The 1,095,556-nt window shown below is 38.2% G+C and overlaps 7 protein-coding genes, 2 long non-coding RNA genes, 1 other non-coding gene and 2 pseudogenes across 31 annotated transcripts in view; 4 read left to right on the top strand and 8 right to left on the bottom strand.

Annotated features, from left to right (window-relative positions):
• Positions 1–10,446: 10,446 nt before the first annotated feature.
• Positions 10,447–48,671, bottom strand: TRMT1L (tRNA methyltransferase 1L). Its single transcript, XM_003925283.3, has 15 exons — positions 48,161–48,671; positions 43,425–43,535; positions 41,980–42,093; positions 38,752–38,816; positions 37,014–37,143; positions 34,437–34,560; positions 33,898–33,977; positions 30,399–30,648; positions 29,794–30,006; positions 28,019–28,209; positions 19,064–19,142; positions 15,990–16,156; positions 14,563–14,625; positions 10,923–11,049; positions 10,447–10,830 (listed from the first exon to the last, which is right to left on the bottom strand). The coding sequence occupies exons 1-15, from the start codon at positions 48,393–48,395 to the stop codon at positions 10,578–10,580; spliced, it is 2,202 nt and encodes a 733-aa protein (XP_003925332.1). The 5' UTR covers positions 48,396–48,671; the 3' UTR covers positions 10,447–10,577.
• Positions 48,672–48,832: 161 nt separating this feature from the next.
• On the top strand, positions 48,833–140,836 carry SWT1 (SWT1 RNA endoribonuclease homolog). Of its 10 annotated transcripts, none has more exons than XM_074389741.1 (19): positions 48,833–48,854; positions 52,465–52,557; positions 56,725–56,805; positions 58,542–58,606; positions 65,787–66,528; positions 71,860–71,919; positions 73,084–73,198; positions 75,051–75,152; positions 75,544–75,732; positions 82,066–82,159; positions 87,706–87,851; positions 89,891–90,054; positions 91,228–91,366; positions 95,556–95,704; positions 101,019–101,206; positions 104,692–104,823; positions 119,077–119,143; positions 127,799–127,863; positions 135,146–137,220. In XM_074389741.1, the coding sequence occupies exons 2-19, from the start codon at positions 52,474–52,476 to the stop codon at positions 135,315–135,317; spliced, it is 2,754 nt and encodes a 917-aa protein (XP_074245842.1). In that variant the 5' UTR covers positions 48,833–48,854; positions 52,465–52,473; the 3' UTR covers positions 135,318–137,220. The 10 variants fall into 10 exon arrangements, 9 of the variants coding, with proteins under 9 accessions (XP_074245842.1, XP_074245839.1, XP_074245841.1 ...); XM_074389738.1 differs by lacking the exon at positions 48,833–48,854 and adding an exon at positions 48,873–48,978; XM_074389740.1 differs by lacking the exon at positions 48,833–48,854 and adding an exon at positions 48,886–48,983.
• On the bottom strand, positions 61,934–62,315 carry LOC101029223 (large ribosomal subunit protein eL22 pseudogene; annotated as a pseudogene).
• A 5,623-nt stretch (positions 140,837–146,459) lies between the features above and the next one.
• IVNS1ABP (influenza virus NS1A binding protein) lies at positions 146,460–167,465 on the bottom strand. The gene is made up of 15 exons (XM_003925285.4): positions 167,082–167,465; positions 161,168–161,394; positions 159,407–159,535; positions 159,029–159,198; positions 158,820–158,895; positions 157,515–157,688; positions 157,082–157,207; positions 155,603–155,710; positions 151,492–151,621; positions 151,028–151,252; positions 150,500–150,621; positions 150,280–150,406; positions 150,067–150,198; positions 149,779–149,952; positions 146,460–148,329 (listed from the first exon to the last, which is right to left on the bottom strand). The coding sequence occupies exons 3-15, from the start codon at positions 159,515–159,517 to the stop codon at positions 148,076–148,078; spliced, it is 1,929 nt and encodes a 642-aa protein (XP_003925334.1). The 5' UTR covers positions 159,518–159,535; positions 161,168–161,394; positions 167,082–167,465; the 3' UTR covers positions 146,460–148,075.
• Positions 167,466–275,927: 108,462 nt separating this feature from the next.
• Positions 275,928–275,989, top strand: LOC120360240 (U7 small nuclear RNA). Its single transcript, XR_005576813.1, has one exon. It is a non-coding gene; the product is annotated as a U7 small nuclear RNA (small nuclear RNA).
• Positions 275,990–294,992: 19,003 nt separating this feature from the next.
• HMCN1 (hemicentin 1) lies at positions 294,993–972,484 on the top strand. 9 transcript variants are annotated; one of them, XM_074389731.1, is made up of 113 exons: positions 294,993–295,386; positions 382,120–382,296; positions 383,225–383,346; positions 502,852–502,977; positions 503,407–503,491; positions 505,355–505,420; positions 506,850–506,918; positions 647,168–647,238; positions 672,673–672,831; positions 674,049–674,171; positions 709,957–710,128; positions 712,301–712,407; positions 723,701–723,821; positions 725,014–725,277; positions 726,444–726,588; positions 729,903–730,024; positions 735,069–735,344; positions 750,764–750,905; positions 752,001–752,128; positions 754,278–754,391; positions 758,832–758,990; positions 765,420–765,614; positions 768,592–768,687; positions 769,873–770,000; positions 771,831–771,975; positions 775,465–775,577; positions 777,256–777,415; positions 778,015–778,183; positions 780,887–781,014; positions 783,180–783,452; positions 786,064–786,159; positions 788,702–788,896; positions 789,935–790,065; positions 790,231–790,378; positions 792,304–792,430; positions 795,272–795,426; positions 803,258–803,536; positions 804,256–804,537; positions 805,258–805,366; positions 806,423–806,592; positions 807,808–807,962; positions 811,237–811,360; positions 826,463–826,564; positions 827,348–827,524; positions 828,230–828,381; positions 829,548–829,671; positions 834,286–834,461; positions 837,820–837,916; positions 842,397–842,519; positions 843,258–843,419; positions 845,070–845,351; positions 846,900–847,067; positions 851,923–852,036; positions 852,585–852,671; positions 854,853–855,044; positions 857,414–857,587; positions 858,898–859,011; positions 859,843–859,988; positions 863,936–864,086; positions 865,629–865,823; positions 867,331–867,444; positions 870,864–871,051; positions 872,497–872,593; positions 875,852–876,013; positions 876,718–876,831; positions 876,950–877,152; positions 877,441–877,522; positions 877,629–877,760; positions 878,119–878,268; positions 880,514–880,673; positions 882,794–882,918; positions 883,137–883,320; positions 883,927–884,024; positions 884,891–885,169; positions 893,308–893,504; positions 896,711–896,792; positions 898,110–898,246; positions 900,989–901,130; positions 902,149–902,293; positions 903,103–903,230; positions 903,544–903,700; positions 905,312–905,433; positions 905,778–905,942; positions 907,509–907,616; positions 908,185–908,322; positions 908,451–908,585; positions 911,400–911,669; positions 913,975–914,165; positions 916,412–916,625; positions 918,229–918,363; positions 918,771–918,961; positions 920,588–920,669; positions 924,669–924,938; positions 925,496–925,666; positions 925,800–925,970; positions 931,915–932,085; positions 932,266–932,436; positions 933,131–933,301; positions 933,471–933,641; positions 939,051–939,200; positions 939,487–939,624; positions 940,701–940,822; positions 941,416–941,653; positions 946,272–946,334; positions 947,316–947,435; positions 948,222–948,356; positions 952,666–952,779; positions 953,461–953,586; positions 956,746–956,874; positions 960,222–960,572; positions 963,965–964,084; positions 969,414–969,540; positions 971,054–972,484. In XM_074389731.1, exons 9-113 carry the CDS (start codon positions 672,694–672,696, stop codon positions 971,418–971,420), a joined length of 16,548 nt encoding a protein of 5,515 aa, XP_074245832.1. In that variant the 5' UTR covers positions 294,993–295,386; positions 382,120–382,296; positions 383,225–383,346; positions 502,852–502,977; positions 503,407–503,491; positions 505,355–505,420; positions 506,850–506,918; positions 647,168–647,238; positions 672,673–672,693; the 3' UTR covers positions 971,421–972,484. The 9 variants fall into 9 exon arrangements, with proteins under 9 accessions (XP_074245832.1, XP_074245834.1, XP_074245833.1 ...); XM_074389733.1 differs by lacking the exons at positions 294,993–295,386; positions 382,120–382,296; positions 383,225–383,346 and adding an exon at positions 416,916–418,013; XM_074389732.1 differs by lacking the exons at positions 294,993–295,386; positions 382,120–382,296; positions 383,225–383,346 and adding an exon at positions 491,104–491,730.
• On the bottom strand, positions 554,320–555,081 carry LOC104650950 (F-box/WD repeat-containing protein 12 pseudogene; annotated as a pseudogene).
• On the bottom strand, positions 865,815–872,116 carry LOC141582162 (uncharacterized). Its single transcript, XR_012515000.1, has 3 exons — positions 871,928–872,116; positions 871,692–871,826; positions 865,815–865,988 (listed from the first exon to the last, which is right to left on the bottom strand). It is a non-coding gene; the product is annotated as an uncharacterized LOC141582162 (long non-coding RNA).
• A 55,462-nt stretch (positions 972,485–1,027,946) lies between the features above and the next one.
• Positions 1,027,947–1,057,455, bottom strand: LOC141582277 (uncharacterized). Of its 2 annotated transcripts, XR_012515105.1 has the most exons (4): positions 1,057,341–1,057,455; positions 1,052,931–1,053,023; positions 1,038,879–1,043,413; positions 1,027,947–1,037,798 (listed from the first exon to the last, which is right to left on the bottom strand). It is a non-coding gene; the product is annotated as an uncharacterized LOC141582277 (long non-coding RNA). The 2 variants fall into 2 exon arrangements; XR_012515104.1 differs by lacking the exon at positions 1,057,341–1,057,455 and having other exon boundaries at positions 1,052,931–1,057,334.
• Positions 1,057,456–1,059,524: 2,069 nt separating this feature from the next.
• On the bottom strand, positions 1,059,525–1,070,551 carry LOC141582276 (UPF0764 protein C16orf89-like). Its single transcript, XM_074390102.1, has 4 exons — positions 1,070,351–1,070,551; positions 1,068,492–1,068,614; positions 1,060,663–1,060,785; positions 1,059,525–1,059,605 (listed from the first exon to the last, which is right to left on the bottom strand). The coding sequence occupies exons 1-4, from the start codon at positions 1,070,380–1,070,382 to the stop codon at positions 1,059,536–1,059,538; spliced, it is 348 nt and encodes a 115-aa protein (XP_074246203.1). The 5' UTR covers positions 1,070,383–1,070,551; the 3' UTR covers positions 1,059,525–1,059,535.
• On the top strand, positions 1,062,815–1,080,397 carry PRG4 (proteoglycan 4). 3 transcript variants are annotated; one of them, XM_039459812.2, is made up of 13 exons: positions 1,062,815–1,062,871; positions 1,063,417–1,063,521; positions 1,066,539–1,066,661; positions 1,068,070–1,068,189; positions 1,070,544–1,070,693; positions 1,071,240–1,071,368; positions 1,072,756–1,075,332; positions 1,076,295–1,076,372; positions 1,077,514–1,077,650; positions 1,077,966–1,078,122; positions 1,078,695–1,078,892; positions 1,079,280–1,079,411; positions 1,080,175–1,080,397. In XM_039459812.2, exons 2-13 carry the CDS (start codon positions 1,063,446–1,063,448, stop codon positions 1,080,270–1,080,272), a joined length of 3,975 nt encoding a protein of 1,324 aa, XP_039315746.2. In that variant the 5' UTR covers positions 1,062,815–1,062,871; positions 1,063,417–1,063,445; the 3' UTR covers positions 1,080,273–1,080,397. The 3 variants fall into 3 exon arrangements, with proteins under 3 accessions (XP_039315746.2, XP_039315747.2, XP_039315749.2); XM_039459813.2 differs by lacking the exon at positions 1,071,240–1,071,368; XM_039459815.2 differs by lacking the exons at positions 1,070,544–1,070,693; positions 1,071,240–1,071,368.
• The window catches only part of TPR (translocated promoter region, nuclear basket protein), a 60,617-nt gene continuing 45,380 nt past the window's right edge, over positions 1,080,320–1,095,556 (bottom strand). For both annotated transcript variants that reach the window (XM_003925280.4, XM_039459811.2), the window contains exons 40-51: positions 1,094,971–1,095,171; positions 1,093,936–1,094,067; positions 1,093,603–1,093,693; positions 1,091,568–1,091,752; positions 1,090,120–1,090,188; positions 1,089,916–1,090,010; positions 1,088,185–1,088,291; positions 1,086,530–1,086,625; positions 1,086,237–1,086,393; positions 1,083,994–1,084,112; positions 1,081,253–1,081,348; positions 1,080,320–1,080,520 (exon numbers count right to left, since the gene is read on the bottom strand). In XM_003925280.4, the coding sequence (XP_003925329.4) occupies positions 1,080,465–1,080,520; positions 1,081,253–1,081,348; positions 1,083,994–1,084,112; positions 1,086,237–1,086,393; positions 1,086,530–1,086,625; positions 1,088,185–1,088,291; positions 1,089,916–1,090,010; positions 1,090,120–1,090,188; positions 1,091,568–1,091,752; positions 1,093,603–1,093,693; positions 1,093,936–1,094,067; positions 1,094,971–1,095,171 (1,404 nt within the window). In that variant the 3' untranslated portion in view covers positions 1,080,320–1,080,464. The remainder of the gene's footprint in view (positions 1,080,521–1,081,252; positions 1,081,349–1,083,993; positions 1,084,113–1,086,236; positions 1,086,394–1,086,529; positions 1,086,626–1,088,184; positions 1,088,292–1,089,915; positions 1,090,011–1,090,119; positions 1,090,189–1,091,567; positions 1,091,753–1,093,602; positions 1,093,694–1,093,935; positions 1,094,068–1,094,970; positions 1,095,172–1,095,556) is intronic.

The following is a 1,095,556-nucleotide window of genomic DNA, read 5'->3' as shown; positions in this document are numbered from 1 at the left end:
GTTGCCCTATCAGTTTATAAATTTGATGCCCTTCTATTACACTTTGTGGAAGGTTAATGGGGCTTGAGCCCTGCTTTGATACGTATTGAAAGATAATTCTCTAGAAAAATGTCAGCCAGTGGGGTAAGGTCATTCTGCTGTTTTAAATTTTTATATTGAGGGACAATGTTGGGTGTTTGGGAGCCAGAGGGCTTTGTTGACAGATCAGAAATAAGATTGACTTGTGTGTTATTGTTCATGTCTCTCCAAACTCTAGGTATGTTTCCAAGTTTGTACATCACAGTATTAAAAAAGACATGTTTGCATTGAGAAATTAACCCTAAAGCGTTTTTAATAGGAGAGTGTAGACCTCCAGTACCATTGTAACTAAACTCTGTCTGGTCATTGTAAATATTTACCTGTCAGTTTTGACAGATTGGGGCCAGCTTGACGTTTTAAATCTTCAGCCCGGTATGAAAGCTTAAAGGTATATATTCAATTTTTTACCATTTTATTGAAAATATTTAAAATCTGTTTTTACAGGGTTTTTCTTTTTGTAATCTGTGCCATCAAATTTGAAAACCACCAAAAATCAAGGGAACTTTTATATATTCAATTCCTTTTCTGGTGTAATGTTGAAGTTGTAAAGATTATTAATGCATGCCCACTGAATATAACCCTGGTTTTGTGATAAAGTTGCTTAGATTTTGTTGACGATGTTAGATTAGTAGTTGCATTAAATAACTAAATTCCTATGGTGATTATTAATTGAAATTTTGTCTTTAAGCAGAGAGTTATTTGTGAATATAAGCTTTGTGCTTAGAGAATGTATGTGTTTTTATCTGTTAGTATGAGAGGATATAAACTGCATCATTAGTGAAATTACTGGTTGTGTAATCCTTTGAGAAAAATAATTCTAGGTATTTGATAGAGTATTGAGTGTATTTAGTGTGTGTGTATATGTGTGTGCATGGATGTGTGTTGGGGGAGGTGGAGAGGAGATGCTGCTGGCCATCACTACCAACCAAGGTTTCATAAAGTATTATCTAAGTAATTTCTGTAATCACTGTCTCAACTGAGGGACAAAAGGTTCACCAAAAGTGGTGTGAAGGCTTTGGGTACTCATGTAAATTTTTTTATGGTAACATATACATAACCAGATTTACCATTTTAACCCTTTTAAAGTGCGATCCAGTGGGGTTAGGTACATTCACTGTGTTGTGTAATGATCACCACTATCTACTTCTAAAACTTAATTCATCACCCGAAACACGCTCTATGCAATTAAAATAACATATTTCTCTTTTTCTCAACCCCTAGTAACCTCTAGTCTACTTTCTCTCTTTGAATTTGACATTTTAGGTGCCTCATGTTAAGTGGAATCACATTAATTTCAAGGTTCACATGATAGCATGTATCAGAATTTCATTCCTGTTTGTGACTGAATAACATTGTATGTATATACCACATTTTGTTTGTTCATTCATCTGTTGATGGAAACTTTTTGGTATTGTGAATAATACTGCAGTGAACATTATTGCAGAAGTATATAATTGAGTTCTGCCTTCTGTTATTTTGGGTATATATGAAGGAGTAGAATTACTGAATAATATGATAATTCTATGTTTAATTTTTTGAGGAACTCCAAACTGTTTTCCTTAGCAGCTTCATTATTTTATATTCCTACCAGCAGTGAACAAGGGTTCTGGTTTTTCCACATCCTCTGTAACACTTAACTATTTTCTTTTCTTCTTCTTCTTTTTTTTTTTTTTTTTTTTTTTTTGAGACGGCGTTTCGCTCTTGTTACCCAGGCTGGAGTGCAGTGGCGCGATCTCGGCTCACCGCAACCTCCGCCTCCTGGGTTCAGGCAGTTCTCCTGCCTCAGCCTCCTTAGAAGCTGGGATTACAGGCACGCGCCACCATGCCCAGCTAATTTTTTATATATATATATAAATATATATATATTTATAAATAAATATTTTTATTATATTTATATTATATTTATATATATTTATATATTTATATTTATATATATTATATATTTATATAATATATTTATATATTTATATTATATTAATTTATATATAAATATATATTTATATATATATTATAAATACATATATATTTATATATATATATTTAGTAGAGACAGGGTTTCACGATGTTGACCAGGATGGTCTCGATCTCTTGACCTCGTGATCCACCCGCCTTGGCCTCCCAAAGTGCTGGGATTACAGGCTTGAGCCACCGCGCCCGGCCTCTTTTCTTCTTCTTAAGATATAATGGCTATCTTACTGGATGTCTCCTTTCATTGTGGTTTTAATTTGCATTCCCTAATGGCTTGGGATGCTGAGCATCTTTTAATGCATGTACTGGCCATTTGTGTATCTTCTGTGAAGAAATGTATTCAAGTCCTTCACCCATTTTTGATTGGGTTGTTCCGTTATTGCTGAGTTGTTGGCATTCTTTATGTATTCTAGATAGTAATTCATTATCAGATACATGATTTGCGAATATTTTCTCCCATTCTGTGGGTTTTCTTTTCATTCCCTTGATAGTGTCCTTTGATGTACAATTTTTTTATTATTATTTTGATGAAGTCTAGTGTATCTGTCTTTTTTCTTTTGGCTGTGCTTTTGGAGTCATATTCAAGAAGATTGCCAAACCCAATGTCATGAAGATTTTCTTGTTTTCTCTTAAGAGTTGTATAGTTTTAGCTCTTGATCTTTGTTCCATTTGGAGTTTTATATATGGTGAAGTTAGTGTCCAGATTTGTTCATTTGTATTTGGATATTCAGTTTTCTTAGTTAGCCCTTTCTCCACTGAATCATCTTGGTGCTCTTGTTCTAAATCATATGTGAGGGTTTATTTCAGAGTGTTGTAATCCATTGGTCTGTATGTTTGTCCTTATGCCAGTACCACACTATTTTGATTACTTTAGCTTCATAATAAGTTTTACATTATATCATTTCTAACCCTTTCAATCATGTTTATTGCAGCCACTCCCATGTTTGTTGCAGCCAATCTCATGTTTGTTGCAGCCACTCTCATGTTTGTTGCAGCCACTCCCATGTTTATTGCAGCCACTCCCATGTTTGTTGCAGCATTATTCACAATAACCAAGATATGGAATCGACCTAAGTGTCCACTGGATGACTCGATTAAGAAAATGTGGTGTATACATACAATGGAACACAATTCAGCCTTTTAAAAGGGGAATTCTGTCATTTATGGCAACATGGATGAAGCTGAAGAACATTATGCTAAGTGAAATAGGCCAGATATAAATGAATACTGCATGTTCCCACTTACATGTGAAATATGAAACAGTCAAACTCATAGAATAGTGGTTGCCTGGGGCTAAGAGTTGGGCATAGAGAGGGATAGGGAGATCTTGTCAAAGGGTATAATTAGAAGTTTTGCCCAAAAAAATAAAAAATAAAAATAAAAATAAAAATAAAAAAAGGTGATGCAATACCATAGACCAGGCGTCCCCAAACTATGGCCCGCGGGCCGCTGAGGCCATTTATCTGCCCCCCCCCCCCCCGCCCGCACTTCAGGAAGGGGCACCTCTTTCATTGGTGGTCAGTGAGAGGAGCACAGTATGTGGCTGCCCTCCAATGGTCTGAGGGACAGTAAACTGGCCCCTCAGTGTAAAAAGTTTGGGGGCACCTGCCATAGACTAAATGATTGTGTTCCCCCAAAATTCATTTTAGAAATTTAAGTTCCAATGTGACCGTATTTGGAATTGGGGGCTTCTGGAAGGTGGTTACACATTATATATACATGTATCAAAATATCCATGGACCCTCAAAATATGTACAATTATATCAATTTAAAAATGCAAAATAACCCTACCATAAGTACTAGAGTGTAATGTGAAATGTATCTTATAGAAATTAATAAAGGCCAGGGGTGGTGGCTCTGTATCTTATAGAAATTAATAAAGGCCAGGCGTGGTGGCTCACGCCTATAATCCTAGCCTTTTGGAAGGCTGAGACAGGTAGATTGCTTGAGCCTAGGAGTTCAAGACCAGCCTGGGCAACATAGGGAGATCTCACCTCTACAAAAAAATTTAAAAATTAGCCAAGTGTGGTGACTCATGCCTGTGGTTCCAGCTACTCAAGAGGCTGAGGTGGGAGGATCACCCAAGTCCTGGAAATCGAGGCTGCAGTGAGCCGTGATTGCACCACTGCACACCAGCCTGGGAGAGAGAGCAAGACTTTGTATCAAAATAATAATAAAAAAAGATGGAGATAGAGTGAAAAATAATAAAAAATGTACCTGGAAGTCTGACATCTGAAAGTTTCAGGAAGAGAAAGATGGAATGAAGGAAAGAAAATTATTAACGTAAGAAAATGACTCCGAAGTGAATGAAGGAAAGAAAATTATTAACGTAAGAAAATGACTCCGAAGTGAAGGACTTCAATTTCCAAAGAACCTAGAGAATGCCTAGCACAATAATTTTTTTTTTAAAAAAGCACATCAAGCATAATATGGATAGAAAGATGCTAAAAGCTCCAAACAGGAGAAACTCTCTCTCCCTCCCTCCCTCTCTCCTCTCTCTCTCTCTCTCTCTCTCTCTCTCTCTCTCTCTCTCAAAAAGATATAGAATGGATATCTCAAAAATTGTTTAAGAAAATTAAATCATCTCTATCTTCTGTAGTTAGAATTTAATAAAGCCTAAAATGGAATACAGGAGTACTATTGGAGTATTTTAAAAGAATTAGATTCTTACCTCTTTCACGCCTAAGAATTAATTTGACTTTTTAAATGAAGTATATGCATTGCTTTGGCAAAACTAGATGAAAATAAAAACTTGCACTCTTGTCTCATTCTTGTACCTAAATATGGTGTAACCTTGGCCAAATACCTTAGTTCTTTGTTTTCTCTGATGGAGGGGTTGATGTTGTCTATGGTTCTTTTTATCTGTAAAACACAAATGCTTTATTTTTGAAAGTACAGCAGGTCCTTGAAAACAATGTTCTGTTACATTGTTGATGACCAAAAAATAATCACTTCCCTGGTGGCGCTGCTCTCTGTATGGAGTCTGCCTATTCTCCCATCTGTATGGGTTTTCTCCTGGTGTTAAAGCTTCATCCCATATCCCAAAGATGCCCAAATTGGGTTCACTGATGTGTGTATATGGTGCCACTGTGAGTGTGAGTGCACCTGGCCATCGGATGGCATGCTGTCTAAGGCTGGTTCCTGCCTTGTGCTGTGAGCTGCTAGGACAGGCTCTGGCCATCTGCTACCCTGACCTGGAATAAGCAGGTTGGAAAATGAATAAATGAATACAAAGTATTGTAAAATAGAAATTTGTAAAGTAAATGATAATCACAAAGGGGTTTATGTTAAAGCAAAGCAAAACAAAACAGCAGTGCAGTCAGCAATGCTCAGTGATCCCACCATATTGGTCCTTGTGTTTGAACTGTGCAGTGGTAGAAGGTGGTCCTTACAGGTTTTGCTTTGCACACATTTATTCCTCAATTTAAACCCGCCAGCATTACAATTGCTGTCACTCACTGATTTACCAAAACTTGGGTAAATATATTGCTTTTATTGATTTTTCTTAGATGTATGCATAGCTCACATGTATTTCAATGTTTAATATTAGAAGTGTTTTGGGTCTCTGCTTAGAAGTTTGGTGATGTTTTTGTGACCAGAAATGTGTTGTAGGAACTTAACTCTTGTTTATATCAATTATCCTATGGTTAAATTGGTGTCATTATAAGTCATTTTGCTTAAAGTCACAGTTTCCAAGAACCTATCAGCAACAGTGAGGACTTAAGTTACATAACAAAATCTTTACAGATTTGGACTGACTTCAGATGTAGATTCTCATCAAATGTATTGAGATTTTCAAGTTGTAACTGATTATTGAGAGAGATCTGTAGTTCAATGAGTTTTTACCTGTTGTCTCCAAAATGGTGAGTTTGTAGTGTCTATTATTCTAAAACTAAGCTATGGGACAATCTCAGCCATAGACAAGGAGAATGAAGCCAAAAAACAGTGTTTTCTACATAGGCATAGATGATAAAGTATAGTGGTTAAGAGGTTTTAGAAATGGAAATACACAATAGGGCAGTGGTTAATTACTCTTTTGTAATTAATTCTGTTCCTGAGTTTCTACGGAACTGTCTTTGGCCAAGTAAGTATTACTTTAATTTGTTATTTTACATGTCTTTATATATTCTTCAATAAAGGAAGATTACCAAGTGGCTAACACATGAGCTCTGAAGTTGGCTTGGGATCGAATCCTGGCTCTTCTACTGGCCAGTTTTAGAGTGGCACTGGATAAAGAAGTTAAGCTTGTTTAGCTTGAGTTTCTTTTTCTATGAAGTAGGGATGATCATAACTACTGCTATGGATTATATAATCTATGTAAAGACAGCACTGTGTAGTACTAAGTCTCATATAAATACAAGCTGTTGCAATGAATACTCCACTTCCTAGGGAATGTTTTCCTTAGGATTCTGCAAGCTAGCAGAATCCCTATCTTATTGGTCTTTCGAGAGTAGAGACACTGATCAGGAAAGAGTGGTATTCTGAGAACAAGAGTTTTGGAGGCTGGGGGGGGGTGGCTCACACCTGTAATCCCAGCACTTTGGGAAGCCAAGGCAGGCAGATCACCTGAGGTTGGGAGTTCGAGACCAGTCTGACCAACATGAAGAAACTCCATCTGTAGTAAAAATACAAAATTAGCTAGAGGTGGTGGTGCCTGCCTGTAATCCCAGCTACTCAGGAGGCCAAGGCAGGACAATTGCTTGAACCTGGAAGGCAGAAGTTGTGGTGAGCTGAGATCACACCAGTCCACTCCAGCCTGGGCAACAAGAGCGGAAAAACAAGTTTTGGAAAGACTTCGATGAGTATCCTAAATCCCAGACTCCTCATTTGAAGCTGAAGCTGAAAGAATCCCTGAGATAACGCCTGTTACCTTGGCTGACCAACCCCTCAATAACCTCACTTAAAGGTTAGTTACCTTGCACAAAGAAGCCCGTATGCCCTATCCCTGCAACCCTTCATTGTTTCCAGGACAGTTTGAGTCAGATCCCAGCAGGTCCCAGGGACACAAATACGAAGTGCGATCTGAAAGAGTGGTTTTTTGTTTTGTTTTGTTTTGTTTTGGATGTTAATATTGATAGTTGGAGAATATCTGTGGAAATGGATTCTGAGTATGTAGGACCTTGAAAGAACATCATTCATTTATTCATTCCAGACAGAGCTTCACTTGTTGCCCAAGCTTGCATGCAATGGTGCTAGCTCGGCTCACCACAACTTCCACCTCCCAAGTTCAAGCAATTCTCCTGCCTCAGCCACCCGAGTAGCTGGGATTATAGGTGCTACAGGTGCGTGCCACCACACCCGGCTAATTTTTTTGTATTTTTAGTATAAACGGGATTTTACCACGTTAGCCAGGCTGGTCTCAAACTCCTGACCTCAGGTGATCCACCCACCTCAGCCTCCCAAAGTGCTGAGATTACAGGTGTGAGCGACCATGCTCGGCAGAACATAATTTTAAATTGGGTCAAATGATCATTATGGGTAAACCTAAAGCAGAGATTTTGGCCCAGTCTATCAGACTGAACAGCTCGAAGTAGTCTTTTTTACTTGGTGGAAAGACATTTTGACTCAGCAATGGCTCATCTAAATTAGAACTGATATGCCAGAAACTTTTTGGTATGATGTAAAGAAAAGAAATCAAAGAACAGGGGCCATATCGGGGAGGATTTAATATGAGTGATCCTCTAACTGTATCCCTCATAATAGTCAACTCTCTCTCAAGGCATTGAGAGAAAAACACTAGTGAGCAGAGCACCAGCACTCTTGAAACACCGTATAGTCTGTCTGTAGGCCAGAGATGCCAGTGGGAGACACTTCAGTTGAAACAGACTCCTGGATTCAATAGGCATTTTCAGGACTGTATTGTGGCAGAGACAAAGTAGTGCATTTAATTGCTAGCCAAGACAGGTAGGCATGGTTACTGTAATAGCAGGAACCACAGGATAATCGGTATAGTCTAACATCAGATCTGGCTTTGGCTGAAGGATCATGTGATCTAAAGAACGAAAATGGAGAGTCCTATTTGGTTTATGCTACTAAAAACTAAGTCTGACTTGAGCCACTATAGTAGGAACCCTTATCTAGTTCTCAGGTCTGATTTAATTGAATTTCTGGAGGCCCTGGAGAAAGGACTCTGACATAGTATCACGAGTATGTATTATCTCTCTTAGCATTCACCAAAATAACCTGCAGCCATTACCAGAGCAGTTACACAATGCAGAAAGAAATTCCTAGACCTTTTGGGCTCACCAAACGTGCTGAGTTAGTTCTAACTTCGGGCCACCAGAACGTTTATTCAGAGTCAAGTCTTGTGGAAGTCAGCATAAGTGGAGTTTCGACTCCGGTCCATCACAGTGACCCCCAAACCCATCCCTTGGTTTCTTCTCCCGTTTCCTGAGTATATGGCTAGAGTATTAACGTCAGCAACTAGCAGAGTCAACATACTGGTTTCCTTAACCGGTTCTTTTGTTTACCAAGTTTTAATGAAGGGATACAATTGATGTTACTTTACAATGTGCGGTGTCCCAAATTACTACTATTGTTACGAGAACAAGATTGTTTAGGTTGCTAAATAGAATTTTTAAAGTATTTCCTCTTTTGGTTGATGTCCCTTATCACAGAGTTCTACTTTATACCAAATTTTTCTTTGAAAAATCTGCCTTTATATGTGAAATTAATATACATGTATATTTTAGGTAACAGTAATTTACAGGTTTCTTTATTAAATTAGGATCTTTGCATTCAGTTCAACTCATCATTGATCAATGTATGTCATGCTGATAAGCATTTAGCAAAATTTGAGACTGATAATAACATGTATTAAATCAGATAATCTGAGTGCAGTAATAGTTGGCCTCCTGGATTTATAGTAATCTTTGTTTTTAATAATATAAACAAAAAACTCATTTCTTCTCAATTTTAACTGGCAAGAATTAAAGTAGAATTTTTTTTAATGGTCATTATAGAAACTAGCTTATACTTCACTTATTCCTTGACTTTACAGAAATTTATGATTACATCAATTGAAGAAAGGAAAATAAATTGTCTTGGGAATATGCTGTAATAGCACAAAAAAAATTTCCTTCACTTCTGCAAAATTAATATTCTATATTCATCTAATGCCCATCCACCAGATTTTTTTGTGTATGTCACAGAAGTACTTTTTTCTTAGGTAGCATATTTAAACCTTTCAGTTATAATTATTACCACGCCTCTCCACCCCAACCCCAGCTTAATGTTTGTAAAAAGTTACTTCCCTTAAGAAATATTTAGGGATAAATATGGATTAAATCCTTGAGACAAAAACCTACACTTTATATCAAATATTTTCATCTAAAATCTTATATTCAAATGAAATGAGAATTCATTAAGGAAACAATATTTTTTTTCAACTAATTTTTATAGTTACATCAGCCTGGGCTAATTATACAAAAAATTTATACAAATACACACAAAACCAAAAATACCAAACCAAACAGCAACAACAAAAAAACCAAAAAAAACCCAAACCAAAAAACCCTCGCTCCATAAGGTGACAAATTTTACTTCTGAGAGGTAGTACAGCCAACCAAAATGAATGCTGTACGTGCATAAACCGAGGCACTTAAGATCACCCAACCTGTTTAATTTATAACCAAATCTCTCCTCTTCAGGATTTCAGGACTCATGAAAAATTAAATCCTTGAAAAATTAAATTCTTTGAAAAATTAAATCCTTGCCTGGGATAGAAATACTTTATTTTTGTAACTTTAAGGTCTAAATGACTTAACTTCAGAGTAAGATTTTGTCAAAATAATAAATTGAGACCTTTGTTCTAATATATTTTTATATAATATTATATTAGAACATATATTAGAACAATGGTCTCAATTTATTATTTTGACAAAATCTTACTCTGAAGTTAAGTCATTTAGACCTTAAAGTTACAAAAATAAAGTATTTCTATCCCAGGCAAGGATTTAATTTTTCAAAAGCTAGCAATAAATGAAAAGATCAATGTGGGGAGAAATATGACTTCTTAAAAATGGGAACATATTTTAGTTTTCTAATTGTGAAATACATTAGTGACCTGTAAGAACATTGTTCTTCCTATTCTATTCAGGGTCATTTTAATATGTAAGTGGCTTTGGCTTCATTTTGTACACTATAAACAGGAAAACATAAACATCATGAATCAGTTTAAGCAGAGATGTGATTAAGAATTGTAAAAGATGGCTTTCATAACATACATAAAATTCCAAACACTTTGCATGTGAAAATTCTCTGTATCATTAAGCAAGTAGGGTGATCTCAGTGAGACTTGGCTTCATAGAAAATGTTTTCATTAAAATTTCTAGTTTGCCTTATAACAGAAAAAACTTGGAAAGCAAAGATCCCAAACCAACTAAGTTAGAAACTGCTCAGTTTCTGAATGAAAATGACATCGTTTTTATTTTTACTCCACTGAATTCAAAGAATACAAAAAGAATTACAGTTGGTATAGAGAACTGTTAGGCCATCTATACGGACACCTGAGAACAAACGCTTCTCCATGTTTACCACCTTCTGCAGCCACTTGCTTCTGCTTTGTCGTTCATCGACATTTCAACTCCGTCAGTTACTGTATCTTCGCATGCTGACTGGACATGGCCCTCTGACTGTCCTCCAGTATAGGTGGGGGTGCTGTACTTTAAAAGGATAGATTTAAACTGCGTCAGAGGTGCATCTGTGCGTACACCCATAGGGTCAAAATGAGTTCGGCTTACTCGAAAGCCTGCTTGAGATAGATAGCACAAAAACTTTTTTAACCTGTAATAAGGAAAGAGAAAAATAATTAGGTTCTTGTATTTTTATTTAAATCACAATGTTATTAAAATATATACTCCGACTGGGTGTCTTACTTTGGCATATTCATTCCTTTAATGCTGTGTCTGTGAATGTTGTAATAAAAGGGTGGATGCTCGGCACTGACATCAGTCTTTTGCTTCTTGCCTAAATTGTTGATCATTTCATTACTTTTTCTCTTTCCTGCAACACATACACACACACACACACAAAGTTAGCATGCTCTTTAAAATTACAAACTGAATACTTTTATAACTATATATTTGTCTCGTCTAAATCCTGACACATTATTTCAAACTGTTTATCCAATCTTAATTCTTATAATTTATTCTAGCGATTTTCACTGTCCTTCACTTATGTAATTTTCTTATTTAACTGTTTGCTGAATCAGAACTTCTTTTCTACCTTCTTTAGCTTCAAGCCACACTCTATTTTCGTCTCCTGTAGGAAGCCATTTATGAATTCAGGGCCAGTCACTTCACAGATTTCATTACTAATACTACACTACTCAGACTTTGATTAAGTTCTGCTAATTTTTTTCTTTTCTTGTAGTTCTTGTATGTGTTAAGTCTTTACTCCCCAAGTTATATTCTAAGTTCCTAAGGACAATGTCTTTAATTTTTATACCTGTATCTCTACTGAGTGCTCAGTCTTGGATGCATAATGCGTCTACAGTGGTCACTAAACAACAAAGTCTCAAGAGGGGACACAGAAACTGACAAAAGGATGTTATTATCTCATTGCCTATTTCTCATTACAGGACTTAGTTTCTTCATTTTGAGTGAAAGGAGGCCAGCAAAAGTAAGATTCTAGAACAGGCGCCCCCAAACTATGGCCCACGGGCCGCATGCAGCCCCCTGAGGCCATTTTTCTGGCCCCCTGCCGCACTTCAGGAAGGGGCACCTCTTTCATTGGTGATCAGTGAGAGGAGCACAGTATGTGGCGGCCCTCCAACGGTCTGAGGGACAGTGAACTGGCCTGTGTAAAATGTTTGGGGACGCCTGTTCCAGAACTATATCCTTCCAAAAATCATGAAAGGAAAACTGAGATATCCAATACTATAAAGAGATTTTGCCTAATGTTCAACCCTTGATTACATATGAACATTATGGTCAAATCTTACTTCTTCAGAGAAAGTAATTAACATCTGCTTAAGCAAAATATTCAGAGGGTGCCAGGGGTGGTGGTGCACACCTGTACTCCCCGCTACTTGAGAGGCTGAGGTCGTAGGATCGCTTGAGCCCAGGAGTTTGAGGCCAGTCTGGGCAACATAGTGGGACTCTGCCTCCTACCAAAAAAAAAGTACTCAAAAGGCAAAGTTGATGGATACAAATGATAAATTACATTCAAAATACATACAAAGTATTGCTAAATTGTTGCCTTTTTACATAAAAACATAAAGCAAAAAGTACAACTTGGGATCCATCCATCAAATCATAATTAAAATCTGAATCTAAAATTTGAAATTGCATGAAATCTAATGAGGCACCTAGTCAAAGGATAGACACCCAGATTTAGTACAAGTTCTAGGAGCATCTGAGGCAAAAAACCTGATGTAATACCTTAATAGTGACTATCATCAGCAGTATATGGGTTTTCTTTTCTTTTTTTGGGGGGGGGCTGGTAATTTATTCTTTTGTGAAAAGTAATTAATTTCAACTTTCCTTATCTATTAAAGGGTATATGTGTAGGTTTGTTACGTGGGTATATTGTGTAATGCTGGGGCTTGGAGTCCCAATAACCCCACATCCAGTCAGTGGGCACAGTACCCAACAGGTGGTTCTTCAGCCCATTCCCCGTCCCATCCCTCTCCCATCCTGTAGTCCCCCGTGTCTATTGTTCCCATCTTTATGTCCATGTTAGCTCCCACTTACAAGGGAGAACATAGGCCTTTGATTTTGTTTTTGCATTACTTTGCTTAGGATAATGGCCTTGAGCTATATCCATGTTGCTGCAAAGAGCATGATTTTGTTCTTTTTATGAATGAATAGTATTCAGTGGTATATATGTACCACATTTTCTTTATTCAGCCCGTTGATGATGGACACCTAGGTTGATTGTTTTTTGCTATTGTGAATAGCACTGCAGTGAACATACAATGTATCTTTGGTAGAATAAATTATTTTCCTGTAGGTTTGCCTCATACTATCATTTTAAGATTTTATTTGTTGACAAATGGTCTTAGAATAACCATATAATTTAAGAGTTATAGAAGAGCCCACAAAATTAGTCTAATTTCCTTAATTTATATATGAGAAAGGCTCAGAGATTAAAAACAAATTTTTTTTTGAGATGGAGTTTGGCTGTTACCCAGACTTACACAATCCTCACACTATCCTCCCACTTCAGTCTCTTGAGTAGGTGAGATTACAGGTGTGTGCCACTGTGCTCTTGGCTTTTGAAAATATTTTGAAAGCTTATTTATGTTTTACTTTATTCTAAAAAGGATTTAAGACAATTTTGCTGAAGGGGAGGGACGTGGCTGAGGTTATATAACTAACAACATCTGCAGTAGGATAATCTGCAGTCTCAATCTGTCACCCAGGCTGGAATGCAGTGGCACAATCTTGGCTGACTGCAGCCTCTGCCTCCCGGGTTCAAGCAGTTCTCCCACCTCAGTCTTTCAAATAGCTGGGATTACAGGCTTGCACTGACACACCTGGCTAATTTTTGTGTTTTTAGTAGAGACAGGTTTCACCATGTTGGCCAGGCTGGTCTTGAACTTCTGACCTCAAGTGATCCACCCATCTCAGCCTCCCAAAGTGCTGGGATTACAGGTGTGAGCCATATGCCCAGCAAATCTAACATTCTTTACAGTGTATCATAATGCTTCTTTGTCTTCCCTCCAACAGAGAAATTAGGTAATATATCAATTTAAGTTATCAAATTGGTTGAAAATGCCAGAAGAACATGGCTGTTGGAAAGAGTATGCAATAGTTATTAAACCATATACTATTAAAAAGAATTTAAGTTTCCTTGTCTGTAATATAACATGCTTATATTACAGATGCTTTGTTCACATCTGTAATGTATGCTTATCCCTTTGAAAGAACTGTTAAGATCTTGAACCATGTGACTAAAATAAGATCAAATTATATATGATAAAGCTATACCATATATATAATTTAATAGTTAAGGTAAAATTTTATTCTAATTCTTGTAAAAATTGCTCATTATGATTTATAGCAATTCCATTTGATTAACCAGAAGACCTAATTCTTCAGCTATAAAAATTTATTATATGGCCTTTCATATAATTTAGGATCTGTACATACTTTAAATATAGCTGTGTTAGATATTGTAAATTCATATCAAAAGGATGTTAAGATTTAAAATATCAGTGCCTTAATGTCTAAGGTTTTGTTTTGCTTTTTAAAAAACTTTAGATTCCAGATGTGTTTTTGAATACCGGTCAAAAGAAGACTAGAGTGTTAAGTTTCAAAGAGGAGTGGCTTTAAGTTATAAGCCGTAATTTTTATTATTTGATCAACAGTTTAGTTTTGACCTTCAAAGATAAGGAAACTTAAATATATATAATATAAACACTTGTTAACAAATTTTCAATGTGTGAATGTTGGTAAACAAGTTTTGTTGTCATAAGCAAGCTACCATGACAATCTCTTCTCTTCCGACACTTTTGCGATATGCCTTTTTGACCTGATATGTACATATATACACACATATATGCATACCTACCTTGTGCAACGTAATTATCTGTTGTGGTATCATCTGTAGTTTTAATAAACACGCCATTTTCTTCTAAAATAAAAAAGCAAATGGGAAAAGAAAATATTTTACAGAATGACATAAAGCAACAGCTCAAAGTTTAAATAAAAGTTTATGAAACGCCATCCACACTATTTTCATGAATATACAAGAGATTCTGTGGCCAAACTGGACTGCAAAAATTATATTTTGTAACCCTCTATTACAGCAGCTTCTTCTAATTATTTATGAGAACACTAGGATATTCTATAGGTTCACCTTTATATCAATAGTCAGATACAACTACAAGATTGCCTGTTTGTACTAAAAGGAAAAAACTCATAGCTTTACTGAATAAGAAGTACAAATTTAGTTTCTGTGTATGATACTAACAGTTTTTGGCCACACGACTCCTAGAATTACCTAAAGTTTCTTTTTCTAGAAAGCAGATCTAGGGTAATAAAAATCACAAAGGACCTTTAGTTGTTTTTTTTTTTTTTTTTTTTTTTTTTTAACTCTAGTAAAATTTAAAAAGGGAGGTTATCTTTAAAAAAAATTGTTAGGGCATAGTGGTTCTCACCTGTAGTCCCAGCCGCATTGGGAGGTCAAGGTGAGAGGATCACTTGAACCCAGGAGTTTGAGATCAGCCTGAGCAGCATGGTGAGACCCCATGTCTACAAAATATTAGCCAGGTATGGTGGTGCATGCCTGTGGTCTCAGCTACACAGGAGGCTGAGGCAAGAGGATTGCTTGAGCACAGGAGGTTGAGAATGCAGTGAGCCATGTTCGTGTCACTGCATTACAGCTTGGGTGAAAAAGTGAGACCCAGTATCAGGGGAAAACACACACACACACACACACACACACACACACACACACACACACACACACTATTCATCATTCATCTATTCATCTCAGGCTCCTGATTATAATCCTGACGAGAACTATGTAATTAAAACTGTTAACAACATTATGATTAGACTCATTAGAGAGGACTTACTAAAGGTAAACTATAATTATATTGCTTTTCTTATAACATCAAATACAGTTGAAAAAGACAGAATTTTTTTTTGTTTTTTGAGACGGGAGTTTCGCTCTTGTTACCCAGGCTGGAGTGCAATGGCGCGATCTCGGCTCTCCGCAACCTCTGCCTCCTGGGCTCAGGCAATTCTCCTGCCTCAGCGTCCTGAGTATCTGAGACTACAGGTGTGCACCAACATGCCCAGCTAATTTTTGTATTTTTAGTAGAGACGGGGTTTCACCATGTTGGCCAGGATGTTCTCGATCTCTTGACCTCGTGATCCACCCGCCTCGGCCTCCCAAAGTGCTGGGATTACAGGCGTGAGCCACCGCGCCCGGCCGATACAGTATTTTTGGTAAGAAATTTTAAGCTAGTAAGCTAGTGTTCTATTAGCTACCTTGCTTGTTGAGATGGGAAGGTCCATGAACTGAAAACTGACTTTGAGGTGTACACTCTGATTCGAAGATTAATGTCTTTATTAGGGTCTGAATGTCATCCAAACCGTGGTGCAGAGATTCAAATAGCATTCTCTTGAGGAATCCAGTATTGAAAAGCGAACTTGACCTGAAAAGAAAAGAAGATACAGAGAACTGAGTTTGAGAAATGTTTTTATTTTAAAAATAAGTTCTTATAATTTATAAGTAAAATATATAATTAATCATATGATAGAGTTAAATTTTAAAAATTTATTATTTAATTTAAAACTATTTTATTATTATTATTTTGAGACAGAGTCTCACCGTGTACCTAGGCTATTTTATTATTTTTTAATAGAGATGGGGTCTCATCTCAAACTACTGTGCTTAAGGGATCCTCCTACCTTGGCTTCTCAAAGTGCTGGGATTACAGGTGTGAGAAACCACACCTGGCCTAAAACTATTTATTTTCTATTTGCCACTCATTTTATCATATCAGTTTTCTAAACTAGTAGTATTAGTCAAGGAAACTTAATTCACATTAAATAAACAAGAATTTATTGAGTCTGGGAAGGGGAGAAGGGAGAGGGTGATGAAGAAGGGAAAAAGAATATAAATGTTATTTATTACCGCTAAAGTTATATACTTAAAAATGGTAAAGAAGGAAAATATTATATGTGTATGTTACCTTAATAAAAAAAATTTATTGAGCTATCATAAGGTATACAGTACTGTGGTATATAGAGGGTATGTGGAGGATATACCGAAATATAATATACAGTGTAGACCTTATAAAAGCCTATCAATCTAGACAGGAAAATAGAGCAATGAAGAGGTTTTCACAATGCGCATTCTAGTCACTAATAGAAAATCTTAATTCTGGTGTGTTTACGGTGGTAGGCTGGGACAGGATGGGGGCACATATATGAGAATTACATGTGGTGATGGTATGGTTAACAAATGGCCTGGGGTGAATCTGATATGCTTCCCATTTAATTCGAGAATCATAGGTATAATGGACAAAATATGAAGTTCTGAGTAAGATAAACTGGATTCCAATCCTGGCTCCACCACTTACCAGCTATGTGATCTTTTTATTAAGAGACAGGGTTTCACTATGTTGCTCAGGCTAAACTTGAATTCCTGGGCTCAAGGGATCCTGCTGCCTCAGCCTCCTGAGTAGCTGGGACTATAGATGCATGCAACTATGCCGGGCTAGCTATAGTAATCTTGAGTAATTATTACTTTTGAATCTTACATTCCTTGTCACGTAATGTAAAATAAAACTCTATATATCCTCAATGTATGGTAGCTCCTGTTGTTAGGTATATATGAAAGAATATATGATTTTAAAGTATAAAATATGTGATCAATACTGAAAGGAATTTAGAGATTGTATTGAGTTGAAGCACTAAGGAGAGACTTCAAAAAGAAAGTACAATTTGAATTGGAGGTGGCAGAGAGGGGAAGGTATTCTGGATAAGTGTAAAGACATGAACAATAGCTCTGATATGGAAATCATAAAGTTTTATTAAGAATTCCGGCAGGAGTGGTGGCTCATGCCTGTAATCCGAGCACTTTGGGAGGCCAAGGCAGGCATAGTCAGGAGCTCAAGACCAGCCGGGCCAACATGGTGAAACCCCCTCTCTACTAAAAATACAAAAATTAGCTGGGTGCAGTGGCACATGCCTGCAGTTCCAGCTACTCAGGAGGCTGAGGCAGGAGAATTGCTTGAACTCAAAAGGCGGAGGTTGCAGTGAGCCGAGATTGTGTCGCTGCACTCCAGTCTGGGCAACAAAGTGGAACTCTGTCTCAAGAATAAAAGATAATAAAAGAATTCAGTACTTGGAGTCAGAAAACCTAAGTTCTAGCCTTGACTATGGTACTAATTTTTTCAGTTAGTTTTAGCAAGCACTTAAAAACACTTAAGCACTTATTTGTAAAATAAGGCAGTTAGGCAAGAAAATCTTCCTTCTGGATCCAATAACCTGCTATTTTTAATTTTCCCAGTTCTGAATCGGTGAGTAGGATCAATGTGTAGCAGATGCTACAGGGAAGTGAGAACTATTTTCAGTAAAACTAGAAGGTAAGGCTGGCTAGGTCTTCATAAGAGAAAATAATAAGCATCAGTACAAAAACATTTACCGGCAATTTCTAGGTTTAGTAGGTACTTAAGCCTTCACCATAATTATAAAGTAATGAGAAGAAATTTGCAATAATTCTTGTTACAATGTTGTTAGGAATCTTGAATTTCTATAAGAATCTCAGTGGGGCCATGGTAGCTCACGCCTGTAATCCCAGCATTTTGGGAGGCCAAGGTAGGCAGATCACCTGAGGTTGGAAGTTCAAGGCCAGCCTGACCAACATGGAGAAAGCCCATCTCTACTAAAAAAATACAAAATTAGCTGAGTATGGTGGTACATGCCTGTACTCCCAGGTACTTGGGAGGCTGAGGTAGAAGAACTGCTTGAACCCATGGAGGCTGCAGTGGAATCTCTACTAACAAACTTAAGGTAAGGATTCTGATTAAAAGCAATTCAACTTTAAGGTACGATAACTTGTTACCAATGATATGAAAGCATATACACATTAAGTATTTCCAACTGTGCCCCATCTAAATAACTTTACCTAAAACAAAGGCAGACACTTTTACATGTCCATCTCACTTAAAACCAATTCCTCTAGGACCTTTTATATAACTTTTCTGTAAAAAGTTATTGTGATCATTTTAAAATCATATGCTAGATCTGCAATGATAAATTTAAAAAAGCTTCTTTCTTACTATTCAGAAATAAATTATCTAGTTTCCAATCATCCAGGCTTCTCTTTCACCACTGCCTCTTAGTTTTGTCACAAACTACAAGAGAATAATGGTAGAGAAAAATCTGAAAATAGAAAACACCTCAGGTTGATAGGAGGAGAAGAGTCATAATGAGTTGCCTAGACTTAAATATTAAATTTAAATTTACTTGTCTTTTACCACACATAATAAAAATCTGCAATTAATAAATCAATCAATAAATCAAATTTTATGTTGTTATGGCTAGTCACATACCACAGAGGTCCAAGTTCTATTGCTGTCTTTCCAGGCATGCTTCCATGACAGTTACAAGGCAGCTGTCTATAAGGGTTTTCTGGAAAAAGACAATAAAAGGAGAAATCAAAGGAGAAATGACTAATACAAATAGTAGTAATGGTTATATTAATAGTAATTTGCAGCTACTATACACTGAGGATCTATGTGCCAGATATTATGCTAAGTATTTTATGAATGTGTGTATGTGTGTATGTGTACACATGTATATGTATATATATATGTGTACATATATGTGTGTATATATATACACATATATATACACCCAGGTATTATGCTAAGTATTTTATATATGTGTGTACATATATGTATGTACACACACACATATTTTTAATTTAAATCCTTACAACTGTGTGTGTATATGTGTATATATATGTGTGTGTCTGTGTGTATACACACACACAGACATATATATATTTAATTTAAATCCTTACAACTCTGTAGCAGGTACTGTTAAAATCTCAATTACACATATCAGAGGATTAAAGCTTAAGAGAGGTTGTGGAAATTCATGTCAAATGGCTTATTAGAGATGTACCTGGTATTAACTTAATATACCACATAAAATAATATAAAGAAGGAAAAAGTCTTATAAAGTTCACAAGAGATCATATTTCAAAATTAACTGATTAAGGAATCATTAATGTGGAAGAATATATATGTATTTTATATAAAAAGGTTGATGAGTTTTAACAAATGTATACATCCATGTAACCAACATACCAATCAAAATGTAGGTATTTTTCATAAGTTAACTTTCCTGCAGTTGGAAAGAAAATGAGTTACTGGGCCGGGCGCGGTGGCTCATGCCTGTAATCCCAGCACTTTGGGAGGCGGAGGTGGGTGGATCACAAGGTCAAGAGATCGAGACCATCTTGGTCAACATGGTGAAACCCCGTCTCTACTAAAAATACAAAAAATTAGCGGGGCGTGGTGGCGCGTGCCTGTAATCCCAGCTACTCAGGAGGCTGAGGAAGGAGAATTGCCTGAACCCAGGAGGCGGAGGTAGCGGTGAGCCGAGATCGCACCATTGCACTCCAGCCTGGGTAACAAGAGCGAAACTCCGTCTCAAAAAAAAGAAAAAAAAGAAAATGAGTTACTCTATTCCCTATGTTTGACTCATATTCAGCCTTCAAAATGTGCTAGAAGAATCTAATTTGGTCTTAAAAGCAATGAATGAGAGGCCTGATACAATCAAAAGGAAACTGGGGAGATAGTAAAACTATTCTTAGTTTCCAAAATGGGGCAGTATTTGACTATGGAACTTTTAAATCCACACAAGGCCCAAATAGTGATTTTATATCAGAAATTCTCCAACTAATTCCCTCCACTTCAGGATATTCCTGCGTTGATCATTCACTTTCTCAGAATGGCCTGATCTAATCAATCAGTCCCAGATATATTCAGAATCAAAGATTATGGTGGCAGGAACATAAGTCAATAGCCTCTTGCTAGCTGATAGTATCACTCTGCTGTTCAGTACCATTATTGGTATAGTGCATGGTTATGAGATCTTATTTTACATTTACTTAAAAGTATCCTTCACTGCTTCTAGATCTACTTTTCAGTATTATTTAAGCTTTGATGAAAGGGTGTGGTTAGCACTGACATAAGTTTTGATGAGAACTATGTTCCTCAAATATGAGTATACTCAAGAAGTTTTCTCTTGAACCGTTACATCACTAAACTACGAGTACTTATAAGCAGTCATCATGCAACTCAGGATAGCGATTTATAGTATAGTTCTGTCAGCTACAGCCACTTACCACAGGCAGACAGCACAAATGAATTATTAGTTTGTATCTTTTTTTTTTTTTTTTTTTTTTTGAGACGGAGTTTCGCTCTTGTTACCCAGGCTGGAGTGCAATGGCGCGATCTCGGCTCACCGCAACCTCCGCCTCCTGGGTTCAGGCAATTCTCCTGCCTCAGCCTCCTGAGTAGCTGGGATTACAGGTACGCGCCACCATGCCCAGCTAATTTTTTGTATTTTTAGTAGAGACGGGGTTTCACCATGTTGACCAGGATGGTCTCGATCTCTTGACCTCGTGATCCACCCGCCTCGGCCTCCCAAAGTGCTGGGATTACAGGCTTGAGCCACCGCGCCCGGCCATTAGTTTGTATCTTAATGTACTTTGCTAAATAATCTTATCATACAAACCTGCCTTTTCCCAAGCCTGTTTGCTAGGATTTCTCAGATCTAGATTAGCATCAGCAAATTTCCTCTCTGAGGGGCAGGGCTATCATTTCAAGTTACCAGCAGCAAATAATGAAGAGGTAAACAAGAAAGAAAACTAGTATTTCTGTGTTACCAGTATATAAGTAAGAAAAGCAATTCCAGATGAAGAATTAAAAAATATTCTGAGACTTCTATTTAAATGCAACAGATTAAACATACACTTTATCTCTGCTGTATCTTAATGCTTAAATCAAATGATGGCAAGGAACAAAAATTAAACCACAAGAATAAATAAAATGGGAGAAGAGGTAACAAAAGATGAGAGATGCCAGTAAAATTTCAGAAGCAGGAATCACATATATAATGGAATAACAGATTATTTAGATAACTAGAGAAATCTAAAGCCTAAGCCTGAAATGGATAGATGGGCAACCAAGAAAACAAAGTTCATTACTGTTGTGGGACTCTGCAAAGGCCTGAAAATTGAGGAAATGATTGTCTCTGAAGGTGACTATAGAGAGGTATTGCAAAAAAGAGGTCTTGTTACAATTTTTAAAGGTTCAATTAAAATTCCAGATTGTCTCTAATAAAAATCAGGCTTCTGTGTCTTCCCCATTCCAAAAGACCAAGTTAATCTTTGGTGAGGCTAAACTATCGAGGACATGGAACCAGGAGTTTTGAGTACAGTTGACAGTGAGATGTCTGAAAACAGAGGGATTAAGTAAAAATCTGCTCTCCAGTCTCTGTCCCCAGTGAGGCTCTCCCAGAGCTGCTAAAAGATTAGCCAGTTCCTCTCTGGAAAAATTTACCAGTCCAAGAGAAAAAATCTATATATACTTGCTGGTATTTGGGGTTGTCCTATGAAAAAAAGCAGACTGGTATCTTCTTATTACAGTAAAATCCACTGGTTTATAGCTCTGCCCCAAGTGTTTCAAAACAGTTTTTCACCGTGGACAACCAAAGACCACCAGACATGTGAGATCTACCATAATAGAGAACAAAATTACAAAACAGAATGTTAAGAAACAGGAGAACTGAACAACAAAACAACAGCAACAACCTGTAATCCCAGCTACTCAGGAGGCCGAGGCACAAGTATTGCTTGAACCTAGGAGGTGAAGGTTGCAGTGAGCCACTTCACTACAGCCTGAGCAACAGAGTGAGACTCTGCCTCAACAACGACATAAAATAAATAAATAAGACTCAGAGATTATCCAGTAAAATGAATTTAAAAAGATGAATTCATATACATGTTATCTCAAAATTATTTTAGAATATTGGGTTTAGAAGAGATATTTTAAGAGCATTCAGAGAGAAAATAATATGACAGACAGCAGACCTCTCATTGGAAGCTAGAAAACAATGGAATAATACCTTGAACATTTTGAGGAAAAATGATTTCCATCCTAGAATTCTGTACTCGGCCATGCAATACTTCTCAGCAATCTATAGGTAAAAGTGTTCATTTGAAATGAAGAAGTAAACAAGGAAAGTGGGAAAATGCACAGGATCTGCGATATGAGATTTATCACAAAAAGAAAGTCAAAGAAAAATTCCAGGATGATGGTTAAACAGAAGCCTTTGGACAACAGATTTCAGCAGATACAGAAAACAAACAATCCAAACTAGAGCACAAGGACTGTCTCTAGGAGAGTGAAATCGAAAGCCAAAGATTACCTAATGTGCTTATCTATGCTGAAAAAAGCATTGGAAATGTAGCAAAGAGTTTAGAGATGGATTATAAAAAGTTATTTTTCAAAGAAGGTAACAAGTACAGTAAGTATTAATTCCAGAGTTACCAAAGAGTTGTCTAAGAAAGGAAACATTATTATATAAATAAATAATCTTTTATTTTTACTTTTGTAGAGACAGGGTCTTGCTATGTTGCCCAGGCTGCTCTTGAACTCCTGATCTCAGGCAATCCTACCTTGGCCTCCTGAAGGGATTACAGGTATGAGTCACCATGCCCAGATTCATATGGTTTATCTGTGCTGCAGTAGCCTTCTAAAATGATCAGCAATAATCCCTGCCTCCTGGTATTCAAACCTTTGTCTAATACCCTTCCCCTGAGTAGGCACTGGATCTAGAGACAAGTTTCTAACAACTAGAATATGGCAAAAGTAATGGCGTATTACTTTGAGATTATGTTACAAGAGACCTTTTCTATCTTGCTTGCACTCAAACTCACTCTCTGGTTCTTCTGACTTGCCTTATTTTTTTTTTTTAAAGGAGATGGCATCTCTCTCTATCACCCAGGCTGGAGTTCAGCTGTGTAACGACAGCTCACTGCAGCCTTGAACTACTGGGTTCAAGTGATCCTCCTGCCTCAGCCTCCCATGTAGCTGGGACTGCTGGCACAAACCACTGACCAACAGCTTGATCTGTGGCCTTGTGAGAGACCCTGTGCTAGTGAACCCAGCTAAGCCATGCTTAGATTCTTGACTCACAGAAACTATGGGATAATAAATGTTTAAAGCCAATAATTTTGGAGTGATTGGTTACACAGCAATAGACAGCTAATACAATTTGTGAACAATATATTTATAAACATATAAACACTAAATATTGATGTAGTCCAAAGTAGTGAGGAGAACATGCATGTGACTGGATTGGTTTAAAAAGCCAAATACTCTTTCTGCATGGAAGGAAGTTAGATGCATTATAAGCAGGTTATTTAGAAATATGAATGTAAGCATTAGAAGAAACAACTGTGAGATTTTAACTGTTTACTTCAGGGAGTCAGGCAGAGATTATTATTTTATTAGTAAGATGTATGGAACTATTTGATTTTTTTTTTTTTTTTTTTGCTTTCTTTTTTTGAGACAGAGTCTTACTCTTTTACCCAGAAAAGTACAACGGGACGATCTCAGCTCACTGCAACCTCCTGCCTCCTAAGTTGACGCAATTCCCCTGCCTCAGCTTCCTGAGTAGCTGGGATTACAGGCGCCTGCCACCATGCCCAGCTAATTTTTGTCTTTTTAATAGAGATGGGGTTTCACCATCTTGGCCAGTCTCCAACTCCTGACCTCAGGTGGTCTGTCTGCCTCAGCCTCCCAAAGTGCTGGGATTACAGGCATGAACCACTAGGCCCAGCTGTTGGACTTTTTAAACAGGTATTACAAATTGATAAAAATTCTGAATGAGATGACTTTTTTGTAGGATATACTTGTTTATTCTAAGTTCTGTATGATTGCAAATAAAATGCGAAAACAAATCACTGCTTTACAGTTATTACTTATCAAGTCAAAAGTTATTTAAAATGTTTGATTAATGGCTGGGCCAGGCGTGGAGGCTCAAGCTCGTAATGTAATCTCAGCACTTTGGGAGGCTGAGGTGAGCGGATCACTTGAGAGCAGGACTTTGAAACCAGCCCCAACATGGTGAAACCCCATCTCTACTAAAAATACAAAAATTAGCAAGGCATGGTGGCAGGTGCCTGTAATCCCAGCTACTTGGGAGACTGAGGCAGGAGAACTAACTGCTTGAGCCTGGGAGGCAGAGGTTGCAGTGAGCCAAGATCGTGCCACTACACTGCCGCCTGGGCGACATAGTGAAACTCAGTCTCAAAAATAAATTAATTAAAAAAAATAAAACAAATGTCTGATTTAAAAAACACAAGCTGCATTAAATGTAAATGGTCTAAATATCTCATCAAGAGTCAGACATGATCAGACTGGGTAAAAAAAAAAAAGAAAAAAGATCCAAGAAGACACCTGTAAGTTGAAAGTGAACTATGTGAAGAAATAAATTATGCAAGCAGTAGCTATAAGAGCAATGTTTATATTAACATCAGTTAATACAGACTTTTAGACAAGTATATCCATAGGGATAACGAGGAACATTTCACAATGATAAAAGGGCCAATATATGGAGAAGATGTAACAATTATAATCTATATCCACATTTTTAGAGGTAAAATGATAGTTAAAGAAGACAGGTACAGGCTGAGGAGATCTAACATAGGCTTAATAGTATAAAGGTAAGACAAATGTCAGAATTAAGTGAATATTTAAGAAAACTTTCTTGCAATGAAAGAAAATTTTAAACTATATGTTTAATGGGCACACCATGATCTAGCTAGAAGGATATATTCTAGTAACTTACAGGACTTCAAAAATAAATAAAAATTCCCTTGCAGAGCCAGCAAAATGATCATGTCACATATATAAGAAGGAGAAATCACAAGAACTTCTATAAAGCACTCAAAGAAATTATTTAAACTCTAAGTATACAGGCTATGGCCATGCTTTGGGCAAAGAAAAGCTTTGAACATGAAGGAAACAAAGTAGTATTTTTCTCATGAGCTCTTTGAGTAAACTGAGAAAGTTAAACTCAACCAAATAAGAGATGACCAGAGAAAATATGGCAAAAAGACTGAGGACATACACAGAGTATTTTAAATGTAGAGATTAATCTGGCAAAACAGAATGTTAAGTGTTACATATTCTAATAACATTGAGATGGTACAACAAACAAAAGTTAGGCAGGGAAAAATGGAAAATGGGAAGCTAATTATCTCATTTGAGATATCAAGGAGCCAAAGATATTACTTAAAACTTAATAAATCCAAATTACAGAAGTATATACGTATTTACTACTAAAAGTAAACATTAAGAAAAACAATTACATAAAATATATAAACCAGACTCTTACCTAGAAAAGAAAAATGGCAGAAAGGATAAATAAAAATATATGAGGGAATATGACCATAGGAACCAAGGAAATTAAAAGAAATTATTAGACAACACTTAGCTCAATCCTACGTAAATAAAACACAAATGCTAGGTGAACACTATTAAACCTTTAAGGAACACATAATTCCAATACTAAACGATCAGTTTTTCGATTTCTAAGAATTGAAAAAAGGGAAGCATTCTAAATTATTTTTGAAGGGAGTGTAAACTCAGAGATCAAAGCCCAACTAAAATTATGCTGCAATGGAAAACTATATAGCTTCTCATTTATAAATACTGAAACAAAAAAATCCTTTAAAAATTAGCGAATAAAATTCAGCAATGTATTAAAAGAATACTACCTGACAGTAGTTTATTCTAAAAAATCCATTTTGGTTCTATACTGGACACTTTTATTACAGTTAAGCCTAAGGAGAAAAACCATATAATCATCTCCACAGATGTTGAAAATGCATTATGACAAAATTCAACATCTTGATAAATACAATAAAAGTGGAAATGAAGTATTCTTCCTTAATGTGATAAATGATACATATTGCAGATGAAAAGCCAGTATTATGCTTTAATCAGAAAGCACTAGAGGCTCATGACTATAATCCCAGCACTTTGGGAGGATGAGGCAGGCAGATCACTAGAGGTCAGGAGTTTCAGACCAGCCAGGCAAACATGGTGAAACCCCATCTCTACTAAAAATACAAAAAGTAGCTGGGCCTGGTGGTGTGTGCCTGTAGACCCAGGTACTTGGGAGGCTGAGGCAGAAGTGCTGGAGCCCGGGAGGCAGAGGTTGCAGTGAGCCAAGATCGTACCACTGTACTCCAGCCTGGGTGACAAAGTAAGACTCTATCTGAAAAAATTAAAAACTAGAAAGCACTAGAGGAAACTAAAAATAAGGAACATGACAGAATGTTCTCCATTACCAACACCAGTTAACAATATACTAAAGTACTTGAACCAATGAAAAGCATAATATATTTGTAGGAAGCTTCAAAAAGCACAGTATCTATTCTCCCCAGTTTAATGTGATCAAAATAATAGGCCACTGGGTTATAATTTACTTTTGTATGAAGGGGTTAACAAAAGATCAATACAGGAACACTGAAAACAAAGAGCTTTGAGTAGGGATTGCCATTAACAAGTATTAAATGGCAATGAAAAGCCTCTGTAGTCAAAACAGTGTGATAGATGTGTATGAATAAATATCCATCCACCGGAACAGAATAGAAAATCCAGAAACAAACTCAAATACATGTGGAACTCCGTAAGATAAAGACGGTATTCTCAAATCAGTGGAGGAAAGGTGTACTATTCAATACAACATAATCTGCTCTGAATAATCTAGAAATAAGAAAGCTCTGTTACTACAGATAAAATCCAGACTACCTAAACATTCAATTAGCAACAAAAAACTTCTGCAAGACAGATTTTGTAAAAAAAAAAAAAGCAAACGTGACAAAATGAGAAAAAAAAAATCTACAACTTACACAACAAGTGCTAAACTCAAAAATTCATATTATAAAATACCAAGAAAACAATGAGCAACTGTTTCCATGTCCCAGAACTGAAACAAACAGAAACAGCTTCATGAAGGTATAAACACAGCTTTTTTCTTTGTTTCCCATCCCCAGGCCTGGCATATAGTAAAGGCTCAATAAATGTTTACTGAATACATTTTACAACTGAAGGCTTTTATACACAGCCAGAAACATCAAAATTATTTTTATAAAATTAATGATTTGTAACAGCCTGGTCAAAAAGGTAATCTGACTTAGGTTCCTAAAATTAGTTGAGAGTGGAAACTAAGTTATTTCTAGATGTTTTGAGAGAGGGCAGAGCTAGAAAGCATATATCGTACAGCATGACTAAATAACTTTAATAAACTCACACGAATGTCTTGTCTGTTGACAAAAGGAAATCCAGTATAGGAAGTAACAAAGTTAGCACTGTAATCTTTAAAATGAAAGGACAACAATATGTATAATTAGGGATGTGATAAAGGCTTATTCAGTGGAGGATTACAGATAAACATAACACATAACTTGAATTTACCTTCTACCATATTACCATCCTTCTGAAAAATTCTCTCTTCACACCACTGACAATGGATCAGGTATTGAATCTTCTTGGCTGTTTCATCTGCTGAAGTAGGTCCCCTCAAAACTCTCACAACTACCAACACAAAATGTTCCAGAGCCACTGCAAACAGTACTTCTATGCCTTTGTTGCATCGGGCTGCGGCTCTATAATAAATTTTTAAAGTTATTTTGTGGGCTTATCATTTTCCTTTGTTTGGCATTATACTAATACTAACCTGGACATTAGACTATGGGTAAGTTATGGGACATCAAGAAAAATTCGATTCTCAGTACCAGTGCTTTTAAATGATCATTACTGTAACTCTTACAGAAATTGAAACACAGGAAATAAAAGATGCTTGGCAGGGTCTTCAGTTTCTAGACATTTTCTCTGATGATATCCTCTCAATAGGGCAGTATTTTCTGGTTTTCAGTCATTTTCACTTTGTTTCTTATCACCACCACATTTTTCCTTTTTATCTATTTTATTTCCTATAAAAGCTTCTTCCAAACATTATATATTTATTGAGTAATGACTATATGCAGGATAGTATGCTACTGAAAATTCAGTGAAAAAAGAATAGTCAAAGTCCTTTCCACCATTAATTTTACAGACTTTCTAGATTAAGCTGTATTATATATCATTTATGTACTCTGCAATCATATACTAAATTTAGTTTATATATGTATATATCACTCTGAATTTGCTGATATTATAGACATTTTTAAGTAAGTGCAGTAGGTCCTTAGCATGCATAAAGTGAACATCAGTTTTCAGGTAATTAGAAACAACCCTGAAGGTCTGAAGATCTATGAAGTCTAATAATCTATATTTATGCTGAGGTAGAAATTTCCACTTAAATGCTGTGAAACTAGTATTAGAACTGGTGAGTGAGCTGGCTGATCATCATTATCTATATTCACAATGTCCATTTATATTATATTATTCTAGGATAATCTGCATATAGTTAAGTAATCCAAAAAGTCACCCTTTTAAAAATAACTGCTTTTAAATTCTGTTTGGAAATCCTGGTTGGAAATGGAGAGAACTTCCCATTTTATAAGATCATTTTGCAGAGTCAAGTTTGTCAGGCATCATTTTATTCAAACTATATAAATAAAGAAGATAAAATGGAATGAATATAAAAGAAATGACTGTTTCTTTTTGAGGCAGAGTCTTGCTCTGTTGCCCAGGCTGACTGCAGTGGAGCAATCTTTGCTCACTGCAGTATTTGCCTCCTGGGTTCAAGTGATTCTAGTGCTTCAGCCTGTAATCATAGCTGTGACTACAGGTGTGTGCCACTATGCCCGGCTAATTTTTGTATTTTAGTAGAGACAAGATATCACCATGTTGGCCAGGAGGCTTGTTTCATCCTGGGCAACATGGCAACAAAACAGAACAAAATAATTTTTTGCTTTTCCTTTCATATTGCTATCCTTTATCTACCCTACACTGTTCAAATAAACCAGAAATTAACTTTCACTTTTATGTTCCTCTTTCTTACTACTTTATTTCAGCAACATTTTAATTGGAGAGTCAACTGGATATTTCAGGCATAAGTGTTTTTTTTTTTTTTTTTTTTTTTTTACAACAGATACCATGTAAGATTAAAAACTAATATTATAGATAAGGAATACAGAATTTATGTTTTGTGCATATTTTTAATAATAACATAGGTACTTCGTGTAATATTATCTCTCTTGATCAAATACTAAAAATCACTAAGTATATCGTTGGCAATTTGGTACCTTGCCACTGCAGCTACAACAATTCTGGCTGCCAGTTCCTTGTAATATTCAGTTCGGACAATGTTACATCCGTAGTGACGCCGGGCAACATGCTGTGCCTTGGCATATAAAGAACTGATATCTGTAGAAGTCACTGACACTATGCCAAGGTTTCTTATATTTCTGAATGCAGAATCTAGATAATTCACAGATGTTCCAAAAGGGTCTAGATGTCTAAAATCAGAAAGAATACAGACATATTTTAAAGTCATATTAGTAACAAAAATTATACCATTGTAACTATTTCTAATAAAATTCCATGGATGTAAAAGTACACTGCAAATCTATTTTAAGTACATAATTCTGTTTTTAAATTAAGTAATAAAATGATAATATGATATATGAGACATGTAAAAATAAATTTGGGTTAGAGGAAAAGTGACATGACCAGGTATTTTATTTCAAATACTAGAAAATTTTCATGCTGCATACCTTAGGCCAATGTCAAAAAATGGCATTAATTTAAATAAATAAATAACAACAAACTGTCTTAATTTTTAACTACCCCTCATCCCCAAAATTCCAGGTAAGTTTAGAAAGTGACATGGCAAATCTTTTCTACTTACATGAAATCAAAAGATCTCAAATGCATCAGCACATTGGCATCCATTTTGGTCACCTTAATATTACCAAGATTTTTCTCTCCTTCTTCAAGAAAATCATCACTCTTTTCCTTTTCCTTACTGTCCACCACCACTTTCAATTTGTTTAAATGGCAGTTTTCCTGAATCAATGTCACAGAGTTTTCATTCAAGTCATTGATTGTTACTTTGACTGCATTTCCAAGATGTTTTGCCCACTGTAATCCCATGATCCCTTTGGAAAAATGGGGAGGAAAATGAGTTTTATAATCATAATATGTTTAAAGAAAAACAGCATTTTATAAATAAATAATTTCAAAATTTAATGTTTTCATTTTTAGTTATAACCTTTAGAAGCTTTGTAGTAAGAAAGAATAAGATTCTTACTACAAAGCTTCTCAAGAAAGGTTATAACTAAAAATGAAAACATTAAATTTATGTTTAGTTATAACTAAAAATGAAAACATTAAAATTATAACCTTGAGAAGCTTTGTAGTAAGAAAGAATAAGATTCTTTCTTACTACAAAGCTTCTCAAGAAAGGTTATAACTAAAAATCTGTCTAACAAATTTTCATTAATACTTCTTACAAACCTTTTTTATGATCCTTGTTCAAATAAAATCTCTATGTATGTTTGTTGTTTTCTTTTTTGCTTTTTTTCTTACCACAGACTACTTTATACGATCAGGTTACTCTGCTTGAAGGGAGGATGGGAAGTTGGAATTCCTTCTGCTGAAGTTTACCCTCATGGACCAAAATATGAAAAGCTTTTCTAGACCAGTACTTTTCAAACACTGCGCAACAGCATCATTGTGAATTAAAAAAAAAAAAATGTGCCGCTGGGTGTGGTGGCTCACACGTATAATATCTGCACTTTGGGAGGCCAAGGTGGGTGGATTACTTAAGCCCAGGAATTTGAGATCAGCCTGGGCAACGTGGCAAAATTCTGTCTCTACAGAAAAATACAAAAATTAGCTGGGCATGGTGTGCATGCTTGTGGTCCCAGCTACTTTTGGGAGGCTGAGGTGAGAGGATCACCTGAGCCTAGGAGGTCTAGACTGCAGAGAGCCAAGATGGTGCCAAGACACTATCTCAAAACTGAGACCCTATCTCAAAAAGAACACAAAAGCAAATTTGTAAGCAAATGATTAAGAATTCAGACAAAAGGGCCCTTCTCACAGGTTTTCCATATCTACTAGTCATAAGGGACATTCATTACAAAATGGGAGATGGTAACACAAGCCCAACCAATATGGATTAGAAAACCCTTTATGGATTGGAAATACTGACCATCTTCTCCATACACGTCTCATAAATGGAAAAATATCATGTGTTATGGACTTCACATATATGTATTTTTCGTATTTTCACAACAAGCTTGTGAGGTCTAAGTTCTCATATCCTCATTTTAGGAATGGCAAAACATGCAAAATGGCTGCTCCAGATCTGATCTAAGTTTACAAAGGCACATTAAAAGAAAAGGCTGGAAAGACATTCCTTAGACATTAGCTTTAATGACTTTAGGCTTAAAAGTGAGTAAAACGGCTGGGTGCGGTGGCTCATGCCTGTAATCCTAGTACTTTGGGAGGCCCAGATGGGTGGATCACCTGAGGTCAGGACTTTGAGACCAGCTTGGCCAACACGGCAAAACACTGTTTCTACTAAAAATACAAAAATTAGCCAGGTGTGGTGGTAGGCACCTGTAATCCCAGCTACTCAGGAGGCTGAGGCAGGAGAATCACTTGAACCTGGAGAAGGGGAGGTTGCAGTGAGCTGAGATTGTGCCACTGCACTCCAGCTGGGTGACAGAGTGAAACTCTGTTTCAAAAAAAAAAAAAAGTAAAGAAAAAAGGTGTATCGTGAAAAAAATACTGGGAAATAAATTTGCACAAGCAGGTTAGGATCAGATATAGGAGATAATTAAATGCAGTCTGAGAAGTTTGGACTCTAGGCAATAAAGATGAATGACTTTTTAGATTCATAAGTAACATTATTAATGTGGTGCTTCAGAGGAAAGGCTATTTAGCAATAACAGGCAAGACAAATTGGAGGAGAAAAATGACTGGAAGCAAGGGTACCATTTAGAGGCTACTGCAATAGGCTTGCTATCAAATCATTAAATTGGTGGATATGGAATGGAAAATGTGAGTTATATTGGAAAAGAAAAATTAGAACAGACCTGGTGGCTGAGTAGACATGGAAACAGTAACAGGAAAACAAGGAGTAAAAAAAATGATTCAAATTTCAAATCCACGTGGCGTGGGATATAGTCAGAAGCATCACCTCATCACTTTTACCATATTTATACTGAGGCAGTATTAATGATGATGACCATGGTAGTAGTAGTAGTCCCCTCTTTTAATAGATGAGCAAATTGAGGCACAATTTCCTATGCTCATACAACTAGCAAGTGATAAAGCTGGGATTTGAACTGAGGCAGTCTGGTTCCACAGTCCATTCTTTTAACCACGACTTTTCCCTGGGGAGAGGAGTTTAGGAAGGAGAGCTAACTCATGCTTTCACTCTTTTGGCACAAACTCCCCAAGACTGTACTCCTATAATATTTATGAAGAAAGACTTGGATTGGATACAGTGGCTTTTTAGAAATGTTCTACTGTTTCTATTATCTTTTCTCTACCATTAAGTCTTTTGGGAAAAATATTCTCCATGTTTAAAATTTCACTTTATTCCACTGTCTAAAGGCTAGTCAATGATCATCACAACACAAAAAAGAGACACAACCATACATCAGGTTGTGATGTATGCAGCAAACAAGTATTATTGCCAAAAAAATTGTATTTGAATCCAATCAAATGATCAATTTACAAAAATACAGGCAATAGGAGAACATGTTATATAAGTCATAACAATACAATCAGCAAAAATCTAGACTGCAGGAAACTCTATAGGTCAAAAGACCTGTTAGCTCAAGAAACAATTACCACATACAGAGAAAATGATAGAAGGAACCACAGATTTAAAAGAGACTTAGACATATCAAACAATTGAAATACAGCTTTTGTCTGCATTCTGATTTGATTTTTAAAACATATGAGATAATTGGGAATATCTAAACAATTGATATTAAAAATTATTCCTAATTTTTTAAAGTATGATGATAGTAGAGTGGTTTTATTTGAAAAAATATTTACCTGTTAGAGATCCAACTAAAATACTTACAGATGAAATGATATATCTGATATTTGTTTCAAATTAATAGGTATCAAAAGATTAGGATATGAGGTATGAAGACAAGGATAAAATGAGAATGAACTACTAATTTTTGAAGTAAGCAACGATGGATATACAGGGACTCACTTATTATACTCTTGAATATATACTTAAAATTTTTCACAGTAAAAAATTAAAAATTTTGCCTTGGATCTTTAATTTTTTTACATCACTTCCCATATATATTTTCTAAGAAAAGATACTGTAAAGTCAAATAAATAAAATGGGGTTCCAAAAAAGTGTCCTCACTTACCAGTGGCTCCAAAGGCATCTAGACATTCCAAAGGTTTTCGTTCTTCAGTCAAAGCAGCCAATGTACAGAATATTAGCTGCCTACAAGGAAATCATAATCTGAAATAATTTTACTTTACCATGGCTTCATGATCACAGATTTAAGAATAGTGAATTGAGGTTCCTAGTTACTGTACACAGTATTTGAAAAGGAGACCTAAAAACATATTCCCAATTTAATACTGTAAGAACTAAAAGTATGTGAAATTAAACTATGAATCCAGTTGGATTTATTAACAAATATTTATTTATAAACAAAACTTGCTCACAAAAGCACCAGCTTGTTCAGTAATTATATAAAGTTAGGCCTATTTTACTCTCTGATAAAGACATTGGCTTGGTAGAAAAAAAGAAACAATCCTTCTGAGAAAAATGTTTAAATAGATGATTTTTATTCTGCATCTAGTTCTAAATTTTAATATATTAGAACACAAAGGTTACGAGACGGTACATTTACACTAATTTGAAACATCCCATAACCCTATTTTCAATTTATCTTACCGATTTAGTTTCATTTTGGGATTAAAATAGGAATCTGTTTTCTGAGGTATAGAATAGTTGGGACAAACTTGTACATCCGTGTCTGCCTCTTTCAAAATTTCATTAGGTGATTTAACAGTGGAAGCTAAGATGGAAAAAAGAAAAGATTTCCAGGGAAACACAAAATAATTATAAACATCTAAAACAATATATATTTTGAAAAATAACTTTATATTATGTTGTATTAACACAAATGATTGGGCAGATGTAAAAAAACCAAAACCAAAGAACTGATTTGTTTAGCACTCTCTGCAAAAGAGTAACACTCAGTTAAATATCTGATCAATGAAAGAAAGTTAATTTACTATCTTGACCAGGTGTCCCCAAACTACGGCCCAAGGGCCGCATGCAGTCCCCTGAGGCCATTTATCCAGCCCCCCACCACACTTCAGGAAGGGGCACCTCTTTCATTGGTGGTCAGTGAGAGGAACACAGTATGTGGCGGCCCTCCAACGGTCTGAGGGACAGTGAACTGGCCCCCTGTGTAAAAAGTTTGGGGACGCCTGATCTTGACTGTCTAGCACATCAATAAGTCTGCATTGTAATATGTAAGAACAGTCACCCTAGGACAGTACAAAATCCTAAAATATTTTTGTGGTTTGTCAAACACGACATTGTTTGCTGAGTATATTTTACTATAGTATAATTGTTGGAAAATGAGTATCTCCATATGGCTGCATTCCATTAGCTAGCATGGCTTACTAAGAATCACTGTATTTCCTGAACATGGTAGACTTCAGAATAGTTTCTCATAATTATGATTTTAAGTCACAAATTACATTGAAATGGCTACAAAACAATAAAAAAATGATTTTACATTTAACATGCTAGAATCATTTAGCTATAAACTTATGAAATACTGATGTGTATATATGTGTATATATATATATATATTTATTTTTAATTGCATTTTAGGTTTGGGGGTACATGTGAAGAACATGCAAGATTGTTGCATAGGTACACACGTGGCAGTGTGATTTGCTGCCTTCCTCCCCATCACCTATATCTGGCATTTCTCCCCATGCTCTCTCTCCCTAACTCCCCACCCCCTACTGTCTCTCCCCTATATCCCCCCAACAGACCCCAGTGTGTAGTGCTCCCCTCCCTGTGTCCATGTGTTCTCATTGTTTGACACATGCCTATGAGTGAGAACATGCGGTGTTTGATTTTCTGCTCTTGTGTCAGTTTGCTGAGAATGATGGTTTCCAGGTTCATCCATGTCCCTACAAAGGACACGAACTCATCGTTTTTGATGGCTGCATAATATTCCATGGTGTATATGTGCCACATTTTCCCTGTCCAGTCTATCATCGATGGGCATTTGGGTTGGTTCCAGGTCTTTGCTATTGTAAACAGTGCTGCAATGAACATTTGTGTGCATGTATCCTTATAATAGAACGGTTTATAATCCTTTGGATATATACCCAGTAATGGGATTGCTGGGTCAAATGGGATTTCTATTTTTAGGTCCTTGAGGAATCGCCACACTGTCTTCCACAATGGTTGAATTAATTTACACTCATACCAACAGTGTAAAAGTGTTCCTATTTCTCCACATCCTCTCCAGCATCTGTTGTCTCCAGATTTTTTAATGATCGCCATTCTAACTGGCGGGAGATGGTATCTCAATGTAGTTTTGATTTGCGTTTCTCTGATGACCAGTGATGATGACCATTTTTTCATATGTTTGTTGGCCTCATGTATGTCTTCTTTTGTAAAGTATCTGTTCATATCCTTCGCCCACTTTTGAATGGGCATATATTTTAAATATTTAAGAAATGAGATACGGCATGCGTGGGAAAATCGAGAATCCTTTTATGTTTAGATTTCTTGGTAACATTACATTTCAGAATGTTAACTAAATGGCAACCATATCTTTCTTTCTAAAATGCCAAATAATAGTAACTTTCCCTAGCATTGTGCTACATATCCTTTTCTAGCCACTGAAGAGGCATGTCGCATATCTCACAATATCAGCCTTTCTCAATCTAGGTTCTGTGAGAAAATTAAGCTTTATAGAAAAATAGTTTAGTGACTTTTTTTTTTCAGTTCTTAAAGGAATTATTCTTATTCGAATAATGTAACGAACATTATTCGTTACATATAATACATTAGGGCTTAATTCTTGAGAAGGGATCTCTAAGTAGTAACCCGCTATTAATGATTTCACATCACTAAGAGTAACAGTCTTTATTTCACTATATCTTTCTTCCGGTGTTTTCTAACAATATATACATGACAGTTATGGTTGTAAAAGCTGTCACTGGGAATACAATTCTATAATCTTTCCTTAAAATACCTATATTCACTTGAGTGTCACTTACTTTTTTCTACACCATTTATTAAATATATATGTTGAGAATGTTAAAATGTTTTTGGAGACCTTACAGGAAGAAACCAAAACCTGACGTAATGGACTAGTCAACTAAATTATTTGGTTAAATCAGCATTATTTTGTCTGCCTGATGTCTGAAAAGAATAACTGGACCATTATTTAAGGATTTACATATTAACATGTTAATGAGATGGCTCACTTACCTGCAATATAACTGGATTTAGTCTCTCCTTTATTCATATGGCGCCTAACATGTCCTAGCATATCAGTCCTTCTGGTGATTGTTGCTGAACAAATGATACAATGATAATGGGCTCCCATTTTACTGGATATCTATCAAAAAGATTATTTAGTTTAAATAAGTTACTAAGACAATAAAGCAGAAGTATAAGTTTGCAAATTTAAGGATATTAGTGTGTACTGGATTTAATGGCATAGAAGATAATTTTAATTTTGCCTTGTGACTTTGAAAGGATCTTAACTTCCTTACTTGTATTTATATATGCTTTTAAATCTTACTTTACAATAGGCCAGAAGTTTAATTTCCTAGCGTTTCTCATTCATTCCAATCAGAAAATAATTGTATTTTCTATAAGTTGCATGTATAAATGGTATAATGTTAGTAGTGGTATTCTGGTAAATGTTTAGTAACTGGCTCTCCAGGAAAATAAAGCCCTGATTTGTAGTATCTGCAGATTTCTGTGGTATAAATAGTCTGCCATAGCCAATTTCAAGCTACAACTGTCATAGATTTTAAGCTACCAATGTAACATCACTGAATGTGGATTTAGGAAGAGATGTGCAGTATTATACCATTACAGAGCATTGCCACCCAGCAAACATAATAGATGTAAATAACTGTAAGTACACAGATAATATTAAAATACAGCAGAGCAGTGATATGAGGTGAACATTTGTTAACTTTGTTTTCTTAATATAACTCATTCATTTTTAGGTTTATATAATTTTTAACGGTGGCCATACCAAACAACCAGCTTGAAAGATTTCTGAAAATGTGAGCCAGCTCCAACACCCTGCTCAATATTAGAGACATAATTAGAAGTAGAGTTTTCCAAATAAAGAAATTCTCACTTCATAATTTCTCATTTAGCTGAGAACAAAAAGACTGCTCCAATGGATCTTTCCTAGTTTTGATGCCTTTTACACTTAGTGCTGCTACCTCCTTTTCACTTGGGACCTTATAGCAAATAGAAAATAGTCAAGCACGTAACCCTAAAGTTCCTTTTGGTACTGTGATTATCATATTCAAAATATCTTGGACTGGGCTGATGAACAAGGCACTGTTTTGACTACTACTTACAGAACACTTTTTTTTCCTTAACACTATCCTGCTTTTAGTGACTCAAAAGAAAATTTAATAATGAGAACCCATTAACTGATACACATTCATGGTAGTGTCACTAAAAAATTTTATAGTTTGTATTCCACTTAGGTCAAATCAACCCTAAAAATAAACACATGTATTTTTAAAAAGTTACTAAGATTTCAGAAAGTTTCTTGATTCTAAAAGACTGAACTTAAAAGGAAGGTCATGGGGAAGATGAATGAAATTTAAACATACTAAGATATTTACTAAACCACAGAAATGGAAGGTCCTATTCCATGACCAAAATCTTAAGAGAAAAAAACTACTCTCTAAATTTTCCATTCCAAAATCAGTAAATGAGTTAATTTTCATTTTGAACACAAAGGAGCAATTTATCTGACTGAAACTAAAAACTATAAAGTGACAACTTCAATATAGCAATTTTTTTCATCCATTTCATAGTTTTCCTACTATGACAGTCTAAAAGGACTGATACAGAATTTTAAAGTAAACTACATTGCTGAACATACACATTTTACTTACACAGTAAGTAAAAATTATACTTTCTTTAAAACTGACTAAATTTAAAAAGAAACAATCTAATATCTGTTTACCTGTTCTCCAATAATGTTGGGTTTCACTGGTCGACAAGGTAAGTGACAGATGCACATCCTGTAACCTAGAATGAAGAAAGGCTGGTTATCGTATCACTGTTCATTAAATATTCAATCATCAAAAATTATAAGCAAGTTTTATAAGAATTGGAATTACTCATATATTTGTAATGTCATAATTACTCAAATGAGATTGCTTTGGTTTACACAGCTGTTATACATGAGATATATGTGTATGCATACATATATATGTATATGTGTCTATATACACAAATATAGAAGGATCTAAGTTTGAACTCTGGTTCAGCCATGACCATCTGTTTTATCTTGCATTAGTCATTTAGTGTCTTTGGGACTCAGCTTTATCATGTATTCTCTGTCACCTTAACTTATTACTTAGGCTTCGTCTCTGCTTCATGCTATTAATGTTATTTGCCATTATACAGACCCTTCTTCACGTATGATATGGTACTATCTTGGTTCTGTTCCCACCCTTCTTCTTCTTTACAGATCCTCTTCCTTCTCTCATGCCCTAAAATGTAGATATTCCATATGCTTGGATGGCTAAGTGACTTTTATTCTCATTTTCTTGGCAATTTAAGCACTTTTCATGATTCCAATTATCTCCCTAGTGGAAAGGAATCCAAAATTACAGCTCTAGCTACTAATTCATTCCTAGGAGCCAGATCTCTATTTCCAATTGCCGATTAAGGATATGTAACTGATTATCTAGTCAGCCTCTCAAAACCTACTTGTTAAGACTAAACCGATAATTTATCTTACATCAGGTCTCTTTACTTTTTTGAATGATAATGCCTTACAGTTGCTCTTAACTCAAAGCCTGTAAGTCATCTCTAACTCCACTTCTCTTATAGCTTAGATCCGATCACTTCTTACTTGTATATGCTGAAGTGCTCCAAGATTTAGTAATGTATGGCTTCTTTTTTCCATCAATACGTACCCTTTTAGTTACTTATCTCATCCTATGGCTTTAAATACCATCTGTCTTCTGACAACTCCCAAATGAGTATCTTTAGCCCCACATTCTCCCTGAACTCCATATTCATATAACCTATGGGATACCTGACGTCTCAACTGAAATGCATCTCACTCTTTAAATGCCCAAATTTCTGGTTCTGGCCTTCTTGCTCACACCTGGTCCTAATGCACTTTTCTCCAGCTCAGTAAAGGCCAACTCTATTTGTCTACTTGCTCAAGTCCCATACCTAAGCATTCCTGGCCCTTTCTCTCATCAATTCCTTCAGCAGATCTTGTTGCTTCTACCTTCAACGTATTGGTCAATTACTTGAAACCTGCTCACTGAGACAAAAGCTGTCTTATCTTCATCACTTACCAGATCAATAGCACGTGAAAAAACCCAACAGCCTAATGTATGTGAGAGAACCACATCCATGAGTAAGTCAAGAAATATCACAAGAAAATATTTAAGAAAAGAGAGTAACCTTCCCTCCTCCCTGGAGGAGGGAAACCAAACCTAAAGGCTAAACAATGACCTAAGAAAAAAATACGAAAGATATCCTTTTAATTGAAATGAGACCTTTTTTTCATAAGAAGTCAGTATGGTTTATCAGACATTATTATATATAATTAAACTTAAAAGACAGGACAGCCCCTAAATTAGTATCTAATTCCCCTTTCCCTAAATAACTAGTGATAATCTTTAGTTGCAGTGTAATTCTGATTTCTTTTACGGGTGTCTCTTACTAACTGCTTTATCAAGGTTGGCTGAAACTCCAACCATATTTTACAATTTCTGTGTTCACATAATCATATACAAATATAAATGTACATATGTTTAAGACTGATATTTAGGTTTCTTTTGACGGTGGGACTTTTTGTTTTATCCAAATGGAATATAAAATCTTCCCTATATGTTGCTGTTTTCATCAGTTGTTGACCACGGAAATACTTCTAAGTTAGCTGGTAAATATCTAATACTCATTTCAATGGCTACATAATATTTCATGGTATGTATGTACCACAATTTATTCAACCATCTCTTTTAATTCCAAGTTTTTGTTACTAAGTAAATATTGCAATGAATATCCTAGTACATTTATCCTTGCCTACTGGTTTGTTTGTTTTTTTTAAGAGACAGAGTCTTACTCTGTTGCGCAGGCTAGGGTACAGTGGCACAGTTACGGCACTGCAGCCTCAAGCTTCTGGAGTCAAGCAATCCTACCACCTGAGCCTCTCCAGTAGTTGGGACTGCAGGAACAGGCCACCTCATGTGGCTAATTTTTTCACTTTTTATAGAGACAGGGTCTTACTATGTTGCACAAGCTGGTCTTGAACTCATGGCTTCAAGTGATCTTCCTGCCTCAGCCTCTCAAAGTGCTGAGATTAAAGGTATGAGCCTGTAATCTCAGCACTTTGAGAGGCCGAGTTTGGAAGATTATAGATATGAGCCATTGTGTCCAACCCCAATTCTTTTACTTCTAAGGCACTCCTAGGAGTGGAACTCCCCGGTGGATGGACATGTGTATTTTTAATTTTAAAAGATGTTGTCAGATCTTTTCCCAAAAATGCTATAATAATTCACATAATTCACTATCTCAGAACTTAGGGAAGCCCTTTAACTCGAAAAGTTCTTGTTTTCTGTCCTTCAATTTTATTCTTTTCATGGTGAGTCCTCTTGTTGAACTTATTCCCTCAAACTGTGTCATTTTTATCAGAATTGTAATTGGTATATTTGTTTCTGTTTCCATTTCTCTGAAGCAGAATAAGGCTATGATTTCTGAATTATCTTGTATCCCACCACCATTCTGAATTCTCTTAACTTTAGTTTATTTGAGCTATCAGCAGAAAAAGGGATATTATCTTCTATTTTCCAATATTCATACAAATTATTTTATTTCCTTGTTTTACTACATTTACTACACCTTCAAAAATGTGTGTAAAAAAGAAGGAAAACTAAAACTTATTAAAACATTGTTCAATAAGCAACATGGACTCCCAGGGCCAGAGTACCCAGTATAGAACAGATGCATAATAAATGTTTGCTGAACTAACCTGTGTCATATAGATCTCTACTGTTTATAAAGCTATATGGTGTTTTAGTGCATACATTAGAAATGAGGGCATTAAATCCTTCACATTTTAAACTGAAAATATTTGATTTTTTCATGATAAAATGCCAAAACTGGTAAAAAAAAAAAATGTTGAATTGCATGTACATCACTTCTCTGCAAGCACAAAAATACTAACCTTCAAATTCAACTGAGACTTTCCAGTGTAAATTCTGGAGGTGACGACGAAGCTTATGGCTATTACAAGCTCTGAATTTTTCCTTAGGGCACAATGGACAAGCCTGCCTGTTGCCTTGAAAAGAAAAAAGAATCAATAAAGCACAGAATATACTAGTTATTAATGTCTAGATTCAGCTACAAAGAGGTTAATGGGGACTCCCCCTTCTACTTCTTAAAGTCTTTCTTAACTTTAGGGAGAAGTCATTATTCTTAACCCAGGAGGTAGTTAACAATAATTGTTGTAGCACATGATCAGCAATTGTTTTTTCACCCTAAAATTTTCCTCTCTATGGATAGCTGATGCATTTGTTCTTACTAGGAACAAAGAGGTTGAAGAAGGGATAAACTGTATGATATCCTTCCAGCCAAAATTTCTGCCACTGAGAGCATCACTCTGTACTTTGGAAAGCTGAAAAGGACAGCAGTTACACTCCCAAAATGACAGGAGCTGGACAAAGAGCAAAAGTATCTGCTGTGATATTCCACTACTAAATTGGCAGCAACAGAAACAGTTAACATGTGGAGTTAGGAAAATGGAAGAAGGAAGCGGAAGGAATAGATGAGATCCAATATAACTGCTGTTCTGAGACTGGGGGCATAGTTAGAACCACCCTATCCGTGACTGAATTTTCAAGTTCTTCCTTCTTTATTAACATATTCTTAAAAGATTATGTATCATCAAAATGTCTTATTTAATTACAAATATAACGTATCTCAAAAAAACTTTGATAGTATAGATGGAAGAATTAAATCTCAAATTTAGGTTTAAAGCAATAAAATAGACAGCAAGGATCAATAACTCATTCAGTATTTTTTTTCTTTTTTTCTTTTCTTATACCTACACACCTGTCAGCTCTTATTAATTTTTAACCCAACAAATATCTTTCACATATAGTACAATACAGCATACGTACAATTTTTATTTCTACACTGCCTACTTCAAAAAACCATGCAGTCAGTGATCCTGAGGATGTAAACAAGCAATAAGGAGAGCAGAGCAGAAAGAGAGGAGTGTGGGACATTGAAAACGTGGAACACTTGTACCAGCCCTAAATTCCCTATCTTGGAACTTCATTTACACGACAGAATATTAACCTCTTCAGACAATGTTTGTTGGGACCTCTGTTACTTGTAGTCAAATGGAATTCCTAACTTGCTGAATACACAGCCCTTAGACATTGGTGAAATTATAATTTTCTTGAGGAGCTGTAAAATAACTTATTTCCATCGCAACTTTGCACATAAACAGTTGCCAATTTCCTGAATAAAAAACTTTATTTTACTACTGTTCTAGTTCAATAAGAATAAACAAGTCTACTCTTACCAAACTATTTTCGTGAATGCAAAGATCATAAATTATTAGAAATTAAGAAAAATCAAAACAAAACCCCAAACATGAAATACCTGCATCAAGATTATCTGAGTTCAATGAACTGGCAGAGTCGAAATCTCCTTCAGTTACAAAAACTAACTTCTCTAGATCTGCAAGCTGCCTTTGAATTGAGATGTGTCTCTCTGAAAAAAAAATTTGACATTACGCTTTAACAGTTAAGTTCCATTTTTACTGATCACATCGTATAGTTCATTTCCTGTAATATAGTGTTATGCACCTAGATGGGGAATACTACTACAACTCAGTTTATAAAGTAACAAGTGCGCTCTAGAATAAAAAGTTGGGGGGAAACCCCATTGTATAAATTCATAGTTTTAAAATTGTATCTAATTAGTCAAAATAATTCTATGAAAAACATTTCTATCCCATACAAAATACCGAAGGAAACATAGCCATGTTTTCTATCTTCAAAGACCTTTCAAACAGGTGGGAGAAGGTAATATGTTAACTTCTAACAATCATATGAGATAGGATGAAATGAACACTAGACATAAGGTAACATATCGTAGGCATACAGAAGGAGGAGTAATTAATTCTAATAAGTAACTCTGAGAATGTCTTTATTGAAGTGCCATTTGACTGAGACTTAAGGTATGAATAGAATTTCAGTAAGTAGAGATTTGCTAACTGGCTTCATAAACTGCAGTAACCTCATAAACAAATGTATATTGTATAAAACATACAACCATGCCACCCCGCCCTTGGTGGAATGTAGTATTTAGGGGATAGAGTGAGTAGAAATAAATGCAGCTAAAGATGTAGCACAGACCATGGAAAGCATAAATTCTATGCAAGTTAGTCTGGACTTTATTCTTTGGGTAATGGTCTCTTCAGGTTTTTGAGGAAGTGAATTACATGATTTGAATGAGTTTCAGGTTATCTCTGGCAGTAATACCAAAGATCAGTAACAGAAAATTAGTAATGGGAAGGGACAGAATAGAAGGTACAAAAAGAAGCAACAGAAACAGGATATGAGAAGCAAAGGTGAAGGATAAAATCAAAGATGATTCTAAGATTTTGAGTTTATGTGGTTGGGAATAATGGTACCATGAGGCGAACACAACAGAAGAAACTCTTTGGCAGAAAAGAAGAGGAAAAGAGAAAGGAAAATTTAGTTTCTGACACAGTGTGTTTGATGTAGTGCTGGTACAATATTCCAGTAATAAAGTACAATAGGAAGCTGGCAATTTGGTTTTAGAGCTTAGGAGGGATTCCGGAGATACAAATCATAAGTAACATATGTAAGACAAAAGCGCGAGGATAAATAAGAAAGCCTAAGAAAAGTGTGAAAAATAGGAGAAAAAGCCAAGGCCCAGTCTTACTTAGCTATGACTGATTTCAAACAACTAACGAGACTATGTAAAACTAATTTAAAAATATGATTTATATTTTAATTCTAATGCAGTTCAGATTTCTCAGTTATTACATGTGTCCCACTAAAGCATTTTCAGGTTTCTCAAGCATTATACACTCTTCAGATTAAATGCTTGTAAATTTGGAAATATACGAGTAAGTCTAAAATATGTTTAACATGTTCGGATTGGAACGGGTAGGGGATACATCCTTAATGCTGCAGAACCTGCTGATTATTATAGACAGCTATAATCTGGTAATGAGGTATGAGAGATGTAGATATTCCTGAGAAAAATTAAGTAGAAGGAATCAGGAAGGTAGATTCAGAAAATAAATGGTAAGGGGAATCAAAGTAATGCAGAAGCCAAGGGGGAAGAGTCTATAAAAGCAAAACATTCAACACTGAATATCATAAACAGTTGTAGAGATCAAGAAAGCAAGTCTGGTGACCTTTAAGAAAGCAGGTTCAGTGAGGTGTTTGGGAGTAGAAACAAAATTGGAAGGGAAAAGGAAATACAGAAAATTAAATTTTGTTGGAGAAGTTTGATGGTATAAAACAGGAAATGAATGAGACTGTAACTTGCTTTTTTCTTTTTAAGTATGGAGAGAAGTGAATATATGTGCATTCCAAGGGAAAGGAACAATTACATAGTGGTGACTGAATACAGAAGATTAGGAGAAAATGACAAGTAAAGAGCCCAAGGGGACAGGATATGGTGGGATAAACAGGGCGAATATTATTAGGGTATACAGTTTAAATCTTGAGACTTTAAAATTCAGTTCTTGGTATTACTACCTTCTTGCCTACTCCTCTCTGAGCTTCACTATCAGTTCATTTGTTTACCCATTTATATAATTTGTGTCCCTGTTCGCTCCCCCACAAACAAGCAACAGGAAGATAAGGCCTATGCTTGTTCATCTTTCTGATAGCTAAGGGCCTAATGCAGTAACTTGCAGATAGGAGGCACTAATATTTGTTAAACAAGAATTAAAACAAAAATCATTAGACTTTTTGGATGCAGTAGTAGCACACTGTCAATAATTTTGAAATCTAATTCAGCACTATCAGACATTCTTGCTCAAATTTATTAAAAGGTAATTTTTCACATTTTTATTTAGAGATAGGCTCTTGCTCTGTCGCCCAGTCTCCATGGAATATAGTGGCTCAATCATAGCTCACTGCAGCCTCAAACTCCTGGGCTCAAGCAATCCTTCTGCCTCAGCCTCCTTAGGAGCTGGGAGTATAGGCTCGTGCCTGGTTATCCACCTTATTTTTAAAGGAGCAACAAACGATATTGGTTAATTTCTTATATCTGATACTGTTCAAATGAGTTATGAGACATAATTTCTATAAACAGTTAAAAATTTTTCATGTTTCATAAAAATCTTTTGCTAGGTCAGACAGTAATATTCTGAAAATGAATCCATGTGTATAAACTAACCTATCTAATTTGTAACCATAAAGGCTTTTGGCTTCCAGAGTTCAAAGATCTGTGTATGTGAAACAAGATAAATAGCAATCAATAAAGATGTGCCTATTGAAATTATTCTAACTATTAAATAGCACAAAATAAGAGAAAGGAGCTTGGTTAAGTTAGAAAACTAAAAGTCCTGTGGTCCACTACTGAAGAAATTCTTGAGGATCTGTCTAAAAATTCATGATATACCTATAAAGATCTCTGAAGTCACTTCCTGGTTTAAGATAGTATGTATCAGACAATCTGTATGCAAGATACTCAATCTGCTTTTTGTAACACACTATTAATCCAGAAGTCAATAGGCAAACCTCTTGTTAAGTCAGATGTCTCCAAGATAGGAAGGTTTTTTTCAACTTTTTCTGTTACTTTTTCCTCAATTTTCAATTCTATTTTAGATAGGCTATCTTCATCTTACCTAGTTATGACTGACTTCAAAGGACTAACTAGAGCAACTAAAAATAATTTTTAAAATGTGATCAATATATATTTTAGCTCTAATGCATTTCAGACTTCTCAGTCATTACTTATTTGTGCTATTAATGCATTTTCAGGTTTCCCATACAGTACATATTCCTCAAATTACATATTTGCAAATTTTGGAATTTATAAATAAGTCTTTAAAAACTACATTTAACATATTTTTGCTGGTGGGGAGGTGGAGAAAGCATACATTTCCTAAAGCTGCTGAACCACTTCTGACTAATATAAACAAATACAACCTGGAAGTGAGGTACGAGGCTACTTAGGAGAGTGCAATCTCCTCAGTTCCCTATACCTCCCCCCATCCCTACCTACCCACTGTAGTTGAAGAAATAACGCCTTATTTTGCACCTACAAGCTCTGATCTTATGGGAACGGGCTTATCTGAAGCATCCTAACTTTTGTCTTTCCTGTGATTAGCCCTACTCTGAAATCTGTAACCATTTGTATATTGTTTCCAAACTGCAAAATAATCCTATCTATAACTATCCAATGTTTTATAAATATTAAACTCAAAGCTGGCCTAGAAGTAGGAAAAAAATAATGAATCAAAGATTATTTTAAGTTACAATTCAGAAAGCATATAAAGGTCACTTTATGACCACAAACTAACTTGTTAAAAGAGCTTACGTTAAGTCTTTCTTAGACTTTACATTTTAAAATGTTAGAAGATCGTTAAGAAAGTGTTACTCATCAATCTTTTAAATTCCTATAAGGTTCAAAAAACCACCACTTAGAAAACATGCAGGCACATTCAGAAGCACAATAACATGGGCCATTAATTCTCAACAGTCTATTTCTGATGGAATGGAGTACAAAACTCAATTGGCATTTATGCATGGGGAAAAACATCCATAAATTTAGTCGTTTCTTTCCTAAACTACTACTCGGCCTCAAATACTCTTTGGAAGCAAGCTGCTAGGGGGAGAAAAAACTGAAATGAGAAAAACTCATCTCCTTGTGTATATCGAAGCAGCAAAGCTAGTTGACAGTAATGGTTTACAAATGTTGGCAGCTTAGGCTCTACTATCGTAAACAGGTTGCCTCGGTTACTATGTCACATTTGAAATTAACTTAGTTAACCGTGGCAGACTGGGCTGAGGGAAACTCCCAAATTATATGTAACTTCCTATTTTTGTACCTTACAAAGATTCTCTTTTACGAAAAAGCCCTTAACCTCATTATTTCCTTCTATCTGCAGCATTCCTGCCCTCCGCATATCCTTCACCGTGACATCCTCGAGACTTACGGAGACACCGTATCCCATTCTGTACCCCCGCTTCGGCCGCTACGCGGGCCCCTCTTCCCTCCCCCCGTTTCCCTAAACCTGCCTTCCCCCATAAAAACCATCCCGGTGAAGAAGGGCCTCCCCTACTTCCCAGCAAGGCGCACTTTCTCTCTTCTGCGGCAGAAAGATTTGGGCCTCCTGCACTTACTGCTTTTAGCCTCCTCGGGGGCAGAGGCTAGGGACGGGGACACGGCCGGAGCCTGGGCCAGGGCAGGGGCTGGGGCTGGAGCCGAGGCCAGAGTCGGAGCCGAGTCCAGAGCCGAATCCGGGGCCGGAGCTGGGGTCCCAGCCGAGTCCGGGGCCGGGGTCGGGACCTGGACGTGGGCCACCTCCACCTCCTCCTTCTCCAGGGGCAGCACCTCCTCCTCCGCCATGTTCTCCATAGTTACCGCCTCCGTGCCAGGCCCGCCCGGGGACCCGGAGCGGGGGGCGTACGGCGGGGTCAGAGAACTGTCGTGAATGCCCAGAGGGCTGGATCCAAGGAGTGGGGAAGCGAGTGGGGAGGGCGGGATGCGTGCAACAGACAAAAGATGAAGAACCAGTGACCAATTCCTGTCAGTAGAAAATAGAAAGCCAGAGGCAGCGACTCCAGAAGCCCGTCCGCTCCCCTTGCCCCGAGGCGTTACGACGCCACCACAAACTGCGCAGAAGCGTACTGGGGACGGCGTCCAATTGGATAAGAGGGTTCGGTTTCCACGGTGCGTCTCCGTCTCACGGGCCCACCACCGAAGCGAATCAAGACTACAGCACCCAGGGTGCACTGCGCCGCCTGGGGCGGGGCCGGCGTTTCAAGCCTTGGGAGGAAGTAAAGGCAAATTTAAGCCACGGCTGCGGAGCGTTAGGTTGGTGGTCTGGATCCGGGCGCAGAACTACGTTTCCCAGCGGGCATAGGGTTGGTGGGGCGGGGTGGAGCGGGGGTCGTCTCCCTTGGCCTGGGCCTTCGGAGTTGCTACCGCCGCGGCGCTGGTAAGGTGGGAACTGGGGGGTGCGTTAACGTTTTCCTGGTCAGGTTCCCTCTCGTCCCCCGCCCCCCGTATCCAGAGACTGGGGACTCCGGAGTCACTCGGACCTGGGCGGGGCGACTCTGTGGGCGGATCCGGGGACGAGCCAGCTCCGTGGAGGGTGTGGTTCTGGCCCGGCCTGCCTGCGGGGCAGCCCCCTGCCCGGGTTCGTGAAGAGCCCGCGGGCCGCGGCGGTTGACCAGCAGCCGACGAGCTTGCGCGTTTATCCCGCCGACTTGGAATTAGGGTCTGTTCTTCACTTGGCACCCTCGCCTGCCCCGTGACCCGAACGCTCTCTTCCTTTGTTTTGATTTTTGCCCTAGTCTTCGTGTTGCCAGTATCAGCAGTTCTGCCGTGTGGCCAGTGGATAGAAATTCGTTGTTTTGCTCTCTTTTGCATTGTTTTTAGGTTTTTAGTAACCAGAGCTCAGAGTGGGTAGAGCTTCGGGGCATTTGATTTTGACGCGTTTCGGATCCCCGAAGCGTATGCTAGTGAGTCTCCTGTGCCCCGCACTTCCCTCCCCTTCACTCGTTGGGGCTTCTTGGCGTTCGAGCCTCTCTAGTTCTTTTCTCCACTCCACCCCCCCCCCCCCCACCGCCACCCCCGGGAAATCCGCTGCGACAGGCAGGAGAAAAGCTTGAGCTTTCTGGATGCCCTGCTTGGGCTTGGTCGGAACGTCTAGGCAGCAGGGAAGGAGAGGGAGGCCCAATTTAGTCTCGAGAACAACGCTTCCAGTTGGCTTTTCTTAGTTAATGAGGTTGATAAATGCCTATCTTCTTAGTCTATTTGTTTTCTACTTGTTTCAGAACCCCAGAGAAGACATAGCATGATTATTGGGCACTTTGAAGCTCCAACTGGAAGCTGACTCCTCCCCCTATAGTTAAGAAGTATATCTGGAGGGCGGTGTGTGTATGTGTATGTATGCGTGTGTGTTTAACCTCTCCCAGTTTTTTTTTTTTTTTTTTTTGAGACGGAGTTTCACACTTGTGACCCAGGCTGGAGTGTAATGGCGCGACCTTGGCTCACCGCAACCTCCGCCTCCTGGGTTCGGGCAATTCTCCTGCCTCAGCCTCCTGAGTAGCTGGGACTACAGGCACGTGCCACCATGCCCAGCTAATCTTTGTGTATTTTTAGTAGAGACGGGGTTTCACCATGTTGACCAGGATGGTCTCGATCTCTTGACCTCGTGATCCATCCGCCTCGGCCAACTTCTCCCAGTTTGATGGACACAGATTATCCCCATGAAGCTTCTGTGAGTTATGGTCCTAAATCCCTTTTAGTGACTGTCCTTCACGGCTTCTATCTAGTATTCTTGGATGTATAGTTGACTCATGGCTCAACAGTCAATTAAAAATGGGATAACACTGATTATAACTTATAGAAATGCTAACCACATCTGTGCCTCATCCAATAATTGTCGTTTTCTCTTTTTTTTCTGTCGTTCATGATGATTTTTTATTTCTAAGTGACTAAATGGTTAAGTGAAAACTAGATTCAGTATGTTAGTGTTATTTAATACCAGCTGGAAACCAGAAGCTAAAAAGGGTTAGATTTTAGTATGTGGATTATGTAGGAATTTTTTAAAGAGTTTTAAAGCATGGTCTTTGCTTGTAAGACATCCTAAAGAAGGAATCTTCAATGTTTCAAGAATTATGTTAAAGAAATAATGTTATTCACCTATTGCTGTTGCATAAATTTTACCAAAACGTAGTAGCTTAAAACAACAATAAACATTTATTACTCCGCAGTTTCTGTGGGTCAGGAACTCAGAAATGACTTTCTGGGTTGGTCTGGCTTTGGGTCTCATGAGGTTGCAGTGAAGATTTGTGCCAGGACTGCTGTCATGTCACTTGATTTAGGGGTGCAGTATCATCAGCTTCAAAAGTACCCCACTCACATGCCTGGCTGTTTAGTTAGTCCTGGTTTGTTGGCAAGAGGGCAAGGGTAGTTCTTCCCTTGTGAGCCTTTCAATGGGCTGTTTGTCCTCATGACGTGGTGGCCGGCATTCCCTAGAGTGAGCAGTCCAAGACAGAACAAAGCAGAAGTCATGATGTCTTATATGATTTAGCCACATACCACCATGTAGCAATATTTTATTGGTTACACAGGTCAGCCCTATTGATTGTGGTAGAGAATTACCTAAGTGTGTGATTACCGTGCAGCAGGAATCATCAGGAGCCATCTTGAAACTGGCCAGCACAGGAAGTCTCCCCTCCTTTAGTTTATGTTTTGATTTGCATAAAATCAATAGGAATTTCACACTGCTATAAGTATAAAAACATTTGTTGGAATAAACATAAACATAAATGTTTTTCTGGGATAGTCCACAATACTGTCATCCATTAATAGTATTGACTTGGTCCATAGCAGGGCTGGAAAAGTGAGACAGGGATGGGAAGTGGACAGAGGAACTACAATGAACCAATTTGAAGTGGTTCAGAATGAAAGAGTTAGTATTCCAAGGAAGAAGAATTGGCTTATTTATTCACTCAGTAGGCATTCATGAGCACCTTCTAAGTTTTTAATACAGCATACTCAGGGAGCTCAGAGTCTAGTAGAAAGACAACCTTGCCAGCAAGTATGTATGTAAAACTTACTATTTACCAATCTATGCAAGGGGTGTGTGTGTGTGTGTGTGTGTGTGTGTGTGTGTTTGTGTGTGTTTGAGACAGAGTTCCACACTTGTCACCCAGGCTGGAGTGCAGTGGTGCGATCTTGGCTCACTACAACCTCTGCCTCCCGGGTTCAAGTGATTCTCCTGCCTCAGCCTCCTTAGTAGCTGGGATTACAGGCATACACCACCACACCTGGCTAATTTTGTATTTTTTGTAGAGATAAGGTTTCATCATGTTGGCCAGCCTGGTCTCAGACTTCAGACCTCAGGTGATCTGCCTGCTTCGGCCTCCCAATATGCTGGGATTACAGGTGTGAGCCACCGCGCCCGGTCCCAAGATGTATTTTACATCCATTGTTTGAGTACCTCAAAAACCCTCTGGGATAGGTTATCTGTTTTATGTATAATGACACCAAGCCTCAAAAAAAAAAAAAAAAAGTCAAAATTTCCTTCACTGAATGACTGAAGGTGTTTCGGGAAAATGAAACTTATGACTGGCTAATTGGCTTTGAAGTGTAGGTGGTGCAGACTATAGCAGTCCTGGAGGCAATTGAAAATGGTGATCTGATGCTTAAGTGAGAAGTCAGGGATCAAGGCATGGTCTGAGACTCATTCCTGGAAAGGTGATAGATAAAGATGAAGGAGAGGAATAGGTAATTTTGAAAAATGTTAAGTGAAGGAAAGTGAAACAGTGAGAGAATCTTGTCATCTTGGGAATGGTTAAAAAATAGTAATCATTTTGTAAAACTCCAATTTTTATATAACTGAAAGAAGATGAATTTCTATTTTATTTTTTATTGCAAAAAACACATGGTGCATTTTTAATATGTATTTTAGCATTTCAGGATGTCCAGCAAAGAATCCCGTCGGAAAAAAGAGACATCTCAGAGGAAAGACACCACCGCCTCATCACACAATTTTGGTGAAAAAGTAATAATTTTGATTTACTGACCAAGAGATACCTTTCTTTCTTTCCTTCTTTCTTTCTTTCTTTTTTTTTCCCTTTTTTCTTTCCTTCTTTCTTTCTTTCTTTCTTTTTCTTTCTTTCTTTCTGATAGAGTCTTGCTCTGTCACCAGGCTGGAGTGCAGTGGTGCAATTTTGGCTTACTGCAACCTCTGCTTTCGGAGTTCAAGCAATTCTAATGTCTCAGCCTCCCAAGTAGCTGAGATTACAGGCATGTACCACCACACCCAGCTAATTTTTGTGTTTTTAGTAGAGACGAGGGTTCACCCTGTTGGCCAGGATGGGTTAGATCTCCTGCCCTTGTGATCCATCCACCTCGGCCTCCCAAAGTGCTGGAATTATAGGTGTGAGCCACTGCGCCTGGCCAGTACCTTTCTTTTTTAACAATAATGAAAAGAATACACCTTACTGTTATAATGATTTATGTAAATATTTTGTTTTCTGCCCAGCTGATCCAGGAAAAGTCATTTGCTTTTCTTGTGTTTTATTTTCATTATTTATTCCTCACAACTCTATGAGGTGGGTACTATTATTCCAATTACACAGATGAAGAAACTGAGGCTTAGAGAGTAGTTAGGTAGAGGTAAGTTGTTTGCCTAGGCATTCCTGGCCTCAATTCTAAGTCCCCTAAATAGCAATAACTCACCACTGAACCATTTTCCATGTTTTCTCCTTTTTCCGTTTCTTCATCGTTGGCTAGGATTGCATTCTCATCAATCAGAATGGCCAGCATTATGTGGGTGAGGCTAATAGTGGGGAAGACATACTTACCATACCTTTATTCTCTCAGAAACTACCTTAAGAAGCGTTTTGGGGCTGAGTGTGGTGGCTCAGACCTGTAATCTCAGCCCTTTGGGAGGCTGAGACAGGAGGATCTCTTGATACCAGAACTTTACAACCAGCCTACCAGCATGGTGAAACCTTGTCTCTACCAAAAAACAAAAAACCAAAAACCCAGGCATGATGGTGTGCACCTGTGCTATTCAGGAAGCTGAAGTGGGAGGAGGATTGAGGTGGGAGGATCCTTGAGCCAAGGAGATCGAGGCTGAAGTGAGCTGTTTCATCACTGCACTCCAGCCTTGGTGACAGAGTGAGGTCCTGTCTCAAAAAAGAAAAAAAGAAGTACTGTTTTGGTAGATGACATTTAGGACATCTCGTTAATTGAGCTGGGTATTATCTCCAGGAAGCCAGACTGTAAAACAAACAAAAAACCGTGTAATCAGTTTTAGTATATGCTTTCTGAGCAGACTGATAGTTGATCATCAGAATTAGACAGTGTTTATGCTGTGTTACTGTTCAAGATGACAGACTAATCTGGCCAAGGTGAACATTCACAAAATAAAGTGATTTCTATGGTAGCAGGTTAGTTCATAAGACTTTCATGACCTGGATGAAGTTCTAGATAGTGTACTTTTTGGTCTTTGTTCCTTGCCTATTTATTAACTTTCTGATTACTAATTTGGCCTTACAGGTATAGTGATAGTTGGAAAGGTAACCCTGAAGCATGGCCATCCAGTACTCTTTATACAGTTCTTCTCCTCATTTGCCATTATTAATTGGTATGCTGTTTGCAATTAACCCCTCATTCCCTCTTAAACCTACTCTATCAGACTTTTTCTTGCCATCACTCCTATAGCAGTGGTTTCTATCTTGCTAAATCCATTGGTCATTTCTAAGATCTCATCTGACTTGGCATATCAGCAGTATTTGATACAGCTGATTACACCTTCTCAAAACACTTTCACGAAGGTTTTTGTTTTTTGTTGAGTAGGTCTCAACAGTGAGCTTAAGATATTCAGTAAATCAAGCTGTAAACACATGTGCTGTCATCTAGGCTCTGTTGTTTCATTTCTAGAGCACAGGCAGAGCAGATTTAACATCATTCTTAAGGTACCTAGGATTTTAGGTACCTTAGAGCACAGGCAGAGCAGATTTAGCATCATTCTTAAGGTACCGCACATGAATGGTAAATTTTACGTATTGGCTTCAGCTGAAAGTCACTAACTGCATTAGCCCCTAACTAGAGTCAGCTTGTCCTTTGAAACCAGGCATTGACTTCTCTCTAGCTGTGAAAGTCCTAGATGGCATCATCTTTCCTTATAAGACTGTTTGTTTATGTGGAAAAGCTGTCGTGTAGTGTAGCAGCCATTTTCATCAATAATCTCAACTGGATTTCCATAGCTTCTACATTAGCACCTGCTGTTTCACCCTAAACTTTTATGTTACAGAGATGGCTTCCTTACTTAAACCTCATACAGCAACCTCTACTAGCTTCCAACTTTTCTTATGAGGCTTCCTCACATCTGTCAGCTTTCATGGAATTGAAGAGAGTTAGGCCTAGCTCTGGATTAGGCTTTGTCTAAGGGAACACTGGCCGGTTTGATTTTCTATCCAGACCACTCAAAACTTGCCCAATATCAGTAATGGGGCTGTTTTGCTATCTTACCATTTATGTGTTCACTGGACTAGTGCTTTTAATCTCCTTCATTAATTTTTCTTTTGCATTCATAACTTGTGTAATTGTTTGGCACAAGACTAGCTTTCAATCTATGTTGGCTTTTGACATGCCTTCCTCAGTAAGTGTAATCCTTTCTAGCTTTTGATTTAAAGTGAGAGACTTATAATTCTTCCTTTCACTTGAACACTTAGAGGCCATTGTTGGGTTATTAATAAGCTTAATTTCAAGATTCTTGTGTCTCAGGGAATAGGGAGGCCTGAGGAGACTGGGGAACGGGTGACTGGTGAAACAGAACACACACAACATTTATCAATGAAGTTTGCTGTCTCATAAGGGCAGTTTGTAGTGCCCCAAAGCAACTACAATAACAACATTAAAGGTCATTGAGCACAAGTCCCATAGCAATATAAAAACAATGACAACATTTGAAATATTGTGAGAATTACCAAAGTGTGACACAGAGACATGAAGTGAGTACATACTGTTGGAAAAATGGTGCTGATAGACTTTCCATCAACCGTTCATTTGTGAATACTGCAATTGTCTATGAAGTACAATAAAGCAAGACACAATAAAATGAGGTATACTGGTGTTCAGAGTCTGACTACCTCCTCCACTGCTAGGCCCATGAGCCAAGCACCTTGTTTTCCTAAATTGTTACAGTAGTTTCCAAATTGACTTCCCTGCTTCTGCATTTGCTTCCTTATAGTCTGTTCTCAACACGCCAGCCAGTGTGGTCCTATTACAATATAAGTCCAGTCATGTTACTCCTCAGCTAAACACTTTCCAGTGGTTTTCCACTTCATCCAGTTTAAAAGCCAAAGTCCTTACCGTGATTGACAATGCCGTCTACTCTCCCTATCCCATCCCCCTGACACTTTCCTGACATCGTCCCCTTTACTCCGTGGCTCCTTTGGTGTTCCAACAAGGCAGGGCATGTTTCTGCCTCTGTGGCTTTGCCCTTACTGGCATTTCCTTTGAGTTGAAAAACTCTTTCCCTCAATATTCTAATGGTTTGTGTCTTCACTTCATTTAGGTCCCCATTCAGATGTCAACTCTTAAGTGGGGTCTGACAACTCTGTTTAAAATGACAAATCTCCCCACTCCTGACTTTCAGCCCTTCCTGTTTCCTTTCTCTGCTTTTTTTCCCCCATAGCATCATCTGACATACTAAATATATTACTTTTTTATTTGTCAATTCCTGTACTAAATTTTGTCCTTCGTGAAGGCAGGAACTGTTATTTTTTTTTATTCATCTCTCTCCACTGTCTAGAATGTCTTTAGTACATGGTAGGTACTTCAAACAAACTTGTCCTAGGTCTGTTGAATTCAGAATCCACTGAAAAATAAGTGGATGTGTGGTTTTGCTTTATAGAAGACTGAATCTCACCATGGCAATGCCACCTCACAACAACCTTATCTGAGCTGTCAGCTGGCTTCCTGCTCTGACACCTGTGTCTTTTCTCATCTCTGTTTTGTGAGCATTTAGAACTTCTGATTTCTAGTTGAATCTCCTTCCTTTTACCAAAGTTTGTGTATCTGTAAACATTCTTCTCCACCGAAGTTCATTATTGAATGGAAATGTTGATTTGTAATGCTAGTGATGTAATAGTTCTGTTTATACTGTGCTTTGTTTTGTGCTTTTTAAAATTCATTTTCTTTGTGGCATTTTTAGGACAAGAAAGAGAGAGAAACCTCAGGAAGTTCTACTCGTTCATCTTCTATAAGATCAGCTTCATCAGAAAAGAGAAAACTGGTGAGTGTTTAGATCCTGTAACTCACTAGAAGTTATTTATACTGAAGTTTTAATTGACAGAGCATTTGTGATACAAATTCTTTCAGTGACTTTTTGATAGCCAGTAGAAAGTCAATGTTTGTTGTTTTCTTTCTTCTACACACCAAACCATTTATTAAGTTTTTTATTTCTTGTACTCTTAGGCCCTACCATGTAGAATTAGACAACACGGCTCCAAATTTAGACAGTTTTTAAATCTTCTCACATATATGGTTATATTTGTCTTATTTTATTTTATTTTTTTGAGACAGTGTCTTGCTCTGTTGCCCAGGCTAGAGTGCAGTGGTGCACTCTCCACCTCCAGTGTTCAAGTGATTCTGCCTCAACTCACTGCACCCTCCACCTCCACCTCCTGTGTTCAAGTGATTCTCCTGCCCCAGGCCCCTGAGTAGCTGGGATTACAGGTGCACACCACCAGGCCAGGCTAATTTTTGTATTTTTAGTAGAGACGGGGTTTTACCTTGTTGGCCAGGATGGTCTTAAACTCCTGACCTCAAGTGATCCACCCGCCTCAGCCTCCCAAAAGTTAAATTTGTCTCCTTTTGAGGTAGCCAAGGCAGATGCATTGTTTGCATTTTCAGATTCAGAAATTGAAATCTAGAAGGTTAAGTGACTTTTCTAAGGCCGCAAAACTGTGTACAGCAACAGAGCCAAGTCCAGAGTTATTTCCACTATCATACAAATAATTAGAAACAGTGACAGCAGATGAAACACATTAAGCTAATCCATAGGCAAGTGGTAAAAGTACTTACCACATTCGAGTTGAAGTTATGTACATATCCAGGATAGCTATGTGGGTATATAAGATAAGGTAGTGAAAGTTCCGGGGTGCAGAATTGTGTTTTTAAGAATTTACTTGCTTGTTTTCATATAATTAAGCTGCTGTTTCTATTTATTTTTGCAATATTAACCTCCATAAAACACTAGTTTCATCCCATTTCTCCTCTACTGGAGATCTCTACTCGCTACCCATTCAGGGCTGTCTTAAATTTGTTCATACCTTAACTATCCAGTTTTCTTTCTTTGTTTTTTTCTTCCCCTTCTTCCTTGAAAGAGGCCCTCTGCCTTTAGCTAGGCTGGTTTATTTTCTTTCTGCTGAATTTATACCAGTTATCCTCAGCTTCTTAGAATGCCTTCTTCTTTTACCCATCTTTCAAGCTTTATTATTTATGATTATTTTGTCCACCTGTTTTTCTAGGTACCTTTCCTCTTTAGGTGTTGGATATTTTGAACTGTTTTACCACTTTTTGACTCTTCTGTTTTGACACTTAGTTATATCCTTATATTAGGTTATTTGTACATGTTCTACTTCTCTTGTCTTTATTCTTATATGTAAAACGATAAGCTCTAAGCTCTTTAGGACATGAATTATATTTTATGTCTCTCTTACCTTTCTTGTGCTTGGCCCTGTTTCCTCAGAGTATGTAGAGAGATAGGATGGTAGCATAGAGAGACTCAGACAGAACTGGTTTCAGATGACTGCTCTGCTGCAGACTTGCTCTGTGACTTTGAGAGGGATACCTAGCTCTGTTTGAGCTTTGTGAAACAGGGATGATGATACTATCTGTCTGACGGGATTATTGGAAGTGTTAAGTAAATTATTGTGTCAGCCTATTCACTATCATAAACTGTAGAAAAAAATATGTACCAGTGTACAATTTATGTTTCCTAAATGATAGACCTTTTTTTAAAAAAAGTTTCAGAAATCAGATCATGCAGATACTCTGTACTGTAATACAAAAAGAAGACAAGAACTGAAAAGGTAAATTTCTCCTTTTTCTTTTTACTATTTTGGTTTAGAATTATGAGACTAAATATTTAGATTTGGAAAATTTTTATTTACTTTGAAGAGTAACTGTTTTGCATGCAAATATCTCTAGCTATATCACAGATTATGATTTTAGAATTATCTTAATATTACTATAAATTTAAGAAAAATTTAAGTGAAATAAGTTTATGAAAACTGTCATGTAAATTACACTCAAATGTACATTTTTATCTCAAGTGATTTGATTTTGGCACATGATTATAAGATATATAACTTCATTACATATCCTAGTGAGATGAGTTAGGAGGCTAATTTAGAAATTTTGGATAAATCATTTTCAGATACTACCCATGAAGTGCATATGTATCTTACAGAATTAAGATGGCTCTAAAATCATGTTGATTAACCAGAATGTGGTTATAGCTAGAGAACTTGGGGAATGATGGTCAAAATATTGGAAATTATTGTTCTTTAATTTTTGCACTTTTTGGATACAAATTTCAGTGAATTTTGTGGTGCAGGAATTACTTGTTGCTAATGGTGGTAAATAAGTATAGAAAGTTACAATGTGTGATAAAACCTGGTGATATCAAGGTTTCTACAAAAATAGGAAGTTAAGGGAAAACAAGTAAGATGGCATTATATGTTAAAAGTTTGCCGGGCGTGGTGGCTCAAGCCTGTAATCCCAGCACTTTGGGAGGCCGAGGCGGGTGGATCACGAGGTCGAGAGATCGAGACCATCCTGGTCAACATGGTGAAACCCCGTCTCTACTAAAAGTGCAAAAAATTAGCTGGGCATGGTGGCACGTGCCTGTAATCCCAGCTACTCAGGAGGCTGAGGCAGGAGAATTGCCTGAGCCCAGGAGGCGGAGGTTGCGGTGAGCCGAGATCGCGCCATTGCACTCCAGCCTGGGTAACAAGGGCGAAACTCCGTCTCAAAAAAAAAAAAAAAAAAGTTCTGCTTCCGAAACAATCTCAGTTAGTGTTTGCTGAAAATGAAAAACAAAAAAATTCAACTCGCCTGTGACTTTTCTTCAGTTTTTCTTCTGAATCATCTCCTGTTTTTTGGTGATACTTGCTTCTGTGTTACTCTCGAAGTATATTCTTTCACAAATATTATGTTGACTCTCCCTTGCTACATGTTTTGGACTATTTTAATGCCTTTTAGACTGATCTCCTTATTATTATTATTTTTAAATTTTTAATTCTAAAACACTGCTTGACCTTAAACAAGTTACCTTTTGTTTAAGGGCACATTTTTTAGTCCTTGATCTTACATCCATATGTAAGAGAGTAAAGTATAAAATGTTCTGTAAAAATCTCCCTATTCAACTCTAGAGAAGTTTCTGAAATGGGTGTGCAAATAGTGAAAGCTGTAATACAGATGAAAAATTAGAGATAATTTTATCATCTGGAAAGGCAGTTAACATTGCACCATTACCGTAATTCTAGCTCCGTGGTTTAAATACTTAGAAATGTATTAGCAATAAAAATATAAGCAAGAAGCTGAGCACAGTGGGTCATACTTGTATTCCCAGCACTTTGGGAGGCCAAGGTGGGAGGAAGGCTTGAGGCCAGGAGTTCAAGACCAGCTTGGGAAATGTAGTAAGACCTCATCTCTACACACACAAATTTTTTTTTTCTATTTTTTTTTAAATTTAAATTTAATTACAAGTTTTAAAATCTGGGACTAGTTTTCTTTATTTTTTCTTTCTCTCTTTCTTTCTTTCTTTTCTTTTTTTTTTTTTTAAACAACTTAAATGCTAACTTCAGCCCAGGATTGATTTTTTTCACAACCAAACTAAAAATTACTACATGGGAACATCAATGCAACACACAAGTAAGATTTGTAAACTCAAGGCAAAAACTTAACAGTTAATGATCATGGTAAGGGACATTGCCAAAGAGCTCCTGATGCCTCAGTGAAGTTTGAAAGAAACTGCCTTTGCTGAAGGCAGAGAAGAAATATGCAAGCAATCCTGCTTCAAAGAAATTTGCATAGAAATAATGCTACAGCTGTTATCACAAGTGAAATTGCAAAGCCTCAGCAGTTCAAGTCTATCCACAAAGCACCAAATGTTAAATTGGAGCCAAGGTAGGATTTGAACATTGAATTTTCAGCTATGTAACTCTCAGAGCATCACAATTTCAGGTGTGGAAACCAACTAGTAGGAAAGCTCTTTTAAAAACATAAATTTTATGCACTGTAAATTCTAAAACAAGGCAGACACTTCTGCATTATTGTTTGAATTTCTGAAGGGCACCACAAGGCATCAGGGTCTCTTTTAAAGTCACTCGCTGAAACAGTTCTGTCTTCCTAATTTTGGTAGCCCCCTTTGGTGGTTCTCTAGCCTCTGCACGTACTGAAGCACACCACTGTTTGTAGAATGACTGCTTATGTTAAATCCAGTTGTGGCCTGAGTAGCACGAAGCAGCTGTTTCCTGGGCATCTCCTGTCTCTTTGGCATGGGAGGTTTCTCAGTCACTTCTCTTCGTACCCCACCCCCTGCCCCCTTCCATTCAGGAGAGCCTCCAGAGCTCTTGGCATGAAGGGCCCCTAACTCTGGGCCCCACACAGGAGGCCACATATGGAAGCTCTATTCCTCTAGCTCCCTCTGCTGGAAACCAAAGTGACAGTTTGTTGCAAAGACATGTAGAAACAGATGATACATAGATGCATTCTTGTACATATTTACTTAATTTAGAACCTGGGACTTTTTACGGTCGCTCTCCAAACCTTTTATGGTGGGTGATGGACTACGCAGCAGCTCTGAAGGAGCACAGTTTCTTTCTATCGGAAGAAAAGGATTTGTATACATAATTATGTACATCAAGACAAATTTGTAATGAAAAATGAAAGTAAGATGAAGGGCCCAGAAACCTGCATTTTATTGACACTGCCATTTTCCCACAGAGAATCTTAGAAAACCATCACCTGTTTTCTTTTAAGTAATTGGAAGAGCCCACTTGTATTCCTGAATCATTTTTTTTAGAAAAGTGCCAGTGACGATTGACAGTCACACTTTTAAAGGTTAAAACAGTGGCTACCTGCAGCCTACATCTCCATACCCTCTTCTACCTGCCCAGTGGCCATCAGTTCCCTTAAAGTCACTGTCTCCTTCTATTCTCCTATTACTATGAGAACTGAAATTTTCAAGCAGAAAAAAAAGTCTAGTTACAAGTAAGTGGCAGCTCAAATGAAGCCCTTTGGCTGTGATTTTTCCTGTTCAATCCATACTGCAGAGATACCAGGATGAACCACCATTTTGGTTCCCAAGTTTTGTTCAAGAACTCATATAAAATATTTCACATAAATGACTTTTAATCCTCATCTTCGTCCTCTTGTTTGTCCTAGTTAATTTGGAAGTAACGTAATTTATAACCCCTTTTGCTGTTAGCAGTTACACACACACAATCATGTAGATTTTTCTTCTGCAAATATTTCTTATTTCAAATACCTTTTGGAAAGAGGCATCTCAGAAGTCAAGGTGATCTTGCCCTTGCTCCTTTTGATCACTACCCCTCTACCTACATTCTTAGCTTTTCTGTTCACTTTGATCCTCTTTTGCAAAAACTGCTCAAAGTTGACAGCATCCATGCTTCCATATTCTATGGGGTGGGTGCAGTCAACGGTGAACTTCAGAACCTGCTGCTTTTTTTGTCCCCCCCCCCACCTTACCACAAGGTTTTTCATGGGCACCATGGTGGCAGGGGAGGCAGAAAGGGGTTTTTTTTGTTTTTTATTTTTTTGTTTTTTTGGGTTTTTTTTGAGACGGAGTCTCACTCTGTGCCCAGGCTGGAGTGCAGTGGCCCAATTTCAGCTCACTGCCGCCTCCAACACCTGGGCTCAAGCAGTCTTTCCATCTCAGCCTCCTGAGTAGCTGGGACTACAGTAATTAGTCCCAGCTACTGGGACCACCATGCCCAGCTAATTTTTGTATTTTTTTATAGAGACGGGGTTTTGCCATGTTGCCCAGGCTAGTCTCAAACTCCTGAGCTCAAGTGACCTGCCCACCTCTGCCTCCCAAGACACTGGAATTATGTTAGCTACCACACCCAGCCTACAAAAAGTTTTTTAAAAATTAGCCGAGTGTCGTGGTGGCACATGCCTGTATTCCTACCTACTCGGAGGCTGACCCTGGAGGATCGTCTGAACCCACGAGTTCCAGGCTGCAGTTTGATGTGATCTTGCCACTGTACTTTAGCCTGGGTGATAGATTGAGACTCTGTCAAAGAAAAAAAGACATACATACATTCATGCATGCATATATGATGAAAACTCAGGTGAGACTCCTATAAAAACTTTATTTACAGTTTGTTCTTACATAATTAATTATTTGAGAAATCACTTGTTTAGTGTTTCTCTTTTGCTGGGATATAACCTAATTCAGAGTAAACACCCTATCTGCTCTGTCCTCTACTGGCTCTCTCAGGTGCCTACCAAGTGATGGCACTGAAAAGGCACAGATTTACTGATAGAAATTATTAGATTGTGTTTGATTGACATTTTTCCCCTTTTTTTCTGACTACAAAGTAGTATCTACTTTTATTAAGCAGGAAAATATAATTATCACCTCTTGCAATTGGTGTTTGTAACATTTTAGCACATTTCTCTCTGGCCTTTTTACCATGCTTGTTTGAAGTGTTGAAATCATATTATGTGTACAGATTTGTATCATGCTTATTTTTTGCTTTTCAATGTGTTTTATGTCACTGAAGACTTTTCATAAACATCCTTTTAAAAAACTGTGCTCTTTCATCATATGAATATATCACTTTTTAAAGTCATTTCCAAAATTTTAGCAGTTACTTTGTACCTGATTGTTTTTCTATTATAAGTAATCCTGAACTGAATATCTTTTAATATTTTTTTTAATATCTTATTTTTTCACCTTGGCTATACCAATTCTAAAATAGGAATTTCAGACATAAAAATGACTATTTTTGGAGTTTCTAATTTATATTAAGATTTCTTTGTAGAACTGTTAGGTGGTTTAACATTTCCACTAGTGACATGCGAGAGTCCATTTTACCACCCCTCGCCGGTATTTAATGTTATTGTAAAGTCTTTGCTAATTCAATAGAAGAAAATGGTATGCTATTATTATCCTTAGTGTTGTCCAGGCATCCCCAAACTACGGCCCCTGGCCGCATGCGGCCCCCTGAGGCCATTTATCCAGCTCCCCCGCCGCACTTCAGGAAGGGGCACCTCTTTCACTGGTGGTCAGTGAGAGGAGCACAGTATGTGGCGGCCCTCCAACTGTCTGAGGGACAGTGAACTGGCCCCCTGTGTAAAAAGTTTGGGGACACCTGGTGTTGTCTATGGTTACTAGAGAAGTCAAACTTTTTTCAAATGTTTTTTAGCTATTTTCTTTTATTAAATTTCTGTTTATGCCCTATTATAGAATCTTAGTCCTTTTTGACGAGCTTTTTATCTACTAAGGCTAGTAAGCTTATTAACATTTTATTTAGCTTGAAATTAGTATATCTAGCAATATTTCCCAGTTCTTTTAATTTTTATTAATTTTTAATATGCTAAAGTTTTAAAGTAAATAGTCACATATTATCAGTGTTTTACTTTGTTTTTTCTCCCACTGTTTTTAAGTTTAGGAAGTTCTCTATTAAAAAATGAGGCTAGGTATAGTGGTTCATGCCTGTAGCCTCAGCACACTGGGGAGGGTAACGTGGGCAGATCCCTTGAGCCCAGGAGTTCGACCAGCCTAGGCAACATGGTAAAACCCTATCTCTACAAAAAAAAAAAAAAAAAATTGGTCTGGTGCAGTGGCTCATGCCTGTAATCCCAGAACTTTGGAAGACTGAGGCGGGCAGATCACAAGGTCAAGAGATTGAGACCATTTTGGCCAACATGGTGAAACTCTGTTTCTACTAAAAATACAAAAATTGGCTGGGCGTGGTTGCACGTACCTGTAGTGCCAGCTACTTGGGAGGCAGAGGCAGGCAAATTGCTTTTACCCAGGAGGCAGAGGTTGCAGCGAGCTGAGATCAAGTCATTGCACTCCAGCCTGGCAACAGACGGAGACTCCATCTCAAAAAAAAAAAAAAAAAAAAAAATTAGCTGGATGTGGTAGAGTGCACCTATAGTTTTAGCTACTGGGGATGCTGAGGCAGGAGGATCTGTTGAGCCTGGTATGTTGAGTCTGGAGTAAGCAAAGATTGTGCCACTGCATTACAGCCTGGGTGACAAAATGAGACGCTGTCTCAAAAAAAGCAAAAGAGAAATCAGATAGGCCTGGTACAGTGGCTCACACCTGTAATCCTAGCACCTTGGGAGGCTGAGGCAAGTGGATCTCTTGAGCTCAGGAGTTTGAGACCAGCCTGGGCAACATGGCAAAACCTTGTCTCTACAAAAAAATTACAAAAATTAGCTAGGCATAGTGGCATGCACTTATAGTCCTAGTTATGTGGTAGTCTGGGAGGTAGGAGGATTGCTTGAGCCTGGAAGGTTGAAGCTGCAGTAAGCCATGTTTGTACCACTGCACTCTAGCCTAGTCAAGAGAGTGAGACTCCATCTCAAAAAAAAAAAAGAAATCAGACATAGTTTTTTTTTTTTCTTTTTTTTTTTTTCTTGAGACGGAATCTCTCTCTGTTGCCAGGCTGGAGTGCAGTGGCACGAACTTTGCTCACGGCAACCTCTGCCTCCCAGGTTCAAGCGATTCTCCTGCCTCAACCTCCCAAGTAGCTGGGACTACAGGCGTGAGCCACCATGCCCAGCTAATTTTTTGTATTTTTAGTTTCACCATGTTGGCCAGGATGGTCTCGATCTCTTGACCTCATGATCTGCCCGCCTTGGCCTCCCAAAGTGCTGAGATTATAGGCATGAGCTACCATGCCTGGCTATGTTTTCTTTTTCTTTGCTAGTTTTTAAAGGTTTAATATAAAGTACAAAATTATTATGATAATAATAATTATTTTACACTTAAGTGTTTATTTGGAATATATTGTTTGGTACTATTTAAAGTTGTAACTTTTTTTTTCCAAATAGCAAACTAACACCACTTAGTGAGTAATTCTTTCCACTTCATTCTTAATGTAGCTATTTCTTACTTTTTATGAAGCCTAGTATCAGCCTATTTCTGTTATTTCTAACTAAAATGATAAAGTGCAACATTACGTATAATTATAATGTAACCTGGGTTTCTGTGCTGTTTTACAGATTGAATATAGAAATTGACACTCTCAGAAAGAGACCAAAAATCAGTTCTTCATCCCAAGGACCTATTAAACTCCAAGAAGCATCATATTCAAATGATAATCAAATTATTTCACAGGGTCCTTCTTCAAATGGAACTAAAAAAGACATATGTAAATGTGTAGATATTAAACCTAAAGATATCAAATTGACAAATGCTAGGAGCAAGCTTGACCATGAAATTAAAAGCCTTAGTAGTCCTAAGATTGCCAGTGATGTGAAACCTAAAGCCGAAGGCCAAGCAAGTGAAAATAAGTGGTCTCATTTACTTATTCAGAGAGAGAAGATGAAAGAACTCAAGAAAGAAAGAAACAATAAATTTAGAGACAATTCTGAAAAATGTGTCTTGGAGAAATGGAAGAGAAACCAATTTTCTCAGGATTATAATTCCAACAAGATGATTAAGGAACCCTTGGAATCTAGAAGACAGAAGATCAGCTTCAAAATCCCTATAAAATCCCGTGACACCCTCCAGAAACTTGTAGAAGAAAATGTCTTCAGTTTAGATTCTAACAAGTCAAAGACTAAGCAGGAAGAAAAACAATACCTGGAAAGCTCCCAGGTTTCATTAAATGTGAATAGGCAGAAAACTGAACAATTACTTTCAGATTCCACATATAAGGAGACTGTCCATGAATGGAAACGAAAACATCATTATGACCATCAAGAAAGTAATGATTCATGTTCTAGTGAAAACCTAACCCAGGTAAGGTGGTAAAACATGAGGAATATAAGGTTCTAACTTAGAGTTTATTAATATAGTTAAGCTTTTTCTATAATTTTTTTTCATTTTTTATTTTTGAGATAGGGTCTTACTCTGTTGCTCAAGCTGGAGTATAGTGGCACGATCCTGGCTCACTGCAACCTTGACCTCCTAGTTTCAAGCAATCCTTCTGCCTCAGCCTACCCAGTAGCTGGGGCTGTAGGCACACATCACCACACTGGGCTAAATTTGGTATTTTTTGTAGAGATGAGGTTTCAGCATATTGCTTAAGCTGGTCTTGGACTTCTGGGCTCAAGTAGTCCACCCACCTCAGCCTCCCAAAGTGCAGGGATTACAGGTGTGAGCCACTGCACCTGGCCTTTTTAATTGTTTGTATTACTGATGATAGTCATAGATAGCTGATTCAGATTTATTCATAAAGATACATGTTGGTTTCTTTATTTTACTCTCTTTAATTCCAATTTTTTTAGGAAGATATTTTGGGAGATATGAAAGATTCATAATAGAAGGGAATGTGCAAAAATGTGGTGAGAAGCAATTACAGATAGTCCTTTGGAAAAAGTACTGTATGCTGGAGAACGCTCAGGGGACAATATTCTGAATAGTCTTTAAACAGATTTTTTTTTTTTTTCAGTGTCACTGTGTGCCAGGCACTGCATTAGAATATCTTGTAAGAGATAACACAGTCTGTTTTCAGGGACTTACTCAAGTGAGGAGAGACACAAGCAATTTCCTTAAATATGAAAGTAAAGTACTTATCACTTAATAAGAGAATATACAGCAGGGATTAATACAGCTTTTGTACATCATGGAAGAATTATTTTAGAAAGGTATACTGGAGGGGCCTGGGTTACGGTGGCTCATGCTGATTAATCCCAGTATTTTGGGAGGCCCAGGCAAGCATATTGCCTGAGGCCAGGAATTCAAGACCATCCTGGGTAACATACTGAGATGGATCTCTACAAAAAAATAAAAAATTAGCTGGGTGTGATGGTGTGAGTCTCTGGTCCCAGCTATTCAGGTGGCTGAGATGGGAGGATCACTTGAGCCCACGAATTCAAGGTTATGGTGAGCTGATCATGCCACTGCACTCCAACCTAGGTGATAGAAGGAACCCTTGTCTCAAAACAACAAACAAACAAACAAAAAAACGGTTTACTGGAGGCCGGAGGGAGTAACATGTAAACAAACCTAAAGAATGAGTAGAAGTTAGCTGGAGGTGAAATGAGGTGGAATGGGAGAAGCAGGGATATTTTAGGCAGAGGGAGCTACATGAGCAGGGATCTGGGCTTGAAAGCTTGGCATGTCTATTTCACTTTAATATTATGTAATGTAATTGGCATTTGTGGACTACTTTGAGAACCTAATCTCTATAACTTTGTTTCTATGGCAGATAAAGTTACTTACCTTCTTGAGAACTTTTTAGAACTGTGGAACCTCAGAACTTTAGAACTTCATAAATTCTGAAACTTAGAGACCACTGATAAACAGGGATGGTTAAGCCTACCTGCTTTTAGGTATTAAGACTGTGAATTGCAATGATAAAATATTTCTTAGGAAAAATGGAGGAATTATAACTAAGAAGGCCAGAAGAGCATGGGAGTGAGTATTTTTAGCTTAAGTGAACTTGAAGGGGCCCAAAGAGGGCAAGAATTGAGTTTGAATTGACTTTGTTTTCACTGCTTTCTTGAAGGAAAGAACCTCCAGTTTTTCTTCTTGTGTTATAACCGTTTCTCTAGAGTAGAATGAAAGAAAGGAACTTGAAGTTGCCAGTATGTTCCGTGATCATCATTGTGTCATTGCCTGGTTTTCCTATTGTGCTGTACGTCTAAGGAATGGTATGAGAAATCTTTGCAGTGCATCTTACAGTTTCTTTTGGTCTTTGTGTAGAATTACTACACAAACCAAAAGTGATACATCGCAAGAATATTAAGTTGCAAAAGAAGCACTTTTTGCCTGATCACTTTCCACTTACTGGAATTCAGACTCTACAAGTAAATATTGTCCTTATGTTGTATATATTATCTTCAGCATATTATTGACAGCAGATAATCATCTTAATACCGTGTTTGTTTTTATGTTTTACCCACTAATTCCTAGGTCTTTATTATCCTAAAATAATGAGTGTACTCTATAAGGAAAATAATTGTATTTTCTGGATTCAGTAATCCTGTTATGCTTTCTAAAGAAAAAATAACTTCTTTTGTTTCTTAGGTTTTATAGTTCTTTGATACAGACCCCTCTCAAATTGAAAACCTCTCCCTCACTGAAAATTAGTGTCCTAGATATTTATGGTTTATAGAGCACTTTTTATTTTATTTTTTGAGACGGAGTCTTGCTCTGTCACCCAGGCTGGAATGCAGTGGGGCAATCTTGGCTCACTACAAACTTTGCCTGCCAGGTTCAGGTGATTCTCCTGCCTCAGCCTCCTGAGTAGCTGGGATGAGAGGCATGTACTACCATGCTTGACTAGTATTTTTGTATTTTTAGTAGAGATGAGGTTTCATCATGTTGATCAGGCTGGTCTCAAATTCCTGACCTTGTGATCTGCCTGCCTCGGCCTCCCAAAGTGCTGGGATTACTGGCGTGAGCCAACACGCCTGGCCTATAGACCACTTTTAAAAACAGCATCCCATTTAATTCTTAAAAGGCTATAAGGTAGGAATTTATTCCTTTATCAAACATCTGTTAAAGGTACCTATTATGTATCAGACAATTTCCTAGGTGCTAGGGATTTAGAGATGAGTAAGATGATTGTTAGCCTCAAGAAGTTTCCAAGGAGTCATATTAGTAAGTAAAAATATATGATTATACTATATTGAAGTAAATATCGGAGTCCTAATAATTGGGTGTGATATTAGTATAAATCTCTGGGTGAGTTAAAGAAGGGCTTACTAAAGTGGCGATACTAAAGCCTGATCTCGAAGGACATGTGGAGTGAAGAATAGAAGTATTGTCCAGCTATGGTAGGGGGCCAGTGTGTGTAACGGCACAGAGTTGTGAAATTGCATGGGCAGAAAGGTACATGAGCACACAGGTTGTCAGTATCACTAGAGTCGAGATGGGTAGAGAATCTATAGGAAATGGTGTTGGAGAGAAACCCGGGGTCTCTAGACAGTGGACGATTTTGTATCTCATGGGAAAGACTGGTTTTTGTCTTGTATCTTGTAAATGGAAGAGAGCCACTGAACGACAATCAGGGAAATATAGTTGTGTTTTCCATTTGGAATCATTTCGGTAGATAAAACCGTTATTATCTGTGTTATGATACTCCCTTTTGTCATCCTCAGGAAAAGCTTTATCCCAACTTATGTGTTTAATGAAGTATGATAGGAGAGGCAAACAGTTAAGTGCATTAACTTTGCTGGATTGTTGGGTGTTAGAAACTTCATCAAAGTCATTGGAGGTGGCCCACGGACAGGGAGCAAAGTAATATTACAGTAACCAAAGGAAGAGAATAAAGAGATGTAGAATGTCAAAAGCCACAAGAAGTTCTGATAATAACCTCTGGCTTGTTTGGCACTTCTTAAAGAGAACTTTAAAAATCAGTAAGTTTTTTTTTTGTCTTTTTTTTTTTTTTCATTTTTGTGGAGAACGGGGTCTCGCTATATTGCCCAGGCAGGTCTCGAACTCCTGGGCTCAAGCTATCCTCCCGCCTCTGCCTCCCTAAGAGCTGGGATTACAGGCGTTAGCCACAGCGCCTGGCGATCAGTAAGATTTAAAGTTATATGGAGAAGGGACTCTGAATCTCAGGGTCATGGAATAGTGAAGCGGTAATGAGCCTATGTGTGTGAAGTATATGTTATTATATCATGTGAAGTTTGATGTTGGGTGGAAGCCGAATTCCCAGTAAAGCTTTTAGCTGAAAAGTTAGGGTGGAAGCTGAATTCTCAGTAAAGTATTTCTACATATGATGTACTTGTCGAAAGAGTGTTTAGGCAGGTGCAGTGGCTCACACCTTAATCCCAGCACTTTGAGAGGCTGAGGTGGGCAGATCACTTGGGGTCAGGAGTTTGAGACCAGCTTGACCAACATGGGGAAACCCTGTCTCTACTAAAAATACAAAAGTTAGCCAGGTGTGATGGCACATGCCTGTAGTCCCAGCTACTCGGGAGGCTGAGGCAGAAGAATGGCTTGAACCCAGGAGGTAGAGGTTGTAGTGATCTCAGATCATGCCGCTACACTCCAGCCTGGGCAACATAGCGACACTCTGTTTCAAAAAAAGAAAAAAGAGTTTTTGTAGTTTATACCAGAACTAGCTTTCTGTAAAATACATGTTAGTTTGGAGAATTCTTAGAAGATTATTTAGTTCAGTCGTTCTTTTGCTGAGCTTCCTGTCACCTGGTATGTAGGGTCAGGTAGGTCTCATCCACTCAGCAGAGGTGCCAGTGGAAAATTGGAATTTAGAGAGAGATTTTCAAACTTTATTTGAAGACAGAAAATGAAGCACAGACCCCTGGTACTCTAACTACATGTAATATAATCATGCATTTTTCAGCTTTTCCTTCTTAGCCTCAATTCCTTCTGCTGTTTTATTGTGTCACTTGTAGAATTGGCTTAGTTACTCATGGATGAAAATTTTTCACCACTGAAGGCCAACTTGTTTACCTTTGCATTCATTTCTCTTTTTTTAGGGTGACATGTAGTTTTATTCTTAGAATATAGCATTTTTATGAATCTGTATACGAAGAATTCTACCATGTTTCGTGACTTGATAGAATGAGGCTTCTCTATTCTAGGGTTAGTTTCTCATCTGGAGGTAATTTTGCCCCTCAGGAGACATTTGGCAATGCCAGGAGACATTTTTGATAGTCAAGATTGGTGTGGGGCTGGTGCTGGCTCATGCCTATAATCCTAACACTTTGGGAGGTTGAGATGGGTGAATCACTTGAGCTTAGGAGTTTTGAGACCAGCCTGGCCAACGTGTCCAAACCCCATCTTTACATAATATGCAATAATTAGCCACATATGTTGGCACGCCTGTGGTTCCAGCTACTTGGGTGGCTGAGGCAGGAGGATCGCTTGAGTTTGGGAGGTTGAGGCTGTAGTGAACAATGATCATGCCATTGCACTTCAGCTCGCATGGCAGAGTGATACCCTATCTTTTTTAAAAAAGAAAAGATTGGGAGTAGGGATGGGGGGTAGTGCTACTGACATCTGGAGGATAGGTCAGTGACGCTTCTAAACATCCTACAATGCACAGGACAACCCTAAAGTGAATTATCTGACCCCAAAGGTTAATAGTAACCAGGTTGAAAAACCCTATTCTAGGTTACACTTTATTCTTAGCTAATGAAATTACTTTCATTTCAGAGTTTTGAAGCACCATGTTCTTCAGTGTCAACTGAAAGTATCCAGGATACAGATCAAGAGGTTATTGATATTCTTATTTACTTTGATACTTTTAATGAAATTAAGTCAAACAGTTTCTACTTTTAATAAAAAATAAGACTGTAGAAACCTTGATAAAATGAAAATAACAATGATGTCTCTAAATCAGTATGTAAGGTTTTATGAAGTCATCCAAAACTATTCAGAAAATACTTTAGGACTTTTTACTTCTGTTTCTAGGAAGGTTATCTGTTGTGAACAAAGAGCATGAAACCAGTGGCCCACAAATAATCTGAATTTTAATTTAATGTTATGACACTTTCCCTGTTTATGCCTAGGGTTGCCAGAATGTAGTAGGACATTAACATGTTCTTACTTCATTTTAAAAATCATCAATAAGATGAAAACATTATTGAATGAAAAGAAGAGTACATGAGTGTTTTATCTTTTTACCTGTTGCTTCATTTCCCAGCTAGAGTCCCCTGACTGACATTCATAGAATTGTATGTTCACTTGTCCCAAGTTAAGATTAGATTCATGGAACACTGTGTAATTTTCTATTTAAAGAGAACTTTCAGACTATATTAATTGCTTTTTATTTGTGACAATTGTATTTTTGTGTTTTGAGGTGCCCCTTGATAGAAGAAGGATTTCTCACCTTTGACTTAAAGCTAGACTGCATTTTCATTTGTGTCAGAATACATCAGAGAAGTATTTCTGTGTGCTTTTGAGATCTAGATTTCAGTTTATGATGGTTCATAAACAATCTTAGAAATCTCAAGAAGAATGCTCATTGTGAAGATAAAAAAAAATTTGACTCCTAAAATGAAGTGAGAATGAACTTATTTTAATGTCTAGGTATTTGGCTCTGTGCAAGGAGCTTCACCTAGCTTATTTTCTCTATTCCTCACAAAAATCCTAAAGGAAATAGATATTAAATATTCCTATTTTGTGGATTAACAAAATGAGACCCAAAGTTGTTAAATAATTTGCTTGCATAAAGTTACAGAGGTAAGAAGAAAACTATTTTGAAAACCATGTGTGTGTTTATAAATCTTTATTCTTTTACTATACTACCTTAAGTTTTATAAAATTTTTTCTTTCCATAAACCATCTCAAGTGAATTAATTAATAATTAATTGCTTTCTTCTCTTGTTAATCTGCATAGTGACTCAAAATATTTCATTGGGGTCTTTTACAATTTAGATGCAGATAGTAGAAGAGCTTCATGCTGCACGTGTGGGAAAAAGTGTGGATTTACCTGGAGAGTTAATGAGTATGGAAATTGACTTGGTGGAAGATGATGTACATTCTTCCTCTGGTATACCCTATGTATTTTACTTTCCTATGTTTATGCTCTCCTGTGCTTTCCTAAGAATTCATGTGCCAATATTCAGTTTTTATAATATTTGAATGAAAAATGTTAAAACGTGCTTACTTGAAATGAATGATAAAGTAATAGTATTTTTTTTAGCTGCAGGAATTAGATCCAATATTTGTCTTATTTGTTTTACATATTTCACATTATTAGTTGGACATATTTTCTTTCTTTTTCTGTCAAGAGGCATTAATTAGAATTATGAGTTGTCTTTTGTTCTTGGTGTTTTAACTTTAACAATTTCAGCTTAGTAAAGCACTGACCAGAAATAATGGAGAATAGGTGGTGCAGTGGTTCATGCCTGTAATCCCAGCAGTTTGGGAGGCTGAGGTGAGAGGATGGCTTGAACCCCGGAGTTCAAGACCAGCCTGGGCAACATAGTGAGACCTTGTATCTACAAAAAATAAAGTTAGCTAGGTGTGGTGGCATGTGCCTGTAATCCCAGCTACTCAAGAGGCTGAGGTGGGAGGGTTGCTTGAGTCTGGGAGGTTGCTGCAGTGAGCCAAGGTTGTGCTACTACATTCCAGCCTGGGTAATAGAACAAGACCCTTTGTTTAAAAAAAAAAAAAAAAAAAGAAGAAGAAGAAAGAATGCAGATTGCTTGAAAGTATTATATTTATGAATTTCTTGTTCATATTGTAAAATTTTGATCACTTTTTTGCCACTGGGAGAAGGTAGTGATAGAGATTACCCAAAATCTCAGTGTACTATTTCAAATTCTGTTTTTAAAAATGATAATGCTGACTGGGCATGGTGGCTCACGCCTGTAATCCCAGCATTTTGGGAGGCCAAGGTGGGTGAATCACCTGAGGTCCGGCGTTCGAGACCAGCCTGGCCAACATGGTGAAACTCCATCTCTACTAAAAATATGAAAAATTAACAGGTCGCATGCCTGTCATCCCACCTACTTGGGAGGCTGAGGTGTAGGTTGCAGTGAGCCAAGATTGAGCCACTGCACTCCAGCCTGGCAATAAGAATGAAACTCCATCTAAAAAAAAAAAATAGTAATGCTACCTTACATTCACATTGCAGTTTAAATCTTTCAGGTGTTTTCCTTTGCATTAACTTACCTGATTGTTGATCAGATAAGTTGTGCAATATGATCCTATGCAATAACAATGCTAGTATTATTATGTATTTTCTTTTACTTGTGTTTATCTTTTAATTATGTTCACTCAGAATATGTTAAAATTAGCTTATAATTACTAAGTGCACAACTACCAGTGATCCACGACAGATGTTAGAAACATAGTTACTTCCCAGGCAAGTCAGTTTTTCGTTTCAAATCCACCTATAAGGAATTTATAATATTCTACTGGTGGGTAATTAAACATTGATTACTATTCTTTCTCTTAAAAACTGAAGTAAAAACAGTTTTGTTTTTATTGTCTAAAGGACTTCTCTTAAGAATACTATCAAAAACATTCTCCTTGGCTGGTTCTTCACAGTCTTGACCCTAGGTTTCCTGTGTATTTCTGCTTTGCCAGGCCTTACCTTCTCTGCCTACTTGGACTTAGATGATTCTTCACCCCACTCCCAGTCCAAACAGGGGTTGCCATTCCTGTTCAGGGGACCCTTAATTGATTGGGGAGAAATTTACTTGGCAACAAAGATATGGGCCAGATAGATAACCAGCTTGAGAGTCTAGCCAACGGTGTAAATCTCTGATACAGTTAACAAGACAAAGAGGTGTTTTAAATTTAATTGAATTGTCAGTGCTTCTATGATATCAAAATTTTAGTCATTATGTAAGTTTATTATCAAGTGTCATGAAACTTGTGCTCTTTTTCTCTAGCAAATGATACTTCAGACAGAAAGCTCCTAATTGTTATTGATACAAATATTCTGATGAATCATCTCAAATTTGTAAGAATTTTGAAGACAACAGAAATACCAGGTATTTACGGAATATTTTAAAGATTCTGATTTTCTTCGTTGAGTTGATATTTTATATTAACAGTGGTGTAACTCTTTTTCTCATGAACATGTCTCCATTTGGATATGCTATATATTAAGCACATTCGGTGTTCTAAGTTTAAAAAAAGCCTTTACAGGTTAAATTAGCAATCTATAATCTTTTTTTTGATCTCCATGAGTACTTATTTTTTAACATTCTTTTGATAGGATGCTCTTTTTAATTTCAATTTTTTGATATATTGTCTCTCAATTTATTGTGAATTTCTTAAAGGTAGGGACTGTGTGCTTTCAAACTTTCACCTCTCCTACAGCAATTCCATTTAGTAGCCCAATAAATTTTTGTTAAATTCTAAGAAATCTGTATTTTTTAGGTTTTGACAAACTTGTGTTAATAATTCCCTGGGTTGTTATGCAAGAGCTAGATCGTATGAAGGAAGGAAAACTACTAAAACATGCTCAGCACAAAGCTATACCTGCAGTTCATTTCATCCATGACAGTCTCAAAAATCAAGATAGAAAGCTATGGGGTCAATCAATACAACTTGCATCCCAGAAACATTGTAAGTATTGTTCTCTCAGGGTGCCTCCTGGTTAATACTTGTTTGGGTGCAGACTCATTATTGGAGGGAAGTGGTGCAAAACTTTTAAAACATTTAAACCCATTGGAATGGGAAATTGAAGGGGCATTGTGATGATTCGTGGCTTAGTTTAGGAGTCTTTAATTTTTGTTTTTCTGCTTCTCATAGACTTTCTTAGGTTATGGCTATATTCCACAGATAGTGACTATATAGTTGTGCATGCATACTTGTCTATATCATAGAACCTGGGGCTCCTTTTTAAAAAATACCATTGCTGAGTGATAAAGTCTGTAAGTGATCTGGGTTTCTGGTCTGTTAATATCACCGCATGCAGTTAATGTACTGTGGAAACAGATACTGTTTTCCTGTGGTTTGTCAGAATTGATAATAAGGTTGTGTTTTTACAACAAATGTCTATAGATTTTCCCCTCATTTAATTTTTTTCCATATTAGTTTCTTTTAAGTCATTTAAAAAATGGCTTTAGTCTTAGAAGCTAAGTATGTTCTTCACGTTTTATGTAATTTTCTGGAAAAATATCTATATGTAAAGGAATACTGTTATTTCTGTGAAGTTTATACATCTGTTTAGAAGATTTATTTCATTCTCTAAAAATTTGTTTCTTCCCAGCTCAGAATTATTTAAATATGTAAATTTACATTACTTTAAATACCATGGACTTGTACTATCTACTGCACCTATATTCGCCATAAGATTTGAAAGAATTCATCTTAAGACGAATCCAGGCCAGGCGCAGTGTCTCATGCCTATAATCTCAGCACTTTGGGAGGCCTAGGCGGGCGGATCACCTGAGGTTGGGATTTCAAGACCTGCCTGACCAACGTGGAGAAACCCTTTCTCTAGTAAAAAATACAAAATTAGCCGGCCGCGGTGGCTCAAGCCTGTAATCCCAGCACTTTGGGAGGCCGAGGCGGGTCTATCACGAGGTCAAGAGATCGAGACTATCCTGGTCAACATGGTGAAACCCCATCTCTACTAAAAATACAAAAACTAACTGGGCATGGTGGCGCGTGCCTGTAATCCTAGCTACTCAGGAGGCTGAGGCAGGAGAATTGCCTGAACCCAGGAGGCGGAGGTTGCGGTGAGCCGAGATTGTGCCATTGCACTCCAGCCTGGATAGCAAGAGCAAAAACTCCGTCTCAAAAAAAAAAAAAAATACAAAATTAGCCAGGCATGGTGGCAGATGCCTGAAATCTCAGCTACTCAGGAGGCTGAGACAGGAGAATCGCTTGAACCCAGGAGGTGGAGGTTGTGGTGAGCCAAGATTATGCCATTGCACTCCAGCCTGGGCAACAAGCAAAACTCTGTCTCAAAAAAAAAAAAAGAAGAATCTTTTTTTGGTGTTAACTATGATAAGGCTTTAAAAGCCATGATTAGATTCATCTTCAGCTGAATTATTTTAGTCTTAAATTTTTGTTTAGTCTTAAAATTTTGAAGAAAAAAGGGTCTCTACCATTCATTCCTTCATTATCTAAACAAATATTTATTAGCTCTTAGCATGTTCCAGATATTATGCTTATGAATTTTGAGTGCAGATGGTCTGTGTCGAGTAGCTTTAGTTGACCGAAATTTTAGCCTTGTCCTTAACTATTTTCAAAATTATATTTATTTGCTATAGTATTTATTATAGTGAGAGGAACATAGGATTTGAAATATGATCAACTTGGGTTTATAGCATAACCTGGGGAAAGTTAAAGTGAAGAAATTGAATAAATGAAATGAGAGGAAATAACTTCCATGTCATAAAATGGTTGTGAAGCTTGATTGAGTTAATGTATTAAACTACTTAATAGCTTATGATTCAGAATAGACAATGATTCTTTTCTGTCCTCATTATATGGAAACTTATACAGATTGATAAGACTCATCTATCACTTTTTAAATGTCTGATTTCTTTTTATTGCTTCTGAGTTTAGAAAGCTACTCTCTCCCAGCCTACTAGGAAGATTCACAGTGCTACACTGCTTTGATTTTGAACTGGTAACTTTGTAGAAGAGCAGTATTCAACAATGTGCTTGAATAATTAGGATAGGAATTACCTTTCTAGCAATGTATCCTTAAAAAAGTGAGAGATGCAGGTAATGATTTATATAAATAATGTTCATTATAGCATTATTTATATAACAAAAAAATTAGAATCAACCTGTGTAACAGTTGGAGCAGTTACATATATTGCTCTAGCCACACAAGAGGATGCTATATTTGGAAAAACATTATTCACATATAATTTTAAATAAAAACACACATAAGATTAAAAAATATATGAAGTATAATTCTAAATTTATTTAATTATGTGCATATGCTTATTAGTGATGAATAGAGGTGATATTTACCTGTTGGATTTCTCAGTTATTTTAATTTTCTTTATATTTTCTGTGTTCTCTAGACTTTTAAAGAATTTTTTTTTTGAGATAGAGTCTCGCTCTGTCACCCAGGCTGGAGTGCAGTGGTGCAATCTCAGCTCACTGCAACCTCTGCCTTTTGGGTTCAAGTGCTTTTTGTGCCTCAGCCTCCTGAGTAGCTGGGGTTACAGGTGTGTGCCACCACTCTTGGCTGATTTTTGTATTTTTGGTAGAGATGGGGTCTCGAACCAGGCTGGTCTTGAACTCCTGACCTCAGGTGATCCACCCATCTTGGCCTCCCTTGGCCCACAGATGTGAACTGCCGCACCTGGTCAATAAAAATTGTATATGTTTTTAATAATAAGGTAAAAATAATTGAAGACAAAAGATGGTTATCTGCTACTCCCTCAATCAGACATTTGTTCTGTATTTTTATAGTTATTTTACTATATTTTTATTGATTCATTTGTTTGCCAAGTATTTGTAACAGCCAGTGTTCCAAGGGTTGGGCCTGTAACAGTGAATGAGAAAGATAAACCCTGCTGTTGAGGAGATTAAAGTTATTAAATATTAAAAATCTTAGTAACTATAATTTATATAGAATTTATTTTTATTTATTCTGTATGAGTAGAGATCATTGATATTGTACCTTTTAAGCTAAATCTTTTATTTATATATATATATATATATATATATATATATATATATATTTTTTTTTTTTTTTTTTTTTTTAACTTCTTCGAGATGGAGTTTCACTCTTGTTGCCCAGGCTGGAGTGCAGTGGCATGATCTTGGCTCATTGCAACCCCTGCCTCCCAGGTTCAAGTGATTCTCCTGCCTCAGCCTCCCAAGTAGCTGGGATTACAGGCATGTGCCATCATGCCTGGCTAATTTCTTTTTTTTAATATATATTTTAGTAGAGATGGGGTTTCACCATGTTAGTCAGTCTGGTCTTGGGCTCCTGACCTAAAGTGATCTGGCCGCCTCGGCCTCCCAAAGTGCTAGGATTTCAGAGTGAGCCACCATGCCTGGCCAGGCTGAATCATAAGTAATAATCACATGGTACTTTCAAGCATTCACTATTGCCATACACTGGGCCAAGTACTTTATGTACATTCTCATTTACTCCTCACAATTAAAAACTGCCCAAGGATACATACCTAGTAAGTGGGAAAACAAGGATTCAAACCCAGACTGGTCTTTTTCCAGAGTCTTTATTTTGTTCACTTTTGAACAGTACCTGTACAGATGCTAAGAGTATTTTTTGAATAATTACATATTTCATGAATAGTCTTACAGTTTAAGTATACTTTTCGGCTCCATGTATCTTTGAAAAAGTGATACTACTGATAATCCTGAACTCTGATACCTTTAGAGCAGTACACTGTTACCTTTAATCCTCCTTTTATCTGCTGAATTGTTTTAAGTTAACTAATGATTTTGAATTACACATTTTGCACTATTCATGGCATTGACTCTCTGAATTTCAGTAAAATTGGCTGCTGTGATATATGTATGTCTGGTTTACTGGTCGTTTGATCAAGAAACTTAATTCCATCTTCCACATGCTCATGTCCTGACACAGTTGAACTGCGTCTGGATTTCACCATTGTGAACTCCTAAAGAGTTTGTCTTTGCATATCCAGCTGCTTAGCATGGGAATCTGGCACAAATTCAGCCCTATATAAATAATCATTGCATGAATGAATGAGTTTTCTAATTTGAAGAATTAGAGGACTAAGTAACATAGGCCAGAAGTAGAGAGAAAAATGTTGATAAACTGGGAAGAAGATTGAGATTGATTGGCTAGTATGTCTTAAATTTTAGTGTGTCAGAGACTGGCCAAGAGCTTAAATTTGTTTCTGGGTCCAGGCTTCAGAGATTCTTACCCAGAAATATATTTGGGGTGTGGTCCTGCATTCTTTATTATTAAGTACCCTAGGGAGTTCTCAGGTAGGTAGTATGGGAAATATTATCTTTTGTCCTAATTCTACACATTGCATTATTATTATTATTTTAGTCTTAATTTTTTTTTTTTTTTTTGAGATGGAGTCTTGCTCTGTTGCCCAGGCTGGAGTGCAGTGGCGTGATCTCAGCTCACTGCAACCTTTGCCTCTTGGGTTCAAGGAATTCTTCTGCCTCAGCCTCCAGAGTAGGTAGGACTACAGGCATGTGCCACCATGCCTGGCTAATTTTTTATTTTTAGTTTAGATGGGGTTTTACCATATTGGCTAGGCTGGTCTTGAACTCCTGGCCTCGTGATCTGCCTGCCTCAGCCTCCCAAAATGCTGGGATTACAGGCATGAGCCACCGAACCTGGCCTGTTTTATTCTTAATTTTTTTTGGAGATGAGGTTGTACCCTGAACCCAGAAGTGCAGTGGCATGATCATAGTTCACTATAGACTTGAACTCCTGAGCTCAAGTGATCCTGCTTCCTGAGCCTCCTGAGCAGCTGGGACTACAGGACTGCAGAAGTGTGCCACTGAACCTGGCTATTTTATTGCTGTTGTTGTTTTGTAGACTCAGAGTCTTTATATGTTGCCCAGGCTGATCTTGGAATCCTTACTTCAAGCGATCCTCCTGCCTCAGCATCCCAAAATGTTGGGATTATAGGCACAACCCCAACTGGCCTGCATTATTTTTACAAAAACTGAATTTTTGCTACAGGTTTTGAGGCTTAGAGAATGCCAGAGGACAACCTGTTAGCAACTGATTAATATTTGTTAGGAATTACTTTTTACATTACCCGCCTAGGGCTCATATTTCTTTCTCCTGTATATCTCTAATTGTATTGCTTTAGAGATTAAGGAAGAGCAGACACAGGAACTAGTTCAGTTGCTGGTAGAACACTTGCTTATTAGTTCACAGACTTCTTAAGCTGAGAAAATATTAAGTTACTTATAATCTGTAAGTGACTGAATTGATACTAGAGTTCATAGTTTATGGTTTCTAATCGACATTTAGCATTCTGATCACATTTCTTTCCTTTGAGTTTACTAATAGCCATATCCTAGTTTTTATTAGTGAACTAACCGCATTAAATCTACAATTCTATGCTATGTGAATTTTAGGTTCAGAGTTTTAAAAAAATTATTTTACTTTCTTGTCTTCATCTTTTTATTTAAAGCTTTATCTTTCATATATATAAGAGAAGACATATATCACAGTAGCATACACACACACACACACACACACACACATATATATATATATATATATATATATATATATATAGAGAGAGAGAGAGAGAGAGAGAGAGAGAGATGGAATCTCACCTGGAGTGCAGTGGTGTGATCTCAGCTCACTGCAACCTCTGCCTCGTGGGTTTCAGTGATTCTCCTGCCTTAGACTCCAAGTAGCTAGGATTACAGGTTCCTGCCACAAAGCCTGGCTAATTTTTGTATTTTTGGTAGAGATGGGGCTTTCACCATGTTGGCCAGGCTGGTCTCAGACTCCTGACCTCAAGTGATCCACCTGCCTCGGTCTCCCAAATTGCTGGGGTTACAGGCGTGAGCCACTGTGCCCGGCTGAGATACATATATTTTTAATAGATTTTTTTGAGAGTAGTTATAGCTTCGTGGGAAAATTGCACAAAAGACATCAATATTTCCCACATACTTCCAGCCCCCACACAAGCATAGCTTCCCGATTATTAGTATCCTTCACTGGTATGCTTTGTTATCCTTCCCTGGTACCTTTGTTATAGTTGATGAACCTCAATTGACACATCATTACCACCCAGAGTTCATAGTTTATGTTAGGTTCACTCTTGGCGTTTGTACACTCTGTGGATTTGGACAAATGTATAATGACTTGTGTCTGCCATCATAGTATCATACCTTAACTAACTTAAATCTCTATGTATTTTTGATTTGTAAATACAGCCTAGATTATTTCTGTGGCACCCACATTTCTAGTGTGCTTATTAACGGTTGTCTTTACTAAATTTGCAGATGGATTGAGTGATGAGAACAATGATGATCGAGTACTAAAGTGCTGTCTTCAGCACCAGGAATTATTCCCTTGTTCCTTTGTTATTCTGTGCACGTGAGTTTCATAGTCATTTTATTTTTTATATTTTTTAAACCAAATAATTAAAAAAAATCACACTGTATCCAGCATACCGAAGATCAAAAATGTATATAATTTTCCAAATCTGCCAATAAGCATACCCACTTGTATGTGATATTCTTATAATGTGTGAGGTCTAGATGAATATCTCAAGTAGATGAAGTTTAATTTCAATTTAACTTTTATGCTATTCAGAAAACTTGAAAAAGCAGGGGAAAAGACAACTTTATATCCCTCCAAAATAGTTTAAACATCAGAATCTGACAGGATGTATCAGTCATGAGACAAGAAATTTGTTTACTTTTTTATTGGTAAGGTGGAGGTAGGGTAGTTGAGTTGGAGTTGTGTGCTGGGTGCCTGTTATAGAGTTAGACTGCCTGGCTTGGAGTCCTAGATCCAAGCTTTGAGACCCTGGATAAGTTGCTTAACTTAACTTCCTCCTGTGAAATAAGCAGGGAGAATAATAATACCTGCCTCATCAGATTATTGTGAGTATTTAATCCGTTAATATATATAAAGGGCTTAGAATAGTGCCTAATATATAGTAAGGGCTCAGTGAGAGTATTCTCCCTTCTTCTCCCTTCCCCCTGCATCTTCCCTTTCTACTTCCCTTTCCATAACTTAGTTCAAAGATAAAACTAAGATAATGCTAAACAAAATTTTATTTGTCATGTATGAGAAAAGGTTCTGAAGGGACAGAAGAGCAATTTTAATTTGCAGTTTTTTTTAAAAAATCAGCCTACATCATGCTTTGAAATTTGCAGTTTTAATCTGCATTTTATTCACTGCAAAATGGAGTTTTTATACCTTCATGATCATGCTCAAATTCTTTATGTGAAATGGAGTGATTATAGAAATCAGTAGCCCTAAGATGTTTCTTGCAAATGTTCTTGTCAGTGTTGTTATTTTGGCTGTCTTCAAGGATAATGTTATTCTTTTTGCCATTAAAGTAAATACTGGAGATTTTTATCTATGTTTTAAATTATATTTTGATCTAGGACATATTACTTTGGAGTTTGTTGAAGGCTGAAATAGAAATAGCAATATTTAAACCATTATGAATTTCAGATAAATTTGAGACGTAATTCCTTGTTGTGTAATTATTTTTTTAGTTCAGCTTAAAATGAGAATTAAATTGACAAAACTTTATCACTTCTCATTATTTATATATTCATTGTTTTTTGGAGTATTAACAGACATACTATTTATAGTGACTGAAAATTTTTACCCAAATCTTACTTTTAATTGTGGCATAGTCACATTCCAAGTGGTGATGCTGTTTTTTTCTCTCTCTTTTTTTGGTTTGTTTGCTTTTTCTTTAAATAGTGATAATCCGGCTGGGCAAGGTGGCTCACGCCTGTAATCCCAGCACTTAGGGAGCCCAAGGCAGGCAGATCATGAGGTCAGGAGTTCGAGACCAGCCTGGCCAACATGGTGAAACCCCATCTCTACTAAAAATACAAAAATTAGCCTGGCATGGTGGCACATTCCTGTAGCTCCAGCTACTTGAACCCAGGAGGTGGAGGTTGTCATGAGCCAAGATTTTGCCACTGTATTCCAGCCTGGGCAACAGAGTGAGACTCTGTCTCAAAAAAAAAATAGTGATAATCATGTGTATTGTATAAGACATACCTACTATTGTTAGGACATTTTTTTTTTGTTACTTAAAATGGATGATGATTATGTCAATTGATAGTGATAGTATAATTGGAAAAACTTCTGTAGCACTTACATATTATGCATCATTCTAAGTGCTTACATTTACAATTCTGAGTCTGGGCCAGGAACACAATTATTATGTCTCCAATCCATATTGCTCTTCCAAACTCCAGGCTACTTTATTCAACTGTTTATTTGATGTCTCTTGGATGTCTATAGACATCTGAAACCTGTCATCTCTGTAAATGAACTCTTGAGTTTTTCTTCTCAATTCTTCTCTGCCTGAATAAAAAGGGTCACCCCCCACCCATTTGCTAAAGCCAGAAACCAGGGAGTAAACTTTGATACTGCCTTTTCTTCATAATCTATATATAGTGAATTAGCCAGTCCTATGTGGTCTTCTTTAGTTGTACTTTTTACAAACAGGGTCTTGCTATGCGCCCAGGCTGGTCTCAAACTCCTGGGTTCAAGCAATCTTCCTTCCTTAGCCTCCCGAGTAGCTGAGGAAATGCACAAATCACAACTATACAATGCCGACATATGGATGCAATGGTGTAGCTCACATCCTGTCAAAATATAGAACACATCAGTAACTCCTCTTTTTTTTTTTTTTTTTGAGACAGAGTCTCACTCTGTCACCCAGGCTGGAGTGCAGTGGCACCATCTTGGCTCACTGCAGTCTCCACCTCCCAGGTTCAAGTGATTCTCCTGTCTCAGCCTCCCAAGTAGCTAGGAATACAGGTGAGTGCCACCACACCTGGCTAATTTTTGTATTTTTAGTGGAAGTGGGATTTCACCATGTTGGTTAGGCTGGTCTCAAACTCCTGACCTCAGGTGATCCAGCCATCTCGACCTCCCAAAGTGCTGGGATTACAGACATGAGCCACTGTGTCTGGCCCAGAACATACTCTCTTGCCTTTTTGTGCTCTTTTTTTTTTTCCTGTTTCTTTTTTTTTTTTTTTTTTTTTTTTTGAGACGGAGTTTCGCTCTTGTTACCCAGGCTGGAGTGCAATGGCGCGATCTCGGCTCACCGCAACCTCCGCCTCCTGAGTTCAAGCGATTCTCCTGCCTCAGCCTCCCTAGTAGCTGGGACTACAGGCGTGCGCCACCATGCCCAGCTAATTTTTGTATTTTTAGTAGAGACGGGGTTTCACCATGTTGACCAGGATGGTCTCGATCTCTTGACCTCGTGATCCACCCGCCTCGGCCTCCCAAAGTGCTGGGATTACAGACGTGAGCCACCGCGCCCGACCTATTTTTTTTCCTGTTTCTTAATGTAGAAACTTAGATCACTTATTTGGTACTGATATAAATGTCCTCTAAGCACTTCTGCAGTTGTATCCTACAAATTTTAATATGTTATGTTTTCATTTTCATTCTATTCAATATACTTTATAATTTCCCTTGTGACTTTTTCTCTGACCCATAGAATATTTAGACAGTTGTTGCTTAATTCTATATATTTGCAAATTTTTAGATACTTTGTTTAACTGAATTGTAGTTTAATTTCTTTATGAATTGAGAACATAATTTACATGATTTCTGTAAATTTGTTAAAGTTTGTTTTGTGGCCAAGAATATAGTCTGTTTTAGTGAGTGTTTTCTGTGCCCTTGAACAGAATGTGTATTCTGTTCTTATGGGTGGAGTATTCCATAAATTTCAATTAGGTCAAGTTGGTTGATAGTGTTCTTCAGGTCTTCTGTAACCTTACTGATTGTCTACTTTTTCTATCATCACTGAGAAAGGAGTATTGAAGTCTTCAACTATAATTGTGGATTTGTCTCTATCTCCTTTCAGATCTATTTGTTTTGCTTCACATATCATGAAAGCCACTAAAGCTATGGCTTTCTGTTGTGGTAAAGCCATTGATGAATTGGAGAATTCCCTCAGGCAGAAAGATAGAAACTTGCAGTGAGATGCATATACATCTAAGATTGTTTATGCTTGTCTTCTTGGAGAGTTTATTCTTTTATAATTATATAATGTCCTTTTTGGTTCTGACAATATTCCTGGTCCTAAAGTCTGCTTTGTCTAGTATTAATGCAACTATTCCAACTTTCTTTCGATTAGTATTTATATGGTATATCTTTTGGTGTCCTTTTACTTTTAGCGCTTCTATGTCTGTATAGTGAGTTTCTTGTAGACATCATATAGTTGGTTCTTTTTTGACCAATATGACAATTTCTGTCTTTTAACTGGTAAGTTTAGACCATACACATTTAATTTGTTGGATTAAAATCTATCATTTTGCAAGTTACTTTCTATTTGTTTTGTTCCATCTGTTCTTGTCTTCCCTTTTCTCTTTTCGATTAATTGTGCATTTTTAATCATACCCTTTTGTCTCCATTGTTTACTTATTTATACTTTTTGAAAAAACTTCTTATGGTTGTCTTAGTGATTACAATATACGTCTTTACTTATCAAAGTCTACCTGCAAATACTATACTGCTGCACAGGTCGTATAAGGATATTGCTGTTGTATATATTGTCCCATAAGCTCTTGGATACTTAAAAAAAATCTTTTATTCTCTTTTTGTTTCAGTTTGGGTGATTTCTTTTGACTTCCCTTCAAGTTTGTTGATTCTTTGCCTTTGTCAAGTCTATTGACAAGGCTGTTCAAGGCATTCTTTATTTTTGTTACTGTGTTTTTTTTTATTGCTAGCACTTCCATTTCATTCTTATGGTTTTCATCTCTGCGAAACTGCTTGATTTTCCCTTCTCCTACCTTTTCCATTTGTGCCTTTAACATATTAATAAAAATTACTTAAAATTTGCTGTCAGATAGCTTCAATATCTGTGTTGTATCCAAGTCTAGTTCTGCTGATTACTTTGACTGTTGGCACTATGTTGTTTTTTTCTGGGCATAATTTATATGCAGATTTTGAGGCTTACTCGCTCTGTGATTTCTTGTCTTCAGTTTCTCCCTTAACTTTCTAGCTGCCCTGGTTAACCCTGAACATAGTTCTTTGACATTTCAAGCCTAATGCTTGTCAACCTTGATGAATTGAGAAATGCCCTCAAGTAAAAAGGGACTTGTAGTTCTCACTATGCATTTCTGTGTCTTCAGGGTAGACTCCCACTCCAGCTTCTGCCTACATTTTGTTGCTCTCTAGTACCTTCAAATAGTTAATTTTTTGTGTAGGGGGTCTAAGTTTTATAATTCTCATTTGTAGGAGAGTTAATGTGGCCAAGCTACTCTGCCATTAACAGAAGTTAGATGCCTACTGGCCTCTGGAACAGTTTAATAAACACAGATCTGACCATGTCATTTCCCCATTGAAGCCCTTAAATGTCCTTCTGTTTTTTAATGCCCTTGTCTTTCTCTGTAATCTCATAAACTGGTCTCATACACTGTGTTAGAATCTGGCTTCTTTCAGCAAACAGCAAGTTTATGCTATTTGTCTTATGCTTAATCTGAGTAAATTTGTACTTGGCTGCCCACTGTAAATTATTTCTCATACATAGCTCTCTGTTTATTTCTCTGTTAATTACATTCCTGTGTTCAATTCTAGCTCCCACTTACTAAGTATAACTTTGGACAATTTATTTAACCTCTTTACACCCTAATTTTCCATCTGTGAAATGGGGATAAAGTTAATACTGTTTCTACCTCAGAAGTTTGTTGTGAGGATCAGACAGATAAATATATATATAAAGCCCTTTAGAATGGTGTCTAGTATCCAAAGCTCATATGATGTGACTCTGTAAATTCCTTTATCTTCTGTACTTTTTTTAAAAAGTTGTTATCCTTTCTCAATGTATAAGCTGAGAATCACCTGCCTCTGACTAGATCTCATGTGTTTTGAGTTGCCGTATGGTTTATCTTACAAAAAATATTTTTTCCTCCTAATCCCAACCTTAGGGATGATAGAAACTTAAGAAACAAAGGCCTCGTAAGTGGTGTGAAGTCACTCAGTAAAGAAGAATTGAGTGCAGAGTTATTACACTTATCTCTGAACACCGATGTGTGTCATCAGCCTGGTATTTCTAAGCAACAGTTGAAAGCAGGTAGTATTTTTACTGTAATAATGAGAAATATGTCTTATTTTATACACTAAGATTATTTATAACTTTAGAATCAATAGTTAATTTTTGTCTTGTACATTTAAAATAACATTTGGGAGAATACATGGACACAGGGAGGGGAGCACTACACACTGGGGTCTGTTTTGGGGAAATAGGGGAGGGACAGCGGGGGGTGGGGAGTTAGGGAGAGAGAGCATGGGGAGAAATGCCAGATATAGGCGATGGGGAAGAAGGCAGCAAATCACACTGCCACGTGTGTACCATACAACAATCTTGCATGTTCTTCACATGTACCCCAAAACCTAAAATGCAATTAAAAAAAATCCCCCAAAAAATAAAATAAAATAACATTTGTAATACTTGCTGGCATGTAAATCATTGAAATAAATGAAAATTATAATGGTAATCCAAAAGAAAACATAATTAGCATTATTACTTTCTACATAATACTTTTGCAAATTAATTTGATGTTTTTGTCTGCACACTCATACATTTTTACATATTTATAATCACTGTGTGCATGCTAATTTGTACCTTGCACAGTATACCTTGGTTTTTCACTTTCATTTTCTTCAAGTGAAACAGAATATCCCTTTTAAATTAATAGCAGTTATAGGAGATAACATAGAAATAATTTTTTAGTTCCTTTTTTTAAATTGGCTTTCTATCTATAGCCTTCTATTAATATGGTAAAAAGTCAGCAAGTAATAGAGAAACTTATTGGAATATAGTAATAGTTTTCTTTTTTTTAAATTTTAAATGAATAATTAAGAAGTAACAGGCCAGGCACAGTGGCTTACACTTGTAATCCCAGCACTTTGGGAGGCCAAGGCATGTGGATTACCTGAGGTTAGGAGTTTGAGACCATCCTGGCCGACATGGGGAAACCCTATCTCTACTAAAAATACAAAAAAATTAACTGGGCGTGGTGGCAGGTGCCGGTAATCCCAGCTACTCTGGAGGCTGAGGCAGGAGAATTGCTTGAAACCTGGTGGCGGAGGTTGCAGTGAGCCGAGATTGTGCCATTGCACTCCAGCCTGGGCAACAAGAGCAAAACTCTGTCTCAAAAAAAAAGCAACAAAAGAAAAAACTAGGTAAGGGCAATACTATTATTTCATTTCTTTTTTCACCAGAATAATCTGTTCTATAGCTTAATATTTGAAGGAATATTATATTAAATCTGACATTATTTATAAGTACATCCCACCTTTTCCCTCTTTGGGGAAAATGATTATTAAAGTCTCTAATATATGTACATTTTGTATATAATTGTGTAAATATTCATATATACATATATGCTGCTTATTTGCCCCTTTTGGAAATAACATAAGATTTTGTCATAATATTCAAAATGGCCTTTGAAGGAATAGCAGCATATCCTAGTTTACCATTTTTCAAGGGTAGTGTGCCTTTAGGTTGTTCACTTTGCAGAGATCAGCCTCTTAATATTTTGAATTTTGCCATAATAAAATTACAATTATTTTAAAGTATCTAAAAAGTAATGTTAATGAAATGATATCACTTAAAATAATACAAGCTCTTTTTTAAAAGAGGAGGGCATGAGGGTAGTTAAGCTGGAAATTTATTGATGTGGGCTGAGTTTAGAAAAATACTCTATTTTAGAAAAAACCCATTTTGATCCATAGTTCTTAGTTTTTTGTTGTGAATAAATCCAAGGCATTCTTGTAACTCTTTTTGAAACATAATAAAATTACATTATGCGGTTAAAATATCACATATATTTCTTACATTTTTATTTGAGTAAAAACATTGTTTAATTGCCTGTTAAAAAGATAAAGCATTTGTTAAAGTAATATATTTATGTTGCGTCTAAAGCAACTATAGTAGAGATATATGTTTCTAAATATTCTTTTGAAAATAAAGTATTGGTTTGTTGTATATATAATTTAAATTTAATTATATACATAAAATGTTTATTGTTTCTGACCTTATACCAATTATATATGTATAATATTTACTGTTAGTATTCTAAATAAAGTCTGTAACTATTTGTTTTAAAGAAACAACATCCTTGAAAGAGAGTTTTAAGGAAGAATCTACAAATTCTGGACAGTCCATTCTACTTGAGAGCATTGTATCTGATCTTGAAAAATCTCTTGGAACAGGTTTATCTACAATACTAGAAACAGAAATGAAAATTGCTTTTGGAAATCTTTGGATGGAGGTGATTAGTTCAACTCTATTAGATGCAAATCTCATTTTTATTGCTGAAGATTTGTTATCTTAAGAAATATTTGTATAAAATGCATAAGCTTCATTGAATAATCTGTATCATGTTACATTTTTCTTCAAATTTTTGAAATAGTTTTTTAAAGCTAAATGATGGACATTTCTTAAAGGTTAGGAATATATGTTATTCTTTTTTTTGAGTTGACCGATACTTATTTTGCATCTGTTGTGTGTTAGATGCACTGTCCCATGGTGCTTATATTGAACTCAGAAAAACTTACCTATTTAATTGGAGTCAAAATGTCTAATATGAGGAATCTCCCTGCCAATATATTCAGAAAAAGAAGTATATATTTTGGCTTGTGCCATGTAAATATAAGAATCAGAATATACATTGATTGTATTAACAAGATATTTTGAGTTTTTTTGGATTCACACCTTTTCAACAATCAGTAAAACACCAAATTTAACAACAATGATTTCAAAAGTTCAGTTTAATGTTCGTTTGCTGTTCATTTTTATAGCTAGGAGAAATATGATTTCCCATCAATCATAGCTTATAAATATTCCAGCTATTCAGTGAGATTCTAATATTTGCTAGGACAGTGTATTTGCTATTTGATTATATTATCGAAGTTCAACCAAAATGATGATGAATTATGAGAAGATACTAGGAGTTTTGATATCTCATAGTAGTAGGGATAAGGAAAATAATTGCATATATTTGAATGATTCAGAAAAGGAAGTATTGACATCTTATAGAACTAAATGATCAATCTTTTTAGTAGACATTTTTTTCTGTATGGATTTTCCCCCATTTATATGAAATAATTTGATTAATTTTCTCATAGAGATGACTGTGTTGACAAGTAGATTGAAGGACCTTTGCTAATGAAAACTATACTTCCTCTGATTAGAACTGTCTTTTCTTTTTTGCACATATAGTTTCTGAAACTAAAAAGATTAATACTAATATGAGTTTTACAAAAGCAATTTGCAATGTAATTAGCATTTTAATGTTATGATTGACTTTACATGTTTTAATTTTAAAAGAATTCAGCTAACTATATTTTGCCTAGAAATATATGTAAGAATTCCTAAGTAGGTTCATTTTGGTGATAGTAATAATAAAACTAGAGGTGTTAATTATTTTCTGCATACTCTTTAGATCCTGTACCTGAAACCGCCATGGACTCTACTACATTTACTACAGTGCTTTAAAAAACATTGGTTGGCTGTATTTGGATTATTTATGGAAAAGAACTTGCTTTTAACTATTGAGAACCTATACAAAAATCTCTGTAAAGGTATGAATCTTTTTATTTTTCTCTTTATCAGTGTTGTATTAAGTCAGACTAGCAGATATATTCCATGGGATATGAAGATAAATTAATGAAGAATGTGTTAATTAGTTCTTAATCATTTATACTTCTAATTTCTAAAAGTAGTTGTGGAAACTGGATGAATAGATGCAGCTCATAGAGCTTGTGACTGTAAATAGTATTATTGTTGATATTTCAAGACATTGTCAATATATAATTTCTGAGGATGTTTAACTTAGAAAACTTTTAAACTCGTGTTTTACAGTCTAGATATACCAACAGAATTAGATGTTTTTCATTTCTCATGGTATTTAATGCAAACTTAGAGCACATTTCATGTACTAATTTTCTAAGTAGTGTGTCAGAGTTTCTATTTAAACTATATGGATAAGGAATAGGAGACCTTTGGCTTTGGTGCATAGTGAATTTTAGAACTGGAAGAGACTACAGTGAACAATTTAGTTGGTTTTTAAACTATATTGAACAGGATTTGGGAGTTCTTGAAGTGCCTCTGCTGCCACAGATGGGCGATGGAAAGATTGATGGGGAGTCTAGTTGATGGTGCCTTTGACCCTCAACCCCAGCTTTAGCCAGAGCAGCTTTTAAAAATTTGTTTATATATGGAGTTCTATATAGGACGTGAAAAAACGTTTATCTGCTGTGAAGAAAAAAATGTGAGAAAACTGATTCAATGTTATTAAAACCTATATTTTATGATCAAGGAAACCAGTCTTGAAACAGTAAGCGACTTGTCTGAAATCAAGTAACCAGATTTGTCTTGCTATGCCTTTAAAGGGCAAAGGCTAGGCATGGTGGCTGATGCCTGTAATCACAAGGTGGGTAAATTGCTTGAGCCCAGGAGTTCAAGACCAGCCTGGGCAAGATGGCAAAACCCCCTTTCTACAAAAAATAAAAAAGTTAGCCAGGTGTGATGGTGCATGCCTGTAGTCCCAGTTACTTAGGAGCCTGAGGTGGGAGGATCACCTAAGCCTGAGAGATGGAGGTTGCAGTAAGCCAAGATGGCACTACTGCACTCCAGCCTGGGCAACAGAATGAGACCCTGTCTTAAAAAACATATATATAATATAAAAAAGCGAAGTGTGATTATTATTAGGGGTTCATTTGGTCCTTTACTTTTTTCAAACTCCTAACATGAAGTGATGTGTTTATTTCATATATTAGTTATATCCAGCCTACTTCTGAAACATAACTGTGATGCCTTATAACAACCTGAGTACAAGAGGGCCATTAAATTATTAAAGGCACCAAGGCCAGATAATGAAGAATAGATGATTTATCATGAATCATATGCAAATAATAATTGCAGCACTTGAGCCCAGATTTTAACATTAAGCTTCATAGCAGCTAAGACAGAAAGGAAAAAAAAAATGCATATTCTATGTTGTGTGTACTTTATTCTCTGTCTTTTCCTTGAAGTGTAAACTCTTTGAAAATGAGTTGTTCTCAGAGGAGTAAAGAGGAAAATAGTGATTACCAGAGGATGGGGAAGGTGCAGTGGTGGGGATAGTAAGAGACTGAGCAATGGGTAAAAAGCTACACAATTGATACATGTGTCAAAACATCACACTGTACTCCATAATATGTGCAATTATGGGTCATAAATAAGATAAGTCAATAAATATTTCCCCTAGGGGATTTAAAGCACCTAGTCATTCCTTTTTTTTTTTTTTTTTTTTTTTTTGAGACGGAGTTTTCGCTCTTGTTACCCAGGCTGGAGTGCAATGGCGCGATCTCGGCTCACCACAACCTCCGCCTCCTGGGCTCAGGCAATTCTCCTGCCTCAGCCTCCTAAGTAGCTGGGATTACAGGCACGCGCCACCACGCCCAGCTAGTTTTTTGTATTTTTAGTAGAGACGGGGTTTCACTATGTTGACCAGGATGGTCTCGATCTCTCGACCTCGTGAGTCATTCCCTTTTGTCTCATCCATGGTAGATGTTAGAAGAATATCTATTTTTAAGAGTCACCAATTTTTTAAGGAACGACGCTTTCCCGTCCTTGTCTTTAGTTGTAAAAGTTCTTTGTTAGGGATACGATTATAGGAAGGACATGGAACAACATTTTGGGCATCTCCCCAAAGCAGTTTTATAAAGCATCTAGAACCTTTTTTCATATCTTTTACCAGGGGCATAATATAGTTGATCTTTTAAAAAGAAAGTCCATAAATTATGTGTGATCTCAAAGTTAGTGTAAAAAATGAGGTATCTAGTTGCTGTCTTCCATCTGTTTTTCCTGGCAGGGGGTTCTGCTCTTAGACACGGTTGAGAGGTGGTAGGTGGCAGCTCTAACTGACAATAAGGAGAGAAGTGAAGATGTAATGATTGTATCCTCTGCTAAAAATCAGTTTTGCAATCATTGTGTACATAGTTTATTGATCTTTGATCTAGAAGAATCTGATGCCTAACATTTAGTGACTTAGGAAGAATATGTCATGGGATTATAAAAGTACCTCTTGCTCTAAGATAAATTTGGATCAGAAAAATCACGGTTTATGGTCTTGCTTACTATATTTTAGTAGTATCTTTAGCTACTGTTGAATTATGTATTTTTAGTAGTATCTTCAGCTTCTGTTGAATTATGTATTTGTTTGACTTAAGAATAACAAGCATGTATCCTTAGATTAGTTCATAGAAAATTGTGTGGAAAATGACTAGTAACTTTTTATGACTTGTTACCCATATTAGCTTTAAATAATTACTGGCCTTAGGGTAAACATTAGACTATTTCATCCACGTAGATTTCTTTTTTTGTTGTGTCTGTATACTTGATTTGTTATTGTTATTACCCTTTTCCTCATATTCTTAGTAAGGAACTTTTGTAAGACAGAAATAAAATGATTAATTCATATATGTAAGCCTCTTTAAACATACCTTACATTGGAAAAGCACCCTTCAAAGAAGTTTTGCCCAGTTATATCTTCCTCAGGGGATTTACTAAGTTCATCAAATCTGCAGTCTGTCCTGTGTGTAGCATCTCTTATTTCCCACAAGAATGTAAACTAGCCATTGGCTTTGAAAAGAAATAAAAGTTTTACTGTAAGGAATTATATTGGCTTGCTTTATTATTTTTTAAAAATATTTTTGGATAAAAGGGGAAGCCAGAGGCTTGGCTATAAACATTACATTGGAGTTTCTGAATTTTGTGGAATTAATTATTAACATACGCTTTTTATTTCACTTGACCCTTCAGGATTTCATAAGCAAGTTCTTATTTAAGTGATACAGAGGAACTCCTTTAAACTCCTAGTGCCAATGAACAGCCATGCTGATGTTTGAGAATACAATAGAGTCTCTGAAACTGAACATTAAAACAAAAAGTAAACAACATTGTAGCATTGTTATTTTGAAAACTGTTAGGTAGCATTCTGCTTTAATAATGGAAATAATATTTTCTGTTCGGAGTTTTATGACACTTAATTTTATTGTTTATAACTTTTGAAATTGTTGAAAATATTGTCACCAGCTTTCCCAACTAGTTTGAGAATTTAATGTAAGCAGTTTTAGTTCCTTGAGAGAAAATTGTTCTACCTTTAAATTATTGTTTGTAGGTTATCTCACTTTTAATTTACAGGAAAAAAATTCTGCAGGCTTATTTTGCTTCTCACTGTTGCCCAAACTGGTTCTCTCCTGAAGTTGTGTTCTACATATAGAGGTAACACATAGTTTTCAGTAAACATAGTATTAAGTTTCATGTAACGGTGTCGAAGATAAATCACTGTGTAGATAGCAGAGGTGATGATGAGAGGTACCATATATAACTGACATGCTTACCAATATGGTCTGACTCTTCTGATCCCTCCATAGTACTCTCTGTATGTGAAATCACCTCAGCATTGAAACCTGTGGTTTGACTTGTTTCTCTGGTGATTTTCTCTTTTTTCTGAGAATTTTAATGTTCTTTAGCTTTACTTTGAAGGTGACCGTGCTGAGAGAACTTCTGAAATATGAATTCCAAATACCAGAATCAACTCAAAGGACTTTATAACTAAATCTTTTTAATTATTACTTTTTATGCTAGAGAGATAACTTAGGAGTGGCATATAGGTGTAAATGTATATTCTTGTGAAATTGTGCAATTAATATTAGTGTTCCAAAGACATTTTTATCATATATGCTCATTCTTCTATATTTTTCTTTCTTAATTTTCTTTTACCAGCTAATAATGCAGTGGATTTTACAACAGTGAAATTCTTGCTTCAGGATTCTAGAAGTTTGTTACATGCTTTCAGTACAAGGTCAAATTATGATGGTGTTCTTCCACAGGCCTTTGCTCAAGTAAACAAACTGCTTCAGACATTTGCAGAGGTAAGACGCCTTTGGAATGCCAGTTAGAGTAGCTAATTATATATGTTTTGAAAATGTGTTTAACAGACAACAGTAGGTAAAGGATAATTTAATTCTAACTTATTCTAACGTACTAAAGGCATTAAGTAAATGAATAGAGTAAGCAATTCTTAGAAGTTACAAAATACACATCCTTTTATGGAAGCAGTGTCACAGCAGCTGTTGGTATTTTATATTATTTTCTTTTATGGATGGAAGAAAGCTATGCATTGCTGTTTGACTGTTCGTTTACAGTGCCCTAGGCCAGTAGGTCTCACATACATCAGAAATACTTAGGAAATTGTTTTAAACATACAGATGCCAAGACTTGCTCAAACCCTACTGAATCTATTTTTTGATAGTGGTACTTGGGAGTGTTGTTCTTGTTTTACTTTTTATTTTGAAATAATTTCAAACTAGGCCGGGCACAGTGGCTCAAGCCTGTAATTCCAGCACTTTGGGAGGCCGAGGCGGGTGGATCACGAGGTCAAGAGATCGAGACCATCCTGGTCAACATGGTGAAACCTAAAAGCTGGGCGTGGTGGCACGTGCATGTAATCCCAGCTACTCAGGAGGCTGAGGCAGCGAAATTGCCTGAACCCAGGAGGCGGAGGTTGCGGTGAGCCGAGATCGCACCATGGCACTCTAGCCTGGGTAGCAAGAGCAAAACTCCGTCTCAAAAAAAAAAAATTTTCAAACTTATAAAAAAGTCACAAGAGCAGTACAAAGAATTCCCATATGTATTCTTAACCCTGATTCTCCAAATGTTAATGTCGTCAGGCATTAGATATTCATAAGGAGCATGCAACCCAGATCCCTTACATGCTCCTATGAGAATCTAATGCCACTGCTGATCTGACAAAAGGCGGGACTCAGACAATAACGTGAGTGATGGGGAGCAACTGTAAATACAGAGTTTCGCTCTGTGACCCAGGCGGGAGTGCTGCAACATCTACACCCTGGGTTCAAGTGATTCTGCCTCAGCTTCCCGCGTAGCAGGGACTGCAGATGTGCACCACCACGCCTGGCTAATTTTTGTATTTTTAATAGAGATGGGGTTTTGCCAGGTTGGCCAGATAGCTCTTGAACTCCTGACCTCAGGTGATCCACCTGCCTCAGTCTCCCATCATCCCAGATGGGACAGTCTAGTTGCAGGAAAACAAGGTCAGGACTCTCACTGATTCTGCATTATGGTGCATTGTATAATTATTTCTTTTGTTTTCTTTCTTCTTTGAGACTGAGTTTCTCTCTTGTTGCCCAGGCTAGAGTGCAATGGCACAATCCTAGCTCACCGTAACCTCTGCCTCCCAGGTTCAAGCGATTCTCCTGCCTCAGCCTCCCAAATAGCTGGGATTATGGTGCGTGCCACCCCACCTGGCTAATTTTTGTATTTTTAGTAGAGGTAGGGTTTCACCTTGTGGGCCACACTGGTCTTGAACTCCTGCCCTCATGTGATCCACCCACCTCGACCTCCCAAAGTGCTGGGATTACAGTCATGAGCCACCATGCCTGGGCAAATATTTCATTATATATTACAATGTAATAATAATAGAAATAAAGTGCACAATAAGTGTAATATGCTTGAATCATCCTGAAAGCATCCCCCAACTCACTGGTCCATGGAAAAATTGTCTTCCACGAAACCAGTCCCAGTTGCCAAGAAGGTTGGGGACTGATGCTCTAAAATATACTTTTAACAGGAGCGGTTTTATAGACTGCATTAGATTTAATATATGTCTTATATATTTGGTCATGTCTCAGTAACTTGAGCAACAAACAGATTACCTCCAAAGACAGGGCATCTCCTAGTAACTGTAAAAACTACCTAATCTTTATAAAGTGTAGAAAATCAGGAAAAGAGGAATATTTATTATTTGATTGCTTCTGAGAAACTGAAATGGAGGTAAACTAACTTGATCATTGTCCAGATTCTTTTTTTGGAGACTGGGTCTTTCTTGGTAGCTCAGGCTGGAGTGCAGTAGTATGATCATAGCTCTCTGTGACCTTGACCTCTTTGTGTCAAATGATCCTCCAGCCTCAGCCTTCTGAATAGCTGGAACCACAGGCATGTACCACTGTGTCGAGCTAATTTTTAAATATTTTGTAGAGACCAAGTCTCACTTTGTTGCCCAGGTTGGTCTTGTATTCCTGGCCTCAAGCAATCCTCTTGCCTCAGCCTAGCAAAGTGGTAGTATTATAGGCATGAACCATCATGCCCTGCCTTCTGCAGATTTTCATATAAGGTGGGGGGGGGGGGGTGGGAATAGGAAAAGGGTATGTACATTTTTATTTTATGGGCCTTCTAACCACTAAAAAAAATAAGACTTGCTTTTTATTAAGATGATAGAGTAATTAAAATCAATCTTGTTAATAAGCTTTAGACTTATGTGCCTCAGGATCCTGAGTTGTGGTGTTTTTAACTTCTAGTTAATTAAACAATCTGGACCTTAATTCTCTCTTTTGTAAAATGAGCATAATAATAATGCTGGCCTTAGAATTGTCATGTGAATTAACAAGTTAATGTCTGTGGAGACCTTAATGCCTAGCATGTAGTAAGTGCTGTATAATGTTTGAGGAAGAAATCCACTTGTGTAGTATATATACTACTACTTAAGAGCTGAAGAAAAGAGGCATTAGGTAAGTGCTGGGCTGTATTTTAAATATATTTGGTGATAAAAAATTATCTCAGGATAAAATGTCTTTTCATTTATGTCTGTTTAAGTTCAGAATTTAATGTAGACAGGCAAAAATAAGAAGAATTATCTTTTAAATTTGTCTTCTTGCCCCAGAAGATAAAGAAGGGTAACATTTACTTTTACTAATGGAGAGAGATCATAACCTCAGTCTAGTCAGATTGCTGAAGGTCAAATCCTGCTCATGCCTCCTATCATCTGTGTGAACTCGGCTGAGTTAACTAACCTTTCTATGCCTCACTTGCCTTGATTATAAAATACGGATCATCATAATATCTGTTTCACAGGGTAGTTGTTAGGATTAAATAAGCTAATTAATATAAAATTCTGAGAAAGTACCTAACAAAAGCTCAATACATATTAACTGTTACTACTGATAATATTGGAAATTTTATTTTTAAAAAATTTAATAAGCATGAAATTAGCAATTCATGAAGCTAAGCTTTGAAATCATCGTTTGATCGCAGGAAATGTAAGCCTAAAGAAACAGAGTAATTTTATTTAAGTTTACAAAGCATATTTATAATACAGCCAAGACCAAAAAAACTAAGTTTTTAAACTTATAGTTAAATATTTTGTCCATTCTATCAGATACTTTTCCTTTAAATGTTAATATTTTTTTCCTCCATGTGATACTTTTTAAAAAAATCACTGGAATCAATAGTATATCTCTTTTACTGCGCTCTGAAATATGCTTACATTTTTTCTATTCTTAAATACTGTACTTTCTATTTACTGCACTGTCCTTCCATCAACTACCAAACTTCTTAAAAGACCAATTTATGGCCAGGCATGGTGGCTTATACTTGTAATCCTAGCACTTTAGAAGGCCAAGGCAGGTGGATTGGTTGAACCCAGGAGTTTGAGACCAACCTGGGCAACATGGCAGAACTCTCTCTGTACAAAAAATATCAAAAATTAGCTGGGCCTGATGGCTTGCATCTCTGGTCCCAGCTACTGGGGAGTGCTGAGTTGGAAGGATCACTTTAGCCCTAGTGGCAGAGGTTGCAGTGAGCAACCTGGGTGACAGAGTGAGACCCTGTTTACAAAAAAAAAAAGTAATTTCTAACCATTGTTTTCATTTTGCACTTCTTTTGTTGTTTTATTTTGTCTGTTTTTTTCAACCAACTGAACAAGGGTAGAATACAAAGTGTGAGAGCACTCACTTACCCTTTAATCCTTTACAAGTAGAATTTTATCTTTATACTCCACTGAAAGAAACCATAAGTTACCATTGCTTTCTGATTATCACTCTTTCTCATTCTTCTACTTCTTAGCCCTTCTTCAGCACTTGGTGGTGTCTTTGCTTTCTTTCCTGAAACCTGACTCCCTTGACTTCTATTGTTATTGCATACTGATTCTTCCCCTCTTATTTTTGCTAGTTCCTACTTTTCCCCCATCAGTTTACCTGTTTCATCTCCTAAGGCTTATGTCCATGAGAATGATTCTCAGCTGTATTTTTAAGCTGCAGATCGATGTATCCAGTTATTTGCTAGCTGTCTTTACCTGGATAACTGTTTATACCTCAAACTCAACATATACCTAAAAAACAAACTTATATTCTGTTCATCCAAAGAGGATTCTTATTTGCAAGCAGCCTCTTTTTTTTTAAATTATACTTTAAGTTCTGTGGTACATGGGCAGAACGTGCAGGTTTGTTACATAGGTATACAAGTCTCTCTTCTTAGCTTTACAACAAGAAACCATAAAATTTGGAAACATAGACAAATACGCACTACAGTTTATTGCTACTACACTATAATATGTAATATGTTCAGAGTATTGTCTCTCATCAGCAATGCATAAGTTAATGTGCTGTTTAAAATTGCAGTGATTGTGGCACATCAAATAGCATTTCCATCAATTCCTGTATATGTATGTGAGATGTGTTGCTTCAAAGTATTTGTCTGTTTGACTTTTACTAAGTAAAACTGTATACATTCCTCTGGGGAAGTAATCAAGAAGGTTCAACCTATTTAGAAACACACACACACGCGCGCGCGCGCGCTCTTTCTCTCTCTTGCTCTCTCTCTCTCTGTCTCTCTTCTAGATTTATGACCACCCTAAGTTCCTATCATTTGTATCATTCTTCTAACACATCTAGGTTAAAGAATGTCTTAGGGTCTCCCTCACTCCCTGGATCTAGTCTTTGACCAAGTTTTTATATGTCTTACATGCATTTTATTTTTCTTTTCATTCTGCTGCCTTTTTATAGCTAATCCATGTTCTCAGGACTCTCCTCTTGGATTATTTGAGTAACCTTCTAACTAGTCTTCTTGCCTTTGCTTTCTTCTGTTTTCATTTATCTTAGAGTACACTTCTGAGTATATTACTGCCTAAGCAGTATTATTAAATAGACATTAGCGTGTTAGCTAAACAAGTCATTATAAGTAGATTGGAAATACTGTTTGATTTCAATGGAAAAGGAAAATATCTTTTCTAACTCTGATTCTTTTCTGGGAATATTATGTACATAATAAAGGAAAAAGAATTGCCACCACTTCTCAGAAAGCTAGAACATTTGTAAGTACAGTGTGTCAGTCCCTTTTTCTCATCTACGAATGAAGAACTAGCTGCATTTTATGTAATTCTTATTTCCCCAGGTCAAGACAAAACTTAAGCCAAATTCTTCAGAAAACACAGTGACTAAAAAGCAGGAAGGCACTTCACTGATGAAGTCTCATAATCAAGAAATCATGGTTTTCTCAGGTTCTCATCTTCCCCAACCCAACAGGCATCAAGAAATCTGGTCTATCCTAGAGAATGTTTGGATTACAATATATCAGAACAGGTACTAAATTTGGGGGGATTATTTAAAAAATTGACATTATAATTGTAGTTATGGGGTACAATTTGATGTACAGTTTGACATTTCAGTAGATACATGTTTTGCATAATGATCAGGCTAGTGAACATGATGAATATCTCATGATAAATGCATGAAGTACTCATCACCGCATGCATTTATCATGATCTGCTTTGTGATAAGAACATTCAGGCCAGATGTGGTGGCTCATGCCTACAATCCCAGCACTTTGGGAGGTGGAGGTCAGTGAATCATTTGAGGTCAGAAGTTTGAAACCAGCCTGGCTGACATGGTGAAACCCCATCTCTACTAAAAAATAAAATACAAAAATTAGCTGGGCATGGTGGTGGTGTGTGCCTGTGTTCCCAGCTACTTGGGAGGCTGAGACAGGAGAATTGCCTGAATCTGGGAGGTGGAGGTTGTAGTGAGCTGAGTTTACTACTGCACTCCAGCCTATACGACAAAGCAAGATTCCATTGCGCGCACACACACACACACACACACACACAAACACACACACAAAAAGAACATTCAAAAGCCTGTCTTCTTGCTTTTGTAATGTATAATACTTTACCTGGAGCCATAGTCAGCCTGCTATGCAATAGAACACCAGAAGTTTATTCCTCCTATCTCACCATAACTTTGTACCTGTTGACCAACCTCTTCTCATTCTCCTCTCTCCATTCTCTAGTGACCACTGTTCTCTCTGCCTTTATGAGTTCAGTGTTTTTTTGTGTTGGTTTTTGATTCCACATATGAGTGCCCTCATCCTTTTACCTGAACTATGTAAATCTACATAAAAATTATAATGGATGTTTTTGGAATGATAGTATCTGGTGTATAGTGTTTTGACTTACTGATGGCTTTCCTGGAAGATGTTGTTTCCTGTTTTTCCTCTCAGTGTCCTCCTGCCTCCCCAGCCACTCTCTCATACCTCCACACACACAATTTGTTTATATACTGTGAAAAAGTTGAAGCAAGAACCTTGTATGTTAGTAATGCTTATCTCTGGTTGGTAGACTATGAGTATTACATATTCTCTTTTTAGATTTTCTTTTTAGGTTTTAAACATAGAAAAATTTTTTAACGTAAATGTTTTTAAATAAATTTGGTTTTATCTAAAAAATAACAAATGCACACATACAAATACCTAGAATAGGCAAAGCTGTAGAGACAGAAAGCAGACTGATGCTTGCAGGGGTTTGGCGGGACAAGAGGAGAATTCTGGGGAGAAACCACTCAATGGACTCACAGTTTCCTTTTGGGGTAATGAAATGTTCTGTAACTAGATAGCGCTGATAGTTACACAGCATTGTGCATGTACTAAATGCCACTGAATTACTTGCTTCAGAATGTTCAAAGTGGTGAATTTTATGTTAGGTATGTTTTACCACAATTATAAAAGGAATACTTTGGAAAGTGTAAAGGAGAGGAGGAAATTCTTTGAGTGCTACTTCCTAAAGTCTACCCTAGTTAACGTAAATTTATTAAGCACACTCAGCCTTGTTTTTTAGGCGTATTGTTAATTTCCTACAGCTGCTGTAACAAAGTACCACAAACTAGCTGGCTCAAAACAACAGAAATGTATTCACTTACAGACCTGGAGGCCAGGCATTTGAAATCCAGGTGTCTGCACATTTGGTTCTTCTGGAGTTTCTGAGGGGGAGGATCTGTTTCCTGTCTTTCTCCTTTCCTATAGTAGTTGCCAGCAGTCCTTGCCTTGTAGATGTTATCACTCATCTCTGTCTTTTTCTTCACATAGAACAGGGCCCTGTCTAATCTAGCATGACTTCCTTTTAACTTAACTAATTACATTACAATGACCCTGTTTGAAATAAGGTAACATTCTGAGGTTCTGGGTGAATATATGAATTATGGGGGCATACTATTCAAACCAAGCACAACATGTTTTGAATTTTTATATAGTTGTTGTTATGTTATAAATTTTTTCTACTTTTATTTTTCTATTTCATGGTGGTATAAGGATTATTTTAATAGCTTGGTGTTTTTTTGTTGTGTGCATGTATTTATTTGCTTTGTTTTGAGACAGGGTCTCACTTTGTTGCTCAGGCTGGAATGCAGTGGCACAATGACAGCTCACTGAAGCCTTGACCTCCTGGGCTCAAGTGATTTTCCCACCTTAGCCTCCCAACTAGCTAGGACTACAGGCAGTGCCAACACGCCTGACTAATTTTTAAATTTGTTGTAGAGACAGGCTCTAACCATGTTGCCCAGGCTACTCTCAAACTCCTGGCCTCAAGTGATCCTCCCTCCTTGGCCTTTAAAGTGTTGAGATTACATGGGTGAGCCATCATGCCCAACCTAGTTTGGTATGTTATTAAGTGGTCAACTTACTTGTTATTTAACACTGTTTATATTGTTACACATTTAGGGTGTTACTAATTGTTGCCTGATTGTGAATAACTATTATTAACTTACGATAGATTTCTTTCTCTTTCTTTTTTCTTTTCTTTTTTTGAGATGGAGTCTCGGCCGGGCGTGGTGGCTCAAGCCTGTAATCCCAGCACTTTGGGAGGCCGAGGCGGGTGGATCACGAGGTCGAGAGATCGAGACCATCCTGGTCAACATGGTGAAACCCCGTCTCTAATAAAAATACAAAAAATTAGCTGGGCATGGTGGCACGTGCCTGTAATCCCAGCTACTCGGGAGGCTGAGGCAGGAGAATTGCTGGAACCCAGGAGGCGGAGGTTGCGGTGAGCCGAGATCGCGCCATTGCACTCTAGCCTGGGTAACAAGAGCAAAACTCAATCTCAAAAAAAAAAAAAAAAAAAAGAGATGGAGTCTCGCTCTGTTGCCCAGGCTGGAGGACAGTGGCATGATCTCAGCTCACTGCAACCTCTGCCTGCAGGGTTCAAGAAACTCTCCTTCCTCAGTCTCCTGAGTAGGTGGGACTATAGGTACGCACTACCATGCCTGGCTAATCTTTTGTATTTTTAGTAGAGATGGTGTTTCACCATATTGACCAGGATGGTCTTGAACTCCTCACCTTGTGATCCACCCACCTTGGCCTCCCAAAGTGCTAGGATTACAAGCGTAAGCCACGACGCTTGGCCTTTATGAGAGATTTCGACAAGTGGAATTACAAGGATAAACTTCCAGTTTCAACAGAAATAATCTGATCTCTTATTTTTTTCTTCATCCTTTGTACTGACTTGAATTGCAGATCGGTAGTATTACTTTTCCTCTTTCTCTTACGGTCTCTTAGAATGAAACAATATTCACACAGTGTTTATAGTATTAATTTAGATTAGACCTGTATGGTGTCTGACCTAGATCCTTTACATGAATATTAGCCCATATTTCACTTTTATTTCTAATTTAAATAGATCAGCATTCTGAGATATTAATAATAAATACTACTTTATTTTATACATTTGCAACAGAAATACTTGAATCATGTTAAATATGTATGTACACCTATGAGTATCTTTTGTTTTTCTCTATTTTAGCACGGATGTATTTCAAAGATTGGGCTCAAATTCAGCTCTGACTACTTTAAATATAGCATCATTTGAGGAAGCATTTATATATCTTCAAAAGTTAATGGCAGCTGTGAAGGATATTCTTGAAGGAATTCAAAGGTAAACACTATTAATTTAAAAGTGTTATTTACTTACTACTTTTCTCTTTCTCCTGGGCTTATCAACTTTTTCAGAGTTGCTTAGAGTCGCCTACAGATTTCATAAACTAATGGCTTTTAGATTCAACTCTTTCTTTCTCTCCTACAATAATCCCTGTTTCTAATTGAGACCACAAGAGTGTTTCCACCTTTTCCCTTTCTTAAAAAAAAAATACCAGATTGTAAACTTCATGAACTTTTTCATTACTGTGTAACTAACTATAACTCCTTAGAATAGTGCCTGTCATGTAATGGGCACTCCATAATTCTTATGGAATAAATATATGGTAAGATAATTATCACTGCTCTTTAAAACAAATATATTAATATTTTTAACATGATTTTTTTCTTCCAGTATAGTTTTACAGAACTGTAAACTGAAATAAGTTTGAAAAGCAATGTAGTTGCCAGGTGCAGTGGCTCATGCCTGTAATCCCAGCACTTTGGGAGGCTGAGGTGGACAGATCACCTGAGGTCAGGAGTTTAAGTACAGTCTGGCCAACATGGTGAAACCCTGTCTTTACTAAAAATACAAAAAAATTAGCAGGTGCCTGTAATCCCAGCTACTCAGAAGGCTGAGGCAGGAGAATCGCTTGACCCCGGGAGGTAGAGGTTTCCATGAACCAAGACTGCACCATGTACTCCAGCCTGGGCAACAAGAGTGAAACTCCATCTCAAAAAAAAAAAAAAAAAAAAACATAGTCTTATGGTTTGAAATTTAATTTGTGATGCATATGGAAAATACAGTGCCAGAAAGCTATAGAATAGACCATGGCAATTTATAGCATGAAATAGCTTTCTTTTGTGGCACTGAAGGAGGATACCTCTAACCTTTGCAATTTTATTGGCATGTACCAAAATTGTTTGACCTGAATTAGATACGCAAGTTGATAACACACAAGTTGGACGCCCACTCAGAAACCAATTACAAAGACGGTAATTATAAAGACCACAGATGGATAAATCTACAATGAAGGGAAGAAAACAACCAAAAAGGCTAAGAATACCCAAGATCAGAATGCCTCTCCCTCAGCAGGGGATCACAGTTCCTAGCCAGCAACGAAACAAGGCCTGATGGAGAACGAGTGTGTTCCAATTACAGAAGCAGGCTTCAAAATGTGAATTAATAAGAAACTTCTGTGAATTAAAAGAACTTGTTCGAACCCAATCCAAAGAAACTAAGAACTTTGAAAAAAGGTTTGACGAAATGTTAACAAGAATACACAATTTAGAGAGGAAAATAAGTGAATTGATGGAGCTGAAAAACAGAATACAAGAACTACGTGAAGTATGCACGAGTTTTAACAGCCGAATTGATCAGGCAGAAGAAAGGATATCAGAGGTCGAAGACCAACTCAATGAAATAAAACAAGAAGACAAGATTAGAGAAAAAAGGATAATAAGGAACGAGCAAGGTCTCCAAGAAATATGGGACTATGTGAAAAGACCTAATCTACGCTTGATAGGTGTACCTGAATGTGATGAAGAGAATGAATCCAAGCTGGAAAATACGCTTCAGGATAGTCTTCAGGAAAATTTTCCCAACCTAGTAAGGGAGGATAATATTCAACTCCAGGTAATACAGAGAACACCACAGAGATATTCCTCAAGAAGAGCAACTCAAGGCACATAATCGTCAGATTCACCAGGGTTGAAATGAAGGAGAAAATACTAAGGGCAGCCAGAGAGAAAGGTCAGGTTACACACAAAGGGAAGCCTATCAGACTTACAGCAGATCTCTCAGCAGAAACCCTACAAGCAAGAAGAGAGTGGGGACCAATATTCAACATCCTTAAAGAAAAGAACTTTCAACCAAGAATTTCACATCCAGCCAAACTAAGCTTCATAAGTGATGGAAAAATAAAGTTTTTTGTGAACAAGCAAGCACTCAGAGATTTCATCACCACCAGGCCTGCTTTACAAGAGCTTCTGAAAGAACCACTACACATAGAAAGGAACAAACAGTATCAGCCTTTCTAAAAAATACCAAAAAGTAAAGAGCATCAATATAATGAAGAATTTACATCAACTAATGGGCAAAACAGCCAGCTAATATTAAATGGCAGTATTAAACTCACATATATCATTATTAATTCTAAATTTAAATTGACTAAATCCCCCAATCCAAACATAGACAGGCAATTTGGATAAAAAACTAAAACCCATCAGTATGCTGCATCCAGACCCATCTCACATTCCAGGATACACAAAGACTCAAAACAAGGGATGGAGAAAGATTTACCAACCAAACAGAGAGCTAAAATAAATAAATAAAAAGCAGAAGTTACAATTTTTGCCTCTGATAAAATAGTCGTTAAAGCAACAAAGATCAAAAGAAGCAAAGAAGGACATTATATAACGATAAAAGGATCAACGCAACAACAAGAAGAGCTAAAGATCCTAAATATATACGCACCCAATACAGGAATACCCAGACATACAAGACTAATAAAGAGACTTAGACTCCCACACAATAATAGTGGGAGACTTCAACATTAATATTAGATGGATCAATGAGACAGATAATTAAGAACGATATCCAGGACTTGAACTCAGATCTGGAACAAGTAAGCGTAATTAACATTTATAGAACTCCACTTTAAATACACAAAATATACACTCTTATCAGTACCACATCATATCAACTTAGAAGCTTAAGTGAAATGTCGGTTGGCTCCTTGTTTGTTATTCTCTTCCCTCATTTTCTTTCGTGTCTCCATTATTAAGGACAATTATAGGCATACCCATATTTAGACTGCATTCTAGCCCGGGTAGTAAAGCAATATCCCCATTCTCTCTCCCTCTTCCTCTTTCTCTTTCTTCCTCTTCTTCATTCTTTTTCTTATTCTTTTTTTCTTTCTCAAAAAAAAAAAAGTTGATAAAAAAAATACTGTTCTTTTTAAATTAAAACAAAAAACTGAATTGATTTTGCTATGGTCAAGTTTAAGAAACTTGAATTTTCAAGTTTTTTTTTTTTTTCATTTCTTTTTAATGATTTTTGGAAACTTCTTTGAATCTCATTGTTAATATATAATCACAGTTGGCCTAAATAATTCTTAGAATAAAAAGTTATCGGCCGGGCGCGGTGGCTCAAGCCTGTAATCCCAGCACTTTGGGAGGCCGAGGCGGGTGGATCACGAGGTCGAGAAATCGAGACCAACCTGGTCAACATGGTGAAACCCCGTCTCTACTAAAAATACAAAAAATTAGCTGGGCATGGTGGTGCGTGCCTATAATCCCCGCTACTCAGGAGGCTGAGGCAGGAGAATTGCCTGAACCCAGGAGGCAGAGGTTGCGGTGAGCCGAGATCGCACCATTGCACTCCAGCCTGGGTAACAAGAGCGAAACTCCGTCTCAAAAAAAAAAAAAAAAAAAAAAAAGTTATCTAAACCTTCTACCACTCTTAAGTTATTAGTGAATTTAAAGTATGGTAGATCCTAAGACAAGTTAAATGTTACCTCTAAATACAAATAGTTCCTTTATAATTTAAAGCCTTATTAAAATAAGAGTGGCTATATAAGGATGAACTATTCAGTTCTGTTTAGCTATGTAAAAACTGATGTTCACTGTAGATTGCATAAAAGCCATGCTTGACAGTGTCTTTTCTACAGAAAGTAAGGATATAAATCTGTATTTAATCACTCAGCAGATGTTCATTGAGCACCAGCTATACTTGGTATCATACGAGGCACTGAGGACCAAAGAGAAATAAGATATGACCTCTGACTCCAAACAGCTTGTAGGAATAATTCAATCACATTAAAACAGATCTTGCAATCAAAAGGTATTAGTACTTTAACAGGGGTATATATGCAGTGGCAGGAGGAAGGGTTGTCAAAAGATGAGGCTGTATTGAGGTTGGAGGAGAGTGTCACAGGCCATGCAACGCAGTTTCCATTTTATCTGATAGGCCAATATTTAAGACATTTGGAGCTGTTAATGAGGTCCCTTGACTGAAGTGTTTCTGGTTCAAAAAAGTCTTTGGAAATGTTGCATACTGTACCACCTTCTGGGGAAATAACTTATATTATTAACGTATTAATGGCTTTATAAACCCCTGCTGTAGAGAAATCTTTTTAATTTTAGGAAATTTAAAACATATTCATGCCTGGATCCTCCACCCCAGAGATTCTGGTGTAATTAGTATGGGGTGTGCCTGGCAATCAAGATTTAAAAAATTTCCCCAAGTAATTCATATGCGTTGGGCAGGTTGAGAACCTCTAGCCAGTATGCTTATCCAGTGCTTCTCAAAGTGTAGTCACAAGACCAACACAATCACCACATCTAACTTGGTAAAAGTGCAGATTTTCAGGCCCTCTTAGATTTATTCAGTCAGAAACTCTGGGCATGAGACCTATCAGTCTGTGTCATCTAGGTGATTCTGTTTATGCTAAGGGCTGAGCATCAGTGGTCAAAGTGATTCTTAGCCCTAGTGGCAGATTGTAATCATCTGGGAGTTTAAAAAAATAACAGTGATCAGGCCCTACATTAATCCTATTAAATCTGAATCTGAGAATGGTAAGACATGTCTACAGACTTTCCAAGTGATGTTGGGGGAAACAGGGCTAAGAAGCCATAGCATGTATTACTTACATAAGCAGTATCTAAAAGAACTAATTACTTGAATTTTAAGGCTAATACAATTTTGTTACTCTTTCCTTTTAAGGACACCTAGCACTAGGGATAAGAAAACATTGGTAGCTCTGTTACCTTTTAGCATGTGACCTGGGGTAATTTTTTTTTAGGCAAAGTCTTACTCTGTCGCCCAGGCTGGAGTGTAGTGGAGTGATCACGGCTCACTGCAGCCTCGAATTCCTGAACTCAGGCAATCTTCCCACCTCAGTATCCTGAGTAGCTGGCACTACAGCTGTGTGCCACCATGGTCAGCTAATTTTTATATTTTTTTTGTAGAGATGGGGTTTGCCATGTTGCCCAGGCTGGTGGTCTTGGACTCCTGGGCTCAAGTGATCCTCCCGTCTTAGCCTCCCAACATTCTGGGATTACAAGCATGAACCACCTTGCCTGGGTTGGGGTAAAATTTTAAAGCTAACTTGAGCATTACATTCATATTTCCCTAAAGAGATACCTTGATGATCTTGGTTAGAAGTTGATGGTCACTAAGGTCCTATCAGCAGTACATTTGCAAATCATCTCTTAGGGCAGGTATTAATGAGAGTCATGCGTTAGTACTTCAGAAATGCCTTGGAACTTACAAAGCATACTTGTTATTTTTAAGCTTAGGATGGGAAAGGAAAAGAATGGTTATTTTAGAGGATTAATGCAGATGATATCTTAGGTAGTACCAAAGAGATGCTAAAGATATGGGAAACCATTCTTAAGCCCAAGGGGCAACGGTGATGCCAGTTATTTGAGGTGAAAACCAGGAAGGAGTCTAGAAGACCCTGGAAAGGATTGGGGAACAAAGGATAAGTGTAGGTACAGGATGAGAGAACCCAAGACATTTGTGTTTAAATAGTGCTAGAGTAATCATGCTTTTTTTCTTTTCTTTCCTTTTTTTTTTTTTTTTTTGGAGACAGAGTCTTGCTCTGTCACCAGGCTGGAATGTAGTAGTGTGATCTTGGCTCACTGTAACCTCTGTCTCCCAGGTTCCAGCAATTCGTCTGCCTCAGCCTCCCAAGTAGCTGGGACTGCAGGTGTGTGGCACCATGCCCAGCTAATTTTTGTGTTTTTAACTAAGACAGGGTTTTACCATGTTGGCCAGGATGGTCTCCATCTCTTGATCTTGTGATCTGCCTGCCTTGGCCTCCCAAGTGCTGGGATTACAAGCATGAGCCACCACACCCGGCCTCATGCTTTTATTTTGTTGATCATTGGCTGTGCAGTGTAAGTGAATTAGTTTAGTTTAATACTACAGAACTGTAAAAGAGGAGTAGAAGGAAAAATTCATGGGACTAGCATCACAAATGCCAAGGAAGGAGTAAGTTCCAAAAGAAAATGAATCTTTAACAGCATCATGCTACTACTGAGACGCCAAATAAGATACGGTTTGAAAGTGTCCATTAGATTGAACAACACAGAAGTCACTGGTGAATTTGGCCTTAGCAGTTTCATGAGAATGTTGGGGCAAATGTTAGACAGTAGGCTAAGGAGTGACTTGGAGGTGAAGAAGTAGAAATAGCAAAAGAACATAATTGTAGCTAGAGGAGATCACAAGATCAAGGGAAAGAGTTGTATTTATGAGTGTGTGTATTAGACCTCCTTAGAAAAACAAAAGGCCAAGTCAGTAGTATTTAATGTTTCTTAGATTGTACATGAAAAGAAGAAATCTTTCACAATAATACAAATACCAGGGCAAAAATTATTCTGTAATAATGACATGTGAAATTATTCTTGACTCTTTCCCCATAATAATTCTAAAAAGCTTTTGATTCCTCAAAAACTGCTTTGTTTTTTTGATCAAGGTTTGCCTTCCTTAAAAAAATAGTCTAATATTTAAACATTTTAATTGTGGTAAAATGCATATAACTTAGTTTGTCTTCTTAACCATTTTTTTTTTCTTTTTTATTGTACTTTAGGTTCTGGGGTACATGTGCAGATCATGCAGGATTGTTGCATAGTTACATACATGACAAGGTGGTTTGCTGTCTCCATCCCACTGTCACCTACATCTGGCATTTCTCCCCATGTTCTCTCTCCCCTACCTCCCCACTCCCCACTATCCCTCTCCTAGCCCCCCACAACAGACCCCAGGATGTGTTGCTCCCCTCCCTGTGTCCATGTGTTCTCATTGTTCAACACCCACCTATGAGTGAGAACATGCAGTGTTTGATTTTCTGTTCTTGTGTCAGTTTGCTGAGAATGATGGTTTCCAGATTCATCCATGTCTCTAAAAAGGACATGAACTCATTGTTTTTTATGGCTGCATAGTATTCCATGGTGTATATGTGCCACATTTTCCTTGTCCAGTCTGTCATCAATGGGCATTTGAGTTGGTTCCAGGTCTTTGCTATTGTAAACAGTGCCGCTGTGAACATACGTATGCATGTGTCTTTGTAATAGAATGATTTGTAATCCTTTGGGTATATACCCAGTAATGGGATTGCTCGGTCAAATGAAATACCAATTTCTGTATCCTTGAGGAATCACCACAATGATTGAACTAATTTACACTCCCACCAACAGTGTAAAAGTGTTCCTATTTCTCCACATCCTCTTCCAGCATCTGTTGTCTCCAGATTTTTTAATGATTGCCATAGATGATACCTCAATGTGGTTTTGATTTGCATTTCTCTAGTGACCAGTGATGATGAGCATTTTTTCATATGTTTGTTGGCCTCATATATGCCTTCTTTTGAAAAGTGTCTGTTCATATCTTTCGCCACTTTTGAATGGGGTTGTTTGTTTTTCTCTTGTAAATCCATTTTAATTCTTTGTAGATTCTGGATATTAGCCCTTTGTCAGATGGGTAGATAACAAAATTTATTTCCCATTCTGTTGGTTGCTGATTCACTGTACTGATTGTTTCTTTTGCTGTGCGGAAGCTCTGGAGTTTAATTATATCCCATTTGTCTATTTTGGCTTTTGTTGCCAATGCTTTTGGTGTCTTAGTCATGAAGTCCTTGCCTACGCCTATGCTCTGAATGGTTTTGCCTGAGTTTTCTTCTAGGGTTTTTATGGTGTTAGGTCTTATGTTTAAGTCCTTAATCCATCTGGAGTTAATTTTAGTGTAAGGTGTCAGGAAGGAATCCAGTTTCTGCTTTCTGCACATGGCTAGCCAGTTTTCCCAACACCATTTATTAAACAGGGAATCCTTTCCCCATTGCCTGTTTTTGTCAGGTTTATCAAAGATCCGATGGTTGTAGATGTGTGGCATTGCCTCTGAGGCAGCAAAAAGCTGCAGTATTTATTAGTATATTTTTATTGTATATATCTTTATGTCTAACACACAAGTAAGCCGTGTAATCTGTTTTTTTAACTATCAAAATATTTTCCTATTCTAGAATTGCTTTTTAAAGTTAAATCTGAAATATAATCATTAAAATTACCCATACACTCTTCCTATTCCCACCACCAACTTAAAAAAATAAAAGATTTCTAGTATTCTGAATTGATCAAATTTTAATTCTGAACTTTGTCAAAACTTCTGTCAAAAGTTTTTATGTTTAGGCTGGGCATGGTGGCTCATACCTGCAATCCCAGCACTTTGGGAGGCCGAGGCAGGCAGATCACAAGGTCAGGAGATCAAGACCATCCTGGCCAACATGGTGAAACCCCATCTCTACTAAAAAATACAAAAATTAGCTGGGCATGTTGGTGCATGCCTGTAGTCCCAGCTACTTGGGAGGCTGAGGAAGGAGAATTGCTTGAACCCAGGAGGCAGAGTTTGCAGTGAGCTGAGATTGTGCCACTGCACTGCAGCCTGGTGCCTAGCAACAGAGCGAGACTCTGTCTTAAAAAAAGTTTTTATGTTTAATACTTACATGAAATTAGTATAGTCAACATATATGTAATTAGTATAATCAGCTTGCAAATTTTTATCTCAGAGGGGGAAACAGGAAAATAAAATTTTAACAATTTTGCTTAAGTTGTTTAATTGTTCTTTTACCATTTTAGCTATGTATGAGATTTTTTTCAAAATCTAGGACTGATGGCTGTCTCTCATTTGCATAACTGATTTTCCAAATTAACTATGGAAAACGTATAATTTTAATTTTACTTTTAACAAATAACACCCCCCCAAAGGGGCTCTAAGATCAAAGGCATTTTTCCTTAGTATTTCCTCATTGTGGATTTGATAAATTTTCACCAAGTTTATCAGTATCCTAACTTAAAATTACTCATCAGCCAAATCCAATTTGATATTATTCAGGCATGTCACTAAAATGAGAAGAACAAAGCTTTGAGCCAGAGTGGTCTGAAGTTGAATTCTGGTTCTATTCATGCACCAGCTTTGTTACCTAGATTGGTAAATTAGCCTTTTTGTGTTTGTTTTCTAATATGGAGTTTATAATAGTTGCTTTATTATAGAGATTAAAGGAGATAGCATTTATTCAGTCCTTTGCACTCAGTGGATGCTCAGTGAATGATTCTGTTATCCTCAATAACAGTTTAAGTGGTTCATAATATTTAAACCTTAACTCATTTCTTAGCTATAGAGAATACAAAAGTGAGTTTTTAATATAATGTTGTAAACATTTCTACATCATGCACTTCCTTTTAAAACTTTAATATTTTTCACACTCTATAAAACTATTTTTTTTTTTTTGAGACAGAATCTTGCTCTATCACCAGGCTGGAGTTCAGTGGTGCAGTCTCGGCTCACTGCAGCCTCCGCCTCTTGGGTTCAAGCGCTTCTTCCGCCTCAGCCTTCCGAGTAGCTGGGACCACAGGCATGTGCCACCATGCCTGGCTAATTTTTTTGTATTTTTAGTAGAGACTGGGTTTCACCATGTTGGCCAGGATGGTCTCCATCTCTTGACCTTGTGATCCACCTGCCTCGGTCTCCCAAAGTACTGGGATTACAGGCGTGAGCCATCGCTCCAGGCTAAAACTATTTTAAATATTACATTAATGTAAAACATTGTTTTGCCAGAAGGGACCACAGTTTATTCAGTTCTGTGGGTTGTAAGTCATGATTTATAAATATCCAAGAACATATTTTACTTTGTTCAATTTCTAGAATTAAATATTGAACTGGAATATTTTAGATTTCTTTCCTTGTTTCTGAATCTACAACTTTATTTTTCCTAAATAGGAGATAAGTTTTTTTTGAATTTTTAAAATTCTAATTGAAAGTTTAGTCCATTTTAATGAATTATTTTTTAATTTAAGTCAGATGATTTTTTTGTCTCTAAAAGCTTGAGTGGCAGTTTATCACAACCAGTGACAGATTTCTTTGCTCCTTCTCCACTCCCACTGCTTCTCTTGACTGGCATTTGGGGGAAATTTTTTTTTAAACCTTGGGTGGCATTTTTTTCTTAAAGATATATACTGATTTTTATCTAATATTGAGTTATATAGAAATGAAATTTGTTTAATTCAGATTAATATTAATGCTAATTGTTCATGGATAAATAGAGTACTCAGAGTACCTGTGTGACTGAGTTAGGTCCTTTAGTGAGTGTTGGTTCTGTTAACCGACTTGCTTTGTAGCTCTGATAAACATAAAACAATTACAAAGATTTAGTGTTTGAACATACATGAAATAATTTGCGAGAAGCATTTGATAAAAGACAGCTTTTTTTGCTTACATATAAAAGTAATACTTTATTTTAAATGAACTTTATTTCATTTGATTTTGTAAAATAATTTAAAGTCAAGATGGTGGTGGTTGTCCTTCTATTGGGAAAAGTATGAACTCCAGACTCAAACCCAAAGAGATTTAAATACCTTCCACCATTTACTGTGTAATCTTGGGCAAGTATCTTAAAATGTTGGACCTTGGTTTCTACATCTGAGAAGTGGTCATTATATAACAGCTAATATTTATTGAACATGTACTGTGTGCCCTATGTAGTGCTAAACATTTTAGATGCATTGCTTAATTTGTAAGGTAACTTTATAAGGTTAACACTACTTTACCTTATTTCACAGGTAAGGAGCCGAGATACAGAAAAGTAGGCAACTTGATCAAGGTTGCAAAACCAAATTCAGGGTGTAAAAATTTAGGGAATTAAATTCAGGGAGATGGCGTATGTAAAGCAGGGTCAGACTTGAGTGTTCAGTAAGTCATTATGTGTTACTATCGATGCTGTCATAAAGGAAACCAGAGTACATCCAGCTGTGAGCTGCAGATTATGTCCTGCTTCAACATCTGTTTCTCAAAACTCATTCCAAAATTCAAGAGTGAAATTTTAAGATTATAAACCAGTTGAGGATAATGGACCATGTCTTGTAATTTTTTAAATATTTCATAGCTTCATATGCATTTGAGCAAATATGCATTTAATATGTACTTACTGTGATTGTTATGAATTTCTTTTTAAAAGACAAATGTGAATATATTTATAAATTTTAAAAATGACCATTATCTAAAATACATTTTCCCCAAGGGCTAATTCTTTATTCCACCATTCTTTTAAAGGGTCACCATTGAAGGGCAGTTTTAGGACTTTCATTCAAAAAGCCTTTTGTCTTCATACTGGTATATGAAAAAAAGAATGAGAAAAATTTAGGGGAGGCTGACCTCTCAAGAATTTTTGTGTGGGGAATTACTAAGGCATTTTTCTCCATTTTATTTTTTATGTATTTTCAACAAGGCTTCGTTCTAGTGAGTAAAAGTTTGCAGTTTTTTGTGCCAGGCCACATTCCATTCTCTCATATTCAGAGCTCATAGGAAGTAATGAAGTCTAATTTCAACCCCAAGTTGACTGCTTTTTAGTAAAGGTTATCTGGTCCATTCTGGGATCAGTTTACCTCTAACCATTCTTTCAAAATAACAAATTTTATCACATATCACATAGTATATATCCTGGTTTTAAAAAGTAACATGTATAGTTTTTCTTCTGATTATAAAAGTAGTATGTCTCTGAATGAAAATGAGATCCCAGTAAACCTTTCTTCCTTAGAATACAATTCTGTGACGTTTTGTGAAATATTTAAATTTAGAACAAATTACTTCTTTCTTAGAACCTTAAAAATCCTGTGCTTCTTAATTTGTTTGCAAGCAGCAGTTGAAAAGTTGGAAGAGATGGCCAAATGGACAAGAATGAGATATTTTTCTTCCTTCATTATCTCCCTGTGTCTGGTCAAGATTTGTTTCTTTCTTGTGCTCTTTAGAACCGAGAGGCTTTGGGCTTCTCTGAATCTTTGTCTTTTTGTTCACAGTTGTATCCTGGGGCCCAGAACAGTGTTTGCCTCGTTGTAGGTCTCAAATAGTTTTTGAGTGAGAGAGTAAAGGGTCCCTTGTTCTGGTCTGGGCATCTTTAGTACGTATTTTATCTTTTTATTTACTCATCAAATACATTGTAAGGGTTGGACATTATTCACTGGAGTTTTTCTCATCCTCTGGGGTCTAATACAGTATGTTAAACTTACTAGCTTCTTAATATAGAATATCTTGTTTTATCTAATTGTCTCACCCTCTTTTATGGACAGTTCAGATTATTCCTAAAGCCATAAAAAGTAATTGGTATAAATTATTCCACATGGCTGATAGTTTGTTTTCACTTGGGTTACCAAGTTAGGACGCACTAGTTTGGATGTTTCCCATTGCCTTTCTAAAGGATTGGTTTAACTTGTCTAGATAACTTTGTCTTCATGTTTTAAGCACATTTTGTATGGACCCTTCTCCATATGTATTATCCCTCAGGGCTTTTCTGGGGGGTTAAAAGATTTTTGTTTTTTATTTTAAAATTATTTGTTGGGAGAAAAACTTTTCCCATGAAATAGTATTCTTATGAAGATCGTTGTATATTCTTAAAGATGTTTTGTATGTGCCCTCTCCAAGGGGCCTTTAAAAATTTTACTATGTCCTGAAAAACTGTTTATAAAAGCACTCCTACAAGTATAATAAAGGCCAGATAGTCTAAAGATATAATTAAGATTATTGTGATCAGTTAATTATCAAGTTTGACAGATTCAGGTATTGGCAATGACATGAAGACCCAGAGACAGCGTTGTAATTAAAAGCCACTAGGAATTTAAAAATTAATTGAGGTGACCTGATGTCTTATTAATTATATCAATATTTACTTATTTTATGGCTTGAAACTACAGATTGGAAACTACAGTTTCCAATTTACAATGGTTTGATTTAGGATTTTTCAACTCTATGATGGTGCAAAGCATTTAGTACAATCCTTGATTTAGTATGGGGTTACCCTCCAATAAACTCATCATAAATTGAAAATATTGTAAGTCAAAAATGCACTTCTGCTTAGGATGTTTTCAGTTTACAATGGGTTTATCCTGGCATAGCCCCATTATAAGTCAAGGAGCATCTGTATTAGATGATGATGATGGTTGTCACTGTTATAATTGACGTATACTGTATAGTGCTTGCTGTATTCCCTACGCTGTTGTAATGACTTTTCTTATAGTAACTCATTGAATTCTTGCAGTAGAAGAATTCAATGTCCCCTATGAAGTAGGGACAGTTATCCTTATTTAATAGATAAGAAGATAAATCACATAGAAGTTAGGTAACTCACACAACTAGACAAAACTCACACAGCTAGGACAGACAGTACTCAGAGCTACTGCACTGTACCAAAACAACACACTGGTTTACTTTCCCAAAAGAAGAACAAGTATTCATGCTGCAAGGATGAAAAAATATTTAGTGTAAGGAAATGAGAATTAGTACTTTACTACTAGAAAGAAAAACAAGTTCTTCCCTTCTTTATTTTTATGGCCAGGTGCTGTGGCTCACACCTATAATCCCAGAACTTTGGGAGCCTGATCCCTTGAACCCAGGAGTTTGAGACCAGCCTGGGCAACATAGGGAGACCTCATCTCTATCAAAATAATGTTTTAAAATACTAAACAGACTTAGTGGTGCATGCCCGTAGTCCCAGCTACTTGGGAGTCTTGAGGTAGAACGACCGCTTGGGCCCAAGAGGTTGGAGCTGCAATGAGCCCTGATTGCAGCAGTGCACTCCAGCCTGGGCAACAGAGTGACACCTTGTCTCAAAAATAAATAAATAAATAAATTTAAAAAGTTGTTTGATTTCTGTTTCTGTCATTTGTTATTTTTTGTTGTTGTTGTAAATCAGTGTTATTTTCAACAATTTACGTAATCTATTTTTCATACAACTGTAGACTGATAGTTCAAGCAATGTTATTTGAAGTTTGTCAGAATCTTTTATTAGGATATATTTTAAGTGTCTAAGAGTTTCATCAGTTGTCTGTTTGGACTGGTTGAACATTTCTGTGATAAATAAATACTCAAGCTTTGTCTGCAGCTTAAAAGATAATGAAGTATAAATACACATCACATTTCTATCTGCTTTTTGAGAAATCTGTATTATTGTAACTTAAAATGTGAACTATAACTTCACATGTAAGAATGCTTATAGTTGATTAATTGATGTTATAAGTATCAAATAAGCAAAAACATTTTAATAAGTTGACCGTTGAATTAAGTTCATGGTTTTATAATTTTTAATTGATTTTTGAAAATATTATAAACCTTTAAACTTATTAAATAATAAGTTATCTCTCATGGTATGGGTATGTTTTGGGAGAAAATTTACGGTGTTGGTTTTTTCTGAAATCATTTATTCTCCCCCTTTGTTTTTATTTTATTTGTTAGGATTTTGGCCCCAAACAGTAATTATCAAGATGTTGAGACCCTCTATAACTTCCTAATCAAGTATGAGGTATGGGAAATATTTTAAAGTATTTATCACATTTCTACTTTAAACAAGTTTTAATGTAAATAAACAAAGTAGAAGTTCTGAAACATAATGGAATGCTATTTAATTGATACTTGCTTTAAATTCTTGAATGCCATAAAAGTTTGTGACATTGACATATTTTTTTCTCCCTTTTAAAAAACTGTATATTTAAGGTGTACAGCATGATGTTTTGATATGCTATATACAGTGAAATGGTTTCTGTAGGTAAATTAACATATCCATCATCTTAGAGTTACCCCTTTTTGTGTGTGTGACAAGAGACCTAAAATGTACTCTTTTAGCAAAAATTGTGAATATAATACAATCTTCTTTGCTATAGTCCTCATGTTGTATCATCTTTAGGCTTGTTCATCCTGCATATCTGCAACTTCCTATCCTGTGACCTATATCTATCCATTTCCTCCTCTCCTCTCTGCCAGTGACATACTCAATTTCTTCTTTCATTCCCTAAGTATAAATATAACAGAGTCCTAAGATGACACACTTTCTCCAATGCGAAATTGTTTCTCATCAGGGGTGCTACTGGCAATTTGGACAGGTCAGTTCTTCATTGTGTGGAACACTGCAGGATGTTGAACATCCCTATACCTCAGATACTAAATGCCTATAGCTATCCCAGTTGTTGTGACAGCCAGAAGTATTTCATCTCCCCACCCAACTCACATACCCAGAATACCTCAGAAAGGAAGAACTCCTGGTTGAGAACCACTTACTACTGGAAAGGAAAGCTATAATTTAGTTTCCTCTATAGTGGCAGCACAAACCCTGAGGTTAGAACTGTAACGAGGCTTCAATGTATTTTGTAAATTAACCTGCATGTATTTCTTATCATTCCCGAACCGAAGAGGGTATTCTGTTGATTGTCAGTTTCTAGTTGCTTAGTGTTCTGTGTACATGTTTCCTGTAATATTCCTACTTTTCAGTTTTGTGTGTATATGTGTTTAATTTTTAAAACATTCTAAATGAAGGAATGTGGCATATATTCAGGTCTCACATTTCTTATGAAGTCAGATTCCTTTAAATATATTTCTTCACTTTTATTCCTGGTTAGCTCTTTATTTAACTTTCTGTGTGCTACATTTTCTGTTAAAAACCAGTGATTAAGAACACAGAATCTGAGGTCAAATTACCTGTGCTGAAATGCTGGTTCTTCTACTTATTAATTGTATGATCTAGGAAGAGTTATTTAATTTTGCTTCTCTCAATTTCTTCATTTGTAAAATGAGAGTAATAATAGTAGATAAATTATTTGTATTCTGCAAAGATTAAATAATGTAATGTATGTAAAGTGCTCCAAACAGTACCAAGCACAGAGTGAGTGTTTGTTAAGTGTTAACTAGTCTTGGCCAGGCTCAGTGGCTCCTGCCTGTAATCCTAGCACTTTGGGAGGCCGAGGCCAGTGGATCACTTGAACCCAGGAGTTCAAAACCAATCTGGGCAACACAGTGAGACCCCATCTCTCCAAAAAAAAAAAAAAAAAAAAAAAAAAGTGGTCCCAGCTCCTTGGGAGGCTGAAGTGAGATTATTTGAGCCCGGGAGGTCAAGGCCACAGTGAGCCATGTTCACACCATTGCACTCCAGCCTGGTTGATAGCGCACGACCGTGTCTCAAAAAAAAGGAGGAGGGGGATAGTTAACTAGTTTTATTTAAGCAATGAATGGTGTTTACATGTGCTTTTTAAGAGTCTGCCTTAATTTGCTTGGGTACTGTGGCTAACATCTATAATCCCAACACGTTGAAAAGCCAAGGCATGTAGATCACTTTAAATGTCAGGAGTTTGACACCAGTCTGGCCAACATGGTGAAACCCTATCTCTACTAAAAGTATAAAAATTAGCAGGGAGTGGTGGCACTGGTCTGCAGAAGGCTGAGGCAGAAGGATAAGGCAGAAGAATTGCTTGAACCTGGAAGGCAGAGGTTGTAGTAAGCCGAGATTGCACCACTGCACTACAGCCTGGGCGACAAAGTGAGACTGTCTTAAAAAAATAAAAATAAGCTGGGCGTGGTGGCTCATGCCTGTAATCCCAGCACTTTGGAAGGCTGAGGCAGGTGGATCATGAGGTCAGGAGTTTGAGACCAGCCTGGCCAACATAGTGAAACCCTATCTCTACTAAAAATACAGTGAGGCAGACATGGTGGCAGATGCCTATAATCCCAGCTACTGAGGAGCCTGAGGCAGGAGAATCGCTTGAACCTGGGAGGTAGAGGTTGCAGTAAACCAAGGTGGCACCACTGCACTCCAGCGCAGGCAACAGTGCGAGACTCCATTTCAATAAATAAATAAAAATAAGAGTCAGCCTTAAATCTTTATCACCATGTTATATGATTATTAAGAGGACTTTCCCTTTTGAGATGATTCATGTAATTATTTCATCTTACTCTCTGAATTTCAAATCAAAACATTAAGTCTAAAAAATATGTTTGTAGAATTGGGCATGGTGGCTGTAATCCCAGCAACTCAGGAGGCTGAGGTAGGAGGATCACTTGAGGCCAGGTGTTCAAGGCTGTAGTGAGCCATGATCATGCCACTGCACTCCAGACTGGGTGACAGAGCAAGACTCTAGCTCTAATATATATATATATATATAAATGATAGGACAGTTTTAAAATCATGTACCCTGGAAAAATCTGGGGCATAGTTTTTTTTCAATTTAGTACCTTCTATTGCTAGGAGTGTTAGAAGAAAGTACTAACGTATTATTTATAAGAATATGTGGATCTGTTGCTTGATGATATCTTGTGATATAAAGAAACAAGAAAACATTTTAAAAATTAAAAAGAATATGTGGATCTAAGAATCAGATATGTATGTGTGTATATATGTGTATATACATATGTGTGTATATATATGTGTATATGTGTATATATACATATATACATATGTGTGTATATATGTGTATGTGTATATATACATATACATATGTGTATAGATGTATATATGTGCATATATACATATATATGTGTATATATATATACATATATACATACACTGAGACTCTGTGTCTGAGATATATATGTGTATATATATATATACATATATATGTATGTTTTAGACATATATATGTATATATATATATATATACACACATATATATCTCAGACACAGAGTCTCAGTGTGTTACCAGACTAGGTTGCAGTGGCTGTTCGCAGGCAGAGTCAGGTCAAACTACATCCTTGAACTCCTCGGCTCAAGCAATCTTCCTGCCTCAGCCTCCCAAGTAGCTGGGACTATAGGTGGATACCATCATGCCTGGCTGATTCACAGATTTTTAAAAATCATTCCTCTTGAATTACTTTTCTTATACCAGTTACTACACTGGAGATATTTGTCTGTACCAGTTACTACACTGAAGATAATATAAAAAACGGTGGTAGGATTGTCTAAATCTTTTAAGGAATTTGGCTATTTTTATACTTCTCCTTTGTCTTTTATACTTGAATTTTTTAGAATTAAAAATAATTAAGCCATTTCTAATATCTGGTTTTCATTTCAAGTAGTACAGTTAAAAAGTAATGATACCCATTTCACAGTTCATTTTATAGTCACAACTCTAATGTTTGTCGACAGTGGCATCTTTTAGCCATTTTTTTCCCCTGGAAATTAAAATTACTCGTTTAAGCATGGAGATGATATTTAATAATGTAATTTAAAATGTCTTGCCGGGCGCGGTGGCTCAAGCCTATAATCCCAGCACTTTGGCAGGCTGAGGCGGGTGGATCACAAGGTCAAGAGATCGAGACCATCCTGGTCAATATGGTGAAACCCCGTCTCTACTAAAAATACAAAAAAATTAGCTGGGCATGGTGGCACGTGCCTGTAATCCCAGCTACTCAGGAGGCTGAGGCAGGAGAATTGCTTGAACCCAGGAGGCGGAGGTTGCGGTCAGCCGAGATTGCGCCATAGCACTCCAGCCTGGGTAACAAAAGTGAAACTCCGTCTCAAATAAAATAAAATAAAATAAAATAAAATAAAATAAAATAAAATAAAATAAAATAAAATAAAATAAAATAAAATAAAATAAAATAAAATAAAATAAAATAAAATAAAATAAAATAAAATAAAATAAAATAAAATAAAATAAAATAAAATAAAATAAAATAAAATAAAATAAAATAAAATAAAATAAAATAAAATAAAATAAAATAAAATAAAATAAAATAAAATAAAATAAAATAAAATAAAATAAAATAAAATAAAATAAAATAAAATAAAATAAAATAAAATAAAATAAAATAAAATAAAATAAAATAAAATAAAATAAAATAAAATAAAATAAAATAAAATAAAATAAAATAAAATAAAATAAAATAAAATAAAATAAAATAAAATAAAATAAAATAAAATAAAATAAAATAAAATAAAATAAAATAAAATAAAATAAAATAAAATAAAATAAAATAAAATAAAATAAAATAAAATAAAATAAAATAAAATAAAATAAAATAAAATAAAATAAAATAAAATAAAATAAAATAAAATAAAATAAAATAAAATAAAATAAAATAAAATAAAATAAAATAAAATAAAATAAAATAAAATAAAATAAAATAAAATAAAATAAAATAAAATAAAATAAAATAAAATAAAATAAAATAAAATAAAATAAAATAAAATAAAATAAAATAAAATAAAATAAAATAAAATAAAATAAAATAAAATAAAATAAAATAAAATAAAATAAAATAAAATAAAATAAAATAAAATAAAATAAAATAAAATAAAATAAAATAAAATAAAATAAAATAAAATAAAATAAAATAAAATAAAATAAAATAAAATAAAATAAAATAAAATAAAATAAAATAAAATAAAATAAAATAAAATAAAATAAAATAAAATAAAATAAAATAAAATAAAATAAAATAAAATAAAATAAAATAAAATAAAATAAAATAAAATAAAATAAAATAAAATAAAATAAAATAAAATAAAATAAAATAAAATAAAATAAAATAAAATAAAATAAAATAAAATAAAATAAAATAAAATAAAATAAAATAAAATAAAATAAAATAAAATAAAATAAAATAAAATAAAATAAAATAAAATAAAATAAAATAAAATAAAATAAAATAAAATAAAATAAAATAAAATAAAATAAAATAAAATAAAATAAAATAAAATAAAATAAAATAAAATAAAATAAAATAAAATAAAATAAAATAAAATAAAATAAAATAAAATAAAATAAAATAAAATAAAATAAAATAAAATAAAATAAAATAAAATAAAATAAAATAAAATAAAATAAAATAAAATAAAATAAAATAAAATAAAATAAAATAAAATAAAATAAAATAAAATAAAATAAAATAAAATAAAATAAAATAAAATAAAATAAAATAAAATAAAATAAAATAAAATAAAATAAAATAAAATAAAATAAAATAAAATAAAATAAAATAAAATAAAATAAAATAAAATAAAATAAAATAAAATAAAATAAAATAAAATAAAATAAAATAAAATAAAATAAAATAAAATAAAATAAAATAAAATAAAATAAAATAAAATAAAATAAAATAAAATAAAATAAAATAAAATAAAATAAAATAAAATAAAATAAAATAAAATAAAATAAAATAAAATAAAATAAAATAAAATAAAATAAAATAAAATAAAATAAAATAAAATAAAATAAAATAAAATAAAATAAAATAAAATAAAATAAAATAAAATAAAATAAAATAAAATAAAATAAAATAAAATAAAATAAAATAAAATAAAATAAAATAAAATAAAATAAAATAAAATAAAATAAAATAAAATAAAATAAAATAAAATAAAATAAAATAAAATAAAATAAAATAAAATAAAATAAAATAAAATAAAATAAAATAAAATAAAATAAAATAAAATAAAATAAAATAAAATATAAAATGTCTTGATATGGGTAAGTGAAAATGACTTCCTAGTCAAAATTAATGAATATGGTGAAACAAGATACTTTAGAACATCCTGAATCTGTGCTTCAGTTTTTCTTTATTGGTAAAATGACTACCTACTTTGTAAATTATCTACTATAACCTGGAATTATGTCACCTTTATACTCCCAGCTGTGTTCTTGGATAAATGTCTAAATGGTTGCTTTTACAACTAAAGATAAATCTAGATACTTAAAAAAAATTATAATAAAAGCTTAATATAAATTATTTTATATTCATATTATGACAGATTGAAAGTCAGTTCTTCAGCTGATTTTTCTCAACAATTGATAGAAAATGGATCCTTCCTTTCATCCTCTGATCAAATAGCTGCAGTGTGTTGACATTTGGTGCCTTTGTTTTGATACATTGTAGGTACTGGAATGTGAGGCTACAGTAAACATATCAAAGGCCCTTAGGAGAAGGTAGAACATGTAAAGAAGGAAGAAGTGGACTGGTTGATAGTTTAAATGTATATTTTAGAACACTTTTAGAAGATTCTTTTAATAAAAATTTTGGTAAATTATGTACCAATTTCATATAATCATTAAATATAATAACCAATATTATATAATTAAATAATACTAAATACATAAATATAAACTAATTTTAAGCAAAATATCCATATTATATTTATTTAAGTATTTGAAAACTATATATATGTGTGTGTATATAAATATATAGTTTTTTTTGTCAGGCTGGAGTGCAGTGTCATGATCTTGGCTCACTGCAACCTCCATCTCCTGGGTTCAAGTGATTCTCCAGCCTCAGACTCCTGAGTAGCTGGGACTAAAGGTGCACTCCACCACACCCGGCTAGTTTTTTTTTTTTTTTTTTTTTTTTTTTTTTTTTTTTTTAGTAGAGACGGGATTTCACCATGTTGGCCAGGATGGTCTCCATCTCTTGACCTTATGATCTGCCTACCTGGGCCTCCCAAAATGCTGGATTAGAGACAACGAGCCACCGCGCCCGGCCAATTTTTCTTTTTTAAAATAGAGACAGGGTATCAGTATGTTGCTCAGAAAGGTCTTAAACTCCTGGGCTCAAATGATCCTCCCACCTTGACCTTCCAAAGCGCTGGGATTACAGTCATGAGCCATTGCACCTGGCCAAAAACTGTATTTTTAAACTTTCAGTGAATGAACTATTTTCTACACAAATATGGTAAACTTCCAATGAAAACATTGAAGAAGGTTATGGAATTTTTGCCAGTAAGCAATACAATGAACTCTACAGAAGATTTTTATGATATAAATCTTTAAATTAGTGGTAGTTAAATCAGGGTGGTATCATTTTTCCCCACCAAAAAATGCATGCCAGCTAGTAACATAGAAATATTTTTTAAAGCAAATTGAATATAATTAGTCTTATTGTTTCCTTTTACTAATTCTAAATTTCTGAAAATTTAGGCAATGTGCTATTTGCTATCTGATTAAAGTAATTTTTCTCTGCAAGTTTTCAGGTTTTTCCTTGCATATAAATAGGTATATTGCCTAAATCAATAGTAAGCTTCAAGAAATTGCCAGGCGCGGTGGCTCAAGCCTGTAATCCCAGCACTTTGGGAGGCCGAGGCGGGTGGATCACAATGTCGAGAGATCGAGACCAACCTGGTCAACATGGTGAAACCCCGTCTCTACTAAAAATACAAAAAAAAAATTAGCTGGGCATGGTGGCACGTGCCTATAATCCCAGCTACTCAGGAGGCTGAGGCAGGAGAATTGCCTGAACCCAGGAGGCGGAGGTTGCGGTGAGCCGAGATCGCGCCATTGCACTTCAGCCTGGGTAACAAGAGCGAAACTCTGTCTCAAAAAAACAAAAAAACAAAAAACAAAAAAACAAAAACAAACAAACAAAAAAGAAATAAAAGAGTCCTTCACTGTGTCTTCCATATGTTTGCCACAGTTAGTTTTTATATGATGAAATATATATATTTTTTGAGACAGAGTCTTGCTCTGTTGCCCAGGCTAGGGTGCAGTGGCGTGATCTCGGCTCACTGCAGCCTCTGCCTTCTGGGTTCAAGCAGTTCTCTGCCTTAGCCTCCTGAGTAGCTGGGATTACAGGTACCCACCACCATACCCAGCTAATTTTTTTGTATTTTTAATAGAGATGGAGTTTCACCATCTTGGCCAGGCTGGTCTTGAACTCCTAACCTTGTTATCTACCCACCTTGGCCTTCCAAAGTGCTGGGATTAGAGGCGTGAGCCACTGCACTCAGCCGTATGATGAAAGATATTTATATTTATAGTATTATAAATTGTATCTCTGAATTATAATAGATAATTTATTAACTTAAACATACTGGTTTAAACATATAGACCTCGGTAATCTGAAACATACATTTCTTTAGAAAATATCTGTAAATGGAACTTTCCTAAACCGGAGATAACTGTCTGCAGTTTATAACCTTATTAGGTTTTTTTTATGTTCATTTGATCTCTTCTGTATCTAGGCCTATCTCACCTCTACTGGTTCTACTAACAGATTAAGTTATAACAGTGGGATTCACATTTTTGCACGCAGTTCCATGTTAGCATTATGGTCATTGCACTCTTATTGGTATTGTATAATCCTTTTAATGTAATAACTAGAAATGTGAAAATTCCCTCTCAGAATATGGGCTACTCTAATTTTATTGTCATCACTCATTTTGTTTAATATATATTTTTAATAACTATATCTGGGTTCTTTTCAGGTAAATAAAAATGTCAAATTTACTGCCCAGGAACTTTATGATTGTGTTTCTCAGAATGAGTATAGGTAAGTCATATCTGCATTAGACATAAACCATTGTAACAAGCTTTTCCATATACAGCAGCTCTTGGTGGTGGTGGTGGTGATGTGGTTTTTTTTCATTGTCTTTTTACTACACTGTTTTTTTTAACCTTACTAATATCAAATATTTCCTACATACAAAAGGGTCATGTGTGTGTGTTTATTGGCTATAAAGTTTAAAGTGGTTCTCAAATTTTTTGGCTTCAAGACTCTGTTACATTTTTTTAAATTATTGAAGATCCCAAAGAGAGTTTATTTATGTGGGTCATTATCTAGCTGTATTTGCTCTATTAAAACTTACAACTGAGAATTTTAAAACGTTTATTCATTCATTTTAAAAACTACATAGTAAGATAAATAACATTATGAATATATTAAAAGTGCACTGTTGTACATTTTTGCAAATCTTTTAATGACTGGCTTAATAGAAGGCAGCAGGATTCTTATAAATGCTTTTCCATTCAATCAGTTGTGATAAGCATGGCCAAGTTGCTGGAAAACTATTGGTCACTTGTGCCAGAACAAGAGTACAAAAGACAAAGCAATCTTAGCCTTACTATGAAAGTAGCTTTGACTTCTTTGACCTCACACACCCTCTGAAACAGTCTTAGATTCCCTGTGGTCCCCAGACCATGTCTTGAAGAACAACTGATGTAACAAATATCCATCTACCTACCATTCAGCTAACAAACTTGGATTTTAGCCATTTCTAGCTGTAACCTCCCTTCTATTCTCTCTCTAGGGATTGATTGTTCCTATATAGTTCTCATCTTTTCCTTTATGATTTTACCCAGTATTATTTATAACAAAAATATGTTGATTTAGTTTGCTTGTTTTTGAACTTAAATGCATCACACTATATACTTTTTTCCCAAAATAATTTGTTTTATAACTTTCATACATAACAAAAGGGCAAATATTATAAATCTAATTCTTTTTTTTTAATCTTCTTTTTTTAAAAAAAAAAATGAGACAGGGTCTCACTATGTTGCCCATGGTGGTCTTGAACTCCTGGGCTCAATCAATTCTCCTGCCCCGGCCTCCCAAAGTACAGGGATTACAGGCATGAGCCACCACACCCAGACGTAAATCCAGTTCTTATATACACAGGAAACAGTTGTGAAGCCTTTGCTGTGTACCCTCTGAGCTAAATGTGTACCCTCCAAACTCATACATTGAAACCTAATCCCCAATGTGGTAGTATCAGAAGATGGGGCCTTTGGGAATTGAATTAGTGCCTTTGTAAAAGTGACTTCAGAGCACTAGCTAATTCCTTCCCTTCTACCATGTTAGAATACATAGAAGGCACTATCTATGAAGAAGAGGACCCTCACCAGGCACCAAATCTGCTGGTGCTTTGATCTTGAACTTCCCAGCCTCCAGATCTGTAAGAAATTTATAAGCTGCCCAGTCTTAAGATTATTTTGTTAGGGCAGCCTGAAGAGTCTAACATATCCCACTAATTCTAGGCCAGGCAAATTCATGAGGAGCTAAAACTGTTTAACTTCTCTTCACTGTTGCCTTCCTTTACCCTCTACCACTACATACTCCATTTCAGCTTAACATCAGGATTCATCCATGTTGATACAGGGGCAATAGTTGGTTTTCAGTGTGTTCTTTTATAACATGACATGTGCGTTTTGAAAATGTCACCACTGCATCGTACAGTCATGCAATAAAAACCGCAAGGGATTAGGAGCACAACACTCAACCTCATTTGGAACACATTTTTAAAAAGATAGGAGGTTGATAAAAGTGGTTTCACAATTTTAGACATGTTACATGGCTTAAAAATATGTTGTAATAAATCTGGTATTTTATTTTTTTATCTTAAAAAAAGACCTGAAGTTTACTTACAGAGTAATCATTGGAAGAATTGCGGCTTGAGGGTTATCTGAAATTGGATGTAAAGTTTTAACACGAAGTGTGGGTATGTCACTTATGAAACATGGAGAACTTAGTAACACATGGAGAACTTAGGTGACTACGTTTTTGAGGTGTGTGCATGTGTGTGTTCTGTGTATTACTAAGTGGCTTAGTTCACCTAGTGCCTCCAACTGCCAAACTTGTATATCAGCAAGTGCAAAGTTTGGATTGTGCTACAGTTATTTCTTAATATATCAGTGGTGTTGAAACAAACTCACATATTCAAATGAACACTATAGCAAGGCTGACCGTATTTTCACTGTTAGGTAATATGCCATTGTATCACTAAACCACGGTTCCTTTGCTATTTATAACTTACATATGTACCTGTGTGACTGGCTGCAAAATATTATGAGCAGGCCTAGCAACAAAGTTAACTAGCAAAATGCTTCTACTGTTAAAGCTCCAGACTGATATATTTGTTTGAGGATATCAGATAGTAGGATTGATAATCATACACAAATGTTGCAGCACAACTATGAAAGTTCGCCAACTCATTAGATAAGTTTTTCAAAAAAATCTGAAGCCAGTTGGCATAAATAAATCTGTTGTAGTTGGGGGAGAAAATAATTTCTTATCCTAATCTTCAGATTATCAGTGAACTGGTTGTACTCATATATAGAGATTTTTTACAAATAATCCATTTAAAGGATTGTTTGAGATTTGTGTCAAAAATACAACACTTTACAACCTTAGCCATGTTTTTGAGTGTAAAAATCTTATTGTAGGTAATGTGGAGGCCGTAATCTCTGGAAGCATGATCCTAGTTGATGTCTAGAATTATTTTGATTTTAGCTTACTTTTGGAGTAGTTGGGAGGATTTTTATTGGGGGGAAGTTTAAGAGTCAGGTCAAATGTTCATAATTAAAGTAGTTGTACCGATCTTTTTTTCTTCGTTTTCTTTCCATTTACTATGTCAGGGATTTAAACTGTGAAAGTTAATCAGTAAACTCTCTTTTATACCCAGAAGGATGATTTTAAAGATAAACCAAATATATTTAATATCTTGAATGCATTGAAAAATGGTGATTGCTGCTCAGCAAGCTTTCAGTTAATAGCATTTAGATCTGTTGAGTTTCTTGTGAACTTATTTGCCAATATTTAATCTTCCATATGCATCTCTGGTGTGCTCCACAACTTAAAAATTTCAAATAAGCTGCCAAAAGAGAATTTTGTTTGTTTTTTTGTTTCACTGGTTCATACTAGATACGGGGCCAATTGTGGCAGATGGAAGGTGGCATCATTTTCCTATGACTCAGAGGTGAAAACAGAAGAATGATTTAACTTGCATATAGATGGCTCCCTTTGGGAATGTGAAGGACAGTTACTTAATGCTTAAGACAATTAATTAAATTGTCTGAATTTGATAATCTTTGTATCAATTTTTTTTTAAAGCATTAGTTGTAAATGAGGAAACTGTTGGTGTGCCACACCATACTTACTGCAACAGAGAGATGTGAAATAATGAGAAATTTATCTGTGCCCTGATATGGTTAGGTTTTGTGTCCCCACCCAAATCTCATCTTGAATTATAATCCCCTTAATCCGTATGTGTCAAGGGAGAGACCAGGTGAAGGTAATTGAATCATGATAGCAGTTTCCCCTATGCTGTTCTCGTGATAGTCAGTGGGTTCTCATGAGATATGATGGTTTTGTAAGATGCTCTTCTCACTTCACTCAGCACTTCTTATTCTTGCTGCCTCGCGAAGAAGGTGCTTTGCTTTCTCTTTGCCTTCTGCCATGATTGTAAGTTTCTTGAGGCCTCCCCAGCCATGCTGAACTGTGAGTCAGTTAAACGTCTTTCCTTTAAAATTACGTAGTCTTGGGCAGTTCCTTATAGCAGTATGAAAATGGACTAATGACAGTCGCTGACTCCAGTTCCTGAGACAGAGGTCCTAAACCCCTTATATATAAGATTGCTGGGAGAATCTTTTGTTCTAATCTTTGGTCTTTAACCTGAGTTGCTGACATAGAGCTCTCTTGGAATTTCCTAGCTGATAAGAGCATCTTTTGCTCTAATGAGGCAACTCTTGGTGGGCTCCTAGATGGGGACTGGTCACCAGACGGACCAAACCGTGATTAGATGCTTAATGGATAGAGGGACTGATCTTGTATCTATACTGCAGCTTCAGCTGCTATGACATGAGGATATAATAGTCAGCTCAGGCTTCAGATTGTGTGAGAAAAATTAAGAGAAGTCAACATAACATTTTTGGTACTCTTGAGTCTTTATTGTAAACCCAGAAGTTGAATTTCCCCCCACCTTAAAAGATTCTTGGGGTCTATTTCTGATAATTTACAAAATTGCTGAATGGAGTGCATGAATTCCACCATTCTCTGCCTTTTAACATTGAGTTCTGACCCGTCTGAACTCTGTTGAGAAAACCACACACATTTTGGATCTACTTGTGTAGTTCTGGCATTCCTAGGGCTTGGGATCCAACTCTATATATTGTTTACCTTCAAAGACAATTAAATGGTTTTGTTAAAAAAAAAAAAAAATCCCTGAACTACCAGGGTCAGAAAGTTTCCAGGTTACTGGAGCCATGGAGTTGTTTTGGGGGTGGCTCACACAGAAGGCACGGAAGCTCCAGCCCCTTCCAACATATACTTGGTAGTATCAATTATTTTCTAAAAATGAGTAAAGCATAAATATTTCCCTGGGTTCTGTGAGCTGTCCTAGCAAACTAAACCCGAGGAGAAAGTTGTTGTGGGAACTCTCCTGATTTATAAGCCAGTTGGTCAGAAGTATAGCTGTTACTTCTAGGTGTTGTCTGAAGTGGGGGACAGTCTTGTTTGAGCCCTCAACCTGTGTGAGTTGTCTCTAACTCCAGATAGTGTCAGAATTCAATTGAATTATAGTACACCCACGTGGTGTTCACTGGACAATTGCTTGCTGTGTAGATAAAACCCCACATACATCTGGGGTCAGAATTGTTGAGTGTATGAGAGTATAGTAAGAAAAACCACAACCTTCAGGTCAGCCAACTGGCTATGAATTGGAGATTACCATAACTCCCTCTTCAGGTTCAATTAATTTGCTAGAGTGGCTCACAGCACTCAGGGAAAGATTTTACTTACATTTACCATTTATTATGAAGGATAAATTAAAGGATACAAAGGAACAGGCAAATGAAGAAGAGATGCATGAAGTGAGGTTCAGGAAGGTCCCCAGCATAGGAGCCTCTGTCCTCATGGAGTTGGGTGTGCCATGCTCCTCACATATGAATGTAATTAAGTACCTCAAGAGCATAAATAACACTGTTGATGGGTTCTAATAAAGCAAGGAATTCAGGTTTTAGATTAAAGTTACTTTGATGAAAAGCGAATTCAGTAAGACACAGAACCTTGGTGCTTATATCTATAATTCAACTGGTGTTTTGTCTTCTCCAGTTTTTAGACTCTTAGAAGTAGCTTTTGCTCTTGACAGTGGAGTGTGTGAGCACTGCTTACCCTGAGCAGATGAGGAGTTTGCTCCAAATCCAAGATGGTAAATTAAGGAGATTATCAAATATTACCAAACAAATCTCTTGTGTGTTATCTTCTATCTTTATGAGAAATTAGTTAGGTGCAGCATTTAATTCACTTTTTTTTGGTCTTGTAAGTTCTTGATAAAGTGTTTTGACAAGTTTGTTAGACAAGTTTCTAAGGTTTTTGTTGTTGTGGTTGTTTTCCTATATGAAATATAAACTAGTTTGTGACATTGGCCTCAAAGTACCTGAGTGTGTGACATGGATACCAAACCAAACTGTTTTTCTTACTCTGAAACTCATCACAACACATTTCTGACACCGAGCAGTCAGATGCACCCCGTCTCCAATGTACAACATGAAGCCTTGTATCTCTCTTTTTTCACTTAGAATAATGTTTTTGAAGTTCATCCACATTGTAGCATATATCAATACTTATTTCTTTTTGTGGCTGAATAAATTCCATCATTCACACACAAACATACACTTTACATTTTGTGTACATCATTCATCCGTTGATGAACATTTGGGTTCTTTCCATTTTTTGACTGTACTTGTAAATAGTGTTGCTCTTTGTGTATAAATATTCGAATTCTTTTTTTTTGAGGGGGAGGGGACAGAGTTTTACTCATGTTGCCCAGACTGGAGTACAATGGTGTGATCTCAGCTTACTGCAACCTCTGCAATTCAACCCTGGATTCAAGCAATTCTCCTGCCTCGGCCTCCTGAGTAACTGGGATTACAGGCATGTGCCACCACACCCAGCTAATTTTGTATTTTTAGTAGAGATGGGGTTTCTCCATGTTGGTCAGGCTGGTCTCAAACTCCTGACCTCAGGTGATCTGCCTGCCTTGGCCTCCTAAAGTGCTGGGATTATAGGCATGACCCACCACGCCCAGCGAAATATTTGAATTCTTACAGTTATTTTCCATTTTGGGGAACATATACCTAAGAGTAGAATTCTTGGGTGAGATTCTAACTCTCAGAAGCTACCCTATTTTACATTTCTATTAACAATATACAATTTCATTTTCTCTCCATCTTGGACAACACTTGTTATTTTCTTTTTTTTTTTTTTTGGTTTTGGTTATTGCCACACTGATGAGTGTGAAATTGTATCTCATTGTGATTTCAATTTGTATTTCTCTAATATTAATTAGGGAATATGTTGAACTTTTCGTGTGCTGTTTGGCCATTTGTGTGTCTTCTTTGGAGAAATGTTTATTCAAGTCCTTTGCTCATTTTTAGTGGATTGCTTTTCTTTCTGTAATAACAGAAATTCTTTATGAGGAATTTGGCTCCAGGCCAAAATCCTTCCTATGTATGATGTTTTAGCCCACTATAGACAATTAGAAGGCTTTATCTGACAAACTCAATGGGGGAAGCTGCTTTCCTCATAACTAAGGAAATGTTGACCTGAAAGGAAAAGTTGAGGCACAAAATGTAGAGTTTACTTGAGCTAGAGTGAGGACAGCTGCCCCTGACATGTTAAAGTTGCCTTGGGAAGTGCACCCTCAGCCCTTGTTACAAGCAAATTTTTAAAGGCAAATAGAACAAGGAGTGGGCTGATACAAAGTTGTTTGACAGGAATTCTCAATAGATGACAGAAATAACATTGTTCAGTGATTGGCTATACATTGTTGAATTAGAGGGTGTGAGTTAGGGTGTCCAGCATATGGCAGCTATAGCTTCTTGTCAGCCTAGAGCCCACATAGCAAGTGGCTTCAAGTGATAATTATTTAGCTCAAGGGGGAGTGATGTGACTGCTGTTTCATTCCAGTGCCTCTCTGGACTGGATAGTTTAAACGGGCTTGCATTCCTCGGATAAGTTTTTTTTTTGATAAGTTTCTTTTTTTTTTCCCCCATGCCAGTGTTTGCTGTTTTCTGGAAGTAATTGCTGGCAGTGACTCAGACTCCCTGCAGCTATGCTCACACACAGCTCCGTTCCTAGCTCAGGTGACTCCATTTGGAGGACTTCTTATGGGAAAATGGGGGAGTTGGCTGAGATACTTCCCAGGTACCTCCACTGAGGCTTCCTTTTAGAGGCTTTGACTAAGGTATTTCTCTCTTCTCTCAGTATTTTTCCACTTCTAGCCCTTTCTCCTCTTCCTCCCCTTGGGCCTCTGGGTTCATGAAGATGCAGAGGGGCAGCAGCCTTCTTCAGGGCTTCTCAGCAGTGAGACAGTATGTGCCCCATCCCCACAACCCTCTGTGCATATTTATCTGACCCTTTCCTGGGGAAAAAACTTTATACTGGAGAACTGGCACCTCTAATTTTGCCCCTTGCTTATATTGTGGCAAGAAGTGAATAAAGACTTGATTGTTACTTTTAGTTTGGCTTGTCCTTATTAACTACATCAACACCTGGCAGGCAGCTCAACATGTTATCTATTCTGCATATTAGACCCTTATCAGATATTTAATTTGCACATATTTTCTCCCAATCTGTAAGCGATCTTCACTTTTTGGTATTATCCTTTGGTGCACAAAAGTTTTTAATTTTGATTTTTTATGTATTATTATTTTTTGGATTGCGCATGCTTTTAAGATTACCTAAGAATCTATTGCCAAACCTAAGGTTATAAAGGTTTATCCCAGTGTTTTCTTCTAACATTTTTATAGTTTTAGGTCTTATAGTTAGGCCTTTGATCCACTTTGACTTAATTTTTGTATATGATTTAAGGTAGGGGGTCCAGTTTCATTCATGCATTCATCCATCCATATATATGCATGTGGATATCAAGTTGTCCTAGTACCATTATTGTTGAAGAGACCCATCTTTCTCCTTTGAATGGTCTTAGCATCCTTGATGAAAATCGGTTGACCATATATGGGAGGGTTTTTCTCTGAACTTTCGGTTCTGATGCATTGGATATCTGTCTATCTGCTCATATCAAACTATTTTGATAACAGTTGCTGTGCAGTGAGTTTTTGAAATTGACAAGTGTAAGTCCTCTAACATTTTCCTTTTTCAAGATTTTGCTCTTTGGGATGCCTTGCAATTCTATCTGAATTTTAGGATCTTCTTTTCTGTTTCTATAAAAAAAGGTTGTTGGGATTTTGATAGAAATTGCATTGACACTGTAGATCACTTTGGGGTGTATTACCATCTTACTAAATATTACAGTCTATTAACATAGGCTGCCTTTTCTCTTATTTAGATATTCTTTAGTTCCTTTGAACAGCATTTTTTGTTTTTAGTGTGCAAGTTTTATACTTCTTTGATTAAATTGATTTCCTGAGTATTTTGTTATTTTTGACACTTACATAAGTGAAATTGTTTTCCTTTTCTGATTGTTCATTGCCAATGTATAGAAATACAGTTGCTCTCTTACTTTGCAACTTTGCTGAATTAGTTTATTAGATCTAACAGTTATTTTGTGACTTCTTTAGGATCTACACATAGAAATTACTCTGTTTCTTTGTTTCCAGTTTGGATCTCTTTTATTTATTTTTCCTGTCTAATTGCCCTGGCTAGAACTTCTAGTACAATGTTGAATAGTAGTGACAGAAGCCTTTCTTGTCTTATTCTTGATCTGAGGAGGAAAACATTCATTCTTTTACCATTGATGTTAGCTATTCTGCTTTTGTATTTGTATTGTATGTATTACGTTCTATTCCAGTTTTCTTTTATTTGAGATACACATTGCAACTGTATAGAAAAATTCAGAGTTGTAAAGCAAGTATCCATTAAAGACCTCACTCTTGGATTTTGGAGAAATTCAATCAAACACTGGAATTAGATCTTGTAAATTCACTAGTACTATGCCATTTTGACCAAATTGGTCATGGGGGATGAATCACAAAACCATGTGGAATTATTTTTAAATTGATTTAATAAAATTTCCAGTTATTTTAACCTGAGATTTGGTCAAAGCAAATTTGATACCATTAATAGGAGAATCTAGAGAAATAGTGGCTGTGGTTTTGCAGAATCTCACGTATTGCAGAACTAGAAGCAACCTTCCAGTTTTGAACTCTGTTCTCAAAAGCATCAGGAATAGGAATCGTTTCACTTGGAAAAAAAGAAATAGGGACATAAAATATTTGTACTATCAGAGGAAAAAGGGAAAGATACTTTCTTGTTTTGTTTTAATTTAGGCAGACTCAGATCAAATGGATGGTTTTTATAGCCCCAATATAAAGGAAGAACTATCTAGCAATGAACTGCCTCTCCCAGTAGTGAATGTCCTATCACCAGGAGGGAAAAGCTGAGGTGAGATGACTCACTGGAGATGCTGCAGAATGACAAGCAGTGGTGTCAGGGTGCCCCCACAGCTAATATCCTGTCATTCTACAGATTCACCATGAGGAAAAGAAACTTCAGAATGCCTATTGTCATGATCAAATAAAAAGTACAGGCCAAGCAGAGACTATGAAAAACAGCCAATAATTTTCTCAGCCAGTGATGACAGAACTTGCTACAGGAAGTAAAATCTGTAGGTAATAATCCATTGTCAGAATATTGACTCACATGAATTAAGAAACCAAATGCCACTAGGAGGAAAAGAGAAGATAGAGCTCACTTTTTAATTACAAGGGGTGAGGGGAAGAAAAAGATAAGATAAAGAAATAGATTCAAAAGTCTAGTTACTGAAGATTTTTTTTTTCACATGTGGAATAAATAAGGACAGGAATGGGAGCTACCATTTTAGTTTGTTTTAAGTTTATAGAAAACATTTATCTACTGTTTTGAATCTCTTAAGGGTGTTTCAAAATTATTTTTTGAGTAGTTGTGAAGAATTGGATGTACCATAGCATGAATCTTAAGCTTTAAATATAGAGAATGAGATTAGGGTTACACAAAACCAAAAGTCAGATTTAAAATTTTGTTTCAGAGAGCGGGTCATACTGTGTTGCCTAGGCTGCTCTCAAACTCCTGGCCTTAAATGATCCTCCTGCCTCTGCCTTCTGAGTTGCTGATTACAGATGTGAGCCACCCAAAAGTCAGGTTTTAATCAGTCTCAGAGAAACCACACAATGTCAGGAAGTGAGATTATTCCAAATATGGTACATTTGCTTTATTATTTACTTTGGTGTTGTCACTACTACTCCTTGTCCTGCGTCCTGAGTTCTCATCTTCCCCTGAATTATTCTTCCTTTGTACCCGCCATCAAGGGATCTGTCATGTAGGAGGGGCAGTGGGAGAGGTAGCTTGTAGTTCTTTCCAATACCATGAATATGGCAGAGCTATCTCAGAAACCAACGAGGTAATGACAGTCTAACTGTTATAATAAAAATGACTGCCGATTTGGAATGCCTGACATGCCAGATGCTATACTAGATGTTGGGTGCTCTTTGTGAACTTAAGTAGATTAAAATTTATGAGATTGAATTCTTTGACACTAGGTAATAAATTGATTTGAATTCTAGATGCTAGACAATGGATTGGTGTCCTACAGTTTGGGATCCCACAATTGTAGACCCATGTCAGCTTTTGAGAGCCTGGCTACTTTTGCCTTAAGTAAAATTGTGAAGTAGGTACGGCACATATTAGGCATTACTTTCTGCCTCCCCACTCTTGGTTTAGAGATACTGACATTCATTTGGTAACTGCTAGGTAACTTGTCTCAGCAGTCTTTTCTAAGAATTGAAACTCTGTCAACTTCCTTACCCCTTTCAATTAACTGTTCCTTTCAGGAGGTACATCCTCTTAATATCCTCCAGTCCACCTGTTCTTTAACTCTCAAGCCAAATAAGAGAAAAATAAAAATTCTTAATACAATGGACTAACACTGGGATTTGAAATATATTCTTTGATATTTGAGGTGAAATACCGTCAGTTATGATTTATTAGCACAAACAAAACAACATAGGAAGATAAAAGCACTTAGTTGCACAAATTCTTACATAGCCAACATGAAAACGACCTTGACGTGATTCCTAGAATTCAGGAATAAGGGCTTCCGTGGTGGACCTGCTGCCAACAGGTAAAGCTGGATACTTAAGCATAGCCTTTCATATAATGGGCTGGGTTGAACAATCTAGTTCGACCTAACTCTCTGAAAGACCTCTCATAACAGGAAATGGGCTTAGGTTAAGATGTTTTAATCCAAGGAATCAGCTGCACAGTTGGAATAGAATTATTTATAAATCCAAAGGAAATGAAGTCAGTGTGTCAAAGACATATCTGCACTCCCATGTTCATTGCAGCACTGTTCAGTCAAGATATGGAATCAACCTAAATGTCCATCAGTCAGCAGATGGATAAAGAGAATGTGAGTTGTATACACAGTGGAATACTATTCACTCTTAAAAGAAGGAAATCTTGTCATCTGGAACAACATGGATGAACCTAAAAGACATCGTTTTAAGTTAAATAAACCAGGCACAGAAAGACAAATACCCACATGTTCTCGCTGATGTGTGGAATCTAAAAGATTATGAGTAGAGAATAAAATAGTGGTTACTAGGGGCTAGGAGGATAGGGGACTTTGGGGAAATGGTGGTGAAAGGACACAAAATTTTAGTTAGATAGGAGATATAAGTTCAGAGATCTGTTGTACAACATGGCAACTTTAGTTAGTGACAATGTATTGTATTTTGAAAGTCACTAAGAAAGTAGAGTTTGGCTAGGTGCACTGGCTCCTGCCTGTAATCCTAACATTTTTGAACGCCAATGTGGGAGAATTGCTTGAGCACAGGAATTAGACCAGGCAGGGCAACATAGTGAGATCCTGTCTCTACCCAAAAAAAAAAAAAAGGTGTAGTGGTATATGCCAGTGGTCCCAGCTGCTTGGGAGGCTAAGGATAGAGGATCACTTGAGCATAGGAGGCTGAGGCTATGTTAAGCTGTGATTGCACCACTGTACTCTAGCTTGGGCAACAGCGTCTTTAAAAAATAATAATTAAAGCTGGACATGGTGTCTTATACCTGTAATCCTAGCACTTTGGGAGGCCATGGTGGGAGGATCACTTGAACTCAGGAGTTCGAGACCAGCCTGGGTAAGATGTTCAGATTCCATCTCTTAAAAACAATTTTTTTTTTTTTTAGTAATTTTTAAAATGTAGATTTTACATGTCCTCACCACAAAAATAAGTGTGTGGAATAATGCATATGTTATTTAGCTTGATTGAGCCATTCCACAGTATATATCATAGTTCAGAATATCATGTTATACATAAGTAATTATATTTTTTGTTAATTAAAAGTGTAAAATAAAATGAAAAAGAATTTTCATTTCTCTGACTAGCTGTCTTGCGGTGATTTAACATTTCTTTTTCTCCTAGGGAAAAGTTAACCATTGGATGCCGCCAGCTGGTTGAGATGGACTATACCATGCAGCAGTGCAATGCGTCCATTTATATGGAAGCCAAAAACCGGGGATGGTGTGAAGACATGCTTAACTATAGGATATAAGTACTGATTCATAACTTTAAAGGACTTGCATTTGCCCTTAAGGATAACAGAGTACCTTTCAATCTGGTCCCCCTTTTAGCCCAAACTCGAGAATTTTAAGATGTTTTGTGGGTACCAAAAGGTGATTGCCTATTGCTGACAATCTCATTGAAGCTCTAAAAGGCCTAATGGGTCCATTATGAAATAAATGCCATGGACTCTGTTTTTCTGGAGTTCACAATGCCTCCCTACCTCTACTCTTGATAGTGAGCCAGTATCTCTAAGGAAAGGAGAGCCATATTTTCAGTCATCCTAGGGCAGGAACCACTGTGGATCTGAGGAAGACCCAGGGTACAGTGTTAGCATTTCTCTCAACCTTAGGTATGGGCATGTGACCAGAGATACTGCCAAACCCTAAGAAATCATTAAGACATGGTGATCATGCTCACCATGTTCCACAAATGAAATCTTACTGTGGGCTGTTTCTATGATCAAACTGTCATCCATGTTGAGCTGGTGAAAATAATACCCTCCTTCACCTCACTCAAGGCAATTAAAGTAGAAATTTGACTTAGGCTCCTGCTTCCTTACACAGCCTCTTTCCTTCTGTGGGCTAGTCCCTTTTCAGTGCATTTCTAGTGGGGAAGAGCAGGGAGACCCCTCTGCTGAGTTTCTCCTTAAATGTGAAGCATAATGGATTTATAAAACAGAATTCAGTGGCAGTAACTGATGTTTGCCCCTAGCTAAAACCAACTGTTATAGTTGACTTTTTAGTTATACGGTAAGTTGGAAATCCTTGTTTACTGGAATATATTATGCTTTTGTTAACACATTAGATTAAATCCAATTTGGTATTCTAAATGTTTATTTTTTAAGACAATAAATAACTTATTTTTGTTAAGATTTGGCTTTTAATTTTACTTCCAAATTGTTTCTGATATGTATATAAGGTATGATTATAAAAGTGACTATCTCCAACAAAAGAGTGTTCAGGATATTCACTAGCTGGTGTAGGACCTGTTAAGCTCTGGGTTTGCCCGATTAGGAAACCACAGCACCAGCTGCACAGATGGGGCTCAAAGTACCCTCAGAGATGGGAGCCTCCGGGCGAATGGAGAAGCTTTCAGAGGGCATCTCGGCCTCTTTCCTTTTCTTTCGTGAGAAGCCAAATATACATTCATCTGTCGCCTGCCCACCCCAACGAAAAGAACTTTTTTCAGATCTTTATCCCTCAAATTCTAGTTGTTGTTGTTGGGTTTTTGTTTTTCCTTGCTCTGGTTTGTCACCTCCTCCTCTTTTTTTTGTTAATCACTTTAATGTACGTTAATCCTTTTCATAAAATTTCTGTTCAGTCCTATCACATATTTATCCTTATGTGTATTTCAGTCTTTATTTAAAAACTTTTTCAATGTTACTGAGAGGCAAAGATGTACTTTTTTTAACTTTCTAGTCTTTTTTATTTAAAAACATTGTTTTAGCCTTTTTTTCTTCCATTTGAAATGGTAGGGCTTGCTTTGGTTTGTTTTGTTTTTTTCCCCCTCTCCCTTTTTTGTTGCTTTTTTTGTGCGTGATCTTAAACTTTATTACTTTTCTATTTGTGTCCTAATCATGTAATGCAGGGGTTGGGGTTCCTTTACATTAGCATTTTGCAACTTTTTTCATTTTTGAGATGGAGCCTCGGTCTGTCACCCAGGCTGGAGTGCAGTGGCGCAATCTCAGCTCACTGCCACCTCCACCTCCTGGGTTCAAGCGCTTCTCCTGCCTCAGCCTCCTGAGCAGCTGGGACCACAGGCACATGCCACCAGACCTGGCTAATTTTTTATTTTTAGTAGAGACAGGGTTTCACCACATTAGCCAGGATGGTCTCAGTCTCCTGACCTTGTGATCCACCCATCATCTTGGTCTCCCAAAGTGCTGGGATTGCTGGAATTACAGGCGTGAACCTTTTTTTTTTTTGAGGTGGAGTCTCACACTGTCGCCCAGGCTGGAATGTAGTGGCTTGATCTCAGCTCACTGCAACCTCCACCTCTTGGGTTCAAGTGATTTCTCCTACTTCAGCTTCCCGAGTAGGTGGGATTACAGGTGTGTGCCACTATGACTGGCTAATTGTTTTTTGTATTTTTAGTAGACATGGGCTCTCACCATGTTGGCCAAGCTGCTCTTGAACCCCTGACCTCAAATGATCCATCTGCCTTGGCCTCCCAAAGTGCTGGGATTACAGGTGGGAGCCACCACACCTGGCCTTTGCAACTTTTACAAGAAATAGTTCATTTCTTTCCTGGGAAGACCAGGGAACATCCCTTGGTTTGGAGAGTCTCCAGCTGTCTTCATATTCTGGTACAAGGAAAAGCTGGCTAAAGAATTGAGGTCTGAGTTTGGTGCGGTGGCTCATGCCTGTAATCCCAGCACTTTGGGAGGCAGAGGTGGGCAGATCACCTGAGCTCAGGAGTTCAAGACCAGCCTGGCCAACATAATGAAACCCCATCTCTACTAAAAATACAAAAAATTAGCTGGGTATGGTGGGGGAGCACCTGTAATCCTAACTATTAGGGAGGTCGAGGCAGGAGAATCACTATAACCTGGGAGGTGGAGGTTGCAGCAAACCAAGATCGTGCCATTGCACTCCAGCCTGGGTAACAAGAGTGAAACTATATCTCAAAAAAAAAAAAAAAAAAGAGGTCTGTTGTGTTCCCACAGGGTCCTCTTGTTAGAACTTGCAATGGTCAATTGTGACTGCACAGATTAGAACTTCACAGATGGTTTAATCCTACTTTCACTTTGATCTTTGACCGTCACATGAAAGTTCAGGTGACACAAGACAGATCTGAAGCTATTTCCCTGATACTTTAAACATCATTTTAAGGGAGAACAAAAGTCCTTTCATTGTCAATCCAGGTTTATTTAGATGGCATCTTGGTCAGCTTTCAGAGCCTAGGTTGCCTTGTTCATATTTTTGACTTTTTGCTTCCTTAGCTAATATGATGGGTTGGGATGAATTTACCTCTTTCTTCAAAGGGTGGTAAGTGCATCCAGTCTCTCAAGATGTGATGCTACTCATGGTCTGTTTCTGACTTTGAGATTGGACAGGCCAGTTGCACTCCTATTTATTGGTTATCTTCCTAATAAAACCTACTTCAGTGAATAGAACTGAGCTCCATGAAGGCAGGAACTACACCGTGTCCAGTGTCTCATATTGTGGTCAGTTAGTATTTTCCACAAATAAAAAAAAAAGCAGGCTCACCTACTTTAGAAAAAATACTTTACCTTTGTCTACTAAAGTTTGACTTGAAAGCTTTTAAGTTTGTCGGGTCAGGTGAAAAGCCACTCAGTAAAGTCAAACAGGTAACACCTCTCTTAGATCTTGGAATAGGCCCCACAGAAATGGATTCTTCTGCAGCCAGAGTACCTCAAGGTGTTGACTTTCCTCAGGGTTTTAGTATTATATATGCTTGTATTTTAAAATATCCATCTCTATATTCATGGAATTCTTTAATATCTTTGGCTGTTGTTAAAAGCAAGAATTGGCCACCTTGGGGGTTTGTAGACTAGTTTTGGCCCGTGACAGGAATCCTTTTTAATTCTGATCTAGCTTCGTTTATGAACTAGGTGTGGTTTGTCTCAAAGTGATTCTTGATGTTGAAAACATTGAGGACAGATTCTTGAGCAGAATTAGCAGTTATAAACCTGGAATGTGAGGTGGTTGACAGTCGAATCTGAGCTACTGGCTTGGTTCAGTCTTCTTAAAGCACAAACCATTTTCAACATCCTGTTTCTATGACTTCTAATTTTACTGTCTTTGCAACTCCATTGTAGACTAATGGTGGTGGGCTAGACTACAGTAGCTCATACAGACCCCTGCAAGGTCAGTGGAAATGGTTTCCTGATGCAATTTCTAATGAGGTAAATATGGACATGTTCTAGCCCTTCTTCTAAGCTTGGTATTTTAAAGGTTTGTTACCACTTTAGTTAAGCCAGAAGAACAAAACTTTTCCTTCGTAAGAGTAGAGTTCTGTCAAACATGTAATCATGAGCACAGTCACACTATTAAAGTCACACCACCTCTAAAAATTCCCTCATGTCTCTTTGTAGTTAACTCCCATCCCCATCTCAGGAGGCCAGTGATGTGTTTGCCATCCCTGTAGTTTTACCTATTCCTGAATGCTACATAAAAGGAAACTGTGTTTTAAGAGACAGGGTCTTTCTATGTTGCACAAGGTCGAGTGCAGTGGCTGTTCAGACATGATGATAGCACACTACAGCCTTGAATTCCTGGGCTCAGCCAGTCCTCCTACCTCAGCCTCCTGAGTAGCTGGGACTACAAGTGCATGCCACCATGCCCACTTAAATGGAGGCTTTTGAGTCTGGCTTTTCTTTTAGCATGATGCTTGAGATTTATCCCTATTGTTTATCAGTAGTTCATTCTTTTATTCCCAATAAGTATTGCATTGCCATGGATGTACAAATTTATTCATTCACCAGGTGGAAGGCTACATTGAATTCCGTTTTTGGTGATTATAAATAAAGCTGCTATATTCACATACAGATATGTGTGAATATTTTCCTTCACTTGGGTAAATACCTATGAATGGGATTACTTTATCACAGCTTATTAGAAAATACATAGATTGTTTATTAAACCGCCTGTGCACCTTTGCGGTTCCTCCAGCAATGTATGAGAGTTCAAGCTGCTCTGCAATCTAAGCAGAATTTGGCATATTCAGTTTCAATAGGTATATGTCCTTTTGCTTTTAATTTACATTTTCCCAGTGATTTATGACAGTATCTTTCTTTTTATGTTCTTACTGGCATCCACTTCTTTTGCAAAGTGTCTTCAAATATTTTACCCACTTAATTGTTTTTACAGATATAACTCATCTAATTACCTTGCTGGACTTTTAGTTCATGTCAGAAGTTTCATTATTCCAAGTTAGATGTTTCTGTGTGCCTTTTTTCTGGCTAAAATTATGTTACTCCCTTTGGTCATCCTGAGCAAATACGTGGCCTCTATTCAGATATATGTCTCTGTTAAAGGCATTACACACAGATCCAACATAATGATTGAGTTTTGCTTTGTTCAATCCCCAATAAGGTGTGGAACTATTAATAGTAAAGTTCAGTATTTTATTGGCCAAGATTATTGGTGCTTGTAGGTTGAAGAACCCATGACATTCACATGTTCCTGTTTATAAATTCTACGTGTTGTTCAAAGTGTCATTAATACTCTTGAAAACCTTCCAGTTTTATTATGAAGGATATTCGCAATTCATACCAATTCTTTTTTAACCTAGAGACACTTATTTTAACTTAATGAAACTGCAGCTCAGCCTTACCAAAGATTTAAGGATTCATGTATCAGTGTTTTTCTTTCTCACTTATACCTAATTAACCTTGTATCTTATGTCTCATTTGCTGACTCTTCAGATCTTTTTTTTGGAACAAAAAGGCTGCATACAAATTACGACAGCAACTGAGTTTTCCATGGATCATATTCACCCTTCTGAAGGCAACTTGCAGTTACAGAAATGTCCTATTGGGGCTCCTCCTTTGCCTACTTCAATTTTAAGAATTCTGAGGTCAGGAGAGGTAATAAGTTACACAAGTATGTACCTTGTAGATATCAAATGGCCATTGAGCACTTCCCCCTCCCCCTACCCCCCGCCAGCTTTATGAAAACTTCTCATGTTCATGAAGACTGGCTCTAACCGCTTCTTAAAAAAACATACTTTTTGGCCAGCAAACTACCTCTTTGGCACCCAAGGTAATGCAGGAAAACTTTGACCCAAAGTATTCCCGTGTATTATTTGCAGTAAGCTTGTCATTTATGAAATGAGAGGTGATCCCAAGGATTTTAGCGCTGAATCCTCAACTAAAATTTTATTTCCTTGTGCTGAATAGAACACATACAGATCCATATTAAAAACAGTCATCATATTAGGCAAATTCAAATCTGTCAATGTAGTTTTAGTCCAGAACCAAACCAGTGATAGTAATTACAGAGTTACCAAGCAAGCTAATTTCTTTTCCTGGTGGTTCTTTGTGTAACAGATAAGAGAAGTAAAGTAGCAGAGTACCAGTGAACATTTGGAGAAGATACTTAATTATATCCTTCCTAACCCAAGTTAGCCACTGAATAGTCATCTCATCCCAGATGGCCCATTAGGTTCCGGTGTGCTTCATCCTCTGTGAGAAAAAAACCTTACATCATTCCTTATTTCAGATGTATGACACCAAGTGAGTTATTTTCCACAAATTTCTTAATCTCATTACTGGAAAAAAAATTTCTCAAAACTTTTAGTAATGAATGTGTGCACAAGTGGCAACTGGTTATTAATCCCATGGTGAAGGATTTCCTACAAAGTACCCTTACTGTGTTTGTTTACATCAGCAGCAAGCATTAGGACACGCTATTTTGGCACCATAAGTTAGGTGTGTAGCACTACACATCAGACACCAAATCATCCCAACCAATATTTATCCATATGAACAGATAAACTGAACAAAAACATAGTTCTGATAAAGCCTGCATTCACAACCTAATGTAGTTTAAAGGAATTTTTTTCACAATTGAGGGATGCTATTTAGGATTGTTTTGTTAATAATAAAAACAGGAATTATATAGAAGATAAAAGACCATTTTTTTACTGCTATATAAAACATACCCTCAACAAGTCAAAATAGTTAAAACCAGTGTTTCAAAAACCAAAAATCACAGCCATGTTACTGTTCAGCAACTCCATTCAAATAAACCTTAGTACTGCATTCCTGAAGGAAGAAAACTGCAGCCAAGGCCAAAGCTCTGAAGTTTGCACTCTGAGAGTTTAAAAGACAGACCCTACTCTGCAAACTTTAAGACTGCCACTCTGCTTCAGTAACTCCAACCTGCCAAATTTTACTTCAATAGGTAAAGCACTCTGCTGAGAATATAAAAAGTTATAAAAGGCAATCGTAAAAGATTAAATATTGGTAGGCATGTCAGCTTCCTTTTAATAAAAACAAAAATAGTCAATGTCATCTATTTAAATAAGTATCTTTTGTTATAGAGTGTTCCAGTTATTGAAAAAGGGCCCTTAAAAAACCCAACTGTCTACATCTTTAAGCCCTACCCCTTACCCTGTAATACACATTTGAGGGAAGAGTCATTTAATGTGCAAATTAGCAAAACAAATATGGAGGAGAGGGGACTTCTTGAAATGATGTGCCCAATCAATTCTTGGTTTATTCTTTTCCAAAAAGTAAAATAACCAAAGTCTTAAAAATACACAAAACAGACCCTTCATCTTTGCATTCCTTTCCAAATAAACACAAAAAGTATGTACAGCATGTTTAATAATATGCAATATGCAAAAGCTTTGTGTTGCTGTTAGCAACATCTATACCCACCCACCCTCCTTATTCACAAATGTACCTCTACTAAACACAATTACATCACTAAGCCTGTTAGTTTGAGAGGGTCTTAAATTTGTTAAAACTGGAAAATCTTTGTATAGGGGCTCCATTCATTTGACTCAAGGTTATAGACTTCCACTGTATTCAGAAATTCATTGCCATCGAATCCTCCCACTGCATAAATGGTGTTCCCTACAGTTGCAATCCCAGCATTGCTCCTAGGTGAAGTCATATTTGCCATCATCTTCCATTCATTTCTAGTTGGATCATACATTTCCACACAACTGATGGCATGAGAACCATCAAAGCCACCACATACAAACAGTTTTCCTAAAAGAGAAATGAGATGGGGGTAAATCCAGAGACTAAACTGTAACACGGTAAAACTCCCCTAAATCCATCTTTTGCTTAAAAATTGGTGTTTTTAAAAAAATAGAAATGCCTATTCATTCTGTCAAAAAGAACTTATTAAATGCCTATTAATATGGCAAATACCCTCTAAGAGCTGGAAATCAAATCAATAAAAAACCGTTCCCAAATGGAACTTAGGCAACTTAAAAGGCGGAGGGAGAGGAAACAGTAACAGCATCTCAATTAAATACAATTTTCACAACAGCTCTGTGGTTGTTACTATTATTTCAGAGAAGAAGAAAAGAAGCAGAAGAAGCTGGACAATTACCTACAGATGCAGCTACTAAGTAACAAACCAGAATAGTTCTGTGCACTGAACTTTATATCAGCCCAATGTACAGAATTAAGACTCAAAAGAGATTATAAGAGAGCAGAAAAATATTTTAGAGCTTTCCAACTGTATAAAATGATTTGGGGGTCAGGTGTGGTGGCTCATGCCTAAAATCCCAATACTACGGGAGCCCGAGGTGGGAGGATTGCTTGAGCCCTGGGGTTTGTGACCAGCCTGGGCAACACAGTGAGACCATGTCTCATTAAAAAAATAAAATGATTGTGGTACAGAAATTTCTTCTGGAAACACAGAGTTATGACTACTTTCAAATAGATAAAATGTTAGCAATAAATATTCTGTAGCTTAGAAAAAAATTATTACTGATTTGCAAATTATTTTTTCATTTGACTATCACTTAACCAACTTGCATTCCATGTATCTGTAAAGCACACTGACAAGGCTCCAGGCCAGCAGGCTAACTGCTAGTGTGTCTACACTTAAGCTGTCACCAATTGAGTCATAAGCCTACTAAGATTCAGCCTGGTGCCAAAAACAATGCTAACTTTTAAATTATAATTATATAATTAGACATGAAATAAAAGTCAATAAAATGGATGTGGAAAGAAAGCTGTGTCTACATTTAAAAAGTTAAATGCTTTTGGAAACTTGTTAAAATAGTCTAAAGGTTGTTATTTCCAATTAGGTATGGGGTAGAAAATTGGAAAAGATTAGGGATTTCCATTTACTTTGTTTTGCAGATCAGATTATTGAAATTCTGGCTCTAAAGAAGGGGAAACTCAAAATCCAAGATGATGCATTATGGATATGGTTTATGGAAGAAAATGACTTAGAAATTCCCTCAGTGCACCCATCAAAAGACTGGTGATTTAAGTTATTTATGTCAAGTATTAGAAGTCTTTGATTAGAAAATATATTTCTAAAGGACATACCACCTTAATCTTCATTGCATCAAAACAGATGACTGATTCTGAATTCTTAACTGTACAACGATAGTTATCATTGACATTTCCTGTCAAAATTTTAGAACAAAGTCTTGCCACTATCTGTTCTTCACCTCTCCAAATACCAACACTCACCATTAAGAACAGCCACTCCAGCTCCTCGCCTAGCGACATTCATGGGCGCAATTAAAGTCCAGGTGTTATTTTCAGGATTGTAACGTTCTACTGTGTTCAGACAATTCCAAGATTCTGCACCTCCGATTATGTACAAATAACCACCAAGCTCACAGACTGCAGATTGGTGTCTCCCTACAAAGAAAAGATTATTGCTACATCTCCCAGACTTTAAGTGTGTAGTATACATACTGTTGATTTGAAGATCTTTTAAAAAATACACTTAAAGGAAAAAAAAAATCAACTTACGAATATTAAGGGGAGCACAGCTTGTCCACAACTTTGTTACAGGATCAAATACATCACAATTTTTCAGTCCTTTTTGACCATATGGATCAGAGCCACCAACGATGTATAAGTTTCCATTCAGAGCACACACTCCTATGTAAGTACAAAATAAAGTTACATACTGATAATTATCACATTAAAATACTGGATATCTCAGGAGAAAATTATTATTACCTGCATTACAACGGTTAGTTCTCAATTCTGGAACACGAATCCAGTCATCCACGTTAGAATCATACATCTCTCCACAACTCAGGTCATCTGAGTGGCCGTTTGATCCACCTACCACATAGAGTTGGCCCTATGCCAAAAGGGAGAGATGAGGATTTCTGACATCCTGAAGTTATGGGAAAAAGCTAAAATATGGGTTGCTCCTGCAAAAGAATGGGCTTACCATGAGTACAGCCATTTGAAATCGGGCTCGTGGTGTTCTCATGGGAGCAAGAAAGGACCAATGATCTGTATGTGGATCATAGCATTCGACTGTTCGAAGACATTCCTCTCTGTTATAGCCACCTGGTAAAAAATAAAACCATGAAGATTTATGTGTAAAATATTAAACTGGACCAGTGTTTCTAGGACTGTAAGTTTAAGAAATCTGCACAATGAGAAAAAGTATTAACAGTTTTTAAAGGTTGCCTTAGTTGATCTTTTAAGTGCTTGTAATAGCTAAAATATAACATCATCAGTGTAAGTAAATCGCTTAGTCTTGGCTTGAAAATTAGAAAATCAGCCATATCATAATTTTTTTAAAAATTGAAAGTTAGGCATATTCAATACTATTGTTATTTCTCTTAGTGGACTGCTGTAAAAGATGGCATATTAAACCCTCCCTTTGAAAGTCTGTATGTCATAAAAATGCCCATCTACATGCTTAGCCAGTTGAATGCTTCTGTTACATCACTCATACTTCTGTTCTTACCTGCAGCTATGAGTTTGCCATTCATCTCTGCTGTTCCCAGCCCAGATCGTGCGTAGTGCATAGGAGACATGGGTTTTTCTATTAGCTCATCTTGTTGCATCTCAAAGCTTAAACTCTTACTTAGTTTTGGAGTACTTGTTGGTGAGCTCTGTGGGCTGTTTCTCCCGTGAAGAAAAATGACACAGAATATACCATCCAGCACAGCCAGGCACAAGTAAGTGTTATCTGTAAGCACAAGAGTTCCATGTTTAAGATGTAATTACTACTTTTGCTTGGTGTATATGATCCTGAATTGGACTCCATATTCTCCATATCCCAGACTGGAACAACCTGCTCTCGTTTTCCAAATTTAATTGCTTCTGAGTTTTTTCCTCGAGTAGTCAATTTAAAAGGTATTAAACTGGCAACACTCCTTCTTAAAAATAGATAAGCTGAAAACAGTCTGGCAAGTGTAATATACTTACTTGAAGTCTTTTCCGAAGCAACGATTTTCCACTCATGCTTAGGGCTTTGTACTGTAGCATTTGGAGAAGGGAGACATCCAGCTGAACTGCTACTTATCTGCTTATGGCCATTCTCACGTGGTGCCTTTTTCTGCAAAATCAAAAGGTAGCTACAGAAACCTAGCCAAAGACCACATCTGATGTACCTTTGCTCCTGAGCTATTCCACAACACTGAGTAGCCTTCACCTATATATGAATAGCACACTAACTTTAATTCAAGCCAACACTCTGCAGATGACACAAATTAATGGCATACTTCCACCTCCACTTAATGATGAGACAACTACACCTACACAATTAGCCTAGGTAAGAAAAAGCTCAATTTAAACCATTTGAGAAACATGTTGCAAATCAAGACCTCAATAGAAGAAAGAAAAAAACCCTGTAATTGATATAAGCTCACAGATTTTTATATTAAGTATAGAATCTTCTAAAATAATGCTTTAAATTTAAAATAGAATGAATTAACAGAGAATACATTGAACCCACAGTCTTCATGAAATTGTCAAACCTAACTAAATTATGTGTACAGGTATCCTTCATACAATGTCAGGAAAACGTAAGCAGACAAATTCATCCAGTTTCTCTGAAAGTACTTTACAGGAAAAAAGTGGCAATTACAAGAAACACTTAAAGAATATTTCTTTAGGGTTACCTTATAGGTATTATAGAGTGGTTTTCTAGACAAAATTACATCAAAACACAATAGTAATCAGAAATGAAACATTACTAAAAACAGCCAGATATTCACAAAAGTAGAATATACAGGAACACTAAAAGGGGAGAAATGAACAAAGCTGCCAATTTCAAAATGATTATAAGAGAACTACATACGTGTTCTCATGTATAAGTTTTCCTTGATGGCTTCCTTCCAATGACTTTAGCCCTTGCCACTTCCAAAGGATATGATTAAACGGAATTGGAAAACGAAAGACTACTCTGAGAGGAACTGCCAAATGAACAGGTAGCACCCTTCAGTACCTGGCCCAGTGTGCTAATCCCACTTATGCTGGTCAAGATGGTCAGACCACATGGATAGGTAAGATTTCTAATGGAAATTTCTGTTGCTAGTGGAAGCACAAAGCCATATAACAAGTAATAGAGAAAAAGGTTTTGGTAGCTACTTGGAGCTATTAAGAAAACTATCAAGTAAGGCCTGAGCCATTCAACTAGTGTGGTTACAACATACATAGGCCATTTTGAGAAAAGGCAGGAATGTATCATTATCAGTGGTTATCATTAAATTCCACTCAGTTGTTTATTATGTATCTAGGTATTACTAAGTACTTTATTTACATCATCTCTTTTAGTCCAGTGAGGGTTATATTATCTACCCATTTTATAGATAAAAAGATGGAAACTCAGGAAGGTATGCATTGCCCAAGGCAATACAGCTAAAATAAAGATTAGGAGTTATAAAGATAAAACCCACCCTTTTTATACTATGACAAACTGTCATAGTATAAAACAGATTTACATTATGACAGACTTTTCCAGTTTTTCACCATTACTAAAGTTGTGAATCCATCTGTTCATATCACTTTTATGCTATGAATATTAAGAATAAAAAATAAGGTTAGAGTTATCTAACCTTATTATTCTGAACTACAAGGTACATAAAACCCCATCCCAATCTATGGGAAGAAGGGGTCCACATATCACAAATGGATGATGTTTACACTGAGGCTGTATTGGGGTTAAGAAAACTGTTCTAATATATAAACTATAAGAGGAAATCACTGTGAAAGATAAAGCCCCTATAGCAATGAAGATAACAGGCCTAATATAGAAATGCTGTTTAAATCCTTTATATGTAAAGGATACATCCCTAAACCTTATTTTACATGACCTCCCAGAGGATCTGACAGTGTGCGGTTTAGTCCTCCTTCAAACTTTCTTTTCCTACCTTAGGTAGCGTTTACAACACGATTAGATTCTTATTGTCCTCTAACTTTTCTAGTGCTTCTTCTCAACTTTCTTTTTCTATTCCTGAAGTCTAACATGTGTCTCTCTCATCCTTTTCACTTCATTATCTCTATTCATGGTACTACATTCTAATAAGTCACACATGTCAGAATCCCACTCATTCTCAAATTCTTCCTTTTCCCTAATCTCCCTAAACAATCACTAAGGCCTGCTAAGACAACCTTTCTAAATACAGATGTCTATTTAGAGACGTAAAAATAGAAAATCCATCCTTTCTCCTTCATACTCCTAGATTAAGCCCTCATTTTTTTTAAACCTTAACTACTATTGGCAATAGTCTATAAACTGGGCTCACAGACTTTTATTGATCTTCTGTGCCTGGTTATAAAAATAGGAAGGGTCCCAGGCAACAATTTTAGAAAATAAAAATCCAAAAATCAGTTGGGATATCCCAGTCCAGAGATGGCTACCTAACAGACTGTTCCCCAGTTTTTCACTATTACTAAAGTTGCGAATGCACAACTTCCTTATCACTGTAGTCTTACCTAAGGCTTCCCACTGCCTATAGGACAAAGTATAAGCCCCAGTCAAGGAGCATTTACCTACTTTCCCAGTTTTATGACCTACAATTCCAAGATTATCATTCTTGCACAGATACTCTTTGCTATCTAACATCTCTCCCTGTATCTGCTATGCAGACTCCTCTAAAACCTAAGACTGCTCAAAAGTTACCTCTTGTGTGAAATATCCCTGGCTTCTGTCCTGTCTCATTGTGTCCTCCCCTTTAGGCCTTTTATAGCTACCTCTCATAAGGCTGTATCTTTTTGCCCACACTTAGAAGGTCCTACAAGCAGAAACTGTTTTGTGTTGCCATACTCAGCATTATGGTCTACCACTTACTTGGCACTCAACTTCTGCATGTTGAAAAGGTACTTTTAAAATGTTAACTCAAAATGTTGAGAGTTAAGGGGAAAAATATCCTCAACATTCAAAATCTACAGACATAAGTTCTCAACTAATTCACATTCCAAAACTCTTAGAAAAGATATTCAGCTACTACTGCCACAGGACACCAGAGAGAGCTAACATCTGATAATGTAACCATGGAGGCTACTACTGAATCTACCACTTACCCTCTGATTTTTAAAGGAAAGCATTCCTTAGTCTGGGTTGAGTTGAATACTTAATAGCTTGTCCCTCACAAACATAATGTTGAACTAAAGTTCAAATAAAAAGAATACCTACTATATGACTATTTATATAAATTTTTCAAGCATAGCCAAACTAATGTAATGTGTCTGAAAGTAAGATAATGGTTTCCTTTGGGAGCACTATAGGGAGAAGGTTGGGAAAAGGCAGAAGAAAGGCTGCCAGGATGCTAGAAACTTTCTCTTCTTGACTTGGGTAGTGTTTACACTGGTAGGTTCACTACGTGGCAGTTATGACTTGTGTACTTTTCTGTATTTGTCCATAAACTGAAAACGTTTATACCTGAGAAGTTTTCTATTGTTGGTAATGTGTCTGAATAGTTATGTGTTTACCCATAGGGGAAAAATGAAATTGGATTTTATAAAAGGCAAAGTAATTCAATCAGCACAGTGGAACTCTACTATATTTTAATTCATTTTGCTTAAGAAACATCTAGATCAGGTTGTAACATATGGTCAACCACTTTTAAATTTAATACATTGTATAGTTAATCTTAACTATACCATTTGTAATTTCCAGTAAGACAGCTCAGTAGTTAACATCCAAAAAATTTCTTTCATAGCCATCAACAATTTAAGTCCCCCTGCCCCTTTAAAAAAAAAACAAAAAACTGAGTTTATCAGTCATGCCTGCCACAAACAACTACTTTTCATAATCTTCCCAAATAATTTCTAAATTGCTTCATCTTATTGGCCTTTACTATTTGTAATTCCTGCTTTATGAGAAAAAAAGTTTCAATAGGGTTTCCTAATTTGTTAATATCTTTTCATGTGGGAAAATACTAACTCTAAGATATGCTTGTTTTCTCCCGAAAATGTTTTTGTCCAGTTATACCAATGAAATTGGTCCACTTTCCTTTATTAAAGGAAAATTTATGCTATAAAATTCTCGAGTCAAATTTTAACCTGAGGTTACCTCAGACTGTGCAATGTGTACCTGCACAAACTGAATGTGGTCATCATCACTGCCAAACACCTCAGCCTGTCCATCTAGTAGGTTCCCATCAAGCAGCTTGTGATCAGCTGAGTAGTACAAGGTTTGAACCTGCAAAACAGCAACAGAACACCCATGTGGCTACGGTCACCATGGCTACTCCACTAGTATGCAGATCACACAAACGCCTCAAGGCAACCTCCAGTGAGCTTCTTGAGCTTCTTGACATATTACTCTGGCAGGATCCGGAGGTAAAGAAAAATACATGTCATGGTAGTAAAAATTTTAAAAAAACAAAAACAAAAAACCAAAATCAAATACAAAATCTTCCAGTACTGGCTGAAGAGTCGTTGGCTTGATTGGCTTGAAAGAAATCTTCGTTTTTTTCATAGCTTCTATTATATAACAGTAAGAAAATAAGCACTAGTACAATATATACTCTTAAAGAATATACATATTTACAATAAAACACTGAATATAGTTTACACCTTTGCAGATAAGTGGTCTGGTTTGCATAAACATATTTCCTTCCTGTAAGCAATGTCAAGAAAAACAAAGAAACAAATGCAAAAATTCAAGCAGGCTGTAGAATTATCTTCCTTGACAGATGCAAATATATAGCTAATGCATCTGACTTTCAAGTGGGAATCACAGAATTTAAAGATAATCTGTTAGCCCTTTTAGAACATAACGATGACATATTTCTACAGGCCTAACAGATTTGGTAAGCCCTCATCAAGGAACTCTGAAAGGTTTAAGTGGAGAGAGAAACTCAAGGTTACTCGACTGCTCCACCTGAGTGATTTCAATTCCCACTATTTCTCCATCAATTTTGTTTATCTTACGTATTTTTTTTTAAAGTAACCCAAGTTAAGTGAGTGACTATATGTATGAACAACACCAATGAAAAACACACAGCTTTAAAGACAAGAATCCTGTAAAGGAGTAAACACCATTAAATCATCATCGTTCTCTGCCCACAGCGGATTTTTCTTAGGAGAACTGGGGCAGGACTGCTGCTTCTTTACGTGTCAATACACTTGAGGTTTCTTCTTGTTTCTTCAGTCTTGGGTATCCTAGTTTTGTTAATTAACCTATGGGGAGATAAATCAATGGGGAGGAACAACCATTAGAAGCTTTTACCTACTTGTCAAATTTAAAGCAAAAACCTGTGAAGAAAAATTAAGAATCTACAGAAAATTTCAGTACCACTTCCCATTTCTAAAGCAAATTACATGCTACTTTAAAGAAAGTTAACAGCACATAATAAGCAAAGAAATAAAAAAAGAAAAGCAGAAGACCAAACTGAACAGTTCATTCAGCTCACCTGGACACCCCCCCTGTTTCTCAGCTTAGGGGTACCTATAGCAAAATTTAAATTCTTTAGGGTCATGGTTATAAAATAAAAGTGAAAGGGAATCCTTCATGTTATAGCAAAGTAATTTTTAAAAACGGTTGAATCCCATTTACTTTAAAACTAACCTCTTCCATCAGCTCTTCCAGACTGTCTCCATTCTCCCAGATGCTACGCTGCACCCAGTTGATTACCTTTGTATACAATTTGCCATTGCTGGGCAAGCAAACATTATCTTCAAGCATTACCTCCAACTAGAATTGGGAAAGACAATGACACATGAATCAGTGTTAGGCTTCTAGTTCTCCCCTTAATTCTCAATTTCATAATAAAGTTGTCGTAGATGCACAATTCATTCCATACATTTACTCTAATGTGTAAGGAACCAGTAATCAAAAACAAAGAAAGTAAACAAACTGGTAGACAGAAACTCATCACGCTGCTAAATAACAATATAATTTCGGTGTATTATTTCATAATCATTATTCACTTGATGAAACACAGACAAAGATTCCATGCCTGCAATTAGATAGTATACATCTGTTTATAGACTTTACTCACCTTTAACCTTGGAAGCTTAAGAAACTCCTCTTCTCCTGAAATTTGTAACAAATGCTCCTGAATATAAGCATCAACCTTATTCAACAGACGGGAGTCTCCCATACAACTTGCAAAATTTCGGTAAGAGATGCAGCTGGTAACATCCATTCTAGATAGTAAATAATCACCACAAACCTTGGAAAAGAAATATATGAGTGCCAACACTTACGTATCTTTTATTCAACAAATATATAATGTTCAATGTGTAAGCACTACGTGAAGATACAAAGATAAATGAAAAACTACTGTCTTAGTAAAACAGATGTAATAGTGGTACTAACATGTATACAAATGACAAACATGAAATTATGCCATACAGATATGTAAGTTTTAGTTTAAGGAGAGATGCAACAAATTGAAATGCTATGTAGGTTCACGTAAGTATTTTCAAGTAGAATAATTTGATAAGGCTTCATGAGAGGCAATATCTGCACTGAGCTCTACAGGAGAGATGATGTTGAATGCAGACAGAAGTAGAGAAGATGCTGCAAACAATTTAATTTGGTTGGAGAAAAGGTAACTAGGAAATAGTTTTGGAAAAACAGCAACTATATTAGGGAGAATCTAGAATACTAAATTCAGGGATAGGTGCTATAAATTAAGGAAGGATTTCTGAGCAAAGGAGTGGCATTAGAAGAAGGGCTAGCAAATCAAACTTTTTCTTAAAGGGCCAGATAATAAAAGCACTTTAAGCTTGTAGGCCATACTGTTTGTCACAACTGCTCAATTCTGTCACTGTAGCTGGAAAGCAGCCATAGACCATATGTAAATGAACACACATGACTGTGCTCCAATAAAACTTTATGAAAATAGGCAGCTGGCCTGCAGTCCTTAAGTTTACTGACCTGCATGCATTCGAGTATTAAATGCCTTTTTTCCAATGAATTATTAAGTAGTTTTTAAAAGTACTGACATTAAATTCTAGAAGGAATACTTTTAGAGAGCAAAAGAAGCTCAGAAAACAGAATTCAGGACCTAAGTTATGTGATTAACTCTTAAGAAAAACATTTATTTTAATTCATGCTATCAGAGGCTGAACCAGAGAAGACTGCTGGGAGAGTTAAGACTTTAGCCCAAAGTATCTGAGAAGTGTGACCTTGCTACATTATTACAGCCAAAGAGTTAAAATAACGTATTGACTCCTCTGAGGGAAAAAAGGGACATTACCAAGTCCTTGAGACTAACAAGATGTTTTATGACAAATTCAGCATTCCGATCTCACAAAATTAGACTCTATAAGTGATTTTATTTACTTCTGATACTCACCTGCTTTACCCGATCCATCTTCAGCTTTTTTGCTGCAGAATAAACATCCTTTACCAATTCCTTATCTGCTTTCAACCTATTTAAAAAAAAAAAGTTACTTAAGATACCAAAGCCATAAAACACAGATACTCAATTTAAATGTATGTAGCATGACTTGGAATTTCCTGAAGATATTCCTTAATTATATGGTTTACTTTAAAAGTACTTACTGAGCAGTGTAGGCATAATTCAGTAAGACTTCAACAGCTTCTGGATTGAGATCATCAAATTTAACATGAGAAATTCCGTGAGGATCGCTATCACTATTAAAGATTTCAAATAAATAGGGACTGCAGCAAGCTAGCACTGCTCTGTGTGCTAACATTTCATGGCCACAGACCTGAAATTTTGAAGAATTATAATTAGAAGTATTATGGATTATGTACTTCTCTAGCTAATTACTACATCGGATTCTTTTATCTTACATTTCTTAGTTTTCTTTTAAAAAATTTCATTAAATGCCTATGAAAAAGAAAATAAGCAAATCTAACAACTTATAGCTTTTAGTACTAACAAATTCTGTAAATTTTGAATTAAGTTGTAAATACCTGCAGTCGAACATCACAGAACTGGCCACTCTTCCTCAGGGCATTTAATTTGGCAACAGAAGACTCAATAAAATTTTCATCCTCAAACATCAAATATCCATTGGGAATCATTTTTCCTTACAAATTTGTCTAAATGACAGAAAGAAAGCCGAGTTATTTTACTTGCAAATGATGGTTTTAAAAATACATTGCTAAAGAGTAATACAGTCTCTTTATTCTCAAATTCCATCCTATAAACAACATATAAAAATTTCATCACACAAAAACTTAACTGAAACAATGTGATTAACTCTTAAGATTAATTTTAATTAACGCTATCAGAGGCTGACAAAACCACCCTACCAGAGAAGATTGCTGAAATAGTAAGACTTTAGCCCAAATTTTCTGTCTTTAGCCCAACACCCATGCTAAATGTCCAAGTCTGTGTTCCCCAATACTTTGGTCATAAGACTTTTAAAGGATTCAGACAGTAACAGGTATCTCAACAATCTGTCCAGGTTCTCATGTCTATTAAGCAAATTCATTCAAGGGAAGGACATGAAACTCCATCCTGCCCAAACCCATATAACAAGTAACCTAAAAGCCTGAAAGGGTGAAACAGAAAATTTGAGTACATATAGGTTTCCTTGGATTTGGGCTCCTGTCATTCCTTATAGTCTTCAAAATTATATATAATCAAGATTTATATGTAGAAGATTGCCTAATTTCTTCCTTCCTTGCCTAAAACACAAACTTTAAAAGTCTGATTAGTCTTGTCATGGTATCCTCAAAATGATTTTTATGAATGTTTTGAAATATATACAGTGATTAAAAAAGATGAACTTATATTCTGTTCCCTTTCGTTCATATATTCTAAATCACTTATCAGATTAGATAAATGGAAACTTAATTTTTTTTTTTTAATTTAACCATTATTTATCAACAATTGACTAATGACTACACAAAATGCATAATTAAAAAAACAGCAATAGGCCGGACATGGTCTCACACCTGTAATCCCAGCACTTTGGGAGGCTGAGACAAGTGGATCATTTGAGGTCAGGAGTTCGAGACCAGCCTGGCCAATATAGTGAAACCCTCTCTCTACTAAAAATGCAAATTTTTAGCCAGGTGAGGTGGCAGGCACCTATAATCCCAGCTCCTCACAGGGGTTGAGGCAGGAGAATCACTTGAACCAGAAGGCAAAGGTTTCAGTGAGCCAAGATGGTGCCACTGCACTCCAGCCTGGGCAACAGAGTGACTCCATCTCAAAAACTAAACTAAACTAAAATACAGTAATAGGGAGTCCAAGGCAAGAAGATTGTCTTGAGCCCAGGAGTTTGAGACCAGTCTGGGAAACACAGTGAAATCCTGTCTCTACAAAAAATATAAAAATTAGCGAGTCGTGGTGGTGGTGCACACCTGTAGTCCCAGTTACTAGGTAGGCTGAGGCAGGAGAGTCACTTGAGCCCAGGAGTTCCAGGCTGCAATATAAGCTAGGATCCCACCAGCCTGGGCAACAGAGTGAGAGCCCATCTCTTAAAAAAAAAAAAAAAAAAAAAAGGCAAGTAAGAAGTAACTGATTTACTTAAAGTAAAAGAAAAATATGAAAATGGTTTTTATACTAAAATGATTACTAACTTCTCTGCCTTTTTAAATCATATGTAAATGATTACTGACTTCTCTGCCTTTAAAAAAGTATGAAAGGTTTATTGTATTCAACATATTCTTCAGAAAAACAATGTGTCTTAATACTGAAGTAGGCAGAGAAAATTCACTTACCTACTCTGTTGGTAGCAAATGTATTTCTGGGAACTCTTAAATAATCCAAGGACAAAGGAGTGTTAAAAGGCGCACTTCGTCAGGGTATGAAGACAGGTGGTTGAAGTAAGGCAGACGTGTCTTAAGCTTTAATGGTGATTCCAAAACTATCAGGCTTGAAAATGATGTAATCAAGTCCTTAAAAGCTATAGACAGGAATTTCTTCTGTGATAATGGTGCATCATAATCTATAACAATGATAAATTTAAGTTAGATAGTCAGAATGATCAAAGACTGTTACTGATCCAGGTAGAACAGACCATGTAAAAAGTCCTGATCTTCAAGAAATTTGACATAAATGGCAAAAATATTCCCATTACATAAAAAAAGAACACAAATTCAATTACACATAAACATTTTTCATTTAACCTGCAACAACCCAAGTGATATTAAAAAAAAAAAATGAAAAAAAAAAGTCCTTTCCCCAGGGGCAGGTGCTAATGGCGTATGTTTATGAGAGGTATAAAAGTACAGGAATTACAGAACAAATGTCAATACTGGTTAACTCTGATATTCTCTACAACTAATTTCCAACTAACATGCAAACATGTGATCTGTTTTGAGCTAGCAAGCAACCTTAGGCATTATTCTATTATACTATGCCACAAACTGTTCCTAAAAACGAACTCTGCACTTCCCAGACTGTTAACTTTGTTCAAGTTCTTCTCTCTACCTGGAAAGCCCTTAACCCAACCTCTGCCAGAGCCACACAGAGCCTCTGCCAAATGCTCCCAGTTGGGAAAGCAGTTTCTTCTGATCCTCCACATACAGAACCCTTTCTGAGAGGTATTTATGATCTTCCAGCTGATCTATATCATGCTGTATTTATATGTACTCGTTTATCCTCCTTCACTCACAGGCAAAGCTTCTGTCTTGTTCATCTTTTGTATCCATCCCATCTCGTCTCTACCAGGACTAGCCTAAAAACTTAAACATAAAGATGAGTAATTTGTTGGAATAAACTAAACAGAAGGAAAAATACTGATGCCTGTACTTCGTATGATCATTTTTCTCATATACAGTAATACACTACCAATGGAATAATTCTGGTTCAAACCTAATCTTCAAGGTAATCAGTCCTCCTACCTATTCCACCGCCCTCATTTTCACATCATCAATTACTCATGTCAAATTCGGATGGTACTTATTTTTTCATCACCTGAACTGCTAGTACACCACTGTTACGTCTGAAAACGAGAACAAAGTAATAACTTACCTGAAGTATGTGCAAATATATTTATTTTTATGGATATCTTAAGATCATCTGCCTTATACATCAATAAAACAATTCTAAATCTAACAATTACATCAAAGTGAATAACCACTTACCACAAGACTCCACTGCAGTCTGGACCAGTTCTAATTCAACAAACGTACTATGTTTAGTTCAACATGTGTCCTAACACTTTTCTCTATTAACAGGTTTTATTTCGAGGAAACTCAAGAATGCCAATGCAGGTTGGAATTGTTGTGAGTGCTTACCCCTTAGGTCATACTGATTTTCTCTGCTCTACTTTTTATCTAGGTTAATTTGGCTTTTCTCTAAGAAACTAGTTCTAACAAATGTTTTCCAAATATACATAATTCTTTGTATACAGAGAGAACACACTATCCTAAAGAAAACTTACAACATTTTCATCCAAGACCTATAGCTCAAACTAAGAAAATCTTTATATATATGATACATACTGGCACAGTCAACTCACAGGCATAGCTGACAACTCATAACTTCAGTTTCATAAACTGCTCTTAAAATAAGAGTAAGAGGAAGGAGCCCCCATGCAAATTGTTATATTAAAATGCATCCTCTGAAAAGCTAAAAACATAATGTGGAGGTTTTGTACTATTTTAAACTTTGACCAGTTTTATTCATTTTTTACTTATAAACTTGCCTTGATCTAATCAAAAATAACAATGGTATCCATTTATTATATTTGATAAATTGAATGTTCTACTTAAAATTTATTTTGGAAAAAAACGGTTAAAATCACTGCAGTCCTTGGAGAAAATACTGGAGAATTTTTGGAGCAATTTGCATCAGACAAATTTGTACAATATTGTTAGGGGTTTTGCAATAAAATGAATCCTATTACATTTAGTACTTGATTTTTAATTTTTTAACTCTATTCCATGACAGATTATTAGTCCTTGATTTTTAGTACTGCAAGGTCATAATATGAACCTCATCTCTTTAATATCTACTGATCAGAGTACAAAGCTACTTGATTTTAAAAAGCCAACCCAAATCCGGATGACATATTTAAGTTAATGTAAAGTTATTTTATTCAATTATTGTCCTCATAACTATATTCCTACTTCCCACCCACCTCAAGTTTGGAGGGGATCAGATCAAATCCTGACTATAAAACCATGTTTTTTAAAAAAAGTTCACATTTACTTTCATTAAAGTGAGCTAGGGCAAATGAACAGTTTTAAACTACTCCCCAAATTGACGGGAGATCTTATTTGGTCTATAAAACTTAAGTACAGTAACTAGTGGAATATAAAAAATGGGGAAATTTTTTTCTATGAATATCCAAACCAAAAGTCCAAACATCCCAGAGTCATACAAGAGTATAAAACATAGAACTGTTTGGTATTTAAAATACACTTTCAACTAAATCTACACCTAGGTCACTATTCGTACACTTTTAAAATGAAAACTGGGATCAAATACAACATATTCAGATAAATTCAGCATACTTTAGTTCCTTACTATAGCCAGTGCAAGGGATACCAATGACTCATAAATGAGTAATTAAACTTCTTTTTAAACACCCAGAAGTTCACAGCTTAAGTGAAATACAATTCGACAGGTCTTATCAAAGAGTTATTTAAAAAGTAGTTACAATATGGCCTCTCCTAAAATTTTTCTCTAGCCTTTGGTAAGTGCAACATAAAACAAAAGGCAATCTTTTGAGGACGGTCAACTCCGACCAAATAGCCATCAACTGCATTTTTAAAAGAAAGACTTACTAAACATATGGTAGACACAAACTGAAATGGAAAGCTCGTATCATAACACAATAGAGTTAACTCAATTCCCTAGCCTTGAACACTTCACAGTCCGGTCAGAAAGATAAAACAAGCTGTGAAAATAGCTTGAACAAAAGGGAAAAAAGGTATGTCAGCAAATATATTCCAGAAACTGCAGCTATTTCGGTTTCAGCAGATTGTAGATTTGCAGGATCATATGATAATAGTGGGCAAGGAAGTAAGAGAGCCTAATTCTAAGGTTTAAACAATGGTAAGCATGGACAGCAGATGAAGGATTTAAACAAGGAAGCATAGGGCATCCTAGCAGAAAAGTAGGGGGTGGTCTAGGGGAATGAGTAAAGCATGGAAACAGGGCAGTTAGTAAAGATTCTGTATACCCATGCTCCTTCAAAGCAGTGAGGACTTAAGATATTTTATCTTAGGTATGTGCCATCCTTATTAAAATCAATTGTCAAAATTAAGAAAATAATTCCAAAAAACATAACAGGAAGTCGTTTATAGTTTGCTACATGGAGAAGGGAAGGAAGAATTTGGTTCGAGATGTTCTAATGCTGAGGTACCTGCACGTTAATAAGAAAAGTGTAATAGTGATCTAAGCATAGGTTCAGAAACATTTACAAGGTTTACAACTTGTAGTTTACAAGTATGTATTTTCTGTTGTTTTAACGAAAATCCAGAAATCACTCTTACTCATAATACTTCAATTTGCACACACTCGCACATGACATGGTGGGAAGACACCCAACTTTTAAGAATTGCTACTTGCAGGATTTGACTACACAATCATACTGCTAAAAAGTGGATGAAATGACTTACTTAGATACTTCCCTAACAGGAAACATTTAAATTTAAAAATGTATTTGCAAACTCACATTTAATGACCATCTAACAAATCCTTCAAGCAAGAAAAACAAAATCCTACCTTCCAAAATCAAATAGCCAAGAAGACACTAATTTAAAACTAAGACTAAAACCTGAAATGTTTTCTCCTGGGGGAAAAAGTTAGAGAATCAACTACAAATTAAGAAAATGGCTATAGAAATTTGTATCTATTAGTTAAGTAGAGATTTCATATATTAGGAAAATGCAGAGGAAAACAATTCCAGGGCCCCCGTTGGTCAGTGGCTCAAGTTGAGTTTACCTCTGGCTACCAAATTATAGACTTGATAAGCAGCTTGCCAGCTGGCATTAAATGATACTAGTCTCAATCCAATTCTAAAGTCCACGTTTACCTCACATCCAGACTTAAATACTAACTACTCCTTCAGAATCTTTAAGACACAAGTTTCAGCAGGCTTTTGCTTAAAAGTAATCATCAATATTTTGTTATCCCTAAATCAACTACTGGTGCTAGAATTATTAAAAGAAAGCATGGCCTGTGGCTGTCTAGTCCATGCTGCACTTATTCATCTGTTAAGAGTGGTACTAGGCTTCCAGAGTTGTCATTTATTAGTAAACAGATCACAACTCACAAATCAACGAATAGCTTGACGCCAAGGTGTTCTAACACTCCATCACCGCAACAGACTCAAGAAACAAAAATGCGCCCTTTTGGCCATCTGATTTCTCCTTGAAATATCAGCTGTCTTGGGCCGGGCGCGGTGGCTCAAGCCTGTAATCCCAGCACTTTGGGAGGCCGAGGCGGGTGGATCACGAGGTCAAGAGATCGAGACCAACCTGGTCAACATGGTGAAACCCCGTCTCTACTAAAAATACAAAAACTTAGCTGGGCATGGTGGCGCGTGCCTGTAATCCCAGCTACTCAGGAGGCTGAGGCAGGAGAATTGCCTGAACCCAGGAGGCGGAGGTTGCGGTGAGCCGAGATCGCGCCATTGCACTCCAGCCTGGGTAACAAGAGCGAAACTCCGTCTCAAAAAAAAAAAAAAAAAAAAAAAAAAGAAATATCAGCTGTCTCAAACTAATAGATACGTCCACTGCGTATTGGGGGAGGGGGCGGTAAAGGCGGTTCTCAAGTAGTGGTTCAAGTCTCCCTAGGTCCAACCCTTCGCCTGATGCCTTTCTATCATCAAGAGCTTATAATCGGAAACCCTTTACAAAAAGCGTGGAGGGACGGGAAAAGAGCAAATCTTGCCACTGACTTATTTCATTAAAAAGAAAAGGCGTCTCAGGCCTTCTTTCTCGCGCGGCCGGGTCGGCGCCCACTCCGAAGGCTGCGAGGCGAGGCCCCCAGCGCCCGCACACCCCCGCCCGGGATTGGCCAGCCCCGCAGTCACTCAGCACCGACGCGTCAGGGCAGCCGCTCCCTCCCTCCTCCCGCCCCCTTCTCCCCGCGCTTGGCAAGAAGAGCGGGCAACGTGGAGCGGGAACAAAGGACCCCGCGGCCCACGGCGATCGGGGACTCCGTGCCACCCTAGTCCAGGCCCGGGGCAGGCCGCCCGCCCACACGCACCGGGTCCCGGGAGCTCTTACAGAAGAGAATCCCACACCCCAGGCAAACCCCACGGCTAGGCGTCCGTCCTGACAGCAAGAACTCTCCTTCCGGCGGGTCATCCCTGCCCCGCGGCGCCCTAACCCAGGCCCCCTAAAGCCCTTCGAGCCAAAAAATCTCGTTCCTCCCAGCCTGCCTCCCCCGCGCCAGTGTAGAAAAGGCGCTCGAGCCTCCGCGTGCTCCGAGGCGCCCGCCCTCGGCCGCCAACGCGACTCGGCAACCATGGCAGCGCGGGAGCGCGGCCCCAGTGCGGCGCGGGCTTCACGTCCCAGAGGGCGACGGCGGCGGCCGTTCAGGGGTTCCTCCCCTGACGAGGACCCCGCTTCCGCGCCTCCCACCCTCTTCCCATCCGCCGGCGCCATCCCCTCACCTCGGATCCCGGCCGCGCCCTCTCCCTCAACTGCCGTTCCTAGAACCAGAGCGTATTACCTGGCTCATCTCTGAAGAGATGGAAACGTTCATCTCTAGAGCTTCGACGGGAAGCAGGAGGAAGCCGGCGGGAATCGGCCCACAGAAAGCGCCAGGAGGCGGCGGAAGAGGGGAGCGGTCAAGTAGAAGGACGAGGGGCCAGTCCGTGGAGACTGAGGAGCGGGAAGGCGCCACCCAGAACTCGCAGGAACTCGCTCGCTCGCAGACACAGCCGCGCCGCGGCAGCTGGCGGAGAAGCTGCGCCCAGCAGCTCCGAGCAACCGACCTCCACGCGCCACCGGGAGACACTGCCTCCGCCGCCGCCGACCGCTCGCGCCGCACCCCCTCGCACGTCACCACGTGCGCCGCCGCCGCCAACGCCTCCCGGCCTGCTTCCGGCTCCAACCCGTCTGCGAATCACAGGCGCGCCCCGTAACGATCCTGCTCTCGGCCCCGCCCCCGTCCGCGGCCCCGCCCACATCCCGCTCTGCCCTCCTCCCTCGTTGGCGCGGGTTCCTGCCTTCTCGGTGCAACTAGGTCAGCGCAAGGTGATCCTGGGGAGATAGGCGGCGCTCGGGGGGCGTCCTCGTTCGTGTTCGCGCCTTTGTCCCTCCCTCCGTCCTTAGCCCCGCACCCTCACTCCGCCCGGTGCGTTGCCTGTCCCGGAACTGCTTCCCTCCAGCCGCCCTCACCTATTCTGACTCCCCCGTGAGGCCCAATAGCCTGAGAGATCAGATGTGGCAGATTAGATTGCTCGGCGTCAGACCTACTTCTGAGCCACCGCTCCGGGCCGAAGCTGCTCGCCTGGGCTTCAGGATCTAGTCGGGCATCCTCAGCCCTTATGTTGGAAATGGAGGGGGCGGCAGCTTGTGCAGGGAGGAGGCGTGGAGAGTGAGGCAGGAGAGAGGCACTCTGAGAAGCCCAACAGCTAACCCTTTTGCCTGACTCGGGCGAGGAGATTGAGTCACTTGGGGGAAAAAAACAATTGGAGAAGTCAGAGGAGGCATAATGCTGTCCGCGGTGCCACGGGCAGCAGTTTGCCTCCGCTGGTCCCCCTCGGGCTGGTTTTGTCTGCGTGCAGCTCCTCTGTTGTTGGAGACGCTGAGTCAGTTCTTGACTGATCTTGCCCTCTTCCGGAAAAAGAGAACAGGGCTGAGAAGTGGTAGTTCCTATCCTAAGCTTCTGGGGCTTTTCAGATCAGGTGCCGAACTTGGTTATCCACCCCACCACCGTCCCCAGGAGGGAGATCCGTGAAAGCGAAACGTGATTTAAGCTGGGATATAGCGGCGGCTTCGTGAACTGAAGGGCACAGGGGAAAGTGCTTTGTTTGTTTGTTTGTTTTTTTGATTGAAGGTGAGGGATTTAGTAAGGTAAAATTATATCCAAATCAGAGTTTGGTTAAGGTTTCCACGTTAATGTCCTGTTAGGCTTAACCTGATTTGTAGAAGGCAATTGAGCTGTCTAGGCCTAACCTTGTGTTTGATCACTCACCTTAATTTGTAGACCAGACGTCCCCAAACTTTTTACACAGGGGGCCAGTTCACTGTCCCTCAGACCGTTGGAGGGCCGCCACATACTGTGCTCCTCTCACTGACCACCAATGAAAGAGGTGCCCCTTCCTGAAGTGCGGCGGGGGGCCGGATAAATGGCTTCAGGGGGCCGCATGAGGCCCGCGGGCCGTAGTTTCGGGACGCATGTAGGCATTCTAGGAGCTCTTGATCAGTGCTTCCTACCGTTTCTATCATTAACTATTTATGCTTATCGAAGCAGAAAAAAACAAATTTGGTGAGCCTTCATCTGCAATAGAAGGTGTACAACTTTGTATTCTAAAATCTTGAGGCAATGAGACTTATTCCCCCTTTTTTTCTCACAGATTTCTTGCGTGTCTCCCCGTGACAATTCAATTGTAAGAGGAAACAGGAACCAAGGTGTCTATTAGAGTGATTTTTATGTATTTCTTAAGGAGAAAAAGACTGACCTTTTTCTCCTTAAGAAAAAGGGCTCACACTGAGCCCTTGTTTTGTCTCACTGATAAGAACCGACAGCAATGTTTACTTTTATTACAAAGGAAACTATCAGGGTACATACCTTTTAAGCTCTTTTAATACAGTGGGTTTCATCCTTCCAGTGGGAGGACAAGAGTTGCCCACTCTGGGCAGGCACATCACTGTGTGGCCTGTTGGACACATGGTCTCACTTGGTGTACTCTAAATAGTGCCTTTGTGACTTCAGTCAACACTTTTCTTAAAGCTACAGTGTGCCCACACTCACTGTATTTTTGCTTTATATGGAATTTCAGATTTACTTATTACCTTCTCTATGAATAACGGCATAATTTTTGTATTCTGTTTGCCTTGCGGGGAACCTGATGGTTAATTTCAGCCTCTTAAAGTAACAAAATACGTTGTAAGATTTTGCTCTTAATATAGTGGTCTTCCTTATTCTTGGTTTCACTTTCCAACATTCTGTCAACCATGGTCCAAAAATACTATGTCACTACTCTTGCATTTGGGGGGTATCATTACCTAAAATGAGAGTTATAGGAACACAAGCACTGTCACACTACAACAGTCTGACAACCCAGACGGCAGCTGGCTAATGGCAGTCTGGCCAGGGAAAGAGCAGACTGTGCTCCTCAGAATGGTGCACAATGTAAAACTTATAAATTGTTTATTTCTGGAATTTGCTATTGTTACAATACTTATGTCATTCACCTCACTTCATCTCATCATGTAGGTATTTTATCTCACTTCACAAGAAGGAGAAGGGTGAGTACAGTACACTTAAGATGTTTTGAGAGCGAGACCATACATAACTTTTATTACAGTATATTCTTAAAATTGTTCTATTTTATTTTATTTATTTATTTATTTTGATACAGTTGCACTCTTGTAGCCCAGAGAGGAGTGCAATGGCACAATCTCGGCTCACTACAACCTCCGTCTTCTGGGTTCAAGTGATTCTTCTGCCTCAGCCTTCCAAGTAGCTGGATTACAGGCGCCTGTCACCACACCTGGCTAGTTTTTGTATTTTCAGTAGAGATGGAGTTTCGCCATGTTGGCCAGGCTGGTCTTGATCTCCAGATCCCGGGTGATCCGCCCACCTTGGCCTCCCAAAGTGGTGTGATTCCAGGCATGAGCCACAGCACCCAGCCTGTTCTGTTTTATTAGGAGTTGTTGTTGTTAATCTCTTACTGTGCCTAATTTATAAGTGAAACTTTATCATAGGTATGTATGGTATAGGAAAAAACAGTGTACTTAGGGTTCGATACTATCTGGGTCTTAGCACATATCCACCAGGGATAAGGGGGTGGGGTGACTACTGTACTTAGGCAAGATTTATTTGGACAGTGCTTAACAAAAATAAAAAGTATGAATTTCTTGACAACCTATTTTGTGTCAGGTCCTGAGAAAGATAAATCAGGAATTGGTGTCAATCTGCCATCTTTTCATTGTTCACCCTGATCCTGTTTCAGATGTTGTCTCCATTCTTAACTCTGACTTGTGTTTTGTTTGTTCTTGATGTATTAGCTTGCTAGGGCTGCTGTAACAGACTGAGTGGCTTACACAACAGAAATTTGCCAGGCGTGATGGCTTGCATGCGCCTATAATCCCAGCCACTGGTGGTGGGGAAAGGATCACTTGAGCCTGGGAGTTCAAGACTGCAGTGAGCTATGATCGTGCAGCTGCACTCAGATAGGCAACAGAATAAGACCTTGTCTCTAAAAAAACAAAAACAAGAACAAAAATCCTCCGGAAATTTATTGTCTCACAGTTCTGAAGGCTAGAAGTGTCGTCGGGGCTGTAGTCGCTCTGAAGGCTCTAGGCCACTCTCCTAACTTCTGGTAGTTCCTGGCTTGTCAACATAACTCCCGTCTTCACATGATGTTCTCTCTGGCTGAGGGTGTTGTTGAAATTTTCCCTTTTTATATGGACACCAGTGTTAATTGGATTGGGGCCCACCCTACTCCAGTATGACATCATTTAAATGAAATCTCAAACTACTCTGTTTCCAAACAAGGTCACAGTACCAAATGAGGTACTGGGGGTTACGACTTTAACATACAAACGTTGGAGGAACACAGTTCAACTCATATAACTTTAGTTCATTGTTTCTTAAGTGTGGTCCACTGACCATACTTGTTGGAATCACCTGTGTATTCTTACCAGCAATGCAGGTCCTTAGGCTTTGCGCTAGACTGTTTCCCCTGGGGAGCTTTTGGCAATCCCTGGAAACATGACTGGGGAGACGTGCCGTAGGTATCTGGTGGACCTGGAATGCTGCTGAACATCCTACAAGGAACAGTGTCCCACAACAACAAAACATGATTTCACCGGCTGGGCAGGGTGGCTCACGCCTGTAATCCCAGCACTTTGGGAGGCCGAGGCAGGCGGATAATGAGGTCAAGAGATCGAGACCGTCCTGGCCAACATGGTGAAACCCTGTCTCTACTAAAAAAATACAAAAATTAGCTGGGTGTGGTGGTGCGCACCTGTAGTCCCAGCCACTCGGGAGGCTGAGGCAGGAGAATTACTTGAACCCAGGAGGTGGAGATTGCAGTGAGCCAAGATTGGGCCACTGCACTCCAGCCTGGCACCTGGCGACAGAGCAAGACTCTGCCTCAAAAAAGAAAAAAAAGATTTCACCTAAAATATCACTCGTGCTAAGATTGAGAAACCGTGTCCTAAAATTGGTAAGTATAGTCTCTGGGAAAGTGGCCTGGAAACCCACATTTTGACAAACATCCTAGCATCTTCTACCCCTGCTAAAGCCAGAAAACCACCACAATTACAAAAGCCTTTTCTAGGCATGTGAGTATGCTCCATTTCTCCTAAGATATTAGTCAGTTCTCTTATTTATTAACCATACTAATGATGATAAGCTGATTTCATTCAGTATTACTACTTAGCAATTCAGTTTACCAGTCATAGTCTTAATATTAAATTGGAGTCTTATTTACGTTTAAAACTTCTATGCCACCTCACATTATTTTTGATCAACTGTCTGCATTTTCTGGGTGGCATTTGCCTAATGAAAAACTGTTGCCAATTTGTCACTTGGCAAAGAAAACAATGTTTTGCCTCCTCCAGTCTGCTAGTTTCTCCTATGCTCTAAGTGACTGACTTCTGTTTCATACATTTCTTTTGTCCCTTGTAGTCAGTGCTGCTGTTCTCAATTTTCTTTCTCTTCTTTCCTTATGGCACTTGAAAATATTTTTAGGGTATATTAATGGTGTCTTAAGAGCTGAAACAAGAAAATGGTAGGGTCATAAAAGGCACAAGAAGCCTAGGGAAAAATCTTAAAACTTCCATACTTACTTCCACTAAAGTGGGTCATTGGAAATTGTGTTGCAATGCATAACAAATTGAGAACTTGATGCTGCCGTAGAAAAAAAAATGGTTTTTTAAATTAGTTTCCCTTTCAGAGAAAATCTTCCATTTTCCAGGTAAGGCTTCCATAGATACCTCATCAAAATAAGGCAAACTGTGATTACTTTAAAAAAAAAAAAAATCCAAGGATTTGGGCAAGGTGGCACCTGCCTGTAACTCCAGCTACTTAGGAGGCTGAGGTGGGAGGATCTCTTGAGCCCAGGAATTCAAGACCAGTCTAGGCAACATAGTGAGACACCCCCTTCCAAAATATAAAAAAAATTCAAGGTTTATAATTCTCCAAATACATGCCTCCGAATACTTTAGTCTTGAATTATTTCTGCCAGCTATTATGTTATCTAAGCAAACTATTTTACTAATGACTTTTTGCTAGTTTTCTAAAGTTATTATTGTTAAAGTTTTTGAGAACAATTTTATCCTCCTCATCCAACAACCAGGATTCCCTAATAGTTTCTTTTTCTTTCAACAGTTTCTTAGGAATTAAAACTTCTTATGTCATTCAAATATGTATCCCATCACATAGTATAACCTTCAAGCCTGCTCTGTCTTTGGATTTGTCATATTCAGCCATGAGCTCTGATGGATAGTGTGGGCTTAAATCAAAAAAACTGATTTTTTAATTAACTTGATTGCTGAGAATAAGCAAGCCATGGAATAAGCAGCCTTTATACTAAGCTGTTTTTAATGTAATCACTAAATCAAACGTATAAACAAAAATGTGGTAACATATAGCACAGTCTATACAGCTCAGTTCAGAGAGAGATCTTTTGTAGTGATCACATTCAAAACTGGATACCTGGTGAATGAAAGTTACCCAGTATAATTCAATTGGACTATTCAGGAAGTAGTGCTTCAGGAAATAACAACAAAAAGAAGAATAATTCAGTTGGACTAGCTAGCCAACTGTTGCCTGTGTAAACTGATCACTCAACATGAAGTCAAGAGACTCCTTCAATGAAAAAACAAGAAAGGACAGAGCAGTTGGTTGTAACATCAGTTCTCCTTTCTTGTATACTATTTCTTATTGTCTGAAGAAGAGCAGAGTGAAGTACAAGGAGAAAATGACGTTTTACAAGAGTCGAGTGAACTGGGCTTTCTTTCCTTTTTTGAGACGGGGTCTCATTTCAGTCACCCAGGCTGACGTGGCAAAATCACAGTTCACTGCAGCCTCAGCTTCCCTGTAGCTGGAACTACAGGTGCATACCACCGTGCCTGCTAATTTTTGCATTTTGTGTAGAGACACGGTTCTGCCATTGTTTCCCAGGATGTTCTTGAACTCCTGAGCTCAAGCAGTCTACCCACCTCAGCCTCTCAAAGTGCTGCGATTGTAGGTTTGAGCCAGGGCGCCCAGCCTGAATCAGGCTTTCTAACTAAAAAACATGGAAAGTCACAAAGCTGTTAGCTAGAGGTTCCTGCCCCTTGAGAGTAATTCCTCCCTGCTGTACCACTACAAAGTCGGTGCCATTGGGGAAATAATTACTGAATGAAATGTTTTCTTTCCCAGCCATACCTATCATCTTACTAAAGAGAAAAACGTGAAAGGAAAACTGTTGTGGCAACATATTCTACCAACAGGCCTTATTGGGTCCCGATGCCTGAGTCACCCTTGTCCCACAATAGCACTTTGTTCTCAATACCTTGCTCCTGTCCTTTTAGACCCAGTCGGTACCTTTTCAGTTCAAAGGAGTGGGCTAGAATCATGGAAAGAATGCTAGACTTGGGGCAAAGTTCAAATCTTGGCTCTGTAACTCAGCTACCTAAGGCAGATATCTTGCCTTCTTGGTGATTGTTTTCTAATCTTTAAAATGGGAGCAATAAAACTTACCTCACAGAATTAAAGTTGGTGCAGACATTTACTTCTAATGGCAAAAACTGTAATTAATTTTGCACCAGCCGATATATACTTGGCGTGTAGTGTTTTGAGTAAATATTCGTTTACTTATTTATTGTAAGACTTCCTCCAATTATGCCAGCATATATGGCTTTTCTTCCAAATCTGTGAACCCTGACACATCATTAATAACACTTATTTGATACTTAATCCACTGCAGGGTACTTTTATACTTACAAATTTAAGAATGAAGTGATTAGAATCTTTGAGTACATGGCAGCAAGCTAGACTCCTAAGTGGGCTGTGCCTCTGACCTCAGTGTTGGATGAATTAATGTCATAATCACCTGTGCCTCTTGTAGCTCTCTCTGTTAATAGGAAACTGCTGTGGGAATGGGATGGCAACCCTGTTTTGCCTTGTGCTTATCTCTATGGGGATAAAGACCATGGTTCATTTCGCTTCTCACCATCGTTCCTATCATAGTGTTTTTGCACGTAATTTTTGTCTTCTAAAAAATAGATGAATTGAAACTTTCAGAAGTGATTTTCTTTATGTCAGTTGAGTAGGAAATTTTCTCTTCTGCAAATTGTACATCCATAAATTCATTCCAGATAGAGTAAAAATAATAAAAGCTTTTAAGGGGATCCTGTCAAATTTTAAAATGATTTCTTCAAGAACTTATAGTGTCTTCGGTGATTTAAGAGCTACTAAATCATAAAACTTTTATTATTTTTACTCTATCTGGAATGAATTTATGGATGTACAATTTGCATGTTAAATATAAATGAAAGAGAAAAGTCTTTCAATTTACAGACATTTTTTAAATGTACCAGATTGTCTCCTGGGAAATTAGCTTCATTAATTGGCCACATTGTCACTACTGTATATAGACATTTCTAGATAATCTCTTAGTGGTCTCACTAAGTTTAAAGCATGATGCCCCCACACCCAAAGAAACAACAGTGAGGACATGCCTTAGGGTCTACATCAGAAAAGCCAGTTATATAAGTTAAGAAAATCCTAAAAGATATCAAAGAACCATGATCATTTCTTTGCCATCTGATACCACTTTATACTTAAAGTGGTATAAAGAATGAAATTGAAGTTATTGAAAGGTTAGGCCAATCAGAATGAATTGAACGCTTTTCAGAATATTTGTTTTACAGACAAAAGGGTACAGTGCTTCCTCTGTTACTTCCAAATGAGCTGATAGAAAAAGTGCCTGGAATTCAAGTTATCTTAGACCATGAGGTGACACATCAAGGATGACCAGAGAAGTGCCATAGAACCAATCTAGCTCCCGGTGACCTTTGAGCTGCCACACACACTCAGGACTCCCAAACTCCAGCCTTCCTCCTCATTTGTTTAAGCCACAAGTGGAAATGGAAATGGCCAATGTAGTGATACCTGTCACTTTCTAAAAGTATCTTTTTTGTATCCTCTTCTTTCCGTTCAGTTGATTTCATTTTCTAATACAGTAGCGGTTTGTATTTCCTCAAGTCTACACTGTACACTTGAAACTGGTACGGTGCCAACAGTTTCCATGCTGAAGACTGTTCCTCATTCTACCAGGTTTGCAGTAAGCTGTTTTTAGGTGATGCTGATTAAAGGTCAAGCCCACTTGTAAAGTCTACAGCCTCAAATTTTGACCTTTGCAATTTAGAAGGTTAAGCCCTACTCACCTCGCTCTTATCTGACCATTTAATCCAGGACTACATTATTTTTACTCTCCCAAATGGCATATTAGTCTACTTGATGGGTTATAGCAAATATTTACTGAGTGTCTGTTTTGTGTAAAGCATTGTGCTGAATACAGTGAAGTTTACAGATGGGTTGCGAAGTTTTTGATTCTTTTAGAAAGCAACCAGTTTATTGAATAGGGTAGAATCTGTGGGGTACAAATGGGGAGTGGGTTTATTTTTTTCTGACCTTCAAACATTCACTGATCACTCTTTCATTCTTGCCCTGTCGATAACCCTGCACATCCCAAAACTTTTTAGTCCTTTTGGGTATTTGAGGTTCATTTTCAGATAGTAAAAGAAAAATGAATACAGTGAGGTCTAAATGAAGCCTTTTTTCTCACATGTAATTCAGAGTTTTCCCTGGCTTCCCCAACCTCCCAAGGCTCAGGCACCCGCAGTGGGCTTGGGGAATGTGATCTTTCTCTGACTGTTACTTTACTCTTTACCACATGGCAGTAAATGGCAACCCCATTTTAATCTGCCTTCTTAATTCCTGCCACTTTTCCTCGTTGCTCATTTCTTTCCAGTTCCAGTGTCTTTCTTTCCATCCCAGAATATATTAAGCATGTTCCAAGAACCTTTGGATTTACTGTTCTTTCGGCTTAAAGCCCTTCCTTCCAGCTAGCTGCAGGGCTTGCTCCCGCACTTCAGGCCTCTGCTCAAACATCACCTTATCCGCAAGGCCTTCCCTTACTCTCTCAAGAGACACATGTCCACAACCATCATTTCCTTACTCTGCTTTATTTTTCTCACCTCACTGTCTGCTAAATTATACTTCTGCTGTGAAGTTAGGTGCCTGTCTCACCTTCTGCAGGTGGCTTCTAGCTTTATGAGGGAGGTTGGGAGATAACACACTGTCTTAGTCCGTCTTCATACGGCCATAAAGAACTGCCTGAGACTGGGGAATTTATGAAGGAAAGAGGTTTCATTGACTCCCGGTTCAGCATGGCTCGGGAGGCCTCAAGAAACTTTCAGTCTTGGCAGAAGGCGAAGAAAAAGCAAAGCACCTTCTTCACAAGGCGGCATAAGGAGAAGTGCCAAGTAAAGGGGGAGGAGCCCCTTATAAAACCATCAGATCAGCCAGGCGCTGTTGCTCATGCCTGTAATCCCAACACTTTGGGAGGCCAAGGTGGGCAGATCACTAGGTCAGGAGTTCAAGACCAGCCTGGCCTATATGGTGAAACCCCATCTCTATTAAAAATACAAAAATTAGCCGGGTGTGGTAGAGGGCACCTGTAGTCCCAGCTACTCGGGAGGCTGAGGCAGGAGAATTGCTTGAACCCTGGAGGCAGAGGTTGCAGTAAGCCGAGATTGCACCACTGGACTCTAGCCTGGGCCACCCAGAGTGAGACTCCATCTCAAACAACAAACAAACAAACAAGCAAACAAACACCATCAGATCTCCCGAGAGCTCACTCAGTAGCATAACAGTCTTCCCTTGACACATGGGGATTACAATTCAAGATGAGATTTGGGTGGGGACACAGAGCCTAACCATATCACCCTTCTCTCTCTGCGAGGAGGGGTGAAAAAAGGCCAGCACATTCTTTACTCTTTTGAATTCCTGTTCTCATTGACTTTGGCGTATAGAATCTGGAGGTAAGAGTTTTATAAATACTAGACTGATCTGGCTTTTTATACTAAGTGACAAGGATGTGTCAGGCACCTCCCTTTAGAATATGAGAATAATTGTCTCATTTTCAGCTTTGAGACTTAGGCTAAAATATAAAGAAAACAAAACTTCGTTCAGCATGCTGTAAATAAGAACTTTCCCAGAAATAAAGCTAGCATGATTTAATTGTCACAAAGAGAACACTTGAATTTAAGATAACCATTATGATATGACAGATGGCTCCATGAATTCAGGATGTCCAATTTTTAAGAAATAGGATCTGAAGTATTTACACAGATCAAAAGCAATATAAAATTTGTGATACAGTTACCATGATGGAAATCTATTGTTTCTGGCTGTCTAGCATTCACTCCTCCTTCTTGGACTATAACCCTTTAGCCACAGTGAATGTTCATTAATAGATATGTGACCAAAACTGGTCCAGTTAGAATGAGTCCTTGACATTGACTGGACAGGAATCTGGTAGATATATGTCTGGTGTTGCTGGGGCCATCACATGGAGAGAAGCTGCCTTCGAGTAAAGCAATGAAGAGGAAAGGGCTTGTAAGATGAAAAAGGCCAAGACTAAGGTCCGGTGGCACTGGCCCTGGATCCAGTCATGACTGAAGTCAGCGCTTAGACTTGTTCTCACGTAAGTCTATTAACTTCCCTTTTTTTTTTTTTTAAGCCAGGTGACTTGGCTTGCCATCACCTGTAACCCAGTAGTCCTGGCCGTTGCCATGCCGCTTCTCAGCTTGAACTGCTGCCTGCGGTGCGTTGTCATTGGAGTGGCTGTGTGTTCTTGGCATATTTTCTCAAGGTAAGTGCTAACTGAAAGAATTTATTAATGTCCCGTTCTGGGATTCTCCTGGCTACTGGGCACAATAAAAGAAATACAGTTAGTTGTTTTGGAAATTCAGCAATGTTATGTTTGGATGCATGGTTATGTTTGTGATTCTGCATTTTACTGTTCTGTATATGTGGCTGAAGAAATTTTCTTATTCATTTTCCGTAATAATCCAATATAGCAAGTTTGGCCAGGTGCGGTGGCTCACATCTATAATCCCAGCACTCTGGGAGACTGAGGTGGGTGGATCATTTGAGGTCAGGAGTTTGAGACCAGCCTGACTAATAGGGTGAAAACTTATCTCTACTAAAAATGCAGAAGAATTAGCTGGGCATGGTGGCACATGCCTGTAGTCCCAGCTACTCGGGAGTCTGAGGCAGGAGAATCACTTGAACCTGGGAGGTAGAGGCTGCAATGAGCCGAGATTGTAGCACTGCTCTACAGCCTGGGCAACAGAATAAGACTCTGTCTAAAAAAAAAAGAAAGAAAAAAAGGCAGGTTTACTTTATGTATGTATGCATGTATGTATTTAGAGACAGGGCCTGACACTGTCACCAGGCTGGAGTGCAGTGGCACAATCTTGGCTCACTACAGCCTCCATCACCAGGGCTCAAACCACCTTCCACCTAAGCCTCCCAAGTAGCTGGGATCACAGGTGCACACCACCATGCCTGGCTAATCTTTGTATTTTTTTTAAGTAGGTTTCACCATGGTTTCCAACTCATGAGCTCAAGTGATCCACCTGCCTCAGCCTCCCAAACTGCTGGGATTACAGGCATAAGCCACCATGCCTAGCCTACGTTATTTTTAGTCATCATTTTTACTAGTTAGTCTTTATAAAATATGTGACTATCCTTATTAATCTTTTGTTCTGATATATCTTATATACGTAACTCTGAAGGTATTAAAAGTGTTTTCTTTTACAGAACCCAAAGTCCTTCCATATTAAAAAGAATGTGTTCCTCCTAGTGCCTAAAACATAGTTCTCTAGTAAAACGAGTTCTAAAGTCATAGCCCAGTCAGAGTCATTTATGTCTTTGAGAATTCTTGGCAATGCTGCTATTGGGAACATTTTCTGGAAGAAACCGGAAATTATCACTAATACTGTGACTTTATACATCCGCCAAAGTTCTGACATTTTTTTTTTTTGACACTTGTGCCTGTAGTCACTTTATTTCATTAAAAATATACTTGTTTTAAAGATCCTATAAATAACCACCCACTGATGTGGGATATAGGTCACCTCTCGGTGTGGTATTTTTTTTTTTTTAATTTAAAGCAGTATTTCTTTTTCTTTTTCTTTCTTTTCTTTTTTTTTTTTTTGAGACAGAGTCTTACTCTGTCACCAGACGCCAGGCTGGAGTGCGATGTAGGAGCCTTATTGATCACGTAGTAGTTATAAGAATGTCCGATGTGATGACATATACAATCTAAACCAGACAGGCTGATTAAGAATTTACATAGCCTGGTGTGGTAGCTCACGCCTATAATCCCAACACTTTGAGAGGCTGAGGCGGGTGGATTACCTGAGGTTGGGAGTTTGAGACCAGCCTGACTCATATGGAGAAATCTGTCTCTACTAAAAATACAAAATTAGCCGGATGTGGTGGTAGGCACTTGTAATCCCAGCTACTTGGTAGGCTGAGGCAGGAGAAGCACATGAACCCAGGAGGTGGAGGTTGCAGTGAGTGGAGCTCATGCCATTACACTCCAGCCTGGGCCACGGTACAAGACACCCCTTCAAAAAAAAAAAAAAAAAGGAGTTTGAGACCAGCCTGACCAACCTGGAGAAATCCTGTCTCTACTAAAAATACAACATTAGCAGGGCGTGGTGGCACATGTCTGTAATCCCAGCTACTTGGAGGCTGAGGCAGGAGAATTGCTTGAACCTGGGAGGCAGAGGTTGCCGTGAGCCAAGATTGCACCATTACACTCCAGCCTGGGCAAGAATTGTGAAGCTCCATCTCAAAAAAAAAAAAAAAAAAAGAAAGAATTTACATAATGTAAAAGTATAGTCCATGTCAAAAGTGAGACGTGGACAGATACCTACAGTGGGGAGGGTAGGTGATGGGACTCCCTTTAATGATCAGCTGAGTGCTCACGTGCAGTTATGATGCTTTTCCCCATTCCATTGCAGAAAATAACTTTCACTAGCAGATACAAGTATCCCATATACATTTGGCACACAGAGTACATTGTGACCTGCTAAATGTACAATCTAAAGTGGTCTAACTGTGATTTTTCTGTGATACTCCCGAGAAAGTAGTAAACAGCAAACCCCATGCAGGCAGCTGGAAACACTGTGAGCTTTTCCTAGTTTGAGCTTGGAAGATGTTTAACTCTTGACTTACATATTTGTAAAGAGCCTGTTTCCTTTTGCTATGTTTTCCTCAGAATGGACCTGCACTTGGAGTGGGGGAATTTTTTAAAAAGATATTTATTTCCATAGGTTTTGGGGGAACAGGTGATATTTGGTTACTTGAGGAAGTTCTTTAGTGGTGATTTGTGAGATTTTGGTGCACCCATCACCCGAGCAGTATATACTAAACCTAATTTGTAGTCTTTTATCAGAGTGGGATAATTTTGATAGTTGTTTGACCTAACAGTAGTAACTAAACTGCTTTTCAAAAATATATTTTGGCTTGGTGCGGTGGCTCACGCCTGTAATCCCAGCACTTTGGAAGGCCGAGGAGGGCAGATCACAAGGTTAAGAGATTGAGGCCATCTTAGCCAGCATAATGAAACCCCATCTCTATTAAAAATATAAAAAAATTAGCTGGGCATGGTGGTGCACACCTGTAGTCCCAGCTACTCGGGAGGCAGAGGTGGGAAAATTGCTTGAACCAGGGAGGGGGAGGTTGCAGTGAGCCGAGATTGCACCACTGCGCTCCAGCCTGGGCAACAGAGGGAGACTCTGTCTCAAATAATAATAATAATAATAATAATATTTTAGTCACACAATTAACATAAAACATGGGTCATCTATAACTCTGTGCTAAGAGGTAGAAAGGAATGCATCTGATTTTTAATGTTTTTAGTTTTCATTTTCTGTAATTTCTAATACTGTTCTAAAGAATCAAATGGATACAACTGCTTCATTTACCAAAGGAGGCAGTAGTTTGAGCTCTTAGATTAGAGAAAACACAAAACAAGAAACGCCCCTCTTTTTCTCTAGGGCCTTTAAAGAAACTAGTCCAAGTTTATCTATAGAGCAGTGGTGTTTTTCTGTGTAACTGTCTGAAGAACAAACCAAATAAGAACATCTTAACATGACAAGAGCATTGCCTTTTGGAATATTTCTATTAGGAATTAGGAATCTTTACCAGCAGTTCACAGTCAGTCTCGTTTTCTTATATGCCCCATGTTCTCTGTTTTGTGCCCAATCTTATGGCAAAGGTATTTTGGAGGGGGTTGCTGGACAATTTATGCTTAGAGGTCTTCTTAACAGATTTCTCTAGTTAAGTAGGAACCCTTCTGATAAAACGTGGCAGGTTCTATGAACCTAAAGAGAGACTCAGTGTCTCTCTGAATGCCTTTAAGTCACTGCTCAAATTGCAAGTGCCTATTTGGGGGGAAAGCATTAAAATTACTTGAAAAATTATTTCACTGGCAACTTAGAATGCAAAGTATTTTATTTTTGAACTTCTAAGATTTGAAAACAAGATAGCCTAGGATAAATAATACAGTTGTCTAAAACTGAATGTGCTCATTTAGAGCTCAGTTTTTCTGCCTGAAATACAGACACAACTTTCTAAAACTCCTAGGTGGGATCTTTTGATGGTCTGTGATTAGATGAACGGATCTATCTCAGTTGGTACCATCCCTTTTTTATCCTTTATTTTTTTTTTACCCTCTGGGAAGGATTTAAACATTCTAGAATAGATGCATTATGTGTGTGTGTGTTTCTGGTCTTATACTGACAGTTTCATTCCAAATGTCTCCCTAGAGGTATATACTGTCACAGACAGGAATCTGTCTTCATCCTTCTCACTTTCACACACGTCAGAAATCAGCATCAAAATACCAAGCTGTGGGCGGGGCGCGGTGGCTCAAGCCTGTAATCCCAGCACTTTGGGAGGCCGAGGCGGGTGGATCATGAGGTCAAGAGATCGAGACCATCCTGGTCAATATGGTGAAACCCCGTCTCTACTAAAAATACAAGAAAAAAAAAACTAGCTGGGCGTGGTGGCGCGTGCCTGCAATCCCAGCTACTCAGGAGGCTGAGGCAGGAGAATTGCCTGAACCCAGGAGGCGGAGGTTGCGGTGAGCCAAGATCGCGCCATTGCCCTCCAGCCTGGGTAACAAGAGCGAAACTCCATCTCAAAAAAAAAAAAAAAAAAAAAAAAAAAATACCAAGCTGTGTCTGCTCACCACTAGAAAGAGGGCTTGATTACCATCGACCTGTAAAGGCCTTCTAATTATCTTAATGGGTTTACTCACGTTGACCTGATCAGGTACAAAATTACGTGGTTTTCCAGGACAGGAAGTTGCTTCTCTCCCCTGTGTCATTCTTTTGTCACTGGGATTTTAGTAGGATGCTGCTGTGAGTTAAGTGAGGCATCCACTCTTTGTTTGCAGGAGTGGCACTGCTGGAAGGTCTTCTCCAATCTTGTGCTGTGCAAGGCTGGGCAAGGGCTGTGGCCAGCAGAGGGTCCTGGCCACTCCAGGTAGTGACAGCGACTGCTGCAGATCTGACTTGGGCAACAGAAGCTTTCTTTGTCCAAAGTTCTAACTTGAATTTCCTGCATTCATTCACTCATTCATTCATTCATTCATTCAGAGATGGAGTCTCACTCCGTTGCCAAGCTAGTGCGCTACGGTGTGCTCTCGGCTCACTGTAACCTCCGACTCCCTGGTTCAGGTCATTCCCCTGCCTCAGCTTCCCGAGTAGCTGGGACCACAGGCATGCGCCACCACGCCCAGCTAATTTTTGTACTTTTAGTAGAGATAGGATTTCACAATATTGGCCAGGGTGGTCTCAATCTCCTGACCTTGTGATCTGCCTGCCTTGGACTCAAAGTGCTGGGATTATAGGTGTGAGCCACTGCGCCCTGCCTTCTGCTTTTATTTTTAAAAGAAAATGTTTGTTGGAAGAAATACCAACATTTGATACGAGTTTTGAAATCAAATTTATTGTAGATTCAGCCAGAGGGAAAAGCCTTGAGGCGCCACGTGCCATAAAATACTGTTCAGGGCCACGTTTTGGGTTCCTTCTCATAGGAATGTGGAAAAGCCAGAGAAGTACCTAGGAAAGGATTACCAGGTAGAAAATAGGATAAATAAGGAAAGGCCTGGTGGTTCCTTTACTAAAACAGGAAAAATTGACCGCAAAGTCTCAAGTCAGCTTGTTTAATTAAGCAAATGCTGATTACATGCTTATCATACACCAGATACTGTGGTAAGGTTTGTCCTATGGGATCAGAGTTAGGTATTGAAATAGATGGCTATAATCACTGTGATATGCTGAGGGAAGATAGATTCCAAATGCTATTGGAACCTGGCAGAAGGACAGGTGAGCCAGAGATCAGGGAAGATTCCAGAGAAGGCAGGGTTTGACCTGAGGCTTAAAGATGGGTATGAGCTTACCTGGTGGATAGGAGAAGACATTTAGAAAGCATGTGCAAAATAAAAACAGTATGTGTGAGGACTCCTAAATAGAGTATGACGGAGGGAGGGTAGAAAGAAAGCAGGTTGGATACCAAAGAAAGGAAGGTGAAGCTGGCACAGTAGTGCATGCCTGTAATCCCAGCTACGCAGGAGGCTGAGACAGGAAAATCACTTAAGGCCAGGAGTTCCAGATCAGTCTGGGTGACATAGCAAGACCCTGTCTCTAAAAAAAACAATAAAGGTGAACAGGGAAAAGGGTACCTTCCTTGCCACAGTTATTCCTTAGAATTTGAATTGCCTTATTATTATTATTATTATTATTATTATTTTAATTTTTAGTATCTGGAAACAACCCATTCTATGAAATAGAAAGCACATTCCCAGCATTTGGATTGTCTTAAAGGCAATGAGAAACTAATTAATCTAGGGAGGAATATTATTATATTTGCTTTTTTTTTTTTTTTAAAGTCTTTGTGGATGGTTTTCTTAAAGAGAAGTCTGTTGAGTTCTCTATATCCACAAGGGAGAAAGTAAGAGGGAAAAGACGCAGGGAATGAATTGTTGCAAGAAAGAATTGGATTAGACAAAGGAAAACTTGAACCTGTGGGCATTAGACAGAGGTTATGAAGGGAATTGGTAGCCTTTTCAGACTGAAGATGTTTTGTAAAAGGTGGTCGTCGCCTTTCACATTTTAAGTTTTTTGTTTCTGGTTGAGGTTGGACGTGTTCAGACTTCCTATGGTGTATTCTTTGGAAGAGTCATTCTGTCTGTTAACAGAGGAAACAGAAAACAAAGTTTCAGTGCTCCCCGGAAGTTTGGCTTAGGCACAACTGAATAGGCCTGTTTCTTGCAGTATTTTTTAAAACAACGTTTAATATGATAATAGAAACTATGAATATTTGAGTGAAACATTGGATTCAGGGTCTCTAAACTTAATTGATTACAGGATCCCTTTTATATAAGGAACTTATGTTCTTCTAAGGAGCACTCTTGGTAAAATACTGAACCAGATACATTTGATTTGGTTACAAATGCTAATCTTCTTCCTTAAGTTCTGAAATCCTAAAAAAATAAGATTTGAACTTACTTATTCATTATGGAATTATGCTCATCCATTCAATATCTGCCTTATCTGGGGCATATATAAGCTCTTAGGTCTGTTTATATTTAATAATAACTATGCAGTGATTATTTTTCAGAGTCCTGAAGGATGGATAAGTCAGATAAAATATGGACAGATATAATCTCCACCTTAAACTCAAATCAAACTAAAATCCTAAGGGCCAGCTTGGTAGAAAATACAGCAAGTCTACTTACTTCAAAGAATGAAAGGAAGAGAGGGAGTAGATAAACCGTCTCTTATCTCCACACCTGGTATTTTTTGGTACATGTTAAAACTCAGGAGGTTAGCATTCTAATGTGTAGTCAAAGAGAGATGGAACTCTGGAGTCATCTAAAGAATGTTGTCTTGGGAACGTAACATTTAAGTGCCAGGAATAAGATTTGGGATCCTCAGCAAACTCTAAGTCCAATGCAGTGGCACATGCCTGTAATCCCAACTACTTGGGATGCTGAGGCAGGAGGATTGCTTGAGCCCAGGAGTTCAAGGGCAAACTAGTGAAACCTCATCTTCAAAAACAACAACAACAACAACAACAACACCTAAAATACATACAAAAAACCTTCAAGAACTAGATTTTTTAGTGATTAATCCTAGGGTTGCAAATAGATTTTTTCTTTTTTTTTCCTCTGTGCATATGCTTACGCAAGCAAATACATTTTAATTGAGATAGTTAGATGTCAATTCTAGTTAGTTGTCAATGTTGCTTGGAGTATTCGAGCGATAAGAGTTGAGACTGAATCTCAACTAAATCCGTGAAACAAATACGGCAATCGGCGAGCAGTATCTGCCTTATCTGGGGGAAACGTGTGAAGCTCCCCATTCTTGTAGTTGCCACCCCCTTTCTAAGTTATACTCGAAGTATGTTAGGTCGTAAAGGGTGCTGTGAGCTGGTTTGAATCAGAAACAATTTGAGAAATAGAATGATTGACAGTATCTTGTCAAATCACGCAGAGTGTATATAACGCTATAGGTCTAGAAGAAACTGGTGTACAGAGGAGCCAAGTAACACTGATTTAGATTAGAAATGTGAACTTTGCAGAAATGTGGTACAACCCAGCACCCCATAGAAAACAGTCCTTGACAAAGAAGTCTACAACTGTCTTTTAGCACATGAAGTGTACATCTTCAAATTTTGTATAGTGTCTATATAAGAATTTCTGCTGGAGACTGTACAGTTGGTCTTTCCTGTGAATAAATCAAATTCATGTTAATATCTGTACTTTGTCAAGCAGAACTGAAAATTCATTTTTGATGAAGTTCTCAATGTAAAGAATTTTCTTTCCTTTTGCAAATGGGGCCTCTGTTACCTACCGGGATCCCTCAAAGTCCCTGTAATAGGTAAAACTATCAAGTGGAGGTATATTAGACTGGGAACGACGGAAGAAACTAGTACCCGTTGTGTCATTGTTGACCACACAGCATCCAGACCAGTCCCTGCCACCATCTCCTAGTAGGGCTTGTGCTATTGATGGGTGAGCTGCCGCCCACGTGTAGTGGCACACCTGGTGAGTCAGGAAGAGTTACAACTTCACATCCAGCTTGCTGTCCACATCCAATTCTGTTTCTTAGCCAAATGACATAAAAAACAACTTGAGAAAAATACAAAGTCATGTCCTTCTGGAAGTTTATTTGCAGTAGTGTCTGGTTTGTGGCTAAAATTCTGGACTTGAAATTAGGGGAGCTGAGTAGAAATAGAAATGGAAAGGTCTGTGTTCCTTTCTCAGTTTGACCAGGCACTGCCTCAGAACTTTTGACAATTCAACTTTGCTGGGCCTCAGTTTCCTCATGTTTGATTGGGAAGAGAGGGGGGCTGGAGGTGGAGACAATAAAGGAAGGGATGGTCTATTTTAATGACTTTTGGACATTGTATCTAAAGTGTTACCTGCATTTCCCCAGGCCATGGCCAGTGAGCTCTCAAGAACAGCAATGAGATACTGAGCCTACAGACTGGATGAAATAGAGGGAGCTAGAACCACATGCATCCCTGCTCCCCAAACTTCTCCCAACTAATGCAGAAGGTTCCTAAGGTTTGTCAGACAGCGATTTGAATTTCTGTGGTCTCTCTGGCTACCTTGTGGTATTTCTGGTGCCCTGTGGCCTTTGAAATAGGCACAATGATGAGGCTAGTACTTCACCCCTCACTTATCTGTCTTAAAGCTGTGCTGCTTTGAGCTGTTTCCCACAATATCTGGGTGCTGTGGCTCCATGCAAGTTCCTGAGGACTGGGCTGGAAACAACCCACCTCCATTCAAAACCACCTTTTCCTTAAGAAGACCCGTGCTTGTCATTAAATCATGTGCATAAGCTGGCGTAGACCTTTTAATTAAGTTCTTTAGACCAATTAAGTTATTTAGTCTTCAAAGTTTTTGCTCTCAAAATCTTTAAAAGACTTGTAAAACTTTTAAAGTATCTCTGCACATTTTCAAGTCAACATGAACATATTGTATAAAGGATCTATTTTCTGTTGTCAACAGACAAAATTACAACAAACTTAGTTTAAATAGCTCAATTGGCTGTATTGTAACTCTAGAATTGGGCAACACTTCATTCCATAAAATATAATAAGTATTCTGATGAGTTGAGCAGAAGGAGTTGGCTTTGTAGGCGGAGGACAGCTGAAGAAAGCAAAAGTAAAGAGAGCAAAGAGTGTATTAGTCATTCCACAGCTACTTTTCTGTAAGGCAGGACAGGGAAGCAGAGTAATAGAAAAAAATGTGGCTCCCATCTGTAGTCTCAGGTACTCAGGAGTTTGAAGCCAAGAGTTCTAAGCTACAGCAAGCTATGATCTTGCCACTGCACACCAGCCTGGGTAACAAAGCACAGACCCCGCTAAAAAAAAAAAAAAGGGAGAGAGAAAGAATAACTGATTAGTTAATATTAGGCCACTGTGTGTGTGTGTTTCATATTTACTAAGTAATGGAACAAAAGATCCAACAGTTCTTACATAGCCTTTATTTAAAAAAAGGAAAAAAAAAAAAGATAAATTGTCTTGAAACTACTCCTGTATTTTGAAAAACATTTTTGTTTAAAAGTAGCTGGCCAAGAATCCAGAAAAACTTTGAGAGAATCTCCTTCCCTCTTGCTTTTCTGTTCTCTTAACCTGATGTCAGTCATTTTATTTGTTTTTCTTGGGCAGTCAGAAATCAGTTTTTAACGTTGACATGAAGACACTCATTTTTTTGTCTTAGAAAATGTTAATCATATTGTTTGGTTTGGGGTACTATCTTAGGCTAACTTGACAATTTCTAGGTTTTTTGTTAAGTAAAAATAATTAGTTTTACTGCCTCTATATCCACTTGCGTAAAAAAGGATAGTATCTAATTATAACTTCCCACTTTTTGAAAACGTTTAACTGTAATTGTAAGGATTTAAGCAGAAATTTTTCGTGCTGATTGAAGGTTTAAACTGGCTTGTTCGGGAAATCAGCTGCTATCTCTTTCCTCTGATTTCTCAGAAGGGCAAGTCAATACTTAGTTTGAGTTTGGTAGAGGGGAACTTTAGTATGAGTGATGCCTTTCTGACTTTTTTTCTGGTCTGTTGAAGAAACAGTCCAAAACAATGGCCTCCCGTGATTTTTATTTAACAGTGTTATCTTCATGCTTTAAATACCTTTTCTTTAAAATCACAGAGTTTCAGATTTGTCTCGGGCCAGGAGTTGTTCATAGAGCAAATTATCTGATCAAATCAGACTGGCTGTTTCTGTCAGGAAAAAGTTGACTTTATTTCTTTATTTTTACTGAAAATAAATGTGATTACAGGCATATCTGTGCAACCTCACTTCTGAATGTAAGAGACACAAGGTTGGGGAGGAGAGAGAAGGAATGAGAGAAAAGGCATGGAGCTTTCCTGCGGCTCTCTTCCCCTTGCCCTCCCTCTCCCCAAATCTCCATCTCCTGGTCCCTCGGCTTGGTGGCCCAGAGGTGTTACCCCTGGAGTGAGCACACAGGAAGCCTAGGTCAGAGTGGGGCTTTGCCTTCATTTTCTTTTATAAAGTGGTTGCAGGGCCTTTGGTTTGGGGAGAGGATGTGGGAAAGGGAACCACAGGCCGCTGCCGGCTTCTCTTCTGAAGAGCAGTGTTAGCAGAGGGCCTGTGAGAGCTGAGGATTTGAACACTGATTCTGTTCAAGCTGCCCATGCCTGTGAACCCTGGGAAGGTCACAGGGACCCCAATTTGAAGACCATTTCTCTAGACCCCATCACTTACTCCAGTTGCGTCTGGGACATGCCAAGGCAGATCTGATTGCAACTCTTAGATTAGGCCTTCATGTTTGTTGAATATTTACGATTACCAGGCAGCTTACCTTTATGTTTGTCTTCCTGAAGACCTCATTACAGATAACTGTGTCATCCACACTGAGGTAGCAGAAGACTCAGGAACCAGACTGGGGTACTCCTAGTGCCTAAAGCAACTTTTGTTCCTGCCGCAAAAACTTTCTTAGTTGCGTAAGACATGGTCAGCTGAGCTTGTGGATTAAAAGGAGGATCTGAGAGGAAACCTCAGCCTTTGTAGACCGTTTCCTGCTGTGGTTTCCAACTTAAGAGAGAAACAGTGCCTTTTTACAGCCATATCTGTCATAGTGCCTTTTTAGAGCTGTGTCTGTGCTACTGAGTCTCCCCTTAACCAAACCTTAGTCAGTCTTCTGTGAGTCTGACTTCCCCATCCTTGAGCATGTCCCCCAAGTGTCCAATTTTAGCAAGAATCCTGCTAAATCAGTTTAGCCACAATCTCCCACCTTAATATCTGATCATCCTCAAAATCTGATCAATGTTCTCATTCTCCACTATCCACTGTGCAACATCTGATCACCCTGACCTGCCTTCAGCAAGAATCCCATGATGTTTGCTTAACCAGAAAACCCCCTTATCCTTGATGTTTTCTCTTGGCAGTTTTCCATTCACCTACTCCTAGGCTGTGCTCCTCGTCTGTAAATTCCCACTTTTTCTTGTTGTACTTGGAGTTGAACCTGATCTTGTTCCCCTGATAACAAACACGTCCTTGTAATAGTGCTCCCACCACCTCCGCTGAATAGAGTCTTCCTTACCATCTTTAATAGGTGTCATGAATTTTTTTCTTTAGTGCTCCAGTAGGGCTTTAGACAACCTTGGAAGCAATTAGATTTACTTAGATCTGCGTATTATTTTGATGTGGTAATTTATGAAACACAGACCTGGTATCTTTGTGTGGGCGTAAAGCAGTACGTAAGGCAGGGTAATGTATCAAGAGGCTTCTTTGGCTCACGGTTCTGCAGACAATACAAGAAGCATGGCGGCAGCATCTGCCTGTGATTAGGGCCTCAGGAAACTTCCACTCATGGCACAAGGTGAAGGGGAGCTGCCATGCAGGGATAACATCATGAGGAAGAAGCAGGAGAGAGGGAGAAGGTGCCAGGCACTTTGCTAACAATGAGCTCTTGGGAGAACTCTTGTAGGGACTAATAGAAGAAGAACTCCCGTTGTGAGGAGGACACCAAGCCATTCATGAGGGACCATTTCCACGACCCAAACACCTCCCGTTAGGCCCCACTCTGACGGGGGGATCAGATTTCAGTATGAGGGTTCAAGGGTCAAATAGCCAAAGAATAGCACTTGATAATTCATAAAACGATTTTCTAAATTTAAGTTTTTAAAATTTACTGAGTAATGGAACAGAAGTCCAACAGTTCTTACATAGCCTTTATTTTTAAAATTGTCTTAAAATTACTCCCAAGTATTTCGAAAATCATCTCTCTTTAAAAAGAGCTGGCCGAGAATCCAGAAAAAAATTTCATTTTAGAGAATCTCCCCCCGTCTTGCTTTTCTCTTCTCTCACTTGATGTCAGTCATTGTATTTGTTTTTCCTGGGCAGTCAGAAATCAGTTTTCACTTGGAAATTAAGACATTCATTCTTTTGTCTTAAAAAAAAAGTGTGAATTATATTGTTTGGTTTGGGGTAGTATCTTAAGTTAACTTGATAATTTCTTGGTTTTTCTTTGTTGTTGTTAATTAAGAAGTATTAATTTTACTGCCTCTCTGTCCACTTGAGCAAAAAAGGATAGTACCTAATGACATTTTAGCTTCCCACTTTTTAAAACTTGCAACTGTTATTTTACTTTTTTCTTTTTCTGAGATGAAGTCTCACTGTATTGTCCAGGCTGGAGTGCAGTGGCATGATGTCAGCTCAAGTAATTCTCCTGCCTCAGCCTCCCAAGTGGCTGGGATTATAGGCGCCCACCACCACACCTGGCAAAGTTTTGTATTTTTAGTAGAGATGGGGTTTCACCATCTTGACCAGGCTGGTCTTGAACTCCTGACCTTGTGATCCACCCACCTTAGCCTCCCAAAGGGCTGGAATTACAGGCATGAGCCACACTTGGCTTTTATTTTACTTTTGAAGGTGGAGTCTGGTTGTTTGGGCTGAATTCACAGTGTGATCACAGTGCTCTACAGTTTCAAATTCCTAGACTCAATTGATCCTCCTGCCTCACCCTCCTGAGAGGCTGGGACTACAGACACATACTACCAGGCCTGTCTTTATTTTTTAACCACTTTTTAAAAATTGAAATATAACTCACAGGATTAAACCTTTTAAAATGTGTGATTTGGTGGTTTTAGTATACTGGCTTTCTTTTAAGCTAGCATTGTCAAAGACAAAATCTCAACAAATTTAAATGACTGAATTGGTTTTTATTTTCAATTCTTGAATCAGGTGGTATCTAATTGAAAAATAGATGCTAAGCTGTGCAAGTCAGAAAAATCTGTTTTTATGAAGGTAGTTTGAGTGGGAACAAGGAAACAGGATAATAAAAATCAGACTCATAGATGAACACCAGATTACTTCAGGTTACTTTCTTTGTAAGAGTTAAAAACAGGGGATTTCCTTATTATGCTGCGAAAACTGGCCTGTTGGGGAGTTTGGCTATTCTCTCTCTGTCTCTCCTGATATGTCTGAAGATCAGATAAGCAACTTAGTTTTGATTTGGTGGCATGGAACTTTAGCATGAGTGACTTCATTTTGGTTTGGTCTGTTGGGGCCTAGTGCGGGAGCTTAGCTCAAAACAATGGTCTTCCCTAAATTTTGTTTAATAGCACCTAGGGCTAGTGTTTAAAAGTGTGGATTTCTGCAGTACAGTTCTTCCAGTTTATGTAGCGTAGGGGCAGAAAGAGAGCTTTCTCTTCACCCACTGAAAGTTTGCTGAAAACGAACTGACAAAAGGCAGAATAGGAGAAAAAGGCATACAGAATTCATTTAACATGCATAAACATGGAAGCCAAACACACAGTATGAGACTCAAAGAGGGGCCGGATCGTTGAGGCTTAAATACTCTCTTCATAGGGGACTGATGTATGAACCCAGGAGGCTGACATTATTTTGTAAATGATTCTCTTTGGAAGCTGGATGGGACAACTTGTGGGAAAGTGAGGGCAGAACAGGACAGGAACAAAGTTTGCTTTGTGCAGATAAAGTCCCCCAGGTAATTGCTAGGAACTGCCTCAGAAGAACAGATTAAAAGTCTGTCTGGGCATGGTGACAGCTCCCACTGTCTTCTTTTCTCTTTGGTGGTTGACATTGATCCTTCCTGGTTATTTGATGAGATTCCTATTTGAGGAGGTCTTAAGACAATTTTTGGAGAGCTGTTGGAAAGAAGTTTTCTTCGATAAGAAAATTCTTCTGGGAATATCTCCTGGTGCTTTGGGAGAGATCAGAGAGATTGAGAGGTGGGAATGTCTGGCAGACCTCGGTTCTGAGGCCTTTTCATTTTCAAAGCACTCAGCATGTCAAAGCTCTGTATTTTGTGGAATCATTTTCCGTGCCCCAACAGAATGGCCTTTTCTATTCCTGAAGCACAGGGCCCATCACAGTGCCTATGGTCCTACTGTAGGCAGAAATTTCCGCCAGGAAAATGTTTAATCCACACACATTCTCAATATGTAGACCCATGATTTTAGTTATTTGGTTTTTAAAAAAGCCACAGAAAAACAAAATAAAAATAAATGCCACATATCAAAACTTGGCTCTCAGTAGATATTTAATGAATGAAAGAATTGAAATGGCCACTTTTGGTTGCTCTTGACAGCTTTAAGATGAAAAGCTTGAATACTTCCAGCATCCCCTTCAACATGCTGACTGGCTACCCTGGACTTTTCACGTTGCCTCACTTTGTGAAGAGGAAACAGGGCCCAGACTAGCATTACTGCCTTCACTGAAACTACGTTTGAATCAGAGTGTTGAAGATGTCATGTGATTGAATGACAGCTGTCACTTATGTTTCTTTAATCATGTCTCTGTTCTACATCTATTTACAAGCTTTTAAAAACTCTTTTGCCATTGTAGACATTTCTGCTTATGAAACTTGGGCCTGCAAAAACCAAGATACTGTCATTGTGGGACCTGCCACACTTTGAGAATGTGTACATGGATATGCAATTGTTTGCTCTTTTTTTCCCAGAAGTCCTCTGGAGCCAGAGCCCAGGGATAGTGAGGTCTTCAGTGTTTGCTGATAGATCAAGGCCATGGAACTCCCTTTCTGTGTGTATTATATGAAACTTCAGGGCAGTAGAAGCACAGCTGCCCTGAAAGAAGAAAATATTATGTATTTTGAGCTAGTTTTGATATGCGGCATTTATTTTTATTTTGTTTTTCTGTGGCTTTTTTTTGTTTAAACCAAATGACTGGCCGGGCGCGGTGGCTCAAGCCTGTAATCCCAGCACTTTGGGAGGCCGAGGCGGGTGGATCACGAGGTCGAGAGATCGAGACCATCCTGGTCAACATGGTGAAACCCCGTCTCTACTAAAGGTGCAAAAAATTAGCTGGGCATGGTGGCGTGTGCCTGTAATCCCAGCTACTTAGGAGGCTGAGGCAGGAGAATTGCCTGAGCCCAGGAGGCGGAGGTTGCGGTGAGCCGAGATCGCGCCATTGCACTCCAGCCTGGGTAACAAGAGCGAAACTCCGTCTCAAAAAAAAAAAAAAAAAAAAAAAAAAAAAAAAAAAAAAAACCAAATGACTAAAATCATAGGTCTACATACTGAGAATGTGTGTGGTTTAAACCTTTTCCTGAAGGAAAGTTATATCTTCAATAGGACCATTCAGTGTTTGTTTTTATGTCAAGTTCAACACTGTAAACAAGTTCTGTTGAACTGAAAAACACAAATGGAACTTTCTTTCCGCAATTTAGTCCCTTTAGGACAGCCCAACCAGTTCTCAGTTCCCTCTGTAGGGTGACATGTCTGTGAGAATCTGCAATGGCAGGCAGCAGGGCCTGTCATGCATCTGAGCCCCATAGCTGGAGCCAGCCACACACTCCAAGACACCAGGTAAACACCCTAACCCTGACAGAGCAGCAGCCTGTAGGATGGGATTGTGCTTATGACTAATTTATAGGTTAATCACTTAAATTTACATTTTAGACTCTGCATTTATACTAAGCAAGCAGGCCAGGCACAGAGGCTCACACCTGTAATCTCAGTGCTTTGGGAGGCTGAGGCAGGAGGATCACTTGAAGCCAGGAGTTCGTGATCAGCCCAGGTAGTATAGTAAGGCCCTGTTACTACCAGAAACAAACAAACAAAAAATGGCCAGGTGTGGCAGTTTGTACCTATAGTAAATCAGGAAGCTGAGGCAGGAGAATGATTTGAGCCCAGGAGCTCACAGATGCAATGAGCTGTGATCGCCCCACTGCACCCCAACCTGGGTGACAGAGCGAGAACCAGTCTCTTAAAAAAAAGCAAAGACTTCCTAGGAAACACTAGTTTTAGCAGTTTTTTTTCCCTCTTGTCTGGATTGTTGTTACTGTGTCCTAACTGATATGTCTGCCTCTGTTCTCAGGGGACTTGAACTCTGATTAAGATTGCCAGATAAAATACAGGATGCCCTATTAAATATGAATTCAGGTATACCACCATTTTTAAAAAATTTTTTTTGAGACAGAGTCTTGCTCTGTCACCCAGGCTAGAGCACAGTGACATGATCTCGGCTGACTGCAACCTCTACCTCCTGGGTTCAAGCAATTTTCCTGTCTCAACCTCCCAGGTAGCTGGGATTACAGGTGTGCACCACCACACCCAGCTAATTTTTGTATTTTTAGCAGAGATGGAGTTTTACCATGTTGGCCAGGCTGGTCTTGAACTTCTGACCTTGTGATCTGCCCACCTCAGCCTCCCAAAGTGCTGGGATTACAGGTGTGAGTTACCACGCCCGGCCACCAATTTTTTTAAGTATAAATTTGTCCCAAAATATTAAATGGGATGACTACAACATTATATGAAATAAATTGTCATGAAATCCTTTAAAAAATTGTTTCATAGTTAATGCTGACTACTTCCAAATCTCAATATCCAGCCTCATCATGTGTTTTAAACTGAAAATCTCCATTGTGAAGTCTTGCAGGCAACATGTTGAAAATGTAACTCATTTCCCTACCTATCTTCTCAAATTCAGTGATGCTGCCTCCATCCATCCAGTTCTTGGAACTGCCCCTGACCGTTCCCTTTGCCCCGCATCCATTAGCTTGGTTCTTTTGCTTCTCTCTCTGTTTAGTCTCAGTGGCCAGCAATACCTTTACTGAAGTTACAGCACGGTCTCTATCACTCTCGTCTTCTGTAGGTCCTTCCTTCTAATCCAAGTGACTCCAAATTTCACACATATATGTATATACAGAATCAGGTTCCCTGCAAACTATACTTACTCTCACAAGTTGCAGGATATTCTGAACTTATCTATTGCTTCATGTTTTTAAAAAAGCTAGTTGGTAACCTCTTGCATCGATGAGGGATAACCAGCAATTTAAAAACACTGCCTATTCCATTTTATAAAAGGCAACCAGAATAGTCTCTACAAAGCTTGGGCAGACCATGTCACTCTCTTTCTTAAAACCCTTCAATAATATCATACTCATTACCTTAGCAGGTGAAGTATGAGATGCTTATTGTGACTTTAAAAGCCTCCCAGTTGCTCTGTTCTCCCGTCCATTAGGTAGTCCCCTTAGCCAGAGAGCACTCCTCTCTTCCCTAGAACTAATCTCGCACAGTGAACAACTTCTTCAGGTTTCAATGTCATTTCTTCAGGGCGGCCTTCATGGACCTCTTAGAGGGAAATTGCTTTACTGGATGCTCTTCCACACTCAGCTGCTCAAAATCCTCCCAACGCTCTCTATTTCATTCAGACAAAAGTCCAGCCTTTACAGTGGCCTACATGGTCCTACATGAGCTACTCCCACTCTCTGACCTTGTCTTCTACTAATTTTTCTCTTTGTTTACTCTCCTGCAGCCATCCTGGCCTCCTTGTTATTCCTCAAAGGTGGCAGCACCCTCCCCTACCTTAGGACCTTGGCACCTGCCAATTAGCTGCCTGGAGCACCACCACCCCTGCCCACCTCCTAATATCACATGGCTGTCTCTCATTTCTGTCACTTTCCTCAAATGTCTTCTTGTCAGTGAGGCCTTCTCTGATCTCCCTATTTAAAATTGCACCCCCCAGTCTGGCACTCCCTATTTTTTGCTCTTCTTTGTATTTATTTATTTTACTTATTTTTTATTTTGCTTATTATCTATCTCTGTCTATTAGGATGTTGAATTTGTGATGATAGGGACTTTTCTCTGTCTTACTAATTACTAGCACCTATAATAGTGCTTGGTTTGTAGGAGGCATTCAATAAATGTATTTGTTGTGTAAATGAATGAGTAACTAGACGAATCTTGTTAGCTTTCTTAAGAGAGAAAATGCCTGTTCTGTTCACCAATGTATACATCTTGGTGCATGGCACGTAAGAGGGTCTCAAAAATAATTTTTTGGTTTAAATTCATTTAAATTGCAAGTGGTAACAATGAAGAGAGAAGAGTGTGTATGACTTTAAAAATACTTCTGTTTATATTCATAGTGTTTGTAACCCTGATGTTACCACTGTGTACACAGTCTTTCTTAAAAGAGAAACCTGTTAGCATGAGGCATTCACTTGTTTACTGGAATTAAATGTTAGGTAAAGTGTTTGCAAACACCAGACAACTGAAGGTGTGGGGTTATTACGTGAGAGTATCATGGAAAAAAGAATTCACTGGTTTCCAAGTAGTGGCACTTCCATAGGCCCCCTTGCTATAACCATAATCAAATGGAACATAGGTCTACAGTTCCTTGTTGAAAACCTTTGGGACAAGTTGTGTTCAGAATTCATTTCTTTTCTTCGAGTTTTAGAAGGCAGCGCATGAACTCTCGTTCATTACACACTCAGCAGACGTTAGGGTAGTGCCCTGTACTCAAACATGCAAACACGTCTGCAGCATAAGTGTGAATAGCCACACTGGGTGGGTAAAGGCAACAAATCGCCCACATCAGTCGCATTCAGGTTTTTCCACAACAAGGAGTTTTAGTGCCAAAAGCATGGAAAACTCCCAACTCCCAGTTTTCAGAGCTTCTGAGTTGCTTTTCTGGCCAGGAGTGTCAGTGCTGAATGGCAATTCTCCGTGCTGCACAACCCAGAGGGTGGCTGGCTTTGGGAAAGTTCCTGTTTCTATTCTCGGTTCCAGTCCCAGTGATAGGACAGATGACACATGATTCTGATTAGATGGCAACTCTGTGCCACAAAACCAATTATTTCATCTATAATAATTCAAACAAATGGATGCGAGAAGAGAGAATGTCCTTTTCTAGTCATTATCTCAGACCCATAGCTAGAACTTGTTCATTTCATTAATTACACAGGAACCAAGGATTCAATTTGCTTTGCTTGCAGACTTTGAAACTGTTAAGGCAGGGCTGTGAAAGTTTAGTGTTTAGGCTCTAAAGCATGGGTTAACAAACTTTGTCAAGGACCAGATAGAACATGTTTTAGACTTTGTGGGCTGTATATTTTCAGAATATGTGTGTCTTCTCAATCTCTCTTCCACTGTACCACCTCCACTCCCTGCCCAGAGGAGATTGTCTGATGCTGGAATTGTCAACATGCTAAGACAGAAATGTCAAAGGAAAATCCTGTTGGCATTTGGATTTATAAAGTGTTTTGTAGGAGTTACCCTTGATCACATAAGCAGTCTTCTCATTCCAACAGCCTATAACCAGATCATTTCTTGGTAGTGAGAAAATAGCTTCTCAATGAAAAAGGTTTCTTTGGGAGAGGGCCCTCTGGAAGGAGACGGTCGCTGATGAAGATAACCAGTGAGGGGCTGGGTGATGTTATAACGCCCTCGGTGGTTTCTAGGTTGTTATTATTTAGATTTCCTTTGTTGGATCCATAGCAGGTAACTAAGCACAATTCTGATTTTTTTCACTTATTAAAAATTAACTGCCAGCCTAGGATATTTGTCTTAAAACGTACTTTTTAAAATAGAAAATATTTCGGTTAAAACAACTAAATGAAAGTTTACTTAGAGCAAAAGCTAACATTGTGCCATTCACTATGCTGAGTGCTTTATATCCATTTTTCTATTGACTCCTCACCACAGCTCTGTGAAACAGGGGCTTTTAGGAAACCAAGACCTGGATTAAACAACTGGTCTGAGGTCACCTAGCTTGTGTCAAAGCTGAGCTTTCAACTTAGGTATTGCAGAGTCAGCCTCAGATTCTTGAATATTATAGAATATAGCCTTATAAGTATGCATATGTTTTTACATGCAAAGAGGAAGGGCTTATTGGTCATGTCAGGTTTTATGTAGATGATCCTACCATGAGAAGCATTTTAAAATGGTTTTGTCTTTCGTGTAATTGATGTCATTATTTTTGTCTTAGAAGGATGGCACGAATCCTTTCTTTTTAGGGATATTGGCTCTTTGCTTTTCAGCAAGCTCTTCCAACAGATTGTTGTTGATATTTTAAACTGTTTCAAAAAATTTAGCTTGAATTTTGTCACAAAAGAAAGATGCTGTTTCCAAGAGGAACTTAAAACTCCCATGACATTTCTTCATTCTCCCATAACATTCATTAAGACTGTTTTAATAAGATTTGAATCATCCCTAATATACATACAAAATGATGAAGAAATGAAAAACAATAATTTAGCATCTGCATTGTAATTTATGATTAAAGGCTTTAGATTTCTTGTTCCTTAGATTTTCTGTATCTAAAGTAGAGAAGTGACACTAGTACTAATTATTTTAAGTTCACTGAAGTCTTCAGGAGTCTATATTTTATATTGAGTGCGTGGTTTACGGATGACTTCTCTCATTATATTGGTGAAGGCTGTTTATTACCGAAACATCCCTTTGGAGACCTGCTCCTAAGAGAGGAAATGAGAGATTGAATTGTAAAGATTGTGCAGTGATAAATAATGCTGTTGGAGAAAGTGATGAAAGAAAAAGAAAGAGCATCTGTGCCCCTTTTGCCTTTTGTACCAGATACAGGGAAGGAATTCCAGATATCAAAACCAACACAAAGTACTTTTTTCTTTCTTTCATTCTCTTTTTTTTTGAGACAGGATTTTGCTGTGTCACCCAGGCTGGAGTACAGTGACATAATCATCGCTCACTGCAGCCTTGACCTTCTAGGTTCAAACAATCCTCCCGCCTCAGCCTCCTGAGCAGCTGGGAGTACAGGCATCTGCCACCACGCCCAGCTACTTAAAAAAAATTTTTTTTAGGCATGGGGTCTCACTATATTGCCCAGGCTGGTCTTGAATTCCTGGGCTGAAGTGATTCTCCCACCTTGACCTCTCAAAGAGTTGGGATTACTGGTATGAGTGAGCCACTGTGTCTAGCACAAAGCACTTTCTTATAGAATACTGGGAATGATCTTTTGTAGAATAATATTCTTTTCAATAAAGGTGATTTTTTTCAATGGTTAACTTTTTTTAACGTTACACTTCTAACCAACATTTTTTATAATACATTTGCAGCTCTGAAAAAACTCATTGTCAGATTTCACGTCTTAGTTTATGGTTGTGAAAATATGGCACTTATATCCTTTATGTGATGTGCTAAGCAATTTTACTTGTGAAGCTTGGAGCTAAAATGTAACTTTGGTAACTCTTACTTCTGCTTCAAAAAAGTCAAAACCACTTAATGTTTTATATTTGGTGTCATCTTAATTTGCAGAGCCCATTCTACATATATTTCCTTTTAGATTAGTTCCCATTTGTTTCTAATCAAAGACCTAGCTAAACTATGAATAATAAATCAAGATGAAAGGCCTGGTTAAGTGTTTGATGGGACTGCTCTAGGAAGGAGGATGGTAGGAGCTGTATATCTACCTTGCCTGACCAATGCCAGGCGGATTTCTACCTGGTGGTAGCCTTTTTCCAATCTCTCTTTCTCTTGCCCCACTCTTTCACTTTCTCTCTCCTTTTCACTATTCTCTTCCTATCTCTCTCCTTCAAGCCTAAATAAGTTGTTGTTGTTTTTTTTTTTTTTTTTTTGAGACAATATGTTGCTCTGTCACCCAGGTTGGAGTGCAGTGGCGTGATCTCGGCTCACTGCCTAGATACAAGGTATTCTCCTGCCTCAGCCTCCCAAGTAGTTGGGATTACAGGTACATGCTACTGTGCCCAGCCAATTTCTGTATTAGTACTAGAGATGGGGTTTGGCCATGTTGACCAGGCTGGTCTCAAACTCCCAACCTCAAGTGATCTGCCTGCTTCAGCCTCTCGAAGTGCTAGGATTATAGGTGTGAGCTACTGTGCCAGGCAAAACATAAATAAGTTTTTAAAAAGCATAGAAGAAAAAATGTTCATTCAAACTATGTAAAAGCATAGTCAATGAAAATGAATGTCTCCTTCCCAGGCACCCCTTGTAACCAAGTGCTCTTTTGCAGAGGCAGTGATTTCAAGTTCTGCCAATTTCTTGTGATTTATCATCTCAGGGCAGTATCTACTGACTGTGAAGAATGGGAAGTATTCTCATAGAACCCTGCGCCTAAATTACTGTCTTTTATCTTCTCATATTTGTTACGTCTAGCTTATTCAGTTTGTCTACTGATTGTCTCATGACTTTGCATAACACAGATGGCCCCTATTTGCTAACTGATTTTCAGATATAACTATTGACTCCTTGCTATAAAAACCAAGTAAATTAGCACATGTATCCATTGTTTCACTCTCTTATTCTAATTTTTCTTAGTTATGTTTTTATTTTTGTGTTGCCATGAATTCTAACAGTCACATTTATAACATGCTTCATTGACTTCTAACATCTCTCTCAGTTCCTAATTGCCCTCAGGATAAAGTCCAAATTTTCTACATAGTGAATAATATCCCAGCCACCCAGCCCCATCCTATCTCCCTGGCCTAATCTGCAGTGCAAACAGTTCTCACTGACCTCATATATATGTCTTCCTGGGACTCTGCACACATCATTAACTCTCTTCCTAGCAAATTTGTTCTCATGCTTTGAGACCTAGATCTCATTTTCCTAGGGGATCAATCCATTCCCCCAGGTTCCCACTACCATCTTTCTACCACCATTAGGAGGCTTTAGGTTAAGCTGCAGTTTCATGTTTATGTATCTGCTGCTGCTTCTCCAGTGTGAGTATAGGAGTGTGCATTTCATTTCTGTGTCTCTAGTGTCCAGGGAAGTGTCCTCACACAGAATGAATGACTGAATGAACAAAAAAATTTTCTAACAAAGAGATTAACTAGCGTTAATTTGGTGTTTTACATCTTTCCTAAATTGATTTTAATCAGTAAAGTTTTCAGTGGTCTTTTCCCAGTCTGATTTATGTTTTCCTTTACTTGAATACATTGTCTATCTCCGCGGGGGGATAATTTAAGAAGAAAATAATTTCTGCTTGTATTGCTGTTAAACACTCATCTCATCTACACTGATCCCAAAAGTGAGAAAGAAGGAGGGAAACATACCAGAGCATGTTTTTAAATTAATTTATATCACTTTAGAAATTTAAATAACAATTTAAAGGGAGGGTATTTGATGTTTAAAGGATTTTTAGAGAGAGGGTAAAGTTACTTTATTTATTTACAAATGTTAAAGGGAGGGTAAAGTTACTTTAAAGGATATTTGCTATGAGGTACTCTAAATGAAAATAATGTTTATTTGTTTAGTGAGAAACGTGGACTTTTTTTTAGCAATTCACAGGGGAAATTGAGGGAGAGTTCTATGTCACTGAAAACATTTGACCTTCAAATACCCACTGGACATCTCTTCTCTCCTGTCAGTTACCCTGTCTCCTTTCCTTTTGATCTTCCAAACTTAAAAAGTATCTACATTTTATCCAACATTCTTGTGGGTGTGTAGTTAGAACACGGGTGTGCAAATCCTTATCAGCCTAGTCTCTAAGCAGACAAAGTAAAACACTTTCTGAACAAATGATTGGCTCTTATTAATATGGCATCTCACTTTGCTGGGCACGGTGACTCACGTCTGTAATCCCAGCAATTTGGGAGGCTGAGGCAGACAGATCACCTTGACATCAGGAGTTTGAGACCAGCCTGACCAACACAGAGAAACCCCATCCCTACTAAAAATACAAAGTTATCTGGGCGTGGTGTTGCGTGCCTGTAATCCCAGCTACTTGGGAGGCTGAGGCAGGAGAATCGCTTGAACTTGGGAGGCGGAGGTTGTGGTGAGCTGAGATTGTGCCGTTGCACTCCAGCCTGGGTGACAAGAGCAAAACTACATCTAAAAAAAAAAAAAAAAAAGTATCTCACTGTAGCTGCTAAAATTAATAATGTTTGTCTTTTATTTTTTGTATACTAAGTACATTCTGAAAAGAAAACACTAAATATATCTTTAAGAAGGAAATCAATTTCCAGAAGTGGTATTTATTTAAAGAGATTCCTTAGAAACTTCTGTAGCTGCGTGATCTATTTTGAGTAAGCATAGCATGTGACCACAGGTCCATCGATTTAGCACAATTTTTAGTTCTCTGTTGACTGATCAATCCACATGTTCTTCATCGCTCCTCTCATTTCTGTTATGTGCTTAATTCCTGCAGGTGTGAAACTCATTAGAGCCAGTGCTGAAAAACTGCTAATGAATTGAGCACCCAGAGATAATTATAATTCTGTGTGTCCTGAGGCAGTATAATTTTTTAAAAAGGTATTTAGGCAATATGGGAACCACCTTGTAAAAGGCAGAACAGTGAAATGGCGACGACCTGGAACCCCACTGCTTGAGTTCAAACACTGGCCCTGCCACTTCCTAGATGTATGACTCTGAGCATGCTATCTTACTTCTCTGAGCCTGCTATCTTACTTCTCTGAGCCTTTGTCTTCATCCGCCAAATGGGGACTATTAACGCAAGTTAATACATATCTTGAGCTTAGAAGAGTACTTAGTACTTTGTAAACACCCAGTAATTACTAGCAATTATTATTTTCTTTGTAAAGAATACATAGATATGAAAGTGGATGCCCTTTTGCCTGTGGTAGTCACTGTTAACCACTCAGACTCTATCTTTCCAGAGCATTAAATATGTATGTAGTTTTAACAGAGAGAGCAGTCATGCTGCAGGAATGTTAATGCTACTTGAAGAATGACTTGGTTCAACAAAACCTAAGCGTACATTACAAACAGTTTTTCAAAAGAGATTTGGTTCAAAATCCTGATTTCTATATGATTCCATAGTTTTTCAGTAGCAAGGAATATACTGGAAGAAAATACAAAATGATATAGTTACCCAAGGATTCATACATCAAATGTATCCAGAATTCACAAACTATCATCATGAATTCAATATTCCTGACAAGAATTCTGGGCAAATAGCCAAACTATGGGGGCACGGTCCCTCTTTAACTTCATATATATGTATATTGTATTATTATAAATTGACCTTCTATGTATTCTATTTCTGATTGTTGAGGGAAAAACTGTTGCTTAGCAACTAGTTGTTTCCGTGTGGCTGATGTGTAAAATGGAAAACTGTGCAAATCAGAGGCAAATAGTTCTGTGCATTAGGAGTGCTGAGTTACTGGTTTTAACTATTAAATTGTTTCCCAACTTGGTTTAGGGTTTCTAGTGTGGAACAGATAAAATCTGAAGCTATACCATTGATACTTACTAATTATTTTAAAGAATACAGATTAATTCAGAAGATGTAAGTTAGTATATAAAAAGAGAATAATTCAGCAACTTTAAAAAGTTGCCTAAGTGTTAAAGTACATGTTAAAAGTTTCAGACAGGCCAGATGTGGTAGTTCATGCCTGTAATCCCAGCACTTTGGGAGGCTAAAGTGGGTGGATCACTTGAGGTCAGGAGTTCAAGACCATCCTGGCCAACATGGTGAAACTCTGTCTCTACTAAAAATATAAAATTAGCTGGGCGTGGTGGGACATACCTGTAGTCCCAGATACTTGGAGGCTGAGGCAGGAGAATCCCTTGAACCCGGGAGGCAGAGGTTGCAGTGAGCCAAGATCATGTTACTACGCTCCAGTATGGGTGACAGAGCAAGACTCTATCTCAAAAAAAATATATTTTTTTTTATCTTAAAGAGAAAAAAAGTAAAATACACATACCACATTCTTGAATTGTATCCAGCAAAACATAGATATATACCCTATAGAACTTAACATAATTTTATATGTATTTTCTTCATTTATTTAGGTTTTTAACAAAGATGACTTGCTAGAGAATGCAAAGTTGTATAATGATGAGAGTCTCTTGGCTGTTGCTAACAAAAACTGACTCACTAACTGAAGCTAAAGAATATTTATTGGCATGAAAGATTTGGTGCCGGTGGTGGCGTGCTTAGAATTGCTGGGATGTTGGAGAGCCAGGTTCGGAAATAGGCTGAAATCTTGGGCACTCAGAAAGACTTCTTGAGGTCAGAGCCACAGCTGTTTCCTTGTATCTCTCTCAAGTTTCAAAAGGCCAGGGGAGGGCATGCCTGGCTGATTCCTCATTGCCTGCTCCCTGGCTGAGGTGAGTCAGCTGCCAGGAAGGATATGGTCCCTTCCATTACCACGGGGGCGTGCATCTGCATTTACAGGACTGAAGACTGCATAGGGGTTTCCTTTCTCCAAAAGGAATTCTGGGTGTGATTAGAAAGAAAGAAATGGATGCTAGAGATGTATTGCTGGAGAGATAAATATACAATGTGGAGATATTATATACAGTTGACTTTTCAGCAATGTGAGGGTTAGAGATGCTGATGCCCTTGTGGTTAAAAATTACCATATAAGTTTTGACTCCCCAAAAACTTAACTACTGCTGGCCTATGGTTGACCAGAAGCCTTACCAATAACATAAACAGTTGCTTAACACATTTTGTGTGTTATATTATATGCTGTCGTCTTACAATAAAGTAAGCTAGAGAAAAGGTCATTAAGAACATCATAAGGAAGGTAAATACGTTATGGTACCATTCTGTGTTTATTAAGTTTTTATGTCACCTGTTTGCAAGATGAATTGGCATCTGTTTGAAATGGCAGGCACCGCAGCTGCAGATCTCAAGTTATGGCACATATCAAGCAATTCAGCTTCATGTCATGTCATGACTTCCTCTGATTCTTGGGAGCACTTCCAGCGTCATTGGTGGCATCTGTATGTGGGTCCCTTGGTGTTATTCAAGTTTGAGGTATTACACTAAGCACAGTGGAATATATGCAAGAACTGTGACAGATACATTTTACTGCAATTCTACTGGAAAGACATGGCTCACATGGAGATAATCAGCATCTTACAGTGTTTTAAGCAGATACTCACAACACTTGAACTTATCGCAGTACCAACAGGAAGTGGCCATAAAATTAGTACGGCAGTTTGGAATTTGCTGCAGTTAATTTTGTGTAGTTGTGAGTGAACACTGCATCTCTATGTTTGTCTACATTTCAACTGCAAATGAGGCCATGAATGGTCTGTGTGCATAAATCTTAACTTTTTATACCTTTTAACTTTTTATAATAGATTTGTATGTATTTTGTGAAGGTAAATGATCACATAGACTAGTATCTACATTTATTTTATACATGTATAATGTACCCAAGTTCTTCTTAATTTTTTGATATTTGTAGGCTGCACATTTTGTCTGCAAGTTTTTTCAAATTGTCACCAATCTCCAAAAAATGTTGCAATATGTTTATTGAAAACTATCTGTTGGCTGGACACAGTGGCTCACGCCTGTAATCACAGCACTTTGGGAGGCTGAGGTGGGCAGATCATTTGAGTCCAGGAGTTTCAAACCAACCTGAGCAACGTGGTACAACCCTGTCTCCACAAAAACAAAATAAAACACGAATAAGTGAGGTATGGTGGCACATGCCTGTATTCCCAGGTACTCAGGAGGCTGAGGTGGGAGGATCACTTCAGCCTGGGAGGCTGAGGCTGCAGTGAGCCATGATCATGCCACTGCTCTCCAGCCTGGGCGACAGAGTGAGACGCTGTGTATAAGTGGACCCATGCAGTTCAAACCTGTGTTGCTCAGCAGTCAACTGTATGGAAAAATCTCCATTTTGGTAAATCTTTACTGTCTAGAAATCAATTCATCTGTGACCTAATTGCTTTTTTCTCCTCTAACAGGGATATAGAAATCATTAGTATTTCTAGAAATCATATAGTATTTACTATAAAAATGATCATTTAGTTAGTGGTATCTAGATCTTTTTAGCTTGAGAGGTAATATGTAAGTATGGTTAGAATTTACAAAACAGTAATGTTTGCATGTTTCCATATGCAACTTGAGTTAATTTTTATGATTTAAAGCTTTATCTTTACAATATCCCTGAATATTAAAGACATTGAGGACATCTATAGAATCACCAAAAATTAAATCAAAGAGACCAAAGCCATGGAGTGTAACTTTTCACTCACTATAGGAGCAAGCTAAAAGTCAGTGAACCAAATTATTCCTTTTATATGCTGTAAGTGGATTTTTGTTTCAAAGGAAAAAACCCATTAAATAGTGAAAGAATTTGTACCTATTTCTCTAGCAAAATATTTTGGCTTTCGCATACTTGACTGTCAACAATATTCCTTGTCATTTAACCTAAAAAAAAAAAAAATCTTTGTTACAATTTGAATCTGCCACATGGAATATTTTGGTAGTGGCCACTGAAAATAAATGACCAAACTCCTGAAATCTCTCTGTGTTAGGATACCAGGTCACCTCCTGAAACAAAGGCCAAAAAACTATGTCAGACAAGTTGTAAGCTTCTTTCTTTCTCACAGAATAGTCAAGTTTAAACAGACTAGAGCTGACATGGCCATTTCATAGCACAAGGGAGCAAGGCTCTTTCCATCTGGTTGCTCTGCCATTCTCTGTATGAACATTCCACCTGGGGGAAATGTTCTAATGCGACTGCTCCCGCATCTGCTGCCATCTGCATTACAACCAGTGGGAAGAGAAGGGCCGAGGGGAGGGCTCACGTCCTGGCAGCTTGTGTATCATTGGCCTGTGCCAAGTCACATGGCCACCCTAGTTGTAACCAAAATGGGAAGTATAGCTCTTAGCAGTTGTAGACTGGTAGAGTGGAAGTTTCCATACCGTTTCATTACAGACTTATTACTATCTTATTGTGCTAAACCACAAAATGTCTACTTATTAAAAAATAGCAATAGCAACCCAAATGTCAATCCAAAGAAACAAGCTCTGAATCAAGCTAACCTTAGAAAATAGTGAGAAAATTCTTATAGTGTGTATTCTGTACATATAAATTAAACTATTGTCTTTCAGACTATCAGAGTAATATATAATGTACTAAAGAAGTAATCAGGGCCGGGCGCAGTGGCTCACACCCGTAATCCCAGCACTCTGGGAGGCTGAGGTGGGAGGATTACTTGAGCCCAGGAATTCAAGACCAGCTTGGGCAACGTATGGAGACCCTGTCTCTACAAGAAAATAAAACAATTAGCCAGGCATGGTCCCAGCTACTCAGGAGGCTGAGATAAAAGGGTAGCTTGAGCCCAGGAGGTCAAGGCTGCAGTGAGCTGTGATTGCACCACTGCAGTCCAGCCTTGGTGACAGAACAAGGCCCCATTAAAAAAATAATAATAATAATTGACCTGCTGGCATCTCAGAGTTATCCTCAGAAAGTGGATGATTAAAAGCGTCTTTAGGTATAGTTGTGCCACTTTCAGACTATATTTCCCTGGCATGTTGCTCAAATCCAAGTGTTTCAAAGGTCCTCGGAAAAACATACAGTCTTATATCAAAAGCTTTACAAATGTACATTCCCTTTGACCCCCAAATACTACAAAAACACTACTTTTAGGAGTTTGTCCCAAGGAAAACATTGATGATGATGGAAAAGATTCATAAAGATATTTATTGCAAAGTGGTTTATTGCAGCGAAAGATTAAAAATAATCTACATATCCTATAAAAGGAAAGTCTGTACCTAAGTTATATTAACACAACAGAATGTCACACTGCCATTAAAAATGATCGGTAGGCCAGGTGTGATGGCTCACGTCTGTAATCCCACCACTTTGAGAGGCTGAGGTGAGTGGATCACTGGAGCTCAGGAGTTGGGGACAAGCCTGGGCAATATGGCAAAACCTCATCTCTACAAAAACCACAAAACTTAGCCTGGCATGGTGGCGTGCACCTGCAGTCGCAGCTACTTGTTGGGCAGAGGCAGGACGATCACTTGAGCCTGGGAGGTTGAGGCTACAGTCAGATATGAGGGCACCACTGCACTCCAGACTGGGTGACAAAGTGATACCCTGTCTCAAAAAAAGAAGATAGGTACAGAATATTGGCTATTGACATGGAAAGATGCTCAAAGTGTATCATTAAGTGAAATACACATATTCAAAAACAATGTGATAGTATTATTCAAAGTTTATAAATTAAAGCAATGAATATTCTTTTATTTTTGTTTATAATTGACACATAATAACTGGGATATAATGTGATGTTTCAATACATGTATATATTGTATAATGATCAAATCAGTATAGTTAGTATGTAGCGTGTTCATCACCTCAAACCTTTATCACTTCTTTGCAGTGAAAACTTTAAAGATCCTCTTTTCCAGCTATCTTGAAACATATGATACAGTGTTATTAGCTGTGGCCATCCTACTATGTAATAGAACAATAGAACTTATTCTTCCTAACTGTGACTTTGTACCCTTTGGCTGACCTCTCCTGATCTTCCCTGTCCTTCTCCCACCAAGAGAGATCAGACCATCAGGTAGACCAGCAGACTGCAAACAGATCTTTGGAAAGAAGGCATTGAGAATGGATAGAGGGAGGATGCAGCCCCTGGGGCTGAAAGGAGAGAAGGTTGGGAATCCTGCATAGGGTTACCAAGCAATCCTGACCACAAGTGGCTTCTAGGGAAGGGGTAAGGGAAATAGGCATGGAGCAGCCCTCTCTCACCATCGACCTCCAGAATCCTAACTGTGGGAGACCCCATGACCCCCATGGATGAATATTTGAGTTGGTAGGAAGAACTGCCCAGAGAGTTGGAAGAGAGAGAGCTCTAGCCTGCATAGAGCCCAGAGGGTTTGGTGTGAGAACAGCTGCACTGGAACATAGCCTTGTATTCTCTCTCTTCACAGGTTCAATTGTTTTGATTTTTAGGTCCTATAAGTAAGTGAGAATGTGTGATGTTTATCTTTCCGTGCCTGGCTTATTTCATTAGCGTAATGACCTCCAGTTCCATCCGTGTTGTTGCAAATGATAGGATCTTATTCTTTATATGGCTGAATCGTACTCCATTGTGTGTAAGAACCACATTTTCTTAATCCATTCATCTGTGGATGAAAACTTAGGTGGCTTCCAAATCTAGCCATTTTAAGAAAGAACCAAACTGGCCAGGCGTGGTGGCTCATGCCTGTAACCCCAGCACTTTGGGAGGCTGAGGTGGGCAGATCACCTGAGGTCAGGAGTTCGAGACCAGCCTGGTCAACATGGTGAATCCCCATCTCTACTAAAACTACAAAAATTAGCTGGGTGTGGTGACATGCACCTGTAATCCCACCTACTCTGGAGGCTGAGGCAGGAGAGCCACTTGAACTTGAGAGATGGAGGTTTCAGTGAGCCAAGATTATGCCATTGCACTCCAGCCTGAGTGACAAGAACGAAACTCCATCTAAAAAGAAAAAGAAAAAACCAATCTGAACAGGAAATGAAAAATTTACTACAGGAATTTTATAATGCAGTTGGAAGCATTAATAACAGAACAGACTAAGCCAAATCTAGCAGCACATCCAAAAGTTAATCCTCTATGATCAAGTAGGTTTTATCCATGGGATGCAAGATTGGTTCAATTCCCCACTGTCCCTCCCTTGGCACCCCCAACAGACCCCAGTGTATGATGTGCCCCTCCTTGTGTCCACATGTTCTCATTGTTCATCACCCACCTATGAGTGAGAACATGCAGTGTTTGATTTTCTGGCCTTGTGTCAGTTTGCTGAGAATTGTGGTTTCCAGATTCATCTGTGTCCCTACAAAGGACACGAACTCATTGTTTTTTATGACTGCAAAGTATTCCATGGTGTATCTGTGCCACATTATCCTTGTCCAATCTATCGTCAGTGGGCATTTGGGTTGGTTCCAGGTCTTTGCTATTGTAAACAGTGCCACTATGAACATACGTGTGCATGTGTCTTTATAATAGAATGATTTATAATCCTTTGGGTATATACTCAGTAATGGGATTGCTGCGTCAAATAGAATTTCTATTTCTAGGTCCTTGAGGAAGCCCCACACTGTCTTCCACAATGGTTGACCTAGTTTACACTCCCACCCACAGTGTAAAAGTGTTCCTATTTCTCCATATCCACTCCAGAATCTGTTGTCTCCAGATTTTTTTATGATTGCCATTCTAACTGGCGTGAGGTGGTATCTCAGTGTGGTTTTGATTTGCATTTCTCTAATAATCTGTGATGATGAGCATTTTTTCATGTTTGTTGGCCTCATATATGTCTTCTTTTGAAAAGTGTCTGTTAATTATCTTTCACCCACTTTTGGATGAGTTTGTTTGTTTTTTTCTTGTAAATCTGTTTTAGTTCTTTGTAGATTCTGGATATTAGCCATTTGTCAGATGGGTAGATTGCAAAAATTTTTTCCCATTCTGTTGGTTGCCAGTTCACTCTAATGACTGTCTATTTTGCTGTACAGAAGCTCTGGAGTTTAATTAGATCCCATTTGTCTATTTTGGCTTTTGTTGCTAATGCTTTTGGTGTTTTAGTCATGAAGTCCTTGCCTATGCCTATGTCCTGAATGGTTTTGCCTAGGTTTTCTTCTAGGGTTTTTATGGTGTTAGGTGTTATGTTTAAGTCTTTAATCCATCAGAGTTAATTTTAGTGTACGGTGTCAGGAAGGGGTCCAGTTTCTGCTTTCCGCACACTGCTAGCCAGTTTTCCCAACATTTATTAAACAGGAAATCCTTTCCCCATTGCTTGTTTTTGTCATGTTTGTCAAAGAGCAGATGGTTGTAGATGTGTGGTGTTGCCTCCAGGGCCTCTGTTCTATTCCATTGGTTCATATCTCTGTTTTGGTACCAGTACCATGCTGTTTTGATTACTGTAGCTTTGTAGTATAGTTTGAAATCAGGTAGCTTGATACCTCCAGCTTTATTCATTTTGCTTAGGATTGTCTTGGCTATGTGGGCTCTCCTTAGGTTCCATATGACGTTTAAGGTGTTTTTTCCCAGTTCTGTGAATAAGGTCATTGGTAGCTTGATGTGAATAGCAATGAATCTATAAATTACTTTGGGCAGCATGGCCATTTTCACGATATTGATTCCTCCTAACCATGAGCATGGAATGTTTCTCCATCTGTTTATGCTCTCTCTTATTTCATTGAGCAGTGGTTTGTAATTCTCCTTGAAGAGGCCCTTTACATCCTTTGTTAGTTGTATCCCTATGTACTTTAGTCTCTTTATAGCAATTGTGAATGGGAGTTCACTCATGATTTGGCTCTCTGTCTGCTATTGGTGCATAGAAATGCTTGTGATTTCTGCACATTGATTTTGTATCCTGAGACTTTGCTGAAGTTGCTTATCAGTTTAAGGAGATTTTGGGCTGAGATGATAGGGTCTTCTAAATATACAATCATGTCATCTGCAAATAGAGACAATTGGACTTCCTCTTTTTCTAACTGAATATCCTTTATTTTCTTTTTTTCTTGCCTAATTGCTCTGGCTAGAACTTCCAATACTGTATTGAATAGGAGTGATGACAGAGGGCATCCTTATCTAGTGCCGGATTTCAAAGGGAATGTTTCCAGTTTTTGCCCATTCAGTATGATATTGGCTGTAGGTTTGTCATAAATAGCTTTTTAATATTTTGAGATATGTTCCATCAATACCTAGTTTATTGAGAGTTTTTAGCATAAAGGCTATTGAATTTTGTCAAAGGACTTCTCTGCATCTATTGAGATAATCTTGTGGTTTTTGTCTTTGATTCTGTTTATGTGATGGATTACATTTCTAGACTTGCATATGTTGAACCAGCCTTGCATCCCTGGGATGAAGCCTACTTGATCATGATGGCTAAGCTTTTTGATGTGCTGTTGCAGTCGGTTTGCCAGTATTTTACTGAAGATTTTTGCATCTATGTTCATCATGGATATTGGCCTGAAGGTTTCTTTTTTTGTTGACTCTCTGCCAAGTTTTGGTATCAGGATGATGTTGGTCTGATAAAATGATTTAGGAAGGATTCCCTCTTTTTGTATTGTTTGGAATAGTTTCAGAAGGAATGGTACCACCTCCTCTTTGTATGTCTGGTAGAATTCAGCTGTGAACCCATCTGGACCTGGACTTTTTTTGGTGTAGGCTATTAATTGCTGCCTCAACTTCAACCCTTGTTATTGGTCTGTTCAAGGTTTCAACTTCTTTCTGGTTTAGCCTTGGGAGGTTGCAAGTGTCCAGGAATTTATTCATTTCTTCCAGGTTTCCTGGTTTATGTGCATAGAGTTGTTTGTAGTAATCTCTGATTGTAGTTTGTATTTCTGTGGGATCAGTGGTGACATCCCATTTATTGTTTTTTATTGCATCTATTTGATTCTTCTCCCTTTTCTTTTTTATTAATCTGGCTAGCGGTCTATTTTGTTGATCTTTTCTAAAAATCAGCTCCTGGACTTATTGATTTTTGAAGGATTTTTTGTGTTTCCATCTCCTTCAGTTCTGCTCTGATCTTAGTTATTTCTTGTCTTCTGCTAGCTTTTGAGTTTTTTTTTTTTATCTTTCTCCTCTAGCTCTTTCAATGTTGATGATAGTGTGTCAATTTTAGATCTTTCCTTGCTTCTCATGTGGGCATTTATTGCTATAAATTTTCCTCTAGACACTGCTTTAAATGTGTCCCAGAGATGCTGGTATGTTGTATCTTCATTCCCATTGACTTCCAAGAACCTCTTTATTTCTGCCTTTATTTCATTGTTTATCTAGTCAGTATTCAAGAGCCAGTTGTTCAGTTTCCATGCAGTTGTGTGGTTCTGAGTCTGTTTCTGAATTCTGAGTTCTAATTTGATTGCACTGTGGTCTGAGAGACTGTTTGTTATGATTTCCATTCTTTTGCATTTGCGGAGGAGTGATTTACTTCTAATTATGGGGTCAATTTTGGAGTAGGTGCCATGCAGTGCTGACAAGAATGTATATTCTGTAGATTTGGGGTGGAGATTTCTATAGATATCTATTAGGTCTGCTTGGTCCAAATCTGAGTTCAAGTCCTGGATATCCCTGTTAATTTTCTGTCTTGTTGATCTGTCTAATATTGGCAGTGGAGTGTTAAAGTATTCCACTATTATTGTGTGGGAGTCTAAGTCTCTTTGTAGGTTGTTAAGAACTTGCTCTGTATAACTGGTGCTCCTATTTTGGGTGTGTATATATTTAGGATTGTTAGCTCTTCTTGATACATTGATCCTTTTACCATTATGTAATGCCCTTCTTTGTCTCTTTTGATCTTTGTTGGTTTAAAGTCCATTTTATCAGAGACTAGGATTGCAGCTCCTACTTTTTTTTGCTCTCTATTTGCTTGATAAATCTTCCTCCATCCCTTTATTTTTAGCCTATGTGTGTCCTTGCATGTGAAATGGGTTTCCTGAATACAGCACACAGATGTGTTTTGACTTTTTATCCAATATGCCAGTCTGTGTCGTTTGAATGGGCATTTAGTCCATTTACATTTAAGGTTACTATTGTTATGTGTGAATTTGATCCTGCCATTTTGATGCTAGCTGGATGTTTTGCACATTAGTTGACACATTTTCTTCATTGTGTCGATGGTTTTTACCATTTGGTATGTGTTTGAAGTGGCTGGTACTGGTTGTTCCTTTCCTTGCTTAGTGCTTCTTTCAGGAGCTCTTGTAAGGCAGGCCTGGTGGTGATGAAATCTCTCCACAATTGCTTTTCCATAAAGGATTTTATTTCTCCTTTACTTATGAAGCTTAGTTTGGCTGGATATGAAATTCTAGGTTGAAAATTCTTTTCTTTAACTATGTTGAATATTGGCCTCCACTCTCTTCTGGCTTGTAGGGTTTCTGCTGAGAGATCTGCTGTGAGTCTGATGGGCTTCCCTTTGTGGGTAACCTGACCTTTCTCTCTTGCTGCCCTTAACATTTTTTTCTTCATTCAACCCTGGTGAATCTGATGATTATGTGCCTTAGGGTTGCTCTTCTTGGGGAATATCTTTGTGGTGTTCTCTGTATTTCCTGGACTTGATTGTTGGCCTGCCTTGCTAAGTTGGGGAAGTTCTCCTGGATAATATCCTGAAGAGTGCTTTCCAGCTTGGATTCATTCTCTCGGTCACATTCAGGTACGCCTATCAATTGTAGATTAGGTCTTTTCACATAATCTCATATTTCTTGGAGGCTTTTTTCATTTCTTTTCACTCTTTTTTCTCTATTCTTGCCTTCTCATTTTATTTCATTAAGTTGATCTTCAATCTCTGATATCCTTTCTTCTGTTTGGTCAAGTAGGTTATTGAAACTTGTGTATGCTTCTTGAAGTTCTCATGCTTTGTTTTTCAGCTCCATCAAGTCATTTATATTCTTCTCTAAGCTGTTTATTCTCATTAGCATCTCATCTAACCGTTTTACTGGGTTCTTAGTTTGTTTGCATTGGGTTAAAACATGTTCTTTTAGCTCTGAGAAGATTGTTATTACCCACCTTCTGAAGCCTGTTTCTGTCCATTCATCAGATTCATTCTCCATCCATCTTTGATCCCTAGTTGGTGAGGAGTTGTGATCCCTTGGAGGAGGAGAGGCATTCTGGTTTTTGGTGTTTTAGTCCTTTTTGCAGTGGTTTCTTCCCATCTTAGTGGCTTTATCTACCTGTGGTCTTTGTAGTTGGTGACTTTCAGATGGGGTCTCTAAGTGGACGTCCTTTTTGTTGATGTTGAAGCTATTTCTTTCTGCTTCTTAGTTTTCCTTCAGTCAGGCTCCTCTGCTGCAGGACCTCTGGAGGGCCACTCCAGACCCCGCTCGCCTGGGGATCACCTGCAGGGGCTGCAGAACAGCAGGTGTCGCCACCGGTTTCTTCCTCTGCTATCCTCGTCCCAGAAGGGTATCCGCCAGATGTCGGCCTGAGCTGTCCTTTATGAGGTGTCTCTTTGGGTATACGGGATCGGGATCGGGGAGTTGCTTGAGGAGACAGTCTGTCCCTTATAGGAGCTGAAGTGCTGTCTGTGCTGGGAGCTCCATGGTTCCGTGCAGAGCTGCTCGGCAGGTACTTTTAAGTCTGCTGCAGCTGAACTCATAACTGCCTCTTTCCCAGGTGCTCTGTTCTAGGAAGGTCGGCTTTATTTATATGTTCCTGTCATGCTGCTGCTTTTTTTCATAGATGCCCTGCTCCTCACAGAGTACTGTAGTCACAGTCTGCTAGCAGAGGTGTTGCTGAGCTGCCGCAGGCTCTGCCCCTATGCTGTGTGAACTGCTTCGGTATTGGTGGACTGCCTCGGTAGTGGGGGACACTGTTTCCTCCACTGAGCTGGACCATCCTGGGTCCAGCTATGCTTGTTGTGAAACTCTCAATCCAGAGCATTTCAGATTGCTTGTTTTGTGGGGGTGGTACCCACAGAGCCAGATCACCTGGCTCCCTGTCTCTGCCCCCTCCCTTTCAGTTGAATGGGTGGCTCTGTCTCCCAGGCATTCCAGGAACCAGTCGAAACAGCCACCCAGACTTGTGTGAGTTTCTGTGTGCTAACCCGGCATCAGCTGAAATTGTCGCACTGAAAACTCATGGTGCTTTTCCACCCAGGAATCTCCTGGTCTGTGGGCAGTTAAAACTTGTTTGGAAATGCAGTGAGCACTCACCCTCTTCACTCTTCTTGCTGGGAACTGCACTCCAGAGCTGTTCCTATTCAGCCATCTTGGATCCTCTCCCCCTACCCCGCCATGTTCTCACTTTTAAGTGAGAACTAAACATTGAGTACACATGGACACAAAGATGGGAACAATAGGGGCCTATTTGAGGGGGAAGATGGAAGGAGGGTGAGAGTTGAAAAACTACCCATCAGGTACTATGCTCATTACTTAGGTAACAGCATCAGCAGTACCCCAAACTCCAGCAACATGCAGTTCAGGCATATAACAAACTTGCACATGTACTCCCAGATCCTAAAATTAAAGCTGGGGGGAAAAAGCCGGTAACAACTGCATTTGACTCTGTTAGGTAACCCAAGAATCCACATCCAAGTTAATAAATGAATGTCTTGGCCTTAGAAGTATTCTTCACAAATAGACTTGTGAGTTGGCGACCAAATTCCTTTTCTTAAATTTAAGTAGATTCTAAAGAAGAGAAGAAAGTTGTAAATGTTATACATTTATTCCTAAAATCTGTTCTGAATGTAGTCTGAAGTCCTTAGCCTGGCATTCAAGGGCCTCCATAACATAACTTTAATTCATTCCCACATTCGGTTTGCAGCTAGGTTCTGGGCAGCTCCCCAAACGCCCTCTGCATACCTCTCCCAAGTAGAAGACTTACTCATACTGTTTCAGCAAGATGGAGTGTCCTTTCATCACTGTCCAAAGTGCCAGCTCTGCTCATAAAAATCCCAGTGTCCCCAGAGCCCAAATGATCTGTCTGATATACGTAGGATATATAGGTAGGTATATATAGGTAGGATAGTATAGGTATATGTAAGTATAAATATAGGATATAGGTAGGATATATAGGTAGGTATATATAGGTAGGATAGTGTAGGTATATATAAGTATAAATATAGGATATAGTAGGATAGTGTAGGTATATATAAGTATAAATATAGGATATAGGTAGGATATATAGGTAGGATATATAGGTAGGATAGTGTAGGTATATATAAGTATGAATATAGGATATAGGTAGGATATATAGGTAGGATAGTGTAGGTATATATAAGTATGAATATAGGATATAGGTAAGATATATAGGTAGGATTATAGGTAGGATAGTGTAGGTATATATAAATATAAATATAGGATATAGGTAGGATAGTGTAGACTTGTAGAAGATCCAAGATTTGGACTTATCCTAGGCACGTGTGAACAAGTATAACCTGAAGGGCCTTCATTAAAAGTCACATTACCAGGATCTTTCCAAAGTCAAGCTAGCCATTGGAAAAATAAAGTCTTTTGGAAAATTGCTATTTGTCTGATTAAACTTCTTCGGTATGTGTCTTTCTGATCATCTAAATGTATTTACCTACCTACCATTCTTGGCTTTTTATTACCATTTTTTTAAGAGGAATAATTTCTTTTGTTATCATCACATCACATAATTAAAACCTATTGACTGATCTGGGCTTTACCTGTTTAAGGTATCGAAAGTAAAATTAATGATATTTGACTTCCTTACCAAGATTCCTGGGGATATTTCTCCTGAAAAAAGAAAAAAAAACATGTTGGACTTCTCTGTTATTTTTCTGCTGTCATAGCTTCATAACAATTAATTATATGTAAGTTTCCATTATACCTAATATCATCACAGGCAGTACATTCTCTGTATACACAGAGGGTTAGAAGCTCTCTTATTATGGTGTTTAGCCTCACTCTCATCCAGACAACCTAAAAGGATATCAAGGATAATGAGTTCCTCTACCCTTCACATGGATTGTTAGATAGGACTCTTGACTGAATGTGGCAGAATCTCCTTGAACCAGACTGGGCAAAATGGCAACCATATTAGTCCATAAAATGAAACTGCTGGAGATCTGATGACATAAGGACTCACATCTCCCATCTTCTCATTCTTCTCTTTATGTGTTAATCTCATTCTCTGAAGACTGTTTTCCCTGCAAGGCCAACCTATTCCCAGCTGCTTCCAAGAGAGGAAAGGGCTCATTTTCTCTAGAAGCCAAGGTAAAAAAAATCTAGGAAAGGGGCTCACATCTGTAAAAGAGATAGGAATATGGGTTATATGTGGGTTACTGTGATTGCCAGCCATCATCAGAACCACGTTGCTTGAATGGGGTGGGAGGAGTTCCCCCAAAGTCATGTGCTACTGGGTCACCAAAAAGACAATCATGTCATCTGTGTGCCTTTTAACTGCAAAGAGGTTGGAGCAGATATGAAGTACTAAACAGCAGACAAAATTCTCTTGCCAATTTTACAAACGTTTATCACTGCCACTCAAGAAATGATCATAAACGAGGAATAATCTTTATCCTAAAGAATTTTATAATCCATGGAGGGATTAGAAAGTGCACAGGTAATTATGATTCAAAAAAGAACATACTAATTATCACAAGAAACTTACAAAGGGCTCTAGAGAGTTCAGTGCCAAGGGAGAGATCATATTAATTTGAATGGAAAAGGCTAGGCAGATCATTTGGGCTTTTGGGACATTGGGATTTTGATGGGCAGAGCTGGCACTTTGGACAGTGATGAAAGGACACTCCATTCTAGCTGACACTGCATAAGAAAGTCTTCTACTTGGGAGAGGTGTGGAGAAGCCATCTGGGGACCTGTGAAGAATCTAGCTGCAAACCGAAGGTAGGGATTAAAGTTATATTATGGAGGCCCTTGAACGCCAGACTAGGAATGTAAACTAATTATCCTGTGCTTTCTCTCACCAAAACCAATGGCTGCATTAAATGAGTCTATAGAAGATTTTTCGTCTCTGGACATGTCTAATTGCAGAGTTCTAATGGAGGAACGTGTGGCAGTCTAAGAAAGGGGAAGATAGGTGCCTGCTGCTTTCTGTGCAACCTCTGATATTAGAATATGTACAAAAAATGGGCACAAAAAGTTGGTGACCTATAGCTTAAAGTGGGAAAAATAAGCAAGAATATGATTCTTACAGCTTTGATAAGGGAAGCTAGTGGTTCTCTAAGGGTGGCCTCAGGACCAGCAGCATCTATCACCCGGAAATTTGTTAATAATTCAAAATCTTGAGCCCCACCCCAGACTTACTGAGTCAGAAGCTCTGGGAGTGGATCCCAGCAACCTGTGTTTTAACAAGCCCTTCATACAGTGTTAAGGAACGCGAAAGTTTGAGAACCACTGTGTGACAGGCCGAAAATGGCACCTCAAAAGATAGTGCATCCGAATCCTTGGAACTTATAAAATATTCTCTTACTTGGCAATAGGGCCTTTGCAGATCCGATTAAAGATCTTAAGACAAGAAATTATCCTAGATTTTCTGAACGAATCCTAAATATCAGCACAAGGACCCTTTTAAGAGAGAGACAGTGATAGATTACACACACAGAAGAGGAGTATCTCCAGGGGATGCGGGCAGCCTCCGGAAGCTGGAAAAGGATATGAATGGGTTCTCCCCTAGAGCACGTGGGAGGAAGACAGGCAGCTTTGCTGGCCTCTTGATTTCAGCGCAGTGAAACTGACTTCAAATTGCTGAATCATAGTTCTGAATTAGAACAGTGAGAAAGTGAATTTCCATTGTTTTCACCTATCAAGCTTGTGGCAATTCGTTATAGAAGCCACAGGAAACTAATACACACTGAAATAAGGAATGAGCAGACAACACTAAATTACTTTAAAATGTATTAGATTCTTATTAGAAAATACGGTGGTTATTATTTTTTAACTATCTAAAATTAGTGATCCTTTTGAAAATTTGCCACTTCTTAAACATATTTTCCTAACACGGCTTGCCATCAAATGTTAAAGTGTAAGAATTTTTATAATGTTGGCATTGAAGATGGCCTTTAGATATCTTAATTTTCATATCATTGCAAGTCCCACAGGAAAGAAAACAAATTCTCTTGACAGGAGAAAAAAACAGGACATATTTTGCTTATAGGTGAGATTTGCATAGGTTAGAAAGCTGTCATAAAGTTTTTTTATGGTTAAGGAAATGTTTTGGGGAAATAATATTGGCATTTATTTATGGGAAAATGTTTCATAATAAATGGGAGAAGATAGTCTATGTATAATCTATGCTGCTTGATAAAATACTCAAGTTTTTAAAAGGATATCTGGAACATCCAGAGCTTGTAATAATTTGTCTTCTGCACAATGCTTCTCAGATCATTGTTATAAATGTGTGAATATAAAAATAATATACATAAAAGTATATATCCATTTAATTCTTACAACTGCATACTATATGAGATGAGTAGGGCAAGTGCTTTCTTATATTGCAGATTTTAAAATGATGCTCAAAGAAGCTAAATAGCTGGCCCAAAGTCACAAAAAAAGGTAGATACTAGATTTCATATTGGAAACTACCTAAATCTCTTGACAATGGTATTTCCAGTGTTTCGAGTTTCCTTAGCTGACCTCAACTGGGCAAATTAATATTTGGGGTTAATTACACTCCTGTTTAGAGACACAATGATCTATTTCAACCAATTCTGTAGGCATTGCTGAGCATCTATTGTGTGTCTAAAATTGTGCCAGTTCATCTAGGAGAACACAGAGAAAGTGCCAGGCATATCGCTAGTAGGGAGGAAATGCCTACATAAATGAAACAAATAAGGAGAATAAAACCAAATACCACAATCTGGGAGACTTCATGCAGAAGAACCTTGAAGAATGGATGTGAATTCAGGAGGTGAAAGGTAGAAAAGCATTGCAGGAGGCAAAAGGGTGTGTAGGGGAATGGCGGGAGTGAAACAGCATGAGCAGAAGTGGAGAGACTGAAATAACAGGTAGGACCCAGAGAAAGTGAAGCCACAGCCCGAGGTGCCAGGAGCACCATGTATGTGTTGGTGAGTAACAGGAGCTAGCTGCTCGGGGCCTACCTGGCCTCAGACAGCCACACAGCAACCAGGAATCTTTAACATTTCCAGTGAATACACACCCTAGGAAAGTAAGGGAAAAGTAGTACTCATATGTACAAATTAAAATGCTTTTTAAAAAATTATTAAAGTTCTGCGATACATGTGCAGAACGTGCAAGTTTGTTACATAGGTGTACTTGTGCCATGGTGGTTTGCTGCACCCATCCACCCATCATCTACATTAGATATTTGTCTTAATGCTCTCCCTCCCCTTCCCCCTCACCCCTGGACAGGCCCTGGTGTGTGATGTTCCCCTTCCTGTGTCCATGTGTTCTCATTGTTCAACTCCCACTCAAGAGTGAGAACATGTGGTGTTTGGTTTTCTGTTCCAGTGTTAGTTTGCTGAGAATGATTGTTTCCAGCTTCATCCACGTCCCTACAAAAGATATGAAGTCTTCCATTTTTATGGCTATATAGTATTCCATTGTATATATGTGCCACATTTTCTTTTTCCAGCCTATCATTTATGGGCATTTGGGTTGGTTCCAAGTCTTTGCTATTGTGAACAGTGCTGCAGTAAACACACATGTGTATGTGTCTTTATAGCGGAATGCTTTGTAATCCTTTGGGTATATATTCAGTAATGGGATTGCTGGGTCAAATGGTATTTCTGGTTCTAGATCCTTGAGGAATCCCCACACTGTCTTCCACAGTGGTTGAACTAATTTACACTCCCACCAACAGTGTAAAGGCATTCCTATTTCTCTACATCCTCTCCAGGATCTGTTGTTTTCTGACTTTTTAATGATCGCCATTCTAACTGGGGTGAGATGGTATCTCATTGTGGCTTTAATTTGCAGTTCTCTAATGACCAGTGATGATGAGCTTTTTTTCATATGTTTGTTGGCTACATAAACGTCTTCTTTTGAGACATGTCTTTTCATATCTTTCATCCACTTTTTAATGGGGCTGTTTTTTTTCTTTAAATTTGTTTAAGTTCTTTGTAGATTCTGGATATTAGCCCTTGGTCAGATGGACACATTGCAAGAATCTCCTCCCATTCTGTAGGTTGCCTGTTCACTCTAATGATAGTTTATTTGGCTGTGCAGAAGCTCTTTAGTTTACTTAGATCCCATTTGTCAGTTTTGCCTTTTGTTGCCATTGCTTTTGGTGTTTTGGTCATGAAGTCCTTGCCCATGCCTATGTCCTGAATGGTTTTGCTTAGGTTTTCTTTTAGGGTTTTTATGGTGTTAGGTCTTATATTTAAGTCTTTAATTCATCTTGAGTTAATTTTTATATAAAGTGTATGGAATCCATCTTGAGTTAATTTTTGTATAAAGGGTCCATTTTCAGTTTTCTGTATATGGCTAGCCGGTTTTACCAATACCATTTATTAAATAGGGAATCCTTTCCCCATTGGTTGCTTTTGTCAGGTTTGTCAAAGATGAGATAGTTGTAGATGTGTGACTTTATTTCTGAGTCCTCTGTTCTGTTCCATTTTCCTATATTTCTGTTTTGGTACCAGTACCATGCTGCTTTAGTTACTCCAGCCTTGTAGTATAGTTTGAAGTCAGGTAGCATGATGCCTTCGGCTTTGTTCTTTTTGCTTAGGATTGTCTTGGCTAGATGGGCTTTTTCCATGTGAAATTTAAAGTAGTTTTTTCTAATTCTGTGAAGAAAGTCAGTAGTAGCTTGATGGGGATAGCACTGAATCTATAAATTATTTTGGGCAGTGTGGCCATTTTCACGATATTGATTCTTCCTATCCATGAGCATGGAATGTTTTTCCATTTTTTGGTGTCCTCTCTTTTTTCCTTGAGCAGTGGTTTGTAGTTCTTCTTGAAGAGGTCCTTCACATCCCTTGTAAGTTGTATTCCTAGGTATTTTATTCTCTTTGTAGCAATTGTGAATGGGAGTTCACTCATGATTTGGCTCTCTGTCTGTTATTGGTGTATAGGAATGCTTGTGGTTTTTGCACCTTGATTTTGTTTCCTGAGACTTTGCTGAAGTTGCTTATCAGCTTAAGGAGATTTTTGGGCTGAGATAATGGTGTTTTCTAAATATACAATCATGTCATCTGCAAACAGAGACAATTTAACTTCCTCTCTTCCTGTTTGAATACACCTTATTTCTTTCTTTTGCCTGATTACCCTGGGCAGAACTTCCAATACTATATTGAAGAGGAGTGGTAAAAGAGGGCATCCTTGTCTAATGCTGGTTTTCAGAGGGAATGCTTCCAGCTTTTGCCTATTTAATATGATATTGGCTGTGGGTTTGTCATAAATAGCTCTTATTATTTTGAGATATGTTCCATCAATATCTGGTTTATTGAGAGTTTTTAGCATGAGGAGTGTTGAATTTTATTGAAGGCCTTCTCTGCATCTGTTGAGATAATCTTGTGGTTTTTGTCATTGGTTCTGCTTTATGTGATGGATTATGTTTACTGCTTTGTATATGTTGAGCCAGCCTTGCATTCAGGCAGTATGATTGTGGTGGATAAGGTTTTTGATGTGCTGCTGGATTTGGTTTGCCAGTATATTATTGAGATCTTTCTCATCAATGTTCATCAGGGATATTGACCTGAAATTTTCTTTTTTTGTTGTATCTTTGCCAGTTTGTGGTATCAGGATCATACTGGCCTCATAAAATGAATTAGGGAGGAGCCCTCTTTTTCTATTGTTTGGAATACTTTCAGAAGGAATTACCAGCTCCTCTTTGTACCTCTGGTAGAATTTGGCTGTGAATCGTCTGGTCCTGGGCTTTTTTTGGTTGGTAGGCTATTAATTGCTGCCTCAATTTTAGACCTCGTTATTTGTCTATTCAGGGATTCAATTTCTTTCTGGTTTAGTCTTGGGAGGGTGTGTGTGTCCAGGAATTTATCCATTTCTTCTAGATTTTCTAGTTTATTTGCATAGAGTTGTTTATAATATTCTCTGATGAGGTTTTTCCTCATCTTCATGGATTTATCTGGTTTGCTCTTTGATGCTGGTGACCTTTGGTCGGGGTTTCTGTGTGGATGCCCTTTTTGTTGTTGTTGATGCTATTCCTTTCTGCTAGTTTTCCTTCTAACAGTCAGGCCCCAGTGCTGCAGGTCTGCTGGTATTTGCTGGAGGTTCACTCCAGACCCTATTTGCCTGTGTATCACCAGCAGATGCTGCAGAAAAGCAAAGATTGCTGTCTCTTCCTTCCTCTGGAAGCTACATTCCAGAGGGGCACCCGCCAGAGGCCAGCCAGAGCTCTCCTGTATGAGGCGTCTGTCAAGTCCTGTTGGGAGGTGTCTTTCAATCAGGAGGCATGGGAGTCAGGGACCCACTTGAGGAGGCAGTCTGTCCCTTAACAGAGCTCAAGTGCTGTGCTGGGAGATACACTGCTCTCTTCAGAGCTGACAGGCAGGAACATTTAAGTCTGCTGAAGCTATGCCCACAGCTGCCCCTTCCCCCAGGTGCTCTGTCCCAGGGAGATGTTTTTAGCTTTAAGTCCCTGACTGGGGCTTCTGCCTTTCTTTCAGAGATGCCCTGCCCAGAGAGGAGGAATCTAGAGAGACAGTCTGGCTATAGTGGCTTTGCCAAGCTGCAGTGGGCTCTGCCCAGCTCAAACTTATTGGCAACTTTGTTTATACTATGAGGTGAAAACCACCTACTCGAGCCTCAGTAATGGCAGATGCCTGTCCCCCCCCCGCCAAGATCCAGTGTCCCAGGTCAACTTCAGACTGCTGTGCTGGCAGCAAGAATTTCAAGCAAGTTGATCTTGGCTCGCTGGGCTCTGTGGGGTAGGATCTGCTGAGCCTAGACCACTTGGCTCCCTGGCTTCAGCCCCCTTTTTAAGGGAGTGAATGGTTCTGTCTAGCTGACGTTCCAGGTGCCATTGGGGTATGAAAAAAACACTTCTGCAGCTAGTTTGGTGTCTGCCCAAACAGCCACGCAGTTTTGTGCTGGAAACCCAGGGCCCTGGTGGCATAGGTGCCGGGGGGAATTTCCTGGTCTGCGGATTGCAAAGTCAGTTGAAAAAGTGTAGTATCTGGACGGAGTGCACCCTTTCTTATGGTTCAGTCCTTCATGGCTTCCCTTATCTAGGGAAGGAAGTTCCCCAGCCCCTTCTGCCTCTCAGGTGAGGCGATGCCCCACCCTGCTTTGGCTCACCCTCTGTGGGCTGCACCCACTATCTAACCAGTCCCAGTGAGATGAGCCAGGAACCTCAATTGGAAATGCAGAAATCACCCACCTTCTGCATTGATTCTCGCTGGGAGCCGGAGACCATAGCTGTTCCTATTTGGCCATCTTGCCACCCACCCAAAATGCATTTTAAAAACCTCACCTTTTCCCAGCTCTCCCATTCTCGTCCTGTGGGCACATCCTCTGGAAGCTTGTACCTCTGCTCCTGTGTTTTCTGATGGTCAATAGGGGCAGGCGTATGTGTGTGTAAATCTATTTGAACGCTGGGCCATACATTTCCTCTTTGCAAAAGAGGTATGTTTCTTTAGGAAGATGTTTTAAGAGTTCAAGGGGAGGACACAGTCGGCAAGGAGATGAGAAATCCAAATTACATTTACATAAAGTGACATGAATTAGGGAGAGAGCCTTAACTGGAGACAGAGGAGAGGGCGGAAAGCAGGAAGCAAAGAAGTGGGCAGAGCCAGAGGAGAAAGGACAACTGATCCGAAACTTCTGGGGTCGGAGTGGTAGAAGGGCTTTAGAGAACAATGACATATAATTTTACTTTTAAATTATTTTTGGTGTTTCCATGTCAACCTTCTCCATTGCTCTGAATCTTCCATAAAAGTTAGTTACAACCAGAGCCTGGAATTGGTGGTGTTCTGGGGAAATACCTAAAGTGAGGTGTGGATATGTAGTACTCGGGGCCAGGTCCAGCATGGACAACAGAGCAGCAGCATTTATGCAATGGCAAGGTGATCTACCGACCAGACGGAGTTCTCCCTGATGACAAAGATAAGTTCAGTCACATCGTCTTCTTTCCCCCCGCTTGCTGGAGAAAATGGGAAGCTTGCTGAGTTTTCCATTTCATATAGGATAGGGTTTCAGCCAATTTCATTTGATCCACATGGGCCATGGTGACCCTTGCATAGACCCGGGTTGCCCCAGCTCATGGCCGTCACTTGCAGCCACGCTTTGGTCTCTGGTTCACTGTGCTAGTCTGCCATCATGGAAAAGCCTTTCTGTTTGCTGAAAGTCACCAGGCGAGTGAGCCAGCTCCTGGAGGATGAGGTAAAGCTGAATTGGACAAATGTAGTCTCCAGAGAGTGACTCAGGTTTGGCTTCTCTTGGCTGCAGAGCCTGTTTTCTGTTTACCAGAGGATTAATCATGGTTTCCAAATTGGTCTGCCAGGACGCCGGCTGGGCTGGTTAAAGCAGAGGTGCCAGGTTTGGGATTTTGCCATGTCCTGCTTGGTGATTTCCAGTGGGAAAATGAAGGGATGTGCTTCCTCCTTTATAGCTGCCTGAAAATTGATGGAGCGTCCTCTAACTTATCTGATTCTGGTCACTCAAGAGAGTGAATGTGGACTCTCTTGTTCATCTCTTCCTGTGCTGAGCTACTCCAGACCTTGATCTGCTCTGCCTCTGAGTTTGCTTGCTGGGCACAGACGGTGAATACATGGTCAGTGGCTAAACGCACCAGGTTTATAGCAACTGAGGTGAGATGCCTCACTTCTTTAGCAACTGAAGTGAGTTGTCTCAATTCTTTCTCTTTTTTTTGTCCACGTAAAGTGAGGTGTGGCCGTGAAGGACTCAGGGCCATGTCCACCATGGGTAACAGTAATAGTAGCGCTTATACAATGGCAAGATGACCCACAGACTAGATGAAATTAAAGCCCTTGGTGAAAAAGATAAATCCGAGTACATTGTCCTTCTTCCCCCCAACTGCTGGTTTGAGTAACATGATGTGGTGACTATTTGAATTAATATAATAACTGTTTAATAAACAACTAACATGTGCTAAGCTACAGTATCCCATGTTTGATTTAGCATTTAGGGAAGTCAGGCAGGGTTTGGAGATACTGTGAACATATCTTTCTTTTTTTCTTTGAGACAGGGTCTCGCTCTGTCATCCAGGCTGGAGTGGCATGATCATGGCTCACTGCAACTTCCAGACTCCCAGGCTCAAGCAATCCTCCCACTCCAGTCCCCTGAAGCAGCTGGGACCACAGGTGAGTACCATCATGCCTGGCTAATTTTTGTATTCTTTGTAAAGATGGGGTTTTACCATGTTGTCCAGGCTGGTCTCAAACTCCTGAACCCAAGGGATATTCCTGCCTTGACCTAAAGTGCTGGGATTATAGGCATGAGCCAACATGCCTGGATATATGTTTCATTCTTATAAAAGGGGCTTGAACCTTTCTTTTTGCTGGATTCACAACAATCCTATCAGGATATGCCTTTTCAATGTATTCATATACAAGCAATGAATCAATACAATGTCTTCTTGAGCCTGGTCTAATATCATGGGAGAAGTCTTTTTAAAAGCTGAAGCAATAATTGATTTTGCTCTCATTTGTTGGATTGTTTAACATAAGAGGTGGCGCGATTATTTTGCACTGTAACTACTTCCACACGTGCCCAAACAGGTCGCATTTTCCCAAGGATAATAAAGAGGCTCTTGAAAATATAATAAATAATTTTTAAACAGATAACGTATTTTTTAATTAGCTGGAATTTACTGTAAATCCAGCTAATTAATTTGTGATCATTATACTTTAGAATTTAATATACAGGGTATTTAGCTTTATAGTAATGAAAACAATCTCTCGTTGGAGAAAACTGCATTAATCTCACAAAAACACTTATATTGTGAAGTAGATTTGTGGAAAAAAACATGTGACAGGTCTGTCACTTTTTTTTTTTTAGCTTTATCAATCTTTCAGAGTAGTACAAACAATTAGAATGAAGAAACAGATAATTATGTTATAACGTATTGCTATTTGAGTCCTGATTGATTTTCACACCTTCAACTGTTTGGTCTATACAAATTTGCATACACAGCACATAGGGACTAACATTACTGTGGTCTGGGTTGTGATTAGAAGAGAAATAGATAGACAGACAACAATGAAACACTGTTAACTTGGTCCCCAAATCCCACTGATGCCCGAAATCCCACTCTGAATGCATATGCCTCCATAGTGTGAGGCATACTCCTCCTCAGTAGCATTTTGGGCACGTCCTTCAAAGCGTGAGGATGCTACCTTAAGGAACACCAACAATCAAGAAGCACAGCCTACTTCCTGGGCTTGTTTTCAACTCTTCTGCTACTTTTTTCTCTGTGTCACTAACCTGACACATACAATTATTGGGAAAGAATGAAGCCAGCCAAAGTCCCTGCAGTATTTCCCACTGACAAGATACAGAGACAAGCAACAATGGCAAATATTAGGTAAATGATTCTCAGACTCTCTACTGGATCTTGGAGAGACCAAGAGCACAGAGCAAGTGACTGCAAAATTGACACAGAACTTACATTTCTGTATCTGGGTGGGACTGAGAGTTAAAGAGTTCAAGTTCCAACCACTTTGTGGTCTTCCTGAACCATGACTCTTTGTGATGACCAAGTAAAGTGACGGTAGAATAAAGGCAAAGTTGGAAGGTTCTAGGATGCATTCCTTAGGAGCTATAAGCTGGGATGTGACAATCAGGAGGTATGGAAAAGCTCCTAGAGTTTCCTGCAATAGTGGCAGTGTCCACAGAGACAAAGCAAAACAGGGTTATCCAGCTGACCAATCCTTCTGAAAATCATTTTGAAGCTTAGAGTTGGAAAAGACCAAGAGGTCATCGGGTCTACCTTACAGGCTGCTGTCTCACATCTCATAAGTGATTATCCACTTTCTGCTTGAATGCCTTCCATGATATGTGATGCATTTAAATGCCCCATTTTGTGAGCAGCCTTTCTAGATATAGATACTGATTCCCCAAAGATATCTAGAATCTTTTAGGAATGTCCCCTTTAGTTTAGGAACCAACAAACCTTCTGTTACTAGCTATAAATACAAGGGATTCCTCTGTTTTTATACAAAAGCACCATGTTAGATACTATAAGGAGAGAATAGGATTCAATAATATATACTAGACTCTTGTCTTTAAGGGCATTTCAGCTTAGTAGAGAAATTAGACACAAGACACACACATCTCAGAGGAATAATCAGGGAAGTTTCAGGAAAGAGGTAGTATGTGAACTTGACCTTGAAGTATGGGTACAATTTGGAAAGACTTTTCCAAGAGTGGCCTAAAAAATAAACAAAGTTGTGCCAGGCATGGTGGCTCACGCCTGTAATACCAGCACTTTGGGAGGCTGAGGTGGGTGGATCACCTGAGGTGAGGAGTTTGAGACTAGCCCGGCCAACATGGTGAAACCTCATCTCTACTAAAAATACAAAAAATTAGCCGGGTGTGGCGGTGGGCGCCTGTAATCACAGCTACTCGGGAGGCTGAGGCAGGAGAATCACTCGAAACCAGGAGGTGGAGGTTGCATTGAGCCGAGATTGTGCCATTGCACTCCAGCCTGGGCAACAGAGCTAGAAAAAAGAAAAGAAAGAAAATAAGGAAAGTTGTATTGCATGGGAAAATAATTCAATAAGATTCAGGTTACTTGCGTAGGAACTGCCTTTCCCAGGAGATAATAGCGGGGCATTTACCATTCAAAGACCTGCTTTGGAGATGTAGATTACTGTACCCTTTGATTTTCGGAAGATGCAGTCAGTATTTCTCTTTTTCAACAAATACAGCTTTCTTACTAAACCATATTTCCTGTTCCCAGAGTAATTTTATGCTGATAGAAGAAATGAAGTAAACAGAGTTCAGGAAAGCAACTGTAAGGACTTATTTTGAAAAACAAAACAAAACAAAAAGAAAAGAGACATTTAAAAAGGCATTTTTTTTTTTCAGAAATAGTTTAAAAAGAAGTATACAGATGCCACCTAACAGTGAGAACCTTGGCATACTTGAAAGCAGAGGTCTGAAGTCCGAGGTGTTTGGTTCACGTTGTACCCTGTGGCTACTTACCGCGTGAAGGCTCCCTGTCTTTTTCATCTCCCCCTGTGCTGAGCTCGTCCAGGCCTGGGGCTGCTCTGCCTGTCTGGGTTTGCTTGCTGAGCACAGACGGCGAATGCATGGTCAGTGGCTCAGCTGTGGACAGAATGTCGTCTCCTCATCACTGACTCACAGGATGGCAGGGCCAGCTCACTTCCCCTTCTGATGTTTTGTCCCTTTGTGTATGGCGGGACCGTAGCGGTCCTCACTGTCTCTCTTCATTCCGTGGAAATAAATGTGTGTATTTGTGAGTGTGCTTTGAGACAAGGATGAAAAGGAGATTAGTTCTTATCCTCTTCAGGCAAAGCACAGAATCACTCTGCCTCCTAATACTGTTAGCAATATTCACGGGAGATTCTCTCCGGGACACACAGTAGCTTTCTCAATGTTGGCTTGTTTATTGCAGGGTAAGAACAAAATCTTGGGCTAACCAAGCTACATCTCCATGTTGACTCACTTCCTTACTTTCCTCATAGCTGCTAAAGCGACAGGACCAGTTGCCAGAAAGCTTATTTTACCTCCACAAAACAAGATCGGTGTTTCATCCTTGAGTTTAGTATATAGGAAGGATCTTTCTTATTCTTCTGTAGATACAGAGGTGTGTTGCCTTATGCTGCAGGCTGTCTATAAGACAAGTTTTGGGAATATCAAATATTTGTAAGCAAATCAAATTTCTCTCCCAGTTGAAATGATTATTTCAGAAGAATTTCTTCTTTGTTTTGAAATGGACTTCTGAGTTAGACCTCTCAGCATGACGAAGAAGAAAGAGCATTAGAATAAGAAAGGAGACTAAGCTTCTTGTTTTGATTATGCCTATAATCAGCTGCGGACCCCAGGCTGATGGCACTCCAAAGTCCCGCTGTTCTGTGACCTGGCTCTGTGGGGCATCAGCCTCCTCATCTCTACTATTTTGGATTTAAATTAGTTGATTTTTATGGTCCTGCCATGGAATTCTTTAAACAACTCCCTTAATCCATGATACTGTGCTTTAAATATTTTGATTTTAGCTTTTCTCTAAGGAATTTTTAGTAACAATTATTATTTTTTTTTTCTTAAATAAAAATAGAGCTGGGGTTTTGCCATGTTGCCCAGGCTGCTCTTGAACTCTTGGGCGCAAGCGATCTGCCCACCTTGGCCTCCTTAAGTGCTCGGAGGACAGGCACGAGCCACCGCGCCCAGCGAGACCATATGTGTCTAGCATTTTGATAACCTTCTGTGTGATCTGGACCCTACGTAACTCCGCAGTCTTCATCCTACTGCTCTCCGTGCTTACTTCTTTGGCGATTTTATACTCCTTGCAACTTTAGATGTCATTTGTTTGTTGATTCCAGTAGATTTGTATGTCTAACCCAGATTTCTGTAAACCTTAGACTCATTCTACAGTCCGTGACATCTCCATTTGGATTTCTTATAGGCATCTCAGACTCCGTATGCCTAACCTGGAATGGCTGATCTTTATTGCCTCCTAAACCAGCTTCTCTCACGGCTCTCCGTCTCCCAGCGTCTCAGACCTTCTCTTGCTTACACCAGACATTTGGTTGTTGTCTGTGCCACCTCCTTCTCTTGCAGTCTACTTGATGCCCCCTAATTGGTGTGTCCCTGCTTTCTGCCCTTGTTCTCTTGTGAATCACTTTCCAAACAGCAGCCAGAGTGATCCTTTGAAAAACGGATTCAGAAGTCATGTCACCGCTCTGCCCAAAGTTCCCTAATGACTTCCTGACCACTCAGAGCATGAGCTGAAGCTCGACACATCTGGGCCCCGTAAGCTCTTCATCTCTGCACCTCCTCCTTTTGCTCACTCTGCCCCGCTGCATCGGTCTTCTGGTCTCCTGGAACTTGCCCAACGTGCCCCTCTCTCAGAGCCTTTGCATTTGTCATTTCCTGTCCAATGATGCTCTTCCTGCCGATGTCTACCGCGGCTCCCAGCTGCTCCTTTGCAGGTTTTTGTTCAGATGTCATCTTCCTGGTGAGCTCTCCTCTGAACAGCTCCTCACCCGCTCCGCTGGCCTTTCTGATTTTCTTCCCTGTAGCTCTTACCACCACCTCATGCAGGGCTTCTCAGGCTTGGCATGATTGGCATTTTGGGACAGTTCTTCATTGTATGGTATTACCTGTGCCTCGCAGGATGTTTAGCAGCACCCCGACCCTCAAGCCACTCAATACCTGCCACTTTCCTCCCTAGATTGCGACAGCCAGAAATGTCTCCAGACACTGCCAAACGTCTCCTGGGAGACATAACCACCACTGGTTGAGAGTCATTGATCTAATGCAAATAGGTATTTTACCTGGGTATTTGTTTATTGTTCCTCCCTTCCCCACCAAGAGAAATCATCTCCACAAGAACAGGAGTTTTTGTGTCTATTTTCCACTGATGTAATGCCGGCACCCTGAATAGGATATGATGCTTAGAAGGTGCTCAGACAGACATTTCACGGCTGAAGAAATGAAATGCGCTCCAATTTTGTTCCTCTGTGCTCATTACGCTCTCACCACGTTGACCTTTCTTCTTCGTGTCACACATCTGGAGCTCATTCTCACCTTTCAGCCTTTTTCTTTCAGATCTCACTCCTGGAATGCTCTATTTGCAGGTCTCTGTTTACCTGTTACTCAGATCTCTGCTCAAATGACACCTGCTCAGAGAGGCTCCCCTGATCACCCTATCCTATGTGACCCTCCCTGCCAGCCAGAGTCACTCTCTATATTGTTACTCTGTTTTAGTTTCTGCATTACATTTGTCTTGGAAATTATCTTGCTTACATGGCAGATGTCCACCTCAGCCCCTTAAATGAATATTCCCTGCCCACTCCACATTATCTACTTTGCTTGTTACGGCATCCTTGAAGTCTAAAACAGTTCAAGACCCATAGCTTATGGGGCAATTGAATAAATATGTCTGTCTTTTAATCAATTCAGGGTGGAAGACAGTTTGAATAGAAAGGGTTTAAGGGGTGTGTTTGTCAAGGTCCAGTAGCAAAAAAAAAAAAAAAAAAAAAAAAAAAGAGCCCACTCTAGCTAGTTTAAACAGAAAGGGATTAATTACAGAATGCGGTTCACCATCGAGAAGGCTGCAGCAATAGGCTTCACAGTGAGCTTTCAGGAACCACTTTGGAAACCACATACTGACTGGGCCACCAAGGTAGAGACTGCTCTTCTTGGGCAAACTACAGCTGAGCTGGAACATTGAGGGGTCAGCTGCTGGCTCTGGGACCAAATGACCACTTCTGGGAAGATCACACCTGCATAAAAAGGAGGTCAGCACTACTAGAAACTGACAAGATCAAGAAACTGGAGTATGATTCTGTGTGGTTTTCCCCATGTACGCGTTAATAAAATTCTTATCTCTTTTCTCCAATTAAAAAAAAAAATTCCTAGCAAGTCGACTCAGAAGAAATAAATACTCTCAAGAAACTGCCTCAGAAAAACCAGACACTGCCACTCTAGTGCTGGCGAGCAGGAAGCTTTGGCTAGCCAAAGCTTGTCCTTCAGCTCATTTGTCTTGCCTTTAGCTCCCGTGCCAGTGCGCGTGATAGGTGGAACAAAGCCCTGGATACTAGGAAGTCTGGGAGATGTGGCTTTTAGTTTTCCAGTCTCTGCAGCATGGGAGGGCACATCGGAAAGAGGTTAGAATGGCTGTGAGGGCTGCTAATTCATCATACATAGGATGGACAGATAAGTGATTATTAAAAAGTGAATGAATCTTCAAGTTTATATCTACCAGGTGAGGTCTCAGTAAAAAACCTAAATAGGGCTGAGTGCTATTATGGGGCTCACCCCTGTAATCCCAGCACTTTGGGAGGTGGAGGTGGGCAGATCACCTGAGGTCAGGAGTTCAAGACTGCCTGATCAATGTGGTGAAACCTCGTCTCTACTAAAAAAAAAAAAAAATAGCCAAGCATGGTAGTGAATGACTGTAATCCCAGCTACTCAGAAGGCTGAGGCAGAGGAGTTGCTTGAATCTGGAAGGCAGAGGTTGCAGGGAACCGAGATCGTGCCACTGTATTCAGCTTGGCTGACAGGCGAGACTTGGTCTAAACAAACAAACAAACAAACGAGATTCTTCTACTTGATACTGATGGGCAGTATAAATAACAATTTCAGGAACGATTACTTTTCCCCAAAGATGCAATAAGTTTGTGACCATGAATAGCATCACCATTTCTTAAGTATCAGTCTCTGACAAACTGAACTCAACAAAGCCATGATCTGAGCTCTCCTGGAGAGTGAAACTGTTGATATCTCCTATCTCTACCAGAAAACTATGAGATCAATCAGCCTGGATACTGTTTTTTATAGCTCATCGTGTATGTTTATTTCCAACATAAAGCAGTGGTGAAACTTAAGTCTTAAGAAGGGCTTTAATTGCACAGAAGCTCAGATTGGGAATTTTTGTATTGGCAAAGAAAGAAATCCATTACTTGATTTTACTTTTATTATTTGATATTCCTAAATGTTTATTTGTATGACTCTATTATTTATTTTCATAAAATATGCTGTCTACATTTTACTGGGTTACGTAATATAGAGTGTGCATACATATATTAGAGGAGTGACAATCCACAAATTCTTGTTGTTATTTTTTATTTTTTAAGAGATGGGGTCTTGCTATTTTGCCCAGGCTGGTCTTGACATCCTGAGCTCAAACAATCCCCACTCCTCAGCCTCCCAAGTAAAATTCTTTTTTATTCTTAACCTTGCATCTGTGAGCGTTTTATTTAAAAAGCCCATTGCAATTATAGATATTATTGGTTTATCTGTTTTACATATTTAAAGCATAACTTTAAATAGAATCAATATGAAATAATAATTGGGAATCCCCTGCTTATGTAAAAATATAGAAATATGGGAAAACCTAAACAAAATTTTAGAATGTGCTTTTTAAGAATGTGATTTTATCAAAGTTAGGAAACTTAAAACTCTAAAACTTTTGCATTCTCCATTTTAAGCACTTCATACTTAGAGATAGTTTAAGGATTTCTTTCTTTCTTTCTTTCTTTCTTTCTTTCTTTTTTTTTTGAGACAGAATCTCACTCTGTCACTCAGGCTGGAGCGCAGCGGCACAATCTCAGCTCACTAAACAATCTCTGTCCCCTGGGCTCAAGCGATCCTCCAATCTCAGCCTCCTCAGTAGCGGGGACAACAGGTGCATGCCACCACACCTGGCTTTTTTTTTTTTTTGTATTTTCAGTAGAGATGGGGTTTCGCCATGTTGCCTGGCTTGGTCTCTAACTCCTGAGCTCAAGCAATCCACTTTCCTTGGCCTCCCAGAGTGCTGGGATTACAGGCATGAGCCACTATGTCTGACTCCCTTGTGAATGACTCTTTATTCGGTACCTCCTTTATGTGAGGCCTTGAACATTTTCTCATGGAATCTTCATAGCTTCCCTATGAGGCATAGATAGTATTATTTCTGTTTGGCCAATGTGGATGCTGAGGCTCAGAGGAAATGCTTATTCAAAGACACCTGGCAAGGGAAGGCAGAGCTGGGATTGAAAACTAGGATTTGGGCCCGGCGTGGTGGCTCAAGCCTGTAATCCCAGCACTTTGGGAGGCCGAAGCGGGTGGATCACGAGGTCAAGAGATCAAGACCATCTTGGTCAACATGGTGAAACCCCGTCTCTACTAAAAATACAAAAAATTAGCTGGGCATGGTGGCGCGTGCCTATAATCCCAGCTACTCAGGAGGCTGAGGCAGGAGAATTGCCTGAACCCAGGAGGCGGAGGTTGTGGTGAGCCGAGATCGCGCCATTGCACTCCAGCCTGGGTAACAAGAGCGAAACTCCGTCTCAAAAAAAAAAACAAAACTAGGATTTGAACTCATATCTTCCCAACTTCAAAGCCTATACCTTCTTCATAGTAGCCCTAATGAAAAAAAAACCCACTACCTTCTGCACCATTTATTTATTCATTTGAGCGTTCATTCATTCATTTAGTCAGCCAGTCAATGCTACTTGAATGCTTACTATGGACCAGGCATGTGCCAATGTTAAAATAATGAGCCATAAAAAGGGCACCATCTCTGCTTCCACAGAGCTGAGAACTTTGTTCCCTCAAGATTAGTTGCTTTTTCCGTATTTACAGATGAGGATTAACTCCCTGCAAACACAGATAAGAATTTAGATTGAGAGGCTGGGTGTGGTGGCTCATGCCTGTAATCCGAGCACTTTGGGAGGCTGAGGCGGGCAGATCACCTAAGATTGGGAGTTGGAGAGCAGCCTGACTACCATGGAGAAACCCTGTCTCTACTAAGAAAAATACAAAATCAGCCAGGCGGAGTGGCACATGCCTATAATCCCAGCTACTCTGGAGGCTAAGGCAGGAGAATCACTTGAACCCGGGAGTTGGAGGTTGCCGTGAGCTGAGGTTGCACCATTGCACTCCAGCCTGGGCAACAAGAGCAAAAACTTCGTCTCAAAGAAAAAAAAAAGAATTTAGATTGAGGAAAAAAAAAATGTTTTTAATACAGGAGATGAACATTTTGTTAATATTTCCACAGGAAGAACATTAAAATTGATTACTAGACGTAGGTTATGTGTTGGACTAGAATCCTTAATGACTTCAAGATGAATGAAGCATAGAAAGAAATTAATTAGAGGCCGAAACTCAAGAAATCCCTGGTGGGGAAGATAAAGTTTATCTGATTTTTATGTGGAGTAGAGGCAAATAATAGAAATTGAGTTCCCCTTAGGAAGGACCAAGCATTTAAGACCTTGCTTAATAATATTTCTGGAGTGCTAGCAGCCTGTGCATTGCCAGATTCCTGAATAAAGGTACCAACCTCACAAGCCATCAGCTACAAAGGACAGAACCCATTGTGTCGGGACCTCAATGCCCAGAGGGGCTAGTAGGCTGCATACCCAGGTACAGAGGGCCAGGACTGTTAACAGGTCTGTTAATATTCTCAGTTTCTACATACACACAATGTGTTTTCTCCTATTGGTAGATCTTTCTTTTCCCCTCTTGTGATAGCAACATAGATATAGGGAACTTCACTTTCTACTTTACCGTAAGAAAAACAATAGCCAGTGGGCAATAATGAATGACTGATGCTCTACCTCTGGGGAGCAGTATAAAGTGGCAGGCCCTGGGGACCCTGAAAATAACATGACTTACCTAATGCAGCAGCTGCGACTCAGTTCCTGCCTATAGTTGCAGTGAAAGAGGGTCCCGTTGTGTCAGATCTTTCCATTTTAAAAGAGAAGCCGGAAATCTGGATTTTTCTGTCATCATCTGATATTTAAATATTGGCAACCAATTTAAAATTAAAACATCAACAACAAAACTCTTGGGCCAACATTTTAAATAGGTGACCAACCATTCAGGTTTTCCTGGGACTGAGGGGTTACCTGGGACATGGGTCTTTCATTGCTAAAACAGGGACCACCCAGGCCACACCGGAATGATTTGTCCTCCTAGAATGTGGCGGATAAACAAAACATCCGTATGTTGAAAAAACAAAGCAATGCACAGGCTGCTAGCACTCCAGAAATATTATTAAATATAATAAAGTCTGCAGGTGGTCAGTCTGTGACCTCTGAAGAACAGGACAGCAAACCAGAATAGGATTCACACAGACATATTTTCAAAGGAACAGAAAGGTGTCAGATTATGAGAGGTAAAGACTACATATACATGGACCAAAGCACTACTGATATGTTCATTTCTACTCTCCCCAGAGTCCATATCTGATAGCCACAGCCAGATTACAAACAAGTGGAATGAACTCATTACAATGCTATAAGGTTGGTTTGTTTTTGAGAACCTTTCCTTGGAGAGTAGGGGGTAAACAGAAGCAGAAGCTAAAAAGAACAGGCTAAGTTTTCTTAAAGGTTGCAAACAATCCAAGAAAATGTTGGAAAGTTATGTGGAATTGTCTTGAACCAGACTATTTTTAATGTACGTAGCTTAAGGGTTAATTTTTCACCAACTTTGCTTTAGAAACACAAAAAACAAAACCCAGATTTTGTGTCTATAGAATATTACTATGAGAAGGGACCTTAACCACCCTGTCCAAATCTTCCCGTATAAAGTTGGTGAAATTGATGCTCAGTGTCCTGTGGGTAGTGGCAGAAGAGTTCAACCTGGTCTGTTCAGAATGGTGTAGCAGGGCACCGATAGGGTGGTCAGGAAAGGTGACGCAGCTTCTTAAGCTGCATTTCCAGCATAAAAAAAAGTTTCATGGGACAAAGAAAAACAATCACTAAAATAAAAAAACTAACAGAAGTGATTTCATAGTCTGCTTTTTATTTATGAATTAAATGATGATAAGCCACTGAATGCTCACATTGCTGAAACCTGATGCAAATTATGTCCTTCCACTGAAGGACAGTGGAATCAAAAAAGAAAAATTCAGTATCAGAAAGCCTACTAGATAGTAGCTGAGCCATTTGATTTGGTTGGTGCGCATTTGAAAAATACCTGTTACTTGCAAAACATAGGCAAAGATGTTAAAAACAACCTTTCCTTCTATAGTTGTCCGTTGCCACATGTTTAGCTTTGTTCTTCCATTTCAAAGCATCACTTCTTCATAGCAGAGTTCTCCTTGAAGTTAGAGAATACACTCTGCAGTGAGGCTATGCCCCAGGCACATAAGGAGCAAGTCAATGCAAGGCTGATTCTTATCTTACTACACTAGCCTGCTGCACCAGCCAGATGACTTCCTGGTCACATTAGCAGTCACAGAGAGGTATCATTAAGGCCCAGAGACTCACCAGTCTCTTGTTTGAATACTGAGAATCCTCTTTCATTTATCTTGCTTTCTTTGGGGCCAATCATTTACCTGTTTGTGTAAATGCCTGGGCATCTCAACAGAGCAGGATAGAGGCAATGGCCCAGTAGTGTGAATAGCATGATGTCATAGTCACAGACCACATAGGCCAACCTAGGTTCCTTGCAAACTCTGAGAGGCTCCTAGCGATTGGAGCTCAATGGTAGCTGTTCTTCATTATGGGTAGAAAGCATGTAGGTGTAAGGCACTTAAATACAAGCTTGGTAAATAGCTCAGGATCAGAATGATCTGATATGAGGTGCCAGCACCTAACCATGAGTTTGTGGTTAAAAGAGCACACCCACACTGCCCCAGCTCTTGTGATTCCCCTCCTGATTAGATCCAGGAAGGCTGCAGGATGGGAGGGGTCTGTTAATTCTTTTTTTGAGACATGATCTCACTATTACGTTGCCCAGGCTGGAGTGCAGTGGCTATTCACAGGCAGGATCATTCCACAGTACAGCCCAGAACTCCTGGGCTCCAGCAGTCCTTCTGCCTCAGCCTCCTGAGTAGCTGGGACTGCAGGGTGCATACCACTGAGCCTAGCTGTAAGGGTGTGTTAATTCTTCAACCCATTTTGGAGGTTACTGACATTGGAATGTGCATCAACAAAACATGATTATAAAATACTGTTTTGGTGTTCAGGCTAGACTCCCTGCTAGGACAAATCTCTGAGGGGCTGTTTGGGGCCTTTTATCTCAGAAGTGAGTCCTAGGCATTTTGTTATTGTGTATGTGGATATGTGTGTTTAAGCTTAAAGCTGCAAACATTTATGATCTCATAATTTCTGAGGGTCAGGAATCTGGGGGCAGCTTAGCTGGGTGGTTTTGGCCCAGGGTCTTTCATGAGGTTGCAGCCAGAGTGTCAGTGAGTGCTCCACTGTCTGTAAGTTTGACCGGGGCACTGTCTACTCCAAGACAGTGCATCACTGACTCGAGCTGGCTGATTCATGTGGCTATCGGCTGGAGGCCTCAGCTCCATCCATCTTGCCGTCAACTCTCCTCATGACAAGGCAACTAGCTTCCCTCAAAGTGAACAAGCCAAGAGAGAAGGGAGGACTGCAATTAACATGGCTTTCTAAATTGGATTTTTGAGATTTACGGCGTCTTGGTGTCACTAAGTTGCTTCATGGCTTCATGCCCCTGACAGCCAATTTAGTTGGCGGTGATGTGGACTTCCCAAGGGTTACTCACTTGCCTTGCAAAGGAAGCAAATAAGTCTGCATTGGAAGATGTGAAAGGTGTGTGATGACGTGGGCGCTGCAACCAGGAGAAGCCTTCTAAATAAATGGCTGTCATTCATTGCCTAATAAAGTTATTATTGTCTAACTTTTGGAATAGAAGCATTTGACCAAATATTTAGTTCAAACATCCCATTTTACAGATACCAGTTGAAGACATGAGAGATGAATTTCTACATAAATATCTTGGAGTATTTGTATTTAAAAGAATTATCCTCTTTAACATCTCTTTGTAGGTTGTTACAGCACAGTATAGATAAGCAATCTCTGGACTTTCCAAGGTCATTGTGAATAAAGACAAGATAGTGGCTGAGGAAACTGGATATCTGATTCTCAGCCATGCATTTCCTTCATCCTGACTTCTACAAGGAGCATTTGATCATATAGGCACTTTTTTTTTTTTTTTTTTTTTTAATAAAGATGAGGTTTCACAGTGATTGCCAGGCTGGTCTTGCACTCCTGACCTCAGGTGATCCACCCACCTCGGCCTCCCAAAGTGCTAGGATTACAGGCTTGAGCCACTGCGCCCAGCCATATAGGCACATTTTAGGAGATCATAACTTACCTTCATAATAGGTCCACAGCTTAAAAAAGATGACCAAAGTGTTGACTGGCATTTGTTTCTGAGTGAATTTGCATAAAGATGACCAAAGGGTTGACTGGCATTTGTTCCTGAATGAATTTGCATGCTATTTTCCTTAGCTATCCTAAGTACAAACCTAATCTTTAAAACATGGGCTCTCTTCGCGTTGCCTGAGTTTGAAGCTCATCTTTGTTCCAATTTCTCTTTGTATCTTGTTCTGCTTCCCTAGCATTGTAGACTCTTGGTGGCAAAGCGCATTAGAACCGGAAAGAACAGTAGAGCTCTAACTCACTTCTGTGACCAACTCGTATTAATTGATCATTTTCACCAACCTCAGAAGGGAGAATAGACTCAAAGTCATGATTTGCAGCTGTGCTTATGGTTTATTTCTCCCAGCAAATAACATTTTTTAAATTTCTCTGATTCCTGCTTTATTTAATTTTTTTGTTTAGATATATAAAAGTGTGGCAAAATCATATTAATCTGAAACACTGTGTGCGGTTCTTTCCCTAGAACGAGACTTGATACGTGAGTGGAAACTGGCATTTCCAGGTTCTCATCAACGAGATGTGGCAAATTGTGCCATGATCCGCTATTGCAGCTGGTTGTACTCGCCCCGTATTGTATATTTTTAGTATTGGGTATAAAATTACCTACAATTTTAGTGAATAGTCACTTCAGAAATCATATTTAGGGCACATAATATTTCTCCTTTTTTACCACAGCATGATTTAGATTAAATCTTTCTTACTGAATTAATTACACTAGAGTACCCTAACCAAATTCAGGATTTTTTATATTATGAAATAATTTTTTTTTTTTTTTTTTTTTTCTGAGACAGTGTCTGGCTCTGTTGCCCAGGCTGGAGTGCAGTGGTGCAGTCTCGGCTCACTGCAAACTCTGCCTCCCAGGTTCAAGCGATTCTCCTGTCTCAGCCTCCTGAGTAGCTGGGACTACAGGCACGTGCCGCCATGCCCAACTAATTTTTTGTATGTTTTTAGTTGAGACGGGGTATCACCTTGTTAGCCAGGATGGTCTCAACCTCCTGACCTCATGATCCGCCCACCTTGGCCTCCCAAAGTGCTGGGATTACAGGCGTGAGCCACGGCACATGGCCCGTAAAAGGATTTTTTTTTAATCTAAAATATTGATTAATAAATTAGATTCTGAAGACTCAGAACTCATTTTTGAACTTTAACTGAGGAAAGCCATTAGAAATGCTAATCTGATATCCTGGGAGTTATAAATACTGTATAGTAATAACATATTTCATGTTATTGAAACAGAAGACACTATTTAGCAAAAACAAAAGTCAATCATTTAGCAAATAGAAGGCAAAGCAGGTGTATGAGTGTAGCATCAGAATAATGTAAAAGAAGCTCCCAGAACCACCTGTGTTTACAGAGAAAAATGATATAATAGAGATAGGGATGTACCAGAAGAATGCAACCTAGATGTTTAATTGTGAACAAAGAAATAAGCCCAGAACCAATGCATTATTATATATTAAGAAGAGGCAGGAAGTCTGAAGAATTTTAGATTTTTAGAAATATGTAGTTTGTACCTACTTTCTTACCTCCTTAGTCACTATACTTGTTTCACCTACCAATCAGCTGAGACTGCTTTCCGAGAGGTCACCAATGAATTACAATTTGCCAGACTTTCTTCTGCAAGGAAAAAACTGGACTTGATTGAGTACTTCCTCCTGAAAAGTCACTTCTTCTAAGTTCATATAATTTGCACTGTGCTTTGTAGTCTGTAGCTTCCATGGTGTTGCCATTGAATAGTTTTCTACTATTCTTATTCTTCCTTCCCCCATACCATAATTATTGATATTCAATATTCCATACTTGGTCCTTTTCTCTATTAATGCTGCAAAAGTTAGGAACATACAATATGCATCAAATCTCACATGCCCACAGCAGACATTGCTAATTGATTTTGACAATTTTCTCTGAATCCTGATTCCATCCTAGAATTCTAAAAAATACTTCAGACAGCCACCAAGTGATCAGAGTCTGCACATGAAAAGAAGCATTTTCTCTACTTCTGTTTTACATAACTGTCTTGGAAGATCTTATCTTACTTTATTTGTTTATTTATTTATTTTTTAAGAGATGGAGTTTCTCCATGTTGGCCAGGCTGGTCTCGAACTCCTGACTTCAGGTGATCCACCCACCTCAGCCTTCCAAAATGCTGGGTTTACAGGTGTGAGCCACCACGCCCAGGCCTCATCTGTACTCTTGACTTTAAATTCCAAAAAGCCGACGGTTTATTTATTAGTGTCTCTAGCTCCTCTCATAGAGCTTGGAGAACATGGTTTGCATTGGATAAATATTTGCAGAATGAAAGCTAAAATGTTGGATTAGCTAACAATACCTAAGTATGTTTTGACATACCTTGACAACTGAGTGCAAAAAAATTGAAATATAATGATCACAGAGAATATAGAAAATAGTGACGTTACACTCAACTATGTACATTTTGAAAAATGCTACTGAACAAAAATTGCTTTCTTGACAATACTTCAAAATTATCATCAAATAAATGAACTTCTGTTCTGTTCAATAATAAGAAACACCCAAGGGAGCTGGGGAGCTTAGAGCAGGGATTTGAGGAGTTGGTATCAGACTAGTCCAGTGGGTTATTTTGCCTCAAAGTAGTAAATTCCAATCCAATGACCAGCGAAAATAAAATGTGCTTTCTATTTACTCCTAGCCACAGTTAAAGTAGTAACATATAATTTGCACTGTACTTTGTAACCTTTTGAAAGAACTATAAATCTTTCATAATTGGGATTACCTCCTAATACTTTTTTCTGAAAATTAATAAAGTAAATAAGTCTCTAATATGTTTACTACAATGATGCTTCCAATGAAACATGTTTATACAAATAGAATAAAGTGTTATAAAATTTGAGCCTGTTTTTTTCTCCTTTATTGTCTCATTTTTAGATTATTATGCAATAGGGAAATATTTTCCACTTTGGTAATATTGCCTCAACTTTATTTATGTGCCACCTTTACCCTTTTTTTTGTGTATTCTTAGAAGTGCACAATACTATCCAGCATATAGCACCAAAGAAATGTTAGCTGTTTGTTGGCTCTTATTTCCCCCCAGAATAATAAAATAAATGCTACCTATTATAATTATATATTATCAAAGATACTTGGCTTGAGCTGAGGGTGAGAAGTCTACATATTTCAAGGCATGTAATAATGTGGTAGTTCCCAAGGGCGTGGTTTGAAGTTGCAGAGGTCCAAAATGTGACCAATCAACTCATACGGCATTTAAAAATAGTGAACATTCAGTTTCAGAGTGTAACAAGAGAGTATTAATAGCAGTACAGAAATGAGGTAGAAGAGCCCAGGACAGGAAGGCCCAGGTCATTTATAATGTATTCATTTTGTTAGGCAAACTTTTTTTGTAGAGATGGGGTCTAGCTGTGTTTTGCAGGCTGGTCTTGAATGCCTGACCTCAAGTGATCCTCCTACCTTAGCCTCCCAAAGGGCTGGGATTTAGGCATGAGCCAGCACACCCAGCCAGGCAAACTTTTTCTGTAAAAGATCACTTGGTAAATATTTTGGGATTTGTAGGCTATAAAGTTTCCATTGCAACTACTCAGCTCTGCTGTTGTAATACAAAAGTAGCCATAGACAATACATACATAAATGGATGTGACTGTGTTTTAATAAAACTTTATTTGTAAAAATAAGCAGTAGCTTAGATTTTTTTCCCCAGGGCCATAGATTGCAGATCTCTACTCCAGTGGTGTAATTTTAGTGGTCAATTAGTTTTTATAACTCTGCAAACTGTCTTTTCATCTTATTTTATTGTTTTATTTTCCAGTTTTATTGATTGAGATGGTGTTTCATTGAGTTTATGTTCTTTTAATGTTTTGTGGTAAAAAGAGACACAGGAAAATTTCCTTAGGTTGTGATTTCTTCCAGATAGGGTTCTTAATTTGCTTTTTTGTATGTCATATTCCTTTCTTGTGTGGTTGTGTGAGTAGTGTTTGCCACTGATATATCATTAATTTTTATCATACTCATTTATTTTTGGTCTTTTTTAGACAGAGAGTCTCAAGGCTGCAGTATAGTGGCATGATCATAGCTCACTGCAGCCTTGAACTCCTGGGCTTAAGCAATCCCTCCACCTCAGCCTCCTGAGTATATGATGCTCTTTTTTTTTTTTTCTTCTTGAGATGGGGTCTTACTCTGTCACCCAGGCTGGAGTGCAGTGGTGCCACTAACACTCACTGCAGCCTCCACCTCCTGGGCTCAAGCAATTCTCCCAGCTCAGCCCCCTGAGCAGAAGGGACTACAGGTGTGTGCCACATGCCCGAACAATTTTTGTATTTTTTGTAGAGATGGGGTCTCACTTTGTTGCCTAGGCTGGTCTTGAACTCTTGGGCTCAAACAACCTGCTTGCCTCAGCCTCCCAAAGTGCTGAGGAAACAGAAGTGAGCTACCGTGCCCGGCTCATTTACATTTTCTCTGATGTAGGTGCGTTCTTTTGGCTGCCTTTGGACTTACGTGAGATTTGTTTCTCTTCCATTTGGGGTATGGTTTTTAGGCTGCATATCGAGATTGGAACTGCATGCAGTCTTTGTTAGAAGACCTGAGCTCATTTTTCATCTGAGATATTGCTAAATATTCTATACCAAAGATCAATGAAACTAGTTTGGGGTGTATTTTGTTCTTGAACTGATTCTCTCAGGCCTTAGATCATTTTTTTGTTTGTTCATGGAGCTCTGGAAAATGGTGAGGCCTGGAGTATTTAACGCCTGACGTTGTCTGTTCACTCCACTGTTTCACCTTTCCCCCATAATTTATCTGGGGGGAGGGGAGATGTATTAGTGAGAATCTTCTGGATTTGTTTCACTCAGAATATTAATACAATATTGCTTCTGGTAATTGGGAACAGCATTAGTATACCTTCTCAATCTCTTTCATTTCTTTCTTTCTTTGTTTAGGCATAAGGTTTGGTCCTTTCATTGTTTGGTAATGGTGGCTTTTTTTCTTGCTTTTCACATTACTTATTTGCTTATTTTGTTTATCTGACAGCAGTATAGTGTGGTGGTTAAAAATACAAGTTCTAAATTGAGACTGCTGGGAATCAAACTTTAGGTCTGCTACTTAGTTGCTATAATTTGTGTTTCAGTTTCCACATCTGTAAAATGAGGATATAATATTGTTTTGCATAAAGATATTATTAAATGAGTTAAAATGAATAAAGTCCTTAGAGAATGCCTGGCACATACTAAGTACTCTTTATATTTTACTATTTTTATTATAGAGTTTTGGTTTGTCTTCTCAAATATTGGGAGGAGTGATTTTGCTATTTGGTTCACCCTGCTATCCTGACCTTCTGCTATTCTATTTTTGAAACTCTACAGATATTCTTTATTAGAAATTAAACCTAAAAAGCTGATTAACAGAGTGTATCATAATCACTTATGAGTGGTAGAAGCAGCAGAAAGGAAAAAAGGCCATAAATATATACAATTGATACGTCAATTGGAGAGAGCCTCGTACCTCTGTTTATAAATTAATGGATTTTCAGCTATGTGTAGACTTGACTTACTCTGCTGTCTCAGCGCGTATGTAATGTGACTTGCCTCAGAACATGTACTTTCCACTGTGTTTTGTGTGTTTGTCTCACACCAGGCTCTTCCAAGTCCTTGTGTGTCTCACACCAGCCTCTCCCAAGTCCCGTAAGACCTTGTCTTTTGGCCACAAACGCCTTTTCTTATCTATTACCACCTGGAATGATGTTGGCTTTAAATCTTTCCATTTCTTTCCATAGAAAAGAAGTGTTTGCAGTACTGGCTGTAGATGGCAGAGAGATTGCTTATGGCCTGTTTATGTTTTTACCTAAAGTTTTAGGTAAAAATTTGGTCTTTCATTTAATCTGTTTGTGGGGTTCAGGGTAAAAAGATACTATCAAAATCAGGGACATTGGCTCCTTAGAAATATCTTGCCTTATAAAGATTAATGGAACTTTTTCAATAGGTTTCACTGGGGACTTGGAATTTATGGACAGTCTTCATTTGCATAAGTTATTTACAGTTCCAACACCTACATCCTCTCACAGGATTTTTTTTTTTTTAATCGTGGAATTACATTGCAACAAAAATGAAATGATTTTATTTCAATTAAATCAGCATTGTTGTATTTGATGTACAATTGATTTATTGGTAAGGTGAAGATCAAGTAGAAAACTTATTTTATCACAGTCTTTGATGAAAATGTTTTTCAGAAGCATACCACTCTCCTACCTTAATATTGAACATGAGAAAATTACCTTGAATCAACACTGATGCCGGGACTTAATCTGAAAACTAAAGGATACCTTTGATACCAGTTTGTTTTGCCCCCAAAATATCTTTTTTCCGTGGAAGAAAATTTGTTTCTTGAATATAATTAATTGAAAGTTTGATATTTTTCTCTTAGCTTATGTTTGTATTCTACCACGTAATGGGGTGTGACCAAAATCTTTGGGCAGTCTGAGTCACTGTGGCTCATGAGGTCAGTTACATAAGTCGAAGTTTAATATTTCCAAGTTTCTGTGTAGCCAGTCTACATGAGAATCAAATGGTGAACCAGATGTTTCAGCCCTGTCTACTTCTACCACATTTATATGAACAGGACAAATATAGAAAGAATGGCAGCATGCTTCTTTAAACAAATCAGGCAGTATTTCCAGTATTCAGAAATAATCCTGAAAATAATAGAACAGACTCCCAGGTTGCTACTACCCAGATGTAACACAAGATTTGAGGACTTCTAAATTCTTAAAAATTTAAGTGTAGGCCAGGCATGGTGGCTTACACCTGTAACCCTAGCAATTTGGGAAGCCAAAGTGGGAGGATCACTTGAGCCCACAAATTTGAGACCAGCCAGGGCAACTGACAAAACTCCATCACTATAAAAAAAAAATATATACAAAAATTAGCCAGGCATGGTGGTGTGTGCCCGTAGTCCCTGCTACTCTGGAGGCTGAGGTAAGAGGATCACTTGAGCCTGGGAGGCGGAGGTTGCAGTGAGCCAAGATGGAGCCACCGCACTCCAGTTGGGGTGATAGAGTGAGACTCTGTCTAAAATAAAAATATTAAATGTAAAAGGTGAAAAGTGAAGGTGCTCACTCCCCATGTTATTCTTCCCTTTTTTCTTTCCTTAGGGATCATTGTTCCGAAGATAGCACAGGCATCATGTATACACTGCTGTGTTAGAAAATATCACTCCCAAAACTTAGTGACTTAAAACAACAATCACTTATTATTGCTCATAGTCCATAGGTCAGCTGGGTGGTTCTATCGACATGAGCTAGCCCAGGCTGATCTGAGCTGGGCTTGCCTCTGTGTCTATTACGGTCAATTGGCAGGTCAGCTGGGTGGTGGCTTGTCTTGGTATGGCCTTAATCATATGTCTGGTGGTTACCTGATTGCAGACTGGGCAGCGGGATTGTCTGGGCCATGCATTGCTCATCATTCAGCAGACTAGACCAGGCTTATTCACAGGGTAGCAGCAGGGTTCTAGGAGGGAAAGTAGCTTGGAAGAATGCAAGGCCTCTGGCAAAACATTGCGTCTCCTGTGTTCTGTTGGTGAAAGCAAATCACAAAGACACCAGATTCGAGGAATGGGAGAATGCACTTTCCTTTTGATGTAAGGAGTAGTAAAGTCACATTGTAAGCTGGAGTAGCTTTCTAGGAGGGGTGGAAAACTGTGACCATTTTGTATTTTCTCCACGTATGTGTTTTATACTTTTTAGTAGATGTGTTTATATTTACAAATAATATTTTGTATTATTATTATATTAGCATAGTTGAATATCCTATTCAATATATGCTTTTGCACATTGTTTTAAAATTCACAATTACATTTTTGAAATGTACTGTTTTGATGAAATTCACCTCCTATAATATCTATATACTTTCTTGCTGATGAACATTTAAATTATTTCCCATTATTTTTTGTGATTACCAGCAAAGCTGCAATGAATATGCTTGTATATTATTTCATGTGCATGTATGACATTTTCTCTGGATACACTTCTTAAAATGGACCTATTGTTCTGGGATACATAGATTTTCAACTTTATTGGATATTAATTGCCAAATTGTTCTCCAAAGTAGTTTAGACGAGTTCACATACCCCTCCAGGGTGTATAACAGCTTAATTTCCTCTATATCTTTATGAAGTATACTATGGATTATCAGGTTTTTATAGAGCCAGTTGGAGAGTATCATCATTTTAATTGCATATTAATGTAATGAGATTCAACATATTTTCATTTGTATACTGGTCTGATAAATTTCCTCTACTGTGAATTAATTGCTGTTCATGTATTTCAACATTTATCTTGAACATTAAAAGTATTTTCATTGAATTATTTATCTTTTCTTTTTAAGTTGCTAGTGGTTTAAAATATATAAATACTAGAAACGAGGCATTATTGTGTACCATCTTTTAGATTGTGGTATATCTTTTAATTTGGTTTATTGTACTTTCTTTTATATACATACTTTTAAATTTTAATGTAGCAAAATATGTCACTATTTTTCTTTATACTTTGTGCATTTTTTGTCTTGTTTATGGAAACTTTTCATATCTGGATGTCCCAAATATATTCCTATATTTTCTGCTAAAGTTTGAAAGTTTTCCTTTTTATGTTTAATTCTTTAATCTCTCTAGAACTTATCTTGTGTACGAAGTAAAATAAGGGTCTAATTTTATCTTTTTATCTTTTTCCAAATAGAAAGCCAATTGTCCTGGCACAAGTTTTCAAATAGTTTTTCTTTCTCAATGATTTGCGATGACAACATGTCATATCCAGAGTTTCTGTGTAGACATGCATTTGTTTCTGGGCTCTCTGTTCCATTAGTCTGTTTTTCCATCACTGCACCATTGCTCTACCCTTTAATAGCTGCAGCTTTACAATACGCTTTCTATCCGGTAGGTATAATATTCTTCTTTATTCTCCTTCAAAATTTTCTTGGCTCTTCCTGGCCCTTTGCTGTTTCACTTTAAATTTAGAAGTAGTTTGTCAAGTTAAAGCATAGAAAATTCCATGCAAAAAGAAAAAAAATAGAACAAGATAAGGGGAGATTGGGAGGGAAGGGGGGTAGGTTATGGTATTAAATGGGGTCGTGAGGATAGGTTTCATTGAAAAGTAAGATTTGAGCAAACACTAGTAGGAGATAAAGAACTCAGCCAGTTTTCTGGCCACACGTCTTCCAGGCAGAGGGAACAATCAGTGTCAAGATGCTGAGGCCGATGCGATTGAGGAAGAGCAAGTAGGCCAGAGAGACTAAAGCAGAATGAACAAGGGAAGGGGCCACGGAGCTGAGGTCGGAGTCCCCGTGGGGACCAGTCGGCCATGGAAGGGATGTTGGCTTTTATTCTGTGTGATATGGGAAGTCATTGAAGGGTTTTGAACAGAGTTGGGCTGTGGTCTGACTCAAGTTTTAAAAGAATCACTCTGGCTCCCATGCTGAGAATTGAGTGTAAGGAGTAGGAAGAGGGGCAGAAGACTGGTAACGTGGCTATTGCGATAATCCAGGGCAGGGAAGTGGTGGCTGGACTGGGGTGGCAGCAGCGTGGGTGTGAAAAGTGGCTGGATTTTGCATCTATTCCACAGGTCGAGTCGGTAGCATTTCTGATGGATTGTTTTAGGAGTGGGAGGAGAGTGGAGTCAAGCTTGACTCCAAGGGTTTTGGCATGAGCAGCTGGAATAGAGTGCTGCTATTGGCTGGTTTAGGGAAGACTGTGGGAGGAACAGTTTAGGTAAAGATCAAAACCTGGCTTCTAGCATGCTTAAGTTTGAAATACCTATCAGACATCTAAGAGATGAGTCTGAAGTTTAGGGGAGATGGGGAGGGTGGGCTATAGATTTGGGGTCATTAGAATATATACCTGGCATTTAAAATGTGGAGACCGGATGAGATAATCTAGGGAATGAGTATAAAGAGATGTGGTCCAAAGACTAAGTTCCTTGGTAATGATACATACGCGGGGAAGGAAGTGCTGGGAAGAGAAAGGCATAGTCTCTTTAAATGGTAGGAAATAGGAAGGACGTGGCTCCTGGCTAGGGCTCTACCTCCGGGCCTGTGTCCACAGAACCGAGGTAGGTGAGAACGGGCATTTTGTTTTTCTGCCCAAATGTTGCATTTCCCAAGACCACCCCGGCCTGCCACACCCCCATCCTGTGCTTATAAAAACCCTAAGATACTAGCAGGCACACACACAGGTGGACGCCGAGAGCGCGCTGGCAGGCCGTCTCCACCAGCCGAATGATGGGGAGCTGGGCGCGGGCGGTCGGAGGAGAGCCCCGCTGCTGAGCAGCCCCAGGGCTTTCTGGAAATGTTATAAAACAAGTGAAGTTTGTGGTATATAAATTATCCCTCAGCAGTTTACAGAAAATCCCCACACACATGTGAAGGAAAAAGGAGTTAAAGAGACGGGAATAAGGAGGGAAGAACTTTGGGAAGGAGTGGCCATTGTGAAAGGAATACAGCAGGAAATTGCGGGGTCCGGGCAAACAGCTCAGTATAATTCTCATGTTTTGTTTGTCCTTAATTGTGTTATTTCTCTACAATGTTTTTCATAGCTAGAAGTTGGACTGAAGAAATTAAAAAGTGTGTTATTTGCATTTTCCTGAAAATGTTCTTAATCCCGGTTAGCATCCTTGTTCTGACAGCTCTTCTTTTCCCTTTTTTATTTTTAGCGAGCAAATAACTTTGAAGTTTTCTGAGACAGAATTATCTCAGTCTAAACAAAACTGGTTAAAACTGGAGAAAAGAAGGAGTAATGAGAAGGGAAAAGGTGACTTTGAATGAAGACTCTTTGCCAAGATGAGCTCTGCGGGTACAAAAACAATCGCGGGTGGAGTCCTGTGCATCTCTGCACACTGCTACACACCCAGCCGTGGTGCGTGCCCTTGTAAGTAAAGAAGCAAAATATTGCAGCAGTTTACAGTGACATTCAACAAATACAGCAAATCCTGTGGCAATGGATTTTCCTGCTTTTATATAGAAGCCTGAGACATGGAGGCCATGCTTTGTGACGTTAGGAATTGGCAGAGTAAGAGGTCCTGGAAGATGCCTATCTTTTAATATAAGGGCTCTAATATATACTGCCCCTTGGAAGCCTTCACTCTAAAGGGTGTGGTGTGTTGCAAAATGCATGAAGTCACTACTTAGAGGTGTACTTAATAAGAGAGGATGAAAGTGAAGCAAATGCAGTTCTCAGGATCAGAAGTGTAATTGCCTATGTATATATTCTCCATATGCATTTTATTACCCAGCAAGCATATATTTTAATTGTCCTTTTTTTTTTTCTTCATGCTGAGAAATTGTGTAAAAGTTTGAGATTCAAATAAGGAGATTCGAAACTGATCCCACAATACTGAAGCATAAAATTTAATAGTGAGGAAGCAACATAGCCTAGGTGGCAAAGTTAGAATAGATTCCTTCTAGTCTTCTACATCTTTGACAAGATAATGTGAATTAGTGTTTCTTGAGGATGAAAATAAATGGCTTAAAGATTTAGACCAGAAACTGGGTTAAATACCTACATTTTGATAGACTGGCGTTGGGAGCATAATTCACTTTCACTGCTACATTAGCATGAAAGGTAATGCTTGTTTTAGTATATCTCATCCAAGAAGCTCAAAACTATCTAATATATGTGGATTATTTTGTTAGAAAAAGCATTTATTGGCTAATTCACAAATCTCCAGAATTTTTTTGTTTTTGAGACAGAGTCTCGCTCTGTCACCAGGCTTGAGTACAGTGGCACCCTCTGGGCTCACTGCAACCTCAGACTCCCTGGTTCAAGTGATTCTCCTGCCCCAGCCTCCAGAGTAGCTGGGATTACAGGCACATGCCACCATGTCCAGCTAAGTTTTGTATTTTCAGTAGAGATGGAGTTTCACCGTGTTGGCCTCGGCCTCCCAGTGTGCTGGGATTACAGGCGTGAGCCACTGCGCCAGGCCACAGGAATGTTTTAAAAGCAATTTGAACGTATTGCCATTTGATTTTATCTGGTGATCAGGCATCACGAGTTACTTTACAGCTTTAAGGAGGACCTTTTATCAGCAAGGAGTCTGAGAGCTGGTCCGCTGGCCTCTCAGGCCCAGGTCTGTTTGAGCTCTGGATGGGTTGGAAGGACTATAGGGGTTTAAAATGTCCCATGATGTTTCTAATGGAATGATGGTAGTTGAATAGAATGGGTTCCTTTGGAAGCACGGTGATTCAATTTCTGTTCCTGTAGCTGTGGGAGGGATAACTGCAGAGTGGCAGCATGGGAACTAGCCCAGTTATAGGGCTGCTTTGTCTCCGTAAGTGAATTTCTCCTCACGCCAAGCCTGAAGGTCAAACTCTCCTGCTGCGTAGGCTGCATGGGACCACAGGTGTGTTGCCTGAGACAGTCAGTAGGGTCAGGCCTCATGGAGTGGCCAGGTGGATGGGAGTAGCCATTTATTCATCCATCTATTTAAAATGTCTTAATGATTGCCATCTATGTGCCAAGAACAGTCCTAAGAGCTAAAATACAGTGATTAAAAAAAAAAAAAAAAACTAGATGGGGATCCTGTCACTATTAGTAAACTCAGGTAGAATTTGGACTTGTGCTAAGGACTGGAAAGATATAAGATTCTGTGTTAGAGCAAAAGAGGTGGGGTAGAGTAGGGCGTGAGCCTATGGAATAGGCTGGCCAGGGGCATAAGGGGGATGAGACAGGGAGCAGAGAAGTGGCCTGTGGCCCAGCAGTTCGATTGGCCTTGCTTAATTTTCCAGGAGGCATGAGGCCAGCCCTGAAGGAGCAGGAGTCCAGGAAGGAGGGTCACCTTTGAGAGTGGAAGCTCACCTGGGCCAACAGCAAAAGGGGCATGAGGCAGAAGAAAACCAAGGTCCACACAACCCAGCTAAATACGTAGCTGGACGGGGGAGGAGGGAGTACCATCATCCATGCAGCCCAGTTTACAAATCCTCTAGTGGCAAAGGGGGATTTGTGCAAATTTCCCCTAGTGTCAAAATCCTCCAGGAGGGGCAAGATTTTTAAACATTGCAAAAGTAATTACATGCTTACTTGAAAAACAAATAAAAACTCTTTAAAATAATATATAGAAGTGTATGAAGCAAGAAAAGAGTTTTTCTGAAGACTCATTAATATTTTTTTCAAGATATTAATTCTGTTTCAAGGATCAACAAGTCTTAATCCATTTAATACTTACCAAAATGCCATATATACTAGTATTCATCCATTTTGCATTGCTGTAAAGGAATACTTGAGACTGGGAAGTTTATAAAGAAGTAAAGTTTACTTGGCTCACAGTTCTGCAGGCTGTACAGGAAGTATGGTGCCAGCATCTGCTTAGCCTCTGGTGAGGCATCAGGAAGCTTACAATCACAGTGGAAGGCAAATGGGGAGCCGGCCTGTCAAATGTTGAGAGCAGAAGTAAGAGTGGGGGAGGAGGCACCAGCCTCTTTTAAACAACCAGATCTCGTGGGGACTCATAGAGTGAGAGCTCACTTGTTACTGTGAGGACAGCACCAGGCCATCCGTGAGAGATCCATCCCCATAACCCAAACACCTCACAAAAGGCCCACCTCCAACATTGTAGGTCACCTTTTAACATTCGGAGGGGAGAAAACATCCAAATTGTGTCAATACTACTACCCTCCCACCTCCAAATGGGCATATGAAGTAGAGAGGGATAAAGTCACTTGCCCAAGCGTACACAGAGAGTAAGAGTGGTAGTTGATATTTGAGTTCAGGCACTTTGTAACAATTACACCGTGTTGCCCATCCCCTTGTCCATTTTTGTAGGAAATAAATTAAACATACAGGTTTCTGGGCCTTACTTCTGAATCTGTGTCTTTAAGAGAGATGGGCCCCAGAAATCTGTGTTTTGAACTTGTTCCCCAGTAGTTTTTTTCTGTATATTCTACAGACTGGCACTGGGAAAGAGAGGATAGTAAGAACAGTTTAAAAACTTTTTCAGTTAGTGTGGTAAAGTCTTATCATTGAATGCCTGGCCATGAAGTGAATTCAGAGGTTATCTGGAAGGACCTATGTCTGTGTTGTATGTGACTATTCCTGTGAAAAATGCTCAGAATCAGACAACAGATAAAGATCCTGAAGACAGACATAGAGATAAAATGCCGACTTACTCACCTAGGGCCAGAGAGATTGGTGGTCAGTACTAAAATGGCACCTGTATGTTTATGGCATATCCGTAATTAGTTGAGATGTCTACAGCTAATCGTAGAATAAAATTGGAGTGTTAGTTTGCCTAGGGTGTAATTAAAAAAAAAAACAACCCTGGAAATTTTTGTTTCTCTTAAAGTCACAATCGAAGAACACTACTCAGGAGTGGAAGAAATTATTGACCCATTTGGGGTCTGTATTAAGGCCTGGCTAGAAATCGCTGCATAATGGCACCTGGAAGCACAGTGATGGAACTGCACAGGGCTGATGACAGCATGCTGTAGAGAGATGCGACTGTTACTTCAGTCTGTTCCCTCACAGCGGGCCCATGATCTGGTACTCAGTTATGACCATTAAAAAAAAAATCCAATTTATTGATTCAAACCCCTAAGGCAACAACGTAAAGTCCACATAAAAATGTGTCCCAGAGTCTCGCTGCCTGCACAGCACCGAGTAAACACTGACACATTCTTATTTGTGGGCCATCAGTTTCTCTGACTCCTCAGCAACCACCACCCCTCAGTTAGCCGATTTACATTGACCATTAAAACAACCAGACACTGGCTTTGTGGATATGTAAGGCAGTTTTTAAAAGTCAGAAGAAATGGATATACCCTGAAATCATTTATTTAAGGAAAAGGAGTGAAAAGTTAGTTACAGACAAAGATGCCAAAGAGACATCCTCCACATTCATGACTGTTTTACTTTCTGTTCCTCATTTAATTCTGCACCTTTTTTATTTCTGAAATAAGCTTCCAAGATTTCCTTCACATTGTCTTTTACCGTAATCCTCTCCCACCTCTGTTTTAACTTTTGATTTTTGGTTGACTGTTATTTTAAAAGGCTTGCAAAACTCTGTTTAACAATCAGTGCCAAATGTTGTGTTTCTCGATGACTGTTACGATTTTATCCTCAGTGTATGCTAGAAAGTGGGGTATTTTCTTTATTATTATTTTGGATATTATTATTATTTGGATATTGTACCATGCTTTCATCTGTGTTTTATATTTGCTTTCCTTTTATTTTTTATCATTTTTCTCAAATGCCTTTGATGTTTTAGGCCATTCATATTCTCATCCACTCTTCTCACTTTGGTTACTTTTGGAATTACTGCATGAGATTTCACAATCCACTCATTTTTCTCTCCTCTGCCGGCAGGTGTGGTAGCAGAGCAGAATTTTTCATGACAGGCTTGGTGGAATTGAGTGATGCTTCAGAGGCTGCTCTCCTGATGGCCAGCAGCCATCTTGTGTGGTTCTTATATTCTTAGAATGCAGGCTGAGGCTTAGTCTTCCCCATAATTTATTGATGGATGCATAAGTGATAGAGATTAAATAGCTTGCCCAGGAATAAAACAGTAAGTCAGTGGTAAATGTAAGAACTGAAGGCAGAATGCTTGGCTTCTTAGTTATTCATAAATAACTTAGATGTTGGTCCACTGGCAATATTCTATAATGAATCTCAGATAAACATAACAAACACTCATCTAAGCACAAATGACAACTTGGTGATGATTCTAATACAGGGTCTTGGGAATATTCCCTTTCTCTTCCCTCTTGCCCCCTGAAGCATACTCTTTCTCAATAGGCTCAGATGCTCAGCCCAGCTGCTCTCCAGTCCAAACTCCCTTCTGAGCTGAGACCCTATGACTTTCTTTCTCCTCCCTGGTAGTAAAGCAAGTCTTGGGCATCAGAGCTTCCCAAAGATTACTGAGCACTTACTGTATTCCTATACATTTTTTGAAGGTCTCTGTTATTACCTCTAACTTACACGTTTAATATCAAATGCTTGAGGCCAGAATCAAGCCCTGGAACAATATCTCTTTGTTCTCCCTGTTTAAGTTTTCAAAATCCCACAAAATATGCCTTTCAGTTCATGTGTGTCCTAGTCAGAATCCTTGGCTGTTTTGCTGGTGTGATCAGTTTAGTTATATCTGGACACTGGGTAATTCTGTGTGGGGTGAGGTAGGGATGTTGCCTAAGAGCTGGGCAAGGTCTTCTCTTCAGCCATCTCACATGTGGTCTGAGAGGTCCAGTGGGAAGACCTAGGTACTATAAAACAAAATCATCTATAACAAACGCACAAAAATCTGTGCAGTCTGATGTCATGTTGCACAATAGCTATAAACAGAACGCACAAATGACTCTAATTCGTATCAGCCTTCTGCAGTTAAACCAATGTTTGACTGTTTTCTCATTTTGTTAGTTTCAGTATTTTTCTTCTTCTTTTTTTTTTTTACAATTTAACTCAATCTTCATAAAATGTTTCCCCAGCATTATTTTGATCACATACCTAAGTTTAAGTTGTGAACACTGATAGTGTCCATTATATAAACACACTTAGAGTTAAGGACGTAACCATTTTCTAATATTCGCCTCTTTTCTATACACTGCTTTTCAGATATACACCCATTAACAAATGGAATGTCTGTTCCATGTTTTGGTTTGTGAGTATTTCTGGAAAATCACAGTATATGTGAAGACCAATTTCTACACCAGCACTGCATGCATCCAAATATTAATAATGCACAGAGGCACAGAATTAGAGCAGTGAAGAGAGCAGATTCAAACACTCACGTCTCATTCCCCTTTTTATGGCTTGTTTTAGATATTTGCTTAGTACTTCTTAAAACAAAAATAAGAATCTAGGTTTCAAGTATTTCTGGTCACTGTTGAGTGAACGCTCTCCCCTGCTGCCCAGAAGGTCATTTCTTGTCTCCCACACAAGACGCACTTGGTGAAAAGCACTCTACATTAAGGAGGCCCTGGGTATTGCCACGGAGTTCCCAGTTGATTCTTTTCAAGGTCAAACTGTAAATAAACATCACCTACATCCAAGTGTATTCAAGGTTTTTCATGCTACCAGATTCTTCTAGTGCAGTGACTCAGAGGCTGAGCTTTGGAATTTCACTCTCATGGGTTGTTTGCATTCCCTCTCTGCCACTTTCTAGTTCTCTGACCTTGACTAGGTAACAAACCTTGGCTCTCCGACTTACTGGCTATATATCTAAACTTCAGCTTCCCCGTCTATAAAGTGGGAATAATAATAGTACTCAGTAGGGTTACTGCGATTAAATGAGCTAAAACGGAAAAGGACTAAGTATAATGCTTAGTATAGTAAGTGCTTAATAAATGTTAGCAGTCACTGGTAAGGATAAAATACTAATTTCATACTTTATTATCTAGTGAGAGAAGGCAAGCAATGGCTGAATGAATTATCTGAATTGCGTGATATTTAGATTTTTTTTTTTTTCCTGCAGAGGTAGCTTTTTGTTCTATACATTCTCTAATGGAGTAGGTAGTATCTGTTCTGAACAGGTCTCTCTGAATTAGGAGATTGGAAATGTTAGCAAATGACTTTCAGGTAGATTCTATTCTTTTTCGTGAGGGGCCTAGGGTTGAGCCAAACATTTTCACGTGGTTAAAAGAGGGTTTAAACTAAAATTTAAAATTTGGCTGAGCATTTCTGTTTCTCCCAGAGGTTGTGAGAGATACATTTTATGAGAAGTTTTATCCTCTATTCTAAATAGCTTTTTGGGGGATGCTTCCCAGAGGTGTTTCTTTGTTTCAGAACAAGCCGTGTATGTGTTGTCTTGATACCTTGTGTATATCACCTCCCAGGCCACGTCCAAACCAGGAACCAGTGGAATATTTTGATGAACAGCCAAGCCCAGATGATTTCTGAGAGGCATGGGGAGATAGGCACTGAGCTTTCATGATGCTGCAGGAGGAACTTAAAACAAAAGACTTGGATGCCTTGTGCAATCAGAAGGCTGTGCCCTAAGCAGAAAAAGAAAATTTCTGTTCTCAATTGCACCAATTTTCAATCTTCTTTTACTTTTACCTTCCCACACTATCAGTTCTGCCAGTCTGATGTTGACAAATAGTTGCTATGGGAATATTTGTATTTGGTAAAAAAGGTGCTTGAGGCTAATTGGCAGGGGGAATTATTTCATGAGCAATTCTTTTAGATATTTATTCACAATTAAAATGACCATCTTCAAGTTTTTTTTTTTTTAAAGAAAGCATGAACAAATGACAAATTCAAAGTGCCATATGAAAAGTAAGAAACAGATCTGAGGTGAAGAATCTGTAGGGTCAGCTTGGCCAGATGGGCACATTCATCACCTGCCTGTGGCTATGTCTACAGACAGAGAAGAATAGTAAGGTTGCTTGAGCAGAAATGAGAGCACAGAGGGAAATTTAAAATCTGGCTGAGCATTGCTGTTTCTGGTTAATCTGGTTAACCCTGAGGTTAACCCAGGGTCACACAGAGCCCACAGTCATTAGTGGAGTTGGGCATAGAACCCAGCTCCATGGGCTTATCACAGGAACTTACTGGAAGGAGACGAGACGTGCATACATCGAGAACCAGAGAGCACAGTCAGTGGGTGTCACTGTGCTGCATGTTGGATACGGAAATGCAAAGCAAGGCGTGGATGAGCATGGGAGTGGCAGGGCTCGTCCCAGCCAGGCAAGGAAGAGGCCAGGCTTGTTCCGGCCTGTCATGCTGGCACTTGTCCTTGTGTCTTTCGTGACCCACCCTTCAGGCCCACATGTCCCTGTACTCTTCCCCCCACCCACCGCCATCCAAACCTGCTCTCAGAGAAAAGTCCCAAATTCAGGAAGCCTTTAGTTGTTGCACGACCAAGGTGTGGCCTGGCTGGTTTCCACACAGCAGAGGTACTCTGTTCTGGGAATTTAGATGGGGAAACATTCCTAAAAATTTCTTCTTTGCAAACATTTTCAAAATTAAGTCTTAATATTTTAAAAATAAGCAATTAACACACCAACAAGAAGTCCCCAAATCCTCAAATGTTGACTCCATGAAATTTCCTCAGACCACTCCCCTGAGCTGTCAGTCTCTCTCTCTTTGTGTTGCCGGAGCGTTTTGTGTAGACAGCTTTGCATATACATGTATCACATAATGACAGGGATATGTTCTGAGAGATGCATCAGTAGGTAATTTCGTTGTCGTGAGAACATCATAGAGTGTCCTTACACTGTATAATAAAGACACTCTCTGGTGGCATTTTTGTGTCTAAACATAGAAAAGGTTACAATTTTATGGGACCACTGTTGCATATGTAGTCCGTTGTTGACCAAAACATTGTTGTGTGTGCCATGACCATACCTTTATTCAAGTCCTCATCATATTTCATGCAATTCATTATTGATAGCTCTGTCTGTTTCAAGGCAGGGACTTCCCTCTATTCACGTTTGTTATATTTTTACTTAGGTAGATGCTCAATAAAGTGAAAAGGAAAAAAAGAATCTAAAACCATTCATGCTAAAGTGCAAAGGGCTGATGTCTCTTTGAGATATTGCTGCTTCCCTAGATGACCTAAATCTATAGCAGTAGGAAGGAATTTGAGTGATTTCCGTGATAGCATGTCTTTATACAAAGAATTTCTAGTAAGGGAAATGTGTATGTTATAGTAATAAGTAGAAACAGCTGGTTGAGTTTAATGTAATATATAATAATGCATAGAAAGAAGATCTAGAAGGAAATGAACCAAATTGTTGAAATCATGACTTCTAATTGGGAGCATTATGGATGATTTTTATTTTCACCTCCTTAATTTTCTGTATTGTCCAAAGTTTCTAGAATGAACATGTATTCATATATAACAGATAAGAAAATTTGGTTTTCCCCCAAACAGAAAAGGAGTTGCATTTGAGTTCTTCCAAAGTCCTTTGCATAATGGTGTGTGCTCTCTGACTTTTTCTGAAACACAAAGCACTAGGTATGGAAGACACATTAGCTTGAATTGACCCTGAGAAACTTTTGGATAATTATGATTGTTTGCTTTAAAAAAATAAATAAATAAATAAAAAGGACTCTGGAGGGAGGAGGAAGAAAAGGAAAAAAAATAAAAATTTAAATTTAAACAAGGATCAGAAAGGATTAACATGAATTTAATGAATCTTTTCTTTCGGAAAAGGCCTCCAAATTAATTGGAAGTTATAGATGTCATTGTAAACCAGCTTTCTCAAGGTCCCTTTACCAAGCAATGCTATAAGTGGTTACAATGTGACAACCGTAAATATACATTTGTAGGATGAATAGAACAAAAAATTGTTTTGGTGTTTTGTGAATAGTACTGTGGCTTGGGATAAAAATGGCAATGGCAGCATCATGGTTTTTAAAAAAGCAAATTAGATGGAAGAGAAGATTATGGTCTGGAAAACTATCACATGTCTAAAAACATGTCTCATGAAATGGAGGACACTTGTCACTAGAGACACAGATGGCAGCTTGAAATCAGACACCTTCATGGGGTGGAAAAGTGGAAAAAAATTCTAAATTGAGTTATTTTATACAATATGACTTTAAATATGTACATGTAATTAAATTAATAAATTAAACATTGAAATTAGATACATAACTATTTCATCTACCTTCCTAAAGGCTTATAATCAAGTTGGTCCACATTATTAAAAAAAAAAAAAATTCTCTTTGGAAAAGTAACCTTATACTAGTGTTGCTTTTTATTCCTGTATGCTTTTATAATAAGAGCAAAATTAAAAGCACAAGCTTGCTATGCCTTCTAGGGAATCTTAAAATTTAATAGGCATTATGCTCTTATGTAAGCAATTAAACTGTAATGATGAAATCCCAGGCATCAGCCAGTGGATGGGAAAGGTATTTAGGGAGACATTGGGATCTCCATGCCCTTAGAATCACATTAGACAGGGCTATCTACTTAGCCCTGAGTCAGGCTGGCTTTGTGGGGAAAAATTCCATCCAGGAACATTTTTTTGGAGACGTGACTTTAGAGCTCAGTTTGCGAGTAGGAGGTGGACATACTAGGAAGGAAGGAATAAAAGGCATGTTAGTGACTTACTGCTGCTTTACAAACCACCCCAAAGCTTAACGGCTTGAAACCACAGCCATTTACTCATCTCCATTCTTTGGCTTGGCACTTTGGGCAGGGCACAGCTAGGATGGCTCATTTCTACTCTGCATCTGTTTGCAGTTGTTGATGGGTTGGCCCGTCATAGATGGCTTCACTGTCAGCCTGGGACCTGGGAAGAGGGTCCTGTAATGACTGGCTGGGTAGGCCTCTTTCTCCACATGGTGCCTCTCATCCTCAACAAAGGACTTGGTCACAGTCAGCATTGTTCAAAGAAGGTGAAGGTGAAAGCCAGAGGGCCTCTGAAAGTCACACCTTGGTAGTCACATGACCTTGCTTCTGCCATATACTATATGGCTCCAAACAAGACAGAATCAGCTCAGATCCCACGGAGTGGGGAAATAGATTCTGCCTTTTGGTGGGAAGAGCTTTAAAGAATTTGTGGCCATAGGGCATTTCCAATGGGGAGAACAGCTTCTGGAAGGAAATAGAGATAGGAATACATAAAAGTTGTGTAGGAATTTTAAGGATTCCAACCTGATTTGAATAGAGGAGGCTTGTTGATGAGCAGCTTGAAATGAAACTGGGTATGCAGCTCAAGGCACCCAAACACTGTAAGCTTGGGACCAGGACTTTGAAGTAAGGGTTAGCAAACCTCAGTGCAGGATCCCAGATCATGGCGCTTTTTAGAGTTCCTTTAAATTCATATTCTGTGTTGTACTGTATTGTATTGTATTGTATTGTATTGTATTGTATTGTATTGTATTGTATTGTACTGTATTTTATTGTACTGTATTGTATTGTACTGTATTTTATTGTACTGTATGGTATTGTATTGTATTGTATTGTATTGTATTGAATTGTATTGTATTGTATTTATTGAGACGGAGTCTCACTCTGTTGCTCAGGCTGGAGTGCAGTAGCATGATCTTGGCTCACTGCAACTTTTGCCTCCCAGATTCAAGTGATTCTCCTGCCTCAGCCTTCCACGTAGCTAAGATTACAGGCATGCGCTACCACACCTGGCTAATTTTTTTTTTTTATTTTTAGTAGATATGGGGGTCTCACCATATTGGCTAGCCTGGTCTCAAACTCCTGACCTCAGGTGATTCACCCACCTCGGCCTCCTAAAGTATTGGGATTATAGGCATGAGCCACTGCACCCAGCCTGTTTTTATTTGTAAAACAATTTTTGCTTTGAGACCTTGGAAGACCCTGCTTCATTAAAGTACACCCTGTCCAGGAATGAGTTTTACCAATGCCTTAGTGAATTTTCAGACACAGAAAGAGCACAGAGGAAGGAAAGGTCGGTGGTTAGGCACCTAACTCTGGAGCCAGAAAGACTCATTCTTCACCACTAGGAAGCCATGCAACATTTGGCAAGTCACATAACCTCTTTGAGCTTTGGTTTTCTCCAATGTAACATGGGACTAAAATTATACCTACTTCACAGGGTGGCTGTGAGGATAGGTACAGTTAGGGATCTGTAAGCACTCAATGTAAGTAAGTGCTCAGTCAGTGTCAGCTGTCATTATCACCTTTGGATTTTCCTTTTTCATCTGTAAAATGGGTTACTACTGCTGGAATTCCTGGGTCTTATTCTTAAAATAGCTAATGAAATTACACATCAAGGAATTTGCAAAGATTAAGGGCAATGTCCCTTTTATGTTCTTATTGTTCCCTTAGTGTTCTTATGATCTGTATTCAAAAATTCTGTTCTAAAACTAATTGCTACTCTCCGCTGAAAGAAGACTGACCTCACAGCAAGCGTATCTTTTGCAGAGTTGATGTGCTAAAAAAATAGATTTATTATGTAAGATGAATTAGGATGCTAGAATGTGCTTACTTTTAAGCACGTTTCCCTATTTAACAAATATCTTGAAATCTCCCACTGTGTTATATGCCCTTTGCTAGATATTGGAGATATAATGATAAGTGAAATCAACATTGTTGTTCTCAAGAGCTGCTTTTAGTACTCTGCATTAAATAAAGTCTCAGTAAAAATATACATGATTCCCCCCCACCCCCGCACCCAGGAAATATTCACAAATAGATCACTTAACTTTTGCTCTCAATCCTGGGGCCATTGTTCATATTAACTTAATAGAAGTAATTTTATATACTTTGGGGGAAAAAAATCACAATTATTTTGATAGAAAACTCTAGAGCCAACCCTAAGTCTGGCGCACCTGTCTGGCAAGTAGTGAAAACCGTGTTGCAGTAACGTAATGCTTCCCTAAGTCCCTTGCCCAGGGAAAGAGAGCCTTTTCCAAGGCTGTTTACACCGCTCATCGTTTTGATGGCACAAAAACATCAAGTAAGGAAGACTTTTAACCATAGGTATATTCTCAAAAAAAAAAAAAAAAATTAGTATACACGAATCCACATGGAATCAATGCCTCCCACATCATGTTAACTGGAACTGACATCTTTTGTTGTGGTCATGGTTTTCACATCTCTACAGAATAAATAAGGCTATTTACTCAATCAATAGAAAGCTTCTATGGGGGCCCGCCCCATTTAGGTATGAGAAGACTGCAAAGCTAAATGAAAATGAACATAAGCCATTTGGTAGAATATAGAACTAGATTCAGCAGAAAAATATGCTATGTTCCGGCTTCAGTTCTGTTGCAGGCAAGTGGCTGATACCTGACTGAGGCTTCATCTTGGCCCCAGAGTGGAGGTCATGGGCAGACCAAAGCGCTCTCCATCTTCATTATTCCATTCAGAGCATCTGGACAGTGCCAAGAAAGATCTTGGCCTCTTGGCTGTCTCCAACTCTGCTAACTTCCTGAGGACCTACTCAGAAGCATATATTCTTCACGCTTCCTTTCCCTTGCACCCAGTTTTTCTCTGTAATTCTCCCTTTAACCATTTCCCCAAAAATCAGGGAAGCAGTCATGTTGTCTTGTGTTATATGTGTTAATTACAATCTCTAAAGAAGGAAGCAAAATGTATTGACAAATAACTCATTTTTGGACAGAGACAGAGGAGTGATTTTGTTTTTGGTTTTTCAGGTATGGTGAACAGGGTAGCATTTAATCTACTGTCAATTAACTATGAGCCTACTGTCAGTTAACTATGAAAGTGCTCATTCCAGCTCCTTAAAACGAAATCCCTCCAGAAAGCAGAAATACATTTTTAATGGAGCCACCGGAGCCACCTGTGCCTCAAGGCCTCTGAGAACTTTAACAAGGATCAGTCCATGAAAATAGTTACCATAAGCATGTATAATAAATTAAACATGAATTTTAAATTATTCATTATCTTCCTGAGGGATTGAGCTGCTGTAGGGATAATGAAAATGCAGTATTAATAAGCAATCAGTTGTGATTTTAAAAAGGAGGTGAAAAAGAAGGGTACATCAACATTTCACCTTGGTTGAAGAATGAGCTAGAAGGACAGCTTTAAATTAGTGCTAATTAATGTAAACTTGCAATGCAAGGTATCACTTTATTTTATTTTATGATTTTTTTTAATTTTTATTTTTCGAGACAGTGTCTTGCTCTGTTGCCCAGTGCTCTGTCGCATGGGTATGATCACAGTTCACTGCAACCTCAACCTCCTGTGCTCAAGGAATTCTCCTGCCTCAGCCTCCCAGAGAGCTGCGAACACAAGCACGCACTGCCGTGTCCAGCTAATTTTTCATTTTTGGTGGAGATCTGGTTTAGCTATATTGACCAGGCTGGGCTTGAACTTTCAACTGTCCTGCCTCAGCCTCTCAAAGTGTTGGGATTACAGGCATGAGCTATCATGCCCGGCCTACTTTATTTTATATTTTACTGAAATGTTATTGGTCTATATTGTTACAAATTTAATCATCGAACAGCACTAGGAGAGAAAAATAATAGTAATAATGAGAGATACTATTTATGAGTTACTTTGGTGGCATTTTTCATAAATTATTCTCACTTCGAATAGGAGGCAACTAAGTGCAAAGAGATGAACTTGCCCTTGGTCATAGGGCTAGGATTTGAACACTAGGCTTTGTGAGGCTAAAACTTATGTTTTTCTCTTTACATTGTTCTAGTCAAACCGTCTTGCCTCTTGAGGTTAGAATGATGAAGAGAAGTAGCTCAGAACTCTGTAGTCAGAGTTCCTGGTTCAAATACCAGCTCTTCTTACCAGCTGTGTGACCTTGGATAACCGATCTAACTTCTCTGTGCTTCAATTTCTTCCTGTATAAAATAGAGATAATGTGAGAATCAAATGGAATACAGTATACAAAGCAATTAAACCAATACTTGCTATCCAGCAGGTGTTCAATAAATGGTACGATTTTTTTTTTACTGCTGCTGTTATCACTGAAAGTAAACAAAAATAAAGAAGAGTGGCTTGGCTGCTTTAGATGAGAAACAGCCCTAAAGTAATGCCAGATGCTCTTGCTGGGTCTGGGAGCAGCAGATCACTCACCCTGCTGAGAGGTCATGCCTGGGTGATCCCTGCCTGTCGCATTCACAGTCTGCTGTTTACAGTCCGGAGTGCGTCCAGTGGAATGGCCCTCCCCACCTGCAGCATCTGGTGCAATGTAGGAGACCTTCAGCTTCCTCTGGGCTGTTTTTCTTTCCTGTTCCTGTCCACCTTCCTTGATCAAACTCCAGAAGATGTAGCCCCAATAGGTTTCTCTGTTTGTATTTTACATAATAGGACTGTGGTTTTCTGTTGTGGCAGCCCTAGTGGATGAATGCTACAGGTGGAATGGTCCTCAGGTGGTCTGAAGCAGGAGGCAGGCACTCATGGTGCTCTCTGATGAAGCCTGAGTCAATGGAGGAGGCTGCAGCTGCCGGGTCACTGGGTGTCTGGTTTGTGAGAGTCAGCCGAGGGACAAGAGCTCTGGGAACTTTGAAGGCACCCTCCCAAGAAAGAGTTTTGTGTCTAAATATTTTCCTTCACAGGTCTGAAATTCTATCAGTAGAAATTCATATGGGGGTCTTGACACCTTCTTCAGTTTTCAGCCACTCTCGTGATGAAATTAGAATGTACCGGGTCATCAGGTAGTTGATAGGCTGAAAATGTGGGATATGGATTCTGGAAAAGGATGCAGGGAAGGACAGATAGATCAGATCTTTAGGTCTTCTCCCTTCCAGCGTTGCCCGCGCCAGCCTCGATGAGCTGCTCATGTGGCTTTCAGACAGAAGGGTGGAGTTTGGATCCTTTCTCGGAGGTATTAATACTTCCTTCTCTGAATGTGAGGCTCTGGGCTGGGGGCATCAGGCTACAGTGATTGCTTCATTGTTTGGTGTGTGAGTCTTTGAGATCCTCCTTTTGATTTCTCAGGCTCTGCAACATTCTGTTCAGAAATTTTTGCTTTTAATGTAAGGGATGTGGTGCAAACGGGGAGGGTGCTGTTGGGGTGGTGAGTGGAAGGGATGTGATGCAAATGGGGAAGGAAGTGTGGAGAACAAGCAAAGCAAAGCACCCCGCTCTAGTTCAAACAACAGGCTGCTGCCCCCCCCACACAAAAGTACGTATTAACCGCCCCCCCCACCCTTTTTTCTTTTTCTTTATCCCTTTGTTGGGCCTCTAGAAGGAACATATCCCTCTTTTCTTCTTACTACTGACTCTAGTGCGTTTATAACTTTGGTATTTTTATTTGTCGTTGTTTTGGCTTAAATGTGAATGTAAAGGAGAGTTCATTTACAGCAGTAAATAAACTGCTGAGTGTCCTGTAGTAACGCTTTTGTATTTGAAGTCAGATTAAATTTGCCTTCCAGTGAGACTTCTGTCCCTGCCCTCTCTCCTCTGACTTCCTTCCCCTGGAATCCTTCCCCTAACATGTCAGGCCGTCTGCACACTCTCAGGGTGCTAGCAGCATCAGGGATTTACTCTTGACTTCTCATGAGATTGTTGGAGAGTGAAAAAAAAGCCTTTAAGATCCTAAAACAAATTATATCTAAAGATATAAATTCAGACCAATGGGACACATATGGTGAGGAAGGGGACCCTCCCAGTGTTTCCAGTAGGTTAGTCTATAAGCAGTGAGAGTTCTGTACAGGAATGCAGCAGAGGATGCTGAGAGAGAGAAGACTTAGGATGATTGTTTATGAATGAGTGGCAATACAGACAACTTCCTAGAAAAGAAGAAGTATGCATCACACTCTATTCTGGGTCTAATAGAATGTTATAAAGTATAGGAAAGAAATGATCTAGGTAATAATTTTATACCATTTCAGTTAACACCCTTCAATTTCTTGAATGGTAGTCATTTGTTCTCTTTCTAGGTGGAGTGATGTTCTCTTTCTAGGTTCTTCCATCTGCCAACGTATGGTTCCAACGTATGGGGAGTGGCCACACAACAGGGTGTGGAAAATGTATATTTTTCTCAGTTTGTGGCTCATGGTTGAGAGAGAAATAGCCACTGATAATGTGGGGGAAAACAAATACCTTGCCTAAATTACATGGCATTCTTTATGATGTTGCAATGCTTTTAAAATAACTTCAAAACTTTCCTAAAAGAAAATGAATATATATCTGTGAAGGCTAATTAAGAATGTGGAATAAACACAAAAATGGCACTTTTGAAGAAAATCTTTTTGGAATCTGGACCATACTCCTTTTAGTCTCTGGCCCAAATGACAAAGATGAACTTTGTTAGTACTTCTATTGGGTCTATCTATTGGCAGTCAACTTGTTGGAGAGGCTGCCTGAGTTGGACATAAATAAGAGAATTGCAAATAATTCCCTTACGCAGGGGTGTAAAGCCAAGTCTATCTCTAGGGGAATTCTAGCTAAAAAGAGTCCATTCCATATTTTTATTTCCTATGTAGCTCATCTTGTATACCATCATCAAATAAATCAATGCAGACTAGATTGTCTTTTCTCTAGAGAAACAATGTTAGAATGGAACTTTGAAGCAAGTTAAGTCATTGTTATAGCCAGTAGGATGTTATAAAAGCAAACACGTAACATCTAAATAAGTAAATGGATTTTCTAAATCTTAATAAAAAATATTTAAATATGGCATATGTAGATCGTGGAAAGGATATAGATCTACAGATTTACATCAGCTGTAACTGATCAAAAGTGTGTTTGCTAACTAGAATTAAGCATTTTATTAAGAACTGAATTTGTTGTCCAGAAATGTCGAAAGTCCCACTGGATGTCTTGAATCTCTTCAAAAATAACTCCAAGCAATTTTCTGTAGCAAATGACTTTCCCCCTGTTTAATATACTCCCTGTAGGAAGCAAAAGCATTTAAATCGTTCACTGACCTTAGCCCTACCCTACGGTGATACTCAAAATATGCCTGTTGTTAGGAAGATTGGCAGGAGTGTTTTGTCTACCAAAAGGGTTGATTTTAATGATGTTACAAAACAAATAAATGTTCACAGTAAATAAAACATGCAAATAAACAGAAGGAAGAAAAGTAATATTTCATAATTTTACATCCTCAGAGATAATCACTGTTTTTTCGACATGTGTGTTTCCATTTAACTATATAGCAACAAATAGCTTATCTCATGGAGTATTCATAGCATCATTTAAAATGGATGCCTGTTATTTCTATATGGCATACTTTATTTAACCAGCCTCCATTTCTGGACATTTCAGTTGCTTCTATTGTTTTTGCCATTAGGCCTGTAGCACCCACATCTGTGGCTTTGTGGGGAGTTTGCTTCATTTGGGTATAGAGTTACAGATGGCTCTGCTGACAGCACTTGGATCCGGGGTGCTGAGGCACCCTGGAGTTCAGAGGAGAAGGGAAATCCCCCCAGGATGTTGAGAAGTACATCTTGGGGTTCATTTAGCCTGAAATGAGAGAAGACTTGAAGGTTGATGGCAAGGAGGTTTGGGAAGTCAAGTGAGTGATGCTCTTTGAGTGGGTCCCAGGGCATGTTCCTCATGAGTGCAGGCCAAAGAGCATCTGCTGAAGAGGAGACTCAAAGGAAGGGTAGACAGGACATGCTGAGCTGTCCTGTGGATGCCACTCAGCCTCCTCTCTGGCCACCCAGTGCTTGCTCAGTGTTTTGTGAACAAGGTGGGAGTCAGGGCTAGAGGCTGTGCATGTATTTGACAACAAAGTGTCCCCTGACAATGGCTGACCTGGTCGTTGGCCCCACTGAATGCCGAACTTGCTGAGCAATGTCCAGTCTGGAACATTTCATGTGGTACTTATGCCAGATGAGGGGCAGATGGATTAGCCACCTGTTTGGACCCCTTCTGACCAAGAAGTTCCAACAGTGGAAGGCTGAACTGCTAGGATCCATACCACTTGTTGGAAACAGTGGTAGGATTCAGTGAATGCGGGGGCCCGGCTCTCAGGGGAGTTACCTGTTACTCTGGAGAGCCATTCACAAAGCTCTAGAGCGCTGTGAAGAATCCATGGTGGATTCCAATGTTGTTTCTAGGTCTTTTGTACTCAGTGAACTGGTGAAAATTCTTGACTGGTAGGACTAAGGGAAGAGTGTCCACTGTCACCTCCTGTGACTCTCTAGTCTGTTCACCTGGGTAGGGACAACCATGTCTTGTTCTAGAGCCTGGGTGACTAATTGTAGAGATGCTCAGCATATACCTAGGTTCTTCCTCAAAGAACAGACTTGGAGGCAGAGAACCAGTTGCTTCCTATGGAAGGCTTTGCTTTTTTTTTTCCAATAAGCCCTGCATGATGCTGGTCACTTGCACAATATTGAACTGTTCATCCAGGGGGTAGTTACAGATTCTGTGGCTTACTTTTTAAAAAATTTTCGTATATATATACACACACACACCAAATATATATATATTATATAATATATAATATATATACCAAATATATATATTATATACATTATATTATATATATATATTTGGTGTATATAATATATATATACCAAAATTAAAAAATATATATATATAACATAAAATTTATTAATTTAACCGTTTTTAAGTGTAGAGCTCTGTGGCATGATTCTGTGGGCCTTTTGCCTCTAAACTTGAGTCCATGCCTGCTCTCTACTGAAACTCCAATCTCTTTGGTGGAAGGACCATATTTCCTCTGTGTTAAGATGCCATTAATTGTACGTATAACAAAGCACTATATTCATAGGAATATTTTATTGAGAAAGACATTCCTGGCAAGTTTCTTTGGATGTCAGTCATAAGCCGCACTCCTGTTTCAGAAGTGAAAGATATGCACCACAGAAGAGAGGAAATATGTGGCTTCTTTCTGTCCCAGAGCTGTGGCAGGAGTTTCAAAAAATGTTTCCGAGGGGAGTTACTTTTTGTATGGTGTACGTGCTGATCAAGCTGGAATCCTGCACTTTGCTGGGCAGTCATGGGAGCACTGCAGTATTATCCCGGCAAGCCCATTAGGCATCTTCTGGCTGAGGGAAGTCAAGTACTCTGCGGTCTCATCTTCATCGCCATGGTGGCTTCACATGCCTTATTCCCTTTCCACATGGCGTTGATGGAAACTGCAGCTTGTGTGGATAAGGGGTAGCAGAATCGAGGCATAGTTGTGAGGCTGAATGAAATGAATATCGATATTTTGAAACGAGAAAGATAGGTCCTTCCCATTAGGCGAAATCCACCTTAAAGAGAAGAGTATGGACCACCTGGGGACTGGGAATGGGGTGGGGGAGAGTGAAGAGCAGAGGGCCAGCTCTGTCGCCTGGCTTGGTTGTGGTGGAAAAGACTGCATTTGGCAGAACACATAATCAATTACAGACTTTTCATTTTTGTTTGAACTTGGGCTTATAGAAATGATTTCCTTTTTGTTTCTCACTGGTTTTCAGCCCTGAGCCTCTGCCTGGCTGTCAGCAGGAGGGAGTCCCCACACAAATGGCCGTTGTGGGTAGGAGACGGTGATAGATCTGTGTTAATTGTATCCATACTGTCCTACCCAGGCTCTCTTGTAATTATGGGCAAGAAAGTCCAAGACAGATGGTTAGCCTTCCATATGCTGTGTGACAGTGGAAATGAGCAGAGCTCATGAACTGACAGGAGGCCTGAGAGGGGGCCATGGTCTCATTGGCACTCAGTTCTATCTGATTGGGTTGATGCTGCAAAGGTAATTTAATGTGTCAGAGCAAACCTGTGGCAAGACCACTACCTATGAGAGAAGAATTGAACTTTTTTTTTTCTTTTTTTTGAGACGGAGTTTCACTCGTTACCCCCAGGCTGGAGTGCAATGGCGCAATCTCGGCTCACCGCAACCTCTGCCTCCTGGGTTCAGGCAATTCTCCTGCCTCAGCGTCCTGAGTAGCTGGGATTACAGGCACGCACTACCATGCCCAGCTAATGTTTTGTATTTTTAGTAGAAACGGGGTTTCACCATGTTGACCAGGATGGTCTCGATCTCCTGACCTCGTGATCCACCCACCTCGGCCTCCCAAAGTACTGGGATTACAGGCTTGAGCCACTGCGCCTGGCAAGAATTGAACTTTTAAAAGCCTGAAATATGAAAGAGATTTTTCTAAGTGCCCAGAAGTCAGGGAAAACTTCGGGTCTTTTAAACTAGGTAGCGCTCACTGACTTCACTCTCAGCTTAAGGTACGTCGGCAAATTTAAACAGGACTCTCCATGTTTTCTGGAACCTAACATTCACCAGGAAGTAATTAGCATTTACAGATAAATAATGCTTCAAGAGACCTATGAGATAAAATACATGTTTGGGTTTGTGGAAAATAACCAAATACCACTACAGTCTCAGAAAAAGAAATTTATCGAAGACTAAGCACAGAAAGAAAAACAACTAACATTTATTGAGCATCTACTATCTGCTGGGACTTTTATATACATATCTCACTTTAACCTCAGTGCAACCTGGGAGGTAGGCTTGATCTATATTTTGTAGAGTAAGATAATCAGGCTCATAATATTTAAGTAACTGTCAAGGTCTGAGCCTGGCAAATTGTAGACAATGTCTGACACTTCCCATCACACCAGTTACCTATTGCCTTTAGCCACACTGAGATAAAACAGAAACAACTGAATTCTCTAGGCTCCATCTAGCCTTGTTGCTCTAACCTCCTTCTCTCTTAAACTCCCACACCAGCCCTTACCTATGGAATCATGTGTTGACTGACCACATACTGCTTTGTGATGGGTTTCTATTTATTTTTTTTTTAAGACAGAGTCTCACGCTGTCAGCCAGGCTGGAGTGCAATGGCATGATCTCGGTTCACCACAACCTCCGCCTCCCAGGTTCAAGCGATTATCCTGCCTCAGCCTCCTGAGTAGCTGGGATTACAGGCGCGTGCCACCGTGCCCAACTAATTTTTGTATTTTTAGTAGAGGTGGGGTTTCAACATTTTGGCGAGGCTGGTCTTGAACTCTTGACCTTGTGATCCACCCGCCTTGGCCTCCCAAAGTGCTGGGATTACAGGCATCAGCTACCTTGCATTTTTTATCCCATATTTGAAACTTTGTTATTTAATGTTTTGCTTGTTTGTTGCTTTTCTCTTTAGCAGATGATAAGCCCGCAGAAGGCAGTGACTTTGATGGTTGTACTTCCCACACCATTTTGTGAATAACTGATGCTCAGTGACTACCTATTGATTTGATTTTAATTAATGTGAGGGAGATCGTTTCTAAGATATAGTTGATCTGATATAACAGTCATAGTCAAGATCATTTTGAGGCACTTAGGGTACTTTTCCTGGGACTTCGGACAGTGGTTACACCCACAGTGTTAGTGATTCAGAGAGACTGGTGAGGAAATGGATGGATTTTTAACTTTTGAGATTAGCTGTACCATTAAGGATTGCAGTGATACGTTTCATTACTTTAACGCTTTATTGTTAAAAATCCCTGTAGATTTCCCTCAGCTTCTTGTCATGTTTTCTCTTTTCTTTTAATCAGATCACAGCCCACCTCTCCCAGGGAAACTTACTGACTAGGCAGACAACGTTACTGCTTATACCTCTGAGCCTCACCTTTCCAAATATTTTAGAAGGCTAAGACTTAAAATTTTTTTATGTGGAAATATCCATCAAGGTCAAAAGGGGGCAGGAAAACAAAAGCTAATTTCATTCAGAAGATTCTGTTTTCTCCTGGCCTTGGCGCTGGTTTCTCGCTTGAGTCACTTCCCCTGAGAGGGTAGCCCTGGACAGCAGACATGCGAGCCGGTGAGAATTGTCTTAATGAACAACAGAAGATATACACAAACTTTCTTTCAATTTGTGGTAGTCCTTATTTTGCATTGGAAAATATGTGTGATTCACACCACGCTAATTCCCATTCTTATGCCAAACGCAGTCCTGGAGGAGGCTATTGCTGGCACAAGGTCTGGAGTTTGTACTGCGTTAAAGCCAGTAGCTTGTTTTTCCATCTGGGCTAGGCACAGAGTTTGCAAACTGTTTTTCTGACTTACTCATTCCATGGTAAATTCCAGTCTTGGGCTACTGTAGGACATAGACAAAGCTTTACCTCAAGGTTGCAAATGGAATATGGCCCTTGTTTAAAACTGTTTTGCCACTGGAAGCACAACGAGTTCTTCTGAGGTTTGTGTTGGCCACCTCAGGCTCGTGGGTTCAGTTCAAAGTTTTGGTTTAGTTCTGCAAGGATTGCGACTTGGCTATCTGAGGGACTGGGCCTCACGCCGTTCCTTCCTCCCAGCTGGGACGATTTGCTGGAGAACTTGGCTAAAGCTTTCCAGATATTACTTTGGAATAGTCATGAGGATGGCTCAAGTGTTCTTGGAGGATATTCACATTTGGAACTAACTTATGTGGTCTGACGTGGCTCCAGCTGTTTTCTTTTCCTGTTAGAGGAGGTGTTTAAGTACTCTGCCTCGTTTGTGGCACTAAAATGATTTAATCAAACATCTCCCTACCTTTGGAGCCTGTATGTCAGTTTCCTGTGGCTGCTGCAACAAATCCCACACTTAAAACAACATAAATTTATTTTCTTACAGTTCTGGAGGTCAGAGGCCCAATGAATCATAAAAGGCTAAAATCAAGGGAAGGTGTCAGCAAGGCTGGATCTTTCTGGAAGCTACATGGGAGAATCTATTCCTCACCTTTGCCACTTCTGGAGGCCACCAGCAGTCCTTGGCTGCTGGCCGCATCATACCAGTCTCTGCCTTCATGCTCACACTGCTTTCTCCTCTACTGTATCCAATTCTCTCTGTCTCTCTCTCTGGGCAGCTGGGTGGGTAGCATGTACCACCATACCCAATTAATTTTTTGTAATTTTTGTAGAAATGGGGTCTCACCATGTTGGCTAGGCTGATCTCGAACTCCTGGGCTCAAGCAATCTGTCCGTCTAGCCTAGATTCAAAAGTTGAAGATTTCATCTCTTGATGGGGGTGGAGTAGTTAAAAAATCTCGTTGCAATGGAGGTGAATGGAGGGAGGCCATCGAAGCCAATAATGCATTTAATTGACCACAAATACCTACTTCCAAGAGTGTTAGTGAAAAATAAATATGTGTAAATGATCTGATATACAGTAGGCAATCAATAAAGCTAGTTCTTTTTTCTTCCATTTCTCTCCCTTACCTCTTCCCTATTAATGAAGTCTGGAAATTTATTAATTCGTTTTTTTCTTAACTACTACATTATTATTTTAGACCTGAAATAAATCCAAACTTTTTTTTATATATAAAGCTGTCTCTCTCATTTTGTATTTATATAACATGTTATATTTTCTGGTCCTAAATTTAAGATTTAAAATCGATGGTACATATACCGTGAAGATGTCCACAATAGCGTGGTGGTCTCCAGAGCACCCACTCTGGAAACAGGCTGTCTGGGCTTTAGTCCTGGCTCTGCCCTTCACCAGCCCTCTGACCTTTGTCAAGTTACCTAACCTGCTCTCTGCAGAGAGGAAGTTGTAATAGGGTTTTGTCATCTCCTATTGCCTACAACTATTGTGAGAATTAAGTAAGTTAGTATTTCTGAAGCCTCTAATATTTCTGAAACAATGTCTCGCATGTAGGAAAGTCTATATAAGCAGTTGTTCAACACGTAAGTGTTTGAATCTCCTGAGTGTTTCAATTGTTCAGCAAATTTATAACCCACTTAGGTTTATTTTTATTATCTTCTCCAATGAATATTATGAGAAGCTCCACGTGCTTTGCTGAAATCTATGTACATGGTGGCTATGGCATGTTTTTGATCGACTTTACAGTCGCATCGATAAAGGGGTGAAGTTAGTTTGAAATCACTTTATCGAAAGTAGAAATTTGTTATTAATATTATTATAATGATGTTACAGCTCTTTCAGAATTTATATACTAGATTTCCTGGCTTTCACTGGAAAACCCCACATGCAAAAAATATATATTATTATCTAATTATTATTAACTAATGTCCAATTTTTCACAAAACATGTTTAAAAATTTTCTGTAGACATTTGTCAGGTAGTAGTCTATATTCTACAAGTTCTCATCTTTTATCTTTTCCCTTCTGTTATTTTATTTTGTTTCATTTTTTTAGAGACAGAGTCTTACTCTGTCACTCATGTTACCCAGGCTAGAGTGCAGTGGTATGAACATGGCTCGCTGTGGCCTCTAACTACCTGACTCAACCAGTCCTCTTGCTTCAGCCTCCTAAGGAGTAGCTGGGACTGCAGGCACACATCAGCCACACCTGGCTAATTTTTAAATTTTTTTTGTAGAGATGAGGTCTCACGGTGTTGCCTAGGTTGGCCTTGATCTCCTGAACTCAGGTGATCCTCCCACCTCAGCCTTCCAAAATGCTGGGATTACAGGCGTGAGCAACCTCACCCAACCTGTTATTCTTTTTCTTCATGATGTTTTAACTGATTGGGGTATTTGGACAATTTATTTTGTCTTTAAAAATAGCTGAAAACTACCATACTTATGTGTAATTGAATACATAATTACAACACATTGTAAGAAACAGATAATTATAAAAAGAACAGCAAATTTTAAAAAGACACCCAAATTTCTACTGTCCAGAGTAAACAAACCACTATTGATATTGATGTTTTTTTCTTCCCTCTCTTCCCTCCCTCCCTTCTTCCCTCCCTCCCTTTCCCTCCCTCCCTCCCTCCCTCCCTCCCTCCCTTCCTTCCTTCCTTCCTTCTCTTTATGGAAGAATGCTGTTCATACCATTTTATAGCTTGTTTTCACTTAACCAATTATTAACATATTTCTACAATGTCTGTTCAACAATATTCTACAGTATTCTACAACATCATTTTGATGGCTGTGTACAGCTCTGTTGTGTGGATAGAACATAATTTAATTAGCAATCCTCTAATTTGGAGCACTTGTTTTCAGTTTTTTATTATTGTTACAAATGTTGCATTTTGAACACTTTCATAGGTAAAATTTTGTGCACAACCATGATTATTTCACTAGAATATATTATTTGTTGAGTGTAAAGCATAGAACATTTTTAACCTTTTAATGAATTTGCCAAACTTCAGCCCCCTGCCCCAGAAATATTATTGTGGTGTATACTCTTACTCTTGTCTATTCTATATTAATAATAATTTAAAAAATCTTCCCTCCCTTTATTCTGGAGCATATGCATTAGTGAACTCAATGAATGTTAGAAATTTATATCTAATTTGAAAAATCTAGCTGGGCCCACAGGCATTACTTTGTTGTAGAAAGGCTTTAATATTTTTATTATCTTAGTTCAAAACCCTTTATGAGCCATAAGTTCTATCCATGAAATGGGTCATTAGATGGAGATTGGCTTATCACTGAGCTCTAAAGCTCTAGAAATCTTTTTGTCTCTAAACACGCAACATATAGGCCAGTAATCTACTGAATACCTAAGAGAACCAGTGAGCAGTTGTGATATGATAGAATCTACCTCTGATTCTTGATGTAAAATTCAAGGGAAGGGAACTAATTCTTACTAGAAGCCAGACACCGTACCCAAAGGGAGAATGTCTGCTTGGCGTCTGAAGCCTAGCACCAGGTAGAACTGTAGCCAGATGGTGGCCCAGCCAGTGAGAGTGGGCCCAGACCTACGCAGTATGTGGAGAAGACCCCTACCCCCACTGCACAGCTTTGTGCCCATGGCCTGGGTGGAGTGGTGGGTGCAGCAGTTCCTGGCTAGAATCATCAGATGGTCATAGCAGCTGCCTGAGAAGAAACACTAGTATGGTGAACCCTTCACCAAAAGAGAACCATGGTGCCCCATCCACCTCCTGCACCCTGGCTGAGCACTGGCCACACCTGAAGTGGCAGCATTTGGACTTTTGTGCATGCTGTTCCCTGGTCCCAGCTGTTCCAATCTGCCAGAGGTCAAAGGCCAAACCTGTCTGACCTCTATTCTGCTCACTGTGCCCAGGGACCAACCCACAGGACTGGCAGGAAGGAGCTCCAGGCTAAAAAAGAAAAAAAAAAGAGAGAAACCAGGCACTGTACAAACATTTACATCATTCAATCCAAAGTGCAGGTTTACTGAGGTTATGTATTAGCCCTCTGATTTTCAGAAGGAAAAATTGAAGCTAAGAGATTATTCAGTTTGTCTGAAATCACCTAAGGCCTAAGAAGTTGAGATTACAATATAGGTCTACCCGACTCCAAACATTTATGCCACCCATGCTCATTCCTGCCCTTATCATAGTTCACTATCCAATTGAACTATTAGCTCAAGAATATTCCTTGAACACAAAGATCAAATAGCAAATGGATATGGTATTCAATAATACATGTCTACCTCTCCTGAGCTCTTAAGGCACTCAAAGTTGGAACACAGCTGTTTTGTGACCCCTTCCTATGTCCATAATTTAATAATGGTAAGAGTCAGGAATCTGACTACTCTAGTACTTCTCTCTTATATAGTCTCCAAATTTATAATAACATGAATTGGTACCTACTAGCCATGACTTTATAGTCCTAGAAACATTGACCTGGACAGATCATCTAACAGTATCACTTCTAATTTTTAACACGCATACCACTCTAATGGGAGAAAAACAGATATTGCTAGAATGCATTGCAAGACATACTTTTTAGCTGGGACAGTAATGAGGCAATGTCTGGGTTTCATTAAAGGGCATAAATAAATCATTCATAACCCAAACAAAAATAGTATAGGTTTTGTCATAAACGTTATTACTATCCAATGCACTAATTGCAGTATGTGGAACATGCTTTGAGGAACATGAAATGAGACCTTTCTTCCTACCCTGTGTTAGCTCAGTTGTCACTTGACTCCTTGTGAGCTTAGAATCTAATCTATTTTAATATGGCAAGAGAAAAAGATACATTACTCAGATTTGAAAAGTGTTGCAAGAGAAGTTCATCCTGAGTTCGATCAGGAAGAGATCACTGTTTTGCTTGTTTTGTTTATAGATATGTAGTTTTATCTCCAAAGAAGTTTAAATTTCATGTTCAGGATTAAAGACAGTAAAGTGCCAGCCAAATCGGTACTTTTGGAAAAGCTGTGTAAGATTTCAGATCCAAACCTTATCCACATTCTCCCTTCTTCATTGTTTTACTTAATCTGTTTTCCCTTCCTATGGAAACGAGCTTTTGTTTTGAAATATGACATAGTAATGGATTATTGCAAAAAAAAGACCAAGAATATGATTTTTGGTGTGTTGTTTATATGCACAAATGTAAAGTACTTATTATTGTTAAATCAAGCTTTTTGTTTTACCTGTTTGGAAAAATCAATTTCTCTGTGCCACAATGCATTCCCTGCTAGTATTTTATGGGGCCACATAGGAAAGAATGGTCAATTATTTTTTGGAAGGTGGTTGTAGAGCGTAAGAATTTCATGCAAACAATGTATATACAGGGTGGCGTAAAATGGAACTTAATGTATAAGTAGGGGTCTGACAGTGTAAGGAAATCTTGGATGCAGAATCAGGAGGTCTGTGTACACATGAGCGGTTGGGGGACTGCGCTCTGAAAGCAGTTCACTCACTCTGTGACAGGAAGCGGACTTGGGAGAGGAGGAAGGAGGGATTTCCAGCTTCAGAGCAGGGATGGTGAAAGTTAAACACAAAGGATGGCGCTGGATAAGTCTGTGTGATGCCCTGTCCTGGGAAAAGACCGCTGCATAGGGAGCAGCGAGTATGTGAATGAGCCTCAGGATGTGACCTTGGGAACCCTGTCTAGTTTTGGTGGAGAGTACACTTGATTGAGTGCAGCCTAATTTCTGTCTGGGATCATCCTTGCTTGTCCCTTTAAGGACTATGAGGCCTAGCCAGGGATCTGTACTCTGCTGGTGGAAGTGACCGGAACCAGAGACTCAGGTGAAGTCACCAGGGAAACAAATGTAAGTAGAGAAAAAGAAGAGAATACAAGACTGTTCCAAAGTTCAGAGGTAGGTAGAAAAAGAGGAGCTGAAGAGTGAAAGACTGGTGAGGCTAAGAGGAAAATTAGGACAGTGGGGTGACACTCTCCTGGGGAGAGAAAAGTGTTTCAGAAAGTTAAGGAGTTGTCAGTAATGTTAAATGTTGCCAAGACATTTAGCAAGATGAAGACACAGGCTGTGTCCACTGAATTGGCAGCATGGAGGTCACTGGTGACCTCAGCAAGAACATGGAGTGGTTGAGATGAGAATGGAGGTAAGAAAGTGGAGACCGGAAATAGAATTATTCTTTTGAGGTGTTTTCCAGAAAGAGAAGGAAAGAAATGGGGTAATAACTAGAGAATATCTGGGGTCAAGGGAGGGTGAATTTTATAAATAGAGAAACTAGATCTGATGTAACAGATTCAGAAGCATGCGAGAAATAGGGAGATATGAAAGAGACAGAGTCTAATTGCAAAGCAGTGAAGAACATGGATTCAGAGATCCCAAGTGGAATAGGTGAGCTGTTTTGGAAGAAATACACATCTACCTTAGTAATGGCAGGAAAGAAGGTGGAAAGCAGAGGCATAGAAGAAAAGAGATATGTAGATTTGGTGATGAGAAGATAAGGTAACCCCTTTTAAATTGCTTCTAATTTCTCAGGAAAATGGGAGGTAAGATCAGGGGCCAGTATGAGTCAGGGATGTTTGAGGAAGAGAAAGAATAAAATAGCTGTTCATGAGAGTTGGAAAACAAGCGCCCTGGGGAAGTGTCAGGTATCCATTTGTGACTTTGAGTCATGAACTGATGGTGGAATGATTTAGTGTGATTAAATGGTTTTCTTTAGCAAAATTCAGTTATAAGAATTTAACCACTATGTTGACCGGGATGGTCTCGATCTCTTGACCTCGTGATCCACCTGCCTCAGCCTCCCAAAGTGCTGGGATTACAGGCTTGAGCCTGTAATCCCTACTCAGGAGGCTGAGGCAGGAGAATTGCCTGAACCCAGGAGGCGGAGGTTGCAGTGAGCCGAGATCGCGCTATTGCACTCCAGCCTGGGTAACAAGAGCGAAACTCTGTCTCAAAAAGAAAAAAAAAGAAAAAAAAAAAAAGAATTTAATCAGAGTTAAATTTAATCAGGTTTGAAGGTTTTCTGGGGAACTCAGAAGGAGGGAGGGGGTGGAAAGTAATTAAAGGAGTTTGCATGTGAGCGGGAATCTGGGCGCAGAGGGCAGAGGGGACGTGAAGGTAATGGACTGGAAAAAAATGTCACCAGTGAGTGGAGGAGTGATCAGGAGGTTGATAGATAGCATCTATAAGGAGGGAGATGTGAGTGAGTTGTGGTCTAATGGTATGCACTGGATATTTTAAAGAAGGAGAGGCGAAAGAAAGCTTTGAAAATGGTGCTGGGAGCTAGGAAGACATCAACCAGGCTCTAGGTTCATGAGTTATAAAGAAAAAAGTAACCTTTGCTTGTGGTTATAGGAAGGGAAATGTTTCAATCAGGAAAAGAAGGCAAAGACCAGCTGGGAGTCCCCAGCGGCCGAGTGAAGGAGAGGGTAGAGAAGATGGGGAGAATGGCTGGAGGACTACAGGATCCAGACTGGAGGGGATGAGTAGATGAATGATAGGGTCTTAGGCTTCTGAGAGGGTCTGAGTTAAAAGGAATAAAGCATGAGAGATTCAGTTTGATGGCCTCTTCATGGAAAGCCCAGCCGTTCAGGTCTCATTCTATAACGAGGAGGAGTGGAGAAGCTGCAGATGGAAGGTTTCAGGCCTCAGCTACGGGTCCACCAGCTAGAGGTTCTTTTTGTAACTGATTAGCTGTACGCCATTGGGCAGATTCTTGCCTGGCTTTTACTTTCCTCAGGTATAAAGGGAGTGCGTTTCAGTGCTTATGTGCTATTTTCATTCTCTGAAATGGTTCTTCCTTGTCAGCATGTTGAAATCCTAGACATTCTAAGAATTATCTCACAAGCTGTCATTAGGCTGTTCTCCATGTAATCACCCAATCAACCAGTTGTGACATTTCACTTCTCAGAATGACTGTCACACTGTCTGAACCACACTCATGACAGTTATCGACATCTTCTAACAGAGTTATTTGTGTTTATCTCTCATATATGTTGAAAACACAATGAGAATAGGAGAGGTGACACATTCCTTTTGCCCATAGCAGGTGCTTGGTAAGTGTCTTTCAAATGAACCAGCAAAGCATACTTATGGAAGATAACGTAGTCATGAAGTATTAGAAAAAAAGTGAAAATGACCTTGTATTTCAAATTTGCACAGGACATCTAGGTAAGTGGAAAATGTGATGTCATCAGGTCTAAGAGTTGCCTCTGTGGCTCCTGCCACAAACTTGTGTCTGCTACAGATAGAATAAATCTGTTAGCAGGGAATTATAGCTGTATGCAGATAGCTTCATGGAGTTGAAGTAATTCTGCCATGTTAAGTGAAAAATAGCAGAGGAAGAAAGGAAGAGGCAAAAATTGATATGTTTGAAAGAATTTTGAAAATATAAGGAGAGCAAGTGGAAGGAAATAATATAATTATTTGGCTTTTAAAAAGCACTTAAATGTTAATGTAGAATTTGTTCTAATACTCAAGGGATGGGAAATTTCTCCAAGTTAATGATTGTCTAAAGCACATATTTCTATTGGGACATGTTTTAATTATTGAGATGTGGAAATCATATGATGTGGGTTGGAATGTGAGTTGTTTTGTCTCTTAAGTGGAGGATTTTTAGTGGCTGTATTTTTTTTTAATGAAACATTGAGTCACATGATCTGACAAACAAGAATGTACTGATTTGGTTCAGTGGGACAGAATTCTGGACACAACAGGAAAATTCCAGTTCATGTTATATAATCCCACCATCACTATTACCACTACCACCGCTGTCACCAACAAAAACAGGAGCAAAAACCTTCTGAGCACTCTGTGTCAGTGTCTGTTCTGCACATTTTATGTCTTGCATCAGTCAGGGTTCAGCCAGAGACACAAGACCAGCAGGACATATATTTTAAGACATTTAGTGAGAGGAATTTGCTTATGTGGTTGTGAAGGCTCTGTAGGTGAGGCTGTTAGGAAGGGCAGGCTGGAAGCCTGGGACATGAGCTGAGGCTACTATCCATAGACAGAAGAATTTCTTCTTCCTCTGGGAAGCTACAATTTAGCTTTTATGGCCTTTCACTGATTGAATCAAACCCACCCAGATTATTGAGGATAATCTCCCTTACTTACAGTCAGGTTTATATACTTTAAGCACATCTACAAAATATTTCCACAGCAGCCCTGTAATTGATGTTTGATTGAATATCTGGAGACTGTAGCCTTGCCAACTTGACACATAAAACATGCGTATCTCATTTAACCCTCTGAGCAATCCCTGTGAAGCAGATCATAAGAATGGTGGGTGTCGGAGCAGGGTTCGAACCTAGGGGGTCTGACGCAGAACCCAGGGATTGTGCACCGTGCCGGAGTGCTTCGTCGGCAAGAGGCCAAAGCCACACACAAGTTCTCTCTGAAGCATCTCCTGGAACAGGCCCCTTGTGTTTCCTAGAGAGCAGTCAGTCCCTTATAACCAGAACAGGTGGCTGTTCTCAGGCTGTCATGTGGAGGATATTATCTAGCACCTCAGTTATAGAAAAAGAACTTAAAATCATTAGCGCCCGTCCCCGCCAAATTGCTTAGTCTCCGAGTTTCATTCAAAGGATATAAAGAACACATGCAGTTTGTCATCCTGCTCACCCCTCTCTCACCCCCAGGACACTGTACTTAGACCATAAATAGAAAAATTGGTTTTGAGACACGCATTGGAGTTAACACTTAGGTGATGACTATAGAGGATTTATTTTCATCTGACTAAATTCTTGTTTAGCTATAATAAGAATAAGCAGACCATCTGGTGGAAAGAGGAGAATGAAATGGAATGCAGACAGAATTGTGAAAGGAGAAAGCCATCCAGTAAGGAGCATGGGGGGTGGGCAAGCGTGGGGGTGTTGCTGTGGCTGTCTCTGGAGTATGTGTGAGTCCTGGGCGTGCTGGTGGGAGGCTAAGATGGTCTGGTGTCAGGGTAGACCCTAGGAAAGCCATAATAAGTAGCAGAAGGTACTGTTGGTTCTCAGCCCATGGTCTTGATGAGTGAGATCTGTGATCCCTGGGTTTCCCTTGGTGACCACACCTTTTCTCCAGAACCCCTGCCAATTAAATTTTATCTCAAGCGGTATTTTCTTCTTCAAGGCTTCAACTAGATACTCTGACAAACAGCAAAAGCAACGCAAACACAAACTCTTTATTCCTGTGTTGGTGAGAACCTCTGCTTCCCTTACTTAGCTTTTTGTTCGTTCGTTTGTTTTTGAGATGGAGCCCCGCTCTGATGCTCAGGCTGGACTGCAGTGGCATGATCTTGGCTCACTGCAGCCCCTGCTTCCCAGGTTCGAGTGATTCTCCCACCTCAGCCTCCTGAGTAGCTGGGATTACAGGTGCCTGCCACCATGCCCAGCTAATTTTTGTATTTTTAGTAGAGATGCGGTTTCACCATGCTGGCCAGGCTAGTCTCAAACACCTGACCTCAGGTGATCCGCCTGCCTCAGCCTCCCAAAGCGTTGGGATTACAGGCGTGAGCCACTGCACCAGCTGACTTCCCTTACTTTGATTGCAAGCTTCCTAGAACACAGCTCCCCACAAAAGGGAAGGAACGCTGGAGTAGGTTGAATAATAGTCCCCAAAGATATCAGATCGTAATCTCTGAGACCTGTCATTGTTACCACAAATGGAAGAAAGGTCACTGCGGATGTGGTTTAGTAAGAGATTTTTGACATGGGGAGATTATTCTAGATTATGCAAATGGGCCCCAAATTCAGTCACAAGTGTCCTTATAAGAGAGAGACAAAAGATTTGACAAAAACAGAAGAGAAGGCAGTGTGAACATGGAGGCAGATACTGGCTTGCAGCCACAAACCAAGGAATGCTGGCAGCTACCAGATGTGAGAAGAGGCAGGAACAGATTCTCCCCTAGAGCCGCAGGGATGTCGTAAGGGAGATTTGGGTCTGTCTAGTGATACTGATTTTGATGAACCTCTGGTCTCAAGAGAGTAAATTCCCTTTGTTTTCCAACCACCAAATTATTATTATTTGTAATAATTTGTTACCACCACAAGAGAACATTAATATAGCTGCCTTTTTCTTCAAATGACTCCTAGTATCTTGAAATTTCCATGAAGACCTTCCTGAAAAAATAAAGGACCGCTAATAGCAGTCCTTCACCTCATTCAGTGCTCTATTTACTTGACCTTCAGAGGAAAAGCCACATGTTCATTGGTTTGCTGTATTGTATTTGCTCTTGGTTTGTTGTCATAAGCTAAAAGGTGGATGGGAACTGTTCATTGGCTTGGTGAAATACCCGGCATAGTGCTTGATGCTGTTTCAATGATAAAACACATATGGAAGATTTTAAAAGGGAAAGAACAAGTTCAAAGTATCTCTCCTCTGGCCTTGGGATCAGAATGCCTTGTTTGACCACTTGCTGAGGGAAGTTAAGGTGGCAGATGGAGAGTAAGCAAGGTGATGTTTACAGTACAGAGAGGAGAAAGGAGGGATAAATACATTTAGAGCTTTCTGGTTTTTGATACAATATTTCTTGTAGATAAGTGCATTTTAGCATTTTATTGCAACATTTAGGGTTTGTTTACATATTTTTACCTATTACCTTTTTTTTTTGAGACACACTCTCACTCTGCCAGATTGGAGTGCAGTGGTGCAATCCTGGTTCACTGCAGCCTGCGCCTCCCAGGTTCAAGCAATTCTGCCTCAGCCTCCCAAGTAACAGGCTGATTTTTGTATTTATAGTAGAGATGGGGTTTCACCATGTTGGCCAGGGTGGTCTCGAACTCCTGACCTCAGGTGATCCACCTGCCTCTGCTTCTGAAAGTACTGGAATTACAGGTGTGAGTCACTGTGCCTGGCCTCTTAAGTTTATCTTAAACTCTTGCACATGCTTTAGAATTCAGATCTTTAAAACAGCGGTTTGCACTCTAAATATTCGATTAGAGTCTTAATTACCAGAGAAGATAGGTGCATTAGAATTTTAAATTTCAGATTAAGGCTGTGCATGGTGGTGCATGCCTGTAATCCCAGCTACTTGGAGGCTGAGGCAGGGGAATTGCTTGAACCAGGGAGGTGGAGGTTACAGCGAGCTGAGATTGTGACACTGTACTCCAGCTTGTTAACAGAGCTTTGTCTCAAAAAAAAAAAAAAAAATTAGGATTAATTTTGTCTATTTTGTTTAAAATGCTTGAACTGATAACATTTGTGATAATTTTCCTTTTTCTCCCCCAAATTAAATAATTTAGAACAGAAGTAAAAAGCCAAGGAACATATTTTCAAAGTATAAGACAGTCTTAAAAATTGGTTCATTTTAACAACGTTGAGAATTTATAATATGAAAAAATAAATCATGTATTGTTTTTCTCAAATCTGGATTTGTTAAAGGACTTGGCCACATGTATTTTTCTGTCCTGAACACTTAGAATTCATGCTTTGCATGAATTCTGAGTCTTACAGCAGGGGTCCCCAAACCCCAGGCCGTGGACAGGTACTGGTCCGTGGCCTGTTAGGAACCAGGCTGCACAGTAGGTGGTGAGCAGTCGGCTTGCAAGCATTACCTCCTGAGCTGCGCCTCCTGTCGGATCAGCTGCGGCATTAGAGTCCCATAGTCACGTGACCCCTATTGTAAGTGATCTAGGTTGTGCATGCAAAGGGTCTAGGTTGTGAGCTCCTTATGAGAATCCAATGCCTGGGTGGAACAGTGTCGTCTCGAAACCATCTCCGGAAAAATTGTCTTCCGCAAAACTGGTCCCTGGTGCCAAAAAGGTTGGGAAACCTCTCTCTTAGAGGAAGGGAGACACTGGTTTATTGTGCATTTAGAGGGGCTTTGCCATGTGCACCAAACATCTTGTTGAAAAGAATGTGAACTGCAACACTGTAATAGCAAAAGCTAGAAATAGCCCAAAGTATTCATTAATAGGGAACTGGTTAAAGACGTTGTAAACCATACAGTGGAACATTTCACATCCATTAAAAATGCAGTATCAGTACTGATATGGGATGATGCTTAGGACATAGTTTAGATGAGAAATGAAAGACGGAAAATAGCATACACAGAACACAATCACTTGTGTTTTTAATTTTTAAAATGTACTTTTCTTTTTAAAACAACTATGCTTATAAAAAGTTACATAACTAGGAAATTACATTAATGAAATCATAACTAATCCACGACCTTTTAAGATTTTTTTTCAAATTTTTTTTCAATTGCTCCACTAATGCCCTTCAGTGTACTTTAATCAGGGACAGTTCCTCCAGCTCATCATCTTTCTTCTCCTTTCACGATCTTGACACGTTTGAAGACTATTCATCGGATATTTTGTAAAATGGGACTGTTTAAGGTTTCCTCATGATTAGATACAAGTTTTAATTTTTTTTTTTTTTGGCAAGAATACCACAGGAGTGATGTTAGCTCTTCACAGTACATATCAGGAAGCACATGATGTTGATGTTGGAGATGCTGACTTGATCACTTGGTTAAGGTGGTATCTGCCAGGTTTCTCTATCGTCAGGTTATTTTATTTTTCTTTTGTAATTAGCCAGTGTGGACTGCCATGTCAAAATACCATAAACTCAGTGGCTTAAACAACAAAAATCTGTTTTCTCATAGTTCTGAAGGCTGGAAGTTCAACATCAAGATCCAGCAGGGTCCAGAAGGGTTTGATTTCTGGTAAGGGCTCTCTTCCTGGCTTGGCAACCTTCTTGCTCTGTCCTAACACGGTGGAGAGAGAAGGAAAGCAAGCTCTCTGCTGTCTCTTCCTATCAGGACATTTACCCTATCCTAAGGGCCTCACCTTTATAACCTCATTTGAACTTAATTACTTCCCAAAGGCACTATCTCCAAATAGCATCACACTGGAGGGGTTAGAGCTTTACTGTATGAATTTTGGGAGGACACACTTCTGTACGTAACAAGCGTCTTGTGGGGAGCAAATTTGAGAGTATGCAAATATTCTGTTACTCATTATACTTTCTTGTCCACTAATTTGAGCATCCATTGATGATTTTTGCCTGAAAGTCTTATTAATATTACTGTGATGTTTCCATTTGTGTTTTAAAAAGTGATACATATATTTTTGTCTTGTTAAGTATCTTGAGAATGATACAAAGAAACTGGAAAAAGTGATTAGTCTGGGGAAGGCTGTCAGTGAAGCAGGTGGCTGGATAGCCAGGGCAGGGAGACCTTTCACCATGAGAGCTCTTCATGCTGTATGACTTTGCCAGGTTCATATGTTATGACTTGGTGTGGGGCAGAGGTAGGATGAGAGCTGTTGATTTAAAAAGTAAAGTACTCTTTACAAGGAACACGAGAAAACCTTTTGCTATCAAATTAGTAAATTTATGCTTTAAAAATACCTACTGGAAGAGAAAAAAGGTAAATTCTGCTTAACAAAAAGGACTTTGCTGTTCTTTAAATACAAATCAGGGACTATTTCATTATATTAACTGAAAGCACAACCACTTGGATTTGTGATTCAGAACTGTAGCTAGCTGGTTAATTTTATCTTTAAAATATAAATGGATTAAAATTTCACTTTTTGAAACTTGCAGTATTTTTTTTTTTTTTTTTTTTGAGACAGAGTCTTGCTTTGTCACCAGGCTGGAGTGCAATGGTGTGATCTTGGCTCAGTGCAACCTCCGCCTCCCAGGTTCAAGTGATTCTTGTGCCTCAGCCTCCCAAGTAGCTGAAATTACAGGTGCCTGCCACCATGCCTGGCTAATTTTTGTATCTTTAGTATAGATGGGGTTTCACCATGTTGGCCAGGCTGGTCTGAAACTTGGCCTCAAGTGATCCACCTGCCTCAGCCTCCTAAAGTGCTGGGATTGCAGGTGTGAGCCATTGTGCTCTCAGCCTTTTGATAGATTTTTTTAAAAGATCTGCTTTTTATAATTTGTATTTTAGCATAATCTGTTCAGGCATCACTTGGGTAATCCCTGTGAATTTCAATGAAGAGAATCTGGGTCCCAGGCTTTTTCTCCCATGTGATTTATCCCTACAAAGTTTAGAGCAAAATGGCTAAGAGCAAAGAGGGACAACACCTAACTCCACCTGGCAGCTTCCGAGGCCCATATGCAAAGGGCTGTCCTGCGGAGAGGTGGAGAACCTCAGGCCCCACATCCTCTGACGTGGGACCTTTCTTAACTTAGTTCCTGAAAATTCTAGCCCGCTCTTTCATGATTCCTTTTATAAGCCATTAACTTTCCTAAACAATCATCAAAGTACAGAGTATTGAGCTTGTAGTAAAATCCTCTTTTTTTTCTTTTTTGTTTTTTTTTTTTGAGACGGAGTTTCACTCTTGTTACCCAGGCTGGAGTGCAATGGCGCGATCTCGGCTCACCGCAACCTCCGCCTCCTGGGTTCAGGCAATTCTCCTGCCTCAGCCTCCTGAGTAGCTGGGATTACAGGCACGCGCCACCACGCCCAGCTAATTTTTTGTATTTTTAGTAGAGACGGGGTTTCACCATGTTGACCAGGATGGTCTCGATCTATTGACCTCGTGATCCACCCGCCTCCTCTTCCCAGAGTCCTGGGATTACAGGCGTGTGTCACCGCGCCCGGCCAAATCCTCTTTCCTTAAAGTTTTGTTAATATCTGAAGAAGTTTCAAGGTACTCCTTGAGGGCATATATGTTTTACAGAACAACTGTGAAATATTAAATATGAACTCACTGTGCTAATAAGTGGAATTCTGTCTGTTCAGAAGAGAGAGGTGTACATGTTTCAATCTATTTTTTAGAAGGTGGTGGTGGTGGGTGTGTTTCCGTGTATTATTTTTTGAGGCGTTCTCTTCCAAATGCTTACAGAACAAAGAAGGAATCAATTCTTATTTTATATAGAGGGACAAAAATTTAATCCTCATGATACATCAGAGAGAGAAGCATTCTGAAACTGCACATATTTTTAACATACTAAATATGTAAGTATCAGTCACTGAATTTAAGCTCACGGGTTATGTGTAGATGCTTTATATACCACTTCAACAATAACACTAGAGATTCAAGAAAATTATGCTTGTAAAACATCCATAGGAATACAAAAGCGATGTACTAAAGGAAAGATAATATAAAAGATCTTTTTACAACTCGATTGCTTTGTAGGTTCTAGTTAATGATGCCGTATTTTTGGCATGACTTTCTTTTGAAATTTCCTTTATGTATTTTGTTATTTTCATTTCATGTGTACTATTCTCAGTTCTTGGGTTCATGGGAAGAAGGGAAGATTTTATAAAACTTCTTCAAGTGAGAAAGCGATTATGAAAATGTTAAAATATTGTTTAATCAGAAAGTGCCTTGAATTATAGAGGAATATATGGCCAAAGCCCAGAATATGGGTGGGAGAATATTTTCTACTATAAACTCAATGAAACCTGGAGATTAATTGTAAGTAGGTAACATAATATTCAGAAAACCTTAGCCCCTGTTGTGTGATAATGCTGTATTCATTGTACGGCAAAGACACTGGTCTTCATTGTTATAGTTGTCAAGCAGTCTCAAAATCAAAATTATTAATATCAATTTTGCCCATTATTTGAATAGACTGTATTATTTCATATGTGTGAGTTTTTTAGATGAAGTTCACCACTTCAAGCACTGATATTTTCAGTAAGATTGTAAGCTTCTTATTCTTGGTCACTGAGGACAGTGACCAAGAGTTATTTACTTAAAAGTAGATTTATTTCCTAGTGGAGTTTCTACAGCATTAGTTAGGCACAGGTACTTAAAATGTACCTTTTGACTCGGTGACATACTTTTACAATACTTGATCTTTCACAGTCTCATTAAAAGCAGCAGATTCAATTGGCAGGAATCTTAAATGCATACTCGCATGTAATTACTTGTTTATATGTTCCCTTTTCTTGATAGGAAGAGTTCTGTTGTTTATCTTATATCCTTGGCTATTATAATAGTGCCAGCTCAGAGGCTCTAAGTGTTGAAATAGAAGTCAGTTTCCCTAGGTAATAATTCACTTTGTTAATTATTAGTTGAATAACTTTCTGCCAGTTACTTTACTTGAGTGTCAGTTTCCTCGTCTGTGTAGCTGGAAAACAAACACAAAATTCTTATGAGAGTCATATGAGATGATTCATAGGTGTACACCTAACCCAGTGTCTGGCATATAATAAGCACCCAGTAAATGTCTCCTCCCTTTCCCTCTCTTGTTTCTTTGGAGGGCAGATATTATTTTTTCTCATTTTATAGATAACCAAGGTGTGGAAAAGTTATGTGACTTACTAAAGTTCACTTTTACATTTAGAAAAAGTATCATAGGCCGGGTGTAGTGGCTCATACCTGTAATCCCAGCACTTTGGGAGGCTGAGGTGGGTGGCTCATGAGGTCAGAAGTTCCAGACCAGCCTGGCCAAGATGGTAAAACCCTGCCTCTACTAAAATACAAAAATTAGCTGGGCATGGTGGTACATGCCTGAATCCCAGCTTGCTAGGGAGGCTGAGGGAGAGAGTTGCTTGAACCTGGGAGGCGGAGGTTGCCGTGAGCTGAGATCGAGCCACTGCACTCCAGCCTTGATGACAGCGTGAGACTCCATCTCAAAAAAAAAAAAAAAAAAAACAAAAACAAAAAACAGGAAATAAAAAGTACCATAGTTACACTTTGTGTTTCCTGACCTTCTACCCAGTGTTTTACTGTTAGGCCATGCTGTCTGGTGCTTGTTTAACAAAGTTTACATGGAGTTATTGGATGTGGGGGCTCAAGTCCAAATGAAAAAAATAGATAAGGGAAAAAATTTCAGACTAAAAAACAATACAAATTTTATTAATTTATGCAACAAATATTTCTCGATTGTACATTCAGTAAAAAGCACTAGGTTTGGTCTTACGTAAGATTCAGAGTTAAATGTGGAAAAGTCCTCGCCTTAAAGAATCTACAAATGGTAGAAATAAAAAGACACAGACACAGAGGATTATAATCCAATGCAGTGTTGAATAAGAGCCTCGTTGAGTTGTGTGCTGAGGGAATTGAAGAAGTAGGAGGGGTTGCTTCTAGAAGGCGGCATGTTTGGGCAGGTGAAAGGATCCCTGCAATCGTAGCGGTGCGAGGTCTAAGGGGATTGAGTACTGCTCATTCTCGAGTTCTTCTGCCAGTGTGACTTACTTCTTGTTTTAGGTATTGCCATCATAGGAAAATACCTGGATTTAGATTCAAAGACAAAGGTCTTTATAAAAGCAGTTGTGCAATTATTTCTGCTCCCTTGTCCCTTTGTATAACAGCTGTCCTGGAAAATATTGCATTTGTTTCCCACATTTAATTAGTCAGTAATGACCAATACAAGCTGTAAAAGAGTTTATTGCTTTATTGATGATAATTCAGGTCGAACATGGCAGATGGTTCCTTATGCTGAATCCTCCAGCAAGTATCTATTAAAGGAAAATGGTTGCATCAAGTTCAATAGAACAGCCAAGAGCAGTTTGCAGCTGGCCAGGTTCCTAGCATGGAGATATTTCACTACAGGATGCTTCACTGTAAAGTTCAGCCTTCCTTTTGAAGCAGATTTTCCTCTCTGTTCTCTTTTTACTTCTTTCTTTCTTCTTGTCCCCTTCCTTCTTCCTCCTTGCTCCTTTTTTTCGTTTTATTTCTTGTGTTCCTACCCAAAGGGAGCATGCCAAAGAAACAAATTATTATTTCTTTCCTGGTGGAATTCACAATTAACTTAGGGAGCTAAAACCTGAAACAGAATGACAAGTGAACACAGATTAATTGTAGGGTGAGGCGGCCCAACCTCTATACTTAAGGGTGGAGAGATTTCACAGTAAGTAAATGATCTATCAAAGGCGGGGTTGCCAGGAAAGTTCCTGGAAGCCAGTTTGCTTGTTTGCTTTCCTGTCTGCTCCAAAGCAAGTTACTTCAGGTTCTAGTCACTGATTCCATTTTGTTTTTTATTTACATTGCATATCTGTGTTTTGGACGGTTTGTTTTTTATTATCCAATCCAAGCTGAGTGATGCCTAGTATTCTTATGTCATTTCCCGGTGTTTATTCAGTGTTCAAACCTAAGCCCCATTTGTGATGACCATGGCCTTTTTATCCTCCTCAGCTTCTTAAAACGGAGTGACCGTGGCTTCTGGTGGGTTACAACAGTGATGTACAGGTGATGGTGATAATAAAAGGACTTGTTTCGACTACACTCTGAATCTGACTGTACTCCAAATTAAAGCTTGTTATTGGTCAAACACTGCCAGGGAAGCCTTTGGGAGTGTAAAGTGATGGAACCAATATTTTCTGAGCACGTGCTGTGATGGGGATCATGCTGTGCATGTTGGACAAATCTACTTGGTTGTTGCCCACATTGACTTCAGCTTACAGATTAAGAAACTGAGGTTCACAGAGAGGAGTTAAATTGCTTACAGTCTTACAATTGGTCCATGATGGAGCCAGGGTTGAAATCTAGGTTTCCTTTATTTCTACATCCATGCCTTTCCCACTATACTATAAATCTTCAGATGCTGGGGATGCAACAGAATCCTAGGCATGCTACTGCCACCAGAAACACTAGCACTGCCCCTTGTGGGAAGAACTGGATTCAGGGGGTCCTGGATGCTTCCGGAAATGCTATGGGGAAAAATGGTATCTGTGAAGAGAGAGGCTGGGGGAAGGGGGAGGCAAATGTGTGAGGTATGTGTCTCTCTCCTCAGTTTATGTTCAGCTCTGAACATTGTGTTCTGAAGGAGGTCTGTGTTCCCCGAGTTCCAGCTCTGTAATAACAGTGGTCTCCCGGCCTGCCCGCTGGTACCCTAGCACCCTTCTGAAGTTCGTAGTTACTTCAGAAGGGTACTAGGGTACCAGTGTGATCTCTCTGAAGTCTAGGTGGATCCAGAGCCAAGGTCCCTTCTGACCATCTTAGAGCCGGGACCCACAGTCTGTTTCAGTCGCCTTCAACTGTTAAAGCCTCTTTTCCCTCAAGAGTCTCATTGCGTTTTTTTGACACTCAGACTTGCACAAAACCTATTCAGTCTTTCCCATCTGCTTCCATAACGTTGAATGTCCTGTGGAAGTGCACAGCGATATTGATTCCCTTTCCTAAGAAGGCTTTGGGCTCTTTATGTAAATTACATGCCACATTTCCAGAAACCTCCACGCTCAACTTCTCAATTGTATATGAGAGGGTTGGCTTGTCTTTATATGCTAAATCCTGGAGACTTGTCTCTAATTCACTAAAAATATGACCTCTGTTTAACCTCAGAAGCAGAGCTAACCAAATACATGTCCCTTTCTAAATAGGATGACAATACCCTTTGGGCCTTGGGTGTTTCTCAAGCCCAGCCCTCGTCTTGACTCTCCTAACTTGCCCACCCTGTGGCTACCTATGAATCAAAAATGACTGGGGGAAAAAGGAAGGCTGTAGTAATAGAAACCACTTAGAGCAAGATACAGACATACAGGAGCTGAAGGAGGTGGGTGTGTGTGAATAGGAATGGGGGCGAAGGAAAGAATCCTCTTTACAGAAGAGTTTTGGTTTTGAGGCAGGTTGTGTGTGTGTTGCGGGGGGGCAGGGACAGATACAGTGGGTTTGAAGCTAATGAAACTTAAGCTTTAGGCCTCTCACTTGCCTGGAACTCTTCCAAGGCCCCAGGAGAAGCTCTAGAAATTCTAATTTACAGTTTTTCACTTTTTTCATTAAAAGAGACATTCCTTCTCCAAATTTTATGCTTCAGCCTCCACAAAAACCAGATTCACCCCTGCCTGGACCAGTATTTTTAGAATGGTTTTCATTAACACAGAGACCAATTCCAGCTCAGCCAGTCAAGAATTAAGACTAATTAGTTTGGTAATCCTTGGCTGAAGGGACAGCTTATGGACAGAGGCTTCTGGCAGCCTAGTATGTTTGGACCAAAGATGCTGAATAAATTTTACATCATGTGTCAACCCCAGTGGATTGGTAGTGGCTGTGTTGAGAAAGATTATGAAGTCACGTCCAGGCTCATGAGAGTCATAAATAATTAGCGATGGCCACCATGAATGCCTGTCTGGTGTTAGCCCTGATTTGAATCTGGACTCCATATCTATGGCCCAAGATGGAAGCTGAAGTGTTAGTTGGAAAAATAAAGCTCAGAGGGATGTCTCTTTCTGTTTTAAGTGTCTTTCAGGAAACACAAAGCAATTCTTTCTACCTGGCTCCTTGAATTATGCAAAATGTTGGGGCACTTGGTAAAGAAACATTCTCCATCAGACACATACCGAGGCTGACTAATGACTACTCCTTGAAGGCAGAGCTGAACAGAAAGCATACTAGATTCCAGCATCTCCAGCCACTTTCCTGTCTACCACGGCTTTGGCAAGTCACACAGGCTTTGTGGCCACTCTGCACATACAGAGTAAGTATGCCAAATGCTGTATCCTGGGCTTAGCATATTTTTGGTGTTCAAACTATCAAAAATCATAGTTCATCAAACAGTTAACAAGTAACAATGCCAGGGAAGTCTTTGGGAAGACTGGTGTGTTTTATGAGCTGAATTCTATTGCCCCTCAATTCATCTGATGACGTCCTGACTCCCAGTATCTCAGAATGTGACTGTATTTAGAGATAGGGGCTTTAAAGAGACAAAATGAGGTCATTAGGGTGGGCTGTAATTCACTATGATTGGAGTCCTTATAAAAGGGGAAATTTGGAGACAGATGTGCCTACACAGAGTACTCCATGTGAAGCGACGCAGGGGGAAGACAGCCAAGGAAAGGAAGAAATGTAGATGCAGACACATGGTGGGGGAAAGACAGACACACAAAGCGGACCTGAAGATGACCATCCAGAAGTCCAGGAGAGAGACCTCGGGAGAAACCAGCCCTGTTGACAGCTTGGTCTCAGATGTCTAGCCTCCAGGACTGTGAGAAAATGAACTACCATTGTTTAAGCCAGGGTCTACAGCCCCCAGGTTACGGACTGATAGTGGCCTGTGGGGAACTGGGCCACACAGCAGGAGGCTGGTGGTCGGAGAGCATCAACTGTGGGTACAGCCACTCCCGACTGCTTGCATTACTGCCTAAGCCCCGCCTCCTGTCAGATGAGTGGCGGCATTAGATTCTCATAGGAGAACAAACCCTGTTGTCAACTACGCATGTGAGGGACCTGGGCTGTGTGCTCCTTATGAGAATCTAATGCCTGATGATCTGTCACTGTCTCCCATCACCCCCAGGTGGGACCATCTAGTTGCAGGAAAACAAGCTCAGGGCTCCCATTGATTCTACATTGTGGTGAGTTGTATGGTTATTTCCTTACATGTTACAATATAATAATGCAAATGAAGTGCACAATAAATGCAACGCGTTTGAATCACCCGCAAACCGTCCCCCACCCCTGAGCTGTGGAAAAACTGTCTTCCAGGAAACCGGTCCCTGGTGCCTAAAAGGCTGAGGACCACTGGTTGAAACCACCCAGTCTGCAGTATTTTGTTATGGCAGCCTAGAAAACTAATACCCTATGTCTGCATCATCCCTTCGGAATTTTTTTCTTATGCATACGTTGTGAAGTTTTGCATATTTTCTGTTGTGCCTCATGTTTATCAAAAAGTTCTTGCCTGATATTTTCCAGTTCCTTTTTTCTTTTACCACTCAAGCTCTGGGCTTAACAATGGTAATTTTTGCCACAATCTAGCCTGACTCGATGATATTTCTGTTTAAACTACCAGCAAGATTTATTGAGAAGCCAGTGAAAAAGAAGGACAACTCAAATTAGTTTCACTGAAGCGCACAGGAGGATATAAATAATTCTTGGCTGGAAAATCTGGTTAACGGTCCTGTCAGGCCAGAAAAATGTTGCTGGAGTGAGAACAGCAGGGGAGGCGATAGAAGTACAGGCTTACCATGAAAGGGGGTGTTTGGATCTATATTTTGAACAATGTGATTGAGTTCAGTATTATAGTATGTTTATTTCAGAAACAAGATGATAAATTTCAATGTTTATTTGGAATGTGTCATAATCATCTGTGATCTGTAGAGTTAGCAAATTGATGGTCCTCAAATGCTGCAATCGCAGGGGAAAAAAACACATTTTGATTGTCTGTGATTCCATTAACTAGAGTTCATTGTAATCTACTCTTAGAAGAAAACTGTACAATAACAAGAAACCAAGCATATAAGGTATTTTAAATAAATAATCAAATATCCAGAGTGTATTTTGTGATTCAGTATAAATTCAGGTCTATCTCATGTATCTTTTACATCTTTATCCAAACATCTGTTTAATATGAATTATTGAGGAGAAGTAGGATTCTTAGGTAATGCAAAACTTCAATCATCAAACATCGAGTTAATTTAATTTTACTCTCTATATAACATTTACAAAGGTAGGGAAGTTAGCCAATTATGTGTAAGAAAGAGTTTCCACAGTAAGTGTAGAAGTCAATGAAAATTCTTATTTAATTGTTACCTAAATAGAAACTTCAACAAATAAACCTCAGCCCTTAAAAATAGAGGTATTGCTGAGGTTCTAATTTCATTAGCAATAACCCCTTAATACCAGTTTCCCATTTGTAAATGTTGACTTTCAAAAAAATTCTGTAATTTTATTAAAGATAATTAATATATATTTGTATATTTTCAGACAGCGGCTTACTCTATCACACAGGCTGGAGTGCAGTGGTATGATCTTGGCTCACTGCAACCTCCACCTCCTGGGTTCAAGCAATTCTACTGCCTCAGCTTCCTGACTAACTGGGATTACAGGTACTCACTGCCATACCCAGCTCATTTTTTTCCTTTCTTTCTTTTTTTTTTCTTTTCTTTTTTTTTTTTTTTTTTTTTTTAGTAAAGATGGGGTTTCACCATGTTGTCCAGGCTGGTCTTGAACTCCTGACCTTAGGTGATTCATCCCCTCGGCCTTCCAAAGTGCTGGGATTACAGGCGTGAGCCACCGTACCCGGCCAACAATGACTATTTTTTAAGAAAATCTTTTCCAAGAAAATATGACTCCACTCGTGGCATCTGTTAATCCCATGGATGGCTGGGTGGGACGTCATCTGCAGGGGTCTTTTCACCGTGGGTGCTGCAGCCCCTTTGTCTGAGCCAGTCCTCTCTTGCTTGGATAACTGCAGCAGCTTCCTGCAGAGCCTCCTGTTCCTCCCCTTGATCCTCTGTAGTCTACGCTCAACACCGTGGCCATCCAATAACTTAAAATTTATGTGCCATTTTATGCTTCTCCTTAGTTCAGCCTCTGTGTGACTTCCCATCTGTCTCAGAGAGAAAGTCGAAGTTCTAACAGTGCCCCCCCGCAATCTGCCCTCTTCTGTCCCTCACCTCCCTGGCTCGACTCATCGCACGCATGTCCTAGACTGCTCTGCTCTGCTGCACTGACCTCCTTGCCGTTCCTCAGCCCTGCCAGCCCTGCTCCCTCTGTCTGGGAGGCTCTTTCTGCAGTTACTCCCGTGCCTCTCTTTCTCACACCTTTTGGATGTTTGCTCAAATGTCAAAGTCATCCTCTCGTGGAGACCTTTTCGCACCCTTTAGAACTGCTACCACCTCCCTAGTGCCCTCTCCTCCACCCCGTTCTTCCATTCTCATCGCCGTATGACTTAACTCTCTTTTTGATTGTTTTACCCTCTTCCTCCACTGGGATGTACACTCCAGGAAGGCAGGGATTTTAGTCTGTTTTGTTCACCTAATAGAATCTTGTTGGGTCTTAGTAGGGTCCATAAATATTTCTTTAATGAACAGATGACTGATGAGGACTTTCTCCAGCAATTTATTTACCTATTTGCCAAAGGACCAGCAAAAGAACTCAGAAATCTAATAATGGGTTCAGTCTCTTAATGAAGCACAACGGAACATATTGTTCCAATGCCAACTTGTATTCTGCAGGACTTAACAGTAATGTGTGAGAGAAACGAGATAGACTGACATTCCATAGTCACATATCTTTCTATATATCAAGGCCATAAAAGAAACAAGTAAGTTACAAAACATTCTCTTCGAAGGTAATTATATTGATTCCTTCCTTCCTTCCTTTTTTGTTTGTTTGCCTAATCATATATATTATACAAATTAATGATAGTCTGTTTAGAGATGGAACACTTTCTGGGAGTCAAAAGTAAAAATCCACTGATATCTTTTTTGTTTTTGCTGTTGGATAGATTTTTAAATGAGAAAGAAGTTTAATTACTTGAGTTTTGTCATCTCCATCATCTGCTGATTACAGCTGTTCCGAGGAAGTGGATTGGAATATAATTTTCCTTTCTCCTAAAATCAAAACCTGACATAAAAATAGCCACTGCTAATTTGCAGATGATGATTTCAGCATTTCACCATTTTGGCTCCTGATTATTTATAGTCTTGCAGAAGAGCCCTTGCTTATCTGCTCATTGACAAAGGTAAATAAAGCCTTTATCCTTTGTAAAATGATGGAGTAAGGATTTATATATGCTTTGAAAGGGGTAACCTACTTTCTCTTTTTGGGTACCAAAATGTATGATTCCTCCTTCGGACAGTGACATAGAACACCTGAGTTTCCTCACTCGAATATATTCTTTTTTTTTTTTTTTTTTTTTTTTTTTTGAGAGGGAGCCTCGCCCTGTTGACCAGGCTGGAGTGCAGTGGCACAATCTTGGCTCACTGCAACCTCCGCCTCCCAGGTTCAAGCAGTCCTCCTGCCTCAGCCCCCAGTAGCTGGGATTACAGGCACACACCACCATGCCTAGCTAATTTTTGTATTTTTAGTAGAGAGGGGGTTTCACCATGTTGGCCAGGCTGGTCTCGAACTCCTGACCTCGAGTGATTCAGCACTCCCAAATCCACCTGCCTCGGCCTCCCAAAGTGCTGGGATTACAGGTGCGAACCTCTGTGCCCAGCCATCTCTGTGTATATTCTTGGTTCCGCCTCAGCAACCCCAGGGTCTATCAAAAGCCTGAGTGAGAGAAGTAAGATTTAAAGACACCTAGGGAAAGGGTAGAGGAAAGCAGTGAGTATTTATGCATTAATAATTTTTTTTCTCCCTAACACAAAGCACAATTTCTTACAAATTGTGTTTCCCCTTTGGCTACAGCTGCCGGGAAGCTCCAAGCCATGTTTATTAATGATTGTAGTGACCAAGTTAGCACTTACGGTTAACATATTTACTTCCTCCAGATATTCATGGCTTTCCTTCCCATTTACATTTTAATTGCATTATTGTGTGTCTTGCTGAGCACCTTCACATTCTCTCCTAAAAGGCATAGATTATTTAAAAAATTGAATTTCATTTCTGTCCCAATGGCTTCTTTGGCCCCATTCTATTTTCTTCCTACCCCAATTCCAGCAGCCTGACAAAAATTTGTGGTAGAGCCTTCCTTGCTTCCCTCGATTCCTCAGAAGAAACCAACCCTGACAACACCTCGACCTTTTGGCATCCAGAGTTGTGACACAATAAATGTCACCCAGTTTGTGGTACATTGTTACACCAGCCCTAGCAAACTAATGTACCTGGTAAGTTTTCACTGGATGCAGAAATGATGAGTTTTACCTTGTTGGGAACTGGATATTTTTGTATTTCTATAAATATTCTTGAGATTTGTTTTAGGGCAAAGTTAAGTTACTTGGAAATAGGTTGATGCTTTCTGTTTTGCTTTTAAGTTTTGCTAGGTGAGAGCAGAGCAGTATCTCGTCCAGGGTTGATTTCGACTCATTACACAGGCCATGCCCTTCCAATCATGCTATCTGATACCTCATGAATTACGAAGTTTTTCACTTATCTAGTGGGAACAAGAACTGTTTCTGGCTCTGTGTGAGTTCTAGGGATGATCTTTTCTAATTGTTTTGGGGAGTAAGTGGTTGTTTCCTAAACAATGGGTAGTTTCCTCACACACATGTGCTGATAATTACTTGTCAGGTGCTGCACAGACTTGAGAGGGACACTCTGCAGATTTGCAGTATTCTCTCTTGGTATTTTTGCCTTCAGATTCTAGCTGCTTCAGCCTTCCTGGACTCCCAGCTCCATTTTCTTAACTCGTAAGCCACTGGGCCCTGCTGGAATGGCTTGGTTTTCCTCCATGTGTCTCTCTCATTCACTCATCAGGCTGAGGTGTGTGTGTTCTCATGGTTATGACTGACTGAAAAGAGAGAAAGCTCATTGGCCAAAGTAAGTTACATGGGTGAGTCAGGAAGAATCAGTATCATGAAATTAGCCATACTGTTCAAAGTAATTGATAGATTCACTGCTATTCTCATCAAGCTACCATTGACTTTCTTCACTGAACTGTAAAAAAACTACTTTAAATTTTATATGGATCCAAAAAAGAGCCTGTATAGCCAAGACAATCCTAAGCAAAAAGAACAAAGCTGGAGGCATCTTGCTACCTGACTTCAAACTATACTGTAAGTCTACAGTAACCAAAACAGCATGGTACTGGTACGAAAACAGAGATACAGACCAATGGAACAGAACAGAGGCCTTGGAAATAACACCACACATCTACAAACATCTGATCTTTGACAAACCTAACAAAAACAAGCAATGGAGAAGGATTCCCTGTTTAACAAATGGTGCTGGGGAAACTGACCAGCTATATGCGGAGAACTGAAACTGGACCCTTTCCTTACACCTTATACAAAAATTAACTCAAATGGATTAATGACTTAAACATAAAACCTAAAACCATAAAAACCCTAGAAGGAAACTTAGGCAATACCATTCAGGACATAGGCGTGGGCAAAGACTTCATGACTAAAATTGCAACAAAAGCCAAAATTGACAAATGGGATCTAATTAAACTAAAGGGCTTCTGCACAGCCAAAGAAACCATCATCAGAGTGAACAGTCAATCTACAGAATGGAAGAAAATTTTTGCAAACTATCCATCTGACAAATGTCTAATACCCAGAATCTATAAGGAACTTAAACAAATTTACAAGAAAAAAAAAACCATCAAAAAGTGGGCAAAGGATATGAACAGACACTCAAAAGAAGACATTTATGTGGCCAACAAACATATGAAAAAAGGCTTATCATCACTGGTCATTAGAGAAATGCAAGTCAATACCACAATGAGATACCATCTCACACCAGTTATAATGGCGATCATTAAAAAGTCAGGAAACAACAGATGCTGGAGAGGATGTGGAGAAATAGGAACCCTTTTACACTGTTTGTGGTAGTGTAAATTTGTTCAACCATTGTGGAAGGCAGTGTGAGGATTCCTCGAGGATCTAGAAATAGAAATTCCATTTGACCCAGCAATTGCATTACTGGTTATATACTCAAAGAATTATAAATCATTCTACTATACGGACACATGCACAAACGTTTATTGCAGCACTATTTAAAATAGCAAAGACTTGGAACCAACCCAAATGCCCATCAATGATAGACTGGATAAAGAAAATGTGGCACATGTACACCATGGAATACTATGCAGCCATAAGAAAGAATGAGTTCATGTCCTTTGCAGGGACATGGATGAAACTGGAGACCATCATCCTAGCAAACTGACAGAGGAACAGAAAACCAAACATGCATGTTCTCACTCATAGGAGGGAGTTGAACAATGAAAACACATGGACACAGGCAGGGGACGTCACACACCGGGGCCTGTCAGAGGGGAGGGGAAGGAGAGCATTAGGACAAATACCTAATAATGCATGGAGGGCTTAAAACCTAGATGATGGGTTGATGAGTGCGGCAAACCACCATGGCACATGTACACCTATGTAGCAAACCTGCACGTTCTGCACATGTATCCCAGAACTTAAAGTAAAATTTAAAAAATTACATTATACCATAACTAAAAAAAAAATACGAAGAATGAAGAATTAAGATTATTCTTATAATTAATCTACACAACCAGTTTTATGATCCTTGTTACATATTGTCAAATTAGTCTTGAGAAAGAATATACAAGGTGACCAGCAAAATATATGTATACTTTCAAAACGTAAGTATGTTTTCATACACTTCTCTTTTTGCTTAGGGAAACTGGTTCTAAGACATTTGTAACATATATTGTTTTCTAACACTTGTGAATATATATACAGTGAAGCCTTCCATATCCTCAGACAATTGTTTGCAGGAACCCCTATCACCAGGATATCGAAATTCCAGAGTGTACCAGTTTCTTAGTTTATCCACAGATGTGGAACTTATGAATATGGATGGTCACTCTGTGTGTGTGTGTGTGTGTGTGTGTGTGTGTGTGTGTGTGTATGGATATATAAACTGATTTCTTTGTTGATCATTCTTGAAAATATTCATCTGAATTCCAAAAATATTGTTATGTTTTTTTCTCCCAACCAGTGAAATTATATTAATGCTTTAGGAGAAATAACCAGTATTTACCTATATTTTAATGGGAAATTTCCATAAGACAAATTCAGTTTACTTTGAAACAAGTATGATTCAGAAACAATATGGAAATTAGAATTGGATTTGGAAGTAATGGTATTTAGAACGGCAAAAGACCTTAGAGATTATCTGGGAACTGCCTTTTTCTTTTTCTTTTTCTTTTTCTTTTTGAGACAGTCTCACTCTGTTGCCTAGGCTGGAGTACAGTGGCATGATCTCAGCTCACTGTAACCTCCACCTCCTGGGTTCAAGCGATTCTCCTGCCTCAGCCTCCTGAGTAGCTGGGACTACAGGCACATGCCACCATGCCCAGCTAATTTTTGTATTTTTTAGTAGAAACAGGGTTTCACCATATTGGACAGGCTGGTCTTGAACTCCTGACCTTGTGATCTTCCTGCCTCGGCCTCCCAAAGTGCAGGATTAAAAGTGTGAGCCACTGCGCCCAGCTGTAAGTGATCTTTTTATAGAGATATGTACAGATACGAAAACTGGGGCATAAAGCAATTTAGTGAATAAAACCTGTCAGTGGGACAAAGTCGTCTGGTGCATAATATATATACATATTATGTGTTTGTTGAGTGAAGAATGGAATCTAGGACTGGAATTTAGTTCTCTTGACTATGTTTGGCACTTAATTATATCATCATAGAAGTAAAATGTCTCCAGGATTGAACATTAGCTTAAGCTTCAGGACAGAAAGGAGTAGATTGCATCAATTTAGGACAGCACGGACTTCCAGAGTATTTAAAAAATGTCTTCAGTGAGAGGCTATGATAGCTTTCTGTAAACATCCAAGTGCAAGATCTTACCATTCTCCAGAGTTACATGTACCAGTGAGTGACAGGGTCATGGGAGCTGCCTTGCTAACGCTTGATCTCTGTAGTTATCACACCCTAGTGTTAGCAAGGCAGCTCCCATAACCTTGGGAATGTGGCAGTTTATACTGGGTTAGGGAAAAAGTCTAAGACACTGGTGTATTTAGGCCCGATGAATTCATCTGTGTGAATAATGAATGAATTGCATGTAAAGAAAACATATCCATTCTTAATGTGAAGATGTAATATCACTAAGATGGAATATGATGTACTTCTATTTTGTGGTGTTTTCCCCCTTTTATTGATATTAATTTACATATTTATGGGGTGAGTGTTTTTTACATGTAAAGAGTATGTAACGATCAAATCAGGGTAATTGTGGTATCCATCACCTTGAGTATCATTTTTATGTATGGGTATCATTTCAAGTCCTCTCTTCTAGTTGCTTTGAAATATACATAACATTGTTGCTAAGTATAGTCACCCTATCTGCTATCAAACAGAACTGTTTCTTTTATCTAACCATATGTTTGCATTCATAACTGTTTACAATGCTTTTTAAGCCTGGAGTGCAGCCTCATCAGGAATGTCTATCAAAGCTTGTCTTTTTGTAAATTATTACTTTATCAGGTTAAATTTTAGAGCTTTTTCTAAATGACATCCAAGAGTCTTAGGCGTATTTCAGCATAAAGCAACGTGAAAGACAATCCCCCGTTGTTAACTATTGACTTCCCACAGATTACGAAAGGTAAGGTAAGCACAGCTATTATGTTCCTGGGGACGGGTAAGATGGGTGAGGGACTGGGTAAGGTAAGAGTTATACAGAAATGAACGGCCCAGCTACCTAAGGATTGTGCTAAATCTCCTGCAGCTTTCCTTAAGATTTTATGGCTGACCAACCAGCAAAATCTGTTTTTCATCTTCTGTGGGTGTTAATCATCAACAGGTATTCCTGGGGGTCTGCAGCTCACCCTGGTAGGAATGTGCCAGAAAGAACCAAAAGCACTAGAAACTCATAGATGAGATTTGCATTATTTTGTCCACAAAGATTAAGGTTAACAGGATTTATGTATAAAGTTTATAAAGTCATGAAGGAGCAGATAAAACAGTGAGCTCTCCCAGGGCAGGAGTTTCTTGGTCTTGTTCCTACCTGAAGACTTCATATTCACTGTTTCCTCTGTCTGGAATATGCATGCTTGCTTCTCAGTATTCAGGTCTTGGCTACTTGTCACCTCTTCAGAGAGGCCTTCCTTGATGACCTCATCTGCACTAATTTCCTGTATACCCACTTCATACTCTCTCACACACACATCTTCCTGCCTCATTTTCTTCACAGCACTTATCATTATCTGCAATTAAGTGCTTATAGCCATCCCTCAGTATCCTAGCATCTGTGGGAGATTGGTTCCAGAATCTGCCTTAGATACCAAAATCCACAGATGCTCAAGCCCCTCATATAAACTGGTGGAGTGCTGGCATATAACCTGCACACTTGCAATTATCTGTGGATTAATTATCAACCTAAGACAATGAAACTGCTGTGTAAATAGTTGTTACGCAGTGTTGTTTGGGAAATAATGACAGAAAAAGAGTCTGCGCGTGATCAGTATAGATGCAACCATCCATTTTTTCCTGAATATTTTTGATCTGAGCTTGGTTGACTCCAAGGATATGGAACCCCTGGATATGGAGGGCTAACTGTACTTGTTTATTGTCCGTGACCTGTCCTGACACTTAAGCACCATGAGAAAAAAAGACATTGTCTATCTTGATCTCTGCAGTATGTCAGAACTCAGTGTTTGTTGAATGATTCAAAAGAAGAAGATACGTCTTGACGTGAAAAGTTACTTTTTGTGTTCATTGGAGAAAGTACAGAAAAATCTATAGAAATTTCTGCCTGGATAGCATGAATTGTTCCACAAGCATATGAAACAGTGAATGATGGTCCCATATAAGTTCACTAAAAGGCAGGAAGGATTGTGGTGGGCAGATGTAGATGTCTTTTACAAAATGGTTTTTGTCGTTCTCTGTCAGGAAGCAGAATACTGCACAGAGTTGTTAATGCTTCGGTCCAGAATTGTATTTTTAAAATTCTTGTGTATCACATTTTTATTGGTATCCTCCGAAAGAGGACCACGTCTGTCAGTGAAAGATAGGTTAAGGGAGAGGAGATTAGGGTACCTGGAGGCACTGCCCTTCTCTCCATGATTCCACCCAATTGTGGTGACTCCTGTGGGGCCTCGATCAAGCCACGTTGATTTGACATCAGACCGTGTAGAGAAGGAAAAAACAAAAAGATTAATTCACAGGGACTAGTGTTTTTGTCCATAAAGCTGGAAGAAGCTGATAAAGGAGGCTGAAAAAAGTTCAATTTTCAGGCTGCAGCCTTGGGCTTCGGAAGTTAGGAAATCTTTAAGCCTGGGATTATCACAGACCCAGGAAAACTGCATTATCTTGAGCACTGAAAGTGGGTTGTAGACTGCCCACTAGCAATAGACAGTGCTTTATTAGAGACTACTGAAAGCTACTTTTCCTCTCAAGCCCTATGTGCTTCTTTGTTTTGGAGACTATGTTGAAACTTGAGACACAGGAGTCAATAATGGGACCCATAAAATCAGATAGGCATTGAATATTTGGCTGTAGATAAAACAAGCTTCTGGCAGTGTGTGGAATATTTGCCTGAAAGTGAAGTGGATTTACAAGCAGCTTTATAAATTACAAGGCAAGGAACTCTTCAGAAATCTTCTCATGAGCAAGGAGTGGTAAATGAAAAATAATACTAGAGTAGGCATAATTGCTCATTTAAGATCCATAAATATCACTGATAGTGTTTTTATCTAGCAAGTTGGGTTATGGTTTTATTTTACTGAACTTAAAACAGTTCAGGCCTAAGCCGGGCGCGGTGGCTCATGCCTGTAATCCCAGCTCTTTGGGAGGCCGAGGCGGGCGGATCACGAGGTTAAGAGATCGAGACCATCCTGGTCAACATGGTGAAACCCCGTCTCTACTAAAAATACAAAAAATTAGCTGGGCATGGTGGCGCGTGCCTGTAATCCCAGCTACGCAGGAGGCTGAGGCAGGAGAATTGCCTGAACCCAGGGGGCGGAGGCGGCGGTGAGCCGAGATCGCGGCATTGCACTGCAGCCTGGGTAACAAGAGCGAAACTCCGTCTCAAAAAAACAAACAAACAAAAAAAAAACCAAACAGTTCAGGCTGAACAATGCCCTCAGTTTCCTACCTTTTTTTTTTTTTTTTTTTTTTTGTGAGACAGAGTTTCACTCTTGTTACCCAGGCTGGAGTGCAATGGCGCGATCTCGGCTCACCGCAACCTCCGCCCCCTGGGTTCAGGCAATTCTCCTGCCTCAGCCTCCTGAGTAGCTGGGATTACAGGCACGTGCCACCATGCCCAGCTAATTTTTTGTATTTTTAGTAGACGGGGTTTCACCATGTTGACCAGGATGGTCTCGATCTCTTGACCTCGTGATCCACCCGCCTCGGCCTCCCAAAGTGCTAGGATTACAGGCTTGAGCCACCGCGCCCGGCCCTCAGTTTCCTGTCTTATTTTCTCTATAATGTCTAAGGTTTCTCAACTGTAGATTTGTTTCCGCATAGAGGCATTCAGAGACTGGGGAAGTGCTCCCATGCTACAGTACAGATAAACTCTAAGCGGGTAAGCAGACAGACTTCTCAGAAGAGCAGGAATTTAAGTTGGGTCCTGAGAAAAGGAAGGAAATTAGCATTGATTGCACACTGAGTAGAGGCTTGACACAAAAGCATAGCAGGAACCTTAGACATACCTGTTTTCTCTCACAACAATGCTATATATTAGGGGCGTTACTTTCATTTTACAGATGGAAAACTGGGAGTCATAGACATTGCATGACTTGATAAGGTGATATTGTCAGGGTTTGAATCAGAGAGGTCTAATTGTAGAATCCTTGTTCTTTCTGTTATACCATCTCCCTTCAAATATTGCTTAAGAGATGATATAATAGAGCAGGAATTTGTAGTGGGAGAGGAAAAAAAGGGAGACCTGGAAATACCATTTGACACAGAGAGAAAAACCTGATAAAGTGAATAAAAGTAGAAAAACTCATTCATTCATTGTACAAATGTAAGTGAGCTCTCGTTATACACAATATACTGTGCCGAAGAAACACATTTTTGGGAGTTCTGAACACATTTGGGGAGTGTTAACTTTATGGCTAGAGGGTGATCAGCGAGAGGATGGGATCATGTTTGGGCAGCCATGCCCTGGAACACGATAGATGTTTAATAAATGTTTGTTGAGTTAGTAAAAAAAAAAACTCACAAGCCTCTCAGAAACAATAGGTTAAGAATAGTCAATACTGCAAGAGAGTCTACTTTTCCTTTATGACAAAGTCTGCAAAGCCCTAAATGGCAAAATGTGCACCTTATCTTATCAGGCAAATGCCAATGATCATCTGTAGGAGATCCTGCTAGATTGTCCACATGTGGAAATGCATTTGAAGTCTGTCATATAATCAGCCCTGGTATGTGGGTATTGAAACGAGAGTTCCCTGATTCACCTCGCAGGACGGGTGATGGGGTGTGGTCTGCTTGGTTGCCCCGCAGCTCAAACCCTTAGGGGGAGCACGCAGATGGGCGGGTGCAGAGGTCGGTGTGAGCACTTTTGGGCCCCAACCCCACAGCCAGTGTCTAGGGGTGGGTGTTTGCGAATCCCGAAGCCCAGGTGGGCATGTGTTACCAAGCTCTTTTAGATTTACCATCTGCAGACGGCTTGTGTGTTAATCAGGTCAGTGGACCCTCTGCCTTCTCACAAGGGCAGGGGGCCAGTGTGACAGCCTTCTGTATCCCAAGATCTTGCCCAGTGTACCAGAAGAACTGGATCACAAGTGGACTCAAAAGATGAGCGCAAGGTTTTATTGAGTGGTGGAGGTGGCTCTCAGCAAGATGGGGAGGTGGAAATGGGGATTGGAGTGGGAGGGTAGTTTTCTCCTGAAGCTGGGCCACCCAGTGGCCAGACTCTTCTCTGACCGCCCCCAGCTGAACTCCCCTCAGCCTCCAGAGGTCCCTCCTCTTCTCTCTTTCTCTGCCACATTGTTCCACTGTCACTGGTCTGCTGGTCCTGACATTCAGCTTCTTGTGTCTCGGGTTTATATAGGGGCAGGATGGGGGACATGGTGGGCCAAAAGGCAACTTTTTGGGCCCGAAAACAGAAACACCTGCCTTCACTTAGGGACCCTCTTCTACCCAGTATTTCCCTGTCTGCTACTGGTATCAGTATGATGATATAATTTTTACTTTTAGTGGAAATTTCCATTTCATAAAAGGATACCTATGAGCTGTGGAACGGGTGTTTTGGCCATTGAGTGTTTCTTACAGGATGCTAGAACTTTTGAACTACATGCATGCACAACTTTGTAAACCAGTGAACTGAAGAAATGTACAAAGTCCTCTGATGCTGCCTCAAGAAAAAGAATCTTTCTCAAAGTTGAATCTTAATTTTTTTTGGTCTCAAAAACGTGTCTAAGAGAGCTAGTATATGTGTCATTTTATTATGACTAGAAATTTTGCTTGCAATTTCTGGGCGTCAATCTTTTGAAACTTTCCTGCCACATGCCCCAAGTACATCTCTCTTTTCAACTGGTAATAGAAGAGAATCCTCCTTTTCTCTGGAAATTGCAGGGATACTGGAGATTTAGATGTCAGCAGCATCTCAACAAAGAGGATAAATATTCGACCCCAAGCCCGAATCATTCTTAAGTAAAAAGGTTTTAGTGTCATGCTAACCTAACAATTTGGACCCCTAGTCCAAATGTGTCGTGTTTATGGAACAGAACCTGCGTGTTTTTCTCATCATGTAATTCCCCACATAAATCCACTGGAAGTGACACCAAGAAAAGTCAGTGCTTTCCATTTCTCCCTTGAGAATAGTCCAGGACCTGGATGACTAGGTTGTTTTGGGTGGTTAATTTTGTTATTTTTGCTCACCTAAACTGTGTTACTAAACAATAAATAAATAGTAAGTATTTGCTCTGGCAAAGTGCTGTACAGGAACAAAGACAAAGGCCAGTATGCCAATCAGGTTGTTTTAAGATGATCCTGTTCTTAAGGAACTACTTCCAATCTATTAGATGAGGAGATGGGTCATTTGAAACAGTACAGATATCACAAACACTGACAAAGCACATATGTGAACCCTAAAAAGAGCCGTAGGAATGTAAGGTTTTAAGACAGGACATGATGAATTGCAAAGTTATGCCTTGAAGGGTGGGACGGGGGCAAGATGGGAAGGATATTCCCGTGTGACCATTGGTGAGGAGACAGACAAGCATGATGGGATTGTGCACAGCAAAGTGGTGAGTTTGCTTTGTTTGATGCACAGATCTTATCCAGACAGATTCCCTCAAAATACTAATCCGTCAGCTCCGGTCCTTCACATGTGCATTTAGTTCTATTTACCTTTCCTACATTTCCCTTATCTTTCCCCTACATATCCACCTGGCGAATGCCTTCTCATCTTCAGACTCCATCTTAGATTCTACCTCCTTTTGCCAATATGCCTTTAACCACTAATATAGAGTGGTTCTCTTGACCCCTTCACCAATACTTATTTCCTTTTAAATGTCAAATGTTCTTCCTCTGCAACTAGATTATACACTCTAACATTAGGCCATGTTTTCCCAGAGTCCCAAATCGACCTCTATTTGTATTGTAACTGGTTCTTGACTCATCTACGTCCCCACAAAGACTCTGAGCAGCCTGAGGGTAGGGACCAAGTGTGTTTCTTGGTTGTTTTTGACCCTAGCCCAAGAACAGTGCCTGGCACCCAGCTCAATCAGTTGCTGTTGAGTCAACTAAGCAATGAATGAACAATTGAACAGACTCATCCAGCTTAAGGTGTGAGTGTTACTAGCGGAAAGGGAATGAAGAGTCTTAACCTCTCTGGATACTTTAAAAGAAATATTGGGGACCAGAGATTACAGAAGTGAAGCTGGAGAAGAGGGAAAAGCAAAAGAAAACAAAACGAAAAAGCAGAAGGGAAGAGCATGAGGATCAGGAAGAAGGAAGACTTATGTGCTACAGCCTGGTTTCTAGTCACTTGCTTTCTTAATAGTTTCATTGAGATGATAGCTCATTTTATATTAGCCATCTCTCATCAGTTACTTGGATACTGATATGGATTTAAATGGTATTTAATGTCTAATACTCAAATACATCGCTAATTCTTGTAGCTGAATTTCCTTCCCTCCTTTCCTTGTATTCATTGATTCTCATTCACTAGTTAACTGATTAAACAAATATTTAGGGACTTATTCCACGCAAGGCTCATAAAAACCTTAATAACTGGATATATCTTGTGAAACTAAGTAATCCTAATTTAGATTCTTAAATTTTCTCTCTTTGCAAATTAAGGACTTCACCCCTTACATTGACTTAGCAGGGCCCAAGGATTTATACAGAAGGCTTGGCTGCTGTATTTTAGTAATGGTAATTTCAGTAAGGCTCTTTAAAGTTTTCAATATTAGGTTACAGGGTGATTTTTTTAAAATCTTGATCAAATTCCTCCCCACCCCCACCTCTTGGGCTATTACCAAGAAGTAAATGTCTGACAATCCAAAGTACAAACGTTTGCTTTCACATTGTAGTAGTCCCTAACAATTTTTTGAACAGGATGAGTAAACTCAAGGTGGAAAAGGAAACGTTTTCTTCTCCTTGTCATTTTTTTTGGTTCTATATTAGAGACAAAGATTTTTACTCTTCGATCCAGGCTATTTTGGATGCTTTCCTTGGCACTGAATGATATGCAGTGAGTATATGGGGGCTGCCACAAAGCCCTGTTTTGGTCTAATCTGGTGATATGTAACGGGCAGCACATCAATACCCAAATAAATGACTGGGGCGATTTCCGAGTTTTCTCTTTTCCAGGTTTACTGGTATGCTTCAGTAAAATATACTAAATATTATGGTAGTAACATGTTGCTATCATATGTTACTATATCAGTTGCAGAGACTTGCTTAGGGAACTAGGGTATTATCTGGGACCTGGGTATCCACTGGTAAAATCCAGTTAATGACTTTGGGTGATGGGCAGTGTTTCAAATTACCAGACAAACCAAATCAGCATAATTCAAAATAGGGGGTTACCTGTTAAGTTCAAGCACAGGGATGGAAAGAAACCTCGAGGGAGGTGTTTAAGATGATTAAGACATACTTCCTACACTTTCCGTGGTCCTTCCCAACCCAGCCTGGAGCATTTCCTCACATTCTTTTCTGGTGAATTCTGCTGTCTGTGGACCTCAGTTGATGAGCAGCTTCTGCTGAGATGTGCTCCCTGGCTGTCCTCCAGCATGCCCTGTCGGTTGTAATACAAATGGCGTTGTGTTGCTCCCTCCTGACCTCCTCCTTCCTTCTCTCCCCTCTTCTCCTGTTCTTCCTTCCTTTCTCCTTCCGTTTTATAGACCCTGTCACTGTTGTTGAGAATCTTTTTGTCTGATTGTAGTTAGGGGAATACTGGTGAAAGCATTCATTCCAGTTAATTTTGCTTCCGTCTTCTAGAGGTTAACTCAGGTTCCACTGGTTTTCTTTGCCATAATTGCTGGAATATGTTAGTATGTGATTCTCCAGCCATTTGAATAAAGAAGTTTTATGAATATACATATTTAATAGTCAATAAAGCATACATATCTCTCTAAGTAGAATAATGGAAATATGTCCATCTCCTTTTCTTCTTTTCACTCCTGTTGCTACTGACATCTAATTGCCAAGTAAAATCACTTTCTGCCATGTTCTCATTGTATTTGACCACGTGGTGGTGGTGCCTTGGCCAAGTTGACCTTCCTATTTAATCTGCTTCCCTGGTCCTCTTACTACCTTTGAAAGCTCTTTTTAAATTTGTTTTCTTCCTTGCCTCTCTTCTATCTACCCTTTGAATGATATATCAGTTAGGATTGTGTCTAGCTATATATAATAGGAAACCTTACACTGGTGCTTAATTGGTATATATTTGCATCAAGTGATCAGAAGTTCTGGGGTAATGATTTGCTACCCGTCAAGGTTAGAAACAATTTAGATCAAGAGGTAGGTGAGCAGCTGCAGAAAAAAGTTCTGTCTTGGCCATGTCAAGTTTGACAAACCTGTTAGATATTTCAGGGAAGCATGTAGATACATGAACTTGGAGCTGGGAGGGGTGTACTTTATAGACTGTGAACAACTCTTTCTATCCCCAGGCCTATCACCCTGCCTGATACAGTGTAGGCACTTGATATGCACTTGGTGAACGGATTTATTCAATTAATATTTATGGAGTTCTTACCTTGTGCCAGGTACTGTTCCAGGAGCTAGAGATGCAGCAGTGAACCAAACAGCCAAAATTCCTACCTTTCTAGAACTTAAAATGAATGAATAAGTGAAATATTGATCCCAAACTGGATATTCAGTAAAAGCGTTATTTTCTGTCTTAAAAAAATCTTCGAAAATATTAATTAAAAATGGAATTCCCCAGCTCGCTTTCTTATAAGAATAGCTTCTACAGAGAAATAGGACTTCATTATAACTCATTTTACTTCCTCTTCTCTTTTTCTAAACAAATCTTAAGTAATTTATTTTTTATTACAGACAAGGTCTCGCTATGTTGCTCAGGCTGGTCTCATACTCCTGGGCTTAAGTGATGCTCTCTCCTAAGCCTTCCAAAGGTGTTGGGATTATAGGTGTTAGCCACCACACCTGGCCCCTTTTTCCTTTTTTGGTTTATTTTTTGTTACCTTTATGTGCCTGAGAACTATGTGTTAGTTGGAGGCACAGGAATTGTGGTAGACGGGTACTATTTACAGTTGCTTTGGAGTTGATTTCTAATTTTTCCTTGAAAAAATGTTGTTAACAGGCACACTATTTTCTGCAGCTGGTGTGAAATGGCTCAGTGGCACATGGAGAAGGTGCAAAATGTCACTTATGAGGCTTGTCATAAAATTTCTTGATAGATTGTTCAGGTGAAGCAGGAGGCCTTTCTCGCTGCAGTAACACTCTGTGCTGCCAAGGCTGAGAAGCCGAAAGGAAAATTCATATGCTTTGCTAGTTGGTGCCTGAGGTCTCACTACTGTACTAAGTATAGTTCCGAACAAGTTTAGTGTTAGTTAATATTGTGTAAATGAAATTAGCATCTTCTGCGTTTTCACAGAGTTTGTATCTTAGAACCACCTGGAGTGACTCTTTTTGCCCAGGAAGATGTCTATCAAATAGTACAAATAAGTTTCAACGAATCACTGTTATATATTAAATATTAATGTTAGTTCCCAGAAGAGTTTTTGCAGTAAGCCCTATGCTGGTTTTCTTTTGTTTTGTGTTTGGACCCAGGTTCCCAGTGAGAATGAAACCCACTAGTAGTCACCTTTTGCTCCACCAGAAATGTGGACATTTCTTAGTCCATTTTCAATTGACGTTTTCCTTTTTGATTGTCTTAGTCTACGAAAAGACAGCTGTTCTAAATGAGATTAGCCCCCACCACAGCCAGGTTCATCAGAATTCAAAAAGGCAAAAACTTAGGATTAAATTTTAAAAGACCCGAACTTAAAAAAACGGGGAGTTAAAATGTTTGCTTTTTACATCTTTACCTCTGAAAAAGATGTGTTCCCTAATGGATAATAAATGACTGTAAGAGAATCTATAAATTCTATAAAGAGAATCTATAAAGATAATTTATAGATTCTCTTACAGTCATTTATTATCCATTAGGGAGCACATGGGAAACCTTTAGAACAACTTTTACAAATGTGTGCTTTATGATTTAATGCTTACTCTCTGCTTTTTTTCTGCCCAGTGAATCCCCACTGGAATCTTTTGAGTCCCTTTTCAAAAGCCTCCATAAATTAAGACTAGAAAGCTGGTTAAGAAACATCATAATCTGCAACGAATTTTGCTGACGCAGGGAGCATCCCTTTCTGTCTTCCAGACCACCACGCAGCACCCAGCACCAGGGATGAGAAAGATGAGCTTTCCAAGGGGGATTGCTTAGGGAGAACATTGTTGTCTATGCTGAAGATTTTGACCAATTTCCCATAGTTGATGACAAATCTCTGAAAGATTTTTGGCAGAAGAGGAAGAGAATCAGATTTGTCTTTTAGAAATATGACGGAAGGTTTTGGGGAGGATGATTGTGGATGGGCATGAATCTTGGAGCAGGTGAATGGTTGCAAAGCTATGGTAGAAGTCAGTATTTCTCAATCCCATCCAAGCTGCCTTGCTGTTGGTGCTTATGGAATGCCCCCCAGGGAGGGTCTCAAGGGGTGTGGCCTGACCCCATGGGATTGAGTCTTCCCTGGGGTCAGCTGGGTCTTCTCTGGGGATGAAAAGGAAATTGGGAATTTGTCTTCCTATTTTAAGATTAAGTCTAATTTCGTTGTAAGTGTAAAGGGAGAATATAATTTTCAAGCCATGTTTCCTTCTTAACTGATATTTCAAGTAGGAAGAAAGTTTGGCTGTGATATGGTTAGGCTTTGTGACCCTGAAAAATCTCATCTTGAATTGTAATCTCCATGATCCCCACGAGTCACGGGAGAGACCAGGTGGAGATAATAGAATCATAGGTGCAGTTTCCCTATTCTCGTGATGGTGAGTGAGTTACTCTGAAATCTGATGGTTTCATAAGTGTTGGTAGTTCCTCTTGTGTTCATTCTCCTTCCTGCCGCCTTGTGAAGAAGGCACCTTGCTTCCGCCTCCACCTTACGTGATGATTGTAAGTTTCCTGAGGTCCCCCCAGCCATACTGAACAGTGAGTCAATTAAACCTCTTTCCTTTATAAACCACCCGGACTCCAGCAGTTCTTTATAGCAGTATGAAATTGGACTAATCGAGGCTGCAAAGCTAGAAAACAGTTTCACATGTACTCCTTCACTATTTCAAAATAATTAGATAAAAATTTATAGTATGTAATTTTTATACTAATTTTTACAACCAGTAATAATTTTATTTATTTGATTCCTTTAGGAAATTCTGTCATAAACGTATGCATCTCAACCTGTTTTTCTTTCCCCACAATGTCTCGAGCTTGAATGCTCTCAGGTCATCTGGCTTTATTTGATCATTCTTTAAAAAATGGCCTCAACTCTCATTTCTGAAACCGAAAAAAACCCCAGACCTGTTTCTACCTCTGAGGGAATAGGGGTGAGTCTACCTTGCAGCTAATAGTCTACATTAATGATGTGGTTCAGAGCCCAGACACTGGAGCCAGATTATCTGTGATTAAATCCTGATTCTGCCACTTCCTGTGTGACTCCAGTCAGGTTGCTTAACCTCTCTTTTCTTCAGTTTTCTCATCTGAAAAATAGAATAATTACTGTGTCTGCCTCTTAGGCTTGTTTCAAGGATTAAACGAGACAAAACCTTAAAGGATTGTTAGGAGACTTGAGTATGTTAATATATATAAAATACTTAGCAGTGTCTGGCACATAATGAGCAGTATACAGCTGCTTATTACTGTTCTTTTTTCCACTGTTGACTGGCTCCTACCTCCTGTAGCATAACCTGCTGCTGCTCCACCTTTTCTGCAGTTTTGCCTCATGGCAGAAACCAGCCTTCTTTCTTCATTCTCTTGACTTCATTCTCTTGACTTTCTTCATTCTCAAGGCTGCACATACGAGGCGATTGTCAGTACAAATAATAGTTAATAATAGCTAATGTTGATGCAGTCTTGAGCTTATACTCAGCACTGTTGTAAGGATGGATTTTACATCTATTGGCTCGTTTAATTCTCATACAGACTATGAGATAAACATAATTCTTACCTCCATTTTACAGAAGAGGAAACTGAGGTACAAAGAGGTTTAATAACTTGCTAAAAATTTCCCAGCTGGTACATGAGATAAAGCCAGGTTTTAAACCGCCATTTACTTAACCATTCTCTTGGCGCTTGTATGTACAGAGAAGTATCTATTTTGTTTCTTGCGGTGAGTGATATCATTAAATTATTCTGCCCACTTGGTGGGTCGGTGGGTCACATTTTTTGTCAATGCTGAGGGGGATGGGACACAGAAAGAGGGAGATGGATTCTTAGTATGTCATCATGAGCAGAAAGAAATGGCTCAAATATGCTGACCACCAGCTGTGTGCTTGGCATTCTGTGATGCCCCCCATGCATGTTCTCTCAGGGAATTCTCACAACCACCCTCATTTACTATTATTGTTGCCTTATCGGGGAGGAAGCTGCATCTCAGGGAGGTAAGGACTTGCCTCCAGTTACAATGCTCATGAGTTGTGAAGACTGCACCTGGAATAACACCCCTGGAGTTTGTGTCTCTGGGGCATTCTCTTTTCACCATGTCCTCTTGTGTCCCTCAAAGTTAACACGAAAGCCTTTCTGTTTTAAGCACGCCATGCCCTTAAGTAGTGTAAATCAGTGACTTTTTCTTTCAATTGTCCTTTCCCTGCTCTTTCAGCCTCTCTGATTTAGCTCTTCTCTAAAACGACTTTAGCTGACATCCACAAGTTTTGAAGTGTGTACAATGTTAAACTTAGGTGGAAGCTGGTAAATAGATGAAGGATGTTTATAGAAATTTTTGCCTTTATTATTCATTATTCGGAGGCCATAAATGTGAGGGTAGTGGGTACCATTAAACTTTGCTAATAGCCATGACACTTGGCGTGATAACATTACAAGATGTTAAGGCACATTCTCTGCCCTTGAGGTGGTCTCCTTGAGTGGGAGGAGTGTGTGTGTGTGTGAGTGTGTGTGTGTGTGTGTGTGTGTGTGTGTGTGTGTGTATGTTGGGGAGTAGTACCATTTCTCATGAAGCTCTCCATGAAGCATGGCTGTCAGGACCCTTCAAAGTCAACTCAAAGTAGCCCCCTTGTTGAGCCGCTTTGCTTGCCATTGCAGATTATTTTGGAAATGTGTTTTAAGTATTTTTATCAGACAGTAAAGACAGTCTGTAGGCTTGAATTGTTTTGCATGGATGATTAGCTTAATTATACAGTAGTTGTTATGCTGATGTTAATGTCATTGGTGATAGGATGTGACTGGAGAACTCTGGATTGCCTATCTTCAAGCTGTGTACGTTCCCCCATTGGGTTTCCAGAACCTGCTGGTTAGCAATGGTGAGTTTCCCAGAAGCTGATGAATTGTAGTAATTACTTTTACTTAAAGCGCTCTCAAGGTGACTTTAATTTTTTTTTATTACTATGTGGAAAAAAATAAAAGGAGTATTGAGACAAACTGCTGTGTAACAGATTACTACAAATTTATTGGCTTAAAACAACACCCGTTCATTCTGTCCTAGTCCTGGAGTTCAGAAATCTGAGCAGGCTTGACAAGGCTCTCTGCTCAGGGTCTCACGAGGACAAAATCAAAAGGTCATGAGAGATTGCACATGAGAACTGTTTTCTCCTCTCTGATGTAGATTATATGACTGTTTTAAGGAAAATCAGTACCATGTGACTTGACACTCACACCTGACCATTTAGCTGTAGAGATTTGAGAGGATGAACATTCTGGTATTCAATCTAATTTGATGCAACTGAGTCTTAGTATTTATTGAAGGAACATAATTTCTTCTAACCAGCAGACTATTTTCCCCCCTGACATTTTGGACATAGAATGGATATATTTAAGTCTGCCTTCAAGCACTGTATTGAGAGTCAGTGAATCCAGATTGGACTTTCAGCTCTGCCACTTGTGCAAATGGCTTTTCTTTGCCTCCATTTACCCGCCTAAAGATGATATCAGTACTATTTTTTACACTTTAAGTGTATTTTATTTTGCAAAATGCATGCTCAGAAGCCTAGTGAGTAGTCTATAGCTTCTTGATCTTACTCTCTTTCTTCTTAAGCCAATGTTTATTTTAGATCATCACACGGGGAGAAGTACCCTCTTTGTCAGGTGGCTCTGCATGCCCTATCCCTTCCTTCCATCAGTTCCTTGGTTACATGGTGCAAAATGGCATGTGACATTTGTATTGTATTTTACAATGTGTGAAAGGAACACAATCCATTCTCTATCATATTTAATTCTTTCTAAAATTATGTGAGGTGAAGATTGTGTTTTACAAATGGGATGAATAAGATCCAGAAAATGAAGTGACTTAAGATCACGTAAGAAACAGGCTGGGCACAGTGGCTCACACTTGTAATCTCTGCACTTTGGGAGGCTGAGGTGGCAGATCATGAGGTCAGGAGTTCGAGACCAACCTGGCGAATATGGTGAAACCCTGTCTCTGCTGAAAATACAAAAGAATTAGCCAGGCGTGGTGGTGCGTGCCTGCAGTCCCAGCTACTTGGGAGGCCGAAGCAGGAGAATTGCTTGAACCAGGGAGGCAGAGGTTTCGGTGAGCCAGGATTGTGCCACTGACTCCAGCCTGGGCAACAGAGCAAGACTGTCTCAAACAAACAAACAAACAAGAAACAGAGCCAGGACTGGAACTCAAGTCTTCTGACTTACAATCCAGTGTTGTTTCTACTGCACCCCAGGTAAGCAATAGAACAGGCTTGTCCAGCCCATGACCTACAGACCTCAGGCAGCCCAGGATGGCTTTGAATGAGGCCCAACACAAATTGGTAAACTTTCTTAAAATATTTTGAGATTTTTGTTGCAATTTTTTTTTAGTTCATTAGCTATTGTTAGTATATTTTATGTGTGGCCCCAGACAATTCTTCTTCTTCCAATGTTGCCTGGGGAAGCAAAAGATTGGACACCCCTGCAGGAGACAACAAGACTCACAGAAAGAGCCAGCAGCATGTAAAATAAATTTTGGGCTTGAGGAATGACTTCAGATTTTAGACATTCTCCTTTCTTGCATTTGTTTCACCTCAATTTTTGACCCTTTTAATTTTTCCTCTTGTTTTTCTAGAATCCAAATTAGCATATTGGCTTTGTCCTCATGACGGTCAATATCTGTCCTGGGCCACGGCCAAGGAGGAAAGTGACAGAGGGCAGAGACTGTCTAGTGTCAAAAGCAGTTGCAACAGTCCCGTGTTGGTCTCAACTGTTTGCAATTCCGTGTTTAGTGTTGTTGCTCCCTAACAGCTGAAGTCTGAAAAGGCAAGGCGTTTTATTGGAGGAAGTTCTCATGTGTAGGCACTTCTCTAAGACCTAAGCCTTTGAGATCCTGCAGTCTCCCTGCACAATTAGCAGACAATTTATGCACAAAATTTTCCATACAAATTAAGGAATTTACTAACCCTTAGCACTGTCTCCAAGTCCCAGACCGAATGCAATTATTCATGCATTCAATAATTCCAGAAACAGTTAGTTGAATAGAAATGTACAATGGTGGATAAGAGGTAAGGCTCTGAAACCAGCCTGCCTGAGTTGAAATCCAGGCCCTGCCATACACTAGCTGGGAGACCTTAGCAGTTAAGGTCTCTCTGTGCTTCATCTGTAAAATGGGGTTGTTGTGAGGATGGATGGATTATTAAATGTGAAACATTTGGAACAATGTCTCCCACTGTCATATGCAAGATTCCTTCAATGGGCCTCAGTGATGTTCTTCCCTAATCCCCAGAACCTGGGAATATGATGAAACACCACTCCCCCTTGTTATATAGGCACAACTGCGCTAAAACAGGAGATTCTCTGGTGGGCCCAATCTAATCACACGAGCGCCGTTAAAAGCAGAGCATTTTGTTCAGCTGCTGGTAGAGGAGGAAGTCGGAGAGTTTCCAAGTGTGAGGACTTAATGGGCCATTGCTGGCTTTGAGGAGAGAGGGCACCAAGTGAGAAGGGACACCTTTGGAGGTCACAGACAGCACAGCTGACAGCCAGCAAGGAAATGGAGACTCAGTCCTACAGCTACAAGGAACTACATTTAGCTAACAATGTGAATGAGCTTCGAAGCCGATTCTTCTCAGAACCTCCCAAAAGAGCCCAGCTGGTTGACACATTGACTTCAGCCTTGTCAGACTCGCAGCAGAAAATCTAGTCCAGTCTTCTTGGACTTCAGAACTACAGAACTGTGAGGTAATGACTGTGTGCTGTTTTGAGTCACTAGGCTTGTGGTAATTGGTAACGCAGCAATAGAAAAGTAATCAAAAGGCTGGGTGCAGTAGCTCAGACTTAGAATCCCAGCATTTTGGGAGGCCAAGGAAGGCAGAATGCTTTAAGCCAGGAATTTGAGATCAGCCTTAACAACATAGTGAGCCCTTGTCTCTACTAAAAACAAAAACTTTAGCTGTGTATGAGGGCACACACCTGCAGTTTCAGCCACTTGGGAGGCTGAGGCCGGAGGATGGCCTGAGTCCCGGAGTTTGGGGGTACTGTGAACCCTGATTCCCAGGAATTCAGGAGTACTGTGAGCTCTGATCCCCAGGAATTTGGGAGTACTGTGAGCTATGATCCCCAGGAGTTTGGGGGTACTGTGAGCTATGATCCCCAGGAATTTGGGCGTACTGTGAGCTATGATCCCCAGGAGTTTGGGGGTACTATGAGCTGTGATCCCCAGGAGTATGGGAGTACTGTCAGCTATGATCCCCAGGAGTTTGGGGTTATAGTGGGCTATGATCAGGCCACTCTAGATTGGGCAGTAGAGCGGGACTCCATCTCAAAAACACAATAACAAAAGAAAACTAATATGGTCAGAAATAACCATTCTAATCCACATTAGCTGTCACCATTCTGTTTATTAGACCTCTTCAGCAAATGCCCTGCATAAGGGACTGGGGAGCCATGCTGAGCCAGTGTGGTGCCAGCCCCTCAAGGAGTTTCTGGTCAAGATGAAATCCTCGAATTTTTCCTGGCATCCAGGTTCTAGGAGGATCAACCATTACTACATCTTGGACACATTTCTTTTTTCCTTGCTTGCTTTGGTTCACTTCTTTTGTCAACACTCATTTTTCAGTTTCTTTCATTTTTTAGCCAGTGGCCAGACCATTTTTAGCCAGCGGCAGCCCCTGCTTGCCATGCCTGGGTGGGGAAGAGGATTTATTGATTGTCTCCTGTGCATAACCGCTAGGCTGTCTGGGAAGCTCCTGGCATTTGTGCGCAGTTATTGTAAGTCATACAATAGAGGTGTCTGTTTCTAACAAAGGATCTATATAATCCTTTATCTCTAGAATCCACCACCTGGTGTTCTCAAGAGCGGTGAGCACAGAACAATTCCCAGTTTAATCAAACTGGAATACAGAAGGGGGCGAGGAGGGCTGCAGCATGCCATCTTCTGGGGGTTGTTCCAAGGGAAAGGGGCCCTTTGTGCAGAGACAGCTCATGTTAGAGTTCAGTGGCCTGTGACACTTGCCCAGCTGGCAGCCCAGCAGGGACCTTCTGATACTTTCCTACACTTGAAAGCCATTTTTGGTGTGAAGAACAGTGAAACTGTCATTAAGGGCTACTTGGTGGGAGGGTCATGGGGGAAGGAGAAGAATCTGGAAAGAATGTTGTTAAAGAACATGCCTGCAGCAAATTATGATCTTTATTCGAATAGCAGCTGTCTTCACTTTTTGTCTTTGCTTTCTGAGAAAATTGAGGGTGTTTGTATATGTTTACTGAAGGGTGTGTTAATAATATCATTGGATTCTTTTTCAATATAATCCATATGTTTACCACTGGATTTTTTAAAAAAATGTATTATTATCATTGTTATTTGAGTCGGAGTCTCACTCTGCCACCAGGCTGGAGTGCAGTGGCTCGATCTTGGCTCACTACAACCTCTGCCTCGTGGGTTCAAGCAATTCTCCTGCCTCAGCCTCCTGAGTAGCTGGGACTACAGGCGCCCACCACCATGCCCAGTTAATTTTTGTATTTTTAGTAGATACGGGGTTTCGCCATGTTGGCCAGGATGGTCTTAATCTCTTTTTTTTTTTTTTTTTTTTTTGAGACGGAGTCTTGCTCTGTCACCAGGCTGGGGTACAGTGGCATAATCTCGGCTCACTGCAACCTCTGCCTCCTGGGTTCAAGTGATTCTTCTGCCTCAGCCTTCTGAGTAGCTGGGACCACAGGTGCGTGCCACCACACCTGGCTAATTTTTTTGTATTTTTAGTAGAAATGGGGTTTCATCGTATTGGCCAGGATGGTCTTGATCTCTTGACCTTGTGATCCGCCCGCCTTGGCCTCCCAAAGTGCTGGGATTACAGGTGTGAGCCACTGCGCCTGGCTGGTCTTGATCTTCTGACTTCATGATCCACCTGCCTCACATCAAAAAGTGCTGAGATTACAGGTGTGAGCCACCATGCCTGGCCCCTTTTAAAATTTATTTTAAAGGCCGGTAGATTGCAGCTGGGTTGGGAAGGGGAACTATCCATTGCTCATCATCATTTTGAAGTACCTACTGCCTTTGTTGAACTGGAAACTGTTTCCTTCCTACAGAGATTTTTCCGGGGAAAAAAGAAGACATAAAACATTTCAAAACCTATTCCCACTTCAAAATAGGTTTTCTAGAAACCTAGAATTGTAGAGCTGGGAAACATCTCAGAGTCACCTGGCCTAACCCAGCCAAACTGCCCATGTGGGCAAGAGTCTCCGTGACCACATTCCCAGGGGAGACTGTCCAGCAGTTGAACAGCAAGGCATTCTACAGGGCAGGAGCTGGGGACAGACAGAATTGTTTTTAACGAATCATTCTATTACCTCTTGGCTATGTGACCTTGAGAAAATTATTTGTCTTCCCTAAGCCTTGATTTCCTTACCTTAATGGGATAATAGTGTTTAACCTTTGACCAAGTGGCTTGGATTAAAAGGAATAACCAATGTAAAAGTGACTCCTAGTGATTTCCATCTAGCAATAGTTTTAAGATTTTCCGTGGTGATTACAAGAAATAACTTAATTAGACTTCGGTCTAGTCTGAAGAGGCTGGAGTATTGGGAAGCAGGAAGCGTGTTAGAATAAGTTCCTGAACTCCAGACGCTTATGTCCAACTACCTACTTGATCTCCTCTTAGGTGTCTAATATGCATTTCAGACTCCACATGTTCAGAGCCAAGTTCTTTATCTTTCTCTCCATACCTGCTCCAAGTCTTTCAATGAACAGCAACTTTATCCATCCTTCCAGTTGTGATGGCCAAAACCTTGGTGTCATTCTTGACTTTTTTTCTGTCTCTCACTCATTCAACCTGTCAGGAAATTCTATTGATTCTGGATTTAAAATATTTCTAGAATCCAATCACCTCACACCATCTCCACTATATCGAACTGTGGTCCAAGCCATTAAGTCATCGGTGTTTTACTTCTTTGGTTTTTTTAATATGACCTGCCACTTAGGAACATCTGTGCTTTTCAATGCAGGAATTAGAGTGATTCTGTTAAAATATAAGTCAGATCAATTATTCTTTGGTTCAAAACTCTCCAATCCCACTACATACAAGTTAAATACCTTATAACGGTCAACGACGGTGCTACTCAAGTGTGGCATGTATCCCTGTGACTGTCTGCAATCTGTTACTAGTCTGTGAGGAGGTTAGAAGTTTGTGTCAGAATGTACATCAGCTGGGTCACTAGACGAGCTGTTTAATTTGCCTGATGTTTTGTTCATACAAGACTTTCTCAATGAAGGAAGCAGTGCATTGATTTGCCTTCTGCTGTGAACTCCTTATCTCCTTGAAATTGAATTTAGTTGAATATGTTGGTCTTTTACATTTTTAATATCTTCTGACACTTTTAATTTTAGGATTCAACCTTCCTTCAAATTTTTAATTTCCATTTTTAAACTTTTTAATTGGAATGATTTTTGATTTGCATAAAATTTGCCAATAGATAGAGTTCCCGTATACTCCTCTCCCAGATTCTCCAGCTGTTACCATCTTACACAACCATAATACAATTTTCAATGCTAAAAAATGTATGTCAGTGCAATACTGTCAACTAACTATTGACTCTTTGGATTTCACCAGTTTTCCCTAGTACTGTGTTTTTGTTCTGTGAGCCAGTTCAGGAGCCCACACCTCATTTAGTTACCTCCTTAATCCGCTCTGATCCGTGACAGCTCCTCAGGCCTTCCTTTTGTTTCATGACCTCGACACTTTTGAAAAGTACTGGTCAAATATTTTGCAGAATGCCCCTCTATTTGGGATGTTTTCTTGTGAGTAGATTGAGGTTCTGTATTTTTAGTAAAAAAAAAAAAAAAAAAAAAAAAAAAATTACATTTCAGCTAATGTTAGTGCTCTTCTCAGTGTGTCTAACATGGGATTCCTGACATCAGTGTATTTTATTTTGTTTGTTTATTTGTTTGAGACAGAGTCTTGCTCCATCACCAGGCTGGAGTGCAGTGGTGTGATCTTGGCTCACAGCAATCTACACTCCCGGGTTCAAGTGATTCCCCTGCTTCAGCCTCCCCAGTAGCTGGGACTACAGGTACGCATCACCACACCCAGCTAATTTTTTTTTGCATTTTAGTGGAGATGGGGTTTTACCATGTTGGCCAGGATGGTCTTGATCTCCTGACCTTCTGATCCTCCTGCCTCAGCCTCCCAAACTGCTGGGATTACAGGCGTGAGCCATCATGCCCAGCCATCAGTGTATCTTACTACTGGTGCTGTTAGCCATGATCTCTTTGTTAAGGTGGTATCTGTCGGGTTTCTCTTGTAGAAAGTTACTATTTTCCCTTTTAAAATTTATAAATACCTTGGGAGATATATTTTGAGACATTACACATATCCTTTTTCTCCTCAACCTTCTGCCCATTAATTTTTAGCATCTATCTGTGGATCTTGCCTGTGGTAATTATTATTGTGGTATTCTAATGGCTGTTTTCTATTTCCCTGTTCTATTTTCATTAATTGAAATTTTTCTGTAAGGAAGAGCTGTCTCTTCTCCCCAGTTTATTGATTTACTCATTTATTCAGTATGGACTTACAGGTATTTATTTTAGTCCATGGGTTAAAATCCAATACAACTACTATTTGTTTTGTTGCTAACCTGTTCCTGCTTAGGGCCTTTGGCTTGTGTACCCTTTTTACATGTCCCTATTCTTTGTTTAAAAAAAATTTGAGGTTTTTTTTTCCTTTCTCTAATTTTACTCTAAAATGTGTGAGTTCTTATTGGGTAAGTGGGGAAAGGTAGATGTAGGGTTGGTAAGATCACATGGAGACGAAGACATCCTGTTGGGTCTTGTGTTCCTCCAAGACTTTCTGGGAGCAAAAGGAGCCTCAGCCACAGGGAAGCTGAGGATCCTGTCATATGGCTGTTGCGGTTTCATTTGCGGTGAGAAGGGTCCCAAGGCAACACTCAGAACAACAGGCATAACACACGTCAACGCAATGATTCTCAAACTAAGACTTAATAGGAGGGATAGGAATCCCAACGTCTCATTTCTAGCCCGGTACTATTTCTGTGTCCTCAGGAAAGCTCAGGCTGACTGTCACACTTCTGAGGATATACCATCTGCTTGTCTCTCAGCTCTGTGGATTTTGAAACACGAGGAAAGAAAGAGGGCGTGGTAGCTTTCTCCGCCTCTGTAAACCTCATTAAAGTGATGTTTTTTGTTCCCATTGTCATTGGGGAAGGCAGTGATACTGCCAAGTAAGGAGTGCTTGATGCTTCAGCTGAAATGGATGTTTGCGTGAAGAGTCTTGGTGTTAGAGTGCTTTCTCGGCATCCCAGCTCCTAGCAGCTCTCTTCCAGCTGTCACCTGATACATCTGGCTGAACAGCTTCTAATCCCTGTGCTCTTGTCTGTGACTAACCAGGGCTTCTCTTGTGGGATTAGTCTTCAGGATCACAGGACAGCTTGGCTTCTCCCTTCCTCAAGCAATGTGCTATTAATGCCAACCATGGGAACTTGGTGTAATGCAATACAGATACTTGACATTGCTGAGTCCCCTCACAGTGATGGTCACATTCATGGATGTGAGTGAACCAACTAATGTGGAAGAGAAATGGTCTTTCAGGACATCACTCGACTTTTTAGACGCTCTAGTCTTTCCCACATTTAAATGTTTTCCCACATGTTAAATGTTTTGCCTTATAACGAATTCAGGTTAGGAATTTTCTGACACTAAGGACTGGGAAAAGCAGATGAGCAATTACTCATGAGATCACGTTTGTGAAAATGGCTTAGATCAAATCAATCACCCTTAAATCCTTTCTTGCTAGGTAGATTCTTTTATTATTTTCTGTTCCATCATTGTCCATAATTTGAAAGGTAAACCTAGTTGTTGAGTACTTTCAGATGGATATGCTATCAGTTTAAGCCAGTGATAAATTGCCTGAGCCTGACAGTTTCAATCCTGCCCCATAGTGAAGTCTCGCAGGCTGAGAGAGCTGCAATGCCCATGGCAGGCAGACGGCACAAACTGCCGGGTGGGGAGCTGCTGACGCCCTCATCTCTATTGTTTATCCTTCGTTCCTCTCTTTCTAAAAAGTAAAATTTTGGACTTACTTATTCATTTATTTTTCTGAGACAGTGTTTCACTGTCACCCAGGCTGGAATAGTGCAGTGATATGATCTTGGCTCACTGCAACCTCTGCCTTCCGGACTCAAGTGATGCTCCCACCTCAGCCTTCCAAGTAGCTGGGACAACACATGTGTGCCATCACGTCCGGCTAATTTTTGTATTTTTATAGAGATAGGGTTTTGCCATGTTGTCCAGGCTGGTCTCGAACTCCTGGGCCTCCCAAAGTGCTGCGGTTTCAGGTGTGAGCCACCACACCTGGCCTGAGAATCCTAGATTTAAATCCTACTTGCCTAGAAAAACTTATCCATTCAAAATATATTCCCCGATCCAGTTACTATGTGCCAGGCCCTGTGCTAAGGTAGCTGAGACTATAGTCATGGACAAAATGGCCTTGTCCTCCTGGGGCTTAAGGTCTATAACAGCCCTGTCCAATAGAAATATAATGGGAGTGCATATTATAACTTAAAACGTTCTAGTAAATACATTTTAAAAAGCCAAAAGAAGCAGGTAAACTTAATTTTACTAACATACTTTATTTAACTCAATATAGCTAAAAATATTACAACATGTAATCAATGTAAAAGTTATTGGGATAGTTTACGTTCTTTTTATTCTACTAAGTCTTCAAAATTTGGTATGTGTTTTGCACTTATAATACATCTTGGCTGGATTTGCTGCATATTAAGTACTTTACAGTCTGGTGGCTCGTGCCTACTGCACTGGGAGGTGTAGCTTACCAACATCCTACACGTAATGCCACCAGTCAATATTTAGATCGGCGTGTTCAATCTTTTGGCTTCCTTGGGCTGCACTGGGAGAAGATGAATTGTCTTGGGCCACGCATAAAATACACTAACACTAATGGTAGCCGGTGAGCTTAAAAAAAACAAAAACAAAAACCACCTCATGATGTTTAAAGAAAGTTTACAAGTTTGTGTTAGGCCACAGACATTCAAAGTCATCCTGGGCCACGGGCTGGACAAGCTTGATTTAGATTATACTGGTAATACGGGCTAGCAGGGGAAGGGACTCTTGCGTAATAATCCATCGGGAAGGGTTTTGGGGATGCTCACAGTGAAACTTGAGGGGTGAGTTGGAGTGAGGCAGGAATGGAGGAAAGTAAGAACAGTCCAGGCAAAGGGAACAGCTGTGTGAAGTCCTTGGGTTGAAAAACGAGTGAAAAGGAGGCTGGTATGCTGACCTTTGTGAGAATGAATGAGCAGCTCACATTCTTCTGTGAGCAGAAGAATGATAGTGTTAAAACAGAAAGAGAGAAATCATCCAGAATCAATCTGGGTTTAGAGGAAAGATCATTTTGATTCTAATATGGCTTTCAGGCACAAAAGATAGGGGAGGGAGGAAGGGCCGGAGATGGCGCTTTCAGGGTTGATGGAGCTGGCAAGTTAAATCTTTTTGTTGACATCTTTATTTCTGAATTGATCTTCAAGGGCCACTCGTTAGGAGGGCTGGAAATCACTACGGGGAAGGGATAGGAGGGAAGGAGAGAGGGGGAAACATACACTATGTCCTAGAGACGGTGACAGGCCATGAGGAAGAGATTAAATTCAGTGGTGAGATCTTGGGGCCAACAGGAGAAGGAATGCAAGATTTAGACTAAGGGGTCAGAGCCTGGAGAAGCGGAATGGAGGGGGATCAAGGCCAGCAGGTCAAGCGTAGATTGGTGAACAGTAGCTTCCTTCAGTCAGTTCCTGGCTGCATGGTGGGTGGTGGATAAGCCGGCTTTAAAGTGAAGGCAAAGGGTCTAGTAGACATTTTAAACAACTCATTGTACCAGCCTCCCCTACGGTATCTGGCTGTTTCTTCCGAAACTGAAAAGATAGAGGCCCTAGAAGATGGGCTAATATCTCGAAGAACCACAGAATGCCTCTAAGGCTGGAGAGAGGGCCAACTTGTCTGGGCCCGGAGGACAGCCTCCTCCTGCTGTTACCTCTCATGCTTTTCCTTTCTGGCAAACAAGGTGTTTGCTGCTCTTAGCAAGTCCTGAAGAGATGGTGGTGATGATAAATGAAGTTCACTCTCCGAATGGTGAAGTTATCTCCTCTACCTACCATCAAGAGAAGCATGGGCATTTCGAGTTCACCAGGCCTCGGTCACCAGCCAGAGATTTTAAAGCTTGAACTCGACTGTGATGCCTTTAAAGCTTGCTGTGTCCATAGTGAGAGCATGTGAAGAAACCTGATTTATAAGGTCCTGGAGTTCGTGTTTTCTGCACACTCTCCTGGAATGCTGAAACAGCGAAATGCTCTCTCCTGGCAGCCATGAGAGAATGCAGCAGTTGGTGAGATGGGCAGTGAGCCTGCCTGAAGACCCAGTTGTGAGCTGGGCACCGACTGCAAACACTGCAATTCAAAACCAAACCAAACCATCCTACAGACCAAATGTTTTAGCAAGGAAAAGCTATACTGTGTTAAAATAAGGAGATGTTTTTTCTGTTGTGGGGCAATCCTTGTTTTTAAGGGCGGACATTTGCTCAGTGATATTTCTGGAAATGTCTACTCTGTAGGTCTTAGCTCTGACATCTCTGGCCCTTTGATTATTAGAAGCTGAGAATGTTAGGTCCATTGATAATAAGGGGTAGCGATGTAAGTGACAGAGTAATCGTAAGCGAAGACTGGAAAACGCAGCTTTTCACCCAAGCTTGTCAAAATAACTGCATGCCTACATTTTTTGTTATGTTGATTACATAGTGATTGAGAGCTGTGTTCAAAGTTTTTGGAACAATGAAAACTTTACAAGAATTAGTAAATTAAGAGAAAGAATGGTGAGGTCTTTTGTTGTAGGCCATTCTCCTGGATGACAGCATATTCAAGCTTACTCAGATGGGGAGAGAGAGAAAAGAGAGGTAGAAACAGATTGTTTAAGGCTTTGGAGGTCATGACATGCAGAGTTTGAATTGAATTCTAAGAGTGATAAGCCCGGGAAATGTTTGATGCAAAGAAGTGTTTACAAGATCTGACCTGTGTTTTTATAATCTTCCTTTAGCTGTCGTGGGATATAGCAGTAGCAGGTCGACAGAGAGGCCATTCTAATGCCGGCCACGTAGCTGCTGCAAGGCTTGCTTCCCAAGCGACAGTGCAACAGCGTCAACTCACAGAGACATGGGAGGAGCAGGACAGCACTATTGTCAGGGCGTCTCACTGCCCACGTTTCTTGCTGGCTTGCTAACGCAGGCAGAATCGAAGAAAATACGTAATAAAAAGGGTTCTTTGTAGTTTTGTTTAAAGGGAAGTCATTTTTAGGAGCAGGTTTGCAAAACTTGAAAATGTGATGATAAACGTCAAGCCTGCCATGTTCAGGGGGCTAGCGCGTGTCAGCTGTGGGCTGAATAGACTCACCAAAAAGCAGAAGGTTCATAGAAACAGAAGGCTCTCTTGCAGATTTCCCAATGCTGTGGCTTTAGGGTAATGCTTGCCCTTAAGAGGCATTGAAGGGGAATTGCCTCCAGAAAAACCACCTGGGTTGAAGTCTACCCCTTCCACTCCCCGTTGAGACAGACTCATTCTACCCATGGGTCCCTCTGCCTTCATTCAGTGGGTCAGCACCTACTCCCCTATTGGCTAGGGTCTCTGTGAGGCAGGGGTGCACTGTGCCCTCATGGAGTTTACCCTTGCAGAGGAGAAACCGACAAATCATCTGCCGCAGCCGATTTTAGAGCGACAGTTCCTTTATTACTGAAAGGAAATTTCAAGGAACAGATTACATGCCTTTCTTCTTATCTTCCTTAGTTTAGAGGCAGTCAGTGATTGAGAAGCGCCTGCTTTGCCCCCTGTGCTGAGCTGAGGGAAGCCAGGGTGCGCACACTGGTAACCCCAGGCTCTGCAGCCCCCAGCTCTCCTCTGTTTCCTCCTGACCCCACTCTCCAGAGCTGGACTGCACTGGTTCCGCTAACCTGTTTCTTTGCTTCTGCTTCTGAGGTTTCTGGAGAAGCAAAGTCCATTTAGGTGTGGGCCCAGACGTATCCCTTCAGCGGCTGGGCTGGTTTTCCTTGAAGATGCCCTAACACCAGCCAGTTAGCAGTCTCCAGCTCTTGCCCTTGGACTTTGCTGGCTCACTTTGGGTTTGCCGCAGGCACAGGCGCCCTGCCCTGCTGTGCTCAGCGGAGACCTTGGCTCTGCCTGCATATTTCTCTCCTCTAGCAAAGCTCTGAATTTCTAGTCTATTCTAGTCTGCTGGTTCTCTCTTGAACCTTGTCTATTTGTTTTTGTTGTTTATGAGACGGAGTCTGGCTCTGACACCCAGGCTGGAGTGCAGTGGCATGATCTCGGTGTACTGCAGCCTCTGCCTTCTGGGTTCAAGTGATTCTCCCACCTCAGCTTCCTGAGTAGCTGGGATTACAGGCATGCACCATCATGCCCTGCTAATTTTTGTATTTTTAGTAGAGATGGGGTTTCACCATGTTGGCCAGGCTGGTCTTGAACGCCTGACCTCAGGTGATCCACCCGCCTCCACCTCACAAAGTGCTGGGATTACAGGTGTGAGTCACAGCACCTGGCCTGAACCTCAACTCTCTTTACGAGACTTCACCACCTAACCTTCTAGACGCAGGTTGGAATACTTCATTTTTTTCATTTTTTACATCTTAAGCCCTGGGACCTGATGAATGTCTCACATGATGTCCCAAGTCCTCTATATGATAGACTTTACAACTTTAATAGATTTTTAAAATTCAACCCAATTGAAGGTCATCTTTGTGGAATTTTGTTAATTAGGCTCCTTTTAAAGTTTTTCTAAAAAGTCTTTTTATTTTCAAATTTTCACCCTCTGTGTATAGTTTTCTTAGAGGTATCTGAACCCCCCTGATTTCATTAGTCTATGTTTCCAATATCTACTTTTTTTAAAAGGGTAATTTGTGCTACATCTAAGGTTAAATGGCTTTATAAAAAGCACGCTGAATATTTCTAAATGTACATTTTGAACTTTGAATTGAGGTGTCAGATTTTTTACTGAAGTAATTACAGTTAAAAGTAATTTTAGCTCTATTTTTAAAAAGAGGTACACCCTAATAATTATGCCCTTGTGTGCATTAGTAAAAAAATGATATTTCTGCTATTCTAGAACAAAAGTTCATTGGAATTGCCCCCTCACCCAGCATTCTGGCTTGGTTGCAAGTACATGGGAAAGGATTAAGGAGGTGGGGAAGGGTCTGTAGCTTGTGTGTTTCACAAGGGGAAGGGCACACATGCCTTGGATCTTGCTTGGGTCAGGCTTTGGGAGCTATAAGGCCTTGTCATAGCTTAGGGAGGATAACCCACTGACCATTTTGGGATTTCTTTTTCCAGTTATAACTTCCCTTGAAGCTTGATGACATATGAGCATGTAAATAAGAAGGATTATTAAGTGGCCTGCAATGAGGTCAAAGTGCTCATGAGTTCTCTGCCTGCCTTTGGTCCCATTTCAGGCGTCCCCAAACTTTTTACACAGGGGGCCAGTTCACTGTCCCTCAGACCGTTGGAGGGCCGCCACATACTGTGCTCCTCTCACTGACCACCAATGAAAGAGGTGCCCCTTCCTGAAGTGCGGCGGGGGGCCGGATAAATGGCCTCAGGGGGCCGCATGCGGCCCGCGGGCCATAGTTTGGGGACGCCTGCATTATATGTTAGTATGTCTTGGTGAAAGACAATGAACTTGGTGCTCAAGCCTTTCAGGACTGAAATAGAAAAATATTTGCATAAAATTCAATATTGACTGGCTTTGAAGTGGTTTAATACAGACGTGTTCTCTTCCCTACTGCCTGAGAAAAGCAGGTGCCTTTTCAGTAATACAACCCAAAATCTTCGTGGAGCTCCACTTCTGCACGCTTTGCTTCACTGTGATCTGTGGCTTCTAACAGTTTATGCATCAGTGAAGCCTATTTTGGGAATTGTTTCTTTGCTTTTTTAAAACAACAACAACAACAAAGGGAATATAGTTTAGAGATAAAATCTTTATTTTCTTTTTTTCTATTCATATTCCTGCCACTTATCACTGTTCCCATCAAGAGAACTTTTAAAAGCTTGTACAAGTACTCCATGTTCACCATTGAAAAATTAGAAAATACAGACTAACAAAAGAAAAAAGTTACCCCCAATCCTATCAATGGCCGCAACCACTGTTAACAATTTGGTTTGTAGCGACGTTCTCTTTGGTATGCATTGCATTTTCTAAAGTCTTTATGGGAGGGCTGTCCACTGTGGACCTATGTAATGACATTTGCTGTTACTATAACCATGGATGGGAAAATTGGTCCTGAGACAAAGTACAGCAGCATCATGAGGAAGCAGTAAGACCACAGTATAATGCCTGCCTAACGTCAAGGAAAAATGGTACCGCTGTGTGTCTCCCATCCTGTGGAGCCACGTGGCTTGTTAGGACGGAAGAGATCCCTGTCTAAGCAGTAAACAGTTTGGCTCAAACAGGTGCAAACTGTGCAATGAAAAACGGACATTATGGGATTACTATAGGATTGCTTATGACATTTTTCCCAGTCCTTCAATACTTTCAAGTGTCTAGCCTCACTAATAATTAAGTAAATGTTAGTTGAAACAACTCAGAGCTGTACTATTACTTATTAAATTGGCAAAAAATTAATTACAATAAAAAAACAATGTTAATGGAGGTATGAGAAAAATACATATATTTATATGTTGCTAGTGACATTTAAATTGTTCCAGTGATTCTGGAGTGCATTCTGCTCAATTATGATGAGAGCAATAAAACATATTTTGCCCTTTTACTCAGTTAAAATCTACATTATGATATATAGATCAAGGAAATATACCAAAAAAGAAAACCATTTATAAAAAATGGTTATAGTTTAAATTATGGGCCATCAGGTCAATCATTGTCAGGAGACTTTCCTTCTATTTTATAATCCTCAGAAATGTACTTTATCTACTTTGAAAAGCTCTTCTAAGTAATGAAGTCTTTGAATGGTGATTAAGTCTACAGCCCTAGGAAAGAGGTCTTTCTTGTTTGAGTGGAAAGATATGATCAGTGACTTTCTGCACAAAATAAGCTGCTTGTGGATTTCCTTTATTCCTGCCAAATTTTCCTGTTACATAAACTGATGTTGATTGGGAAGATAATGGAATCACAGAATTAATAAGGATATTAGAGGGCTTCTTATTTAACCGAGTAGCTGAAAAAGGTACCTTCTCTAAATATACAGGCATATGTCTGGTCATTGTCTGATCAATTTATTACCTCTTGTGGCAATCTGATGGAAGCTTTATATAGAAAATTCTTCCTTATAGTAGAACAAAATCAACCTGCTTGTGACTTCTACTTATTAATTCTACTTTGGCCTTCTGAGTATATATAGAATAAATCTGGTTCCCCTCTGAATCTTTTTTTTTCCCTCCCCAGGCTGAAAAGCCTTAGTTAGCTCTTTCAGACTTGCCTCAGATGTTCAACATATGGTTATTTTTCTCTAGAAGCATACCAATTTGTGATGTTAAAGCTTTGCAGAAAGAAAGAAACATAGAACCCAAGGTGTGGCCTAAATACTACCAAGAAGGCCCAATGGACTTGTTCTTGACACCACATTATATTAAGATCTCGTTAGCTAATTATCCTTGCCATTGACTCATGTCATGTATGTAGACAACTGTTAATATTTTCATTAGTAAAGCAGTTTAGATTCTCCTCCTCTGTCCAAGAGTTGCTTATTTGAATCCAAATGCACTTTTAAAACGTATTCACATATACATATACATACGTGGATATTTACACACATACATGTGTGTATATATGGAATCTTCTTGATGAGGAATACTTTACATAGGGTAACAGGTGCTAATCTGAAGTGTACTGCTCATAGAATTTCTACACACATAAACATCCATTTGGCCATCACCCAGATCAACAAAGAGAATTTTTCTACCACCCCAAAAGGTGGTTTCAGGTTCCCTTGTAGTTAGTATCCCACAAATGTAACCACTATTCTGATCTCTGTCACTGTAGGTTAATTTTGCCTGTTTTGAACTTCATAGAAACATAGTTGGGCAATTGCAATTCTCATGTGTGCGTCTGTGACATTTGTCCATATAGTTGAGTAAGGCAGAAACTCACTCTTTTTTATAACTATGTAGCATTCCATAGTATGAATTATACCACAATGTATTTATTCGTTCAAGTGGCTTTTAAAAATAAAGTGGTAGCTTTATTTTTAAAAGCCACTTGAACGAATAAATACATTGTGGTATAATTCATACTATGGAATGATTCTAGTACATATCTTTTGGAAATGGGCACTCATATCTGGTGGTTATACACTCAGGAGTGGAATTGCTGGGTCATGGCATAAATATATATTTTGCTTGGAACATACTGCAAAATAATGTTTCAAATTGGCTGTACCATTTATGTTCTCACGTGGAAGGTATAGAGTTCTAGTTTTCCATATCTTCTCCAGCAGTGGTTAAGGCCTTTCAATTTTAGCCATTTTAAAGATGTGCGTAGTGTTAATATCTCCTTCGTTTAATTTGCAATTTCCTGATGACTGGTTACTCACATAATTTTCGTGTAAAATTAACTGCCTGGTTTGGTTCTATTGAACTTATTTTGGATCGCTACTTTGTCATCTTATGACTTTGCTCTTCCGTATGACTTCTTGTTACACACTCATTTCTTTAGAATGTCATTTATCCCCAAGCCCCCATGATACAAGGATAAAGACGGAACATGATATCAAGCCCCTTTAAATTGGCATCAGTGTATTGACTGGCATTCTTGGCGCTCAATGATGAAGTCAGCTAACTATATGATTATCAACTCACATTTCACTATGCTTTCAGTAAGATTACCCGGAAATACTGAAATTTAGATCCTTCCATGACTACGGTATTCTTTGGATCTTTCAGTTTAGTTCGTTATGCTTTTCCATGTCCCCTTCTAACTAAAATGTGATCTTCATGAGAGCAGGAATATTGCCACTCTGCTGCTTCAACAACGATGCTTGGTGCTTGGGTGGTGAAATTTATCAAATCATTTCGTTTCACTGGGTATTGGTTTCCTCACAGGTAAACAATACCCAATACTCAAAAAATGAGTAAGTTTAAGTTAGAATTCTTTGTGAATTCACATGGCTCCTGTTAATCATTTATTCCTTCTGTATGAGCTCAACAATCACCCTTTTGATAATCTGTTCACACGTTTTTTCTAATCATGTATCATCCATTTCATAAATGTAAGACAGCATTTGCAGATTCTTGCTTGAAATAAAAGTATGGTTCGATTCTTTTTTTATTTCATTGAATTGCTATGTTTAAAACTGATTTTCTTTTTTATAAATGGAATTCTGAAAGATTTTAAGATAGCTTGCTAGTTAGCTGAATTTTACAAGTACTTTCCTTGGAGGAGGGGAATTGCAAAGCCTTTTACAATGCAAATAATCATTTATTATCTCCAACTTTAATGTTTTACTTTTGCAGGTGGGAAGAATGATAGAGAATTGGGTGGTGAGAAGGATTTTATAAAAGGAGATAATTTAAAACTACAAACTACTGTAGATCATTTAATAAAATTACCTTGGTCTGTTAAATAAGACCTCAGTGAACTTGAAGAGATAGGAAATAAGGAAGCAACTTTTTTTTTTTTTTAAAGAGACAGGGTCTTATTAAGTTGTCCAGGATGGAGTGTAGTGGCTATTCACAGGCATAGACAGTGGCCTCAAACTCCTGGCCTCAAGGGATCCTCCCACCTCAACCTTCTGAGTAGCTGAGACTTTTAAAGTATCTTAGGCATTAATACAATCTGGTCTAGCCCTGAGAAGTCTGGAAGTAAATAACCAAACTGCATTATGGCTAAGGTTGCTTGGTTATATTGCTATGTGACTTAAACATGAAAAGTAAAGATTTTATGGAATATAACTAATTAACTAGAACAGCTGCTGTCCTAATTGACTGAGGAGTGTTTTTTTTGGTTACTGTGAACCCCAAATTAGCCTTCTTTCTTTTTTTTTTTTTTTTTTTTTTTTTTTAGACAGGGTCTTACTCTCTCACCCAGTCTAGAGTGCAGTGTCCTGATCTCAGTTCACCGCAACCTCTGCCTCTCAGGCTCAAGCGATTCTCTTGCCTCAGCTATCTGAGTAGCTGTGATTACAGGCACACACTACTACCACCCAGCTAATTTTTGCATTTTTAGTAGAAACGGGGTTTTACTATGTTGCCAGGCTGGTCTTGAACTCCTGACCTCAAATGATCTACCCACGTTGGCCTGACACAGTGCTGGGATTATAGGTATGAGCCACCTCGCCTGGCCTAGCCTTCTCTTTTATGCTTCTCATTAAATAGGATTTTTGAATCTAAGAGAAAACTTAGAGCTCATCTAGTTCAACGTTTTAAATTTGCCTGTGAGGAAGCCAATACCCAGTGAAATGAAATGATTTGATAAATTTCACCACCCAAGCACCAAGCATTGTTATTGAAGCAGCAGAGTGGCAATATTCCTGCTCTCATGAAGATCACATTTTAGTTAGAAGGGGACATGGAAAAAGCATAATACAAACGCTTGAAGGACAAAGTACTAGATTTAGACGGTGCTAAATGTTAGGGAGACTGGAATACATTCTATTTAGTGACCAGTTCTCTTCCTGCTTTACTGAAAGGCTTCCTGGGTGACTGTTCCAAAATCATTGAGGAACTAAATGACATAGTACTTCATGGAAAAAATGTTAATTTCTTTTCTTTCAGGCAACTTATACCCGTTGTCCTTTAAGCAGTTACAAATTCAGGTAACTATTTCCAGAATGAAGACATATTTAAATAAAAAATATGCTCCAGAAGATCAAAAAGTCTAGCTGTGCTGCCTAGGGCAAATGAATCACGTATTTCCATATTTGAAACTATTTGTTCAGATGTATTGATTACAGAGAATCTTTTCTTCTCAGAGGGGCTTGATGATATTAATTAGAGTATGTGACTAATCTGGTGAATATTTCTACAGCTTTTATAAGGAAGATTGAAGAGGTGTTCTCAGAGGCCTGCATTTTGATCCGAGTTTTGTCATTGAAGCTCTCTCAGTGGATGCATCATCTAATTTGGTTGCGCTTCAGCTTACAGGCAAAACATTCGACATCAAGCTCTGTGTTAGATTTGTGGGAGATTTAAAAAAATGTCTGAGTTAGGACCCTAGCCCTCAGAAATCCCATATTTTAACTAAGAGAAGAGACCACAGTAGGTGGTGGTAAGAATGCTGAGCTCAGGCTACAGAAAATAGGCTTGATGGCTGTCCAGAGGAGGGAGGAACACCTTTCTGCGGAGTTGGGAGGGTTTTTATTGAGGAGGTGTGAGTTGGGCTGGACTCCGGAGGATGCACGTGCTGGAGAAGGGAGTGGTGTAATTGTAGCAGTACTTGTGGAAGATTTTCCAAATAAAGCTTCTGTAGGGACCAGGGTCAGAGGTCTCTAGAGTTTCCCAGTCACATCAATCTGAAGTTGGTTGGTGACCGATGCAACTGAGCAGCTGGCTGAGGTGAGGGTGGTGGGGTGAACTGCAGAGGACGAGGAAGATGACTCTGCAACCTGGGTCTGGGTGGCAGATGGCTTCATTCATAGGATGGAGGAAGTCTGAGGAGAGAGCTGGTTGGAGGCCAGGTGATCATTGTTTTAGATATACCAAGTTGTTGCAGCAAATCTCACTCAAAATGTCCATCGGTGGAAGTGCAGGTCTAGGGGCTAAGAGAGAAGTCATGGTAGAGATGGGGCATGGTCTCTGAGCCCTGGCTGGTGAGAGAAGAGGGCGTGAGAAATCTGAGATGAAACATGGACCATGAGCTACTGGCGCCTTCCGCTGGGTCACTTTTTAGTTCACCTCCCAGTGGAAGTGATCCTTTGGCAGCTGAAGGAAGCTGACAGATACTGACACAGTGCTCATCACACTCAGGACTTGGTGCTGACCGTGAGCAGGATGATCTCTCAGTACCCACATATATACCTAGAAATCACACGTGCTTTGTGATCCGGACCAGGGCGCATTTTAACATGAAATGAGGGTACTATTGATAACTGTGCCAGGGCAGCATGCTAACCAGGACCGTCCAGGAGCTTGGGCAGTTCATCTGTAGTAACAGGAGCACATGTCAGTTAAGTGGATGTAAGGGCTGATATGAAGAGCTGCATGTCTTGTATAGAATTTTCAAGAAGACTTGCCAAAATCTAGTATATTAACATGAGTTCGGTACTTTCGGTGTGTCAGACATTGGAAGTCTGGGGTCTTATCTCAGTTCCTTGAGAATTTCCTACAAGTTACTTCTCTGAACTTTAGTTTCTTCATCTGAAGGGGGTGGGGGAGAGGGAGAGAGGAAGAGAGAGAAATATCAGCTTTTCTTTTTTCTTCTTCTTTTTTTTTTTTTTTTTTTTTTTTGGTGAGGGGAGTTTACTTCTTCCCAATTTCATGCTTCCCTCATTCTGCTTCTTTAAATTGTGTGCTCCCTCAGTTTTTGAGTTTCCCTTGTCTAGAAGGTAAAGTTAAATAACTTTTGAAAAATGTCCTTTCTGTTCAGTGGCATTGCATTTTTGTTACTGCTAAATGATACCTCGCATTGGAGTATTTTTACAGTTCATAAGCATTCCTATAAGTTATAAGAATCATGTTGATGGGCAGGAAAATAGCAATTTAATGTTTTACATAGGACAATTTGGGGGCCCAGAGAGGTTAAGTGACTAGCCCAAGGTCACACAGTAAGTGGTAGACCTGGGTTAAAAATCAAGGTTTTCCTCTAATCCTAAGGTGTCTGCTTTTCACTATGTTAAATTGCAATGTTAAAATGGAGGCTTACACTTGAATATTAAATATGAAGGAACAAAACAAAGAAAATATTCAAAATATATTCTGCAATTCTCCTTGTTAAAAAATAAATGATTTTTATTATATAAGTAATAGAGGAGCATATTCTTATTTTAAAGTATTCTGATACTACAGACACAGCAAGTTCCCAGTCTTGCCACCCTTACTATGATCAAACTACCCTGTGATACATAATTTCCTCTTTAAAAAAGTAGTCTTTTGTGTTGTAGAAAAGTAATATGTGGTTATTAAAACAGTAAAGAGAAGAATCAAAGTCAAGAATGCATTATCATCCTACACGGAGATAAATTAATATTTTAGTATGTTTTCTACAATCTGTAGCCCTTTACATGTGCATATATTTATAATTGTCCATATTTTATGTAATTGAGATTGTAATGCATACACAATTGGCTTTTTAAAAAGTGAACGTCTTGAACATTTTCCCATGCTGTTAGCAATTTTACAGAAAAATAGTGTTTCAATAGCAGCATATTTCTTTAGTTAGAGGTAGTCTCATAATTTAGTTAATCATTTACTTATTATTAGAAATTTTCAATGTTTTTGTAATTGTAAATAATGCTGAGGTAAGTTATCTCTTTTATAAAGTGAGAATGTTTCTTATTCTAATTTTATGCATTTTCCTTTATTGATCCTATTGAGTGTTTCTGTAGGAAAAGAGACCAGGTACCATGGTAATTATTAAATCTCATCATCAGGATAAGCGTCTCGCATCTACTGAGCCATTTATGTCAGAGGAATAATGACGGGGACAATAATAATGAGCGTGCGTCTTTGGCTACTTATTAATGCCATCTGCTCAGTAAAACATTAATGAGCTTACACTTTTGACCTGTGAAAGTGCTTTTAATTACAGTTCTTTTCTTTGCCTCTTTGCTTTTTGATTCTACCAGACTGCTGGATCCTTTGAACATACTGTCCATTCTTTGTAGTAGCAAATGAGCTCTCCGGCTTTGAGCTGTTTTGAACATGACGGTAGAAAAGCAGTGATTAAAACCAAATATCTCTCTAAGCTGTGGATGTAGTGCTGAACATAAGATGAATGTTGTAGAGCTTAAAAGTTCCCATTATCTACTTGATTAAGAGACAATTCACAAAAACTTTGAACAATAACCTTGCTCAAAGACTACAGATAAAAAGAAAAACACAAATACTCAGTAACTTCAATATTAAAGAAATCAAGGTAGCTACTAATTTAAGATAGCCTTTTTAAAACCTATGACACTAATGAATAATTTTAAGTGGAATATTCAGTTGAGTCAGGGATACAGAGAAATAAGCATTCATTAAAAGCTTATTAGCTAATGAAGATGTAAACTGATTACGTTTGGCCAATTGGGAAGTAAACATTAATGCCTTAGAATCTGCCTTCTCTTCGAGGCAGTTTTAGTGCTTACCAAAATGTATCCTAAAGTAATGATGACTACTGTAGGATTCTGATAAAGGTTTGTTACAAAAATGTCCATTTATTTTATTGATGTCCTATACTAAGAAATAAGTAGAAGCAGCTTCAATGTTAATTTGTTCAGTTAATAATTATTTATTGAGAGCTGCTATATGTCAAATTCCATCATACCTCAGACTTGGGTATAGCAGTCAACAAGGTATGGTTTCCTCCTACCAAATACATATAGTCCAGCGGGGTACATCCATTATTGGAATTCTGGGCATCCGTGAAAGATGAAGTCACACACTTCTTACAGCCAACGTGGAGTAACAGAGTTTGGATTTACGATACTGCCTGAAACAGCGAAGTACGGAGAAATGATACAGATGAATGGTTTCAGGTGTTGGACAACAGGCAGTACAAGACTGTGATCTTTGAGAGAAAGAAAATAAGACGAGTGCTAAGACTGAACTAGATTCTTATCTGCAAGAGGTTCGATGGTGAGGGTAGTGGTGGTCTCTGGTCATCTTGCTGAGGTGAAGCGATGGAGACCAGAGTCTCGGGAAGTCATGGCTTCTAGAATTTTCAGAGCAGAGTACTAAAGAAGAAGGACTCTACAAAGAGAGAACTTCAGAGATCTCTGGAGGGACCCCCTGAGCGTTTAAGTACTGATCAGTGCACACGTGAGAGACAACCACCTGGTGCTGGGGAAATAACTGCAAGAAGGAGGAGGCCGAGGCAGGGCAGCACCTGGGTCCCACAGGCTGGGGAATATCCTAGTTTCTTAGGTCTTTTGGCGAGCGCTCCTGTAGGCCGTAGGTATCCTTACAAGCTGGAGCCAGTAGGAGAGTTATATACCTTTCTCCAAACCTTACGTCCATTCCTTCGATCCCATTCTTCCCAAATATCTGAATATCTGACCAAACCATTGGCACACTCCTGTGAACTTGTATAGATGTAACCTCAAGCCATTGCTATTTACAAGCAAATTGGACAAAAAGCTCTCAAGTTGCTACTCACAGGGAGGTTTCTCTTTTTCACAGTCCCCCAGAAGCATGCGTAAATGGTGTGAAACATTTCAGCAAACCTTCGGATGCTGCCGGAATATCACACAGAGCCTTCTCTAGATGCTGTTTAAGACTTTTTTAAAAAAAAATTGTAGTCGATGATTCATAGACCATTCTCTTGAAGTCGTAAGTGAGCTGAGGAGGGTTAGCATTAGGTCAGAAGTAGACATGCCAGAAGTATGAACCACTTGCTCATGAAACTTACGCTTTCAGAATAAGCATAGGTTTGTGTTTGTGCTTTGGCCTGTAGAAAAACACCTCCATTAGATGATAACATGCTACAAGGTGTACTCGGTTAGTGGTGAGGCACCTGAGATAACCCATTCACAGTGGTCGGCTGGTGTCAGTTAGTGGTGAGGGACCTGAGATAACCCATTCACAGTGGTCAGCTGGTGTCAGTGGTGAGGCACCTGAGATAACCCTTCACAGTGGTCGGCTGGTGTCAGTTAGTGGTGAGACACCTGAGATAACCCATTCACAATGGCCAGCTGGTGTCCCATGATCTGGTTATTAGTCTCTGTCAGAGTCCAGTAGCAAGGTGTTACTGACAAGAATAATTACTTGCTGAAAAGGGCATGGCTTCCATCCAAAGCTCTAGGGGATGTCACATGACCTGCCATGAACTCTATTTAGCATATTGTTTCATTTGATATTTTAAGTACTGTCTGTCCTGATGGGTCAGAAAGGTTAAGTGGCAGAGCTGCTGGAGCTATGGTTCAAACCAGACAGAAAGCCCTCGATTGATTAGAGGCAGCCTATTCAGAGTTAGGCTTTTTTTAGGTCATCCAATAAACAGACTGGAGCAGCCAGCACATACATAGGAATGTTGCCTCCCAAATCCAAAGAGATCCGTAAAATGGTTGGCTTCTTTTTCAGTGAGAGAAGGTGCAAAGTGAGCAACTCTAACCTTTTTCTGAGGATGCTACCTCAGCTTGTCCCAGAGCATTGAGTTCCCAGAAACTGAAGTTACTAATCATAATATTATCTTATAATTATGTTTCTTCTTTTTATATACACTGCATTACCAAAACATCTAGAATAATATACTTCTTGATGTCATATGAGGGATCAGTGAGATAAGAGATGGTGTTATCCAGGGATACATGGACTACATTTTAGCACAGAGCCGGCAGGTTGACATAAGCGAGAAAGATGATGAAGATGTATTGACCCCCCTCCCAGAAGGGATTTTGGTGTCTGCATACTGATAAAAAGAAAAAGAAGCATTTTCCTGATGAATCACTATGTATCAGGAACTAGGGACCATTTTGGTTTACTTAAGCAAAGTGACTATATCTAGAATAGCAGGTACAATTAGAGTGTCGCTTGATTAAATTTATAACCATCCACTTGTATCCTGTAAGTTCCATCTGCCTGCTACACTGATCAAAGAGATAAAGGAAACCAGGATGCCAGATGCACCACCCCTGCATTTACAAGTCTTTGATGGTGGAAGTAGTGTTTGTCTTAGAAGCAGGACTTCAAAGAGTTTTTACTTGTCCATTTCTATGGCAAGACACCACAGTTCGGGAAACTAATGTGCAGATTCTGACAAATTCTAGGTATACCTATTTCAACGGTGCACTCAGGCCTGGTGACACAAAGATATGATAGGTTTTGGGTCACCCTAGGCATATGAGTAGGTGAACTTGTCTGGTACTGTAATCCTTAACTGTGAATGGTGTACCACAGGATGGGGCTCCAGGAACTAGCATGGTGTAGAGCCAGTCTCAAGAAAGACTCAAAGGACTGACTACTCCCATTTCTCCAGTGCATAGCTGTCATGGCAAATGGCCATAGTTCCCAAAGTTTCCATAGGGAAAGCTAGCAGGAGGATGGACTGTACTTGCTTTCATGTCACTGTAAGTTTCTTCCTCAAAAGTGCCTTTCCTTTATTTCCTATGAAATGATTCAGTTCAGAGAAGTAGATAGGAGAGTGGCTTCCTATTAGAGTGACTCAAATCAGCCCTTTGTTTCCCAGACCTAGAGTTTTTTAGTCATAGAAATCAAATAGAACCTTAATGGATGATCACTATTTCAATCTTGGGAGCCTCCTGATGCCCAAAATGCTAGGATTATAAGCATGAGCCACCACACCGAGCCAAGGGTTCCTGAAAGTAGAAGAGGAAGGGCAGAAGTCAGAGGAAGATGTGGCAGTGGAAGAATGGTAAGAGATGCAACATTACTGGTTTTGAATACGGAGGAAAGAGACTGCTCACATATGTGAAAGGAAAGGAAATGAATTCTTCTCTAGATCCTCCAGAAAGAAACACAGCCCTACTGACACCTTGATTTTAGGACTCTGACTTGTACAACTATGAGGATGTTTGTGTTCTTTGAAACAATTCCTTTTATTTTTTGTAGAGACAGAGTCTCACTAACTTGCCCAGTCTGGTTTCAAACTCCTGAGCTCAAGTGATCCTCCCATTTTGGCCTCTCAAAGTGCTAGGATTACAGGTGTGAGCCACCACGCCCCACCGAGTTCTTTATAGCCACAAAATTTGTGTTGATTTGTCACCACAGCAGCAATAAAAAACTCAAGCAGGTTCTGAAACATGCAAGCACAAGGACTAAATGACTATATTTTAAGTAGAAGAGTTGCTGAAACAATGTCTGATGCTCAGTGTCCAGTGTTGGCACCGGCAGGACAAGCAGCACCACCGTGTTCTACAGACGCCACTGGCCTGCAGCCTTATCGTGGCTTGCCCTGCCGATGCCAATACTGGACGCTGGGCATTAAACACTATTGCTAGAAGCGCATCTTCTCTTGGTTCTTTCTGGAAAATGGATGTAGATGCTATCAGATAGCACCCTCTCCAAAAAGTGATTTTGTGCAGTCTCCGCTTCTATCAAAACCTAGAGTCTCTATGTCTGATTGCGTTGGCTTGAGGTTTCTGCTTGCACAATAGCCACAAGGGAGTTGGAAAGGGAGGTTTGCCTTCTCTAATGGGAGTCATTCTCTGCCTTTAAGGTGGTGAATTCCTGAAACCTGATGGTGGTTTAGATTCTGGGTTACTGAGAAGAATAACTGTCTACCACAATGCTTACAGTCCTAAAAGAGGAGAGATTCTTTCTTTCTTCCGGGATTGGTCTGTTTCAGTCTCTGAAAAGGATGCTGATTGGTCTTGCTTGGGCCCTTTGCTGGCCCTGTAACCAATTACTGCTTACGGTTAGTAGGGTTCACTGGCTGGTTTGGGTGGGGATCCTCGATTGATAGCTCTTTATGAAAAAGTGCAGATAAGCAGAAGTGGTCCTGCTATCAGAACCATTAGACTGTGGGTCTAGTTATGGATAGACCCATGGATGTATAGTCAGGTGTCACTTAACAGTGGGGATATGTTCTGAGAAAGGTGTCATTAGGGGATTTTGTTATTATGTTAACATCATAGAGTGTCCTTACACAAACCTAGGTAGTGTTCTAGATGCACTACTGTACACCTAGGGCATACAGTATGGCTTATCACCGGTAGGCTGCAAACCCATACAGCATATTCCAGTACTGAATGCCGTAGGCAATTGTAACACTATGGTAAATATTTGTGTACCTAAACGATCTAAACATCAAACAGGTAATGCTCTGTGACAGTACACTACCATGGCTACGACGTCACTAGGCCTTAAGAATTTTTCAGTTCCATTATAATTTTAAAAGACCGCATTCATATGCATGGCCCATCATTGACTGAAAAGGGGTCATGCAGCACATGACTGTATTAAATCCCACATAGGCTGCTTCCTAGTTTGCAGTCAATTTTATTCGAATATAGCTTTAGCCCAGGTGCAGTGGCTCATGCCTGTGGTCCCAGAACTTTGGGAGGGTAAAGTGGGAGAATTGCTTGAGCTCAGGAGTTCGAGACCAGCCTGGGCAACATGGTGAAACCCTATCTCTAAAAACTAAATAAATAGATAATTTAAAAGTTATCCCGCCATAGTGCCATGCTCCGATGGTGCCACCTACTTGGGAGGCCGAGGTGGGAGAATCTCCTGAGCCCAGGCTGTTGAGGCTGTAGTGAGCCATGATCATGCCACTGCACTCCAGCATGGGTGACAGAGACCCTGTCTCAAAAACAACAACAACAACAAACAAACAAAAAAAACAAAAACAAAAGCAAGAAAAAAAAAATACAGCTTTAGTTTACCAGAGGAGTGAAGCGTACTGGTTCTGGTGCCAGATTGCCTAGCGTGTGTCCAGGTCGTGTCACTTACTAGCTGTGGATTTTGTCTTTCAATTTCTTCATTTGTAAAATAGGTATGAAAATAGTACCTATCGATGGTAGATTAGATAACGAAAATGTGGTACATACACATCATAGAAGACACAACCACAAAAGAGTGAAATCGTGTCCTTTTAGCAATATGGATGGAGCAGCAAGCAAACTAACAGAAGAACAGAAAACCAAATACTGTATGTTCTTACTTGTAAGTGGGAGCTAAACACTGAGCATGCGTGGTTATCAACATGGGAACAGTAGACACCGTGGTCTACTAGAGGTGCGAATTGAAAAACTACCTATTGGGTATTATGCTCACTTCCTGGTTGCAATATACCCTTGTAACAAAGCTGCAGATGTACTCTCCACATCTAAAATAAAATCTGACATTACAAAAAAAGAAATTCAGGTTAAAAAAATAGTGTCTGCTTCATAGAATAGTTGTGATTAATACATGAGTTTATGACCATAATGAATTTAGTATAGTGTCTGGTACATAATACATCATTATTTTTCCATTTATTTAATTTTTATTGTTTTAGCCCTTTGCATATATCAGTTTGATAAAATTTTAATTTAAAAGGTGAGAAATTAGACCTATTAAACGTAAATTGCTTTTTCCAGACTCTAGCTGGAATGGGATATGAGATATAAGAGCTGTGGTTTCTTTGGTTGCTGTTTTTTTTTTGTTTTTGTTTTTTCATTTCAGTAGGTTTTTAGGGAATAGGTGGTGTTTGGTTACATGAATAAGCTTTTTAGTAGTGATTGCTGAGATTTTGATGCACCCATTACCTGAGCAGTGTACACTGTACCCACTGTGTAGTTTTTTATCCCGCACCCCCAACCCTTTTCCCCCAAGACCCCAAACTCCATTGTATCATTCCTCTGCCTTTGCATCCTCATAGCTTAGCTCCCACTTACGAGTGAGAACATACAATGTTTGGTTTTTTATTTCTGAGTTACTTCTCTTAGAATAATGGTCTCCAGTTCCGTCCAGGTTGCTGCAAATGCCATTATTTCATTCCTTTTTATGGCTGAGTAGTATTCCATATATATGTGTGTGTGTGTGTGTGTGTGTATATATATATATATATATATATATATATATATATATATATATATGTATGTATGTATATGCACCCCCCCACACACATTTTCTTTATGCACTTGTTGATTGATAGGCATTTGGGCTGGTTCCATGCTTTTGCAATTATAAATTGTGCTGCTAAAAACAAGTGTGTGCAAGTATCTTTTTTGTATAATGACTTCTTTTCCTCTGGGTACATGCCCAGTAGTGGGATTGCTGGATCAAATGGTAGTTCTACTTTTAGTTCTTTAAGAAATCCCCGCACTGTTTTCCGTAGCGGTTGTGCAAGTTTATATTCCCAAGAGCAGTGTAGAAGTGTTCCTTTTTCACCACATCCACGCCAACGTCTAGTATTTTTTGATTTTTTGATTATGGTCATTTTTGCAGGAGTAAGGTGGTATCACATTGTGGTTTTGATTTGCATTTCCCTGATCATTACTGCCACTGAGCATTTTTTTCATATGTTGGCCACTTATGTATCTTCTTTTGAGAATTGCTATTCATGTCTTTAGTCCACTTTTTGATGGGATTGTTTATTATTTTCTTACTAATTTTTTTGAGTTCCTTGTAGATTCTGGATATTAGTCCTTTGTCAGATGTATAGATTGTGAAGATGTCCTCCTACTCTGTGGGTTGTCTGTTTACTCTGCTGATTATTTTTTTGGCTGTGCAGAAGATTTTTAGTTTAATTACGTCTCATGTATTTATCTTTGATTCTGTTGCATTTGTTTTTGGGTTCTTGGTCATGAAGTCTTCGGCTAAGCCAATGTCTAGAAGGGTTTTTCTGATGTTATCTTCTAGAATTTTAATGGTTACATGTCTTAGATTTAAGTCCTTGATCCATCTGGGTTGATTTTTGTATAAGGAGAGAGATGAGGATCCAGTTTCATTCTTCTACATGTGGTTTGACATGGCTTGCCAATTATCCCAGAACCATTTGTTGAATAGGGTGTCCTTTCCCCACTTCATGTTTTTGTTTACTATGTTGAAGATCAGTTGGCTTTAAGTACTTGACCTTATTTCTGTGTGCTCTATTCTGCTCCATTGGTCTATGTACTTTTTTTTTATACTAGTACCATGCTGTTTTGGTGACTATAGCCTAATAATATAGTTTGAAGTTAGGTAATGTGATCCGTCCAGATTTGTTCTTTTTGCTTAGTCTTGCTTTGGCTATTCAGGCTCTTTTTTGGTTCCATATGAGATTTCGAATTGTTTTTTCTAGTTCTGTGAAGTGTGATGGTGGTATTTTGTTGAGCATTGCATTGAATTTGTGGAGTGCTTTTGGCAGTATGCTCATTTTCAAAATATTGATTCTGCCCATTTATGAGCATGGATATGTTTCCATTTGTGTCGTCTGTGATTTCTTTCAGCAGTGTTTTGTAGTTTTCCTTGTAGAGGTCTTTCACCACCTTGGTTAGGAATATTCCTAAGTATTTTGTTTATTTATTTATTTTTGCAGCTATTGTAAAAGCGGTTGAATTCTTAATTTGATTCTTGGCTTGGTTGCTATTTGTATATAGCAGAGTTACTGATTTGTGTATATTAATTGTGTCTCCTAAAACATTGCTGGATTCATTTATCAGTGCTAGGAGCTTTTTGGAGGAGTTTTTAGGGTTTCTAGGTTTATGATCATATCATTGTCAAACCGCGACAGTTTGACTTCCTCTTTACCATTTTGGATGTCCTTTATTTCTCTCTCTCGTCTGATTGCTCTGGCTGGGACTTCCAGTACCATGTTGAATAAAAGTGATGAGAGTGGGCATCCTTGTCTAGTTCCAGTTCCCAGGGGAAATGCTTTCAACTTTCCCCCATTCAGTATTATGTTGGCTGTGCATTTGTCATAGATGGCTTTTATTGTGTTGTTTTGTCCCTTCTATGCCAATTTTGCTGAGGGTTTTAATCATAAAGGTTGCTTAATTTTGTCAAATGTTTTTTCTGCATCTGTTGAGATGATCGTGTGATTTTTGTTTTTACATCTGTCTATGTGGTATATGGCATTTATTGAGTTGTGTATGTTAAACTAGCCCTACATCCCCAGTATGAAACCCACTTGATCACATGGATTATCTCTTTGATATGCAGTTGGATTCGGTTAGCTGGTATTTTGTCAAAGATTTTTACATCTATATTCATCAGGGATATTGGTCTGTAGTTTTTGTTGTTGTTGTTATGTCCTTTCATGATTTTGGTATTAGGGTGATACTGGCTTTATAGAATGATTTAGGGAGGAGTCCCTCTTTATCTTGTGGAATAGGGTCAATAGGATTCGTACCAATTCTTCTTTGAATGTCTGGTAGAATTCAGCTGTGAATCCGTCTGGTCCTGGACTTTTTTTGTTGGCATTTAAAAAACGTTACCATTTCAGTTTCGCTGCTTGTTACTGGTCTTTTCAGAGTTTCTATTTCTTCCTAGTTTAATCCTGGAGGGTTGCATATTTCCAGAAATTTATCCGTCTCCTCTAAGTTCTCTAGTTTATGCATGCGAAGGTATTCATAGTAGCCTTGAATAATCCCTTGTGTTTCTGTGAAATAGAAAACATCCATTGTAATATCTCCTGTTTTCTTTCTAATTGGGCTTATTTGGATTTTCTCTCTTCTTCTCGTGGTTAATCTTGGTAGTTGTCTATCAATTTTGTTTATCATTTCAAAGAGCCAGCTTTAAAAAAAAAAAAAAGCTTTTGTATTTTTTTTTTGTTTGTCTGATTCCATTTCATTTAGTTCTCCACTGATCTTTGTTACTTCTTTTCTTCTGCTGGGTTTGGGTTTGGTTTGTTCTTGTTTCTCTGCTTCCTTGAGGCATGACCTTAGATTGTATATTTGTGATCTTTCAGATTTTTTGATAGGCATTTAAGGCTATCAACTTTCCTCTTAGCTTCACCTTTGCTAAATTCCAGAGGTTTGGATTGGTTGTGTCATTATTATCATTCAGTCCAAAGAATTTTTAAATTTCCATCTTTATTTCCTTGCTGACCCAATAGTCGTTCAGGAGCAGTTTATTTAATTTCCATGTGTTTGCATGGATTTTATTCCACTGTTGTCTGAGTACTTGATGTAATTTCGATTTTCTTAAATTTATTGAGACTTGTTTTGTGGCCTATTATATGGTCTATCTTGGAGAATGTTCCATGTGCTGATGAATAGAATGCCCAATATTCTGCAGTTGTTGGGTAGGGTGTTCTGTAAATATCTGTTAAGTTCGTTTTTTCTAGGGTGTAGTTTAAGTCTATTGTTTCTTTGCTGACTTTCTGTCTTGATGCCCTCTCTAGTGCTGTCAGTAGCATATTGAAGTCCCCCACTATGATTGTGTTGCCGTCTATCGCACTTCTTAGGTCTAATAGTAATGGTTTTATACATTTGGAAGCTCCAGTGTTAGGTGTATATGAATTTAGGATTGTGATATTTTCCTGTTGAACTAGCCCTTTTATCATTATGTAATGTCCCTCTTTGTCTTTTTAAACTGCTGTTGCTTTAATATTTGTTTTGTCTGATATAAATTAGGAAATTTTCATCCCTTCTCAACAAAATCTGGTTGTCAAAACTAAAAATGGAACTAGCAAATATTATATGCAAGTTAAAACTGAATGATAACTTGATTTTTTCTTTATCTGTTCCCTAAAAGTGTTAGATGCGCTTGCCTTTACTAGATGGGGGGTAGCAAGACATGTCTACTAGCTTAATATTTTCAGAATATTATCTCTTTTCCTTCAGCTCTGTAGCAGGTATTTGACAAATGACAGCTAGTGTTGTTATTTTATATATATACTTGTTCACGTGAAACCAATAGATTAGGCTTAACTATATGCATCAGCATTAAAGCTTCTTAACAACATGCCAGAGCCTTGTTTTATTCATTCATTCTTTTATCCATTCATTCACTCAACAAATACATATTGATAGCCTACTATATGCTAGGAATTATTCTAGTGTCCCTAACTCCTTCTTTAGAGTTGGGCCAAATTGGTGACACTGCTTTTCAGAGTGACATTTTCTGCAAAGCACCCCAGGTTCTTTGGTAACTAAACTGGATACAGTTCAAGATGGGCCAGCTACACACCAACTCCTCCTGTTAACAAATAGTTTTCAATGTAATGTCTTAGTTGAATGAGTTAAATTGCTTCCTCTACCCTAACACCCAGTATTAGCTAAGAAAGGAAGGGAATAATCAGGTTGTTGGGTGCAGCACTGCACATCTTTTTCTTTGACAAAATCTAGGCCAGCCCTGTTGGCAGGTTCATGTATCTCCTGTTAAGTTTCCTTCTATTTCTTGCCCAATGGTAGCCGTCAGCTCTGACATTGGCAGTGGCAGCAAAGTCAGGGTCAATGGCAGTGACAAATTATACTGAATCCAAGGAGAGATGCCACTTACCTCACTGATTTATGGAATTGAATGTCATTGGTAGTATTAGTGTCTGTCTGTTACTGGGGAGAAAAGGTATTGTTCCAAGTAGCAGCATCCTAACTATATTTTTTCAATTCTTTGTTTTTGATCTTTATGTAAATCATGGTATGACTAGACTGTAAAGAGTTAGTGATTAGAACATTGAGAAAACAGGCAGTTAGAAACACCTTTGATAACAAGGTGTGTGTGTGTGTGTGTGTGTGTGTGTGTGTGTGTGTGTAGATATCTATCCCAGCTAGTTAGTAATATGGAAGCCTCATATAGACTTATGTAACTTATATAATTTAATTTTATCAGTTCTCAGTAATGATAAAAATATAACCAATTTTTCAGAGATTACATGACTTTTTTTTTTATATGTGTGAAGGAGATTTAAAGTATTTCACTATGTGTGAAATGACAATTTTTCATGTGCAAAAGCAGCTTTTAGAAAGATGGCAATAAATATGTCAAGATAAAACTGAAGATGCTTGCCTATGCAGAAAAATGTCATATAGAACCAGATTGGCTTGTAAATATAGAATTTTCTTCCTATAGTTCTTACGAACCTATTGAAATCACTTTTTTTTCCTATGTGCTAAGATAAACTGACATAGGTAGCTCATCAGTTGTGACGTGTCTACTATGAGGACTGTTTTCTTGGAACATCATCTCAAGTTATCTACTTCTGGGACTGTTAATACCTGAGAGATTCTTTGTAATCAAGAACTGAGACACTTTCCAATTTTTGAGCTGATTCTTTATGCAGAGTTTACGATCCTAAAAAGCTGTTTTAAACTATATATTTGCAAATCTAATCATATTTTCAGTGTACTGAGGGATCATCTTATTCAGAGGAATTCCCAAGCAAGTGTCTTAAGTAAAAATCATCTTTCTATTCACAGCCCAATGTAGTTATTTTATTTTTCTTAAAAGCAATACATGGTTGGGCACAATGGCTCACGCCTGTAATCCCAGCACTTTGGAGGCCGAGGCAGGCGGATCACCTTAGATCAGGAGTTCGAGACCAGACTGACTAACATGGCAAAATCCTGTCTCCACTAAAAATACAAAAATTAGCTGGGTGTGGTGGCAGGTGCCTGTAATCCCAGCTATTCGGGAGGCTGAGGTAGGAGAATCACTTGAGCCTGGGAGGTGGAGGTTGCGGTGAGCCGAGATTGTGCCATTGCACTTCAGCCTGGGCAACAAGAGTGAAACTCCATCTCAAAAAAAAAAAAAAAAAAAAGTAGCACATATCTGCTTTATATTTCACATCAGATAAAGTATTTGAAAATGCTAGTTTTTTTTTAATTAATGTGCAAAGTGCCCAGATCTGAACTGTACAGTTTGATAGGTCTTGACAAATATATGTGCCTGTGTGATCTACATCTCAATAAAGACATAGAATATTCCCATCAATCTGTAAAGATTCCTTATGTGACTATCCAGTCAATTCCGTCCACACCTCCCAACTGATGTTCTTATTTCTATTACTATAGTTATTGATACTATTCTTGAACTGGCTATAAATGGAATATCTTTTGCACCTGGATTCTTTTGCTCAACAGTGTTTTTGAGATCTTTGAGGTTCATTCAGATTTTTATGGGTATCATTATTTCTTTCTTGTTACTGTGCAGTATCTCATTATATGATTATATTACAATTTACTTAACCATTTTCTTATTGATGGAAATTTTGATTGTTTTCAATTTTTAGATATCATAAATCTGCTATGAACATTCTTATTAAAAGTTTTGTGTTTTCATTTGTCCTGGGTAAATTTCTAGGAGTGGAAATATTAAATGAGTAGGGATATATATATGTTTATAAAGAACCAAAAAATGGTTTCCCAAAGTGGTTGCTGCATTTTCCCCGCCTACCAGTGATATATGAATGTTCCAGTGGTTTCACATTCTTGCCGATATTCCTATTGTTACTTTCAACGTCATCAGATAAAGGTGTCACAAATATTTTGTTTGTGGATTATTCATGTTCTTAATTTGTTTTTGATGAACAATAGTTTTTAATTTAATTGAAGTCTGACTCGATAATTTTTCATTTTTTAAAATCTTGTCTACAATGTCTTTGCCTGTTTTCTTCTAGAAGCTTTATAGTTTTCACTTTTATGATCAATCTCTTTTTGTATGGTGTGAGAAACAAGTTCAGGGCTATTTTTTTGCCCATATGAATATCCAGTTTTCCTAGCACCATTTCCCCCCATTCAGTTGCATTAACACCTTTGTCAGCAAGCAGGTTTCCATCAAACACCTATCTAGTTTTGGACTATCTAGTCTACCGACCTATTTGACTATCTGTATGCTAATATTGTACCATCTTATGACTGTATAGTAAACCTTGAAATTAGGCAGTATACTTTAATTTTTTACTTTAAAAAGAATTCTTAGCCGGGCGCGGTGGCTCGAGCCTGTAATCCCAGCACTTTGGGAGGCTGAGGCGGGTGGATCACGAGGTCAAGAGATCGAGACCATCCCGGTCAACATGGTGAAACCCCGTCTCTACTAAAAATACAAAAAATTAGCTGGGCATGGTGGCGCATGCCTGTAATCCCAGCTACTCAGGAAGCTGAGGCAGGAGAATTGCCTGAACCCAGGAGGCGGAGGTTGCGGTGAGCCGAGATCGCGCCATTGCACTCCAGCCTGGGTAACAAGAGCAAAACTCCGTCTCAAAAAAAAAAAAAAAAAAAAAAAAAAAAAAAAAAAAAAAAAAAAAAATTCTTGGCTATTTTCAATCCCTTACATTCTCATCCAAATTTTTAGAACCATCTTGTTAATTTCTATTTTTAAAAAGCCTGGTGAGGATTTAAATGTGATTTTGTTAAATCCATAGATGGATTTGAGAAAAACTTGCCATATTAACAAAATTGAGTCTTCCAATCTATGAGCATTATATATCTCACATTTATTTAGGTGTCTGAGTTTTGTCAGCATTGTTTTCCATTGGTCACTATGGGAGTCTTTCACTTTTTTGTTAAATTTATTCTTTATTTTCTAATTTCTTGCTGCTAATATACAGAAATATAACTGATTGTGTTAATGTGGACCCTGTAGCCTGAAATCTTGCAAAATTTTCTGGTGTTTATATTAGTCTTTTTTTTTTTTAACTTGGTTCCTGGCAGTTGTAAATATCATACAATTATTGTGATCTCTAATATCCACTTTAATGTATAAGGATTTTCTTTTCTGAAATTTTATTTTAAACTTTTAGGTTCAGGGGTACATGTATAGTTTTATTATATAGGTAAATTGTGTGTTGCGGGGGTTTGACTTACAGATCACTTTGTCACCCAGGTGATAAGCATAGTACTCAATGGGTAGTTTTTTGATCCCTTCCCTCTTCCCACCCTGCACCCTCAAACAGGTCCCAGCATCTATTGTTCCCATCATTGTGTTCATGTGTACTCGGTGTTTAGCTCCCACTTACAAGAGAGAACATGTGATATTTGGATTTCTGCTCCAGCATCAATTTGCTTAGGATGATGTCCTCTAGCTTCATCCATGTTGCTAAAGATGACATGATTGTTTTCTTTTTCATGGCTACGTAGTAGTCTGTGGCGTATTTGTACCACATATTCTTTATCCGGTCTACTGTTGATAGGCATTGAGGTTGATTCTGTGTCTTTGTTGTTGTGAGTAGTGCTATGATGAACATAAGTGTGCATGTGTCTTTATGGTAGAATGATTTACAAACTACCTTTTGCTGGGTCAAATGGTAGTTTTGTTTTAAGTTCTCTGAGAAATCACCAAGCAGCTTTCCACAACGGTTGAATTAATTTACATTTCCACTAACAGTGCATAAGCATTGCCTTTTCTCTGAAACCTGACCAGCATCTGTTGACTTTTAATAATTGTCATTCTGACTAATGTGAGATGATACTACATTGTGGTTTTGATTTGCATTTCTCTAATGATCAGTGATGTTAAGCCTTTAAAAAGATGCTTCTTGGGTGTGTGTATGTCTTCCTTTGAGAAGTGTCTGTTCGTGTACCTGTGCCTACTTTTTAATGGGGTTGTTTGTTTTCCTCTTACATTTCTTATAGATTCTGGATATTAAATCTTTGTCAGATGCATAGTTTGTAAATATTTTCTCCTATTCTGTGGGTTGCTGGTTTACTCTGTTGATAGTTTCCTTTGCTATGCAGAAACTGTAATTAGATCTCATTTGTCAATTTTTTTTTCTTTTGGTTACAATTGCTTTTGGCATCTTCATCATGAAATCTTTGCCAGGGTCTATGTCTACAGTAGTATTTCCTAGGTTTTCTTCTAGGGTTTTTATAGTTTTGGGTTTTACATTTAAGTATTTAATCCATCTTGAGTTAATGTTTGTATAAGATGTAAGGAAGGTGATATCGTTTGGCTGCATCCTCACCCAAATCTCATCTTGAATTGTAGCTGCTGTAATTCTCACATGTTGTGGGAGGGACCCAGTAGGAGATAATTGAATCATGGGGATGGTAGTGAATAAGTCTCACCGGTTATGATGGTTTTATAAGGGCAAACCCCTTTCACATGGTTTTCATTCTCTCTTGTCTGCCACCATGGGAGACCCACCTTTCACCTTCTGTCATGATTGTGAGGCCTCCCCAGTCATGTGGAATTATGAGTCCATAAAACCCCTTTTTCCTTGTAAATTACCCAGTCTCAGGTATGTCTTTGTCAGCAGCATGAAAATGGACTAATGCAGAAGGAGTCCAATTTCAATCTTCTACACATGGCTGGCCAGTTATCCCAGCACCATTTATTGACTAGGGAGTCCTTTCCCCATTGCTTGTTTTCATCAACTTTGTTGAAGGTCAGATAGTTGTAGATGTGAAACTTTATTTCTGGGGTCTCTATTCTGTTTTATTGGTTTATGTGTCTGTTCTTTTATTACTACCATACTGTTTTTGTTACTGTAGCCTTATGGTATAGTTTGAAGCCAAGTAACGTGATTCCTCCAGCTTTGTTCTTTTTGGCTAGGATTGCTTTGGCTATTTGGGCTCTTTTTTGTTCCATATGAACTTTAGAATAGTTTTTTTTCCCCCAATTTCCCAAAATGTACTGGTAGTTTGATAGTAATTACTAACATTGAATTAAATTGCTTTGGTCAGTATGGCCATTTTAACAACATTGATTCTCCCTATCCATAAGTTTGGGATGTATTTTCATTCATTTCTGTTGTCTCTGATTTCTTTCAGCAGTGTTTTGTAACTCTCATTGTAGAGATCTTTCACCTCCCTGGTTAGCTGTATCCCTAGGTATTTTATTTTTTTTGTGGCTAAGGTGAATGGAATTGCTTTCTTGATTTGACTCTGAGTTTGTACTTTGTTAGTATATATACATGCTACTAATTTTTGTACGTTGATTTTGTATCCTGAAACTTTGCCAAAGTTGTTTATCTGATCTAGAAGCTTTTGGATGGAGACTATGGTGTTTTCTAAGTATTAAATCATATTGTCCACAAACAGATACCTTTGCTTACTCTCTTTCTATTTGATAACCTACAGTTCACATTTGATAGATTTCTTTAAAAGAAAACAGGCTTCCAAATTGAGTTGCCTTGATAAGGTCTTGTGGTTCATGAAAACATACTCTCTAAGTTAAAAGAAAAACAACTTATCATGAGTTCCTCAAATTGTTGATGTACTGATTAATGTACTGACACTAAAATGGGTGCTGATTTATTTCTGAATTATACAGTTTTATTGTCTCATATGCAGATATTTTAGCCTGTATATTATAACCTGTGTCCAATGATCGTAACCTCTGTATTCTATTTTCTAATGAAAAATAACAGTTTGGTATGAGGAGTTCCCATTCTTTCTAAACACTCCTATAAAAGTTTTCCAATTTGTAGCAGACTCTGAAATACTCCTAACTTTGTTGATGTATCTTCCCAGGTCAATCCTCACATTTGGCTTCCAAAAAAACTATCAAATTATTTCTTAGTCAACAAACTTAAGCCAACATTTTGGCATAGCTGGTAGAATTTCACAGTGACCTCCCTAGACCATTCAACATGGCTTCCAGCATTTGTGCTGTTACTGGCAATAGACTCATTGTATTCCTGAACTCAGATACCCTTGCTGGGTACTACAGATGAGCTCCTTTCAGAATCAGTAAACTTCCCATGTTGGTCAGAGCTCTGGTTTACTGAAGCTGGTTTTTTTCCTTGGCTAAGAGGTACAAACACTCTCTCAAAATTAGAGTTACTCCTATGAATTCAAGGTAAGAGCTATTTTTTTTTTAGTTCTAGGCCATAGTAAAATAGGAGCTCTGTGAATTGTTTCCCTGGAGGTTTGAAGCAAGATAACCTTAGCTTTTTTAAAAATTAATTAATTATTATTTATTTAACAGTCTCTTTCTCTTTTTTTCTTTCTTTTGGATCTCATGAGGACACTCTTGCTCTGAAGGTAAAAGACACTTGGCCAATTGATTCTTGGGAAACAAAAATGAACATAGGTGTCTGATGAACTGTACATGACATGTAGTAGTCTCATAGGAAAACCCTTACATTGTTAACATTTTTCCCAGATGGTGGGATTTATAAAGAATGACCATAACTTTTTGCCCAGCTGTAGGATTTATAAAAACTGATCATATCTTTCCCATGATCACCCTGCCACTTCTTTGGAGGTGACTTGGGAATCTGAGACACCTAAGAGACTCTGTTTGTCCCACTGCATGAAATCTCTGGGAAGAAAGATTTGTAACTAGCACACTTGATCCACTATATAGCTTGTCTTACTCAAAACAAATTGGTTTAGAATCAGACAAGTTGAATGGGAGACTTACTTTCAGTAGCACCTAGAAGCTTCTAACAAATTCTGAAAAAAATGCTTTCCCCATCAAGAGGTAAACAAAGGATATTTGAAATTATTTCTAAGTTAGACAAGACCTCAGAGGCTCTTTCCCTGTTGCCTCTGAATGCTTTTCTTCATTCTATCTTGTGCCTTCATACTCTTCCTTATCTGAAATCATTCTTTTCAGCATGTTTCTTCCACTCCCATACATCTGTTAAACAGAGATTTTTGGAATTTCACAATGCACACCTTTCCTTTTCTCAAAAGGGGGAAATGTATTTAAATTTGGAACAAGAGGAGCAAATGGAACAATTCAGAATGATATAAAACTACTGAGATCATAAAAATACAGATCCAATGAATTTTCCTAAACCAGATCTAATGAGTGATACTGATAATTTATTGCAAGCTGTGTTGGACCACTTATGATCCCAATTTTTACTCATGTTGGTGAAATATATTCAGCCATCCTCATTAAAGTGGAAGTAAAATTAATTAAACCTTTTAAACAATATCAGATAATGCTCTTTAGAGGCCTTGTTGGACTTCGCTGTCCTTTGGAGATGTAAAACTTCACTGGCCTCATGGAAAGATTAAATTCTTTCTCCATGCTTTGAGATATAAATTTGCTATCCTGTTTTCCCTAAAATTTGGTAAGGGCTTTGGCCATGCAGAACAGATTAACTTGTTTTGTTCTCAGAGGCACAATTTAACTAAACTCTCCTTTTAAACTAGTGAGTTTTATCTGACTCATGACTAAATTTTTAAATTCAAAGCTATAATAAATATTTATCTGTATTTGTGTGTGTACATGTCTGTCTTTGTATATTGTCTACATGATCCTAACTTGACTTATAAATAAATGCGTGCTCATAAATAAGTAAGCCCAAATATTTTCCAAGTTCACAGGACTTGAATAAATCTTTTGGTAAATAACAGTAATTTAATAGTTGGTTTAATGAAAATAGCTGTGTTTTCTGAGTTATTGGCAAAACACCCAAATATTTAACTTTAATAGTCTTTCTTGAGTGAACACCTTGAGTGAACAGGAAAATAACTTGAAATGATGACTATGTTTGTCTAATATCTTAGCTATCATAAGTAAACTAGGTAAATTGTTAAATAAGTAAATGTAAATAGGATAAATTTATTTGAATTTTTTATGTTATTTGAAATCTCCAAGTTATGTTAAATAATAAACATGAACTATCTGGGTCATTTCCACTTAGGGTAAAAATTTATTTTATAAGAAAGCATGTTTCTAGAAATTATAAAATGATTCTCATCTATAAAATACTGATATGTGACAGATAATTCAAGATTTCTTGCTTCTTAGGTTTTCACTAAAATTTAAGGTTACTAAGATTTAAAATTCTAATTAATACATGTAACTCTTTATATAAAAAGGACCAAAAAAGTAAGGTTGTTTTTGATGAGAAAATATTATCAGAAAGTATAAAAATGTGTCCTTTATTGAGAAAAAGAATAATTGTATAGAATTTGGAGGTTACCTAATAATTACATCGAAATATAGATTTAGGAACAAAATAGAAACAAGATTAAAAGGAACCAGTAAATAGGAGAGAGAAAAAGATGTAAAGGAAGTTACGGATATGGAGACGTCTTTTTGGTAGGGAAAGTTAAAAAGTAAGGAGAATAATTTTGTATGAAAAAGAATCTTGTAAATGTTTTTCCTACAGTAAAATGGCTAGCTATTTAAGAAAGAGGAAATGCAGGATAAATCAAAAAGTCCAAGCATATTGTCAATGGTCTGAGTAAGTAAAAATAAACTTTATGAAAAGAATATTTATGAAAGAAATTTTGTGTGTGATCAAGTTGGCTATAATTAAATGAAAATTTTGGATGTCTTTCTGAAGATGAAGTTTGATATTAAAAATACACAAATACACAACTAAAAATTTTGGTCCCCAGTATTGATTTGCTCTTAATAAAATTGCAAGAGATTTCAGTTTTCAATCCTGTTATCTTTCTTTTTGAAACTTCTTTTTATCAGGATAACTTCTATATTGTCTTTATTAGGACTTTGATTACTTGGAAAAACTGAGTTTTAAAAGGGTTAATGTTTTTATATTCGTGTAACTTCCTGTATTGCTGTTAAAGTCTACTTGACTCTGGTTAAATAAATAAATGTTATTTTACAATGACCTGTGATTACATTTTGATCACATGTTTTGAAACTTTGATATCCTGCAGTTTTCCTCAGGATCAAAATCAGTTATATTTATGGGTATGTTATTGGTATAAAAGTTCTGGCCAGGCACGGTGGCTCACGCCTGTAATCCCAGCACTTTGGGAGGCCAACGCAGGCGGATCATGAGGTCAAGAGATCGAGCTCATCCTGGCCAACGTGGTGAAACCTCGTCTCTACTAAAAATACAAAAATTAGCTGGGTTTGGTGGTGTGCGTCTGTAATCCCAGCTACTCGGGAAGCTGAGGCAGAGTTGCTTGAATCTGGGAGGTGGAAGTTGCAGTGAGCTGAGATCGTGCCACTGCACTCCAGCCTGGTGACAGAGCCAGACTCAGTCTCAAAAAAAAAAAAAAAAAAAAGCTTCCAAATTGTAAAAATCGAATATGTTGTTATTTATAATTTTGATTATCATGTTACATTTTTCTAAAGTTATATTTGTGGGAATATATTATTAATGCAAATATTCTAAAGAGTCTAAAGATCGTATGAAATTTATAGAAGTTTAAGGGTCCTGAAGTAATGCTGTTAGTCATGATTCTGTGTTTTCTTAAAATGCTACATGCAATAGAAATAACTACATTCCTTTATCAATTAGAAACTTGCATCAGATTTTAGCCATGGCTATTCTAATTTTTTATCATCTACAGTTAATGTTTTTAATTCTCTAAAATTATTTGTAATCAGCTATAGTCCAAAAATGCTTTTTATTGAAAAGACTCTAACAAGTGTTCTTGAACACAGATTTCTGATAACTTTAAGATCAATGGACCAGAAACTTCAGAACTCTAACAAAAAAAACCCTGATGTATTCATGAAAATTGCTAACCCAACACCAAGCAGAACAAGAATTTTGTGGAACTAAACTGATGGAGGACTAAAGTGATGTTTTATGACTTTTTCTTTGAAACATTGATGATTCTTTTTATATCTTGTTTTCCAGAGTTAAGAAAACATTTTTCTCTTTTGAGCTATTTATATTTTACAGCAGTTGGGTAAAATATACTTTTATGAGCAAAACTGAAACATTTACCTTTCTTTCTCTACTTGAATTATCCAGAATCTGGAAACTATTCATGAACATTCTTGTTTTATGACCATGTAGCTATTTGCATAAGTTCAGTAAGATTTTTTTTTTTTAATTTGGTAACAGGAAACAGTGGAAATACTGGTTATTTTTCCAAAGCTTTAGCTAGAATGTCATATTTTCAAATAGGACAAGATTACTTTGAGGAATTGAAGTAGACTTTATAAAGCTAATAGACTTAGAAAAATATGGGCCTGAAACTTTGTCTACACAATTTCCTTAAAAGGTTCCTGACCTTGTGGTAAGTAAAAATTGTTACTTTTGCTCAGGTTTAGGAACCTTAGGATATTCTGGGGACCTCAAGAAGAGGGGAAGTCACCCAATCTGAGCTGGTATTACAAGTACAGTCTGATAGTGAATCCTTGGCTTCGCTACTTAGGCTCAAGAGGCTTTGAAAAGTAAAACCCAAAATTTGTTATTAAAAAAAGTTCAAGCAAAACTAAGTTAAAAGGAGCCTCTATGGCTAATCCCTATTCTTGCTGTACTTTATACAAATAACCAAGGCAAATACAAAAGACTAAAAATTATATGGCAAACAAATTGGTCTCACTGTGATTTTTCTTTGCTAGAAAAAGGGACTGGAGAGAGAAATATCATGTTTCAGAAGAGAACTACAGTACACCTGTTATTAGATTCTAGCCCTGACTATTGTTTTTGAGTTTTAAAAATTTACCCTTTTATTTTGACTGAATACTGGATTATTTCTTGGTTATAGCACGTCTCTAAAGAAGAACCTGAATTTGATTTCCTTCTTGATGTTTTTAGTTGGCTCCCTAATGGTATAGGCTCTCTTTTTCCATTCTGGCATACAAATTCTCTTTTTAATTATAATCCTTATGTGCTTTTTTTGCACTATTTAAATTATTAATACTGTGTATCTCTCATTGTTTTACTTCTTCCAAGTAAACAAAAATCATGAAATTCTAAAGACTAGAGCTGATTCAACAAGTGAGAGCAGCTGTAAACTGATACCTTATTTAGCTGGTTACACTCAGAACTAAGTTCTTTATTTTGTTCCGGTCTTCAAGTTGTTATTATTATAACCATAACCATAAACATAGATGTTGTTTTCCTGGCTGTTAAGTTACTCATTATTTTCATTTCTGCTTTCTTTAGATCAATGTCTAAAGCCAGAATTATGGTCACCCAGCTACTGATGATGACTCATTAAAAGAATAGTATGTAGTCTCATGTTCATAACCTACATTCCTGGCAAACTACCTTACTTGCAATAACAAGGTCTTTGCCCCCACTGAGGTATATGACTTCCTGGGAATGAGCTTTCCTAGCACCAAGGAGTGAAGCAAATCTATCATTGTAACCTAAGCAGAGATTGATCATCAGTGCTTCTGTGGGAATATTTTTGCTCAAAAAGGAGAAATGAAAACCAGAGGTCAATTTGATAGTTTACTTTAAAAGAAAACAGGCTTTCAAATTAGTCTGCCTTGAAAAAGCCTTATGATTCTTGGTGACATCTTCTCCCTGAGTTAAGAATCTTGTCATGAGTTCCCCAGATTGTTGATGTACTGATTAATGCATAGCCTACTGACACTGAAAAGGATGCTGATTTATTTTTTAATTATAAAGTTTTACGGATTGTCTTGCATGTAGACATTTTAGCCTGTACATTGCAATCTGTATCCAATGATTATAAACCTCTATATTGCACCCTCCAATGAAAAAAGACAAACCAGTATGAGGAGTCCCCCGCTTTTCCTAATCTCTCCTGTAAGTTTTCCAGCAGACTTCAAAACACTCTTAACTTTGACGGTGTGTTTTCTCAAGTTTATCCTCACATTTGGCTTCTAATGAATATTTATTAAATTATTTCTATCCAAACAGCCTTAATTTTAATTGATGCGTTGACTGCATTTTTTTTTTTTTTTTTTTGAGATTGGGTCCCACTCTGTCACCTGACCTTCCCAGGCTCAGGTGATCCCCCTACCTCAGCCTCACAAGTATATGGAACTACAGGCACATGCCCCTACACCTGGAAAATTTTTGTATTTTTTGTAGCGACAGGGTTTCTCCATGTTTCCTAGACTGGTCTCAAACTCCTGGGCTTAAGAGATCTGCCCTCCTTGCCACCCACAGTACTGGGATTACAGGTGTGAGCCACCACACCTGGCCTACACACATTGATTGAATTTTGATTGTTAAACTAATTTTGCCTTCAGAGGAAAGAGCCTACTGGTCATGATGTACTATACTCTCTCTATAACTAGATTTGATTTACTAGTATTATGTTGAAGAGTCATGTATTTTTATTCAAGAGCGTTTTTGTTATATACTTTTCTTGTAATGTCCTTGTCAGGTTTTAACACCAGGTTTATCTTGTCATAAAATGCATTAGGAAATTTCCTGCTACTTTATTTTCTGAAAGAGTTTGTATAAAGTTGATATTTATTCTTCCTTAAATGTTTGCTAGAAGTCATCAGTGGGACCATCTTCACCTTGATGTTTCTTTGTGGAAAAATTTAAATAAGTTAAACATGAACAATTATAGGGCTATTCATATGTTTTATTACTTCTTACATCATTTTTCATAATGTGTATTTTTAGTGGATTTCTGCCATTTTATCTAAATTGACAAATTAATCAGCATAACATTTTTCATATTCCCTTATTAGTCTTTTGAGGTCTATAGGGTCTGTTATAATGTCCCTATTCTATTCCTGATACTGGTAATTTATGAAGCTTTTTTCTTTCTTTGTCTTACTTTACCAGTCTTCACAGGGTTTATCACTTTAAATTTTTTTTCAAAATATATTTTTAAGCTCTTTTATTTTGTCCATTGCCCATTTCTCATTTTATTCCCTTCTTTAATGTTTTCTTTTTCCTAATTAATTTAAATTTAATTAGCTTTTCTTTTTCCAGCTTCCTTATGTAGAAGCCGAGTGCATTCTTTAAAAATCTTTCTTATTTTCTAATATAAGCATTTAAAGCTAGAAATTGCCCTCTAAGTGCAATTTTGACTGCATTCCACAAAGTTTGATTTCATTCACATTTTGCTTGAGTTATAGTCTAATTTATATTTAGATTGCTTTTTTGACTAGTAGATTATTTAGAAGTGGATTTCTTAATTTTCAGATTCTGAGGTTTTTCATGTATCTTGTAACTGATTTCTATCTTAATTCTGTTATGGTCATGGTAATATTCTGTATGATTAGGTTCTTTGAAATTTTTGAGATTTGATTGATGCCTCATCACATGGTCCTGCTAGATAATTGTTCCACGTGCCCTTGGAAAAAGTATTTTATGCAGGTGTTGCTTGTTTTGTTATATAAATATCAGATAGATAAAGTTGGTTGATAGCAATAAGCAAATCTTCAGTATCCTTATTGATTGTCTCTATTTGTTGTATTTATGATGGAAGAAGAATGGTGAAAAATCTCAAACTCTATGGATTTGTCTCTTTTTCTCTTTAGTTCTGTGAGTTTTTGCTTCATGCAGTTTAAAGATCTGTTATTAGGTGTATATATATTTAAGATTGCCATATATTCTTAATAAATTGACCCCTTTATCATCATGGAATGTCCCTCTTTATCCCTGGTAATATTTCTTGTCTAGAAGTCTACTTTGTCTGATATTAGTATAACCACTAAGAAAATAATTGACTTTAATATGCTTTCTGTTTATTTTTTTCCTTTACCAGTATACTGTTGATATTAGTCTGTTCTCACACTGCTGATAAAGACATACCCGAAACTGGGTATTTTATGTAGGAAATAGGTTTAACTGGCTCGCAGTTCCACTTGGCTGGGGAGGCCTCACAATCAAGGCTGTAGGTGAATGAAGAGCAAAGTCACGTCTTACATGGCATCAGGCAAAAGAGCATGTGCAAGGGAACTGTCCTTTATAAAACCATCAGTGTTTGTGAGACTTAGACACTGTCACCACAATAGCATGGGAAATACTTGCTCCCATGATTTAATTACCTCCCACTGGGTCCCTCTGACAACACATGGGAATTATAGGAGCTACAACTGAAGATGAGATTTGGGTGGGAACACAGCTAAACCATATCATTCTGCCCCAGCCCCTCCCAAATCTCATGCCCTCACATTTCAATCATGCCTTCTCAACAGTCCCCCAGAGTCTTAACTCATTTCTGCATTAACTCAAAAGTCCACAGTCCAAAGTCTTATCTGACACAAGGCAAGTCTCTTCCATGTATGAGCCTGTAAAATCTAAAGCAAGTTAGTTACTTCCTAGATACAATGGAGGTGCAGGCAATGGGTAAACACATCCATTAAAAATGGGAAAAATTGTCCAAAATGAAGGGACAGCAGGCCCCATGCAAATCTGAAACCCAACAAGGCAGTCAAATCTTAAAGCTTCAAATAATCTCCTTAGACTTCATATCTCACATCTGGGTCATGTTGATGCAAGAGGTGGTTCCTATTGTCCTGGACAGCTCCACCCCTGTGGCTTTGCAGGTTACAGCCTCCCTCCTGGCTACTTTCATGGGATGGCATTGAATGTGTGTGGCTTTTCCAGGCATACGGTGCAAGCTGTTGTGGGATCTACCATTCTGGGCTCCGGAGGACAGTGGCCCTCTTCTCACAGCTCCATCAGGCAGTGCCCCAGTGGAGAATCTGTATGGGGGATCCAACCCCACATTTCCCTTCTGCACTGCCCTAGCAGAGGTTCTCCATGAGAGCCCAACCCCTGCAGCAAACTTCTGCCTGGACATCCAGGCATGTCCATACATCCTCTGAAATCTAGGTGAAGGTCCCCAAACCTTCGTTCTTGTCTTCTGTGCATTTGCAGACTCAGCACCACATGGAAGCTGCCAAGGTGTGGGGTTTGCATCCTCTGAAGCAACAGCCTAAGCTGTACCTTGGCTCCTTTTAACTGAAGCTGGAGTGGCTGGGATGCAGGGCACCAAGTTCCTAGGCTGCACAGAGCAGGGGAGCCCTGGGCCCATCCCGTAAAACCCCTTTTTCCTTCTAGGCCTCTGGGTCTGTGATGGGAGGGGCTGTTGTGAAGACCTCTGACATGCCCTGGAGGCATTTTACCCATTGTCTTGGTGATTAACATTTTTGGCTCCCTGTTATTTATGCAGGTTTCTGCTGCTGGCTTGAATTTCTCCCCAGAAAATGGGTTTTTCTTTTCTACTGTATCATCAGGCTGCTAATTTCCCAAACTTTTATGCTGTGCTTCCTCTTGAACCCTTTGCTGCCTAAAAATTTCTTACTCCAGATACCCTAAATTATCTCTCTCAAGTTCAAAGTTCTGCAGATCTTTAGGTCAGGGGCAAAATGCCACTAGTCTGTTTGCATTGTAAGAGTGACCTTTACTCTAGTTCCCAAGAAGTTCTTCATCTCCATCTGAGACCACCTCAGCCTGGACTTCATTGTCCATATCACTATCAGCATTTTGGTCAAAGCCATTTAACACGTCTTTAGGGAGTTCCAAACTTTCTGACATTTTCTTACTTCTTCTGAGCCCTCCAAACTGTTCCAACCTCTGCCTATTACCCAGTTCCAAAGTCACTTTCACACTTTCTGGTATCTTTACAACAGCACCACACTTCTGGCATCAGTTTACTGTATTACTCTGTTCTCATGGTGCTAATAAATACATACCCAAGACTGGGTAATTTATAAAGGAAAGAGGTTTAATTGACTCACAGCTCCACATTGCTGGGGAGAACTCACAGTCATGGTGGAAGATGGACGAAGAACAAAGTCATGTCTTACATGGTGGCAGGCAAGAGAGTGTGTGCAGGGGAACTCTCCTTTATGAAACCATCAGGTCTCATGAGACTTACTCACTATCATAAGAACAGCATGGGAAGTACCCGCCCCCATGATCTAGTGACCTGCCCCTTGGTCCAACCCATGACATGTGGGAATTACAGGAGCTACAGTTGAAGATGAGATTCGAGTGGGGACACAGCCAAACCATGTCACTGTTCCTTCTGGTGACTTTTGTCAGGTAGTGTTAAATACATTGGAGAGGCACAGGTAGAGTGATGTACTGGTGGCCATTGCAGTTTTCTTAAAATCGGGCAGTGCTGAGACCAATGCAGGCTAGCAGCAAAATTAGTTTGTTGCTTTCAGTCTACATGAATAGGATGAGTTGGCTTTATCTACCTTTGGAAATTTTTTTGACCTTGCTTCTGCCAAGCTAGTAGAAGTATCCTTTTGCCTGAGAAAAGATTAAAACAGGAAAGGTGTTTTCAGGTGGTGTCAACTTGCTGAGAATTGTGTTTATTTTCTTCCATTGTTTTTCTTTTCAATATTTTAACATAGTAAAGGAGTTCTACAGCATCTTGATTTCAAAAGTTGGGGATTCAGTGAACTGAAAGTTTCCATCTGGGAGCCAGGAGAATGGTGTTTTCTGTTTGTTTGAAATTTGAAATGTCTGACTTTAGGTAACTCCTTTAAAAATGTATCCCAAAGCAAACAAGGATAATGATGTTTGTCCTAACTTACAACTCATGGAATTTTATAATTGTCTGTGGCCTTACAGATGATCTCCTCCCGTCTGGAAATTTTATGTATAAGGAGACTGTGGTTTTGAGAGGCCAGATAACTTGCCTAAAGACATTCCGTTTGTTTACGGCAGGGCTAGAATTTAAACCCTGAACTCTTATTACTAGTCTAATGTGATTTGTACCCATATATGGTGAATTTAGAGAGCATTTAGAAAGACTCCAAGACTCCAGAGTAATGAGTCTATACCTATACGTTGGCCAATATATTAAACAATTAAAAAATTTTAAAATTGCCTATATAAATTTCAAAAAGTAGTATTTATCTTGTATAGCTGAGTTTAAATTCAAGAAAATATGTCAAAAGAGCCTCATAAGCCGGGCGTGGTGGCTCAAGCCTGTAATCCCAGCACTTTGGGAGGCCGAGGCGGGTGGATCACGAGGTCGAGAGTTTGAGATCATCTTGGTTGACATGGTGAAACCCCGTCTCTACTAAAAATACAAAAAATCAGCTGGGCATGGTGGCGCGTGCCTGTAATCCCAGCTACTCAGGAGGCTGAGGCAGGAGAATTGCCTGAACCCAGGAGGCGGAGGTTGCGGTGAGCCGAGATCGCGCCATTGCACTCCAGCCTGGGTAACAAGAGCGAAACTCCGTCTCAAAAAAAAAAAAAAAAGAGCCTCATAAATATTTGTCAAATATAGAATAATCTGATTTAAGGAAGATACCATTCTCTTTATTACTGATATAACAATGTCAATTTTTTAGCTTTCAGAAATTAGAAATGTCTTACTTCATCCTCGCAAACACTATAAAAATAGTAGCTAGTATTTATTGAGTGTTTACTATGTACCAGAAATTTTTCTAAGTCTTTTATGTCTATTAACCTTGGCCTTAAGACAACCTCAGTTACTATTACTATCCTCATTTTATAAATGGGAAAAACAAGGCACAGAGAGTTAAAGTAACTTGCTTGAGGTCACACAGGCTTCAGGAAGAAGAACTGATATAATTCCTAGAGTGGATAACTTGAGTCAGAGGTGCTTTGCTATAGTGCCTCTCAGGTGAGCAGGGCAAAGGTACAGATTGTTCTTTACCTTTCTTTTCCTCCTGCTAGAAGGTAGAGGACTGAAGGCAGTCATTTTGTCTCTGGGTAGGGTCTTCAGTGGCACCTTCTGAAGATTTTCCTTTGATTCTACGTTTTACTCATTTTCTTTGCTCTCCATGTCAACCATGTCTAAGCCACCTTGTTTGAGTTTGTGCTCTACTATGTATACTGTGTGAATGTTTCTCTCAAGTTCCCCTTTCTGTTTCTTCTGTACCTATCCAGAAACTGGGCAGTGCATGGGTGCACCACACAGTCTTTGCCTGCTAAAGCATTTTTTTCAGAATGTGAATTTTTAGCCATTTATGTACTGGGATACCATCTGGTTATGTACTGAGAAGGCCATCTGGATGACCTTCTCATGCTTGATAGGCTCTCTTGGAAGCAGAGGTAAGATGCCTGTGGATTACAGACAATTCTCAGCATTTCTAGCTGTATCTGTCCCTCTTGTCTCTCCAACACAAAAAATACGAGTGTGAGTAAGGGTGTTATGGGCACAACTGTTCATCTATCCTCGTACACAGGGAAAGTGAATCATCCTCACTACTTAGTGTTTTTAAAAAATAATGATTTACTTGCCTTATCCCTTACGATAGATTCTGTACCCTGGGTCTCAGTAGTGTGCTTGGTTACAAACCGCGGCTTTGGAAAGACGTGTTAATCATCTATGAAGTAAGATGGTTAGGTTTGGTGATTGCTAAGACTGCCTTTAGCTTTTAACCGTTTTGTGGTTTCCTCGCATTGTGCCAGAAGGTTCCAGATTATTGTGGTAGTATACAACTAGCTCGCTTCTGAGAGACCTAGTGTTGTGGGTTGAATTGTGTGCCCCCACGCCAACAATATATGCTCAAATCCTTACCCCTGGTACTGGTGAATGTCATCTTACTTAGAAATAGTGTTTTTCAGACGTAAACAAGTTAAGATGTGGTCATACGGGATTATGGTAGACCTTAATTCGGTGACCAGTATCCTTCTAAAAAGAAGGAAATTTGGACAGACACAAAAAGGGCACCCTGTGACAATGGGACGGAGATTACAGTGAGGCACCTACAAGTCAAAGAGCACCAAGAATTGCCAGCAACCACCAGAAGCTAGGAGAGAGGCATAGCGCAGATTCTCTCTCAGAACTTCTAGGAGGAGCCAAGCCTGCTAACCTCCTGATTTTGGACTTTTCGCTTCCAGAACTTCAGGACACTCCATTTCTGCTGCTTTAAGCCACCCACTGGGTGGTCATTTGTTATGGCAGCTCCAGGTAACTAATACTTACCTTGCAAACTTCAGGTTAGTTCAGCCTCACCTACGTTTAAAGTTCTATGTTCAGTCATCCCTTTGATGTGCTCTGTGACAGGACGCGCCTCTCTAGCAGGTGTGTGCATGAAAATCCCAGCTCTGGAGCTGCTTCTCCTGATTTCTCCCCGTGGGAAGCCTCCGGTCTTTCTGGTCTTTCTGAAGCACTTGCTTTTCCGTTTTCCTCATAGTTGATTCCCATGGATTCTCTTTAGCAGCTCCTACTGCGGTCCTTCTGTGGGAAGTATTTCAAACCTAGACCGGAACCGAGAAGAGCTTTAGGAAACAATTCCTGACTCCCTTTAACTGATGTCATTTTAATTTATAATTTTCATGTCAGAGTAATTACCACGAAATTATTTAAAAGAAAGACATCCAACAGTCTCATGACAGTGTCGTTTTATGCTGATGGGGTAATTTGTCCCTTTAGAAACAATTATTTCTTGAATAATTATTTTCAGTACCAAGTGACAGGCTCAGACTATTTTGGGACTCTGTGGCCTTGTCTCATGACATGCATTTACCTTGAGGATAAGGCGTGTGGCAGGTACTGCCTGTGACTCATTGCTCTTCTGCAGCTTGCTGCACTGTTCCTGTCTTTTCCAGATAGCAGCATGTGATGAGAATGGCTGGGAAGAATTGCTGCCAATGTGATTCTTATGTAAGACTGGCAGAGAGGAATGTCCTCGTTCCTTACTAAACATCTTTTTGCTCAAACCAGATTTTTTGGGGGGGGATGGGGGTTGGCAGCCCAGGGAATTCACTAGACTTATGAGACAGCCAAGTATCACATTTGATCGTTTTGTGTAAGGCTTCCAACTTGAAGCTGCCTTACTTACATTAATAAGGGTTAAAATAAAGTTATCTTCATTTATAATTCTGAAGATACAACTTCAACAAACTGTATATTGATTTGCACTAAAAGGAGTAAAGAGACATGGATTATTTAAATCAATATTTAAATAAGTGTGAAAACTCTTTCAAAATCTGCAAAACCCAGTGCATTTTCAGGGTGATGACAAATGCAGTAAAATAACATTCAGTCTTCTTGATTTCACATTCCAACTTGTCCCCACCTTCTCCCAGAGAGACCTCCAGTAGGAGTCCATTGTGTATCCCATCTCACTTGTGGTGGCCTCTGTTCTAACGCCACATTTTCCGCAGATGCTCCATTTCAAAACCCACAGCTGATCTCTGAGTGCCACGTTTTCAATGTTCAAGAGCTGGAAACACTATTTTATAATCTTGCATTTGGAATATCCAAAGCTCTATGAAGACAAGGATGATACTCCCTGTGCTCACTGCGCTGAACAAAGGTGCAAATGTTCCTCTTTACAAAAGCAGCCATTTGGCCACATAGTGACATTTCACTCAACCACAGATTGCATATAAGGTGGCGGTCCTATAAGCCTGCAGCAGAGCTGAAAAATTTTTATCACCTAGTGACATCTTGATGATCCCAATACTGTGTAAGCCTAGGCTAATGTATGTGTCTGTGTCTTCGTTTTTAACAAAAACAGGTGTCAAAAGTAACAAATAAAAAATAGGAAGTTTTAAAAATAGAAAAAACACAGAGTGAGAATATAAAGAAAGAAAATATTTTTGTGCTACTGTACAAGTGAGTTTGTGTTTTAAGCTAAGTGTTATTAGAACGAAGTCAAAAAGTTAAAAATTGTTCAATGTTTATAAAATAAAAAAGTCACAATAAGCTAAGAAAGAAATTGTCGAAGAAAGATTTTTCCAAATAATTTGAGTGGAGCCTAAGTACAGAGTTTTCACAAAGTCTACAGTAGTGTACAGTAACGTCCTGGGCCTGCACATTCACTCACCACTCACTCACTTACCTAGAGCAACTTCCTGCAATCTCCGTTCCTAGGCAGTGCCCTATATAGGTGTGCCACTTTTAATCTTTGATACTGTATTTTATTATGCCTCTCTATGTTTACATTTGTTTGGATACACACATACTTACCACTGTAGTAGAGTTGCCTACCGTGTCTCTATAGTTACAGACCGTCTAGACTAGGCGTGTAGTAGGCTATATATGCCATTTACATTTGTGTGTGTTCACACAATGATGAAATACGGCTTAACAGTGCATTTCTCAGAACATATCCTTGTCGTTAAGGGACACCTGACTATAATTCTTATCGACATTTTATGTGAAGAAATTAACATTCAGGTAGGTTAAATTACTTGCTTGCAAATGTATAAAACAGCAGCAAAACAGGAAGATTGTTCTGTTCCAAAGGCCCACTGATTTCATATCAAGAGTTGCTAGTTTGAGAACCTACTCTTACAAAAAAAACTTATGGCCAAAATATGCAATCCTACTAATTAATGAATTTTGTTTATTTTGGCAAATACACAATTTAATTACTTTACTAGCTGTTAGCTGCAAACTGCTTAGCTCCTTTGGGGTTTTTCAAATGCACAGAAAACCTCAGGCTGAAGAGCCCAGAGCAAAACACAACACTTATTCTTGATAATGGCATTTTCCAGACATCATTTTCCCAGCTGTCAGAGTGTGATAAAAGGCTTGGCTTTAAAAATTTGACCTAAGACTTACCTAGGTCTTGCCCAGCAGAAATACGGGTTTTATTAAATTAGCAGCAAATCTGAAATCCAGCATGAAAAAGCAAGCTAATTCCCAAAGTCAGTATTTTGTCCCCATAACCTGCAGTTGTCTGAGGACCATAGAAATCGGCGTAACGTAATTTTTCCATCTTTCTCTGCTGAGGTTCTGAGCTGGCAACTGCTGCTTTCATTTGTCCGGAGATGTCATCTTTCAGAGTTGTCAAGAATTCTAGTGGCTACGAGGAGAGAGCTCTGACGATAAAGTTGATTGATTCATGACTGCATTCACATAAAACGCTAAATGGAATTCTGAATGGCAAAAACATGTTTCGTACCTTCAATAAATGAGAATCTGTCTATAATGAAAGTAATACTTCATATTAGTATGGTGATTTTCAGTTGATAAAGTGTTTTATTTAATTCTTACAATAACTCTGTGAGGTAGCTGAGTTGTCGAGTTATAGTGGCACTCAACACATACCCTCCAACCCCTGCCACATACACACAAATATGTGTTGGGTTTTTTTTAACATACAAAGTATCCCATCTCCTCAGACGGTTACCCCATCTCACACTTTGTTCACTTCTAAAATTCCTGAAAAGGTGGAATGGTCCCATAACTACCCCTCCATGAGATCTGGTTTCATCTTTTCCATTATAGAAAAATCTCAGTTATTAATAACTTCCTTGTTGCCAAATCTAGTGAAGTTTCCTCCGTGTTTATCTTTCCAAGTTCTGTGTGGTTTTGCATTCCGTTGATCAGCTCCTTCTTTTCCCTGTTTAGCTTTTCCTTTAAGTGTTCTCACATGGCTTCTGTTGCAATGCAGCTTTCTTCCCGGCACTGTGACCCTTTTCTCTCCAGTGCCTCTGTTAGCCCCTCCGTCCTTTCTTCTGGAAAATGTGTACAGGGTCTTGGGGGTGGGGTGAGCAGCTGGGGCACAAATTTTACCTGTTTCTTGCCACCTTCCTCTCCCACGTTCTACACAGCCATTCATTTTCTACACTGTCCTCTTCCCACTCCATGGATGACTTTTTTCAGATCGATAGGGTGTGAATCTTGTGGCATTCTGTCCACAAGAAATTGAACTCCAAATACATACCCTCTCACCTCCTCTTCTCCAGTTTATGAGGAAGAGATGCGTCTTTTCCTGCCCAAGACCAAACCTTGTTCATGATCCTGTCCCCTTCCACCCTTTCTGGGAATAGAACCTTGTTCCACTGGGTATTTCCTCCCTGTAAGATAGTTTTTAACCTACCCTTGTTTGTTTGTTTGTTTGTTTGGAGCCTCTACGCATACTCAGGTCTCTCCAATTCTTAAAAGTGACCGCCTTCATGCAGTGTTCTCTCTCAGCACCATCTTCTCTTTCTCTTTTTCAGCAAGACCACACCTTGGCCAGGAAGAGTCTACAGATGCTCTCTCCCCCCTCCTTTAACTGTTTCTTAAATTCAAACTTTAATGTCAGCCTAAGGGCATCTGATCGCCTCACATCAGCAAGGTTACTTAATTTCTCAGCAGGAATTAATGCTGCCCGCTACACCGTTTTTTTTTTTTTTTTTTTTTTCCAGAGACTTTGCTCCTGTGGTTTCCATTAGCCACTCTCTCCTGGTTTTTAATTCTTTTTGCTTTGTTTCCACTGGGGCTCTTCTCTTTTCTCATTCCCTAAATTGTTGTTCTTTTCCTGCTTCTTCACCCCCTCATCCTCTGTCTTTCCCTCCTCCACCATTTTTCTCTTTCTCCATTGATTCTTTGCATTCAGCTGTGAGTTTGAACCTCATTTGTTCACCCTGATATAAATGACAGATACTGTTCACATGCCGGGCACCTCTATAGGAGTATTATTGACCTTCACGTCTTCTTTCTTGCTCATTCAGTAACATGTATTAGAAGGTAAGTGAGTGAAAATTGTTAGTACAGGGGTCATCTTGAATCAGTTTTCATTTGTGACAGGAGTAAGTTAACTTGGAAACTTCAGTACTTTCGTCTTGATTAGAGACAGATTACTGGAGACACAACACAATTGACTGCAGCACATTAGTGTTTTATGACAACATGGTTGGGAAAGGCTGATATATTAGTCCAGACCAATTATTGAGTTGATTTGGATTTAATGGTGATTTTAGAGTTACTTCCTGGAGAATTTTCAATCAAAACATTTAATTCTTTTGATCCCCCAAGACACATTCATTTATCTATTTACTTTCTAATCTTACAAATAGGTAAAATTCCTATTCTGTAAATATGTTGGTTTGGAGGACACTGTTCTCAAATTTCTAGAATTAAGCAATGAGAAAAATCTGGGTTATGAGGGTTTTAGATATACAGGCTTCTTGTATATACAAGGTGCCTTCCTTAGATATACAAGGTGCCTGGTTGAATTACATTATAATGGGAACAAAGATATTGTCATTCACGTATTAAAGAGACCCATCCACGGTTAAGTCCGTGGGAAAGTAAGCTTCTGGAAGCTGGAGAGAATGAACAGAAAAGAATGGGGGCCGGGCGCGGTGGCTCAAACCTGTAGTCCCAGCACTTTGGGAGGCTGAGGCGGGTGGATCACGAGGTCAAGAGATCGAGACCAACCTGGTCAACATGATGAAACCCCGTCTCTATTAAAAATACAAAAAACTAGCTGGGCATGGTGGCGCGTGCCTGTAATCCCAGCCACTCAGGAGGCTGAGGCAGGAGAATTGCCTGAACCCAGGAGGCGGAGGTTGCGGTGAGCCGAGATCGCGCCATTGCACTCCAACCTGGGTAACGAGCGAAACTCCGTCTCAAAAAAAAAAAAAAAAAAAAAAAAGAATGCCGCACATACCTTGAGATGCTCTGTTAAGTGATGATATCTTGAAACGTGGACAGGAAAAGATTAGAAATTTATGTGAATCAGGGCAGCTTAGGTCTTGAAATATTACCTATCTAGAAGACATCTTCTCACAGTGGTTTTTAGGGTAACTTTAAATTTCATGACCTCAATGAGTATAAAATCTGAATGGAGAGAAAATACTGTTCTTTTGAAGTTGAGAACAAGCACATTCTTTATTATTTTTATAATAATTTGAAGCACATACTTTAGTCATGATGAACTATTAAATCTGATTTTCCTTTATTATTTAAGACTAAGAAGGCCAAAGTTTAACCTAGAAGTTGACATTGACCTGGGTCATATCTACAAATACTATCTTTTTCCCTCTAGTAGTCCCTATCTACTTCTATTTTTAGTTTACTTCAGCAAAAGAATGCGGCTCTGATAGCAAACGTATCACTTTATCCCAGGAACATGAAATTAGAAGCTTTTACAAGGCAGGAACCATGTTGTTTACTCCTGTCCTTCGAGTGTTGTGCATACAACTCATGTGTAGCAAATAATTTTGAGTTTTTGTGTCATGAATTAGTAAAACATTTATAGAAAACAGATTTTATTTTTAATTGATTTTCTTATTAACTAGAGATAGTATCTATCAACAGTTTAGTATAAACCAGAGATTGGCAAACATTTTCTGTCAATGGACAAATAATAAATATTTGAGGCTCTGTGGACCCTGTGATCTCTGTCACAACTGCTCAAGTCTGCTGTTGGGGTGTGAAAGCAGCCACAGAACACAGGAGACAATTAGAAACGGTGTGTGTGTGTGGCTGTGTGTCACCAATAAAGCTGTGTTTACAAAATGAGCAGATTAGATTCTGTCCGTAAGCTGTAGTTTGTTGATTCCTGCTATACACTTTAACAACTTCCGCCCCCCCGCCCCGCCCCACCAACACACACATATGTAGTGGCTTTAAAGAATGACATCATTGTATTGTATTATAAAGGTAATTTAAGACTCTGCAACAGGCTACAGAGATTACTAGACATTCCTTCCAATGGACCCTGGGGATTGTCTGTGCAAAAGGACATGGACTTTCAATTGCCCCAAAGGTGACAAAAATTAGATGTGAGGGGCAGAAAAGCATCACAGCAATTATAAAGGTTTGTGGGCCCTCCAAAGTTCAAATCTACCCAACAAAATCTTGTATCTTAGTATTTAATTTTGAAGACACCAAGTAGCGGAGATTAGGTTAAAATATCTGAAAAAAATCTTCTTAAGAAGGCAATAATCAAAAAAAGATTGAGAACACACTTTTATAGGGATGGGAACTTTGTCTTTCATTAGGTTATTTTTCAACTCTGTAATTTGTGGATTACTGACAAATTACCGCAAATGCAAATATTTCTTGTCTCTGGACCTTCAAATGACTTCGGTCCATTAGAAACACAGTCTCCCTCTGCATCCCCGGTTTTGTGTTCATTTGTAAATTTATTTCAACATTCATTTGCTCCATGTAAATTTTCAGTTCTTTAATTTCTCCTTTGAATTGGTTGTAATATATGATTGTTTCTCTCATTTACTAATAATGAGTTACATAAAATTGTTGACATGTGTTTATTTTCTATCTGTATGAGCCTTATGGCTTTACCCGTTTAAAAGATGTAATATAACAATTTCCACTGGTTTAAAATAGTTCTTTTTTACTTGAAAATACATTTTAAAAAACTTCCCGTGTCATTATGTATTTTAAAGATTTTAAAGATTTTATTAAATGAATATATCACATTAAAAAATGTATTGTTGGAAAACAATGAATCATTTTTTAATGAACAAGCATAAATTCCTCTCTTAAAACCACACAAAATACGGGAAGTCATAAAATGTGTCAAAAGCCTGTTACTTAATTTTGTTTGGCATGGCGCTTGTTTGCTGTTAGTTCCTCGTTGGCTTTTTCAAGAACATAGGCCAGTGCACATAAAGGCCGCTGCTGTTTTCACGGCTCTCTTTGTTGACAGAAGGTTGCATGTGTTGCTTCTGTGCATCTACAGATCATTTTGGGAAAGCACTAAGCCCTGGCCTCACCAGAGGTTCACAGGAGGTTTAGGACATTGAGTACGCTTTGTTACTTTACTTGGCTCAAGGTGTGTGGTTGAGATTCTGGTTGGCTTGCGATTAATTACAGGAACATGGAGCGGCTGCTGTGTGTCTAAGCCTTCCATCTTCCTTGCCAGCTCCCCGTCCCTGCTCTTGACCTGTTCAAGTGCCGATTACTTCCAGCCCTTCATATTGAAGTTTCATATTCTTTCAGCCACATGTTTAGAAATGCATCTTCTCATCTTTCGTATGTCCCGATAACTCTGTGTAGCTCTGTTGGTAAGCCTGCCTCTCTTGGATTCTTTCAGCCACTCTCTCCCTCGGCATCTCCTGTTCTTTGCCTTTCCCAAGTGAGTAGCTTTGGGTGGCAAATGCCTATTACCAGAATAATTTTTAAACTTTTTTTATTTTAAAGGAAACCATGTAAGTAAACATTTTGTGCATGGAGAGGAAGGCAAAAGATCCAGTAAAATGGATGCCTCAAAGTGAATACTGATTATAATGAGAGTAATGAGACGTAAGTTGCCTCACCCGATCTCCTGTAAGACAAGCCCATTGTTACAAATCTACTAGGTGGTGCTTCTAATATATTATTCTTTCTCCTTCTGCTACCAAAAAATATCAAATATAACACTTTCAAGATCGACCAGCACTTTGTAAAATGATGCTAAATTAAATACAGAAGCAAGAAAGATAATTCAGATCTCGGGTTTTCAAACTGAAGAACATTCCAAATTTTAACTTTTGGTAAAATCTATTTAATGTTTAGGGAAGCAATCCTGTGGTAAGTGTCTGCGATTCCTTTAGTGCTCTCCCTGCCTACAACAGCATTTAAATTATACACAAGAATTAAGGTGTGTTTTTTTTTTTTTTCATTCTCTATACAAATCAGAGAAAGCTAACTTAAAGTGAAAAATGAGTTAATTGAGTAAAAATAATTTTTAAATGTCAATGTTTAATTTTGAGAGTCCAATCAAATCGAACTTTTTTCTGTAAGTTTGTTAAAATTCATTAATTCTGAAAGATATTTAGGAACGTAGATTAGGCACCATCAATGTGTTTATACCCTTTCTCCTTAATCCACGTAGCCTAAAACAATATTCTAAATGTTGAAAAATTGTGTAAAGTTATTACTAGCAGTGTTACTTAAAACAGGAAAGAATTAAAAACAACCTAAATATCCAATTCATTAGCCAGGTAATTGGTAACCGCTAGGTAAAACCGTTTGATCAGTCTGTGGAATCTGTGGAATAGGGTGCAACCATTCAAATAATGATCATAAAGATTATGTAAACATCATATGCTTATAAAATAATAAAAAGTTCACATTTGAGTATACGATAAAATGAAACACTTATGATTTATAAGACCGATATAGCATAAAGATGAAGAAAACACATAAAATTCAGATTATTGTGGTGGTGGAATAGTTCTAACAATTGCCTCTGGTTTTTTTCAAAATTTTTTATTAATCTCCGCGCGTTAATTGTATAATGAAGGGAAAATTCTCCAAGCTTTCCTGTAGGTTTCGCTGCTCTAAGAGCTGTCACTTTCTTTTTTCTTTCCCTCTTCTCCCTTCCCTTCCTCTTTTCTTTTTTCTTTTGTTTTTTAAGCATATACTTTACTTCCAGTAGAACTAAGTTTTCAGAAACTAGTTGTGTCTCTGGTATAAATTTTAATCAAGGATATCACCTCAATCCTTAATAGTTCTCGATAAGAGAAATGCAGCACGTTTATTTGATGTTTAAATATAACGCCCTCACTTCTCCATTCATTGTGAACCTGTACCATTAAAAATGTGAAGATGTTATGGCTTTTAGGGTTAGTGACTGAGATTGGGGGTGCAGGGTCAGTCTTGATTTCTAAGGGAAGCCCTTGCTTTCTCTGGCTGTGTGTACAGTGAGGTGGGATGAAGAACAGAGATTTAGAGAGCTGGCTGTAGAGATGTGAATTCTCTTCGACTCTGGCAAGGCTATTGGGACTCCCTTATGTATTTTGTAAGAATTTTGGAAGAAGAATGGTTCCTCAGCTCTGCTGGGGCCTTACCTTGAGACTCGGCAGCCCTCTGGCTGTCACACAGCTGGGTGGGGAGCTGAGCCAGCTCCAGATGAACAGGAACTAGGAGCTCACATCAGATGTGGGCAGGCATGAGCCCAAGTCCTGGGAAAGGGATAGGGAGATAGATGTGAAGTTGGTGGAAGGTGGGCATATTGGGGAGGGTGGGATGCTAGGAGGGTATAGAGCAGAGCTGAGAACAAAGGCAAGGCCAGGGTAGAACCAAGATCCAGGGATAGAGGTGGCTCAAAGAAAGAGTCTGTGCTCATGGGACTGAAGATAGGACACAGACTTGAGCATAAAACCTCATTAAAGAAAACAAAGGCAAGAAACAGGAGCCGGGGGTTGAAGACGGGCTGAAGTTAATCGGAAATCTGGTTTCGTAAACAGGAACAAGGGAAGGGCAGTGGCCAGGAATTCTGGGGGATGCTCTTTTCAGCTGTAGCCACCTGTTATTATTGCTCAGACCCTCCAAGTACAGAGGAAGCCATGTCCACAGTGCCCTAAAGAAATTCAGTAGCTTCTGACCGAATGCCAGATGGATTCCTGGATAAACATCCTTGTCAAGACTGCACTGCTGCTCCAGTATCTGCTGCCTGGACCAGGGAGTCTCTTGACTGCCCTGAGGCCCTTCTCCCAGGAACTCTGGCTTATTGAGATCACAAGTTCTCTGGTGTAGCTGCCCAGATAAGTGGTACAAAGTTCAAGTGCTTCTAATGCTATCATTGGTAAAGCATTTATCATGTCTAACATAAATAGATTATCTAATCTTGACAGGTGGTTTTTAATGTGTGTGGGGGGGATATATGTACATATATATATACGTATATTCCTCATTTGTAGATATTTATAATGTATAATGTACATCTATGTAAATTCTATCTACATTCACACATGTACATATATATTACTTATTTTCTTTTTAAATTTTTCCTTTAAAATGTTACAGCCTCAGCCGGGCGCGGTGGCTCAAGCCTGTAATCCCAGCACTTTGGGAGGCCGAGGCGGGTGGATCACAAGGTCAAGAGATCAAGACCATCCTGGTCAACATGGTGAAACCCCATCTCTACTAAAAATACAAAAAGTTAGCTGGGCATGATGGTGCGTGCCTGTAATCCCAGCTACTCGGGAGGTTGAGACAGGAGAATTGCCTGAACCCAGGAGGCGGAGGTCGCAGTGAGCCGAGATCGCGCTATTGCACTCCAGCCTGGGTAACAAGAGCGAAACTCCGTCTCAAAAAAAAAAAAAATGTTACAGCCTCTGAGTTAAAATCATGTTGATAATATTTGTATTTTATACGTGTTTTTTCAGCTTGTGACTAGATTTAACACAGACTACGATGTGCCGTGTCTCATGGAAAGTTTTCAGGACTTCTGCCCCTCTGTGGATCTCCCTAATACTGGGCTGACTCGTCAATGAGGGAACAATAAGGGCTCTAACAATGCGGGAAGCCAAACAGCGGTGTTTCCCTGCAGCGCATAGGCACTGGTGAGTGCTCCCTAAACGCAACTCACTTCCTTGGGCTTTTGCGGTACACTGTCTCTGCCACCAAACAGCTGTTGAGTTTCTGAGTCACAGGCTAAAACTTTCTGCCACCGTGGCCTTTTGATACAGTTTGGGTCCTGTCCCCACCCAGATCTCATGTTGAATTGTAATCCCCAGTGTTTGGGAAGGGCCTGATGGGAGGTGATTGGATCATGCAACGGGGCAGATTTCTCCCTGCTGTTCTTGTGACAGTGAGTTCTCATGAGATCTGACGGTTTAAAAGTGTGTGGCACTTCCCCCTTCACTCATTGTCCTGCTCCACCATGTAAGACGTGCTTGCTTTCTGTTTACCTTCCACCATGACTGTACATTTCCTGAGACGTCACAGCTACGCTTCCTATACAGCCTGTAGAACTGTCCGTCAATTAAATCTGTTTTCTTCATAAATTACCCAGTCTTAGGTAGGTCTTTATAGCAGTATGAGAACGGACTAATACAGATTTTAAGCCATTGGCTTATATTTCATTTATGGAGAATTGTATAAATTAAGATGATGTAGGCATGAGTTATAGAATTGATACCAGAAAAGGGTCCTGATCCAGACCCCAAGAGAGGGTTTTTGGATCTCCTGCAAGAAAGAATTCAGGGTGAATCCACAGAGTAAAGTGAAAGCAAGTTTATTAAGAAAGTAGAGGAATAAATGAATGGCTACTCCATAGACAGAGCAGCCCTGAGGGCTTCTGGGCCCATTTTTATGGTTATTTCTTGATGATATGCTAAACAGGAGGGGATTATTTATGCCATCCCTTTTTAGACCATGAGGGTAACTTCCAGACTTTGCCATGGCATTTGTAAACTGTCATGGAACTGGTGGGAGTGTAGCAGTGAGGATGATCAGAGGTCACTCTCATCACCATCTTGGTTTTGGTAGGTTTTAGCTGGCTTCTACTGCAGCTGTTTTATCAGCAAGATGTTTATGATCTGTATCTTGTGCCGACCCTCATCTCATCCTGTGACTTAGAATGCCCAACCATCTGGAAATACGGCTGCCCAGTAAGTCTCAGTCTTATTTTACCCGGCTCCTATTCAAGATGGAATTGCTTTGGTTCAAATGCCTCTGACATTTCCATATAGATTTGTTTCGAATCCTGGCTCCATGATCTACTAGCTGAGTGACATTTTGCCGATGACATTACCCCATTGTACCTCACGTTTCCTTATCTGCAAAATAGGAATAACAGTGCTGGTCTCTTAAAATTAAGATTATTTGAGGAATACATAAAGTAACACTTGAAAAATGCTTAGGGCAAAATAGTAACATAATAAATGGTATTATCATTTTGATGGGGTTTGTTGCCCAATAAGAAGAAATGTGGGAACACTCACAGAATAACTGCTTTTTAAAAGTGTGGTTCTGGTATTGGAGATAGCAGATCAGCTTGAATCAGATCTTTTTCTGGGGAGAATGTTTGGCTCTTTTCAGAAATATGAATGTATAGTAACAGGCATGCCTATTGATGCGGCAATATAAAAATGCTTATGGTAACAAATACTTAAACAAAAGAATACGTGACTGAATATGAAAGATCAAATACTTATGATCCATGCCACAGGAAAATATGGCATAAAGGTGAAGAAAGCACATGAAATAAAGATGAATTATGGCAGCAGAATAATATTTTATTTGGCCAGACAATGACAGCCCCTCTATGCGCCTGGCATATGAGGTTGCTGGTTGGTGCATGTAGGGTGGGGTCAGTGAAAGCATATTTCCACAAGGTGTTAAGAAACTCGTGGGAGTAAAAGTGATTGAGACCTTAATTTCTTCTCTTTTGAGGTTTAATGTTAGAACATCTCTGATGGACTGAGTAGGTCCTCACTGAAGTCATTGGTCAGGAGAGGAGACCAGATCTCCCCCATCCAGGAAGAAACTCACTGTGGGAAATGAGAAAACCAGGCGGTGCCACGTGTCACAAACAAGGGCCTTTGTGGTTACAGCAGAAGGCTGGATCAGGGTTGCTCACCTCACCCTCTCAAAAACTCTAGAGAGTAGGACCCAGTATTGTCCTCATTTTTCTAGCTACAAAACTGAGGTTTAGAGGGGTTAAGAAACTTGCTCAAAGTAAGGGCTAAGGGCAGCTGAGAGCTAGAACTCCAGCCCCATCTGTCTCCAGAATTCTTGTATCTCCCTTCCATACTCCACACGCTAGCTGAGATCTTTCTCCGGCCTTTCCTCAACATTCAGTTGACAAAAGAAAGAGATGCGAATTGGGGCTAAGGATTAGGATACATACTTCAGTGGGAAAGGGACTGGCAATTAGAAGAAGAGAAATTCAAGAGCTTGGGGTTTTTCAGCCTCCTCCAGGAGGGTGACGATTGTGTGATGTAATCTGCATTCTTGCCTGACTTCTGGAAATACCAGCAAGCATTTTCAAGGCGATTGCCTAAGATTTAAAGTCATTCTGTGGCCATGCTTTTTTTTGTTTGTCTTGTTCAATGCAAACTGATCTTTCTGGGCCTTAATAATCTCCTCCATAAAATAAGAGGGTTGTACTAAGTCATCGTTAGAATTCTTTTCATGCTCTAAGGTTTGCGCGTTCAGGAATTTATAAGCTTTTTCTGGTATTTGACCTTTGGCCGTAGCTTCTTTAGTACTAGGATCAAAACTAATCTCCCCAACTTAAATTTTGTGTGACAGGTAAGGAAGCCAGGACAAAGGACTTAATGAAGGTTCTGAGGCAGGGAGGATAGCAGCAAAAGGTTTGGCAGCTGTGTATGCAATGGAGCTGAAGGGAAAGAACTCAGGATCTCAGAATCCACTGAGTGTAGCCAAAAAGACTGAAGCTCAGAAACGACTTTCAGAGGGATTACATAGAGAAATAGGTGAGATCTGGTTGTGCCCTTCATGGAAGCAGGCTGTAATTAGATCGGTTGGTGTGAGTTAGTGGGAAGGATTAGCCATCACAGAGGGACGTTTAATGGGATGGCTGTCTGGTTCCCCCATCTCGCTGTCCCGGCCCACCCTTGGGAACAGGTGTAGCTGCCGTCACCATCCAATAACTCCAACTACGCAAAGCTTTCTTGGTCTTTGGTTGAATCAAAGAATTGTTGCCAATTTAATGAGAAAAAAGTTTTTTAAAAAATCACAGAAACATAGACGCGAGCAACCTTTACAGAGTAGAAGCTTCTGGTTCCCATTTGAGAGAGTAACCAACTCCTTATCCTCCTCTTCCTTACCTCTTCTTGCTTCTCGTCTGCCCATTTCTTTCTTCTGCCTTTCCAGTTTCTCCTGCTCACCTTTTCATTCTTTCTTCCCACTCACCTGACACTTTACTGAGCACCACGTTTAAAGGTCTGTGTTAGGTATGGTGGCCAACAGGAGATAAAGGAGGCACAGTCCCAGCATCCTAAGATGCTCTTGAGCTAGCAGCAGAGACGGACACAGACAAGTGAGTGTGGTTAGCCCAGTTCACAAGTCAGTTCACTCTCAGGTTTCTTTTCTTTCCCTGCTCCGTGCAGGCTCATCTCCAAACCTGCTGAGATTCTCTCCTCCTACCTTCTATGCCTGTTCTAAGGATTAGATGCCTAAATAGCTCATGATTTTTCCCTACACGATGGCGGTAAGTCTCTTAAGGTTCACTGTGTCATTTCAAGCAAGTTCCATATATATGCTTACTCACCAGCTAGGGCTTCCTTCTCTTTTTAAGACAGATTCACAGAGGGTTTAGAAAAAAAAATGAGTTTCAGCATTAGCCTTTTAAATTGAATAATGATGGTGTTTCCAGGACTTTGTCAAGTGCGAACTGTGTGCTAGGCACATATATATTGTCTCTACTTGTATCATCACTTCACTCACCATCAATTCACAGAAAATTCAGAGAGGTTAAGGAACTAGTCTAAAGTAAAACACTTAGAGGTGGAATTTGAAGGCAAATCTAACTCTTTTTACTACATCTTTAATGACAAAGGGTAGGTTCCATATTATCTTTCTACTTCTCTCCAAAGAAATTCTACTTGTGTGTGTGTGTGTGTGTGTATGTGTGTGTGTGTGTGTAATCTACTCATAAGGTAAAGCATATGGCATATGATAAAACTTTTTATTTTTTATTTTTTTTGAAACAGAATCTCACTCTGTTTAGGTTGGAGTGCAGTGACATTATCTCGGCTTACTGCAACCTCCACCTCCCGGGTTCAAGCAATTCTTCTGCCTCAGCCTCCCAAGTAGCTGGGATTACAGTTGCCCACCACCATGCCCAGCTAATTTTTATATTTTTAGTAGAGGTAGGGTTTCACCATGTTGGCCAGGCTGGTCTCGAACTCCTGACCTCAGGTGATCTGCCCGCCCCGGCCTCCCAAAGTGCTGGGAATACATGTGTGAACCAACGCGGCCAGCCAACATATGATAAAACTTTGAGATACAGCTGGGTCTCTTCTAGATTAAACAATGAGTATCTAATCTGATTTTACTATCAATTGCAAAAATTTTACTATGATATTCAATTAAAAGTTTAAGAACTAGACAAATTATGGAAGTTGTGTAATTTTTGAAAGTTAAAACTTTTTCCTCTTAAAAGTCAATAAATAATTATAAAAAACACATGTAGTCTAAATGCATTAATGTTCATTGTGCAAAACATATGTAGATTTACAGGCATTAACAAGAGCCAAAGACTGTTGTAAGAGCTCTTGCTTGTTGGTATTATATATAAATTCAAATATATGTTCACTAGAATTATAGAAGCTCCCAGAAAAAAATAATCATCTCACTTTAAAATTGTAAAGCTTGTGACTTTTATAGCTAATTTAGTTCCAAAGATAATAAAAAACTACTAATGGAATATTAATTTGTTATACCTTGGTATTGACTATATAATCCTTGCTGCATTAATATTAATTTGTCATGAGAATGTTATATCAACATTGTTTCTGTTGTTACAAACTAATAATCAATAGGGGAAAATTCAGCAGCAAACTGAGATGAATTTTAATAGAGTATAAGATTAATTTGTGCTTGATCTTTCATAAAATAATTTGCATTGAATTGTTGAGCCAATGCAGGCAATATCCATATTACAATAGTAACACCCAGCATGAAGACATGGTATACAGATATTGGTGGTAGTATTTGAACACTGGTTCCTTTAGCCTTCCTAGATGTCAACTCTTCCATCTGCCAGTCCAGATTTTTTTCTTTTTTCTTTTTTTTTGTCTCAAAATAGTGCCTGGCACATAGTTAACATTTACTGTGGGTTTATTATTACGATTTATGAACAGATAAAAGTAATGTTGTCTGTTGCAATTGTGAATGAAGCTGAACCCACTACTGGTGAGAAATATTAAACCTGTTTAAGTGTGTAGCTCCAGCCTCTTACCTAATAAAGCTTCAATCCATGAGGGAAGTTGGTGGGGGGCATCTTTGATAACATTTGAAAAATGGAATCTGCTAATAGGAAAGAGCTGGATGCAACATTCAGATGTCAGTTTTCAGTTAAGCTCTTAATTTTCAACAGTTTTGCCAAAATGTAATTTCAGGGAATATTCATGGAGAAGAAGCATCAGTCATTCAACCAAATCAGTTAAAAAGAAATTTCAGAATATACTCTCCTTTTAGAGATTCACAATACTTATGCTTAGGTGACCCAGCAGCAGGTATGGGCAGTGGGGGTGGGGGTGAGGGCAGGGGGAAGGGAAGGCTTAGAGGTGTTGTGCAAAAAAGTAGCCTATTTTAATTAAATTTCACCAAGCTTTTCTTCAAACTTATTTGACAATGGAACCTTTTAAAAACTATATACCATCCCTAAATAGCTTGTATACTTAGAGAAATGCCGACTTAGAGAAAAACTCAAAAGTCAGCTACTTTCCTCCTTTTTCAATTCAGGGGTTTAAAACAAATTGTGCTGATGAACGGCTTTCCAAATTTACTTTCCCATACATATTTAAGTATGACAAATGCTCATCTACCATGTGGTAGGTAGTGAATTCATAAAACCTAAGAAAGGAGATCAGAAGCGATGTACTTGCCAGATATGCTTCTACTTAATGTTTTTAAAAAGTATTTTAATAGTCTATAACTGTGTTTATATTCCCATGCACAATTCTTATGAATTATAAATTATTAAAGATGAATCTGGGAAAACTTACCACAGAGAAAAATCACATGTCAAGATAAATTTGCATCCTGTAACCTACGCTTTGGTGTTACTGAGTCTTCGTCAAATATGATTTAGTACTTTGGGTTAACAAGCTGAATATGCTCTAGAAACACTTGACTATTGTGTACTTTATAATTTATGTTTTATAACTAATTCTTTTCCCACAGTATATTACTTATCAATTGCAGTGTAATAAATTACCCCCAAATGTAGTAGCTTAAACAACCAACATTTACTATCTCACATTTTTGTGGGTCAGAAACTGGGTGTGGCTTAGCTGGGTCCTGTGGCTCAGGGTTTCCCATAAGGCTACAACCAAGGTACTGACCAGGGCTGTAGTTACCTCAAAGCTAAATCAAGGAAGATCCTCTTCTAAGCTCACTCATGTGGTTGTTGGCAGGATTTAGTTCCTTGTGGCTATTAGGCTGAGGGCCTCCATACCTCACTGGCTGTTGACTTGAGGTCTCCCTTGGTTCATTGGCACACGGGCCTTTTCACAGGGCAGCTCACTACATGGCATCTGGTTGTCATCAGCGTGAGCAAGGTGGAAGGCTGAGTCTTTGTGTAATCTTATTTGAGAAGTGGCATCCCATCATGTTCACAGCAGTCTGTTTGTTAGAAGAAAGTCCCTAAGCCCAGCCCACATTGAAAGGGAGGAAATTGTACAGGGACATGAATACCGGGAAGTGGGGATTGGGGGAGCCATCTTGCAAGCTGCTCCTCACACATGCTAACAATTGGAGGCACAGGGTGTTGTTGCACTAAATGAGTCTGGTACTTTGGAATATGTTGATAGTAGTCTGATTCAGAGGTTATAAATCTATGCATTGAAATCCAATAAGATATTGAACAATGAGATAGAGAGAGTTGTACTTAACTCAGTTCCTCTGAAGAAGAACACTGTTTTATTTGCAAAGGAATGCCTTGATAATCTCTGGTTAGGTGAAAACAGAAGTCTAGAAGACAGGGAAGTACTTTGTATTCAGGATGATGCCACAGGATGGAGTTCACAACTCATAGCTGTGGAGCTGACTAAGCTCTGAGTAGAGACAATTATGTTGAGATGTCCTAAAGACAGGAGCTGCTGCTGACACCCTGGGTCACACTGATTTGCAATATGGAAGGTTAAAAATAACTTAGGAACTTCGGGTTTCTCTTTAGACTTTGGTGATCAAAGAATACACTTATATTAGTTACCCATTGCTAAGAAACAAATTACCCCAAATTTAGCAGCTTAAAACAGTGGACATTTTTAGCTCATGTTTTCTAGGGGTCTATATCTGGAAGTGGCTTAACTAGGGGATTCTGGCTCAGGGTATCTCATGAGGCTTGACTGAATATGTCAGCCCAGGCTGCTGTGCTCTGAAGGCCTGGCTGGGACTGGAGGACCTGCCTCCAATGTGACTCATTGTTGGCAGGTGGCCTCAGTTCCTCACCATGTGGGGCTCTCCATAGGACTGCTAGAGTATCCTCATGACATGTCATCTGGCTTCCTCCAGAGTGACTGATCTAAGACAAAGATGCAAGGACAAAGCCACACAGCTTTCAAATCAGCATTTATAAAGTACTTTACTCAAGTCATTAATACATAACTGAGCAGATACGTTCAGAATTTTTCAGATCCAACAGGAACATTAATTGTGCATAGTTGATTTTGAAACACACACACACAAAATACAAAAAACAGCGGGGACAGTTTTGAAATCGCCATCCTTCCTAAGATGATTGTTGTGGAAGAAAAAAGAAAGGGCCATCCTCTAGCCAAAGAGAAGCATGTGCTAGTTTCTCTATGTTAGATTTAGCGGTAAATGTGAAGAAAAAAAAAAAAACTATTTTCTTCAACAGTCAAATGCCTAATCAAGAATAGTTCACTATTTAATATGCTTTGTAACACTGAGGAACCTCAAAATCAGCCAGTGTCTTTGGTTCAGAAGGTCACTGAGCTTGCCAAATTCTTTTTATTCATTGAATAGAGTGTTTTTGAAAGCAACCATTACACTATGTGTGAAGAGGCGGAAGTCATACATGATTGAATAATTTGGCAGGGGAGATTTCTTGTATTTTTCACCTGCATTTTCACTTCTACGTTCTTTGAAACACTTGCTGCGCTTATATTTGGACAGTGACTGCGGCCTACACATTTTGTTAAGTACATGCTGGTCGTTAGAAACTATGGCTATTGCTTGACCATTGGAATGAAGCTGTTTTCTGCTTTCGAAACACCCATAATAATTAGCTTTTATATCTTTTACCATTAAGAAGCCTCATACAGTTATCACTGCGTTTTTATTTTCCAAGGGAACAATTTCACAGATCTCTACCATTGTGTTATAAGGAATATAGTGAGAAGGAAAGATATTTGGTTTCCCCAGTACCAAATCTGTATTAGTCAGGATTCTCTAAAAAGACAGAACTAACAGCATATGTGTACAGATATTCTAGAGAGGATTTATTAGGAGGATTGGTTTATGCAATTATGAAAGCTGGAGTGCCATGACAGGCCGTCTGCAAGCTGGAGACCATTGGAATTGCTGGTAGCATGGCTCAGTCCAAGTCCAGGGGCCTCAGAACCAGGGAAGCCAGTGGTGTGACTCTCAATCTGAAGCTAACAGACTCAGAATCGGGGTGCCACTGGTATAAGTCCTGGAATTCAAAGGCCAGGGGGCCTGGAGTTCTGGTGTCCAAGACAGCAGAAGAAAACCCTGTGCCAGTTCTCAGAGAGAGACTAACCTCTGTGTTCTCTCCAGGCCCCCAGCCTATTGGATGATAACCCACCAACCCTGAGAGCCAATCCTCCCCACTTGATCCACTCAGACTCGCACTCTAATCTCTGCTGGAAACACCCTCCTAGACACACCCAAAGTAATGCTTTACCAGGTTTTTAAGTATTCTTTAATCCAGTCAAATTGACAAGCTAAAATTAAATCCACAAACTCACCCTTTGTCAACCTGGCACCCATATATATCTCCTTAAAGCATACTTAATATCTAAATGGAGATAATAATAAGGTAATAGTTCCACCTAACATGATACAATATGATGTGATTGTGGCTTTCAGGATTTTAGACTTTAGACTTTGGAGTTTGTATCTGTGCGTGTGTGTGTATGTGTGTGTGTGTGTGTGTGTGTGTTGAGATAGGGTCGCTGTCACCCAGGCCGGAGTGCAGTGGTGTGATCTTGGCTCACTGCAGCCTTGACCTCCTGGGCTCAAGGGATTCTCCCACCTCAGCCTCCCATCTCAGCCTCCCAAGTAGCTGGGACTACAGGTGCACAGACCTGGCTAATTTTTGTATTTTTTGTAGACATGGGGTTTTGCCATGTTGCCTAGGCTGGTCTTGAACTCCTGGATTCAAGTGATTCACTGCCTCAGCCTCCCAACGTGGTGGAATTATAGGCCTGAGCCACCATATCCAGCCAACATTAGAGATTTTGATCAAGAATTTTGATCTCAAATGCCAATAGTGTCTCCAACTACGAAACATTTCTCCCCTTTTTCTGCAGTCCTGCCTCTAGTTTAGGTTGTAAACTCTGACAGAAAAGGGACATGCGGATTCTCTTTGCTGCCGTACACTCAGCGCCTAGAAGAGCACCTTACAACCTTGCATGTAGTGAATGATCAGTAAATATTCGTTGAATTAACGAAGTGCCATTTATAAAGACAATAACTGATGGATAATTAGATAAGTAGAACAAAAAGCTGCTGACCAAAGTTCAATTTCCTTAGGCCTTGAATTACCTGTGTTGGGATCCTGGATATATTGCTCTTGTGTCCTAGAGTCTGTTTTCATTTTGCAAAGTGTGATATTTGAGGTTAAAAGGGGAAAAAAGCAAGTTGTGGGGCTCTGGGTGGATGTAATTCTTCTTTTGGAAAGTCAGCAGTTTGAAAAAGCAAATCGGCTATCAATATGTTAATATGTTCCCTAAATGTACCTACAATTTTATCAATGATGAGAAATATTGTTAAAATATAATTTGTATTTTACAGAAGCTACATTTAAAGCCTTTCCCTCAATATTTCAAGGAAAACTTTTTATCTTTATTTTGACCTTTCTCTTTCCGCTCAATGTTAGTTTTTGTATTATATGGAAATTGGTTTCTTGATTAGCATTTAAAACGTCTGTTTTCTGGGGATGTCTTTATTTTGTGTTCTATTTATTTATACCACCAAGGAACAACTTTGTTTATTTTATTTTTTTAAAAAAAAAAGCATTTAGCTTTATCGAAAAGCAAATATTTACAAATTATTTTTCTGATGGCATCTAATGTTCATTTCACTTGCCTCCTTCTGCATTACAGTATACTCACACACTGAGAATTGAAAATTCCTTCATGAATTTGCAACAGAATCCCCCTGCCACCCCTTCACCCCAGATATCTAATTAGTTTTTCCTGTCACAACAGCATATTTTTGTTGCATAAAGTTGCACACTTTATTTTCCTTTTGGTACTGGAAGTGGTGTTTTAACAGGGGAAAGTGATGGATTCCTAGAACCTATCTTTACGGCTGAGTTCAGAGCAGCTGTTCCCATAATGGTCCCTGATCAATCTACCCTCTCATTCTTTTTTAAATACCAAGTGTCTTGGTAGATAATAGTAGAAAAACAACAACAACAACAAAAACCCACACCTTCTACAGGAACACCACTTTCCTGGGAGATAGCCGTCATTTATAGATTGATGTTTGTCTGGCTAAGTTGTTTTTGCCAGTACACATGGCAGCAAATCTCATCAGCATCTTCTCTCCTAGGCCTTTCTTCCACCTCTTGATAATGCTTCTTGGCTGAAATCGAGCAGCCTTGGAGTGAAGGAAGCAAGTCAAGGGGCTAGGAAGAAGTTGGTGAAACCTAAAAGCATTAAGACACGGAAGGTCTGTAATCTGACCTCGACGTACCTGTGCAGTTGAATTTTTTGATACTGCAACAGCTCTGAGATGGAAAGTTTCTGCAACAGGCCTGTGGTTTTCACCTTTGTACCTTTGCTTACGCCAACCCAGGGCGTGCCCTCCAGGGAGTCTGCTATGATCTGGATGTTTGCATCTCCCCAAAGTTCAGACACTGGAATCCTAACCTCTAAGATTATCGTATCAGGGTATTGGGACTTCGGGAGGTGAGACAGGGCGGAGCCCTCATGATTGAGATTAGCACGCTTAGAAATGAGGCCCAAGATATCCCTCATAGGCGGGTGTCGAACAATGAGAACACATGGACGCAGGGAGGGGAGCATCACACACTGGGGTCTGTCAGGGGGGAAATGGGGGAGGGACGGGGAGGGGTGGGGAGTTGGGGAGAGAGAGCATGGGGAGAAATGCCAGATATAGGTGAAGGGGAGGAAGGCAGCAAACCACACTGCCATGTGTGTACCTATGCAACAATCCTGCATGTTCTTCACATGTACCCCAAAACCTAAAATGCCATTAAAAAAAAAAAAAGAAATGAGGCCCAAGAGAGATCACTTGCCCTCCACCTTGTGAGCACAGCCAGAAGGGATCATCTGTGAACCAGAAAGCCCTTGCCGATTGCTGAATCTGCTGACGCCTTGATCTTGGACTTCCTAACCCACAGAGTATGAGAAATAAATGTCTCCTATAATTTCTCAAATAATTTTGTTTATAATGTATCCAGTTGAGGGTATTTTGTGATAGCAGCCCAAATGGACTGAACTTGCTCTGAGTCCCCTTTGTTAGATGTGTCCAGATTTTCTCCTTTCTACTTCCGTTAATGTCCAGAGCATAACTCCATACTGTGCTGTTACCTTGTCATTTCATCTTTCAATGCCTGCCTCTCACTTGCACGGCTCCTTGAGGGCAGGGGCCATGTTCAAGTTATTTGTATATTCCCAGGGCTTAGACAGTGTTGTATAGACACTTAATGTTTGTTAAGTGAGTGAATAAAACAGAGCATGAGTATATAAACAGAAATGACCAAGAAATTAGTTGTATCTTTTGACTTCAGAGCTAGGACAAGGGCTGTTATCAAGGGTGTTCTGGTGTAACCCATCCTGGACCTAAGAACTTAAAAGAAGGTTGTCTCAGGTCTTACCATTGCCTGTATCTTGTGGACTGCCAATCAGATTGAACTGAGTGAATTGTTAGCTAATTACGTACCAAGCTCATTGTTGTTATTTTATTTTGTTCGTAGCTTTTGAGTGGAATTATTTAATGTTCAGAGTGTAAATGCCAAGACCTTTGATGAGACACTATTTACCTATTTATAGAATTGTTTTATTTCCATGTTGTTTGCTCCATCCTCTCTCCACCCCTTCTTTATTGCTTATGTTTGGAACTTTTCTTTAGTTCTCTTCCGACTACCTTTGCATTCTGTTTTGGAGGGCTCAAGCTGTGTCTGTGGATACTAACGTGAAACTCACTGTTTTCTTTCATTTTTCATAGCCCCTATAACCTCAAGATTTGATTTTTATTTAACTTACTCTCTCTACCCTTCAATAAATCAAGTCTTCTTATCAGGCAAGAACAATGCCACTCTTGCAGTTTCAAATACAATACCAATATTGTATTTGAATTACATATAATATAGTAATATTGATAATTAAGATTTATTGAACATTTCCTGTACTCTGTGCAACTGTGTAAATAGTTTATAGGGTTTAGCTCATCTAAACCCTCTTCATTAGGCCAGGTGTGGTGGCTCACACCTGTAATCCTAACATTTTGGGAGGCCAAGGTGGGAGGATCGCTTGAGGCTAGGAGTTTGTGACCAGCCTGGGCAACCTAGTAAGACCCCCATCTCAAATAAATAAATAAGTAAAGCCAGTTCACTATGAGAGACACCAGTAAGTCTGAAACTTAGACCCATCTTTCTATACTTTTAGCTGCCTCCATGTGGATACCTGTCAGGTGCCTCCACCCCCACACCCCGAGGTGCCCAGGCTCTGGGACAGGATGGCCGAAGCACAAATCTCAGCTCTGTCAACAGCTAGCTGTGTGATCTTGGGGACATTTTCTTAAGTTTTTGGTGTCTTGTTGCCTTCATCTTTAAGATGGGAATAATAACAGGATCTTGACGATTGTAATGTGTGAAAAAGTTCATATGTATGAATCAGTGTATTTGCGTTCTGTGGTTGCCATAATACATTTAACACCAATGAAGTGACCTAAAATGAGAAATTCATTCTCTCCCAGTTCTGGAGGCCAGAAGTTCTAAGTCACGGTGTTGTCAGGCTGCACTCCCTTCAAAGGCTCCAGGGGAAGATTCTTCCTAGCCTCAACCAGCTGGTGGTTCCAGGTGTTTCTTGGCTTGTGGCAGTGTAGGCACAATCTCTGCCTCTGTCTTCCTGTGACCTTCTCTTCCATCCCTGTTTATCTCTGTGTCAAATCTTCTGCCTGTCTTTTAAAAGTACATTTGTTATTAGATTTAGGGCAGGCGTCCCCAAACGACGGCCCGCGGGCCGCATGCGGCCCCCTGAGGCCATTTATCCGGCCCCCCGCCGCACTTGAGGAAGGGGCACCTCTTTCACTGGTGGTCAGTGAGAGGAGCACAGTATGTGGCGGCCCTCCAACAGTCTGAGGGACTGTGAACTGGCCCCCTGTGTAAAAAGTTTGGGGACACCTGATTTAGGGCCTGCGTGGATCCACCAGAATGATCTCATCTTCAATTCCTTAATTTTTTTTTTTTTTTTTGAGACAGGGTCTCACTCTGTCATATAGGTTAAAGTACAGTGGTGTGATCTCAGCTCACTGCAGTGGCTCAAGAGATTCTCCCACCTCAGCCTCCCGAGTAGCTGAGACTATAGGTATGCACTACCATATCAGTGGGGCTTTGCTGTGTTGCCCAGGCTGGTCTCAAACTCCTGGACTCAAGCAATCTGCCTGCCTTGGCCTCCCAAAGTACTGAGGTTACAGGTGTGAGCCACCGCATTTGGCAAAATCCTTAATTTAAACATCTGCAAAGACTTTTTTTTTTTTTCTTTCCAAATCAGATCACATTCATAGGTCCCGCTCTCCTGGAACTGCCTCATCTATGATATCTCTGTGCTCATGAGGGTAGAAAGCTCAGTTATCCCTGATTGTCTTCCTCATGATTCTCAAGTACTTGTCTGGCACACCTGTGCCTACCCCTGTTAGTTCTTAGTTCAAATTCTCATTAGTACAAGAATTATTCTTTTCTACAGTTGTTTGCATTTCCAACTTATGCTCTGCATTGCCTCTAGATATGTTTTTCTGATGTATACCCCTGCCTAAAAAGTCCAAAGGTTTTCTGCTGCACACGATTATAGTAATAACAGCCCAAATTGGCATTGGTATCTCTCCCATTTCACTGATATGAAAACTAAAGCTCAGAAAAGATCAAATGAGGGGCCAGGCATGGTGGCTCATGCCTATAATCATCATTTGAGGCCAGGAGTTCAAGACCAGCCTGGCCAACATGGTGATGGCTGTCTCTACTAAAAATACAAAAAATTAGCCCATCATGGTGGCAGGTGCCTGTAATCCCAGCCATTCAGCAGGCTGAGGCAGGAGAATTACTTGACATGGGAGGCCAAGGTTGCAGTGAGCTGAGATCGTGCCACTGCACTCCAACCTGGGCACTACAGTGAGACTCCATCTAAAAAAAAAAAAAAAATTAAATGATATGTCCTCAAGATCATGTAGCTTTGTGATTAGCAGAGACTAAAATTGAGCCCGAGTCTTCTGAATTTATGCTTCGATGTCCAGAGCTTAGTTTATTACTTGAAATATTCACAATACTTCAAAGTCAACCTTTTCCATTTATATTCCTGACATTCTTGACATTTATCTGTCATTCCACCCATAACTTCCCTTGTTCTGCAATGATTTCATGCCTTTGCATTTTTATTGTTTCTACCAAAAGGGCTGACTCACCTCTTCATTTTTTCCTGACCCATTTTTCTAAATTTTTTTTCATGACTGCAAGGAAAGTTCACTCACTCTGCGAAGCCTCGTCCAGGTCCCATGAGCAGAGTTAGATGCTTACTACCCAAAGCTCTGGTGGCCACTTATACATATTCCCATTATAGCACTTCCATGTCATCGTTTCGTTGTTCACACGTCTTTCTGGACCAAATGTCTCACTAATTTATGTAGCCCCAGTGCTTAGCTCATCAGAGACGATCAATAAATATTTGCTGAAGTATTTCAGCTAAAATTGCAGAACTAAAAGAAGTTGCTCTTTTAGCTCATTAAAAATCAACTTATCAGCCATTCATAAAAATAAGAAATGTAATTATTAAGTTGAGAAGCAGGGTTCTGAGTGGGAATAATGGGAATATTGAAATCTTCTCTGTAATAGCTCTTTTATTATAGTCAAATGAGCTTCTCCTCACGCCTTGAACAGGTGGTGACTGTTTCTAACTCTGCGCCTTCCGTTAAGCCATCGTCCTCCCGCAAATGTCCTCTCCACTACTCTGCGGTTTTCCAGATTCTACCCATCATCAAGGCAAAGTCCTTCTACTCCAGAAAGGAGCCCTTTCTAACCTGCCCACCCCACCTGTAGCCCTACTGTGCTAAGCCTCACAGTGGCAGTTTCCTGACTTCATTGCTATTGCCTGTGCACCCCATCTGGGAAGGAATCAAGGCATAGTTAAATGTTGCCTTGTAATAAAGCAAAAGTCTATTCCATTTTTAATGGAATTTTTAATCTTCCATTTATTATTCCATTTTTAATCTTCAAAAAGTCAAGTGCATTGAGAAGTAAACTGTGTTTTAGAGAAGTAAACACTGATTTGGACAAAATGAAAGTTTTGCTGGGAGGCATATGCTATGGTTTTAACAGATGTGTTCCTCCAAAATTCATATGTTAGAATCTAATATCCACTGTGAGAGTATTAAAAGGTAGGGCCCATGGGGAAGTGATTAAGTCACGAGTGCTCCCAGTCTGTGGTGTTTCGTCAGAACAGCAAGAATGGACTAAGACTGCCTGTATTACAATCTAACAGTTGTTTTTGCAACATTAAGTCCTTCCTACTTCCACAGTAATGGAACTTTTAGGTGAGCATACCACTGCCGACTAGATTTTCCATGCTCCGTTGCAACTAGGCATAGCCATTTGCTAAGTTCTGGGCCCTGAGATGCATAGAGAATTGTAGAGTGGTAGCTTTGGGGGAGCCTTTATTAAATGCTAGTGCTTTTAATAAAGCTTTATTTAAAAAGCTTTTAATAAAGCACTTTGTTTTTCTCTTCCTTTTTTTCTCCTGGAATATGAATGCTACCATCTTGGAAAGTGAGTGAATAAACTGAAAGAAGAAGCCTGGTCTACACTTGTCAGATGTAGCAAATAAAAATACAAGCTGACGAATAAATATTGCATGGGACATACTGGTGTTGAAATGTCACTCAATGTTTAACAGAAATTCAGATTTTACTGAGTATTCCGTGTTTTAGCTGGCAGCCCTAACTGGAACCCCACCAAAGAATGCTATACCCACCCTAAGAAGTCTCCAAGGACTTTTATACAGGAGAGAACTACCCCACCATTATATTTTTCAGTCACTTACAACCAAATAGAATTTAACAAACTCATAGCAGAAAAAGAGGCCAGCCAATGTTTTCTCATACTAAATCTCATGATTATAGCATTTTATCACAATGCCTCTTTGGTGAAATGACTGTAGATCTGCTACGTTCTTCAGGGTCACCAGTAACTGCAATATTTTGTATTTCATATACTCTTTCATTTTTTTAAAGAACTTTCACACGTTTGAGTTAACTATTTTCAATGATCTCACTTCTTAATTTTGCAGATGAAGTTTAGAGATTTGCCCAACTAGGAAGAAGTTGGTGTGGGCCTTGAATTTGGAACTTCTGAGTTTGCTGGTCTTCCTGCTAGTCCACAGCTTCCCCTCCTAAATTAGTAAATTCAGTGGGGATAAAATGGCGGAGAAGCTGCCTCCTGTTGTAGGGATTTATTGGAAGAAAAGAGAGGCCATGCTCTGTCTCACACCCTCAGGTACCACAGGTGCAGCATCTGAGTCCCCTAAGGGTCATGGAGAATGAGTGTGCCACAGAAATAATGTGTTTTGCTGGGAGGGACCAGGACCTTAATTCTGTTGCACTACTGCACAAAAATAGAAGTTAGCTCGATTATATGATTGCTTTTACTACTTGCTAAAAGCCCTACTAACTTTTTGGTGGCTTTGAGTAAGAGTTCCTTTTGCCCTGCAGCAAGGAAGTCATGCCTCTATATAGAAGTTTGGATCAAAACTCTAGTTTTTCTGCCGGTTGCGGTGGCTGACGCCTGTAATCCCAGCACTTTGGGAGGCCAAGATGGTCTGATCACCTGAGCTTAGGAGTTCCAGAGCAGCCTAGTCAACATGGCAAAACCTCGTCTCTACTAAAAATACAAAAAAGTACCCAGGCATGGTGGTGCACACCTGTAATCCCAGCTCCTTGGGAGGCTGAGACAGGAGAATTGCTGGAACTGAGGAGGAGGAGGTTGCAGTGAGCTGAGATCGCACCACTGCTTCCCAGACTGGGTAACAGAGCAAGACTCTATGACAAACAAACAAACAAACCTGTTTTTTCAAACCGTGGTTTCTAGACAGGTGCTTTAGGGGTCTAGCAAACATTTGATTCAAACTTTTTCATATTTATCTTAACCATGATATCGACAGTATTAATTAGTAGGGGAAAATAATGCTAGTTGTTGTAACGAAGACCCAAACATTAGTTGTTTAACCTAAGACAAGTATGTTTCTTCTATTTCAAACCTACTGAAGATCTTCCCGTCCTTCAGGTGGCTTGCTACATGGTCCTTCAGAAACCAAGCTCCTTCTGTATTATAGCCCTGTCCTCCTCCAGATCTTCAGTCCTTTCCAGCCATCCAGTTGTTGAGGAAAGGGTTGGAGGGTTGCCCTGGGAGCTTTGCAGGTACCAGGTCTGGAAGTGGCGCATGTCAGCTCTACTCACAGTCACTAGCTGGAACTCAGACAAATGGCCATAGGAAGGCTGGTAAATATGGTTGAGCTGTGAACCCAGGAAGAAAAGGAGCTGATTTTTGTTAAGGACATAGCTATCTGTCTCTACCATAATTTTCTAAAGCACCTTTTAACTCTTTGGATATTACAGCTTATTAATATGTTGCCAATGTTAATAACTGGTTTCAGTGCAGATTTTGGAATGAAGCTTCTTTCATTATATTTAGTTAAAGAATATCTCAAGGTTGCAAGAAAGGCTATTACAAAAACATCTGTTGCCATTTACAGTGATTTATCTGTGGAATCACTGTCATCATTGACAAAAGTCATTGCAAAAACAAAAACAAAGTAAATTATATTCTGAAACTGATGTATGTCTCTAAGTCATCTATGAACCCTAATCTCATTCATCTAAAAAAAATTCCGTGTTCTCAGTGACTGACTTTATAACATTTAAGAGAAATGTGAACTTATAAAATAAACTTATATTAATAAAATATTTTTATCTGTTCTGGATATATTGAGGTTGCATAACATTTATCTTAAAAAGGATTCCATTGCTTAACAAATTTAAAACAGTGATATCTAAAGTCTCTTCTTGCTCAAACATGTATAATGTTTTCTATTTTTATATGCCATTGGAAGGAAGACTAACTCCTGATTGCAGATAAATGGTGCAATGCAAGTTATTTTTCTTAGCAGAAAAGTTAAGTTGCATTGGGAAACCTGCTGCATAATGTTCTTCCCCAGCTTGTTAACTGAAAGCACTTAAATACATTTTTTTAGAAATTCCTAGAGACTTGAAATCTCCCAAGGTGTCTACCAACTGATAACCCATGCAAATAATTTCCACAGCTTATTTGATATTTGCAAGTGAAACATGCTTCTGCTTGTTCATAATTAAGCTTATCTCTCCTGCATTAACTGTAATTCAAGTCAGGGGGGTCTGTTTAATTAAAGAGCCCAGACCTTCCAAGGACCAGCATTGATTGTCTTCTGCTTCAGATCCATTCTTGCTTAGGTTTAAATGTCCTTTTGGGGACCTACAGGCTCCTTTGCTGCTCCTTGAAGGGAGTAGCCCCCTGCCTGCCTCACTCAGAGGCTGCCTTGGGCCTGAAATATACAACCAGACAATCGTGCCATATATCTGATATTGTGGAGGCTAGAGGTGCAAATGGCTTTTGTTTTCAGGGTTGCAGATAGAGATGAAGGTCATACTTCCTTTTCCCATGACTGTTGGAGGCAGCTGCAGGGTTACAGTGTGATGAGAGACGTCAACTCAGGTGACTCTGTCTTGCTTGGATAAAGCCTTAGAGTCCTGCCTTCATTGAGGGGTCCTTGCATAGGGCCAGCCAGGCTCCTGGAACCATCACTGCCATCTACTGGATCAGCATAGGAGTCCTAGAAACACTGTGGGTAGGGTACTTCTGAAGAACTGCGTGTGAGCCATTGAGCTCTGAGAGAGTGGCGATCACAGAACTTATCCTCAGTTCACCTCGTGCACATAGCCAGTGACAGTGGCTTGCTTGGTTTGACATCTGCCTGTATTGAAACTCGTCGCATCTGTGAGATCTGCCAGATGTGGGTTCCACTCCATTTGGTACGCTTGCACAAAAGATACCATTTGGAGTGTGAAAGCAGATACGTTTAGATCAGAGACATGAAAAGACAAAATGGCTTTAGAATGCTGAAAAAGGCCTTGGCAACTCTGAAGTGGTGTTTTCATTTAAGGCTAATTTGTATGTCAAAGCAGACTCAGGGAAGTCCATTTGAAAAAAAAAATCCCCTTAGAAATGACTATTATTTCCATTACGATTAGTCTTTAATGTGCAGAACACCGTGGAGCTGGGACAGTGAGACTTGGGGGCCCATTTGCTTTGCCACCAAATGTGACCTTTTATGTCCCCAGAATTACTTCTGTTCCTTTTCCCAGAATCTCTCATTATCCCCTTCTGCTTATTTTCAGTCTTTTTTTTTTTTGACCCACATCTCCATTTTATTTTTTATCCAACCCTCTGCAGTTAATGACAAAAATGGAGTACCACAGGAGAAAGTAACTTAAAACCATGGAATCCATGTCTGATCTACATGTTCCTTGGAGAAAGTGTGGAACATTCAGACAAGAATAAAGAGGAAGATGAGATCCCCCTGTTTGCTCTCTGCACCCATCCTTCTCCACCTTGCTGAGTGCCCAGGAAGGCTGAGCTGCGTCCACAGGCCCCCTCGCCTTCTGACTTTCGCTGGGGTTTTGTCCTTGTGAGTGAAGTTGGGCCTCGCTTCCTCCAGGCGGGGTTGCCGCTGGCTGCCTGTGTGCCTTGACTAAAGGGCACAGCTCTGTCCAGCAGCCCTCTTTCTTTCTTTCTTTCTTTCTTTTTTGAGACGGAGTTTCGCTCTTGTGACCCAGGCTGGAGTGGAATGGCGCGATCTCGGCTCACCGCAACCTCCGCCTCCTGGGTTCAGGCAATTCTCCTGCCTCAGCCTCCTGAGTAGCTGGGATTACAGGCACGCACTACCATGCCCAGCTGATTTTCTGTATTTTTAGTAGAGACGGGGTTTCATCATGTTGACCAGGATGGTCTCGATCTCCTGACCTCATGATCCACCCGCCTCGGCCTCCCAAAGTGCTGGGATTACAGGCGTGAGCCACCGCGCCCGGCCCAGCAGCCCTCTTTCTAAAGGTTCAGGAAACGACTCCTTCCTCCAGCCCTTCTGGCTGAGGCTGCTAATAGGGTTGACCCTAGGAACCTGTACCATTCTTTACCCGTACCTCACAAGTAATCCCTTAAGACAACTCTCCTTCAATTACTCAGTGTCCGAGTTTGATCAGTTTTCTGCTGAAACCCAGGATGGTACAATCATAATCCCTACTTAGATGTAAATATGAGTAATCATGTTAGAGTATCTCCTTAGCTACCTTTATTTATTATCCTGTGGGATCAGATAAAATCATGAGTTACAGATTTAGCCTAATTCTGTGTATACATTTTTATATCTTTACATCTTACCCCTCCCACATGTGATTACTTATGAGAGTGATCCCCTATTGTTAAAATCTTCCATATCTCAAATACTGAATTATATTGACTACATTTTGTTTCGCCGTATGGCTAGAACTGAATTTATTTTAGGATTCGAGAGCAACTCTGTGATCTATCTTCTGAATCCCCTCAAACTTAATGTCTCCCTATTTCTTAGAAGTATTTATCTGCTGGTTCAACTTTGTAAGACAGGGGGTTAGACTTGCTCAGTGTGTCACCTGCCCCCCAGTCTAGGGTACCCCTATTGGGCAAAAGCTCCAGCTGGATTACCTCATGGACAATTAAGCCTCTTTATGTTCATCCTTCACTGACCTCAGTGGTTCCCATCCTAGTAAAGTGCAGAGCTGAAACTCGAACCCACGACTGCAATCTCTAAATCCAGGGCTTAACTACTCCAAGATGTATTTACCAATGTGTAAAACTCAGCCTCTACATCTAACCACAGAAACCGCAGTTGTAAGTCACAGAAGAATATCCGTTTTCTAAAAGTGTGTGTGGTTCAAAAGAAATGAGCTATCAAGCCACAAAAAGACCTGAAGAAAATGTCAGTGCATATCACTAAATGAAAGAAGTCCATTTGCAAAAAAACACTGAAGGTTTTCAACTATATAAAATTCTAGAACTGGCAAGACTATGGAGACAGTGAAATGATCAATGGTTGCCAGGGGTAGAGAGAAGAGATGAATAGGTTTAGCACAGAGGATTTTTAGGACAGTGAAACTACTCTGTATGATGCTGCAATGGTGGATTCATGTCACCAGACATTAGCGAAAATTCATAGACTGTGCATCGCTGACAGTGAACCCTAACATAAACTACAGTCTTTGGGTGACAATGATGTGCCAATGTAGGTTCATAATTGTCACAACTGTACCATTCTGGTGGGGGATATTGACAATGGGGAAGCTGTGCATATGTGGGGAAGGGGTTATTTGGGAATCTCTGTACCTTCTGTTCAATTTTACTGTCAACCTAAAACTGCTCTAAAAACTAAGATTTCTTCCTTTTTTTTTTTTTTTAATGTGTGGTTCCTTTTAAATTGATATACTATTAATTTTCATTGCCAACAGATTTACTGTGTCTGACTCTAGTTTTCATTTAAGAAAAATGACCGACTTTTCTTTTTTATCACAAATGTCTGCAATCAATTGACATTCCCTTCACAGAGGTTTTCTTACTAGAAATCAATTTTTCTATTATTTTAAAGTAGGGTCAGCACCACAATATCCCCTACATTCAGATAATGTGGACACATAGTCGGTTACCAAACGTAATTAATTCTGAGGCCTACTGAAGCACTTCACACTTGAATCTTGTAGTGAAGATATAAGAGATTGTTTTTATTTAAAGCCCTAGAGATTTAGAGGAACGAACTCGAGACTCCAAATCTCGAGATCTATCCAGGCATCCATCATACATGGCAGAATGAGTATACCACCTCCAGAACTAGGTGCACAAGGCCTCACTGAGTTCATCTCTTTCTATTCCAATGTATACTGCATATATCTTTTATTCAATATATTGAATACAGAAACCTAAAGCTCAGATCTTTGGCATTCTCATGCATTCATTTCTTCTTGTGTAAACAACATTAAGAGATCGTCTTCATTAGAGAGGATCATAATGGACATATGTGGATAGATTTTCCTGTTGGTTGCTTTAAAAAAAATGGCAAAAATATGTGTCTGTATGTAAACATATTTTCTGAAATTGGGTCAAAAGGACCCGTGACTAATCTGTGCTGTGTGAGTCCTGTTGCGATGTGTGTACTGACCCCTCATGCTTCCAGAACCTCCTTTCTGTTGATCAGAGATTATGAAAATAGTATTTGAGAAATTTGGTCACTTGGCTTGTAAAGTAAGGTCCCCCTGGGCAGAGTTTTGCTTTTTCCTTTGTCTTCTGAGGTAGATTTAGAGGCAATTCTTGTTATTTACACTAAAGGAAGGAGGAGAGAGAGAAAACGATTGGACAAAACTGGATAATCCTAAAATCATTTAGGGGGGGTGTTTAGAATTCATAGTTTATTTTAGACAACAGGTATACGTCCTTAACTTCATTTTCTTTGGACTAATTTTAGACATTTATTCCTATTACTTGAACACACAGTGGTAAAAGGCAGCAGAGGCGTTTCCGAAGCGTGAAGGATCACGGGGGAAGAGAATGAGATGAACGTTTTGCTATGGATATTGCCATATTGTTCTTACACAGTTAAATAGCGTAGTTCTGTGAAATTTGCTCAAAGTTGTCTTTTAAGAAGTTATATTCTGTAAAATATATATGCATATGTAAATTTTGTGAATGTCTATTTCTGTGTATACATATTTTCTTATTCCTTTATATATAATATACTTATCTATTATATTCCTGTATATTTTTATATGCATATCAAAATATATAATTAATAATACATGTTCTATAACATATAATTGTTATAGTCATTTATATGTTATTATATGTGCTCTATAATAATATATAAAGGAATAAAATAAGTAAGGTTCTGGTTCTGCCATTGATTTACTGCACAATCAGTGTGGACTGGGAGTAGGGTGACCAACCATCCCTCCTTTGCCTAGACTGAGAAGTTTCCAGGGATGTGGGACTTCCAGTTTTAAAGCCAGGGTGGGCTGTTCAGCTGAGCTCAGGGAAGTAACCACGACTTGGACAGGAGTGAGTTTTTTTTCGTTGCCCAAGCCAAGTATATATTGCAAAAATATAGTGAGCAAAATAGTGGGTCAAGAAAAGGGCCAGAACAGCGTTAAGGAGCGAGGCTGAAGTTCACAGCCACCCCAAGTTTTGGACAATGAAGAGTGTTCTGCATGGAGCCAAATGAAATTAGAACAAGCTGGGCCCATTCTAGGTGGCTAATGAGGTGCACTTCTCCCAGGAATTCTAGAATAGGAAGTTGGCTAAAATACTATTATTTTTGCTATTCTTTTATTTTTACTATTATTTTATTTCCCTAAAAGCAAGGGTCTTCTCATTCAGCTCCCTCTGCTGCAGGGACGGCCAGCCTCAGGACTTACAGAGCCCATAGAGGAAGTCAGCACTTTCCTTCAGGGACGGGCAGATTGTTTTCATTCCTATGCAAGGGATAAAGTCAACATGAGAGTTTAATAATGTTTCTTATTTTCTTTTGTTTCTTATTTTTATTTTTGAAAAGTACTGAGTCTTTAATCTTACGAGTATACAGGAAAACTGGGTAGTATTACATGACACTCCAAAATGCTTTCCCTACAGGTTACCCTATCGTGGATGAAGGTGGTCTGACAGGTGGCGGTGGTCTGCGATTTGACTCCTTCTCTGTGAGGAGAGAGACTCAGGTTTCTTTCTGGATCTAAATGGGTAGAATATGTGTCCAGCCCCAGTGGGGTATATTGCCTCTCTCCATCCTCTGGCAGGATAGGTACTACTCTGAACTCATGGTATATTTACTTAGTGTACTATATAGATTAGCAAATTAAAAAAGGTACAAAGTGGAGATTTTTGAATACAGAAAAAATAGGGGTAGGGAAAGAATGGTAAATCCAGAAGTGAATCAAAATGCATGCTGAGAGGTTCTGTATGGTAGATGGGCAAGGGCCCCAAGTTGGCTTTGGCTTTGTACCTAGAGGAAAACATGGTCCAATACATGAATCAGTGCCCATAAGATACAAGAAGTCAGTTTCAGAAGAGAAGCTCAATGCTTCTTTGTATGAAGGCAAGGGGGAAGTTTTTCTAGCGAGGCTTCATAAGGAGGATACTTTGAAATGTATGTAATGAGCCACATTCCCGATAGTATCTTGACAGGCATTTCATGGAAGTGCTTCCTGTAATGTTCCTCAGATAAAGGCTGATGACATAAATTCAAGCTCAATTCAGTAAAAATTCCGGTCTTAAATTCTTTACAGAACAAAGTAAGGTATGAATGTACACATTTTAAAATGTCTTCAAAAGATGGGAAGAACTGAACGAGACAGTCTAGGTATGAAGATCTCTGCTGGCCTGGAACAACCCAAAGATGGATTTTAGAACATGCAGGGGAATGTCTGGATTTTCTGTCCTTCAGGCAATTCTCCATAATGGTGTTTCTAAAACAAGCTTTTGAAGTATTGAAAGACATGAGTTTGATGAGATCCTGCCTGACACATACCTCCTGGAATTCACTCTGCTCTGTGGCCGATTATGTCCAGAGCCCATTGATCATTCTTCATGTGCATGTTGGGAATGCGAGCACAGACAACATCTAAGCAGAGGCCAGCCTGCCTTTTCTTGGAGGTGGGCCAAGGAATGACTGCGGCAATGCCAAAGCTCTTCTCGCAATTCGACTCTTCCCCAGTGCCTGGAGTCGTGGAAGGGCCCCAGCGTTCTAAACTTGTAGAGCATTATGGTAAGAATTGAAGTACGTGAAAAAAGTTAAACTCTTCTCATTCTCTGGCTCCGTGGAGAACTGGGGTTCTTTTTTCACCAGGCCTCAGATATATCTCTTTGGCTTCATTTTAACACTGTTCTCAAAATCGCTTAGAATGGTACCCAGGACCTCCATTTAACTCACTCCCTGACTCAGGCTTCGGTTGCTCTGTGACCACCACCCACTCTGAGCAGCTTGGCCCGTGTTTTCCCTTCATCTGTCTCTTAATTTCCTTTCTTTCGGCCTCCTCCACCCCCACCTTCCTTCCTTCCTTCCTTATGCCTGCCTTTCCCCCACCGTAATTCATACCTAACCTTACAGGCTGTTAAGCCAAATTCCCTAAGTAGAAACTCCCTGTATAATTTTTTTTTCATCTGCTGCTCAACCTACCTGGTAACCCAGATCTCCAGTGTCTCATAAGAGTTACTACCTCTCTTGATTACATTTCCGAGTTCGTATTTTTGCACAGTTATTTTCTATAAACATGCATGAACACAAATGTGATCGTTTATGTTACTTATTTCAGTCAAATTACTCTGATTCCAACCAATCTGAAGTCATCTCCAACTTAACCATGGTTTTGGACAAGGTAGGGCTGGGAGAACAGTACACTGTTCTTTATTATATCCTGTCTTTGACAGATATTGAGAGACTAGACCAGTATGGAGTTGTATGCCCTTGTTAGTGCTTTTTTCGTCGGATGCTTATCACATTATACACAATCTCCTGTTGCTCTAATCTAATTTTTTTTTTTTTTTTTTTTTGTAATCCATACAAGCTGTGTATTTCCTTGTAAAATACTGGTATTTGGGAAAATACTTTTTATCCTGAGAAGTTCCCAGAAATAGATATTTTTTGAATCATACGAGCTAGGAGACATTTTTTTTTTACCATAGAAAATTTTCAAAAACTATTTTAAATGGGTACTCCATATGCATTGTGCTTAATTTTGTCAAGAGACATAGTCTTAGGAGCACTTTTGACCAAATATTTGGTGTTCTGAAGAGGTCACCTTGAAGCTGACCTCTTTCCTATTAGAGAATTAGCATTTGGCATGTTTATATGAATGAATAAAACTGCAATGTCACTTTTCATTTAAGCAATATTTTTCGCTTCTTTGGCATTTCTAGCCACTCTTTGTTTTTAACTTGCGTCCTTGAGGGAGTCATTCATTTTGGATGTTAAATATCAAGCTCTCAACGTTTGTCCTCTTAGAGACTGTGTCACAAGGCTGAACTCTAATACCAGCAAATGATTAGAGTTTACTACTTTACAAGTGTTCTGATAGTTTATCACCTGCTTGGCTTTCAGCTTGCTCTATAAATTTAGGTATTTAATACCTGGCTCTGAATAAAAATGTTTTGAAGTGTTTTAGCAATCGCACAAACCACGCAATGAGAAAGAGGTGCAGATGACTTGCTTGTGGTTATGGTTGTCAAGGAAACCATTTCCTTATATACTGTTAGACAACAGCCATGGTTTTTTTTTTTTTTTTTAAAGGCCATAAAAACAAAGCTTGTCCAGAACCATGAGGGAGAGAGCATACAATGAAATGAGCCACAGTCAACTAGAGTTATGACGATGCATTAGAGCCAAAATGCTAGATATCAACTGATGAGATATCTTATAACATAGAAATAAAACTCAAGAGGGATAATGTTGAAAAGTGTGGCAGAATGGGGATGGGAGCAAAATGCCCTTGTGGAAGCAAGTTCAGAGTCTCACTATGTTCTCAAAATATACTGTGTACATTTTTAGAGAAATTGTTGAATTAAACAAACAGCTTCATCTTTGCCATACACAGACTCATGGAATGGAATTTAAACAGCTTTGATAACATAATCAGTGGAAGGTTTGAATATATTTCCCAGCAATAGAATAGACTGCCAGAGTGACCAAAGCTGCAGGAAATGGAGAGCTTATTTGGGGTTTTGTCTAGTTTATGCTACATTTTGCTTTGAAAGAGGAGTGAACCTGGTGCACAGTGAAGCTGAAGGTACTTACGGAGGAAAAAAGATTCTAAGATGTTGATTATGGATAAAGTCTATTTTGAAAGCACTTTTTCAAGGTCTATACATATAGAGCAAAACCCCATGGAAGAAAGACGGTCAGGCACGGTGGCTCATGCCTGTAATTCCATCACTTGGAAAAGCAGAGGTGGCAGATCACTTGAGGTCAAGAGTTCAAGACCAGCGTGGCCAACATGGTGAAACTCCATCTCTGCTAAAAAAAAAAAAAAAAAAAAAAAAAAAATACAATAATTAGCTAGCCATGATGGTGCATGCCTGTAATCCCAGCTACTCAGGAGGCTGAGACAGGAGAATCACTTGAACTCAGGAGGCAGAGGTTACAGTGAGCTGAGATCGTGCCACTGCACTCCAGCCTGGGCAAGAGAGCACAACTCTGTCTCAAAAAAAAAAAATAAAAAAAAAAAAAAAAAAAAAAAAAAAAAGCAAAAAGAAGAAAAAGAAAAGATGATGTTGGTTTGATTTTGCAGCTTTTTATTCTAAAATATGGATTTCTAAACATAAAATGTGAGACATAAAGCACAAAAGATGTGGTAAAGTGGAACTGTAAGGCGCATGATTCTGTAGAGAAAAGAGGTACATTGGGCCTAGTCTGAAGCTATCCAACCTACAAAAGAAGAACACGTGATTTAAAAGATACATCATTTGACATGCTGGAAGTCAAATGAAAGTCTAATTGAAAGACCTAATAACGGAAAGACCTAATTTCTGGATAGATTCTAATATCTAAAAGAAATGGTTTCTTCCTTGCTTGAGTAATTTCTTTTCTTACTTCATAAACGATTAGGGTAACTATTGATGTAAGCAAAAACATTGAGTTGATACTTCTCCCTTCCTTTTTCTTTGATGTGTACATATAACTGCAGCACATGACATAGTAAAATGTTCACTTCTTTTTTTCTTTACAATTTACCACAGAGGAAATGTTGTTTGGGCAACTTATGATGTGCAAAGATAGAGCCAACTCACTGCTCCCTGTTGCCTCACATTTAGGTATTATTTATTTCTAAAGATTATGAAGTACTTATTTCATCCTAATGCCTCTTTCACATTATTTCATCAGTATTTTAATACAGAATAAGAAAAGCAAGACAGAATTAATATATTTTAAGGGCAAGATGACTGACCTCAGGGTGACTGATTCTCTTTTATGAGAACGCTGCATGAAAGTAAGTGGGAAGTGACCTGGACGAGGAGAACGAGGCATCACACAATGTCTTCAGCTCCTTGTGGCATTTTAGTCTGTGCAAAAAGGACCTAACCTGGCTGGGCATTGTGGCTCACACTTATAATCCCAGCACTTTAGGAAGCCGAGGCAGCCGGATCACAGAGTCAGGAGTTTGAGACCAGCCTGGCCAGCACAGTGAAACACCTTCTTTACTAAAAATGCAAAAATTAGTTGGGCATGGTGCCAGGAACCTGTAGTCCCAGCTACTTGGGAGGCTGAGGCAGGAGAATTGCTTGAACCCGGGAGGCAGAGGTGGCAGTGAGCCAAGATCACACCACACACTCCAGCCTGGGTGACAGAGCTAGAATCCGTCTCAAAACATGTTTTCAAACCCTCTCCAACTCATTTAAAAATTCCATTTAGTCTAACAGACATTTGTTTGGTTATTCCTTTCCAGGTTTTAAGATCATTTAAATGCCTCTCCTCTTTGGTAATCCTCTTTCATCTTTTCCTTTTCATTGAGAATTAAATTAAATTTTACTATCATTTGTTGTTCACCCTCTGCATACCAAAATTGGCATCTCTGGTGATTTTCTGTTTCCATAGGAATGAAAGCACCCTTGAGAAAATATCACCTTTCCAACGACTACATTGAATGCAGCATAGAGAATAGAGGCGACATGGAGGAAAGGGGACCACTGGTTGTGTAACTTAGAGAAATGACAAAGCCTGGTATGGTACAGTAGTAGTGGGGAACAGAGATGCACATAGGAAGTAAAATAACACAGGACTTAGTGATGGATTCTATGGTGGGAGAAGAAAGTGTGGGGTTTTCTGGAGCTGGGGACCAGTTCTTACTTACTCTGGTTCTGTATTCTAACTTTTCTAGACTAAAAACTCCAGAAGGATAGAAATCATGGAGTATAATTTCTCCCTACTCATTTGGTCTGTGAAAGAACCCACAGAACAATTGCGCTTGAATGACAGCTCTGTAATTTAATAACTTGGATATGGTATGAAGATACTTAATGTTTAATCAGAGCCCGCTACATTTTGGGCTCTAGTAAGACAAGAGTGGTGAGAATGAAAAATCTTTTATCAAACTCTAGTTCAGGAGACAGACAATAAGGAAATGCAGAAACACCAGATAAATATACACTGTTGAAGTCATTCTCCTGCTTCAGTCTCTGGAGTAGCTGGGATTACAGGCGTGTGCCACCACACCCGGCTAATTTTTTGTATTTTAGTACAGATGGGGTTTCACCATATTGGTCAGACTGGTCTTGAACTCTTGACCTCTGGTGATCCACCCACCTCAGCCTCCAAAAGTGATGTAATTACAGGTTTGAGCCACCGCACCCAGCTCAAAGAACTTCTTGAGATATAATTTGATTCATTTTCAAAGAACTTCTTAAGATCTGGAGATCTAATTTGATTGCACTGTGGTCTGAGAGACTGTTACGATCTCAGTTATTTTGCATTTGCTGAGGAGTGTTTTACTTCCAATTATGTGATCAATTTTAAAGTAAGTGCCATGTGGTGATGAGAAGAATGTATATTCTTTTGTCTGTGGATGAAAAGCTTTGTGGTTATGTATCAAGTCCACTTGATCCAGAGCTGAGTTCAGGTCCAAAGTATCTTTGTTAATTTTCTGTCTCAATGATTTGTCTAATATTGTCAGTTTGGTCTTGAAGTCTCCCATTATTACTGTGTAGGAGTCTAAATTTCTTTGTAGGTCTCTAAGAACTTGCTTTATGAACCTGGTTGCTCCTGTATTGGTTGCATATATATTTAGGATAATTAGATCTTATCCAATTGAAGCCTTTACCATTATATAATGCCCTTTGTCTTTTTTTATCTTTGTTGGCTTCACAATCTGTTTCGTCAGAAACTAGAATTGTGACCCATGCTTTTTTCTGTTTTCCATTTACTTGGTGAATTTTCCTCCATCCTTTTATTTTGAGCCTATATGTGTCTTTGAACATGAGATGGGTCTCTTGAAGACAGCATACTGATGGGCCTTGGCTTTTTATCCAACTTGCCATTCTGTGTCTTTTAATTGAGGCATTTAGCCTATTTACATTTAAGGTTAATATTGTTATATATGAATTTGATCCTGTTATCATGATGCTGGCTGGTTATTTTGAAGACTTTTTTATGTGGTTGCTTCATAGTGTCACTGGTCTGTGTACTTCAGAGTGTTTTTGTAGTGGCTGGTAATGGTTTTTTTGATTTCTATATTTAATACTTCCTTCAGGAGCTCTTGCATGGCAGGCCTGCTGGTGATGAATTCCCTCGACATTTGCTTGTCTGAAAAGGATCTTATATCTCCTTTGCTTACGAAGCTTAGTTTGGCTGCATGTGAAATTCTGGATTGGAAATTGTTTTCTTTAAGACTATTGAATATTTGCCCCCAATCTCTTCTGGCTTGTGGGGTTTCTGTGGAGAGATCTGCTGTTAGTCTGATGGGCTTCCCTTTGTAGGTGATCTGGACTTTCTCTCTGGTTGCCCTTAACATCTTTTCTTTCATTTTGACCTTGGAGAATTTGAAGATTATGTGTCTTAGGGTTGATCTGCTTGTACAGTATCATACAGGGGTTCTTTGGATTTCCTGAATTTGAACGTTGGACTGTCTTGCTAGGTTGAAGAAGTTCTACTAGAGAATATCCTGAAGTGTGTTTCCCAACTTGATTCCATTCTTCCCGTCTCTTTCAGGCACTCCAATCAGTCACAGGTTCAAGCTTTTTACCTAATCCCATATTTCTTTTTCTTTTCTTTTCTTTTTTTAAAAATTGTACTTTAGGTTCTGGGGTATGTGTGCTGATCATGCAGGATTGTTGGATAGGTACACACTTGCCCAGGGGGTTTGCTGCCTCCATTCCCCACATCACCTGCAACTGGCATTTCTCCCCATGTTATCCTTCCCAGCCTCCCCTTCCCCCACTGTCCCTCCCTTAGCGCCCGCCCCCCGACACCAACCCCAGTGTGTAAGGCTCCTTTCCCTTTGTTCTCATTGTTTAACACCTGCCTATGGGTGAGAACATGCGGTGTTTGGTTTTCTGTTCTTGTGTCAGTTTGCTGAGAATGATGGTTTCCAGATTCATCCATATTCCTACAAAGGACACAAACTTGTCATTTTTCATAGCTGCATAGTACTCCATGGTATATATATATGTCACATTTTCTTTGTCTAGTTTATCATTGATGGGTATTTGGGTTGGTTCCAAGTTTTTGCTATTGTAAACAGTGCCACAATGAACATACCTGTGCATGTGTCTTTATTGTAGAACAATTTATAATCCTTTGGTATATACCCAGTAATGGGATTGCTGGGTCAAATGGAATTTCTATTTCTAGATCCTTAAGGTGTCACCACACTGTCTTCCACAATGGTTGAACTAATTTACACTCCCACCAACAGTGTAAAAGTGTTCCTTTTTCTCTACATCCTCTCCAGCATCTGTTGTCTCCTGATTTTTTAATGATCAACATTCTAACTGGCATGAGATGGTATCTCAGTGTGGTTTTGATTTGCATTTCTGTGATGATCAGTGATGATGAACATTTTTTCATATGTTTGTTGGCCTTATAAATATCTTCTTTTGAAAAGTGTCTGTTCATATCCTTTGCCCACTTTTGAATGGGTTTGTTTGTTTGTTTGTTTTCTTGCAAATCTGCTTTAGTCCTTTGTAGATTCTGGATATTAGGCCCTTTGTCAGATGGGTAGATTGCAAAGGTATTTTTTCTCATACTGTTGGTTGCTGGTTCACTCTAATGATTGTTTCTTTTGCTGTACAGAAGCTCTGGAGTTTAATTAGATCCCATTTGTCTATTTTGGCCTTGGTTGCCATTGCTTTTGGTGTTTTAGTCATGAAGTCCTTGCCTGTGCCTGTGTCCTGGATGGTTTTGCCTAGGTTTTCTTCTAGAGTTTTTATGGTGTTAGGTTTTATGTTTAAATCTTTTAATTCATCTGGGGTTAATTTTAGTGTAAGGTGTAAGGAAGGGGTCCAGTTCTCATATTTCACAGAGATTTTGTTTCATTTTCATTCTTTTTTCTCCATTCTTGTCTTTCTATCTTATATCGGAAAGATAGTCCTCAAGCTCTGAGATTCTTTTCTCTACTTGGTCTCTTCCACTTTGGATACTTGTGATTGCATTGTGAATCTCTCGTGTTGTGTTTTTCAGCTGTATCAGGTCAGTTATGCTCCTTTCTATACTGGCTATTCTTGTTACCATCTCCCATATTATTTTATCATGATTCTTAGCTTCTTTGCATCGGGTTAGAACATGCTCCTTTAGTGAAGTTCATTATTACCCACTTTCTGAAGCCTACTTCTGTCAATTCAGCCATCTCAGCCTCAGCCCACTTCCATGCCCTTTCTGGAGAGGTGTTGCAGTCATTTGGAGGAGAAGCCAGCATTCTATCCTTTTGGAGTTTCATCATTTTTGGATTGATTTTTTTTTTTCTCACCTTTATGGGCTTATCTTCCTTCAATCTTTCAGGTTGCTGACCTTTGAATGGGTTTTTACGGGGTCTTTTTTGTGGATGCTGTTGCTGTTGCTTTTTATATGCTTGTTTTTCTTTTGTCAGGCCACTCTTCCATAGGGCTGTTGTGGTTTGCTGGGGTCTCGCTCCAGACTCTAGTCACTTCTGTTTCTCTTGCACCTGGAGGTATCATCAGTGAAGTCTGCAAAACAGCAAAAATGGCAGCCTGCTCCTTCCTCTGGGAGCTCAGTCCCAGGGTGGAACCAAACTGATGCCACCTGAATGCTCCTGTCGGAGATGTCCAGAAACCCCTGTTGGGACGTCTCACCCAGCCAGGAGAAATGGGGTCAGGGACCCATTTGAGGAAGCAGTCTGGCTTCTCCTTGGCAGAGTGGGTGCACTGTGCTGAGGGAAACACCTCTTGACCAGACCACCCAGACTCTCTAGAGCCAGCAGGCTAGACAGGCTAAGTCGACTGAACCACAGAGACCTGCAGCCACCCCTCCCCTTAGACGCTCCATCCCAGGGAGAGATCAGAGTCCTGGTCCTGCTTGGATTCCCTGGAGCCAGCAGGCTAGAACAGCTGACTCCAACTGCAGAGATGAAGTTCCCTCCAGCTGGGAATTTGGTCCATCTCGGGCAGTCTCCAGCCTGCTGCCGCTGGCGAGCTGGAATTCCAAGCCAGTGGGTCTTAATTTTTGACTGTGCTGTGGGAATGGGGACTGCAAAATGACACTGCATGGCTCCCTGGATTCAGTCCCCTTCCTAGGGAAACACACTGATGGATCTCCTACCTCGTCAGAATTCCCAGAACTGGAGTGTGCAGAGCTGGATCTCCATGCATGGCCAGGTGGCCACTTCCCTGACACTGCAGCATTCTGTGCTTCGGAGCCAAGGTCCTGGTGGCATGGGCTCATGAGGGGATCTCCTGATCTGCAGGTTGCAAAGATCCGTGGGGAAAGTGTGGTTTCCCCGGCAAGACTGCACAATCACTCACCTCTTTTCTTGGCTGGGGGTGGGGGCTTCCCTGGCTCCATAGAGCTCCTGGATGGGCCACCACCCCGCCCTGCTTCCCCTTGCTTTCCATGGGTCAAGCCTTCTGCCTAGTCAGTCCCAACGTGAGAACCTGGATGCCTCAGTTGAAGGTGCAAAATTCACTCACCGTTTTCCTTTCTCTCTCCGTGACAGCGATGGACTGCCGCTGCTTCTCATCAGCCATCCTGGCCTGCTCCTCAATTTTTTTCAACTGAACTAAAAAATTATTTTTAAGCAGAAAGTTAACCTGGTTGAATGTATACTAAAAATCATTTCTAACCTGAAATAAGTGCCAGTTGAAGTCTTAAAGATGTTTTTTATTTACCCTTGGTTGCTTGGAATCTGCCCAACATATATGTGGTTCAGAGATTCGGGCAGAATATATACACAGAATCTGGGGCTCTGCTTTCATGTCTCTGCTTTCTAGAATTTCTCTGGATACTTTCCAGCTGTTATGGCTGCCTTGAACTCTATCTTCAGGTTCTTTCAGCAGTAAATCTTAATTTTCTAGCCGAGTTTTAACCCACATGATGTGACACAGACTGATGGGACTGCCTCTAGATTAAACATGAAAAAATAAGAAACCCTCTGCGTTCTCTTCCTGGAAGTGTCAACTCCCCGAAAGTTTCTGTCTGCTTTTTGGTCATTTCACAGTGCCTTCCTCAAATGGTTTTTGAAGATTTGGTCCAGAATTTAGCATTGTTTTCTGCAAACATGTTTGTCCATTAAGTGCCACTTGGTCATAACCTGAAAACTCCAATTTCTGTTCTAAGTAGTTTACACATGTTGACTCATTAATTCTCACTACCCTATCAATACTATGAAATATGCCATTTTATAGACAAAAGTGCTGAGGCACAGAGAAATTGAGTAACTTGCCCAAGATCATGCAGGTAAATAGAGACGCTCCAGAGTGTGACCTTCAAGCATTTCTTGAAGTTAGATGTTAGCAGTGGACACAGAAACAGGAGGACAGATATGAAAACTGTAAGAAATTAGAATTTCTCCAATTCTAATTGTCCCATGGAGAGACAAGTATGAGGGTGTGCTGGAAAGGGAAGAATATAAGTGCCTTCTAGGTTTTTGGTTTGAGCAGTGGGATAAATGGTGATAAAATTTGTTGATGAAAACTAGAGGAACACAGATTTTGTTGTTGGAGCGGGTATTTTAGACTTGGTAAATTTGAGGTTCTATTAGACATCCAAATGGAGTTGTTCAGTCGGCTGTCAGGAATATGAGACTGGAGCTCGGGATTAGAGCTAGATTCACGACTTTGGTAGTCACCAGCGTAAGGGCGTCCTTTAAAGCCACTGGACTGGACGAGATAACTAGGCAAAAGTACAGATAGAGAAAAGCAGAAAAACATTCCAGAAGCACTCAAGAGATTGCATAGAAATTAGAAAAAGAAAATAAGAAAAAGCAGCCAGTAACTCTGAAGATAAATCAGGAGAATGTAGTGTCATGGACGCCAAGAGAAGAGAAAAATTTCAGAAGGAGGTGATAATGTACATGAAATTCTGCTGAAAGGTTTAGAAAGGTACGTACAGAAAAGTCTCATTTGCTACTGGATTTAGCAAAGGGGAAGTCAGTCAAGCAATAAGGTTGGAATCCAGACTGGAGTCGGTTGGAGGATGAATATTTGAATAAGGAAGTAGAGACAGCATGTTTTGAATAATTACTTAATAAGGTTTGTTGTGAGTGGGAAGCAGAAGAATGAGGAATTGTTGTAAGTGGAAATGATACAGTAGAGAGGAAGACACTTATCAATGTTATTTATGAATCAAAAATAGATTTAGCTAATTTGTTAGATTGTTTTGAAAAATCAAATTATTTCTGCTAAACTGTTCTATAAACTATAAACTTCTTTAAGAATGTTTTTAGGTATCTGACTTTTCTAGGCTTTATATTTTTTGTGGGTCTTTCTGTGTTTATCTTATACAGTAAATACATGATAGTTAAGGTCCACATTTATTTTAACTTCTTTTGTGTAGTTACATAAAAATGGATGTTTAATTAATGCTTTTTCTCAATGATTTCCTTTGGAGCTTTGATTAGTCATTTTAGTCTCCTGAGTTTCAATTTTTCCATTCTAAAAATAGATAGTGAATGTAAAGATGTGTTTACTCTCATAGAGAGAGGTCCAAACATATTGCTAAGTGGAAAAAGGAGTTTAAAAAACAACATGTCGTATACAATTTCATTTTTATAGAACTATGTTCATACATCAGTGTATTTCATATACCAGTGTCTGGAAGAATTTTTTAACAAAATATCAAAATGAAATTATATTTCTTTAAACTTAATATAAAATAGTAAAATTAAATAAATAAATTGTAAAACCATGCAAAAGTAGATCATTTTTTCCCTACAGTAGGACAAATTTTATCATTTATAAAGAAATAAATATCAAAACCAAGGTGGCTTACTAGAAGAAAACACCAGCTTGGTTTATTTGAGCCTGGACCCATAAAGGACCACGCTACTGAGGAAATTTCTACTGTTCCTAATTGAAGTTGGAAATCAGATCCAGGTGTCTTTTGGGCCTTCCTTAAACTCTGTCATTTTCTATAAGCCTGTCCTTCAACAGAACCTATTTCCATCTATGCTTTGCTAATAGTAACAACTCTACTTCCTGACCCATTTCTATAAGCAAGTTATTTTGGCTCTGCCTTTGAATAATTTTGTCAATTAAATCCTGATTCCTTCTCTTTATTCAGGGCTTTATCCTAAGAACGCTCAGGAATCCTGAGTCCCAGCCCAGTGTCAGTTTGGAACATAAATTTCCTGCCTGTCTCTGCAGGACAAATGCTGCTCTGCCAGTTTTTTTGTGGCTTTGTTCCACTGTTTCTGCAGTGGCCAAAGGTCGGCATCACGTCCTGGTGCCCTCTGATGCAGCCCGCCACTTGCTCAGCCGCACCCTGGCATATAGCCCTGGATACTGGGCTTCTCTGTGGCGGTCCTTTTCAGATTAGAAGTGCTTTATAATAAACTGGTAACTGTGCTTATTTGGCTGTTGAAAACGGAGTCCTTTTAAAAAGGAAACAGTCCTTTAAAAAAATCACACACACACATTTTAAAATTTTCTAGATAGTGTTTTTTACTTTTGAAGGTCACCTGAGGGTGAAGGGGTGGAGGGACATTTTCTTGAGCTGTTTACTCTGCATCAGATGTCCTTCCCTCTCTCTCCTTATCTCATACAGCCCTGCTTTCAAGGTCCAGCTGAAGTCCCAGCCACCCTGTGAAACTTTTCTTATCACCCTTGCCTTGGAGATTTGCCCTTTCTCTGTGCTCTAGTAACACAGAATGCATTAGCTTTTTCAAACTTAGCCTACACTGCCTGTCTGTTAAGTAGAAGCTTCGTTTTGCCAGTTAGACTATCAGCTTTGTTCTCGTACTCACTTATTTATGGACTTGGAGTAAGAGTGGCTGGAGCCCTGTCTCTATCACTTGTGAGTCTTACGACCTTGTTCAAGCCACTTCCATCACTATGCCTTAGGCTCCTTCTCTGCTCAGTGTAATCATAGTACCTATCTTTTAGAGTTGCTGGGAAGATTAAATGAAATAATACACGCGATGTGTGTAGTACAATGCCTCGCACATAGTTAGGGTTCAAGAATTCATATATTTTATACTCTTGTAATTTAACTACTACCTAGTTAAAAGGACTGGTGATACAGTTATGAAACAGGTAATAGTCTACAGAAATAGTTTCTGCGCTGCCAAACCCAGCTGGGAGCCAAAGGGCAAGAGAGTCAATTGAAGCACTACAAGAAATTGGTTTTGCTCCAGTAGAATTTACATTCTAGGATTTAATAACTAATTAGCCAATTGTCTATTTAAATATGAATCTTTTCAGAAGTACAGGGTACTACAAAAATATCTGCCTCCCCTTGAAAGTTTTGGGAAGATTCCCCTAAGGAAGTGGTAAATGAATTTAGATCTTAAAAGGAATAGGTAGGAACCAGTTGATTGTCTGGAAGTGTATTCTTGGTAAAGGGAAGAGCGTGTGTGGGGACTTTGAGCTGGAGGGAAGCGTGGAGCCTCTGAGGACCTGAGAGATGGCCAGTGTGGCTGGAGCATGATGGCTGAATGAGAAGAGAGGTCTGCAGAGGCCAGGCCTGGATTTTATGTCTGTCATTTTCCTAATATCTTGTGCCTATATGTTAAGGAGCTTATTCGTACTCACTAATGATTTAGTTTACATGGATGCTGGTTCATCTAATTCTTTTTTTTTTTTTTTTTTTTTTGAGACAGAGTTTTGCTCTTGTTGCCCAGGCTGGAGTGCAATGGCGCGATCTCGGCTCACCGCAACCTCCGCCTCCTGGGTTCAGGCAATTCTCCTGCCTCAGCCTCCTGAGTAGCTGGGATCACAGGCACGCACCACCATGCCCAGCTAATTTTTGTATTTTTAGTAGAGACGGGGTTTCACCATGTTGATCAGGATGGGCTCGATCTCTTGACCTCGTGATCCACCCGCCTTGGCCTCCCAAAGTGCTGGGATTACAGGCTTGAGCCACCACGCCCAGCCCATCTGATTCTTTTAGATACCAAAAGAAAGTTGTTTTCTGGGTATATGGTATATCGATGAGTCTGGTCGGGAAAACAGAAACTGCATTGGGCATTTCAACAGTGAGAATTTAATCTAAGAAGCTGGTTAAACAGGACTGGAGAAATAAAAACCAAAAGAAGAGATGCTGAGGTCACAAAGAGAGAGCGACTGTAAGAAGCTGCTACCTCTCCAGATCAGAATCTTAAGCTTTGTCTTCACTGCCTCTGTCTCACACATCTGTCCTCACAGAGTCCTGTCTTCACAGCCCAGAGAGCTATAACACAGATCCTTATGTGTCAGTGGGTGGAGGGCAGGAGGTGCCGGCCTGGGTGCTGCCCAGCACGTGCTGGTACTTTAGGAGCTCAGAAAAGCTGGGAAGACTTCCCAGCTCATGCTGGTACCTGTACCTCTAAGAGTGCACATTCAGGTGAGTTCTTAGAATACTGAAATAAAAGAGCAGACTGAAGCCAATTGCCCTTCCCCGGATGCAGAGCTATTGCTAAGGTGATGATAGGAACAGGAAGAAAGCAAGGAGCCAGCCATTAACCTCCCTCTAGCGGCCGCTATTGGCGGGAGCTGACAGGGAGTCTGCAGGTTAAATGGATTTGCAGTAGTCCCAGACCCAGTATCACATAATGAAGAGATGAGGGGTGAAAAATAAGACTAATGGAGAAGGCAGGCATCAATAGGCAGATATGAAGGGGACATGGTCTTGCTTTGGATAAAGTTTGACTCTCTCATTTCTGCCTTTCAACATACATTATTTTCAAAGTCTTTGCAGAAAAAAAGTATTTTATTAACTCATTAACTCTTTGGAAAGTAATGAAAATGAATTCTTTTGCTAATGCAGAAACATAGGGAAAATGTTTTTCTCATTTTTATGCCACTCCAGTCTCTGATTGGAGATATGTTTATATTTATCTCTATCTAGATAGAGATATAGATAGAAATTTTCACACATACAGACATATACACATATATATTTATTTTTATAATTGTTGAAAAAGAACAAAAATTTGTAAGTTCTCCCTGTTGGACTTAAAGCTGTAGGAAACTAGAATATACATTCATGAAAAGGAGACTGAGGGTCATTATTACAGGTTGGTTTCAGCTCTGGAAGGGTCCTGCCATCCCAGATCTCTGAACTCCAGGGGAAACTCTCTATTTCTAAAATACCATTGGTGATTGATTGCAAATCCCCTGGGGTTTGGAGAATCACATGTCTTTTTCCTCCCAGCCTCTGTTACAGGTTTTCATTGACTGTTGAAGCTGAGCAGGAACCACCCAGAGCTCTACCCAGAGACCTTTTTATTATCCCACACCCCATAGTGTGAAAGATTTTTGTCACTTAAACCACCAACATGTTATAAATCATTTCTCAGTATTTATAAATAAAAATACGCTTAAAAGTTAGATATTGTTTCAGTACCGAGTTGACTGAATTCCAACCACAAGCAACAGATGTTTTCCTCATCCCAAGTGATTCTAACAAAGATTAAACTGTGATTTTCATTTGATATTGTGGAACGTTAAAAATAATTGTTGGAGTCCCCAACACTACTTTTAAGTACATCAGGAGACACAGGCTTAGTATAATTTTTTTTCATGTGTACGATATTTAAAGATACATTTGCATGGAAGATCTATTTACTGCAAAAGTGTGACTTTTGGCCAATTCCTCTTAATTCATGACAGTGCTTGATATCAGTACTTTAGTTCTTTGATATCGGCTCCCATATGTCTCCAGAGAATTAGTGAAATAAGCACCTTGACTGGTGTGGAAGGAGCTGTTACTACAAATTTTTCATATAAAAGGAAATTGAAATGCTACTTATCTAATCGGCTCATTTGTCTCAAATATTCATTTGCTAGAAATGATCCTTTGTTCTTATCCATAGTAATTGAAACTCTTACTATTTTATTTTACCTGCTTCCTTTGTTCTAATTTTCAGCATTAAAAAGCAATAATAACTTTGGTAAAAAATAATTCCTGCAGATCATTATTTTGTGGCCAGTCCTACCTGGCCTGTGAGTTCCACTGTAGTGCCGTGTGTTTTGATATTGTTACTTAAATCAGCACCAACCAGAATTACTGGCAATCACAAACAAAAGTCTAACAATTCAGTGTTCAGTTGCAAAGCAAAATGCATTTTTTTTTTTTTTTGAAACAGTTTCACTCTTGTTACCCAGGCTGGAGTGCAGTGGTGCGATCTCCTCTCACCGCAACCTCCACCTCCCAGGTTCAAGCAATTCTCCTGCCTCAGCCTCCTGAGTAGCTGGGACTACAGGCACGCACCACCATGCCCGGCTAATTTTTGTATTTTCAGTAGAGACGGGGTTTCACCATGTCGACCAGGATGGTCTCGATCTCTTGACCTCATGATCCACCCGCCTTGGCCTCCCAAAGTTCTGGGATTACAGGCGCGAGCCACTACACTCGGCCGCAAAATGCATTTTAAAAAATTAAGACTTCAAAGAAAGATGGAAATAACTGTATGATAAACATGTTTATTTCTCAAAAATTTGAGTTTGTTATAGATTCCTTAAAAATTGCCTGGTTATCAATCTTTTAAAATAAATTATGCATTATTTGTGTGTTTGCTTTTCTGCTGGTAACAGTATTTCTCTGACAAGCAAAACAATAAAAAACAAAAAACCTACAAGGCAAACATAAACCTTTGATGAGGCTTGGAATTCTTTCTACTCTTAATCTGCCTAACATTTGCCTTCTGTTCATTGGTTCAGTTATGGATTTGAAAGACTGATTCTCAAAAGCTGATTCTGTATGCTTTGCTTTCCAGTAGATATTTTGCCAAACAGTTCTGGATTTTGCAGAACAGTTGTAGAATTGCATACTTTAACATTAATGTGTAAAAAGGTAGTTTTTGCTGGGCGCGGTGGCTCACGCCTGTAATCCCAACACTTTGGGAGGCCGAGGCGGGTGGATCACGAGGTCGAGAGATCGAGACCATCCTGGTCAACATGGTGAAACCCCGTCTCTACTAAAAATACAAAAAAAAATTAGCTGGGCATGGTGGCTCGTGCCTGTAATCCCAGCTACTCAGGAGGCTGAGGCAGGAGAATTGCCTGAACCCAGGAGGCGGAGATTGCGGTGAGCCGAGATCGCGCCATTGCACTCCAGCCTGGGTAACAAGAGCGAAACTCCGTCTCAAAAAAAAAAAAAAGGTAATTTTTATTTACTTAGCAAAGCAGCAACATTGACCGTAATTATGAAACATGGTTACTATTTTTAAAGTAAGTAACAAACTTAAAACAACTTTCAAAGATGTTAATAAAAACCTAAGTAGAGTTTTGTACCTTCATTGATGATCCTTAGCTACTGTCAATCAAATGTCATCTCTAGTCTATTTTTAGTCTGGAAAGAAACTGCTTATCCTTAACTTGCCCAAAGATTCTTCCGGGGCTTTTCTGCTATGCTGAGGCTTTAACAACATTGCTAGATAGTTTTTCATTTCTGTTACAAGATTTAACTTCCTTATTGAGGCAATCTTGTGAGTCTTCAGCTTGCTCAGTTATCACTACCTAGTTCTCTTGTGAAGCTAAGTTCCATGCACCTAATCTCTTACTTTCTCCTAAATAGGGTAAAAATTGTCATTGTGACTCACAAAGCTGCTGCTGACAAACAGAAATTACAGGTGTGATGTACTTCTCCTCAGTAGTACACACCAACTTAGCAATCACATTTCCCCTCTCAACCATGCATAAACTTACTAGTTTTATTTGCCCTTTCTTTAAAAAAAAAAAAAAAAAAAAAACTATTTTGAGCTACTTTTCTTTTTCCTTGGCAAACTGCTCATTTGGGTGCCTGTAAAATGAATTGTACATCAAATACATTCCATAGCAATCCTCACATGCATGCTCTATTATGGTTTATTTCTGGTCTTACCTAGACCATATACTCTAAGTTAAAACATCTAAGTAACATCAAAATGTAACTTTCAGAAACACACTGGAACTCTCTAGGGAGTTACCAAAAATGCAAAGTAATTTTAAAACGAATTCAAATATTAGGGAAAATAATAACTATGTATAATGGTGCTTTCTACGGCTAGTAAAAGGAAGCCCCTTATAGCCCTTGGTAGGCAGACCTGTTTTGGGGGGGAGGAGGTGGGAAATTTTGCATAAGGGCCACGCAGACTCCTAGGAGTGAAGACTCAAGAAACTGACCTCATCTCTTTTGAGTTTTAATATTATTAGACCATCACTGGTAGACAGAGTTCAGAGAACTGAAGTTCGCTGGTGGGAAAGACTCCAAAATCTCCTAAGAAATGTGTAGAAGTAGTGTCCCAGTCTGAACACCGGGTTTGGACGTTGATGACACATGTCTGCAATATGTGGATATGGTAGAAGCTATTCTTTACTAAGCCAGGCATATGCCTGGAATCATGTTTGAGCTGCAATGACGGAATATGTGACTGTGACTTAAAACAACTGCAGCAAGGATCAGCAAGGAAATCACTGCAGCTGGACAAGCATCTGCTGGATCAGCAAGGAAATCACTGCAGCTGGACAAGCATCTGCTGGGTCAGCAAGGAAATCACTGCAGCTGGACAAGCATCTGCTGGATCAGCAAGGAAATCACTGCAGGTGGACGGGAAATCACTGCAGCTGGACAAGCATCTGCTGGATCAGCAAAGAAATCACTGCAGCTGGACAAGCATCTGCTGGGTCAGCAAGGAAATCACTGCAGCTGGACAAGCATCTGCTGGGTCAGCAAGGAAATCACTGCAGCTAGACAGGAAATCACTGCAGCTAGACAGGAAATCACTGCAGCTAGACAGGAAATCACTGCAGCTGGACAAGCATCTGCTGGGCACCTAGTGTTCAGTAACTGTGTCAATGTCGTTGCTACTGAGCAAGTATGCTAGTGGTCTCATTAGACTCTCTGGTTCTCTCCACTTGGTGGATTGGAAGTAGAAATGACCACTTGGGGCTGAATAAGCATTAAGGTACTTGTATAATTAACAATGAGCAGTGGTTTCTAAAGGCAAATACTGGACTTGCTAATAAGTAATTAGTATTATAATGGCAAAATTACTTTGTATTTTGAACTGATAAAGAAGGTCATATTGGTAACATATGTTTGAAAGTGTTAAGATGATCATAATTTTCTCTGAACTTCCATCGTCAGGGCATTTATCATTTTTGTTATATTAAAATTATTTTTTTCAAACATCTTATCTCTCCAAATTTGGATTATTGAAGGCCATGACTTATCTTTATGTCAATCCTTGCTCTCCCTCCCATTGTAGTACAGCAGAATGCCTCGTGCAAAGTAGAAACTAAATTAACTAAATAAGTATTAAATCATGAAGTGAGACAATACATTAGAAACACTGAAGATATTTCAGATATTGAAAATTCATTTTTTTCATGAATAGTATTTCTTTTTTTCCAGAAAGAATTTTTTTTGCAACTAAAGTTTGAGATAATTGCTATGTTGGTAAGATGCACAGAGAAATAGTTTCGGGAGCCAGGCCTAGGTACAAAAGCAAAATAATAGCTGTGCATATAGAAATTCTGATTTATATTTTGAGCTTAGTGTTGCATCTTTTTTGGGAGTCTTTTGTTCTCAGTTCTTTGATTTCCTTGTTGGTTTTGTTTACATTTACGTATTTTATTTTATGTTATGTTAAAATGTACCTCTGTGGATTTATTATCAACATTTAGTTTTTAAAAGTTGATATTCTCCTCTTGTAAAAGTTCGTATTCCACTAATGAAACAAGCTATGGTGTAGCAAGATTTTCATATAGTTCCATTGTAGAAATAAATTATCTTCTATTCTTTTCAATTCTGAAGAAATATAGAGTATAAGAATAAATTCAGTGATTGATAGGTATGGCGAAGAGAGTGAGGCATTTGAATGTGACGTTGCTATTGTCTTCCAATATTTATTCTCTTCTCTTAGCAATAGAACCTCTTATTTTTAGACAAGCACATATCTGCTAAGAATTAAGACTGCACTTCTTATCCTCATTTGCAGCCATGTGTGGCCATTTGCCCAACCTCTGGTCAGCAGAATGTGAATGAAAGGATGCAGCTTCCAGCAAGTGTACCTAAAGTGTCTGTGGGGTGGGAGGGGAAGGCATGTCCTCGTTCTTCTCTTTTTCTAACAAAGGTTGGAGACATCTTGGGCAAGGAGGCGAATTTGTGAACGGAAGCCTAGTCTTATGCACTGTGGCACTCCAAACTGCCCTGGATAATCTAATTCTGGTGTTTATATGAGGAAAAAACAAACTCTTAATTTGCTTCAGCCACTATTGTATTAGGTATTAGGTATTCTATTTTTTGCAAAAAAAAAAAAAAAAAAAAAAATCCCAACAGAAACTCAATTATTAGAAGTTTGGAGGCTGATGTTAGTATTCTGCTCTTAAAGTAATATTATTTAATTCTGTAAATTGGGACTCCTTCTTGAAGATCTCAACCACTTGATTGTCCTAGCAGTTGGAATGTTGAAATGAAAGTCAGTGCATAGTATTGGGTAAATTTTTAATGCCATTATTTAAGTTTCTGTATCCACAATGAAAAAAAAGAGAAACAAATGTGAAAGTGATGGTAATTATTTGACTGTTCATCTCTAAACAGAGGTGGGTTTCCTTTCAAATTATATCTGTCCCTATAATGATTCATTTGGGAGTCAACTTGACTGGATTAAGACTACCTAGAGAACTGGTAAAGCATTATTTCTGGTATGTGTGTGAGAGTGTTTATGAAGGAGATTAGTGGTGAGTCAGCAGACTGAGTGGGGAAGATCTGTCCTCAGTGTGGGTGGGCATCATCCTATCAGTTGGGGGCCTGAATAGAACAGAAAAGGCACAGGAAGGGCGATTTCCTCTCTCTCTTTCCTGGATCCTGGGATACTCTTCTACTGCCTTTGGACATCAGAACTTCAGGTTCTCTGGCCCTTGGGCTTCAGGCCTCGCACTAGCAGCTCCTCAGGTTCTTGGGTCTTCTGAGAGTTATGTCATCAGCTTCCCTGGTTCTGAGGCTTTCTAACTGAGACTGAGCACCTGTGCACCACAACTGGCACCCTGTGTTCTTCGGCTTGCAGACAGCCTCTCATGGAACTTAGACTCCATAATCATGGGAGCCAATTCGCTAGTAAATCTTCTCTCTTCTCATAAATCAATCAACCAGTCAATCCATCCATCCATCCATCCAACCCATCCATCCATTCAACCATCCATCCATGCATCCAACCATCCATCCATCCATCCAACCATCCATCCATCCAACCATCCATCCATCCATCCATCCATCTATCCATCCATCCATCCAACCATCCATCCATCCAACCATCCAGCCATCTAGCCATCCACCCATCCATCCATCCAGCCATCCACCCATCCATCCATCCACCCATCCATCCATCCATCCTATTGAACCTGTCTCTGTGGAGAGCCCTGACTAATGTAGTCCTCGGCCTCACACCACTTCAGATGGGAGTGGTTCTTGAAGTAATCTAGATTTTAAAGTTTTGTTTGTCCTAGGGCAGTATGACATTGCTTTTACGGGGAGTCTCTTATAATTTAAATTCACTCACCTCAAAGCATTCTCTATGGCTGCCATTTATTTCCTATGGTCTGTGCCTCAAATAGCCATGAGCCTGGTAACCAACTAAAAAAGGCCAGCTGTGGGTGCCCCAGAGTTGCTTGAGCCAGTTGCTTCCGATGCTCTCTCCTGTTCCCCGCGTGCTCTGACTCACTGGCCTCAAGTGTTGTCTTTACAGCTGTAACATCAACCTTAGGGCTGCCACTGACCCTTTGGATTGAATGTTCACAATTAGTTTTCATGGCTTCTTACTCTCAGCTTACCCTAAGTGATACTTACCTTGTTTTTTACTTTCTACCATTCACATTAGGAGTTGGCTTGAACAAAGCTTCCCCCTCAATGTCCTGGTTATGGAAGAGTCACAACAGCCTTTCTAGGAAGCAGGGAAAAGGAGCTCAAAGTATGGGGAATGGTTGCCATTTTGTCACAGCCTCACTTTTTCCTTTGAGAGAAGACTCACAGCTTTCATTAGATGGGGGCAGTGAAAGATTTTAGATGGGGGAGTGAGCTCATCAAATCTGGGTCTAAAAATATGACTTTGGGAGCCATATTGAAGGATCGAATTGAGGAGGAGGTATTTAAGAGAGGAATAATGATTAGGTGGTGATTATAATAGTCTGGATGAGAGATAACAAAAGCCTAAATTAAGGCACTTAGCAGTGATGACAGAATAGGAGAGATTTAAAGCGCCATTTAGAGGGTATCGGTGAAAGGACATAGAGATTAGATGTATTGTGAAAGGAAAGGCTAAGAATGTAGAACAACCCCAGTTCAGGGTGTGAGAAACCACTGTGAGCTGGGCCATTCCCTAAAATAGCAAAAGAGATCAACTGGAGTCAAATTTAGGAGGAGACAATAAATTCAGCTTGTGATTTGCCCAGTTCTAGAGCCTCTGGCTGGGCTCACCCCTGTAATCCCAGCACTTTTGGGAGGCTGAGGCAGGTGGATCACTGAGCTCAGGAGTTTTAAGACCAGCTTGGGCAACATGGTGAACCCCCATCTCTAGAAAAAATACAAAAATTAGTCACATGTAGTGGTACGTGCTGCAGTCCCAGCTACTCTGTAGGCTGAGGTGGGAGGATCGCTTGAGCCCAGGAGGCTGCATTAGAGTGAGCAGAGATGGTGCCACTGCACTCTAGCCTGAGCAGCAGAGTGAGACCCTGTCTCAACAAACAAACAAACAACAACAAAAAAGTGCCTGTGAGCCATCTGGGTGGATATGCCTGGTAAGCACTTGAAAACATAAATCAGCGGGGAAATGAAAGTAGAAATCACCAGCAGATGGGTAATAGTTGAAACCAGGGAAATGAACAAGATCACTGAGGGAGAACAGGGAGGCTGGGAAGAGATGAGTTCTTGCACAAGGGCAGAATCACAGACAACATCAACTCATGAGACAGAAGAAAATCACCCAGGGGTCGGGGAGAAGAAAGGAAAAACGGTAAGAGAGGACAGAAATGTGCCGAAGGGAAACAAAAGAACTGTTAGAATCTGTTTTCCTTTTACGAAAATAATTTATGCAGCTGTGGCAGACATACATTGTGTTTAATAGTTCGTTTTTGTTTTTTCTTCTCTCCCGGGCACTGGGAGGACCATTCTTTTCCAGTCCTCCGCTGCATCTGGATGGGGCGTGGGACTGGGCACGGGCAATAGAAAGGAGGTAGAGGTGGGAGTGATGATGTGACTTCCACGCAGGCCCCTGCAGCACTGTGGGTGATGTGTGTACGTGTCCTCCCCTTCCCATCCATGGGACTGCCTGCAGCCATACAGGAGAACTTTCTGACGGGTAGTATCCACATCAGACTTTGCTTGAGGTAGAAATCGGCCTGTGTTGTGTTAATCGACTGGGATGTTGAGATTGTTATAGAAGTTAACACATTTTGATTGATACGACAGTTTAAAAATATTTTTAAACGGGGATTTTAAATTGTACTTTTGGCACTGGGGACACACTTTAAAAACACAGTCATCCTGACAGTATGCATCTTTTAAGATTTTCTATTTGCTGTCTTTCAAGCAAGGATGTTATTTTCAGAGTCATTGGAATGGCATCCAAATCTTAAATTTATGTTTAAAACAAACTAATAATAGATAGTGGAACAAAAGGTTAGCACATGCAGACACCCAGTGCTCTTGTCCTGATTCTGTTACAGCCTAGCGAGGAGACTAGCATGCCTTTCCCCAACCAGCCTCCTTGCTGCCGTGAAACCATACAGGGTATGGCCTCTAGTTAAAATCCCTGGCGTCAGGGGCTCTTGACATTTGTATTTGATTTCTCTGGATGGAGTGTTTAAGCAGTGGCTTACTATCACAGTTGATGCTTCCTGGTGCCAGGATTAGGATCTAAATATAATGTATGTACCTAGCACTAGGCGTGGTGCCTCACACCTGCTCTCAGTACTTTGGGAGGCCAAGGTAGAAGAATCGCTTGAGCCCAGGAGTTCGAGACCAGCCTGGGCAACATAACGAGACCTTGTCTTTACTAAAAATTAAAAAATTAACTGGGCATGGTGGCACACACTTGTAGTCTCAGCCACTTGGGTGGCTGAGACAAGAGGATTGCTTGAACCCAGGAGGTCAAGGCTGCAGTGAGCTGTGATTGCACCCCTGCACTCCGGCCTGGGTGACAGAGCGAGATCCTAACTCAAAACAAATGAACAAACGAAAATGTACCTGAGAAGAGATAGTAACAAGGACACACAAGGAACTTCTTCCAAGTTCGTCTTCTGGCCTAATGGGAAGGGCCCCAAAGGCAGCCTGAGGAATTCTGAGCTTCTCAGGAGGTTCTGTTCAAGAAAAATAAATTCAACCACAAAAAGGAATTTAGGCAACAAAATAAGTGACTTCGGGATTTCAACCCAGAGTATTAAATGGGTCCATACTAATCTAAATAAATGACTAAATAAATGAATAGGATAAAAGAGACCCATGTCCCATAAGAACAAACAAACAAACAAACAAACAAAAACTAAATAGTTTATATAGATACTGACCTCTCGAATGTGGACTACACTTAGTGTCTTGATTCCACACAACACAGAAAGGAAAGGGGAAAATAATTTTAAAACAGAGAAACCCAGTGAATACTGCCTCAGCCAGGTGTTCAAAGTTAATACCATCAGTGATAAGTCTTGTACATAGCATATCCTTGATATGATGTACCCTTATCAAATAATGGCATTTAAAGCCATCACCCCAGTTAAATCATAAGAAAAAAAATTAGACAAAACTAAAGTGAAGGATAGTCTAGAAAACCTGAGCAATGCTTCTTTTTATGGTTTGAATGTGTCCCTCCAAAATTCATGTAGAAACTTAATCCCCAATGCAATAATATTAACAAGTAAAGCCTTTATGGGGACTCTGCCATCACGGAAGGAATTTGTGCTCCTAAAAAAAGGATCAGGTGAATGAATGAGATAGGCCGTTTTGCCCCTTATACCACGTAAAGACACAGCAACAAGGCACCATCATTGAAGAGGGGAAAAAGCCCTCAACAGACACTGAATCTCCTGGTACATTGATTTGGATTTCCCAGCCTCCAGAACTGTAAGAAATAAATTTCTAACAGAAAACTGGGTTTAAGATATAAATGAACTCTCTGTACTACTTTTGCAATGATTCTCTAAACCTAAAACTATTCTAACATTTAAAAAGGTTGGTTTTGAAAGCCAGGCACAGTGGCTCACACCTGTCATCCCAGCACTTTGGGAGTCCAAGCCAGTGGATCACTTGAGGCCAGGAGTTCAAGACCAGCCTGCCAAAATAGTGAAATCCCGTCTCTACTAAAAATACAAAAAATTAGCCGGACGTGGTAGCAGGCATCTGTAATCCCAGCTACTTGGGAGGCTGAGGCAGGAAAATTGCTTGAATCTGGGAGGCAGAGGTTGCGGTGAGCAACTGAATTAGTGAGGGAGGAAGTAAATACAGAACCTAACCACTGTGCTTTGTATATTTATCCCCAAATGTATATTTAATTAGAAATCATTAAATATGAATTTTGAAGGGAATTTACTGAATATCTCCTACTGTACTCTGAATTACACATTAGGAGTGGCTTAAGTGACCAGCCCAAACTTTATGCCGTTAATGACTATAAGATTCATGATTATTTTATTCATCCTCATTTTTCATGTTCTTCAAACACCAAGTTCAAATTTTGGTCATGACGCAGGAAGGCTAAAGGCTTGATATGGTGATGCCTCTTTCCTGACAAGCAAGAAACACAGAAAGAAAGAAAATAGCAACTGAATACACACACACACAAAGTCAACCTGACCAAATATTATGTTGCATTCTCTTCAGTTTAAAGACTTATTGTAGACACATAGAGATTCACGTTCAATAAGAGGGTTTGAATACACAGGCTGGAGACCTGCTAGACCATCCAGTGGCTACTGCCTTACACCCTTTGGTGTCCAGAACTGTGGGATGTCTCAGTTCCATCTCTCAGGTACATTCTTCATTAAATATACTGCAACCATGATTTTCATTAAATGTTTCAAGACCTGCAGAAAGCTAAAACTTGTTTAATCCCTTGTCATTATCACTTCGTTCATGTAATCATGCCCTTATTTTCTCAGTCATCTATTCATTCATCCCAGTTTGCCAGACACTGAGCTAGGTGCTGAGAGTACAGAGATGCCATCATCCCTGAAGTCAAGTGCATGCTGTCTACTAATTTAAGTGTTAGCAAAAGCAGCCCGACAGTATTTCCTGTAAAATCTCTGTGGTTTACAGAATTTCTAATTTGCTGTGCACATTAAATATTAAACAATATTTCATGACCTATAAGGTAAAGACTGGTATGGTGTCTGCAAGTAAAAACAAATGAAGAATTCTTAAAAGCTAAAGAATTCAAGAAAAGAAATATGTTATACATTGTTTCCTCTTTCTATTTGAAATGTAAATGTGTAGGTGCATGCATATATATGCACACAACATTTTTATTTCTAGGTATCAATTAACAAAAATTCAATGTTAAAATGATTTTGTTCAAAAGAAGACATACACGCAGCCAACAAGCATATGAAAAAAGCTCAATATCACTGAACATTAGAGAAACGCAAATCAAAACCATCAGGAGGTACTCTCTCCTGAGTCAGAATGGCTATTATTAAAAAGTCAAAAATTACAGATGCTGGTGAGGTTGCAGAGAAGAGGGAACCCGTATACACTGCTGGTGGGAATGTAAATTAGTTCAACCATTGTGGAAAGCAGTATGAAGATTCCTCAAAGAGCTAAAAGCAGAACTACCATTCGCTCCAGCAACCTCGTTACTGGGTATATACCCAGAAGAATATAAATCATTCTACCATAAAGGCACATGCACACGAATGTTTGTTGCAGCACTATTCATAGCAAAGTCATAGAATTACCTTAAATGCCCATCAATGACAGATTGAATTTTTAAAATGTGGTATATTTACACCATGGAATACTATGCAGCCATAAAAAAGAACAAGATCATGTCTTTTGCGGGAACATGGATGGAGTTGGAGGCCATTAACCTTAGCAAACTAATGCAGAAAACCAGATATCACATGTTCTTACTTACAAGTGGGAGCTAAATGATAAGAACTTCAGAACACAAAGACGGAAACAACAGACGTTAGTGTCTACTTGAGCGGGGAGGGTGGGAGGAGGGAGTAGAGCAGAAAAGATAACTATTGGGTACTGGGCTTAATACCTGGGTGATGAAATAATCTGTAAGACAAACCCCTGTGACATGTGTTTACTTATGTAACAAACCTTCACATATACCCATGAATCTAAAATAAAAGTTAAAAAAAAAAAAAAGATGTTGGAACGTTATCCAACCAATAACTATTTCAAACATTTTTAAGCAAGATACCGTAAGTTCTTCAGGTTTTCTGTTTCTCTGTGACTACCAAATTCGCCAATAATGCTTGCAATACTTTGTATATCCTGTATGCAGTTAGAGGATACCAGGGACATCTTAAAGGCTAAGTCAAGCTCAGACACTCCATCCCCTACTTAGACAACAGAAATCAGAACAGATTTTATCACTCAGTTACAAATAAGGTATGGTACTTGTTGTATAGCCCAGGCTGTACGATTTATTAAAGAATGAAGTTATTTTGCCAACCTTATTTATACAAAACAACATACAAGTATCTATGCCAAATTATAAAAATTCTTGACATTAATTTATTTAACTCACTACATATTGGCTTGTCTGCAAAGTCCAGCGTCAATGTGGAAATTATAAATAGTATATCTGTTTGGCAGAGTCTCTGAGATTAACGAGTGTGATTGTCCCAAAGAAGAGGAAATACTTTGAAATTATATTACAAAATTCCCACAGCTCAACAGTCTGTTCCAATGCCACACTCTGTTCATGGTTGCTTTTGGCAATTATAATTTCTTGCATAGTCTTTGGTGTTAGTTATGTTATTCAGTCAAGATATAATGAAAGCACATTCATTTATTGTCAATTACTGTTCAAAGCAAGAGGCAGAAAAAAAATGTGGCAAAAAATTTTCAAACAAACTGAGTTAAAGTTTTTGGTAATGACATTCTAGGAGAAACTCTTCACAAGAATAAAAATAGCAATCATCAGAGTAGCTATCATTATGCCACTTACTTTGCATACATTTTATCTCATTTAAGCCTCACAAAACACCTAAGAAGTGAGTATAATTATTATCCACATTTTATGGAGGAGGATTTTGAAGGCCTGAGGGATAACTTGCTTAAGTTCACACACCTCATAAATCCAATTAAAAAATGGGCAAAAGATCTGTATAGACATTTCTCCAGACAAGACCCACAGCTGCCAAACAGGCCTTTGAAAAGGTGCTCGGCATCACTGATCATCAGAGAAATGCACATCAAAACTACCATGAAGTGTCATTTCACCGCAGTTACGTGGCTTATACCAAAAGACAGACAATAACAAATGCTGAGAATATGCAGGAACGGGAACCCTCTTACACTGTTGGTGAAAAGGTAAAGTAAAGTAACCACTTCGGACAGCAGTTTGGAGGTGCCTCAAAAAACTAAAAGTTGAGCTACCATATGGTCCAGCAATCCCACTGCTGGGTATATACCCAAAAGAAAGGAAATCAGTATAGTGAAGAGATATCTGCATTCCCGTGTTTCTTGCAGCACTGTTCACAATAGTCAAGATTTGGAAGCAACCTAACTGTCCATCAACAGATAAATGGATAAGGAAATGTGGTGTATATACTCAGTGGACTGTGTATAGTATTCAGCCCTAAAAGCAAATGAGGTTCTGTCATTTGCAACGACACGGATGGAACTAGAGGTCATTATGTTATGTCTGTTTATCTAAAATGTTGTTTATTGATTTTTCCAGTTTTCTGCTATATGTTTACTTTCCCTTTCCATCGACTTTTCTCTTGTAGCGTTTAAATGTGTTCACTTCTCTCCCACCTGAGAGGAAATCTTTCTAGTTCCTTTGGACTGCTCCAGTCCTCGTCCTCATTTCTCTCCTGAAAGACACTTAATATTTAGGCTTCAATTGACTGTATGTAAATTATTTAGGACTCTATTTGATTCCACCAATACCTCTGTCTATTCTTATACCATTATACTGTTTTTGTTACTGTGGTGTTGCAGCAAGCCTTTTTTTTTTTTTTTTAGAATAAACAATAGCATGTATGTATTTATTTATTTGTTATTGAACTTTAGGTTCTGGGGTACATGTGCAGATCATGCAGGGTTGTTGCATAGGTACATACATGGCAAAGTGGTTTGCTGCCTCCCTTCCCCTGTCACCTATATCTGGCATTTCTTGCCATGTTATCTCTCCCCAACCTCCCCACCCACTGCTGTCCCTCCCCAACAGACCCCATGTGTGATGCCCCCCTCCCTGTGTCCATGTGTTCTCATTGTTCAACACCCTCCTATGAGTGAGAACATGCAGTGTTTGATTTTCTGTTCTTGTGTCAGTCTGCTGAAAATGATGCTTTCCAGATTCATCCATGTTCCTACAAAGGACACAAACTCATCATTTTTTATGGCTGCATAGTATTCTATGGTATATATGTGCCATATTTTCCTTGTCTGGTCTATCATCAATGAGTATTTGGGTTGGTTCCAGGTCTTTGCTATTGTAAACAGTGCCACAATGAGCATATGTGTGCATGTGTCTTTATAATAGAACAATTTTTAATCCTTTGGGTAAATACCTAGTAATGGGATTGCTGAGTCAAATGGAATTTCTATTTCGAGATCCTTCAGGAATCATCACACTGTCTTCCACAATGGTTGAACTAATTTACACTCCCACCAACAGTGTAAAAGTGTTCCTGTTTCTTCACATCCTCCCCAGCATCTGTTGTCTCCAGAATTTTTGATGATCGCCATTCTAACTGGCATGAGATGGTATCTCAATGTGGTTTTGATTTGCATTTCTCTAATGACCAGTGATGATGAGCATTTTTTCATGTTTGTTGGCCTCGTGTATGTCTTCTTTTGTAAAGTGTCTGTTCATATCCTTGGCCCACTTTTGAATGGGTTTTTTTTTTTTTTCTTGTAAATCTGTTTTAGTTCTTTGTATATTCTGGATATCAGCCCTTTGTCAGATGGGTAGACTGCAAAATTTTTTTCCCATTTTGTTGGTTGCCAGTTCACCCTAATGATTGTTTCTGTTGCTGTACAGAAGCTCTGGAATTTAATTAGATCCCGTTTGTCTATTTTGGCTTTTGTTGCCAATGCTTTTAGTGTTTTGGTCATGAAGTCCTTGCCTATGCCTGTGTCCTCAATGGTTTTGCCTAGGTTTTCTTCTAGGATTTTTATGGTGTTAAGTCTTATGTTTAAGTCTTTAATCCATCTGGTGTTAATTTCAATGTAAGGAGTCTGGAAGGAGTCCAGTTTCTGCTTTCTGCACATGGCTGGCCAGTTTTCCCAACACCATTTATTAAACAGGGACTCCTTTCCCCATTGCTTGTTTTTGTGAGGTTTGTCAAAGATCAGATGGTTGTAGATGTATGGTGTTGCCTCCAAGGCTTCTGTTCTGTTCCATTGGTCTGTATCTCTGTTTTGGTACCAGTACCATGCTGTTTTGATTACTGTAGCCTTGTAGTATAGTTTGAAGTCACATAGCGTGATCCCTCAGCTTTGTTCTTTTTCCTTAGGATTGTCCTGGCTATGCAGGCTCTTTTTTGGTTCCGTATGAAGTTTAAGGTGTTGTTTTCCAGTTCTGTGAAGAAGGTCATTGGTAGCTTGTTGGGGATAGTGTTGAATCTATAAATTACTTTGGGCAGTATGGCCATTTTGACAATATTGGTTCTTCCTAACCAAGAGCATAGAAAGTCTTTCCATCTGTTTGTCTCCTCTCTTATTTTGTTGAGCAGTGGTTTGTAGTTCTCCTTGAAGAGGTCCTTTACATCCTTTGTTAGTTGTATTCTCAGGTATTTTATTCTCTTTGTAGCAATTGTGAATGGAAGTTCGCTCTTGATTTGACTGTTCGTTAGTCTGTTACTGGTGTATAGGAATGTTTATGATTTCTGCACATTGATTTTATATCCTAAGACTTTGCTGAAGTTGCTTATCAGTTTAAGGAGATTTTGGGCTGAGGCAGTGGGGTCTTGTAAATATATGATCATGTTATCTGCAAGTAGAGACAAGTAGAGACAATTTGACTTCCTCCTTTCCTAATTGAATATCTTTTGTTTTTCTTGCCTGATTGCTCTGGCTAGAACTTCCAATACTATATTGAATAGAAGTGGTGAGATAGGGCATTCTTGTCTAGCACTGGATTTCAAACGGAAAGCTTCCAGTTTTTGCCCATTCAGTATGATATTGGCTATCGGTTTGTCATAAAATAGCTTTTTATTATTTTGAGATATGTTCCATCAATACCTAGTTTATTGGTAGTCTTTAGCGTAAAGAGCTGTTGAATTTTGTCGAAGGACTTCTCTGCATCTATTGAGATAATCCTGTGGTTTTTGTCTTTGGTTCTGTTTATGTGGTGGATTACATTTCTAGACTTGCATATGTTGAACCAGCCTTGCATCCCTGGGATGAAGCCTACTTGATTGTCATGGATAAGCTTTTTGATGTGCTGTTGCAATCAGTTTGCCAGTATTTTATTGAAGATTTTTGCATGTATGTTTATCATGGATATTGGCCAGAAGTTTTCTTTTTTTATTGAGTCTTTGCCAAGTTTTGGTATCAGGATGATATTAGTCTCATAAAATGATTTGGGAAGGATTCCCTCTTTTTGTATTGTTTGGAATAGCTTCAGAAGGAGTGGTACCAACTCCTGTTTGTACATCTGGTAGGATTTGGCTGTGAACCCATCTGGACCTGAACTGGTTTTGGTTAGTAGGCTATTAATTGCTGCCTCAACTTCAGCCGTTGTTATTGGTCTAGTCAGGGTTTCAACTTCTTCCTGGTTTAGGCTTGGGAGGGTGCAAGTGTCCAGGAATTTGTCAGTTTCTTCCAGGTTTACTGGTTTATGTGCATGGAGTTGTTTGTAGTAATCCTGATGGTAGTTTGTATTTCTGTGGAATTGGTGGTGATATCCCCTTTACCGTTTTTTATTGCGTCTATTTGATTCTTCTCTCTTTTCCTTTTTATTACTCTGGCTAGTGATCTGTCTATTTTGATCTTTTCAAAAAAACTAGCTCCTACATTTATTGATTTTTTTGAAGGTTTTTTTGTGTCTCTATCTCCTTCAGTTCTGCTCTGGTCTTAGTTATTTCTTGCCTTCTGCTAGCTTTTGAGGGTTTTTTTGTTTGTTTGTTTGTTTTGGTTTTTTTTTGATCTTGCTCCTCTAGCTCTTTCAATTTTGAGGATGGGGTGTCAATTTTAGATCTTTCCTCATTTCTCCTGTGGGCATTTATTGCTATAAATTTTCCTCTAGACACTGCTTGAAATGTGTCCCAGAGATTCTGGCATGTTGTGTCTTTGTTCTCGTTGGTTTCCAAGAACCTCTTTACTTCTGCCTTCATTTTATTGCTTATCCAGTCGACATTCAGGAACCAGTTGTTCAATTTCCATGAAGTTGTGTGGTTCTGAGTTAGTTTCTTAATCCTGAGTTCTAATTTGACGGCACTGTGCTCTGAGAGACTGTTCGTTATGATTTCCGTTCTTTTGCATTTGCTCTGGCAAAGCGTTCTGGGGCGGATGCCTGTCTGGGAGCACTCTCAGGACCCGCGTTGCCCAAGCGGGCTGTAGTCTCCCGCCAAGGCCAGGTGAACTGCCTAAAAGGTTGTCTCGGTTTTCCGCGAACTGCAGTTGTTTCCTGGTCTGGAAACCAAGAAATGTAGCAGGACATGCTGCAGACAAAACCTCTTGGACACCAGGTTTGTGAAGAAAGTGGCTTTTTATTTGGCCGGGAGTCTCGGCAGACTCACGTGTCAAGAACCGAGCTCCCCAACTAGAAAATCCTGGCCTCTTTTAAAGGCTCTCAATCTTCGAGGCTACATGTGAGAAAGTCGCGATCGATGAGGAAAGCCAGGGGTACATGACTTAGGTGGGGGACTGATGGTGGTGAAGCAAGAACAGTGCCTTCCGGGGAAGATTCCTCCACACCACGCCTGTGATCTATAGCTAGGATAGGAACCGGGGTTGGTGGGGGTTGATCTGTGACCTCCAGGTCCGGCTAGTGGCCCTGGTTTTGACTCCTCCACTGCCCTTGTGCCTTCTATGTTCAACTTTTACTTCTCCTTTTGAAATGCAATGTAGAAGGCTCAGAGGAAGTGGTCTTAGAAGCCTAAGAGGAAGGGGTCTCCTTCCTCATTAGGACTGGAACACCTTATTTCAACAAGGTCGAAATGTACTGTGAAAGGAGACGAACGTAGCTTGACTCTAGCACAGGTAGATTTCTGTGCAACAGAGGACCCCATAAAATTAAAAGATAGATGACAGGCTGGGAAGAGTTGCAACTTGTAGGGGCCAAGGGAAATGTTTCCTTTTGCTCTCTGAAGGTTCCCTGAAAATCAACTGACAAAAGTCAAATTAATAGGAGAAAAGATATACAAATGTATTAATGTTCATGGGGGGAAAGTCACAAAATAATTACCCCACCATGCCATGAAACGCAGATGCTTATATATCCTTTTTCATGGGGGCAGGGGAGGTAGAGAAATAGAGACAGTTATTCTGAGGGGCAGTAAATTATTACTAGGGAGAATGAATGGACCCAAGGCAGAAATTAACTTGTAAGTAAATCTCTTTGGAATTTGAATGAGCCTGAGAAGCAAGCCTTATCTTGTAGAAAAGTCCATCCAGGTGTGGTTGCATTCTTCTGTCTTTTCCACAATAGATAAGGAGGTAAGGAGGTAAGGGTGTGGTGGAGGATGGGACAGAGAAGGCGTGTGTGTGTGTGTGTGTGTGTGTGTGTGTGTGTGTGTGTGTGTGAGAGAGAGAGAGAGAGAGAGAGAGAGAGAGAGAGAGAGAGATTTCTTGTTTTGCTTTTTTTTTTTCTTGTTGTTGTTGTTAAGAAGTTCTCTTGGTCAGATAAGGAAATTCCGGAGTCTTTCCCTGTGCTGGGGTGGGGAACCCAAGACAAGGTTAGAGGAATCTTGATTCTGAGGCTTATTTCTGAGGCCTTTCAATTTTCAAAAGCACTCAGCATGCCCAAGTACCATGTTTTAAAGGATCATTTTCTGTACTCCAACAAATGTCTAAGAATGTCAAGGGGCTGCTGTCTAGAGCAAGATTGTCCAACCTGTGGTCCGTGGGCTGCCTGTGGCCCAGGACAGTTTTGAATGCAGGCCAACACAAATTCATAAACTTTCTTGAAACGTGAGTTTTTTTGTGATTTTTTTTTTTTTTTTTTTAGCTCATGAGCTATTGTTGGTGTTAGTATATTTTAAATGTAGCCCAAAACAATTATTCTTCCAATGTGGCCCAGGGAAGCCAAAAGATTGGACACCTCTGATCTAGAGCACATGAGGAATGCCTGTAAACCAATGAGAACACGACAGAAAAGGAGAAAAATGGAGAAAGTATATGAATTGGCAAGTCATGGAAGAGGAAACCCAAATTGTTAGCATGTGTAAAAAGAGATGAGGGCCCAGGACAGTGGCTCACATTTGTAATACCAGCATTTTGGGAGGCCAAAAGGGCAGGTCACTTGAGCCCAGGAGTTTAAGACCAGCCTGGGCAACCTGGTGAAATCTCATCTCTACAAAAACCAAAATGTTAGGTAAGCATGGTGGCACACATGTGTTCTCAGACTCTGGGGGCTGAGGTGGGAGAATCTCTTAAGCCTAGGAGGCAGAGATTGCAATGAGCCGAGATTGTGCCACTGCACTCCAGCCTGGGCAACAGAGTGAGACCCTGTCTCAAAAAAAAAAAAAAAAAAAAAGTCAAGTTCAATAGTAGTTATGAAACCACTCTCACTGGGTTAACGAGAATTAGAAGCCAGGCTTTGGGCAGAATTACAGTTAGGCATCATTCAGAGTGTGCATTGGTGCCCTTTGACCCGCGTTCTGCAGCTGTTGAGAGTCATTTAGCATGCTGCCCACCTCGTACCTGCTCCCTCATTGGTCCTATAGATAGAATGTCTGATGCTAGAATGATAGGAGCTTTTTGCTCAAGAGCTTATGGCGGCCGGGCGCGGTGGCTCACGCCTATAATCCCAGCACTTTGGGAGGCCGAGGCAGGTGGATCACGAGGTCAAGAGATCGAGAGAGACCATCCTGGTCAACATGGTGAAACCCCGTCTCTACCAAAAATACAAAAAAATTAGCTGGGCGTGGTGGCGCGTGCCTGTAATCCCAGCTACTCAGGAGGCTGAGGCAGGAGAATTGCCTGAACTCAGGAGGCAGAGGTTGCGGTGAGCCGAGATCGCGCCATTGCACTCCAGCCTGGGTAACAAGAGCGAAACTCCGTCTCAAAAAAAAAAAAAAAAAAAAAGAGCTTACGGCGTTTTCAAATTATAGCTGGTCTGAGGCCAACCAGTCTGAACCCCCCACCCACCCAGAAACTGACTCAGAACAAAAATGTTGTTTTCTTCATCTCCCTGTCTCAAGATGTCACTCTGAGCTTCTCGTCTAATTAGTGATTCCCACACTGCAACCCCCGTTAATACCTCTTAAAAACATTATCCCCAAAACGTGTGGGGAGATGTAATTGAAGTTTCCTCTTGTCTCCTCATTCAGCTGCCCTATAATTATTAAACTCTTTCTCTGCTGTATCCCTAGTATCTCAGTTTGTTGACTCACTGCACATCAGAGCAAATAAACCTATTACAGTTACAAATAGATACATGAGAATTTTAAAGTTCCTAATGTACACAGAGCAGATTGACAATGAGTAGAAGGTCAGATGATACCAATGCTGGTTAAGAATACACTCTTGTCTGGGCCTAGTGGCTCATGCCTTCAATGCCAGCGCTTTGGAAGACCAAGGCAGGAGGATTGCTCAGCCCAGCAGTTACAGACCAGGCTGGGCAATACAACAAGACTCTGTCTCTACAAAAAAATCTAAAAATTAGCCAAGTGTGGTGGTGCATGCCTGTGGTCCCAGCTACTTGGGAAGCTGAGGCAGGAGGCTGAGGTGAGGGATTGCTGGAGCCTGGGATGGTGAGGCTGAGTGAGCTACATTTGTGCCACAATACTCCAGCCTGAGTGACAGTGAGATCTTGTGTCAAAAACAAAATCAGAAGTAGACAACACAAATAAGACACTCTTAACACTTCCCTACAGAGTGCAGACTGGCACAGCTATTTGGAAAAGCAGTCTGGCAGCAGAGAGGGAAATTTGATCTGTATATACTATTTGAGCCAAAATGTACACTCCTGTTTATTTACTCCAGAGAAACACATTAGAGATCATATATTAGTATATTCAATCTCTTTGTGGTAGACAGCAACTAAGCGTTTATTACTAGAAAATGGATAAAGAACACATTGGAAGCATGGAATAGAATATTCCATTGCGGTCAGAAGTAATGTCTTAGATATACATGTAGCAACATGGATACATCTAAAAAGTCAGTGCTGAGTGCAAAATAAGAAATGGAATTCGAACAATAATGCAGTATCATTTGCCTGGATTAAAATGTATAAAGATGCAAGCAAATAATTATGATCATGTACACATAAATCTTTCTATCTATCATCTATCTATCTATCTGATATATATTAAACAAAATAGAGTGAGTGCCTCTACAGGAAGAAGGAAACTGGGAATGGGGATGGGGGTGAAGAGAAAAAATATGTTAAACAAGGATGTGAGCTTTTGTGAGCCTGTGGTGCTAGCATGCAATGACAAAGAAGATTAACTCAACTGTGTGCATTTGAGGTTCAAAGAGGAATGTCTGGATCCAGCCTCCCTCTTTTTAGCCTTTTATCTGATTTGCTTGCAGTTCATAAGAATTCTCCATGTGCTATCGAGGGACAAGCAGTGTCCCAATATTTCTCCCAGCCCCTAAGCTGTAACCGGGGAGATGTGCGCTTCTCCCATACCTTCCTCATCATGCCAGAAAGTCCCGGTCCTTTACTAGGGTGGGACCTATTAGCCAGAGCCAGAGCCATTATCTGTATGAACATCAAGGAGGAAATGCCTCTCTGTTGCCCATTATTTGAAGAAGAGATTAATCCCAAGGTTTGGGCAATGGAGGGACAATTTGGGTGGGCAAATAATGCTTGCCCAATTCAAATACAGCTAAAGGATCCCAACTCTTTTCCTTACCAAAGACAGTACCCTCTAAGACTGGAAGCCGAAAGGGGGCTACAGGACATTGTAAAGAACTTAAAGCTCAGGGTCTAGTGAGGTCCTGTCGCAGCCCTGGTAATACTCCAATTTTAGGAGTGCAGAAGCCTAATGGGCAGTGGAGGCTGCTGCAGGAGCTCAGGCTCATTAATGAAGCTGTGATCCCTTTACGCCCAGCTGGACCCAACTCATGCACGTTGCTCTCTTAAATACCAGGAAAGGCACATGGTTTACAGTCCTGGACCTTAAGGATACCTTTTTCTGTGTTCCATTACATCCTGACTCCCAGTTTCTGTTCACCTTTGAAGACCCTTTAGACCAGAATTCTCAGCTCACCCGGACAGTGTCACCCCAGGGCTTTCGAGATAGCCCCCACCTGTTTGGCCAGGCTTTAACTCAGGACATTAGTCATTTTTCACATCCAGGCACCCCGGTTCTTCAATATCTGGACGACTTACTTTTAACTGCTAACTCAGAAACCCAGCGTCAGCAGGCCACCCAGGACCTCCTAAACTTTCTAGCCACCTGTGGATCTAAGGTTTCCAAACCAAAAGCCCAACTTTGTAGGCAAGAGGTAAAATTCCTAGGGCTTGTCTTGTCTAAGGGCACTCGGGTCCTTGATGGAGAACGTCTCCAGCCCATCCTGGCCTTCCCCTGTAAGGGTTGGAGCTACATAAATTAGCTAGAATTCTGGCCTCTAGAGGAGGCTTATGGCTGTCTGACAACCGCTTACGCAAACATCAGGCCTTAATGCTCGAAGGGCCTGTACTTCAGCTGCATGCACCTGCAGCCCTCAATCCAGCTACTTTTCTTCCTGAGGAAAGGACAGACAGAGAACATGACCGTCAGCAGTTATAGCCCAGACCTATGCAGCTCAAGAGGCTCCCTTAGAAACTCGCCTAGCCAATCCTGACCTTGACCCATACACTGCCATCCGTTCATTCATGGAAAATGGAGTTCGAAAGGCAGGATCTGCAGTAATCAGTGATCAAACAGTGCTGGAAAGTAATCCCCTTCCTCCTGGAACTAGTACCCAACTGGCAGAACTAGTAGCTCTAAAATTAGGAAAAGGGAAGAGAATAAACATGTAGACAGATTCCAAATATGCTTACCTGGTTCTGCATGCCCATGCTGCCGTATGGAAGGAAAGAGAGTTCCTAACCTCAGCAGGAACTCCTGTTACACATCATAAGGAAATTTTAGACTTATTACAAGCTGTCCGAGAACCCAAAGAGGTAGGAGTCTTACACTGCCGAGGTCACCAGAAAGGAGATGAGAAGGAAGCGGACGGCAATCACCGAGCTGACCTGGAGGCAAAACAGGCAGCTAGACAAGAATTTATAGAAGGAACTTTAGTATGAGAAAACCCTCTCCAGATAACTAGACCTCAATACTCATCAGAGGAGGCAGACTGGGCAGTCTCCCAGGGACATCATCTTCCTTCAGGATGGCTAGCTACTGAGGAGGGAAGAGTGCTCCTACCTGCTGCCAGCTGGTGGAAAGTACTTAAAAACCTACATCAAACCTTCCATATGGGTATAGAGGATACAGATCGAATGGCCAAATCTGTATTTACAAAAAAAGGTCTCTTCAAGATTGTCCAACAGACTGTCAAAGGATATGAAATATGCCAGGAAAATAATACTTTGGCAGATTGCAAAGCTCCTGGGGAACAGTGAACCGGTCATTACCCAGGTGAGGATGGGCAAATGGATTTTACCCATATGCCTAAGTCTCAGGGATATCAATACCTGTTGGTATGTGTAGATACCTACACAAGCTGTGTTGAGGCTTTCCCCTGTAGAACAGAAAAAGCCCAAAAGATAGTAAGGGTCCTGATGAATGAAATAATCCCTAGATTCAGACTCCCTCACTGTCTTCAAAGTGATAACAGCCCTGCCTTCAAAGCTGCAGTGACCCAAGGAATTTCCAAAGTGTTAGGAATACCAAATCATCTTCACTGTGCTTAGAGGCCTCAGTCCTCAGGAAAAGTGGAGAAAAATGAATGAAATTCTTAAGAGGCACTTAAATAGACCGACACAGGAAATAGACTTCCTGTGGCCTTCTCTGTTACCAACAGCACTCTTAAGAGCTCAAAACTCTCCGCAGAAAATAGGACTCAACCCCTATGAAATGCTTTATGGATGGCCCTTTCTTACTAATAATCTTATAGTAGACAAGGAAGCCGCAGATCTAATAAAAGATATAACCTCCTTGGATAAGTACCAACAGGCTCTTAGGACCTTACCTGAAGGACACCCTAGGGAAAAGGGGAAAGAGCTGTTCTGCCCTGGAGACTCAGTGCTTGTTAAGTCTCTCCCCTCAGACTCTCCCTCTCTAGGTCCATCTTGGGAAGAATGATTTTTGGTTATTCTGTCTACCCCAATGGCAGTTAAGGTGGTGGGGATTGACTCGTGGATTCATCACACTCAGCTGAAGCCTTGGACACCTCCTAAAGAAAATCACAGGCCCTCTGCTCCACAACCTGAAGTTCCAAGACAGTTCTTCATACACCTGTGAGCCATTGGGGATCTACGTTTGCTCTTCCAAGGAAATTCCCAGAAAAGTTACTACTCATGAATCTAACTTACATCCTGGCATCTACAGGACTATCACTCTTAACTTGACTTTGCAGCCAGACTCTATGTGGTCGCCCCTACGGATTGGCCTACGTCTCATAAACTCGCCTTATCCGTGGCTTACTGCCTGATTATACATCCAGTAGCTCTCCTCTTCCTCTGATATGATCACTCCCTTACCATGACCTTTCTTGTGGTTCTCATTATCCTCTTTTTAGCCGCAGTCCTCCTGTCAACGCAGGCACACCCTACACGTAACTGTAAAGCTCGTAGTGCTGGCTATAATCTTCCTGGAAGAAGCACCCATGACTTCTCACTCTAAGACTGGTTCTGAAGGTACCGGCAACCACCTCCTTCTTTCGTATCTTGCAAGTATATGCACCTCTGCTTTGTACAAGCATAGGTATTGTACGAGTATATGCAGCTGTGCACACACAACTCACACACCTACTGGACAGAACTGTCCAGCTGCTAAGGGAACCACCACCTGTTGGACATATTTTTCCCATGTTGGAATGTCAGATGGGGGTGGAGTTCAAGGTCAGGCACAGGAACGGTGTCATTGGGAAGTAGTCTCTAGTCTAAGCAAACTGCAAAGCACCCCGAGTCCCTACAAGAGCCTGGATCTTTCTAAGTTACACAAGACCCTTCGTACACACTCTTGTGTACTCAGCTTATTGAACACCATCCTTACAGGAATACACGAGGCCTCCTCCAGCAACCCCGCTGACTGTTGGATGTGTCTTCCGCTATGCTTCGAACCATAGATCCCGGTTCAGTGCCGTACTCATGGAACGTAACCAACTCTCCCTCAAATCACGTGGGGCTTATTGGTCCCTTGGTCACCAATCTACCAATTCCATCTACCTCAAACTTCACTTGTGTGAATTCTCCTAACAACTCCAGTGCTTCCCTATGCAAGAACTGGGTGCCTTACCCCCGGGCCTCAACTGCCTAGCACTGGGCTTATTCTTTGTTTGTGGCACCTCAGCTTAGCACTGCCTGAACAATACCCCTGGGGAAATATGCCTCGCCTCCTTCCTAGTGCCCCCCGTGACGATTTACACCGACTCTCAGGTGCAGAGTCTTCTCTTACCAAGGCTACACCATACTCCAATCCCAGTTATTCCTTTCATAGTGGTGGCCGGAATAATAGGGGGACTTGGTATTGGCGTTGGAGGAATCACTTTCTATTTTAGCTGTAAGTCTAAGCTCACTATGCTTGAGTATCCAGTCTTTTCTATCGCACCCCTGTAGTCTAAAAATCTCTGCTTTGTTTGGTCTGAGGAGAGAATCGCATCTTTGTTTCTCATTCTGGAATTTAGACGTACTGGTTTATTTTTGTGGCTCATTTGGGGATTTCATGTTTATTTCTTTTTAAATTGCCACTAAGAGACAAAGCGTAAACTTTTGTAAAGCCTCTAACATGAATCATAATGAAGACCCATTAAACAAGAAGTTTAATGTCATAATATTATTTAGTAATGATACTTCTTTGTGTTGGAGGGCATACACATGAGTGTAAACATTATCTGGTGAGTTACAACAGTACGGCAAAAATGAAACTTCTGATGCTGTTCAGGATAAGCCACTTTTTCTTCAAATACTCCATTATAAATTTTCTATGCAGTTTTCTTTGCAGACAAAATTCTGTGCCAGATTTCAGATTTGTGGTCTAATTCTAATCCTTTTACCCTTAAAATGGAGTAAGAAAACTATGTGTTAACTGTACCAAAATTGGGGGTGCAAGTTGAGCTTCCAGTCAGCTTCAAGTGGAGCATTACAGCAAATTCAGAAAATAAAACGGAGACAATGGAAGAACCATTTTTCAGTCAGAATATGATGAGTGTGCTTTGGGGCACGTTGTGTTTAAGATTCCCACAAAATACTTAAATGTTGCTATGGTTGTGCTAGAGCGACTGGTTCAACAGGACAGAGTATGGAATAGAGTTTCTATTTTGGGAGTCATCTCTGGTTCACTAAACTATTTTTCTATGTAAGGCAGTACTGCACATATACTAATCTTATAAATGGGAAACTGAGGCATGGAAAGGTTGAATAAATTGCCTAAGATCCCAGAGTTAATATAAGGCAGAGCTGAAATTCAAACCCAAATAGTTCTTGAGATATTATGTGGTTATCAAATAGCTTTCTAGAATTAAAAAAAAAAAAAAAAATACTAGCAGGTCAGACCAGAGAAAGAAAGGATAGGCTCTTTAGTGTCTGCCAACGCAAATGTTCTATATGTTCTTTGCCCACTATTTATAGCGAAAGCAATTTAAGTTTTGTGCCAAGGTGTGTCAGTTGATAGGATATTTTATTGAGCTACTAAAGGAATAAATCTGGTTTGGTTGAGAAGTACAAGGGCTCCAATGTAAATTCCATCCCCTGGTGTCCACAACATATTAGTCCTAGGACCCGTGAAGGCACCGCAATCCAAGGATGCTCAGACCCCTTACACAAAATGACATAGTACAGTCATTTTACGAACATAGGAATTGGTTCTGAGACGTGTCCTTGGGCAATTTTGTAGTTGTGTGAACATCATAGGTAGGTAGTATTTATCTACTTAAACATGTCTAAACATAGAAAAGGTACAGTAAAAATCTACTATAATCTTTTTTTTTTAATTGCATTTTAGGTTTTGGGGTCCATGTGCAGAACATGCAAGATCGTTGCATAGGTACACACGTGGCAGTGTGATTTGCTGCCTTCCTCCCCTTCACCTGTATCTGGCATTTCTCCCCATGTTATCTCTCCCCAACTCCCCACCCCCTGCTGTTCCTCCCCTATATCCCCCCCAACAGACCCCAGTGTGTAGTGCTCCCCTCCCTGTGTCCGTGTGTTCTCATTGTTCAACACCCGCCTATGAGTGAGAACAGGACCGGCGTACTATACACAGCCTTTACGTCCTTGACCCAAATGTTGTCAGACAGGGCGTGGCTATATTTGCATGTAACCTGATCATATCTTCCTGTGTACTGTAAATCACCTCAAGATTACTTATACCTAATGCAGTGTAAATGCTGTATAACAGCTGTTATGCTGAATCGTGTTATTTTGACTTTTTTATTTTATTTATTTTTTAAGGCTAGTCAAATGAGGCAGTGGAGTGGAGCAGGAACAAAGAAATCTGTGTTGGTTGTGATCACTTAGTCGTAAACACCACTGCATTCAGACCAGCCTATATGTGTTATTCTTAATTGATGAATTCTTATTTTTTGTTTTAGTTTTTAAACAATATTCTGGTCCAATGGTTGGTTGAACTTGCAGGGATGTGGAACCTGACGATACAAAGCGCCAACTTACACTTACTTACACAGCAGCACAGTGGGTAATCTTGAAATGCATCATCAGAGAAATCTTCCAACATTAGATTGCTGGCATGATGAAGGTAATTCTGCAGTACAATGTTTTCTCCATGCTATTGACAACACTGGAGAAATCTCACAAATTAATCAGATTTGCTGGATTTAGGTATTTAAGCCACACTAGCCTTTTAAACTTTGGATAAGTGGATTCTTCTGTCATTGGCTAGAAAATGCCACTGTTCCCATTTCCAGTCTCTTAGTAGACATATTCTGAATACTGTGGACCCTAATGTCTCGCTTCTGCCTCTGTAGCTAGAAGACCTGCTTCCACCTTCACTGAGGAGAGGAAGCAAACCTCTCTGCTCTTCAGCTTGTTCTTGTTGTTAGTTTTCCCTTTCTTGGCTCTCAAGTCGATTCATTTTGTTGTTGTTGTTTTGTTTTGTTTTTGTTTTTTTGTTTTTTTAATAAGTCAATTTGTTTTACTAGCATGTCAGTGAGAAGTTGAGGATCTATGTTTGAGCCAATAAATTGTCAAGAGCCCTACAGTCCCTGCACAGGATGCTTAGTTTTGCTTCTTTTCAGATAGATTACAAACCTCTCAACGTAGAAATCTTAGACTAGGTAATATTTGACTAAATCTATTGGAGATCAGTTTAAATAGTACATCTTGTTACAACTTCAGGAAGAGTTGTTACCAGTGGCTTTCCAGTGGCTTTTTACAGTACTACTGCTAGCTATCTTTATATTTTGTTTGCAGGAATCTCATCCTATCTGCCAAAGATTTGAGAATGTGTAGATCTTCAATAATTTATATGTTTTAAGATACAGGTGTTGCTATGCTGCCCAGACTGGAGTGCAGTGGCTATTCACAGACACAGTCCTGGTGCACCACAGCTTCAATTCCTGGTCTGGAGTGATGCTCCCGCCGCAGCCTCCTAAGTAGCTGGAACCAGAGGTGTGCACCACTGTGCCCAGAGGCATTTTAAATTAAATAACACTTACAGGTAAAAGCCCAGCTTAAATCATGACCTAAACATTAATGGAAACTAAGATCATCCAGATAATAACACAAGTCAACAGGCACAAAGGCCTCTGGCCTTCGTCGTGGTACTTGGAAAAAAAAAATCCAGCTCAGTAGTTTCCATAGGATTTATGACTGCTTATGGTTTTTGACATGTCTAATATTTCATTTTCAAATATTCTGATAAACATCTTAAGAGAAGAAGTACAATTTTTCTCTTAACGGACCCATATGCTTTACCAAAATCCTGAACTTTTTTGAATCCCTATTAGCAGTTCTAGGAAGCACAGGAATACTACCTAAATGACAGTAACAATAGTATTTTTAATATCTCCTAAATTCTATCTTTCCAAAGGATGCCTGTCTCCCATATCTTCTATTTAATCACAAATGCTATTCTCTATCCTAGATGTGTAGCTGTAATTTTGTTTTTCCTCTGTTTAACTGATTTTTAATTTAACATGTGAAAGAAAAGTAAGTCTTGGGGGCCCCCAAATCACTAAGCTAAAGGGAAAAGTCTAGTTGGAAACTGCTTAGGGACCGACAACCTGCCTCTCATTCTATTCAAAGTCACCCCTCTGCTCACTGAGATAAATGCATATCTGATTTTCTCCTTTGGAGAGGCCAATCAGAAACTCAAAAGATACAGCCATTTGTCTCTTATCTACTTATGACGTAGCAGCCCCCTCCCCGCTTCGAGTCTTCCTGCCTTTGCTTCCAGTTGTCCTGCCTTTCCAGACCAAACCAGTGTTCCTGTTGCACGTGTTGATTGATGTCTTATGTCTCCCTAGAATGTCAATCCAAATGTGCTCTGATGACCTTGAGTACATGTTGTCAGGACCTCATGAGGCTATGTCAGAGGTGCGTATCTTCAGGAAGTGGATTCTTCTGTGATTGGCTAACAAAAGCCACTGTTCCCATTTCCAATCTCTTACTAGAACTATTCCAAATAGTGTGGACCCTAATATCTCACTGTATATGTATAAAACCAAATTGTGCTCTGACCACGTTGAGCACGTTGTCAGGACCTCATGAGCCTATGTCACAGGCGTACATCCTCAACCTTGGCAAAATAAACTTTTTAAATAGACTGAGGCCTGTCTCAGGTTTTCTGGATTCACAGGCAATATTTATTTTTCTTTTTTAAAATATCAATACTTTTAGGGTTTATCATTTACCTATTATGTGCTTAGTGCTGGGGTGGGTGGCATGATTAAGAAATGTTCTCTAATTGGAGATGTGATCTCAGAGACCCAAATAGACACCCTTTATCAACTGAAATGAAGCCTAAGGTTAAGGAAACAAAAGTTAGCTGCAGGTTGACAGTTCACGGCTTGGCTGGCATGGCAACTTCCTAAATACTATGGCCACAAAGACAAACTACACTCTTGCTAAACTACCCAACAATAGGAAATATCGGCCAAATGGTCGGACCTTTACTAGCTCTGACTTACATCCCAGACCACTCCAACTCTCACTGGACAGGGGACTGTCCTTTGAACATTCTTTTCTAATAAGCAACTGCAGACTGTAAGCAATTGTAGTCCATTTATAATGGCTGGGCACAAACTGTCTTTGTGTCCTATAGTTCACCTTTTGATGCAAAGAGACAAATTACACCTCATTTTAATGCTAAAACCTCACCCCAAAGTGAGCATTGGATGTATATTACATATATGTGTCCCTATTGCACATGTGCTTGACTCCTTTCATAAATATGTATCGCTTGTCCCCTAAAGCTGCTGAATATATATGACTCTATTGACATTGTGAGGCATAATGTCAATATGCCTGTTCCTTTTTCAAAGGCAGCATTTTTGGTTCTTTCTGGAGATTATCTCTTCCTGCTCTGCAAACTGACATTGCCAATAACGCTCCCCTTTCTACTGTTTAGCCCTGCTGGTGGTCTTCTGGAGGACAGAGAGAAGAGATATACCTATCTTTATTAGTTAGGGTAGACTGTAACAAAGAGAACCCAAGTGTTATGTCCTAAAACAATAGAAAGTTATTTCTCTCTTGGGTGATTGTTAAGATTATTAGTGATTATTCTGGGATGGTGGAAGCCTTCTGCTCAGTGTAATCATTCAGGAACCCAAGTGCTGGAAAGCCCACCATCTTCAACATGTTGCTCTGGTTTTCATTGACACCATTCAGCTTTAGGAACAGGGAGTAACATGGAAAAATATGGCTGGGAGGTTTTATGGGCCCAGCCTGGCAGTGGCATACATTACTTCTACATTCTTTCTATTGGAAATAACACAATTGTTTAGCTGCCTAACTGCAAGGGGATACAGGAACCATGAAGGAAGGGAAGAATGGATTTTGATGGACAATAGAAGACTCTAACAAAATATCAGAGAGGTAAAGCAATGAGAAAACAGCAAGGGTACATGCCACACAGAGAGGTGGAAATTGTTACAAAAAATACTTAGGAGTTGAAAGAAAGTAGACATCAGTATGGAATAAAGCCATTGGGAAGAGATCACTTGGGAGATGGGACATGATGGAAAAAAGAGCATACATTGGATAAATGGAGAAGGGTGAGAGATGAGGTAAGAGGTACCTTTCTTTGGTTCCTCTGCTCTTCTCCCTTTTCGTTCTGTAAAAACTAGTCAAGTGCAGTACTGAGAAGAGGGGAAGGAGTAGAGCAAGCAGTTGGATCTGTAACTGACTGAAGAATCAATTGAGATAACTCACTACCTTTGGACAGCTGGATTTTCCTCCTTTATAAATGGAATCTCTCTTCCCCTCACAATGTCTTTAAAACTGCTGTCATAATAAATGAGGCAGCTATGTGTCTTCTTTTTTTTTTTTTTAGACAGTGTCTCACTCTGTCACCCAGGCTGGAGTGCAGAGGTACAATCATGGCTCACTGCAGCCTTGAACTCCTTGAACTCCTGAGCTTAAGCAATCCTCCCACCTCAGCCTCCTGAGAAGCTGGAACTACAGATGCATGCCACCAAATCCAACTAACGTTTCTATTTTTTGTAGAGTTGGGGTTTTGCCATATTGCTCAGGCAGGCTGTGTCTGTTTTTGATCATTCTTTCTTTGACCACCCTACTCAAACTGCCCTACTTTCCTCTCTTTTCCTTTCTCTTTTATTACTACACACATGCACACATACACCAATGTTAACTTAGAAAAATTTGTCTTTGTTTTTGGCATTTCTTCTCTGATCTCAACTTGGCAATCTATGGCCTAATGATTAAAACACCTTAAACAACTTTCATGCATTTACATGCTGGGCACGTGATATGGTTTGGCTATGTCCCCACTCAAATGTCATCTTAAATTGTAGCTGCCATAATCCCCACATCTCATGGGAGGGAACTGGTAGGAGATAATTGAATCATGGGGGTGGGTTTCTCCTATGCTGTTCTCCTGATAGTGAGGTCTGATAATTTTACAAAGGGCAGTTCCCCTGCACATGCCCCCTTGCCTGCTGCCATGTAAGATGTGCCTTTGCTCCTCCTTTGCCTTCTGCCATGATTGTGAGGCTTCCCCAGCCATGTGGAACTGTGAGTCCACTAAACCTCTTTTTCTTTACAAATTACCCAGTCTCAGGTATGTCTTTATTCGCAGCGTGAGAACAGACTAATAGAGCCTGTGTTAGGAACTGTGGATATAAAGGTAAATGAAACAGAATTCTTGCTCTTGAGAAACATGCAAAGGGAAGCTAATAGCTCAGTTCTTGAACATCATCTAATTTGGATCCTTACTCCAATTTTGGGCATTTTGCAGAATAGATATTATTTTTCTTATTTTGTTGATGAGGAACTTGGAAATCATAACTTAACTGATTTCCTCAAGCCAGGCAGAATTGTAGCTAGTGATGGAAACTTTTCCCTAGTCAGTGCTGCCCTGCTGCTGTTCCAACCTACTCAGCTTCTTTTTTTTTATGTTCTGTAAGTTGTTTTCTTGCTCATTCCTATTTATAGGTATACCCAGTAACTAAATAATATACTTCTTTTAAAAATTTTATTTATTTATAATTATTATTAATAAAGAGGTCTCATGTTGCCCAGACTGGAGTGCAGTGGTGTAATCATAGCTCACTGCAGTTTCAAATTTGTCAAGTCTGGTCAGCAGACTCTGGCCAAGTGACAGATGAAAAATTAAGCTGATGCAGGTTTTTGCCTGAAGGAAAACAGCCAGGGGGTTAGGACTGCTTTGGCATTGCTGTAGAGTGGATCCCACTGTGCTTCCCTGATCAGCTGGAGGGGCTCTGCATTTATTTAATAGAGATTTAATGACAAAGGTCTCAAGTAAACATGATTATTACTGGGTAGTTAACTTACTTTGCCGACCCCCTGAGTAGAGAGCAGTTCTGCATGCAGATGATCAAAGGTCCGTCTTAGTAAACAAGCTACTTAAATAAACTCTTATACCTTCCCTTGTTATGCGCTCTTCACTATTAGCTCAAGGTAACAGGATTAGGCTTCCTTCAGCCATAACCCCCACCTGAGGCTTTTGTAAAACCTTGTGGCCTTCCAAGAAGGCTTGTGTCTTTTCTGTAATTCTCCAACCATTCTGACTGATTTCCTACACAAATTCCTAGGTTCAAGTGAGTCTCCCACCTCAGCATCATGAGTGGCTGGGACTACAGGTACACACCACCATGCCTGACTAATTTTTTATCTTTTTGTAGAAATGCTTTGTTGCCCAGGCTGGTCTTGAGCTCCTGGCTTCAAGTAAATCTTCCACCTTGTCTTCCCAAACTGATGGGCTTACAGAGTAAAGTGATGTATTTCTTGACTTTAACTTTATATTTTCTCATATTCCCAGCTAAAATAGTTGTACTTCAATTATTAATTAAAGCAAAGGAATATACAGAAAACAAGCACATTTTAAAGGTAAAATATGAAGAACACACTCCTGGAATGAAATATATATTTATCGATTATGAGCTTTGTGGGAAATTCAGAAGTTGGAATTTTAGTAGAGAAACATATTCTATTGCCAAAATTATGAAGTAGGAGAATCGTGTCACTCATGTTCCCTCCAGTTCCTCATGACAGACATCCTTCCCTCCCTCTCTCCATTCATCCATCCATCCATTCATTCATTATTTTTCTACAGCACAGTTATAGTGTAGATGCCAGTATACTGTTGTGTCTAGTATGTGTTAGATACCGTTGTGTGTTGAAAGCATGAAGACACAGATCTGCCCTAGAGGGGGAAGGCAAACAAACCAAAAATTACAGAATATTCTTCAGCTTCCCAGAGTTCTTTTGCTTCAAGGTCAGGTCCAAGTCTGGATTCCCAAGACAGAAAACTATGTCCCAAACCTTTCCTTTCCCAGCCTATTTACTCTATCTGTAAGAGATAAATTATTTTCTCTCACATGGGAACATGGAACTCATTATCTCAAGAGCTGTCACAAGCTAAAAATATAAACAAACAGCTTAACAAAAACAAAAGGGTTAAGATAAATTCATGTACGATATTAGTAGGCTCCAAATAAAAAGTCTGACACTTTAACTTCCAAAAGTTATGGCAAGAACAACCAAGCCTTTCCATACTACTTTGGAATCACTGTCACCAGGAAAATTGAGAGTGTCAATTGAAGAATGAGGAGGTTCATAGGACGAGAGGAGAGCTTTATTTCTCATAAAGGATTGTAGCCTATAGGTGGCCTTTCTGACAGGCTTGGAAGTGTAGTCTTTGACAGAAATTGATAACAGGCACTTCAGGAAGGGAAAGTGTAAGACGGGAAAATCATGCTGAATAGGGTAGCCAGATACACATATTCAATAAGCTAATGGGTAAGTCATGAATATTTATGAAGGGAGAATATGCAGATGTGCAATTGAACTTTATTCCTTTTCATGAGTCACATGTTCAAAAAATGGTGGTGTTAGCATGATCTGAGAGTGGAGTTTTCAGCCCTCTAATGTCAGAAGGTGAAGCAGAGGCCACAAAAACCCATAGCGCACATCTTCTATGAGTGGCCCAGAACTGGTCTAGACATGGTGGTCAGTTTTTAGGAAGAGATGCATTGTGAAACTGGTGAATTGTCATGTCAAAACTGCAAAGAGGCAGGTGGAGTCTGGTAGCAGCCTCAGAGAACTGGCAGAAGATGGTGAGGAAATGAGTTGTCTGTTTCTTGTTTTCTAGATCTGGTTTCTGCTTACTTCTTAGGAAAGAATTCTGGTTAAAGATCAATCAGGAAGGGCCTTTCTAAGGGATGTCTGACCTCTCATCCCATCATGGTTGGGAACTGAATGTTTAAGGTTTCTTTGGGGTTCCCTTGGTTGAGAGGGGGTCCTTTTAGTCAGTTTGGGTGGTGGGGGGGCAGTTTAGGATTTTACTTTGAGTTTTCGAAAGGAATAAGAGAAAGAAAGAAATGGAGAAATAAATAAGTAAACAAATACACTTCTTCAGGTTTGGCTTCCATACTAGGAAACTTAATTGACTATTTTTCTGGTTGTAACGTGTAAAAAATACTTTTGAGAAAAATTGGAGGTTGGTTTATTTATTATCTTAACTATGCATAGACTTGAATAATATTTTTATTAGAGTCTTTAGTGTCCTTCAAGAAAGGAAACAACATTTGAACTTAAGCATAAAAGTGAGACGTATTTTAATTGATGAAGCTGAATGCAAAATGAGACAATAATGAGACCATAAAAAGATCGTGGTTTTCTAAAGCTTTAAGCTTTATAGTCGGTTAAATATTTGTCCTCTATTAGTCTATTGCTGTGCTTATTATCCTTCAGCACCTAGGTCTCCCAGCACCGGTGAGTATGTTCCATTTGACTAGGTCTAAAGTGCTCATGGATAAAGCTTCTGGATTCTGGGCCTGGTGGGCTGTTTCTCATGTTCTTTGATAAACGTTGAAAAACATCTCTAAGTTCTTTTAACATGGGACGCGTGCAAGATGCATTTCAGTTTTCCATGGCATTTCAGTTGTAGTTGCCTGACTGGTTCTTCTTGCCCACTGTACAAACAAAACTAGTTCACTGAGGGTACTGCGGTATAGAATTAATTAATGAGCACAAGCCCAGCCATGCAGAAGAACTGGGGATGCAATCCTAGAAGTATGGAAAATCGTCTTTGTGCATTGAGTCTGTCTGTGGATGGACAGCAGTGGGGTGGGTGGGGCCCTACAGGACAGATGAGTCATGAGTGACTAGTCCATGTTGTGTAAGTCTGAAAAACATCTCAAAAGAGTAATCTTAAGTTCTACAATAGTGATGTTACCTATAGGTGCAGCTGGGGAAATGACCGATCTTGTGACCTCTGGCCACGTGATTCCTGAGCAGTAAGGGACTGTAGAAACAGTACCTATATTTTAGCAGAATTCAGGCCCCTCCCATAATCCTAATCTTGGTAGCCTTCATTAGCTTTACAAACCTCAATATAATAGTATGAGCTATGGCGTTGAAAATCAGTGTAATACGTGTCCATCCTATTGTAGGAACCAAGGGAAAACTTCCCCTTCACCCTCTGAAGGGTCACTTAAAATCAACTGACAAAAGACAGATTAATAGAAGAAAAGGCATTCAAAAGTTTATTTTAACATGCATAGCACTGGGAACCTAAAGAGAATGATTGCCTCATAACCCAATGTGGTACAGAAGCTTCTTTTTTTTTTTTTTTTTTTTTTTTGAGACGGAGTTTCGCTCTTGTTACCCAGGCTGGAGTGCAATGGCGCGATCTCGGCTCACTGCAACCTCCGCCTCCTGGGTTCAGGCAATTCTCCTGCCTCAGCCTCCTGAGTAGCTGGGATTACAGGCACGCCCCACCATGCCCAGCTACTTTTTTGTATTTTTAGTAGAGACGGGGTTTCACCATGTTGATCAGGATGGTCTCGATCTCTTGACCTTATGATCCACCCGCCTCGGCCTCCCAAAGTGCTGGGATTACAGGCGTGAGCCACCGCGCCCGGCCAAGAAGCTTCTATGCTCTTCCATAGAGGAGGGGAGAGATGGGGGGGGAACGTAGGCAATTCCTTTGAGGGACACCAAATGATTATTAGGGAGAACAACGAACTTGCAAATGATTCTCTTTGGAATTGGAATGAGCCCTAGAGGCTGGCATTATATTGTGAAAAAGTCCATCTCCCTGTGGTTGCATTCCTTAGTCTTCTTTTCTGAGACAGAGAATGAGATTTCAGGGAAGGGAGGAAGACAGGTGTATTTCTGTTGGAAAGAAGCTTTCTTGGTCGGAGGACATTTCAGGGAGAGTCCGTCCCTGTGCTTGGGGCGAGAGGTGTGGGACAAGGCAAAGTGAGAGGGCCCTTGATTCGGCAGCTGTATCTAAGGCCACTTAGCCTGTCATAGCGCCAGTGTCTGGGCTTATGCTTTCTGAGCCCTAGTATTACACTCTTTCCAAAGGTTTATTTTATTTTAATTATTTTATAAACTCTGTGTCCAAACAACTGTAAAACTCATGACCTGGGATCTAAGGGTATCATAGTGAGGCTGGAGTGAACCAGTAGTCAGTGTGTAATTCCTAGGATTTCAAGGGTAAGCTCTTCCCTCTGTGGAGTACGATAGTGTAGTACACTAGCTGGGGTTATGGGCAAGCTAATAGGTTTGGCTGTTCTCATTTTTTTCCCTTGGTCAAAAACTACTCAGGTTCTGAATGCAAATAAGAGATCTCAGAGCAGCCTCCAGTCCCCAAAACACTGGACATGATAGGTCGAAAAACAACAGGGTATAATGAGCTATCCTCGTTTCCAAATTGGGTCTGGGATTTTCCGAATTTTACCCCAAATGCTGGCCTTTTGGCTTTAATTCTCTCTGTACCAGATATATTGGAATGAGAGAACCAGAGTGGAACAAACTTGCATTTCCCAAACAGGGAATCAATCATCTTTTTGGAAGAAAATTTTAAAGGATATCAATCATTACAAAAAGCAAGTCTGGAAACAATGATGCGTCGCTCATTATGCGGATACTGTACTAACTCTTAAGGGTGCTTCTCAGCCCAGATTCTTCTGCTTTCAGACAGCCGCCATATTAGCTTCATTGCACAATATTTAATCTCTGTCCTTGAGGTTCACAAATTAACTTGCTCTGTGATTTCCTCCTTGTGATAGCCTCTGGCTGTGTTTTTACTGCCTTAACTGCTACTGGCAGGCAGCTTGTCTCCCACATTCACTACCAAGTAAACAGGAATTTGGTCCCAGGGTAATTGGCTGTTCTCCAGCATAAGAATTCGAGTTATTCATGAGCTTTGTGAGCTTGCTTCTGCCTAACACAGACTGTTTTCACCAGGGAGCACAGGGGCAAAAAGAGTTGTGAAGTTTCGAATCTTCAGGATTATTCCTTTCAAGTATGTGATAACCTGTGATTCTTCTCCCCAGCTGCTTTCAAAGCCTCCCGGACCTTTTCCACTTCCTTTCATTTCATGGTGACTACCAGAAGTTTACCAAGGAAGCTGCCATGAAATAACATATTTCTTTTAGAAATACAACCAACTCAATAGACAGTTACGGGTGTGTTGTTGTTTTTGAGATACAGTAAGTTTACAAAACTTTTAAAATTAAATCTTCAGGAAAATGTGTGGGTAAATGCCAAATGGATTTGTGAGAGCTAAGGTTAACAGTAATTAAAATAGAGAAAATGATGGAGAAAAAGACTTGCAGTTTCAAAGATAGGAACATATATACTTTAAATTTTGAGGTGTTGAATAATGGATTTAAAGTTTACCAAAAATGAAGGAGTTTAAACAAAAATTTAATAAAAGCAAAAGAGTTACCCATTCATCATGGTTGGAAGAAGGTGACGTGAGACTGCTAAGCTCCTAAAAGTAGGGGCACATAAAAGGTTTTCCTCTTTTACTATCTTACCTGAGAAGTCCATACTGTAACACGCGATACTGTTAAACACACACTCTGAATGAAGAGACCCCCTAACCAGGCTTTGTGTGAGCCACATGGCTCTTTATTCACCTAAGTGCAGACAGGCTGAGTCTGAAAAGAGAGTCAGTAGATGGCGATGGGATAGGAGTTGGTTTTATAGGTTTGGAGTAGGCAGTGGGAAGTTACAGAAGTTACAGTTCAGGCAGTTTTTGCAAACTGGGAGGGGGTTGTAAGGTCTGGAGTCACGGGGTTGACCAAGGTTGGTTACAAAGTCCAGTTGCCTTATCATTGAGGCAGGAATAAGGAACAATAGAAGAATGTCTCAAAGTTAATTAGGCACTGCAGGGGTTGATCATTCTCCTTCTTGTGGTTTTCTAGTTACTTCAGACTTTCTACTTCCAGGAACTCATCTGGAGTGTACATGCAGGTCACAGAGGTCACCCTGTCATCCATCATGCAGTCAGTCGGCCTAAAATATCTTATATTCCTGGCTTTTTATATTAGTAATATAAAGGAAAAAGGAATGAAGAGTGGGGGGCAGTGGAATATTAGGAAGGCCAGCACAGAGGGGTGAGGCGATGTTTCTCAGGGCTTCTTTGAGAGGGACTGGGGGCAGTACGGAAACCTAAAAATGGGAAAGAATTTAGAGAAAGATAGGTATCAGAGGACTAAGGATGGAAGAAGCCATGACACCCAGTTAGAAAGTGTCCAGCCAGTCCAGCCAGGTCCAGAATAGCCATTTGCCTGATTAGCGAGCTTTCGGGCTCTGTCTTTTAATCTATTGATGGCATCATATATGAGGTCAGACTGGTTTACGTAAAACAACGTTCTTCCTTTAGGAATAGGCAAAGACTTCCTTTTTCAGCAGTCGGTACATCAAGACCTTTGTGGTTTTGGAGGACAACTGCAGCTAGGGACTTTATCTGAGCTTGAAGAAGGGACAGTGATTGAGCTAATTCTGCAGTGCTAGCAGAGAAATCATTAGAGAGGCTACAGAAGGTGACGATTGAAGTGGTAAGGCCTGCTATGCCTATGCTGAGTGCAGTAGTAAGATACCATGTTTCCTAAATTCTTCTGTGAACTACACTCTCAACAAAACTCTAGTCTTTAAAATTATTGTCCCAAAATCTATTTAACCGAGACACGAACAATTGTTTGAGACTTACAAACAAGACAAATGTGTTAATTCCTTCAGTTCACTCAAAGCTGTACAATAATCAAAAGACAAAATACTAAATATACTAAGCCCCCCGATTTATTTAAATTTTTATGATTACTTGTTCAAAACTTGAATGGAAAGATTTTGCTTTTTTTATAACATAATTGTCGGTGAAAAGAGTTAACTCTGTAAAATATTTGAAGAGATTTATTCTGAGCCAAATATGAGTGACCGCCACAGGTGACATACCCCTCAGGAGGTCCTGAGAACATGTGCCCAAGGTGGTCTGGGCGCAGCTCGTTTTGTACATTATAAGCAGGCATGAGACATCAATCAAATACATTTAAGAAATACATTGGTTTGGTCCACAGAGGCGGTACCATTCAAAGTGGGGGCTTCTAGGCTATAGGTAAATTTAAATATTTTCTGGTTGACAATTGGTTCAGTTTGTCTGAAGACCTGGGATCATTAGAAAGGAATGTCTGGGTTGCAATAAGAGGTCATAGAGACCAACGTTTTACTATGTAGATGAAGCTCTTAGCTAGCAAGTGTCTGAGAAAGTGATTGTAAAATGCTTTGTATCAGACTTAAAGTCTGTGTTGATGTTAATACCTGGGAGACATAATGAGGCATGTTCAACCCCCACTTCCTGTCATGGCCTGCAACAGTCTCTCAGGTAAAGTCTTAAAAGCCCTAACTGAGGAGGAAGCCCATCCACATGGTCGAGGGGCCTTATAATTTTATTTTTGGTTTGTATAATTTATAAGTGGATCCGTTCTTTCACACTTCACTTCCTCATCCTGTGAGGCATCGTCTCTCTTTCTTGATCATGCATCTACCTTTGAATTGGCGATTGGCAATTATGTGGGACTCTCTGAGTAGACACATGGAGATTTGCAAAGATCTGTTTTTCTTAGATGTCTCAGGAGGAATATTAATTAACTTTAGCATGCCACCTGCAGCTTCTAAACCCGGTGTAGTTGACAGATCAAACACTTGCATTCTGGGTGCTGAAGCTCTGAAGTTAAATGGTTAGGATTTTTGCCCTCAAGGAGTCCTCAGTCCAGTGGAGAATCCAGATGCACAAACAAACATTGATGATGAAATATAAGTGTAGTAAAGAGGAATGTGGTAAATTGTGTAGGGGTGACGGGAAAGCTTCCCCTGCACTCTCAGAAGGTTCTCTGAAAAATTCAGTTCACAAAAGGCAGATTCATAGGAGAAAAAGGATACTAAAAGAAACCGGGGTCAAACTTATTTGACCATAGTTCATTTGATCGTAGTTTCCCATGACACAGGAGCCTTCAGAATGAGGACTCAACCCCTCAGTGGGGTGCAGGAGCTTATGTACCATCTTGAAGTTACAGGAAGAACAGGAGCTCAGAGCATAGCCCAAACCGGGTGATGGTAGTGAATCAGATTTTAGTGGCAATACAGGTTATGGGAGGGAGAGAAGGGGAGGCTTGGCTAGCAGTAGTGGTCTTGGTATGGAGATGAAACCTCACAGGCAGCAGCCATCAGAGAGAATAAATGGCAAATGTTTCTTTCACATCTTTAAAGGTGGCAGACTCTCAGTTAATCTTTCCCGGATCTGGACTGGGGAAGGCCTGGCTGTGTTCATGTCGATTGTCTAATGATGTATATTTCCCCCAGAAAAGACAGCTTTCCAGGGCCACTTCTGTGTGCTGACCCTCTGACAGCCATCCCAAAATATGTCAAAGAAATATATTTGGGCCCAAAATATTTTTATTTCCTTTAGCTGCCACGCGAGTGTGGGTGAGAAAGCAATTCATCTGAAAATGGAGAGTGGTTCATGTGAGCCTCAGAGAGGATGGATGTCTGAGCAGAGCCTTAAATCACGTGCTGGGGAGGTGGAGTTTGGAAGGAGGAAGGCCTGGTGCTGTGAGAACATGATACTTCTGGGAGTGGTCAGGGGCGAGTGGCTAGAGAAAGAGGTGGACATAGCAAAGGGCCACGAGTTTTGCTCTTTGGATTTCCTTCTGTAGATAGGAGTCTTCAGACAAAGTATCATAATCAAAGCCACGTGGCATTTGGAATTTTATGAGAGAGGCATCCAAGCATTTGTTCAATGCTTATCAACCAACCTCGATGGACGAATGGATTCATACACTGATTTACACACTTGGATAATGGGTTATAATGAGCCAATTATTTCTTAGAGACTGAAAAAAATTCTTAGTATCTGTAACCCGCTGCCTTGGGACATATGAAGGGCAGGATAAAAGTAATCAGGCTTAGAAAGTTTCTCACCAAGACCAGTTTGAGCAAGATGAGACATTTCAATAGTCAGATCTTCTCTCTTCGGGGCAGCTGCAGCAGCATAGGAAGACTGAGTGTAGGGTCCGTGTAACGCCACCTCACCAGCTGTGAATGCTTCCGCAAGCCACTTGACTTCTTTGAGTCTCCATTTCTCTATCTATTAAATGAGGTGTATAATCATACCTGTTTGTCTCCGAGGTTTAATCCTCACAAGAGGATTCAATGAGCTAATATAAGCATTTTGGGGGCATGTCATGAAGTATCGCCAAAAGTGTGGGGTTACGGTTATAACTATCAAAAGTAGAAGCCTAACTGATTACAAAAATACCAATAATTATTATTATTTATTGAAGATATATTTTGTGCTGGCACTGTTCTAAATTCTTTATATATGTGATCTCATTTAATCCTTATAGTAATCCTATAAGGGAGGTTTTTACAGAGAAGGAAGTTAAGGCTTGACAAGGCTGAACAATTCACGAGCAATGGAGCCAGAAATCAGAAGTCATATTTTCCTGACTATAAGCCTGGGCTTTTACTTTTTTCAATCAATCGTGTATTTTCCTTTCTTTGTTTTTATTTTTACTTTTATAGATGGGTCTTACCAATGTTGCCTAGGCTGGTCTTGAACTCCTGAGCTCAAGTGATTTTCCCACCACAGCTTCCTGAGTCGAATCAATCTTTCCAAAATGCTTGTTTTTATTTCAAAGCCTAGGCAACTGACAAGAAATAATCAACACGTGATAATTGCAGAATTTTTTAGGCTAAAGTTTATCATGTTCCTTCTCACTATCAGAACTAAGAATCTAGAGATAGAAAATGTGATCCCTTGCTTTTTTTCTTATATAGGAGCAAGAGGTATTATTGTTGACTACAAATAAAATATGCTATGAGTTTTGTTGTCAAAATATGACTTCATAGTTTAATATGAAAGTCATTTCTTTTTTTCAGAAAGGCAAAACCATATGGTTTTTCAAATTATGTTCTCTATAATTGTGTCCTTTAATGACATCACTGTTTAAGAAGAATAGAGCACAGATAACCTGGAAGAGATAACACCTCACCTCCTACTCCGACATCTAAAGATTCATCTTCCCTGGAAAAGTGAATGAAGAGAACACAGTCTGTCACTTTCAGGTCCAAGAGATACTGAGAAAACTAACATAGGGGCAGCTGTGTTTCCATAATGTTGTTGCGTATTCAAAAGACTGAGCTTTTACTCCAACGGTGTTGAAGTTTTAAAAAGGGGTGGACTATAACTGATTATACATACACTGGATTAGAAACCCTGATTTTGTCTAATTATTAAGTGAGTTAAATCTAACCCAGTATCTGTTATTTGTTGATGGAAACCTTGCTGTATCTCTGGGATATAATCTCAGTGGCTTTCATCCCATCTTTTTCTAAATGGGTGGCAGTGCCCCAGCAATGACCTCGGGTCCTGGAATAGACTCAGGTCTCCCCCACGCGGGGTTTTGCTGCTAGGCAGTAGATGGCAGAATTGAGCTTGACTTTTGTGATCACCTTTCCTCTCACTGGCCTTCACTGGTGAAGGTGAAGCACTCCTAAGCCACTTGTTAAAGTAGCTTTTTATTTTTAATCGCAAATAATTCTATGTGTCCATTTTATTCTATTTGAATCTTATACATTGCATACTATATAATGCTTTTTATTAAAAAGCTTATAGGAACTATAGTTCACTTCTACTTCACTGCCCTCATTTTAGTACCCTTTTGCCTCTATTTTCTTCTATCCAATGTTATTAAAGATTCTTTTTTTTTTGAATTGGAGTCTCACTCTGTTGCCCAGGCTGGAGTGCAGTGATGCAATCTCAGCTCACTGCGACCTCTGCCTGCCAGATTCAATCAAGTCTCTGCTTCAGCCTCCCAAGTAGCTGGGATTACAGGCACCCACCAACACGCCCAGCTAATTTTTGTATTTTTTGTAGTGATGGGGTTTCACCGTCTTGGCCAGCCTGGTCTTGAACTCCTGACCTCATTCACGATCCAGCTGCCTCAGCCTCCCAAATTGCTGGGATTACAGGCATGAGCCACCATACTTTGTTTATTAAAGCTTTCTTTTATTCTCTTCCTCATCATTTAAAAAGATCTGCAAATCAACACTAGATGTTGTTTCATGTCCTTCAAATTATTCAGACAATTCTATTGGTTTTAAGACTATAATAAAAGTTCCTGTTTCCACGGTGAGGGAGAATTAAAGTATACCCTGTCAAAGAAGGTGGGATCTTCTTGTGATGTCGTAGGTTGGTGCAAAAGTAACTGTGGTTTTTGCAACTTCAATGGCAAAAGGCCGCAATTACTTTTGCACCAATCTAGTAAACGAGGGCTTTGAGAAAGCTACTGTTTTAAGGGACCTACAACTTGAAGCCACAAAGAGGAGCTCAGGACAAAATCTGGGAGTTGATCGAGGAAGAATAAATGGAAAGTTTGTGAAAGCAGAAATCTTCAAGTAGGAGATTCTGTTTAAAGTTGAGAGTGTTATGGGAAAAGGTGGAAGCCAGTTGACTTAATCCTATTATTGAAGGCTGAAAAGAACATACATAGTTTTAAAAATGTACCGTTGAAGTAGTTTAGGAAAAATGACCGAGAGCTGTCAACCCCAAAAGGCAGGAACTAACCGAGAGAAATACGTCTGCAAGAACGTGTTGAGATGGCTAGGATACAAATCGGGCCTAAAATTCGATGTGTGGTCTAGAGACTAGAAAACGCTTAGTACTGTAACGTTAGTAGAACTGAAAGAAGACGCTTAAACTGCCTTAGGGTCGAAATAGACGGCAAAAGCTCAGCCTTGAATAAATTAAAATTGTCAATTGTTTTACTTACTTATACGTAAGATGTACCCTGTATTTCTTCATGCTAGTAGATAACACGATTTTTGCAATTGATCTGCCCTACGAAACATTTTATGAAAAACCTCAGGTAGGAAGATGAAGAGGAAAAAAAGGCAACAAGGACAAATATCGAGGTGGGGACAGCCGACCGACTCGAGAGCCTCTCCTGTGGGACTGCCCGAGACGTCTCTTCTCTTCTTTCCTTTTCCCTTTTCTTCTCTTCGCTTTTCCTTTCTTCCTTCCTTCCTTCTTCCTTTCTTTTCTTTTTCTTATCTTTTTTCTTTTCCTTTCTCTTTTCTTTTCTCTCTCTTTCTTTTGCTTTCTCTTTCTCTTTCCTTCTGCTTTCTCTCTCTTTCCTTCTCTCTCTTTCCTCCCATCTCCCCTCTCCTCCTCCCTCTCCTCCTCCCTCTCCCCTCTCCTCCCCTCCTCTCCCCTCCCCTCCCCTCCCCTCTCCTCCCCTCCTCTCCCCTCCTCTCCCCTCCCCTATCCTCCCCTCCCCTCTCCTCCTCCCTCTCCCCTCCCCTCCTCTCCCCTCCCCTCCTCTCCCCTCCCCTATCCTCCCCTCCCCTATCCTCCCCTCCCCTCTCCTCCTCCCTCTCCCCTCTCCTCCCCTCCTCTCCCCTCCCCTCTCCTCCCCTCTCCTCCCCTCCTCTCCCCTCCCCTCTCCTCCCCTCTCCTCCCCTCCTCTCCCCTCCTCTCCCCTCCCCTATCCTCCCCTCCCTTCTCCTCCTCCCTCTCCCCTCCCCTCCTCTCCCCTCCCCTCCTCTCCCCTCCCCTATCCTCCCCTCCCCTATCCTCCCCTCCCCTCTCCTCCTCCCTCTCCCCTCCCCTCCTCTCCTCTCCCCTCCCCTCCTCTCTCCTCCCCTCCTCTCCCCTCCCCTCTCCTCTACTCCCCTCCCCTCCCCTCTATTCCCCTCCCCTCCCCTCCTCTCCCCTCCCCTCCCCTCCTCTCCCCTCCCCTCCCCTCCCCTCCCCTTTCCTCTTTTTGAGACAGAATAGAGTCTTACTCTGCTACCCAGGCTAGAGTACAGTGGCAGGATCTGAGCTCACTGTAACCTCTGCCTCCTGGGTTCAAGCAGTTCTCCTGCCTCAGCCTCCCGGGCAGCTGGAATTACAGGTGTGCACCATCACGCCCAGCTAATTTTTTTATATGTTTTGTAGAGACAGGGTTATACCATGTTGGCTAGGCTGGTCTTGAACTCCTGACCTCAAGTGATCGGCCTGCCTCAGTCTCCCAAAGGGCTGGGATTACAGGCCTGTGCTTCGGTGCCCAGCCCAAGACCTATTATTTCTTTGCAATAATTTACACAATAAAACCCAAGATTAACACCTGAATTCTTCCAATGCCCTTCTTCCGTTTTTCTTTCCTTCCTTTTTTTCTCCCTCCGTCCCTTCCCCTTTCTTCCTTCCAGCTTCCCTTCCTCCTTTCTTTCCTTGTTTCCTTTTATTTCCCTCAAAATAAAAAGGGGGGGGGGCGTTTAGGAGCACCTGTGGACTATTAAAAAAACGATGACTATTGTGAGGAAGAAAATGTCCATGCACACTATTTGTCATGCCTCAATGTTAGTTTCCCATGTTATTTGCATAGCTGGTCTTTGGCAGGGAAATCGCAGTCATTTTCCTAAGGGTAAATGTGACAGACACCTGATAACTCTGTGTAGCACTTCCTGATAGGAACCAAAGTAAACAAGAGAGGCTCACAGCCCTGTTGTCATTTCTGCTCCACCGAGTCCATGTGGGTGTGGAGGTAGAAAGAATGTGGCTTGATTGGAAAGGAATTTGTTGCTGAATGAGAGGTAAACTATGTTCTGTAACTTTTACGTCTTTGTGCAAAGCCTTTAAAATAATATTACAAAAAGGAAAAAGTTAACGCAGGTTAGCTGTACTCTATCGTTTCTTTTAGAGAGAAAAGACTCAGTAGAGTCATGTTTTCTTAGAGCTCCAAAATGTGGATTTCAAGACTGTTAGTTCAGAAATGTTCAACTTTTGCTGCCCATTGAAATTACCCGCAGAGCTGTAAAAAGACGTTGAATGCCTGGGCTGCACCGCCCGGAGGTTCTGATTTGATCGATCCAAGGGAAGGCCTGGGCAGTACATTTTTTGAACGCTCCACAGGGAATTCCAAGTTGGGAACCATTGGTGGCTGGCGTAGAAGACAATTATTAAGTGATGGCACGACATGAGATTTGGCACAAACTTTGTATATCAAGTGAAGAAACTGATCCTGCAGGTAATGGTCAGCCTTGGGGTAGACAGATAAGTGCCACCTTGTTAGGCTTCCAAGTGTATTGCCTGGGGAACATTGAACAGCAGGCCTCGGGTGTTGCCCCCATCGTCCAGCGTCCGGCAGTTCACAGGCTTGGTCTCATTCCTGCGGTCGCTTTTCATGTTTGGTTCCTGTCCTCCCTTGATTGTCTTTTAAACTCAGGCAGTCTTGTCAGCGTGGCATCTCCTTCCAGGACGATTCGCTCTGCTCAGGACTTTCTCTAAGTTATACCGTTAAAAGAGTTTCCTAAACATCAATAATTGTTTGATAACAAAGGCAAAGGCTTAAGTCTATTTAGTCTCTAAGTCTCCTCAGTTTTGAATACACACACACACATGCACACACACACACACACACACGCACACACACACACACACACACGCTACTCTTTTAAAAACATGTTTCTCTTTCAAATAACCTGAAACTCTTGACTCCTTTTCAAGTAAAATACAGCGAACAGATTGTTGTTTTACATTAGGAAATTTATGGTTCATAAACTGGAAAGTAAAGTGGCATTGATTTTATCAAATACATTACAATGAGAATCACCTTGAAAAAGTTAACTACTCTACTTAAGACTCTAGAGAGTCCTCACTGCCTCGACCAGTGCTTCCTTAAGAAGTACTGGTTTAATAAATGTGTCAGAGAAAATTATAAAAGTCTTTGAAATGAGCAAAAACACTACTAACTATTAAAAATACTATGAAGTGTCTTTTCTTTTTCTTTTTCTTTTTTTTTTTTTGAGACAGAGTCTTACTCTGTCGCCAGGCGCTAGGCTGGAGTGCAGTGGCACAATCTCAGCTCACTGCAACCTCTGCCTCCCGGGTTCAAGCAATTATCCTGCCTCAGCCTCCCGAGTAGCTGGGACTACAGGCGCACGCCACCACGCCCAGATAATTTTTGTATTTTTAGTAGAGACAGGGTTTCACCATGTTGGCCAGGATGGTCTCGATCTCTTGACCTCGTGATCCGCCCGCCTCGGCCTCCCAAAGTGCTGGGATTACAGGCTTGAGCCACCGCGCCCTGTGAAGTGTCTTTTCAATAGAATGCTGTGCTTTGTCTTGCGTACCTGCCAGAGTTATTTGAATCTATAAAGGTCTATGTCTGTCATTGTTTTTGACCTGTTTTACAATTCTGTAAATTGAAAAAAACTGATAGTAATACAAATCATTTTATTCAATGGAAATGAAAATGCTCTTCCTCTTGTAAAAGCCACCTCATTTGCATCTTTAATAGATGTAGATTGATCTTCAGCATTTCTGCTGGCCTCAAGCCTCGGGAGTCTGCGAGACCACCCTCAGGCTTTGTGCACTGAAACGACTCACAGGACCCAGAAAAAGCTGTCATACTCAGGTTTATGATTTATTAGAGTGAAAGACTACAGATTCGAGTCAGCAAAAGGAAAAGGTAGACAGGGCAGCGTCTGGGAGAAACAGGGCACAGGGTTCCAGTTGGCCCTTCCCAAAGGTGCAGCATGAACAGCACTTAACTGTGTCAGTGATGATGTGACACACGTGTAAATTTTCCATCCTATGAATCTCATCTGAGCCTTGGTGTCCAGGGATTTTTTACTGGGGGTAGTTTCAAAGGCATGCAGTGGCTACAGGACCTGAGCTGCTCAGTCTCCAGCCCCCAGAGGTCAGTGTGGTTCAGCAACTGATGCAGTGTTGTTCAACAACTCAGATATACAGAAACAGTCCCGGCAGGCAGGAGAGTTCAAGAGAGCTCAGAGGTCACCTCCTGGCTGTTAGCCAAGGACCAGTCCTTTCTTTGCAATGTGCAGGGTTTGAGCACCCCAAGACTGCTGCGTTAACCTTTTCCTGGACACCTATATTATATATATATATTTGTTTGTTCTTTAGATTCTCCATTGAACTGGGTATTGCTATCACTGTCTTTGCCTTCCTAGTTTTTCATTAATGGGCTAAAAGCAATTGTTGACACATTTATGTTTGCATATTCCCTCCTTGGCATCTTAAAGTACCGAGATTACGGGGATGTGCCACCATGCCCAGCAATTTCACTGTTTTCTTAAAAGTTAACCTTTAACAAATACGTATGCATAAAAATTGCTCATACTTTTTTTTTCCATTTGTTTCCCCTGCCTACCTCCTTTTTTCCTTCTCCCTCTTCCCTCCTGCCTTTTCCCTTTCCCGTCTTCCCCTTTCTCCCCTCTTCCCTCCCTTCCCCTCCCTTCCCTTCCCTTCCCTTCCCTTCCCTTCCCTTCCCTTCCCTTCCCTTCCCTTCCCTTCCCCTCCCCTCCCCTCCCCTTTCCCTTCCCAACTGAATGTATATTTGCCGATTGGGGTATATTGGAATGCTGAACCGTAGTGTAGACCCTTATTTCACATTCTCCCTGTCAACGTGAAAAGTTATCTTTGACTAAGTGCTCTTGCACGTCTCTACTGAATCATAGTTTACAGAGGCCGTTCATAGATGCCACCTCATCTCTCCTTCCCTCTACCCGGTTGAGGCAGACAGATGATGGGTTTCATTTTGCAGATAATGAAACGGAGGCTGAATGAGAAGTGACGTGTCCAAAGTCTCCCACGGAAAACGAGCCAGACTTCTTGCCTATCTAGGACCACATACCCAACGGCCTGCTAGTGTTTACCTGAATGTCTTGCAGACATCAAAATGTAACGTACAGAACGTAAGCTTTTCTCTTTCTCCGTCCTCCTCCCCAGTTTCTTTCTGTTCCGGTTTTTAATCATCTGTTAAATAGCGCTTCCCACCCAGCTTCTTAAGCCACGAACCTGGGAGCATTCCCTGACTACCCCTTCCTTCTCTCCTCCCTCCCATATCCGACCTATCACCAACTTCCTTGGGTTGTATCTTTACAATAATATCTCTAACCCATCCCTTCTTTTCATCTTCACTGTAGTTCCAGACACCAGGCTCTTCTGCAGTTTTTCTTATTTTTTACGCCTCTTTCCGTACTGCAACCAGAGGGCTGTTTCACTAAAAATCAATCTCATCATTATACTTTAAATCCTTCCATGCCGCAGTAACTCACGACCTACAGGCTCAAACCCTTCTTCCACCCTGCACCCTCTTTCTGTCTACCACGATCTAGCCGTGACCCTCTCTGTTCCTCAAACACGCCAAGCCTTGCCGTGCTGCTCTCTCCGATGGAATATTCCTGCCCGCTCTCTCGTCACCCAGCCGCCTGGCTAAGTCGTGTACATCCTTCCGTTTAAATGGCGCGGTGGCTCAAGCCTGTAATCCCAGCACTTTGGGAGGCCGAGACGGGTGGATCACGAGGTCAAGAGATCGAGACCATCCTGGTCAACATGGTGAAACCCCGTCTCTACTAAAAATACTAAAAATTAGCTGGGCATGGTGGCGCGTGCCTGTGATCCCAGCTACTCAGGAGGCTGAGACAGGAGAATTGCCTGAACCCAGGAGGCGGAGGTTGCGGTGAGCCGAGATCGCGCCATTGCACTCCAGCCTGGGTAACAAGAGCGAAACTCCGTCTCAGAAAAAAAAAAAAAAAAAAAAAAAAAATGTCACTTCTGCAGAGAGGCTTTCCTTAAACCCCCAATTCAGCATGAAGTCCCTCCTATGATTTTCTAATTATGCCCTGTAATTTTCCCTGTGGTACTTAATATAATTGTGATTAAATAAGCTTTTGTTTCATGCCTCACAGGCTCCATGAAGGCAACAGTTAAGTCTGTTTTGTGGTGGACAAAACAGACTCACAACAAAACAGACTTACAAGGATAGGCCCAGCAAGTACAGAGTCAGAAAAAGTCTTGGCCTACCGTAGGTACTCAGTGTATCTTTTCTGAAAGAATGAAAGCAAGCAAATCCCAGCACTTCTCATTCCAAATTCAGGGGTGTTTTCCTGATGTTGCACTCTTTTCTGAGTAGCGCTTTTCACATTTTTACTGTCTCTCCTTCAGTTTCCCTTTTGCAAATTTAATTTTTCACTACCTGAAGTAAAGTATAACTAACTCTTTTATCATTGATATTTTCAACTACTGCATTAAAGGTTTGAAAATGACCGTGCCCTGAAAGGTTGTTAAGTCAGTGAAGGATGTTTGAGGGTCTTTTTTTTGTTGTTGAGATGGGGTCATGCACTGTCGCCCAGGCTGGAGTGCAATGGCGCGATCTCAGCTCACTGCAACCTCCGCCTCCCGGGTTCAAGCGATTCTCCTGCCTCAGCCTCCTGAGTAGCTGGGATTACAGGCACCTACCACCATGCCCGGCTAATTTTTTGTATTTCTGGTAGAGATGGGGTTTTCAGATGAATAATAAAGTTGCCCTTGCATAATCCCCCCCACCCCCCGCCGTTCCTTTTTTTAAACTGTGTTCAATTCACTCAGGCAGAAAAAAAGGTTAATTTTAAGAAGCTTTTGGGCTGGGCATGGTGGCTCATGCCTGTAATCCCAGCACTTTGGCGGGTGGATCACCTGAAACCAGGAGTTCAAGACCAGCCTGGCCAATATGGTGAAACCCCATCTCTACTAAAAATGCAAAAATTAACTGGGCATGGTGGCACACGCTTGTAATCCCAGCTACTTGGGAGGCTGAGGCAAGAGAATCGCTTGAACCCGGGAGGTGGAGGTTGTGGCAAGCCAAGATCGTGCCACTGCACTGCAGTCTGGGCAGTAGAGTGGGATTCTGACTCAAATAATAATAATAACAACAACAAAATGTCTTTCGCTGCTGACCACTGGAGAGAACAGGGAATGACAGCCTGTCACCAAGGACAGAAGTGTCCTTGACTGATGTCCTGACTTCCATCCCTCTGCTTCTGCACTCTCAGAGTCTCCAGAAGGGACAGGCTGTGGCAGCTGCCGAGCTCTTCTTTCTGTAAGCATTGATGGCTTGAACTCAAGATCTGTGAAGGCTTTAAATCCTAATTGTAAAAGTTATTCTTTGTATCACTAAAGCTAGTGCTGAAATGAAATGAGCATAACATGGCTTGATGTCCATTCACTGGTCGTTGACTGTCATGCAAAGCTGAGGGTTTTGTTTTTCTTTAGAATCTGGGGATGAGACTCTGAATAGACCAACGGTTTGTATTTCACATACTTTCTTCTAACCCTTTTTTAGAGCAAAAATGAAAAAAGGGGGGAAGTACATTTTTTGAATGAATAATATTCTTCTCTACATGTAAAAAAAAGTTTGGGAAATATGCTATTTAGAATGTATGGATTCTGCCTTCTTGGAGCTTTTGTGAATTCATTACAGGTCACAGAATATAATTCACTCTGCATGAAACTTGGAGAACAGCTTGGTCTTCGTAATAGCCCTTCCAAGGTGCTGTCTCAATGTCAAATTGCAAAGAAAGTGCTCTTATCCGATCCATTGAATGCTTCCAGATTATAGAAATAGAAGAAAGGCCAAGGATTTTATGCTAATCTCCTGCTTAAATTTCATCTAGAAGAAATAGCTTATGTATAAGCGAAAAGAAAATTAGCACCTTTTCTTTATAAGTGTCAAAGTACGTGAGCCCTTTGTTAGCATAGTCTAGGGAACAAGATAACCATAGCCAGCTTGATGGCAGGTAACCAGCCCTGTGTAATTTGGCTTTCTTTGGCATTTCCTCATATATAAGTGCTAAAAAACAAAAAAATAAAAAATAACTCCTGGCAATTGTGCAACTGAATTGCCAATGTTTCTTTCTTAGATAAGAATGACTTTTTCTCATTCATGTGACAGGCATAAATAGGAAGGGAATACACTCTGGTACGCTTAACTCCCTTGAGGGCACTTTAACGAATAGCTCTACAGATCATTATTAAGTTGGGTTCGAAGAACATCTTTCTCCCTCCCCTCAGTAACGCATTTAGTGGTAGATGTGATTCAGTCAGCTGATAATCCATAGATATTTTACAATTCTCATGGTTGGCCTTAATATAATTTATATCACAAAGAGTCCTGAACTTCTCTACTGACCAAAGTTCTTACAAGACAACAGCAGCACTGTAAAACTCGTGGTGTCTGATTTTTTCATCTGAAAGGCACACACGTTTGTTGACGAATGAATGAGAAATGCAGCTATTTGATTAACATGGTATTTATATGCCTTACTGAAACTGCCCGAATGGAAGCAAAGAATTTTAGAGTCAGGAGTTTAGACATACAGTCAAAAATGATGATGTTTATAAAGAAATCATCTTTTATTTTATTTTATTTTATTTTTTGAGATGGAGTTTCACTCTCGTTACGCAGGCTGGAGTGCAATGGCGCGATCTTGCCTCACCGCAACCTCCGCCTCCTGGGTTCAGGCAACTCTCCTGCCTCAGCCTCCTGAGTAGCTGGGATTACAGGCACGAGCCACCATGCCCAGCTAATATTTTGTATTTTTAGTAGACACGGGGTTTCACCATGTTGACCAGGATGGTCTCGATCTCTTGACCTCGTGATCCACCCGCCTCGGCCTCCCGAAGTGCTGGGATTACAGGCGTGAGCCACCGCGCCCGGCAAGAAATCATCTTTTAAAATCCCATAGTACTTAGGTGAGCCTAAGTACTATTCTGTTGAGTAGCGGTGAAGCCCAGTTGTACTCAGAAGGATTCTAGTTATGGGTACAGAAAAAAATCTTGGGTGATTTAGGCAGAACAATAAAATTGGCAACTCACAGTTCACATCTCCAGGAAGGCTGGAGAGCCAGCATCAGACAGGAATGGAAAAAAGGGATTGCTCATTCACAGACAGCACCACATTTTACAGCCAGACCTGTGAGGCCACTGGTGTGACTCTCACGGACCTCTGGACCCTGTTGGGGTAGTTGATGCTAGTGGCACTGCCCCCCCTTGGAAGATGGATGTGTCATTCAGGGCAGCCTCTGCCACTAACATGATGGATGCCCCTGTGTCTCTGCCTGTCAGTGCCATGATGTCCCAGTTAGAAACTTGTAGCTTACTGGGAGATCAGATTACAAGGGGCTCAGGGAAGTGAGTATCTAGCTTTCTACAGAGGTACATTCTTTAAACATAAGAAGACAGTTTAGATGATTGGAAACACAAAAAGTTGATAAATGTCCAGTATACCAGGTCCCTTGTCTTGCAGTTTTCCCAAGCTTCACTTCATGGTTTTACATATAGTTCATTCCACAAAAATTTATTGAGAGCCTATAGGGTTCTGAGAATATAACCATGAGTTAGGCACTTCTTCTTTAAGATGTTACAGATACTCAGCCCTGTAAAGAGATAAATCATAGTAAAACAGTAAGAATGCAGTAACACAGGTATAAACCAATGGTTCAAGAAAGTAAATTCCTCCCTCATCTAGTAAATACACTGTATTCTTCCAGTTACCCAGGAAATCAAATTATTGTACAATAATTTTCTAGGTTAAATAAATTATATAGTTATTTGTCTGCCTGCTAGTAGTTTACACACAGACACACACAGGCACACACACACACACACACACACACACACACACACACGAGGGACAGGTATTATATTCTTATTGGAAATAAACTTCTTATTTTCATGCCTGGTAGAATGAACATTATTATTTCTCTCTTCTTATCCAATAAACATTTGACAAATGAAAATACTGGATTGCAGTGAATTGTGCTTGGTTTGAAAATAAACGTTTGAATTTAATTTATTCTAATCTTGAAATTTAACAATACAGGTTAAAAGTAAACTATTTCACTTACTCTTTCTTTCTGTACAAAGATATATACATAATAAAGTTTTCAACAATTGTGGTCTTTGCTCAGACATACATATTAGAAGTAATTTCAGACATGTTTTTAATACACTGAAAGGAAATACGTTTTATTTGCTGAAGGCCGGTGGGAAAACTGTGAAGGGAAGTTTGTTTCCGGTGCCTCTGCACAGGGACCCTGTCCCCGATTTTAAGAGCCGTTCCCTCCCGCTAAATGCCGCTCCCTACTTGTGTGTCCTGGGCTTGACTGCAATGGCACAGGATGAGGCATCTTGAGGGCTCTTCGTCGCCGTGGTGTTTGCTGCTGTTTCTACCATCATTTTTCTTTAAGCAATTTTGTATTTTATCCCCTGGGATGGGCTCCAGGTGGCACTGAGCTGAACTGATATAGATGGATAGATATTAAGTTTTTCCAGAGACAGGGTCTTACTATGTTGGTCAGGCTGGTCCTGAAATCCTGGGCTCAGCCTCTCATCTCAGTCTCTTGAGTAGCTGGGACTACAGATGAGCGCCACTGTGCCCATGAAATGATAAGCCTGTTAATTTTGTCATGAATGAAAGGGGAGTAGACGGGAGCTCCTTGAAATAATTCCTGCTCAATGCCCTTCTTTCTGTCTCCTAATAATTATAGTTATTATATACTGAATGTTTCTGACAGGCTGCTAGCTCTTTATAATCCTCACAAAAACCTTTATAGGCAAGTATTATTGGCAGTGTTTCCATTTTACAGGTTCATGAACATTATATGACTTCTTTAAAATCAGTATGATGACGAAGCGATGTATTTCTGTTAAGAAATAACTTCATTTCTGGAAACTTTTGTGCCTTCCCTCTAATTTAAAATTATTCATAATAAACTCTATAAGTGTCCGTATATTTTCTTTTCTGAAGTTTTACATTTCCCTCTTTTCCTTCATTCGTTTTTCAGAACTCTTTTCATTCATTTGTTTCTTCTTTTTCCTTTCTGTGCTATCCGTAGTAGTAAACCATGCACCAAAATTTGAGGTAGCTGTGGGTAGATCAGTTCAGTTTTATACACAGGCAGTGGCCTGCATGTCCTAGTTGCAAAACTGAATCAAAACAAAATAAAACAAACCTCTCCCCCCCGCAAAACCCTAGCCTAGGTAAAAGTATAAGAAGACAGGCTGTCTAGGGTTATCATAACAAATTATTACAAACAGGGTCGCTTAAAACAACCAAAATGTATTCCCTCACAGTTCTGGAGGCTACAGGTTTGAAATCAAGGTGTTGACAGGGCCAGACTTCCTCTGAACGCTCTTGGGAAGAATCTTCCTTTCCCTTTTGTTAGCTTCCGGTGGTTCCTTAGCTTCTGGCCTTCCTTGGACTGCAGATGCCTCACGACAACCTCTGCCTTTGTTGTTCCATGCCCTGTGTGTGTGTGCATCTCTGTGTTTCTTCTCCTCCGCGTGTAAGGAAATCAGTCACTTTGAATTAAGGGCCACACTGCTCCAATATGACCTCGTCTTAACTAATTATATCTGCAATTACATTTATGTTCAAATAAGATCACATTCTGAGGCTCCAGGGGTTACGACTTCAACATATCTTTAGAGGGGACACAGTTCAACACATAACAGCCTGCTACCGTTTCAGTTAACATTAATTTTCCTTCTTGTGATTTCTTAGAGGTTTAAGTTTGTGCTGTCATTAAAAAAAAAAACCATGGGTGAAAAGTAGCCATAACCTACAATTATATCGAGAAAAACAATTAGATAGGCCTTGAACAATTTTTTTGAGCCTCTTCTGCTTGTGCCTGGAGCTAGGGAGGCATTGTGGAAGATAAAAGAGTAATAAAATCGTACCATTGTTAGAAAAGCAAATTCTCAGGATCTAGCACAGACCAAATGAATCGGAATCTGCATTTTAGCAAGAGCCTAGGCTGCAAGAATCAAAATGGCTGGGTAGCTTCACTGCTCCCCAGGGCAGTTGTTCTAAAACTCTGTTGTACTTTAGAATCACCTGGGGTTCTTTGGAAGAGTCATGATGGCTGCACCCCCATGAAAATTAAATAAAAATTTCTGGGACCAGGATCCATGCAACAGTATTAAAAAACAAAAACAAAACCCTATGTGCAGTTATAATGTCACTTCTCAAATTTTAAAGCACATATGAATCACCTGGGGTCTTGCTAAAATGAAGATTCTGATTCATTCGGTCTGGGTGGACCCTAAGAACTCTCAGTTTTCACCTGCTCCCAGGGGATGCTGTGGTAATTTTATTTCCCTTGTATTCCCTACAATGTCCAGTTCCATGCACAGGTAGATACAAATTAAATATTTTTTGAAAGGCAACGTTTTCTAATTTCAGAATTAGTAAATATTTCAGATATAAAGGAAGAAACAGGCTTCACAATGTTTAATTTGAAAGTACTTCAAAGGAAAAACATTTTTTTTCTCAGACTTGAAGAAGGCAAAAACACTTCAAACAAAACGTCTTTTGTTTTCTCAGGATTCTCTATGAGAAAATAGACTCAATAAGAGATAACAGCTTGGGTTGTTTTTCTGTTTCTTTTACACAGTTGATTCAAGTTTCATTATTAGGTTCCCTGGGTACAACACTCAAGAATCATTCCCAGACTGTATTAAGTTCCTGCAGAGTGAATATTGCATTACGAGCGATGTATACAGACTGATTAAACAATAGATCATGCAGAGCTCTCTATTACGGTTCACACCACTAATACATTGTTTTCTGTTTCACAGGAAACGTATTCCAGATTTGTCTGAGGAATGCTGTTTAGAATAAGTGTTATGTGATTTCTCAGTGCCCAATCAAAGTTTAAAGCATTTGACTCAATTAAAAACAATTATTCTTTAAAACAGAATCCATGGCAGACAATTTCAGATTTGGTCTGATGTATTTGCTCTTAGACATTCTAGGAGGAAGACTATAAAACTTCAAACATACTACTCTGTAGATGTGGCTCATCCTTCTTACTTCCTTTATCCTCTGTGCTGTGAACCTCCACATGCTTTTTTTTTTTTTTAAATGAAGAGACTGGGTCTTGTTGTTTCATCCAGGCTGGTCTTAAACTCTCGGGCTCAAGAGATCCTCCTTCCTCAGCTTCTGGAGTAGCTGGGACTACAGGCACATACCACCTTGTTGGTTTTTTTCTATCCCCTTTTTTAAACGTGTTTTTTTTTTTTTTTTTCACCTCTGCCTTAAAGCAAGGAGTGTATAATTCACCTAGTTTTATAACAAATGCAAACCAGATACAATAATAATTGACTCAGTGCTGTGTGTTCAAACGTGGTTCACACTTCGCACTGCATTATACGTCTCTGCCCTCCATTCCTCTGTCCATTTTTCCCTCCATCCCTCAGGCATTTGTCCAAGTCCTCATTGTTCTATTTGATTGTCTGGGTATTGATATCTGTTATCTACATGTACTAAGTACTGAGTACTGTGATGGATAAAACACACCATTCCCTAAAATCTTCCTTAATTTTCCCTTTTGTTGAACTCCTCATGTACTTTTTGTGAGTACAATGACATTGAGGATTAAAATGCTCTCTAATTTTTTTCCTGTGATCTATTTTTAACTTGTTAAGTAGATCAAAGGCTTACTGAAGATTGTGCATTTGATAATATTCACAAAGAAAATGTATACCTAAATTGCTGAAGAGGCTGTGTCCTAACTTTTAGGGTCACGGAAGACTTATCAGAGGAGAGGACATCTAAGCCAAGTAGGATGAGTCGGATGTAATCAGGTGGAGAACGAAAGTGGGGAAAAGGTTGGCAGATTGTAGGATCCCGTTCTGTATTCAGGAAGTGTTTTTGCAAAGAGAAAATAAAGTATAGCATGTTTAAAAGATGCGTAAGTACTTCAGAATCACCAATCACAAACTGCAAGGGGGTAGACATGGGGAGTGAGGTACACCGTGAAAAATATATAGGGACAATACAAAGAACAAGATGGAGGGTCAACACTGTGCTATAGACATGAAATGCACTAAAATAAGTTTTCTGGTTTTTCAGTGACTCTACAGGACTGTGAGATAGAGGAGGTCAATGCCAGTTGGAGCAGTATGCAAAGCAGAGAAGGCCTTAAATTGCAGAGGGCTTTGGATAGGCAGAGGAGGAGGGATCCCCTTTAGGCTGGGAAGACCCCCTAAACAAATGCCCAGTGGTTGGCAGCCATGTTTGATGGGCTTCCTGCCTGACACTGGAATTTCTGCTCAAAGGTGAATGAGATACAAATGTATCCAATGGCACATCAGAATGACTGAAGGAGGAAGACAAAACACGTTCTTCAAGTCCGGACTCAACCAGCCATTTGCTAGAACACAAAATTATCTGTGCTCAAATGCCAATTTTCTTGAGTCGCTGACTGTGCTCTCTTTGTCTTTTCATTATTTCTTAATAATAATCATATAGCACCGACATCATTTACATCCAGATTTGCAGTTAAATAGATCTACTAGTAAGCTGCACGAAGAACGGTGTGTTCTATGCTGAGATGACTAGCAATGATCTTATCTTCACAGGATATTATCACTGATTTGAGTCTCAGAAATACCATCATCATCATCATCATCATCATCATTAGTTTAGTAATTCTTGTAGCTACTATTTTTAAAGTTCTTTTTATGTTCCAAGCACTGTGTAAGTGCTTTGCAAACTGTAAGAGACGTAAAGCTTTTCTGTATGGCTAGCATCCCTTCCTTATTTCAAAAATAATCTCTTCTTTTTTTCTTTTGGGAGACCATCCCTTCCTCATTCTCGCTCTCCACGGTCCACTCCATGCCTCCGCAGTCGAACCCTTCTCTCTCTAGGCAGTCAAGGTGGAGCACAGGATGCAGGCCTGGCTTAGGTGGGCACACGTCCCAGGGTAGTCTGAGCCACACTGAGACCTGCAGTCTCGCTGGAGCTGCTGGAAAAGAGGTCCATGAGTGTAAGAGCCATTTAAACCCGGAGCTGGCCGGGCTACCACGAGAAGAAAGTCTGCCTGCCACTGAAGTCAACACACAAGAAAACAGAGCTGGGAGATGGAGATAAGGCAGTATCATCCTCAAGACATTAAATTCTGAATCTGGGTGTTCCTAAAGGGAGACTATATCTGGACCTTTCAGCTATGTGATCCAATACATGTCTCTTTATCTTTACTAAACTACTTGGAGTTGGGTTTTTGTTCTTGGCTACTGAAACAGGCACAGACATTACATGACTAAAAAGCTGCTGTTCCTAACTACCAATGTCTCCAAGGATTTTGGAGAAATGCTGGTGAAATGATGTGAGTAAATTTAAAACAGAATCTCTCTTCACCTGCCTTCAAGTTTCATGAGCTGCTTTTCGGGTACATGTTCCATAAAGAATGTGTTTATTCTTTATGGAATATTGCGCCTTAGCGATGTGTTAGTTTGTCCATACGAGAGCAAGCAGCACTTATTTCCTTGTGGACAAGGGCAGTCGAAGACGCGAGCAGCTGCTGAACGTGCTGATGAGTGTTCACCAACCCACTGCACTCTTGCCAGTACTATTCCAGTCCTAATCGGAGTGATCAAGGGTTTGAGGCACCCTCTCAAGACAAGCCCCAACCAGGGGAGGGTCCCAGCTCTTCTCATTTGAAAATGGTAAGCAAGCGCATCTCACCACGAGATGGGAAGCCTGCCAATAGCAAAAAATGGTTTTGCTTAATTACAGGCAGGCTTGAATTTGATGAAATGGCCCCCTCCAGTGGTTAGAGCAGCTGCTGTCATCTTCCTCCTTAAGGTGGGAGACCTAAAATGAATGGTACTTACTTAGTCCATCACTTGTAAAGCCCCACTGTTCTCTGAAATGTACTGTGTGGGTACCATCTGCACAACTTAGACTGCAGTGACAGCTGTATAACTGCATCGTTCGAGAAACCCTCAGTTTGAATGACTGCTAAATATTGGATGGATTTCCTTACATCTTGGGAGTGTTGCTTTCACGCTTCTTTGTAAGGGGAAGCTCGTCAGTTTCTCAGGAGTATAAATTAATCAGAACAAAACGACCCTAACACAGCAGAATAATTTCTCTATGTTTAATCTCTGTCTTGTAAAATAGCAAGATTTAAATGGAGAAACTGTAACAGAAGATCAGAACGTGTAAGCTCCTTGAAGTCCCTGTACATTCGGCCAATGCATACAAAATTGTTTATTTCATTTGAAAAATAATTTTGCAGAGGTCTTGGCAATGTTAAGTTCTTGATCTTTAAATTCTTTTATTTTTCTAAACTTTTAGACAGGCATTGATAATGGGAGAGATAGCGTTCACACCAAACAGATATCATCATTCCTTCTCTTTTTGAAGTGTTCCTCTGGCTGAGATTCCCACTCCACCTCCCCCTGCTGTCCCTGCATTCTCAGCAAGCATCTTCAACATTGTTTATCCTGGTCCTCTGTCTTTGGCTGTCTTCTCAATATATACCCTTCTTCTGAGTGTTCTCATCCAAACTCATGGCTCTATTTACTATCCATCTACTGTGGTTTCCTAAATTAATATTGCTATTAAAAAAAAATGAGCTGTATCCTGACCTTCAGAGCTATACGTAAAATGGGCTACCCAACATCTACCTGAGTGTCCCATAAGGATTCCGATTTAGTGTAGCAAAACTGAACTTCATGTATCTTTTCCCTGAATTTAGTTCCAGTTCATTTCATGGCCTCCAAACCTTGTATCTGGGAAACATACCAGAATCTTTCCTTGCCTTCTTCCACAACCAACCAGTTGCCATACAATGCGATATCTACCTTTTGGCATTTCTGATACTTGTCTTCTCCTTACCACCTTTACTGATGTTGCCCTCATTCAGACACTCATCTCTTACCTGGGCTATTGTAAGAGATTCTACTTTCAACTGAACGTACACATTGTAGCCAAAGTTGCTTTTCCAAAATGCAACTCAAATTATGTTCTTCCCCACACCTCCTCAACTTTTTTTTTTTTTTTGAGACAGAGTCTTATTCTGTCTAGTGATTCTCCTGCCTCAGCCTCTCAGGTAGCTGGGATTATAGGCATGCACCACTATGCCTGGCTAATTTTTGTATTTTTAGTAGAGATGGAATTTCACTGTGTTGGCCAGGCTGGTCTCGAACTCCTGACCTTGGGTGATCTGCACACCTCGGCCTCCCAATGTGTCGGGATTACAGGCATGAACCACTGTGCCCAGCCTATGTTCTTCTCCTTTTAAGATGCTTGAGAGTTTTTTTTAATAAGCATAAATTTAAATTGCTTGATGCACATCATACATGATCCTCCACATCTGGCTACTGACCACCGCTCTGTATCAGTTGTCTATTGCCCTGATCCTATTATGTGACCAACAACCGTGAAATCTCAAGGACATAGTTAAGACACATTTATTGTTCCCTTGTCTAGGTGGTCTGTTGTGTGCTCTGCTTGATCTTGCTTGGAGTTGCTCTTCTGTCTGGAGGCTGGCTGGCCTTGGCTGGGCTACAGTGGACTTAGCTGGAATAACTGCAGCAACTTAGCTCTGTTCTGTGTGTTCCTTGTCCTCCAGCGGCCTAGCCTGGGCATGGTTTACGGGGATGACAGAGGTACCGGAGAGAGCGTAAGCAGAAATGCCCAAAGTTTCTTGAGGCCTAGGTTCAGGATTGGCACACTGTCATGTTTGCTGCATTATATTAGCCAAAGAAAGTCCCGAGACTGGCTCCCATTCAAGGGTTCAGGAGACAGATTTCGCCTCCAACGAGAGGAACTGCAAAGTCACATGGCAATGAGTTGATTACAGGAAGTGGGGAAGAATTAGAGTTTATAACGCACTGTCCGTCACATACTTCAAGAAAGCTTCCACTTGCTTTCTTCCTCGGGACAAACAAGAAGCAAAGAAATTCTCTACTGAAATTTTCAAATTTCATTAGAGATAATGCAAGGAGAAGGAGAAAATGTCAAAGGAACTCTAATTTCAACACCCTTGTAGAGAAAAGAATGTTGTACCTATGGGGGAGAGAAGTACAGGGCACTATGAGAAAAGAAACATTAGGAGAATAGAAAAGAGATATTGGAAATTAAAAATATGATGGCAAAATAAGAAATTCAGTGAAAAGCTTGGAAGACAAAATTGAAGCATTTCCTGGAAAGTAGACAAAGACCAAAAGAATACCACTAAGAAATAATAATAATAGTCAGTCCAAAATAGTTAAATGTGATTATTAAAGATTTAATTTTTAATTTTAATTTTAATATATATATATTTGATACAGAGTTTCGCTCTTGTTGCCCAGGCTGGAGTACAATGGAGCTCTTTGCTCACTGCAACGTCTGCTTCCCGGGTTCAAGCTATTCTCCTGCTTCAGCCTCCTGAGTAGCTGAGATTACAGGCATCTGCTATTATACTTGGCTAATTTTTGTATTTTTTAGTAGAGATGGGGTTTCACCATGTTGGCCAGGCTGGTCTCAAACTCCTGATGTCAGGTGATTCACCTCCCTTGGCTTCCCAAAGTGCTGGGATTACAGGCATGAGCCATCATGCCTGGCCCCTGATTAATAAAAGTTTTAAATAAGGAAAGGCAATTATTTAAAAAAATAAGAAAATGCAGATGCCTCGAGTTTGCCTGTAGAGAGATCTGATTCAGAAAGTCAGTAAACTGAATGGACACAATAATTTTATATCTTTTCTTCAGCTTATTTGAAACACAATATGAAACACAGACAAAGTAGAACTTCAGAACCGATGAACTGTTATTAAAGGTGGTTTGATTTGAAAATGTGGAAGTCAATTGTGGGAAGAGGACATAAGGTTGGAGATAACTATGTTTAAAACTTATTTTGAAAGTAGACAACAGCTAACATTAGTGTTCCGTGATGACGGGAAATGGAGACAATGCAGCTGCTAAATGAGTCCCTTTAAATATTGACATGACTGACTCTAGTGGGACATGTTTAGTAGGAAGTGGAGAGGAAGCAAAAATAGAACAAAGCAAACATTTGCTCAAGATAGCTGAAGAGCAATACATCCTCTCTGTTCCTCCACCCATATGCAAACATGGCCCTAAGCTTCTGATGCGTTTTTTTCTCACGTTTCTGTTGTTATGGTCATGGTCCGGATTTAGTACATTCTAGTGACTTTCATATGTGCTCCTCTGTCTAATCAAATGCTAGATAAATGTTTTCTGTTTACATTGTCACAACTCATCAGGGATGAAGGTTACTCTTCCTTCAGTAGAGACCGAAAATAAAGATTCAGCAGTGGAATCTTTTTCAACATTACTTTAAAAATGCAATCTCAAGTGGTCTCAGTTTTAAAGGTTATGGGATTATGTATAGACTTCTACAAAACAAACAGGACAAATGGAGGCAGCCGCTTAGGTTACTGAGAACAGATCTCGTTTTTCTGAAAGTTTTAGGTAATTGAGGCAAAAGTCAGTAGGGTCTAATGCAGTTGGATGACAGCTCCATTGTCTACTGTGTCTTTCATGCGTGGTACGGACAAAAATTCCTGTAGAGAAATTGCAAAACAGAGGAATGGACAGAACACAAAAGAAGTTTCTTGGCTGGGCGCGGTGGCTCAAGCCTGTAATCCCAGCACTTTGGGAGGCTGAGGCGGGTGGATTACGAGGTCAAGAGATAGAGACCATCCTGGTCAACATGGTGAAATCCCGTCTCTACTAAAAATACAAAAAAATTATCTCTTTTTTTTTTTGAGACGGAGTTTTGCTCTTGTTACCCAGGCTGGAGTGCAATGGCACGATCTCGGCTCACCGCAACCTCCGCCTCCTGGGTTCAGGCAATTCTCCTGCCTCAGCCTCCTGAGTAGCTGGGATTACAGGCACGCGCCACCATGCCCAGCTAATTTTTTGTATTTTTAGTAGAGACGGGGTTTCACCGTGTTGACCAGGTTGGTCTCGATCTCTCGACCTTGTGATCCACCCGCCTCGGCCTCCCAAAGTGCTGGGATTACAGGCTTGAGCCACCGCGCCCGGCCAAAAATTATCTCTTTTTTAATAAGTGAAAAGAATGGACCATGACAGTTAATTCACTCAAGCTATACATAGAAAAATACAGCAATTTTTCTATGTAAAATAACTGAATCTGTTGCCTGTCAATTTCAATTGTCTGAGAAAATAGTTCTAGAGGCATGTCAGGTAGGGTTGGTGTAAAGATGGCAAACACTTTAAGAAAGTCTACTTATCTCTGTCTAGTCTCACTGTGCTGAATAGATGCATTTAGAATTAGACTGCATTAAAAATTTTAAAATAGCAGACATTCACTGAGCAAAATGATAATACTTCTTATTCTCTACTTAACTTTCTGCTTCATTCTTATTTAAACTGCACATTTTATTTAACACTAAATGAACAGTGTGCTGGTGGAGGTATCAGTTCTTCTGCCTAAGTGCACACTGGTGAGGAATGATGGTAATAAACCCTGAGAATATATTGGAAGTGCTGTCCTAAAGCGAAATCGTATAACTTACACAAAATTACAAGCAAGCAGCAGCTGTGTCCTGCTGCTGGCTTGAAGGAGAGGGACATGGTTCTGAAATACAGGCAGAATCCTGGCTTACATCTCGGCACTTTCAGGAGTTGCAGTATAGAGGCAAGAGCAGAGTTCTGTGAATTATTTGAATTTTGCTAACTGGGATAGGCTGGGGAAGGTGTGTCACAGTGAAATTAGTAGCATAGGCTTTGAAACTTGACCAGCTGAGGTTTGAATCGGAATAGGCTCTACCTTATAGACCTGGTGTAAATAAAGTGCTTAGCACAGTGTAGCATGCAGCAGGTGCGGAATAAATGGCACCTCTGTTCACAAGGGAGCAGATACCGACGGGAGGTCATCTGATGTTAGCTGGTAAAGTCCTCCTTCACCCAGCCTCAGCATCTCATTTCCCAGTATATGAAATGCCATCTTAAGTTTTAATTCCTTCACATCCTAAAGCCCTTTTAATCGTCCAAAAGTCCATTTTAAAATGCCTTGGATCTCTTCTTATCATTAGCTAGTATAAATAGAGGTCAGTTGAATTTTCTACTATGTATTTTAAATGATCAAAATGACAATTCATTTTATTAATAATTATTTAAAGTACATTTTTTGGGAAGTATACATCCAAGATAAGTTCATTAGGAATTAGCTTGTGTCACAGTATTTCTCAAATTGTGTTTCACTTTATTATAGCGTCTACGATATCTTCTTTGTAAAAGAAAAAAAAAAGCCATAATGTCATAAGGTTGAGTTATGCATACCCAAAGACTCACGTTGCACATCAGCATATTAAAGGCCTGAAACTGTTCTACGGAAAAGAAACCTTTGCTTAACCCAGAATTTTCCAAACCAATTTGATCAGAGAATGCTTTTGTTGGACAATGTCTATTAATATGCCGTAGCTACATTTTGGTTTAAGACTAAATTCTAGATTAAGAGATTATTTTCCAAACTTCATAGTTAACTGGGAAAGTCGGGCTCTTTAGGAACAGATCATAGATTAGATACTTGTAACAAGGGGATAGTAGAGAGGATCCTAAAAGGGAAGGCAAGGGGATGACAGTGAATTCTGTCCTACACGGAGAAGAGAAGAGAGATTCATGTGGCCACTAGTCTACTTCTAGTTATGTGCTAACCACTGACCCATGTCTACCTCAAATCAATGAACCTATCTGCTCCCCGGTTTTTTCTCCATCAAATGTCAGCGGGCAAGGTGAGATGCCTTCTAGGGTCCCACCTAGGTCAGCTATCCTAGACTTTAACTGTTTTCTTGAAAAGAATGTACGGTATTTTTTATTTTGGTGGACATAGTGGTGGTACACATTTATGTTACCTTTAGGGAGGTCTATTTTTTTCCTTTCAGGAAATCTAGACTGTCCTATACATCAATAAAAAATTTTGATATAAACTATTTTAGTCTTTTTTTATAGTTTGAAGAATACTGCTTATTATAGCTCAAAGTTTCCATTGAAATATGTTTACTAAAGCAAAAACTGAATTAATTTTTTTTAAGTCATGGGAGTTATTTTAGGTAGATCAGATCAACTCATTATTTCATTGCCTCATCTTTTATGTCCACTGGGCTTACTGGCAAACAAAAGGAATGAATCTTTAAACAATGGAAGAATTAGAAGATACCTCATGCTCAGTGGCTAACTGGAATTATTCCATAAGCCATCAATTGTATTTCACTAATGTGTTCAGTGTTGACTCAGGTTATCACGGTCTTGGAGAGGGACTGTTGTGTTTTCACACAACCAGCCCTGCAGGTCAGGTGGTTAGCTTTTGTTTTGAGAGGAGCAGTAGACGATTCAGAAGCTTTATGGACTTAATAGCCACAAAGTGGGTTGGTTGACAAAGGTGTAGAATAAAAAGAGAGATCTAGAGGGCATTACTAACCTCTGAATAAATGGTATGCAAATCACTAGATTTTTACAGTAGCAGGTGATCATGAGTTACTGTTTTTCAACTCGCTCACTTTTGCCTTACGTAAGGGAGGTATTTTGGTAAAATCTATGGGTACGTTGCAAAGTAATTATTCATCCATTAAAGCGATTCCAATGATACCGTTTTGGACGTAAAGCATACCGATACTGTTTGTAGCCAAACTTAATAATGATACTACAAGAATTATTTTTCTACCCAACAACTTTTTTTTCTCTTTTCCCTCCTTTCAACTGCTGGAGTAGGAGAGAGAATAAAGCTGAAGTCTTCTTATGACAGCATGATCATACAGAACATTAGGTCTCCTTTTTCACCAGATGGGCAATGCTTTGAACTCATTGGATGATAACATGTCAGCATTTATTTTTGATGGACAACTCAAGAATATGAAATTGATTTGAATTGAAAATTCTTTAGTAAGTTTTATTTTATAGTCATTCTTTAGAGCTGTAGTCATCCTGGAGAAATAAACTTTAATAATCCTTATTAAATCACTTTAATAATCTTCATCTTTTTAATGTAATTGATATATATTTACTGTCTTTTAATATCCAGAGAAATGACCATTTCTTAGCTTGGTGAAAGGACATTAGGATTAGATACCGCGCCAGCTGAGTTTAGAGAAGCGGTGGTTCTTTCAGTGATAACAAGTGCATAGCTCACAACAGAAGAACTCGTATTTCCTAAGGTTTTTAAAGAAGTACTGCTCAATTTAGCAAAATCATTACAGTTTTATAATTATACCTCTTCTCTTATTAGGTGTTAAATTGCATTTGGACTTTTATGACTAAACAAAACAAATATTTCAAGGGGTAAGAAGGTAAATGGTGGACATACTTCCTTAGCTAAATAAATAAAGGCATTTTAAGGAGGAAAATTGAACTAACCAAGATGAAATAAGATCTGAGGAAAACCTAGATCTCGCACGCAAAGGAAATCTCTGTCTTTTAAAAAAATTCCAGAAGGCTTGCACTTATACCAAGCTTTTGATTTGGGAATAAAGGCTGAATGCAGTAAAAAAAATAAAAAATTAAAAAATAAAATAAAAAAGTAAGAAAGTAAAAACCTGTTGGAAATGTTTAAGGAAATACATGGAGACAGATCCTTCAATCCAGATACGAGCTTGGAATTTTAATATGAAGCATGTATTACAAAATGTGCAATTACAAAGGAAGATGTGCAGTGGCCTGGAATTTTCTGTGCATGGCCTTAGACTTCGGGAAATAGAAGATTCACACTTGTGTCCTGGTTCTCCACTCGTGAGTTTTGTCACTATATACAAATCATGTCATCTGAGCAGCCTTAGCTTCCTCATCTGCAAAGGGACAAGACTAGCAATTATCGCGCTGACCTTTAAGACCATTTTCATCCTATTACTTTATAATGCTACGATTTTTATTGTTAGTTTTTCTTTAGATAGCATTTTTCTGAGATCCAGTTGGATCCTTTGAGATCCAGTATTTTTGCCTTTAAAATAACATGTGGCGTCCTTTCAATTATCTGAAAAACAGAAAAAGGTTTATTGCAACTTTAGGAAGCCTTATTTTTAATAATCCTGAAATTTTGAGACATTAACTATTACTAGACCCAGGCCAGATTAGGAGCTGGGGCTTATTAACACTTTCCTCTTCTGTAAGTTTTATCATTAAATCATTTTGGTGATGAAGTTTCAAGTAACGTGGTTAAAATTCTCAGAGAATAGCAGAAATGAGAAGGAGTAAGATCAACCTCACACCACCACTATCCATCCTGATAAACGCCTTATGGTTCCAAAAATTCTCACAAACTGTTTTGTAGATTTGGGCCTTGATCCCATCACCATTCCAGGAAAAAACAAATACCTACGTGAAGTAAGCTGGTAACTTAGTCATGACTCCTAAGATAGCTCTTGCGTTAGGGAAGCTCAAGTGTGAAAAGACAATGAGGATTTCCTTTCATTTGGCAGGACAAATAGGATTACAGAGTAAATCCACTGAAAAGGAAGAGAAACAAGCCGCCTTGACCCTGGCTGAACTTCCTCATGTGATTCCCCGCAGGGCTGAGGAGAATGAGCTGACAGAGTCTCAGTAACACGGCCAAGAGCTCCAAGCTGGAGCTCGCTGGAAGGACCAGCTATGCTTACTCGCATTGGCATGGTTTGAGTGGGAAGATAATACGTGCTCCAGAGCATCAAGTGGCCTTGCTGTCCCTGTAAGTTTCTTCCTCTGTTATGTAATATCCTGACAAGGCTTTAACAAGAACCCAAACAGCATTTTATTTAGCTGTGAACTGTAAAACACTGGGATACACTCTCCACTGGCAAAGTAAAATAGTTTTTATGACACCTGTGGTATAGGTAGAAGGATAATATAGCCCAGTGAAAATCTAACGTAATTGATTGTTTCTGCAGCAAGTTCTTTTGCTATGATTTGCCCCAAATGTGCAACCTGATGGCTCAGCTTCACTGTCTTTCCCATCTTTCCCTCGTGAGATTTGAAGAGCTCTAGAATGTTCAAGGAGCGTCAGAAGGAACGGGAGAGGAAATAGAGCCGTAAAAGGAGGAAAAGGTGCTGGATTTTATACAACCTGGGCAATCAGGACAGACGCGTCTAAGATTTACTGTTTCAAATACTTATCAAGGATCAAAGTAATTAAACAATGTGAAAGGGAGGACAGTCATATTCATTCATTCATTCATCACGTGTTAAGTTACTCAACAAATGAACGTTTTATTGCCCACCGTGTTCTTGCTGCAGTGTAGAGGTGGACTTGTGTCCAAGAATCTTTCCTTCCTTTGTGAACAGGTTCAGCTCCTCACCTGCCCTCCTCCATGGGCTCAGACACCTGAAGGACACATTTCCCTGCATGCACGGCCACCTCTGCCTGTCTTCCCAGGCTGGCTTCCTGAACTCCGCTGACTCTTCTTATCAGTTCACTGAGCCTTTGCTCCTACCCTTGGTTTGGGTTTCATTCTTGTCTTCATCATCTCCTTAAACTTAACGACTAGCTGAGCAACCCCTGATGAACACGACCTTCAAAATTCTGTTCTTTCCTTCTCTAACGCTCTCTCACTTATGAAGGCTCTCTTTCACCGTGAGGTCACGGGCCCCCGGCACAGCACCTAGCACACATTAAAGCACTTACTGTATGTTTACTGAATAAATGAATGAGTGCTTTGGAGCCTCTTTGGTTTCTTCTACCTTTCCCTGAGCCACAGATGTCAATTCCCCTCTGCTGTCATCTACAGCAACCAGCCTGCCCCCACAAACTCACTCCCTATGTACTTTCGGCTCTGGAATCCCAGCTTCACCTTACCTGGGAGAAGAGATCAGACCTCTACCCTCCCAAATAGCTAACAAATAATCTGGCAAATAATGGAACATCTTGACTGATTTCCCTGACTTGGCTGTGTTAAAATAGCCTAATAATCTGCATGCAACGGAACTCCCTTGAGTAAATGTGAGTTTCAGACCCACCAGTGTTTGTGGCAATTACTCTGAACTGTTTTCCTTTAGTTCACCTGCCCTCATTTCTATCTTTTCCCTCATTTCCCAGATCTTACTTAGCTCAGCCTTCCAGGTACCCTTTTAATCTGATCCCTTGGAGCTGGTGTTTGTTTCTGACCTCTGATTCCTGATTTATGGCTCCCTCTTGTGGATATTGGCTTGGGTGTGCTCCACCAATGTGCTCAGCCTGAATTGGCCCCCTTCCGATGGAATGAGAGGTTTGAATAGTTGTGATAAAATAATATAGTAATAAGATGCAACAGAAGCATGGCTAAGGTATATTGCACATAAGGAAGCCCTAAGTCTGTCTGGGAGAGTCAGGTTAGCGATGCAGCATTGTGGATTGGAAGGAAAAGTGGGCGGTTTCCAGGCAGACGAAAGGAAAAGATCGTTAGATCATAGGCACAATACACTTTGGCAATTAGGGCAATGGGGCTGGGAAAAAGGGGAGTCCAAGAAAGAGTTAAAGCCAGGTTTCTGACTTCGCCAACTAGGTGCTAACCCCAGGTGAGAGAAGGCTACAAGTTAGGAGTTGGTAGGCGGTTTAATATGATACTTCACAGATAATGGAAATTACTATGAATACTATAAATTACTGACCTTAAATATTTTGAACACATACTTGAATATTTAAACATATCATTTACATTCAGGTAATTGATCAAAATATTATTTTGGCAACCATTAAAATAATTTTTCCAGTCTTTTTTTTTTTTTTTTTTTTTTTCTGTAGACATCCTCTGGGTCATCCAAAGCCATTGATCAAGATAAGTATTTTGGCTTTAATGTATTCTTAGAATAATGAAACGATGTATGTATGCTGTTGTATAATGTAGGCTTTTAGTATTTGATCCTGCTTCATCAGTCCAAACTTAGGAGATTCGTTCACTTGTTCATTCCATCAGAACGTGTTCGGCTTCTTCTAGGTGCATGCCCTGTGTAATACCGGGACGGTGAAAATGACGTGAGATTGGGCGCATCTAGAGCAGCTGTATGTCTTCCCAGGCTGGCTCCCTGAACTCCACTGACTCTTCTTATCAGTTCACTGAACCTTTGCTCCTACCCTTGGTTTGGGTTCCATTCTTGTCTTCATCATCTCCTTAAACTTAGCAACTAGCTGAGCAACCCCTGATGAACACGACCTTCAAAATTCTGTTCTTTCCTTCTCTAACATTCACTTATGAAGGCTCTCTTTATGAAGCTGTACTGGAAAATCTGCAAGAGTGATCCTGCCTTCTGCTTTGTTATACTCTGTGCATCGTTAATAGCTTTTGCAAACTACAGTTTTACCTTAAAATTGATGGAATTAAATGCGCTGAAGGATAGCGATTGAGCTGTGCTGTCAAACTGAGCACGATTTTCATGTTCTGAAATATTGTCATGGCAGTAGCACCAGTAAAATTAAGTTCAAAATTACGGTAAAAGAGCAAAGTGAGTTAAGTGTATATTCTTTGAAAATACTCTTTATTTGATGTGAATTCTTGGCAGACAATGTAATTCTTTTCAAAGCTGGGGTAGGTAATCTGCCTTGAAGAGAAAAACACCACAAAACTAGAGCATATTATTTATCCTACATTATCATGAGGGTGATGTGTTCATCTGTACTTTGCGATCGGGAGAGGGTGAGTAGAGGCCCGTGTCGCCCCTGCTTACTTACACCTGTCAGAATTTACAACTTTCATATCATTAGCAGAACAAATAATATGCATATATAGTTTGCTTTTAACTTTTTAAAAATGGAGATAAACCCTAGGGAAGAAGCACAAGTTGTCTTTTCCTCAGCTAACTTAATCTTTAACTTAAATTGGCTTAGCAACCATTTAAAATATCAATGTATTTAATTTCATTTATCAATAAAGTACATAGAATGAACACACAAATGCCAGACCACTACAGGGATACTAACATTTTTGTTAGTTTCAACTGGATCCTAAAGAGACCAATAATCAGAAAATAATTTTATGTGTGTGAGCACATGTGCATAGATATCCTTGTATTTTCTCCTGGTCTTTCACAGAGACCCCAAAGAAAGAAGGCAGTTGTTACTAGGGAGTATTTGGTACCCAGCACAGTGTCTCTCGCACAGTGGAGGGCTCAATGAATACGTGTTGAGCCAGTGGAAATGCATCTGTCAGATCATTTTGCCTGCTAGAGAAGGCAGCCACCAAGCTTCAGTTCCGCTGAAATCAATGTTGCATTCATTGAAACCTGATTTTCATAGCCTTTGTGTTTTCATTTGCAGAGATTTTGTCCAGTGTCTATTTATTCACCAGGCATTATAATTGGAGCTGATGAAAGAATGATTAGAAAGACACACACGGTCCTTGCCTTTAAATGGCAAACTGTCCCATTGGGACCAATGGTGACAAAAGGATGTGATGATGGAATGAGTCAAGTGACTAGGAAAGCATGCAGGCTCCTTGAGTCCCAGAGAATGGGCCTGGGAGTAGGGACCCCAGGAAAGACTTGACAGAGGGCAGGAGTCCAAAAACATCTTGAATTTTTTCTTGTCTTCCTTTTAAAAGACCTTTTGTAATGGAAATTTTCAAACACATACAAAGTAGAGAGATGATTTAACAGCTATCCACACATAACCAATCTTGTTTTATCTATACTTCCTCACCCTCTACCACCCCTCAGTAGGCTCTTTTATTTTAATTAATTAATTTAAAGGAATGTATTTCTTACAGTTATAGAGCCTGAGAAGTCCAAGGTCAAGGGGTCATGTCTAATGAAAGCCTTCTTGCTCGTGTGGACTCTGCAGAGTCCGGAGGTGATTCAAGGGGGCATCACACGGTGAGGCGCCTGAGCATGAGCATGCTCCTGTGTTAGCTCAGGTCTCTCTTCTTTCTTTTCTTTGATAACATGAAACAGAGTCTTGCTACATTGCCTAGGCTGGACTTGAACTCCTGGGCTCAAAGGACCCTCCTGCCTCGGCCTCCTGAGTAGCTGAAACTACAGATGCATGCCATGGAGCCCAGCTAACTAGACTACTTTTAATCCAATTTCAGATTGCATATTATTTCATCCATAAATCTTTTAGTATGTATCCATAAAAAAATCGGACTCTCGTTTTTACTAAAAAACATAATTACAATACTATTTTCTCACCTAGAAATTAATAATAATCTCTTAATATTTTCAAATATCCAGTCAGATTCAAATTTCTTCTGTTCTTTCATGGATTTTTTAAAAGATAATGTGCTTGAAACAAGATTCAAACAAGATCCACGCCCTACTTTTTGTTATTATCATATCAGAGTATGTTTGGAATATATCCAAGGGAATGTATGCCCTATGCAGGCAGGTGCTTATTTTGCGTTTTGTTCACTGTTTCGTTGTTGTTATTGCTGTTTTGGTCACCCATAGCCTAGAACAGTGCTTAGCACATAATAGGTGCTCAGTAAATGTTTGTTGTATGAATGGATGTATAACAGAATGAGGTAGGGAGGCATTTCAGGCTGAGGGAGCAGTGTGCGTGTGAAGGTCTGAAGACCTGTGAGATCACAATGCATTTGCTGAACAATCTATTATATGTATGGCTGAAACACAGGATTTAGGTGATAGTAGGACATGTGACTGAACCTAATTAGGGACCAGCTCATCTAGTAGTAAGCAGACTGATTTGGAACTTTTGAAGAATTTTCAAGAGAGGAATGACATAATCAGATTTGCATTTTGAAAAGATTGTGGTTTCCAGCTGTGCCGGAGAGACCAAGAGATCCCTTGGACATGGTGTCACATTCAAAACAACACCAATTAGGCAACAAAAATTAATTCAAGGGAATTTAAATGTTTATTGCAACGTCCCAAGAAAATTCCTCACCATGTCGCCCAGGCTGGAGTGCAGTGGTGTGATCTCAGCTCACTGCAACCTCCAACTCCCAGGTTCACGTGATTCTTGAGCCTCAGCCTCCCAAGTAGCTGGGACTGCAGGCACACACCACCACGTCCAGCTGATTTTTGTATTTTTAGTAGAGACAGGATTTCACCATGTTGGCCAGGCTGATCTCAAACTCCTGATCTCAGGTGATCTGCCTGCCTCAGCCTCCCAGAGTACTGGGATTATAGGTGTTGGCCACCATTCTTATCATAGTAAACCTCTTCAAATTTTATCTCCCGCCTCTCTCCTGCCAAAATCTGTCTTGTGAACTTCATTCCCATACACTGTCTTGAATCTTCACCTTTTATACCTTACTCATCTATTTCATATTCCTGCCTCTGGCCAGTAGACCTCTAATATAAATCCAGATAAACTTCAGACTTTTCCCATTTTCTGTGGAAGTCTTCGCAGCTCGATGGGGGCAGGAAGAAAGTTATCCAGTAAAGTCCGTTCTTTGTTACTCTTCCATGATGCAAACTTCCATAGGTCCTGTAGCATCGTTTGGGTGATGGTGAGATTCTGCCCAATGCTGTTTCCCAATAGAATGCAAATCCTAATTATTACACTTGAAATTGCTCTTTTTTCTTTTTCTCCCAGAACACAGTTCTGCCCCATACTTCAGAATTCCATCATCAGTGCCTTGACAATGTGTGCAGTTAATTGGAACACCAGTTCCGCTGTTTAAGACTGAGGATTTTGCCTGGGTGCTGCACACATAGTAGGCAGTATCCTGGGCTTTCTGATGAATGTAGGTCCTCAGAGAAAGAAACTGCTGGGTGGGAGGGTAGATAAGATGAAAAGATGTGGGGCTGGAAGCCGCCAGGGACTGCAGAAAGCTGGTTTCTTGCAGAATTTAGATTTTAGAAATGCATAGAAGTGTATTTTCTTGGGACTAAATTGGAGACGGGATTGCTTTGCATGAAATTCAGAGTAGCTGGTGGCAGTATAGTGATTATACATTTTGAGCCAGTTGTTATAGATTTGTGTACATATTTTATAGTCCACTAATTTGCAGAGAAGTATTGAAATCTTGATACTTTTAGAATTTCATTTAAACGGCATGGACTTCCCAAAAGAAACCTTTATAGACCAATTATGAAGGCTTCCCACCCCCTCTCCAAGTAGCTTCGGTCATCTATCTGTGCTTTTACTGGATTTCTTTTGAAAGTTTATTTAGAAACACACTTCTTTTGAAAAAGCCTTTGGGAGAACTCATGTACTAAAAATATTCTTAGTATCACTGTGAAAGACACCAAAAATGTCCTCTAATAAATCGCTACAAGGAGGCTTTCTTTATATTTAGAATGAGGACAAACTTGAATGGCTTCAATGTGATAAATTGTTAAAATGAACTTTTTGCAGCTTAGTGGAAATTTAAAAGATTTCTCTCAAATGAATGTTCAAAGAAACAGATGGTAAAGGACTAGGAGTTTTAAGAACTTATGTTCCCATGAAATAAAAGAGAGCATGAGTCTCTCTGCTTGCTTTCCACTGCCAAAAATTCCCTTTTCCACTCTGAAAAGATATCAATATTCAAACTACTAGCAGGCACTTCTTAAATTTATGTTAATTCATGACACAATTCATAAAAAATAAGATGTGAAGCAGACCACTGATAAGCCTTGTTGACATACTTAGCAATTCCATCAATGAATTAGACATTCTAGCAGATTAATACACCGTTAACACCAGCTACCATCTCGTTTCTCTCGCAGTTTCACAGATGACCAAAACGACTTGTACAAAGTCAGGGGCAAAGTGAACACTAGAACTTCATCCCTTCCATCTCTCAGAGCAGTGCTCTCTCTTTCTCTTTTTTTCTTTCTTTCTGCCTTTTTTTGCTATTACGCTTCTACATGCTTTGCTTTTCAAACAAGCGTGCATAATGCATTAAGATTTGTTAGTTTTTGGAAGGTCAGAATGTGCAGATAGTTGCAGGACATGTCAAGGGACTTGAATTTCATCCTAAAGATGATAGGCGTTCTTGATCACATTTGCATTTTAGAAAGTTTATTTTCTATAGCTCACTATTCTTTGCTTGTGTAATTGATGTCCTCTCTCAATCTCTAATTCTTGTTACTTTTATATTATCTTGCAAGAAAAACTATAGAATTGCCAATTGTATCATGTGGAAGTGGGCTCAGACTTCCTACATTTAGATTTTAGACATGCTTGTAACATGTGTGTATACCTATGGCTTTGAAGTTCTTTCTTCTATTGAGGAGGAAATAACTTGCAGAATGGTATATAGCTTCTGGCAAGAATACCATTTCAACTGCATTTTTGGAGCAAGGATTTTTTTTTCCCCTGAGTCTGGTACAAATTATGATTTCTAACACTGGATTTATTTTTTATAGAAAGCTCAATGTATCTTAAAAACTACCGTTAACAGCAGTGAAAGTAAAGGCCAAATATGAACGCACAGCGTTTCAATGGCAAGCGCTCTATCTTCCCAACTTTCAGTAAAAGTTTTTGTAATCCATTGAATGGGTTTTTTCTCAGCTTTGCTGACTTGACAAATAATCATATTGAAGATGCACACCTTGCTGTTTTTATACATATCTACATTGTAAAAATAAAGCTAATTAATGTACCAATCACTTCATGGAGTTACTATTCCTTCCTCCCATCCTTCCTTCCCTCCTTCCTTCCCTCCCTCCTTCCTTCTCTCCCTCCTTTCATCCCTTCCTCCCTTCTTTCCTCTCTCCCTCTGCCCACTCTTTCTTCTTTCTTTCTTTCTTCTTTCTCTCTTTCTTTCCTTCCTTCTTTCTTTACTTTTCTCCCCTTCTTTCCTCCTCCTCTCTCTCTTTCTTCTTTTTCTTGCTTTCTTTCAAAAGTTTAATCTTGTTAGTGAGGATGGGAAGTTGATGAAGAATTCTGGTCTAACCAGATGCTGGACTTTCCTGAAGTCAAGAGGTTTCGTGCCAACTTTGTAAGTTAAGGCAGGTGATATCATCCTTCTTCCATTGTTTTTTTTTTTTTCACTCTAGATTGTATTCAAGTTGGCAAGTCCCAGGAAAAATATAATCATTATAATTAATCCTTCTCTGTCATTTATTTTCATTGATCAAATCAGTGTAAATCTGAAACTCCCAAAGCTATTGAGAATAAAACAAGCACTATGCTATGAACTTTATGTACATTCTCTTCAACAATATAGAAATACACATTTCTATATTTCTAAACTCAGTATATAGGAAAAGGAGAGTAGTCTGAGCCAGATATCAAATATCTGCCTCCAAATTCATGATGGAGGCATCAAAACTGAGGGATCTAATTCCCAACCTAGGGTATTGTTGACATTTGGGCAACACAATTCTTTGTTATGCGAGAGGTCACCCAAAGGCAGGAAGTTTAGCATCTTAGATCCCTCACCAACAAGTACCCACAGCAGCCGCCAGTCAGCAATGTGACACCCTCCCTCACCTCTGACATTTCCAAATGCCCGCTAGAACGGGAGCTCCATCTATGTGGAGACTAGATGATAATCATCCTCCCTGTGCTGAAATTTCACTCCTAAATGAATTTAAGAGAAATTATTTTAACCTTTTTGTCCAAGACAAAATTCTGCACCAACCGACTTGACTAACCAAATGAATGGAGGGCTTTAGGCTGCTTCAGGACTGAAGGCAGCTGAGGGTTATACACACCCCACTCCCTTGCCTTCCGCTAACATGAAATAGATCAGTGCATCCGTATAGTGCTGCAACGTAGCTACAATATAGCAGAAATTGCTTGGAGTGTTTATCACAATCCAGATTTTAATTCAGTAGGTTTGGACCAGGCCAGTACCTGCACTTCTAGCTGTCAATGAACAAGTGACAATTTGAATCTCATTTATTTGGGGTGATTTTACAGGCTAACTCCAGAAAAATGTGATTCAAGTTGTTAACTGTTCACTGCCTCAGAAGATTTTAACTCCAGGAAACCTCTTATAGACCCACTGGCAATAAAATTCCCTGTAATAACAGCATGCAGAAGACAAGAGAGGTTCTCAGTAGAAGTTGAGAGCAGTAATAGAGGAAGTAATGCAGTGGTTTTGTCTTAGGTAAACGTGTTTTGACAGTGGTTCAGGGCTCAGACCTACCTGAAGGGAGAGAAAATAAACCGCCTGGTCCCTTGGGAGCGGCCACAGTTTTGGGGACTTGTGTATCAACTTCAAAAGAGATGAACCACGAGAATACTGTCACCACAGGTACAAATTGAAAGGGAGAAGAGAAGTCGTGGCCTTCTGAACTGTTGTGGAGAGGAAGTCCATGTTCATGGACACATTCTTCCCTCTGTCTCCTGGGCTCAAGCGATCCTCCTGCCTCAGTCTCCTGAGTAGGTGGGACTACAGGTGTATGCCACTATGCCTAGCTTCTGTTTTTACTGAGATTGCTTTCAATAATAAATAGTCTAATTACAATACCTATGGCTGAGATTTATTCTCATTCTTAGCTGATCTTTAATAGAGGGAAGGCATTGTATAAAACCAATTACAAATGACAGTATACTTCCTGTAACAACCTCCTGTAACTCCTCATTCACAGGGAGGAGAAACTTGAGGTAAGAGGTGAAGTTTGTCTTTAGTGTGTCATTTCCTCTTTACTTCCTCTGTTTTGGACCCCTCCCTATTCCACCACATAGGCCTACGAAGGAAGGGTTTGAATCATAATCCCAAAAGACACAATTCCAAACAGTATAGTTCTGAATGTTGAAATCCCAAAAGATCAAAATCCCTAAGCAGAAGATGATAAAATTTAATAGGGAATGTTCATGTCAGATGTATATATAGAATCACAGAAGAATTTCCAAAAGAGTGGCACCATGCAGAAAATGAATGTAAATGTATTCTCCGAGAAGAGGCTTCTCCTCAAAGAAAAAAAGCAGCTATTTATTATGCCAGACTTCAAAATATAGTTAATAATCGTGAAAGCTGGCGAACTCTTATGTACTATCTCTGTGCAATTGCCCATAATCTATTCCTGTAATTCACTTTCTCTTAGTTAAATTTTGCTTTTAATTTCTTTTTCTTGGCTGGGCATGGTGGCTTATGCCTATAATATCAGCACTTTGGAGGCTGAGGTGGGTGGGTTGCTAGAGGTCAAGAGTTCAACACCAGCCTGACCAACATGGTAAAACCCTGTCTCTACTAAAAACACAAAAATTAGCAGGGCGTGGTGGCTGGCACCTGTAATCCCAGCTACTTGGGAGGCGTACGCAGGAGAATCGCTGGAACCCAGGAGGCAGAGGTTGCAGTGAGCCAAGATTGCACCATTGCACTCCAGCCTGGGTGACAGAGCGAGACTCCATATCACAAATAATAATAATCATAATAATGAAAACATTTCTTTTTTGTTTTTTTCCACTATTTTAAATTGTCAGTATTTTTACATCATTGATATGCTATATATTTCATGTTCATATCATTTCCAATACTGGAGGTATACACTGTGTAGAATTTTTAGAGACTTCTGATTCATTTCATGCATTAAAAATTTTTTTACTTCACGAAAGTGTGTTATAATGTTCCCTTTGTTGATCAGCATTGTGCATGTATGTAAAAACATTGAAACTTTCTCGATAAATGAAGAGATGTCCTTTTTGTACATCTACATTTGTGAAGGATACAATTTTTTAAGATCTCCGATCTTTGAGCAACTGCATATGTGGTGGTGACCCACTGCAGGTTTTGACTGATCTTATCAAAAGACGTACATTGCTTGTCACAGTATTGCCGATGGCTACAGTTATAAAGCAGGGAGCACACCACTACCAACCATTGTGATATGGTTTGTACATTTCTCTTTTGACCTGTTTCTTTATGAATATGATTTGTCTGCTTATACCTATATGACTGTTAGCATACCTGAGGGTTCATGCTTGCAAAAAATAGTTATGTTATTACTGCCTGTCTTACTGTGTAAAGTAACATGGTCTATGAAGTGCTTTATTTTCCAGGGGTACAGGATCCTACTCTGTCTTCCAGGCTGGAGTGCAGTGGCTCGATCGTGGCTCACTGAAACCTTGACCTCCTGGGTTCAATCGATCCTCCCACCTCAACCTCCCGAGTAGCTGAGACTACAGGTACATGCCACCAGGCCTAGCTAATTTCTGTATTTTCTGTAAAGATTGGGTTTTGTCATGTCGCCCAGGCTGGTCTTAAACTTCTGTGCCTAAGGCATCTGCCCACTTTGGCTTCTCAGAGTGTCAGGGTTACAGTCATGAGATACTACACCTGGCCTGTTATTTTTTAAATATATTTTTCCAGTAAAACTCATTTTAAAAAGGTAAATAAATATCTTTGAAAGAATTAAATTTTTTTTTCCAGAATTGCATTTTTTGAGATTTTGATTTTACCGATTTCAACTTTTGGGATTATGGATTTGAGATGGTATCTTTCGGGAGTGATTATGATTATCATAAATTCCTCCCCAGGGAAGCTCCTCAGTCCTATTTTCCCAGAAGTTTGTTCTTAGCTAGTTCTTCTATAATCCTCATTTGTGTCTTACCTAGAAAACATTTTCCTCTGGGAGATATTTATTCAAGTTGCTCCTGAGAAACGATAAGCTTTTATCACCCAAAAATGAAACATCAAATGGTGAGTTCAGACACCCATGTGAACGGATCTTTCGGGCCATCTATTTAGTAGCCTCAAAACAAAACAAAGTACCACTCATAAGACTGGTTGTGTGACAGTGTGGGTTTGAAATTCATCTAAATCATGTAAAAGTATGGAGAGGACCTTGAGCAATCATGTGGTCCGTCTGTAGGTTCAGGCACATCAATATTTTCACCTCTGAAAAAAGGATATTTTTTTCTTTGCACAAATTTCCACTAAAGAAGGTTACAATGAATAGCTAGGCAATTTCATCCCAGCAAAGTACAATGTACCACCGTCTCTCTTTCCCCTGGACTCTATCAGTAATGCCCTAAACTGCGCTGACTCTTGTTCCCATTCTTGCGATTCCTTCCCCCTTTTCTTTTCTACTCCCTTACACCCAGCAACCTGTTTGGCACACTGAGGCCCAAGTGATCTTTTAAAAATGTGAATTCGATCATGCCAATTTTCTTCTTTAATCCTTTGGTGGCTCCTCATCCTTCCTAGGGTGAAGACTCGCATGGCTCACAAGACACTCCATGGTCCTGACTTAGTCCATTCCTCCTCCTCACTCTCACCCCCAGTGTGCCATCATGCTCCTGTCACTTCATGGCCTTTGCACAGCACCTGAGGGCTTTTATCTATGCTGCCCCAACCCCCACTGTTCGTGTGTTACTTAACCTGTATTTTTGGTCCATTGCACCTATTACTGTTTTTCTTTATTCGTATATTTGGGTGCTTATTTGATTCATGTTTGTTTCCCCAGCTAGACTATAAAGCTCCATGAAGTAAGGCATGTGGGCTCTTCTACTCACCAGTATATCCCCAGTGTCACAGAAAGAGGCACATAGGAAGCTCACAGTGAATATTTGCCTTATATATGAATGAACTCTCCATTTTATCTAGCAAACATCGCTCATGCATTAAGTCGAGCCCATTTTTAATCATTAGAAAAGATGGAGAATTGCTGTTCAATTTGTTCTAATTCTGTCTTTGCTTTGGGATGCGATATACTTGTACTTTGGTGAAAATGCACAGATGTCTCATTAACAACGAAACTGGGCAGTATACATTAATTTAAGTATCATTCGTTTAGTTAACAACAGGCATTGTTGATTTTATTCATTTTCATCAGTTAATTAGTTATTCTTTGTGTTCAAATTCTGATTTGGTAACTGGAAAGCATGAACTCCATTACATCATAGGAGCTTTAGGGCTGCTAGAATTTTTCCTTGCTAAAAAAAAAGTTTAGTGTTTTTTTTTGTTTTTGTTTTGGTTTTGGTGTAAATAGCAGCATAGAGAAATAAAACTGCAAGGGACAGAATAGAGAAATAATTAGACTAAACTTTAAGATGGCAATAAAGACATGGGAATTAGGGGTGGGTTTCAAGAAAGAACCAGGGATCTTATGAGAGTTATTTGTTTGAAAGGAGAAAGATTGTTCTTTAAGCTGTATCAATCTCTTTTCATTTAATCTAAATCCAGTACAAACACAGATTGTATCCTGGCTAAACTTTCTCCCATGACTAGATCTCAGAAAGTATTGCCTACATATGACCATTTTTTCTAATAGTAATCTGTAATCTTAAAAATATTTATGAAGTATCATGTGTCAGACACCTACATAGACTATTTTATTTGGTTCTCAGCGACAGATATGATTATTATTTCATATTCTGGAATTAAGGAAACTGTGGTTCAGGGAAGTTAAGCAATTTGCCCAAACTCATGGCTTTGGACAAATCTGGATTCAAATCCTAAGTGTGGCTGATTTAAACCCTATGCTCCTCTTTTGTCTTATTTCCTCTTTAAAATGAGATCCCAACATTTCCTAAAGTTTAAGATATTTTCCCATTTTCACAGGCAAATTACTTAGAGCACTGGTTCTCCAAATGAAGTCTTCTGATCAGCGGAATCAGCAACTCCTAGGTATTTACTAGACACGTTGATTCTCTGACCCGGGAGCAAATTTACCAAATTAGAAACTGGGGGGGTGAGGGTGGGATTTGCGTTTTAAGGAGCCCTCCGGGTGATTGTGATGCATGCAAAGTTTGAGTACCGCTACCTAGGTAAATGAAAAATTGAGCAGTCCCTATTGCCGACTAAGCTAGTAACTGATCCTCTGGCCCAACCAGCCACTTCGGGAGGTTTCTCACTCTCCGCGGTTGCTCTGCAAATCAGTCATGGTGATCTGAAATCTTCCTACAGCTTTTTGTTTTGAGCCGGTGTTGCTATTTTTGCACAGGCCGGGCTGGAACTCCCCATCCTCCCGCCTCAGCCTCCCCAGTAGCTGAAACTACAGGCCTGTGTCATCGCACCCGGCTCAAAGATACGACTTGTGTTTGCTTTGTTTTTAGAGATAGGGCCTCTCAATGTCGCCCAGGCTGTCTCTGCAGACTGTGTTTTGGTTTAAAATGGTGTCACATACACTAACACTGCTTATGTCAACAGGCAGCATCTGAACTAAATTTAACTTCAGTGTTGTGGTGGCAAAAAGGTCATTGTGCTTTTTTGGTTAACGGGTTCCTGTTTCTCCACTTCCGCTTTCGTCCAGAACAGGAAGCGGAAGTTCTAAACCACTGCGAGGTCGGCTCCTGGTATTTCCGGCCTCCTGAGACCAGGAAGTAGCGGAAGGCACAAATGTTTCTTGTTAGGGTCCCAATTTGATTTCTAAATCAAGGTGCGCAGGATCAAAGGTCTCTTCAGTGCAGATCCCAGACTTTGATCGTTAGGTAAACAAGCAACTTGGAACTCTCCTTCCCCCCCCTTGAAACACAGGCAGGTGACTGAGGTGGTGAATCAGCACTGGGGAATGAGGGGGAAGGCCCACCTGAGAGCTGGGAGCAGCAGTGATGGCGTCTGTCCTTGCCACCCCCCCCACACACACAATTTTACTTTTCTAAGGTGTAGGGGACCAAAACTCAATAAATTGAAGATTGGAGGTCTTGGAATCTGAGTAAGCTAAGAGGAGATACAGTTTCCACAAATAAGTTCTTGCATTACAATAAAATATAGCAGAGGAGCTTTAAGGCGTTCGCTCGCTGCCAAGAATTTCAGCTGCAGTTGGGGGTGGGGGAGAGGGCAGTTAATTTAATTACATTCTGTCTTGCGATCTCTAAGTAAAGGCGCCTGGAACTAGAATAAGCAGAAAAGAGAAAAGATCGTACCATGTTTTCTATCTGTTACGTAGCTTAGATTTTCTCTTTCGGTTGTGGTTTGTTTCTGTAGGGAAGAATACTTATTCACACTGAAAGAAAGCAAAGAAAACTTGGATTTTTAAAAAAATAACGAAACTTCTAGATGAGTAAACCTGGAGGATAGTTTGTGAATTAAACACATGTGTTTGGTTTATAATCAGGGAAACTGATAAAACCCACTCGTCTGAAAAGAAGGTGAGGCTTTTTGGCGATCACCAGGATCTCACTGGGTAAGTCAGTCCCACTGCCACACACAAATGGAATAAAACTAGCGGGGCGTTTTATTCATACTCACGGTTTAGAATCTTTAGAACCACTAGTCTGGTAGTGCTATCTGTCAGGTTAAAGGATTAGTTCGATATAAACCATGTAACATTTGGACTAAAATAATCACATTAGCCTTTGTTAAATGTACTCATCATCAAGTGATAAAACATTAGTGTTCTCCCTACTTTATATTTAAAGCTTGAGATTTCTAATATGATCAATGTCTCCACTTTGCCGTCTGAAAAAGTACTGTTTAAACCTTCCTCAAATACTTGTATGCCATATATGTTTCTAATCTCTATAAAATAATACTGACATATAAGCACTGTGTTTTCTTCTAGCTTAAAATGATAAGTTAGTTTCTTGAGGATAGGTACAACTATGATCTTAGGTAAGAAGTTCTGGATTCTAAATTGAGCCTGCTGTGAAAACTAATCTTTGCTTTAGATCTCCACCTTGTGGTTACATGTTTAAAATGTAAATTCTTGTGATTTTATGCTCCTTGCTTATAGATTCTTTCAAAAAGAAAGGTAGAATGGATGAACATTGTCTGAAAATAACTTGAAACTTATGACTGGATATTTAGAAAATTATAATTCAGATTCAGTGCACTTCAGAATGTTTTCTCTCTGAGACCCTTGTTTACCACTTTTTGTTCAACACCTTGAAAAATTAGTTTTGGGTTTCTTAAGGATTTAAGAGGCTTTCAGAGACCATCTTTTGCGTTAGTGTGCTAGTATAGAGGGAGCTAATAGGAGGAACCTCATTACTGTATCTTCTTATATCTTTAGTAAACTTGAATGAATGGAACATATGGGTTCAGAACTTACAACGTCAGAACACTGGGAAAATCTGTAAGAAATACTCCAACATTTACGTACCACCATGTGGTTTTAAAAGAGAAAAGAAGAAATACCCCAACATGGGGTTAAACTTGGCCTAGGAAAAGAAAACAGGTTTCAACTCCTGTGACTTCATTTCCCAAGTTTTCTCACCACAACATAGAAAAGCTCTGTGATGTCCACTGGAGATACAGCAGTGCTCTGTGTAGCTTGAAGAACGTGTAGTTCGAGCATGAAGTCCTGCAAGAGTGGACCTGATGTGCTGTGTGCGGATCAACTCTAGAGCCCTTTGGACTTATATGAGATTTGAGTTACAGAATTTAGTTACAAAGCACAGTAATATTTTATTATGTTCATTTGTTTTTATATTATCCTTTTTTTTCTGCATTCAACAGCAAATATTGGTGACCCCACCTTAAAAACATACTCAGAATCTGACAACTTCTTGTAAATTCCGCTTTCATAGCGACCAGCTTCATCCTGTTAAAACATCAATCAGATTACTGTTAATCACCTGCTTAAAACCAGGGATTTTCCCTCACTCAGAGGAAAAGCCTAATCCTCATGGTGGCCATCAAGACCCAGTCTAACTGGGCTGTGTTATTGCTCCAACTTCAGCACCTCTAGGACCTGTCCTCCTCCTGCTGCAGCCACACAGCCTCCTTGGTGGTCTTGGTACAGAAGGGCCTTTAAATGACTGCTCAGTCTGCTTGGGGTGCCTCCTTCTGTACACCCACATGGTGTGCTGCCCCCGTGCTTCAGAGTTAGTCAAAATTCATGCTTCCTTCTGACCACCGACCTAAAATAGCAACACTCCTCCTACACTTCCAATCCTACTTCACTGCTTTATTTCCTTAGCTTTATCCCACATACTATACATTTTTCTTACGTGTGTCATTTGTTATCTATCTTCTCTCCTACCATGTAAGTCAAATAGTGATTATGCTTGTGTTTTTCACTCTTGCTTTCCAGCCCTCACAACAGTGCCTGGCTCAATAAATAAATATTTGCCAAGTGAATGAGTGTCTCACCCATAACATCCTTAAGTCCCTTACAGCCATGTCTTGGTCGTTTGCGTTTCTAGGAGCTAGCGTAGTGCCTGGCATTTAATAGAGTTTTAATGAATGTTTGCTGGTTAAATGAATCACTGTTGAAGTACCTTCTTAAGGACTGTCAATACATTGTACGTATAAGCGTATGGGATGGTTGTATTTACTCAATGCTTTAAAATATGTGCTATCATTTAAAAATCTTAAAATCATCTTGGCTACATTTCATGTTATTTTTATTGACTTGATTATTGAGTCAGTCTTATTTGAGTACTTAAGACTGTTCATTTGAAAACTTTTTTTTTTGAGACAGGGTCTTCCTCTGTCAGGCTGGGGTGCATTGGGACTATCATAGCTCACTGCAGCCTTGAACTCCTGGGCTCAAGTGATCCTCCCACCTTAGTCTCTCAAGTAGCTAGTAGGCATGTGCTACCACATTTGGCTAATTTTTTTTTTTTTTTTAGGGTTTTGTAAAGATGAGCTCTCTCTATGTTGCTCAGGCTGGCATCGAACTCCTGGCCTCAAATGAGCAATCTTCATGCCTTGGCCTCCCAAAGTGCTGGGATTATGGACACAAGCCACCGTGCCCAGCCAAAAACTTCATTCTTAGACATCATCTGAGACTTATTCCCTTTCCTTTCCTCGACACTATCTACTTGGTGATCTGAAATTTGATGTTTGTGGACTGCTATTTTTTTTCTTTTTGAGATGAGGTCATGCTCTGTTGCCCAGGCTGAAGTGCAGTGGCACCATCATGGCTCACTGCAGCCTTGACCTCCCAGGCTAAAGCAGTTCTTCCACTTCAGCCTCCCAAGTAGCTGGGAACACAGATGCATGTCCCATGCCTGGCTAATTTATTTTTTAAGTTTTTGTAGCGATAGGGTCTGCGTATGTCACTCAGGTTGGGTTTGAACTGGACTCGAGCAATCCTACCATCTTGGTCTCCCAAAATAATGGGATTACAGGTGCTCAGGCTTTTTCTCTCTTTTTTATAAAAATAAATTTTATTGTATATATTTGAGGTTTATATCATGATGTTATGGGATACATACACATGGCAAAATGCTTACTATAGTGAAACAAATGAACATATCATTTATATAGTTTTTTTGTGTGTGTGATAAGGACAATTAAAACCTACTTATTTAGCAAAAATCCCAAATGCTATGCACTTTAATTAACAAGGGTCCTCATGTTGTGCATTCGATTTCTAGGCTTCTTCATCCTACATGTTTACTGCTTTGTATCCTTTGACCTATATCTTCTTTTATCTCTCACTGCTGTCCTTAGTAACCAATGTTTTATTCTCTATCACTTATAGTTGACCCTTTTTTCTTTTCTTTTCTTTTTAAGATTCCACATGTAAGTGAGATGATGCAATATTTTTCTTTCCATGTCTGGCTTATTTCACTTAGCATAATGTCCTCCAGCATAGTATAACCATGTTGTGGCAAATAGCAAGATAGCCTTCTTTTTAAGGGCTGAATAATACTCTTTTCTGTGTGTCTGTGTGTGTTTTTGGCATATTTTCTTTTCTTTTTTTTCTGAGACAAAGTCTTGCTCTGTTGCCCAGGCTGGAGTGCAGTGGCATGATCTTGGCTCACTGGAACGTCTGCCTCCCAGGTTCAAGTGATTCTCCTGCTTCAGGCTCCCAAGTAGCTGGGACTATAGGCATGTGGCACATTTTCTTTATCCATTCCTCTTTTAACAGACATTTAGGTTGTTTCCATATTATGGCTACTGTGAATAATGCCACAAAAAGCATGGATATCTTTATGAAGTGATGATTTCATCTTTGATATATAGCCAGAAGAAGGATTGCTGGATCATATGGTAGTTCTATTTTTGATTTATGTAGGAACCTCCATACTGTTTTCCATAAGGGCTGTGCCAGTCTGCATTCCCAGTAACATTGTACTAGGGTTCCCTTTTCTCTGCACCCTCAGTGACATTTGTCATCTTTTGTCTTTTTGATAATAACCACCTTACTGAGTGTGAGGTGATATCTCCTGGTGATTTTAATTTGCATTCCCAAATGATGTTTTCCTAGTGATTCGTGATGTTGACCACCCTTTCATATACTTTTTGGCCATTTGTATGTTTTCCCTGGAGAAATGTCTATTCATGTTCTTTGCCCAGTTTTAAATAAGGTTATTTGTTGTTTTGCTATTGAGTTGTTACAGTTCTCTATAAACTTTGGGTATCAACCTTTCCTCAGCTATGTGGTCTCCAAATATTTTTTTCCAGTCCATAGGTTGCATTTTTATTTTGTTTTTGTTACCTAAATGGACAGATATCCTGTGTATATGGACTGAAAGAATTAATATTGTTAAAATCTTCCTGCTACCCAAAGAAATACACAGATTTAACATAGTCCCTATCAAAATTCCAACGGCATTCTTCTGAAATCGAAAATAAAATCTTAAAATTTGCATGGAACCACAGATAATCCTGAAGAACCAAAACAATACTGAGAAAGAAAAACAAATTTAAAGCCACTCCACATCCTGAATGAAATTATATTACAAAACTATAATAGTAAAAACTATACAGTGCTGGCATGAAAACAGAAACATAGACCAATGGAACAGAGTACAGAGCCCAGAAACAAATCCAAACATATATGGTTGACTTGTTTTTAACAAGGCCTCTAAGAGGACACAATGGGGAAAGGATAATTCCATCAATAAATGGTGCTGGGGAAACAGAATTTCCACGATCAAAAGTGTGAAATTAGAGCCTTATCTTATACCATACACAAAAATGAACTCAACATGGATAAAATACCTAGAAGACCTGAAACCATAAAACTACAATACAGTGTAAGGAGAAGTTCCTTGACATTCCCCTTGGCAATGATTTTTTTAATATCTCACCAAAAGCCTAGGCTGCAACAGCAAAAATATATAAATGGGATTATGTGCATGTTTTACATACTTTCCTTTTTCTCTTCTCTTTGGAACTTTCCTCCCACCTCTCCTCAGACCCTAGACTCCTGTATGCCCTCACAGTGCTTGCTGGAGGCAATTCAGTAGAAAGGGGGAGTAAGTTCTGTTCCCCTAACTAATGGCAGCTGCAGTTTACAGCACGGTTTCTCAGACTTTCATATGCATGTGAATCCCCTACTGGTCTTGATAAAATACAGACTCTGATTCAGAAGGTTGATTCTGAGTCTCTGCACTGCCAGTAATTCCAAGGTGATGTTGATACTACCTGTTGGAGGGTCACACTTGAATAGCGAGTGATGGCAGGTGATAGAGGAGTCCTGTCATGCTGGTTCAGCCTGTTTCTGTCTGATGCTGCTAGCCTTTGCTGATAGAGTAGTCTCTGTATGGGGGGGACCACAGGTGGCTTTTAGGGGGCACCGTTCATCTTTATTTTGACACCTTTATTGCTGCCGAGAGGAAAAGTTCTGAACTCTTCTCTGGGTCAGGCTGTCTGGGCATCCCCTGGTGCCCCTGCTCTTCTGCTAATCTCTGTGCACTTTCCTACGAAGCCAAAGGAATGAGAGGAGTGATGCTGTATTATATATCCTCTAAGGGTCATGGAAAACTGGATTAGAGTGGAGATTTTCCCTGTTTTCTTTTTAGACACATTGCAAAACAATCCCTTCAAGCCTTGGAGATGTGGTTTCCTACTTCTGGGATCTCTTAATCTGGGAGCAGATGTTAAGTAACTCTCCCTTCTTTCCAGGTTGGGAAACAGAATGTAAAGGCAAACACACCACATACTTCTTTTCTGAGAATGCTCTTTACTCAGGCATGGTCTCAACAAGCTTGGCTCCTGTGCCAGGATGAATGTGAACTTGTGGATCCACACTCTACAGTCCAGTGTGGATCTTGCCAGAAAATAATGCCCATTCCTGCAGGCACCTTTAAGGCTTGTCTCAGAGCTTCTTTCACTTGCCTTCTGGAAGGAAAATCTCCCACTACCTCCCCAGCAGAAGGTGGGGTAATAACTCTTTTCACAGACATTTGCTCCTCAAAACTGTAGGTGATGTCTCCTCTCAGTCTTAGAAGACCTAGCACTGCCCTCACCCATGACCTTTGCTTCCATCCATTGCTCTTCCTTTTCCTCTTTGTTTATCTCTGACTTCAGCCCGGACTCAAAACTGAACAAGGGACCAGGGATGCTTCCTTGGTCCTCTGCCCCAAGAATCAAGCAATAATTCATTACCCTCACTCTCACCTACTGATCTTTTCCTCCTTTCTCTCCATACAAGTGATGTGAACTCTGTCCTTTGTCCTCCAGTTAGTTTCAAATGACAAAGTACCACTACTTCCCCTGGCTCAGAACCAACCACCACCACCCCATCATTTCTGTATCACCTCCAGCCTGACTTTCCACCTGCAATCTCACCCCAAGATTTTGCACAAGTTGATGTCAGTTATGTCCTGCTCTGAAACCTTCCATAGCTTCCCCTTACCCAAATCTAAAATAAAGCCCAACTTTAAATCTGCTGCTAGGGTTAGGCCTGTCTCTTTTCCAGTCCTCTGGCTCCCTTTAGGGCCTCCATGACACTGCATCAAAAGAAGATCCAGCACACAAGAGAGGTGAATAAAGAGATGGATTTTTAAAGATTATGGTAGCAATATTCTCTAGGGTTTGGTGGTGGCAGGGATTATGCCAAATGCTGGTAGGAACTTGGAACGTAGAACTTATGAGCTGTCTTTTACCCTCAGTTCGGACTTCAGAATTAGACAGTACTGTGGGATGACAGGAAAGATCACATTTCATATCCTGGCACAGTTGAATAAATGAACTGGAGCAACCCAGCTCTCCCTCCTCTTATGTTCCTCTCCTCTCCCAGAGATGAGCCAGAAGATACAGCTTGGGACAGGTATGGGGTAGGGTGGAAATGCAGATGAGAGGTTCCAGAGCTTTTCTGTAATCTATTAAAGAGGAATGTAAAGAAAGCATGGACTTTAGGTCAAAAATACTCCCTACCTTGTCCTTTGAAAGCTTTGTAGCTGTGGGCAAGTAACCACTTCCTGTCTTGTTTTCTTATCTGATACATGGGGAAAATAACTTTTATCTTCTGTGGGTGTTAACCAAGTATGGAAATATTAACTTAAATGCTCATGTACTTAATATCTGACTCATAGCGAGTGCTCAATAAGAGGTAAATATTCAGTAAATTGTAGTATTGTCACTTTCACCCCTGTTTTTATGATTTTGAAGATTTGTTTCATTCTCAAAATCTAAATGTCCTTTGGACCCAGTGCTCTTAAGAGGGATTTTTTTCCCCTCACAGCAGTAATAAGTATCACAGTAGAGTCAGACATTGGAAAGTGACAAATTACTTATACAGTTACATGAAAATAACTATACTGTAACTAAAGCTGAAACGTTACCAGAGTTGAATTTAGAGTTATTTATTTTGGACTTTGGACAATGGTCATAAGAAACTTTTATGAATCAATTTATACAATTTGGCAATTCTTAGCTAATGTGAATTTCATGTTTTTTTGAGATCCTGGGCTTAATGCTTAAATTCTAAAAATTGAAACTCAAATTCACTTCTAAAAGTCCACAGCACTAATATTTTTCAGGGTCTATAAACAATAACACATCACTGAATCAGCATTAATGCTGACATTATGCAAACATTACTTTGAAACATATTTCAACCGAAGAGAATTTACAGTTTGCTAAGGGACTTTCTTCTTCAATAGTTCAACCCTAATCCTCTCTTGTCATCATCCTAATTGTTAATGCAAACATTTAGCTTAGTGACTTTAAAAAAATATTATGAAAAGCCTTGAAAGTTATGAAGTGTTTTCCATTTGCAGATAATAAAAGATTACAAACATATTATTAAATCTTTGTACACTCATGAAACAGAATTATTGTGATAGCCAAAATTTAATTTCTGTTCTAAATTTACGAGTGAGTGGCACTGAATCAAAAAGAGCATGTACAGTTTTGAAGACAGAGTTAAAAACATAATTATGCAGTTTTTTCTTCAGCTGAGAAGTCTTACCATACTTGATCTGTAACAATAAAAACAAGTGCTTACTGAGTGAAAACTACATACCAGTTATCATACCAGGCAGTTTAAATAAGTTGGCCATTTAATCTTTAAAATATGTGTTATAAATAGCATCGTGGCTCTCATTTTACAGATAAGGAAGCTGAGGGTCTACAAGGTTAATTGGTTTGCCCAAAGTTATAAGGCTTGTAAGCATCAGAGCTGAGATTCATGCCTCTAAAGCCTATTGGCGGTGCCAGTAAATGGAAAACAGAGGCTAGCTGTAGCTACCCCTGAAACGAACTAAGTATCTTTCAATTGAGTAGACAATGAAAATTAGTGCTGGAATAGAGAACTAGTTCAAGTCTTCATTTTATAAGAAACAAAGTGACATGCACAAGACCAAACAACTAGTTATTGGTAAAGCTCTAATGAAGACCCTTAAAGCTTGCCTCTTTTGCTGTTCTTTTTCTGTTGTCTGTTAGACAAAAAGAGTTAGTAGCATGGGTAGACCTATCGCAGGACGTGGTCCTGTCTCTGTAAGTTAAACGAGCTGACCCTATGGACATCCTCTGGCAATTATTTTCCTCACATTACTTCAGGAATATATTATTTTATGTAATGTGTCCTCTCAAAAAGTTGCCTGTCATGGAATGGAACTTGCTGGAATCTAAGAGTTCTACGAGGCCTGCTTCTTTGTTTCTCGAATAAGAAAATCCTACCCCAGTGAGATGAATAGGTTTCTCGAAGGTGACACACTGCTAGTAGTGCCAAAGTCTTGCTTAATGTATCACACTGCTTTAAGTATCTGTATGGAGAAAAAGAAAAGTTTAGAGTATTAGGGGGTCTTGCTCCTTACAAGGTGTTTTATGAATTATTTTATACAGTGGAGAATACTTCTATGAAGAGAATAACTTTCCCTTTTATACCATTTCTGTTCTTCCTGTTTTGAATCTATGGCATTCATCTTATACCTCAAATTTTTGTCCATGAAAATATGGATCATTAGACTTTGAATAATTCATATAATTTTAAATTCATATTAGAATTGTCCACATCTTTGTTTCTTGTAAGTTTTGGGTATGTAAGCCTATGATAATTTACATGACTTAAAGTAGTTACAAATTAAGCAGAAATCTGGCTCCAAGTATTGCCAAATGATCACTGTGTGGATGAGTATTACATAGTAACAAGGTGCAAAATGGCCTAAACCAACAAGCCCATTCCTTCAGATTCCAGCTTTGTTGTTTATTTCCCCTGGTGGCAGGAAAACTGGAATGAAACTGTATCTCATATGCGTGAAGCTAGCCAGACACTGTGTGCATGTGGTAACAGAAGCCTTCTCTCTCAGACCATTGATAAAGATTGAAATAAGCAAAGAAAGGGAAGCCAATAGCAATTGTTACAGTGATTTTTAAATTAATTCCTGATACAGCTCTATAAGAGACTTTAGAACTGCAGCCAACTTATCTTGCTGCAGCAAATGGCGGTTGTACTTGCTCATGCCAATGGCCTGAATGCCACACAAGAATGCCACGGTATGAGACAACACATAGAAAAGGCTGATACAGGAGACGAATGAGAAAGTGATCATTCATGTTGCTAAATAATTTTTCACTTTGTAAAATATTAACTATGGTACTTATTTTTCCACTAAGCTTTCTCAAGGCTACTAACATAATTTTAAGAAAATGAAAACCATGAGTTGCATGCAAATATAAAACAAACATGTCAAAGATTTCATTCAGTTTATCAAAGAAGGAATCAGTAAGATGTTTACACTGGTTTAAGAAGCATTTGAGGACTTAGGCATTTATAAGCAATTTAATAAAAGAATGTCAGGATAAGATTGTTACACTGCATTTAAAAATTCTGGTTAATAGCCTACAGGGCAGTACACCATTACCTTTGCAATAATATGTTCCACGAATCAGACTTTATTTGCATTTTTACTGGACAAAATTCTACAAGTTTCATGGTAATGTCACTAAGTTTGAGACTTTTAATTAGTAGTTATTATAAACTAAACAATTATATTCTCCTATATAATCCCTTGGGTAAATCTTAAACCCATAAAATATTGGAAGAACTTGTAATCTACTTTTTTTTTCTTCCTTTTTTCAATTTTGGATGTTTTTCCTTATCAGGGCATTTAAGACATTAAAAATTATGTGCTTTTTTTAGTAGTATAGGTATTATATAAATATATAATAACCATATGGGGAAAATCAAATTATCAGGGAAAAATAAGACTTGTATACAAAATAGTTGTATACTTAGAGGAATCCTTTGAGATGAGGCAATATGGACTGAAGCCCTTCTTGGGTTTACTGCTACTATTGGATCGAATGCTTACCGTGTGTTGGCTGTCACATTACTTGCTTTACAAACACTATCGCTAATGACTTTGAAGATAACTCTTTCATGATGACTGAACATCTGGGAGTCAGATAACTTAGCTGAGGACATACAGCTACTGAGTATAAGAGCCATGGCCCAAGCTCGGACTGCTGTGCTCTAAAGCTTTTGCTAACTTCTGTGCTCTGCCACTTCTCACCATATCACCACAAGGACAAGAATCTTACAATTTTGCATATTTAATTTTAAGCACAAATATTAACTCTTAATACTTGTATTAGTATCAAACCTGGAGCTGATATTTAGAGGAGACTTACTTCTTGCTAGACACCTTGCTAGTGCCTTGATGTAGCTGTCACATTTAATCATCCCAGCAATCCCATGATGGGGATCAAAAAGCACTGTTAGTTGCAGGTTACGACAAGACACAATGATATTTAACTAAAGCACTACTTGATATATTTAAAAATTCTCCAAGTATCTTGTGGCATGTTGTATCTATAAAAAAGACTATCTTTCTCTCTCATAGTTTACAATTTAAGAGAGACTGTGTAAAAGTGAGACCATATTGACGTATATAAAACTAGGTAAATATGAAACAGAAACATAGATTAAACAGAGATGTAAATCATGTACCATTAAAAGCATTCCTAAAACATTGTGAATATTTCATAGGAAAAAGTGTATCAATGGTACCTTCTACCTTTGGGAAATCATGAGCTTGCTTTATTATGATGGTGCAGAGAATAGTTGAATAATTTAGACTCTATGACTCCTGGCCCTAAATTCAGAAAGTGGAGTTATATACCCCAGTATTTTATATTTTTTATTTAAAAAATCTCTAGGCAGGAGATATTTTGGTAGGACACAAGACCATAGATTTGTCATAATATTTATATTTTATTTTCTACTTTTACTGTAGCGGATAATCCCCAAATGACCATCATGGAGTTAATCTGTCACCATCTCCTTCCTATATCTTCTCTGAGGGAAGGTTGGCATGTGAAGATATGTAGACACCTATCGTGTTCTGGGAAGCCGAGCATGTCTGATGTAAGACGTGAGATTTAAATGCATGCATGCATGTGGTAGATATGTTCTGTCACCTTTCTAGCCCGCTAACTACAAACTACATATCTATCTTATGTATCTGTCGATGTGTAAACTTTACTGGATGGAAACGCGGCGAATCTTAGAGTCAGAAGAGATCTCTAGAGAGCATCACATCCAAATTCTCTTTCAAAGAAGGTATTTGTTTCACAACATCACTGATGACAGTTGTCCATTCAGTCATAGGGAACTAGCTATCCCTCCTTGGGCTCTTTTTGACTTACATTTGTTTCCTGGGGCTGCCTTAACAACTTACCACAACTCAGGTGACTCAGAACAGCAGAGATTTATTATCTCACAATTCCCGAGGCTAGAAGTTTGAAATCATGGTAGGGCCATGTTACCTTGAAAGCCTCTAGGGGAGGATCTTTCCTTTCTTCTCCAAATTTCTGATAGCCCCCGGTGTTCCCTAGTTTACGGCAGCATAACATCAATCTCTGCCTCCCTCTCTACAGGGTGTTCTTCCTGTGTGTCTGTCTCTTCACATGGTCATCTTCTCCTCTCATAAGAGCATCTGTCATATTGAATTAAGGGCCCACCCTATGACCTCCTCTTAATTTGTTTACTTCTGCAAAGACTTTATTTCCAAATAAGGTCACAATATAGAAACCACAGGTTAAGTCTGCACCATATGCTTTTGGAGATCATAATTCAACTCATAACACTCTGTATAACCAGAAGAGCTAAGAGATTTGCTTGAATATCTTTCATTACTTATGCTCTATTCTTGGCTTTTTGGCTAAGAATCTTCCATATCTTCTCAGGTTTGAAGTCCCTCAGCCCATCATTCTTACCTTGTGACTATTAACCTGGTTTTGCAGGAAGATCTCAGGCCCTTACAGATCAGCCACAATCCAGACCTATCTTAACTTGGCCATTCCAGGAAGCTTGTTCTATTGTGTAGGTTAAATTGATAAATGTATTTACATTTATCCTTGTAAAATTTCAAATGGATTATTTTCATTATTTTCATAGTCCATTTTTCTGACCCTTGACATAAATTAGAATCTTCATTCTGTTATCTGGCCTACTGACTGTCCTTACCACTCTTTGTAATATTCACAAATTTGATTAGCATGCTGATTATGTTTTGATCTAAGTTGATCAGGACAGGGCAAAGAACAGAATCCTAGCGAGGTTAACCTGGCATGATTTGTTTTTAGTGAATCCAGGCTCTCTTTCTTTTTAAAGGGATCAACATATATCAACTTATTTCTCATTTCAACAGAATGTGGATGCTGTATTTGCCAGGGATTTTAGAACCTATTGAAATTGATTATATTCATTCATCATTCATTCATTCATTCATTCATTCTTGTACTGCCAGTCAAAAAGTGAATAAGATGCAGTCTTTAACTTCCAAGACCTACTTTTGTTTCTCCTGTTCTCCACCCCTTTGAAAACCAGGGCTTTGCCTATCTTTGGCCTTCTGGCACAGCTTCGTTATTTCCATAAAAGTGCTGACAAAAGGGCCAGATTTATGAATGTCATATGAAAAAGTGAGGATAGGGTGAGAGGGCAGGAAATTACCACCTTATACAGAAACGTCTTTGTGAAGGAGACAGCATCTCAGGAAGTCTTAAAACACTTGATGAATTTTGTATAAAGCTTGACTGAATTTTGTTAGATTTGACATATACAGAGGTATAGTAGAATTCAGAACAAATTATTAACTTGTCCTGGGCTATGTAGTACATGTGAACGTTTTTACTGCTACTAGCATGCCACTCACACGAAAACTACTTTAAAAAAAAAAAAAATCTTACTAAAATTTTCACTTGAAGTTTTGTTTTGATATTCTGTGTATGCACATAATACTAGGCTAAAAAACTTCAGGAACCAATGCCTGAGGCATTGCAAAGGCAAAGTATACAAATTTTCTTGTAGAACCCAACTTTTTTTTCAAAGCAGTAACTTTTTACTGCCTAGTTGTGTTCCATTACTGTGCTAATAAATCTATACGCATAAGAAATTGGGGTTTCACTGTAAGTAAGCCAAGTGTAACTTTTTTCCAAAACTAGGTTGCTAAAATTGTCACTTGATAACTAAGAGGGACCTCATTTTGCTATTGTTACTCTTTTCAACCAAAATGTTGCCCATAATGTGTCTGAATAATACTGTGTGTGTGTGTGTGTACATACATTTTACTGCCACTGTTTTACTTGTCATCCTTTTACCCCTTGTCTAATAGTTTCCGTCTTCTTTCAGAGTGGAAAAGGGAGAAAAAAAATAAAGATTTTCCAGTTTTGTTTCCCTAATCCTGTTGTTTCTTTTTTCTTTTCTTTTTTTTCTTTTGAGACAGGGTGTCACTCTGTCACCCAGGATAGAGTGCAGTGGCACAGTCTCGCCTCACCGTAGCCTCTGCATCAAGCAATTCTCCCACCTCAGCCTCTGGAGTAGCTGGGACCACAGGTGTGTGCTACCATACCTGGCTAATTTTTGTACTTTTAACAGATGGGATTTCACCATGTTGTCCAGGCTGGTCTCGAACTCCTGGGCTCAAGCAATCTGCCCTCCTTGATATGCTAAAGTGCTGGGATTACAGGCGTGAGCCATTATGCCGGGATCTGTCGTTTCTCTTCTCAGATAATTTATTAATAGCAAAACTGAAGGTGATAAGGTGCATTAGTTTTGGGAGGGCTTGAGTGACAGGTTGTTTTTCTTAGGGCTTCTTAGAAGAGAATTCTTAGAGAGATTCTGAAGAAAAAAAAAAAAACAGAAGTCATATAAAGAATGTAGAAATGATAAGATTGTAAACATTGTTGCCACATCTTCAAGAATATTTCTTCAGTTACTATGTAAGTTAGCCCTGGACTGACTTTTTAACCTGTAGAAAAAGTGTACTCTTAATATGATTATTTTTCTCTGTTTTTGTGGGAGAAGAGCTTGGAGAAGTGTGAGGAGCAGAGGCAGAGCACGGAGCAGTGCTGAAGAAGGGGAAGGATAAAGGTGTGGGTAGGATTCCTTATACACTTAGAGGGAGGCTTGGGTAGGAACTTAAATCAGATTTCTTATTAAATTCTGCGATTGGAGATAATTTGGGGGAACAGCATTAGTGATTTGGGCCATACAACATCCTATTTTGGTGTTGGGCATGATAAAGCCAATTTCAAGCAAATTTCTGTGACTCTATTTTTCTTTGTCTGTGCTATGTTAGAGAAGGAAGAGGGACAATGGCTCTAACTGGCTGCCTTAATTGGCTAATGGGAAGGTGAAGTCAGAAAAGCAGTAGATGTGGCAAATTATCATCAGTTCATTTATAAATTATTAGTTATTAAAATTAGATCACTACTGTACTTTCTTTCTGGACACAGCATAAGCTTGTAAACTTAAAGATGACCACAGCTTCCCTAAAAGCCTCTTCTAGGAGTTCATCCAGATACAGATTGTTAGTATGCGAAATGTTCACAAAATGATATTAGTAAAATTTCTATTTTATAACCTTCTCTTCTCAAGCAATTTGTCATCTGTTCCTGCTACTATCTGTATTTCTTTCCCATGTTTTATTCCCACCTTATTTAGTCTTTAACTTACCCCTAGAAGTCTTCCATTGTTGATTGAAATTTTTAAGATAAGAAACAATTATTATTTCCACTGAAACTTGATCTAAATGGGTACCTGTCTACAGTCAATTTTCTTTACCCCCTTTCTGAGTGAATTCCTGTGAAAATCTGTTGAAAGTATGGGCCTTCTCTTCATAAGAATATACCTCCATAAATTTACATGCAGTTTCAGGAGGATAAATTTCCCTTAAATATACAGGGATCTCAAATTAACAACACTTTTGTAGGGAATGTAGGATGGCAAGGGTAAGCATGGATTATATTGTTAAGGTCTACACATGCAGTTAAGGTCTAGACAGGAACAGCAGCAAATAGGTGTTGCACATCTTTGCACAGACCATTTCTTGATGGTGTGGGAGCTGCTTTAATTAAAATATGATGGGAATAGCTGGCCACCAGCTAGCACTGGCAACACAACAAGAATGTCAATAAATGCATCACAGAAGAAAACTTACAGGCACAGCTGTTTCTAATGGAGACTGTGAGTCTGTACCCCTATAGACAAGAGCTTCAATTCTTTCCGTTCCAATCACACTTGCTGTAGCATCCTTAATGTTGAAAATAAACTGAGAACTTCCCCAGAATTGTTTAAAAAAAAAAAATACCACCGAGGGCATTTAGTCTTTGTAAAACCTTGGAAAAGTAGTTAATTCTGAAAAACTCACCACATGTCTTATTGTGAGTCACTGAGAAAACAAACAAATGAACTCCACAACTCATGACTTGGTTGTCTCCTTTCACGGGTAGACCACAGTCCCATTGGCAAGAGGAGAGGGCTTGCTTCCAGGATGCAACGTCCGCAGTGGAGGGCAGGGAGCACTGGTGAGCACGTAGTGACAGTTACCAGGGAGAACACAGGGATGTGGTGCGTCCTAGGGTGGGGTCAGGAATGATTCCTGGACAAGTCAGAACTCACAGCTGCTGGTTTTCTTCTCTACATTTGGCAGCTCCCTTTTTTTCCTCCCTCAGTTTCCTTAGCGTTAAAGTAGGGGCTAATGTGAGCTTGCAGTGAGAGGATACAGATCAGTGTTTCGAAGTCTGTGAATCATTAATCTCATGGAAAGTATGGTAATTTTCCACTTTTACTAATTGAAAACTGATGGTAAAGAAAGCAAATTCCCCTACTTGTTTTCCTAGTGTCGATAACCTTTTCTGAAGTCAGTAGAAGCTCTAGAGCAGGCAAAATATGGGAGCTTGGGCGTATATATTCTCATTCTGGTGGGGACAAACAGGTTTGAAAATGTGAAAAATAGTGTAACTACCACAAATCCTCTTTCTTCTCAAAATGGATCGGACACAATTTTGTTCTGTAGTACTGATTGAAAAGCAAGAAATTAGCAATGTACCTGAAAGAAAAGAGAAGGTAATTAAATTTTTCAATATTCATGTGCCAGGCATGTTCTCAACTACGTTACGTATTTTATCTTAACAAAATTTGTACGACAACACAAGAAGAAAGCTGCAGGTCAGAGAAATTAGGTAGCTTTCCTGTCACACAGCTGGGTATCAAAGCCAGGATATAAACCTATCTGTCTAACTCAAAAGCATATGTTCTTCCTACCATGCCATACTGCATTCTACCCTAGGCATTTTATTGGGAAATAGGCTTAATCTAATCAAGCATGTCGAATGGAATAGACCACTTAATTATCCATTCAATAAGCCTTCCTTAAATATGTATTATATACAGGGCACTGCTAAACAGTTGATATATAAAGAATAAGAGAGTACTCACTCTCAAGGAGCTCAAGATCAAAGCTTCTTGTATCCATCTATATTTACCAGCAAAGAGAAACTCGTTAAATAATGAGAGAAGCAACTCCCAAACATGATTCCAGTCTTTTTAATTAACAAGAAGCTTCATTCATAAAGCCTCTTAAACTGAGAGCTTATCCAATATCCTGGGATAGTCATGTCTCCAAATTTCATGCCACATCTGAGATTTTAACTGGAATGAATTCATTTGCAGTATATATAGAGAGGCGTAATTGTCTATTACATGCTCTGACAAGGATTACTTAAATTTCAGAGCTATCTAGTTTGTAGAAACCTGGAGAGTCTTGGAGAATTAGATTCAGATTCAATAAAACGATATTAACATAAACTTGAGTTTTAAGCTGCTGTGCTGTGAGACAATGCCTTCACATCGTGTGGGAAGTTCTATTTTTTAAAGTATTTATTTTGGTTGGGGCTAATGAGATGTTTATCTCCATTGCCTAGACATTTTGTGTTTCAGAAGAGATTCCAAATGTTACTTACAGGAAGCAAACTCTAATCTCTTAATGTCAAAATGTACCACAGAAGAACGAGGTGTAAGGTACAAACAGCAAAACACAGTGCTTTTTACTTGACGAATCCGCCAGCAGAGGGCAATATTAGTTTTCACACTCTCCTAATACCCCTCCTGATTTTAAACCGTTAAGTATAAAATAGCTATTTGGTAGAAATCTTAGGCTCTAAAGTATTTTTGTTCCTGGCAGATATGAACAGGAACATAGTAGAAGCAAAGATAAAGCATGGTGTTGAGTATTAGAATTCCAACATCTCTGATAAAAATTAAGCTTATTTATTTTCATTGCTAGGAAAACGCTAGACATTTGCAGATTATAAATGCAGCTGGAGGGTTACCATCTCTTTATGGTATTTCTCTATTCTCCAGCACACAGAAAGTTTTCAGTGACTGTTCACTGAATAACTTATGAGTAAATAAATGCTGATCAAATAGAGATGTGTGTATGGGTTTAGGGTGGAGGCAAAGGGTAGGTTGAAAACTTCTTACACTCCCCCTCTCTTTTAGAATGCAATCATTTCTGTGCATGTCTTCTTTGAATGTTTCATACGGCACTTTTGGAAAGTGCTTTCTGGTCTTTCTAGCAATTTTAGGCTAACCTTAAATCAATGAATGTAATCGCCATAGCTTGCATTAGTAAAAGATGAATGCTATTGCTGAACTTTCCATAGGAGAGTTCCAAGGCTTACTTAATATTGGTAAAGATATTTGGCTAGACTGGATTTATGAAAAGTAAGATTAGGAAAATGAAAATATTATTTATCAAGTGCTAGTTGAATTAAATGAGCCACTTGACAGAACTAAAGCCAGAAAGACTCAAACCGATTTTTTTAGGCTGAATTAAAAGAAGAGATACAATACAAATTGTGAGTGAATATGTGTCTGCTTGGTATCTGTATCTTATTTTCTCAATTTTGGTATGCAGTTATTATTTCCGTTCCATAAATGATAGCAACAACATTGGTAGTTTGAATTAATTAGCTGGCATTATGCCCCATTTTTGTTTCAACATCTGTTAAATGCATTTCTAAATCTGTGCTCTGTTTCACCACACAGCTAAATATTTAGCATGAGAGAATGCCCTCTGGGGATGACTGAGTGAGTCTCATGTTTCCAATAGTTCATTATATATTTGTTTTTAGAAACTCCACCTTAAGGCAAAAACTACAGTCCTCGTGGAAAGAAACCTTCTTCGGTGTACTTTTGATGTTTAGGTGTTTGGCCAGACTAAAAGTCACAGCAAAAGAAATTTGCGGAGATGATTTAAACATAGTACTGCAAATCCTCTACCGGGAGATTTGGGATTAGCTGCAGTGTGAGTGGAAGGATTTTTCTGAAATTTGCCCATCAAATTTTAGCAAAGTGTTCCCATCAGAGTCATTTAGAGTATCACTTTCTTTGCTCTGCTAAAGTTTCCTTGGCTGGGTTAATAAGGTCAAGTTCCATAAGAAAATAACAACCTGATCTACCATCAGTTAGGCGTTCTGTTTAAGCAGTTTTTTTCAGGGAGTATTTGGGTTTATGCTGCTGCAGGCACACTCATCGACTGAGAGCTGCAAGGCAACAAGCTTGTATTGAGCTGGAGTTTGTCATCACGTATAGTCAAACTAAGTGATCCACATATTAAAGACGTCAGCCTCTTTAGCAAGCTCTTCTGATTAAAGCAGTTGCAGTTTATTATATTAATAGATAAGGGTTTTTGAAAAAAATATACGAATCTCTTCTACTCCCAATGTTTCAGAATCCAATGCTGTAATTTGCCAATGGCCATAAGCAACAACAGCATTATTGTTTCAGGGCACATTTCCGATACTTATTTATGCTATACAGTGCCTTTAGTTTGATTTTCAATAGGACTGACTGAATCCTTTTAGATGGTTAGTCTCCTAAGTGTAAGACTTTATTCTGAGGGTAAAACACACTTGTAAATGTGCAAGTTGTCAGTTTCAAAATGGAGTCACTTGTGTTTTTAAAAACCACGACAAAGACAGCCAGGGAAGCCCCTGAAGGAAGGGTTATCATGCACAAATGCAAGATCAAAAAAACTATCACAAAAGACTCCAAGAAGTTCAACCTTGCATAAGGGTCATCACAAACTTACAGAAACAAAAATTCTTCTTTGAGGACATCTGCCCAGTAACTGCCTGTCCAGTCTTGGACTGGTGCTACCCTAGTTATTTATTGATCCTTGCAGCCAAGAATAATTACCTAAAAAATTATGTAATTCTCTTGATTTTTCCTTTAAAAACTTTTGTTTCCCTTTACCTCCCTGAATACACATAGTTTATTATGACAGGCATATTCCTATGGCAATGCCCTATTCTTGAATAAATATTATTTTCTTTTAGAGAGCCTCTCTCTGTTATTTAGGTGGACATAAATTTTGATGGATTATTTAATTCACTTCATTGTATAGATGACAAATGACTAATAAAAATCATTTCTAATTTTTTTTTTTTTTTTGAGACGGAGTTTTGCTCTTGTTGCCCAGGCTGGAGTGCAATGGCGCGATCTCGGCTCACCACAACCTCCGCCTCCTGGGTTCAGGCAATTCTCCTGCCTCAGCCTCCTGAGTAGCTGGGATTACAGGCACGCGCCACCATGCCCAGCTAATTTTTAGTATTTTTAGTAGAGACGGGGTTTCACCATGTTGACCAGGATGGTCTCGATCTCTTGACCTCGTGATCTACTCGCCTCGGCCTCCCAAAGTGCTGGGATTACAGGCTTGAGCCACCGCGCCCGGCCTGTATTTCTTGATATGCTTATATTCATGTCTCTTTAAAAATGATTTGGTGGCTACTTTTTACAAGTTTTTAATTTAATTTGTATATAAACTTGAACTTTTACAATAGTTTTAGGTTTATTGAAAAGTTAGGAAGATGGTTTAATTTAATTTGTATATAAACTTGAACTTTTACAATAGTTTTAGGTTTATTGAAAAGTTAGGAAGATGGAACAAAGAGTTCCTATATATGCTACACCTAGTTTCCTGTATGGCTAACATCTTATATTGGTATGGTACATTTGTTACAATGAATGAACCGGTATTAAACATTATTATCAACTAAACTCCATACTTTATCGATACTTCCTCAGCCATACCTTTTCTGTTCCAATATTCTATCCAGGATACATTACACATTAGGCTTCTCTAGATTATGACAGAAATCTTGGGAGGATTCTTGAAAGGACGACCGTAGATGCTGTTCTCCTCACATCATATCAAGAGTAAATGCTATTGATATGACATCACTGTTGATGTCAAACTTAATCATCTGATGGAGGTAGTGTTTGACAGGTTTCTCCTTTGTAAAACTATTTTCTAGCTGGGTATATTTCAGAAATACCCAGGTATATTTGAATACCTAGGTATTCATCCTCTATCTTACTGAGGAGGGAATATCATATATACTATTTGGAATTCTTCTGTATGGGAGATTCATCTATATTCCCTTATTTATTCAATTATTTACTTACATCCTTATGGACTCAGGATATTTATTTTATATTTTGGGTTTTAATTTAATATTGTTTATTTTGTTGCTTAAACTGTTACAGCTTTGTTCACTGGGCATTCTTTTACTGGCACCTGTATCTTTTTAACATATCCCACCATTGGGTGTACGTGTGCTTTACATTTTTATTTTTTGCATTTCCTTCATTTCTGGCCACTCTAAGATGCTCATCTTATATATTCCCTGTCCCAGCCTCAGAATCTACTATTTCTCCAAGGAATCCTTGTTTCTCTTATGGACAATTGGCATTAGAAATCAATATTTGATACATTTTGAAGTCAAGCTCGTACAAAGAAAAATCCGTAGTTGGGCACTAATTTTGCTCCTTGCTGTTGAGGTGTCATTACTTTTAGGCCACCTCAGCTGACAGAGCAAGAATATACATGTTCATACTAACATATATATGTACATCTATAAGTATTAATATATACTCACGTTAGTCTGCAGCAAGTCAAACATGAGTTCATGCTGATGGCTCCAATTTTACTCCATCACCAAAGGATCGCTCCAGCCTTCTGGGGACTTGTTACTCAAAAAAATACAAAAAAGGGTTTTAACTTAGTGTAGGATGAAAATAAAAAGGAAAGAAAGAGGACTGGTGTTTACGATAGATTCTATTATTTCTCCAAGCAACCTGGAATTATTTACTGCCTTTCGATTAGTACGATCTAAATGGACTACGCTACTTTTTTAAGTAAAGGCAGAAGACTTGGACACAGTTTATTATTATTGAAGCCAATCCTTTTCTTCTTTCGTTAATTGGTTTGGAAAAAAAAGTATGTGAAAGATTGTGACCAGCTCTAGTTTTTCTGCAAACAGAACAAGAAGAAAGAGGCTTAAATTACGTTGGAAGAAATTTAAGGGAAAATACTGTGATATAGAGAGTCACTGAATGATGGAATGTAAGATAAGAAGAGAAATTAGTGACTGTTTCTTAAAATTAGGACAGATTTCTAGTTGTCTAGAACAGTAAGTGTTTTTCTGATTTTCAGAACTCTATTTTCCTCTCTCAATTCTGGAATTTTACCACTTACAATTAAAGACTTTGCCTAGGAAAATCCCTGTCTTGAAGATATGAGAAGGAGATCTAAAAAAGGAGAAAAAAAAAAAGAATAGATTATACTTACTGCCCAACCTGTTCTCTAAAAGCTTTTCACATTCTTCAACATCAAGTAAATCCATACTAGAATATTAATCTGCCCCTTTTCAAGCTCCTTATGTTCATGGAAACTGGTCATAAGCACTAATAGATATTTCCTTTTCATAAACAGATAAATGGCTAGATATTCCCAACTTCATACTGTTCTTTTCATCTTTTTATAAAAAAGCTTTTACTGTATTTTTTTAAAACTACATTCTGCTAAATTGTCCCTACTTCTTTCATTACCTATCTGGAAGTAAGTAATCACATTTCATCTAAACAAGATGATTTAAACGATGATTTTGAACTTAGAATGATTGGCTTTCTCTACAGAACATTTATTTTTCTAGGAATATCATGCTTAGGCTAATAATAAAATTATTTTGCATGAGGGCAGTGGTGTGTATTAGAGTCCTGCATGACCTGAGTTTTACTCCTGACTGTACTACATGCCATGGAAGTGACATTGGATAAATTGCTTGTCATTCTGAGTTTAGTTTGCTCATCTTGGAGATGGTTGTAGAAATATTTACAAAGTTGTCGTGGATATTAAATGTGTTCATGAGTTCACCCATGTGTTAAGAATATGCTTAAAGTTGTCATGGATGGTGACACATGCCTAGGTACAAGGGGTAGGGGGAGTTGGGGCTGAGGCGGAAGGATTGCTTGAGCCAAGGAGTTTGAGACCAGCCTGGGAAATATAGCAAGACCCTACCTCTGAAAATATATATGCGTGTGTGTGTGTGTGTGTGTGTGTGCGCGCGCTTGTGTGTGTGTGTGTATGTATAATATGCTTAGAGTACTCAGATGGCAGTTATTATTATGGTTATTATTAATCATAATGAATTCGGCAACTCATCAAAGAAACATTATTGAATCCCTGCTGTGTAAAATAGTGTGTAAATGTAAATTTTACATAGTGTGTAAAAATGAATAAAACATTATGTGTTCATATAAATGAATAAAAGATACTTTATTTTCAAGGAGTTTATGGCACTGGGGGAAAATGTGAAATTACTTTGAATTTGTAAATAAGAGAGAAAGCTCAGAAAAATACTCGTGAGCAGGAAAAACTAATTCAATAACAAAGAATGCTTCATGGATAATTTACAAAGCAAAAGAAACCAAAACTATTTTTTTTTCTGAAAAGATCCATATAATTATAATATATATATCATATCAATGACAAAACATTGCAATATACTATAAAATAATTGTATATTTCAAAGCTTAAAAATGTTTGATTTTACTGTAAAGTCATAGAGAAAACAGACTAAAGGAAAAGGAAGGAGAATAAAAGTGAAGGAGAAAGGAATGAGCTGTGAGAACTTGTACAGGTGATCTAACCTCTGTGTTAATTTCATCTTTAATTTTCTCTTCTGTGAAATGGGCATCCTTCTGTTAACTATCTTACAGTTTTGGAATGAGAATGAAAGGTCGTAGTGTGTTAATACATATAAAGCGCTTAAGGCTGGGTGCGGTGGCTCATGCCTGTAATTCTAGCACTTCGGGAGGCTGAGGTGGGCGGATTATGTGAGGTCAGGAGTTTGAGACTGGCCTGGCCAACGTGGTGAAACCCCATTTGTACTAAAAATATTGAAATTAGCTGGGTATGGTGGCACATGCCTGTAGTCCCACCTATTTGGGAGGCTAATGCAGGAGAATCACTTGAACCTGGGAGGTGGAGGGTTCAGTGAGCAGACATCACGCCACTGCACTCCAGCCTGGGCGACAAAGTGAGACTCTGTATCAAAAAAATATATATATCACTTAAAATAGTGCCTGGGACATAATAAGCACTCAATAAATATTAGCTATTACGTCTGGTAGGGTGCAAGAGTGATCATCACAAGCTCAAAATCTACTTGGCTACACGGTCTCAAATTATTTTTGTGAGATCTTAGATAAGTCATTCTCTGGGCCTCAGTTTTCTCTCTGTGTAAGGTCCTGGAGTAGAAAAATGATCTTTACATTTTATTCCAGTTTCTGAATTGAGGTAAAGGAACAGAAGAGACTGGGTGTGAGAGTTGCTTGGGCCCTGTGAGAGGAGGGGTACGTTTGAGAGGACATCTTGAGATGGGTCATTGGGAATAAGTTTTAATTTCTTCTCTTTTCTTCAGAAAATGAAGCAGAGATATTGTTGGTTCAAGTCTTTATTTCTCCTTAAGTATTCATTAGACTTTACAAGACATTTCCTCAAGTAGTATGACAGCCTGAAGGTCTTGATCTTTATTTTGTGCACTGGGATGGAGAGCTCAGGTCCCTGTAGAGAAGACCACAGCTGATAAACCAGAATCACAAGTCTTAGAAAACGAGGGCCCCAGCTGAGCCTAAAACGTGGCTCCTTTAGGACAAGCTACCAGACCCATGTTTTCTATGTCCTCTTGCATTGGTTGCGAGCCAGTTTTCTCTTCTGAGGCAGCGTACTTCCTGTTCTATGGTGGGAATGTTGCCTATACAAGGAGTAAAAGACTAGGCCAGGCGTCCCCAAACTACGGCCTGGCCCGCGTGCCGCATGCGGCCCCCTGAGGCCATTTATCCGGCCCCCTGCCGCACTTCAGGAAGGGGCACCTCTTTCATTGGTGGTCAGTGAGAGGAGCACAGTATGTGGCGGCCCTCCAACGGTCTGAGGGACGGTGAACTGGCCCCCTGTGTAAAAAGTTTGGGGACGCCTAGACTAGGCCCTCAGTGCTTGTCCCTCTTCTGCTTGTTTCCCTTGCTGACCAGAGGCTTCTTGGCTTCATTAAAAAAAATTAGAAGCTGAGTATTACATTCCCCAAAGTATGCCATGAGAGTTATTCTGCGCCATTTTTCTCTTTAGTACCAAAGGAGAATAAGATTGTAAACATCTGTTTTATATAAGCTAATTCCAGACTTAAACTTGATTAGTATAAGAGAATATTCTGTGTGATTAGTTTTCCAGTTATAACCTGATGGCTTTCTTCCTTTTATTGCCTTCTTAAAGGAGACAAGAAAGGAACAAATCTTTCTTTTTTTTTTAAGTGTTCTAGCATTGCCAAGTATAACCATTATGATTGGTGCAAAAGTACTGTACTTTAAATTCAATGGCAATAGCAAGTTACTTGCCCTGTAGAAATGTACCAAAGTAAACATAAAATAACCATGGGCCTGATTACATAGAGAACAAGACATTTTGGGAAGGATCACTGAGAATAACATCAAGCCATTTAGTGAACTGCAGGAGGCGGTTTGCTACAAAGCAGTGTTTTTGCACACTGCTTTATAGCAATCATCTTCAGAACCCTTGTTAATTCAAAGCTTTTCTGAACTAGGCTTTGTCAGGCCCAGTGTGATAAATGCTTCCGATTAAGAGATCACTTAAAATATTTAAACAGTAAGCACAGTCTTATCTTCTCCAGAGCAGGTAGAAGATTTTCAAGGGAGAAAACTGAATTGAAGACAGGAGTTTATCAGTGATATTATTGGAAATGTGCTGGCCGGCTTAAAAGACAGTGTTACCTTTTCCTTTGTCTCATTCCCCCATCCCCACCATCCAATATAACATTAATGATGAGAATCTGTGTAAGGAGACTTTGGAGAATAATTTGGTGATTATTATCATGAAACTAGAAATGTCCCACAATCTGCTACATATTGCTGCAAAGTCCACCATTGTGTATATGTAAATACTAGAAGCAGCAACTCCCTTCTCTACTTTCATCTCCTTCCTCCTAGGACTTCTCAGGTCAAGGATAGATAGCAGTTTCCGATGAACTGAAAACCTGTTTGTCTTTACTCTTTTCTCCTTGTCTCTGTCCCCATAGCCTTTAAAGGATATTTTTGGTTTGTGCCTCTTTGGAGCTACCTATGCAGATCTTTTCATAAAAAGCAACTGAAAATTACCAAATCATGTTGATCTTGAATTCCTGTCACTCCCTGCATCATCCATTACTATTATTTTAGTTCACTTCCTTGTACTTATGGCCAGAAGGCAGCCTTGCAAAGCAGTAAAGAGCAGAGGCTCTGGAGTGAAGTTGCTCGGGTTCAAGTCTTGGCTCTACTGCTCCGTACCACAGAACTTAGGCAATTTGCTTAACTCTCCAAGTCTCAGTTTACTTAGATGAAGAATGTCATCAGTATCATTATTGCAACCTACTCTTTTTTTGTTTTCCAGTTTATTTCCCTTATTCCGTCTCTCATACATCCAGTGGTTTCGTAAAGTATCACTCTTTTTACTCTTCAGCTTCAAGTCCTTTCGTGTCTTTAGGATGTCATCTAAGCCTCTACACCTGGTATCAAGGCTGCTTTCTGCTCGGCTCCCTTTTGTAGCTTTTCCACACTTGAACTTTACCTGCAGTTCTATAAATGGTCATGTCCCTTCACCCCTAGCCCCATCTGAGGCCTGGTAAGTTTCTACATACTCTACACTTAATTGAGATGCCATATTTTCTGGGACACCTTCCCTGATTTGCCTTTCCTGAGAAAGGTCCCTGCCCTATTTGCTTCCTTAGAATGCTAGGTTTAATCTTTCAGAATATTCTTTGTTTGCTCAACCCTGCAAAACTGTAAGTCCCTTAAGGGCAGGGACGGACTCTTCTCTCTCTAGTACTTAGTATAATCTCTGGCAACATAATAGGTATTCCAGAAATTTCTTGAGGAATGAATAAGTAAATGAGTGTACAGTTTGGGGTTCAGAGACAATAGAGGGTTCAGGTTATTAACGATGTCATTTTAATGGACATTGTCAAATAAGGGATAATATTGGATAATATCCAAGAATTACTTGGATTAGGTCTGTTTTTTGGACACTTGTTTTTCACTACTTCACATACCGTTATTTCTCAGCAACACCTTCACTTGAGCTTCGCTGTCGTTGTTTATCCCATCGCCTCCTACTCCCGTCCTGGGCTGGGCCCTTTTCCTAACTCAGTCATGTTCTCTTAATTTATATTCTTGGTATCTGCAGCTGACTGCCTGTCAAAATCTAATTTCAGGGGTTCATTTATTCTAAAGTGTAAATAAGATTTCCGTCCAGGGACTACTCTGCCCTAGAGAGCTACATTTTAATACAAGACTAAACTTTGTTGAAAAGGAATGAGAAACCCTCCTGTGTCCCAAGTCATACATTTGTCAGTATATGAGACGTAAGAGCTGCATTGGAGATTATGGAAGATATAAATGTATTTCTACGTATATACATATGTATGTGAAAATGCCTTTTAAGTATTAAATGTTCCTTTTCTTTGTTACCCTCTTTCCCAACTACAGCACCCTGTGGATTTAAAATACATTCTTAAGTGCTATCACCCACTTGATGGTAATGAGGCTACAAAGGTCCTAAAAGCAATCAATTTTGTAATGTACTCTTCCACTGGCTATCCTTTCTTCCTTACTTCATTACCTCTGCCCCTCATGCCTGTACCCTGGGGTCACACTCCAAACCGTCTCTACTCAGACTGGAAAACCCCATGACTCATAGAGTACTGGGCAGAGTATACAGAAGGGTCTTTTCTCAGTAGTGGAAATACTTAGCCCTAGAAACTGAGTACTGCTTTGGTTTCACCTAATTTAAATGCAAGCCCTAAAAGGATCAAACTTTTTCTAAGCAACTTAATTCGGTCCCACAATAAAGTCCAAGCATATTGATAGGAATATGAAAATATCCTTGTTGTCCTAACACAGTTAAATTCACAATGTCTGTTAGGTAGTCAAGGATTACAAGGCCTGAAAATATGCAAGAAAATACAATCCATAACAAGTAGGAGTATTGACCAATTGAAACTGACCCACAACTAACAATTAAAATGATCAAGTATATCCATTAAAGTTATTATAATTATGTTCTATCTGTTTATACACTTAAAGGGGGAAAAGGAAGACATAAAAAAGGTCCAAATGAAACTTCTAGGGTTGAAAACTGTAATGTTTGAGATGAAAAATAAATTGGATGAGGCAATTGGCAGATTAGATAGTGAAGAAGTAAAGGTTAATGAAGAAATAGTTATGGAAACTATAAAATAGGAAACATAGTGATAAAAGAAAAAGGTTGTTTTAAATGAGCACAGCATCAGTGCACTATGGAATAACTTTAAGTAGCTTCATATATGTGTAATTGGGTCCCCTAAAGGGTAGGAGGTTGAAGACAGAAAAAATAATGACCCCAAATGTCCAGATTTGATGAAAACAGATAGAAGAAGTACAAGAAATATGAGGGGAACCACATCAATACACATCATAATCAAATTGCTCAAAAACAGTAATGATAAGAAAACTCTTAAAAACATCAAGAGAAAAGAGGCATGGTTTATATAGAACAAGTAAGTACCAAGAAGATAGAAATTTTGTTTTTAATGGAAACAATATAAGCAAGAAAACAAATAAAAGCACTGAAAGAAAAACAAAAACATGTCTACCTAGAATTCTAGGAACAAAGAATAGATAGGACAAATAGAAAACAAACAGCATGATGGCAGATTTAAACTCAACCATATCCGTAATCATATTGAGTGTAAAAGGTCTAAGCACACAGGTTAAAAGGCAGAGATATTAGACTGGATGAAAAAGCAAGACCCAATTTTAGGGTCACTACCTAAAATACACTTTAAATATGAAGAAAAAAATAAGTTAAAAGTGAAAGGACAGAAAATAATACACCGTGCAACACTAATCAAAAGAAAGTTGCAGTGGCTATGTTAATATCAGACAAATTATATTTTGGAACAAAGAATACTTCCAGGGACAATGAAGGCAACTTCATAATGATAAAGGCGCCAATTCATCAAGAGGACATAATAACCCTAAATGCTTATGTAACTAACCACAGAGCTTCAAATACATAAAGCTAAAACTCACAGAACTGCAAGAAGAAATACACACATCCACAATTACGATCAGAGCTTTCAATGCCAATCTCAATAGCTGATAGAATAGGCAGAAATCACTAAGGACATAGAAGATTTGAACGTTATTAAACAACTTGACCTAATTAACATTTCCAGCCGCCTTTTCAAGTGCACATGGAACGTTAAGAGACCATTTAATCCTTATTAGGTTAGTGAGATCATGATTCCTGTTTACAACTGAGTAAATACAGGTCTGAAAATGTTTGGTAACCTTCTGAAGGTCACATAGTTAAATACCACAGCTGGGCTTTGAACCCAGGGTATCTGACCCAGAACTCTTAATCACTAGGTTCTGTGGCCTCCCTTGTGCACCTGGAATAGCTCAAGTCTCTATGACTTAGAATGAAATCCTTTTTAAATCAACAACGGAATGGGAGACTCAAACAGCATTCTCTAAATACTGTTTGGAAAGGAAGTACCTTCCCCCTTTCCTCTCATATTCCCACTCAGCGCAAATGGCCTGTCTGCTTCCTTTAAGTGACATGACTTATAGGTATCATAAACTCGGGTTCCACAGCCGCTGGGGCTGGAAGAGAAGACAATTGTAGACTAGGAAAGGTTGGTGGGAGCTGACTCTTCCTCAGGCTGCACCCCCGTTGGGTGGGTGGTCTAAGATACATCCAAACAGACATCACGATGCCTGTCTGCCCCTCTTTAAATGCTGGGATCTGGACAACAACTCCTTTTCTAGGAAGGAAATGCGTTTCTATTAGAATGAAGCAAAGAATCCTAAGTTCATGGTGGGCTTTCTTTGCCTAGCCTCCTTGGTACTGTAATGTATGTAACAGACGCAACACGGAGAAACGTTGGCATGTCTTCCAGGGTGAGGTCTCCTTCTTGACAGGCAAGAAAATGCCATAGAGGGGGGCACCTTCCTAATGGATCTTTGGCTGAGGCCTGAGGCCTGACTGCCAGGGGGAGGACATGTGCCACGGGGGTCTTCTGCCTTACTGTGCTGCGCAGAGGATTCCAACTGCCCAGCACATGTGAATCTTGATAATACGATCCAAACATCCGTTTTCTCTCTAATAGGAGCGCAATGGCCCATTCTTTCCGCACACCCCTCCCGCCCGTGCTCCGTGTCCTTTCCACGGGGCTTCCATCGTGCATTCCCACCCCGCCGAGCAGTCAGTGCCTCCCGGGCCTTGTCTCCCACTTCCCTCAGCAGCCCCTTTCCTCCTCCTGGGCGTCCCCCCGCTTCCCCGCAGTCCAGGGTCTCCAAGGAGACCCCAGCGCCGTAGTGCGGCTGCAGCAGCGCAGCGGAGGGACGTTTCCAGCGCCCCCTCCCGGCCGGGCGGAGGGTGGGCGGGGAGGGCGCGGAGCGAGGCGTCTGGGGGCGCGTGGCTCGCAGTGGAGAAGCGGGATTCCCTTTGTGCTGGAGCGGGGTCCCTCGGTTTGCGTCTCGGCCGCCGTATTCTTGCAAGGCGTTGTTTACCCTGGGGCTTTGCAGGTCGGGGACGGTGCCGGTGGGAGCCGAGCGGGCGCCGTAAGCGCTTCCCTGGTGCCGGGGTGACCCGACGGTCGGAGGAGGGAAAAGGCTCCCTCCAGGGGGCCTCCGGCGCGGGGCAGGGAGGACGGCGGCGGCCAATCAGGACGCGAGGCCGGGCCGGGCGTCCCCTCGCCGCCCGCGAGCCGCGAGCAGTGGGCAGTCGGGAGCCTCCGTCGCCGGCCCGGCGGAACGCGGAACGCGGGCGCCGCCGGCTCAGAGCTGCCCCCGGGGCATGGACCCGGCGCGCCGCCGGCACTCCGCCACAGGCCGCCCGGGGCCCGCGGGCAGATAGACAGCGCGCCGGGAGGAAGCCGCCGCCGGCATCCCTGCCCCGCCCCGCCCGCGGAGGGACGCGGGTCTGACGCTCAGCGCCCGGCGCTGCGCTCGTGCGGACACTGCGAGAGTCTGATGCGTTCCTGCGAGAGGAAACCCTCTGCGCGTTGCTGAGGGGGACCGAGCACAGGGCTGAGGCGCTCGGGGGGAAAACCGCAATGATTTCCTGGGACGTGGTCCACACGGCGTTCCTGTGCGCTCTTCTGCACTCTTCCCTCGCCCAGGATGCGAGCCCCCAGTCCGACGTCGGCGCTGAGGCCGTTCCCGAGGGGGCCTCCACGCTGGCTTTTGTGTTTGATGTGACGGGCTCCATGTATGATGATTTAGTGCAGGTGATTGAAGGGGCTTCCAAAATCTTGGAGACGTCTTTGAAAAGACCTAAGAGACCTCTTTTCAACTTTGCCTTGGTGCCTTTCCATGATCCAGGTAAGGGGACTATTTATTCTTTGTCTTCGCTGTGTCTCATGATGACCTTACTGCTTTTGCTGTGAGTGAGATTGTTAGGAAGTTTCAAACCCATTTATTTAAAAATGTGCAGCTGACTGTAGTTGTAACAAAGAATTGCTTGCTGGCATCTGAGTTTGCTCATTGATACCTACTTAGGTCTCAGCCCGGGAGGAGATGGCTTGTTTACCGGACTTGAGTGGTCCTCAAACCTGGAAATGCAGAGTTTACGAAAAACAAAACCAAAAATCTGGAACAACGACATCAAAATCACTTAACTCACTTACATGTTAGAACTAAAGCATGTTTAATTACGAAGGCAGACTTGGACACAGATTTACAGCAGCAAAGCTTTAGGGGCTAACATCCAGATTGAAAGCACACCCTTGAGGATAACTCTCATTTAGGAGGGGAAAAAACCTGTTTTGTGAGATACAAGGAAGGCTGAAAGTATTAACTACTAGTGGAACTGAAGACATGAAAAGAGAGAAACCGATCATTTCTTAACTGGATCTAGTCATCTTTGCACCGGGGCATCATTAGATGATAGGTTCACAGATGGGTATAAACATTATTCACGTCTCCTGCAGTAGAATTGCATGTAATTCGGAATGTCTGTGCTTTTCAAAGGGCGTTGAAGCGAAATAACTTCATTTTTTGCCCTAAAGCCATGGGTTTCAGCAGCTCCACTGTAATATGATCCTATTTTCTTTTTTCAGTTTCTCTTTAAAGTAGCACCTCTCTGTGAGGCTTATAGGAGCCCCGCGCCCCACTCCCCCGCCCCCGCCATATCTGAGGGCAGCCTTGCAAGGGGAGCCCTGGGGCTGGCGGTCTAATGTCCACCTGAGTTTCATTAGCACAAGTTGCTGCCCATTTGAAGAAATACAGCAGTGGTTTCTCAAAAGTCCTCCCCTCCTGTTCTCCCACGTTTTTCCTGCTTTTGAAATTCCCCCTTTACTAGAAGACCTTGACACAACCTCTTCACAATAAGAGTATGATAATGGTAATCTCAGATTCTCTCCTATGCATTTAGCAAAGGTATATGAGTTCAAATTATTGCTAGGTATTCAATGTGGCAGGTTTTAACTATTAACAAATGGCACTGGGAGAAATTTAAAGAGAAATAGAACTCTTTTGTATTTTCATGCTCTTCAAGTGATGAAAATAGTAACCTGTCCTCTTCTGGAATATGTTATATATGTGTATATATATATATGTGTATATATATATATGTGTATATATATGTGTATATATATGTGTATATACATATGTGTATATATGTGTATATATGTGTATATATGTGTATATATATGTGTATATATGTGTATATATGTATATATATGTGTATATATACTCACACATACACATACACACCTTACATTATATATATGTAATTACATATGTTTGTAATTTCTACATTGGTTAAACATGAAATGTTATCTTTGAATAAATGATTGAATGCTTATTACTGTGTTTACTGTCTTAGTAAGACACTTCGTATGTTGTGATTATCAATATATTAAATGTCAAGATGCCAATTGTGGTGCAGTTTGAGGTTTTCGTTATTTTGGAATACCTAAAATATGTTTCTTCTATATGGATGAATCTGAGGTTAGCTAAAAAACGAAGTAATATTTCATTTTTCTCTACCACCACGATTTGCTTTTCTCCAAAGAACTGTTATGAGATTATATTGCTGTAAACAGAATACACAAATTGCCTCAACTTGTAAATGGATTCCGGACTATCCTGGTATCTTGAAGTGATGTGAGCACTTCCTGGAATGAATTGTGTTGTGGTGCCCTGCCTTTCAGTTGTTACCAAATGGGAAAGTTTGCACATCGCTGTAGGTGACTTTTCTGTAGTTTAGCAATCATGATTTATTAAAGTGGGGGGAACCTGACGTGCTAATAACAGATGACTGAATTCGTTAGAGGTTTTCTGAATCCGGTAATATGAGCAAATGGTTAACTAATTTAAATTGGTTTCATAAACTTAATTGTGTATATAATTCAACAAAATTATTCTCTTTACATAGTGATTCAAAGTAGAGAGAAGTGGCCAAATGTTTGTGTTACCTAAGGCTATTAAAATATTTTTCAATATAAAGAGAAATTAAAGTTAAAACATACTGTTAACCTTAGTATTCACTTTGCTAGATTGTAGTACTTTATTTGTGTGATTTTTTCCTCTGTGGGTGTGTGTGTATAATCATTAAGAGTTTCTGTAGTTTTTTTTGTGTGTGTTTTTTTTTTTTTTTTTTTTGAGATAGGGTCTCACTTTGTCACCCAGGCTGGAGTGCAGTGGCACTATCACTGTCATGGTTTACTGCAGCCTCAACCTTCTAGGCTCAAGGAGTCCTCTCACCTCAGCCTCTGGAGTAGCTGGAACTACAGGCATATGCCACCACACCTGACTAATTTTATTTTATTTTTCGTGGAAACAGGGGTTCCACTATGTTGCCCAGGTTGGTCTTGAACTCCTGGCCTCAAGTGATCCTCCTGCCTTGGCCTCCCAAAGTGCTGGGATTACAGGCATGAGCATCTTGGAATGACAGGAAGGGCTTTAAATGGGGATTGGCTGTCTTAGTGAGTGACATTAGAAAAGTACATTTACTTTTTGAATCTTAATATCCTTAACTATATAAACTGAGAGAGTTTTATGTGACTATCTCTAAGATCTCTTCTAATTGTGACAGTTTATGACTGTGTTTTACATGTGATTATCTTCATAGTCCCTAACACATGGTCCTATGGTTGGGTGTCACAACTAACATGGAAAGAAATCATGTATGGAATTTAATATGATTATATTAATAATCTTGAATGCTTATAAACACTTTGACATCTACTGTCACATTTAGCTAGACAAAATAATGGAAAAATTCTGTGATATATTCTGTGTCTTTTGATATAAACCTTTGTATCTTTGCAGATGATTGCTTTGGAGCCCTGCATTACAGTTTGGGACAAGGCATGTGTGTGCACGGGTGGAATAAATTTAAAACACGTGGATCACATAGATGTAGAGGATGTCTAACAAGTTGAAAATGAGATAAGACCATTCAGAATATGTGCATATAAGAAGCGCTGTGTTGAACTAGCAGCACATGTGTCTAGAGTAGAAGGAGGTCCCAGAGACTATGAGGGGTCATGGAAAGGCAAGCCAGCCTTTTGATTTTGGTGTTAACTACGGTTAAGATGGATTTTCCACTTTCATAACCACATATAATGTGTTGATTTTTAACGGCTTTATTGAGATGTAATCCCCTTACCATACAGTTCATCCACTTAAATAATTTGATGCTTTTTAGTATATTTACAGATAGGTGCAAACATCGCTGCAGTCCATTGTAGAACATCTTCATTACCTCTGAAACAATCCTGTACCCTTCAGCTATCAGTCTCCTATACCTCAGTCATCTTCCTGTCAGTCCTAAACAACCACTAATCTGTTTTTTTGCTTCTATGTATTATTCTGTTCTGGACTTTATACAAGAAGAATCATATTCTATAAGGTATTTTATGACTGGCTTCTTTCACTTTAGCATAACATTTTTCAAGGTTCATTCACATTGTAGAATGTATTAGTACTTCATTCCCCTTTTTATGGCCAAATAATGTTCCATTGTATGATATATCATATTTTGTTTATCTGTTAGTTTATTCATGTGCAAGTTTCTGTGTAGACAGTTGTTTTCATTTCTTTTGGGAATATAACCAGAAGTGGAGTTGCTAGATCATAGTAACGCTGTTTAATTGTTTGAGAAACTGCCAAGCTGTTTTCCAAAGCAGCTCTCTACCATTTTACGTTCCCACCAGTGGCGTGTGAGGGTTCCGATTTCTTCACGTCCTCTTCAATACATTACTGTTATTATTTGAAAAATACAAAGGTTCTTTATTACAACACAGATTTATAAAGCTCTTATTACTTATAGTTAAAATCAAAAAATAACATAGAAAGTAAACTGTTCTGGAGATTATTCTCTTTATGTAGCATACAACTTCTTTTTTTTCTTCCAGCTTTCATTTTTTAGGTTCAGGGGCCACATGTGCAGGCTTGTTAGGTGGGTAAATTGCGTGTCACTGGGGTTTGGTGTATAAATGATTTCATCGTCCAGGTAGTGAGCTTCGTACCTGATGGTTTTTCAATCCTCATCCTCCTCCTATCCTCTAATAACAAGTAAGTTTCAGTGTCTGCTTCTTTGTGTCCATGTGTACTCACTGTTTAGCCCCCACTTGTAAGTGAGAACATATGGTATTTGGTTTTCTATTCCTGCCTTAATTTGCTTAGGATAGTGGCCTCCAGCTGTATCCATGTCACTGCAAAGGGCATGATTTCACTCTTTCTTATAGCTGTGTAGTATTCCATGGCGTATCTGTACCACATTTTCTTTGTCCAGTCCATTGTTAATGGGCATCTAGGTTGATTCCATGTCTTTGCTAGTACAGCATGCTGTTATTGAAACTTTTGATTCTTATATATTTTTACTATGCTTTTTACATAGCACTCAAAATGTATTCCTCTCTTCCTTGAAATACAACTTCGAGGAGGGCTGACCATCTCTCTTTTACCATAGCTTCTTTTATTGCTCACTCTCTTATTTCCCCTCCTCTTTTTAAGGCAGGTACCAGAGACAGGAGGAGAGAGAACAGGACAGTGTGTTTTAATGAGTTAATTCATAGAAAGAAAACTCTTCTCTTTCACAATTGTGTCTTCACTTTCTTCCTAGGGTATCTTATGGAAGTCTACATGCATTCATTTATTCATTCACCTTTATGTTTCAGACCTTGCCTCACATAAAAGGGAGTAAAGCAGATAAAAGCTCTTGAATTCATGGAGCTTACATTCTGTTGCAGGGGTGGGGAGTGACACAGGCAATAAAGAAAACAATTAAAACATGTATGGTAATTTTGATGATGATATTTTACCGAGTTTTTTTTTTTTTTTTTTTTTAAATGATGATAATTGGTATGGAGAAAATAAAAAGAAGGAAAAGGGATGGGGAGTTTGAGGTGGATTGGCAGTGTTGGAATTTTAAATGTGGTCATTAGCAAAGTCCTCAGTGGAAAAGGTCACATTTTATCAAAGACTTGAAGGAGGTAAGGGAGGGAGAATTGAGGATATCTATGGAAAGAATGCTACAGGTGGAGAAACAATAAATGAAAACTCTCATGATAAGCGCATCCTGACATGTTTAGGGAACAGTGAAAAGACCAGAGAGTCTGGAACACAGTGACTGTGAGGAAGAAGTCAGAGGGTGAAGTCAGAAATATGGTTAAGCCATTTCAGGAAAGGGCTCGTAGTCCACAGTGACTTTGCCCTTTACTCTGAGGGAGATGGGTTGCCATTTTAGGGTTCTGAATAGAGAAGTGACATGATCTGACTTTACGCATCTACATAGTCATTCTGTTGTTTGAGAATAGTCTGAAGCAGAGCAAGGGCAGAAACAGGGAGAATAGACAGGACACTATTGTTTAAATCAGACAAAAGATGGTGGTATATCTTGCATGAAGTTGGTGACTGTGGGTTTGAGAAATGATTGGTATATTTTGAAGACGAAACCAAAAGGATTTAATGAAGAACTGGATGTGAGGTCTTAGAAAAAAACAGAAGACAGGATGGTTTCTGAGGATTTGGCTGGAAGGATGCTATTGTTTGGATGTGGTTTGTCCAAGCTAAAAATTTCATGTTGAAACTTGATTCCCAATGTGTCAGTGTTGGGAGGTAGGGCCTAGTAGGAAGTGTTTAGGTAGATCCCTCTTGGACAGGTTAATGTCTTCCCTTGAGGGCACGTTTTTGGTCTTGTGTGAATGGATTAGTTCCTTTAAGAGTAAGTTGATTGAATCGGGGGTGGTGGGGGGAGCCCGATGGCTCACACCTGTAATCCCAGCACTTTGGGAGGCTGAGGTACATGGATCACTTGAGGTTAGGAGTTCAAGAGCAGCCTGGCCAACATGGTGAAACTGCGTCTCCACTAAAAATATAGAAATTAGCCGGGCATGGTGGCGTGTGCCTGTAGTCTCAGCTCCTTGGGAGGCTGAGGCAAGAGGATTGCACGAACTCCGGAGGCAGAGCTTGCAGTGAGCTGGGATTGGGCCATTGCACTCAAGCCTGGGCAACAAAGACTCCATCTCAAAAAAAAAAAAAAAAGTTGTTAAAAAGAGTTCGGCTTCCTTGGTTTTTCTGTCTTGCTTCCTCTCTTACCATGTGATCTCTTCGCAACTCTGCACCCCCCCCCCACTTCCATCATCCGCTATGAGTGGAGGTAGTATGAGGCCCTCACCAGATGCATCTGCCCAATTTTGAACCTTCCAGCCTCCAGAATCATGAGCCTAATGCACCATTTTTCTTTAAAAATTACCCACCTGAAGCATTCTGTCATAGCTACACTGAATGGAATAAGACAAGTGAATGAAAACTTAGTGTGACCTTTCACTGAGATGGGGAAGAATGACCGAGAAGCAGGTTTGATAAAGGGTTTGATTTTTAGGTGTTAAAGTTTGAGATGCCTTTTGATATTCAAGTAGAGATAAGAAGATAGTTGGATATATGAGATTTAGGTTCAAGGAGAGATGTCTTGGGATCCAAAGACATACATATAGATGGTATTTAGGACTGTTCGACTAGAGGAAACCATTAAGGGGGACTGAGTATAAATAGGAAAGAGAGGAGGTCTGAGGACCCAGCCCTGGGACTCCAGTCTTTAGTGGTCAGAGAGATGAGGATGACTCAGCAAAGCAGCCCAAGAAATTGAAGTCAGGGTAGGGGGAGAAGAATATGTTATGCTAGAAGTCAAGAAACTGTTTCAAGGAAGAACTAACTGATCAATTAAAAGAAGGGTCAAGAATTGGCTAATCAGCTTAGCAATGTGGAAGTCATTGGTGACTCAACAAGAATAGTTTCATGCAGGAGATGGGAGTGAAAGCCTGTCTGGAGAGAATTCAAGGAGGATGGGGAAAGAGGAGTTGGAAATCTTTGTAATTATATTGCCAATGTCCAGCTACTGGAACGGTTGCTTTGTCCTTGAGGCTAAAATTGAGCTTAGTTTTGATAAATGATTCAACGAGTATTTTATGAATACAAATAAAAGTAAAAAGAACATCCAGTTTGGAACAGAAGGCTTCTTTTCCTTATTCTTGTCTCTTCAGCAAATCATTTAACCTTGCTGGACCCTCTGTTTCTCCATCTATAGAACTAGTGTGCATTGGTAGGTTATTATCAAAGTCCATGATTTACACCACTATAATATAGAGAAAAGTAAGCAACTACAAAGAAGTTCAGAGTAGCAGGGACCTGATTCATTGGAAGAAATATCGGCATTATATGTCTTTAAATATAAAAGTTTAATTTTGATACAGTTCATCAGCCTTCAGTGACTTTGTATAGTTTGGCTGTACCTACACAGTGTTAAGAAAATCCTCCAAGATTTTTTTTTTCTTTAGTAAAACAGTTATCCTATAATATTTTCTCTGCGCAATAGCAAGATCATTTGAAACCATAATGAATACAAAGATTTTTACAAGGAAGATATTACACATTTGGACCTTGAAAACCTATGCACATCTATACAAATTGAACTTCAAATTGAAATGTTCTCTGTTGCAATATATATAGGAAAAAGAGCCAAGAAGCTGTTAGTCTCTCTGTGCCTTTAGCACATCCTACAGGAAGGAGGATTTTCATGAGCAAAATGATTGGTCTGTTATGTCCAAGAGAAATTCAGCTAAACAGAATGCACTAAAATTTAAGAGTGAGAGACTTTGGACAAGGTTAACTCTTATTTCTCAGGATAATAAAATATTTTAACTTGAGGGAGTGAGTCTGATGTCACTGGGTGTTTCCTGAGGATATGTAGAAGTGGTTTACTGCATATAACAAAGCCTTTCTCTTAAAGTATAAGGACAAAAGTTTGGTAAATCAGATATTTTAAATGTGTTAGAGATGCTTCCCATTTAACAGAATCCTCTGTGACTCCTGCAAAATGAAGGGTTTTTTCTCCCCTTGTTGAATTAGTTAAGAAACAGCCTTCTACTTTATTGTTGATAAATCAGAATTTGGCATTGCTTATGGTTTGTCTCTGATCATACAGACAATAACCATTCTTGATAATTCCGCTTATTCATCTTTCTCCCTGACTAGACATTAAGCGCCTTGGACAAAGACTACCTGAGTCATCTTACAGCCACATAGTAGACCACTCAATAAATGTTTCCTGAATGAATGCTGCAGACAAAACCTGATAATTTCTCTGGGTATTTTCATCCTGCCTTTTGTACCTATGATTTTACTTTATAATTCACAAGTAGAAGAATACAATTCACAACATAGTAATTTGCTAATTAGGCCCTTTTGGTGATAATATATCTCCTATCCAAGCTTGAATATGAAATGGAAGGATAATTATGACTCAGATAATGCCTGATTGAGTCTTGTGTAGTGATTGAATGTTTCTAAAGCAGGTGATTTTGTTGGGGATTTAAATGCAGTCTGCAATGTTTCAGCTGTATTCTATAAGGCAGTCTGCTCACCTTCCAGTTTTAACTGGACTGGCTAAAGGAATGTTAGAACAATTAAACTAATTTCCAAGGAGCAATATGCAATCAAAGGATCTGCATTATAGGTGTTCTCACAAATCTGCCTGGATTCTCAACCTTGGTTTTTGTGGTTTCTGGTAATCCCATGAGGAGTCATCACTGTGAAGAATCGGAAAAATTTAAAAATGGACTTAGGTCAACTGTAAGATGTGATGATATCAGTTTTTCCTACCTTAGTGATGGTATCATGGTTAAATTAAACATATATGAAAGTCCTTTAAAAGTGCTGTGGAACAGATGGTGTTACTATGCCTTATTTGTCTATAAATTTTGAATAGGTACTGGAAGGAAGACAATTATCAAGGAAAATAATACAAAACTTATATGGTGGCCGGGCGCGGTGGCTCAAGCCTGTAATCCCAGCACTTTGGGAGGCCGAGGCGGGTGGATTACGAGGTCGAGAGATCGAGACCATCCTGGTCAACATGGCGAAACCCTGTCTCTACTAAAAATACAAAAAATTAGCTGGGCATGGTGGCGCGTGCCTGTAATCCCAGCTACTCAGGAGGCTGAGGCAGGAGAATTGCCTGAACCCAGGAGGCGGAGGTTGCGGTGAGCCGAGATCACGCCATTGCACTCTAGCCTGGGTAACAAGAGCGAAATTCCGCCTCAAAAAAAAAAAAAAAAAAAAAAACTTATATGGTAAGAATAAAAAATAGAAAAAGAATCTATTAAATGACTTGACTGTTAATCTATAGGCAAAGGATGATTTAAACCAGTTCAGGTATATAACTACTCTAATATATGCCCATATATTCAGTGCTTTGAGAAGCACATATGCTTTGCTATGTTGTCCCTTTGAGCTGTAGGTCGCTGCCTCATAATTGGGAAATGAGCAAGAGAATCTAAACAGTGAAAGATAAGTCATTAGATCCATTCATTCATTCAGTTATTCAGTCTGTCGATTACAGACTTACCATTTGTCAGGGACTATGTATGCTAGGTGTTCTTGATTCAAGTCTATGAGAAATAGGGCAAGATAAAGTACAATATACTATACTGTACTACCTTTTATAGCAGAAGGAAGCATAGGGTGCTGTGCAGACCCAGAGCAGGGCACCTGATCCTGAATCAAGACAGTGGTGGTCAGCAAAGATTTTCTGGAAGAGTTGTGTCCTGGACAGATACCTGAAGAAAGTACATGAATAAAAGCAGTTTAATCAAACATCGAAGAGTTTGGATTTCATCCTGAAAGCTATCAAGAGCCTGGAGGGATTATAAGTGAGGAGTGACATGACTGGGTTTTATTTTAGATCTCTATCTCCTGGATGGATTGGAAACAAGGGAGTCCTGAGAGCTGGAAGATGAAATGTGAGACCATCACAACAATCCAGGGGGAAACATTGAGGGGACTTGGGTGTCCAGATAAGGGGATAGATTTCTGAGCTATTAAGAGTGTCCAATGAACTGGACATGGTCCTAAGAATGTTAAAAAAAAACAACATAATTGTCTTTTGGAAGTTAAAATTTGAAATTAGCATACGATGGAAGAGAAATTAGCTTTAAGACACAATGTTATGCCCAGGCCTGTAAGTGCTAATAGTAAGCTCCTCATACATTAACTTATCCAAGATAAAATGCCAACCTAAAGTGTAGGGAACTGACAATGAAAGAGAGTCACAGAAACTGACTTAAGCAGTGTACAGCCAAGTTCTAACTAGAGTTCAGGGTGTTAGTTCATTCTATACTTGAATAACCAGCCCACCCATCAGCAGTCTTTCTAACTGTGGTGATAGACAGTTTATCCTTGTAAATATGTAATGATGGCATTACATATTTGGATCATATTATTAACTCTCCTTGTTCTGATTGAATGCTCACCAAACAGCCTCCTGAAAATTTAACCTCATGCACTTTCCTTATGGGGAGAGAAGGCTCTAGTCAGACTGGCATGTACATTACGTTCACCAGGCAGTTATATTCCTCATTGTTAACTCATATTTTGGCACAGTACTCACATACATCAGTCTCTTTTGTTTAAAATATTCTGACAGTGTCAAGTTCAAATTTCTGAATTTGCAAGTCCAAGAACCTGTCCTTGGTCAGTGATGGTAAATTTATCAAAGTGAATGTCTCTCTGTGTGGATCTGTTTGGGTGACCCGTCTGTCTCCAGGTATCCTTCCTCAGCATTTCCAACTGTCAGTGTTAGTATGACTTGTGCCAAGTAACTATTCTGTCCACTTGAAACTTATATAGATGACAGCTGAAGCCATCAGAATAAATGAGATCATCCAAGGAGAGAGTGCAGACTGAGAAAAGGAAGGAGCTGGGATATAACTCGGAGAACACAATTATTTAAAAGACAGAAAAAGGGAGGTTCATAACGGATCTGGAAAAGAGTGTCCAGGAAGATAGGGGAAAAACAGGAATGAGTAGTGTTTGCAAATCTAAAAAATCGTTAGTTTTAAGCAGGAGAAGTTGTCAACTCTGTGCATGTAAACAGTTACTGAAAATAAAGGGTAAACAGTATGGAGCTAAACAGGACAGTTCTTCTGAGTTGTGGAGCTTCCACAGAATGAGGCTAAAATGATGAGTTAAGAAAATGGAGCTCGTGAATACGGTATGTTTCTTTCATGAAAGGAAAGCATAGTCCCTGGAGTCTGATGTTTGGTTTGGAAGTCTGGTTCCACCAATTACTTGCTGTGTGATCTTTGTGCTTCAGTTTCAATATGCCCAAGAAGACAGGGCATACTCCTAGGGCTGCCATAGCAAACTACCACAAACTGTATGACTTCTACAATAGAAGTGTATCATCTCACAGCTCCAGAGGCTGAAAGTCCAAAATCAAGATGTTGGCAGGGCCATTTCCTTCCAAAGACTGTGAGGACAAATCTGTTTCATGTCTCTCCTCCAACTTGAGGTGGTTTGCTGGCAAACTTTGGTGTTGCTTGGCTTGTAGATACGTCACCCTAATCTCTACCTTTGTCTACAGCACTCTTTGTGTGCTGTGTCGAATTTTCCTTTTTTGTGAGGACACAAGTCATACTGGATTAGCGACCCACCATACTCCAATGTGACCCCCTTTTAATTACATCTGCAATGACTATTTCCAAGGAAGGTCACATTCTGAGGTGCTGGAGGATAGGACTTTAACGTAGGAATTTTTGGAGGACATAATTCAATTCACAGCAGATCACTTAGCAGTTAACATTAAATACCAAAACTGTTTAATTCTTTTGCTAGGGAAACTCAGTTTGTGCTAAAATTTCGAATCAAAATGTTTGCATTCGGGAATATCATAGACTCTGAACTCTGATCCCTTTTACTGGATAGGAACAGAGTTCTCAGTGTCAATTATGGAGAAAGGCATTAATGTTTGGGGTGCTATTATAATCCTCGAAATAATTTGTATTGTTAAAAACCTGTTACTTTTTTTTTTTTTTTCTTTAGACAGAGTCTCAGTTCATCCATTACCCAGGCTGGAGTGCAGTGGCACGATTTTGGCTCACTGCAATGTCCACATCCTGGGTTCAAGCAATTCTCAAGCCTTAGCTTCCTGAGTAGCTGGGACTACAGGTGCGCACTACCATGCCAGGGTAATTTTTGTATTTTTGGTACAGACAGGGTCTCAGCATATTGGACAGGCTTATCTCAAACTCCTGACCTCAAGTGATCACTTGAGTGATCACTTGCTTCGGCCTACCAAAGGAATGAGCCACTGCACTTTTACTTTTAAGCATGCATTTAATAAAGTTTTATTTAATCTTTCGTTGGTGATGTTGAGATATTTAATTCTATAATGGGGAAAGTTACATAGGAGCTAGAAATTCTGGGAATTATGTACAGGTTCTAAAATATTTTGACATTGTATACTCCTAGGTTTCTTTGCTTCAAAAGTTTAAACACTGATTGGAGCAATTTTTCCATCAGCACCGCTTCTCTGAGAAGTTCCCTTTGCACACTGTTTTATAGCAGGTGGAAGGAATTCTTTGATGTTCTCAGGCTGTAAAGCATACTGATTACCACCAAAAGTGCTTCAGGGCAACCTTTATGCTCTTGCCAAGTTCTCACAGGGAGAGAATTAAGTGAGAAGCATGGGTGATGGGGAGGAGATAAACACAAGAAAGGTAGTTAATTTTTTTTTTTTTTTTTTTTTTTACGAATAGAAGGTCAAGAAAATACAATATTTCACCAAGTAATAGAGAACAAAATTAAAATATTTTGCTATCTGGAATTTCAGTTTTTAAAATTTGAAGTGAAATCTGTTATGCTTTTTGTTTAGCTCATTTTCACTTCAAAGCCTTTTGCTAGAGCACACAGAAAACCTCAATTCTATTGTTTTCCTATTCCCCAGAGGGTCTTCCCTGCTCCTCTTAGGTGAACATGCTCACCACCTCCTAGATCAGATCATCACGCTTTTGCCTTGAAGTTTTCTTCCCAGCCACACCCTATGTTGGAATGTCCCCTATGTGCTGGACGATGTCTTACCGATAATCAAAAGATTTTCCAAAATTTCAACTCGCCAAGAAACTTTCCTAGAATATTGGAAAAGTGTCATTCTTTTTAATATTGACATCCCTTATTATATTTATTATATTTTATGGACTTAGTTTGTGCCTTTGATAACCGCTTCTTAATCCTTCTACATCATAATGAAAATTAACAGGGGATTTGATTTATCTTGACAAAGTGAAATTTAGTAGAATTAGAATGGCATAGGTTTTGAGAGAATGGATTCTAATATCAAATAGACCAGTGTTCAATTATTAATAAGTTGCTAACTTCTCAAAACCTTAGTTTCCTTATCATTAAAGTGAGTATCAGTAAAGTGAGAATAACAGTCATTCTTCCTTAGCATCATTGTTTTAAGGATTAGAAGAGAAAATCCATGTAAAACATTTGGTTCAAAGCCTGACACAGAGCAAGGACCCAAGAGTGTCCTATAAGGGAAATAACACTTTACCTAGAGTCAAAACACTTGAGTACTGGCTCTGTAACTGGGCAGGTAACTAGACTCTTAGAACCTCAGTTTCTTTCTGCATAAAATAAGGATAAAGCCAGTTTTGTGTACTGATAAATGTTAAATCTCTGGCCCTGGAACTTGGCTTAGGGAGAGGCCTTTATTTGTAGCATTTGCCAGTTTGTATGGTGGTGTTACTGCTCCGTGGCCCATTTCAAACACCAATATGAAGCCTGGATATAGAGTTAGGAATAGATGTGCGCAATCATCTCTCATTCGCCACCTAAAAATTCCCTCCACAAAGATATTTATGTTTCAGTGAGACTATGTATTCGTGAAAGGACTCAGTATAATTGTCATTCACAAAAAGTTTAATTGTGCTTGGAAAAGTCTATTACATGGGTAGAGTTAGTGAGAGTAGAATTAGCTGTGATGGAGAAAGCAGATTGAATGTTTTCATTTTCATGACAGTTCTGGCAAGTTTCAACATTAAATACCCAGTGAGGCCAGGCAGGCAACACCAACAAAGAAGTGGGATGAGGAGAAACCTACTGCCTGCTTAAATCTTCATGGGGCATCTAATAGATATCTCATATTTATCAGCAGCCCCTCCTCACCCTACATGTGTGTTCTCCAGCGTTCCTCGTATCTGAACAGGCGCTACATTTTCTTAGTTATTTGGGACAAGGCCCTCGGAGGCCTCTTGTGCTCCTCTTTTTCTTTCACGTCCCGCATCTGATCCCTCCACAAATTCTTTTGGCTCTGCCTTCAAGATCATTTAAAGTTTGACCAGTTCTCATCTCCCTCTACTGCTATTCCTCTAGCCTGAGCCACTTTAACTGGTCTCGCTGCTGTTCTTCCCAGAGCTACCAGAAGGATCCTTTTAAAATGAAGGAAAGATGGCATTATTCCCACCTTCCCTTTCTGATGTGCTTGTTCACATCACTTTTAGCATCTTGGCCTCTATATTGTTTCTTCCTATCAGGCACACTTCCTCTCCAGAGCCGTTGTTCTTGCTCTTCCCTCTTTGCCCAGATCCTTGATTTGCATGGCTTACACATCATCTCATATGGCTCTTGGCTAAAAGTCACCTCCTCAGAGAAGCCTTCCCTGACTACCCAATCTAACATTTATTAACTGCTTTATTTTTCTCAGAATTTAGCACTGGTTGTCATTAGAGGGGATGTGAATTCATTCATTTAAGTTCTGTCGTCTCTATTAAATATAAACTCCGTGAGTGCAGGAACTTAATTTTCATGACTGCATTTGGTAGAGCCTCATGTAAGTTTCCTGGCATACAGTAGGCACTCAATACAGTGAGTGCCGTCTTTCGTTTAAAGAAATAATGAATTTCTTGTATTATTTTTGTACTTGAAGTTCTAATCATTTTGTGTAGAGTTCTGCTATGTCCAAATGAAAAAACTTACGTTGCTCAGATATTCTCTTGATCAGTTATTGCCCAATTGATCTATCATGTTTTTAATAAGTTGCATTTAATGTTCCCATTGTGATTATGTTTTTGATATTTTCTCTTTGTAATTCCAGTCAAGTTTGGCCTTTAAGGTAAGTATATACTGGCTAAGGATTGTTTTATCTTTCTAGTGATTTGTTCATTTTATCTTTAGATATATGGCCGTTTTAATCTAGTGATACTATTTGCCTTTAAATGTATTTTGATTGGTATTAATATTGTTCCGTATCTGATTGGTATTTATCAAATATATTTTCCTTGGTTTTCAAACTGTTTTTTATAGACAAATTTAATCCTATTGCTTTTATTGTGATTTTTATATAGACTTATTTCTATGATTTTATTTTGTGTTTTCTATTTACTGTGATTTTTGCTGATCTTTTCCTACTGTTGAGTTTTTTCTAATTCTATTTTTTCCCCCCTCCTATAGGCTTAGAAATTACAAATTGCATCTCTCTTTCTCTTTTAAAAATGCTTATCCTTGATTTGGTTGTCTTGAAGTTAATCACTGTTTTTACGCTTCTGTGTAATATATAAGGACCTTAGGGCACTTTATTCTGATCACCTTCCTCCTACTCTCTGTAGTATGGTTTATTTCATCTTGTTTTTAAACACACCCACATTAGTCATTTTGTTTACATAGTCAGTGTTTCCTTAGACCTAACTTGTTTGTTGATTTTTTTACTCATTGTTGCTTCTAGCTTCCTACTCCTTCATTTTGAATTCTTACTCCCCACCAACCCCATACATTCTTTACATTCTCTAGTTGTTTTTTCAGGGATGATATATAAGCAGGAAATCCTTTTGGTCTTTATTTGAGAATCTATGTATAGTACCTTCATTCTTGATTAGTAGTTCAGTTAGGTGTAAAATTCTATAATGTAGCCCATTGAAGGTAGCATTTTATTGTTTTCTGACTTTTGTTGTTGATGAAAATTCTTCTCTCAGTTTAATTTTTGTCCCTATTTAGGTAAGCTGTGTTTTCTCTGTGGTTATTTTAAAATTATCTCTGTCTTCCTATTTCTGCAGTGCCTTATTTAGTGTCTTTACTGCCTGGAACCTGGTTTGCCTCCCCAGCTCAAGGACTCTGATTTTTATTTTTATTTGTTTGTTTGTTTGTAGAAACAAAGAGAGAGAAACTGGAGAAGAAGAGAGAAAGAAACAGCTAACTCTCACAGTGAGTGACAGAATCCAGAAAGATGGAATCGAGGAAAGGAAAGCAGCCTCCACACTGAGTGGAAGGGAATGAGAGAGAGAGAGATGGAGTTTAGGAGGGAAGACAGGCTATGAGAGACATACAGTGGTTTTTTTTGTTGTTGTTGTTTGTTTTTTTTGTTTGTTTTTTTGTTTTTTTTTGTTTTTTCAAACAGAATTCTCTTTACTACATTACAGAAGATGATGTAAAGTCAATTTTGTTAGTTTCCATATTACATATTGAAAGAATACATCACCAGAATGCTGGATTCAGTTATATTTCTCACCTTAAGTACTATGCTTGCGTTGTCACACATCACACAGGAGATAAAGCCATGTGGTGCATGATCACGCCATGTATTGTCCAGGTGACAGCAGCTCCTGAGGTATGGAGGGCAGCCTCCCTCTTCCCACAGGTACAGGTGCACAGAGTCTTCAGATGTGGTGAGCACATAGAGAGCATCCACCCAGAAGTTGTCGATGGGCGTCTGGTGGTCCTGAAATCGTTGCAGCAGGAGGCCAGTGATACTGAAGAGGAGCAAGTATGGCCCACTGGGAAAGACAACCAGATATCCATCACTGGCTCCTATCCAGAAAGGGCACTTCAGATGAGGTGCCAACTGGAAATGTGAGATCTCATATGCTTGGACAACTGTTCGGTCTCCGTTCCTCTTGATTGTTAGATCAAAGGTGATAATTTCTGTCTTTTTTCCGCGGCCATTTTCGGACATCAGTGTTATCCTATTTTTCTTCTTTGGGTTCCAGCAGGCGGTGGTACAGAATTTATGTGGGAGAAAGGTAGACAGAGGAGCGCTGCCTTCTGATGGTCTCAGTAAGTCCTCTGCGAGGAATACCTGTGGAAAGGCACAACTGTATGTCCCACATGCAAACACCCATTTCTTGTCAGGAGAGCAGCGTAGAAGTACAGTAGCTATGAGAGAGTGTGGAAGGGGACTCCAGAGGGCTAATCCAGGAGAGAGAAAGATGGCTTCCATGAAGGGAATGTTCATGGAAGGGACCCAAACACGGAATCCTAAGGACTCAGATTTTTATTAAATTCTGGACAATTCTTATCTTCCAGATATTTCCTCTCCATATTGTCTGTTTAATCTCTCCTTAGTAAAAACCTTGTTAAATGTATTTTAGATCTCATTCTCTAAGCCTTTTTACCTTTCATATTTTCTATTTCTTTTTCTCTTTGCTGTGTTTGAGTGATTTCCTCAAATCTTTCATACATTTCTCATCAATTCTGTCCAATCGACTCTTTAAGCCATCCATTGACTTTTCAGTTCAATGACCATAGTTGTTGTTTTTTTTTTTTTCATTTGGTTCCTTTCACATCTGCTTATTTTGTTTTTTATAGTATGTTCTATAACACTGTAGTCGCTTTCATATTGTTCTATTATATCTACTTGTTAGAGTGGTGCAAATTCTCCCATCTATTTGGTCTGCTGACTCTCTGTCATTGTGGTGGATTTCCTTGTGTGGTTTCTAATTGCCTACTGTCAATGCATCTTTAGCAGGGAGTCTGGTGCACCTTGGCTTGTGCACTACCAGTGTTTCTACAGAGGGGTTTGCATTTACTTTTGTTGGGATTCCAAAGTTAGCTGTGGAGTAACTTTTGGGCTTTGAGTTCCTGAACCATACAGCTAGTATAACCTCTATTTTCGTTATGTGTTTCTGACTTAGGGTTGCAATGTCTTTCAAGAGATTTTTTGGACAGATGGCAAGCTTTCTTGACAAGTTTTTTGGGTTAGTGGGAGGAACTTGTTCTTGTTTTATTGATAGGACTCAGCTTTATAAAAGAGTACTGTATTGTAGCTCTCTGACCCAAAAAGGCTGATACCATAAAAAGTGCGCTCACATGGACATTAAAACACTTTAATAGTCAAATCCTATGTCAGGATTTTTGTGCTGCTGTGGTGACAATTGAAGTTTATTTCCGTTTTGAGCTTCTTTTTTATTTGAGGCATTGGAATATTTCCCTTTATTCTCACCACCCCATCTTAACTATTTATTAAAAAGGAAACTCTGTATTTGGCCCAGTGTTTCTGTTTTAGAAGAAGAGTATCTTCCGTGTCAACTTTGTCGTATGAAAGGTCACTTCTCATATCTTCACATATTTCCTTGCCTCTATATTCTTTCCCCATATCCAAATTTTGCTTTTTGAAAAAATAGTCTTTCTCATAGTAAAATATTTGCTTATACAGAAAACTGTAGGCCCAGATGATTTCTCAGAAGGTCTTTATCAGGTATTCAAGGAAAAATAATTATAATTGTACAGAACTATTTCCTGGCAATAGAAAAAAGGTGATACTTCCCATTAGGCTAGCATAACCCTGGTACTAAATATCTGATATGGATACTACAAGAAAGAAAAATTACAGGTCAACTTCCTTTATAAACCTAGAGGCAAACATTTCCAAACATTTCCAAATCAATATTAGCACACCAATCCAGCAATATATAAAAAGAAGCAGATATAATGACCAGGTTGTTTTTATCCCAAGAATAAAAAGATTAGTTTAACACTAGAAAATAAATAATTATAATATGTTAGTGGCTAAAAAAAGAAAAATCATATAATCATCTCAATAGTTACATAAATAGTAATTGATATAATTATAGATTCATTTATTGCCAAAGAAACAAACAATTCTTAGCCAACTAGGAATATAAAATAACCTATTTAATTTAAAAATAATTCTTAAAAAAACTCAAAAGTAATTATTATATTTTATGGTTATACTAGAGTTTTTCCCTTTGGAATTGCAGTGAAGATAAAAAATAGCATAAGGAAAGTTTAACCCTGGTGAATCTATACCAATGGCTCAGTTTTCGTTTCCAGTATCACTTGTGGCATCTGTTTTTCTTATGATTAGTCTAGAGCAGTGTTTCTATTGGGAGGAAACTGCTTTTGGTTTTGTTGATCATCCCTAATTTTTTCTTTACTGATTTATTAATTTGTGACTCTATTTTTATTATTTTTTAGCTTCTCCTTTCCTTAGTTTTCTTCTCTTGTTCTTTTCTAACTTTAAAACTTAAATGTTTATTTTTACCTTTCTAATGCACAGATTTAAAAGCTTTTAACTTCATCATACATTTATTTTCATGAGTCATTTTGGTTCATCTTAAAGTTTTGATCTGTTGTATTTTCGTTGTCATTTGATTCCAAATACTTTGTAATTTCCATTGTAATTTCTACTTTAACCATTTCTTCCTGTTTTTTTTCCCTTCTCTTTTCTGTGCCAAATTTTATTTCGGAGAATAAGGCTCAGTTGCATAAAATTTCAGGAAAACATAAAATTAAGCTTTCGAAGTAGATTTCATGGCTCCGCTCTTTATTATTGACTTATGAAGAAGTACATTTTGTATCATTGTTTGAATCTGATAGCATTTCCATGATTGAACTTTTGACTGCAAAATTGAATAGCAGTATAGTCTATTTTGAGCAATTCTTTTTTTTTTTTTTTTTTAATTGTACTTTAGGTTCTGGGGTACATGTGCAGATCATGCAGGATTGTTACATAGGTACATACATGGCAAGGTGGTTTGCTGCCTCCATCCCCCATCACCTGTATCTGGCATTTCTCCCCATGTTATCTCTCCCCAACCTCCCTACTCACTGCTGCCCCTCCCCTAGCCCTCCCAACAGACCTCAGTGTGTGATGTTCTCCTCCCTGTGTCCATGTGTTCTCATTGTTCAACACTTGCCTATGAGTGAGAACATTCGGTGTTTGAGTTTCTGTTCTTGTGTCAGTTTGTTGAGAATGATGGTTTCCAGATTCATCCGTGTCCCTACAAAGAACACAAACTCATCATTTTTTATGGCTGCATAGTATTCCATGGTGTATATGTGCCACATTTTCCTTATCCAGTCTATCACTGATGGGCATTTGGGTTGGTTCCAGGTCTTTGCTATTGTAAACAGTGCTGCAGTGAACGTATGTGTGCATGTGTCTTTATAACAGAATGATTTCTAATCCTTTGGGTATATACCCAGTAATGGGATTGCTGGGTCAAATGGAATTTCTATTTCTAGATCCTTGAGGAATTGCCACACTGTCTTCCACAATGGCTGAACTAATTTACACTCCCACCAACGGTGTAAAAGTGTTCCTGTTTGTCCATATCCTCTCCAGCATCTGTTGTCTCCAGATTTTTTAATGATCACCATTTTAACTGGTGTGAGATGGTATCTTGATGTGGTTTTGATGTGCATTTCTCAACCGTTTCTTATTTAAAAGTGTGGTTTTTAGTAAGAATGGGATATCAGCTTACACCTGTAAGGATGGCTGCTATCAAAAAGGTGAAAGATAACTCTCGGTAAGGATGTGGTGGATAGGGAACCCTTGTACATTGTTGGTGGGAATGTAAATTAGTACAACCACTATGGAAAACGCTGTGGGATTTCTCAAAAACCTAAAAATAGAATTACCAGCAATAATAATAGGATAGAGTAAATCTGTTACTTGTCATACATTTATTTTCATGAGCCATTTTAATTCATCTTAAAGTTTTGATCTGTTGTATTTTTGTTGAATACAACAAATTCTGTTCTATTATTATTGCTGGTAATTCTATTTTTAGTTTTTTGAGGCATCTCCACAGAGTTTTCCATAAAACTAATAGAATAGATGATCCAGCAATCACACTCCTGGGTATATATCCTAAGGATTTGAAATCAGCATGTAGAAGAGATATTTCCATTCTCATGTTCATTGCAGTGTTATTCACAGTAGTCAAGATATGGAATCAATCTATGTCCATGGATGGATGAATGGATAAAGAGATGTGATATATTTGCACAATGAAATACTATTCAGCCTTAAAAAGAAAGGAAACTTTGACATTTGTGACAACATGGATGAACTCAGAACATTATGCTAAGTGAAATAGGCACAGAAGACAAATGTGACATGTTTTCACTTATGTGTGGAGTTGAAATCAATCAAATTCACAGGAGCAGAGAACAGTGGTCACCAGAGGCGAGGGAGTGGGAGAAATAAAAAGATGTTGGTGAAAAGGCGCAATGCGTCAGTTAGGAGGAATAAATAAGTATTTGAAAAACAAAACCAAAAACCAAAAACCTCTTTGATGCTTAACAAATCAGACCATTCTAAGTTTAATTATTTGCCTAAAAATTTGCTATTTTAATAAAAATTGATTTAAAAAGTGTGATCTTTGCTTTCCAAACATATACATATTTTTTTTAATTGTTGAGACTTCTTTGGTCCACCAGTTTGGTCAATTATTCTTTTTTAAATATTTCGAGTATGTTTAAAAAGCGTAGGTATTTTCTGCTTGTTGGATGTATAATTCTTTATATATATTTTAGATCGAGTTGTTAATTATATTGAAAAGAGAGGCGATATAACAATAGTTAAGAAATTTGAGACCAGCCTGGGCAACATGGCTAAACTCTATCTCTATAAAAAATACAAATTAGCCAGGCGTAGTGGCAGGCATCTGTAGTCTCAGCTACTTGGGAGGCTGAGGCAGGAGAATTGCTTGAGCCTAGGAGGCAGAGGTTGCAGTGAGCTGCGATTGTGACATTGCACTCCAGCCTGGGAGACAAAGGGGGACCCTGTCTCAAAAAATAATAAAATATAAAAGAAAACAATAGTTAAGAACATAGGTTATGGAGTAGACTGAGTTGGTTTTTTTTTTTTTTTTTTTTTTTGAGACGGAGTTTCGCTCTTGTTACCCATGCTGGAGTGCAATGGTGCAGTCTCGGCTCACTGCAGCCTCCGCCTCCTGGGTTCAGGCAATTCTCCTGCCTCAGCCTCCTGAGTAGCTGGGATTATAGGCACGCACCACCATGCCCAGCTAAATTTTTGTATTTTTTAATAGAGACGGGGTTTCACCATGTTGACCATGTTGGTCTCGATCTCTCGACCTTGTGATCCACCCACCTCGGCCTCCCAAAGTGCTGGGATTACAGGCTTGAGCCACCGCACCCGGCCTTAGACTGAGTTTTAATCCTTGCTCTGCTGCTTACTAGCTCTGTGAATATGAGCTTGACTTCTCTACCCCCAGTTTCTTCATGTGTAAAATGTGGATAATGATAGTACCTTCTCATACAGTTGTTTTTAGGGTTAAATTAAGTAATATATCAAGTGCTTAGAATAGCTCCTGGAGTATATGTCTAAATTGCTGTTATTCCAATCCATATTTCTAATTATTTTTATTTTCTAGTGCCATCAATTTGTGAGATATATTCAAATCAACCATCGTAATCTGTATTTTTCTGCTTGTGCTTTGGTCCATCTTTTATTCTCTGTTGTAAAGCTATGATATGTACATTTAAAATGATTACATCTCCTTGGTATATTTATACATGTTTGTTATGGCATGGTAATATCTTTCTTGATCCAGGTGTCTTTGTGGAGATTAGAAAAAGCCAGACCCTGTGGGGCAGGAAGTTTGGCCTAAGGTTGACTCAGGAGGTTGTCCAGGATGGCTCAGGGATGTCTAGGCCAAGCAGCATCACACTTGGTCAGATCTTATCTGAAAGGCTGTCATTGACTGTTTTCCGCCTGAAAGTGCTGCTAGGTCTCATGGCTTAGTGCTGGGTTAAGGCTCCAGAACTCCTCCTTAGCCATTGTGAGACCCTTGTGAGCTACTTGGACATTCTAGGAAACTTGGAGCAAAGGCCTCAAGTATCAGTCCATCAGCTAACTGAGGAGGACACAGCTGCCTAGAAGCCACATCTGGAGGTCAGGTGTGGGCTGAGGACTGTGACAAACCAGAGCAGCCATACCTGATAAGAGTGAGAAGGGATTAGGAATTTCCATTTTTGTCTTGGATGGGGTGGGGAAGGGAGTTCCAGATAGCTGGGAATGGGAGTAAGGGGCTACCTAGGAGAGGAGCAAAGGAGAACCAAAGTTCTATCTCCAGTGTTACAGCCTTAGAAAGCTTGGGCTCTTTTTAAATCTTTCAGCTTGGAGTCTCACTATATTGCCCAGGCTGGAGTGCAGTGGCTGTTTACAGTTGTAGTCATGGTGCACTAAAGCCTCAAATTCCTAAGGTCAGGCAGTTCTCCTGCCTCAGCCTCCTGAGTAGCTGACACTACAGGTGCATGCCAACTGTACTTGGCTCTGTGGGCTCGTCTAGAGTATCAGATCCGCAGGATGGACAAAAAGCACTCACCCATGAAGGGTTGACAGTGGAAGTCAGTAAGATGGTGGGAATGGGTTTAAAATCTGGAGAGATTCTTCAAACCAACTTTTTTTTTTTTTTTCAAAAGGATAACCATTGTGAAATTTTGGGAGAAGGTTGTTAAAGGCCGTAGCCAGTTCAGGTTCTTACTGTTCCCTTTTCTACATGTATTTTCCAGTCAAACGGAGTGTCGTCAGTTTCCTGTTCCAACCTTTTCTGCCAGTGTGCCTTTCCATTCACTTTTCTCATTGTCCCAGGGAAAGACAGGAGATCCAAAAAGGACACATGCTTTGTGTCAGGTGAACCTGGGTCTGGAACTCTTCTTTCCTAGTCACGGGATTTTGGGCAATTTAACACATTTTCCTTAATTTGACCTCAGGGGAGGAAAAAAAAAAAAAGAAAAAGAGCTGTGATAATAATATCTTTCTCTGTAAGTTGTAGTAAGACGTAGCAAGTTGACAGACATAGCAAGTGACCAATAAATATTAATTTGTTTCCCCTTTTCTCTCCTTAGGAAATATTTTCGACCAATATTCTACCAATATTAATCTACCCATATTCTAAATGGTAGGATATTTGTACTCTGTCTCTACCAGTCTTCTGAATGGTCAAGTCAAACTGTTTTCAACACACACAGGAATTAAAAGTTTTGTTCCTTCTAACTTCAAAATGCACTTGGAAGTTGTCCATTTCTCTTAGTTTCTGCTGTTGCCTCGCCACTATCATTTCTCTTACCTCTGTGATAACTTTCCATCTGGTCTCTGCTGTTCTAGTTTCCACCACATAATAACAATAGTAATAATCTATAAATTAGGAACCTTTAGCAGCTTCCCACAGATTTTAAATAAAATATAAATTTCTTCCTATGGCCTCTGAGGCCCTGTATGTTTGGCCCGTTTGCCTCTCTGTGCCCTCTCCTATCCTTCCCCTCTTCAACACATTTCATCTTCCTATGAATACTGTGTTATATACAGTTCATTCTCCTTTCAAGACCTTACACTTGGCTTTATTCTCTCTGCAGATAATGTTTTCAGGTCTCAGCTCAAATGCTTGAACTTCAAAGAGATCTTTCTTGGCCACTTTATCTGAAGTTGCCTCCTGCTGCCTCTAATTGTTCTCCATCAGACTACCCTATTTTAATGTATTCAAAAACAATTGTCATTATTACTTAAAGACCAATTATTATATATAAATGTATATGCTTATTTATTGTCTTCTTCCCCTAGAGTACAATTTCATCTATCTTAATCAACTGATATGTTTCTAACTCTTTACATAATATCTGATACATGGGAAAATGCCAAAATATATTGGCACAATGCATGAGTGAATGGTGTTTTCTTCATGAAGCCTTTCAGAGTACTCCCATTGTAGGTAATTTCTCCCTCCTTGGAGTCCCCATTGTATTGAATTTCCATTTCTTACTGTATTGTCGTGTTTCTTGGATTTTGGTTATACATAGATATTCTTGTTTCCTCTGCTGGAATCCAGGGTGCTGGAGAGCAGAATTGAAGGGAAAGTGTTCAGTAATTGGTTGAATTGATGAATCAAGTAAAAATGATTTAAATATCACCATTATTTAAAATACGGATAGAAAAGATAGTGCTGAAAATGGCTACGTCTTGACTCACCAGCACTTCTCAACATGTCTTGGCAATCATGTCATTTGGACTGTAACTAGGCTTGTTGGAGGATATGTACATTTTTCGGGATTGTCTTCAACATGCCCATGCCATTTTCTCAGCCTCATTAAGTTTGTAAAATGAATTCACTCTTTATTCACTTCTACACTCAAGGAAACCACCAGCATATGACTTTTAAAAAAGATTATTTAGCTTTATAGCTGATGTCCTTTTGAAGCCAAATGATTACAATTTCTGTTCTTGATGACATTCATGATTTAAAACCTTTTCCAGGCCAGGTGTGGTGGCTCATACCTGTAATCCCAGTACTTTGGAAGGCCTAGGAGGGTGGCTTACTTGAGCTCAGGAGTTCCACACCAGCTTGGGCAACATGGCAAAATCCTGTCTCTACAAAAAATACAAAAATTAGCTGGGTGTGGTTGCACACACCTGTAGTTCCAGCCACTTGGGAGTCTGAGGTGGGAGGATTGCTTGAGTCTGGGAGGTCGAGGCTGCAGGGAGCCTTGATTACACCACTGCATTCCAGCCTGGGAGACAGAAGGAGACCCTGTCTCAAAGAAACAAGCAAACAAACGAACAAACACAAAAAACCAGAAACAAAGAAACAAATAACTCTTTTATTGTCTTCCTCCTACTCCTCCTCTTCTTCTTCCTCCTCCTCTTCCTCCTTGTATTTTTCTTCCTCTTTTCATTCTTTTTCCTTTTTTAAAAATTAATTTTTAATTCAGTAGTTAAAGAGTCAAAATGTATTAGGCATCTTCTTGCAGTTTTTAAAATTAGTTCTCATAACAAATCTGTGAAGTAGTTGTTATTGCTTCCATTTTGTAAAGGAAGATAAGAGAGGTAAAATAGTTCATACAAAATCTTCACAGGTGGGATTCAAACCTGGGTATTCCTGCTAATGTCAAGCTAACACTCTAGTGTCCCTTGGAACCATATTAATAGATTAAACAGAACAGAAATACTACTGAAGGCCATGGTTGAAGATTTAGAAGCACAGGTTACATCTGTTCCTGAAAGGCTATAGCTATACTGGAAGAAAAATGTAGACATATAAACATAACTTGGCCGGAACCTGTTTTTTGTACTGTCTGTGATTATAAACACTTGAGAATGTTGTCCTTCCCCCCCATTTCCTTCTTGCCATATGAACACATTTTCACTGTTTTAACTCTATCAGTAATGTGAGTGCACTGCACAGATGGGGAGAGTTGTGGAAAGTTCAGTCATATGGCTGTTGAACTTTGCTCCCCTTACTGCCTTTGCTGTGATGTTTCCTGGAATGTTAAGACAGGGACATTATCATGAACTGGTTATTCTATTAGATTCTATCCTGACCAAGGCATGAAGGGTCATGGTAAAGAGAGTCCTTTTGGATATGTTCTATATAGATTTAGGGAGATTTAACAAAAATAATAGGCATCAAAAGAGATGATTTTGAGCGACTGTCCATCAAGGTCATGTGGCATCTTTTTTTTTTTTAAGTGTGTGAAGAACAAAATTGGAAAACTATGCTTTTACTGCAAATGCTTAAGTAATATTATAACCAAAATTTAAATCCACTAACTTGTGAAGTTTAAAAGTCATGAAATATTATTTATTCATCTTTCTTCTCTATCCTTTATCTTACTATTGGCAATAGTAGGAATTCAATACATTTTTTAAATGAGCAGATGAAATAGCATTGTTTTAGTATCTTTGGCGTGGACTTTTGTCTCTAACTTAATATCATCCCATGATTTTGTTAGTATGAAATGCTTTTCACTACATGTCGTGGACAATGTGATGGGATTGTGAATATGGAAGACCCTTGAACATTATAAGCAATAAAACACAGAAGAGTAAAATGATAGTGAATACACTGAATCAGGCCATTATTAACAACATCAATTGTTACTGTTCCGTAATGATGAGAAAATAACAAATGATAGAATTCTAGTTGATATCCATAATTAATTCTTTTCTTCGTTAGAGCTTCATAATTGGTCAGCAAAGTTGTGTTTTGGGTTATGATACTGCCAATTTCTTCACTTCCTGGTGGGGATAGGATATGACCTTGATGTGAGGAAATACTTGTTCAGGTGGTAAACTGGAACAGGCATTTCTTTTGTGGAGTTAGGATGCAAAGTTGTATAAATAGTCCAGAAAACAAGCCAAGTCCAAAGACCTAGAAGGTGTAAGAATTGAGTGGTTTCATCTAGGAGCCAGTCATCAAGTTGAATAGAGAGTATCCAACAGCCGACCCAAGTCAAAAAGTCTCAAAGGTAATGCACAGTGGAACTCAGTGAGACAGAAGTCAGGGAGTAATTTCAGAGCTGTGGAGCCCCGGTGGTTGTGAGTGGAGGACATGTGTGACAATGCAGAGTGGGCTTGCAGGGTTACGGCAACATTCCCCAACATGGAAGAGTAGACCCATGGTGTGGAGGCAGAGTGATTGTTTGACAATAACTCACTTTTTAAAAAAACGTTCATTTATTCATTAAATATTTATCACGTGCCTACTCTATGCCTTATATTCTGTGCACAGAATGCAACAACTAATGAGATAGACAAGGTCCTTTCCCTTATAGAGCTTATAGTGTGTGGAAGGTAATGTTAAGAAAATTGGAATTATAGTATAATATTAATATAATACATATTATAGAATGTGGAAAATCTAGGTTTCATGGATGTAATACTAATAGGTAATGCTTGTTGAATAGCTACTATGCATCAGGCACCATTCTTAGTGCTTTATATGCATTAACAAATTTAATCCTCATGACAACTTTACAAAATATTACTGTTGTTATTAACATTTCATGTATGCGCAAATGGAGTCCCAGGAAGGTGAAGTTTTACTGTAAGAGTCTCGTAGTAAGATTTGAAACCAGTTCATCTCCAAAATCGAAAGCCGTAGTCATTATATTCTCTAATTTTCCTATTGTTTATTAATTTCTTCACTTTCAGTGGAAAGTGGGTGTGAGGCTAGGACAAGGATCTGGGGAAAGTTTCCCCAAGCAGAGGTAAGACCTGGGGGCAGGGGCAGAGGTGTAGTTGGGGAGAATGGAGGTGGTGGTAGCAGGGATTGAGAACGGGGACAGAAGGAACATGTTCAAGACTCAAAGGCCAAAAGGAGAGGGTGAAACTGGAGAGCAGTCAGACACTCAAGCTGGGAGGTGGTAGAGCTTTTTTGTTGTTGCTTATTTTTGGTTGAGGAATGAAATTCTTCTGGGGCCCAATGTAGATGTGCTAAAGATGTTTAGACTTGTGATCTTATGAGTAGTCAAGTATCTGTCCCCTGAGACCCTAACTGTCCATCCCATTTTCCTTATCACATTATTCTTTAGTTTGTATGTGTCTACAGTCAAAACCCTTTCTTCATGAGCTTGTTAACTTCAAGTGGTATTGCAGTGGTATCCTGACCAACTCTTTCACTTTTCAGTTTTACCGGTGCCTGTTTACTGGTACTTTCACTGTTTATTAATTTATCCATCATGAGTCAGACAAGTAAAGTAAATGAAACATTGCTGAAATGACAACTGTATTTTATCTAGACTAGGCAACCACTTGATACTATGTAAAAATCAAGGTTACCACATGAAAATGTATGAAACATGACTAAACACAACTCTGCTTTGTCTAGACAGGTAAACCATTTTGGTGGCATAGGACATGAATACTTTGGCATAAAACAGAATTTTGGATTAATTTACTATTTCTGAGGTAACTTTTAGATTAATTTTTTAGATTTTATTAATAATAATTAATTAATCCCCCCAAATGCCAAATTTAAGTATGAGAGAAAGAATAATGATAAATATGTGATCATATTTTAAACTGGTATCCACCTTTAAAACTGACCATGTACAAAGGATAAGTTTCTGGACCATCACCCTATTTAAACAGGCTTGTAGCAGGCATTCCAGCTTTACCAGTTAGGGAACAAAAAGAATTTCCGTGTAGGAAACTTTGTGCAATTTATACTCGAGGGAAAAAAGAGGTGAAGAGTATTTTATAACAATGATTTTCTCTGTTTCTATGAGAAGACTTACACTCTAACCTACATTTCAATTCTGCCTGGAAAGGAATAACTGATATTGTTGTTACTTTTCAAAGTGGGGGCTGCCTTGGTAAGTTTTAAGATCTCCATGTACTTTTTAAATGAATGACAATCATTTGTTTCAGTGAAGTTCTGCTCTCAGCAAGGCAAGCTTTGCTGATGTCATGTAGAACTTTCATTTATGAATGCCTTAGTGTACACTTGAGTGTACATCCTCTGGGTACTTGTAACTTATATTAAGGTGCTCGAAATATGACTCGGACACTGTTGTAATAAAATGAACTGAATGAAATTTGTGCTTGTGTTGTTTAAGCTTAATCCTGCAACTTTAGCTCTGATAGTCATGGTTCCCAATAAATAAGAAAATTGGGGACGCCAGAAGTAGTCATGTTATCAGTCTAGCAATAGACTAATCAGAGGAGAATGAATTTCTACCCCTCTTAGTGACGAAATCAGGCAGAGAGGCTAACAAGATAGGATAGATGAATTTCAGCAATATTGACCGTAAGCCAAAGACATGTAATTAAGTGAATCAGTTTTGACACTGTCCCTGATAATAAAAGTGTCAACAATATCTTAAAGGAAAAAAAAAAAACAACACCCTGGGGTTCTAAACTGAAAGCTTTTAGTGTGGAGGAGATTTAGATGTTGGTTAAGAGCACAAGGTCCCAGGTATTTTGATACTGATGATGTTTATGTCAAACTCTCAGACCTTTAAAGAAATTTTTGTTCTTTGGTCCAATGCTATTGTCCATGTCCTTCTTGTCTTCCTCAACTCACAGAAGTTTTTCCCTTGGCTAACTTATTTCTTTCTTTCTTTATACCTGCAGCTATCATAACCCAAAGGTTAAGGAACAGGGTTAGGGGCGTGAGAAGAACAGAGATCTGTCCTCTGAGTGAGAATGTCTGGAAAAGGGCAGCATTGATTCCAGGATTACCTAGGCCCCAAAACCCAGGACACTGGTAAATTGATCATGCCTGGAGAGGTTCTGTTTTCTGCAGCAAAATGTGAGGGAGAGCTGACACCAGATCTGGGTGCAAATGCACAGAGGCACATGGCGACATTGAAGCAGACACCGGAGAACCAGCACGGGGGGCTGCCAGAGACGGGCTGACAACCACAAGGTGAACTTAGGCCTAAGGGAAAGCTCCAAGGGAGAAGTTTGGGGTCAATTCCTGGCAGGAATTACAGGGAAACAAAGGCAGATTTCAAAAATGAGGATTTAGTTGCTGAAAAGATTCACTTGAGGGAGGATCAAAATAATCAAGCTATCGTTAGAGACAAAAATGATTTTATCTAAAATGCTATCTTTTGCCAGTATTTCTGCCCTTTGCTGCAAAATGGTTCCTTATATTAATTAGCTTTTGGAATAAGTTAATGGTAGCTTTTCCAGGAGCTTCATAGTATCTTTTCTTAAATGCCTAGTTAAATATAAAGAGCTACATCACATTTTAACACTGGCTCTGTTATCTAATATATCGTAGAAGGAAAGAAACTTGCCAAATGCTCGTGTATATTATCTCATTTAACACTCACAGTCTTGGCATGGGGTAGGTACTTTTATGTCCATTTTACAAATTAGAAGGGTAAGGCTCTGAGAAATTCTATAAATCACATAGCTCTCTGTTATCCAGTTACTCATGTTCTACGTTTTATGTGCTATAAAATGTTTAACATTATTATACTAACTAAATGTGTAAATTATATAAGGACAGTCTCACATAATGAGAAACACTTGTATATAATTGACTGTACAAGTTGTTCGTTCAGGTCAGAAAGAGAAAATATGTTCTAGGACCCAGGAACTGTTAACCCTGTGATACAGTCTGTAGAGACAGAGGTCCTCATTCTTCATGGGAAGGAAGCCAGTTCCTGAATGAAAACAAATGTGTACAATTAAAAGTATAGTTTACAACTCTTTTAACCAACTTGAATTAACTCATGAGATTCTACAAAATAAATCCAGGAGAAATGCATACTTGTTAAGGGTCATTTTGAGAAGAGAAGCCTGTATTATTTTCTACTTCTTTGCATGGTGAAAAGGAGGGCGAAGAAGAAAGAGGATGTGCAGTAGATGCTATGTTTCAGCATGACAGATAGGTTCAAGCGAAGAGGGTGATAAATCCATAGATGAAGGATCCATAACCAGTATTTCTGTGAGAAGTTAGGGGTATAGTGGTTAATATTTCAAGTGGTGTTTTTAAAGCAGTTACTTCACTTCATATAGAATTCTTATGCTATTTTTTAGGAAGAGTTGTATTGTTGTTTTGACTCATGTTGATATTTACTGTGCTCCTCAATATTGTAGCATGGATTTTCTTTTGAGCATCACTCTGTCAGGCAGTATACATACATCATCCCTTCTATCATGTTTTCTGACCTATGGATCTCATATTAACATAAAAACAGGTAGTAGAAATATATACTGTACTTACTGGAACTTTATCCTTGTGTGAGTTAAGTTTCTCTTTGGTCTCTTATTCACTTACTGAGGTGTGGCTGTAAGTAGTACTGACAACCTCCGGTGATCTTAATGTGAAGGAACCACATGAAATAAGAGCTCAATAATATATTCGAATAAAGTCTATATGAAATAGTAATTTGATATAAAGAAATTTAATTACAGTGTTTAATTTTATTGAGACCAGATAGAGCAACAACATGTAATATATATATATATATATATATATATATATATATATATATATATGTTCAAAGATGAGGAAACCGAGGTATGAAGAGGCCTGATAACATGTCTGAGTTCATACATCCAGTAGCTGGGTAATTAGGGCTAGAATCTGAGTAATTTACCTTGAGACTTCATTCTTGAACAATAATGCAGTAGGGCAATGGTTCTCAAAAGGTGGTCCCTGGACCAGCAGCATCAGCATTAACTGGGAACTTAGAATAAATGCAGGTTATTAGGCTTTACTTAAGAAACTTGGTGGGGACCGGCAATCTGTGTTTTAATCTATGTGATCCTTATTTTCTCCTCATTTGGAGAACTCTTAAGGTAGAGCAAAGGCCACAGTCTCCCACTGCTCCATTCTTCTTATCTCTGTGTGGTCCATTGTAAAAAGCTCCTCCTCTTCTTTTGGTCTGGATGGTTCAGCTACTCCTGGGGTCTTGTGTACCCATATCCTTATAACTTCCTCCAGGTGTTTATGGCAGCGTGAGTTTTGTTTGTGATTTGCAATTAAAATATATCATTAGAACAAACACTTTAGACAACTGGAATATGTTTGGTTTAATGAAGCTTATTAAACCAAAGCAAGGTTCTATTTCTGGAAACATGGTCAACTAGGATAGTCAGACCAACCCTACCACTGAAAACAGGTTAAAAAAAAATTTGGTGAACACCTATATAATCTTAAAAGCATGAGAAAGCTGAACAATAACAAGGAATCACATGGCTAAAACCGCAGAAGAAAATGAGAACTCAGAGGCCATTGGAAAGCTGAAGCTGATTTTGCCTGAGGAAATTAGCCAGTTGCGCAACCTGGCCAACTTGAGCCCAAGGTCTACCCATGGTAGGGAGTTTAAGAGGGGACATTATCCCTGCATAAGGCTGAGATCCCAAGTGAACTCTCCAGGCCCTCTCAGGAAACTGCAAGAGTCATTATAGTGCTAAACAGACGATAGCCCAAAAGTCAAACCAAATGAAATAAACAGATCTTTGAGAAGTTTTAGCTAATCACTGGTGTTCTCAAGAACTCATTGCTTAAATACACCTTACCTAGGCAGTTCAAACAAAGCTAGGTGTGGATTTAGTTTAAGGTTGTTCTGAACAGGTGGTACTTTTGTGTGTATCTGGTAGACTGCAAATAGCAATCCTAAGCCTCCAAGAATTCCCAAATAGTTCCATTAATAACTTGGGCAAATTACAGGTGAATTTAAGCAAGCACACAAGGAATCTAGGAATCTAGAATAGGAACTAGCAGAAACAACCAGCCACCGAAACAGAACCACAAAAGTTAAAGTTTTATACTTGTCAGACAGCTAATAAAACAAAATCCTCTCTTTAAGTAAATAAGACAAGCTTCAAAATATTTTAAGGGAATAGGAAAATCCTAGCAGATCTGAAAAAAAGAATTCAGAGAAATTGTTAAAATAAATTAAACAAGGGACTGGTAACAAAGGCTTAATGTTGTATTTCGTGCTCTGAATAACCATGCTTATTTTTTGATGAGTAGATTTCGTGAAATGTATTTTACGCAGTTAACTTTAGATTCAGATTTATTTGAAATTAGTGAATAACATGCTTCAGTTAATATTTACATTCTAGATTGTTGCTATATAAAGATAATTTAAAGTATATTAAACCTACGTTGTTTGTATTTTAGTGTCCATATCCAACTGAGAGATTGATTTGATAGTGATTTGTGAGCTCTCCAATAATTGAGCAAAGACATAATATTGGTCTCAATTTTCTCAATATGTCATGAACACTTGTGAGTAAATATTTCAGTTAAATGATGTCAGTTTTCCATTTTGCTTATCCATTTCAGTTAAAGTGTTTAAAGGGAATAAGTAACTTTGGAAGCAAGGCAAAGATAAGACAACAGTGACAATTTTACAAGTAAGCAAGTAGAGAGTTGCTGGGCTTCACTAGCAGGCAGCTGATTTAACAGTAACACAATCTGTGTTCCCCAGAGAATAATTCTAATGTTCGGAGTTCATAAAGCTTATAACTGAGGCTTAGTGTGTGGAAAGGAAAGAACCACTGTGTTTTAACTATGAATAAAGGTATCTGCAAATGTTGCATATGTAATATCCAATTCATCCCTAGAGATGCTAATTATTCTTTAAGAATGTGGTAATGAGGTGAAACATACTGTTTGCCAGCAGGCATAATAGATCATATTTCATATCACTCATTTAAATCAGGGCATTAATTTTCGTTACAAGATAAAGTCCATGATAGAAACAGAGGCAAACTGTGGGGAACGAAAAGTTTAGCAAGTATAGGCAATAAGCCACACAATAGTTGGCTCGTGAAATGCTGATCTCATTTACTTGCAGCCAGACTCGTTGAAAGATGGCTATCAGAAGAAAAACAAAAATCCCCTCTGTGGTGCAATATTGATGTTAATAGCCCTTAGCAAAGAAAAAATATAAAGTTCAAGTTAACTTCCATAAAGGATAATTCCTTTGAATGCAACATGAGGCCAGAGAGGGAAAACATAGTTTCTCCTTTTTACATTATTATTATTTCTCAACATACATTTACTAAACACCTATCATGTCAAAATAGTGAGCAAGAAGCCCACTTTGTTCAGAAAGCTTACAACTGGTATAACAAAGGGCCAGGATGACCCTCATAGGACAGTAAGTTGGCTTCTTACATTTGATGACTATTTGATGTTTTGATTTGCATTTTATCTTTTTCCTCCTCTATGTATTTCAGTCATAGATTAGAAGATGGGCTAGAAAAAAGTAAGAATTTTTAGAGGAGATGGCTAATTTGTTTGACAGGAAAGCATGTAGAAAGAGGTAGGAGAAGGTGACTTAATCCATTGTTATGTCCTCTGAGAAGAGACAAAGCAGAAACAAAAGGTAAGTAAACCCTAAGATTCAGCGATCAGGAGAGTCCTTACGCTGCTTCTGCTACTTGCATGAATGAGTAAACAAATACACTTAAGGAATGTGTTCTACAAGTTGATGCAAAACTTAGTATATCTCAGGCATTAGGAATTTGGGTAAATACTCTCAAAATTAAGATGGCCAGTATGGTTTGGGTGGGTGTGGTGGCTCACACCTGTGATCCTAGCACTTTGGGAGGCCAAGGTGGGAGGATCACTTGAGCCCAGGAGTTTGAGACTGGCCTAGGCAACCTCTTAAGGTCTGCTCTTGGAACTGGCATCCCATCACTTTCACCATATTCTGTTGGCCAAAACAAGTAACAAGACCGGTCCAAATTCAAAGGGTGAGGAGATAGATTGCCTCTTGATGGGAGGCAAAGTTATGTTTCAAACGGCATGCATATAGATAGTTCGGTAATTTTTGCAGTCTTCTGCAGTAGGGAAGTGAATTCTGGCAGATGTTATAATGTGAAGAATGAAGTACAAGAGACAGATTCCACCAAACCTCAAAAACGCGACGACTCTCTCTACAGAGAAGGAACTGAAAGGGTAATGTGAAGCCTGAAAGGAGCTGTGTTTGGGATGAATACTGAAGAGAGAAACAAGGATTTAGACTTTTTCAGAGAGTATATATTAAAACTATCCTCAGCAAAAAGTAAATAATTTAGCTTTTAACTTTAAGTTAGATAAAATTTTGAAGACCACAATTGGGTAATTGCAATACAGAAAAATCAAAGGTGCTGTATAAATGTTTTTTGTTTTTTGTTTTTTGTTTTTAAAGAGATGGGGAACACATAAAGAAAAAGATCCAGATTCTATCCAAAAATATAAAGAAGACATATGGCTAGCTATGATTTTCTTGTCCTGAAGAAAAATGGAGCTTTTGTTTCATAATGCAGTAGCTCCCTTTTAGACTACCTAGATGAAAACAGGAGTTTCTGAGACACCTGATCTTTTTTGCACTTGTAAATAGGGTGAAGGGCAGGGGAGAAGTAATGTCTCTTCAGCTCTGTAAAGTGTTTCTAAGTTACGGCAGTGTGAGAATGTGCCTTAATACTTTTCAGAAATTACACTTTTTATGTAACGATCACTAATATTCACTTGCTTCCTCTCTGGAGCAGTCATTTAGCAGGAACTATCATTTTATTCCAGCTGACTGGGCAGGAAACAAAAATAAGATTGACATTTAAGTGCAGGGCCTTATTAAGGCAGTGTTTGTGATCACAAGACTATTAGTTAAAGGCAGGACTGTCATGGCACATCCAGCTCATTTTTGGTGCTCGCACTAGATTTTTTTTTTCCTTCTTGCGGCCTATTGCAGTTTGTCATTACAGGTGAAAGCTGGATCCTGGGCTGTTCCTGGAAAATGAAGCTAAATAAGAGCCTGAGGGACAGAGAGTACAGGACCATGTTGTGGCATTGTTATTCAAATCCCATTTTAGATATAAGATTTAGCAATGTGTTATCAGGGCACTAATTATGTCTTATTAATGTTTAAGAGATTAGTTTTATGTGTGCTAAAAATGAGGAAGTCCTTGAGCCTAGAGCATTCCAGAATACTGTAATTTACCCTTGCACCATGGCCAACAGGCTAATGCAATTAAAGTTCTCTACAGAGGACAGGAGGGGTCAGTAAGGTTTGGCAGATAACCACAGGTGCTGTTCACCCGGATCAAAGTAAGCAGTTAGACACTGGGGCTTTCAAGACGAACATGAAACGTAACCTGTTCATTATTTGGTGTGAAGTCGGAGGGCTGTGGATAGGGTCTAGGCATGCACGTATGTAAGCAGGCCCTCTAAATCATGCACATAGTTGGAAATTATCATCCCTTTTAATGTTTTGATGATTTGGTAGGTGTTATAGCTGACTTTTTGTCACACCGCTGTTCACCTTTTGGACTTAAGCTGTTTGACTGTTCAACAAGCATTTATTAAGATTTTATAAGATATATGAATGATTTAGATAATTTGGCTACTTACTAGAGACAAATACATTTAATTGACTGGATTTAATCACTGATTGGATTTGTACCAAATTAAAATTTGGGACAAATATTCAAATGAGTTCAAGTCAGTCAATTTCAAGAGTCCTATACTTGAGCTGTCCTGTTATGTTCCAAACATGGTGGCAGAACCTGTTGATACAGAGGTAATTCATCACCTTTAGTAGCTCATGATCTCGCTATGGCGACTCACGAATAAAGCTATAAGATGACGCATTGTTTCAATTAGAATTGTAATTTTTTAAATGATATAGTGATACAGGTGTTACAGTAATTAACTTTTTCTCATGGGGAGAATAGAAGCCATCAAAAATGAAATAATGCCTGAGAAGTTTGGAGGACCCAAAGAAGGGTGAAGATTTGGGAGTGTGAGGCCACTCAAGGCAGTGGGTTTAACACAAACAAGTTACCAGTGTATCAAATGGCACATCTTGTTTGAGGAACAACAAACAATCTAGAGTGGCTAAAGAATAAATTAAGCAAGGTGACTAGAGTCGGAGCATAGCAGTGGGCAAGGGATACGTCAGTAAGGGCTTTACATAACGGGCTTAAGATTTTCAGTTTAGTTCTGTGGGTGATGAGGAACCACAATATAGTTTTAAGTTGGGGAGTGATTAGACTAGATTTGTCCTTTAAAAGATAACTCTCAAAACTGGAGGAAAGCCTAGGAAGCAGCAAGCAGTGAGGAAGTAATCACTGAGATATTTAGGTGAAAGTGGAAATGGAGAGAAGAGAACAAATTCATAGAGTGCTTCATAGTCAGCAGTGCTAGGAGTTGCTGACAATTGAACATGGGTAATGAACTTCATTTTGAACTTCATCTTGATTGAAATATCAAGATGAGTCCAGGGTTCTTTGGGCCATTGAATATCTGGACAGTTATATGTTAGTATTGGATATTCATAAGAAGAAATATGTTTCTGGAGGTGTGGAGTAGAAAAGAATTTTGGTTTTGGACATTGTAGTGGTTAACTATTGATGGCCTACCCAACATCTATTTCTTATCTTCCTTATTAAGGGAAGATGACTGTTGTAGTCTGATTGTGCTGCTATAGCAGAATGTCACAGACTGGGTAGTTTATAAAGAACACAAATTTTATTTTCTCACAGTTCTTGAGGCTGGGAAGTCCGAAGTCAAGGTGCTGGCCCCTGTAAGGTCTTCTTGCTGTTTCCCCACATGGTAGAAGGTGGAAGGGCCCAAAGAGGTGAATATTTCCTTACATGCGGAAGAGCAAAAGAGCGAACTCATTCCCATAAGCTCTCCTTATAGTAGTATTAATTCACTCCTGAGGGCTCTGCTTTCGTGACATGGATACCTTCCCAAAAGCCCCACCTCCCAACACTGTCACATTGGGGATTGTTTCCAACACATGACTTTTGGGGGACACATTCAGACCATAGCAATGGCTCTCATTTATACTCTAAGGATAGATCATGCTTCGTGTATGCTGGTGATTCTCCAATGGGAGTGATTTCACCCTCCAGGAGACATTTGACATTGGCCGGAGACATTTTTGGTTACCCATGTGGGAAATGCTACTGGCATGTAGGCTGTAGATGCCAGGCGTACTGCTAAGAATGCTGCAGTGCATAGGATAACCCTCCACAACAAATAGCTATCTGGTTCTAAATATCAGTACTTCAATGACCGAAAAACCTTGGTCTAAGCTAACTATGGTAATCTCATTCCAATGATTGATTTAGGAAGGTGCATGGGCTTAATTTCATAGGACTTCTGTAAAGTTTTTCTCTTAAAGTAAGTGATGCACTTATTTTTATGGATGGTCTTATGCCTGCACCTGACATGTAGAATTGTCGCATCTATCTTTTCATCAGCTTGAGGATGAAGCCAACATGTAGAGGAGGGAAAAACTAAGGAAAATGCAGAGAAAAGGATTCGGAGCTTTGATGTACATTTTAACTGTGCCTGTAGCCTGTTTTACCTCATGTCACATGGGGCTATAAATTTACTTGTGGTCTAAGACAGAATGAGTAGAGTTTTCCTATTACTTGTAACCTAAAGCATCCTAACTGATATTTCCATGTTGAATTGCTTGTGGATGATTCAGAATGGTAGTGTTAAGTAAAGTATTGAACATGTAGCATTAGGGCTTAGCAAAAAGGTTAAGATTGGAGTGAAAGCTGTGAAAGATCCATAGAGAGGTGACAGGTGCAGTTATGGAACTGGTGATCTAGTCCAGTTAGAGGTTGGAGAGCAAGAAGGAAGTGCAATAGAAGTAGAATTTTACAATATAGCTCTTAAATTATAAGTATGAGTATAGGAAAATGTAATGAAAGACTTCTTAAAAGGATTCAGAAAAGCTACACATGGAGCTCAGTGAGTGACATGATGTGATAGAGACAACTTTCTGTCTGCTGAAAAGTTGTGCTATTTATTCCGTATTATAGAATAATTACTAGGATGTAGATGCTTAGCCAGAAACTACCTTTCCAGATCCTCTAACCTCAAGAAAGTCTAATGGAAAATAATTTGTTTATTTAAAGTTTGGGGGAGTTGAACATATATCCTGAGCAGAAGGGGAAACAAGACTTTGTAGTAGAAGAGGAACACTGATAAAAGAAATAGATGAGATTGATGGATGGCTATGGAATAGACCTGAAGGGCTGCATTTAAATTCACTTAAGAAGGGTATAACTTTGGAAAGGAAAAGCAACTCTAACACCAGTTTGTCTGTCACAGGGGGAAAGATGGAAAGAACGCGTACAATATAAATAAAGAAGAGGATAATTAAAGGAATTCATGGCTAACTTTTTTTTTTTCTTCTGACAGTGTCTGTTGAGAGTGAGGGACTGTAGAGCTTAGTGTGAATGATAAAGGTTTACTAACTGCTTTTAGGCAACGGAGAAGAGGGGCAGGGAGAGAAAAATGCATTACTGAGCTGTTGGAGTTGAATCTCACATATCTGACGTGGATCAAATTAGCATATATGTGTAATTCCCTGTGGAATGCACAGTGATCCTTGAAAGGAAATAGTTTTATTAATCCAAGCTTGGAGTTTAGAAGGAAAAGTGGAATAGATTAACTGGCAAAGTAGTAACTAAAAAAACTGCTGGTAGGAATGTTGAGTATCACATTGTCAGTAGGAATACATTCATATGATTTGGAAACTTCGGATAGTGAAGAAAATACTGGGAATTAAGAATGTTTTAGAATAAATCATTAGCCATCAATTTATCGTCTCTCAGGGATAAAGCTTAGGGGTGGGTGAACACTTAATTAAAATGAGAGTGATGTGGGATAAAGTATGATTGACATCAAAAGGTCACTTCTCGGATGTCCCGTGTCACAGATTCATGCCATTTTGAAATAGAAATGAAATTACCAAAATTCACCCACTTGGCAGAAGAACAATCTGAGATTCGGAGATGCTAAGGGCAGGGTGAAATCTCAAGGTCAGATAGCTTTTTACTGACTAAACTGATTATCACCTGGATATTTTTGTTCTTAGCTGAATGTGTTCTTTTTTGAGCAGTTCTAGAGAATATGAAAGAGAGAGACTTCATAAAAACTTCAAGAATAAATCCGAAAAGGAATAAGCCAGCCCATCACGGTGGCACACACCTGTAGTCCCAGCTACTTGAGAGACTGAACAGGAGGATCACTTGAGCCCAAGAGTTCGAGACTAGTTTGCGATAACCACGCCTGTGAATAGCCACTGCACTCCAATCTGGGCAACATAGTGAGATCCTGTCTCTTAAAAAAAAAAAAAAAAGGGAATGAATGAGGCTCTTCAGTTAAATAAATATAAATGCCTCATTGAACTGGGAACTATTTTGAAAACATTTTTCTATCTACCATTTTATGGAAGTTCTAGGAGGTTGGTCACATATAAATAGGCTGGCTCCTATGGTTTGGGAGGGCCATACTTGGCAGGGAATCTGGATGAAAGCCAGGTATGGCAGTTGTTTAGGAGTGAAATAACAGGGTGATAAAAAGTCACTGGAGGGAAACAAAAAGGGATTTGATGTAACTAACTGATTGTGAATGCAGCCTGAAGCATGCAAATTGAGGAAGACCTTCACAGTCCACTGACTAAATATATGCTTTTTAATCAAGAGGTTAGTGTTTCTGTAAGTCCTGTTTCTCTTTTGAAAGGGGCTTATTCATTGGGGGAGTTATTGGGAACATGTGTTTATTGGACTGGGCTAGGGAAAGCTTTAATACTGTTGAAAGAGATCAGCCATGTTACTCAACCTCTGCTCTACCCTATGGTAATTGACGATGCTCTAACAGGCGCAGGCTGTATAGAGAAGTGCGCTCTCCCTTTAGGGTTACATTGACTGTCCTATATGTTGAATGTAAAGCTATGAAGTCTGAGTTTGTTTTTATATGTGACCCAAATCATGGTTCAGAGCATATGGTTTACTAGGTGAAAAGCCATTGGTATTTCCTAGTTATTTATTGGCATTTCTTATTTTATTTATTTCCTGTTTAGATTATATCAGTTTATTATTTTCATATGTAAATTTTTTGTAAACTCATTCCAGTTTTCTTAACAGAGATTTTTATGAACCTTTAAATTGTCTCTCTTGTGCACTTAATGATTGTAGAGCACAGATGTCTTTCTGCATTTTAATTAGATAGCTTGTTTTTAGGGACTGTATGCTCTCTTCACTCCTTGCATGGAATGTTTGTTTCTGTCATTGAATTTTCCCACCCCTGGGTAAGTGAGGAACATGCCCTTCGAGTGGTGATTAACTTTAAGTATCAACAATAATTGTATAGGGGGGGTGTGTTTGTGTGTGTGTGTGTGTGTGTGTGTGTGTGTGTGTGTGTTTGTGTGTGTTCAGTCTTTATTCAATGAAAATAGCTATATTGTAATGTGGAGTAAATACAAATCTCTTTTTTAGTAATTACATTCTTGTGACTTTCTTTGTAATAAAAAAATATTCCTAAGGATGAAGCTTGCTTCATCAGGTTTCTGCTAGGGATAAATTGTTTTGAAAACTTGGTAAAATAAATAGGGTCATTGTGAGAGTGGGAAAAATATGTATGTTTTTGGCATCCACAGGTGCTCCATTTATTCTGAGATAACAGAAAGCATGATTACGTAAAAATGCATCATATGAATCGTGTGTATGTTGCCCTAGAAACGGTTGCCTGTTTCAGATGTTTGTGTTTCTGTGATCTCCTTCCTGGTGCAGTGTTCACTTTTTGTAAGACTTTACAGATTTTCTTTTGGTAATTGCTGCTTTCACTTCCTGTGTTACATTTTATTATATTATTGTTTATTGTGAAGAATAGAATTGCCTTCGAGAGTATGGTTTGCTCATAGCCAGTTAAACCATAATTACAAGAGACAGTGCAGCCATGCTGCAGGTCTTACTCTTAGGACTTACCGTTCAAGTGTAAAAGTGAACTCACTAGATCCATACAGGAAGGTATTTACTATTATAGCCTTATTTTGCATAATTTGCCATACCTAGGAGCTGCTACAAGTTGTAGTGACTTTTCCTATTCTTAATTTCTGCTTTTCTCCATTGGCTAGTTATATGATAGAAAAAGACATGGAGAAATGATAATGAAGAGTGTAGATGGAAGTTTCTTGCTGTCTCCTCACCGTCTTCCTCTGTTCAAAGGCATCAGTGCAGAACTTGTTATCTTCTTATACCTCTATATGGTATCATTCAGTACATTCAGTAGCTCACTCTCCAGAATCTTACAGCCTTGCCACAGAGCAATCTGCAATTTCAGATGTTTGACACAGTGTTAAAGTAGGATTATTGGGATCCCAATGTGCACAACTGTGGTGCACTGTGCTTTCTGTACATCTTATTCATGTTAGATGTAAGCAGCTCTGTTATCCTCCAGCTGGTTTGATACGGTCTAAATGAATTCTTGCTTCTACCCTTTTTGAGGCCTATTTGCCGTGCTCTTAAGTGCCTTTCCAGGGCATGCAATATGCTTTTCTTATCCTGACATTATGATTATGGGGGAGAGCAGAACTTGAAAGAGGTTGTGGCTGGCTATGGCAGTGGGTGGACTAATCTGTTTGCCTAAAGGCTATTGAAAACAAAATGGGCTAGGGTTTCCTCCACCTAATTGGGGAACTTTCTTATTCCTTTGGGTTTCAGATCTTCCAGAGTCAAGATGAATTCCCAAAACCTTCACTGCTTTCAAAGATAATTGGCCCTACGTGTTCATTGCCCTGATTAATCCCAGCCACTCTCAGTCAGTGAGGGGCTCCTGACGACTGACACAGTGAGGGAAAAACTGTGGGTTTTGGACATGGTGTATAGTTCACAGAGGTATGGGGATTTCTATAGGGACCTCTGTGTGTTTCTCTCTGAAGATTTCCCATTCCCTCAGAAAATTGTGTCTTATTTTCTCTTTCATGTTTTCTCTTCCGTTAAATTCCTCTTTTTTGCTGGAAATTAAGTGGGTTGGTTTTGATAGTTCTGCTGTTTCATCTTAGCTTTCTTCCTAGGCAGGAATACATGAGCTGGACAGACTTGGTGGAAATTTCTGAACCTGTGACTCACAGGAGCACTATTTGTCTGTTGGGGGGTTTCTACATCTTTCCCTGCATTGTCTGCTTATCCTCTCACTCTATTTCTTTTATTTATTTATTTTGTATCTTAAATAATTAATCATGATATCAATTACATATTATAACATGTATAGATCTTAAGTGTATGTTTTCATTAATTTGACAAATGCATCTACCATGTAAGCCCAGAATGTTCCCTTTATGCCCCTTCTCTGCCAATCCTACCACCATGTAGGCAGCCATTGTCCTGATATCTGTCATGGATACGTTTTTCACGTAAGTGGAATCTTGAAGTATGTACTCATTTGTGCTTGACTTTTATTCACTCAGTTCGATGCTTTGCATGGAGCAATTTCTTTTTAATTACTAAGTAATATTTCATTGTATGAATATGCCATAGTTGGTTTATCCATCTTCTTGTTAATGAACATTTCGATGCTTCTGGCTTTGGCATTATGAACATTATTATACAAGTCTTTTTGGGGACATGTTTTTATTTTTCTTGGGTAAATATCTGAGAATACAGTTCTGCTGGTAATAGGTGGAGAGGTATGGCTCAGGCTGCTTCTTTAAAATAAATCTGTGACATTAGTGGAAAATTTGAGATTTTGTGCATTCACCTCTCTTCCTTACTTCTCTGGTGTATGTAGGAGTCACATGTGTTTGAGATAAGTGTACACTTTCTAGAATCTTCACTTTCTCTTCTCTGGTTACCGTTTCTTAAAAAGAAAGTGACATTAAGATTGTGCCTCCTCCTTCATTTGATTGCTATATTTTTCTTGGTCAGTTTTAATCTGTTTTTGTTCATTTGTTAGGCTTGTGTGAAGGAAGATTCTGTGCTCAGTTGCAAACTGCTTATTTTCCCTGGAAGTCCGATTTATAACAGGAAAAATATTGAAACTTGTTTGACTAATTCATCATCCTTCTCCCCACTCATGTTTTACATATATTTCTCAAAGCAGACATGTGTTTTAAAATCAAATTTGGCTTTATTCTGCCATCTTGCCCCAGAGCTCCAATAATTCTGTTTTGAAGGCCAAATAGGAAACATTTTTCTTTCGTGTGACAAATATAATGTGATCCTGTTTGTGGCTGATAGCAGACTCTCTGTCTTCAAAAATCAAACATGTCATTGACATGAACAAATCCCAGGACAGTTCTGGGAAATAGTCATCTTCTTTAGCGGGATATTTTAAAAATACTTGGATCATGCTGCTCACTTCAAGTAATTTTGTTGTGAATTCACTTCAAAATGACTTTGCCTACTGGATAGAGGTCTGCTACGTATTTTGGGTGACCTGGTTCCTCATCTTGTCTCCACTTATCAGCTATCACTGGCAAATCATTCCTCTTTGTATGGCTAAAATCTGTAACCAGTCAAATGTTGCAGATATATCTGAGAACAGAGATTAAGAAAAAGATGTCTGTAAGCCATTGTGAGATATTTTAGAAGAAGAATGCATTGTGATTTTATAACATCATGACGATGTTGTTATTTATCAGGCTCCACGGAGGCCTCTCTTAGTTTCCAATTCGAAGGCCCAGAAATCATTTTCCCTAACGTGAGGTTTTCCATGGAAATGCAGAAAACAGTGTTTGGAACTTACATTTACATGGTACATATTCTTCCATGTTCTCTCTGTATGCCCATTGCTTTGTGTTTAACCTTCTTGTTTTGCCATTAATGTGATTACCTTTTTCTTCTGTCATTTATTTCTTTGCAGGGAGCCCATTATTTGGCCAATAAGAAACCTGATTTTATTTTAGGATGAAAATACATATAGGCAAAGGGAGGCTGGCCTTTGGATTAAAAATGGCATCTTGGCTTTGTTGCCTCATCTGGAGTTCTCTAGCATCTTGGCTTTCTTCAACTTCCTTGGAAATCTGTCCTATGGCTTAGACTGGTTCCAGCAGTTGCAATGGATCATTGTGCAAAACTTTGCTAGCTGCAAATACCCTCTTAAAAATGTATTTAACCACAGATTTCAATCCCCAAATTATTAATGTTAAAACTATTTGAAGAAGAACACATTTCCAGATATAAAGCCAACATGAAACTTTTACATAAATCAAGTATGGCAGAACCAAATTAAAACTGCTGCATTTCCCCAGTCTCTAGGTTTGGGCATACTAGTGGCCTAATTTCCCATCTGTGGTTAGTGTGATCATATCCTATACTGTGTGCCACCCCTGTGCTATATTTGCCAACATTTCACAGGGAGACTTTTTACCTCCTATACTTGCTAAAAATTAAATATGCAATGACAGGACATGCTTTTTTTGGCTTAGTTCTGTTAACATGAGATAACTTTACTTTTCACCATTTTCTTTTTCTTTTTTTCTATTTTAATGTAATTTAATAAGTTAAAATATGTTCCTTTAAATTTGAACCTAAGGGAAGAATGTATTTATATGTGTGCATTTGTGTATGTCAGAGTGAGAAAGAGAAAATTGTGGGACGTGCTATAATTGTGTGTGTGTGTGTGTGTGTGTGTGTGTGTGTGTGTGTCTGTCTGTGTGTATGTCTGTGTTTAATGAGCAATTGGCCTAAAAGGCAGACAGAAAATATATACTTTATGGGGTACCCTCTGTATCAGGAATGAGAAGAATTAGATTAAGGTTGGGGTTGATGGTGGCAGCTTGGCTTGGTCTTTTACTCTGGGCTGGGAGAGTGGGAATCAGCAGGCGCATGCCATACTCAATCAGAGTCTGGAGAGATTGGCAGAAGCACACGCGGTGCCCAGAGACGCCAGTTAACTGAAGCACATGGCATGCTAAGATTGCAAAATGCACACTGCCTGTTGTCTGAGAGCTCACAGCAAAGTATGTCGGGAAGGAAGCCACCAGCATGGGAACAAGGAAGAGAGAAAATTGTAAACATCCTGAACACTTTCATTGTCATTCTCTAGCTCTGCATCTTTCAGCAAGTCCTTATTCTCTTTATGACTGAAATCTTGAAGTTAGCAAAATGCTGGAATGTATTTCACCTATGTATCTCAGGGTCTAAGGAACAAATGCTGGAAATGAGAGAAGGAAGGAAACTAACATCCATCGTGTAATTCTATGAGGCAGTTTTATTAATTTTCCCATTTTTATGATATATTTTTTCTACATTTCTGTATTTAATTTTACCATATTACAGACACTAAGGTAAAGCTCAGAGAGGTCAGATAACTTATAAAGGTCAAACATCAGGTAGGTGGTAGCTATAACTGAGGTCCACTTGCTTAGATTCAGAATGTATGCTTGGATTAATATATACTAGATCTCCTGTATGTCTTCTTTTGTAAAGTATCTGTTCACAAACATATGAAAAAATGCTCATCATCACTGGTCATCAGAGAAATGCAAATCAAAACCACATTGAGATACCATCTCACACCAGTTAGAATGGCGATCATTAAAAAATCTGCAAACAACAGATGCTGGAGAGGATGTGGAGAAACAGGAACACTTTTACACTGTTGATGGGAGTGTAAATTAATACAACCATTGTGAAAGACAGTGTGGTGATTCCTCAAGGACCTAAAAATAGAAACCCCATTTGACCCAGCAATCCCATTACTGGGTATATATCCAAAGGATTATAAATCATTCTACTACAAGGACACATGCACACAAATGTTCATTGCAGCACTGTTCACAATAGCAAAGACCTGGAACCAACCCAAATGCCCAACGATGATAGACTGGATAGGGAAAATGTGGTACATATACACCATGGAATATTACGCAGCCATCAGAAACGATGAGTTCACGTCCTTTGTAGGGACATGGATGAACCTGGAAACCATCATTCTCAGCAAACTGACACAAGAGCAGAAAATCAAACACCGCATGTTCTCACTCATAGGCGGCTGTTGAACAATGAGAACACACGGACACAGGGAGGGGAGCACTACACACTGGGGTCCGTTGAGGGGAAATGGGGGAGGGGCAGGGGGGTGGGGAGGTGGGAAGAGATAGCATGGGGAGAAATGACAGATACAGGTGAGGGGACGGAAGGCAGCAAACCACACTGCCATGTGTGTACTTATGCAACAATCTTGCATGTTCTTCACATGTACCCCAAAACCTAAAATGCAATATATATATATATATATATATATATATATATATATATATATATACACTAGATCTTTCTCTTCCACCAACCCACCCCCAAATACTGATACCCAGAGAGTAGCATCTGCCTAAATTAAAAATCACTTTAGCTTGCTCTCTCCTATAGCTCATGACTCAGTAAATTAAATTTATTTTAGTCTAGTAGTTTGGTGAGTTTGAAATCTTCTATTTTGATTGCTGGTTTTGAAATACTTCAAGGATTATTTCCAAGTTGGCATTTCTCTTATGCCAATGCAGCAGACACAAAGAGGACGTAGCTTCATTTATGCATTTATTTAAGTGACATTATGAAATTGTCAGCGAACACATCTGTACATACATATGTAAGGTGATGTGCCCAACTTTCTTACAAAGAAAACTGATAGTAAAAATTAATATTACGTTAGAATACATTATAGTTTATTCTTGTGGAAGATGTAAAACATGTGGAACTTGAAATAGAAAAGATGTACTGTTGACAGATAAGTGCAGAGATCAGTTTTTAAATAAAAGACATTTTAACCTAAGCATGAGGTTTGGTCGGAGTTTTGCCATCTTGTTTAAATTAGCCCTGTAGCCTAGAGGGAGCTTTTACAGGAAGCCATTGTAATTTTCATCCCCTAGACACTGGGATTTTCATGAACTGAAGTTAAGTGTCTCAAGGGATAACGGAATATCACTGAAACATTTCCTGAGCTCGCTTGAGCTGTACGTTGGTATGTCCAAATCTGCTCTTAGAAGAATAGAGCTTTTGTTTCATTTTGTGAGGACATAATGTTGTCCCCAAGTGCAATTTTTCTTTTTAATGCATTTTTTTTTCAAAATTATATTTAGAAATAACAGTTTAATTTATTCAGTAAAAATGTTCCATAGTTTGAAGAAATCACAGGAATTTGATTATTATGTGTCTTCTGATATCTATGTAATAAAGTAACAAATTCAAAATACTTAACCCAAGGTTTTCTGAGCAAGTATAAAATAAGGTAAAGTTTCACAGGCATTTTGAAATAAAGAAATAAAAACGCTTTAACTACAATTGTTTTTATTAAAATTCCCAAAAAGTTATAAGTTACTTTTATAAAATTAAAATTCACATGTAGCATTTGTCATTACTTTTTTACCACTAAAATCTATAAAGCAATAAAAAAGCAGTCATAAACAATGGTACCTTATTGAGTATTACTGTGACTTGACAGACATTTATTTTATGTTCCTAGCTTTGGCAGTTGGGTGAATGGATTTTCTGTTAGTTAAGAAAAGGAACAAGGGTGGAAGGAAGGTGGTAAGAGGAAATAGAGGGCTGTGTGTGCAGCTGGTCAAGTTTCAGGTGGCTTGTGGGCACTCACTAGGAATCACAGAGACCCTGGCAAGTAGGTCCAGGGAGGTTTAACATGAAATGGCATTCACACCTCAGTATAGCTCAGGTAACACTGATGTGCTTCCTAATTACCATATTCTCACTCTGATATAATGAAGAATGCTTGATTATGTTAATTAGAAAGTATGTCATGCACACTGATCACTTTGTTATTTTGTATGTCAGAAATATCATTATAAATTTTATAACAAAAATACTATTATAAACTTTACCTGAATTCTGCCACAGATTGTAGTAACAGTCTGATGAATGACATATGATGTATAAATGAAGAAGGACATCTCTACCACGTTTCTGAGTGAAGGCCATTTCTGTGATTGTGGTTGCTGTGATTACATTAGGTGTACCTTGTGATGATCTTTCAAAAATTCTAGTGCTTCTGCCCTAGCTGTTTTCAGAGGCAGTTTTATCACCTCTTAGGTACTGTGGGCTCAGGCAAAGAACCTCTCTGCTAGTGTCAGAGATAATCTCAAAGTTTACCCCTTACTGGTGCAGTTATTAACTCTATTTTTCACCCCTATCTCTGGGTTGAAACTGCCAAGTAGTATAGATGCCACCTAAATCTTTCTGTTTAAAGGGGCTTCAGAACTTGAGTGTTTGTCAGATCCCACCTTCCCAGAAGAAGATCTGTTCCTGTTTCATTCCTGAGACATTCTCCTTTAGTCAGTTTTGATTGGCACTTGGCTAACAGTCAGTCTTATCATTTGTGAAACAAACCCACACCCTACTTACCTCAAAGAAATAATGACCTGCCCAAACCAAAAAGAGTGAGAACAAAAACTTGCTGCTACAACCAGCAAGTCCTTCAAACTACTTTAAAATATGCATCCTTTCATTGTCAAATTTATTGAAAGCACACATTTAACCTATTCAAAATTTCCACTTCCTAATCAACCCTTCCTGTATTCCTTGTAATAAAGCTACTATTCTCCGACGGTTGCCAACAACATGCATGTTACCAAAGCAAACAGTGATTTTGTCAGTCTCATTTTCCTTCTCTTTCCCATAGACTCTGATGCTACTACTGCTCTATTCTTTCTAAAACATTGTCTTTTATGCTTGGTTTTCATATCACTGCTTTATCCTGACTAATAAAAGGAGCAGGGCTTTGGGGTCAGGCAGATGCGTTTGTGACTCTTACTGTCCACAGCTGGGTACCTTATTTAACTGCTGGGCCTCCAGATCATGAAGCACCAAAAGGAAGGTGGAGGGGAAGGCCATTTGATGTCACATGGCCTAGAGCAGTGTTTTTCAATGGGGCCTTGTTGGCATTTTGGGTGGAACAGTTTTTCCTTATGAAGGACTCTACTAAAGTATTGCAGGATGTTTGGGATCCCTGCCCTCCAGGCACTAATTGCTGACTGCATCTCCTATTATGCCAACCAAAAATGCCCCACACATTCTCTAATGTTCTCTACGGAATGATACTGCCCTGGGTTGAGAGGTTACGATTAACTTTTTCTTCCAAGAGTCCTTAGAATGACATATAAGCCTTAGCTTATTTATTTACTTATTTATTTATTTGTGAGAGACAAATGGTGTCTATAAGGTTCAGCATAATTTATTTCCATTACCCTTGTCACAAAATGTGCACCTTCTATATTATCCTATTTATACTTTTCCAAACTTATTTTTTTTCTTCACTTCAGGCTTCTAACTTTGTTGATATGGAACTGTCGTACCTAAAAATTTCCTAATCCATACTTCGGATTCAGCTTAAACTTGTAGACCCCTAGGTGTCAGAACTTTCTGCTGTGAGCTCCTTTACTACCTACATTTCACATTGAAATGCACAGCTAATTTTCATGTTTATTTCTCTCAGTACATTTGGGAACACAGATGACTGCTTTGTTCATTTCTGTTACAGTGTCTGGTACATAGCAGGCCCTCAATAAATATTTGTTGTTATATGAATAAAATAAACTGGAAGGAAAATATGGATATGGTAAGATTAATAAATATTTTTAGTTTGAAAGGAAGTAGAAAAGTTTATATTAACTGACTGTGAACTTTGTAGAGTGGTGTGGGTTACACTGACAACTAAATTATTCTAGTTATAGAAAAAATTGTGATCTCAGCACTTTGGGAGGCTGAGGCAGGTGGATCACTTGAGGCCAGGAGTTCGAGACCAGCCTGACCAACATGGTGAAGCCCTGTCTCTAGTAAAAATACAAAAAATTAGCTGGGCATAGTGGTGAGCTTCTGTAGGCCCAGCTACTCAGGAAGTTGAGGCAGGAGAATCATTGAACCCAGGAGGCAGAGGTTGCAGTGACCCAAGATTGTGCCATTGCACTCCAGCCTGGGCAACAGAGCAATTCGATCTCAAAAATAAATAAATAGGAGTACTCAGGAAGATTAAATTAATCATAATTACTTCATATATTCACAGTGAGTGATACAATTTTTAACACATTATGAATGTGCAGGACAATCTTAAATATCTTCAGCAAACCCCTGTAAATTCTGATCTTGGAATAGGTGATTTTTCTATTATTTGTTCTTGGATATGCTTCACCCAGGTGTAGGCCAACAGGAAATTGGAAGGCGCTGGTAGGTAGATAGATGAATTTAATAAACATTCATCAAATGCCTACTATTATTCTAAGCAATGAAGGTATAGAGATAAATGAGAATAAATCTTGCCCTCAAGAAACTCACCATCTAAAGAAGAAAAATACATGAATAAATAACTATAATAAATATTCAAAACACTATAGAGGACATTTTAGAAGGATAATGCTGAAGATAGTGTGGTGATAAGGTTGGTTCTCTTACCGTGTAAGGAGCCATCATCATGCTAATAACAACAATTATTTGTACTTGAATGGACCACATAGCATTCATCAATTTTCTAGCCACAAACTGAATTCCCAATCACAGACTTATGGTAAGTGAAATATTGAGGAAAAGTTTTAATGGACCGACATATATCATTCACAGCTATAAAGAAAACTGGTCAAAACATCCTGTTGGTTTTTATTAGTGGCTTAAGGCTATTCTCTTTTTAGTAGAAAATAGTTTTCCCAGAATGTCCAGGACAGGAGCTGTTTGAATTAATCATATGTTTGGTATTTAAATCTCTTAGCTCCCAAAAGACAGAAGGTCAAAAAATAATCTTGACCTATTCAGCCCCAGTGTCTTCTTTGTGTATTTTTTTAAAAAAATAAAATTTAAAAATTCATATTATAGATTAAAGAGTAACATTTATCATGTCTAATTTTTCATAATTAACTCTCTGAAAGCGATTATTACCTGCTAAGATCAGAAATGACAGAATGGTTCCTACTGAGGAGTTCCAGTTAGCTCACAATCGCTTCATGGTGCTCCTTCTGACTGACTGCACCTCATATTTGTATTTCACGGTTGAGGCTGCTGTGATATCACCTACCGAATACTGGTAGATCTGCGATTGCCCCCCTATATCACAGCAAACTATGCCAAAATTATTTAAATGAAGGGCTTTTAAAAAAGGGTGATTATTATATTGTTTTATAAAAATTTTATAATTGTTATTAATGCAATTTTATAGCAACGCTTTCAGTCTCTAGACTCAAGAAAAAACTGTCTAGTGTGTAAGAGGAGCCAGCATTTCATTGGAAAAACAACTTACAGTTACAGTTGCAATACCTTTTTTTTTCTTGGTTTTATGTGGATACGTTCAGGTTACTACGATTGAAGTTAATTCTAGCATGGCTCTGAGGTTTTACAGTTCTTGACACAGTGGTGCTATATTAGCTATCTATTATTGTTGTAATAAATTACCATGAATTTAGAGGCTTTAAACAACACTAACTTATTATCTTACAGTTCTAAAGGCCAGAGAGGCAAATATCAAAGTACCAACAGGGATGCTTACCTTCTGGAGGCTAGATGGGTGGATCCACATCCTTGCTTTTTTCTGCTTTTAGACGTCACTTGCATTCTTCGGTTTTTGGTTTCTTCCTTGCTTTACCCTGGCTTCTGCTTCTGCTGTGAAATCTTCTCTGACTCGACCTTCTTGCCTCCCTCTTGTAAGGTCTCTTGTGATTACTTTGGACCCACTTGAATAATCCAGGATAATTTTCTCATGTCAAGATCCTTAATTTAATCATATTGGCAAAGTCCCTTTTGCCATATAAAGATACATATTCCCAGGTTCTGGGGTAAGGATGTGGACATCTTTGGCGGGGGGGGGGGTGGTGGTGGACGTTATTCTGCCTATCATAGTTACCTTAATATAAAAGTCTCTACATCATTGAGTTGCATTAACTAACATTTTAAATGCTGATTAATGTAAAAAGACAATTGATATCAAATATTTAAATAAGTGATTTTTATAACGGGAGATGGGGAGGCATTTAAAGAGTCATCCAGGGTCTTCATGGGGCATTCTTCAAATAATACATGCCTCCAGGGAGATTCTGATGTACTTTCCTTGGACGTTAAAGTGATACTGCTCAGTTGAGAATACTGGAATGTCATATGGAGATGAACTATATGAAGACCTAAAAAATGGTTCAGAACCAGTGAGTTGAGTTATTATTAAGAACTATCAGAAAGTTGAGTCATTAACTGTATTTAGGTAAGTTATACCCATGTATTCTAAAAGCTAATAATTTCTGACTTTAATGGCATTAATTTACCACTGCCAATGCTGTTACTTGATTTCTGGAAAACTTCTTGGTAAGTAGAAAGCTCTGGGAAATGTTACGATTTGTTTCAATTATCTAGTGTTTTCTCTCTACTTGATAGATTATTTTGCTGTTTTGGTTTTCACTTTCTAAAAGGAAAAAAAACTTTTAAAAAACCTCCTTGGAAATAGTAAGAACATCCTAACAAGTCTGTGATGCAGTTACACTCTCAGGCCCAAATTATAAATGTAGCTAAGTTTTATTGAATATATACAGTGCATTTGTATTTGTCAGGGTTCTCTAGAGGGACAGAACTAATAGGATACACACACACACACACACACACACACACACACACACACACGTGCGGGAGTTTATTAAGGAGTATTAACTCACACTATCACAAGGTCTCACAATAGGTCATCTGCAAGCTGAGGATCAAGGAAGCCAGTCTGAGTCCCAAAGCTGAAGAACTTGGAGGCTGAAAAAGAAAAAAAAGAAAAAAATTAGAACTTGGAGTTTGATGTTCAAGGGCAGGAAGTATCCAGCACAGGAGAAAGATGTAGGCTGGGAGGCTAAGCCAGTTTAGCCTTGTCACATTTTTTTCCTGCCTGCTTTATATCTTAGCCACACTGGCAGCTGATTAGATGGTGCCCACCAAGATTAAGGGTGGGTCTGCCTTTCCCAGCCACTGACTCAAATGTTCATCTCCTTTGGCAACACCCTCACTGACACACCCAGGATCAATACTTTGCATCCGTCAATCAAGTTGACACTCAGTATTAACCATCACAACATTGATTTAAGAAAACTGTTGTGATATTTCTAAAATAAGACTTTTGAAAGGAAAATGAAAGTAATGCCACTGTATTTATGTATTCTCTGTATATTTGGAGTAGAAATTTTCAGATGAGAACCTTAATATTTGGAATATTTGTATCAGTTCTGAAATGGTTTCCATTCCCTGTTAAAATCCACTCTATATCTAGGAGCAGCAGAAGTCTTGGTTTTCCACTGAAGTAACTATGCATGTATCTGTTGCATTAGAAAGAAGTAAGAGTACCTTAGTAAGTGAACTACACGCTGGCTTTCACAAAAATGGTTCTACAATTGAGTGTCCACTCTACCTGTAAAATTCTAAATTTTACAGGTAGAGTGGTCGTAGTTGAGCTTGTGAAATTTCTTTCCCAAAGTAATTGGCCACTAGCTGACAGAAGTTCTAGTGCCTTTGATTTACTTCTAACTTTCTGTTGCCAACCCAAATATTTCAGTTTCCAAACTGTCCAAGAAATGCACATTTTTTTCTTGTTACTTCATATAATCATTGAGTCCTAAAAAAATAAAGAGTCATTTTAAATTCTCTTCCCAAGGGAAACCTTTTTTTCCCAGGAGCTGCATGTTGAGTTGGTTGTATTACAAATCATCAATTTCTGACTGTTGAAATGACCTTCCAGTAACACACAAAATTTGGTGCCCTCATGCCAAGGACGCAACTCAAGAAATTGTGATGAGTGTCTGGGTGCCAAATTCTGCTTTAGTACTTCTCGTAGGAATGTCTTGAGTGTGGGGATCTTTTCTGATTGCCTAAAGTTCTCAGCAAAAGACATGACCCCTGTTTATATTGATAGGTCATGAAGAGAAGCATGTCTAGAATATAAAAAAGATTTTTCTCACCTCCAGAATGCTAGAAAATATCAGCTTAAAGAATCAAGGTCTTGGGATTTTCCTTTTAAATTGCAACACCCATTTCTTTCTCTTAATGGATTTTGGTAAAATATACTAAGTAACTTCAATGATGAAGGCCAAGGATCGTGTCTGTCTTGTTCACTGTTATGTCACAAGGTCTAGCACATACTACATAGCAGATACGTGCTAAATGTTTGTTGATCAATGAAATGAATAATCTTATGGTGCCTACCATAGCTCTGCTACCTTATGTTTTTAAATTTTATTTTACAGATATAGGGGGTCAAAGTGCAGTTTTGTTAACATGGATATATTATGTAGAGGTAAAGCCTGGGCTGTTAGTGTAACCATCACCTGAATAGTGTACATCAGCAGTCCCCAACCTTTTTGGCACCAGGGAATGGTTTTGTGGAAAACAGTTTTTCCATGGATGGTTTGAGGATGAAACTGTTCCACCTCAGAACGTCGAGCATTAGTTAGAGTCTTGTAAGGAGTGCACAACCTAGCTCCCTTCTATGCACAGTTCACAATAGGGTTTGTGCTCCTATGAGAATCTGATTGCCTCGTTGATATGACAAGAAGGAATGCTACCCACCTCCTGCTGTGTTGGGCTACACAGCAGGAGGTGAGGAGCACACAGCTCCTGAGAGGCCATGGACTGGTATGGGTCCTGTGGTCGGGGACCCCTGGTGTACATTGTACCTGTTAGGCAATTTCTCATCTCTTACCCCCGTTCCACCTTCCCACCTTTCTCAGTTTCCAGTGTCTATTATTCCGCTGTTTATGTCCATGTGTACACAATATTTAGCTTCCACTTGTAAGTAAGAATATGTGGTATTTGACTTTGTTTATGAGTTATTTCACTTGCAATAAGGGCCTCCAGTTCCATCTATGTTGCCACAAAAGAAATGATTTAATTCATTTTTTGTGGCTGAGTAGTGTTTGTGTGTGTGTGTGTGTGTGTGTGTGTGTGTACACTCACATATATGCATTCACACTGTACATACATATGTACCTACACTACACATACATGTACACATACACTACATTTTCTTTAGTCAACTATTGATTTACACTTAGGTTGATTCTGTATATTTGCTGTTGTGAATAGTGCTGCAATAAACATGAGTGCAGATATTCTTTTGATATAATGATTCCTTTTCCTTTGGAAAGATATCCAGAAGTGGGATTGCTGGATCAAGTGGTAGTTCTACTTTTAGTTCTTTGAAAAAATCTCCATAGTCTTTTCCATAGAGGTTGTGCTATTTTCCATTTCCACCATTAGTGTATACGTGTTTCCTTTTCCCTGCATCCTTGACAATGTCTGTTATTTGTTGATTTTTTTAATGATATTCTTACTGGTGTAAGATGGTATCTCATCGTGGTTTTAATTTGCATTTCTCAGATGATTGATGATGTTAAGCACCTTTTCATGTTTGTTGGCCATTTATATCTCTTCTTTTGCAAAATGTCTCTTCATGTCCTTTGCCCATTTTTGTTAATGGGGTTGTTTTTTTCTTGTTGAGTTATTTGAATTCCTTTTAGATTCTGGATATTAGTCCTTCATCAGATGCATAGTTTGCCAATATTTTCTTCCTTTTTAAAAGTTATCTTTTTTTTGGTTTGTTTTTTCGTTGTTTGCTTTTGAGACTGGTTATTGCTCTGTTGCCCAGGATGTAGTGCAATGGCACAAATCTCAGATCATTGCAACCTCAGACTTCTGGGTTTAAGCAGTCTTTCTGCCTTAGCTTTCTGATTAGCTGGGACGGGTATGTGCCACCATGTCTGGCTATTTGAAACATTTAGAGATGCAATTTCACTATATTGCCCAGGTCTTGAACTCCTGGCCTCAAGCAGTCCTCCTACCTTGGCCTCCCAAAGTGCTGAGATTCAAAGCTAGTATTGATATGTGAGGTTTTGTTTCTGTCGTAATGTTCATTGTTACCTAGTTGCTTTTTGGTCTCATTTTTGTAATTGCTTTAAAAGATTTGTTTTATACTTTCATGTGTTTTTATAATGGTGAGTACTGAAGTTTAATTTCAATGTTTAGATGTCTCTTGTCCTTTTCTTCTAGGACCAATCTGGTTGTGATGAGTTTCTGTAGCATTTACTTGTCTGGGAAAGACTATTTCTCCTTCTTTTGTGAAGCCTAGTTTAGCAGGATACAGCATTCATGGCTGACAATTTTTTTCTTTAAGAATTCTGGAAATAAGACGCTAGTCTCTTCTAGCTCATAAAGTGTCTGCTTAGGAGTCCAATGTTAGTCTGATAGGATTTTCTTTATAGGCAACTAGGTGCTTTTCTCTTTCTGATTTTAGGCTGACGACTATATGTCTTGCTCAAGTACTTCCTGCAATGTATTTTCCTGAAGTTCTTTGAGCCTCTTAGATCTGGATGTCTAAATCTCTAGCAAGACTTGGGAATTTTTTCTCAATTATTTTCATATATATACGTGTGTGTGTGTGTGTGTGTGTGTGTGTGTGTGTGTGTAAAATATATATATATAACTGCACTTTAGGTTCTGGGGTACATGTGCAGATCCATCCCCAGTCACCTGTATCTGGCATTTCTTCCCATGTTATCTCTCCCCAACCTCGCCACCCTCTGCTGTCCCTCCCCTACACCCCCTCAACAGACCCCAGTATGTGATGCTCCCCTCCCTGTGTCCAAGTGTTCTTATTGTTCAACATCCACCTATGAGCAAGAACATGTGGTGTTTGATTTTCTGTTCTTGCGTCAGTTTGCTGAGAATGTTGGTTTCCAGATTCATCCATGTCCCTACAAAGGACATGAACTCATCGTTTTTTATGGCTGCATAGTATTCCATGGTGAATATATGCCACATTTTCTTTGTCCTGTCTGTCATTGATGGGCATTTGGGTTGGTTCCAGGTCTTTGCTATTGTAAACAGTGCCACAGTGAATATAACGTGTGCATGTGTCTTACTTTCTCAGATAGGTTTTATGAACTCTACTTTTTCTTCTTCCTCAGGAATTCCTCTGACTCCCAGGTTTGGACATTTTACATACTTCCATGCTACTTGACTGCTTCATTCATTTAAGAAAAAAAATTTTTTCTTAATATTTGTCTGACTGGGTTAATTCAAAAGACCTTCCTTCAGACTCTGAGATTCTTTCTTCACCTACTTGGTCTAGTCTATTGTTAAAACTTTCAACTGTATTTCGTGTTTCCTTCAATGAATCTTTTATTTCTAGAAGTTCTGGATTTTAAAATATTTCTATCTCATAGGTATATTTTTCCTTCATATTCTAAATTATTCTTTTGATTTCTTGGTGTTGGTTTTAAACTTTCTCTTGGATCTCATTGAGCTTTTTCAAAATCAACATTTTAAATTCTTTATCTGATACTACAAGTATTTCATTTTGATTAGGATTTACTACTAGAGAGTTAGTGTGGTCCTTTGGGGGTATTGTAACACTTTTTTATACTTTCAGAATTCTTTCTTTGGTTCCTTATCATTTGCATATACTATTTCTTCTTCTTTTGGATTTAAATTTCATTTGGATACAAGTTTTTCCTTTTTACGATGTGACTATAATATATGTTGTTTCAAGTCTTTTGGCTTTGGTTCTAAGGGTGGTTTTGGTGGCAAAGGCTCTGTATGAATTCCTTGGTTATAGATAACTTCAATGTGGTCATTTTCTTCAAATGCTGGTTGTAGTTGGGATATACTTAGCATGTGGGCAGGCTCATACTCTCCTGCAGAGCTGGGTTGGTGGAAGTCTCAAGAAGCGTATTTTGTTCCCAAGTACTATGCATTTGTGTCAGCAGATTATGTATGGAGTTGTGCAGATCACCCTCCAGGCCAGTAGAGAAAGAAACTCTCTGGTACCTTAGGCAGTGGGCTGGTCTGTGGGATGCCCAGTGGCTTGGACTCCATACTCAGCCCCAGAGTGGGGATTAAGTGTAGCTGGACTAGGAGGGCTTTTCCTCAGATCTCCCAATGGCAGACACAAGGACCAGCCCTGATTGTGGGGAGAGGGGGAGGAAGTGCAGGAATGATGTAGATGCTATGATTTCCTAGGTTATAAATGCTCTTAGCATGGTAGCTTTCTCAAATGCCGGTTGTAGCGGCAGGCAGGTCAGTGAGCTCAGGGCCTGCTGAGTAGCTGGGATGTTTAGGGACATGCTGGTAGCTGAGGTTGCACAAAACTTGTCTCCCACCCGAGCACCATGCCATTGTGCCAGCAGGTGTTATAATGGGCTGTGCAGGTGACCTCCTGGCCAGTAGGTGTCTATTGCAAGAGAGGCAGCTGTGGTAGTAGCAATGGGATTTATTCTTGACCTTTGTTAACCAGAAATACTGAGATGTCTCAGGTGATGGGTGGGGCTGTGGAACTCCTAGGAGTCCCTTCCCATGTTCTGCCACTGAGGTGGTATCAGGGGCAAAGCTGGATACTGTTGGGTTGGGCACGCCCATATGCATGTTCCCCAGCAATGGGTTCAACCGTCGGCCCTGATGGGGGTTGGAAGGCAGCTCTCAGGCTGCTGGGGCAACATTCTAGGGAGCTGCAGAGGTGCCTCTACCATGCCAAAGAGCCCACATGGAGAAAGAGGACCTGCCCATGGCCCCACAGCCTACAAGGTGATAGTGGGACCCACCTAGATCCCATGCACTTGATCCTGGTGTTGTTTTACCTGTGGCCTGCCGCAGTAGCCAAAACAGTCAGCAGGACCCAAGCTGTCTGTGCCCAGATGGCAGAATTCCCCCAGGCTGTGAGACTCCCTGTCCAGGACAGAAACTATGGCTCCTAGACCACACCCCTTCTGATCCACTCTTGTGAAGCCAGCAGGGGGTCACCAAATTCCCACACTGTAGGGTAAATCCATCCCACATTCCTTCAGTTCTGACCATGGGGACACCTTCCCTTGCTCCAGATTAGATTGCAAATCTCACCCGTAAGCTTCTAGACAGTGTATTATAGTCCTTAGTGGATGTGACTGGGTCAGTGGACTTGTCTTCGGGCCCCCTGGGTTCAAGCACAGCTTGTGATAGAGAGGGTTAACCTGGTCTACGGGCTTCTAACAGAATGCTCCGGCACAAGCAGTGGTAACTGTGCTGTGGGCCTGCCTCCAGGAAGAGTGTGCTCCCTCTCTGCAGGAACAACTAGGCAGGCAGCCGTGGAAGGAGGCAGGCAGCCGTGGAAGGAGGCAGGCAGCCGTTGGGGGAGGCAGGCAGCCGTGGGGGGAGGCAGGCAGCCGTGGGGGGAGGCAGGCAGCCGTGGGGGGAGGCAGGCAGCCGTGGGGGGAGGCAGGCAGCCGTGGGGCTCGTAGTTTGCTTACACCTTGGTCCCATAGCAGCCTGCAGCAGCAGTGGTGGTGTTTGTCTTTGAGGTGTGTGAATGTACCTGGCCTTGTTTCTCCCTCCCTAGCTTAGCCTCTGGTGGTGGCCCAAGGGTGGGATACAGAGCTTTAGGGGTTGGGCTGTCAGAATGGTGCCATGCTGGAGCTGTTCAGGGCTCTGAAGTCTGTGGGACTCCACATGAATTCGAGCAAATTCCCTGGGCAGCTCCCTATTTAGTCAGGAGGCCCACGAGGATTGAGGGGCTCTCCCGCAGCTAGGATTGCAAAAGTTTGTGGCAGGAATATGGAGTCTCAGGGGTCTCTCACCGCCCCTTTGCTCATGTCCAGAAGCTTACCCTACCTCCCGCAGTCTCAGTCAGGCAGTCTGCGTTGCTTCCCTCTTGGCTTTCGGTGCTTGCCTTCACTTCTCTGCTGGATTCCATTGTTCTCCCTTAGATGATCTAGTTGCGGTGTGAATATGTATTTACTATTTAGTTTTTCTCGGTGGAAGAGGTGAGTGCTAGCTGCATCCAGTCAGTCATCTGGAGCCCTTTCATCATGATCACCTTAATCAACTGCATGTTGGAAGTCATCCAGTCATCTGTTTAGTCATTAGCATTTCCAAGCTATAATTTCCTTCTCTGTAAATATGACTAATTATATATGATATAATATTTTATTTTATAGGTTGTTTTGAAGATTAGTGATAAGCACCTAATACACAGGAAACACTTATTAAATGTTAGGCAATATTATAAATATTTATAAATGGAACAACTTCAATTTTAATTTCATGTTTAACTTGTTTTGCAAGTGCATTAGATCTTACACTAGAAATAGGTCTAAAGTATTTGAATTAACCGTACCAAATTTATGAATTGTCTTAGTATTTATGAATTGCTATGCTAAAGAGAAAATAAGTGTACCTACTACAGAAAAAAATATTTGGCAATCTATGAAACATGAGTATCTGATAGCATTTCTTCTGTCTTATATTTGTGGAAAATAAAAGTATTTAAAAATATATATATTTATGTGTCAGCTGAGAAAGTAAACCACTGTTTTTAATAATTTTTTTAAAGAATATTTGTACTCTTATTGGCTCACTGCTCTGATCTTTGCAGCTTTTAAAAAGTTGTACAGAGCAAAAGATGAGATGTTTTAGGTACATCTAAAAACAAAACAAAACTACAACAATGAGCAAGCACAGAGCCACAACACCTGATAAAATGATTGATTCACAGGAGGTGCTGCACTTGTTTTTAGCTAAATTGAGTAGAACAACAAATTACTTTCTGAAAGAATGTATATGATGCTACTAAGTATTATACGATGCTACCATGAAAGATTTGTGTAGTTAGGGTGTGGTCAATAATTCAGATTTATTCATGTTCGTCATGAGTGCCAAAACAGAAAGAAGTCAGTGGGTTAAGATACTATCACTTGTATGCTAAGAAAAATAAGTGCTCTGGAAAAAAAATTACAGCTCAACTGAGCAGATCCATCTTTCTTCCATGAGAAATCCACAGCTGCAGGTTGTTCTAATGGTTCAGTGCTCTTGGTTTCTAGTTTGGTCATTTGCTCCTTTATTCAACAAATACTGAGCTTCTGTAACATGCTAGGCACTCGCTTGGCACTGAGATGGCTGAAAAGCAAGACCAGATGCAATCCCTTCTCATTTTGGCTAGCAGTCTCATGGAGAGACAGAAATTGATTAAATCAAATTAAACAGTTGAAAATGTAAATGCGACTTAGAGAGTATGAACTAGTTGAATGATTCAGGCAAGGATTCCCAAAGGGGAGTGAAGGCTGAACTAAATGCCAAGGAGGAATAAGAATTAACTAGAGGAAAGGTAGAGGGAAGAAAAACCCAGGGAATGGACAGAGCGGAAAGGTCCTACGGAATAGAAGTGTGCAAGGCAGGTAAGAGCAACTAAAAGGTGTGGAGGGGATTATGGGTGGCTGGAGGCGTAAGTGGAAACCAGATCATGCAGGGCATTGTTGTTGTCCATGTTTAGGAGTTTGAACTACATCCTACCAGCAATAGAAAATCATGGAAGGATTTAATTGGTAGATTATATAATCATATTTATATCCCGGAACACATAATTTGGTTCCCTGTAGGGAATGGATTAGAGAGGAATTCATAGTAAATGATGGAAGAAATGTTAGGAGCTCTTTACATACTCTAGGTTCTCTAAGTGATAAAAAGGACTAAGGTTGTGGTTGAAGAGATGAGAAGAAGGAGAGAAGTTCAAGAGCTATTTAATGGGTACATTGGATAAAATTTGGTGATGGCTTGGGTATCGGAGGAGTGAGGCTAGGCATGGGTGAATAATGACAACACCTAAGTTTTTGGATTGTGCAACCGGCTGAACATAGGTACTTCTCACAGAAATGGGAAACAGTAGAAAAGAATCAGATTGGAGGGTAGAGGTGAAATCATAAATTTTTGTTTTGAGACATCAAACTAGAGTTGATTTAGGGACATTTCAGTTCAAATGTAGACTAGACATCTTGATGTAAGAGATTCTGCGCAAGTTGCCTTAGACTAGAGTCACCATCGCGTAGGTTTTAACTGAGGCCCGTCGGCATGGATGAAATCGCCTTGGTAAAGGGTGTAGTACGATGGCCTAAGAATAGGCCTTCAGGAGTTATAGAATCCTTACTGACCAGGTAAGGAAGAAAGAGTATGCAACTGAAAGACCCAGAATCAAGGATGAAAGAGGAAGGAGAAAAGCAGGACAATGTTATATCAAGGTCATGAAGGAAAGAGAGTGTTTTAAGAATGAGGGAGTGGTGCCAAATGCTGTTGAGATATCTTGTGAGATGGTGACCGAAAGGTGCTTATTTGACTTAGTGTCTTGAAGGTAATTGGTGGACTTGACTCAGGGCTGTTTTGGTGATATGTTGGGGCAGTAGCCAGATGTGACTAAAATTGAGGCTTTGGCGAAGATGAATAGTGATCACAGATAAATATTTTGGCAAGTTGTCTGTAAGGGAGAGGAGAAAGAATGATACTGGAAGAGAACAAGGGAAACAGGGAGGTGTTCCGTTGTTTTGTTTTTGTGTTTTGTAAATTGTAAAAAGTTGAAAGGTTTAAATGCTATGGAACAGAGAGAGCATTTAGATATATACAATAGGGAGATAGAACATTCCAGAAAAATAAAGCTCCTACTGCATGTTTTTTTTTTGTTTTGGTTCCTAGAATCTGAATGCCTATTCGCACAAATCTATGCATACAGCAATGTCAGAATTATCTGTGAACTTCTTGGGTCTCCCTCAAAATAACCTTCGTACAAGGAAAAGTCTCTTTCTTTATTAAATGTCTCCACTAAAATTAGCAGAACCAAAAAAAAAAAAAAAAAAAAAAAAGGAGGAAATGACTTTGGGGAGTAAATATGGTGAGATAAAAGAAGGAAAGATAAAGTCCTCTAAACTTACTTTAACCTTCATAAACACCTTAAATATATAGTTTTGACATTTTTATGACTACAGTTTCATTACAAACTCTCATCATAGTTACTTAAGTCTATAGAAGCAAAGATGAATATTTATCCGTGGAATTCAAGCAACATCTGGTCATTTAAGCTGAAAGATCCATTATTTTTTCTTCAATGGTATTTTTTTCTCTCAGTCGGTTTTACTTTCCAAAAGGATTTGTGGTGAGGGAAAAACGCGGTTGAAAAGTAAATCTCTATCAAAAGATGTTCTTTCAGCATTTAAAAAGTGAGACAGAAAAAGGATGAGGCAGAAAAGGCACTTTTGAATAGTTAGTACCTGTTTAGGAATAGGGAAGTGGGATTAGGTAGAATTCTACTTGTTCTTAAATTTCCTTATACTTCAGATACTACTTTTCGTGCCAAAAATTTCTTTTTGCTTTCTGTTAAAACCTTCTTATCCTCTCCTCTACTTATGTAAATTTAGGTAAGCCAACCCTTCAGTTTTGTCATCTATAAAACAAAGACACTGGAAGAGATTATATTCCAGTTTTCTTCCTGATCCAATATTCCAGGATTCAGCAAACTTAAATCATTGCTTTTTGGCTATCACTCAATTACTGTCCTCAGAATGCATCTTCTTGGATCCTTTAGTTATCTGTCAACAAAAATAAATTATTTGTCTTTATTTTTGAAATATTCCTCTTAAGCCCCACATGTGTGAAATGCTGCAGAAAAGAGATATTTTTATTCATGTCTTTCCATACCTTCTAAATCAACCATTACAAAGAGTTTACCAGTGTTTTGTGTTTTTAAAAAAATTTTCACTTAAAAATTGAAATGCCTAAAGAGGGCATTTTATATACTCTCTGTTTTCAAAGTATAATTTTAGTTTTCTTAGGTAGTAACACTAACAAATTGCAAAGTTAATAACACTGACAGTTACCCATAAAGTATTACAAAAATGGTATTAACAAATCCTTAATTTGTATGTCTGCTTACTGAAACATTGACTGCTTTGCACATTGTAACTGCAGTCATCATGATTCTAGTGTTTGTTGAGTTGTGGTCTGTTCGTTTGACAGTCTTCTGGAGTGCTTATTACCTAAACTCAAATGACAAGATCTTTTTCTTCAAAACATCTTGAGAGTATGTCACTGACTAAAGAAAAAGGAAACCTGATTTACTTTAATACTACAACTTCATTTCTTGCAACATCTCAGGAGCAACCACAGAGTCTCACAACTCTAAGTCTTTATAAATTTTTTTAGTAGTGTGGATTTTTAAAAACAGGTTTAGGGCTTCCAACCCAAAGCTGTTAGGTTTTAAAAAATAAGTTCTTTTAGCACCAACCAGACCTTCTACCTCTGCTTCCAACCATTGCTTCATCTTGTGTACCTTTAGGACATTTCTTAAATGTGTCCTTACTTTGACCTGATTCTGCGGAAATTCTTATTTATATCTTAATTGTTTCCTGTCATGGCTGTAGTAGTTCCTTCTTTATAGTCTTCCTACATCCTTGCTCTTTAAACTTCAGAGGGGGCTTAGAATGTTATGACGAGACTACGGATTCCTGCTGTTAGAAAGTAATTTGCTTTGTATTGAAGTAATGTTTATTGACCTAGTTTTTTATTTTAAAAAACTATACTATTTGTCTATTGACTTGCTGTAATTGTTTGATTAGGAAATGGATGAGATTAGCATTTGGAAAGAGTTGTACATCTAACAGATTCTATTGGAAAATGTATCTTGAACAATTTTAATTAGGTTTCTAGTGGGGAAAAATTATTCTGATGGCCTATTTTCCTTAGATTGATGACAGTCTTTTATGTAAATTTCACTTACTTAACCTTAAACTGGGAGCATGAGAAAAGCTTGTGAAATACAATCACATTTTTAAAAAATTCTAAAGACGTTACAATACTTTTCACAGTTATAAGTATGGTAGAATTTGTAACATTTTAAACTGTATCTCCCAAAATATTTTATGCTGATACTCCAACCCCTAGATATGCTTATGAAGTGGACGAGTGAACAGTTTTGCACCCCCATTCTCTCATTATCAAGTGCAGATATCTTCCCTCTGGAAATACTAAAAATTTTATTACATAATAACATTTAGGTGGAAATGACAATTTGGTATGTGTGTGTGAAATGAAAGTAACTATCATATATAATTTGATTGGTACTTCTGAGCTTTATGGGAATTATAGTTGAGGCTTTGTCATATCTTGTTATTAATAAAGGACAAAAAACGAATACATGTATTCTATATCCCTCAAAAAATATTTAGGCAAAGTTACTTTTGTGAAACATTTTAACCACATGATCTTTTTGCAGATTTATTCAGGACAGCAAGAGTTTGCTGTAGCGTATGTGCTATTTCTCTCCGTCCCTCTCTTGATCACTGCTTCCCTCTGCTGCATATGTCTAACCCAGACCCATACTGCACAAAAGGTACTTCTGAAGGTGTGAGAGCAGCATGGCGTGTCAGCCTTGTGTCCTGCCTGAAACTGCTCCCGTATTGGTAGAGCCAATACTTGAGCTGATTCTGGTGCAGACAAAATACGTGTTCTAATCATTACCGTTTGGTGCCACGTTCATGGTTATGGCACAGCTCATTATCCATTTAGTTTTTCACATGGGGCTAAAAAGGATTCTATCATTTTTATTCCTAGAGAAAATATTCTCCATTGTGGAAGAGTCATTCTAGCTTTACAAGTTAGGAGATGACTGTAGAGTGAATCCAAGCATGTACAAACTTGACACAATAATCATAGATAACTTTTATTGAGAGCTTGTTACATATTAATTATAAGTCTAAGTTCTTTTATTTATTAACTCATTTAAAATTACAATAACTCTACAAAGTAGTTCAATTCTTACCCCCATTTCATAGATGAGGAAACTGTCACTAAGAGATTAAATGCCTGAACAACTAATAAGAGACAAAAATGAGATTCAAGCAGACTCTGACTCTAGAGCCTACATCCTTAAGCAGTAGTCTCTACTCCTGTCAATATGTAAGGGGTGATTTTCTTCAGTTTTCATTTTACGTTTATGAGGCCCAACAGGAAAAGTTCTCCAGCAACAAATGCTGCACATGGTGGCACACATCCACCTACGAGGCTGAGGTAGGAGGATCATTTGAGCCCAGGAGGTCAAGGCTTCAGTGAGCTGTGATCACGCCACTGCACTGTAGCCTGGGCAACAGAGTAAGACCCTGTCAGTGAGACCCTGTCTCCCGCTCCCCCACCAAAAAAAAAAAAAAATCACTTAAAACTCAGTAAATTATCTTTGATTTTTTTCTGTTCTCTTTGATTTGCCCCATTTCAAATCAAGCATCTCTTATGTATGATGGTATTGCATCTTGCTTCTTTTACCTTTAAAAACTGGTTTGCTTCTTAGAAACTCAGCCTTTCTGAATTTTAAAATTAAATGTAATGCACTACAAAATTTTATATTGATGTAATGTGATGAATGCAAATATAAAATGCCCACTGTGTTTTGATTATGTTTATTTATTATAGCTTAATGTAGGCATTATGTGGAGAAAGTTAAATTAGTCTTGTTATCAAAAGTTTTCCATCCTCATTTCCTGTCTTACACATTTTTTTCTTAACATTTCATTAATGAAACAGTTGAAATTTTTCTCACTGATTGAAATCTGTAAATTTGACTTTGAAATAACGAATTCTCAAGAATTTGGTATTATAGTAGTAATTAGTAAGAGGGGTAATGCTTAAAGTTTTAGCTCTCTTGTGTGTTGAAGATTATAATATTAGAAAAAGCCATTTTCTGTTAAATAGATTTCCTATTCAAACTAAGAACATTCAAAACCCAGAATATGAAGACTTTTAACATTTCAGTGTGATGATTTCCTGTTGAAGGTTACTTAGTCCTTGAAAACTAAAGGGTTACATTTTGGCACTAAACAGTCAATATTTGGACTTTTTCTATGCTGCCGCTTATCTTCCCAGTAATTAATTGCATGTATTATTTCGGAGTAACTTAGCTGTTATACAGCCTACACAGTTCAATAGATGGGCTTCTCTGAACATGCAGAATAAATCTGATTGAGGAACGCAGACTAACATTTTCACATGTGTACTCACTCACACAACTAAGAACACATTCATGCATATACACATATGGTCATATGCAGTAACATGCACACAAATACACAAACAGGCACATATTGACATACACACTATGTTCATGGGTTCATGTACACGTACGTATTTGAAAGTAAGGTTAGTTCTGGCCAAAAGGCTCCTTTTGTATTACTTTGTTTTGGTGTTAAGATTAAAAAACTCCTTTAAAGTAAGCCTTCCAATGTTATTTATAATTTATGAGGATAAGCCTTGCATTCTTGTCTTTAGTATCACTTCCCTCATGCTTATGAATTTTATATCTTTACACTGGATTCTTTCTGCAAAATTCTTTTATGATAACACTTCCTTTTCTCTTGCAGTCTAAAAGATAAGAGCTAACAAATTAAGTGGTATAACTTTACTAAATTTCTAAAAAGTAAATTTTTTGAAAACTTATGTTCAGAAAACAAGTGATGAGAATATTCTCTTTTTGAAATATTTAAGGTATGGAACTTTCTGTTCTAATTTCTGAAGGTAGAGAGACAGTTTTGCTTCATACTGAAATTTCTAGGGCCGTGCACGGTGGCTCAAGCCTGTAATCCCAGCACTTTGGGAGGCCGAGGCGGGTGGATCACGAGGTCAGGAGATCGAGACCATCCTGGCCAAGATGGTGAAACCCCATCTCTACTAAAAATACAAAAAATTAGCTGGGCATGGTGGCGCACGCCTGTAATCCCAGCTACTCAGGAGGCTGAGGCAGGAGAACTGCCTGAACCCAGGAGGCGGAGGTTGCAGTGAGCCGAGATCGCACCATTGCACTCCAGCCTGGGTAACAAGAGTGAAACTCCATCTCAAAAAAAAAAAAAAAAAAAAAAAAGAAAGAAAAAAATTTCTAAATAATTTGAAAAATAAGTGAAAGTCACACTTTAGCAATATAGTGAGACCTGTCTCTACAAAAGTTAAAAAAAAAAAAACACCAAAACCTGTAATCCCACTTTGAGAGGCTGAGGTGAGTGATTAACCTGAGGCCAGGAGTTTAAGACTAGTCTGGCCAACATGGTGAAACCCTGTATTTACTAAAAATACTAAAAATTAGCAAGGTATGGTGGTGTATGCCTGTAATCCTAGCTACTCAGGAGGCCGAGGCCTGAGAATCCCTTGAACCCAGGAGGTGGAGGTTGCAGTTAGCTGAGATTGTACCACTGCACTCCAGCCTGGGTAAGAGAGTGAGACTATCTCAAAAAAAAAAAAAAAAAAAAAAGGAAAAAAATAACCCAACGTGGTGGTTCATGCCTGTAGGCCTGACTATTCCAGAGGCTGGGGTGGGAGAATCACTGGAGCCCAGAAGGTTGAGGCTGCAGGGAGCTATGACCATGCTACTGTACTGCAGCCTGGGCAACAGAGCAAGACCCTGATTTCAAAACAATTACTTAAACCTCAGCAAATTATCTTTGATCTGTTTTTGTTATTCTTTTGTTGTAGACTATTAAAATTTTCAATAGATTTTGGTCCTTAATATAGAATTTTCTTTTGTGGCAATAAACCTACAGCTGTATTTCATATTATATTTTGAAATTTGCAATTTGGGAAACTACCTGGGATAAGAGAATCCTACTGTATTGTGTATTCTACTTCCTTTTCTCCTCAGTCATCTGAGTGATACGAGGTGGTTAACTGTTCCATTTTCTTGGTGGCTCAATATTTCTTTCTTTGACTCTTAATAATACAATGACATCCAACATGGATCTTTGGGCAACTCTTACAAGATGACTCAAAAAGTATTCAGAAGGGAAATAGCAATAGGGAGTATGTAATGGATTAGCTGCTTGGAATGGAGAGCTATTAATTTATACCAGACCACTTGTTCAAGGTTACTTTCTCCACCCTCCTTTGTGATCTAGAGCCAAAGGATCCAAATGGGCAATTACCTTTTGTCAAATTATATTTCAGCTTACCTAATGATAGTATTCAGTATGATTCTTTCCTCCCAAATGATGTATAAGCACTTTATTAACATCTCTTTCATTCCTAACATATGTCTAAGAATGAGAAAGAGGCCAGTGATTTTCCTTCACCATAGTAAAAACCCCATTTTACAGACAGGGCTGGAGACTAAGGTCATTTTCTGAAAAACAGATTTTGGCAGTTTTCCCCAAGAATTTTAACTTTGAAATAACTCTTTTAATAATGCTTTATTAGTAGGAATCTTTGAGATAATTTTGTAATTAATAAAATGTTTCTTTTGTCACCATTCCATTAACAATAAATTTGTATACATACACACAACGTACATATAATTTATGTATCTATATATAAATATCACTAGAAATTCCTAGGGATTATATATACTATAACATAATATATGCACATGTATATACATGTGATTATGTATATATCACTAGAAATCTCTAGGTATAAGATTATATATATATATATATATAATTAATATTCTGAAATTCCTATTATGCATCTTGTATTCTATAAAGTGATGAAGAAAACAATGTTGATAAGGTGATCCTTGCCCTTGTACAGTGGCACTTCTGGAAAAAATAAGCAGTATCTTAACATACTTTTTGATATATAGACATGATATAGTATGACGTAGCATACTTTTGATATATGGGATCAGTTAAGGACGAGGTACTTTAAAATTATTTAGATCTGGTCTACACTTAACAGATTTAGTGAATTATTCTGTCACTAGTACCACTCTGAGAGGCTTAAGATACTTTTTGAAACAATTCAAATTCCCATCACTACCTCGTGGAAAGTCCAAAATGTTTGTTGCAGGGTTTAGGTCATCCTTTTAGTATTATTTTTCTTTTGGGTATCAATATTTATTCTGCATTCTCGGATTTCTTTGGTGCTACTTGTTAGTCTATTTTAGTGGGACGATTGAAGGTGAGAAATAAACACTTGAAGAGGTAAACTGATCACTGCCACTCTTCTCAGGAATTATTGGTAACTAACTGCAAACTAATCTTTTAACACTTTGGTTATATCCCTACAAAACAGCAGAGAGTCACACTTATTTGAGCCTTCATCACACTATTTAATGGAATGACGAGGAGACATATTCTGCAATTAAATGATCCAATCTAGTCTCTTTCATTTGTCATTTTTTCCTATTGATCAGTGAGTTCTTAGCTTTAATAGGGCAAATGTGTTATAGCAAATTTTAGTTTTCTTTAATAATTGGGACAAACTTGCATTTTGCATACAGACTCTGGGAAGAGATTGAAGTGAAGTTTGTCAAATATAATCAATGATTAAGTTTAAGGAAAAAAAATTCCACCTAATAAAAGGATTCCCAGATGTCACAATAATCACTGAAAATGAAGGCTGGGTGTGGTGATTCACACACTTTGGGAGGCTGAAGTGGCAGATCATGAGGTCAGGATATTGAGACCATCCTGGCTGACACTGTGAAACCACATCTCTACTAAAAATAGAAAAAATTAGCTGGGCATGGTGGCGCATGCCTGTAGTTTCAGCTGCTCAGGAGGTTGAGGCAGGAGAATCGCTTGAACCCGAGAGATGGAGGTTGCAGTGAGCCACGATCGCACATTGCACACCAGCCTGGGTGACGGAGCAAGACTCTGTCTTGCCAAAAAAAAAAAAAAAGGTTAAACTCAGATGTAAGAAAAGCTACATGAATGTTTTACTCTTTGAATGTTTTTTCTGATTTGACAGTGATGCTTAAACATAGGTGGTTTTGCACGTGACATTAAGATGAATCCAAACTGTCGCATGTAGGAAAATAGACTCTACTTAATCCCATAATTGGTTTATGTACAACATTAAATATGTTCCTAATGAGTGAAAACTAAATAAATATCAACTCCGTGTGTGTGTGTGTGTGTGTGTCTCACATGTGCACAACATGGAAGACCATAAATTCTTCCCATAATGATTAAAATTTATAAAGTGCATGGAAAATAAAAGTTGTATAATAATGTTGATCTGAAATGTTAAATATATAAATTTAGAGTAAATTGGCAAATTTCATTTTTCAAAGTTCAGCTGGGTGATGGTTTTACCAAAAAAAAAAAAAAATCCAGACATTTCAACACTGCTTATGGAAAACATTTGGCAATTCTGTTAGCAAAGAACAGTGTCAAAAATCTAAACGTTTTTCCTTCAACATCTGTATTTGCTTATTAAAAAACAAATCCATCCCACACCCCCAATCTCTCAAACAAGTTAAGTTTGCACGAAATGTTTTTCATTTGTCCTGATATTCAATCTGAAATTTTTTGTGTATTTGAGCGTTTTAGTCTCTTTGCTTATTTCATTTCTTTCTTTCTTTTTTTTTTTTGTGACAGAGTCTTGCATTGTTGTCTGGGCTGGAGTGGAATGGCATGATCTTTCTCTCTGCAGCCTCTGCCTCTGAGGTTCAGGTGATTCTCCTGCCTCAGTCTCCTGAGTAGCTGGGATTATAGGTGCCTGCCACTAGACCTGGCTAATTTTTGTATGTTTTTTTAGAAACGGCATTTCAGTATATTGGCTAGGCTGGTCTCGAACTTCTGACCTCATGATCCACCTGCCTTGGCCTCCGAAGTGCTGGTATTACAGGCATAAGCCACCGCATCTGGCCTATTTATTTCATTTCAACATGTCCTACATATGGGACTTAAGATAGGAGTGGTCTTATGGAATTTTGAGAAAAACGCTTAAAGAAAAACAAGTCATTTTATTTCAGTTTGAAAAACAAGACCTATTAGAGGGACAGCATAGATTCTCTTACGCAGCCTCCACAAAGAAATGTTTGCCCCGCCCTCCACTGGTGCTCCATCAACTGAATTTAATACCTTAGTTTAGGGCTATGATACGTACTATTTTCCACATCACAATGTACTTGAAATAGTTGATTCTCATAAAAGCGCGAGGAGCAGCCTGCGCAACATAGTGAGATGTCATGTCTACTAAAAAGAATTTAAAAACTAGCCAGATGCAGTGGCGTATGCCTGTAAGTCCCAGCTGTTTGGGAGGCTGAGGTGGGAAGGATCACTTAGGCACAGGAGGCTGAGCGATGATCATGTCACTCCAGCTTGGGTGAGAGAGCAAGACCCTGTCTCTTGAAAAAGAAAAAGGCAAAAAGGAGATGTGTGTGTTTGTTGGTATGACCCAATTTTCTCATGGATCTGGTTTTTAACCTAGGATACTGGAAGGAAAGAAAAGCCAATCTTACTTCTCTTTCTCTTGCTCTAGAAAAAATACTCATGTAGATAAATATGCATGTGCCTTCATTGGATTGTTTTAGCAAAAAGATTAAATGAAATGCTGAACATACTGAACTAACCTAGGGGACCATTCTTCTTGATATTATTTTTATACATTTTTCTTTTTAGTATACTTCAGATACTTTGAGATTGTCTGAAATTATGAGGTGAACTACTTTCTAGGGCATTTTCTTAAGAATTGTGATATTATAGAAAGCTAGAGACAGACATTAGCAATGTTTATAGATAATTTCCTTTCAATTTAAGGAAGATCCTCTCAGAGTTTCAGAGTACTCAGCTTTAACTTAGTCAGCTAATTTCTGGATAGCATATAGTTTTTGCAGATGGCCAACATTAAAAGTTTCTATCTGCTTAATAGTATATTGCTGATTTTTTTTAGGGTGAGATATAACTGATGATTAAAAGAAAGCAGATTGTTTCTGTGGCCTGTCTTGGTTGTTTATCTGATTTCCTGTTGATAAATATCTTTTTACTGAAACATTGATTTTAGTGTTATTTTGACATGTTTGATTAAGAAATGTAGCACACTCAAATCAATGGAAAACACATATATAAAGGACTGCGTCATCTTGAAAGCTACTTGGCTTGAAAAAACAAATATGATTGTGGCTTACTGCGCTTGTTTCTTTAAAAAAACAAAAGGTGTTGTCGTGCAACTCCAAGAAAAATTAAACTGATTTTTTATTTGAAATGCCTTATATATTTTCCACATTCTCTTGGTTATCTGTTGGTTATATAACACTTAATATTTGGGATCTGAGAAGTGAAAAGTGTAAATGATCTGCTTCACATGTACAAAGACCACCTTTTATAAGTTTTTAAAGGTAAATATTCACATATGTTAGACTTTTGAAACAGTTTATACATTTGTACATCAAGTGAGAATAACTGAATACTGAATAATTGAGAGAAAATATTAAAAATGTTTTTGGCATTTTAGTTATCCAGTAGGTTGCTTTCTAGTTCTTAATTATCTCAATATTGACACTTGCTTGGAATATACATACATATATTTGCAAAGCCACACTCACACATTCTCCTCATTGCTATGCATCATGCTCAATAAGATGAAAATGAGACCTTTTTTATGTAACTGAGAAAATATATAGCATAAAGTTTCCAAATTTATAATACTGTTGTTTTACAAAGATAACTATTATAAGTTTTCTCTACACATGTGCATGAGTAGTTTTCATGTGTTTTCTCATGAGAGGACTTCCTGATTGCATCTGATAGTGACTACCTACATAGTACTTATTCAACTTTTGTTCCTTAGCTGCACTGTAAACTCCATGTCTGCCTTAGATCTGCTTTTCAGAGCCGAACTTGGGACTTGGTCCCATAATAGTTAATCAATTAATATTGTGCATCGATGAATGAATAAGTATACTTAACAGAACTTTGGTTTATTTATTAAAATAAGAAAATAGCTGCATGGAAACAGGGCAAATTAATGTAACCACTGAGGTTTTGTTGGACTACCTAGTTAAAATATGAAGATAGAAACCAATCATAGTATTGATGGGATAGGTTGTGAACTGTACTTTCTTGAAGAGAAACACTGCAGTGTCAGTGTAATTCCTAGATAATTGTAATTCTGGGAAATTTTGGAGCATAATCAAATTCTAATTACTCTTGTAAAATATACTGCTATAGGAGGCTTTAGGTCGGCTTTGAACAAGCGTAAATTTAGTAACACTGGCTAGCCTACAAAAGGCTCACATAATAAATGGATCTGGCAGTACCAGCAGGTGGAGCTGTATTCCAGTGCTGAATAACATGGCCTCTTTCTAGAGGATTGATATGGTACAATCAAAATGCTGATGGAAAAGTTTACAAGGAATTTTACTTATCATGGTATTAAGCACACATCTTAAATTCCACATGTAATATAATAATAATTTATAGTTTAATAGAAAATTTCTGGCTTGTTTTCACTTATTTTGACTTAAGCCCCATGTTTGCCGTCAGAAATAGTTACAATCTTTGCTGTATTACGTTTGATTCACCTTAAACATATGCTAACAAAATACACACACCAGAAACTGGAACAGAAGTAAGTGAGAAGTCAAGTTTAGACTCATCTTGTAGAAAGAATTAAAAAACGATGAGTCAACGAATAGGATAGGTAGTTCACTTAAAGGCAACGGAGAAATTATAGTGGTTTTTTTATGGTGTTAGTTCATGTAAGCATGTTATAGGAACTTAGTATTGCATATTTTCTATACTTAGTATTGCATATTTCATTTGAGTGATAGGAATTCTAAAAAGTAAAACAAAGTTTTAGATATGAATAGTCAAATTTAACCTGTTATTTGAAGAGAGATACAGAACCTAAGAACTTGAAAATAGAAGAGGCCTTGACAACAATCAATTCTTCTTTCTTCTCTTGAAATAGTGATTGTACAGGTTACTTTTTTGAAGCAATTGCTGATGGACTGTAGTCTCTGACTCAAATGTTATATTCTCTTGCCTTTGAAATAGACTACACTTTTTTTTTTCCTGGAACATCTGTGTACTATGAAATTAAAAATTAGTGCTAGAAACAGAGTTGGTGGGATACTTCCCAATGTATACTGGTTTTCACAAACCATTAAAATTTAATAACAGACAGAGTTGAATTCTTCTGAGAAATTACTCATAGTTCTACTTAGGTACAATTAAAGATGCATTATCTGCTTTCATACTTCTTTTCTTGCTAAAACAATAACTTAACCTAGTCAGCAGAAGGTAAATTTGGTGTTTGATGATATTTAGTCAGTTGGCCACTGGGGAGTAGCTTGGTAATGAAGGCATCTATTTTATGTTTCCTATTCATAGTTTCTTAGGAGGTTATCTTTCAATTATTTTTTGTGCTTAATATTTATTTATTTATTTTTGAGATGAGTATTACTCTGTAGCCCAGGCTGGAGTGCAGTGGCATGATCTCAGCTCACTGCAACCTCCGCCTCCTGGGTTCAAGTGACTCTCCTGCCTCAGCTTTCCAAGTAGCTGGGACTACAGGCACACGCCGCCACGCCTGGCTAATTTTTGTATTTTTAGTAGAGATAGGGTTTCACCATGTTAGCCAAGCTGGTCTTAAACTCCCTACCTCAAGTGATCCACCCGCCTCAGGCTCCCAAAGTGCTGAGATTATAGGCGTGAGCCACTGTGCCTGGCTGAATTTTTATGTAAGTAGAATAATTTAGGGGTTACAGAGGGTAAAAAAAAAAATCAGTGTTCTTTGGTTAAAATAAAAAGAAGAGAAAGTGAACAATCTCTGGTTAGACAAGAAAAACATGTTTGAAGTCATTGGCAAATAGAGCTTATACTTCAGTGATTTTACATGTGTAATGATGGATCACTCAAATATACTAATTACATAATTTTGAAGAACCATATCTTAAGAATGATGTAATTCACTTTTAAAGTATATTGTTTGACACAGACTGTGAAGGGATGAAGCATGGACCACTTTAATGTTTGACCAGAATTAAGTGTTATGAGAAATTTGTCATCCTAAAGTTTACTTTTTTATATAAAAATGCTGTGTCAATTGTTTACAAATTGAGTAAGTTACTCTTATCTTTTTTTTATTAATCGCATTGCAAGTGCCTATAATGACTTAGAATTCTTATAAGTGCCTACCACATTTTCTCATTCATGCTGCCTGTAAATGTACTTAAACATAGAAGGTACTCCAGGAAGATTTGTTGAAGAAAGAGTGCATTTATACTGAATAGGAATTTTCAATTCTCCACTTCTATTATGTACATTATTTGGTGTGGGGATAATTTTGCTATTTAGTGTTAAAGGTGTCAGACCAAGAGGTCCAGGTCTTAATATCAACACTAGCAGTTTTGGCTGGCTATGCAACCTAGACAAAAAAATGACCAATCTTAGTATGTTCAGCAACACATTAGTGACAATGTTACGTGATTAAGTTTCCTCTAATTTTGAAAAAGTGTACGCTAATCACACTAATTCATGAAAGTAAATATAACTGACAGTAGTGCCATTAGGCTGTTAGAATTCCTTGCTAAAATATTTACTATATTGCTGAACATCAATTTGATTTGTTACTATAATTTAAATTACTGTGTACTCCACTCCATACCTTGATAATCCTGTTTTTTTCTAGCAGTATTGTACCCCATGAGCAATATTGCTACCCACTTAGCAATATCATACCCATTCACTGTGTAATGAATAGGCCTATGGTCAGAATTCAGGTGAGAATTCATGGACTAAATTTGATGTAGGCAAAAATTGGGATCAGTAGAGTAGGGAATTACTTTGCCTTAGCCAGAAGAATTCCATTTTGTTTCCTGTTTAAGACAGAACATGTAGCATGGTCATGGGATTTGCCACTCACCATCTGGTCAGAATGGAAGATTGAGCGACTCAAAGGAAGAATAAATTATAGGTGGTTACTAACACAGATCCATCAATCCATGTGCTAAGCTGACTTTGTAAAGTGGTCAGTGATACTGCCTTTTGCCATATTGTCATTTGAAAAGCATTCATTGTCTGTCGAAGTACTCAGGTGACTTCTCTTTGTAATTCTGGAGATTTTGTAGTATTTAAATGGAAAAGAGGTTTCCAGAATTCCATAACCATAGCTCAGTCACAGCTTTCAAATCTCTAGGATGCTTATCCCATTGTGATTTTCCAGTATACATCAATTTATTGGATATAGGAAAAGAGATTAGAACAATTTATTTTTCTCCGTTATGCCTATGACAGAATGAATTTTAAATAATGATGCATAACGTTCTTATGCTAATGTCAGCTGCGTCTGATTAGCAATAAAGGCAGCTTGGAACATAACATGGAAAAACCAGTGGTCTGTTTTGGGTAACATTCTAGCCGAGAAAATGACTCAGAACTAATGCCCCAATATGGGGGCTGAGGCATTGAAGTAAGTCTTTTCTTAGGAGTTTATGGATTTGGAAGCTCCCTTAGGAGAAGCGCCTGGAATTGGATGCTTTCTTGGGTCTACGTGAGGGGAAGCCTAGGGACAGAAAGGAGTGGAAAGTGGCAGGGGCTTCAGCTGTGATGACTGCATGCTTTGATGGTGGGCTGCAGCACATTCTTGATGCTGTGGCCTGGACTTCTTTTTAGTCTATTGCTTGGGCCTCTCACCATAGCCCAGTGGAAACTCCTTGAGGGCAGGGATTGCTGCTGCTGTTTTTTGTTTCCCTACCACTGTATCTTCAGCGTCTGCAGCAGTGCCTGGCACATAGTGGAAGCTCAGTAAATATTTGCAAGTAAAAACTAATGAGTTTGCTTAGAGATTATTTTGTGCAAGGTGCTTTAGTAGATTGGATGGGAGAAACAGCGATGAATGAGAAACTCTTCATTCTTCAGCTCACCCAGAGTCCAGCAGGCATGACAAATTGTGAATACAAAAGACAAGTAGCATATCCCCAATGGCCATAGGTTCACACAATAAATAAAGTCATTCTAACTGGAAGGCAGAAGTGGAACTACAGAGCTTCTTGAGGTAAGGGACAGTCAACTTGACCTTTAAGGATGTGTGGGCAGAAATAGACAGCAGTGGATAGGGGTGCCTCCAGGCTGATGGGACAGTTGGGGCAAAGACGGGTGGAAACTTTGGGGTCTGATTGCATAGCAATAGGCAGAGAGACTGGGCCCCGGGTGGGGTATGTAAGGAGACAAGATAGGAAAGAAGGCTGAAGAGAAAGGCTGAGACCAGTTTATGGAGGTGCAGCAATGTCGTGAAGAAGTTATATAGAATTAGAAGTTTGTGCATGCCTAAGGATCGTGAATAATGGTTAATTCTGAATTCCGAATGTCACTGGTGGCGGTTTATACTTTGCAGCCTATTACATAGTTTCAAGAATTGTTGATTTGATTGTTTTTAGCATTAAACTTACCAAAGCCTATGAAATATCTCCAGTATATTTATTAAAAGTGGTATGAGAATGGCTCTGACTTTTATTAGTATGCCTGCAGTCAGATTTTCTCAGAAAGACTGAGAAAAGCCTGAAAATTGTCAGTCTGTGTAGAACACAAAAAGCTGTTTTGGCTCACAGAATCTCAGAAGTTGGAAGGCAATTTAGCCAGGCTTAAATAGTTTTAGTCCTTTGCAGCTACTACGTTTTCTCTCATATTGGTGTTGTTACCTTTACTGCTTTCCTCTTTTATCCCTCCACCAACTGTCCAACTCCTGCATTTGGCTAAGCCCAACGCCTTCTTCAAAACTTACATAATTTATTATTTCTTCTCCAGAAGTCTGCCTTAGACTTCCCAGCCTTTATGAGACAGGGCACATCTCTATCTGTACCTAGACGTATCTTCAGTATATTTTTTTCATTGCAACATAATTTTCTTTGCCTTCAAGAATGGATAAATAAATCATTTCAAGACTCACTATGGGATCCTTGAAATTGATCACTTAAGTTGCCCCTAAATACTTCATGTGACAGTGTGGGCTTATCGCATAACACTTTTAATTATTAGAAAATTCTTCATTGCATTGAGCTGAAATCTGTTTGTTTCCCTCACCTATCAATTTAAGTTATTTTTGTTCCTAAATGGCATGGATGTCAGTGTTTGGAGATTATTAGCTTCTTTTCACTATTTTTATGAATATTGGTTTCCAGATTAAGACACCTCAAAACTTGGTAGCCCTTCTATAGACAAACTCCATTTGGTCACTTTTCTCTTTTTAAATGTGTAATTGTATAGGTATGATTGAGTAGAACTGAATATAGTTAATTCTTACCTTCTTTGATTTAATACAATATGTATTTTTACTAACTCTGAGATTTTCAGCTTTTTTGGGTAGTGATCTCACATTATTGACTGTTGTAATGCTTGCAATTGGCTAGTCTCAATATCTTTTTCACAAGAATTAAGATGACATGCGCCCAATGACTACAGTTAGCTGAGTAAATGAATGGCACCAGCTTACCACCATTCTGTGCCTTCAAAGACTTAAATATGGAATGTAAAACTTACCCAACTAAATCCAGTTTTATACATTTGAAAACTTGTAAATTTTTATAAGTTTCACTTGGGCTAAAATTTTAATCTCGTTGAACATGAATAGTTTAAGAAATTTTACCAATTTTTTTTTTTTTCTGAAATCAAACTCTTTTATGTCATTCCTTATCTGTTACCTGGAAGCTGTATTTTAAAAAGGAACTGTCACTAGCTTGATATATTTTGTTTTTATTCACATGCTACTGTGTCTTTTTCTAAACATTCAGGACCATTGGAGGCATTTTCTTTTTCTGTTTTTTGTTTTTTGGTTTTTTAAAATTGTACTTTAGGTTCTGGGGTACATGTGCAGATCATGCAGGGTTGTTACATAGGTACATACATGGCAAGGTGGTTTGCTGCTTCCATCCCTCGTCACCTATATCTGACATTTCTTCACATGTTATCCCTCCCCAACTTCCCCAGCCCCTGCTGTCCCTCGCGTAGCCCCACCAACAGACCTTAGTGTGTGATGCTCCCCTCCCTGTGTCCATGTGTTCTCATTGTTCAACACCTACGTATGAGTGAGAACATGTGGTGTTTGATTTTCTGTTATTGTGTCAGTTTGCTGAGAATGATGGTTTCCAGATTCATCCATGTCCCTATAAAGGACACAAACTCATCATTTTTTAATGGCTGCATAGTATTCCATGGTGAATATATGCCACATTTTCCTTGTCCAGTCTATCATTGATGGGCATTTGCGTTGGTTCCAGGTCTTTGCTATTGTAAACAGTGCCACAGTGAACATACATGATTTATAATCCTTTGGGTATATACCCAGTTACGGGATTGCTGGATCACATGGAATTTCTGTTTCTAGATCCTTGAGGAATTGCCACGCTGTCTTCCACAAAGGCTGAACTAATTTACACTCCCACCAACAATATAAAGTGTTCCTATTTCTCCACATCCTCTCTAGCATCTGTTGTCTCCAGATTTTTTAATGATCACCATTCTAACTGGCATGAGATGGTATCTCTACGTGGTTTTGATTTGCATTTCTCTAATGACCAGTGATGATGAGCATTTTTTCATATGTTTGTTGGCCTTATGTATGTCTTCTTTGGAAAGTGTCTGTTCATATCCTTCGCCCACTTTTGAAGGGGTTGTTAGTTTTTTCTTGTAAACCTGTTTTAGTTCTTTGTAGGTTCTGGATATTAGCCCTTAGTCAGATGGGTAGATGGCAAAAATTTTTCTCATTCTGTTGGTTGCCAGTTCACTCTAGTGATTGTTTCTTTTTCTGTACAGAAGCTCTGGAGTTTAATTAGATCCCATTTGTCTATTTTGGCTTTTTGTTGCCAGTCCTTTTGGTGTTTTAGTCATGAAGTCCTTGCCTATGCCTGTGTTCTGAATGGTTTTGCCAGGGTTTTTTGGTCTTAGGTCTTATGTTTAAATCTTTCATCCATCTGGAGTTAATTTTCATGTAAGGTGTCAGGAGGGGATCCAGTTTCTGCTTTCTGCACATGGCTAGCCAGTTATCCAAACATCTATTAAACAGGGAATTCTTTTCCCATTGCTTGTTTTTGTCAGGTTTGTCAAAGATGAGATCGTTGTAGATGTGCGACATTGCCTCCGAGGTGTCTGTTCTGTTCCATTGTTCTATATCTCTGTTTTGTATGAGTACCATGCTGTTTTGATGACTGTAGCCTTATAATATAGTTTGAAGTCAGGTAGCGTGATGCCTCCAGCTTTGTTCTTTTTGCTTAGGATTGTCTTGGCTATGTGGGCTCTCTTTTGAAGTTTAAGATGGCTTTTTTCCAGTTCTGTGAAGAAGGTCATTGGTAGCTTGATGGAGACAGCATTGAATCTACAAATAACTTTGGGCAGTATGGCCATTTTCATTATATTGATTCTTCCTAACCATGAGCATGGAATGTTTTTCCATCTGTTTGTGTCGTCTCTTATTTCATTGAGCAGTGGTTTGTAGTTCTCCTTTAAGAGGTACTTTACATCCTTTGTTAGTTGTGGTCCTAGTTGTTTTATTCTCTTTGCAGCAATTGTGAATGGCAGTTCGTTCTTGATTTGGCTCTCTTTAAGTCTGTTATTGGTATATAGGAATGCTTGTGATTTCTGCATATTGGTTTTGTATCCTGAGACTTTGCTGAATTTGCTTATCAGTTTAAGGAGATTTTAGGCTGAGACAATGGGGTTTTTAAAATATACAATCATGTCGTCTGCAAATAGAGACAACTTACTTCCCCCTTTCCTAATTGAATACCCTTTATTTGTTTTTCTTGCCCGGTTGCTCTGGCTTGAACTTCCAGTACTATATTGAATAGGAGTGGTGAGAGAGGACATCCTTGTCTAGTGCCGGATTTCAAAGGGAATGCCTCCAGTTTTTGCCCATTTTCAGTGTGATATTGGCTGTGGGTTTGTCATAAATAGCATTTATTATTTTGAGATATGTTCCATCGATATCTAGTTTATTGAGAGTTTTTAGCATAAAGCGATATTGAATTTTGTCAAAGGCCTTTTCTGCATCTATTGAGGTATTCATGTGGTTTTTGTCTTTGGTTCTTTTTATGTGATGGATTATGTTTATAGACTTGCGTATGTTGAACCAGCCTTGCATCCCCGGGATGAAGCTTACTTTATCTTGATCAATAAGCTTTTTGATGTGCTGTTGCATTTGGCTTACCAGTATTTTATTCAAGATTTTTGCCTCTATGTTCATCATGCATATTGGCCTGAAGTTGCTTTTTTTTTTTTTTTTTTTTTTTTTTGCTTAGGAGTGATTTACTTCCAATTATGTGGTCAATTTTAGAGTAAGTGCTGAGAATGTATATTCTGTGAATTGGGATGGAGAGTTCTGTAGATATCTACTAGGTCTGTTTGGTCCAGATCTAAGTTCAAGTCCTAGATATCCTTGTTAATTTTCTATCTCATTGATATGTCTAATATTGACAGTGGAGTGTTAAAGTCTCCCAGTATTATTATGTGGGAGTCTAAGTGTTTAACAGGACCCCTTTAAGGCATGGCAAGTCACAGGAGAAGAAAAAGAAGGCCTAGAGAAGGTGCAGGAAACAAAGTGAGTAACAGGAAGGAGAAAAGTACAATGAAGTATGATAAGGTGGCGGAAAGTTTGGAGAAACACTGCCAATGACCCTGACAAATATGTGCATGCTCTTTGCTTTCCATTGGGAACTGTCAGCAGGAGAAAATGTCTAAATGTTTTTCATAAGATTTAAAATTATATGTGCCCAGTAACTACATGTAACTACAAAAGTAATCTCTGAGGTTAACTTGGATCCCAAATAGATTAACCTCTTTCATTTCTTCTGGACCACTTCATTGAAGGATACCAACTCCATATTTATTATACAAGGGCATTAAACCTATTGAGTTGTAGAGTATTTGGGATTGGATTTGGCTGTATCCATTTTATTACCTAAGGCATTTCTCATTCATGTTTTTTTAAAACTGGGTCTTAAAATTATGAAGCTGAGACAGCCCCAAATAGTAAACGTTTTGTTGGTAGAATAGTTCATCAGTCAATGTAGATCAAATTATTTATAGTAGAAATGAAAGACATAGTTCCTAGTGATTTCAATTTCAAAATAATCTTCCTCTGAGCATAACATTGTTTTCTTGTATTCAAATAAGGTACATTTTATTTTAGTAAATTTTAAAACAGTCTAAAAATATATTTAAATTTGTGGTACATATTAGTCTTTGAAGCTTTGAGATTTTAGAGGATTGGTATGATTAAAATAGAGCTGAAGGTCATTAGCTAAAAACATCCGTCATCAGAGAGTACTTTATGGGAAACAATGTCAGTAGAATAGATGATATCTTAGAGGCGTATAGCAATATTTTATGTCTGCACAGCACTTGCCATAAACTACAAGTGAAATGTACCATCTACATCTGCTCCATTCAGCTGGATAAAGATATTTGCTTAGATAGATATTGGAACACTAATTTTAATATGTAGATTTTGAATATAGACACTTTTCTCATGAGTTCTAATCATCTAATTTCAAACTTTTAGAAATCAGACACCCTTATTAATGAAAATAGTATGTACCTGTTATATATATATGTGCATGTAATATATATATATGTATATATATATATGTATGTATGTATGTATGCTTATAAATCACAGGATGTGCTATTGCTGTAATACATTTTGTAAACTTTAAAGTGAAAAATTAGAGATGGTTGAGATAAATCAATATGAGCACAAATGTCTTCATACAGATATTATTATGTACCATTTTGGGACAGGTACACCTCTCTGTAAAGACTACCGGTATAAAGGATTTGATTCTCTGGTATAACTTAACTAAAGGTACATACATTGAGAGGAATTCTGAAGAAGTTAGCCCTAAGTTTTGATTTCTCTTGTTTAAAGTCATAGTAACTATATGTCTTTAGGTGTTGACATATGTTTGATGCAAGGGAAGTGAACTGTCTTATGGTTAGAAAGGTTTAGGAAAGTCATACTCATATTCTGTCATATAGTAATAGATGACAACTAAGCTTAAGGATAGTCTATTATAATGTCTGTTGAGTTGCTAACAGTGATAACTGATTTCTTATCACTAGCATGTAACTCTTGCAATGAAACCATGTAACTCTTACAGTGTAATTCATGTGTCAAATATATGAAAGTCTGATGACAGTTATACTCCTGCATGTGTACACTACGTTTTAGCTGTGGTCTGGCTCTGCATTTTTAGCCATGCCAAGAACTATGAGGCCAATATTATAGCTTACTTTTTGAGCTAAGGAAGACTTGAGTGAAGGCCTGCCCTTGGTTGGTTCTCTTCTGCTTGATCAAGTTGAAAAAGGCTCAGTAAAGCCAAGAAGAAGGCTGGCATCGAAGTGCCTTGACAAGCAGTGGTGACTCTACAGGCATGAGAGCTAGTGTGCTCTGCCCTGGGAAGTAAAGCTATTACCTGTTGATTGCTTTGCTGTTAAAAAAAAAAAGCTTTATAACAATAGAATAAACTTAAATTAATATTACTAAGTGAAAGAAACCAATCTGAAAAGGCTACATAGTGTATGATTCCAACTACATAATCTTTGGGAAAAGAGAAAACTGTGGAGACAGTAAAAAGATCAGTGGTCGCCAATGTTTGACAGGAATGAACAGGTTGAGCACAGAGGATTCTAGGGGCAGTGAAACAACTCCACAGGGTTCTATAATGGTAGGTACATGTCACTGTATGTTTGTCCAAACCCATGCAATGTACAACACCAAGAGGGAGCTCTAAGGAAAACTACAGACTCCAGTTGATAATAATGTGTCAATGAAGGTTCATCAGTTGTGACAACAAATGTACCACTCTGGTGGGGGATACTGATAATGGGGGAGGCTGTGGGGTGGGGTGCCGGGAGGTACGTGGGAGTGTCTGTTCCTTCATCCCAATTTTGCTCTGAACCTAAAACTTCTCTGAAAAATAGTCTTAAAACATAAAATAAGCGTTACGTTCTCCATCCTTCCAGGAAACTAGGAGACCCAAAAGCATCCAAACTTAGTGTTCTAACTCCTGCTTGCCTGATCAACGTTCTCACACTAACTTGAAGGATTTGATAATATTCATGTAAATTAAATCGAATTCTTCCTCACACAGCTACATTAAAGTACTTGATTAAGTCTATCATGATTTCTAAGAGCACATTCTGGCTGCCAGTAAATGTTTTAAAATAAAAGATTAAATTTAACATTTTGTTATTATTATTTGGTTGAATCTCAGTTTTAGTGAGATCCAAGGGCATCATAGTTGCCTGGCAGGAGTTAATGCCTTCAAAGTAAGTAGTTTTGCTGAGAATATAGGCTTTCTCATTTATGAATTTATATTTTAAAAAATGGTAGTATTTTTCTCAGGAAGTATCTTATTTGACAGAGAATCCTTCAGATTTTTTGTTTGTTTATGCTCCTTATAGAAAACTTGGAAACTATATAAAATATGAATAACAAAACAAAATTAGCAAAATTTGAACTATCTCACTGTTAAAATTTGATATATTTTATTTATCTCCTCTTTCACTCTCCCTTTCACTTACCTTATTTTATTTTGTTTCAAATGTAAGTTATATGTGATATTTTATATTTTACTTTTTCACATAGTATATCATGAGTATTTCCCTAAGGAATGAATGATAGTAACAATATGGACCCTAAATTATTTTATTAACTCCACTGAATATTAAAGAACTTATTCACCCTAAAATGGAAATTTTGATTAGATACAGTTTCTCCAGGGCAATGCATTCTTGAGAGATACTATTTTCTGGAAAATATCCCCAGCAAAATTTTAAAATATCTATATGCCGGTAGTTTCATGAGAGTTCTGTAATATCCAAGGCAAACATGTAAAACAACTGTGAAAGTGCATGTAACATATAAAATATTTTTCTTTGCTATTTAAGGTAAAGTGGAAATAATGTTAATTTCATGGTAATAAATACTGATAGGGTTTGTTGTTGTTGTTATTTTTGATCTGGATGTCTCAATTGACTGCAAGTTTGAAGTTGTCTCAATTTACTACATATTTCTGGCAAAGATGCTTATTTTCCTGACTAGTCGGTCATGAGCTTCCCCAGTGGCCATCTCTTGGCTTTGTGGTTTTAGTGAAATCCAAGTCAGCTCCATTGAGCTGTTCACGTGACTGAATGCCAGAAGATAGAGATGAAATACAATTTCTGTTCTGGAAAAATAAACCACCCAAAGGACCTGTGCATCTTATTTCTTTTTATTTCTAACTTAAGAATGAAAATTTAAATAAGCAGCATTTTGAATTCAGAACTGAAACAATAGAAACTTCTAGAAATTAATAATTAAATTACTTAGGTTCATAGTGCAGTCAAGTGTGTTATATTTTTTTGCTTTTTTAATGTGTAACTTTCTATTTATTTATTTCTAACATATCTGAGCACTTTGGAACTAACAGCAAGTAGATTGTTGTTTGTTTATCACCGTCATCACCATTCTGTGGAGAACTGACACGGCATATCTCTGATAGAAACGGGAGTCTATTTAAAAATATTCTGGGCTTACTGTGAGACTTAGATGACAGGATATTTTTGTTAACTCACATGCCCTGGGTGCTTGGATTTATGCTTCAGCTTGTTTAATACTCTGAATAACCCTGAGAAGGTCAATTCTAAAGATGAGGAATCTGAGTCTAAAAGAGTTTAAGGAAGTTGCCCAAATGATGCTAGAAAGTGATTGAGCAAGATTCGAGCCCAAGCTGTCTCCTTCAAAGGCCATGTGTATAACCACTAAACTTACTGCCCCAGACAAAAGCAATCTCCTCTTTCTCTAAACTCTTGTGACTATGTTTGCACTGCATGTATCTCACACAGTCTGTTTGTCATTAATTTGTTCATGTTTGCCTTCTGAATAAATTGTAGGCTTTTTGGGATCAGAGAATTCTCAGATTATGTAATCTAGTCAAGCACACCCTCTATGCAAGCTACACAATGCCTTCTGATAAGATACTAAAAAAATGCCAGTATTAATATTCCACTGTGGGCCAAGCTGTGGTTAGATTATGGGGGTGAATGGACACTTCATTGGTTGTAAGCATAAGCACAATTGAAACTATTAAGACTTCTAGAGTTTTCATGGGGAAGGAGCCCAGTTTTATTGCATGTCTACTGTATATATATTGCTTTACATACTTTGTCCCATTCATTTCTAAGCAATCTTTCAGAATCTTACAGATAAGGAAACTGAGGTTCAGAGAGACTAAATAAGTTTCTATAATAACTAGTAAAACCAGAACTGGCATTCACGTTTGTTTTATTTTATAGCCTGTGTTTTTTTCAAACTTTTTTATTCCATCAGAGCAATAGATCTATTTTGTCAAAACGGTAAAATAGTATAGAAATATTTCTGAGCGAGCGTTAATACTAAGATTAGCTCTATTATTGTGGCCAAAGATAGAGGAAGAAACAAGTGGAGCATTGATATCTAATGGTTACTGCAATGGCTGATGTACTCCTTAAGAAAAACTATTAGAGTTTTATTACCATCATTATATTAGATTTTAATGTAATAGAAAGTGAAAACAAGAAATTGTTCAGAATGTTATTAAAACTCAGTAAATACTTACTGAACATCTGTATGTTAGAAACTATACTGGTTGTTTATGCAGATATTAGCCAAACAGAAACACCTAGGAGAGGTACTTCCAAGTCTATTTTGGAAGGCATACACCAAAGCTCAGAGAGTTGAGTAACTTGTCCAAATTCACACCACTAATAATGTAGAACTAGTATAATAGCAAAGGTCTTCACTTTAAATACAGTGCTTTTTCTATTATGTCTGGTTTTAATGCTATCTTTAGGGGATAACTTTTAAAGAATTAATAAAACCTTCTTTCGAAAGAAGGAATGATCTGTGCAGTGCTTTCTTTGTTTTGAATGCCAAGGAAGTATGGTAGCAAGTGCTAACTTCTATTTGTAAATGTGTCTGAATTATTGTGTGTCTGGAGTTTTTACACATGTAGCAAGCTCTAAAAGTACATGAAATAATGATAACCAATTCTGCCCAAAGTCAGTAATTTGTAATCTTACTCTCAAATGTTTGTCACTTGAATTCTTGTCTGTTTGTTATTATATTTATGTTACATGTATTCAAAGTTTATTTTTTAGGTAGGGGGTGTATCAACATTCTTAATCGTTGTCAAATTCATTGGCAGGCAAATTTATAGTATTGTTTGGTCAGTTGCTTAGGGGACAAAACCAAACAGCATATTGATTGTGTTATGTTGGGCTTTGTGGTTTTACAGTTTAGGAAGTCCAGTTCTTGTTTAATAGCATGCAACCATTTCTGTTCTAAAAGATTTTCTCTTGCATGTTACTAGTGGTTTAAAAAAGTATTTGGAGGAGACTAAAGAAATGTAAATTCCAAAACAAAGAAATAATGCCACAATCTAATCAGGGATTATTTTGTTTCTGCAAAAATTAAATATTTAAAAATTATCTTGGGAGGATGAGAATTTATTTGAGTGGGGTTCAGAGTAAAGACAAATCTGGGCTGTGCTATTCATTTGTAAAATGAAGATAATAACCAACTTGCAGGGCTATTTTGAGGCAGATACAATAAAATAGTTGTATGTGTGTTTACAGTGCCAGACACAGAGTAGACAGCTATTATTGTTTCCTTGTATTTCCAACTAAATTCTCAAACATATAAAGTATATGGATTTTGAGGATATTTGATTGTTAAGAATAAAAATTAAAGAATTTAGGATAGAATGTCTGATTTGAATGTGGTAGTTTAAAATCGCATTATCACCTCATCTTCTCAGAAATTATCCAAAGCAACAAGGTGAATGAAAAACAGAAACTTAAACAACCATATTTGGTGAAGCTGAAAGACTGCTAAACTCCAGATCCTCCAAAAAAAAACAAAAAAACAAAAAAAAAAAACAAACAAAAAAAAAACAAAAAGGAATATCTTCTCAAGGCAATGTCCCAGGTGGGCATTGTAGATGAGGATGAGGAGATGGAAAACAGTGGAGCCCGTGCAAGAAATGCACAGCTAAGAGAGAGCCATTTATGAAGATGAGGGATACACACTGAGATGCAGTTTCCGAACTTCATTATTATAACAGGACAAATGAGATGCACCAGTTGGTTCTGAGCTGTGAAAAAGATGGGCTAACCACATGAAAACATAGACCAGTCTTCACTGGTTGAGCAGCCAGTCTTCATTGCAGTAGAGAAAAGACAGTTTGCATTAAGAAAACCATCCCAGCTGTTATGTCCATTGATTGAGGAAGTGCAAAAGGCAAATAAATATACAATCAAAATCTTACATTATAAGAAAAATTGATCTTAGCCTAAATATGTCTCCGTACCCTTCCCCACATGAGCTTGCAACAAATAGCTAGTACAGAAAAAAAACTCACCAGTTTCAATACTATATCATACAAAAAAAGATTAGCCTAAGATCTTTTTAAAAAGAAATTATGAGAAAAATAAGAGGAAATGAAGAGGGACATCAAAAACTCAGGAGAAAATAATAGCAAAACAAAACGAAATAGTGTGCCCATGAAAGAGACAAAAATTGTTACTGAACATTGTGTTATAAATTTAAAAATAAAGTAAAATAAAACTTTAAAGAAATAAGTGTGTTTATGAAGAGTGAATGCAAATAAAATATAAAAGAACTCAGAAAAGAGCTAGGAGGTAAACAGTTGTCTCAGAGAAACAAAGGCAAAATAAAACCACCATAGAAATTCAGGAAAAGTTGGCAGAAACACAACAAAAAATAAACACTGCTGAAATATAGCAAAGAACTTGAGAGAGGATGGATATGAGAAAAGTGGGCAACATGAAAGAGAAATTTAAGAAGAGTTTTAAAAGATTAGAAAGAAAATGGTAGGTGGCTATAGAAGACAGGCAAAGGAAATCAAGCATGCACATTTTTGGAGTAATGAATAAAAATGAAAATTATGTCACCAAGTAAATATTTAAAGATATAAATTAAGATAATTTCCGTAAGTTAAGAAAGACTTGAATTCATATGTTGAAAAGGCATACTAAATCCAATGAAAATTGCCCCAGAGGCATAAACCTAAAAACATACCCAAGTCAAATTCAGAGATGGTGAAAGACTCCCTTAGGTGGTCAAGACCAAGAAAGATGTCTCTTGCAGAAGAAACAGATTATTGGGATTTTAAACCACTCTAGAACACATTGAACACTAGAAGATAATGGAGCAAAATCTACATCCTGTGACTAAAGAATTTTATAACCAGCAAAAATATTGTTCAAAAACAAAAAACAGAGACAATAGCAAACAATTTTGGACACACACAACTTAGGGAATATTGCTTTCATTAGATATCAGGAATTTTTTAGAAGAAAAATTACAATTAAACGAGATGTCTAAAAAATCTAAAACAAAAATATTAGCCATAAGCATTGGATTTATGCAACTCTTTGACTAAGACTAAGATAAATATGGGGATTAAGGTAATAGAACAGACTGTAATGTAAATTGTATCAACAATAAAAGTAATAAGCTTTATAAAAATGGATAAAACAGGGAAAGAAAATGGAAGTAAAATAAATATATGTATTTTAAATGTAAATTAAAAATAAGTGAGGGTCATACTCTTGATTATATAAGGCAAGGTTTACTTTACATCAGATAAACATATGAGTCCAAAAGAACAATTTTTTTTTAACCTTGGAAAGTTTTAATTTTTAAAAACATTTCGACTTATTTGTAATACATAAAATAGCTTAAAACACAAACACATTTTATGGATGTACAAAAACATTTACTTTCTTTATATTCTTATTCTATAAACTTTTTCCTATTTTTAAAATTTTATTACGAAAAGTTTTTAAAAATGATTTTTTTAAAAAAACAAAGATACAAACACACACCTTAGCCTAGACCTCCACAGGGTCAAGATCATCAATATCAAGGTCTCTCACCTCCACATCTTGTCCCACTGGAAATTCTTCCAGGGCAGCATGCACATGGGGCTGTCATCTCCTATGATAACAATGCCTTCTTCTGGAAGACCACTTAAAGGACCATCTGAGGCTATTTTACAGTTCACTTTTTTTTAGTAGAAGGAGTACACTCTAAAATAATAATAAGGATAACATAGTAAGTACATAAACCAGTAACATAGTCTTTTTTTTTAATCATTATCAAGTAATATGTACTGTACATATAACTGTACATGTTAGTCTTTTATATGACTGGTTTGTTTATGCCAACATCACCATGAACACATGAGTAATGATATACAGTGGCTGCAGTGACACTAGGCAATAAGAATTTTTCAGCTCCATTATAATCTTATGGGACCACCATCTTTTTTTGTTTATACTTTAAGTTTTGGTGTACATGTGCAAAACATGCAGGTTTGTTACATCGGTATACACGTGCCTTGGTGGTTTGCTGCATCCATTCCCCACCCCATCATCTACATTAGGTGTTTCTCCTAATGTTATCCCTCCCAATCTCCCCACCCCCTGCTATCCTGCTCCTAGCCCCCTGCCCCCAGACAGGCCCCAGTGTGTGATGTTCCTTCCCTGTGTTCATGTGGAGAAACAAACAGCGCATGTTCTCACTCATAAGCAGGGTTGTTCAAAAGAACAATTCTAATGTTAAACAAAACAAAAATAACACTTTGTAAAGATGAGACATTCACGTGAAAATATAGCAGTGAAATGTATCTATGTACTAACAGCATAATATCAACATTCATAGAACAAAACAATTACAGAAGAAATAGAAACAGATTAGAGTAAGAGACTTGAATCTTCTTCCATACTTGCTGACAGATCAAGAAGACAAAAATATGTGAATCTAGAAATATGGAAAAATAGAAGACCTGTTTAATATAATTAATACACATCTAACGATACATAAAACATTGTTTCCTGAAAACACAGTACTTCTTTTCAAGTAGCCATGGAATATTAACAAGAGTCAATCACAAGGAAAAATGGAATAATCATAATGAAGTAAAACTAGAAGTTAATAACGAGGGAGGTAAATTTTTTAAAACCATCAAATTAAAAAATCTCTTTTAAACTCGTGAAACAGGAAACCCAACCTAAAATTTTTAATATTTAGAAACAAAGGTAATATAAGCACAACATATTAGCATCTTTGGGATGTAGATAAAACTCTGAGAAGACAAGTATACACTTAGTACTCTGAGTGGTGAATTAGGAAGTTAGAAGAAAACAACAAAGTCAACCTAGGCAAAGCAAAATGAAATAATAAAGCAGAAATAAATGAATTAGACATAATAGGAAGTACTTCTTCTTTGGGAAACGAAACTATTAGTTAATGAAATAAAATGTACAGGGCACAAATGCACCATATAAAAAAGGATAATAGGAAAAATATCTTGAGATGCTGGATATTTAGTCGTAAAAGATTTTGTTTACTAAACTCAAGGTGAACAATTTGAAACCTTGAATACAATGGTTAAATTTCTAGAGAGAGATAATTTTTTAAAAGACTTCAAAGCATACGAAAAATACAAGTGAAGGTTGGGCATGATGGTTCATACCTGTAAGCTCAGTACTGTTTGTTTTTTTTTTTTTAAAAAGGTGAGGATACTTGTGCAGAACATGCAGGTTTGTTACATGGTATACATGTGCCATGATGAACCTATTGGCCTGTCCATGTTGAACCTGTTGGCCTGTCCTTTAAGTTCCCTCCCCTCACCCCTCACCCCTGCAACAGGCCGTAGTGTGTGTCGTTCCCCTCTCTGTGTCCATGTGTTCTCGGTGTCCAGCTCCCACTCATGAAGGAGAACTTGCAGTGTTTGGTTTTCTGTTCCTGTGTTGGTTTGCTGAGAATGATGGCCTGCAACTTCATCCATATCCTTGCAAAGGACATGATCTCATTTCTTTTTATGGCTTCAGAGTATTCCATGGTATATATGTGTAACATTTTCTTTATCCAGTCTATCATTGATGGGCATTTGGGTTGGTTTCATGTATTTGCTATTGTAAATGGTGCTGCAGTAAACATATATGTACATGTTTCTTTATAGTAGAATGATTTATAATGCTTTGGATATCTACCAAGTAATGGGATTGCTGGGTCAAATGATATTTCTGGTTTTAGATCCTTGAGGAATCACCATGCTGTCTTTCACAATGGTTGAACTAATTTACACTCCCACCAACAGTGTAAAAGTGTTCCCATGTCTCCACAGCCTCACCAGCATCTATTATTTACTGACTTTTTAATAATCATCATTCTGACTAGCGTGAGATGGTATCTCATTGTGGTTTTGATTTGCATTTCTCTGATGATCAGGGATGTTGAGCTTTTTTTCATGTATCTGTTTTCTTTTGAGAAGTATCTATTCATATCCTTTTCCCACTTTTTGATACAGTTTTTTTTTTTTCTTGTAAATATGTTTAAGTTCCTTGTAAATTCTGGATATTAGGCCTTTGTCAGATGGGTAGATTGTAAAAATTTTCTCCCATTCTGTAGGTTGCCAGTTTACCCTGATGAAAGTTTCTTATGCAGTACAGAAGCTCTTTAGTTTAATTAGATACAATTTGGCAATTTTGGCTTTTGTTGTAATTGCTTTTGGTGTTTTAGTCATGAAGCCTTTACTTGTGTCTCTGTCCTGAATGGTATTGCCTAGGTTTTCTTCTAGAGTTTTCATGGTTTGGGGTTTTACATTGAAGTCTTTAATCCATCTAGAGTTAATTTTTGTACAAGGCGTAAGGAAGGGTTCAATTTCAGTTTTCTGAATAGGGTTAGCCAGTTTTCCTAGCACCGTTTACTGAATAGGAGATCCTTTCCTCCTTGCTTGTTTTTGTCAGGTTTGTTGAAGAGCAAATGATTGTAGATGTGTGGTATTACTTCTGAGGTCTCTCTTCTGCTCCATTGGTCTGTATGTCTTTTTTGGTACTACTACCATGCTGTTTTGTGTAACCCCAGCACTTTGGGAGGCCAGGCAGATCGCTTGAGCCCAGGAGTTAGAGACCAGACTGGACCACATGGCAAGACCCTGTCTCTACAAACAAACAAACAAAAATTAGCCAGGGATGGTGGTGTGTGCCTGTAGTCCAAGCTACTGGTGAGACTGAGGTGGGAGGATCTTTTGAGCTGGGGAGGTGGAGGTTGCAGTGAACTGAGATCATGCCACTGCTCTCCAGCCTGGTTGACAGAGCAAGACTCCAAAAGAAAAAAAAGTGGATATATTAACTGAAAAACAAAAACAAAAACAAAAAACCCAGTATAAATCTATGCCCCCACTATCATCAAAAGCGCAAAGCCCTGATGATTTTATAAGGGAATTCTACCAAAATTTCAAAATCTTGATAATGTTAATGATATTTAAACCCTTTTGGGGAGCGGGTAAATGATGTGAGCATGATATTGACATCAAAATTTAGTAAAAATTTCACTTCAAAGAAAACTTTAGATGTTTCATATTGATGTTCATGCAAATAATTGCAAAAATCATAAGTAAAATGTTGACTAACAGAATTTAGCACATGTTAAAAGAATAAAATCCTGATTAAAGGTGTTTATTTCAGGGGCATGATGATAGTTCAATCAAAGGAAATTATTAACATTACATCTAAGTGGAAGAGCACATGATTATATTAATATATATAAAAGGCATTTAACAAAACTAGTCTTAAAGCTTGATTTAATTTAAAGAAAAACCCCGAAACTGTTAACAGGGAATAGGTATATATTTTCATAATCTGATAAAATGTATGTGTTTCAATTTCAAATCCAGTATTATCCTTAGTGGGGAAACACTAGAAGCAAGAACTTGACAATTTTAGGAACAAAACAGTAATTCCATTATCACTACACTAAATATTGTTCTGGAGTACTAGCCAAAGCAATTAGATAAGAGAAAGAAATTAGAGATATGAAAGTAGAAAAACATTTACAGCTTCTGTGATTGTGTGCCTAGAAAGCTGAAAAGTCTTAGAAACAGTTAAAACATCAGTACAGTGGTGAATGAAAAAAAAATTGAAAATCAATAGCTTTTATATAAATAAAAAATACTATCATTCAGAACATATGATGGAAGAAATTCAAGACATCTAAAGGAAAGATAAAATAGCTAGCCATAGGTTTACCAAGAAATTTGTAAACATATATGGGAAAAAAATAAACAGAACCTTAAAAGACTTCTAAGATTCCCCCCAAAATATTGCAATAATTGGAATAATACCCTATAGAAACCCTCAACATCTTGTCAGTTTCTCCTAATTGTTTGTATAAATTTAATGTGACATCCACTAAAGTACATACAGGATATTTTTGGATATATATAGGCTGATCTAAAGTTGATACGGGCTGAGCGTGGTGTCTCATGCAGTAATCTCAGCATTTCGGGAGGCCGAGGCGGGTGGATCACTTGAGGTCAGGAGTTTGAGACCAGCCTGGCCAACATGGTGAAACCCCATTACTATTAAAAATACAAAAATTAGCTGGGTATGGTGACGCATACTTGTAATCCCATCTACTTGGGAAGCTGAGGCAGGAGAATTGCTTGAACTCTGTAGGCAGAGGCTGCAGTAAGCCGAGATCATGCCACCGCACTCCAGCCAGGACGACAAAGTAAGACTCTTTCTCAAAAAAAACAAAAAATAAAAAAATTATATGAAAAAATAATAAGCATGAATGGGCAGGAAAGTTTGGCAAAAGGGAAGTAATGATGTGGAACTAGCTTTACTAGATATTAAAACATATTATTAAGCCTCAGTTACTAAGATAATTTGGTTCTGAGCATGAAGGGAAAGACTAGTGGATTAATATATAGAATACATATGCGAATCATAGGGGTTTGTAACACGATGGAAAAAAATGTGTTTTTTTTTTTTTCCATAAATAATGAGGAGCCAACTGGATAGACATCTGGAAAAGAAAGAGGTTCCATACCTTATGCCACAGACTAGGATAAATTCCAAATGCATCATAAATTTAAATGTACATCATAAACCACAAATATACTTGAAAATATCATGAGAGAATTTTATATAACTTTAGAGTGAAGAAATCTTTCTCAACTGTGAAAAAATCAAGAAATCTTAAGAAAAAGATTAATTTTACTACCTAAAAGAAAGCTATTTCTGCATGGCCAAAATTGCTATAAGAAACATCAAAGTGGAGGAAATTTTTTGAAATTTATATCACAGACAAAACCTAATTTACTTAATATATAAAAAGCTTCTACAGATTGGCACAAAATACCCAATAACCTAATAAAAGTGGACAGAGACTGTAGACATTCATTTTGTATGAGAGAAATACAAGAGCTGTCTTCCATTGTCACTGTTACAGTAAGCACCCCCTTCTCATTATTTCTGTCTCAATAGCCTGCTTATTTCTATAGTAGCATTTATTTCAACTTGTTATTTTGTCCCTTTGCTTGTTTACTTGTTTTATTCTTCATTTTCTCTCTAAGATTATGAAATTATTGGAGAAAAGGATTGTGCCTTTTTTTTCCCCCACAGTTGTGCCAAGCACAGTGCTGTCAAATATGAGGCATTTGATAATGTTCGATTTTATTCCAGGTTGTTCTCTTCCTTCACCAGAAAAAATACCTTCTAAAATGTGCTCCTTATCTCCTTTATCAAACATATTCACCTTTTCTATGCTAAACTGTATAGATGGGTGAACATTTATATAATTAAGAAGACATTATATAAATTCACCAAGTAACTAGGCTACATACAATGTGAATGGTCTTATTAAGCTTTAAGTAGTCAACTTCAAGTTCAGGGAACGATTAGCTAGTAGGGACTTAAAAATTATTTGTTGAATTAGAAAGTATCAGAAGTAGCACATTTGCCAGTTAAGATCTCAAAGTTTTTTTAGTTGATTTTTTGGCAGAGTGTACTTTTTCATTAATAACTTCTTCAGAGTTTTGAACCCGATTTGGATTGTTTTGAATTTTCTTCATTCTTTTATCTGTCTCTGATGTTTATGATCAAATACCATGATGAGATGCATAGGCAACATTAGAGATAATATATGAATGATTTCAAAGTTCTATTAATGTCTATTGTTTCTCTCATACTTCTTAGGATTAAGTAGCATAATTATTATATTTTAAGGGATTTTATAGTACCTAGTATCTTCTTAATTTTTTTCCTGACAGCCATATGAATGTTTTCCAATTTCTTCAGACATCACATTTTTCATTTTCTTAATTATTACTTAAATGTTAGCCTCTTCTAAAGTTGGTTATTTATGTATCTGTATATTTCTTAGTGTACACACATATACATATACATATTTATATTTTGTTTTGCAAATTAAGCTACAGATTTTTGAACCTGGAGACTGTACTTTATTTCCTCTATATATTGCTTATAGTGACTATTTTAAAGTAGTGATTTGTGTATATTGTTCAGAATTGTCTCTTTCTATAACTTCACTGTCATCAAACAGTGAAGGTCACTGTCTAAGTGCTGGAGATTCAAAATGTCACAGTTGGTATCATCAGAGCAGTTTATAATCTAGTTTGGAAGAATGCATAAGTGAATGTAGCTATGTACTGTTGGATAAAAATTATTCTAAGACTTAGTGCTATTTAATACAATAAACATTTATTATTTAACGGTTTTTCTGGGTCAGGAACCCTAGTACTACAGAGCTGGGTCCTCTGGTTCAGTCTCTTAGAAGTCTTTAATTAAGATACGGATTGGACCTTGTGGTCCTTGCAAAACTTGACTGAAAGATCCACTTCCAATTTACTCACATGGTTGTTGGCAGGATTGAGTTCCTCTTGAGCTACTGGACTGAGAGCTTCAGGTACTTGTTGGCTGCCCTAAGTTTCTTGTTATTTGGATCTCCATAGGGTAACAGGGTAGCTTACATGGCTGGTTCACATGACTGGATTTCATCAGAGAGCAAGAGAGGGTATGCAAGACAGAAATTGTGGTCTGTTTATAATCTAATCTTGGTAGTGACGTCTCATCATCTTTGCCCTGTTCTTTCTTTAGAAGCAGAGCACTAGGTCCGTCCTATAGCCTAGGAGAGGGGATTATACAAGGGTATAAATACCAGAACATGGTGATAATTGGAGGCCATTTTAGAGGATGCTTACCACATGTGGTAAATACTGAACAGACAGTTAAGGCATATCCTTAAATCAGTTGAGTGAGCTCTAATTCAGATGAGTGACACATTCAGGAGGCTTTCCAAAGCAAATTGAGACCTAAGTTGAATCTTGAAGAAAGATATGATAAGTAAATGGGGGAAACAGCCTCTTGTATAGAAAAAATATAAACAAAGATGTAGAGATGAGCATTTTTCTAGATTGCTTTGGAAACAGTGACAGATAACATAACTCGACAGTAATATTTTCATCTCTTTCAGTGCCTGCTAATTGTTATGAATGGATGTCTGTAAAACACACATCAATTATTGCATTTTGGTTTGAGTACAGATCATACAGCAAAGAAACAATCTCTTCCTTTTAGAGTTCAGGTTTTAAAGAGAAGACTTGATGTTATCAGTTAACAGTGTGCTTCAGAGTAAAGTGGAGAAGCATGGGAATTGGGAGCAGAGGTATCGAAACCCTGTGTGTGATATCGCTTGGTATGGGTGGACTGATCACAGTGATACCAGAGAATGCCACAGAATGTCTCTTGTTTCTCTTCTATAGTTTTTGGAAAGTTTTGGATATGTGCCACAGCCCAATGGTATTTGTATGGAGACACTTGCCTCTCTCTGCAATTGCAGCAATGCATTGGTGACTTGTAAGGGGACAGAGTGAGATGGCTGAAATGTGAATGCTTTCCTATTATCAAGTATCAGCATGATGTGTATTCTGTCTTGGGCTGAAATGCCTTTGGAGAAGATTCAAACTGGAACAAAATAACTAACTTAGTTGACCTTAAAGAGACTAGGATAATGTCTAAATCTGGGATGCTTTTTGTTACCAACTAAAGTGAATACTCTGAACTTCTTCATAGAGAAGTATCTAAATTGAAAATGGGCATTTACATTGATGATCCGGAATTATTTATAGTATGTACAATTATATTGGATATTTCATATTTTAAATATTTCTTCTATGAAGAGAAAAAGGCAAGACAAGCAGACATGTGTGTATAAATCGGCATACATAATTGCAACAAAATATATAGAAAATATAAATAATATACAGAAAAAGAACCAAAACTTGGCTGTGGTGGATTTCAGTGTTAAAAGTCCAAACAGCGTTTCGTTGAATTCAGTGAAAAGGAATTCTTTGTATATTCAATAAAGACTAACAGTAGGAAGATGACATTGCCAAGACTTGTGCACTTAGAAGAGTTGAAAGCTTGAAGTGAGAGGACTGAACAAGCGTACCATATCCAGATAATGACTGTTTTGATTACACTCAAAATAACTTAAAATATTTCACCTCACAACGTTAACAGATAATGTCTTAAATTAATGCTTTCCTTGTTATGTTGCCTAATGCTCAGAAATACTTCTGTGCTTTTTTTCCGGTGACCATTATAAACAAATTAATAACCACACACAGTCAAAATTCATAACACAACATCAAGCTTGTATGTGATCTGGTGAAATTCCTCTTTTTTTCTTAAATTATAAAACAGTACAATAAGTTGAAAATTTTGAAAAGTAAAACACTCATTACTCTATTTCTATTTGTTTCAAACATTAATTTTATTCTGGTGTTACCTTTCAGAACTTGTCCTTAAGCACATGTGTCTTTGCAAATAATTGCAATTAAAGTAATATAAACAATTCTGTGTTTTGCCTTTTCAGTTTATTATTATATAATAAACATTGGCTTATTTTTCTTCATAGAACAATAGTTTAATTGATGCCTAATATTATTTAGAGACTTACATGTTTTTAATCATTTCTCAATTTTGATGTTATGATATTCTAATAATGTTCATGCCTTTTTATTTCCGGTGAATTATAACAAAGAGCGAAATAACTTTATCATAAGATACTTTCATTTAGACCTTTGTTTTAGGTTCAGAGATACATGTGCAGGTTTGTGTTATAGATAAATTATATGTAGTGGGTGTGCAGATTATTTCATCACCCAGGTGATAAGCAAAGTACTCAATAGGTAGTTTTTCAATCCTCATGCTCCTCCCACCCTCCACTCTCAAGTAGACCCAGTGTCTAATCTTACCTTCTTGGTGTCCATATATGTTCAGTGTTTAGCTCCCACTTGTGACTGAGAAGATTCAGTACTTGGTTTTCTGTTTCTATGTCAGTTTGCTTAGGATAATGGCCTCTAGCTCCATCCATGTTGCTGTAAAGGACATGATCTTGTCCTTTTTTATGACTGCATGGTATTCCATAGCATATATATATATATCACATTTTCTTTATCCAGTCTATGGTTGGTGGGCATTTAGGTTGATTTCATGTCTTGGCAATTGTGAATAGTGTTGGGATTTAACATATGTGTATCACAAAATACTTTTAAGCATGTAATGCATGTAACTGTAGTAAATTTCTCAGATGTTATTTATAACCATACACAATCTTACCAACAGTACAAGTATTTCAGGTTTATCATGACACTAGTTTTAAGTAATAATCCTTCAAAAAAGTTTTCTTTGTTATAAAATATACTTCAAATTTGCTGAAGTTTGCCTCTCTTTCACTGTGACTAAATGTGAGCTTTGCTCCTGTTGTCTTTTTGCTATCTTTTTTAGAATTTTCCTGTCATGTAGTGTGTTTTTTCTTATGAAGTTGAAGAATCTCTTCAGATAGCATAAGTTTTAATCTGTTTTAATTGTTAATAAAAATACTGCTTAATCTGGTTTGATATTTTATTTCAGATTTTAATTTTTATTAATTTTTGCTATGTTTATATCTGTCAGCATTTTCCTTTATGATCTCTTATGTTGCTTTGAAAGAAGAATGTTATTTTTATATAGATCTGATATATATTCTAATTTAGATTTAATTTAAAAAATATAATGTTATATTTAGCCATTTCATCCATTTGGGGCTTATTTTACTATATACTATAAAAATGAATTAAAGTTAATATTTTAAAAATAAATAATCCTACTTTAAGCACCTTGTCTTGAGATACTAGTTTGCATATAGACTATACATTTTTGCCATTATTACATATTTATTTGTATACCAGTGCTCCTAACCGCTTAGTTGTTGATGCTTGTGATGTAGTTTACTGTCTTAGTCAGTTTTCATTTATATAATTGCCCATATGCTTTTCAAAATAAATTTAAGAATAATGTTACTAAGCGTTTTAAAACAAAATAACCAATAACAATCTTATTTTTGAGATTTTGATTAAATGTATTAAATCCATAGGTTAACTTGCCAGGAGAGTATATATATATTTTAATATTTAGCTTTCTTTTATATAAACATGGTTTTTCTCTCTTCATTAATAAAAACTCTTAGATTTTTCAGTAGAGAGTACTACTTAACCCAATTTCATAATAAACCTGGAACAAACATGCTATTGTTAGGATGATACAGTAAATGGTTCCTCCTTCAGTATTCCATAATCTGGTTTGCATTTGTCTTTTCTGACCAGCTGGAGGCACCATCTGGTATCAGCCAGGAAACAGGAATTGTGTAATTCGAGTGAATCCACGTACCAGCTAAATGCTCTAATATTTGCATTTTTAAACTAGCTTTGCACACAATGAGGGCTGGTAAAACTTTTGGTTGTAAATTAAGACAGACTTCAGAGAGCTGGCACCTAGAAGAGAAGATCCTCCAGGCATGGAGTCTGAGAGGGAGCTCCCTGGGCATCTGGATACTTCTTAGGCAAATGTAGATCCATGAGGCACCAGAAGGTTGTGCTTCACCTCTGGGCAGTCTGGGTTGCCAGGTTCTCTATCCTAGCAGCACAAGCCATAAGCTCTATGCTTTTGGTAGGTCCATTTGAACCAGACATGCCATGCCCTCTTTCCATGGGGTAGCCACCCACCAACTCTTGACAGGCAGGTGACCCCCAGGGATCTTTAAGCCTCAGCACTGAGGTGTGCTTGGTAGCTGGATTGCAAGTGCATGAAAAGCTTGTCCCACTGAGACTTGGCCTCTGGCCTCTACTAGAGTGATGGTGCTGCCAGCCTGGAGAGGGGTTTGCCATTCCATGCCCCACTCAAAGATGGTGCTGGGCATCACACCCCCCAGTCTCACCCTTTTCTGTTCCCACGTACAGGTTTCTGTTGGGGCACAAGGTGACAGCGTGTAGGAGCAGAGATGGGGCTGCTGAGTAGGGCCTGGGCATCTAGGAATGGGAGAGCAGGTAGCAGAGAACCTTCTGTTGGTGAGAGGTGGGACCATGTGTGAGCCGAGGCTTCAGTCCTGGAGCACATAATCCATTGTCCCATTGAACTTCGGTTACAAACACAAATTCAAAGGAAAAAAATATTTCCCTACAGTGACTGCAAAGCATTAGACCCCAGTGTGAAGCCCTGGTGACAGCAGGACCTTGTCATAAGTCCATGCAGCTGGCCCTTAAATTTGCAAGACACACCCAGACATTTCTGACTTTTATAATCAAGACTCCTCTCTTTAAGTGTATTGGTTTGCTTATAGTTTCTTCTGACAATTTGAACTCTGCTAAGTATGTATACCGCCTGTTTGTTGAATGAACTGATGCAAGTATTTAGGGAATACTTATACACACAGACATCTATCATGCTTTTAGCAGTCTCAGATTCTTTGTGAATAGAATGTTTGCTTCATAAATAGGGTTTTGTTTTCTCTGAAAACACAAAGTGCTGCATACATTCATTTGGTTGTTGTGGAAACAATCGAGGCTGACGTTAGGTCTATTCTCCCAACATGTGGAAATTACAACAATATTAATGATTCCTTTCTAAGGATTTGCAAACAGACTCTTTTCTTCTTCATCAACGTTTTACTTCTTCCTTCATAAGTTTTATTTTCTTTATCCTTAATTTATGACTAGATTTATTTGGAAGAATATTAATGTTAAGGAATTGCCTAAAAGCAATTAAAACTTTAAAATTAATTGCAGTATTTTTATCCTAAAATTTAAAACACATACCCTAGTAAAAATTATTTCAATTCAAAAATATTCTTGAAGATGCTATTTATTTTCTTTTTGTTTTTCTTTCAGGGTACCTTGAGAACATTGAAAAGCTTGTTAATTTTATTAAATAGCATAACTTAAAATACATGTTCTCTTGTATCTCTGATTATACCTTATCAGTGCATAGTTGTATTTTAATGTTAAAAATGTCATCTTACATTTAGGATTACATGTAAAACTTAGAGTCTGAACTTTGTTGGTTATAAAATTCCCATGACTTTTTTTGCAAGAGAGCTTTCTGCTGCTCTGGCCAAAGTCATCTAAGCAATAAAATCCTACTCTGTATACCTCAAAGCCCTGTGTTCATTATTAAAGAGTTCTTTGCTTCTTGTTCTAAACATCCGTGTAACATTGCTGAATTCATAACATTTTCTTTCTACATCCCATTCAGCAGTCCATGAAGTGAAATATACTATGTGCAATTTTGTTCAATGCATATATTTAAGGTTATCATACCCCCTATTAAGTGAATAATTTCTTTGGAAGTGGAGCAGAATGCTATTTAATCCATATTAGATAATATGCTGTGCATGAATTCATCACTGACTTTATAAAATACACAAAATACATTACTTTATTGTCAAAACTATCATAAGGGCCTTTAAGTGGTCCTGAAAATCACCTGTTTTAATATGAATAGGAATGTACTCGATTAAATGAGTCCTGAAATATACTTGGCATTCTCTCAGCTCAAAGTCAGGAATCAGTTCTGCTTTTGTTGATTAGATGGAGATCATTTAAAGATGGTGCTGGACAGCAACATTACAATTGAGTAAGTATGGCGAAATACGGAAAGCGTGTACTGTAGATAAATTGAAAACAGTAAAAGTAGATATAATAATCTGATTTTTTGCAGTATCCTAAAGCAGAAAACATAATTTATTATTTTTTGTTCAGAAAACCGCCCCAATGCTTTGAATATATATATTTATACTAACATCCTTGCACATAAAGGACAGTAGAATTGATTTGTCTTAAATTAAGTGACTAAGAGTAGAATTTTTAGAAAGTGGGAGGGACATGTTGACCTTCAGCTCGTGAATGGCATTTTGAGGAGGCCACTTCCCAATGCCTAGGATTTTTTTGCTCTTTTGTCACCTCTATTAATCTGGTGTTCGCTTCATAACACAACTCATACCCTGTCTCTTCCGGGATGCCATCACAGTGTATTTTCCTACAGCTCATGGATTTCACTATCCTCTTTGGACAAATAAAATTTACTGTTCTTACGTATTTTGTACTGCTTGGCTCTTCTTACGTATTTTGTACTGCTTGGCTCTGCTAGGTTAGCTTTCTTTTAACTTTCCGTAGCTTGTTGTATTTTAAGTTTTCAACTATATTTCAACTCCTGTTGTGGCAGATCCTCTGATTTACATATTTCTTAGCTTCTTCTATAATGCCTTGCAAATATTGACTAGTTTATAATGTAGCTCAGGGGATTCTTGTTTTAACTTTTCATATATTTATTCATGTGTAACTATCAATATAAAGTTAATAACAGTATGTTTTTAAAAAGAACAAAGAAATTGGAAACATTGATATTGAATTATGTCCAGGCAGTGTTTATACCCTAGAAGGCTCCAGTAAATATTCCTCTTATTATCAAGGAACCACTTTGAGTAAAGAAAAACTACAAGTAGCAGAAATCTGTTAGTGGAAAGGAAAAAGGAAGTGAGGGGCTGGATATTGATGTTGCCAAATGAACCAGTGAAAGAAAATATTACATTGCGAATTTCTTTCCATTATTTTCTTAAGTACAACCCAACAACTCAGATTAAGAGAACAATGGCTGAGATCCTGGAAAGAAACCCAACCCATCTGATAAATCCCTAGGAAAAGGGAAATAATAAGATTATTGAATAGAGAAAAGATTTTCTTAGAGTTTCAGACGTTTTTTAAAACTAAAAAATGATCTCTGAAGCACAAAATAATTTTATTTTTGTGTAATACATGTTACCTTCATTTTTAAAAGTAAGTTATATATGGAAATGGTATGAGTTGTGTGTATCAACTTTACTTGATTAAAGAATAAAACATTTTGATGACATAGGAAACTGAACATTTTCAGTTGATTAATCAGTGTCATCACTGATCTTGTAACATGGTCTTTAGCGGTGGCGTTGAGGCTCCATGACGTAGTGACAAAGCAAGATATAAAGAATCTGAAGGCCTAGGTGTCATCTTTATTCTTTTCCTTTCCCCCTTCTTCCTACATTCAAACACTTACTGGAAATCTACTGAATGTGTACTGAGACAGTTAATCTCCTCAAGGTGCTGACAGTCAATCGAGGTATGATTAAAGCAATCAGGCAATCATAGTATCGTATGGTAGATGCTAGCTATTGTGTTGCTGGCACATGGTATTGTGGTATCCCTTCAAGAGGCCGGGCCACTTTGGCTAATCACCTCAGCTTCTATTGTCTATATAATTATATCTATTCTACCTACACTATGAGGTTGTTAAAAGGCAGGAGGATCGCTTGAGCCTTGGGAGGTCAGGGCTGCAGTGAGCTGTGATCACGCCATTGCACTCCAGCATGGGCAACATAATGAGACTCTGTTTCAACAAAAAATAAAAAAATTGGTTGGGCTTGGTAGCTCATACCTATGGTCCCAGCTACTTGGGAGGCTGAGGCAGGAGGATTGCTTGAACCTTAGGATGTCAAGGCTGCAGTAAGCTGTGATAGTGCCACTGCACTCCAGCCTGGGTGACAGAGTAAGACCCTGTCTCAAGAAAAAAAAAAAAAAAAAAAAAAAAAAAAACCCTTTAAAAATATCCAGGCATGTGACAACAAAGAATGCTGGGTACTATGCGCATCAGATTAAAATTCTGGACTCTGAAGAAGCTCATCCTGCCCATAGTCCAGAGGAAAGGAGAAGGATATTAGTCTTGATATAATTCACAGAATGGAGATGTTGGAAAAAAGGGAAAGTTAGTGAGCTTCTTAGGTCACTCAGCATTAGATATGTTATCAGATATCTTCACCTCTTTCTTCACTACCGAAGTTTTTCAATTTCATTGTCTCTGGACCTCAAGTTTTCTTGTCTGTAGGATAATGGGATTGACCCAAATGATCCGTAGTGCCCTTTCTAGCTCTATGCTTATATTTGAGATTGATGGGCATTTTTTTTTATGGGTGAGTTTTCTTTGTAAACAACTAGATAACATGAACTGAATCATGTGAAAATGATCTCTGCATGTTGTTAAATATGCAGCTTCATTCTTCCTGTTTTCTGTTACAGGGTTATCAGGACAATAGTAAAGCAAATTAGAGAAAAGGCAAGATATTAAAAGATAGGGTTGAAATTAGACCTTATAGACTGAGAGGTACATGTTCAGGAGAAAGACGGAAGGGACGGTGACAGGGATGGTAAGGAAGTGCAATAGCTTCAAAGTTTGAAGCTTGTAGTGAGGGCCTGAATCACCTTTGAGAGTTTCCATTTAATTCTATAAGCAATGGAGGACCATGTTCAGGCAGGAAGAGAGGACAAAGTTGTACCTGCTGAATGTCATCAAAGGCTTGGCAGGAGATGAAAACAGCATGAGTGAAAAGGAAGAAAAGAGGAAATTGCTAATGACACAACTGGCACACGGCTCTGTTATGTGAAAAGAAAGACTGGAATGGAAGCAAGTTCGGAAAGGGAGGAGGGCTGATTTTGCCAAATAGTCATATCATTCAGTTAAAACGAATTGGAAAGGATGCTTACAGCTGGAGGGATAGGGCAGCTCAGAAAGCTGTTACTTCTCCTGAGTGTTTCTCATAACTGATAAAAGATTTATCTCAGCTGTCCAGTATGGCTTGCAAAATTGTTTATTAATGAGCTTTAAGAGAGATTTCCTATCTTTGTTGAAAACAGGTGTGTATTTGAGAGTCTCTGGTTAACTAAAATGAAAGCTAATCGGTCTTTTTATTTTAGTAGCATCCCTTGATCCCCACTCTTGAAGAACAGGCACATATTCAGAGATATTTTTATTACTATAGGGAATGTCCTTGCATGTCTACACTCTTTATTATTATGTAATTGTTTTTTTCTAGTATTTTTTGTATTTCTTTCTACTTCTTGAGTTTTAAAGTCTTAGATTATTTCAGTATTATGCAATGTGGGAACATAGACGCTTGGCTTGACAATGCTACTGACAATTTATATGTCAGGGTGTAACTCCCTGGCATATTCTTTGCTGTTTTGCATTCCTTTGCAAAGTATGCCTTTGTTTAGTCTTGAGGGAGTAGGCTTCTCCCATTTTCCATATACTTGGGACATGGCTAATGACGGTTCTGCTTTGTATGGAATACAGATGTTTGCATTTTCACAGTTTCTCCAATTGCTTCTTCACTCCTCTTGCAGACTGCAAAGTGTCTAATCTATAGTGAAAGGTTGAGGCATTTCTTCCTGTTATTTCTAAGAAAAATTACATGAGTTATGGCAGACAAATTGTAGCTCCTTTCCAGTTTATCTCATTTATTTTTAAAATAGTAGTCTGTTTTTGTACCATATGTAGCTTGTTATGGAAGGTTTGGCTAATTAATTATTCTTTGGAGTTATATATAAACTCCTTTTTGAACGGTATGCCTTTAAAGCTAGAAAATATTTTATAAAAGCTAAATGTTAAGTATCTTTATAATTTTGTATTGTAGTTGCACGTTATACTTTTGAATGAAATCTACGTCTTCATTACATAAGATAGGAAGCTTTTCATCTACCCTGAGAATTTAAGATGATATATCTAAGCACATGACACCTAGACGAATTTTAATACCATTACTTAAATGCATGGATTCTCTCTGAGGAAAGTAGTTGATACCTTTATCTTTGGTATTTATGGGTATCTCAATACCCATAAGTGGCCACTTTTAGGTTGTCTATTTTAGGAGTTGATTTATTTTTTTAAAGAGAATAAGGTTTGGGGACTGAAATATTTACCATAGACATGCTGTATCCAACCAAAAATGCAAATATATATGTATATACAGATTTTCCAAGTTAACCCATGATATCTGGGATTCTTCAATTCACCTGACTTAGGATCTCAGTCCTGGCTCTCCAGGGAAGGCAGTGGCCCCCCATTTTCCTCTTGGAAGCAGTGGTTTTGTGTAGTACATCTGGGCAGTCATGACTATGGCCACAGCCCTGAAAATAGTTATGTTCAAAACCAGTCCAGGAGGCTAGTGATAGCTTGTGTCAGCCACCCAGCCATGAGAAAAAGTTACGGGGACAATTTCCTGCACTGTTAATGTCCTTGTAACTGTACATCTCCAAACTCTTAAAAACCTGTGCGATAGGCAGTGAATGTTCACTTTTTTCTTTTTTTTAGTACTGACTTTTTTATTTTGAACGAGTTAAGACTTACAGAAAAGTTGCAAACAAATTTATACTTCAAAGTTGGGCAAACTGAATTATAGATGAATAAGTGATTCATTTAAATTCTAACAACAAAGTGGTTATTAATAAATATTTACTGACTGGTGAGAATAAGAAAGAACTGGAACTGTACTCTCCTGCTTCTTTGTCCTGTGACATTGTTTATTCCTCCTTGCATTTCCCATGGTTAAAACTTCACTCTTTTAGATATGCATACTTTACAGTAAATTATAAGTTATTCTCTGGTAGCTACAAATTGAGAAAGAGTATTTGGTGTTTTGCTATTTCTTCTTAATAAGTAACCATGTAGTGCACAGTGGAAAGACATCCATAAACACAATAAAGTCTTTTATGCTGTTGATTACTATTTATTGACCTATGTCATTTTTATTTTCACAGAAATTGGCCCAGTGACAATTACCACAGATCCCAAGAAATTTCAATATGAACTCAGAGAACTGTATGTTCAGGTGAGTGCTTTCAGTGTTCTCATGGGGGAGTGGAAAATTATGAGCCTTTGGCTGATTTTCTTTATATTTTAAATCTAAAATAAGTAATTGTTAGCTTTTTAACAGACCCAATAATTGCCACACCCCCAGCCCTCCACCTGAGAAGAGAATGAATTGAATAATAGGTAAGGAAATAGGACAGATGGGGTTTGAAGTATCACCAGTCATGTACTACCTAAGGCTGGTTTATACCATCAAGGCAGAGTTGAGTAGTTTTGGCAGACTGGTCCCTTTAAGGAAAATGTTTGCTGACCCCTGCTGTAGATAAGTCTTTTTGCTTAGAAATATAAGGAACAGTTAATAATTCTTTCCCCACAACATTAAATGGCATAACTAAGGTAACTGATATTCTGTGCTGCTATAAGTTAGCCATATGAAATGTTTGACTGTAAATATAACTTGGTTATTAGAGAAAATGAATCACATTGGTTTTAATGTTATTCTGAAAACAGAATTTAGAGGTAAAATTGCTATGCATCTTCTTCTGGTGCTGAATTTACTCATTTAAAAAACATGCTTCTCCAAGGCTGTTTTTCTGTGCTACCCTGTGCGGTCCCTGCCTCTGCTATCCTCAGACTTGTTGGCCACTTCCCATCATTCATTTCGGCCATTGGTACCTGCTTCATTGTTTGCCTTTCCCCCTCACTGCTGCCATTTTTCTGAGTGGCCTCAGCATTTATGAGAATGACCTAGTCAGAACAGCCCCTTTTCAGTTCCTTGACCTTTTCTTTACTCTGTCTTAGTCATCTGTTCCCACAAACGTCCCCAGATTTTGTTGTCATCTGTTTCCTCTCTCAGACAATTCAGACAGGTTAATCAACAATTCCCTGTGCACTGAGCAGGTTGGTGCAGCTTTTCACACTGCAACCCACTCCCTTACCCTCATCAGGCCCTCCAGTCCCCTGACTCCTGCACTTTCTCCCAGGCCATCAGATTTCCTGTTTTTTCACTTCTAATATAGCTGTGAGTTTTTATCATTTACAGCTCTACTTTTTCTTCTTTGTCTATTGCTTTTCTGCTCAAAACACATAAACTCATTCCTGAATGACCCTAACTGTCTGCATTATTCATGCTTGTTCATGAGTGGCCAAATGCGGTTGAAATTTCACAACATGACACTTTGATTCTCCGGGGAATTCATAGCCACCTAACGCAAATGGACTCTTACTGTTCCCATGATGTTACTGTGTTTCTTTAGTCAACAAAAATCTTCCTTTCTTTTCAATGACAGTAGCGAATCTTATTCACTCTCCTTAAATCTCTATCTCACCAGCCTTTTACTACGGGCTATTTCAACAGATGATCTACTCTGAGCAAATGACCTCACTTTCACACACAGTCACAAGCAAATGAAGCCCTCTGCTTCCTCATACATAACATATAACCCATCTTCATCAGGCACCTCTCCTATCCTTATTCACTTAATCTCAATTCCTTGGCTTTCTTGGGATTTTAACATGATCAAACTGTTTCTCTTGACTGTTAGAATTCTCACTGAGGTTGGGCACAGTGGCTCACACCTGTAATCCCAGTGCTGCTTTGGGAGGCAAAGGCAGGAGAATCATTTGAGGCCAGGAGTTTGAGACCAACCTGGGCACATAGTGAGATCCTGTCTCTAAAAAAAAAAAAATTCAGCCAGGCATGGTGATGCATATAGTCCCAGCTACTTGGGAAGCCGAAGGTGGAGGATCACTTGAGCCCAGGAGTCCAGGGTTGCAATAAGCTATTATCATGCCACTCCTCTGCAGCCTGGGCAACAGAGTGAGAACTTGTCTCCAAAAGAAAGCCAAAAAAAAGTTTTCATTGACTTTTAAAGATACATGTTCAAGTCTCAAAAAACATAGACAAATCTCACCAAACACAAAAACCAAACAAGCAAAACAAAATAAACAGCAAAAAGCTTCTGTATTTTTCTGAAGTCCTCTTACAAATAATTTCTTTTCTATCAGTTCCTTCAATGCCAAGCACATTGTCTATGTTCGTATGTTTACTGCTGTCGTTTCCTCAGTCCCATCCCTGCCATTCATTCCTCAATCTATTTCAATCTTTCCCATTCCTCTCCCTGTATCAAAGTAGCATTAGCTAGAGACCAGTGATATCTGTTTTGCTAAATGCAGTGGAAATGTTGCAACATTGGACTCTCCTTCCTGCTTGACACACTTGTTCACTCATGCATGCTTCCTTTTCCTACTCAACTTCTTAGAAAACTTCATTTTCTTCCACTTGGCCATTGAATATTGATGTTCCTCAAGGAAATTGGCGTTTCCTCGTTTTCTATCCTCTCCTTAGGTACAATAATCTATACCATGTAAATATGCTTTAGCCTTGACCTCCTTCCTGAGGAACAGACCCACACTTCAGTCTCTTGGATGTCACATGGCCCTCTAAAATGAAATTCATGAATGTTCTTTTTCCAGTACCCTAAATTTGGTCCTTAATCCTTGGCTTTTGTCTCTTCTTTGTTACCTTTGTGAATGATGCTTATAGTATTCTGGTTACCCAGCCAAATATCTGGATACTTCCTTAATATACCCTGTGCTTTTACCCTTTATAGTCCAACTGTTATTAAGTCTTGTTTTTAACTTTCTAAACACCTTTAAAATCAATTGGCTTCTCTCTATTTCTTCTGGCACCGTCTGAGTCCCAATTACCATGTCTTTAAACTAATGCAGAGAAACTTCCAAGCAATTTTCTTGCATTTATTCTTGCTTCTATTTTCCAGGCCTAGCTTCTCTGCTCTGCAGACAAGGGGATCTCAGAGTACATCTCTGAAAGTTTCTGCCTTGTATCATAACCGCTTGACTCTTTACCCCCGCCTCATTAAATTACTCCTATGGTTCTGGGTTCTGAGTGACCTAAGACCAGCCTACCTTTCATTCGCATCTAGTGCCACTCTCTCTCCCAGGCTCTGTGCTCTGCTGCAGGGGCCTTGCTTAGAGCCTCCCCATACCCCTAACCCTACCTAGCTCCTCAGGGCACTTTGGCACATGCTGTCCTTGCACAGAAAGTTCCTGTCCTTCAGTCTGCCCGAATTTCCACACTCCCTTAACCTAGTTTAAAATTCTATATTCAAAGTCTATCTTGAATAATACCACTTCCTCAGAGAATTCTGCCTGATTTTCTTGGCCTGGTCATTTCTCACTACCTTTCTCTGTCACAAAGCAGTTGGGAGTTCATATTGAAGGACTGTGTATAATTTAGCTTATTAAACACCCCAGTAAAAGGACTGGCATGTAGAACATGCTCACTTTTTAATAAATGAATGACTATAACAGAATGTACAGATTCATGGAGTCTAAATCGAAGTTTGAAGTATAATACTTTCATCAGTTTCACTGTTGGATAAATAACTTGATAGTAATGAGCATAACTGAGGCATAGGGTGTGAATTGGAAAGTTTGGCATTCCAAATGTGTATTCAAGGGTGATTCTATTTTGCGCATGTCTCTATTTGTAAATTATATACTAGATTGAATTGTATCTGATAAATATGTAAGTAGATTTATATAATTATCTCTTGACTAATTTTCTGTTTTTCTTAATTTCTTTTGACATTTTTTCCACCCACACATTTCCATTTCCTTTCTCTTATACCATGGCATTTTTTTAAGTCATGATTTTGCTGCTTATTTGCTATTTACTTTTCTCTCCCTCAATATAGCTAATTCTTTGCCACTTGGGATGTTCAGATTCTCTGAAAAAATCTCCATAGAAATTTATATCATGTTCATGGATCTTGGACATTAGAAACTGCATTGTTGTGGTTGTTTAAATGCTTTTATATGCCTCTATTGCACTGAGTTCCTGAGGACAAGAGTCCTGTAGCTGGTATCAGCCTGTGCTTCATCTGGAAGATAAACCAGTGTCTGCAGTAGAGTAGACTTTAAATGGGCTTTAGACAGTTGAGTAAATGAGTGCCATTTGAGATGACTTTAAAAAAAAATGTACATTTAACAGTAAAAATGTATCAAATATTATTTAAACTTTATTCGATGGCATAGAAAATACCTGAAAAACCTAACCATTTGTTTTTATTGCACTATAGAGAATCGGAAGGGCCAAACAGTGGAGATTTCTGGGACATAGAATGTTAGGAAGTGATTTACTGTAGTCATTCTTTTTTTTCCTCTGTGAGAATACAACTAGACCATATTCCTGAAAATCTGGCCAGAACAAAAATACCTACATTTAAGGAGACCTGGCATGAACTTCCTGATTGTCTGCCTCTCCCATTCTTTTGTTCTGAAGGATCTATAGGGAGTGCCCTGACCCTCCTTGTTCTGTTTGTCTCCAGGGTGAAGGATCCCGATCCCTGACTCATATTCCCTGACTCCCTCTCCAGAGGTCTCCCTCCACCCTCTAGAACTGAACCTGATACAGACACTCTGTAGGATCATATAATTTTACCTTTGTTCGAAAAAATATTTTTTCTTTCTTTCTCCCATGCAATAAAAGCTGGGGTCTATTTCTCTGTAGATTTCCTCTTGACAGGCTGTATCTTAGGGGATTTTCTTCCCCCCTCCCTTTTTTGTACTGTCGTAAGATCCAAAAGGATGCTTAATGAGAACAACCGGCAAGGGAAAAAAAATCTAATACTTACTTTTTCCCTTCATTCAGCATTGGGAATTGTTACAGGCATTGGGAATATCATGGAAGGGTTTTTACTTTCAAAGTTTTTAGTGAATTATTCTTTCTTAAATCTGTGACAAAAAATGAATTAAAGGTTAAATATGAAAAGTCTAGTCTACATCGTCACTTAGCACTAACCTAAAGGGTATATTCCATTCAGTATTTGCTTGTGGAATACTTAAATATTTCATTAATCAGTTGGAGAAACTTCACAGATTTTATGAAATTTTAGTATGAGATACTACATTTTGTTTTATGTATGATTTTCAAACCCTTCTTCAGTTCCCCTTCTACCATTTTTAGTAACTCCCCGGAAATCACTGATATCAATAACGACATATATTGTTGTCCTATTAAACTAGCTTGAACATTAAAAAAAGAAAACCTTTAAAAATATTGCCTTCATATTTAAATTGGTTTTGAAAGCAAGAGAAGTGAATTCAGTTTGAAGTAAATTAATCATCTCTTAACATTACAACAGGCTCAGCTATTTTTCTTCTAGAGATGCAGAACTAACTTGAGAAAAGGCAATCTAAAATTTTCCAGAAAAAAAAAAGCAAAAACTTATTACACATAAATTATTAAATTTATAACATTAATTTCATTTTCCTTTATCCTCGTTCATCTGGAACACAGAGAAGTAACTTGAAAACAACTGTGTTTTCTCTCTGGGGAAAAGAAGGAGAGACAAAACGACAACAAATGGTATTCAAATCACACAGCGCTTTGGAAATTAATATCCTCGTAAATATGCAGTGCAAAGCCTTGCCTCGGGACACATTCTTTATGAGAAACTATAAAGCTTGTTGAGTTTTAGAAAATGGTATTGGCAGTGATATGCTTTCAAGCGTTTTATCCAAATGTTTTAAAGAACAAAAAGTATATTAGTCAAACATTCAAAGTATAAACACACACACACACACACACACACACACACAGACACACACCCCTCAAAACACCAAGATATTTCTACAATAATGAGATTACAATTTCAACTTTTGTATAAACTGTTGATTCCCCAAATCGAAAGTTCACACGTAATTTAATTCTCCTTAGTAAAGTCTTTTAATAAAATATAATTTTTAAAAAGGTAGGAATATGATTTAAAATATCTGGAAAAGCATTGTCACATAGCAACGTGACAGTATTATGGAGAAGATAGGGTGAGGTCCAGGAGAATAAATAGGTTTAAACTTTAGCAGGCTGAGGTTAGGGGGAAAAGAATGTTTTGCTATAGAACAGTTCGTAGAATTAACTGCCTAAGGAGAATATGAAATACCCTGGTCAGACAGGCAAAGACTTCTAAAAAGAAGAGAATAAGATAATGCTGATTTTAGAAGAATAATTTACTATGTCAATTTGGTATATACACTTTATCTATTTCTATAATAGATTTATATTTCTATGTCAATTTGGTATATACACTTTATTTCTATAATAATTTCTATAATAGAAATTATCATATAAAAAAGGTATATTGCGTAAAACTATAATTTTAATTTCTAGATATATAGAGAATTCTTCCGTATGAATTTTTAAAATCAAACATATATGGCTAGATAAATGAAGGAAGCACATAAAAAATAGACAAAAAAGGAAAGTCATTGTGTGCCAGCATGGATACAGATATAATGTAGAGCTATCAGAGGTTTGATTTTCATTTTTGGACATGATTAGACATGATTCAACGTAGAAAAGCAGTTTTAGTATCTATTTAAGTTTTCATAATACGCATTTGCTTACAAATACACACACACACACGCACTCACTTTAAAGGAGGACTGGCTTGTATTTAATTTAGGGAAGAAAGTATGAGAAGGCGTCTAACTCATGGAATGTATAAACCTTTAAGCAGAACCGTGTCTGGCCCAAAGTACAGGCTCAATAAATGTTATCTATTGCTACTGCTAGCTCTAGTGCTCCAAAGTTCTTTTAAGGGAAATAATCCCCAAATGTTTGTGGCGTAAATGAGCAACGGTTTTGGAATATGTGCCTTGCAAAAGGTTTTGCATGTGTTTTAAAATCATTCTCTCAATTTATACTCACATAAATATTACTATTTCTTTTTACAAATGAGGAATCTCAAGCTTTTTGATATTAGGTAGCATGTCTTACTCAGGTCACAAAAATAGCAAGTAGCAAATCTGGTCTCAAAGCTGGAGGTATTTAATACCAAAGTCAGTTTCTTTTATTGCTCTGCTACTTTCCTTCTAAATATCTGTTTAAATAACCTTATTATTTTAATCAAGTTAGCATATTAATAAACTTGTCTTTGTAACTTCACAGTAGGAAAGTAAAGAATTAAAGACAGATGTATGTCTAGGGTTGATATCACCTTCAACAAAATGAATTTATTTCTTAAATATTTTTATTTCTATTTCTGTCTCCCGTCACTTTGAGTAATTGCTCCACCAAAAATTGGCAAGTAGCAAATGACATAGTTATTAATAAAATCACTGGCTTTCCTGGGTACATGTTCTTGCTACGAAGTCTGATAAGCTTGTTTAAGCTCATGCACGCTTTGGAGAGAAACAAGAACAAAAGGTTTTTAAGATATTGAAGGGTACTGTGTGTACTGTAGGTACATTTGTAGGTAGTGTTTTCATTGTTTTTATTTTTGGAGTTGAAACTTCTGAATGAAGCATCTATTAAAACTTGAGTTGGCAGTTCGAGTTTTCTATTAGAGTTTCTGCTAGAGTAAAGAATTCTCTTGAGGGACAAACAATACTATATCCCCAGAGAACAAGGAATAGAGACTGAGACTGAGACTGAGACAAGATGGTGGAGGACAGGAATGGGAATGTCTGGCCCTTTTTCAGATATCCATTTTGGTACCCTGTCCAGAAGCAAACGCCTAGTTGATTTTGCAATGATCTTTTGAGTGAACTTCAAAGGGCAAAGAATATAGAAGGCTATTCGACTTTGGATTGCTTTTTCAAAATGGAATATACAGGTGGTTAGAGTGGGGTGGATATGGATTATAATGAGAAATTTCTTGATTTTCTTTTCAGAGTGTGCATCTATGGAAATATCCTTAAGGGTAAATACATGAGTCATTGCCTGGTAAATATTGCAGATTCCTGTGGTCAAATAGCATCTAAGAGGAACAATTTACCAACCTATGATGCCTGGATTCACTCCATACATGCTACTTAGGCAACCAAGAGATTGTTTTATTCCTCCACAATAAGTACTAAATCTGATTTTGTCAGTTTTTAGGTGACGGTAAGGATGGAGATCAAAACATTTTCCTTGGGAGAACATTCCTTGATCTACAGCCAGGATTTCTAGAGAAAACTATAAATCTCATTTTTTTCAGAGTTGCTGGCAGCTGCAGTTAAAAAAAAAAATCTCATTTTCAGTGAAATGGACATAAAGGAAAATTAGAGTTTTTTCTCTATCCAAATTGGTTAGGAGCAGTTAGTTCTCAGGAAGTATGTTTTTTAGTCCTAGACCTTGAAAAAAATTTTCAGGAGAGTTGTGGAGTCTTAGTGTTGGAATTGATTTGGAATATTATTTGTCCAGTTACACAATCAGATGTTAGAATCCCTTCCAGCAACCTGTCAATACCCTAGACTTGAGTAATACTGGTTAAAGATTTGATAGCACTGGACTTTGTCACCAGATGATACCTGGGGGACTCCTCTGGAGCAATGTCTGAGAAGCTTCTTTTAATGCTGTAGGCTGATATCAGCTTTCTTTGGCAGGCATATTACATTATTGAATACTGGTTCTGTCATCAGCTAAGTCTCTCAGGTTTCCTTATATAAACATTTAAACTAGGTCTCTATCCTTCTATCTTCATGGTAATTTTTTTAAAATCCTCATTTATTTGCTCTATCATATATATAGCCTTCTCCTTTAAGATCTTATTTCATCATTTTTTAAAATTACTAGCTCTAAAACAATGTAAAATATGTATATCTCAAACTTTCTCATAATGTGATATCTTTCTAAGTCAAAATGATTTTATTAGTAAAAATGCATTTTTACATTTTGCCAGGAAAGAAAATCACACAAGCAGCAAAAATATATTTTAAACACATGAAATAAAGAATCACAGCATTATAGTCTTCATTAACTAGCCAATAACAAAGATAATATCAAATGTGCTGGAAGGCATGCAAAATCCGTATGTGAGTGTTGGAGCAGAAGGAAGAGAGGAATTTCTATGACTAGGTAGAGTCTTGACTAGCTGAGAGGAAAACCAGCAAAGCGTCATAGAAGAGGAAGAACTGGGAGCAGGAGGGTCTGCTCAGAGCAAGGATAGGTATGGTGAATGCCTCCTCCTTGAGTAAGCAAATGATGATTGGCTAGTAAGAACTTCATAGACCCTGTCCCTGCTCTACCTCCCTAAGCAAGCAAGGGAGCCACTTGTTAGGTGGGACGGGGAATCCATTCCAACCAGGGGAATGGCAGTGTCTTAATTTTGAAGGTCACAATAAAGAAGATACAGAAACCTTGAAGCGGGTAAGAAAGAATTCTCTAAGCTGAGAAGAGGAGGATACTGAAGGGTGACTGAGAATACCAAGATATGATTTGTTAGTTTCCCATTTTTTTTTTTTTTGCCTGCAGTTAACCCTGTGTACTCCTACGTGTCTTCTGATAAGTAGAAGATATTTTCACTATTTTCGTTATTCTTGGTTGTCTCCATCCTATTTCCCTCTTCAAAGGGCCACTCACTGTCCCTTATGACTCGTGAATTATAAAGCTTTTGATATTTTTTAATGTATTAGGCACAACATTTTCTAATTTACTAATCAGGATATCAAGTGACTATTACATAGTGCAATCTTTATAAATATTTTATTTGAAGTGACCTGAACCTCCTCCTGAAGACCCAACAAAACATCTCCCCTGAACACCCACCAAAGCTCTACCTCCCATGAAAGAAGGTCCAACGAGCTGAAAGATCAGTGGCTGATGAGTTTAATCCTTACCACTGGCCGGTGACAATCTGAAAGCATGAACATTGTTGTAATTGTTACCTTTAGTGTGCCTGGAATTGTGGTCAGCAATTCTTTGATACTTTGATTTGGATTTCACCTTCTTTGAGTTTGTCTGGTGATCAATGAATGTGTAGCAAAGAACAGGATAGTTTGCCTGCCTGGGATGTACCATCTTCTTTTCGATTCTGGAATCTGAAGTTTGGGCTCTGCAATGTTCTAATTGTCTCTCAGTATATCCCTGCAATATATTCCACAAGTAATAAAAGCCATCACATGTCACTGATGAACTCTGTAATTATTCTCATTACTTTGTGCTTGCTTCAATGCAATTTTAAATTCGATTCAGTGTGATTTTTTTTAGAAAAAATTTTTTTAAACCAAAAAAATGGTTTTTACGTGTACATCCTGTTTTCTTTGTAAAAGAATTGTGCAACTTTATGAAAGAGAATGGATTGTTGTAAAATTTTGTTCAGCTTTATGCTGGGTGCAGTGGCTCACGCCTATAATGCCAGCACTTTGGGAGGCTGAGGTCGGTGGATCACCTGAGGTCGTGAGTTCAAGACCAGCCTGGCCAACATGGTGAAATCCTCTCTTTACTAAAAATACAAAAATTAGCCAGGCATGGTGGCAGGCATCTGTAATCCCAGCTATTTGGGAGGATGAGGCAGGAGAATCGCTTGAGCACCAGAGGTGGAGGTTGCAGTGAGTGAGATCACACCACTGCACTGCAGCCGGGGTAACAGAGCTAGACCCTGTCTCAAAAATAATTTTTTTGTTGTTTAGCTTGAAACTGAGTTTCATACCTAAATTTTGTAGGTGAAGGACAGATTACACAAATAAGACAATTCAGGTATGGGTGTTCCACGTGAAAAGAATGTAGTCTGACTTTGAAACTAAGTGCAAACTTTAGTAGGTTATATTCTTGTTAGAATAAGGGTAAATGTTGTAATGCCAACAAGAATTATTTTGGACTTAGTCATGAGCCTATAAAAATGTTTCAATTTTTGATTGCTTAGAATTAGGCATACCAGGAAAACAATTGATATATAAACAAGTTCAATGAAAGACAAGAATTGAAGACTTGAAATAGGTTGACTAGAAGACAAATAATAAGGCATGGGAACATGCTTCCTCTGAGATTAACATTCTTGGGTCTCTCTGATCTATCATTTGATGTACATTTTTCCCATTAGAATTCGGACAGGGACTTCATTTTTTTCCAACTCCTCACGGTTTAAAAGTTTAGTTTATTCCATTGCCACTCCTATGCTGTGTTGTATTTAGAAAAGACAGCATGATAATCTGTTTTAATAATCCCTTGAATGATAAGATTTCTATTCATTCTTATTTAACCTTGCTTTCCAGGAATTCATTTTTTGAACATAATTATCACTGTAACTCTGAAGTTACGGTTTTAAAAAAAATTCCAGGAATAACAGTTACTCTGAAAGCTCACATGCTTCTGTTTTTTTTTTTTTTGTACACATTTTTTCTATCTGAAATGTCTTTGGCAATTTAGTAAGTTGTAGACAGAAAGCTCACATGCTTCTGTTTTTTTTTTTTGTACACATTTTTTCTATCTGAAATGTCTTTGGCAATTTAGTAAGTTGTAGACATCAGTAACATTATAAAGATAAAATGTCAATCAAAATATTGAGCAGGACTGTGCATAGTGATATTAATTATCTGTATTTCAGGGTTCAAATAAAAGCACAGGTTAACAAAGTCAGACTGTAAAATGCATTTAGGGAGCCGTCTAATTCTGTGCATTATACAGTTCATCTCCATTATACCTTTTGTGTGTGTGTGTGTGTGTGTGTGTGTGTGCACACGCACTCCCGTATTTCTGTGGTTTTAGGAATTATATTTACATAGCCATGTTGATTTTATCCTGTTAATTATTAATCCTGACTTTATGCAAGGACAGAGAGGGATGTGAGGAATAGATCAAACACACGGGGAGTTAGCTTCATAAACTTGTACTTTTAGAGGGTTTAACCCTGGAATTATATTACTTGAAATAGAATGGGCTAGGCTTAAGTTAAGCTCAGGCTGAGTATGTCAACTGTGCCTAGAATATGGCAAGATTGCTTTGCAAAATCTACTAAGGATGGAACACCTATTAAGTACTTCAAAAAACAGAGATAAAGTAGAAGGAAATATAAATTATAATACATCTTATTGAATACCACAATAGAGGAATGAACAATATTCTGTAGGTATCTAGAAGAACGAGAATTTTCTTCCTCTGATTATACAGTGTCTCAGAAAGCTACTTGCTTAGAGTCACAGAAATTCAAGAAGGTAATAAAATGCCTCACAGGAGTTTGCATGATTTTAGGCCAGGCATAATTGAGTTCAAATCTCTGCTTTTTCACGTACTAGCTGTGCGATCCTGAGAAAGGATTTTCAAGAGTTAGTACTCTGTCAATCAAACATGCTAAAAGTGATGCTTACCTTATCCGTTGATGTAAAGAATAAATCACATAGCGTTTGTAACAATACTCCCTCAGCACTTGGCTCAGAGTAGACATTTGTTGAATTAACACAGGTAGAGTGTCTTATTACCAAGAAAAGTACTGATTAAATTAATAAGACCTTTTATAGATTCAAGTTCTCCAATTGTAAATTCTTCTATCATAAATGTTTTAGGGGTTATTATTATTTTTTACATTTTAGGATATTCATTTTAGACACTTTCCTATATTTATCCACATAATGAATCACATAATCATCACATTATTTTGCAACTACTTTTTAATTTTAAATTACAGTATATTGTAAACCTCTTTGTATGTAAATAAATGGTGGCAAAGTATTCCATTCTATTAACTAAGCCACCCCCATTATTTTTTTTATTGCATTTTAGGTTTGGGGGTACATGTGAAGAACATGCAAGATTGTTGCATAGGTACACACGTGGCAGTGTGATTTGTTACCTTCCTTCCCCTCACTTATATCTGGCATTTCTCCCCATGCCTCCCCCCACCAACTCCCCACCCGCCGCTGTCCCTCCCCTATTTCCCTCCAACAGACCCCAGTGTGTAGTGCTCCCCTCCCTGTGTCCATGTGTTCTCATTGTTCAACACCCGTCTATGAGTGAGAACATGCGCCACCCCCATTATTAAGCTTACATTTTGTTTCCAATTTTCTTCCTGTTATAAATAACAGTGAAAACTTTATAACTCTCCATTTGTGTGTATTCTTAATTATTTTTATTTTTTTAATTTTTTTATTGCATTTTAGGCTTTGGGGTACATGTGAGGAACATGCAAGATTGTTGCATAGGTACACACAAGGCAGCGTGATTTGCTGCCTTCCTCCCCTTCACCTATATCTGGCATTTCTCCCCATGCTCTCTCTCCCCAACTCCCCACCCCCCGCTGTCCCTCCCCTGTTTCCCCCCCAACAGACCCCAGTGTGTGATGCTCCCCTCCCTGTGTGCATGTGTTCTCATTGTTCAACACCCACCTATGAGTGAGAACATGCGGTGTTTGATTTTCTGCTCTTGTGTCAGTTTGCTGAGAATGATGGTTTCCAGGTTCATCCATGTCACTACAAAGGACACAAACTCATCGTTTTTGATGGCTGCATAATATTCCATGGTGTATATGTGCCACATTTTCCCTGTCCAGTCTATCATCGATGGGCATTTGGGTTGGTTCCAGGTCTTTGCTATTGTAAACTGTGCCACAGTGAACATTTGTGTTCATGTGTCCTTATAGTAGAACGATTTATAATCCTTTGGATATATACCCAATAATGGGATTGCTAGGTAAAATGGAATTTCTATTTCTAGGTCCCTGAGGAATCGCCACGCTGTCTTCCACAATGATTGAACTAATCTACACTCCCACCAACAGTGTAAAAGTGTTCCTATTTCTCCACATCTCTCCAGCATCTGTTGTCTCCAGATTTTTTAATGATCGCCATTCTAACTGGCATGAGATGGTGTCTCAATATAGTTTTGATTTGCATTTCTCTAATGACCAGTGATTGTGAGCATTTTTTCATATGTTTGTTGGCCTCATATATGCCTTCTTTTGTAAAGTGTCTGTTCATATCCTTTGCCCACTTTTGAATGGGCTTGTTTGTTTTTTTCTTGTAAATCTGTTTTAGTTCTTTGTAGATTCTGGATATCAGCCCTTTGTCAGATTGGTAGGCTGCAAAAATTTTTTTCCCATTTTGTTGGTTGCTGATTCACTCTACTGACTGTTTCTTTTGCTGTGCAGAAGCTGTGGAGTTTGATCAGGTCCCATTAGTCTGTTTTGGCTTTTGTTGCCAATGCTTTTGGTGTTTTGGTCATGAAGTCCTTGCCTACGCCTATGCCCTGAATGGTTTTGCCTAGATTTTCTTCTAGGGTTTTTTTGGTGTTAGGTCTTATGTTTAAGTCTTTAATCCATCTGGAGTTAATTTTAGTGTAAGGTGTCAGGAAGGGGTCCAGTTTCTGCTTTCTGCACATGGCTAGCCAGTTTCCCCAACACCATTTATTAAACAGGGAATCTTTTCCCTATTGCTTGTTTTTGTCAGATTGTCAAAGATAGGATGGTTGTAGAAGTGTTGTGTTGCCTTTGAGGCCTCTTTTCTGTTCCATTGGTCTGTATCTCTGTTTTGGTACCAGTACCATGCTGTTTTGATTACTGTAGCCTTGTAGTATAGTTTGAAGTCTGGTAGTGTGATGTCTCACGCTTTGTTCTTTTTGCTTTGAATTGACTGGACTATGCGGGCTCTCTTTTGGTTCCACATGAAGTTTAAGGTGGTTTTTTCCAGTTCTGTGAAGAAGGTCATTGGTAGCTTGATGGGGATGGTGTTGAATCTGTAAATTACTTTGGGCAGTATGGCCATTTTCATGATATTGATTGCTCCTAACCATGAACATGGAATGTTTCTCCATCTGTTTGTGTCCTCTCTTATTTTGTTGAGCAGTGGTTTGTAGTTCTCCTTGAATAGGTCCTTCATGTTCCTTTTAAGTTGTATTCCTAGGTATTTTATTCTCTTTGTAGCAATCGTGAATGGCAGTTCATTCTTGATTTGGCTCTCTTTAAGTCTGTTATTGGTGTATAGGAATGCTTGTGATTTTTTTTTGCACATTGATTTTGTATCCTGAGACTTTGCTGAAGTTGCTTATCAGTTTCAGGAGATTTTGGGCTGAGATGATGGGGTCTTCTAGATATACAATCATGTGGTCTGCAAATAGAGACAGTTTGACTTCCTCCTTTCCTATTTGAATACCCTTTATTTGTTTTTCTTGCCTGATTGCTCTGGCTAGAACTTCCAATACTATATTGAATAAGAGTGGTGAGAGAGGGCATCCTTGTCTAATGCCAGATTTCAAAGGGAATTCTTCCAGTTTTTGCCCATTCAGTATGATATTGGCTGTTGGTTTGTCGTAAATAGCTTTTATTATTTTGAGATACGTTCCGTCAATACCTAGTTTATCGAGGGTTTTTAGCATAAAGGGCTGTTGAATTTTGTCAAAAGCCTTCTCTGCATCGAGATAATCATGTGGTTTTTGTCTTTGGTTCTGTTTATGTGGTGATTTATGTTTATAGACTTGCGTACGTTGAACCAGCCTTGCATCCCTGGGATGAATCCTACGTGATCATGGCGGGTAAGCTTTTTGATGTGCTGTTGCAATCGGTTTGTCAGTATTTTATTGAAGAGTTTTGCATCTATGTTCATCATGGATATTGGCCTGAAGTTTTCTTTTCTTGCTGAGTCTCTGCCGGGTTTTGGTATCAGGATGATGTTGGTCTCATAAAATGGTTTGGGAAGGATTCCCTCTTCTTTGATTGTAATAGTTTCAGAAGGAATGGTGCCAGCTCCTCTTTGTATGTTTGGTAGAATTCGGCTGTGAACCCATCTGGACTGGGTTTTTTTTGGGGTGGTAGGCTCTTAATTGCTGCCTCAACTTCAGCCCTTGTTATTGGTTTATTAAGGGTTTTGACTTCTTCCTGGTGTAGACTTAGGAGGATGCAAGTGTCCAGGAATTTATCCATTTCTTCCAGGTTTACTAGTTTATGTGCATAGAGTTGTTTGTAATAATCTCTGATGATGGTTTGCATTTCTGTGGGATCTGTGGTGATATCCCCTTTATCGTTTTTTATTGCCTCTATTTTATTATTCTCTCTTTTCTTTTTTATTAATCTGGCTAGTGGTCTACTTTGTTGATCTTTTCAAAAAACCAGCTCCTGGATTTATTGATTTTTTTGAAGGGTTTTTTGTGTCTCTATCTCCTTCAGTTCTGCTCTGATCATAGTTATTTGTTGTCCTCTGCTAGGTTTTGAATTCTTTTGATCTTGCTTCTCTAGCTCTTTCAATTTTGACAATAGGGTGTCAGTTTTAGATCTCTCCTTGCTTCTCATGTGGGCATTTATTGCTATGTATTTTCTGCTAGAGACTGCTTTAAATGTCCCAGAGATTCTGGTATGTTGTGTCTTTGTTCTCGTTGGTTTCGAAGAACATCTTTATTTCTACCTTCATTTCATTGTTTATCCAGTCAACATTCAAGAGCCAGTTGTTCAGTTTCCATGAAGCTGTGCAGTTCTGAGTTAGTTTCTGAATTCTGAGTTCTAACTTGATTGCACTGTGGTCTGAGAGACTGTTTGTTATGATTTCCATTCTTTTGCATTTGCTGAGGAGTGATTTACTTCCAATTATGTGGTCAGTTTTAGAGTAAGTGTGATTTGATGCTGAGAAGAATGTGTATTCTGTGGATTTGGGGTGGAGAGTTCTGGCTTAAATATCTTAGGTTTGCTTGGTCAAGGTCTGAGTTCAAGTCTTGGAAATCCTTGTTAATTTTCTGTCTCGTTGATCTGTCTAATATTGACAATGGGGTGTTAAAGTCTCCCGCTATTATTGTGTGAGAGTCTAAGTCTCTTTGTAAGTCATTAAGAACTTGTATCTGGGTGCTCCTGTATTGGGTGCATATATATTTAGGATAGTTAGCTCTTCTTGTTACATTGATCCTTTTACCATTATGTAATGTCCTTCTTTGTCTCTTTTGATCTTTGTTGGTTTAAAGTCTATTTTATCAGAGACGAGAATTGCAACTCCTGCATTTTTTGCTCTCCATTTGCTTGGCAAATCTTCTTCCATTCCTTTATTTTGAGGCTTTGTGTATCCTTGCATGTGAGATGGGTTTCCTGGATACAGCACACCCATGGGTTTTGGCTTTTTATCCAATTTGCCAGTCTGTGTCTTTTGATTGGGGCATTTAGCCCATTTACATTTAGGGTTAATATTGTTATTTGTGAATTTGATCCTGCCATTTAGTGCTAGCTGGCTGATTTGCCTGTTAGTTGATGCAGTTTCTTCGTTGCGTTGATGCTTTTTACCATTTGGTATGTTTTTGGAGTGGCTGGTACTGGTTGTTCCTTTCTATGTTTAGTGCCTCTTTCAGGAGCTCTTGTAAAGCTGGCCTGGTGGTGATGAAATCTCTGAGTACTTGCTTGTTTGCAAAGGATTTTATTTTTCCTTCACTTCTGAAGCTTAGTTTGGCTGGATATGAAATTCTGGGTTGAGTTATTTTCTTTAAGGATGTTGAATATTGGCCTCCACTGTCTTCTTGCTTGTTGGGTTTCTGCTGAGACATCTGCTGTGAGTCTGATGGGCTTCCCTTTGTGGGTAACTGGACCTTTCTCTCTGGCCGCCCTTAGCATTTTCTCCTTCATTTCAACCCTGGTGAATCTGACGATTATGTGCCTTGGGGTTGCTCTTTTTGAAGAATATCTTTATGGTGTTCTGTGTGTTTCCTGGACTTGAATATTGGCCTGCCTTGCTAGGTTGGGGAAGTTTTCCTGGATAATATCCTGAAAAGTATTTTCCAGCTTGGGTTGATTCTCTCCGTCACATTCAGGTACACCTATCAAACATAGATTATGTCTTTTCACATAGTCCCATATTTCTTGGAGACTTTGTTCATTCCTTTTTACCCTTTTTTCTCTAATCTTCCCTTCTCCTTTTATTTCATTGAGTTGATCTTCGACCTCTGATATCCTTTCTTCTGCTTGGTCAATTTGGCTGTTGAAACTTGTGTATGCTGTGTGAAGTTCTTGTGTTGTGTTTTTCAGCTCCATCAATTCACTTATATTCCTCTCTAAGTTGTTTATTCTCATAGCATTTTGTCAAATCTTTTTTCAAGGTTCTTAGTTTCTTTGCATTGGGTTAGGACATGTTCTTTTAGCTCACAGATGTTTCCTATTACCCACCATCTCAAGCCTGATTCTGTCAATTCATCACACTCATTCTTCATCCAGCCTTATTCCCTTGCTGGTGAGGAGTTGTGATCCCTTGTAGGAGGAGAGGTGTTCTGCTTTCGGGTGTTTTCATCCTTTTTGCACTGTTTTCTTCCCATCTTTATGGATTTATCCACCTGTCATCTTTGTAGTTGTTGACTTTCAGATTGGGTCTCTGAGTGGACATCCAGTTGTTGGTGATGAAGTTATTTCTTTCTGTTTCTTAGTTTTCCTTCTAATAGTCTGGCCCCTCTGCTGCAGGGCTGCTGAGGTCCACTCCAGGCCCTGCTTACCTGGGGATCAACTGCAGTGGCTGCAGAACAGTAAGGGTTGCTGCCAGTTTCTTCTGCTGCTATCTTTGTCCTAGAAGGATACCTGCCAGATGTCAGTCTGAGCTCTCCTTTATAAGGTAACTCTTTAGATATACAGGGGTCAGGGAGCTGCTTGAGGAGACAGTCTCTCCTTTACAGGAGCTCAAGCGCTGAGCTGGGATCTCGATTGTTCATTTAGAGCTGCTGGGCAGGTACGTTTAAGTCTGCTGCAGCAGAACTCATAAACACCCACCCCTCCCCCACACCGCCCCCCCCGCCATTTTTTCCCCAGGTGCTCTATCCCAGGAGTTAGGGCTTTATTTATGAGTTTCTGTTGTGCTGCTGCATTTTTACAGGGCTGCCCTGCCCAGCGAGGAGGCAGCCTAGTCACTGTCTGCCTGCAGAGGCTTTGCTGAGCTGCTGTGGGCTCCGCCCACCTGCTGTGTCAACTTCCCTGCAGTCCTGTTTATACAGGTGTAGTTAGAACTGCCTTGGCAATGGCGGCCCACCTCTATAATGCAGACTCTCTCTGTAATAGCAGGCTGCCTCAGCAATGACGAACTACCTCCGTAGTGGTGGACTGCCTCAGTAATGGCAGACACCCCACCCCCACAGAGCTGGACTGTCCTGGGTTCAGCTGTGCTTGCTGTGAAACTCTCAATCCAGAGCATTTCCAATTGCTGTTTTTGGTGCACCTGGCTCCCTGCCTCAGAGCCCTTTTTTTGTTGTTGTTGTTGGTTGACTGTCTCCCAGGTGTTCCAGTCGCCTGTTGAAAAGGTGCCATGATCTTTGTGATATCCCATGCCGGGACCCACTGCACCACCGGCTGAAACAGCAGCACTGAGATTCGTGACACTTTTTTGCCCGGCAATCTGCTGGCCTGGCTCCCTGTTTCAATCCCCATTTTAATCAGATGGATTTGTGACTCTGCCTTCCCAGAGCTCCAGTTGCCCTCTGAAGTGGCGTGGGATTATTATTTTACATTTTTTCTATTTGGTATTCAGGTCAAAACAAAACTGCCAAAGACTTTTAAATAACTTTTTTTTTTTTCTTTCTTTTTTCTTTTTTTTTTTTGAGAGAAGGTCTTACTCAGTAGCCCAGGCTGGAGTGCAGTGGCATAATCACAATTCACTGCAGCCTCCATTTCCCCAGGCTCAGGTAATCTTCCCACGTGAGCCTTCTGAGTAGCTGGGACAACAGGTGCGTGCCACCACACCTGGCTAATTTTTTTTAGCTACAGGGATTTCCTCTGTTGCACAGGCTGGTCTTAAGCTCCTGGGCTGAAATCTGCCCTCCTTGGCCTTCCAAAGTGCTGGGACGGCAGATGTGAACCACCATGCCCTGCCAGGACTACTTTTTTTTAAAGTTTGGAAATAAAACTTAAAAAGTTTGTTTTTATAGTTTCAGTCACATTTCATTTACCTCCAATTTTTAAATCAGCTGACACAAATCAATCTACAGAGGCTTATTTATAAAAATGGACAATTTTAGCAATGCTTCTCTAGTCTAATCCTGTTCTACCAAAGCTAAACTTAAAGATCAGAAAGTCAGTTCATATTTGAGAGAAACACTATCAAGAAACCAGTGGGTTAAGGTGTATATGTGTGTGTGTGTGTGTGTGTGTGTGTGTGTGTGTGTGTATGATAAAGTTTGATGTATGTGTGTGTATATATATAATCTTTGTTTATAAACTTTGTGTGTGTGTCTATAGATATATATATATATGCCAATTTGTGTGTGTGTGTGTGTGTGTGTGTGTGTGTGAGTATATATATATATATATCTGTCTTACTCTGTAGCGCAGGCTGGAGTGCAGTGGCATAATTGTGATTATGCCACTGCATGCATATATACACACAGACAAAAACACATACATACACACACACACACACACATACACAAAGCCAATAATTTGTAGAGCTTTGGAGTAAGTTGTACCTTGATTCTTGATCCTTAGTAAATTAAAGCAACTTAAATTTTGTCTCTTAATAACTTCTGCCAGGAAAGGAAGTTGATGAAAGACTTCATCTAAGCAACAGTTTTACAATTAACGGTCTAAATGAGGTCTACATTGGGATATAAATTGTGTAATTTTAAAGTAGTGCTGTCCAACAAATAATGTGAGTTACATATATAATTTCGAAAGCAGTTGAAATTAATTTCAATAATCTATTTAAATAAATAGATTTAACGTTATTTAACTGAATATATCTGAAATATTATTTCAATGTCATTAATACAAAAATTAGCATTGCTTTAGTTTTTAATTTACATTTTAATTAAAACAAAATTTAAAAAATTTCTAATTTTCACTAGTCACATTTCAAGTGCTTAGTAGTCACATGATGCTAGGTAGTGGCTACCGTATTGGGGCAGAGGGAAAGCATTTCTTTCATAGATTATTTTAATGGCAATTTATGATTTAAAATTATTAGAAAACCAAACTCAAGTATCAGATAGGGAGCTTTTACAATAAGATAATATTGTATGTTAACTTATTTTGGAAAAAGAATAAACTTTTTTTTTCAGGACCCTCTATCCACAATGAGATAGACACATAGCTTTATTAAGATATGAATTACTAGTTAACATTTATTTTAATTTTCAGTTAGGTAGGTACAGAAAAGTAATAATTTAAATATACTGTATTATTTTGGGAAGAGTTTTATTCCTGAGAACACTTGTAATCAATATGATTACAATATAATCTGTGTTTGCAAATGTGAAATTTGGTACAGAATAGTCGTTTTTATTTAAAGAATGCACTGATTTCCATAGCTGGGAAAAAAAATTAAGCTATACAAATCACTCCTAAAGGATGTATAAGCACATCCAGTCTTGGCTTCATGTGTGAGTCAAAGTGTTTCTTTTTTAAACATTTATTTTATTTTTTAAGAAATAGCTTGCTATGTTGCCCAGGCTGGATGGTAATTCCTGGTTTTAAGGGGTCCTCCCACCTCAGCCTCCCCAGTAGCTGGGACTACAGGCGTGAGCTACCATGCCTAGCTTACAGTGTTCTCCTTTTACTTGACTTTTTCCAGTTTTCCTGGCTGCTTTGAGACTTTTTGTTAGTTCTTTCATAAAAGTGAAAGAATTCATTTTAGAGCATATGATTTTTTAAAGGTTCAAGAAATGGAAGGTTATTTGTGAAATTCTCTGTGGGATTTTAGTTGTATCAGCTCACCACACTCTTTCCTTTGATTATTAACTGATATTAAGCCTTATATACATAAAACTCCAATGTTTCACAAAGTGTCTTTTTATTTTTTAGGAAAATAAGGTGGTTTTAATAATTACAGAAAAGGTTGTTGACTATCTTGCTTTTATTAATATGTTGTTAAACTGCTTTATTCAAATTTATAGGTTGAAAAATATTTATAGTCTTAGGGATCCCATTTAGTACATGATTGTTTTAGGGCTGCATTTAATTTTAGGTTGAGCCTGAAGCTCTGGGGAGATTCCAATGGGATGATTTCATTTGGAGTCCCTTTCAAGGATTCTAGTGGTCTCTATAGCAGGCGTCCCCAGACTACGGCCCGCAGCCGCATGCGGCCCCCTGAGGCCATTTATCCGGCCCCCTGGCCGCACTTCAGGAAGGGGCACCTCTTTCACTGGTGGTCAGTGAGAGGAGCACACTATGTGGCGGCCGTCCAACAGTCTGAGGAACAGTGAACTGGTCCCCTGTGTAAAAAGTGTGGGGACGCCTGCTCTATGGTCTACTCCTGGATAATGTTTTAGGATTCCTAGGGAATTAGACATCTGTAGGTCCTCTTAGAGCAAATTTATACCCAAGTAAATGGCTCAGAGAGGGTCTGTCACTCAGTAACTGGACAAGGTTTATCATTCCTTCTATTCCTAATATGTGCCTCTAGATATTTCTTAGCTGTCCTCATGTTTGGCCCATAGACAGAAAACTTCTCCTAGGGTGTTGGCACATACATGACGATTAGTAAAAGGCACTTAATCTCTCCTTAGAATTATACTACCATGGAGTTGTATTGTGTACTTGGCTGTTCAACAAATGCCTGGAGAATGGATAAATTATATTGTGGTTCATGCTTGGGTGTACAGTGTCGAGTACAGTTGAGGAATGTTTTTGTTTAAGCTTCTGAATATACAATAGGAATTTAAAAATTTTTTTGAGCATCCCAGAATATCCGTTACAGATTATACAGAGTTGGCTGCAAGTAAAGATTATTTCTATTCAGTATACCAAAATTACTAACATGTCTGTCTATTTCCCACTTTCCTGTTACACAAATGTTCATTCAAGGTCGTTGTTGCACATGATAACCCTCCCAGTAACTGTTACGCAAAGGACATATGTTAAGTACCACTAAAGTGTAAAGCATAGTAGAATACATCTGAAGAGTAAGGAAGCACATCTGACTGGAAACAAAGCTTTAAAGAGGGGAAGGCATATTATCTCAACCTTTGTGAGATAATAGTTTAATGTGAAAAGTATTTATTCAATGATTAAGCCAGAAATGTGCTATGAACTGAGGATTCAAGGACTCAGCAGAGCACAGCTCCTTGCCATCAATGAGCTTATACAATAATGGAAGAATTTAGACATGCATATTTTGTTGAGAAGCGTTTAATGATAGAGATAGAACAATAGAAAGACTACTTGAATGCAAATACTTACTATGGCATTAAGGGGTGAAGCAAGGAGACTAGTAAAAGAGCAGGAAGTAGTCTAAGCTTAAAGGGAGCCATTTATGGAGAAGGAACAACAGGAGATAGAAAGCTAGAAAGATTATTTGATCCAACACAAGTAGTGAAACATTTTACATAGCAATGTGATGTATATAGCTCTTTACTACAGGCAGAATAAAGTTAACTGGAAGGAAGAGCAGAAAATCAAATAGGAGTCTATACATGCATTAAAATTATTGATAAGAAAAGTGAATAGTAGGAAGTGAAGAAAAAGGGAAGGGACAGATTAATGAAAGTGGAATGAGTGTTTGGCCACCGATTAGATGGAAGTAGAAGGAGGAGTCAAAAATGACTCAGGTTTTGAAACCAAATGTCTATGCAGATAGTACTGTTAACAAAAATAGAGATGACATAGCAGAAAATATGAGTTCTGTTTTAGATGTACTAAATTGGAGAGACCTATGGAACACCCAGGAATGGAGGTCTAACAAGAAATTGAAAATGTAAAATTAGAACTTGAGTGGTGTTATTTTTTAAACTAAATGCCTTGAAAATGCACATAAGTGATAGAAGGTAGGAGATAAGTTCTGCAAAAAGAGAAAGGACTGCTAACTGGGTAAAATTTTGGGGAATCACTGGCTGATATATTTTCCAAAGTGAAGATCAGGGTACTACATCTTCTAGCCCCATACAATTAAGAAAGTGACCTAATATTTAATGGGTCTCTTAGTTTTAGAGTCAATTTTTAACAGCTGATGCTCTGTTCCAACCTATTTAACAAATAATACTCAAAGGCTGATTGGAATCCAGTACAAGAAAAGAGACTCCACTTTATCCAGGCTAGCTACAGTATAAACTGTTCTAATACTTGTTTCTTACGACCCTGATTAGATCTGTGGTGCTCATGCTATCTGTATCAGAATCTGGGACTGTTGGAGTTGGCGGAAGTCCCAACAGGAAAATCAAATAGGATTTCCAGAGTTTAATGATAAAGCCTTATTCCTTTCATGGAATAACTTTTTTTTTTTTTTGAGAAAGAGATTTTACTTGTCGGACTCTGCTGCCACAAAGCCCACATGATCCGAAGCTGCTCTGCTCTTTATGCGATTGCTTATTCTAGGCCCTGAAGTCCTTCAGAACAAGATATTTTAGCTTATTTGTGTTGGATGCCCAAATTCCAGCAGGGTGTTCAGCAATTATTAATTGCTCAAATTATGTTGATCAAAAGTCCATTCTCTTGGCCCTATAGTTATTGCTATCACTCTGCCTGTCTGTCTGTCATTTATAATGAAGAAGTAAAATTTGAAAGAGCATGAATATTTCAACAACAGAGAAATGGTTGACTCAATTATGGGATATAGGCATAATAGAATGTTATGCCATTATTCAAACCTGTGGTTTTGAATAATGCTGATGACATGGAAACAAATAGGATGTAATTCTAAATCTAAAATATAATGTGTAAAACTATAAATGCAGCAAACTCACAATTTCATGTAGAAATCCACGTAATTATGAAGGAAATACATGCGACAAAAATTCCCCTGAGGAACAGATTTTGGGGCAATAGGCAAAACATGTTGAGCCTATTCAAGTAGAAAATAAAACACTGAGATTATGGGTTAATAGGAAAAATGAAACAGAGTCAGTGGAAAGAATGACAAACAGGATGGATTTTATGTCATATAGTCAGGGAGAGCTTCTCTGACAGGTACCAAGTGAGCAGAACTTTGAGGGAGTGTGGAGGTGTGCCAGTATGTTTGTATACTGGAATGATTTAGTAAAGCGTGTAATGGAATAGAGAGATCACCTTGATTAGTTCCCAGGTGAGTAATTAGCCTTATCCATGAGTGCATAGCCATGAGTACAAGCAAGTTCTTCACTATTAAGGCAGGCATCTGGCTGCTTCTGCAGGTAGATTTATTAACAGGTATTGTGGTGGGAGCTTATGAACATTCTCTTCTGATTGCTCCTGTCTTCTCAGTACAATAAGCAAGGTCATCATGCCTGTAATCCCAGCACTTTGGGAGGCCGAGGCAGGTGGGTCACAAGATTAGGAGATCAAGACCATCCTGGCCAACATGGTGAAACCCCATCTCTACTAAAAATACACGCACGCACACACACACACACACACACACACACATGGGCATGTGGCGCATGCCTGTGGTCCCAGCTACTCAGGAGGCTGAGGCAGGAGAATCACATGAACCCAGGAGATGGAAGTTGCAGTGAGCCAAGATCCCAACACTGCACTCCAGCCTGGCAACAGTGGTGCAAGCGGAGCAAGACCCCATCTCAAAAAAAAGTTAGAAAAAGTAAGAGAAGGGGGGTACACGAGATAGTCATGTAAGAGAGGGGAGAGTGAATAGACATTTAATTTTAAAAGTATATATCTGTTATTTTGTGTGTTTTGGGTGAATTCTAACTTACCCATAACTTAGAAATTTTTCCGGTTAATATCGCTTTACATCTCTTCCATCCCTCCTTGAACAAAGTGCCAAACTGACAGAAAATAAAAGGGAAACTTGCTCAAAGCACCTTGTTGTAACCAAAATATTCATTTGTTTTTGCTGATGAGGTAATTGAATTTTTCTCTCCACTCAACAGGGTGGTGGTGATTGTCCAGAAATGAGTATTGGAGCTATAAAAATTGCCTTGGAAATTTCTCTTCCTGGTTCTTTCATCTATGTTTTCACTGATGCTCGGTCCAAAGATTACCGGCTCACCCATGAGGTGCTGCAACTTATCCAACAGAAACAGTCACAAGTGAGTAAGAATCAACCTCAAATGTTTCTGTCTAGATGCCTGTTCTCTTTGACTATTCCATGTGTGGTGAATAACCATAATGATAACTGTCTGCCTGTCCACCTGTATGTTCTCCAATAGGTATATGTCAACTAATTTCAACATTTAAACATGTACCTGATATTTATACATAGCATATGAATGCCTTGTTTTTCAGTATGGAGAAGACACAATTGGGGATTAATTAAGGTACTTGTTACCATCTTTTCCTTATAACTGATAAAACATAGGCCTAACCAAAAAAGGTTTATATTCCAGGGTCCACCTCTGATGTGGAATCATGCCTGAGTCAGAGTTAGTTATTCATTGTGTCAGCAATTGCTTCATGACAGACTTTTTAAACACTCAGGGGTCTAAAACAATAAGCATTTATTTCTCACCTGTTCACAGAGCTCAGTTGATCTGGGCCAGGCTTGCTCTGTGTCTGGGGAATAGCGTGGGTTTGGCTTATCTAAGCTTGACTGTCAGAAGACCTGGCTTTGCCTCATAGTTGTCTTATCCTCTTTCTGAGACCAGAAAGTTAATTTAGCATGTTCTTATGGCCATGGCAGACACCCAAGAACAAATGGAAATACACAAGCCCTCTTGGGTCTCAGCTTAGAAATTGTAGAATGTCATTTTTGCCTCATGCTATTGGCCAAAGCAAGTCACATAGACAAGCTTAGATTTAAAGATAACAAAATAAGCTCTACCTCTTTTATAAGAGGAAATTCACAATCTTTTGGCTGAGTGTGTACATACAGGGAGGGGTGAGGAATTGAGGCCATTCTGTGATATAGCATAGTCATGGTCTCACTTCTACCGCTTTTAGCCTACACTTCTAAAATATAAATCACTATGTGTCTCTCTGGGTTCACTATTAAACAGAGTACAAAGTCAAGAATTATATATATATATATATATATATATATATATATATATATATATATGTGTATATATATAACATGTTAACATATTACTGGGCAAGTAGAATATGTGTGTATGTGTATATATATATAAAATATATGCACACATATATTTAAAATATATGTTTATATTTTATATTGTGTGTAATATATAATATAAAATACAATATATATAATATTTTATATTGTATGTAATATAAAATATATACACACACACATATATTTTTTTATTTCTGGAAACTCTTTACACTGTTTTTTTTTTTTAAATCATAGGTGGTATTTGTGCTCACTGGTGATTGTGATGACAGGACCCATATTGGATATAAGGTCTATGAAGAAATTGCCTCTACAAGTTCTGGTCAAGTGTTCCATCTGGACAAAAAACAAGTTAACGAGGTCAGTTTAATAAAGTGAGTGTACTTTATTACCAGCTGCCTTATCAGAATCAGTTAGGCCAGCCTAATTGTGACAGATTTGATTTCAAAAACAATTTTAACCAAAAGATATTACTCCTAGGCCACAGTTCAATAAAGGTATTGAATAATGTGAGGTAATATAGATATATTTAATGTTAATTTTTACATCATATTACTTAGCAACAAACTGTTTAATAATGTATTTAAAATCATTTTATTGAAATAGGAAACTTTTGGAGTTGTTGTTCAGTAGGGTCAATTTGTGTTTTTGATGAATAACGTTCCTGTAACTATTAAAATGAGGCTCAACTGGTTACTGAAATAGAATGTGACTTATGTGAGGAAGAGCATCATTCTCCCTTACATCAACTTGTATATCACCCGCTTAGAATATTGTGAGGCCAGGTGGGAGGTGGTGGTGGTGTGCAGTGGGGGAAAATAGGCTGTTGAGCCAGTATGCTGAGTATGTTATACCTAGTAGACATGATCATTCCCAGCAGAAGTACTATAGAAGAGGCAGGAAGACATATGGCTGGCTAAGCTTTTGAAAGAATAGTTTCTCAATGGGACCTGTTTGTGAGCAGTCAGACACCACTTAGAGATTTCCAAAACAGGCTGAGTGTGGTGGCTTATGCCTGTAATCCCAGCATACCTAAGGAAAATTGAGTTACATAAAATTGAAATAATATAGTGTCTTAAATGGAGAAGCAAAGCCCTGCAGAGAAACTATAAGCCCTAGAGCCTTTATTAAATGACGTGTGATATAGCTTGGCTGTGTACCCCCTCCCCAAGGTCTCATCTTGAATAGTGGTTCCCATAATCCCCACATGTCATGGGAAGACCTCATCAGAGGTGATTAGATTACGGGGCAGCTCCCTCATGGCGTTCTTATGAGAGTGAATGAGTTCCCACAAGATCTGATGGTTTTATCAGGGGCTTTTGAGCACTTCTCTCTCCTGCCATTGTGTGAAGAAGGATGTGTCTGCTTCCCCTTCTACCATGATTTTAAGTTTCCTGAGGCATCCCAAGCCATGTGGAACTGTGAGTCAGTTAAACCTCGTTCCTTTATAAATTACGCAGTTTCAGGCAGTTCTTTACAGCTGCATGAGAAAGGACTAACAGCATGATATTACACATAATTTTTATAGTTCGAATGATTTTAATAATTATGACAATTACCAAATAATTTGTAAGAATAATAATTTATAAAAATTTGATGTAAATTGCAGAAAATTTTATAAATATGGACATATTACAGAAACTTAACCCACGGGCTTGTTGATAGTGTTTCCTCTCCTTGATCATCAACTGATATTCTAATCTTTAAATTTAGCTTTAGCAGAATAGCATGAGAGAGAAGTATTGCTAAAGTCTTCCATTTTTATAAACTAGAGTTTGATGCCAACAGGACTGAGCCTTTATTTATCTGTCCATCATAGCAATTCTAACCCCCTTGCCCAGTTGGTGCAAGAAAGGATATCTCATTTACTTTTGGCTAATGAGACCAAAGAAATTTTAGCTAGTAGTATCTTGGATTAAGTCAATAATCAAACATATCCTACTGCTAAACCTCCAGAGTTCAGGAAATTATCTTTTTGTTCAAGCCAATTTGAGTTTTCAGTTACCTTAAAGTAAACGCATCCTAAATGATAAAGCTTCTGTATTTCTTTGTAACATGGGACCTGTGAGTCCCAGTTTACTTGTTTGTAAAATGGAGATAATAGAATGATCATTTTCAGAAATTTACTCTTACTTTAAGTGAGATAATGCACTTAAATGTTCCATACATGGTCTGACACAAAGTAGTGCCCAATAAATATTAACTAGTGTTATTATAACACTGGTAGTGTTGGTATTATGCTTTTAAAGTGGGGAAAATTGTGCCATCGTGTTTGTTAGAAATTAGATGTCTGATTGTTACTGGGAAATAAATCTGAGTAGGAGAATCCAGTAAGAGGCTGGACAGTTTTCTTTTTCACCGTATGTGAGAAAAAATACTGTGAAGCACCTACTGGAACTGTGTAAATCAACATGTTCCTTAAAGAAAGCCACCACCATGGAATATTTTGTCAATAGGAAGCATTGTGACAGTGTTAAAATTGGATTTGCAAAATTGTTGGCATGTAATGTAGTCATTTTGTTTTTCTCACTGTCCCAAATTATTCTATTATGTAAACGTTACAAACTCTAGGGAAAATAGATGCTATACTGGTATCTTCACATTTAATAGACACAAGAACTGCAGGGAAGTCATGCATACAGAGTCCTTTCATTTTACTCAAGGGTTTTCATCTAGTGTTTCTAAAGGAAACTGTAGTGTTGTATTTTACCCTCTTAACCTATTTAATCTGTTTTTTTACCTGGGATATATTTTGTATTAACTCTCTCTTGAGCTAAAGTGAAGTTGTTGTTGTTGTTGTTGTTGTTGTTTAAAGAAAACAATGATTAAGTGGAAAAGCTAGGTAGCTTCCATCTTCATTTAATGTAAAAGGGAAACCAAAGTGAAGAAATTATTTGGCCAACCATCAGTGGTCTATAAATCACTGTATGGTATTACGTTTTGGAAATGCAATTTAAAATACATCTCAAGGATGTCCTTAATTCACCTTTGAATACAGACAAGGAACTAGACGATTGCAGTGTTACTCCTTTATTTATTTATACACTGGGTGGGTTGTCAGTTGATTTAATTAATGCTTCCTTTGGCTGTAAGAAAAATTCCAAATGGGAATTCTGAAAGTTTCTCACAGATGCTGTATTGTTGTGTCAAAGAAGCTAACACAGAAAGGTCCACTGTTAATTAGATAATTCACTTGTCCGGAGCTTCCCTATCCTTTTTCCCACCTCCCCCAACTCATGTCCTGTAATGTTCCCTTCCCTTGAAAAAAAACTTACCAGCCTGGTGTATTGGTCTGATTCCAACAGATGTTAACATAACAATAAAAACGTTTCTTTTTTGTATTTTTAAAATTTCTGTGGGTACGTAGTAGGTGTATATATTTGTGGGGTAAATGAGGTGTTTTGATACAGGTATGTAATGTGACATAAGCACATTTTGGAGAATGGGGTATCCATCCTCTCAAGCATGTATCTTTGAGTTATAGACCACCCAATTACACTCTAAGTTATTTTGAAATGTACAATTAAGCAAAAAATAGCATTTCAATAAATAATTACATCTGTAATTACACCTGTAATTATTTATTACAGAGGCAGGGTATCAGTAACTGAAGCTCTGTAACGACGGGACCAGGGGAATATATACCCAACCCCTTCCTATTTCCTGGTGTCTTTCTTTTTTTTTATTCATTGCGTTATAGGTTTTGGGGTACATGTGCAGAACATGCAAGATTGTTGCATAGGTACACACATGGCAGTGTGATTTGCTGCCTTCCTCCCCATCACCTGTATCTGGCATTTCTCCCCATTTTCATTTCCCCAAATCCAGCTGGAAGCTAGGGAACCAAGGAGCCCTGTTGAGGCATTCCATAAAAGTCAGCATACCAGGGTGCAAAGCAGGATGGGAAAGATTGTCAGAGAATGGAGCTGGAGGGGCAAGAAGAAAACATTCAGCACAAACAGTGTCATGTGGTAATTAAGACTAACGCTCTGGGTACATGGCTCGTATCCCAGCCACGTGACCTTGGATATTTTCGGTATGTGAGTTTCCTAATCTGTAAAATGGAGAGAATGATAGCACCTACCTCATAGGTTGTTGAGTTTAGAACACATCAATAAATATTGACTGCTATTATTTTTATTTAGTGATACATGCTCGTCAAAATATTCTGGCCACCTTTTTTGGTTTTCTAATAGGAAGAGGAGAGTTGAGCTTACTAGTATTTCAAAGGAAGTAACCTAAAGTCAGGAAAATAAAGTAACAATTTTGCAACACATTCATGAAAAATTGAAATCCTGGTAATGAAAAGCCTCATAGATTAGAGATTACTGGGTTTATTTCTCTTGCTAGTTTTTTCCCTGAATTCAATACTTACGTTAGAAAAAACTGTAAACTTTGCTGGAGTGTGAATTTGGCAAAGCCTCTTCCTGCTGTTTTGGCTAATGTCCATTTAGTATTAGACTTTAGACCACGAGCTTTCTGCATATGGACTCCGTGGGGTTTTGGACAATCAGTGCTGTAAAGTGAGGTATCTGCCATTTTGTTTTTCCCCATTCCTGAGTTTCACTCCAGAAATTATTTCAAAAACCAAATCTGCTGACTTAGAAAATAGGTAGAAACGGGTGTTTCCTCTGAAATTTGAAAATGTACCAGGGACAACTATAATGTAATGTTCTAGAGAGCTACAGGAAATGTGTGAAAACAATGTGTAAATGTTTCCACTTATTTCTTCTTTGAATTAAGCTGTGGAAAATGGAGTGGACATTCAGAGCCAATTCTTTAAAATAAATGTATTTTGTTTACAAAAAAGGAATGCGTACCTGAACCTTAGTTTCAGTGGAATGCTTTCTTACTCTTTTTTTGTGTTAAGATTGACATGTTATCCATGTGAGTATGTGCTAGGAATGCTAACGTTCCAGTCACATAGTTACCTGTTCACTCCCAGGAAACTGGGAGTGCTTATAGGTCACAAATAAGCTTAAATGAAGCCATGTGTACTTTATGTTTCCATGTGTTTAGGTAAAAGAAAAATGAAGTTCTTAATTTAATGCTTAAAAAATTGTCTATTGTCTGTAGGCTTCTGAGCATGTGAAGAGTTTTCTGTAGTGATATTTAATGAGTACATAGTACATGGTACTTGGGGGAGAGGTTGGATGGAGATGACTGTTCTCAACAGAATGTCATGTAGAAAAAATATACCAAAAGTCAAGCAGAGCTCTCCTGCAGTCTAAAACAGCAGGGGATGGGACCAGATATGGGATGGGAAGCGGGGAATACATGGTTTAAAAGGGTAAGCCCTGCAAAATTGAAGTGCCTATCTTTCATTTCATGATTTTTTTATATGGGCTCCGGGAATTTTTGAAACACTAGTTATGAAGTGTAGCGATACATTCTGTAATGTGCAGTGGGATCATCTCTACACAACAGAACTCATTGCCTGTGAAATGTAAGTTTCAGTATGAAAGTGTTATCCCATAAGACAATCATGGCATCTGATCCCTAATATAAAATTCAGAAAACAGAATGGCTATCACTCATTAAAGCTTCTTCCTAAGATACTGAAAAAAAGCACAGAAGACCTATCTCAAAGGAGAAAAAAGCTTATATAAATACTTCAAGGAATATTTCTTAGAAAAGAAAATTTAAAAAATGTTACTCAAGGTTAAACACTAGCCAGTAAGTTGCATGCTTTCAACAGGACCAAAACAAATAGAAAAAAGAAAGAAACCTATTTATTTAGCTGACTTTATTTTGATTAGAAGCTAAATAAAACATCACGTTTGACTGTGAGATGTTAGAGTTAACTGAGTCGGTTAATTATTTGCATAGCTAATTCTGGATTTGTAAAAATCTTGATTCCCAAAAAGTTACTGTGTCAACCTCAAAGTCTTTGAAAAACTCATTCAAAATCTATACTGTTTTGAAAGAGATTACCTATTCTCTCCATTTGTTCTTTATTTTTACTGGAGTTGCTGTGGAAACTGAAGATTTGAAGTGAGAAAAATTGTCCCAAATGCTTGATATTTAAAACTGAAACAACTAGTTAGCTATTGAAATTGCTGACCATCATATCTCGAAGAGTTTATTTATTGGGAATTGCAGAGGAACACAAGGGAATATGAAAAAAATCAGCAATGATGAGACAAATAAAATTCTATTGAGCAGTTTTCATACAGCCTCAACAATTTGGATATTTCCGTTTATATTGCATATATTTAAGATACTCCTTTTTAAGCGTTTTTGTTAAATAGCACCTATGATTGAATAATAAGCAACTAACTCTCACTGAAAGTAGAAAAATACAAAAGGTTTTTTACAATATCTTTTCTGCAGAACAAGAATTGCCTCTTGCCCTTACGTTTATGTAATTAAGGGAGAAACACACTAGTATTTTTTCTTTAATAATGATAATTGAATAATTTGGGTCAAGGTACTTGGCTGTTGTTAATCTCCAGACATAGAAGATCTTATATAATTGTCTAATTTACTTTTCATAATTACCTACCCAGGAACTCCATTACATAATTAATATTCATCTGAAAGAAAAAGTTGTAACTTTTGTACCAAACACAGTAGGTACATATTATTTTAAAATAGAAAAGCCTTGGCTAGGAACTCTAACAGAGATAATTGTATCAATTAAATATAGTTTAAACCTTTGGAAAAAACATGAATATTGTTTTTTTAAAAAGTAGTTTAAACCATTTAGTATACAGAGCATGAAGAAAACTGAAGGTCTTATTTTAAATGTTTCAGAGTATTATGAACCCATACTTGACTTTGAAAAGAGTGAGCTTATCTAATGAAGCAGTAAGCAGTTCCATGAAAATGTTAAGTTGCTAAGGCCATTTAAATGCCAAACATTCATCATGATTTATCGTTGCTTACATTTGGTTCAACCTAAAAATATTCATCAAGGACCATCTAGTTTTGGCTTCTTATTCTGCAATAGCAAAGAAGAGATGAAAGAGTTAAGAATCAAAGTAAGGGAAGTTTTATTTGAGAAATTTCCTTATGACCCAGGATAAATAAATGGAAACAGAGTCCATGCTTCATATATTTTGCAGGTTTCCTTGTGCATTCTAAGAGTGAATTGACTGTAATAGGGTTATAAAAGCAAAATCTTTTGAGAGACGATATGAGCTACTTTTGAGAGCTCCCTTGTAAGATTTTGGTCATGATTTGGCTTTGTGACAAAAATTACAAATGGCTTTCTCTTTGTTGCTACAGGCCCCAGAAGAAAAATGTACTTTAAAGTCATATACCACATAATTTAAACAGCTTTGGTATAAGTGATTGAATAAAGAGAAAGGAAAAAAAAAACTTTCAGAATTTTAGTTATAATTTTAAGTAGAAACAAATAATTTATTTACTTTAATACTTCTTTTTATTATGAACTTAGGAAAAAGACACATGATATAGTTAAACCATTTAAAATTTGAATATGAATATCTGTGAAAAGGAAGAAAGTTTTCAGGAACTAATGAATGCATTTGTAAAAATTTGGCCATTATATATTCAAATGATATTTATTAAATCAACAAATTAACTCAATAATATTGTAATGAATACAATAAATTTAAATAGTAAATTAATAAAAACAAGTAAAATTATTAAATTGAACAATGTTTCTTAAAAGTCTATGTCTAGTAAGATTGCAGTTTTTAAAAATATATTCATTTACATTTATGTATGAATATTTATAGAAAAATGAAAGAGTCATACCTAAAAATGTTGATAATGGCAATCACTGGATAGTAAGATTATAGATAATTTTAACATTGTTTTCTTTTATGTCTTTTCTTATTGTTTAATGAGTAGGTATTGTTTTTAAAATAAAGAAAAATAGTGAAGCCATTGCCACTAGCAAAAATATTTCAAGCACACCTCATAGACTCATGTTTCAGGTTTATAAGTAAGACTCTATGCTCTGAGCTATGAGGATTTAAGAACAAATCAGACATAGATACGGTGTCTCGAGATGCCAGATTTTGGAATCTCTGAGGAGAGAGAGCAAGTCTGCCCTGTCCAGAAGCAAAATTATGAACCAAACTCTACCTTCTGTTTTGCTTCTCCCTTAAGTACAGGCCTTCTCTTCTTCACTCAGTTGGAACTAACTGTTCACTTCGTCTGTTACAATAGCTGTTGCCCCAGTCCTCATTTCCTTGTGTAAAACTTGATACTGTTGATCGTGTGGCTTTTTTGAAACCCTTTGGCCCTGAGCATCTGTGATACGGTATTCTCCTCTGACAGATCTCTATTCCTTCTCTGTGTCCTTTACTGAGACTTCTTACTCCTCTTATCCCAAATGTGTTTCCCAACTTTGGCTAGCCTCTGTACTTATTCTGTCTCTTAATATTATGATTCAATTATTTCATTTTTTTTCTGGTCATAACTCCTTTCCTCAAGTCATTCAGTTATCTACTTACCTTCTCTTTCTCCTGATAGCTTAAAAGATAGTAAAAAGAACATCCCTAATTTTCTGTTCTGTTCCCATTACCCTACTTTATTTATAAATTTTTTTTTATAGATTAAGGGGGCACATGTACAGGTTTATTACCTGGATATATTGTGTCATAGTGAGGTTTGGGTTTCTAGTGTACCCAACACCCGAATAGGGAACATACCCAGTAGGTAATTTTTCAACCCTTGCCACCACCCTCCCTATGTTTGTAGTCCTCAGTGTAGTATTCCCCTCAGTATGTTCATGTACACCTGTTGTTTAGATCCACTTAAAACTGGGAACATGCAGTATTTAATTTTCTGTTTTTGAGTTATTTAACTTAAAATAATGCCTCCAGCTCTCTCCACGTTGCTGTGGATGACATGAGTTCACTCTTTTTTGTGGCTGAGTAATATTCTGTATGTGTGTGTGTATATATACACACACACACCCCACATTTTCTTTATTCAGTAGCCAATGATGAACACTTTGGTTTATTTCATGACTTTGCTCTTTTTGATAGTGCCGTGATAAACACAGGAGTGCAGGTGTCTTTTTGAAATAACAATCTTTTTTCCTTTGGGTAGATATCCAGTAGTGGGTTTGCTGTGTCAAATGGTAGTACTATTTTTAGTTCTTTGCAGTATTTCCATATTGTTTTTTTTTGTAGAGGTTGCACTGATTTAGATTCCCACCAACAGTGTGTAAGCGTTCTCTTTTCTCTGCATCTTCGCCAACATCTGCTGTTTTTTGACTTTTTAATAATAAACATTCTGACTGGTGAGAAATGGTATCTCATTTTGGTTTTAGTTCACGCTTCTCTGATGATCAGTAATGATGAACGTTTTTTCATGTTTGTTGGTCACTTGTATATCTCTGGAGAAATATCTGTTCATATCCTTTGTCCATATTATAATGTGCCCACTTTTTGTGTGTTTTTTTTCTTATTATTTCTAGATTCTAGATGTTAGTCCTTTGTCAGATGTATAATTTGCAAATATTTTTACTCTATCTGTTGGTTTTCTGTTTACTCCACTGGATATTTCTTTTGCTCTGCAGAAGGTATTTTGTTTAATTAAGTCCTATTTATTTGTTTTTGGGTTTTTATATTTGCTTTTGAGGTCTTAGTCATAAATCGTTTGCCTAGATCAAGGTCCAGGTTTTCTAAGTTTTCTTCTAAAATTGTTATAGTTTCAGGTCTTACATTTAAATATTTAAGCCATCTTGGGTTGATTTTTATATACTGTAAGAGATACAAAGGGTCTAATTTCATATGGCTATCCAATTTTCCTAGGACTGTTTATTAAATAGAGTGTCCTCTCTCCATTGTATATTTTTGTTGACTTTGTTGAAGTTGGTTGTGGGCATGTGGCTTAATTTCTGGGTTCTCTGTTCTGTTTCATTGATCTATGTTTCTGTTTTTGTTTGGTTGGTTGGTTGGTTGGTTGGTTGGTTTTTCACCAGTGCTATGCTGTTTTGGTTGCTGTAGCCCTGTATAATTTGAAGTCAGGTAACGTGATGCCTCTAGTTTTGTTATTTTTGTTTAGGATTACTTTGGATATAGGGCTCTTTTTTGGTTCAATATGAATTTCAGGATTTTTTTTTCTAATTCTGTGAAAAATAACATTGGTAACTGGATAGAAATTACATTGAATCTGCATATTGCTTTGAGCATTATGGGCATTTTAATAATATTGATTCTTCCAATTTATGAGCACAGAATGATTTTTTATTTGTTTATGTCATCTATAATTTCTTTCATCAGTGTTTTGTAATTCATCTTGTAGAAATCTTTCACATCCTTGGTTAAATATATTCTTAGATATTTTACTTTTTTTGTATTTTTTTCCCTTTTTTTTTTTTTGACTTTTAGGTTCAGAGGTTTGTGTGAAGGTTTGTATAAGCCAATTTGCATCACAAGGGTTTGGTATACAGATGATTTTGACACCTAGGTACTAAGCATAGTATTTGATAGTTATTTTTCCGAATCCTCTCTCTGCTCACTCCATCCTCCGTCAAGTAGGCCCCAGTGTTTGTTGTTCCCCTCTTTGTCCCCATTGGTTCTCATTATTTAGCTCCCACTTGTAAGTCAGAACATGCACTATTTGGTTTTCTGTTGAATGGCTATTGTAAATGAGGTTGAATCTTCACTTTGTTCTCAGCTTGAATGTTATTGATGAATAGAAATGCTACTGATTTTTGTACATAGATTTCGTATTCCGAAATCTTGATACTTCACTGAAGTTGCTTATCAAGTCTAGGAGTCTTTAGAGTTATCTAGGTATAAGATTATGTGATCAGCAAACAGAGGTAATTTAACTTCTTCTTTTCTAATTTGGATGCTTTTCATTTTTAAATCTTTTTAAAAACATATTTTATATTGTACTTCAGGTTCTGGGATACATGTGCAGATCATGCAGGATTGTTGCATAGGTACATACATGGCAGTGTGGTTTGCTGCCTCCATCCCCCCATCATCTGTATCTGGCATTTCTCACCATGTTATCCATCCCCAACCTCCCCAGCCTCTGCTGTCCCTCCCCTATTCCCCCCCAACAGACCCCAGTGTGTGATGCTCCCCTCCCTGTTTCCAAGTGTTCTCATTGTTCAACACCTGAAGGACACGAGCTTATCATTTTTTATGGCTGCATCGTATTCCATGGTGTATATGTGCCACATTCTCCTTGTCCCGTCTATAATCAATGAGCATTTGGATTGGTTCCAGGTCTTTGCTGTTGTAAACAGTGCTGCAATGAACATACATGTGCATGTGACTTTATAATAGAACAATTTATAATCCTTTGGATATATATCCGGTAATGGGATTGCTGGGTCAAATGGGATTTCTATTTCTAGGTCCTTGAGGAATCACTGCACTGTCTTCTGCAGTGGTTGAACTAATTTACACTCCCACCAATAGTGTAAAAGTGTTCCTGTTTCCCCACATCATGTTCCCATTCTGTTGGTTGCCAGTTCACTCTAATGACTGTCTCTTTTGCTGTACAGAAGCTCTGGAGTTTAATTAGATCCCATTTGTCTATTTTGGCTTTTGTTGCCAATGCTTTTGGTGTCTTAGTCATGAAGTCCTTGCCTATGCCTATGTCCTGGATGGTTTTGCCTAGGTTTTCTTCTAGGGTTTTTATCGTGTTGAGTCTTATGTTTAAGTCGTTAATCCATCTGGAGTTAGTTTTAATGTAAGGTGTCAGGAAGGGGTACAGTTTATGCTTTCTGCACATGGCTAGCCAGTTTCTGGCTAGGACTTTCAGCACTATGTTGAATAGGAGTATGAGTGGGAATCCTTGTCTTGTTCCGGTTCTTGGTGGGAATACTTTCAACTTTCCCCCATTCAGTATGATGTTAGCTATGGGTTTATTGCTTATGGTTTGTATTATTTTGAGATATATTCCTTTGATGCCTAGTTTGTTGAGGGTTTTTATCAACAAAATCAAGGGATTTTGGATTTTGTCAAATGCTTTATCTGCATCTATGAGATGACCATATGGCCTTTTGTTTTGTTTGAGACAAGGTCTTACTCTGTTGCCCAGACTAGAATACAGTGATGTGATTACTGCTCACTGCAGCCTCAACCTTCCACGCTTAAGCAATTCTCCTACCTCAGCCTCCTGAGTAGTTAGGATTACAGGTGTGCACCACCATGCCCAGCTAATTTTTAAATTTATTTTGTAGAGATTGGTGTCTTTCTATGTTGCCCAGGCTGGTTTCAAACTCCTGGGTTTGAGCACTCTTTTTACCTTGGCCTCCCAAAGTACTGGGATTACAGATGTGAATCACCTCGCCTGACCCATGTGATCTTTTGACTTCTCTCTGTACCATTATCTTATTTGTTTATATTTTTACTATTCAGTCACTCATTCATTTTTTTATTCATTCCATAAAATTTTTGAGGGCTAGTTACTGTGTGTTAGACTCGAAGGATTCAATGTTGAGCAAAAGTAGATGTAGTGCAGGTTCTTACGTAGGAAAAGTGTTGTAGAGGGAGCAGCCGAGTAAAGAGGCTGGAGGATTTGCAGATTGTTGTGAGAAGGTAAGATGTCTGGAGCAGCTCTAGTTGATGGCAAGTTCATTGGTTGGCCTTGGGAATGTGTGGGTGAAATGGAGCCGTGAGGAGGGTTACAAGAGTTGAGAGGTCATTGAGAGGTCAGCAAGTTGGATAGGCCATTTTTGTGAATATGGAAATCACTGTAGTGACAATAAGACTTGCTATGGAGAGAAAGACAGCCAGGTAACAAAGTGTTCAATAAATGAGGAAAGATTGGTAAGGCAGCAATGAAGAGGAACGGTGCAAGTCTCAAAGGAGCAGAGCTGTATCATTGTGGAGCGGGCTGGAGTGAGGAATGAAAAGGCTGCCCTGATTTCAGTCTCTAAGATATACGGGGTGCCGGATAATGAATAACCTTCATCAAATAGAGTTGTCGGAGATGAGACTGGCCTAGATGAGGAATATATTTTCCTTGGGGTTAGGAAGTATCTTGAGTTTTCAGGAAAGATTTGGCATAAGGAGTCCAACAAAGGAATGGACATTTTGGAAGTCACAATGAAGAACTTTGGTCTAGAAGAATCCATAAAAACTTAGGTTGATGAAATCAAAGCATAGAACATAATGGGGTGAAAAGTACAAAAAGAAGATTGATAATTGCAGGCATTTCAATACTGGAGAATGGCCAAATTTAATATAGATGTGAATCATGGTAGGTCCAGTTAGAATTTTTTTTTTTTTTAACTTTCGCTGATATATCATGCTATTTCCTCTGAGACTGGATGGGCTCTTCCTTACTCCTGGAAAACTTTTCAGCCCCTGTTGCAATAGCTAACCACCAACTAAATCTGAGCAAGTTGCCTGACATTTGTCCTTCTCTCTTCATGTCATCATGTTGTATAATAATAACTGCATAGTTATTATTTTTGCCGTTCTAGGCTATAAACATCGCAAGATAAAGACCTGCTTCTGTCTTTAATTTTTAACATTTCTGCTGCCTACCAGAGTTCTAGGTATAGTAGATTTCTAGATACATAATATTTGTTGAATGAATGTTTGAAGGAATGAAATAGGGGAATGAAGTAGGGAATTGGACCAGAAGAATCTGAAATAAAATCTCAACTCTACTATTATGTGCTAGTTATAATAACCATCATGTAAATTGGAGAAGAAAGGAGTTGTCTTTCTGATAACTTTATCATGTGCAGGGTGGCCTTGTATCCAAAAGTAATGACATCCATCTCTCGAGGGAGGGAGTGTGCAGGTGAGCGGGTGAAGGAGCCAGACAGAGCAAGCACTTTGGGGCACCAAAAGGAGCAAAATCTTGGCGGCAGCATCCAGCCAGGCATGTCTGCGACTCCTGAAGTCCCAGAATGTGTGTTACACTGCTTTTTTTTTTTAAATTTATTTATTATACTTTAAGTTCTGGCGTACATGTGCAGATCATGCAGGTTTGTTAAATAGATAAACATGTGCCATGGTAGTGGTTTGCTTCATCCATCGCCCCGTCATCTACATTAGGTATTTCTCCTAATGTTATCCTTCCCAATCCCCCCACCCCCTGCTGTTCTTCCCCTAGCCCCCCACCCCCCAGGCCCCACTGTGTGATGTTCCCCTCCCTATGTCCATGTGTTCTCATTGTTTAACACCCACTTAGGAGTGAGAATATGCGGCGTTCGGTTTTCTGTTCTTTTGTCGGTTTGCTTAGAATGATGGTTTCCAGTTTCATCCATGTCCCTGCAAAGAATATGAACTCATCCCTTTTTTTGGCTGCATAGTATTCCATGGTGTATTATGGGCCACATTTTCTTTATCCAGTCTGTCATTGATGAGCATTTGGGTTGGTTCCAAGTCTCTGCTGCTCTTTTAGCTCTGCCATTGGTGGATGGCTTAAATGTTAACAGGTCAGTGAGCCCTTTGCCATTTTGTGTGAGGTGGCTGCCCTCCACCAGTGAGGGCAAGGACCAGTGTGACAGCCTTTTGTATCCATACTCGTGACTCCAGAGCTCTTGTTTGGCATCCAGGAAAAATGAAATTGTGTGAGTGAATTGAAGGATGGTAAATGTGGGGGATTTTATTGCCCATGAAAATGGCCTTCAGTGGGAAGGGGAGCTGAAAAGGCAATGGAGTGGGAAGGTAATCTTCTCCTGAAGTCTGGCCATCTCTGGTCATATTATTGGCGTTACACTGCTGTCAAGCAGTCCCTCTGAGGTCAAGCTGCTATTCTCTGACATCCAGGCACGATCCCCAGTGTCCAGCTGCTTCTCTCTGCCAGCTGATTCTGGGGTCTTTATAGACACAGGATGGGGTGGGGCAGAGCCATGGGGGGTTTAGGAAAAGAAAACATTCCCGTGGGAAAACAGGGGTGTAAGTTCTCACTTCGGGATGTGGTTTCAGGCTTTTGGCTTGAGGGTGGAATTTTTGCTGGGGATCTGCCCTTTTCTGCCTAGAATTTCTCTGCCTCCTGCCCCATCACAGTGTCCACCATTTTTATTAGAAATGTAGAATAAGACATAATGCTGAGCATATGAATTTAGACAAAGTCATTTATGAATTCAGTCTGCAATATTACACAGAATAAAGTTCATTTTCAGGTGAAGTTTCAAAAGTAAGCTCAGTAGAAATAGCCAGTTTTTATAAAATATCCCATATGTACCTACATCCAAACCTGCTCTGAGTATTTTTGCAGCTTCAAAAATATTTTGAGAAGCCTCAATGTTTTCTCATTTCAAATTCTCCCTATACTTCCTCTTTTAGATGGATTCTGGAAGTCAAAGTTCCGAATTTCATGAGATAATTTTTTATTTTAGAAATGCCTAGCCTAAACAGATGTAGAAATGGAAAACTATTCATTTCATATTTGAAGATCTATCAGAGTCAATAACTTTTTTTGAGAAAATTAAATTTATTTTTGTTTTAGAAGATTGGTATATGACTTATTTTAAAGGGCACGTAAACTTACAGGGGTAGCTGCATTGACTATAGTAGACTTTACAGATACTCATTGATTTATGTGCAATTATGGAATGAAGCAATGCTAGTGAAACTCTCATGGAGCATTCACAGCTTATTATTGCCTACCTGATAAGAAAATTAATGTGTTGTCATTTTGCCGATATCAAAGAAATAAATGATTTTTTCCTCCAGTTTTAATGTTATTCTTTGATTATGTAGCTAAGTGGTTTTAAAGAGAGCTCTGAAGAGTTTGTTTGGGGTAGGTCTTGGAACAATTTGGCTTTGATCTGTTTTTTATATTTGATTCTGCGTATTATTTGATTTGATAAAAGTATCTTGTTTTTTTAAAAAAAGCTTGAAACGCCTTGATATGGATTAATTGCCACAGAAAAAGAAAATCGTCTGAAATTCATTTATATAAAACCTTAAGTATGGAAGTCATTATTTTCCCACTTCAGAAATTAGGATATAAAGAATGATAAAAATAATATTTAGCTTTTAGGATGGAAATAGCAAGTGAAGTACGTTTTATGAACTTTTTTCATCTGATGCTAACGCTTGGGCTTTCTACTGTGAGAAATAATTACTTATAATGTATTCAACTCTTCAGAGATTATAAGAAGACAATTTTTGCTCGTATTTGACAAAAATCAAAGCCTAAAAATGTATATTTTATTTATAGCTGGTGAGGGAGAGCATTTACAAAGATGGCAAAATGTGAAGTCCTCCATAGTAGCTGCCTCTTGAATTCTTGTGCACATTTGAATCAATCTTTTTTTTCAACATACTGTCTTATTTCTCTGATTTCAATTATAGTGCCAGATTGTGAGCTCCTGAGGGCAGGGAGGGCAAGGGTTTTGCTTTAAATGCTTGTAGTAATTAACCATAAAGTAATGTTCAATTACTGTGCTTTTGACAGTGAAAGAATGAGTGACTGAATACAATATACACACACCCCCACACCCACACACACACACACACACACACATACATATGGGTTTGTGTGTCTTTCACTTCACTTCATTATGAAGACAAAGAAGGCATGCTTATGACATTTATCTTTGTATTCTTGTTGATGGAAATCAGAGTTCAATGCATGAATATATTCACAAAATACTTTTTACCAACATTATTTGGCTGCATGAACTAAAATGCATTCATATTAAGTGTGCCTTTTGACGATTTATATGCCTGTTCATTCCACTACAATTATGATACAGAATATTTCCACCACCCTTGAAAGTTGGCTTATCCCCTTTTCACTCATTTCATCTCCCTGTCATTCAGCCTGTTGACCACTGATTTGCTTTCCATCTGTTGAATGGTTTAGTCTTTTAAAAAAATTTCATATAAATGGAAACTTTTGGTCTAGATTTTTTAATTGAATGTGATGTTTCAAAAATTCACCCAATTTATTGTGTTTCATTAATTCATTCCATTTTACTTAGCACATTTGATTTTACAGATATAACATAATTTGTTTATCCATTTCCCTGTTGTTGGATATTGGAATTGTTTCTAGTGCTTATTTACTTTGGATAAAGCTCCTATGAACATTGCTGTATAGTTGCTTCTGCATTTTCAATTTCTAAAATTTTAGCCATTCTAATAGATGTATTTTAATTTCATTGTGGTTTTAATTTGGATTTCCCTCATAACTAATATTGTTAGTTGCTAGTTCTATCATTTCTGTCATTTCAGGGCTTGTTTCAGTTGACTACTTACAGATCTTTTTTTTTTTTCTTTCTTTCTTTTTCTTTTTTTGCTTTTTAGTATGTCTAGTGATTTTGGATTATAGGCTAGATATTATTTATTGCTGAGTATTGTATTTTTGTTGTATTCATTTAAAAATCATTGGACTTTATATGACATGGAGTGCGTTAGTTGTGGATTTGGTTGATCCTTTAAGGCTTTTTAAAAAGTTCTTACAGAGTGAGTTTTTTAAAATGCCTTTATTCCAGGGATAATTTAGTTCTACTTATAAGATGTGGCCCTTTTGTGGCCTCTTCTAATTTCACTATGTATTCAATGAGGTCTCATTATTTCAATGAGGCTGAAAAGAACTTAGGTAAATTACTGATCCTGTATGACCTCTAGGAATTTTTATCTTATTTATCTCAAGTAATTTTGTCTGTGTAGAAAGCGCTTCTCTCTAACCTCACGGGGCTTACCTTTTGGATGCACAGATTGTTACTTAGACAAAGAATCAAAAGGCACCTTATGAGTATATCTGGATGTTCTTGTCTTCATAGGTTCCTTCTCTATAATATTGCACTCTTAAACATCTAACTGCTTCAGCTTCCCCAACTCAGATCTCTGTCTTTTTAACTCAATTTTATTTCCAGGCTGGAAATTGCCTCTAACTAGAAATCCTGAGCTCATCTCACTTTTTTGTCATCTCTTAAGGGTAATGATCCTATTCTATCTGTTAAGTCTAAAAAAGGTTATTTTCTATATTTTTCCTAATAGCTTTAGTTGTTTGTAGGAGGGCAATTTCTAACTTGGCAGTCTCTCATGAAACAAAATTGTTTTGAAAGTGTATGAAACAGGTTACTAAGTCAGTCAATCAGGCACCGTTACCTGTTTTTGAAAGCTGATCATGCTTTGCAAGGAATATTTTATAGAGGACCCATGGGGGACTAAAGGAGATATCATGCAAAGGGCATTGGTCCTATCACAGGAACATTATTGATTTTGGAGATAAAAACATGATTGTTACATATAAACTGGTAAAATAGTGTAGTTATGAATAACAGAAGACCTATACTCTTAAAATGTTATCAAGCTGAGCATTAATAATTAGAAAGAAAAATCTCACTGATATATCTTCAGGAATGGTTTATAATGCCATACTTGGACATGCCATCATTTTATGTTTTTCTTGTGTAGTGGTCCTTTTTCGTCATGAGAACTGTGAAAAGTCAGAGAGTTCCAGAGGAGCAAAAGTTATTAAAGGAATTAAGAATTCAGTGTATTAGAAACATATTATTCGTTATTCTTAAGAATTGAGATACATTACTAAGTTACTTCATAAAGAAACTATATGTACAGAAAAGGATAGATAATATTTAAACAAACTCATACTAAGAAGTGTAAGAATAGCTAGTTTGCTCATATAAAGGCATATAGAAATAAAGACCATGATTATATGGTTTTTGAAAATCATTAAGCAACATTTATATCCATTGAGAGTCATAGCAGAGAACGGAATCATCCCATTATTTTCATTTCCTGAAGATTTTTTTTCCCTTTTCTCAAATCCACTAATATGGTTGCACTACATGTCACTATATTAAGGGACTGTGTTTCTATATTCAGTCCTCTAAATTAGGTTTCTTAAGGTATAGGCTTACTGCCTATTGCTCTGTTACTAAGATTTATAAACATCAGTGTATATCTATAACTAGGTGGATCAGAAGATTTTGGAGAAGTAGATAATTTGATTTTCCGGTGCCAGACACATTATCTCATGTAATTATCTACCCTGAGTAAAGGAGGGATAGTGGCCAGTCATCCACCCTGCAATCCATAAAACTTCCAAGGAAAAATTGATTCCAGTTGCTATGCCAATAATACTGTGCTTTTCATAGTATTATGGCTCAAAGGAATGATTCCATAGCAAGCATGTGATACCAAATTTAATTTAAAAGTAGTCTCTTTACAGTTTTGTAGCCATTGTATAAGGATTCACCAATTGGAAATCTACCTTTTTATATTTAAAAAAAAAAAGTGTCTAAATGCTTATTGTGTCCCTGTGAGTCTGTCTAAAGATGGATAAGCATCATTTGCCTAACTCAGTTATGCAGACTACAGATTTTGCCCCATCTCTCTCTCTTTTCTGCTCTGGTTACAGTTTTCTTCCAATAAAACTGCAGGGCTCAGAGCTTCAAGCACTTACAGTCGTTATACTGCATGTTCTAGTGGAAGAAAACAAAGAAGGGCGGGAGTGGGTGGAAAAGGAGAAACAGACAGCAGAAAATAAAAGCCCAATTGTGTATATGCTGAATGATTAATAGTCATGTATAATTTAAATTAAGTAAACATCCAGCATACATAGTTAAATAGATAAATACCTAAGAGATTCCTTGGTTAGGTGTTTAAGAACCTTTAGGTCTTAAGAAACTTGAAAATAAAACTAGAATGCATCTCCTTTGAAAAGGCTGGGGATACTTGTTTCTTATCATAAGTCTTTTTAAATTCATCTCTTACTTGCACAAAGCATATTTAACTATATTTTAGATAAAAATATATATTCAGATTTTCTCATCTTAAATGTTTAATAAAAAAGAAAAAGCATATAGTTTTTTTGTTTTGTTTTTTTAAGAAAAGTTGTTTAACCACATCAAATTTAGTTTTACATAATGGAATGTATCATAAAGATATATTATGGAAAATTTTATGTAATGCACCGTAACGTCAGCTGTCTTGCCCAAGTCTTCATCACTTCACACCTGGATTACTGCAATAATTTATTCTTTCTTCTACTTCCCCCTATCCAGTCCACTAAGATAAGCTTCCTCAGATACCACTTTGATCACGCCCTGCCCCCATTCTAAAAACCGATTCTACTGCCAGTTGAACAGTGTCCAAATAGTTTTTGTTGGAATTCCAGCCCTTCTGTAATCTGGCCTCGCCTTGCTATCCAAATGTATCTCCAGGTATTTCCTAATACTCCGTTCCCCACTCTAATTAGGCCGTCTCCTGTCTGCCCCCACACAGTGTTGGGTACTTTGCTGCCTCAGCGCGTATGTTTCTAAAGCTTCCTTAACCTGAAATAACCTCACTTTCTAGCTTTTACCTTCTTTCCTTTCCATCTTTCAAGGGCCATCTTTTGTTCCTCTTTTTTTGTTTGTTTTTAGACGGAATCTCACTCTGTGGCTAGCCTGGAGCACAGTGGTGCAATCTCGGCTCACTGCAACCTTCAACTCCCTGGTTTAAGGGATTCTCCTGCCTCAGCCTCCGGAGTAGCTGGGTTACAGGCATGAAACCACCACGCCCAGCTAATTTTTGTATTTTTAGTAGAGACAGGGTTTCACCATGTTGGCCAGAATGGTCTCGATCTCTTGACCTCACAATCCGCCCGCCTCAGCCTCCCGAAGTGCTGGGATTGCAGGCGTGAGATACCACACCCGGCTTGTCCCTCTTAATATATGAGTCGTACTAGCATCCACCTGCCGATTGTACACTTTCCTAGTCTGATTTCCTACTAAGTCTGCAGTACTTAACTATGTGTTATGACACATCTTCTCATCCACACTAAGTAGCGCTTTTTAAACAATAAAACAATTCAACAGCTCTTAAATGGAATTTATTTTACAATCAGTAGCACGTTATAAAGGTTGATTGGAAGTGCTTTCCTTTCTAACTGGCACAGAAAATAACGGTGCATTTTACACTTTATGGTATTTTTAAGCATTGGAAGATCAGTGTGCACTGTATTAACATATTTATATTAACAGTTATTTGTTGTTTTCTAATGGTTTCCTGAGTGTCTGGCATATTGCCTAGCGTTATTGTAAATTTGCTACCATGAAAATCTTTTTTTTTATTTCCCGTCTTACTCCCTTAGAATACCCTGTAGCATCAGCTATGTACTTAAGCTTCTTTGATTCAATTAGTGAAACTATTTTAATTAAACTTGACAAATATAAGAAATATGCTTGGTTAGAAAAGTGCTTTTATGTATTATTGTTATTTTTCTTTTATTTCAAACTTTTCATTGAAGTATTTTATACATATAGAAAAGTGCACATAAGCACACAGCTTAATACATTTTCACAAACTCAACATATCCTGGGTAGCCAGCATTCAGACTGAGAAACAGTACATTACCAGGACTCCACAAAACCATCCTTCATACCATCTTCTGATCACATGGTTGATCATTATACTTGCATCAAGAAATATAGATTAGTTTGGCAAGTTGTGTCCTTTGTAGGAATGAAATCATACAGCACGTACACGTCAGTGGCTGGCTTCTTTTGTTCAACATTCTGTTCGTCAGATTCAGCCACATCATTGCATGTAGTTGTAGATGGTTCATTCTCATTGATGTATAGTATTCCATTTTATGAATGTGCCACAGTCTTTTTCGCCATTCCACTGTTAATGTATACATGAGTAATTTCCAGTTTTGATCTAATGCCAGTAGCGTTGTTCTGAACATTCTAGAACATGTCATTTGTTATACAAATGTACTAATTTTTCTTGGATATGTATCTAGAAGTAGGAAAGATGGATCATTAGGCATGGGTTTGTTCATCTTTAGCAGATGCCAGGTAACCTGTTTCCACAGTTGTTTCCATTTATATTCCCTCCAGCCATGTATTTTCTGTTTTCTGTCTTTTTCATTTTAGCCATTCTAGTACATGTGTGTTGTATGATTATTTAATTTTTTGCATAGATTTTTAAAAGCTTCCAACAAAATTTTTGGATTTTCTTTGAGTACTATGTTGACAGTTAACAGAATTTAAGCACTTTAGATTGAGCTATAGGATTCACATGAAAATAATTACTGAAGCTATTATCATTACTTATTTTTGTCTTTTTTCCTGACACTGTAGTTTGGGTAGTTTCTGGTAATATCTTTCTGTTGATATTTAACTACAATTACTTTTGGCTTTGTGTAAATCAACTGACCATTTTATTTAGTCTCCAGAGTTATCTATTTGGCTCTCCTAACTTCTGAGTCACAGAATTAGTTACGCTAATTCCTGGGAGTTTGGGTGGCTTAACATTATGTCGATTACTTCCTTAGATTAATATTATTTATTTTTTGTTTATACATATTTACAATTAATACTAGCATTGTTTACTGAAAAATAAAGTTAGAAATAAAGCATGTAAGCCTCACTGATGCTGCAAGTATCTATTGTAAATATATGTTACAAGTAAAAGCCATGGTTTAAAATCTTCTCATTAAATCCCTAATGAATTAATAGTTCGTACTGATTTTGTATGTTCCAAGATATTTTATGGGTTTTGCGTATTAGATGATTATCCTGTAATTCCACTTCTTTATCCTGTGATTGCTGAGAGCAATACTGTGGTCATTTTTCTTGGCAATATTCTTTCCTACTCAGGAATGTTCAGGCCAAGATATTTGGTCTCTTACTGAATCATAAAGCTGTATTTCTTAATTGTTCTAAAATTAAAGGTGCTGACTTCAGTAAATTTAATTCCAGAAATTTGTACAATGTGTGTGGCAAATTACAATAATTAATTATGACTCAGAAATGAGAAAAGTCTATTCCCTTTTGTCTGTCACAATGTTTCATTTACAAAACAAGGCCTTAGAATATCACCAAGCAATCAGTGCAATAGTTGTATGGAACCATGACGAGTTTCCAGATATGTCTTTTGTGATATGTAAACTCAAAAGTGCTGAGTTCTACCAGGTAGTGATGGATTGCATGTTAAGATCCTCATACTGAACGAGCTTGTGTAAGACCTTTCTTACATTGTCATTGGGTAAAGAATACATAGTGTTAGGATTTGCCTTTTTCCTTAATAAGCTAGACGTTGATTAGTTCATAACTTATAAATTGCTATATGTGGTTTGTTCCCTAACTCTAACCTTAAGTATATTGTTATAATCTCATTTAATAATTTTAAAATATGCTTCAGAACATGAGCTCTTTTTAATGTTTTTTACATTTCCAGATGTCTATTAGATTGGTGAGTACATAGTATTAATAAATATGTATTGAAATAAGAAGGGTAAACATTCTAAGTATAGTGTAATAAACCTGTGTCTAAGAACACACAAAACACACATATGCACACCCATATATGTATGGAAAGAAAGACCAAAATATGGAAGGTAATTATTTGCCGGTAGTACAATAATGTGTTATGTTTTTCTATGATTATTTTACATTGCATTTATTACAGTTACAATAAATTAAGTACAAAATTTGAAAATAAAAATGTAAGATAAGATAATGTATTTAATTTGTGCTAAGCACAGAACGATCCTTGGAACTGATGCCTCAAAACTTTGATCAAGCTGAATCTTAGTGTTAGAGAATCAATGGAGGAACTGGGATCCTCCTAATTGTTCTAATACATAGATGGGTCTAATTGTCATGAACAGAATAGTTTTGCAAACCTCTATTGTGAAGGAATCCAAAATGAATGAGCTTACCTATTATTTGATTTGTAGGTATACTATAACTTAAGAGTTTTCTTCTCATTAGTTTTTTTAAAAAAAATCATCATCCATAATCTGTCTAACATTTTGTTTGTAGAAAATTTCAAATATACAGTTATGATTTTTGTTTTAATTGACAAAGTGTTGACTTTTTAAGGTGATGCCTCTGGAACCAACTTTCCTTTTGTAATTCTGGTTATAGTTAAATGGCATCTTTTTTTTTTTTTTTTTTTTTTTTTGCTTCTCAAGCTAGGAAGCTGAGTCATTCTAGACTTTTTCTTCTTTTATGTCTCAGTTTAAATTGCTACCTTGGGGACATTGAATCCAAGATATCTTTGGAATCTATTTTCTCTCCTTCATTTCCACGGTCATTGTTTCTTTACTAGTTTTCTTCATTTTTTGCCTCTTCTAACTGCCACATTATTGATCATTTATTTTTTGCCTATTCTAACTGCCACATTACTGATCATTCTGCTTCCAGCCTTTCCCTCCAAATCCCTCCACCACATTCTTCCAGTATGATCCTTCTTGAATATAAACTTGATGGGGCATCCTGTTTCTGAACTTCAGTGACTTCCATAGATCTTCAGGGTAAGGTCTGCCATCTAGCACGGCGTGTGAGGACTCCCACATACTTGCAAGTTCTTCCTACCCTCATCACTTACCACCATACACACACACCAGTATCATGACACACTCTAGTATCTTTTCTGATATGGCTTATTATATCACCTTCGAACATGTCATTTCTTCTGTCCTAGATGTTCTCCCTCTGCTCATCCGTTTGGGTCCTGCTCATTCTTTAGTGTTGAATCTCAAGTATGCCTGGTCATCTTTCCAAATAAAAACAAACCAGATTTGACCATCTTCTTTGCCTTTGTTCCTGACATACATTTTCTATTATTTATTTACATGTCTTCCCCACTAGACTATAAACCCCTAAAAGAGTTTAGTCACTCCTGACCCTGGAAGGATGTTCTCTCTCCTGTTGTTAGCTAGCTCTTAAGAGATAAGATCCCCCTCTGCTCCCCTCCAGACTGACTGTATCCATTTACTTTTCCTCCTTATGCATGTCAAAGATTGCAGGAGACTAATTACTTATCCACCCCACCCACTCTTCCAGCTGATCCTATAAAATGGAGGAAATGAGCAGAATTCTTTCCATAAGGATCATAATAGTATTAGTGGCAAAACTGAATTGCAAACTAGAACGGACCTTCTGTCTCACACCGTATTTCATATTCACCCAACTACACTCAGACGTAGGCACTGAAGCTGGAAAGTGGTAGATCTCCCCCTTTAAAGGGGGCTTTCACCTAAGGGTGTAATACAGGGAAAAGGACATGGATGGGACTGAGATGCTAAAAGTTAATTAGGTGCTATTGAGGGACAGAGACAAAAATCGCTATGAGCAGTGACTCTTCTCCTGGTTAATCTGGGGCAATAGATTCACTAAGGTTAGTCACTTTACTACCCACTGGGAGGAACAAGTCAGGAAGCTGAAAGAGGAACCTGAACTGTTCACTCCGTTACTTCCAGAGTCGGATATCAGAATCTTGTCTACTGTCTGTAAAGAAATGAAGGCTTGGAAATTTGTTAAGGGCGAAAGTAACAATGCTGATTAGATTATAAGGGAACTTTTATATTTTAACTAGAAAGATAGCATTTAGTAGAAGTACCGCATACATTAAGGGAGATGGGTCCTAGCTTGTAGGGGTCTTGGCAGATGGTCAGGGTCTCAATGAATCTGGGTCCTAATCCACAGAATGCTTTTGCAGATCCTACATCCAAGCAACAAGTTCTAGATTTCAGCTCAGGAAGGAATTAGAAGCAAGTGTCTGGTGACAAGATGGTCCACAGAACCTGCTCTGGAGAGGTCTACATATCTAGTTTAGTTCATTTTTATATTTTGTAGAACCTAATGGCTGTTACTTTAAATGACCTTTGTTCATTTACTCAACATTTAGTCTGAGAATGTGATTGCATCTACAGCTGCTGAAAAGCAAAGAAAATACTGAAAGTCACTATTTGCTGGTCTTTAGACAACTAAAAAAATATCTGACATTGATGGTTGCCATTTGATTGGTGTGGTAGATGAGTTGCCATGAATGTGTCATCCAAAGAATGGAAGTGGATGTAGGTTTAGAGTGAAGGCAACAGAACTTAAGCCTCAGCACCCTACTTTTGTGTGGACCCCTTCCAAGGCTCTAAAACATGTAATGAAATGTGTTCACAGAGTTACAAACTGAGGGGGAATTTTGCAGAAGTAACATATTTAAGCTCTAAGAAGACTATTATCTCCTTCAACTTCAACTTCTCCCCTGGTACATGTCTCTTAATGTCCAGTGACACCGGGGAGATCTTGACTATTTTTTTTAGATCCAAATTTCTATCAATGCGACAAACACAAGTACAGCTATATATGAAGTTGAAAGTTTTGAAGCTTCCTGGATAAGAATAAAAATTATCTATTATTACTGTAGAAAATATTACAATTTTTTTGTCATAGTAATATACATTCAGAAATTATATAGCCAAAAATACAGTGAAAAAATGCCATAGACTCGTCAGATGGTAACAAAATTGTTCTTAATTTCTAGATTTTGTGAGATTTGAAGTATTTATCAGCGTTTAACAATTTGAAATTTGGCATTGTAAGTTACTATAGGCAGGGAACATACTTTACCACCTTTGTGTATCTAGCACAGAACCCACCATTTGGTGAAACCATACTTAAATGTTCTTTGACTTAATATGAACCCCCTTTTCAGGGCACACATCTGTTTCACTCTTGAGTTGTTAATAATTGTGATAATTTGTTTTAAAGTAAATAGAAGCAGTATTTATTTCAAAGACCCTAACAGGCCTATGGGTTGCATGCTTTTTCTCTTCTTTTTTTCTTCCTCTGCTCCCCAACATGTTGAAAATGTCCTCCTGCCTCTGTTTCTTCTTTACTTTTCAAACTCTCCCTTTTTCAGGTATCTAGATTACCTTTTGATATGCTGATGAGTCTGACGTTCGCTGATTTAATCCGTTGCTTTCATTTACTTCCAAAATTTGGATTCTTGCTTTACTTGTTCTTTTCCCATATGATTTCTAAGATTTGCACAGTTGTTTCCAACTACCAACTCTGGAGTGATGATTTAGTTGTGAGAGTGAATAAAATTTTGCTGTAATATATTAAAGATGTCTGGCAACTGCTGAATCTCCACCTATATTATTGCTAACGCTACAGTAAAATCCAGGTTGTTATATAAATTGAAATATCCTTTATAAAGATTAGAGGGGATCTGGAAAGAGTTAGTGAGATTTTTGTGCATGGTGCCAGATTTTAAAGGCCATATAATGTTGCATTTTACCATCTCTATAAAGTATTTCCCAATAATTTTAGTCAACAGTGATGGTTCATCTTTTTGACTGCCTGAAGCATATATTGCCACTATCATTTATGCCCATGGAACATCTGAAATGATTGGACCTTTGAAATCCTCCAATTTATCTGCAGATCCAATGCACTTTATATGCTCTATTATATGACATTTGAATGTATACTTCCTAAAACTCCTTGGTTTTAATGAGATTATTAGTTATTAGGAGGCTATTTGGAAATACAGAGAATATGATGAGATCTTGAGAACTTCACCTTAGAATCAAGACATAATCAGAGTAGGGATATACAAAAGTCGATAGGGCAGAAAGGCCCAGAAATTGATGAAACTTGCCTAAAACTTGATTGAATACATTAAAATCTCTAAAGAGTACGTCAGTCAGAATTACTGCAAATCAACAGAAAGCATAAGAACAGTTAAGTCATGAAGGTAAATGTTGGTAGTTCCCATCCAAGTTCTGTCTCGAAGTGAGAGAGCCAGGACTTATGTTAGGAAATTAATTTAATCAAGCTAATTCTATTAAATGTTTAATGCATCTAAATCACTTCATCTGTATTATTTCTAAACTTAACAATCACATGATAGGAAAGTAGATTTATATTCTAAATGAGGGTTGCATCTTAAGCCAAGACATAATTTGGTGATTGCACAGTCAAAATGATACTCGAAATCTGTTGAATCACCCTTAAATTATTATGACCTAGGCCCATAGCAGCTCAAAATCTAATAATGTATTTGTTTCCTTCTCTTCCCACTTCCTCTCTTTCTTCTTCCCTTTTAATTTCCTTCTTTTTCTTTCTTTTCCTGGGCCAGTTGGAATCTAAGTTTCTTTCAAATGTAGAAATGAGGGGTAATGGACATACAAAGAAATTCACCCATGTTAATGATGTTACAATGATTAAGAGAATAGAGTTTAGAGTACTGTGCCTTTTTTTTTTTTTTTTGAGTCTTATACTTACTAGAAATCTGTAATTTACTGAAAACGTAAGTATGAATATTTATAGATTATAGAAAAAAATGAATGAGGTAAAATTTGTAGCATTTTCAGCATGGAGCTTAGCATGTAAGTTCTGTTTAAATGGTAGCCATCAAAAAAATCATCCAGTTACGCTTTAACTTCCAGAATAACTTTTCCTTCAGAAGTCAGTGGGATAGGCAATGATTCTTCCTCACTGACATGAAAAGCCTTTTGGGTACGATACGTATGTATCTGTACCTAAGAATAAGTTCTGTCCCCAAGATGGATCCAATCCGAGTTGAAATTAAGTGCCTAAACCTAAGGTCCAGATCCTAGACCTGGCTGAATTCTTCTTTGGAATGAAGTCTATATTTTGAAGTCTTTTGGGAAGGATTTTTCTAACCTTTATGTGTCATAAAAGGGACTAACAGAATTTCTACACGTCATGTGTAAACCAGACAATCTTGTATTTTAGCGTCCTTCCAGTATATGTTGGGGGTGAGAAGAGCAGATTAGAACATACAAAGATCTACTTTTCTTAGTAATTAAAAATTAAAAATTATTTCAGTACTCCACAGTACTTTAGCTCATAGTTTCTTCTTCTCTTAATTTTTTATGTATTAACTATAGAAACACTTGGAAGGAGCGTATATCAATTTATGAATTGAGGAATCCTTTGCAGTGTGAATTATTTCACAGTATAATTTATCTATTTTAAATAAGATGGTCAGATACTTTTTTATATAAAATTTTTTTGTTTAGTAATGTAAAGGATTCTTTTATGGAAGAGAGGATACCTCTGTAAAGTCATTTTCTAAACTTCCCCTTTCATCTCCCTATGAAAATCCGGCCAAACTATGAACTTTCCTCCCATGTACTATATCTGTATATCGCTGTATATATATATATATATATATATATATATATATATATATATATGCTTTTGCATATGATTTAACAAATTTCATAGATGGCCCTGAAGCCATTCATGGAGCCCAGGTTAGTCATTTCAAATATGTGTGCAGTAGTGTTTTATGTAACTATTATATCTGCTTGCTTTATTAATGTGTGAGTGTGTATGCCTATATGGATAGGTAAACAAATAAAGGATATGAATGAGGAGAAAAAGTCAGGGCTAGGAACTTGTAATATCAATAATGCTTACGTACCTCCCCAGCTGGGGGTTGTTTTTGATACTTGTAGAGAGCCTAAGTATGGTTTGAAGTTTGTTCTGCATTCAGGGTAGCCAGATATAAGGCCATACCTGGCATGTGTGAGTTTGTATATACATATGTCTACATGTATGTATGTATGCCTATGAATATATGTATCTATGTGTTTTTAGAACTTCTTTTTCCTTTAAAACTAGAAAGAGTCTCAGTGGGACAACTAAACTCACTGAGATTTGGCCATTCTAAAATAGACAGGTATTTAGTAGAAGAAAACAAGGGAAATAAGCAAGCAAAAAACCCAAGCAAATGAAGATTCAATGAGAGACATGAATGATAAAAGTTAATTTTCTATATTTGTATTCTTTTAAATAAAGCATACTTCTCTGGCACGCTAAATTTCCTCTCTTGTTTGTAACACATTGAAATTGTGACACAAGAATATAGATTATATATATATATATATATATATGTGTGTGTATATATATATATATATATATATATTTTTTTTGAGATGGAGTTTCGCTCTTGTTACTCAGGCTGGATTGCAATGGCGCGATCTCGGCTCACCACAACTTCCGCCCCCTGGGTTCAGGCAATTCTCCTGCCTCAACCTCCTGAGCAGCTGGGATTACAGGCACGTGCCACCATGCCCAGCTAATTTTTTGTATTTTTTTTAGGAGAGACGGGGTTTCACCATGTTGACCAGGATGGTCTGGATCTCTTGACCTCGTGATCCACCCGCCTCGGCCTCCCAAAGTGCTGGGATTACAGGCTTGAGCCACTGCGCCCGGCTGACACAAGAATTTTATGAAGATAAATTAATGCAATATACCTTGACACTTTAAAATAACTAGCAGGAATGATTTCACCATTCAGAAATGTCTAAAGTGTACTTTTATTTTTTCAGCTGTTGTACGTAATAAAACTTTCATCATATAGAAGGTGTGGAAGTTTTTACACAAGTTTTGGGTGCTCATTGAGTTGAAATTGAGAGTTACATCCCCTCTAGAGTTCCCACTGAGCCCAGATTTTCTAATGCCATTCCAATTTCTAAGCTCCTCCAACCCATATTCTCTATATAAACTGAGTAAAATTTTAGTTCCAGCCAAAGTCTTTTTAAAAAAATCTTATAAATTATTTCTTATTTTGCCTACCTTTAGCATGAGCATTTATGGGCTATACAAAACATCACCAGCCACACTTGTTTATGAGCACTTACTATTGTTAAAACTCACTGGAGAATTTTCCAAGTTAAATAGGCACACAACACCCAAGGAGTAATATAAATGGATATTATCAGGGGGAAACCGTCTCAAACAGTCTCAAGTGGTAACATTTCTGGGTGGATTTGCTAAATCTACAAACCATGACACTGGATTTGTCAGTCTCTGAGTGGATGCATGTCAGGAATAGACTTGAACTAACCAAATTCAGAGGAGTGCTGTATAAAATCTCAATGCCAGCTCATTTATCTACCATAAGAAATCTAATTGCTTGCAAGTCGAGAACACTTGCGTTGGCACGAGTGATGCGTTTGCTGTCTGTAGGCACATGTACAAATTGCAAATCATCATCCGAAATTTACCTGCGCCATCAAAACAAGGGGACTCTTGCTCTCATACTCTCTTCTGAGCCATTATGTATTGATGTTTACATTTATTTTCACAGGATAATGTATGTCTTCGTTTGTCTAAGTTCTTGTAGATATGGTCAGCAAGGGGATGCATGGCTTTAAATTCCGTTAGATCAGTGACCTGGATCTCTCAAATGAGTGTCATACTCAGATCTCTGATTTCCTCCTTTTTATTCCCACCTGGATGTTCAATAAATGCTTAGTGACTTCTAAGCAAAATTGGAAGCATGGGCTCTATGCTGTACTGCAGGATAGGAATGAATTTGAACCCAGAGAGATAGCTCTACTGGTTATCCAGAGGGGTATCGCTCTTACTATTTCAGATTCACTCTTGAAAACTATCATATTTTTCCTAATGCTAACTCAGAAAATAGAATGTAAAAGACAAGATTATGAGACCAACAGGCAATGCTGCCTTCTTCCTAGTTGTGTGCCTTATCAACTTTGGCATGTCTTACTCATTTTTATTCATCTGTAAAATGGAAATAATTGGAGGTATGTACCCATGCAAGTGGCAGTTGCGAAGATCAATGTAAGGCTTTTAAAAGTATCCAACATGTAATAATCACTGCTGTGTGCTTGCTGGTGTTAGTGTTAATTTTACAGAAGTTTTTTTTCCCAATAGCTTATTTTATAATTCTTTTTTTCTTTTTTGTACTTTAGGTTCTGGGGTACATGTGCAGATCATGCAGGATTGTGGCATAGGTACATACATGGCAAGTTGGTTTGCTGCCTCCATCCCACTCCCATCACCTATATCTGGCATTTCTTCCCATGTTATCCCTCCCAACCTCCCCACCCCCTGCTGTCCCTCCCTTAGCCCCCCTCCCCAAAAGACCCTAGTGTGCGATGCTCCCTGATCTGTGTCCATGTGTTGTCATTGTTCAACACCCGCCTATGAGTGAAAACATGGGTACACAACTTTTTTTTTCTAGAGTAGGCTTCACTTATCAGTTGGATGCATTTATACTTAATCAACTTTCTACCGTCACTGAGCTTGAAAAATCTCTATACAGTGTGACTGAGAAAAATGCATGTGTTTTTGCATTTCTTAAAAACCCCTGGCTTAATTCTGGGAAGTTTTCCTTTGAATTTAAAAATCCTAAGCTAACCAACTAAATAAAATAAAAATTAAATACAACCTGATGCTTACATTTAAAACCATGCATACAGGTTTGAACTCTATTCAGCTTCAATGCAGAAAATTCAGTGCTGAGAAAGGACTGTCACAAATGCACACAGGGCCAGAAAACTACCTTTTAGTACAGATTTAACTCCAGGTAGAGACCTGACATAAAATTCTTTCCTCCCTCCCGTTTTATCTGTCTCTTTTCCCTTTCTTCGTTCTTTTGTCTCTCCCTCCCACACATATTTAATTAGGAATCTGCTGTATTTTATGTGCTGTATTAAGTTCACGGACTATAGTAGTGAACAAATCAGCCATGGTCTCTGCCCTCATGGAACTTACAATTTAGTAGGAAAGATGGATAATGAATAACAACAGCAAACACAAAAATGCAAATAAATGCATAATTCCAAACAGTATTGAACACCTCACCATACCTACCTTTTCTTGGCGGGAAGACAAAGGATGTCCTGGGGAAATTCATATGGATGTGATACATTACCTAAGAAATGCTCTTCCAACCAAAGCTATTTTTCAAGTTCTGTTCATGAATATGTGCGCAAAAATTAACTTACATTCCTACTTAATACTATTGTTTTATCATTCATAATAACGTGTGCTGCTTTTATGCTTTAAAACTATTGTTGTATCTTATTTTAGAGTCGAGTGGATATATGGACTATTTTTAAGTATTGGTTATTTCGTGGGCAGCAAAATCTTTAAACTATGAGAGTACACAAGGAACTTATGTAAAAATATAACTATTGAGCCCGAATCCATTTTGTTAGATGTTTTAAAGGTATACAAACTCTCAAATATCAGTTTCCTCATCTATCAAATTAAGGAGGTGGATTAGATGGTCTCAGAAGACCTTTGTAGATATAAGCTGTTATAAATTGTCAGAGAACCATTTTTACATTAAAACTTTTAATGCACTATCGGAACCGTTCTCTAGGGGTTCAAAAAAGCTTTTGTGTTGATAAAAATGCATAATTCTTAGGCTCCCACATTATTCTAGTTTTCTTCTTTTTTCTTTATAATAGAAGATCATTTCTAATCTCATGAGAACATTTCTCATAGTTAGACAATTAGAGATGTTTAATTTTCTTTTTTCTGGCACCCTGAGAGGCCAGAAACCTCACTTATGGTACATTCTGTAGCTTGCAGTGATCTACTTTCACTCGCATATTGGTAGTATCTGTATTTTCTAATAAAATGGGTTACATCTGTTTTCAATTTGATTTTTTCTTATAAGTGGATGAAAAAAGTGATTTGAGAATCTTGACAGAAGTCTGCACTGTGTCTTTCCCAACATGTAATATTATGATACATGGTAATCCCTTTGTGAAAGCCTCATAAATGGTGATGAATTGGAAGCAGTATTAAGAGTAAACCAAAGCCTGCTGATATTCTGTACCATTTGAACACACTTGCCTCACAAAAAGACAACCAGATTAGGTAGGCTTCCATTTTCCTATGAATACTTAAGACTTGGGGATTTTCATATGTAGCTAACAGACAACAAGATAGATTTCCAGCAATATATCATAACCTCTCTGCATTGAGCTTAAAGGAAAGATGTATTTTTGGAGCCACCCAGACATAGACTATAAATTTAATGAAGGATGTATGTAAAAAATGACTTCCATCTTTATTAATGCCATTTCGTTTCATTATTAAACTTGAAACGTCTCATAATTCTTTGTGGTACTCGTTTTCTAACTTTTTTTCCTCCTTTTCTATTGAGAATTGTTATGATCACATTATATGTCTTGTCCTTAAAACAGATGTTCTGTCCATTTGTTTAATTTCTCTCCTTTGCTCTCTTCAGTCTCTGTATCAGATATTATACTCAAAATAATTGATTATCAGTTAAATTTATCAAATGTTTTCTCAGGCCCAACAACAATCCTTTCTTTCTTTCTTTCTTTCTTTTTTTTTTTTTTTTTTTTTTTTTTTTTTTTTTTTGGTTAGACAGACCCTTACAGTCGTATTTTATGTCAACACTTTGCTTATTAAAATATGTGTTCTATATACAGTCAATGTTAGTTACAGTCTGGTCTCTAGTCATATGAACAGATTTGATAAGCAGAGTGATCCATATCCTTATCTTCAAGCATGAAAGATCATTAAGAACTCATTTTTCAAAAATAGCATCTGCTGCTTTAAGCAAATATGTTTTATTTCATGTGTAAAATTCCACATACTTTGTAAGGTTAAATTTTGGGGAAATACATCATTTGATTTATGAGGTAATTAGTTGTATTAAATTTTGTTTTTCTGTTCAAGCTATTGGTGATAACACTACAAAGTTTTCCTTGTAAAATATCATTCCAGTGTGTTACTCCTCTGCTTGAAGCCTTTAGTCATTTTCATTGGGATCTCTAGGATAAACTCCAAACGTCATAGCCTGACTTGATGACCATCCATTCTCTGGTCCTGACACAGGCTTCCAGCCTCATCTTCTGCTTCTTTCTCATCTGAACACTTCACTGCAGCCAGATGTGGTCACTCATGTTCCCAACATATTTGGAGTACTCCTGTCTCTGTCCTGGTGTTTTTGCTCAGATTCTCTCTTCTCTCTGGTATGAATTTGCCTCTTTTTTTTTTTTTTTTTTTTTTTTGAATTTACGGAAAACTCTTCTGTCTTTCATGGTTAGATTACTTTGCTTATGAAGCCATTGCTGAAACACATTTTGGCAATGGCCAAAACAACTAGGCGAAAAGAAGGGAATTTAGCTGGGGAGAGAAAAAACTAAGATCATGTTAGTATGTGTACTGTGAAAGTACTGTGATGTGGAATTACTGTCTGGAGGTACTGTGAGGGGATTTTACACACATTATTTCAACAAGCATTTCTTGTATTATGAATTTCTTTCATTTAATAAGAACATCAGTGTCATTATGATCAATTTCATTGACGTTAGTACATATCCTACCTTTATCATGTGTAGAGCACAACACTTACTCTTGGATACACAAATAGGCGATATGATTTTTGATACTGGAGCAAGGACAGGAATTTTTATGAAAAATATATATAAGAAATGCAAAAACGTTCACTATATCCGAGTTTTAATGGCTAAAAATGTGATCATCAGTCCTTAGTACCTGCAAAAGTATCTTGAACAATAAACATTTATTTTATGATAAATGTAATTGCTTTATGTTGTTAATCATGTGATAATAAGTCTTGGATGCTTCCCTTACCCTTAGGGGGAAAGAAAAGGAAAAAAATAAAAGGATACTTTTCACAGAAAATAAAAATGTTGCACAATATTTATTGCTTGGTTACTTGAAATGTGACCACCTACACTGAAATATCAAAAAAAATTTTTATCATTAATAGCTTGACTTTAGCTTAATATGCAGCTCTGGTCAGTGTCTTATGCCTAATTACAAAACAAAATTTTCATGGTGTTATGCAGTCTTAAAGGATACATAAACCAGAGATAGATGAGGTGGATCAAAGATTATCATGATGTAAAGTTATAAGATCATTCAAGGAGTACCTGTCCAGATTACACCATTTGTCTAATGGGAAATTATCTTTGCTACTGCAGAAACTTTCTATGGATTCAAAGTTTTTCTGGTTCACATTGAGGCATTAACACCTTTTTATAACCCAATTTCTTGATTTTTTTTAAGGACTCTTTTTCAAGAATACACTACTTGGTATTAAATTCTAACCTGAAATATCTATTCTCTTTAATATAATACCTTTCCCATTATATGGTTATTTATTCACTTTATTATAAAAAGGACTATTTTGGTGACATTGCAATTATATTTCTATAATTAGCATGCTGTAATGTATTATAATACACTATGTAGAATTATAATATGGTATAATTTAATTAATATGCCCAATTTACTGAAATTGGATTTGATAATTTGCTAGATGGATTTCTTCTACAAATTGCATCTGGAAGAAATAAAATCCTGAAAGAAAGAATGGAGGAAAAAAGGATCGTACATGTTGGCACTACTGTGTTTTTAAATGAGTTCTTATCTCTTGAGACATAGCAAATTATCAGTAATATCTCTGCATGTTTCCCTTCACCGCTTTTGTATACTGTAGTCTCATTATGAATATATTATTCCAAGATAGCTTGAAATTTGAACATAGATTACCGGCATTTTGTTTTGAATCTACAGTAACCAGAGTTAGAGTTCTATCTTCGGTAATAACTGAAATAAATTTCTCAGCAGTCCAGGATGTGCCGGAGTCATTTGATCACCCAGAGTACCTAAAAGAGCAATGGTATAAAACTGTGAATGTTTTTTGATGTCACTTACACTTCTCTTTTTCTTTTACAGGTATTAAAATGGGTAGAAGAAGCAGTACAGGCCTCCAAAGTTCACCTCTTATCCACAGATCATTTGGAAAAGGCAGTAAATACTTGGAGAATTCCTTTCGATCCCAGCCTAAAAGAAGTCACTGTGTCATTGAGTGGCCCTTCTCCAGTGATTGAAATTCGCAATCCTTTAGGTGAGATATATCAAACGTCACATAATAAAATGCAAAATACGTAGAGGGTAAAATACTTTTTGCACACTTGTTTGTGTCAAGTTAATGCTACCTACATGAATAAATTCAATAAATTCAGAAGTGGCTAAGGAAGGTATTTAAAAAATGTAACATTTTGAAAGTACTAAGTATTGCTGAAATAACTTGAGATTCAGAAAGGTAAAACTTCTTATATTTAAACAAGTCAGATTTAGTAAATTAATTATAGTTAAATGATTCAAAAGAAAAATATTTAAATAAAACCTAAAACTATGTTTTCTTAATCTGTATGTGAGGAAATACTTTACAGTAACTTATTCTGTCAAATTCAGTATTTTACACTATTTTTAAATGACTCACACCAAAAAAATTCTTAAAATAACTGATTTCCACTCTATCGTTTTCTGGTAAGTTTTAATTTTACAGAAGATATTTGTTAAAAACCAAATTTATATCTTACTAAAAGGGATTTTTAATTCACTTTGCTTCCTTACTTAAGTATATTTTATAACCATATCATTTGTCTGGTACCATTGCTAGTTGATCATTACAATAAGATTTATATTGAATTACAATCTAGTAAAGACAGAAATCTTTAATCTTTTGTTAACATTTCCATTTAGAAATATTTTTACTTGATAACATTTGCAAAATAGTTTTATTTCCACTGTGGCTTTAGTTGCATGTTTTTTCTCTGTATAAATAGGGAAGGAGATAACTGATTTTCTTAGTTTATTTGTCTTAGAAGAAAATAACTAATTCCCAAAAGAAAACAACCTATGAAATTGTTCTCAGAGGCCAAAAACACATTAAAATTTACAAGACAAGTACAACATCTTTCTCAAGACTTCCACAAGTTTGACTTTAAAAATGGATTTTCCTATTGAGGTAGCATTCTGCTGCAATACCGTCCATGTTACCTAGGAAAGACTTGTGTTTTCCACTACCTGGAGACTTCGAGTACCTGTACCCATTGCATTATGTTTCTACTACTTTAAAAAGTCATGTTTCTACTACTTTAAAAAGTTTTACAATACAATGATTGTAAAACTTTTGATTCAAATATAGGATGCTTATAACATTATATTATTATTATTATTATTGAGAGTCTTGCTCTGTTGCTCAGGGTGTAGTGCAATGGTGTAATCTTGGCTCACTGCAACCTCTGCCTCCCAGGTTCAAGTGATTCTCCTGTCTCATCCTCCTGAGTAGTTGAGATTACAGGCAAGCACCACCACACCTGATTAATTTTTGTATTTTTAGTAGAGATGAGGTTTCACCATATTGGTCAGACTGGTCTTGAACTTCTGACCTTGTGATCCTCCCACCTTCAAAGTGCTGAGATTATAGGCGTGAGCCACCACACCCGGGCTAACTTATTTCTTTACATAACTGGAGAAGTAGTCTATGGGAAAGTCAAGAGTGAAGTGAATAAACTGTGGCTTAATCCCAAATTTGCTTTTCCTCTTTTCTGCGTTCCAGCTGTTAGACACTTTAGATAAATGTCAGGTCAGTAGGCGATGGTATCATGCAACTTCATCACACTACCTCCTTTAATTATTCCTGTGACTGGTAAAAGCCCTCTCCTGTGCTTCATGGAAAACCAGTTAAGGTTTTACACTTTGTGCAAAGATATGCCCAGGGCTCTCATGTTAGTAATACCATGAGTGCTCTCCAGAACAACATTTATTCTGGTTTGCTGGGTTTGCCATCTGTTTAATCTAAATGTCTCTAGTGACTCCATGTAACTTTTGGTAGCCATAGTAATTATTATCTAGGTTGGCTTCAGGAATATGATTACAGTCTGCTGATTGTTATTCTCGTTTTATGATCAAATCAGCATAACAAATAGTAATCCATTATTTCAGCTTCCAATGCATGGAAACCCTAAAATTAGGTATATTTTAGAAATAAGTAAAATAATGTTTTGAGCTGTGGGTAGAAGTGTCAATCATGTCATATTACTGAAAATTAAATGCCTTTCATTTAGCCACAGAATAGAAAATAAAGGCTCTTGGGGTTAGTTTGCAGCACACTTGAGTAAAAAATGTGCCTGAGTTATTTGAAATTTGATCATGCTCTTAGTTTTATGCAGTGTTAAATTAGCTAATATACATAGCTGAGAGAAGGATTACCTTTATGTCTGTCTTTCAGGGAAGCTGATAAAAAAGGGATTTGGCCTGAATGAGCTATTAAATATCCATAACTCTGCCAAAGTAGTGAATGTGAAAGAGCCGGAGGCTGGAATGTGGACAGTGAAGGTACTGTTATTTCACAAAGTTTGTTTATTATTTTATTTTGAAGTTGGCATGTTTCATGAAGTATGCATAATGGGTTTTTTAAACATATACTCTTGCTATCATGGAGAGTGCTTGTAATAAAAAGCAATATACATAGTATGTTTGTAGAAGGTATCTTGATCACATGAATTTGGTAGTTTTAAGTTTGAGTACCATGAACGTCATCATTGCCACATGATACAATTAAAATAGTTTTCCTGTCATCAAATCTGTGGATTTATTGTATTATCTACCTCATGCTTCCAAATTAATCAGAGATGGAGCCAATAGAGAATAATGGTTCCAGCCATAGGCTCTGTTGTGAAAATTCCTGGGTTTGAATCTTAACACCAGCCTTTCACAGCTGTACTGCCTGGGGAACAGAACTTCTCTGCACGTGGCTTTTCTCCTCTGTCATGTGGGGATGGTAGTCACAGTCCTTTACTTTACAGAATTGGGCTGAGAATTAAATTAATATGATACACCTGAAATAATATCATTTCTGTTTCAAAGCAAGCTTTCAAGTGGCGTGTTGGTTTTTTTATTTGGTAGGTATCTATTCATGTTTTCATTTAGCACAGTATGATATTTGTATCCTAAAGTTATCTTAAGTGGTACGTATTTTCTTTAAGAAAGCATTGTATTTTGGCAGTATGGAGGAAAAATATATCCACTTAAAATTCAAGCTACCATAAACCAGAGACCTAGTTCCACTGCAGATGATGTGTGTGTCCCACTGTGGCAGATGCTCTGAGTGATGTGCCCATGTTTCTCAGGCTTTGCAGTGTGCTCTGGTCTACCTCAAAATCCAGTACATGCATTTCTGTGTCTTAAAGATTGATTTCTAGAATACGAAAAGGTGGTTCTGCTGAGGAATTAACACTCCTCAGGAGCAGCCTTTTAGCACCTGAAGGAATAAGCTCTGGGTGTTCATTGTGGAAACAGGCTTAAAAACGCACACTTTATGGGCCTGTTCCCATTCCTGTGTGTCTCCCCTCTTCCTATTAGCATACCTTCCATCTCTCAGATAAACAACTTGCTCTAGAATCTTTCTGGGAGAACTCAAATGACGGTATCCTGTACATTGTTTTCTCTTTCATTGTTTTCCTATATAAAAATGGAATTAGTGGGATCATAATTTAAATTACAGGGCTGCTGTGAAAGTATGTGGAGCTAATATACTGTAGAAATTCGAGGAGCCATTTTTATGCCAGTTTTTTTTTTTTAAAGAATAGATCCATTAACATCCTCAGTTTAAAGAATGAATGTTTACATTGCAACGCCATTCAAATCCTAAGGTACTAGTTTTTTATTCTCAGAACTCTAAGCTCTGTGGGAAAAATAGAAACTCTTGTATAGATTATTTCAAGATTGATAATATAAGATAAGGATATAGGTGAAAAGGCCTTTGAAAGAAAATCTGGTAGTTTCTTAATGAATGTATGGGAAATGGCCCTACCTTCCTGTTGTTTTTCCCCCACCCAGTTCCTTGCACATAGTGCCTGATATTTATTGCGTGTCTTAGATTGACGATGAATTGTTTTGCTGCTATGATATTTTTTTAAATGTGGCCAAATTTATGTTATGGTTATTTTGACTAACTTGCCAAAAATATCACTAGTATTGAGTCTGAATTTTTGTGACCACTGTAGGAAGGAATTACAGTGTAAGTGTCGAGTCTCTTCATCCCTCAAATACTTTAATTTAAGCATGACTTAGCCAGCAGTGTCTTGAGCTAGCACATCCACTGGGGTAATTTTTTCTCACTTTGTGAATATTGACCTTAAGTAATCCATTATGGACTGTGAAATATGTGCACGTGAGGCCATGCTTCCATGTTAGTAGCAATTTATTGGGCAGTACTTGAACCTATTTCCAGGTGATTTGGATTGCTACCAGTGGCATTTCTTTTCTCAAAACTCTTGCCCAGAGGAGGGATATTGCATGACTGTTATTTTACCTTGTGCCTAACACAACTATTCATTCAGTCATCCATTCAGTAAACATTTACTGACTGCTCTTGGCCATGATCTGTGGTACTTACTTAAAAGACATTAAGCACATTTTAATTGATAATTAGAGCAGAGAAGTAATGAGGATTAGTTCCATGAGTGAGCAGAGCCTTTGATAAGGTGATGAGGTGATGAGAACTCTGTTTAGACAAGTCTCTAAGCTCAGTCTCCTATAATTAAGGGCACAATAAAAAGACACAGTATCTATTATCATTTTATTTTAAATTTATATCTAGCCTTCACCAAAAGAGCCTCCAGCTCTGATTTACATTTCTAGTGTAGGATTAGTGGTAACAACAACTAGACAAAGAATACGCATTATAATGAAACTGAAAATAACAAACTTCTTTTGCTTCTGTGTGAAATACCAAAAGAATGTATCAGGTTGATGCAAAGGAAACTGGACTGAATCAGCTGACATAAAATATTGCTGTTGACTTTAGATTTCCCTTTTGGATGTCTAATGAATGATAAATGTTTACATGTGCACTTTCTCAAGAAGAGAAATGTCTGAGATTAGATAGTGTATCCCCAGTGCTATCTCCCATGCACTCAGCTATCTGAAAAAGGCCTGCTCTGTCATTAAAATGACTTACTGAATGTTTCACATAACAGTTTTTATCCCAAATATGGAGAACGATCTGTCTATTACTGGACCTTACTATGGTATTCATGGACCACCCAATTGAGCCTCAAGCCAATCTTTCTAGTTATCTTCTATCATTTGTCTTTACATTCTTGTCAAATATGGTTTTGTACTCTCTCTCCCTCACCACATTCTCTTACCCTATGCTTTCTTTCAAGCTGTTCCTTCTCCTTATGCCTTTCCTTGCATTTTAACTTGTAATTATCCCACAGAGTTCAGCTGAAATGACAAGTTTCATCAAATTGTCAGATTTTTTTTTTTTTTCTCTAAAAGGCTCTTTTCCCTCTGGCTTTCTGCGAAGTTTTTCTGCACTTCCCTTTTGGATTAATTTCTCCCTTATATCATTTTTGTTTCTCTCTCTTTTTCTATAAAGCAGATTTTGCCACTAGTATATGCCACAATGCTTGAGAAAGAACTATATAAATATTTATGAATAAAAAATAATACATTTATTCCGAGCATATCCAGGGAAGCAGGTAGAAGAACTGGTTTACTTGGCCTATAGTGGAGGTGCTACCATGTAACACTAATGTGTTTATGATTTAAAATGCTAAGAGAATGGCAGTTTCTTTTCTTTTGTGTTTTTTTTTCTGGTAAGTGCTTTACTGTTCCATCTTAGGGCACTTTTACTAAGCAGAAATAATGAGTCAACTCATTTGTATAATTCACATAAATACTCTAATGTTTTAGGTTGCCTCTGATGCAGGTAAAACATGTTAAAAAGAAGTAACTGGAAAGAACATAAAGTTTAATTAAAAACAGAAGAGAAGATTGTTTTATGCTCCTAAATTTCCATTTGTAGGAAAGCTACAGTTCATGGATCTTATTTCTGAGAAGCAATATGATTTTTCCATTCAGCAGCTATATGTAGAGTATTTGAATGCAACCACAGAAAACCTTGAGCCAAATTTTGTCCTCTGCTTTTTAAGGGAAACTCCCAGCAAAAGCATTAAATGATTGTCAGCACCCAATGGGTTTAGGTGATACTAACGTTTCTATTAGTCTAGGATTATCAGTGTGATCATTTAATTTAACCTATCTCCTGGGGTATGTTTCTACTAAGTACGTTCGGATAAACTGTCTTTAGATAATCTCCAAAGTACAGAAGGGTGTGTACCCAACCGCATTATTATACTGAGGTTCTGAGACTAGTAGAAATATTTTGGTTTTGGATAGCTGTGTTGGTATCCAGAGCCTACTAATGCATTTTCTATGGGGTAAGGATATTTTAGAAATCATACTCAAGTGGCATAAGCGTGTTTAGTAATCATAATTAAATCAACCTCAACCTCCTATTAGTCTTTCCTCCTGAGTCTTATGAATAAGCCTGTATGCCACACCAAGTGTGTTAAGTAAATAGATTCGGTGTAGCATTAATGTTTTGGGTCAGTGTAGTGTTTTATAGTAGATTTTTCCTGAAAAATGTCCCATCTTTTTTGCCTGTAAATATCAGACTGTCAACCAAATAGAATGCTTTCTTTAAAAAAAGTTATGTGTACATTGAGGTACACATATACTTGGGTATATATAAATTGATATGTATATGTGTGTGCATATATGTGTGTGCACGCGCGCGTGTGTGTGTATTTAAGTAGAATGTATGTTTTAGATACATTTCCTTGTCACACATTTCTCCAAATGCATAAGCCCAACAAAATAATAGTAGTTAAATCTAGCTGGCACGGCTATATCTTTGACACAATGCCTAGCTTACAGTAGGTCCTGTTTTCAATATTTTATTGAAACCATCATATTCCTTTATTTGTAAAGAATTTAAAACTTAAGAGCAAATACTTTGAAAAGAGATGGATATCTACTTGAATTCTAGATTAATTACTTTACGTCTTTTTGTTTTTGGAGAAATTACTTAACCTCTCTAAGTCTGAGGAAAGTGGGAGAATCCTGTCATGGTCAAGTGAGATATTGGTGAGGCACTTCAGCAGTTTCTGCCACATGGATTAGTTGTTACTAATAATGTTGACACATGAACTCTGACATAGTTTGATCAGTTGTTATTCTCTTGAATATATGTAAATACATGTAAAAATGCAAGTGTATATTTTTAAAATTTATTTAATGCATATTCTCCAGGTTTTTTCCTCACTAAAATAACTGAAGATGCTGCATGTTCTAAATTAAGGTAGAGCCTCCATCAGCTCGGGTTCCCGAGTGACTGCGAAGCAGAGTACTCTGCCAGACCCCATGGAAAGTAAAAATTGCATTTTTACTCTCTTTTTATGCATATACACTTGCATTTTTCTTTTGTTTTTGTGTTACTTTGGGCACATTTGCTATTTTATAAAACGTTGAAATTCTATTGGAGAGAGAAAAACCATCACTATCAATCAAATTTTAATTCAATTTATCAAAGGGGAGGTTTCATATTTAGTGCTAGGAGGAATTCTCACTGGCTTAGTACAAGAAGGTTAATTCCTGACTAATGGTCTGTGTTCTGTGGGGCCTGGCAGAGTATTCTGCTTCGCAGTCACTCGGGAACCCAAGCTGATGGAGGCTCTACCTTAATTTAGAACATGCAGCATCTTAGTTACTTTAGTGAGGAAAAAACCTGGAGAATATGCATTAAATAAATTAAAAAAAAAAAAAGAAATTTGTGTTACCTCTGTCTTATTCCAGAAGCGACACATTTCACTCCCTTTATAACCCAGTAACCAAGCTATTATTGTGGTCTAATGGTAGACCGAAGCTGGGTCATAACAACTCATGAAAAGTCAATGATACATTTCTCTTTTCTGCTCTGTGTTCAGTGACATCATGTTGGGAGCTGGCAGTCAGCTGTGATGGGAATATTTACACCGCAGAAATTGAATAATGTCAAAAATTAGGTTTTTTTTTTTTTGTTAGAGAAGAATTTATTAACACCTGACTGACCGACTCTTCTTAACTAAAGGGGCACTCAGAAACGTATAATGGCAAAGAAATAGCTGGAGAATGTTATTGTTTTCTGTGCCATAGGGTCCAAATCTACTCAGAAATTATGTTATTCTAAAATACCATGCATAGATTTAGGTACCTTAGAAAGACATTGAACTTGGAATAATTGCCATTTAAGTTGCTGTCTAAACCTAGATAAATATTTTTTTTTTGAGCCTCTGTTTCTTTGCTGTGCCACAAAATTATCTTTGGTTATAATAGGGTTTTAAGAGATAACATGTGAACATACTTAACATAATGCATCTAGAAACATTTAGTGAATTCCTGATGAGTATTCCATTAGCTGGTCTGAGGAAAATCTCAGGAATAACACCAATACTAGGTGTGTGGATGTCTTTAATGTCATTTATTAAACCTACAAAATCACGTACCTCCTGAGTGACATTCTATGGGTGATAAATATGAAATAGGTACTTCCTTGAAGGGACTTTCAGTGTAGGCAGGCATTTAATAGGCCTTTGCCTTTAAACTAAGCAGTAAAGGCAGAGCTGACCAGGAAGATCTGAGCTGAGATCTCAGAGGAGCAAGTCGTTTTCCCTGGAGCTCTCCATGGTGCTTGTTCCATTGTCCTTCAGCCTGTCTTGCTCCTTCAGTCCAGCTAGTCTCTCTCCAATTCAGAAACCTAGACTCCGGTTCACTCTGCTCCTTCTTTTCCCTTACTGTGTTATAGGCCAAGGCTATCTATTTACAACTTTCGAATACTGGTATATATCTCTGTGTTAGTCAGGGTTCTCCAGAGGGACAGAAGTAGTAGGATATATGCATATATGAAAGGGAGTTTATTAGGGAAAATTGATTGACTCAGTCTCAAGACAAAGTCCTGCGATAGGCCATCTGCAATCTGGGGAAGAAAGAAGCCAGTAGTGACTCAGTCCAAGTCCCAAAACCTCAGAAGCAGAGAAGCCAACAGTGAAGACTTGAGTCTGTGGCCAAAGGCCTGAGGGCCCCTACCAAACCCCTGGTTTAAGTCCAAAGGCCAAAGAACCTGGAGTCTGTTGTCCAAGGGCAGGAGGAATGGAGGGGAGCATCCAGCATGGGAGAATGACGAAAGCCAGAAGATTCAGCAAGTCAGCTTATCCCACCGTCTCCCACCTGCTTTGTTCTAGCTGTGTTGGCAGCCGACTGGATAGCGCCCACCCATGTTGAGGGTGAGCCTTCCTCCCCAAGTCCACTGACTCAAATGTCAGTCTCCTTTGGCAACATCCTCACAGACACACTCAGAAACGATGTTTTACCAGCTATTTAGGCATCCTTCAATCAAGTTGATACCTAATGTTAACTATCACATCTAGTATAACCTCATCTTTGCCAAACCGTGGCCTTACCTCACATCTGTTCACACTGCAGCAGCTGTATATTCCTGACTCAGACCCCTACCCAACTTAATGAACATGATACTACTCATTCAGAGGAGTAATGTGGCTCATTGTGTATGTTTAGAAATTGTATGAATAAACTGACTTTGAAATACTACTCTTCCTAGCTCAGATAAATCCTGTTCACTATCTAGTATCTAGAAAGTTTCTAGCTCTGAGCCTGAATGCTGCTGCTAGATTTCCCTCCTCTTATCTACAGAAGCCATGAGGTTTAGGGTAACTCTACAGGAGTAATACTTCAAGATATTCCATGGTGGAAAGGTGCTTTTTGGAGCCATATTCTAACTTTAATATAATTCACCGGTTGAATCTACATGATATAAAAGAACAAATAGAAAGCCATTAAGACAGTAATTTTGACCTCACTAATTTGTACACATATACACACACACACACACACAGTTTTATTGCATTTATAGACAATTTACTAAAATGGCTAAAATAATTTGGAAGAGAAAGGAAGGGAAAGAAATATGGCTGGACCACCTCTTTGCTTGACTCAGTTACAGAATTAGCTGAATTTTCTTTGCCCCTCCAAGACCTTCCTGTCATTTAGTTCTCCTCCAACCTCATCAGTTTCATAACTCGTGAGAATCCAAAGTCTCCCAACACTCCCGCAGTTCCGTAAAAGATTTCTTGCTTATGGTCTCCTTGCCTTCTGATTATTTGTATGTTGATTTTAGCCTTTTGTACTTTGATGCAGGGAAAAACTCAGCCCCTTCAAAATATCACAAGAAATCTATCAATAGCAAGCGTTTTGTGAGGTTAGTAGACTTACCTGTAGATTTGGGAGCTATGTCGTAAAGCACCGTGTGCCCGCCTACTCTTTCCTTGGCCACAAACTGCTTGCTGCCCCATTGCATTTCTCTGCTGCTTTGCTCTGGATAGTCCCAGGAGTTCCATATTACTCTCTTCCTATTGTGTAAATCAGTTCAGCATATTTCAGTGTTTCGCAAACCAGCATAATTAAATTCACTGAGATCATCATGAGAAATGCATGAGGTAGCTGCAGAGTTCTGTTTCTGGAGCTTCACTGAGTTCAGATCCAAGCTTTGCCATCTGCTGTATCTGTTAACTTTGAGCAAGTCACTTAACCTCTCTGATCCATGAAGTGAAAATGATAAAACTCCCTCACAGAGATTTTTGTGAGGATTAAAAGTGAGAATTTATATAAAAAGTTAAGTGGATTTATATATTTATATATATATGGATGTATATATATATAATATGTATTTAAAATATATTTTTATATAATTTATAAAAGATACATTTTATAAACATATAAAAAATATATTTAATGTATATAAATATACATATAAATCCACACGTATATAAAAAATGTATATATAGAATTATATTTATATATAAAAATATAAAAATTTATATATATAACGTATAAAAATATAAATTATATATATAACATATATAGCTTGTATTTATATATATAACATATTTCTATATAACTATATATATATAGTGTATGCATTTTGTGCATGTTAATGCTTTTTTCTCTTTCTTCTTTCATGTATTGCTTGGTTTTACCCTCTTTGTACATAAAACCTGTTTGTTTCTATTATGCTAATATTTTTTAAAGGGAGCTTAGAGAAGAAAGAGATGAAAATAATAGCTTACTTTAATAGATATCAAACTTGGCACTTTCTCATGATGAAATTTTAATGTGGTGTTTAGTGTTTCTAACATACTGTTCAAGTTTTAGAATTATTTTAAGAGAATAATTAAATAATAATGAATGCATGGATTAACATCAGAGGTTATTTTAGTACTAAACTATTTTAAAAACTTTAACCAAATTAGCTCAATTTTTTACTTTTTATTGTATATTTAAACCACACTGTTAGTTTATTTGAGATGTTCTTTGTTTCCATTACCCTTAGCCCAGGGTTGAATTAATTACATATAAAAATGGGCTCACTTGGAGATATCTTTTATTTATAAACCCTTTTAAATTCATTGCAGACATTCCTACTGTCTACAGTATAGTATAGACACATGAAATATATTTTGTTATTTAAATTATTCTTCATGTTTTAGCATTGCTCAGAGAATAGTAAACCTGTATTCTTTTTTTAAATTATTTTTAAAAATTTTTTTGAGACAGAGTCTCGCTGTGTTGCCAGACCGGTGTGCAGTGACGCAATCTTGGCTCACTGCATCCTCCACCTCTGGAGTTCAAGCGATTCTCCTGCCTCAGCCTCCCGAGTACCTGGGATTACAGGAATGCACCACCATGCCCAGCTAGTTTTTGTTTTGTTCTTTTTTTTTTTTTTAGTCGAGATAGGGTTTCACCATGTTGGCCAGGATGGTCTCAATCTTTTGACCTCGTGATCTGCCGACCTCGGCCTCGCAAAGTGCTGAGATTACAGGTGTGAGCCACTGTACCCAACCTAAACCTATATTCCTTTCTTTTACATACTTTATTCCTTGGTGTGGTCTTTAAAGGATCAAAGTTAATTTATATTACATTAATTTTGTATAATTTATAAGGGGCTCCCTGTTCATCAAATCTACTTTATTTTAACCTGTTAGTTAGTAATAGAGGAAAACATATTTTCAAACATTTATATAATTTTTATTTTTTTCTCTCAGCTATTAAGTACCACATTTTTTAAAACTACCTTTGTTAGTTGATTTATGCACAGAACACTTGGCAGATGATTAGAACTTGATAGCAGTCATTTGGCAAATTATGTGTCTTATTTACCTTTAGTAACCTCAAAAGCTGTTTCATCATAAGGGACTTTCTGAAGAGCAAGGCAACTAACAGTAATATATGATGTTAGTGAATAAATAAAAATTAACCCATTGTAATATCAAGCATTCCGATTGACTTACATGAAATTTGTAGGTGATAGTGTCGTCAATAAAGCTCTACATTATCTAAAGAAGTTGACATTGGAATTACCAAGGTTTTATATAAACCTATAGGAAATCTCTGATTTAAAATTGAGTCATGGTCCTTAGTTTCCTTTTTTAATCTATTATGTGGAATTCATAACACATTTTCATTGAGAAATAATGGAATAAGGGTGGCACTAAGATCTGTACACTTACACATAGAATCTTTTGTAACCTTTATGCAAATGAATCATAGTAACTAGCTGCATAATTTATGTTAAGCATATACCCAACAGTTTTCGTGCTGATGGGTTTTTTTCTTCTTCTTCCCCTTGGTTTTACTACTTGAGTTCTTGAGATTCTGCTCAATGAGGAAGAAACATAGTAGCAACAGGGACAGATCTGCTTTTGCTTCTTCGCCACATTGCTATATAACAAGGGGTCGTAGTGATGCAGGGAATATTAGATAGTTCACACAGCTCTAGAAGTGGTCCGCTGGTACCATTGTGTAAACCACGACTGTCTACCAGATTAAAATGTATATGCATAGATCTGCTGTCTACCAGATTAAAACGTACATATATACTTCCAATGCATTCTGTTACTGCTATAATACCTCAGCATTTGCCTTCTGAGTACTGAGTTTGAGATTGATAATTGGTACATTAGTGTTACCATGTGAGGTTTTTCCTTTCACTCCCATCTCCTACTTCTACTTAACTGCTGGTCTTACGTGGTCATTTTATTTTGAGGCAGAATCTTAGTAATAAATCTATGTAATAAAATAAAATGGTGAACTCTTGTGGATAAGTTTTAGGTGGTTTTTGAAATGCAAATTCCTAGACTGCTCTGACCAAATACTCTGATTCAGTAAATCTGGGCTGGAGCTAAGGACTTGGCATTTTTGAGAAACATTGATTATCTTTTCTAGAACACTGCTGAGCTGAGGATGTCAGGTAGCCTAAATCTGGCAAATGGTCAGCTCTGTTGCTTGCCCTGGCTGTAATGTCCTAGAGGCAAAGAAGTAAATATTTTCTAGAATTGAATCTGGATGTATTTGTGGAAGCAGATTTCAGTGTTTGCTAAACATCTACTATGTTAATAGCGACTAAAACAAAGATCCATACCCTCATGGAGCTTTTACAGATTTATTTCAAGACCATTCACTAGGGACTAAACACTTGTATCTTTTATCATTATGCATGAAACATATTACTGAATCATTTTTTAGAGCTGTCCCCATGGGGTTTGTATTACAAAACTTGCGTTTAAAATAGAGACTCACAGCTATGTTCAGAACATCCAGATCAGAGCCTCAGTTTTTGGACGTCCATCCTAATTAAATATTGTGCAGTTTCCCATACTGATGATGGTTGCATATGACCAGCATACCGGATCAACTGCTGACCAGCTTTGTCATTAAACATTTTCAGACCTCAAGCAGTGGAAGGCACTCTGTTCGCATTACTGGCCTCAGTACTATTGATTTCCGAGCTGGCTTTTCTCGAAAGCCTACCCTGGACTTCAAAAAAACAGTCAGCAGACCAGTGCAAGGTTTGTATGTGCAAATTATTTGAATTGGCATAATAGATATCCAAATGAAAAATATTTCTCAGACTGTCTGTATTCAATAAAACTGAGAAACTTAACTTTAAATGTGACTGTTCCCTTGTCCTAGTCACTTTCTCAAAGTATAATCCCAACACCATTGATACGAAGATCATCCAGGGTGCTTGTTAGAAATTAAGATTTCCGGGTCCCACTCTAGATCTCCTGAATTAGAACCATGGAAGTTAAGGCCCAGGAATATGTGCTTTAGTGAGCACCTCAGTTTACTTACACTTACGAAATTTTGAGAATTACTAACCCAGATCTTGAGATTTTTTTCTTACCAAAATCTATAAATTACCTATTGTCAAGGTAAAATAAGTATATACAGCTGAAAAATTAAATATGTTACATATCACTGTATTTCAAAGATAAAATTATCAGTGATTTTTAAACCTCGTCCTTCTTTTATTTTATTCATCCATTGAGATTTATAGTTTTCTAGCTAAAAAGAAGCTTAACTATACTGTAACTCTTAAAATTTGGGGGAGATTATTTTCATTTATTTTTATTGCTGCAGTTTCTGGAAGGATACAAAATAATTTATCTTTAAAAGTTACAGCCAGGCGCAGTGGCTCAAGCCTGTAATCCCAGCACTTTGGGAGGTCGAGGCGGGTGGATCATGAGGTCAAGAGATCGAGACTGTTCTGGTCAACATGGTGAAACCCCATCTCTACTAAAAATGCAAAAAATTAGCTGGGCATGGTGGCGCGTGCCTGTAATCCCAGCTACTCAGGAGGCTGAGGCAGGAGAATTGCCTGAACCCGGGAGGCAGAGGTTGCGGTGAGCCGAGATCGCGCCATTGCACTCCAGCCTGGGTAACAAGAGTGAAACTCCGTCAAAAAAAAAAAAAAAAAAAAAGTATTCATGTGATCAAACATTATATAACAATTTTCACAATTCCAATTTTCCTACGTATAAACAGAGTTAAAATACTATAAAAGTAATTTCTTAGGATTACCTATGTCTCTCTGGTCATGCATAAACTGTCTTTCATGTAGAAACAGTTCTGCAATTAACCCAGAATTTGTAGGACATCCTTATGGTACTCACATGTTATTACCATGCAAATACTTACTTGATATATAACTTCAATTGCATGTTTCTTGTAAATGATGATAAAATCTTTCTCTTGTAGGAATACCTACCTATGTGCTGCTCAATACTTCTGGAATTTCCACTCCAGCTAGAATAGATCTTCTTGAACTTCTGAGTATCTCAGGAAGTTCTCTTAAGACTATTCCTGTTAAATATTACCCAGATCGAAAACCTTATGGCATATGGAATATTTCTGACTTTATACCACCAAATGAAGCTTTCTTTCTCAAAGTAGCAGGCTATGATAAGGATGATCACCTCTTCCAGAGAGTATCGAGTGTTTCCTTTTCTAGTGTTGTCCCAGGTAAGACATCATTTCATTCAACACTGGAATATTGATAGTTGAAGGGGTGATGTGGTCCCATAAGTTAGTAACAAAATAACAAATAATATCCTAATATTATGATGGCACCACCAAGTTGATGGGCATTTACATGTAAGTAACAGAGTTTTTCTTAACCGTTGAATAGCATATCCAAAGTTTCCTGTTAAGTCTCACTGATTGCAGGTCAAAGAATTCTGATTAGTCAGTGTAAGAACCGGAACTGGAAAATTCTGGTACTCTCTTTCTTCCTTAAAAAGCCCGGCACATACATTTGATTAACCTATCTAAGATGGCTAAAAGTTTATATACAATTGTCAGAAACTTTCTGCTCTATAGGTGGTAGTTCATTGTAAACAACTGGTAATCACTGCTTTTATTTGTCTAGTTGACTAGTAAGCTAGTTAATTGTACATTTGCTACTATGTAGAGAGAAGATTACAGATCAGACGTTAATGGAAGCAAGAGGTAGGATTTCGACTTGGCTGTACTTGAGCTCATTTTTCAAGGCTCATGACTGAACTCTGACCCAATCTTTAGGACTGTAGCTTGAACCATGGACTGATAAAGATATAGGATTGTTTCTAAAATTGTACTATTAGGTTGAGGGACAAACATTTATCATTTATACATAGGGTAGTGATTTGGAAAATTCAGGAACAATTCTATAGCTCTTGTTTAATAGAGTGGCGAGAGTGGAACCAACCTCAATATTTCCTCACATACAACATTCAAAGTCGGTTTAGCTCCTAATTTGAGTGCTAAAAAACCTGATGGATTCCTAAAAGTCATTTTTTACGTTTACTTTGGGAAAATTATCCTATGTATTTGATTCTGAGGTATGTGGCTTTTTATGTTTTTGATAAAAACATATTCTAGAATTGATAATACGTTATCACTTATTTGGTAGTATTTTTTCTATCTTGGTGGTACAAAAATATACCGTGTCTTAAAAACAAAGGAGTCTTAGATTCAATGAATACTGTAGTAAGAGGCTCAAAAGGTCAGAAATCAACCAGCTTTGAACAAATAAAGCTAGAAAAGGTAATTAAAGTATAAAGATTTTTGAATGGATTCAAAGGCAGTACTTAACATCATTGTGACCTTCTTGCTTATGATTTTTTGGTGGTTTTTCTTTTTTTTCCTAGATGCTCCCAAAGTTACAATGCCTGAGAAAACCCCAGGATACTATCTGCAGCCAGGTCAAATTCCCTGCTCTGTTGGCAGTCTTTTGCCCTTTACCTTGAGCTTTGTCAGAAATGGAGTTACACTTGGAGTAGACCAGTATTTGAAGTATGTACATGTTTCCGTCAGTAGTAAGATATAGCATTAAAGATGTAAATATAAAGAGGTTATTATTGCAATGTACTTTTCCACTGGAAATTCTCACTTGTTTCGTTGTCTGGAATATAGCAGGGAACAAGATGGACACAAATCAGTGCCCCTGTGGAGCTTATATTGCCATAGAGGGAGACAGTAAACAGATGATACATATAATAATATAATAAATGCTGGAATACATTCAAGTGGTGACTCATGTTATAAAATCTGAATGTTTTATAATTTGAGGGTCTGTTTCTAAGACAAATACAGAATTATGAATATGACGTTAAGTACAAAATCTTGGAAGGAGACCTTGCAAATGAGAGGTCCTGAAGCTTTAGCTTCATTCGCTCCATGGTAAGAGTGCTTCTGAATCTGATTTAAAGTGTTATGGTAAGGGAATCTGGTAAGCATTTTGGCAGAAAGTAGAGCAGGTTAGTTGGGGTGAATAGTAGTGATAGGAGGAATGCATGTAGCATTGGCCAATTTGAAATCCTAAAATTCAGAGCAAGGAGCATTGGAGCAAAGACAGAAAGACGGCAAAAAGGATGATCAGCAAGGTATCCAGAGAAGAGTGTTCTAACATGAGGAAGAGTGAGTGCAAATGTGTAAAGGCTGGAGTGGACAGGGCACATGAGAAAGACAGAAGAAGACCAGTCTGGCTGAAGCCCACTGAGCCAGGAGCAGTAGAGTGGCAGAGAAGTTCAGAGGGGTGTGGTCTGTGCGCAGGTGGGGCCACAGATAGGTCACAGCAGGTGTGGCCTGCATGTAACAGTCAGCAGGAGTGGGCTAGAGGGCACCAGCTTTTCCTTGTGACGTTGGGTGTAAGTAGAGCTTGAAAACTGGAGAAAAATGATTTCTGAAAAGTGTTGCCTTATAACTTTCTTTGAAACAAACAACATTTTGGGAAAATCTCTAGGAATTTTTTTTTAACCAGACTTTTATACTGTTAATTTAATATCAACATAACTTCCATAAGATGTTACATGTTTGACAGTCTCAGCTTATACAGTTGCTTTAGGGGGAGTCATTTTAATCAAAAATTGATGGCAGGAATGTTCATCATAACTAGAAAATTTTCTATTCTTTAAAGATTGAACTGTATTATTTCCTGCCCTTTACATAGTATATCTTAATGATTTGTTTAGCTGTGTATTTAACAACTGGCAGCATAATTGACCAGGATATGAAATGATGAAGCTACATAACTAGCTGATGAAATCAAATAATTCTGTTTTATGTTTAAATAGTAACATTTTTCAGAGACACTTGAGATTCTTTAGAAACATTAATTCATTTATTCCACACAATTCCTGGGAGGTAAGCCACAAGAATTCTTTCTCTCATTTTTCCAGCTTTGTGGCCCAGAGATATGACATGCTTTGCTGACATGTATTAAGCTCTTTGGATGTGAGAAGTTAGAGACCAAGTTAGGCATGAGTGATGATAGACTGATATTCTAATCCTGATTCACTCTCATGTCCCTGCCCTAGATTTCCTAATAGCATGAAACATGTGAGTTAATGTTTGTTTATGTCAGTCAGTTTGGTCACCAGGGGATGTAAGAGAGAACCCGTTTGCATCAGTAGCAGACTGCATTTTTATTTGACATGTTCTTTTCCCTATTCCAAAGTCTACCCTTCAAAACTTCTTTATTATGTCTATATAGCGCTTAATGTCAACTGAGAAGGCTCCATGAAAAAGAGAATTATTTTAATATAACATTTCATAATCAAGAAAGGAACAATAATAACTGTAAAGAACATTGTTCAAATGTTGTATGCCTTTGAACCAATTACTTGTCCTTTCTGTATCTCAACTTTCTCATTTTTAAAAAGAGGGATTTAGGACTCAAAGAATTGTCAGTTTCTGTTCTAAAATTTCCATCAGTCTGTTTTTGTAAATACCAGTATATGTTCAGCTTTTAAGCAGGCACTGAAGAAAACACCAAGGATATACCTCTTCCAAACCCCTACCTTCCTGAAACTTACCAGTACCTCCTAGATGATGACATTTACAAACTTGTGTTTAGTATACTCCTGTTAAGCGTTGAAGACACAGCTTATATGATCAGTATGATACGGAGTCAAGTGATATTTTACTTTTATTCTGAAAGTGACAAGAAGAACCACTGGCATATAGTGCCTACAGAATTGAAAGGAAGCAATGTTTAACCAAAGTGAATTTTCTCAGCTACTAAAACATGTAGAACAATGACCTTGCTGTGTTTTTCGCTTTCCTAAGGCACAAAAACCTGTTTTAACTTTCTCTTACAAACCCTAGTTGTACTAAATATGAATTGAGAGCTCAGTAAGTTCTTCACCGTTGTTTGATGATAAGTATGGTGTGTTTGGATGGGGAGAGATCTGGCGATGTCACCATACGGTATTATATTTTACATAACTTCCGGAATTCAGTGGAAGGTCTCTTGACTGCAGCAGGCTTTTTAACTTATCTGTATCTTGATTTTTTAAGATTATAAATAGCTGCAGATGATACAAGAGAGGAATTATGAAGATATTTCTAACATTTCAGCCGTACTTTAAAACAGAATAATGTCTATTTTTTTTACATCATTGAACTCTTTGAAACAAAGATTAAATATCTATTACCAAGACAGTTCCAGACAATGAGAAATAATTTGAACAGTGTCAGAGGACAAAGAATAAATTTTTATTAAATGAATGAATACATAATACAGCAGAGGGATTTTTTTTTTAACCCAAATGACAGAGTTTAAAGCCATAAAACCGATCATTTGTTTTCATTTCTCATTGTGTATGTAGGTTGAACGATATATGGCCTATCACCCATTGTGGAACTTATCTAAAAGAAAGTTAAGGGGAATTTATCTTCTTAGAACCAAAAAGTCAATTTCCTACCTTCAAATTTGTATATTGTCTGATTAAATTGCTTTATCTAAGATTCCTGCTGATGAGACCAAAAACCGGAAAAAAATAGGAGAGAGGATTAATGAGCATTTCTTTGCCAGCCAGCTCTGTTATCTTATGTTTTGACATAGCCACAAAATATTTCCTCAAAGAAATTTTCAATCTCTATAATTACTGTTTATGTTGTATCTTGTGATCAGAATGGAAAAGCTTCATTTTATGGTAAAATATAAATGGTACGTCATTTTCAGTTAAAAAGAACTCTGCAGTTTTATCAATTTAGTTTCTTTACATTGTTCTTTTGAATGAACCTTCAAAAGAAATAGTGAATCATTGCTTTCAGCTTGGTCTTGTTTTATAGTAACTACCGGTGTTTCATTTTCTTACCTCCAGAGAATCTGCCAGTGTGAACTTAGATATTGAAAAGGTCACTTTGTCTGACGAAGGCTTGTATGAATGCATTGCGGTCAGCAGTGCAGGCACTGGACGGGCACAGACGTTTTTTGACGTATCAGGTAATTAGCACTAATTTCTTTGCAGTTACGCGAGTATCAATACAGCTAGGAAAATGGGATGTTTGTTAACCAGTTTGTGTGTATACAATTGTCTTTATGACTATTTTATTACTATCTCTCCACTGAATTGTGAACTTAAATCCTGGCTTTACCACATATCAGATACATGACCCCTCTTGGCCTAATTATTTAAGGACTTAATACCTTGGTTTCCGTAACTATAAAAAAAAAGCATAGTCACAATAATGGTCTCTGTTTCATGGGGAAACTGTGAGGATTAAATGATATGTAATATATGCAAAGCATTTAGAAGAGAGCCTGCCACATAGAAGCACTTAATAGATATTAGTGATTATTATTGTTATTATCATTATTGTCAGGGAGTAATGAATAGTTTTTTAAATGATCACGTAGCATTTTCCTGTGAGAAAATAAAGTTTAAATGCAGGATCTGTTCTGATCAAAACAAAGTTAGACTTTCCCTCTTCCTCTCCAGTGTTCATAATGAGAAGAGTGCATTTATGAATGGATTCTGATATTTTAATTGAAGATAACACTGAAAATGATCACATTCTAAGAACACAGGGCCTCAGTAATGTTAATTATTTTACATTCAGATTGTATGTTTCCTATGAACAGATGGGAGATATAGTTCATATTATTTTATACATTAAAAATACATTAAAAAATAATTTTTTCTCTCATTTCACATAATTCTTAGGGGGGAAAAAGACTACAATTTATAATCAATAATCAGGATTAAGCCCCTTACTCAGCATTTGTCTATAATTAGAAACTGTTTGGCTGAATGATTTTCTACCTGCCTTGTGGGCTAGTGTTGCTGTGTGTTTAACTGTAACCTATTCTGACCTAAATATTGCTACTGTTGAATTTATTGCAATGCCTGTATTTGCTTTTAGTACTGCTATGCATTTTCTTCAGACAATTCAAGACAAATGAAGCTTATAATGATAGGTATATCATATATTTATAAGTCTAAGATATGTTGTTTGCTATCAGTAAGTTCAAGGTGAACTTGACAGCAGAAGCGTGCAAGTCAGGTAAGCATGTTCTTGCAGTGAAGAAGCATGTTCTTCTTTCTCTTACTGCTAGAAAAATGTTTGTCTTCTGAAACAATTTAGCAAGTTGACATACATCACAAACTATTCATTTGTTCATGTCCAGTAATTATGAAAAGCACTGGAGTCATGTCAACATTCCTCAGCTTCTGGGAAAACAAACCCTTGAACAGTTGAGTATTTTTCCCAGCAGTACTAATTTAGAGAAGGACAACAGAGAAAGAGTTGTGAGTGAGTCGATTCAGATATCTTGCATAAATAACTGGGAAGTACCAGGAAGAGCTTGTGAACTGACTGTCATTAATTTGGCTCAGTGTCAGAAACTTCCATATGTGTATTCTACACATGCCCTTCTAGTAGCCATCTGTAATCCGTGCCAGGAACGCAAAGGAATAACTAGGAATTGTGCTGTGCCAGAGCTGATTTTCAGGAATTGTTTCCCACTCAGTCAGTTAAAAAAGAAGAGGACGGAAATATTGATGGTGGTGGCAAAGTCACAAGTGAGTGCCCCCTTTGACCTGAAAGGGTGGGCATTTTCTTCTCTTGATTAGCTGTTGCGTAATGCACCGGCCTTTAAGCTCCACCCACTTCTGAATTTCCCTTAGCCTAGGCTGAGGCCCCGACTCAGCCACCCCCCTACACCTAGTCATCGGCACACTAGAATCAGGTGCTGATTCAGGACTTCACAGGATAATTACATCTTGATATTTTTTAAAGGGGTATTTATGAAACAAAGCATTGTTGAATAGTGATATTCTTGTGCCATTATGGATATTATTTTATAAAGTTAAGGAACACCCAAGAGCAGTTTAAGGAAAATCCCCAAGTTCTACCAATATGTCGCCTCAATTTTTGTCAGCACTTTTTTTCTACTTGACTTGTTGAAGGACTTTTGATTCATTTGAAATTTTGGTTATTGGCTTATTGATTGTTGTAAATGCACAACAGGTGTAGAAAGCGTTGTTCTTCTCTTTTACTGAATATAAACACATAGAATCTAATGAATGAAACTGCAGAAGCACAAAAACCTCATTATTTTCAAACTATATTTGGTAGTTTAGTTTGATACTATTACAAAGTTATAATTACTTTCTGTATTGGGAATTGTTTCCTAACCCAATGACCCTCACCCAACACACACCCACACCCACACCCACCCACCCACACACACACACACGCCCCTAAAATTCTGAGTTTAGGTAAAATTCTGAAGAGAGAAAACTTGTCAAGGGCATGTCAGTGACAGGAAACCTTAAATTATAGTTACAGGATACTCTTTTAGAAAGGATAAGATCTGGAAATAATCTTACACCACCTTTTCATTTTATAGCTAAAGAAACAGAGCCCAGAGGAGGCAAGTGACCCATTTATGATCAAATAGGTAGATAGGTAGTAAGATGTAGATTCTTGGCCTCCTAATTCTCAGTCTCACGGTCTTTACTTAATGTCCCAAGTCTGTGCTTGTCACCTTTCCTCCCTCATTATTGAGGCTTCCTTTCCGCCACCCTAATCCTACCCTCAGTCGTGCTTTCGCCCAGGAATGGTTGCACTTCATACTCCTAGAGCAGGTTATTTCTGATCATCTGTAATCTTGGCTTCCTTCACAAACTGCTGTAATTCTTTCTCATCACTCCCCTATTCCTACCAGATGTATTCACATATGTCTAAATATGTCAATGTGTATAATATTTATTGTCTTAAGGTATTTATGCAGTGGAGTCATATGCCATTATTTCAAATCTCATCTGCTCATGTATGTTATTAGACAGTTGGCATTTACTTATTTGACTTTATATTTGAGGAGGAAGTAGACTCTGAGGTGGAGATTGCATGCAAGAGGGTTTTGGAGAGTTCTCTAGGGGAAAGCACCTGTAAGGGAGTGAGGAGAGTGGAAGAAATGAGCTGTGCTGCTGTTGCAGCAAGGGCCTACAGGCAACTCTGGAGCTGGGAGGGCTCTGAATGGAGCCAGGAGAGCTGGGTCTTTCTTCCTTCATAAAGAAGTGATTGGACGTGGGTTGTACTGCAAAGGGGAGTCTAACCTTCAGTATGTTTGCTTCATAGGATCTGAGAGCAAGAGGGAGTCTATGACAAATTAATCATATTATTTTTCAGACAGAAAAGCTATTAATATCACTAAATTGGCTTATCTAAAGTCACACAACTAATTAAGGGTAGAAGTAGGTAGCCTATTATTACCAAATTTAACAAATAAAAACAGGATGCCCAGTTAAATTTGAATATCACGTATGTGGCTGGGCACGGTGGCTCATGCCTGTAATCCCAGCACCTTGGGAAGCCAAGGCAGGCGGATCATGAGGTCAGGAGATCGAGACCATCCTGACCAACATGGTGAAACTCTAACAAAAAAAAAAAATGAATATCACATATGTGTCACCCAAATATTGCACAAGGCATACTTATACTAAAATATTATTTTATTTGTATCCGAAATTCCGATCTAACAAAGTGTCCTGTATTTTATCTGTGAACCCTAGCCAGACTCCAGTCAAAGCTTCCTAACTTTGTCATGTATTCTTTCCAATGGATTCAGCAGCTATTTTCACAAGAGATTTAAAAAAACAAAATAATAAAACATTTTTAAATAATTTAAATTAGCATATACTACTTAAGAAAAAGTGTGGAAAACAATGATAAATTAACAGAAATTATGGAAAAACCATATATTGTATCACTCAGAGATAACCACTGTGGTTTTGGTAGATTTGTTTCCAGTCTTCATTCTAGGCTTATGATATTAATCTGCACTCATATATAGTTTTAAATATCCCAAGGATAAAGTTTTGATCTTGAATATTTGACACACTTTCATGTGAAACTAAAACAGACACCTAAATTTCTAGCTAGCATAGATGACTACAGTTTTTATTGCTGCATTATTTATAATGTATTGTTACAGGAGATCATTTGAAAGCATTTAAGCAGAGAGAACTTTGGAGAGAGAATTTAGATTCACTCTCAAGACTAACGAGCTAACAGAGGAACAAACAGAAAAGCAAACATTGCCTGTTCTCACTCGTAAGTGGGAAGTGAACAATGAGAACGCATGGACACAGGGAGGGGATCATCACACACCAGGGCCTGTTGGAGGGTGGGGGCAAGGGGAGAGAACTTAGAGGACGGGTCAGTAGGTGCCACAAACCACCGAGGTACACGTGTACCTCAAAACAAACTTGAACGTTTCATTGGAACTTAAAGGAAAATCATAAAAAGAACCAACTAACTGGAGCAACAGAAATCGTGGTTAAATAGTTAATTAGTAATTGGCCTTTGACCGTATCTGAAACACGTACATCCCTCGATGCCTTTTGTGTATATGGCTCTATGTGTGCAATTTTATTAATGGTCTGTTTCTACTGTTCACCTGAACTTCATAGATCAAATTGTTCCCCATTTCTGCTAGAACAGTTATCTTTCTCTTCTGTTGTCCTGTGTCTTCTTAATGAGACTGTAACCCCACTTAAAGATGATACTGTCATTTTCATGTCTACTATCCTTTGTGTGCTGTTTTCTTTAAAACACTGAATATATGTTTTTAAAATTTAAAAGTTCACAAATGCTACTTTCATCAATAAAAACTTTGCCTCTTTTCAGAATCCTAGATCAGTCAAGTCATACTCTTTTGCCATGCCTCTTTGACTCTCATGTCTGTAATTTATAGATTTGGCTTGCGTATCCTTTGGTCTGTGTATATGTGTGCGCGTGTGTGCGTGCGTGTGTGTGTGTGTGTGTGTGTGTGTGTGTGTGTGTATACTACTTCCTAAAGCATCCTTTAGGTGGTAATTTGTGGGGCGGTGGGGCTCATAGACATATGCATTAATCAGTAAGTTCTGTTGCACTGCATCTTTCCTACTGGATATTCATATTTATTCTGTTTTTAAACCACATCTGTAAGTGAGCAAAATGGCTTTTAGGTCTCTTGATTTGAATTTTTTGGTTTCACACAGAGCCCCCTCCAGTCATCCAAGTGCCTAACAATGTTACAGTCACACCTGGAGAGAGAGCAGTTTTAACATGTCTCGTCATCAGCGCAGTGGATTACAATCTAACCTGGCAGAGGAACGACAGAGATGCCAGAATGGCAGAGCCAGCAAGAATTAGGACCTTGGCAAATCTGTCATTGGAGCTAAAGAATGTGAAATTCAGCGATGCTGGAGAGTATCATTGTATGGTTTCTAGTGAAGGCGGATCATCAGCTGCTTCAGTTTTCCTCACAGTGCAAGGTACAGTGCTTTTGGTAACTTCTGAATTATGACATCTTTCTTTCCTCTTTTTAAAAAAATTTTGTCCTCCCAAGTTGGACGAGAGTGAGAGTATCTACCCAAATAATTACTGTTTTGAATGATAGAATGCTTAAACATACTCTGGCCTACGCAGGAGCTAACAAAACTGGAAGCTAAAACATCTCTAACAAATGGGTAACTTTAATATAATCACAACTATTCATAGTAGTTGAAGATGTTTAAGAGAATATAAAAATTGTCTCTGAATAATTTAAGTTTTAAATCATTTAATCCATCTTGTGGATTCAAAAAATTCTAATTATAGTAATAATAGGTCAAAAAACAACCTTCTCCCAATTTAAGTACTATATTTTTGCATATATAACTAATGTTCTTTTTATTGTTAAATAGTTTAATAATTTTTCACTAATACCTTTAAAATAAAGGTTTAAGATGCTTCTCATCTTGGTGAAATTTGAAACATAAGCAGAGTTGTTTTTAACCTTATTTGTCACACACACACACACACACACACACACGCACACACACAAATGCTTATTGAAAGTAAACTGTGAGCCAGTTTTGAATTACGTATACATAGACTAAATGTTACAGATAGTTTAAAACAAGTTTATTAGCAATGTAGTTAATGGCTACTAAATATATATTGTTCAGGAGCATCAAATGAAGATCAGAAACTGCTCCAAAATTTCTCTTCCAGTGGAATCGTATTTGGCTTCTAAATGTCTATAGACCAGCTGGGAGTCTTACTGTAATGAACAAATTACTGTTGGCAGTTTTTCACTGTTAAGCTGCAAGGTTCAGTTGCTGTTTCAGCAAAATATTTTATTTCAATTCCTTGATGTGGGAAGCTGATTGCACCAGAATTGGGTCTGGCTATTTGATTGTGGTATTAGAAACAACTTGATAACATGCCTGAGGTACCACTCTCAGATAACTTTTTAGCAAGGTTACCTAAGAGAATGACCACTGAGTTTCAAGGCTAATACTTAGAATGTTATTAATGACAGAAAAGCAAAACTACCATGAGAATTAACAAAATGGTTGACATCTCATTATAGTTTTCTCTCTGGTAGTTGAAATATATGCTACAATCAGAATGTGTCTTTTGTTAGTTGAGCTGGGGAATCCTCTAGGGAAATGTTGCTTTTGTAAATGGTTCACTACATTTCCACACGAAACTGCTTAGATAATATGAGTCGATCTAAGTTCTAGCAACTTAGGTTACTAGAACTCTGGGACTATCTTACCAGACTGATAATTTCAGATAACATAAGTGCTAATGGACTTCTGTAATTTGATCTTGGTTGTTTATCTGAAGTCCCTTAAAATGAGATTGTTAAGTAAAATCAGAGCCTTCCTTGTTTCTCAAAGTTAGCTTTTTAGTCCATAATTTTTCTATTTTAGTGTATTAGAGCAATGATTCTCTAACTTCCTTGAGTAAAGAATTACCCAAGGACGTTTTTTAAAATGCAGATTTCTAACCCTACATCCAGAGAGCATGGGAATCTGCATTTTAACAGACTTCTCAAGTAGTTCCATGGACATTTTCTGAAAACAGCCTATATCTTCACACTACAGAATGAACCATTTAATCTAGAAATGTGTATCTTTAGGGAAGCCCTTGACTCTCTTCTTGCTGGTAAAATAAAACCATTATGATCCAACAATTTAAATAAGTGCTGAGGTAAGATATTATATAATACACATAAATATAAAAAACGTATAACAGCACATTATTACTGGGTAATCTATGTAAGTATTGGTGGTGTAAATCTATCTAGAGGTGTTATTTTATGGCCTGTCTAGGCGGCCTTGAGTTTGAGCAGCCAATTTTGATGATAAAGGATGTTTCAAAACTCGAACAAAAATGTACTTCAGAATGAATAATATTGCTTAGTAAAAATAAGAGACTGTAACTGGTTGTAGCTCTCTAAGTGTATTATTTTTATGGCTGAATGCACTATTGAGAAGCTATGGGTATTTGATGAAGTAAACTGCCATACCTAGGGTAAAGTTCATGATAATATGAGAGCTGATAAGCTATTGACATTAAATCTTACATTACAAATTAAATTCACTTTAATGAGTTAAATCTTCTTAAAAGCAGAAATAAAAAATAGTTTTAGAAAACTTGAACGATAAAATAATACTTGGATTGAATATATACTTTAGGAATAGTTTTCTTATTTAAAGAGGAATCAGTAGCTTAATTCGCAGCCTCATTTATGTTGCTATGCTTCCACAGGTATGTTTCAGAACTGTTTCTATATGGAATACTTTTAAGAGTTAAGAATCTAGATTTTACAAGTTTTTTTGGTAGTAATTTTATGAAACACAATTAGCAAGAATTTTCTGCTTTAGGATAGTATATGCCTGGTACTGCAGCCTCTCCTTACCTGACAATAAATTATATATAAAGACTTCAAAAAAACAAAGCTAAAGAATACTGAAAACTAGTAGCAATTAATAGCAGCAGAAATCCTAGGAGGAATTTTATATGTATTATATTAAAAGATTTTTAGTTGTGCAAATATGTATGTAGAATATTTATCCATATTTTAAGATCACTGGAATGAATATCTTAACAGTGCTCTATCCTTTTTCTGTTCACGTGAAAGTATGAAGTATCTTTGTCCCTGTTTCACATTTTGCCCCAAAAAGAAAACGTTACTCTTTGAAGAAGCTAGAATGTTGTTTTCTCATGCTCATTAATAGCTCTAGCTGTCCAGTTAGGAAATTAGCAGGACAGAAAATGAATAGGCGGCCTGGTCCCAGATAAAAAATTGTAACCTGGGATATATGTAACCTGGGATGTATGTTTCCTACCGATGAAAATATTTGAAAGCAATAGATCAATATGGGTGTCTGTTAGGAATTTTAGAAACAGATGGTAGAAGAGGAGAGCATCACATTTCAGCCAGAAGAGCTCCATAGATGAGGACTGGGCAAGGAGCCATGCACATCAGACTCACTCAACTGCAGAGCTGAAAAGGGGGTTCCACTCCTCCAGAACAGAAGCAGAGTGAGAATGAAGTCAAGTCCACTTTGTCAAGTCCGCTTGATTAAAAGACACTAGTTTTGGATGAATGTCACCTAATTTGAAGATGAATAAACAGAAAACTATCGAAATAAGTAAAAATGGGGGTGGGGGGAATGAAGTGTAGGACTTAAGAAGAAATACCAAGGAACAAAACAAGGGGAACAGGGAATACTTAGAAGAAATGGATGCTTTGAAAGCAGCTTATGCTAGAGACTATGGGAAAAAAATATTTGGTATGACCCATGTCTTTCAAAAAGACGTCACTTCTTTTAGATGACAGTGTATATTCAAAGGTTGTCTTAGTCTGTTTTGTGCTGCTATAACAGAATATTTGAGACTGGGTAGTTTATAATGAACAGAAATTTATTGGCTCAGTCCTGAAGGCTGGGAACTCCAAGATCAAGCCTAGGGCATCTAGTGAAAGCCTTCTTGCTGCATCTTCACATGGTGGAAGGCAGAAGGTAAAGAGAGCGAGAGAGCAAATCGACTCCTGTGAGCTATTTTTATAAGAGTATTACTGTTTCATGTGGGCAGAGACCTAAACATCTCCCATGAGGCCTCGCCTCCCAATACTGTTGCATTGGAGATGAACTTTTCAGCACACAAATTCAGGGCAACACCATCACACCATAAAATAAGTCAAGAACTGGCTGAGACAAAAGGACAATAATAAGTGGAATGGAAGAAATCAGAAAAGATTTGATTTTTAAAATGCAGTATTTTAGGGCAAATATATAGTAGAAGCACTAACAAGCAGAATTTATTCTATATAAAAAATCAGGGATGTGGTGCATAAAATTGAAACGTCTTTCAGAATGTTGAGGAAAAGAACTAACAGTTGAATAATATGATTTTTTTAAGTGGAAATTAACACAGAACAGAAGTTTAATCTAAAATTTATAGGACTTTAGAAAACAAAGACAATTGAAACTAAAAAAATTGTCCAAGATACCGCTGAAGAAGACTGTTCTAGGGAGAAAAAAGTTGTCATGAGTGAGCAGATTAACCAAGGCAAATGAAGAAAGAACTTGATCTAGACATATCCTGGCTGAATTTGAAGTTACTAGTAGGAAGAATCTACTCATTCCCCATAAGCATATGACTAAACCCATTGTTAACAGAGAGGTAAAATCAGATTGGTGTCTGACCTCTTATGTATGCTAAACACTAGAAAATAATTGGAGTGGATATTTGTCATAGTTGTGCTCTTAGGGTCTGAATACTTTTCCCTAATTTTAGGAGGAATTATTTATTATCTTGGTGGGAAGCAGAAAACAAGCGAGATCAGATAATTCCTTTTCCTTATCCCCAAGATCACATGACATACAGCCAGCCACTCATAAGCTCCCAGTGGGAGTTCGACTCTCGCCAAGACCATGAACACCTAAAAAATTCCAATTTGGGCAACATCATGGAATTTAGAGTCCAACAGCAGAAGCAAATGTCCCAGTGGCCCTTCACCATCACTTTTAACAGACTGATGTTGGCTGCATTCTCAACGATCTCGCCACACCGTTTCTACCTGATATCCAGTTTCTTCTTGATTCTGTACCTCAAAAAATTTTTTTCTAATGAATTCCTTTTCTGCTTAAGTCAGCCAGCCTGGTTTCTGTTGTTTGCAATTGAGAATTCCAACTGACACAATAATTAGAAAGATGGAAGTGGTTTCAAAAAAAAAAAAAAATCCAAGAATTTTATCCAGTTAAATGTCTTTTCTATGAAAAGCCATCAAAATTTGACATTCTCAAATGTTCAAGGGTTCAGGAAAAATACCAAACACATAGCTTTCTTAAAATGATTTATTAAAAATGCAAGTTAACTGCCTGAAGCAGATATTAAAAAGGAAAACAAAATCAAAACTCGGGAGGTCATGATATGAAAGACTGGTGAATTTTCTTCAGTGGCTATTATCAGGCTCATTACTCACTCATCAAAAAAGCCTTGGGAAGCAAAGCTGACTTCAGAAACTATGGCTATTTGAATCAGCCATACTGATGAGCATGTGAGAATGTGAATGAGATTATGCACTTACTTCATTATGAGAATTCATTACCATGAGAACAATGGTATAATTAGACACAGGAAATTCCCCAGGAAAAGAATCACCTTAAGCAGGGTTTACCTCAATACTCAGAAGTCCAGCTATGCAAATAAACAAATGGAAGCCAACACTGCTATGCTAGGAGAAAAAATATAACTAGATTGACATATACGAAATGTGGACATGATTGTTTGGGGGTAGCAGAACTATAAGTGACTTATTTTCTTGTAGTTTTTTGTGTTTCTTTTTTGAGATCTACTGCAGGCAGTTAACTTGCATTTTTAATAAAGCATTTCATGCTTTTCTGTACTTGACAAATCATTTAATAGAAATGGATTATTTTTAAACTTTGTATAAATATGATTTAAATTTTTAAATGCTCATTTTAATTTTATCAGAGGATTGAATTACATGAGTAATTTGTTCTCTTTGTTTTCTAGATATTCTGAGAATGTGCTTTATCTATATTTAACGTAATTGAGAAAATAAAAGACAGTTTAAAAATAAGAAATAACTAAGAACATAAATTAAAAAATAATGCCTCTCAAAAAGAAAAGCAGCAGCATTTAAAAATAGATTTCAGGTCAATTTATCAGAAACATCTCATCTGTTTTATATGAATAGAAGTATATATTATAAAGTAAGGATCTAGTAATATATTAACTTAAATATTAAAAAGTTTAGTTCTAAAAACTTTATTTCGGAGAAAATAATTCTTCCCAACATTTATTTGTAGGCAGTTCTGATGCGTATTTGCTGTTAAGAGAGTCTGTCGTCATAATCTAATCTAGCCCTAATTTATCATTAATATTCCTGAAACTCTTGCTCTTATTAACTGAACTTTATAACCACAATGGTGTTTGAAATGTGGAATTTTTTGTGGTTGTTGGCTGGGTTGTAGGGATGGGTAAATCCAGTATATAACTGCCAAGGTAGATTTTGTGTAGTTCTTTGCCTGTGTGATTTGTTGCCGATGCACCACCTACTGGTAAGACAATGAGCAACCTTCCCTCTGAGATTTAATAGAACTTTGTTGTTTAAAGTCAGATAGGATTTTCTACAATGATGGAAGTATTTTACATCTATACTGCTCCTGTGGCAGCCACTAGCTAGATTTGGCAATCGAGAACTTGAAATGCGGCTGGTGCACCCAAGGAACTCATTTGGAATTTGATTTATAAATTTGAATTAAGTAAACCCCTGTGGATACAGATATGACTACAGTATTGGACAGTTTAGCTCTAGTCTCCTGGAGAAAGAAGGAAAGCAGAAATAACAAGAGCAGAAGTTTCAGAAAACTTATTGCAACTGCCACATTGATAAACCATGATCGTAATTTACTTGAATTATTGCCACTTAAAAATAACTTCACCATTTTGGAGAGGTGGTTCTTGTATTCCCATTAATGAGATATCATTTGGAAATGTTGCATTTGATTCCATATTTTTCAGATTTCAGTGGCCCTTGCTTCCTTCTCAGGCAACCGATAGTTTGTTGGTGTTTGTTTTGGTTTGTTAGGTTGATTGGTTTGTGTTTAGTTTTCATTTTTCTCTCTTTTTAAGAAATCCCTAGCCACTTATGAGGAACTCTTTAGTAGGCATGTGAAAAGTTAAAAATGTTTAAATGTATTTATTCCCGTTTACAGTAATTGAAAATTATGGAAAAGTCATGTGAACAAGCACATTTGTCCATTATAAATCACTCTTAGTGAGATTTTTGCCTTTCTCATTGTTCTAGTTTCACATGGAAAAGTTAGTACCAGAACTTGCTGAACTGACCTCCCTAATCGGAAATGGCAATGCATTTGAAAACAATGTCAATGTTTTAAATAAGCTGATTGACCTAAATCAGTAGGCGCACTGTTAGGATAGGATAGAACTACTGATTATAATTCTCAGCAGGCTCAAGGTCATTATGTAACTTTTTGAAGTTAGCTTTTTCTATAGGAAATATAGATACTTAGAAGTATCAGAGATCCTGTAACATTTACAGGCTATATAATTCAATAGAAATTAGTTTCCGTAATTAAATTCTCTTTCAGTTTCTCATGCAGCTTTGCTTGATGTTAGGTAATTGGATATTTTCAGTAATATATTACCCATAATTAAAAATATATTTGTGAACATAACAACAGTTCCTATTGTGTTTTCAGAAACAGAAATCAATTTGGTGGTTTGGTTGAATGTGGGTTTTAACTATCTCCAACTTAGAGTACTTAGGTTTCATCATGAGAACTCAAGAAAGAAAAAAACCAGTAAATATTAATTAATAAAGTATCTTTCTTCTCCTGAGTACTATCAGTTCCTTAGTGCAAAAACGTATCACTAGGAACATTGAGAGAAACTTGAGAATTTTCCATCGCAGAGATAAATAGGCAGCTGTGAGATGCTTTCTTCAAAAAGGTAATGCCTTTTTAAACAACAGCAATCCACAATTTGTTGACCCTCTAGATTCCTTTTGAGCACAAATTTTTTTGGAGGGAAAATAAAAACATCTAAAAATGTATGGCCCCACTTAAAAACAATACTGACAGCTATAGATAAAAATTCTTAGGTTGCTAATCCTGTTAATTTAATTGCTTCTTGGGGTAATGAAAGAGCAGTAGACTAGGAGTCTGAGCATTTAAGCTCTCTTTTCAGTAATCATACCTTACCCTTCTCTCTCTCTTCTCTTTTTCCCAGACCACACATACCAATGTATTCATGTTTTAAGAATTGAATTTCCTGTGCCCTCTTTATTTAGGGACATGTATGTCCATAATGGGAGATATTTTCTTTGGACTGATGCTTGAATCGGTGGGTGCTTGGTATTGCTGATAGAGATCAGTGTAAATGAGCAAATGTAAAATTTACAGTTCAGTGGAACTATCTCCCATGTAATAGTATTTTTTAGGTCAGGGTCTCTCCACCTTTTTCTATGCATGTTTAGATCAGTATTTCACTGTCTCTCATATCACTCCTTTCCTCCTCATAGTCACTGACACCACTCTCATCCAACTCGAACTAAACTATTAGAATCCTCCTTTTATGGACGTCCTTTCTTTTAGTTTTGTTCCCCTATTTCAATCCATCTTCCTTTGGGCAACCAAGTGAATTTTCCCTAAATACTGTTTTAACTGTTCATTCATTGAAAATATGTTTGTGCTTTTCTAATTACCCCAGAATAAAACTTATACTCCCCTGTGCACAAACTACACAATTCTCTTAACATTTAATCCTGAATCGTATCGTCATAAAGCAATACATAGAGAAAAAAAGAAATAAAAATGTTTCCTTTCAATATGTGAATACTATGCATCGTAATAAGGTAGCCATGTATCTTTTCTTTATGCATGTTTCCTTAACATGGGTAACTGGATATTTGAACTTGCTACTAATATTAAGCCTCTATGTTGTAACTAAGTCTGAATTATAGGTAGAGAAATTATCAGATTTATTCTTTCATATCATACAATATTACTGATCCTGCAAATTTTATATGTCATACCACTGTTAGGCAGATAATTTTGGGTATCTTTGAATTTTCTCAGCAATGAATTTCTCAAAAGAATAGATAGGCGTTGCTCTTACCCTGTCTTCGGTTGCCAGAACTGAATTTTTGATGGCAACTGAACGTTTTCTCTGCCAGGCTTCGTGTTCATTACACATTCAAAGGACTCCTGTTTCCTACTGCTTTGACCCTAGCCCTTGTTTCATTACTTTTCATCCTTCCGTGATTTGTCTCAACTCCAGTTTCCATTACTTGAGTCACAGAGGCATTTTCACTGCCTCCAAATGTTGTCATTTTCATTCTAGTTCTATTAGCCCTATCTACATTCTACCTATAATGTGAAGCATCCCATAAACCACTGCCTTTCAGATGTTGGTCTCTTTGTTCTGGTATCCTCTAGAACTTATTTTTTGCCACTCAATTTTGCACTTAATCATGATCAGTTTCACGTGTTTAGTTGTTTTTTTTTTTTCTCAATCATATTACATATACTGTGAGATACTTATTGCCTATTAGAGATACAGGAAAAGTCAAAGTGTATTTTTCCCTCTCTATATACCAGTCTTCACTTCTGAGATCAGATATTGTGATTTTTTTTCCTCCTCATACACCAAGCAGTTCTTCAGCAGACACCAGCTGGGTGATCCTCCAATTTATTTCTGAAACTACCTAAAGATAGTATCAGATCCCACAGGTTGAAGGCTCAGTCCTACAAGGTGGTCCACCCACTACAGACATCAGTTGCATGCTGTAGCTTGTGAACTGTGCTTCTGACTGGCTATACATCAGGGTTCCTACAACCCCCTCCTAGAGTTGGATTAATTTGCTAGAGTGACTGTTAGAACCCACAGACACATTTTACTTACATTTACTCATTTGTTATAAAGGATATTACAAAGGACACAGATGAATAGCCGTAGGGTGAAGTGTGGTAGAAGTGGCGTAGAACTTCACACTATCCTCCAGGAACCTATGTGTTCAGCTATTCTCTGCATGTTTAGCAATTTAGAAGCTCGCCGAACCCTAGGGTGTTTTTTGTTGCGGGTTTTTATGGAGCTGTCAATCTGTAGACATGATTGATTACATCATTGGCCCTCAGTGATCAACTCTGCCTTCAGCTCCTCTCCCTTCCCTAGATTTTGGGGTTGGGGTTGAAAGTTCCATCCTTCCTTGGTCTTTCTGGTGATCAGCCCCATCCCGAAGCCATCTGGGTACCCCTAGTCACCAATCATCTTATTAGCATGCAAAAAAAGCTTTTATCACTACCAAGATTCCAAGGATTTTAGTAGCTGTTTGTCAAGAAATGGGACAAAGACAAAGTATATATTTCACAATACCACTTTGTCGTTTTATAAACCTATGGTGCCTTGCACAGAAGGAAAAAACATAATTGTACCCAACAGATGTGTAATTCCTTAGCTGCTGGATAAACCTCAATGTAACAATAACGCTATGGGGAAGTCTTGGTCACCACCCTTATCTGTCATGTTTCCATATTAACTTCAATGGGTTATTTGAATCACATCAGCAGTTTGAAATTTCATTATGTAAGTACTTTCTTTTCCAGTTGTAGCAAGAGCCAGCATACTACTGCTTGCATTTAAAACCATATTTTATAACAAAATCTGGTAATTATCTCATGAAAAATTTGTAGTTGTTATTTTTAAAGTATTATGTATATTAGTTCACCCGAATTTAGAAACAAAATCATGTGAGTGATTTTTGCAAAATTTTACAAAATAAGCTAAAGCAATTTGTCACTGTTAATTTTATACAGTGGCTGCTTAATTTTCAAATGCTTATACTGCTTCTGAGTAAAGATTAAATAAGTGTGGGAGAGAAGGGAAAGTATTTATGTACATGGTAGGAGTTTAAGATTTTGTTTAAGACTGTTTTCCTATTTATCTGACAACACAAATAGTTTTCTGTTGATTCCACTAGTTGTTCCCTTATGAGGAGGATTTTTAAGGCTAGAGACCAACCTAGAAGTCCTGATTGAGTATGAGCATATTCAGTGTGTAGCTGATGTCTCCTCCATAATCACGTGCTGTGACATGGAAATCAAAGTGCCAGACAGAGCCTCCTGTTCTCCTTGATGTTATTTCTATATGAAAATTAAAAGTATTAATTTGTCTTCCGTGGTATCAGGAAAGGGTGAATGTCTGTCATTAATTAGTCCATGTCACCAAAGAGAATATTGCAATAAAAAAGAAAATATTTCTCAAGATGATTGATGAAGTCAGTTCAGTGTTTAATGACCAGAATGACCTCACTAAGTATGAAAATAATATTATAACCACATGCTCTTATATCATCATAACTCTTTTTAACATGTGCCATGTGACGTGGTGAGTGGCATGCTTTTTTTCCCTCTGTAAAACAGAGGGAAAAAAATCTAATTTTATCTATTTTATTGAAATTTCTAGTAAATTTTAAGTATCCAGAAATATTTCAGATTTCAGAAGAATTAAATGAGATATAACAAATATTGTTTATAAATAGGATATATAATCTTTTTTTTTTTTTTTTTTTTTTTTTTTTTTTGAGACAGGGTCTCATTCACACTCAGGGTAGAGTGCAGTGGTACGATCTTGGCTCACTGCAACCTCTGCCTCCTGGGCTCAGATGATTCTCCCACCTCAGCCTCCTAAGTAGTAGCTGGGACTACAGGCATGCACCAGCACACCAGGCTAATTTTTCTATTTTAGTAGAGACAGGTTTTCCCCCTGTTGCCCAGACTGGTCTTGAACTCCTGGGTTCAAGTGATCCTCCCCCACTTGGCCTCCCAAAGTGCTGGGATTACAGGCATGGGCCACCACACCAAGCCTTAAATAGGGGATATAATCTAGATGGAATAGTCAAGCGTGAGGATTGTGGTGATCAAATGATAGTACATATACACAGATGTATTTTAAATACTATAGTACTTTATTTTGTCATACTTTGCTATATAGTGAAATACTACTAATAATAGCAAAAGCTACATCGTGACTACTGCATGCCAGGCATTCTTTTAAGTGTTTTATATATATTAACCTAGCTAGTCCATAATAACATTATGAAGTTAGGTACCATTATTACCCCACTAAGGTATAGACAGATATGGAGCCAGCAACGTCTGCATTTGAATCCCAACTCCACCTTTGAGTGACCGGGCAAATTATTTAACCATTTTGAGCCATAGTTTCTTTATCTGTAAAATGGCAGTAACACTTCATAGTGTTATTGCGGAAAATAAATGATGGGTCTAGAGTTAGATACCTGGCACACATAGGCACTGACGGAAGGAAGGCACCACTTTCCTACTTCAATGAACTGACTACTAGAAAGAGATGTAATTCCTAATTTTACATAATGTACTTTATTTACAGTATCTGTGAGATCTTTGAAGGCGTAACGTGTCTGCAACAGTCCGTACTCAGTAAACGTTTGTTGGCTGAAAAAAGGAAAACACAGAAGTTTGCCCAAGTACTCTAAAATATACCAGTGGTGCTAACTATTGCTAATTGTGGCTTAGGTAATTAAATAATTTGCATTATCTAATTAATTTATTGGTGGTAATTAAATAACCTTGAAGAAAAAGTGCTTAGGCATTTTCTCTGAGAAATTTCCTACCAGAAGTTTAAGAGCAGCAAATCAGACCCAGTTGACAGGAAATGTGCCTCCTGAGCTCGCATATAGCATTGGCAGTTTCCAAGAGAGTTGGGTGAGATTGTTTTCTTCCCTAGTCTTTGTAGGCAGTGGCTCTTTTCATGGCCGCTTACACTTTGCTAGTCTTACCACTAACAGTGGATTAAGATACCCAATTCTTAAAGTAGTGTTGGTTTTTATTTTATATTTATATTTAATTCTTCTAAATTATTGATAGGAAAAACATGTATTTTGATTTTGTTATAATGAAAAAATAAAAAGCAAATTAATACTTTGCCACGTAACAGTGCGCTGTGTTCACATCGCTTTGGCTAGCAAAAATCGAGTCGTTCTGGATGATGGTGGTATTGGTTGCTCAAGGTGGTGATAATGATGATGGTGGTGATACAAGACTGAAAATCTCAAGGAAAAATGGATTACTTCTCTCCAAAATTCAGCTCTGGACTTTTCTTCTTCTTTTTTTTTTTTTGACACAGATCTTGCTCTGTCACTCAGGCTGGAGTGCAGTCTGGCTCACTCCAGCCTCTGCCTCCCAGGTTCAAGTGATTCTCTTGCCTCAGTCTCCCAGATACCTGGGACTACAGGCATGTGCCACCACCCCCATTTTTTGTATTTTTAGTAGAGACAGGTTTCACTGTATTAGCCAGGATGCTCTCCATCTCCTGACCTTGTGATCCACCTGCCTCGACTTCTCAAAGTGCTGGGATTACAGGCGTGAGCCACCAGGGCCAGCTGAACTCCAGACTTCTAAATCCAACATTAGTACTATTTTTTTTTTCCTATCAGGACACGATTTTACATTGTAAATAAAGGAATGTAGATTCAGTTTGTTAGTTGGCAAATGATGTTACTTTTTTGAAGGAGTTGAACTGTGGTTCTTCAATTCCATGTTCTTGCTCCATTGAAACGACTTCATTAAAATGAGTTTTTTCTAGAAATTAAAAAATTAACAGTTGAAATAACTAAAGTGAGATCTATCATACTGTTATTTAACTTGATTAAGTAAAGCCTAATTCATTTTGGCCATTTTTATTCAACTGTTACTTAACAGAAATCTAATTTGGCTTCTCTCTATCTGTTCATGTTCTGTATGTTATCAGCAGGAATATTCTTTCTAAGGGAATGGTAAATTTCTCACCTCCTGTGGGATGATGTCATCCCATCTGTGTATTACACACAGACTTATTTCATGATCCTGAGCAGCACCCTATATCCAGACTGGATTTGCTCAGTGACCTCTTAGCTCTCTGCATCCTGGTTTGGGTAACTAACTTATTTTTACTTTGATATCTGAACTATAGAGCCTACCAGTGGGATTTTTGCTGGGAGAGATGCCAGGCCATTTCTGGCAGACTACATTGAAGGCACCAAGTTTGGACAAAAATTCTGAGAGTTGCTTGAATCTTTGCAGCAATTCCATGTCGCTAGCTAGACATGAGAAGCATTTTATTTTAGGAGGATGGGGTTGAGTAAATGTGTTTCAGTAAATTCCAAAGAGAAAGAACTGTTCATTCTCCCCTACCCACCCGATTCCCTGAAAATTATCTGCAACATCCCTACAGCATGTGTAGTCCTTCAGAATTTCAGAATTGATGGACTCCAGATGGAATCACAGTTTGAACTTACTGGCCATATTCAGTCTGCCCTTGACCTCACACATTTCTCTAGCCCTATGCTCACCAACAAGAATCCATGGAATAATGAGGCTATCAACCAAGTTCATGGACCGGAAAAAATCCTTTAAACATTAACTTCAAAGACTAGATCATAATTTGAAGAACACAATGTAAACAGGAAAAAAGGGGAGGGGTCAATTGTAAGCTGCTAGCAATTAGGCACTGATTAGCTTCCTTCAGTTGTGTAGCTGCTGCCGCCCAGCAGTACCATCTGTATCTCTTTCACATGTATAGAGATTCACCAAGCTAATGTTTTCTAAGTGAAACTAAGCCACAGTTTGCAGACTAACTTACAGGAAAGATACATCATAAAGAGATCCACATCTAAATGGCTAATGGAATTTCTCAATTTTATTTATAGTAAAAACCAAATTAAATGGAAAGCAGACAGCATGCCTGTTAGGTTCATCCATGTGTCCCTACAAGTTAGCACAGTACCTGGCACATAATAATTCTGCAAAAAAAAAAAAAAAAAAAAGATGTTATTGAATGAATGTGTTTATTTCTGTTAATATTTATGAAATCTGTTTCAAACATGGTGGAAATTAGTTTTGTTTACCGTGAGTGGCAGATATTTACATTAGGAGTTACTTAATATCTCTTTGATGGTGCCTTCTTTGAAGATTAATTCTTATTGTGTAGTAACATAGAGGTAAAACATGTAATTGATTAAAACAAATATATCAACATCCCAGAATTATCTCAGAGAGTTGTGAATTTTTTGTGATAAACTCCTGATTTAGTGTTTCATTTTCAAAAGTCTTTTTCTTGCCATGGAAGTGTAATGAAAGAGAAAGTTTCAATAGCTGGTATTTTTTGTTAAGTTGCGGTCCTGTGTGTGGATACACGGACATGAGTCAAATGAGCAGTGTAGCAGGGTCTTGTTACAATTCAGAGCCAGACTGTAGTCTAGGAACCTGCGTTCCATCAAAAGTCTTAAGTGTCTTTTATATGCAAGCCACTACATGCTATGCAAGGGATGTTAAATGCTATAGAATATAATAGAATATGGAATAATATGAGTACATGGTTTCTGACCTTAACAAGTTTATGATCAAATAAACAGAAAGATCAGTTCGAACAAAGCAGACAGCATAGTCAGGAAAAGCTGTGGTTCCAAACCTACATTCGTTGTCTGGAAAGAGCCAAAAGCTCTACCTAGAGACTTTGCCTGGGAACCGGTTTATAGGGAAGTGTCAAATTCATGGCATAAACTGGAGGTCAGCTGGTGGAAGCAAGCCACAAGGGGCTTCATGGTAACCGGCAGAAACACAGAAATATAACATCGGGATCAAATTCATTTTACTTTCGAAGAGAGTTTACTTCCCTTGTTTTCATTACCATTGGTTTCTTTCCTGCCATATCCATGATGGGGGTCATTCATAAAGGAAGGCAATAAAGGTGTGGTGGTGAGAAAGCTTCAAATCTGCTGACATAGGAAACTTCTAACGTCAAGATAAATTGGCTTTTTTCTACGTACATACATTTTTATTTGCAGAACCACCCAAAGTCACTGTGATGCCCAGGAATCAGTCTTTCACAGGAGGGTCTGAGGTCTCCATCATGTGTTCTGCAACAGGTTATCCCAAACCAAAGATCGCCTGGACCGTTAATGATATGTTTATCGTGGGTTCACACAGGTACTGGGTTTGTATCATGTTCTTTGTTTTTACTGAGTGAGAAAAATTGATGAGACTTCTAGACCAAACTAATATGACCAAATCCTTAATATTAAGGGAGGTTTGACCAAAATAGATAGCTTTACATTTTCTAAACAGGCTTTGATTGTCAAAATAATATAAATGATGACTTTATAAGGTTTGAAGTTATTAAGTCTTGAATTCAATAGCTGGGCCCAAGTGCTTCTCAGTACTTTGGGTTGCAAACATGGCACCAAGACAGTTAGTTCACCTTGAGTAATTAAAATGAGGATAATAGACTTTCCTTGAGGGAGAATAGCATATAGTTTTAATAAATTGATTAAAGACATCGTCCTGGATTTAATAGAAGAGAGGGGCCAAGAACAGACCAGTAGCTCAAATTAAAATGTGTGCAGACATTGTAATTACTTTCACTTTTGCCAAACTACAGTGGGAAATATTTTATTCTCCTGGATGCTTTTTAAAGGCATTGAATCCCCTCATGCTTCTAGAGTATAATAAACACACGGAATAGAAACAACAAAGTATCCAGCCACGGGGCTTCCAATTCTGGATTTGGCAGTGAAGAGGTCATAGGTATGATCCGGCAAGTTGAGCCAGATTCTGTTCCTAGATCATCACTGACTCTGTGCCCCATGTGACGTTACATCTCTAAGGTGTTCATTTTGAAGAACTGTTTAGTATAGCAGTTCACCACATGGAGCAAGATTTGCCTGGGTACAAATTCCAGTTCTTCCATTTACTAACTCTGGCTTTGGGTGAGTTATGTTACCTCTTTGTTCACCTGTAAAACAGAGATGTGACTAGTATTGAACTCATTAGGGTGTTAGGAAAATTTTAAATGTAAATAAATGTAAAGTTTCTAGAGCAGTGGCTGGCACGTAGCCAATACTGGATACACGATATCTATGATTACTGTATTTCTGCTTGTAAAATAATGATGATAAGCATTTCTGCAACCAAAAATGTTAACTCTAAAGTGCTTGAAAATATTTTAAAGGAAAACACTGTATTATCTTGATATTACTATTATGGTATTTTCAATTTTATATTCTTTTTGTTTTTTATTCGTAGATATAGGATGACCTCAGATGGTACCTTATTTATCAAAAATGCAGCTCCCAAAGATGCAGGGATCTATGGTTGCCTGGCAAGTAATTCAGCTGGAACAGATAAACAGAATTCTACTCTCAGATACATTGGCAAGTATAGTCAGTTTAAAAGAGTTAAAATAGGATGAATATCATATGAAGCAATGCAAAAATATCTTTTTGAAAATTAATATTAATAAGGTATACATATTATAATTATTTCACACACTGATTGAAGCAAATATTGTAACTAATTTAAGTTAAAAGTTGATAGAGTGAAAAGCTTCATTAGTTAACAGAAATCAAGGAAGTTTCCAGGTTATGGAGTAATCTGTTCATCTGTTCTCTGTAATATTTTACTTTCAAATTAATAAATTCTATATCCTTTCTAGCTTAGCTTACATTTTATAATTTCTACTTACATTCAAAACTGTGTATCATTTTTACTTTTTATTTTCAATTTTCCCCTTCAAACTTAAACATTTATTAAAAGTGTGCTTCATGAAAATTATTCTATGGAATATTTCTATTTAATTTTGTCTTTCTTAGTCAAATAAAGGATAAAGGTATCATATACTCAGATCCAGGTTATAGATTGTATATCATCAATGACTAGCAATCCATCATTTCATTCATTCTTATTCAGCCTCATTCACCGTAAGATAATGAAACTGTCAGTACAGAAGAAGGGATTCAAAAGAGATAATAAAGACAGAAAATTGTACTTGAAGGTATAGGTGAGGGAGAGAACAAAAATGTCACAAGCTTTGAACTGAGAGCCTGGAAAGAAGCGGTCTCATTTATAGAAATGAAGAAGGGACATGGTAAATACCTTTAAAAGGGAAAGTGGTCTCAGATTTGGAGAAAATTGAATTACAAATGTTCACAGAATACCCAGGCATAGAGGGAAAAACAGTTGGAAATGCAGAACAAGTGACTGAAACAGAATTCTACATTCCATTGTGAAAACAAATTTTGGTTCATTCAGATAGAAGCCATAATATTAAACACATTTATTTTAACTTACTAAGTACCTTTAGAGGTGTGGTATGCAAAATACTGTGCTGGGGACTGTGGAGTGTAAAACTTAAAAAGTGTATGTCATGTAGCGTTTACTTCTCAAGAATTTACATAATGGGGGTGGATACATATGGGACTATATAGCAAGGCAGACAGACAAGTACTGCAGTCGGAGGTTGGCAGAGGGGCAGATTAACTCAGACAGGAATTAGCAAAGATTTCTCAAAGGAGACAGGATTTAGGCTCAGTCTGGAGGAGTGAGTGGGATTTGAAGAGTTGTGGCAAAAAAGCATTTTGCAAAGAGGAAATAGCTTTAGGAAAGGGAAAGAAGATAGGAGAGTAAAAGTCTGTTGTGTTTAGGGCTATCAGTGAAGCTCTATACCTTGTGACAAGTGAGGAAGTGTAACGGAGGGTAAGGTTAAAAAAAAAGCTATGCAACCATTTATGATTTTTGAAAGAGATTCTATGGAATTTTGAAAGCAGTGGGAATCATCTGTGAGAAGTTAACTTAGCTTTGTTTAAAAATACCTCAACTGAAGTTAGGAAGTCCTAAACTACCTTGTCACAAATGTGTGAGTCAGCCGAACCCTTGGGCAAGCCGGTGAAGCAAACAGAGTGAAGGACAGAAATTTAGAGAATGTCTATATTTAGCATCGCAGGGAACAGAAGGGGTCAAAACCAGGAGACTCTGCTTTTTATAAACGCAAATTTTAGGCTTGGACTGCAAATGGCTCCCTGTAGTTCACATGAATATCCTTACAATGACATAGAAAATGTTAGCAAATTCATCTGCAGTTGTATTATCCTCAAGTCTTAATTTAGCTGTCAGTCTTACCATTGCCTCTCTTTTGACTGTATTTTCTTAGAATTACTCCTCTCTCTGTTCTTTTAGTATTGTTTCTATAAGATATTCTGATTTCTATGATTTTTCTTTCCTTATGTAACTTTTTCATAAAGAACTTTCAATTTTCTAAATTTTTTGGACTATTTTTATCATATTTTTTTTTTGTTTTAGTCATTTTTTTTTTCCTGGTATCCTTTTTTTGACCTTGATAAGTGATATTTTTATCACATACATCTATGTGCATGTGCGTTGTAAGTTTCTTTTTGTTTATAAATGTTGAACTGGCCAAAAGCACATCGATTCTGGTAGATTTTTAATTGGTTCATTTAGTAAGCTAAACAAAATCCATGTGGTCTTGTGCTAAATGTTGACTGTTTGCGTGTTTGTTTTTTGCAGAAGCCCCTAAGTTGAGGGTAGTTCAGAGTGAGCTCTTGGTTGCCCTTGGGGATATAACCGTTATGGAATGCAAAACATCTGGTATTCCTCCACCTCAAGTTCAATGGTTCAAAGGTACGTTCCTTCAGTATGTTTGTGTCTGGTTCACTTAGTTTTGTTTTCTTTTTTAAAAAAATAATTTGTTAAAAATTTGTTTTGGTGTGTGACTTAGCAGCCCCATAAAATGTGTTTATGATCTCACTGGAGACAATAGTTCAAAATTCTCAACTCGGAATTTCAGGATTTGACATCTGGTATGGATTACAGGACTGTGAAAATCAAAGCAGGAAAAGTTCGCTTTGCTAATCCAACTGAACGTTCTCTTTGTTAGTTTAGGATTGTTTGCTGAAGACAATTATCCAAGAATACTCTGCTAACGTTTAAAATAGCTCCACTGATTTTAGTTCCGTTTTCTTAGAGATGATGGCTCTCACTATTAAAAAGTTTTCTAGATTCACAAGGATACTTTCTGCAAAGTGTTCAAATAAAGATACATATTGAAGCTTGCAGATAGTTGAAAGACAAATGTATTTATTGGTCAACTTCATCATACGTGGTAAATGCTTATCTCAACTATAGAAATTATCTTTCTGTATTTGTAACATAAAGGTTATACCTCTGTGATTTCATAATAAAATAACAGTTAGGTGTCACTTGACCTTGGTGAGAATACACTTGGATCCTGGCTCAGGCTCAGATGCTGACAGTAGATATCTATGTAAAAAGCCCTGCTTCTGCTTCTGTTTCAGTTCTTCCAATTATGGGAAAAAGAAAAAAAATATGCAGACACTCTAACCAAGAGGTTGCTAGGATTATTGAGACGCTGTTTGGAAAATACTTTTTAATCGTCAGATGAAAAGTGTTAAATAGTACAAAGCACTATTGTTATGATTCTGTTTGTTAAATCACAAACATTTCCATGGCAACAGGTTGATGTCGTAATCACAAAATTAGGAATTCACCTCAGATTCAAACTCTGCGGGAACATGAGATGAAAAAGAAAGGCTTTGTGTAGAAAATAAATAGTTTTAAATAATATAAATCAAAAGCAAGGTGGAAGCTAGGAAGTAATGCCATTTTCCTGGTTTTCCATGCTGAAAGATTTTTAGTCTTCATGTTTTCTCTGATAAGAAAGCTTTTCTGAATTTGCTCCTTAATCAGGTTTATGTTCGTTAACATAAACTAATTTTACTTTCTTAAAATACTTAAATCTTTGAATTGCCAAAGAAATAAGTACCAATTTCAAATTTACATCATAATTAAATATATCAAGAAAATATAGAGACATATTTCTTCATTTTAAATGTCACTTAATAGTTTATCATGAAAATAAAAAAGTAATGGAAATGCCAACTTCTCTGTATGTGTATATAGCAGAGTCTCATAAAAAGTATTTTATTCTTCCAAACTGGGACTGCACTCCTGAATCAATTCATTTTCATGCCTGTCCCAAACTCCCAAATAGCTTGAAAACTAAAGGAGGAGATAGGCAACTACTTCCCCACTACATGCGGGATTCTAGAATTCACTCTCTGTTTCTTCTCTCTAGATACTACCGCTCAGTGGGTTCAATAACATGTCATTTTGCTGTCCAAGTTATGAACCAACAGAAATATATTATGGGCCTTAGATATATTGTCAGATGTGTTCCCTACGTTCATCAATAATGGGCAGAGCTGCCCTGACCTCCAGGATCAATTCTAACATACCCTGCCAGTCACAGGCAGACAGTTTATGCATAAGTAGAGTAGAGTTAGGGCCACCAAGAGCCAATCTAGGGGACAAACTCCTGGGCATGCATACTGGCCTCAAAATGGAGGGGTTTAGGAGCAGGTGGGCTTTCCAGTCCCGTCTCTACTGAGGACCAGACACCAGGAAAGTTAGGAAAATGCTACCTTATAGAAACCACAGGGGTGAAGAGGAAGAATTCCTGCCTTCACTATAAAGATATCTTTTTCTTCATATCTTCCTTGAGGTGATTCTGATTGAATAAAGTAGGTGTTTGAAAGAAAAAAAAAATGAAAAACTGTATTCCCTTCAGGCCATCAGAGAAAAGGAATTCTATAAGCACAAATGCTCTCTGAAATTTTAGATCTTTTATTTTTAGAAATGAGCAGCATAAAGTGGGTTCAGAGAAGAATGAAAACATTATTAAAATCTTATGAAAAGAGTATGTATGGTAAAATATTAAAGAAATTGGATTTATTCATTTAGATCTGTTCTTAAAATGTGGTTTGGAGGCTCTAGGGGTTCCCACAATTCTTTCAGGGGATCCAAGAGATCAAAACTATTTTCATAATAATACTCAGATGCTGTCTTTTTCATTCTTACTGTCTCACAAGTGAGTAATGGAGTTTCTGGAGGCTGTGTGATGTGTGGTGTCCAGTAGAGTGAATGCAGAAGCAAATACGAGCATTCAGCTGTCTCGTATTACACTACATTAGACACTATAGAGATTTGCAAAAAAGGTGAAACGGTGCCACTCTTCTCACTAGATTTCTCATGTTTGGAAAACACAGTTTTAAAATATGATATGTTCATTAAACAAAAATGTCATGCATCTATTAAAAAATAAGTGAATGCATGTGTTTTTAAATTTCTCAGTTTTCTAAAATATACATATGTGTGTATATATATATGTGTGTGTATATATATGTGTATATATATATATAAAACAAATAAATATAATCCACATAAAAATTCACCAGGGTTCCCATTAATTTTTAAGAGTACACTTAAGAAGTATTTAAACAAACATTTTTTATAATTACTTATCATCAATTACTAGAAAGAATCTTTCGCCAGAGTTAATGATCTCTCTGTTAGTCTTTTTAGGCCAGGGTTCAATTTAAATTGCAGCAAAAAGAGACCTCTCCTCAATGGTAATGATTGTAAACCCTAGAATATATTGTCAGTAAAGTTTTACTACGTATAACATTCTTCTAGTTTTATCTAATGTTAAAGGTAAATAATCCCTATTTTACTTCCATCTGAAGTTCTGCATTTCTTTTATAGCTTCTCAATAATTTGATGAGTAACTTTTCAGTAGAAGTCAAGAAAGGAGAATCTATCAAAATGTGATTAAAACACAAACTTAATTGAACTAGTGTTTTCCAATTTGTATTTTGTTTCGTGACCGCTATTCTTGAAACATTTTTATTTTGGTAGAAAGCTACTAGCAAAAAGGTCTTTATTTTATCCTGTTAATGTCCTCTGACATTTACAGAAGAAATATAAGGGGAAAGTAAATTCCAAAAATCCAAATGCATTTTGCATTTTAGTCCAAACATTTTAATACTTGATGAACAGCGAGGTCATATTGCATCCTTCCTCGGTGTGAGGAAAGTCTATGTCAACATCATCTGCTTTTATTTATAAAACTTCTCAGAGGCACATCGACACAGCTTTCGTTACTGCTCTCATTTTCACATGGTATGCAGTAGCAAGCTTAAAAGAATGATTGGGGTTTTAAATATTGGAATGCTGAAAAATACTTTGTTCTTGATACTGACAGTTGGTTGCTCATGTAATTTTTTTTCAAATTTGAAGCTCTTGTGACCCCCTTGCCTTTGAAAGTTATATAAACAGAAAGAGAGTTGTCCATTTGCTGTTCTGAGTCTGTTGGTTGTTGCCGTTTGCAGTGTCCTAGAGAATTTTAGTACAGTTCCTGAGTTGTCTTTGCTTCTTAGAAGCTGAGAGTTACTTCCCTGGTCTTTAGGCCACGGTCAGATGGCTGCTGTGTGACATGTTAGGGAATACCTTCTTTTCAGACTTGACATCTGGGAATACTATGAAACTTTAAGAACAATGGCCCTCAAAGCTCCTGGAAGCTTTTAAGATCCTGACATCAAACATGTCAGGATCTTAAAAGCTTCCAGGAGCTTTACAAAAACAAACAAAAATGATGTGGACACTGAGCTGGCATTAAACTTCCAGTGCTATGTACTTTTTTATAACACTGGCCATCCTGATTAATTCTATTCTTTGGTAAGGAGATGCCCTTGGAGGAGGAAGAGGGGAAGCAGAAGGAAAAGCCTAACCTAAATCACAGCTTGGTTGAAGCATCTTCTGCCTTCAAATAAAAGTGATTCTTGGAAATTTGGGGCACTGGTCATTAGCTTAAATAAAATCCCTCTGGTCTCTTAAACATCTACTGAGTAATCAAATGCATCTTGCCACAAAGATGGTAGAAACTTCCTTTCCACCTTCATTTCCCCACTTTCTTCTTACCTAACAAAGCCTTGGATTTGACTGCCAGGCTTTCCCGGTTCCCCAGTGTAGCTTCAAAGAGCTTCTTCTTTTTTATTTAGTTACACATACAGATATAAATAGAAAACATTTGTACACAGTTTATTACAGGTCTGGATTTTAGATAGAAAGTATCTGTGTTGCCAAACACTTGTGTTTAAAACCTTTGCAATCAACTTTATTCAGGAGTTTTGAAATTAAACCAATAGCCGAGTAAACAATTTTAATACATTAGTGTTTAATGTTCTCCCTTTTGTTTTGACTTAGGAGATCTTGAGTTGAGGCCCTCAACATTCCTCATTATTGACCCTCTGCTGGGACTTTTGAAGATTCAAGAAACACAAGATCTGGATGCTGGTGATTATACCTGTGTAGCCATCAATGAGGCTGGAAGAGCGACTGGCAAGATAACTCTGGATGTTGGCTGTAAGCCTCCAGATCTTACAGGCCAATTTGGTTTGAAATTGATGTGCTGTTTTCATGTTTAATAACCTTGAAATGATGTAGTAGAATTATTCGTCAGAATGACAAAATTAGAGAGTGCATTTCATATAAATATAATAACATTAGTTAGCATTTACTGGGTTCTTTCTATGTACCGTTCACTGTGTGAAAAACTTTTATATGGGAAGATCCTAAAATTGTCTCCTTTGTATAGATGAGGAAACTAAGGCTTATAAAGGCTAAGCAACTTGATCAAAGTTACAGAGCTAAGGAGGTGCAGAACCTGGATATTTGAACTCAAGTTGTCTAACTTCAGAGACTATAAGCTTCACCAATATATCACTGATTGCCATTTCCCTACCAAGAGTCATCCATTCTGCCACCAAATTTCTAAGTATCAACATCTGGAGGCCAGAAATTATACTCTGGCCCTAGACCACAGTTTGAAGATGTTGTTGATGACAGCAAAGGTAGCAGATTGTGCGTTTACTTAAAAAAATTCAATAGCAGTTACTCCTCAGTGTGTAAAATAAAGCACTAACTACAAATAAATGTCAATGACCAAATGAAGATTCAGTGCATGCATGACAACTATCTGTAGGTCACTCAAGAAGTTTGCTCCTCCCTTCTTTTTTGCCTATCTCATGTCTCTTTTAAAAAATAAGTCTCTACACAATGTGGTCAAGCATAAAACAGAGTGCACTTTGTATGAAATAGAACCTGGCAGTTTAATTTTAAGATAATTTAACATTTGCGTCACTTAGAACTTGTAAAAGATGACGTTTCATTCAGTTGTCCAGTATTTTTACTTGTGTATGACAGTATTCATCCTAGATTTTTTAAAGTAAAAGTTAGAACTGTAAAGAAAATGCTTTTTATTGTTTTTTAGAATGTAGTAACACCAAACATTTTAGTTCTACTGTTTTAAATTTTTAAATGAAAATTGTGTCCAGCTAAACTTGAAATTGTGTTTCATGTAAGCTAAATTTTTGCTTTCTGGGATCTTTCGTGATCCCCTTGCCACTGAGCTCTCTGGTGAGCTCTCTGCATTCTTGGTGACTATGCCCTGGGAGAGATTCAACACAACTGAAAATGACCACAAAGACCCACTATAGAATCAGTCTAGGATGCTGTAAGATGTGTTTGAACCATGCCTAACCTCTGTGGTTGTTAAGAGAAATGCCTTGAACATAAGTTTGGAACCTCTGGGTGGAGGGTAGCTCTGAATCTACCAGCAAGCAGGATGTAAAACACAGTAATGCTTTTAGAAATTTAAGGCCCAAATGAACAGGATCACTATATAGAGAATTCTTGTTTACAAGAAATACACTGAGTACAACATTTTAATTCTCCACATTTTCTAGTTCTCCTTCTACCTCCTTCCTGCACAGATATTTTATGTTTATCCAACATTCTTTTAGACTTGTCTAGCTCTAGAGGGAGAAACTGTCCCAGTAATTTTTCCCAGCAAAAAGGTAATTGCACCCTCAGTCCCCTCAAAGGTTGTAGAAATCGTAAGGATCTTTTGCATATGCTTCTTTGCTTACTTGCTACCTTCTTGATAATCTCTTTTAGCTTCTGGAATTTCCAGGTTCCTTCTTCTGTCCAGTAATATGACATATAATGACATATAAGGGTTCAGGGGTGACTTGCTGGGGTGACTGGCATTGGATTAGGAGACATCCTAACAAATGTTTTATATATATGCTTTAGTTCTTGAACAGAAGTTAACTTTGTTTTATCTTCACTTATACTCAAGATCTTCATTCTCTGTGACCCTTTCTAAAACAATGGCTTTTCAACATTTATTCCAGTAATTGTCTTGACAGAACCATCAGCATAAGCCAAATTATTTATTATAACCTTGACCATTATTCACAATTGCCAAATAACTTAGTATTAAAGTCAGCACCATTCATGTTTCTGTTATGTATTAACTATTTCCATATTGGCTGTTAGACTCTTCTCATTGTAGCTCACAAAAGTTGAATAGACCTTGTCTGTTCACATCACACTATTGTTACATATTCTAGCAGATGTAAGATGTAAATGCTAAGAACCATGCAAATCACAGTTGTAGTGATAATTACAGTTATCACTATTAGATTTAAAGGTAAACACACATCAAATCAAAACTTTCCCCAGAACTTAGATAGTGGTTAAATAAATGGTGGACTCTGACAGGGAATGGGTTTTCCGCTTGACTCTATTCATCTATAAAATAATGATATAAATGGTACCTACCTCTTCGGTTGGTTGTAAAGATAAAACAAGACATCATCGTCACATATACCCAGCATATCAGCTGTTACTGCTGTTCCGCTAAAGCTGTTTAATGAAATATATAAATGAATATTAACTTCACAAATTAAGTGATCATTTTGATTCTCTGAACCTTGAAAAATAATACGGAAATGCCTATATGATAGCAGCTTAGTATTTAAGCCTTGGGATTTTAATGTGAAAGCCACCGTTTCAGCTTAACTTTTTTTAGAAAGGGCTTTAGACAAGTTAAGTACTAAGCTTAGTAGTGCATAAAATTGTTCATTTGAGTTGCAAAACTGTTGGGCATAAAGTTAAGTAGCTTATGACTTAGGAAGGAAAGCATGCTTTTGTCCATATCATTTAGCTATTTGAACTTTCAGATTGTTTTTGTGGGCATATTACTTTGTATCAACAACACTAGACCAAAAATAACGAAAAGGCTATTTGATGTGATTTTTGAGTTCTAGCTTCTTTTAGTGAGTGTCCTTTTTCCTATTATTATCATGGTTTTAAATTATGGACATTTCAGGTCACCAGGGAAAGTTACCAATGCTTTTTGTCCTTTGTAAAAAGGGATAGTAAATTGTGAGGTCATTTGGAAGGAAAAAGGATTGGCTGCATCAAACAAAAAGTTGGCTTGGCAGTGATTTTATTTGCAGCATTCCATACCACACAGGGTTTGAGCCTGAGACTGTGGTTTCATGCTTTGTGGTTTGGTGGAACCGAAACAATGTGTCCAGTCATTTTAAGAAATAAAATCTCTGACTAAAATAATGCAATAGTCACCACATGGATCATATATATTTAATTGTCCCTAAGGGAACTAGAATAGTTTTATGAAATAATCTTTGGAGCAAGGTGGTCAACCTGTTTGTGATTTTTATATTTACAGAATAATGTGTGTACACAGCCATACCTACACGTAAGTTACAGCAAAGTTATACTGTGGCGTTAACCCTGTGCAGATCTCAAGATGCTTGCAAACAAATACTTAGAATCTCAGGATCAAACATCATCCTAACAAACTCTATGAAGAAGCCTACATTGAAATTAACCTTAGATATAGTAAACTCTAGTTGAGATTTAATAAGTTAACTCTACAATATGTTTATTGAGAGTTTATATTTGAGTGACTATTACATGCTACATGATGAATAAAGATCATCTCTTTTAACAACATGAGATAGAAAATGTTATTATTCCTTCCTTTTTTGTTCATGGAGATATTTTAACTAGGGGAGGTAAAATAATTTTCCCGAACTTACAGATGAAACTATAGTAGAGTTGCCATTTGAAGCCAGTTAGTGTACTCTTCACCTCTCTAAGCAAACAGCTTCCTCGGTAGAAGCACCATGCACCATACTACACTCACTGCTATTTTTCTTCCCCATAGTTTCATTAATGTATTTACCACCTACCCACTGTAATTCACTTGGAGTTCATGTTGGCCACATTCAGGAGTAGGAAGTATTTAAAAAGCTTCTTGGCTGTGTTAGGAGTTGCTTCATTTTTGAGGTTTGCTTGTCATTGATGCTGCCTTGGCTGCTTACCTAGTGCCTGGTATTCTCATTTGCCTTGTTTTGTGATACCAGCACATGTATTCTTTGGCCTTGTGCTTGTCTTGTGCTTGATGCTGTTCTCAAAGCTGCTTACAACAGGTGACTTCTCTTGTCTTAATTGAGTTTTGTTGGTACAGGTTGAGATTTGCCTATCCTTTTTTATTCAAGTTTGTTTTTGGCTTTCTTAGTTCTGAGAATTGAAATTTGTCTTCATTTGCACTGATGCCTATGTTGTAATGTGTCAGTAAACTGGATTTGCTTCCAAGTACTTGGTTGATTCCAGGCTTTTGCATATCTATGTACTGTTCTGGAATTTATTTTCTGTCCATCACCGCATTTACCTGCCCATACTCTGAGCCTAACATATCCTGAAACTTCTAAACTTAACTTCTGTTTTTCAGGACAGCTGCCTGCTTTAGAATAAATGACTTCCATTTATCCAGAGAAAAGGACCTAGGGTCTCAGAGACTTAGTGTATTAATGTCCGTTCTTACACTACTGTAAAGAAACATCAAAGTCTGGGTAATTTATGAAGCAAAGAGGCTTAATTGGCTCACCATTCTGCAGGCTCTACGGGAAGCATTAGGGAGGCCTCAGGAAACTTATAATCATGGCAGAAGGCAGAAGGGAAGCTAGCACATCTTACATGGCCAGAGCTGAAGGAAGAGAGCAACAGGGAGGTGCTACACACTGTTCAACCACCAGATTTCATGGGAACTCACTCACTGTCATGAGAACAGCAAGGGGGAAATCTGCCCCCATGATACAATCACCTCCACCAGGCCCCTCCTCCAACCTTGGGGATTACAATTTGACATGAGATTTGGGCAGTGACACAGATCCAAACCATATCACTTAGGATAAGCAAGTTAGGAGCTAATCTATTAACTATGTTCAAAATAGGTTTATTTTGCCTATTATTTTTATAAGTCAAATTCCCATATAGATGGATTAAGAAAAATCTAGGCCGGGCGCGGTGGCTCAAGCCTGTAATCCCAGCACTTTGGGAGGCCGAGGCGGGTGGATCACGAGGTCGAGAGATCGAGACCATCCCGGTCAACATGGTGAAACCCCGTCTCTACTAAAAATACAAAAAACTAGCTGGGCATGGTGGCGCGTGCCTGTAATCCCAGCTACTCAGGAAGCTGAGGCAGGAGAATTGCCTGAACCCAGGAGGTGGAGGTTGCGGTGAGCCGAGATCGCGCCATTGCACTCCAGCCTGGGTAACGAGAGCAAAAACTCCGTCTCAAAAAAAAAAAAAAAAAAAAAAGAAAAATCTAAACATTGATAAGTCATTTATTTTTAAAAACATATCGTTCAGTTGTGGCGTTTAACCTAATTTAATTTTCTTTAGGTTCAATAAATAGAGGGATTCTGAAATTGCCATGTTTCTTTCAAAAGTGAAAGTTCAGTGTACCAGGTATATCATATACTCTTAAGCATCACACACACACACACACACACACACACACACACAGGGTTATTACTGAACTGTCGTCACACTGATTCAAAAATGCATTCACAAATATCCAGTGCCCATGAATAATGCACAAAGTACTACGTTAGCTGCTGTAAAAGATAAAAATATGGTTACAAATATAAACTCTCTAGGAAATAAAAAACAAACATTGTGTAATAACAGGTTGAATGTGGTGACTGCCATGAGAACGGTAGAGAGTGAGTTCTCTGAAACTTCACAGAGAGAAAAAATTATGCTCATCTCAAGCGGTAAGAGACGGCATCATAGAGGACAGGGCCTTTTCAACCAGATTAAAAGATTGCCAATATTTCAACTGCCAGAGATCAATAGCAGCCATTACATTTGAGGGAGGTGGTAATAACAAGATACCAGTATGAGAAAGGTCAGTCCTTGTTTGGAGAAGAACAAGGGATGCTGATTGCCTAGGTTATAACATTTATAAAGGGAAATTATAGAGGCTGCACAGTTGGAGGAGGTTCTTTAACCTGTGCTAAACAAGCACTAATGCTGCTTGAGAAGACAACTGTACGTCACCTCCAAAATTCCCATAAGAAGAAAAGTGATCTCTGCAGTCATATTTATGAGCCTGCTAACTATACAACTATGAGCAGTTGTGAGCACCCATAGAAAAGGGAAAGCTAATGCAACAACAAAGAATGGTGACTCCAAAGTTTAATTGACTTGGTTTTAAATCTTGTCTTCATAATTCAACTCCATGAGACACTTAGCAAATTAACTATCTGTATTTCAGTTTCTTCATCTATAAAATCAGTCTTAAGATTTCAGCAATTTGACATAAACTGAAATTGAAAATAAATTTTTAGAATGAAAGGTTCTCTTTAAGATAATTATGATTTAAATTTCCACTCTTTTTATCATCTAGCACTTTAGGGAAATGGTTGTGAATCTAAGTACCTCCCTTCATTTATAAAGCCAAAAAGAAACAGCCACTGTTTTTACATAGGAGAGGAATATCAACAGGGTAAATTTACAATATAACATGAACAATGATTTAATTCAAATTCAATCTGTTGACAATTTAAGTTTATGTTTAATATGCCTGTATAATATACCAATAACTTTTTTGTTGTTTTTAATATCTTCCAGCACCTCCAGTTCTCATACAAGAACCTGCTGATGTGTCTGTGGAAATTGGCTCGAACGTGACATTACCTTGTTATGTTCAGGGTTATCCAGAACCAACAATCAGATGGCGAAGATTAGACAACATGCCGATTTTCTCAAGACCGTTTTCAGTTAGTTCCATCAGCCAACTAAGAACAGGAGCTCTCTTTATTTTAAGTAGGTTGAAGTAAATATATTTTGTATAATCACGTACTTTTATATTATATATTTATGTTTTATACATAGGTATTGCTGTTTAAAATAGTAAATTATTCTTGCCAACATATTTTACGTCATTGCACTTTACTTTGAAATAGGACTGGCATTTTATATTTCGGAATTGTCATAAATGAGTTATATTTTATTCAAATGTATGTCATTAATTTATCGTAAGCGCTTATGAAACAACATGACTTCTTCATACCTTACCATTTCTTGTTGCAAATAGAGTCACCTGGCCCGCTATGTAGATAAATGGTCACATTACCTTGATTCTTGTAACAGTTGTTGTATAGGAAGGTAAAATATTGCTAGTAGTCAGTTAACTTTAAATATTTTGTCTAACAATACATAACAACATGCATAGAAATGCTTCAGAAACTCCTTTATTAAAAGCTGTATCCACCTAAAGCAAAAGATCCTATCACCCCCAAAAAAGTCAAATACGTCCTCATCCAAAAATTTGATAAGCTATTTAGTATTCAGATATTTGAAAGCAACTTGTATTTTTTCAAATAATGCTAAGAATAATTGCATGGTGTTACCGGGGGGGGGGAAAGCATTTAGATAATTAATCATGTTTTTAAAAATAATGAGATGTTTGGGGTATTTCATAGAAAGCTTTCAATCAGTTATTGCCAAGTTAATTATTTTTATTATTATTTTTTTGGGGGGTGGGTATGGAGTCTCATTCTGTTGCCCAGGCTGGAGTGCAGTGACATGATCTCAGCTCACTGCAAACTCCATCTCCCAGGTTCAACCAATTCTGCTGCTTCAGCTTCCTGTAGCTGGGATTACAGGTGCGCACCACCACGCCCAGCTAATTTTGGTATTTTCAGTAGAGACAAGGTTTTACCCTGTTGGCCAGGCTAGTCTCAAACTCTTGACCTCAAATGATCCACCCACTTCATCTTTCCAAAGTGCTGGTATTACAGGCGTGAAGCACTGTGCCTGGCCCAAGTTTATCAACAAATGTGCATTGACCACTTAAATTTTGAGATATAAATTAAATTGTCTGATAACGAGTGCTTCAGTGTTCAGCTCTGTGGTGAGCTCTATGGTGGACAGCAGTCAGATATAAGGTCTCTCACTCAGGTAGTTTGCAGTCCATTTTCTGAGTGGATGCCCATAAAAGTTGCTACTGGGAAGTACACATCAGATTGGGTCAGATTGTGCATGAATTGAAATGTCCAGGTGAAAAAATTGATTTGATGAGCTAGAAGTTAGAGAGCTCTGCTCCCAGTTTGATAGATAGGAAAAGGTACATGGAAGTACTGTTTCGGAACACCACCACTACAAGATAGGAAGAGAAATGAGAGAAAGGGAACATTGAAAAACTCAAATGGTGATGATGAGAAACAACCCGGAGGTCAACAAAAAGTGAGACCTGAAAACAAGTTGATCAAAAGAGATGAGAGAAAAGAAAGAATAAAAGAGACCAGTATCTTGAGCAACAGTTGCCTGTCAAAATTAAAGTGACTGGAAGGAAATTAGTGATTATAAACTTGGTTCTCATAGTATGATGTATTACTACACAAATTAGTCCAAGATTTTGTAATATGAAAAGTATCCTAGTTAGAATATGTATGATTTATTAATCGGGTGGTTTGCTGAATTTTTATTTCCAAATGAATATTTGCTACGTCGAATGGATGCTGCCTTAGTTTACCAGATGCAATTCTACAACTAGATGCATACGGCTAGCAGAGGAGTGGAAACTCTGTCATGGTTCTTTATCTGAGGTAGTATGGAACTATTCATACTGGTTCAAATCTTACCAATAGGTTAAACTGCTTATTTTGGTTAAGCTATTTATAAGATTACACCCACTCCCCTATTTAATATCCTCTCTTTCCTTCCTGATTGCTCACAACAAAAAACCACACTCTCGAGAAGGTACCAGTCCACCTCTTCAACTTCAGTCTACTAACTGTCCCCACACAACCTGTAACTCAGGATGTGTCCCTAGCCTCATGGCTCCAAAACCCTCTTTAATTACAAATGTTTTATAATTTCCTTTTATAATCTTAAAAATTCTATTTGTTTGATCTAACTACATGATAAAAAAATTTGAAATATCTAACACAAAGGATAAATGAGGGAAAGTAATTTATATTAAAATATATATTTCAATATGTAAATACTCTGGCATTGTCTACACAATATGTGTATACATTTATGTGGCATCATTATGAATTCAGTAGCTCAAATGCAGACTCATGCAAAGGATTATGGGATTGATGACTCAAAAACTCCAAGCTGGTAAGGGGATTTTCTAAGGTGATGTGAAATTGTTACTAAAGTTCTGTCTTTCTTCTGCCTTTACAGAATTAGGTTGTAAACTCACGTAGTTAACATAGTTATGAAATACCCACATTTCCAGTGGGAGTTTCAAAATCATGCTGGACATGGGATAATTACTCCTTTGTGAATCTGCCACGTTTCACCTCTCTAGTTTTTGCCCACCTCTTTAGTTTTTTGCCAGCAGGCTTCCCCAGTCATTGCACCAACCAAAAAGTCTCCCCTGCAAACTTCTAACATGCCTCCAGCATGGTGGTGCAGAGTCCATTGATGGTGCAGCTTTCCATTCTTTGTACAGGCCATGATTTTTCTAGTCATGCTCTTGCCTTTGTAACCTGTTAGATTTGGACTGCCCTTCCTGTATTCTACTCACTCAGATACTATTACCTTAACGCGAATCCCTCTCTAATTTGCTTTCATGCAGTTACTCCTGCCTCTGCTTCCAGAGCTCATGGTCTGGAACGCTTTGTTAGCACTCACTACACTGCGGTGTGATGGTGGGTTTCTGTGTATGTTTCATCCCCTACCAGAAGGCAGTGCCACGCTTTCCATCCACAGATCTCACCACTGTTCCTGGCACATAGTTAATGCTCCATTGATGGAATTAGATGAGTAAATGAGTTCTTCTTTTTAGACTTATGGGCAAGCGATAAAGGAACCTATATTTGTGAAGCTGAAAACCAGTTTGGGAAGATCCAGTCAGAGACAACGATAACAGTGACCGGACTTGGTAAGATCAATTGAATGTCTGCATACCATGGTCTTCAAAATCATCAGACTTCTTTTACTATGTCATCTCTTGCCTGTGCCACTTAAAAAAAAAAAAAAAAGATAACTAATTACTAGACCAGCCTTCCTTTCCCTACAACATTTCATATTTTTTAGAATGTTAGTCCTGGAAATAGGCTCACAGATTATCTCTTCCAACATGAAGGTCAATTTAAATCAATTGTTTTAAATCTAAATATGAATACACACATGCATACACACATACACACACAAACCCACACATATTAGAGTCGTGGTCTTTACTGATTCCGTTTTTACATTTGTTATTTTAGTCAACATGGAATTATTTTTGTGTATGATATGAGGTTAAAAATATGATGTTATTTATTTCCAAGTGGTAAGACATTTGATGCAATATCCGTTATTGAATATTCATTTCCTAGTGACTAAAATACCCATTTGATCACATGGTAAGTTTATGTCTCCATATCTAATCCTCAGAATTCTATTTCTGCAATAGTACTACATTATTTAAATTATTATAGCATTTAATGTAATTTTTATATCTTCAGGTACATGTTTTTCATTAATATCCTTGTACACAATTTTTAAAATGTGTCTCCATTTATCTATATGTAAAATTTCCAAGTAAAATCTCTTATGGAGTTTGCTTTATGTTAAATGTATTCATTAATTTTTGGAGAAGGCGTATTTATAATACTGCTTTACCATGCCACCTAGGCGAGTCTACCTCATATTATTTGCTGAAGCTATTACAACAGCATCCTGTTTGATTCCATTTCTTCCAGTCTGCTTACAGTTTTCAGATTAATATTTCCCCCCAAAATGGTCCTGATTATTCCACTTTTCCATTTATAAATGCTTTAAGTTACCCTCCATTTGTCTAATGAATACAGTGCAAATATCTTGACTTGACATTTCAGGCCTTCCATGCCATACACATCCTTTTTTTAACCTTCTTTACTTCTACACTAACTTATTACCTGTCCTTTTCCATCTCCGCTACTTGGAAGGAGACTTTATCTTTACTTTTAAAATCATACCCATTATCATGTAAACATTTTGTTTGTGAGAACTCAAGTTTTTACAGCATAACTAATAGTCTTAAGGCCTGTAAGGTTCGGGTGAAATAGAGTTGAAGGTGCCTGCGCTCTCTCTGATTTAGTTGCTCCACTTATTGGAATCAGCCCTTCAGTGGCCAATGTTATTGAAGGACAGCAGCTTACTTTGCCCTGTACTCTGTTAGCTGGAAATCCCATTCCAGAACGTCGGTGGATAAAGAATTCAGCTATGGTAAGAACATTTTAAATGCATGCATTCACGTTCCTAATTTTCTTTTCTATTCTCCTCTGCTCTTCTTTCTTTCTTTCTGTTTGTTTGTTTGTTTGTTTTTTGAGACAGAGTTTTGTTCTGTTGCCTAGGCTGGAGTGCAGTGATGGGATCTCGGCTCACTGCAACCTCTGCCTCCCAGGTTCAAGGGATTCTCATGCCTCAGCCTCCAGAGTAGCTGGGATTACAGGTGCCCTCCACCATGCCTGGTTAATTTTTGTGTTTTTTTTTTTTAGCAGAGATGGGGTTTCACTATATTGGCCAGGCTGGTCTCAAACTCCTGACCTCAAGTAATCCATCCATCTCGGCCTCTGAGAGTGCTGAGATTGTAGACATGAGCCACTATGCCTGGCCCACATTCCTGATTGTCTTGAGTAAGAAGTAATGTATTCTAATCACTTAAGATATCAATTTAATAAATATACAAAAATATGTTTTTTATAAATATACCAAAGCTTTTCTTTATTATTAACATATTTTTGCTATTCATATTATTTTGGCATTAATAAAATGGAGAACTAGTGTTGTAATTTTCATAATTTTATATTAAATTCAGTGTCACTAGTAAACTCCTTTCAGAATATAGAAAAACTGAAGCAAGTATTGTTATTTTCATAGCACTTAAATATTTTTGTGCTCTTCTTTGTAGTATGTCATAAAATGTTAATATTCCCATAAAATTCTTCCATTTTATATATTAATCTTTATTATTATTAACTTTAAACATTATATCTTTCATTATGAACTATATAAAAATAAATGACATTTGTCATTTATATCATTTATATGAAAATAAATATATATTGTCAGTGTTTTTCAGTGTAAAATTTTATGAAAGGATGTAAAAAATGTTTATAGTTCTATGAAATTTTTTTCTATAAATAAGCTATCTATGGCAATACATTTTCTTCTGGCTCAAAGGATTTTTCCTTTCATTTTCCAAAATATTGGGATTCACTCTGTTTTTGAAGTACTGATTAGAAATAAATATGCTTGAACTCGGGAGGCGGAGGTTGCAGTTAGCCAAGAGTGTTGCCACTGCACTGTAGCCTGGGCAGCAGTGAGACTCCGTCTCAAAAAAAAAGTTGGGAGTGGGGATTGACTCCATCTAAGGGAATGTAAAATTTCATATTTGCATAAAAACCTGAGAAAAAGTAGTAAACCTCACTTAAAAATAAATGCCCTTGTAGAATGATAGCATTTGAGCACTAAAGTATCTTATATGTTATGTGGATATATGATTCAGATTTAGAGGTGATCATTCTTAACTGACAATATTACAAGCCTTCCCTGACACAATTCATGCATCACATATTGTTCACTAATATTTGCATCTATTACCTAACAAGGGTGGATATTCAGAGTAAGTCATTCGTTATTGGCGTGAATAAGTGCCTGTGTGCCAAAATAAAAATATCAAATGGTAATAAGGTCTCCTTGGAAAAAAACAATTTAAGCCAAAAGCCAAATTAAGCCAAATAATTATAGTGAAATTTGGGTTTTGAGTGATGACAAAATTTACAGAAACATTACACAAGTCACGTCTGTATCTTTCTTTTTTTAGCTTGTACTTTGGTAAATATTAATAGGTATAATTTCTTGGAGATCTATCAGGATTAAATTGTATGATTACACTCTTGGTAACATTTATGCTCATCATTTTTCACTTATAGACATTAAAATTTTTTGTCTATAGGCTTTTAGTAACCCAGTTGGAAAAAAAGAGCAGACTCATTTTTGACTCTCATAAATCCTCTCTTTTTAAATTAAAAATTACCTTTTTTTTCCTTTAAGTTGCTCCAAAATCCTTACATCACTGTGCGCAGTGATGGGAGCCTCCATATTGAAAGAGTTCAGCTTCAGGATGGTGGTGAATATACTTGTGTGGCCAGTAACGTTGCTGGGACCAATAACAAAACTACCTCTGTGGTTGTGCATGGTAAGACACACACCCAATGTAACTGTTTCCAAACTGTGTTCAAAGTAGTTGTTTCTATATTTTAATCAAATAACTCTGTTCCTCTGATTATAATTAGATATCTCTATTAATTGTTATTTCTTATTTCTTGAACAATATCTACATTGTTAATGTTGTTTCCAGATTTCCCTTTTTTATGTACACAAAAAGACATTCTTGGGAGTCACCAGCTGAGTCTGGCCAAGGGCTTTTGTAAGTGGTTTCTTAATTGTTAAAAGTGAACTTGGCTCTCAAAGAATTACATTTAAAAATACATTTTAATTTCAGACAAGCTGAACTCATTACACCCTCCAGATTGCCTTTTCTTTCTGTATTGTGCAACAAGCATGTCCTTACTAATGACCCCTTTGTGCTTGAGCTAGAAATGACCTAAGCTTTTCTAAAGGTCACCTCATGTGCTCCAGACAATCTTCTTGCATGTTTAATAACTTAAAGGTCACAAATAAGAAAATCCAGAAGCAATCTTTTTCCATTCGTGACTAACAGTAACCAGCCTTTTACATCTCGATAAATAATTGACAGCTTCATACTTTAAGAAATTATCATAACTTTTTTTGTATACTTCCTTTAAAGGCTTTGGAACATTGCTTTAAAAAAATAGCATTGAAAAGAGCTTTGTGTACAGGGCTGAATATCTTAGAAAGCACTACAAAATACTTATTTTTATCTGTTGATTTATTCATTATTTAGTACAGGCATCCCCAAACTTTTTACACAGGGGGCCAGTTCACTGTCCCTCAGACCGTTGGAGGGCCGCCACATACTGTGCTCCTCTCACTGACCACTAATGAAAGAGGTGCCCCTTCCTGAAGTGCGGCGGGAGGGCCAGATAAATGGCCTCAGGGTGCGGCATGCGGCCCGCAGGCCGTAGTTTGGGGACGCCTGATTTACTACGTGAATTGGAGAGTCCAGTAGTTTTCAAATTTTGTTTGGTCTGTTGACAATATCAGTGACTGCAGACCATCATCTTTTGTTATTCCTGCTTCTCTTAAACAGCCTCCACCACCTTTCTCAGTTTTATATTAAGTATCTGCCAATATCACCTTAGATATTCTTGAAGAAATATTATTTTGAAGAAATATTAAAACAACACTAAATAAGTTATAACCTAGAGGAATAAATGCAAACAGACATATCGGATATGATTGGGTAACTATTTGTCAAGAAGATCAGACCATAGATTTCCTGGAGGGTGCTTATAGACTGCTTTGAGAGTCTTGTGTAGGAATGCCCTCGTGTCATCCCTCTTTGGCTTCTAGTGAGTGCCTAGAATATTGTGTTAAAAGGATTCTGAGGCTAAATTTTCACTTGGGTGAAAAAAATGGCAGGATTAATTATGATGTCTTTCCTATCAGAAAGACAAAAATACAGACAAACCAATGATATGGTATAGTGGTGCAAGTTTTAAGGTTAATAATTAAAAATTAAGAGATAATTTCACAACATTCATTGGTCCATCTTAGTCAAAAATAAGTAACTAATTTAGTCAATAAGGTTAAAAAATTAGTGCAGCCATTTGGCGTTAACTAAATCTAGCAGCCATTTAGTAGATGGAAGTGATAAAGCATAGCAGCTCTCTGTACCTCTGTATTTATGTTAATTAGCAGTGCTATTCCTTCATCATTCTGCCTCTCCATTTTTAAGAATACTCATAAAAGGCTGTCAATCCAATTCTTAAAATAATGAATAAATACAATTATAAATGTAAATGAAAATGATGAAACAGTTTGTCATATTGGTGTATATGGATTGACAATCTGAAAAGAAACTTTTCTTCCACACCCAAATGTCGTTCGATTTCAACTGTTGCCTTAATTTGCCACTTTTCTTTAGTGCTGTCAAATTCAATATGTTTTTATGAAAATGGCTTAATCCATGTTGTCACAAATTGACAGCATAGTTGCAAGATGAATATTCCATGATGATTCTGAAAATTAAATTTCTTGCCTTAGAGAGTAGCCTGGCATTCTTGTATAGGGCTGGGGATTTGCTGCCAATTCTTTAAGAATAAATTATCTAAAGCAGGCATCCCCAAACTTTTTACACAGGGGGCCAGTTGACTGTCCCTCAGACTGTTGGAGGGCCGCCACATACTGTGCTCCTCTCACTGGCCACCAATGAAAGAGGTGCCCCTTCCTGAAGTGCGGCAGGGGCCACATACATGGCCTCAGGGGGTGGCATGCGGCCCGCAGGCCGTAGTTTGGGGACGCCTGATCTAAAGAGTGACCCGGCCATAGGAAAATATGAGTATGTATCTTTTCTAATCTAAGTCTTCCAAGGAATTTTTTGCACTATGGTTTCTGGTGTCTCTAGTTCTAAAAAAAAATTTCTCAGAGTAGTTATGATAATCCTTGAAAAATCTAATTTTAAGGAAGAGAAATGATAAGCGATTGAGCTCCTGGGAGCAGTTCCAGTCTCATCTTTCCAGAGGATGGAAAGGAAATGCCTGTCATAGATTGGGCTTTTATTGTCTTCCTTTCACTATGTTAGGAACTTTCATATATGGAAGCTTCTTTAATCAAAATCACTATTTTCAGAACATTGAATATTGATAATTTCTGTTTGTGAAAGTTGGTTCTGATTATGATTTACACATAATGGAGGGATTAACCTTCTTCCTTTTCCTTTTGCTTCTACTCATGTTAATTCTTCAGTTGCTTTCTAAAGTCAAAGGTATGTTATTCTTCTTACTGAAAAATATTGACTTAGAATCCTTTTAGTCTTTAAAATGTAAACTCTTGGCTGGGTGCGGTGGCTTATACCTATAATCGCACCACTTTGGGAGGCTGTGGCAGGAGGATTACATGAGCCCAGGAGTTCAAGACCAGCCTGGGTAACACATCGAGACCCTGTCTTTAAAAAAAAGTAAACTCTTAAGATTTGAGTTTTACCATTAAATTCTTCTTAAGAAAACAAATCTTTTTATCTGGGTTAAATTTAGTACCCCACTTAGTGATTCCTGAGTATAGATAGATATTTAATATGTAGTGGTTAAACAGCCCATTTGTTTGAATGTAGGCTTATGTCAGCTTACTGAAGCTCAGTGAGTAATGGACAGTGATTGGAGATATGCATTAAATGTATAACTCTCTGAGTGCAATTCTATCTTGGGTTTCCAGCAAAACACACACACACACACACACACACACACACACACAAAACAACAACAAATGAATTTTCTTTAGTCCTGTCTTATTTTTGATAGGAAAGTCTGCTTATTAGAGATCACTTACTACTTGATTTTAAGTTTTTATGCATTTTCCAGATCATAACTACTTTCTTTGTTTAGCACGCTCCTTTACAGAGATTATCCTACACTTTTATCAGAAAATGTTAAATAATTGCTCATTTTTACAAACATTAATGTTATGCTGAAAATTTTAACTTTAAATAGATGAGTCTAAATGGAAGAACAGGTGCTCAGATACCAAATACTACTTCCCTTTTCAGTTCTGCCAACCATTCAGCATGGGCAGCAGATACTCAGTACGATTGAAGGCATTCCAGTAACTTTACCATGCAAAGCAAGTGGAATTCCCAAACCATCTGTCATCTGGTCCAAGGTAAATGAGACATCTAGTCATATTTCCTGAAGAGCAGAGTGTAAAGTTCACCTGCAGGTTTTCCCCAGTCTTGAGGAGGAGGCTAGGGGAGTGAGGCATGGGAAGAAGAAAAGTCAATAAAGGGTTTCATTGAGCTGCTTTCCTCCGTGGCTGGACAAATAACCTTCAATGTGCTAGAAACCCTCCAAGAAACCATAGAGATGCACTTCAGAAGGATCCCTCTGATGGACAGGAAGTGAAGCATTTATACATGACATATTCCCTCACTCCCCAGAGAAGCTTACAGGGCTGCACTTCATGGCTGCCTGTGCACAGGCTGAGTGGCCTTCTCGGGCTTTGGATAAAGCTCTGAGTCCAAAAAAAAAAAAAAAAACCTTAAGTGCATGAAGGATGACCCTGGTGGAGTATGTGTAGCTGTCCACTAAAGCTGTACTGAAATTAAGAGACGGCTTAGGGATGTGGCAGAGGGTGAAAAAGGATCTGCCACGAGATGTAAAGTGCTTAGAAAAGTTCCCGGCACACAGGCTGTGCTGTGGAAGTTCACTGTAACATTGCTAGTACCATTCAAACGTCAAGTAGGTGATTTCATTAAAGAGCTTTTAAGGTCCCTTTTAAGTAATAGGACTGCATGGATTTTCCTATTTATAAAGTTCTATGGTATAGTCACAAATTCTACGTATGACTAAAAATTATAAGACATATATACAAGCCAATTTATTCCCCTGTATATCCCCATCATGTTGTTCAGCTTTTACTTGTATTTTTGCATTGAAGAAAAGCCCATTTCCTGAAGAATTCCTGTTATCCTTGAACAGCCACAAATAGGACTTGGCACATTTTCTGTAAATGAATTTGAACCCAGCAGATACAAAGTAATATAAAGTAATGACATGCTAATGAAGTGTGGCATTTGTGTAATTAGCACTACTAGTGTTTTCCCATACCATCAAGTTTTATCTATTTAAAAATCTGAAATAGGGAGAAGCTGATGTTGACGTTTGTAAATAAATTAAAAGCTTAGCTTTTTAAAAAATTCTGGACAGAAAAGTCACAGTGGTGAAGCTCATCTCCAAACTGCACAGTACCTAGCACGGAATAGAAGTTTAATGCATTGTAAGGAAAATGCAAAAGTGAAATCTTTCCAGGTTGGCCTTTGTGCTGTGGCCAAGCACAGAGGTTAAGAACCTGGGCTCCAGAGCCTGGCTGCTGGGTTCCAGTCCCAGCTCCACCACTGATGAGCTTTGTGATCTCGGGCAAGTTACTCTACTCCCCTCTCCCATGCTTTAATAATACTCTAAATTGTAAAATGAGGCTTGTGGTAGTTGCTACTGATAAGATTGTTGTGAGTCTTAAAATGGTTGATTGAGGTGAAGTGCTCAGAGCAGAGCAGGCATAGCACAAGCATTCACTGTACCATGCTTACCGTGACTGTTGTTCTCTGCCTTCATAAGTAGCTCTGGCATGAAGACGATATGATTTGGTATGGAGAAATATCACTTTTAGTACTTTTATTTGTCTAATTTTTCTATACATAACTTTTTTTCAAGTTAGCATTGTAAAATTTAGTCTGTTTCCCCCTTGGAGATTTTTTTCTCTCTCTATTCCTCTTCCAGACATTAAGTCACTCTTTTATGGTCTTAAAAAAAAAAATCCCTTTGCTTTTTGCTGTGTTTTGCAGAAAGGAGAGCTGATTTCAACCAGCAGTGCTAAGTTTTCAGCAGGAGCTGACGGCAGTCTGTATGTGGTGTCACCTGGAGGAGAGGAGAGTGGGGAGTATGTCTGCACCGCCACCAATGCCGCTGGCTACGCCAAAAGGAAAGTGCAGCTGACGGTCTACGGTGAGAGCTGTTGGAGGAATGGTTTTTATTGACATCGTCTGTCTGTGCCAAAACTCACAGTTCTTTCCCCAGTACTGTTACCAGATGCATGTACACCTAAAGTGAATTGCTCCCCCAAGTTTATATATTATTTTTTTACAGAAATGCATTTTTTACTGCCAGCCAAAATCACCGCTACTTAGATTCTGATTTTAAGGAATGCAATCATAGTCTTTTGGAAAAATTTTACAATGTTTTCCCAAAAAGTATGCTTATTGCACCCAACCCTCTTCAGTAACACCAGTTAGTTAACACTCCTAGCAAAGCCAAACCTCAACAATGTCTTGGGTAGGCCCTCAAGGGGTTACTTTTACAGATGGTAAGACTCTGAGAGGACATGCAGCTGATCTCTTCATTGTGTGACTAGGGAAAGTTTTTGTTGTTTCTCTTTTAGTTCTCACAATACATGTATTAATGGAAAGTTTTAGCTTATGTCCTGAACAGCATCTTTTTAATAAATTACTTCAGAACATTATTAGTAGTCCACATTTTAATGTAAATTAAGACTGTGCTTTGTTTTCAATGTACTGTTTCCCTTCCAAAACATGTGTTTACTTTAGTAAGGCCCAGAGTGTTTGGAGATCAACGAGGACTGTCCCAGGATAAGCCTGTTGAGATCTCCGTCCTGGCAGGGGAAGAGGTAACACTTCCATGTGAAGTGAAGGGCTTACCTCCACCCATAATTACTTGGGCCAAAGAAACCCAGCTCATCTCACCGTTCTCTCCAAGGTAGGAGATCTGGGATTAATTGCAACACATGAAAATGTAATAAATCTCTTGGGACAAGATGGCCATGCCTATTCAGGTTTTCAAATGTCTTTAAAAAAAATCACCTTTAAAATTGAGATAATTCGCACGTACATCTGAGTCTATAGGAAGTATTTATAACATCTGAATCATGCTGCTGACATCTTTAATGTCAAAAATGCTAACATTCAGCTTTGCCATAATTTTCCATTGGTGCATTTTACAAGGTAGTTATTAAAATGGAGCAAAATTCTATGAGGTTCCTGTTAGCTCAGTGTGTAAGCACACATAGATTTCCATTCATCCCATAAGAGCAATAAAATACAATAGGCACACTCTAATCTCTAGGATTTGACTTTCATTGGATGGTTTTTGTAAGTCTTCTTGCTTAAACCCTTGTACAAATATGGGCACATTGAGACAATATACTGTATTTTATAGGCTAAGTGACATAACAAGAATGGTAGAGCTTTAAAAGCACAACCTTTGTTGCTATCCAGCTATGAGTTTAAATTTTCTCTTCCACTTAAAGTTTGCCTGAAACCTTTGGCAATTTTTAAAGGGTCTCTCTCTGAACCTCGTATTTCCTATTTATAAAATAGGAACAATACTCACCTGACAGAATTATATAAGAGAATGTACATTTCAAAGTCACTGCCTCTAGTTCTTGGTTACTGTTTTAACTCAACATCAATGCACAAGTTACTGAAGAAATAAGAATTAGTCACTAATCTATAATTTTCTTTAGAATTATTGATATATAATTATGAAGGTATAAGTTTATGCAAGTATAGTTTACCTCCTGCTAATGAAGGAAAAAAATTAAGAAGGACTTTATGTAATTTTACCATTTGTTTGAAAAAAGTATGTGTTTTGAATGTTTTTGAGTAAAAAATTACAGTAATACAGATCAGAAAGTTCTACTGTTTCCTTCCTCAGTTGCAATTTCTTTGCCCTTTTCCCAGAGGCAAACATGCTACAAACTTGGTATGCAATCTAGACATACATCCTTAAACAATGTAGAATACTGTGTACTGTGTTTTCAATTTTGTTTTATGTGTCTGTTTTCAATTTGCCATTGTAACAAATAGTGTATTATTATTTTGTTACTTGCTCCTCAACATTTATCCACTATTGTACATAGACATTATATTTATTCATTTTTAACTCCTACATGCATATTCTATATTTCATTTTTTTTCATTCCTCTATTTATGGACATTCTAGTTTGTTTATTCTTTTTGTTTTTGTTTTAAAAACAAGGCTTTTCAGAGAATATCTTTGTATATTTCTCTTTGTATACTCATGCATGATTTTCTTTATGACCTATATGCAGAGCTGCAATTCCTGGTCAAAGCAAATTCCCATTTCCAGCTTTGCAGGCATTCCAAATTGCTACTCCCAAGGGGCAGTATTGATTATCCATCCCCCAACAGAGTATAGGTGTACCTGTTTCCATGTTCTAATCAGTGCATGGTATTGACTGACAGGAATTTTTGCCAGTTGGTGGGTGTAAAGTGGTATTTTATAATTGTTTTAATTTTCATGTGCTTGACTTCAAGTGAACTAGGAACCCTTTTACCTGTTTGTTGGCCATCGGTGGTATTGGGGAATAACCTGTGCGTCTGTTGCAGTTTTCTGCTGACTTGTCTTTCTCTGATTGAATATGGAAATTAGGTCTTTATTTTTGATAATAACCTTTTTTATTTTATATGTGTTGAAAATATATTCTCTCAGTCTATTGTTGTGGTTTCAAGTTTATGTGTGGTGTGATTGTACAGAAGGTTTCAGTTTTTAAGGAGCACAATGTATTCATCTGTTCTTTTTCAGATGTGTACTTTTTGTATCTTCTTAACATGAAGATTGTAAACACAACCTTCAGTGTTTAATTCTATTTTAAGTTTTGTTTTTCACATTTTGGACTTCAGTCTATCTAAATTTTAAATTTTGTCAATAATATCAGGTAGTGCTCTAATTTTATTTCTTTATTTTCCCATTTGGAAAGCCAGTTGCCCAACATCATTTTGAATAGTCAATACTTTCCTTACTTTTTGTAATATCACCTCTGATGTTGCATGTTACATGTTGAGTTCTCACATATGCTCAGGTCTCTCTTGAGGACTCTGTACTTAACTGTTTCTTCATTTGCATGTCTGGGCCAATAGCACTCTTCATTGACTTAGCTTTATGAGAAATCTTGATATTAGGTAAGTCTACCTACTCTTCATTATCCTTTAAAACCATTTTAACACAACACAATAATATTTTTATAGGTAGGTCTGGCTCACCCAACTGCATTATTATTCAATAGGAGGAATATACTCAGATATTTTTAATATTTCCTTTAGCATCGTAGAAAATAATAATGAAACATTCCAAATAAATTCGAAGTTAACTCAAATATACATTTGCTTTATAGAACAGAAAGATGTTTAATTATTTGGCAGTTTTCAGACCACTAAGATTTAAAAGTAAAATAAATCATGTTTTTGTGTTTTCAGGAAGATAATACACAAGATAATTATGAAAATTCCTGACTTTTAAGGTGTATAGATATACATTACAGATGGGAAAATGGTTTAAAAAGCTACTTGTGGAGTAGTAATTTCATACTGAAGTGTAGCTGCATAGGGGATATTTAAATTCTACTGTTCCCTGGTCTACTATATGGTTTCTTTCTTTTAGACACACATTCCTCCCTTCTGGTTCAATGAAGATCACTGAGACGCGCATTTCAGATAGTGGGATGTATATTTGTGTTGCCACAAATATTGCCGGGAACGTGACTCAGGCTGTCAAATTAAATGTCCATGGTGAGTTTCAAAATGAGAGCATATATTAACCCTGTGGACTGGCCACAAGAAAATCCATAATCCTAGTTTGTTTGATAGTTAATTTCCAAATTGTATGTAGAGTAATTAAAGAAAAAAATTCTCTAAAACCTGAGACTTGCGAATTACTTTTGTTTATTCTGAAAACCTTTCCTGCTATTTATAAACAATCTTCTCTTTCTTCCTTTATCAAATAAACTGTATTAAATTTTTGGATCTCAGTTTTTCTAAATGTCAACTGTTACTTATTACTATTATTGTTGATATACAGTAGTAAAAAATGTGTTTAAGCTGGTAGCATTTTATAGAACCCAATACAGATTTTAAAATAATAATTTAGTAATATTTAAATGATCATTTTCAACATTTAAAGATCTCAGCAACTGCGGCAATTCCTCAAGGACCTAGAAATAGAAATTCCATTTGACCCAGCAATCCCATTACTGGGTATATATATCCAAAGGATTATAAATCGTTCTACTATAAGGACACATGCACACGAATGTTCATTGCAGCACTGTTTACAATAGCAAAGACCTGGAACCAACCCAAATGCCCATTGATGATAGATGGGACAGGGAAAATGTGGTACATATACACCATGGAATATTGTGCAGCCATCAAAAACGATGAGTTCGTGTCCTTTGTAGGGACATGGATGAACCTGGAAACCATCATTCTCAGCAAACTGACACAAGAGCAGAAAATCAAACACCGCACGTTCTCACTCATAGGCGGCTGTTGAACAATGAGAACACATGGACATAGGGAGGGGAGCACTACACACTGGGGTCTGTTGGGGGAGACGGGAGGGACAGCGGGGGGGTGGGGAGTTGGGAGAGAGAGCATGGGGAGAAATGCCAAATATAGGTGAAGGGGAGGAAGGCAGCAAATGACGCTGCCACGCGTGTACCTATGCAACAATCTTGCATGTTACCTATGCAGCAATCTTGCATGTACCCCAAAACCTAAAATGCAATAGAAAAAATAAAAATAAAATAATTTCATAGTATTTAAATGATCATTTTCAATACTTAAAAATCTCAGCAACTGAAAAAATTCTGTTTCGAGGATTCTTAAACTACGACTCCCCAGTTAGTTTGCTTGATTCCTCCAGTCCACACACTCCGCCCAATTCTTCATTCATTCAACACACTGTGTGTATATATTACACCAGTCATTATACAGATGAAAGACATTCAAGTATCAGAAGAAATTAGCTCAGTCTGATTTCATTTTCAGATGTATCGCCACAATTGTATCCGTGTTGATCATAGGGTTTGAAGTTGCACAAGCGTTCTGTCATGTACTAGCTCTAGGGAGTCAGGCATATTAACTAACCTTTCTTATCTTTAGTTTTCTCTTTCATAAAATGATAATATTGTCATCAAATATATAAGGTTGTTGTTAGTGACAGCCTTTAGAAATTGTTCATTAAGTATTAAAGAAAAAAAGACAGAGAAATTGGGCTTTTTCGGGATGTTTGGTACATATATTCTAATTATATCCTTGTGGCTCAACTTGATTCTACAGTGCACAATGCATGTATGTGGAAATCAGGAATCCTTTGCTGGTGTTTTGATAAATAACTGCATTGAAATTTCCAAAGGAAGATGATAAAAAGAAGAGATAGAGGCTGTTTGTGATTTTCTTACCTGAAATTAGCAAAGGCTTTCATGAGAAACTTTTCTTATTGCCTGACTGATCCTTCCACAAAGAGAACAAAAACTGAGTACATGGAGAGAAATGCTTTTTGGTTACTCCCTTATATTATAGAAATTACCTGGATTGCCTTTTAAGAGAGTTTTTAACCTAAAGTTATTTACAAATTAAAAGAAGCCTAACGTTTTAAAATGCTTGTTGTTCTTCAAGTTTGGAACTAAGAGTTTTATATTTACTATTTCCTGCAATCCTTTCAGTGTACCGGCATTACAGGCTATTTTCTCTGGATTATCAAGAAAACAGACCTCAGGAAGTTTACTGGCTTGCCCCAGATCACCTAGCTAGTGAATGGTCCGAGCCCATGTCCAAATCTTGAAATCGTTTCACTTTTTCATGCTGCCTGTTGATAAGGAGCTCTCATTTAAAGTGAGTAAAGGAAGGAATTTGTAAAAGTTGAATTATTAACACTCAGTTATTATTTCTAGTTCCTCCAAAGATACAGCGTGGACCTAAACATCTCAAAGTCCAAGTTGGTCAAAGAGTGGATATTCCATGTAATGCTCAAGGGACACCTCCTCCGGTAATCACCTGGTCCAGAGGTGGAAACGCCATGCTGGTTGATGGAGTGCAGCATGTTAGCAATCCAGACGGCACTTTAAGCATCGACCAAGCCGTGCCCTCAGATACTGGCATATATACATGTGTTGCTACTAACATAGCAGGCACTGATGAAACAGAGATAACGCTACATGTCCAAGGTGATTTTTGACACAGGATAATGTATGTATGTGGGTTGGGGAGTAAGGAAAAAGCCCTGGAGCTAAATAGATTATTTTGTATAATCTTAAATCACTTTAGAAAGTGGCTCATGCCTGTAATCCCAGCACTTTGGGAGGCCGAGGCGGGTGGATCACCTGAGGTCGGGAATTCGAGAGCAGGCTTACCAACATGGAGAAACTGTCTCTACTTAAAAAAAAAAAAAAAAAAAAAAAAAACTACAAAAGTAGCCCAGCTACTCGGAAGGCTGAGGCAGGAGAATCGCTTGAACCCAGGAGGCAGAGGTTGTGGTGAGCTGAGAGTGCTACTGCACTACCGCCTGGGCAGCAAGAGCCAACTCCATCAAAAAGAAAGAGTTCTATATAACTTTTATGACTCTTTAGCTTTGAAAGGAGTACCATTCCCCAAAGAAATGAAACATACCATTTCTAAACCTGCATGAATTTTTGTATGTTTGCTTTCCAAATGAAGTTGTCATGGATCCTGTAGATAACAGAAACAGTCTTAGGTGATGCCCCACCCAGTATTTTTGGTTTGGGAGACATTGTGGGAAGAGTGAGTTGGAGTAGGCTTTCACCCCACAGTACTGGGGTGGACTCAAAATAGAGCCCTAGGAAATCTGGGTCCGCTACTTCTCTATTAATTACTGATACTTGTTATGAAGATTTAAAAATAAATGTTTATTTCTTCAAACAACAAATATTGATTGAGCTCTTGCCAAGCATCTGTCATGTTCTAGGTGGTGATGAGAAAGTAGCAACAAAGACAAAACCCCTGCTTTCATGAGCTGTTCTAGTGTGAGTAGTCAGAAAGCAAGCAAACAAATAAATACAGATTGTGAAAAGCACTTTGTAGGAAATTAAAATAAGGCAATGGTCCTCAGAGTTGCCTACTTGAGACTATCAAGCAGGACTTCTCTGAGGAGGCGATCTTTAGAGTGAGATCACCTCCTCAGAGGAAATCAGGGAGAACAGCATTCTTGTCAGAGGGAATACTAATACAAAGACAAGAAGAAAAGATAAGCAGGATGTACTTAGCACAGTACTAGATAGTCTTAGTGCTGTCCTGAGTATTAGTACTGATACTGTTCTAAGTATCAGACAGTACTAAGGGACCTGGCCCGTGGCAGTTTTGTTGGATGGTTGGCTTGAGCACTAATGGAGAAGTTTTCCTGTTCATTCCGCAAACTTTATTGGGTATTCATGTTTATAGTTGAATGGGAAAGATAATAATTCATGAAATCTCCTGACTACATAATTAGACACTGGTTAGTGCCATCATGAAATGGTGGAAGACTCTATATGAGCTTTTAACAGAAAGATAAATCACAGAAGGCTTCCCGTGGGGTAGAGGCATGTCAGCGGAGATTTGAAGGGTAGGTGGAAGTGAGGGGCAGCCCTTCCAAGAGAATGTAGAAAGAGCTTTCTGGGAGAAGGACACAGACTATTAAGAGAAGGGCACTGGGTCGTGTCTAGGTAGAAATGTTTAGCAGCTGGAAATAGGAATCATAGTTAAATATTTTGGAGACACTAGGATCAGTCATCAATCAATAAAGGCCAGCTGGCTGCATTTCGGACTGAGGGCTGACTAATATGTGATGAAGCTGGAGATGTAGTCACGGGTCAGATTATCCAAGACCCAGGAAACCAGACTAATGAATTTAGACTTTATTCTAAATGCAATAAAAAGACTTTAAGAAGTCATCATTGGGAAAGTGATGTGGCTGATTTTCAGTTTTAAAATATTCTTTTGGGAAGGTATCATTCGGCTAGAGAAGATAAGGGAAACTGGTAAAGACTGTTGTAGGAGCTCAGGCAAAAGATGATGGTAATTAGAATGGGGAAAAGAAGGGAATGGGCTAAAGAATAATTAGGAAAGAAAATACTCAAGACATGGTGCTGGATTGGATATGAGAGTGAAGGAGATGGAGCTCTCAAGAATAACTTCCAAATTTCTTCATGCAATGAATGGATGATGAAGCTGTTGAGAGACATGTACTGACAGGGGGCGCTTAGGAAAGAACAGGTCGGAAACGTTATCTTACAGACGAGTACAAGTAATGGTTTGAATTAGATAAGTCAGTGATGAGATTTGTATTTCAGAGAGTATTCTGGGGATTGTGCAGAATATTAATCTAAAGAGGAACATGTTTGAGAAAAAAAAATCCCCATAAGAAACCTATCGAAGTTGTCTGGTAAGAGAAAATAGCGGTGGGAAGTAAGTGATGGTCTTAGGCACAGAGAGGAAGACACAGCTATGTGAACATCTGTGGTATTGTGGGATTGGATATGGAGGTCAAGCATATGGGAGAAAGAAAAATGGCTGTGGACCATCGTGCCTTCATTGAGGGAATAAGGGAAACAGAACAGGATTGCGGGAAGCATAAAATAATGAATTTTGTTTGGAGAATTTTGAGTTTAAGACACTGGGTCACGTCTAGGTAGAAATGTTTGGCAGCTGGAAATAGGAATCATATTTAAAAGGATAATCAGCAGAGACAGCAGTTCTTCAGTGCAGGTAGTTAATTGTGCCTTAGGAGAGTTTGAAATTGCTCAAAGAAAGACTGTGATGATGTATTTATTTTCCTAATAGAACCACCCACAGTGGAAGATCTAGAACCTCCATATAACAATCCATTCCAAGAAAGAGTGGCCAATCAACGTATTGCATTTCCATGTCCTGCAAAAGGTGTGTAATATTCATAGATACAGGCATTAGCATAATGTTCTGTTAACATTGTTTCAGAATCCTGTGTTGAACCCACAATGTCATCTTCATAAAATTCCATGTCAGTCCTTGTTATGTTTCAGCATAGTAGGAAATAACCTATCTTTCAGATAACAGCTCTTTGAACAAGTATTTTTTTTTCTTTCAGGTATTTTATTGCTTTCAATGTAAAGACTTTCCATTCTTTCAAACTTACCTAGTCTCACATGTTTTCCAGATAGTTCAGATCCTTCCTGCTACTTCTTATTTCATTCATTTTTTTTTTTTTGGCATATTTTCTCTTTTCGACATCATAGGTGGAGCTACTCAAAATATTCCAGATTTCTCAATCATGCAGAGGTATAATAAGGACTATTCCTTTGTTCTGGGCACTTCTAAAAACCTCTTTTCCTAGATCTACTCTCAACTGGTAATTCTAGGGCCAGATTGTAACTTGTCTCTTGGAGGCTTCTTGAAGCCCTCCCTTTCCTTGAGTTTCTGGGATTTCTATCCTACCATATTTCCTGGCAGGAGATTGGTATTACCTCTCCTCAGGGGAATGTGAAAAGCACTGTCACTATCACCCTAACAATGCCGAGTAGGTAATTAAGAACATCCTCTCTTTCAAGTGGGCATTCATCAGCAATGATTCAAAGCAGGTTTGTAGCAGTTCTGGCAGAGTCCAAGCAGTAGTCTTTCCCTAACCTCCTGAGGGCCTCCAGGTGGCTGGTACTATTTGTGCCCCCCCACCCCATGTGCCTTTTAGCAGTTGTTCCTGGGCAGCAGCAATCGGAGACCCTCATAGCTGTCTCTGTTTCTGTGGCAAGCTTTTCGATCTCAACAGTAACTGTCACCAATGATTACTTTATTTTCTACTGATATTCACAGAAAAATACCTTTAACAAGTTTTTCAGATACCTGAAGAATTATCAATAACTATTCCCAGAGTCACTGAGAATTAGGGAGGTGAAGCCAGGAAAGGAGGTCTTTTTTAGAAGGATTTCAAGTTCAGGGAAGTACCGTGAGTGCTCACTCCCTCTGGACATGCTGGTGGCGCTGTAGCTTGCTCCCCACTGGATTCCTGATTCCCAGGCTAATTTCTTGTTTTGACTTCCCTTTTTCACCTAGAAAAACACCTCTTCCTCACTTCTTCATTTTCACCTGAAATATAATGCTTGAATCCATTTAAAGTTACTAGGCACCTTTTTCATTATCTTTTACTATGAATTTCATCTTGCTCATGGTTGTTCTGTCATTTAAAAATTAAAGATAATACAACTTCTTTCTTTTGTTAATTTACATTTTTATTAACTCACCAAATATAAATTAAGTAGTCTGACTAAAGTTCATAAAGGAATGACTGGGATGTAAGGAAATGATTGCAGCCTCTTTTTTTTCTTGACCACATGGACAGGCAACTGGAGTCCATCAGTTTAACCTTTTTGTTCTCATCAGTCAACATTTATACTATGAGCACAACTGAATAGGCCAATCTTTAAGTTTCTTCTATAAATTTAACTTTCATAGTCACTTTTTAAGCGTTTAATTCAATTCAAGTGTAGCTTCAATGATGCATTATATGTATTTCTGCCATACTTTTGTATATATCCTGGATTATATGTCCATCCTTTAATATTTTACTGTCGTTTAAACAGGATTATTAACAATGTCTCATGTAATCATATAATTTTTATTTAAGGTGTTTTCTTCTTATTATAGATAGTACTTTTTTTAAATGCTTAGAATAATACCTGGCACAATGTTTGCTAAATAAATACTTTGTTAGTATAGATTTAATATTTATTTCCAGTGTTCTTTTTGATTGTATTGTACACTCAAAGACTGTTGTATCATTTTTTTCTCAAGAGTATATCATTTCCATTTATTCTGTTGGTCATAAATTAATCCAGGAAAGCTATTTGTCTCACTACTTTCTCATCTACCATTCCAAGAATTGAACTATTATCCTTTGTTTAACACAGTGAGATCTCCAAAAGAAGCATGGGCAGTAGAGTTTCCTCATCTCTGCAATATCAGGCCTTTTTAAAAAGGGAATTATAAAACATCATTTTTCTACATCATATATAAACTCTGTTTGGTGGGGGCAATCTTCATGTTCTATTTCTGTGACAGTGTCTTTTTTTTTTTTTGCTCTGTCTTTATTTCACCCTAAAACTCTCCCATATCCAGTCCGTAGGATTAATACAGTTCCTGTCCCGCCAACAAATTACTGTGAACTCACTAGTCAGATGCTTTACTTACTGTCTTCTGAATGTTTACATAAAAAAAAACAACTTTGTTCAAATTTTACGGCAAGTCTCTTAAGACCCACCGGGATTTAGAGGCATTAACTAACATCATAGCTTCATATTTCCATCCCGGGAGAAATATCTTGAAAGTAGCATAGTACCTAAGGTTAGAAATTATTGTCATAATAAAAACTTTATTTCTCCTTGATATATTTGATATTTAATAATTTCTGATTTTGTTGTGTAATACCACAAGACTTTAATTTCTTATTTAGGTACCCCTAAACCAACCATCAAATGGTTACACAATGGTAGAGAGTTGACAGGCAGAGAGCCTGGCATTTCTATCTCGGAAGATGGCACATTGCTGGTTATTGCTTCTGTCACACCATATGACAATGGGGAGTACATCTGTGTGGCAGTCAATGAAGCTGGAACCACAGAAAGAAAATACAACCTCAAAGTCCATGGTAAATGTAGTTAAAATCATGTAACTGACTATGTGTGCCAAGTCTCCAGTTCTTAAATGTTTAAATTAGTCTCTTAGTGTACTATCATTTAATATTAATGTGAATAGCTGTAACACCAAACAGAAATCTGATGGTCTGATTGCATTTATTGTTTGGTTTAAAATTTTATGTAATTTTTATTGTGATTTTATATCATTCAAAGTTCAAATGGTAGAAAAAGATACATAGTAAAAAGTCTCTGAGCTGAGCCATCTACTTATCCTCTATTTGGAGAAAGGAAAGTGTATGTGTGTGTGTGTGTGTGTGTGTGATCTCCCCAAAGATATTTTATACATATGCAATGAAATATTTTATCCTCTTTTTATTTATAAAAGCACACATATAATAGAACATTATATTAACATTCTTCCCCTTCTCTATTTCACTAAATAATCTATCTTGGATATTATTTAATGTTCCTAACTATAGCATTTCATTGTACAGATACACAACGATTTAACCTCTTTCTATTAATGATGAGCATGTAGATTGTTAACAGTTGTTTTTATTAACCTTTAATGAAATATTGTATATACGTCATTTTGCATAACCGAATGTGTGTGTGTGTGTGTGTGTGTGTGTGTGTGTGTGTGTATATATATATATATATATATGTATAAATTTGATGACTACTAGTTTCTTTAGACACTGGGTAATATTCATCCCCATCAACAAAGTAGTTAGTCTCATGTGACTTAAGACTCCAGAAGCTTATATTTTGAGTAATATGTGGAATAAAAGTAGATTCTCCCTTAAATTTATCCCAAATTTAATCCTAAATTTAAAACCTTGAAATAATAAAGTTAAAATCCAATAAGGGTTGTTATTATAAATACAGTGATCAAGACTTTTTATTTTACAAGAAAGCATATGCTTAAATATGTCTAGCTTATCTAGCCATCAAATATCTAAGAATCTACTCTATAAAGGCCCTTATAAAGAAATTATAAATAATATTTATTATAAAACTACCTAGCTATGACTCCTCTCTTTTTGCAGTGCCTCCAGCAATTAAAGATAAAGAACAAGTTACAAATGTGTCAGTGTTGTTAAATCAGCTGACCAATCTCTTCTGTGAAGTGGAAGGCACTCCATCTCCCATCATTACGTGGTATAAAGATAATGTCCAGGTAAATAGAGTCATCCATATATATGTAATTGCTTGCCTCTGTATCTGAAGTGAAGTGTTCAGATGTTCATTTCTTACTACTACTAATATAAACATTCTACTTCAGTTTTTAATCATGCATTTATATTAGGACTGGAAATAACACTGACCATTTTGGCCCTTAAAGGTGACTGAAAGCAGCACTATTCAGATTGTGAGCAATGGGAAAATACTGAAGCTCTTTAAAACCACTCCAGAGGATGCAGGAAGATACTCCTGCAAAGCAGTTAATATTGCAGGCACTTCTCAGAAGTACTTCAACATTGATGTGCTAGGTAAGAAATACATCCTTTTTAAAAGAAACTACAATTCAGAGGCATTTCTTAACTAAAATAGAGCTGACTATATGAAGAAGTAAAGAGAAAAAATTAATTTACAGAAAAAATACAGTTTCATTCTATTATTTTTGTCATTATTTGTTAATCAGAACCATATGTTATAGAAATTTTGAAGGGTTTTGTTATTTATAATACAGAGATGACTTTGAAATACTCAAAAGTAGTACTACTATCTTGTGTAAAATAAGAAATTACTACTACTCTTATCAACTTCTCCAGTTAGGTAGTCAGGATATTCTCTGGGAAGTGGCTACAGCAGAGTGTTACAGAATATAACACTGTGCACAACCTGAAGCTGCTAGGCTGTACTTGAACTGGAGAAGGTAGTAAATCCACTTTCCCCTGCGTTCTAATTAACTCTTTTAACTAAGTCAGTCCTGACTCTAATTAAGTAGGGAGCTGCTATAATAAATTAGGATGTAAGACCTTTTAATGGTAATCATATATTTAAAATTTTATAATTTTAGTTTGTGAAATTATATTTGCCATTTAAAGTTCATTTTGTGATAAAATGACTTTCTTCCTTTTCAATATTTTGCTTCTTAGAATGGGCATATAATTTGTAAGTCTTGAGTAGAATTGAGTTTGAGGAATGATACTGCATAAAAGTAATATTCATAAACTGCTATAACATAAAAATAATTCCTCCCATTAGTCTTCTCAAAGCCTGAAATTTTTCTTTCCTCAAAATCACCATTATTATATTTAAGTATAGGTTATAAAGACAAATTAAGAAATCATTCTTATCATGAGTCTTGTTGGCATTATTTTCATTGGTACTCATCTGCTCCCTTGACTTTGAATTTCATCTGTCTGCTGGTGACTCTCAATCTTTTATCTCCAGTTCAGTCTTTTTTCCCTGAGCCTAGGGATAAATAGCTAATTTCCTCCGTGCTATTGTGACTTGAGTATCTTAGTTGTGTATCAAACAAAAGAGTCCCAGTGAAACCCAGTCCTGGTTGCCTTCATTGATCCCCATTCTAGGGACTGGTACCTCCATCCACTCACTTGCTTATTCCAGAACTCCAGGTTCTCAGTACTACCTTTTCCCCAGCATTTCAAATCTGCATATTTTCTATTATGTCTACTTCCTAATTCTGTGGTGATCAACTTCTTTTCATCCTTCTGTGAAAGTCTATTGTCATTTATGAGCTGAATTAATGTAATGGCCTAAGTGCTCACCTGAATCCACTTTTTGCTGCTGATATCCATTCTTCACATATGAGCTTGGGTGGCTTTAAAACACAAATATGATACCCCTCAGTCCTCCGCTACTGAAATCCTTTAGTGGCTGGTCATTTTTCCGAGGATGAAGACCACTTTAAGATGGTGTGAAAGGAGATGATGAGAGAGTCAGGGAAGTATTCAGGAGCTCTTTAATATGCTTGATAATCCTGAGAATAAAAACTAGCACATTCTTTTTCATGTTATATTGCATATCAAGTTTACCATCTTACTTTTTTAAGACACAGGTAACATATTTCAAGTAGCACGACAGTATATGTAGAATTTGAATAAGAGTGATGTTCATTGTCATTCATTATCCAAAATATATAGCAGTAGCAAATTGCATTATATAAGCCTCACTGACCACTTACATTCTAAACTACTTTTGCATATGAGTTTAATACACCCAAACATGAATCCTATACTATCATAATTCTTGCAGGTAATTGTCCTGCTACCAAATATTTCATAAATACGTTTCTACACTTAAGTTTAACATTTGGGTACACAGAAATGATATGAAAACATATTGTATGGTATTGTATTTTTGTGTAGAAATCATTGACTGCTTTCTACCCCCTGCCCACTCTTTTTGCTGAGTAACAGATTTTCATAATAAACTGTCTTTGTTCAAGTTCCACCCACCATAATAGGTACCAACTTCCCAAATGAAGTCTCAGTTGTCCTCAACCATGATGCCACCCTTGAATGCCAGGTCAAAGGCACTCCCTTTCCTGATATTCATTGGTTCAAAGATGGCAAGTGAGTATCTTTTCTGTATTTGTTGCAAGGGTTCAATTGATGGGAAAAAGATGTGTAAATACACATGGATTTTCTTCCTCTTAATTATTTTATCACATAGAATATTACTAAACGAGCATAAAAGCAAAACAATATTGCTTAAAATCGCCTCAAAAATATTGTAATATCTTTTATTCTTATGAATTAAAGGCTCCTTATAAATCTTGGGAATTCATTTTAGAAACATAGGGGAACTCAAATGTAATATATGCTAAATATCCTCTGTCTAAAGGCTAACAGTGAAAAATGCCAGATCCAAATGTCAGATAATTTTCTTTTAACATGGAATTGACTTATTAAAACATGTCGTAAACATCTTGTTTACGACAGCAAGATGAATACTGAGCTAGTTCTGTGTATGGACAGAAAGGAACTACAGATGTTTCTCAGACTCCAGATCTCAAGGGCTGCTTAGGTGTGCCTCCATCGAAGTGGCTGCAGTGGTCTGTATTGGTTGTGAGAATTTATTTCTCAAATGGTGGTCACAGTTTGTGTATTATAGTTTCTAGGAGCAGATAGCTAAGGCCTAAGTAACAAATAGTCAAGATTTGTGGTATATAAAATAAAAGATTGTATTCAAGCTTTTTTACAAATCAGTAGTAAGTACAAACAGCAACATAGAAAATATATGGAGGATATGAACAGGCAGTTAAAATATACTTTAGCAATAAACATATTAAAAGATACCATCAATAATTTGATGAATGGTAGAATTTTGTTCTTTACAGGTCATATTGGCAAAAAAGCAAAGGTTTGAAATTATCAAACGTTGACTAGGGTATGGAAAATCAAGATACAGTGCTCTGATGTGGAGAATGTAAATTAGTATCTTAAAAGGCAACTTATTGATATCTATTAAAATCTGATGCTCATACACTGTGATGCAGTACCCAGGAGATGGAAATAGTCATGCATATCCACAGAGAGGCTTACACATTGATACTCACTGCGACACTGTGACGGCAGAAAAGTGATAGCTGGCTAAACCCAACATTGGGAGAGTAGGTAGATACTTGATAGTGTAATCATATTATGGAACACCATACATCAATTAAAAAGAGTAAGATCAAGCTATGTGTACCAGAAATGTCTCTATACCTGTTGTAGAGTGAAAGAAAAGCAGAACAATAACCTGATACCATTGATATATTAAAACTTTAGATTTCTTTGGGAATACATTTATAAACATTTTTGTATATAAACAAATTTACTATCTGTTTTACATACATATGTAAAATATGTTTTATTTTTGACCATCAAATTTACATTTATGAACAAAGATGTTTGTAAATATAAATTTATATATGAAAATGTTTATAAATGTAAAAAACACGTGGAAGAATACAAATCAAACTCATAATGGGGAGAATTCTAGAAAGCAGACTCACATTAGGGGTCATCGACCAAGGAGAATTTTTCTCATCACAGTGCTTACATTTTTGTTTAAAATGTTATGTTACTTGCACAATTAACAATCAATAAAAGTTTCAAAATGACTTAAATTGGAGTAGCATATTGTCAAGTATTTCTTTAAAAACTTAAAATGTGGCTGGGTATGGTGGCTCATCCCCATAATCCCACACTTTGGGAGGCCAAGGCAGGTGGATGGCCTGAGGTCTGGAGTTCAAGACCAGCCTGGCCAACATGGCGAAAACCCATCTCTACTAAAAATATAGAGGTTAGCAAGGCATGGTGGCAGGCACCTGTACTCAGGAGGCTGAGGCAGGAGAATTGCTTGAACCTGAGAGGCGGAGGTTGCAGTGAATAGAGATAGCACCAGGGCACTCCAGCCTGGGTGACAAGTGCGAGACTTCATCTCAAAAAACCCAAAAATACAAAAACCTTAAAATGCACTAAGTGAAGGTATTTTATTCTCTTAACTTTTGAGAACTATATGCAAAGTGTCATATTAAGAAATAGTAAAATGTGCTACTATAGAAAATGAAATGTTTTCCATTTAATTTTGTAGTCTGACTACGAGGCTTGTGAGTAACGGCGTTGTGTCTAATGTGGCTAAGTCATTGAAACTTCTAAAAAACTAGTATGGATATTCTTGAAAAAATATTGATGGATTTTAAAGATATGTGTCTTAACATGTCATAGACTTTAACAACCAAATTTTAAAATAAAACTGCTGCCAATTACATAAACTGAGCATTTTATAGTAGTCAGTAAATGACTCTGAATAGTAGAAAAAGACTTTCTTGACAACCATATACAAGCTTCTTTCGACATAAATATCTTTTAATATTTATGATTATGTAAGCATTTGTATTTATTACAATACTTTTAGAGAAGTTGGCATGATCATTGCCTTTAGTAAATAATAACCATTCATGATATTGTTAATGCTCTTCTAGATATTATGATATTGGTTTTAAAATAATATTTGGTCTGAATTTCCTTTACTGTAATATTTAAAACTCTTAATTTTTCTTTTCCAGGTAATGGTAGAAATTTTAGCTATGCTAACCAAAAAATTTAAAAATCTAAAAAACAAGATAGGATGAATGAATAAAACAAATAATGACACTACTGTATTTCTATTAATATTGTTAAATAATTTAAGTTTAAAATGGAGAAACTTTTCGTCTCAAAGAAATAATTATGATTATCTAACTTCTGTTAATAAAGTGGCTTAAAACTTTCATTCTTCTGAATGGGAGTATTAATCATATCATTTTATTTTTTCAATGAACTTTCACTTGTATTTTTAGCCTATATTACATAATGATTTTTGTTTTGATAGAGAAGAAATATGAAAAACTGAAAATAGACCCATGGAATATAATTTTTTTCTAGGCCTTTATTTTTGGGTGATCCTAATGTTGAACTTCTAGACAGAGGACAAGTCTTACATTTAAGGAATGCACGGAGAAGTGACAAGGGGCGCTACCAATGTACTGTATCCAATGAAGCTGGCAAACAAGCCAAGGATATAAAGCTGACTGTCTATAGTGAGTGTGATTTTCTTACGCTTTTTATTGTCAACTCTCATTACAAGTTGAAAAGCAGGGTTTATTCTACTGGTAACTACTCTCTTATTTAATACTGAATAATTTGGAATGCTACATACTTCAAGAGAAGAAGGAGCCTATCTTCAGGTGTTTTAAAAGGCCAGAATATTGCAGCAAATTTTAATGCCTTTTTTCATTAGATACGGATTTCTTCAAATGGTCTAGTGATTTTTCTATAATCTCACTTAAAGAGAGCAAGAATTTCCTAATTGGTTAGCATATACACAAACCAAATGTCTGTATCCTTGAAGGAAACAGAACAAACTTTTAAAATTATAGAGACATACGAAATAGAGTGAAGTTGATGATGTGCAGACAATTCAATTATTCTATTTTAATTCTATCATGGCCTCCATCCTCACCATGTGATTATCTTTTCAATGCCTTACGTGTTTGTGCTACTGTTTTCTCCCAGCTGTCCCCACCAAATATATGTAACTCTTATTTTCTCTAACATTATCAACTTTCCCTGAGGAATGTGATTGCCAAATTCATTTTAATTTTTACCAGTGGAGCCATAGATAGGCACATGAACATTATGTTTCCAGCACAAAGATTTATATACAATAGAAAGGAATAGAACTTAATAGATCTGTAGTACTCACTGCATTATCTTCTGTCTTTCCATGGTGTATGATGCTCAAGGAAAGTTTAGATACCTCTCAGAATGTCACCTTCTTATAGGATTTTCCCAATTAAAAGCAGTCAGCTCCTTACTCTCCATGATATTGTGCTAGTTCTTTTTGTTTTTGCAGCACACATCACTATCTGATATTTGATTGCTTAATTACAGAGTAATTTACTTGTGATCTATTTCTCTCCAAGGAACTTAAACTTGGTAAGAGCAGGCTCTTGTTACGCATGTTCCCTACTCTAATGTCTGATACATAGCATGTCTCCAGAAATACTTGCTAAATGAATGAATGGTCTAGTGTTACACTGTCTAATATGGTAGCTACTAGCCACATGAGGCTATTGGGCACTTGAAATGTAGCTAGCCCAAACTAAGATGCACTGTTATATAAAATACACATCAGATATCAAACGCTTAATATGAAAAAATGTAATATATCTAATTAATAACTTGACATTGATTATATCCAAAATAATATTTTGGATATATTGGACCAAGTAAAATGTATTATTAAAATTAATTTCCTCTGTTTCTTTCCATATTTTTTAATGTGGCTACTAGAAAATTTAAAATTATATATGTGAGTTTGTATTGTATTTCTGTTGGAAAACACTGGTTGAGTAATTAATAAGAGTTTGTGTTGAGGCGCAACCATTGCCACGGACTAGCTTTGTGATTTTGGATAAATTTCCTAACCCCTCTGGGCTTCAGTTTTCTCAGCCTTAAAATGGGGATAATAATAGCACTTATGCAGTAGTGTTATTCTGAAAATCAATTGTTAGCTATTTTACATGGATTATTCAGCTTCTAGTAAGAGCTCAATAAATGTTATTCATTTATCATTACATAATTAGTGATTGTATCATCTTAAAACTTAACATACATGTAGAATCTAGCTCGGTTTCTATATAATTTAATTGCTTTCCAAATCTCTTTTTAAATGTTGCTCTCTTTATGTAAAGTTCAAATAGCTTTCTCGAATCAAAGAAATTGTATTTAATGCAGGCTTTTAAATCATTTATGTCTATAAATAAAAGCCTTTGGAAGAAATTAGTCATGAAAAGACATGTTCTCTAAAAAAGAATAACATTGCTGAAAGATTAACTATACAAGCATCCAAGTTAAACAGAAGTGCTATTGCTACCTTTGGCCTCCCACCAGACCCAGGCATTTAAACAATAGGTGCCATATTTTTCCCAAGCTGTTGAGTAATCTTCTCTGCCCTATTGTATTGTTGCCAGGATCTGTGATGAATACATTTTGGTGATTTAATAAATAAGACTCTTATTTCCATGGGACTTGGGTTCTTTCATTTCAGATTCTCTTGTTCACTCTGTATGATGCCTTCAGGCACCCAGAAGACAGGACTCTATAATGATTAAACCTTCTGGGATTGTCTGAGATAAAAGGCATTGTAATTTAGTAAAGTTTTGAGTATTATAATTCAGGAAATAGTGCCATTTCCTCTTTAGCAATGCTCCATCTCTTAAGCTTAAATTTATTTCACTTGTGAAAATGCCCTTGTTATTAAAATGGAAAAAAGTAAAACATTATACTTTGGCTAACTGAAGAATATGTATGTAGATTTCAAATTCAGAATGTGTTTCATACTACAGTTGATTCATTCCTTTTCCTTACTTACACACTGATATGAGAATGAAACAGGGTGTTGATTCACTTGCAAGTTATAAATGAACATTGTACCTAAATAAGGAAAGAAGCTGAGACAAAATAAAAGGGAAAAATAAGAGATGGAGGGTAAAAAAGGAAAAAGAATGTCAAGGAGAGAAGAAAGTAAATGAAATTTTAATATCCTATCAGGAGATTGTGCAGATTTACAACTAGTAGTTCTGAGGCAAAGATTTGTAACCTGAGGTCCATGGATGAGGTTTGGAGGTCTGAGAGCTTCCCTACATCAGCAGTCCCCAACCTTTTTTGCACCAGGATCTGGTTTTGCGGAATGAAACTGTCCCGCTGCACACCATCTGGCATTAGTTAGATTATCACAAGGAATCCGCAAAATAGGGTTCACACTCCTATGAGAATCCAGTGCCCTCACTGAGCTGACAGGAGGCAGAGCTCACGTGGTAATGCTTGCTTGCCCCATCCCCTCCTGCCATGCGGCCTGGTGCATAACAAGCCGCACCTATGGGTCCTGGATACGTATTCTTCAGAGGCCCAGGGGTTGGGAACTCCTGCCCTAAATTGCCTAAAAGTCTTGGAGAGAGAGATTGTGTGTGTATGTATGTTGGGGGTGGGAGGGGCGGTGCATGGGTATATCTATACATGCATATGCATGTGCATATGTGTACAGCTTAATGAGCAGTGTATTCATAATTTTTATTTGTATTCCTTTCCCTCAAGTGGAAGTCTAGTTTGCTGGCAATTATGTATGAATTAAAATGAAACAGGAAGTGAAATATTTATGGATTTGTCAAATGTAAGCAGTACATAGTATGTTATTATACCATCAGATACAAATGTTATTTGAGTAATTTTTTTCATTTTCACAAATACAAACTCTTAAGATAGATTCTTTCTGATACAAATGATATTCCTTTCTAAAACATTCATGAAATATGTAGGTTTGTTTGAACCTGCGTTCTTGGTCTCATTAATATATTATCCAACTAGTTAGGCTAGCCAGTGATTTATGCAATTTGAGCCAAGGTCTGATAGGCATTTATAGATTAACCTAGACATAAATAATCTCAATGAAAATTCAAATTTAAAGCATAAGTAAAATACTTTTTCTTAGGGTTTCAAAATGGTAACTTGAATTTGTATTAATTAATTACCTATAGCAGGACTTGGCAAACCTTTTTATAAAGGGCAATATAGTAAATATTTAAGACTTTGCAGACCATTAGGCAAAATCAAGGAGATAATATAGGTACATACAATAAGAAAGAAACAGATTTCTACAAAATTATTTGTTGGTGAAATTCAATTTCTTTGATAATTTTTTTAAATATAAATTTTTTGTAATACAATACTACTGAGAAACATAGAATTATTTGTGGGGAAAACGTTTCACTTAAATGATATTTGAAGTTAGTGTTCTCTATCATCAAAAACAATTGCAAATGTTCTGTTACTGGTCTTTGTTGTTGTTGTCGTTTGTGGTGGTGGTGTTTTGAGACAGAGTCTTGCTGTGTCACCCAGGCTGAAAGTCAGTGGCAGGATCTCTGCTTACTGCAACCTACGCCTCCTTAGTTAAAGCGATTCTCCTGCCTCAGCTTCCTGAGGGACTACAGGCATTTGCCACCACTCCCAGCTAATTTTTTATATTTTTAGTAGAGATGGGGTTTCACTGTGTTAGCCAGGATGGTCTCCATCTCCTGACCTCGTGATTCGCCTGCCTCGGCCTCCCAAAGTGCTGGGATTGCAGGCGTGAGCCATTGCACCTGGCTCACTGGTGATTTTTACCTAATGAAATAGGTTTTTTAAAAAAAGGTAAAAAAGTTTCAAAGATGAAACTTCGAAAATGTCTCTTCATACAGATAAGTACTGCCTAGTACTGATATCATTTCACAGACTTATAATTTAATTATGCATATTCATTGCCTGGAAGGTATTTACAGAATTCCGTTGTATTATTCTCTTGGTATTGGACTTTAATCATGTCCTCAAACTGCTGATTAACAAATTCTAGGTGAAGGTTAGATGGAAAGCCTTCATTTTCAAAGATAACTGGATTTTGAATGTGAAATTTTGTTTTGCGTTTGTGTGAAGGTGAGACAAACTGCTAGAACCGTAGTTTGAGCTCAGAAAATATATCCACTGCAAATTTGTGGAGGAATCTAGATCTCACTGTTTGAACTTTTGACAGCGTGGAGAATGTATAAAGCTGCTTGACATTACTTGTAACTAAAACAACACAATGTTTACCATGGTATACATTTTGCATTTACGTAGATTTTTGGTCTGGTAATTGGGGTTGGACTCATTTCAAAATACTGTCAAGTTTACAGCAAAACTGATGTCCAAAAGCATTTAGTATTCAATAGCAGTGTTTAAGAATGATTCTTTTTATTCAGAAAGAAGTTCAGTCTTAGCCCTGAGCTCAGAAAAGTACAGTGAAACTTCATCACCACTAAGGCATTGATTGACCTGCCATATGGTAAGGCAAGTCAGGATATTCAGTTCAACTCTGACAAAAAGTCATAGAACTGATGATGTTTAAATGCATGAGAGCAAACAAAATGCACCGTTTAACACTACTGGTTTAATAACACCTGAATCTTTTACACAAAGTGCTGCTGTTGAATAATACAATGAAAAAACATAGATTTTTTTTAACACCTTACATTGTAATAAGCTTTGTAAATTTGTCTAAGCCTTTTTTTTTTTTTTTTTTTTTTTTTTTTTTTTTGCTTCACGTATATTTTTATCAACATCAATTGTAACAAATCTTAGCAGATTCCTCTTCAGGTTGTAATAAATTAATGTTTATTTCAACTTTTCTGAAAATATTTGTCTGTAGTTGTTTCACATCAACTGCTCTAAGAGGCTAATTCTTCAGGTTTTTTTTTTTTTTTTTTTTGTACTTTCATTGGTTCCTGAAATAAACGAGAACAGCTGAGCAGTGTCAGCAACATCTGCCAATTGTCAAAAGCCAAGAATACTATTGAGAAAAAAGTTGTCTTAAAAAATAATTGACTATTGATGTTGCTCTCAATGTGCTCAACTCTTCAAGCAGTTATTCTCACTGAAAGGCTAAGAATCTTGAACACACTTATTTTCTTTAGACACGTTTCTTTTGCCTCTGAAATGATACCTGATTTAATTAAGCCACCATTGGTAAATGGCTTTCCTTTGTTGGCTAACAAATGAGCCTGTCAGAAATTTGGTTTGGTTTTAGCCTCATTTTGGCTTTTTATTTTTGTGAAGAAATTTGCTATGATTAAATATTTCATTTTATGTTTTCTAATTTTTCAAACTGTTGATGTTTTAAAATTGGGAATATTGTAATGGCTGCTTAGTCTAGTGTTAACTAGAGGAGGTATAGTGTTATAAAATAGACACAATGTTTTGCCCTTTTAATTTGACAACAAAATACTCCACACTGTGCCGTGTCTTAAAAATTAGATATTTTAGTATTATTTTCTTGTTCTAACATGAGGATTATTCACTGATGATGAAATTAAAGAAAATATCACATTATGGTGATAGGCATAGCACTAAAAATGCTGTCAAGTTGTAACCATGCCACTGAAATTTACAGTAATCTGAACAGCAGTAGAAGCAATGAGAGCACCATATTTGGTTTCTCCTTTAACTCTTTACTCTGCCATTGTTGAGTAAAAGCCTTAGACAATATGTCAATGAATGAATGTGACTGTATCCAAATAAAACTTTATGGACATTGAAGTTTGAGTTTCATGTAAGTTTTACTTGTCACAAAATGTCATTATTCTTTTGATTTTTTTCAACACTAAAAAAACAGTATAGCCATTCTTAGCTTAGCATCTCCTGGCCTGTGATCTATAGTTGCTTGACCCCTGATATTTATAGTAAGCCTCCTGAGAGAAAAAATGATTCTATCATCAAATTCACCTCAAAGTATAGTAGATCTTGCCTTAAATTATGTGTGAGAAAAAATGTGTAGGTAAATGTTTGTCAGTATGGACTATTTCTAAGACTAATTAGCAGAAAATGTTAAGGTACTCCACTCAGCATCCAGATCTTGTTTTTTACATCTTTCTCCACTGAAAGGGACCAGGCTCCTTGGAGAAATGGTTAAGTCTGGAGCTGGGGCAGGGAATACACAAGATGATCCTGGAGCATGTAGTAAGGCCAGAAAGTAAGGAAGTGAGTGCAAACAATAAAACAAAGTAAAATAAATAGGGCATATTAAAGGGACTGAGGAGCCAACTGAAAGAACTCCCAGTAGCGAAAACTGGATAAATAATGTAGTATTGGTTGTAACCCAAGGCCTGTAGGTTTCCATGAGTCCATACTAATATAAGTAAGTGATTGACTCAATAAATAAAATGGGAAGAAGAGACACATCTTCCATAGAAAAGAATTATAAATAAATTATGTAGGTAGTCTCCTCTCACAGAAGTAGAACGTAACTCCTCACTCCTTATGTATGGGCTGGCATAAGGACTCCCTTCAATGGAAAGGGGAGGAAAAAAAGGTAACTTTACAGTGGATAAATAAGCAAACACTACCTTAGCTGGGTTACCAAAAGTATACGCTATCAACATGACTTAGCACAGGTCTCAGTGATGAGTCATGTTGATAGTATGTATCTTTGGTAGCATGTGATGAAAATGGCACTTTACCTGTATGGTCTCCCTCTCAAAACCCATAATCCTAGTTTAGCTATAAGAAAAACATTCTATCAAGTATTCCATTCTAAGATTTAAAAGTTTATTAAGATGAATTGATACTTAAATTCATATACATGCCATTTAATTTCTTTTAAATTGTTACAATGATAGCATAATCCTGGAGTGACCATATTTAGACTTTTCAGCAGAGACCGAGTGACTTCAGTTGTTTTTCCCACAGTATAGTCCTTATGTAGTGTGAGAGGCCAGACCTGTGGTTGCTGAATTGTAGGAGATACACATGTAGACAATTGGATGAGTGAAGCTGAGTAAATGGACTCTTGGCAGTCCCCTCCTTTTCCTTAGAAAAAGGAAAACAAACAGCAAGAAGCAAAAATTGAAGACTCCACAGCTATTAGGAATAGCTGGTTCTGAAAGCACTTAGACCTTTAGTATTTCTTGGTGAGAGGGCATACAGTTGTACCACATGTGACGTTTTCGCTCTCTTGGCCTGATTTGAAACCTGCTCTATCTACTTTGAGTAGGGTTTTATTTTGTTTTGCTTTGTTGGGTAAATAGAACTATCTTTGTTATTCTAATATGATCTCTTGAACCTAAATGACTCTGTGAAACAAAATCTGTGACTTTCTGTTTTTACTGAAATCTGAAACCCAAAAGGAGAATGATAAAGATGGTTTTGACAAGACAGGAAACTCATGATCAGGAGATAAATCACGGACTTCCTAATTGTCTTTAATTTACCTTAGATGCATTGTCTAAACATCTAGAGCGTTTAAGATTTTGATGAAGATGCTGAAAGTTAAATGACTTGTTTTTGTTCTAAAATCCTTTGTAGTTCCACCTACTATTAAAGGAGGAAATGTCACCACAGACATATCAGTATTGATCAACAGTGTTATTAAACTAGAATGTGAAACACGGGGGCTTCCAATGCCTACTATTACTTGGTATAAGGATGGCCAACCAATCATGTCCAGCTCACAAGCACTTTATATTGATAAAGGACAATATCTTCATATTCCTCGAGCACAAGTCTCTGATTCAGCAACATATATGTGTCTTGTAGCCAATGTTGCTGGAACTGCTGAAAAATCTTTCCATGTGGATGTCTATGGTAAGGAACAACATATGCTGTAATTATATACCTTTCCTACCTATGCTTTCTCATATGCTAATATCCAATTTATTCACTAATAATCCTTGGTGGGTTTGTCTTTTTCAATATGCATGGATAGGAATTGGAAGAGTTTTGCTCCATGATTTGGAAAAATATTTTAAAAACCTAAGGTTAGCAAGAAGGTGTCCATTCATTCAGCTAAGCTTTGCCATGGCACTTGGAACTTCTAGACCAGGCGTCCCCAAACTACGGCCCGCGGGCCACATGCAGCCCCCTGAGGCCATTTATCCGGCCCCCCGCCATACTTCAGGAACGGGCATCTCTTTTCATTGCTGGTCAGTGAGAGGAGCACAGTATGTGGCGGCCCTCCAACGGTCTGAGGGACAGTGAACTGGCCCCCTGTGTAAAAAGTTTGGGGACGCCTGATCTAGACTATTTGGTTATTATGGAAAAGGCAAAGTAGTTGTTGGCACTGAGATCATTCTGTGCTGTTTGTCCTTTATAAGCCAGACAGTCCGGAGTTTCCAGAATAACTAAGACAGTTACAGATTAGCTAGACCAAGAAATTCTTTCCTCAATAGCTTAGAGGGAGAGAGGCATATAGGTAGATTTTAATGGTCAAACTTTATGAGAAAAAACAAAAACTCTTCTTTATTTTATTAGGTTGTATTTTGTGCACACAAAGAATTGCCTGAAATGTTGCTGTTTCTCCCTAGTTCCGCCAATGATTGAAGGCGACTTGGCCACACCTTTGAATAAGCAAGTAGTTACTGCTCATTCTCTGACACTGGAGTGTAAAGCTGCTGGAAACCCTTCTCCCATTCTCACCTGGTTGAAAGATGGTGTACCTGTGAAAGCTAATGACAATATCCGCATAGAAGCTGGTGGGAAGAAACTCGAAATCATGAGTGCCCAAGAAATTGATCGGGGACAGTACATATGTGTGGCCACCAGTGTGGCAGGAGAAAAGGAAATCAAATATGAAGTTGATGTCTTGGGTAAATAAGTATGCCACTGCCTGGGTTCTCAGATTCCTAGCAAAACCTGATTCATTTGTTAAATTCTTTTTTGTTCATGCAATAATAAAACAATCTAAAAGAGGGTATAGTCATCTGTGCAACTATGGATTGCACATTACCAAGAGGTGGATTTGTCACTGGAGTCTCAGGGTGTAGAATCTTATATAAATCTTCCAGTGATTTTGATAAGTATACTTGATATTTACAAGTGCATAGATATATTTTTACATCAATGACAATGTCTAATTGCAGTGAACAACAACGTAAGTCTTTTTTCATAAGCACTATGCCAGGTAACAGGAAACTTTGCCTTGGAAAGTCATCTTGCAACCTTTAAACTCAGTATCTTTATCTATAAATGGAAGGCTTTTGAATAGATGGCCCAATTTGGGGGTTTTCATTCTTTTGTTCTTATGAAAATAAACAATACAAAATATGAATAAACTTGATACTCACCTGGCATCAGTGGCACCATAGTACTAGATAGAGGAATAGCCACGAAATGTCAAAAGCATGTTTATTGATCCTGGCAAGTGTTTATTGTAAAATGTATTTACAATACATTTCAAGTGTCCTTCACTTACCAAACTGCTATGATACTTGTCAACATTCTGAACTGCAATGTGGTATTGCTTCATGAGATTCCGTGTTTTTTGTTGTATACAATTCTTTGCATGTTGCATTCCTGTTGTTTTCTAGTGCCACCAGCTATAGAAGGAGGAGATGAAACATCATACTTCATTGTGATGGTGAATAACTTGCTGGAGCTAGATTGTCAAGTGACAGGCTCTCCCCCACCAACTATCATGTAAGGGTTTTGGTATGTCTTCTAAATACCTCCCGCATTTTGTTTTGAGTGTTATAGAGCTATCTTGAAAACTGTTCTGTATCATTAAAAAGGATTGTATGAAATTGTATTCTTTATATTCCTCTTTTAGAAGACATGCTCTATATACAATGCAACTTCTACTTGATATTCAAAAGGCACCAAAATTTGCTCAATTAGAGGAATTTCATTGTATGGCCTTAGAAATTACACAGTTAGTTCACAGAGACAGTCTATCAAGCAGTATTGTCATACTTTCCTGAGGTACTGAAATGTTTAACAGACTACCAAGTAAAAAGGAATATACCAGACATATTAAGTAAATAGAGAAAGTTAATGTGCCTGTGTGTTTACCAGTTCTTTTTTTCTTATTCTTTAATTTTCCAAGCATGAATTTAATACTAAGCTTTTGTTTCCAAGTTGCTATGGGATATGCAGAGGAAGAGTTAGTCATTGAAGGAAATGAGATATGTTCACACATGATTATAAAATGAAGTGGAATGCAAAACTCAGAAGTGTAAAAATACAATGCTGTATGATTTTAAAGTTTTGTTTATATTTGTTTTAAGATTGTGTATGTTTTGCTGATTATTATTTAAACACTGAAGTGAGTAATATTTAGGAGCACTGGTCTCTATTTTAATATTTAATATTTTGGTACATAGTAGGTGTATACATTTATGGGTTACATGAAATATTTTGATACGGATATGCATGTGTAATAATCATGTCATGGTAAATGGCATATCCATCAGCTCAAGCATTTATCATTTGTGTTACAAGCAATCCAATACTTGTCTCTTTTTTGTAGCGTAAAATTAGTAGAAGAATAAATAACACACAATTATTGGGTTCTAACAATATGCCAGCTTCTGTGTTAGGCCAGGTTTGCTTTTTTCTTCTCTTTTTCATTTACAATTTGTTTTACAGAGTAAGCTCTAGGACATTGAACAAATACACAATAGAAACTTTGTGTATCTTCTAGGACATGATTTGCTTAAAAGATATATCCAGACTTCCTTTTGCCTTTCTCTATAGGTGGCTGAAGGATGGCCAGTTAATTGATGAAAGGGATGGGTTCAAGATCTTATTAAATGGACGCAAACTGCTTATTGCTCAGGCTCAAGTATCAGACACAGGCCTTTATCGGTGCATGGCAAGAAATACTGCTGGGGACCGCAAGAAGGAATTTGAAGTGACTGTTCACGGTATGCTGAAGAAGGAATAGGAGCTTTGCATTTTAAATTAATTTATGCATTGTTTTATTATCTAACTCAGATTGTTGCTCAATAATGTAAATAAATCCTGAGTTGTGTAAAGAATGTGAATGTCGGTTGTATAATGACAGATTTTTTTGGTTCCTTTACGGACCCAAAGACTCAGCCAAGATGTATCAGGTAAATACTTATAGGCAGTAGCAAAAATAATTCTGGGAAATAAATAAATAAATGTAGACAGAGCTTAAATGTTAGGAAGTGTATTCTGCATAGAGTGCCAAGGTCTGAGGAATTAGACCAAGTAAGATAGAAGAGGCAAGGAGCAACTTCCAAGTCAAAGGGTTATGTAAGCATTTAAGGGCTAACTAAACCCTTAAATGCTTACATAACCCTTTTACTTGGAAGCAAGAGGGATGGTGAATACAGCAGTTTCCAGAAATGGTGGCCGAGGATGTAAGTGAAGGATGTGAGGGCCATAAGTACATTCACAAAACTGGCACATTGGGATTATAACCATTACTCTAATGACAGACGCAACCCTCTGCCAGGATATTATGTGTCTTACTTGCTGGCAGAACTTGGGAAGAAGGGAGGACTGGAACCAGAAACTGGAGAGCCACTGGGAAGCCACAAGGAGCATCTGTGAATGTCAACTTGGTTCTTCCTCCGTCTCTGCAGACTGCTGTGTTTTTTATTTTTAGTCCTATGTCCCATAATGGAATATACATAATCCTGTTTTTCAGTCTCAGTCCCAATTCTGAGGGAGGAAATCTGGCAGGTCCAGTTTAAATAAAGTTACCATTCCACATTCTATCAGCTTTGCAGGGGGCAGAGTCATGCAGTATAAATATGACTGGAAATCCACCTTGACTTAATGAAGTAGTTCTAGAGAAAGTGAAGGTCATTATAGATTAGTAAAACACACCAAAAGACATAAGCCAGATATACATGTGGATTACAGTAGCCATAAATACATTTTTACTTAGTCTTTGGAGATTTAAAAATCCGTAGTGAAGAACTAATCTATAGACTTGCTAAAAAATTATAAATTAAATACATGGGATAAAAGTATTTCATTGTTTGTTAAAATAGGAATTTGATTTTTTTTTCCCTTAAATTTTAAGGTTTCAGGTTCTTGCATACATATTTTTAAGTTAGACCCCACTGATGATGGTTTCATTTCCTTCCTCCCTCCCTTAAATCCAGTTCCTCCAACAATCAAGTCCTCGGGTCTTTCTGAGAGAGTTGTGGTGAAATACAAGCCTGTCACCTTGCAGTGCATAGCCAATGGGATTCCAAATCCATCCATTACATGGTTAAAAGATGACCAACCTGTGAACACTGCCCAAGGAAACCTTAAAGTAAGTGTAAATATTACAGAGCACAAACTAAGAAAGCTACGTAGGTCTTCCTGGAAATATCAGATTTTTCGTTCTTAACTGTAGATTTTTCTGTTGGACAGATTTTGCAGAAAATTTATTATTAAAATAATATGCATTTTTTTAGTTTTTAAGGATTTAGCTTAATATTTTGACTTGAAAATGGAATTAAAAGGCTAAATAACTTTAACAATAAAGTTATTTATTAGCAATAAGATACTGATTTTAAGAGTGGTTGTTATTTATATTACTTTGGTTTATGCCTAATTTAGTGGTTAAAAACCTGGTGTCTCACAATTGAACAATGTTCATCAATAATAAGCCGAAAATGTCCACCATTGAGTAAAATTAAGATCGTCATATTTACATAAATATAAGTAAAATAAGTCTTGAAAAGCATTTTTAAGAATTGGTTTATAAGCTTCAAGAGGGCAAAGACTCAATTTTTAAAAAAGTGAATATAGTCCCTGGCATATAACTGTATCTCATTACATATTTGTTAAATTAGTAGATTGATGATAGATAGATTGATTGATTGATTGATTGATTTCAAATCTGGGTGATCTAAAGGATGCACTTAAAATCAGCATTAATAGATTTTGCAAATAGGATCAACTTAATTGACTAATGTGGGCTTGAATTTTACTTGTGAGTTTTCTCTAATGAGAGGTATGTTATGTTCCTTTTTTAGTAGAAGTGGTGGATATCTGTTGTTTCAATTCCTATTCCAAATCCAATGAAAATAATCTTACATCTTTGTGCAAGTGAAAGATTCAGTTTGTAAGCCTTCAGACATCGTGCAGGTAGACAGTTGTTTACCTGGGAGACAGACGTTTGTCATATTATCATGCAAAAGCAGGATTGCAAACTATAATGAATGATTTAAAGAGAAAACCTAGCGGTATAAGAACATATGATGAGAAAGGTCTTTGCGAATGAGGAAAACGTATGGGAAAAACCCTGAGTAGAGTTCAGAAGACTTTATGGAAGTTAAATGGATGAACTGATGGAAGAGAACTGGGTAGAGTGTTTCAAAGAATATGTGCATGGGCAAACAAAGCAAAGGTGAGCATGGCACCTCTTGAGGACCAGAAATCCAGCCAGTGGGCTGAGGAAGAGAGTGAGGGACAGGTGATGTTAAAGACTAGAGACTAGATAAGAGGCATTTCAGTAAGGTTAATGATTTTGTTCTTACTTTAAGGCAATGAGAGACCTTTGAAGAGTTTTAAAAAAGGAATGCATGGTCAGGTTTGCATTTTAATTAGTTATTCAGACCCATTCCAAAGAATAAATTGGAGGAGCCAATAATAGATATGTAGAAACCAATTAGAACCTATTTACATTTGTGTAGGACAGAGAAAAGATAGAAATTTAGACTTATATGCTGGCCATGCAGATGAGGATACTTGTATAGATTGGTGAGGTACATATTATTTAAATCACTGGAGGTTGATGAAAGACTGTTTATGAAAAGTGAAGGAGAGGGATGTGTCACGGAAGACTCCTAGGATTCCAATCTACACAACTGCATGGAAAGAGTTGCCATCCAGTGAGACAGGAGACTGGGCAGGGGGACAAGTTTGAGGTGAGAAAACTGATTTGAGTTTTAGACTTTTAGAGGTTGAGCTGACTATGAGATAAACTAGTGGAGATGTCAGTAGATCATTGAATATGTGGTCTTGGAGCTCAAAAGAGAGTCTGGCTGGACATAGTGGCACATCAACAATATTTGAAACCATGGGCATGGATGAGTCAATACAAGAAGAGGATAAAGGGTAAGAAGAAAATGGGCAGAGAACTGACTTACGGCATTTAAAGATCATGTGTCAGTCCAGACATGAATATAAATGTATAAATGTGTTGCTTAACATGTTTATAATGGTATGGATGGAGAATACGTTAAGTGGGAGTTTACATGGGAGAGTTTAAGAGATCATTTGGGGTCAAAATGTGGTGAGCCTGGAGAGCTAGGCTGAGTTCAGATTTCATTCTGGGCAAGGTGAAGAGCCATGAATGAACTTTGAAGGGAAACTGGTTAAAGGATCAAATTTGAATTTTAAGCAAATTATTCTGGCAACAATATGCAAGATAGAGTAACAGCTAGGGAGGTTGGATACACTGGAACATCAGTTAAGAAGCTATTATAATCCCGTAGTGGCTGTGGAAATGGAGAACAGGGGATCTGAGAAATATATAGTGGCATAATTAGTAGGATTCAAAGTAGGCTCCAAAACCTAGATGGCTGGAAAAATAGTGGGTGCCATTAAACAAGAGTGGGAACATGCAATCAGAAGTAGACTTTAGAAATACAAGGAAAAATATATGAGCTTAATTTTGGATATATTAAATTTGATGTACTAACCTGTTCAGCAGCTTGCTGGAAGGACACATGCAGAGATCACGAGAGAAGGTGAGGCTATCCTGCAAATTTAAGATGCATTAGAGTTTTTCATTGATGCCGTGAGTTTGGATAAAAACTATCAGACAGCAGAGTTTCCTGGGTGTGGGCCAGGACGAGGAAGCAGATTCTAAAAGTTAATTTCCTAAGAAAGTCAGAGAATTAGAACTGAGGGAATGCTTATCTGTAACACCCAGAAAGTAGAGAGTTTCAAGGAGTCAGTAATCAACCACACCAAATGCTATGGATGGTGGAGGAGAGTATGAGCTTATTATATAGGCTGCTGAATATTGTGATTGGAAGTTGCTGGTTACCTCTGAATAGTATGTTTCAAAGAACGGCCTCTGAATCACCAGTTTCAAAATGGCAGAGGCCAGTTGCAATGGGTTTAAGAGGGAAATTAGGAAAAATAGGAAGAAATTTATCTGCATTCCCATTATCCATATTTTATAATTTTATTATTTTTCTGGCTCCCATCACCATTTAATAAAAATTTATTGTTTTAAACTATTTATGAATTTTTAACATAAATGTGGTCAGGTTTTTCCAAATAGCTTAAATTTTAATCACATGCATCATAGTTCAGTGCTAAAGTCTTTTATTCCATATGACTATACCAGTAAGCTGGCCTTAGGTTATTTTGTGTTTTCCAGAGAATAAGAAAAGGCTTTTCAATCAAACTAGTCTATTATCTTCTGCATGATGATGTGATCTCCTCCTAGTCTATCAAGAGTTTATTAAAATATTGGCATGAAAATAGTGATATTATATATTTAAATGGTTTTTTCTATTTCAATGACTGTTTTTAAATCCAAGTATAAAGTACAAAATTTCTCTGTGCTTTCTGCTCCCAATTAGATACAGTCTTCTGGTCGAATTCTACAAATTGCCAAAACGCTGTTGGAAGATGCTGGCAGATACACATGTGTGGCTACCAATGCAGCTGGAGAAACACAACAGCACATTCAACTGCAAGTTCATGGTAATATAATTTCTACATCTTAACAAAAGCATGTTTGTATCACTTTTTTTTTAAAATATAGGGGGCTCATTTTTACTGAATTGCAGTATAAAAAAATAAGTGTTTATTAGTCTGTGTGAAGAAAACCCTAGTGGTTTTTTTCCATTATTGTGATTATTACTCATATTAAGATCTTCAATTTTCAGGTTGTAAACCAGGACATACTGTAACTCATAATTAAATACACCATCCCTGTGTTTTAAGTTATCTGTATTCTGTCAACTTACAGCGGTCTACAGATGACTATTGTTGAAAAGAAAGAAGTTGGCACCCTTTTTTTAGTCTTGTCTGTGATTTTCTTGCCTGCCTATAAGAAGGATTTTGTAGAAGCCATCTCTGGCTCAGGATCTTCTCCAATGTGCTTTAATAAGAAGTCTTGGTGGAATGGAGCACCTCATTAATATCATAGCTTCACAGTAAACTTGAAAGACTACATCATCTTGAATATGTGACTTTAGATCTCTAGAGGTTCATCAGAAAAGGCCATTAATTAGGGGCCTGGACTTTCCTAATTTAGCCAGAATATTTGTAGAAAGCTGTTCAAGATTTTCATAAACAAATTATTCATTTTCTCTAATTCACATGATTTCTTGTTCCGTCTTTTCTTATTCATTCATTCATATATTCACTTCACATTTACCAAGCAATTAAACCTAGAATAATGCCCACACCTAGCTTAATTCCAGGTATATAGCAGGCAGTCAAAAATATTTAACAAACTAAAGAGTAAATAGTAGGTGAATGAAAAAGTTTTAATTAGATTTTGGATTCTTCTAATTTGCTTCTTTGCACATTTTCTTCTATTTGAATCTACCAGTTAAAAAGAATCAAATCATCAGTTTCCTAAGTGTTTGCAATAAAGTAATTTATTCTTTTCCCAGTTTCTGAAATATGAACACCTAACTTTGTGACATCTACATACATAAACCATGTGGGCCTTTATTCTTTCACCAAATCTTTGGTTGGGAGACCAATATCTGAATGTAACCATGTTGGAGTTGGCTAACCATGCTAGTGGGGTTAGGGGACAGGCTGGCCCTGCTCTACTGTAAGTCACCTTGCATTTGCCTCGTTCCCCGTAAGGCTGTTGTCTCTTCCTAGTGCTCTTGTACAGCTGTCTCTAGCATCTACTCAGACTTAACACTTCCATCTAAGAGTATGCTGGGGGGCTTCTCTCATTTCTCTACCCTGAGGATCCTTCTATTCTCCTTCTGCAAGCTGTTTTATCTACCCTCTCCCATCAAGTTTAGTTCTTAGCTGGTCTATGTTACTGGCTAAGAGGAAACAGTTAAGTGAGATGCAATGGCATGATGCAACCATCTTAGGCACTCAGGAGTCAGGCCAACTTTGATTTAAACTCTATGCTAAACATGGTGTGTGTTACCTTGATTAAACTACTTAATTTCCATTAGTATCTAACTTCGCTAATGATTTTGAGGTTTAGAGATGATCGGTGTAAAACATCTCCCACTTCATAAACACTAAATAAACAGTGGCAGCTAACTTTGCTAACTTCTACTTTCTGAGGTGTTTTAAAAAAGAAGGATGTTTTGTTCTCTAGACTGTTTTAAAATACTTAAATGAATGCTCCATAACTGCAGCCCCCAACCTTTTTGGCACCAGGGACCAGTTTATAGGAAGACAGTTTTCCCACAGACTAAGGAGAAGGATGGTTTGAGGATTATTCAAGTGCTTTACATTTATTGTGTATTTTATTTCTATTATTATTACATTGTAATATGTAATGATATAATTATACAACTCACCATAATGTGGAATCGATGGGAGCCCTGAGCTTGTTTTTCAGAACCTAGACAGTCCCATCTGGGGCAATGGGAGACAGTGATAGATCATCAGGTATTAGATTCTCATAGGGAGTGCACAATCTAGATCCTTGGCATGGACAGTTCACAGTAGGATTCATACTCCTGTGAGAATCTAATGCTGCTGCTCATCTGACAGGAGGCAGAGCTCAGGTGGTAATGCTTGCTCTCTTGCCACTCATCTCCTGCTTTATGGCCCAGTTCCCAGTAGGCCATCGACTGGTATCAGCCTGTGATCCAGGGTTGGGGACCCCTGCTATATAATAAAGAACAGAGTGTATGTCACCAGTCCTGGAAGAATGTGCCTAGAATAGATGCTCTAAGATTTCAGTATTCATAAAAGACATGCAAGTTGCCAATTAAAAATACAGCTTCCTGGGCCAGTCCCAGATCTCCTGAAACAGAATCTCTAATGTAGGTGGTCTATGAGCCAATACTTGGAAAAACATTGGCCCAGATGCTAAAGACTGGCCAAAAGACTTGCCAGTGTAGTCAAGGCTGATTGAATACCAGAGTCTGTGAGAGAAATCAAGTAACCCATCAAATAAAGAGCAACAACAGAAGAGAAAAAGCATAACTGATACCTAAGAAGGCACAAGTCTGTTAACCTGAATATTTTAACAAAATGTTGGTTGACAGGAGATGCAATTAGGGTGCACATCTACATGGAAAATCATCAAAGAGAAGGGGGCAGGCTGGTAGATATATGAGTTAATGTGAAAAGAAAGAGAAACAGAAGATTAGTCATTGTAAGAGCTTATTAATTGCTGAATCAGAGGGAGAATATAAAACTATCTTCCTGATGCAAATCACAGGATACAGGTAAGTTATAGTAGTAGCTTAAAACATTTCAACTAATATGATCTTGACTTGTGCACATAACAGTTCATCCCCCTTAGAGAGAATAAATTATGAAGTGAACTTCTAATCTGATACTAATCATAATCAGCCTGGAAAAAGCAGTTGGCTGAGTGCGTGTGATGGTAATCTACACAGAAAACTGGCATTTACCTGGCACTCAGGACAGCAACATCACATTGGACACATAAGGCCCCAAACCTGACTCTGTCCTCTTCAATACTTGTATTAATAACTTTACTGATAATTGGAGATGTTTAAAAAATGTAGGAAGATCTAAGAGACAGGTTGATGACAGACTTCAAAAAGACCTCAGTGGTTAAAATGACAAGTTAATATAATGTGGACGACTATGTAAGAATAGGATGTGAAAAGCGTGGCTTAAAGGACACCATACATTGAAATACTTGAGTATTTGAATTTGGATTGTTCCAATTACTGTATATATGAGAATTTCATTTCATAAAAAAGTTAATCAAACTTAGCAGTCAATAGCAGAAGTTACAGTCTGAGAAACAAAAGAGGAACTAGTCCTATTAATACTCCCGCTCTTTGAATGCTTCCAAAGTATTGCCTACAATTCTTATTCTATGTATTTAAAAAGAGGCATTGCGAAACCTATCGGGCAGCAATCCTTATGCAATTAGGTTCGGTTATTAATTTGTCAGCCAAACCTATAGTTACTTTCGAAGTCAGGATTTTTTGTTTTTAGAGACCAAGTCTCACTCTGTGACCCAAGTTGGAATGCAGTGGCACAATCATGGCTCATTCCAGCCTGGATCTCGCTGGGCTCAGGTGATCTTTCCACCTCAGCCTCCCTAGTAGCTAGGACCACAAGCACATGCCACCATGCCTGGTTAACTTTTATACTTTTTGTAGAGATGAGATTTCACCATGTTGCCCAGGCTGGTCTTGAACTCCTGGCCTCAAGACATCTTCCCACCTCAGCCTCCCAAAGTGTTGGAATTACAGGTGTGAGCCACGATGCCCGGCCCAGTTTTGTTTTGTTTTTTTTAATCCCAATCTTTGTGGCCTTGTAGAGAGAAGCTCTTTAAGTATGTTACTACTACACAGTATTGACAAAGAAGTAGACTAGAAACCCACTGAATCTTGAGGGGGTTGTTTGCCAAATAATTATAATCCTGCCTACAAAGCATGTGATGGTTCAGTGCCTCAAACACCAGAGACATTCCAATGGAAGTCCATATGAAAATATTTTAAAAGCCCAATTTCTTTCTCATTTTTAGGTAAAAAGTAAATACGAATATAAATTCCATTGCTCCCTTCTAGCATTGAAATGCAGTGTTGAAATTTAGGAGAACATTTTTCTAGATATAGCAGCAATGATTGATGAATACCACATTCAGTAAATGTGCATTTACTACAGTTGTCATCCAAAAATGTCTAATTTTAAAATATTCAGTGTTCTAATTGTTTAATGTTTTCCTTTCTTATGAAAATATTTTAGATACTGCCATTCTTCTCAATCATAGCAAAAGTTGTTTCTAAAAGCTATAGTAAGGGTGCCTGGTCTCCTGGACAAGGAGACCAAGTCATGATCAAGAGAAAAGAAACGTTCTCATGGGTTTTTCCAGGGTGAGAAGGTTCTGTCTTTTATAAAGGGCAAGAGCCCTCAGTAGGTGGTCTTTTTGATCATCAAAGTTTAATAATTCTGGAAGTTTTTATTCCCTAGACCAAACTATGAAATAATATCTAAACCTCAAATATTTGCCAAGTGAAACAGATGTTTCCACAAACAAATGATTATTTGGAGTCTAATAGCCCAAGCATTCATTTTCTCTGCACACAATTATTTCCCAGGAAAAAAAATCAACCAAGGTGAAGCACCCAGAAAAAGTAAAGTATTGTGGCTTCAAAGTTAGTTTTCTACATTGCCAATTAATAACTGCAAGATGAAGACTTACCTTCCTCATCTGTAAAGTGGGAAGGATAGTGAGAGTACCCCACAGTTACGGAGGTTGTGTGAGGGTTAAAGGAAACACTGCATGTGAAAATCTTAGCCTGGTGCCTTGCTCCTGCTCAGCATCTGTCAATGGCAGCATAAAGGCTCTCTGGCAAAACACATGTTTGACTTCTGGCCCTTCTCACTGCACCATTTTGACAAACATCTCTAAAATCCTCCTGCCTTTACTCTTGGCTAGGAACTCTCTTGGGTCTGTATGAGTTGTCTGGTAAAAACATTAGTAGAGCACCCCTTACTTTTATTTTATTTTTCAAAAAGTATTTGCTTGGCTAACATCTGCTAACACCCACTCAAAAATGGTTCCTCTATCATTTCTGTGTTTTGTTTAATAGCTCAGCTGTGGCCTAAAGGAGACTCGAGAATGTTGTAGGGAACTTTTTTCTTTTTTATGGATAACTTCAGTTCAGGACTCTATGATTTTCTTGGTCTAGATTTTAATTTATTCAGTAGATAGAGAATATTAACTCACCAAAATTACATTTAGATCACTTTTGTACTACCTGAAATTTAACCAGGATTTGAAAGGCTATTCATGACCTGCGTGATTAAGTAATAGGCAAAATCTCCTACACAATGTGTCAGGAAGAAGGTATTGTGGTTTGGGCATGATATGTACATGCAGCTTTTGAGAAAAGGAAGAAATCCCAGAAAATTGAATGGAATTCTACCTTCCTGGAGAATGCAGGCATCTTATTATTAAAATAAGATCGTAAGATACTGTTACCTTATTGCTGCTCTATCTAGAACAATGTTCTCCTAAGTTTCAACACTATGCATTTCAATGCTAGAAGGGAGCAATGGAATTTATATTCGTATTTACTTTTTACCTAAAAATGAGAAAGAAATTGGGCTTTTAAAATATTTTTGTATGGACTTTCATTGGAATGTCTCTGGTATTTGAGGCATTGAACCATCACATGCTTTATAGGCAGGATTATAACTGTTTGGCAAACAATCCCCTCAAGATTCAGTGGGTTTCTAGTCTACTTCTTTGTCAATACTGTGTAGTAGTAACATACTTAAAGAGCTTCTCTCTACAAGGTCTTTAGTCATTAGCTTTCTTCTTTTAGTTACTAAATCATGTTTTGACATTTCTAAAGCGTTGTTTTTTTGTTTTGTTTTGTTTTGTTTTGTTTTTGAGATAGAAATTCACACTGTCACCCAGGCTGAAGTGCAATGGTGCGATCTCAGCTCACTGCAACCTCCGCCTCCCAGGTTCAAGTGATTCTGCTGCCTCAGCCTCACAAGGAGCTGAGATTAAAGGCACCCACTACCACGCCCAGCTAATTTTTTGTATTTTCATTAGAGACAGGGTTTCACTATGTTAGCTAGGCTGGTCTCAAACTCCTGACCTGCTGATCCACCGGCCTCAGCCTCCCGAAGTGCTGGGATTACAGGCATGAGCCACCACGCCCAGCCTAAGCATACATTTTATATGGAAACCACCATGAGGTCATCTGAAACAATTAGCTAAGATAACATCTTTATGTTTGATAAGTCTGGCTGAGAAGACTTAATAGAAGGCTTTTAGAAAAAAATGCTTAGCAATCATTTTTATCTCTAATTCTTTGGAATAGAAAAGCAATTGGTTTATTTTTTTTTTCAGCCCTCTAAGACTATAAATTAATATTATGTTGAAATACAATGAGTGGCAAATCAGACTATCTGATTTATTATAAGATTTTTGTAGGTCACTTATGGGTACATCTTGATCCTAATTGTTTCTTGAGTTGAGCATCACAAATTTTGAGCTTCATGGTTTGGAAGAAAATGGCCATACTGCCCAAAGTAATCTATAGATTCAATGCTATCCCCATCAAGCTACTATTGACTTTCTTCACAGAATTATATAAAAACATCTTAATTTTCATATGGAACCAAAAAAGAGTCCACATAATCAAGACAATTATAAGCAAAAAACAAACAAACAAAACAAAACAAAACTGGAGGGATCATGCTACCTGACTTCAAATTATACTACAAGTTTACAGTAACCAAAACAGTTATATAGACCAATGGAACAGAACAGAGGCCTCAGAAATAGTGCCACACATCTACAACCATCTGATCATTGACAAACCTGACAAAAACAAGCAATGAGGAAGGAATTCCCTATTGAATAAATGGCTAGCTGGCTAGCCATATGCAGAAAGCTGAAACTGGGTCCCCTCCTTATACCTTATACAAAAATGAACTCAAGATGAATCAGATATTTAAACATAAGACCTAAAACCATAAAAACCCTAGAAGAAAACCTAGCTAATACCATTCAGGACATAGGCACAAAGACTCCATGACTAAAACACCAAATGCAATGACAACAAAAGCCAAAATTGACAAGTGGGATCTAATTAAACTAAAAAGCTTCTGCACAGTAAAGGAAACTATCATCAGAGTGAACAGACAACCTACAGAATGGGAGAAAAATTTTACAGTCTACCCCCCATCTGACAAAGGGCTAATATCCAGAATCTACAAAGAACTTAAACAAATTTACAGGTAAAAAACCCCAAACAACCCCATCAAAAAGGGGCAAAGGATATGAACAGACACTTCTCAAAAGAAGACACTTATGCACCCAACAAACATGTGAAAAAAAGCTCATCATCACTGGTCTTTAGAGAAATGCAAATCAAAACCACAATGAGATACCATCCCACCCCAGTTAGAATAGCGATCATTAAAAAGTCAGGAGACAACAGATGCTGGAGAGGATGTGGAGAAATAGGAACACTTTTACACTGTTGGTGGGAGTGTAAATTAGTTCAATCATTGTGGAAGACAGTGTGGCAATTTCTCAAGGATCTAGAACCAGAAATATAATCTGACCCAGCAATCCCATTACTGGGTATACACCCAAAGAATTGTAAATCGTTCTACTATAAAGACACATGCACATGTATGTTTATTGCAGCACTATTCACAACAGTAAAGACTTGGAACCAACTCAAATGCCCATCAATGATAGACTGGATAAAGAAAATGTGCCACATATACACCATCAAATACTATGCAGCCCTAAAAAAAGATTAGTTCTCATCCTTTGCAGGGGCATGAATGAAGCTGGAAACCATCATTGTCAGCAAACTAACACAAGAACAGAAAACCAAACACTGTATGTTCTAACTCATAAGTGGGAGTTGAACAGTAAGAATACATGGGCACAGTGAGGGAAACATCATACACCAGGGACTTTAAGGGGCTGGGGATGGGGAGAGGGATAGCATTAGGAGAAATATCTAATGTAGATGATGGGGTGATGGATGCAGTCCACCATCATGGCACGTGTATACCTGTGTAACAAACCTGCATGTTCTGCACATGTACCCCAGAACTTAAAGTACAATTTAAAAATTCTGAGCTTGTTATTCACAAAGAGATCACAGATATAATTCACATCCTAGAAAATTCACCCTTTTAGGGTGTATAATTCAGTCAATTTTAGTAGTTTGTATCTTTCTAAGATTTTTTTTAATCTAGGTTATCTAATTTGTTGGCATGCAATTGTTTATAATCTTCCTCTATAGTTTTTTTTTTATTTCTGTAAGATTGCTAGTAATGACCCTGCTTTCATTTCTGATTGTAGTAATTTACTACAGTTTTCCTGTATTATAATTGGAATCTTAATTTACTACAGTTTTCCTGAGTATTATAATTAGAATCTTACTAATATTTAATAGTATTTGGATTAATACTTAATAGTATTTGGGTTAATATCAATTTAATTTCCATTAAAATTTGTATTTCAATAGTATATAAAAATTTTGTTCCTAATTAGCTCTCTCTCCCCTCTTCTGTGCTGTTATTATGATGCAAATTACATTTTAAAGTGTCCATTGACACAGATTTATAATTATTGCTTTATACTATCATCTTTTAAATCAATAGGAGAAAAAATAAGTTCTGAGCAAAATATACAGTTTTTACATCTTACATATTTACCTATTTAGTTACCTCTACCAGTGAACTTTATTCTTTTGTGTGTATTAGAGTTATTGTTTCATTTCAACCTGAAGAACTCCTTTTAGTATTTATCATAGAGCAGGGGTCTTGTTCTTCTAGAAATATCTTAATTTCTTCTTTAATTTTAAAAGACAGATTTTCTGGACATGAAATTCTTGGTTGATAGTCATTTTCTTTCAGCACTTTGACTTTGTCATCTTACTACCTTCTGGTCTTTGTGTTTTTTTATGAGAAATTGGCTGTTGGTTGTATTGAGGATCTCTGTACATAAGTCACTTCTCTCAATACTTTCAAGATTCTTTCTCAGTTGTTGGTTTTAAACAGTTTGGTTTTGGTGTCTTGGTGGGGATTTCTTTGAGTTTGTCTAAGAGTTTTTTTTTTAAGCTTCTTAGATATATGGATTGACGTTTTTCTTCAAATTTGGGAATATTTCAGTTACTCCCTTTTAAGGCATTCTTTCTGCACCTTTCTCTTTTTCCCCTCCTCTGGTACCCCCATTATGTTTGTTGGTGTTTCTACAAGTCTTAGAAGCTCTATTCACTTTTCTTTATTCTTTTTTCTTTTTATTCTAAAATTGGATTATCACCTCAATTGACCAGTCTTCAAATTTGTTGATTTTTACCTTCTTCCAGCCTAAATGTGCTGTTGAGTCTTTGTTGCACTTTTGAATTCTAGAATTTTTATTTGGGTTTTAAAAGTAATTTCTGTCTGTTGATTAATACTCTATAGTTAGTAATAATTCAGCTACTTTTCTTTTGTTCTTTATACATGGTTTCCTGTAATTCTTGAAACATTCAGTCATCCCTCAATATCCACATGGAACTGACTTTAGGACCTCACATGCATACCAAAATTTGTTGATGCTCAAGTTCCTTACAAAATTTATATAGTGTTTGTTGCAACAAAAAAACAAAAATAAATAAATGGGACTAATTAAACTAAAAACCTTCTGCATAGCAAAATAAATAATCAGCAGAGTTAACACAACCCACAGAGCAGGAGTAAGTATTAGCAGACTATGCATCTGGCAAAGGACCAATATCCAGAATTTACAAGGAACTCAAACAGATCAGCAAGAAAAAAGAAATAATCCCATCAAAAAGTTGGCAAAGGATATGAATAGACAATTATCAAAGATATACAAGTAGCCAACAAATATGTGAAAAAAAGCTTGACATCACTCATCATCAGGGAAATGTAAGTTGAAACCACAATAAACTACCCCCTTACTCCTACAAGAATGGCTGATATGGTTTGGCTATGTCCCCACCCAGATCTCATCTTGAATCATAGTACCTGTAATATATATATGTCATGGGAAGCACCCAATGGGAGGTAATGGAATCATGGGGTGGTTACCTACCTGCTGATCTCATGAGATCTGCATGGTCTTATAAGGGGCTTTCCCCTACCTTTGGTCTGCACTATTCCTTGCTACCACCATGTGAAGAAGGATGTGTTTGCTTCCCCTTCAGAATGATTATAAGTTTTCTGAGACCTCCAAGCCATGCTGAACTGTGAGTCAATTAAACTTCTTTCCTTTATAAATTACCCAGTCTTGGATATGTCTTTATTAGCAGCATGAGAAGGAACTAATACAATGGCCATAATTAAAAAGAAAAAAAAAAAGATGTTGGTGTGGATGCGGTGAAAGGGAACTTTTGCACTGCTAGTGGAAATGTAAATTAGTACAACCACTATGGAGAACAGTATGGAGATTCCTTCAAGTACCAAAAATAGAACTGCCATTTGAACCAGCAATGTCACTACTGGGTATCTACCTAAAGGAAAAGCAGTCATTATATGAAAAAGACACATGCACATGCATATTTACAGCAGCACAATTTGCATTTGCAAAGATATGGATCCAAGCTAAGTGCCCATCAACGAATGAATGGATACAGAAAATGTGGCATGTATATATATCATGGAATACTACTCAGCCATAAAAGGAATGAAATAATGTCTTTTGCAGCAACTTGGTTGGAGCTGGAGGCCATTATTCTAAGTGAAGCAACTCAGGAATGGAAAATCAAATCTTGTATGTTCTCACTTATAAGTGAGAGCTAAGTTACGAGGATGCAAAGGCAGAAGAATGATGTAATGGCCTTTGGGGATTCATGGGGGAAGTATAACAGGGGGATGAGGGATAAAAGATAACATATCCAGTACAGCATACATTGTTCAAGTGGTGGGTATACTAAGATCTCAGAAATCACCACTAAAGAACTGATCCATGTAATCAAAAACCACCTGTACTCCAAAACTATGAGATAAACTTTAAATTACATAATATTTGTATGTAGCACATCCTCTTGTATAGTTTAATATCTTTAGATAACTTAATTCCCAATACAGTGTGAATGTTATGCAGTAGGTAGTTATACTACATTTTTTATTTGTATAAATTTTTATTGTTGTATTGTTCTTTTTTATTTTTTAAATTTTCTAATCTGTGGTTGACTGCAGATAGAGAGGGCCAGTTGTATGTAAAATAGCTGATTTAAAGTTTTTGTCTAGTAAATCCAGTATCTAGGTTTCTCGATGGACAGTTTCTATTCTGCTGCTTTTTCTGTGTATGAGCCATGCTATCTTGTTTCTTAGAATGTGATTTTTTTTTGTTGAAAAAGTAGATATTTTAAATAATGTAATGTGACAACTCTAGAAATCATATCCTTCTCTCCTCATGGTTTTTATTGTCATCGTTTTTGTTGCTGGTTTTCATTGTTATGCCTTGATTCATTAGTAAGTAGGCAGAATACTGGCATCCTCCCAAATTTTCATATCCTTATCCTTGAACTTGTTAATATGTTAGGTTACCTCATAAAGGGCAATTAAGGTTGTTAATCACTTGACCTTAAAATAGGAAGATAATCCCTAATTATCTGGATGAACCCAATGTAATCATAAGGAAATGTGGAAAAGGGAAGCAGAATGTCAGAGTGACATAATGTGAGAAGAATGTTCCACACATCCTCACATGCCCTGCCCGTTACTGGCTTTGAACATGGAGGAAATGGCCTCCAGAAGTTGGAAAAGGCAAGGAAACAGATTCTCCTCTAGACCCTCCAGAAGGGAATTCAGCTCTGCTCATACCTTAATATTAACCCAGTCAGGCCATGTTGGACTTCTGACCTATAAAATTCTGACCTATAAAACTATAAGATAAATTTGTATTGTTTAAGCTACCAAGTTTGAGGTAATTTGTTAAAGAAGTATAAGGAAACTAACTTTTCTGTATAAGTTCTATGAAGTCTGTTTTCACAATCGTTAAAATCCCCCTGAGGAAAAGGTTTGCGCTGACAGAACCTTGAGTCTGGTTAAATAAAGACAAATCATGCAAATAGGGATTTTCACGGAAAGGCCAGACAGGTCAAATAATGACAGTTCTCTCAGAGTGTTACTTTCGGGTAGCTCAAAACTTGTTGTACTTCCTTCAGTATCTGTTAGGCTGCTTTTTCCACTGTGATGATAGGACTATTTGTTTTCAAGTTTGAGCTGGAGAGAGGATGACAGGGCTAGGTCAGTTAAAATGCCACAAAACTCACTGTTCTTAATGAAATTTAGCTATTTTTAATGAATACTTTTTGGAATTTCACAAGTCTTTGGTTAATTTCCCAAGTTCTGAGAAGGTTGATTTTGACAATGTTTCCACTGTTTTTGTTTCTTTAATGAAGGAGTAGGTTTTTTGAGTCCTTAGTCTGGCATTCTTGCTGACATCCGATCTTTCTCTCTTTAAGTTCTCTAGTGAAGTGAGAAATCACCAACCCATTCCATAGCTCTTGTATTTCTTATTCCCATCGTAGTGTTTTATTGCAGCAGCTACATAGTCTGTCAGATTCTTCAATGAGCACTTCAGTCCAGAAGGCTTCAAGTATTTAAAAAAGCTATTTTGAAAGAATGTGCCATGGACTGCTTATTTTTCCTTTTTTCTTTTCCAGTTGGAAAAGTTAGATAACCATATTTAGAGGTTTTATGTCCTTAAATATTGTGTTTATAATCAGAATTCAGTGCAGAAAACAGAAACATTCTAGGCATTTCAAACAGTTAGGGTTACTACATGGACTTAAATGAATACAAAAGGATTTTTAAGAGTGAAGGATGGTTCTAGGGTCTTTGGGAACAACTCCCAGAACAAAAGAGATCTGACCCAAAGGACATCTACTTTTGAAAACAGACTTTATTTTAGACTTATTAAAAAAACAACTTTGAGGTTTATTATCTTTTTTGATTTTGTTTGTTTTCTGCTTTTATTTTTATTATTTCTAGCCTCTTTTGGTTTATTGCACTGGTCTTCTAAATTCTGGGTTGAGTGCTTAGGACTTATTTTTCATTATTTCTTAGTTTTAAAATATGCTAATTTGGCTTTAGTGACATATCCTATAGGTTTTAATATTAATCAGTTTCATTTTATGTTTTTCTAAACTTACACTCTTATCTTGATTTTATCTTTAATGAGATTTTTTCCCATGTAGATAATAGCTTTATAATTTTGTTGCTTATTTATATTTTATGGTTTCATTAAATTGTGAATATAAAATACTTTAATTGTTATTTTGTGGGCTAATATTTCATTTTGAAAATAATCCATTGTCATTTGAAAAACATCTATATTCTTTGATAACTACAAATCCCCAAACACACACATACATATAGGCATACACAATCTGGATGGGTACTTTTATATTTCATATTCTTTATATTGTATTTTTTGTTTCACTACATTCCAAGTTCTGAGGAGGACATATTAAAATACACCACTTTTAGAGTTTTCTAATTTTTCTTGCTTCTTAACAATTTTTGCTTTGTTGGTCAATGCATAAAGTACTGTCATTATATATTATTATTCATCAATTGTAACATGTTAATGTAAATTATATTGCTTTGTCACGTTCAATAATTTTTGCTTTGTATAGTTGTCAGAAATTGATCTCAAATTGTTGTATATCTTCATCCAGCTCCTTATTGTAATATTTTTGTGGGTTTTTATTTGTGCTCTTTATCCACTTAGATTTTTTAATTAAAAAAATCATTGTAACCCATTGTATTAGGCCATTTTCATGCTACCCTGATAAAGACATACCTGAGACCAGGTAGTTTACAAAAGTAAGACGTTTAATGGACTCACATTTTCAGATAGCTGGTGAGGCCTTCATCATGGAGGACGGCAAAAAGCACATCTCACATGGGGGCAGGCAAGAGAATGAGAGCCAAGCCAGTCTCATGGTTCTAAATCATCAGATCTCATGAGACTTATTCACTAGCATAAGTACAGTAAGGGGGAAACTGCCTGCATGATTCATTTATCTACCACTGGGTCTCTCCCACAACATGAGGGAATTATGGGAATTACAATTAAAGATGAGATTTGGGTGGGGACATGGCCAAACCATATCATCCATATAAGTATTAAAGTGTCAAAAAGTCACTATTTTAAGTGTGAAAACTGTTGATTAAACAATGAAATGAACTCATTCATATTTATATATTTAATTTTATTTCTGCCATTTTACTTAGTTCTACTATTTTTTCTTGTTTTCTGTCCTTCTTTCCCCATTTCCTGTTTTTGGTAGATTAATGGATTGATGGATTTATTGATTGTATGTGGGTTGAGGGTCTCTAGTGCATTGAATTAGTTAAATTCAGCAAATCCTTAAAATGTGTGTTTTTCTATCAACTTCAGTTACGAATTTACAATATCTTCTTCAGACAAGACACAACCTTTAGTTCACCTGTAATTTTTTAAATCCTGGTATGCCTCTCACACTTCTTGAGATACTGTTGAAAACTTGGCATTAATGTTCCAAGTTATTTCTTTTATATTATGCTTCTCAGACTTTATGAATTCCTACTTTCCAAGTACATTAAATAACAACAGATCAGCATTATCAGTAGTTACTTAAAGTTGAAAATATACCTTTCTGTTTTATTTTGTGACTAACTTAAGTATAAATTTTATATCAAAAGAAAAATCCTGCCAAGAAACATGCAAAAATTATTCTAATTTTTCTGAAATAGTTTAAGACAGTCCAAAGATACTATCCAAATTACTGTCCAAAGATGAAGTAAGATATTTTGAGATGTTGATTTCTTCTTCACTGGAAGAGTTCAAATTTAGTAGATTAGTTACTTCTTGGCAAAGATAGTTACTCACCAAACCAATCAGATTAAGTACTATAAAAAATGTTTAACTTTTCTTTAATTCTAAAGATTTTCCTGTCTGGACACAGAAATGTGTGATCCAGAAAACTTAAAGATTTTTTTAAAATCCTGTTCTTCAATCTATTTAATAGTATACTTTTATTCCAAATAGATCAGTGTATATATGTGAAAAAAAATAAGAAAGGAAGAAAAATTATAATTTGAATTGAGCAAACAATTTCAGCTTAAAAATTCTATTAATAAGAAGTAATTATCTGTTTGGGTCTCTTACAGAACCACCTAGTCTGGAAGATTCAGGGAAGATGCTGAATGAAACTGTGGTGGTGAGCAACCCTGTACAGCTGGAGTGCAAGGCAGCTGGAAATCCTGTGCCTAGTATGTTTACTTTTGGACTCTATAACTTAATATTTTAAGATTTCTGAGAGTAACCCACAACTGTTTTTGAGCATAATATACCAATTACTATTAAAGAACAGGTTATAGAATATATTTCATGGGTGAAAGAATATTAGGTAGATAACATTTTTGAATTTTTATTGTTTTTAATTGCGTGAAAAAATTTATTTAAACAATGTAGAAATATGTGAATACCTTAATCATTTTATTGTCAATATCGTGGCCACAAGACCCACATGGTGGTTTAGATCCATTTATGCTGAAAATTTTTTTAACTTAAAAGTATCTTAACGAAACTAGATCAAGTTGTCATTCTGATGAGACTACCACTTTATTTTGTATATTCCCATCACTGGTAGCTTATTCATATGAATCAATAACAACATAAATTTTTCGAGGCTAATAGTGTGTATAGTGTTTGGTTTGATTAGACATATAGCCAAAATTCTATAGATGAGAAGAAACATACAACAAAAAAATAGATAGGTTGAAAGTTTGCTATTAAATAATATTGATATATTAAAGATAGTAAAGAATATATTTCCTCTAAATTCGTTTTCAAGATTCTCCGACTTGGCTCTTGGTATTTTTCTTAGAATTACTTTCTCTTAAAAATCAAAGCTAAAGAGATGATTACTTAATCAGATTAAGTTCAAATGATAAGTATAAGAATAAAGCAGTTGTGACTTAGCTAAGATCCAATTTAGTATATATAATTTTAAAAATGTTTACATAGATCATCTTCTCCCCTTCTTCTTTCAGTTATTACATGGTACAAAGATAATCGCCTACTGTCAGGTTCCACCAGCATGACTTTCTTGAATAGAGGACAGATCATTGATATCGAAAGTGCCCAAATCTCAGATGCTGGCATGTATAAATGTGTGGCCATCAACTCAGCAGGAGCTACAGAGTTATTTTACAGTCTGCAAGTTCACGGTTAGTGCTACTTCACCTTACGATTAAGTGCTTCTATAAAATTCTAGTGTAAGTATTTAACAGAGGGTGTTATTGTCGTCTTTATGTAAGGGCACAGTGTTCTAAAACCCGAAATGTGCTTATTCCTGATTCCTATCAAAATGCTCAATTTTCACATGCTGTTGACTAAAGTTTGCTTTCAGTGAGTTGTTGAAATAATCAATGATACTGTTAGCTAATGACAAAAAAAAAAAAACCCTGCTTGTAAATGCTTTCTAAAAGAATCATAGGTATTAGTTAATGACATGTTTTTGAGTGATTATCTCTAATAATGCTTTTAGAGGATTTGGTAATTAACATACTACAGTGGAAGCAGTGAAGGGGTATACTGCACATACATGCACACACACACACACAAGAAATCAAGAACTAAAATTCCACTCTGGCATTAAAAACTGATTTCTTAAACAAATTAGCAAAACCTCTTTTTCCTCATCTGCAAAATAGACAAATTATACTTACTCTATTTACCTTACAGGATGGCTGTTATTAGATCTTAAATAAGAGATGTGAAAGAACTTACCAAAAACAAGCAAACAAACCCTCTGATAAGAACACAATTCTGTAAACATTACATGTAGTTTTCATCACTTGAGATCACAACCTCTGTGATGTTAACATTTCTTACTTTCATTTGTTTTTTTTGTTTTTTTTTTTTTTTTTCAGTACCCCCTTCAATTTCTGGCAGCAATAACATGGTGGCCGTGGTGGTTAATAATCCGGTGAGGTTAGAATGTGAAGCCAGAGGTATTCCTGCCCCAAGTCTGACCTGGTTGAAAGATGGGAGTCCTGTTTCTAGTTTTTCTAATGGAATACAGGTACCTTCATTCATTTCATTGGTGGAATTTACCACCTGATTATTCAGTACAGGAAGTACACACAGGTAAAGCTGTTGAAGAGATTTAGAGAACAAGGATTAACCGATGCTATTTTTTTAATTACACATATGCGACCATAAACACCATGGACACATAACTGGGATACCTAAACAATTCATTAAAAGCTCACTGTTTCTAAGGGTTCCCTTGCCTTACTTGTAGGTGTTATGTTTTGACCATTTGTTTTAGATATTTGTTGTTTTAAACCTGCCCCAATCTACTTTCTGCCGCTGCCACAGTAGATACTTTACACAAAGAAATGTTAATCAACAAACAGGAATTTTCTGGTAGAATTTAGGTTTAAATATCTTGAAATAATAATGAATCAGAGACTATACAGAGCATATATACTTTTATAAAAACATCAAATAATACAGTAAGAAAAATTATAATGAAAATATCAAGATAAATAAAATTGGAGTCCTAGAAAAATTTTAAATGCATTATATTGAATCAAAATTAAAAATACAGAAATGTGTGTATACCTAATTTAAATTTTAATTTTAATTTTAATTAAATTTGAAATTTAATTTTCTCTTGCAGAACAGAAAGCATAGTTCTCCTAACATTCTACTTCTTCAGGTTTTCTTGAAAATCTCATGTTTTCAAAATTTGGGATCATAGAAGATCCAGAGTTAATGTCGATAATTTAGAAATACAGCTGAACCCAGGGGATAAAAGGATAATCAGCGTAGCTTATTACTTAATTTGTCTACTATTTTGTTGTTAATTTTAGCTTCTTGCCTATTCACCCAAAGAAAAATAAGAAAGAGAATTAGCTCCTCTTATTCCCACTCATGTTTCTTCCCTGGCGCCTTTCTATCTCTTTGTAGTGAGTATGGATAAAATTTGACTTTCATTTGATGCTGTATGTAAAGACTTATTTTCAGTGGTTGTTACCAAATTTAATTCTCGCCTCACATCCTTCCACTGAAAAGATGAAAAGGGTTATTATATGATGTTTGCCTGCTTAAAAATGTCCAACGGAAAATCTTCTTAAAAGGCAAATGTCAACTTATTAGCCTCAAAAAAAATAAGAGAAAAAGTCTGTTATACCTACTATTCTCAGGAACATATTCTTTATTTAGTGTTCTTATCATTGACAGGTTCTCTCTGGTGGTCGAATCCTAGCACTGACCAGTGCACAAATCAGTGACACAGGAAGGTTCACCTGCGTGGCAGTGAACGCTGCTGGGGAGAAACAAAGGCACGTTGACCTCAGAGTGTATGGTGAGACATTTGAGTAATTAATTCTGCTTTGATGTAGATGTGTTTGGGTCCTAAAAATCATTGAGAAAGTTAAGGGAACTTGACAATAAAGAACAATGAACCTTAGGAATGATATCATAGGATCAATTCAAATCAAATTCTCTTTCTGCCTTATATCTGACCTTGGATGATTTCCTTTCTTAAAGTTCTGAGAAAGTAAAATGCACACATCCAGTATGTAGGGTGTTGGTTTTATACAGTACTCTGAAAACCATGACTGTGGATAGCAGCTCTGCCCTTTAGAAGAGAGAATCTTCTTACTGAAGCAAGTATCTTTTCAAGTAGCTTTCTTCGTTCATTCTACTCAAAGCTGTGATTTTTATTACTTTCTAATTATTTATAATCAGCGTATTTTGTGATCAATATTATGTTTGTGAATTAAAGGCTCTTAAGAAGCAAAAAGTTCAGCTCAATATAAATTTAGGAAAAATTCAAGTTATTGTCCACCCTCAACGCTGCTCACAATGCTCACGAAAGGGAATGCCTGATCCCATCACAACAGAAGAGCCCCAGAAAAAAACTGGGCCTCTTGATCTCCATTTATATATTATGCTCATTACTTCACATTGCAGTACACCTTTACATTCAGAACTCTTTTAGAGATTTTTTCTGTGCCTTTATTTGCATTGTATTCCTTAATTCATCGAATAATGAAATTATTTCTTTTATGACTTCTTGAAGAGTTTCTGTTAATGCAGAATGCAGGCCTTCTCCTAAAGTCCTACCTCACTTCTAAATAATTCATTCCTGTTTGAAATATATTACCTTTAAAAAAAAATTTACCTCCAGACAATGTGGACCATGTTGTCTTCTCTTTAAAAGTTTGCCAGTGCAAATGTAATGATCACAAATAACATATATTGTTATATAATTTTTTATTAAAAAGACCTCTTGTTATAACATGGATATCATACATATCTAGTGAAAGTAAAAGTTTTAGTTGGCATCGGTACACTACGAAAGAGTTCTCTGTGCTCTTTCTTTTCTGTTGCTATTGCAATTGACGTGAATTCACATCCAGCATTCAGATTTGCTTAGGTTTTTGAGGTAACAGGTCTATAATGCCCAACCCCAGGAATTTTAACTCCTTCCCTGAACTGGGTCACTTTTAGGCTTTCTGAAGAACTGGAAAGTCTGTTCTGAAATACTCTTTGAGACTGATTCGTCAATCAATGTATGTATGTAACACGATAGTTCATCAGTCACTAGGAAGGAAGTAGAGGGGTGACATTGGTATTGACTGGGTTTTAGTCAACACTGACGTCTGAGGTGGTCTTCTTACATTTCTACACTGGCTAGTGTCAAGCGTCAACCTGGGAGATAATAAAGAGTTGATATTTTCCAGAAATTACAGAAACATGCATCACTATTCTTTATCATTTGCTAAGATACTTCTATACCACTTCCTTAGGCTGAAAATCAGGATCTTTCCTCTGATGTAAAAGTCAAGTAGCTAGCTGATAGATATGTCTGCCATTGTGTATATGTGTTTAGCCATTGAAATACACATGCAGCAAGCTGCTGAAAAAGTGTAAAATTAAAACGGGTTTTCAATCTAAAATCAGTTTCCAATCTGTATTTCACTATTCATGTTATTTCCATAAATTATATTCTTATATTTGTAGTAGCAACTTTGGTGATGTGTGTCTAATTGGAGCCTAATGAATGTTAATTCCCAGAGGTGAATCCCCTTCAGGTTTACATTGGCGGGGTATGATCTGGTAGGGTGGAGTAGGAGAAGTAGATAGTAGGCAAAATAGCTTTTCCTACAATTATGGGTAGTTCATTAAAAACTTTTTCTCTCTGGTATAATTCAGAATATGTTTTGCCACACCATGAGATATTGAAACAAAAGAATTGAGTTTTAAAAAGATTTGTATTCATGTAGTACCTTTTCTTTAAACTTAAGCTCAGAGAACTTTCTTGGAGATAACACATTCTTCAGCTTCCCGGCAACTATGGCGATGCTGATTTTGGTAATTAAATTTAACAAACAGTGCTTAGGATGAGAAACAGGTCCATCCCTTCCTAAGCAACATAACCACAAAGCAAAATAGGGATAACATCTAAGGAAGCTGAGGATCTAAAGGGTAGAACCCTTGTTCTCCTCTCAGACTAAACAAAAAGCTGGAAATGAGAGACAGGACAGGAAAAAAAATAAGATGTTTCGGTAACGTATATCCTCAGCTGTAATTAGATTTGCTTCAGCTGTTTTTGCATTTTTTCTCTTATTTAAAAAATATGGTTTCCTTTTGAACTTGATTTAACTCACTTAGCTGTAAAGAAAAGTAACTGAAGGAAAATATATTTGGAAATGAATTGGCATTCTGAAGTTTTGAATTGTTTCTGACTTTCACTTCTGCAGTCTTAATGAGCTTATGCTCCTTTGTAAATTCTACAAATGATCTAAGATAAACCTATTTTTATATAGTAATGGTACTTTTTTATTCAATGAAGCCAAACTTTACCTAAAATTATTTCCAAGCTGTGAAATCAGCTATTCTATTTAGGGTTTCCTGAGTGCTAGGACCGGTGAATCTGTTTTCATGCCATCTTTACACAGTGGCAATAATTAGGCCAAGAGTGGTGACTCATGCCTTTAATCCCAGCACTTTGGGAGGCCAAGGCAGGTAGACCACCTGAGGTCAGGAGTTCGAGACCAGCCTGGCCAACACGGTGAAACCCTCTCTCTACTACACACACACACACACACACACACACACACACACACACACACGAGAAATAGCTGAGCATGGTGGTGAGCCCCTGTAATCCCAGCTACTCAGGAGGCTAAAGCAGAAAAATTGCTTGAACCCGGGAGGCAGAGGTTGCAGTGAGCTGAGATCGTGTCATTGTACTCCAGCCTGGGCAATAAGAGAGAAACTCCATCACAACAAAATGAAAACAAAGAAAAGAAAAGAAAGAAAGTGGCATTAATTGTGCTCACTTTGCTATTTTTATAGCACTTTTAATCTCAAATAGACTAATGATGTGTCTTTTATCGAATGTGTTACACATCAAAAATAATGTCAGTGTTTACAGTTTCACATAAATTACTTTAACCTTATTGAGAGCCAGATGTCTGTGTGTGTGCTACTAAATTTAGTAGAAGGAACACCATGAATCTGTGCACAAATGCTCCGCTGGTCAATCTCAGCCATTGTGCAGTGTGTTTCTTCCTTTAGCATCCATTTCTTTGAGTTTAACATAGTATGTCCTGCACTCCAAAACAGCACGTGAAAGTGATCTTTAGTTCATACCCTTTCCCTCTGTAGTAGACATGGTAACAGAGAAACCTCATGGTTACAGAGCCACAATACTACTACTGCAGTCAAAGTCTTTTGCCTTCATTATCTTGCCACGTGCTGGGGTATCAAGCCTGAAGCAATGGCTGATAGACTATAATCATATTTTTAACCACAAAAATCTTGTTTCTATAAAAACATTTGCAAAGTCCCTTAGGATTCATTTTAATACAACTTAACCTTTCTTGTAATAAAAAATAAATTGCTACAAATATGGCAGATTTTCTACAGCCCTGAATAGTGATGGGATTTCATGAGAAATGGCCAAGGAAATTCCCTGCTGTTTTTTCTTTTTTTTTTTTTTGGAGGGGCCCCTTTTAAGAAATGCCTGATTTCATCATTAGTTTGCTTTTCTGAATTAGTACATATATAGAACTGAAAGAGTCCTGGAGAAGTTATGGATGCCACCATCTCATTCTTGGCAGGACTGTACCTAAACCGTCTAAGATAAACGATTGTTTATTCTTTAATAACACCCAAGGAAAGGAGATTCCTTAAACTGTTCCGAAACACATTTCAGCATCTAACAAGCCTTACGTTGTCAGGGAATCCTAATTTTAATCTCATGAAAATTTCCACTCATTTCCTCTTCTTATGTGATTGTGAGTATGTTGTACAGCTGGTCATTGAATTGATTTGTTCTTTATTGAGTCACTTACCCTACATGGTCTTCACTCCATAGAAAGTTGGCAAAGCACCATGGAAAACCAAATAGAACACTACACTGCAAGTCTGAAGACTCCTAGCTTTACCGTCAGTTGGTCATATTATTTTGCACAGGCTATGGTCTGACACCAGTTTTATGTTTTGCACTCTGTGAGATGATATCCTCCAACTCTATTTTTTAACGTTGCCTCTGTGACTATGAAATTTATTTCTTTTGCAAAAATTACAAATATTGAATGTGTATTCACCCTTAGTTTATTATTGTTTCTAAAATATTTCATGAGTTATTTATTACCTTGAAAACTTTAAGCTGTAACATCTAGTTCTAGAAGTTTCTTAATTGGGCACTTGAGAACTTTCCGTTCTGAAAGTTTTTTAAATTAAACGTTAGTGAGAAGTATTGTTGTTCAACAGGAACACATTAATCAGTGATTTATTAGTACTTGATTCTGTCCGAACTAAGGGATGCAAAGAGGGTATGTTAGAATGTTTGTGATCATACATCTTAAAAAAATAAATAAAGGTTTTCATTATATGTCCTGCTAATTAATTAATATAAACAGTATGCTGGCCTTTCCTGAAAGAAAACTCATCTTTCACTTAGTTCCACCAAATATTATGGGAGAAGAACAGAATGTCTCTGTCCTCATTAGCCAAGCTGTGGAGTTACTTTGTCAAAGTGATGCTATTCCTCCCCCTACTCTTACTTGGTTAAAAGATGGCCACCCCTTGCTGAAGAAACCAGGCCTCAGTATATCTGAAAATGGAAGTGTGCTAAAGGTAAGGGTATGCATTCATTTATTTTTGTCTTGTGTTGGACTAATTTTCTCTTACAAAATTCTAGGAACGCTTTTTTTTTTTTTTTGACAGAGTCTTGCTCAGTGGCCCAGGTTGGAGTGCAATGGCACGATCTCGGCTCACTGTAACCTCTGCCTCCGAAGTTCAAGTAATTTTCCTGCCTCAGCCTCCTGAGTAGATGGGATTACAGGCATGCGCCGCCACACCCAGCTAATTTTTTTTTGTATTTTTAGTAGAGATGGGGTTTCACCATGTTGGTCAGGCTAGTCTCAAACTCCTGACCTCATGATTGGCCTCCCAAAGTGCTGGGATTAGAGGTGGGAGCCATTGCACCCAGCCTCTAAGGAATCTCTTTATCGATGAGGTTTGTAATATTTTAAAATTTTATGCTCAGTGAGATGTAAATATTTGTCATCATATCCAGAAACTATCTCAAAGAATGCTTCCAGGAAAATACTACAGAAATAATCCAAGGTGTGCCCCTCCTTCAGTCTTCCAGCCAATCAGCAAATGCCCATTTTAGGTGTTCTGGATAAAGATGCAAAAAAGATATGGTGGCTCACGCCTGTGAGCCCAACACTTTAGGAGGCCAAGGCAGGCAGATCACTTGAGGTCAGGAGTTCAAGACCAGCCTGGCCAACATGGTAAATCTGTCTCTACTAAAAATATAAAACTTAGCCCAGCATGGTGTCATGTGCCTATAATCCCAACTACTTGGGAGGCTGAGGCAAGAGAACTGCCTGAACCTGGGAGGCGGAGATTGCAGTGAGTTGAGATCAGACCACTCCACCCCAGACTGGTTGACAGAGCAAGATGCTGTCTAAACACACACACACACACACACACACACACACACACACACACACACACACTCTCACACACTTCATGTCATACATAAAAAATTAAGTAGCAATTTAGTTGAAAAATGCAACGAGTACTGTAAGTCTGAGTCAATTACCAAGTGGATGATACAGATAATACATTTTGGGGAATGGCAAAAGGTGAGGCCCTGGTTGCCAGGACTAGTCCTGAAGGAATACTTAGTGTTTTAACAGTAGGTGAGATAAAAGGCAAGGGAAGCAAGTCAGCTAGTTTGGCTGAAACACAGAATTTTAAAAGTGAATATTTGGAGACAACGTTGAAAAGGTTGATTTAAATGAAATAAAGTGTGACATTGAAAGCCAGCCTAAGGAATTCAGATTCAGGAGGAGAGAAGACGGCTGAATGTTTATAAAAATCCTCATAATAACCCAACTGAGAAAACAAAAGACCAGCTAAGTAATCCGCCCACAGTTACTGAAAGACAGAAATTGGATTAGAACACGGAGAGTATGGCTTCAGAGCCCATGCTACTAACCACTGTATAGTCTCTTGCTAAAGGAGGGTTATTACTGATAAAGAGAGTCTTGAGAAATTGATGACGGGCAGTAAGCTGGGCAGCTTACCTAAGGAAGACGGAAGCATGGGGTGAGTGAGAGGGAGTACGAAGGAGTATGTTAGAGGCAAAGGATGGCAATCTTGAGAATTATGATTCTATAGTAACAGAGCTGGGCGAGAAAGGACAGACTAGAACCACTGCCAAAAAGAAAGAGGGGTGAGCTAATTGAGCTACACAATATTTTTTATAGAATCATCTAAAAAATTTTATAGAATCATCCTTTTTTTGTTTTACTGCAGATTAGTATAGCATAACAATTCATGAGTTTAAACTTAGTCAAAAATTCATCTGTAGAACAAAAATTAAAAATTGCAGAATTTAAAAAAAAACTTTCTCAAAAATTCATACTGTAACTTTCCTTCATAAAAGACTGTTTGGTACATCCATAGATAAGATAAATATTTAGTCTTTGACTTAAAAGCCAGCATTAGGCCCAGATGCTACTACAGGTCAAGAAAAAGAAAAACAAAAAAAGAAGGAAAAAGCATGGCCCGTTCTCGAGGGCTGAGCCCAGCTTTCTAGAAAGCATCTGGTAAAATTCTCAAACCTTATCTCTGACCAAATGACACAGGGAGTCAACTGCATGAATGCAAATCTCAGTGAGTACAGAAATTTGTCCCATTGAGGGCTTAGGGAGAAGACCAGAGGGATGAAAACTTTTATGGAATGCAATCCTAATTAGTCAGTTAAAAGTATCTTCCCTATGCCTTACCAGTCACACACGTCTTTAACAAAATCAGGTAATAGAATCTTACCGTTTTGTTTTGCCTGGCACACAGTAGGCACTCAATAAATATTAATTCCTCCTCTCTATTCATCCCTCCCTTACTCTTTTTATGAGACATGCAGGCCTGTGCATACTGGCTTTAAGGACTTGGAACCCCAGATTTGAGTGAGCCTGCCACTAATTATGTGACTTTGAGCAATTTAGACCTCTTGATTGATTGAGTTTCCTTATCTGTAAAATGAGGAGATTGTATTTTACGTACTCTTTCAAGTCTGATATTCTCTGGTTCTCCATCTGTGCTTTTACTCTGTTCCAGCTCTGTTGTTCACATCAGTTGATTAGTGTTTATTGACTGCCTCCTGTGCACCCCTGCTAAGCCAAATACTTCAGATCATCACTCTAACTTCAGTGATCATTGAATGTTTTAGAAATTAGTGATGGCAAACTTAGTTGGCAATAAGTCACATACTGCTTATTGTATCTATTGTATTACCTTATATTATATATTATTTATTAAATTATTTTTTATGTTCGCATCCTTTATATTCTCAAGTAGATTGCAGACTTCAATCAGAAACCATATATGACATTGTATCTCTTTATATCTTCTACCTACTGTACCTAGTACAAGATTTGTAGTAACTGCAGATGGTCAATGGATGAATGAGCATTGATACATGTTATACATAAATACATGAAAAATATTTTCTGATGCTCATTCATCTGCCAAACACCAAACTGGTTTCCAGGAGATTGAGGCTAATGTAATACTTAGCTTAAAGAAGCTTACAAACCCACCATGGGAGAAAGATATATGTAATATTATTGGTCTCAAGAGTAAGGCTGTTATTTTACTGGACAATTTCCTGGATGTATAAGGATTGTATATTTTAAAGTCTTAAATGATTTTATCAGAAATTGTACTTGTGTGTTATTTTTTATCTGAGTTACCTTCAACCCCTAATATAAACCAGTTTAAAATAAGGTATGGCGTAGATGAAAATGGTTGCATCTTGTGTTGAAACTGGGTCATGGGCATATAGCCATTTATATTGCTCTTCTCTCTACATTGTACATGTTTGTCAATCCTCAGAATAAAAATGAAAAATCAAAAATAGTATTAATAGGAAACTCCCAAGTTAGAAAGTGATTTCAGAGGATGATTTTGTTTTCAGATCGAAGTTGCTCAGGTTCAAGACACTGGTCGTTACACTTGTGAAGCAACAAATGTTGCTGGAAAAACTGAAAAAAACTACAATGTCAACATTTGGGGTAAGTGTAATCAGCTCTTGAAAGCAAATGATGCAGCCTGTGGGTTTTGTGCCACTTAAAATGACATTCATCCATGTAACTAAAATTGATTATAATATGTAGATGATCAATAATTAGTACATTTACATGGTGCTGAACTGCCTTGGGTATCAGGTCACGTAACTACTTCAAGAGCAACTCTAGATGAGCTCTCTTACAACTTTGATGTTGAAGGATTCTCCTCATCTGCCTGAGTAACATGCCCTTTGCTTTCCACAGCCAGCATCTCATCATGATTGGGCCTTCTCTAGGAACTAGTGGTGGGTCCTCATTGGAAAGAAAATAAGCCAAAAGGCCAAATTATATATGCAAACTGTGTATGTGAGAGAGAGAACACAGGTGTTTGTGTGGTGGGAAATGGGTTTACTATGATAACTGAAGAAAAGCTATTTGCAGTTGAATTTTTATCATTTATTACTAATTAAGGTAATTCTTATAAATAATCATAACTTTTGCCTCAGCTGTGGCTATCAGCTAACAAGGATTTCCATTTCTAGTCTATCTGCCTGTATCTTACGTACTTTAAAAAAAACTCACGTATAACTTTTAAGTCCTCTTTATTTTGATTGTATTTGTTTAAACTTTTTAATTATTGAGATTACAAGCTAAAATTTACCTTTGATTTATAAAGCTTATTCACAAACATATTTTTAAATAAGAAAACTAGATGAAATAACTTTATTCCAGTGGAGAACAAATACTTCTTCAAATTTGATAAGCATGCACTGATGTAAAATGCTTTATTCATAAATGACTATCATTTTAAGAAATGCTTCAGGCAGGTTATGAGAAATGCTGTTATACACCCTGTAAAAGGATTAATTTACTATTAAATAGTAAAAGTTATTATATGGTAAATTTATATTCATTACATGTTACTTATATGTCATTAACTTCTGTTCCTGCCTCTTTTTACCCATTTTGCCTCTCCATTTCCCCTTCTCTTCCATCCTCATTTCTTTCAAATAGGAAAGGTATTTATTATTTATGTCTAGTTCACTTAATATTTAATTTATTCAGTATTTATATCTAGTTCCCAATATGGACAAGACTCTAGGCTAAGTGTTATCAAGTAAAAATGGGGGGAAAAAAGAGAAAAAAAAATAGGAGCGATGATCAGTTAGAAACTGAGGTGAAAAATTTCTTTTTCATTTGTGATATTTGAGGTTCCTGTGGACCACGTGAAGCTGCCCTCCCTGCGGCCATAAATACAAGCCTATCATTTAGGAAAGAGAAGAGTTAAAAACATAACGCTTGCAGACATAACTATATAGGTAGCAGACGAAATCACTTGTAGAAGGTAAAAAGAGTGCATACAGAAGAGTAATAGGATGACTCTCAGGGGAACTTTATAAGAAGAGAACTAGTAAAAGAGACTCTCGTTAAGAAACAGAGAAGGAAGAGCCTAAGAGGTCAGAGGAAAACCCGGTAAAAAATGTGTCATAGAAACTAACAACAAGGTTGTTCCCAGAAGAACACAATGAGTAAGTTTGATGTAGTTGGATGGATGGGTGAATGAGTAATACCACATATTGCAGAGAAGTCAGTTTAGTCATAAACTACAAAATATACTTTACAAATAGGCAGACCAGTACCTCTTTAAAGCAATGAAGGCTGAGCGTGGTGGCTTACGCCTGTAATCCCAGCACTTTGGGAGGCCGAGGAGGGTGGATCACCTGAGGTCAAGAATTTGAGACTAGCCTGGCCAACATGGTGAAACCCCGTCTCTACTAAAAATATGAAAATGAGCCAGGCTTGGTGGTGGGTGCCTATAATTCTATCTACTCAGAAGGCTGAGGCAGGAAAATCACTTGAACCTGGGAAGCAGAGGTTGCAGTGAGCCGAGATTGCGCCACTGCACTCCAGCCTGGAAGACAGAATGAGACTGTCTCAAAAAAAAAAAGCAATGCAGTAGTGGAAAGCAGAATGCAATGGATATAAGAATTAACAATACGGGAGAAAGTTGAGACACCAAGGAGAGATTCAGTCAAAAAAAAAAAATACTTATGGTATGCTCTCCATGTTCTGGGCACTATGCCATGTGTGGACATAGAGCAATTAGAAAGGCAACAATGTTGTTCTCACAGAACTTATAGTTGGCTGGTGGAGAAATATCTTTAAGTAGTCAAAATTAAATCTCCTAAGAGCTATCATAGGTGGTTATGTAGAAAAGCATATGAGACACATTTAACTGAGCCCTTCAGAATGAATAGGCATTAACTCTGTGAAGAGGGTAAGTAAAAGCAATGCAAAGTCCTGGAGAATACTGTCTGTATTGACTGAGCTGAACATCATTCACTGTGGAGCCTAGTGTAATACGAGGAGAGAGAGGAGATACGAGGTCGAAAGGTAGAAACAGGCATATTGAAGGCCTCTTAAATCAATTTAAAAAGTATGGATTTGGCCGGGCGCGGTGGCTCAAGCCTGTAATCCCAGCACTTTGGGAGGCCGAGGCGGGTGGATCACGAGGTCGAGAGATCGAGACCATCCTGGTCAACATGGTGAAACCCCGTCTCTACTAAAAATACAAAAAATTAGCTGGGCATGGTGGCGCGTGCCTGTAATCCCAGCTACTCAGGAGGCTGAGGCAGGAGAATTGCCTGAACCCAGGAGGCGGAGGTTGCGGTGAGCCGAGATCGCGCCATTGCACTCCAGCCTGGGTAACAAGAGCGAAACTCCATCTTAAAAAAAAAAAAAAAAAAAAGTATGGATTTGATTCCAAAGGTGAGAAAGGGATTTAAAGGAGAACTGAGTTGCTCAGATCTGTATTTTAGAAGAAGAAACCAGATGTATTTAATCTATTGAATCAACATGATTAAGTTGATGAGAAGAAGAGGTATGGAAATGAGGCGTCAAGGATGGATGTGTGTGGCTTAGCTGACTGGGCTGAGTTCAGTTGTGGACAAGTCAAGTTTGACAATGCTTCTAAGGCATCCAAGTCGAGATGTCAAGTAGTTAGTTGGATAGAAAAGTCTAGACCTCCGAGAGAGTCTCCATTACAGTTATACATTTTCACGTATTTGTATAAACAGAAGCCATAGAGGTAGAGAAGGGTAGAGTTTAGAATGGAGATCATGAATTTATAGTAGTGGCAGTCTGTGCAATTGTGTCATTTTCTTCTGGAACTTTCAGTCTGTGCTATCTGTAACAACAGAGTAAACTGTAGGATTCATCCACAGTAAGAGTGTTGCCAAATAAGAAGGGCAAAGTTACAAGGTAGTTGCGAATATTGACTTGATTGTGAAATCTAAGCTGAGCAGAGAAGTCAGTAAACAGAAGAATAGCAGCTGGATAGGGGGACTTCTGAGAGGTGAAAGCACTTGAGATTCAATGAAGCCAAGGAATTGAGAATTGGGAATAATTAAGAGAGCAAAAAGAATAGAGAAGTTGTCAGAAAGAGACCTAAATTTATAAAATTACAGGAGGAGTGTTCTAGATGATGGGAAGGGCCATGGTATGGCCTCTGATGGAGAGTGGGATGAGTAGATCAGGGACTGAGTAGACAGAGTATTTAAACTGTTTATGCCTGTGGATGTTGAGTTCATATAGAATGGTGATAGGACTTAGTATGAAAAGTATATGAACATGGATCAAACTGTTCAGCAAATAAAAGAAGAATGATATGTTTACAGACAGGCTTTAAGAGAGAGAGAGAGAGAAATAGATTGGTTATATGAACCTCAAAGAAATAGAAGCTTTTACCTGGGATGGTTGAACAGTGACCGGAAGCCACACTGGGGGTTGAGGAGGATTCTCCCACTCCTCAACTCTCAGGAGCTTAGAAGAACAAGCCATCTACCAGCTGACAGTCCTGTAGCCAAAGAAGTGTGTTTACGGAGAGTTCAGTCAGCAGCTGCAGCCTCCAGCCCCTTTGAGAAAATCATGGGTAGTCAGTATTCACTTTGAAGGTTCCAGGAGAAGCTTTAGGCCAGTAAAGAAGCAGACTGTGCAAACTAAAACAGGTAATGTGCCCTTTCTTTAGATGAAGCCCTTTGCCTCTGTTCTTTAGTATATGTTATATGCCTTATTTTTCCAGTTCTGTTCACTATCAAGATATCAAAGGTAGCTAGGCAACACTGACTGGGCTAAGTTTAAATTTGGTAGGTGCCTTAGCTTTCTGATGCAAGGTATCTAAGTATCTTGCATCAAATATGCATTTTATAATAGCTCTATTAGCTAACATATTTTATAAGTTATAATAAAGTAGCTTCTTTTTATGCCATTCTGAATATTTTGATAATTAAATTTATATCTGTGTACATGGGAAGTCTATTAGCTATTTATGCTACATCTGACAGGTGACTTTTAATATGACGTTGATGTCAACTTTATATCCCAGTTGCTTCCTTATGTCGTTTGAGTAGAAACCTTTTATCCTCCATGTAAACTGTTAGGAAAATTCTATATGTGACAAGTATAAAAATAATATTTTTTTTTCCAGTCCCGCCAAATATTTATGGTTCTGATGAACTGACTCAACTTACAGTCATTGAAGGGAATCTTATTAGTCTTCTGTGTGAATCAAGTGGTATTCCACCCCCAAATCTCATTTGGAAGAAGAAAGGTCAGTTTTCATCCTTGAAATTTATAAAATTAAATGAAAATATAAGATGGATATTTAATTTGTTTGACAAATGTGTCAGATTCTAAACAAATTTTCATTTGCATACTAAATGCTAGACAGCAAAATGGCTTTATATTAAATGTGCAACATGTGATACTTCTACACTACCCAGCTGAAATTTTTAATTTTTAAGACTATTAACCCCTCCCTAGAAAAAAATAATTTTCTGCATTAATTGATTATTTTTGAACCAAATACATTATAGGGCAGCTATAAACATTGAGAATCCTCCATTCAAAGAACAAAATTTTCTTTAAAATAAGTTTTACGCTTCCTGGGTGATAGTTCAGTCATACCCCAAACCTCAGCATTACACAACAGATTCATGTAACAAACCTGCACTTGTACCTCCTGAATATAAAAGTTCATATTATTAAAAAGTAACTTTTTTTCTCTGTGACAGTTTTCATCGTACATTAAGATTGAATTCTGCATTTGACCAGATTTCAATTCATTTATCAACATCCCTTTAACCCACTAAGTAGCAGACAGATCATTTACAATTTTAGTTCACTTAAATATTAGTGCTCCTTCATTTTACACACTAGGGCAGGATTATTTTACACTGTCATTTGCCTTTTATGTGCTTGAACCAAATAAACAAGCATCATACTTATTGATGTATAGAAAATGCTTTAAATTTCTGCCTTGTATTCTGCCATTTGTACTTCTTTGCAGGCTCCCCAGTGCTGACTGATTCCATGGGGCGAGTTAGAATTTTGTCTGGGGGCAGGCAATTACAAATTTCAATTGCTGAAAAATCTGATGCAGGACTCTATTCATGTGTGGCTTCGAATGTTGCCGGAACCGTAAAGAAAGAATACAATCTGCAAGTTTACAGTAAGTTGATGATTAGCCAGGCTTTAGCACAATTTTCTTTTAAATCTTTTCATCCTTCTCGTTTACCTCATTTAATATGTTCAATGTTCATCCGAAATGGTATGGTTGTAACTATCTTAGGACACACACATTTAAATTGTGCTGACATAACTGGAGAGCAAGTACTTCCGTCTGGCTGTTAGTTATTCGGCCATACAGCTGTCCATTCTGCATTAGCTCACCAATGGCAGACACATCAATATGGCTGTAATTTGTTGGGGGCAGATAGTGGACTCGTAGAGGGGGAAGGGGAAGCATTTTACCATAGGGGATATTTACAATATGTAAAAATATTTTAAAGAATATTTTACTTGTATAAGATCTTAGAGTGCTTAAGACAGTTATACTCTCATTTAATCTTCATACTAGCTGTTATATATAAGACAAAACGGAGTCTCGCTCTGTCTCCCAGGCTGTAATGCAGTGGTGCGATCTCCACTCACTGAACCCTCTGCCTTCCAGGGTGAAGCGATGCCCCTGACTCAGCCTCCCAAGTAGCTGGGACTACAGGCGCCCGCCACCACACCTGGCTAATTTTTTGTATTTTTAGTAGACAGGGTTTCACCATGTTAGCCAAGATGGTCTTGACTCCTGACCTCATAATCTGCCCACTTTGGCCTCCCAAAGTGCTGGGATTACAGGTGTGAGCCACCGTGCCAGGCCGTAGATGTGGACATTTAAGATCAGAGAGGTTTTGTTGGCTGAACAAGGTCACTTGGCTTGTGTGTAGTAGGACGGGCACGGGAAGGCAGGATTACTGACACTGGCCCACTTTTCCTCCCACACACATATGTGTTAGAATTGATCTAGTTTTGTTCCAGTGATACGTGAATTCAGCTTCAAGTAACAGAGTAACAGTGTCTTAACCAAGTAAAGGTTTATGTTCTCATATAATGAGGTGGCGGAGGTTAGCATTAGTCGCTGGAGTTGGTCAGCGGCTTAAGTGTATCAGGATAGGCGCTCTGGCATTCCCCTTGTCCCTCCTTCATGGCCTCAAGATGGTAGCTGTAATCGTGATATCAATTCCACATGGAAGGCAAGAGGAAGGGAAAGGGCTGCTATCTTTCTCTTTTACCAGGAGAGCAAAAAATTTCCCCCAAAATCCCAGCAGACCTGCTTAGATTTTATAGGCCTAAATTCATTCATGTGGTTACCCCAGTTTTCCAGCAAGACTGAGAAACTGTCTCATCTTTTCCAACTCATATTGTAAAAGGGAGAAGGAAGAAAGGAGTTGGTAGCAGACATTGGGTTGTAAGCTAGGCTACTGTACGTATTTTAAATGAGTACTAGGAAGTCTTACGTAACGCAGGGCTACAAGTGATAAGTTCAAATATTTGTACAGCTTCTCAAAAGTGGAAAGTTAGCAAACACAGCAGTCTTTTCTTACTGTGTCAATAGCTTCATTTTGGGTCTGAACCCACTTAAAACATTGGAGAAGAATTCCACCTCTCAGCATAATAACATCATGTCTGTTAGTCCTGGGTCTTTTCTTTAGTAGTTTGTATTTTAACATAAAAATATATTTAAGTTTGGCAGACGAAAATTTCTATGTAAGACTTGAAGCCAACATTGCCTGTTTTGTTTTGTTTTTTATGTTCCTCCAACCCACAGTTAGACCAACCATAACCAACAGTGGCAGCCACCCTACTGAAATTATCGTGACCCGAGGGAAGAGTATCTCTTTGGAGTGTAAGGTGCAGGGTATTCCTCAACCAACAGTGACCTGGATAAAAGACGGCCGCCCCTTGATCAAGGCAAAGGGAGTGGAAATACTGGATGAAGGTCACATCCTTCAGCTGAAGAACGTTCATGTATCTGACACAGGCCGTTATGTGTGTGTTGCTGTGAATGTAGCAGGAATGACTGATAAAAAATATGACTTAAGTGTCCATGGTAAGAGTAAAGAGGGTCAATATATCCATTCACTGGCTAATATAATCTAGCATACTGGTTGGGAGGTATAGGCCTCAAGTATTGAAAGTCATTTATTTATAATCCATCATTTTAAACATATATACCTCTTCCCTGGGTCAGTCTCATCATTTATCCTTCTGTGCCTGACCTCACATTGTTTACCTTGCTGAAATAAGCACATATTGGATATTCTTTAAGGAAAGCACACGGTAAAGTCGGAAATTGTGGTCTTCAAGTGCTTTTAGTCCAATGCTGTCCCAAGTAAAATTCCTTTATTTTGTGTTTTCCAAATTCGCTGACTTAACTGGTCTTGTATAAATGTAGGTTCCTTAGAATTTACTGCCTTTTCATCAGTTGGGCATGAGTTATACTGAAGTCAGCTTTAATATTCTAACTCTAATGAATGAGTCGCTAATGTCAATAAGAATAGACCAAACATACACATACACAGGGATGATGACATTGTGTACAATTTGAACTATAATTTTTAGAACTATAGAAACCGGTAAATTTAATGGACACAAATCTCGTAACTTGAACTCAGTTAAGACATGTGTGAAGCTCAGTGTTAATATCCTATAGTTTGCAGCCAATGTATGTGCCAAAGCTATAGGAATCATAACACTAAAGGGAATATGAATTAGTTTTAAGTATTTTTTGTTGGACTGCTCTTAATTTTTAGGATTAGATGATTGATTTCTTAGAAAGTCTTTTCTTTCAAAAAGTTATGAATCCATATTACGAATTTGCAAGAAAAGAGAAGTGATTTGTATTCACAGTAGCAAAGATATAGAATCCGCCGAGGTGCTGATTAATAAATGGTGGACTGAATAAAGAAAATGTGGTACATATGCACCACAGAATAATACGCAACCAAAACCCACGTCCTTTGCAGCACCGTGAATGCAGCTGTAAGCTGTAATCATCAGTGAATTAATGCAGGAATGGAAAATCAGATGCCTCATGTTCTCTCTTACAAGTGGGTAGTAAAAATTGGGTTTTCAAGGACAAAAATATGGCAACAGTAGACACTGGGGACTACTGAAGGGGAAGGAGGAAAGGAGCCAGGGGTTCCAAAACTACTGGGTGCTGTGCTTACCACCTGGATGACAGGATCAATCACACCCCAAGCCTCAGCATCACAGAATATACCCATGTAACAAACGTGCACATGTATCCCCTTAATCTAAAATGAAAGTTGAAATTGCAATTTAAAAAAAAAAAAGAAGGGATGACTAACTCACACAAAATCACTCACCACTACTGGAATAACAATATGAAAATAATTTACTGCTAAGATTGTGTCAGAAGTGACATTTTTACTTCCAGGAATGAGATACACACACACAGAGCTGATTGTTTTGATTGCTTATTTTGCTTACTGATGATCAGAAGATGGAAGTCCTATTACCATACACTGTTTAGGATTTTAGGATTTGATATTTGATATACAGCATCAAGTATATCAAATATATATGTCAGGTAACTAATATTTCCATTCCCTATTTGTTTTATTTTGTCTTACAGCTCCTCCAAGCATCATAGGAAACCATAGGTCACCTGAAAATATCAGTGTGGTGGAAAAGAACTCAGCATCCTTGACTTGTGAAGCTTCTGGAATTCCCCTGCCTTCCATAACCTGGCTTAAAGATGGGTGGCCTATCAGCGTTAGCAATTCTGTGAGGATTCTCTCAGGTATTAGAAATTCTGGTAGCCTTATAATCTTGTTAGCTTCACATGTTCACAACTTCTCCTTAATTTCAAATTTCTCAGGGTTTTTATTGTTTTTTTTTTAACCTACCTGCTTACTATAATACTCACTAATCATATTAAGAAAAAAAATATTTAAAAGGATCTAAGAGGCTATATGAAAATGGGAAATCTTCAAATGTCTCTAGACCCCTTTAGAAAACAAATCTTGGCACTTGCTGATACGTCAGTCATGGACATGTCAAAGCATTCATCCTGCAATGAGTATCAACCAATTTGAAAAGAATTATAGGAAGTGCTGAAATTGAATCCAAAGTCTACAGTGAATCCTGTTATGTAAAATAGCTTTATAACCAAATATTAGTATTTCAACGTATTCATGACTAATCTCAGTGATGTTTACATTTCTAAGATGTGATAGTTTCCTGTGAGCTAAGACTTTATTGTCAAGAGATATTGATCATATTCCTCACATAATTTTGTAGGAAAGTCTAAATAAATAGTTTGTCATTTGTAGATCAATGTAAGCATAGAGAGAGATATTTAAGTCAAGCTGTAGAAATATGTGCTCGGCCCATTTTGGTAATGACCAGATACAGACTAAGATAATCTTGCCAAATTTTTGATTAATAAAGAGCTTAGATACTTAGAAAAATATCTAATGTGTGATTGAAGACATCCAAATTCAAACACACTTCATGCTGGAGCTTTTGGGTTAAACTTCACAAGATGGTTAAATAAGGCTCATGACAGCCCTCTATCTAATTTTCTAATTATACTACTTTATAATCTCTTTGCACTTATAGTCAAACCAGTGATGAAATTATGGCAAAGTATAGCTTCAGAACTCTTAATATGAAAAGATATCTGAATTGTGTTAGTTTCTCAGTATGCATTAAAATACAATGTGATTATGAAGACGACAAATGCATTATTTTGCCATATAAATAAACTATATTTTCTCCAATAAGAAAAGCAAGCGAATTTTGCACTATAAACGTAGCAGAATTTGTTAAGACAGACAAAAAGAAAGGCTTAATGCCAGTATTTTCAAAGAAAAATAACTATGATGGGGAATTATCACATGATTAATATGTCTGTATTTAGCCTGGAAACATAAACCTTGTAGTGTATTTTGTATATAATCCAAAGTAAATTTAAATATTTGATGAGCCATGTGTAGAAAAGATTATGTTGGTTTTGTCTAGTTTCAGAAGTTAAAAGTAATTTCAGTATATGGAAGATTCTAGGGACAGATTTGTGTCTGAATACAAACAGCTTAAAATAATATTTAGCTTGCTTAAAGTCAAGATGAGCTACTTTAAGTGGCAGTAAGCTCTCTTCCCCTAAATGTGCTCTAAGTTTCAATTATCACCACTGAAGGCGTATTCAGAAAACAGTCTTTGCCAGTGCTATAATTAGGTTTAAAAAACCTAAGTTCCCCCGTTTCTTCCTGAGCTTGGTCTATAAGTGATAGGAGCTTAATGAAAAATGTGCATTGCTATTAACCGCATTTATTGTCTATAATACTCACTATATTTATAACCTCAGACTAGTTACTTAACTTTGCTAACTTCGGTGTGATCACTTGTAAAGTGATAATCATAGTATTTGCCCCAGGGTTTCTGTAAGGAGAAAATGAGATGTCTAAAACAGTTAACACAGCCCTTGCTTCTGTCGTCCAATACCTATTGTTGTTATTGTCATAGACAACCTGGTAAAGGTCTGTGGTCCCCCTGTCCTGGGAAACTTTCCTGTGTCCTCACTATGATGTTTTTAACTTAACAGGACTCTCAGTCTCTTTTGAGCTTAAGAAATGCATACTAATAACAAAGATTTTATTAAAATTTGGTTACCAAAGCCTAAATACATTAACTTCTTGGCTTGAAATTATATTCATCTTTCTGGGTTTTTAAAAAATGTTCAATTACTGAGAAAGTAGGAACTGTTATTAAATATATTAAGTGCAGCAGAGCTCCTGGAATTGAAAAAGGCAAACTAAAGTGATGTACTCCAGTGTGTTACAAATTTACAGGAGTGCTGTTTTGGTCTCTTTTATCTTTGTTTTGCTTGACTAGCAGCTGGAGATCCCTGAGTGAACACATGATAAGTATTTCACCTTGTGGGGCTGCCAAAGGAGTTATTCAGTTTTACAATCAAAACATGTGTGTTGTGCAATAGATAAATGAGAATCAAATGACTGGTATATTACTTGCTTGGTCTTCGGTCTCCTGACACTTCTGTTTTATTAATATTAGTCCTCCTGAGAATTTAAAATAACTGCTATAAAAATTTAATATGTACAAGAAGCGTCTCCATAGAAGTATAATTTATTATCAGAACCCATTTTTGGTTTTCACTGGTCTTAAGTGAGAAGACCACAAAACAAAGAGAAAAGGAAGATCGTGAAACTTAGGAGGTTGAGGTTTGTAGGGCCAGCGGTGATTCATAAAGGTTGTATTGCTTTAATCTCTCTCTACTGGATTCATATTATGATCTCACTAATCTGAAGTAGCAGTGAGTGCTTGAATCCTTCCCTAATTGACATAAGTTTTTAAAGCATTTTTAGGTAATTTATCTTTACTTAAATTCAATCGGGAAAAAGGCCTGATTCAGGTAATTAGCTTTGTTTGTCTAAATAAGATACTACTAAGTTCACCTTTAGGTGGGTTGAGGGTGGGAAGGTTGCTTATAGAAAAAGTTCAATGTCAGCTTGTGTTTATATAAACAGAAAACAGATTGAATACTCCTGGCAAACAGACCCAGGTGAATATTTACATGAAAATTTCATGTTTAACCATTATATTGTTTTTAGTTCAAATTCAGGGTGCCAAGCAAAAATATACCAGCTAGAAAATTGTTACAAAATCCAAGAAATGACCTACTTTTTTTTGTGGGACCTTACTCCTCAAATGGTGCCCGGGACTTTGTTCTCTAAGGGTGTCTCTTAGTTCTCTGCAGGTTTTGTTTCATCTCGTTTGTTGGCCCCTCTGCTTTATCCTTAAATAGAGTTTCCCTTCAAATTAAACCCCTCACTATATTAGAGTTTCACTGTCAGTCTCTATGCATTTCTTGGATGAATATTTCTTCAAACAAAATGTTACATAGATGTTCAAAATACAAACAGAAACAAAAGCAGTGCATCAGTAGTGCATGAGGTGACCTCGTAACATTTTATATAAATCTAGGATTCCACAAAACTCAGTTGAAACCCGGTGGTCTTCATTATCCTACCTTCCTTATATTAGGTTGATGCAAAAGTAATTGTGGTTTTTGCTATTTAAAGTAATGGTAATATATTGATGTTACCCAAATCTGGGTGTCTAGTCTGTTCATCTTTCTGACATTCCATATTACATGTTCAGTGGAAAACTAGGACTCTGTTCCCAACAACCTGATTACAGCTGTCTTTCTAAGCACAAATCGTGTCATGAGCCCTGTTTGTTTATGCACTGCATGGTCTTCGGTGAACACCACAAAGTCAACATTCCTCAGCATAGCATTCACAGGCCCACACAACCTGGCCATACTCCATCTAGCCTCATCTCTCACCCATTTTCTCCTCCTGCTCTGCTTTTGGCACCACGTCTCATGCTCACTTTCTACCTCTATCTCCCCGTTCATACTACACTCACAATAGCATCTGTATTAGTCCATTTTCATACTACTATAAAGAAATACCTGAGATTGGGTAATTCATAAAGGAGAGGGGTTTAATTGACTTACATTCTGCATGGCTGTGGAGGCCTTAGGAAACTTACAATCATGGCAGAAGGGAAAGCAGGCACGTTCTTCACCAGGTGGCAGAAGAGAGAGAGCATGTGAAGGGAGGGCCATGGTGGGAGGTGATTGGATCATCGGGCGGCTTCCCCCAGGCTGTCCCCATGATAGTGAGTTCTCATGAGATCTGACGGTTTCACAAGCATTTGAGAGGTCTTCCTTCACATGTGAAGATATAAATATATTACTTATTCTTTAATATTTACAGCCTCTAGAAAGAGATCCTGTATTTTTGTTTTCAGATGAGATCTATGTTAAGTATTAAGTTTTTAAATTATTCAAATAATTTTTTTGAAATTTTAAAACCATAAAAGCAAGTCATGTTGGAAAGAGGGCTAGGACGATATACTAACTTGAAGAGGGGACATTATAAAATGTAGGCAATGGTTCTCTATGCAGCTGTTGATAATTACTATATTATTTCTAGAAAAAAATTGACAGGTTAAGTAATAGTATATATAACATTCTTTATATCTGCCCTTCTTAAAATAGAAACAATCCCCCTCTGCTTATTTAAATGTATTGCTCACATAAGGCAGGCAAACAATGAAATAAGAATCTCATTGAATCTTACTTAAAACTCTGGCTTTCCATAAAATGTTATGGGCTAGTTTCACTATTCCTTTAAAACTTCAAGTCCATCTACATACAGTAAAAAGACAGCCTTGACACATGGGATTATGAGGATTACAATTTGAGATGAGATTTGGGTGGGAACACGGAGCCAAACCATATCATTATCTCTCATGTGTTAAAATATATTTACCTTTTAAGATGACATTTAAACATCACCTTCTCTGTGAAATAACATTTCTTGCTTGCTGTCACCTAGCATTATATTTATATTTGTATCCATTGAACTAAAAGATTTTTCTGAACCATCATCTATTGTGTGTTATATAGGTTTAAAATGTGATTTTTTAAAAAGTTTGACAAAAACTCATTCAAGGCCTCTAAAACATACAGATTAAGTGTGTACCTAAATTGAGCATCACTTGGATGACTTATAAAGTTTCATTTTCTTTTTAAGTCATCTTAAAAAGATGGTTTGCTTCTGCAGGAGGCAGGATGCTACGGCTAATGCAGACCAGAATGGAAGACACCGGCCAATATACTTGTGTCGTACGGAATGCAGCTGGTGAAGAAAGAAAAATCTTTGGGCTTTCAGTATTAGGTACTTATATAGTTCATAATATCTAGAAAAAAATTTAATTGGCTTAAATTCTGGATTTATTTACCACTTGATCTCATACCTGTATTATTTGGCCCCTGAACTGTGACTCATGGCAAGAATTCAATGTTAGAATTGTTTGGAGGCAATCCGGCAATTGTTTGGAGAAATTAAAATGTCTTAATTCACAATTGCTCAATAATATTCTGACAGGCTGAATGACTTGTTTAATGTGAATGCGTATTAGAGTTATAATGGAAGAAATACGTAGAATAAATGTTCTTGCTGATTTGTTGACATTTTTATGCAGACTTTATGATTTACATTACAATAAAATTTATTATAATTGGACTTATGGCATATAACTTTATAACCTGTCTTAAAAGTAGAATTGATCAAAATATTATGACATTCTAACAATAAAATAATGAATATGGATTGGGGATTTGTTTTGAAGGTCATAGCTTAATAAAAACATAGATAGATACCTATAAAATAGCAGCCTTGCTGTTACAGCTGTTACTTATTTTGTTTGTTTGTTTGTTTTTTAGTGCCACCTCATATTGTGGGTGAAAATACATTGGAAGATGTGAAGGTAAAAGAGAAACAGAGTGTTACGCTGACTTGTGAAGTGACAGGTATGGGGCTCGGCTCTCAGACTTGTGGTGCTGTTCCCACTCACTGATAGTCATTGCCTCCACCACATATCTTTTTAAAATTGTTTATATATTTAGGGGATACCCGTTTAGTTCTGTTACATGGATGTATGGCATACTGGTGAAGTCTTGGGGATGGTAAACATTACCCATAAGGTAATTTCTCATCTCTCAACCCCTCTTCCATCCACCTCCCACCCTTCCTAGTCCCCAGGGCCTATTGTTTCACTTTCTGTGTCCATTTGTACACATTACTTATCTCTTTATAAGTTAGAACATACTATATTTACTTTTCATTTCTGAGTTATTTCACTTTAAGATAAAGGCCTCCAGTTCCATCCATATGGCTGCAAAAGATAAGATTTCATTCTCTTTATGGATAAATAGTATTCCATGGTGTATGTGTGTGTGTGCATGTGTGTATACACACCACATTTTCTTTATCCGATCTCTGTTAATGGAAACTTAGGTAGATGCCATGTCTTTGCTATTGTGAATAGTGCTAAAGCATGTTAGTGCAGGTATCTTTTTGTTATTTATTTTCCTTTGGGTAGATATTGAGCCCCACTATACATCATTAATCAGTTGAGAAAAAGTCCATCTACTGTAACGGGCATTTGAAATTGAATTCTAGTCCAGTATAGCTGGTAGAAATATAGAGGAAACCTTTCAGATTCTGTGGGGACAAAAAGGAAATACCAGCAAGAAAAAGAAGGAAGAAAGAGAGAGTGGGGAAGTGCGTTAGGAGGAAAAGAGGGACGGAGGGACGGAGGGACGGAGGGACGGAGGGACTGGCCCTTTCTTTCAATTCAATAAATCATTCTCCTTTGAAAAATTATTCTGCTTCTGCTTACATGTATGTTTATCTTACCCTACTTTTTAAAAATGTTGTTTCCTTCCCTGTGTTTGTATCTTCCTTTCCTTTTCCTGTTTTTTTAAATTTCATTTCAAAGATATAGATAGGAGTTTTGGTGAGAATGGCATTATTTCATAGAGGGTGTTTTCCAAGAACAATATTTTTACCTTTGTTAGTATGTTTGCATATTACAAAAGGAATAGAGAGTAGGAAAAATAAAGATTTTTAAACCAGTTTCATCATCTTTATGAGTAAATTGATTTGTTGCATATAATCAAAATAAACACATCTCTAAGAGGATTATTTTCAAGGCTGTCTTTTTATGGTATGTAGATGGACTTGCAGTTTTAAAGGAATAGTAAAACTAGCCCATAACATTTTATGGAAAGCCAGAGTTTTAAGTAAGATTCAATGAGATTCTTATTTCATTGTTTGCCTGCCTTATGTGAGCAATACATTTAAATAAGCAGAGGGGGATTGTTTCTATTTTAAGAAGGGCAGATATAAAGAACGTTATATATACTATTACTTAACCTGTCCATTTTTTTCTAGAAATAATATAGTAATTATCAACAGCTGCATAGAGAACCATTGCCTACATTTTATAATGTCCCCTCTTCAAGTTAGTATATCATCCTAGCCCTCTTTTCAACATGACTTGCTTTTATGGTTTTAAAATTTCAAAAAAATTATTTGAATAATTTAAAAACTTAATACTTAACATAGATCTCATTTGAAAACAAAAATACAGGATCTCTTTCTAGAGGCTGTAAATATTAAAGAATAAGTAATATATTTATATCTCTATTGATCTATTTACCCATCTACCTATGGTAGAATCCTGGTATAAACTCAAAGTATCTGCTTGTTGAATTTTTTACAGCTTCTCGTCAAAAATATAAAATCTTCAAAAATTTTATATGAATGCAAAGGTGTTCATGAATAATACTTTTAATAAAAATGAATGCTGCATTATTTTAAAACTGTACTATGAAAATACTTAGTTGTAATAGTCTAAAGAATGGTATAAATTTAAACACAAAGGTCAATATAGATCATTTCACTTATAGATGAACACTAACCTACATTTGAAAATTATGTATTAATCTATGCATGTTTTTAAAGTTATGGCATAATCATTATTATAAAATAAGTCAGTTTGCATAGTTATTTTTAAATGAATGGTTTCTGCAGTGTTTTAGAAGTGGGATATACAGGAAGACAAATGAGTGAAAACCTCCTCTTTCACAGTTTATCCATTGTATACATGTAATTATTAGCCAGGTCTCAGAAATGGCTTTTTACAGGGAATCCGGTGCCAGGAATTACATGGCACAAAGATGGGCAGCTCCTTCAAGAAGATGAAGCCCATCACATTATGTCTGGTGGCCGTTTCCTTCAAATTACTGATGCCCAAGTGTCACACACTGGAAGATACACATGTTTGGCCTCCAATCCAGCTGGTGACAAGAGCAGAAGTTTCAGCCTTAATATATTTGGTAGGTGTGGGCTTTTCTTCATATCTTAAAGAGTCTGATGTGACTGTAGGCTAAATTTTCTTTACTTTTTCTGCTCAAATAATGTTTCTATCATAGAATTTCATCGTGTAAGGAAGTCCAGTGCTTGTGTACATTTGCTGTTTTTCCTGAATTAAGTTATAAATTCATCTATCAGGTATGGAATGCCTACTATGTTCTAGGCACAGTGTTTTGTGCTAGGAACACAACTCTGAACAAGATAGACTTTAATCAGCAGTGAAAGATAAAGATATGTTGGTCAAAGAGAAGCAGGTAAACAGTGATTGGGTCTCAACCTGAGATAGTCTATCCTTTTTTTGTGAGACTTTGTCATTATTGGAAATTGGCCATATTATAGTCTTTGTGTACTCTGAGTGATGAAATAACTGTGTGTGTTGCTGTATTCAGTTCTTGCTTATGTCTCAGGAAAGACTTTAAAATAGATTTTTAACTTGTGCTCACTTTTTGAAATTTGTACCACCTAAATTTATTGCATTTGATTCCTCATATCAAATAATTCTACTAAAATCAACTGACCTATGTGTGAGTATGCAAATTTATATAGTTTTTTGTTTGTTTTTATAGTTATCAGTTATACCATTTAAGGAGTACAAAGATACTACCATACATAGAAACCTTACATATTGAACACAGCCCTCAAGGAGCTTATAGTCTAATTGAGTAGGGAAGATATGTGTGCAAGAAAAATTAAATCAAAATACCAGATGCTATTTAAGTGTCGATGAATAAATATTTATTTTATACATATATTTATAATATCTGTAGTGTGTGTGTGTGTGTGTGTGTGTGTGTATATATATATATATATATATATATATATATATATATATATATATGTATATATATGTTCGTTCATTCGTCCATGGAAGACTGAGGGATCTACATCTGAATCATAGCCTCTTTTCCACCAACTTGACAAAGTAGAGGCTATTTAAGTGCATGTGTTTGCAGCTTCCAATCTTCCCAGCCATAAATTCAGTGCTTTTGGCCTTTCTTTTCTCAGAGGATAAATTCTCCTTCTTGCTCACAGTTACTCCTTGTACTTACACCCTTGACCCTCTATCTTTCCACCGTCTGCCTTATTTGCAGCTTCACCTTCTACTGTCTCTACCACTTCATATTTTAACCATGCCAGATATCTATACTTGCTGTCCCATTGAAAACAGGCTCTGCTGACACTACTCTGGCAAGCACTTCCCTTTTGCTCGGTCCAGCAAATATCTTGCAGTCCTGGTCTTCATGTTTTGTACATTTTGATCTCTTTCTCCTTCACAGCGTTCTTTCCCGGTTACCCTTGTACACCTTCGTTTGCTCCTGCTCTCTGCCCTTATGGACACTTACTTGAGTGTCTTAAACACTGGGTTCCCTAGTATTCTGTCCTTACTTCATTGCTCTTGTTACTTTAGATATTCGCTTCAAGTAATACAATTCATTCCCAGATGTTTAATTACCTTCTATAGACAAGAGACTTTTAAAAATATATACCCATAATCCAGATCTTTCTTGCAAGGTTCAAATTCTTATATAGAATTGCTTGTTGGGCATTGCTACCTGAAATTTTCATACGCCCTTAAAAATACAAGATATTCAGAACTAAACAAACCGTTTTCCTTTCCTAAATAAGCAAATCTTTCTACATTTTACATTAATGTTGCTTCTCTGAAGTTTAGGTTCCCATGCATGCAAACTGGAGGTCGTATTTGACTTCAGTTTCCTTTAGTCCCCGGATTCCATAATCAAGTCCTGTCCGTGAATGTCCTAAGTCTGTCTTTACTTGCTCCTTCCACTTCCTACCTTCCTTTAATGCTCTAGTTGAGTCCTTCATTATCTTTTATGGAACAAATGTACGCGTCTCAGTTACCCTTGCTTCCAGTATTGACCCGCTTGAATTCATCCTCTCAATAGACCCTGCTTGCCCCTCATGGCTTATAATTTAATACTGCCGTGCTCCCAGCATGTTTCCTCTTACTGGTCTCTTTGCTTTCATCTGCTAACTACCACTGATCCTTTAAGGCTCACTTCAAATCCTCCTCCTTTAAGAGGCCTTCTCTAATGAGAGTCTTCATACCACACACCTCAAATTGGACTGAACGCAAACTCGTTTCCAAAAAACCTCCATTTACCCTGCACTAACATTCCCATGATTGCTCTTACTACATTGCGATTCTTTTTCATGTGTTATGATTCCTTTTTTGTGTGTCATCTCCTATATTACCCTATGAGTTGTTTGAATGATCACTCTCTTTTGTTTAGAATAATAATAATAGTAATAATAATTTGTTTTCTGTAACTGCTACGAATTTCTTCAATCAAATTTTCGTATTTTTCAGTATCTCCTACAATTGCTGGTGTAGATAGTGATGGCAGCCCTGAAGATGTCACTGTCATCCTTAACAGCCCCACGTCTTTGCTCTGTGAAGCTTATTCATACCCACCAGCTACCATCACCTGGTTTAAGGATGGAACTCCTTTAGAATCTAACCGAAACATTCGTATTCTTCCAGGTAATTCACTTGCTTCAGATGCCCAAGATGCATCTGCACCATCCACTATTCTAGAAAAGCAGAATCATAGGTTACTTTGTATAAAAGGACCTGCGTTGTTGGTTGTGTTGTGTTCTGTGCAGCCCGGTTCCTGATAGGCTACTGGCCAGTACCAGTCCATGGGTTGGTGATTGGGACCACTCCTGTAAAGTACTGAAAATTACTTTTTAAAAGAGCAGAAAAATACCTAAATTAAGAGGCAAATAAATAAATGCCACAATGTAATTTACTGCTAAAATATATTGTAATGTGAATGCCAAAAATGGTAGAAATTCACTTCTGATTGAATTGAACTTTGAAGGAGAGCTAATATTTAAAGTGAGAGAATATGTTCCTCTTTACTGCATGGAAATAGATATGCAAATAGAAATAAAAAGGATTATCACTGGCTGTAAGAAACTGACAGTCTTATGTGGAGGAGAGAGAATACACGCAAAGAGTTGATTAAGAATGTGAATCTGTGAAAAACCATCGATGCTGAATAGTCAGGGGTATGATAACTAGGCAGTCACTTTTAGAAGAATTCAGATTTTAAAATGGCCACTGTGGGCTGAAGTGGTCAGGAAAAGCTTTGTTGCTGAGTCAGAACTTGGACCAGACTTTAAAGAAAATTCTAGAATTTAGTTGATTGGAAATGAGTTAGGAGAGGTTTCAGATCCATCAGGGTAACCAGTGTGGGAAAAGTAGAAAGTGAGAATGTCCTAGCCCTGTGCAATAGAATTCTCACTCCCCACCCGAAACTTGAGTAGGAATAGTGTGTGTATGTGTGTTGGCAGAGGGGCAGGAAATAAGGTCCGCAAGAAAAGCTGGAGTCATGTTTTGAATGCCTGAATTAAAGAGTTTTTCCTCTGTATGTTGGTCAGTTGAGAACCACTGAAGATGTTCAAGGAGGACAGTACCAAAATAAAAACTTGGCTTCAGCACCATTAATTTCTCCTGTAGGCTAGGTAAATGAGAGGAAAAGATGATCAAGGCAGAAACCTATTTATGAAGAGGTTGAAATGAGGACCTCAGCTGGAGTGGTACACAAAGACATGGGAGGTCCGAATGAGCTGGAGAGTCATCGGCCCAGAGCACCACTGGGTACTCAGCGGCTGTACTCAGACACCAAGCAGTGACCATCAGTATTGTAGTTTATCTTACATGTCCATCCAGAATTGGCATATGTGAGAAGAAATATGTTAACAGGAAGACGTGTACCCCCGATAGCTTGTGTGTACTCCTCTGTCACTGTGACTTTAGAGACTCTTTGTTGCCCCATGATTTTTCAGGAGGCAGAACTCTACAGATCCTCAATGCACAGGAGGACAGTGCTGGAAGATACTCGTGTGTAGCCACGAATGAGGCTGGGGAAATGATCAAGCACTATGAAGTGAAGGTGTACAGTAAGTTTTGAAAGAATACTGTGTTTCATAGCTTCTCCCTTTTTTCTACCTTTTTCAATCCTGTTTTTCATTATGGGTTCATAATTATTTATACTCGTCATTAAAGACTTGTTTGTGCAGCTTACTTTATTAAGGATAGAAGTTGAATTAAGCATTGTGTCTACGGCCTCAGTTGCTGAAAGATGTGAAGAGCCCACTAAATCTGCTTGTTACACTTGGGCTCTTTGTCAGTGGCATTTCCTGAAGTTTCTCTGTTTTTCTTTCTGAATTACCCTCTGGGTTGAGGTATAGTACTTTCATGTACAAAACTGTTGTTAGATGCATATGTTCTAATCAATAGCCCAAGATGAGATCATTAGTGACTTTGAGCTATTACTGTGTACATGTACCTATAAATAAAAGGCAAAGCTAACACTGCCATTAATAGGACTCATATTTCAGGATTTTGCTTTTGTGTTTGTAAAGGAAAAGTATCTTTCTGATTATCTTTGTTCTTTGACTTGGTACCCTTAATGACCAATAAAATACACTTTATGGGTCATGTTCAGACTATGTCTGTGGACCTGGAACCAGTGAAACTAACTGTTCTGTAAAGGACATTATCTTTATTGGCAGTATGATAATGATGAAAGGAGAAAGAGATTTCCTGTTCCATCTTGTATTTGAACACTGTTTCATGAGATGTTAATGTAGGTACTTAACGAAAGGTCAGCATAGAATGCCTCTGTTATTTCCTTGTTTTCTTGATAAGTAATCCTCGGTGTGATTTCTGTGGTATTCCATGTATTGAAAAGAACCAATGTCTAACTCTTTAATATTTATTTTATGCAGTTCCACCCATAATCAATAAAGGGGACCTTCTGGGGCCAGGTCTTTCCCCTAAAGAAGTGAAGATCAAAGTAAACAACACCCTGACCTTGGAATGTGAAGCTTATGCAATTCCTTCTGCTTCCCTCAGCTGGTACAAGGATGGACAGGCCAGTCACAACTTTTTTCATTTGCTGATGATTTCTTAAAGACTAAAATGGTCAATTAAAAAGAAAGAATAAAATAGACACAAGTGACTCAGAGAATCAGTGTGATCTTAAAACTAAGAAATTCCACGTGCCTGCAGTGTAAAAACTTTAAAAAAAGAAAAAAAAAAGCCAACCAACCTGAACGATGTTCAACAGTTTTAGCATTATTCCTTCACTGGCAAGTTTGCATAATTATTTTTATATAGATTAGCAGTTGTCAATGAAAATCTGGCCACCCTCCCACTGGAGAAGTTAGGGAAACAGGTTTTTTGTTTTGTTTTGTTTTGTTGCTGTTGTTATTCTGTGGCTTTACAGAACGAGTAACTTGGTAAAGAACCAACACATAAATGGTGCCATCCCGGGTAACAATGAGAGGTATAACATGGGTACTAAATTTACTAAAGTTACTCAGATATTCTTTAAGAATCTTTAACTCTTTTATGAAAGATAATATTTTTTAATGTTCCAAGATAAAAAAAAAAATGCTAAAAAAGATGATGAAAGGCCCAGTACAGTTAACTGGGAACAGAGAAACTTTAAATAAAAGACAGATCCTTCAATTCTGTGATCTGACTTTCAGATCACACATCCATATTTCTCATTCAACTAACGTTATTTTATGCATGTTTTAAAGACATATGTGCTGCTGATCTTAGGCCAAAATAGATTTTTAAGCTGCTGTTAACACCATACTTAATAAAGATGTGAACCAGCTAAGCTGCTGTTCATCCTGCTTTACACATAATCAACCAAATGGTCAGTTGAATTCCAATTGTAGAAGTTCAGATCATAGTCATGATTTAAGACGCAGGAAAGATATGGCTTTATTTTTTCAGATCCCAGATGACTTTTGCAATACTGGCAGCTAGGGAAAAAAGTCAACCTTTATAAAATAAGCAAATTTCATCTGGAAGCCATTGCAAAAGAAAAAATATAGAATGCCCACCATGCTCTGTTTATGGTTTCTTTTCTGACTACAAGCACACTTCATAGTACCATATCAATTCTATATGAATTTACTTGGAAACATAATCCATTTCTCCTTTGAAATACTATTTTATTTTTAATTTTTTTAAAGCTTTTTTATTTTTTATAGTTACCACATATGCTCACATGTACACAAACACATGCACATATTAAAACTTGGATAAAGACTAAAAGTGCACTAAGAAATAAGGCATTTTATCTTGTTTTTGAAAATTTCATTATAAATAGTTAAATTACAGCTTCAAGTCCAGGCTCTGAAATTGACCCAAGATGCTTTACACTGCTAGATTTTTCAGGGTTTGCAATTAGTCTCCTAGAATGTGAACAAAAAGTGCTATTTAAAATTTTATTTTCCTTATTTTTTCTTGTGTTATTTCAGTCTTCAGATAAGCAACACTACTGAAATGAAGTAGAGTTTTCAAGAAGAAACACAAAAAATACTGACATACATTAAAAACTGGACAAACTACTGGCCACAATAAGTTTTGATAGAATCTTGACTTTCATTTATTAATACTCTCAAGTTTTTCTTTTAGCACAGGAAATTTAAATTATGCTATTTTTATATAAGTAATATAATGTTAATAGATTAATGGCATTCTGAATTATTTGTTGAGCATCTACTATTTGTCAGACACTGTTATAGATACAGGGGATACAGCTATGAAAGAAACAGACCCAATTCTCCACTTATGTGAAGTTTAGGAAGGCAAAAACTAAACAAATTAACAAGACATACAATGTGTCGGGAGTAAACTCAGTGTGAGAGAAGGAAACCAAGTGTGGAGGGTGTGATCTCCTACTTAAATAGAGAAGACCTCACTGATAAGGTGGCATTTAAGCAGAAACCCAAAGTGAAGGAAGCAGACATAAAATAATAGAGGGGGAAATATTACAAAGTAGAGAGCACAGTAACGGCAAAGGCCCTGAGGCATTTGGGCTGAAAGCACAGTGATAGGAACAGAAGATGTGAGCAGAAGACTAATGGAGATCCATTAGTCATCATACCACCCTGCGTGCCAGTTGGCCTTTATTCTGATGGAAAGTCCGCTGGGAAATTTTGAACGCAAGAATGATATGACAGTGACTTGAGGTTTTAAACAGACTGAATTTCTTTCCGTACTTGGAAAATAAAGGAAAGGTCCAGTTATGAAAGCATTGCAATGGTTATTGAATTGCATCTCCACCAAAAGAGAGCTGGTGGTTACTTGGACCAAGGTGGCAGCAGGATGTGTGGGGTGTGTCGGAAGGAGATCAGAGATGAGTCCAAGATAAGTGAGAGTACATAGGAAGTGAAGAGGCTTAAGGATTAAGCCCCAGGGTGCTCCTATATTTAAAGGTTAGGGAGCAGGGAGCATAGCGTCCCAAGAGGTAAGTGAAAATGATATTTCAAAATGAGGACATGTTAAACTGTGTTAAATGATACTCATCGGGTGAAATAAGTAGTTAGAATTTGCCAGCATATTTAGCAACATGAATGTCATTGGTGACCTTGACAAAGAATTTTTGATCAAGAAGAAATAGTGAAAGTCTGATTGGAACATATCAAGAAATGATGGAAGGAAAAAACTGAAGGAAAGTAATTAGAAAACACAAGCACAGAAAACATTTTTACATCATTTGGCTACAAAGGGCAGTGGAAAATGTGGAGATGGGCTGCAGCAAGAGAAGTTTCTAGTTTTGCTTTTTTAGGTTGAAATCATCCAGTGGAAAGAAGTAAGTTAATGATACTGGGGAGAGAAGACACAGTTGCTGGAGGGATGTCCTTGAGTAGATCAGCAGATTCTCAGAATGGGCAGAAACTGATTTTAACCAGTTAGGGTTTTGCCAGGGAAGTAAAATAAAGGGAAAGGAAGCAAGGGAGTTCAGGGTTTATACAAGGAACAATTATCATGACAGAACTTCTCTGGGTTAGAAGGGAATAGAGGTCAGGAGGAGACTGAAAGGCAGTCAAAGGATTGCAAGGTCAGTGGATTGTAGGGCCCCCATGGCATAAAAAAACTTAGAGAAAATTAGTAATAATAAAAAATTAGGAACTGGTAGTCTGCAAATGACAGCTTGAAACTGAGATTATGGAGTTCAGTTATTGGTAATTATAAGGTCTAGGTATGACTCTCCTATTTAGTGGCTGAGAAGGGGTAGGGGACAAGAAAATTAAAGGAAGGAGATCAAGGAGCTAAGAGAACACAGTATTGGATGATTATCTATGTGGGTGTTGAAATTACCAAGTTATGAGAAGAGTATCCCTGGAAGGAATGACAGTGAGCCTGGAGCTAAAATTTTCAATGAATGAGGGGGAATTTAGTGTAACTAAAAATGTTGAGAAGATAGGAAAATATTCTGTTAACTGTAGGTAATGTCATCAATTAAACATCATAATGCAAATATATATAAGTTAGGTATCCTACTTTAATAATTTCAATAAAACATATAAATATTTTAGCTTAAAATTTATAAAGTAATAGTTCTGAATGAATAAAAGTAATTTAGATCAAATCAGATTTTACTAATGTAGTCAATCTTTCATAAAGAAATTCTAACATTTTCCTTAAAATTATAAAAGACATGCTTTTTAAATATTACATGAGATCCACTGAAAAAAAATTTTTCCAACATTAATAAATATGGTAACTAAGAACACATTTTTATCATAAAAACTGGATAAATGCATCATGCACAAATACCTGGTACAAATGTAGACTGTAACAGCTGAAATTTTCAATAAATAAACATTTAGTTAGTCAAAAATAATGGGTTTAATCAAAGTAAATCAATTAATATGATTAAACTATTGTCTTGAATGTTTTGCATATAATTTTATTTTCATTTATTTAAAACAACCACAAAAGCTATCAACTGTATGGCCTCTTAGAGGATTCACTACAGCACTTAATGTTAACATTGTTATAATTGAATCACAGCCCCTTAAATCCGATGATCATGTTAATATTGCTGCAAGTGGACACACACTTCAAATAAAGGAGGCTCAAATATCGGACACTGGACGATATACTTGTGTAGCATCTAACATTGCAGGTGAAGATGAGTTGGATTTTGATGTGAATATACAAGGTAATACTAGTATCCTTCTTTTATATAATGTAATTTACATGATTTTTCAAAGTAACAGAAAAAAGATTGGCTTATTTAACAGTGTTTTTTTTTTCTGTTGACAATAATATAAATTCATGATTGAAAATTCAGACTTGAGAATTGAAGAAGGAAATGATCCCATCATTCAGGATTGCCTCTGTTATTTCTATGTGTTTCCTTCTGATATTTTAAAATGCATACTTCATTTACAAAGTTGGGGTCACACAGTATAGATTTCTCTGTTACATTAGCATTTCCTTAACTCTATATAATGAAGTTTTCAAAGTAGCATTTAGGTGGAAGGCAGAAAAGTAGTACAGTACAGAATTCAGAATAATGAAAACTACCTGTCCACTACTGGGCATATTACCTGGGTGATGAAGTAATGTGTACACCAAACCCCCACAACATGCAATTTACCCATGTAACAAACCAGCATATGTACCTCATGAACATAAAATAAAAGTTGCAATAAATAAGGAAATAAATGTAAAAATAAAAACAAGCAAACAACGAAACAAAAAAGACTTGGAACCAAATGATGATTATGGCTCCTAAAAGCTTTGTGACTTGATAGTTACCTAAATTTGAAGACTGTTTCCTCATTTTTAACATGACTGTCTTAGAGAATTGCAGTGACTACTAAACGAGATAAAAGTATATAAAGCTCCTAGCAAAACGATTGAGAAATGATACCTGCTATAATTGTTGTTTATTGTTACTGTTGACGTTGCTGTTTGACATGATCTTTAACAATTATGTTTCACCAGTTAAATATCCAAAAAATATTTATTTGACCAGACTCCTGCTATTGAATGTCTGAGTTGTTTCGAAGCTTTCACCACTCATAAATAATGTGACACTGAACATCTTTATACATAAACCTTTTGTACATCTTTGATTTTTCATAATTTTCTAAGAGTGGAAATTCTAAGTTAAATGTTATGTGCTTTTCTCTGTGATAAACTTTATGTTTTGCACTCCTTTAATGCTTTTGCTAATGCAGGCAAATTTCCTTCCAAAAAGTTCATACTTGTCCCCAGAAAAGTATGAAAATGTCCTATTATTTTTGTTAGTGGAATTTTTAATCCTGATTGCATAATTTATTTAGCCTTCTTAGTAAGCCAAATCACTGTGAAATGCTCTCAATTAAGCCAGTATTTTTTAATGGCTTCTCAAAATTAGTCTTTCCTGCTGTGTATTATTTAGCAATGCTCCTCCTGAGAGTGAGCCCCTTTGTTGTCGAAGTGCCAGAGCCCTTTAACAGGGAGAGCAAAGCATGAGTGCAGCATTCTGAGCCTCATATTTCTTGTTCTTCCTCATGAGAACCAGCTCTGACTTCTGTCTACTACTTTTTTGGCTAAGGGCTAGAGTTGGTAGTTGTGTAAGTACTTGAAATTATTTTCACATTGTCTAATTTATTGCATTTACAAATCTTGTGAAAACACAGCCAAGATCTTTGCTTAAGGGATTGACACCAGCAATCATATGTGACCAGAATATAATGCCTTTCCTCCATAGTTCCTCCAAGCTTTCAGAAACTCTGGGAAATAGGAAACATGCTAGATACTGGCAGGAGTGGTGAAGCCAAAGATGTGATCATCAACAATCCCATTTCTCTTTACTGTGAGACAAATGCTGCTCCCCCTCCTACGCTGACGTGGTACAAAGATGGCCACCCTCTGACCTCCAGTGATAAAGTATTGATTTTGCCAGGTAAAGATTGCTACCAACAGGGTGAAAAGCTGACTATCTGCCAAATGTGTTTCCTCTCATTTATTAGACAAGTTGAATTGGTTGGGTCTCTGGCCAAGTAATTTAACTGGCAGGTAGGCTACTGAATGCTGCTGGTATCCACGTAGCTTCGATCTAGAAGTGTCTCTGTTGAGAATTAGACAATAGGAGAGAATAGCTTAGTATATTTTCAGATCTTCTACAGCTTTACTCTATCAACATAACAAAGTTCTTGGGCTTCCTTGTGCCTCCATTTCTCTATTAATGCAACAAGATCATCAGTTTGGTTTATATATATTTTTAACATAAATGCTAATATATATTTACAGATCATTACTACATTTATTAAATGCACTTATAAATAAATAGGAAAGATTATTAGTTTCAAATATTTAAGTCATTACCTGGTTTATTGATAGAAAAGATATTTAAATTGTTATGGAATATTATTTTCAAGGCTTCTATTTAACTTTAACAAGCATTCAGATATACAGGGCTTGTCAAAATTCATCAAATTGTACACTGAAGATCAACGCATTAAGTAACTGAATGTAAATTTGACCCCAATTAAATAAAAGAATATCTACAAAAATGAAACGAGACTAAGTAAACGTGGCAACTCTAATATGTGATCCTAAATTAGGTCTGGGTTTGTGGAAAATGGCTATAAAAAACATTATTGCAACAACATTATAATGAAAACATTTCATTATAATGATGAAATTTGAACATGGACTGTGGATTCAATAGTAGTTTTGTTTTGATTTTAAATTTTCTGTTTTTAACCATTGTAATGTGGTTATATAAAGGATTATCCTTGCTGTTATGAAATATGGATTTATGAGTATTTTAGGGGTGAAAGGACACCATGTCTCCATCTTACTCTTGAATGGTGCAGAGAAAGATTATAGACATATGACAGAGAGAGAGAGAAAGCAACGGGAGTGAAATATAAATCATTAGTGAACCTGGGTAAAAGTCTTTATATACTTACTGCAACTCTTCTCTAAATTTGAAATTATATCTACATGACAAGTTTAAAAATTCACAGCTATCCTCATAAGAACATATGTATAATAATACACTTTATACTTTTACATCCTTGGATATTACTTTCTCAAACAAGTACTTACAGCAAATGGTGTAAACATCTATTAAAAGTGCTCAAAACTGTAAAAGCAGTAAGTCACTACATAGCAGCATTCCTCAGGAAACATGATGAAGCCCATAGAGTAGCAGTCCCCCTTACAGGAAAATCTACATGAGCTATTCATTTCTCAGGAGATCCGATTCATATGTTGGGTCACTTTTTAATAATGCAGTGTTTGTTATAAAAGTGGTATCTGGAATTAAAATTGAACCATTGGATGAAATAGGAACCTTGCAGGAAAATGTAAGGCAGTCATTAGACCTGAAAATGTGTATCTCTGTTTATGGCTGTGTTCACTTTAAGATTAGAGGAGTAAACCTAGTGGGATATTATTTGTAGGAGGGCGAGTGTTGCAGATTCCTCGGGCTAAAGTGGAAGATGCTGGGAGATACACATGTGTGGCTGTGAATGAGGCTGGAGAAGACTCCCTGCATTATGACGTTCGTGTACTCTGTGAGTTTGTTTTCTTTTGCTTATTGTTTGTTCTTTTACTGAAAAGTATTTTTGAGGAACTAATGTTTGCAAGATGTTACACTAAGCACTTTTGAGACTATAAAAATAATCAGAAACGGATAGTTCCCCCAAGGAGATAATTATATCTACCAATTGACAGCACGTAAGTCAGGACTCTTGAAGTATTAAGAAACAAACTGCCGGGCGCGGTGGCTCAAGCCTGTAATCCCAGCACTTTGGGAAGCCGAGGCGGGTGGATCACGAGGTCGAGAGATCGAGACCATCCTGGTCAACATGGTGAAACTCGGTCTCTACTAAAAATACAAAAAATTAGCTGGGCGTGGTGGCTCGTGCCTGTAATCCCAGCTACTCAGGAGGCTGAGGCAGGAGAATTGCCTGAACCCAGGAGGCGGAGGTTGCGGTGAGCCGAGATCGCGCCATTGCACTCCAGCCTGGGTAACAAGAGTGAGACTTCGTCTCAAAAAAAAAAAAAAAAAAAAAAAAAAAACCTGACTTAAACAAAACAAAACAACAAAAAAAGAATTCATTGACTTGTGAATCCAAAAAGTCTCAAAACAGAGCTGGCTACAGTCATGTCTGACCTCTGTGGTGCAAAAGAGGTCAACAGGACTTTACCTCTCTCGACTCTGCTTTTCTTTATTAATGGCGCTCAGGTAGGGGAATCCCCTTGGATAGCAAGGTGGCCTCTAACAGTTCTAGGCTTGCATCCTCCTAGTTCCACATTCAAATGAAAGTTTTTTTCTCCTAGTATTTACAATTGAAGCCCTAGGATTGAATTTCCATGGTTTTAATTGGCCAAGTGTGAATCAGTATCCAGCTGGAACCAATCACAGAGAGCAAGGGGTTGAAATGGAACCAATCACAGAGAGCAAGGGGTTGAAATGGAACCAATCACAGAGAGCAAGGGGTTGCAATGTTCTAATTAATAAAGTCTAGCTCCTATGTCCATCCTTGAAGCAGATCACCATCTGAATTCATGAACAGAGATTTGAAGAAGTATTGTTCCTTTAAGGGGAAAGATAAGTGACATTACAGTTAACATTGATTTTAAAGTTCATGAGATACTTACAAGGAAAAGAGAGAAGACAATTAAAAATCAGTGCTGACGTTGTCAAGGACAGTGAAGGAATATATTGGACCGCCTGGCTTAGTGTAACCTTGTCAGGTTCTCAGCTACGCCATGCATCCTGCTTGGGGTCACGTTCCAGCCCCAGCTGAGGTCCTGGAGGAGAGAGTGAATGGGCAAGATAGTGGAAAGAACACCCCCAGTGGGGGTTGGGGATGCTGAGGCAGGTGAAATGTAGTTGTAGTTAGCAGCTCTCTCACACTTCTCTTACACTGTCCGCCTTTATCTTGGCTGTTTGCTCTGACTCTGCAGCTCCTCTCAGCATCTGGCTCCCATGCACAGCTGCATGGCAGGCCTGCAAGGCCAGCTCTCCCTTACAGTGTTAGTAACTTAACACTTTCTCTCTGGGGACAAGCCAGTTCCTGGCTTCCTCCTGCCCACCTTCAAGAAGACTGGCTTTCCCTTAGTAGTGCTTCTCTCTAGGCGTATGCAAGCCATGTCAAGACATGCCATGCCATGCCATGCCGAACTGAGCCCCATGCACAGTGTCAGCAGGGCAGTTATACCTTCTGCATACAACAGTGGCTCACAGCCAAGTATGAACTTACACAGACAGGTTATATAATAAGTGGAGGTGTGTGCCTGCACACCAATCCCGCTGGGTCACACAGGCCTGGATGTCTGCCTCAGCCTATTTCTTGACCAACACACATCCATGTACCTTACAGACGTAAACTTGGAAAGAGTTTCATTTAGGGTGAGTAGAAGGAGTTAATAATATAGGTAGGGAAAGACTGTGATTCAGTGAAATTGAAATGGAACTAGGAGACTGGATGGTCAAGGGTAGATGTTCGTGCCTCAGGCTGTTATTTTCAACTAGGAAGTTAGCAAGCAAATTGGAGATTTTAAGTTAGAAGGTGGAACAAAGCAAGAAAAATTAAGTGGCCCCCACAGGCTGAATTAGGGCTGTTTCATGTCTGCAGCTCATCTCCTAGGTGTGGCAGTGGCAGGGGCGGAGGGTGGCACTGAGAACAATTCTGAGTGGTGTGACCCAACTGGTAGGAGCAGTTGGAGGAGCATGTCACACGAGCAGCTGAGGTGGGGCCTCTGCATGTCATGGCTGAACCCGTAGGGCTCCTCCTAGCACCCCCTAATGCTTCAGCTCTTGATTGGTTTTCTTGATGTTGGGTAGTGATTTTTTCATCTAAAATTCAAGTTTATTATTTATCAATCTGCAGTTCAAAGTATACATTTTATATTATCAGAAGTATAGTAAAATCAATCATGTAGCTTTGAATGTGAAAGTATGCATTCAAAATAACACTGAAATTCTATTGTGTGCTTTGTGGCATTGAGTATTTTCTTTACAGACCTTCAGTTTAGTTATTGGAAGCCCAGATACCACAAGATTGCATCTACATCAAACTTAGTCTTGACTGATTGCTACAGATACGGTATATTTTAAAAGTGGGGGGGAAATAACCAAGCTTTCAAAACAAAAATGATTATTTTAAAAATCAATTTCTACATGTACCAAATTAGCCAACATGTGTTCCTAGTTCACTTAACATTGTCATTTTTAAAATTCTTTGGGTAACAGATGATTTTCATAACTAATGTGTAACTGGATTCTATAGTATTGTTTTAAACAAAAATGAACACATGTAGAAAAATCTAGAGCAGGACTCCTAAAACTTTAGCATACGTAAAGATCACCAGGAGAGCTTGTTAAGACACAGATTTATTGGCCCCTCCTTGGAGATACCTATTGAAGTTGGTTGTGGCCCAAGAATTTGCATTTCTCACCAGGCTCCCAGGTGACGCTGTTGCTGATACCACTGCTGCTGAGGCTAGGAAACCCACTTGGCATCACCCAGGCAATGCCCTTATAAATGAGGCCAAATCTGAACATTTCAAATACCCTTTAAAGGATGTCATTTATCTGTATTCTCTGGATAACCATATGGACTTCAGTATCTGTTTATTCAGATGCTTCTTATATATATGCTTGGAAACCCAGAAGGTGTAGTGGAAGTGGTTGAGAGGGAATTAAAAGATATACTGGGGAATTGAGATTGGACTAAATGGGAATGATACTCTCTGAGGGATTCGTTTAGCATAAGTGAAGAAAGGGAAGAAAATAAAGCCAAATTCAAATACTGTTTTCACCACCCTAACTTAGTCGTGTAAAATGTTACCTTGGGATCGTGGTTTTTCCTTCAAGTTTTGCTTCTCTATTATTATCTCAAATATTTTAAAGCTGTCAGAAATTTAGAATAATTTAGACAAGACTGTTGCCCATTATTATCCCTTTGTTGCAATCCTTTGTTAGTGCCGCCGATGATCAAGGGAGCAAATAGTGATTTCCCTGAAGAGGTCACCGTGCTGGTGAACAAGAGCGCGCTGATGGAGTGTTTATCCAGCGGCAGCCCAGCACCAAGGAATTCCTGGCAGAAAGATGGACAGCCCGTGCTAGCAGATGACCATCATAAACTTCTATCTAATGGAAGAATCCTGCAGGTAAATTAATGATCTAATTTTAAACGAGCTACCTGACTTTGTATTTTGTAATAATTGCCTTTTTTGACCTTTAACAATAATCTTTATTAGCTTGTAATCATATTTGTGAAAATAACCAATGATCAAAGGTATATAAAATAAAACTCTTCCTCCTCATTGTTACCACTGTTAATAGTTTTATGTGGATTTTTCCAGAAATGTTCTACACACACACACACACACACACACCTCAATTGACCACAATATGGCCTTTGTGATAAAAATCATATTATAAACAAATCATGATTGCCGTCCTTTCCATCACATATTTCTGGTGGTAAAATTCTAAATGGTGGAAAGTTCCCTATAGTTTTAAATTTGTATATTGCCAAACAGTCTTTAATAATAAAAATTATGAAAATCACATACATATCCTGGATTGCTGTTTACCAATGATGTGTCCATATTCTTTTCACATATCCTGAAAGAAAGGCACTTGTAGAAATAACACAAGTTATTTTGTTAGGATACAATTTGATAATTACTTCTTGAGCAAAATAAATAATATTCTATTGGCTCAATATAAGCATAACCATCAGTGTATCCAACATAGGACATACCTCATGGAGTTCCTTATTTGAAAAAGAATGAGATTTATTACCTCTAAATAACCTTGGATTTTCAAAGTATCTTCTAAATATTGTGACTGTTTCTATGTGATAGTCATACAGCCTCTACCAAAATACTTCGTGGTTCTGTGTCCAAGTCCAAAAGGTATATAGATGAATAGAAATTTCTGTGTAACAAAATGAAGAAAACATAACTGTTATATTAGCTGCATAAAACAAACCATCCAAAACTTAGTGACTTGAAACAACAAGCATTGATTTAGCTCACAAGCCTGCTGGTTTGCTCGAGATTCCTCTGGATGTGGTCTTGGCTGGGCTTGTACACGTTATCTGGCGCCTCGGTTGCAATAACTGTGCTGATTCCGCCCCACGTAATCTCCACCCTTCCAGCAGACTAACCTTGGCTTCCTCACATGGTGGCGGCAGGGTTCCAAAAGAGTGAGCAAAAGTGAACAGGCGTCGGTTTTGAAATGACGGTCACTTCCATCACATTCTGTTGACCAAAGCAAGTCCCAAGACCAACACAAATTCTACTTCCTGATGGGCGGGGTGTCAAAGTCACAGTGCCAGAGGCAGAGAGAAGGAAATGAGAGAATAATTTGGGACATTTTTTCAAGTCAATATACCACAAATATGTATAGAATTACCTTTCCTGATTAGAAATTTTAGTAAATAAATATGTGTTTGATTTACCTAATAAAAGCTAGCATCAGCACTAGTATGTACAACATTTTTTATGTCTATCTGAAAGAATATATATTATTGTAAAAAAACAGACAAATAGGACAAATTGCTTTATTCAAAATTTCAGCTGGAATTTCTTCATTTTTCCCTTAGATTCTGAATACTCAAATAATAGACATCGGCAGGTATGTGTGTGTTGCTGAGAACACAGCTGGGAGTGCCAAAAAATATTTTAACCTCAATGTTCATGGTAAGAGCTCAGTTCCAAAACCATCTGGTAGGGTATACTTGAAAAAGCAGAAAAATTCTGTTTTAGATTATGTAGGCTTAGTTTGTATTTTTTAATTTAAGCAGTGTGAGGAGCCTGGACTCACTCAGTCCCCTCTTCTTTCTTTCCACTACAGCCAGTAGGATTGATAAAGTATAAAACTTCCAGAAAGACTTTCTTTCATTACGTCAATCCCTCAAAAGAAAATAATTACTTCTGCATATTTGACAGGAAAATCAGAATTTAAAATGTCAGTGATTACAAGTTTATAAAATTAGAAGCAAATATGGGTCTTCTACTCACAAAAATCTATCCACTAGTCCTGATTGGAACTGGTTTCTGTCCTTAAGTGCAGAATTCATGTTGAGCTATGTCCTCTAGTACCTAGTATACTCGAGAAGAAAAAATCACTCTGTGGAGTTAAATAATTCCTTTAAAACCACCTAATTCATTCATAAAACTTTAAAATACATGCTAGACATACCAGCACACCTAATTTATTCACCAAACTCTTTTAAATACATGCTAGACACTCCATAAATACCTTTTTTTTTTTTTTTTTTTTTTTTGCTTAGCAAAAAGTAGTTGATTACTGCAAAAGAGTAGTTTTATTTTGTGAGATGCTGATGCTTCCAGAAAATTACATTGGAAATGGTGAACAATCATTATAAAAGGTCTCCTTTACATAGGTAATACACACATAAAATTCTAGCTCACTTTGGAAATAACTGAAATTTGAAATGTCAAGCAGAGTTTCTGCCTTCAAAAGGACTTTTATGTAGCATGATAAACTTCATTGGCATTATATGTAGGGAGTATTGGTATCTAGCAGTATTTGGTGTTTGTGTAATAGATACTTAAAACACTTTTATCTTTTTAATCCCAGTACTTAGCACAGTGAGTAACACACTGTAGAGGCTTAATAAGTATCTTTGAAGTGTTTTGAATGGATAAACCTGAACAGAGCAGGAACACATGTGTTATGAATTCTCAGGAAGAATGAATTAAACAAACATAATCATTGCGAAAGCACAAATTTTAATCTGTAAAGTGCAGTAGAGTAAATATTGGAAAATAAAATACTGATTAGTTTTCCTGATTGATTGCTCAAGGCAAAATTCATTTTTCCTTCCCTATGACAAAAAGCATCTTGTAAATACCCCAATTATAGCAGTTCCATATGTTGCCTTATGTTATCTTTATATATCTGTATCTTTGCCTCTAACCCATAACTTTATTATAAGTGCTCTAGGCAGATGGCCATCTCTTACTTACCTTGGTCTCTGTAAACCTAGAATGGTGTCTGTAGTTGTGATAGTTGCTAAATCACTGTTTTCTGCATGTTTATTATATTTTCTGCATAATCATTGCCTCTGCAATGTGCAGTAGATGCACCTGCAGTGGGACAGTGACTTGTGAGGAAGTGATAGTCATCACTAATGTTTTACCACTAAGGATTGGAGTTGAGGAATGTGTTTTTTGTTTCACCAGTTAATCATGTCTTGAGTTCCTGACTATAATCAGGAACTCATTATTTAAATATGGGAAAATTCATCTGAGGGGAAATAGTATAAATTATTTTCACTTAAAACAATACCATTTGTTATCTCCCTCTATAACTGCTTCTCTCTTTTGTACTCTAACCTTCAGTGTGTTGGCATCTCAGGTTTTGGCTCCATTCACTTTCCTTCATAGCCAGCTTAATTTTATGAAACAGCATTTCAGTTACTTAGCCCAGGTCTTCAAATCACTCTTGCTCAGTAAAAGCTCAAATCTGCCTATAACAAGGACGAAAAACTACTTGAAACCTACCAAGTGTTGTGCCAAGTGTCTTATATGTGTTATTTCACTTCATTATCTCAATAACCATATGTACTTGCTCCATTTTATGCCTCTCTTGGAGCTGAAAAAGGCGAGGCTCAGTGAGATGAAGTAACATGCTCAAAGTTACACAGCTTGCAAATGCCACACCAGGATTTTAATGCAGGTGGCCTGATTCCATAAGTTTTATATACTTAGCTGCTTCTGCCTCTCACTAAATTCCAGGTCTGTACTCTACCTGCACTTAGGTAGCTCAGTATGGCTGAAGGAAATCATGAAGTCAGGAATGTTGATGTCATTATAAGTTCACAGTACCATCTTGAACTGAGCCCTCCATGCTGCCTGCGACTCACTGTTCTCTCTCTACGCTGTAGTGATTCTCTTAAACCTTCATGCCGTCCTCAGAAATACCAAGTGGCCTCTGTCTTGGTCTTCTCCATCTGCTTTAACAAGAGCAGAGACTGTGCAGCTTAAGAACAGGAATTTATTTTCTCAAAGTTCTGGTGGCTGGAAAGTCCAAGATCAAGGTACTACGGCAGGGTTCGGTTTCTGGAGAAGGCTCTCCACCTGGCTTGCAGACAGCTCCTTTGTCTTCACATGGCCTCACATAGCCTTTCTTCTGAGCATGTTTGGTGACGGAGAGAGTAAGTCCTCTGGTGGCTCTTAAAGGACACTAATCCTAAGGCATCATTTGACCTTAATTATTTCCTTAAAGGCCTCATCTCCAAATACAGCCACACTGGGACTTAGGGCTTCAATATACAAATTTGCAGGGACAGAAACATTCAGTTCATAACAGCCCCTGCTCACTTTCTCTCAGTAAATAAAAATGCCTTCACTTTCTCTTTTGCAAAGAACAGAGAAAGAATATTCTAGAAATCACCTCAAATTCCTACCATCAAATTGAGAGTACTGACCACGTCTGTTCCTGCCATTTCTTTCATCCCTCTTGTTGAAATAGAAAAGCATTGCTCTCCCTTCCAAAGGCTAGAGTCTAACCTGACTCCAGATCCCTGCCCATCATCTCCTTCAAAACCCACCTTCTCCTGTCTCTTTAATATTATAAAAATAAAATATTAAAAACAAGATTATTTTAATATACTTAATAAAAAGCACATTAGGTCTCCTTTGTACATTGACAAAATCATCTTAGGAATCGTCAACTATGTTTTACAAATAAAATGCAGAATCATTCTGTCTCTGAAAATTCTGGTGCTCTCTTTCAACTGAGAAAAATAAACTCCGACGTGAGTTTGATGAAGGCATTAGGGAATTCTAAGAAGACAGCCAGCTAAATAATGAACAGAATCATTACCTCAGTCCTTTAGTAGAGGACAGTGTTTGGATTGATTCTTAGTAAATGGGAATATATGTTGCTGATAACATCAGCTTTCACTTTTAACATGTTTACTATTATAGTTCCTCCAAGTGTCATTGGTCCTAGAACTGAAAATCTTACTGTTGTGGTGAACAATTTCATCTCTTTGACCTGTGAGGTCTCTGGCTTTCCACCTCCCGACCTCAGCTGGCTCAAGAATGAACAGCCTATCAAGCTAAACACAAATGCACTCATTGTGCCTGGTAAGAAACTGCTTATTATAAAGTAGGCAAAATTTTCTCATCTTTCTTTAATACAAATGTCATTGAAAATTAGTCTCTTTCCAAACTTTTGTCATGCTTTATTTGTTCACAGTAAATGCCTCTCTTTGCCCATTTGGGTCCTAAAGGTAAGACTGTGTAGACTTCTCTGCTTTTAGTGGGAATGTACAAATAACAAGGTCTCCTTCAAGAAATTGTAAAATTTAGAGAACAGCTTAGAATGGCCTAGTAATATCAAGTGGTAGATGGTAAATAGTACTTTCATTAGATATATCTGCTGGTTGTTTTTAATCAATCCTAAAGTTCCTTGAGGATAGATGATAGACTAGATAGATAGATAGATAGAGTGAGTCACCTCGGCATTGTGGGAAATTTTTAAACTCGGGAAACACTTATTTTGACATAATGCAATTGCTGTTTGCTCACTAGAACCTGTATCAGACAGTTTTACTGTCCATGTTTGGATGCTGGAGAGAAAAACTCTATGAATCTCTTCCTTTGTAAGAAATTAGGTGAATAATAAAGGAAAGATCAAAGAAAACTGATTATTTTATTTTAAATAGGAATGCTTCTCTATAAATTTTACTCTAAAAGAAAGGCTCTATGTTGCTATTTATCTGACTGGTAAAATAGTTGTTAGAACCACCTGTACACTACTCTACAACTTGCATTCTATTTGCCTACAGGTGGTCGAACTCTACAAATTATTCGGGCCAAGGTATCCGATGGTGGTGAATACACTTGTATAGCTATCAATCGAGCTGGTGAAAGCAAGAAAAAGGTTTCCCTGACTGTTTATGGTTTGTTTTTACTCTCTTCATAAAATTCTTTTATTTTTAAACTGCTATTCAATATTTTCTGTCTGAGCACCTTAATGAAAAAAAAAAAAAAAATTCTTCTCTTATTTTCTTCCCTCAGTGCCCCCAAGCATTAAAGACCACGACAGTGAATCTCTTTCTGTAGTTCATGTAAGAGAGGGGACTTCTGTGTCCTTGGAGTGCGAGTCAAATGCTGTCCCACCTCCCGTCACCACTTGGTATAAGAATGGGCGGATGATAACAGATTCTACTCATGTGGCGATTTTAGCTGATGGACAAATGCTACACATTAAGAAAGCTGAGGTGCATCTTTTATTCTTGTTTGAGTGTCATGATGCCTTGGTGGGGTGGCAGAAAAGATACTTGGAAGTTGCATATTCCCTTCCACTACAGTGAAAAATGATTTTCATTAAAAAAAAATACATAGCCAATGCCATTGACTATTTTTATGAAAAACAGCAAGATTGCAGAAGGCATTTAGAACTGGGGCGTTGAGCATACAGATGACTGATGATTTAATCCACACTCAAACAGTATGATTGGTCATCTATAACTTAATGGAGCACATACAATAGTATCTTTTTCTTTTAGGTCTCTGACACAGGCCAGTATGTATGTAGAGCTATAAATGTAGCAGGACGGGATGATAAAAATTTCCACCTCAATGTATATGGTGAGCATTTGCCTCTAATACAACTCTTTTTCCCCCAGATGTGCAAATGAAAAGTGTTCCAAATTTGCTTAATGAGGACAAATGATTTTCTTCTGTTTTTTTACAGTGCCACCCAGTATTGAAGGACCTGAAAGAGAAGTGATTGTGGAGACAATCAGCAATCCTGTGACCTTAACATGTGATGCCACTGGAATCCCGCCTCCCACGATAGCATGGCTGAAGAACCACAAGCACATAGGTAAGGCAGCCATGCATGTTTTTGTGTTTCTTTTGCTCTTAATTCACCAGACTTTTAAACTAGCACATTTTAAGTGTCATGCTCATAGAGGTGTTTAAACTAGGACATTTTAAGTATCATGCTCAAGAAGCCTAATGCACTGAAATATAAATTTATAAAATAGACTCATTGAAAAACAGTCATTTTATAAGATTTGTTCTCTTTTTTAAAAAAAAAAGACTCAAAGGGAAAGTACAAAGGAAGAATTTTTAAGAAATACATTTATCACATAAAGCGAGGCATTTAATGAACTTTAGAGATGTTAAAGTTTAAAGGTTTTTTTAAAAAATGTTTTATTATGCTTTGTTTCTACCTCTAGAAAATTCTGACTCACTAGAAGTTCATATTTTGTCTGGAGGTAGCAAACTCCAAATTGCCCGGTCTCAGCGTTCAGATAGTGGAAACTATACATGCATTGCTTCAAATATGGAAGGAAACGCCCAGAAAAATTACTTTCTTTCAATTCAAGGTATGTCTCGTCCACTGTGATCTATCTTCAGTTTCTTGGTTATTCCATTTGTAGTACAAAATCTACATTTAAAGAGATCACTAGTAATTGATTCAAAATATCTTTAGATGATCAAAAAATATCATCAGTTTTCTGTCCTGTATTTACCAGTTGATTTCTGTTTTCATGGAAATTGGCATAAATGTGGAAAAAAGAATAGTAGCAATTTGGTAATCTCTACTTTTTCCAATTTTCCATTTCCACTTCCGTTAGTATTTTTCTATAGTATATAATCTAGTTACTTATTTATTTTAAACTGGTATATTTTGATGCTAAGCCTATAGATCTGTTCTTATTTGTATAGATAAGATTTAATTCACAAAGAAGTTATGATCTGAGCACAGGTAGATTAGGTAAATTTTAATGAATGAAGAATCTAATCCTACTTTAAGGTGATCATAAGGAGCAATTCATCAACATCAACTATTTAATGCCTACTATGTCCTAACATAGTATTAAGCACTTTAGGGACAACTTGTTTTTTTTTTTTTTTTAGTTTTCAGTAAAACTCTTGATTATTACGTTTGACTCAGTATTGAAATTGAAATGAAAGTCTAACTTGAAACTAAGGTGAAATACTTTTACTTCCAATCTTATTATAGTTACTAGGGTAAGAATTTCTCTTAAATTATGAATTCTATTATGAATATTATATATCTCTTATGTGCTCTGATAAAGCTAACTCCAAAAAAATACAGTTAAAAGAATTAAGTTCACAAGTGTCATTGGTCTTTCTGTGATTAATGATGTTTTGGGATTTCAGAAGCTAAAGGAAAAACAGTCAGAGATTCTGTGTCAGAAGTTGCATGTTTAATTATGTTTAATGCATTCATAATAATAGATGCTAATCATAAGATACGTGGTAGGACTAAACATTTTAGCAGATTTTTATATACTTTGTAATGTCTTGGAACTAGAAATAATATATGCATATAAGGCCTAGCCTAGTCCCGTCCTTGTCGTATGTCAGATACTCATTGTAGGATATCTCCTAATACAAATGTTCTTACTGACTCAACTTCTTTAGTACTCTAAATTCTGCAACTGTGGTATAATTATTATCATTTTCCAGATGACTAAAATGAGATTTATAGAGATTATTCAATGATGAGCTGGTGAATGTTTAAGAATTATCTCTCCAAACAAAAAGATCATGATATGTAGCCAATTGTTTGCCAGTCTCCATGGTGTAAATATTCCCACCATGATCTAATATATACAAGATTTCAGCCTACCAATGGGATGTTACTGAACATGGTGTGGGGAAAACATGTACAAAATTGGTTGTTTTTTTTTTTTTGAGACGGAGTTTCGCTCTTGTTACCCAGGCTGGAGTGCAATGGCGCGATCTCGGCTCACCGCAACATCCGCCTCCCGGGTTCAGGCAATTCTCCTGCCTCAGCCTCCTGAGTAGCTGGGATTACAGGCACGCACCACCATGTCCAGCTCATTTTTTGTATTTTTGGTAGAGACGGGGTTTCACCATGTCGACCAGGATGGTCTCGATCTCTTGACCTCGTGATCCACCCGCCTCGGCCTCCCAAAGTGCTGGGATTACAGGCGTGAGCCACCGCGCCCGGCCAAAATTGGTTTTTGTGACCTGATGTGAACTGCTTTTTGCACATCACTATGATCATGTAGAATAGAAATTCAAACGTATTTCTATCTGATATTATTGGCAGTGTTTTTATTACACAATATTTCTCAATAAAATCAAAGTGAAAACCAAAGATGGCTAGGAAAAGAGACTAGAAACTACTGGATCTTCAAAACTACAATAAGCATATCTATTGTTCAGAATAAACAATAATTAGATTGAATAATGGAGAAATAACCAACTAAGATACTTTCCTCAGACCTTTATCCCAATATTTCATAAGACAGATTCTTCTGAACTGTGCTATCCATTGAGGATTTAACCTAAGAGTGATTTAATTTGGCCATAAAGGGTGATCATGAGGTGGATCTACCACTAGCCCCTATGACTAAGTAATTGTATCAACTTGCAGATACACCAGGAATATTGAAGTCTTCCTTTATCCTCCTCATTTAAAAGTAATTCATGAGGATAACAATAGTTTGATCCTGAACCATAATCTACAAGGAATATGAAATTGAAATGGCATGTTGTTCTATGACTCTGTTATATTTATTAGAATATATATCTTGTGTCTTGCTAATGAAAGTCTTGATTATTTCTCCAAAGTTCCTCCAAGTGTTGCTGGTGCTGAAATTCCAAGTGATGTCAGTGTCCTTCTGGGAGAAAATGTTGAGCTGGTCTGCAATGCAAATGGCATTCCAACCCCACTGATTCAATGGCTTAAAGATGGAAAGCCCATAGCGAGTGGCGAAACAGAAAGAATCCGGTATGTTTAAAAAGAATCTTTGCATCATAAATTGTCAGGTCTTCAGTCCTATGTGATTCAAATTTCACATAAATAATGCCAAATTCCATCTCATTGGAACTTGGCTATCATCATATTCACAAAGGAAAAGAAAATTTTTTGGAGAACTGGACGTAGACATTCTCCTTGGAGAATCACTCAGAATTGTGTGTTTCTTATCCATTAACTCTGAAATGTTAATTAACTCATTATCTTTAATTAACTAACTAATTGTAGTGTTAACTATTGCTGATTTTATTCTTCTAATTTCAGAATGGTTAGACGAAAGCCCATGACATAAAAATAATAAGTTCTTTCCTGCAAATGCCAAACCAACTTTATCTCACAAATGATTCATCAGTAATTCTAGATACGATTTTGTATTTGCTGAAACCACCAAACTGTGTACACGCTATACTGATTGGCTCCTTTTGAGAAAAAATACAGTAATGTCATAACTCTCATAATGGTTTGTACAAGTCCCATTTTTAGCTGGCACTTGTTACCCATGCCACAAACCACGTAGAGATGGAATAATAATGTGATAAGAGCCTCCTATTACTTCCAACAACAATCCTTTGGAAAGACATTCCAGAATTTCATATTGTACTAGATTACTTCATCACAAAATCCTATTACATACATATACCAGATTATATGCATAAGTAGGCATTAATTAAATGTATTGTACCCTTTAACATTTTGAGCCAATATGTAAACTTAAGGGTTTGGAGTATATTTTCTGGTCAATAAACTGAATATACATAATTTAAAGACAGATAAATATTTTCTTTGTATGCATTGTGTATTAACATTTCTAGTCCTTTAAAGGATGCAGTTTAAGTTTTATTTCTCTGGTGTGAACATTTCTGAGTAAATAACAAGTATTTAATTATTTTTGTTAAATCAGCTGGTATTTGCCATATACCAGACCAAGTACTAGATATCCAATGGTACCTAAAGATTTTATATAAGATATAAAGATCTTTCATATATGATATCTTTTATATAAGATAATATTTCTAACCAGGAATTTAGAGTCTGTCATTCCTTCTCCTACATTAACATTCTGAATTTACTTATTCTTATATCTTTATTATTCATTCATTCCATAATATGTATAGATTTGTAGGTAGAACAGTTTGTCAATCAAGTACAGTAGTTTTTCCAAAGTCAAGGTACTACTTTCGTTTGATCATGGCAACTTGCTTTTTTGCTTATTAATTTGATAAAACTCATGGAATTTAAAAATTATATTTTGAAAAAGAAAAAATACAACTATATCCCAGATAATAATATAGCTCACAATAAACATTTAATAACAAGATGTAGTAGAAATGAAGCTTTTCCTTTTGACGGTGGGTGATTCTAATGAAATCACTATTGCACAACTAACTGTAGATGGCAGTTTAATCTCTACATAAAACAAAGGAAATTTTGCTTTGTAATTAATGGTATGTGAAGACAATCAATAATGAAATTATCTTAGCTTAGAGGTCTTTGATTATCTCCTTGTATATTTATCTTTTACGTAATTCAAAAGAAAAACTTTAGCAAAAATTTGTAGAAAAAAATGTTTGCAAAATACAGCGACACATGATACACATGATGTCACAATTTAAATAAATGATCCTATTCTATTTTTTATTAAGGTATTAAGTTGTTTATAACTAGTTTTTATGTATAATTTTTTAAATTTCTCATTGTCTGTAACAGTCTTCACTTTGCATGCCAGAATTTTGTATAACATGTATTTAATTCAAACTTTATATTGATAACTAAGAATATATTATTCTTTGAGAAAAACATGTCTTTCCTATGATTTGAATAGAGAAGTATTCCTGATTTTGTTCATTTCCTTTTTTCCTCATAAGGAAATGGTGGATATGAGACTCACTACTGTAGAATTTCAGTTGGTTGCTTGAATTTTCCATCAGTTTCAGTAACTCTGATTTTAAAAGTCTTTCATGTACTTAGTGAAACAAGATGAAGATATCATTTTATGGTGTGTTTTTTAAAGAAAACAGTAATCTGGAGTGAGTTTTCTAGATCTTAGCTTCACATTAATCATCTCAGCCCCTCTGTTACGATCTTTTCCATAGAGTGAGTGCAAACGGCAGCACATTAAACGTTTTTGGAGCTCTTACATCTGACACAGGGAAATACACGTGTGTTGCTACTAATCCCGCTGGAGAAGACGACCGAATTTTTAACTTGAATGTCTATGGTAAATATGAAATATCACCCTCTTTTAATAATGCTGCCTCAAGAAGCTACCAATAGAAGTGAAGGTCCAGCAACAGGCGTCTGGAGCATTTAGTCTGAAATTTGATGCACCGTTATGTCCTTTGGGGATACAGTGTTGAAATGAGAGCAGCTGTGGTCGAAATTACTGGAACTAGTAATACATCCCTCTTCCTTTTCTCTCACTTCCTGCTGTCATAGTTACACCTACAATTAGAGGTAATAAAGAAGAAGCAGAGAAACTAATCACCTTAGTGGATACTTCAATAAATATTGAATGCAGAGCCACAGGGACGCCTCCACCACAGATAAACTGGCTGAAGAATGGACTTCCTCTGCCTCTCTCCTCCCATATCCGGTTACTGGCGGCAGGACAAGTTATCAGGTCAGCTTTTATTGTGTATGATTTCCTAAACAGATGAAGTAACAGTGGTGATAGACTTCTCCTTCATCTAAACAGTGTTGAAGCAATGTTCTTTCCTAAGCTTTTACTGTGTTTTTTCTCTTTAAGTATATTTTTAGTAGAAGGAGGACAACAAATATGCAATTAAAATGATGTTTATCCTTATTTAAATGCTCATGTTTTAGTAAATGTGTAAAATGGGTCTTTTATAGACAGGTTTGTTACCATATATGTATTTCCAGGAATTACTCTTTTAGCTAAAACTTTATGTGGCAAGATAGTAGGAAGATGCCTACTATGATAATGTGATTTTCATGTTAGCAGCATTCTCTATTAATATGTATTTGAAAAATATTCACCTCTTAAATTATGCTGTATTTTCAATGGTTTATTGTCACTGCCTAATCAGCTTTGTAGAATAAATTGCATTTGAGGCCCCTATATTTTGTGATGGATGGCTATAAGCTTCATAATTAAAATTTTCCAACATAAATCACCTTCTATAACCTATTTATAAGTCATAATTATTTTATGTGTATTTGTTGCATGGGATCAAGTGATGAAATGTTGGATCAAATTGTTTCTCAGGATTGTGAGAGCTCAGGTGTCTGATGTCGCTGTGTATACTTGTGTGGCCTCCAACAGAGCTGGGGTGGATAATAAGCATTACAATCTTCAAGTGTTTGGTATGTGTCACAGAAATGACCCATTACTTTACTATCTCAGTACTAAGCAACAGGCTTATCTTTAGAAATTGACTTCCTCAGAGATTTAGAAATCTGACTTTCCTCCATCAAAAAGGATTAGTGAAACAGGATCTTACTGACAAGAGAGGAATGTATTTTCTTCCAAAGGGTCCATATTATTGGACCGTACTGTCTGTTAAAATACTCTTCTGATCCAGAAATTTGTACAAATTAAATCTGTTTTTTTTAATAGCATTTCAATCCAGACACAAGGCCAGTCTTTTCACGTAAAGAAAAAGTCCAATCTTTTCTAGCAGCTTGTTTATAGAGTATTCAGACTATGAAGGATGCATGCACATATGTGTGTGTGTGGTGTGTGTGTGTGTGTGTGTGTGTAGAGACCTCAATACCTTCCATTTCTGAAATGTTGAAGTTTGCTGATCCACATTTCCCAATCCCCAAAACACCTCAGAGCAATTAAGTTACTCTTTATTAGAATCTACAAATGGCTTACTCTATAACTTGATATTATTTTATTTATACTCTATAGACTAGTTAAAAGAATACTACTAAAACTATTATATACATTACAACAAATTAAAGCGATGGACCTAAAAAGTTGAAAAATCGCCAAAATTTAAAACACATTGTGTGTTCTCTAAGAAAATGATTTTTAGGTTTCAGTGATAATATTTGGAAAATTAATAATTAGCATTCCAAATAGATATTTTTATTGTCAAGCCCTTAGTTATTATACACAACTTTAAAGCGTATGTTTTCTTCAACAACAGAAACATTATAGAATTAATTTAAATTTATCTCAAATTACAATAGACATCCAAATTTTTCTCATATTTTCTTTGTAGCACCACCAAATATGGACAATGCAATGGGGACAGAGGAAATGACAATTCTCAAAGGCAGTTCCACCTCTATGACATGCATTACCAATGGAACCCCAGCTCCCAGGATGGCCTGGCTTAGAGATGGCCAGCCCCTGGAGTTTGATGCCCATCTGACAGTCAGCACCGATGGAATGGTCCTGCAGCTCCTCAAAGCAGAGACGGAAGATTCGGGAAAGTACACCTGCATTGCCTCAAATGAAGCTGGAGAAGTCAGCAAGCACTTTATCCTCAAGGTCCTAGGTATGTAAACATTATGGTACATGTAGAATAATTGGAAAGTAAGTGGCAGTGAACGTTTTGTAAACAAGTATAATTCTTAGAATCAGTTGCTATGAGGCAAAATTTTTAAAATTTTTATTGCATTTTTATTTCTTTTTTAATTCACCTTAGCTTACTCTTATCTGAAGCATGTTAAATTTAAATTGTATTTTTCATCTGTCTGAAAAGATGGAAACTCCAACTCGTAAAGCATTATTCATTGATAAAATCTTATAACTAATTGATAAGTACATTTTTGACTTTTGCCAAGAACTGAAAGCACATCCGATTATAGAAATTTGATTTTAAAAAGCATAGTACCTATACTATTATACATAATCTCAGTCTTTAAATGATCCAATCTGTAGATTATAGCTGGAATAATCATTTCAATAGTCATTTTATTTACTCTTGAGTGCATTTAAATGCTTAAAATATGTATTCCCATGTTTTAAATGCAACAAACAGTTTAAAGAGAAAACACTTCTTTTGCTTGAAGTAAAAAATGTTAAACTTGGAAGAGAAAGGAAGATAATGAAGTGAAGTATTTCAGTAAGACCTTTTGGCGTTTTGTTTATTTTTTCCCTGTGAAGTGAGACCCCATGCTCCTTACATAGCAGAAAATACACCCTATAGAGAAGAGCAAAATAATTTTGGCAAGAGCCTTGGTTAGGTAGAAGTTAGCATGTTTCAGAGTATGTTATAATCTTTCTCGGAGCACCTATTAAAATTTAATTATTTATGTAACCCTAAAATTCTGCTTCATCCCTAGTTAAGCTTTCTGAGGGCAAATGTCTTCTTATTTATTGCTGCATTCCTAGTGCTTAGCACGACATTTAATACATTAGAGACTATTAATGCATTATTTGCTGGATTGAACTGAGCCAAATTAGTTACTTTCCAGATGAATTAAAGGGAGTTTCATCCGTAGAGGGAACAGAACAATATCTAAATAAATGAAGTATGATTCTCTGGAGTAGATGAGACTTCCAAAGGAAGTTCTTCAGGATATTTAGAGGCAAAAGAAAACAACAAGCCGATATCCCTCATCAACATAGTTGCAAAAATCCTCAACAAAATACTAGCAAACCAGATTCAACAGCATATTAAGAAGATCATTGACTCTGATCAAATGGGTTGCATTCGAGGGATGCAAGGATGTTTTAACATACACAATCAATAAGTGTGATACGTCATGTTAACAGATAGGACAAAAATCATGATTATTTCCATAGATGTCAAAGAAAGCATTTGACAAAATTCAACATTCCTTCATGAGAAAAACTGTCAACAAATTATGTATAGAAGATACATACCTCAACACAATAAAGACTATAGTAAACCCACAGCTAAGATCACACTAAAAAAGAAAAAGTCAGAAGCCTTTCCTGTAAGGTCTAGAACAAAGATAGGGATGCCCACTTTCTCTATTTCTGTTAGACATAGTATTGAAGTCCTAGCTAGGGCAACCAGGCAAAAAATAAAGAAAGAAAAGACATCCAAATTCGAAAGGAGGAAGTCAAATATTCTGTTTGCAGACTGTATAATCTTATATATAGAAAACCTCTAAAGACTCTACCAAAAAACTCTTAGAAATGATAAATTCAGTAAAGTTGCAGGATACAAAATCAACATACAAAAATCATTGACGTTTCTATTTGCCAGCCGCAAATTATCTGAAAAAGAAATTAAGAAAATAATCCCATTTACTGTCAGCCCTTCATATCCATGGGTTCCACATCTGTAGATTCAAACAACTGCATATCAAAAATCTTATATTCATTGGATGTGGAATCCATGGAGACTGAGGGCCAACTTTTGTATCCATGAGTTTCTCAAGGCCTACTGCCGGGCTTGAGAATCTGCAGACTGTGGTATTCACAGAGGGTCTGGAACCAACCCTCTGTAGATACTGAGGTACATATCCATCCACAAAAAAGAAAATAAGAATAAATTTAAACCTCAATGAAAGAAATGGAAAGGAAACAAATGGAAAGATAGTTCAAGTTCATGAATTGGAAGAATTAAAATTATTAAAATAGCCATACTTCCCAAGTAATCTACAGATTTAATGCAATTTTTATCAAAATACTGTTGGCATTCTTCACTGAAATAGAAAAAAAAAATTCTAAAATTTGTATGGAACCACAAAAGACTCCAAATAACCAAAGCAATCTTGAATAAAAAGAACAAAGCTGAAGGCATCACACTACCTGACTTTAAAATATACTACAAAGCTGTGTTAATCAAAGCAGCATGCTGTTGGCATAAAAACAGACACATAGACCAATTGAACAGAATAAGGAGCTCAGAAATAAATTCATACATCTACAGCCACCTGATTTTTGTCCAAGTTTCCAAGAACACATACAGGGGAAAGGACAGTCTCTTCAATAAATAGTGCTGGGAAAATTGGGATGTCCTCATGCAGAAATAGGAAACGGGACCTCTATCTTGCACTGTACATAAAAATCAACTCAAAATGGATTAAAGATTAAACGTAAGATCACAAACTATGAAACTACTAGAAGAAAACACAAAGGAAACACTTCATGATATTGGACTAGGCAAGGATTTTTCTGGATAAGACTTCAAAAGCTTGGGCAACAAAATCGAAAATAGACAAATGGGATTATATCAACTAAAAAGCTTCTGCACAGCTAAGGAAACATTCAACATAGTGAAGAGGCAATCTACAGTATGGGAGAAAATATTTCAAACTGTACATCTGGTAAGGGGTTAATACGCAATACATATAAGGAACGTAATAGCAAAAATACAAAGAGTACAATTTTAAAATGAACAAAAACCTTAACAGACATTTCTCAAAAGAAGACATGCAAATGGCCAACAGGTATATTTAAAAAGCCTCAACATCACCAACCATCAAAGAAAAGCAAATCAAAACCACAATGAGATATCGCCTCACTCTAGTGAGGATGGGTATTACCAAAAAGACAAATGATAACAAGGGTTGGCAAGGATGTGGAGAAAAGAGAACACTTGTACACAGTGGGTGGGATTGTGAACTAGTACAGCCACTATGACAAACAGTATAGAGCTTCCTCAAAAAATTAATAATAGAACTACCATGTGGTTCGGCAGTCCCACTACTGGATATATATCCAAAGGAAATGAAATCAGTATGTCAAATAAATCTACATTTATTCCAGCACTATTCACAACAGACAAGATGTGTAACCAACCTAAGTGTTCAACAATGGATGAATAAAGACAATGTAGTAGATACACACAATGGAATACTATTCAGCCATAAAAAAGAATGAAATCCTGTCACATGATAACATGGATGAACCTGGAAAACATTAAACTATGTGAAATAAGCCAGGCACAGAAAGAAAATGCCACATGAGGCCGGGCACGGTGGCTCAAGCCTGTAATCCCAGCACTTTGGGAGGCCGAGGCGGGTGGATCATGAGGTCAAGAGATCGAGACCATCCTGGTCAACAAGGTGAAACCCCATCTCTACTAAAAATACAAAAAACTAGCTGGGCATGGTGGCGCGTGCCTGTAATCCCAGCTACTCAGGAAGCTGAGGCAGGAGAATTGCCTGAACCCAGGAGGCGGAGGTTGCGGTGAGCCGAGATCGCGCCATTGCACTCCAGCCTGGGTAACAAGAGCGAAACTCCGCCTCAAAAAAAAAAAGAAGAAAAGAAAAGAAAATGCCACATGATTTTTTCACTCATGAAATTTTAGAAAGTTGATCTCATATAAGTAATGAGCAGAACAGTGATTACCAAATTCTAGGGAGATGCGGGAGTTGGTCAATGGGTACAGTTACAATTAGAAAGGAAGAATGAGTTCTGATGTTCTGTTGCACAGTAGGTTACTATAGTTAACAATATAGTACTGTGTATCTCAGAATAGCTAGTAGAGAGGACTTTCAGTGCTTTCACCACAAAGAACTGATAAATGTTTGAGATGATGGAAATGCTAATTACCCTGCTTTGATAATTACACAATGTATACATGTATGGAAACATCACATTGCACAATAATTATGTGTCAATAAGGAAAAAAAAAAAAGAAAGAAAAAACTGTGTTTGGGAGGTACAGGTTGGGATTGGGTAGAAAATTCCTGTACATCAATTTACAGAATGTGAGGAAAAAGAGGAGATGACATAATGTGATCCTGCACATTCATCATTTACATATTAAGTATTATTGAATATAAATTATGTGACAGGCATGTTTCTAGCCATCATTTAACTATGATTGTGAATGTGTGTGGTGTGGCAGACACATAAATGCATCACTCAGAAAGATGTGATCACAGCCCTCAACTCCCTTCATCTGTGGAGGGCACTGATACTAAAGAAGTAATTACTTTTCTGTGTGATGAAGATTATATGTATAAAATAACATTCTGTGGAATGGTTAATTTCAGATTTGATCTCCTCAAGCATAAATCTGAGGCCTGAAGAGTAGGACTGTAGAGATGAGTGGGAAATTAGAGTTCTTTTGTACACATTTCTCACCTAGAGATAATACAATTTGAATTGTCCGTTTGCACTCCCTGAAACTGAGTGTAAAAGGAAGAGTAGCAAGAGGCAAGACTGGAGCTGTATATGCGCAGAGGCCAAAATATGAAAAGTTTTGACAACTTTTTAGGGAGTTTGGACCTTATCACCAAGGCAATGGAAGAATCTTAAGGAGAAATATGTTACAGCCAGATTTCATTTCCAAAACATCCCTCTGGTGACAGAGTGAAAAATGAATTGAGGAGGCTGCTGTTTTCATACAGGCCTGTAAATGCAAGGGCCTGGTTTAGTGTGTGGCAGGGGTGGGAGTAGCTGGGAGAGAAAGAAACCAGGAGCAGAAGCACAAACCAGTGCATCTCTGGATGAAGAAAATGAAGGAGAAAAAGAACAATGACACTCTTAGCGGAATTCTTAAAGAATGGCCTGCATTTTATTAAGTGGAAGAGTTTATAGGAATAATATTTTCTCAAAACAGATTTGAAAACTCCCTTACAGAAGAAAGATGAGAAGTTTTAGAATTTCAGCATCTGTTGAAAATTAATTCCATTAAATTCTGAAAAGTTCTTCACTTGAAGTAGTGCTACCACTCAGTAACTTGGGGAAATATGCTCAATTTAATTCTATCCATGTGGTGGGAGGTATGATGGCATGTTAGTGGTTCTGAAAAGTCCAATGTGGCTAGACCACTGACGACAAAGGAGAGCATCATACAGAATAGGGGGTTTTGATAGGGTCAGGCCATAAAGGGCTTTGTTGACCACATTAAGAAGTTTGCTTTTTATCCCATAACAATGAGAAATCATTGAAAGTTCTAGAAACAGAATAACAAATAGAACTACAGTTTGAGAAGAGCACTCTGGCTACAAAATGCAAGGCTATTTGGACAGGGCAAGACAGATTCTGAGAGACCAGTATAAGGAATTGTGTTTGGCTGTGAACCACAGAGCCAAGGTACGGTGGGTTCAGCAAAGTGCTTCTGTTTTTCTCACTGAGCTGGCTGGAGGGAGGCAGTTGTTGCACTGGTTCAGCAGTTCAGATGTTTGCAATTCGCTTGAACCTTTACAGCGTGGTTGGTTGGTGATCATGCAGTATCTGCTCACCTCTGGTATAACTAGATACTGTTCTAGATGCAACAGTAGAGCAGGTAACAAGGAAGGGTGAAGAATTGCCCCTTTAGAAAAGAATTAAGACTTTCTTACAAGCCCCACAGAACCACATCCACCTACATCTCATTGGTCAGAATTGTCATATACCACTCCATCCACTCCATCTACTATCTGCTAAAGAAGCTAAGAAATGTCATTTGTTTAGCACATTGACAGCCCCAACAAAATTTAAGTCTGTTAATCAGAAAGCAATCAGTAATATTGGGTAGGTACCTACAAATAGGAAGGGGAATAAACATTAAGTAAATGGTATTGTAGCTCAAATTAGAGCGAGGGACATGAGAAAAAAAAGGTGTGTTCTGGAAATAAGTATAATAGAAGTATCAGGACTTGTAGCCTGGGAGGTAAGGGAGTAATGAAGAAGAAGGTATCAAAGATAAATCCTAGTTTCTGGCGTATGTGACTGATTGGTAAATCCATCACAAAGATTCAGAGAATACCAGCAAAGAACTAGATTTTGAGAAATACGACAGTAGGTTCAATCTGAATACATGTTGAGTTTTAAGTGGTTTTCAAATATCCAAATGGAGATGTTTATTTGATAACTGCACTTAGGAATCTGGAGCTCAAAAGAGTGTCTAGGCCGGAAATGTAAATTTTGGAGTTATTGGAGTATACACAACTCTTACTCTGCCCAAAATACAAGACATATGGGCAAAACATAGAGTAAAATAGTTCACAATCACTTAACACAGGTAAGACCTGGACAGTCGGGGGTTTGAACCACTCAAGTAACAGTTAATACTGTTACTGCTACTATTTTAAATCTAGTAATTACAAACTTTGGGAGGGATGCGGAGCTTGCCTAATTAATCTTCGTATTCACGGTGATTGACATGTATTAAATAACCAGTAAGAGGGGTAAATAATTGACTATGGCTAACTGGGAATTAGATAAGTGTTTTGAGTAGTATAAACAACACGATATGAAAATCAAAAGACATAGTATTTCATGATTAGTTGAGAGAATCAAGAAATGATTTATTGCTTTCACAAATGAACTTGATGACAACATAACCTTGATGGTACTTGAGCATGCTCAGTTAGGGGACTATGAGGAGCAAGAAAGGACTGAGCTTGTTGAGGGATTTGAAGTCTAGGTTACATGTAAGTATGTAAAAAGCATGTAATTACAAAAATAGATCTAGACCATGTTGTGGAAGCCTTGGAAATCATGATGAGGAGTTTTTATTTAATCCAGTAAGCAACATGGAGCCAGGGGACACGGGGGACAGTGGTGTAGAAATGCTGACTTCATTACAGTCTGTAAAGGAGAACCAACTCAATATATTCTCTTTCTCCAGAAGGAAAACAGAGTCTGTAACAGGTGGTAGAAATTTTAGGAAGCAGATTTTAATAATAACAGCTGCAGTAAAGACTGTAGTAGTAGTAACTTTTTAAGAACCTTTAATTGTAAAATAAAACAGATACAGAAACTCACACACACACACTATATATATATAATGTATCTCACTGATGCCTCACACAATCCTATTAAGTAAATAATGTTGGTATCTACATTTTAGACATTTGTTCAAATCCATGAAACTAATCATTGTTGACACCGGCATTCAAACTCAGACTCCAGATCCTCTGCTATGAGTCACCGTTCTAAACTATGTGCCTTATTAAAGAAAAAAGAAAAGAAAAACAAACCTGCTGACCCTTGGAGCTGTCCAACTGCTATTTTGGCTGCTTTATCCAATAAAGCTGGAAACTTAAACTATGAAAGTGTCATAGAAAACTTGAATGGTCATTGTAAGGGGAATGTGTTTTAAAGGAATTACCAAACTTGGGAGTAGTTAGGCTAAAGAACCTTAATGTTTCTTCCCAGTGTTCAGATTATTTGACCTTCTCTTGAGAAAGGTAATTTTAGAACCATAAGTAACCAAAGAGGAAGTTTCTCCCATCCAGACATAACAAATGTGTTTTATACAGAAATTATCTCCAAATGTAATTGTTTTTCTTCTGCTTAGTCATTGTTTCCTCTCAAAGTTCTGCATGGAAAAGATGATAGCAAAATTCCACCATATTCATGCATTGTTTTTATAGAAAACTATTGGTATTTAAAGATACAAAAAATAGTAAAATGCTAAGTTCCTCTCAAAAAAACAAAGTGGTTCAAGATGGGTTTGCAGTTTGGGTTTTATTGTTTTCAAATCTTTCAGTCAAGTAAGACTGTCCTAATTAACTGAGTTTGAACTGTTGTTTTATAATTACATGGTAATGAATTGCCATTTACTTCATAATCTCTTATAGGCATGATCCATCCCTTTTGAAATAGTGTCAATGAGAAATGGTAATGACATCTGGGAACTACTTCACTTTCCTTGTTCTAATCAATTTCTGTCATATGAATGTGAATTTGTGTTGGATTTTCTTTTCAAGTTTTTCTAACGCAGTATTTTATGATGCAGTGGGTTTATTATTGTTTTTGATTCCCTTTAAATAGAACCACCTCACATTAATGGATCTGAAGAACATGAAGAGATATCAGTAATTGTTAATAACCCTCTTGAACTTGCCTGCATTGCTTCTGGAATCCCAGCCCCTAAAGTGACCTGGATGAAAGATGGCCGGCCCCTTCCACAGACAGATCAAGTGCAAACTCTAGGAGGAGGAGAGGTTCTTCGAATTTCTACTGCTCAGGTAAGTGTCAGAGTTCATACAATTATCTTAGGTTAGGTCAAATAGCTCACTTGTTAATATATGAAAATTGTGGCAGAAATTGTGTCTTTGAACCCTTATATATCACAAATCTCTGTAACTTGAGCAAGGATAGATTAGTCCTATGATATGCGCAACCGGGCAACTTGATTAAAAGGAAGACAAAACAGTATCATATTAAACTCTGAAGAACACAAGATACCTTTCTTTCCATTAACTTTGGCAAGTTTTCACAGTGCTATAACTGCTAGTATATTTCCTGAAGTTCTTAATTTGTGCTTTTTAGCCCTTTATGGAACTGGCAAAAAGCAATCCAACATGCATATGTATAAGGCTTCAAGGAGCACTTTTGATCTCCAAAATGAACTAGCAGACATGGAGGTCTGAAGAGACACAGTTTTTCAAATAATGATCAGTTCAATAAAATTGGTTCTTTTAGTTTAGGTTTAAGGAAATTGATCTGAAATGTGAATATATTAAAAGAGAAGTATGTCTGGGATGTGTTACTGTAGCAATCTTCTATTCTACTAGTAAAGGCAAGCCTGACGTTACAGTTATTTTCCATCTGAGCCCTAATGCCATCATTTGTAAACTGGGGATAAAAATGATCATCATGCTTCATTCATACACTGAGGGATTTAAAGAAATAATCCAACATGATGTGCTTAGACTGGTGCCACAGGCATGTAGCAAATGCTTTTTTAAAAAAAGACTTAGATAGAATTTTTCCTGCTGTTGCTCTTGTTGTTACCATAATCATCATTTCTCTGAATGTAGAATAACCAATTATTTGATCATATTTTGTTTGCATTTTTTTACTGAGAATGGAAGAAAGGGAACTGAAAGAAGAGAGCTAAGGATTATAAACTATCTACTATGTCCTGTCGTGTTTATCTCTGGGCTGTCTACCCCAACCATTCCCCTCATGACAACTCTGTGAGGCAGTTTGTATATGCCACAAATCCAGAAGCAGGTGCAGAGAGATTAAGTACTTATCGGCCAAGTACTCCCCGGTGCTCGGTGATGGACCTAGGCCTCAGTCCTTAGTCTGATTCAGAAGCCTAGCCAGTGCGTCTGAGCACAGCGCATCACTAGTGTCTTGTAGCACAGGCTTTCCATTCTCTTCTTTCCTCTCCATTCAAACATTGCGGTAACTTCGAGTCAGGTTAAACTAAAACCACGTACTGAATCAAAACTCTTGAATGATATAATTTCAACAAACAAAAAGTAGGCAAAAAAAAATCTGTGCCATTAGGAACAGCATGGCGACAGGAAAGTATGTAGAATAGAATCATTAATATAAATAAATAATGACAAATAAAGCTTGAAAGGGAAGTTAAAGCCGTTACTGTGGGTCTTAAAGGCAAGAGCCAAAGGTTGGGTTATAAGAAAATAAGATGAAGGTCTCATAGAGTATTAAATGATGGCCAGATTTCCCATGTGTTCTAGCTAGTGTGGAGAATCCATAAGACCTAAGATATATGACATTTCTCAGCCTTCAAGAAGTTTCTAGATGTCTATGGAAAAAAATGACTGATACATGAGATACAATTAGATATGAGTCAACAATAGAACCATTAAAAACAATCTGGAAGTGGAAAATTAAATATGATGAAGTCCCCAAACTGATTTTGATTACTCTGCTCCTATGTTTTCATAGCATTTTGTATATACTTCTGTAGTAACACTTACTGCATTATATTTTATTTATCTCAACTTTGTTTTTTCGTGTATTTATCTGCATCATCTACTTATGCCTGGCACGTAATGGATGTGGATGATTTGCAAATTGCAAATTGCAAATTGTGTGGTATAGACAAGAGTTTCCTAAAATATCTTTCATCAAACACTAGTTCTATAATCTATCTCAAGAAGGGAGGGGCCCACTCTATGACTAAATAGATTTGGAAAACTGTACATACTGTACCCCCCTTTCCTTTGCGAACCATAATGCATATCTGGCTCTGCAAAATCTTCCTCTAAAGATAAATGCTTAACTATAATTTTTCTAGCATTTTATTAATTAAAAAAAGACATTGGAAACTAACTACAGGTGATGTCTGTGGGTAGCCAGAAGGGCAGAAGTTGTCAGGAAATACTTTGTGGAAGAGGGAACATGTAAGAGTGGACATGAATGATGGGTCAGGTTTGGCTAAGTCAAGACAAGTGAGGGGGGCTGATATCAATTGCGAATGAACTGAGTTGGTAGAGAAGAGGTAGTTTTAGAGGTTTAAAAGATATGAGAAATTCAGAAATTATTCTTAGTAAATAGCACATTATTTTAACATTCTTAATTAAATAACTATGTAAGAGTTGTTCTTCTAAAATCATATTTAAGTATTTTTCCAAACATTCTAGTGTCAATGACTTTTAAAGGAGTTTTTGCAGCCTACCAAAAAGTGTTTCTAAAACCTCTAAAATCAGTTTTAATGTAAGAATTTTTTAAATACCAATATTCTGGGAATGTTCAAGTAGTAAAATAAACGAGAACAGGATTTTTTCTACTTTTCCAAAATGCATTTTTCCCAGTAGTAAGAGCATCTGTTTTCCAGAGTTTCCTCTACAAGTACATGATTATGGGTTGTGTCTACACAGTGTCAAACATATGAATGAACACTAACTTTCCATGGAAGCCATGCTTGGGGATTTTTTAAGAAATGATTTTGGTTTTTGTTAGATAATAATAGATTCTGCTATCAGTCTGACCCTATTTCTAACACATTTTGTAACTCTCATTTCACCATGTATATCAAAGGTAGAGTCAAGATGAGGTATTAATGTGTTTGCTTTTAATAACCAGATATTTATCTGTTTACTTATTTAATAAACATTTAATTTTCTTGAGAAAGACTTCATTGTAACTTCTCAGTCTGCAATTTAAACCCATGAATATTTGTTTTTCAATGAACATTGAGGATATAGTCTATCCCCTATGGTGCCAGATATCATTAAATATACTTAATGTACAAACATTCCTATATCAAATGGCAAGATCTTGTGAAAACATATGTTTGCATGTAATGTAGATACCAAGCGATGCTTTCTATCAGAGTGCTAATCATAGTGTTAAACAGTTTGCTTTATTTATCTTGCTTTTGGTGTGGGATATTTACATGCATTCTAGTGGATATTTAATAACCAAAACTAACATGTTAACATTGTGTAATTTACTTATTTGGGTTTTGTAGGTGGAGGATACAGGAAGATACACATGTCTGGCATCCAGTCCTGCTGGAGATGATGATAAGGAATATCTAGTGAGAGTACATGGTAAATGTGGCAAAATATCTCACTTTATATCATACATGCACCGAATTAGAAGAACCTGCAACAACACCACAGCACATCACAAGATGTTTATAAAATTAGGGAATATATATTTTGCAAATCTGATTCTTATATCTGACTAATCAAGTTCTGTTGGGGGGCAGTTCATGGATTTTTTTGTTACTTGATTAGTTTCTGCATTAATAATTTGTATTCATTGGTTTAAAATAATAAAATATAAACTATGAGGAAGAAAATTTAAAAATCCAGAATCTCATCACACAAAGACTTTTTTCCACATAGATGTTTTGTCACAAAAATATTATACAAAATGTATGTTTATATAGTGTGCCTATAGAGTTTAACTTGCTTTTATCTCAATGGTTTGGTGAACATTTTTATGTCAAGAAATATATTTTTATAACATCATGTTTAGTGATTCTATTGTATCCCGTTTTACTCCATATTTTTGGATGTTTAGGTTATTTCTATATTTTTGCTAATATAAACAACACTGCTATAGATAACTTTGCACACATCTGTTAACCCATTCCCTTTGAGAAATTTCTGTAAGTGCGCTTGCTTGGTTACACACAAACACACACACACACGCGTGCACACACACACACACACACACACACACCCCTAAGGATTTTGAAACTTACTGTCAAATTACTTCTTAGAAGAGTTGGGCGAGTTAGACTCTGTCCAATACGGTTTTAACAATGAAATAGGAATTATTCTTCAGGGGGAGGAATTTTTGAAAACTATCAGAAGATCTTTGGTTCATTCTCATAGTCTAAATGACCAAGGAGTGCAAACTGTCTGGGATTTAAGTGCCTGCATCATCTCCACAAACAAATGAAACCTGCTGTTAATCGACATGTAAATTCTGTAAAAAGTCCCAGGAAAAATGCATTCTGTATATTATTATGGGCACCCCGATGTAATAATTTTTATATCTTATGTTCAGAGAAAATTATTACCAAGTGTAGAACCTGAACAAGGGGTCCCTTCTTCGTGCCTCCATTTCTTTGCTGTCAAGTGGTGAAAATAATGCAATTATATTACTTCTATCATTCGTGTAGTTGTTGGAAGGATTTCATTACTTAATGAATATGAAAGTGCTAAATAAGGTTAAAAAAATCTTCGCACTGTTTGTAATTATCTAGGCTATAAATGAAATGAGTAATGTTTTCAGTTTATACCTGTTATTATTTCATATAACAGAACCAACATTTTTTGGATACCTATGATCACACAGATCATGCTACATCTCATTTTTTTGAAAGCTTTTGTTTTATTTGTTCTCATACCCAGTACCTCCTAATATTGCTGGAACCGATGAGCCCCAGGATATCACTGTGTTACGGAACAGACAAGTGACACTGGAATGCAAATCAGATGCAGTGCCCCCACCTGTAATTACTTGGCTGAAAAATGGAGAACGGTTACAGGTAAATCTTTTGATAAGCTCCACAAATTCCTTTTTGATATTAAAAAAAATAATAATCAGCTCTAGGGCCTTTGCTAGGTACCCAAAACCAAATAACATCAGGTTACTAATTATTCAACATCGCAGCAGTGTGTACAGGGTTTTAAAATTAGCTTTATTATTTGACTTTGCAAGGGTAGTTAAAAGTTGGTTATAAGTCAGAGAAAGGTATTCAGATTTGTGACACTCTGTAAATTTGCCCAAGTATATATTTCCTGAAGTCCATGGATTAAAGCCTGATTTGAAATATTCAGCTCTTTCTTAAGAGGGAAGAAACCATCAAAGTCTAAAAATAACTGCCGCATCTCTAGGGAGAATGCTTCTTTTACTGAATTTTCCTGGTCTAAGGTTGGACCTCACGAGTGACCCCAAAGATACCAGGCGTCTGAGACTGGAATCCATGAAGAACCAGTTACTGGCTGTCTAAAGTTTGCCATGCTCACATGATACCTACCTGCTGTCATTGAGTGTCTAAGGCCAGGATCCTTAGTAGCCTTTTAGAGACCACTGAAAGCTTTGACTCTGAATGTTTTGATTTTGTTTATTCTAGTGATTAGCTATTCCTTTTTTTTTTCTTTGTTCTTCCTCATCCTCTTATCATAACCTACACTTTGTTTCTAGTCAATTACGAAAGGAGATTATGTCCCCTAACACATAAGACATAAAGACTTCCACCACCACCAAACCACACAAACATCAAACATGGAGAGGCTGGATTCGGAGAGTTACTAACATGCTAAATCATCATGCATATCACTTAACCCTCCTGTACTTCAGTTTCACTATTTGTTGTATGCAGACTATAATGCAAGGTGTTCTGATTGCTACTGAAAATAGTATTTACCCTCAGGGAGCTCACACACTATCTGAGAAGACAGGTTAGTCAAAGACTATAGAATGGATACTAATGGTATATTAGAAGGATGTGTAGAAACAGAGATGAGAAGCAAATAACCCAGACTAAAGATTAAGGAACAGCCCATGGAAGCCTCTTGGAAAAGATGAGCTCAGTTGTAAAGGATCAGTATATACTGGGTGAGGCAGGAGAAGAAAGTGATTCCGATCACAGGTAATGGCAGGTACAAAGCTATTACAGGAAAAGGAGGGCTGCTGTTCTGAAAACTGGTAGTAGCGTGGCATACCTCAAATACATCTTGATTAAAATCTTTGATGGTTCCCCATTGATTTCAGGAGTCTGGTTAAACCATACAACTTAGCTCACAAGCTCTTTCATGCTCTGACTTTGCCTCCATAGTCTGATCTCTCATGTATCCATTTCATTCCAGACCATTAGGAGTAAAGGTAAAAACAGAGTGAATATTGATAGAGAAGTCTAGGTTTATCCCAGGTTGACCACGTGATGTCAGTCCTAGGAAAGGGTAAGTTGACTCATGATGAAAAATGAAAAAAAAAAATGACTTCAGGTTTAGACATTCTGAGTTTGAATTACCTATATTTTCCAAGAGGAGACTGTAGAAATTATTTTAAAATATTGGCCTGTATTTCATCAAAAAAGGCTTTGATGTGGTGGTCCATAATTACTTAGAAAAAGCCATCTTCGACGTAATCGTCATACTGTCTCGATGAAGTCATAAGTTTGTAGGAGGTTGACTAGAAAGCAGAGTATGAAAGTCCCAGTTAAGTGAAAATAAAGCTTTAGGTAATAGTAACAATTAAAAGGTGAACATATGAAAAAATAAGATGAATGAGACTGAGCAAGAAGACTCAGAAATAGGATTAAAAGTAGGAGACGCCGGTGTACTGAAAACCAAGGAAAAGAGTGGGGATGATTAACAAAGGCCACAAAAGGTACAAAGTTGTGTCCATTGGCTTTGGCAGTACATAGAGGTAATTAAAGATCTCAGCAATGGTTCTTCAAAGAGTGATCAAAGTACAAAGCAGGTTACAGTTCTTTTTAATAATTATGAACATCGTATATCCTTAAATTACTTGTTTATATATGTCCTTCTCCAATTAGACTTAATAGCAGAGATTATGTTTCATTGTGCTATATTTTCATAATTTTTGGTCCATGCCTAGATACAAAATAAATTCTTAAGAAATATCTGTAGTAGTTTATTTACTTACATTTTAAAATGTTAGAGCACAATGTTTTCCTCTAAGTTAACCAAAGTTAATTAGGAAGCTTTCAGTTGTAAGTGACAGAATTCAAACCCAAATCAACTTATATGAAAAGTAAAAACCAAAAGGACATTTATTGGCTACAATAATTGGTGAATTTCCAGAGGCTCTAACTGTACATGAGGGATCTCTCTCTGAAATCTTAACTCTACTTGCTTTGCCTTAGATTCAGGGCAGGCTGTTTCCGCATGGTAAGATTGTCACTAGGTTTAGGTCATCCTCGCAATCTATGATTCTAGAAAAAAGGGCACACCTTTTCCCAGACACTCCCAGCAGAGTCTAGAGGAGGTCTCTGGTAGGTCTGACTTGTTCACCTGCCCATTCTTGAATGGATCATATTGTCAAAGGAACTGGGGATACTGCTTCTTCCTTTGACTTAACATCACTCATTAAAACAGTTTCCAGAGATTTTTGATACTACAAAAATGGTGGAGGAGCAGACAAAGCATGCTGACAGACAGCAGCTTCACAGTTTACCATCATTACTTTCGATGCTGTGAAATAATATGTATTCTCTTCTCCTGACATTTTAATGGTAAATTTATTTTCTTGCTCAATCCAGGCAACACCTCGAGTGCGAATCCTATCTGGAGGGAGATACTTGCAAATTAACAATGCAGTTCTAGGTGATACAGCCAATTATACCTGTGTTGCCAGCAACATTGCAGGAAAGACTACAAGAGAATTTATTCTCACTGTAAATGGTAAGAAAAGGTATTCATTGTTTCACAATTTAGAAATCTAACCAAGGGCATTCAAAGAGATGATAGCTTTTTCATGTGAGCATACTAAATGAAGCCGTGTGCTATCTTACTGCTTTCAAAAAAGGCAACATGTAGTATTTGTATTGGATCTATATTGCAAATTAACTCAATTTCCAAAAAATGTAACTAGAGATATTTTACTCTTAGAGAATATGTCCAGCTGTTATTAGCATATCCTGATGTTTTGTGTCATTCAGAATCAGAACCATTGAGGAAGTCAATACACTAAATCACTGGATAACAAATGGCCCATCATTTAGTTCACCTTAATTGATGGTGGCTGAGAGTACATATGTGCCAGACAGAGACTGTCATAGGACTGTAATTCTATTAAATATAACATCTAAATGCCAACATTTGGGAAGATAATATAGACTTTTCCCCAAAACAATCTATTGGATATTTAATATATAAAATTTTACAGAATATTGAGTGACCCACACAACTAATATCTCTAATAGTAAAATTAAAATTCAGGCTGTCTATTCCCATATGAACTTAATGATCAATAAAATGCAGCTCTGAAAATTGCATGATTAGTCACAGATGTGTTTTTTGTTAAAACAGGCCACTTTCTGTTCTTCATTCAAAGTGAAGCTGTTCCAGCGTTAACATTCTCTGACCATTATTTGGGCAAAGAGAAATAAGAAATATCATCTTTAATTTGCATCAGACTAGAGCTGACTTTTATTCAGGCCTCTCGTACAGGAAGCCAGATATCATACATCATATTCAGCATTTAAAATTCCCCTTTCTATCTACCCTTTACTTTTAAACACAAAGTGTCTTGAGTAAGACTTCAGGAATTAAACCTCAATTCTATTTATACTAACCGAGATTCGTGTAGACAAAGCTATGCATTTGACTCGAAGCTCACCTCATGTTACATATTCAGAGTCTTCATGCAGCCTGTTTTATTTAGCATAACTGAATTTTTTCACGTGCATCTCTTGTTCAGTTCCTCCAAACATAAACGGTGGCCCCCAGAGTCTTGTAATTCTTTTAAATAAGTCAACTGTATTGGAATGCATTGCTGAAGGTGTGCCAACTCCAAGGATAACATGGAGAAAGGATGGAGCTGTTCTAGCTGGGAATCACGCAAGGTAACAATTCTGGAAAATAAAAAAAATACTAGTAAGACCTGAAATACAAATTCTTAATTTTTTTTTCCTAGTGCACTATTTTGGTCTCATTATGCTTAGAGTTAATCATTTCATCTTAGTATTTTATTTGTAATTTTTCTGAGATGGAGTCTTGCTCTGTTGCCCAGGCTGGAGTGCAGTAGCATGATCTTGGCTTCAAGTGATTCTCCTGACTCAGCCTCCCAAGTAGCTGGGATTATAGGTGCATGCCACCATGCCCAGTTATTTTTTTTTTTTTTTGAGACAGAGTTTCGCTCTTGTTACCCAGGCTGGAGTGCAATGGCGCAATCTCAGCTCACCGCAACCTCCGCCTCCTGGGTTCAGGCAATTCTCCTGCCTCAGCCTCCCGAGTAGCTCAGACTACAGGCCACGCCACCATGCCCAGCTAATTTTTTGTATTTTTACTAGAGTTGGGGTTTCACCATGTTGGCCAGGCTGGTCTTGAACTTCTGACCTCAGGTGATCCACCTGCCTCAGCCTACCAAAGTGCTGGCATGAGCCACCACTCCAGGCCAAAATTTAGTATTTTAAAAGCATAATTCCTAAGGCTTACATCTGTGTAATGATCATAATCCACTCAAGATCACAAGCCCATCTATGTACCTTTGCATCATATCCTTTTCTTCCATCAATGGTATTGTAAACCTGTGTCATCTGAAACAGGAAAAAACTGAATGGATTTCACCAATTGTTTAACATTTCCTTCAGATAAAACATGAATAATCCAAAAAGGCTGATTCAGAAGATTTCACTTGTGATTTCTCTTGCAGATATTCCATCTTGGAAAATGGATTCCTTCATATTCAGTCAGCACATGTCACTGACACTGGACGGTATTTGTGTATGGCCACCAATGCTGCTGGAACAGATCGCAGGCGAATAGATTTACAGGTCCACGGTAAATATACTTTTATAGACAACATCCAGTCCCTGTGTCAAATGCTCTTTGATAGTCTAAACTAGTGAGGTCATAAAGACCTTGACACTGAAGGCTAGTTAAGCAATTTACATTATATTATGAAGAGTCAACCCCCAAGTTTTCTCCTTCATATAGATAATATCATCACAGCACTGTTAAAATTCACAGTGCCTTGTCGTGCTCATAACTAGGAGGGAAGTTAATAATAACTAATTTCAGTTCAGTAGATATATTTTGAATGGCATACTGTTTGCTGACTGTGTTTGCTTCTTACTTGGTGACATTGTCTTAGTTCCTCCATCTATTGCTCCGGGTCCTACCAACATGACTGTAACAGTAAATGTTCAAACTACTCTGGCTTGTGAGGCTACTGGGATACCAAAACCATTAATCAGCTGGAGAAAAAATGGGCATCTTCTTAATGTGGATCAGAATCAGAATTCATACAGGTAAGGATAATTTAATCAAAAACTCCCACCAACTGTTTGGAAACAGTTTATAATGAATCAGCATTTTAGTTCTGTCAGTGGGGTCAGCTAATATATAGACTATAACAAATTAGCAAGTAGAGAGTGGGTATTTTTTCCTTAATATGGACTTCGTTTTTCAGCCTAAAATGTTTTTCTGAATTATAGGTCAAGTTTGCATACACACACCTTGTGGATGACCATCTGTGATTAGATTTATATCCTGCCTTAGGTGTTCAATACCTTTTAGACTTTTATAAAGGCAAAGGATAAAAACATCCTTTCATGTAAAAGAATAAACTATTCTGTAAAAGTAAAATACAAGCTTTAGTTGAAGACTAAAAGTCAAACTTTATACCTTGGAATACAATTTAGATATGGGCAGAATGTGTAGGGAGGAAAAACAGCAGCATTTTCTCCATTTTTTCTCTCACCTTCTTCCAAGCTTTACTACCATGGCTCATAATATGGCAATATCTGTTTTCAAAGGCTAAACTTTAATTCACTAAGAATTTCTGAGGTCATAGGTGAGAATCATTTTTTGCATCTTACCTGAGCTGTTAGATTGTTACTCTGTCAAACATTGGCTGTAGTGCTAAAAACAAATGCTCTCTTAGGTCCACTTTGACAAAAATAATTCCCATACCCCAGGAAATATGAAACTAGGAGTGCTTCCGTTGAAATTCTATCCTGTCTCTCTCTCTTGCCCTTTTAATCTTTTGGCATTGGGAGGTTCAGTGACTTGAAAGTATATACTATATGGAAAATGTGCCATGCTTTTGAATAAAAAGCATGTCAAATATGTTTTTATTACTGTTTTTATTAAGTCATTTCTATTCTGTCATTCAGTGTGAAGTAAAATAGATTATTCTAACTTGACCTACTTTAAATCATACATGCGTTATTTACTAAACTTCCTAAAATTTGAAGTGTTCTAAATTTTAGTTTCATATATATATATGTATTTATATGTATATATATACACACACATACACACACTTGTTCAAAACTATATATATATATATATATATGTATATAGAAATGGATATTGCCATATTATCTAAAAGGTAGCCACACATTTAAGGAGACACATGAAGTAGGGAAAAGGATGAGACACACAGACGCACTCGTTAGCCATCTGCCAATGGAAATAAACAAATATCAAACTGCTAGTTTATTGTGAAATTTAGAGAGAATTTATCCAAAGCATTGAAGATGGTGCCAGGAGTGTATCTGATGCTCAGTAAACAGTAAACAGTGGGTGTTTTCATTGTTACTGTCCTGTATTTCTCCTAGAAGAGCAAGGTTGATCATGATATGAGCATTCAGAGAATATAAGATTCCCTCTTCAGGCAATCCTTCCAACAAGTACTTCCTGTAAATATTATATCAAGTTTGAGGCTGTAGACCACTGCATAAAACATAAATGTAGACTCTAATGCATAAAATTTTCTTCAGGGACATGATGTTAATTTTAACATGAGGGAGAAGTATTATTTTCATCAATTTTCAACATGGTAGCATCTTGAACTAGCTGGAAAAGTGTATGAAGACCTACATGTAGTATCTCATGCTTTGAAATCTGTCTTCTAGGCTCCTTTCTTCAGGTTCACTAGTAATCATTTCCCCTTCCGTGGATGACACTACAACCTACGAGTGTACTGCGACAAATGCTGCTGGAGATGATAAAAGAACTGTGGACCTCACTGTCCAAGGTAGAGCTGGCTGGGAACACGGACTGAAAGATGATAATACTACACTTCATCATTCTGCTACTTTACAAGAGGGATCCCTTTTCTTTCCTTTTTTAAAAAAAATTTATTTTAACTTCAGAGGTACATGTGCAGGTTTGTTATATGGGTAAATTTGTGTCATGGGCGTTTGTTGTACAGAGTATGTCATCACCCAGGTATTAACCAAGAATTAAAAGGGAGGTATCCCTTTTCTACTTAACCTAACTTTCACTTTCAGAGCACAAAGAAGATAGGATAATTCTTTGGAAAGCTTTAAAAGCTGGAAATGTGTAGGTTTTTTTTTCTTTTTGTTCTTGTTGTTTCAGTTCCACCTTCCATAGCTGATGAGCCTACGGACCTCCTAGTAACCAAACATGCCCCAGCAGTAATTACCTGCACTGCTTCCGGAGTTCCATTGCCCTCAATTCACTGGACCAAAAATGGTATAAGACTGCTTCCCAGGGGAGATGGCTATAGAATTCTGTCCTCAGGTAAGACCAAGCTCAGTGATTTCACTTCTGTTGATTGTATTAGTTATTGATGCATATCCTCACCTGGCCTTTGCTACACCAGAATAAAAGAATAAAATATGCATGCATTCTTGGACTTAAAAATCTGGAAAAAATGCAAATAACATAGGAAGGGGATCTAGGGAATGGAAGAGAAAGAAAGAAGTCTGGAAACAAAATAACAATATCTAAGACTGATCTGAATATAATAAACATGATCACCAGTATTTGTGTGTATATTACCAAACCTAAGGGTTAATAAATTCCCTATTTACCTGTGAGTGAACCACACTTCTTTCATTGGTCAAATAGAATGTCTCTTCATTTATTAAACATTTAGTGCCTAAGACAGGAAATATACTCTACTAAGACTCTGAAACTATGTAACTAAAACAGGGTTCTAGGTTTCAAGGCTTTTAAAATTGAATATGTAAGGCTGAGTGAGTCGTGAGTTCTATGAAGGAAAATTTCTTATAGTGGTAGTAACCATCATTTATACAACTTATACAAAAAAATCACCTAAACAAAGTATAGATGGTTCATATTGGTGTTTCTAAAACTTATTCTCCACTGGGGAAACACACTAGAGATAAACTAAAGTAGCAACTAATATCCTGGGACTTTATCAGTATGTGCATATTATTCTAAGAGAATTTGTAACAATAGAAGGCAAGCAGTGGAAAATTCATTCCCAGAATGCATCTTGGCTTTCGAGAAAAATTCTTTTGACTATAGATTGGTAGCAATTCAAATCATAAAATATTTTAGAATGAAGTACTAGGCTAAAAAAACAATTTAGAACTTTCTCAGAATATTAATCCCAGCAACATCATTCCTAGGTATTTACCCAAAATAAATGAAAACATTTGTCTACACACAGACTTATATGCAAATGTTCATACAGCATCATTCACACTAGCCAAAAAGTGGAAACAATTGAAATGTCTATGAGCTGAGAAATGGATAACTAAAATGTGGTATATCCATGCAATGGAATTATGTTTGGCAATAAAAAGGAACAAAATACTGACAAATGCTGCAGCAGATGCACCTCAAAAACATTATGCTCATAGTGAAAGAAGTCAGGCACAGATCACATACCGTATGATTCAACTTATATGAAGTGTTCAGAAAAGGCAACTCTCTGGAATCAGAAAGTAGATTCGTGGTGGGCTAAGTCCAGAATTGGGAGTGGGGAATGACTGCAAATGAGCACCAGGTTTCTTTTGGGGGTGATGGAAATATTTTAAAATTAGATTGTGGTGATGTTTGCATAAATCTGTAAGTATACAAAAATCATTGAATTATGCATTTAAATGAGTGACTCTTATGGTATGTAAATTAGACCTCAATAAAGCTGTTAGTAGTAATTTAAAAAGTACCATGCTAGGCACTTCAGGGAATACAAGTATGGATATAAGCCAAGCACCACCATGCTAGTCGCAGAAAACACACAAAAATGAGAAACAAATTTTACTGAACTAAAAAAACTGAGATGCAGTTTATATTAAAACTGTTTTTTGGTTTTTGTTTTTTTTTCCTTTTTAGGAGCAATCGAAATACTTGCCACCCAATTAAACCATGCTGGAAGATATACTTGTGTCGCTAGGAATACAGCTGGCTCTGCACATCGACACGTGACCCTTCACGTTCATGGTATGGAAGGCTATTTACTCATTCAAAATTCACTGGGTTTGGGGAGGTTTTAAGTCACATACATTCTGAAAGGGTATTTATTCTGAAAGAGCGATGAACCAAAGTAATATCTTGAAATTATATACGGAAATCTATAATTTCAGTATATATTTCAGAAAATTTATACCGATATGTATCTATATAGCTATATAGTGATATATATATACTGATATATATCTAACAGTATATCTGGTATATATACTGATAAGCCTGGTAGATATTTTTAATACACTAAAAAAGGCACACAAATGACAGAGCACTCAAAGTAACTCCAAATAACTTTTCTTCGTGGATTTATACAACCTATTCCTGATTCTAGTCTTCCAGTGGAGTTCTTTTAATGGAAGCTGGCTACTGGAGCAAGACTCGAAGAATGCATGCAGTGTAGCCAGCATTCACTTTTCTCTTAGACAAGCAAATCACTGATATTTTAGAATTATGAATTTGGGTCATTTTAAGCCCATCACTGTAATAGACCTGGTTTCCATTAACTAGTGCTATTATTTCTTTTGTTGATTGGCTTTTATAGAGCTTCCAGTCATTCAGCCCCAACCAAGTGAACTATACGTCATTGTGAACAATCCTGTTTTATTACCATGTGAAGCCAAAGGGACACCCAGTCCTTTCATTACTTGGCAAAAAGAGGGCATCAATGTTATCACTTCAGGTATCTACCACTGTTTTTATCAAGAAAATCATAGCACATCAGTGTTTTACAATTCAAATCAGTATGATTGTTTTTAATGAAAAGGTTTGTTTTGTTTTTTTTCACCTGCTTTTGTAACTGTGATGTAGGCAAAAACCATGCAGTTCTTCCTAGTGGTGGCTTACAGATCTCCAGAGCTGTTGGAGAGGATGCTGGCACTTACATGTGTGTGGCCCAGAACCCAGCCGGTACAGCCTTGGGTAAAATCAAGTTAAATGTCCAAGGTACCGAAATAATTCATCTCTGTTTTCAATTCAACAATGTTTGTAACAACGTATACTAAATACTTACATCTCTAAAATGATTATGCTGTGTGCCCCCAAATTTTCAACATTCTTAGTTTGTATTATCCTATTGGTTATATCACTTTTATGAAGAAGAAAGCTTAATGTGTTTTGTTTTGTTTGCCATTGTTTGTATAAGGAAACTCGGGTATCTAATCCTATTTTGAATTTCTGTGAACTTCCTTTAATACCCCATTTCACTGTAGCATATGTATAATATGATTGTTAAAACCATTCTCTCTACACTACTATCCTGGATACATTGCAAAACACTGGATTCTAACGTCCCACTTAAAAAAAATCATAATTGCAGTTAAACCAACTGATGGGAAAAAAATTATTCTAAAGAGAAAACAGTCTTTTTATGTTTTCCATTTAACTGATATTTTCTTGGTATAATTTTTATATCTCGCATGCACTACTTTTGCAAATACGAAGTGACCTAGAAAAAGGTTTCAAGCTACTGAATTTGAATCAGCTTAAATTTCTTATAGTGTAATTTCCCTATGGTAGGTTCATGAATATAGTAAACCTCACTTTCCTGCATATTATAAATCTAACTTCTTTGTATTTTCCAACACTTATTCAACATCAATAACTGGAAATACATTGAACATTACAGACATGATCCTTCTTTTATAGTGTTTATATTCTGTTGGAGAAGGGGAAACTTTAAACTACCAGAGCAATTAAGGATCAATTCTGATGTATGCTATACAGAAGAGAAACAAAAGACTGAGATGGAGAAGAATAATGGGGATAGGTGGGGACCACTTTAGATTAATGGTTAGGGTAGGTTTCTCTGAGGAATTCACATTTAAAGTGACCCCGGAATGATGAGCAAGCATAAGCCACGGGCAGGTTGGTGGAGTGTCCAAAGGAGAGAGGACAGCATGTGCAGTGACCCCAAGTCAGGGGTGAGAAAAGAAAATATGGCAGTGTGGCTAGATGGTGGTGGACAAGCACAAAGCCAGGAAAACAAGGGAGATCAGAAAAGGAGACAGAGCCTGTGCATGCTTGGCATGGCATACCCTAGGAAATGTAGATTTTATTCTCTGTGCAAAGAAATGTTTTGAAGGGCTTATCCAGAACTCTCATTTCATTTTAGGAAGACCCTTTTTGCAGCTTTTGGTAATGGCTTAAAGAAAGGGCAGGACTGGAGTTAGAACTGTCACACTTACCTGGGTAGTGTGTTATTTTCCAAGAGTGAAGACAGGAGCAGGAATTGCAAACGTGAACGAGAACACTGATGAATTTGTGTTATTTTGGTAGATGTAATTGTTAGGATTTCTGATGAATTTGGTAGGTTAGGAGAAGAGTTAGTGAAGCTTCCTGAGCTTCAGACTTGAGCTAGTGAGGTGGTAATGCCACGTTGGAATGCAAGGAAAAGAACGGGGTTGGGAAGAAGGAAACTGTGATTTCTGTTTAAATATATTAAACATGGGAAACTATTAGAAATCCTAGTGGAGATGTCAAGTAGAGAGTTGAATATATATGAATCTGGACCTCATGAGAGAAGCATAGCGTAAGATAAAAATTTGGAAATAATGAGTGTTAAACCCACAAGACTGGATAAGATCATCAAGGAAAGAGCATGTGGACAGAAAAGACTGCTGCGGAGAAAGCCCTAGAACCATGCATTGTTTACAGGTCGGAGAAAGGAGAGGACACCTGGAAATAATACAATAGAGAGGGCAGGGATATTGCTGGAAAACTTAATGAAACCTGGGGGACGATAGTGTTCCAAGAGGAGAGTGAACAGCTTTGTAAAATGCAGTTGAGTCAAATAGGATAAGGACCCAAAAGTGTTCATTAGTTTCAGCAACACAGAGGTCATAGAACATTTTTAGATTTGAGGAGGAGTTGTTTCTTCATGAAATGACTGAAATTATTCACATGGGAGAAAGGGACAAAGAAACACAGTAAACAACCAAAAGCATTTCAACATTCCAAAAGCAACCAGAGAGAATTGCTTCCTCCAGAGGCATGAAAAATTCTGAATAGACTGTCTCCTTGTGGATGCAAATGTAATGGTGAGCACAGATTCAACCAAATAATTTTGTTGCTCTAATCTTAATATGATTATTCATAGTTATTTTATATGCCTTTTTATAGTGATGCATTACAACTCAATAGAAGATCCAGACTAATACCTAAGTGGTGATCAGCCTATTGTAAACCCTTGGAAAGGAAATCCTTATTATAAGCCCTTTTATAGGTTTCCAAATAACAGGGAAGCGTTTTACCTATATGATTATTTTCCATGATCTACTTACGTATTCATTCATTCAAATAATCCTTTATTAAATGTAACCACTGTATATAAGGCATCATTCTAAGCTCTATGGAAATACATAAGTAAGAGTATCTGAGCAGTTGAATATTTTCCAAAACTTGGCGTTTATTTTGGAAGTTTCAGTACCTAAACTAAATTACATAATTTATGTAAGTTAAAGAAAATACTTTTATTGATACAGCTTAAATTCTCTAGATATGCAAGCCCTCATGAATATATGCTTATCTCCTCATTTAAAATTGACTATCAATCACTTAACATTTGTTAGGTAGGGACTAGTTTTCTGAAATGTGTCCGAATGACTTTTTTATTCCCATGAAAACAAGGTGTAGTACTCCCTTTCTAATGATATGGTGAAGTCAAGATTTTATTTCTTATCACTATTTGCTAGAGCAGTACTGTAGCATGTAATTTGTGCACTCACGCTTTTAAGACGAAGTTTGAACTTCATATTTTAGTTCCTCCAGTCATTAGCCCTCATCTAAAGGAGTACGTTACTGCTGTGGACAAGCCCATCACGTTACCGTGTGAAGCAGATGGCCTCCCGCCGCCTGACATTACATGGCATAAAGATGGGCGTGCAATTGTGGAATCCATCCGCCAGCGCGTCCTCAGCTCTGGCTCTCTGCAAATAGCGTTTGCCCGGCCTGATGACGCTGGTCAGTACACGTGCATGGCAGCCAACGTGGCAGGATCGAGCAGCACAAGCACCAAGCTCACCGTCCATGGTAGGTTGTTGAACATGAGTTATTGCAGTCCGCTACACTTACCACGGCAAAGAGAAAAGGCTGCTAAGAGCAAATATGATGAAGTCAAAAACCCTTAAACACAGTAATCCAAAGTGTGTGGAGGGGTGTGTAGGTGCACTTCAAATCTGTTTTCTGTAGGCTGTGTTTATGTGTGTGTGTGTGTGTGCGTGCGTGCACAGGTGTGTGAGAAAGAAAGACATATTTTATTAATATTTCCAGGATTTTTAATGTGTTGCTGATACACTCTCATACTGTGATGACTTGGCTTACGCGGAGCCAGTGTTTTGGGACTTTTCTGCTTTACTTCTCAAGTTTTAAGTCATCTTGGTTCAAAATGAATCACCGTATGACCTACACTGTACTGTTTGACTCTAATGAGAATTAGGAGATCTATTTGATTCATTAAAGTGGAAAAATATTTACATTTACATTTTCAAACAGAAATATATCCTTTTTTGTATTCAGCATTGAAATATTTTTAGTTTGTATTGTGTATTTTGACTAAGGATAGAATCCCTATTAATATCAGTGGTAGGAAACAATAGCAGATTAAACTGCTTCCAACCTCTATTTTCAGAGGTAATTTTTATTATAATGAGGAGTTTCTGCTTTTTCATTTTTCAGAAATGTGTGAAAGCTTTTTTTATTTTTCAAGTGTATTTGAATTTTCTATAACTTTGTAGTAAGAGACAATTTCAAGTGGAAACATTTTTGGTTAAATACATAATTTAGCCAAAATTAAAAATCACTATGAGTTTTCCAAATAACTCCTCTGCTTTCAGTTAATGTAATTAAACTAATCCATGTACACGATCCATTTGCCTTCAAATAAATAATACTCCTTCTCTTCAAGTGTCTGTAAAAAATTTACCATATACTAAACAACAAAGAAATTAATGTTTCAAAAAGGTAAACCATAATTTCTACCCACCATGCAATAAAGCTAGTAATTTGTAATGAACTTTTAATGCCAAACCCCAAACCCCAAGAACTTTAAAAAACACTCTTCCAGCCAAAAGGTAGATCAAAGAATATTTTTCTATTTTCAGGTTATTTAGAAAATAAAGACACGACATATCAAAATGTACACTGCGTGGTCAAAGCTAAAATCAATATAAAAACATAGCCATAATTCTTTCATTTTTAAAAAGAAAGAACTGAAATAAATACACTAATGCTGCAACTTTGTATCTTCTAACAAAAGACAAATAGCAACCCAAGGAAACCAGGATAGAGGATAATGAAACTAGAGCATGAATTAATTAAAAATGAATATTTGTGATGCATCATTGAGCAAAATCAATGTTTGTTTCCCAAATTATCTAATAATGTTTATATCTATATAATGTTTGTATATATAATCACATAATCACAAAAGATTAAAAAATGGACTGCTATTTTAATTGAAGGCAGTTAATTTAACTGAAAGTAGCTAATTAAAGATAATATGACAATTTTATTTTTGCTAAGGCCACCTGTTCTCCTGTCACTCTTTAAAATGTCATTAAGGTTGGTTCGCTTCTGTCTGATTTGTTTGAATAATTCCAAATTCATTGTTTTGGAAGGGGAGTGTATTTCTACTTTTGAGCCAAGAATTCTTAGTACTTTTTGTTTTTTCTTTAGAAGTAACTGTCTCACTTCTAAGTCCAATAGAGTACTTTTATTACACTAAAATATTCAGTTCATCTCTATGTTGCCTAAATTCTAGTTTAAAAAATTGAGTCACAAGAAGTATTTGGTACTATAATGTGCAGAGTTATAAAGTCACTATGAAAATTTCTTCTGACAGTGTAAAAACTGAATTAAATGTCTTGTCTGGTTTACATTCATTGTAACATGTAAAATACTGCAGTAAGTATTTTCTTCTACAGGCACTTTGTGACATTCAACATTGCGTGAGTGTTTTGTAGTGTTTTATGGTGAATATTATTAGTTCCTCCTCACAGTATTATCTCTGAGACATATATAGCAGTTATACAACCATAGAAGCATTTCTTGGTTTTGTTGTTCGTTTTACTTCACTGCAATAAACAGAAGTAAGTCAAAGATGGAAAAGTCAGAAGCCAAATAAAATATAAAGAGCTTCCACCCAGTTCTGTCATTTGCTCAGAAGCTAAATGTAAATGTATTCAGTAAGTTCAAATACATTAGAATTATTGCTGGTACCGAAAATATGCTTGCTTTCATAGCAGGAAGCAAATCAATACCTTCAGAGATGTTCATTTTTAGTATTTCTAGCAGAATTAGCCTCAAAAGAATTTTTTTGTGTGTTAACTCTTCATAGTACCACCCAGGATCAGAAGTACAGAAGGACATTACACGGTCAATGAGAATTCACAAGCCATTCTTCCATGCGTAGCTGATGGAATCCCCACACCAGCAATTAACTGGAAAAAGGACAATGTTCTTTTAGCTAACTTGTTAGGAAAATACACTGCTGAACCATATGGAGAACTCATTTTAGAAAATGTTGTGGTAAGTTTAATGGCCATGAACAGATACATTAAGCCAGATTGTAAATTTGCTGTTATACTTTGCAATTTAGCATGAAAGTATATTCTTTAATAATTAAAGAAAACATTCTTGGGACATTAAAGAAAATATTAAATATTTATTAAAAAATTAAAATATTAAAGAAAATATGTCCCTTGAATGAGAATAGTATTTAACAGATAAGAGGAACTCATAAATGCCCTCCTTCTGAAATTATTTTATATTTATGGAAATATGTGTTTATCAGGACAAATTTTAAGTGCCTGTGCCATATTCTGTGCTCTTAACCTTATATGGCAATAATAAGCATCTAAATAATTGTGATTTTTATGCTATATTTTTAATTCTTTAGTACTTCAAAGCAAAAAAAAAAGTCAAACTTTTTTAAAAAGAAAAATAAGTCTATGTGTCAATGCAATCAGAAGCAGTCATTAATTCAGCAAATATTTATCGAACAACTAGCACTGGTTAGGCACTAGGAATACATCAGGGAAAAAAAGAATCAAAGATCTTTGCCCTCATGGAGTTTATTTCCAGAGGAAGAGATGATAACAACTAAGAGTTATAATTTTAGTCAGAGGAAAATAAGTCAGAAGAAAAAAAAAGGTGGCATGAAAAATAAGAGAGGTCAAGGTGTCAGGAGTTGGAGCAGTGAAGGTGACGGTGGTAAATAGGGTAGAGTAAGTCCTCTTTGGGAAGGTGTCATTTGAGCAAAAGTTGAAGGAAGTGAATTAGCCAAGCAAACATCTGGAGGAGCAGACCAGGCCAAAAAATAAAAATAAAAATAGGCGGAGCGAAGAACTTGAAGTGGAAACATGTCCAGTGTATTTAAAAAACAGGAGGCCGGTGAAAGCAAAGCAAAGAATGAAAGGAGAAAGAAGTCAGTGAAAAATGGAGGCAAAATCATGTCGAGTCTTAGAGGTCATTGTAACAGTTTTACCGTTTACTCTAAGTCAGAATCCATTGCAGGTTTTTGAGCAGGGGAGCCATATTATCTGCTTTACATTTTTAAAGGGTTATGTTGGCTGTTGTGATGAGCATAGATGGCAGGGAGACAAGGACAGGAGCAGCAAGAGCTGTTGGGAAGATCTGGAGGCAGATAAGAAATGATAAAACTCAAACGAGGGTGTTAGCAGAGAAGAGGCAGAAGTAAGATTCTACATATACTTCGAAGCTAGCATTTTCTGATAGATTGCAAGGAGGGTGTGAGAAAAAAAATAAGGGGTGACTCAACTGTTTGAGACCGAAGGTATGAATGATTGGATGGATGAAATAGCCATCAGCTAAGGTGGTAAAGGCTACAGGTGGTACAGGAAGGGGCCATTGGAGGGAATTGGGAGTGCCTTTTTGGGGCATGAGTGTGAGATTTATCTTAGGCATCAGAGCAAGGCGTTAGAAGAAGTTGTTCAATAGAATTCGAGTTTGTAAGAAAGTACCAGTATCTAGGTTTGAGATAGCGGTAGTCATCAGCATATAGTTGGTATTTAAAGCCATAGCACTGTATGAGATCGCCAAAAACTTGACGACAGATATAGAAGAAAAAAGGACCAGAGACTGAGCCTTCTCACATGCCAACATTAAGATGTTAATGTTGAAGGGAAGCCAGCAAAAAGTTGGAGAGGGAGAAACCAGTGAGATAGGAGGGAAACTAGGAGAGCATAGTGTCCTGGAAGCCATGTAAAGGTGGTTTCGCATAGAAAGAACGCATAATTGTGTCAGATGCTACAAATGCATCGAGAAAAATGAGTGCTGAGAGCTAGTCATTGAATTTAGCAAGTGAAGCCTCAGAATTGCAGGTAACAGTGCCCTTTCTCTTACCATTTCCTCTGATGGTTCTGGTGGTCTTTGGTACCACCTTACTCAGAGAGCCAATTATGCTGTCAAGTTGCTGTCAGCTTTTGGGATTGTTTGCTCTTCATTCGTGCATTGCAGAGCAGCAATACACTTGATATCTAGCAAACCACAAAATCTACAGTTTTCTGAAATCTTACCACGGTAAAATGATTGTTATTGTTCTGAAAGGTATGGGCTTATGTTTAAAGTCCTACATATTTTAAATTATGTAATGCAAAAGCTAACCTGATGGTTAAAACTAAAAGATGGACATTTAAATTGTCTTTGGATACGAGAGTTCCTTGAGGGCCTAGCTATGCAATTTGATGTCTTTTATAATGCTATGATACATGACTATGAAACTTTAAATGCTACTTTTTTTTTTTTTATTTTAGCTGGAGGATTCTGGCTTCTATACCTGTGTTGCTAACAATGCTGCAGGTGAAGATACACACACCGTCAGCCTGACTGTCCATGTTCTCCCCACTTTTACTCAACTTCCTGGAGACGTGTCATTAAATAAAGGAGAAGAGCTACGATTAAGCTGTAAAGCAACTGGAATTCCACTGCCCAAATTAACATGGACCTTCAATAACAATGTCATCCCAGGTTGGTCATTTAAGTCCCAAGAAGTGAATAAATACACATATGTAGATCTCTAGACCAGGCTCTGTTTCCACCAGCTGTGAAAATTAATTGAAGAGTAACAAGTGAAGAATTGATTGCTTTAAATTCTGTAAAATGTGTGCCTCTGCTTGGATTTTACCCACTACCTAATATGTATGTGTTGTTCTTTCTTTTGGAAGGATAAGTTGAACACTGGGCCATATGTTGCAAGTTATAAGCAGCTTTTTTTAACCTAAATATAATTCCCTCTACCCCATGAGAAGGCAGTATTGTTTATATAGGCACCTAAACTTACCCAACTGGACCTCCTTCATCACTGATCAATGGATTAAGGTGGCCACTGTTGGAATCCTGAAGATTCATTTAATTTTACGGAGAAGAATTCTACTTCTCACTGTTTGCATCAGCCTCTATTACAGTGTAGATTAATTTATGTAGAAAATTTCTACACTTACAAGTTAAGGTCATGTCTAGAACCCAGGAGCATCCATCCCTGGGTAAACAAATACCTACTTATTAGTTAGCCTTTGTCATCAGCATAAAGACATTGTCAGTACTGAGAAACTATCCTATCCCAAAATTGAGTTCTGAAGTATTACATTATCATCATTTACTAAGTATCTTGCTAGAAAAGTAGTAAGAAGCTTGAGGTTTTTTTCCCCTTATAAAGTTATGTTATGACTGGAATTTTTCAATTGTGTTACCTTATTAACAACAATACATCTCACTAAGAAAAAGATTAAAAAGTCTAGTCAATATTGTTTTCTGAAAGTGCAGTACTAATTTAGCTATTTAACTTTTAAAGCTTAATTTTCCACTTAATATTAAGCAATAAAAGATTTTTAAAAATAACTTGAACGAGGAAAGCATGCAAGGTAAGCGTACGTATTTAGATATGGACTGGTTTCATTAGAATTTTATTTTGTTTTAGGATTAGCACATTTACCTTATATTTTCTTCTAAATGTTATACATTCTTTATAAATTTTATAAATATTACTATCATTTAAATAAACGATCTGCCTTTGTAAATACTTAAACACCATTTATGATTTATAGATAGGTTTAAATTATGACAAATTTGACCATGCTGTTGTTATTACCTAACTAGCCTACGTTTTTATGATTTTCCCCTTTGTCCTGCCAAGTGAGTTGAATTATAAGCTGAAAAGGTTTTCATGTGTTTGATGCAAATTGTTTGGAAGGAAAAGCGGTAGTGAGATAAATGACATGGAAAATGTTGTATTTCTGAATGAAAGATTTTTGAAACTTAAGACTACGAGCCAGCTTTAAGCAACACATTTAGATGAAAGGTTTACTTGAAACCTAAAACAATTTTTTAAAGATGTTTGTTTTCATTCTCTTTTCCTGTTCCTTCTACTGTTTTTTTGTTCTTCAAACAAGTGTCTATAGACATAGTAAATAGCTCAGGGGAAGAAATCTGTGGGAAAGGCTCCCTTCTCCAATGTCACCTCTTTGGTTCAGTTGCTGACCTACTGATAAATCTAATGTGCAAAATACTGAGCTGTCGTGAAATTTTTCCTAGGTTACTGAGAGGTGTTTGGGTTGTTTCTTGTTTTCCTCAGCCCACTTTGACAGTGTGAACGGACACAGTGAACTTGTTATTGAAAGAGTGTCAAAAGAGGATTCAGGTACTTATGTGTGCACCGCAGAGAACAGCGTTGGCTTTGTGAAGGCAATTGGGTTTGTTTATGTGAAAGGTAGGTAAAAGTGCTCCATTTTTAATTTATAGTGCATTCATAATGAATGGCTAAAGTTTTGCTTTTTTGTTATATAGTAATACAATATAACTTTGGTTTTTAATCCACTCAGTCCTATTTCACAGATATGCAAATTCATGAGAAAAAAAATTATGAGCATTCGACTCAAAAGTAGATAAGAAGCAAGTAAAGAGATCATTTCACACAAAGTGGAATCATCCCCTTAGAATAATGAAATTGACAAAATTATCTGGCAATTTAGCATGAAGAGTTGATTCTGGAAAATTGATGAGGTTTTAAAGTGGCTTTCTTCCCCTCTTTACTAAATTATTTTTCATAGGTCAAAACTCACAAAGAAATTATCACCACTTACTTTTCCTTTGTATCCGTCTTATATTATTTTCCAGAACCTCCAGTCTTCCAAGGTGATTATCCTTCTAACTGGATTGAACCACTTGGTGGGAATGCGATCCTGAATTGTGAGGTGAAAGGAGACCCCACCCCAACCATCCAGTGGAACAGAAAGGGAGTGGATATTGAAATTAGTCACAGAATCCGGCAACTTGGCAATGGCTCCCTGGCCATCTATGGCACTGTAGTAAGTCACACTGGAATGACTGATGCACTTTTAAACCCCCACAGCCAATGCCCCTCTATAAGTGCCAAAGATAAGAAAAATTTCTCTTACATTCCTGTTTAAATCATAAAAATCTAAATCAAAGGACTCCTTTTCAAAAACTGAAACAAGGATTGAAATAGATACTTTTAGCCTTTTCAAGTGAGTGCAAGCAGTGAGATAAGTTGGCTGCCTCGTTCCTTATCATTGACTTATTAATTAACATTTGGAGATAACCTCCTCAGATCTGTTTTAGGACAAGGAAATTGAAGAATTACAAATACAGTTACATATAAATTATTAGAGTAGATTTCACAGGAAGCTGATAACTATATTCGTCTTTTCCAACGTTCAATAATTCAGAAAATGAGTGGTGCTTTGGGTTATTATTCTAATTTGGGGGTCAGGTTACCCCAAAGTGAAATATTTTATCTAAAAATGTCTCAACTAGAATACACATGGTGAATTTGTTAAATCACATTTGGTGAGACCTCTTATGTGCTGTTATTGTTTAATTAATTGAGATAATAATTAAAATATACTATCTAATACCCAAACCGGTGGACTATTCACAGTCATTTAGTCTCCTTGATTTTACTTCAACGTTAGACATCATTTGTTGATTGGTCCTTTGATTATGAAATTATTTCTACCTTTGTCTGCCATAACACCAGTATGGCTCAGCCTTCCTCATTACCACTTTTCCCCTTTTCCTCTACTACTATTTCTGAAGTCCTTGGTACTTCTAATATCAATTACTAATACTAATTTTTTTCACCGTGTAATTTAAGATTCCTAAAAATGTAGTATCTCCAACCCTGAAACTCTTCCAAGTTCCATTTCCAGCTGTTGACTAGGAACTTCTGTTTGGATAATACATTGAAATCTCAAATTAAACATCTAAACCAGCATTCCTTTCTTATTCTCCCAATATCCTTTAATATCTGCAAATCAATTCCCCTTTATTGGCTTACTGTTTTTCTTGAGACCTGAATTCTTCTATTCACAAGACCTTCAGCGAAATCTATGCCTCTAGTTACCAAAGCTAAATTTATTTAGTTGAAATCCTGTATAAATTTACACACACACACAGACACACACACAATGTGACCCATACCCTGTGATTTATTATAGGTAAATTAGTTTTTCACTTTCTCTCCTAAATTTCAAACTCTCTAGACAGAGGTCCAACTTGAATGTACTTTTAATAATCCCCATTAGAAAAGACTCAGTTTGTTAATCTGTCCTGATTAATGCTTTTTAAGATATCTGTAAAATACCATTAGTATTTTTCTTCAATATGATAATTTCAGAAAGATGATCATGAAATAATGTAATTTTTACTTTGGTTTCTTAGTAGTGAGTTAGTATTCCTGGAGATCGATGATAGGCTATTTTGAAAAAGTTTATGCTTGGAATTTCTTTTCTTCTTTCCCCCTGCTCCTCCTCCAAATCTATTTAAGAGGTTGGACATATGTAGGTTTTCCTATTTCTATTAAAATTCCTTCTCAAAAATGAAATTTCAAATAAACAAGCATCATCGTGAAAAACGTGATTAGCCTGCTCTGTAGGCTCATATTTCTGTGAAAATGCTGCTTATTTCCATAGAACGAAGATGCTGGTGACTATACATGTGTAGCTACCAATGAAGCTGGGGTGGTGGAGCGCAGCATGAGCCTGACTCTGCAAAGTAAGCTGCTTCATGAAACTAACTAAACACTTGATTTAAGAAATATTACCTAATAAAGCGTGTTCATTTTCTTTAAATCTATAGCAAGTTCATTCGTGGTAGCTCTCAGAGTATGTCTAATTTAGTTTTCTGCTGATGATGGAGCAGTTGTCATCAAACATTAAACTGATAACCCTTGCACAGATTTTTTTTCTATTTTATCTAACATATGCAGTATAAGCTTGCAGTTGATCAGTGGTAGAGCTTTTTTATTACAACACATTCAATGGAGCGCCCCTTCTTAAAGTTCACCACAGTTATTCCAACATGCTTACAAAGATTGACATTTATGGCACTTTAAAATATTTATTAAAAATAAAGACTAATGTAAAGGAACTCAAAAGTGCTCCAGGTTAGGCCGGGCGCGGTGGCTCACGCCTATAATCCCAGCACTTTGGGAGGCCGAGACGGGTGGATCCCGAGGTCAAGAGATCAAGACCATCCTGGTCAGCATGGTGAAATCCCGTCTCTACTAAAAATACTAAAATTAGCTGGGCATGGTGGCGCATGCCTGTAGTCCCAGCTACTCGGGAGGCTGAGGCAGGAAAATTGCCTGAACCCAGGAGGCGGAGGTTGCAGTGAGCCGAGATCGCGCCACTGCACTCTAGCCTGGGTAAAAAAAGCGAAACTCTGTGTCAAAAAAAAAAAAAAAAAATGCTCCAGGTTGATGGCTGTAATCTTTCGGGAAATAACTAAACGTTCTGGGTGAGAACCTCAGGCTCATCAGGCAGCCCTTCAGTGACAATCACTGGAAAACAGAGTATTCATAATTGGAAAAACATGAAATACTCCAGTGGACAACTGGAGAGTTTATAGAAGCATTTAAGGGGCTGACCCAAAGACAATGTCATTGGGTTGAGAATTTAAGCAAGTCAAGTCATTTTGTGACTTGACTCAGTATTTAACAGAATGAATTTACATTTTCTTCCTTCACTATTAAGAGATGATCTACAGATTAGTTAAGACTAATTAGATTAGCTCTTAGCTGTTTGCGAGACTATGTAATTCTCTAAGACTCAAATAGATTATAGACATTTAATAAGCATCTAAGACAATGTTTCACTAAAGAACATGTCTATCAAATGATAACATGGGATGTCATTAGGAAAACATAGGGTTCTATGTTCAAATAAATCTGAGATAAAAATGAATTAAACAGAGTTCATGTATTTATTAAGTATATAAAGAACACTTACTGTGTGCTCAGCCCTCCTGCTTAGGCTACCAAATTTCTTTGCTGCAGAAATGTTAATAAGCTGATGTGAATTATGGCTCAACAAAAGGAGAATATGCCATATTTTCCAAATATATACTGAGTGAATGTAGGTAGGATGCTACACAATCCACTGACCCAGTTTAAGAAAAGCTATATTCGAACAGCTCATCTGCACATACTGACAATAAATTCATTTTAATAAGTGAGGCATATTAAATAATCAAAAATATAATTGGTTCAAATTAGGATTAACGTATCAGAAGTGATATTTTTAAAGTGTTTATATTTAATAATTATGTGAAGAAATTCAGTTGAAGTATGTACATGTGGAATTTTATTGTATTAATTTACAGCTTTGTATGCAATTGGGAATGTTCAATATGGTATCTAAATTAAGGCTCTGAGTTTATTTGATATGTTGGCCATTTTAATATGAGCAGACAAGCATATTTAGTCATGTTGTCACTTAGTGTTGAGGGATAAACCTGAGGTATTTATGCAGCAACAGTTTATGTAATCAGGAAACTAGGAATGAAATAAAAGCACCGCCCCTGAAATTTTCCAGAGTGAGGTTAATATAAACATCAGTTAGAAGGCATTGTGTAGGGTGATGAACACAAGTCAGAATAATGCTTTTTATGACACTTGCTGAGAGAGTCAAACCTCACGTGAAGGAATTACTTTTTCAAAAGACATGTCACTGATACCTTTGCAGAAAAAACTAACATTCCAATATCACAACAAAACAGATTTTCGTTCTGTTTTTGTCTTGCTTGTATCCTATTTATTCTAGATATACTTCTCAGTCTAAAATACGCAGCTGCCACCTTGAATTATCTGCTATTTATTACCTCTCATTGAACAATTATTCCACCTTTCAGTTCAGTCTCACTAAGACACCATTCTTACCCTATCATGCTCTTTCTCAAGAATGTATATGCTGCCCCCTTTGGTTTCTTATTTTAAGATTTAAACCAGTGTTTAAAACCCTGCATGCTGCTCCTCTTCAGGGTGAACTATTCTTTCTATTCTGTTCATTGTCTTGAAAAAGAAAAGAGCTAAATCCATCTCCACGTTGTGTCTTTCTCCCCAAGTCTTCTCCCCTCTCCTCTCTGTTCAAATAACCTTACCTATTTTTGAAAATCCAGTTCAAGTCTCTTCTCCCCAATCAAGTCTGTCATATTCTGTCATCTTTCTTGGCACTATGGACCAATATAGACATAAACATTCTGCCAGCGGCTGCATGCAGTTCCTTTTACAGTCTTTGCAAGGACTCTGCTTGAGCCACTGTCATTTACTGTCGACGCTGTTAGCATCTCCCTCCTTCCTTTCTGGTTACCAGAATACCATTTTCTCCGGACTCTCTTCCTACCTCAGTGATCGGTTCTGAGGATCATTTATGGGCTTGTCTTCTGTCCATCTCTTAAATAATGCTGTTACAGTTGTTTCTGTCTTTGACCCTCTTCTCATTTTAGACTCTCTTCTGAAGCAATCTTACTCACTGTGAAAGGCTCGCATGTCTATATTGCTCATCTCTATTCTGAGCTCTAGCTGTGAATATCCTCATGTCATCTAGACATCTCTATATGAATACCTTACAGATACCTCAAGCTCAATAGTCCTGAATGGATGCAAGTTATCATTCCCTACTCTCTATCCACAAATCCATCCTTCCTATTGTGTGCTATTGCATTGCCCAATTACAGCATATCATCCAAATCAAAATTCTGTAGTCATCAGTTCTTCCCTTTAACCCATGCCAATCCGTAACAAAGTTCTTATTAAGTTCTTAATGCTTATTAAGAAAGCATTTCTACTTTCTTAATAATTCTTGGATATGTCATCCTTTTCCAATGGCATGCTTTTGTTTGATCTATTGTTACTGTTGTTTATGCTCCCATATTAGCACACGTTAATTCTGTAGGTATGCTGTAGCACAAATCTATCTTATCAGTGGACTATGAGCTCCTTGAGACTAAAAATAATGCCTTCTCTCTCTATTTTCTCAGCACCTAGCACAATGCCTGGCAAATAGCAGGCTTTTAATAGTGTTTATTGAATACATCAATGATGACCAGTGATAAAAGAATGAGTCAATTAGCTGGGCGTGGTGGTGGGTGCCTATAATCCCAGCTTCTTGGGAGTCTGAGGCAGGAGAATCTCTTGAACCCGGGAGGCGGAGGTTGCAGTGAGCCAAGATCCCGCCTCTACACTCCAGCCTGGGTGACAGAACAAGACTCTGGCTCAAAAAAAAAAAAAAAAAAAAAAAAAGAGTTAATGATGACCCTTTACCTCAAAAACGATCAAAAGAAGAAGGTGAATATTTACCACATAAAACACTGACAAGAATAACAACAGTAACTAAGACCACTGTGTGCTTACCCTGTTCAGAAGTCCTCACATCCTCTCGTGGAGTCGGACGGGAATCCTCTGAAGTAGGCAGCATTTTTAACGGCCTGGGGCTCAGAAAGGTGGTAAGAAGCAGACACAGAATTTGAATCCAGGAAGCATGACTGCAGAAGCCATGCTGTAGGCTAATCTGCTCAGGAATTTTAAATTTTTGACATTGACTAAAGAACTATGAAAATTGTATCAATGGCAATTACAATCTGTAGTCTTAGTTGGGCAGCAAGTGTTTTTTAAACAAATCCATTTTTAAAAATTATGTTACCATATAATACATGATTAAAAAAAAAGTGTCGTAACTCCACAGAAACTGAGAAACGATGTGCTTTTTTCCATAGGTCCTCCTGTTATCACTCTTGAGCCAGTGGAAACTGTTATTAATGCCGGTGGCAAAGTCCTACTGAATTGTCAGGCAACTGGAGAGCCTCAGCCAACCATTACATGGTCCCGTCAAGGGTACTCTATTTCCGGGGATGCGCGGGTTAATGTATTGTCCAACAACTCGTTGTATATCGCTGATGCTCAGAAAGAAGACACCTCCGAATTTGAATGTGTTGCTCGAAACTTAATGGGTTCTGTCCTTGTCAGAGTGCCAGTCGTAGTCCAGGGTGAGTGTGATCAGAGGAGTACTTAGTAAACAGCACCTGGGGTGGCTCAAATCATGGAAATTATTAAACATGTTAGTCCAAGTCTCCTGTTCCTTAAGATACTTTTAGATGATGGGGAGAGGACAAAATCATTAAAATTTTCAAACTGAAGGGCCTATAGCAATACAGATTAGAGCTTTAAAATGCCAAGGTTTTAATTTAGAATCCCAAACTAAATTTTTGATTCACAGCTAAGTCAAATATGTTCTCAGAAATCAATGCGTATGTTTTGCTTTAAAGAATTACTTATGTCCAAAAGGTAAACAGTTTGTAAACTTAGCAGTCTCCAAGTCTTCCAGCAGCCATGTGCAAGTGAGTGAGGACTAGATCTGAGAAGAAACGCTAGTTAACTGGAGTTCTCTCACTCTTGGATTTTAATTTTAACTTAAAGGAAAGCTTCCATAAGCTATTTCTCCACAAGTATATATTTAGCTCTGTAACCAGTGTGTATCTTAAATGAAATCTTTACAAGTTTTTGTTTGCAAAAGCTAAGACAAAGTACCACGTTCTATTTGCAGTGCACGGTGGATTTTCACAGTGGTCTGCATGGAGAGCCTGCAGTGTTACCTGTGGAAAAGGCATCCAAAAGAGGAGTCGTCTCTGCAACCAGCCCCTTCCCGCCAATGGTGGGAAGCCCTGCCCAGGTTCAGATTTGGAAGTGCGAAACTGTCAAAATAAGCCGTGTCCAGGTACACCTCCTTATGTAACCGATAGGCATGTGTTTAGTAGACCTTCATGTCTGTTGTCCACCTATGAGTTGCCCCGGTGTTAGTATTCTAACTGAAAACGTACCCGATGGTATAATGGTTCACTCTTGTATAGTGGATGGTAGCTGGTCGGAATGGAGTCCTTGGGAAGAATGCACAAGGAGCTGTGGACGCGGCAACCAGACCAGGACCAGGACTTGCAATAATCCGTCAGCTCAGCATGGTGGGCGGCCGTGTGAAGGGAGTGCTGTAGAAATCATTATGTGCAATATTAGGTCTTGCCCAGGTAAGAACGCACCGATAATACTAGGATAAGAAAACTTTTCTATTTTAACTCCTATGAAATAATTATATTCACCTTTTCTTCTTCATCCTAAGAAGATGTTGTGGCCTCTACCCTTGAGAATATGTTCATTCACTATATTCTTAGTTCTCTTTCGTGGATAAACTTGTAAAGGTATTCATCAACATTAAGCAAAATACTTGATTTAATTGAACATGAAGAAAGTCTCCAAACTAGAGTGTATTTTTCAATCATGTAAAGAGAACATAAGTATTTACAAGGTCATAAAGTAACATCTAATCCAGCCATCCATTTCCAAGTGAGAAAAATGAACCCTGGAGAGGTTAAAGACTTGCTCAGAAACACACATCTGGTGAGGGGTAAGTACTAATCGCTGTCATTCACTAAATACGTATCATACAACAGGAACCATGCTAGATGCTTTATATTGTTAATATTGCATATTGTTACTGACTTTGTATTTTAGCACTCTTTCAGATTAAAGTGACAAATCAAACAAGTCTAAGTAGAAAACTCTTCAAGTATTATTGCATCCAAGAATTTGGACAATGCTTTTACTAGCATGTTTTCCATCTCTCATCTCTGCTTTCCTCTCTCTGTCTTTATTCTCTATTATACTCTTTCCATGTGGTGGGAAAACTGACTGCTGGCAGCCATTGGCTCACAGGGGCATTATAATCTAAGTAAGGCCTCAGAGAAAAAGAGTTTCCTTGTCTCTCAGAATTCATATCAGTCCCTCGGAAAGAACCCTGTTTGCATTTGTTTGGGTCACATGCTCACCCCTGAACTCAAATGAGTCCAGGAGAAGGGTATTTTTTTAATTGCATTTTAGGTGTTGGGGTACATGTGAAGAACATGCAAGATTGTTGCATAGGTACACACCTGGCAGTGTGGTTTGCTGCCTTCCTCCCCATCACCTATATCTGGCATTTCTCCCCATGCTATCTCTCCCCACCTCCCCACCACCCCATCCCTCCCCCATTTCCCCCCAACAGACCCCAGTGCTTGCTCATTTACTGTTGTTTTGTTCACTATTCTATTGGCTTGGTTTTTTTTTTTTTTAGGCTTTCTCTAGTTATTTCCCCCAGCCCCTAAACCAATGGAATTTAGCTATTGTTTGAGCATAATGGTGGTGGTGTCCTGGAGCAAGCCAAAGAGAGCTTGTATTTCTTCCTAATAAGAGCATGTTGCATTTGTGATGCCATATTGGTAGGTAAATATCAGCTGCAGTAGGAATATCTATACCACAACAATCAGCAGATGCTGCAAGTCAGTTTTCCTCCCCACCCTCTAGAGAGCTGGTTGCTAAACATTTCTCAGCTCACCACTGCAAAATGGGTAGCCAGCCTAAGACAGCCTTTCTCATCCAGAAGGTATGTGAAAATCTAAGGGGCAGAAGATACTTGCTTTCAGTACAATTTATTTTTAACAATGTTGAATAAAAGAGTTGTAAGAACAGTACAGATAATTTCTGTATAACACTATCAAGTGAAATTTTGTGTATTTCCTGAAACAAGGACATTCTCTTTCATGAGCATAGTACAGTAATCAAAATTGGGAAATTTGATATTGATACTACTAGTATCTGATTTCATTATCTAATCTTATTATCTAATCCATAGCCCATATTCAGGTTTGGTCAGTTGTCCCAGTAATAACCTTTATAACTCCTTTCTTCCCCATTCCAAGAACCGATCCAGGATCACACTCGCACTTATTTGTATCTTGTCTCATTTAGTTGGAACATTTTCTCAGTCTTCTGTCATGACCTTAATGTTTTCGAATGTACAGGCCAACCATTTTATAGAAGACAAATCCAAGTCTTCTATAAAATGGTTGGCTTGTACATTCAAAATGCATTTTTTTCACTTGGATTTGTCTAATATTTCCTCAAGATTACACGCAGGTTTTGCATTTTGGCAGGAACACCACAGAAATGATTTTGTGTCCTTCTCAGCGCATCATTCATAAGGAACATATGTCAGTTTGTCCCATACTGGGTGTGTTGACTTTCTTCACTTGTTAAAGGTGGGGTCTGTCATTGTACAGTGCCTAGTTTTGCTTGCACTGTTAGTAAGTATTTTGTAGGGAAACTTGGAGACTATATAAACATCTTATCAACCTTTCACACTAGTTGTAGCATCCATTTCTGATTGCTGCTTCAATCAATTATTACTATGATTTTTGCAAAATAGCTGTTTCTAACTCATCATTATCTTCCATATCTGTTACCGACTTCTACTGTAAAGAACTTTCTGATTTCTTTACTTTTTATATCAATAAGAATTCAGGTATTATGCAATGGTATGTTACTCTGGTATCATTCAGTGGTTTATCACAGTGGAACCCAACCTTTTTGGCACCAGGGACTGGTTTTGTGGAAGACAATTTTTCCACAAACTGAGGGGTGGGGGGATGGTTTCAGGATAATTCAAGCACATTATGTTTATTGTGCATTTTTATATATAAAACAATCACACAACATAAAGTAAAATCACTGGAAATCCTGAGCCTGTTTTCCTGCAACTAGAAGGTCCTTTCTGGGGTTGATGGGGGACAGTGACAGATCATCAGGCATTAGATTCTCATAAGGAGCACATAACCTAGATCCCTCACATGCACGGTTCACGATAGGATTCGTGCTCCTATGAGAATCTAATGCCACTGCTGATCTGACAAGAGGGGGAGCTTTTGTGGTAATGTGAGTGATGGGGAGTAGCTGTAAATACAGATGAAGCTTTGCTCACTTGCCAAGCGATCCATGGCCCACGGGATTGAGGATCCCCGGTTTATCATACACTGTCATTATTTATCGTGATGTTCACATTATCCTAGGATAGGTTAGTGGAGGCAGGCCCATCCGGGCTGGTTTCAGTGCTGTCTTGAGATGTCCTCATGATTCTTTGAGTACTTCCTTACTTTGGTACAAACAGTTACTTCAGACTTATTTTGTACTTTCCCCGCCCCAGTTACAAGAGTGTTTTTAAACTGCAAATATATTTTTTTTTTTGAGACGGAGTTTCGCTCTCGTTACCCAGGCTGGAGTGCAATGGTGCAATCTCGGCTCACCGCAACCTCCGCCTCCTGGGTTCAGGCGATTCTCTTGCCTCAGCCTCCCGAGTAGCTGGGATTACAGGCACGCGCCACCATGCCCAGCTGATTTTTTGTATTTTTAGTAGAGACGGGGTTTCACCATGTTGACCAGGATGGTCTCGATCTCTTGACCTTGTGATCCGCCCGCCTCGGCCTCCCAAAGTGCTGGGATTACAGGCTTGAGCCACCGCGCCCAGCCTGCAAATCTTTTTTAAGATTGATATATTCAGGGAGGGCCCGTCCTGACATTTGAGAATCATTGTCATTAAAATACATATATACTTACAAGTTAAAGAACGAGCATTTTTTCTGTCTGAAAACCGTTGAGAACTCTGAGCGAAGCTCCTAGCTTACACTTACACAGGATTTACTACATGTCCTGCACTGTGCCAAGCACCTTTCTTCTATGAACTCCTTATTGCTCACCTCAACTCTAATAAATTATCTTTTATTTGCATGTTGCAGATGATGAAACTAGGTACACAGAAGCCAAGTCACTTGTCAGGATGGCACGGCCTGTAAGGGCAGAATAGTTATTCAGGCCCAGAATGTCTGCCTGGAAACTCCGGTCCTAGCATTGTGCTCCTCTACCCTTCTGTAATTAAAACTGCAAAGTAGTGTAACAACAAATTCAGTTATAATATTTTGCATTTTTCTTCCCTACTAATCCCTCTATAGTTTTTAAAAAAATATTTTAACTTTCATTTTAGTGTTGGGGTACATGGTTTGTTATATACTCATGACTCAGGGGTTTGATGTACAGATTATTTGTCACCTGCCTACTAAGCATAGTATCCAACCATTTTTTTTCCCTAAATCTCTTCTTCCTTCCACCCTCCCACCTCAAGTAGGCTCCAGTGTTTATCGTTCTCCTCTTTCTGTCCATGTGTTCTCATTATTTATCTCCCACTTATAAGTAAGAACATGTGGTATTGGGTTTTCTATTCCTGAGTTAGTTTGCGAAGGATAATGACCTTTAGTTCCATCCCTGTTTCTGCAAAGGATGTCATTCTTTTTCATGGCTGCGTAGTATTCCACGGTGTATATGTACCACATTTTCTTTATCCAGTGTACAACTGTTGGGTGTTTTGGTTGCTTCTGTCTTTGCTATTGCAAGTAGTGCTCAGTGAACACGCACATGCATGTGTCTTTATAGTAGAACAATTTATATTGCTTTGGGCTTATACCCATAGTGGGATTACTGGGATGAATGGTAGTTCTGTTTTTAGTTCTTGTTTTTTTCTGTCTAGATAGCATGATGTTTTATGCCTTCTCCAGTTTATATTACCAGTCTTCCTTTTTTCTTGCTCCCATTCCATTTTTATAAAAGAAACACTTGAACTCCCCAACATTATATGTCTTGAAGTCCAATTCTAGTTAAGATTTTCCATATTGGTTAAAAAATAAAAATTAAAATGTCTTTAGCTGAAAACCTGTATTTATATGTAATAGAAATGACACAGATATTAAATGAACAAATGTTACCCAATTGTTAATCCTCCAATTAAAAATGCATCTATATTAAATGTCATTATATGGTAACAGGTTGGGGCTTTTGTTGGCCAACAGCCTTGAAAATAAAATACATTGAAATAATTGGAACTTCAGAGTTTTTGAAACCACACAGTCTATGTTTGAGGACTGTGAGCACCTACAGCCTGAGTATAATATGGAAGTAGTTTTGAATATCTGCCATATAATTAAAGGCTTTCCTCTTTCCTCTGAGGTTTAAGCCACTTTTTAGTGAAAATTCTTGTGGCGAAAACAGATTTGGGTGACCATGTTTTTGTCTACAAAGCACAAGGATAATTAGTCAATCAGAAATCCATTAATTACAAGAAACCGTAACATGCATTTTAAAGTATTTCTGTATTTAAAGCAGACAAATGGTATTTCATTACGTGGTTTTCAGCTTGTTCTGGAGAATATTTACACTCAGCCTTTGAGGCTCTTATTTTTTTCTCATATTTGGTTACACCAGGTGACCAGAAGACATACTTTATGAGCCCCTTATCTAGAAAGTTCCCTGAAAACAAAAAATGACCTGGTGTTCACCTGTACGTAAGGAAAGCCCTAATGTTGAATCTCAGCCCATGTACCTGGGAAAACGTAAGGTTGTTTTACTCTTGTGTCCAGTGGTGTAATGTGTTAGTTACCAAAAGGAAGGCCTTAATATCACTCCTTGGAAACTCCTGGTCAGCTTTTTATGTTGTTTAGGAAGCAGGATAGCATGTTATTCAGAGCTTTCAATTCATGAACATATGTAATGGAGAAAGTGTTTCAAAGAATTACAGCTGTGCAAATCATCACGTTGCTGAAAGATCCAAGTACATATGTAGGCATGAAGCTGAATCAGGCTTAAGGATGTGGTCTCGCTGTCTAGGGTCCAAATTATCTCTGTGGAAATATTTGTGTTGTCCATAACCACGTCTCAATCTGTTACACAGCCTTGTTCCCAAACTCCCAGTTCCTTCCACTTTTCCCAGAGCAAAGAACACAGACAAATACTTAGCTAGGGCTTAAACACTCAGACTGTGTTTATATATGGTAGTTTGAGTAAATTTAATTGTAATAAAATAGTTCCTTTGGGTGATTTTAAGCATTTATTTTGGCATCGGGTAAGCCTTCTGAATTTCCCTATAGACACAAATTCCTCTGAAAATCTAACCAGAAGGAGAAAGAACATTGTTCGTTATGTTTCCTTTGGTTCAGTTTCAGTTCTCTTAGATTACGGGCTGATTAGCTCATTATGGAGTTAATTTATTTATATAATTTTGGTTTTTAAACAAGCACAGTTCTGTGACTTGAAACTTTGTCTTTGGGGTGTTTGTAGTTCATGGAGCATGGAGTGCTTGGCAGCCTTGGGGAACGTGCAGCAAAAGTTGTGGGAAAGGTGCTCAGACAAGAGCAAGACTTTGTGATAACCCACCACCAGAGTTTGGTGGGTCCTACTGTGATGGAGCAGAAACACAGATGCAAGTTTGCAATGAAAGGCATTGTCCAAGTAAGAGAAATACTCTGTTTATACCTTTACTAAATTAACATATACCTAAGTAGCATGGCAGTAAGCATCTGTCCCATTCTAACTGTGCCCACAAGAACATCTCTGAAACTAACAATGCCCAGATGTCATGCAGTGGTTTCTAGGTAGTAAGAAGGCATGTACATTTTTCTCTTACTCCAGTTGATGGCAAGTGGGCAACTTGGGCCAGTTGGAGTGCCTGTTCTGTGTCCTGTGGAGGAGGTGCCAGACAGAGAACGAGGGAATGCTCTGACCCTGTGCCCCAGTATGGAGGAAGGAAATGCGAAGGAAGTGATGTCCAGAGTGATTTTTGCAATAGTGACCCTTGTCCAAGTGAGTGTTGGAAACAGTGAGTCAACATTATACTTTCATAACGTTTCATTATTATCTTAATGACTTAAAGTTGTAATATTCTGTTACTTGGTTCTTTGACCTTTGCTTTAGATGTCAGAATGTTGTAAGGTTGCTGTCGTGTCTGTGTAATACCATAGATGTCTTCGATTCATAGGGGCAGGAGCTGTATCCTATTTCACTTGCTCTATATAGGACTAGCTGCAGAATCTAAGAATGAGAGCACCCTTGCATGCTAATTCTTCATGATGCTTGTGATTCCTTTATGAAGGCAAGTAGGCAGCTCTCTGCCTTAATTCAGTCATCAACCTGGATTTTTAGACCCTTGCAGCAACTTGATATCTGGAAATCTGAGTGACATTGTATCCTGGATTTTACAGTCTTGGCTCATCAACAGCAGAGACCCTGTTCTCATTTATACCTCCAGCTCCTGGAATATTTTAAGACTCAATAAATGTATGTTAAAGGGAATTACACAAACACTGGAATGAATGTATAAGTTTCTGGTCAAAACCGGAGCTAAACTGTCTTCCTTGGGAAGTTGCCTATTTATAGACTCGTATGTTTTGTTTCAGGTGCTGAGCAGCGACTTTTTCATACTTTTTGGATGAATGTCATTTTAAGCACTGCTCATTCTGAGGGTTCTCTTTTCATCTCAGATGATTTTGTCTTGTAGCCCATGGTAACTGGAGTCCTTGGAGCGGCTGGGGAGTGTGCAGCCGGACATGTAATGGCGGGCAGATGCGACGATACCGCACGTGTGACAACCCTCGTCCCTCCAACGGGGGACGAGCTTGTGGGGGACCAGACTCCCAGCTCCAGAGGTGCAACACCGACATGTGTCCTGGTGAGCCTCTTGATTTCTGGCAGGAGAATGAGTAAAGCATTTCACTTAGTACTCATCGTGGCAGCCCCTTGCGTCAGTCCTTAAAATGAAAGTCGTGTAGGTAGGGGCACCCTGAGTGTAGTTTCTGAAGCCAGTCTGTTAACTGTGACCGTTCCATTCTTGTTCACAGTGGATGGGAGCTGGGGAAGCTGGCATCGTTGGAGCCAGTGCTCTGCCTCCTGTGGAGGAGGAGAAAAGACTCGGAAGCGGTTATGTGATCATCCCGTGCCGGCTAAAGGTGGCCGTCCCTGTCCCGGAGACGCTACTCAGGTGACCAGATGCAATGTACAAGCATGTCCAGGTAAGCAACTAAACCGGAACCTTGGTAACACATTTAGAGCCTTTGTGCAAATTAGAGACAGGTGCCACCAATTACAGAACAATGCCAACCCTGAGAGGAGGAATTTGGAAAAAAACAAAAAAAAACAGTGTACTTTCTTGCTCCTAATTGGTACAGCTCTGTATCAACTCAAGGCTGGGTTCTAGCCCAAGCTTTCTCCCTTTCAGGCTTCCTGGTAAAAGGATATAGCCCAAGCCTGGATAGGAAAAAGGGTGAGGCGGAGTAGGGGACAGTGGGCTGAGACTCCAGACTGAAGGTAAGGTGGGGCAGTAGCTAAAGGTCTAAAGAATGCCGTAACTGGAGGCTGTTCCTCTGAGGATGGGCATATGAAGGACGTGAGTGTGGGAAGTAAAGCAAGGATCAGTTCAGTCCGAGGAAGAAGAACGGGGGAGTTCAAGTGTCAAGTGCAGCCGGAGTCATGCGTCACATCTAGCAAGTGATGTAAAAACTGAGAAGTCTATACACCTTCTGTATAAACAGAAGATGGGCCTTAGAAATACTTTTTTGCTGGGATTCCAAGAAATGGCAGCTAATACTAAATACCTTCTCTCAGCAGGCAGGCTTCTAAAGGTTATAAGGTGACCAGCAATAACAGTTTTATATTGTTGAAGGGTCAAGATATCAATTAGACTTTCCAAAGCTTTGAAGATTCCTTAGAAATAAAATGTGAGAGAGATTTACATTTAACAATGTGCGGGCCCTAGACAAGCTAAAAGAAGCTGATGACAAGCTAAAGGAAGTTGATGGGTCTACCACCCTCAGCAACGGTTCAACATATCGACTAACACGGACTTTGAGGTTCTAACGGAGGCATGGTGCCAGCTTCGGTTGAAGCATTTTGTAGCTCAGCCTCTGGTGGTAGCCGGGCCCCCGTGGCATGAGGAAACACAAAGGGGCCGACACTTTGGGTTGCAGAGTCTGGCAGAGAATTTCAGGAATCCCACCCAGGTATTCAGAACTAGGAGTCTGTTGAGCACTGGGACTCAAGTCTCTCTGTGAGACAGAGAACCAGGGTCCAAATGTCATCAGTGACCCAGAGAGCTAAGTCAAGTAGTGGTCTTCATAGTCCCCTTTGTCCCTGCTTAGGACTAAGGATAAGAACCAGCATGGCCTACCGGTCCTGACTGACTGGCTGCGTTCCTGCACCGTCTCGCAGCGTGGTTTCTGTACTCTCTGTGCTCTCTGCTGCTTTCGCCCTCTCAGATGTGACAAGCCACTCCCCCAAAAGAGGGACACATACTTCTCCTACTGAGAAAGCCCTTCTGCCCTCCCCGGCTTAGTTAAAACTTAAACTTTCTTTAAGTCTCTTCTTTATTTTTACTTTCTTCTCAAACTTCTAAAGTAGATACCATACACATTAGTGCATTCCAACCTTCTATTTATTTGTGGGATTTAGATCGTTTGCCCTCGCCCCACAATTCAGACATAAGCTCTATGAAGGCAGGCTTCGTGTCTTTTTTCTTACCATTTTTTTCTTCAATTCATGGCAAATGAATGTCATACAGACCATGAAGGTTGCATCAACATGAAAAAATGTTTTCTCTCAGTATTAGTAATAAAAGTAGTGTAAATTAAAATGGTAAAGCATATACTTACAGATTTTTCTGAGACCGAATACAGTTGTATTTCTCTCCCATATGTAATACAAGCATACCTCAGAGATATTGTAGATTCAGTTCCAGGCCGCCTGGATATTCACTTCCAGTAGGAAATGAATATTGCAATAGAGCAAGTCACCTAAGAAGTCACATGAATGTTTTGTTTTCCGAGTGCATATAAGAGTTATGTTTACACTATTCTGTAGTACTATGAAGTATGCAATAGCATTATTTCTAAAAAAACAGTACACGTATCTTAATTTTTAAATGCTTTTTTGCTAAAAAAAAAAAAATACTAATTATCTGAGCCTTCAGCAAGTCATAATCTTTTCGCTGGCAGACGGTCTTGCCTTGGTGTTGATGGCTGCTGATTGATCAGGGTGGCCGATGCTGAAGGTTAGGGTGGCTGTGGCAATTTCTTAAAATAAGACAAGAATGCTATTTGCCACATCAATTGATTCTTCCTTTCATGAATGATTTCTCTGCAGTGGGCCATGCTGTTTAACAGCACTTTACCCACAGTAAAACTTTCAGTCAGTCCTCTCAATCCTGCCACTGCTTTATCAACTAAGTTTATGCAATATTTTAAATCCTTTGTTGTCATTTTAACAATGTTCACAGCATCTTCATCAGGAGTAGTTTCCATATCAAGAAACAATGTTCTTTGTTGATCTGTAAGAAGCAACTCCTCATCCATTCAAGTTTTGTCATAAGATTGTAGCAATTCAGTCCCATCTTTAGGATATACTTCTAATTCTCCTGCTCTTTTAACCGCTTCTGGAGTTCATTCCTCAACTGAACCCTCAAAGTTATTTGTGATGGGTGGAATCAAATTCCAATCTCCTGTTAATGTTGGTATTTTGATCTCCTTCCACAGATGTTCTTAATAGAATCTAGAATGATGAATTCTTTCCAGAAGGTTTTCTGTTTACTTTGCCCAGATCCATCAAAGGAATCACTATGGTAGCTATAGCCTTAGAAAATATTTCTTTCTGGGTTTTGTGTTTGTTTGTTTGTTTGTTTGAGACAGAGTCTCTCTTGTTGCCCAGGCTGGAGTATAGTGGCGTGATCTCGGCTCACTGCAACCTCTGGCTCCTGGGTTCAAGCAATTCTCCTGCCTCAGCCTCCCGAGTAGCTGTGATTACAAGTGCCCACCACCATGCCCAGCTAATTTTTTTTTTTTTTTTTTTTTTTTTTTTAGTAAGACAAGGTTTCATCCTGTTGGCCAGGCTGGTCTTGAACTCCTGTCCTCAAGTGATCCACTGGCCTTGGCCTCCCAAAGAGCTGGGATCATAGGCATGAGCCACGAGCACTTGGCTTATAAAATGTATTTCTTAAATAATAAGTCTTAAAAGTTAAAACTACTCCTTGATCCATGGCTGCAGAATGGATGCTGTATTAGCAGGCATGGAAGCAACATTTATGTCCTTGTACATCTCCATTAGACCTCTGCAGTGAACAGTCACATTGTCAATGGACAGTAATAGTTTGAAAGGAATCTTTCTTTTCCCCGTAGGTCCCAAAAATGGGCTTAAAATATTCAGTAAACAATGCTATAAAGAGACGTGCTGTTCCCCCAGGCTTTGTTCATTTATAGCACAGAAGCAGAATAGATTTGGCATGATTCTTATGGGCCCTAGGACTTTTGCAATGAGCTCAACTTAATGTCACCAACTTCGTAAGCCCTTCACAAGACAGTCTGCTTGTTCTTTGGAGCTTTGAAGCCAGGCACTGATTTTACCTCTCTAGCTGGCATCTTCTTCCAAGAGAAGACTGTTTCGTCTACACTGAAAATCTGTTGTTTAGTGTAGCCCCCTTTATCGATAACTTAGCTAGCTGTGGATAATTCCCTCCAGTTTCTACATCAGCATGTGCTGTTCTACCTCGCACTTTTATGTTATTTAAATGGCTTCAGTCCTTAAGCCTCTTGTCTTCTGCAGCTTCCTTATCTCCCTCAAACTTCGTGGAATTAGAGAGAGTTAGGGCCTTACTCTGGATTGGGCTTTGGCTTAAGGGAACATTGTAGCTGGTTTGACTTTTATTCAAACCACTTAGACTTTCTCCATACTAAAAACAAGGTTGTTTCACTTTCTAATCATTTGTGTGTTCACTGGAGTAGCACTTTCAATTTTCTTCAAGACTTCTTCCTTTGCATTCACAGCTTGGCTAACTCTCTGGGGCAAGCAGCCTAGCTTTTAGCCTACATCAATTTTCTACATGCCTGCCTCACTAAGCTTAGCAATTTGCATCTTTTGATTCAAAGTGAGAAACATGAGACTCTTCCTTTCACTTGAACACTCAGAGACCACTGTAGGGTTAGTAATTGGCCTAGTTTTAATACTGTGTCTTAGGGAATAGGGTGGCTCCAGGAGAGGAAGAAAGTCAGGGGAATAACTGGTGGCTGATGGAGCAGTCAGAACACACAACACACTGATTCAGTTCACCATCTCATATGGGTACAGTTCATGAAACCCCGAAACAATTACAACGGTAACATCAAAGATCACTGATCACAGAACAACATAAGAGATATAATAATAAGGAGAAAGTTCGAAATATCGCAAGAATTACCAAAATGTGACGCAAAAACACAAAGTAAGCCCGGGCTGTTGCAAAAATGGTACCAGTAGACTTTCTCATCACAGGGTCACCACAAACCTCCAATTGTAAGAACCGTAGTGTCTTCAAAGAGCAACAAAGCAAAGTATGATAAAACTATGCCTGTGCATGGTAACAGTATCTGAAACACCTAGTGATTGCTTTAAAATGCATTTAATTAAAAGACATTAAATAATGAATATTTATGAATCCGACTATCAGCTTCTTCCCAGTATGTTGCCCTCTCTTGTCAAAGCATGAAATTCATTTTGAAAAACATTCATTAATCACCTATTCTGTGCTAGTCACCAATCATTTTGCTGAATAAGGGAAAGAAGGCATTAAATTAACGTTGAGACACTTTTAAAAATGTGTAATTGCTTTGCAACCAGATTACCTTGGTATGAATTTTATAGCACTGGCAAAAGCACAGTATCTCTCAAGTTAAGCATCTTTCAATATAGTTGTACTATGAGGAACTTCATAAACCCTCACTCTAAAACCAAAACTGAACAATGTCCTTAGATAATCCACGTTTACCTTGGCAGTGACCTAGAGGCTGATTTGTTGTTGAAGCCTCTCCTTTTCCTGGATGTTCTCATGAAGGAGAAATAAATAAAAGAACATAGGGTTTGATGCCAAGGAGATCTGCATTCAGATTCTCATTCCACCACTTTCTAGCTATGTAATGATGGGAAAGTTGCTTAATTCCTCCAAATTTATTTTTCTAGTCTGCAAACTATGGCTATGTAAAGCTACCTTATAGAATTGTTGATAGGATTAAAGGAGTTAACTCATATTACGTTTACTGTCATGCATGACATGCTCAATAAACTCTCGTTGTAAATATCATTTCATCACCACCGACACACACATTCTTTATTTTTAGTGTGGGGACTGGACACTGATTGTATTCTTTGGCTTATAAAATACTAATAACACTATGGTGTGCACAGATTGGAAGGATCCTAGATTTATGGGAGATGATGGGTGTTACGTGAAAGTAGAATGTTTTAAAAGCTTATTTATTTCACTATTAAATTCAGATGTCATATGACCTTTTTGATGTTTGAGAGAAGATTTGTAGCATCTCTGAATCCTGGCCTTCTTTTCTCCCGTGTAATGTTGATGAAATTGCATCCTTATCCAGGAATGTTTTTTCTTCCCCCAATAGGTGGGCCCCAGCGAGCCAGAGGAAGTGTCATTGGAAATATTAACGATGTTGAATTTGGAATTGCTTTCCTAAATGCCACAATAACTGATAGCCCTAACTCTGACACTAGAATAATACATGCCAAAATTACCAATGTACCTCGCGGTCTTGGTGAGTCTTTGCTTATAGAAGTTGTTCATAAGCCTCTTTTTAAAAACTTATATTATTGTCCATCTTATTACTTCCACTTAAGGTTCTAGAGAATGCTACTCCTGAGTCCTAAGTGTAATAATCCTTAGCTCTATTCCAATGCTAAGCTTTTAAAGATACATGAGGTACTGGTATTTGTTTCTGGTATTCAACATTATTTAGAATTCACCCTTGTGAATAATGTGCTATGACGACAATAAAATAGTAAAAATTTGGCTATCACCTCATTTATCCTTTTTTTCTTTAGGTTCAGCAATGAGAAAGATAGTTTCTATTCTAAATCCCATTTATTGGACAACAGCAAAGGAAATAGGAGAAGCAGTTAATGGCTTTACCCTCACCAATGCAGTCTTCAAAAGAGAAACTCAAGTGGAATTTGCAACTGGTTAGTGTTAGCCGCATTTAATATTCTATTGTTAAAAAGTGATTGCCAAAATTTCTTAACCATTCGTGGTTAAGAGAAATAAATGTTCCCACAGAGAATAATCTGAAACCTTTGGATGCAACCTTATCATAAGTGATAAAAAGCAATTTCATATTTTCCTGTAAACTTGCAGTAGCATAAGATCGTAAGAGGCCATGTATTCTCAAGCAGTAATTTTTATACCCTAAAAGTTTTTCTCCTCTCCTCTTTGCTTCTCTTTTAAAAAAAATATTTTCTCTTTAACTCCTGTAAAGAACTTGATAGACCCTCACTCTAAAACCAAGACAGAATAGTGTCCTTAGATAATCCACGTTTATATTGGCGGTGACCTAGAGGCCAATGTAAATGTGGATTATGAGTTAAAGAAGGAAAATGAGTTACTGTCACTAAAGACCTTTGTCTTTAAACCAAGATTCAATTAGGATACTTTATAGCAATTCTTTATGAAAAAGAGAGACCTAAAAACAAGCACACCTAACGACTTTCCCCTATCCCTAGTCTTAGGGAGTATGAGTTAGCTATTCATGACCTTTTCCATGTGCACACAGATGTTTAGAGAGCTCCATTTCAAGCTTTTTCACAGTTGGTCAGCCTCAATAGCAGTGACCTTTAAGGAAGAAGGGCTTATCTTTAATCGGCATTTGATCAGTGGAGAAGACAAGTGGATCTTTTCATCCACTTACTGAGATGTCCTTTGCTACTTTTTGAAGCATCAGAAAGAACAAAGCACTGTGACCAGACTAGTGGTTCTTGCCAGTCACAGATAATTCATTTTTATAAGGCTCCTTTGTCATGACCTGTGAATTTAAAAGATAAAATGCATGTAACCTTATGCTACATTTTTGCTACATAAAAAAACTTAATCCAGTAAACGTAACTCTTTAATCAGGATGCTAAGTGCTAATTCAGATATCATCTGTACTTACTCACGTTTGAACTCCAGTAACATAGCTAAACTAGCGTGTAAGGTAAATCTGCTCTGTGCTTACGCAGACCATATATTTTTTGCTGTCAAAATGAATGCACTGTAATTCCAGGAGAAATCTTGCGGATGACTCATATTGCCCGGGGCTTGGATTCTGATGGTGCTTTGCTGCTAGATGTTGTTGTGAGTGGCTACGTCCTACAGCTTCAGACACCTGCTGAAGTCACTGTAAAGGTAAAATGCCAGGATAACTTGTCTTTGCTGCTTGTTAGAGTAATGATGAGTATGAGTCAAAGGTCCACAGAATGAGTGGATAACTTGTTCATTTTGTTGGGGAAATGTCCAAACTACTGAGGTTATAATAACGATCTGATTTTTGTTTAAAAATCTTCAGGGACAAGTTTTTACAAACTCTCTTAGTGGTTTTACTACCCTCCTTAGACCAATATCAAATACTTGATGTAAGATATTTAATTTTCTTTAGACAAAGAGGGTAGTAATCCTTACATAAGCATTTTTGTGTATCATCCCTAAAATATTTCAAAGATGAAAGGATAGCAATTGCTCTTTCCCATCTTTGTTCATGACCTACAACTTTGAGTCTCTTATTAAACTGAAATTTATGACAGTAAAACTATGAAACTATGTTATAATTAAAGAGTTCAAACTTTGTTACTTCCTGAACACTACTGCACAGTTATCATGAGAGTGTATTTTCAGCCCCTAATCCTTTTTCCCCCTCATTCTGCATTTCACGGTCCCCTTAAGAGGACCCAAAAAAATAGCAGGAGCCATACTGATCCTCGAATCCGTATTGTTCTCCTTAGGATTACACAGAGGACTACATTCAGACAGGTCCTGGGCAGCTGTACGCCTTCTCAACCCGGCTGTTCACCATTGATGGCATCAGCATCCCATACACATGGAACCACACCGTATTCTATGATCAGGCACGGGGAACAATGCCTTTCTTGGTTGAAACACTTCATGCATCCTCTGTGGAATCTGACTATAACCAGTTAGAAGAGACACTGAGTTTTAAAATTCATGCTTCAATATCCAAAGGTAATTTGATTCAAGGAAAATCTCTATTTGTATGCCATCTAGTCATTCTAAAGGGTAAAAAAAAAATTCAAAATAAGGCCATTGAGGCCTACATCTTACATGATGGTATCAGGATTTTCATGTGTGGTGTTCAGTAAAGCCCTCTGAAAAAGCCAACCCATGTGGAGTTCCACTACATTTATTTTACTATTATGCTTCTTCATACTACACATTGGGGTTGCTGTTCTATTCTATATGTGCAGAGAGGGTTAAAAACACATAATGTGTCCAAATGACTTTTCTTCAAATAATAAAGTCCATTTGTTGTTTTGAATTTAATGGTTATCAGGAAATTTTTTAAATTCCTGAAACATAATGCAAAGGTATGTCTTAACCTAGTCAAAAAGACTTTCTACATTTTAAAGGCAGCTTTTTAAAACCGTGCAGCAATAATCAGGATTCCAACTGTCATTTCTTGTTCCTAGAAGCTCTAATTTTTGAACTGCTTTTCATTTTCTAAACACGGTTCTGCAACCCTTGATCTAAGCAGTCCGTCTCTGCTGTGTGGTTCGTTGATGTGTCTGTCTGAGATTCCCTTTTCAGTCATAAGAGCCACCATAGCAATTAACATTCCGTATTCTGTGGCATTTTAATGCTGGGATGATTTTTGCATGTAATCATGTCAGGTATTTAGTGTTTATGTGACTTTAAATATTAGGCTCCCATGAGTTCACTTAAAAGGATTTACACTGACCTGGTGAATGTATTTTCCTGTGTGCCAGCTTTCCTAAAATAGAGCCAAGTAAATTTTAAACATCACTATTTTGTCACGTTTAGCAGATATACTAAAAACTTGTTTTCAGTATTTACTCTTGTTTCCATCAGTCATACTTACGACCATTTTCTTATTCAGCTTGTATCAAACTGCTTCATACAATTTGAGATCACAGTAATCTGAAAGTACGGGCACAGATTTTTTTGAGGTGATCACAGATTCATGAAGTCTCATAGCCAGTGACATACCATTGCCGCCACTACCTCATTTTACTATTGCCATGAACGTCATGCCGCTTGAACAAAAGACATGAACAAAAGACCAGAAAGGAGACTTACATTTTCTTTCCTCAATTATGCCTGCTCTTCAAATCTAATTTCTGTTTCTACTTTTTTCAATACTCTATCTAATTAAAAAAAGATAACTGGGCACAAATAAGTGAATTTCTACCATCTGGAACTAGATGAATTAAAATGATTTCTGAAAAGTCACGTACACTTTAACTTTTTCCAAGCCTAAAACCGCTTAAAGGTCTTTAAGTGTGTTTGTTAGGGCAACCAAGTCCCATAATATAAAGAAGCGCACTGTATGACCTTTTAAGACCCCTTACTACCCTTAGACACTGTGACTCCATGAATTACATCCGATATGTGTGTGTCATGGTTATTGACATCGTTCTTGTACATTTTAAGAACCGTGTACTTACAGTTTGTTTTTGAGCAACCATTAGGGGGCAAGCTTGCATTCCTGGTAGCTCAACTAGCAAACTGTGTTGGGTCTAGACGAGAGCTAAGTATGGTTACAGTAAAATTAGAAGCTTCTGGAGAGCTTGATGAAAGTTCAGATTTCTGGGTACAAAGATTTTTGGTTTAACAAGTCCGTGGTAGGGGGCCTGGGAGTTTGTACTTTTAGCACAGACTCTAGATGATTCTAATATATGTGGTCTGCAGTCTGGCTTTTGGAAACTACTGGTCGAGAAAACTCACAAATATAAGTAAATCTCTTTAAAATATTTTTACATCTTTAAAATCAAATTAATTTCTTTAAAAAATTGAAAAGTATATATTTTATAAACATCAGAAAGTATCAAAAATTATAAAGGAAAATATAAATTTAACTACAAATTGTTAAAATTTCTTCATGGGGAAGAAAAAAGTGAAATGAGAAAGTAAAATATCCACCAAGAAAAAAATACTAGCATAACATGTTATTGACAACCATGATCAACCTTAATACATACAAAGGTGCTTTAAAATCAGAAAGGGGCAAATACCCTCACTAGAAAAAGGCATAAAGGAAATTCACAAAAGAGTAAGTAATGACAAATGAATGTGAAGAAACTGTTTACCCTCATTAATAAGCAGGGAAATGTAAATTAAATCAGTGAGTTATCATTTTCTGACTAGAACAAGGGTGACGACTGCCCAGTATTACAGAGGTATGGAGAAATGAACACCCTTACACACTGCTGGCAGGAGGATTAATTGGTTCAACATTTCTGGAAGGCAGTGTGTATCCAATAGCCTTTCAAATGTTCATATCTTTTCAGTTATCTCATTCTGGGAGTCTGTCCTATGAAAACCACAGAAATAGCCAAAGATGAATGCTTAGGAAGTTGTATCCAGTGTTATTTACAAGAGAAAAATAATAAATATCCTCAAAGGAGGAAACAAATATGTAAGTTATGGCACAGCTATCTAATAATCACTTAAATAATCAGTCAAATTGTTAAGAAATATTTGGCTCATTTATTCATTTAACAAATATTTGTTGAGTGCCTACTGTGTACTAATCATCATTCCAGGTGTTGACAGCCTCACTGTAAACAAGTAACAAAGGGGAATGTTCATGACAATAATAATTGAAAAACACTGTACAATATGAGCCAAACCTGGGTTACCCACACCTGGGCGATTATAAGAAAATCTTTACACTGGTTCAACACAGATTCTCAGGTTTCTTTCTTTCCAATTCTAAGAGGAGTGGGAACAAGAGAATCTATGTTTTTAATAGGACTTCCACATGATTTTTATAACTAGTAAACCTTGGCAATGATCAGTCTGTATGTCCTAATTTAATTTTTAAGTATGTGTTCATAAAATTGACTGGAAGGAAAAACATCAAAATCTTGTTCCATGTCACAAGACTATGGGAATTTTATACTTTTCCAAGTTTCTATTATCATACATTATTATAAACAAATAATTTAATTGCCTTTTACTATCTTGAAATAAAATTGTAACAGTTCAAAATAACACTTTATAATATGAAATTTAAAAGAAAATAATTCATAATAACATTTTCATATGGAAATCTTTGGACGAAAAGAAGTAGTTGTATATTCAAACATATCTGCTGAATCCTAGTATGATTATTTTGGAAACATGAAGTAATGCTCTGAATGAAACAGGACAATCAGCCATCAATTCATATGCAAGTTGCATTCCTAGAAAATTCACTGTATATTCCACTCATGAAAAATGCTTAATATATGGCAGACACATTCAAGCTTAGCTAATTTCAGCTTTCTCACTTTCGTGAAAGTCTCACAAGGCAAGGGACCAGCCACCATCTCGCAGGACTGTCTCACACATCGCGACACTGTAAAACCTGCCACCGGACCTGTCCCACTCACTAAATTTTAATAGTCTTATCATCATGGCAACCAAAGTAGCTCCCAAAAAACTTCCCAAATTCCACCTAAGAGAAGACGTCTCCCCTATTTAGAACCAAAAATCTAAAGCTACTATCAGGTAATTATTAGGTTTACATGACATGTTTTTCCACAGTCATGTCCCCAGGACAGTGTCCCACACAACATACGTGGTTGGATTAAAGAATGTACGAACAAATAACTAAGTGGAGACTGAATTGTGACATACACACACACAGTAACCATGCAGTGATCACTTAGCAATATGCCCTAGAAGTTTCTGTCCCATCTGTCTCAGTACCACCCCCTGCATGAGCAGGAAGACTTGGATGCTCTCAGGAAAGAAGTTTCTTAACTAACCTGTTCTTGTTCGCTTTTTTGTTTCTACATCTAACTTAAGTCTTTTCTGTCACAATTTGACTGGTTCCCTTTATTTTGACTACATGGAGAGGGAAACACTCAGTCACACGTGGGGGATTTTGACCCCAGTGTTCAGTGTTGCAAATGGAGGAGATCCACAAAAGACGGGAGTTTCTTCACCGTTTCTATTTTTCACTGGCACAAATTATTTTAAATCACTTGAAAAACAGCATTTCTCATTCTAGAGCAAAACAGAGTAGTAGTGGCTGGAAGAATAGGACTTTGTTCGTGGTAATGCCTGGCATACACAGTTATCGTGGACCATTTTTAGTTATCACAGAGTAATTTTATTTAATGTTTATTGATGTAAACAACTGACACAGGAAATGCGTTTCCAGTGGCAGCTTGTCAACAATCTCTGGACTGTGATTCGTGTACTTCTTGGTTGAAAAACTGGAAAAATTTTTCATGCCTGCTTATTTTCACCTACTGCATTTTTGCATGTGTCTCATCTTTGGCATATCTTCCCAGAGAAGATGGTACTGGAAAGAAACAGGGGCAGCCAAGGCGGGTGGATCACGAGGTCAAGAGATCGAGACCATCCTGGTCAACATGGTGAAACCCTGTCTCTACTAAAAATACAAAAAATTAGCAGGGCATGGTGGTGCGTGCCTGTAATCCCAGCTACTCGGGAGGCTGAGGCAGGAGAATTGCCTGAACCCAGGAGGCGGAGGTTGCGGTGAGCCGAGATCGCGCCATTGCACTCCAGCCTGGGTAACAAGAGTGAAACTCCGTCTCAAAGAAAAAAAAAAAAAAACAAACCATTAACTTTACTTTTCTCTCTGTGATAGGAGATCGCAGTAATCAGTGCCCCTCTGGGTTTACCTTAGACCCAGTTGGACCTTTTTGCACTGGTAAGTACAGAAATAAATAAAGGGTTTTCTTTTAACAAAAACTCAATATTAGGTAGCATTTAATGGATATGTACTGCCCTTTCCCTAGGTTTTTAATCATCACAAAAGTTCTATAAACATCCCATTTGACAGTTGAGGAAACTGAGACGTAGAGAAGTCAAACTAGCAAAAATCACTCAGCATCAAGTGGCAGAGTTACATCTGAATTTAAGTTAATTGCAAAGCCCATGTTCTCTGAATGTGGCCACAGCCAGCTGTGTCAGCGACAATGACTAAGCATAGATGTGGAGTAAGCAGACAGGCAACACTGTACTTCATCTGACGGCTTGACCACCATGACTGCGAGAGAGCCACCTCCAATGCTAAGTCACCTAACCCTAAAATTCATCATAGGACAGGCAGGACTGTGGGCCTAGGACTAATGACTAAACCAATTTTATCCCACTGACGTGCCAGTACAAGAAAGGTACAGATGAGTTAACCACTGAGTAAATGGCTTGGGGAGCTTACATTTACAAACACAGTGCTTTTCTTTCACTGGTAGGCAATATAATGTAGTCTTGTGATAAATAGGTGGTCTTTTGACTGCCCAGGTTCAAATCCCAGCTCTGCCAATAATGACCTACATGACCTAAAGCAATGTATGTAACTTCTTTGTTCCTCAGTTTTGTTCTGCGAAATGAGGATGGTAATAAAATACTGATCTCCTAGGAATTCTGTGATGAAAGAGTAAAGGCAGGTAAAAAGCATTGGGAGCACAGATGATGTGTTTTAGGATATAATCTAAGCATCTATTCACTATCAAGGATAACTCATATGCCTTATTATTTAGTGAATATATTTTGTGGCACTTAAAGCATTTTCTGTTATATTTGATTCAACTCATTGGCCTCTATAAGCAATTATTTTTACTGGCTTCACTAACTCCCAGAGAGTAGGGAGCTTACATGCCTATTTGGGCCTTTTTATTTCTTCTTTCAGATGAGGATGAGTGTGCAGCGGGGAATCCCTGCTCCCACACCTGCCACAATGCCGTGGGGACCTACTACTGCTCCTGCCCTCAAGGTCTCACCATAGCTGCCGATGGAAGAACCTGCCAGGGTATTCGCAAATCTCATAGACACATTTAAGCATGGGGTCCAGGCAATCTTTGACCTAGAGAAAGGGATAGACCCATTCTCTTCTTCCCTACTGCTTCTGCCCACGCCTTGGCAACAGAGAGGGCCTCGATTGGGCTGAGAAAGTAAGAAGGTGGGAACGCTGCATGTGCACTGCTTGCACGTGGGGCACTCTCAAGGCAGGGATATCTGGAGGATCTCACTCAAGATCTCGGAAGGGAGAAGTCACTTCTTTTTTGTTTGGGTTTTTTTGGGACAGAGTTTCGCCCTTGTTGCCCAGGCCTGAGCGCAATGACACGATCTTGGCTCACCGCAACCTCTGGCTCTCAGGTTCAAGCAATTCTCCTGCCTCAGCCTCCCAAGTAGCTGGGATTATGGGCATGCACCACCACCATTTTTAGTAGAGACGGGTTTCTCCATTTGGGTCAGGCTGGTCTCCAACTCCCGACCTCAGGTGATCCACCTTCCTCGGCCTCCCAAAGTACTGGGATTACACGTGTGAGCCACCATGTCCAGCCCGACGTAAATTCTTAAAAGCCACCTAATTTATAAGTGCCCTAATTAATCAGCCAGCCTATGAAGATATTCATCACACCATGCTGCTGAGTTGGTCAGCTATATAGCCTACCTGAAGTGACTCAGCCAAAAACTTCAGTCCTTCTTGATCTTTCAAGTATCCTTCATTGCTTTTGGTTTCCCTATTTCACAGCAGGTTCTTAGGTTGGGTGTTCTTCAGCTCACCTTGGTTGAATGATTCCCTCTGTTGCAGATATTGATGAGTGTGCTTTGGGTAGGCACACCTGCCACGCTGGTCAGGACTGTGACAATACGATTGGATCCTATCGCTGTGTGGTCCATTGTGGAACTGGCCTTCGAAGAACCTCTGATGGTCTGAGTTGTCAAGGTATAAAAATGGGGGACTTTTATGTTTATGACAGTAAGAATGAGACCCTCTTTTGACTCCTTGAAAGTTGACTTTCTCAGAAACTCCAAGAGGAAGGGACCACTTAAAAGGTAGAGAGTGAGGAGTTAGTTATCCAGCCAGTGAGACTCCTGTGTCTCTCGAGAACGTAAACCTGAGCTTCCTTTTACATGTTTTATAAGTTGAGCTTCTGGATAAGCTCTTATTCAGATTTATTCCACAGCCATTTTAAATATGAATAGCACAGTGGTTTTCGGTGACCATTTGCCTGTTGGCATTTGAGAGAGGAGATCATACTGCACAGTCCAATAGAATCTATTTCATAAAATTCCATTGCGTAAGACTTCCAGAATGTTGAAGGATATTTTTAATAGACTGTTTTTTAGAGCAGTTTCAGGTTAACAGAAAAATTGAGCAGAAAAGACATAGATTCCCATGTAACTCCTTCCCTCCACACACAGCCTTCCTCACTATCAACATGTTAAGCCAGGGCAGTACATGTGTTACAGTCAATCACCCTACACTGACACATCATTATCACCCAGACTCTAGCTTAGATTAAGCTTCTCTTGGTGTTACACATTCTAGGAGTTTGCAAAAATGTATAATGACATGTATCCACCTGATAGTGTGGTACAGAATAGTTCATTGCCCTCAAAATTCTCTGTTCTTCACGAATTCGTTTCTGTTTCCTTCAACCTCTGGCAATCACTGATCTCGTTACTGTCTTCATGGTTTTGCCTTTTCCAGAATGTCACATAGTTGGGATTATACATTGTGTAGATTTTTCAGATTGGATTCTTTCACATAGTACCATTTAAGATTCCTCCACTTCTTTTCATGGCTTGATAGTTCATTTCTTTTCATTGCTGAGTAATAAATATTCCATTGTCTAGACACAGAACAGTTTATCTACCTAGCAAAGGACATCTTAGTTGCCTCCAGGTTTTTGGAAAATATAAATAAAGCTACTATCAGGATTTTTCATAGAGGAAAAGATAGTAGATCCAAAACTGACTGTCTACCAATAGCAGAATAAATGAAGCATGGTACATCTACACCATGAACCACTGTGCAGCCATGAGAAAAATCCAGACATAAGAAGGTATGTGTAATTTTGCAGAAACGAACATGTAACTGGAAAAACAAACAGTAGCCAAAGGAAAAAGGAAATGGATCTATATACTTAGGTGGAGAGATTTATGTGAACGCAGAAGAAATATATTATTCATACTATCTTGTTAATGTTTGTCTTTGGTGTACAAGAAGGGTAGAAAGGGAGAAGGGAGCCCAAGCAAAGAATGAGGAAGAAGAAAAAAAAACTACACTAAGAAAAATCTTTTAAAAGTATATGATCACTGTCAGGCACAGTGGGTCACACCTGTAATCCCAGCTACTTGGAAGGCTGAGGCAGAATTGCCTGAACCCTGAAGGCAGAGGTTACAGTGAGCTGAGATCATGCCATTGCACTCCAGCCTGGGTGACAGAGACTCCATCTCAAAAAAGAGTGCATGATCACATCTGTGCTTATGTAAGTTAACACATTGTAGATTTTGAGAGGCTAAGTTAAAAGATCCAAAACAGGAAACATGTGCAAAATAACAGACACTGGCAATCTAGAGGTCTGGAATGTAAGGTGAGGAAGTGAAGAGCCGAACTAAGATGGTTTTCCTTTTGAAGGGCTTGGAATATAACAAGAGAGAAGTGACAGGAGCTTGAGATGAGTATGGACCTGAGAGGGAGGATCTGGTTATGAGAGGAAAACATGACTACAGGAAGGAAGAGCTTTATATCTACAGGTTTATTGGAAAGATGACTATAAGAAGGAAGAACTTTTATTATTTATTTTTATAATTTTAAGTTCTGAGATACATGTGCAGAACGTGCAGGTTTGTTACATAGGATACACGTGCCATGGTGGTTTGCTGCACCCATCAACCCACCACCTACATTAGGTATTTCTCCTAATGTTATCCCTCCCCTAACCCCCACACCCCCCTGACAGGCCCTGGTGTGTGATGTTCCCCTCCATGTGTTCTCATTGTTCAACTCCCACTTAAGAGTGAGTACATGCAGTGTTTGGTTTTCTGTTGCTGTGTTAGTTTGCTGAGAATGATGATTTTCAGCTTTATTCATGTCCCTGCAAAGGACATGAACTCATCCTTTTTTATGGCGGCATAGTATTCCATGGTGTATATGTGCCACATTTTATGCGAAGGACCTCTACAAGGAGAACTGCAAACCACTGCTCAAGGAAGTAAGAGAGGACACAAACAAATGGAAAAACATCCCATGCTCATGGATAGGAAGAATCAATAGTATGAAAATGGCCATACTTCCCAAGGTAATTTATAGATTCATTGCTATCCCCATCAGGCTACCATTGACTTTCTTCACAGAATTAGAAAAAAAACATTACTTTAAATTTCATATGGAACCAAAAAAAGAGCCCATCTAGCCAAGACAATACCAAGCAGAAAGAACAAAGCTAGAGGCATCATGCTACCTGACTTCAAACTATACTACAAGGCTACAGTAACCAAAACAGCACTGTACTGGTACCAAAACAGATATATAGACCAATGGAACAGAACAAAGGCCTCAGAAATAATGCCACACATCTACAACCATTGTATCTTTGACAAACCTGACAAAAGCAAGCAATGGGGAAAGGATTCCCTATTTAATAGTGTCGTGAAAACTGGCTAGCCATATGCAGAAAACTAAAACTGGATCCCCTTCCTTAAACAAAAATTAACTCAAGATGGATCAAAGACTTGAATATAAGACCTAAAACCATAAAAACACTAGAAGAAAATCTAGGCAATACCATTCAGGACATAGATCTGGGCAAAGACATCATGACTAAAACACCAAAAGTAACGGCAACAAAAGCCAAAATTGACAGATGGGATCTAATTAAACTAAAGAGCTTCTGCACAGCAAAAGAAACTGTCATCAGAGTAAACAGACCACCTACAGAATGGGAGAAAATTTTTGCAATCTATCCATCTGACAAAGGGCTAATATGCAGAATCTACAAGGAACTTAAATTTACCAGAAAAAAAAAAAAAACAAAACATCAAAAAGTGGGTGAAGGATATGAACAGACACTTATCAAAAGAAGACATTTGTGTAGCCAACAAACATATGAAAAAGAGCTCATCATCACTGGTCATTAGAGAAATGCAAATCAAAACCACAATGAGATACCATCTCACGCCAGTTAGAATGGCGATCATTAAAAAGTCAGGAAACAACAGATGCTGGAGAGGATGTAGAGAAACAGGAACACGTTTACACTGTCGGTGGGAGTGTAAAGTATTTCGACCATTGTGGAAGACAGTGTGGGGATTCCTCAAGGATCTAGAACCAGAAATCCCATTTGACCCAGCCATTTCATTATTGGGTATATACCCAAAGGATTATAAATCACTCTACCGTAAAGGAACATGCGCACACGTTTATTACAGCCCTATTCGCAATAGCCAAGACATGGAACCAACCCAAAGGCTCATCTATGATAGATTGCAAGGACTTCTAAAATGCATAGGAGGAGGGAATGATTGATGGACCACAGTCCTCATCTTAGTGAGGAAGGGGAAGATGCGCTGCAGAGCTCAAAAGCTGAAATAGAGGGACTTTTCTTCAGTGGGAGAAGAGGGCTTTCTTCCTCTGGGACTGGAGGGAAGGAAAGGAAAGAAAGTACAAAACCACAGGCAAGTGCCCAAGAATCTGAGGAGTTCATGCCTGCACACTCTCTTTGCTACACTGTGACCCAGATGGTGTTTGGGAAGTACAAGTTTGCAGTGACTGCAGATGAGGAGAAATGCTGATGTTAACGCAGTCAGGCACAAGGTGATAAAGATCTGCACCAAGCTAATAGCAGCAAGAAAGGGGAAGAAAGGTCAGTTGCAAAAGACCTTAGTGTTGTTGGGGTTTTTTCCTCTGTCTTCAGTCTCCCAGTCTGTCAGTAACATTCCAGGACTGAAACTTCCTAGAAACAGGAGTGAGAGCCATATGGCAAAACACTTAAAGTAGAGAAGTGTTTCGTTGACATAGTTCTGTATCATTAGCAGATGTCTACTTTTAAGAGTCTTGAAGAGAGATACCCTATCCAGCAATTAATTACATCAAGTATTTAGCAGATCACATGAGTGCAAATATGTTGGATAGGTTTTAGAGAAGATCTTAAATGTAATGACCAAGATCATTAAAAGGATAAACATTTGGGGTAAATTAACTCAGGTTTCCTAGTAGCATATAATGAAACTTTTATTTTATTTAACAGATATTAATGAATGTCAAGAATCCAGCCCCTGTCACCAGCGCTGTTTCAATGTCATAGGAAGTTTCCACTGTGGATGTGAACCTGGATATCAGCTCAAAGGCAGAAAATGCATGGGTAAGAAAAGGGCTTTGAATTTAAAGGAATGACACTTTTATAACTTCTTAATGATGTCTGATCTAAATGCATAAGCTGTGTCTTGGTACTGAGTCACATATAGGATATCAAGCATGCATCATGTATGTAATCCATGCAAAACAAAAATGAAGACAAATGCTATGTTTTATGAGTTTTTCTAATTACATACCAATTCTTCATAACATTTCCTATTTTTTTTGCAAAAGTATTATATACGTATATGTATACATATACATAGGTGTGAAATTATATACATATATGTATACACTTGTACACTTGTACACATGTACATTTGTATACACACATGTATATATAAGTTAATATAGTGTATATTTTATTTTTCTAGGAGGAGGAAATGGTTGGTATGGCTATCTGCTCTGTGAAGCAATGTTTTGTTTTTGTTTTTGATTTTTATTCTGTTTTAAAGTGTGTTACATACATTGTTTAATTTAAACACTTTAACCTTATACAATGATTATGCAATGAATATATATATAATATAGGGATGTTTATACATATCATATATATATTCATATATATAATATTCCTAAATCTTATATATATATATATTTTAAATCCCTAAAATCCAAAAGTATGATTTTTCTAGAAAAGTGGAATAAATCATTTTTTCAATCTACATTACTTTGTTCTTTTATCAAGATGTGAATGAGTGTAGACAGAATGTATGCAGACCAGATCAGCACTGTAAGAACACCCGGGGTGGCTATAAGTGCATTGATCTTTGTCCAAATGGAATGACCAAGGCAGAAAACGGAACCTGTATTGGTGAGTGGCTGGCTGTTTCTGTGACTGACATCAGTTTACCATCAACGAGTCAAGTAAGGCATTCATTTTAAAACTAATGATTAGAGTAAATTTACGCTAACAAGGAAATCTTTCTTTTCCGTAAGTACTCCCAACTTCTAGAATAACTGAGCTCAGAGTCCCAGGGTCATGACTATTCCTGGAAATGGAAGCTCGCTATGAAAACCTGTGACCACTTTGAGCTCCCATCAATTAAACATTTGGTTTACATAGTTTAATACCCACAGATACTATCTCACATAATTTCTAACATGAAATTTAGCATATATGTTAATAATTTCATAAAGGGTAAGAAAAATGTTTGTAGAGATTTATTAAAATTCAAAATATAATTATTTTGGTACTACATATTCTTTAACTGTCAAATCCATGACCAAACAAATTATAATTTACCCACAATTTATGCTTTGCCTGTCTATTCTGCATCTGCTGAGTTAGCAGATGTCACATTAATGACCAGACACAAACGTAAATTATATTTCTCCCTACGTTTGTTCTGCGTATGCCGATTCTGTACCAGCCAACCCGAGTTAGCACAGCTAGCAACTGCAGGATTTACAAAAATCAAAGAGTACCATTCCTGATCTCATTCGTGCTAAAAAGAAAACACACAGGAGAAAGAAATAATTTATGGGTTAAATTGGCCTACTGCAGTCCCTCTACTATAACCCCTCTCCAAAACAAAACAAACCAAACAAACAAACAAACAAAAAACCAAAAATCTACAATGCAAGATGAATGAAACACCATAAAGAAGGACAAATTTGCACAAGAATATCCAAGAGAGTGACTGTATCCAATTGGAGTCACTAGGAAGGAGGCTGTGGAGATGATCACGTTTAAATACAGGTTTGGATGGAATGTTATTAGATGGAGGAGAGAAAGGAAAACAAGAAACGCGTGCACTGGAGGGGAAGAGCTGAACTTGGGATACAGTGTTAAAACTCGTTGTTCCTTCTTGACACCTATCTAAACTTGGCTAAGTCTTACGATCACACAGAAATTTGAGTTTAAGTTTCTCATTGTAAAAATAGCACAGTTTTTCTTTAAAAACAACCAATTCTAAAATATTAATAAAATTATAGTGTATCTTGAATTTGTTTCAAAACAGTATGATAGGGTTGTGGGGTATAGATATAGATGAAGGAGTATCAGCCATTGGTTGATAGTTGTTAAGTGCATGGTGGTTTAGTATAATTTATAAAAACAACTGGTGGCCGGGCGCGGTGGCTCAAGCCTGTAATCCCAGCACTTTGGGAGGCCGAGGCGGGTGGATCACGAGGTCAAGAGATCGAGACCATCCTGGTCAACATGGTGAAACCCCGTCTCTACTAAAGATACAAAAATTAGCTGGGCGTGGTGGCGCGTGCCTGTAGTCCCAGCTACTAGGGAGGCTGAGGCAGGAGAATTGCTTGAACCCAGGGGGCGGAGGTTGCGGTGAGCCGAGATCGTGCCATTGCACTCCAGCCTGGGTAACAAGAGCGAAACCCCGTCTCAAAAAAAAAAAAAAAAAAAAAAAAAAAAAAAAAAAAAAAAAAAAACTGGTGATGGGAATTGATGTATCAGATTTCAAAGATTTGTTTCAGCTCTCACACTATATAGGTCAGTACTTTCCTCATCTTTTACGAGGGGCAGCCAACTCCATCAGAAGCTTGACACCAGACTGGCCAACACGCTGGAACCCCGTCTCTACTAAAAATACAAAAATTAGCTGGGTGTGGTGGTGCATGCCTGTAGTCCCAGCTACTCTGGGGGCTGAGATGGGAGGATTGCTTGAACATTGCTAACATTGCACCACTGCTTTCCAGCCGGGGTGACAAAGCGGAAAAAAAAACAAATGCAGTGGTGCAATGTTAGCTCACTGCAACCTCTGCCTGCTGGGTTCAAGCAATCCTCCCGCCTCAGCCCCCAGAATAGCTGGGACTACAGGCGTGCGCCACCACACCCAGCTCATTTTTGTATTTTTAGTAGAGATGGGGTTTCATCTCAAAAAAAAAAAAGAGTAACAGCCAACTCAGACCATCATGTACAGTTACATGTAACTGCAAATATTTTAGTAATATTGACCCTAATTATGTATAAGATTAATTAGACATGAGATGAGTTGAAAGATCAGAAACTGTTTAAGAAGCTACAGCAACAATCTAGCTGGGTGGAAATGGAAATGGGGAGATACATGGTTTTGATTGATGGAAATAGAATACCCAATCTTGGCAACTGAGAAAATAAGTTAAAGATGACTGACCATAGTACTTTGTATATAGCAAATGTTCAAACTAATACTAGAAACTCTTTTAAAAGAAATGCTTTTTTTTTCTTTTTGAGAAGGAGTCTTGCTGCATCACCCAGGCTGGAGTGCAATGGCACAATCTCGGCTGACTGCAACCTCCACCTCCCAGGTTCAAGCAATTCTCCTGCCTCAGCCTCCCGCGTAGCTGGGATCACAGGCACCCACCACCACGGCTGGCTAATTTTTGTATTTTTAGTAGAGATGGGGTTTCACCATCTTGGCCAGGCTGGTCTCAAACTCCTGACTTCGTGATCTACCCGCCTGAGCCTTCCAAAGTGCTGGGATTACAGGCATGAGCCACCGCACCCGGCCAAAGAAATGCTTTTTAATAGCAGGAATACAGAACATCATTTATCATTTAAAGCTTGCTGGACTTCAAACACAGGAGTGCTGTTATCATAAATATGGGGGTAACGATAAGGCTCTGAGGGTGTGCTGGGTTTGAAGCAGTGGTAAAACAAGGGAGATGGAGATGTCAGACTAGCAGCTAGAAACATGTGACTGTAGATCAGAAGCAATATAGAACTTTTGCTCTCAACCTGCCTAAATTCTAGTCATTTGTGTAAATGAGAGGCAAAAGGAGGAAGGGGAATAGAAGGAGAAAAAAAGAAAGCTGAGAATTAAACTCTTTGCATAATAAGGAGCCAGTGAATCAGTGGCAAAGCTGGGACTTGAACCCAGGTTTTCTGATTCCAAGTAGTAACCTGGTATGATCTCAACTACTTGGTGAGAAATACAACCTTTGGCAATTCTACAGAATGCAACTTTAAATACAATGACTTTTGGTTTGAAAGAGGAAATGTCACTTGTTATTGCCTCCATGTCTGTAGATATTGATGAATGTAAAGATGGGACCCATCAGTGCAGATATAACCAGATATGTGAGAATACGAGAGGCAGCTATCGCTGTGTATGCCCACGAGGTTATCGGTCTCAAGGAGTTGGAAGACCCTGCATGGGTAAGTTAATAGGCACCTGTTGAGTAATAAAGCTACTAATGTGGTTACCTAGCCTTACCAACTTGCTCTGGGCCACTCTATCATCAAATGCTCTTTTGTTAAAAGGTATGTAAATTGATTTAAGTCTTTCAATATAATTTGTATACTTCTTCAGAGACTTCATATTGAGCTCAATTTACACTGAAATTTCAAGTGATAATAATCACTCACTGTGTTTGCTATACACCACACATATCAAAGTGAGGTTCTGATACAGTTGCCATAACAACTTAATTATCAAGATTATCTCAGTATTTCTCTATGCACATGACTTAAATGTTTGCATAGATATACTTTGAGTATGAAGTATAATTGTATGTAATATGAAAGTTTAGCTGTGAAGTATGAAAATAGGGACACAATTTAAACAAATTCATAATTATTACTTTATCCTGTATTTGATGCTTACAGTGTGCCATTCCCTTTGCTAAAAATACATCTTTCATTTCTCCCCAATCGCCTGTTTGTTTTCATCTTGATTATATTTGAATATGAAGGCAAATAGAAAATGTCTGTAAGAAGATAACCACATATGTTTGGTAAAAATTAGTGTGTTTATAATCAAGAAACTGATCTATCAAATTGTAGTCTTCCTTAGAATGTTTAACTGCACTAAAATAATTGCATGAGCTTTTAAATACTAGCTTCTGGGTCTCATGCTATGCTTTTCAAATTGGTTGCCTTGTTACCTACTTAACCATTATCGATAGCAGATTCTCCCAAAAAGACTTAGCTCTGCCTTTATGCAGTGCCTGGCATAGTACTTTGTATGTTGCAAATGTTCAAACTAATACCATTACTAGAAACTCTTTTAAAAGAAATGCTTTTTGGCCGGGCGCGGTGGCTCAAGCCTGTAATCCCAGCACTTTGGGAGGCCGAGGCGGGTGGATCACGAGGTCAAGAGATCGAGACCATCCTGGTCAACATGGTGAAACCCCGTCTCTACTAAAAATACTAAAAATTAGCTGGGCATGGTGGCGCATGCCTGTAATCCCAGCTACTCAGGTGGCTGAGGCAGGAGAATTGCCTGAACCCAGGAGGCGGAGGTTGCGGTGAGCCGAGATCGCGCCATTGCACTCCAGCCTGGGTAACAAGAGTGAAACTCCGTCTCAAAAATAAATAAATAAATAAAAAATAAAAAAGAAATGCTTTTTAATAGCAGGAATATGGAGCATATCTATTTAGATATTTTCATTTATATATAGGTTAACATCTTGATCAGCCATAACAGTGACTTTTCAGAAGGAAATACGTGTATTTGTTCACTAATCTGGCCAGTGATTGGATCTCAGACATTGGGCTAGGGAATAAAACAAGGAAGAATACAGAACCATTACCTCCAAATAGAGTTAAAATATTAATTTTTTCCTACTAAAATAGTTTTTAAAGCAAAATTTCCTCTTCTATTCTACCTTTCTATATTCTTTTCTTTCATGCCACTGTGGTGATGAATTAAAGAATTTGGTTTTCATTCACTTTTCCAATTTATAGGAAGAGTTGCAAGTACAGACTGCAAGTTGCAAGTACACGTGCTGACCTAGCAATAGAAAGAAAAGAACTTTTTTAAATGTTATGGGTTTGGTCAGTTTATATCTTAGGAAGAACTGGTTCTATGTCCTTGTTTTCTTCTTTTTAATCTTTTGGAGGAAAATGTGCTTGGCTTGTTTATTAATTCAGAATTATTCAGAAATAAGAAAATTTTAGTCTGTAGTTTTACCAATAATCCTACTTCTAAAACTTATAAAGGTATGGAAGATTAGAGACACTAGTTACCAGTATTATAACTAAATGCAAACTAAAGATGTAATTTTATTTTCCCCTTACTGACAGAATGAAGATCTACATTAGCTTTTGAACTCTGGTTTTCATGTATTTAAAACCACATTTTCCCTTAAGTTTTTTTGTTTGTTTGTTTCTACTGTTCACAGCTTGATTTGGCACATGATATCAAGCCCATTCCTTCATTTATTCAACAAATGCTTATTGAGCACCGACTTTGTGCCGGATTATGGTCTAGGTTGTAGGATTACATCACTAAACAGGGCAGACCAGGTCTCCTTGTGGAGTGTACCTTTCAGGGAGAGAAAGAAGAATCACAAAACAAATATACAATTCCAGATAGTGATATGTACTTCAAGGAAACATAAAACAGAGTAAGGAGAAAGAGAGACCCGTGCTGGAGTAGCAGCACTGTGATCCAGGCAGCCTCTCTGAGAGACTGGCAAAAGGAAAGGGCAGCCACTGTGGGAAGGTCTGAGCAAAGTGTATTCCAGGTGGAGGAGAAGCCAGGGCAAAGCCTTTCAGAAAAGAATGTGCTGACCATGATCAAGGAACAAGCAAGGGCTCAGGCTGTTGGAGCAAAGGTAGGCAAAGGATGAGGAGGAGAAAGAGCGTGATGCGAAAACACGCAAGGTCTTGGGCAGACAGGCAGTGTGATGTGGTTTACACTCGGAAAAGATCGCCCTGGCTGCTGTGTAGAGAAGTCGGAGGGCAACGATGCTTGCAGAAAGACCAAGTCATTTAAATAAAAATGAAAAAATAAAAGTAGTTACATGTTTTTAATTCTATACGGACGTATTAGAAAGCTTCCAACATTGTCAACCAGTAGAAAAATCAGAATTCCATTTGAAATGTTTGTCAAAAGAGAGAAAAAATAAGAAATTTCCCACATGCGCACGTTATGATTGTATTAAGAGGTACTATCTGAGACAGGTTTTTACAAGTGTAGTTTGATGAAAATTGCATTGATTTGTGATTCCACACACTCTTGTGCCTTTTTTTCCCCCAGAGGAAGATACACAAATTTTAACGATTTAGGATGTCTCTGCCTGGTTGAACTAAGAAAGCTTAGTGTATTCCCAAGATTTAAAATGTTAATGTTACACTCGGAATTACATGTAAAAATGAATACCAAATTAGCCCAAACCGATCAAGGAGACAAGGCTGAAAGCAGAGTTCCTTAGATCTTGAGGCCATCGCAACTGAAAGTCAAAGGAGTATGGATTCACACAACTAGTGTGTCTGGTTTTCTCAGCCACTTGCTGCAATGTGAATGTTCAAATAAAACATGTGCATATGATGTAGTATTTAGGGGGAGATTTGCAGAATCTGTCTCTATATTCATAACTGAATGATTACAGCTTTCTCAAAAGTTCACAACAGTTGAGGAGAAATTACTGCATGCCTGGCTTTGGAGGGGAACAATGTCTTCAGTTTGTTTCACAAACTCATTCTTTATTCCTGTGTTTTGTGTGTGTATGTATGTGTGTTTTTTTTTCTCTTTTTTATGTATCATGGCACACGAGCAGACATTAATGAATGTGAACAAGTTCCTAAACCTTGTGCACATGAGTGCTCCAACACCCCCGGCAGCTTCAAGTGTATCTGTCCGCCAGGACACCATTTGTTAGGGGACGGGAAATCTTGCGCTGGACTGGAGAGGCTGCCAAATTATGGCACTCAATACAGTAGCTATAACCTTGCACGGTTCTCCCCTGTGAGAAACAACTATCAACCTCAACAGCATTACAGACAGTACTCACATCTCTACAGCTCCTACTCAGAGTATAGAAACAGCAGAGCATCTCTCTCCAGGACTAGAAGGACTATTAGGAAACCTTGCCCCGAAGGCTCTGAGGCAAGCCATGACACATGTGTAGGTAAATGTCAGCCGTATTCCATTTCCTTTCTGTGGGCTCTCTTACCGATCAGAGTCGAAGTCTGCGTACAGCACTTGTGATTGTTCAGTGAACTACATCAGATCTCAAGTCCTTAATGACGCAAAATTTTAAGACATTTATTTTGGTGCCTAAAACTATTACAGACTTGAGTCAAATAAGTTATGTATTTATATGTGGGCATTCTAATAATTTACTGTGTTATAGTAAGTTTCTCTGTTTGATCACCCTGAAAGCATTACTAAATTTAATGCTATATAGACATGAATTTCAGTGGCATCCAGAATATGATTTATTTAAAAGAGAATATAAATATTGCCACATAACGTAATGCTACCAGATTATGGCCACATCTGATCGATGCAAAAGCAGTGGTTTAAAAGTGAAAGTTTCAGCTTCTCAGTTCACTGCTTGTTCTGTATGACAACCAACATCCCGTTGACTGTTGCTCCACAGTCCCCATGGAATTGCTGTTTGATAATTGTGTACGTTTGTATGTCACTGAAAAGATAATATGAGTTGGGACAAAATTAAGTTGCTTCCATTGCTCTAAAATATGTGCTTTCAGTATCTCCATCTAAATTCACAAGTCTATAATTTCATTTGTTTGCAAAAGTGAAGTATAATTTTTAACTTAAGAATTGAGACCTTGTTTTCAGTTAAGTTGCAAACATTACCATCTGTCACTCATTTAACTCAATTTTCTGTGAACGTCTCCATTTTGCATGTCATTGACCTTGTCACCAAGGGGAATTAGCAAGCAGGAATTCGTTTTACTATATGTTAGCTGGAAAAATAAACCAAAGAAAGCAAAGAAGGCAAGCAGGAGGGAAATAAAGAGGGAATGAAGAAGAAATTGCTTCAAGACCCCCCGTGCCAGCCTCATTTTCTTACATTTCTCATAAGCGTTCTGCCCTTTGCTTACTCTCTAGTAACTGTGGTTTCTGCTAAATATTTCTTTTGAACATTTTCAACATGTCTTCTCCTTCTGTCTTTAATTTTTGTTGTTTCTTTTTCCACCCTTTCCCAAGCCCTGTTCCTGCATTTCTATCTTCTTGGATGTACTTCTTGGTCAACCTTAGGTGGATTCGTCTTCTCATATCATCTCTACTCAGTTGGACCCTCAGTCCCTCTGGACACTCAAACTTTACCCTTTGCTTTTTAGGTTCATATAAAAATATACCCTTTTCTGTCTAGATACTCAGATGTACCTGCAGCTTAATAGAAAGGCTATGGAAACGTCTCCCTTGTAATTAGATTCTCAGAATTGCTGACAGTGCTGGTTTCTTCTACTCACCAAACATTAAGCATTCATTGACAATTCTCTACGTATTTTGTTGCATGTGGTCAAATACTGTTTAATTGCTAAATACGTGGATTCCAGTGTTCTTGCTAGTACGTTAAACAGCACTTCAATCTGCTACAAATCACTGAGTTTTGGGAATTTTTTATGCCCACAATTTTGATCTGACTCTTCATTAAAGTTTTTCACTATTCTTTTATTGACAGAATTAACATCTGACATTTTGTCTTTCAGAGTTTCTTCCAAATAATCATTCCCACTAGAGAGTTTTCACACCTTAGGTAATAGGTTACCATCCCGTTCTCAGCCTTCATTTTAGACAAGCTCTTTCTTCTGTTTACTTTCCTGGCCAAAAATCTTCATTATGAAAAATGAATTAAACCACACCCTCCACACTATACACCACTACCTGGTTCCTTCCAAATTATCAGAAGGTCCAACTTATTTAATAAGAAAGTTTCCTGATTAATAACCCATTTCTCTACTTCTTCATCAATATCTATGGCTGAAGTTTCATCACAGTAGAATCTTATAAATGTTTTCTGTCTTTCCGTTTCTGTTTAACCAGTGTTATGTTATCACAGTCATCTTCCTCAGACGGTCTTCTGCTATTTGAGGCAGCCACTATTTCACAGTAAGGGTCAATCTAAAGTAAAAATTTATAGCTAGTCCATTATTGGGTATTTAAGTTTCTTTGGGGACAATTAATAGGCTTAAACATATCTTAAAATATGGTATTTTATAGTATTTGTACTAATGAAGAAATTTACAGTAAGATTCCAGATGGCTTTGGAATTACACACAAGACCAACTTGCAATAAACACCAAATGCTTTTAATTAACTATCTAGGATAGACAAGTTATGAAAGATTCAAATTAACACAATGAAATATAGTTAGACTTGGGCTAAAATTTAGTTTTTGAAGAAACTGATTCCAAAGATAACAGGAAAAAATGAGCATTGCATTGCTTCTGAATGCAGAAATCACATTTGGGGGCACTTTAACATTCATACTTGGGAAAGCCCTGTGTTAACTACTTGTAGTTCAACATCATTTGCATTTCTGTTATTTTAGGTTAAAGCTGATTTTAAAGGAAAGAAGTAAAAACTCACACAAGTCACAGAATCAACGCTTTGGTTAACTAGCCTTCCACTGGTTGATGTATGCTCAGACTATGAGCAAATTTTAATTTTAGTCAAAGCAAAACACCTCTGGGACAAGATCTCTTTAGCCTCCCAAATCACATACCTTATCTTTAAAGCACATATCAATTAATTTAGAATTGTCATCTACTCTCACGCTCCTTGTTTGCATGGCTTTGCTTAATAATAGCAGACAGCCCTTTCTAGACTACTTTCCCGCATATTACTATATATGAACCTTTCAACAAAACTGTGACGCAGGGCTGATGGTCTCAAGTATCCCTTTTGACAGAAGAATAAACTGAGATCTTGGGAAGTTAGATGGCCTGCCAAAGGTAACACAACTATATATGTATGTACCTGTCATTAGTACATTAGAATTGTGTAAAAAACTTGAATTTTTTATCACAAAAATAAAGTCATTTCCATGTGATATCTGTGTATGGGAAAGCTATGCAAGGGTGGGGCTGCAGGGAGAGAGAGCACCAATGTTTAAATACAATAAAAACAAACACTCCTTTTTGCAATTAATCTCAAAAAGAACATTATCTTTTAAGTAATCTCTCCTATTTCATAAAGAGTTTCATACTTTTGTGGTTTAGGATCCTGTCTAAATTTGTTTCCTCTGTCATATCACTCTTTCTAACTAATATAAAAATCGACCATTTTGGGACTTCAGCATATATGTGCTTACACAGAAGAAATGTTCATATTTTGTTATATAGTACTGTGTATGTAGTACTATGTTTAATATTTTGATAACATTAGAAAAATATCTTGATAGAAAATAACTGAGCATTTTTTAACATACGACTATAAAATCACCAAGTTTTTCTAATGTGTATCATCAACCTGATGAGAGTTGGCTCTGTCACGGGGTCTGCTTTTTTCTTGCGGGGTGACACTCTCTGCCTTCTTTCTGAACAGATATTGATGAATGTGAAAATACAGATGCCTGCCAGCATGAGTGTAAGAATACCTTTGGAAGTTATCAATGCATCTGCCCACCTGGCTATCAGCTCACACTCAATGGAAAGACATGCCAAGGTGAGAAAACATTGGGATGTTTATTGTTGGAACTCAGCTAAAAAACCAACATAGAGTGTGAGGAGCTTTTTGGAATAATCACTCTCCTAGTGGCTTCCCTTTCTTTCCCATTCCCATGGGTCAGAATTAGGTTCAGACATTGCTTTTGCAAGCAGGAGAAGCAATGGGAGAACAAGCCAGCAAATAGTTGAGAAACATTTTTGGTATGGTCTTACTAGAAGGAGCAAGAATGCCTAAGCCAGTTCTTATTATATATTTTTAAAACTTAGTGGGAATAGATCCCTTCAAACTTCAGTTCACAAGGTCACTAAAATGGAAGAGAAAAATGAGATTACTCAGTAAATTTATTTCAGTGTTAGGCATTACTTTATATGTTGTCTCTCTTATTAGACTTATTTTTAGAGTGATCAGTTTGGTAATTAATTAAATGATTCATTCATTCATTGCGTCTACATTGATGTGGAACAATTATGTGCTAGCCTTGCAGGATTGAAGCAGGTAAGATAGAGTCACCCCCTTTAAGAGCTTACAGTCTAGTGGAGACAGACATGTAAATAAATCAAAATATAACTCACTGGTCCTATAACAGAGTTTTGGGCAAAGTATAACAATGACAGAAAGAAAAAAACATCAATCTCAGTAGTTCCTTTTTTACACAAAATTGTGAAAAGAACGTTGTAATTTGTTAAGGTTGATAATATTGCAACATGTACTTATACTAAAGAGAAAGAACTTGTCTCCTAAAAATCTTCTAAGAAAACTCTTGAATTTTGTAGACAAAATCTAGGAGTATTATGTGGGTCTTAATAAGCTTTTGAATTGTATTAATTTGTGTCATGGAAATCTACATCCTTTTGTAAAGTATACCAAATAGCAGCTCCAAAAGAGTGCTTTCTCAGCAGCAATTAAATTTAGATTGAATTTTTTCTCTTTATGGGCTTCACAAAAGACATGCTAGGATGCAGCTCGTGGAAAATGCGTTCCAGGAGGCAAAACCAGGGTGGACAGTCACTTCATCCTGGTTACCACGAGCACCGCCACCTCACCCCACACCACGCTACCCCACCCATTCTCATTCACATGCTCTGAGAGCCCCCACTGGTCTCATGGACTGGAAATGAAACATGAAGCTGAGTAATAACCTTTGCTCTGGGCCAAAAGTCACCAAACATGTATTAAGAACCTACCCCATGCAGAGAATTTTATTCAGGTTTAAAGTACTAGAATAAGTTACTTGGTTATATTGTTACCTTTTTCCAAAGCACCAGTTTTTGCATTTTAATCAGCAGTATAGGTATGTCAAAGGCAATCATTTGCACCTATTCTAATGGGCACCCATTAGATAATTGTACCCATTCTAAAACTAATTCTCAGAGTGATGTGAGCCTTGATGTCCTAGAACAATCAAGAGCAGAAATAGGACTTGACCTCAGATCTGCATGTCTAGAATTGTCCTTTGTCTGTGGGATGATGTGAGCACCAGGTGCATTGCACTGAGGCAGTAGGACGGGGTGAGAGCCCTTTGTCCAGATGTTCTCACTTTCCCCAGGTTGTCAACCCAAGAGTCTTGGTGAGGGACTGGTAATGCCCACACTAAAACCACACTCCCTGCAGCTACTTCAGGCACCAAGGCAACGGGGTAGTCACCAAAGGATTTGGAATAACCACTTGAAACACACAACCCCTTAGCCAGATTCTAAAGGTTCTATTTTATTCTCATTCGAGAATGTTCCTCCCTTTCTAAATTGTGCCGGTTTATTTTTTTAATTGTCCTTGTCACTCATTTAGTTCAAAACGTTCTTCAGCTTTCAGTTGTGCTACAGAGAATGGGAAATAATGTGGACAAATCAGAAACAGGTGTCACTTGAAATGTTTGCAATTTAAATGGGTTACATATTTTTGAGGTTTTAAAAAGACTTGAGAGAAAACAATTATGCCTTTTTCTTTGCCCTAAACAATAACTTACATTCTTTTTATAGTTTTAGAAAGTGTTTGAGGCATTTACGAGGAACAAGACTGCTTTTTATTTGCATATGATTTTTTAAAAGATTTTTACTGATAGAAATGTCAATAATCAAAGGAAAATTAAAGTGAATTTGACATTGAACAAGGACAGAAACTAGTCAAAAGTGGAAGTCTCTAGACTGCAAAATGAAACACAAAAAGCATGACCAATCAAAAATTGCCTAAGACCCAGAGAGGAGAAACTAAAAGACCTTTATGCCAATTTTATGCACCACTAATCTACTTCTAAAAATTTGGAGACATTATTTGAACACTGCATTTAAAATGAGTGTTATTATTCATCCATGTTTTAAAAAGATAATGCATGTTTATCAATAATCTAAATTACTTAAATTTTCTATAAGACAGATGTTTCAAAGTATGTTTATCCTAAATTATTTAAGTATTCAGAAGCACTTGGTTAAATACATTCATATGTTCTAAAGCTGTTCATATAAAATTTTTTCAGCTCATTTTAGGATTCTTTTCTTGTAGCAATAATATTTATGTTACAAAATACTTTTATTTCTCTCATAATATTCTCAAATTAATAGAAACCAGACATCACCACATTGTCCATGAACAGAAGACAACACAACTTCTATTTCATTTTCTGCCTTTTTTAAGAATAGTGAGTAGAGTAAAAGAGTAGAGTGAGTGAATTCCTAGAGACAGAAGAGGACTACCCAGCACCTCAGTACTTAGGCAAGCTTTGTAATAGAAAGTGTGTATTTCTATATTAGACTCTGATATTTCTCAATAGATTCCTATTTACCCAATGAAAATACAAGGTAACTACTAAATAACTACTTATGCACACTGAAACGCATCCAGCTTCTAGTCTCCCCACAACTATCACGGACCCCTGCAGCCCACTGGCTTCCATGTTTCTGCAAGAGTTCATAATGAAAATAAGAGACAAAATGAAATTTGGACGATGAATATGAAGAGAAATGTTTTTAATGAGAGAAGGAAGATAAGGCTAATTGAATTTCACATTTTTCTAGAAGGCTTTTCACATCACTGAGAATCTTAAGATCATAATTAGAAATTGTTTCACGGAGGCAGTAGGCAAGACTGAACTGAAGTAAAAAGTTGTTTCACATTGCGTTTCATTCCTGTAGCAGAGCTAATCCTAGGATGACACTAGCAATAGCATATCTTATCATTGTCAGCACATAGAACTAACCAAAAAGTAAGTTATTTACTCTGTATCATTCTAACCCAACATCTTTTTACTTTGTGCAGACTGTTACTGCTTTAAGTAAATAATTACATTGTCTGTGGTTTCCTTAAAAAGCAATATATTTGGAGCCAAATCTAAAATGCTTATTTTTAATACAAAAATGCAAAAATTTTTTGTATCAAAGTTTTTACATTTTTGTATCAAGTCCCAATGTAAATACCATTATCTAAAATGCCAAATGTAAAATGCTTATTTTTTATACAAAAATGTAAGTCCCAATATAAATACCATTATCCAACTACCAAGTTATGTATTGCTGTGCATGCCATTGTTCTTAGCACAGATTCCATGACAGAAGCACATTTGGCCTTCAGGACCCACTGCTGGAGAACCAATGCGGTCCATTTAATTGTAACTTTTCCCTCCTGTATCTCAGGATCAGTGCTGTGGGCAACCAACTGACTTAGTTGAAAACCTTATACTTTACTCATACTTTAAAACATTAACCACCAAAGTTTCCTCTAAGTTGAAATAGTTGTGAACTATGTGAAAGCTGGCATTGTTATACAGATTGCTATGTTAATGTGCACAAGACTTTAAATATATTTTCATCAAAACTCAGAGCCTCAGGCTTAACTCCCTCAGTTAATGGAGGATGCACACTATATAATTTGAAAGTCTGTATTCATTGTCAGATTAATCAGATCTACTGTCAGAAAAGTTTAAGGTGATTTTTCTGTTCAAAAAAAAAATTTAGTAGGTGTCCCCATGCCAGCCAACCCACTTCTGAAATCTAATTTAAAATGAAGAGCTCATTGGCGGCGGATCACCTAAGATCAGGGGTTCAAGATTAGCCTGGCCAACATGGTGAAACCCCCTCTCTACTAAAAATGCAAAAATTAGCCAGGTGGGGTGACACATGCCTGTAGTCCCAGCTACACATGAGGCTGAGGCAGGAGAATCACTTGGGCCCAGGAGGCAGAGGTTAAGAGTGAGTCAAGATTGCACCACTGCACTCCAGCCTGGGCAACAGAGTAAGACTCCGTCTCAACAAAAAAAAAAAAAAAAAAAAAGAGCTAAGACCACTGGATTGTAGCCATGATAAAATAAGGCCTGCCCCCATCAGTCTTCATTACCAATATTCTTACTCTCCGTTTATCCTCTGAGATTAGCTGAAACCTGTCTTCTTAAATCAGAAGAAAATTGGAAACAGGGAGAAGGGGATAGACACCTCCAGGCCATGAGACGTTCTCAGGAAAACTGACTTTAGAGAGGACAGTTATGGAAATGAGAATATGAGAATTGATGCCCTGAAATATTCACCTCCATTCACACTGCTAGAAAACATTCATACATCAGTAAGGGGATGAGGATGCACCCGCATGAAAACTATTCTCTAAAATACCATTCTCACCTTTGGGACCTCAAAATTCTTAAAAATTGTGTTGAACTTCATGTACTCTCTTTCCATAAAATCCATCCATCAATCAATCTCACATTTCCTCTGTCTGTCTCTCTCTCTCTCTCTCTCTCTCTCTCTGTCTCTCAGCTTACGCTGCCGTGCCTTGGCCTCTCACTTGATCCTGTGTATTTTGTCTCTCTCCTCAAGATCTGACTAGCCAGTACCCTCTCTCCTCAACTTATAACTTGACTCCTTTCATATCTAAGACCTTATTTTCCACTCAACAACTTGACATTATAAAACACAATACTAGGCACGGATCACTCACATTTTAAGGATATTCTTTACTTTGCAAAAAATATTTACAACTATCCTTTAAATTTTTGTCTTCTTCGTAGTACCTTTAAATAGTACTTGCTTTATAAAACTCAAATGCACTGTATTTTCCAAATGTAAAAGACACCAGAGAGCTCTTAATAGCTCCCACCTGCTTTTACGGCTCTCATTTTTTGGTGTCCTTTCACATAAAGAAATGTGCGCTTATGGCAGTCTGGGAAACAAGCCTGTGAGGTGTCATGGTCCCCGTTTTGTGGCTGAAGGAGCTTACGTGTGACCAAGTTCATTCATGGGAGGGGAATGCTAGCCCTCCACATTCCACTCACACATCCCGGTGCCTGCCGTGACGGCCGCCTCTCACCCCCATTGCTGATGCTGCATGTTCCCTGTGCTATCCCTAGATATCGATGAGTGTCTGGAGCAGAATGTGCGCTGTGGGCCCAACCGCATGTGCTTCAACATGAGAGGAAGCTACCAGTGCATTGATACACCCTGTCCACCCAACTACCAACGGGATCCTGTTTCAGGGTATGTCTTGCCTTCTCATCCCAGACGTGCTTTTGAAAATCCTTCCTCCCTCTCCTTGACCAACATAAACCTTGTCTGTTGTCATGTGTAACTCACAGGAAGTCAATAACTCCAGGAGGATGTGAGTTACAGTGAGTATTCTCTTCAATGAATGGGCAAGAATGAGCTCCTCCTGCAGCAGCCACGGCCACCCAGGCTCACTCCTGGCTGCCAGTGTTGCCTGGAGTAGTCTTCCCAGCATATATCCCACCACGTAACATGTAGAATTCATTCTGCCACCGCAGCACTGTTTTATGAAGTGATAGAGCCTGCCTTTCTTTGACGTTTTCCATTTCTGTTGTGCTGCCTCAGGGTGCTAAGGGCTCTGAGCACTGAGAGCCCGCCGTGAAGCACCTTTTGTGTTGTTTCTGACTCACCACCCCATTAGAACTAGACGAGTAAGGATGAGTCAGTTGTCTGCCCGTTCATACATCATCTCACTTATATTTCCTTCTGTCTGAAACAGCCTTTTCTGCATTCTGAATAAACTACTCTTCTGTTTTCTGCCTCCCCTTCCAGAAATGTTGTACTCTGTCCAGATACCAAGTTAGCAGGGTGACTGAAAACAAGTGATAATGTTCCTCTTGGATAGACCCTACTAATAGGAAGGTGTTTCTGAAACCAAATACTGACTGGAGCTCACATTTGTTTTCTTCTTGGTAATGCCTACCAGGTTACTGCAGCATAGTCAAGTGTGGGCTGCCCAGAATCCACCAAAACCTGTTTGCAGTTGGTCTGATGGGACTTGGAATCAGAAGGAGAAAACTGAAAATATAGACTTAACGAAACCTCTAAAAATACTATGACTGAAGAATCATATCTTCATAAAATGGTCCTCTGTGCATTTTTTCCCCTCTTTATTATTATCGATTTCTGGCAAACAATTTAAAAGTCATGATGACTGAAAAGGCAGTCATTGTACGCTCTGGTAAAAAAAATAATAATAATGTTTTTTAATCTAAAATGTTGTGAAAGACAGTTACAAAAGAAAGTGCCCCTCCCCCACCAGGAATCCTAATTGACCTTTTATTATTTCTAGAAAAATAAACAAAATATATTCTATTTTACCTTTCAAACAGTGTTAGGATAGATACTACATAATTTAAATGTAGCTTATATTCCTCTTTAAGAAGTACGTGTTTCCAATATGTATGCAGACACTTTAATTTCCAAAACTGACTTTTCATTTTAAAGAAAATGCTCCTTGTGGCTTTTTCCTACTTAACTTCACTGGCTCAGACACTTCTGATTTTAATGGAGCTGTAAGACAGATATTTGGTTTCACACCAGCCTCTCCACATAGTCATCTGATGTCTGGTTTGAGTTAGTGACTCGGAGCGCGACTGTCTTCCTGCTTTTACAGTCAGGCCGCCTCCTGCATGCGGTGCCTAAACGTGTCATGGCTCATGATCACCTGCAGCATGCCTCCTGCTTCCAGATAACTGCGTGTACTTCATATGTCTGTTGTCCTTAGGTTCTGCCTCAAGAACTGTCCACCCAATGATTTGGAATGCGCCTTGAGCCCATATGCGCTGGAATACAAACTCGTCTCCCTCCCATTTGGAATAGCCACCAATCAAGATTTAATCCGGCTGGTTGCATACACGCAGGATGGAGTGATGCATCCCAGGACAACTTTCCTCATGGTAGACGAGGAACAGACTGTTCCTTTTGCCTTGAGGGATGAGAACCTGAAAGGAGTGGTGTATACGACACGACCACTACGAGAAGCAGAGACCTACCGCATGAGGGTCCGAGCCTCGTCCTACAGTGCCAATGGGACCATTGAATATCAGACCACGTTCATAGTTTATATAGCTGTGTCTGCCTATCCATACTAAGGAACTCTCCAAAGCCTATTCCACATATTTAAGCTGCATTAATCATGGCAATCAAGCCCCCTTCCAGATTACTCTCTCTCGAGCAGTTGCAATCTTGGCAACTTGAAAACGGTGCTACACTCTTGTTTTGTGTGCCTTCCTTAGTACTTCTGAGGTATTTTCATGATCCCACCATGGTCATATCTTGTAGTAAGGTCTAGAAAAGTCCCTTGTTATTTTCTTTATTTATTACACTGGAGCAGTTACTTCCCAAAGATTATTCTGAACATCTAACAGGACATATCCGTGATGGTTTATAGTAGCGAAGTACCTAAGATCGTTTTCCTTAAAGCCAAACCAAACAACATAAAACGAAAACAACTGATTCTAAGTCAAATCGAGTTTTTGAGTATTTGACTGTTTTTAGCATCATAAAATTGATTACTATATGTTTTGATCAAAGCTTATAACTCATGGAGACTTGTTAAGTCTTGATACTTTATAACAGGAGTTACCTATTTTCATGTTAAGGAGACAAGGAAACACTACTCGTTTTTTAAAATATAGTACAGCTACCAGAAGGCTTGTTTGATCCTATAAAGTGCTTATCTTGATTGAACATTCAGAATGAGGATATTATTTTCAGTGATTTTGTGAAATCGGCCGAACCACTTCTGATAATAGAAAAAAATACCACTTTGCCCTCATGACAGTTGTTCCTGGCATAGAACTTTAACATTTTAATACAAACTTCCATCCACTTAGCTTCAGACTTTTACATTCCAGATTTTTTTTATTTTCCTGTCAATGAAAACAATTTTTAAAAATACCAGTGGCACAGGTTTGGTTTTTTAAAAATCTCCTATGTTCAAATTAACATAAATGTTAAACGTCAATACACTGTACATGGTGGTAATAGACTAAGCAATTGCCAAGATGTATTCTATTTTTATGAAATGTATATATATTATCTTAGTGTGCATTTTCTATATAATATCTTGATGGGCTCTTTTATAAAGTTATTTTATAAAAAAAAAACAATGTTACACTAAAATCAGCCTAAATAAATTTTCACATCTTTTTTTCATAACCGTTTGAAGAACCTAAAATTTGTTTCCTCACAGGTAAAACAGGGATTAAATTTAAAGTCATACACATAAACGCATACACATCATGAGAGCCCTTGAGATAGAGGTAGTATTATTACTCCCATTTTATAGGTCAGGATCCTATGACAGAGATAACTTATGTAACTTGTCTTATGTAACTTAGAAAAGACAGCTAGTGGGTGGCAGAAATGCTCTACATTACCTGTCGTGACTCTCACTCCGTGAGATTTTTCATCTACCTAAACAATGTTTTTTATCTCATCTCAAGTGAATTCATCTCCTACCTGTGAGATTAAACTAGTGAAGGCCTAATCGTGACCTATGGTTGAAGGATTTTTAACCTAGAATCACATTATTCAAAGAAACCTAAAAAAAATATCCACTCCACAATCCAACTGTCAGTCAGGGGACTGACTAAATCAACGTTAACCAAAGAATGTTCTACTGAATGCTACTCTAGTAAAGATGTGTTTAGTCACAAGCGTTCCATGATCAAACAAGTGTGAAAAATAGAGCATAACGTGTCCTCCTATTAAAGGTTTTCCATCAGCACTAACAATTAAAGGATCTCAGAGGTTCAGTAGTGATTAGGTTGGATTTGTTCAAGCCAACATTTTCTACAGGATTTAATCCCAAACCTTTTTTTCCTAATACATTATCTCACTGAACACTTGGGGAAATGCTGATGTAATACAGTCAAGACGTTGCTTCATGCCTAAATCCTTAGAAAGGACACTTTACAACTAACTACTTTGGTAAACAACTCCAACACCCGACCCTGACCACTGAGCTTCTTTCTAAAGTCAAACCGCATTAGTTTGGCTCATTTCCTCTGTCCAATAGTCTACAAGCATAGAAACTGACAGGGCAGTGACCAGACATGAGCTACTGCACAGTCATTAGTAGGAACAGACTCCTGGTCACTACAGTATTTGACTTGGAAATTCCTATTTGGGGAGCCAGAAGATCCAGCCAGAATCTTGACTTTAACCAAGTACTTTTTACAACCTTTCCTTGAAACTTACCCTAAGCACGCCAGTGGCTGAGCGGAGGAAACAGTGAGATCAATCACCAGACCTGAAAGTTTCCTTAGAATACAGGGCAGGATGGTGAAGCCTCCTTCATGACATCTAGCGGAGCTGCGAGGAGCAAGCCTCCCTCTTGTATATTGCCGTGACAGTCCTCTGAGCCCGTCAGTTCCACAGACACCCCAGATAGGATGACTAGCAGAAAGGGGAAAGTCTCCAAAGGAAGGAAACTAAGAGAGCAAATGAGAAACCTAATAGGTAATCTTCAACTCATATTCAATCCCTCATACGCCAGATGAAGTCTACCTACAGTGTAATTAGTTAACCTGATACTAACCTAAACAGAAGTATGATCCACACCAAGAGTCAACAAACTTTCTATAAAGATACAGACAGTAACTATTTTAGGCCCTTCAGGCCATGTGGTCTCTGTTGCTACTACTCAAGTCTGCTGTTTAGGATGAGAGCAGCCCTGGACAGCACATAAATAGATGTGCCAGTAACACTTGATTTACAAAATCTGACTGGATTAAGCCTGCAGGTCATAGTTTACCTCTGATCTACAAACTGGGTTAAATCTTTTTATCATTCACTACAGCCCGATCTGAGCTCAAAGCGCACATGATAGTCTATGGCTCTGACCTGTTTTGTAGCAGGCTGCTGACCTCAGCGTGTGCAAGCCCTCCACATCTCTAAAACCTGTTCTCATTCTTTACGTTAACCCAGCCTGCAGACTTAGGTGTTAGGCTGGCAGTCATATTCCAGCCCCACTCTCCCTTCATAAACACACACATGCACACGGGAGCATGCCTTGCAGGGTAGGATAACAACACACTTATCAGAACTTATCATCTCACATTTCAGTTCATCTGGGTGAACCAGGTAGGCCAAAGATTGATACTCCCAAGAGACAGACCCATTTGTTCAGCTGGTTACCTGACATTTTCACTTGGCTCCCTCACAACTAACTCAGACTTAACGCATCCAGCATATGGCTGATCCACACCCCAACTACACACCTCCTACTCTCTAGCAACCTTCTAGTTACAGTGATCATATGACTCCATTCTATCCAACAAGATGTAAGCAGAAATAACTTGGTGTAGCTTCTGGGAAATCGCTTTAGGGATAGTCTTTGTGGCATGCCAGTTGGCCTTTTTCAATCTTCCCATGCTCAGAATGCGGACAGATATTTGCCAAGCATCTTGCAACAGTGAGGCAACCACTCTGAGGATGATAGGCCTATAAGAAGGAAAGAAGGAAAAAAGGAAGGAAGGAAGGGGGGGGAGGGAGGGAGGGAGGAGCTGAAACCTTTTATATGACTTTGTTGAACCACTCTTCAGCACTGGAGTAACCTTAGTGTCCTTGATATTTCTGACAAATATGCGAACAGCGCTAACACATTAGCTTTTTTCCTTGCCTCGGCTACCTGAAAGTCCTGGGCCCTCTCCCTCCAAGACACGTGATTGACCTGACCCTATCACCGACCACCATGACCTCATCCTACCTTCCCTGTCCCTGCTTTGTACTCAATAAAAGTCAGATCGTCCGGACACCAAGGGCCACTGCAGGTCTCCGCACTTTGGCTGGCAGTGGGCCCCAGACCAAAAGTCTCTTTTTCTCTATCTCTGTGTCTATGTCTTTTATTTCTACCGTTTCTTGTCTCCGCATCAGCAGAGAGGGGCTCGCAGAACCCCATAGGGCTGGACCCTATACATCCTCAGCTGATGAACAAATTTCAGGGGTTTTTCGATTTTGGTCTGTTACAGATAATCCTGCTACCAACAACTTTATGTGTAAGTTTTTGTGCGGACATGTTTTCTTCTCCCTTGCACAGATACTTGGCAATAAAATTGCTGGATCCCTTGGTAAATTGATGTTTAAATGTTTAAGAAATGACCAAACTGTTTTTCAAAGTGGCTGCACTGTTGACATTCTCATCAATAACACGAGGGTTCCAGTTTCTCCACATGCTCATCAATACTTATTGTCCTTTTTATTATAACTATTCTAGTAGGTACAGAGTAGTATCTCATTTTAATTTGGATTCCTCTAATGACTAATAATGTTGAGTATCTTTTTATGTGCTATTTGCCATTGGGATATCTTCTCTGATGAGATGTCTATTCAAATAATTGGCACATTTCACCTCTCTTTATTTTGCTGTTTTGGAAGAATTCTTTATATATTCTAGATCCAGGTTCTTTATCAGATACTGATTTGCCAATATGCTTTCCCAGTGGTGGCTTGTCTTTTCATTTTTTTAATGGTGTCTTTTGAAGTGCAGAGGTTTTCATTTTTAAGTCAATTTCATCAAGTTTTTTCTTTAGTGGATTGTGCATTTGGTGTGCTAGCTAAGAAATCTTTGTCTTAACCCAAGGTCACCAAGATTTTCTATGCTTTCTTGTGAAAGTTATAGCATTTTAGCTCTTATATTTATCAAACATTTTTATTTAACTTTTGTGTATGATATGGGAAAAGGGGCTAAATTCATCATATTGTCCATGTAGAGCTAATTATCCCAGCATTATTTTGGAAAAGGTGATTTTTTTTTTTCCCATTGAATTGCCTTGGGACTTTGTCAAAACTCAATTGACCATAAACTGATTACCGTAACTTTAGAGTAAATTTTATAATTAGAAAGGGTAAGTTCTCTAACTTTATTTCTTGTTTTTCAAAAGTATTTTGGCTACACTGGGTCCCCTGCATCTCCATATAAGTTTTAGAGTTTATCGGCTTCTGAAAAAGGGCTTGTGGGAATTTGAGAGAAACTTTATCTAATCTGTAGATCAATTTGGGAAAATAAATACTATTCTTGAATCATACAAAAATGGTTGGACTGGCCATGGTGTCTCAGCACTTCAGGAGACTAAGGAGAGAGGATCACTTGAGCCCAGGAGTTCAAGACCAGCCTGGGCAACACAGTGAAATGATACCCCGTCTTTACACACATAAAAATGGTTTTTGAATTAGCTGAGCATGGTGGGATGCACCTGTGGTCTCGCTTACTTGGTAGGCTGAGTGGGGAGGGTCACTTGAGCCCAAGAGTTTGAGGCTGTCATGAGCCATGATATGCCACTGCATTCCACCCTGGGCAATGGAGCAAGACCCTCTCTTAAAAAAAAAAAAAAATGCCGGGCTCGGTGGCTCAAGCCTGTAATCCCAGCATTTTGGGAGGCCGAGGTGGGTGGATCACAAGGTCAAGAGATCGAGACCATCCTGGTCAACATGGTGAAACCCCGTCTCTACTAAAAATACAAAAAAATTAGCTGGGCGTGGTGGCGCGTGCCTGTAATCCCAGCTACTCAGGAGGCTGAGGCAGGAGAATTGCCTGAACCCAGGAGGCGGAGGTTGGGGTGAGCCGAGATCATGCCATTGCACTCCAGCCTGGGTAACAAGAGCGAAACTCCGTCTCAAAAAAAAAAAAAAAAAGGGCCAGGTCAGTGGCTCATGCCTGTAATCCCAGCACTTTGGGAGGCTGAGGCGGGTGGATCATGAGGTCAGGCATTCAAGACCAACCTGGGCAACACGGTGAAACCCTGTCTCTACTAAAAATACAACAACAAAAAAATTAGCTGAGTGTGGTGCATGCACCTGTAATTCCGGCTACTCAGGAGGCTGAAGCAGGAGAATTACTTGAACCCAGGAGGCGGAGGATGCAGTGAGCCAATATGGCACCACTCCATTCCAGCCTGGGTGACAGAGCAAGACTCAGTTCCAAAAAAAAAAAAAAAAAAAGGAAGAGGAGGAGGAGGAGGAAGAGGAGAAAAAGAAGAAAAATGATTTCGAGCCTAGGTTCTGAAGTCAGGTGATCTGAATTCACAAGTAGCTCCACTTTGTAACAATATAATCTTAGGCAAATTAATCTCTTTAAATCTGTATAAACCTCAGTTTACTTCTATTTGAAATGAGTATGTTAATATAATAATACCAGCTTTTACTTCAGAATCAAAATACTTATTTTCTTCTCAGTCCTTAGGACGGTGCTGTTTTTAGTTATTATCACATTGTCTTTTTTTTATTCCACACCAGGAATGATGCAGGCTCTAGAGAGACAGAGTTGCAAGTTGAAGAATTCTCTGGGAAACAGTTTGCCCTGGGTCCCGTGTTTTTGCTGTTCTGGGCTGGTGGAAGATAAGAAAGTGGCCTTGGTGTTGATGGGGACAGGAAAGATGATTCTAATAGAAAGACATGTGGGTGGGAGGAAGGACTGACTCTACCAGCTACCTTTTAAAAAGCTAACAAAAGATGGCTTTCTATTCATTCAAGCAACACACCAACTCCCTACTATTTGTCAATAAAAGATAAAGGGGTGGCTTATTCTCTCATCTCCCTTTCTCGTTGAGATTTTTCTCCTTAAAACTTACGTTCATTTTTACTTGATTTCACAGAGTAATAGAGTGTCCATTGATAGACGGGAGGAAGGTGGTATTTGACTCATGTTCCAAGAAGCCCTGTGTTTTAGCCACCCTAAGAATGTTCCTGATGCTAACAACACACTTTGGTCCAGTGAAATGACTGCTTTCTTTCTCTCCAGACATTCTGCCGGGAACACTGGGACACACAGAAAGCCTTTAGTTCCCACATGATTTTCTGGTGGTAGGGGCTGTCCTTGTGTACTGAGGCCCTTTGTTCTTGTTCTATTGATTTGCAGGCTCCCAGAATGTCTGGTTTTCAAGCTTCTAATCCACCATGTCCTGCCATTTCCAGTTGCCTCTGCCTCTGAGTCAGACAGCAAGAAGGAGACAAGCTCCATCACTCCCAAACAAAAATGGTGCCATGCGCGGAGGAAGTGCCTCACGTGTCCCTTTGGCCACCGCTGGTTCCAGCTCTGCAGGAACACTGAAGGACTGTATCAACAGACTTCCCCAGGTATCTAAGACACATTTGCAAAATGTCAAGTGATGCGTGATGACCAGCCTGCTGATTAACTGCAGCCTTCCCGGGGTCCTTGGACGGGACACACTGAGGCCACATTTTCAGTGTGTGATCATCGCCTCTCCCGAGTCAGAAAGCTCACTGCCAAGCCGGAGCCACCGTTCAACCTGTAACTGGTCAAAGCGATTGCCGTCTGCCAATCTCCAAGCTCTGCCAAGACTCTGTTTCAGATTTGCTACTCAGAGAAGCAGCCTGGGAATTTGGAAGTTCTTTTTTTTTTTTTTTTTTTTTTTTGAGACGGAGTTTCGCTCTTGCTACCCAGGCTGGAGTGCAATGGCACGATCTCGGCTCACCGCAACCTCCACCTCCTGGGTTCAGGCAAGTCTCCTGCCTCAGCCTCCTGAGTAGCTGGGATTACAGGCACGCGCCACCATGCCCAGCTAATTTTTTGTATTTTTAGTAGAGACGGGGTTTCACCATGTTGACCAGGATGGTCTCGATCTCTTGACCTTGTGATCCACCCGCCTCGGCCTCCCAAAGTGCTGGGATTACAGGCGTGAGCCACCGCGCCCGGCCTTACATTAGCTAACTCTTATTGAGCCAGACGCAATTCTACACGACTTACATAACGTTACCCAAATTAGTTACTGCATACTTCAAAACCCTTTGATGTAGATACTGTAATTTATCCCCAATAAATAAACAGAGGCATAAAAAGTGAGGTAATCTGCCCAAATGTCATATGGATGGGAAATGGCAGAGCCTGGATGTAGAACCAGGTTACCAGGGGCTCTTAACCTCTGTGCTCTGTGCTCCACAGTGCAAGGAATGGCCCAGCATTACCCAGGTGGCAAGGAGGGGCAAGAGGCAGGAAACACCTCAGTGGGGAAGTGTCGTCTCCACAGAGATCATTAGACTCAGCGGTGAGTGAGTAGTTCCATATGGCTACAAGCCTGGAGAATAGAGCAGATACAAAAATAGGAAGGTCGGAAGTTATGACTTTATACCAGAGTAATGTGAAACAGAATTTGTTTTGAAAGAAGCTGAAAGGCTGAACTCAGTGACACCAACCCTCGTTAGTCCTTATCCCAAATTGAGGATTGTTATAGAAAAATTACGAACAGATTGTTTATGATAATAGAGTCCATTTGTTTTCTTTAGAGCAATATGAGCAAATGCCCCTCTTCTAGATGGTGGAGTCTGATAAGTTTTAGCCTCATCCTTCCTAAGTGAAAGTGTACCAGGACCCTTAGCAAGGGGTTCAGGAGACCGGAGGTGGCCTTCCTAGAACCAGAAAACCAGGACTGACTGGCTCAGAAATATATAATTCCCTTGGGAAAGGAGGTTGTTTAACCACTGCTTCTCACACAAAGCCTGAACCTGGCTGCTGAAAGGCCAGCGTGGTCCATGCTACAGCTCAATAGGAGTGACTGGCTTCATAAAAATTCCCATTCCCGGTTTGAGATCAAAGTACCCACACTGCTCGGTGGAAGAGTTGTGGTGGGAAACAGCGCTTGGCAGCATTCAGAACGCCACCACACGAGGCAGGCAGCGTTCCCAGGTACTTACTAGGGAAGATTAAAAGTGAGGATGCAGCTCGCACAACTGACACTACCAAGATAAATGGTGTACTGTCTGTCTTGCGACTTTTTGCTTCACTTTCAAATAAAGCACAACTCAAGTTATCTGATTACACCCTAGGGAATGTTTCTTAAAAAAAAAATCAGTAGCCTTATTCCCAAGTAGCACAAAACTGGCTTTCATTCAAAGCAGATGAGAAAGAGAATGAACAAGACGTAACGGTTCCCTGTATCCATTCCGTTTCCTGCCTGCGGGAATTCCACAGACTAAAGGTGAAAACATAGAGACACTTCAATCTTTCTCACACCCTGGGAGCTTCAGTCCCATATGCTGATTTTTGCATACCAATTGTTATATCTGGATTCTGAACAAATGAAACTGAGCCTTCTCAGCCTCCAGTTCAAAGAGGCACAGGCGTGTGTCCTCAGTTGACACACACCCAGCTAAAACGCTGCAGCTTGGCTGGCCTTTTGTCATTGCTGTCTTGACAGCAAAATAACTATCATCTGGCTTGGTCGGATCAAAGAAGGACATGGATTTGAGGCAGGGCTGTTCCTTTACAGAATCACACTTCGTTATTATTACCTCTTTGGCAACATGATATGGAAGTTAAAAATAGGCATCTTTCGATATGCAGCAGAAACAATCACCGGACCTGCAGGCTGAGCTTGACTTTTTGCCTAGCAGTCTCTTTGAAAAGAAGCTCCTGCCTCTACAGTTCCTCCATCTTTTAGTGGTAGCTTCGGATGTCAGATCTGAACAAAGCTTGCAGTATGAGTCACAAACAACAAGACTGAGGGACTGAGGATGTGTCTACTCCAACAGGGGAATGAGGACACACTACAATTTATTTGTGGGTCCTCCTGTGCCCGGCATGGGGGCTGGTTTCAGCCTGCCCCCATCTCTGCCCCTAATCAAAGGCCCCCACATCAGAATTGTTGGCTACCCCAGTTTGTCACACATATTATTCGTTTTCAAGCTGGGAAGTGTGGATATCATTGTACATAGGAGGCAGCTGAGATTCAGAAAGCAGGAGTGAAAACTTTAAAGTCCAACCAAGTACTGAGGTCCCATCTCAGGCTCTGTGCCACTTAAGAAAGCATGTCCCAATTAATTCATTTTTGGTTACACTTGTTAATTTCAAATTTCACCTTGGGTCACCTAAGTATGGATAGATAACAGAAATAATCCTGCTCATAAAAATGAATGTGGGAAGAGATTGGAGGTGGTAGAAGTTACAGAGGCAGACATTTGGTATAGACCAGAATGAGAAATAGACCACACAACACAGAACAGAATAAGATCATGAAAGGATAAAGAAAAACAAGAAAGAAGGTGTCATTATGGGTTGAATTATGTCCCCCAAAAGACATGCTAACTAGTCCTAACTGCTAGTACCTTTGAATACAGCCTTATTTGGAAATACGGTCTCTGCAGACATAATTAGTTAAAATGAGGTCATTAGCGTGGGCCCTAATCTAATATGACTGATGCCCTTAGAAGACACACGGGAAATGTGCTGAGTCACGACAAAGGCTGGGATTGCAGTGATTCAGCTGCAAGCCTAAAATCATCAGGGATTGGCGCCCACCTCCAGAAGCGAGGGAGGGGCAGGGAGGGCGTCTCCCCAGTGGGTTTCAGAGGGAGCACAGCCCTGCTGACAACTCCACTTGGGACTGCAGAACTGTGAGAGAATAAATTTCTGTTGTTTTAAGCCACGCAGTTTGTGGTACACAGCTATGGCAGCACTAGGAAGCTAACACAGGGTCAGAAGGAGAAGCCGGAACCTGAGCTCACCCAGCTGTACCCCGGCGTGAAGCAGAATTAAGCTACTTCACCTATTGGCTCAAAGGATATTTTCCAAAATTGTTTCACCCTTCAGAAAATCAAAGCAATCTTTACTTGTGCTCCATTTTCCAGCACCACTCTGCTTTTTTGTTGTTTTTTTGTTTGTTTTAACAGAGCTCTCTGAAGCTAACTGGATTTCATTTGCCAGTTCTGTGAGTAGTCCAGGCTTTAATCTGTCCCATCCTAGAAACTTGAGCTCATGCAGGACAGCCAGGCGAATCTCAACCATCTTCATGCTTAACCATGAAGGTGCTTTCATCTTAACCATGTTCCATCTTCTTTAACTGGAATTTCATTCTTGTCAATGGACAGAACTGAAACCAGCTGGGATTTGAAGTTCTACCTCCCTGTGTCTATTGTAGTCGACTTCTGTTGGGTTTTGGCAAACGCACAACTCTCCACCTGCCGGGGTCTGTAACACAGACCCAGCTGCACAACAGATGAAAAAATGCACTCAGACACAAATTTCCAGGGGACAAATGGGCTAGGGGGTTGTGATCCACTCACAGAGAGAGATCACAGCTACAGAACTCTGACTAGTTCACTGTCTCTGCATTAATTAGGTATAGATTTAATAACAGAGGCCCTAAGTCAACACACTTGTAGAGAAAGAGTCAAGGCCAGGTTCCAAACCTAAAGTAAACACCATTAGAGGGTCATCTCCTTGGTCAACCTCCCCGCAAGAGGGCCATCTAGCTCAAAGGTTAGTTTTAAGACCACATGAGTAAATGTTAAGTAAACTCCCTACATTCCTTTGTTTCTACTCTAATTTATTTAACCAAGCGGACGAGGCTGCCTTCAGCCAAGAACTATAGAAAAAAACCTTTAGGCCTTCCAAAGGGTTTCAGACTCTATAACTTTTTCTAATATTTTTCTCTTGGTATTTTTGCCACCACCCTGACTGAAACCCCACATCCACCTATACTGTGGGGCATCCTGCACTGCGCACAGTATTACTGACACACAGCGCCATACCCATTCCTTCCTCCTGAAAGTCCAGGGAAAGAGAACCCACTGCCTGACATCTTCCTGCCTGGGACCCTGCAAAAGGCCCGAGGGACAGGAAGCAACCCAAAGGTGAAGGCTGCTCCAGGACACACGCTCTCTGTGCTTTGGCAACACTGTTCTGCTAAGGAGGTGACTGTTATATTTCCTCTTTTTTGCTTTTGATTTTTCTCCAATATACGTAGTTCTTACTAAAACTTTCTTCTATATGCTTCTCTAACACACCTTTGTTTGTCATCTAAGAACTAAGAACGATTTCTAGATCTGGAATTGCTGAGTCAAAAATTATAACTCCTGAGGTTTCAGAGATGTGTCAACAAATTGCTCTGATGATATAATTTACACTCCCAAGTAGAAAGCACTTAATTTCACCAACTTCACAATAAACTTTTACTCTGATAAAATTATAAGCTGTATAGTTGTATGATAAATTTACCTATTTGTAAATCTACCCATAAACTAGAAACCAGACACATAATTTGAAGCCCATGTATTTGTCTTTAGTTCTCTAAAAAACTCTAATTCATATCAGTTCTCTTTTTTTTCTTTTTCTTTTTTTTTTTGAGTTGGAGTTTCGCTCTTGTTGCCCAGGCTCGAGTACAATGGCATGACCTCTGCTTACTGCAACATCTGCTTCCTGGGGTCAAGTGATTCTCCTATCGCAGCCTCCCAAGTAGCTGGGATTACAGGCACCCGCTACCACACATGGCTAATTTTTGTATTTTCAGTACAGACAGGGTTTCATCATACTTGTCAGGCTAGTCTCGAACTCCTGACCTCAGGTGATCCTCCCATATTAGCCTCCCAAAGTGCTGGGATTATGGTGTGAGCCGCCATGCCCGGCCTCCGTTCTCTTTTTAAAAATTGTATCTTATTTGCCACCATGCCCTCTAACATCTAACACAAGTTAGGTACATAATAAATACTGAAATAAATAAATGTGATTTAATGTCTGATGAGAAACCAGGTTTGAAAAGCAGTCTGTTACAGAGAATGTTATCAGTTTTTTGTTGTTGTTTGTTTGTTCGTTTTCAAAATAGAAACTTCCTTAGTAACAGGACAAACAATTCAAGGAAGCAGGATTTTTCTTCCTTGAATTATACTACCAAGATTTTGCCAATTTATTCTTTAATCTTTACTTTTGAATGAATGATTTATTGACAAAGTACAAACACAACAGCAAACACCAATGCAGAAGTGAAAGGAGAGCTTTCCATTCCTAGGCCTGCATCGCGGTTTCCTTTCCAGAGGCCAATGCTATTACAGCCAAACATCATTTTTCAACGGTATCAATTCACTACGAGGCATTTGCCGAAGCCCGTCTGCCAACGAACACCATTCCCACAGGTAAAGGCATGTTTTGCAAAGTTTTCTGCAAGTGCTTTCTGCCCTTGGATGAAGGTGCAGCGTGGAGGGCTCCCTGGTGAGGAATGTCATCTGGAGATGAACATCATTTCCCACACTACCCTGGTGAAAGGAGCAAGCATCTGTGGAGTGTGTCTGGCCTTCTCAAAGCAAGTTTGATAGCACACTTGTGTGTTCCAAGGGTGACACCCACTGGCGAGAAGTTATAACTGCAGGTAGCAGGCCTTCCAAGAACAGATGACAAATTCTTAACCTAACGCTGTAACAGACACAGTGATTCTCAGACATTCACCTATGCACCACTCCTGACTTTCTAAACACAGTAGCCAGGCTTACCTATTTGAGATCGCAGAAGAGAATGTTGAGTTGTGCTATATCAGCAGTAAAGATGTGCCTTCTGGACGTTCATTCATTTGTATCACAGCTAATACTGAGAATGAACCAGATGCACGCCAGTTACTAAACATCTCACACAGTATTAGGAACATTGACGAAAGAAAGCACCGTCCTACCCTCAAAGGCATTTTAGAATTTGAAAAAGAGGTGAAACATGCACAGATAACTATTGGATATGGCAGGACGTGGCAACTTCTGCACTCATGTGTGTGAGTTTCACCTTGATCTGTTATTTCATTTGGTCTTCACACCCATTTTTACATATCGAAAATTTTACCATATTTTCAGAATTTACAGGTAGAAATACCAAGGTTCAGAGAGATTAAGTGGCACGTCTATGGTTACACAGCAATAAATGTCTGATTCTCATTTGGCGTGATTCCAAAATCCAGACTTCTGTCACCACCAAGCACAATCCACCAGCTTAGCTCATAGAATCAAAGGGAATTTCAATTGTTTTTCCAGGGTTTCTAGCCTGCATCATATTTTATGTTTTAAAAGGATATCTCTGTCACAGATTCAGTAGAGAATTTGTATTCCAATGAAACTACTATCAGACAGAGTAAGATGATAAATATATAGGAAAAGAAATCTTGAATGTCCTCATAGTTGGTAGAGCACCCACTTCTCTAAATTCAGATTCTTGTTAAGTTTTCTGCCAGCTCCCCTGATCAGAAGGATTGTTACATCAATACAGGTCCTTAAGCTGAGCAATATGGCAAGACCCCATCTCTACAAAAAATACAAAAATTAGCCGGACTTACAATTAGGTTCTTAGATATATATGCCCCCTTGCCCAGCTAATATATATAGGTCCTTAGTTTATAACTCTTGTGAGTCAAACATTTCTAGAGAAAGAAAAGCTGGCTTATACACTCGGGCACCAAAACATACCAGCTGTATCAATCATGCTTTGATCAGAGAAGGGCACCCACTGGGAAGTCATATATGTAACAGGAGATTATTATAAAGATTTGGTCTCGCACAATTGTGAGAGCAAATAGTTGACTTTCTGCTGCTATTTTCATATTTCTTGCCAAGCCTGAGGTCAGCAAGGAAGACGTCCAGGAAGGAAAGATGGTTGTCAGGTGAAGGAGCGCAATGACAAACCGGAACCAAGAGGACAAGCTGGAACCTGTCCTGGCCCCTTACAGCCTCCCAGCCTCCAACTTCAATGACGCAAGTAACCTCCAGGAGGAGGAGTGCCCTTTATGATGGGGCTGAACATGCTCTTGGTCCAGAAGAAGCAGCAGCTGGAGGAGTGGTCCAGTGAGAACTGGAGGTGCCCAACTGCTGTCCATGCCAACAGCATGAGCCGACAGACCCGGCACCATGTGTGTGACCTGCACCAACTATCTGAACGTAAAAATCATATGGCCCTGGCCATTTTCACCTTTTAAATTGCATGCAACGTGTCTCTTATGACCGACACTAACCTGGAATTAACGCAGTGAAGGAAATTCTGGGAAATGTAGCTCCAGTTCAAATGCATCAACACGAGACAAAGCAAAACACAATATACATGCAGAATTATTTTGCTGATGATTAATTAACATGTGAATATGTTCTTAGTCATGACACATAATAACATGAACACTTTGTTTTACCTAAGGAAGGCATCTTGCAGGGAATAAAAGAAGTGGGAAATAGACATAAAATTCATACGCATTCTGAGAAAACCCCAAATTCTTCGCTAATCTCAACATGTCCTTGAATTCCTCCTATACCTGTATGTAGTCATACCCAGGAAGCAAGGATCATTTTAGCCAGAGCAGCAGAAGACCAGTGCTGGAGGCCTAGGCTTTTCTTAATTCCACCATTGACAGCATGAGATTCTGCCAGCTCGTGACTTGATGAAGCTGGAGCCTGAGGCCACCCCTTCCAATCGTATATAGCGTGGCTGTGGACATGGTAACCATGAGCAGGGCTCCCCACTCTCCCCTCTGTGGCCTTACTGACGTAACCACCACAGCCAATGATTCTGGAGACTTCAGAAGTTCTTGAAACGAACACTTCTCATCAGGATTTCAACAGCAGTGGAATCACACACAGTCACACTCAACCATCTGCAGACTCTCTTCTGGAAAGTTGGTGGGTTAAATACCAACTCTTAATTGATTAATCAAAAGTAGCTTAATTCTTATTAAAAAAATGAAGTTTTAGCATGGAATTCAATACTAGCTACAATCTTCTGGTCTCTGAATACTCAATCTAGAATCTGGGTCTACTTGCTGTTATGTTCAATGCATAATGTCAGTTTTCAGAATAAATCACATGACAGATCAAAAATATACTGTCAATCATGTGCAAATATGTGACTATTTAAGGTAAGGAGATAGCATACTTTTTAGTCATCTGTACTGAGATGGGCAGGAGACCTGTGAGTAGCGAAGGAATAGTAATGCTCTCTCTCATCATATACGTTGAACTCTGTGTTTGTGAATTATCATGACTTGATTGGGTTGATGGCATCCTTGAGTCTGGTGTACTTCACGCTGAAACACTGAATATTTGACCCTAGAAGCTAATTATGATTGCTTTAGAATCTGATCAAAGTGTTATTTTTAGAATATAAGCATAGGAACTTATGCACAATATATGAAATTAAATTAATTTTTTTGTTCCACATTGAAAACGATTGCTGGTGGAAAGCAAATTATTAAAAGTAAAATAAGTCACTGTATTGGTAAGAAGGTTCACATGAATGGATTACTAAATACTAGAATGCTGACCATAAAAGTACAAGGCATGGCTGTATTTGGCTGGTGGAAATTTCTGTGCAGTAAGTTCATGGTTATGTGACAAACAGAGCAGCCTTCTGATTGAAGTTAAAATAATGTTTAAAATATATATATAGTGCATGCATAGCACTAAAGCATCAATCCCAATTTATGCCTAAACGTCTAAAAGGCATGAAGAGTTTGAGGATTCAGACAATAATAAAGGCCTGAAATAAACGGCCACCTAATCCCAAAGATAATCATCTGAGAGAAAGCCCAGGAAACTGATACTGTGGAAGATTCAACATTAAAAAGACATAATGTACATATGGTTTGTTGTTGTTGTTGTTGTTGTTGTTGTTGTTGTTGTTGTTGTTTGAGACAGAGTCTTGCTCTGTCACCAGGAACCATGCTGGAGTGCAGTGGCACGATCTTGGCTCACTGCAACCTCCACCTCTTAGGTTCAAGCAATTCTCCTGCCTCAGCTTCCCAAGTGGTTGGGACTAAAGGCACATACCACCATGCCCAGGTAATGTTTGTATTTCAGTGGAGACGGGGTTTCACCATGTTGGGCCAGGATGGTCTCAATATCTTGACCTTGTGATCTGCCCACCTTGGCCTCCCAAAGTGCTGGGATTACAGGCATGAGCCACCGCACCCAGCCAGTAATGTACATATGTTATAGCTGTCTTTGTAGATTTATTTAACTGGTGGGTGCCTTAGTCTCCCCTTGGGAGGTTGAATACAAAATTGTTCACAAATAGCACAGAACTGAGCAGAACCTTATTCCTTATATCTACCAGGAAAGATCTGTACCAACAGGACTTTCCTCTGACATGCTCAACAGGATACAGCCATGGTCACATTTAGATCACCGCTTATATTCTCGATAGAGGAAGTGATACTCACTGAGTGCCTGGTCTAAGTCAAGTGCCCAGTTTTATATTTCCCGTAACTTTCTTATAACAAGTTTTATTTCTCATTATCTTCCTGGGAAAAAGTCTTGACACGTATGTGATGGATTATACATTGTTTACTGAAAAGCGATGGCAAGGAACACTGAGCCGTCCCCAGGCAGAAAACTGCTCGGGGCATTATAGAATAGTGAGCAACAGGTCCCGGTCATGCACTAGGTAAACCAGTTCCCAAAACACGGGCTGCATGACCTTGTCCCCACTGCTGACTTGCAAAGACTGCTTTCCAGCTTATTTTTATTTTAGCAGTGAGCAGGCACTATTTGCCTGTTTAGTCTATCTTTATTCTATGAAAAAACACTGAACACCTGCTTATTAAAAATAATCACTTGTTCACAAAGACTAAATTCATGGGTCAGAGTCTGCTCAGGGCTCTCAGCTCTGAAATGCTGTCAGTCCCCTGACGTCCCACTCTGTTTACCACTTTCACACTCTCTCTTTGTGTCTGTTTCTTAATGCCTTCAGCACCACTTGGGTTAGGGTCTCCATGAGCCAGCTGGTCTCGGCATTATCTCTATTTACTTGTGAGGAAGTAGAAACTCAAAAGAGCTGAACTCTCTTAGAACTGATGCATGAAAGAGCCGGCCTGAAACCCACAACCTTCTGACTCTAGACCTGCATACTCTGTGCGGGGCACCATTTTGCTCTTGTTAGCAACACTGCTGCCCACTGGCCTTGGATCTGCCCAGGTGTTCACTTGGCAGGAGCCCTTTGATGCCAGCTCTCTGCTGTGGAACCTAGCTCAAGTCCCCTGGAGATTGTGGAATTCCCAGAACTCTGTCACCTTGCCCAGAGCCTTGTACTAAATTTTATTTTCTCCAGGGGGTGGGAGGAGATACATGCCAAGTTTTCCTCATCAACACTCCCTCATACACAATGTTCTCAACGCTGCCAGAACACCTCACAGAATCTCTTCCATGGTACTTTTGGAAAAATAAAAACAAAAATACAAGGACCCATGTCCCATATTTTCCCAGAGACAAGGAAGACTGCAGCTGGCTCCCTCTTCAAATGCAGCAAAGGAAAGGGGAAAACACTAAGAAAGGAGTCTATCTTGCCACCACAGTGTTGAATTCTGCAGTTCAACAAGTGCAGTGACCTGCTCAGCTTTGCTGTTTTAGCACAATCACTTTCGCTACAGCATGGAGACTAGGGTGGGACAAAACAAACACCAGGAAGTCAGCCAGCAGGTCCCTGCAGTAATCCAGGTGACAGCAGATAGAGGGCAACTGCTTACAAGGTTATAATGAACAGCAGCACTGGAGGTGGAAAAACAGCAATCATACTCAAAAGGTAAAATCTAAAGACGTATTTAACGTGAATTAGTGTTTTCTAAAGCCATTCTCTCATACCAGCTATTGAAAAGCAGTACTTTCGTTCTTTGTTAAATAAAGAAAAATCCAGGCCAGGCGTGGTGGCTCAAGCCTGTAATCCCAACACTTTGGGAGGCCGAGGTGGGTGGATCACGAGGTCAAGAGATCGAGACCATCCTGGTCAACATGGTGAAACCCCGTCTCTACTAAAAATACAAAAAATGAGCTGGGCATGGTGGCGCGTGCCTGTAATCCCAGCTACTCAGGAGGCTGAGGCAGGAGAATTGCCTGAACCCAGGAGGCGGAGGTTGCGGTGAGCCGAGATCGCGCCATTGCACTCCAGCCTGGGTAACAAGAGTGAAACTCCATCTCAAAAAAGAAATAAAAATAAAAAATAAAATAAAATAAATAAATAAATAAAAATCCAGACTTAGTAAGAAGAGACTTTATTCAAGAAGGATTCTTGAAAGAGGGGAAGAGGAAGAGACTATTGCAAGAGGGGCTGGGGGCCTTTTGAATAAGGAGAGAGCTGTTACCATAGATCTTCAAGAGTCTCAATAATTAGACAAGAGTGTTTTTATTTTCATGGAGATTTGTAACAGACTAGAAAAAAACTGGGTGTGGGAAAGTGGGATAAAGGGGGCATGGTCAGACAGTGACCAGAGAATGTTTACCCTAAGGGCTGACTTATTCTTAGCGGGAGTGATATGCTGGGCTAAGTGGGGCAACATTCGGGACAGTGGGAGGAGAGAAAGAATAAACCAGAATGTGGTTAACAGTCATTCTGATCCCACTGACCAGTGATGACAAGCAGTTTGGCTAATTACTTATGAAGGAAAGAATGAGGGTTTGGAATATCTGTGTCAGGCCTTGTCATGGGTAAACAAGAAAAGCATCCCTGTGTCTGATCTAAGTCATATGAGGAAGGGGGGTTTCTGCAGTAAGCCATTTTCCCGGACACATGGGGAGGGAGGGTATCTCCTCACCGTCACTGTTTTTCAGGATCAGTAAACATTCAGCACTGTCCACTTTTCTCAGGCTGGGTGCTAACCCACCTAAGCAGTTAGTTGGGGTGTGAGGACAAGGGTAAGCACCCGGCTCCTGAATTGACGTAGTAGGCTGTTTGTTAGGCCTGGGCTCTGAACTGCCAGCACTGGACAGTCCTACTCGGTCACGCCATTGCCTCTTCAGACAGCCTCGCTTAAATATACATATTCTTGGAAAACAAATGAAAAACTGCTGACAGCTTTAATGCAACACCAGAAAGAAAAAAAAGCTAATGTTTTCACAATACCTACTTTAAGCGAAGCACATTAATTTTATTCATGTGTTTCTTCATTCAGGCAAAAATATTTAATGACCCTCAATCATGTGCCAGGTGCTCTCCTATACCGCAAGGATTCAGCCACAAAACAAACAGCAAAAAGAAACCCATCAGCCTACTCAGATCCATCAGCCTAGTGGGGGAGGTAATTAAACAAGTATATAAATACATAAATTGTATATATTCTTTCCATAATGAAAGCTATGAAGAAAATAGAAATTAGGCTAAAGAAATAGTGAAGGATGAGTGTTCCTTGTTTTATAAAAGGAAGTCCAAGAAAACCATTCCAAGGAGAAATTTTAACAGAAACCTAAATAGAAGGAAAGAGGAAGTCATGCAAAGATATAGGGAGGAATATTCCAAACAAAGCAGTGGGCATGTGCAAAGGCCCTGAGGCACCAAGCAGCTGAGCAGTTTGAGCAAGAGAGAGAAGACCAGTGTGGCAAGGGGCATGTTCTAACCCAATGCAAGGAAGCTAAGAACCTTGAAATGAACAAAGCCTCCAAGAAATATGGGACTATGTGAAAAGACCAAATCCCCATCTGATAGGTGTACCTAAAAGTGACAGGGAGAATGGAACCAAGTTGGAAAACACTCTTCAGGATATTATCCAGGAGAACTTCCCAATCCAGCAATGCAAGCCAACATTCAAATTCAGGAAATACAGAGATACTCCTTGAGAACAGCAACCCAAGACATAATTGTCAGATTCAACAAGGTTGAAATGAAGGGAAAAATGTTAAGGGCAGCCAGAGAGAAAGGTCAGGTTACCCACAAAGTGAAGCCCATCAGACTCACAGTGGATCTCAGCAGAAACCCTATAAGCCAGAAGAGATTGGGGGCCAATATTCAATATTCTTAAAGAATTTTCAACCCAGAATTTCATATCCAGCCAAACTAAGCAAAGGAGAAATAAAATTCTTTACAGACAAGCAAATGCTGAGAGATTTTGTCACCACCAGGCCTGTCTTACAAGAGCTCCTGAAGGAAGCACTAAACATGGAAAGCAACAACTGGTACCAGCCACTGCAAAAACATACCGAATCATAAAGACCATTAATGCTACGAAGAAACTGCATCAACTAATGGGCAAAATAACCAGCTAGCATCATAATGCCAGGATCAAATTCACACATTAAAATATTAACCTGAAATGTAAATGGGCTAAATATCCCAATTAAAAGATACAGACTGGCAAATTGGATAAAGAGTCAAGACCCATCAGTGTGCTGTATTCAGGAGACACATCTCACGTGCAAAGACACACAACAGGCTCAAAATAAAGGGATAGAGGAGTATTTATCACGCAAATGGAAACCAGTAAAAAGCCGGGGTTACAACTCTAGTATCTGATAAAACAGACTTTAAACCAACAAAGATCAAGAGACAAAGAAGGGCATTACATAATGGTAAAGGGATCAATGCAACAAAACCAGCTAACCATATATATATATATATATATATATATATATATATATATATATACCTAATACAGGAGCACCCAGATACATAAAACAAGTTCTTGGAGACCTGCAAAGATACTTAAACTCCTACACAATAATAGTGGGAGATTTTAACACCCCACTGTCAATATTACACAGATCAACAAGACACAAAATTAACAAGGATATCCAGGACTTGAACTTAGATCTGGACCAAGCGGACCTAATAGACATCTACAGAACTCTCCACCCCAAATCCACAGAATATACATTGTTCTCCGCACCACATCACACTTTTCTAAAATTGACCACATAATTGGAAGTAAAACACTCCTCGGCAAATGCAAAAGAACGGAAATCACAACAAATAGTCTCTCAGACCACAGTGCAATCAAATTAGAACTCAGGATTAAGAAACTCACTCAGGCCGGGCGCGGTGGCTCAAGCCTGTAATCCCAGCACTTTGGGAGGCCAAGGCGGGTGGATCACAAGGTCAAGAGATCGAGACCATCCTGGTCAACATGGTGAAACCCCGTCTCTACAAAAAATACAAAAAATTAGCTGGGCATGGTGGCACGTGCCTATAATCCCAGCTACTCAGGAGGCTGAGGCAGGAGAATCGCTTGAACCCAGGAGGCGGAGGTTGCGGTGAGCCAAGATCGCGCCATTGCACTCCAGCCTGGGTAACAAGTGCAAAACTCCGTCTCAAAAAAAAAAAAGAAAGAAACTCACTCAAAACTGCACAACTACATGGAAACAACCTGCTCCTGAATGACTGCTGGGTAAATAATGAAATGAAGGCAGAAATAAAGATGTTTTTTGAAACCAGTGAGAACAAAGACAAAATGTACCAGAATCTGTGGGACACATTTAAAGCAGTGTGCACAGGGAAATTTATAATACTAAATGCCCATGAGAAAGGAGGAAAGATCTAAAATCGACACCCTCACATCACAATTAATAGAACTAGAGAAGCAAGATCAAACAAATTCAAAAGCTAGCAGAAGGCAAGAAATAACCAAGACCAGAGCAGAACTGAAGGAGATAGAAACACACACCACACACACACACACACACACACACACACACAAACCCTTCAAAAAAATCAATGAATCCAAGAGCTGGTTTTTTGAAAAGATCAACAAAATAGGTAGACCACTAGCCAGACTAATAAAGAAAAAAAGCGAAGAATCAAAATGACAAAGGAGATATCCCCACAGATCCCACAGAAATACAAACTACCATCAGAGAATACTATAAACACCTCTACGCAAATCAACTAGAAAATCTAGAAGAAACTGATAAACTCCTGGACACATACACTGTCCCAAGACTGAACCAGAAAGAAGTCTAATCCCTGAATAGACCGATTACAAGTTCTGAAATTGAGACCATAATTAATAGCCCACCAATCACAAAAGTCCAGGACCCGATGAATTCATAGCCAGATTCTACTAGAGGTACAAAGAGGAGCTGGTACCACTTCTTCTGAAACTATTCCAAACAATGGAGAAAGAGGACATCCTCCCTAACTCATTGTATGAGGCTAGCATCATTCTGATACCAAAACCTGGCAGAGACACACACAAAAAATTTCAGGCCAATATCCCTGATGAACATCAATGCAAAAATTCTCCATAAAATACTAGCAAACCAAATCCAGCACCACATCAAAAAGCTTATTCACCACAAGCAAGTCAGCTTCATCCCTAGGATGCAAGGCTGGTTCAACATATGCAAATCAATAAAGGTAGTTCATCACATAAACAGAATCAGTGACCAAAAAAACCACATGATTATCTCAATAGATGCAGAAAAGGCCTTTGATAAAATTCAACACTGCTTCATGCTAAAAACTCTCAATAAACTAGGTATTGATGGAACCTATCTCAAACTAATAAGAGCTATTTATAACAAACCCGTAGCCAATATCATACTGAATGGGAAAAAGCTGCAAGCATTCAAGCATTCCCTTTGAAAACGGGCACAAGCCAAGGATGTCCCTTCTCACCACTCCTACTCAACATAGTATTGAAAGTTCTGGCCAGGACGACCAGGCAAGAAAAAGAAATAAAGGGTACTCAGACAGGAAGAGAGGAAGTCAAATTGTCTCTGTTTGCAGATGACATGATTGTGTATTTAGAAAATCCCATCATCTCAGCCCAACATCTCCTTAAGCTGATAAGCAACTTCAGCAACGTCTCAGGATACAAAACAAACGTGCAAAAATCACAAGCATTCGTATACACAAATAACAGACAAACAGAGAGCCAAATCATGAGTGAACTCCCATTCACAACTGCTACAAACAGAATAAAATACCTAGGAATACAAGTTACAAGAGATGCAAAGGACCTCTTCAAGGAGAACTACAAACCACTGCTCAAGGAAATAAGAGAGGACACAAACAAATGGAGAAACATTCCATGCTCATGGTTAGGAACAATCAGTATCATGAACATGGCCATACTGCCCAAAGTAATTTATAGATTCAACGCTATCACCATCAAGCTACCACTGACTTTCTTCACAGAATTGGAAAAAACAATGTTAAACTTCATATGGGAGCAAAAAGGAGCAGCCCACATAGCCAAGACAATCCTAAGCAAAAAGAGCAAAGCTGGAGGCATCATGCTACCTTACTTCAAACCATACTACAAGGCTATAGTAACAAAAACAGCATGGTACTGGTACCAAAACACATATATACATAGACCAATGGAACACAACAGAGGCCTCAAAAGTAATGCCACACATCTACAACCATCTGATCTTCAATAAACCAGATAAAAACAAGCAATGGGGAAAGGATTCCTTGTTTAATAAATGGTGTTGAGAAAACTGGCTAGCCATGTGTAGAAAGCTGAAACTGGACCCCTTCCTTACACCTTAAAGAAAAGTTAACTCAAGATGGATTAAAAACTTCAATGTAAGACCTAAAGCCATAAAAAACCTAGAAGAAAACCTACACAATACCATTCAGGACACAGGCATGGACAAAGACTACATGACTAAAACACCAAAAGTAACGGCAACAAAAGCCAAAATAGACAAATGGGATCTAATTAAACTAAAGAGCTTCTGCACAGCAAAAGCAACTATCTTCAGAGTGAACAGGTAACCTACAGAATGGGAGAAAATTTTTGCAATCTATCCGTCTGACAAAGGGCTAATATCCAGAATCTACAAATAATTTAAACAAATTTACCAGAAAAAAAAAAAAGGCCCATCAACCCTCCCTCCCGCTTTCCCTCCCTCCCTCCCTCCTTCTCCCCCCACCTTTCTCTCTCTCTCTCTCTCTCTCTCTCTCTCAGTAGACTGGTTGAATGAATGGTAAAAGTCACTGTTTATCTCCTCTGTAAAGTTCTGATTAATGGGAAAGAGGATTTGAAAGGCTAGTCTTCTTAAGCTGTGGCAAATCTAGTGTGCTTTGTGTGTCTTTCTGTATTGTTCTGTCATAATGAGAGGTACCTCAGGATAAAATGCATGCCTAGGACCGCATAGGCCTGCTTTTCAAGATGACCCAGCAGACTTGGTCAGTTATAAACTTTGCTGTAGATCCCTAAAAAAACTGGATGAGGTTTGCTTCTTGTCTTATACATCCCTGGGAGGTTGACCTTGTAAACTTATGGCTGTGCTTTCTCTTTTCACCATGACAGCCCAGGTTCAGGGTTCAATTCCTGGCTTGGAAAATAGGTCCTTTATCTTCTAAGTATTCATATGTGGTGTGTGTGTGATATTTATATATGAAAGAGCTTTAATTAATTGGTTTAATAATAAATCAAATATTTTGTCAGAAAAGTAAAAAGAATAATGCCTTTTATTTAGTTCATGTGACTTAAGTCATCTTTGGGAAGTACAGTTTTAAAGATTATTGGTAAAATAAAAATTGTTTCAAAAATGTAAATATTTGTTCTAAATTGTACAGGTCAGATATTGCTTGCTAAATGCTTTAAAATCATAAACTGCTTCTTTGACTTTTGAAAATTGTTCAACTTACCTACTTTGGAGCATTAGATTCTAGATAAGGTGGTGGCCATATGGAATTACCCAGACAGTTAAGGCATTCTAAGTCACAAGATAAGATAGGAGTTCAGCACAAGACACAGGTCATAAAGACCTTGCTGATGGAACAGGTTGCAGTAAAGCAGCCGCTGAAACCCACCAAAACCAAGATGGTGACGACAGTTTTCCTACACTCCCACCAGCGCCACGACAGTTCACAAATGCCATTGCAACATCAGGAAGTTACCCTATATGGTGTAAAAAGAGGAGGTACGGATAACCCACCCCTTGTTTAGCATAGCATCAAGAAATAACCAAGAGTGGGCAACCAGCAGCTCTGTCTACGGAGTAGCCATTCTTTTATTCCTCTACCTCATTAATAAATTTCCTTTCACTTTGCTCTAGGGTCTCGCCCTAAATTCTTTCTTACATGACATCTAAAAACCTTCTTTTGGAGTCTGGATCAGGACCCCGTTCCTGTAATACTCATAGTAGCATCCTATGGGTATTACTAACCCTTCTACCATTGAGAAAACTAAGAATCTGAGCAGCTGCATTTTCCTAGGCTGGCGCTGCTAGTGAGTGGCTAAGACTGAAACCCAGGTTTGCCAGACTCGCCCAGATCACGCTTCTTTCCATGTCGACAGATGCTTACATTGCAAGCGTGCATTCCCTCCTTGCCAACAAATTGTGCAGCTATTTATTAAAGAAAATGCAAAGTCAAGAATGTAAAGGAAATCACTGAGTTTGCTTTTAAAACACTCCATGTATTTTCGTTAAGCCATTTGCTGTTAAAAGATCCCTGACCGGGTCAAAGTCGGAGAACGCTGGATGTGTTTCCCTTTCTCTGGATGCTTCAACAGAAACTAATGGCTCCAAACATGTTTGAGCAGTCAAATGATCAAGGACAACTCTGAAATTCATTGCCTCTTGGTCTTCTGTTGCGAGGAAGAATACTGTCCCCAGTAAGAATCCTACTGCAAACCCAGACTGGGTTTGTTCTGTAATAACTTGTTTTTTGACAAAGCGGATGTTGTGGAGCCCAGAGGAGATGAAAATCTTTGGGATTTGGGTGTGTTCAGAAAAACATTTGCAATAGAGCATAGGCAAGAAACCAAATCTGGCAGAGTGAGATTGTCTCGGCTTATGTCATTGGGTTGGGTCCGACCGTGGGCCAACGCCTGTCACTGGCTCACCAGTGTTTTGGGTTTCCAATCCCTGAATGCCTCAAGAAAGTAAAAATTCTGTGGAAAAAAAATAGAAACTCTCTTGGTGCTTCACAGTACAAAGAACAAAAGAAGAATATTAAGAAGGGCCAGAAATTCATGTCTCCTCCAGAGAAAGCCAAAAGATGCTTCAACCAGAATGTATTATGTCACTATAGTCTTAGGAAACAAACATTAAGCTACGTGGGGAAAGGAGGGGACAGAAAACAAGGTGGCTGTACTTGTCTAAAGAGGGACATGATTACCTTCATTAATAATTGCTCCCTGGTTGTTTCCACACAGCTGAAGGAAAGGTGTGCATGCACAACAGGACTCTTCGCCCATAGAGGAACAAAGAACAGTGAAAACTTCTCTCATCGGCATTTCAACACGCCTTCCTTTTTATAGCTTCTCAAACAACGTGTGACATCTTAGACACGTGACACAGAGGAGAAAGTGTCTCGGGGTTAGGATAAGCCAGCATCTAAATTCTGACTCTGACATTAAGCTGTTGCCCCTTGGACAGGCAAGCTCATCTCTCGGCTCCTCAGTTTCTCCTGGTGTAACATAGTGAATGGGCTACCTTCCTTGAAGGGCTTTTATTGAAGAGTGAGGAAGATGGTACATGTAAAACTGTCAGGCACAGGTGCTAGGACAGTGCCAGATAATGTTTTTAGACTTTTATATGCTCATAATCCATTAAAAATAAAAGTAAGTCATCATTTTTGTTTCGTTTTTCCTGACACCATCAATTTGATGTATTTTCAGCCAACGGCAGAAATGGTCCAGTTGCTGAAATGAGAATCAGCAGTTGCTCTGGCATCATTCTGACTCAGCCTTTCAATTACTTTGTCTACATTCTTCCTTGATGCTTTTTCTTTAAAGGTTAAGTAAAAATAAGAATTATGCTTCAAAATCGACTCAGCCTTGTAATTACTTTGTTCACAGCTTTCCTCAATGCTGCTTCTTTAGAGGTTAAATAAAAATAAGAGAATTATTCTTCAAAATTCCTTCCAAAGGCATTTTTCGGCTTTCTAATGCCCATGGCTTTTGCCGCATGCTAGAGGGACCTTCGGGACATCTCTAAAGTAAGGTGCTCTTCGTCAACTCAGTCTTCCATCCCATTCCCGTGGCCAAGTTATAACTCAAGAGAGTCTTGTACCCTGGTACAGCTGTATTTCCTCACAGCCTTGGCAGGACTGAAGCATGTTACTGCTGAGCTAGTATACCAGCTACTTGACAGAATCCTGTGTTCAGCTGGCAGAAAAAAAAACTGATGAAAAATCTCAGAGAACTGAGGGCGACATATCATACGGGATAGCAAAAGCTAGCTCCATATGGATTTGACAGCCATTAGCCTAATATTTTTTGGAAAGCTGCTGTAGTCGGCAGAGCAATGGCCCTGCAAAGATGCTCATGTCCTAATCCCTGGAACTTGTCACTATATTCCTTAGGTGGCGAAAGGAACTTGGCAGAGGTGATTAAGGATCATGAGATGGAGGAGTATCCTGGGTGAGTCAGGTGGGTTCACTGTAATCACGAGGTCCTTATCAGGGAGATGGGTCAGAAGCAGGAACTGGAAGATGAAATATTGATGGCTTGGAAGATAGAAGGGCTGTGAGTGAAGGAATGTAGACGGCTTCTAGAAGCTGGAAAAGACCAGGGACAGATGCTCCCCTACAGCCTTCAGAAGATGTGCCTGCCTGGCAACACCCTGATTTTACCCAGGTGAAACCCATTTCGGACTTCTTCCCTCCAGAACTGTAATAGAATAAATCTGTATTTTTTTTTTTAATTTTTATTTTTGGTATTTTTAGTAGAGACGGGCTTTCACCATGTTGACCAGGATGGTCTCAATCTCTCGACCTCGTGATCCACCCGCCTCAGCCTCCCAAAGTGCTGGGATTACAGGCTTGAGCCACCGCGCCCGGCCTAAATCTGTATTTTTTAAGCCACTAAGTTTGTGGTGATTCGTTGCAGCACCAAAGGAAACTAATGCAACTGCTGAAGTTTCTATTTTCGGCGTGGTATTTTTTTGAAGTAATGATGTCTATATAGGGTTGCCAAATTTAAAGAACAGAAATAGAAGGCACTCAGTTCAGTTTACATTTCAGATAAGCAGGCCAGGCAGGTGCGGTGGCTCACGTCTATAATCCCAACTCTTTGGGAGGTCAAGGCAGGAGGACTGCTGAAGGCCAGGAGTGTGAGACCGGCCTGCACAACACAGTGAGGCCCTATCGCTACAGAAAATAAAAATGAGCTGGGCGTGGTGGCGCGTGCTTGTACCCCCAGCTACCCCAGAGGCTGAGGCAAGAGAATGGCTTGAGCCCAGAAGGTTGAGCCAGGACCAGGCTGCTGCACTGCACCCTGGGTGACAGAGTGAGACCCTGTCTCTAAAAAGTTTAAAAAAAAATAAATAAATACAATAAATAAATTTTAGATAAGCAACACATAGTTATTTAAGCATGGACTGTGCAATATTTGCAACATACTAAAAACATAATCATTCTTAAGTCTATGGTTCATTTAACTGAGTATCCTGTATCTTATCTTTCAACTTTGGGTCTTTACATGAACCATCTTCTGGGGAAAGAATACTTATCTTGTCTATCTTAAACCTACTTTTTTCAGGTTTTGAGATTTCAATTCACCTAGAACTATCATGCAAATATATGATTAAAAAACCAAACTTCATCTCATTTAGTCACTGTAGGCTTGGGCTATATGTTTTTTCCATGTTTAACAATAAATTTCCAGTTATCTCCACATGGAAACTCCCAGAGCCTAACACCTGATCCTTTGATCAAGGCCGATCTCTTGGCCTTCCAGAAAAACACGTTTTGGAATGAAGTGCACATGGGAGAGGGCAGCTAGAACTGAAATGTGTGAAGGATAGACTGTGGTTTTCTAACATAGAAGAACATAGTGTGTTTTCTGTGTTTTCATTACACCCAAACCTCAAACAGATTCAAAGTTTAGCTCATCAGCTCTTGTGTCCCACCTTTCCCATATCTACTTCCTTTTCTCCCTGTTTTAGGGAATGACATCACCATCCACCGACTTACCCAAGCTACTCTGCCTTCCCTAGCTTCCCTTACTGCAGCCTTTAGCCATGAGTAGATATGCTGCTGGTCCAAGAATGATGAGAGGCACATACAGCAAATCCATATCCAGTCAGTAGCACAGAGCCAAGCCCACCCTGGATCAGATGACCTGTCAACAGCCTACCTGTCAACATGGAATAGAGAAAAGCCAATGTGACGTGCCACTGACATTTTGTGCTTGTTGCTAGGAAGCAGGAGCTAAAACACTCTCTAAATCAGATTTAATCTTCCTTCCCTCTGAGTCAGGAAAAGTCAAACTGAGTCATGATTGCTGTTACCTTTGCAAAGCTCTTGGGAGTCTTACATGTCATGTCCAGAGCATTAGGGAAGTCCCTTTAGTGATCAGTCTACATGTGTCACTGCTGGCAGATAATTTTTCATGAAAGCATGGTCCCCCAATGGCAGATGACTTCATTGCTTCAATGCCAAATGTGTGTACTAGAATCTTTTTTTTAGGGTGAAAGCCTGACTCCCAGGGTCTGGCTTCCCTTGGAATGGCAGAGATAGGGTAGCTATTCTCTCATCCCATTCTTCTTCTTCCTGGACACAAAGACTTCTCAACAGCCTCTGTTAGAGTTACATGTAACCATATGCATTAGGGTTCTCCAGAGAAACAGACCAATAGAAGATTATATCTAAGAATATGTATTGTAAAAAATTGACTCACATAATTATGAAGACTGGTAAATTCAAAATCGGCAGAACCCATATCCCAATTTGAGCATGAAGGTCAACAAACTGCTGTAGAACCAGGAAGAGTCAACATCCCAGTTCAAAAACCACAAGGCTGGGAGAGCCAATGTTTCAGCTCAAAGGCTGGCGGGCAGGAGAATTCTCTCTTAGTAAGGGAAGAGTCAGTCATTCATTCTATTCAGGCCTTCAGCTGACTGAATGAGACACACACACACTATGCAGGACAATCTGCTTTACTAAGTCTACCCACTTAAACGTTAATCTCATCCAAAATCATCTTCATACAAACACCCAGAATAATGTTTGACCAGATAGCTGGGCTTCTTGTAGCCCAATCAAGTTACCACATAAAATTAACCATCATACCATATAACTGAATTCCAGCCAAATCAATTTCAGGCTTGACTGGTGGAAATTTCCATTTGACTCTCCATGCTCTTAATCTACCCACTGGCTGAATGCAGGTGGGTATGCTGCTTTGGTAGGTAGGAGCTGAAGACCGTATAACCATGGGATGGAAGGAGCCTAGAGCCCCCAAATTACCACTGAAAAATTCTGGACATTTTAGATGCTAAGAACAAACTCCTATGATGATGTTGGAATCATTTTACAGTTAGAGTCTGTTACAAAAGCAAGCATTATCTTAACTGTTATGCCAGGAACCCGTGACTTCGTAATTTTTCTCTCACTGGATCATACTGAGTTTTTCCAGATTAATTCTGTTTTCTACTTTTTGTTTAATTACATGCCTGAAGTATGTTCTTGTAGTATGTCTCCTTTACCTCCGTACTTCCCAATCCAGAAAAAGAAAATGGTTTGGCTGAAAATTCATAGATTTCATTCTATACTTACAATGCTATATTACTGTTGTTGTCATTTGCACAATTTCATACATGCCCTGATACTAAGCAACCCAGTCGGCTTACACTATGGAGAAGTCACACATGGTCATTATTGTTTTTGCTTCCTTGCAAACATTGTGGAATTCTGTGGAACCTCAATAGTATTTTCCATCTATTGGCATACATTTATGTAAATCCAAAGGATGCATTGCTTTTCTAAAAATAAACATCTGTTTTTAATTTAAATTTAAATTTTAGATTCAAGGAGTCCATGCACAGGTTTGTTGTAAGGAAACATTGCATGATGCTGAGGTTTGAGCTGCTTTCGATCCCATCACCAAGAGAGTAAACATAGAATCCAACAGGAAGTTTTTCCGCCCTTGCCCCATCCCTCTCTTTCTGGAATTCTCGGTGTCTACTGTTTCCATCTTTATGTCCATGTATATAGACATTTCTTTTTAACAATACAATACCCTTAGTCACTGTTTTAAAAATGGCATTGGGGCCGGGCGTGGTGGCTCAAGCCTGTAATCCCAGCACTCTGGGAGGCCGAGGCGGGCAGATCACAAGGTCAAGAGATCAAGACCATCCTGGTCAACATGGTGAAACCCCGTCTCTCTTAAAAATACAAAACATTAGCTGGGCATGGTGGCGCGTGCCTGTAATCCCAGCTACTCAGGAGGCTGAGGCAGGAGAATTGCCTGAACCCAGGAGGCGGAGGTTGCGGTGAGCCGAGATCATGCCATTGCACTCCAGCCTGGGTAACAAGAGGAAAACATCTCAAAAAATAAAAAAAAAAATTAAAAAAGGGGGGGGATTGAACGGGTTATAAGAACAACTGTTTCCAGCCCCACTTTCCTCATCCCTGTTCATCTCCCCTTCAAACTACTTTTAACTCATTTTTCTAAGTTCTATAGTGATTGTCTCATATAGATAAACATGCCTGTACTTCTATTTCCTGATTTATCAGTTTTAGAGACTATCTGTATAATTTCTGTTATGATAAGGATATGACCTTTTTCTTTTTTACATCAAGCCCAACCTCCTTTTGCCATGTATCCCATGTAATTTTGTCATGTGTATTTATGTTGTTATTTTACGTATATGTAGTTCACCTAAAAGCCACGAAGTTTGTTATGATTACATCTACTCTTACAGAGTCTTTTTTTGAGATAGTCTTTTGTGTCTTGTAATATATTTCTGAGAATAATCCTCAATTTTCTCTAATGTTTTACCATATCAGATATTCTAGCCTGCCTCTTTTCTGAAAAACACCTCCCAAAAGCACTCCACCTTCCTGCTCTTGTCTGGGTTGAAAGGCTGATGCCTGCCCAACTGCTACAAACTTCAGCACACATCCCTGAGAGAGACCATCTGACCTTCCTGATGTGGTACCCTTGGCAGGCAGAAAGCACAGTTAAGCTGAATGCCTTCTTCTGCCAAGCAGTGGGTGAGAACAACCCCACTCTATATCTTCCTGATGAAGACCACGTACTCCCTGATTTTTAAAAAATAGTTCCTGTTGGGAAGGATTCGGTGGGGGAAAAAAAAACTGCTAAATGGCTATAAAAATAATTCTTAAGAACATGCAAACAATTTTGAAAGGAATGACCAGAAAACAAAAATATTTGGAGAAAATATTAGGTTGCATGTTACCAAATCATTGGTTGCAATCTGTATCTGTATATTCAACACAATCTATATATGTTGATGTACCAAAGACTACTAGCTGATAATTAAATAAGTTCTTTGTGAAAAAAGACAGACTGCTTTTCCTACTCACTCTTGTAGCTAAGCGTTTCCATATGTCTGAGTCTAGCCAATGGAATAAGGGAAGAAGTGAAAGGCACCACTTCCAGCATTGGCCAGAAAACCTTCCATAATATCTTCTATGTCCTTTTCTGTTGCTAGCTGGATGGGAATGGATACAGCCCTCAGGGCACCCTTGGAAGTCAAGTGATAAAGTTGTTGAAGCCATAAGATAGAAAAAAGCCGGGTACATGGATCCCAGTTTCAAAAAATTTTGTTCGACCAGTAGGATGACCAAGGTGTCCTGGTTTACCCAGACCTTTCCCAGTCTCAGCACTGAAAATCTTGTATTCCAGCATGCCCCTCAGTCTTGGGCAACCCAGGGTTGTGGGTTACTTCATCGATCAGGAACTGCACTAGTGTGTTCATAAGCTAGGAATAAGCTTTATTACAGTAAGCCACTGAGATTTGGGGATTCATTTGTTAACAGCTACTGTTACTTTGACTAGCACCAATACGTCACCAGGCAGGGCAGTGTTTCACATTTACTAATTTGAAAGAAAGAAAAGAAGCTGTGTAACATTTTTATGAGCGTTCGTGTCTGAAATGTTGATCCACTTTGTGTTTTTGCTCAATCATGACTCTGCTTTTGTGCCAACACAGGGCCCTCATGAGTTACAGTCTTTTTTTTTTTTTTTTTTTTTTTTGAGACGGAGTTTCGCTCTTGTTACCCAGGCTGGAGTGCCATGGCGCGATCTCGGCTCACCGCAACCTCCGCCTCCTGGGTTCAAGCAATTCTCCTGCCTCATCCTCCTGAGTAGCTGGGATTACAGGCACGTGCCACCATGCCCGGCTAATTTTTTGTATTTTTAGTAGAGACGGGGTTTCACCATGTTGACCAGGATGGTCTCGATCTCTTGACCTTGTGATCCACCCGCCTTGGCCTCCCAAAGTGCTGGGATTACAGGCTTGAGCCACCGTGCCCGGCCCGAGTTAGAGTCTTAATTAATACTTTGAATTTATTCTAATAGCTGTTCTCTATTTGTGGAAAATTAGTTATATATATAGAACTTTAGTCCTATATCTACTCTATTTTTCATATCAAGGATGATATCTTAGTATTCCAACCTCTCTCCCCCTTCCTCCAACATACATATAAATAGGTACAGTCGCATGCAGATATTTATAGCTGTAAACATATAGTATCCAGTGTGTGTATTCATCCCAGCAGCTTCTTATCTATTCACAAAATGCAAACGCTTGAGCCTGCATCTGCAGCAACAGCAGGTTTTCTGCAAATCCAGTCCATCACCCTCTAGGCTCCTACCTCCAGAGACTCCCCAAATGCTTAAAAGAGTCTGAAAGAGAGAAATCAGTCCCTCCTAGATCTCTCTTGATATGTGCAATGATGGCAGAGGGTCACCAGTTTTATCAAAAATTGGCCTTGGTGAATCACATCTTAAAGTTTAGAAAACCATGCAAAGCTCCCAATCCTGATAAAAGCCACAGCCACTGGAATAGCACAGTCGTCTACAGAAGCCAATCTCTTTATGGTAGACTACCTGATAACCAGTGTTATGCTCAGTGGAGGCGCTTTCAGCCAAGCTAGGAGGGTCTTACTGAAGAAAGTTCTTTAATTTCCAGTCTCCCTGTAAGACGTAAAGTTGTAGAAACTCTGGCTGTGGTAGAACCAGGATATATGACAGCAATGGAGTTGCTTTTGCAAAAGACATAAGGCACTCCAGCATGGATGGAAGATGCCGGAAAGACAAATATTTTACTCACCAGCAAAGCTGTTCACACATTTTGAGTCTAGAGTCCAATGGTAAAGACAGAATCCTATGCTTCGGCTGCTGCTTTGAGTACCAGGACAGACTTCTCTTCCCATGTTGCTTTAGGAAAATAAAATCTCCAGCATTATGGACCTTTTCTCAGTATTAGATCTGAGTACTCACTCTTGATGTAGCCCCTAACAATAAGTTCATTTACACAGTCACATGCCTGAGCATAACACTCCAGGAGAATTGGTTGCCACTTAGATCTGATGTTTGCTACCTCTCAGAGTTGAACCACCACATTTTAACAAATCCTTAAAATAAAAGAGCCCTCGGGGCAAAGCGAGCTATGCTCAGCTATTCCAAGGTGACTTCTGTCCTGCCCTACTCTACGGGAGACCTCTAGTCCCAGCACCTACAACTACACAGAGAGAAACAGAAACACCAACGTGATCTGCTTGGGCAGAAAACATATGGGAAGTATGGAGAATCCATGATGATGATTAGAAAAGGCACTGTTTGTCTTACATGTCGGTTCTTGGTTTGTATGAAGCACCTTAACCTTTCATGACAGTAAAAATTCAAGAGAGTCAAACAGTTCCACTGAGACAAGACATCTACCTTCTTTTGAGCAGGGTTCAAAGAACAACAGAGCTGAGTCACCCTAAGTGAAGCAGAAGAGTATGCGAGGTCTAGGCAGAAGCAAGACAGGAGTTCCGGAGCAGAGTGTGACTCACAGGGCAGGGACCGCATCTCTTATTCCCGACACCCCCTCGCCTTAGGGTTGGTTGAGCCATTCCTAACAAGGAGATATACAAGCAACTCCCAGAGGAAGACTCCATAAAAATGACCGCCCAGGTCCCAGATGTCCTTCAGAGCAGCAGAACCTATGAGTGGCTAAGGCCAACAGAAAGCAACAATGGACCCCAGAAATCTGCAAGTGATGTTGAGGGTTCCTTAAGAAGGGTAGATAGTAACAGGCAGAAATAAGACTATCTTCCACCAAGTTGCACAGGACAGTCCATACCTTCTGATATTGAAATTCTTCAGCCATCTGAACTGAATACCTGGAGGTGAAAGGAACAGAGGGAATCATTTGAAAGCACGAGCTCCAGAACTTCACAGGCTGGGCTCAAATTCCAGTCCATCCCTTACTTCCTCTGTGCTCTGGGCAAGTTCCTTGATCTTCATGTAGAAGGAATCTTAATTCCTTCATCTGTAAAATGGAAATAATAATAGTTCCTAAACTCCTAAGACCAATTTTGAGGTTTAAAAGGTAGTACATTAAAACACATTAGCAGAGTTCATGGCACATAGTAAATCCTCATTACCTATCAGCTAGTATATCATCATCATCATCATCATCATCAGGGGCTACCACATGCAATGGCATCTATTTCCCAGTTTTCTGGGCCAGGGAGTTCACATGGCTTAAAAGGAAACAAGATAAACTGATTAAGACCTAGAAGACGGCTCCCAAACTCAGGTCATGCTTAGCGTGGGCCTGCACAACCACAGCGCAAGGAAGATGTGAACACTTAGATTAGCAGCAACGGCAGGCAGGACACGAATTCACATTCACAGGCACAGGTGAGTCCATGCGTGTGGCAGGAGGGAATGAGAGGAGCTGTGATACAAATGGAGAAGTGGAGGGGAGGGGCAAAGGGTCGCCTCACAACAAGAGGCAGGCCGGAAGTAGAAAAGAATACAGAAAAGCAGTCGGGCTCTTGACTGTACTGTGACATTCCACTGATACTATTTTAACACATAGTGTGTCCTCATTCCCTATCAGCCACTATATCATCACCATCATCCACTGACCTCTGGCATTTCCCCCCATGGACTCCTTCCCAGGGTCCTATTCAATATTTTCATAACTACTTCGCTATTAGACTGATCCTAAATACAAGGCTAGTCGATAACTCTAACCATTCTTTGTGTGATATATGTATTTTAATAAGGAATTTTATGAAAGGAATAACATCCTTCATGACTCAGAGACTTTCCCCACCATCTACAAATCACACCACGTTCTATGAGCTCCTGAAAGATTCTTGTTTGGCAAAACAAAATTCACAGGATAAAAGTTCATGTGTAATTTTTCACAGGATAAACGTTCATGTGTAATTTTAAAATCATCTTCTTCTTCAGTAATAAAGTACAAGATGTTCCTCAATGTGCTGACATCTTCTAGATGACCATAGAGATCATGGAGGGTGTGGAAGAGGGAGCTTGAATTTTCCACAAAATTAAAATTCAGCTCACGCCTATAATCTCAGCACTTTGGGAGGCTGAGGTGGGTGGATCACAAGGTCAAGAGATCAAAACCACCCTGACCAACATGGTGAAATTCCGTCTCTACTAAAAAATACAAAAATTAGCTGGGCATCGTGGTACGCATGCCTGTAGTCCCAGTTACTCAGGAGGCTGAGGCAGGAGAATCGCCTGAACCTGGAAGGTGGAGGCTGCGGTGAGCCGAGATCACGCCATTGCACTCCTGCCTGGTGCCTGGTACCTGGCAACAAAACAAGACTCTGTCTCAAAAAAAAAAAATTCAGAATGTTAAGGTAAGAAATCATAAATGGATAAGGGAAGCCTTCTTGATGGAAGTCCTTGTTGCAAATATTCGATAAAATGCTGACCTGATTTTCCCTATGCTTTATGAAATTAAAAAAACATTTTAATTTAAAAAAGGAAAAACAAAGTGTAACTTATCTAAGTACAGACAAGGGGAACAGCTTTTTCCTTCATATTTGCCTTTATGAAGAGGTGGCCATATGTTTTTATTATCATCCTTTAAGAAGTGAATTATATATGTCTCTGAGCTTTTACTCTGAAAGAAAAAACATCCTTCCAGAGGAGGGTCAAAGCCACTAACAGTTTTCACCACCACCGACCCAACCAGTTATTTATTTAACATGATTAAGGCTTCAGTTACCCAGGAAGAGCCAAAAAACATTTGCTTTCCTCTAAAATGCCTCTTCTATGATCCCAGGAAGTCTACAGGGTCTCCCAGGAATATGTCTTTTCTCAATTGCAAATATTTTTCCACATGTGTTTGTTATGATTGGCGGAGCCTGTGGTGACCACGATTTAATTAGCGCAAGATTTAACCTCCTCAAAGAAGATGTGTGGCATGTTTTCAAGATCTGGCCATCCGAGAGTGCCCTCATACATAGAAACCCAGGAAGCCACAATTCCTTTACTAAAACAGATTTCTATTCACGTAAGGAATGGACAATGTTAATAATATTCTCAAGTCATATACTGGTACGAATAATTTCCAGACTCACGACATCCGTTTTTGAAAATTTAAAAATGTATATTTTACTATTATATTTCTGTATGTTTTCAGCTGACAAGATTTCATCATGGGTGCATTTAACTATGACTTCTAGTTCAAGACATTTGGTAGAAATAGGTCAAATTAAGTAACTCATCGTAATTTTCATCCTAATGTGAATTACCTCCATGCATATTTTTATAATTGCCTCCATTTTAAAAAAAAAGTTTCCTCAGAATTTCATTTGCTTTGCACATCCCCTATTTTATACTTTTTCATAAATGAGGAAGGTATATTGTAGGACCTCCTCCTATAATTATTGTGTTATATGTAGAATATATAGGATTATGACAAAACTATCATCCTCAAAATTACACTACTTGACGTATTTTTAAGCCATAAAGTAAATAACGATAACAACTATTATATATAAAATAATAATACAGTGCTTCCTCTGAGACAGGCACTATTTATTTTTTTGTTTTGAGATATGGGGTCTGTTAGCAGCCTGGAGTGCATTGGCACCATATAGCTCACTGCAGCCTTGAACTCATGGACTCAAGTGAGCCTCCCACCTCGGACTCTCTCCCAAGTAGCTGGGACTACAAGTGTGTGCCATTATGCCTGGCTTTTGTTTGTTTGTTTGTTTGTTTGAGATGGGCCGGGGTTGTCTTACTATGTTGGTCCAGGTTGGTCTTAAACTCCCGTCCTCGGCCGGGCGCAGTGGCTCACACCTGTAATCCCAGCACTTTGGGAGGCCGAGATGGGTGGATCAAGAGGTCAAGAGATGGAGACCATTCTGGTCAACATGGTGAAACCCCGTCTCCACTAAAAATACAAAAAATTAGCTAGGCATAGTGGCGCATGCCTGTAATCCCAGCTACTCCGGAGGCTGAGGCAGGAGAATTGCCTGAACCCAGGAGGCGGAGGCTGCGGTGAGCCGAGATCGCGTCATTGCACTCCAGCCTGGGTAACAAGAGCGAAACTCCGTCTCAAAAAAATAAACAAATAAATAAAAATAAAATAAAATAAAACTCCTGTCCTCAAGTAGCCTTCCTGCTTCAGCTTCCCAAAGTGCTGGGATCACAGGATAAACCACCATGTCCCACTCTGGCACTATTCTAAGTGCTCTTTATTAATATATTTAATCCTCAAAACAGCCCTGTGGAAAGGCTACTATAATGATCTCCTCTTTCTTCCCAGATGAGGGCTTGAGGCACAGAGGGGTTACATAACACATCCCAGTCACACAGCTACTAAGCAGAAGAGCCAGTTTTCAAATACGGGGGCACTCAGGGACCCATTCCCTTCATCACCAAGCTGGGCTGCCGATCTGAACTTGTATCGCTTTACATTATTGCCATAGAGAGATTTCAAATATACTAAAATGATCTTGTCACATCTCTGTGATGAACCTCTGATACTTCCCACTGATCCAAATGTCCATGCCTTATACATTTTACACATTTAACTCATTGCATGACATTTATGTTTTTATAACTCTCCACATAAGAATCGTAAATTCTGTAAGGACGAAAATCAAGTTGCTTTTTCTGTCTCTGTTTCTAAGACCCTCTCTGAACTATCATAGGTCTTAAGTGCTTGTGCAATGAAAGAGCAGAAGGATTTTACTGAAGGACTAGTCAGGCGGACCCCACAGAGAGGTGAGCAGCTAAAGGGGAAAATCGGGGAAGTAAAGGAGTCAGATTCCACCAAGAAGCAAATGTGTTTATTCTAAGGGCCAAAGGAATAATATGGTTGGAAAAAATTAAGAAAATGCAGTAATAGTGTCATATTGGGTACCTCAACGTACTTAACGATCACTCCTCTCCCACTCACACAGCAAAAGCTGGAAAGAATGTTAGAAATTAAATATTCTACACCCTCATTTTACAGATGAAGAAATATAGGCCCATAGAGATGAAGTGACTTGTCTAATTTCATCCACTCCCTAGAGGCAAGGCCAGGTGTAGCAACCCTTTCTTCTGACCTCCTTCCGGTTCTCTTTCTCCAGTTATCACACAAGTACTTTTCAATCTACTCTGCCTGTCTGAAACTGCACCCCTTGGTTTCCTATTTAACTTCAACTAAATGAGATTTGGTTTCATCAAGCATCTACCACCACTCAGGCTTTTAAAAATGGAATTTAGGGGGAGGTAGAGGCATCAGGATTTTTTGTTTTTTACATTTTTAAAGAAAATTTCAAGTACCTGCAGAAGTAGAATATAGTTTAATATTTAATAGCAGAGGGTCATCTCATATCCTCAGCTATGAACTCTTGGACAGTCTTCCTTTATCTCTATCCCAGCTTACTCGTTCTCCTGCCTTCAGATGGTTTTTAAGTAAATTTCAGACATCATATTTCATCAGTAAATATTTCCGTATGTATCTCTAAAAAGTAGGGACTGTTTTATGTCCGAATAGGAAGAGAGGTCATCAAATTGTCCCTGTTCGCAGATGACATGATTGTATATTTAGAAAACCCCGTTGTCTCAACCCAAAATCTCCTTAAGCTGATAAGCAACTTTAGCAAAGTCTCAGGATACAAAATGAATGTGCAAAAATCACAGGCATTCTTATACATCAATAATATACAAACAGAGAGCCAAGTCATGAGCAAACTCCCATTCACAATTGCTACAAAGAGAATAAAATACCTAGGAATACAACTAACAAGGGATGTGAAGGACCTCTTCAAGGATAACTACAAACCACTGCTCAAGGAAATGAGAGAGGACACAAACAGATGGACAAACATTCCATGCTCATGGTTAGGAAGAATCAATGTTGTGAAAATGACCATACTGCCCAAAGTAATTTATAGATTCAATGCTCTCCCCATCAAGCTACCAATGACTTTCTTCACAGAATTGGAAAAAACCACCTTAAACTTTATATGGAAACAAAAAAGAGCCTGCATATCCAAGAAAAGCCCAAGGAAAAAAAAATCAAGCTGGAGGCATCACGATACCTGACTTCAAACCATATTACAAGACTACAGTAATCAACACAGCATGGGGCCGGGCGCAGCGGCTCACACCTGTAATCCCAGCACTTTGGGAGGCTGAGACAGGTGGATCACAAGGTTAAGAGATCAAGACCATCCTGGTCAACATGGTGAAACCCCGTCTCTACTAAAAATACAAAAATTAGCTGGGCATGGTGGTGCACGCCTGTAGTCCCAGCTACTTGGGAGGCTGAGGCAGGAGAATTGCTTGAACCCAGGAGGCGGAGGTTGCGGTGAGCTGAGATCGCACCATTGCACTCCAGCCTGGGCAACAAGAGCGAAACTCCGTCTCAAAAAAAAAACAAAAAAAACACCACAGCATGTTACTGGTACTGAAACAGAAATATAGATCAATGGAACAGAATAGACACCTCAGAAAGAATGCCACACAACACTGATCTGATCTTTGACAAACCTGACAAAAACATGAAATGGGGAAAGGATTCCTTATTTAATAAATAGTGTTGGAAAAACTGGCTAGCCATGTGCAGAAAGGTGAAACTGGATCCCTTCCTTACACTTTATATAAAAATTAACTCTAGATGGTTAAGCCTCATGTTTAAATATTTAATATTTCTTCTAGAGTTTTTATGGGGTTAGGCCTCATGTTTATTAAATATTTAAATATTGGGTATTAATATTAATATTTAAATATCAGTTAATATTAATATTAAATATTTAAACATGAAGCCTAACCCCATTTATATTAAATATTTAAATACTGGATACTGGCCGGGCGCGGTGGCTCAAGCCTGTAATCCCAGCACTTTGGGAGGCCGAGGCGGGTGGATCACGAGGTTAAGAGATCGAGACCATCCCGGTCAACATAGTGAAACCCCGTCTCTACCAAAAATACAAAAAATTAGCTGGGCATGGTGGCGCGTGCCTGTAATCCCAGCTACTCAGGAGGCTGAGGCAGGAGAATTGCCTGAACCCAGGAGGTGGAGGTCACGGTGAGCCGAGATCGGGCCATTGCACTCCAGCCTGGGTAACAAGAGCGAAACTCCGTCTCAAAAAAAAAAAAAAAAGCAATGGTAACAAAAGCCAAAACAGACAAATGGGATCTAACTAAATTTAAGAGCTTCTGCACAGCAAAAGAAACTATCAATAGAGTGAATCGGCAACCAAGAGAATGGGAAAAAATTTTTGTAATCTACCCATCTAACAAAGGGCTACTATCCAGAAACTATGGAGAACTTAAATTTACAAGAAAAAAACAACCCCATCAAAAAGTGGGCAAATGATATGAACACTTTTCAAAAGAAGACATTTATGCAGCCAAAAAACATGGAAAAAAAGCTCACCATCACTGGTCATTAGAGAAATCCAAATCAAAACCACATTGAGATAGCGTCCCACATCATCACAAAATCAGGAGACAACAGATGCTGGAGATGATGTGGAGAAACAGCAACACTTTTACACTGTTGGTGGGAGTGTAAATTAATTCAACCATTGTAGAAGACAGTGTGGCGATTCCTTAAGGATCTAGAAATAGAAATACCATTTGACCCAGCAATCCCATTACTAAGCACAAACCCAAAGGATTATAAATCATTCTATTATAAAGACACATGCACACGTATGTTCACTGTGGCACTGTTCACAATAGCAAAGACTTGGAACCAACCCAAATGCCCATCAGTGATAGACTGGATAAAGAAAATGTGGCAAGTTTACACCATGGAATACCTAATGTAGATAACGGGGTGATGGATGCAGCAAACCACCACCACGGCACCTGTGTACCTATGTAACAAACCTGCATGATCTGCACGTGTACCCCAGAACTTAAAAGTGTAAAAAAAAAAGTAGGGACTGTTAAAAACTGAACCACAGTATTATTATCACACCTAAATATACTAACCCTAATTTCTTAATATTGCAAGATGTCCAATCAGTGTTCAAATTTCCCTGATTAGTTCACTAATTTTTTTTTTTTTTTTTTTTTTTTTTGAGACGGAGTTTCGCTCTTGTTACCCAGGCTGGAATGCAATGGCGCGATCTCGGCTCACCGCAACCTCCGCCTCCTGGGTTCAGGCAATTCTCCTGCCTCAGCCTCCTAAGTAGCTGGGATTACAGGCACGCACCACCATGCCCAGCTATTTTTTTTGTATTTTTAGTAGAGACGGGGGTTTCACCATGTTGACCAAGCTGGTCTCGATCTCTTGACCTTGTGATCCACCCGCCTCGGCCTCCCAAAGTGCTGGGATTACAGGCTTGAGCCACCGCGCCCGGCCAGTTCACTAATTTTTTAAGGCAAGATCTAAATAAGGTCTATACCTGGTGATGGGTGGATATATTTTTTCAATTGCTTTGAATATGTAGGTTCTCCTGCTATCAGTCTCTTTTACCTTTTAATTCTTTTTTGAAGAAACCAGGTGGTTGTCCTGCAGCATTTCCCAGTCTGGATTTTGCTGACTACGTCCCTGTGATATTCCTCAACCTGTTTCTCTGTCCCCTAAATTTCCTTTCTATGAATCAGTAATTAGATGAATAACGGTATTTAGATTAGGCTTTAAGCCTGTGCAAGCCTACTTCATAGGTGATATGTATATGTCTAGATATCTCCTTCTTTGTATGATGCTAGCTACTAATAACCATTACCTAGATCTACTAATTCACCTGGGGTTACAAAATGGTAAGATGCTAATTGTCTAGTTTCTTCCACAATCATTAGCTGGAATTTTTTTTTTTTTTTTTTTTTTTGAAACTGAATCTTGCTCTGTTGCCAGGCTAGAGTGCAGGGGTGTGATAGCTCACTGCAACCTCCGACTCCCTGGTTCAAGTGATTCTCCTCGCTCAGCCTCCTGAGTAGCTGGGATTATAGGCATGTACCACCACACCCAGCTAATTTTTGTATTTTCAGTAGAGATGGGGTTTCACCATGATAGCCAGGATGATCTTGATCTCCTGACCTCATGATCCACCTGCCTCGGCCTCCCAAAGTGCTGGGATTACAGGCATGAGCCACCGTGACCAGCCAGCTGAGATACCTTTATAAAGAAACATTTCTCTTTATTAACTGTGTTGTTACCATGAGGAATATTTCATACAGAAAGGGCAATATAGGTAGATTAATTCTTCTTTCCCTTTATTCACTCCCTTCAAATAGTTATTTTGCAAACTACTTTGAAAGATGATCTTTAAGTTTTGTCTTGTCTTTTGGCATTATTGTGAGCTTGAGGACATAAACATATTTGACGTGTTTTAATAGAGCCCAACTATAATTCCACTGATAGACCGCACCATTTTGGCCAGATGTACTGTCCTGAGCTCAGTCTGGGCTGCTTTTTGATATGACCCTAGTGGTATTTGCTAGTAGTACTATTTGCTTTCCAAAGTCCTAAGATATCTTCATTTTGTACATTTCCTGCCCCAGAGCTGGAATCAGTCATTTTTCAAGAACCTTCGGTAACTTTTAAAGGAGACATAAATGTAGAAGCCTTTTAGCACTAGAGGTGTTCAATATTACTGTGTCAGTTCCTCTTTCAGGACTTTTCAGTGAATAGATCTACATGACACTTCTATTTAACATAAAGCACATCATGAATTTACATTCTTAACTTCAGTCTAGTTAGGACTATAAGGTATTTCACTTAAATCTTAATTTATGTTTTATTCTTCCATGAAAAAAAAATCTTATTCTAGTCAATACCAAAATATACAACCTATTATCTCACAATTACATGCACCCCCATCTATAATAGCAACACCACCAACAATAGTTTATTGAATCTTTTTTTTTTTTTTTTTTTTTTTTTTTGAGACAGAGTCTCACTCTGTCACCCAGGCTGGAGTACAGTGGCACGATCTCAGCTCACTACAACCTCAGCCTCCTGAGTTCAACCAGTTCTAGTGCCTCAGTCTCCTGAGTAGCTGGGATTACAGATGTGCACCACCACGCCCGACTAATTTTTGTATTTTTAGTAGAAACAGAGTTTCACCATGTTAACCAGGGTTGTCTCAAACACCTAGCCTCAAGCATCTGGGCACCTTGGCCTCCCAAAGTGCAGGGATTACAGGAGTGAGCCACTGTATTCAGCCAATTACTGAATACGTCTTAGGATATCCTTGCAATTATTTTTGTTCTCAGAGCATATCGCACAGTGTATCCACAGACAAATTGCTGTACTAAAAAGTCCCTTCCCAGTTTGGTTATACTGCTTACTCAATATACAATATCGAATGGTTTTAATTTGCTTTTATATTTAGGAATTAATTTTTATGTTTTTAAGTGTATAAAATGCTTACATTTTAAGTGTAAATTTACCCAAAGTAGTCACATAAATTATGTTAACATATATTAATATATACCACATATATAGACTATATATAAATCACATATATATATAGTTCTGTTTTGAAAAAAATAAGCAGAAATTAGAAAGTACAAGTAAAAATAGCTCAAGCAAGAGACAAAGTTTTCTTTCTCTCATATAAAAGTACATAAATGACCTGGCACAGTTACTCTGCTCCACAGAGTCCTCAAGGAACCAGCTTTTTCAAGCTCATTACTGTGACATTTTACTACAGGAAGTTCTTATGCTCATGGCCCAAGATTGTATTATCCACGTTCCAAGCAACAAAGTAGATAAAAATTTGAAGTATCAAAAAGTACACATCAACAACCTCCTAAAGATTTCTCTACAGATACCACACGACGTTTCAACGTCTATCCACTGACCAGAACAATGTACCAGAGCCCCATTCACTGCAAAGAGAAACATCTCTTTACTTTGACCATGTGTTCCAGCTTAAAAAATTAATGATTATGGAAAAAGGGGAAAGCAAGCAGCAATTTCTACCACACATTCTCCTCCTACCTCAAATGGTTCTTATATAGTTCAAATACACAGCAAATAAGAATTTTCATAAACTATAAATTATTATTGAACATGAATTAACTATGCTCTGCTTCTAATAAACACAAATTTAGAAAACTTAAAGTTAAATAAAGGCTTACTATAATTTTAATAGATTCTTCTTGAAAGTATGCCTTAAAAAATCATTCCAATAATGAGAATTTCATAAATAGAGAACTTTCTTGTATTAGTCTCTTTTCATATTGCGATAAAAATACTACCTGAGACTGGGTAATTTATCAAGGAAAGATGTTGAATCGACTCACAGTTTCACATGGCTGGGGAAACCTCAGGAAACTTAAAATCACCGCAGAAAGCCAAAGGGAGGCGGGCACCTTCTTCACAAGCAGCAGGAGAGAGAAACGAACGCGGAAGTTCCAAGCACTTAAAAAACCATCAGATCTCGTGAGAACTCACTACCTTGAGAACAGCATGGGGAAAACCTGCCTCCATGCCTCAATTACCTCCACCTGGTCTCTCCCTTGACACAGGGGAGTTATAATTCAAGACGAGATTTGGTTGGGGATACAAAACCTAACCATATCATCCCACCCAGAGCTCCTCCCAAATCTCATGTCCCTTTCACATTTCCAAAATCAATCATGCCATCCCAACGTCTTAATTCCTTCCAGCATTAACCCAAAGTCTTATCTGAGACAAGGCAAATCTCTTCTGCCTAGGAGCCTGCAAAATCAAAAGCAAGCTAGGTACTTCCTGGATATAATGGGGGTACAGTCACTAAGTAAATGATCCCATTCCAAATGGGAGAAGTTAGCCGAAACAAAGGGGCTACAGGTCTCATGCAAGTCTGAAATCCGTCTAGGCCGTCACTAAATCTTAAAGTTCCAAAATGAATGCTTTGGATCTCATACCTCACATCCAGGTCATGCTGATGGAAGAGATGGGCTCCTACAGCCTTGAGCGGCTCTGCCCCTGTGGTTTTGCAGAGTGCAGCTCCGCTTTCCACGGCTTTCACGGGCTGGTGTTGAGCATCAGGCTTTTCCAGGCACACAGTGCACTGTCAGTGGATCTACCATTCTGAGATCTGGGGGACAGTGGCCCTTTTCTCACAGCTCCACTTGGCAGTGCCCCAACAGGGCCTCTGTGAGGAGGCTCTGACCCCACATTGCCCTTCTGCACCACCCCAGTGAGGCAGGAGAACAGAATCTAAAGGCAGAGAACTTAAGGCCAATGCTTGCTGAATCAAGAAAAAACACCAAAAAACTGTCTGGGGGCAGGAATCACATTCCGATTTGCACTGATTCCCCAAAGCTGAGTCAAAAGGAAAGCACCTGTGTCTGGGGGCAGGGCACCTAAGGCCAATTAACACAAATTTCCCAAGGCTAAACCACCTCCCCACCCAGAGTAACAAAGGATCAAACCCTACTCTTCCTACAACCCTCCCCTCCCACCACATTTGATGCAAAGGGAAAGTGCCTTGGATTAGCCACAGGCCAAATTCACCTTAGCCTTTAATTAGCCACAGCTCCAGCATACTTCAAGCCCAGGAAACTTTGTAACAGGGCCCTTGAGCTGCTTGATGCCGCCCACTCCCATCCTGTGGAGTGTTCTCCTTTAGCAAATTCCTGTTTTCACTGTTTCATTCCTGTGTCTCACTCTTCTGTTACTTTGTGCATTTTGTTCAATTCTTTGTTCAAAATGCCAAGGACCTGGACAACTTACAGTCACTGGCCCTCCACCAGTAACACTCCCAGAGCTTCTCCACCACGGTTCCACTCCTGCAGCAAGCTTTGCCTGCCCATTCAGGCATTTCCATACATCCTCGGAAATCTAGGTGGAGCTTCCCAAACCGTCATTCTTGACTTCTGGACACCGGCAGGCCCAACACCACACGTGGAAGCCATCAAGGCCTGGGGCTTGCACCCTCTGAAGCAGGGGCCTGAGCTGTTTGTTGGCACCTTTTAGACACAGCTGGAGCTGGTCACCAAGCTCAGACTCAGGGTACCAGGTCCTGAGGCTACATAGAGCAAGGGGCCCTTGGCCTGGCCCGAAAAACCATTTTTCCATCTTAGGCCTCTGGGCCGGTGATGGGAGGGGCTGCCATGAAGGTCTCTGACATGCATGGAGACATTGTCTCCATTGTCTTAGCTTCTGGATACTTATGCAAATTTCTGCAGCCAATTTCAATTCTCCTTAGAAAATAGCTTTTCTTTTCTATGACATGTTCAGGTTGCAAATTTTCCAAACTTTTACACTCTGTCACATCTTGAATGCTTTGCTGTTTAGAAATTTCTTCTGCCAGATACCCTAAATCATCCCTCTCAAGATCAAAGTTCCACAGATCTCTAGAGCAGGGCAAAGTGCCTCCAGCCTCTTTGCTAAAGCATAGTAAAAGTGACCTTTACTCCAGCTCCCAAGAAGTTCTTCATCTCCATCTGAGAATTTCATTGTCTGTATCACTGCCAGCATTTTGTTCATAGCTATTCAATAAGTCTCTAGGAAGTTACAAATTGTCCCACATTTTCCTAGCTGCTTCTAAGCCCTCCAAACTGTTCCAACCTCTGCCTGTTACCCAGTTCCAAAGTCACCTCCACATTTTAGGGTAGCTTTACAGCAGTACCCCACTCTCCATGGTACCAATTTACTGTATTAGTCCATTTTCACAGTGTTACAAAGATACTATCTAAGACTGGGTAATTTATAAAGAAAAAAGGTTTAATTGACTCACAGTTCCACATGACTAGGGAGTCCTCAGGAAACTTACAATCATAGCAGAAGGTGAAAGGGAGGCAGGCATCTTCTTCTCAAGGCAGCAGGAGAGAGAAATGAATGCAGGAAGAACTACCAAACACTTGTCAAACCATCAGATCCCATGAGAACTCACTATCATGATTACAGCATGAAAGAAACTGACCCCGTGATCCAATTATCTCCACCTGATCTCTCCCTTGACATGTGGGGATTATGGGAATTATAATTCAAGATGAGATTTGGATGGGGACACAAAGCCTAACCCTATCATTTCTTAAACCTGGAGTATATCTCAGCTTTGTAGGGATATGGATGAATCAAAACCATCATTGTCAGCAAACTGGCACAAGAACAGAAAACCAAACACCGCATGTTCTCACTTATAGGTTGAGTGTTGAACAATGAGAACACATGGGCACAGGGAGGGGAACGTCATACACTGGGGTCTATTCAGGGGCTGGGGGCTACGGGAGGGACAGTGGGGAGGATGGGGAGGGATAACATTGGGAGAAATGCCTGATGTAGGTGACAGGGGGATGGAGACAGCAAACCACCATGGCATGTGTGTACCTACACAACAATCCTGCAAGATCTGCATATGTACCCCAGAACTTAAAGTACAACTAAGATATATATATATATATATATATATATATATATTTTTTTTTTTTTTTTTTTTTTTTTTTTTGAGATGGAGTTTCACTCTTGTTACCCAGGCTGGAGTGCAATGGCGCAATCTCGGCTCACTGCAACCTCCAGCTCCCGGGTTCAGGCAATTCTCCTGCCTCAGCCTCCTGAGTAGATGGGATTACAGGCACGCGCCACCATGCCCAGCTAATTTTTTGTATTTTTTTTTTTTTTAGTAGAGACAGGGTTTCACTATGTTGACCGGGATGGTCCGATCTCTTGACCTCATGATCCACCCGCCGCGGCCTCCCAAAGTGCTGGGATTACAGGCTTGAGCCACCGCACCTGGCCTAAATATATTTTTAAAGTACAACAAATATTATATTCAATAGTGAAACACTATAAGCTTTCCTTTCAAATTCAGGAACATGTCAAGAATGCCACTTATCACTTCTATTTAACATTGTACTGTAAGTTCTATTCAGGAAGGCAATTTTTTTTAAATGTGAGAATTATAAAGGGGAAAACAGAAGACAGACATATCACCTGTTATTATTCACAGGTGATATGATAGCATAGAAAAGCAGAAGGATACACAGACAAACTAGAATTAAAAGAAAGTTTATCAAAGTTGCTAAATATGATATCAATAGGCAAAATTTCATGGCAATTAGTAGTACTACTACTAATATTCTATTAAAAATACTATGTGTGATGGTATAAGAAAATGTTTTAAATGGTCCATTTTCAAGGCATGATAAATCTAAGTACTAGCAGCCAGGCTGCAAATGTAACAAACCACATGGCTCATGCAAGGTCACAGTAAGTGAACAGAATGCAGAAGAGGGCTCCGCTCATCAAAGGGAAGAAAGTTTTGTTATTGGGAAATCGAATTTAAGCCGGGAAGGAGCTGGGGTGTAACCTTATAAGGAGGATAATGAAACTTAGGAGATGTTTGATTATAACATCTCCTAAGTTTCATTAAGTTACAACCGGGAAGATTGTAACCCCACAGTACTCAACCAGTGGGGAACTGGGGAAGGGATTTGCATGCTAGGAGATAAATTACCCGTGCTGACTGCCCTGGGTAGGCCTGCTTACCAAACTCCTGATCTTCCAAGACCACTCTTAAAAGTCTCACTTTCACTGTTCTTCATGCCTCTAAGTCCATTCTTTGGGTTTGAATGGGTGAGTATGTTTCTCACAATGGTGTGCCAGATCTAGCCCTTTTTTGTCTTGCGTTGTAATTCTGGATATGGACTATGTAAATATTTCTCCTTCGCCAGCTGGGACAACGTTAGAATTTGTCAGTACAGGACACTAGTGGGACACTGCAAGGCACAACAGAAGAAACAGCTTCTCCTGCCGGTTTCGGTGTACCTTCCTTCTCTTCCTGTAGTGTGGTTTTCAGTGATGTGCAAAAGACCCAGTGGTCATCTTTCAACAAGTCTGGCTGGGCCCCAAGGAAGCCACTTCCTTGCCAGTGATGTGTGGCAGATTCAGGGTGGCACACCCGCCAGCAAATTCCATTTGTACCTTAACAGACAGGCTCCTGTTTAAAAGATAGCTTCAAATTATAGCCTTATGAGAAAACACTTATCATATCATTTTATGTGAGGGAAAAATTAAAATTCTATAAACATTATATAATATCTCAATGTGTCTTAAAAGCCTTAAAAATTCATCTTCTTCAACAGTAGTTCATCTTTTAAGGATATATGGGAAAGCACATAATATTCACTCAGAGTTCTAGAAGAAATATGTCAAATTATTAATAGTGATTATCTCTGGATACAAACATTACAGAGACCACCATTTCATTCTTTGCCCTTTTCTGTAGTTTGCACATTTCAAAATCTCACCTAATCAGCGATGTATTCGTCCATTTTCATGCTGCCGATAAAGACATACTGAGACTGGGCAATTGACAGAACAAAGAGGTTTAATTGGACTCACATTTCCATGTGGCTGGGGAAGCCTCATAATCATGGTGGAAGACAAGGAGGAGAAAGTCGTGTCTTACATGGATGGCAGCAGGCAGAGAGAGACAGCTTCTGCAGAATTCCTCTTTTTAAAACCATCAGATCTTGTGAGACTTATTCACTGTCATGAGAACAGCAGGGGAAAGACTTGCCCCCATAATTCAATTACCTCCCACTGGGTCCCTCCCACATGTGGGAACTCAAGATGAGATGTGGGTGGTGACAGAGCCAAACCCTATCATTCCACCCCTGTACCCTCTCAAATCTCATGTCCTCACATTTCGAAACCAACCATGCCTTCCCAATAGTCCGCCAGTCTTAACTCATTTCAGCATTAACTCAAAAGTCAACAGTCCAAAGTCTTATCTAAGACAAGGTAAGTCCTTTTGGCCTATAAACCTGTAAAATCAAAAGCAAGCTAGTTATTTCCTAGATACAATGAGGGTACAGATACACTGGATAAATACAGCCATTCCAAATGGGAGAAATTGGCCAAAACAAGGGGGCTACAGGCCCCATGCAAGTCCAAAATCCAGCAGGGCAGTCAAACCTTAAAACTTCCAAATGATCTCTGTTGATCCCTTGTCTCATATCCAGGTCATGCTGATGCAAGGCGTGGGTTCTCATGGTCCTGGGCAGCTCTGCTTCTGTGGCTATGCAGGGGATAGCCTCCCTCCTGGCTGCTATCATGGGATGGCATTGTCTCTGGCTTTTCCGGGTGCCTGGTGCAAGCTGCCGGTGGATTTACCATTCTGAGGTCTGGAAGATGGCAACCCTCTTCTCACAGCTCCACTAGGCGGTGCCCCAGGAGGGACTCTGTGTGTGGGCTCCGAATCCACATTTCCCTTCTGCACTGCCCTCTGCAACAAACTTCTGCCTGGACATCCAGGCATTTCCATACATCTTCCGAAATCTAGACGAAGGTTCCATAACCTCAGTTCCCGACTTCTGTGCACCTGCAGGTTCAACACTACGTGGAAGATGCCAATGCTTGGGGCTTCTACTCTCTGAAGCAACAGCCTGAGCTGTACCTTGGCCCCTTTTAGTCACAGATAGAGCAGCTGAGACACAGGGCACCAAGTCCCTAGGCAGGGTCCCACACAGCAGAGGGACCCTGGGCCCAGCCCATGAAACCACTTTTTTCTCACAGGCCTCCAGGCCTGTGATGAGAGAGGCTGCTATGAAGACCTCTGACATGACCTGGAGACATTTTCCTCATTGTCTTGGGGATTAACATTCCGCTGCTCACTACTCTGCAAATTTCTGCAGCCAGCTTGGATTTCTCCTCAGTAAATGCGATTTTCTTTTCTATTGCATTGTCAGGCTGCAAATTTTTCAAACTCTTATGCTCTGTTTCCCTCTTAAAACTGAATGCCTTTAACAGCACCCAAGTCACATCATGAATGCTTTGATGCTCAGAAATTTCTTCCACCAGATACCCTAAATCATTTTTCTCAAGTTCAAAGTTCCACAAATCTCTAGGGCAGAAACAAAATGCTGCCAGTCTCTTTGCTAAAACGTAACAAAAGTCACCTTTACTCTAGTTTCCAACAAGTTCCTCATCTCCATGTGAGGCCACCTCAGCCTGGATTTCATTGTCCATATCACTATCAGGACTTTATTCAAAGCCATTCAACAAGTCTCTAGGAAGTTCCAAACTTTCCCACATTTTCCTGTCTTCTTCTGAGCCCTCCAAACTGTTTCAACATTTTTGGGCATCTTTCAGCAGCACTGCACTCCTGGTACAAATTTACTATGCTAGTGTGTTTTTACGCTGCTGATAAAGACATACCAGAGACTCGGCAATTTACAAAAGGAAGAGGTTTAATTGGACTTAAGAGTTTCACATGGCTGGGGAAGCCTCTCAATCATGGCAGAAGGCAAGGAGGAGTAAGTCACATCTTACGTGAATGGCAGCAGGCAGAGAGAAAGAGCCTGTGCAGGGGAATTCCTCTGTTTAAACCCATCAGATCTCATAAGACTTACTATCATGAGAACAGCAAGGGAAAGACCTGCCCCCATGATTCAATTACCTCCCACAACACATGGGAATTCAAGATGAGACTTGGGTGAGGACACAGCCAAACCATATCAAACAATAGGAAAACAATCCAATTTAAAAATGGGCCAAAGACCTTAACAGATACTTTACCAAAAAAGATATGCAGATAGCAAATAAGCCTATGAACAAAGACGGTACATCATAGTTATCAGAGAAATGCAAATTAAAACAAGATACCACTACACACCTATTAGAATGGCCAAAATTGACACCACCAAAGGCTGACATGGCCATAGAATAACAAGAACTCTCTTTCATTGCTGGTGGGGATATAAAATGATAGAGTCACTTTAAAAGATAGTATGACAGTTTCTTTCAAAACTAAGCAATTGAAAGAATGAACCATCAAGCCATACAAAGAAGTGGAGGAACCCTGAAAGAAGTAATATTCTTCTTAGTGAAATAAACCAATCTGAAAAGGTTACATAATGTATAATTCCAGCTACTCGACATTCTGGAAAAGGCGGAACTAGGGAGACAGTGAAAAGATTAGTGGTTGCCAGGGGTTACAAGAGAGGAAGGGGTGAGTGGGAGGAGAACAGAGGCTTTTTAGGACAGTGAAATTCCTCTGTATGATACTGTCATGGTGGATACATGCTGTTACAAATTTGTGCAAACCAGCAGTACGCCTAACACCAAGAGGAAACCCAAATGTAAACTATGGACTCTCCGTGACAATGACGTATCAATGTAGGTTCATCAATTGTAACTAACGATGGGGATTTGATAATGGGGGGAGGCTATGCATCTGTGAGGGGAGTACAGGTATAAAAGAAATCTCTGTACTTTCTTTACAATTTTGCTGAGAACCCAGAACTGCCCCTAAAAATAGTCTATGGAAAGAAAATACCACCAAAGACAATGAATATTTGATACAAAAAATATTAAAGTTTTAATTTATTCAATAAACATGCATTTAATATCTACTCTGTCTAGACACTGAAGATTTGTTTATCATCAGGACTGAGAAGATCCCCACTCCCTCAGAGCTTACATCCAAGGAGAGCAGACAGAAAATAAACAAAAAAAGCCCTGCTGGTTTGAATGTGGGGCTGTGATGGGAAGACAGGACTTCAGATGATCTGAGCTACTGAGGCTTGGACGTCCTTTACTGAAGAAGAAAGTGTTTGTGTCAAGCGCATTGAGAGGGGGTGGGCCTAGTAAAACAGGTAAAATACACATATAAAGGGAACATGTCAGAGGCACTGACATATGGCTATAATATACTGTGAGAAGTCAACCCTCTGTCTCTCTCCAAGCCATGAAAAAAGGAAATTTTTCATTATGAAAATTTTGGTTTAATATGTTAAGCACTATTTACCAGAGGAAACATCGTTTAATATTGAAGGATTTCCTGGTTCTATAGCTCTTTGCAGCTTCAGGTTTCAATTTCTTAATTTGCCTGAAATGCTGAAATAGGTGTGGAAGCTTTTGCAAAACATTTTATACCATCTCTTAAATTCATTGCACTATTTGCATACATTTTTTAAAAGGGTTCCAAGCCTCTTCTGATTACAATCATTGACTATATCTGGATGATGGATTAACCATCAAAAATCGACATTTTGCTTTGAAGATGAATGAGAGAATACTTCCATCTAGGAAATAAGAGGTCATGTTCAAACATTTTAATTTCACACAGTTCAAACTTTATTAGTTATTTGTAGATTCATATAATGTTATTGAATGAAAACCATAGTATTATGACTTATCAATATCAAATGGGCAAAGTATGTTGATACACTAATGTACCTGAGGAAACCACCTCCACGCCTTAAATTCAAGCAGAGAACATTTTTAATAACATTTTATGTGACAAAGTCGTAGCAGGCTGTCTACAATGTGCTTCCTGTTTTTCTCCCCTCTTCTTCTCTACCTAGTTTATTCTTTTTTTTTTTTTTTTTTTTTTAATTGAGACGGGGTTTCACTCTGTCCCCACACTGGAGTGCAACCAGCTCACTGCAACCTCTGTCTCCTGGGTTCAAGTGATTCTCCTGCCTCACCCTCCCAAGTAGCTGGGATTACATGTAGCCACCACCACGCCCAGCTAATTTTTTTTATTTTTAGTAGAGACAGGGTTTCACCTTCTGTCTTCTATAATATCAACCTTGAAATTGTTTTTCCTGAATGTCCTTCATAATCCTATTTTCCCAGCTCCCTGGCATACCCCTGCTACACTACTAAGGTCCCAAGTATTTTGGTTTCCAAATCACACGCCCTGTGTTGTCGTATCCATTGGAGTGTTCCCTGTGCTTACTTCTCTCACAGCTGCATCAAACATGTTCACTTACCTATGTCAAAGAATTACTGCTTATCGAAGTCCAAGGCACTGTGGTAGGCACTGGAGAGTCAGGGGTAAAGAAAATAGTCTCTATGAAGACCCCTTCAGGCATTAAAGCTTTTATAGCTAATATTCAATGTTTTTTAATTGCATAAATAAATACATTTATTTGGAAACGAAATAGAAGCACTGTCATCACAGAGTTACTCATAAAATCTGAACTTCGGTGATTATAAGACTGCCAGAAGAATTTACCGTTTGTTCCAGCCAATACCTGGAGATGGGGCCTCTGTTGGCAGAAGCTACGTTTCAACAAGTGCCAGTTAGCCAGCCCAGATGGGTTTCACACGCACCAATTCCCCTTTCCACTGACTGCAACCGGTTACTTCCCTAATTCTACTCAACCCCCGGCATTCCCTCTCCCTATCCCCTCGTTCTTTCTTTAAAATACCTAATAACCTCTGCACAAATCGGAATGGAGCTGGGCTCATTTCCCAACATGCAGTGGTTATTGAATAAAATCTGTATTCACTGCTTTAATGTCCAGCTGTGTTCATTTTTGACAGTGGCTCGATAGAAAAATCATGAGGGTCCTTACAAGAACCGAGAGGCAGGAAGGTCAAAGAACAGATGTGATAATAGAAGCAGAGGTCAGAGCAGATGCAGCCAGGAGGCGTGAAATGGAGGCAGCTCGAGAAACCGGAGCGAGGGAAAATTTCTCCCCAAGAGCTGGAGAGGGAGCTCTACCTTGCTGACACCTTGATGTTAGCCCCAGAAGATCCATTTCCAACTTCTGACCTCCAAAACTTCAATTTACTAAGATCATACATCTGTGTTATATTAAGCCATGGAATTTGTGGTAATTAGTTACAACAGCAGTAGGAAACTAAAACGCCATCCATGCTACAGGATTAGCTCAACAAAATGTAATGTGTAATATCATATAACCACCCACAAGACAGGATTAAATTGGACATCTGCGTGGACTTTGATGACCATGGAAGATCATGAACATGTCACAGACTGGCATCAACTTTTTTTTTTTTTAAAGAATATGTCGGCCGGGCGCGGTGGCTCAAGCCTGTAATCCCAGGACTTTGGGATGCCGAGGCAGGTGGATCAAGAGATCAAGAGATCGAGACCATCCTGGTCAACATAGTGAAACCCCGTCTCTACTAAAAATACAAAAAATTAGCAGGGCATGGTGGCACGCGCCTGTAACCCCAGTTTCTCAGGAGGCTGAGGCAGGAGAATTGCCTGAACCCAGGAGGTGGAGGTTGCAGTGAGCCGAGATCGCACCATTGCACTCCAGCCTGGGTAAGGAGAGCAAAACTCCGTCTCCAAAAAAAAAAAAAAAAAAGAATATGTCTTCAAGCAGATCCGTGATTCAAAATCAAATACCTTTCTTTGGGAACATGTAACACATATTAAATGCCAGAGCCCTTGCAAAAGGCTGAGTAGATCTTGTTGCCAAGTATGTAAAAGTATTGTTAAATCATGATCATTTCCCCCAGCACTCTGAAGAAGCCTGATTCATCTTTACTGAAACTGATTCATTTCACAATTTCTAGAGGAAAACTTCTGACTACAGGATAACACACTCAATTAGCTCTACTCATAGGAACAGAATAGCACAGTTACATACTGTAGACCCACTACCAGCTTCTTATGAAACCTTCAGAAATTTGCCCATATTTGGTTGGTGGGCTTCCCTGGAAGGGAAAGAAGGCCAGGCTCCTCTCCCAGAAACCAGTGTGGAAATACGGCAGGCAGAGGTCAGCAATCACCTGTTGCCTCTGTGTGGAGACCAGAGGTGATTTCTATTTGGTAATTCATTTTCTCTCTCTGGAGTTTAGAGTGACTAGACAGTTCAATTTTGAAGTGTTTTTATTGTCGTTCGTTTGTCTTTACTAAGAGGCAAAAATATAACCAATTCATCAAACTTCCTTTCCTAACTTACTATTTGGATAGATTTCCATAATGTCTTTCTTTTTTCTTTTTCTTTTTTTTTTTTTTTTTTTGAGACGGAGTTTCGCTCTTGTTACCCAGGCTGGAGTGCAATGGCGCGATCTTAGCTCACCGCAACCTCCGCCTCCTGAGTTCAGGCAATTTTCCTGCCTCAGCCTCCTGCGTAGCTGGGATTACAGGCACGCATCACCATGCCCTGCTAATTTTTTGTATTTTTAGTAGAGACAGGGTTTCACCATGTTGACCAGGATGGTCTCGATCTCTCGACCTCGTGATCCACCTGCCTCGGCCTCCCAAAGTGCTGGGATTACAGGCTTGAGCCACCGCGCCCGGCTCCATAATGTCTTTCTTAATTAATATTTAAAATATACCTCTGTTCCAAGCTTCCACAGTCATTAAGATGGCTCTTAACATTCTCATTAATATGATATTTCTCTAACGTCCTTAAATGCAGTAATAACTTTATAACCTCTAATAGTAATGCTGGCCTCTGACAAAGCAGTTTCCCGGAGACACGCTCAGTATGATCAGATTGGGCCCACTGATGTTCTGCGGCAGTTCTGCCTTCCAGATCTGGGGAAATAACTGCAAAATCACTTCTATTCAGGGCACTTCCTGATGTTGGTCTAGGTTCAGGGATATTAACAATTCAAACTGGATGAACACTTGAAGTAAGGGAAATGGAAATTATATTTTTCTGGGAACTCATGTTTTGTCATCATTAAATCATACTATGAAATGGTTTCAGATTGGAAAGTTTCCATTTCTGCTCTGTTGGCCTTACAACTTCAACTGAGCATTTTCCTTCAAACTATAAACATCCTTTAGCTTAGTGTAAATTTTAATTAACGTCAGCGGGAAAGCAGGTAAAGAAAATATTATGTTTAAACTGCAAGTTTGGAAGAGGCTCTGTTGTTGTGTCCCTTTGCAGATTTTGTAATGGCAAAATTGTATTGACTCTGCAAACAACTCTCCTTTTTAGCTCATGTGCATGATACACATGGTTTAGGAAAGGAAACCAATTACAGTCTCAGATCCATTGGTAATGAAGTAATGTCTCCAAATTACCATCGACACTCTACCTTCTGTGATGACAAGTCTTACAAAAGCAAAGGCCAAATGAATACATCTATTACTTCAGTGCGTGGAGGGTTGTAACTGGTATTTCCCCTTAGGAGTGTCTAAATCTTTGATTAATTAAAGAGGACCCAGTAGGAGAAAACAGAACTGGACAACTTAATTGAGAAGCATTGCCGGGCAACAGCAAGTTTCTAGCAGACTCTGCCTTTAAAGAAATGCAAACTACTCTTCTAGAAAGGCAAATTTGTCTTGTTATCCATCGTGGTTTGGAAGAGTGAAGTATTGGCTAATAACTTATTTCTACTAACAAAGAGTTTATAAATACACCATACCCATATAGCCAATTTTATGCAAGAACTTTAAGGTAATAAAATATAATTAATTTATAAAAATTATATATGGTATGGGCTTGTGCTTCTAGGAATGGCTGATCAAGCATCCCACAGAAGACAGCTAGAAAAGCTGGACAATTTTTTAAAAACTACTTGGTGGAATCACAGAGCTAATAAAATAGGAAGAAGTATTGAGCCAAAAGCCCAGAGAGGGTCACTTTTCCCTTGGAGATGTTTGCCAATCCTGGAGGTTTCCTGTGTCAATCCCAGAGGAGGAGTCTGAGAGGTTGAACAGTGCTTTTAAGAGTCACAGGGTTTGAAGAACGGAAATGAGATCCAGAACTTGCCAGAACAGTGCCTAATGAACCTTCTTTCTTAGGTTTCAGAGTTGCCTCCTAGGAGCAGGGTGAACTGGAAAGTGGATGGCCCTCAGGGAAACTGAAGCTCAGTTTCAAATTAGCTCAATGCCAAAAGTTGGAACAATGCAAAGAAGCCAAACAATAGTAATGTAAATCCACTCTAGTAGATTACATCTTCCAGGAACTCCAATTGTTTCGGTAATTTTGCAAGTGCAAAGTCTGGCATAATAATAATTTTTTTTTAAAGTTTCATGAAGGGACCACACAACATGAATGAAAACTAGCAGAAGAAAAAATAACAGTCCTATAGGGGACTCAGACAGTGGCATTATCAGACATGCACTCAGTAAGTGCTGAAAAAGAAAGAAAAGAGTTTGATCTCTGGAGCTACGCAGGTGAGAAAAGGACAGGATTACTGGAACACCGAACTGCTGCTTCTAGACACGAGCCAACCAGAACATGTCCCCTCTTCCCTAGACCCTCTTTAGAACCACTCGCCATAACCCTAAACATTATAGGACGCCCCTCTTTTCTATCCCGGGCTGAAAGCCCCATGGTTTCATGCAATGCATTCCCTCTTTCTGGCAGCAAACTAAACAAGTAAGCCTAACTTTAACTACAAGTGCATTTCTTGCAGTCTTTGGCTAGGGTGTTTGACCCAATGCAGTGAAAGAGTTACAATCATTTTTCTCCATAAGGGATAGGTGGGAAGAGAGAGGGGGAAAAAAAAAAAAAGGCTGTAAATTCTAGATGATAATTACAGTCAATTTACACAATGCAAGATTTAAGTCGCAAACTGTTAGGACTAAATAACATAAGTGGCCCTGCAGTACCATGTGGCTCCTACTTTATTTTTTTCCAGCTCTGGGGTCCAAACCACACCAAAATTCATTCAGTTTCTTGAATGTCCTTCTCTTGATACTTAAAGTGTGAAATGTGGACCAGCGATGTCAATTAGAACCACGTGTAAGCAGGTTCCACTGCCTTTTAATAAGATCCCTCCAGACAATTCTTTTTCTTTTTCTTTTTTTTTTTTTTTTTTTTGAGGTGGAGTCTCGCTCTGTCATCCAGACTGGAGTGCAGTGGTGCCATCTTGGCTCACTGCAACCTCCGCCTCCCAAGTTCAAGCACTTCTCCTCGCCTCAGCCTCCAGAGTAGCTGGGATTACAGGCACCCGCCGCCACACCCAGCTACTTTTTGTATTTTTAGTAGAGATGAGGTTTCACCATGTTGGCCAGGCTGGTCTCAAACTTCTGACCTCAGGTGATCTGCCCACCTCAGCCTCCCAAAGTGCTGGGATTACAGGGGTAAGCCACCGCGCCCACCAACCCCCAAGACAATTCTTATGCACATTAGAGTGTGAGGAGGGCTGCCCTGCACAACCTTCCATCTTAGAAACAAGGCAAACGCTCCTTCCTTTCCTAGGAAACAGTTCTCTTGCCCATCTCCGTTCACCTTATTAATTTCTCAACTCAAATATTTCAACTAAAACTCAAACTTCCCTGACATTTCAGAGTAGGACAGGAGCCTCCCACGCACGCCCTCTGAGCCCCTGTACTGTTTCTCATAGCATTTGCCACCGATCATTTTTAAACACTGACTTGTATGACTATATGTTTAATGTCTGGCTCCTTCAGTCCATAAAGTTCTGAAGGGACCATGACTATTTTGTTCACTCTAGTTTCCAGTGCACAGAGCCTAGATTATAGTAAGCATTCAATATGTTTTTGTAGAATGAAAAAAAAATAGTAGAAACTCTGATCTACATGGCATCTTTCTATTGATTAAAAGGATGCATCATTATAACTCACACCTGGCTTCAATTAATAGTTAATTCATATGACAAAATAATTCAATCTGCAGAAAATGTCCTTCATTACTCACTATTCTAAACAAGTTTCTGTTTGATTTTGTTTTCAGATGTAATAGTCATTTTCCAATCCTAATGAACTTTTTTCTTTTTTTCTGAGAGTCTTGCTCTGCTGCCCAGGCTGGAGGGCAGTGTCGAGATCTCGGCTCTCCGCCACCCCTGCCTCCTGGGTTAAAGCGATTCTCCTGCCTCAGCCTCTGGAGTAGCTGGGGTAACAGGCACCTGCCACCATGCCTGGCTAATTTTTGTATTTTTAGTAGAAACAGGGTTTTACCTTGTTGGCCACACTGGTCTGGAAGTTGTAGCCTCAGGCCATCCGCCCGCCCCAGCCTCCCACAAGTACTGGGATTATAGGTGTGAGCCACCGCCCGCCGCCCTCATGAACCTTATAATTACCTGCAGCTTTAAAATACTGGAGCCCTGGGCTTCATCTTGAGAGATTCTGGTTTCATCAGCCCAGGAACTGATGAAAATGTTACTCTCAGCACTCAATTGGAGAAGACTTCAAAGTTAACAGAAAATAATAGAAAGTAATGTTACTTTTCAGTATTCAATAAATTATAAAGTAGTGATAAAGGCAAAATTAGTCTTACGCTAAAGTTGCTAAATTACTACTTAAACTAGATGGAGCCAAAAAAAGAATTACATAAACGTCAAAAATCAGTCCTGCATCGCCTATTGTACAAAGTCTGAAACAGTTATTTCCTATATTGTGTCTAATTCTCTACGTGTTGGGAGAGAGACGGCTAGTTTAGCATCAAATATTCTCTTCTACCCGAAAGCAGACATCTGCTATCATTTTGTATTAGGAGAATCTTTTTATATAACACATAGAAAAATTTAGCTTTTGTTTTGTTTTTTTAATAGTCACCTGAGAATCTCTGTTTTATAATGGGTGAGTGTAACTCATTTATATTTGCCATTTTTATTGCTATATTTACATTTGCTCTTGATATTTTAACATTTGGCTTTCTACTGGCTGCATTTTTCTTCCTTTTTTTTTTTTTTTCTGTTTACCTGTCTTCTGTGATTTGTTGAATTGTTCAAATTTTTTTTGGTTCCATTTTCTAAATGGTTTAGAAATTATGCATTCTATCTTTATTTTTCCATGAGTCACCCTTAAATTTTAACACAAATATTTAAAGCTATTGTATTAGTTTCCTATTGTTGCTATAACAAATTACCAAAACCTTTACAGTTTAAAACAACGCAGCCCTGTTACAGTTCTGGAGGTCAGAAGTCCAAAATGCTTTGGCAAGGCTGTGTTACTTATGGAGAAAATAATCCACGGTTCTGCTTTCTCTAACTTCCTGTTAGCTTCCCACATTCCTTGGCTCATGGTCCCACGTCACTCTGACTGCTCGCTTCTGTTGTCACATCTCTTTTCCTTTCCTTCTGAATCCTTAGACGGAATCTTTGGATTGCATTGTGCTTACCTTCTGGATAATACAGGATAACCTTTCAACATCAATATTCTTTTTTTTTTTTCAAGACAGACTCTCGCTCTGTCACCAGGCTGGAGTGTAGTGGCCTGATCTTGGCTCATTGCAACCTCCGCCTCCCAGGTTCAAATGATTCTCCTGCCTCAGCCTCCCAAGTAGCTGGGACGACAGGTGTGTACCACCACACCTAGCTGTTTTTTTTAATATTTTCAGTAGAGACAAGGTTTCACCGTGTTGGCCAGGATGGTCTCGATCTCTTGACCTCGTGATCTGCCCGCCTTGACCTCCCAAAATGCTGGGATTACAGGCATGAGCCACGCCACCCGGCCTCAACATCAATATTCTTAAGTTAATCACACTTTAAAAATTGTTTTTGGGATGGGCGCAGTGGCTCACACCTATAATCCCAGCACTTTGGGAAGCCGAGGTGGGTGGATCACGAGGTCAAGAGATCGAGACCATCCTGGTCAATAAGGTGAAACCCCATCTCTACTAAAAATACAAAAAATTAGCTGGGCATGGTGGCACACGCCTGTAGTCCCAGTTACTCGGGAGAATGAGGCAGGAGAATTGCTTGAACCCAGGAGGCAGAGGTTTCGGTGAGCCAAGATGGTGCCATTGCACTCCAGCCTGGGTAACAAGAGCAAAACTTCGTCTCAAAAAAAAAAAAATTGTTTTAGCTGTATAAGGTAATATATTTATAGGTTTGTGGGATTTTGATGTAGACATCTTTAAGCAGCCATTATTCAACCTAAAGGTGATTTCTAAAGAGGCATATCTTGCCTTTAAGCAATACAGAAATCTTAATACTTTCTTCCATTCATACGTGCTGCAAAGCCACAAACCTCTCATGTTGGTATTTCCATTTTCTCCAAGTGTTTATCTCACGTTTTGTTTATTCCTAGAATTTGTTTACAACTAATATTATGTTTGTTTGATTTCTCTGCTTACATTGTTCTTTACATCTTACCCACTCCTCTAGATTTTTGAGTTTGGATTTTTAAAATATGGCATATCTCATAGTAATTGATGTACAAGGGTATCTTAGAAGTTCAATGTCTGAGTCTTTGCTTAAATGAAAACCTCTTTGTTTTGCACTCACGGTTGAAAGATAATGAGCTAGAATTTTATGTTGAGGGATATTTTCTCCAAAACTTTTGAGATTATCCACTGTGATCTTTGTTCTGATTTCATTTTCTTTTTCATTTCTTTATAGGAAACCTGTTTTTACCTCTCAAAACTAACCAATGTTTTTTTCCCCATATTTATATATGTGGTGTTTTAATTAATAGATTTTTGTTTTTAGCAACTAGTTGAGCCTTTTCATGTGTTAAATCATGTTTTTCTTTAATTCTGGGAATGTTTTATACTTCACACAATACATTAAAAAAATACAAAAATTAACTCTAAGCAAATCAGTCACCTTAATATTAAGAGCTAAAATTACAAAACTCTTAGAGAAAAACATAGGAATAAATCTTCACTAACTTGGATTTGGTTATAAATTATTAGACACAATACCAAAAGCATGAGCAACAAAAGAAGAAAAGATAAATTGGGATCATCAAACTGAAAAACTTTTGGGCATCAAAGGATATTATTATCAAGAAAGTTAAAAGAAATCCACCTCTCTTTCTCTCTCTCTCTCTCTCTCTCCATAAATATATATATATAAATATATATATTTATAAATTATATCTGATAAAGGCCTAGTATCCAGAAATGTATAAAGAACTCTTAAAACAGTCCAACAACAAAAAGTCAACAACCCAATTTAAAAAATCAGCATAGGGCTAGGGCTTGCATAAACATTTCTCCATAAAAGATATCCAAGTGGCCAACAAGCACATAAAAAGATGCTCAACAGCACTAGTTCGGAGGAAAACAAAACTGAAACCACAATAAGCACCACTTCACAGCCACTAGGACGATTATGATTTAAAAACAGAAAATAACAAGTATTGATGAGGATGTAGGAAACTGGAACACATACATAGATGGTGAGAATGCAAAATGATTCAGCCTCTGTACAAAACAGTTTGGCAGTTTTTAAAAAGTTAAACAGGCCGGGCGCAGTGGCTCAAGCCTGTAATCCCAGCACTTTGGGAGGCCGAGGCGGGTGGATCACGAGGTCAAGAGATCGAGACCATCCTGGTCAACATGGTAAAACCCCGTCTCTATTAAAAATACAAAAAATTAGCAGGGCATGGTGGCGCGTGCCTGTGATCCCAGCTACTCAAGAGGCTGAGGCAGGAGAATTGCCTGAACCCAGGAGGCGGAGGTTGCGGTGAGCCGAGATCGCGCCATTGCACTCCAGCCTGGGTAACAAGAGCGAAACTCCGTCTCAAAAAAAAAAAGTTAAACATACAATTACTATATGACTCTGCAATTCCACTCCTTCATATATATCCTCCCAAACAGTGAAATCCGGTGTTCAAATCAGTACCTGCACACATATGTTCACAGCAGCACTACTCACAATAGGCAAAAAGTAAGAATGACAAAATGAAATGATTCGATGAAGAGCACACAGGTCATATCGTTGTAACTTCCTCTGAATCTAATGATTTCAAAAAGTGATGACTGTCATTTGACAGTCACTTAAGTTGGAGAAGCTTTGCTTGGTCATACTCTCTAATGACTTTAGCATATATATCCCTCTAGGGTATTCGGTTGAAATTTGAATGAATTGCCACTAGATGACACCATTGATTGGATAAATAAACCATCAGGCTATTACTCCCTAAGCATCTGAAATTAAGCCTCTATTGTTTTCAAAAATGTGATTTTTAAAAATATAAAATATGAGGTTTCTAATCAGACAAAATTTTACTCTCTATTGATATTAGGAATATTATTTAACTGTCCTAAGCCTCACTTTAATTATGTCTAAAAACTCATAGAAGGGTGTGTGTGTGTGTGTGTGTGTGTGTGTGTGTGTGTGCATGTGTGTGCATTTATCTGATGTCACTAAAGAACGTTTAATGTTTTTAGGAAAAAACTTTTAAGTTTTTTTAGTGAAATCAGACAGGTGCTGAACTTTCTTTGCTGCTGTGATAGAAGATGGGGAATGGTGGAAATATCACTAAAGGACTTTGAGAGCGAACTGAGCTATGAATCCTCAGTTAACTACCAAACCTAGTTACAAACTAACTTTAGATCAGACGTATCTGCATGGATCTTCACTATTTGCTTGTATTAATCATTTTTAAATTTTTTTCTGTATTTTATGATGTTTTGACGTCTTAAAATCTTGCTGACCAGAGACTGTCCCATCCAGGGATAGCCACTTTTCAGAGACAGCAAAGGACTCAACAGGCCTGTCTTTCAAATGCAAACCAACCAATCTCTAGGTACCACCAGGCAATTAGAGACCACTCCTACAGCCCCAAACCCTGTGTGTCTCAGAGTGCTTGAAGGCCAAGTGACCCTTCTCCCCTATTTCTTAAAGATGCATCTGTTTCCCCTGGTCTCAGAATGCAAGGGCAGTCATCATGAGGTGATAAATACATTTCAACCTCAGAAATGTTGCACTTCTTATATTTTCCATCTCTTCCCAGATGTCCATAAGGTCTACTTCCTCACTTTACACAAGTCTCCCAAATGTCACTAGAGATAGGCGTCTTCTCGAGCCACGCTATCACGTAGAGCAGCCCCTTCAGCCCTCCTTTCTTCCTCGTGCTGGCATCACATTGTCACACGCGTTTTCTTATTTTATTATCTTCTTGCCTCATTGTGTTAGCTTGCTAGGGCTTCCACTAAAAAAATGCAACACATTGAGAGGCTTAAACAACAGAAGTTTATTTTCTCACACTTCTGAAGGCTGAAAGCCCAAGATCTAAGTGTTATCAGGTTTAGTTTCTTCCGAAGCTTCTATTTTGGCTTGTAGATGACCGCATTCTCACTGTGGCCTTATGTGGCCACACTTCAGTCTATGTCCTGATCTCCTCTTCTTAGAAGGACACCAGTCATCCATCTGAAGTTAATTTTGGTGTAAGGTGTCAGGAAGGGGTCCAGTTTCTGCTTTCTGCACATGGCTAGCCAGTTTTCCCAACACCATTTATTAAACAGGGAATCCTTTTCCCATTGCTTGTTTTTGTCAGGTTTGTCAAAAATCGGATGGTTGTAGATAGGTTGTGTTTCCTCCGAGGTCTCTGTTCTGTTCCATTGGACCTAACACCATAAAAACCCTAGAAGAAAGTCTAGGCAAAACCATTCAGGACATAGGCAAGGACTTCATGACCAAAACACCAAAAGCATTGGCAACAAAAGCCAAAATAGACAAATGGGAGCTAATCAAACTCCACAGCTTCTGCACGGCAAAAGAAACGGTCATTAGAGTGAATCGGCAACCAACAGAATGGGAAAAAATTTTTGCAGTCTACCCATCTGACAAGAGGCTGATATCCAGAATTTACAAAGAACTAAAACAGATCTACAAGAAAAAAACAAACAAGCCCATTCAAAAGTGGGCAAAGGATATGAACAGACACTTTACAAAAGAAGACACACATGAGGCCAACAAACATATGAAAAAATGCTCACCATCACTGGTCATTAGAGAAATGCAAATCAAAACCACATTGAGATACCATCTCCCGCCAGTTAGAATGGCGATCATTAAAAAATACAGAGACAACAGATGCTGGAGAGGATGTGGAGAAATAGGAACACTTTTACACTGTTGATGGGAGTGTAAATTAGTTCAGCCATTGTGGAAGACAGTGTGGCGATTCCTTAAGGACCTAGAAATAGAAATCCCATTTGACCCAGCAATCCCATTACTGGGTATATATCCAAAGGATTATAAATCGTTCTACTATAAGGACACACACACACAAATGTTCACTGCAGCACTGTTTACAATAGCAAAGACCTGGAACCAACCCAAATGTCCAACGATGATAGACTGGACAGGGAAAATGTGGTACATATACACCATGGAATATTACACAGCCATCAAAAACGATGAGTTCGTGTCCTTTGTAGGGACATGGATAAACCTGGAAACCATCATTCTCAGCAAACTGACACAAGAGCAGAAAATCAAACACCGCATATTCTCACTCATAGGCGGGTGTTGAACAATGAGAACACATGCACACAGGGAGGGGAGCACCACACACTGGGGTCCGTTGGGGGCAAATGGGGGAGGGATGGGGTGGTGGGGAGGTGGGAAGAGATAGCATGGGGAGAAATGCCAGATATAGGTGAAGGGGAGGAAGGCAGCAAATCACACTGCCATGTGTGTACCTATGCAACAATCCTGCATGTTCTTCACATGTACCCCAAAACCTAAAATGCAATAAAAAAAAAAAAAAAGGACACCAGTCATATTGCATCAGGGCTTACCCACATGGCCTAATTTTACCTTAATCATCTCTTTAAAGGCCCTGTCTCCAAACACAATCACATGTTCCCAGGCATGTAGTATATGCTCAATAAACACCAGTTCTAAGGCTCCCAAGAGTTGCTCATTGCTGGTGTGGTGACTCAGCACATCCCAAAATATGACTATAGGACACCAGAATATGCCACCCCCAAATAAGCTTTTTTAGCATGTTTTGAGCTGCTTATTCTGATACTCTGCAGACACAGGAGTAGCTCTGAAAACCCATTCTTGTATACAAGAAATTTACGTCTATAAAGGAAATCTACATAAGTAAAGGTATCTGTATCAGAAAGAGGGCTGATCAAACAACTTTATTAGCAGACTTTCAATCTGCATAACAAGACAACTTTTATTTACTATACATTTCCTCCCCTCATCCTTCTGAAACTTCTCTCCACTGCCCACCAGAAGCCCCAAGTCCCTATTCCTTTCTGTATATAATTCAGGGTGCTGTATAAGCTTGAATCATCTATTTTCACGGAACTCCTGTGTGTATGCATTTAATTAAACATGGTTTTTCTCCTGCTAATCTGTCTAATGGCAATTTAATTTATAGCCTACATAAAGAACCTAGAAAGCTGGCGGGAAGACATTTCTCTCTCTCCTACACTACCAAGCGAGTTTCTGGCATCCTGTCCTGGTGTCTAAAATCTATAAGCAAAACATGACTCTTTGAAACTCTTAGCAACTTAATATTAAAACTTTGATGGCTTTTCAATAAATTCTTATAATTCAACTATTTTTTATAATTCTCTATTTTTAAAGGGCGGAACATATCAAAACACAGAGTAATTGGTTGTCAGTGAAATTTATAAATTTATGGAAGAGTTACAACCTTAATTAAATTCTTATATTGCCTTTACTTTCTGCCAGTAAAAACCAAAACATCTGGGTTTTGGCCTGTTATGAAAACAAGTCTTTCTTAACATAAAATAAGTATAAATTAACACTAATATTGTTTCTTCTCATGCAGGTAGCATTATAACAAACTTGTTCTACAATATCAACATAAAAATGTAGGATTTATGTTTACCTCTTCCTTGTCAATGTGTAAGAAATACAACCAACTCCACAGAGCAGCAAGCAGAAGAATAGGCGTTCTGTTTTTTGAGACAGTCTCACTCTGTTGCCAGGCTGGAGTGCAGTGCCATGATCTCAGTTAATTGCCGCCTCCACTTTCAGGTTCAAATTACTCTCCTGCTTCAGCCTCTTGAGTAGCTGGGACTACAGGCGTGCACCACCATGCCCAGCTAATTTTGAGATTTTTAGTAGAGACAGGATTTCACCATGTTGGCCAGGATGGTCTCAATCTCTTGACCACTTCAGCCTCCCAAAGTGCTGGGATTACAGGTGTGAGCCAATGCACCAGGCCAAGAATAGGTGTTCTAATCAGAGCCTTAGGAATTGCAATTTGAGAGACACAAATCTAGCAAGCAGCTAAATGGTGTTCTATCCAGGCAAGATAAGGCAGGGCCGACTATTGTAAGTTCATGCCCTGGAGGGTTTTAGCACCTTTTATGATTGATGATGGCTGGTTATCAGCTTAGGATGTCTCTAGTTGAAGATCAACTTAGTTTTGTGTAGCTATTTCTCCAGGACGTCCGTTGATCCCGCCCAGCACTACAGCTCAAATCAAATGCAACTGGTTTTACAATTTGGCCCAGTTAAATAGGTCAAATTCCATCTGGGTGTGTATGTAACTGAGGTCCAATTCCTCATGCCCTCCCAGCTCCCTTTTAGACAACTCTGACATAATCATCTCCATTTTCAATTTTCTTTTCGCATCCTCATCACTAGGTTCTACTCTACATTGAAAAGTCATATTTTCAGTTACACAATTTTGCCATCTCCTTTATTCAAATCATATGTACACCAAAAAGGTGAAATGAGGGCAGAATGTATATTCAGAGCAACACAGGATTACAACTGTAAAGCTCAAAAAAGTCTTGAAAAATGAAAGGCTTTTTACAGTCTATAAGATATGACCTGGGAAGCACTTCCAAAATGGCCGGATAAGCAGCTCTGAGAATCAGACCCTCCACAAAAGTTATAAAAATATTTGCAAAAATGCTAAAAATCCAACTTTTTCAGAGCTCTACAAATTAACCAAAGGCTTGCAACAATACAAGAGGCACTGATGAAGAACTGTTATACCTCCATGACAAAAAGAGAAATCACTCAAATTTTAAAATACACTTATTTGAATGGTTTGAATAAATATTTCTCCAAAGAAGATATAGAAATGACTAATAAGTACATGAAAAAAAGGTCAGCACCATTAGCCACTAGGGAAATAAAAATCAAGACCACAATTAAATACTACTTCAAAGTCGCAAGGATGGCTATAATAAAAAAGATGAACAAGGGCAAGTATTGGCAAGGATGAGCAGAAATTGGAACCATCATGCTGGTGGGAATGGAAAGTGGTGCAGCTGTTTCGGAAAACAAGTTTTCCAGTTCCTAAAAAATAATTAAACGAGATTGCTGCACAACTCAGAAATTCCAGTATTAGGCATATATATCTCTCCTAGGTATAATTCCATGTGTGTGATATATACACTTGCCCACGAAGGTATATATTGCATGTTCACACAAAAACTTGTTCACTCTTATGTGTATAGCTACATGTTAACACAAAAACTTTTTCCTAATGGTTCACAGCAGGATTATTCATAATAACTAAAAGGTGGAGAACCCAAGTGTTCACTGACTGATGAAAGGATAAATAAAATCTGGTATAGCCATAAAATGGAATATTATCCAGCAACATAGAGCAATGAAGTACTGATACACAGTACTGCATAGATGAACCTTGAAAACATTATGCTAAGCAAAGGAAGGCAGACACAAAGGGCCAATATTATATGAGTCTGTTTACATGAAGTGTCCAAAACAGGTGAATCCATAGAGGTAGAAAGTAGATTAGTGGTTACCAGGAGCAAGGAGAAATGAGAAACAGAGAGTGATGGATATAATGGAAAATTAGGTAGTGGTGATGGTTGCACAGATCTGTGAGTATGCTAAAGAATTGTACACTTTAAAATAGTGATTTTATGGAATGTGAGTTATACCTCAATAAAGCTATTTTTTAAAGTTAAAGAAAAAATATGACTTAACTTGAACTTATTTGGTAGCAAAATGTAACCATTATAAAACTGTTCATTGTCTTTGTTTATGCCACTTAGTGTGACTATGTGTATATTTTCTGTAGAAATTTTAATTCATTTCTTTATCAGGTGCTGTCCTGGACCCAGCTGGAAATGTTACATATATTCCAAAATGTGTTTACTGTTTATCATTCCAAAATGGTAGACATTCTGAATTCTCAATTTTGAAACACATCTGGTTCTAGGAGTTTTTGAATAACAGGTATGTACCAGGATTGTTACTGATAATCACTAGCATAATAATAAATACTGAACTTCAATTTTGGTTTCCCTCTTGGACCCCAAGACCAACAGATGCATGTTTAATGAAGAGGCAAGTCTGGGATTAGTTGGCTTGAAAGTACTCCTTAGAGAGTTACAGCAAATAGAGAATATCTATACACATATATTTGATTTAAAATTGGTTCATAAACCAGGTTTGGTATTTAACTCACTGGGTTCACAGCTCCCAGAGCTCTTTTTTTTCTTTTGGGTCTTTTTTTTTTTTTTTTTTTTGAGACAAAGTCTCAATCTGTTGCCCAGACTAGAGTGCAGCGGCATGATCTCAGCCCACTACAACCACTGACTCCTGGGTTCAAGCGATTCTCCTGCCTCAGCCTCCAAGTAGCTAGGATTACAGTCACTGCCATCATGCCTTGCTAATTTATGTATCTTTAGTAGAGATGGGATTGGCCACCATGTTGGCCAGGTTGGTCTCAAAATCCTGACCTCAAGTGATCCACCCGCCTTAGCCTCCCAAAGTGCTGAGATTACAGGCATGAGCTACCTCGCCTGGCCCTCAGAGCTCTTTATTGATATTTCCACCATCTCTTATCTACATGGCCACAGAGAAACTTTTGCACCTCTGAGAAGTGCCTAGAAGTCAGTTCTTTTCCCCAGGACCAAAAATTTTAATGAAAAACAACAACAACAAAAAAAACAAATCCAAATACCTGTACAGCAAGTATCTTCTGATGCAAAAAATCCCTGCCATAATCTGTAAGAAGACTGCTTCTCTCAACGAATCATCAATGGGATGGAATCTGAAATTGTAAAATACCGTAAGTTAATGTTCCTTAATTGTTGGAAACCCAAATATTGTCATATTATACACACATAATAAAACAACCTGGGCCAGGCACAGTGGCTCACGCTTGTAATCCCCGCACTTTGGGAGGCTGAGGTGGGCAGATCAACTGAGGTTGCAAGTTTGAAACCAGCCTGACCAACGTGGAGAAGTCCCGTCTCTACTAAAAATACAAAAAATTAGCTGGACACGGTGGCACATGGCTGTAATCCCAACTTCTCAGGAGGCTGAGGCAGGAGAATCGCTTGAACCTGAAAGGCGGAGGTTGCAGTAAGCTGAGATCGCACCATTGCACTCCAGCCTGGGCCACAAGAGCGAAACTGTCTCAAATAAATAAATAAATAAATAAGAACAACCTGTAGGTCTCTTACATAATTGCAATAGAACATTAGTAATTCTTTGTTTATACTTCTGAAAATACTAGATGGAGGTTTAACCACAACAACAGCAAATTCCAGTGAGCTGAGACCTATTTTTTAGTTTACATCTTACTGGGAATTGAAAGATATAAAGGACCCCTAAAGACATATTTAAACTAAAATGGTTTGGGTACCATATACCTAGGTCAGGGGCCCCCCAAATAGTCCCTGGACCAGCAGCATCAGCATCATCCGAGTACTTCTTAGAAATGCAAATTCTGGGCCCCACTACACACCTGCTGAATCAGAAACTACAGAGCAGGACAGAACAGCAATTCCTCTTTAAAAAAGCCTTGCAAGTGATTCTGATGCATGCTAATGTTTGAGAAATACTGGCCTATGCAAATATCCCAACATATTACAAGACATATTTGGAAAATGCTTTACGTAACACTCCCCATTCAGAAAGTCATGCTGTACATTAACTCATATTAAAGGCTCTAAGTACATCTGCAGTAAATGAAACTGATGAAAGCACAGGAATTTGGAAAAATGAAAGCAGACCATCACAGTGCCCCCAGGGCAGTTTGCTGCTTTCCTAGAGATATAGTAACTTCAGTATGCAGAGACCAAATTTGTTTTTCCTTTAAGCAGTGCAGTAAAAATTGTTTTTGATGATTTGTGTTCTCTTTTTACTTGCTAGGCAGCTGTTGGTCTTTATGTAGGGCCTATCTGCCGGCCTCTAATGGGGTATGGTAAACTGTTCTTGTCCCCAGAGGGACCCCAGATGGCCCGGCAACCTTTCCCTGCGGGAGGGCTTGCTTTTAAACTGCTGTTTTCCATAAAAGAAAAATCAGGGATGTGAGTCTAACCAGAATCAGAAGCTGACACAGATGGGGCTCATTAGCAATATTCTTTTTTTTTTTTTTTTTTTTTTTGAGACGGAGTTTCGCTCTTGTTACCCAGGCTGGAGTGCAATGGCGCGATCTCGGCTCATCGCAACCTCCGTCTCCTGGGCTCAGGCAATTCTCCTGCCTCAGCCTCCTGAGTAGCTGGGATTACAGGCACGCGCCACCATGCCCAGCTAGTTTTTTGTATTTTTAGTAGAGACGGGGTTTCACCGTGTTGACCAGGATGGTCTCGATCTCTCGACCTCGTGATCCACCCGCCTCGGCCTCCCAAAGTGCTGGGATTACAGGCTTGAGCCACCGCGCCCGGCCTCATTAGCAATATTCTTAAAAAGCCAAAAAAAGCCAAGAGTAGAACATTCTCTCTCCTGTTCTTTCCCGTTCTTTGTATGATATTCTCTTGTATATTAGATCCACCATTTGCCCTTTAAACATCTGTTTAAATGAAGAAAGTAATTAAAGATTGAAGATGATGATCATTATACTAAATTTGTTCTAAAAACAAACAAATTTACTCCTTCATCCCATGCTTGAAACCTTGGTCTCAAATTGACCTTTAAGAAATCAGCAATTCTGATTTCATTATTGTCACCATAAGTGCACTATATTAAGCAAACAATTCTACCATCTGTTCTCAGCAATTGTGTAGATCAAGTTTACATTTAGGACACTCGCCTTTTCTTATTTACATCATATATTTCTACTTAGTTTCTTCTTTGCACCAACCTTCTTACTTCTAATCTGCATTATACCTTTAATTGTGAATTTCTTACCATGTTGCTATAAATTTTCTAGAAACAATTTATAAATAAAAGTTAATTCATATTCTCTTCTTCATTCTTATAAATAATATGTTATGATTTTCTTCCTTTAGCATGCTTCATGACTTAGCAAATATTTTTTGAGCATCCACTATGTCTGCCCTATGGCTGGTGTTATGGGCAAACAAAATTATGACATCACTTTAACCTCAAATCTGGAACAATTTGAACAAGAAGTAAATAATGAAAGTCATGGATTGTAACCTATTTATTAAAATAAGAGTCCATGAATAAATAAATAAGTAAATAAGAAAACTTCCTTTTAGTAGAATTCCAGCTGACAGATACAGAAAGAATAAGAAAATTAAAAGTTACTGGGCCAGGTGTGGTGGCTCATGCCTATAATTCCAGCACTTTGGAAGGTTGAAATGGGTGGATCACGACGTCAGGAGTTCAAGACCAGCCTGGCCAACATGGTGAAACCCCATCTCTGCTAAAAATACAAAAAAGGAGCTGGGCATGGTGGTAGGCACCTGTAATCCCAGCTACTCGGGAGGCTGAGGCAGGAGAATTGCTTGAACCTGGGTGACAGAGATTGCAGTGAGCTGAGATCGTGCCACTGCATTCCAGCCTGGATGACAGAGCAAGACGCAGAAGGAAGGAAGGAAGGAAGGAAGGAAGGAAGGAAGGGAGGGAGGGAGGAAATTAAAAGCTACTGTCTTTCAAGCACCATAGTAATAATTGTGTTAGGTGGAGATCACCACTGGATGCTGCCATTAGAGGATGAAAGTGATGAGAAACAAGATGTTTGTCTAGTCTTAAATTATCAGCCCACAAGATATTTACTAATTGCAGAGGAAAATAAATAGGAACTTTACAGTGAAGAAATCTGGCAGATACCACCTTAGTCAAGTTATCAAATTGATAATACGTGCCTCCTGATATGAAATATTGAGAAGAATACAACATCACTTCTGTGGTATTTTTTTTTATCAAAAATGCATAGCCTGAATTTAATCTTGAGGAAAAATTAGACAAAGCCAAACGCAGGAAAATTCTACAGAATAACTGGCCAATAATCTTCAAAACTGCCAATGTCATTAAAGACAAAATAACTGAAGAGCTTTTCTAAAAACGAGGATTAGGATATCTAACGCATAAACACAATGTATGTTACTGCATTGGATCGTGGGCCAGAAAAAGGACATTAGCTAAGCTATTAATGAAATTTGAAATAAAGTCTGTAAAATACATACAGTATTATAACAATAATAATTTCTTGATTTTGAAAAGTGTAGGGTATAAGATGTTAGCATTTAGGAAATCTGGGTGAACAATATCTTGGAAATCTTTGTACCTTTTGTAAGTTTTGTAAATCTGAAATTATTTTCAGTGAAAACTTTAAATATTTTTATAGTAGTTCCCTTTAGTTGATACTCCCCTTTCCATATGCTCTTTGAGTTATACGAATATACACTTTTTCCTAAATAGAGTTTTCTATTTTTAATTCAAAAGGGTAAATCATAATCACTTTTTGTCTAAATTGCATCCACATGCCAAACAAAAAAAAAAAAAAAAGGAAAGAAGAAAGTTTGCCATTATTACAGTCAATGAGCATCCCTTAAGCCAGAACAGAATTCTGCGGGTACAATATAGCATATATTCCATTTGCTTATGTATTTTAATATATGAGATATAAATTTTAAGTGAAAGTCAATGGCAGTGTCAAAGATAAAAGAGATCATTAAAAAGAAGTAACATTTAGGCTGGAGCAGAAAAGCAGGTGGATGGGGCTGTTTCAGCAACTTAGTTTGAGGATGGTGGCAGACGCATTCATTTAATCATTCAACAAATCCCTGAGCACTGAGGCCTGAGAGATAATACGGACAGACAAGACTTGAGCTCTTCAGGGTGTGTGTGTGCGTGCATGCATGTGTGTGTGTGTGTGTGTGTGTGTGTTGGGAGTGGTGCAGGGCGGGGATACACTAGGAATAAAGTGCAATGACTGGAAGGCGTTGGCATACAGACCCTTGGAGGAGGACACAGATCAAGCAAATAACCAGATGGCTTCCCGGAGGAAAGGATATCTAAGCAGAGGCTAGAAAGGTCAAGACTACTGAACAGATGTCTTTGAATCCTCTCAGAGCACCACTTGCTCCATGCCAATCAGTTGCCTCCTGAATCTCTGTTTAACTAACAAGTGGTGGAGTAAGGAGGGCAGATCTTTAGCAGCTGTAAGAAGGGAAAAAAAATATAAACAAAGAAAATTGTGATTGAGAAGGCACAGGGACAACTGAAGAAACTTTAAAATGCTCAGCATGGCCAGTGTAGATGACAAAGGAAGAGAGAAAAAATACGAAGCTGTGGAGTGAACACATGCCAGAACATGAAGGCGCTTATGTTCTGTACTGAGGTATTCAATATTATTTTGAGCACAAAGGGGCATGGCTCTTTATAGATAGTTTTTTACTCAGTGGATGAATCTTCAGTGGTTTGCAGGTTATTTTGGGGCCCTCTAGCAGAGCCACTGCCTTCTCATTACACTGCCCCAAGGGTAATAGAGATCATCCCAAGCTTGCTGAATCCTACAAAAACCTGTGATGATTAGATCCATTCCAAGATGGAGACCAGAGGAGACCGTTTGTGGAAGATTCTTCTGCTTGGAATACCAGCGTTTGAAGACTGTCTCCGAGCCTCTTTCCCCTCCTGTTGGACATTGGCTCTTCTTCTGAGTCCAGGACGTGTGACAAGTAAATATTCTGTATATCTTTACAAAAATAGTGGTGAAAATGGTACTTTAAAATATGTAATACTGTGTGGAATAGTGTCATTGAAAGAGCTCATCACATTTTAAGGTTTCCAAAATGGGGAAGTTGAGGATGAGTTTTGGACAACTAAGCTACTCACAGCTTGATGAAAGGGGATTTTCCATTCAGCAGCCTCTTTCTACCAAGTGCCACAGGCGCTTCATAAAATTACTCACCAGAGATGGGAGTGTCTTTCTACTTTATCTCAAGGGTACACTCTATTTCACAAGAAAAAAATTCAATTTATGTTTTACTAGTTTTGTAACAGTTCTGTTTTAGTCAGGCTATGCTGCCATTTAAGAAAACAAAAACTCTCATTTTTTTTTTTTTTTTTTTTGAGACAGAGTTTCACTCTTGTTACCCAGGCTGCAGTGCAATGGCACGATCTTGGCTCACTGCAACCTCCGCCTCCTGGGTTCAAACAATTCTCCTGCCTCAGCCTCCCGAGTAGCTGGGACTACAGGCGCGCGCCACCATGCTCGGCTAATTTTTTGTATGTTTAGTAGAGACGGGGTTTCACCATGTTGACCAGGATGGTCTCGATCTCTTGACCTCGTGATCCACTCGCCTCGGACTCCCAAAGTGCTGGGATTACAGGCTTGAGCCACCGCGCCCGGCCAAACTCTCATATTTTTAATACCCAGTTAAAGTTTATTTATGCTTCATGGCACAGTCCAATGCAGGGAAGAGGAGAGGAGAGCCTCTGGTGGATGGTCATTCATGGATCCAGACTTCTCCCATGCAGAGGCTCTGCCACCATCTAGGGCACTAGATTCCTCCACTTTGTCCAAAATAAAAGGGGGTTACATCTCTTCCGCCCATAATCCATTACACAATCACGTGGTCCCCCAATTATAAAGAATGCTGGTAAATGCAATCCAACTGTGTGCTCGGGACAAAGAGAAGTTTTCTCTTCCTCAATGTCCATGTGAAGACTTAAACTGACAGACGCTACGTATTAAATTTATGTCAGTGATGTTTCTGGGACAGTTGTTTCAGTACTCTTTACTCCTCGGATTTGTCTGTAGGCTATCATTTGGATATTGATTGGAGATTGTCATAATTTTTGCATTCATATCATTAACATTTTTAATATTCTTGCTGTCTTAGTCAATTTGAGATGTTACAGCAAAGTACCATAGATTGGGTGGCTTATAAACAATAGAAATTTATTTCTCACAGCTCTGGAAGCTGGACGTTTCAGATGAGGGTGCCAGCACAGTTGGCCTCTGGTGAGGGACCTCTTCCAAGCTGCAGACTGCTGACTTCTCTTTGTATCTATCTTTAGATGGTGGGAGTGAGGCTAGAGAACTCTCTGGGGTCTCTTTTCCATTCATGGGGACACTAATCTTATTCATAAGAGCTCCACTATCACAACTTAAATTACCTCCAAAGGCCCCAGCTCCCCATACCATTATATTGGGGGTTAGGAAGTCAACGTATGAATTTGGAGGGGGGACATGAACATTCAGTCCATTATATTTGCTTTCTCAAAAGCGGCTGTTGCCAGACAAGAAGATAAGTGGTATTTATAAAACCTATTTGAACATATCTCCTATGTCTATTTTATTTCCTCCCAGGGAATTTATTTTACGGAAGCATTTGAATTACACACTACTTTATAGGACAATTATGTGACTCAAGAGACTCTTGTTAGATCTAAGCCATAAATTGAACTTGAAACTTTATAGTGGCCAAGATGAAGAGTTAGATGTTATTTTATTGTATATACATCATAATTACTTATCATGACATCATTGTCATAAAATATTTGGGTCAGCTATGAAGAATGGAGGAGAGAACCAGTGAGTTAACAAGAGTTACTGAAAAACAACAACAAAAGTTCCCTTTCTGCTTCTTCAGAAATTGTCACGAAAGTTAAACATAAAAATGCTATATTTATGGATTATAACATTTGTGCAAAAACACTGAAGGTGCTCAGCTTTACTCACACCAAGCTTCCATCCAGGGGTTCAATGGGGTAGGGGCAAGTAGAGAGAATCAAGCTGAGATTCTGTGATAAAATTTTATGACACACCAGTGAACTATTGTGATTCCAATCTAGACTTCTCCTTCTCTACCATTTTCTATGACCAAATGCCATACTCCTGCATGCAATAATTTAAGACTCTGAAGATAGTCATTTTACCATGAAATCTGGTGTCACATCAAATAACTCTTAAACTCATGTAATTAAAAGAACACCAATAACAAAATCTAACATTTGACGAGTATACATTATGTAGCTAGTACTGTTCTAAGTGTTTTAGATGCATTAACCTGTGTGGATTATTACAACAGCCTTCCACAATAGGTATTCTTGGCACAGAGTGGTCGCATAATTTCCTTGAGTTCACATAGCTGGTGACTGACAGAGCCTACATTTGAGTTACTCTGTCACATGATTTTCCATGTTATAGTCTTTCTATCCACAGGAAAATTTTTCAACAGCTTTCAATCTTTATGATTGTCTACCAATTAGATTATGAATTCACATTTTTCCATTAGTTCATGGTATGTCAAATCGCCTTTTTAAAGCTTGTGTGGAACAAGACAAATGCCTCATCATCTGTTATTCTGTTTATTTTTACTAAATATGCTGAAACATTAGGTATCATACAGTACATTTAAATTTGTAAAATGTTCTATTGTGTCTGGATTTGCCTCCAAACTTTGTATTCTTGTGCCCTATTTTATGATTATATAAGCAATAGTCTAGTAGTCAGGAAACCACTCACATCTACTAATTCTCTGCTTAATATTAAATTGGTCCAAAGGAAGACATAGCTCCCCTCCCCAGAGTTTAAATTCAAGATGTGACGCCTAGCTTAGGCTTCATGATAAAGGTTGAAACCATGATAAAGGTTGATATAATTGCAGTTATGAGTTTCCATGTTTTTTTAAAAAAATATGTTTTTCTCATCCTTAGTTGGACAACTTTTTAATGTCTGAAAAAGAAAATCAAGGAAAAGTATTTAAAGATTCAGTTACATATGAGAAAAAATAACCCCAGTCCAGAGCTGGGGCAGAAGGTGAAGAACTGATATGATTAACCAGCTGTTGCTCCTGAGCTGGAAGCATGGCCTTTGCAGGGTGTCTCATTGAACGTCCTGTAGACGGCGCTCCACCTGTGTGTTCACTTTCTTCTCCTGGACCCTTTGGTCCCATTTCTATCCTGAGGTGACTACGGGATTTGACATTTGCATTCACGACTGTTACTCCTGGAATATCAAAGGGGCGGGGTTGTCCCCTTTATTCCGACCTGCCACTCTGGGGAGGAATTGAGTTCCTAGATCCAACTCTCCGAGTGCTGATTCCTTCTTTCCTTCCTTAATCCTCCCTCACCGATCTTTCCTTTTTCTTCTGTTCTACAATTCCCTGTTGGTACTTTGCCTCTAAAGCGAAGAGTTCTGGAATTGGCTGCTTTTAGGCAAAATATACATTTCTATTGAGATTTTTCTGAGATTTCCTTAGGATTCCCCCACATATTTTCCATATTTCCAGTGTCTTTGGTTTTCATAGGATTTGGTCAATAACCCCATATAGGCTGGTCAGTCTGCCAGGCTCCTAGGGCAAGCCCAGCAGGTTGTTAAAGCACAGTCAGCAACAGCTGCAAATAATTAGCACTCACAACTTCTATAAAGAAATCTTCTGAAGGAGGGAATGGTTTGGTGGGTTGCCAATGGCAGGAAGCCTGGACTAGCGATTAGGTCACTCCATTAGTCTTTGATTCATAGGTTTGCTTCCTGTAAGAGGCTTTAAAAAATCAGAGTTGAGCCTAACTTTCCTGAATGCAATAAAGCAGAAAAGACAGCCCAGGTGAAATTCTAGGAGCAGAGGGAGAGGGAGAGTGGCTCAAGTCAGAAGACAGAAATGGACTTATTACCCAAAAGTTGTTGTGCTTTATTGACTAATTTCCCATCAGTGAGTCACTCTGGCCATTAGATGTCATTCCAGTTTATAACAGCACATCACTTATAAGAATCACCATCAAGGAAGAAAGAACTGGCTATAATCCATGATCAACAAATAGCCATATTCATCTTTTCCCCTTTTTAAACAGCTTTCCTATATCTTAAAACTTTCACTTGCTGTTAGAATTGTTTTCTTTATATTATGCCTAAGTAGTGTTTTGTTCAATGATAAAGCAAAATATGAGCAAAAAACCAAACCGCTATCTCTCCCATCCTTAGATACCTCGACCCAGGATTCTAGAATTGCCTCATGAGACAGACCAAGAACCAGCCCAGCCAGGACTTGCACCTGACAGAGGCCCTGGAGAGACGGCAGGGACCTGCCCCACAGGCCTCCGCGTCAGGTTCCCAGTCGGAGGTGTTCTGGCTAACATTCTGATCGCCTCCGATTATCCCTTAATTTATTAGAGACGTTATACTTTCAGCCCATATTCTCCTCGCAGTTGTCAGCCTCTGAAAGCAGCTCTGACAATATTCCTTTTTCTATATTTTATACATTAGCTATAATGTCATTATTTAGTATCCTTAGCAATAAAGGATCAGAGTCACCCATGTGTAGTTTCTAGTTTGCCCAGTGTCTATCACGACCCAATATGTATATATCAAAAGTAAATGCTTTTAAATTTCTACAACCACCATAACAAATCCATTGAAGTCAAAGTCTTCTGTAAGTATATAGGATTTACTAAAGATTATGTAAGGAACACGGGAAGGAGTTATATTTCACTCCACACAGCACATATCTTAATAAAACTCAATTGCTGTTTACCTAAATTCTCTCTTCAGCCTTATCATCACTCTCTCCAAGCTCCCTTCCTCCCTCTCTCCCCTTTATTCCATCCCTCCACTCCCTCCCTCTGCTTCCTCCTACCTTTCTTTATTGTGCTGAATCTCGGGGTGCTGGCCAGCTTCTGTTTAGCTCAGAGCTTATTAAAATCTGGTTTCACTAAAATCAGTCTTTCTTCTGGAAGGCAAGATAGAGGCAAAATTAATTGTTGCTTTCAAAAAAAGAAAATTTTGTCCAGATCATTACATTGCATAATACATAGTTTCTTTACTTTCCTGTGTTAAGCTAGTTTTTTAGATCCAGAAACAGAACCACAAAGTAGTTCCATTGATTTCCAAAAAACCTTAGACAATCCCAATTATAGTCTTACCAACATCTATATAAATTACTCTACTCTGTTTCCCCGCTGACATTCCTGCCTGCCTCCACCAGGTATAAGATAAATGGTTATGTGCAAGCTGTGTCATCTATTTACATCAGGACTCATTTTTTTTTTTTTTTGACATTTCATTTATTTTATCTTTAAGCCTCCACATTCCTCTTCTGCAAGAAACATGGAAGAGATAAAAGGTGGTGGGAAGAAATTCGTTTTTGGCTGCCTGCCTCAACTTTGATCTTCTGTGTTCTTCTGCTGGCATTCATATCTGTAGCAATGTGCTTTAAGATTAAACAGACAAACAAACCAGAAAAAAGAACCAAAGTAGACAGCAGTTCCTGTTTTCAGTGCTTTGGAGGACTGACCATAACTTTTCTGAGTTCTGAGAAGTCCTTTGTTTCCCAGCACCGTCTCTTACTTTACTGGGTTTTGCAGCCTACACGGGTCACATCCATCAGTTCAGTCTTGTGCCTATTAATGCATGCTGTCAGGAAGAGGCAGTATTTGTCTCTAAGCACCAACTTACTTCATTTTTTGGAGAAAAGAAAATTTTAATAATGCCTGTCATACTTATGAAAACCCTACAGTTTCATTAAATTCAACCTGATATTTTATCAAACACTTATGTGCCAAGTCCGCCGCTAGGTGCTGGGGATACAACATGTATGAGGCAAATTCCTTGCCTTTGATGAATTTACAATCTAAAGTGCAAGATAATTTGTTGATATTTATCAAGAATTATAAAGATATTCTCACTCCTAAGAATTTATTTTAAAGGTAAAATTCAATACAAGCTGCATGAAAAAATGAATTTATGGAAGCATTAGTCATTAGCAAAAACCTAGAAACAACTTGTATGGAGGTCACTAATAGAATGATAAGTAAAGATCAAAATACTATACCATCATTTAGAATAATAATTGTAAAGACAAAACAGAAAGATTGACCCTAATGATTTACGCCACTGATATTTGCTAAATTCAATTTTACTATAAAGGCATTTTCATTTTTATACTCCATTTGTTAATGTATCTTTTTTTTTGTGATTAGAAAAATTTAGGACAAATATTCCCTCATAAGTATAATATATAGGGTCAAGGAGTTTGTAGATATTGAGGCAAGGAGAGGTTCTTTTTTTTTTTTTTTTTGAGACAGAGTCTCGCTCTGTCGCCAAGTGCCAGGCTGGAGTGCAATGGCGCGATCTTGGCTCACTGCAACCTCCGCCTCCTGGGTTCAAGCAATTCTTCTGCCTCAGCCTGCTGAGTAGCTGGGATTACAGGCACATGCCACCACACCCAGCTAATTTTTTTTATTTTTAGTAGAGACAAGGTTTCACCATGTTGGCCAGGACGGTCTCGATCCCCTGACCTCGTGATCCGCCCGCCTCGGCCTCCCAAAGTGCTGGGATTACAGGGTTATTTCTTTTAAGTAAATCAGAATTATACATCAATCACTGAACAAGGAGAGTCCATAAGACACTATCAACAGGTTTAGGGGAACAGTTAAGTGTAGGCTGCATGGATGTAAAAGTTTTCTTTGGGACACAAAGCTTATGCAGCTGGAGTTCAGGCTATTTCTATGACTGCTTCTTCCAATCCCCAAAAATACAAAAAAGTACCAGTACCTGTGTATTTTCTATATAGAATCCCCATTATCTTTAATAAAAGAGAGAAGCTAAATGTATATTTTTATTACAAAAAAATCCAGAAATATATTATAATAGAGAATTCATTCAATGAAATTAAATTACAGTATCTTAACTACATGGAGTATTCTACAGTAATTAATATGACAAATATGAAGAAAACATAAACATCTTGGCTAATTCAATAGTAAGTTGATAGTAAAGAATAAAAAATATAAATTATTGATCTTGAGTAAGTTTATGAAATTTTAATTGCCTAAGGATTCATTTAATTGCATAGGGCCTAATTAATTGCCTAAGGACTAAATCTGGAAGAGAATAGGTAAGAATGTAAATAGTATGTTAGGATGGTAAAATTACAGGTGAGTGTTTTTCTTTCATTAAAGTATTTTTATAATTAAATACAAAAGAAAATTAGAGGCTTAGAATTACTTGCCATATTCTGCTGAATTCATCATAATAACAGGCCATCTATGAAGGAGGAAGATACTTTTAAGGAGAAAGACATCTTTAAAACTGAGAGTAAATTTAAGTATCCAGAGCTGCTTTGGGTCCTTATAGCAATTTGGTGTTGGAACTTGCAATATAATATTAAAAGAAATCTATTGCATAACTTTTAGACAAATGTAGGCTGGGATCCTACTGTTGCCATTTTCACAGAAAAAGCTACTGAAATTTTGAGGCTTAGTATTTTTTATTTGTAATATGAGGATAATAATAAAAGCTACCTCATTGATTTTTCTTTTCATTTTGTTTATATTTGTTTTGCTTTAATCAGGATAAATATCTGGTACCCTAGCAATACTTAATAAATACTGATGGGTCCTGGAGGTATTGTCCAAAGCCTGGAATAGGACTCTTCAAGGCATAGCTGTGACCCTGAGTTTGCCTCTGTAAAGGACACAGCTTCCCACTATATTAATTTGAGGAGGACTTGGAGGAATAAAGGGTCTGGTCTCTATCAGTACCCCTCCCATAAATGTTTTCTTTGCACAAACAGCAGAGCTCTAATAAAAGGATAAATAGGTGACCGTTGGTTCCGTGTCTGCTCTCCATCACTTCAAGAATCTTGAGGTCTAAGTGATACATACAACAAGCCCACATGCTTGTCAATACCAAGGGCCTGTTCTCACTGCTGGCATTCATATCTGTAGCAATATGCTTTAAGATTAAACAGACAAACCAGAAAAAAAAGACAGGTGGGATATGAGAGCAAGTGCTAATATTAGCAGTGACATTTATGCATGAATTCCCTCAAGAACATTTATTGAGGCATCAGAGATACAGAGATCCTCTGGTGTCTTCTTTCATCAGCAATCAACCAAAAGAGGGAAGGAAATGTTGAATTTTAATCTTCTGATTGAGTTTTCTGTATCAAGCTTAACATAAGCTGCATAGAGACAATTATTGCAAACGTCCTGCTTCTTAATCCCTTTGACAGAAATTAGCTGCCTTCACAGGGAAAGGGATTTTAAAAGGATTATTAAGCAATATCATGCAATCAGCCAATACTGCCTTATACTCAGTATCTTTTAACAGCCTGGTATTCCTGCTTTGGAATGACTCAATAAAGTGTCTTCTACAATGTCTCTTGGGAGACTTTCCTCTTATCCCACCTACCTATGGGTCCTTCAACCACACCCAGGCTTTGCTCCCACTCTCTGAATTTCCCAATTCTGAAGTATTTGTCACAGTGAGTTATAGCACCCCAATTCACTTGCACTCATTCATGCTGGAAATTACTCATGTTGTTAGCTACTGGAAAATAAGTCTGGAATGTTCCTGTCTGAGCTGTCACATAGTATGCTTCCCTGAGATCTGGAACCCAAGTGATACAGACTTCAGTAATCACAGTGCCGCAGTACTTTGGATTAGAAAACAGATATATCATGGCCAAGTGACTGGTAGAAGAAAGACAGTAAACCTAAGTTTATCATGTATAAGAAGGAACCATGCCAGCTATGAAAAAGCTATAAAATGTAATCATTCTGAAACCTTAAGAAGCTTATAACATATGGAAAAAGATGATATTGATAAGAGTCAGATGCCATTTGAGAGATGCAAATAGTTATGTAGGAGCACAAAGAAGGGAATTACTAACCCTGGATATTATAGCACGTGGGTCATTGAGTTGGTTAAAATCATGGGCTTTGGAGTTAGACAATGACTGGATTAAGATATGAACTTTACCATTTATTGGCTTTTTAGCTTGTAATCCTGAGCACATTACTTATCTTTCCTGTGCCTCAGATAATCTCAGCTGTGAAGTGGGTTGAATAATAATAACGATTATGTCATAAGATTACTGTGAGGCTCAGCCAGGCGCCCAGTGTCTCACGCCTGCAATCTCAGCACTTGGGAAGGCTGAGGCGGGCAAATCACAAAGTCAAGCAATCAAGACCATCCTGGCCAACATGGTGAAATCCTGGCTCTACTAAAAGCACAAAAATTAGCTGGGCGTGGTGGCACGCACCTGTAGTCCCAGTTACTCTGGAGGCTGAGGCAGGAGAATCGCTTGAACTGGGGAGGTGGAGGCTGCAGTAAGCTGAGATTGCACTACTGTACTCTAACCTGGCAACAGAGCGAGACTCCATCTCAAAAAAAAAAAAAATTACTGTGAGGCTCAATAAAGTCATACATTTATGCACTAACAAAATAAACACTCAATACATTTCCTATTATTATTAGGTTACTAAAATGGCCCATTGGTAAAAGCCTATAATAGAATGATTCTAAGGTTACTTTTTATCTCCCAAAGCTCTCTTTTGTGGAGGAAAAAAAAAAGCCATGTTATCAGGAACTAAAGAACACGTAGGTAAGAAGAATGAAAAAGTGGAGCTATATTATTTTTTCTCTTATTGTCACCTTTGGCTACTGTCCTAGCTTTTAGCCGTAGGAGTCTTCAGACTCTAGATTTTATGTCATTCATCTGCAAAGAATTCCTTGGGTAGAGCTGGCACTTCCTCATCTATGTTTCAGTAACAGTTTGTGTGCAGCTTTAGAATCATAATCAACTGTAAAAACACCTGTAATTTATTCTGTATATGTCAGTAGTGTTTAATATAATTCTCTGATTTTTTTTATGTGTCTCTACAATGCCAAATAATAGGAATTATTGCTCCCACTTTGCAGATAAGGAGACTGAGGCCTAGATAAGTAAAGAGAATTGTATTAACCCCCCAGGTAGACAATTTTGTTGCTGAGATTTGAACAATATTCTGACCCATTCCAAAGCCCAGCTCTATCTGTTCACCACACTGCCTCCTCCTTTCACATGATATTTGAACTATTTGTTTCTGGCTACCTGACTAGTCCAATAAATGCTAGGGACCAGAGATTCTCTCTTGCACATATATGTATCTCCAGAAATTGATACTAGGTTTGGTGTGTAGTGAGCACTATTTGATAGTTTCCGCTCAGTATAACAGAATGAATGAACAAATTGGAGGGACTTTGCTTCTCAGAAAATTCAGTCGAGAGAATTTTTTATTCATGTACATCTAAGTTTATGCAGTGAAATGGCCTCAGTATCAATCTGGACATAAGACTGTTGATCTTATTTCCAGGAATCTTGCTAAATTCACTCAGTAGTTTTTACAGCTTTTAGATTCTTTAGGATTTTAAAGCTACATAAACACTTATGTCATCTGCAAATAAAGATAGTTTACCTCTCCCTCTCCAATGCCAATAGTTTATTACTGATAGCTCATTTAGCTCATTCCTTTTTATTGCTGTAGAGAATACAAATCAAATGTTAGAATGTAATTCCTTTAAATATTTAGAAATTTATTATGATCTCTATGATAGAATGTCTAAAAAAGATTTAAAGTTTGAGTTGTTCAAATAAAATAGAAATGCATTTCTTTTTCTAACTTTCTGACTAGTGCAGGGAGTGAGAGACCATCTGAATTCCACCACGAATATTCTCTAGGCTGCTGGCTTTGTCTGCGTGATCAGAGCTTGTCTCTGATGCCCCCTTTCTAGTCTGCAAGAAGCAGGAAAAAGAGAAAGTCCAGATCAAGCAATTTCCTGTTAGGCAAATAAGTGCAAGTTGCCCATATTACTTCTGTTCCTATTTTAAGAGAAAACACAGTCGTATGGTCACAACTACCTGAAGAAGAAGGTGCAAAATGTAATCTCTACCTGGGTAGCTAGAAGAGGGTAGAAAAGATTGGGACCAATGATCAGACTGCCACAGTCTCCAAAAGCAAATATAGTCATACTTTCACTGATCTAATAGCCATACTTTTGAGCAAACCTGCAGGAAAAAAAAAAAAAAAGCCACAATACTTTCTAATATGTGAGAATGCCCAAACAGAATGGGCAGACATAGTCCCAAAGTCCTAATCTCTATTTCATGTGCAAGCAGGGGAGTTATTTCATATCTACGGCACACTAACTTAGCACTGTGAGCAAAATTAGAGCCATGAAGAACAAGCTCACATATGGGGTTTTCTCCTGGCATGCTTCAGTTTTTCCTAGGCTGCTGCTGGAAGGAAATGAAACACATCAAAGGTGTGGAAAGGTGGAGGGACGCCACTCGGTGCAGACACTCTGGCTAAAGGGCGAAGTGACAGCTAATGGCCGGCATGGAGACAGCATATAAAGGTACCACAGTCTAGGATCATCTAGCACAGAGAAAACATCCTGGACTTACTTGAGTGTTCTCTAAGGCATCACTGTGCTGCTGCCAAGTATCAAACTGATGTTCATGACGCTGCCCCTGCGAAAATCATCCCTAGAAGAGAAGCCTAGGACTTAATATTATATACATCCTCTCCTTGTCTCTTTACTCTCCCCATTTCCCACACATCAAAAAACAATTCTGGAATAACTTGTGTCCTATTTAAATGAGATTTAAATGAACCTTAAGAAAATATCTTGGGCCGGGCGCGGTGGCTCAAGCCTGTAATCCCAGCACTTTGGGAGGCCGAGGCGGGTGGATCACAAGGTCAAGAGATCGAGACCATCCTGGTCAACATGGTGAAACCCCGTCTCTACTAAAAATACAAAAAACTAGCTGGGCATGGTGGCGTGTGCCTGTAATTCCAGCTGCTCAGGAAGCTGAGGCAGGAGAATTGCCTGAACCCAGGAGGTAGAGGTTGCGGTGAGCCGAGATCGCGCCATTGCACTCCAGCCTGGGTAACAAGAGCGAAACTCCGTCTCAAAAAAAAAAAAAAAGAAAATATCTTGAATGAGAAAGGATATCTTAAAGGAGGAACCTATAAACTAATGGGATGATTGCACTGTGACCAACGAGGAAGGTTAAATGGATCAATATTCACAGAATGGAGTATTTAGTGCAGCTTAAAAAATATGTTTAATAGATAAAATTAAACTTCTTCCATGGTTCAAGGGTAAAGTTTACCCAGACAGCCTCCTCACCCAATAAAATGAGGTAAACCAGGTATTTATGAGTTAAACTTAATGAGCTGGGCATTCAGTAGTTTCTCATCCTTTTCATACATTATACAGAAAAAACATACTTGATGACAATGAGATCATATTAATGTATATGACTAAAGTTATAGCTTGTATTGGCCATACTTCTCTGTGTGTGTGTGTGTGTGTGTGTGTGTGTACGTGCGTGTGCTTATCAGTTTTCCAAGCCTGGAACTTGGACTTAAGAACAAGTAGGGTTGGGCATGGTGGCTCACGCCTGTAATCCTAGCACTTCGGGAGGCCCAGGTGGGTGGATCACCTAAAGTCAGGAGTTTGAGACCAGGCTGGCCCATATGGGGAAACCTCATTTCTTTACCAAAAATAAAAAACTAGCTGAACATGGTGGTGGGCACCTGTTATCCCAGCTACTCGGGAAGCTGAGGCAGGATAATTGCTTGAACTTGGCAGATGGAGGTTGCAGTGATCCACGATGGTGCCACTGTACTCCAGCCTGGGCGACAAGAGCGAAACTCCATCTTAAAAAAAAAAAAAAGAAAAAGTGAATATTAATCAATTCCAGAATTTTCTTTGCCATCACTGTTATGAGATTAATATAAAGGAGGAAAATGATACTGCATGTAGTTCAAAAGGCAATGATTAGAAAACAATTTATATCTTATTTAAAAATACGTATCTCAATGTATATTTGTGTCTGATTTGGGCATTCCCAATATTCCAAAGAAATAACAAAGTAATACTGCAGAGGTCTTACTTGGGAATTTACAAAGCTTGTAGCTTCCCCACTCTTGGCCTCAGTGGAGCTAAGAATTAAGAGAATTCTGTTAAATGTACAACTCCATACACAATCTTTTGTGTATCTATTGTACTGATTTCGAGCAGCAAAAAGTATCTTTAGAGGGCTTCAGCTCCAAAAGGGGAACTTGCCATAAAGATGCAGAGCAAGAAATTAGGTCTCAAAAACAGAGTAACCAAGACTTAGAAAGTTATCAGAAATCTCTCTGCCTGGTTGCTTCATTTATATGAATCTTTTTATTCTGAAGGACTTTTGCTACTCCTTTAGATCGTGGGCAAAAATGTACACATTATTGGTCTACAGAGACAGGCAAATTTGTAATCTCTGAACTATAATTTCAAATTTCCAATCTCTGAACTATAATTTCAAATTTCCAGGAGAAGAAAACCTATTGTCTTGGGTTGTTTAAGTTACTACTCCTAATCCTATCAGCTGTGGCTGATGGAGGAAGATAACATACATAACCAGAGCTAAAAGGAAAATACCCTGATCAAAAGGGAAGCAGTTCCCAGAAAAGGGGGATTACTTAGAGATAAGCAGGTAGCCTCCAAATTGTCTTTAAATATTTAGTCCAGAAATAAGCACTGTGTAAAGAAAACAGATGCTTATATTATAATTCCTAATCTTAAAAAAAATCACAGTCTCACAAACCTATGTATGTATGCGGAGTAAAAGAGTAAAATTTAGCATAATGATTACAAACTAAGTGATGGTTTTGATCAAAAGGGAGCTGGATGTAGTGGGAACATGATGGAACTTAAAATGCAAAGACATGGGTTCAAATCTTGGTTCTGGCCTCTAGTCTTTATAGATCCTTGGATGGGTCACACATTCTTCGTTTGTGGGTCTTCATCTTCTTAATTGTAAATGTGGGTGATTATATTTAACTTAAAGGCATTTTGTATGAATTAAATGCAGCACCTACCAAATGGATAAGAGACAGCAGAATCCAGCCTACAACTGTGTGGTTCACTGAGTGTGTTTCATTTTATTTTATTTATTTTTATTTATTTCTCCTTCTTTTTTTGTTGAGATACAGTTTCACTCTTGTTGCTCAGGTTGGTGTGCAGTGGCATGATCTTGGCTCACTGCAACCTCCATCTCCCGGGTTCAAGCAATTCTCCTGCCTCAGCCTCCTAAGTAGCTGGGATTATAGGCACCTGCCACCATGCCCAGCTAATTTTTAGTATTTTTAGTAGAGATGGGGTTTCCCCATGTGGGCCAGGCTGGTCTCGAACTCCTGACCTCAGATGATCCGCCTGCCTTGGCCTCCCAAAGTGCTGGGATTGCAGGAGTGAACCACTGAACCTGGCCTGAGTGTGTTTTAATCACATAACCTTGGTGAAATGATTGGCAATGGATGTTGGCAATAGATGAAGATATAGGTGTCTAACACTAGGTAAGTTTCAAAGCCACCTTTGCTAGATTTAACTGGAAAAAACAGAAGAAAGAAATGATACCAGTATATGACTATTTTAAAGTTGTTGCTTCAATATGCTAGTCAAAGTCTCCCAGAGCTATTTACCATCTCAGGACAATTTGTTCACTTCACTTAGAAATTAGAAATGTGCTCTGGCCAATAAATCTAAATTTATTTTGTAGTAGTCATTTTGCTTAATGGAAGTGTTTTCCAGATGTTGCCTAAGTCTAGTCGTCTGGGCCCTCTTCCAATACATGAGGAAAGTTTGATTTCATAGGTTGGCACTGTTGATTTTGTCTAACCTTTGGACTAACTGGTTCATCCCAGTATATTTGCACTGATATATAAGACTTCCAGGACATTGGAGAAACTCATCTATCCTTTACGGGTAAGTGTCAAAGTTAACTTGCTTCATGAAACTATATGTGTTTTCTTTAGAGGTATTTGAAAAAAATTTATAAGGATAGTAGTTGGAAATTTTTGAAAAGGATTATATTTATGTAATACACCTGTTGGAAGCCTCTGAATTTATATTGAGAGTTAAGGAAAAGTTGGAACAATAACTCCATGATGCTTATTAAATTACATTTTACTGACACTGTTTATTATTTTCCTAAGATAAAATTTTAACCTTGCATTGTTAAGTACATGCTATACTTTGACTAGAGTTTTAAGTCTGTTTTCTATGTTAGATATTTCGTAATTATTATAACTGTCAGTAACATGGCTGAGGGTGACTTGATTTGTTCTGCATAAGATAAAATATAGTGGTCAAATATTTTCTATAGAATTAAAGCTGATTTTAAAAGTCTTGTTTTAAGAATGGGATGGTTTTACTATTAAGTTACATTTTTAAAGTTACTGAAATGTATATAATGCAAGCGTAAGTTAGTGGTGAGATTAAAGAGCAGTTTTCTGTTATTTTCTTTTCAGCAAGGGTAGCTACAGTACCTGAAACAACCATGGCGTGGAAAACACTTCCCATTCACCTGCTATTGCTGCTGTCTGTTTTCCTGATTGAGCAAGTTTCATCTCAAGGTACCTTAACCATCAAACATACTTTTATTTAACATCTATGGCTAATCATTAAGTCTTGATTTTTATGACATCGACAGAAATAGATTTCTAAAAAGTTATATTTGCTTGAGTTTAATATATCATACAATTTTACAATAATATGAAACATATGTAGCATGTTCATAAATGCTTTGGAATTTTCATCTTTTTCACCTTTCAAGAGTTTTGAGCTTGTGTAAAGTATAATTTTGGTACTTGGTATTTCTGTGGTTCTCCCAAAAGAGTGAAAGGTGCAGGCAGTTCATGATAAAATTATGCTGGAACTATATAATATCATAAAAATAACTAAAAAGAACACAATATTTAGATAGCATATAATTTTGCCTATATGTTGAATAATTTAGTCTTTTAAATCAAATAAAGTACTGATTGACTTATTTTGGCATCATTTATACACAGACACCATATTATAATAAACTTCATACAACATTTCAAATGGCATTTTATTAGTCTTGAAAATGTTCTCTCTTTCTTACAAGAACAATTCATCCAGGAACGGGCATATACAGATGTGACTGTCATTTTGTATTTTAAAATTGAACTTTTCACAGTCCTCCCAAAACAGGTCCTGGATGAACAGTTCTTGTTATTTATTTTTAGAGAATGTTAAAGTACATTCAACGTAATCACATTAGTAAAAGATGCCAGCATGCCATCTAGATGGATTAAGAGTAACAATGTCAAGCTTTGGATTTTCTTTTCCTTTTCTTTTCCTTTTATTCTCCTTTGATAAGCAAACTCTGAGAGAATAAAAATCAAGATTCATGACGGTTATAATGAAATTACATTTCTAAAGTAAACATTTCTAGTAAAATACTAAGATTCTTATGAAACCTGAATATGAGTGTACCTGCCTGCATAGGCAGAAGTTGCAGTATTGCTTAGATAAGAAAAGATGGGAAAACAAAGGAAAGCAAATGTGAATATTCAAAAGGAATGATGAGTACTCCAGTATCTCCAGACCATTCAGCCTTTTCATAATGATATGACAAGGTTCACAACACTGGCGACACTTTCTAGACCACCTTTTCCTCTGTAATAGAATCAGTTGTTCACTAAACCAATTTTACTTTAATTTTCATTAAAGAAATGAAATTAAAATTAATGGGGCTGGGTACAGTGGCTCATGACCTGTAATCCCAGCACTTTGGGAGGCCTAGGTAGATGGATCATCTAGGGTTAAGAGTTTAAGACCAGCCTGGGCAACAGGGCAAAACCTTGTTTCTATACAAAATACAAAAATTAGCCAGGTGTGGTAGTGCGTGCCTGTAATCCCAACTACTTGGAGGCTAAGGCAGGAGAATCAGGAAGGGGAGGTTGCAGCGAGCTGAGCTCGCACCCCTGCACTCCAGCCTGGGCGACAGACCCAGACTCTGTCTCAAAAATAAATAAATAAAATTAATGATTACAATTAATAGCAATAAAAGTAGGACAGAAGAAAATTTCTTCTCTTTCTTTCTTTCTTTCTGTCTCTCTCTCTCTTTCTTTTCTTTCTTTCTTTCTTTCTTCTCTTTTTTGAGACAGGGTCTTGCCCTGTCTCCCAGGCTGGAGTGCAGTGGCACGCTCTCGGCTAATTTTTGTATTTTTAGTAAAGACAGGGTTTCACCATGTTGGCCAGGCCAGTCTCGAACTCCTGACCTCAGGTGATCCACCCACCTTGGCCTCCCAAAGTGCTGGGATAACAGATGACTTCTTATTTCAGAAATCTGCCAACTATAAAAGAACAATCTCTTGATACTGTCTTGTCTGCTTCTCTTGCTTTCTCAACCTCTTCTCATTTTCTTTATATATAATATATGTATTTATATACATACACTATATATGCATTTTTGTATGCATTATGCATTCATGTATGCAAAAAGTTCTGAAAGTTGTCTTACAATTTACTGTTTCGTTTGCATATTCAGACTTGTCATTCCTGGACTCTATTAAGATTTGTTTTCAGTGTGTTTCAACATTCCTCTGTGGATTTAAGACATGGCACCTGTCAATTTCTATTCCAGAGATGGATTCCGTTGTCACATTCCTGCAGTCATTTCTCAGGGAAAGTTTTGTGTTGTTTTCCAAATGTCTTTTAAAAAATATTTGAGAATGAGTATGCTTTTGCTATTGTTTGCTTATTTGTTGCTGGGAAAACCTCTGTTCATGACCTTTACAGTTATGCCCAGTTATTTTAAGGGTTCTTACTTAAGCAGTGGTTGTTAGCATCTGGCTTCCCTGACAGTTTAAAAATCCAGTTATCCCCGGGAGTTAAGGAAGAGAAAGCCCAGTATAATTTGTGCTCCTGCAATCAGCTTGCTTTAAATGCATCATCAGGAATGGGCAGCAATGCAGTGGGTGGAAAAATCTCAGGCTTAAAATCAGCTATATGAGAGTTCAAATTCTGGATAGATTGTTTACTTAAGGTGACCATAAGTTAGGACAATTATAAGAAAGAGTTCACTATAAATAATTGGGAGGTATTAATTAACCTATGATACAAATATACTGAAACTATTAACTAGCCGTGTGATACTTAGCAAGTTGTCAAAATTTCTGTATTTCAGCTTTCTTATCTCTAAAAAAGGGCTACTAAATCCCAGAAACCTTTTCATAAGCATTAGAGATAAGGTATGACTCAGTACCTGGCATACAGAAGCTCAATAAATGGCAACTACTAATCATCATAGCCACAGTATCAGCAGTAGCTGTAGCTACCACCTCTCCCTTAGAAATATCACCCTCTTTAGACAAAGCCATTACTTTGCCTACTTTTCAAAAGTGTATTTATCATCTCAGTGTAGTGAAAAATAAAGCAACATGATCGAAATCCCCTAAGACAGCAGCCAAATATCAGCTGGGCCTCTTGCTAACATCATTCCAATACCTTCTCAATCAATACAGTTCTCTCTCACCCAGTGGCTTTGTCCCCGTCATTAGATCGCTCCCTTTCTATAAAGCGGTTTGGCCATATTTACGCCAGTATTGTATAATTTTAGATTTATCAAGCTGTGCAGGGAGATGTGGGGAAGGGTATTCTAGAGATGCCACCTGCAGCTGTGATTTTAACTGCCAACACTACATGGATTGCTGCCTCGATTTCAAGAGAGCCTGCACTGTGGGTAAGTCCTGAGAGTGAGTGTCTCCTCTGTCAAGCCACAGTGTGAGTCTGTGAGTCCCCCTTGCACTTCCGTGCAGCGCTGAGACCGAGCCTCCCCCGCACCCCTTGCAGTACTGTTTTCCCACTGTTTCACTTCCTTTGCTTCAGAGCCTTTTCCTTCACTTGCATAAATGTTGCAGCGCATTGTACCTAAGGATGGTGTCAAAGCTTGTGATTACTGGGGAGGGTAAGGAGAGCCTGGAAATCTGTCACTTGCACGAAGTTACTGACTAGTTCCAAGTAAAATGTCTTATTTTAGAGAAAACGCAGTGAGTCCGTAGCCATTAAGTAAATAGTAAGGAGTAATTATCTACAATGAGAGATGTCCTTGACTAGTAATGAGGGCTTTCAATAGTTTCGTCGAAAGAATAGATGAGCATGAAATAATGTTGTGTACTATTTGACTTTTTCATGTAAATACATTTCTAAATTATCTGGAAAAGGCAATTTAAACAAAAAATGCTAGTGTTTAATGATTAATTTCAGTTAAAACTCGAAGGTCTGAATTTTAAATTATGAGTGGTGTTTCACTTGAACATATTTGGGCCGTTTTGTTAATACAGAAGCATTTCCTATTCAATTTAAGAAAATTATAATCAAAATCATTTAAAAGGTATATTTGCTTTAGAATTTTCATGTAAAGCTGAGAAATATATTGTATAATTTTTGTATTGGATAGGTAATTATTTCAAATAGGCCTTGGTAAGTCCCTGGTATTTGTAACCGAGGCTTTTTAAATTTTCATTTTTTAAATGAGTAGTCCTCCCTAATACAGTCCACACTATAAGATTAGGCTAAAAGCTTCCAGCTACACACTTTTCCCGGTTCATTATAAGAAGGGTCTCTGCATTACAAAGACTTTTAAGCCTCAATAGTGGCCCACTTATATGGAATATATATATATACACACACACACACACAAACACATATGCATGTATGTGTGTGTATATATATATTTATGTGGAATATATTGCTGAATCTGAACATTCAATTACTGTAAATCTTTTACAAAGCAGTTATGTGAAAAGAAGGATGAAGAGATTTCATATGAAGCGTACATCACTATTTAGACATTTCCCAATTTTTCACTGTCCATACATGTAAATAACTCAGGCATCATCAGGAAGTCTCTTGGAGTCTTGAAGGGCAAGAAGAGTTACCCTCAGTCACCATATTTCTTTTTTGACTTGGGCTGTTTCCATCTGGGATACCATCTAATTTTTACTGGATGATGTACTCCAAATCTCAAATAAAAGACTTAGAAATGAACTTCTGGAAAGCTAGTCAAGTTTAAGGTGGGAAATGGCTGTCAATACACGGGCCTGGCTTCATAATGAATAATCTGTAACTTCTTGTTTTGCTCTGGGTAGAGCTTTCCTGTAAAGGCCGCTGCTTCGAGTCCTTCGAGAGAGGGAGGGAGTGTGACTGTGATGCCCAGTGTAAGAAGTATGGCAAGTGCTGTCCCGATTATGACAGTTTCTGTGAAGAAGGTAAGCATGCCGGTACCAACCAACGCTTCTCAGTACAGCCAGGTCTGTGCACCTCCCTTCTCATCACTGGTCATGCCTAACACACAGTCCATCTCAGGCCTTGATTTTACTAACATACAAGCTATTTCATAATCATTTTGTTTTGTGAGTGCCTTCCAACAGCAGCAACTCCTGGCTCAGCCAGGCTCCAGGAACACAAGATGTTGCCAAAGGGGGAATAGAGAGGATGGGGCTGAATATACATGCTTTTTTTCCTCCGGATATGGTTCAATTTCAGGTTAAATCAATAGTAATCAACTTACCTGATGATTTCTTGTCTCACGCTTGCTGAGTTCACGAAGTCAACTATCCTTTGAGCTATCTGTGCTTTTGGCCTCGGTGTTTTGAGTATATATTTAAGGACACAATCAACACTTTGAACTTCCCTAAAAAAGTAAATTTATGAATTAGTTTAAGCCATTAAACGTGTAGGCAAATCTACCTAACACATCATTAACTGTCACGTTCCTTCCCATTTCTGCAGTCTCCTCAGTTGACCCTATTACAATGCATGTGCATGGTAGAGTTAGTAACAAGGGATATTCTCGTCTTAAAATCATCTTCTCTATGTATAGGTCTTGAAGGACTACTCTAGAGTGTAAGAAAAGGCTCCAGATTTTACAAAAGATTAAAAATACATATACTTAAATATTGGATAACTTTCCTTTACCAAATGGTTGTTCTTAAATTCTGTTTTGCTAAAACAAGAGAATCTGCGAAGGTAAAAGTGAAGCTAAGCTTTGCTTGCATAATCAATCTTATCATTTTATTTAAACAAGGCTGCACCTTCTGCTTCTTTAGAACAGTGAAGAAACAGAGTGGAAAACTATTAATCAGCAGAGTTGAGAATATTTCTTAACTGTTCAATGTTTTCATGGGAAAACATTCCAGAAATAATGAAGACAACACCCTTGTAATAAAAAACTCAGAGCTCAGCCTTCCTGCAGCTTTTAGCAGGCCCCATGATGAGTGATACACAGTTACTTATTACCCTGATTGTTTTGGCTATGACACAAAAATCTAAGAATTTATTTTGGGCAGAGAATGCACAGGAAAGGAAGATGATTAGAAGGTGATGAGACATTGAGAGAACATTTTGATAAAGATAATACTTTATGCTATGAAATGTTCGGTTGGATTACTTAAAGTTTAGGTAGAACTCAGTGACAAAAACTGATAAAGGCAACTCTTGGTAACTTTATTTACGGAATTCGTAAGATAGTCAGGGTCCCGACTTAAAATAAGGAAACCACTCAAAGCTTCAACAGTTTATTTTTTAAGTATAATAACTAAACTGTCTTGAGATTCACCACTTAGTTGTTTCAGTATAAATACTACTTACAGGTGTCTATATATCTAAAACAGTAACACTTTAAGAATTAAAGGAATCCCAGCCATCCAAGTGCGTCTGAATGTGAAAGAGAAAACAGAGCCCAAGGGGTTAACTGTTTTTGGCCAAGAGCATTAGCCAGTACAGGGCAGATCTGTTTTTCAAAGGGTGATACTTGATGTTTTTGTTGGGTGGGAGGACAAACGAGGGGCAGTGGCCAGTTCGTGGAGACTATAGCAATGGAGTTCTGAGGTGATGCTGAGGGGAGCAGCACAACTATTACAACTCTTCTGTACTCAGAGAGTCCCCAGTACTCTCTGTTTTCTTATCCTTTAGAAGTCCCTCTTCTTGTTTCTAATGATTAAAAAAAAAAAAGTTCCATGTTTTCTCTTCTAGACTGAGAAGTGGAAGACGGAAAGGGACTAAAAGGTTAAAAAGATACATACCACGCCACTAACAGTTGGTTATCTTTGGGAAGGGCAGCACATTTTGAGGAAAAGCATAATGTGAAAGTGCGAACTTTTCACAAGAATATTCATGTGGAACTTTTGTAATTATAAAAAGAAACAAAAGGCAAATTGGCATCATTTGAACAAATATTAAAACAAAAAATTTTTTTTCTGAAGGCAAAGACCTTCAGAAATCATCTTGAATAAACATCTGAGTTTGTAGAGAAGAAGATGAAGTTCAAGAGAATTATTTGCCTAAGGTCACAATGGTAGAGGCCCACAGGCCTAGGGCTGGAATTCAGGTCTTCTGATTCCTGAGACTTTGCTCCCTGTCATAACTTACCATTTGAGAATCAATATTTTATAGCAATGCATCCTTAGACTTAAATGGAGTCATTCATGTTGGGCTGGAGCCTGCCTGCAATGGCTGTCACCAGCATCTGCTCTTGAAGCTAGATGCCATCCATGTTTTTCACAGTTAGAGCTGCTGATGAATATAAAAAAGATGTTAACCGACTTGTCTTGCTTGGCCTCAGTGCATAATCCCACATCACCACCATCTTCAAAGAAAGCACCTCCAGCTCCAGGAGCATCTCAAACCATCAAATCAACAACCAAACGTTCACCCAAACCACCAAACAAGAAGAAGACTAAGAAAGTTGTAGAATCAGAGGAAATAACAGAAGGTAGGAAGATGACAGATATAACCAAAGGAGCTTTCTTAGATGAAGTAACTTGTAGGTGACTGCTTATCTAAGCCTGTTCTCAGAGAACAGGGTAATCTTAGGAATCATGAAGCTTATTACACTTGAAGTTTTTTGACTTCACTTTTAAGTAATGTTTAAGACAAAGTATAAACTCTCAGGTTATTTATAGTCTTTCTCCATTTACCAAACCTAGCATGAGTCTGGGTTAAAACAAATCAAAAGAGACAAATTTTATTATAAAAAACAAAAGCCACTCCATGATTTTCTTTGCAGAATAATTAGATTCTGTGTTTTAGAGGATATGGGAAGGTTGAGAGGTACTAGTAATACTGCTAGTATCTGTGATAAGCCCAGGTGCCTTGTTTTTAACTGACAAATTAAAAGGCAATTGATCATATTACTATAAAAGCAGAACCCAGATACTTGTAGATTAGTAAATAGCACTTCTTGCTGTATTTGGACTGGTGGTTCTTGTTTTGTATTAAATCACAGTTGGTGTGATCAAACTTTCTATTTGATTTATAGAACATTCTGTTTCTGAAAATCAAGAGTCCTCCTCCTCCTCCTCCTCTTCCTCTTCTTCTTCAACTATTCGGAAAATCAAGTCTTCCAAAAATTCAGCTGCTAATAGAGAATTACAGAAGAAACCCAAAGGTTTGAGCATTGATAAAGATCAAAGACTATATCAATGCCATACTAACAATGATTACGTAAAAGTAATGTGTGTTGGTAGAATGAGGACATCTCCATATGGGGGGAGGGAGATACAACTTTATAAATATTATCTTAGAAAGTACCAAATGAATACTTCCTCCAGGAAATTAGTGCCAAGCAGCTAAGAAGCCACTCTTAAAAGCAAAGGATAAGAAGATCCTGTAGCAGTGACTTGGAACCCCAGGATGGCACCAGAGATGATTATTTATGGTGTTCTATTGTCATTCTTGTTTACTTGATATCATTTTGCTTCTTCCCCGTCATCTTCCTTGCATTTTCATTTTCCTTCCCCAGCTTTATTTTAACAAACATTTATATACTACTGTTCTAAGTGTTTTACAAGTATTAATCCACTAAATTCTTATAAACCCCTATGGAAAAAATATTACCATTTTTTACAAATCCTCTTTATTTTCCTCATAACTTATATATCATATCTGGCTGATTTTTCTCTAGTAGAGACTGCTACAGAGTAGGCTGTTACTGCCCCAAAAGAGATTTCCTTTGCTCTTTATTATTTCCTTAAGTTCTGGTTCTAAAATACATTCTCTTTCTCTAGAAACTACTGGATTTTTGGATACGGGAGTTTTAAAGAACTCAAATGGTTGTGATTTCCTCTGAAGCATTCTCTCTAGATAAATAGCCAGATATTTAATCTTTTAGTCACCCAGAAAATCGTGCACAAGTCCACCCTGAGGCTCTGTAGTTCACCTGTGGGGTAGCTGCTATGGGAAAGCCTTGATAAATATTGTCTTTCAGCTGCCATGGCACCCTAATCGCCTCCTTATGTCCCCTGGGACTTGCAAGTTTAGCTGGGCAGAAGAAAAGGAGTGGCTAACAGCCCTATGTATGGGAACAAGCCTCAGCAGGGACTGTGGGGTGACTGGGGCAGACTGCTCAGAGGTAGCTGTAGAGGCCCCTGAGGTAACTGGTGCAGTGAGATGGCAGTACCAGGTTTCCAGGAGGAAGGAAGGGACCCTGGGCACTGAGGAGTAAGAATAGGAAAAGTGAGGGGTAAGGAACATTAATATAAGCAGATGAACTAGTGTTATTTATCATGTTGGTAATTTCAAAGTTGCCACTGACTTCCATGTATTAATTGTATAGGGTTTAATTTGTGTTTTTTCATCCCTTATCTCATTTATTCCCTAAAACCACACAGTAAGATAGGTTGCGTATTTACCATTTTATAACAAATTAAAGGACATAGCAGAGGTTAGCAATTTGCTTAGAAACACACAGCTAGTCAATGATAAAGATGGGATCTTTATGTCACTATTAAAGAAAAAAACTATTTTACACAATAAGATGCATCTTTTTTCTCTAGTAAAAGATAATAAGAAGAACAGAGCTAAAAAGACACATGCCCCCAAACCACCAGTTGAAGATGAAGCTGGAAGTGGATTGGACAATGATGACTTCAAGGTCACCACAACTCCTGACATGCCTACCACCCAGCACAATAAAGTCACCACATCTCCCAAGACTACAACAGCAAAACCAATAAATCCCAGACCCAGTCTTCCGCCTAATTCTGATACATCTAAAGAGACATCTTTGACAGCCGATAAAAAGACAACAGCTGAAACTAAAGAAACTATTAAAACAAATGAACAGACTTCAACTGATGCAAAAGAGAAGACCACTGCTGCTAAAGAGACAAAAGGTGTAGAGAAAACATCTGCTAAAGATTTAGTACCTACATCTAAAGTGCCGGCTATACTTACACCCCAAGCTGAAACTACAACCAAAGGCCCTGCTCTCACCATCTCCAAGGAGCCTGCACCCACCACTCCCAAGCAGCCTGCACCCACCACCACCAAGAAGCCTGCACCCACTACTCCCAAAGAGCCTGCCCCAACTACCCCCAAGGAGCCTGCACCCACCACTCCTAAGGAGCCTGCATCTACCACCACCAAGAAGCCTGCACCCACCACGACCAAGGAGCCCGCACCCATTACTCCTAAGGAGCCTGCATCTACCACTCCCAATGAGCCTGCACCCACCACCACGAAGAAGCCTGCACCCATTACTCCCAAGGAGCCTGCATCTACCACCATCAAGGAGCCTGTACCCACCACTCCCAATGAGCCTGCACCCACTACCACCAAGAAGCCTGCACCCATTACTCCCAAGGAGCCTGCAGCCACCACCACCAAGGAGCCTGCACCCACGACTCCCAAGGAGCCTGCAGCCACCACCACCAAAAAGCCTGCACCCACTACTCCCAAGGAGCCTGCACCCACCACTCCCAAGGAGCCTGCAGCCACCACCACCAAGAAGCCTGCACCCACTACTCCCAAGGAGCCTGCACCCACCACTCCCAAGAAGCCTTCCCCAACTACCCCTGAGGAGCCTGCACCTACCACCTCCAAAAAGCCTGCACCCACTAGCCCCGAGGAGCTCATACCCACCACCGTGGATGAGCCTGCTTTCACCACCCCTAAGGGGCCCGCTCCCAGCACCCCTGAGGAACCTGTACCCACCACCCCTGAGGAGCCCGCTCCCACCACCCCCGAGGAACCTGTACCCACCACCCCTGAGGAGCCTGCTCCCACCACCCCCGAGGAACCTGCACCCACCACCCCCGAGGAGCCCGCTCCCACCACCCCCGAGGAGCCTGCACCCACCACCCCCGAGGAACCTGTACCCACCACCCCCGAGGAGCACGCTCCCACCAATCCCGAGGAACCTGTACCCACCACCCCCCAGGAGCCCGCTCCCAATACCCCTGAGGAATCTGCTCCCACCGCCCCCAAGGAGCCCACTCCCACCACCCCCGAGGAGCCCATACCCACCACCCCTGAGGAGCCCGCTCCCACCACTCCTAAAGAACCTGCTCCAACTGCCCCTAAGGAACCTGCACCCAACACCCCCAAGGAACCTGTACCCACTATGCCCAAGGAGCCTGCCCCAACTACCCCCAAGGAGCTTGCAACCACCACCACCAAGGAGCCCACACCCACCACCTCTGACAAGCCTGCTCCGACTACCCCCGAGGAGTCTACACCCACCACCCCCAAGAAGCCTGAACCCACTACCCCCAAGAAGCCTGTTCCAACTACTCCTGAGACACCTCCTCCAACCACTTCAGAGGCCTCTACTCCAGCTACCACCATGGAGCCTCCCACTAGCACCGAGAGCCCTGATGAATCAACTCCTGAGCTTTCTGCAGAACCCACAACTAAGACTCCTGCATTGACTAACCCTGAAATGACTACGACAGCTAAAGACCAGACAGAAAAAGACATACATCCTACACCTGCTGCACCTAAGATGACAAAGGAGACAACTACAGCAGAAAAGACTACCGAATCCAAAATGACAAGTACGACCACACAGGTGACATCTCCCACAACTCGAGATACTACACCACTCAAAATGACTACTCTTAGAGCAACTACTCTTGCACCCAAAGTCACTACTACAACAAAAAAGACAATTACTACAACTGAGACTCTGAACACACCTGAACAAACAGCTAACCCAAAAGACACAGCTAATTCTAAAGCAACAACTCCTAAACCTCAAAAGCCAAAAGGCACCCAAGAAAACGTCAAAGCACCCAGAAAGCCCACTTCTACCAAAAAGCCAAAAACAACACCTAGAGTGAGAAAACCGAAGACGACACCAGCTCCCCACAAGATGACATCAACAATGCCGGAGCTGAACCCTACCTCAACAGTGGCAGAAGCCATGATCCAAACCACCGCCAGGCCTAACCAAACTCCAGACTCCAGACTCGTTGAAGTAAATCCAAAGAATGAAGGTGAAAACGGTGCTGAAGGAGAAACACCTCACACGATTTTCAGGCCCCATGTGTTCACACCTATAGTTATTCCAGGCGTGGATTACTTACTGCGAGTACCCAATCAAGGCATTTTCATCAATCCCATGCTTTCAGGTATTAAGAATCAGTTATTTTCATTTTAAAGCTGGTGATGTTAATTTACATCTATCTGAACCAGAATGCCTTAGTTTAGTTATCACTCAACCGAGATGTATTACCTGACCTTGTTAACTTGTGAAGTTTTACAGCTTCCCTGGAGATAAGCAGAGGCGTAACCATAGTAAGCTCATTCATTATCTAGAAAATAGAGTAATAATTTAGGGTTAGGAATTTAGCACATGTGTCTGTGAGCAGCAGAGACGGTATATAGAAGGTCAAAAAAATTTAGTTGGGAGTCTATTCTTAAAAGCACAATGCAAAGCAAAAGTTTGTAGTATTATTTTCCAAACTAACCCAATAGGAGGGCAATTAGAACTGAAAGATGCAATTTTACACTCAGTTCATACATCCAATAAATGTCTAGTTTACATGAAGATCAAGGTAACCCGACCCATTCCCATGAAATATAAATTATTTCATATTATAATTTTTTTTTTTTTTTTGAGACGGAGTTTCGCTCTTGTTACCCAGGCTGGAGTGCAATGGCGCTATCTTGGCTCACCGCAACCTCCGCCTCCTCGGTTCAGGCAATCCTCCTGCCTCAGCCTCCAGAGTAGCTGGGATTACAGGCAAGCACCACCATGCCCAGCTAATTTTTTGCACCTTTAGTAGAGACGGGGTTTCACCATGTTGACCAGGATGGTCTCGATCTCTTGATCTCGTGATCCACCCACCTCGGCCTCCCAAAGTGCTGGGATTACAGGCTTGAGCCACCGCGCCCGGCCTCATATTATAATTTTTTAAAGGGTATCATCTTTAAGTAAAATTATCAAGTATGTAACGATGCAAACACCTCAAACTGTGTCCTTAAAGATCTTAGAAAAGGTAAACAGGAAATAGAAGCTGGTGAAAAAACTTGAAAAGAACATCCATACTTTTCTCATTCTGTTATATTTCTGTTTTATTCATTTGTTTAGATGAGACCAATATATGCAATGGTAAGCCAGTAGATGGACTGACTACTTTGCGCAACGGAACATTAGTTGCATTCCGAGGTGAGCTATGTACACGTTTTTCTTCTCATCATTCTGTTTTGGCATTTATGAGAACCAAAGCCATGGAAGAGTGCTAGTTTGGGTTGTTTTCTAGAGGGGAGTCCGACTGGTAAACAAACCTCACGCGAGAATCTGAAGGTAATAACAGAAATACTGGATTAAGAAAATTGACAAAGTAACAAAACAAAACCAAGACCCTAAACTGAAACTACCAAGGGTTTTTCCTACTGTTAAGCTTTAAAAGGCAGTTCAAATATTTTTTTCGGGAGGGGGGGGGGGAAGGGTAGTTCAAATGTTAATTTTGTATCAAATGAAATGACACCAGCATGTGTAGCTGCTTTATTGGAAAATAACATCTCAATTGTGATGTGTTCAAAAGTATTATACTGTGGGAGAGCAACAGAAGGTATTTCACGTTAATTCTCTGCTGTACTCTCTGCTAGTCCAGTCTTAATACATATTTACATTAAATCTGAAAACAAAATCACACTTGTACAGTGGAGGCTAAAGAAATGTTAGTCATTAAATTATAATTCTTTAGTTCTAAAAGAAAGAAATTGAGATCTAAAGAGATAAGTAACTGTAAGCCACAACGCCAAAAGGCTCATTTTTGAGAGTCTCTCTGTGTCACCCACACGGGAGTACAGTGGCACAGTAACCGCTCAAGGCAGGCTCGATCTCCTGGGCCCGAGCTATCCTCCTGTCTCAGGCACCTGATTAGCTGGGACTACAGGCGAGTACCACCATGCCTGGCTAATTTTTTTTTTTTTTTTTTTTAAGAGACAGGGTTTTGCCATGTTGCCCATGCTGAAACTCCTGGGCCCAAGCCATCCACCTGCCTTGACCTCCCAAAGTGCTAGGATTACAGGTGTGAATTACTGCACCTGGCCCAACCTATGGGCTCTTTCTAAAGAAACTAGAAAACTAAAATATCTTAAAGGTTGTGCCAAATTTCGGACTTGGGAAATATCTGCTCTCGGAAATGTTCAAACACTACCTTTTGTATCTGACTAAACTTCCAGTCACAAAATAAGTAATGTTTTTCTTTATGAAAACATTCTTTTTTTTTTTTCATTTTGGTTTCTTTTGTGATAGGTTTTAGCATTCAACTTGCAGGCTGATGTCTTTCCTTAAATTTTAGGTCATTATTTCTGGACGCTAAGTCCATTCAGTCCACCATCTCCAGCTCGCAGAATCACTGAAGTTTGGGGTATTCCTTCCCCCATTGATACTGTTTTTACTAGATGCAACTGTGAAGGAAAAACTTTCTTCTTTAAGGTAACACAAATATCTTCATGAGAGAAATTTAATTGTAATTTCTAACTGCATTGTTTATTACAACATTAATCACCTTAACCTCCAATATAAATGTCCCCGTTTTTAAATAAACTAGCCTGTCATCAAAATGTAATCATAATTCAACACAATTTGATAATGGTCAACATTCAACCCATGTAACTAGGTTAACATTAACGGTCAACATTCAACCCATGTAACTAGGTAAACATGTTCTATAGTGGAATCTAGAAATGAGTTCCTAATCCTTTTTCTTCCCCAAAGTTGCTAACATCATTTACCCTTTTAAATTCCCAGGATTCTCAGTACTGGCGTTTTACCAATGATATAAAAGATGCAGGGTATCCCAAACCAATTGTAAAAGGATTTAGAGGACTAACTGGACAAATAGTGGCAGCACTTTCAATAGCCAAATACAAAAACCGGCCTGAATCTGTGTATTTTTTCAAGAGAGGTATGTGTAACATAACTGAGATCACAAAACTTTTAAAGAATTATACTCAGTATTTTCATTTATTATTGGGTTTATTGTCAAAAGTTATCCTTAATGGGTGGAATCAAATATTTGCAGCGAAAAAAATAAAAATTGAGGGTAGTTTTCTTATGGCCCTCAATTTTTATTTAGTCTTCTTGACAGGCAAATCACAATTCATTTGAGTTTTCAGGTCACGAGTAGAAAATCATCATTTACTTTCGCTTCACAAACGTGCGTGCTGTCCTTGCACAGGGACCGTATCATTCTAACTTTACGACACGTGCGACCAAAGTGTGCACTTGTCACTTTCAGTTGAAATTAAAACATATAACTGTGTAATTTGCTGCATTTATTCAGTCAACAAATATTTCAAGGTTTAATAATTATTTTTATGATATTCTTGACTAATAGCCATCATTAATATTGGCATATTATATGAAAAAAAGAACAAAATGGACTGCTTCTTATGCACTGTAAAAGTTCTTTTCCACCTTTTCTGAGGGGATTAACATTAATTTTCATTTTCCATGTGATATTCTAATACATAACAGGTGGCAACATCCAGAAGTATATTTATAAACAGGAACCTGTACAGAAGTGCCCTGGAAGAAGGCCTGCTCTAAATTATCCAGTGTACGGAGAAACAACACAGGTTAGGAGACGTCGCTTTGAACGTGCTATTGGACCTTCTCAAACACACACCATCAGAATTCAATATTCACCTGTCAGGCTGCCTTATCAAGACAAAGGTAACATTTTTATTGTGATAAAAAAATCTTTAAACATAAAGTAGATGTAATACAGTTTCTTATACAGTAAGGCTTATGAAATATAAATACTGATCAAACAGCCCTAATAATTTAAGCTTACTGATGAAAAACTCATCCACTTGCTTTAGTGAATAACAAAGACCAATACTTTCTTTTTCCTTGTGGGTAAGGAAAGCAGTTTATTCGGGTTAGTTATAACCAATACTATTATATCAACTATTTCTTAACAAGAACATTATATACCAATCTACAACCCTCAATAGTTGTACATCAGAGGGTAAAATCAGATTAAAACTCAGATCTGTCTGGCTATTTCCAAGATAGTGCATTGCCTTTTCATCTGGTATTTTTTATTAAACTTGTCAGCTACAGATTTCCTTCATAATGAAGTTAAAGTGAGTACACTGTGGAGAGGACTTCCAAATATGGTTACCTCAGCTATAGCACTGCCTAATATCAGAAAACCTGATGGCTATGATTACTATGCCTTTTCTAAAGGTAAGTTATTAACTAATAGCTTTCCAAGGAGGTAGTATCATTTGTGAAAATATGAAGATAAAGTAAAAATGCTGGCTGCAATGATGACTGAATATGAAAAGTTACACTATATTCTAAGTGCTATGGAAAAGAGCTAAGACTTTTGCTTTAATTTCAATTAAACTGAATGGCATTGCAATTCAATTCTGCTCTAACCTTCATAAGATTACAATAAAATATCCAATTACTAGAGTAAACTTGCTCCTGATGATAGTATTTTACTTCAGTCATTTGTGGCATTTAACAGATACCTTGTTTGCAACAAGGTTATACTGATTTGCATCATTACACAGTCTGTAAGATCAGAAAAAAGTTCCTGAGAAACTAATTTTATTAATTAATTACTCAGGATGCTCTTCTTTGAAATGCCCAGAAATCTAAATTATTCTGCCTGTAATTCTATAATATGAATGACATGCGCAGGTATTAAAAATAAACTCAAGTAAATTATTTTTCAAATTACTATTAAATGCTCACTTAATTAAGGAGAGTTGAACCTGATTTTACAAAAAGATGGTGAAAGGTCAATCTTTTGAAACGTCAAAAAAGCTGAAAGGTTGAAAAGTCAAGGAAATTATTTTTCTTTTTGTTAGAAAGTTCAAATTGGTAAAATCATCTATATTCAAATGATAAATATTGTCAGAGCGCAAGAGTCAACACAGTTATTTTTTAGTTTGGGCATTGTTTTCTTTTCAACTAAAAAACTGTTTTCTCTTCCATTTAGATCAATACTATAATATGGATGTGCCTAGTAGAACAGCAAGAGCAATAACTACTCGTTCTGGGCAGACCCTATCCAAAGTTTGGTACAACTGTCCTTAGATTGATGAGCAAAGGAGGAGTCAACTAATGAAGAAAAGAATAATAAATTTTGACACTGAAAAACATTTTATTAATAAAGAATATTGAGACAAGTATACCAATTTAAATATAAAAATGTTTTTAAACTTGACAATCATTACACTAACAGAGATTTGACAATCTTATTCACAGTTGTTATTGTTTACAGACCATTTAATTAATATTTCCTCTATTTATTCCTCCTCTCCCTCCCATTGCATGACTCACACCTGTAAAAGAAAAAAAAAAAAATAGAATCAAATTGAATGTATCTTTTAAGAATTCAAAACTAGTGTATTCACTTACCCTAGTTCATTATAAAGAATATCTAGGCATTGTGGATATAAAACTATTGGGTATTCCACAACTTCAATGGACATTATTACAAGCAGATTAATATTTTTGTGACATGTGGACAATTTTAACAGTTACATTGGAAAACGTGGAAATACTGAAATTTTACATTTTTAGTAGCTAAAATGTAATCACAAAGCTTTATCCTGTTGTATAAAAAAATTTAACAATCTAATGACAATAGAGATACAACAAATGAATATAACACTGTAACACTGTATATTTTCCAAATCTTAATTTGAAGGATATATTTAAAATATAAGTTTATAATTTACAAATTAATTTTATAATTTGGAAGGATATTAAAATCTTAATTTGGAAGGATATATAAAAAATATAACACTTTATATTTTCCAAATCTTAATACCTAAGGAAGAAATCAATAAATATAAAATATAAGCATATACTTATTATATACCTAAGGTATACAAATCTGTTTACATGAAGTTTACAGATGGGTAAATTATCACTTGCTCAACATGTAATTATTTAATAAAACCTTGGAACATAAAAAAAAAAGTAAATTGGAGGCTTAAGGATTAGAAAACTTGTTCCATTTATTACTATCCCACATTCTATCACGTAATCCAGTTATGTTAGAAATTCACCTCTCTGTCTGTTAAACTGACGACCACGGACACCTTGTCTCAATGTTGTCTGAAGTCTTACTCGTCTGAAAGGCTTTGGTTGACTACTGCTAGTATCTACGAAAAACATTAAGATAAAAGGAAGTGAAAAATGAGAAAGCATTTATAATGATGCAGACTTGTCCATTTGCTTTCAATATTTCTTTCTTTTTTTAAACAACGAGGAACATTTAACAAACCCAAAAGGGTAAATGGTTAAACAACAACAACAACAATAAAAGCAGCATTCTGGGAGGCTAAGATGGGAGGATCACTTGAGCTCAGGAGTTTCAGACAAGCCTGGGCAACACAGCGTGACCCTATTTTTACAAAATCATAAAACAATTAGCTGGGCATGGTAAAACATGCTTACAGTCCCAGTTAGGATGCTGAGGCTAGAGGGTCACTTGAGCCTGGGTGAGGCTGAGGCTGCAGTGAGCCATGATCAAGCCACTGTACTCCAGTCTGGGAAACAGGCAAGATACTGCCTCAGAAAAAACAGAAGCACTTGACTGTTTTCACTTCTTCACTTATATTAATATTTACTTCTTGACTCCTAGTGTATCAAGCATAGTGCCAGGTGCAGAGAAATACAATAGAAAACAAACTATCAAGTCCCTCAGCAATAGCCTACAACAGAACACAAATTATATCTGATTCTTTTTCAGACACCCGAAATGCAATCATTAGCAAATCCTGAATGCTCAAATTTAAATATATATCCCAAATCTGACTACTTCTCACAACCCCAACTCTACCGTTCACCTAAGCCGCCACTATCTTTTCCTGAATTACTCCAACAGCCTCCAAAATTTGTCCTTGTTTCTGTCCATTATTCATTTCCAATCTCTTCTGTACACAGCAGCCAAACTGATCAGATAATGTCAGGTCATTATTTGCTTGAAGCCTTCCAATAGCTCCCGGTATCCATGAGAGAGCCAAGGCAATTACAATGATGTGCTTGATCTATCCTCTCCAGCCCCTAACATATCTCCTGCTAGTCTCTGTTCTTATTCACTCTGCTCCAGGCACATGGCCTCCTTGTTGACCCTCAACACAAGCAGACAACTGCTGCCTTATGGACTTGACATCTATTAATATGTTCTTCGATCCAGTACGCTCTTTATTAAATAACTGCACAGCTTTGATCCCTTTCTTCTTTCAGGTCTCTACTTAAATGTCACCTTCTCTTAGTGATGCTTCCTATGAAACTGCCTGCTACATTATCAAGTATTTGTTGACCAAATGAGTAACTACTCAGAAGTACATTTTACATTATCGAATAAATTTAAAGACATCTTAATTTCATATTATACTTTCAAAGGGACCAACCACCGTATTTTCTCATGCAAGTTCTGATAAGATACAGTGCCAATTTTCTTGAGGGAAGCCAATTTTTATGGGACATCAAAATATAACTGGGGGCACAAAAGCTCAGTAATTATTAATATGATAGTTATAAATTTTTTGAGCCTTACTGCCTATGAAATGGTTCTATAATTTACATACATTATTTAAAATCCTGATTGCAAGATTAGTTATGAGTATCCATATTACATAAATGTACAGAAATTTAAAGTTACCAGATATGAAAAGGTAGATATTGGATCTGAACTTAGGGAGGTTAGCCAATAGGCTGATGTGTCACATCAAAGCAGCTGAGAGGCAGGGGAAGAGATCTTGGGATAGCAAAGTTCTGTGATTTTAAAAAAGTAATAAATAACTGAGCAGGTGTGCCATAAAATCTGAAGGTTCCATGGCAGAGTTTGAGAATTACCACTGTAAACAATTCAAAATAAAAATAATCAGAATGACCAACTACTGGAAATCCTTAATAGTAAAGGTAATTCTCTGTCTAAAAATCTGAGCTAGATAAGCTAGCACATTGTATTGTTTAAGAGTGGAGTCTCTGGAGCCAGACTTCTTCAGTTTAATTGTTGCTTGTCCATTACTTAATAGCTATTTCACTTTGAAGAGGTTATTCACCCTTTCTGTGCCTCAGCTTCCACATCTATAGAATGTGGATGAATATCTACCGCATTGAGTTGTGAGAATCAAAGGAGTATATACAGGTAAAGGGCTCAGAATACAGCCTGATACACAGTAAGTGTCCAGTAAATGCTATCGTTCTAAAAAAAACTTTTATTACAGAAATAATACATCTTTTTTCAAAATTAACTTCAAAAATCTGAAAAGCCAAACTCTGAAACTGTTTACCTCAGTAAATTTCGAACAATTTTTTTAAGCAACAGAACTCCTACCCCTCAACTCTCTACATCAAATCTCATGTAGAACCCCAGTATGCAGAATAATAAAAATGGACCTGCTGTGGTCCAAACAGAGGCAAGGAGTCTGGCATACCCTAGCACTCCTTAGCTTCCCTCCCAGTGTACCCATCGACTACAACCCCCATAGCATCTCTAAAAGACCCAAGAGCTCTACAGAACATCTGTCGACAACCATTATTCTAGATGAAACGAGAGTGAGCTATTCTTTTGGGATGGATCCACCATGTCCATATTTCTTATTATCAATGCCAGAATATTCTTAGAATAATGATTTCAATATAAACCAAGTTTCCTTTAATAATAAAATTTCTCTATTAAATAAAGCATTTTAAAATAAAGGAAACAAGGATTTTTAATTTGTTACTTTTAAAGCAGTATTTTCACAAACAAGTTTGATGTATAAAAGTTGTATTGTGGTCAAGGGCAGGGACTCACCTACAGAGGAGCTGGAAGGAGGATCCTGGCTGGTCGAGGGGAGATCTGACTCATCAGATGCTTGAACCGGCTCTTCTTCCTGTTGGCTATCAATTTCTAGGCCTGCTTCTGAACTAATACTAAGGAAAAGAAAAATTAATTAGAAAATATAAAACTGATTGTAGGGCCTATCCTATTTCCACTCTTTTAAATCTATTTTATCACTTAAGTAATCCAGAGCTCCCTTAAGGAAAAAAATTACAGCCTCATTTGGTAACCATATATATTTTTCAAAGGGGCAGAGGGGAAAACAGTTCAAACTGTTGCTTTTTCCTCACTCCGTTTCTCACTATGACATGTTCCAGTTTTAGTTTATGATTTTCCTTTTTAGGCTTTCTTTTTCCTTTTGACAAGGACGTTCACATTCTTGACATTCATAAGAAAATATATGGTCCAGATTTTGATAAATCTCAACACATTTTAGGAAAGCACAGTATTAAAAAGTTCACAAGTCACACTATTAAACAGTATATTAGTAACTAAACCACGGGCTCTAGCCCAGATGACACAGGCAATAGGTATGTAGAATTCCTGGCTCAGTGGCTACAACTCCATCTTTCTCTCTTCCTTTCAAGACACAAATGAGGAAGATGGTACAAGAATAACATGAATCTGCTCCAGTTTAAGTTATTTGCAAACTTCATTAGCTAACAATTCATCTGAGTATCTCCCGGGACTGTGCCGAAACTGAATTCTGTTTAAGTGTACAGAGTATGGGCTGAAGTCAGGGCTTCCAATCCATTCTGAGCTGCTTCTTCCCAAGTAGTGCAGCTTAAGCAAGTTCTTTTAACATGCTATCAGCCTCAGTTTTCTTATTTGTATAATAAAGACAATGCTTAAAAGGGATACTGTATAGGTTAGAAATGACATTTGTAAAGTGACTTGCATATGTGGTACAGAATTAATGTCAGCTAGTATTTTCAAAAGGGTCTGTAACCTCTCAAAATTAAGCAGCACTATGTTAAAGAATAACAAAAGAATCACAACAGACCTGCTTTTGTCATCATAAACAAGAGTTGGCCTATAATTACTCTAAAAAGTCACTAAATAAAATAAATCCTTGAGTTCTATTAGGAAATCTGGGTTCTACTTCTTAGCTATGCTTCTGATTATGAGGTAGTCCAACCTTTTCATTTTATTAAAAATTAGACTTGGCACAGTGGCTCATGCCTGTAATCCCAAATGTTGGGAGTCTGAGGTGGGAGGATCACTTGAGGCCAGGAGTTCGAGGCTGCAGTGAGCTGTGAGTGCACCACTGTACTCCAGCCTAGGTGACAAGCAAGTCCCCATCTCATAAAAAAAATAGGTTCCATTTTGAAAATCATCTTTTCTAAGGTCACTGTCCAATGGTTCTTTCCATTAAATCACTCCATTACCATTGGCTTATAAATAATAATAACAGTAATAAATCCTAAGGACTTGTCATGAAATGCTTCTTTTGTTGAGTTTTCTATACAACTGATGCATTAAACACATAGTCATGGCTTGTAAGCTACTATAATGGCTCTAATTTTTGAGGATCACTTGAGAGTCTACTGCTAAATGGAAAGTGAGTCATTTCCTGACATTCCTAATTTTCTTTTTTTTTTTTTTTTTTTTTGAGACGGAGTTTCGCTCTTGTTACCCAAGCTGGAGTGCAATGGCGCGATCTCGGCTCACCGCAACCTCCGCCTCCTGGGCTCAAGCAATTCTCCTGCCTCAGCCTCCTGAGTAGCTGGGATTACAGGCACGCGCCACCACGCCCAGCTAATTTTTTTGTATTTTTAGTAGAGACGGGGTTTCACCAGTTGACCACGATGGTCTCGATCTCTCGACCTCGTGATCCACCCGCCTTGGCCTCCCAAAGTGCTGGGATTACAGGCTTGAGCCACCGCGCCCGGCCATTCCTAATTTTCAAAGAAAGACTTCTCAGGAAAAAGCCCAAACAGCTATGTTAATGGTACAGTAATAGTACTTTCAAAGAAATACTTTGATCTAGAATACATAAGGCAATTTTCAAGGAGGTAATGGTTTTTAAAAGTATTTGTCTTCTATAATAATCTCTAAGGTCTAAAATATATTGCTATACACAAAATAGTTTTTCAAAATATATGGTTTGGCTTATTTTTTTGTAAGATGCTATTGCTTAGCAGATTTTTTTCTGGCTAAAGGAAAACAAACATAAAAGTCTGCTGAAAAGCAAAAACTACAAAATACACTTTTACCCTTCAGATTCTGCCTCCACAAATACTTCATCTCCATCATCACCTGCTGCTGTTTCATTTGTTGTAGATAAAGTGCCAGTGGATGTAGTCACCATTGGAACAGACTGAGAGGCATGTTCCGAAGCATCGGAGGTGGTACTCTCAGTAAAGACAGTCACTTTAAAAAGAAAAGACAAGAAAAGAAACAGAACTTTAAAACTTTGTGGCTTATCAAATTTGTAGTCAGAAGATATTTCATAGGGTTTCATTTTACCAATAAAACACAGAACCTACTCTCTGCCTTTGAATCTTACCTGGGGCTGCTACTTGCAGTGGAGTAGTGGGAACGCTTCGGCCACCTGACTCTTCTTCATGAGCTAGGAACAGTGGTGTTTCGTACATTCCTAAACCTAAAGACAATTCTGAGTATTAATGAATGACTAAAAAAACGATACAACTGTCAACAAGCCAGGGATCTGAAAGAAAAATATTATTGGAAACACACAACTTTGCTAAAGCCCATAATTTAACTATTCCATCAAGCAAAAGTCCATCTCTCAAACTTTTATTTTTTATTTTAGAGACAGGGTCTCGTTCTGTCACCCAAGTTAGTGTGCAGTGACACTACCAGAGCTCACTGTAGCCTCAAACTCCTGGGCTCAAGTGATCCTCCCACCTCAGCCTCCCAAGGAGCTAGGACTACCAACACAGGTCACCGTGCCCAACTAATTATTTTTCATTTTTGTAGAAAGAGGGGTCGGTCTTGCTATGTTGTCCAGGCTGCACTTGAACTCCTGGCCTCAAGTGATCGTCTGCCTTGGCCTTCCAAAGTTCTAGGATTACAAGTGTGAGCCACTGCACTGGGCCTCAAAATTTTAAATACAATTTAAAGACATCCTTTAAACTCTCTAATGCTAATTAAAGTACCCTTAAAACACTTTAGAGTTTCATACAAGCGAATTTTATTGAGTATCCAACTATGAACTACTAGGTATTATGTTGTTTTCTATCCCTTACCAAAACAGCAAGGTATTATTGATCATCCCTCCTTCTGCTAACGAAACTGCAGATCAAGAAATTTAATTACTTTGTAATCTCCTCAAGGTTACAGAGCTTAGTAAGTGTTGGCATTCCAATTTAAGCCTAGATCTGATGCCTAAATCTAGAAAATTTTACTAACATACAGTCACAAAATCACATAACATTTTAAACTTATAAAGTCAACTTACAATTTCATCTAAGTAGAGGCCTTCAGTGTTATAACTAATATCCTAAACAAGCAGATGTTACCTTATATGACTTTTATAAGGGCCAGAGATTGAGATTATTATAAAACTAGTATGCATTCTCTATTCATTTACAAAGTGCCAGACAGCTTCCCAGACATATAGAGGGTAATATTAGTTCCAACTGAGGATTAAAAGTTAATCAACTCCACAAATAGCATAATTCACATATAGAAAACTAGCTAATTCTACTACTTAATGTAGTAGTCATTTTACTCCACATATTTTGACCTTTTATTTTTTGTTTTAAGTAATGTGAATACAAAAAACACAACTAGTCTTGTATATTTAATTAGGAATAAGTGTCAAACTGTAAACAGAAAACATGCTGCATTCCTTCCAACAACTTTAAAATGGCTAGTAATACCTATATTTACTGGTTCAACACATGTTCCTGAATAGTTACAACATGTATGACATTACACTAGGAGCCAGAAGAGATACTATTATAAAAGCTAATCCTTATGCTTAAAGAAGCATTAGAACTTTGTCTGAAAAATAAGATGTAAGGTAGTGCCTAATAATTATATTATAGCTTTTTAAAAATAAATTAGAAAACAGATTTAAATATCAATTTTAAAAAATATTTATTTTTGCTCCCCACCCCCCTACTTATATCACATCACAATAGCTTATTACCAAATACATGCAAATTGAGGAGATCTAAAGGTTTAACCATTTACCTCCTTGAGAAGCAAGCTGGCCAAGATCAGAGTGACTAGAACTTGTTTGTGGCATATCTTCAGGTGGCCCAAACCGGAATCTAGGGACACCAGCAACCTGTGGGGAACTAAGTGGACAAGAACTAATTTAAGATGAAATTTAAAGGTAACCTGTTTAAACCACAATGGTGGAAAGAATATAGGAAGAAGGAAGAATGAACATCAACAAACTGGGAAAGAAACAGACTGAAAATAAAAGTCTATTTGTTTTGAAAGGTTTCTTACTCATAAAAACCCTTTTATAGTATCAGCTGTCAATGAATTTAGTAGTAATAATAACCTATGATTTATACATAAATAACTTTCAGCTCTCCTGAACTTTGCCTCACATTTCTTGAATGTCTCAGATATCCTCACATAGATAAATTAAAAGCAAACTCAATATGAGACGTAACAAAAAGAGTTAGAACGAAGTCACAAGACAAAGTTTTATCTTAGTTTACATTCAGTCATAGAAAAATCCAAGTCACCACTCTAGCTTATTAGGAGTTCACTAGCTAGCTCCCAAGGTTTAGGAAAATTCTAATATTAAAGATAGCGAAAAACTTGCTTTCTCCCTTATCAATACCGTATCATTTACCTTTCTGCCTATAATTCAGGACATAAAACTCAGCATTATTTTTTTCTCTGCCTACTCCTTATCCTATCTTTCCTTAGCTAATGAGTTATTAATGTCTTTAGGAAACATGGAGTTCAGGAAGTGCTAACTTCTAGAGGCACAGGAATAGTGACATTCCCTTGAGTGAAACTGCTGTTGATTGCTAGTATACAGAATTCTGCATGTTTATTGGAATGAGTCTGTTCCCGAATGCTGACTTTCAGAGGGAAGGAGCTGAAATTGGTTGGCTTGCAAAAATGTGTTAGCCAAGGTAATATTGTGCCTAACTGAGCAAGTTTAGAACTCGTTCTAACTGCCATGTTACTACATCTACAGAACAATCAACCTTTCCCCAAGTTTGTAGAAATTTTAGAATTCTGATCTTCAAATACATCCTGTTATGCAACTACTATCTTAGCCACAAATAAACGTGTATACTTTCACATGGAAAGCCTTTCAGTCCTTTAAGAGGCATGGTACAGCACAACACTTAACATAGGTTCTAAAGCCAGACTAACTGGTTTGAAACTAAAAACTGCTATTTTGTTGCTATCTGACTTCTGGCCAATTAGTTAACATATCTATGCTTCAGTATACTTACATGTAAGATGAAAACATTAACAGTGTCTACACTCCTAAGTTATGAGTATTACATAAATTAATGCATAAAAATGCTTAATAAATGCTATTCTTCCCCAAGACTGAATTCAGTATCATCCCCATTACATCATCTCATATTCTTTTTCCTTAATTGTTGAAATAAATTACTTCTTCATTTGTATTAATAAAGCCTAATGCTTAACAGTAGAGTTAGGTTTCAAACACAGGCATTGACTGTCAAACAGAGGCCATGTTTCTAACCATCCTTATATTGTCTTTAAATTCAAAATTCTTGGTAAAAGTAAATGTATTTCATTCACCTCTGTGCAATTTTCCCTAACAATACATCCTCAACTGACCTACCCCAAGTATTTATTAGGACACAGTAGAGAGGGACTCAACAAATAATGAGTTAATCAAATGATAAACAAATGAACAGAGAAAGACTAAAAGTTTGATTAGTTACAAAATATGTTTCTCTTTCATTAACTTACTGAATTGCTTCAGCAAATCCGTCAGTACGATGTGGCACCACAAGAGTTGGAGTACTTGGAACTGTTCTGTCTTCATCGTCAAAAAAATGCTGTTGCTAAAACAAAGAAAGAAAACAGAGTTAACAGGCAAAACACCACACATGTGGACCATATAAATATTGGCTGAAGAAATGAATTACTTTTACATAATGGGTAAGTACTTACCATACCACCTATTCCTGGAGTCAGCTGAAGCCCACGTCCTACAGACTGCCTTCGGGTCATCTGAATTCTCTGCATGTCAAGAAAAAGAAATGACATTTGTTTTAAGAAACAAACATCAATGGGCCGGGAGCGGTGGCTCAAGCCTGTAATCCCAGCACTTTGGGAGGCCGAGGCGGGTGGATCACAAGGTCGAGAGATCGAGCCCAACCTGGTCAACATGGTGAAACCCCGTCTCTACTAAAAATACAAAAAATTAGCTGGGCATGGTGGCGCGTGCCTGTAATCCCAGCTACTCAGGAGGCTGAGGCAGGAGAATTGCCTGAACACAGGAGGTGGAGGTTGCAGTGAGCCGAGATCGCGCCATTGCACTCCAGCCTGGGTAACAAGAGTGAAACTCCGTCTCGAAAAAAAAAAAAAAGAAACAAACATCAAATATCAAAAAATACACCTTATTATGCTGCCAACGAAACAGTCAGCAGATAGGTTATTAGGACATTTTCTCAGGAAAACATGCCAAGAAATCACTTTTAATCAACAACAAATATTATACAGTCTATAATATTAACCAATAAAAAAATTCTATTAACAAACAGATCAGTTATTAACCAATACTTAAAACCAATCTATGATATCATCTTGTATATCAACAAATTTAATTCCTATTTCCTTAGTTGGAAGTGTTGGCAAGTACTGTTTTGGAGTTCAAACAGCAGTATTATCTTATAAACTGTTTTCCAGTTACGATGATTCTAAACAAATAGATTGGATTTATTTTGCAGCTTCCATAAATGATCCTTTAAGACTTTATTTTTTCCCATGATGAAGTTATTTTCACTAGTGGTACTTTAGCAGACTCTATACTTTGACAGTGTTTACATGTACTATGTCGCAGGTTAAAACTTAAGCAAGATTAATAGAATGTTTGTACTTCTCCTACTCCTTTTGCAAGTGGTTCTGATTAAGAGATGCCCAACCCTACCACATTATAAATGTAAGGGGTCATACATACCTTCATTAAATTTAAAATATGTGATTATCGAAAAAATGAGAGAAAAAATATTCTTCTGTTAAGGACAACAGAAATTCCTTTATCTTTTATAAATACATGCAATGTACAGAACAAAACTTTCAAATCAGATAGTGGTGCTGCTACATTTTAATTAAAACCCAAGAAAATTTTTCAATTTTCACTTGAGAAATAACAGAATTTTATTTGCTATGACTATAATCATTTCAATAGATGCACAACTTTTAGTAAACCTTGCCTTTCTTAACATCACTCAGAGATTAGTTTCAGTTCAAAGAATTTTATAAAAATGTGCAAAAACACTCAACAGTTCATGGGATTTCTAATTTAAAAAACCAAGAGAGAAATATATAACGGAAAGGAAGAAAAGCAGTGATTTTTTTTCAAGTTCATTTTTCATAATGACCAGTAGTTTCAGTACCTGAACTGGTGGTCCCAACTCCTGAGGTGGAGCATGAATGGTCAGTCTTGGGGGAAGCGGATGTGGTGGGCGCCTTGGTGACTGAGGTGCTCGAGGCGCCTGTCTTTCAGACGCTGAGGATGGCTGTTGTTCTCTAGAAACCTCCTGAGTAAAAGAAGATTCTGCAGCACCTGTATTTCCTTCACCTATAGGAAAAGAGAAGCTTACTTTTGAATTACTAAATTTACCACAAAAACACCTGGACAATCCCTATTAGTATAAATCTTGCCAACAGGAATGTTCACCACGCTAGTACTTTCAGAAGTAAAGTAGTGAGGCGTGATGGAAACAAATGTGGGCTTTATACCCAGGGATAATGGGATCCGCACTTATTAGCTGTGTGGCCTTGGGTAAGCAAAATTCTTAACCTCTTTGAGTCTACTTTTTGGTTAACAGAGCAAAGGTAACCTCCAAGATGGCTTTTCTAAAATGATTTTTCTAAAGATGTCAGATAATGAACATAAGGTTCTTAGCCCAACACATGAGAGAATCAGTATAACAATTAAATGTGATAAAGACAAAAGAAAAGCCTTACAACTATATTTTAATCTTTCGATTTTCCTGAATTTTGAATTTTGACAGTCTCTCAATTGTCTGCATATTCTTCTACATACATCACAGCAACAAAAGAAGCTGTCTTCCACTATGAAAAGTTGAACAGGATGTCACAGAATTTCACAGAGATTCAGATCCTTGCTCTAATACTTAGAGCTCTTAGTAGCTGTGTGACCTCGAGTCATTTTATTTCTGTCATTCAGATTCTTCCTTGGTACCTAAACCTTATTAAGTTCACCATAAGAATTAAATAATTCAATACAAGTGAAGTTGTATGAAATGTATTCATATCCACCATTAACTTATTTTCAGGCCATTAGGCCTATTTTTGCTTGGTTGCAAAAATAAAAAAATAGGAAAGAAAGAAGGAAGGATGGACAGACAGACAGAAGGAAGGAGAAAGAGGAAGAGAGGGAGAGATCCTCACAAGTGAGCATCTACTACGTGTCTTATATCTGGGAAAAATGGTCATGAATACTTGCTCTCAAAAAATGTTTAGTGATAGTACTTATAGTGGCAAACATTCCTCCCTCTATATTTCAACTACGTGATACACAAAAATGTTTCTTAATCTACAAATTGTTTGTAAAACGTAAATTGTTGTCCAAAGTATATCAATTTCTCATCTCCCTTTAAAAGAATAGTATTACTTATTATATGGCTTCATTTTCATTAATATATTTTTCTCTTAAAAAATTTAGTTTAAATTTTTGTCTGTTCTTGCTTTACATTAGTTCAAATGAGAATACGCCTTGCCCTTTTAAATACTCAGGCCTCTACAGAAACCCAGACACAATATTTCCCATTAGTCTAAACATCTAAGGTTTTACTATTTCAACACTTAATGATTTTGGCTTAGTATTAGTTGTTAATTATTATCTATTATCCAGATAACCACTAATTCTTTAATATACATTTCAAAATAAAATTATTTTCAGTAAGTTCCATAGTCTTTTAATGCCCACAAGTTTTCAATGGACCTGCAGGACTCATCAATTCCAAGATTTAATAAAATATATGCTGTATTGCTCCAAATCTTTTACTCACTGGAAAACCAGACCACATTGCAAAGCTCCAATATCCCCAAATCTTGAAGCATGCAGCTTGATCAGACTGACCTCTTCTGGTTGTGAACTGCTGTTACAAGTAGTCCCTAATTCAATTGTTCCTCTTAAGAGCAGTGGCAGCATACAGCATTATAAAGGTGTTTGAATCTTACAGCAGCCCAGTAAGGCAGAAAAGAGTATAATGACAGCAGCTAACAGTCATAAATACAGCAGACTTTTTATGAGAGCGTAACAAGTCACAAAGCTAGAACAAGAGCCAATCTCTTCCTTACCAATCCACTGAATAAATTTATATATTGTAATTAAGTGCAATTCTAGTTTAGAAAATACCACTAGAGATATTCAATTCAAGAAAGACTAAGAAGAAAACTCACCACTGTTTTGAGAATCAGCAGCTCTCTGATTACTTTCACCTCCACCCATACTTTCTTCTGTTTCTGTACCTGGATCAGTCCCATCACCACCCTAAAAACAAAGTATGATAACATAATGCTCAAATAAAATAAATATGTTAAAAAAAAACAGACAGAATAATTAACCAAACCACAGCAAAAACAAATAAGCAACAATAACAACAAAAAACAAAACAAATGAACAAAACCCCCAAAGGTTTTAGTGAATTTCAAAGGCCTTTCTCTATCTTTGGAAAACAGCAAGTTAAAGCAAGCTCTTAGAAGCTATGAATGGTCAAAATTCTAGCCAGTTACCTCAGCGTCATCAGCTTCATAACCATCATTGCCATCGGCACTACCAGTTCCTTCATTACTATCTTCACCCTCATCTCCCATCCCTGTGTCATCTTCATCATCATCATCATCTTCCTCATCCTCTTCATAGTCCTAGTAGAAAATTCCGCAGGTATAAATAAATTTAGAATATGGGCCACAAGCTCTGCATGTCTAGATCCAAATCTAGAAATTTAAGGGACTCATTAAATATCAGAAGATAGGAATTGTCCTGAGAGTTGTATGGAATTAGTATAGCAGCACCAAATATCACAACTGTGACACTTACTGGAATTAGTACAGTAATGATGAATTCTGAATTCTAACTGTTTGCATGAGATTGTTCAAAGATGATATAGACCTTAGATGTCAGCAAAATGTCAAGTGGTCCACTTTAATTCTAAATTTAAACAGGTGAAGTTGAAGAAAACGATAAAATTACACTGTATCAGGAGCTTTTAAAAATGTTGCTTTATTAATGAAAGAATCCTAAGTGAGAAGCTGTCAATACAGAATTGAAGCCCAAAATAAAATACAAAATTTGACTATAGGTATATATAATATACACTTCAGTGACAAAAATGGACTATGGGGCTTGAAGAGGCAACAAAAACAATTTTTGTTTCTTCTTTTTATCTCCAGAAACCATAGCAATTACATTTAAAGTCACACTGTCACTTATCAATAAGACTTAAAAGACTCATCAATCATTTAAAACAAAAATACAAAATAACAAAAATAATTTTTTAAAAAGACTTAAAAGACTCATCAATCATTTAAAACAAAAAAACAAAAAAAAAACAAAAATAATTTTTTAAATGAGCTTTCTATCACTGGCTCTACACTAATTTTCATTATAAAATGTTGATTTCTGAACTAATTAGGACAGAAGAATAACAATATAATCTATTTAAGCTGACGGGGAACTGGAATTTACCAATGCATTAGCAATCTCAAGGATTTGAGCACTTTCATCCAATAGTTCAAAAACACTAGCTGATTTCAAACCAAATTTACCTCATGTTCTCCATCATTTTCATCATCATCCTCTTCTTCATCATCACTGTCAATTACAATGACATCATCTCCTTTGCCTTGACCATCCTGGGATGAAGTTGTTGTTTGCTGATCTGATTGAAGTGGTCCAAGATCTATTTGTAGAGACTGCGAGGTTTCTTCACTGTCTTCCATAGGTGTATAATCTCCCTGGGTAACACCCTTTAAAAATAAAAAAGTAAAATAAAAAATTAAAGGCCCCTAAAAACATACCTAAAACTGTATGAGGTATTATTATAGGTCAAAGTAAAGATTAATGAATACTTATGAATTAGTAGCATCTAACTTATTTTTTTTTTTGAGACAGACTCTCACTGTTGTTGCCCAGGCTGGAGTGCAATGGCAGGATCTTGTCACACAGCAACCTCTGCCTCCCAGGTTCAAGCAATTCTCCTGCCTCAGCCTCCGGAGTAGCTGGGACTATAGGCACCCCCATTAGCCAGGCTACTTTTTTATTTTTAGTAGAGACAGGTTTTACCATGTTGGCCAGGCTGGTCTCAAACTCCTGATCTCAAGTGATCTGCTTGCCTTGGCTGTCCAAAGTACC

Source organism: Saimiri boliviensis, chromosome 19 (genome assembly GCF_048565385.1).
Source record: "Saimiri boliviensis isolate mSaiBol1 chromosome 19, mSaiBol1.pri, whole genome shotgun sequence".
NCBI lineage: Eukaryota > Metazoa > Chordata > Mammalia > Primates > Cebidae > Saimiri > Saimiri boliviensis.
This window is presented reverse-complemented; position numbering and strand designations above follow the sequence as displayed.

Coding starts and splice junctions, on each gene's coding strand:
- PRG4 (XM_039459812.2), top strand. CDS start 1,063,446: ATGGCGTGGAAAACACTTCCCATTCACCTGCTATTGCTGCTGTCTGTT. Junction 1,063,522..1,066,538: donor TGAGCAAGTTTCATCTCAAG/GTACCTTAACCA, acceptor GTATAATTTTAG/ATTTATCAAGCTGTGCAGGG. Junction 1,076,373..1,077,513: donor AACATTAGTTGCATTCCGAG/GTGAGCTATGTA, acceptor CTTAAATTTTAG/GTCATTATTTCTGGACGCTA.
- HMCN1 (XM_074389728.1), top strand. CDS start 537,638: ATGATTTCCTGGGACGTGGTCCACACGGCGTTCCTGTGCGCTCTTCTG. Junction 712,408..723,700: donor CTGGAATGTGGACAGTGAAG/GTACTGTTATTT, acceptor AAACATTTTCAG/ACCTCAAGCAGTGGAAGGCA. Junction 859,012..859,842: donor CTATGAAGTGAAGGTGTACA/GTAAGTTTTGAA, acceptor TATTTTATGCAG/TTCCACCCATAATCAATAAA.
- LOC141582276 (XM_074390102.1), bottom strand. CDS start 1,070,382: ATGCATTGCTATAAAATATTGATTCTCAAATG. Junction 1,060,786..1,068,491: donor GTGAGACAAGAAATCATCAG/GTAAGTTGATTA, acceptor TTTTTTTTTAAG/ATGGAGTTTCGCTCTTGTCG. Junction 1,059,606..1,060,662: donor CCGAGTAGCTGGGATAACAG/GTGCCCACCACC, acceptor CTTCTCTTCTAG/GGATGATTTTCGCAGGGGCA.
- IVNS1ABP (XM_003925285.4), bottom strand. CDS start 159,517: ATGATTCCCAATGGATATTTGATGTTTGAGGATGAAAATTTTATTGAG. Junction 159,199..159,406: donor TCTGTGATGTTCGACTGCAG/GTATTTACAACT, acceptor TCAAAATTTCAG/GTCTGTGGCCATGAAATGTT. Junction 157,208..157,514: donor TTAAGCTTCCAAGGTTAAAG/GTGAGTAAAGTC, acceptor TCCCAATTCTAG/TTGGAGGTAATGCTTGAAGA.
- SWT1 (XM_074389737.1), top strand. CDS start 50,236: ATGGACACAGATTATCCCCATGAAGCTTCT. Junction 90,055..91,227: donor TTGGAAATCTTTGGATGGAG/GTGATTAGTTCA, acceptor CATACTCTTTAG/ATCCTGTACCTGAAACCGCC. Junction 101,207..104,691: donor ATTACAATATATCAGAACAG/GTACTAAATTTG, acceptor TCTCTATTTTAG/CACGGATGTATTTCAAAGAT.
- TRMT1L (XM_003925283.3), bottom strand. CDS start 48,395: ATGGAGAACATGGCGGAGGAGGAGGTGCTGCCCCTGGAGAAGGAGGAG. Junction 42,094..43,424: donor CTCAGATAATCTTGATGCAG/GTATTTCATGTT, acceptor TTTCTTTTCAAG/GCAACAGGCAGGCTTGTCCA. Junction 37,144..38,751: donor CCAACATTATTGGAGAACAG/GTAAACAGATAT, acceptor TCTTTTTGATAG/ATATCCAGTAAAATGGGAGC.